Here is a 927,005-nt window from a genome sequence, read left to right as displayed (position 1 = left end):
TTCAGGCGAGGCTTAACGTCCAACTACTAATTAGATGTCGCGGACGGAGGCGACTAGCAAACATACTGTACTGTAAATTTCTTTTATTAACCATTAAATAAAATCCAAGGCCTACGACCGGGAATCGAACCTAGTACCACAATACATATTAGCTTCGCACGTCTAGGTATTTCTAATTTAATGAATGCTCTTGAGAGTTTAAATTATTGAAAGAATTGATTAAAAGTAGTTTAAAATTCACTTAATATTGATAAAAATGTGTTTGATTAAGTACGCAATGCTTAATATTTTTTCTTTGATCCGACATAGTACGAAGGTTACTCTATCCGATTTAAGACTTACGTCCATCAATAGAGGTAGATTAATTGGTTTGATGTTTCAACTTCACTACACTGGTTGAGTCATTCTTTAATAATTTTTATATCATTGATTTAATTTGAACCTTGAAAATATTAAAACACGCATTTTTTCGACTCATACAAAACTTAGAAATGAGGAATATTTACAACTTAGTCACAAGCACTTCTAAAAATACAAATGAAGATTTCTTCCTAACAATATTTATATGCACAGTATATATACAAGTGCGTGTGTACTTATGAGTAAACTTTATTATAATTGAGATTCAAAACAAATTTCTTTAAAGCTCAGTAGCCAAAGAATTTTTTAGACTATCATTCACCTTAGAAGAAGAAGTTTTTCTGATTCAATGTTCTCAAAAAGAAAATTTATAGTAAAGAATATTTATTTTTATTTAATCAAAAATTAACTTAGCCAAGATATTATTACGGAAATATACTTGCGCCTATTTAAAGTTTTATGTAGCTCTTTATGTCGTCCTTGATCTCGTGCAAGATTTCATTAATTGTTGACTCTCCTCACACTGAATTGATGAATCTAAAAATTTTCAAATGTGTTGTTAGTCTAGGGTACCCGCAAGGATACTAAGATTGTAGCTTCATTCGACCTTCGGCGGAAAGAACGACTAAGGGCTATGCCTGAATTTTATGTATAAATCTTCCCAAAAAACATATTGTCCAGAACAATGATGAACGATGTTAGGAAGGAGTCTGGTTTAGTGATCTTTGAACCTGTTGTGTGCCACAACAAAATTTGAAAAAGTGCCTGTCAAGAACTTAGGTAATATTCTAGTACCAGTATCACGATTCGAAGATATCTCCCTAGGTATTTAAATAAGAAACCTTTTAGTTCACCCAGGTAACTAAGGTTGCATTGGATTTGTCCTAACGTATAGACCTAATCAATATGGATTCTCCAAAACCTGAAGAAAAATCTACTCATCCTTCTATGAGTGTTTTTTCGAAGAGACAGGCATATACAGGGTGACCAAAGTTATATGCTCCACCCACTTTTTTTTTAACGGCGGGAAATTTCAAAAAAATAAAAAACACGTATTTAATCATTTTTAGTCTAGTTTATTTTCAGTGATTGACCCATTTTTTTAAACTCCTGTATCTCAAGATACAGCATCCAACTTTTGTTTTTCAAATGGAACGTTATATTTTTTGTTGCATATTTTTATAGTATTTGAGCTCCTAAAAAAAACAAAAAAAAATTTTTTGAAATCGGTTAGGTTTTTTGAAAGTTATGGTAATTTAAAATATGAAAAACAAATTTCAGTTTACTATCAAAATTACGTTATTTTTTTTAAAGAATCTATTCAAACTGGGCACAATCAACGGATAGGCAAGCCAAAACTCTGGACTCCCACGCTATGCTTGTAGCAGCACTTATGGTGACAAAGTCAAGATCTAGGCAGGCTAGAGTTATTCGACGTTTGGTCGTCGACTAAAGCCACGGGATAAAGGATACTTTACACTTTATTTTTTAGATATCCCACAAAAAAAAAGTCCATTTGGGTTAAGTCCGGAGATCGAGGTGGCCATTGGATGGGACAATGAGTCTCTAAGCACTTTTCATGGAAATTTCTGTCCAGGTAACCTCGAACCACTCTCGCATTATGTGCCGGGCAACCATCTTGTTGAAAATACATATCTAGCCGACGTTGTAGAGGAACATCTTCAAGCGGAACTGGCAAAATGTCTCTGAAAAAAAAGTTGGACACCTTTCACCAGTTAAGTTCTCTCTGTAGGAGTATGGGCCGATTAGTTGATTTCCTAAAACTCCACACCAAACGTTTGTAGAAAAAACAACCTGAACGTCAAATAACTCTAGTCTGCCTAGATCTTGACTTCGCCACCATAAGTGCTGCTACAAGCAAAGCGTGTGAGTCCAGAGTTTTGGCTTGCCTATCCGTTGATGGTGCCCAGTTTGAACAGATTCTTTAAAAAAAATAACGTAATTTTGACAATAAACTGAAATTTGTTTTTCATATTTTAAATACCCATAACTTTTGAAAAACCTAACCGATTTCAAAAAATGTTTTTTTGCTTTTTTTAGGAGCTCAAATACTATACAAATATGAAAAAAAATGTAACGTTCCATTTGAAAAAACAAAGTTGGATGCTGTATCTCGAGATACAGGGGTTTAAAAAAATGGGTCAATCACTAAAAATAAACTAGACTAAAAATGATTAAATACGTATTTTTTATTTTTTCGAAATTTCCCACCGTTAAAAAAAAAAGTGGGTGGAGCATATAACTTTGGTCACCCTGTATATACGGTGCGCCTTTGCAGCTCGCATGGTTTTAGAATTGATAAGAAGGTAATCCCCTAGTGTAGAGGTAGGGATTACATCCCTCTTGAAAAAAATTCAGCTTGTTATCTGACGACAAAATAACAGATTTAACTCTGTTAACTGTTATCCGAAAAGATCGTATAGTTAAGAGAATAAGATCTTCGCTATTTATCCTGTTGAAGAATCTATCTTTAGAAACAAAAAGCCTATCATCACAACTGCAACTCAGCTGTCGAAAATCCAGAAGTAGAGATTGGCACTGGTTGAAAAAGAAAAAGTCATTGATATGACTTTTGTGTCAGATTCCGCCCGATGTGAACGATTCTCTGCATGAAAAATATTTGCAGACATCGTCACCCATAGATCGGACAAATACTTTTGGTGAATATCAATCAATAAAAATGCAACTTTACTGAATAGTTTACACGACTTTCTTGAACATGCCTCCATGAATTTTTTTAAAAATGAAAGTCATATACTTTTATGGATCAGTGTCTCACGAAGGTCCTCCAAAAATGTCTGTTTCCATTTAAAAATCCAATTGACGAATGCTACTTCAAAAGCATTGTTACTTACGATGAGAAATAAACTTATTGGCGAGATATTTTACTGATCATTGGTTAGATCGTGCACATATAGTTCAGAGACAACGTACATGAAAGAAACAGAGATGTAGAGTTTTCTTGAAGAACATTTTCCCAACGAAATTCCACTGAATTCCGAACTTTGCCACCAACTACTAGATAAAATATTCTCAGAAACAAGAAACTGGCCCAGCGTTGCCGAAAGTCGGCTAATTGTTAAGACGTTTATTATCAGTTTGATATTGCTCAGCCAAACATCTTCCGTCAGGCCAAAGGAAAATAATTGTTAATGATTTTGAACTTTTTTCACCACCTGGAAGTCCAGTAAAGCCCTATTCATTTACTTTCTTTCTTTTTTAATAGTTTATGCGATAATTTTTGTGCGCTAGCATTTAATAACTTCTCAGGGTGAACTGACGTGAGGAATACTTGATTCCACAATCTAAGAAATATGCAATAGCAGAGAGCTGACTTAAAGCGGTTAACCACAACAGGCTTAGTATTAATATAAAAAAAATCTGAAAAGTTAATACAAATGTATTTTTTTATAATAATGATTTTTGTTTACTCTGCCATTTATAAACTGTTATTTCTTACATCTAAAAAAAGTAAAAGTGCATTCAACGCTTCATTAAGCTGAAGTAATATCTATCTGCACGTCAATTTCTTGCTATGTTTTTATGTAGAATAAAGTGCTATTTCCTTTCACTCAGTCAGTACGATGCAATACTTTAATTTATAACAAAATCTTTAATGCTTAGCAAGAGAATGCTATGTAATTGTAACAGCTGAACAAAGCTAGTATCACTCGTGCCGCCAGAGAAAGATAGTAGAGAATAATTAAAGTATATCTGGTTTATAGTGAGAGGCGCAACGGTACGAGTCCTAGATTCTTGAATTGTCACTCTGATCTTCTCCATTTTATTTTTTTTCATCTCTTTTTCTTTCAAAGTAATACAACCAATTCATTGGTACAAATAGTAGAAAGAGACTGCCGGCTGTATAACAACAACACAAAGTGAAAACTAGCTGGTTACTCTCACTCACGAGCTCTCATCGAAAGTGAAGTTAAAAGACATGGTTGTGGTAGTGATCTGATATCCTTCCTGTAGTCGACATGATAGACCCCACCAATTTTTAACACTTTTTTCAAAAGTGTTATCTTTAAATGAAGAAGAATGTCAACTAGTTCTTCCACAACATTATGCCACCAATTTTTTATCATCGCTATTATTTTTATCATAAATCTTATCATCTCTTTACATGAAGGTTCGTAAACAAAATATTTTTATATTATATCGATAAATTTCTTCTAATATGGTATTTTATTTATTCATTTATTTTTTGGATTTTTGTTTATTAGTCTGAAAATTGTAACTTTACTTTCTCTTGCCTTTTGTCAGAGAAAGAATTGTAATGTTTCCAAGACATAGTGTGCAAAGTGTTGGAAATTACTTTTCAGAACTCCTGAGTACTTAAAAATTGTAATAGCATAGCCTGAAGTGTGCGAGTCTGTGCGTGCGAAAACAAAATTTATATCTCATGAATGAAAAGTCATTAAAAAGGTTTAAATTTGGTAATTTTTCTTGAGTCTATTATCTCTTTCAGTATTGAAATTTCGGCTGAATTTCTTCTTTCGAACTTTCTTCAGGTTGATTGTATTCCGTATGGATCTTATCATTTTTATTCTTTACAGTTTTATCAGCAAATAAGTTAGCCGGAAAGGTCAAATTATGTTCGTTTCTCCCCTATATTGGTCCTGCTATTGACGTTCTCTGGACAAATGTTTTTTAGATATAAGGAGTGGACATCTTCGCAGATTTATCTTTATGGAGGAATTCGGTACTTCATCGGTAAGCTAAAATAACAATTGGGAGATCCAGCTGATGTAAGATGATTCTGATTTTTTCAGGAATTAGATTCCAGGTTTAATTCCTTATACAGGTACAGCAGATATACATTCTTCTCCTGACAGATTATTTGGAAAATGAAGAGATTAGGTTCAAGATCTTTGGCCGGAAAGGGGAGGAAATGATTATCTCTAACTTCTAACTCTCTTGCTAAAACTGGAGTTTCCTAGAGAAAACTTAAGCTGTTTCCCCATAGTTATTAACTGATTTGTTCAGATTTCTGGGACTCCAAAACAGGACTAGATTTATCGTAGTATGCTCGATTTGAGTTGCTATTGTTTTTCTATAAATAGCTATAAGGATAGCCCTTGGGATAAGAATTGCGTAAGCTTTGTTTCTGCGCCGGTATAGATAATAATAAAGGGAATAATATTTTCTTGTTTATCCCAATTTTTCCAGAAACAGACGTTTATATATCTTGTTTCACTTTTATTGTTAACTTTTTATTTTTCATATAAATATTTTTAGATGGTTCTGGAAGATCTAGGACTTAAAGCTTTCCTCTTCGGCACTGTTTTAGTTTATTGTATTGTTCCCCAATCAAATAATATTCATAGACTTGGAGTATATTATAAGAATGCGGCTAGGATAAATATCATCAATAAAACTAGGTAAGCTACAGTAAAGAGGGGACTCTTGTGAACACCTCTTAGACGACTTTTACTTTCCATATAAGAAGCAATTATGGGTATTAAGGACGGTAATCTTTCTTCTTTCTATCTCTCCCTCCTAGTTACGATCATAACAATTTTTATTAATATCGAATTTTTTCTCAGAATACATGTTTTAAGGTTTTTTGAGCCACTGAAAAGTTTTTTGGGGGAAAAAATTTTGAATGAGAACAAATATTTTAAAAAAATCCATGGAAGTCTTATTTTTCATTTCGGTGGACCTGCTCTAAATTACTTGGTACACACGTTTATTAACCAAATGTCTTTTCTCTCTTTCTCGCCCTCAAAAATTGTTTCTCAATTTTATTACTTCGTGTACACGTTACTTAAATTAAAATTTATTACATTTATTTGAAGTTTTTCCCAAGAAACATTATTTGATGACATGTAAATCTATAAAATTTGAAAATTTCTCTGTAAATAAGTTATGAGCGTGAAATAATAATTTTATGGGGAAACCTTGATATACACTTCCTCTGATAATAGGATGAAATTCGTTACCAAATAATAGTGAAATCGAAGCTGAAATGAGTTGATATTTCATTTTATTTTTATATGTTTAAGTTTTGGGCGAGGTAATAAGCTTATCACTTTCTAAATGTATTCATATACAAAAAGAGAGAGCTATAAATATTAAAAAATAATGTCTTTTGTTAAATAATAGCATGATGTATCAAAGTCATTTGAGTAGAATTGTGTGACTAATATTGCATATGTAATAAAACATTAATAATTCAACAGTTATTTTGTTATAAAAGTTTTATATCAGATGATGAAACAGTTTTTAGCTTCTTTTTGAAATATTCCACCGTATTAAATATTGTTGATTTCTTGACATCAATATCGAGTTTGGTCAATCTAAAAAATGAAAGTGGCCTAATAGATATTTTTTTATATCACAAGATTATTCCATCCTTAATATGTTAAATGGATAAAGTTAATATAAAGCTGCTTAGAAGTTTTTCGGTAAAGCTTCTCCTGGTAGTTGGTAATTTTAAAATTTCCTGCTGAGACACACAACGAATTACTTTGTACTCAGACTTTCTTCCGTTCATTAAAACAAAATCAAAACCAAAAATAGGGAAACTCAATTCAATCTTCAAACCGACTGTCAAAATTAAATAAATTTGAGATTCATATTCAAGGATACAAAATCTAAAAAAAAAAATTACGGAATTCGATCTCGTATTTTATGAAAATACACGTAACTTCAATAGTGACTGGCACACCATATTCATCATTTTTATACATATGTATGCAGAAATGCAGTACGAAAGATTGCGGTCTTCGAAATAAGGATACAAAGTTGAAGAAACTTTGCTGTGTCTAATAGTGAAATTTTTCAAGTGCGAAATTCCAAAATTTTATTATTCTTTAGTTTTTAAGAAGAAATTTCCCTTCAAGAATTTTTAGTCAAATGCACTGGAGAAGTATCAGATTAGGTCTTTATCATGTTGCATGTGCATAATTAAACTTAGTTGTTAAAAGCATATAATGACAATATTAATAATGGCAGTAATCATTAACTTGTAGAATATTAATATTTTAATGCAAAAATGACTGTTTATTAGTTTATCTATTTTAGTTACATGCCTCAAGGAATGTGGGATTAGTAACTCTGTTAATTATCGACAGCCAAGGAGAAATTTTACCCAACCAAGAATTGTAAATGGAAAATCATCCATCAAAGGTGCCTGGCCTTGGCAGGTATTTATTCTGATTAAGTTAATGAAGAAAGTAATAATCCTGTAATAGTTATTTTTCGTTCGAAATGAATAGTTTTTTTCGTGATTTGCGATGCGGCATTATTTTGCACTTTTCTGCGGAAACTGAAACGGTATTAATTAAACTTGGATATAATTAACGTTACACTAATCACTTTGATTTTAATGTGGTTCTGAGTGAACTGTTGCTTCATGCTTTCTTTAACACTGCCATTTTATTAAGAGAATCAAATAGCATATGTAATATGGGAGGTCAACCATCTAATGGTGCTAATTCTAAATTTTATTTCCAAGAAAATTTAATTGCTTGCATTGCCTTAAAATCGTGTCATTGTTTACACTAGATTTGTTTTATAACAATTAAATCTAATCATTCATCACTTAGGTTAAAAAAAGATTAAAAAAACAGAATGTTTGCCCAACTACTCCGGTAGTTAGATTATAAAACTTGAACATGATTACGCTAAGTTACAATTTAAGCTACATCGTTAAATATTATCACGAATTAAAAAAAATAGTTGTTTATCATTACAATCTGAGAATGTAATAATTCTTTGCGTCATTGAAAATGTATTTCTAAATCAGGTATCACTGCAAGTATTACACCCAAAATTTGGTTTGATTAGTCACTGGTGCGGGGGAGTACTTATAGATCCTTCGTGGGTTTTAACAGCAGCTCACTGCATCAACAAGTAGGTATAATTAAAATGATAAACTCATATTAATAATAGACCAAAAATTGTGAAAAAACATAAATGCTCTTTAAAGATCACAATGTTTTTATTACACTAGCATGTTCTTCTTGGACTTAAACTGCACACAGCTATTGTGGAATATTATTTGCCAATAAATTTTAATTTCTTAGTGACATCTTTCATCTACCTCTCCCAGCTTTATGGACAGCTGTTTTAGGCGATTGGAATCGAGAAATTGAAGAAAGGACTGAATCTAGAGTTCCTATAGAAGAAATACTTATTCATAGAAATTTTACAACCTACCAAAATGATATAGGTAAAATTGAATTTTCAAAATTTAATAGGTTTAGTAATTAAAAATTCATTCAAATTTATTTTCTGTTTTAATCATGTTACTCAATGAACACAAAAGTTGAATCTCTTACTACTACAGAACTAAAGCGATTGCGACAAATTTACGTAATTAAATTTTTAGTGTTTTGTGATTTTCTTGAATCTTACTTCATTGTATGCTCTTTCTTCGTCACTCGACCAGACTAGGATTTTTTTCCTATCTTAAGAATTTATTTCATTATTTGTTTAGAAGTACCTATATTACTTTTGAGGTTCAATCATAATACAAAAGATTTAATAAGATTTTCTCTTGGTTTTGTGGTGTCTATATATTTTAAGAAGAATTAGATCAATCTTGACGTTAGAGAAAAGTCTGTAACCGTTTAGTATTAAGGAAAAGTAGCTATAGAAATAAATTCTCAAGGAATATTCTTCTTGAAATAAGATGCTGATTTATTGCGGATAGATTTATTGTATCTTTTCAGCATTGATGCGTCTCTCTAAGTCAGCCGATCCTGAGAAAGGTATAAGATCATTATGCCTAGATGGAGAAGATCAGTTAACCAATCAAATGTGTACGGCGACTGGATGGGGCCGTGTCACTAAAACGGGCTTATTATCATCAACTTTGAGACAAGTCAAAATTCCAGTACACAGTAACCAGTTATGTAAAAAAGTTTATGGTCCTACAATTCCTATACATGAAGGTCATATATGTGCCGGCAAATTGGATGGTTCTACTGGCGCTTGTATTGTAAGTTTTATTTTTCTAATAAGTTTAAACTAAAAACTTTTAATTTTATTTTACTTTTGTAACTAGACATATTATTAATATAGATGATGTTGTTTTCATTAAATTGTGAATTTAGAACGGGATTCATTATTTGAGATTGAGACAAATAAACGACGATATTTTCAAAAGCTATCATTCAAACTTTGTCAAGACATGTAATGCGATCGGATCCGAAGTGTCCATGTTCCCCCTCCTTACTGACTTAACACAAGAAAGATGAATAAATTTAAAAAACTTCGTTAAAGTTCATTTAAAACTTGATTAAAGGGTCCACGATCCGTAAATAATCTTGGCCTCCATTAACAAGTTGCTCTAAGCATCTTATATCATTCGCCTTTTCTCTGCTTCTGCCACACACTTTTGTCAAAAGTAGTCTACAACATCCTTAAGCCAGTTGATTCTACATACTACCCGCGAACTTCTCAACCGCATATGTTCTGTTACGTTCCTTAAAAACATGGGAATTTCTTTGTTATATATTGCAGTAAGGACAAGTGAAGTTAGAAATTACAATTTTTGTGGAATAACTATATAACCTATCGGGAAGAATAGTAAACATTTAAGTAAATTGAATTATTTTTTATTTGTTTTTGTTCCTTTAGGGCGACTCAGGAGGTCCTCTACAATGCAGTAGAAAGGATGGGAAATGGTTCCTTTTAGGCATAACATCTTTTGGGTCAGGTTGCGCTAAGCCAGGATATCCAGATGTTTATACTAGGCTATCATTTTATCTCCCCTGGATCTTAGAGAATATATCGAATAGTAATGAGCATAACACTTATTGAAAGAAATAATTTTTTTTAAAACAACAAAAGAACATTTGAGTTGAAAGTGAAGGCTTGTAAAATATTCTAGTAGAAGAAATAGATTAAGAAATTTATTTATTTAATAAAATTTTGGTTCAACTCTGCATTTTTTGTAATCATCCATTTTCCAAATTGCAAAAGTGGTTTCATCAATAGATAATTTTAGATAATTACCAATTTTTGTGGTCATTTTGGTCGGTTTCAGATTTTTATTCTTCTTCAAAGATGAATCATCAAGTTAGTGACGATAAAATGGACATACGTTTATAAAGCTCCTGTCACATTGTCGCCTCACTGTTTCAGAAATATTTTAATGAGAATGTAAAAGAAAACCTATTGCTAGAAGCAGTATGGTCAAAATGTGGCAGAAGATATTATTTCCAAGAAAAGTGAAGTAATACTTCTAAACATAACGTGGCAGAAGCCTCATTGACAGAGGGATGATATTCTATTTTCATAACACTGAAAAACACTATTTTCAGAGATTGTGAGTTGACGACGTTTCAAAAGACTCTATTTCCAGAGGGAGTGTGGAGACAATCTCTTTGAAAAACGAAATAGATAAGTAATACAGAAGTATGAAATTTACATCAGATATTACCCACATTAAGGCACCAACATGTACTCCGAAGAAATTTTTAGATAATTAAAGCAACGTTACTTGTGTTAAGGATAAATGTCTACATATAAAAAATAAATTTATTGTCTTCTTTTCGATTAAGTTATAAAAAAATACTTCAATTTTATTAAACAATAAACAATTAGTTTTAATTAACTCAATGAACATATATTTTGAAAATCACAATCAAATAAACTCTTATTAAAAAGCTCTTCCAGTTTTTTCAGAGAGCACATTTCACCTTCATTACACCCAGGGAATTTGATAATTCTTTCTTGATGCAGAAGTAAAACTTTTAAATCATCACCGCAACTGAAATAAATAAGATTTAAATATTTTAAACAGTTAGTCCAGAAATAGTGTACAGAGAAGGAAGTATCATAAAAATTTATACGTGATTAAATATTAACAAGTAGGGCTAGCCTTTTCATATTTGGAACTTTGTTATGATAAGGCTAGTACAGTACCAATTACTATTTATTAGCATTCGCAAATAAGAATCTGCAAGCAAGGATAAAATTGCTTCAACTCCTTTTGAAATTACATTTTGGTAGTTGTACCACAATTTGATCTGATTTGTTCTCAATTTGGGAACAAGCAGTGATTTCAATTTTTGTTTAGCTACAGATGTTGTTCGATAATTTAACATTAGTACTATCGCTTCTGAATTATTAGAGCGATAATAGCCAGGTAGATTTTGGTACCTCAACTCTTATGCTATCAGAAAATTAATTACCGATATAAAACAAATATCACATTTGAAGAAAAGGTGTCCACTTTTGATATTTTCCATTTACGATTATCTCTTTGTTTGACCTGAACGTTATGAGTTAATTTATATTCATCTTTGTACAAGCCTAAATGAGAAAGTGTCTTCAACATAGTTCCAGAATGTGTGAAATAAAACACGGATTGAGGACCATCTTTTGTTCTAAAAAAAATAATAAATAATTGAAATAAATAACATCTTAATGTCATCTTACAGAAAATGTAGTATTTTTTTTACTGATTATACGTTATAAATTATTTTTATTTTTAAATTAAAAATACATACAAAAACTGGGTAAAAACATTTTTAATCAATGGACAGGCTTGGTTATGATTAATCTCAAACCCATAACCATCTTTCCAATAATATTTCAGTTCTTCGGCATACTCCAATATCTGTGGTGAATAATGAGTCAGTCATAATTCATGTGAATTTTTCGTAAGCATATTTTTATTTAATAGCTATAGGATAACCTTGAAATCTCTTTCAGACAACAATGAGCACCAAGGTGATTTTGTTTTCCTATTCCAAGCAGTCTCAAAACTGCAAGTTACATACATTAAGTGCACATCCTCTACTTGTTTAAAGTGGTTCCTACTTAAAAATAGAAAAAAACGAAAATTGCCCAGGAAATAAATTTATAATAAATATTAAAATGAGTACATTACCATAGTTTAATGTATAATTCAATCCCATTCTTTCAGTTACTCGTTTTAACATGTCTTCTACTTCATCGGTTTGTAAAAATTTTTTCTTTTCTTCAAATGATTTAGAATTTTTTTTTATTTCCTTACGCCATTTATCGCACAATTTATAAAACTAAAAACAGATATATTAATATAGTAATTCTTATTACAATTTATGAAAATATTCAATTAACAAAATCTGAACGGTACCCTCAAAATGGGATCATTATATACAGGTTCGGGGAACCAAACTTGATTGGCTTCATTACCAAAAAGGCCAATTGTGAAGAATTTGGCACTTTGACGGGTTCTTTGAGTACTCGTGAAGCGAAACTGCAATTATAAAAGAAATAAAAATTGCGCATTTAAATTCTTAAATATTACACATAAAATCACAAACAAATGGATATTTACATAATATGATGAGTTAGAATATTCTTGATTTAAAAGGGTAGGGAAGCGGCTTTTAATACGTTTTGCTAATTTAATCATTTCATCTTCCCCTTCATTTGTTAAAACTTTTTCTCCTTCTTTTTCTATCAAAAATTTCCAATTTTTTATTTGACTATGCAAATTATACTCACAAAAATTCCCTAAAAGCAAATAACAAATTATCATATAACACATTTACACTGAAATCACCTTTACAATATGTGTGAAATAATCTGCTGGCAACCTATTCGTTCGAAGAAAACTCTACCGTATAGTTAATATTACCTATTATGTATTTTCTAATCTAGCCCTTCACAAGCTTTAAATATTCCCTTTTGACACCGAAACTATCCATTCACAATTCTTCAAATTACGTAAAATTATTTTCTGCCATCCGCATTCAACAGCTTAAACGTTTCGGATAATCCAACGCGAAACCAAAACGATTAGCCTCGTGATCTTTCCTAGTAATTTCCAACAATTAAACTTCCTGTGGTCCTACGTTTGCGTTCTGCGTCATTTATTTCGTACAGTTTTTGCAACTTGTAATTTTTGTACTCTATTGTATTTTTATGCTTTGACTTGTAGCAATAAAAAAATTAAGAAAAGCGTAATACCGCTATTCACTTCTGGTAAATTTCCGGCCTCAATGTGATCTCTTAATGCTCCTAACTTTGATCGTATTTTTTTCTCTGCTTTATGACCAGGGGTCCGTGTACCATGTCTAATTACGCCAACTATTTTTAAAGGGTGACAACCTGAAAAGAAATCTTATTCAAGCTATCGCCATCACAAAAAGTTTAAATTTAAACATAAAGAAACTAAAAGAATACAAATACAACCTTTGTATTCAATGACAGAATCTTCCTTATTAGCAACAAGTCTATAGGGTGTCTTAGTTCCAAGATGTTTGGATCCCTCTCTGTCATAAATAAAGCAACTTTCATCTTCTTCAGCACCAATTATATTAAAAATGACTATTAAAATATTTAATGATATAAATGATAACATTTATTTAATTAGTTAACAGTACAATATTCTACAGTTTGTTACATGGGTTTTCAAATTCTCAGCACTTGTGCACAATTAACCTTTACATATATAACCATCATCGTCACTTCCCCCCTTTAAACCAATTAGTAACCTGCACTGCGTCCATTTTTTATCAGAGGATATTTTCTAAATATTTAAAAAAAAAAAAAAAAAATTGGAAAGAAATGATAGTTTAATTCATGGCCAGCAAATTCGATATTATAACTATAAGCCTCGAGGCTTTAATTCGTAAGATTTTAATCTATAAACCAAAAGGGCCTAATAAAACTTGTTTGAAATTCGCTTATGAGTTCTAAATGTAGAAACTAAGCTGAGAGACAAGATGTAAAATTGTTTACACCACTTTTAGATAAACACCATTTCCGCTTCGAATTGCGATTGCGACAAATTTACGTAATTAAATTTTTAGTGTTTTGTGATTTTCTTGAATCTGTTACTTCATTGTATGCTCTTTCTTCGTCACTCGAGCAGACTAGGATTTTTTCCTATCTTATAAATTTATTTCATTATTTGTTTAAAGTACCTATATTGCTTTTGAGGTTCAAGCATACTACAAAAGATTTAATAAGATTTTCCCTTGGTTTTGGTTAATGTAAGAAGAATAACCAGATCAATCTTGACGTTAGAGAAAAGTCTGTAACCGTTTAGTATTAAGGAAAAGTAGCTATAGAGATAAATTCTCAAGGAATATACATAATTTTCATAAACTTAATAGGTGGTCTCTTGAAATAAGATGATGATTTATTGCGGATAGATTTATTGTTTCTTTTCAGCATTGATGCGCCTCTCAAAGTCAGCCGATCCTGAGAAAGGTATAAGATCATCATTATGCCTAGATGGAGAAGATCAGTTAACCAATCAAATGTGCACGGCGACTGGATGGGGCCGTATCACTAAAACGGTCTTGCTATCATCAACTTTGAGACAAGTCAAAATTCCAGTACACAGAAACCAGCTATGTAAAAATGTTTATGGTCCGTCAATTCCTACACATGAAGGGCATATATGTGCAGGAAAATTGGATGGTTCTACTGGCGCTTGTATTGTAAGTTTTATTTTTCTAATAACTTTAAACTAAAAACTTTTTACTTTTATTTTACTGTTGTAACTAGGCATATTGTTAATATAGATGATGTTGTTTCCATTAAATTGTGTATTTAGAACGGGATTCATTATTTGAGATAGAGACAAATAAACGAGGATATTTTCAAAAACCATCGTTCAAACTTTATTATCCTGACATGTAATGCAATCGACTCAGGAGGTCCTCTACAATGCAGTAGAAAGGATAGCATAACATCTTTTGGCTCAGGTTGCGCTAAGCCAGGATATCCAGATGTTTACACTAGGCTATCATTTTATCTCCCCTGGATCTTAGAGAATATATCAAATAGTAATGAGCATAACACTTATTAAAGGAAATAATTTTTTCAAAAAGAAAAGAACATTTGAGTTGAAAGTAAAAGCTTGTAAAATATTCCAGTAGAATAGATTAAGAAATTTATTTATTTTATAAAATTTTGGTTTTACTCTGCATTTTTTGTAATCATCCATTTTCCAAATTGCATAAGTGGTTTCATCAATTATAATTAACTTTTTTGTGTAGTCATTTTGGTCGGATTCAGATTTTTATTCTTCTTCAAAGATGAATCATCAAGTTTGTGACGAGAAAATGGACATACATTTATATAGCTCCTGTCTCGCCTCACTGTTTCAGAGGTATTGTAATGACAATGGGAAAGAAAACCTATTACTAGAAACAGTACGGTCAAAACGTGGCAGAAGACATTATTTCCAAGAAAAATTGAAGTAGCAACGTTGCAGTACTTCTAAAGATAACTTGGTAGAAGCCTCGTTGATAGAGGGATGATAATTAACGTCTACATATTAAAAATTAATTTATTGTCTTCTTTTCGATTCAGTTATAAAAAAATACTATAATTAAACAATAAACAATTAGTTTTAATTATTTCAATGAACATATATTTTGAAAATCACAATCACTTAAACTCTTTTTAAAAAGCTCTTCCAGTTTTTTCAGAGAGCACATATCACCTTCATTACACCCAGGGAATTTCATAATTCTTTCTTGATGCAGAAGTAAAACTTTTAAACCATCACCGCAACTGAAAATAAATAAAATTTAAATATTTAAAACAGCCTAGAAACAGTGGTGCAGGAAGAATCATAAAAATATATACGTGATTAAATAATATTAACAAGTAGGGCTAGCCCTTTCATATTTGGAACTTTGTTATCACAAGGCTAGTACAGTACTAATTACTATCGTATTTATTAGCATTCGCAAATAAGAATCTGCAAGCCAGGATTTTTTTTCTTTAATTATTTATTTTGTGAATACAATCTGTATAAATACATACAATAAGTAAATAGGAGGTAAATAAGATGAACTGGTGCGGGAAGAGCAGGAGGAGAGAAGCTACCCAGCGGTAACACTCTGTATGAGAGAGGGGAATGTGAAGAGGAGAATATGAGTTGCGGAGAGGAGAGTAAGGAGAATGATGACATTTAGTTCTTCAGACTGTAAGGAAGTCGCGAGGCCACTGGCTATTCAGTCGGCGAGTAGGATTGTTAGGGATGTCAGAGGAGGCGAGAGCCTGTACATGAGGATTTGAGCAAGTAGAGAGAGCAGTATCGAATTTTTGATATTTAGTCGGCGTGTTGGTGTTTGAAGGGAAGGTTGAGGTCGTGGTGAAGAGTGAGGTTAGTCACGTAGAAAGGTGCGTCAGCTATCTTTCGGAAGAGTTTTAATTGAGAAGTTTGTACCGTCCGTACATTTGTTGGTTTGGCTGAACCCCACAGCTCTAGTCCATAAGTCCACATAGGTTTGAGAATAGTGTTGTATATTAAGTGTCTGAGTTCAATGGGCAATTTAGAGCGTCATCATAGTAGCCTGTAAAGCAGTTTTGCACGTTTCGTCATTGCTTGTCTTTTAAGCCTAGTTTGTGGGTTCCACGTGAGTCTTTTGTCTATGTAGAGCCCAAGGTAGTGCACCAGATCTATACAAGGAAGAGGATTGCTGTTGAAGAGGACAGGTGGACAGGAGCCCTGCAGGAAAGTAAACGTGGCATGCTGGCATTTCTGTGAGTTCATTTTAATCCGCCACTTCTTTGCCCAGGATTCTATTTTATGTAAATGTGTCTGAAACTTGTATGAAGCTGATGAAGGATGTGTCCTTAAGGCTAGTATGGCTGTGTCGTCTACATATGTACAGAGTAGTGTAGAAAGTTGTACAGGTATGTCTGATGTGTGTACTGTGTAGAGAACGGGGACAAGTATACTCCCCTGCAAGCAAGGTTAAAATTGCTTCAACTCTTTATAAAATTACATTTTGGTAGTTGTACCACAATTTGATCTGATTCGTTCACAATTTGAGAACAAGCAGCGATTTCAATTTTTGTTTGGCTACAGATGTTGTTCGGTATTTTAACTTTAGTACTATCGCTTCTGAATTATTAGAGCGATAACAGCTAGGTAGATTTCGGAACCTCAACTTAAGAGTATACTGTCATAGAAAATCTTACCAATACAACACAAATATCACATTAGATGAAAAGGTATCGATTTTTGATACTTTCCATTTACGACTATCTCTTTGTTTGTCCTGAACGTTATGAGTTAATTTATATTCATCTTTGTACAAGCCTAAATGAGAAAGTGTCTTCAACATAGTTGCAGAATGTGTGAAATAAAACACGGATTGAGGACCATCTTTTGTTCTAAAAAAAATAAATAAATAATTGAAATAAATAACATCTTAATGCAGTCTACAGAAAATATAGTATTTTTTTTACTGAACTAAATTATTATTTATTTTTAAATTAAAAATACCTACAAAAACTGGGTAAAAACATTTTTAATCAATGGACAGGCTTGGTTACGATTAATCTCAAACCCATAACCATCATTCCAATAATATTTCAGATCTTCGGCGTACTCCAATATCTGTGGTAAATTAAGAGTCAGTTATAAATCAAGTGAATCTTTCGTAAGCACATTTTTATTTAATAGCTATAGGATAACCTTGAAATCTCTTTCAGACAATAATGAGCACCAAGGTGATTTGGTTTCCCTATTCCAAGCAGTCTCAAAACCGCAAGTTGTATACATTGACTTCACATCCTCTACTTGTTTAAAGTGGTTCCTATTTTAAATTTTAAAAAACGAAAATTGCCCAGAAAATAAAGTTTTAATTCTTATTAAAAAGAGTACATTACCATAATTTACTGTATAATTCATTCTTTCAGCTACTCGTTTTAACATGTCTTTTACTTCATCAGTTAGTAAAAATTTTTCCAATTCTTCAGATGATTTAGAATTTTCGTCTACTTCTTTAATCCATTTATCGCACAATTTATAAAACTAAAAACATAGGATATATTAATATAGTAATTCTTATTACAACAATTTATCAAAATATTCAATTAACAAAATCTGAACGTACCCTCAATATTTGATCTTTTTTTTCGGGTTCGGGGAACCAAACATGTTGGGCTTCATTACCAAAAAGGCCAATTGTGAAGAATTTGGCACTTTCACGAGTTCTTTGAGTATCCGTGAAGCGAAACTGCAATTATAAAAGAAATAAAATTTGCGCTTTTAAATTCTTAAATATTATACATAAATTTGCAAACAAATGTATATTTACATAATATGATTTGTTGGAATATTCTTGATTTAAAAGGGTAGGGAAGCGGCTTTTAATACGTTTTGCTAATTTAATCATTTCATCTTCCCCTTCTTTTGTTAAAAATTTTTCTCCTTCTTTTTCTAACACAAATGCCCATTTTTTTATTCGCTTATGCAAATTATATTGACAAAAATTCTCTAAAACTAAATAAAAAATTGATTAATATCACATTTACACTGAAATCACCTTTACAATATGTGTGAAATAATCTGCTGGCAACCTATTCGTTCGAAGAAAACTCTACCGTATAGTTAATATTACCTATTATGTATTTTCTAATCTAGCCCTTCACCAGCTTTAAATATTCCCTTTTGACACCGAAACTATCCATTCACAATTCTTCACATTGCCTAGAAGCATTTTCTGCCATCCGCATTCATCACCTTAAACTCTCCGGATAATCCACCGCGAAACCAAAACGACGTTGGCCTGGTGATCTAGCCTAGTAATTTCCAACAATTAAACTTTCTGGGCTCCTACGTTTGCGTTCCGCGTCGTTTATTCCGGACAGTTTTTGCAACTTGTAATTTTTTTACTCTATTGTATTTTTATGCTTTGACTTTGTGTGTGGTCATCTACCTTTTAGGAACAAAAACACAAGATAACTCAAAGTTCAATTTATGAACACATCTCTTTATTTCACAATTATTTGATGATGTGATTACATAAAATACATAACAGTCAACACAACAGTTAACAATTACCTATTAAGTTCACGCATACAGTCCTTTCAGGCACTCAAGTCTGTTTTAAAAAGAATGCCAAACACACAGTTGTTTTTAATAAGCACACAGCTAATAAAAGAAATAATAGAGTTCTTACAGAACATATATCAACAATTGCCAGTACAAAATATATAATATGTAAAACCATTAACCATAACCATACGACAACCTTTTTCCCTCGTCAAAACTCGTACATTATATATAAGCAGTGTTGCCACATGAATATATACAGGTTGCAATAAAAAAATTTAAGAACAGCGTAATACCGCTATTCACTTCTGGTAAATTTCCGGCCTCAATGTGATCTCTTAATGCTCCTAACTTTGATCGTATTTTTTTCTCTGCTTTATGACCAGGGGTCCGTGTACCATGTCTAATTACGCCAACTATTTTTAAAGGGTGACAACCTGAAAAGAAATCTTATTCAAGCTATCGCCATCACAAAAAGTTTAAATTTAAACATAAAGAAACTAAAAGAATACAAATACAACCTTGGAATACAATGGCAGAATCGTCCTCATTGGCAACAAGTCTGTAGGGTGTCTTAGTTCCAAGATAATTGGATCCCCCAATTAAGCAACTTTCATCTTGTTTAGCACCAATTATAGTAAAATAATAATAAAAGTAATAACCAATAATAGTAAAAGTTACTATTAAAAAACTTAATGATATAAACGATAACATTTGTTTAATTGGTTTACAGTACGATGTTCCACAGTTAGTAAAATGGATTCTCAGCACTTACACACATTTTAACCTTTATATAACCATCATCATCACTTCCCCCCTTTAAACCAATTAGTAACCTGCAGTGGCGTCCGTCAGTGACGTGAGGATATTTTCTAAATGTTTTATAAAAAAAAAATGAAAGAAATGATAGTTTAACTCATGGCCAGCCAATTGGATATCATAACTACAAGCCTCGAGGCTTTAATACGTAAGATTTTAATCTATATACCAAAAGGGCATAATAAAACTTGTTTGAAACTCGCTTATGAGTTCTAAATGTAGAAACTTAAACGAGAGACAAGATGTAATATTGTTTACAACACTTTTAGATAAATACGATTTCCGCTTAAAATATGAGCATTTATTGAGGTCGTTAAATAAATATGGTATCGATTTCAGTACGTTATTTGCGAATGAACATGCACTGTAAGTTTCATTGTTCACTGTAGATTTTCCTGAAGTCTCTCAGCTGCTTTTAAAATTAGTATTATATACTATTATGTACAATATATAGCGTATATTCTTAAAAAACCTATTTGTCTCTTTAAGAACGTGCAACGAGTGTCAGTAATCAGGGACCAGATACTGCAGCAATCGACGCGTTTTGTGGCCTTATCAATAGAGAACCAGAATGTGCTCAAACAGCAGCTAAATTTATAACAGCCAAAGTTCACTCCCTACAAGAATGGGAAGCTTTACAAGCACTTCTGGTAAGTTTAATCACTTGACATTAAGTGATTGGATATTCTCTGTGTTCTGATTTTTATTGCGTATGTAAAGGTCCTGGAAACCTGTATGAAAAGGTGTGGCAGTGTATTCCATGCTGAGGTTGGCAAGTTTAGATTTTTAAATGAATTGATAAAGCTTGTATCACCTAAGTACTTAGGAGCTCATACTCCTGAACCTGTCAGACGACGGGTGCTGGAATTAATGTACACTTGGACCATCCAGTACCCAAGGGAGTCAAAAATAAAAGAAGCTTATGAAATGTTGAAGAAGCAAGGAGTTGTTAAGGTAATTGTGAAACACCCCTTAATCTTTGGAATAATGTAAAATAATATCTTTTTGTAGGTATAATTCATAGCTAGCAATTCTGTAATGCAAGAAAAAGTTTTTTTTAAAGGTTTTAAAGTATTTTAAATAATGGTTTTAGTATTACGGAAGAATGCAATATAGCTTTTAGAATTTTATTATAAATTCAAATTGTAATGTTATTTTCTATTGGGCTCATCAAATAGGATTTAATTTTAAAAAATAATAAGGCTCTTGGAACTTCTTTATTTGATACGCCCAAAAATAAATATAAATAAATAAGGTTTCATACAGGAAACTAGCGATTGCACCGCTGTCAAGTAGTTGTAAGAGATGGTTTATTCTCCTATCGTAAACGATACCCAACCAATATGGGACACTATTGAGATGTTCTCTGAGCCTATCGTGCCCATATGTTTATTACGCCATTATTTGGTAAAATATATAAATTTATTTAATAGAAAACCTTTTCTTTATAATTTTGCTCAATTTTCAACTTAAAAAAAAAAATTATTTTATGCAGAATACTAGAAGAGGCAACAAAGTAATCTAAGTACAGACTAAACAGCTCATGAAAAAGTTATATTGAATTACTGGTTCGTTTCCAATCTTGGCCTTGCTTTTTATTTAATGTATAAATTAGAGAAATTTATACAGATGTTAACTAACCATTTCGTCCTTGACTTACAATTTGGTATTTGGTGTAAAGCGTAGGAATTGAATTTTATTTTTATCACATTATTCAATAATTTTCAGTTAATTTTGCTCGTTACACAGGAAGTTTGAAAAAAAATTTAAGTTTACTAATTTTGTTCTGAAGTGACAGTTCTTTATCTCTCTTTCACTACAATATTAATTAATTAATAATCTTTATTTATAATAACATAAATTTGACAAAAAATTACTTCTTGTAATGAATGTACATAAAGGCACTATGTTGGTTGTACAACCGTTACAGAGTGGGGAAAAAAAACATATACTTATATTCAAAATAAATAAAAATACAAACTAAAAGATGAAATAAGTAAATTGTACGAACAAAAAATAAAATAAACCAACTTATGGTGATAATAAACTAAATTTATACACACTTTAATGAACAACAACAAAAAAAAACAAACAAAATCAAAATTTCTTCTTCTTGGTTACTATTCAATAAATATGACATCTATACAATATTCACATTTCTTCATAAATATGCAGATTTACAATAATTGACTAGTGCCATCCAGTCTTTTCCATTCAGTAAACCGACCATCTCTATGGTGGACAAATTGGTTCTTTTATAACATTTATATCTTAGATCACCATACGCTGGACATTCAATCAAAAAGTGATGCAAATCTTCCACAACCTCCATATTACACATTGGACACACATCGAATTCATCTTTAAATGGACAGTTGTTTAATTTTATTGTACCACTTCTTACTCCAATGATCCATCTTATATGGTCTAAGGACATATTACTAGTCAGGTAATGACCATCCTCCAAATTGAATTGAAGCACTCTATAATGCCTATAATATTCATTGTCAGCTACACCCTCAACGAATTTGTTTTGGAACCGTGCCTCTAAACGTATTCGAATATTCCGGAATACACCATCCCACTCAGAAACATTACTAAGTGACAGGACAGTTTCCATATTTATACTTTTCATTACTTTTTTAATATGGTTAAACCAAGATAAGTCCTGCTTAATCACTTGCACCGCCAGTTTCCTAGTGAGACAATCCTCAGGAAGGTTCATGATCTTAATAATATAGTTGTGGTGCAGTTTTAATGTAAACAAAAATAGGGGTAGTATTCCGGTCTCTAAGTGCAAGAAGGCTGTTGGTGTGTAATTGGGCAACCTGAAGAGTTTTTTCAAGAAGAACCTCAATAGTTTTTCGACCTCGACATATTCCGTTCCCCCCCAATCTGTGCCCCATAGCACAGGACAGATCGACTAACACTATTGAATATCCGATTTTTAGAATCAAATGATCAATTCGTGCCAGACAGAATTTAACCCTAACTTTGCTTTATTAACTTTTCCAATTAGGTGTTTTTTAAACGATAATTTTGGGGTAAGAGTAAGCCCGAGATATTTATAGTTATTTTACAACTTCAATTTCTTCATTATCAAAGTACCACTTTTCTTTTCGCGATCTTTTACAACCATTACCAAAAATAACTATTTTAGACTTACTTAGATTGATATTTAAATTCCAAGTGCTGAGATATTTATTGAGACAATTAATCAGCCTTTGCAGGGATTGCGTTTCCGAGGCCAGTAATACAATATCATCAGCATAAGCCATGATATTTATCCTCTCACCCTCAATCAGTACACCCCCACCATCTAGGTAGTCCTCAATGTCGTTCAAGAATAGTGAAAACAAAGTAGGGCTTAAAACACAGCCCTGCTTGACGCCTGTAGTCGTTTCAAATGCATCGGTTAAACCGTTTTCATACCATATTTGAGAGTAAGTATCACTCAACAAGCCCTTAATAGCATTCACCATCCTTGTTGACAAACCTAAGTTATGTAGTTTATAAAATAGAGCCGCTCTATCCACATACTATCCACAATATAACGACTTATGTAAATTATATTTAACTTATCTTTTTACCCAAATTTTGCCCAACTAAAATGTTTTTAAAAATAAATGTATTTGCAGGAAGAGCCTCCAGTAATAAAAGAAGTAAATACGTCTCGACAACAGCCATCAATTCTTCAGGATGAAGAAAAGTCTCAGTTATTGCAAAAACTACTCCAGAGTAAAAATCCACAAGATTTGCAAGCAGCAAACAGGCTTATTAAGTCTATGGTCAAAGAGGTAGCATTTAGCAGTCTATTGTATCCTGGGATGATGTGTGCATTTATTCACAATATTAAGTGTTGTCGTTTCAGTAGATGACATTCGCAAATCATTGTTTGTGAATATGATTTAAGTTCATTTTAAGAAGACTATGCATTGTACAAGCAAAACCTGTATAAAATTTGAAAACACCTTTTTAAAAAAACACATAATATTGCATGAATGTACAAGGGACGGTAGTTTATGCAAGCACTTAAACAAGACACTTGATGATATGGTATTCTTTAGGACAACGTTAGTGTGGCCAAATCAGCTTTCCTGACCAGCGCGGGCTTGGGAGAGAGTGTGATCTACCCAAAATGATGAAGTGTGAGAGTTACCAGGGCTACATTCTTTCTAGAACACTTAAGCTTCTTAATTTAGAGTGCATATTTTGGAATATCTGGGAGGAAAGTGCATTGTGCACGAGGGAGTGGCCATCTCTGACTGATTAACTAGCGTTACATTTAACCCTGGTTCATATAATTTGAGGAAGCCACGCTTTGAGAACATAGGTCAGCCTTTAGAGGTGAGTGGTGAACAGGTACCTCAAAGTGGTCTCTCTAATTGCTGAATCCCACCTAGAACTTCCCTGAGGAACTGGTTGAGTTGATTCGATCAAGTTCGGGTACTAGTTGTAATAACTCTAGTTATTAAATAGCGAAGAGACAGATTCATCGAATTTGGTGAAGAATTCGACTTCCATTAACGAATAAACTTTCAATTTTTTGTGATAAACTAACCTAGCTGGCAGAAGCAAGGTTTTTATTGTCTATATTTCATTATCATCTAGCAATTACCATTTAGAACTGCTTATCATTTTTTCAAATAGATAGAATTATCTGCAGAGTTATTCAAAATGTTTTTAATGTAAAATTTACTCAAATGGTACACTGAAGGGCGTTCAATTTACAAAAAATATAAATGTCAACATTTCATATTCCGCACAAACAGGAGCGTAAATGAATTAACTTATTTATTTTTACATTCTTTATTTTTCTTTTTTTAATACTTTTGCTTTGAAATAATTTTTTTTTCAATTAAAATATGTTATAATTATTGATTTCAAAAAAAAGTTAATTTTAATTTGGAACAATTTTCTACAGTTTCAGATGTAGATAAAAAAAGTTTTCATTGTCTCTTCAGCGTTTTGTATCATGTATTTAGAAAATGCTAGAAGTAAAATTACAATTTTTGCAATTGTTCGCTTAAAACACTCTTAATTAGATTTTTTAATTTCATCTAAAATCGTTTTTTATTGAAACTGTCCAAAAGGACAGTTGTATAAGGGTTGTTCATCAAAAAACTGCATGAAAAAGCAAATTTTTACAAACATCCAACTGGGACAATTGCAATTCCTATTTATTTATAGAGAAAGGACAACGTATTATAATCTCAAAGACTCTGGCCTCAAGGTTGATGACCACGTTAGTTTTTGTTACCCAGAATTGTCTTACAAATTAATTAATGACAGAATAAAAATAAAAGCTTCATTAAATTGTTGAGCGAAATTATGGATCCCCAGTGTGTACTGCATTATTCGACTAAAAACAAAAAAAAAAAAATCAATTTTTATAGCAAGATTGCTCAGTTTTGTTTTCGAGTAAATTTTAATTGTGTTCTTAAAACCACTGGCTGTTTTAATTTAATTTATTAAAATACCTAGTTTTATCATGTAGGAAGAACGACGGGTAGAAGAAAAATGGAGACTTACCGTTGAACTTGCTACTGTAGTAAATAATTGCCGGTTGTTGAACGAAATGCTTGACAGCTATCAGGAGGGTGTTACTAACGATCAAGAATTAGAACTTATCAAAGAGCTTCATTCAACTTGTCACAGTCTTCGACCAGTTCTTTTTAAATTGGCTAATTCCAATACAGAAGCGGATTTTTGTCGTGAGTGAATGCTATTTTGATTCTATACTGTTTGGCTTTTATTAATCAGTAATTTTGATGAGTTTGCTTTTATTCGTTTCTGTAGATGATGTTTTAACAGCGAATGATGAACTTGGAGAGGTATTTACAAGATATAATCAGTTAATAGATGGAGGATCACAATCAATCTCGCGTAATGCAAATTCTTTGAGTCAACCGAAACCAAAAGAAATCACTTCCTTATTGGATTTAACGCCTAGTCCTTCTAAAGAAAGTATTATTGAATCAACTCCTGGTCATTTAGATCAATTATCCCAAATTGGTAAGTAATAATAAATTTTAATAGCAATTTTTACAAAAACTACAATTTGTTTGCAACTCAATTTTGGTGACAGACTTATTCATAGACTAGTTGACCGACTGAAGAGTCATCAGAGAGAAGGACAAAACGGAAAAACATGCTTCAGATTTGACAAATTTGACCTACTATTAAAATATAGTATAATGTATAAAAAAACTTGTATAATATGGAACGAATCTTATTAATGAATAAAACAAATTCATTCACCTTCAGGTCACAAAGTGAGCATAATTTTTATCATTAAATGAATACCCATTCAAGTACAAAAGCTCTCCTCTGACTTTCACCATTCATTTTACGGCCCATGCAGTTTGTTGTTTAAAATTTGAACATTGGGGTTCCAGTTTTTATAGAAACCATAAGTATGGAGGTTGAATGCTTTCAAACTTTTAGTATTGATTAGTTTAATCTTCAACTTATAAAGAATTTAATCGTACCTGCCAGAAAGCCATCTACAGTGGTCAAAAAAAAGTATTCATACACTAAGTTTTCTTACTTTTCTGAACTTTTGTTTCTAGGATGACTATCTCTTCAGCACTGAAATCGAAGATAGTAACAATGAATTTAATGCTCTCATTTTCTTTTATAAACATAAAGAATTGATTAAAAAGCAGAAAAATAATTTATTGTATGCAAAATAAGTGTTCATACACTCAGTCTGAATGTTATAATTAACGCAAAACTAAAGACCTAATATTTTATTAGCAATCCCTTTGCATTTCTTATTGCCTGAAGCCTCCTTGGCATAGATTCCACCAGGTTTAGTGTCTCTTGAGATCTGATTTCTGCCCATGATTTCTTTAAATTGGTTATGAGCTCTACTCTGGAAGAACATTTCAATTTTCAAATTTTTCGCTCCAAACAAGACCATTAATTTTCAATAGGGTTTTATTTTTCTGCTTTTTAATCAATTCTTTGTGTTTATAAAAGAAAATGAGAGCATTAAATTCATTGTCATCGATTTCAGTGCTGAACAAGTAGTCATCCTAGAAACAAAAGTTCAGTAGATAAAATAAGAAAACTTAGTGTATGATTACTTTTTTTGACCATTGTAGGTTTACATCAGAATTTAATTTCCTCATCTCGCAAAAGAGTTTACATGTTTTTCGTCTCTTCAGTAAATATGAATTCTATACAAGTGGGCAGATTAACATTTCTCTTAATGTACTTTAAGAGAACCTTCAGAGTTGGTGCAAGATATCTTTACAAATAAATGATGAAATAAGGAATATTTCAAGGGGAAGATAAAGCGAGAAAGATATGCCATTTTTTATAAAGTGTTAAAATAGTTTCTAATTTAAATTACATTTATTAATTAATTATTTACAAAAGTCGCCTTAACATCTAAGGTTATTGGCGCCCGGAGCTTTTTTCAGTGCACTGCCGGCCTCCGGACAGTGTTCTCTCGTTACAGACAACACTGTCCATCACTGGACAGTGAGCTGTAAGAAGCTCCTAGGAAGAGAAAATCTAAGGGTCAGCAGCTGGAGACCGCAAAGCTACACCCTTCCCAAATTACATTTATTGCCTCGTATCTGGTCCCTATTTGTTACAATTGAGCTGGATCTGTATCCAGTTGATTACTGCAACCTTTCTTTATTTAAATTCAGCCTTCTATCCACATCTAATGGCATTTTAATTTTTGCTGCTTCCTCTCTTTAATCATTCTCCAGCAAAAGATTTGAGGGAAGCATAAACTAAGTCAAATTGTTGTGTAATACAATTCAAATTTGAGAATACCATAGTTTGTGGAAGCCATGCACAGAGCGTTTGAACAGTGATATTTTTAATATGTAGTTCCATTAATATCAGTAATTTTTGTATCACTTACTAAAAAAAGTAATTCAATGTAAAAATCTGTTTTAGGATTAGATCTCTCCGCTCCTGTTCAAGCAAATGATCATAATACTTTCACAAGTGATAATTTATCAGTGCTGACTGATGTATTTAGTGATATTAAAATTACATCGTCTAACGTCAATTCTCCGAAACCTCACGGTTTGTCAATAACTTAATTAATTAGCGAATCTTTTGAAACGACTTTTAATGTCATGTTTATTTTATTTTTTTTAGTCCCCAATTATCTACCATTACTAGGAGATAATAATATTGCTGGAACATTGCAAACATTGCAAACATCGTCTAAGGCACATGGTATGTTATTAGAAATAATTTATTTTATGTTAGTTTTCTTCGAAATTTAATCATTCATTCAAGCCGAATCTTGTTTTAGGACCGTTTAATCAACAAAATAAGGAACCAATCAAATCTAAAGGTTTGGAAGAATTAGATATACTTGGGAAAACCTTGTTAAAAGAAAGTTTATCATCATCGAAACCGTATGTTTTACAAGCATTTTGTTTAGAATTGTTGAAATAAAGTTAAATTGAAAAGACATTTATAGTCATATTTTAGGTAAATTTAAAGTGTTAATCTTGGAAATTCAAATTCAATTCTCTCTACCAAAGTTCAAGTACATTTTTTTTCTTGAGATATTTTATTAAACAAGTTAAAACAAAATGGAACTTAAGTTTATAAAAGTTAGCTATTATTGTTGCTAATGTCTTCTTCACTATACCATTTTACTTAACTAAAATAGATGGCATTTGTTAGTTTTCTGATTAATGATATTATTTTAATTAAAAAGCGATCAAATTTCCTAATTTCTGAGCAAAATCTCCAACCAAATACATTTAAGGGCAGCAAACTTTTTCCCCGCAACAAGCTTATGTGTAACCATTGGGTTTTTTTTTCTATTTCTCTACTTTTACTTTCATCCAGGTCCCAGCCTGTACTACTTAGGGGGGTAGGTTTGGTGTAGCAATTAAGCTCATGAACTTAAAAGATGTCCCTAGTTCCGAAAACGAAGTTTTTACTTGTTGGAAAAGTAGTATGTTATGATCTTCTAAACCTGGCCGCAAAACCTAATTTGTTTTTCGGCGTCGTCCATCTGAAAAAAATAGTCATTATTTTACTTCACGTAAAATTATGGTGGAATATGCATTTAGAAACGAATGTAAAGGTGATTAATTTATTGATTGATTGTATTGTAGTTCTGTTGATCTCAATTTCATTGTTTAGTAATTTTTAGAGTTCTTCTTATTTATTTTCCCTTATAATAAGTTAACCTCAGATAATAATGAGTAGAACATTAAGAAATTTTTTAGAATGCTCTTAATAAAAGTAAAAGAAAAGATTGATTTAGCGTCTGAAACTTTATCCACATGAAGAGGATAATCTTCCTTTTAATAGAACATTTTAGTAAGGAAGTATGAGGAACAGTTAATTTGTTGGTATCTTAATGTGGAATCATTGCAATATGTTGTTTTTGTGCACTTGGGTTGAAGGTGAACAAACATTACACTCTTTGGCTAACGCATTACTCTTTTACAGGAATGCTTTAATAAAACCTGAGGAACTACCACCACCGAAGCCTTCGAGTTCTTCAACATCATCAGATGTAGAAGGCTTACTTTCTTTGATAGATGACGATGTACTTTTGACATGTAACACACAAGTAACAAGCGATGTCACTTCGCATCATGAACCTTCAAACACAAGTGAATCTTCACCAGCGCCTTCCTTACCAGAAACCTCTGTACCAGTTACTAACAGCCAGCCATCTAGATTTCCAGATCTATTACCACTTGGAGATATTACTGTTACTTTGCAAGATGTGAAACCAAGTTAGTATAAATTATTTTTCGTTTAAAAAAAAAAAAATCAGTAATAAAGTAATTTTGGACTTTATTTCTAATCATCACTTACATAATGATGACGGATCATTTCAACTGATTGTTCAGTAAATCCTTCTGAGCGTCAACTGAAAATTCACCAAAAATCACATACGAGGGTCGTTTGAAAAGTCCGTGCAAAGTCAGAGAGATAGCACCACTGGCGCGTATCGAGGTTATGTTTAGTTAGTAACATCTCTTGGAAGAACACACACCAAGTTACAGCCAGATCGGTCTATTTCTTTGTGTTTGGCATTCGTTTGAATCGAGGAAGTCGGGTGATTTTCAAAAAATGGACGAAAAAGAATTTCGTGTGTTGATTAAACACTACTTTATGAAAGGCAAAACGCCTCAGGAGACTAAAGACAAGGTTGATATACATTATGGTGACTCTGCACCTTCGATTAGAACAGTTTATAAGTGGTTTCAAAATTTTCGGAGTGGCCATATGGGCACAAGTGACGCTGAACGTTCTGGACGCCCTGTTGAGGTTACTACTCCAGAAATCATTGATAAAATCCATGATATGGTGATGGATGACAGAAGAGTGAAGGTGCGTGAGATTGCTAGTGCTGTGGGCATCTCGAATGAACGGGTACATAATATTTTGCATCAACATTTGGACATGACAAAGCTATCCGCAAGATGGGTGCCGCGATTGCTCACGCTTGACCAAAAACGAAATCGTGTAAGGACGGTTTGCAGGTGTTCCAGAAGAATCCGCAGGACTTTAAGCGTCGTTTCGTCACTGTGGATGAAACATGGATACATCACTACATTCCTGAGACCAAAGAACAATCTAAACAATGGGTTACCAAGGGGGAATCTGCGCCAAAAAAGGCGAAGACCGTTCCTTCGGCCGGAAAGATTATGGCGACTGTCTTTTGGGATTCGCAAGGAATAATCCTCATCGACTATCTGGAAAAGGGTAAAACTATTACAGGTGCATATTATTCATCGTTATTGGACCGTTTGAAAACCGAGCTGCAAGAAAAACGCCCACGATTGGCCCACAAAAAAGTCCTTTTCCATCACGACAACGCACCAGCTCACACCTCAGCAGTTGTGGTCACAAAATTAATGGAAATATGATTCCAACTCGTTTCACATCCCCCCTATTCTCCAAACTTGGCTCCCTCGGACTACTATTTGTTCTCCAATATGAAGAAATGGCTGGCGGGAAAAAGATTTTATTCAAACGAGGAGGTGATTGCAGAAACGAATGGCTATTTTTCAGAGCTTGGACAAATCCTATTATTCGGAAGGGATCAACAAACTAGAGCAGCGTTGGACGAAGTGTATAAGCCTAAAAGGAGACTACGTTGAAAAATAAAAAAGGTTTACCCCAAAAAATTAAGTAGTTTTTATTTTTGCACGGACTTTTCAAACGACCCTCGTATTTTGTTTCAATACAAAAATTAATAGAATTCCAATGGTGATTACCTTATGGATCAAACCATTTCTAATATGTTCCGTTTGTTTCTGTTGGTGTTAGTTGCAATTATGTTGTCAAAGTCAAATTCGTGTTAAAAGTCTAGATGGTGTTTAGTGAGTGCAGTTAAGGTATCATTAGGTTTTTTAGTTTTGCAGTCGTGTTTGTGTTGGTATAGTCTCTTGTTTAGATATTGTGAAGTTTGTCCTACGTATGTGGCATCACAATTTTTGCAGTTGATTTTATACATTACATCTGAACGCAACAATTTTGGTGTAGGTTCTTTTAGTTTTGTGAAAAAGGTATGTAAGGTGTTGGTGTTCTTAAAAGCTGTCGAAATATTATGTTTTTTTTTAATATTAATGATATTTTTATGAAAGGCCGTGGATAAAAGGTATGGAAATATACTTTCGTGGTTGTGAACTAGAATGTGAGATAGAATGTTGTATGGAAGTGTCAATGTCTGTAAGAGAGAGTTGATTGGTGACTTGGTTCAATAAACGTTGGTAACGTTGAAACGTTGGTATAAAGCAAAAAAAATTGTATTTATTTATGACCGCACCTCGATATTCCTCAAAAAAATCATTAACAATCAAAGTTATTTTAAATACACCGATTCAAGCATTTTCACAAATAAGTTTTTTTTGGAAAGCAGAATATTTTATTTTATTCCAGGACATCTAACAAATGTTTTCGTTACCTGTCAAATTTGTAGACCTCTAAATTTAATCTTAAATTCCAGACGAATTAGAATTGCAGAAAATCGTAAATGTTTTTCTGCTAACTTTTAAAATTTAATGTATTTTAATGTTTTTAGGTACTGTACCACCATTCCAAGCGCTTAATGAGAGAAACGGGGTCAGTACTGCAATACATTTAGCGAAAGATTGTCCTAGGCCGGACGTAGCTGTTTTCGTTTTAACGACTAGTAGCAAAAATCAATTTCCAATTTCGAATTTCTTATTTCAGCCTGTAGTGCCTAAGGTAAGTTTTTTTTATTTTAAATATTATGAAATGGAATCACTATTTCAGGGATCTAATACGTCACTTATATGTTACAGAGTTGCCGTCTGAGGCTTCTTGCACCTTCTAGCACTACACTGCCAGCCCACAATCCCTTCCTCCCGCCTTCAGCAATAACACAAATCATGCTAATTGCTTCTCCCAATAAGGTACACCAATCCTTTAGTAATTTATTTAAATAAATTATTAATTATTTAGTTAAATAAATAAACAAATTATACAGGGTGTTCATTTTGAGACGGCTCAAATGCATTTCATGCTAAGACGGTCGATCTGAGCAAAAAATGGTAGAGGAAAAATTTGTTGCCCGTCACATCTAGTTTCAGAATATGTAATTTGATTTTAGATTCCTGCCCGCATACGCGGCTGTCGCGCGACCAAAAGTGAGGGTTCGCAGTTGTCCCCCATTTTCATATACGTAGTTTTAAAGAGTATACAAAGTAATGGAAGAAACCGGAAACCGCAATTCGATATCTTCAAAATTAAAGGTGCTAGGCCATTTCAAAATCTGGTATTTATTAATCATATTTCAATATTTTTAACTTGTTATCAAAGAGAAAGAAGAGCACGCGATAGGTCATTTTTATGTATTTTTTCATCCCCTTTCCACTAAAATTATTGCCGAGGCAGTAAAGCAAGTATTTTTCTTAATATCGGGAAATAAGTAGTTTTCCAAATGACTTTTTTAAGAAAAATCAAATGTTAAGAGCTTTAGATGTTCTCAAGCATACACAAAATGGCTAAAAATTAATTTTACATCTGTTACTAACAAGAAGGTTTAATAACTATTTGGTAATTTTGGGAGACTTGCGTTTAAGGACCCTCACTTTTGGTCGCGCGTCAGCCGCTTATGCGGGCAGGAATCCAAAATCAAGTCACATATTCTGAAACTAGAGGTGATTGGCAACAAATTTTTCCTCTACCATTTGTCGCTCAGATCAACTGTTTAAGCATGAAATGCATTTGAGCCGTCTTAAAATGTACACCCTATATATGAATTTAAATTTTGGTTAATTCAAGATTATTTCTCTCCAAAAACAGTTTTGGGTTATTGCTTTTTTTTCTTGGGGAGAAGTTCTTACTCCTATCGAGAGGAAGTATTGTTAACATGCCCAATTTTTCTTACCATTTCTAAGGATGTCTAGTGCCACTTGACTATCTTACCGATCTACCGATCTTGACTTTTCTAAATGTAAAGAACTCAGTTCAAGCTTGCAATATTGCAAGTTGTCAAAATCCGGTTTTTAGAGTAAAGCGGAGTCAACTCCCCCAAATTCATGTTCTGCAATAGCCTTGCCCTCGCAGTGTAAATTTTAACAAATTCCACAGTGGAGCTTTAACAAATACCATTATCTGTGCTTAAGTACAAGTAAATTATATCTTCCTGGTTAATCTCCGATACTATACAAGCAGTTTCATTGAGATATTATAATCCTTTCTGTGTTTTTTACAAACTTTTAGTTTTACTAATTTTAATGTTAGGATGAATTAAATTACGAATCTTGGGAATTGTAGTAAAGCAAGTTGTTATGAGAGTTTATAAACAGATATTTTTTTTTTTTTCAGGATCCAATTAAGCTGAAATATGTAGTAAGTTACACAATGGATGACGAAACAATAACAGAAATGGGTGAAATAGAAGAATTGCTACTTGCTGAAAAATAATTTAATAAAATAGCTGAGGCACACGAAAATTAGGTTCTTTAACTGTTTAAGAAAAGGAAGTGGAAGAATTATTTAAAAATATTTTTTATCTGTATTTAATACTTATTATTATTTATGTACACATAAGAAGATAAACAAAAAAATTATATTTTATTTTTATTTTTTAAATCGCTCTTTTAAAAATTGTTGTTGTTAAATAAAGATAAATTTTATTTATTTATATCTATAGTAAACTTCGAATTGGCCCACACATTGTGTGAGCATAAATAATTGCGAAAAAACAAAACATTGATGACTCATTATTAAAATTCGAAATGAATATTGGAAGATTTGTATAAAAAACAGCTTAGATTCTAATTTATTTCTCACTCGGAATTTTTGTTAATTGTGTTATTATTCGTCGCAGTTTTGAATCCCTGAACAAGTTTCGAACTTTCATCTTTTGTCAGATGTTTAATAATTAGTTTGTTGTAGAGATTTTAACTTCAGCTATGTTTCCATCTTGCACTATAATTGTTGACATCACATTTTCAATAATTTTGTTAATTGGGCCTGGTAATTTCTTTACAGTAAATAATATGTTTGTAATTAGTGACAGTAACGAAATTAGATTTGTGCACTTTCTTTGTAATTCATTAGTTTTTAGTACCTGAACCTACGTATGTAGGTATGCCAATACCTTTGTTCTAAAATAAATCAAAATATTTCCGCCCTGATTTAAAATTTCAATTAAAATTTTTTTTTGTCATTAAGAACAATTATATTTGATTTTTCCCTTTTAATGAACATAAAATTTAGAATATTTAGCTCACTTTCTCCGCTTTTGAATCTAATTTATATAAACTAGATGTATACAAATATATATATATATATTTGAATTTTGTTGGATGATTGTTAATCATGCTTAAAATTAATATGCTGGTGATAGGCTCAAGACTTTAATGTGAACTGTACTTAATTTAACATTTTTTATTTGATTTAAATTGTAGATTGCATACATCTAGGTAAAAAAGCTATTCATATTTGTTCCTAGGATGTTGTCTGCTGCATTTTAACTTATGTGATTTATTCCTTTTTTAAATTAAATTTTTTTTTCTTACCTTTTTTAGATTTTAGGTGAATATTATATATTAATAAAATAATTTAAAAAACAAAATATGCGTATAAAATTACATGGAAAATTAATTATAATTAAATAATGATTTTTTCCAATTTCATCCAAGAAATTAATTTTCCCAAGTTCTCATGTTTATCACAATAAAAACAGTTATTTTTTTATTAAAGTAATTATAAACAATGTTGATCGTTTCCTTGTGAGGTCCAATGGAAACTCTTGCCTCTTAACGTTGTTTATTTCCGACTTGCAACCTCCTGAATACATAATCATTGATCATCGCGTCTCTCATTTTTTTTATGAGAATACAGGAGATTCGGGTATACATTTTTTAGATAATAACATATAAAAGATAGTGCAATAAGTGGTCTTCTAAAAACCATTGAGGTAGTCTTCACCGTAAAAGCTAAGACCGTTGCCAATAAAGTCGATTATTATCTTGTTGTAGGATGTGGAGTCTTCTTTTTTCGAAGGTAGAAGTGGGTTTTGCGAAATAAATTTCTCATAAATTTTTTTTATTTACTAGCATAATGACAGGTGAACTTCAACGAGAATCTGTGTGTCAAGGAGTGAGATTCTTGCAGACTTAAAGAATTATTAATGTTTAACTGCCAGATCAGATTAGATTAATTGTCAATGGATCACAAGATATGATTACCAACTAACTGGAGAAAAATCAAGTAGTCTTAGTGGATTAGACAATCGACCAGTTAATCAAGTAATATTCATTGAAATTCTCTCTATGTCCGTGAGTCTCCTCAGGTCTTTCTGTTTTCTTTAATTGTAGAAGGCTTTAATTGTTTGATTCGAATGTACTTAGAGAAACTACACTTAGTCCTGGAGATTGGATGGGGCTATTAATTTAAAAGCTAGCTCCGAATTTTTTTAAAGTGGTTTACAATTATACCGCTAGATAGCAGGCCAATGTTGTTTGTCAAGGAGCCGGATTTGTGAATGTAAAACGCCATATTGTTATTGATTCCTGTGAGTTGTTTGCACGTGGTTAGTCGTAAAGTCTTTATTGTTCTTTTTTTTTTACTTTTTCTTTTATAATATATCCGTATTTTTGACCAGAAGATATTATTACAAGTCAAGATACGATTTCTACAAATGTAAGTACTAATTAATTAAATTTTTGTACTTCTAAAGATTCGGTACTTGATTTGCTTATTTATAATATTAAGTGATATTTGAGTCAATTTAAGAAAAAAATCTCTCAACTACTTGGTTATTAATTATAATTTATACCATATAATATCTATCATTGTTCTGCTTAATACTGAAGTTATATAAAAAAATATTACCGGGAATAAGGTTCTGTGTAAGTGCGCAATAAGTTAGGACTACAGTATAACATCCGAATTAATAGGACTTCTCTGAAGTGTTTTAGAAACACAAAAAATAGTTTTTTTTCAGTTGGTCTGGTTAATTATATTTTTTATTTCATTTTAAGAGTTATTAAATAAAAATCTCGCATTCAATAACCTTATAACCTTCTATATTTAGTTGCAGTTGTTTACTGCTGTAATCGATTTCTTCGATATTTATTGTTTAATTTATTATTTACTATTTGCAACAATGTTGCTTATTTAATTTTTTTAAAATAAGAGCATTGGTGCTCCAGCCTCATTTCATTGCTGGCCTCCTGACAGTATCCTATTGTTATTTACAACATTGTCCATTAACGGACATTGAGCTGTAAAGGCTCTTATAATTTAATATCCAGCGTTTAAAAAAAATGATAATTGGCTATAGCCAAATTGATGATCGGCATTTAAGGTTGACCTTAATTGGAAAAAAGATCGCTTTGTTAAGTTTATAACAGAAGTTCCCGAGTAAAAATAACTTCCTAACCTTTTATTTCATGAACACGTTTTTTCATTTTCTCTTGACTAGGATTTCTTGTCGAAAAATTGTATTTATATTGAAGCCAATTAGTTTGAAGTTATTATTTGGAAATTATTGACTTTAAATTCTTCTTTGAGCAGTAAAAATTGTAAACTAATGATTCTGTTTTAGTGTTAATCATAGACTAAGGGTTTATACTTGAATAAAACTTTTACTAATTCAACAAACTGCTAATTAATTCTAATTTCGAATTTTGTTAATTCTAAATTCTTATTGGAACTTAAATTAATACTTTAAAGTTCTAAAAAGAAAGTTAATCTCTAAGTTTACCAGTTTGTTTTTGTTTTTTGTGTCACCCATATCGCGACACTCAATCACGAATTAATTCTCCTTTTTCCTTGTTTTTTTTTCATGGCTTTCTCGAGACGCTTTACTTATTGTCCTTGCTTCCTTCACCAGATAAGGCTTGCGTGACTCTATTTCACCAGAGCCTACAATGGAAACACCCGTTGAAGTATCCTGCTCCAGAGAGTTCCTTCAGTTGCCTTCATTTCCACCATCGAAACTCATTTTTTTAAAATTATTAGAGTCACTTTAGATGTTTTATCACAGTTGTTAAAAGAAATTAATTGTCGTCTAAGAGAAATTTATTATTATTGATTTTGTACCGATACCTGAATGGTTGCAATCCATTTTTAGGCTTATGTATGAGGATTTTTTCGGTATTTCCAAGATATTCTGAATGTTTTTAAATTTCTTATCATTTACTTATCATAACCGTGACAAATTTTTTGAAGTATCTCTGAATTAGAAATTCTTAAACTAGGGGATTGTAAAGCCTAAAGATCTTTTTAAATTTTGGAGCAGAACTTGTGGAAGTTGTGTACAAGAGTGGATAGGTACTTGATCGTATAACTTCATCTTGCTAATAAAAATGAAATAAATTCTGTGTAATCCACTGAATATCTTTTATATTTTCTGAACTTTAAATTAGTAACTTGTGATATCTTTCTAACTTTTTTTAATTTTAATTATTTTTTTTTTATTACGGATCCATGCTGTTAATCAGTAAAGAGTTTATCCAAAATTTTCAAAAACTCTTCAATTCTATCCTTCTGATGGTGCCAGCTATGATTGATTACCCTGATCTTAATTGACTTCTTGCAGAACATTATTCTTACCAACAATTTGTCAGTATCCATGGTCTTCTTTGACTAACAATATATCTGCGGAAGACAAATATTAAAAGCTTTTTGTTCATTGAGAAGTGACTATATCCACAAAATGAACAGCTCTAATTATTGCACAAGTAAGAAGTGTTCACGCATATGTTACATCCAATTGTAGGAAACATCTGCATTCAGACATAAATTCGTAATAAGGTGGGAGACACTGTTTATAAGTCTCTTTTGTCTGACATTTATTTAATATTAAATAATCTTGTACGTTGTCAAATTTGAAAAGGTCATGTATTCATGTTTTAAAAACGTAAAACATTTACAGAATTTAGAATATATATGTTATCTTGAAATTTATTTTAACATTTATCAACTGATGTATTCCGTTTTGACATTCATAAATATCTCTTGATTTTGTTGTGTTATATCTTGTAATCTTTCTTCGTCGCTGATCTATATATTTTATTATATAAGAACCACCTCATTACTATTTTTTATGTTTTTTAATATTTCTTTTGCACTTATTACTATCACAAGAGCAATAAGAGATAATTATTTTAGAATCTATACTCGGGAATCCAAATATTATTTGTTTCTAATAATAATAATTAATAAAATAAGAGGGAATGTGTAAAGAACAACTTTGCATACCTAAGCTCGACCCAGGCCTTGTTGAGCTAGGTGCTGTGATTGGACGTTGTAGGATTTCACATGTCATCCCGACTCGAGTGGCCGTAAGAAATAGAAATGAGAACTTGTTTGAAAGCGCAAATGACCGTGGCAGACGATGCGTCAAAAAAAGCAAAAACCATGATCAATTATATTTGCGTTTAATACGTACGAAGGAACTGCTACAAAGAGAAGTTGACCAAGGCGGTGAGGAACCGACTGTGTTACTGCTCCTCTGCAGTGTCAAGAGTGGAAATAGTGTTCTATTGGGAGGTCTATACAAGAATTAGTGCTCTACTTGCGAGCCAAGACTGGAGTTGGTGATTTTCTTAGGGAAGTAGGCTAACTTTAGGCTAAAAAGGTTTGTTTTCTTGGGTTTTGTTAATGGAACCATGGTTGATGTTTCTGACAGTTAACAGTTCCTTATGATGGTTTTATTTCGCCATTTTTTGATTCTTCAGAAATTCGAAAGTGACGCTAGATGACAAAGGTTGACAGAGATGTTAGTTTGGCCTGTGCTCACTAACGGGTCGGAAAGTTTAGTCACTTTCCAGCATTAAGAGTCTGATTAAAAGGACAGGTCTGGAGGGTGAGCTTTAAAGTGAGGGGAGCCACAATAGATCCAAAGGGGTCGCAGTGGCGTAGGCCTTGAGGCCACCCTATTCTAATCTAATCTAACGGATCGGAACCTGGAAATGAGTAAGATAAATGAACTTTCTGAAAGAGGAAAATTCTGCGAAAATTTTCTGGTTTTGTTAGAGAAGAAGTCCAATGGAGGATTGACTTTATCAACTATTTGAAACAATAAAGTGCCTTTAAATTTGTGAAATTATACAGAAATTACATTTGTTTGCGTCATATTAGAAAGAATGGGGAATGAAGATGTGCTAAAGAGTTAGCTGTTCTGTAAAATGTAGAGCAAGAGAAAGATGGAACGGCCTCAAAACATAAGATCGGCTGGACTAGGGAGATGCGTGTCGAACTCGAGCAGAGAACAACTGGTGGAGATTCGCTTGAACTGTGACCAAGTGGGGAAGGTTTTTAGGCGAGCCAAGGGCTCGATATGAGCTACAGAGTCTTAAGTTGTACGTACGAATGTAATCATTTCAATGAAGGAAGGATCTGTGAAGTAATCGCCTATTTTTTTTTTAGGCGGAGCTTAACGCCCAACTACCAATTATGAGCCATGGACAGGTGCAGAAGCTCATACTTTTACTATAAACAATTTTTTTTTTTTTCTAACAAATAAAAAGTAGTCATACGCTGGATTCGAACCGGTGATCTCCCACACACAAAGCCAAGCTTTTGACCACTAGACCAACACCCCTCCGTGAAAGAAGAATCTGTGGATTCTCTTTTACCAATTTGTTTTGACCTTGACTAAAGTTTATTTTTGTCTCTTTTGATGTCGCATTTCAATCAAAACATAAACACGGATCAGTATAGTTAAATGATGGAAAGAAAAGGTATTCATTCAGTTTAAGTGGTACTTTCAAGTTTATCCCCTCCTCATAAAAAGATACGCATTTCTTAGTTAAAGCGATGAGTTATTTAATTGCAATTAGTAACACTTTTGCTAGATTAATAGTAAATTTATTTTGATCAAGATAAAGGAAGAGATAGTGAGATGTAAATAAACTAAAGATCTATGTTAACTTAGTATGGTAGGTAACCTACTTTTAATAAATATTTATGTAAGAAGTGATGTTGGCAAGCCTTGCTACACTCAAACATACTTCACAGTTAAACTGACGAACTAAATAATCCGCCTATTTACCTTTGATAGATATAAGATTATAGTATAAATTTGGCACAGTTCCTACCAAATAAACAACTTTATTTATTAAATTAAAAGTGCTTTCCTGTTTTTAAAACTTATTTTCATCAATTGTTAATTTTTCCAAGTAATAAATTTAATGTGTTTGTATTTGCAATCCGATTAAAATTAGTGTGAATAATGGAGCGTGAAATTAATTGTAAATGAAAAATTGTTTTTTATTTATTAATAATATTATTATTTTGTTATTGTTATTATTAATATTATTATTTTGTTATTGTTATTATTAATATTATTATTTTGTTATTGTTATTATTAATGTTATTATCACTATTATTATAATTATTTATTATTTATTATTAATATTATTATTATTATTTTATTTAGAAATCGTATACATAACCAAGTAAAGCAATGGCAAAGTCGTCTGCTTGAAGAAATATAAATGTCGTATCGGGCGGAAACAGAAACTCTGGTATTGGTACTTCTATTATTTTGAAAATACGTTTAATTTACACAATAAACAAATGAATAAAAATTAAAAAACTAATTATAAAAACTAAATTAGTGTTAGTATTTTAAAATTTAAGCACCAAAATTTGAGAATATAAACTTTAGGAATTTAAATAATCTACTTTTCTGTTTTCTCTGTTTTTGAGAACATCTTTTGCCCTGTCCGTATCCTCCTCGACGGCTTTTCTTCAGGATTGGTCAATCTCCTCGTTAATTTTTCCATTTGGTTCACACCCTGAAATCATTAAAGGTTTCTGTACTTTTACCGCCTCTATTTTCTAGAATTCTCCCACAATGAACCTTACCATCAACCTCTCCTGTGTCGTTTCACCGCCTTCGGAAGAACTATATCGCCCTCAATGTCCCGTAACTATTGATTAATACAATAACACAATATGCAGTAGTGTAGTACTGGGTAAAATAATAGGTACTAATTCAAAAGTTGATTGTTGTGTTTATTTATCTCAGTTAGCAGACCCACTCGACGAGCTCTGTCAGCTCTCTACGCTTCTGGTGGCCATGGTTGATAACCTTTAAAAAACAAAATTTATTGATTTTGATGTAAAAATACATAAAATATTCTGAAAAAAAAGCGGATAATTTTTACAAAGTATAATTCTTATATATCCTTGGCCTTTTAAAAAACAATAAATTTTAGCATGAACTCTGATTGTTCTGGTTTTAAGCTCGTGTATAACATTTATTTTGTAATCTTGGTTTTATGCGAGAATAGACAAATAATTTGATGTCTTGCTTAATAATTTTTTCTTCTTTATTTATAAGATAAATATTTTACAGTTAAAAAGTAGGAAAAATTATAATAAATCAGGTTTTACTTGATTAACTGACTTGTTGATAAATATGGAGAGAGAAGGAGACGGTTGTTGCGTGGCCCTCAGACAGACAACGGTGAATTGCGGTCGTCCTTGCAAGGCTAGTAGTACCGGCCTCCCCGAATCAATGCGCCAAAAGAAATGCTTGCCGGTCGCCCGTGCGTCTATACTAGGTTTGGCCAAGGAAACCTTGATATTTGGACTTGTCAGGAATGTGCTCTCTCTCTAATACGATAGGGGATATACGAGTTTTTATTTTATAGAAATCGATTCATTGACATGTTGCGCAGTTTTTATAGGCTAAAGTCATTATAATATATTTAATTTTTTTGAAAAACTTCGTTTTATCGAGTACCTATAATTTTTTTTTATTATCTGACTTTATTTAATGTTTTAAAAAAATGAAACAATAAAAGGAAAGAAAGTAATGCAACAAATGAGACTTCAGTTCCCTCAATAGAACGGACCGCAAACTCCTTTCTACAGTTAATAAATCAAATCACTACCGCCTCCTAATCGAACCATCAACGTTCCATCCCATTCGATGCTTCATACGCAGTCTCCATAATTATAAGAACTGTTTTTAACATTAAATTATTTAACCCCATATTATCGCAGTTTGCTGTTATACCAGACCACCAATCTGGTTTCAGGTGTCATCATAGCACTATTCAACAATGCCACCGGGTTGTGGACGCCATTGCTTCAGCGCTGGAGAGAAAACCATTATTGCTCGGGGGCGTTCTTAGACGTAAGCCAGGCCTTCGATCGTGTTTGGGCATCCTAGATTACTGTTCAAACTAATACGAGCATCTTCCCTCAACGTACTACCTCATTCTGCGCTCCTATCTTTCAGATAGATTCTTTCAAGTCTGTACTGGCTCAGCAATCTCTTCTTTCTCCACAGTGGGGGCGGGAGTGCCGCACGGGAGTATACTTGGCCCCGTTCTCTACACAGTATACACATCAGACATACCTCGTACAACCCTCTACACTACTCTGTACATATGTAGACGTCACAGCTATACTAGCTACAAGTACACATCCTTCATCAGCTTCACACAAGTTTCAGACAAACTTACATAAAATAGAATCCTGGGCAAAGAAGTGGAGGATTAAAATGAACCCACAGAAATGCCAGCTTGCCACGTTTACTCTCCGGCGGGGCTCCTGTCCACCTGATCCTCTTCAACAGCAATCCTCTTCCTTGTACAGATCTGGTGTGCTACCTTGGACAAACGACTCACGTGGAACCAACAAACCAGACTTTAAAGACAAGCAATGACGAAACGTGCGAAACTGCTTTACAGACTTCTTTGGATGACGCTCCAAATTACCCATTGATCTTAAACGCTTAATTTACAACACTGTTCTCAAACCTATGTGGACTTACGGACTAGAGCTGTGGGGTTCAGCCAAACCTACAAACATACGGTCAGTACAAACATTTCAATCAAAACTCCTCCGACAGATAGCTGTCGCTCATTTCTACGGTGACTAACCTCACTCTTCACAACGACCTCAACATTCCCTTCGTACACCAACTCGCCAAGACTAAATACCAAAAATTCCATACTGCTCTCTCTACTTGCTCAAATCCTCTTGTACTGTCTCTCGCCTCCTCTGACATCCCTAATACTTCTCGCCGACTGAATCGCCAGTGGCCCCGCGACTTCCTCGCAGTCTGAAGAACTAAATCTGTCCTCTCTCCCACTCATATTCTCCTCCTCACATTCTCCTCTCTCCTATAGAGAGTGCTACCACTGGGTAGCTTCTCTCCTCAGTCAAAACTACTTCGTCAGATAGCTGACGCTCCTTTCTACGGTGACTAACCTCACTCTTCACACTGACCTCAACATTCCCTTCGTACACCAACTCGCCAAGACTAAATACCAAAAATTCCATACTGCTCTCTCTACTTGTTCAAATCCTCTTGTACTGTCTCTCGCCTCCTCTGACATCCCTAATACTCCTCGCCGACTGAATCGCCAGTGGCCCCGCGACTTCCTCGCAGTCTGAAGAACTAAATCTGTCCTCTCTCCCACTCATATTCTCCTCCCTAGCTTCTCTCCTCCTGCTCCTCTCGCACCAGTTCATCTCTTTCACCTCCTATTTACTTACTGTATATATTTATGCAGATTGTAAATTACAAAATAAAACAAACATTAAATTACTGTGTAGGTAAAAATCCCTCGCAACAGAGATTACACTGTCCATCACCGGATAGCTGTTAAGAAGCTCCTAGATAAAGAAAAATTTAAGAGCCAACAGTCTAGATTCGAACCCGTGATCTCCGGGTTGGAATCCAGTATTCGCTAACCACTTAGCAAATATGCTATTGAATCCGTGATATGATTAGCTATTTATTGTTTCTTACTTAATAATAAAGTAATAATTAATGGGTTTTTATCTTACTTTATGATTACATCGCATTTTTTATTTTACTAATAAAATAAATAGTAATTAAAAATAATAATAATGAAGGAAATAGGAAATTTTACAGCTGTTAAGAGAATTCAAGTCGCAAAAACAATATTCAGGAAAATCTAATATAGTGAAATGACCTCGAATGATGAGTTCTTTCCTTTCACATTGTCTGCATTGTGCATTGAGAGTGTTGCAAGTAATTGTGCACGGCATTACAAGAAAGTTATTCCGTATCCTCTTTGCTGGTACGTTACTAAGTATAAATTCTCTCTATTCTTCCTTTATCTAATGTTTATTGCAGATAATCCTGTCCATCTATTAACCTGAGCTCCTACTTCCCTGTAAAAACATCCTAATATAAAATTTTTTTAAAGAGAAATTGTTCCCTCAAAAAGTATGCTTTGTATTATGTGTTAATAATTACCAAATTTAAAGAAATCGACTGCAATAGTTTTTTGGAGAATGCTTTGGAAAACAAAGAAACCTCCATTACAGATTCGAGTCTAATGCTAAAAAACCTGGACTTATTTAGTCTAGGCCTCGGATTTTATTTGATGGTTTATAAGGAACATTTATAGTAAAGAACATTTGCTAATCGTGTCCGTCCCCGACACTGAGTTTAGTAGTAGACGCCTGAAAAAAGTAAGCATTACTTTATGAGTAGTACATATTAGTAAAATCGTGTTATTCGACATAAAAATTTGGGCTGTTTGCAATACTCCCCTCGATCAATAAAAGAATGTACATACGAGGTGTGGCTATTAAATAACGAGACTGATGCTGCTACAGAAGAACTATGCATGCGCCAAATTCTAACGACCGACAGCTGTGCAGCGTAAAGCCTTCTCTTTCGATTGCAGCGTCTCACGTGTTTGTAGAGAAATCTGTCTGACCGAAACCTGAGGTGAAAGAGGTGTTAGTTTCGTTTTACCGAAAACATGATACTACACATGTAGTAGAGCAACGAATTGTCGTGAAATTTCACATGAAACTTGGTGAAACCGCTACTGAAACTAGATCTTTTATTAAAAGAAGTTTAGGGCGATGAATGTTTATCACGTGCGCAAGTTTTTGAGTGGTTCAAGCGTTTCCAAGATCGGCCGAGAAGACGTCGTAGATGATGACCGCCCGTGTCGCTCTTCCACGTCCAAAACGGATGAAAATTGATTAGGTTTTTTCATTTCTTTGAGATTTACTTGAAAGCAGCTCTGAAGACTTTGACAACTTTTTTATTTTATTTTAATTTGGAACCCGGATAGCGAATGTGAAGGTCGTCCATAACGGAAATATGTTTCTAAAGAAACTCAATTAAGGGTTCATCTGTTTGTTTAAAAGTATAGTGTTTCCTGTAAAGTACCATTATAGTGTCGAAGATTTTTTTCGAATCACTTTTGTTTACTTATTGTTCTTATTGAAATTATTTTTAATATTACTTTTGACAACATTAGTTTTAAGGAGATTTAGTTGAAGAAATGTGGCTAGGAGAACAAAAAAAGTTGTTATTTTAGTGCAGGGATGGCGAACCTTTTTGAGACATGGGTCAAATTTTGTTCATTCTTTTTGTTTAGTACTAGCTCTTGGGTCACTAATGCCCATTTGCACAAAAGTTAAGTTTAAAAACTTTAAACTGAATATTTTCAAAACTAAACATCTTTAAAATTCAGTTGGCTTAACGGGTAAAACGAGACGAAACAAGTGCTATGGAAGTCTCTTTTTACAAACTGAACAAAACCTTACAAAAGTGTGTTTTATCTGAAGAAAAATCTAAATATGGTTATTTGCTTTGGGTTGTCGATTTTTTTTTAACAAACAAAATATGAGTAAAATTATACATTTTATTTAATATTTTGTAAACACTTTTACTATATTTCAAATACTACAAAAGCATTTGTCGTCATTTGTGTTTTAGAACTGTAATGATCAAACTAAACGTTATAGATAGCATTTAAATTGCTTTTGTGTCAATGCGTGATTGAAAAAAAAAATACAGATAGAATATAAATTATCCACCACAATTAGAAAATCTAAATCAACCCGCGTAAACAAACAAATGGTTGTCTAGCAATTGTGGGTTAGTGAAAAAGCTTGCGCGGGTCATAGGTTCGCCAGTACTAGGAGAACAAAATATGTTCTTTTAGTGGAAACCGTATGTTCGAAAGAGCATATCTTACGTACTAAATAGAACTAAAGCGAACAAGCAAACATGAAATATAGTTCTTGCTCTTGTTCTAGGCTCTATATAGTCTGATATAACCTTAGCTCTTTAATTTAAATTCATTATTATTAAATAGTTAAGGGTGCGGAACAAAAATTTCTTCGGCGTCATTTGCGCTTGACTTAAACTGAAGGAAATGGTCAAGGTGAACGCCGATATGGTCTCTCTCTGTATAACCAACCATCTTTTCTTACTCATTCTTATTTAAACATTCATTTTGTATTGGTTAATCTAAGGCTGATACCTGTTCATATACTCGTATTTGCCTTTTTCTCCGTGGTAAAATTAGGCTAAAATATGGAGGCAGGCTAAGTAAAAGTAACTATAATTAATCTTACTTAAATGGTAAGCTTTCAAAATGGTAACAACTCTTAGAGAAACGAGCGAGGTCAAAAACTTCTGTAATCTATAGCTGCATTGTAACGTGTCCCCGCCAACTCATATCCTATTACCGTTTCAGCTCTGCACCTATTATCCTTGAATACAAGAGGGAATTCACTTCGCTCTTTATTCTTCCTTTAGAAAAGTATTTATAATTAAAAGTAGCAGAAAACTGAGAGCTGGTATTGTAGTGGATTTTATTTGTAACTTGTTTTACTAAGGTTATGGCTGAAATTAATTATTAAAAGTAAAGTAATCGCCTATTTTTTCAGGCGGGGCTTAACGTCCAACTACCAATTAGGTGTCGTGGTCGGAGGCGACTAGCAAACATACTTTACTGTAACTTTCTTTTATTAACCATTAAATAAAATCCAAGGCCTAAGACCGGGAATCGAACCCAGTACCACAATACACATTAGCTTCGCAGGTCTCGCCTCTAACCGCTCGGCTACCGTGGCGCCTGAAATTAATTATTAATCATGAAATAAGAATAGTAAGCATTTTTTTTAGAATACAAGGAAATCTAAAATAAAACTCTTTAAAAATTAAAATTTCTTTTATTCAATCTGGTTGAACCAAAAGTGTTTATTCTAATTTGGTTGGTTAATGTGTGTTCCGTTTACGGTTTTGTTGACTCTGACGTAGAAATTTAGTTTTGTCTGTGTGACTATAGTTAGCTCGCCATGGCACATTTTTATTACTTTAATGCGTTGAGATCTACTTGGCACTCTGTATACATACCATGAATTTAGATATTGTCTCGGCCATTTTTCAAAACTGAACAAAAATACTTATTTTTTAAAGAATTATTTAATAAATATTTATTTAAAGGTAAAAGTTGTGGAACTGCTTATATGCATTAAATAAAAATATATGCAGGGGGTGCATTTTAAGACGGCTCAAATGCATTTCATGCTTAAATGGTTAATCTAAGCAAAAAAAAGGGTAGAGGAATAATTTTGTTGCACGTCACCTCTAGTTTCAGAATATGTGACTTGATTTTAGATTCCTGCCCGCATACGCGGTTGTCGCGCGACCGAAAGTGAGGGTTCGCAGTTGACCACCCCCATTTTCATATACATAGTTTTAAAGAGTATAAAAAAAGTTATGAAAGAAACCGGAAACCGCAATTCGATATCTTCAAAATTAATGGGGCTAGGGCCATTTTTCAAAATCTGGTATTTATTAATCATATTTAAATTTTTTAACTTGTTATCAAAGAGAAAGAAGAGCACGCGATAGGTCATTTTTATGTATTTTTTCATCCCCTTTCTACTAAAAATATTGCCAAGGCAGTAAAGCTAGTATTTTTCTTAATATCGGGTAATAAGTCGTTTTCCCAGTGATTTTTCTAAGAAAAATCAAATGTTAAGAGCTTTAGAGGTTCTCAAGCATACACACAAAATGGCTAAAAATTAATTTTTACATCTGTTACAAACAAGAAGGTTTAATAATTATTTGGTAATTTTAGGAGAGTTGCGTTTAATTACCAAAAAAAAAAAAAAAAATTGGAAACCTCCTGCCACATACGAGGGTCGTTTGAAAAGTCCGTGCAAAAATAAAAACTACTTAATTTTTTGGGGTAAACCTTTTTTATTTTTCAACATAGTCTCCTTTTAGGCTTATACACTTCGTCCAACGCTGCTCTAGTTTGTTGATCCCTTCCGAATAATAGGATTTGTCCAAGTCTGAAAAATAGCCGTTCGTTTCTGCAATCACCTCCTCGTTTGAATAAAATCTTTTTCCCGCCAGCCATTTCTTCATATTGGGGAAGAAATAGTAGTCCGAGGGAGCCAAGTCTGGAGAATAGGGGGGATGTGAAACGAGTTGGAACCCTATTTCCATTAATTTTGCGACCACAACTGCTGAGGTGTGAGCTGGTGCGTTGTCGTGATGGAAAAGGACTTTTTTGTGGGCCAATCGTGGGCGTTTTTCTTGCAGCTCGGTTTTCAAACGGTCCAATAACGATGAATAATATGCACCTGTAATAGTTTTACCCATTTCCAGATAGTCGATGAGGATTATTCCTTGCGAATCCCAAAAGACAGTCGCCATAATCTTTCCGGCCGAAGGAACGGTCTTCGCCTTTTTTGGCGCAGATTCCCCCTTGGTAACCCATTGTTTAGATTGTTCTTTAGTCTCAGGAGTGTAGTGATGTATCCATGTTTCATCCACAGTGACGAAACGACGCTTATAGTCCTGCGGATTCTTCTGGAACAGCTGCAAACCGTCCTTGCAACACTTCACACGATTTTGTTTTTGGTCAAGCGTGAGCAATCGCGGCACCCATCTTGCGGATAGCTTTGTCATGTCCAAATGTTGATGCAAAATATTATGTACCCGTTCATTCGAGATGCCCACAGCACTAGCAATCTCACGCACCTTCACTCTTCTGTCATCCATCACCATATCATGGATTTTATCAATGATTTCTGGAGTAGTAACCTCAACAGGGCGTCCAGAACGTTCAGCGTCACTTGTGCCCATATGGCCACTCCGAAAATTTTGAAACCACTTATAAACTGTTCTAATCGAAGGTGCAGAGTCACCATAATGTTTATCAAGCTTCTCTTTAGTCTCCTGAGGCGTTTTGCCTTTCATAAATTAGTGTTTAATCAACACACGAAATTCTTTTTCGTCCATTTTTTGAAAATCACTCGACTTCCTCGATTCAAACGAATGCCAAACACAAAGAAATAGACCGATCTGGCTGAAACTTGGTGTGTGTTCTTCCAAGAGATGCTACTAACTAAACATAACCTCGATACGCGCCAGTAGTGCTATCTCTCTGACTTTGCACGGACTTTTCAAACGACCCTCGTATTTAAGTGATCAATATCTATCATGTAAAGGATCAAACTTATTCCTTAATTTATCAAATAATGCACTTGTGAAGCATATACTGTGCCTTCAAAGGTGCCTCCTCAGATACAGAGAACAGTTGATAACCTCCTGACTAACCTGGCTTGCGAGCTTTTATTTATTTATATTTATTTATTTATTTTCTTGCATATAGGGGACCTCAGAATGGGTAGTTCCGTTAAAAAAAACCGAAATCGCGAAAATTTTGACTCGTTCTCCATACATCCTGTTTAGGACAGTAAGAGAAACTAACTAGAAAAATAAATTTTCCTAGAGCACATTTTTTCGAAGTAACAAAAAAAGGTTTCGTTTTTTCTAATTGGTTTTTCCACAATTTAATTAAAAAAAAATAATCAATCTGATTTAATAATATTTACCTTATAGTTAGTAATGAGATAAGTTCGTGGGAAAAACCTTCTCTTTTTGTAGGTCGGAGGGGCGAAATTTTTTATTATTAATTTTAATCGATTAAAATAAATACTTCAATCAAATTAATCAAAAACATGACAGTTATATTGTAGCGATAGGTAACTTGAGAAGGACATTTCAAGAAGGAAGTTGTCAGTTGTAGAATGATGACGCTTCAAGAATGGATTTACTCATTTATTGACGGGTTTTTATCAGGAATTTGAGGCCAGAACATGTTTTTTTTTCAGGGAGATATCAATTAAGGGCAATTCTGGCAGTGGGTGATGGCTAGGATTTTCTTTAAAGCGCCATTACCTTTTTTATTGCCACCTGTACAGTATCGCTATACAACTAACTTCAAACCTATCCGGTAGGACAGAAGTAAAAAAAACGGTAGATCGTCAAAAAGTGCACGAAAAAGCGTAATGTTAAAAGGAAACGAAGTGGCAGATTTATTGTCCTGGGAAGGCTCTGCGGGACACTTCGTTAGCCCGGAGCCCTATTTTGGACTCTCGCAAGTGTCTTAAGACTGCGGCCATTAAACTCTGGGTGCAGAATAGGCCTCAGGAGTGGTGGCTTAGCCATCACTGGGCAGAGACAGGCGAAGGAGTTCATTAAGGGCTATTCGCCAAAGCTGACTGCAGATTTAATCTGTCAAGGTCGTGGGGCTATAAGGATAATTGTAGGACTATTAACTGGGCCACTGCAGGCTCCAGAAAACACATGCATCGTATGGGCCTGGCAGATGATAGCCTTTGTAGGTTCTGTCAGGAAGAGGAGGGAACGGGCACTGCACGTGTTGTGTCAGTGTGAGGGGCTAAGGATGTTACTTCTCGGGGAGGAAAAACCAAGCTTTACCCAAGAGTCGCTCCCCTCTCGATCTATTGAGGGGAGCCACAATAGATCCAAAGGGGTCGCAGTGGCGTAGGCTTAAGGGCCGCCCTATTAGAATCTTATCTTAAGCGTAACGTTAAAAAACTCCCTACTTTGACCATTTTTTTCCCCTCTTTTTCTATAAAAGATAAAATTTACCAAATTTTCTTTATAATATAGGGCAAATCCTCCTTTATAACTGTAAATTTGCAACAACCCAAATCTAATAGATTTCGGGGAAAAATTTGCCAAAAATGGGGTAAAAAAGAAACAGAATTTTAAAAAATAAGTATAAGTCATTTATAAAAATGATCTGCAAAAGCAGGCCTTAGGTCAGGGGTCTTCAACCTGGGGTTCCCTAGAACGTTGACAGGGGTTCCGCAAGTGTTCAGCCAAAACGAAGAAAACAATTTTTTTGAATTCAAAATCCTTTACAAGACTGTGACACCTCCGAATTCCCAATAAAAGAATAAGAACTACAAATTGATATATCGACCGACGCTCGATTGAAACTAAAATTTAATCAAATTGATATTATGCATTTTTTGGGTTGTCATTAGAAATGAATATACTGAAAAGAGCTGAGAAAAACATCTAATGTCAGTTGTACCAACCTATATCTGCGAAAAATCTTTCTCCTTGTATCTTGCCATAATAACAAAATACAGAAACAGATTGGACGCTGAAGATGACAGTAGGTTGCAGATTTCAACAATTATTCCCGTTGTAAAAGTGTTTAGCGTTAAAAAATAAGTACAACCAAGTCATTGAAAGAATTGTCTTTTTATTAATTTGTTATACTCGTAAGTTAAAATATTGTTCCTTTTGTTAATTACTCATAAAATGTATTCGAGAAAATAAATTAAATAAAACCTGATTCGTTACCTCCACTATTCATTGTCTTATTAAGATTAAATAATAAATACAAGAATGATATTGCGAATTTGAGTAGAAAAAAAGCTTCGATAAACTATTTTATTTACTACTTAAACATGAGGTTCCTTCAAGGAAGACCATGAGCTCCAAGGGTTTCCTAAAAGGGTAAAAGGTTGAAGATCCCCTGATCTACTCGTATACAATTGTCTTATTAAGATTAAATAAAGATACAATAATATATTAGCGAATTTGAGTAGAAAAAAAGCTTCGATAAACTATTTTATTTACTACTTAAACATGAGGTTCCTTCAAGGAAGACCATGAGCTCCAAGGGTTTCCTAAAAGGGTAAAAGGTTGAAGATCCCCTGATCTACTCGTATACAATTGTCTTATTAAGATTAAATAAAGATACAATAATATATTAGCGAATTTGAGTAGAAAAAAAGCTTCGATAAACTATTTTATTTACTACTTAAACATGAGGTTCCTTCAAGGAAGACCATGAGCTCCAAGGGTTTCCTAAAAGGGTAAAAGGTTGAAGATCCCCTGATCTACTCGTATACAATTGTCTTATTAAGATTAAATAAAGATACAATAATATATTAGCGAATTTGAGTAGAAAAAAAGCTTCGATAAACTATTTTATTTACTACTTAAACATGAGGTTCCTTCAAGGAAGACCATGAGCTCCAAGGGTTTCCTAAAAGGGTAAAAGGTTGAAGATCCCCTGATCTACTCGTATACAATTGTCTTATTAAGATTAAATAAAGATACAATAATATATTAGCGAATTTGAGTAGAAAAAAAACTTCGATAAACTATTTTATTTACTACTTAAACATGAGGTTCCTTCAAGGAAGACCATGAGCTCCAAGGGTTTCCTAAAAGGGTAAAAGGTTGAAGATCCCCTGATCTACTCGTATACAATTGTCTTATTAAGATTAAATAAAGATACAATAATATATTAGCGAATTTGAGTAGAAAAAAAACTTCGATAAACTATTTTATTTACTACTTAAACATGAGGTTCCTTCAAGGAAGACCATGAGCTCCAAGGGTTTCCTAAAAGGGTAAAAGGTTGAAGATCCCCTGATCTACTCGTATACAATTGTCTTATTAAGATTAAATAAAGATACAATAATATATTAGCGAATTTGAGTAGAAAAAAAGCTTCGATAAACTATTTTATTTACTACTTAAACATGAGGTTCCTTCAAGAAAGACCATGAGCTCCAAGGGTTTCTAAAATGGTAAAACGTTGAAAACTTCTGCCTTCCACTTGAATTAGGGTTTTAGGAATAAGATTGGAGAACTGCCTCCTAAATGTTACTGAAAATATCTGGAAATTTAACCTAACATTTGATGTTTAAAATTTTGAAGAAATGCGGATAAAGAATTAACCTGGGAATCACGATAGATTATCTTAATTACAAGCTAATTGTAGTTTGTTATTCATCTTAATTTTTTTGATTTTCATCATTGATATTTATTTTTTTTTTAGAAGTAAAGAAATTATTTGACCGAGTATTTTGTTTTTTTTTGGTTTAACCATAAAAATGAAACAAATCCAAGCCTTTAAAAGCAATGGAACGGAACTATATTTCAGTTGTTCTGTTTTAGTAATTTTGCGGTTTGTTCCCAAGTTGTTTTACACTGTCTAGTTAACTAGCGGGCCCAGATTCGTAATATTTCCTCACTATTTTTGGTCGTTTGTTAAAATAGTTTCCAAACTATTCTCTTGTGTATTTCAATGTTTTCATTTTTTAAAACACTTTTTAACTAAATTTGCTGCTGAAATAGTTCATTTTAAGGAGTGAGAAAAGTTTCTGTTTTAAAAACTCAAGTCTCTCATGCGTAGAGTTCAACCTCAAAAGTTGCCAGTAAGTTAAGAAAACGGCATTAGTTAAGTCTAATTCTGGTTAATGTATTTAACCCGAAGTAATGTATACAACTGTAGCGTCAAAACGAGATACCAAATTTTTAGGTTTTGAGAAGGTAATTCTGTTTTTACGCACAACACACGCATAAACAAAATTCTATATTTCTCTCTCTCTTTTTGATCAGGCGCTAAAATATTTTTTCACATTCTGTATTTTGAAATTAAGAACGATCTTTCAACATAATAAACTGATTTGAGATTCGACGGAAAGTTGTTGTAACAGTTTTACGCGAACTTTTTGAGAAAAAGGGTTTAAATCACAGTAATAACTACGTTAATTTTAATTGTTAAGCTTTTTGACTTATTTCAAGTCTTATTCCTTTTTTTTTTGACAGTACCGGAGGAACTCATAAAAAGTGAAGTCATTCCAGGTCGGGTTTACTGGGTCCGCCATTGCCAGTGCAGTTTTTGGCGTTCAAAACCTTCCCTAGACTGCCCTCCATAGTATATATTTTGTAGTTAGCTTTTCCGAGAGTTATTCAAATTTAACAAACGGGATGTCACCTTTAGTTAGCATTTTACGAGAGTTATTCAAATTTAACAAAAGGATGTCACCTTTAGTTAGCATTTTCCGAGTTATTCAAATTTAACAAAAGGATGTCCCCTTTAGTTAGCATTTTACGAGAGTTATTCAAATTTAACAAAAGGATGTCACCTTTAGTTAGCATTTTACGAGAGTTATTCAAATTTAACAAAAGGATGTCACCTTTAGTTAGCATTTTCCGAGTTATTCAAATTTAACAAAAGGATGTCACCTTTAGTTAGCATTTTACGAGAGTTATTCAAATTTAACAAAAGGATGTCACCTTTAGTTAGCATTTTACGAGAGTTATTCAAATTTAACAAAAGGATGTCCCCTTTAGTTAGCATTTTACGAGAGTTATTCAAATTTAACAAAAGGATGTCACCTTTAGTTAGCATTTTACGAGAGTTATTCAAATTTAACAAAAGGATGTCCCCCATAGCTTCAAAAGCGATTAGATTTTTAACGATGGAATAAAATAAAAAAATAAAACTTCTTCCAAAATTGGCAGCGATTAAAAAATTGGTTAATGTTTGCAAAATTAGGTGAACCCATGCTGCAGTTTAGCCAAGGCAGAGTTTAAAGTGAAAGAGAGCTCCACAAAGCCAAATCCTGCTAGGATTTTGTCATAGAAGGCGAAGGAACGATCTCTCTCATAAGGAAGGCGCACATAGCAGTGAACGGACTAAGACAAGCATCACGGCAAGCTATTACCGGACTATAAAGCCAGTGTAAAGGTAAAAGAAAGAGGAGGACCCAGTTCTACGGGGTCCTACACTAAGTGGAAGTAGAAGACTAGGTTGCCTAGGTTTCCCTAAAGTTTTGTGAGACTTCTATTGTTCATGAAGCTGGACATCAAACCTTTTCATTTTGTGGCGAAGAAGGTGTTCTACTCGGATGGCTGAATCGCGTGATTGCGATAGTCCAAAGTATTTTGATGTTGAGAGTTTTCCTCTTATTACATTTAGAGGCATCAACAAATCACTTAACAGTAGTGCAGGGGAGATCTTGAAGCCTGGAAAAATGGAAAAATCTACTTTTCATTCATTTCAAGAGGAAGTTACTTTTAGATGGAGGGCACTGACTGCTTAATCTTTAGAAGTCCTTGCCGCTATTTTAGGTAATTTTTCTAAATAACAACAGTAATTGGCAGTTAATTGAATAACAACACTAATCCTGCATCTCGACCAAAATAATTAAATTCTGATCTTCTTAATTCAGCATTATGTAATGATAATAATAGTCAGACGTTGGGTTGTTTTGATAAATAAAACTGGCAGATATAATGAAAAAATTAATAAAAATAATTCTTACGTAATTTTTTAAATAAAATGGCTGAGACGTGATTGGAATACATGCTCCATTATTTCCGGAAACTTTTTGAATTTTACGTTCCATAAAAACTATTTCTGAAGGATCTTTTTATTCACGTAATTATGATATTTAGGGGAGAGGGGGGCACATTTGAACAGAATTTCCAATTTCTGTTACAGAGTGCACAGAATCGTATTATTGAACCTTTTTATCTTGTTTTCTACAACTTTCAAGTCTTCTGAACAGATCTATATCAATAAACAGTTGGTACTTTACATACGTATCTGTATTTTATTAATTTAAAAATTTTATGTCAAATGTTAATATCTGCCCCACTGGTGGGGTAGCTTTGAACACAATATAAAATAGAAAGAAATGATATTACTTTACTCTGAATCTACCTTCTATCAGTTATTTCTCTCACTACTGCATTACTTTCTCTTGTAAACCACTGAAATCTAGTTCAAAAATCAAGAATGACTCAGTTCGGGATGTTCTACACGAAGTGTGATGGGTTTAGGAAGTTTGGACAAAATATTCGGTTTGTTGCGCTTCTTAATGTAGCTTCGGACCACTTTCCCCTTCTCTGCGATTAAACAAAAAAAAAGTCACAAACTTGCAGGTCGGTAGGGCGGCACCTTCTAACTGTGATGTTGAAATGTGGCCCCTCTCCTTCCATAAAAGAAAATATAATATCCAACACTTTCTGCAACGCAAAAAGAGGCTTTTGTAAACACTAGATTTAAGAACATTAGATTCATCATCCACCAAGAACTGTCCAATATCATCCAACCATATCTAATTTATTTAAGATAAGACTAATAAAAGATGCATTGATGCTGCAATTTTTACAATACGGAGAAACTATTGTTAAAACTTTTAAAGTATTATAGATCCAAAATGAATATTTGACGTTTGATTGAAGGACTATCACTAATATTTTCTGTCACCAAAAGAAGTTGAGTTTTAAAGAAAGCTTTTAATATGGTGGTACTTTCAAGGTAACATAAAGCAATTTAGTGAAGAAGATGCTATCTTGATTAAAACTAGTGTGACTATCTACGTAGAAATTAATGTAGTAAATTATATATAATTACCAGTTCTACCATCTGTTATCCTACATTTTTTTTTCTCCTCATAATTCCAAAAATAACTTTTGTGTTTAAAGAACCAGGTGTGACATAATTACTTAGATCTAAATATTGCATTTAGTATTTGGCTACATCACCACCACCCTTCTGACGTAATAGTTCTCCTTTTTTTGGTAACTATAATGGCCGGCGAATATATTAAATTCAAAAAAAAAAAGGCCAAATGCGCTGATGGCATACTTGAGTGAAGTAAAATTTTTTGGGCTTCCATTTAAATCTTGTCCAGTGGGTGAGAGCTTGGACAAAATCCTACAACACTTTGGGGGTCTGTCGCCAGAGAATGGACATCCCTAAACTACTGAGTAACACTTCTTCTCCTCAAAAGATCTGAGGTAACATTTGTCAATGTCAAGGGGCCAAGTACTTATACTTCATTTACTATAATGTCTATAATTTCATTTTGGTAGAACCACATCTCTCGTTTAGCAATCCTTCCTTCATTTCTAAAATTAAAAATCTTGGATTTGTCCATATTAATTTTCAAGTTCCATAACTGTTTATATTTACAGAGATAGTTAATCATTCTAATAATAGGAATCATTAAAGAAAACCTCTTTTAAATGAAAGACCAATACAATGTGAAACAATGACTGCCATCTATTTCTTGGAGTTCTTGAACTATGAAGTTCTTTACAATGTGCAGCCAGTATAGAATTAGATATGAAGTATTTCATCCGTGAATTATTTATGCATATAGTATAATAATTAATAGGTCTACTAAAAATAACCTGTAAAAAGGAATATAAATCTGCTATGGCTTTAATTCGAAGCTGAGGCGAAGTAATTGGTGGAAAGACTGAAGTGATTCTGCTATTAAGAGAAAAAGGAACGCAGATTATTACCTCGAGATCTGTTAGCCTATTTGGTAGCCTAATCCTCAACAAATAAAAAAAGTTTTCAAATTACGTAATGCCTCCATCATTAAAATAAAAAATTATAATTGGTGCTAATGTCTTAGCGCAAGATATAAACTAAGATATTTTATAAAATAAAATAAAGAGAGAGATGACTACATTTTTCTATTTCTATAACTAGATTCATATACGAGGGGGTACCCAAAAAAAACCGGAATTATTTTTTAAAAGCTATTTATTTACAAATTTTTTACAGAACAACCTTATCCCCTTCAAAATACTCTCCATTACAACAAATACATTTGTCCCACCGGTGCTTCCACTGTTCGAAACATTTTTTGTAGTCATCTTTAGAAATGGCTGACAGCTCCTTCTTCGTTTTTTTCTTGACCTCTTCAATGTTGTCAAATCGGTGACCTTTCATGCCCTTTTTCATGCGTGGAAATAAGAAAAAGTCGCACGGAGCCAGGTCAGGCGAGTAAGGTGCGTGGGGCAGCGGAACCATGCCATTTTTAGCCAAAAACTGTGTAACAGAGATGGCTGTGTGTGCAGGTGCATTGTCGTGGTGGAAGAACCAGTCTCCTGTTTGCCACAAATCGGGTCTTTTTTTTGGCGAACACTATTGCGCAATCTTTTCAAAACTTCCAAATACAAGGTTTGATTGACAGTCTGACCTGGGGGGACAAACTCTGAATGGACTACGCCTTTGGCATCAAAAAAGCAAATCAGCATTGTTTTGATGTTTGACTTGACTTGACGACATTTTTTTGGTCGGGGTGAAGATGACGTCTTCCATTGGCTCGACTGTTGCTTTGTTTCTGGGTCATAACCATAGCACCATGACTCATCACCAGTAATGACCTTTGACAAAAAGTCTGGATCAGTTTCAAGCTGTTGTTTCAAAGCACGACATGTTTCAACTCGATGTTCTTTTTGATTGTCAGTCAGAACTCGAGGAACAAACTTGGCAGCAACCCTTTTCATACCCAAATCTTCCGTTAAAATTCGCTGAACCGAGCTCCAAGATAACCCACTACTCTCTGACAGTTGATGAATTGTCTGTCGACGGTCTGTGAACACCAGCTCTCGAATTTTTTCAACATTTTCGTCGATTCGGGCAGTTGATGGACGTCCAGAACGAGGTTTGTCATCAATCGACATGTCGCCATTTTTAAACCGAGTAAACCACTCGTATACTTGAGTTTTTCCCATAGCGTCATCTTTGTAAGCTGTTTTCAACATTAAAACACTTTCAGCAGCATTTTTGCCGAGTAGAAAACAAAATTTCAGAGCTGCACGTTGTTCACTTAAACTTGCCATCATAAAAAACGAAAAAAGAACAAAACAGCGCTGGTAAAAACAATCACTGCAGATGAACAGAACAAGCCAGGCAGACAACACAGGCAGGACTGAACTGGCAAGGAATTGCGCTATACACGTCTAGCGGCAGAAATGCGTACTACATAAGCTCCATGCGCGGCAACGCAATTCCGGTTATTTTTGGGTACCCCCTCGTACTTTTGCGATCATCACAAATTTTAGATTTCTGAACCGTTTCCCCCCCAAAAAGACCAATTTGAGAACAAAGTAGGTTTTTTTTTTGTTCTACCTATTACAAAGGTGGGTTGAATGGGTGTGCTAAAATTCCACAATTCCGGTGTATCGCTGTACTTAGATTTTGATTATTCATTTTGAGATTAACTCTTAACTATAGGTTGTTCTGCAACTTTTATTTGAAAAATTTTGTCAGACAAAGCGAATTAAGGTGAATTGGGAGAGAGGTCACTAGTATTTTACGTCTAAAGTAACTTCATAGTAAGATGTCCCAGTTTACTGTTTGCCTTTTCTAATATTCCTAATAAGTAAAAATTTCCAAAATTTTAAGTACCAAATACTTTATTGAACAATTTTTTTTTCAACTTTTCCGAGATTTCCTAGTCCAGGGATGGCGAACCTTTTTGAGACGTGGGTCAAATATTGTTCTTTTTTTTTTCTTTTTTTTTAGTACTAGCTCTTGGGTCACTAATGCCCATTTGCACAAGAGTTAAGTTTAAAAACTTTAAACTGAATATTTTCAAAAAATTAAACATCTTTAAAATTCAGTTGGTTTAACGAGTAAAACGGGACGAAACAAGTGGCTATGGAAGAAGTCTCCTTTTTACAAACATAACTGAACAAAACCTTCCAAAAGTGTGTTTTATCTGAAGAAAAATCTAAATATGGTTATTTGCTTTGGGTTGTCGATCTTTTTTAACAAACAAAATATCAGTAAAATTATACATTTTATTTGATATTTTGTAAACACTTTTGCTTCATTTCAAATACTACAAAAGCATTTGTCGTCATTTGTGTTTTAGAACTGTAATGATCAAACTAAAGGTTATAGATAGCATTTAAATTGCTTTTGTGTCAATGCGTGATTGAAAAAAAATACAGATAGAATATAAATTATCCACACAATCAGAAAATCTAAATCAACCCGCGTAAACAAACAAATGGTTGCCTAGCAATTTTTGGGTCAGTGAAAAAGCTTGCGCGGGTCACATAGTTCGCCATCACTATCCTAGGAAGTGCCTCTTAAGATTTTCTAATTTATAACTTTATTAAATTTGTTTATCGAAATTTTGAGGTAGAATTCAAAAAAATAAAAAAAAATATGTTCCGGTAAGTTAGCTCCTGGTATGTGAGTCATGAGTTATCAGGCTAAATTTTTTTGTCCTCATTCCGGGGATTCCAAAATGTTTTGTATCCTTTGAAAGATCAACGTTCATGATTTGAAAGGTTTAAGATTTGAAGTTGTATCCACTAGATTTCTGATCCGTCTGGCTACATTACAGCTGATCATAAATAAATTCTTTTCTGTTATAAGAGCAAAGTGAGAGGAATAAATATTATTAATGTAATATTTATAAATAATTGGTTCAATGAATAAGATAATAATCAGAGCGTGTTCAAACATAATAATTTGAAAGTTTCTCAGTTCTCTGGCATCCTTGTACCTGACAGCTGTGGTATTGTTTTTATTTATGATCCAAGGCGCGTCAAGATCTGAGATTATTGGCGCCCTAGGAGCTTCTTTCAGTGCACTGTATTGTATCTCCCCTAAGTATTGTATTGTTTTGTCGTCAGTTAGCTTATACAACTTGCTGTGTAATTAAATTAAGAGAAATATTTGTATTTTAAAAGCGACTAACTCATTTCCTGCTCTAAATTTCCCAGTGTTCTTGACCTAAAAACAATTATATTTTTGTAACGAACCAATATCTCCAACTCATCTTCAAAATTATACGAGGGGGTACACAAAAATAACCGGAATTGCGTTGCCGCGCATGGAGCTTATGTAGTACGCATTTCTGCCGCTAGACGTGTATAGCGCAATTCCTTGCCAGTTCAGTCCTGCCTGTGTTGTCTGCCTGGCTTGTTCTGTTCATCTGCAGTGATTGTTTTTACCAGCGCTGTTTTGTTCTTTTTTCGTTTTTTATGATGGCAAGTTTAAGTGAACAACGTGCAGCTCTGAAATTTTGTTTTCTACTCGGCAAAAATGCTGCTGAAAGTGTTTTAATGTTGAAAACAGCTTACAAAGATGACGCTATGGGAAAAACTCAAGTATACGAGTGGTTTACTCGGTTTAAAAATGGCGACATGTCGATTGATGGCAAACCTCGTTCTGGACGTCCATCAACTGCCCGAATCGACGAAAATGTTGAAAAAATTCGAGAGCTGGTGTTCACAGACCGTCGACAGACAATTGATCAACTGTCAGAGAGTAGTGGGTTATCTTGGAGCTCGGTTCAGCGAATTTTAACGGAAGATTTGGGGATGAAAAGGGTTGCTGCCAAGTTTGTTCCTCGAGTTCTGACTGACAATCAAAAAGAACATCGAGTTGAAACATGTCGTGCTTTGAAACAACAGCTTGAAACTGATCCAGACTTTCTGATGAGTCATGGTGCTATGGTTATGACCCAGAAACAAAGCAACAGTCGAGCCAATGGAAGACGTCATCTTCACCCCGACCAAAAAAATGTCGTCAAGTCAAGTCAAACATCAAAACAATGCTGATTTGCTTTTTTGATGCCAAAGGCGTAGTCCATTCAGAGTTTGTCCCCCCAGGTCAGACTGTCAATCAAACCTTGTATTTGGAAGTTTTGAAAAGATTGCGCAATAGTGTTCGCCAAAAAAAAGACCCGATTTGTGGCAAACAGGAGACTGGTTCTTCCACCACGACAATGCACCTGCACACACAGCCATCTCTGTTACACAGTTTTTGGCTAAAAATGGCATGGTTCCGCTGCCCCACGCACCTTACTCGCCTGACCTGGCTCCGTGCGACTTTTTCTTATTTCCACGCATGAAAAAGGGCATGAAAGGTCACCGATTTGACAACATTGAAGAGGTCAAGAAAAAAACGAAGAAGGAGCTGTCAGCCATTTCTAAAGATGACTACAAAAAATGTTTCGAACAGTGGAAGCACCGGTGGGACAAATGTATTTGTTGTAATGGAGAGTATTTTGAAGGGGATAAGGTTGTTCTGTAAAAAATTTGTAAATAAATAGCTTTTAAAAAATAATTCCGGTTTTTTTTGGGTACCCCCTCGTATAGTACTAACAAATAAGTAAATAACTCTTAGATAACTATAAAAAGATCAATTGAATGATTCGTTAAAAGTGTAAAAAATAAAGTACAGTATTTATACAAATTAACCAAAAATCTGATACTGTTACCGAAAATTTAACTTACGTCGTTTACAAAAAATAGCGGAATGTTTGACGGCATATACAGGTATTTAGATGCACCATTTCGCTACGAAGACATAATATTCTCCACCAACATCCATGTTCTTAAGTCTATAGCAGAGCTAGCAATGAAATATGAATGTATATAAAAGTTATAGCCGATTAGAATGAATGGAAGAAAATGATTAGAGAAGGATTACGGTGATTTTAATTTCGGTTAAGCTATAAGGATGGCAGGAATATTGAGTACTGATCCATCCATTAGTTGTAAGGTTTATGTGAATAGTTGTGTATAGTAGAGGGATGAATGAGTGAAGCGAATGTATTTATAAGTAAGAATGGAGAGTGAGTGATATTCTAGTGATAAGCACCTAGACGATGCTGGCTGTATGGCGAAAGCCAATGCAAAAAAAAGGCAAAAAAAAACAAAAATAGCGGGGACATTTCGTAATTATTTAGCTGGAAAATGAGACGTTTACTAATTTATAAGCCGTGATAATCTTTTAGACTCATTCGTCGAGTTAACCAGAATGGATCCGATTGGAAGATTCATGAATCCCACAAAAAGTGGTTCTTTTAATTATTTTAAATTCTCATCCAATGTTACCTTTACTGAATGGGAATCGATTTTACATATATTCTTCATGGTACATAATGAACGTATCTTGTTTATACTGGATTATGCCATTCTTTTAATGAACGAATTCCATAGGCGGTGCATTTACACCGTTTCTTAGAGGAGTTTTTCATTTTCATTTTCTTCTTTACTGCATTAATTTTATTTGAAATAGGAAAATTCGATTTATTGAAAATATGGTGGATTAGGTTAGGTTTCCCGTTAATATGTCTATTCCCAGAAATCTGCTGTTTTATATTTCAAAATTTGGAGTTGAAAGAGAATTTATAGGTTAGATTTTTGAGAATTTATGTAATAAAAATCCGATTTCTTAGTTTTTAGATTTTCTTTTTAAATTTTCAAATGTAGGCTACCACTTTTTCCTCCATCTATCATTATTTTTATTGTACTTTTACGTTTATTCTTGTTTTTTTAGAGAGGGGGAGAATTGCCACACCTTGCTGTAGCCTACTGTTTGGACGAGGGGTGGTGTCAGGCACAAAACTGCAACCTTTCTAAATTGTACACGTGTTTATTTAACATTATTTTTGCACTTTACTAACACTACTAGCGTGATTACACTAAATTCAGATTGTTAAATAGCCCAGCCCTCTTATTTGAGATATTTGTGAGGTCGCCAGCTAATAAATAATTCTAGCCTGTATTACGTAACTCTTAATTTGTAATTGTAATTCTTTTAGTGTTAGGAAAGCTATTGTATTAAATGGAATTACTAGGCTGATACAAAAAATTTCATTACTAATCCATTTAATATAGATTCCTTCGGTATATCCCCTAATTCTTACTTACTTACTGACTCTCTGTGACCATCATAGCCTGTGAAGGGCCTAAGTCTCAGCCTCTACAGTTTTTCCATGCTTCACGGTTCCTCGTCGCCGTTCTTCAGCCACGCTGCTGGCTGATGGCCTCCAAGTCGTTCTCCACATTCCTCATCCATTTCGGCTTTTGATGTTCATAGTATAAAGCTTCCTTTAGACCAGCGTTTCCCAACCTTTTTTGGCATTCCGAGTGTGTTATTTTATTATTATTATCCTTATTTGTATAGAGATACAATGTATCTGTTGCAAAGGAGTTCCAAGTTCATGTTCACTTTATAAACTTTGTAAAGTGTAAGATCTTAGTTTTTAATACTTTTTTTTAAATAATTAAAAATTGCGCACATATTTTTCTCTTCAAAATTATTAATTAATTTATGAAGTTTTTCTTTAGGATTATTATATTCGTACCCAAGTCATCTAAATTAATTTCTTTTAAGCATTCAACTACCTGTAAGTACCAATTAAATTTAATGTTGCTTGGATAAAGCTTACTCATTACAATTAGTCTCTTTAAGCAGATCTTTACATCATTATGTATCATAGTTATCATTTAAGTTCTGTCACATGATAATTCTATTAAATTTTCTTTATCCTTTATTGATAATGATGTAGCTTTTCCAAAATTTTCTTTATAGAAGGGGTTTGAAATCCAATTATCATTTGTGTTTTCGGGTTTTGGAAAATACTCCTCTCTTTTGGCTCGACTACACTATTATTATTACTTATAAACTCGAGGCTTTTATAATTTCATTACACTTATGTAGTTTTAAACTATCCTCTCTTCACACCTAAGCGTCCTTTGCTTGCGGCTAATTGTTAGTCTAAAAAAGTTCGGTATAGCCCTGACTGCTTGTCACAGTAAGTTCGTTTGTTTTTCCATTACCATCGAGGGCTACTTACAAAACCATTAGAACACCCATTTTCGGTCACTGTTTTTTTTTTGTTTTTTTTTATGAGAGGCGAGGACTTCATGAAGAATGAAATTAGCAACTAGAGCTAAAAAAAATTGCTATACTTTACCATCGACCCTCATTCAGAACGCTAGCAACTTGTCCTTCATTGAAGTTGCTTGAACGTCTGGAAGTCCTTGGCCTCTTTAGGCTGTTACACTCTTTTTTTTTTTAATTTACTTAAATTTTGTTTTAAGTGGTTCTACAGAAGATCTTTTTCCAAAATTCAATTCAAGAATTTACAATTTCAAATCAAGAGGTTTTAAAACTGTCCAGTAGGACAGTATTGTATAAGGGTTGATCGTCAAAAACTGCACGAAAAAGCGTGAAAAAGCGACGATCCACTCTTACACCAATGAAGGGGAAGTATTGCACTTGTTTTTAATTATCGACGCGAATGAAGTGTCATTCGAATCAAAATTTAGTATAGATTTGCATTTTCAAAGTCAATATTATGACTCTTAAGGAGGGAAGTTTGCCCCACCCAAGTAAGGCCCTCTCTAAAACTTTTATTACTAATATTTCAATAACACTTAATCCGATTTTGACAAAATTTAGAATGAAGAAGTGGTTCCTTTCATGACTCTAAATTGCCACCATGCTCTTACATCTGTTAAGATGTAGTACTGCAATCCCTCCAATTAAAACCCTCCAGTTAAGCGTATAAGGGTTAATCAACCCATATGCATAACTTTTTAAACACAAAGTATAATGAGATACAGAAAATCAAATTTTGGTTGATTTGAATTCTTTCAAATTTCAAACCTCTATATCTCGCTACCTATTGTCCCGATTTTAATGATACCTATACCAAATTATAGAGAAAACTCTGCTCTATGACTGATATAAGTAGCAATTTTTTAATGATAGTTGTTATTGTTATATAGAAGGTTAAATTTTGGAGGCATTCCAAATCATTCAAATTTCAAACCTCTATATCTCGCTACCTATTGTCCCGATTTTAATGATACCTTTACCAAATTATAGAGAAAACTCTGCTCTATGACTGATATAAATAGCAATTTTTTAATGATAGTAGTTATTGTTATATAGAAGGTTAAATTTTGGAGGCGTTCCAAACCATTCAAATTTCAAACCTCTATATCTCGCTACCTATCGTCCCGATTTTAATGATTCCTTTACCAAATTATAGAGAAAACTCTGCTCTATGACTGATATAAATAGCAATGTTTTAATGATAGTAGTTATTGTTATATAGAAGTTTAAATTTTAGAGGCGTTCCAAACCATTCAAATTTCAAACCTCTATATCTCGCTACCAATTGTCCCGATTTTAATGATACCTTTACCAAATTATAGAGAAAACTCTGCTCTATGACTGATATAAATAGCAATGTTTTAATGATAGTAGTTATTGTTATATAGAAGGTTAAATTTTGGAGGCGTTCCAAACCATTCAAATTTCAAACCTCTATATCTCGCTACCTATTGTCCCGATTTTAATTATTCCTATACCGAATTGCTCTATAACTCTATAATACTGCTTCCTTTAATTAATTATGTAATGATCTAGTTCTTAATTTCGCCAAATACCCAAATGATATATTTTTTCCACAGTTTAGACGTTATGCTTTCATGCCGAATGAATACCTAAAGGATGTATTGTGTTCCATAATTAAGATGTTATGATTGCCGAATACCTAAATGCTTCGTATTGCTTTCCAAAATTTGGACGTTTTGCTTGCCGAATATGTATACTCGTCTCGCACTATACTTGCTGGCTCTCCACTGACACTTGCTAGACTAATGTTTAGTAAAAATTTCCGTTTTTTATTTTAAATTAATTATGCATGAGAATTGAGAATCTCAATTAGTGAAAGTTATCAGCCAGACAGATTATTCTTAAAGAATTAAGCGTAATATTTCTTACATGGCCATTCTCACATGTGCGTGCTCAATTTTTCTACGGTTCTGTGATTATCTCTTTATTATAAATTTATAGACTTCATTTAAATTTTGTAGCAGCAGCGTTAGCAATATTTTAAAAACTCTCTTTTATCGACCATTTTTACGTTCCATCTTTAGCCTTGAACGCAGAGAACTTGTAACCTTGGATCATCTTTTGAGATAATTACTTACTGATGGTTTTGTTCATTGTCTACTGTTGGTTGTCGATATTGTTTTGACATCTAAAGTGTTAAAACTTTATTCTACGCTTTATAGAGCTTCTTCATTAAGAAAGGCTCTTCATTTAATTACTATTAATTATAAAATTAATTGTTTTTATTATACCAGCCCACCCTGTGGCGTTTAATGAATACGTATATTGTGGTGGGGTTTCTATTAACTTTGTCCATAATGTTGGCATCAAGTTTTGAACTTTTAATTATCAACTTTTGAATGAATCACAAGTCAAGTGAGTTTTAGCCCCTTGAGTTTTAATATATTTATTTTAAATTTTTGGGGGTTCTTTTCCCAACTTTTAGTTAAAATTTTCTGCCATTTTCTTTAAAAATAAAAAAATTAAGTTATTATGTGATGGTGTTCATTGGCAATGGCCGAGAATTTTGTTGCATATACCTAAACGTCTCGAGTACTATTTGTACCCTTCATCAGGGTCACTTACTGTTTGTACCCTTCATCAGGGTCACTTACTGATGAGAATGTGCCATAAAAGAAATTAATAGATAATTGTGTTGCACTATGATTTTCAAATAGGGTTAAAAATTTATGAACAAAGAATTGATTATTGATATTTTAGAAATTGAAATTATTGTTTTCTCAAATGTTATTTTTTAAGTGTACAATATCTTATTACCTCTTTTATTAATCTTTGTACACACAACTATCTCTACTAATTACTTTTTTAACGCTCATTTTCAGAAACTTCTGATGAAGGGCCACTAATGGTTACCGAAACGTTCGAAAAAGAAAATCTTTGTTCGTTCTCATTCTTTTGTAACTTAAGTCTTACGTAACTTAAGGCCTTTTAAAGAAAATTCAGAAAGCAAATTAAGGTACTGTGTATTTATAAGGCACCTTAAACTCTGAACAAATACGTCACCATGGTCGCGTAATGTAAATATTGTTTAGGCTAACATCAAACACCGTTTTTATTTTTTAACAAGTATATATTTGGTGGTATTACTACAAAATGGGTTCATTTATTAGCAGAGAATAAGGCGCCACGGTAGCCGAGCGGGTTAGAGGCGAGACCTGCGACGCTAATATGTATTGTGGTACTGGGTTCGATTCCCGGTCTTAGGCCTTGGATTTTATTTAATGGTTAATAGAAGAAATTTACAGTACAGTATGTTTGCTAGTCGCCTCCGTCCACGACACCTAATTGGTAGTTGGACGTTAAGCTCCGCCTGAAAAAATAGGCGATTACTTTACTTTACTTATTAGCAGAGAATAAGATATCTTTATTTTTAAAAAAAATTGTTATACAGGGTGTTCATTTTAAGACGACTCAAATGCATTTCATGCTTAAACGGTTAATCTGAGCAAAAAATGGTAGAGGTAAAATTTGTTGCCCGTCACCTCTAGTTTCAGACTATGTGATTTGATTTTAGATTACTGCCCGCATACACGGCTGACGCGCGTCCAAAAGTAAGTGGTTTGCAGTTGACCCCCATTTTCATATACACAGTTTTAAAGAGTATAAAAAAAGTTGTGAAAGAAACCGGAAATCGCAATTCGATATCTTCAAAATTAAAGGAGCACCTAATGGTCTAGCAAGACCATTTCAAAATCTGGTATTTTTTTAATCATATTTCAATTTTTTAACTTGTTATCAAATAGAAAGAAGAGCACGCGATAGGTCATTTTTATGTATTTTTTCATCTCCTTTCTACTGAAAATATTGCCAAGGCAGTAAGGCTAGTATTTTTCTTAATATCGGGAAATAAGTAGTTTTCCGAGTGATTTTTCTAAGAAAAATCAAATGTTAAGAGCTTTAGATGTTCTCAAGCATACACAAAATGGCTAAAAATTAATTTTATATTTGTTACATAAGGTTTAATAATTATTTGTTAATTTTGGAAGGGTTGCGTTTAATTACCAAAAACATTGGAAACCTCCTGCCACATATTCAATATCTTTCATGTAAAGGATCAAACTTATTCCTTAATTTATCAAATAATGCACTTTACTCAAGTAAGTAATCGCCTATTTATTCAGGCGGGGTTTAACGTCCAACTACCAATTAGGTGTCGTGGACGGAGGCGACTTGCAAACGTACTTTACTATTTCTCATTTAACCATTAAATAAAATCCAAGGGCAAGACCGGGAATCGAACCCAGTACCGCAGTGCATACACTTTACTCAACTTGTGAAGCAGGTGCTGTGACCTCAAAGGTGCCTCTTCTGGCTCCCTAGTCAGGTTAGCCAGGTGGTTATCAATTGCTCTCTGTATCTGAGGAGGAACCTTTGAAGGCACAGTACACGCTGTGCAAGCGGCGTAAAGTGCATTATTTGATAAATTAAGGAATAAGTTTGATCCTTTATTACATGAAAGATATTGATCACTTAAAAATGTGGCATGAGGTTTCCAATTTTTTTTGGTAATTAAACGCAACTCTCCCAAAATTACCAAAAAATTGAAATATGATTAATAAATATCACGTTTCCAAAATATGATTTATAAAATACTAAAAAAACACGTTTCCAAAATCTTCTTAATTTATCTTACGTCTTTTTTTCCCTAGACGAACATAGTTAACAGAAAATACAAAATTTTTGTAATCAGATCTAGTTGGCATTGCACATTCTAGAATCCATGTTATCACTTCCTGGCTTCAATTATTTATTTTTATTATTATTATTTTTTATTTTTCCAGAGCGAACGAAGCGGTTGGTCATTTCTAACCAATTTTTTCAAGCCGTCAACATTTATTCTACAAGGTAATTATTAGTTGATATTTTTTGGTTTTAAGCTAGCCATTTCTTTATACCGTTCTTGCACTACGCGAAAAGGAAGTACTGTAATCGTGCATGTTTTCACCGAGAATTTCCATTTTTGGATTCCTGCGAACGAAAAAGTTTGTTTTTACAAAATTGGTGTGTATGTATCCACTGTAATTTATAAAATAATTCAGATAAAACGCCGGTTAACTTGCTAGTTGCGAATCTGACCAATAATAAATAGAAATTATTTTTTCGGACATTTACACAAATTTCTCTTATTACAGTGCTTACTATATCAGACCTGGGTCGGTAGAAAACAACATGGCGGCCGGAGGGGGCGCCCAGCTGTGGGTAGAACTTTGAGAATTATAATAAGGTAAAATCATGTATAATCTCCAGGCTAGGTTAACCATAGAAAATCTTATAATATTTCAAAAACCAAAAAGTAAAATATAAAAAATTAATCGAACTTTAAAGAAAAATTTAGAAGTAAAACGTCTTTTCACTTAAAACTATCAGATTTTTCTTACTTTGGTAAGATATTCAAAAGTTTTTAATTCCCGAGGAAAAATTAATCAAAAAAAAATTGGGTTGCAAGAGCAGCAGATATGTTCTCCTCTCAACGTAAGGTAAAATAATAATTTAAATCGCTAATAGTTACTACAAAAATTCACTAATTTATCTGACCTCTAACATAAGATACTTTAAAAGATTAATATGGGGTCGATTGGAGGTAAAAATTGTAGAGGGGGTAAACAAATTGACCAAGTAGGTTGTTATTAATTATGAATTGTTAGTTAATTTTATGTATATACATATATCTTTAAAAAAATATTGTTCCTTGATCTGGTAAAAATTAATAAACACTATTTTGTGTATATACATAAGAAATTACAACTTTCAAATTTACCCTACTTTTTAATATTTCACTATGTATATCATTACCATTTAGTTTAATTATTTTGAACTTTTATTTATTTTGATTAAAAAACAGAGTAGTGGGGGAAATCAGGGCCGTACTACCACTCCTCGTTTGGGGAGAGACCTTCCTCTCAATTTAATCTGTCGATTACCTAATTATCGTTTATTATAAAATATTTACAGGTGTTTATATACTTCTACTATTCTATTAGAATTAGGCGCCACTGTAGCCGAGCGGTTAGAGACGTGACTTGTAAAGTTAATATGTATTGTTGGAACTGGGTTCGATTCCCGGTCTTTTAGGTCTTAGATTTTATTTAATTGTTTAATATGAGAAATTTATAGTAAAATATGTTTGCTATCCCGGCTTCGTCCACGACACCTTTGGACGTAAAAATAGGCATTACTTTACTTTTATTCTACTAGAATTTATAGTAACGGTGGTACATTCATCTTTTCTATTGTACAGCTTCCTTGGAGGGTTACTCATCTTGAATGGGTTTCTTAATATTGTTACCAGTTTTCCAAATTTTCATAAACACTGAATTTAAACCGGCTGGTTAAATAGAAAATGATCGCTGATCACTGTCACCATTATGAAAGATGAGCTTGTAGGATGAGCCGTTTACTGCACACAACTCGATTAACTCCATAAAACCAAAAAAGTGGGAGAAATGCGATGAAATAATGTTCATTGTTTTTTTAAAATTCCGGTTTATAATATAAATTCAAATAAATTTACTGTTCATCACTCCAGCACCTGCTACTGAATTTGAGTTGAATTATTGCAACGATTTACATTAAAGTTACGAGGTGTGGCTATTAAATAACGAGACTGACGCTGCTACAGAAGAACTATGCATGCACCAAATCTTAGCTGTGCAGCGTAAAGTCTTTTCTTTCGATTGCAGCGTCTCACGTGTTTGTAGAGAAATCTGTCTGACCGGAACCGTCGTTTGTGTAAGAGGTGTTAGTTTCGTTTTGCCGGAAACATGATACTACACATGTAGTAGAGCAACGAATTTACGTGAAATTTCACATGAAACTGCGTAAAACAGCTACTGAAACTTATCTTTTATTAAAAGAAGTTTTTGGCGATGAATGTTAATCACGTGCACGAGTTTTTGAGTGGTTCAAGCGTTTCCAAGGAGGCCGAGAAGACGTCGGAGATGATGACCGCCCGGGTCGTCCTTCCACGTCCAAAACGGATGAAAATATCGATTATAATAATAATCAACATTACTACCGTGAGGTGCTTGCTCAACTCCGTGAAAGAGTAAGGAAAAAAACGATCAGATTTGTGGAAGAACAAGTCATGGAGCGTTCTCCATCAAGACAACGCGCCGGCTCACACTGCATTATCTGTCAAGACGTTTCTAGCCAAGTACAACATCCCAGTTTTAGGCCATCCTGACCTTATTCGCCTGACCTGGCCCCATGTGACTTTTATCTGTTCCCCAAAGTCAAATCTGTATTAAAAGGAACACGATTTCAGTCCGTTGTAGCTGTGAAAGAAAAAGCGGTACGCGTCATGCAGGAGCTGACAGAAAAAGACTTCCAGCACTGTTTCGAACAATGGTAAATTCGCATGGAGCGTTGTAGGGATAGGGGAGGGGTGTATATTGAAGGTGATAATAACTAAATATGTATAAATTTAAAATAAAATGTTTTACAGCAATAGTCTCGTTTTTAATAGCCACACCTCTTGTTAGAAGTTAGAAGTTAGCTTCTGAAATAAATGATTTAGTTTTTTGGCCATTTAATTGCGCTAATCTTTATTATTTGGGAAATTTATTACAAATACATAAAGCTATGGTCTGAACCAAGTGCTTTGACACTTAAATTTAAGATATTTCAAAAAGTGGAGTTAATCGATTTGTGCAGCGAGCGTCTCAAATATAAATTATCGCTTACTGATCATGGCACCAATTTCGTAATCTCTTTTCGCCAAATATTTGAATAGGTTTTTAAAGAGATCTACATTGGAGGTGTAATTATTGTTAATTATAGTTTGTTAATTAAAGAAAAGAAATAGAAAACAGAAATTAGCTGCCAATGTCTGTAGAGATAACCTTGGTCTGGCCACACTTCATGCAACTGAAGGGCACGTTGAATCATTCAAGGATTATTGTGGGAGAAAGCTTCTTATATTCTGGATAATATGGGGTTGATTACTTTTCAGTTTCGTATTTAATGGCAAGGTCATTTCAAGGTGAAAGAAAAGTAGGAAGAGTTAGTTTTTCCTGCTTGCTTTTAGTGACGCAGGATGTTTTTCATTCTTTCTTTTTTTAAAAAAAAGAAAACCCTTACTGAAAATGGGTATCATCGCTTCGTCGAAAAATTTTGCAAAAAACTTAACGAGTTTCTCTATCATTCTTTCTTGTTACGAACTCGTAACTTACGTATTCTTTCTCTTAAAGGTAGAAAGAGGAATTATTTACGTCAGATAATCAAATTTAAGTTACCATAAGGAATATATAAGTATGCTTTAAGAAATCTGTGCCCAAAATAAAATAGAAAAAAAAAGTTTATTGATTTTTCTGTGTTTTGCTGTGTACGTCACCGATATTAGAAATAGAAAAACCACAGAAAGAACATTTGTGAACATTTATCTTTTTATTATGTACAAATACGAGGGTCGTTTGAAAAGTCCGTGCAAAGTCAGAGAGATAGCACCACTGGCGCGTATCGAGGTTATGTTTAGTTAGTAGCATCTCTTGGAAGAACACACACCAAGTTTCAGCCAGATCGGTCTATTTCTTTGTGTTTGGCATTCGTTTGAATCGAGGAAGTCGAGTGATTTTCAAAAAATGGACGAAAAAGAATTTCGTGTGTTGATTAAGCACTACTTTATGAAAGGCAAAACGCCTCAGGAGACTAAAGAGAAGCTTGATAAACATTATGGTGACTCTGCACCTTCGATTAGAACAGTTTATAAGTGGTTTCAAAATTTTCGGAGTGGCCATATGGGCACAAGTGACGCTGAACGTTCTGGACGCCCTGTTGAGGTTACTACTCCAGAAATCATTGATAAAATCCATGATATGGTGATGGATGACAGAAGAGTGCTAGTGCTGTGGGCATCTCGAATGAACGGGTACATAATATTTTGCATCAACATTTGGACATGACAAAGCTATCCGCAAGATGGGTGCCGCGATTGCTCACGCTTGACCAAAAACGAAATCGTGTGAAGTGTTGCAAGGACGGTTTGCAGCTGTTCCAGAAGAATCCGCAGGACTTTAAGCGTCGTTTCGTCACTGTGGATGAAACATGGATACATCACTACACTCCTGAGACCAAAGAACAATCTAAACAATGGGTTACCAAGGGGGAATCTGCGCCAAAGAAAGGCGAAGACCGTTCCTTCGGCCGGAAAGATTATGGCGACTGTCTTTTGGGATTCGCAAGGAATAATCCTCATCGACTATCTGGAAAAGTGTAAAACTATTACAGGTGCATATTATTCACCGTTATTGGACCGTTTGAAAACCGAGCTGCAAGAAAAACCCCCACGATTGGCCCACAAAAAAGTCCTTTTCCATCACGACAACGCACCAGCTCACACCTGAGCAGTTGTGGTCGCAAAATTAATGGAAATAGGGTTCCAACTCGTTTCACATCCCCCCTATTCTCCAGACTTGGCTCCCTCGGACTACTATTTGTTTCCCAATATGAAGGAATGGCTGGCGGGAAAAAGATTTTATTCAAATGAGGAGGTGATTGCAGAAACGAATGGCTATTTTTCAGACTTGGACAAATCCTATTATTCGGAAGGGATCAACAAACTAGAGCAGCGTTGGACGAAGTGTATAAGCCTAAAAGGAGACTATGTTGAAAAATAAAAAAGGTTTACCCCAAAAAATTAAGTAGTTTTTATTTTTGCACAGACTTTTCAAACGACCACCCTCGTATATGTGCAATAATTATTTATATCAAATATTACATTCCTCCTTGCCCGCATGAAGTGGACTAATGTGAAAAAAAGTACGTTTAAAATTGATCGAGCATATTTTTTAAACTATTTTGTCTCCAAATTACTATAAAACAAATTGAAATAAGACAAAAAGAATGAAGAAAATTTAATATTAATTCACTTTAAACATTAAATTAAAGTACATAATCTTAATGCTGATTACTGAATATTTTATCAGGCAAATTGTCATTTTGTATTAAAAATAAAAAATAAAATGTAAATAAGTTTTGGTTTATTCAGTTTTACTTATTTCACTGTTATTGAAATTAATTTTTGGAGAGGATCAGAAAATTCATTTAATGAATGCCAAAAATGTTTTATATTAATGATCAGAAGTAAATGTTTAAATTGCAATTTGTAACCTTTGACTTCCTTATTTTAAGACCAATCTACTTTAAAAATTGACTATTGGTCCATCTAAAAGAGTTTCCAATGAATTAAACAACTTGATAAACTAACACTGTTGAGAGCTCGTGAACACGTTTTCTTGCAAAACAAACGTAATTTCTCGTATGAAGATAAAAGGAATCCTGGAAAATGATATACCGTTAGAAAGCCCTCATTAGTCAAGGAAACTTTTATAAAAAGGGCCAGCACCTAGGTGTGATAATGATCCCCATAAGGGCATAATGAGTTTTCTTAAAAATTTCGATTACTTTTATTTTTCCAGCATTCGGAGGAAGATTGAGGCTGTTTGGAGAATAACTTATACTTCAAAATGGTGTCAATTTTTAGAAAATTTATCTGTCTTTCTAACTGTGCCATCAGAATCGAATTCGGACTAAAACTTTCTGCGTAATAAACATTTTTTTTTTGTTGCAAAAAAGTAATGATTTTAGAGAAAAAAAATTGAAGTGAAGTCACTCAAGAATAGTGGAAAATATGAAGTTGGTCAATACGTCTTTGAAGTTCACTTCAGATGTACTACACACAGTGGGCCTATGGACAATACTTACTGGTTCACCCTGTATAATTCATACTAGGCTCAAAAAGCCTTACAGCTAGGCTTAGATAGAGGGAGAGATAAAAAAAAATCAAAATTTAAAAGTAGTTTTATTTTTTTGTTATAAAATAATATGAATGTCTAAAAGATGATATTCTCCAGCGAAGGCCCATAAAATTTTGCTCTACTTTAAAAGTTGGTAATTTCATATTGAATTCTCCATTTTTACGAGGGTCGTTTGAAAAGTCCGTGCAAAAATAAAAACTACTTAATTTTTTGGGGTAAACCTTTTTTATTTTTCAACATAGTCTCCTTTTAGACTTATACACTTCCTCCAACGCTGCTCTAGTTTGTTGATCCCTTCCGAATAATAGGATTTGTCCAAGTGTGAAAAATAGCCATTCGTTTCTGCAATCACCTCCTCGTTTGAATAAAATCTTTTTCCCGCCAACCATTTCTTCATATTGGGGAACAAATAGTAGTCCGAGGGAGCCAAGTCTGGAGAATAGGGGGGATGTGAAACGAGTTGGAACCCTATTTCCATTAATTTTGCGACCACAACTGCTGAGGTGTGAGCTGGTGCGTTGTCGTGATGGAAAAGGACTTTTTTGAGGGCCAATCGTGGGCGTTTTTCTTGCAGCTCAGTTTTCAAACGGTCCAATAACGATGAATAATATGCACCTGTAATAGTTTTACCCTTTTCCAGATAGTCGATGAGGATTATTCCTTGCGAATCCCAATAGACAGTCGCCATAATCTTTCCGGCCGAAGGAACGGTCTTCGCCTTTTTTGGCGCAGATTTCTGCTTGGTAACCCATTGTTTAGATTGTTCTTTGGTCTCAGGAGTGTAGTGATGTATCCATGTTTCATCCACAGTGACGAAACGATGCTTAAAGTCCTGCGGATTCTTCTGGAACAGCTGCAAACCGTCCTTGCAACACTTCACACGATTTCGTTTTTAGTCAAGCGTGAGCAATCGCGGCACCCATCTTGCGGATAGCTTTGTCATTTCCAAATGTTGATGCAAAATATTATGTACCCGTTCATTCGAGATGCCCACAGCACTAGCAATCTCACGCACTTTCACTCTTCTGTCATCCATCACCATATCACGGATTTTATCAATGATTTCTGGAGTAGTAACCTCAACAGGGCGTCCAGAACGTTCAGCGTCACTTGTGCCCATATGGCCACTCCGAAAATTTTGAAACCACTTATAAACTGTTCTAATCGAAGGTGCAGAGTCACCATAATGTTTATCAAGCTTTTCTTTAGTCTCCTGAGGCGTTTTGCCTTTCATAAAGTAGTGTTTAATCAACACACGAAATTCTTTTTCGTCCATTTTTTGAAAATCACTCGACTTCCTCGATTCAAACGAATGCCAAACACAAAGAAATAGACCGATCTGGCTGAAACTTGGTGTGTGTTCTTCCAAGAGATGCTACTAACTAAACATAACCTCGATACGCGCCAGTAGTGCTATCTCTCTGTCTTTGCACGGACTTTTCAAACGACCCTCGTACTTACTGGTTCACCCTGTATAATTCATACTAGGCTCAAAAAGCCTTACAGCTAGGCTTAGAGGGAGAGATAAAAAAAAATCAAAATTTAAAAGTAGTTTTATTTTTTTGTTATAAAATAATATGAATGTCTAAAAGATGATATTCTCCAGCGAAGGCCCATAAAATTTTGCTCTACTTTAAAAGTTGGTAATTTCATATTGAATTCTCCATTTCTAATAAACTATTAAATAATAATAATATTATAAATAAAGTGTCTCTCACTTTCATTGCCGTGCGATTAATTTCAAAATTTGAACTCCGTCTTTATGGAAACTCGAATATATATTTTGTTTAATGAGCTTTAAATCTAGCAGTTTGTGATGAAACATATATTCTCCAGTTTTACTCTGCTGGTTGACAACCTTATATATGTTTTATAAAAAAGACCATTACGTAATAAAATAACGTTGCACACAGTTACATTTACCATTAAATGGCATTCTTATCCACTCCTGTTTCCAAACAGTATCAAGTTAAATATTTGATCTACATAAAATTGAAACTTGTTAACTGTGAACCAGTTTTTTTTTTAAAAAAAAAAGCTTACAAAACGCCTGTTACTTATCATACTTTTTACTCTTTAAAATATTTTTATTAAAGAGAAAAAAAAAATATCGTACTTTCCCTTGTAATATATTTATTACAAGGGCATCTAGTTTTTTTGCTCTTTAAATATCAAATTGGTAAAGTTAAAAATCTCTCCTGTATCCTGCACAATCTTTGGACACCTTAAGAAAATGGAGGAAGGTTGATCTTCTGGGTGTTTGTTAAAACAAAAAAAAAGTCATCTAATTTTATTGGAAATTGGTTTTCTTCAAGGTCGTGAAAATTGCTTCAGTCAACTAGTTAGTAAACCAACTAGTTTTGAAGCTGTGGCGATTTTCGATCTTTTTCATCTGCAATATTTGCTGCTAACCTGTTATCTATCTGGATGTTTTTATCTCCTAGATATACGAGGGTCGTTTGAAAAGTCCGTGCAAAGTCAGAGAGATAGCACCACTGGCGCGTATCGAGGTTATGTTTAGTTAGTAGCATCTCTTGGAAGAACACACACCAAGTTTCAGCCAGATCGGTCTATTTCTTTGTGTTTGGCATTCGTTTGAATCGAGGAAGTCGAGTGATTTTCAAAAAATGGACGAAAAAGAATTTCGTGTGTTGATTAAACACTACTTTATGAAAGGCAAAACGCCTCAGGAGACTAAAGAGAAGCTTGATAAACATTATGGTGACTCTGCACCTTCGATTAGAACAGTTTATACGTGGTTTCAAAATTTTCGGAGTGGCCATATGGGCACAAGTGACGCTGAACGTTCTGGACGCCCTGTTGAGGTTACTACTCCAGAAATCATTGATAAAATCCATGATATGGTGATGGATGACAGAAGAGTGCTAGTGCTGTGGGCATCTCGAATGAACGGGTACATAATATTTTGCATCAACATTTGGACATGACAAAGCTATCCGCAAGATGGGTACCGCGATTGCTCACGCTTGACCAAAAACGAAATCGTGTGAAGTGTTGCAAGGACGGTTTGCAGCTGTTCCAGAAGAATCCGCAGGGCTTTAAGCGTCGTTTCGTCACTGTGGATCACCCTCGGACTACTATTTGTTCCCCAATATGAAGAAATGGCTGGCGGGAAAAAGATTTTATTCAAACGAGGAGGTGATTGCAGAAACGAATGGCTATTTTTCAGACTTGGACAAATCCTATTATTCGGAAGGGATCAACAAACTAGAGCAGCGTTGGACGAAGTGTATAAGCCTAAAAGGAGACTATGCTGAAAAATAAAAAAGGTTTACCCCAAAAAATTAAGTAGTTTTTATTTTTGCACGGACTTTTCAAACGACCCTCGTATATGAGGGGTGATCAATTAAAGATTCCCTCTGATCCACTTCTATTTATCTCAGGATGCTGAAACTGCTCATGTGTAATGATATGTCTGTAAAGGTCCCAGTGAAATGCTGAGCAGTCCTTTACTTTTGCTCACCAAAATGGTGGTTACATGTTGTACTTATGTTATCAGTTTGGTAAAAACAGGAAATTAAGCTTAATGAAACTAGTTGTAGGTTATTGTATGTTTTATACATAGGTAAATTGTTTAGAAACGTAACATTGAATTGTAATTTATACGAGGATAAAGGAGATACGTTTAAAACATGCCTGCAATGACGGGTTAAATCAACATATTATTGAGTACTGTGTAAGCTAACCATATTTACATATTTGTTCATATTGACACCTGATCTTGGTGATGCTTATTGTGTGATTAAAACCCCTCCAACTCATCGTGCAATATTATTGCTTACTTTTTTTGAAGTCTTGACGGTAACATTAAGTTAAGTTTAAGTTGTTAAGTCCGCAGTATACTTGATTTTAAGCTTCGTAGCAAGCTTGTTTTACAGTTTTCCTGTCCGGTATTCAAACCACCATACATCAGCAGAGATAGATGAATCGGTTTGGTGTAAACCTTTCGGTTTCACTTATCATCTTTCTGCCTAGCACAATACTTGCTGACTCTCCGGTGGAGGCTCCTGTCCTTCAGTCTTCTTTAACGGACCTTGTCCTCCTACAGTCCTGGTACGCTATTTTGGGCTAATCATAGACAAATAATTGAAAGTGCATACGCACGCCACACACTTAAAAGATAAGCCGTAACAAAACATGGCGAACTTTTGTACTGGCCAAACTTGGACGAAGATCTAAACCACCGACAGTACTAAAAAAGACTAATATAAAACTTGGTAATCAAACCTTCGTGGACCTATGGACTAGAAATTTGGGGCTCAACCGGACAGACAAACGTGCGGACAATAAAGACATTTCTATCTCCAATGCTACGATAAATGGTTGATGAATTGTTCTATGTCCTAAACCTGGCTATAAAACACTGATCTCGACATTCCTTTCGTACAGTCTATCGTATCTCCTACCATCCTTGTCGACTAAAGTGCCAGTAGCTCTTATAAATCTCCTTCGGGACTGACCAGCAAAAGGGATATCACTTATCTGGTGCTGCCAATTGATAGTTACCTTTCCCCTGCTTCTCAAGTCGTAACAGTTTCCACTTGTCCACTTATCTACTCCATCATGTCCTTATCTACAAAAGATTGTAAATAAATAATAAATAAATCGGATAAAAAATGTTGAAATTAACTGCATTGAATATTAATATTAATAAAAAATAAAATAGCTTTTCACCTAGCTGACCTTCGCCAGTAACGACCTTTCACAGACTGTTTCATGACCAGCAATCTAACTGGACGCGCGCCTCTGTTCCAGTCCAACCACCTCCACCTCTTGAGGTAACCTACATTTTTCATTGCTCACTGTTACTATCTCGCCTACACTGTTGGGAACCTTTTATTTTTAAATTGCGGTTGGTTTAACGATCATGTTCAAACATAATGTGATGTAATTATACTGGTTTCATTTTATTTCCTTTTTATTAAAACAAAGAAATCCATTCATTTTCTTTATTTGAAAGTTTTTTATTGTAATGAAAGAAAATCAAAGAGATTGGGAGAAGTTGGAGGAGATATGGGTGAGAGAAATGGCACATGTTCTCTTACCTGTTCCGCTGAGGGAGTATTGCCATCGAGTTAAATTTACTTGAAAAGTGAGCGCTAAATAGAATAGAAAAACTGAAAGCTCCATCTTGAAGAATTTCGGAATATTTATCACGTAATTCCACAATTGTTGATCAATTTCTTTGATAATTTTGAGCCTTGTTTCCATGATAAAATGCTAGAGAGCTATTATCTAATGGAAATAAGGCACGAGTTATTATTGTTATCTACGAGGGTCGTTTGAAAAGTCCGTGCAAAAATAAAAACTACATAATTTTTTGGGGTAAACCTTTTTTATTTTTCAACATAGTCTCCTTTTAGGCTTATACACTTCGTCCAACGCTGCTCTAGTTTGTTGATCCCTTCCGAATAATAGGATTTGTCCAAGTCTGAAAAATAGCCATTCGTTTCTGCAATCACCTCCTCGTTTGAATAAAATCTTTTTCCTGCCAGCCATTTCTTCATATTGGGGAACAAATAGTAGTCCGAGGGAGCCAAGTCTGGAGAATAGACGGGATGTGAAACGAGTTGGAACCCTGTTTCCATTAATTTTGCGACCACAACTGCTGAGGTGTGAGCTGGTGCGTTGTCGTGATGGAAAAGGACTTTTTTGTGGGCCAATCGCGGCACCCATCTTGCGGATAGCTTTGTCATGTCCAAATGTTGATGCAAAATATTATGTACCCGTTCATTCGAGATGCCCACAGCACTAGCAATCTCACGCACCTTCACTCTTCTGTCATCCATCACCAAATCATGGATTTTATCAATGATTTCTGGAGTAGTAACCTCAACAGGGCGTCCAGAACGTTCAGCGTCACTTGTGCCCATATGGCCACTCCGAAAATTTTGAAACCACGTATAAACTGTTCTAATCGAAGGTGCAGAGTCACCATAATGTTTATCAAGCTTCTCTTTAGTCTCCTGAGACGTTTTGCCTTTCATAAAGTAGTGTTTAATCAACACACGAAATTCTTTTTCGTCCATTTTTTGAAAATCACTCGACTTCCTCGATTCAAACGAATGCCAAACACAAAGAAATAGACCGATCTGGCTGAAACTTGGTGTGTGTTCTTCCAAGAGATGCTACTAACTAAACATAACCTCGATACGCGCCAGTAGTGCTATCTCTCTGACTTTGCACGGACTTTTCAAACGACCCTCGTACTTAGAATTACCGATGAAAAATGATTGCATCACTGATATTTAATTGGATAGTTTAATTTCCATTCTAATTAATGTTTTTAACCAATCGATACTTACTTTTTTAAGAAAGTATCGATTTTATGCGTTTTAATTAATTTTTTGAGTGATTAAAATATTCAGTTATCAAGCTGGATAGTATTAGCTAAACAGTATTGTCACGATAATTTAGTATGGTACTGCATTATCGTTGTATTGTGCACCAGATTGGTGCAAATTGATTGGCGGATGAGTTTTGGTGTAAATTATCGAGTAAAGCTGCTATGTAATCATGTAAAAGTTTAAAAGATTATTGCTAATTTCAAGTACACCTGGCACACCAACGTTTTAAGGTTAACGCTTACCATATAAAACATATTACTTACATAATTAGTAACTACAAGCTGCTGAAGATGAGCTGGTTCCTAGGTCGAAAGTTTGGTCACAATGGATTTGAATGAACCAAGTCAATAGGTCTTTTTCCTGGACATTCTTATGCACTCACTTGCAATTTAAATTAGTAATTGTTGTATTGTAATTGTAGTATTATCGATTGCAGTAATATCGAGTACAACTCGATTAACTCCATAAATCAAAGAAGTGGAAAAATGCGATGAAATAATGTAGTGTTTTTTTAAAAAAAATCCTGTATATAATATAAATTCTAATAAATTTACTGTTATCATTCAAGCGGCTGCTACTGAGTTTGAGTTGAATAATTGCAACGATTTACATTAGAGCACCGAGTTAATCAAAATGGCTTCTGAAATTATTCAATGGCCACACAATTTTCATTGTGTTAATTTTTATAATTTGGGAAATTTACAAAAAATATAAAAAGCTATGACTGAACCAAATGCTTTGGACACTTAAATTAAGATATTTCAAAAATCGATTAATCGATTTGTGCAGTGAACGGCTCCATGATTGTTATTCCAAAAGAAACACATGAGGTTGATATATATATAATTTAATCTCAAGTTAACATGTGTTTATTAAATTTGAATAATTATTTTATTTTACATATGTGAACAAAAAAAAAAAAAATTATATTTTATTTTCAATTAGTGTTTCTTACAAATATTCAGAGTTTTATTGATAGTTGATTTTATTGAATTTAAAGTTTGCGTGAAATTGAGGAAATTATCGATTTATTAAAAAAAATAATCATAAGTATAAATTCTCCTGAAATTAATTTAGATCGATATTATATATTATTTATTAGTTTAGTATAAAATGTTTTTTGTGATTATCGAAATGCTTTAATTAATCTTAATAAAAAGGAGAATATTTTTGATTTTGTCGTGTGTTCGCGGTAGACGAAGTCCAGAAGAGATAGTCGTGTGCTAAGTCAAATTTAACGTTCTGCAGATTTACTTTATTTACCTGTATAACAATCAAGAATCATTTAAAATGGTAAGTAAAATGTTATTTTCATTTATAAATATACTTTATATTATAAACAAAGAGAGAATGTTTGAATGTTAATACTCGTAATTAATATTAGGCTGTGCTTTATTTACAATTTTAGAGTATGTTTTTATCTTAAATTTCTATATAAAAGTATTGTATTGCACATTTTAAGAGAGAATGTGTGAATGTTAATACTCGTAATTAATATTAGGCTGCGCTTTATTTACAATTTTAGAGTATGTTTTTATCTTAAATTTCTATATAAAAGTATTGTATTGCACATTTTAAGAGAGAATGTGTGAATGTTAATACTCGTAATTAATATTAGGCTGTGCTTTATTTACAATTTTAGAGTATGTTTTTATCTTAAATTTCTATATAAAAGTATTGTATTGCACATTTTAAGAGAGAATGTGTGAATATTAATACTCGTAATTAATATTAGGCTGTGCTTTATTTACAATTTTAGAGTATGTTTTTATCTTAAATTTCTATATAAAAGTATTGTATTGCACATTTTAAGAGAGAATGTGTGAATGTTAATACTCGTAATTAATATTAGGCTGCGCTTTATTTACAATTTTAGAGTATGTTTTTATCTTAAATTTCTATATAAAAGTATTGTATTGCACATTTTAAGAGAGAATGTGTGAATGTTAATACTCGTAATTAATATTAGGCTGTGCTTTATTTACAATTTTAGAGTATGTTTTTATCTTAAATTTCTATATAAAAGTATTGTATTGCACATTTTAAGAGAGAATGTGTGAATGTTAATACTCGTAATTAATATTAGGCTGTGCTTTATTTACAATTTTAGAGTATGTTTTTATCTTAAATTTCTATATAAAAGTATTGTATTGCACATTTTAAGAGAGAATGTGTGAATGTTAATACTCGTAATTAATATTAGGCTGTGCTTTATTTACAATTTTAGAATATGTTTTTATCTTAAATGTCTATATAAAAATATTGTATTGCACATTTTAAGAGAGAATGTGTGAATATTAATACTCGTAATTAATATTAGGCTGTGCTTTATTTACAATTTTAGAATATACACTCAACAGCAAAAAAAACCGGACCTTAATATTTTTTATATTAAAAGCTGATTATCAGTAATGTGTTTGTTTTTGTGGGTAATCTGGTTATTACAGAGAAGGAAGGGTCTAAGTCCATTGAACTGATCCCTTCAGGATTAGTAGGGCATGAGATAAGACTCAGATGTGGCTTATTTGTCTTGAGGCTGCTTTACCTGACGGAACTCTTCTAAACTGTAAGCAGGTTTTCGCACCTTTAAAGATCTTTAATTTACTAACCGCGTCTTTCTGTCATTAATAGACGTGATTTTTTTTATTTTGGTCCAGAATAATGGTTCTTTCGAATGTAGACGTAGCCCGAGCTGATGCCTTGGCAAGAGATGGCCAGAGCGTCCGATCTATCGCAGAAACCCTTGGAGTAGCGAAGTCCGCCATTAATGATGCACTCCGACGTTTCCGGGAGACTGGCAGTTATGAACGGAGGGCTGGCAGTGGCCGACCAAGGGCCACAACTGAAGTTGACGATCGATTTATCACGCTCTCAGTATTGAGAGACCGCCATTTAACTGCTCCTGAGGTTCGGGACAGGCTGTTAGTGGCGCGAAATACGCGTGTTAGCTCGGACACAGTACGGCGGAGACTGAGGGAGCGTGGACTGGAAGCAAGGCGCCCCGCGACAGGGCCCCAACTCCTGGAAAGGCATGGTAGAGAAAGGCGATTATTTGCTGACCAGCATTTTCATTGGACTGTAGAGCAATGGGGAACAGTTTTATTCACAGATGAGTCTCGCATTGATCTATACCACTCAGACGATCGAGACAGAGTGTGGAGACGATCAAGGGAGCGATTTGCTCAATGTACTCTTCGCGAGTCACCACCTTTCGAAAGGAGATCAGTTATGGTTTGGGGTGGAATCAATTTCCACTCCCGTACTGAACTGATTTTCATTGTTAATGGGGGCTCTGACTGCTCGGAGGTACATTGAGGAAATGCTCCTAGAGGCTGTGATCCCGTTGGCTCCATTTATTGGTGACCAATTCATTTTGATGCAGGATAATGCTCGCCCACATACCGCCAGAATTGTTACCGAATACTTGGAGCAAGTGGGAATCACAGTTCTGGACTGGCCTGCACGAACTCCCGATATGAATCCCACAGAACATTTATGGGATAATTTAGGAAGGCGTGTTAGTCATCGTCATCCTCCTCCTAGTGACTTAAATCAGCTCCAAATTGCTCTTCGTGAAGAATGGGATGCTCTGCCGGTGGAGTACGTCCAAAATTTAATTTCTATGCCTGACAGGATTAGGGCCCTTCGCCGTAGACGAGGGAGAAATACCCGCTATTAGAAAAACATCCCTTGTCAGAAAACTGATGAAAATGAAGAATAAAGTTTAAAAAAAAATGTGTTAATTTCTCATTTTTTCTTTATTTTATAATTTTGTGTTAATAATTAATAAAAATTAGTCATTTGTGGCAGATTTTGTGTAAATAACTTATTAAAACTGTCCGGTAGGACAGTTGTATAAGGGTTGATCGTCAAAAACTGCACGAAAAAGCGTAACGTTGAAAAACACCCAACTTTGACAATTTTTTTCTCTTTTTCTATAAAAGATAAAATTCCCAAATTTTCTTTAAAATATAGGGCAAACCCTCCTTTATAGCTGTAATTTTTTTGCAACAACCCAGATCTAATAGGTTTTGAGAAAAAAGTTGCCGAAAATGAGCAAAAACTGCAATTTCAGAAATTGTTGTTGTTCTTCTTCTTGTTGTTGTTGTTGTTGTTGTTGTTGTTGTTGTTGTTGTTACCTTTTTTGTAAACTGCGTAGCGCCTAAACGCGTGAACCGATTTTCATGAATGAGGTGTCATTCGATTCACAATTTTATGTAGATGTGCCTTTTGGGGGTCTCGACGCTGTACATCGAATAGGAGAGGAGTTAGCCCCCTTTATGTAAGGCCCCCTCCAAAATTATTATTACTAATTACTCTGTAAATCTTAGCCCAATTTTGAAATAATTTGGTAGGATGATAGAGTTAGGGCTCCTCTACGTAACATTAAAGCGGCGATCAGCTCTTACACTTGTTAAGGGAAAGTATAGCAATCGTTTCAAATTATCGACACGTGAACCGATTGTCATGAATGAAGTGTCATTCGAATCGAAATTTTGTACAGATTTGCACTTTAAAAGTCTGAACGCTGTGCCTCATAAGGAGGGGAGTTTGCCCCACCCAAGTAAGGCCCTTTCTAAAACTATTATTACCAATATTTCTATAACGCTTAGTCCGATTTTGATAAAATTCAGCTCGAATAAGTTGTTAAAGCTCCTCTACTTGGCTGTGAAGGGCCATCAAGCTCTTGCACCTACTAAGAGGAAGTACTGCAATCGTTAAAATTATCAATGGGTGAACCTATTTACATTAATGAATTGTAAATCTTTGCCTTTTAGGGAGAAGTACTGTAATCGCAGTTTATTTTTCTTACTCCTCTTAAGAGGAAGTACTGAAATCGCAGTTTAATTTTGCTTTTTACGTACAAATACCTTCCTATTTTATTCAAAACGCTTTCTCAAAAAAATTGTTATTGAGGATGGCATCTATAATCATTCTTTAAAAAGATCTCTCCAATGGTAGTTACAGTTCCGACTTAACACCTTATCAGGTTATAATGATAGAATTGCTTATTCTAAATTTTAAAAAAAATCTGTGAAACAGATAAGTAACTTTGTAAAATAGACAAAAATGAAAATCTATCCAAAAGGTACAAAAATCTCTTTAACAAAAACTTACAGTTTAAAATGTTAAGTATAAGGGTTGATTAAACGCCAAAAGGTACACAAATCAGCTAGTACCCAACATTTCATTCATGCTTAGCTGATATAATTTAAGTAATTTTGCTGCATTAACTTTTTCTTCACATTTTTTTTAGAAATTATTAGATGTCACAGACCCTTATGCTGGCTAGATCATTCATAATATTATTTTGTTATAATTATGATAAAATGTATATTATATCTTCGTTTTTAAATAGGTACTTTATTTTAACTCCATTTCAAATTATTCTTTGGATTTATCTTTAATATGCCCTTTATTTTTAGTAGTCACATATACATTCATGTTAAAGTAGAGAAAAACAAAGTTAGAGTCGGCTACTGTTTAAATTTGAATCACGGATTTAACAGAATATTTCAGTCTTGAATTCGTCTTACCGAAATATTCGTGAGGACATATAACACACAGTTAATAACAAGTAGATTATTCAACAATTATTCATTTCTCAATAAATTGTAATTTAATTTAGTCTCCCTAATTTTACTTATAGTAAAATACTGGAATAATTAGCGGTCCTAAAAATATGCATATCTTATTTATTTTATATTACATATATTCAACATTGTGAGAAGAACAGCTACATTGAGAGTGTAATTGAAGAAAACTATATTATTTGCGATAAAGCCAGATTATTTATTACCTATTATTATAAACGTTTGACTACTTCATAAAATAACAATTACTTTAATCGAAGAATGAACTTAAACCGACGATTTAAAAAAATAAATAAAATAAAATAAACAAAATCATTGATGTATGTTGATATAAGCATTTTTTAAAAAAAGGTTTTGAATTTTTTAGCCTCATAATTTTTTTTTATTTTTTATAACGTTTTTCTTTTTCACCTGTAATTAATAGTTTGATTATTATAAATAACTAGATATTACAGTCAATCTACAGTGCTACTTGAACAAATATTTTGTAGATGAAAATGGCCAGCATAAGGGTCTGTGACATCTAATAATTTCTAAAAAAAATGTGAAGAAAAAGTTAATGCAGCAAAATTACTTAAATTATATCAGCTAAGCATGAATGAAATGTTGGGTACTAGCTGATTTGTGTACCTTTTGGCGTTTAATCAACCCTTATACTTAACATTTTAAACTGTAAGTTTTTGTTAAAGAGATAAATAAACCAATTCTTACCATAAATTAAAAAGATTAACGTATTTAACAAAATTATGACACCAAATCTGAGTGTCCGGTTTTTTTTGCTGTTGAGTGTATTTTTATCTTAAATTTCTATATAAAAATATTGTATTACACATTTTATGTTCTGCTATTAAATTTTATTTGTGATTGATTACTTCTTTTTTTTAAGAAAAAAATGTGAATTTAATCGCACTGTCATCGCATGCTGCAGGATGTTTTTCCTGTTATAGCCTGTAATAATATTTTAGTAATGTCTGGATTTAATATTTGATTTCCTGTTTTTAAAACATTGTTTTGCACTTTGTCCATAGTAATTCTCATTTCCTATCACCGGACATAATGCTAAATAATTTTAAAAGTGGATTTTTTTTGATGGTTTATTATTATAGCATTTCTACGTTGTTGAACCTGATCCTCCAACCGCCCTGGATTCTGCGTAGATTTACCTTGCTCACTGATTACGCGTTGTTTTACCTTTTTCATAATTACAATATTAATTGTAAAATTTCCTTAATTAAGGATTGGGAGCAGTTTCATAACATTAATTTATAAAGCCTCAGTAGCAGACCAAATTGCAATACAAATAATATTAAGTTGCACACTCACTGCAAGACTGATCTACTGACTATGCCTCACCATTTCACTGATATTGTTGATGGAATGATCAAAGAAACTGTAAACTGCTATTAGCAACCATAACCTCAGGGATTCTAAAGCTGCTAAAACTGTTCTTTGCATAAATTTATGGGACTGTCTTTGCTATTATTTATAAATAACTTCGCGGATTTCGTAAAAACATAGAATAGTAATCAGTAAGCAAAACATGATGCTAAAATATCAAGACCCAATCACTGGCAAGGCATTGTTTGTTGGAATTGGATGGCTCCGATAAAACTTAGCAAAATATGATTGAGTAAATAAACTATAGGCCACAATTTGGTGTTTACAATAATCGAACTAATTTTATCTTCCTTTGTTTGCTACTTTGTAGATTGTTGGAAATTCAATTAGCCTAACATTGTCATCATTGGTGAATCATTTGAGAAAAACAATGTGAATCTCTTGTAAACCAGAAAGCGCAGTTGGCCGCCATTATTAGATTATCGAAACACATGTTTAGGTGACACTATAAAGGCGAACAAGTGTTGACGATATTTATTTTTTACGGCGTATAAGCTAAACCGCTGCCACCCTGATCTAAATTTAAGGCGGCTTGGCAATGCCTTTTATCAAGGAAGATGTATGCCCCAATTAACCTTTCATGTTTAACGGTGGCATTCCAATTCTTTGGGGACGAAGGCTGACCTCTTTTTGACTTCATCTTTTATTTACCTATTTCTGTTTACAGTTATACTAAGCATTTAAAAACAAAAACACAGGAATGAAGGACTGTAAATTAGATGAATTTGACCGAAAGTGCATATTGCTAGGAAATAACCTGCAGAAAGATACAGGTGAACCAAAGGTCTCTTCACGGGCGAAGCTTTGAAGTAGTCACCGTCAATCAGTAGGGTGAATCCGCAAGAGTGGTATTGAGAATCTTCTAATTTGCAGAACAACCAAAAGGGGGATTCCAGTTGATTTCTTTCTCTAACTAAGCCTGTTAGATCTTGTCCAAAATTGTCGACTTACAAGTTTTGACCTGAAATATCCATGGCCACCTAAATCCAAAAACTTTTTTTTTAGAAAATGTTCTTCATGAGTGTCCCATTCTTTCTCTTTCTTGGTTGGCTGAATAGTACAGAAGGAAGTGCTTCCTTGGTAACAACTTGTACATGCTCTTCAGGAATCAGCACCCGCAACATTTAATTGATACATTTCAGCAGTAAGGTCCATTTAGATCTTAGAAACACCAGAGCAGTCAATACTCAATTCTACATTTCTCCATTCAGAACTGTTGCTTTTAAAAACTCATTCCTTATTCAATCCTCTTTATTCTGGGACTCTACCTCCATTTTTAATCAATAAAACTGGAATAGTAAAATTTAAAATTGAATTGGATAATTATTTAGTGCAACTACTCAAAGATGGCGCCAATTATTAAGTTCAGTAATCTTTATTAATTATTATTATTTCGTTTAATACTCAATAACCCAATAATTATTATTGTTACATAATTTGTAAATATTAGTTGGGTGAAATTTAGCATTATATTTGTGAAGTTAATGTATTGAATTTAGTCCAATAGCTTTATTTGTTTTATCTATTGTATTTTCTTCGTGATCCTTAAAGGAGTTTTTCCCCCAGGACAAAATAAAAGTTTTCTTTCTTTTTGTGACTGTGTGAGTGTGGATGACTCCAACGTAGTAACCTTTGTTTTTTGGCAAAGTCTTCGAAAAGAATTGTTCCTAATAGTAAATTTATATTTTCACTTTTCTGCCTTTTAAATTCAGAGCTGTTCTTTGAAGGAAATGCCACTATATTGCTGACCATTTAGATTTATCTTGGGTCATCCACCTGATGTTCTACTTTTCTACATTTTCCGTGATATTGTTACATTTTTTTTTTTTGCTTTTAATTGAGTAAATATGACGTACAATATGTCAGGAATGTTAGATTGGAGAAGGCGCCTGGTGTTGACCTCCATTAAAACTTAACGATACTGCTAATTGCGTAATAGAAGATTGATTGAAAGGCCATCTTCAGTCTTCTTGGAGGCATTGTGAAAGAGTATGATGGCTTGTTGGACTGGAGTTGGAGTGAGCTACTGTAAAGAATGAAAATTTTGTGGTAAAAGTTCCTGCTAAATATCGTCAAAAAGGATTTTTATATCCTTAAGGATTGTGATATTTAATACAAGGAAAATTAAATCAGCCTAACCATAACCCGAATAAAGTACGTGTCCTTCTCTGGGTAATCAGTTCTTGGACTTGTGCTCTTCCTAATATTACTTACATGCTTTAAAGAAATCCTGAGCGATTCCAACATTGACTAAGTGCATACTGGAATGCTGCTCCATTGTTGGCCCTAACGTAACTTTTGTCTTGTAGAAAAACGATTTTTTAGAGTGTTATAGTTTAAGAAGGACATTCTAGGGTGTCAAACTGGCGACCCCCGAGGTAATTTTTTTGTACCTCACTTTGTTCTGAAATAAAAAAAAAATAGAAAGAAATTGTTATGAAGGAAATAGCGCATAGGGAAAATCGAGGCAATGCCTCGTACTAGTGTTGTTCAAGAGCTGAGCTATAAGGCTATAAGGTTCGAGCCTTAAGCACTCGAGCTCTCAGGGTTCAGTGGGTGGTTCGTGTCAGTGCTCGAGCTAAAGCCTCACAGAGAGCTAGGTGAGCCTCCAAGGTTCGACTCAAAAGGATCGAGCTGTTTTTTTGTTTTTTATATGAAGCGTTTTATTTGTACTATTAATAAATTCACTTCTTTTTGCATTGAATTGAAAACGTTTATTTACAATTTAAAAACAGTTGTACAAATATATGTATGTTACAGAGGAGGTTTCAGGCTGTAGTGCCTATACATACTCTGCACAACAAAATGCATTTCTTAAAATAAAATCAACTTATAGCAGCTAATGAATTTTTCAACATATTTTTGTATAAATGAATACAATAATTTCTAAAATGTTTGTTGCTCATTGAAATTGATTACTCGTCATTCCTTAAGAATTTAAAAAAGGCTCGCACTTTATGAGCCTTCAACTCCAGGTTTATGAGCCTCCAATTTGAGCTTCACGGCTCGAGCTTCGAGGGCTATAAGGTTCGAGCTCTGAAGGCTCAAGCCGTAAAGGCTCGAGTCGAAGCTCGACTCGGTTGAGCCTTCAGCTCGGACCTCAGCTGAATAACACTACCTCGTACAAACAATTCCCTCCCTCGTTAACCCTTTAGCTACTGAAGACGAGTGTAAACGTGGCCCATTGCCTTACCTGAAGACCTGCAGGCGTGTATAAAACACGCTCACTCAGTTCTGGCGAAGTTTGGAAGCGATATGTCTGCCACTCCAAGTGGAATTCCAGAATGATTCGGGTTTTAAAAGACAAAAAAGAAGTAGGATTTCCCAAAATATATTCTTACGTTCTCAGTCATTGAATCCAGATATAGCAAAACTTGTACAAGGAAATCTCTGGCCAAGTTTTCGAGGTGAAAAAGAATAATTTTCTTTTTATAAATACAATTATAACAGTGTTTTAATTATTCTATCCACATTCCTGAATCCTCATTTCAGAATATAAATTTACACAAGATTTGTAAATGTGATGTGGCCTGCGTGAATCTTGCCTGTAGCACCAATTGGCCCATGTTTTAATTGAGTTTGAAGCCGCATAGCTTAAACGATAAGTCTCAAGCTAAACCTTGTCTCGAACGACTTCAAGAAACTGAAATTATTGTTCCTTGTCCATCCTTGATCGGTGCAGAATATTCCAGTCGAAACATGGTAGATGATTATGAATTACCAGAGCGATTCTAATAATATTATTACTAGCAGATTAGGATTTAGTCTCCGAATGTTTTTGTATAAACTATGAGGGTTCGTTTAACTAACGGAGTGCAACAATTTCGGGAAGAAATTTTCTTAGATTCTCGAGGAGAGCTGATTCTAAAATAGGGGCAGTTCTGTGTCAACCAAGAGGCACGAAGCACCATTCGAATCTCCACCAATAGGTGGAGATTAAAAGTAAAATAACAAAATACAAAACATTTAAGATTTTTTATAAGAGGCAAAACAAAAATCTTTTGATCGATGGTAGCGACCTCTAAATATTAATCGATTTTGCTCTATTTGGAACGAAACTTTTTGTTTTAAATGAACTTTGATTTTCCGCCCGGCGCTCTTTAAAATTTAAAAGTCAACATTTTTTGAAATACCCTAATGCACAAGAATATAAGGTCAAAAGTTTCTAAGGCAAAGTTAGGTCTTAGCATGTTAAAGAATAGGTTTATTAGAATTCCTGATGTATCTTTTTTTAAAAAAACAAAAACTTTAAACTATTTAATGCCGTTAGCAGATCTGTTGCTTGCTATGGAGCTCAAGTCTGGGGAGGTTTCACATCAAGGTAGAAGGTTGCAGTTAAATTAATGGTACCCAGTGGTATTTCGTCCGCTTCAACACTAGTAAATTCCAGACCTGTTAGAATTAATCCAGAACCTTCCTAGTCTCAGCCCAAGTGCCATCTTTAAAAAAAAACCGTACGTGTGGAAATCTCTAGGGTGGTTTTTCAAAATCAGTGATGCCACCCTTAACCCACTTCAGGGCTAAAAATATCCTCTCTTTGGGAGTATTTTTCCCCCCCAAAAAAAGTTGCTAGGCAATTTTTTTTTTATTATTATTATTTCTCAGACTTTGCTGCCCGTCATATGACGTTTGATCTTATAAATCGAGAGCTTTATTGAATGAATTCAAAAGAGAAACAAACTTATTGGTTGTTTTGACAAACAATTTTTATAGTTTGAATGAAACCAAGAAAATTCTTTAAAAAGAAAAACTGTTCACAGGAGATTATTACGAGGGTCGTTTGAAAAGTCCGTGCAAAAATAAAAACTACTTGATTTTTTGGGGTAAACCTTTTTTATTTTTCAACATAGTCTCCTTTTAGGCTTATACACTTCGTCCAACGCTGCTCTAGTTTGTTGATCCCTTCCGAATAATAGGATTTGTCCAAGTCTGAAAAATAGCCATTCGTTTCTGCAATCACCTTCTCGTTTGAATAAAATCTTTTTCCCGCCAGCCATTTCTTCATATTGGGGAACAAATAGTAGTCCGAGGGAGCCAAGTCTGGAGAATGGGGGGGATGTGAAACGGGTTGGAACCCTATTTCCATTAATTTTGCGACCACAACTGCTGAGGTGTGAGCTGGTGCGTTGTCGTGATGGAAAAGGACTTTTTTGTGTGCCAATCGTGGGCGTTTTTCTTGCAGCTCGGTTTTCAAACGGTCCAATAACGATGAATAATATACACCTGTAATAGTTTTACCCTTTTCCAGATAGTCGATGAGGATTATTCCTTGCGAATCCCAAAAAACAGTCGCCATAATCTTTCCGGCCGAAGGAACGGTCTTCGCCTTTTTTGGCGCAGATTCCCCCTTGGTAACCCATTGCTTAGATTGTTCTTGGGTCTCAGGAGTGTAGTGATGTATCCATGTTTCATCCATAGTGACGAAATGACGCTTAAAGTCCTGCGGATTCTTCTGGAACAGCTGCAAACCGTCCTTGCAACACTTCACACGATTTCGTTTTTGGTCAAGCGTGAGCAATCGCGGCACCCATCTTGCGGATAGCTTTGTCATGTCCAAATGTTGATGCAAAATATTATGTACCCGTTCATTCGAGATGCCCACAGCAATAGCAATCTCACGTACCTTCACTCTTCTGTCATACATCACCATATCATGGATTTTATCAATGATTTCTGGAGTAGTAACCTCAACAGGGCGTCCTGAACGTTCAGCGTCACTGGTGCCCATATGGCCACTCCGAAAATTTTGAAACCACTTATAAACTGTTCTAATCGAAGGTGCAGAGTCACCATAATGTTTATCAAGCTTCTCTTTAGTTTCCTGAGGCGTTTTGCCTTTCATAAAGTAGTGTTTAATCAACACACGAAATTCTTTTTCGTCCATTTTTTGAAAATCACTCGACTTCCTCGATTCAAACGAATGCCAAACACAAAGAAATAGACCGATCTGGCTGAAACTTGGTGTGTGTTCTTCCAAGAGATGCTACTAACTAAACATAACCTCGATACGCGCCAGTAGTGCTATCTCTCTGACTTTGCACGGACTTTTCAAACGACCCTCGTATTATTTTCGAAGTTTTTTTTTATTTCTTTTTATTTACACCTAAATCCCTCGCTGTTCCAAAGAATGCATAAACAACTCGAAATGTTTTCTCTTTTACTTTTATTACAAAAAAAATATACGTGATAATAAAGTTTTATTATTCTATTAAAGTAATTATTACTTTTAATTTTTATGTTCATTACGTGTTAGTTTGACAGTTCAGTTCAATGTCAGTGAAATGCGTTTCTATTTTACTTAAATTGGTAACATTGTGGGCACAATATTAGATTAGAGTTTTCAATAATTATACTGTTGGAAAAATTGTGTTTTTTTTAATGTGTATTTTCTTTTAGTTTAAACATCGCTTTTCATATGATCAAGGTGAACGTTAAATAAACATTCATTCATTTTTTTAATTATTTTTATTATTAGTTCTGTTTGCACAAAAAGGTTGGTATTACCACCAACTGTGCTGTGATACGTATAACAGAAACAAAAAATCAAATATTTAAGTATCAACGTCCTATTTTTGAACGTTTATTTTTCTATCTTTGATTTTTTTTTTTTTTTGAACATGCTCATTATATTTATTATTTATACCAAAATATACGAGTAGAGAGGATTTGGCGGTTCTGGCGCACCTAAAATACAAAATGGCGGCCATCCCCTCCCCTCCCACCCCCTACCCCCACCCCTACCCCCACCCCTCCTTATTGACCAATCATCGATTTCGACGAGGGTTTAAGCCACGCCCCCTACCCCCACCCCACCTTATTGACCAATCATCGAACTCGACGAGGGCTTTAGGCCACGCCCCTTCCCCCACTCCACCCTTTTAATCGACCAATCAGCGAATTCGATGACACCCCTTTTACCCCCACTCCTACCCCCACCCTTATTAATTGACCAATCAGCGAATTCGACGACACCTCATTACCCCCACCCTAGCCCTACTCCTATCACATGACACCTACCTTTACCCCCACCACCTCTAGGTCGTCGTATTCGTTGGCCTCTTAAGCTCCTCCTACAAGATGGCGGCTCTCCTAACAGCTGTAGTACACAAGATGGCCGACCTCGTACCAGCTGATGACCACAAGATGGCGGACCTCATACCTCCACCCCCCTCGCCCATTGATAGACAGGAGGGGATTTTTTTTTTTAATTATTTTTACTTACCTGGGATTCGATCCTACAACCTTCGTACTGATAGACACGTCATCTGCACCAGTCGGCCACAGTGGTAGTCTCGCTTACTCTAGTTTTGAATGTTCTCTTATGTTTTAACTTGGAATTATTTTTTAAAAAATCTAACCCCCCTCACCAAGAATTTTTTTTTTTTTTATTTAAATTACCCCCACTATCACAAAAATATTCAACTTAAATAAAAATGGATAACCTCACTTTAGGTAATAGAAAAAATTATTTACTTACCCCCTCCACCTGGCTGCTTCCGCTGCTGATGACGCGACCTACACTCACTGAAAACTAAACCCGAACTGACACTTGGACTGCGATACTAGCATTAACCCCCCACCACAAATACGTCACACTCTAACTAGCCAATAGAATTGCATCTTTTTTTCCAACTGATTGCCTCTCTGGACAGGTCTCTGTAGCAAGCCACCCCCTTTCCCTTCCACATCTTGTTAATTTATATATATGCCAACATAGCTGAACATGCTCCAACAAGTCTGGACATGTAGCCAGCTGTTTGAACAGGCAAGTAAAAATAATGATGACTCATACCATTGTCATATCCTCAACGAGCACAAACATGCTCCAACAAGTCTGGACATGTAGCCAGCTGCCTCTTTCGCTTTAACCGTTTTTTTTTTTTTTGTTATTATGAAGTTAAAAGTAAATTGAACTTTGAACTTTCATATATCTTATTATTATTTCCGTTTACCAACTATACAAACCTGTATGAACATGCTCCAACAAGTCTGGACATGTAGCCAGCTGCCTCATTCGCTTTAACCGTTTTTTTGTTATGTGTGATTACCTGAACATGCTCCAACAAGTCCGGACATGTAGCCAGCTGCCTCATTCGCTTTAACCGTTTTTTGTTATTATGAAGTTAAAAGTAAATTGAACTTTGAACTTATTAATAAAATATAAATAAGTTTTAATTAACTTTTCTTTATTTATAAGTGTATAAAGTAAAAATAAGAATGAACAAACATTAATTAAAACATTTTATTTTTATTTAACGGAAGTATACAAGTAAAATAATAACATTTATTTCACAGTATAAATTTTATTTAAATTCTATGTCATATCTTCCATTATTAAAGCCTTTGTACATTATTAACAGTTTTTTCTTTGATTGTTGGTAATCTTCCACCATTTCATCAGTTATCACTGCCGCAAATCTGCGTGGAAGGAAGATCCTCGTTGGGTAGTCCATTGTCGGGCCAATATAATGTAAATGGGCAACGATGGCATCTCCAAATTTAGTGTTGATTCTTTCGAATTGCTTCACTTCGTATGAGTATCCGGTTCTTAGATCTGATAATTTGCCAATGCCCACAGACCTTGTATTCACATCATTCAAAAAGCTTGCCAACTTAGACATCTGAAAGAAGAATATTATATGAAAGTATCACATCATTATCAAAATATTGTTTCAATAAAAAAAAAGTATTATTACTTACCTTTGAAGTATGAAGTTAACCTCTCGAGCTGTGGGCAACGAATGACGAATTACCTTACAAGCTTCACTACTTTACCGTTACGGATGTCCCCCCCCCACTCTAAGACGTCACTTATAGTTAGCCAATAGAATTGCGTGCTTGTTTTCTCTCTCTCTCTTGCAAGTGTCTCTCTCTCTATAAGGTGAATCATACCTCCCACCTTTGATGCAGGACTCAACCTGTCCGTTAACTTTATATATGTTTCTTAGAAAAAAACAATATTTTGGAAACTGAACTTTGCCCTTATTAGCTTTTATTGCTTTATAAATAATAAAACTTTGAATGTTTTGGAGACTTAAAAACTTACTTTTTAAAAAATGTTAACACGCTTGCACAACATGTTTGAACAGGCACTTAATAACTTACTTTTTAAAAAAATGTTAACACGCTTGCACAACATGTTTGAACAGGCAAGTAAAAATAATGATGACTCATACCATTGTCATATCCTCAACGAGCACAAACATGCTCCAACAAGTCTGGACATGTAGCCAGCTGCCTCTTTCGCTTTAACCGTTTTTTTTTGTTATTATGAAGTTAAAAGTAAATTGAACTTTGAACTTTTTAATAAAATATAAATGTTTTAATTTACTTTTCTTTATTTATCACATAATTTGTATATGGCTTAATATTGCTCAACTTGCATGTCTGAGCTTGCCCTGTTTGAATTGGTCAGTAACTAACTGATGTCTCCCACCCTTGGGCATGACGTCACTTATTGTTAGCCAATAGCATTTCGTGTTTTTATGAAAATGTATTAATTTTCAAATTATCTTCAAGAGAAAAAAAAGTTAAATTACCTGTAAAAAATATAAGTAAATCTATCTTCGTATTATTTATATTCTTATTTGTTTTTTATTTTTAGTATCTATATTGTATATCAAATATGTATATGTAATTGTTTGTGCAATATATATAACTTGATATATTTTGAAATATCGGAGCTCCGAACGCTAAGGAGTCAAGATTAAAAATGAACTATATTGTGCCTAGCAAGAGATTAACATGCCTGCACATGCCAGGCAAAACATGCAAGCGCAGGTCTGAAAAGTTTTGTGTCTGTGCTCCACTAAAAAAAAAAGGCCTGCTCTGACATGCCGTTTTCAGACTTTTCTTTTTAAATATCATTATTCTTTTTAATAATTTATTTTATTTCATTATAATGTATTTATTCAAATATTTTATTATTTTATTTTCATGTTATTCATTTTTTTTTTTTTCAATGTATATTTTTTTATATAAATTATTTTATTTTATTATTTATTATTTTATTATCATTAGCAAGAAAACAGGGGAAGAAAAAATGAAATAAAAATTTTCTAAATGCATTTTTTTTTTTATTATTAAAAAAAGAAATTAGAGATATTCACATTTTTTTTTTTAATATAATCATTTACATTATCAGTTTAACCATTACTTATATACAAACATCTTTTATACAAATACAATACATATATTAAAATTAAATTTTTCTTAATACATTTGAAATTAATATCCAATGTGAAAGAGCATATACATGAAAATGGGTACACATCGTCGGAGTCTTGTTATGAAGAAGACACTGAGTACCATCGTTAAATGGTCTTAATTGGGAAATTTGAGGGCAATCGAATTCTTCTAGGTTGATTACGTTTCCACAATAATGATTTAAAAATTGTTTTTTCTGGAGTCCTTTTACAAAGATTTTGTTGTAATGGGTAAGATGTTTGTGTAGAATAGCATCTAATTCCACATAGTCCACCTCTCCTTCTTCCCATTTAATTTGATGAAAATTTCTAGTTAACCATGAATTTACTCGATAACTGAATGCATTTAATGACAGATTTTCTGGCGGTTTAAACAACCAGTGTCCACTTGAAAGATTCTCCATGTCTAAAATAGACAATTCTTTCACGATATACAGTTTTGAGTTGTCTATGAAGCACTGCATGTCTACGACACACGCACCCGACGAGGTTATGATTGCAATTGATACAACTGAATGAAATTTTTAATCGAACTGGCTTGTCTTAACATGTCCCAACGTGCACAAACATGGTATTGCAATTGATACTTCTGAATGAAATTTATAAGTAACTGGCTTGTCTTAACATGTCCCAACGTGCACAAACATGGTATTGCAATTGATACTTCTGAATGAAATTTATAAGTAACTGGCTTGTCTTAACATGTCCCAACGTGCACAGACATGGAATTTATTACATTTTCCTCTAAATAATTAAAATATTTTTTTTTTATAAACTTAATTTTTCTTTCATTTTTTTTTTTTAACTAAATTATTTTTTTAATAATTTTATAACAGAAATCTTGCACTAAAAGTATTATTTAAAAAAAAAATATATATCTTCCAGTTTTACATAAATTAATTTCTTTCATTTTTTTTTTTTAAACTAAATTATTTTTTCTTTTTTAATTTTATAACAGAAATCTTGCTCTAAGAGTATTATTTTTAAAAAAATATATATATCTTCCAATTTTACATAATTTCTTTCATTTTTTTTTTTTATATATATCACATAAAAATAAAAATAACTTAAATAAAAATAAAATTAAAATAACACTTAAAAGAATTCCAAATCATATCGGCGATTTTTTATTCCTTTATAGAGCAAAGCTATTTTTCTGTTTGTAACATCATACTCGTCGATAATTTCTTTCGTAAACATGTCGGTGAATCTATTTGGCAGGAAAACTATATTTGGTTCGTCCTCAAACTGTGTAGGTCCAACATACGATCTGATGTGTGCTATTATGGCTTTTCCATATTTAGTGTTAATCTTATCAAATTTAACTATTTCATAGCTAACTCCTACGCGAAGGTCGGCAAGCCTACCAATCTGTGAGGAGCTTTGGTTAGCATCGTTGAGGTACGCTGCCAAAGTCGACATCTGAAGGGAATTTTGAAAAAAGTACATATGTAATTAGAAAAATAATATTTTAATTCAATCACTGTGAAGTGTATAAAGATTTATGTAAGTATAAAATAGTAGTATAAATACTTACTTTTAAGTATTGATAAAATTTAATTTAATCCGCCTGGGTCGAGTTCTAGAGAAGAAATGATGTTGAATCCTTTATCCTATACCCCCACTACCAGTCACAAAGCCGACATGTCAGTGCAAGTCTAATAACTAGTTCAAAATTCAATTGCTAATACAGTTGTGCATAAACATGTTTACACCTGCATAGACCTGATTAGCTTCAGTAATCATTTAATGCATGGGTTTTGTAAATTGTACGGAATACAAAAGTAATGATAGTAGTTTTAAGCACTCATTGTACATAATTTATTTTGTCTCTCAATTAAGATTACAAAGTAGAATATAAATATAATTACCATTAAAACTTGAAGTTGCTCAAAGAATAAAATAATGTTATTATCCAGAATATGGTCAAATATTATGGAATTTTGTACAGATTCTTAAGATTTAGCAATAAATGCAAGTGCTTATCATCGTCGTTGAAGGTTAATACTACTTTTTTCATGTCTCACCAGATTTTATTATAGGTGCTTGGAAAAAATTATGATAATAATCGGTATTGACAAATTGAATTTCACAATATATTATTTTTTATGAAAGACTTGCTTCTTTTTTCATCTCATTTTGCTTGGAGTAATCAATGACAATATAAAATGTTACAAATTAATTTGGTGAAAAGGATCTAAGAACTGTGAGCTAGCCTGTCTTTGAATTTGAACTATACATGACAACATAAAATATTCCCAGTACTACACAGAAGTACTTAATTATAATCTGTAACGTAATATTATATAAGAAAAAGTTTTTAAAAGAGGGTAGGCATGAATGAATACATAACTCAAAAGGTAGCGTACTATTTTTTCATATCTTAGGAAAAAAACTGTCACTAAATATTTTCTTCTTCTTTTTTCTGGTGTTCGTGTCGTTTATGGCGAATGAAGAAGGCTGGATGAGATCTAGCAGTTGTTGCCTAAAGGTTGGAAATGATTCACTCTTAAGAGGACTCCATCGAACTTTTTGATTGTCCATCCACTTTCCTTAAGTGAGGATTCCTCCATTTCGGAAATCATCTTATCAAAGCCTTCTCTTAGAGACTTTTCAATAGAGGAGTCTTTGCAAATTATCTTGTTTTTTGTCTTGAATGCGCAATTAGTTGTTTCCTCTTTCATATTTTCAAATGTAGCCTCCAAAACCAAATTATATTTTATTGCGGTTTTATCGCCATCCATGGCACTTTCAATCAGTCGATGCAATGTTTCTTGCTTACCTGCTAGAAACTCCATTACATCAACTTCTCCAGAGCACGGTATGAAGAAGGTTCTCAGAGTTCCACCAAACGACGATTCCACTTCGTATAATTGTCCTTGTGCGGCGTCCAATCGTGCTTTTTTGGTTAAGTTGGCCGGCGCTTTCTGTCCACAGCTACGAATGTGACAGTTTAAAGTTTTCTTAGTAGAATAAAACTCGCCGCATGCCACACATTGGAAACGAGTCTGACGCTTCAGACATGTTTTTTCATGGCGTTTATTGGAAAATGCTCTTGAAAATATTTTATTGCAATGGCTGCATTCAAAAGACATAATGATAGAATTATTTGAACAAAGTTTAAAAATTAAGAAACAAATCTGTAACAAATTGTATGCTCAACTTAAGAATGTATGAATGCTGTAGCTTAGTAGATATAATTGCGGTTCTTGAAATCAAAGGGTTTAAGTGTACAAGTGTCTAACGAATTAACAGCTTGCGCACAGTCATAGAACTAATAAAAAATGCATACTTCGCAACACTTTTATCGTGCAAGGGATTAAAATCGATATTAGCGTTTCTGTCGGCAAAAAAATAATAAATAAATCTAAGATCTGAACTGGTGGTAACATGCATGTTATAGCCCCCCCCCCCCCACTAACTTAGGTTAGGTTATGATAGTGTAAGTTGCGTTTGATTAGGTTGGATTAGGTTAGGTTAGGTTAGGTTAGGGTTCGGCTAAATTATCGAATTTACAATTAAATAGGCTAAATTCGATAACTTAGACTAACCCTAACCTAACCTAGCCTAACCCAACCTAATCGAATTTAACAGTACTAAATTGTATTTAATTGTAAATTCGATAATTTAGCCGAACCCTAACCTAACCTAACCTAACCTAATCCAACCTAATCAAACGCAACTTACACTATCATAACCTAACCTAAGTTAGTGGGGGGGGGGCTATAACATGCATGTTACCACCAGTTCAGATCTTAGATTTATTTATTATTTTTTTGCCGACAGAAACGCTAATATCGATTTTAATCCCTTGCACGATAAAAGTGTTGCGAAGTATGCATTTTTTATTAGTTCTATGACTGTGCGCAAGCTGTTAATTCGTTAGACACTTGTACACTTAAACCCTTTGATTTCAAGAACCGCAATTATATCTACTAAGCTACAGCATTCATACATTCTTAAGTTGAGCATACAATTTGTTACAGATTTGTTTCTTAATTTTTAAACTTTGTTCAAATAATTCTATCATTATGTCTTTTGAATGCAGCCATTGCAATAAAATATTTTCAAGAGCATTTTCCAATAAACGCCATGAAAAAACATGTCTGAAGCGTCAGACTCGTTTCCAATGTGTGGCATGCGGCGAGTTTTATTCTACTAAGAAAACTTTAAACTGTCACATTCGTAGCTGTGGACAGAAAGCGCCGGCCAACTTAACCAAAAAAGCACGATTGGACGCCGCACAAGGACAATTATACGAAGTGGAATCGTCGTTTGGTGGAACTCTGAGAACCTTCTTCATACCGTGCTCTGGAGAAGTTGATGTAATGGAGTTTCTAGCAGGTAAGCAAGAAACATTGCATCGACTGATTGAAAGTGCCATGGATGGCGATAAAACCGCAATAAAATATAATTTGGTTTTGGAGGCTACATTTGAAAATATGAAAGAGGAAACAACTAATTGCGCATTCAAGACAAAAAACAAGATAATTTGCAAAGACTCCTCTATTGAAAAGTCTCTAAGAGAAGGCTTTGATAAGATGATTTCCGAAATGGAGGAATCCTCACTTAAGGAAAGTGGATGGACAATCAAAAAGTTCGATGGAGTCCTCTTAAGAGTGAATCATTTCCAACCTTTAGGCAACAACTGCTAGATCTCATCCAGCCTTCTTCATTCGCCATAAACGACACGAACACCAGAAAAAAGAAGAAGAAAATATTTAGTGACAGTTTTTTTCCTAAGATATGAAAAAATAGTACGCTACCTTTTGAGTTATGTATTCATTCATGCCTACCCTCTTTTAAAAACTTTTTCTTATATAATATTACGTTACAGATTATAATTAAGTACTTCTGTGTAGTACTGGGAATATTTTATGTTGTCATGTATAGTTCAAATTCAAAGACAGGCTAGCTCACAGTTCTTAGATCCTTTTCACCAAATTAATTTGTAACATTTTATATTGTCATTGATTACTCCAAGCAAAATGAGATGAAAAAAGAAGCAAGTCTTTCATAAAAAATAATATATTGTGAAATTCAATTTGTCAATACCGATTATTATCATAATTTTTTCCAAGCACCTATAATAAAATCTGGTGAGACATGAAAAAAGTAGTATTAACCTTCAACGACGATGATAAGCACTTGCATTTATTGCTAAATCTTAAGAATCTGTACAAAATTCCATAATATTTGACCATATTCTGGATAATAACATTATTTTATTCTTTGAGCAACTTCAAGTTTTAATGGTAATTATATTTATATTCTACTTTGTAATCTTAATTGAGAGACAAAATAAATTATGTACAATGAGTGCTTAAAACTACTATCATTACTTTTGTATTCCGTACAATTTACAAAACCCATGCATTAAATGATTACTGAAGCTAATCAGGTCTATGCAGGTGTAAACATGTTTATGCACAACTGTATTAGCAATTGAATTTTGAACTAGTTATTAGACTTGCACTGACATGTCGGCTTTGTGACTGGTAGTGGGGGTATAGGATAAAGGATTCAACATCATTTCTTCTCTAGAACTCGACCCAGGCGGATTAAATTAAATTTTATCAATACTTAAAAGTAAGTATTTATACTACTATTTTATACTTACATAAATCTTTATACACTTCACAGTGATTGAATTAAAATATTATTTTTCTAATTACATATGTACTTTTTTCAAAATTCCCTTCAGATGTCGACTTTGGCAGCGTACCTCAACGATGCTAACCAAAGCTCCTCACAGATTGGTAGGCTTGCCGACCTTCGCGTAGGAGTTAGCTATGAAATAGTTAAATTTGATAAGATTAACACTAAATATGGAAAAGCCATAATAGCACACATCAGATCGTATGTTGGACCTACACAGTTTGAGGACGAACCAAATATAGTTTTCCTGCCAAATAGATTCACCGACATGTTTACGAAAGAAATTATCGACGAGTATGATGTTACAAACAGAAAAATAGCTTTGCTCTATAAAGGAATAAAAAATCGCCGATATGATTTGGAATTCTTTTAAGTGTTATTTTAATTTTATTTTTATTTAAGTTATTTTTATTTTTATGTGATATATATAAAAAAAAAAAATGAAAGAAATTATGTAAAATTGGAAGATATATATATTTTTTTAAAAATAATACTCTTAGAGCAAGATTTCTGTTATAAAATTAAAAAAGAAAAAATAATTTAGTTTAAAAAAAAAAAATGAAAGAAATTAATTTATGTAAAACTGGAAGATATATATTTTTTTTTTAAATAATACTTTTAGTGCAAGATTTCTGTTATAAAATTATTAAAAAAATAATTTAGTTAAAAAAAAAAAATGAAAGAAAAATTAAGTTTATAAAAAAAAAATATTTTAATTATTTAGAGGAAAATGTAATAAATTCCATGTCTGTGCACGTTGGGACATGTTAAGACAAGCCAGTTACTTATAAATTTCATTCAGAAGTATCAATTGCAATACCATGTTTGTGCACGTTGGGACATGTTAAGACAAGCCAGTTACTTATAAATTTCATTCAGAAGTATCAATTGCAATACCATGTTTGTGCACGTTGGGACATGTTAAGACAAGCCAGTTCGATTAAAAATTTCATTCAGTTGTATCAATTGCAATCATGACCTCGTCGGGTGCGTGTGTCGTAGACATGCAGTGCTTCATAGACAACTCAAAACTGTATATCGTGAAAGAATTGTCTATTTTAGACATGGAGAATCTTTCAAGTGGACACTGGTTGTTTAAACCGCCAGAAAATCTGTCATTAAATGCATTCAGTTATCGAGTAAATTCATGGTTAACTAGAAATTTTCATCAAATTAAATGGGAAGAAGGAGAGGTGGACTATGTGGAATTAGATGCTATTCTACACAAACATCTTACCCATTACAACAAAATCTTTGTAAAAGGACTCCAGAAAAAACAATTTTTAAATCATTATTGTGGAAACGTAATCAACCTAGAAGAATTCGATTGCCCTCAAATTTCCCAATTAAGACCATTTAACGATGGTACTCAGTGTCTTCTTCATAACAAGACTCCGACGATGTGTACCCATTTTCATGTATATGCTCTTTCACATTGGATATTAATTTCAAATGTATTAAGAAAAATTTAATTTTAATATATGTATTGTATTTGTATAAAAGATGTTTGTATATAAGTAATGGTTAAACTGATAATGTAAATGATTATATTAAAAAAAAAAATGTGAATATCTCTAATTTCTTTTTTTAATAATAAAAAAAAAAATGCATTTAGAAAATTTTTATTTCATTTTTTCTTCCCCTGTTTTCTTGCTAATGATAATAAAATAATAAATAATAAAATAAAATAATTTATATAAAAAAATATACATTGAAAAAAAAAAAAATGAATAACATGAAAATAAAATAATAAAATATTTGAATAAATACATTATAATGAAATAAAATAAATTATTAAAAAGAATAATGATATTTAAAAAGAAAAGTCTGAAAACGGCATGTCAGAGCAGGCCTTTTTTTTTTAGTGGAGCACAGACACAAAACTTTTCAGACCTGCGCTTGCATGTTTTGCCTGGCATGTGCAGGCATGTTAATCTCTTGCTAGGCACAATATAGTTCATTTTTAATCTTGACTCCTTAGCGTTCGGAGCTCCGATATTTCAAAATATATCAAGTTATATATATTGCACAAACAATTACATATACATATTTGATATACAATATAGATACTAAAAATAAAAAACAAATAAGAATATAAATAATACGAAGATAGATTTACTTATATTTTTTACAGGTAATTTAACTTTTTTTTCTCTTGAAGATAATTTGAAAATTAATACATTTTCATAAAAACACGAAATGCTATTGGCTAACAATAAGTGACGTCATGCCCAAGGGTGGGAGACATCAGTTAGTTACTGACCAATTCAAACAGGGCAAGCTCAGACATGCAAGTTGAGCAATATTAAGCCATATACAAATTATGTGATAAATAAAGAAAAGTAAATTAAAACATTTATATTTTATTAAAAAGTTCAAAGTTCAATTTACTTTTAACTTCATAATAACAAAAAAAAACGGTTAAAGCGAAAGAGGCAGCTGGCTACATGTCCAGACTTGTTGGAGCATGTTTGTGCTCGTTGAGGATATGACAATGGTATGAGTCATCATTATTTTTACTTGCCTGTTCAAACATGTTGTGCAAGCGTGTTAACATTTTTTTAAAAAGTAAGTTATTAAGTGCCTGTTCAAACATGTTGTGCAAGCGTGTTAACATTTTTTAAAAAGTAAGTTTTTAAGTCTCCAAAACATTCAAAGTTTTATTATTTATAAAGCAATAAAAGCTAATAAGGGCAAAGTTCAGTTTCCAAAATATTGTTTTTTTCTAAGAAACATATATAAAGTTAACGGACAGGTTGAGTCCTGCATCAAAGGTGGGAGGTATGATTCACCTTAGAGAGAGAGACACTTGCAAGAGAGAGAGAGAGGGAAGACAAGCGCGCAATTCTATTGGCTAACTATAAGTGACGTCTTAGAGTGGGGGGGGGACATCCGTAACGGTAAAGTAGTGAAGCTTGTAAGGTAATTCGTCATTCGTTGCCCACAGCTCGAGAGGTTAACTTCATACTTCAAAGGTAAGTAATAATACTTTTTTTTTATTGAAACAATATTTTGATAATGATGTGATACTTTCATATAATATTCTTCTTTCAGATGTCTAAGTTGGCAAGCTTTTTGAATGATGTGAATACAAGGTCTGTGGGCATTGGCAAATTATCAGATCTAAGAACCGGATACTCATACGAAGTGAAGCAATTCGAAAGAATCAACACTAAATTTGGAGATGCCATCGTTGCCCATTTACATTATATTGGCCCGACAATGGACTACCCAACGAGGATCTTCCTTCCACGCAGATTTGCGGCAGTGATAACTGATGAAATGGTGGAAGATTACCAACAATCAAAGAAAAAACTGTTAATAATGTACAAAGGCTTTAATAATGGAAGATATGACATAGAATTTAAATAAAATTTATACTGTGAAATAAATGTTATTATTTTACTTGTATACTTCCGTTAAATAAAAATAAAATGTTTTAATTAATGTTTGTTCATTCTTATTTTTACTTTATACACTTATAAATAAAGAAAAGTTAATTAAAACTTATTTATATTTTATTAATAAGTTCAAAGTTCAATTTACTTTTAACTTCATAATAACAAAAAACGGTTAAAGCGAATGAGGCAGCTGGCTACATGTCCGGACTTGTTGGAGCATGTTCAGGTAATCACACATAACAAAAAAACGGTTAAAGCGAATGAGGCAGCTGGCTACATGTCCAGACTTGTTGGAGCATGTTCATACAGGTTTGTATAGTTGGTAAACGGAAATAATAATAAGATATATGAAAGTTCAAAGTTCAATTTACTTTTAACTTCATAATAACAAAAAAAAAAAAAACGGTTAAAGCGAAAGAGGCAGCTGGCTACATGTCCAGACTTGTTGGAGCATGTTTGTGCTCGTTGAGGATATGACAATGGTATGAGTCATCATTATTTTTACTTGCCTGTTCAAACAGCTGGCTACATGTCCAGACTTGTTGGAGCATGTTCAGCTATGTTGGCATATATATAAATTAACAAGATGTGGAAGGGAAAGGGGGTGGCTTGCTACAGAGACCTGTCCAGAGAGGCAATCAGTTGGAAAAAAAGATGCAATTCTATTGGCTAGTTAGAGTGTGACGTATTTGTGGTGGGGGGTTAATGCTAGTATCGCAGTCCAAGTGTCAGTTCGGGTTTAGTTTTCAGTGAGTGTAGGTCGCGTCATCAGCAGCGGAAGCAGCCAGGTGGAGGGGGTAAGTAAATAATTTTTTCTATTACCTAAAGTGAGGTTATCCATTTTTATTTAAGTTGAATATTTTTGTGATAGTGGGGGTAATTTAAATAAAAAAAAAAAAAATTCTTGGTGAGGGGGGTTAGATTTTTTAAAAAATAATTCCAAGTTAAAACATAAGAGAACATTCAAAACTAGAGTAAGCGAGACTACCACTGTGGCCGACTGGTGCAGATGACGTGTCTATCAGTACGAAGGTTGTAGGATCGAATCCCAGGTAAGTAAAAATAATTAAAAAAAAAAATCCCCTCCTGTCTATCAATGGGCGAGGGGGGTGGAGGTATGAGGTCCGCCATCTTGTGGTCATCAGCTGGTACGAGGTCGGCCATCTTGTGTACTACAGCTGTTAGGAGAGCCGCCATCTTGTAGGAGGAGCTTAAGAGGCCAACGAATACGACGACCTAGAGGTGGTGGGGGTAAAGGTAGGTGTCATGTGATAGGAGTAGGGCTAGGGTGGGGGTAATGAGGTGTCGTCGAATTCGCTGATTGGTCAATTAATAAGGGTGGGGGTAGGAGTGGGGGTAAAAGGGGTGTCATCGAATTCGCTGATTGGTCGATTAAAAGGGTGGAGTGGGGGAAGGGGCGTGGCCTAAAGCCCTCGTCGAGTTCGATGATTGGTCAATAAGGTGGGGTGGGGGTAGGGGGCGTGGCTTAAACCCTCGTCGAAATCGATGATTGGTCAATAAGGAGGGGTGGGGGTAGGGGTGGGGGTAGGGGGTGGGAGGGGAGGGGATGGCCGCCATTTTGTATTTTAGGTGCGCCAGAACCGCCAAATCCTCTCTACTAGTTTTTATCGGTTGCAAAACACCAAATTATAACCTGTACCCTTAATACTATGCTTCAATATATTTTGATTATGATTCAAAAAACAGTAATCAAATTTAAACATTTAAATGCTGCGTTATCTTTTAAGGTACTGAACTACCTTGATGATTTTCTCTTTAAATGTTGAAATATACTTTTTTGTTACACTGTAATATTACGTTAATCAAAGAATTGCGTTCGTGACAAATTTTTGAAATTTGATTCTGTGCAGGAAATACTCTTTACTCCCTCTCCTAAAAGAGGTGTTTTAGAAGATAATGATTGTTTGTGAGTGTTTATGTAATACATAGTGCTTGTTTTTGAGTGTTTATGTATACATAGTGCTTGTTTTTGAGTGTTTATGTATACATAGTGCTTGTTTTTGAGTGTTTATGTATACATAGTGCTTGTTTTTGAGTGTTTATGTATACATAGTGCTTGTTTTTGAGTGTTTATGTATACATAGTGCTTGTTTTTGAGTGTTTATGTATACATAGTGCTTGTTTTTGAGTGTTTATGTATACATAGTGCTTATTTATTCATTTAATGTTGTACGGACTAGAGCTGTGGGGTTCAGCCAAACCTACAAATTTTATAAAGAAATCATTTATTTTCTTCATTACTCGCTAAAGGAAATTGTTGCACTAATCTGTCAAAAATAATTATAAATACAACAAATATCGGGGCACAGGGGAGTATACTTGGCCACGTTCTCTACACAGTATACACGTTAGACAACCCTCTACAAATACTCTGTACATATGCAGACGATACAGTCATACTAGCTACAAGTGCACATCCTTCATCAGCTTCATACAAGTTTCAAGACACACTTACATAAAATAGAATCCTGTGCATAGAAGTGGTGGATTAAAATGAACCCACATAAATGCCAGCACGCCACGTTTACTCTCCGGCGGGGCTCCTGTCCACCTGATCCTCTTCCTTGTACAGGATCTGGGTGCGCTACCTTGGGTTCTACAAAGACAAACGACTCTTGTGGAACCAACACACTGGGCTTAAAAGACAAGCAGTGATAGAACGTGTAGTACTACTTTGCAGTACTTCTTGGACGACGCTCTAAATTGCCCATAGAACTCACAACGTTTAATGTACAAAACTATACTCGAACCTATGTGAACTTAACGGACTAGAGCTGTAGGGTTCAGTCAAACCTACAAACATACGGACAGTACAGGAAATTTCAGTCAAAACTTCTCCGACAGATAGCTGACGCTCCTTTCTACGGTGACTAATCTCACTCTTCAACAACGACCTCAACATTCCCTTCATAGACCAACTCGCCAAGATTAAATATCAAAAATTCCATACAGCTCTCTCCAGTTGCTCCAATCCTCTTGTACTGTCTCTCGCAGACTGAATCGCAAGTGGCCCCGCGACTTCCTTGAGGTCTGAAGACCTAAAGATCATTATATCCTGTAAAGAGTGCTACCACTGGGTAGTTTCTCTCCTCCTGCTCTTCAAGTACCAATTAATCTTAGTACTTCCTGATTTACTTATTGTATATTATGTATATACAGATTGTAGATAACTAATAAATTATTTTGAAATAATAATAATGTTAATTTTTTTGATTTAAACATGTTATAATGTTGAAAATTTCGTTTTCAATCTATTTAGAGAGGGTAAAATACTATTTTGTGTTAACCTTATTTAATATTCTCGGAATATATTAAGAATGTTTTGAGACTACAGGTTTTATTATTCTGTAAATAACGTACGTAAATTGTTTATTTAAAGGAATTTAAAAAAAAAAACAAATTTATTAATTAAATATTTTAGTAAAATGTTGCCAACATTTAACGTGTTTTACAAATCATACCCAACCAACAATTGTGTTTTTTTTATAAAAGAACAAACAATGAAAATGAGATAAACAGAAAATTACGCGTTTTACTTTCTTTTACTGTAATTGTAGATGTCACTCTGTTCTACAATAGAACTTTTAGGTGAATAACTTTAGCTTTAAGTTGCCTCAAAATGTTGGTTGAAATGGTTTTTTTCCCCCCTCATTTCTAACCGGTTTCTGATTCTCACTACAAGCAGAAATATTTTGAAAATCCCGAATTATCAGGAATGGATACGGTTAATGTTTTGAATGGAAGTGATTGGCCATCTTTTATTGTAAAAATTTATACATTTATTTATAAAAATCTAAAATGTTAATTGAGACAATTAAATTTAAAGAATATCAAAATAGATATTTCTGATAGCTGTTGCAAATAAGGAAACTAGTAAGAGTTAAAATTGAGTTTATTTGCTTATTTTTATTCAAGATTTATTTTTATTACATTTTCTATTCTTTTAGTAGATTTCTCATGTTAGTTTATAGAGGTTTATGAGTTTGTTGCTTATTCACATTTAGTTCTGTTTCATTCAAACTATCGATTGGAATCAAAATGATTTTGTATATATTTAACCTCTTGCGCTATTAATTAATCAGCAAAAATTTGTGCCCATCCTACTGGGGAAAAAAAGCAAAATTGCTTTCAATATGGCATTGACTACTTGGTAACGGTGTTACATTTTGTCTCATAACTTCAAGCATTGATTTCTCTATACCGGAAATCCTCAAGAAATGCCATACTTTATTATTATTTGGTTCATTTTGTCCACACCCCAAACAGTTCCATATTCTTCGTCTGAAATTCTAGATTTTGTTGTCCGAAATGAACAAACAATATCGCTAGATTCACTACCCAGTCTCCTCATCATTGCTCGCTTTCTTTTTGAGAGTGGCCGAATAATATCCACTACCTTCGCTATCATTATCCGATTTTAGGGGTCTGAATAAGGATAATCTTACTTAAAAATAACAACGAAACAATTATTTGTATTATTCAATTAATTATACCGCGTTATAAATCTAATATCTACGACTAAATAAAAAAGGCAGTTCAGTGTAATTGCACTAATTGCACATTTTGCATAACGGTGTTTAGTTAAGAGTTAAGTACAGTTTTACCAACACGAAAAATATTATATTAATAATATAATATAAAATGTAGCAAGTAGTACAGCATCTCAGAAAATTTAGTAGACGTGCGATGCACGGTATTTTTCAGTGTAGGAAAAAATTATCAAAAGACTTGTACATTGCACGCCAAAATAGCGCAAGAAGTTAATTTAATAATTTTGCATTAATTCTTAACAGGACTGTACCAACTGTTATTTCATCTTATGTTTGTAGATGAATAAAATATGTAATATACAAGGTATTAATATTCAATAAGGATTATTATTGCTACTGCCACAATTTAGGGTGACAGGGAAATTTCCCTGCATTACTTACAAGTTAGGGAAATTTAGTTTTTATCTAATAATTCTTTTGTTGTTGACACTAACATAATGATCTGGGCATCCGGACGAGGAAGTTAACAATACTTTCCCTCCAATGTCAATATTTATTTAAAAAGTAAACAAAAACAAAAAACTTTAAACAAATGAAGGTTTCAATGTGACTCACAGAATGTTATTAAAAATTTGTGCCAAAGAGATATTCACTGCAGTATTTGTGCCAAAGAGATTTTAGTAAAAGATGTGCAATAAATTTGCGAGTATTGGTAATGTAGTACCTTTTTTTATTTATTTTTTTAATGTTTCTTTAAATTAGAGAGAGATGTTTATGTTTTTAGAGAGAAAGTTTATATAAAGATTTGTGAAAAATCTTTATATATGAAAATAAAATATAATAGAATGAAAGTAAGAGGGTGAAGTTATTATAGCCAGTTTAGTAACCAGTACGTTCGGGGAAACGTCCCAAAGAGAGGCACAAGGTGCTTGCTGCTGCTGTCTAGATTGTTGTACAGTTGTTGTGAGCATGCGTTGTTGTAGATCCCCGGCCACGTGGTCATCCCCTCTAGCCGGCTTCCAACCTGGTAACTTGTCAGTATATTCTAGACACTCGAAGTCTGGACTGTGTAACTGAAAACTTGTACTACACGTTACCGCATTTTTCTTGGAAAGTGATTTTTTTCTTTTGCTACCTTTATCTTTGATTTTTTGTTTTCCTTTTTAGACCATTTCTCTGATATTCTAAAGTCTATACACCTTTTTCTTTTTTTACTTGTTAATTTTAAAAGCCTAAAAAAACAAAGGGGAACATCGATCTTTTGGGCAGAGCAGTGTGGTTACCCTTTGGCCGTCAGATAGTTTGTTCGCTCTGCAGTATTTTTATGGGATTAATTTCTTCAACAGCCATGAACGAGGTAAGTTGCCTTAGTTATCTGCCTTTATAAATCCAATTTAGTCAACAATTATTTGCTTTCCAAGCAACTTAGTAGTTTTTTTTTTGTAATATTATTTGAAGATTATTTATTGAATTATTGTTCTAAGGTTTTATTAATAAGGTATAAAAGGGATATTAATGAAAACAGAGATGCTTGTAACTAATAAAAGAAATTACGTCTTAATCATTATTTTAATTATTTTTTAAGATAATATAACATAACATATGTTCAAATTAATTAACTTAATCTGCGTTGTTGCGAAAAAAAGACGAAAAATTGCAATTATAAACAAGGATATGCATTTTCTTTTAATGAAAAATTTGGGCATTTTAAACCTTATTTCGGAAAAGTGAAATTACTCTTCTTCGTGCAGTTTTTGACGATCTATCCCCTCCTCCATAATTTTACAAACTGAAGGAACAGTTTTAATAAGAATTTTACCTTGCCTTAAATTTTATATTTTATTTAATTTATTGGTAAAGAATAATAATAATTATGTTTTTTTGCAAAAGGAGCTACCCCTCTTGACTAATATTGCATAGCAAACCTCCCCAGTTAGGTAGGGTTCGACTCCTTTGTGGCAGTGATTTAAACTTGCGTTTCCCAATTAGTATAGTATTGAATGAAAAAAGACAGAATTTTTAGCTAATAAATACGAAACGGTGGAAAAATTGTCCGCTATTTTGTATAATTTTTTGCCCGCATCGAATTTTGCTTAGGTTATTGCGGTAACAGCTGTTGAACACGTGGTGTTCGGTGTTCGGTGTGATGTTTATTGAATGAAGTATTCCACCTTAGAGTGAAATCTTTGTCGTTAGTTAAGATTAATATTTCTTTTCAAATAAGTTCATAATTGAAATTTTATACACAAATTTTTCTCCGAACTTCTTTATTAGAAAAAGTCTACTCATTTTGTATTTATTTTCTCATTAAGCGGCTTAAGAGAAAATATTGTGCTCGAGTCTAATTTTCTGAATCAGAATTTACTCGTAAGAAATATCCGTTTAAAGCCCATTGAGACCCCCCCCAAAAAAGCGATCCTTTTCGATTCACCAAAGGTGGTTTTCCGATACATTCCATCAATTTTGAGTGCAATACTCCTCCAGCATTGATGGTTTCACCCTAGATTCAGCTGTGGAATCCCAAACGAAGTCCTACCCAAACAGTAAGCATTACTTCTTTTTTAGTTTTTTTTTCGGATCATCAAGACGGCTTTAGCTTGTGTCGCAGAACTCAAAAATGAAAAAAAATACGCATAAAGTTATAATTCAATGTCTAAGTTTAATTGCTCTAACGTACCATCTGTCCATCTTTACTGTGGTCACACTAGTTCTTCTTGCCCTAGGTAGTGGTTCTCTAAGTTCTTTCCTCTTTCGGATCACATGAATCCCATTTTAACTGGACAGACCAGAGTGGTTTATGAACTTGGATCACCTATAACCTAACAAATATTAATAAGAACTGAATTTTTGTAAACAAAATCCCAAAATTTGAAGACTGGCCATTTCACTAAATAGACATTTTCAGTATATTCCGTAACAACTTGATCATCTTATTTTCAACTTGATTTCACTTTACTTCATTTTGTTGACAAAAATCCGCATTCAGCATCTATTTCCGGCAATTATTCAGCTCTTAATGCCCTGAAATATGATGTTTAGGCACGTTAATATGGTAAACCACAGATACCTGACTTATTTTTTAACTTTAAAAAGGGATTTTCACAAATTTTTGTGAGTCATTGAATCCTCTCTTTAATGGTCATCGTAAATTTTACCATTTTATTTGTTTTTAAATGTTTTTTACTGTAGAGTAAGGGAGTACAGTGGTACCTCGGTTTTCGTACGACTTGACTTTCGAACAAATCGGTATTCACCAAGAAATTCGAGAAAATATTGTCCTGAAATACGAACAAACATTTGGAACTCGAACACCCGAGATGAGCCGAGTTGTTTTTATATTTTTACACTTTTAGATCTTATTTCTTGTTTAGATACCTTGTTTTTACATAAAATATAAAAATTAGGCCAGTAAAACTGGCATGTGTCTGGGGCTTATAAACGAAATAAACTACATAGTTTACATTATTTCTAATGGGATAAATTGTTTCGGCTCTCGAAATTCTTCGGAGCGAATTAAGGTCGAGAACCGAGTTACCACTGAATATCTTAAAAAGGCGACAGCTAAAGTAGTTGCAAATGTAAATTTCAGAGCTCAAAAAATTGCTAAGTTTTCCAACCATTTTGGTGTAGTGCACTTCATTTGATATTTCTTACCTTATGATGGCCATTTTTAGTGAAATTAAATGTTAAATTTTTGATGGCCAAATATCTCAAAAGGTAATTGAGAAAAGATGCAACAATACTTCAGTGTTTAGAAGAATAATTGCGTAAATATGAAATATCTCTTATTCATGAAGTGCATATTATTTCAAATTATGGTTAAGACCATATTGGTGCATAACATCACTGCATGCATGTTTTGTTGCCACTCTTGGACCATGATTTCTCATTTTCAGCCATCATCATTGGTAGATTATTTATCAGTTCAGAAAGAATTCCGCTTTAATTACACTTCCGTCTCATCCTAAAATTGTTGACCTAGCTTTACTGAATCGATTTACTAGTTTTTCAAGTTTTTGATTCCACAATTTATCTTATTTTCCTGATAAAATTTGAATAAGTACACTTCTCAGCTTATCTAGAAAGTGTCTAGTGAATATTTTTGGACTTAACTCTCTATTAAGTATTTTTAAGCATTAAATGTGTAAACTTAAATTGCAAATTTAAAGTAAATTGGCTGACCAGAAATGTTTCATTTACGAGGGTCGTTTGAAAAGTCCGTGCAAAAATAAAAACACTTAATTTTTTGGGGTAAACCTTTTTTATTTTTCAACATAGTCTCCTTTTAGGCTTATACACTTCGTCCAACGCTGCTCTAGTTTGTTGATCCCTTCCGAATAATAGGATTTGTCCGTCTGAAAAATAGCCATTCGTTTCTGCAATCACCTCCTCGTTTGAATAAAATCTTTTTCCCGCCAGCCATTTCTTCATATTGGGGAACAAATAGTAGTCCGAGGGAGCCAAGTCTGGAGAATAGGGGGGATGTGAAACAAGTTGGAACCCTATTTCCATTAATTTTGCGACCACAACTGCTGAGGTGTGAGCTGGTGCGTTGTCGTGATGGAAAAGGACTTTTTTGTGGGCCAATCGTGGGCGTTTTTCTTGCAGCTCGGTTTTCAAACGGTCCAATAACGATGAATAATATGCACCTGTAATAGTTTTACCCTTTTCCAGATAGTCGATGAGGATTATTCCTGGCGAATCCCAAAAGACAGACGCCATAATCTTTCCGGCCGAAGGAACGGTCTTCGCCTTTTTTTGGCGCAGATTCCCCCTTGGTAACCCATTGTTTAGATTGTTCTTTGGTCTCAGGAGTGCAGTGATGTATCCATGTTTCATCCACAGTGACGAAACGACGGTTAAAGTCCTGCGGATTCTTCTGGAACAGCTGCAAATCGCCCTTGCAACACTTCACACGATTTCGTTTTTGGTCAAGCGTGAGCAATCGCGGCACCCATCTTGCGGATAGCTTTGTCATGTCCAAATGTTGATGCAAAATATTATGTACCCGTTCATTCGAGATGCCCACAGCACTAGCACTCTTCTGTCATCCATCACCATATCATGGATTTTATCAATGATTTCTGGAGTAGTAACCTCAACAGGGCGTCCAGAACGTTCAGCGTCACTTGTGCCCATATGGCCACTCCGAAAATTTTGAAACCACTTATAAACTGTTCTAATCGAAGGTGCAGAGCCACCATAATGTTTATCAAGCTTCTCTTTAGTCTCCTGAGGCGTTTTGCCTTTCATAAAGTAGTGTTTAATCAACACACGAAATCCTTTTTCGTCCATTTTTTTGAAAATCACTCGACTTCCTCGATTCAAACGAATGCCAAACACAAAGAAATAGACCGATCTGGCTGAAACTTGGTGTGTGTGTTCTTCCAAGAGATGCTACTAACTAAACATAACCTCGATACGCGCCAGTGGTGCTATCTCTCTGACTTTGCACGGACTTTTCAAACGACCCTCGTATTAATAAATTTTTGATGCAGTTGTTAGCGTATTTTCAACAAAATTAAAGTTGTCTCGTACTAATTTTATCAATTTAATAAAAATAATAATAATTATAATTGACATAAAATTCGGGTTATGGTTATGGTTAAGTTGTGTTCCCACTAGATTTGTCTTGAATATTTGGAGTATACAAAAAGGTTAGACAATTACTCGTGATTCATACTTATTTCTTAGGGAATTTCTGTTTTATTTAGAAGTTATATGTCAAGATTATTGGGCAGGTTGTGTTGGAGAGAGTGCTGCATTTATATATATGGACGAACCTAGAAATAAGCGACCTGTAGGATCATTTGCCAACTTGGCTATCGTTTGCGGAACTACTAACTCTCGGCAAAAAATAAAATAAAAAAAATTTAAATAACATAAAATTAAGAGCGTACGTTGTTTTTTTTTTTGCTACAGTTTTAAATTTATCCCAAACATACTGTGCATGTATGTGTATGTATTTACAACAAACATCAATCATATTGTTCTGGTTAATTATGTCACCGCTTTGTTCCATCGGCGAGTTGTTATTTTTAAATTTTTTAGTAAAGCACGTGGCATTTCTCCTTTCTTAAATTTCAAATTCTTTATTTTGATTTATTTATTTGCAGTTTTGAAAATAAATAAAGTAAAAAAACAAAAAGTACTGTCTATAATAAATAAAACTTTATTTATTTTTTGATTAGGCACTTATTTTTTGCAATTTATCAATTTTCATCAATTTTGAATTAAAACTAAAACCAGATTTTTGTTAACTATATTATAAACTCAATAACTATGCAAATTTTCCTAGCTCAAAAAAGTTTTGGAAGATTTAGTGTTTTACTTCTACTCTCTTCTAATATTTAACAAGAGAGTATATTTAGGCGGGGCTTAACGTCCAACTACCAATTAGGTGGCGTGGATGGAAGCGAATAGCAAACATACTTTACTGTGAATTTCTTTTATTAACTATTAAATAAAATCCAAGGCCTAAGACCGGGGAATCGATCCCAGTACCACAATGCATATTAGCTTCACAGATCTCGCCTCTCGGCAGATCTCGCTCGGCTATCGTGGCGCCCAACAAGAGAGTGTGGAGGTACTTTTACTGATCTAGTTACCAATTTCCCTCTTGAAAAGTGTGTAATGGCAAGATGTTATTAGATTAACTCTTCTTAAATATATATATATATTTTTTTTGAATAAAACAATATTTTAGAGAATAGAATTTTATTATCTTGCATCTTCACTTGAAATGAAAGTTAAACCTCGCTTCAACGCTCTACCTCAAATTGAAAAAGTGCTTGGCCAAGTCCATTTTTGACAGCCACGGACCGACATCGCATTTACCGTTCATTTCGTTCGTAACTTTCAACACATTTAATATTCCCCTTTCTTCTGGAATTTGAAGTTAGAACCCTTTTAGATTTGAGGAGAAAAGCCTTTCGTTTTCTAATGCGATTTTAGAAAATTTGACATCTTAAATCTTTCTTCTTACCAGCAGTTACAAAATATTTATAATACTGTCGACTCTCGATAAATCGAAATCTAAGGGACTACAAGAAAAATTCGAATTATCGAGAGTTCGAATTATCGAGAAGTTTGAATTATCAAGAAGGGAAAACAAAATTCGAATTATTAAGAGTTGTTATTATGTATATATGTATGTACATACGTATATTGAAAATACGTATGAGCTTACCTAAGTTTTAGATATGTTTAGCCTCAGGTAAAAAAGTAAAAATAATGAAAACGACAAAAAGAACAAAAAAATTACATATGTATTAACATTTCAATAAATAATAATATACATATGTACCTAATTAAAAAAATGAAGAACAGTTTTTTGTTTCAATGTGGCTTGACTTAGTCAAGTGACTTAGAGTTGTAGAAAGCGTTGATGGTGGAATATTGAGAGTTTTGGCGATATCTTTTTTTTCGAACCACTTTTCACGGCCGCGATAACTTTTTTTTTGTGGGACACAGTAAGGGAGACGTACTTCCCATCGTGACAAACTAAGAAAGAGAATTGGGAAGTTAAACTGGGCTGAAAGGAGGGAAACATTACGCAGGAAATGAACAATAAGCGGAAAATGAGAAGTAAACATTACTAGGGAAAATTCGAATTATAAAGAGGGGAATTATAGAGCCTTCTCTCGCCCTGTTGTTAAGAAAAGAAGTTCGAGTTATCGAGCTTATCAAAATACACGGCATTTTTTCGATTTACCGAAGTTAACAGCTGTAGAGTTCGAATTATCGAGAGTCGACTGTATTCTCTTATTTTTTTGGCCCACCAATTGAACAAATCCTTTTCAACAGTATCAAATTATATATTCAATTATGTAAATCCAGATTTTTATTAATGAAGCATTTCAAAAAAGAAAGCATTAGCTCACTTTTTAGCATTCTCACGCGTAAATCCCAGATTCGAATGCAGGTGTTGCACTACAACAACAAAAAAAAAAAGCCATGGGCGCCAATAATCTTAAATGTGGACGCACTTTTAATTAAGATAAATAAAATAATTGGCAAAAATTAAATAAATAATTACAGAAGTAGCAAAATTAAACCTTGATATTTTTAAATTATATCGACTTGATTGATTGCAATTCATATTATTAATTTTTGTTTACCATGATACTAACTTTACATCACTTATCTTTTTATTAATAATTTTAATATTAATTTGTATAAAATAATTAGTTATGCAATAAACTTTGTAAGGCAGAGATACTTACGAAATATTTAACTGTAATATTTCATTTAAACAAAAATTGCTGAACTAAGAGAGAAATATTGCAAATATTTAATAAAGAAATTAATAATACAATTCTAAATATTTGTATATAACAAAATATAGTACAGAAAAATGGTGAAATAATTAAATGGCGGTGAAAACAGGTATTGTTTTCTCTATATTATATAGCCACTATATAATATCTGTTTTCAGTAGAGTAATTAGTGTTGCTCGGTGGATTAATTATTCATATTTTCCGTACTTAAAGTACTCATCTTAGGAAATCTAATTTTTATCAGGTAATTTTCTTTTATATTATTTGAATGCAATAAATTGCATTAGAGGCAGCTGCTAAAAAGTTGGAATCAAATTTTTTTTGGTGATCAAATTCGGTATGTTGCAAAAAATTTTTTTTAGTATTTCCGGCTAGCCTACTTCTTTTAAAATTCGGAATTTATTGCGCATGTTGAATTGTGACGTTTATAGTTACAAATTCCAGTTCGTTAAAAATATACGTTTTTAACTGTACTTTTACCGGATGTATAAAAAACAAAATTTTTGGGACATCCTTCCTTGTGTCTATCCCTCTTCCTGTGTCTTGAGTACGAGGGTCGTTTGAAAAGTCCGTGCAAAAATAAAAACTACTTAATTTTTTGGGGTAAACCTTTTTTATTTTTCAACATAGTCTCCTTTTAGGCTTATACACTTCGTCCAACGCTGCACTAGTTTGTTGATCCCTTCCGAATAATAGGATTTGTCCAAGTCTGAAAAATCTTTTTCCCGCCAGCCATTTCTTCATATTGGGGAACAAATAGTAGTCCGAGAGAGCCAAGTCTGGAGAATAGGGGGGATGTGAAACGAGTTGGAACCCTATTTCCATTAATTTTGCGACCACAACTGCTGAGGTGTGAGCTGGTGCGTTGTCGTGATGGAAAAGGGACTTTTTTGTGGGCCAATCGTGGGCGTTTTTCTTGCATCTCGGTTTTCAAACGGTCCAATAACGATGAATAATATGCACCTGTAATAGTTTTACCCTTTTCCAGATAGTCGATGAGGATTATTCCTTGCGAATCCCAAAAGACAGTCGCCATAATCTTTCCGGCCGAAGGAACGGTCTTCGCCTTTTTTTGGCGCAGATTCCCCCTTGGTAACCCATTGTTTAGATTGTTCTTTGGTCTCAGGAGTGCAGTGATGTATCCATGTTTCATCCACAGTGACGAAACGACGGTTAAAGTCCTGCGGATTCTTCTGGAACAGCTGCAAACCGTCCTTGCAACAATTCACACGATTTCGTTTTAGGTCAAGCGTGAGCAATCGCGGCACCCATCTTGCGGATAGCTTTGTCATGTCCAAATGTTGATGCAAAATATTATGTACCCGTTCATTCGAGATGCCCACAGCACTAGCAATCTCACGCACCTTCACTCTTCTGTCATCCATCACCATATCATGGATTTTATCAATGATTTCTGGAGTAGTAACCTCAACAGGGCGTCCAGAACGTTCAGCGTCACTTGTGCCCATATGGCCACTCCAAAAATTTTGAAACCACTTATAAACTGTTCTAATCGAAGGTGCAGAGTCCCCATAATGTTTATCAAGCTTCTCTTTAGTCTCCTGAGGCGTTTTGCCTTTCATAAAGTAGTGTTTAATCAACACACGAAATTCTTTTTCGTCCATTTTTTGAAAATCACTCGACTTCCTCGATTCAAACGAATGCCAAACACAAAGAAATAGACCGATCTGGCTGAAACTTGGTGTGTGTTCTTCCAAGAGATGCTACTAACTAAACATAACCTCGATACGCGCCACTAGTGCTATCTCTCTGACTTTGCACGGACTTTTCAAACGACCCTCGTATTTTGTATAAACGCTGTAATTTGAAATTGGGAAAAAAAAGTCAAGTAACCTTTGATATCCTATGGGCGGTGGAATAAACCTGTTAACAATGTGGATTTTACTGTTATTATTATGATTATTAGAAACATTAATTGTATCTCTTACCGGTTTTTAAACTTAAATTCATAATCAGAGATAGATTAACTTGTTTGTTATAGAGATTTCAACTTCACTTATTCTACCACCTCTCAATGCACTTGCTTCATCAGTTACATCAGTGTAGTCGAAATCTCTTCACCAAACTGATCGATATCTGCTTCTAAAGATCGATGTAAGTCCGAAAATCGATCAGGAATCCAATAAAAATGCTAGCTACAACAGATAAAGTCAGCCATATTTTTTTAAACGTCTCTAATTTACTGTTTCGTGTGATGTCAGATTTATTACCAAATAATATTATGTATTAATAATAAAATTTAAGGGAAGAGACTAGCTTAGTTGGTAGCGAGTCCGTTTTATTATTTGGACACTTAGATCGTAGAGCAACCAAATTTATTATAATAATGCCAAGTTTTTAACAAAGTTAGAGTTATTGAAGAGATAAGTGTCGTTAGGTTAAAAAATATATAATCTTCAAGTTTTGTAAATTTAATTTCTGAAAAATTTCTGTTTACATCTAGAAAATTTTTCTGCAAACCAAAAATAGATTTGGAGAGTCAGTTGGGGTAAAATACAGTTTGCTATAGTGGCTGACGCAATTTCACTTACTTGAGGCTATTTTTGGTGCATAAATATAGAATATTTGTGTTATGAGTGTTTATTTTATTAAACACGAACTTACAAACAAAAGATTTACAGCTATTGTTTTGTGTTTGTTCATCTTTGAATGATTTGAAAATAATATTAAGGGAACAGTATCAGTAAACGAGGTGTGGCTATTAAATAACGAGACTATTGCTGTAAAACATTTTATTTTAAATTTAAACATATTTAGTTATTATCACCTTCAATATACACCACTCCCCTATCCCTACAACGCTCCATGCGAATCTATGTATCATTGTTCGAAACCGTGCTGGAAGTCTTTTTCTGTGAGCTCCTGCATGACGCGTGCCACTTTTTCTTTTACAGCTTCAACGGACTGAAATCGTGTTCCTTTTAATGCAGATTTGACTTTTTTGGGGAACAGATAAAAGTCACATGGGGATCAGATCAGGCGAATAAGGCGGATGGCCTAAAACTGGGATGTTGTACTTGGCTATAGAAACGTCTTGACTGACAATGCAGTGTTAGCTGGCGCGTGAACCCCGTGACTTGTTCTTCCACAAATCGGGTCATTTTTTCCTCACGGTAGTAATGTTGATTAATTATAATCGATATTTTCATCCGTTTTGGAAGTGGAAGGGTGACCCACCGACGTCTTGAATGCTTGAACCACTCAAAAACTCGCGCCTGCAATAAACATTCATCGCCATAAACTTCTTTTAATAAAAGATAAGTTTCAGTAGCGGTTTTACCCAGTTTCATGTGAAATTTCACGACAATTCGTTGCTCTACTACATGTGTAGTATCATGTTTTCGGCAAAACGAAACTAACACCTCTTACACAAACGACGGTTCTGGTCACACAGATTTCTCTACAAACACGTGAGACGCTGTAATCGAAAGATATGGCTTTATGCTGCACAGCTGTCGGACGTTAGGATTTGTCGCATGCACAGTTCTTCTGTAGCAGCATCAGTCTCATTATTTACTAGCCACAACTCGTAAGTGTTCCGAGTCCTTAAACATCAGCATTTGGTTTTTTGATTTTGATTGTCTAATTGTTAGCTAAGGGAAGTATTGCTATTTTGCCGTTTAAATATCCGTTTTGCGGTCTTGAGTTAGCATAAAATGCTTTTTCGAAAATTGGTGTTGATTTGTATGTAGGTTCGTTATTTTTTCCCCCCTCTCTCTTCAAAAACAAAAAAATTGCTGGCAGATGAAATTTAATATTTTGATGTAGTCCAAAGCAAAGATTTTTTTTTTATTATTGACGTCGTCTTAAATGAAATAATAAAGACGGTGCATTTAATAAAATTTTAATTGGTCTTAAATCACTCATAATTTTAATTACTCATTACAAATCTTTTAGTACAGAGTAATAGACTGCTGTGCTGTGAAAGTGAATTTTTTAAAACAACAATTCTGCCTTTCATTTATTGGAATGCGCAGGCAAAGGGAGTATATCTGTGTCCAAAACAAATTAAAATCACATTCTATGTTCAGAATCAGGTTTTTAATTATTAATTAGTCGATTATCTGTTTATAGATAAAAAGAACATATCTAATTTTACAAACACTAAAGTTGCTTTGATTGTTGATTGTTTTTATAATTAGTTTAATATTAATTTTTATCAGCTGTTAAAAATAGAGAGAAAAGCGTCTGAGAATCCACCATTTCGGACAATGCTCTAACGGCACAGCTGTTCCACTACATGTCCTTCATCTTTGTTTTCGAAAAGTTAACGAGTTTTATAAAAGAATAAAATGAGAAAAAAAATATCAGTTTATTTAAAAAGCTGCGAAAACCACGATGGCTACTGATTAAGTTAAAAAAAAAATCTACATGACCGTATCTCTTAAGATCTCCAATACTTTAGCGGCATTTTGGTTTTAATTTTAGAATTACTCAAAATGGGAAATTACTAGAAGCTTAAGAGCATTGTTAGATTGACGAATTCCGGCTGCCATTTGGCGTTAGAAATCTCTTAGGCGGAATTAATGGTGTACAGTAATTGTTTTGCTTTATTCTGTGAGATTTAAATTAAAAACAAAAAACTTAGAATCAAGTTCGTTACTTTCATTTAAAACTTGGCTCCTCGTTAAGTTGATTTTAGAAAGCTTTTCTATTAAGTACCATTAGTAAGTGTACGAAATTAATTTAAAAAATAATTTTGTTTTTTTAAGTTATTTGTAATTTACAATCTGTATACATGTACACAATCAGTAAATATGGAGAGAGTGATGAACTGTTGCGGAATGAGAGCAGGAGGAGAGAAACTACCCAGCGGTAGCACTCTCTATAGGAGAAGAAAGGACGTTTAGGTCTTCAGACTGCGAGGAAGTCGCGGGGCCATTGGCGATTCAGTCGGCAAGGAGGATTATTAGGAATGCCAGAGGAAGCGAGAGACAGTATGAGAGGATTAGAGCTAGTCGAGAGAGTAGTATGGAATTTTTGGTATTTTGTCTTGGCGAGTTGGTCTATGAAGGGAATGTTGAGGTCGGTGTGAAGAGTGAGGTTAGTCACCGTAGAAAGGAGTGTCAGCTATCTGTCGGGGTAGTTTTGACTGAAATTTCCTGTACTTGTCCGTACGTTTGTAGGTTTGGCTGAACCCCACAGCTCTAGTCCATAAGTCCACATAGGTTTGAGAATAGTGTTGTATATTAAGCGTTTGAGTTCAATGGGCAATTTAGAGTGTAGTCATAGTAGTCTGTAAAGCAGTTTCGCACGTTTCGTCATTGCTTGTCTTTTAAGTCTAGTGTGTGGGTTCCACGTGAGTTGTTTAGTCTATGTAGAGCCCAAGGTTGTGCACCAGATCTGTACAAGGAAGAGGATTGCTGTTGAAGAGGGCAAGAGGACAGGAGCCTCGCCGGAGAGTAAACGTGTCATGCTGGCATTTCTGTGGGTTCATTTTAATCCACCACTTCTTGGCCCAGGATTCTGTTTTATGTAAGTGTGTCTGTAACTTGTATGAAGCTGATGTAGGATGTGTACTTGTAGCTAGTACGTATGGCTGTATCGTCTCCATATGTACGGAGTAGTGTAGAGGGTTGTATTGGTATGTCTGATGTGTATACTGTGTAGAGAACGTGGCCAAGTATACTCCCCTGTTCACCGATATTTGTTGCATTTATAATTATTATTGACAGATTAGTGCAACAATTTCCTTTAGCTAGTAATGGAAAAAGTAAAGGATTTCTTTACAAAATTTTGGAAATCATTAAATGCTCAATAATTCTAAAAAATATGAATGATTAGTGAAATATAATGAGGTGCAGGCACCAAACATATTTTAACGAAATACAGAGCAAACCAACTGTTTTCAAGTTCTTGTAGACTCACGCTGACTCGCACATTTACTGTCTTTTTTATGCAAATTATCGATACAAATTTGAAATTGAGGGAATTAACTTATCTATTTCTTTCCTTCCTCACAAAACGAAGCAAATGGGAAGATCAGATATAATCTATTTCAAGAAAAGAATTCCTCCCAGCACATAGATTTAGAAGGTCAATTTTCACTTAGAAATTGACCACGATAACCAGGGGGATACGATCTTAACAGACCTAAAGCTCGTGTGTATGATATAAGGGAATGGAATGCCCTAAGGGCTTGTTTACAGCTGCTGGGAAGGGTCTGATCATAAAGGCATGGAAGGGTAGCTAGAGAAGGGGGATACTTCCTTTTATGGGAGGGATCCCTTGTTTCTAGGCCGCCAATAGAGATGTGTCCTTCACTACACCAACCAAGATCCTTTTTTTTGGCCCAGTTGTTCTTTAATCTTAACCTGGTTAATTGGTCAGAGAATTACTGACCTGATATTTGTCAGTTCTACTTGTAATTCAACGATTAAAAGACGATTCTATTCCTTATTTGCCTACTTCTTTTTTTTCCCCGTAAGTTATTTGTGATGTACTTTTTATAATATCGTATCTAAGTTAGGATGTCATTATTAAATGCAATGACAACTAGAAATATGTGTCAATTGTCAATATGCACCCTACTTTGATAACAGAAATAACTAATCATTTATTACTAATTAATAATTTATTATTTTATTATAAAGTTTTATTGTTACTATTATGCGTAAAAGTTTTTGTCGTATGACATTTTGTAGATTGTTTTCAAGGTAACAAAGTTGGTAGGTTAAGTTTGTGCTAAATTTTGACTGCATATCTGCTGAATTGGTATGTGAGCTTCATTACTTTACTTTTACTTTAATCAAATCACTTATTGAATCGGAAATTTGTTTACAAATCGATAATTTTCAAGTTAGAAATTATATATTTAATGCAATTTTAATTAAGCCTCAATCACCTCACATCTTAATCGTCTTCGATTCTTCTTTCTATTTCTTATTATTTTATTCTCACTAATACCTCGAAGACGGCCACGTAATCTTCTGTATGAACTAAGTTCCAGTGCACATCTGCATGGATGCACTTCTTTGAAAGTTCCACTATTGGATGAATTTTCCCCCTCATGCTTCTCATGTAAATATTTATATAATATTATGTTGTATCAGCTTACAACTTGTTGCAGACTGCAGTTTTGAAAATAAAGTTAAAATACATTGTATATATGTACATTATTTTTGCTGAATATTTAAATTATTTACAATTAAATCTTCCATAAATTACTGCACAAATTACAGCTGATGGAATAACCTAACATTAGTATCAGCTGATGAGTAAAAATACTTGATGATGCTGTATTATCGCTGTAATAAGCATCATTGAAATGGTACAGTTTATTGAAAGGATGAGTTTACGAGTGAAATTATTTAAATCAATATCTTTCATCTTTCAGTTCTCCTTGTTTAAAGCACTCTTGAATGATTTGATCGTCATTCATTTGATTCTTTAAGGTTAGAAACAGAAACGATCTTAGGTTATCTTCTGAAGAGCTTTTTTTAAGGAGTGATTTAGCGTTCCATTAAAATGATTCTTTGTGACTTATCAAATTAAGATGTCTGGATACAAACAAACAAATTCTTAATATTTTTCTGAACCAGTTCTGGGATTTTTACGGTCCTTGGTTGTAACTACTTTACTAAATACGTTCATTTTTTTTTTGTACTTTAAAAAAGCTTATTGCATTATTATGACCATTGCATTGAGCATTGTAGCTTTAGTTAATAATTTTTCTAAATTGTAAGGAATTAAGTTAAAACAAGTTGAGTATTATTTGCAGAACACAGTTTCTCAGTTATACTAATTAGCAATACATGTGTGTAATGCTAAATAGCAGCTCTGAATTTTATTTAATACATCTATCTGAATGCGACAAGAAGAATGAAATATCAACAGGTTATTTTAGTTGATCTGATGTCTTTTGTTTCGGGTTTTAATCAATTATTAATTCATTAATTAATTATTTTTGGAGAATTAAAATAAATGAAATCACATGTAATTACATTAGATTCTCCCTGAGGCGAACTATTCTTCCACCCGTTTACCTAACCTCACTTCTCTTTCTACAACAGATTGTGTTAAGTATCTAGGACTCTTTAGGGACAAACGCGTAACCTGGAATCCACATTCTAGCCTTGAACGTAAAGAACTAAACAGACGATTCAAACTTCTCTTTAGACTACTTGACAACAAACGACTTATCCAACATAATGATACTCAAACCTGTCTGGAGCAAAGGAATGGAACGTTTGGGGCTCAGCCAAAGCTTCCAATATCTACAGAATCTAGGGCTACTGCTCCTAAAACCGTATCAAACTCTACCTTGCACCGAGATTTCCTTGTTACCTATGTTTCTGAAGCTGCAAGATCCAGTTACACTAAATTCCACACATCAATCATCTCACATCCTAATCCACTAGTATCCCAACTTACTGCATTGCCTGGAAATACTCCAAGACGGCTGAATGTGGCCACGCGATCTACTCTATAAAGCAAGTGCCAGTGGACGATAGTGAACTGTTTTTCTTTAGGAGTTCCACCAATAGGTAAATATAAGCGCCACGTTAGCCGAGCGGCAGAAGAGCAAAGCTAACATGCATTGCGATTACTGGGTTGGAATTATAATGAAGTTTTCCAGTCCAAAATAGGAGGCTAAAAGAAGCGCCAGTTTGTATTTGTTTCGCTAAAAATGTGGACAATTTTAAAAGACAAAATCTTTTCTTTTTTTTTGAAAAAATAATTTGGGTAGACACAGCCTTAGGAGTTCAAAAGGAAGCTACGCTACTGCTTGTACTGAAGTAAGAAGCTTAGTAAAACTCAAGACTTAATTTTGTTTTTTAAAAAAACCATCGGAATAGTAGAGACGTTAAGTAGTAAGTGGAAGGGAGAATAGTTGTAGCTAGTTTAGACTACGTATTGCGCGATATGTGAACGGTTAAGAAGCACGATTCAAGTAAATATCGTGACAGACGAAAGTAGAATCGTGCAATAAAGTTGAATGTGCAAAAAAAAATACAAAATGTGCATCTGTAACATTGCTATCATGCTTATATCAAACCACCAATTGCAAACTTACCTACATATACAATACGTAGCCCAGTCACCTTGCATCTACCTTACTCAACCGATATATAACAAAGTAATACATCACGATTCTGTAGATAATAATCTTAATTTCAGTAAGATATGATTGTCAAGACAAAAGGTGATATCTTACTTAGAATGTGTTGAATTAAGTTTGTATTTTAATATTCATTAAATAATAGAGACACGACTATTAAGTACCAAGGTTTTATTGATTTTGCTGGCTCCGGAAATGGAGAGCTAGTAATGTCCACTTCTTCAGGCGGGTTTTAGGTTAAACTACCAAACTGTTACGGAAGGAAGTAACCAGTAAGTGTACGAGGTGTGGCTATTAAATAACGAGACTATTGCTGTAAAACATTTTATTTTAAATTTATACATATTTAGTTATTATCACCTTCAATATACACCCCTCCCATATCCCTACAACGCTCCATGCGAATCTACCATTATTCGAAACAGTGCTGTAAGTCTTTCTCTATGAGCTCCTGCATGACGCGTGCCGCTTTTTCTTTCACAGCTTCAACGGACTGACATCGTGTTCTTTTTAATGCAGATTTGGCTTTGGGGAACAGATAAAAGTCACATGGGGGCCAGGTCAGGCGAATAAGGTGGATGGCCTAGAACTGGGATGTTGTACTTGGCTAGAAACGTCTTGCGACAGACCAATGCAGTGTGAGCCGGCGCGTTGTCTTGATGGAGAACCCCGTGACTTGTTCTTCCACAAATCCGGGTCGTTTTTTTCCTTACTCTTTCATGGTGATGAGCAAGTACCTCACTGTAGTTATAATAATGAGAGTTGCCGAAGAGATGAGACGAGCTTGAATCACACGAATCATTTTGAACTAGAAAACTTCTTCATAATTCTAATCCAGTAATCACAATACATGTCAGCTTTGCGCTTCTGTCGCTCGGCTAACGAGGCGCCAACATTTATGAATATGAAATGTTTTAACAATAATTAGCAAATTTAGTGAAATCAGTTGTTACTGTAAGTGAATCGAAGAGAACAACGGCTTTTTGAGTTTTCTATAGTTTTTTAAGGACTTTTAAAGACTTTATAAGCTTTAGTTTAAAAATTTTTCTTAACAATTAACGATATTTTTATAGTAAGAATTCTGGGGGGCTATGACGTTGTGTTTTCTTTAACAATATTCTTTTATTATAGTTAACGTATATGATATTGTCTTCAATTACCTTTTTCAGAACTAGAAAAGGAAGTTATTCTTCAATGTATCTTCCACCATGCAGTCATAGATAAATCTAAAATGTGGTTCTACATCTTGAGGGCCAGAGTAGACCACTTCTAGCGCAGAAAAAGTATTGCAATATTTTTTGTTTTCCTCAATATTGCAATGGGAACATTTTGATCATTCCTTCATCACTCTTACGCGGTACTTCTTATAGCCTCATTTTTTTGTATTTCATACTTCATTCCTTTGATTCCATCCTTTCTCCATTGGACGGAAACTTATTAGCAGTACTTTCCTGAAGAAACCTTTGAGATTACGTTATAAGATTTACTAACGTGCATCTAAACAAAATAGTTGTATTCGTGTCGCCTTGACCGAAGACAGACCAAAATAAGCTGTGCTTAAAGTGGTTTAAAATCCATTAAATTGATTTTTAATTGAAAGAAACCCTTTGAAATCCTTTCTCCGCCTTTTAGAGAGAGTGATTATGTCTTCTAAATTACGTAATGGAGCCTACAGCGACACATATTATAAATTTTAGCATTAGGATTCCAAATATTGCCGTAATTAATCCTCAGCGAAGCTAGAAACGGAGTTAGCCTAAACATAAATCATTGCCAAAATAAATATCTCGTAAATTGGAATGAAAGCATTTAAGGGGAAAAAATTTATCTAAATGAGCGTAAATTTTGCTTAAAAGTTAAATACTCGTACTTTGTTTGTTTTTTTATTATTTTGTCGCCGTATATTAATAATTGCTAAAATTACCCATTTATATTTTTATTTCCCTCATAAATCAATAATTATTTGATTTATTAAGACATTATCTGGCATAGATATTATTACCAATTGTTTATTAGTTGAAGATTCTTTTTATATTAATTGATTACTGAGTTTTTTAATTGTGATTTCACCAATAAATAATCAAAACAACAACATTTTAATTCATCTAACCTTGTGATTTGATTTCATTGCATAATTTTGTGATTTTGATTGCTAACCAGATAAAAATTGATTATAAATATATTAATTCAATAAAAATTAGCTGGTTTTAAGACTAAACAAATTCAAATTTACATTTACTAATCTTCTAGCTTAAATTTAAAAGATTGATGGTTTTTGGGGGCGTCCAAAAACTAATTTATTTTTAACAGAAATTTATTGATTTGAGGAATCTTTCATCAAATGGGATGGTTTTTCGACATCAAAGGAAACGTCGAAATAATAAAAATTCCTTTTAAAAGAAAATATTTTTTTTGTTGTTGTTTTTGCAATGATTGTTTTTTTAAAATTTGTCTCAGGGTTTCCATCGTCTGGGGGGGGCCCCTAAATCTACCCGATAGAAAACCCTAACATTTTATCCATCTATCACATTCAGTCTTCATTCTGGGTACTTCTAAAACCTTGCAGTCTCATTATAGTACCTTCTCAAATCCGTTGGAGACTAACCTTCAAGTTAATCAGTTGGCAAGACACAGCCGCTTGACCCACATTGTTTTCTCCATCAGCTCCATTTGATAATCTCAAGAGAATTCTTTAAGATTTAACATTCTTTAAAGATCTCTTCGATGTGCATCAGTGTTAAGTGGACACCATCTTATATCCATTTCTTGTAGTTCCATCTCTCTTGATTCTTGCAGCCCAATAACCGCCAGACTTACCCTGGTTACGTTAAAGTGATTCCTTACAGTTCTCTCAATTTCTTTGAATTCGTGATTGTGTGTAGTCTACTGCTAATACTCCGGGAAAAATTTGAAAATCTATGATGATCAGATGTCATCCAAAAGAATTACATGCATGTCGTGCAAAGACGAATGAATATATGCAAGACTTCCTAGTAAGCATTGGTGGCCATAGACTCTGGTAATTGAATCTTAGTAAAGTGATTCATCTTAGGAGAGAGGATTATATTTACATAATGAATCGTGCTCATTTTAACCTTGATGATAATATTGCAAATGAGCGTAGAGACCACTGGTAAGGCAATCTTAAATGAAGTTATGTGCTTTAGAACTTAGATTCATGTAAATAATTGCATTTGTGTTAGAAATAACCAAAAGGTTTTAAATATCCAAGCTAATGTTTTGTTTCTTGTAAGATTTGTATTTTTAAATCCATTTATCTTCTTCATCTTTAAAGGAACAAGTTTGGAATTTTGGTTATAAGTTCAGGAAGGCTCGCGAGTTACTTCATATTGTTTTGTCTCTATAATACTAATGTTTGACATACGAGGGTCGTTTGAAAAGTCCGTGCAAAGTCAGAGAGATAGCACTACTGGCGCGTATCGAGGTTATGTTTAGTTAGTAGCATCTCTTGGAAGAACACACACCAAGTTTCAGCCAGATCGGTCTGTTTCTTTGTGTTTGGCATTCGTTTGAATCGAGGAAGTCGAGTGATTTTCAAAAAATGGACGAAAAAGAATTTCGTGTGTTGATTAAACACTACTTTATGAAAGGCAAAACGCCTCAGGAGACTAAAGAGAAGCTTGATAAACATTATGGTGACTCTGCACCTTCGATTAGAACAGTTTATAAGTGGTTTCAAAATTTTCGGAGTGGCCATATGGGCACAAGTGACGCTGAACGTTCTGGACGCCCTGTTGAGGTTACTACTCCAGAAATCATTGATAAAATCCATGATATGGTGATGGATGACAGAAGAATGAAGGTGCGTGAGATTGCTAGTGCTGTGGGCATCTCGAATGAACGGGTACATAATATTTTGCATCAACATTTGGACATGACAAAGCTATCCGCAAGATGGGTGCCGCGATTGCTCACGCTTGACCAAAAACGAAATCGTGTGAAGTGTTGCAAGGACGGTTTGCAGCTGTTCCAGAAGAATCCGCAGGACATTAAGCGTCGTTTCGTCACTGTGGATGAAACATGGATACATCACTACACTCCTGAGACCAAAGAACAATCTAAACAATGGGTTACCAAGCGGAAATCTGCGCCAAAAAAGGCGAAGACCGTTCCTTCGGCCGGAAAGATTATGGCGACCGTCTTTTGGGATTCGCAAGGAATAATCCTCATCGACTATCTGGAAAAGTGTAAAACTATTACAGGTGCATATTATTCATCTTTATTGGACCGTTTGAAAACCGAGCTGCAAGAAAAACGCCCACGATTGGCCCACAAAAAAGTCCTTTTCCATCACGACAACGCACCAGCTCACACCTCAGCAGTTGTGGTCGTAAAATGAATGGAAATAGGGTTCCAACTCGTTTCACATCCCCCCTATTCTCCAGACTTGGCTCCCTCGGACTACTATTTGTTCCCCAATATGAAGAAATGGCTGGCGGGAAAAAGATTTTATTCAAACGATGAGGTGATTGCAGAAACGAATGGCTATTTTTCAGACTTGGACAAATCCTATTATTCGGAAGGGATCAACAAACTAGAGCAGCGTTGGACGAAGTGTATAAGCTTAAAAGGAGACTATGTTGAAAAATAAAAAAGGTTTACCCCAAAAAATTAAGTAGTTTTTATTTTTGCACGGACTTTTCAAACGACCCTCGTATCTCGACTATTGCTCCGAGTTGGAGTGAATGAACTTTTCTCGCAAAAATGTCGGTAAAAATACACAGATATCTAAGCGTAATGACAAGATCATCGAATGACAAGCATCCATACCATTTTGATTATTGTTTTAATTAGTGATTGATTATTTTGATTATAAAGTGGAATAATGGAGTTAATGCTAAGTTCTTAGACCCAGAACTTGTGAGAAATCAGTGCAAAATCGAAACCAGATGCATTCTGCAAACATAAGCAGTGAATGTTCATTAAATGATTTAGAGAAGAACAAAGAATCTCTGATGTGGAAAGGGACCGTATAACATACTTGACTTAATTTTCACATCTAAATACTTCTAAATAAAAATAGTATTACTTAGGAAGACCGGGAATCGAGCCCAGTAACAGAAGATCTTAGATTTTTGCGAGCCTCTCCTTTAAACCTCTCGGCTACCCTGGCCACCTTGCTTATCATTTATTTGTATAATATTGTTAAGTGGAACAGTGCACTTGAAAAATATATATATTACAGTTAAATCAATAAAATTTCATTCCACCTATGTACATAACTTTTCCAAGTTTTTAATTATTTTCATCTTAATGGATAAGTTTTTTATTTTTGTTGTTCCTTTCGTCTCATAAAAAAAACAATTAAGTACGTATTATGAATCAATAAATATTAAATCACAGTTATACATCTTTTTGTACTAAAAAACTCCTATTCGTTAAAAATCTATTCACTTTGCTTTGTCTTTTGGTAGTTTAATTATTATGTATTGGCATGCTGCTTGAAATAATTGCAGTTTAAAAATTTTGCCGTTGTAATATTCACTTTAATAGTGTCGTGTCTTTGAAAATATTACTAGTCTAGGTTCAAATAGAATGTCTTCGAAATTATTATTGTTTTATTTTGCTCTATAGTTTGTTTTGTTTTTTATTCAGTCATAATTTTGAGGTAAATTGTTGTTTTATCATTTGTAGGGAATAGTAAATACTTTTATGCACTTGGTATTGCAATTTTCATTTTTGGCTTTAGTGTAGGTATACGAGGGGGTACCCAAAAAAACCGGAATTATTTTTTAAAAGCTATTTATTTACAAATTTTTCACAGAACAACCTTATCCCCTTCAAAATACTCTCCATTACAACTAATACATTTGTCCCACCGGTGCTTCCACTGTTCGAAACTTTTTTGTAGTCATCTTTAGAAATGGCTGACAGCTCCTTCTTCGTTTTTTTCTTGACCTCTTCAATATTGTCAAATCGGTGACCTTTCATGCCCTTTTTCATGCGTGGAAATAAGAAAAAGTCGCACGGAGCCAGGTCAGGCGAGTAAGGTGCATGGGGCAGCGGAACCATGCCATTTTTAGCCAAAAACTGTGTAACAGAGATGGCTGTGTGTGCAGGTGCATTGTCGTGGTGGAAGAACCAGTCTCCTGTTTGCCACAAATCGGGTCTTTTTTTGGCGAACACTATTGCGCAATCTTTTCAAAACTTCCAAATACAAGGTTTGATTGACGGTCTGACCTGGGGGGACAAACTCTGAATGGACTACGCCTTTGGCATCAAAACAGCAAATCAGCATTGTTTTGATGTTTGACTTGACTTGACGACATTTTTTTGGTCGGGGTGAAGATGACTTCTTCCATTGGCTCGACTGTTGCTTTGTTTCTGGGTCATAACCATAGCACCATGACTCATCACCAGTAATGACCTTTGACAGAAAGTCTGGATCAGTTTCAAGCTGTTGTTTCAAAGCACGACATGTTTCAACTCGATGTTCTTTTTGATTGTCAGTCAGAACTCAAGGAACAAACTTGGCAGCAACCCTTTTCATCCCCAAATCTTCCGTTAAAATTCGCTGAACCGAGCTCCAAGATAACCCACTACTCTCTGACAGTTGATCAATTGTCTGTCGACGGTCTGTGAACACCAGCTCTCGAATTTTTTCAACATTTTCGTCGATTCGGGCAGTTGATGGACGTCCAGAACGAGGTTTGTCATCAATCGACATGTCGCCATTTTTAAACCGAGTAAACCACTCGTATACTTGAGTTTTTCCCATAGCGTCATCTTTGTAAGCTGTTTTCAACATTAAAACCTTTTCAGCAGCATTTTTGCCGAGTAGAAAACAAAATTTCAGAGCTGCACGTTGTTCACTTAAACTTGCCATCATAAAAAACGGAAAAAGAACAAAACAGCGCTGGTAAAAACAATCACTGCAGATGAACAGGACAAGCCAGGCAGACAACACAGGCAGGACTGAACTGGCAAGGAATTGCGCTATACACGTCTAGCGGCAGAAATGAGTACTACATAAGCTCCATGCGTGGCAACGCAATTCCGGTTATTTTTGGGTACCCCCTCGTATGTTACTGGTGTAATTTGCAAGCGTGGCATTTTATCTAATAACTTGTTACTTTAAAAAAATATTTGGCCAATTTAGGCAGTTAATGAAAATATATATTATTCTACACTTTTCACAAATAATAGATAATACGTAATATTCTTTATAAAATTTTACATTTTCAAAATAACAATATTGATTAAAATAAGACAAATAATAAATACAAATTAAACATTATACAGGGTGTATACGGTGATTCAACAGCTCAAATGCAACAAAAAATATTCTCTTTGTCCCGATTCTCAATAGTGTCCAAGATATTTGCATTTTTAACTTTTCCGTCGATATTCGCGTTTTTCACCATAAAAACGTCCTTAACTTTTCTATACTTTATCCTACAACAAATCTGCTTATTCCAAACGAAAGAGCATTAAATTTCCTATAAATTTGCTTGGTACAGAGCCTCAGAACGATTCTTATAACAAGGAAATTTTTACTTGAAAGTCTAAAAATTTCGTTCTCGATGATTTTTGTTAAAATTTTCAACTGCATTTTCTCAATGGTTAATGAATCAAGGAATCACATAATTTCAGAAAAAGTTGCGCATTTATTGAGCTTCAAAATCATATGGATTTTTTTTGGTTTTTAATAAAACCCTACCCCGAACAGCGGGGTGTAAATGCAGAAAACTGGGATTTTGCGAACTGACTTTTCATTACTAATTTACTCAAATATCAATTTTTACCATTTTAGTTTAGAACAATTATTTTTTTTATAAAACGGAAGTAAAAAATAAAGTAGCAATAAAACACAGAAGTGAAAAAGTACTATAGGGAGGTGCCTAGTTAAAATTGCTGCAAAAATCGTTCGAACTATTCAAACAAGGAAGTGGGAAAGAAAAGTCGGTTATGCAAAATGGTGGAAAACGCGAATATCGACGGAAAAGTTAAAAATGCAAATATCTTTGACACTATTGAGAATCGGGCCAAAGTGAATAGAATATTTTTTGTTGCATTTGAGCTGTAGAATCACCTCTCGAAGTTTCGACCACTCCTCCGTATACACCCTGTATACAAGTAGTGACATCTTACTATTCTCTAAGTAAAAAGTAAAACAATTTAAATAACTTCATGTTCATTAATTTAACTTATTTATTTGCTGCAGAGGAACTAACTCTGTACAAAACACTTCTGAGACTGATCTGGACTTATGGAGCCGAACTTTAGGGACTCTAAGAAACCATCCAACCATCCAGAGAATCCAATCCTTCCAATCCAATGTCCTTCGCCATACTGTCAACGCTCTTTATTTCTTATATTGACTAGTTTCCTTTCAGAAATTTCATTTTTGAAAACCTACGCATTATTTATGTAACTTAAGTAAAATAAAACGCATTAAGCTTAATTTTAAACTAATACTGGACGTAGTTACTAACACATTACTCAAATAATAAAATTATAGAGATTTCATACTGTGCCGGTAAAATATAGAGCATTAAAATAAACATATTCAAACCAATTTTTTTGAATCAGGTAACCACAGAAAAAAGCATATTAAGATGAAAATTCCATATCCAAAAATTTTGTAAGATTTTCAGAGGCTTCAATTTTTAGTAGAGACTGTCCATAGAGGAATTTTAGATCACTTTCAAACAATTTTTTAGATGTATCTCGTGATTTTATTGATGAAACTTATTTCTAAATTCATAACAGGAATGCAGGTAAGCGAGTCCTCCCCTCTTCTTTTGCAAGAACGCGATTTCAAAAATAGAATTAATTTTTGTATTAAAATTAAGCCTAACTTTTTAGTGTTTATTTCTGGTTTTTTATATAAAAAAAAAAAAACTTATCCCCACTCCTTTTTGTGCTAACTAGTATATCCAGCTTCGTGGTCCAGTTTAGACCGGTCCAACATGGTGGTTGGTTACTTTTGTATGTTTTACATGTACCAAATCACTCATTTCTACCAAGCTTCTACACTTTTAAAATATAATTATTCCCTTCACTTTGCTACAGTGAAGTTTATTAAAAAGTAAAAATCACTGAGTAGTCAAAAGTGATTTACACAACTAAATTACTTATAGTATTTTCATTCAAGTTAATTACCGTATTTGCTCGGATAAATACTCGCGAGACCCCAATTTGGGGATTATTTATTCAAGAAAAAGTAAATTATAGTTACATTAAGTTTTATTTTTGCTTAGTTTGCACATTTACTACGATTTCTTTTTAGTAACTCTTGCCTACTGAGAAGAAGATACCGTAATCCTGTGGAATTTCGATTTTGAGATTCGTATTGCGATCTCATGGTTCCGGAAATTTGATATTTCTTTTAGATAACGCCGGAAGTGGGCTACAATATATTAGTTTTGGGTCAAAATTGGTCCACCGGAAATACTTCACTACTGAATGGTTTTTTTCAATTTTTTGTTTTTTTTTAAAGTTGGTGTACCTGTTGCATAAATTTAATATATATTTCATTTGTAACTTTTATTAAACAAAGAAGAAAATTATTTTAATAATACTTGATTTGAGATGAGAACGGATAGAGTTCATCAATTGCGCTGTTTCTTTAATGTACAGGTCCTATCACATGATTTCTGCTACCTTGTTGCAAAATTTTCCTAACAAACTACTTTTAATGCATTATGAAACATGTTCACCTGCATTTCAGTGCAGTATTAATTTTTAAGCATCAATTTTTACTAAATCTCTTTTGACTTAATTCTGTACCAGACGTACTTTCACCTTTTTTTTTCGAATAAAAAAATATGTATTCAGAAAACAAAAAAAAAGACATCGAAGGCAAAATTATTCAATCAGCCTTGGATAAAGAAATTATTAAGTTAGCATTTTTACCTGAGGCAGTCAGAATATGCCAAACAATAACCTTGATTAAATATCACTTGATCACTTTTTTTTAAAGGAAATATTCATTATAGAAAGCTATAATTATAACTTATATTATTACACTTCAGTTTTAATGAAAGTTTTAAATGCAATTGGTGGGAAAGTCTACAGAATTTTGCAGCTTCCATTTCTTTTCACAGAGCGCGAAGATTTAGTTTATTTTAAAAAAAAAAAATATCTTCTGGGAGGAAAAAATACAGAGTTAGCTTCTTTATTTTTTGGAAGATTTTAGAATGATATTGTTTTGAGTTCAATAAGTTCGTGGCAGTTCTTGCCGTACAGTTGTCCAGACTTTATCGTTGAAAATATGTAAAGTAGCCTACCTTAACTGTTATCCTATTTACCTCCACCGGTTTGAGGTTAGTTTTATGCTTCTTACCATATATTTCTCTTAATTTTTTGCCTTTTTGTAGCAAACAATGCTAGGAATGTGAAACATAGCCAACTATCGTGCTAATCAGTTGCAGTATAAATCAAGAGTGAATGCAAAGTTTGTAGTAAGGTAGTCCTGACAAAAAATTATTGAATATTAATTGTACAAATATTGGGTTGTCCGGAAAATAATGCAGGATTATGGTTGTTTTAAAATAAAAAATAAATGAAAATTAATGATTTATAACTATTTTTATTAATCGAAATAGTCTCCATTACTTTCTATACATTTCTGCCAACGTGTGGTTAACTTTTCCATGCCCTCTGTATAGAATTTGGAATCCTTAGAATTTATAAATTCAGAAAACGCATTTTCTAATGTTCTTTGGTCAATAAATTTTTTATTTTGTAAATAGCGGTCCAGGTGTCTAAGAAAAATGGTAATCAGTAGGCGAGAGGTCCGGTGAGTAGGGCGGGTGTGGCAGACTCTCATAGCCAAGCTCCAACAATTCACGGGAAGACAAACGTGAGATATGTGGGGGCCGAGCGTTGTCATGCAACAGAATGGGCCCCTTTCGATTGACTAAAGATGGCTTCATTATTGCCAATTTCTTGATGCATTACGTCAATTTGGTTACAATATGATTCAGCATGGATGGTTTCGTCAGGATTCAAGAAGCTGTAATGAATCAGACCAAATGAAGCCCACCAAACAGTAACCATCACCTTTTTTTTTTTTATGAATTGGGGGCTTTGGAAAATGTCGTGCTGCTTCTTTTTTGTCAAGCCCCACTCTCCAGAGCGTCTGCTGTTGTCGTAGAGGATCCACTTTTCATCGCAAGTCACAATTCTGGGACCAGAAAAGGATCGCTGTTGTTTCGGCAAAGAAGTGCAGCACAAATTTCATATTGCTGATCTTTTTTGGCGGTCATTTAATGTGTGGAGGAACCCAACTTTCAAGCTTTTTTCACCTTCCCAAATCGCCTTGAAATCGGTCATCGACGGTTGATTTGCTGACTTCGAGTTTCCCTGCCAGTTCTCGGAACAGTTGTTCAGGGGTTTTTTTTTTCCACCAAAGCTCATCAAGAGCAGAACTTCTTCCGCGGCCTCCTTTGTCTTCAAGGCTCAAGTCTCCCTCTCGAAATCTCTGGAACCACCAGTTGAACAGTGCACTCTCACTTACACTGCCTTCGGCCCCAGATATCGTTGATATTTCTGGCCGTTTGGGCCTCGTACCGGCCGAGTTTGAACTCGTAAAACAAAATTATGCGAAAATCACGCTTTGACATCTTAGTAATGACTGAATTATTTCCAAGTAGCAAAATGTTACAGATTAATAAGTGTTTACACTTATAAAAGTCAAAAGTCCAACAAACAAAAACAGTTTACTATTTGGAGGGGTATTTTAAAGAAAACATAAAATCCTGCATTATTTTCCGCACAACCCAATAGTTAGGATAATAATAAAAGGTTTACTTGAATTTTACATTTTCCAATTTTATTAAACTCTCTCAGATGATTTTTTAAAGTCTTGTAGAAAATTAGTTTTTAAACTTTCAGCAATGCATTTCTGTGAAATTACTGTTCACATTTGATCAGCTGGTTCGCCATTGTACGTGTCAGTGTGTTTAAATTTTGCTCTGCAAACTTATTAATTTATTAAGTGTTTCTAGTGACTATTTAATGTTAAATTGTTTCTTATTTTGTTTATTGTTATTGTTTCTTTTTGTTAGACATTGAAGTGCGATGACACATTGACAATTTTTGTAAATAGTTTAATTTGAATAGACTTATTTTTCGTAGGTTAGGTAAGTTATTTGAATTTAAAATTTTTAGTAGTGATTGGACACTTAGTTCCAATAGTAGCCGCATGGCTCAAATGGAACTTACAAATTCACCAGGCATTGAATCACATGGTTCGTGCAGTGCTAGTGGTATTTTCACTAGTAATAATAATACAACTAGTAATGATGTTTTGGATAAAACAAATAAATCAGTGAAAAGGTCAAGCACTAATAAATCTGAAATTCTGAAAAAGAAAAATAAAATAAAAACCAAAAGCACTGATGGGCAAAGAAAGTTGACTCGAACCCAGTCTCTACAGTCAGTTAATTCCGCTGTTTCCACTACCCCTTTCAGTAATACTATCAATTTCTGCACACCTAATCCTTTTGCACCTTTAAGTGTAAAAGATGACGGAGAAATCCCGAACGCTAATGCATCGGCCGGTGAGAAAAAATCACCTAAGCCTCCTCCAATATATATCTCAAACGTGGAAGACTACTTACAATTCTGCACTACACTAACTCAACTTCTTGGACCTTCATCTTTCGATTGTAAATCGAGAGTTGACAAGGTAATGTTATCAACAAAGACCATTGAGGGGTACAGAGCAGCAATTAAGTTCTTACAAGAAAATAAAGCACAATACCACACTTATCAGCTAAAGCAAGAAAAGGCGTTTAGGGTGGTATTAAGAAATCTACACCACACTATTCCAACGGAAGCCATCAAAGAGGATCTGGAAAGATTAGGGCACAAAGTGAGAAATGTCAGCAACGTGAAGCACCCTGCTACTAAAGCATCACTTCCTCTGTTTTTTGTAGACTTGGAACCACAAGAGAATAACCAGGAAATATTCAAGATCACGTCAGTCCTGTACACTCGAGTTAAAGTTGAGGAACCCTACAAAACAGAGGAAATAATTCAATGTAAAAGATGCATGCAGTATGGCCACAGCAAATCTTACTGCAATTATACTCCTAGGTGCAAAAAATGCGCTAAGTATCATTTTTCCTCTGAGTGTCTCCAGCCTAGGGACATCCCACCTACATGTGCGCTGTGCCAAGAAAGGCATTATGCTACCTACAGGGGCTGCACAGTGCATAAAGATCTTCAGCGACTTCGGAGAAAGTCAAGGGACCAAAACGGCCGCAGTCCGCAGTTGCGTTCACAACAGGGAGCTGCTCCACCACCTACTCCAAAAGACTTTCCTCCATTACCTCAGAAGGTCCCTACAACTACAACTTCGCATCCGCATCCATCTCAGCCTCCAACTTATCAAAGGCCTTCTTACGCTGGAGTCGCGGGGTCTCCGACTAACCTTTCATCCGCTTCTACTGACGTTACTATTGTACTGACCTCTTTCATTTCTGAATTCAAATCACTCATCAATCCTCTCATCAGCCTTCTCACTACCTTAGTGACTGATCTCATTCCTCGACTTGTAAAATAAATTCCTCTTCACTTCATTTCCCCCCACACTCACTAGCAATACTTCTTTGGAACGCAAACGGGCTGAATTCCCACAAAGACGAACTAGACATTTTCTTACATGACAAACTAATTGACGTAGCCCTAATTACGGAGACACACTTTACCGGACGATCTTACTGCAACGTAACTGACTACACTACTTATAGAGCAGACCACCCGGACGATACTGCCCATGGTGGCGCAGCCATTCTCATCCGCTCCTCTTTAATTCATAGCCTGCTCCTCACTGAGCAAACTGATGCTCTCCAGTCCGTGGCAGTTACATTGTCTTGCCAGCCATTCTCTCTGAATGTGGCAGCGGTGTACTGTCCGCCTAACAAAGCAATATCATCACAAGAATTTAGTACTTTCTTTGGCAAACTGGGGCCAAAATTCTTGGCAGGTGGGGACTATAACGCTAAACATCCGCAGTGGGGTTGTCGCACAACTAATCCTAGAGGACGCACCCTACTCAATGTTCTTTCTTCCTCTAACTACAATGTATTGTCTCCTGATCAACCAACTTACTGGCCGACAGCTCTCTCTAAACTGCCTGACATCCTAGACATTTTCGTTACCTCTCAGACTTCTTCACAGTGTACAGACATCTACACTCTTACTGATCTTTCTTCTGACCACAGTCCTGTGCTGTTGGTACTAACTGCGACACCTAAGACACTTCCGCCTCGCCCTTCTCTAATTACGGGACCTGTTGACTGGGACAACTTCCAAACTTTACTTGACACTAAACTTAATCTATCTCTCTCTTTAAAAACTGCTGACGAAGTTGATGAAGCAGTTTACACTCTGACCAACGCAATACAGACTTCCATCTGGGAATCGACTACTCACTTACATCGGAAGAATACTAGACAATATAACTTACCTATAGAAACACGAATACTCATAAGAGAAAAAAGGAGAGCTCGAGCCCTCTGGCAACGGACTCGTTATCCTAGTGACAAACGGATATACTTTAGACTCACAAGACAACTGAAAAGAAATTTACAAAAGCTAAAAATTGAAAAATATGACGCCTTCATTACAAACCTGACTACAAACCGTAAATCTCTCTGGACAGCTACACGCAGGCTACTGTCCTACAAACATACTCCTTCTCCACTCAGACGGGAAGACGGGACTTGGGCGAAATCGGACGAGGACAAAGCTACACTGTTTGCTCATCACTTGACAAATGTCTTTACACCTCATCCTGATATGACGGACGACATACACATGGATGAAATACAAACAGACCTGGACGTTCCACTTCCTCTCGCACTACCACCAAAAGCCTTTACTCCTTCTGACGTTAAATACACTATCAAGAATCTTCCATCTAGAAAGTCTCCAGGATATGACCTCATCACCTCTGAAATTCTCCGCCACCTACCTAAAAAAGCTATCATCTTCCTCACCTACATTTACAACTCTGTCCTTCGTACTACATACTTTCCGCTATCCTGGAAGTATTCAGTGGTGCGAATGATTCCAAAACCTGGAAAACCAGCTCACCTACCCTCATCCTACAGACCTATCAGCCTACTGCCGACTCTAGGAAAAGTTCTTGAAAAACTGTTACTTAAGCGTATTAACCCCATATTGTCGGAGTTTGGTGTTATACCAGACCACCAATTTGGTTTCAGGCGTCATCATAGTACTGTTCAACAATGTCACCGGGTTGTTGATGTTATTGCTTCAGCACTGGAGAGAAAACAGTATTGCTCAGGGGCATTCTTAGACGTAAGCCAGGCTTTCGACCGTGTTTGGCATCCTGGATTACTGTTCAAACTAAAAAAGCATCTTCCCTCAACATACTACCTCATTTTGCGCTCCTATCTTTCAGATAGGTTCTTTCAAGTCAGTACTGGCTCAGCAATCTCTTCTTTCTCCACAGTGAGGGCGGGAGTGCCGCAGGGGAGTATACTTGGCCCCGTTCTCTACACAGTATACACATCTGACATACCTGTACAACCCTCTACACTACTCTGTACATATGCAGACGACACAGCCATACTAGCCACAAGTACACATCCTACATCAGCTTCATACAAGTTACAGACACACTTACATAAAATAGAATCCTGGGCAAAGAAGTGGCGGATTAAAATGAACCCACAGAAATGCCAGCACGCCACGTTTACACTCCGGCGGGGCTCCTGTCCACCTGTCCTCTTCAATAGCAATCCTCTTCCTTATACAGATCTGGTGCGCTACCTTGGGCTCTACATAGACAAGCGACTCACGTGGAACCCACACACTAGACTTAAAAGACAAGCATTGACAAAACGTGCGAAACTACTTTACAGACTTCTTGGACGACGCTCCAAATTACCCATTGAACTCAAACGATTAATATATAGTACTATCCTCAAACCTATGTGGACTTACGGACTAGAGCTGTGGGGTTCAGCCAAACCTACAAACATACGGACTGTACAGACATTTCAATCAAAATTACTTAGACAGATAGCTGACGCTCCTTTCTACGTAACTAACCTCACTCTACACAACGACCTCAACATCCCCTTCATACGCCAATTAGCCAAGACTAAATATCAAAAATTCCATACTGCTCTCTCTACTTGCTCCAATCCTCTAGTACAGTCTCTCGCCTCCTCTGACATTTCTGACAATCCTCCTCGCCGACTGAATCGCCAGTGGCCCCGCGACTTCCTCGCAGTCTGAAGGCCTAAAATTAATATCCTCTAGAAAGTGCTGCCGCTGGGCAGTTTCTTTCCTCCTGCCTTTCACGCCTCTATACTTCTACCTCCCTATTTACTTATTGTATAGTGAATTATACAGATTGTAAATAACAAAATAAATTTAAAAAAAAAAAAAAAAAAAAAAAACTGTTCACATTTAGATAATAATTTAGTTACACTGGCACCTGATAATTACCATGCTCTAAGAAGCGTTATCAAAAACACCCCTCTTCAAAGAATGCTATTAGTTACCCAATTAGTACAAAAAGAAAAAGTCATTCCTATTTTGAGTCTAGTGGTAGAAACTTTTGTCGCCAATTACTTCCTTTTTGAAGGTAATTTTTTTGTATTGCCAAAAAAATATCCTGTTTTACTGTTTTATTTTTTAAATATTTTACAATTAAATTTTCTAAAAGAGTAGAAAAATAATGTTTTTCTGCAACCATGTGGGGAAGTTCTCATTACTCAATTAAAATCAGCTGTGTAATGCCCAACTTCCCACACTAGTGGGGAAAAATTCCCATTAGTGTCACTTTCCTCACTAGTGAGTGGAAAAACTTTATTGTGCTTCCTTGATATAAGAAGTTTTGTTATTAACATAAATATTTTCTGTAAAACTTTAATAAGCTTATTTAACGTAACTAAATAATTAAAAAACGAATATTAAACGATAAAATAAAAATTGAAAGGAATATAGAAATAAAAATAATACTTTAATAAATAATTAGATATTTTTAATTATAACAGTTAAAAAGGTTATAGTGTTACCTTATAGAAATTTAAAATGGATTCTAGTGATGCCTGTTTAGAAAACACTCCTCCATCAATAAAAGAAACAGCAGAAAATGTAATAAGTAATGTAAATAATTGTAATATAACAATAAATGTTTATAATATAGTTATTTATTTAACAAGTGTGGAAAGTAGTACTTTTCCTCACGCGAGGCAGGGTTTGCACGCACGAGCGAGCGAAGCGAGGCGAGTGCAAGTGCAAATTGCCGAGTGTGAGGAAAATACTTTACACTAGAGTTAAATATTATATTTTTTCTGCAACCATTTATTAACTAATAAAATTAAAAATTTCATTTTTACAGTCTACAAAAAGTAATTTATTTATTATAAACATTTATTGTTATATTACAATTATTTACATTACTTACGTATTTACATTACTTATTACATTTTCTGCTGTTTCTTTTATTGATGGAGGAGTGTATTCTAAACAGGCATCACTAGAATCCATTTTAAATTTCTATAAGGTAACACTATAACCTTTTTAACTGTTATAATTAAAAATATCTAATTATTTATTAAAGTATTATTTTTATTTCTATATTCCTTCAATTTTTATTTTATTTTTTAATATTCGTTTTTTAATTATTTAAATAAAATAAATTTAAATAAGCTTATTAGAGTTTTACAGAAAATATTTATGTTAATAACAAAACTTCTTATATCAAGGAAGCACAATAAAGTTTTTCCACTCACTTGTGCGGAAAGTGACACTAATGGGAATTTCCCCCCACTAGTGTGGGAAGTTGGGCATTACACAGCTGATTTTAATTGAGTAATGAGAACTTCCCTATATGGTTGCAGAAAAAATAAATTACTTTTTGTAGACTGTAAAAATGAAATTTTTAATTTTATTAGTTAATAAATGGTTGCAGAAAAAATATAATATTTAACTCTAGTGTAAAGTATTTTCCTCACACTCTGCAATTTGCACTTGCACTCGCCTCGCTTCGCTCGCTCGTGCGTGCAAACCCTGCCTCGCGTGAGGAAAAGTACTACTTTCCACACTTGTTAAATAAATAACTATTAAAATCATCCAGATAAGGTTATTGTATCTCTGGCCAATTTCAGACTTAAATCCATCATTAGAGATAGTTTAATCAGGTAGAGGTAGAGATTTCTACTTTACTTACTGTACCATCTCGCACTATACAGCGCTGCGGTTCCTAACCCACATTTTTTCAATACTATTACGGCAGTAACTAAGAAATGAACTCATTTCAAAAATCAGATTATTCTCGCCAATTGCGTAATTAATTTTGTACTTGGTTTCTCTACTCTGGCTATAACAGGAAGTATTGGAGATCCTTCTGAATGTATGCGGATGTCTCTCTCAGCTAGGTCAGCTGAGATTTATTTATTGATCTGTTTTAATTATTTGTCACATCATTTAATTTACTTTTAATTAATTTTGTCCATTTTGGTATATAAAATTTCGTAATTTGATTCTTAACCGTTTTTTAGTTAAATAAATGAATTAAATTTAGTTTTCCTACAAAACATCCGAACTTAAACTTAATAGTCGCTTTCGACTATTCCAGCAAAGATCATATCTCTTACTTAGTAACAAAAGACCTGATTTCTACACTTCCGATACCTTGTCCTGATAAGCCCGGCTACGCTAGTCTGTGTAGGTCGTTCAATGTAGTACATAGGCTGCTTTACTCGTAGAGTCGATCACAAAACTTTCAACGCAGTGCCTTAATGATCATTCGACTGCCACAGGTTTGGGTAGGCTTTTTCTTTTTTTTTTTTTTAAATTTTAAATAATTTTAAACTATATTCATTCACAAAAGTTATTTTTTCTTGTTGATTGTTTTAATAACATATAATTATCTTATGTTTAATTATTGATAAAAATAATATTTAACGGCTCTTTTGATTGGCATTTGAATTTTATCTGACTTCCTTTTTCCTTTAGTTTATCGTGTGACGTATATGAACTAGAAAATTATTAACTTTAAATTCGCACCTTAAATAATCTAATTCTCATCAAATCTTATTTTGGGTTTAATCTTTGTTCGTGTTTAATTACAGAGAATAAATAAACTTATGTAGCACAGATTATGTAATCTTTAATGTAAACTCATTAGGGCAATTTAACATATCTTATTAATTTCCAGATTATGCACTAAAAAAGAAGTTGTTTTTTGTCTGTTAGCAATTTCTTAAAATGTGATGTGGAATAGGACAGCCTTTTATTGTAAATATGGCGTAATAACAATGGTGATGGTAGAATTGTTTTTAAATTAAGGTGTTCTCGCATTTGTGGTGATAATATCAGCCAATAATGCAATTTAAAATGCATCTTTTTTACGTTTAGCGTAATTTCTTTTTCCGATTATGCACTAGAATAGCAGCACAATCATTGCGTTTTCTATATCTATCGAAATATTTTTTCCCAATATTCGCGATTTTCTTTGTAATAAATTTTTTGAAGTAGATTGGTAATAAAGAAATAACCTACCTTTCTCTTCATTAAGTTTTTTAATAACAGCAACACGTTTGCTCTATTTATAATCAATTCAAGATTCCCGTTTGAGACAGTGTTCTCTACAAAAATATTGTCTCACTATCTTCTACAGAATTTATTGAAAAATTGCTAACAATAGTATTCAAAGACAGTCTATTCTATAGTTTATTATTTGTTGAAAGAGCCCGTAATTTTTGAAGGTTATTTTACTTAATTCTTAAATACAAACGATCAGCCCTAATTCCTAAATTTATTGCACCATTACAAAAGAATTGTATCAAACGCCTGTTTTTATATTATTTCTAATATTTTTCCCCTATTTTCTGTATAGGTTATAGAAAAACAGGTTTTATGTTTGGTTTAATCAGTAAAATATTAGTTTTTGAATAATTTAATCTATTTAAATAAGCTTAAACTTTGTCATAATATTTGGAACATTGTAATACTTGTCTTGAATGGCATCTTCTTGTAAAACAGTTTTCTATTTCATCATCTATTGAGAGTACGAGGGTCGTTTGAAAAGTCCGTGCAAAGTCAGAGAGATAGCACTACTGGCGCGTATCGAGGTTATGTTTAGTTAGTAGCATCTCTTGGAAGAACACACACCAAGTTTCAGCCAGATCGGTCTATTTCTTTGTGTTTGGCATTCGTTTGAATCGAGGAAGTCGAGTGATTTTCAAAAAATGGGCGAAAAAGAATTTCGTGTGTTGATTAAACACTACTTTATGAAAGGCAAAACGCCTCAGGAGACTAAAGAGAAGCTTGATAAATATTATGGTGACTCTGCACCTTCGATTAGTACAGTTTATAAGTGGTTTCAAAATTTTCGGAGTGGCTATATGGGCACAAGTGACGCTGTACGTTCTGGACGCCCTGTTGAGGTTACTACTCCAGAAATCATTGATAAAATCCATGATATGGTGATGGATGACAGAAGAGTGAAGGTGCGTGAGATTGCTAGTGCTGTGGGCATCTCGAATGAACGGGTACATAATATTTTGCATCAACATTTGGACATGACAAAGCTATCCGCAAGATGGGTGCCGCGATTGCTCACGCTTGACCAAAAACGAAATCGTGTGAAGTGTTGCAAGGACGGTTTGCAGCTGTTCCAGAAGAATCCGCAGGACTTTAACCGTCGTTTCGTCACTGTGGATGAGACATGGATACATCACTACACTCCTGAGACCAAAGAACAATGGGTTACCAAGGGGGAATCTGCGCCAAAAAAGGCGAAGACCGTTCCTTCGGCCGGAAAGATTATGGCGACTGTCTTTTGGGATTCGCAAGGAATAATCCTCATCGACTATCTGGAAAAGGGTAAAACTATTACAGGTGCATATTATTCATCGTTATTGGACCGTTTGAAAACCGAGCTGCAAGAAAAACGCCCACGATTGGCCCACAAGTCCTTTTCCATTACGACAACGCACCAGCTCACACCTCAGCAGTTGTGGTCGCAAAATTAATGGAAATAGGGTTCCAACTCGTTTCACATCCCCCCTAATCTCCAGACTTGGCTCCGTCGGACTGCTATTTGTTCCCCAATATGAAGAAATGGCTGGCGGGAAAAAGATTTTATTCAAACGAGGAGGTGATTGCAGAAACGAATGGCTATTTTTCAGACTTGGACAAATCCTATTATTCGGAAGGGATCAACAAACTAGAGCAGCGTTGGACGAAGTGTATAAGCCTAAAAGGAGACTATGTTGAAAAATAAAAAAGGTTTACCCCAAAAAATTAAGTAGTTTTTATTTTTGCACGGACTTTTCAAACGACCCTCGTATAAATACTTCTTCAAGTTTTAGGTATCTCTTTTCCACTTAAAGAAAATAATAAAATACTTCCTTTGGGAATGGCCCAATAAGAAAGTGTTAATATTGCAAATGCGTAGATGACTCGTACAATTTTATTGGTGTTGCCTTATGGGTAACATTATATTTTTATATGTCAGCCCTAGTGTGTGAACATAACGGACAGCTCTTCTTCCAATATCTTGGCCTTGAAATAGGTCAAAATAGTTATTCTATTGGTGTCTCTATGTGTTCCTTCCCTCCAAAAAGAGGCCAATAAATATAAATATTTTGCATATAGAATTCAATTTTAAAAAACTCTTTAAGTTTATTTTTAAGTAATCATTAAAATTATGTGGGCCAATCTTTGAGCTTGCGGTGATTGCCCATGTCTATTTATAGCCAGCAAATTTCCTGTAATTTTTTAATACCAATATCTGTTGCTATTTTTTAATGTTTAACTAATATTAGAAATAGTGTTTCCTCTGTTTTTTAATAAACAAGCGCATGCCATCTCAATAATTTTTTCTGCCCTCTGCAAACTGTGTGAAACTTTCACTAATCTAGTTGTTTCCCCTACTAGTATCCTATCTATTTTTAAAGAAGCCTTCATACACATATTTGCATACAGGCTGTATTTCTAATGTAAATATAAACTTCATAGATCCACGCCTACTTAATTCCAACTATGCTGCGATTCAAATGATATTATTTACTGTATTACCCAATAATTTCAAAGTTCGCTTTCTTTTATCCATTTCGTTAGAGTAGACATTTTGCCAACTTTATTATTCCCTTTTTATCCACGGCTAACTATACACTAAGAATATAACCAAAGAATAAAACTCTTTTCATTGCATCTTGCCGGATATAACCAGAATTGTGAATGTGTAACCTGAATCTTTAGCATGAACAAACGTTCTTATTGATTACTTTCGCGGAGTAATTACTTAGATTACTTTAATTAATTTCTCTTATTAAGAGCGAAAAACCTATAGCAATCTTGCCCAAGTTCGAAATCGTATTTACACGATAATAGTTTTGAGATACCCTGAAAAAGAAAAATATTTTAATAGATTTTTGAATATTTTGAGATTTTCACGAAAACAACCGCTTTTACGATTTTAATTAAACTTAGTAATATCTACTTTTTAGTAATTTGTGGTTCTGCTTTTTTGTAGAAGATTAAGATGTTGGTATAATCTAATTAAATTACGTACACATTGATTTTATAACTTTAATCATTTTTCTAGAAATAATTTTTGAATAGTCTACTGGGGAGGAGTTGGCTTAGGTTTCGCTGTAACGTTATATTTCAGTGTACGAGGTGTGGATATTAAATATCGAGACTGATGCTGCTATAGAAGAACTATGCATGCGCCAAATCTTAACGACCGACAGCTGCGCAGCGTTAAGCCTTCTCTTTCGATTGCAGCGTCTCACGTGTTTGTACAGAAATCTGTCTGACCGGAACCGTCGTTTGTGTAAGAAGTGTTAGTTTCGTTTTGCCGAAAACATAATACTACACATGTAGTAGAGCAACGAATGGTCGTGAAATTTCACATGAAAATGGGTAAAACCGCTACTGAAACTTATCTTTTATTAAAAGAAGTTTATGACGATGAGTGTTATTCACGTGCGCAAGTTTTTTGAGTGGTTCAAGCGCCCGGATCGCCCTTCCACGTCCAAAACGGATGAAAATTTCGATTATAATTAATCAACATTACTACCGTGAGGTGCTCGCTCAAATCCGTGAAAGATTAAGGAAAAAACGACCCGATTTGTAGAAGAACAAGTCACGCGGGTCTCTCCATCAAGACAACGCGCCGGCTCACACTGCTTTGTCTGTCCTAGACGTTTCTAGCCAAGTACAACATCCCAGTTTTAGGCCAACCGCCCGTGGAGCGTTGTAGGGATAGGGGAGTGGTGTATATTGAAGATGATAATAACTAAATATATATAAATTTAAAATAAAATGTTTTACAGCAAAAGTATCGTTATTTAATAGCCACACCTCGTATTTTATAATGTTGGTAAGAATGAAATATGGCCCAAATATTGTGAATTTAAAGAGAATTAGTGATTTATAGAAGCTTCTAACCCATTTCTTAATTCTTATTTGCCAATGTTAACATTATTTTGTGGTAGAAATGAATGTCTATAAACTTGATGTTGCCCATTAGTTAAAATAAAGTGTAATTGAAATCAGCCTTTTATTGTACCTGTAGAATAGTTTATACTAATTAAACGGCAGTAGTTTTATGTTTCACAAGTCATGTTCTAATGTCCCCCAACTAATTCTTCCACCTTCTCTACTTCACTTAATTAGTTTACACTGATAGTTCTTAGATTGTTACCTGTGTATACAATCTTCCTAAAGTTGATTAATATTTTCTCATTTTAACTCTTCTTAAAGATCTCCTCAAGTAGGGACACATTCTTTTTTCTTTCAACAAATGGGAATTTTAAGTGAGTTTTTAGTAATAATTATAGTTATAAATATTATATCTTAACAAGGGATTTAATCTTTTACATTACTTGCAATATTATTTCAAGCACATGCTAGAACTCTGTTCTAGGTATACTTATGTTATATTCCCAAGGAGATTTCATCAATTCGTAATAAACAACATTTGCTTTATTATCATTTATCGCTAACATCATTCGCTAAAGCAACAACAGCCAATCAATTTCCACTATTTCAAAGATTTCAACCAATCGTGCCAGTTAAAACTTCGTCCAATATTTCACCTAAATCAGCTGATATTAGCTATCAAATACAGGAACAGCAGTATCAGTGAAATTGGGTAACAACTTTTTGATGTCCAAAATAGATCGACCCAACATGTACAATGGAGCATTGGCCTTATTATTAACTATCAAATGCAGGAACAATAGCATTCCAGTGAAATTAAGGAACAGCTTCCACTTTCTCCAATGGTTTTTACTTCTTGATGTCCAAAACAGATCGACCCAACATGTTCAATGGAGCATTGGACTTAATACTAACTATCAAATGCAGGAGCAGCAGCATTCCAGTGAAATTAGGGAACAACTTCCACTTTTTCCAATGGTTTTTACTTCTTGATGTCCAAAATAGATCGACCCATCATGTACAATCTAGCATTGGCCTTATTATTAACTATCAAATGCAGGAACAACAGCATTACAGTGAAATTAAGGAACAGCTTCCACTTTTTCCAATGGTTTTTACTTCTTGTTTTTCAAAATAGATCGACCCAACATGTACAATGGAGCATTGGACTTAATACTAACTATCAAATGCAGGAGCAGCAGCATTACAGTGAAATTGGGGAACAACTTCCACTTTTTCCAATGGTTTTTACTTCTTGAAGACCAAAATAGATCGACCCAACATGTACAATGGAGCATTGGACTTAATACTAACTATCAAATGCAGGAGCAGCAGCATTACAGTGAAATTGGGGAACAACTTCCACTTTTTCCAATGGTTTTTACTTCTTGAAGACCAAAATAGATCGACCCAACATGTACAATGGAGCATTGGACTTAATACTAACTATCAAATGCAGGAGCAGCAGCATTACAGTGAAATTGGGGAACAACTTCCACTTTTTCCAATGGTTTTTACTTCTTGAAGACCAAAATAGATCGACCCAACATGTACAATGGAGCATTGGACTTAATACTAACTATCAAATGCAGGAGCAGCAGCATTACAGTGAAATTGGGGAACAACTTCCACTTTTTCCAATGGTTTTTACTTCTTGAAGACCAAAATAGATCGACCCAACATGTACAATGGAGCATTGGACTTAATATTAACTATCAAATGCAGGAACAACAGCATTACAGTGAAATTGGGGAACAACTTCCACTATTTCCAATGGTGGTTTTCACTTCTTGATGTCCAAAATAGATCGACCCAACATGTACAATCTAGCATTCGCCTTAATACTAACTATCAAATGCAAGAACAGCAGCATTACAGTGAAATTAAAGAACAACTTTCACTTTTCCCAGTGGTTTTTACTTCTTGTTTTTCAAAGTAGATCGGCCCAACATGTACAATCTAGCATTGGCCTTATTATTTACTATCAACTGCAGAAACAGCGGCATTCCAGTGAAATTAGGGAACAACTTCCACTTTTCCCAGTGGTTTTTACTTCTTGTTTTTCAAAGTAGATCGGCCCAACATGTACAATCTAGCATTGGCCCTATTATTAACTATCAAATACAGAAACAGCAGCATTACAGTGAAATTAAGGAACAACTTCCACTTTTTCCAATGGTTTTTACTTCTTGAAGACCAAAATAGATCGACCCAACATGTACAATGGAGCATTGGACTAAATACTAACTATCAAATGCAGGAGCAGCAGCATTACAGTGAAATTGGGGAACAACTTCCACTTTTTCCAATGGTTTTTACTTCTTGAAGACCAAAATAGATCGACCCAACATGTACAATGGAGCATTGGACTTAATACTAACTATCAAATGCAGGAGCAGCAGCATTACAGTGAAATTGGGGAACAGGTTCCACTTTTTCCAATGGTTTTTACTTCTTGTTTTTCAAAATAGATGGACCCAACATGTACAATGGAGCATTGGACTTAATACTAACTATCAAATGCAGGAGCAGCAGCATTACAGTGAAATTGGGGAACAACTTCCACTTTTTCCAATGGTTTTTACTTCTTGAAGACCAAAATAGATCGACCCAACATGTACAATGGAGCATTGGACTTAATACTAACTATCAAATGCAGGAGCAGCAGCATTACAGTGAAATTGGGGAACAACTTCCACTTTTTCCAATGGTTTTTACTTCTTGAAGACCAAAATAGATCGACCCAACATGTACAATGGAGCATTGGACTTAATATTAACTATCAAATGCAGGAACAACAGCATTACAGTGAAATTGGGGAACAACTTCCACTATTTCCAATGGTGGTTTTCACTTCTTGATGTCCAAAATAGATCGACCCAACATGTACAATCTAGCATTCGCCTTAATACTAACTATCAAATGCAAGAACAGCAGCATTACAGTGAAATTAAAGAACAACTTTCACTTTTCCCAGTGGTTTTTACTTCTTGTTTTTCAAAGTAGATCGGCCCAACATGTACAATCTAGCATTGGCCTTATTATTTACTATCAACTGCAGAAACAGCGGCATTCCAGTGAAATTAGGGAACAACTTCCACTTTTCCCAGTGGTTTTTACTTCTTGTTTTTCAAAGTAGATCGGCCCAACATGTACAATCTAGCATTGGCCTTATTATTAACTATCAAATACAGAAACAGCAGCATTACAGTGAAATTAAGGAACAACTTCCACTTTTTCCAATGGTTTTTACTTCTTGATGTCCAAAATAGATCGACCCAACATGTACAATCTAGCATTGGCCTTAATATTAACTATCAAATGCAAGAACAGCAGCATTACAGTGAAATTAAGGAACAACTTCCACTATTTCCAATGGTGGTTTTTACTTCTTGATGTCCAAAATAGATCGACCCAACATGTACAATCTAGCATTGGCCTTAATATTAACTATCAAATGCAAGAACAGCAGCATTACAGTGAAATTAAGGAACAACTTCCACTTTTTCCAATGGTTTTTACTTCTTGGTGTCCAAAATAGATCGACCCAACATGTACAATCGCATTGGCCTTAATATTAACTATCAAATACAGAAACAGCAGCATTCCAGTGAAATTAAGGAACAACTTCCACTTTTTCCAATGGTTTTTACTTCTTGGTGTCCAAAATAGATCGACCCAACATGTACAATCTAGCATTAGCCTTATTATTAACTATCAAATGCAGAAACAGTAGCATTCCAGTGAAATTAGGGAACAACTTCCACTTTTTCCAATGGTTTTTACTTCTTGAAGACCAAAATAGATCGACCCAACATGTACAATGGAGCATTGGACTTAATACTAACTATCAAATGCAGGAGCAGCAGCATTACAGTGAAATTGGGGAACAGCTTCCACTTTTTCCAATGGTTTTTACTTCTTGTTTTTCAAAATAGATGGACCCAACATGTACAATGGAGCATTGGACTTAATACTAACTATCAAATGCAGGAGCAGCAGCATTACAGTGAAATTGGGGAACAACTTCCACTTTTTCCAATGGTTTTTACTTCTTGAAGACCAAAATAGATCGACCCAACATGTACAATGGAGCATTGGACTTAATACTAACTATCAAATGCAGGAGCAGCAGCATTACAGTGAAATTGGGGAACAACTTCCACTTTTTCCAATGGTTTTTACTTCTTGAAGACCAAAATAGATCGACCCAACATGTACAATGGAGCATTGGACTTAATATTAACTATCAAATGCAGGAACAACAGCATTACAGTGAAATTGGGGAACAACTTCCACTATTTCCAATGGTGGTTTTCACTTCTTGATGTCCAAAATAGATCGACCCAACATGTACAATCTAGCATTCGCCTTAATACTAACTATCAAATGCAAGAACAGCAGCATTACAGTGAAATTAAAGAACAACTTTCACTTTTCCCAGTGGTTTTTACTTCTTGTTTTTCAAAGTAGATCGGCCCAACATGTACAATCTAGCATTGGCCTTATTATTTACTATCAACTGCAGAAACAGCGGCATTCCAGTGAAATTAGGGAACAACTTCCACTTTTCCCAGTGGTTTTTACTTCTTGTTTTTCAAAGTAGATCGGCCCAACATGTACAATCTAGCATTGGCCTTATTATTAACTATCAAATACAGAAACAGCAGCATTACAGTGAAATTAAGGAACAACTTCCACTTTTTCCAATGGTTTTTACTTCTTGATGTCCAAAATAGATCGACCCAACATGTACAATCTAGCATTGGCCTTAATATTAACTATCAAATGCAAGAACAGCAGCATTACAGTGAAATTAAGGAACAACTTCCACTATTTCCAATGGTGGTTTTTACTTCTTGATGTCCAAAATAGATCGACCCAACATGTACAATCTAGCATTGGCCTTAATATTAACTATCAAATGCAAGAACAGCAGCATTACAGTGAAATTAAGGAACAACTTCCACTTTTTCCAATGGTTTTTACTTCTTGGTGTCCAAAATAGATCGACCCAACATGTACAATCGCATTGGCCTTAATATTAACTATCAAATACAGAAACAGCAGCATTCCAGTGAAATTAAGGAACAACTTCCACTTTTTCCAATGGTTTTTACTTCTTGGTGTCCAAAATAGATCGACCCAACATGTACAATCTAGCATTAGCCTTATTATTAACTATCAAATGCAGAAACAGTAGCATTTGTAGTGAAAAATTGAACGTAACACTTTTTCGTGCAGTTTTTGGCGATCAACCCTTATAAAACTGTCGTATCTAACAATTTTTAATTTCAACTTTGAAAAATACGGATTTCTTAAACATCACCAATTACTGCAAGTTGTTCGTTTTTTAAACTTAAGCATTTATGTACTCAAACGTTTTTTGTTTTTACTCGGCATTCTCTCAAGAAATTAAGGTAACCTTACCTTAAATGTTCGTTTTTAAATTAATATATTACTACAATAAGAGCAATTTTGTATGAATTTGAATTTGTATCTGGCCATTTTTAGTTGTTCGTTTGTTTTAGAGAGAGAAAAGTATTGTGCATGACTCGTGCGGCCATAACACGAGCCGATCCGCCAAGGCGAAAAATTAGAGTTCCTTTCCGCCCTAGTCACGGAAATAACTATTCTCTCGCTCCATATTGTTTGATTCCGTTATTTTAACCATGCTTCTTTTTTTTTAACATGGCGTCTTCTTTTTGCTTACCCCACTTGGATTTTTGTTAATGGTTTTTTATTTTTGTTTTAGTATTATCATTATTCTCTCTTTGTCTTTGAATTATGCTTTTTCCCTCGTTTCTCCACTCGCTGCACCTCACCTGACCATCGCCTACCTCTTGTTTAAACTAGTATTACAACCGTTTGACATTTTCAAACTGAACCAGTCCTGGTTGCTTTTGCGCATAACGAGAGATTGGATGCTGTATTGCGAGCGTATGTGCAGTTACACTTTGTTAACCCAGACCGGTTGTAGTGGTCACGCCTTATAGGTTAATTATCTCGCATTAATAAACAATCCATTCTAAAAGAGTAGGCGCGCTAAAAAAAAGAAAAATCTTTATAAGAGAGGCAGTCCTAACCGTTCGAGTTAAAGAAGGATAGCTAAGAAATAATAAGTTAAGTTTAAACCTTTCTCTTTGCTGCTGATGGCTGTGAATGTGTACACAGCCTCATGGCGATGATTGTGCATGTGTTGAAGAGGTTTTTTCCTCCAATGTTTTGCCTTCTTTCCTTTATCGGCCACTCTGCGCCGCCTTCCTGGACAGCAACCGCCTTCGTCAAGGCAACATTCCAACACTGTTGTACCCAATCACTTCTCATTCTGGCCGTTTGTTATATTAACCGTTAATTAATCTTTTATAAACTTTTCTTATTAAAGTCATCAAACTCTTTAACTATCTCTACCAATACTTATTTATAATTTATGTAAGTTATCTTATTTGTTTTAGTTTTTATTTTCTTTTCAAACAGAAGTACTGAGAGGTTTAATTCTCTATGGAAGTAGGCTTCGTAGGCTAGATAACTGAGCCTCTATTAAGAGAGAAATAAGAGTGTTGGCAATGGTGCCTCAAGAAGGATTGCTTAGCGGAGAACTCTGTGTCCCATCCTTGAAAAATACACCATACATCAGTGATGGCAAACCTATGACACGCGAGCTCATTTTTGGTGACACGCATCTTCAAAAAGATAAAAAATTTCCTAATTCAAATATTTGTCTCTCATAACGGCAGAGTTGGTTATTAATAATAATATTATTACTTACGTTAATAATAATTAATAATTTAATTCTGAATTGTTCAATTATATAATGTTTCTATGTTAAGTGCCAATGAAATATGTAAAACAAGTCTTTAAATGTAAATTATTGGTTTCATAATTTTGGTTTTTGTATTTTAATTGACATTAAACAAATAATTAACATAAAAAAATTATAAATATTTCTATTTTTAAAGGACAAAAGTCCTTACTTTTGTGATGTGTGACACGCCACGAAAATTATGTTACGATTTTTCAAAATTTTGACACGCCGAGCTCAAAAGGTTCGCCATCACTGCCACACATACAAGAAAATATGATTCTTACTTAGGGGAACCTCAGAATGTATATTTCAGAATTCTTAATCTCCCAATTCAAGCCACACATTTTGAAACTTAACCTGATCCCTTTCATTCTCAAACTCACCTTCTCAAAAAAGTTCTTGTCCCTGGATGTCGAAATTGTAAGCGATTAGAAAACAAAATAGTGATGGAAAAAAAACTTATTAAAATTAATATGTGAATTTTATAAAGAAATTTGCAAGAGTTTGTGTGATTTTTCTTTTATTTATTGACGGCGCGTCATCATCTGTCATCATCTTCATTGGCACAGTTCTCTGAACAGTGTTCTCTCGTTATTGGCAACAAGGCCTCTTACTGGACAGTGAGCTTGGTAAAGGTTAAATCTAAGGATACAGCTGTTGCGAATCCCTTCATTTTAAATTGTTATAAATTTGGGATTCCTAACTTTTTTTGTTTTAATTTCGAATAACTAGATAGTCCTCTCTCTCCTGACCCCATCCTATATTTCACATTGCTGCAAATTTATACTAAAATGTTAATTATGTCATTATGAATAGAAACCCTGTTATTTTATGTACCCTAAAGACAGGAAAAAGCATGGTTTAAACCGAACCTATCTAGTCTAGTCCCTGGCTTGAGTCACCTATGATTTTCGAGCTAATCGAGCCACAACTTAACAGGATCCTAAACCTCCTAACTCCTCCATAAACAATCCGTCATGAAACGGATGGGAGGTCATTTTCCCCGTCTTTCAAACTTTTCAGCACAGATCGGAGCATGGGTCCCCAATTTTTGGTAGTAGTGCCTCTTAAAAACCACAATGTTTACTGAGGAGAAGCAAATAGGTTTCTGAAAGAGCTCCTTGTAAGGCCATACAGCATCTCACTGACTATTCTGGATCCGTGTATCCCATATATTCGACTGGCAACAGCCGACAAATCTTATCCGGTAATGATAAACGCTGAGATACTGATCCAATTATGAATCTATCTCAACAAAACTCATCAGCTTCATACAAGTTAGGCACACTTAGAATTCTGGGCAAAGAAGTGGCGGATTAAAATGAACCCACAGAAATGCCAGCATGCCACGTTTACTCTCCGGCGGGGCTCCTGTCCACCTCTTCCTTGTACAGATCTGGTGCGCTACCTTGGGCTCTTTATAGGACAAAAGACTCACGTGGAACCAACAAACCAGACTTTAAAGACAAGCAATGACGAAACGTGCAAAACTGCTTTACAGACTACTTGGACGACGCTCCAAATTACCCATTGAACTCAAACGTTTAATATACAACACTATCCTCAAACCTATGTGGAATTACGGACTAGAGCTGTGGGGTTCAGCCAAACCTACAAACATACGGACTGTACAGGACATTTCAATCAAAACTACTCCGACAGATAGTTGACACTCCTTTCTACGGTGACTAACCTCACTCTTCACAACGACCTCAACATCCCCTTCGTACACCAACTCGCCAAGACTAAATATCAAAAATTCCATACTGCTTTCTCTACTTGCTCAAATCCTTTTGTACTGTCTCTCGCCTTCTCTAACATCCCTAAAAATCCTACTCGCCGATTGAATCGTCAATGGCCCCGCGACTTCCTTGCCTAAAAGTCATTATTTTCCTATCGAGAGTGCTACCACTGGGTAGTTTCTCTCCTCCTGCTCTTCCCGCACCAATTCATCAAATCTTATATTAACTTATTGTATACAGATTGTCTTCATTGATTCATGTCTTATCTGCCATTTTAATAAACGTCAAAAAAAAAAGTAATTGGAACGTTTTATTGTAAAAATACAACACTATCGTTTTTCTCGTTATGGCACGAAGACATTCTATTTATATATACCACGATATTACGCATTTTTTATATTATCTGTAAAAAGAAAAATAAAAAAAAAGGTATTTATTTAAAAAGTTGATGACACGGCGGATTGTTTAATTGTATTTTAGTTTTAATGTCGTGCGACCTTCTTTTTCAGTTTAAAATTGCATTTATCTTTAACATTTTTTCTTTTAATTGTTATTATTATTGTTTCTACAAATCTCTTAGTGTTTGCATAAGAAGATATTCTTTTTATCAGTTAATATTTTTATTTGTGCGAACAAGATAGCAAACGTTTTTATTTCGCAAACTAGGTGGATTAAATAAACCTAAACATCTTTACCATTTTTACCATTTTGTTGTTTGTTACATTTTTTAAACCATTAACTATTATCTTTGGACATGTTCATGTATATGTTATTAATATACGTGTACGAGGGTCGTTTGAAAAGTCCATGCAACGTCAGAGAGATAGCACCACTGGCGCGTATCGAGGTTACGTTTAGTTATTAGCATCTCTTGGAAGAACACACACCAAGTTTCAGCCAGATCGGTCTATTTCTTTGTGTTTGGCATTCGTTTGAATCGAGGAAGTCGAGTGATTTTCAAAAAATGGACGAAAAAGAATTTCGTGTGTTGATTAAACACTACTTTATGAAAGGCAAAACGCCTGAGGAGACTAAAGAGAAGCTTGATAAACATTATGGTGACTCTGCACCTTCGATTAGAACAATTTATAAGTGGTTTCAAAATTTTCGGAGTGGCCATATGGGCACAAGTGACGCTGAACGTTCTGGACGCCTGTTGAGGTTACTACTCCAGAAATCATTGATAAAATCCATGATATGGTGATGGATGACAGAAGAGTGAAGGTGCGTGAGATTGCTAGTGCTGTGGGCATCTCGAATGAACGGGTACATAATATTTTGCAACAACATTTGGACATGACAAAGCTATCCGCAAGATGGATGCCGCGTTTGCTCACGCTTGACCAAAAACGAAATCGTATGAAGTGTTGCAAGGACGGTTTGCAGCTGTTCCAGAAGAATCCGCAGGACTTTAAGCGTCGTTTCGTCACTGTGGATGAAACATGGATACATCACTACACTACTGAGACCCAAGAACAATCTAAACAATGGGTTGCCAAGGGGGAATCTGCGCCAAAAAAGGCGAAGACCGTTCCTTCGGCCGGAAAGATTATGGCGACTGTCTTTTGGGATTCGCAAGGAATAATCCTCATCGACTATCTGGAAAAGGGTAAAACTATTACAGGTGCATATTATTCATCTTTATTGGACCGTTTGAAAACCGAGCTGCAAGAAAAACGCCCACGATTGGCCCACAAAAAAGTCCTTTTCCATCACGACAACGCACCAGCTCACACCTCAGCAGTTGTGGTCGCAAAATTAATGGAAATAGGGTTCCAACTCGTTTCACATCCCCCCTATTCTCCAGACTTGGCTCCCTCGGACTACTATTTGTTCCCCAATATGGAGAAATGGCTGGCGGGAAAAAGATTTTATTCAAACGAGGAGGTGATTGCAGAAACGAATGGCTATTTTTCAGACTTGGACAAATCCTATTATTCGGAAGGGATCAACAAACTAGAGCAGCGTTGGACGAAGTGTATAAGCCTAAAAGGAGACTATGTTGAAAAATAAAAAAGGTTTACCCCAAAAAATTAAGTAGTTTTTATTTTTGCACGGACTTTTCAAACGACCCTCGTATATATATATGTCTCTCATTGAATGTAATTATAGTGTAATGAATTGATACAAATGTTTAGCATTTATTATAATATTTTTACTAATTTATGCATAGCCATTGTTCTTGTTTTATAATATCGTGTACATATGTAAATGTTAAGAATATCTTTACACTCTCTGATACTTGATGATAACAGGATGTCAAGTTTTTAAATTGTCTTTCCACCGGAAATACACGATTTTGAGGTGCCCCCTAATAATGAAATTGAAGTTTTTTGGAGTATTGAAGCCTCTTGCGCATGTGTACCAGTGTGCTTCTCGTTGAAAAGAATAAGCGCTTTTATTTTTGCACATATTGCTGATATTTATTAGAGTAAAGTGAGTTCATTGACGTCTGGATAGCTCCACATATAATATTAAGTGGGTTTGGCTGCGATTGAATCTAGATCAAGGAAATCTAGGTGCCTTTAGTTCTCTGATATGTGATTCCCAAAGTGTAGACAGAGTTTACTAACAAGAAACAGTGGGTAAGACCCATTGACTCGTTGGGTGGAAAGAATAGAAGATATGGTCTTCAGGATGTCGTCTTTATGCCATTATTTGAATGGTGTAACATACGAGGTGTGGCTATTTTAAATTTATATACAGGGTGATCCATTTAAAACGCACCAATCGCTAATAACGTTTTAGGAAAGCGTAATTTCGAAAAAACCCACGAAGTAAACTATATGTTTTTTTCGGTCTAGTTTTCAAATTTTCTGCTCATGATGCTGTATCTTTGGCAGAGTTACGGCCAAAAACCTGTTTGGGGTTTTATAAGGACCACTGATTTTGGCAATGATTTTGAAAACTTCATAAAAAACTGAGGTTGACCCCGTTTCGATATCCCTAATGTTAGTCGAGATATTTAAGATCAAAGTTACAATTTTATCTATTCGTGAACGGTTTTCGATATTAATTTTCTCCAGAAATACAAGTTTTGGGAGGTTCTCTGACTGCAAAAAATGTAATTGGTGACGCAAAAATAATGTTAATTGAAGATTTTAAAACATGTAGTGTAATGTAATGGTTGTGGGTGAATCAGGATACATTTGTTTTATCATCAAATAAAAGCAATCATCACATCATTTTAATGCACCCAGTATGCAAGTCTTCTTGAGCTATGATTACGGTAAGAATATTTTAGCAGTGTTGGTCTAGTGGTCAAAAGCGTGGTTTTCTATGTGGGAGACCCCCAGTTCGAATCCCGCGTACGACTACACTTTATTTAAAAACGTATTATGATTTTTTAAGTAATAAGAATGACTGCAAACGCGGGATTCAAACTGGAGATCTCTCACTTACAAAGCCACGCTCTTGACCACTAGATCAACTCCCGTCCATCCTTGGTAACATATTCTTACTGTAATCATAGTTCAAGAAGTTTTGCATACTGGGTACATGGACATGATGTGATGATTGCTTTTATTTGATGATAAAACAAATTTATCCTGATTCACCCACAACCATTACATTACACTACATGTTTTAAAATCTTCAATTATTATTATTTTTGTGTCACCAATAACATTTTTTGCATTCAGAGAACCTCCCAAAATGTGTATTTCAGGTGAAAAATTAATATCGAAAACCGATCACGAATAGATAAAATAGTAACTTTGATCTTGAATATCTCAACTAATATTTGGGATATCGAAACGGGGTTAACGTCATTTTTCACAGTTTTTTATGTAGTTTTCATAATCATTGTCAAAACCAGTGGTCCTTATGAAACCCTAATCGAGTTTTTGCCCGTAACTCCGCCAAAAATAAAGATACAGCATCGGAGGGTAGAAAATTTGAAAACTAGACTAAAAAAAACATAGTTTACTTCGTACGTTTTTTCGAAATTCCGCTTTCCTAAAAAGTTATTAGCGATTGGTGCGTTTTAAATGGATCACCCTGTATATTTAGTTATTATCACCTTCAATATACACCCCTGCCCTATTCCTACAACGCTCCTTGCGAATTTACCATTGTTCGAAACAGTGCTGGAAGTCTTTTTCAATCAGCTCCTGCATGAAGCGTGCCGCTTTTTCTTTCATAGCTTCAACAGACTGAAATCGTGTTTCTTTTAATGCAGATTTGACTTTAGGGAACAGACAAAAGTCATATGGGGTCAGGTCAGGCGAATAAGGCGGATAGCCTAAAACTGGGATGTTATACTTGCCTAAGAAACGTCTTGACAGACAATGCGGTGTGAGCCGGCGCGTTGTCTTGATGGAGAACCCATGACTTGTTGTTCCACAAATCGGGTCGTTTTTTTTTCCTTATTCTTTCACGGATTTGAACAAGTGGTAGTAATGTTGATTAATTATAATCGATATTTTCATCCGTTTTGGACGTGGAAGGGCGACCCGGGCGGTCATCATCTCCGATGTCTTTTCGGCCATCTTGGAAACGCTTAACCACTCAAAAACTCGTGCACGTGATAAACATTCATCGCCATAAACTTCTTTTAATAAAAGAAAAGTTTCAGTAGCGGTTTTACCAAGTTTTGATGTGAAATTTCACGATAATTCGAAAGCTCTACTATATGTGCAGTATCATGTTTTCGGCAAAACGAAACTAACACCTCCTTACACAAACGACGGTTCCGGGCAGACAGATTTCTCTACAAACACGTGAGACGCTGCAGTCGAAAGAGAAGGCTTTACGCTGCACAGGTGTCGGTCTTTAGGATTTGGTGCATGCATAGTTCTTCCGTAGCAACATCAGTCTCGTAATTTAATAGTCACACCTCGTATTCAATATTCTTAAAAAATTAAAGATACTTGTAAAAAAAATAAATCATAACACTGTAGCTTTTTTTAATTTTCAATAAAGTAACTAAAGTGAATAAAGCTTTCCTCGGAGCCAAGATTTTTCCAAAAATTCACCTAATGGCCAACACAGATTTGACTTGCAACGTATCTTCAGTTCTTTAATTTGTTTACACCATTTTTTTTTTGCCGGCGCATCGACGTCTATGGCCATTAGCGCCCTGTTTACACTATTAAAATTATTTAAATTGAAAATCTTGCTTAACCCATCAGAACCGGCGCTCTGTAGTAGATTAGCCATTTGCTTTTAATACAAAGTTTAACTTTTAGCCGGCTCGTTGTTTTCAATTTTCTTGCCATCAATATTTAATTTGTGATAAAGAATATTTATAAATATATAATGTCTTCTTACATACGAGTAGGTCAACGTAACTCTGTACCAGGTTTTTAAAATTCCTTTTACTTTTCAAAGTAGTTATTACTAATTATTGTATATTACACATGGCAACATCATCTAGGCTAGCGTTTCTCAGCCTTTTTTTGACTCGCGTACCACTTGGTAGTACATCATGCTAAATTGTACCACTTCGTCAAAATGATTGTATTTCGTAAAATTTGTTATTCCGAAGTCTATTATTTTATTATTATCATCTTTACTTGTATAGAGATACAATGTATCTATTACAAAGGAGTTCAAGTTCATGTTCGCTTTATAATCTTTGTGAAGTGTAAGATCTTAGTTTTAAAACTATTTTTAAATAATTAAAAATTGCGCACATATTTTTCTCTTCAAAATTATTAATTAATTATATAAGGGGCCACCCAAATCTTATTTCAGAAAGAATTCTTATAACTTGATAAGAAATGAATTTATCTAAATATTGTTGACTCAACATTTTGTAATAAATTTTGTGAATTCCAAAATATATTAAACGTAATGTTATTTACTTTGTTTGAATCAGTCAAGTGCAAATGTTCCCTGTTTTATTATAGAAATATTAGGTTTGTGATATTCTAATGAGCAATTCTAATTCTAAAAGGGATTTGAAACTCAGTTATCATTTGTGTTTTCGGGTTTCGGAAAATACTCCATGAAAGACAATTTTAATCCCCGTTAAATGTGCTATTATATTTTCTCATATATCTTGAGACAGACCAACCTTATTACTGTATATACGAGGTGTGTTCAAAAAGTAACGGGAATTTTCGTTTTTTGAAAAAAATATTTATTTATTCATCTACATTAATATTGTCGCCTTCAAAGTAGTCCCCTTCGCATACAATACACTTGTGCCAGCGCTTTTTCCAATCCTCGAAACACTTCTGAAACTCGATCTTTGTGATAGCTTTCAGCTCTTTCAGCGATTCGCTTTTAATGTCATCTATGCTTGTAAAACGACGGCCTTTTAATGTTCTCTTTATGTTTGGAAATAGAAAAAAGTCACATGGAGCCATGTCTGGCGAATATGGAGGCTGGGGCATCGTTAAAGTTTTGTTTTTGGCCAAAAATTCACGAACAAGAAATGAAGTGTGAGCAGGTGCATTATCGTGGTGCAAAATCCATGAATTGTTTTGCCACAAATCCGGGCGTTTTTTTCGGATTGCTTCACGCAAACGGCGTTGAACTTGTAGGTAGTACTCCTTATTGATTGTTTGACCTTGTGGCAAGAATTCATGATGCACTATGCCATTAAAATCGAAGAACACAGTGAGCATAACCTTCACATTCGATCGCACTTGTCGAGCCTTTTTCGGTCTTGGCGATCCAGAATGCCTCCACTGGGACGATTGAGCCTTAGTTTCGACATCATATCCGTAAACCCATGTTTCGTTACCTGTTATAACACGTTTCAGTAGATCCGCATCGTTGTCGACTTCATTGAGTGACTCTTGAGCAACTTCCATTCTCCGCTGTTTTTGTTCGAAATTCAACAATTTTGGAACAAATTTTGCTGCCACACGTTTCATACCCAAAACATCCGAAAAAATTTCATGGCATGAGCCAATTGATATGGCAACATCATCAGCGACTTCTCTGATTGTGATTCGGCGATCGTTCATAACCATTTCTTTCACTTTTTTCACGTTTTCATCGGTTGTTGATGTGCTTGGACGTCCAGGTCGTTCGTCATCTTCAACGTTTTCGCGGCCATCTTGGAAACGCTTATACCACTCGTAAATCCTTGTTTTACTCATAGCAGACTCACCATATGCCTTTATTAACATTTCACACACTTTATTACATTTTTTACGCAAAATTTAATACAAATTCTTTGATCCATTTTTTTTAACAAACAAAAATCGCCAAGCTCGAAAAACTCGTCTAACCTTAACGGCTGCCACTTAAGAAGTAAACAATGAATATTACTGAAAATTTTATCGTACTTCAGGGGCATGTGTACCAACATAATAAAAAAAAAAATTTTACAATCAGACTCTCCAGACCCGCGAAATTTAAAAATTCCCGTTACTTTTTGAACACACCTCGTATTAACAACTTTACTGTATAATATTATTAATAAAAATAATTTTTATGAATTATAGGAAAAAACGTTTCTATGTCATTTTTATGATTTAATTTTATAAATTTTTTCTGTCTGCCATTATTGATTCTTTTTCGCGTACCACCAACCAGCAACTCGCTTACCACAGGTTGGGAAACGCTGATCTAAGTGGACCCACTAATCAGCCAGCTTGGTTCCTTATTAAATTTCCGCGTGAAACATTGCTGGTTTCGTGACGTTCGATATGTTTGGTTTTAATAAGATCTTTACCAATGGGCAAGCCAATCATATAGTTAATTAATTGTTAACCCTTCTCACTGTGCTAATTACTGATGTAAGTAGTAAATGATATATATACTTGGCATAAAAAAAAAGTCCGTAATATGTGCCCACACTGTAAAGTTTCCTGCGCTTACATTTCCTAGTTCTTATCTCCTTAATTAAAATTAAGAATTAGCGAATTTACAAAAAAAATAAGTACAGTGGTTATTGTTTCAAGAAGTACTAAACATAATTGATGTACCTCTGTGCTCTCTAGAGTTGTGAGAAGGTTTTTTTTCCTAGTCCCAAGAATGTCTAATGGCTTCCCCTCTCTAAACGACGAATAGAAATGAGATCTGAGTTACTGAACACACTCCAACGAAAACCACATCAGCCAACTGTGAATGGGCCAAACTTAAAAACAGGTCATCACTTCAAACTAGCCCAACCCAAATCTTGCCAAATATTTCCTCTTAAAAATAATATAGTAATTAAATTTTTGAAGTGCGAACTCAATATCACTTTATTTTATTAAATTTAGAATTCTTTTAAATTGTTTTATTTTAAATTTTTGTTTGTTTTGGTTTGTTTTCTTTTTTTTTTAAGGCCACCAATGGCGGCCAGTTTTGCCACTACTGGCCGCGCGCCAATGATAGCCTGCTGTTAGAAAGTGCGTAGTAGTTTTGCTATGATGCAAAAGTGTATATTGGAAGTGCCGAAGGCAATTCACCTAAAGATTTAGGAACATTTATTTTGCTATTTTTTTGTTTGTTTTTACCAAGCTTTCGAACTATGGAATTGTTCATCTTCTGGGAGGGCTTTCGTTAACTTCTTTGCAGGAAAACCAAACTTAGCAAAAACAAATTAAAAATAAGACAGAATCCTTGCTTGTGTAAAACTTACCAGCGTAAGAGGAAGATACTACTCTTACAGTTACCAAAATTCCTTCACTATCCAAGGCTTGGGGCCATATAGCTCAATCCTTCCATATTATTCACAATGTCTGAGGCGGTGATAGCCATCAAAAAGGCTGGACACGGAGAATGTTGAAGAAAAAGGGACAGTCCTCCTAAGTAGATCTACTTCTACTCTTAAAACCCTGCGCTGTATTCTTATCTTCCCTGCATTTCCATAATTCATTTCAGTTCTTCGCTCTTTTAGCTAGCTTGTCATTAGTAGTTTAAAGTCTAGTTTAATCTTGTATTCTATAGTCTACCTTGACTTAGCATAGTTTTCTATTTATCCATAGCCTTCTTCAACACATTTTACTATCTATTTTCCTATTTTTTTTACTCAATATTTCACAAAATAAGATAAAAAACAATCTACAAGGTTGGCAAGAGCCTCCAGATTCCTACATGTTCACCGAATTAAAGCACGTTCTTAGGATTTACTATGTAGAATTTAAGCGAAATTCTTGATATAAACTGGGAAATCCCTAAGGTCGAAATGTTGGCAAAAATAACCAATAAAATAAGAGAGAAATTGCCAACAATTTCTCTTTTATAAACATTTTGTATTAAAAATAATAATTAATATTTTTAAATATTTTGCTTTTCATTTTCTTCACAATGGAAATGTAAAATATAAGATTTTAAATATTTATATTTTATTAATTCTTAAAAAAACAATTTATAATTAAAAAGTTTTAGAGTTTTAAACGTTGTCACTAATATTATTTATTTTATATTTCTGTTGCAGGTAGATTTCCTTATTTATACTTCGTAACTGTTGTGAGTAAAATAATTTTAGACTTTAAAAGAAATATAGTTTTCTTAAATTTTTATATTCAAATATAATATCTTGATCTTACGTCGAATATCTTGATTCGCAATTGACAATTGACATACATAACTATATACGAGGGTCATTCAATAAGTAACGAGACAAATTATTATTGCTCAAAAACTGTTTATTGAATCAGTACAAAACTTTGGTTACTTTTCAACATAGTCCCCAGCAACACTTATACACTTGTCCCATCTTTCTGCTAATTTGTAAATGCCCTTGGCATAAAATTCTTTGGGTTGATCTCGAAGCCACTTTTGCACCTGATTTTTTACCTCTTCATTGGATAGAAAATGTATCCCTCGTAGACCATCTTTAAGGGGTCCAAACAGATGGAAGTCTGATGGGGCGAGGTCGGGGCTGTAGGGGGGATGTGGAAGGATCTCCCATCCCAGTTTCTGAAGTTTTTCTTTCGTCAGCTGTGCCGTATGTGGACGGGCGTTGTCATGAAGCAAAATCACGCCTTCAGTCAAGAGCCCACGGCGTTTCGTTCGAATTGCAGGTCTTATCTTGTTTTCCAGCATGTCACTGTAGTACTGGCTGTTGATTGTTCTTTGGCCTTCAAGAAAATCACAATAAATTGGCCCCTGAAAATCCCAGAATACTGTAAGCATGACTTTACCGGCAGATGGCTGGGTCCTGAATTTTTTCCGAATGGGAGAAGTCGTATGCTTCCACTGAAGGCTCTGTCGTTTTGACTCTGGCTCATAGTGGTGGATCCATGTTTCATCACACGTTACAATTCTTTTGAAAAAACCTTCTCCTTCAGTCGAATATCGATTTTTCAACTGTTGACTGATTCTTTGTGAGCGTCCGTGAGTTGTCTGAGCACCCATCTCGCACAGGTTTTCTTGTACTGCAGCTTGTTGTGAATAATGTTATGGACAGTTCTAACACTCGCGTTTACTTTTTCACTTATCAGTTCAACGGTGATACGCCTATTGTCCCGAACGCGTTAATCCGAGATTCGAGAGAGGAAGTCCCAACTTCGATCGGTCGTCCACTGCGTTGCTCGTCAGAAACTTTTGTACGGCCACTTTGAAACTGTTCTACCCATTTGTAAACGTTCGAACGATTCAAACAATTGTCTTCGTACACTTTTAACATTCTTTTGTAGATTTTACTACCTTTCTCACCTTCCCCGACTAAAAATCTGATCACGGCACGTTGTTCTTCCGCGGTGCAATTCTCGAGCGGACTCGCCATCGTTAATTGAGTAAATTTGAGGTTATGTTTACAAAATATAATTGAACAGCTGATCAGATGTCATCGCAAGGTTGCCAATTTTATGTCCTGAAAGTTTCATACGGATCAATTTAGCTGTTTTTGAGCAGTAGTAATTTGTCTCGTTACTTATTGAATGACCCTCGTACTTCAGATTACCGACTAATTATTGAGATATTACTCTAAAGAAACCCTTGTACAACTTATATTGCCGGGCAGTTTTAATTATCTTTTCTGAACAGTTGAAGATCGTATTTATCCAATCATTTATCGAACAGAAAACTAATCGATTTGTTGGACAGCACTTTACGTGTTACAGCCCTTCAGTAAATCAATTGTACATTCAAGAATTGTCCATAATTTTGTTAACACATCAAGTATTATATAGTTATTTGCTTCAAAAGAAATCATTAATTGAACAGAAACCATTGTTTAAATCAGCGTTTCCCAACCTTTTTTGGCTCGCGTACCACTTGGTAGTACATCATGCTAAATTGTACCACTTCGTAAAAATGATTGTATCTCGTGAAATTTGTTATTCCGAGTGCGTTATTTAATTATTATTATCTTTATTTGTACAGAGATACAATTTATCTGTTACAAAGGAGTTCATGTTCACTTTATAAACTTTGTAAAGTGTAAAATCTCTTAGTTTTAAAACTTTTTTTAAATTAAATTTAATATTGCTTGGATAGATCTTACTCATTACAATTAGTCTCTTTAAGCAGATCTTTACATCATTATGTATCATAGTTATCATTTAAGTTCTGTCATATGATAATTCTATTAAATTTTCTTTATCTTTTATCGATAATGATGTAGCTTTTCCTAAATTTTCTTTATAGAAAGGGTTTGAAATCCAATTATCATTTGTGTTTTCGGGTTTTGGAAAATACTCCATGAAAGACAATTTTAATCCTGTTAAATGTGCTATTATATTTTCTCGTATAATTTGGGACAGGCCAGCCTATTATTGTACATATTTATTAATTATAGAAAAAAAACGTATCTAGGATATTTTTATGTTTTAATTTTTTTGTAATTTTCTATGTCTGCCATTATTGATTATTTTTCGCGTACCACAGGTTGGGAAACGCTGGTTTAAATCAATGCAATTAGTCTCATTCAACTAACTTAAGCATTTCCTCGTTATTTTGGGGATTTTTAAAGTTTATCCAAGATTGCTTTTACTGCATCGTTTGGCGCAAGATACTTTCGAGTACAATTATTGTTTTTTTTAAAAAAAAAAAAAATTACCTTCCAGTGCTGCATTGATCTGCCTCAACCAGCTATTAACGGGACCCTCCAGTATGGGAAGCCTTAGGATGATTCCATCCATCCAACCTAAAACTAATTCTGCTAGATTTAAAATAATAATAGCTCTTTTCAAATACGCGTTTACCCTGAACCACTCATTTAATATATGATATATTTGTACTGTTTAGGCCCTGAAGATGACTATAAATCTATCGAAACGTTGGCGCAAAATTATAGTTTAATTTATTGACCGAATCCTCGCTAACGTATATCCACAACTAATATACAGACTGTCGGCTTAATAAATACTTTTTTATTCAGATAATTTATATCGATGTAATTTAGTGTAGCCGATTTTTAACGATAAAAATAAAAGTCGTTTTCTTAAGTAGAAAATTAGGTGTAGGTGGCCGTGGATTGGGTGAGAGGGACGCGGGTCACGCGGGTTTGTGCTCCAATTCTTGTATTCAGGAGTTAATGTTGTGCAAAATTTGCACAGATATACTTTTTTCTGTTGCCCCGTAAACTTTCCCCCACTTTACACGATTATTCTGTGCAAATCTTCTCGAGTGATGTGATTGGTTGGATATCTCGCGTGAGAAATGAGGTCGCAAATAAAAATAAAAATGGTTCCTCTAGTGAAAGTTCCTTTAGCTTCTGATCTTTAAACTAGTTCCTCTATTAGAAATATCAATCTTTATAATCCACTATATTAACTGCATTATTACTTTATTTTTACATTTAATTATTGTATAAAAGTAAAACAAATTTAGAATGATAATTAAAACGCAAGTTGGATTCTTTTTTGAAAAGTAGATTTTTTTCTCTCTCTTAGATTGAAGTCAAATATTTCCCAAAATTAGCTCTCACAGAAAATGTATTTTGAAGTCTCGAGAAAAGTTGTTTTTCGAAACCGACCACACTAAGTCTCTCTCTCGCATGTGTTTTTCTAGAAAGGTGGGCTCAAACATCTTCTTGTGTACGAGTATTGACAACCAAACGGAGACTTGGTCTACACAAACCGGTTAGACCTCTGATACCGTCCAATCGATGGCCGAGTGGACTCTGGACCCCGCTAACCTTTCTCTCAGTCGTCTAACTTGCCTTAGGACTTTTACTAAAAATTCCCAAAATTTTTAATTTTCCTTGAACTCTGAACAACAAAACATCTTTTAATACATTTCTCGTGTTGTTCAGTTTTGTAAAAACGTATCATTAAAGTGATGTGACAATACTACAGTGAGTTGTTCTATAATACAAATAAAAAGAATATATTTTATTAATATAATAATTATAAATGACAAAATAAATATCTATATATACGCTAAAAAAAATATCTATAAATATATACATGACCCGGTGAGAATGAAAGTGGCGTAAGTCCATTTTGAGCAGTTTTGTGATAAAATGAGTTTTGTGTTTTGCTTTGTAAAAAAATGCAGATAATAAAAATAGCTTTATTACCTTTGTTTTTATTATTATTACATAGAATCAAATTTTTTGTTGCATATTAGAATGTAATGGGATTTTAAATTATTTTAGAAAATGCAAAAATGTGACTTACTTCATTGTCATTCTCAGCATATCTGGCGCAAGGTTAAACAAAACGGCATTTAAAACCAATTTTAAGGGTTTTATTCCATAAACCAATGCTTCAAGATGCAGAAGACTCATGACAGAGACTCATTTTACTAGCAGATTTTATTTCAACATAACCGACTACACTATCCACAGAACTGATCACCCTGATGACACTGCCCATAGGGGGTACTGCAATTCTAATAAAAAAAACTGTCTTCAACACAATCTGATCCCAATTAATCTTACCAATTCTCTTCAATCAACAGTCATCTCTCTCCCAATAAACTGAACAGACGATTCAAACTTCTCGACAAGCGATCTAAACTCTTACTACAGAATAAACGACTTATCCTACACCATGATACTGAAACCTTCCTGGACTTACGGAATGAAACTTTGGGGCTCAGCCAAAGCTTCCAATATCTACAGAATCCAATCCTTCCAGACAAAAACACTCCGTAGAATCGCTGATGCTCCTTACTTTGTCCCTAACTCTACCTTGCACCGAGATTTCCTTGTTCCTTATGTTTCAAAAGCTGTAAGATCCCTTATATTAAATTCCATACTTCAATCACCTCACATCCTAATCCACTAGTATCCCCAACTTACTGCATTGCCTGAATATTCTCCAAGACGGTTGAAGCGCAGGTGGCCATGCGATCTTCTAAATGAAGTAAGTGCCAGTGCACAATAGTGAACTCCTCTCTGGGAGTTTTCTTTGGGAATGGGTGAATTCTCCCCTCGTGCTATTCATGTACTTATCTATTATCATGTTGTATTCATCACCTTCACTTATTGCAGAAATATATTGCAGTTGTGAAAGTAAATAAAGTAAAAAAAAATCCAAATTATAATTTAACTAATAACACCAACACTAAGGCTTATATTTAATTTTCAGTTAACTAAAACCATGTACCAATTCACTAATTAACACCACACGACAATAAACTTCACCAAGGAAACAGTCATAAAGAAACAAACAATCTGGTGGACTTACGCCAATAATTGCACTAAGAACTTAGTGCATTGTCACTCTAAACTAAACAGTTGTTGTAGAATACAAAGCTGTCGTTACCTTGATTTCAATAAAAAATGGACTTACGCCACTCTCATTCTCACCGGGTCATATATATAAACGCTGTGCGACGGTGGACATTTGCAGGTCTACCGAACTTAAAACCTTAACAAAAACTTACAGTTTAAAAAGTTAAGTATAAGGGTTGATTAAGCGCCAAAAGGTACACAAATCAGCTAGTACCCAACATTTCATTCAAGCTTAGTTGATATAATTTAAGTAATTTTGCTGCATTAACTTTTCCTTCACATTTTTTAGAATTTATTAGATGTCACAGACCCTTATGCTGGCCAGTTCGTTCATAATATTATTTGGTTATAATTATGATAAAATGTATATTATATCTTCGTTTTTAAATAGGTACTTTATTTTAACTCTATTCCAAATTATTCTTCTGATTTATCTTTAATATGCCCTTTATTCTGAAGTTGTCACATCTTATACATGCATGTTAAAGTAGAAAAAGACAAAGTTAGAGTCGGCTACTGTTTAAATTTGAATCACGGAGGATTTAAAACAATATTTCAGACTTGAATTCGTCTTACCGAAATATTCGTGAGCACAAATAACACACAGTTAATAACAAGTAGATTATTCAACAACAATTATTCATTTCTCAATTGTAATTTAATTTTACTTATAGTAAAATACTGGAATAATTAGCTGTCCTAAAAGTATGCAATACTTATTTATTTTATATTACATAACATATATATAACATTGTGAGAAGAACAGCTACATTGAGAGTGTGATTGAAGAAAACTATATTATTTGCGATAAAGCCAGATAATTATTACCTATTATTATAAACGTTTGACTACTACATAAAATAACAATTACTTTAATCGAAGAATGAACTTGAACCGACGATTTTTATTAAAAATAAAATAATCGAAATCATTGATGTATGTTGGTGTAAGCATTTTTTTAAAAAAGTTTTTAAATTTTGTAGCCTCGTAATTTTTTTTATTTTTTATACCGTTTTCTTTTTAACCTGTAATTAATAGTTTGATTATTATAGATTAATTAGATATTAAAGTCAATCTACAGTGCTACTTGAACAAATATTTTGTAGATGAAAATGGCCAGCATAAGGGTCTGTGACATCTAATAAATTCTAAAAAATGTGAAGGAAAAGTTAATGCAGTAGAATTACTTAAATATTAATGAAGTATTAATGAAATGTTGGGTACTTGCTGATTTGTGTGCCTTTTGGCGTTTAATCAACCCTTATACTTAACATTTTAAACTGTAAGTTTTTGTTAAGGAGATTTTTGTACCTTTTGGATAGATTTTCATTTTTGCCTATTTTGCTAAGTTACATATCTGCTTTACTGCTTTTTTTAAATTAGGAATAAGCAATTCTATCATTATAACCTGATAAGGTGTTAAGTAGGAACCGTAACTACCACTGGAGAGATCTTTTTAAAGAATGATTATAGTTGCGGTCCCCAAACCATCCTCAATAACAATTTTTTTGAGAAAGCCTTTTTATATAAAATAGGAAGGTATTTGTACGTAAAAAGCAAATTTAAACTGCGATTTCAGACCTTCCTTTTAAGAGGAGTAAGAAAAATAAACGGGCGATTACAGTACTTCTCCCTAAAAGGCAAAGAGGCAAAGATTTTGAATCGAACGACAATTCATTAATGTAAATAGGTTCACCCATTGATAATTTTAACGATTTCAGTACTTCCTCTTAGTAGGTGTAAGAGCATGATGGCACTTCGCAGCCATGTAGAGGAGCTTTAATCACTTCTTCGTGCTAAATTTTATCAAAATCGGACAAAGCGTTATAGAAATATTGGTAATAATAGTTTTAGAAACGGCCATACTTGGGTGGGGCAAACTCCCCTCCATATGAGGCATAGCGACGAGACTTTTAAAGTGCAAATCTGTACAAAATTTCGATTCGAATGACACTTCATTCATGAAAATCAGTTCACTTGTCGATAATTTGAAACGATTGCTATACTTCCCCTTAACTAGTGTAAGAGCAGATCGCCGCTTTAATGTTACGTAGGGGAGCCCTAACTCTATCATCCTACCAAATTTTATCAAAATCGGGCTAAGATTTACAGAGTAATTAGTAATAATAATTTTGAAGGGGGCCTTACATAAAGGGGGCTAACTCCTCTCTAATTCGGTGTACAGCGTCGAGACCCCCAAAAGGCACATCTACATAAAATTCCGAATCGAATGACACCTCATTCATGAAAATCGGTTCTCGCGTTTAGGCGCTACGTAGTTTACAAAAAAGGTAACAACAACAAGAAGAAGAAGAAGAAGAAGAAGAACAACAACAACAACAACAACAACAACAACAATTTCTGAAAAAGCCGTTTTTGCTCATTTTCGGCAACTTTTTTCTCGAAATCTATTAGGTCTGGGGGGTTGCAAAAAAATTACAGTTATAAAGGAGGGTTTGCCCTATATTTTAAAGAAAATTTGGGAATTTTATCTTTTATAGAAAAAGAGAAAAAAATTGTCAAAGTTGGGTGTTTTTTAACGTTACGCTTTTTCGTGCACTTTTTGACGATCAATCCTTATACAACTGTCCTACCGGACAGTTTTAATTTGTTGATCTACTATCTTGAAATTTAGTAGAAGTTTAAAGGAGAAGACCATTTGTTGCCGATTTTGTTCGCTAAAGTGGCAGCGGGATCCCCCCCAATGTCCCCCAAATCGTTATTTTGAAGTTTCAACAACCTTCGCTTTTGCAGTATTGTGATAACATACACAATTTTTGTTTAAAGTTAGAGCACTTCTTCCAGGTACTGCCTGTTCAATTAACTAGCTTTAGCAGTCTGATGAGAGAGGCTCCTGGTCAGAGTATGAAGATTTTTGTTTTTTTCTTCTCCGAAGAACCGAACCCTGAGCCAAAGTAGCCCCCATAACACTGGCTCAATATATGGCTTGCTGTTTCACCTTCTTCTTGACAGAACCTACATAGACAGACCTCGCCTTCCAATGCGTGCAATGCAAGCGCTTTGATCAATCTACAATTAGGCGAACAACCTAATTGCCTGCCACCCCGATGGCGCAGGAACCTTCCCGAATCAAGCGAACCACAACTCCATATTCCTTCCCAGTAACCCCTAATGTCCAGACGAGAAAGATCTTATTTTGGCTATCAGTGCTCGTCAGAATTTATCATTAAACAGAACTACCTCGCTACTGAACAAACTACAATACTTAGCCTTGTAATTTAAATATTTCCCTCTTTATGATCTTGACAATGTAGAGCAATCTTATATGACTACGTCTAGCTCCGACTGAAAGTCTCTGTAGCTAACTTACCGAAATTCAAACTCAATTTCAAAAATTTAACGATCGTAATACATTTCTCACTTTTTATAAAGTACAAAGAAGGTTAAGCATCTAATTAACTTTGATGCGGACAGTTTAATGAGTATAAAATACTGTAACCAGATAGTACTCAAGAAATATAGCTTTATTTTATCAGGTGTTACCTCGTTTGCATCCACGGAGTTATCACCTGAATTCTATTAAAAATCTCATTACATTATGTAATTAAATTCTTCTTTAACATTTAATTCTTTATCAACAATTTATTGAAATAATAATTACGTACGTTGTACAATTATACTAAAATTAGTTTATTGTATGTGCAAGAAAGTAATTGACATTTTCTTTTTAATTGTTACCTTAATTATGGTAATGCAGAAATAGTTGCACAACAACATTTCTTGTCACGTATTTGTAGGAAAGTATTATTTATGATTTTTTTCCTTGACGCCATTTTGTTTTTGTTTTATTTTTCTGCGCTGTTATAAGTTGTTGGGCAAAAATGTATCAGCAGTTTCCATTTACACACTCCACCAAGTCCTTGTAGTACATTAAGTACTGCGTCTTATCTGCCGAGGGCAGAGCTTTTGTAAAGCGATGAAACAAGTCGGGCGTGAACAGTTTTAGGATTATATTTCCTTTTCTTCTTATAATAAATAATAAATGAGACATTTTTATTTGAACCAAAAATCAAAATTGGTGGTAACTAATTGTAATTTTAACAAAATTAATTCATTTTTTTTTTAAGTACCTCCTGTTTAAATTAATGTTTGTATATTTAATGTAAAGTATGTATACAATGTGGTCCTTAGCACCACATTCACGGAAGACGTGATGAGAGACCGGAAGTTGAGGTACTTTCTCTTAGTCTACTCCCGTTAAACTTCTTGATCATTCCAGGAGATCATGCGAATTAAAAAAAAAAAATCTTCAAGATACTGATGAAAAGTTGTGGTATTTTGAGCAAGAATTCAATACGCTTGCAAATCGTATTTATAAACTGCAGTGTTTGTTCTTAGAAATGTTTGCATCAAAGGAAAAGTTAATTGACTTTAAAATTAGAATAGTAAAATTAATTGCTTTACTTTTATTAGAAAATTATAATAAATTTAGCTTTAACAACACCTAGTATATTATATATGTGGCCGTTGTAAATAAAGAATGGAAAGAAGTAATGCAGTGCGAACTAACAGAGCATGCTGTTCTCTGGCGCCTGAATTTTCGCGAGTTAATTGAACAAAATAAAAGAAAAAGTTAATCTTTTACCTTTTTCTCTTGGAAGTCTCAAAAATTTACCCATAGTTCAGTTTGCATTATTATTTAAAATTATTTGTAAAATATCTGCTGCAAAGTAATTGATTGACTTAACCTGACAATATTACTGCCACTCGAAATTCGAACAGTAATAATGAAATAACTTAACTCACTGTATAATTTATACATTTCTATTTATAAATTACAACAAAAATATTTTAGATTGAACCTTTTTAAATTTAGGTTTATAAATAACTGGTATTTGGTAGGTTGGACAGAATAATGGAACCGTTAAGTGGTACTCAATTCCCTGGACTTCCGTTAAAAGGGAAACAATAGTTACATTGTTCTTTACAATATTGTAAAGGGCTAAGTTTTCCAAAGTTACAAAAAAAATAAATAAACCTATTTAGCTGCCCTAGAATAGGCCAAACATAATTACGGTAAAGACTGAAATTAAATCGTATTTTACTATTGTAAAACTGCAAAGTTTCTATGTGAGTTAAATGCTGAAGTTCTAATAGAAATCCTCAAACTGACCAGAAAGCCAGCCCAACTTTTCAGCTAAGAAATTCTATTTGTGTTTTGTATTAACTATTCTATAATAATGATAAAAAGTTATTCATTGTTAAAGTTGATTATAATTTATTGAATTCTTATTTCAAATTATATTTCTATTTATTCCTAAATATGCATTTTTAAATTATTTACCTCTCTCCAAAGAAGTTATTACACGACCTCAGAGACCTCTTTGGAGAAGTATCCAATTAATTAATAATAATAAAAAATGTAATTATTGTAATATTGTAAGTCAGTAAACTCAGTATATAAAATGCTGAGTTATTTCGCTCTGTAGTTATATATTGATTACATTGGCTATTCGACTTTCGACTGAGATTCGGATATTGCGTTGACAAAAGCGTCATGCAAATTAAAACAAGAAAAATCATGAAAACTTTATACTAAAAATAATAATTATTCAATAACAATACTAAAATTGTATGGGTAAATAATATCGGCGTATTCAGTTACAGATGATGTTAAGAGAGTTATTGATACTAGTGACGACACAACCTTGCATATCGCGTTTTATACCAAAAAATCTTTGAAATCATCGCTTTTCAAATGGAGAATCAAAACTAACGTTACGAAGTCAAAGTTTATAGTATTTACTCTCAGACGGAAAATCCTACCTCCCATCATCTTGAACCAAACTCCTATACCAACTGTGGACAAAGTACGCTACCTTGGACTGTACCTAGACAAACGTTTGACATGCAATCCCCATACTAGACTCTTATATCTACTGTTACTGCGACCTATTTTGTCATACGGCATCGAAGAATAGGGATCGACCCAACGTTCCAACTCACTATGCCTCCAGACATTACAGTCAAAAATTCTTCGAAAACTTCTTAACGCTCCGTTCTATGTATCTAACCACAATATCCATAATGATCTCAAAATCTCTTTCATTATAGGTCTTGCTAACACTCGTTTTCACAAATTTCATTCCACTACAGCAGCTCATCCTAACCCTCTCATAGAACACCTATCTTCCTCCACATCACCAGGTAATCCTCTAAGGAGATTGAAGAGAAGATGGCCTCGTGATCTTCTCTTATCGTGAGAGCAGTATAGCAAAGCACGTTACTGGAGTGACGTTACTAAGTGCCTTCTCCACTCATGATTTTCTTTTATTTCTTTTTTCTTTTACCATATTTGCTTGTTGCAACAACCGTTGCAGTGGTAAATTACAATAAAAGATTTAAAAAATAAAAAAAAAAAAAGAAATCATCGCATTCAAAATTAAAAATAGTTTGAACATGCGACAAATTTATTTTATCTGAACTTAATTTTAATTCAAGAAGACAATATTATTAAAATTCTGAATAGGATTCTACTAGAATATTTCATACTTGCAATTCCTCTTGATAGAAGTCCACAGTTTAAAGCTTTTTGCTTTCACCAAAATGTTTTTGGCAGTAATTCGATATGGTGGCAGATACATTTTTTTTATTAATGGGCTAAAAGTGTCTACTAGACAGCGTAACTGATTATTACAAATGTTATATAAGATTTATACATGTACATAATTCTGGAATAAGATCTATGATTCAGAAAAAATTTTGTATTTACTTTTCGGTTCCGTAGCAATAATAGTGTTACGGAAAAAAAGGCAATCACAGGACAATTCGTTTTTACGGAACAATCCTGTTGAAAAATGCATCTTTTATTCTGCTGAAAATATCTGCCTTTGAAATACGCTAGCTACAAAGTAAGGGTATTTTAATGGAGTGTGGAAATGCATATACGAGGTCTGTAAATTAAGTGATGAGACTGATTTTTTTTAAATTTTGTTATTCAAAAAGAATTACAATTCTACATTGTCACCTTCAAAATGACTTCCTTCTGAAGCCACACAGCGCTGGAGACGTTTCTACCACTCCTCATAGCAGTGCTCGAACTCCGATACCGGAATAGCCTTCAGCTGGTCGGTTACAGCCGTTTGAATGTTTTCAACTGTCCCAAAATGAATTCCCTTGAGGTGATTTTTCAACTTCTAGAAGAGAAAAAAGTCACAAGGACTCAAGTATAAGGAAGCTGAGGAGAGGAGCCACTGGAATGTTTTTACTGGCCAAAAACTCGTTTATTGAAATTGCTGTGTGAAAAGGTGCATTTCTCGAAGTTGAAAAATCACCTCAAGGGAACTCATTTTAGGACAGTGGAAAACATTCAAACGGCTGTAACCGACCAGCTGAAGGCTATTCCAGTATCGGAGTTCGAGCACTGCTATGAGGAGTGGAAGAAACGTCTCCAGTGCTGTGTGGCTTCAGAAGGGAGTTATTTTGAAGGTGGCAATATAGAATTGTAATTCTTTTTGAATAAAAAAACTTTTAAAAAAATCAGTCTCATTACTTTTTTTTTTTTTTACTTTATTTTTATATTTACAACTGCAACAATTGTTGCACCAAGTAAATCTGATCTTATTGGTTCAGTTCTCTTGAAAAGTCATGGTTGGAGCAATCACCTACTGGCGAAACTCCTTCACAATGATTTAATTACAACAGATCTCTAGGCCATTTTCGCTTCAGTCGACGAGGAGGATTGTCTGGAAGGTTTAGAGAGGAGAGTTGTTGGACAAGAGGATTAGGATGGAGAGCTAGGAGGCTGTGAAATTTACGGTAGCGAGACTTTATTAGGTCAGTGACGAAAGGGATGTGAAGGTCGGTGTGTATTTTCATTACTTAATTTACAGACCTCGAATATCGTGAAGTGGGATATAAACGAAGAAAAAAGCCCAGATTAAGGCAATTTTCTGTCCAGTTCCTCTACCAAGGAAGAATCTCACTGCCAATTTCCATAATGATCTGGTATGACTTTTAGCTGGGCTCATTGTTAATAGATTTCCAGAATAGGTGACCAAATGTATGGATACTGTAAAATAGTGAAATATGGAATGGATAAACCGAAATTTCGCAATATTCATTGAAATTTAATAACAATATACAAACTAAAAGCATTTTAGTTAGTACGCCATATAATCTGTTGAGTTAAAAGCAAAAAGAAACATTAATATCTATTAAAGGTCATCCCATATCAAATTGATTTTTTTTTTTTTTTTTTTTTTTTTTTTTTTTTTTTTTGGCGCATCGACTGCTAAGGTCATTAGCGCCCCTAATCGTTTTTAGCTTCTCTTTACTTTTATCCACTCGAGCTGGGTCGGCACGCGTCACCTTCGGGCTTCCACATACTGCACCTTGCATAGCAAGGTAGGGTGGAGCCCGGGTATGTTGGAGTATATATCCCACCCATCCCCTCTTGTCCATCGATCCAGTCGACGAGGGGGAGAGTGGGACACATTCGTGCCTTCCCTTATCTACACAAACTAAAGATATTAAAGCAAGACCAAAAGTGTTTTATTAACAAATGTAACTAATTACTAGACCTAATCTACCATAAGGAGGCTATTTCCTTAGAACTATGATAATGTGCAGTACTTTTAACAAATTTTCCTGCACATTCTAAAATAAACTTAGTCTAAAATTAACCTAGAGGGGTTGAAATACTTTTATAAAATTTCTTTCAACCCCGGACTGTGATCTATCCTAAACATTCATACAACATTCTTGCTAATAAATACTTTTACTCAAATAAATACATTCATGCCAATAAATACATTCACGCCAATAAATACATTCACGCCAATAAATACATTCACGCCAATAAATACATTCATGCCAATAAATACATTCACGCCAATAAATACATTCACGCCAATAAATACATTCACGCCAATAAATACATTCACGCTAATAAATACATTCACGCTAATAAACACAATCGCACCACAAGGGGAAAGTACTCGATATTCCTTTCCCCTTTAAAAGAACTTAACTATAAACTAACCTAAATTTTACAATATAAATTAATATGTTTTAAATATATAAATAGCCTCCTTATGTAAGGAGAACCCTCTTCAAGAGTCGCGCGCTTGTCATGTGGCAGGCCTGCTCTTTCTCTTTGGCTACGCAGTGCCTGACACCCTTCCAACACGTGCGACACTGTCAGCCTTTCTCGGCATCGGGGGCACCTCGGCCTTCTTTCGGCGATTAGGAGGTACCCATGTGTCACACGTGTATGTCCAATCCTTAGCCTTGTCAAAATCACAGATTCGTGCCGCGGGTAGTTCTCGACTGTAGCATTCCAAACACGTGGTTTTATTTCTTTTAATTTTTCGTTTGTGCGGTCCCACTGCCCCTGCCATTTATTTCTTATTAGAAGTTTCATATATACTTTTAGGTCAGTGGGACGCACAGGGATGACTTCATCTGTAGTTGTAGAGGCGGCGCGTTTGGCCGCCTCGTCCGCTTGTTCATTACCGGACACACCAATGTGGCCCGGGACCCAAGCGAACGTCACCCTTTGACCACGTGAAAACAACTCAGATAAATAATGGCAAATTTTGGAGACCAATGGGTCCGTCGAGAACTTATCCCGGAGAGCCATGACTGCACTTAGTGAGTCAGTTAACACCAACGCTTTATTGTAATTTTTGTCCATGATTAGCTTTAGGGCCTGGCATATAGCATACAACTCGGCTGTGTACACCGATGCATAATGAGGGAGTGTCCAACTAAGGGTAACTCCCTCTGTGTACACAGCGCTACCCACACCGTTGCCCATCTTCGACCCGTCCGTAAAGACAGGTCGGGAGTCAAAGTACAAATTCATAATTTCTAATAACTTTTGTCTATAGACAACGGGGGGAGTTTCTTCTTTTTTGTGGATTGCCAGGTCCATGCGGACTTTTGCAGAGGGCAATAGCCAGGGAGGGTCGGGTGCAAAACCCCAATTCATAACCTCTCCTAACTCAATGCCCTCCGCTGCTAAAATTTCTTTTACCCGGACCCCGAGGGGCCTCGTCCGCGTGCGTTGGTGTCGGAATTCCATATCATGTGGGCTCTCAAATATGGCGGGGTACAAGGTATGAGACCGTTTCCCCCATATTCCGGCTGCGTAGGCCAGGGTGAGTTGTTCTCTCCTGAGCTGGGGTGGCAACATCCCTGACTCTACGTAGAGGCTTTGTAATGGACTGGTTCGGAAGGCGCCTGTAAATAATCTAATTCCTTCATTATAAATTCTATCTAGTAGTTTCAGGCGTGACTTGCGCGCAGAGCTATAAACCGGGGCTCCATATTCTAATTTTGAACGGGTGAGCGTAGTGAAAATACGTTTTAAAATTTCCCGCTCCGTCCCCCACTTATAGCTTCCTAAAAATTTTATTATGTCGAGGGTTCTCCTTGATTTTTTACTGGTGTAGTCTATATGATCCTGCCAGGATAACTTAGTATCGAAAATGAGGCCCAGGAAACGAACATTGGGTTTGTACTGAATGGGCGTGCCTTCCAAGTATAGTGTTGGAGCATTATGCTCATGTCTTAGTCGACAAAAGTGTAGGCACACCGTTTTGGTTCTAGAGAACTTAAACCCGTTCCTTTTGGCCTCATCAGCCACTCTGTCTATCGCCTGTTGTAGGAGTTCATTAACCTCGTGTAAGTCCTTGCCTGCTAAATAAATGGCGAGGTCATCAACATACAGTGATATTTTTAGGGGATCTCCTACAACTTCGGCTAGACAGTTGACCGCTATCGTGAAGAGTGTGACACTTAATACCGATCCCTGTGGTATTCCATTTTCCAGATGGTAATGGTCTGAGAGTATTGACCCCAGACGCACTCGAAACCTTCGTGACTCCAAAAATCCACGAAGGAATTTTGGTAATTTCCCTCTCAGACCCCATTCGTGACACTTCCGCAGGATCGCATGTCTCCATGTGGTGTCGTAAGCCTTCTCGAGGTCGAAGAACACGGCCAGAACGTGCTCCCTTCGCATAAATGCATTCTGTACATAGACCTCAAGGTGGCTCATCTGATCCAAAGTGGAACGATACCTGCGAAATCCCGCTTGATGCTGGCTGTAAAGTCCTCTTGTTTCTAACACATATACTAATCTATAATTGACCATAGATTCGAGAACTTTACTCAAGCAGGTGGTCAACGATATGGGCCTGTAACTAGAGGGATCGCTGGGGTCTTTTCCTTCTTTAAGGATCGGTATGACAATTGCTTCCCGCCAACCATCAGGATATTGGCCGGTCTCCCATATGGTATTATATAATCGGAGAAGGCCTTCTTTCGCAATTGCATTTAAATTTCGAATCATGGCATATGGGATTCCGTCCACACCTGGGGCAGAATCTCTGCATTTCTTTAAGGTATTTTCTAATTCATGTATGGTTAGCGGTTCATTGTAAGTTTCACTGATAGCGGTTTCAAATTCGAGTGGCTGTTGCTCCACGTTACCTTTTCGCCGGAGGAATTCTGCCGAGTAATTTTGTGAACTGGAAACTTGAGCAAAGTAACCAGCCAAGGACTCAGCTACCTCTCTCGGCTCGGTAACGACGACATCATTGACTTTTAATATTGGTATCGACGGGGTTTTGCGTCCGCCAGAGAGAGTCTTTATTTTGCTCCAAACCTCCTTCAAAGTCGTTGACGTGGAAATCTTCGACACGTAGGAGGTGAGACTTGCCCTTTTTGATTCATTAATTATATATCTCTCTCTGGCTCTCAGTCTTTTAAAGTTTATTAGATTTTCATCCGTCGGATACCTCTTGAATCTATTTAAGGCCTGCTTTGTAGCTGCTATAGCGTTTTTACATTCTGGGGTCCACCATGGGACGGGGGTTCGTGGGACTCTCCCGCCAGCTTTCGGAATAGAACCACCAGATGCATCTTCCAGGGCCTTGACAAACAGCTCGCTATCCAGAGTGGTATTTCCTGTAGGGGGTGGTATAACCACTCTGGCGGCATAAGCAGGCCAATTAGCCTTGTTGATGTCGTATCTCCAATGTGTCTCAAAGTCGGATCTGGAGATGGAGCTCGATACTAAGATAGGAAAATGGTCACTATTATATAAATGGTCTAATGTAGTCCATTCCAAACGTACTGCAATGGTGGGTGTTGCAACACTCAGGTCAATTGCACTAAAGCCTCCTGAGTGTGCATTAAAATGTGTTGCTTCACCACTATTGAGGAGCATCAAGTTACTATTATCTATAATCTCCTCAAGAGCTCCGCCTCGAGCATCAGTCCTAGCTGACCCCCACCAGGTGTTGTGACAGTTGAAATCTCCCATCAACAACACCGGGGCAGGGAGCTGCGAGAGCAGATTCTCCAGATCACTTCTACGCCAATAAATGTCTGGCAGATATATGCTAGCTAACGTGATCTGTAGTGGTGTAGTTAGACGCACGGCCACAGCTTGTAGATTAGTTTGTAGGTTGAGCCGCCTGCTAGGGATATTATCCCGTACACAGACGACTACACCACCGTGCGCCCTCCCACCTGGGGCAGGTTGTACCTCATGACTGTATATTTTGTACCCAGGTATGTGAATGATATGACCTGGGCGTATCTTCGTTTCCTGAAGGCACAACCCAAAAGGACGATATTCCGCCACCATTCTGCGTAGTCCTTCCTTATTACTATTGTAGCCCCTCATGTTCCATTGGATAATGGACTCAGACATCATGGTTTTCCCAAATTATTAAACCTGGCAGGATCTTTTTATTATTAATTGCATTAAAAATATTTAATAAAGGTAAGCTGTTGTTCATTATGTTATTTAATAAATTCAGAGTACGTAAATAACTGCTAAAATACATTGATGCTGTGATATGGTTTAAACTAGAATTCAATTACTCAGTGGCACACTTATCCTTGGGCTTGCCTTTAGGCCAACCCTTTTTTCTTCGTCTGGGGGGATTGTCAGAGGCATTTCCCCCCTCCGATTCTGACGCTTCAATGTCCGTCCCAAAAAGAAGCCACTGCTTCCTGGGAGAACGGACTTTGGATTGGGAGGACGTTTGTCCTTCCATTAAAGATTTTTTCCCCCTAGTCCTGGTAGGATATGGGGGTGACATAATCGTCTTTACTTTCCGCCTCAGGGAGCGTTTAGGTGGGCTTACCACTTTCCACTCCCCTTTGGAGGCGGTTGCATTTTGTGGCGGGTTTAAACCCACCTTTATGTCGCTCCCACTAGTAGTGGGGGCAGTTGATTGTAGCCTTGAGGCTACTGGCTCCCTGTGAGGGGAGCTTAGTTTTGATGGTGGGGTCGAACCCACCTTTGGAACTGCTCCCCTTAAAATTGGGGAGGTGGTTGATGGTGGGATTTCTCCCACTTTTACTATTGTCCCCTTCAAGGCTGGGGAGGGGCCTTTTATTAAGTGCCCTTGAATTTGGGCGGAGCTTGTAAAGTGTGCCACTGGTATGGGTGTCCTCAATTTTTCTGCAAAAGTTATTGCACTTGAAGCATACGCAGCACTTTCTACTATTGCCCTAGCCTCATGGTAGGGCAACTGCTGCAATGTCTTAACTTTTTGAATTTCCTTTTCTTTTATTAATGTAGGACACCCAGAGGATCTGGCAGAGTGCTCCCCGCCACAGTTTACACAGGTTATTGGTGGAGTGCATTCACCATCATGCATTGGCTTTCCACATGTGCATATTGCTTCTGAAACCTTACATCGCATTGAGGTGTGCCCGAACTTTTGACACTTATAACATCTCATTGGAGACGGTATGTACGGGCGCACCTTCAGTTTATAAAACGCTGCATCTATTGTCTGTGGCGGTTTCGGTCGATTGAAGGTGAGTACAAGAGAAGCGGTGTCCACTAAGGACCCATCTTGCCTTCTCTTGATCCTCCTCACCTCTACTACTCCTTGATCTGCCAAACCCTCTTTTATATCTTCAACCGTGCTATTTAAGAAATCCCTACAAGTAATTACCCCCTGCGAACTATTTAGTCGCTTGTGGGGACCAGCCTCAAGGTCAGCATCCATGTATTTTTGCAGTTTTAAGATTGCTGCAGCTTGCATACGGTTCTCCGCTTCTATACAAATAGAACCATCGTTAAGTTTTTTAACACTTTTGGTCTTGCCAACTATGCTCTTAATAAATTTATGCAATTTAAAGGAACACTCGTTTAAGAATGTACCCTCCTTCTTTTTAACTATAAAGAATCTTCCCCAGTTGTCCTCTTCAAAATCTATAAATTTATTACTTACCTGACTCTTGTTGCCGCCCTTGGCTTTCTTCCTTGGCGGGGAAGAAGGGCCGAATGGTTGCAAGGTAAACTGCAAACCCGATTCCGTTTTTCCTGTCGAAATGTCCATTTCCTCGCCTTGTCGTTGCCTTGTTGTACCGGTCGTTATTGGGAGATTATAAGGATGGGAGATGGGGGAAGTATAATTGGGAAGTGGCTGGTTTGGAGCTGAGAGAGGTAGAGGGAGAGGATTATTTGGAAGAGGTAAGGGATTGGGGATTTGGGTAGGGAGAATGGGTGGGCTAGGCCCTAATGGGTTGATTTGATTATCCATGATAAATCAAATGGGATTCATCGGGGCACGTGGTCCCGCCTCCACGGACGCTCAGATGGATCCGGTTACTTTCCGGATAGACCATCACACCCCGACATAGACCGGTGCCACGGAAGACAACGTTCCGGTACCAGGTACCGACCCGTGCCCCCGTGACCCCCTTCCTACCCCTAGGAACCTGTCTGAGACAGAGTTCCCTAGCCGATTTCCTGAAGTAGGGGTATCCTCCAGGTGGAGCTCTCGGGTGAAGCCGAGGCCAAAGACATGTGTTGGGATAAGCTGCCCGCAGGTCAACGTCTCCCTCAATGCCCAGGATCCTCTTTTCCACCCTAGCCCCAAAGCCTCGCCACGGCACGCGAGGGAGAGATATTTATACTCTGACTCTCGACGAGTGCGTGTCCTTGTTCGTGCAGTGTGTGTAGTCGTCTGTATAGTGTGAATGTTAAGGTGTAAATGAGTGTGTGTGTGGAGGGGAGCTCGAGTTTACCTGTGGGTTCGCTAAACCCAAGTAGCTGCACACATCAACTACCTCTGCAGGTCCTAAGTGTAGTATGTGAGTGTTAAGGGGTGTCAGTGTGAATGTTGAAGTGTTGTTAGACTGGGATACCCGCAGGGACTTGCTTACAATAGCTGTTAAATTATAAGGGAATTCATAATCTTTTTTACGTGTAAAATGAAACTAGCTGAATATGCTAAAATATTATTATACGCAATACCAGTATTAATTAAAATTTAATAAATAATTATTTACAATCTGCAATGCCAGCAGTAAGTAAAACAATTAATTTATCAAATAGGTCGTAGAAAATGTAAAAGGTAGGTTTTTATAATATTTTTTCTGATAGAAGAAGAAGAAATCAAGAAATCATATAAGCATTGGTTTTAAATAGTGGGTGTTCTGGGTTGTTGGACAGCCTCATTAAACTGCTGCGAAAAGGCATACTTGAGGAAACAGAATATGGAGAAAACTCTCCTAATGAGCTAAATTTTGCAAAAAAAAAATTACAAAAATCTATAAATACACTTTAAATTTGGCAATTAACTTCAAATTTGGAATTTTGGATGCGTATTTTTTTCATGTGAGCTTATTGTCAAACCTATCAACTACGAGGGTCGTTTGAAAAGTCCGTGCAAAGTCAGAGAGATAGCACCACTGGCGTGTATCGAGGTTATGTTTAGTTAGTAGCATCTCTTGGAAGAACACACACCAAGTTTCAACCAGATCGGTCTATTTCTTTGTGTTTGGCATTCGTTTGAATCGAGGAAGTCGAGCGATTTTCAAAAAATGGACGAAAAAGAATTTCGTGTGTTGATTAAACACTACTTTATGAAAGGCAAAACGCCTCAGGAGACTAAAGAGAAGCTTGATAAACATTATGGTGACTCTGCACCTTCGATTAGAACAGTTTATAAGTGGTTTCAAAATTTTCGGAGTGGCCATATGGGCACAAGTGACGCTGAACGTTCTGGACGCCCTGTTGAGGTTACTACTCCAGAAATCATTGATAAAATCCATGATATGGTGGTGGATGACAGAAGAGTGAAGGTGCGTGAGATTGCTAGTGCTGTGGGCATCTCGAATGAACGGGTACATAATATTTTGCATCAACATTTGGACATTACAAAGCTATCCGCAAGATGGGTGCCGCGATTGCTCACGCTTGACCAAAAACGAAATCGTGTGAAGTGTTGCAAGGACGGTTTGCAGCTGTTCCAGAAGAATCCGCAGGTCTTTAAGCGTCGTTTCGTCAATGTGGATGAAACATGGATACATCACTACACTCCTGAGACCAAAGAACAATCTAAACAATGGGTTACCCAGGGGGGAATCTGCGCCAAAAAAGGCGAAGACCGTTCCTTCGGCCGGAGAGATTATGGCGACTGTCTTTTGGGATTCGCAAGGAATAATCCTCATCGACTATCTGGAAAAGGGTAAAACTATTACAGGTGCATATTATTCATCGTTATTGGACCGTTTGAAAACGGAGCTGCAAGAAAAACGCCCACGATTGGCCCACAAAAAAAGTCCTTTTCCATCACGACAACGCACCAGCTCACACCTCAGCAGTTGTGGTCGTAAAATTAATGGAAATAGGGTTCCAACTCGTTTCACATCCCCCCTATTCTCCAGACTTGGCTCCCTCGGACTACTATTTGTTCCCCAATATGAAGAAATGGCTGGCGGGAAAAAGATTTTATTCAAACGAGGAGGTGATTGCAGAAACGAATGGCTATTTTTCAGACTTGGACAAATCCTATTATTCGGAAGGGATCAACAAACTAGAGCAGCGTTGGACGAAGTGTATAAGCCTAAAAGGAGACTATGTTGAAAAATAAAAAAGGTTTACCCCAAAAAATTAAGTAGTTTTTATTTTTGCACGGACTTTTCAAACGACCCTCGTATTAAGTGTTGTGGACGTAGGCGACTAACAAACATACTTAACTATAAATTTCTGATATTAATCGCTAATCCAAGGCCTTGACCGGAAATAAATTGAACCAAGTAACTCAAAATCTTAGCTTTGATGGCCTTGCCTATCTGATAATTCTATAAATCGCATTACAATGGCACTGTACTAGGAAGTATATATATTTATATTAGTAATTATTCGCAATTTTCTTTATTTTATTTTATATATATATATATATATATTTATCACTTAATATACTTGTAATTGAAGAGCATTAAGTGAATTGCTGTAATTATCAAGGGCAGATGAAAATCTTGAATTTATCAGTAGTTTTCCATAAAAAGAGCGTCAAATATTTGCAACATTATCTATCATCCACTGAATTCTGGGGAAATATTTTTTTTCTTCTATTTCGACTTACCTCAACACAAAAGTTATTAATTATTTTGTTGCTATTTATTATTCGTGAATGCTGTAAGTTAAATTAATAAATTAATGTAAGCATTAATAATTTTACATAAAATATGGTAATAAATAAGCATCGGTTGTGTTAACCTTAAAAAAGGGAAGCAGTAAAGAGAAAAAGGTGTTAGGGTAAACTGTAACATTAGTTACATTGACTTGATTATCGAGTGTAAACTAGGCTTTAGTGAAATCGATTCTTGGTTTCTTTGATAATTTTAATTTTTTTTTAGCGATAATACTTTTTTATAAAAGAAAACAGCATATAAACAGAACAGAGGTTATTTCATCTGTCCTCTTGTTATTTGAGTCTTGTTACAATCCATTGATTTTACCTCAAACAGTTTTGAAGTAGAAAGAAGCGATCGTTCGTTCTGTCAGCATTAAGTCTTTGAAATTTGTACAATCTACGAGATGTTTTGTTTTTTTGGGTGTTGCAAAGATAAGACATTCTCCAGTTGTTTTAGATGCTTCTAAGAAGAAGAGAATACCTTAAGGTTCAAGTTTTAGCGCTGCCTTTAAGTAGATCTGGCACCTTGCCCAAGCTACTAAGAATTTTTCTTTCAATAAATCTTTGAGATATTTAAGAATATTTTGCTTTGAATGGTTATAAATTTATGTAAAAATGTTCTTTTACTGTACAGCAAAAAGATTGCCAACCATTTTGTCGAATCATGTTTGGATACAAGTCTCTATTAGCTACAATTGTTTGATTATATAAATAAACTTCAGAAGTTTTCATAAATTAAATGCAAAACCTTTCTAACTTGGTTTGTTCTGCCTTTAAAGTTCTAGTTTAGGGCTCATATTTATTACAGCCGAGTTCGCCTGTGTATGTAATGTAAGATTCTTTTTTGCGTTTGTTTGTTGCAAATAAACTTTTTTTAAAAAAAATTAATTTGTTAAGTTACCCCAGCGCTAGATGCTCTATTAGTAACAATGACAATAACTGATACCACTACAAACTTACTAATTGAGGGGAGAAGTTACCCAGTGATAATACTCCCTAAGTCGTCTCCGAGGATTAGCTACTCTCTTCAGAAGAGAGAAAATCGCGAGGCCACTAGAGTTTTAGTCGCCTGGGAGGATGATCTGGGTGGTGACGGAGATGATAAATGGCGGACAAGAGGATTGTAGAATGAGAGTGCAAGTTCTGATGAAAACTTTTTTTAGCGAGTTCGTGCAACCTGGACCTACAAACGGAATTTCCAAGTCTGTGTGGATAGTTAGATTTAAAACGTAAAATGGAGCCGTTAACGATAGTGCGGAGAATTTTAGACTGAATAGATTTGAATACTGTGAAGATTGGAGCGTTTCGTTGAACCTCACAGTTCAATCTAGGCGGGTTTTAGTATAGAATTGTAAATCAGTAGTTTGTTATTAAGTGAAAGATTAGATCGTTGGTCTTGTAGTCTTTTAAGTAGTCGATGACGCCTGTTAACTTCAGTTCGTTTAAATCGTGTGTGAGGGTTCCAAGTCAGTCGAAAATAAACTTATAATCGAAAAACGTAGAAAGAAGATTAATTTAATGTTCCTTTTGGTTCTACCGCAAGATAAGTTATTAAAGTTCAAGTCAAAAGCCATCAACGGGACTACTAATCCAATTGAATTTCATTTCTAGTTTTTCTCTAAATTTTCTCGATCTAATCCTGTATGTATTGGGTCGTTTATTGCTGTAAAAAAAAAAAAAGAGTGAAATATTTTTCTTAGCCAATCCTACAATGAAGCAGGCAAAGGCCGTACGGTACCCATGACGGACACAAGTCAATCTTAAGGCACGATAATGTTTAATGGCGTATACCGTAAATGTGTAGGCCTAGACTGTGGAACACCCAGCACCGCTACGTGATTACCTGGCTCACGCTTTGCAGGCCAATCGACTCTATATTGGACTTTCATTTTGTATTTTTTAAATACCATTTAATAATTGATTGGGGGAAAATATTCTTTTAATAAAATTAATGATATTAATTTTGAAATCAATACTTAAAACCTTCGAAACTAAAGACTTTAACCTTCGTTAGACTATTCAAAAGCAAGTAAGGTCTACGATTGGTACAAAAAGCCACACTTTCAGTGACAAATCTTTTAGCGTTCCAATGTATTGTGAGAAAATAGACCGGACGTGGAAAAAAGTCATGCCCGAAAAAACGAATGCCTAGATTTTTTGTTTTTTTTTCAGTTGTTCGCTATTTTCTTATTTCACACCACCGAATTTCATGAACCTAAACAGTAAATTCAAGAATTGACAGTGTGCTTTATGTTTTAACTTTTCTCTGTTTTTACAGGAAATGCAGAGAAAATTAGTCCCTTACAAATTACGAGGGTCGTTTGAAAAGTCCGTGCAAAAATAAAAACTACTTAATTTTTTGGGGTAAACCTCTTTTATTTTTCAACATAGTCTCCTTTTAGGCTTATACACTTCGTCCAACGCTGCTCTAGTTTGTTGATCCCTTCCGAATAATAGGATTTGTCCAAGTCTGAAAAATAGCCATTCGTTTCTGCAATCCCCTCCTCGTTTGAATAAAATCTTTTTCCCTCCAGCCATTTCTTCATATTGGGGGACAAATAGTAGTCCGAGGGAGCCAAGTCTGGAGAATAGGGGGGATGTGAAACGAGTTGGAACCCTATTTCCATTAATTTTGCGACCACAACTGCTGAGGTGTGAGCTGGTGCGTTGTCGTGATGGAAAAGGACTTTTTTGTGGGCCAATCGTGGGCGTTTTTCTTGCAGCTCGGTTTTCAAACGGTCCAATAACGATGAATAATATGCACCTGTAATAGTTTTACCCTTTTCCAGATAGTCGATGAGGATTATTCCTTGCGAATCCCAAAAGACAGTCGCCATAATCTTTCCGGCCGAAGGAACGGTCTTCGCCTTTTTTGGCGCAGATTCCCCCTTGGTAACCCATTGTTTAGATTCTTCTTTGGTCTCAGGAGTGTAGTGATGTATCCATGTTTCATCCACAGTGACGAAACGACGCTTAAAGTCCTGCGGATTCTTCTGGAACAGCTGCAAACCGTCCTTGCAACACTTCACACGATTTCGTTTTTGGTCAAGCGTGAGCAATCGCGGCACCCATCTTGCGGATAGCTTTGTCATGTCCAAATGTTGATGCAAAATATTATGTACCCATAAGAGATGCCCACAGCACTAGCAATCTCACGCACCTTCACTCTTCTGTCATCCATCATCATATCATGGATTTTATCAATGATTTCTGGAGTAGTAACCTCGACAGGGCGTCCAGAACGTTCAGCGTCACTTGTGCCCATATGGCCACTCCGAAAATTTTGAAACCACTTATAAACTGTTCTAATCGAAGGTGCAGAGTCACCATAATGTTTATCAATCTTTTCTTTAGTCTCCTGAGGCGTTTTGCCTTTCATAAAGTAGTGTTTAATCAACACACGAAATTCTTTTTCGTCCATTTTTTGAAAATCACTCGACTTCCTCGATTCAAACGAATGCCAAACACAAAGAAATAGACCGATCTGGCTGAAACTTGGTGTGTGTCCTTCCAAGAGATGCTACTAACTAAACATAACCTCGATACGCGCCAGTGGTGCTATCTCTCTGACTTTGCACGGACTTTTCAAACGACCCTCGTAAGAGTTTTATCCGTTAGTTTGTGACAGATTTTTATCGGGGGTTTTTAAGAACTGCATCAATGACAGGATGGTAATTTAAGTGAGGTTTTAATTAATCTCCTATCGATTACCACCCACAGATGCAAAGTTTATTGCATTTCCCTTGAAATGGTGTTTACCAGCTTGCCACATTCCCTAAAGTTTCAATTAAATCCTAACCTTACCTAAATTGTTTTTTTAATTAAATTTATCCCTTTACTAATTAATAATTGCAATGTCTTTAGGTAGGTAGTAAAGTAAATTATACACATTTTTAAAGCGTATAAAAAGTTGTGAAAGAAACCGGAAACCGCAATTCGATATCTTCAAAATTAAAGGGGCTAGGGCCATTTTTCAAAATCTGGTATTTATTAAACATATTTCAATTTTTTAACTTGTTATCAAAGAGAAAGAAGAGCACGCGATAGGTCATTTTTATGTATTTTTTCATCCCCTTTCTAATAAAAATATTGCCAAGGCAGTAAAGCTAGTATTTTTCTTAATATCGGGAAATAAGGTAGTTTTCCGAGTGATTGTTTCTAAGAAAAATCAAATGTTAAGAGCTTTAGATGTTCTCAAGCGTACACAAAATGGCTAAAAATTAATTTTACATCTGTTACAAACAAGAAGGTTTAATAATTATTTGGTAATTTTGGGAGAGTCGCGTTTAATTACCAAAAAAAAAAAAATTGGAAACCTCCTGCCAATATCAATATCTATAATATAAAGGATCAAAGTTATTCCTTAATTTATCAAATAATGCACTTTACTCAACTTGTGAAGCATGTACTGTGCCTTCAAAGGTGCCTCCTCTGGCTCGCAAGCCAGGTTAGCCTGGTGGTTATCAACTGCTTTATCTGAGAACATTAAAGCTCTTAACATTTGATTTCTCTTAGAAAAATCACTCGGAAAACGACTTATTTCCCGATATTAAAAAGAAATACTAGCTTTACTGCCTTGGCAATATTTTTAGTAGAAAGGGGATGAAAAAATACATAAAAATGACCTATCGCGTGCTCTTCTTTCTCTTTGATAACAAGTTAAAAAATTGAAATATGATTAATAAATACCAGATTTTGAAAAATGGCCTAACACCTTTAATTTTGAAGATATCGAATTGCTGTTCCCGGTTTCTTTCATTACTTTTTATACTCTTTAAAACTGTGTATATGAAAATGGGAGTCAACTGCGAACCCTCACTTTTGGTCGCGCTTCAGCCGCGTATGCGGGCAGGAATCTAAAATCAAATCACGTATTCTGAAACTAGAGGTGGCAGGCAACAAATTTTTCCTCTACCTTTTTTTGCTCAGATCAACCGTTTAAGCATGAAATGCATTTGAGCCGTCTTAAAATGAACACCCTGTATAAGCTTTTAAAATTACTTTTTAAACTATCAGTATAAATAATTTTAAATTAATTATTTAAAAAATTGAAATACTACAAATTAAAAAGTAATTAGGCCCCAATCTACGTAGTAAATTTTGTAACATTCAGGCATTCGTCTCAGCATATTTTGTATTTAAAACAATGTTAGAATATTTTATTCTTAGTAGCAATAATTAATATAATGAAGCAACTTTTAATTTTTTAATTTCAGATTAAGAGAACAATAGAATAATTTAGCTGATTTTGATAATATATACGTATCGTTTTTAAAAAGTGTTTGGGGCTAAAAAAAAGATAGTTTTATTTTGGGCACGTTCATCATAAGTTTTTTTATAAATAACATGAACCTGATATCCGTTACAATATCGCTCGAATACGATGACAATTTTATTTTATTCGCTTTCATTCAACAATAAATATAAATAAGGGCAGAAGTTGCGTGATAATATCGTAATTCTGGTAATTGAATTCATTTTGTGCAATTCAATGCTTCGTGGACAATTTTAATGAATCTATTGCGGTATAAATCAATAATATGTTAGTCCGGAATTGATGTACATTGGGTTGTAACTGAACATTAATATTTACACTTCTTCATATAACTGCTGACGGTAGTCTGCCTCAATACTAGCAAGAAGTAATTAGAACTGGAGTAGAGATCTATTCAAGTGCAAATTAGTTGTAAAAAGAGCCAGTCTTGATTGATTTAATTTTTGTTAATAAGAGTTATTACAAAAGACTAACTATTTCTCGAAGTATCGCAAGCCTTTGACCGAGTCTGGCACGAAGGTTTACTGTGGAAACTCAAACGCATCCTTCCTTGCAATTATTACCTCATACTCAGCTCTTATCTCTCTGACAAGTCAAGGCACTACTCACTCTTCCATCTATCCTGTCCTTGCTGGTGTGCCACAGGGAAGTGTCTTAGCTCCTCTACTTTACACAATCTACACTGCCGAACTAAACAATTGATACAAACTTCTAGCCAGACTACTCGACAAACGCTCAAAACTCTCACTACAGAACAAACGACGACTCTATACAGCTCTTCTCACACCAATATGGGACTTACGGACTCGAACTTTACGGAGCAGCTAAAAAATCCAACATCAATAGACTGTAAACACTCCAATCCAAAATACTCCAACGTCCAATACTTCCAAAAATGAACCAACTGAATGCTGAACATGCTAGGATTTTCTATTCTTTAATTATGTTGACCAAAGGCAGGCACACATAATATTAATTGGTAAAATTACCTTTTTCTTTTTGTTTATGAGACGTTGAAACGTAATCTTGTCCTCAATACAAGGAAACAAGATGTTCGGCGAGAAAATGAATCTGTTATGATTGGTTTAAAAGAGAGAGTCGTATAATTACATTTATTACGTCAAGTCGAGAGTTATTTTTAAATAGTTTTTGATTTTATAATCGGGGCTTTTAAAAAAACAAAATTCATTGATAAGTAATTGATTAGAAAATAAGGCTAGCAATGCCCTTAAGAGTTGGTTCATTCACTAGTACACCCAGCATTTTGGAGGAGGGATCAAGTTTGTTGTAGGAGGAGGAGGCTACTACTACCGTCATCACACGCACATGTCTGCGGCTCTCCTAGGAAACTTACGGACACTCACCAATTACCTTGGAGTTATTGACCTGTCTCTCCTCTACTTCTACCACTTGCTTCCTACTGACTCCATCCCAATCCAGTCATCCTCTTTACATTCTATTCCTCCACTGCCACCTCACAGCCACAAACTCATAGAATTATTTATACTAAACTCTCCATCACATTGTATAAAAAACGCGGATGAAGTCAGGTACTAAATACTAGATATTGTAACCTTACTTGTAGATAACATTTATCTTATTTAAAAAAAAAATGCTATACTTTTGTTAATATTGCATAAAATAATAATAATAACATAAAATAATCAATTTCAATTTGGGGTTTCCAATTCGCATCAAATACAACTACTTCAAATATCATTTATGGCAACTTTTTTCTCGAAATCGTATCAAATCTAAGTGGTTGCTGAAAAAATACTCTTGTAAACGGGGATGTGTCCTATATGCTAAAAAAAATTTGGGAATTTTATATTTTATAGAAAAAGAGAAAAAAATTGTCAAAGTTGGGTGTTTTTGAACGTTACGCTTCTTCGTGCAGTTTTTGACGATCAACCCTTATACAACTGTCCTACCGGACAGTTTTAATTTAGACGTTCTAGTATGCAGGACTAAGAGAGCAGTCTGAACAAAATGACAGCCTGAACAAAATGTTCACATGTTAAACGTTTTAATTAGATGATTTTTCTCAAATATGGAATTCAAGTAGTCCTTCTCAAATATGGAGAAAGAAAACAACTTGTTCTGGACGGGTTACTTTTAAAGTAGATTTGTAATTGGGTATGTCTTCGCAAGCTGGTGTGCCTTGATTTTTCAAAATAAGTTGATTATTGAGCTGAAATTTTGTTTTCCATTTCCAGTTTGCGAATATGACTTAAGCTCCTTGTCTTTTTTAGAGCCTGGAGTTCTGTCTCCAGGCTCACGAGTTGAGGAAAGGTTTCGTGGTGGTCGAGGTATTGCAATGATGATGGTAGAGTCCCTGAGGTCTATTGTGTAGGAGGAGGATGGTTGTTTAACTTCGGGAAAAGTTAAGCCACCTTCTCAGTCGTCACGAGAACCATGTCTCTCTTAGAGTGATTACAAGATAAATTTGATAACCTATAGTTTGTATCCTTCTTGTTTGTAGCTAGCCATCTTTAGAATATCTTGGAAGGCATTCGAGAGTGGAAGGTTTTGTCTTCACAGCGAGTAGTGTTCCTTGTTTGCCTGTATCCTTTTTCCAAAATAAATCTGAAGGAACTGGTTCCTTTTGTTTAGCGGAGCCATCCTCAGAACGTCTGAGGGAGTATGTAGAGAGAGTTTTTTTTTGGCTTCATGAAGTGGTCTCTTTGGAAAGCCTGGGAAATTGCCACCTGTTAGAGGGGTATACGAGTATACTTATCTAACATCCATTCTTCTAGTTACTTTTGATTTGAGGCAGTCTTCTTCAGAATATCTTGGTGATCAATAGACGAGGAAAGACTATATTTTTACTGTGGACTCCAATCGCTCTTTCTAGAAGAACTTCCCTAAAGGTATTGGGTGTTGAGGTAGCATCACCCTGGAATGCTACAGGATAATTGGTCTCATAAGTTGAGGGTTCAATTGATCATTTTTAGCCGCAGTGCTGTACACATTGTTCGTAAAACTAGCAAAACAAAAATACCGTTGGTAGAGGGAAATCCGAAGCACGAAGGTTACAACATTGCTTTCATTGAAATGGAATGCAATTCATCGTAATCATATGCGCCTGCATTCGTGCATAATTTAGCAAACCAGACGTAATAAAATAGAAAATTTAATGTTCCTCAGGTTGGGAAAAGATGTAACAGAACACTGATAAACTTGGAAATTCTTCATGAAATAAATCCTCTGAAGTCGATTGTCTTGAGGAAATGTTTAAGAAAAAAGTGATAGGCATTTAGATGGGTTAATGGAATAATAAAGTATAAAGGAACTGGTTCGAGCCCTTTTTGCGGAAAAATGAACGGCCATTCATCAACACACTTGAAATTACCGAGTTTTATCAAAATCTAATACGAAGTTTGAGCTACAAAAGTTGGGATTTTTGAGACAAGCACCCTCTAGAGAAACCTTTTTTGTTTTAGATTTCAGAAGATTTCGAAGCTTTTGAGTCACCCCTTTAAGGAAATATTGAGAATATAACACACCAAAGTAATACTTACTGTTCCCAAGAGTAAAATCTTACCTGTAAAATTATTCTAGTCCGGAAACAGCTGCAATAAGAAGGCCAATTAAATTAGAGCAAAAAAAGAACCTTCAGGCAAAGCATTATTATCTTCAAAGAAGTAGATTCCCATAATCCTTTTCTAGACCTCCAAACAAAATAGTTTAGAAATGCAAACAATTTTTTCTTTTTAATTTATTGCTTTATTGATTCAGTATTTTGCAATGAATTATTCGACGGCAGAAGGATCTCGTTTTGGCTTTTACTGCAACCAAAAGGTCACTAGTCATGCGCAATAAAATAAAGGATCAAAATTTTACATCAAAAGAGATCATCAAATATAATAATAATACTAAACGAATTATTGTTGCCCTGATTATTTGAATTAAAAAAAATATATTAATTTTTAGTTGTTAAAACTGCACTTTACACCCTGCATATTAGAACGTCTAAATTTGATGCGAATTGGAAACCCAAAATTGAAATTAAAATATTTCTGGCCTTTCATGTAACTGCGCATTAACTCTAACAATACAATAATTTTCCTGATTTTCAAATTCAACTGAGAACTTCGGGTCTTTTGCTGCCAGTATCTTCGCTCTACATTATTCAATAATTGCGAGTCCACGATACCTAATTGGATTGTTAGGCGTTAAGATCGCATATTATAAAATGAGCTTCCATTTTGTTTTTGTATTAATAGCGTGAAAAAAAATCTAAATTTTTTAAAGTGATTGCATCACATCAAGTCCTGCCAAACCAGCTGTTGTAATGGTGAAAATGAACACCATAATACGAACCCCCTAACAGATTCCAATTCTGACAACTCCTCGCAAGTAAGGGGCTAAAATAAGTGCATCAGCTACAGTATTGCCAACTTTTGGCATTTATTCATCATAATTTATTCCGATAAATGCTGCACGAGAATTAGTTAACCAAACTGTTAACGCATTACAATAATTAATTCAAAATTTAAAAAAAAATGTTCACAGTTTAATTGTGAATATTATTTGTAACCATGACATTTTTATATGTTTACATTTAAATTTCATGAGCGATTTCATATAAATATAGAAAGTGCTTTTTGATAAATTCTATCTATACGATAATCATTATCTTGAGACAAAACGTCACTAAATACTTAACCTTGGTTTATTTAATTCTAGCGGTCCATTTAATTATTACTTGTTAAAACTCTTTATATTTTTATTTAATGAATGAAGCAGTAGAGGAAATTACAATAACGAATGGCAAATACCAATTGGAACAAACTGCAGATTATATTAACGTTGTTTCGAAACAATTGAATCTGAAGAACTTAGTTTTGAAGTCGGTATTATTTTGTAGGTTTATGCCTAAAATTAATAAAAGGAGATTAAGATTTTTATACTTAATAATTTACAAACCTAAGCCTAGAAAATATGTCTTGTGCTTAATGAGAAATATTGGATCTTGTTTATGTGTTGTGAAAAATTATAATGTAAACCACTTTTCCTGGCTCCTTAACCTCCTCACTAGAGAAACGAGTTTTCACAAAGAACGTCAATGTTTGTTTAAGATTTCAAGACAGTATATAAAGTACTCTATCAAATTTATTGCATAGATTTACCTGTATCCAAGTCGTATCAACACGACATTTTGTAAATTCAGGCTGAGATGATTTACCTTTTACAAACTGTAGATGTCATACTTAGTATGTATGTAGAAACATTCGAAAAAACATGAATTTAATTGAAAATAGATCGACCCATCATGTAAAATCTAGCATTGGTCTTAATATTAACTATCAAATACAGAAACAGCAGCATTCCAGTGAAATTAGGAGACGATTTCTTCTTTTTCTAATAGTTTTTACTTCCACTTTTTTTTATAATAGATAAATAAACTCATTTCAGCTCTTGAAATATTTACATGAAACACGGGTTATCAGTACAACATACTATTTAGAACTTCTGATTTTAAAAAAATGTTTCTTGATGTAAAAACCTGATTGCACAGCCGTCCAGATCATACTTTGTGATACGAAGTTATGATCTTGCTATTTAACCATTGTAAGAGAAATGAATGAAACTATCAGATCCCCACACTCATTGAGCAGAATTTATTGCTAGATTAAATTATTCTATGAAGGTTGTCCTTCAAGGAAGCCGGAGAGGCCGGCCTTGACGCAGTAAGTTTGGGCAGGTAGCTGTTGATAAACTTTTTCGACCAGTTTTTGGCTAGGGTTTTTCCGCAACCTGCTGTGCCTTCATTCTTTTTGCCTGCTTTTTAGTGGTGCTGTGCCACAATAAGGGAAAATTTGACCCCTTCCCAAACGATCCTGTCACCTCAGGTAGGTGACCCTGACCTGTTGCGGGAAATTCCATTAGATTTCCCAATTGTTTAAACCACACCAGTCCTAGCAGTTGACTTGAAGGTGTTTGAAAGACTCCTAGGCTGGAGTTTGCTTCGCCTAAAGATATAACCTTCACTCTGACTAATACATCCTGCACGGTTACCAGTTCTTCCTGGCACTAACTGGGCAGGCCTGTCCTCTGCCAGGTACATGCTATGTTTCTCTAATTACAACCTCTTCAGAGGTCAACAATTCATCTAATATAGCTGCCCGGCCTTGACGGTGTAAGTTTTGACAGATAACTTTTGATAAACTTATTCGCCCTGCATCTAGGCCAGAGGTTTCCCGTGACCTATTGTAGCCCCATTCTTTTATACCTGCTCTGCCTGAGGAATTGTGCTGTGCCATAATAGGCAAAATTTGGCCCCTTCCCAAGCGATCTGCCTCACTGCTTCAATATCCCGAATGAACGGGGGCACCTAGATGATAAAGACCTCATTTTGACTACCTTAATGTCGTCTTCCTCCAATTTGTGTGACGTACCTGAAATCTAGATGAAAAATTTATTGCGGTTCTCCAGAACTGACCTAAGAGCTCTTGTAAAAGCTAAGATTATTGTCTGAACATGCTCCTTAAATCAGTATTCCATCAGATCAATTTAGAAAACAAACAGAAAATTAGGCATTAACTTTAATGCTACAGGAAGTTAAAAAAATGCATTGAGACTAAGTGCATTTAATTAAGAGGAAATTGAATTTTAATTTATTAAAAGATAATATTATTATAGGTATTATCCAATCATTTATGATTGCAGTTGTCGAATCTTTTATCTAGACTTGACCAAGTATAAAGTGAGCAGCGGCCTTCAAACAGTGTTGTGGTTTTGGGCTGGAAACACTGAAAAGGGAACGTGCAAACTAAAAATATATTCCATGAAAAGTAAAAGCAAGAGATCATTTCTCTAATAGCCACACCATCTATCTTAGTCACATGTTTACATATGGAAATGTAGTAAACTGGAGGAAGATACAGTGTGTCCTTGATAGTTTCTTGTAGACAGACAAACACGGCAATCTTCTTTCAATTTAAAGTAAGAGAATATATTTTTATTTGTTTCTTCTAGTAGTTTACAAAACTGTTTACAAATAATATATGGTTTGAAATTTGAACGAAATAAAAAACTCTCCAAAATTTAACCTTCTATATCTCGCCAACTATTATCACTAAAACAATGCGATTTGTACCAGTTATAGAGGAAAGTTTTCTCTACTATTTGGTACTGAATTCATTAAAATCTGATGAATACGAGAGGAGATATAAAGGTTTGAAATTTGAACGAAATACAAACTCTCCAAACTTTAACCTTCTATATCTCGCCAACTATTATCACTAAAACAATGCGATTTGTACCAGTTATAGAGGAAAGTTTTCTCTACTATTTGGTACTGAATTCATTAAAATCTGATGAATACGAAAGGAGATATAAAGGTTTGAAATTTGAACGAAATACAAACCCTCCAAACTTTAACCTTCTATTTCTCGCCAACTATTATCACTAAAACAATGCGATTTGTACCAGTTATAGAGAAAAGTTTTCTCTACTATTTGGTACTGAATTCATTAAAATCTGATGAATACGAAAGGAGATATAAAGGTTTGAAATTTGAACGAAATACAAACCCTCCAAACTTTAACCTTCTATTTCTCGCCAACTATTATCACTAAAACAATGCGATTTGTACCAGTTATAGAGAAAAGTTTTCTCTACTATTTGGTACTAAATTCATTAAAATCTGATGAATACGAAAGGAGATATAAAGGTTTGAAATTTGAACGAAATACAAACCCTCCAAACTTTAACCTTATATATCTCGCCAACTATTATCACTAAAACAATGCGATTTGTACCAGTTATAGAGGAAAGTTTTCTCTACTATTTGGTACTGAATTCATTAAAATCTGATGAATACGAAAGGAGATATAAAGGTTTGAAATTTGAACGAAATACAAACCCTCCAAACTTTAACCTTCTATATCTCGCCAACTATTATCACTAAAACAATGCGATTTGTACCAGTTATAGAGAAAAGTTTTCTCTACCATTTGGTACTGAATTCATTAAAATCTGATCAATACGAAAGGAGATATAAAGGTTTGAAATTTGAACGAAATACAAACCCTCCAAACGTTAACCTTCTATTGCTCGCCAGTAAATAAATATTATGGTGATGATGTAAATGGTACATGAATGAGTTCATTAGCTTTTGATATTGATAAAGTGCAATAAGAGAACTCTTTTCCATTCTCTGTATGTGATTCTGGGGATTCCAACCTTTCTCTGGTTTTAGCTCTCTTGAGATGCTACGAAAGGTACCAGCTTCGAATGTGCTCAATCTTAAAAGTAACGCACTAGTGTAAAACTGTTTTGGGTTTAAGTTTGTTCTATTTATTGTATTTGAATGCCCTTAATTTTCATTACAAAACTACCAAATTGCTTTGTAGCAATTCGTTTTATCAAACAATAAGGTTACCTATCTGTTACTGGGTCTAATGCCTTCATTATTTATTAATTTTATTTCACATTTATTCATTTATTTCTCTAAAAGTTTGCTCATCTTTATCTGTCAGACGCCTGCATCTAATGATTTAGATTTCACAAGGATCTTTATTGCAATAATAGTGCAAAATTTAGTCATTGTGAGAATGGCTTAATGAACTTTCCAAAATTGATAAAAAACTATTTCTATTACAGAGAACGTTAGAATTGTTATCGTTTCTAGGACGTCCATTTTCGTAACTTACTTTTACACGTGCGAGTATGAGGGCAATTCTTGATAAGCGGTGAACAATTGAAGGTTCATTTCCCCTTACCAGGAAATAGTACACTGTTTATTTTTTTAGATTCTTACCTTTAAACAATAATACATGTCAACTTTTATAATAAAAACCCTGGTTGGAGAAAGAAGTTACTTAGTTCTTCAACTTTTGCTCCGAAAGTTCGTACTTCCGGTTATACCATTTTACTTTTTTACTTCCTCTTATGGTTCGAACAAGAAATGTGTTTGAGTAGATTGAAAACAAAAAATAGTTTTTCAAATCGTCTCCATTCTCACTCAACTTTTTTTTTACATTTCAAAAAAAAATATATAAACGAGTAAATAAAACAAAAAACTTTTTAATTTTTAACTTGTATATGCCTTATTGTAAGTGGCAGACGTAATTAAGTTTGGAGGCTAAGATAGGGTTGGCTGCTAGTACCGCCATTAAGTACCTCGCCGATATCGATGTTTTAGGATGGGTGCTGAGTTGCCAGTGGGTAGCCCTTTTTCAACAATTGTTTGATAGGGTAAAAGTTATTTGTAGTTCCTAATTCGGCTTTTCAATCTTGCTGTGTCCACAAGGCCTTGGAATATGGATTTCAAACATCACTAAGACAGGACTAGGGATTTAAGGTAATCAGGAATGAGCAGGAAGTTAGTTGCCCGACTAATTTATAGTTTTTCTCCAAAACTCGTTTATTGAAATTGCTGTGCGACAAGGAGCATGCTGATTTGTTTTTTCGATATCAACGGAATCGTCCACAAAGAGTTTCTACCTCAAGGTCAAACAAACTGTCAATCAACACTTTTACTGAGAGGTTCTTGTAAAACTTCGAAAAAAGGTCATTCGTGTAAGACCAAACATTAAGAACAAGTGGGTGTTGCATCACGATAATGCTCCTTGTCATACAGCAATTTCAATAAACGAGTTTTTGGCCAGAAAAAAACATTCCTGTGGCTCCTCAGCCTCCTTATTCGCCTGACTTGAGTCCTTGTGACTTTTTTCTCTTCCCGAAGTTGACAAATCACCCCAAGGGAACTCATTTTGGGACAGTCGAAAACATTCAAACGGCTGTAACCGACCAGCTGAAGGCTATTCCAGTATCGGAGTTCGAGCATTGCTATGAGGAGTGGAAGAAACGTCTCCAGCACTGTGTGGCTTCAGAAGGAAGTTATTTTGAAGGTGACAATATAGAATTGTAATTCTTTTTGAATAAAAAAAATCAGTACCATTACATAATTTACAGACCTCGTATTAAAGTGTGTATATTAATGTTAAAGGTTCTCTGTTAGCTAATTGTTCTTCGCGATCCAATTTAACGGTAAAGCTAAATGTCGAATCGAAGACAAACTCATCAATCTAAATTTCTCAGCCAGATTGTGAACTCTGTTTCTTGTGTTAGTACTTTTACTTTCGATAGACCATACAAATTTTATAAGTTCCCAAATCTCAATAAGCTGATTGCAAAATTAATCTGTCAAGGCCGTGGGGCTATAAGGATGATTGTAGGCCTATTAACTGGGCCACTGCAGGCTTCAGAAAACACATGCATCACATGGGCCTGGCGGATGATAGCCTTTGTAGGTTCTGTCAGGAAGAGGAGGAAAGAGGCACTGCACGTGTTGTGTCAGTGTGAGGGGCTTGTCTGGGCTAAGGATGTTACTTCTCGGGGAAGAAAAAAACCAAGGCCTGTGAGCTTTTTACCCAAGAGTCGCACTCCAGAATTAAGAGTCTGATCAAAAGGATTGGAAGGTGAACTGTATCCAAAGGGAGTAGGCCTTGGGGCCGCCCTAGACTAATCTAATCAAATCTAGATCTCAAAAACTAAATATAGCCTTCACATCCCAAATGGCCTTCTAACTTGAACGACGTCAGAAGCATCGCTGTCCAACGTGACAAACTATAATCTCTGCTCCTTCCCTCGATATGTACGCTTATGAAAGATTAAAAATGTAATTATCACACTTAGAGATGCGTAATAAGGAAGCTGTCAATAAAACATTTGGATAATGATGCAGCAAGTGGTTTACTGTTCAAGTATAAAACAAGAGATCAAATTGGAAACTTAGTTTACAAGAAGTTGTTTACAGTTTTATCAATTGATTTTTCAAACTGTGTAGGAATTTAAATTGAAAAAATTCCAGAAATGTTAAATATTTTTTCTATGCTAAACAATATTGTTTAGTAGTTGGGCAGAAGCACAGGCCTGCACACCCTGGCAAACTGACAATAGCATTGAGGGTGCTGCTAGAAAAGAGTCGAACCCTCGGCAGTAGTATATTTGATGATGGTAGGGATCTAACTGTAGGAGCGGTGGTCCTTCTCTGATGGGGTTCAGCGTACGGAGTGTCGCAACAACAACCCCCAGACTGCAGTACTAGATAGAACTCTGGTTTCTATGGTTACTGTTCGGCTCCGCCCTATCTATCTTCTACTTGCTATACCCATCCTCTGCTAGATCTCTTACCGCTGCATTTTATCCAACTTGCACAAAAGAGTATATACTTATATGCAATATATCAGATTTCTCTAATAATAATTGTATTTTCCAATGTTACCTTCTAATAGTTTGTGAACAAATGAAAATAAAATAAAACAAATCTTGTGTAAAACCAGATTTAACTTTCTCTCGTCGCAGTTCACTAATTTGTCGTCAAAATTTTCTTGAATTCTGTTACTTTAAGTTAATTGACTTTAATATGGCTTAAATTTCACTGATGAAGGGAGTATAGTAACGTACTCAGCTCCTCAAGAAACCAAGTAAAATCAACATTCCTCGAGAACAAGTTTCATATCAAGAGATTGTGACTAAAGCACGTTACTACTAAGCAGTTCAAAATGAAACTTTTAGGCCCAAAAACAGAGTTAAATTCATCCTTTTATCACGAAATTTAAGTATTAACTCTAATATATATAAGTATAAATTTGTTCTCCTTTAATCTGCACTATTTAGTAGTTGAGTTTACATTGGCGCCAAGCTTTAAACCTCAATTTTTCTTAATTTAAATTTTTTAGCACATACCTCTATGTAATAAAACGATTTTAAATAAATGTATTATTCAAATGTGAACCTTAAAATATTCCAAAGCCCACGTTAGAGAAAGGGTTTAACTTCGTCTCCATCTTTCGCGTAACAAATGAGGCGTTTTGGTGGCTACTCGGTGAACTAGAGAGAAATTGAAGTAACTTCAATGTAAAATGTTTGAATTGTTTAAAGTGTAAAATATGAATTTAGGTACAATATTTACAACATTCTACTGTACAACAGTGCCATCGAGTGGTAGATACGATTTCATCCTCCCTTGAGAAGAAAGAGTGTCTTTCTCGATGTGAAGCAAGCCTTCGATCGGGTTTGGCACCCGGGCTTGCTCTGGAAACTCAAGGGCATTCTTCCGTTCAAACACTTCCTCATCTTGAAGTCCTATTTGTCTGATCGTTATTTTCAAACTCAAATCGGAACATCGTATTCAGCTGAACATCGCATTGAAGCGGGGTGTTCCTCAAGGAAGCATCTTAGGAGCTATCCTATATGTTATATACACAGCAGACATACCGATCCATCCTGAAACTTTCCTTCTAACTTATGCAGATGATACCGCTATACTTTCTCCTCACATTGATCCGGTAACTTCACACAGAAACCTTCAAAGCTCATCTCTTTTCTCTTGAGGGATGGTTCAAAAAAATGGAAAAATCAAGTTAAATGAAACAAAATCTCAAATTATTACTTTTACTCTCCGCCGCATCACTCTTCCTCCGCATCTTCTATGACTCAATTCCAATTCCTCCTGCTAATGTTGTGTCCGTTATCTTGGGCTGTATTTAGACAAAAGACTGGCTTGGAACCCCCACACACGACTTAAACGAACTGAAGTTAACAGGCGTTATCGACTACTTAAAAGACAACTAGACCAGCGATCTAATCTTTTATTTAATAACAAACGACTGATTTACAATTCTATACTAAAACCCACCTGGATGTACTGGTATTGAACTGTGGGGTTCAACGAAACGCTCCAATCTTCAACGAATTCAAACTTTTCAGTCTAAAATTCTCCATTTTACGTTTCAAATCTACCTATCCATACAGACTTGGAAATTCCTGGTTTGAGGTCAGTTTGCCTCGAACTCGCTATAAAAGTTTTCATCAGAACTTGCACTCTCATTCCAATCCTCTTGTCTGCCATTATATTATCTCATCACCTTCCAGATCATCTTCCCAGACGATTAAAACGCCTGTGGCCTCGCGATTTTCTCTCTTCTGAGGAGAGTAGCAAATCCTGGAGACGACTTAGGGAGTATCACTGGGTAACTTCTCCCCTCAATTAGTGAGTTTGTAGTGGTTAGTTATTGTCATTTTTGCTAATAGTGCACCTAGCGCTGGTGTAACTTAACAAATGAATTAAGAAATAAAAAAAGTTACTGTATTTAATTTGTAATAATAGTAATTATTAGTTATACAGGGTACTAACCACTGAACTAATCCCTTTCCTAGAATTATTAACGTTAATTATATTGATGTTATGTTCAAATTGAATTATATGTAATGTTCTAAATTATAATGATGAAATTGTAAATCCTCAGCATCTCTCTTTTCGTTATGTAAAGCCCTGATGAACTAAATATAGTTCGAAACATTTGCGTAAAGAGTGGTTATTCCTTTGTTAACCAGATTTTCATTATTTTTATTTGTTGAAAGCCTTGATAAGAACTGATCGTTAATCAGAAAGGGTTTTTTTCTCCAAAAAGTTCATTACACAGAAAAGAGATTCGAAAGAATTTGCTTTTCCAAAATAGAATTTATCGTTAGTAACTAAGCATCTTCTGCAATTTTGTTAAAAAATATCAAATCAAGAAGAAATATAGAACTAGTTTTTCGTAGTGTTTGTGAAGGGATGGCCCTCTTTCACCCCACCCTTATAAATATACAAGAGTTCCTAATGAATAGGTTTGTAGGGAACAAAGAAAGGTACACAAGGTGGCGAAGCTGGTACATACATACCTGGCCCTAGGGTCCACATATATTCTATAGAAGTTTCTTACCCCCATCTAGAACTTTCTAGTTTTTACTATATTCAATGTTCAGTTATAAACAAACCTGTTCAGTGTTCTGGCTGAAGATTCTAAATGGCCACAAATAAACAGACCAATCATCCACTTTTATCTATATATCGCCAGTTTACTCAATGATAAGGTAAACGTCTAGAATGTGTGAAATTGTGTGGTTATTCACTGTCTAGTTAAACTATTGTTTACTATTCAGGTGTTTAATTGTTGGTTACCAGTTGCAGTTCAGTCTAACCTAAACACTCCCATTTTGGTAATATTTTTATCTTTTTTTTCAATAGCAGTGTCTAAATATATGATAATTGAGATGTAGAAATAAGTATCTTATCCAATTTTTTTAAATAAATCTGGACCACAAAGTCATGCTGCCAACATTTTGTTTATGTTGATTAGAAAGAAATGAAGGAAGTAGAAATATTTAATACGAGTCTTAATGAAGTGAGTTATTTTTTTGGTTTAACAATTAAATATTTGTAGTGACAACAATGAGATTGTAACTATAAAGACGAGAGACTGACTGGCTATATTAATCTTTTACTTGTAACGCACTCATCTAGCTTTAAAGCTAGGAGAAACTAAATGATGAAAGATTTCTTTATATTAATTGAATGTTTACTTTTCAATCGTACAAGTCATTCTCCAAACACCATTATTTATGCAGTCTTGTTTCAGTTAGGAATGGAAAAGTTTTAAGTAGTTATTTGAGTATTGTACTTTTTTAATTAATATTATTCAAGGCAAGCAGATAATTTTTCTCGTGTAACCAACAATTAATGACTTAGATAATTTAACTTCAGGCAATATTTATAAAGGGATGGTTATTTCTTTTTTTCCCAATTTTGTGGTCCATTCTACTTTTATTAAATACTCACAAGAGCAGTAAACATTGATTCTTTCATTGTAGAATATTGTTTTTCTTTTTTTGATGACTGATTTACAAGTCCTAAAAATGATCTAGTCTCAAAATAAACTTGGCATTAATACAAATGAAAAATTTTGACTGAAATTTACAATTATCCTTTTTTCCCCTTGTATTTATTATTTCACGTACAACAACCTCAGAGGAAATATCCATTTTGAGAGGTCCCTTAATTACGAAAAAGTGTTTTTTACTTGTGTTTGTGATTGATTGTATCCAACGTAATGAATGATTGCAGAAGATTGATACAAGATATTTCGATAACTTTCAAGTGGCAGCCATGTTGTGTGATTATAGGTAAAATCGGTGAACAAGAAGAGATGTTTTCAGTATTTTTGAGGTTTACTCGTAACTATTGCTACAATCGTTACTTGCAAGTTTGTTTACTGATCATCACTAACATACGAATCGAGAGCTTTTAATTGATTAATTTGTGTAACTTTTTTTTTGTTGAGACGTTGTAACTGAGAACTTTTTGTGTTTAATGATTGGAGCTATGAATTAATAGTAGCTTTTTGTATTAGTTCTGTATTATTTAAACGAAAGTAGTCTTTTTCTGCTTTGATTTGTAGTACCAAAACTTTGATAGGGCGATGCCCTTATTACAAATAAATAAATCTACAGCTTTAATTTGGAAAATTCAATCTTAATTGAATAGTTTCGCTCTTAAGTTCTATTTTTTGTGTAATGTACAGTTCTATTACTAGTTTAATGTTAATGAGTCTAATGTACAATAGAACTATTAGCTTCCGTACATTTTCCTATTTCCTTTCTGGCTTGTAGTGTAGAACCCACTTCTCATTACAGTAATTAATCGGCGCACAAAATCCTTAGCTTCTATTATGAAAAACAGACCAAAACATTGCTGCATAATTATCTTATTGTTTTGCTTCAGTTTCTTTTAGTCCTCTTTGACGAATTCAGCACTCATTTTACACCCTTAATAGTAGGATCGTCTAATTCTGTATTTGGCACCTTCTTTGGTTACAGTTTTTGGCCAATTGTCGTCTTGTACAAGTACTATTCAGCCACCTTTTAACTTCACTGTAGAAAATATAGGACATCCTTCAATAACCTTCACTAACTTTAGATTTATTTCCATTGTTAGCACATAAAACGTTCAAAAAAACAATAAATTTTGTGACGGCATGATATTCAATTTTAATATAATGAAACTTGTTTACTATTACAACTACTAGATAACTATTCGACAAATTCTGGCCATTGAAGTTGTTATTTCAATTCGTGTAACTTTAAAACGAAAATACCCATTCATATCCACGTTATCTCCAATGCAAAGGAATGTTTACTATGTCCTGTTATGCACACTTTATCTTATAAAAACCACTAGTTTTTTTAGAACTCAAGGGTTTAAAACGGATATTTCAGTGAAAATTGTGTATATGTACTCAATTCTTCATCTCTTCTTACAAGTAGTGAGTGTACCGAAATCTAGTGTCTTAATTTGTATGTCAGCTCCAATATACAATATCAACGCTATGTTTAATTATCATTCATTCAAGTGTATGATTGTGTGTCAGTATCCATCGTAATCAACAACGAAAATAGCGCAGGAAATGTGTATTAGCTTTGATACTACCAGAGGAAGCCACAATAAGTTTTTGGTTAAATTCAGTTCATATCCATAAGTGCAAATTTACTGAAAATATTTTCTAGTATTCTGAGATTTTACTTGTGAAGGACTGTCTACAATTTCAGTTAGACTTTAGTACTGATTGCTAACTTACAAATTACAACTTTTTTGGGAAACTTTGATCCTGAGGGAAATTAAAAAAAATGTTAAAACTAAAGACGTAACTGTTACAATCTAGTTAATTTATTTAAAACATTTCTATTAAAAACAAATTGTGTTTGATTAATTTTGAAATAATACCATTTTACGCACTATTACAGCCATATTTTTATTGAAAATAAACAATCTTTTGTATATTTCAAGCAAGTATTTGTGGACTTTTATATTATATAATTATAAAATTCAAAACATGGATAACTTCAGTAGTTTAGGACTGGTTTTCTAGTTCTGTTTCTTGTCTATATGGGCTAGAAATTAATACCTGTTATTCATTAATTTTAATGGTAACTATTGGATGAGATTACTATCAATATGCAGGTAATTTGTTTGAATTTAATTCTACATTTATTTTCCCACAAAGTTTTAGACATAAATTTGGGAAATTTAAATTTCTATTGATCAAAGATCCATAAAAACCATTCAGCTGGAAGACGCAATTTTAATTATATTAATTTACCATTAATAAATCTAAATTAAATGTTAAATTTGTAGTAATTTAATGTTTTCTCAGTTTCAATAAAATCCATTTTCTTCTCTGTTTTTCCAAGATTTTACTGATTGCAAATTCTGTTTTTTCCCAATTTTTTCTCTTTTAAATTATCAGAATTTACTAGGATACCCTACAGACTCCACTAAAATTTATTTTGAGGACCTGTAGCAGATTTTTTTAATGTTAATGTTAAGCTTTTTACTTTAATTCGAGAGTATTCGTTTAAATTCCTAACTTAATAAAATTAAGCTAGAATAATTAAATGCACTTACAAAACTCATGAAGAAAATCTGTTAATCCGAAGTGCATCTTTACACATTTGATTTCTGAGTTTACTTTTCTCTTTTGAGAAAATTCCACTCAAAAAGTTGCCAACTTTAATGGTTATACACGTTCGTAGAATGAAGACTTCTGTAAAAAAAAAAAAAAAAAGACAATGTCTGATGTACCTAACCTAGGTTTCCTAAACCCAGTTTTATGTATCACACACTATCTCTGCAGGTTTTATCATGTGATTATTGCGATTTATTTTTACGATATCCACGCTGATCTCACAAGATCTCTGAAATAAGTGGCTAGTCTTATATTCCCTTTAAAAAAAAATAATTTTTTCTCCCGAGACCAGCTGTTCGAAATTAAATAGAAAATAATAAGTTACTTGGAACGCTCGTCTGGAAAAATATGAAACTCGGCACGGGAAAGAAAAAGAAAATCAAGGCGTTAGAAAAAGTTCTTTAGGAACTTCACTCAAATTGAATCATTTTCCGTTTGTATCCATTGTGTATTCATAGTTTTCGATCTCTTGTAATTATTATATTCTCTCTTTCCCAATTGGAAATGACATTTTATTAATGAAAATCTATAGCCTACAGCGGAATGTGCTTATTGTTGAAGATGGATGGAGTGCTTATGTTCAGTAATCATAGGAAAGCATATGATGAACTTACGATTAAAGTAACAGGAAACCTTAGAATAATCAGTTCTAGTCACATGCAAAAGTTCAATCTATTGCAGCTTTTTCACTGGCTTCATTGTTAATACATGTCAATTGAACTAGATATTCTTAATACTGGGTAGCTTGATCCCATCTTAAACTACTTATTTATTAACTTTTTAATAATAATATTTATTATTTCATTTTTGTTGCATTTTCTTTTGAAATAAAAGAAGTTAATATTTTCTTGTTTTTTTTTCTGTTGCAGGGCATTCGAGTGTTTAATTTTGGAGCATGTTGCTCGGTCGTTCTCAGTTGTTATTAGCTGGCATTCCAACTGGAGTAGCATTAATCGGTCTGTTGTGGCTAAAACGCCGCCGTTTAAATCAGTCCCTCCACCACACTGACCCTGGTGGGTCAAAACAAGAAGAACAATTTAATAAAGAAATATTAGTAATTGAAGAAGAAGAAGAAGAAGAAAACTCTAAAGAAAATTTTATCACTTGTAAAAAAATTGAAGAAGTTTATAGAGAAAATTCTAAAATTGTGGAAGATTCAACTTTTAGTAAAAGTGTAGAAAAATTTCAGACATCAGAAGATTTAGTTGAAGAGGCTGATACTGAAGAAGAGGAAGAAGAATCGAAGGTCACAGAAGAATCAACGGAGATTCCACTAATATTCGATATTGAATTGAAAGAAAACGAAGAAAAAATTGAAATAAAACAAGAAGTTAATATTTTAAAAGAAGTAGAAAAAACTGAAGTGGCTGCAGAAGACAGACAAGAGAGCATCAACACTGAGGATCAAATTTCAGAAATAAAAACTAACAGATTATCCGAACCCAGTGTACCACTTGCGGATAATATTAGTGAAAACACAGTTGATTTACGAGCTACAGAAGAGCTGAAGATTGAAGAGCAACCGGTGGAACAGTTAGTTAGTTCTTCAATTGAAGCAACTGAAAAAGAAACTATTCAACAGCAAGAAGTCAAAAAAGGTCAAGAAAAAGAAGTAGAAGAAGGAGCTACAGCAAATATGAAGACCGGTTCTACACAGCTTGCTGAAAAGCTAGCTAGTCTAGAGTTGGACACAATGAAAATTAGAGATGAAAATGTGGATTCAGAACAGAAAGTGTGCGCTGAACGAGATTCAGCCAATCATAGTCCTTCGGAAGTAATGCTAGCTTCTCCATCAATCAGTAATTTTAGCGATGCTCATTCAGAGGTATGTTTTGTGCTTTAAGTTCTTAAATAATTTATTCGTTTTATATGTTTTTGGCTGCACTAATATCTGGGATTGCAATTTCGTTTGTAAATTCATACTAGCAATCATTAAATCCATTTTACTTTATACTAAAGTGCCTTTACATTAGAAAAGTACAGAAAACAAAAGATTTCAATTTGTTTTAATGGCAAGTTTTTGTAATTGAAGTTCCCTTCTTAAATATTACTCGCAAGCAAATTATTTGATGGCTAAAATTAATGGGCAGCAAACATTCGCGGATTTTGTTTTTCTTAAATTTGTTTTTATGATTATTATAAAGCTATATCAATCAAAGCTCTTTGCCTAATATTTGCAGGGATCCAGTGACAGTGGTAAAGGCCATAGCGATGTAGCTACATCGCCTTCAAGAACTCCAGCAGGAGGTAGCAGTTTAGCTGGAGATCTTGCACCATCAATATATGAATTCGTACTTCCACAGGTATGCGATAAGTATTGAAAAATATTCATTATCATTCGGAGGACTCGCTGTTTATTTTTGTAAAGCTAAAACTCATAGATCTTTTAGTCATCTTATGTTTGGAAGAAAAAGTATGAATCTCATCGAGTTAGATTGGCCATATTCATTTATCTTAGAAATGATTTTGGCCGGTCTAAGAAGTGGTCCGATGTAAATTGTTAATCTTGATGGTAAACAGACATATCAATGTTACCAAACAAATTAAATGACCATATGTTTTTACATTATCTAAGATCCTGGCACTTAGTGATTTCCATAACAAGTCGATCTCCGATTAATGTTATTTCGTTATTGATCAGGCAGTCAGTCCACTGTAAAGTATGTTGTAGAAGTTCGTAGCAATAGTATCTGAAACCCCGATGTACAGGGAATCCTCTAGTGCTCCCAATCCAGTGGGCTAAAACTGAGATATTTCTGTCCTTCTCAACTTGTTGAATTTCCAGTAAAGTCGACAACTTAGGTCAATTATATCAAAGCATTGATGCAACTGGCAGAATGTACTGATTTCAAATAGACATTACATATAGTGACATATTTGTAACTTAAAGCGAGTAAGCTTTATTTCTGACGAACATGTTGCAATATTTAGTGATCTTTTCTTTGCTTAATCTAATACCAAATCATTCTCGAATAAAGTTACGTTAGGTAAAGTGTGAATAGCGATATGTAATGTGGATAATAATTGCATTAAACGCTCTTCAACCTAGCTCGAAAGAAATTTTGAAGGCATTATGAAGCGATATGTTCAAAGACTATTCATTAAAAATTGGTGTATTTACAAGGAACAAAAAGTAATTTTCCTTAAAACTTTGTCTCTGATAATAGAAATTAAAACGTCATAATAAATAATTCTAAGCTTTAGTAATTCCCCTATATATTTTTAATTATTTATAACTCTTTTTCTTTTAGATTATCGTTGGGAGATTAATAGGACGCCGTGGTACATTTCTGCACGAGATCAGAACAAGCACCCAGACAAATATTTATATAAAAAGGCATCCAGATACAAACAAACTAAAAATATGTGCAATCGAAGGTTTGTATATTTTAATATGAAACTATTTATTATTCAGGTTTTAAAGAAAGGTTTATTTTTGGTATTTTATGGACTTTAAACGCTGGAAAAGAAAACAGAATTTGGTTGCAGCTAACCGAAGAAAACGTTGAAATACAACAGTTTGGTTGTTATTTTAGGCTTAGACCATTCTTGAGAATGCCTTTTATTGGCGCTCTCCATCTTTCTCTTAATTTAAATAACATTTAATTAATGTTGGCTAGAAAAACAAATTATTTGCTCTAAAATTAAATGTTTATTTATTTTTCAGGAAGTCAGCAAGATATTGAAAAAGCCTTAGCGAAAATCAGACAGAAGTTCCCATTAAGACGTTTTCCGCAGTTAACATTAGAAAAAGTATCATTTGTAACGTTAAATACACTACCGCCATTAAAATTAGAAGATTTCCATGTAAGTTTTTTTTTTTGTATTTATTTAATTTTGGTTCTATTTTATATAAATATATCATTAATTATTTTTATTTCCGTTATATGTTACAGCTGCAGTTAGTTGAAAATGTTAATAATGACGTAATATTGTCAAGTTTAATAACTGCAGCACACTTTTTCTTACAACAACCGTCACATCCTTCATACGGTTCTCTAGGAGCACTGAATCAAGTTATGAATCAAGTGTATTCTACATCTGAAGCTCCCACTTTAGAAACTCCTATCAAAGGTAAAAATGCTGAATATGTTTTTATTTGAGGGCGGCTTTCAAGCAAATTGATTAATATTTTATGTACATAACTGTCACCTCTTTCATTGACAAATGATGAAGGGAAAAAAACCAGCCATAATACGATATTTTGGTATGTAACATGGTTAGGTTACTTTATTCCAACTATGTTATCTCAAAAAATCTTATAAAATTACGTTTTTTTCATTTATCTTTTATCAGACGATATTAATGACTGAGACGCCATTACAATGTTTTTTTTCTCCTATTTTGATGTAAAAGAACGCATTTGGTATATATGTTGTGAAGGACAGTAAGAATATCCCTTACTTTCCTTCATTGTATTCCTTACTAATTAATATTGAATTATAGATGCAGTATGTGCAGCTCCAACAATGGGCGGTTGGTATCGTGCTCAGATAGTTAGCTTAGATGAAGAAGCTGGTACTTCCACTGTAAGGTTCCTAGATTATGGCGGATATCTAACTATGGAATCAACTAATCTTAGACAGATAAGAGCAGACCTGCTAGCCTTGCCATTTCAAGCTGTTGAATGCTATTTAGCCAATGTAGCACCTGCAGGTATTTTTGTTTTATAATATTTTATTTTTAAATAGCGTTATAAGAAAATATCAAAGATTATTACTTGTGGAAACGCTATAGAACTCTCTTGCAGAGTTCTCTAATCCGAGTCCGCGTTGCATGACGAGATTTTCGTGCCCAGGAATCCCATTTGTAACGTTGTCTCTATTGAGAGAATCCCAAATGCCGGCAGCCATAGATTGCCATCCGAGCTATTTAATTAAAAGTAAAAAATAATTGCTACTGAAGTATAATGTAAATAACACAGATTAACCTTTAAAAAGGGGGTGGAAAATTTGGAATTTTTAATATGTTAACGGTATCAGTACCAAAAAAAAATACTTGATAGCAGTTCAAGAGTCTTTCCCTGACCTTTCTCGTATTACCTGATAGTTTTTATCGCTGAGCAGTCGAAGTTTTATGAATTGTTTGTAAAGGTGCTGCACTTTTTTTTATACATATTGATTAAAAAATATAATTGATAGAGTTTATTTATTTTTTTAATGCAAAAATTAAAGATTCTAATCAAGTGCTCAATATTACTGTGGCCACATGGAAACATTTCATTTTTAGATTTTTAGAATCTAATCATCTAAAGTGGAAGCGTTTTTTAACTTTTAGACTTGTTTCTTTAATTCACTGAATTTAGAAACAAAACAGGCGCTACGATAGCCGAGCTGTTAGAGGCAAGGCCCAGCAGAGCTAAGATGTACTATGGGTGGTACTGGTTCACTGGGTTTGATCCACGGTCTATTTTATTTAATGGTTTGTTCATACATTCAATTTTTTCCAACGTAGTCTTGCCTAAAAATTTTTACTCGGTACAATTACTTTTAGTTGGTTCTAATTTGTCTTTATTCTGCTCATTTATAGATTTTTTGGGGGAGATATTACGATGTTTGGCATTTTCTCCAAGCAAAGTCACTTAATTTCCCCCCTCCCAAATATAGATCGAAATAAAGTCTTTAAAAGTGCCTTGAAAAAATGCTTTATATTCCGTTCGAGTTGGTGAGGGACACGACTTACCGATATTGCTATGATTTGCGCAACCGAGAAATTAGACGGGTTAAAAAATTACTGTATCGCATTGACAGTTATATCGATTCGGTACTTTGCCTTTACGGTTCCCTAGCTAAACCCCTTAGTTATTAATCAGCAGACCTTATTTTTGATTGGTAAATATGATTTTAGTGTAAGAAATGTATTCCCAAACTTATTTGGCTAAACATACGGAAAAAGCATCAACAACTTTTATTATTTATTTTATTACTAGCTGACCCGGCAAACGTTGTTTTGCCATGTATGTTATTTCTAGGAAACATTTTTATAGTTAAATAAAAATAATTATCTACTATAAGTGTGCGGGGAAGTATTTATAATCGAATGCATTATAAAGAATAAAAGTATGTTTTATTTAGGTTAATAAATAAATCTTTATTAGAGTAACGAATACATTTTAAACAACAGTCTTTGATAGCTATCTAAACATCAAAAATAAATATTTATATTTTTACTATCAATTATGGCAGTTGAAAAAAAAAAAAAATTAATCTCTTAGCGCAATAGAGTGTACAATATTTTTGGTTAGTCCGTCTTTAGCCAACACAAACAAACTGGATGGTTTTCCCACGCGAGAACATCGCACATATAGTTGTCCGTGGGAGAAGCACGGTGTTTCCAAATCTAAGCCACATACAGACAATGTTTGTCCTTGTGACTTATTGATTGTCATAGCGAATGCCAATCTAATTGTGAATTGAGTGCGTTTGAATTCAATTGGCACATCTGTAGGAATCATAGGGATTCGTGGCAGCAACACATTTTCGCCTTGAAACTTGCCATTCAAGATGATGGCTTCAATAACGTTTTTCATTAATTTTTTAATGACTAATCGTGTGCCATTACATAGCCGTGGTGGGTTTAAGTTTCGAAGTAGAATAATCGGAGATCCAACCTTCAATTGTAAATGATGTGGTGGCATGCCTGGCAAATCCAATGAATTTAAGAACTCAATTGGATAATTCACAGTCTCGTTGGTATCGCAAACTGCATCGATAGATTTATATGACACCAAGTCCCCAGGCAACAGCTGTTGTATCTTTAAATTTAACCCATTGACGTCCACATTTTTAGCTGCCAAGATCGCTCTTTCTGCCAGCCACTTATGATTTGCATATTGTGTGTGTTCGTCGGGAAATATGTGATCGATGAGACTATTTTGCGAGTCGATGATTGTGCAGAAGTCCGTCTGTAATTTTATGCATCCAGTATTTTCATGTACAGCAACTTTCCCATCGCCAATATCTAACAGTGGTTTAGAGAAAGTTTCGGCGGATGGATCCTGAAGCATTTGAACGCGCATGTTCACCGTCAGTTGTACTTTTTCAACATTACGCCATAGTCGCGATGATTTTAAGCACGCGTTGATTTCATCAGCGTAGGTTGAACGCGGAATAACGGGAAGTGTTTGTCTGAAATCACCTGAAAGGAGTAACAAAGTGCCGCCAAATAGTTTATCGTTGTTTTTTATATCCTTTAATGTCCTATCCAATGCCTCAAGCGAATGTTTGTGTGCCATAGTGCATTCATCCCAGATAATAATTTTACATTGTTTCAGCACTGTGGCCATAGACGATTGTTTTTTTATGTTGCACACTGCATCTGGATTATTTTTAATGTTTAACGGCAGCTTAAATGCTGAATGAGCTGTTCTGCCTCCATCTAATAAAGTTGCTGCAATGCCAGAAGATGCAACGGCCAATGCGATGCCATTTTTTGATCGTATCTCGGCAAGAAGTAGCGAAATAAGAAATGTTTTGCCAGTCCCACCTGGTGCATCTAAAAAAAAGAATCCTCCTTGTCCTGCCGAAACTGCCAGCATGATACGGTCGTAGATAATTTTTTGTTCATCATTAAGTAGTGGAACATTGCGGCTAACAATGCTCGCCATTTGTACAGTATCGTACTGTAGTTCACGATTCATATCTGTGTTGAGTAAATCAGATGCACTTCGATTCGGTGAGCCCATACCGAAATGACTGATTGGTAAATTCGCAATAGCAATGCAAAGATCCTCGATAGCAATCAATGCTTCATTGTACATTGCTTCACTGAATGATATTGTTAGATCGTTGCACCTTGTACGATGTCGATACAATATATCATCAGTCATTGAATCTTTGTGATTATCCCACAACATTTGTGCTCGGGCCGGGAAACATGTAGTCAGTACTATAGCAAATAGTAGACGAATTTGTGTTCCTGTGCAGTTTAATGCTGCTTCAGCAAGCATGCTGTCCCAATGATTGTCGTCTTCTAGCAAGCCTAGAGCAAGGCATGCATCTTTATACGTAGGATACTGTTGTCCATCTACCTTCCGTATATCTTGAAATGACAATGGTCCGGTGACATTAACCAACAATAGTCGCAGATAAAAGCACTCAGTCTGCCTTGGATTGACGGTATATACACGACCCAAACTATTTGATTTGAATAAACCGGGGCACGCATCAACTGGTATCCCTTGCTTGCGGGGTATCCATTTTTTCGATTGAGCCCATGTAAAATACCGCGGAACTTCAGAATAGAGCAGTGTTTGTGCGAAGGCACCAAAAGCATCCGCACGATTGCACAATTCAAAAAATTCGGTGAGCGTAGTTTTCGGTGGATTTATAGCATGATCAAGCGCTGGCCGTTTTCAAGATGGACAGCTAAATGGATAACTGCTGGATCCCGTTCATGAATTGGGAAACCGAAAATACGCCAGACAGCTTCATTGGAACTGATATACCGGCCAATTTGGTAATTCGTGATTTCATCATTTTGATTCAACGGAGGAGAATGAACATTATTATTTTCAATCCGAAATACAGCCATATCACTTCCTTTATTCACATACTTGCAAATATATTTGATACTCTTCACCGAACTGCATGACTCAACATTTATATGAGCATTAAAGGTTTTGCTCAGCAGAGGAGAATATGGTACCACCCAACGATTGTCAATGTCGATGTCTGCGTTGTTGGTAGTTTTAATGAAAGATTGTCCGCCATTTTCCAGATTTTTTATTGTAAGTCATCAAAAAATAAAAAAAAAAATTTGCCAAAAAATTAAAGTTTATAATTAACAAATAAAAAATAGGGGTTGATCGTAGAGGGGTGAAAAGTTGAGAGTAATATGAGATTTTTTATTGTAAGTCATCACAAAAAAAAAAAAAAATTTTACTAAAAAAAATTAAAGTTTACAAATAAAATATAAGGGTTGATCGTAGAGGGGTAAAAATTTAGGGTTGTATGTATTTTTGTATGATGTGTCATAAAATAATAAAAACAAAAAATTTTGCCTAAAAAATAAAAATAAAAAATTTAGGGGTGGACTACCCTTAACATTTAGGGGGATGAAAAATAGATGTTGGCCGATTCTCCACCCTGGCCGACAATCACGCTAAGGATCACAAAAATCGATCGAGCCGTTTCGGAGGAGTTCAAGTTCGAACACCGTGACACGAGAATTTTATATATTAGATTAGTCTTTAATTTACAAAATACAAAATATTACGAATGAAAGCACAGATGAAGAATTATAAAATTAAAATAAAGGACCACTTGGTAGAGGCCATCAGCGGGGTTGTTGTTAACAATTCCAAAGTGTAAATATAAATCAACAATTTTTAAAATAATACATTTTCCTTATTTTCTTCAATTAGATGAAGCTGGTTGGACGGAGGAAGCTCGTCTTTACGTACACAATTTAACTGTTGGGCAGATACTCCAAGCCCAAATCTATGATTATGCAGAAGACGGGACACCTCTAGTCTATTTGTATGCATCGTATGGATCACAGGTATTTTTTGTTTTAAATCAATTGCATTACAAAAGTCCTTGCCTCCTGTAGATTAAGAGAGAATTCCTGAATCTCTAGTACAGGTATGGCGACCTTTTTGAGACGTGGGTCAAATTTTGTTCTTTTTTTGGACTAGCTCTTGGGTCACTAATGCCCATTTGCACAAGAGTTAAGTTTAAAAATTTTAAACTGAATATTTTCAAAACTAAACATCTTTAAAATTCAGTTGGTTTAATGGGTAAAATGGGACGAAACAAGTGCTATGGAAGTCTCCTTTTTACAAACATAACTGAACAAAACCTTACAAAAGTGTTTTATTTGAAGAAAAATCTAAATATGGTTATTTGCTTTGGGTTGTCGATTTTTTTTTTTTTTAACAAACAAAATATGAATAAAATTGTAAATTTTATTTGATATTTTGTAAACACTTTTGCTTTATTTCAAATACTGCAAAAGTATTCGTCATCATTTGCGTTTTAGAACTGTAATGATCAAACAAAAGGTTATAGATAGCATTTAAATTACTTTTGTGTCAATGCGTGATTGAAAAAAATACAGATAGAATATAAATTATCCACACAGTTAGAAAATCTAAATCAATCCGCGTAAACAAACAAATAGTTGCCTAGCAATTGTGGGTCAGTGAAAAAGCTTGCACGGGTCAGTGTCTGACCCGCGGATCATAGGTTTGCCATCACTGCTCTAGTGGCTAGTATTGCACTTCGTGGTGTCATTGAAACTCTTGGGACTGTAACGAACTGTATCCAATGATGCCATGGATGAAGTCCATTATGCATTTAAGATAATCAAATAATTCGGAGTTAGTACTTTTTTGCTCTGTCTTAAATTTCTCTACTTTCACTGTCCGAAAAAATTTAAGAATTTAAAGGTCCCTTTAGCTTTTAATTTTTATTTTTAGATGAGTTACATTTTTTATTGTCTTGATTTTGTCTCAGGTTGTATTGATAAATGAAGAACTTGTCATGAGAGGATATGGAGTGATGACTAGCATCCAAGAAGAGTAAAAAAATTTCAGTTAACGTATTCACTGCCGCGTACTGTCATTCCCCCCAAATATTTAATTGGAAATACTGTAAATTGTATTCTTGTTATCGGTGATAAAACTTAAATATTTGATTGAAATATTTTATTTTTTAGATATTATTCAATATTTAAACTAAAGTGCTAATTTTGTATAAAAGAAAGAAAAAAAAAAATCTTTTCTATGTTTTATTTTTTTCAACGAACGAATTTATTTTATGTTTTATTTAATTATTTTTAATGGGTTTCACAGATAATATGAGATGTGTCAAAACAATAATGTTACAAGAAAACTTCTGAAATGGGTTAATAATAAACAATTTTTCCTAGAGAATTTTTACAAGTTAGTGTAACCGTAATATTTATCTAGAATAAATATTTAGGAATGTAGATTTTGTATTAAGGCGTTAATAAACATAAAAAAAAAATATTAAAAAACAAAAAACAAAAAAAATAGGTAGTGGCAAAAAAATATTTTTCCTATTAAATGTATATAGATAAAATTTATATAAAAAAAAAAAAACAAAAAGTCAAAAATATTGTTATATTAATCATAATTTAGAATTAATTAGGTAGCATAATTTGTAAATATGTGTACGCTATGAGATTGTTTGCTGCTCATTTATTATAATATGACGATCGTATGTTCTCATCGAATATAAGGCTGACGAAGAATTTCTATCAGTTGTGACTTAAAATTTTTGGGTTTAGTGTATAAATTTTATTTGTTGACTTTGAAGCGTATTATTTTAATTTTTATTTTTTTTATTTTAGTACTTCAAAAAGAAAAAAAAAAAGAGTGAAAATTCCTGCGTAGGAATGCGGCTGAAGAAATAGAACCGTTTGTTTATATTTTCACAATACATACGTTTGTATTAATCCTGGAATGTAAAGTGATAAAAGTATATTACATATATACATACATTTATATGTATTTAGACAAAAATACCATTAATATTTAGAAGATTTGATTTAATTTTTTTCCCATTGTAATACTTGATTTTTGCTCCTTCATATTGTATATGCATTTGATTTTGTATTGTTTTATCAATAAAGCTATAATATTGTTATGTCAAAACACACAAAAAATTACACTTTACTTTGTCTATAAAAATTCTCAACACCCACGAATATTATCAAAAACTGCATTAATAAGATTTCAACGCAAACTGTTCTCAGCCTGGTAGCAAAAGATTTGATATTTTTGTTAAGAAATGTGTCTATTTACGAAGCCCCTTTTAGTCCAATACGTTTTTTCCAACGTATTTTCTAATGTGCAGATATTCCATTATTGAAGTGCAATTCTGAAAGATGCATGTGGGTGTGTTCTGTACCCAACTGTTATCACCTCACCATTCCACACAAAACGTTTTCTAGCTACAAGCTTTTTTTAGATTTGGGTATAAGTAATGACAAGAAGTGGATGACCACCAATTTTTCAAGTCAAGTTCTTCAGTATTCTCAATGGCAAAGTATCTTTCAGGATAACTGTATTGTTTTTGAAAGATGAATTGTTCATTATCCTGTCATTTCTTTTCTCACATGTTGTGAGAAATCCCAAGTATTCGCCCTTTGCTAGGTAAAGAGTAAAAAAGAATCTTCTTTAGCTTCATAAAATAGTGGTTAGATGAGACTATTCGACTGGTCAGTCCATTTTTGCAGATGAAATTGACTTGCACTTATGGTTTTAATGGTTATTCCTTTCTAGTTGTTTAACTACGTCACAGAAACAAATCTTTGCAAAACCAGTTCTCTGTTGCAATGTTTTTTCAGCATTAAAAAATATGCCACACCCAACGTACACAAAGCTTACTCCTCGCTGTTCACTCTGTTATGTCAGCTGTAGTGACTACTGTCTCTAATACCTTCAAACTCCGATCGACCAAAACCATTGTGCATCTTCTCAATGTTTTTAACTATGGAAGCAGCTTTAGTGCTTTTTTTTTTAGCTTTAGTGCTTTTTTATGAATTATCTTCAATAGAAGTACATACGACTTAAATTGAACAGCCTGTTTCTTCACTTGCTGTAAATAAAAGAGCAAACTCGTTCTTAAACCAACTGATTCTAGTCTTTCCTGACAGGAGAATTTCATGATGGCACGAAAACCGATTTTATTCATTCCCACGAAATACACACAATAGTCTGCCTAAAAACCCAAATGTGAAACATTATTCGACAGAAAAGTTTAGCCTTTGGGAAATTTATTGCTAGGATGTACCAAAAAAAACAAAATTGATGTTAATTTCATCTCGGTCAAGAATTTTACACTTTATCCTCGTAAAATTACAAAGCTGTTAGTTTCACTTACTTCTTGCAGGCTTACTGACGGCTAGAGTAGCTGCACAAAGCCAAATATGTTGTTAACCAAATGTTTAGAGGAGCTTACTCGAAGTTCTTTAAGTATTTTGCCCTCATATCCACTACTTCTGCACGACTCAAAAGTAATGTTACTGCTTTTCAGAGTAAACGTTAAATATTTAATCCCATATTTCAGTTATAATAATGGCCTTAGCGGTTTTATTTCACAACTGAAATTGATTTTTCAAAAATAATTTGCATTCTTCATAGTTAAAGATAATATTCGACCACTTCATTGTTTAAAACACAGCTTTCATGTGCGAAGAATTAAAAAAATTGATATGAACTCCTACCCAAAGTTCTCTTAATGTACTTTTTGAGTTGTGGCAGAAACATTTTAACACACTTCAAAATGCCAAAAACGATTTTTCTCTGCTGTTTAAATTGTTCAAATAAAAACTTGATACAGAATACGAAATTCAGAGAAAGATAACTTTAGAAACATTTTCGAAAAAAATTAAATGTTAAAAATTCATTAAGTAATTTGGTATTACCTTTAGTCTACAAAGTAGTTGTGGATTAAATCCTTAGATGTTAAAAAAATTGAAGGACTCTTCTAACAGAACTAGAAAATTATGATATCTGTTTTTTGCTTCAGATTCTGGAGATTGACATCATGTCCTTATCTAATAATATAGTCTTCTGACTGTAATCTAATGCTATGTTCTCAAACTAAAAAACAGCTATATTATTTCTTCAGTGGCAAGTAGTAATTTCTATTGCACAGGTTTTTATTTTACAGACGTGTAGATAGAATTGGTAAAACAGCCAAATTTGCTGATTTTAAGCTCCTTTCGGTGACAGTGTTTGTGCATAGAATATAGTCATTAGCAATGTATCTGCAATTTTATTTTTTTGAAAGAGAACAGAGAATAAGTAGAAAACACACCACTCACTTATTCATTTAAGGGGATTGTAGTGTTAGATGGATGCTGCTTAGCTCCAACATCAAATAATCGCTGACTCTCATAATTGAATGTCACAGATATTCCAAGACATTGGTCCTGGAAGACGCTGTATAATCAGCTAATCTAAACCTGAAGAGAAGATGTGAAGGGCAAATGACAGCCGATAATTAAAAAGCTGGAGTTTGCAATGAAGCAGGTTTTAAACATACTGGATCCGATCATGAAAAGACTACCCTGCGAATATTCCTTAAGAAATTATTGTAATTCTGCCAGGAAAACACTTCATCAATTAAAATTGATTACTCAAAAGAGATCTCTTCTATATTATTCTTGTTATTACAATATTCATATTCTCTACATTACTTTTCAAGACTATATTTTCTAAAGATCAAAATACCTGACTTGACTAAATGTTGAACTAAGTAGATATTTCTTTTCTATCATTACATAAGATGCAATCAAATAGAAGGAGACAGTTCCAATAGTTTTTCATTACATAGAGTACATAATTATTATCTTTTACACCTATTCTATTTTACTTAAACAGTACAGTCAAAGTTAGCTCACTAATCTTGACTTATCAATACTTGCCTTCAGAAAAATTTCTACCCTAAGTTGCAGATAATCTGTATTTTTAGTGGAATTTAAAGTACTAAATCGATATCTTGTGCCCAGAAATTGCTGAAATATTTGGAAATCCTTATAGTTCACTAAGGAGTGATACCATATCCGCCTTTCTACTCTAACTGTGGATTGGATCTTAAAAAGTAAGCCTAAATTTGATGATTTTTAACGTGGTTGGGAAAATAAACAGAGAAAAAAAGAAAACTGATCAAGATTTCTTGAAAATTGGAATATATTTCTGTGGCTTGGTAAAAGAAGTGCCTAAGTCAAATTTTATCATTTTTCAAGAAAGGCAATTTATCAGATAAGATTTTTTTATGTTTATGTAAATCTTTTATATTATGATATTTTTTTAAAAAAGTTGTGTTTTATGGATAGGTTAACACTGAATTAATAATTTTACAGTAAAAAAAAATAAAATTATGCTTACCTTTACATTTTTATCAGACATAGTCACTTCTTGATATAAATCTCCGAATGAAAGACTGACTTAGGTGATAAACACATTTAAATAATTAATTCATTAAGTTTTATTTTAAATTATACAATTAAAAATATTACATTAGGAAAGTTCCCCATATTAAAATGAACTGTTGATTAATCTTCTCGTTCATCTGGTAAATATTCATCCTCAAGGGGCACTGTTGGTCCTAAAATAAGTGGCTCATAAAAGGAGCGGCTACTTTCACTCAAAAATGGCATCAAATCTTTTAAGTCCTTCATTTTCTTTTCCGGTAAAGGGATTCGGTTTTTGTTAATCGGGATTAGCGTTGGTGTTTCTATCATTTTAACTCTTGTTAATGTACTTGAACGGGTGGAATATGTTTCATTACTAATGTTCTTTCTGGCCAAGTCCAATATTTTAAACGGTTCAGAAGAACTAAATGAATTTTTAAACGAAACTTTTGTAGGAGTTAAGGTTGAATATTGTAACCATTTTATCTTGAACCAGTTAATGCGTTCTTTTTCTGAATTCAGTTTTCGATGTACGTAATGGCTTTTTAAAAGATTTTCGAAATTTAATAAATCTGTTGGTTTCATTTCTATCACTTCTATCGGAGGTTTCCTTGGTACTAATCTAATGAGGTTTGCTCAGTCTCTTGGTATTTCTATTTTAGCAGTTGTATTTTTTTTTACTTTTTCAATAGCCGCGTGTATAGTATCCGCTTCTAGATGCGTGTGACCGGGTTCTAGAAATTTATGATTAATCACAAGCTTTCTTCCATTTTTGCTGCAATTTTCTATTATAAGTGAGAACATGGCTGTTAAATAAATATTTCTCGTTTGTCCCGTACAGCAATCACTAAATATATTAATTTCAGAAACATTTGTTGGTAAAGTTAAGATGTACTGTCTTAAACAGGATGCGATTTCTTGACCTCCTCTGCCTCCAATAGATTCATCCCAGATGTAACATAAAGCTTGTTTCTTCTTGCTAACACAACTGTAAACAGTTAAGTTAAATGTCCACAAACATCTTTTATAAAAAGAAATATTGTTTTGAAGCATAGGAGTGGGGAGACATTTCTGTAAATCAAAGCTTAAAAATGCTACATCTCCCTTATCGAAGCTTTGGCTTTTATCTTCTTTTTTTACGTTATAAGCCTGGTCAGCCAAGGCAAGGTGTTGGCTGTAAGATTCTTCTAGTACTGCCTTTTCTTGTAAATCTGTACAGGCATTAATCTGGATCTTATATTTGTCGCATTTTGCGCAGGTGTCATTAGAAGGATGATGAAATGATAAATTTAATTTTTCGACAAATACTTTTCTATAAAATGATTCAAGTTCTGGTACAATGTTTTGATGTGAACAATGTTCTTTGTACAATTTATACATTTTGGAAATGTTCAAATCTTGGAGCAAGTACTTTTTTTCAGTGTGTGATCTTGAATAATGACTTATGTACGAAGGAAAACTTTTTATATGTTCTTCAATTTTTGTAACTGAATCAACACATATTCTCTGCTGGTGACCATGTTTCCCCCTTTCATCGGCTGGGCAAATGAAAGCACTTGTAGAATCTCTTTTCTTTTTTGCTATAACTTTAATTTTCCCCGGCTTGATATCTAACGTATTTAGAAACATAGAGCGGCATACTTGAATTTTATACCCTTCGCAATTATACCAAAAATATAACAGAGTAAATCGTCGCTTACTTGGTTTTTGATTCTGACGAAGCCGTTCCACTTTCTTTTCGATTTCTTCAAAGCTCTGTGCAAGAAACTGATTCTGAGAGTTAGAATCCAATGCATAAAAGTCTTGAAAAATTTGTAATCTCATCTCTTCGCTAAGTTTTTCTCTGCACTTTCTTTTACATGTACAAGCATCTTTTAGAGCTTTTCCAGGAAATACTTCTTTGAAGTCGAGAAATAAGGGTCACCTTTGCTTCTTGCCTCATGACGCCTATTTCTCTCCCAGCCACTAGGATTTCTTTTCCTCTTTCTAGTTTTGTCTTTTTCGGCCAATTTATTTCTTCCTCTTCTTTTTTTATTCAGGATTCTTGATTCTGAGTTGTTTACAGCAATCAAGTCTTCAACTTCTCGAATGTCTTGAGCATTTTCTATTTCTTCATAACCAGAAGATGACTCCTCACTATGCGAAGGATTATAAACATCTGAACTATCATCAGATATGAAAAGATCTTCTGAAAGACTGACATTCTGAATATTTGCTAACGGCCCTGAAGTCGCCGAATGATGAGACGACCCATCAGCGATTGATGGTGTAGCCAACACAATTGTATCGTCTGGTAAAACGCGGTGAATTGAATTGACTGGAAAAAAAAAACACTATTCACAAATTTCTGTACACAATAAAAAATCAGAATATTACAATAAAAAACAAATACTAAATGATATCGTACATCCCACTTTTTAACTTGAAATGAAAATCATAATCATATCTCTTCTAGAATATTTTATTTTATATAAAACTTAAAATTTGGAGTTAAAATCATGTTATCATGTAACATATTATTTGTAGATAGCTACGTTTGCTTCAGGTATAGAGTAAATGGGCAATATCTCACAACTTATTTCAAGTGTTTAACTTACAGATAGAAACGGAGAGACTTAGAAATATTTAAACACTTAAATTGAACAGTTATGATGGCTTCAGTTGTTTTCTTTAAAACCATACTTGCTCTTCGATAGGTACATGAAATCTATTTTGTACAAGCCACGAGAACCCATTTCTTTTAATCATAATGTGATATTTAAAGTATTCTTTAGGAAACGTTCAGAGTACATAAAAGGCCCCAAACAAAGCATTCCACTAATTGTATTTTTTAATATAACTAGTAAGGTTTTTGATAATTAATTACTTTTTTAAAAAACAAAATTTTTAAATTAAACTTATAAAGGAGGGTGGAGAGGTATAATACACTAATTTCCCAGTTTCCTTGCTGCGTTCCCTTAAAATTGAACACAAAAAATTATAAAATTCAATTTAATTTATTCCTTATTCTCACAAGTTAGTAACTTAAAATTGCAGTAATTAGTTAATTTCTCTTGATTTTTTGAAAACTTACTTTAGGGAAGAAAATACTAAAAATGCATACGACCTAATAAATGAAATAATAAAATAGCATAATCACCAGTTTTTCTTTCAGCGTAATAAGCGAAATGTTAAAAGCATTATCAGGGTTGGAATGGAATTATTTATACTCAAATCATAGTTGATAAAGTAATAGAAATAATATTATGATAAAATATTAACAAAACTTTTAATTGGGAGTGGGGCACTAAGTAACCTAAGTACTAGTACTACAATGTATAACCTTTTTTTTTTTACTAGTAAACTAAAGGAGAAGGTAGAATTAAATAAAATTAACTTGACCGAAGAATACCGATAATTGCCGAGAACATTCGTGCAGTTGTAAGTGAAACAGATAGTGGAAGGTAACAGGCGGCTAAGGCACCATGGGTTCTGACCCATGTAAGATCTTTGTGTTAGTGACTAAATTCTTGGAATTACCTCACTCACACAAAGATTTTACATGGGTCAGAACCCATCGGTCCTTAGCCGCCTGTTACCTTCCAATAACTGTTTCAATTATTTACATCTACCCGAATGTAGTCGGCAATTGTCGGTATTCTTCGGCTAAGCTATTTAATTTAACTTTCTGCTTTAGTTTACTAGTTTCTAGTGATGGGCAGAACGAGTCCGTCTTTGGACTCGTTGGATTTGAATCAGTTCCAGGGTTGGAATCGATTCCAACAACTCGTTCACCGATTCCGGTCTCTGTACTTACCCTATGCATTAGTAACATTGTAAAAAATATCATTAAATGTTAGCTTTCCCAGTTAATAACAAAACTATATTTCTTTAACACACATTGAGTACTATCCCTAATTTCCAATTGCACTGATAAATATAAAATTAACAACGTAACACAAAAATTAACATAAAAATAGACTAGTCAATTATAAAAATTAAAGCAATGCTGTTTAGTCATTATCTAGCTTGACCACTGGAAGACTGGAGTTAATGTGCTTCAAGAGGATCCAAGATAGAGAAACGGAAATGGGTAGGAAATTATTCCCATAAAAAAAAATCTAACCCTTCAAGCAAAATGATAATTACTCATAAATAAAGAAATATTTATTTACTAAGAATTGAATATCAAGCTTTAAAAATATTATCTCATTATCTTACGAAAAGAAAAAGCTGTGTGCTTAATCTTTAACATAGCGCTGGACACTCTTATTCTTATCTTCATTGGGTAAGTTTGAACGTGTACATGTCAGCTAGACGGTCAAAGTAAAACTGGGCCAAAATTTAGTATTACCTAACTGGTTTACTTAGTGTAGTATCCCTCCCACTCTATCACCTATTTCACAAACATTCATCGATTAAAAATATTTTTTAGTTAAATATTCGTTTCATTGGAATACAAAAAACATTATAACGCTTTCTTAAGATGATTTGAATTTTTAAAATTTGTTTTTGTCCATTACTCTTATAAAATACGAAGAATTTCAAATAAAATATAATATACAAACACAGAATGATCTAGTGTGCAGGTGGAGTCAGTCGTAGTTACCATGACAACGGAACCGTTAAACGACTCCGGTTCCAGCTCCAGCAATTTCTATTGGCTAGATTCAGTGAACGAAAAAATGGAACGAGTCCGGTTTCAAAAGGATTTAAATCACTCCGGATTCGACTCCACCAACTCCAGTGGATTTAACCAATGAAAATGCTAGAGCTGGGCCGGAGTCGTTTAACGGTTCCGTTGTCATGGTAACTACGACTGACTCCACCTGCACACTAGATCATTCTGTGTTTGTATATTATATTTTATTTGAAATTCTTCGTATTTTATAAGAGTAATGGACAAAAACAAATTTTAAAAATTCAAATCATCTTAAGAAAGCGTTATAATGTTTTTTGTATTCCAATGAAACGAATATTTAACTAAAAAATATTTTTAATCGATGAATGTTTGTGAAATAGGTGATAGAGTGGGAGGGATACTACACTAAGTAAACCAGTTAGGTAATACAAAATTTTGGCCCAGTTTTACTTTGACCGTCTAGCTGACATGTACACGTTCAAACTTACCCAATGAAGATAAGAATAAGAGTGTCCAGCGCTATGTTAAAGATTAAGCACACAGCTTTTTCTTTTCGTAAGATAATGAGATAATATTTTTAAAGCTTGATATTCAATTCTTAGTAAATAAATATTATGAGAGTAATTATAATTTTGAAGGGTTAGAATTTTTATGGAATAATTTCCTACCCATTTCCGTTTCTCTACCTTGAATACTCTTGAAGTAAGTTAACTCCAGTCTTCTAGTGGTCAAGCTAGATAATGACAAAACTGCATTGCTTTAATTTATATTTGACTAGCCTATTTTTGTGTTAATATTTGTATTACGTTGTTAATTTTATATTTATCAGAGCAATTGGAAATTAGGGATAGTACTCAATGTGTGTTAAAGAAATATAGTTTTGTTATTAACTGGGAAAGCTAACATTTAATGATATAATAATATAATAAATTGCGTGACATTTGTTCTTATGTTTAATCGTTCCAAACCTTCTGCTGCCTCATTTTCATTTTTATTTGCCTAAATTTTTTGGGGCGGGGCGGAATCACTTTTTTTAAAAATAGGGATTTGAATCAACTCGTTCCACCATCGGACTCGTTCCAATGGAACGAGTCCGCTCAAATAGCCCATCACTACTAGTTTCTGGCATCGTGCAGATGGTTTTTATTTGTTTACATTAACAAAAGTGATTTGAATTAATAGTTTACCTCTACATTATTTAACAACCTGAAAAAAATTGATGTAATAACGCCAATCATTTAAGGTACAATAAATTATTATTAAAAGAAATGTATTTCCAAAAAAATTAATTTTAATTTCCTTATCAAAATATGCATTGCCGGTAGCACCACAAAAATGTGTTCCATCTCTAAGAATAACATTCTTTCAAAAGCACGAAAATTCGCCCATATAGTCTTTTTCAAAAGCTGATCTCTTAATACTGTTTAATAAAGACTTGTTTAACGGCTGGATTAAACATTAAATTGTCTGCTTTTAAAATTGTGATGATTAATTAATAATTTAAGATAGATGAGGATTTCACATCAGATTTTAAAATAATATCTTTAAACTTGTGCTTAGATGTTCTCTTTAAAACCGTGCTTTAAATCAAGGGCAAATATTGTAATATACTTAACGTTAAACATTGTTTATGATTATGTTATTTTGGAAACAGACAGGAACTAATTTACATTTTGCTTGTTTACGTAATTTAATTTTTTTACATTAAATTTTATAATAGAAGTAAAGTTATTATATTCTAATTTTCATAATTCATATGCAAATTAGTTTATAGAATTAGTGGAAGCTGCATGTTAAGCGTAATCACAGCAATATCCTTGAACTAAGTTACTAACTTACGGTGCCCTGGTGACGGGCAAACTGTGAGAACTTTCACCTCATGTCTACACAGACGGGAATATTAAGTATGCAATTATTCCATGAAAAATCAGTGTATTGAAAAAAGTTGCATTGTATATCTATATAATTCTGAATTAATGCTCTTGCATTAAGTTTCGATTTTTTTGAGGCCTTTATTAAACTGATGTCAGCTATTTGTGGACACTTGGAATTTTAACTTTAAACTTACATATATATCCTCTGTAGAGGTTATCCCAGATTGAATTTTCACAACGGTGATATTCTTCAGAGAACAATCTAAAGTTGCAAATGAGGTTACAAAAATCTGAGAGAGTTGAATATTGTAAGTTTCGGACTATTAATAGGTATGTATACATATATTTCCAGTTGAATCTTTGCATGGAATACATTTCATTAGTGACCCAAGATAAGTATACCGATTATATTCTAATACGTTGCGAACCATCTCTTCGGTAATGTTGCAGAAAATGAAATTAATATAATTATTGCATAGAAGAAGAGAAAATTTCATGGAAAGAACTATAAAGGTCTGCGCAACCTGATTAACCAGTATCTTAATTGTGAGCCGTATGCCTTCTCCATGCGAATCGATATCAACAGAAGATATGAGAGGATGATTTAACTTATCTCAGCAATAGGTAGTCAGACCTTTGATCAAGGCTCGAAGAGCTAACAATCTATACTCTTTTTTTAAAATGTTTAATCATCTGAGAAACTGAAGTTGAAGAAACATTAACGAATTATATAAGCTTATACATCTCTAGTAATTTCTTAGGTCTTTGCTCGTAGTTCTGATTCCTTGACTTTGTAAATTTACGTAACGGATGGACGGTTTCTCCTCTGACTTACAAAACTGTAAAGAATGGATCTTGCATAAGTTCTAATTTATAGGGATATCTTCTTCAATAAAGATAACCAGGTGCTTAGGAAAGGTTTATGTGAGCATCTGATTGACGACTCTTGGAGGGCCTGAATCATTTAACTTCATAATTTAGTACCGGTAAATTAAATATTAGGTGTTTATTAAATATTAGTAGTAGGTAGATTATATGATCAGGAACTTAATCAGACATGTTATGCTGACATCAATTTATTCTGAGGTCACACATTGGATCAAAATAGTTAATCAAGGTTACTCTATTGCCCTCGACATTATTTCCATACTTAAACGTTCCATTAATAAAATTAGTTCATTTGTAGGTTCTAAAAAAATAACGTACATATTAATATTAGTTAGGATGAAATATCTCAAAAAAATAACCGGGAAAACAAATTTCTTAGTATTTTTTTACTGGGTAAAGTTTTTAACAAATAATTATTATTATTCTTAGAACAATAAATGACCCAATTTATGGAATATTACTCTTTTATTTTACTTTTAATAATAGCTATGGAAAAAAAAGTTACATAACCTCTTACAAAGAACTGAAAAATAATTTTTAAATTTTCTCGTAACTCTGACACAATGAGCAATTATGTACTGTTTTGTTTTAATTTGTCGGTACTTAACGATTATTACTTCATAATAAGATTCATTCGTTAACTTTTATGATTATTATTCATGTTTAAAGAATACACATAGATTTTATCCCAAATGGTGTTAAGTTTAAATTGCGCATAATTGACTTGCTAAAAAAAATCTTCAATTGATTATTATATTTATAAGATCGCGTCGCCATTATATGATAAAATATGACACAAAATATAATTTATTGCTTCCGAATTTGACCATTAATAGTATCTAATTAATTATAATCATTCTATCATTGCTGCCAATATTAAATTCCAATACAAAATAATCTGATAACTCACTTACTCTATTTAACATTTGCCCAATATTTACTAATCTTTGCAGTAAGTAACTTAAGATCAGATAAATGAGAAATGCTCTTTTTCCAGATAATTCCAGAGAATGTGAAGAACCAATTCTTAAATAGTTCTTTTCGCTCAACCTATTTCCTTCAATCAAAGTTTTAAATGAATCTTTATGTCACGGTTAATGTTTTAACTTAATTTGTACTTTACAGGGCCATATTAATAGTCATTTTCCTGGTTTTAGGGGAAAGAGTTAGGCTTCCCTGAAGAAAATTTAAGATACTGTTTTTACTCAGACTGAAGTCTGCCTTAGATGTCTTCAGATTTATAAGTTTCCTAGGAAGATTTTCTCTTGCTCCAGTTCTGAAAGTATGGTCCAGAACCAATAAACTTACTTCTTTTTTAGCTCCTGCTGGAGAAAACTGTTACTTATTACGTTAACTGAATTCAGCCCCCATAAGACTGCATTTATGCTTTCGTCTTTTTGGTATTCAGCTGTCTTATTATTATTATATTTTACTACTCTTCGGTCCCGTATTTCATAATGTCATTTCAAAATTTAATGCATTGGTCCCAAGGTCACTTATTTATCGTATAAACCAATAGTACTGCACAAAAATTGTTGCTACTTATTTTCATTTACATGTCAAGTTTATCACAAACAGCTAATTACTTATGCATGTCATTTACAAATAATTTAATAATTTTAAGTAAAGAATATTACATTCTAACAGAGAAAGTAACCATTCTTTGGGTGAATTGACCTTGAATCTAATTTCATTTTGGAATATTTCGCAGTATTTGAATGCGATTATTTCGAAGTATTATAAGGAAAATCATCGTAGCGGTTTTTGAAAAAAATCTTTAAAAAATTAAAAAAGAAACCCGGAGTGTAGCACCATAATATGGTGTAAATTAAGCTTAAATTCACATTTAGATACAAAATTAAGGTAATAAGCTTGAAACTTTCAAGGTTTCGGTCTTAGAGATTTTTAATTCTATATTACTTTTTTGAGGTGTGTAGTGCGTAATGTGGTTTTATCTACTATATATGTTTAAAATAAAATAAAAACATTAACCACTGAATGGTAGATCCATTTGTAATGGAAATTGCTAATGGTAGGTTGCAGCAATTACAGTTATGGTTATTCAGTAATAAAATATAATTTGTTTTTGTAATTGGTTTCCTTTTCCCTTATCTATATACAGAAACATGTTGTTAGATTGTGTTTATAAATAACGTGATAATATACTAGCCGTGCGCACTCAAAACTAAGGCTGGTCAAAGAAAATTCATAATTCTCTCGCACTGAAATAGAACTTCTGGAATAGTTCTGTATTCTGAGCAACAGGCCGTACTCCGAATGGCCTGTTTTAACCCATCATTTCTCCGTAATATTATTATTATCATGGTTGATAATGAAAATGATTGACAACGCTTTGTTAAATAACTGTTTTTTATTTTTTAAATTGTATTTAATAATTTAAGGAGCGCCTAAATTTGAGGTTAAGGCGCCTAAAGCCTTTTTAATTGTCTGCTGCTGAACAATGTTTTCCCGTTAATAAATAGCACTATCAATAGTAGTGAGCTGCGGAACACTTCTAGAAAGAATAAAATTTAAGAGCAGGCAGGCAACTGTATGCGAACCCATGATAACAGCGTGAGTATCTGTTATTTTAACCACTGAACAAATTCCTTTGCTGGCATATATTGTGATTATTACTTTAAAAATAATGAAAACAAAAGTAACCCTAAAAAAACAATGAATGTAAAACAGCATAATACAAACACAATGTTAACGAATCATTGATCCTTGCATAGATTGAGGTTTGTCAAGCTAGTCAGATATGGAGACGAGTTCATGGTTTATAGCTAGCCTCTGTAATAACGGCCAAGGAAAAATGACTTTCACAACTTTCTCTTACTGCATTACAATTAACTAATTTCAATTAAAGAAAAAGTTAAACACATGTAAAGATAAAAGATGGAAATTTCTGCTGCCTAAGATTTTATGATTAGATGTACGTGTGGTAAAGCAAGTGACCTCAGTCTTTTTTCTCCACTTCAAACACTAAAAAATAAAACTTCTTTGTACTCTTAAAAAATTATTTTTCCAGTTTTTGGTTGAAATAAAAATGTCGTTACATATTAGTGCAGTTTAAGAAAAGTTTAAAGTAAAATAGTCCAGCATTTTTCCAGTAATTTCAAACCTCAGGAAATTATACTTGAAATATCATTTCTATTTAACATATTTTATACAATTGAAATTCTATATGTATATTGGACACTTGGATAATAAAGAAGAAATGATTCGAATTTTTAAATAGGTAAGTTTTGAGTACAATATAATTTGATTTTATTTACTTTACTTCACAATGTTGGGCCCCAGTTTGTGCATAACTGTTTAGAATAAAAGAAAAATACTACTTTACCATTTTTCTAACAAATGAAAACTTATTTATTATTAATAGTTACACTCTGAACTTGAACTTAGTAGGTCTCCCTTACAAGTCCAACCCTATTGCCGCCACACCAAACAACTTTTCTTCTATGTACAATAAAGTTTAAAATAACTTCATTCATTTATTTTTAATATGATAAGGACGTATACTGATTTTTTTTATTTTTCAAGAAACAGTGATTACAAAGAATTGATGAACTGTTTCTGCTGCGAGTCATAGGTCAACCATACTATACTATCTTGTACTTAGAAATGAGGTCGGCATTGATTGATAGTGATAAAAAAATCATATAGGAAAATAAAAAAGAAACTTACGGTAGGTTTCTTTTATAATTTACACTATAAGAGAAAGTCTCGCGGCTCATTGCCATGTTGCATGTCACCAATTAAAAACACAAATCTGTTATTACAAATTAGTTGGCTTAATCCCAGCGTTCACACAATGACTTGCAACTCGTGAATTTCGGCCATCCAACGATGACAGCTGTCTTCAGGCACGCAAATCAGATAACAAATATGAGTATGTTTCAGCAATTTTTTGGTTTTTGAGTTGTGCAGCGCCCACACAACAGACAAACACCGTCAAATTTCAAAAAACTATGTTTTTAGACAGTCCTAATACGGAAATTCCGAAATCAAAATTTGGTTACCATCAAAATGTTTCCTCTTACCAAGGAAAATGAAAGAGTAAAAATACAAATTATTGAACCAGTTAGCAATTAACTGCTCCTTGTAAATGCTTTCTACTAACCTGAATATTACGGTATTATTGTTTAAAATTTAATTAATACTCATGTAAAGTTTTATTTGTAAAACCATGCTCAGCGAAATAGATCGGAATTTCGATTCCTTCCTCCAGAAAAAAAAGGAATAAACTTGTAATTTTTGCTAAATTAAACAAAACGGCCTTACTATGAAGGCAATCGTTTACAAAATGAAAGCAACGTATTTACAAAAATATTAGTGATTAAGTTAATAGTGTTTCAGGACATAAAGTTTTAACATTTACGTTTTTCCTTATTTATGAAGCAATATTTATTTTACAAGAAAATTATATAACCATATTTTATAGGTTTAAATCATTTAACTAAAAATATAAATCAAATAAACAAAGCACATGTATAAAACAATGATCTGTTTGCGACTGGCTTAATAAAAACAAATCTTCATTAAAATAAAAACAACATTCAAGGTTTACTATTAGGAAATGAATGAATTTTATTTCTTTTTAAATTGGCTGCAATCCATTCGTCTGCCTCTCTTGAAAGAGTGTCATCAAATTCTTTATTTCCACCAATTTTGCCTAGAACAGTAATAGTAATAAATTACCTTTACTGATTGCTAATCAAATCGTTATATAACAAGGGGACCTATAATGACTCGACGAAAATAAAACTATACTGATAAAAATAACATAAAAAGTTTCACTTGCATTTTAATGTTTTTCACTCCTAGTTTTTTTAATATGTAAAGGAAAATATTTTTTACAAAAATATATTTGTCTGACTTATACATAAATTAATAAAATCTAAATATAATTATTCCGCTGTTCATAATACAGCTTGTTTGTTCTAAAAACAATGACGATATTTACTTTATCTTTTGTGAAATGAAGCATGGGAAATGCAGTCAAATTTTTGAAATGGAAATTACAGTAGTAATACTTGATCTGCAATTTTCTCGAAATTTGAAAATATATTCTTAGCAAATGGTCAGTTTTCTAAAGCCACTTTATATAAACCGAATTTTTTGTTCTCGAAACTTGTAATTTCAGAGAAAACTCATTGCCGCAAATTTATAAGGCCTCTTATTTGTACCTTACATGTAAATAATTACTTTTTACGGGAAAGTGTATTTTTATGGAATTCGATTTTTCTTTTCAATAGCTTTAAACGTCACTTCCAGAATTTAATTATTCACACGCTAACTTAAATTTCATTCAAGATTGAACTAGCAATCCTCACATTTCGCTTAGAAAACAGTTTTTGTAATACAAATTTCGACGAATGCTTGACCAAAAAACATAACGACAACCTAATAACATACTGCATAATAATGAAGTAAAAGTCAGCACCGTGCTCTGATCGACAAAGGCAATAATAATTGTACGTAATTGATGTATGGGTGTAAGTTATATGTAAGTTTATATATTTGTACGTAAATCTATGTTTTTAAGAGGCGTGGACTTTATTTTTTCGACTATTGTGTTTACATTGACACTGTTTATAGCAGCGATAATGTCATTTGGAACGTTAACAGGAACATTGCCCTTCAAAATATAATAACTGGGTAGTAATACCTAGGTTCATATATAGCTACCTTCCCTTCGATCCATCTTTCAGTTCACTGTCCAGTGATAGATGGTCTAAAAGGAGGAAACACTGCTCGAAGGCAGGCTGTGCAGTGGAAAAGGTTCCGGATGCTAGTGACCAACTAGTAACCATAGTTATTCAAAAAATTGTGCAAGAACATGAACTATATTTTTTGTTTTCTTTTAGCGTTCATTACCTTCAGAAACTCTTAGCTTATAAACACTGTGCCGACTTTAGAGCGTTCACCGACTAGTGAGCAGTACAGGCTGTAGGAAATCTAAAAGCTGTGTAACAGGAGTCAAGCACGGCACTTTTGCTTGCGAGGCTACTGCGCTAAACAGCCTAATCCCTCTCCTTCATAAATAACATTTCTGAACATAGTTAACATTTTCATTTTTTAAAATTTTTATTTTTGTTTCTTAGTTTTATTATGAGCTGTAATTTAACTGCATTTAGATTACTTGGTGCTGTTCAAAAATGTTAACTAATTTAGTATATCCAGACATGTGAAATTAAGTTAAAAAATAACTTACCATTTCTTATAAAACCCTGCTCATTATCATTAACAAATCCATTTATTTTTTCACTAGTTTGTACAGGTACATTTTTTCTAAAATTATCAATTTGTAAATGTTTACAAAGTTTGTTAACATCAGTTTCATCAACAGTTTTTCCCAAAAAGTCTGCAACCTTTCTTATAGCTTCTTTCATATCCTATTTTTGAAAAATAAAAGACAAAATAAAGCATGATGCATTAGAATAGAAAGAAAAACTTAAGATAATGATAATTTTTCCTTCGCTACTTACTGTTACAACATCTTCATAGAATAAGAAAAGTAGATTTGGATTATTCTTGAGCTTCCATGCTTCTTCAATGTGGCCCCAATATGGTGAGTAGACCACTATTATAATATAGTAAACCGTTATTGCATTATTTTATAAAAATAAATTACCAAATTTAAACTAATTTAACAAGACTTACGCAGATCATTTTTAAAATAGTTCCAATATTTAGGAAAATCGCCGATATAATCGTGCAGTTTAACCAGACGATTATGATGAAAATACGATGGTGCAACGTCTTTTGCATTTCTAGCTACGTAAATAACTTTACATGTTTGCAATAATGTTGGAGGTAACAATGAAAATGGTAAATGAGTTTTAAAATGTCTTGGTGAGTCCATAGTTGTTGCTAATTCATATCCTGGTGTTTTCCAATTCTTTAAGGTGTCAATAACTTTAGAATCGCGATTCAAATTGTAAAGTTCTTCAGCAAAATCATCATGTATTAACATTTCAACCCTGTAAGAATTAAAACAGAATTTTCCATATTGTTTTCAATAATTTGTAGATTCATTGGTTACAATTATATTCGATATCATAAGGGGAATTTCTTCTTCTTCTTTTTTTAATTCAGTGCCCCTTCTGAAATGTATGAGTAATTTCTTCCTCGCTAAACGAAGAACTAATTATCCCTTAAAAGTTATTTCTTGAAGTAGTATTAGTGGTCAATTTTGTCTACTTGTTTTCCTCACATATGACCTGTTTCAATTAGTTCAATAGCTTCGAGTAGACAATTTGAATTACACCGGCATTATAAATAAATTTTCAGGAAATCTTTGAATATTGAGACCAGAATTGTATGAGAGCAAAATTTCAATATTAATTAAGACATTATTGTTTCAAACCTTGGCTCTTCATTCAGAATTTTCGTAAAAGAGCAATGAAAATAGACAGAAACGTTTTTACTCGCGGTACATCCCTAATCTTGTCCTCAACGTTTCTTCTTATTTCTATTTTCTTGATGAAATCTATTAATCTATTATTATTAAAGAACTATACGATGAACATAAATAAAAAGTAAATTAAATAAATAATAAACAATAAATTAGTAAAAAATTATAAAAATTAGTAGAACAAAAAATGACTCACTCTAAAAATGGAACTCTTATTTGTAATGAATATTTGGAAGCAGTATCGTAGTCAAAATTATTATTTACAAGCCACACCAATTCTTGGCAAAGTGTTGTACCTAAACCGTTAATTCGTTAGTAGCAAATACTTATAAAAAAAAAAATAATAATAATAATAAATAAATAATAATATCACCAGATCTGGGATAAGTGACCACCCATACATCGTCCTTCTTTAAGGGCATGTTGTAGTAATGTTCCGCATGCTTCTTATAGGCTGCTGGCAGTACAGTTTTTAGAGGGCCAGCTTTCACAAAGCCACTTCTTTCACCTCTAAAATCATTACACAATTGTTTGTTTATATTTTCTTCTAGTGGTTCTATAGAATGCGGAAACATTTTATTTGGATTATAAAAATTATAATATTAATAAACTGGCCACTCTGAGAACGAAATTTAAAAAATAAGTTTACGTTCCCAAAATTTAAAATTTTAAAAGAGAGAAAACAAATTAAAACCCGTTATATTCACGAAATAACATAAGGCGGTAATCCTAACTATGATCATTATTAATGTGTGGAATACATATATAAGTATATTTCTCTCTATAGTGCCTCAAGGACATCAAAAATTGGAGTAGTGGGGAGTATCCTAATTATACTATTGCCTACTTAAATTACTACTATTATTCGGTAGTTGAGATAGTATTCTGCAATTATTGTCACATGAAAATAATTTAGCATAAGGCGGAATATTGAACAGTGATAACACAGACCTGTCATTACAATGGAAATTTATTCTGAGGGTTAGTGAAAGACTTCTTTCTTGATGACCAATGTGGAAAATAGCGCTGAATCCAGTTCACCTCTTTCTTGGGATATCATTAAATCCGAATTCCGCTTTATCAATGACAGTTTCTCTTCATTCTTAACTTCTGTTTATATAAGCCACAATAATTTTTATCATTCCTATTTTTAAGCAGTTATACTCACATTCAAAAACGTTAATTTAACGTTTTATTCATTTCTGTACTTATTAATTCTCTGGTATAAATTTTTAAACAATAAGTCTCTCCTGCCAAAGCGTGTTTTCTAATTACTTTAACATATTTTACTACACAAGATGGTTTACTTTGGATCACTGTTTGGGCTCCAGAACTTACGAGGTTGCTTAGTGTATGTAATAAGTGAATTTTTAATGTGGCATCTATTTCAAAACCTAATCGTCATCTCCCCCAAATTTTTAACTTCTATTGTAGGTAACATAATTTTCTCTTTTCTTACCATTATTATTGTCTTCACTGAGGCTACAAGAAATGCTTTCCCTCTGCGTAACAATCTCTCAAATTTATTCTAACTTTACATACTAACTATATCAGCTTAACTTATTTCGCTTTTATGTTAATTCTCACATGAAAATTGCCTATTTTGTATACTTTTTATACAATATTTATTAAAAAACACTTGTAAAGGAATTCCAATGACAACCTATGTTCCACAGCGCTGAAGATGACCTAGTCCCTACGTCGAGCTGTCGAAAGCTAGACGTAAAAATAATATAAAAATAATGACTAAAATTGGCATTATTCTTTCTTTCCTTCTGGATTCACGAATCAGTCACCAAAAACAATGAACAATACTAGTCTCAATTTTATTTCTTTAGAAAATGATAATCTTCTACAGTAAGAAAATAGTGGACGTCCATTTGAGTGATCAATGTAATTTATTTTCTTCAGTTTTTGCTAGTAAGGGAGTGGCAATCTGCTAAACGTTTTTTTTTTAAGTATTCGTACAAGCTTTATAATCTTTAATTTTGGGGTTTTTATTAGCGAAGTATTTTAAAAATTTTATCTATTTACCCCACATTTTACTATATTTGTTTTTATCAAACTATCCCTGAAGATCCCAATTATTTATTTTTCACAATATAATTTTGTCTTTACACCACCTAAGAAAGTTCCAAACTGCACTTTTGTGTCATCTAGCGGAACATTTTAGAACTAAATTAGGAAATGTAAAAAAAAAGCAAATTAATAGCTTAGGCTTGCTTATTTTCTTTCTCATTTTTATTATTTACCTAGTCAAATGTGGTCATGAGCACTCTTTTCATTATTTTTTAATTTTAAAGTTCGATCACATAAAGGATCAAATTAATAATAACAAAGAAGTTTTCATCTCGTCAAGGGAAACTGGACAAATGAAATCACTTTGCTGAGCGCACACCTTTTGTACAATAATTTGCAGTTTGGGAATACCTTAGTTTTAGCAAAAGTTTAATACTTGAGATTTATAGTTTGATATTAAATTACAGATCAAATGGCAAAATTAACCCATTATAGAAGCATTATCTGCGAAAGTAAAGAAAAACTGAATTACAAGTCACTATATCTAAGAAAATTGAAATCAAGAGTTCATTAGCTACATTATTAACTAATGATTAAACAATTCTGCTGAGATTATTATGACACAGTTAATGTTTGAAAATATGGCGTTAATGTCTCCAAAACAGTTGAGTAGCACCTTTAAAATGAGCGTCGAAAACTCGTTCCAGAAACTTTTACATTTTGAAGACAGCCGTGTGAGATTTCATGGGCTACTTTACCCAAATGTAATATTTGAAAAAGTTATGAATCCGTAATTAATGTGAAGACAACTTTATTTTGTTTTTGTTAATTCAATCCATATCCACTAAAATCTTAGTACAGTTGTAAGCTGTAAACATTCTTATAAGAAGTACTCAAAATGGTTTTAATTAATTTAAACTTGAAGTGCTGTGAAGTTTGTACATCCTAGTCTGCGATAATTGAATGCAAATTTAGAAATTAAACATTTACGTGGTCCTTATGGCAAGTTCTTTGTTATTAGGCGTTCTGATAATGTGATCTTCTATTTCTAATTTCTTAATGAACATAACTGCTTTTCATTCGTAGTGCTAACAAATAATTTTAACTACAATGATCAGCATTAACATAAAATTACATTTCGGTGTTTCAGTCCAGATAAAGTAAGATTGTGATTCAAGTAAGATCATCGAGAATCGTCAGAAGAGAAAGTATTTGAACATACACTTAAGATATTTTTCTTTATTTTTATGTATAACTATTTACATAAATCAAAAACTAACACAACATTCGGAATCTTAAATGAATAGCACTAAGATTTTATTCAATGATTACATTTATTCAATGAAACACTAAATAACAAATCTCCAAGATCGCAATGAACATAAATGAAAAAGTAATATTGAAGACATTGTATAAATAAAAATTTTATAGATGTAATTATCATCGTTGAAGAAATACACCTTCACCCATTTGTACATACTTGTACGGATGGACTCTATTTCTACCTCTGCAAACAATAAATAAATGTTTAATGAAAATATAAGTTCATAATGATAAACAGTATCGTAAACTAAATATACTTTACCTTAAAGGATGAAAAAATGTTTTCTTTTCTGCGCTGAATTGTTGTGGATCTATACACTCCAAAAAAATATCAAAACAGACCATAATTCTATGCATTTGCAGAGTTAGAAGCGTATGAGCCCATCCACCATCGGATACTAACTCTTTCCAATAGGAATTTACTTCTCTTTCAATATCCTGAAATTCAAAAAAATAATAACATAGAAATATTGTAAGTAACGGAGAAAAAAAAGGTTTTTAGACACTGCAAATTGGCTGCAATAATTAAAATTAGATTTGAAGTAAACAAAAATTTGCGTAGATTAGGTATATTCTCAAATTCTGTCAAAATATAAATATTTTAGTTCGAAGTGATGCAAACCCAATAGAATCAATGTCATTATAGGAGTTTCTCATCTAGAAGTTCTCATAAGTAGAAGTCCTTGCAGAGACATTGTTGTTCACGTATTCCTACATAGCTTTTGAACCATTCGTGTTAATTGTTTTACAACTGATACAGCAGTTTGCTAGCTTATCACTTTTGTTTGCAGATAATGTAATGTCACTAAGTCATTAGGTACCTTTTTTCCTCAATTGGTTCTAACTTAGTTATTTTATTTACTTAACTTCATAAAGGTTATAAATTCTAAGTGGATGAAACTTATTCCTTAGTTTGATTCGTGAAAGGAAATTGCATATTCAGCGAATGACGTGAGAATTTTGGCGATTAGAGTCACTGACCAATGCAATTTACTGATAATTTTTTTTTTTTTTGCCTTATTTCGAAGTAATGAACGTTTAAGATTTGTGTTTTCAACATATAACATATCTAACTGAACAACTAAGTTACTCCGTGAAAAATTCTACGATTGATTAGATATAAACTTAATTTATTGTAAAAATTTATACATATCTAACACAACTTACAATATAAATGAAGTTCCAATGAATGAATCAATCCAGTTCGAAGCAGCTTATTCCAAACAACATAATATTTATACTTACATAACTACTATATCATCTCATTTACTTACCATTATATCAGTATTGTTGCTGGCTGTCCACAAATTATTACTCCACTCTAACTGCAAACTGAATACCGGTGGATTAGCTGGGTAATCACATTTAACAGCCACAAATACAACTAACTTTGCTGTAAAAAAAAAATGCAAAAATTACTTAAGTTTTTTTTTATAAGATTCTTTGAAATAATTGAAGATTCAAAAAATAAATAAATTTCTTCTTTGAAAGTTCTTCTCTCACAGGGTTTGAAGAATCTTTGACAGTCATTCCTCAACAATTAGGGGATGACAATAATAAATGTAAAGAGTGAAAGTCAAAGAATACTGTGATGATCGTCAAACTTAAGTAAAATTCGCAGACTTTCAAAAAATAAAAATTGTCACAACAGAGACAATATCAGATCATCAGAATAAGTTGTGTGAATAGTTTCTTTTGGTATATTTAATTGTTGCTTAGAAAAATTCCAATGAACATAAACATGCTCAGAAAATTTTATAAAAACCACTTTTTTTGAGAACATTGACCTCAAAACGGATATTTTCGGTAAAAACTCCAATCTAAAGTTTGCCACCATCTTTGAGCAAATCTGTTAAACTTAGACGTTCTTTGTTCTATGTAACAATAATTGAAATAGTTGTTAAAAAGGGACTGACATTGTTAAGTAGTAAAAAGTAGCAGGTACCTTAACATTCTGGCGCTACCTATTAAAAATACATCATTACATCTTTGTTTTGATAAAATAATTATCACAAGATTAAACTGCTGATAACAAAAAAAAAAAAAAAAACTTCCATAATTACCTTGTCCTCTAACTATTGTAGCTTTGAAGTATATATCATGTTCTGATACATATGGGGAATCTTTAAAATGTTTAGCAGCAGGCATATTAATGTAATCTTTCCAATATATGCTTTCCCAACTTTTAATAGCACAAGATGACTTTACAAACTTCATGTTTTGTGGGCCAAATACTATTCCCTGTTCTATATAACAAAGGAAACAGTTTGAAACAACGTATTTTCAAAATAAATTGAATCAATATTAAGCAAAAAGGTTGCACATATGAGAGTGACTTAATCGTCTGATGTGTTTAACTTCACATTATTTTCTAAGAAATAATAGAATAAAATGAGGTAAAATTCTCCTTTAAAATATATGTAATTTAGTTGTAAAGAAACAGCGAAAGATACAAAAATCGAATCTCTAAAAATATATTTTAATGCAGTTCCATCAAAATGCAGTGCTAGTTGACTTTTTCTAGACATTTGAATTATTGCCGGCCCACAAGTATAAATGACATACTTTCGGCCATCTAGATAAAATTCGATTGTCCACAAATCAAATTAAACTCCTTTAAATAGTAATGAATTGAGATTGTGATATTGAATGTAGTAATGGAGGCTTCACAACGTTTATTAAACTTCTTATAACACCAGAATGTTACCCGTAAATAAACAAAATTTCATTAATGAACTGTAATTGAAAATTATTACAAATTAATGAAATCAATTTACCCTGCAGCCTCTCTGAAATGATAAAACTTCTTAAAGTTTTGGAAGTACTAAATGTTAAACCCTTAAGTACGCAGTATTCGTTTAGAATAAACAACTTCTGTTGCACTTATCTGTGCGAATGTATAAGTACATAACATGAAATTTTTACAGGATGATTCTAATATTAAAAAAAAATATAATTCTAATATTTTTTGTACCTAATTCCAGCACTTGTCTAACAAGTGCGATCCTCGCATGAACTCTTCTTCTGATTTCTTTCACTATACTCGGTAAACTTGTTTTAACAATATCTTCTTTAGGATCTACTTTCACATTTTTTGGTGCACTGCCAAAATCTAAACCACCCATTTTCTGGACCCACAAATATGGTAAACCATATTTCGAATAATCAAATTCGTCTAAACCAATCTAAAAAAATAACAAAACAATATAATTAACTTTTGCAAATGTAAACAGCCCAAATTCTTTTTAAAAAACTTTTTAAGGAATTACTCCTTAATACCTCTTTAAGCTGATAATAATTGGCCACATTTGGACTCTCAATACCATTATCATTTGGAAATAAGTTCAGTAAAATTGTATCATTTTTCAAGAATTCCCTGAAATATTAAGAAATAACTTAATAATGACTTACTCAGACATATTACCAACGAAATAAACTGAATGGATACAAACATTGCTGAAGAGTTCTTAATGTTACTAGTTAAGGTTAAAGAAGATTTAACAGTCAATAAGTGTAACACTAAGAAGTAGGTGAATTCCAATTTTATGCAACTATCATCTGAAATAAAAGCAAAAAATTTAAAGAAAAATAGAATACTATATTTTTTATTTAAATAATAGAAGTATTACCTTTTAGGACAATTTTTAACGTAACAACAAGTGGATGTTTGGTAAATAACCGTTTTTTTTTCTTTTCTAACTTCCTCTTCTTTTCCTTTTTTAAAATTTTTAAATCTTGTTCCTAAAAAATAAATACATTTATGTAAAAAAAATTAAAATCATACAAAAACTGATGAAGTAGGTACTTACAGATAAATCTCTATCCGAATCTTCATTATCCGACGAAAGAGCAGCAATAGGTTTAAGATTCTTTGCTTCTTCAGGATTGCCATTAATTTCAACAGTTAATCCCTTATCTAAAACCCATAATATTATACAATAATACTACTACTACTTCGACTTACCATAATACTTTTTTTTTATCAACCAGAAAGATTTCAAGAGTTTGTTCCAAATAGAAAGTTATGCCTCTATATTAAAATTAACTATAATTTTGATAACAATTTTTGGTTACTCCAAAACACGACACAAAACTAACCTGGACTCTACATATTAAACTTAAAATATCTTGTAATTGAACGACAGACACCTCAATGTCTAAATACTTGTACAATACCTACAAAACGTGACGAGTGGTAAGCCTAGATAAAAATTAATTGCTACAACTGTCACAACCTTGTCAGAAAGGCTAATTATCAAGAAATTTCGTTAAACAATGAAATAAACTCAAAATCTCAATATCATATCTATTCTAAAGGCCACCGTTTAATATAGCAATGAAAAATGTAGGCCACCATCATTTCTTTGCTTGACGTAGTAACTGCATACTTCTTCATATTCCATCAACTCCTTTCAATATACGACCAATTTTTTTGAATAGTAATAAGACAAATTCGTCAAGACCTCCATCCAAATAGAAAAATGAATTTTACTTACCACAGGCTTCACTGTATGCTTGAGCTTGTACAAATAAATAATATAAAGTATGAGGCAACAACGAAGAAATTTCATTATTAACCGAGCCCGTGCATGACAGAGGTAATCCCAATTTCTCTTGCATTGGTTTTGTAACCTAAAATAAAGTTACCTCCAATTATATCGATTAGAAATTAAAATTTCAAATTGATAAACAATTTAATTAAATCCATACCGCTAATACATCCTTAATTAAAGGGGCCAATCCTTCCAGATCATTTACTTTTCTTTTTATCTGACTAGAAAGAGAGTTTTTCTTCTCTTGTAGTTCACTATACAATAATGCAAGCTCTTTCCTTTGTCTTAGTTCCCACTCTAATCGTGCCAATTGTAATTGGTGTTCGTCAGTTTTTGTGATTTCCTGAAATATGTTTATAAATGTTTTAAATGTATTATTTTATCTAGTAACTTAAATACTTGGAAATATTATTACTGGTCTTGATATTGAAGGAGGAGCTGTCGCATAAAACTCTTCGACAGGGACAAGATCTATACCCAGAGGTTTGGATCTATAAAACAAAATGATCAGATTTTAAAACGCCTTCCACAGAAACTAAATGATGGCAGTGTTAACAAGTTTGTCTCACTTAAACATAAGGCATTTGTCTACTTCTTTCTTTAAGTGCTGAATTTCACACATCAAATTTTGAAGTTGAAATTGCAGGACATCCACTTGCTGCCTTACTTTACTAACGAATTCTCTAGAATTTTTATATCTAATTTTTTCAATCCTATTGAGCGTTTTTAAAGTCATTATTTCCGTTATTGCTTCCAATTTTTTGTCATCAATATCTTGTTCCCACTGTAAAACACAAACATATATTTAATTCTTAATAAACGTCCGTAACTATTTACATTTAACTACTAACCCCTTCTGGTTTCTTTGATTTTTTCTCAGCTATTTCATCAACTAATTCCACAAAGCGGTAGCAAGATTCACGATACAGTTCGATATCATCTTGTGGGTCCCTAGTTAGAGCCTCCTTCTCTTCATGGGCAGTAACGCGCTATAATATTAATATTCAGTTACATATTGATCAATTAAGTGGAAAACAAAATAACTATGTTGATCTTATTGCAAAAAGGAACTCTCCATTTGTGGTGTCTCAAACAGTACATTTTTATACTTCTGTTTGGCAAATTACTTTACTTGCTAATCTAAAGAGTTTGAATAAGGAGAAATATACAGTGTAGGAAAATTATTTGAAATGCTTTACTCTCAACATTTTTATATTACTGTTTGCATCATAGCGCAAAAAAAAAAAATCTTACTACCAAAACATGTACCTGGTAAATGGGCACCGGATTCAGTTCTTTCTCCAAACCATACTTATTCCTCAAATCTTCCACAGAAATTGAAGCATCAGCCCCGTTAGACTTTTCAGGAGATTCTCTTTTTTTCCTTTTCTTTAATGCAGATTCTTCAACATCTTTAGCCATTGTTAACTTAGATAAAGAAAGTAAACAATCGCGTGATTAATAATAAAACGTAATTGTTGCTATTTTGGGGTTTATTCAATTTACCGGACGCTGACCACACACTTCAATGAATCTTCCTTCTTTCATAACCCTAAGAACTATCCACTGGTGCTACAGTTACTACAACAGCATAGCTATACTAGCGATGAGTTATTTGAGCGGACTCGGTCCATTGGAACGAATCCAACGGTGGAACGAGTTGATTCAAATCCCTACTTTTTAAAAAAGTGATTCCGCCCAAAAAATTAAGGCAAATTTAAATGAAATAAATTAATACTGAAGTTACTTAGATGTTACACTAATATACAAATTTTAACTTACTTGAGGATATCATTTTGGAGACACTGACATATTCTAATTGTAAAAAGTTCTGTATAATTTTGCTGAAATTTGCACCCCTCCCGTATGAAATACAACTCTAACTTTAGAATTTTAAAGTACTACAGATACGTGTACAAAAACCTTTGATAATTACTTGGATTCATTAATTTTTGTTTAATTATTTTTTGACAAAATTTATGCTTTATTAACATTTTGAATAACATGTATAACCTACATGCGTATAACCTTCCTCGTTCAGTCAGCCAGCAAGTGCCCATAGCAGTGTGTCCCAAACGATCGGCGATTGCCTTTCATTATTTTAATTGAGGGAAATAATTGTTCGCAATCATATGCGTTCCTGTATCTGTTGAAAATATCTGTTAAATAAAAATATTCTGTTAAAAAAAGGAAAAAATTTTGTTAAAATTTATTGTGTAAGTAATATTTGAAAAATAAAAACCGATATTGTTATTAATATTGTATTATTTTTTTCCATTTAATCTCATAATTGATGTGAAAAAATTAAAACAAAACAAAAAAATTAATAATATTGTATTTAACCTGGGCTCCACCCTACCTTGCTGAGCAAGGTGCAGTATGTGGAAGCCCGAAGGTACCGCGTGCCGACCCAGCTCGAGTGGATAAAAGAAGAGAAAAGCTTACAACGATTAGGGGCGCTAATGACCTCAGCAGTCGATGCGCCGAAAAAAAAAATATTGTATTCATCTTTCAAAATGATGAAGAAAATACGAAAAGTGGAAAATAGAACCTAAAAAAAAGTTAAAAATGGCCGCAAGAGTCTAGAGATTGGATAAAATACAAAAGAAACCTTTAAAAACAGGTTAAAAATGGCTGCCAGGGTCTTGAGAGTGTGTAAGAGCAATAAGTTGAAACAGGGCAGAGCGAGCAGCAATCTAGTGGCAACGGGTGGAACTGACAGCCGTCGTCATGGTGATATAGCGCGCCGCCATCTTAGATCCGAGGGTATATAAGAAAATTCGCAGCGCGTGGTGGGAGGGTGGGGCGAACATTTGGCTTCCGACCGTCGAAGCGTCAACATCTCTTCTACCATAAACATAACACATTCATGATTCTTTAGAGGAGAGATGTGAGTGCTGGACAAAAAAAAAACTTTTGGAATTACGAGCGATATAACCTCAACGACACTCAACGTCGTACTGAAGAAATTTAGTCCCACAATAAGATGTTTGGAATTTCGAGCGACAGAGCGATATTTAAAAATAAAAAGATAAAAACATATCTTTAAATAAAATACATCTGAAATATAATATATAAAAATAGTCCGTCAGAGGACGCAAAATATACTTATACAACCCCCCAACATTTACCTTCCGACCGTCGAAGCGACATCTATTTTAACACCCTTTACCATTAAAACACATATCATATACATGATTCTTTAGAAAAGAGATGAGAGTGTTGAACTAAAATAACATGTTTTGATTTACGAGCGAAAGAGCAACGTTACCTCCCCACTTTCTCAAATCGTACTGAAGAAAATTTATTTTGAATATTATAGAAAGGTTACAGCAGTGCTGTCTAGTGTTAATTTTAGGAAGTACTTTTTTAAACATGCCTGATGGGTGGCGCTCTCAAACGATTTTTTTTAGAACTAATTACGAGCGACAAAGCGACGTTACCTCCCCTGTTTCTCAAATCGTACTGAAGAAAATTTATGTTGTATATTATAGAAAGAAAGGTTACAGCAGTGCTGTCTAGTGTTAATTTTAGGAAGTACTGTTTTTAAACATGCCTGATGAGTGGCGCTCTCATACGAATTTTTTTAGAATTAATTTTTATTTTTAATTTTTTTCGATATTTCGCGTCCTCTAACGGATTTTTTTTTAAAGTAATTTTTTATTTTTAATTTTTTCGATATTTTGCGTTCTCTGGCGGATTTTTTTAGAACTAATTTTAATTTTTCAATAAATTTCTTCAATCTTCTTTATTTCTTACTTTTAAACATTTTTAGCAGTTTGGCATTTTATTAATTTACACACACACACACACACACACATATATATATATATATATATATATATATATATATATATATTTACCCGAAAAATAGAATATAAATAATAAGTCTACGGAAAAAATAGGTATGTAGAAATATAATTTTTTTTATTAAAGGTTTTTATTTATTCCTCTACTAAGCTACACATTATCTTTATAGAAGTAAAAAATTTATAAAATTAATTATATTGTGACTAAAACATGCATATTGCATACAATTAAATAATACATTTTTTGTAAATTGATTCATAACATAGTTGTATTGTAACTAAAACTGTCCTGAAGGACAGTTGTATATTTTGCGTTCTCTGATGGATTATTTTTATATATTATATTTCAGATGTATTTTATTTAAAGATATGTTTTAATAAAACTACTTTCAACAATAATTAAAAACTTATCTTTTCCAGATTTAATGGGATAAATTTAATTTCTACTGTAATACTGTTACATATAAAATTATAAGTAAGGAAACCTTTCCAGAGGCAGAGTGGTAGGTAGATTTTTTTTGACTTCTTTATATTCCCGAATAGAATGGATGAGAATCGACTGGTTTTACTGGTGTGTTGCTGCTTTTAATGAAGGTACTATAGAGGTAATCATTTCACAGATGAAAGATGACCGTTACTGTGTTCAAGCTGGTGCAGCGTTGGTTGAAAAACCTGGATAATGGAAAAGAATATTACATTAATAATTAAAATTTAATTCACACTTAATATAAGATTGTAGAAATCGGAGCATTTTTCAGTCAAACTAAAACTCATATCGAGCAGTTCCAGTCTTTGGCAACCCTAAAGCATTCAGTTTTCTTGAAAAAAAAAATTAATTTTTGCTTAAGATGTATCACTTTTTTTATTAAGATTATCGAATAAATAGCTAATTTTCATTAGTACAAAAAACCAATCACAGCACCACGATTATCTTTTTTTAATCAATATAAATGAAGTAACGTTGGCATGTACTTTAATTTTAAATAAATGCTTTTAAGAACTTAAACTTGTCTTATTAATTTAACAGTTAGCTTCTTTGTCTAAAAAATATAACTTTTATTTAGTTTAAATGTTATCATTATCCTAAGAAATTTAATATTTTGCTATAAGTACCACCGAAGAGAGTACGAAATTTGATATAAAAACAAAATTAATGTTCTGAGAAAAAGAGGTTAAATTTTGCCAAATAATAGTTTTATTAATTGAAAATTAAAACATTATTTATTCAAATTAAAAGAGAAAGATAATTTATGGGTAAAAAAGTTATAGTTTATGTTGTGATACTTAGAACGTGTGAAAAACACAACCTACCTGAAACACAGTCGCACACAGGCAGAGTGGTAAGTAGATTTTCTTGCTGGATGTAGAGAAATCCATAAAGAGATAATCATTTCCAGATGAAAGCTGAGCATTACTAGGCTGCAACCTAGATAAAAAGCTCCTGACTGCAATGTGTATTACTATGCTCAATTCAGCAGGCTATTGAACATGAATGAATCACAATCACTAGTCAGTGCACTCATCATTATCAATACATCTCTTGTCACCTAAATCCTCTTTAAGCTCTGCCAATATTCCCTCCTACCAAACGTTCTCTTTTCTTCCTCTTATCATTAGTCTTTACATGTAAGCTTAACACCAATAGGACAGGAGATACAACAATTCGAAATATGAAGGAAATCCCAAACTTTATCTCCTTCAAAAATACAGCTAGAAAGCTGTAATTGTGCACAATTGTAGAGTTAAATGAGTACTATAAAATGTACATATTTTCGAAAAGTTAAAAGTGTAACTGGTAATTTCATTTTAGAAAAATACGATTTGAGGGTGTAAATTTGCTTCAAATGTGCTCACAACTAGAAAAAATAAATGCTAGATTTCTTAAATTAGATTTTTTTTTTTTTGACATAAGTGTTATAAAAATCTATTTTTAATTCTGATGTTTCAAAAATGTGGTTTAATTCATTTTTACATCGTAAGTCTATCACTTCCATTTGGAAATTATCATTAATTATTCAAAACAGGCCATATGCCGCTCGAAGACTGAAGACTGTCATGTTTTTAAATTGAAAAGACCCAGAATTTTATATTTTTAAAAACAAAACAAAGGAAAAATCAAATTGAAACCTAGTTCTCTGGGGTTTACTGTAAAAAAAAATGCAGAATCACTCTCAAATAATTGTAACGATACAATCGAAAATGAGCTTCTTTCCTGTTTTATTCAAAACTACTTAAATTATTTAGTATTAATCGTATTTCAAAAAAGTTATTTACGCTAACATTTCCAACAGATCTGGTAGCAATGAAAAGAAACTAAACATATAAAGGAAAAACACATTTTTTTTAGGCTTGGTGCATTTAAAGGATGCCTCAGGAGTGATACAATGTGCTTACAATACCCTTTATACATGAGAGCAATCTTACCTAAAGTCTTAATTGCCGAGAAATTTCAAGTAATTTTTGTTTTTAAGTGATCGATGTAAAATTATCTATAAATAAAAATTATTTGAAAAGTAGGAAGAATTTGTTAGACTGTCAATTCATGTTTTCACGATTACGTCTTGAAGAATTCAATCAGCAAAACTTGGAAATACACACCTTCTTTGTTGATTTCACAATAAATTAAGTCCTCAAAAAGTGCTAATGTATGGTAGTGCTTTGGTGAGAAATTTACACATTATTGGAAATTCTCATGGGAACTGTGCGAGCAATATGATAATTTGCGATTAACTAGAATGATCCGATGATACAGCCATTTTTTAATATTGTGCCAGAAGCGTTATAATTTGGAAATTGTCTGCTGCTATTACTGGCCAAGAGTACAAATGCCAGCTTATGACGATGTTACACAAAATTGGCAAGATCACAAAGTAAGTTCAAGTTGGTCTTTCTTTTTATGGCTGGATGCGGATGCTGAAGAATATGGATTATTTCTTTTTATTATTATTATTAGAATAATTTCTTATTTTTATTTTGAGATACCTGTTTGTGCAATTAGCTTAAGACTGATTTTCGCAATACATGATGAATATAGCAGTATTATGCGAACATTCAATTGCAATAGGAAAAAGCTGGCCAGTATTATAAAAAAAGAGGAGAGAATAATCGTTTTTTCAATACGAGTATATTTAAGAAAATATCAACTTATGTACATATTCAAATTCACACATTGGACAATCAATCACATCTTGATCACGAAAAAATTGATGATTAAAAAAAAAGTTATCACATTAGCTCGATTATAACTTTTTTCTTTATTTACTCCAATAAAATTCTTTCTGAAAAGCAAGTCTCACTAAGAATTATTTACATAACATTTCATAAGGTAAAAATTAATTACCATTAATTAATTAAACTAAATCAAACAGAAAAAGCGGAATCAATATAACAAGGAAAAGAAAGTATCAACACGAAAATAAATTCATTTTTACAAGAAAATATACCTCAGTACAATAATCTGCTTTTAAAACTAGAATCAATATCAGCAAATGATTTCTTTAAAAAATATTATTTATGAAAATCCCTTTTAAATAAAAAAACCTTTTGACAAGAATAATTTATGGAACAAACAACTACTTTCTTCTTACTGTTATTGCTACTTGCTTATAAAATAAACCTACAACGCTTTTAATTGATGGATATATTGTTTAAAAAGGCTAAAAACCAAATGTTAAACATTCAATTAATAAGTAAATACTCCTTCTTTTATCGGGCAATTTCTGAAAGGAGTTTAATATAATGAATTTACTAATAAACAGGCTGGAATAGTCCGGGCTAGCCCATCATTTCAGTAAATGTTTTTAATGATGAAGTTTCTTGAAGTTTTTACTTTCAATTCTCTTCTCTTAACAACTTCTGTTCTTAACTGCGGTGAATTTGATTTATTTGAAAATTGTGAAGGTTAAAAAGTTGTATAATAAAATGAAAATTTATTCTTTTACAGATCTTTTGCTTAACCAAAATATGTTTCTCAATAAAAAGAAAAAGAAAAGAGCACAATGTAAACACCACAATAATCCAAAGTAACCTTCCCACATAAATGGTGAACTGCTTTAAATACTTAGGTTTTAACTACGAAGATCTCCAAATAAAAAAAGATGATAATAATAAGCAGTAGATGAACATTACTATTCCGATGTATTTTTTGTGAAACAATGTTTACTGAAAATATGAATTGAAAAAATAACAGATTAAAGTGCATTGTGTTCATTGAATAGGAACTCAAATTTAAAATGATAATTTTGAATCAAACAACTTTTACCAAATATTAAATAATCTACCTTAAATAAATGTTTACGTGGATTTATTTTAGAAATAAAACTTCGTTTTATTGAAGGGAATTTGAACTATGAAAAGTATTTTCGGAAATATTTCCGCGAAATGATACCTTTGATTTCCTCAAACACTGGAAATTGTGTTTCCGAATCAATAGCCAGATTGAAGTGATATTCTTTACTGGAAATGATATATCTTCATTCATGCATTTAAATTTCTAACTTAATCTTCAGTCTCATTAAAAAAATTTAAGGATCTCAGGCAGGTTTTGTACGATATCACCAGAATTTTCTAAAAAATAAAACTTTAAAATGTCAACAGAGGATGACTCGCTTGCAGAGGTGCTACAATTGGTAATCAACCATCAACTCTGTTTTGTTTGTTTACTCATGATCAGATAGAAATAGTCAGAGTAAGAAGTTAAAATTCTTACGAGATTATTATCTTTGGAATAAATGAATTTGTTAAACAAACATATTTATAAAAAAAAATTCCAACCACAAAATTTCAAAGCCCGAGGAGGTTATAGAGTGCTGAATGATGTTATAAGGAGCACCACAAACAGAAACAATCCTAGTGTTATCGCAGCAAGTGAATATTGTGTGAAGTATATCCTTCCATAAAAGATAGCAGGGTAATAAAGGAGCTAATAGAGAATTGATGTCCACCGGACCAACTGCAGAATATCCAAAAAACGGCAAATTGTCCGGAATAACTATATTCGAGGACTAATGTACACTCACAAAGATTTCTTTAAGATTTGCAGAATTTTTTTTTTTTTTTTTTATCTATTTGTAACTTAAAATCGTACCAAATATTCTAAAATGATTGCTAAAGAATAATGCCCTAATTTGTTGAAGATAATTAATACTTGGAAGAATAAGTTTATTTAATTTTAAGTTTATTCTCTGAAATTATATTCGTGGATATAAATAATTAAAGTACACAATAAAACAAAACTAATTCCAAATCTTGAACTAAATGTTTTTCTACTGCCGATTATTTCAACTAGGCAATAATGATTTTATTTAATGGGCCCATTTATTGTGATTTCTTTTATTTTTTTCGCTAGATAAATATTTTCATCCGGTTTATCTTGCCTTTTTTTTCTTAATATTTCCAAATATTGCAAGTAACTGATTAAAAATAGCACAAGAAATAATATTATGGATAAAACTACAGCAAAACATCTGCTATGTACATTTTTAAATGTTCAAATGAAAATTGGATTCACACGACACGCGCTTTACATTCTTTCAATATTCATCTCTATCTTGTTTGATGATTCACAAGCAATATTGATTCTATCTGTCGGATTTAAGTACAAAACAGGCGATTTACTCCGACTAGTCCATATAATGTAAGTTAAAATATTCGAATATATAGATTTCTTTTTAAATATGAATTTAACTTTTCTTAATTTGATTAAATAAAATCTTTTGACTAAATTCAGTTTTTAAAATTGAAAAAACGTACAAACTTGTTATTGAAATAAACTATTTTATATATATATATAAGTATACAAATATTCCAAACACACACACCTATGACATATGCGCTCTTTTAATTTTTATTTTTAATGTACAGGCGATATTAACGTAAACTACTTTTTTTTTCTCTCTTTTATCCATTAAAAACTTAACATCCAAATAATAACAAAAAAACCAATATGGTCTTTCTCATATTTATACACGAAAGATCACGCATTATCTCTTCATTATTTATTTTATTAAGGACAATAAATATTTCGCAAATTCTAAAATTGTCGATGGTAATTCAAAAATGATTTGAGCGAAGGTGGTAATGGAAGTGCTTGTATTTTACTTCTCATAATAACACTATATACAGGTACATCTTTATCATCATCGGTAACAACTTTTTGTATTGATCCTTTAAGGGTGCAATTAACAAAATCAGAATCAGAATCAGAATTAATTTCCATTTGTTCTTCTTCAGTTGAACTAATTTCTGATTCAGTTGATGATCTGTGAGCATTTTCCATATCAGCGCATACACCACTATCAAATTTTTCACGTTTTGGCACTTTACATTTACGTTTTGAAACTGTTTCTTCTCCAGCTACTTCAGCAGTATCATCGTCATCATCATCTTCTGTATCTTCACCTTCAGATTCTTCATCCATTGCTGAACTTTCTTCAGTATCACCTAATACTTCTTGTAAATAATCGATTCTTGGTCTGCGTCCTAAAACAAAAGAAAACTTTTTATTTTAACACTAGTACTTTCAAGTAATTTGCATTGTTAATTTAGATTCCATTTCAGCAAAAAGTTCATGTTTTTAAATCAACTCTTGCACTGGTTTCTATCTACGTCAATATTTTTTAAAATAAACACGCTTTATTCACCAATATTTCCCTACACATGCCGAAAATTCCCTCGCTTATTTTATTGTACTGACCAATGCCATTTTAATGAAAGAAAAATCCGATTATATGAGTGTCTACTATATCAAACGCAGGAATTTGAAATTGTTATTGTTATTTTTTCCTTAATGTGTACATATGTTCTCTTTAATCTATACTATAATAATATTATAATATTTTATCTGATGAGTGTATAGTATAATATGAGGGTGAACCAGTAAGTATTGTCCATAGGCCTAGTGTGTGTAGTAAGTACATCTAAAGTGGAGTTCAATGACGTACTGGCCAACTTCATATTTTCAACTGTTCTTGAGTGACGTCACTTTAATTTTTTTTTCTAAAATCATTACTTTTTTCCAATAAAAATGTTATTACTCAGGAAGTTTTAGTCCGAATTCGATTCAAATGCAATTTGTAACCTTTGACTTCCTTATTTTAAGATAGCCTACTTTAAAATTGACTATTGGTCCATCTAAAAGAGTTTTCAATGATTTAAACAACTTGATAAACTAACACTGTTGAGTGCTCTTGAACACGTTTTCTTGCAATGAATGTCCAAGCCACATCGAAATTTAATAATATGTTACATGGACAAAGGTGGAACATGAACGAGAAATAAATCGCAGAAGAGACGCTTCCAGGCAAAAGAAATTGATCAGCTCGGCGAGAAATTCAAGAAGAGGAAGAACGCTGTGATAATCGGTAGTCGATGAACACTCTGAATACACCGCTGGACATGATGGTCAAGAAAAAAACTAACCTGGCATGGCTCTATATTGGGAGAAGGTTAATTTGTTTTATTAAATCAGCTACTAACCTATCAATAACAGAAACTTCAATTAAAAGAAACGTTAAGACCCGATGTAATGTGGAACAACCAATTGAATTTAATTCTTTATAAACAATCGGTTTCGGACTTTCATGCTGTGACGAAAAAAATCATTGATATTATCCAGTGCTGCGAACCTAACTATTCAACTTTCGAATAATAATAATTCAATAATTCGAAAAGTCTAATATTTAACAAGAACTGTGGCCAAGTAATCTGCCAAAATCTGAATAGTTTGTCTGGCAATATTTTAAGATTGCAAAATTAATCCATTTCCTGAAACGTCCGCGTATAGATGATTTTTTTTTTTTTTTCAATCAATTTATATGTGTATTAAATTCTAAGTTCCAAAACTGTACTAAAGTTTAAATTTCAATAAAAAAAAAAATAATGGCAAGCAAACTAATATTTAAATGAAATTCATGCAATAGCAAAATGCCTTATAAAAATAATTTACTCTTCCCGATCTTAAAAAACTAATTGAGTATTTAAGTGCGTAGAAAGGGTCATTCGAATGTTGTGAATGGTTTAGCAATCAAAGTAACCAAACATGAATGTAGCATGGTAAAATCTAAATGAGTCTAATAATTAATTATTTAAAAATTCGTTATTTAAATTTATATTTATTTTCAATAACTTATTACTAACTATAAACTACTACGTTTTCTTTTCTTTAACTTTAAACTTACTACCAATAGTAGAAGCAATGTCAATAACAGATCCGATACTACGAAAACCTCCAGACAGTAGGAGAGTAGGACGTCCAAACTCACCAGGAGCTCCACCCTCGTCTTCAGAACTCTCCAAAATTGGAATGATCAAATTTGGGAACAGTCTGCGACGTTTTGGTAAATATGTTTTCCTTTTTCTAATTACTATATTAGGATATTCTTCTTGAGCTTCTTTACGAAGTAGTGCGCGTATAACTGAACGACAAATCTCTTGCAATTGCAAGGGATTGACTTCGGCTAGAAAAAAAAACAACAAGATATTGTTTTAAAAAATGAAAATATTAAATTGAAAATATGTATTAAATGAAAAACGATTAGATTTTTTGTTTTGTAAATTCAATAATTTTGAATTGCATAAAAATAATATGTATAACCACCAATGAGAGGTTATTCCGCTCATGTCACTCAATTTACCTAATTTACTTCTTTCAGGGCATAGTACTAGCAGTTATAGATTTCAACAAAGCGATTTTAAAAGAAGAATGGAGGGAAGATTATGAATTATCGTTAAATATATTGTTTTGTCGGATCTTTTATTAAAGTTTATCGTTAGTAATTTAGCAAATAGATATTATAAAGCAAACTAAAAAAATGATTGACTGTTTTTTCGGACAGGCTTTTCGTCCAACTTGTCCTGGACATTAACATTATATATCAAAACAAAATCCTGGTTAGGTCCTCGGTGAAAAGGCAGTTTTCGCATCCGATAGTAATTACCTACTTCGGTGTGCTGTAATATCGTAACTAATCGATTTATTGAGCCCAGATGGTAGTTCTTGCACCCTAACGTTACCAATGAATCTATCTACGCCAAGGCCACTGAGAGTATAAATACTCCACTTTGTACCATAATGAGACGTCTATAAAACAAAATCCTTAAATTCATCCAATCCGTCCGAATAGGGAAGTCTTCAAAGGTAAACGTCTGAGGAGAAAATCCTTTTAATGGATTTATCAATCTTACTCAACACACTTTAATGAATAATGTAATTACGCTTCAGGCAATAGAATTGCAATGCTTTGTGGGTTTTAATTTGATATGAACCTAAATGAATGTACCAACGCTATCAGAGTTCTTTATTAATTTTACTTTAAAAAATGAAGCAAGCTATGGAATTACTGACGAAAAGCCAATTATTGTAATGTAATGTAAAAAAATTCATCCAAGTTGAGGGACTTCTCTATTCACGGTCACTATATTAGGAAGGGATTTAATTACTAATAATAATAATGTAGCTTCCTTAATATTCTTAACTTACTTTTTTTTTATACAATAAATTTCTCCATCACTTTTACAAACATTCTCTCCTCACTTTATGTAAATGAAATTCTTTATAAATACATTAAAGCAATATTTTTATTAAACATACGCAATGAAATTGAAGCATTATTGTCTTCTGGAGTTGGAAGTTGCAAAGTAGAGAAAGACACTGGTAAGACAACCCTAGATTCCCAGGTAACATCGGATTTCCTAGTGATTTGCATAAGTTGGTCATTTAGAGGCATTACCAAAACTCCACCTACCTTTAAAAAGAAAAAAACAAGATAGCGAGAAAAAAGAAAAGAAATTATATTAAAAAATTAAAGTAATGCCTAATAATTCACAACGAGGTATCAGATGTCATAACAGTCTATGACATATGATCTACCAACAGTGTGTCGGATACCTGACTTACATTACTATTTTTTTTTTTTTTTTTTGCGCATCAACAGCTGAGGTTATTAGCGCCCGGAGCTTTTTCCAGTGCACTGCCGGCCTCCGGACAGTGTTCTCTCGTTACAGACAACACTGTCCATCACCGGACAGTGAGCTGTAAGAAGCTCCTAGGAAGAGAAAATCTAAGGGTCAGCTGCTGGATTCGAACCCGGGACCTCCGCGTGGGAGTCCAGTATGCTAACCGCATAGCTAATCCCTTCCCTATTTTATTTTTTATTTTAATTTTTATCCATTTAATATCTAAAAATTTTGTGACGATGTCACAACTTACCTCATTAACTTCTAATGAGGAATATGAACAAAATATTTTCAATCTAAATATTATTAATCTAAACTTATTAGTTTTTGGTGATTATTTTACTTATTTAATTTGATAATTTAATAGAATATTTTGATTTTTCACATTGATTTCATGTTTTAAATAGCAGAGAGAATCGTATCAATAAGTTCAAAAATTTACTGAGATTTTGCCTGGACTGAATCTTATTTATGTGATAACCAAAATCCGCGATAATTTTTTTTAAAAAAAGGTCTCCATCAAAAACCGTTTATCGAAAGACACATAATTCTATTACTAAGACTAAAAAGAATAATTGAAGGAGAAAATAGAAGTCGGAATGAAAGGTGATGAGTTCTATAGATGTTCCGTTCTCTTTTAGGCCTGTCAAACCTGGTTCAATTCTTAAGTTCATTAGAAGATCCAGGGTGGCAGAAAAACGTTGAACGCAAAGACAAGGAAAAGGAAAACAAAAATAGGGTTTAATAAAAAAGGGGAAGTAAGGAGATAAGGAATAAAATTGGTTCAGAACTTGGATGTGTTAATGGGCTGTCATTCAATAAGAAAAGATAGCTGCAGTTGCAGCAAAACTGTAATAATGCACCTTGGTCATAAAAGAAGAAAGGTAAAAAAAGCTAGATATATGAAGCAACGAAATCAAAAATGAGGAATAAAGTTCAACAAGGCCGAAAACGAAGACGGAGGGTACAAATATAAAAGTATTAGAAGAGGTAATAAATACTTAATTCAATCTACAATATCCGTTCTAAATAGCTGGTTGGAATTAGGAGTCTGTAACTCCTTTTAACGTTAAGAAAGGCCACTACATTTCTAGATAAAGTAATGTATAAGTTGACACAGTAGCAGTAAAGCTTAATTTGAGATTCCCTAAACAGTTTTGAAAAATAAATCGTTTGTTTGCTCAGCATAACTCAAAGTGATACGAGGTGTGGCTATTAAATAACGAGAATATTGCTGTAAAATATTTTATTTTAAATTTATACATATTTAGTTATTATCACCTTCAATATACACCCCTCTCCTATCCCTACAACGCTCCATTTACCATTTACCATTGTTCGAAACAGTGCTGGAAGTCTTTTTCTGTGAGCTCCTGCATGAAGCGTGCCGCTTTTTCTTTCACATCTTCAATGGACTGTAATCGTGTTCATTTTAATGCAGATTTAACTTTAGGGAACAGATAAAAGTCACATGGTCGCCAGGACAGGCGAATAAGGCGGATGGCCTATAACTGGGATGTTGTACTTGGCTAGAAACGTCTTGATGGAGAACCCTTGACTTGTTCTTCCACAAATTGGGTCGTTTTTTCCTTACTCTTTCACGGAGTTGAGCAGACACCTCACGGCGGTAGTAATGTTGATTAATTATAATCGATATTTTCATCCGTTATCATCTCCGACGTCTTCTCGGCCATCTTGGAAACGCTTGAACCACTCAAAAACTCGCGCACGTGATTAATATTCATCGCCATAAACTTCTTTTAATAAAAGATAAGTTTCAGTAGGGGTTTTAACCAGTTTCATGCGAAATTTCACGACAATTCGTTGCTCTGCTACATGTTTAGTATAATGTTTTCGGCAAAACGAAACTAACACCTCTTACACAAACGCGTGAGACGCTGCAATCGAAAGAGAAGGCTTTACGCTGCATAGCTGTCGGTTGTTAGGATTTGGCGCATGCATAGTTCTTCTGTAGCAGTATCAGTCTCGTTATTTAATAGCCACACCTCGTAAATCGCAGAAAGTTCACATTTTCAAATTTCTTTAGATGCCACCATGGAGGAACACAACAATAACTTTCGTCAAAATTGATAAACTGCAAGTGTCATTTTACTAAAAAAAAAGAAGCATTTTGGGAGGGTGCTAGTTCGATAACGGTTGTAAAAAAATTTCTTTTAAGTTTTATAAAGAAGATTATTAAAAACATATTGTTCCAGAAAAAATAATTTTAGAGTTCTAAGTGAAAATCATGCGAAGCTTTCCACTAAAGTATCATTTCATTAAATTTTTCAAATTTTAATTCCAGTTTATTAATTCGAATTTAAATCGTAACCATAATTCCGAATTTCAAAAAAATAGGTTGATTGGAAGTAGTTTTCACTAAACTTTTTAATGATAATTAAATTTTACTTCTACACAATAACCTTGATTAGAAATATCCGAGAAAAAATATATTTATATTATATTTGAAAAGCAATTATTAGTCATTAAAGATACCTTAAGAAGATTTTTCATATAATTTTCATGATTTTCTGGACAAGCGGCGCCACAATAAACTCTGTCATATTGTCTAGTAGCACTATTTAAGCATAAACTGTTACCTTTATTATTAAAAAAAAAGAAGAGAAAAGGTTATTACTTTTCCTGAAAAAATGTACATAAATTTGAAATAAATACTTCACTGAAATTTTACCTTTGATAAATGAAGGTTCACAAAATTCATAACAGTCTAAAGCTGGAGATGTTCTTTTAAATTCGTTTAATCTATTGTATGCATAATCTATAACGTCAGCATGAAGTTCTACACCATGGTTAACTCCATAAGGACCTAGAGAAATAACATTGAAACATATAATTAAAAAACCTTTAACTCGATAATAATAGTATCACACAAAATGGTTCATGCGTTCACTTTTTCATAAATTTTTTTGAAGATAATTGATTTATTTTAATCTACTTTTGCGGACTCCTTAGATAAAGTAAAATATAGATTCAATTCACACGACAAGATTCAACAATGTATGAAAATTACATTACTTCATTATTGTGCCCTCTACGTCTACAAATGAGTGGTCAGCAAATAGTATTATCTTTTCAATTGGATTACTATTCCAATTTTATAAAAGCAAGACTTCTAACGAACTCCTTCAACAAGCGGATTTGACTGAATCATGGTCATAAAATACAGGCTACGAGAATTCTTGGAAGATAACTACTTCCCAACTTACAGAAACTCCTTGTAAAATTTTAATTTTGCGAAAAAATTTTAAATTTCTGGACAGAAATAAATTGACGATTCTTAATTTAGAATACAAAAAAAATAATAATTCTTGTTAAATATTTTCAGTTAAATCTTTTGACAACTCATTCATCGAATAAGTTCACATTGAGAAGCTGAATTATATAGCGAAGTACATTCTATGACAATTTTATGAATATGTGAAAAATGGTCCAAACTCTCAATGACTTCTACTCACAGTTTACGTTTATATATTTTTTAACTACTTTGTGTGAAAAACGCTCAAAACTAGAAAATTTATTTCATTACATAGCGTATTCCCTAAACTGATTTCTTCAAATTCATAATTAAATCCTATTGGGTTACAAAGGTAATAAGTCCTTACACTACACTTGAAGACATTGCAAAATCATAACTTATCTCCACTTCTCGTCAGAACAGTTGAACGTCCCAGAACATTTTCTGGGCCATTGTTTCAAATAAAGTTATAGTAAGTACACAAGTGTACATTGCACATAAGGATTTTTTTTTTTTAACTTGAATTCAAGAAAATTCTTGAATTTTCAAGAAAATAAAATTGAATAAACGAATGGTCACTTCCAATTACCTGAATTCATCTAAAAGCGATTCCTACGGTGGTGCACCGATTCGAAATAACGAATTAGAAATTTCTGCGATTTTCTGTTGGGAATTATGCTCCCAGTCCAGTGACTTCATTTAGTACCAATTCGTAAAAACTAAAACTTCCTCAAAAATGGAGAAAACCTTAAAATGGTTATCTCCAGGGAAAACTTAAAATCAAAGATAGTATAATCGCATTTCCTTCTCTTTCTAGTTGTAAGTGAAGGTTGTAATATAGTAATTTTCTACTACCTAACAATTATAAATATATAATATATAAAACTCAGGCACCCAAACGATTTCAATCAAATGTCGTCAGATATATTCTTTAATGCTTGGTAAAAATATTTGTAATTGCATTTAAAAAAAATATATTATGTACTTACTATATTAATTCAGTATGCGCAATTATTTTTATCAAATATTAAATAATATATCTGATTAAAATTTTATATATTTTTCATTGCGTCGTCAGGTTCCTTAAAAATTAAAACACAATTAAGAAAAAAATTAAAGACATACTTTACTTCTCCATGAGTTGTACAAAAAATTTATTATAGTTAACAAAATAATAATGATAATAATACCTAAAATAAGTCCAACCATGGTGCTTAGATAACCAGTGCCAGAACCTAAGTTTAAAAAACTAAGTCCTTGTGTTAGATCAAGACTTTCCATTACTTCACCATAAATACATGGGGCTGATAGGTGTATATTGCCTTTTTTCCATGCCAAATCTTTATACGCACTTTCTTGGCACTCGGGTAAAAAATAAAATCCACGATCTACTGCTCTAAATACTAATTCAATTGCAGAACTTTTAATATAATCTGCCTCTTTTAATTTATCAATTAAATCATCATGATCAACTCCAGCACTCACGGCACCACCCATTTCTTTCTGAAAAAAAGAAAGAAATATATATATATATTTTGTATAATTTTTTACAAGTTAACAATACACTACCTTCCCAGTTGACAAAGAAAAATGTTTACTTGAACCAAGAAATGATATGTTATAAACAAATAATCGAACTAAATGAACAAAGCAAGTGAATTATTGCTCTATTCTTATCGAAACACAAAATAAACATAATGACTAAGCATGGTAATAAATTGTAACAATTGATCGATTTTGTATCGATGTTTTACTCGTGGCTACTTTTTTTTAAATTTTAAAAAAAGGATACTCTAAAATCTAAATAACTGCTACTATTGTTTCTTATTCTTCTGAAAAATAACATAATAGGAGCTAACTCTTAATTCATTTGTAGGTTTTACTTAAATAATTTAATTGAATCTAAGCATTTCATAACCTTTAACACCTATTTTTTCAAATGAGCTATAATTGCAACAACCAAATTAGCTAACGTTTTCAACATTTTCTTTACTATAAAAGGGATAGCGGAATAAGAGGGGTCTGGCGGCCCCCACCGGTTTTGAAACAATCGACCCAAAAACTTTGGAGGAGACCGAAAAAAAATTTTTTGAAATTTTTTCCGACCCTCTCCAACCCCACAAAAACCCGTAAACGAGAAAAATGTGTTTTTTTGATATTTTAATTTTTTTCGAGCGTTCTAATCCTTTTAAAGCGGTTCCAACGCAACTAAAAATTTATTTTGGATGTGTAGATGTTCCCTGAATTTTTTCGGTTTTTACTGTACAGTTAAATGAAGTGAAACATAGCTTTGAATCCAAAAAAATCGTTAAAAATCGGGATTTTTTAAAAACAAGTCTTCGGCATTTTGGGCTGACTCGATGGAAAATGACGGCCTAACTATGGTTGAAAGATACACTCTTACTCTACAAAATGGCGCAATTGAAACTCAATTTGGTTGCTTGTTGTCTGCGATAACTCAATTTGAGTAAAACGCGAATTTAAAAGGTATGCGATTTTGGCCTATAAAATAAGTCACAATTTAATTAAACAAAAAAAGCACCAAAAATAATGTTCGTATAAAGGTATTCTAAATCGCTGATCAAGAATTTGATGTCAAAACCATGTTTCGACAATTGACAGCTGTTAAAAATGCTGTCAACAAAAAACGAAGAATTCATTTTTTTTCAATTTTTTTTAAATGCACGGATAATTGTTTTTATTTTCAATTCATTGAGGTAATTATAATCTTGAATTTAATGATAAAAGTATATGTTGATAAAACGTCATATCACATTTTTTTAGTTTGATTTTGTCGAAGATGTTAATTTTTTGAAATTTTTTTCGCTAAAACAGAGATGCCACCAAAAAAACGAAAACTTCCAAATGATGAATGAATGATGAACCTGTAAAAAGGATCTTCAAATCTTTTTCTGTCATTTCGGGAAAGTCTGATACATCGTCTGATGTCAATGGTTTGAAGATCCTGATGCTGACAAGTTTGAGAGTTCTGATAATTGTCGTTCCACACGATCACGATCTTGCGGAAAAGTTTCATGATGACTGTGGCTTGTTGATGGTAAATTCGGATCCGCACTGACTAGACGAGTTGAACGACGACATTTTCCGCACAGAACGTTTCCTACATCCACTTCTTTGTCCAGTTCAACCGAAAACAAGTTGGCTTCTTCTTCTGAAGTAATGACTTTTTTTTGCCTGGTGCCGTATCGCAACAGTAGGTCGCATTTTATGCACCTTTCATCATTTGGAAGTTTTCAAATCCAATTCCTCGGATTCGAATCTACCATCAACAAGCCACAAGTAGATTATTCAACAACAATTATTGATTTCTCAATTGTAATTTAATTTAGTCCCCTTAATTTTACTTATAGTAAAATATTGGAATAATTAGCTGTCCTAAAAATATGCATATCTTATTTACTTTATATTACATATATACAACATTGTGGGATAAATACCTAGATTGAGAATGTAATTGAAGAAAACTATATTATTTGCGATAAAGCCAGATAATTATTACCTATTATCACAAACGTTTGACTACTACATAGAATAACAATTACTTTAATACTTTTACTTTATATACTTTTATCATTAAATTCAAGATTATAATTACCTCAATGAATTGAAAATAAAAACAATTATCCGTGCATTTAAAAAAAATTGAAAAAAAATGAATTCTTCGTTTTTTGTTGACAGCATTTTTAACAGCTGTCAATTGTCGAAACATGGTTTTGACATCAAATTCTTGATCAGCGATTTAGAATACCTTTATACGAACATTATTTTTGGTGCTTTTTTTGTTTAATTAAATTGTGACTTATTTTATAGGCCAAAATCGCATACCTTTTAAATTCGCGTTTTACTCAAATTGAGTTATCGCAGACAACAAGCAACCAAATTGAGTTTCAATTGCGCCATTTTGTAGAGTAAGAGTGTATCTTTCAACCATAGTTAGGCCGTCATTTTCCATCGAGTCAGCCCAAAATGCCGAAGACTTGTTTTTAAAAAATCCCGATTTTTAACGATTTTTTTGGATTCAAAGCTATGTTTCACTTCATTTAACTGTACAGTAAAAACCGAAAAAATTCAGGGAACATCTACACATCCAAAATAAATTTTTAGTTGCGTTGGAACCGCTTTAAAAGGATTAGAACGCTCGAAAAAAATTAAAATATCAAAAAAACACATTTTTCTCGTTTACGGGTTTTTGTGGGGTTGGAGAGGGTCGGAAAAAATTTCAAAAAATTTTTTTTCGGTCTCCTCCAAAGTTTTTGGGTCGATTGTTTCAAAACCGGTGGGGGCCGCCAGACCCCTCTTATTCCGCTACTCCCTTTCTCATGTTAACTATTAAATAAAATCTATGGCCTTGACCGGGAGGATCGATCTGTACGTATAAAAGGCATTACAAAGTTTAAGTAAGTTTAGAAGCAATCATCAGCTACTCGTCCAAACTTACTACAGCATTACACCAGCAAGATTGGGCTACTATTAAATCGATCGTAGACCTCTTCAGGGCCTATTTAAGATTGAGGTATGTGTCGCATGGCCTGACTGGAAGAAAATGAAACGACTGTGTAGTGCTTTTATTGCCAACCATCGTACAAGTAACTGTATCACAGGATTTCAAGGAAACATTTTATTTTTTTTACAAAATTGTTAAAACTGTGCGTAATAAATCAAAGTAAAGGTAGTCCAGCTAATTATTTCTTTTAACCCAAAGAATAACCTAACATATAAACAGATATCCCACTTGGAGCATATCCTAATTGCTCTTTACACACTTTATGCATAAAATTTTTATTTTATTTAAAAATTTTAGAGATAAGAAATAACGGAAGTGCTAGCTAAACAAATTACTTCCTTGTTATCATCATAAGAACTAAAAAAATATGAATTTTTGTTGAAATCAAACTTTCTTAAAAGTTACTCTGTTCGCATAAATGCCTTTTTACCAAACGGAGGAAGCAAAATAAGCAATATTTTATCTTTACCTACAAAATATGCATGCGGCAATTTTTTTTAATTATTTAACAAGAAGATTAAATAAGTTTACAGTAAACCCTGAAACTGTAGAAATCATCTACGGTAATTGTTGAGAGGTGACTGAATATTAAAATCTATTCGTCACTCTAGTATTTTGCTCAGTATTATACGATATGACTTCAGCAGCTTACGACATTGTTATCCTAAAATGCTCTACTTGAACAAGACACTAGGAAAAGGAATCGTAAAGAACAGCAAGGAAGAATCATAACTTTCTCAGAAGACTGGAGTGATGGCTGTTTCGCATTATTGGCCTAAGAAAAACTTTTCTTCAAGTCAAAGAAGCATACAGGATAGGAGACATATTCAAAAACTTAAAAGAGAATTAGGACTTGAAAAAGGAAAATATGGGCTGCCCTAGAATAAGAGTAGTGAAGGACTCTCAAAGAAGTATTTATAAAAACCTGATGCAAGTTGGTATCAACAACCTAAAGCTTGTACTGTAAAATAATGTAATACAATTAATAAAATTATTCAGAGAAACATGCCTTGAGATGTCCTGAATTGACAAATATTTTTTGGAAGATTAATTTATTCTATCTCATTCGGTGTGCGTTTTATTCGAACCAAATATTCCATACAAAAAATACTGCAAGTTAAAATTGATTTCTGTCAAATTCTACTTCTTCATAAAGGTTTTTGTTAAATTCTTAGAAGTATTACGATTCATCGAACGATTTATTATTGTTTTCACGACTTTATCGAAAACAGTTTCAACTTCCAAGATTTGCATTGAAATCAAGCAAAGTATATGCTGTCATTACTTTATTAGAGTTTGCTTCCAGCTTCAAGGTTAAACTATTCCAAGCAAAAGCTCCTATTCTGCACAAAATTTGATCCAAAACATATTTAACTTAAAGTCCTTTAAGAACTAAATAAGTGAGAGCACTCAAGAGAGAGCTCAAGCCCAATTACAGACCAGAGAGGTGTAATTACTTATGGCTAGCATATGGCGTTCAATTCTATCACACTAGCTTCTATTGCCAAGAGGCTGAGTAATTGACCGCGAATCTTTACCCAGATCAAATTAGCACATTCCGATTTAATCTCTGACTTTAGGACCAGAAAACATCTCCAAAGGAGTGGTCAGCAGACTGTGCAGGATGGCAGAGAAAGAAAACGCCTCTTATACTTGTCTGATTGCATGGCAATCGCTAGTTTGATGTGAGACTTCTTGCACTTGGAGACCAGAGATGGTATGCATAAATGACTGAGGAGTCTTCACTGTAACTTTTTTTTCGATCTATTTCCTAAATTCCAATCTAAGGTTCTTCAAATACATTGCTAATAATCCTGGATTAAATAAAATAGATTTTCGAAAATGTAACTATACCAAACTAAAATTAAGTATTTCAAATTTTTTTATGGATTTCTACAAAATAGCTCTATGATTATTTCAAATAAATGAAAAATCTAAAAATTTATATAATTATTTAAATAAAATAAAGTTTCTGGGAACAATGGGACATTTCGATAAGTCTCGATTGGCTGGCAACAGACTCAAGCGGAGCTAGAAGCAATATATTTTTATGCTTTGATTTCATAAGAGAGCGAATAATTCCATTCCAAGGTCGTCATGGTGCCTTTTGTGGCATTGCAAAGTGGCAATCAATGCGAATATCAAAGAATGGTTGCAAAACAACTCACAGAAACTCTAAGCCAGAGGCATCAAAGAAATCACTAAGTCTTCGTGTTTTCATTTCTATAATGTTGATCGAATGATGTTTTTCTAAATAGGTAAATGATCTAACTATGATTTTGTGAAATGATCAACTAAAAATGAAATATAATCAAAATACTTCCACACTTATTAGCGAGTTCTTTGACAAACTAAAAAAATTCCGAATAGGGAGTGATAGTGAGATGATGTACCTTTAACAGTCTCCTCTCAGTCTCCTGGTTTGACCCTTGCAGATTGAAGAAGAAATAGTTAATACAAAATAAATCCAATGCGACCTTAAATACATATTGTGGCTACCTTAGATTTTAGGTTCGTGCACATACTGTAGTTATCCACAAAGTGTGCAAAGTTAAAATATAGATGTTGCGAATATAAGTAAGTAAGATGTGCCTTGGACGTAATGCCAGTCAGCATTTATAGATCTTTATCATTGCCTTTGGTGTGAATGTAAATGAGAAGTTTAAAATTTCAATCGAAACTGTTTTCAATACTGACATGGGTAGTTAATTCTAATGTCTGATTTCTGACTGCTTCACCATAGAGGTTAAGACTCGATTTTGTTGACAAGTTATTTCTCTTAGGGGTCGCTGAATAAGCAAGAGGTATTTTAAATAGACAGTCCTGTTTACCTTCACTAATTTACGATTATTTTTTAATTTTCGATTATAACTAATTTTAGGGCTTCAAAGAGGGGCTACGACTTAGAAACGCTACTGTCAAGATATCTTAAATTTCAACAAGATATAAATAAATGTAAAAACATTTTATCACTTGTACTTGAAAAAATTTATCAATGCATATAATGAGATAAGTATATGTGTTCAACCATTTGGGTACAGTCACAGGTAAATCTAGCTCGTTATCATATTCGTATACATTGTACCCGATGTACGATCAAGGGTGTCACCATAATTAATCTTCCAAATCTAAAACTTTCCCAAATCCCTTTCCAAATCTAATCTAAAACTGAACAATTAAAGGGGGCAACTTGATAAGTTGAGTTACACACTCTACAGTCGATAAGAGATCAAGTGGAACACCTAAGGGAGAAAATCTGGTTAACATATTAGTTAATTTCATTTTTACCGATATTTGTACACACTCTGTAAAAAAAATGTGTTGACAAAAAAAATGCTCATGGCTGGAAAAAGGATTTTAGCAAACAGATTAATATCATTCATATACAGTTCATATTCAAAAAATCAATTACTAAACCTAAACTGCTATTTTTTTCTTACAAATTTTTTATAAAGGAATCACTGCATTAAGAGTAAACTATTCAGGGATTGGACTTATTAACCAATTTATTTTTGCAAATGTCTCTAACCCCTATTTTTTTACATGATTAATATTAAACATCTGAAATACCAAAGAAAAAATATTTATTAATTTTAAATTTATTATATCAAAATTAATAAGGTCTTACACTTCTGAATGATAGTAAAAATAAAGATGGAGATATAGAGAGATTGTGAATATCTAAAATTAACCACTCATAACTAAGGTTAATGCCTCAAAATGATTAACATTTGGGTAGCCAATTATTTCCTATATTTTTCTTAAATTTTTTCAAATTGGTTAATATGAAGTGTTTAATATCAATTATATAAATAAATTAACGCCACAACTATAACAGATTGAGATAAAATTATTTAAAATTTAAATGTCATAAGATGTATAGATATATTTATTAATTTAATTAAATTCATTTAAACCAGAGAAAACTTTTTTGTATTTAGCAAGTATATAAATAGAAGCAATGTTTTAAAAGTAGCTTCCTTACACAAAAGAACTGTTTCATCAAAAGAAAAAAAAGTTTGCAAATTCCGTTTTTGGGAAACAAATGGAAATGTTTTGATAATACGTACGTACCACATTCACTGTTCTTTGAAACGAAAATTAGCAGATTAGTGTTTAAACGTTAATTAGAATTATGTAATGAGAAGTAATAAACAACGTAATTGACGCATCAAAAAATTTATAAAAAAAAGTTTAGAGAAATTATAGAAAAAAAATGAAAAAGGTGATCAATAAGGAAGATGAATTTAAAATATGTCCGAGGTTTGAAACTTATATTAAAATATTTGCCAATATTCAATTTAATTACGACATCTCATTTCTTGCGCGTCATCATAATAAAACAAATTAATTACATCCGTAATTAGTGATGTAAAAGTAGCAAATTTATGTGCAAGTACTTGGATTAAGTAAGTCGTTTTGTTACTGAAGTAACCTTGAGAAAGTTCATTTATCAAATTAGAAAAATTCGTTTACTCCAAGAGAACAATGGCATTCAATAATTCTAGGAACACATAAGAAAGATGTAAAAAATATGTTTTAATTAATTTAAATCAATGGAAGTGACTGAAGAATTTGTTTCCCTATAGATTACAGTTCTTACATGTACATAATTTCTGAATTTGTAAGAAAAATTTAAAGTGGTTTTAATAAATTGACCTCTAAGCTACATTCCTATGTTGAGCTAGCTAAAAAATCTAGATAAACAATACAATATTGTTGAAATGGTCATGTTTTCTCTATTCAGATCTAAAATAAAAAAAAGTAATGAATAAACTAAAATTAAACCTACCTTTATTAATTAAACAATATTCTTCGGCTATTATGTTAATTGTAATTAAGTTGAAACAAATATTTGAACGGAAATTTTAGTTTATAAAGATCATATTAAATAGTCTGCAATTGCATTTAATATAACGGTCCACTAAAAATATTTAAGACGTAAAAAAAAGGGCAGATTATCTTATAACACTTTCTAGCATTCATTAAATACAAAATCATGTGTACAAATAAAAGGTACAAATGACACAATATGACGAATACTAAAACTTTAAACAAGAACGAATTTACGGAAAAAAGCAAAAGCAAAAAGACATTACAAGAGAGTTACTGTCAAAGCCCCAGCTGAGAACTTGTTTGTCTTGTCTGCCGTAAGGCCTTCAGGTCATAACAAGTCAGCTGATTGCCTTCAAAATCTTATCTTTTTTTTTTCTATACCCTCATTTCATTTGGATTAATTTTAGACTATAATTTTAAAATTTATTATTTTCTAATCTATTACAATACTGTGTATCAAATATTTGGTGCTATTAATATGTAACCTGCGTCAAAATGCAAGTCTTTTAACTACCTATTTGTGTATTTACTATTTACACTCAAGTGATAGTTTTAGTTTACTACTACTATAGTTTTTATGAACTCTGCTGCTATTTTCTACTAATTACAATTTTTTAGTCATCACTTATCAAACATCATCTCAATTTATTTAACATTTATGCTTTGAATTGAATTTTATTTTTCTAAAACAAATTTAGAGAAGGAAATTTATTATTTATAAGTTTATAAATAGATGAAGTGCGTTAATGAATAATCAGTGTTTTTCTTCCAGTCATTTAATATGTAAAGTTTCAAGCAATTTGTTAAATTAAGAAATAATATTAAATATTCCTGGTATTATTGGCAGAATAGGAATCCTGTGCGGCCTAGGCTTGTTCCTTAGAGCGCTTCCATTAGGACGGTTTTTATTTATTGCTAATAATTTAGCTCGGAAAATTCATTAACTTCATTGATATTTATTTAGGTATATACATATGTACATAAAATCCAACTACTAATGCATTAATAAGATAACAACAAATATAACATTTTATTTATACTAGGGATTGTTCTTTTTGCAAAAGCCTAATGGCTGGGCTAATAAAAATTATTTGACGGCTCTGAATGTCTCATGAGTTTCTTCTATGCTTCTTTTACACCATAATTCTTACTTGGGCAGAAATTTAGCTAATTTATTATTACAGGTTAATTCAGAAAGAAGTAAAACGCTATAAATCGCGAATGGTTAACTTTTAAACATAAAAGTAAAAACCCATTTTTTCCCATTCAAACAAAAGCCATTGTAAAAAAATTAATAAGCAGGCAAACCAGTAATAATTTCATATTTCGAACAAAAAAGTCCATTGGTGATAATTGCAATACTTTTGATTTGGTGAATATAGATAGCTACTTTTTTGGGGAAATTAATCACCGAGGATATGAGAATTTTTTTTTAAAACTATTGCGGTAAATAAGGAGAACTCTACCGTAAAGATATTTATTATTTAAAATGCCATGCGTATCGGATTGGGTATATAGCTTAAAAGAAAAACTTAAATATTTTTTTGTACTTGGAACAATTCATAACCAACAAATCTAGCGATAGATTTGAAATCAACTATAATGATCGAATAATATCAATCGGGAAACAACCCGACTTAAAATTTTTAAATATTTTAAGACTACAAGTCAGTTTAAAAATTATTCTTAACAGTTATCAGTGACAACTTTGAATGAATCTTAATATATTTTTTGAGAGATATACAAGTGTTATACCGTATAAATATATAAACGGTTTCAATGAAAATATAAAAGCAACAATCTCATGAAGAAATTTATAAAGCTATTCTTTCTAATTTGAAAATATGAATCATAATTGCTAATATAAATGAAAATATTTTACAATAATAAGTAAAGAAATTTTTTAATCGATCATAAGACATCGATGGTGTAAAACATCAATTCGCTGCGTACTGTGAATATGATCAGTTTTCCGTATTATTTTTATTATTGGCATTTCATTTGGTTGAAGATGTGAGTCCCACTAATCTCTTAACTTTTATTTGTTGAACTTGAAGGTAAATATGTAGTATATTATTAATGAGAATTATATTGATTCTACTGTCCTAAGTTACATTTTAGAAAAGGTAATTATATACAATTTGTAATTTATTGTTGTTACTAAATTTTGTGTGTGTTAGGAATGATGATTGAAAAATTATTGTGGAATACTTTTATAAACTTATTTTCTCTATTTTCTTGGTAAATTTTAATAAAAAAGTTTTACTTACTTCATTAATTACTTATTAAATTGAATTAAATTAATATCAGCTGTGAAAACAGATTTACATTAACGTCTCCTTAAATGTTTTTTTTTTTTTTAGGAAAATATAATTTTCTTTAGGTAAATATAATTTTTTTTTATGATAATGGGAGTTTAAAATTATTTATCTTTAGAAAATTACTGTTTAGTAATAAATATAATGCGCCAAGCTAGTATAATAATAGAAAACATGATTTATTATGTTTATTTTGTGATACTTTAATTATAAATGATTATTTTATTTTTAACAATTTTTGCGATAGAGTAAACGTTTTTCTCTTTGGCGGGGAAAACTATGACTCTACTTTCCCCTTTAAGTTATGTTGGTACATCTGTTCGTGTATTTCAACTTGAGAGGCATTTCTCCTTCGGAAATCAATTTATTCAATTTGTTATTTGTATATTGGTTTTTATTTTATAGACATTGTGAGGATAATTACGAAGTAGAAGGAGAATATTCATTTCTTTTTAAAACGATAATTCTTATTAAATATTTGTCGGGAAATTTTAACCGGCTTTGTTAGGTTGTACAACTGTAAGGGATTCATAGTGAATGAGTTGTGGAGAGTTATCTTTATATTAATATATGGAAGATTTGTTATGAATTCAATGAACGAGATGATGTAAAAAAAAATGGTTGATTTCATTCTTATGACTGTAGAATGTTTCCATAGGTATCGTTTTTTGCAAGTTTTATTTTATTTTAAGATGCGTTATGGTGTTTGGCTTACTACCTAGAGAGGGGGAAAAATATTTTAAAATGGTCACAATATTCTGTTAAATATTTACTAAGAGAAATGTATTCCTAGATACCCGCGCTGTTAGTAACAAATTTTCTAGTTTGTTTGCAATAGCTTTTAAAATTTTCCTCCATTTAATTCATTTCACTAATGAATAGCAATAGTAGTTCCCTACATTATAGAATCTCTTGTTTGAAGAGAGCATTATATTAATTTTAATGAGCTAGAAGTTATTATTGTAAAGTTTGTTTGTTTTTTAAAAAAATAGCTTATCTATGACAATTTTTTCAAAACATTAATTCCTAATTAGAAAACGCGAACATTACTGTTTTTCAGTAAATCATTCATTTTATGTTCTATTTCAGACATGAATGAAGACAATCAAAGAATGGCTGTTGACAATTCAAACATCATTGTTGACAGCATGGGTGGTTCATCCATAAGTAACAACGTAACAGCCACTGGATCCCATTTAGAGAAAAGAACTCTACCATTATTGTATGTTCAAGCTCCTATATCAAAAAATTTAAGTTCAAGTGATAATTCTTTTAATGTACCGAAGGTTGTACCAACTCCAGTCACCAATAATGTAAGTTTCATCGCTGTATTTATTTATATCTACTTTTTTTTTTTGTATACAGTTTGATATTTAAACTTTTTCCGTTTTATGAATTTGGTATATATTCCATTTGATTGTACTTAATAGTGAGAAATAATAATTCACATCCCATCCTTAACTTTTTAAATGTTTCAATCAAAAATTTGTTCGTGAATCATTCGGGAAATCAGAATTAATAGCGTAATTCTCAAATTTTGCCAACCTTTTGTTCTCACCCTAATTTTTTCTTTAGTGTGAATTTTGATTGAACTCTTTGTTAATATGATGTTAAAATAATTACCATGTTTACTTCTCAAGATTTAATAATTATTATTCTTACAAACATTCGCTCTTAACAAATATGCAGTTGTAAGAAGTATGAAATGATTCCCTGATAACTTAGTTTAAAGGCTGATCAACTAAAAATAATTTAAACATTTTAAAACAATGTAAAACATGTCTAATCCCTTTTTATCAGTTTTTTATAAAAGAAATTACTCCGCTATTCTATGGACTCCTCTCAGTTGTAAAAAGCGTCAAATTTATTTTAAAAAAAGAAAAATAATGGGTTCCTGCGAGAAAATATTTCACCTTCAAATTTTTAACGTTAAATTTCCATTGGAAAACGTTACATTTTATATTATTACGAAAGAGAGAGAGATTAACATAGTTTATATATGAATTCTACATGGAAAAATTATTACTTTAAATAATTAAATAAACTTTTAAAAATAAATATAAGGTCCTATTATTTGATACCTATTGCAAGAATGGTTACGCAGACATTGTAGGAACTATATTCTAACGGAAGGTTTCAAAACCCTAACAACAATTCAAATAGTATTTATTGTACTGCAAAAAACATTTTAAAAAAACAAATGAACCTCTATCTTAAAACTGCAAGTGACGAGCTTAAAACTAACTACTAGAGATCATTAACTGCGTTAACCTGTATTATTATATGTTGTTACCGTTCTGTTACCCATCTGATTTGATTGTGTGGCATCAAAAACATCAGTATTTTAGCACATATGGAATTTTCATTTGTGTATTCAACAAAAATCTTAATACGTTCATAAAAAAAAACACTACCAATTTTGCATATTGCTTTATTTTAAATACTTTTAAAATAATTAGATATTCTAATGCCATCATTGTTTTAAACATTGGAAGAAAGGTTATGAATCTTATATGCTTTTACGGACGTGGTATATGCATTTATGACGTGCTTAGGTGTATATGCAAAAATAGCTAGAGATAGTAATTAGTTATCGCCTTATTTTTTTGCCCTACTACCAAATTAGGTAGTACATATTTTTCTATGACTACTTTCCCCACAAATATAAATTTAGTAATATGCGCTTCTCTCTTCCCATTTATTAGTCCAAGCTCACTACCACTATACCCAACTATACTATTGTGTATGTGTAATTAATACTCTGGAATCTGAGAGTTTTCGATAGCCAACCAACCTAAAAATAAAAGGGTAATATTTGTACAAATTAATACCGTGTGTTGATGCAATGGAAATTTAATAAAGAACACGCCATTGAAATAGTTTATTCGCTTGGCCAATCCCAACCGATATTTGCGATGATGGTGTTCATTGTAATTTGTTGTTTCTGTTATAACTATCGTTCATGAATTTTAATGTGAAAGGCCATCTCTTGCATAAGGATGTAGTTGGTTCACAATTTAATTGTCCTAATAAGAATTCTAAATTTAGTAGTTTTTAAACCTAAGTCTTTTTAGTCACTGTTCATTTGTTCAAAATTTTAAGATGTTTCGGATATCTGAGGATTTATCGTAGGTCTCAAAGTGATTTTAAATTAACCAACAAGTTATATTTATGTGTAACTATCAGTTAAATGTTGAAATGTTGACTCGGTTGGTTTTTTAGTATTCCTTCTCACCCACCAAAACTTTTTTGTAATTTAGTCTTGGTGTGACTTTTGGTAATACACATATATAGAGAAAAATATATGTAATAAATCTCTGCTAAACTGTTTTGAATAAAATCGTTTTGTTTTTTTAATAAAAAGTTACAAATAGTTTGTGGGTTTATAATAAAGCCATATTTGGGTTTACAAAGTTTTTGATTATTTCTTTAAAAACAATCCCTGTGTGCATCTTCAGTATTTTTGAAAAAAAGACCTGATAAAGTAATGCCTATTTTTTTCAGGCGGGCTTTTTACGTCCACTACCAAATCAGGTGTTGTGGACAGAGTCAACTAAGAAACATCATAATTTCCTTTTATTAACCATTAAATGAATTTTTAGACCAGGAATCGAACCCACATTACTTTTGCGGGCCTCGCCTCTAACTGCTCGGTTACCATAGTGTGCCTATGATAAAGTAGTGTCTGTTAGTTTATTTAACATACCTATTTTTAAATATTTAAATGCCTTTCTAAGAACTCCTAGCAGAAAAATCTGATGATGCTTCCATCATCTCCCAAGCGAAGGAGCTATATCCCATTAATAGAAGATGACAGTGAAATAAAGTATGTTTTCTTATCTGGGTGTAACATTTATTTTCATAGGCAAAGACAGAAGTCTTTGGGTATGGTAAGGAATTTTAGATTTAAAGGTAATCTGATGAGAGGGTCAAGTTATTTGAATCTGTAAAAGCGGTTTACCTGCCATTTTATTCTTCAGAACTGTGTGTGAAGACTTGGGTATTTGAACATAATGGAAATGCTGCTAAGAACCTTTTTTTAAGAAGTTTTTACCTCACATCCAACAATCCAAATAATTTTCGAATTTATAGTATTTGAAAGAACATTAATGAACGATGGCTTCTTGTTCTGCACATTTCTTGTAATGAAACTTTGAATAAGTGTTTAGCACAATATTCAATTATACAACAAACTTGGAGTCAGCAATCGAATGTACAGAACATTGGTTTGCTCACCTCAATTACACGCTAGTTAGATATCCCAACGATGAACATCTTTAACAACTCTGAATGACTGCTACACCTTATACCCGATATCCTTAAAAGATGGACAAGTAATTTAAGAAAATAAACATATCCTCTGCATATAATTAAAATTGAAATCTTATGTGTGACACTAACTTATTTGAGAAAGAGGAACTCCATATTACTGAAAAGCTGTCCATTAGGCAGTTGAAAATAACTGACTAGCTGAAAATTTCCTACGTAAACATCATAAGATTACCAAATGTAGAAAGGGAATTAATCGATGCAGGTTACATGAAATATGTAACTCAGAACAGTGGGTAGATCTATGCTGTATCCTAGTAGGTGATCCAATAGCAATTCAGGTTGAAAGATGTATTCAAGTTTATGTAGAGGGCCATCGAAATCAGAACTTTATGAATATTATCAATTTAAGTGAAATTGTGAGGACTACATTAAGGTTATGTCATTGTTATACTATTTTATATATATTTGATTCTATTTAATTGAATTTTTGAAAAGAAAATAATTTCGTTTTGTTAATTGTCAGAATCCTGCAGCATGTACTTTACATAAATATGGTTGTTTATATTTTAAATTTTTAAAAATTGTCAATTTTAATACTCAGTTGCTGGTGTTATTTACTACAAACAATTTTTTCTTAGAAATCAGTTAAGTACACACTCATTTGTCGTACCACCTGGCTTGTTTTGGTAAGGTGGTATAAAATAGTTGAAACATTTTAAGTTAATATATATATATTTTTTTAAATTTTTGTTGCCTTCAATAAACTAAATACATAACTCAAACGAAAAACACTATCTTTCGCTTGAATATCCATATTTTTTTCCCTTGATCACAGTGTGGGTATAAATCAACATCGATAATCATCCTATTTAATTATTTCAATCAATTTGAATGTTGTATTTATTGGGTATTCTGTATTTTGAAGTAATCTTGAACCACTTTAATCTTTAACTCATTATTATAAAAATAATTGAGTAGAGAAAAAATTTTAGTCGTACCAGTATTAATCCAAAGATTCTATGGCAGGAAAAATAGTTAAGATTTTTGGTAGGTAATTAGCGCAATTATTCCTTATTCTCAAAATATTGTATATTAACTTTAAGGTCTGCAGACCAAACAGATGTAGTTCAAAATTAGTCCAACCTTAATCTGGAAAGCCTAGTCAAAACCAGTTTTGCAGAATTATTTCAATAACACAGACCAGCCATATTTACTCTATGGTATTTACCCTGACTAGGTAAATAAGGAATGGTTGTGTAATAAGCAAACAAAAGGCACTGCCTTTTGGATTTTACATCGACTCTTAATGAAACCTATGGTTCTAAATTTTTTGTAGGGAAACAAAGCAAAAGAACACATAGTAATTAACTTATTTTAATATTTTTCAAATTTGAAATTGTATTTTCTTCTATTCCACTCTTATAAATTAATTTTGCCAGATCATTTGAGAACAGTTTCTCTAAGTTTTTTCTGTGTTAATTTGTCTGCTTGTGATTGAAGACCAGCTTCAAGTGAAGTGTCTTCCGTAAGTGTGTTTTTTACGATATCTTGATGATGGACGTACAAAAAAAAAAACCTTTATAATGATTTCGAGTTCTATAAACCGAAAGATGACTAAAACCACCTTTTTTTTACAGGTTTCGAATGGAGTGAATGGTGGTAAAGCAATACAAGCATTTGTTGGAACATTAATAAACAGTAATCGTCAGCAAAAAGTACTTCTTACACCAGTCAAACCAGGACAAGAAAAACAGGCGGGCGTTGCACGATTATTGTTGCAAGGCCAACGTCCTGGACAAGTATCTAGAGTAACAGCAACAACCACTTCACCGTCCGGAGTGACTTCAACATGCTCTATTTCACCAGCAGTAAATGTAGTACTACCAACTCAGGCCAAACAAATGTGTGCTTCTTACATAGTTAGTCCAGTGTCGTGTAGTAGTAATTCGACAACAACACCTACAAACACTAATACCAGCAGTCCGATATTTTCCGCCAATAGGCCGACATTATCAATAAGAAATGCCGTACTTATTGATTCTTCAAATAGCAATACACAAACTAAACCTGCTCAACCTAATATAATTAGGCAGAAAATTGGACCTGATGGTAAAATTCCACTTAATTCATTACTTAAACCTTCTGGTCTTAGTGGTACTAGTCTATTGTCTAAAGTTTTAGCCACACCACCTCAACTTACAAAACTTCCAACAGCCGCACTTACTTTACAATTGAGAAATGATAGGAAAGTGGAAGATCAAACAGTTAGCGATGTCGTCTTGATTGAAGATGATGATGATGGTAAGAAAGGAATTTTTAGTCTTTAAAAAAATAATCATATTAATGCACAGGCCTAGCCAAGGAGGGACAGTTGTAAGTCGTTTAAGTCTTTAAAAGAAATTACTAGAAATATATTTTATTTTTTATCAGTCCATTTTTTAGTTGAACGAAGCAAAATGTGACGAGTTGGAATTAATACGAGGTGTGGCTATTAGATAACGAGACTATTGCTGTAAAACATTTTATTTTAAATTTATACATATTTAGTTATTATCACCTTCAATATACACCCCTCCCCTATCTCTACAGCGCTCCATGCGAATTTACCATTGTTTGAAACTGTGCTGGAAGTCTTTTTCAGTGAGCTCCTGCATGACCCATGCCGCTTTCTCTTTCACAGCTTCAACGGACTGAAAACGTGTTCCTTTTAATGCAGATGGCTAGAAACGTCTTGACAGATAATGCAGTGTGAGCCGGCGCGTTGTCTTGATGGAGAACCCATGACTTGTTCTTTCACAAATCGGGCCGTTTTTCCTTACTCTTTCACTGGAGTTGAGCAAGCACCTCACGGTAGTAATGTTGATTAATTATAATCGATATTTTCATCCGTTTTGGACGTGGAAGGGCGACCCGGGCGGTCATCATCTCCGACGCCTCCTCGGCCATCTTGGAAACGCTTGAACCACTCCAAAACTCGTGCACGTGATTAACATTCATCGCCATAAACTTCTTTTAATAAAAGATAAGTTTCAGTAGCGGTTTTACCAAGTATCATGTGAAATTTCACCTCAGTTCGTTGCTCTACTACATGTGTAGTATCATGTTTTCGGCAAAACGAAACTAACACCTCTTACACAAAACGACGGTTCTGGTCAGACAGATTTCTCTACGAACACGTGAGGCGCTGCAATCGAAAGAGAAGGCTTTACGCTGCTCATTTGTTGGTCATTAGGATTTGGCGCATGCATAGTTTTTCTGTAGCAGCATCAGTCTCGTTATTTAATAGCCACACCTCGTAATTTGGTCTCCTTGGCTAAGTTCGTTCATGTACATTTCATTTATTTTTAATATTAATACGTTCCGCAATTGTTCCAGATGATAATATTAGCAGCACTACTAAAACACCAGGTAGTAGTACTCCTTCATTAGATAGTACTACACCTAAACAGAATGTTGTCATAAATGGAGTAAAAGAAACTAGTGGATTGCCGAATGAAATTGGTCAAGAAATGGAATTAGGCAAATATATAACGTCTCCATCAGCGGATAGATCAAGAAAGCGTAAAGGACTACTTGCCATAAATAATGAGCCTCCAGCTAAAATATCTAAACATCAAGATAAATTAAAATTATTACCAGGAGCAGAAGATTTTGACCCATTTAAAGTTGTTGAATGGGAACCTAATGGTGTAGGCCTTCTTCCAGGAAGTAGTATAAAAGTAAATGTAATAATTTATTTAGTTTTAAATTACATTATTATAAAATTAATGCAAATAACTTTCGTTACGAATTAGTATAGTTTCTTGAGATAAGGTCTTTTTTGTTTAAGACAGTAAGCACTATGAGTCTTGAGTAGGGCGTTAATTTTTTTTAATTAAAAATTTTATGCACGCCCTTTCTTATCTTTAACGGAAAAATCTGTCAGAGGGATTATTTCATTTTAGGATTATGTAAGGTCTTTGGCGTCTGCAGCTCTTTTTAGTACACTCCCCGCACTTCAGGCAGAGTTCCCCTTTAAAGACGATATCATTTCATTACTAAGTAGTGAACTGTTGTAAGAGAAAATTTAGGGCAGGTGGGAAGTAGTACGAGGCGATCATGTTATAGTCTAGTGCACCATTACTAAGCTAATCGTCTCCCTTTCGTGGTAATACCTCCTTTTTATCGCTGAAGGAACTCCATCAGGCAACATTGTGGAATGGTAGCAAAAAAAAAGAAAAAAAGGTGGATTCCGACACTAGATCAACTGAAAATTTTCTTCGGATGTCATCCTCTAATTTTCAAGAACTTCTGCAAAAAAGTGGCACCACTGATCCAAAAAGATGACACAGTGATGAGGTGTTCCATATCACTAGGGGAAAAATTGTGTAATTTCCTCTCACTTTCTTGAGATCTGTATTAAACGCTTTTGCGAGTTGGGCAACAACATTTGCTTTCAGTTGCGGTCCTTGTACAAATCACGAGTCGCATCCCACCAGTCTAGTAGGACTTCAAGCCGCGAAATGAGGTGCTCTGTTTCCTCTTTCGTGCACTGCCGGATGGAAATTGATGCAGGTGGTGGTATTTTTGTTTGACAAATTTCAAACTGCTCTAGTGAAACTAGGAGGCACTAATCTCAGACACTTACTGGTCACTGTCTACACGCGTGTACTCTAGGCAAAAGCCGACACTTCCCGACACTGGTGGTGGGGATGCAACTCGGTCTAGGAAGCTGTTCTAGGAACCGTCCACATTGCGACACCTGCTCTAGCTAGACGCTCAAGCTGCTCTAGATCTACCTACCTTTATAGTGGAAATAATTTAATTTAATTGATTAATGTAATTTTTGTAATGGGATATGATCATGTTGCGTACAGCTGCTGATCGGTTAGAGGCGCTGCCCACTCGCTAGATTAAAGTGTACAGAAGTTGATTCTAGATCTAGGGATCTTGGAGTTATTAGGCTTTGAAATTTTGTCCTTGCCAAAATTATTATTAATTATTGGAAAAGATGAATGAATATTTGGTTGAAACTATGTATAAGCTGAAAGCAATCGTTTAAATCTGGATGTGATTATTTCAGGATATTGCTGAAACTGACGTAATTCTATCCTTCCAATGTCCCCCAACGCGTACCAGATAATTGATGTTGCATCTTATTAATAATATTCAGCATGTCCTTAGACAAACTTACACCAAACATTCACTCCACAAATACACATTTTCTAGAAATTCGACTGTCATTTATTTGTTCTTAGACTAGATACTTCCGTTTTTATGCTGGCATAAGATTACAGAAATCGACGATACAAGTGCCAGTCTAAGATCCATGATTAAAAGATACAATATTTTGAGGTCGCAATCTAAAACATCCTTTTATTATAAGATTGATACTTTATAGTTTTTTTTTGTTTAGTAATAACTTTATAATTTATTTTCATTTAAAGATGGCAATCAACGAGCTTGGTATGCTAACTGTTGCCGATGATACTCTGACGGAAAGAGGGGCTACTCCGGCTATACCTATTTTAGATGATGAAGGTATAATAATAGAATTTTATTTTTATTTTTTTTAAATTATGTTTCTTTTCTGAATTCTGCAATCTTATTAGTTTACGTAATTTAAGATTCACTTTATTAGAATTTTCTCTGAATCTAGTCTCTAATTAGAAAATTATGGTTTCTAAGATGCGCTAAATAAACACTACTTAAATTGCATGCTCTTTTTTATAAAGTGGTTGAAGGTATTTTCTGTTTTGACTTATGAATTTTTATCCCACTTTCAATTTCAACGTGATAATTTTCTTTGTTTATTAAAATTGCTTCCTTTTTTCCGTATAATTGCAAGAAAATTTTGAAATTGGGACAAATAACCCAAAAAATTTAATGTTTCTTTTGTATTGTTATTTTAATAATTTATATTAACTACTTTGATTTGAATGCTGATAATGAAGTAATGTAATTCTGAAGCTATAGAACATAAAAAACATTAATACAGCCTTTTTGAGGGGAGTCCGAAATGTCCAAACGTTTTACTCTATAAAATATAGGCGCCTATATGAGCACTCTCTAAAGGAGGTTACTTGATTGTTTGTACAACCAATTATAATTATGTTCAATTTAAGTTTATATGTTGGTTTATTTAATTTATATTATATTTATATTACAGCCTTTTTGTAACTCTAGATTCTTTGATTTAATGTAACCCACAAAGGCTCAGTTCTTCTGCCCTAATTCATTGTGTTTTTTTTAAATATTCCTTTACCATCTTTGGTAAACTTTCTCATTTTTCTAGGCTTTCAAAGCAACCTATCTATCCAAAAAAATTCTTGTTCTATAGTTGTACTCTAAGTTATTTCGAGCGAACTACCTCTAAGATGTCTATGACCTCTTATTTATAAAACTGGCTTTAAACGTAAGGAGGTTGGGTGACTCTACCTCCTTACGATAGGAACATGAAGAAGCTGTTGAAAATAAAATTGGTCAGCTATAATTTGAGATTTGAATAAGATTTTTCTTAGTCCTCATTACTGAAATTAGTTTGTTATTTTGTGAAAATTCCTAGAAAGAATTAAGACAATTTTTTGTTTCAGGTAAAAGTACACCTAAAAAAGGGAGCGAGCTAGATTCCATATTATGCTGTGTTTGTTGTAGCTGTTACGGACTTCCCGCAGAATTTTATAATGCTTCATATTGCAGCATTACTTGTAGAGATGCGGTACAGGCTCAGGAAGAAGCTATTGTAAAAAGAATTGAAAAAGAGCAAGAACAAAGTTCAGATAATGATCCAAAAAAGAAACGTTTATCTATAGATCAATTAAAAATAACTCCATCCACCGTCACCGAAATTTCATTGGTTCCATCAGTTACATCGAGTACTGAGGGTAAAGAAGAGGCAGACACGCTAGAACAAGAGAAAAAGAAATCCACAATACAGCTGGGAGAACCAGAAACTGATAATACTGAAGAAGAACGATCTATTCCAGGTTTTATGGACGGAGTACTTAAACAGCATTCAGCCAATGAGGACGAGTACAATGCTGCAATTATTAAGGCTAAGAAGATTGTTAAAAAGGGCAAATTACTTAATTCTGATACTAATCTTCATAAGATTATTAAAAGTTTACCAATAGCAAATTCAGCGCCAAGTTGTGAAAAGCAAAATCCATTAGCTAAATCACCTAAATCTGATACGAAACAAAGCCCAAGCGCGACGCCGCAGCCTGATGAAAATCAAAAAACTAGTATCAACAAATCACCCATTCGAATTGATATTACAAAAATAAGGCCAGTAGTACCAATAAAATGTAAAACATCTTCTTGTGAAGTAGCACAAGATTTGGATTGTGGTACCTTAACCCCTAATCGATCTGAAAAGGTACTTTTATCTTTTATATATTTTGCTCGATTAAAATTTGAAGAAAAAAAAAATAATCCCTTTACATAATTTTCTTTTCTAGCAGTTTGAAATATTGAATTCTGATACTTTTCCATGGGCAACGTATTTAGTGGAAACAGGTAGTCGGCCAGCTTGGATAAAACTTTTTAATAACCCCTTTCCAGCTGGAGTTAATCTGTTTCAAGTTGGACACAAGCTTGAGGCTATTGATCCGGAACATCAGTCTAATATCTGTGCGGTTACAGTAGTTAAAATTAAAGGTAATTTACATTAGTAGAATATACTCTCATTATTATTATGGAAGGATCACTAAAACGATAGCAAATGTTTATTTGCGTGTATATATTCTTATGAAATGAAAATTAATTACTATTCCAAAATTAATCTTGATTTTGACGCCCCTTTTGATCATTAGTTAATAAAATAGTTGATTAGTTCTCTCAATTGAATTTAATATTGTCAGAAATTTTTTTAATATGTACGAGGTGTCGTTATTAAGTAACGAGACTATTGCTATAAAACCTTATATTTTAAATTTATACATATTTAGTTATTATCACCTTCAATATACACCCCTCCCCTATCTCTACAACGCTCCATGCGAATTTACCATTGTTCGAAACAGTGCTGGAAGTCTTTTTCTGTAAGCTCCTGCATGACGCGTGCCGCTTTTTCTTTCACAACTTCAACGGATTGAAATCGTGTTCCTTTTATTGCAGATTTGACTTTAGGGAACAGACAAAAGTCATATGGGGTCATGTCAGGCGAATAAGGCGGATGGCCTAAAACTGGGATGTTGTACTTGGCTAGAAACGTCTTGACAGACAGAGCAGTGTGAGCCGGCGCGCTGTCTTGATGGTGAACCCGTGACTTGTTCTTTCACAAATCGGGTCGTTTTTCCTTACTCTTTCACGGAGTTGTGCAAACACATCACGGCGGTAGTAATGTTGATTAATTATAATCGATATTTTCATAAGTTTTGGACGTGGATGGACGACCCGGGCGGTCATCATCTCCGACGTCTTCTCGGCCATCTTGGAAACGCTTGAATCACTTAAAAACTCGCGAACGTGATTAATATTCATCGGTATAAACTTCTTTTAATAAAAGATAAGTTTCAGTAGCGGTATTATGTTTACGTATAAGTATAAGTTTACCCAGTTTCATGTGAAATTTCACTTCAATTCGTTGCTCTGCTACATGTTTAGTATCATGTTTTCGGCAAAACGAAACTTACACCTCTTACACAAACGACGGTTCCGGTCAGACAGATTTCTCTACAAACACGTGAGACGCTGCAATCGAATGAGAAGGCTTCACGCTGCAGAGCTGTCCGTCGTTAGGATTTGGCGCATGCATAGTTCTCGTTATTTAATAGCCACACCTCGTATATAATAACCTCAGATGTTTACACGCCTTAAAAATAAAAAATAAATAGCCATTGGTCCCAAAAAATACTAGATAATATCAAGGATTCCGCCATTATTAGAGATTGATTCATCGGGTTGAGAGAATTCCATTTCCAAATTACAATATTTCGGTAGCGTAGAACTAACGCTTATTGACGTAATTCTTAGATAATTCCTTAGTTAATATTTTGATTCATTTATAATTGTAATTAATAATTAGACACAGTGAAATAAATATAATAAGGGCAAGACCTGAGATATTGAAAATGATTTTAAAATAAATTTACTCAATGAGTAAATTACTTTTTCTAAGTGATGATAAATTATTCTAGTTAGATAATTCAATTAAATGAATTTTTATTGATTTTAGGTTATCGTTTAAAATTACATTTTGATTGTTATTCGGATACATTTGATTTTTGGACAAATGTGGACAGTCCAAACATATTTCCATGTGGATTCTGTTCACGGCATGGAATAACTTTGTGCCCTCCTCAAGGACACAGCAAGGAAACATTTAATTGGCTCTCTTACAATACAATTTGGATGGCTACAGCAGCTCCATCAACCTGCTTTCCTTCTTACGCAATTAATTCTGTAAGTAATATTTAGCAGCTGTAGCTTTTGTCGATTCTAAACCATCTTAGAATGATCCCTTCTTAAGTTCTATTATAAATATGTATTAAAAATTTGTTATATATTAATTTTGATTTAGACTACCCCGAATTTATTTCGAGTCGGCATGAAGTTGGAAGCAATCGACAGAAAAAACACATTTTTAGTGTGTGTAGCAACAGTAGCTGGTGTCATAGAAAACAGGATACTGGTGCATTTTGATTCTTGGGGTGATATCTATGATTATTGGGTGGAAACATCTTCCCCATACATCAGGCCAATTGGATGGAGTAAAGAGAATAATCATGAATTAACTCCACCAAATGGTAAGGTTAATAATTTTTTTTAACATTATTGTCTTGTTTCATTTGTGCTAATTGAATTATTGTTCCCAGGTATTAAGCCTTCTGAATTCAGCTGGCCTGACTATTTGGCCGAAACAAAATCTGAAGCGGCCCCTGAGAGAGCATTCACATTACGCCCGCATTATGAGTTTCAAAGAGGAATGAAATTAGAAGTTGTTGATAAGAGAGCACCTCATTTACTTAGAGTTGCTACCATTAAAGATGTTCTACCATATCAAATCAAAATTGCATTTGATGGTTTTCCAGAACAATTTGGTTATTGGGTAGATGATGATAGTCCAGATATACATCCAGTTGGTTGGGCTGCTAAAACTGGACATCCTCTTGAACCCCCACCAAGTAAAAAAAATTGACTTTAATGTGACTAAGAAATAAACAAAACTTATTTTAAATTTATTTTTTAAAGTTCAATGTTTTTTTTAGGCTTAAACGCTCCTTCACCATGTCCAACTCCTGGTTGCCTCGGCCAAGGACATATGAGAAGCAATGCTCTAGAAACTCATACCAGTGTGGAAGATTGCCCATATAGTATTGACCATCTTAACATCGAACCTCTTATACCTGATAGGTTAACCTACATCAATTCCTCAGAAAATAAGGAATCAAATAAGTGAGTACATTTTTATTTGTCTCTCATCACATATAGGGGCGTTTTATGTCATTCGTAACTAAAATAATAATAATAATAATAATAATGAAGGGGAGGGATTAGCTATGTGGTTAGCGTACTCGATTCCCACGCGGAGGTCCCGGGTTCGAATCCAGCTGCTAACCCTTAGATTTTCTCTTCCTAGGAGCTTCTTACAGCTCACTGTCCGGTGATGGACAGTGTTGTCTGTAACGAGAGAACACTGTCCGGAGGCCGGCACTGCACTGAAAAAAGCTCCGGGCGCTAATAACCTCAGCTGTTGATGCGCCAAAAAAAAAAAAAAAAAAAAAAAAAAAAAATAATAATGTAACGCTCATAAATTGGACATTGGTTACTAATTGACGCTTGGCTACTACGGTTATTAGCGCCCTAAATTTATTTTTAAATTTGTGGCTAGATATTTTTTATTAAAAACAATCACTTTTATTTGGGACATTTTTCTGCAACTAATGAATTAAGGCTGATTAAGAGGATAGTTATTTCTTGTTATATATCACCTGCAATTGGATGGCCCAACCAACTACGAAGAAATAAAAACTTAATCTAAACGTTTAGACGTCTAAACCTTAACGTTCAAAACATGTTCAGAAAAATTCGGTTTTTGCAGAAAATTTATCAAAATAAAATTATAATACTCATAGAGGGAGGAAATTGATCTTTTTTCGACATAATCGTTTTAAGTCATTTGAAAAAAAAAAAAAATCTGTTTTCAGTTTAGTGACCTTCATCACAAAGAAGTTTTTAGGGTGCACAGCTGTGATAGAAATTAAATTAAACCTTTTGTATTGTTAATTTGTTCTTAGATAATTATCATAATATTTGAGAATTGGAAAATATAGAAATAGTCTCTCGAATAATTCGTAACGTCAGTGTAGAGATTTGCTTAATTCATACAAAATGAGCGGAATATATAAAAAGCAGAAGCTGCTGCGCAGGTATTAACATGGGTTTAGAGATTAGGAAGTATGATTAGTGATAGGAATTTAGCTTGCATTAAACCAGCATGGGGTCTTATACGACATTCAGGAACAAAATCTAATAAGTCAAAGACAGATAATAGTTTTGCCTCAAATACAGTTAGGAGAATACAGAAGATATAATGTTTTCATTAAATTCGAAAATATTTTTTCTTAAATTAGTGTTATCAACCATTTTACTTGTTACTAATTAAAGAAATATCGTGGTATTGAATATTTTGAGCAATTTACTCCAAAGCCTCTGAAATTCTCAAGGTTTTTTTATTTAAGACCCTTCTTCTATTCTACTTAACTATTAAAATAAATTGCATTGTAAGATATCAATTGGTAGTTCTTTAAAAATAGGGAAAAAGATTGCTCGTCTAGCGCCTTCTTTAGATTACGTTCTTTTTTTTACTTCGAAGCAGAGTTTTGCTTATTAATTCTCCTGCTGGAATTCAATGTTTGAAAATTTCATAATGTAAAATTTGTGTGTGTCCGCATCATAGTATTTGTTAATTTGTACATTTTAAATTCTTTTTAATGTGTATCACTGTTTTTTTCAAGGGCTTTTGCGGACGAAGTTATCAATTTGGATAATGATGATTCTGCTGAAGATACAGATGATATCAAAAAGAGAAGATGGTAAGTCTATTTTGTAGTTGTTATTCCTCAAGTGCATTAGCTGAATGTAAAGATAAGTTTTATGGCTGTAGGATACATAATGTATCTCTTATTCATCTTTCTTTTGCGTAAAAAAAATTATGTTTCTTTAAAGTTTTACTAAATCTAGTTTCTTTTATTTATAATAAGTACAATTGGTTTGAGAATGATTTTTTTTTCCAATTAGCCAAAAAATGTCTTATTTTTTCGACGTCTGGATCACCAGACCTTCCCCAGGAACTGTACATAAAACCAACGAAAGTATTTCTAGTTATTTTAAAGGATAAATAATTCACAGTATTTGTAAGGAGGAGTGTTTTTAGAAGGTAAATGGAGGTTCCTCAGATAAGTTGTGTTTACAAGTAAAAATAGAGACAAATGGTCGGAGGGATCAATAATAATAATAATAATAATAATAAGGGAAGGGATTAGCTATGAGGTTAGCATACTGGACTCCCACGCGGAGGTCCCGGGTTCGAATCCAGCAACTGACCCTTAGATTTTCTCTTCCTAGGAGCTTCTTACAGCTCACTGTCCGGTGATATACAGTGTTTTCTGTAACGAGAGAACACTGTCCGGAGGCCGGTAGTGCACTGGAAAAAGCTCCGGGCGCTAATAACCTCAGCTGTTGATGCGCCAAAATAATAATAATAATACAGGCGCCACGGTAGCCGAGAGGGTTAAGAGGCGAGACCTTCAAAGCTAATATGTATTGTGGTACTGGGATCGATTTGGCCTTGAATTTTATTTAATGATTAAATGAGAAGTAGTAAAGTACGTTTGCTAGTCGCCTCCGTCCACGACACCTAGTAAATGGTACTTGGACGTTAAGCCTCGCCTGAAAAAATAGGCGATTACTTATTAAAAAAGAAGTAAATAGTAATTAGAGCAAGGGAAGGAATTAGCTGAGTAGTTAGCATATACTGGATTCCAATGCCGAGATCCCGGGTTCGAATGCAGCTTTCTGGCCCTTAGGGTTTCTTTTCCAAAGAGTTTCTTACAGCTCACTGCCCGGTGATGAACAGAGATGTTTCACTCAGGTGTATGGATTGGTGGGTCCGCTTCAAAATACATCCGCTTTAAGTAAACCAATTTCGTGATGGATTTTACAGGTCATATACATTAATTCAAATGTCTTGGAATTAATTTAAAGTTGAATAAATCTATATTGGACTTATTTAAACACTGTGGCATAAAGTGTAACTTAGGATTATTCCATTCTATGAATTGAGTTGAAATTTAGGATACGCCATTGCTTGTACTTACTTTTCTGTGGCTGTATAAGCATTCAAGTTTAAAATGCATGCTTAAATTTAACACTTTAAAACATTTTTTTTTTAAAAATAGGAAATGGTTAGGTGTACGAGAAGGAGTTAGAAAAAGAAAAGATCCTACCAAAGTTAGTGAAAGCATGAACAAAAAGCCCCTTCAGAAGAAGATTAGACGGAAAAAGAAAAAAAGAAAAGCTTATAAAATTAACACAGAAAGCAAGGACACTAGCGAAAATGATGTTAAATCAGAAAATTGGGAAAATTTGGAACCATTTAAATCAGAAAGTAATCCAATGAAATGGTCTGCAAAACAAGTGGTAGAATTTGCTAGTACCATTCTAGGTTCCTTAGAAAGTAGTAACGCCAATTTGGAAAATGAGGTATGTAAGTTATTTTATTTATTTATTTATTTTTAAACGTTTATTCTATTTTTTGCAAGCGTATGTTAGTGCTTTAAAATTAAATTACTTAATCGAGAAGATGAAAAAAGTAGCAACAACGTCTGTCAATTTCATTCTAATTTCTTATTTGAATTATCATAATTCGATACGGTCATTACTTGTAGATCTTGAAATATTTAGCGAGAGAACGCTAAATAAATATTTCTCTACATGATTTTTTATTACAAGTTTTAATTCTTTAATGATGCAATCCAGACTACTCATATTCTTTTTGATTTGACTATTAGATTTTTTGTAATCACTAAAATTAAATTGTATAACAAAAATAAAATCGAAATAATTATTACTATTAAATATGAAAACATTGAATTAAACTATTGGCTTATTTAATTGGAGGGAGAAGTGCTCTGTGTAAAAATTTCGAATTCATGAAATTTAAACAGTATATAAATAATCGCGGGAAAGTTAAAATTATCTTCACTGTATGCGATTCAAATGATCAAATTTATATTATAAATAAATATTACAAGAGTTGCAATATTACAAGAGTTTTCAACAATTCAGCCAACACAAGTGAGTACCTTTTATATTTATACTTTTATATTTAGTCTGATCACAAAATGTCTAATAGTGGATGTTTTAATTTTTTATGAGTTCAGGTAAAAAAAACAAACAAGAATCTTAAATTTATTTTATTGTTCCTTAGGTGCCCACGAACCCATCTTTGAAAACAAAACTTCAACGTTACAAGTAGTAGTAAATAATAATTATGTCGCTTTTCATTGCTGTCTTTAACGTTAAATTCTAATTTTAAATGCATTAATTAATGTTTGTAAGTAAAATAAAATCTAGAATATATAATATATATCTGTATAGGATTTTGGTAAACACGACGGTGAGAAAATATTAAAACTTGTTCGGTAGAACAGTAATGTTAATAAGGGTTGATTGATAAAAATAGTATAGGTTAATTGTGAAGCCTAAATTGAAGGTGTTTGTTGACCTTTGGAATGGTAGTTTTTATGTATTTATTTGTTTATTTTCCGTGCTTAACACGTCGAACAAATATTTTTTTTTTTTTTACCGAACAATTTAGGATTATTTTTAGCAAGAAACATTACATCGTGTAGAGAGAACAACCTATGTGGCATCATTTTGGCCGATTACACATTGCAACATTATAACCTGATTTTTGAAGATAGTTACATCAACTTTTGATTAAGCTGATCAATGTATTCGCAGAATAGAGTGTATGTGTATGCTTGTAAAGTCTATACCTTTCAAAATTACCATAATCAGTTTAAAAAAACAAGAGAGTGTTATCTGAAAATGATTATTCGACATGTTTAATGGCTACTTGCTTGAAATCCACCAGAAATACTTAATCTTAAGTAGTTGCTGGAAAATCAAAGGATGAAAAGAAGAGGAGTCACAGAACATCCGTTTTTTTTTTTTCCTCATAAATGCAGACCTTTTTGATGTTGAGAATCGGATGCTGCACGATTGGTTTCAACGCAACAATCAAGCCGAGAATGAGGCTCAAAAATGTCTTGCAGATCGGGCTTACAGTTTTAAAATCTTATGAAAACAGAAGTTGTTTAAAGCCTCGAGGGCGTGAGTGATCTACCAACGACCGCAAAAGAGGAGAAAGGAGCAACAACTAAGATTGGTGGATAAAAACTTTAACGTTCAATACTTTGTTTGGTCAATTATAATTTTAGAAATAATACCACCTAAATGCATTGTAGTAAATGAAGAAAGCTTTATCGTAAGGTCTAAAAGAACCTGATCACATTAAAATGCTATTTTAAATCTTTAAACATCATAGCCGTAAAATGGCCTTATTAAATTTCTTAGCTTTTTTATTATTAAAAATTGTTTCATCAATACGCATATTGATTAAATGAAAAGTACTGATATAAAACAAAAGACCTAGCAAAAGCAAATAGAACAAAGTTCAATTTACAACGTACTTTACTTACGTATCGCATAAAATGTTTGAACTGTAGAACATTCACAGTATTGCAGGTTAAAATATCTGCAAACTCTTGTTTTAATGCTTGCTATTCTTCATTTTTCTTCTTTTTTTAATGTTAGATTTTTGACTTTTTATTTAGATTCCAAAGTGTAAAGGAAAAATAGTGGTATATGAAGTGGACTAATAGGAAATATTGTAAACTATTCAAGACATAGTTTTTTCTCCTTTACAGGATACTTCAAGCAGCGGATCGTCAGAAGATAATACGGAAGAAATAGATAGAATAAGTAATGAAGATAGCTCTCTAGAATCTATAGTATACAATTCAACTTCTAAAAGAGTTGAAATGTTAGCGTACCCAGAAGAAAACAGGACTAGATCGCGATTAACGACTGAAACTAATGATGATGTGGTTGCAAAAAAATCAGAAATTAATTTAAGATCTAGAAATAAACATAAACAGCGGGACCATTTTGATGCATATGCTGAATACTTGGCTGGCAAATTAAGACTGTTAGATGAACGATCTTGTGCATTCGTGGAGAAAGCTTTTAGTGATGCACTTTTTAATGCGGAAATGGGGAGATATAAAGAAGGAGGGTGCATTGCAACGATGTCTTCATTTAAGAAAAGTAGTAATGTTAATCAACATAGAAATTTGAAAACCTACAATTCTGCTGTGACAACCACCACCTCAACCACAACTTATACATCATCATTATTCAATAAGTGGGATACAACTGTCAAATAACTTTTATATACTAAAAATGTGTCTTAAGTTTTGTTAAATATTCGTCCCGTTTCGTACATTTTGGAAAAAGGAAGGAATCTATGGGTTCCGGTAATTCTGAAGCTTAGAAATAATTGAGAATATTCCGGAATTAAATTGCATTTCGTAGAAAAAACATTGCCGCTAACTTACAGAAAACAAGAGTATTTTTTTGGAATCAATGTGCTCGTTTTCCAAATCAAACAATATAATGATCGCTTTTCTTTCTTACAACCAATTTACCCTGCGTTTTTAAGCAGCTTGAGTGAAGGTTTGGTCTGCAGAACTGGAACTTTTTATGATTTTCTCATATTGTTCAGTCCACTTTTGTGACTTTCGTCCTGGGTTGCTTTAGGATGCTTGGACGAATGGTATATTCAGATCGCTCGAAACTAATCGGTCCTAGAAATGAACTGAAGAAAAACTTGTTGATCATAGATTAACCCAACTGCCTCCTTAAAATCGTTTTATTGCATTTTTAAAATATTTGTTTCAATGCGTTATGAGAAAGAAGTCGAAATTGTACAGGTTAACTAACGTCTGTTAACTGCAATGTTATTAGATCAATTTTTCTTTTTCCATGGCTACTCGAGCTGGGATAATGAAACTTGAGATCTTTCATCCTCCTTAAATCTATTATTTCGTCGATCAAATCGATGTAGATTATTGCTCCATCCCTTAACAACCCTTATACAACTGTCCTACCGGGCAGTTTTAAGTACAAAAACTTGTTTTATTGTGATAGAATTGTAGCCATAACATAACTGTACACCTATTGTAAATTTGTATCTATTAATGAATAAAGTTCTATTCTATTATTATTGTAGATAAAACCAAAAGTTTTTCTGTATCCTTGAAACTTACACATTTATTTTTGCTTTGACTTTGTCGTATGACCTATTCTTCCAAGGAGGCTATTTACTCTCTTTGTACTACATAGGTGGTCCATTTCAAGTGAACTGCTTGGGCGGGGGAAGTGCAACTGTTAGTCCATAGTGCTGAAACCTCCCTATTATGCAATAAAATGTGTAGCTGTAACACTGTTGGAAAGCACCAGATTAGCATTGTCTAGAGTCTCCTCCAGATCTTTGCCTACCAAATTATTGTAAGACATGAAAAATCTTTCATCTACAGGGGAGCTCATTCTCTCGATCACTTCTCTGCCAGAATACATCAGGTAATTAAAAAGTGACTGAAGTGATTTGTAATGTGGTGTAGCCACCGCATGTACATTTATTTGGATGGCCAGCCGCCTTTTGGGGCCTCTTGGTATAGATAGATGACTTCGCCGTGCGCCCTGGGGGAAGGTTGTACCCGCTTGGTTCCAATTCGATCCAGATTTGGATAACCCAAATGGCCTGAATTTTGCCACCATTCGTGTAAATCTGTTGTTTATGAAACCTAGAATGATCCATAGGATAATAGATTCACCAGTTTTGATAGTTCGATGTAATCACAGGATGTGACAGGATCAAATTGAATGAATTTGTAAGGCTTACTAAGTACTGAATATTTAGGTATGTGGCTGATAAAAAGTCCAATTCCAATTCCAATCAGTGGAGCATTGTCTCGAGGTTTGCCTTTAGACCAGCCTTTTTCTACTCCTGGGAGGTGGGGGATGATGGGTAGTGTTCCACCTCTCAGTGGCTTCAAATTCAGTCCCTATTACAGCTGCCACTGCTGCTTCGGGAAATGGAGTGAGTGTTCAACCAGATTGTTTTTCCAATCGTACCATCTGTTCGAGTACACGTTTTCCATTTAAAGATTGAGAACAATTTAGTTATTGGATTTAGTTATTCCAGGCGTTTACTTAAAAGTAATTAACTAAAGTCTTGAAATAACTTTGAACTTTACTTTTTAAATACGTAACAAATTAATCCTAAATTTTGATATCTCCTTTGGAAATTATATTTAATTTTACGAATGTTAAATGAAATAGTATTAAACACTATTTGTATTGTGTAATAATAAATTTCTCATACTTTAGTGTTTTGTTTTCATATTACATACAAATATATACATTTTTTATCGCATTTTTGTTAGTAATTTTATTATTTTTGTTTTTAACCTTATTATTTCCTACTGTTCTTTGTATAATTTTAAGATTCCATTAAGTTGAGTAGTCTGGAAGCTTCTTAATATTAGTAGCTATATTGTGCTATATTTTATTCTATATAGACATAGAATTAGAATTCGGCCACGGCTGCCGAACGGTTGAAGGCGAGTCCCGCAAAGCTAATTTTTATTGTTGTACGTACTGGGTTCGATTCCCAGTCTAGGCCTTGGATTTTACTTAATATTAACAGGAGAAATTACAGTTAAGTATTTTTACTATCTCGCCTCCATCCACGACACTTAATCTGTAAAACTTAACAAACATCCATTCCGTAATCAGCATAAATGAAATATGAAAATTACCACCACTACGAACTTGATATTACAAATCATACTTTTATACAACGAATTCGACGATTTCCGATTCTGTTGTTTTTTTTTTGACAGTATTGTTTTAAAGTAGGTTTAAAGTCTACCTTTATTTATTTTTATTTTTTGTTAGCCTACTGCAAGAGCTGGTCTGCTATTCCTTGATTTTCTTAAATCTTTAAAACAGGCTCCTTAAATTCGGATGCTGATTTGGTTCAAATGTTCTGTCAAAATGTTCTAACATTTAATAGTCTTTCATAGGGAAGGGATTAGCTCAGTGATTAGCGTATAATGAATTCCAACAAGGAGATCCCAGGTTCGAATCCAAATTTTCTCGTCCTCAGTTTCTTAAGCTCACTCTACGATGTTGGACAGTATTATCTGTAAAGAAAGAACATTGTTCGGAGGCTGATAGTGTATTGAAAAATCTCCGGGCGCCGATGACTTAAATTTAAAAAAGAAAAAAAAAAGGTGCTCGGGAGTAACCTAAAAGGTAGATTCGTTCACTCATAGGGTTATGTATTTCCTTGTTAGCTGTTAAAGATTATTATTATGCCAAAATTGAAGGTTTGAAGTTTTTTCTCGAATGATCTATTTGTATACATATAGCTTCGTACGAGATATTTGAGATTTGTGTGACCTAAATATCTTTTAGTTAGCTTTTTATTTTCCATCATCTCTTTGGCCAGAACTTAATATTTTACTGTAATAATTTCACTTTAATTATGCCTTAAAATAACGCATAACAAATGACGTGTTTTACTCATACATTCCTAGGGTTATTTAGTCTTGGCGCCTCTGCATCATCCGTAGACAAATGATTTCCTTAGCAATGGATGCAACCAGTTTTTTTTTATAGTACAGGTGGGTCAATTTGGATCTAGGCTCGCCTTTACATATTGCAACCTGTGATAACTTGATATTGGAAACAAACTTAGCTATCTTATTACTTCAAAAAAACTTCACTAAAATTCTGATAACGACTTGGATGATCCTGATTCTCTAAACGTAGAAAGGTTTTTTGACCTTTTAGCCACTCTTTCGATTCAATATACTTTAAATTTTAAAATCTAATTGTTTCCCCTGATACAAACCATCTTCTTCTTCTTCCTAGCTAGGCGTCTATTAAATGGAATTGGTCACGGAGAGAAAACTAATGTTCAAATAAACCCTTTCTTTACTCATTTTCTAAGTAATCCTGTAACACTTGAATATTTTTCTATTTCAGGAAATAGATGGAAAAGGACTTCTCATGTTGAACAAAGATGACTTAATTTATTACCTCGGCTTTACTTCTGAGTCTGCTATGAAGATTCATGAAAAGATAATTTTTTTAAGAAGCAAAGTTACCTAGCTGAAATAATCCTAGCTTTTTCTCCCCTATGTATGTGAATGTATATAGTAATGTATTATATAATTGTAAATTATTGTACAGTTACAGAAAAATAATCGATTTCTTTGAAAACTAACAATGACAACAAGTGTTTTTTTTTAATGTGTTATTTGTGCATGTTGTTTGTATGAGGCAACATTTATAATTATTACATTTCTAATTAACGATATTTTGCCCGTTATGGCTCGAAACGTTTTAAATATTTTATTTTTTTTGTAACATTTTAAAGCCTCATTAAAATAAGAATTAACACTTGTTTCTCTGTTAGTTTAAATTTGAAAAAATGTTGAAATAGGGCTGAAACAACCCTTGCGTGACTGCATTAATACAAAGTAGAGAATGTGAAATATCATACAACTTTCTATAATTACTTTGTTGCATTATTATTAAAATAATTTTTAATTTCTACTGTGATCTTGATTCTATCCATAGTATGTATGTGCACATAACATTATATATTAGATATGTTAAAATTTCTGTTGTTCCCGTAATTTTTTTTTTTTTATTTTCAATTATAATGTATTATTTTATTATTGATTTTGTGTCTGTGTCTATTTCCCTTTTTCTACCTTTTTATTTTTATTAATTCCACAGTGTAACCCCGCCGCCTGCAAAGTTGTGAAAAATGTGAATAAAAAAGGCTGCTCAAAAATAATAATAATAATAAATAAACGTAACATTTAATTAAAAGAAAATTAAGAATTTTTGTTTATTGTTTAAACATGTAAATTTTTAATTAATTTATAGTTTATTTTTACTTTTTTTTAAGTGACTTTGTATATCAAGATCTCTAGTCTTATTAAAAATTGTATTCTAGTTTAAATTAAAATAATTTTCATTATATTTATGAAAATACCTTTTAAATTTCGTTTTATTAAAATAATACCTGAAATAAGTTATAATGAAATAGAAACAAACTAATAGAGGGGGAAGTGTTTAGACGCTACTAATATCTACGAGGAATTTTGCTAATAAACCTATAATCCAGAATTAAATGACATTATCTTCAATTACAAATGAATATCTATAATTGAAATTACAGAAAATAACAAAAATTTTAGATTAAACTAGTACTTATCTCAACATCCCTGAATAAACAACCTAATCTGAAAACGTTTCACTTCAAAATGTTGCATGCTTCAGGCAACTGGACTCGACATTTGTAGAAGAAATACCTTCACCGTACCACAGTTGCAGATTCCATGAAACGGCCCGCTTTGTGACTTGGCTGAAGCAGCAAAACAATTACATTTCTGCCCTGCTGTAACACCTGATGTCTCTAATGTGGACCAGAGTAGATTTTAAATTGGTTAATTCAAAACAGCTTCCAAAATGAATGTGATAATTGGAAGGACTGTTAGGTATAACGAAAAGTCAGTGTTTTCACAATCCATTGATGCCCTTCACATTTTGCAGCCTTTATAGGTTACAAAGATCAAACATTTCGTATTCACCTAGTTAATTTATTTACACTGCTAAATTCTTTATAATTCCTGTTGACGTAATTGATGTCTTCGTCTTACAGATATAAACTTCTTTGGTGACGAGACCCTTCAACTAAAATAAAGATTAATTTTGAGCTTTGTTTTAATCCATCAGATAATGTTTCAAGAAGGTTTATCTAAGTTTCCTTTAAGAAAGGTTTGATAATTTTCTTTATATTCATTCCTCTTCGTTCAAAAATTGTAAGACCATTGAAATTTGATAGCAATGTAATTAATTTAAATGGGGTTTTAAACTAGAAGGTCTTTTGCCTAATTTTTTTTGAAAGACCTATTGGATTAGTCTTTCAACTTAATAAAAGCAAAAACTTTTTCCTTCAGATTCAACATAAAAAAAATTGTTTATTTTAATATTGCTTCACTGTAATTATTAAATATAACTTCACAGAGATATTTGAAATATTTCTATTTTTATTAAATAAAAATAACAACACGTAATTATAATTAACATTTTTAATAAAAATTAAAAAAAATTCCTCAAGATCACAGCGAGATTAATCAAACTGCAAAAAACTTTTAAACTGCTCCATACTTATCTTGATTATCTCCGATCCATTCTTGATCAGTTTGAGCACCTACTGCACAAGCTAATAAACTCTGTACACTTCTTTCTTCGCCAGCTGCGTATATGTAACCATTTGCCTTATCCACAGCTTGATGTACTCTTATTAGTGTTTTTGTATCTTCAACATTTAACGGAACGAAAGAAACTAAACTATAATTTTCTATCATTTCAATAAGTGCTGAATTCCATTTTTTATACCTAAACGGTTTTAAAAATGAGATAACGAGAAATGAGTTTTCAAATTCTAATTTCTTTTTATTGAATTTGGTTACTTACTTGGCAGTAAATTTATCACTCTGTAAATATTGAAGTATGTAGTTTAAATCTAGAACCTCTGTATAGTAATCCAAACCAAATGGTAATTTATCAGCGAATGTTGACATTAAATCTACTTTAGATAGTACATTAACATGAGGTAATTCCATATGGAGCATTGTGGACAATGTTAATAGTAACGCTGATATAAATTTACCTGTAATGAAAAAATTAAGAAACGTAAAAGACAAACTTGTAAAAACTTAAAGAAAAATGATTAAAAAAATACCTGGGTCGCTGCAGTAATGAGAATCAATCAGGCAAACTGCACATAAACTGAAACCTGCTTTTTGCAATTTTTGCATTATTTCCTTCATAGAATTATGGTGTGAATACAGTTCCACCTGAACATCAATTTATAGCGTTAATTTCAGTGTATCCAACTATCTTTTTCTCTTTTTTTTAATTATTAATTTAATAGACAAAAAGTACCTCTCTCCAGCAAAATGATCGATTTAACAATGCAAAAAAAAAAAAATCATTCTGAGGAGCGATGATATAGATAAGTTAATCCAGAAATATGACAAAGGCGAAATTGAGCAAAAAAGGCCATTAACTGATATTAACTAAGAAGTATTGTTAATTGTTTTTGGTGATGATTTATTAATCCAGAGGAAGAAAAGACTAAGCCAATTTCAGAGTTGTAAACATTTTATTAGATGAAATCCTTAACGTCTTAAAAATATATAAAAAATAAACTCCTGACCTGGACAACAAAATAATATAACGTACCTGGCCTGGACAATCGAAAATGAAATAATGACTTTTAAAAGAATTCAGTTTTCCTAAAAACCAAGTAAAATTCTTTTCTAAATATTCAATAGAATATAAAAGTCCTCCATTTGGCCCGAGCTGTTTGTGGATCATAGCATCTTCCACAGTAATCAGTTCCGCTATATCCACCTTACACTCATAAGGAAGAGTATCATTAGCAGGATCTGAATAAAAATATTAATTATTTGAACCACTTTTTCAAAAACCAATTAAACTTAATGAGCTGGCCTTACCAATATTGACTATTATAACTTTTCGACCTAATTTTCCCAAATGTTCGCTCATTTTTTTACAATACGTTGACTTCCCACTGCCAGGAGGCCCGATTACTAGCTGGCCAAAAGTATAAGACATTTTTACCTATAATGAAAAGATTTATTTGGACCATTATTACAATCAACTACTATAAATAGATTTTGGACATCATGCCATTAAAAATAATTAAAATTTACCAAGTTCTGTGTTTGTTTAATACTTCCACAAGAGCATTTAATACAGATGGATTTATTTCTTTCAGCGTGAGAGCGAATATAGTATTTTTAGAAATTGCTATTTTTTCTGAAAGCAATCTAACTGCTGCAAGTGTCGGGATATCTTCTTTACCAAAAAGATATCTGAAAAGCGAATCCAAACAAAAAATACCAAATATATTACATAAACTTCCTCTCGTTAATTAAAACTTGATGTTCACTTATAAAGCTCCCTAATATAAAAATTATTACTCAATATTAGCACCCACATGAATAAATTATCTCCAAAACCATATTCGCGCAAGTTAAGAGAGAAGTTAATAAAGTAATGTATTCAAACCAAAGTAAATAATATTCTGATATATAAAAAAAATAAACAACAAAGGTTTTATGATCAGATAAAAAAAAATTCAAATAAGCATTAATTAATCACTCACGTTAATTTATACACTTCTTCCTGATTTTCTAAAGCTGGATCAGTATCTTTTCTGACTCTTATAATGTTACCAATTTTCTTGTACTGCGTTATTACAATGAATAAATTATCCCTACAAAAATATGTATAAACATTTTAAAAATTTATTGATATAAATGGCTCAATAATTGAAAGCACACTTACTGAAAATTGGAAATAACAATATCTGTCATAACACCATTAATCTTGCATCCTACTGTATTTATCTTCATGTTAATCTTGAGATAATTTTTGTCAAATCCCAAATACCATAACGCTTAAGGAAGGGTAAAAACCAATTTTAAAAATTTATGTAAATTTGATTTCACTCGTCGGTCGCTCTGGCATTACAGTAACCTCTCTTTTATATACTCATTTTTTAACCTCCTCAGATGGCACAGCAAATATACATATCGATTAGTAGTGGAATGTAATTCTACTTTCCGGACCCCACTAAACAATTTTATTATCTGCATTATTTTTAGGCCAAATGTAAATATTATTATAGAAAAAATCCTACCTTTAAGAAATTTAAAATTTACAAATCTTAAGTTGTTACAATATGCAAAAATATTATCATATTAAAAAATTTGAGACTAAAAATAAGAAAGAGAAAGAACAGTGGGAATAGCGATTAGAGAAAGAACTTGTTACAAGAAGAGGGCCCTAAAACATAATTATGCAATGTATAGCTGAAGCGCCAATTAACAATGTTACCCAATTAACAAATATCCCCACTAAATAATATATCTATTTTTTGATTATTTGACTACTCGCCCTCACACTTTCTATAGAAATCCTTATTTTTACTTGTCATCCTCAAAGAAAATAAATACAATAATGGTTAAATTTCATTTATTTTTAAAAATATTACAGTTACAAAGGAGGATTTGCCCTGTATTTGAAAGAAAATTTGGGAATTTTATTTTTTATAGGAAAAGAGAAAAAAATTGTCAAAGTTGGGTGTTTTTCAACGTTATGCTTTTATAATCCATGATACTTTATGATAGAGATGTCTGACTAGAGTAGATATGTTTTAGGAGACGAGCAACAGAGCGATCTACTACCCTGCATCACTTCGTACTGAAAGTAAATTGTGATTACAGCTGTTTATATAGAGTGTTAGTGCTACCTGGTGGAAAAAATATGAACTAATTTTGATTTTTCTTAGTTAAAATAGTGATTGTGCTGCTACCTAGGAGTGACAGCATAAACTAAAGTTGATTATTTTATTAACTCCAATGTTTTTATTAATTATTAGGTATGTAGCTTGAGCTTTTTTTTAATTAGAAAATATTACATTTAGATGGCATTAAGTATGTGTTAATTAATGATACCAGAAGTAAGCTAAAATAAATTATTTTATGCTGAGAAAAATGCATAAAATGCATCTTGCTTGTCGAGTGTGCAATAGTACTGTCAGACTATATAAGTGAGTGATTTTTGCAGGGTGGGTGGGAGGAGCAAATATTTTCTGAATTTTTAATTAATAACTGGCCGCCCTGACACTTCCTAGGAGCTTCTTACAGCTCACTGTCCGGTGATGGACAGTGTTGTCTGTAACGAGAGAACACTGTCCGGAGGCCGGCAGTGCACTGGAAAAAGCTCCGGGCGCTAATGACCTCAGCTGTTGATGCGCCAAAAAAAAAAAAAAAAAAAAAAAAAAAAAAAAAAAAAAAATAATGGTTGAATTTTTTTTAATAATTCTTATTTATACTTTCATGTTTATAATAGAGGTTTTAGACTAGACACACATAAATATCCCATGATACTCTCTTATGTTTGATGATTGAGATGTGGAACTAGACTAGATTATATTTGGAGAGACGAGCGACAGAGCGTACTACTCCCCTGCATCACTCAAGTCGTACTGAAGGGAAATTATGATTACAGCTGTATATATAAAGGTTTACTGCTGCCTGATGGTAAATATTTGAACTAATTTTATTTTTACCTGTTTTTACCGCTCTCTAACGGCATTTTTTAAAACTAATTTATTTTATTTTTTCTGATTTTATCGCTCTTCCTTTTATTTACACAATACTTAAATGAAATTTTTAGTTAGATACTTACCTGTACAGTGCTTTATTTGCAATTTTTTTTTTTTAAATGAGTCAATGGGAAAATATATTATAACGTCATTAAATTTGTTTAAATTATTCTTTATTTTGTTACCAATTATACACTCTTTTTTATAAAACAAAAACATTTAAAACAATTACATCTTTTAAGTAAAAATTCTTAAAATTACCTCTACAGTAACCCTACAGTTACGATCTAAAATTATGTGATTGTATAACAACAAAAAGCAATGTAATGCAATGTATTGTCGTGGTCAGGCATTCTCGAAAAGTAAGGTGTTCGAAATATTTCTGTTCAGGTTCATTTTGTAGTTTTTCATTTTTGTACTTATTTTTTTTATTTTGTACCCATTTATAAGGTGTACATATTTCAGTCATTAAACTCTTGTTTTAGAAAATAAAATAAGACGAGTGAAAATGAAAAAATATGTTGTAAAACTGATTTCATCCGTCGTTGCAAACCTGTTTTTCTATTCTGACCAGTTCATATTTTATCCATTTTCAGAGATTGATTTTGAGTAGAGAATCTGAGGTTTACTGTGTTCTAGATGTACGTTTACGTTACTGTTACATATCTCCCTTGGAAAGAGCGACACTGTTAGTACGACAGAGTCAACAAATGTATATAAAATCTATGGACGGGCGCCAAAAGAAGTAATCAGTTTGTACTAATAGTAATATGCTTTAGTTTATGTGTGAGTCTGTTCACCCGTACACCTTAACTTTCACAGTGTTGTCTTTTCCAATGGAGATACAGTAACTTAACTTAAAGAATCTTAGCAAATCCTAAACTGGTCAGAAATATATATATCAAACATGCATGCTAAAACGGATAAAATCAGCGAGCTTACCAAATAATTGGTCACATACACATCAAGTGATCTGTGAACCTCTGCTTTGCAAAGATGAGGTTACAATCGATCCACGACCCATTTTTCTCTCTCTTCGTTACCGTTACGCTTTGTTCCCATTATTTTATAAAATGAAGTATTTATTGGTGGTTAATGATTTTTTAAAGAAATAAAAATATTGTAGTTTATTTACGCTTTCAGATCAGGAGACAAGAGAAAAAGCATTTACCAGCGCAGGAAGGCGCTTAATAAATATTAAGTATTACTTATAAATATTAAATATGTCCTATAAAAATCTCAATTTCATTTCCTGTGAAACCTTTAGCTAAAATTAAAATTCTTGATAACAGTTAATTAATAAAATTTAATCACTAATTTAATATTTCGATTTTCAGATTTGGCACTTCAAAGTGAAACATTAGTATCATGCTTTAGGTTAGACATATAATACTAAGAATGTACTTTTTACATGCATGAAATATATTTTGGAAATGATGATATAATTTAACTGCTCAATATAACTTCATCAAGACTTCTTAAACCCATCTGGTCTTGATCCATTTGCGTACACTCACTTAGTGATGTTTATCTTTTAGGGAAGGAATAAAAACAGCGTTGTGTAAATTTAAATAAATAAAACCTAAAATGGAATAAAAATTGTCTTTTATTTATATGTACAGAAATAAAGTATAAAAAGAGTTTTACAGGGAAGGAGGTACTTCATATTTCTGAGTTTTTATGTATATAAATATGTATATATGTATAAGCTATACATGGAAAATATAAAAGTACACAATAAATATATTGAAGGCATTTCCATACTCCAGGTGTGGAAATAAGGATAAAAAATGATTAATTCTTATAATTAGCAAAAAATGGTAAAAATTAAGATTTGCCAAAAAGACTAAATATAATTTTCTTTATTAACAATTTTTGTTTTATTTTTTGGTTAGCCATTTCTTTTTCTAATTTATCAAAAATTGCAATTAAAATATAAATATATTTACTACACATCACAGTGTAATTACACAATTTTTTTAAATATAAACTAGTTATTTTTCTCTTTCTCTAAAAATTTGAATTTTCTTTAATAGCGAAGCTAGTTAATGGATAATACTGTTTAATGTGTTTTAAAAACTTTTATCCGGTTAATAAATATAAACTTGAGGTTTAGTTTTATTTATAAGTGTGTTCCTTGATTTCAACACAAAAGTAAATTTCAAACACATGGAAATAAAAAAAAAAAAAAAAATCGATTTAATGTTTATTTAAATACAAGTAATAAGATTGTCAACAAAATTTCTTTAAATTAAATATAGTTGTTCACTTGGAACACACAAAGCATAAAAGGGAATTTGAAGATGCTTAAAACATTGTTTTCTAAAAAACTGACGAGTTTTTTTTTTTTTTTTATTTCTAAGTATCATTTTCTTTTCAAGACTTCTTTGCAAAGATAAAGTTTTGTCAAATGCTCACGTAAAAAAGGAAGGTTAACATATTATAAATCACATAATATATTAGAATATTTATTCTTTTTTTTTGTAAAAAAGGAAAGAAAAACATAAATATATATTTATATATATATATATCACATCCTGGCCAATCAAAACAATACACAGAATTTGTTTATCACAATGTTTATAAAAAAAAGAAGAACAAATTACATTTTTGTAAGCAATAAGACCCAGCTCGTAGAGAAAATATAATAAAATTAAATTTTTTAAAACAGAGAAAAACAAAATATAAAACAACTATTATTACACATATGAGAATTACAAACTGCTCTGGAGGCCCACTACAACGAACTGAGCAAATATTTGTTTGTTTGTTGTTGTTTTGCCAATTACAATAAATATATGTATAATTAATTTTTTTTAAAAAAAAGAGAAAATATTACAATTTTTTTTTTCCTATCAGAACATTAAAAAACAGAATGCACTGTCGCTATACAGGGCATAACGCACTGGTGCGTAAACCGCACTACAATAAATACCATCCCTACATTATGTGGAATGGTCTCCACTTATAATCTAAACATAATATTTATATATTTATATCTTTTATATATAAATATATATATTATATACAAAAAAAGTTACAAACAGTAAAAAATTTGTTTTCTTTGTTGATGTTGTTGTTTTAGTTTTTTTTTTTTTTTTTTTTTTTTAAACCGTGGCTCTACAAATTTATGGTGCAGGTAGCATTTAGCAAAAGTGATATATATACATTAGCTTCTTACTTAGTAACACTGTACAGCTATAGAGAACTCTTCTGGCTGCCAATCGTCATGGTCTATGGAACCTGCCAATAGATATTAGAAAAACATTATTTTCAAGATTGAGAATCCTCTTTAAGTAAACTTAGGACAACAATATTTTAAGGTTGCCCCAAACAATGGAATTTTTTCATTTTCTAGGGGGGTGGTCAACCCAAATGATCTTGTAGGGCCACTTTGGAAATTGTATGTATCTATTAGATTGGACCAATTCAAAAAATTATATATATAAGTATAAACAGAAGCAACGTAATGAAATAAAAACAGCATTAGATTTATTTGCTACAAACACTACACTACAAATGAAAATATGGCACAAATAAACGAATTTTGTATAATTAGAATCACCATACCTATCATTTAAGGCGGCCACAGGTTTGCCACTCCTGTTCTAGAGCATTCATGTTTAAATACTCACTGATTTATCAAGCTTATTATGGCCTTTATTATTATTTTTTTATTCTTAAACCCATATCTGAGAACTAACAATTTAATGCTTTCTGATAAAAAAGAAAATACAACATTTCGATTTCATCTACTCTGAAAATTTTTTTTACTACGTGAAAAAAAAGAAGCTTAAGATTTGTTCGAGAAGTTGAACGGAGGGGACGCGATTTAGCAGATAGATAGAATTCGGCTGTAAACCATTAGAAGTGCTATGTACTTTCTTTGCTTTATATACGAGGGTGGTTTGTGAGTCCGTGTGAGTGAACACTTGGCGCGTCAGTGCTCTTGTTGCAGGAGAGTGGTAGTGACGACTCTTTGTTGTTGTTCCCGCGTAGTGATTTGTGACAATGAAAAAAAACCTGAGATTCGAGCAGTGATTAAGTACTTTGTAAAGAAAGGTATGAAAGCAAAGGAAATTCATGCCGACTATCAGAACACACTGGGGGACTATGCTCCTTCATATTCAACTGTTGCCAAGTGGACCAGCGAGTTTAAATTTGGTCGGGAGAGCTTAGATGATGATCCGCGTAGTGGACGGCCAAAAAGTGCTACGACCCCAGAATTTATCGCAAAAGTGCATAAAAAGGGTCATGGAGGATCGTCGACTGAAAGTGCGAGAGATTGCTGAAGCTGAAGAGATGTCATCTGAACGGGTATATCACATTTTAACCGAAGAATTGGGAATGAAAAAATTATCCGCAAGATGGGTGCCGCGGCTCTTGACATTGGACCATAAACGCACCAGATTGGAAATGTCCGAACAAAGACTGGCCCGTTTTCAGTGCAACCAACAAGATTTTTTTGCGCCGGTTTGTGACTACAGATGAAACTTGGGTGGTCCACTACTGTACCCCAGAGACAAAGCAGCAGTCAAAGCAGTGGAAACATGCTGGGTCACCACCACCAAAGAAAGCAAAGGCAGTACGTTCGGCCGGAAAGTTCATGGCATCAGTTTTCTGGGATGCAAAAGGCATTCTGCTGATAGATTATCTTCCTACTGGCCAAACAATTACGGGGCAATACTATGCAAACCTCCTAGACCAACTACAGGAAAAGATACGCGAAAAAAGGCCTGGTTTGGCAAGGAAAAAAGTCATCTTTCATCAAGACAACGCCCGCCCGCACACAAGTGTTATTGCCATGGCAAAACTTCAAGAACTGAGGTACGAATTGTTGCCACATCCACCTTATTCACCTGATTTGGCACCATCAGACTTTCATCTCTTCCCCAAGCTGAAAATTTTCCTACAACGGAAGAACTGACAGCCGAATTGGAGAGGTATTTTGCAGGCCTGGAGGAATCTCATTTTCGGGATGGTATCAAGGCATTGGAACATCGCTGGACCAAATGCATTAGTCTACAGGGAGATTATGTTGAAAAATAAAAGCAGTTCCACCGAGGTAAGACACTTATTTCTAGTACATTCCGAAAACTTTTCAAACCACCCTCGTACATCTAGTTGGAATTAGAGGGTTAAAGTAGAATAAGTTCTCACAGAAACAATTTTTCCTTGAATAAAAACACTAATATGGAAGTTACATAGCGAACTTCAATGACACCGCCAGTGCAAACTCTCACGTAATATCCCTTACAAAAAATTGGGTACACTTCAATAACAAACGGAATCAAAATAATCTGTGAACATTGGGTTTACCTTGTTAGGTGCCTGCTTTCTTGATGTACTTCCATTTCGGAACTTTTAAATTCGTTAAGTTCTTTACGAATTGCAGCTTTATCCTTAGGCGTAAGCCTCGTCCATGGTTTGTCGGCCCGCCGATCATAATCATGGGCTTGTGTTACTTCGATGTAATCGTTGAATCTTATTATCTGTAAACAAAATAATTCAAACATTAAACATTAATTAGGATTTTTCTCGATTTCTGGCTCATATTAAAATAAGAATAATGTAAAAGTTGTGCCAAATTAGGTAAAAAAAAAATACCCACCTTTTTCTCTTTTAATTCTTCTACAGTTGGTCGAAAACTTAATTTTCGAAGAAGCATGCGTTTTTTTTCTTCTTTCAATTTTTTTTCTTCAGCTGCTGTCTGTTCTAAATTTTATAAAATACAACATTAAAAATAAGGTTATAGTAAAGTAAACAAAGAACACAAAGACATCAGAGAAATAAATTATACATAGGTTTATAATTAAATTTTATTGTTTTAAATTTACAAAATTCAGAAGTTATACCACTTTGTTTCTGGCATACTATCTTCATTATTATTTAAAAAAGATGTGTCCCTTCTTTGCTTGAGAATACTTTATATCATAATAAAATTTCTAATAATTTCTCAAAATTATATTATGCTACTTGGTTAGTCATTTTGTTTGTGTTCTTAAAAAAAATTACGAAATCTTCAACAATTTCATCTTCATCTCTAGCCAGGAGAGAAATATTCTTTACTTTTTTACATTTCCATTCTTGCTAGTTATACTTAATTCATAGGTAAATTTCACTATTTTCACCGACTGATAATTCACTTCTTCACAGATTCCTGCACTAACATCACAGTTAATAAAGTTTGATTTTGTTCATACAGACAAAAATCTTCCAATCCACTTTCACGTATCAAAACAATTGTGCCTTGAAATGAAATAATAGTCTAATGAAGTAGTTAGGAAGATATTATGTTAATGCGAATTTAAAATGACTGTCAAATAAATGAAGAAAACCTACCCTGAATTCTTAAAACAAATTCTCTTTACCTTGTTATAAAAGAAATGTTTCAAAAGTTTCATCATTCAAACAAAAATTAACGTATCCTGATTTTAATTAACTGAATATAATAAACAAAAAAATATCAGTCATCAGCTGGCAATTATAGATATAAATTCAATGACTGTTTATATGTGAACATTCATGTAATATGTACATACACTGGGCCAAAAAAGTCTGTGAACACTAACCTAAATTTTATTACTTTTATTATTATCTTATTAGAAACTTCTTTTATTTTCAAATGAAATATACTATTCGATAGAGAGAAACCAGAGTTTTTCATTTTATATTCAATCTTTTATTTTTGTTCAGCAGGAATATCACAATTAAATGTTTAACAAAACAACACCCCAAACGAATGCAAAAAAAGTATGTGAACACTTTGCAGAAATAAATCATTCTCACACATTGTACGTGAATTATAAATTTTAAAAACTTGTAGGACCTCCTATGTTCCTAATCACTTCCAACAAACGAGCTTTCATCGATCCTAATAATTTTGTGGTCGTCAATGTTGGAATTTTATCCCACTCTTCTAAAATAGCGTTCACGGTTTCTTATTCCTCGTTTATTTATTTCGCGGCTGATTTCATCCCACAAATGTTCTATTGGGTTAAGGTCTGGCATTTGTGGAGGGGTGTTTAGACGCCAGAGTGTATTATTTAAAAGCCATTCCCGAGTTTTTGGTGCGGTATGTTTCGGGTCATTGTCTTGTTGGAAGACAAACGTTCCCTCCAACCCTAATTTTTTTGAATTTTCTTTTAAATTGCGTCTTAATATATCCACATACACATATTGGTCCATCATACCATTAATTAGATCTAACTTGCCCACTCCTTTAGCACTCATGCACCCCACACCAGAATGTTGCCTCCCCCATGCTTAAAAGTAGGCTTCATATTTTTCATTTTCATAGCTTCATTTCTTTTTTGCCACACTTTTTGTCGTCAATCAGACCCACATACATTGAATTTCGACTCATCTGAAAAGATTACGGTTTCCCAGAAACTAGAAGGCTTAGAAACATATTCTTTCGCGAAATCCAATCGGCGGTTACTATTTATTTTATTGATTAAAGGTTTTTTCCTCGGGACTCGACCGCAATAATCGTATTCATGTAATTTATTTCTAATTGTATGTGGTGTTACGCTTACACATAACCACTTGATAATTCTTGACTGATTTTTTGAGCGCTTGTCCTGGGTTCTTCTCGAACAGACTTCAGAATTTGCCGTTTATGAAAGGAATTAAGTTTTGGTGGCCGTCCACTGCGTGGCCTACTAATCACATTTCCGTACTTTTTAATTATATTATGCACCGTTGAAGGGTTTTTTTGAACTATCTTCCCTATTTCTCGAATACTTTTTCTTTCATTTCGCAACGTCACAATAAGTTCTCGAATTGGTCTGGGAACTTCCATATTAGTGGTTAAATATGTACTAATTAGATTATTTATTCACAAAACTGACTGTAGTGGTTTCTACAATACAATAGAGAACTTTGAAACTTTATTCAATCGTTTTTCTGTTTGTTATCTTAATGTTTTTACATATTTATACAGCTGTTCACAGACTTTTTTTGCATTCGTTTGGGGTGTTGTTTTGTTAAACATTTAATTGTGATATTCCTGCTGAACAAAAATAAAAGATTGAATATAAAATGAAAAACTCTGGTTTCTCTCTATCGAATAGTATATTTCATTTGAAAATAAAAGAAGTTTCTACTAAGATAATAATAAAAGTAATAAAATTTAGGTTAGTGTTCACAGACTTTTTTGGCCCAGTGTATATACATATTCCCCTATAAAAAAATCACAATGTAAGTATATCTTGATTTTATTTCTTTCTATCTAGATTTTATTCAATTTATTGGCAAATATTTGCCTTTTACGCAGTTAATTTATGGTTTATTTTATTAAAAACTAAAACTAGGCATAATGAAAGAAGTTGAAGGAAATTCTATTGTTAGGCTTAAGGCCAAAAAATCGATTATGACCGTAGTGCAGTGGTTCTTAACCGGTGTTCCGCGAATATGGTCCAAGTGTTCCGCGAAATTTCAATTTTAAATTGTATTGAAAATTAGAAACTTAAAAAAGATACGAAAAGAAAAAATTGTTCCCTTTTTTTTTAATTTGAATTTAATTTTAAGTTCATGCTAAATACCGAATTTCAAATTATTTAATGTTAGTGCCCGCGAGAAAAATATATACATATAATTGTGTTCCACGTCTATGAAATGGTTAAGAACCACTGATATAAAGGGTTGAAAATTTTTTGGGTCATGAAATTCTGTAAAATTATGGCCGTTCTATATCTCCCACTGTAAACCACGTATTGGTATGGAATTTTGTTCTCTGGTACACTTTGTTTTTCTCAATTATAAGCTATAGTTATTTTGTGCACAGATCTATAAATGTAGAAGTTATAAAGGGTTGAAAATTTTTTGGGTCAAGAAATTCTGTAAAATTATGGCCGTTCTATATCTCCCACTGTGAACCACGTATTGGTATGGAATTTTGTTCTCTGGTACACTTTGTTTTTCTCAATTATAAGCTATAGTTATTTTGTGCAAAGATCTATAAATGTAGAAGATATAAAGGGTTGAAAATTTTTTGGGTCATGAAATTCTGTAAAATTATGGCCGTTCTATATCTCCCACTGTAAACCACGTATTGGTATGGAATTTTGTTCTCTGGTACACTTTGTCTTTCTCAATTATAAGCTATAGTTATTTTGTGCACAGATCTATAAATGTAGAAGATATAAAGGGTTGAAAATTTTTTGGGTCATGAAATTCTGTAAAATTGTGGCCGTTCTATATCTCCCACTGTGAACCACGTATTCGTATGAAATTTTGTTCTCTTGTACACTTTGTTTTTCTCAATTATAAGCTATAGTTATTTTGTGCACAGATCTATAAATGTAGAAGATATAAAGGGTTGAAAATTTTATGGGTCATGAAATTCTGCAAAATTTTGGCCGTTCTATATCACCCACTGTGAACCACGTATTCCTATGAAATTTTGTTCTCTTGTACACTTTGTTTTTCTCAATAATAAGCTATAGTTATTTTGTGCACAGATCTATAAATGTAGAAGTTATAAAGGGTTGAAAATTTTTTGGGTCAAGAAATTGTGTAAAATTATGGCCGTTCTATATCTCCCACTGTGAACCACGTATTGGTATGGAATTTTGTTCTCTGGTACACTTTGTTTTTCTCAATTATAAGCTATAGTTATTTTGTGCACAGATCTATAAATGTAGAAGTTATAAAGGGTTGAAAATTTTTTGGGTCAAGAAATTCTGTAAAATTATGGCCGTTCTATATCTCCCACTGTGAACCACGTATTGGTATGGAATTTTGTTCTCTGGTACACTTTGTTTTTCTCAATTATAAGCTATAGTTATTTTGTGCACAGATCTATAAATGTAGAAGATATAAAGGGTTGAAAATTTTATGGGTCATGAAATTCTGCAAAATTGTGGCCGTTCTTTATCACCCACTGTGAACCACGTATTCCTATGAAATTTTGTTCTCTTGTACACTTTGTTTTTCTCAATTATAAGCTATAGTTATTTTGTGCACAGATCTATAAATGTAGAAGATATAAAGGGTTGAAAATTTTATGGGTCATGAAATTCTGTAAAATTGTGGCCGTTCTATATCACCCACTGTGAACCACGTATTCGTATGAAATTTTGTTCTCTTGTACACTTTGTTTTTCTCAATTATAAGCTATAGTTATTTTGTGCACAGATCTATAAATGTAGAAGTTATAAAGGGTTGAAAATTTTTTGGGTCAAGAAATTCTGTAAAATTATGGCCGTTCTATATCTCCCACTGTGAACCACGTATTGGTATGGAATTTTGTTCTCTTGTACACTTTGTTTTTCTCAATTATAAGCTATAGTTATTTTGTGCACAGATCTATAAATGTAGAAGTTATAAAGGGTTGAAAATTTTATGGGTCATGAAATTCTGCAAAATTGTGGCCGTTTTATATCACCCACTGTGAACCACGTATTCGTATGAAATTTTGTTCTCTTGTACACTTTGTTTTTCTCAATTATAAGCTATAGTTATTTTGTGCACAGATCTATAAATGTAGAAGATATAAAGGGTTGAAAATTTTATGGGTCATGAAATTCTGTAAAATTGTGGCCGTTCTATATCACCCACTGTGAACCACGTATTCGTATGAAATTTTGTTCTCTTGTACACTTTGTTTTTCTCAATTATCAGCTAAAGTTATTTTGTGCACAGATCTATAAATGTAGAAGATATAAAGGGTTGAAAATTTTTTGGGTCATGAAATTCTGTAAAATTGTGGCCGTTCTATATCTCCCACTGTGAACCACGTATTCGTATGAAATTTTGTTCTCTTGTACACTTTGTTTTTCTCAATTATAAGCTATAGTTATTTTGTGCACAGATCTATAAATGTAGAACATATAAAGGGTTGAAAATTTTTTGGGTCATGAAATTCTGTAAAATTGTGGCCGTTCTATATCTCCCACTGTGAACCACGTATTCGTATGAAATTTTGTTCTCTTGTACACTTTGTTTTTCTCAATTATAAGCTATAGTTATTTTGTGCACAGATCTATAAATGTAGAAGATATAAAGGGTTGAAAATTTTTTGGGTCATGAAATTCTGTAAAATTTTGGCCGATCTATATCTCCCACTGTGAACCACGTATTCGTATGAAATTTTGTTCCCTTGTACACTTTGTTTTTCTCAATTATAAGCTATAGTTATTTTGTGCACAGATCTATAAATGTAGAAGTTATAAAGGGTTGAAAATTTTTTGGGTCAAGAAATTCTGTAAAATTATGGCCGTTCTATATCTCCCACTGTGAACCACGTATTGGTATGGAATTTTGTTCTCCGGTACACTTTGTTTTTCTCAATTATAAGCTATAGTTATTTTGTGCAAAGATCTATAAATGTAGAAGATATAAAGGGTTGAAAATTTTTTGGGTCATGAAATTCTGTAAAATTATGGCCGTTCTATATCTCCCACTGTAAACCACGTATTGGTATGGAATTTTGTTCTCTGGTACACTTTGTTTTTCTCAATTATAAGCTATAGTTATTTTGTGCAAAGATCTATAAATGTAGAAGATATAAAGGGTTGAATATTTTTTGGGTCATGAAATTCTGTAAAATTATGGCCGTTCTATATCTCCCACTGTAAACCACGTATTGGTATGGAATTTTGTTCTCTGGTACACTTTGTTTTTCTCAATTATAAGCTATAGTTATTTTGTGCAAAGATCTATAAATGTAGAAGATATAAAGGGTTGAAAATTTTTTGGGTCATGAAATTCTGTAAAATTATGGCCGTTCTATATCTCCCACTGTAAACCACGTATTGGTATGGAATTTTGTTCTCTGGTACACTTTGTCTTTCTCAATTATAAGCTATAGTTATTTTGTGCACAGATCTATAAATGTAGAAGATATAAAGGGTTGAAAATTTTTTGGGTCATGAAATTCTGTAAAATTGTGGCCGTTCTATATCTCCCACTGTGAACCACGTATTCGTATGAAATTTTGTTCTCTTGTACACTTTGTTTTTCTCAATTATAAGCTATAGTTATTTTGTGCACAGATCTATAAATGTAGAAGATATAAAGGGTTGAAAATTTTATGGGTCATGAAATTCTGCAAAATTTTGGCCGTTCTATATCACCCACTGTGAACCACGTATTCCTATGAAATTTTGTTCTCTTGTACACTTTGTTTTTCTCAATAATAAGCTATAGTTATTTTGTGCACAGATCTATAAATGTAGAAGTTATAAAGGGTTGAAAATTTTTTGGGTCAAGAAATTGTGTAAAATTATGGCCGTTCTATATCTCCCACTGTGAACCACGTATTGGTATGGAATTTTGTTCTCTGGTACACTTTGTTTTTCTCAATTATAAGCTATAGTTATTTTGTGCACAGATCTATAAATGTAGAAGTTATAAAGGGTTGAAAATTTTTTGGGTCAAGAAATTCTGTAAAATTATGGCCGTTCTATATCTCCCACTGTGAACCACGTATTGGTATGGAATTTTGTTCTCTGGTACACTTTGTTTTTCTCAATTATAAGCTATAGTTATTTTGTGCACAGATCTATAAATGTAGAAGATATAAAGGGATGAAAATTTTATGGGTCATGAAATTCTGCAAAATTGTGGCCGTTCTTTATCACCCACTGTGAATCACGTATTCCTATGAAATTTTGTTCTCTTGTACACTTTGTTTTTCTCAATTATAAGCTATAGTTATTTTGTGCACAGATCTATAAATGTAGAAGATATAAAGGGTTGAAAATTTTATGGGTCATGAAATTCTGTAAAATTGTGGCCGTTCTATATCACCCACTGTGAACCACGTATTCGTATGAAATTTTGTTCTCTTGTACACTTTGTTTTTCTCAATTATAAGCTATAGTTATTTTGTGCACAGATCTATAAATGTAGAAGTTATAAAGGGTTGAAAATTTTTTGGGTCAAGAAATTCTGTAAAATTATGGCCGTTCTATATCTCCCACTGTGAACCACGTATTGGTATGGAATTTTGTTCTCTGGTACACTTTGTTTTTCTCAATTATAAGCTATAGTTATTTTGTGCAAAGATCTATAAATGTAGAAGATATAAAGGGTTGAAAATTTTTTGGGTCATGAAATTCTGTAAAATTATGGCCGTTCTATATCTCCCACTGTAAACCACGTATTGGTATGGAATTTTGTTCTCTGGTACACTTTGTTTTTCTCAATTATAAGCTATAGTTATTTTGTGCACAGATCTATAAATGTATAAGATATAAAGGGTTGAAAATTTTATGGGTCATGAAATTCTGCAAAATTGTGGCCGTTCTATATCACCCACTGTGAACCACGTATTCGTATGAAATTTTGTTCTCTTGTACACTTTGTTTTTCTCAATTATAAGCTATAGTTATTTTGTGCACAGATCTATAAATGTAGAAGATATAAAGGGTTGAAAATTTTATGGGTCATGAAATTCTGTAAAATTGTGGCCGTTCTATATCACCCACTGTGAACCACGTATTCGTATGAAATTTTGTTCTCTTGTACACTTTGTTTTTCTCAATTATCAGCTAAAGTTATTTTGTGCACAGATCTATAAATGTAGAAGATATAAAGGGTTGAAAATTTTTTGGGTCATGAAATTCTGTAAAATTTTGGCCGATCTATATCTCCCACTGTGAACCACGTATTCGTATGAAATTTTGTTCTCTTGTACACTTTGTTTTTCTCAATTATAAGCTATAGTTATTTTGTGCACAGATCTATAAATGTAGAAGATATAAAGGGTTGAAAATTTTTTGGGTCATGAAATTCTGCAAAATTATGGCCGTTCTATATTTCCCACTGTGAACCACGTATTGGTATGGAATTTTGTTCTCTTGTAACTTTGTTTTTCTCAATTATAAACTATAGTTATTTTGTGCAAAGATCTATAAATGTAGAAGATATAAAGGGTTGAAAATTTTTTGGGTCATGAAATTCTGTAAAATTTTGGCCGTTCTATATCTCCCACTGTGAACCACGTATTCGTATGAAATTTTGTTCTCTTGTACACTTTGTTTTTCTCTATTATAAACTATAGTTATTTTGTGCACAGATCTATGAATGTAGAAGATATAAAGGGTTGAAAATTTTTTGGGTCATGAAATTCTGTAAAATTATGGCCGTTCTATATCTCCCACTGCGAACCTCGTATTCGTATGAAATTTTGTCCACTTGTACACTTTGTTTTTCTCAATTATAAGCTATAGTTATTTTGTGCACAGATCTATAAATGTAGAAGATATAAAGGGTTGAAAATTTTTTGGGTCATGAAATTCTGTAAAATTATGGCCGTTCTATATCTCCCACTGTGAACCACGTATTGGTATGGAATTTTGTTTTCTTGTACACTTTGTTTTTCTCAATTATAAGCTATAGTTATTTTGTGCACAGATCTATAAATGTAGAAGATATAAAGGGTTGAAAATTTTATGGGTCATGAAATTCTGTAAAATTATGGCCGTTCTATATCTCCCACGGTGAACCACGTATTCGTATGAAATTTTGTTCTCTTGTACACTTTGTTTTTCTCAATTATAAGCTATAGTTATTTTGCGCACAGATCTATAAATGCAGAAGATATAAAGGGTTGAAAATTTTTTGGGTCATGAAATTCTGTAAAATTATGGCCGTTCTATATCTCCCACTGCGAACCTCGTATTCGTATGAAATTTTGTCCACTTGTACACTTTGTTTTTCTCAATTATAAGCTATAGTTATTTTGTGCACAGAGCTATAATTTTAGAAGTTATAAAGCAGTGGTTGTTAACTGGTGTTCCGCGAAATTTCAATTTTAAATGTATTGAAATTTAGAAACTTAGGAAAGATACGAAAAGAAAAAATTGTTCCTTTTTTTTTAATTTTAATTTAATTTTAAGTTCATGCTAATACCGAATTTTAAATTATTTAATGTTAGTGTTCCGCGAGAAAAATATATACGAGGGTCGTTTGAAAAGTCCGTGCAAAGTCTGAGAGATAGCACCACTGGCGCGTATTGAGGTTATGTTTAGTTAGTAGCATCTCTTGGAAGAACACACACCTTCAGGAGACTAAAGAGAAACTTGATAAACATTATGGTGACTCTGCACCTTCGATTAGAACAGTTTATAAGTGGTTTCAAAATTTTCGGAGTGGCCATATGGGCACAAGTGACGCTGAACGTTCTGGACGCCCTGTTGAGGTTACTACTCCAGAAATCATTGATAAAATCCATGATATGGTGATGGATGACAGAAGAGTGAAGGTGCGTGAGATTGCTAGTGCTGTGGGCATCTCGAATGAACGGGTACATAATATTTTGCATCAACATTTGGACATGACAAAGCTATCCGCAAGATGGGTGCCGCGATTGCTCACGCTTGACCAAAAACGAAATCGTGTGCAGTGTTGCAAGGACGGTTTGCAGCTGTTCCAGAAGAATCCGCAGGACTTTAAGCTTCGTTTCGTCACTGTGGATGAAACATGGATACATCACTACACTCCTGAGACCAAAGAACAATCTAAACAATGGGTTACCAAGGGGGAATCTGCGCCAAAAAAGGCGAAGACCGTTCCTTCGGCCGGAAAGATTATGGCGACTGTCTTTTGGGATTCGCAAGGAATAATCCTCATCGACTATCTGGAAAAGGGTAAAACTATTACAGGTGCATATTATTCATCGTTATTGGACCGTTTGAAAACCGAGCTGCAAGAAAAACGCCCACGATTGGCCCACAAAAAAGTCCTTTTCCATCACGACAACGCACCAGCTCACACCTCAGCAGTTGTGGTCGCAAAATTAATGGAAATAGTGTTCCAACTCGTTTCACATCCCCCCTATTCTCCAGACTTGGCTCCCTCGGACTACTATTTGTTGCCCAATATGAAGAAATGGCTGGCGGGAAAAAGATTTTATTCAAACGAGGAGGTGATTGCAGAAACGAATGGCTATTTTTCAGTCTTGGACAAATCCTATTATTCGGAAGGGATCAACAAACTAGAGCAGCGTTGGACGAAGTGTATAAGCCTAAAAGGAGACTATGTTGAAAAATAAAAAAGGTTTACCCCAAAAAATTAAGTAGTTTTTATTTTTGCACGGACTTTTCAAACGACCGTCGTACATATAATTCTATGAAAAGTTTAAGAACCACTGCCTTAGTGCATAGATGAAAAAAAAATCCATTATAATGTTCTAAATTATGTAAATATGAATTTAAATTTGAGACCAAAGGTCTTGCATTCTTTTGAGAGTGAAAGATATTTAAGTTGGAATGTTTACTTAAGAAAAAAAAATACAATTTGCATTTACTTACTCTTTAAAATGTTTCTATCTTCAAGTTCTTCTTGGGTTGGCCTCATACTAAGGCGTCTGTAAAATAGAAATAAATACATAAATAAAGCTATGTGTAGTTAAAATTTGGTGAAAAAATTATCTTTTTATTAAACATTTTTACATTCTTGTCAATACTGGAAGTGTGTGGTCTTTTGATCTTATTTTGGTTTCATGTTGTTCTTTATTTTTGAAAAATTCAACATGAAGGGCAAAAAAGTGAAAGGATTTAATGAAGTTTGTTATATGCTACATCAAGATTGTAGTCACAAAAAGAAGCAAATATATTTCATTTCTTTATCAATTATTGTTTCTTCTTTAAAGTGATAATGCGTGCAAATTTAGGAATGCAGATAATTAGCAATAATCAGGGCCACAGTACACTAAAACTAAACGACAAGAACTGGGCTAATATCATGAGAAATACAAATGCGAAAAATGCATTGATTGGCCGTAATGACTTAATCGCTTTATTAAATGGCTCAATAAATTTCTAGTCCTGTTCTTTGCATCGGTCTGCTCCAAATAAGATTTTATAATTATACCATCTATTTATTTCATTAAATAAATATGCTTACGACCAAATAATTTTTTAACAAGAATTTCGATTCATAAAAAAGTTATTCAAAAATACAACTTTAAAGTGTTGAGACTCTATAATAAAAAATAAATAAAATAATGAATGAATGAATGAATTTTTTATTGCTTATAGAGTTTTACACAACTCGTAGCAATGAGTTGACCAATACAAACTTCTTTACAATAAAATAGAATTTAATATGAAACTAATATAAGGTAGGTAGCTTATGTAATAGAAATTAAATTGTCAAATACTGAATAAGTTTGTAACAGAATAACAGAAAAAAATAAAAATAAATAAATGAAAACAGAAAAAATAACAGAAAATAAAATAAATAAATAAATAAATGAAATCAATATTCTCTAATACAATAAGATACATTAATACTAAATACAAATTAAGAGAAAACGCGGACGTGATGTTAAACAAATGAAACAAGAATTTTCTTTTAAATAAATAAAACGGAGAGCTTTACATGAATCAAACTAATTTTCTGATAAACAGTATTAAACAGGCTCGATAAGGCAGGCAAGTAGCTAGCTAATTAAAAATAGGCTACCAATGAAAAATTAAATTAATTAAAACTCTAATAATAGTTTTCTAAGTTTTAAGCTTTTCGTTACAAAAAAATAAATATTATTCATTTTATTATTGTCATTCTCAGCTGACATTAGATCCAGAAAATTTTCTCTGTCTGAACTTTGAATGACTATGTATTTCCCGATATACGTGTCCCTAAAAGAGGAAAGAATTGGACATGATAGTAGGGTATGAATTAGACTATCCCGACTGTTCCTGCAAAGAGGGCATTCGGATTCCTCAGAAAAGGTTACAGTGAAATTTCTATGCCAGACCCGGGCGCGATGTAATAACCAAATAATTTTTTAACAAGAATTTCGATTCATAAAAAAGGTATTCAAAAATACAACTTTAAAGTGTTGAGACTCTATAATAAAAAATAAATAAAATAATAAAAAAACAATAAAATTTTACCTGATCAGTCTTGCTCCAACAGCTTCTTTATTTTCTTGACGTTCTTTTTCACTCTGGACTTGAAGAATATTTCTATCGATCAATTCTTGTCGATCAGGTCGTAAAGCTAACTTCAAGGCAAGACTATCTTTCCTAGCAATTTTCGCTGCCAAACGGCCTAAAACGAAAAAACAAAAATATATTACAATAAATTATGTTTATACACAAATGATAAATGTACCTCTTACTTATTTGATATCTCTGACTAATTTACTCGTATAAGAAACTTCTTTTTAAAATCTGATTGGTATTTTTTACCAAAATGTAAGATAATGTATTGAAAAATTTACTAAATAAATAAATTACGACTTACTTTCTGGATCATCATCTCTATAGAGTACAGGTCCATCGCCAGATGAATCACTACCATCTGTGTCAGGGTCTGCAGGTCTAGCATTTTCTTTATTTTCAACTGTGCAAGCCAAAGACAGTCCAAACCTGACCGGACGTTTGCTAAAAACAATATTTTAGAAATAATATTAACAATATAACACAATATATTTATTTTATTATATTCATAAAATGAAGAGCCAATTATGAGGAATGGAAATAAAAGTGCTGGGCTGTGTAGGATGCAGTAAGGTTCTGCTGCCAATTAGAAATAACAGGCATTCCTATTGGCACAAGATATTAATGCACTGAGGGAATTAAATTTTTTCTTTGCCATGATATTAAACAACTGTATTTCACTTACTAAATATGATATAAAAACTTATTAAAAGTGCATAAAAAATTAAATAAGAAATATACGGTTGAAACAAAATAGTCCTCAGCTACCGTTAAATAAATTACCCCCAATCTGGCCGAACTGATCGAAAAAATAAAGATCACTGGCAAGTACACCCATAAAAAGACAGGCAAGAGAGACTTGACTTATCATTCACGGGGAACAGGATCGTGATATTTTCACTTTAAAATAATGTCTGTTTTAGATTTAATATCGATTGACAACTCTGTGAACAACTTTAAGTTTACAGGTAAAGTAAGAATGAATCTTACACAAATCTATTAGTCCTTGACAGCGCCTCTAACAATATAATTAAATTTACAAACGACTGTTAACCATAATAAATTGTTTACACCTAATTTGTTTTCTCACAAATTTGTTTTTCTTTTAAATTTGACTTTTCAGGTATTAACAATCAATGTTTTACACTGTATTTTATTTATTTAAGCCCTGCTTGGAAAAATAGGTGATTACTTTATTTACGTATATATTATCCTCTTTTATAAATATAATCTAACAACTTTGTACATGAACTCTTCATTTTAATCAATATTTTAATTAAATTGAACTAAATTTATTTAAATCCACTGCAATTTAAGGACCTCTAGCTCTTTACAATAGTATTTGATTTTCAATTTTAGATTCATAAAAACAAACCTTTGCAATCGATTCGTACGTAACCATGTTTTATTTAGAAAAAATGACATATTTTCATTTGTTAACGCCTAATATTTGGAAATGTTAACATTTTGTTTTCAAGTTCTCTAAAATAAAGTAAAAAAAATAGACAAATCGCAAACTTGGTTCTGTTGCGAAGATATTGATTCTACCCATTGTTTACATTACACTGGACACAGAACTTCATTTTACAGACAACACTTGCTCTAGGTATAAATGATCTAGCTAAAGAAGTTGTTCTAAGATATCACTCGGATCTATATAACTTCTAAGATAGCATTTTAAAGGTTATATAACCGAAAACATAGCCTTTAACTATGTTTTAAAGGTTAGGGGTAAAATTTTCTAGTTTTTTTGAGATTCTAAAACTAACGAGCGACAATCTTTAAAATTAAACATCATTCCCATGATGGACGACCGCCACATAGCATTTAAAGCACAATATACCCGTGAATTTAACACGATCGCAGTGGTAACGAATAAAAAATGTGTTATTTAATCGTAAAGAATTGCCAAATTCCTCGCACAATCAATCTTATACATTTTTTACTGTTTATTAAAGAAATGATTGGTAAGAAAAATATCAAACAAACTTAAAATAATTTTACGGAGTCATAAAAAAAAGAGTAATAATCCCCAGAGAATGGATGATTCGAGGAGAATATTAAAATAAAGTTAGACAGGATAGATACATTTCGGTAGAATTTTTTTCGATATAACTTTTTGGTTGTTGATCGATAGATGTTTAAACTGCTACGGCAGAACTTCCTGATATTTAATAAGAACTGAGAAATGGCAATTGTTATATTTCAAGCTCCTAGAAAAATATTGTTTCCAGGAATAATTGATAGTTCGTCAGTAGACGAGCTTTCTAAATTTATGGTTTGTCACGAAAATAATAATATAATGAGTTCAATTTAAAATAGTACACATATATATAACTTCTATAGGAAGGTTTTTGTTACATAAATTGAGTTTAAGAAAAAACATTTTCCCCTAAGGTAAATTAGATCAAAGAAATTCATTATTTTTATTTAAATTACCAAATAATTATCCTAGGTCGGAGAGGCGGCCTTCTGCAGCAACAAACAGACAAAATATAACACTGTCACAATAATTATCTACTTCACTAGTTTCCTCTATTTATTTAAGATAATAAAGTAATGATAATTACCCTATCAGACCACAACACTTAATAGTTTTCTTCTTTTTTATAAGCCGTTTAAAAGAAAAAATAAATAAAAAATAGTCTAATTTGTAAGTGCTTAGGTCATATTGAGTATATTATGTAACTGAAATTGTTTTTCAATTATCAACTAGTTATTATTGATTAACAGAACAATAACATAATATTTATCTATATTTACAACTCTTTCTAAAGAGATAACTTGCTATTCTAAAATTTTTTAATTTTCTAAAATTCTAGCACCTAATTTGCAATTCACTTTAATTTATCAGTAAAAGTGTAATACCTAGTTGAAGATTAATGGTGGCTTAATTTTATCCTTTTTTTTTTAAAAATAATTTTGCACATTGTTAAACCATAATTTTGCAATTAAACATTAGTGAGACGCAAAATGGATTTAGTTCTAGTGGCAATAACGAATATTTTATGAACATTGTACAGGAGATGAAAAGATGTAAACATTTCATTGTATGCAAGTTTAAGAAAAAGCAATAATAAAGATAATTATTGGTACAATAAGAAAGTATTTTACGACTAAGGGTCAGTTAACAGTATGAAACAATAACCTTCAGAGGATCAGTTCCTTCAGTAATAGACTGCATGGCTCAAGTCCAAAAAAAGTCATGGATGTCGGTCCCCCCCCCATAAGAATCAGAATATGAATGGTCTGATATTAAGAAAAAAATTAATCCTTCTAAGATGCTGGATAATAGAGGGTGGTACGTCAGTATTCAAGTGATTTAAATTTTGAAATTAAAAGTTGGCTTAGATAATTTCATATGTTTTAGACTGAACAAATTTTTGGCGTGTTTATTTTGGTTCAAATGCTATTAAATGTTACAATAACAATTTTTTTTTTCGACAATTAGTAGCATCATTTTATTAATGCAACGGAGGTATACGAGGTGCGTTCAAAAAGTAACGGGAATTTTTAAATTTCGCGGGTTTGGAGAGTCTGATTGTAAAATTATTTTTTTTATTATGTTGGTACACATGCCCCTGAAGTACGATAAAATTTTCAGTAATATTCATTGTTTACTTCTTAAGTGGCAGCCGTTAAGGTTAGACGTGTTTTTCGAGCTTGGCGATTTTTGTTTGTTAAAAAAAATGGATCAAAGAATTTGTATTAAATTTTGCGTAAAAAATGAAATAAAGTGTAATAAAGTGTGTGAAATGTTAATAAAGGCATATGGCGAGTCTGCTATGAGTAAAACAAGGATTTACGAGTGGTATAAGCGTTTCCAAGATGGCCGCGAAAACGTTGAAGATGACGAACGACCTGGACGTCCAAGCACATCAACAACCGATGAAAACGTGAAAAAAGTGAAAGAAATGGTTATGAACGAATCACAATCAGAGAAGTCGCTGATGATGTTGCCATATCAATTGGCTCATGCCATGAAATTTTTTCGGATGTTTTGGGTATGAAACGTGTGGCAGCAAAATTTGTTCCAAAATTGTTGAATTTCGAACAAAAACAGCGGAGAATGGAAGTTGCTCAAGAGTCACTCAATGAAGTCGACAACGATGCGGATCTACTGAAACGTGTTATAATAGGTGACGAAACATGGGTTTACGGATATGATGTCGAAACTAAGGCTCAATCGTCCCAGTGGAGGCATTCTGGATCGCCAAGACCGAAAAAGGCTCGACAAGTGCGGTCGAATGTGAAGGTTATGCTCACTGTGTTCTTCGATTTTAATGGCATAGTGCATCATGAATTCTTGCCACAAGGTCAAACAATCAATAAGGAGTACTACCTACAAGTTCAACGCCGTTTGCGTGAAGCAATCCGAAAAAAACGCCCGGATTTGTGGCAAAACAATTCATGGATTTTGCACCACGATAATGCACCTGCTCACACTTCATTGCTTGTTCGTGAATTTTTGGCCAAAAACAAAACTTTAACGATGCCCCAGCCTCCATATTCGCCAGACATGGCTCCATGTGACTTTTTTCTATTTCCAAACATAAAGAGAACATTAAAAGGCCGTCGTTTTACAAGCATAGATGACATTAAAAGCGAATCGCTGAAAGAGCTGAAAGCTATCACAAAGATCGAGTTTCAGAAGTGTTTCGAGGATTGGAAAAAGCGCTGGCACAAGTGTATTGTATGCGAAGGGGACTACTTTGAAGGCGACAATATTAATGTAGATGAATAAATAAATATTTTTTTCAAAAAACGAAAATTCCCGTTACTTTTTGAACACACCTCGTACATGGAACATCATCAGATCAGCATTAGAAAAAACAAAATCTTTTAATGGAAATAATGAATTGAAAAATATAACATCTGGTTTTAAGAACTTGTTTACATATATGTTCCATTGTGGGTTCAATTTTCACTAAAATATAAAATAAACCTAATTAAAATCTACACAAGACAGTAGGTATGTGTTTTAAAGAAACTAACACATAATTTATTAATTATGAAGTAAAAAGTGATTTTTTACTAGATATTATGAAATGAAAGTGCAATTTAGAAGGGATATTTTCTACTTCTTTTCTACATTTTCTACTTACAGGTTTACAACTTTTTGGTCTTATTCTGTGAATTAATGAAAATAACCCTCATTTATTACAGAAAAATATTTGGATTTTTAACCCTTCATTTTATCGCAATTTCAGTTCAAAAAGACCTGAATTTAAATGTACATTAATACTTTTTTCCCTCTCTCTCTTTGAATGAAATTTCAATCTTTGCATCTATTTTCAATTTGAGACTTAACGAGGTTGGCACCCTCGATCTAGAGGATATTTAAGGTACACAAAATAACATAAAGGTAAGTTATAAGCAGTTGATATTATAAAGAATTTTACCATTACAGCAGTATTTGGGTGATAATTAATGGATACAGATTAGGAGATACCCACTTGTATTGAGGCTGTGGTGATTCCTGGGTCGGTGTGGGTGGCTTCTTTAGAGCGGATTTGAGTGGTACAGCGTGGAATTTTGGCTCTTTAGCTGGTATCTCTTCTACTCGACTGGTATCTATCGATGGGTTTGGTTGTCCCAGGCGAAGTGATCCTCCATCATCTTCACAATCAGATCCTGAACCATCGGAATATTCATCACCTTCGCAATTATCTTCAACGTCGCATACTAAATGAAAAAAAGAAAAAAGTGTTAAAAAAAAATAAAAAATGCAATCTATAGTTCATGCAAGACACTATCATTGTTTGTTTTTCCTTTAATTTCATCAAATACAAAACATTTCAATGAAAATTGAGGAAACACTCTAAAATTATATTTGTAAAATATGAATCGGAAAATACAATTCCGAAATGACTCACTTTAAGGCAAATATGTATAAAATTTGATTTTGGGAAAAATAATTTTGATTCTTTTGCCGCAACTTTATTTCAAATTTGAATAAGTATTAAGTATTGTTTGGGGATGCTAGTGATATTGTTAGGGAATTTGAAGGCTGGATACGTTCTTTCAGACGAACGTCGGCGTTACATACCTTTGTTCTGTCGAGATCAATAAAATGGGTAATAATTAATTTCAGAGTAGTCACAATTCTCGGGCAACCAGGCGATTTCATTAAGTCCTGTTTTGATCTATTCAAGGCTGGCGTGGGACTATTTAGAAATACTGGCGAGTAGTGGTAGTTAGAAAAAAAAAGTCTTGATGGACTGCGTGTCCGGGCATTCGGGTTACAGGGACTTTTTAAGGCGGAGGATCGTTTGAGGGAAGGTTCCTCTTGGGAACTGTTTTCCCTTTTATGGCATTGTAGAATGCCTTGCAATGCAGGTAATCAGAGAATGGGTGCATAATCAGTAAAACTTATTGCAATAATTAAACCAGATTATAGACAGGCAACCGTTACGCTGATTGTAGACCTTTACAAAGGCCTTGGTAACTGAACAAACCTATTCATCGCGTAGGTCTGGCAGGAGGACATCCTTTATAAGTTCTGTCAGGAAGAAGATGTAACAACACTACCCTTTACAGCAATGTAAAGGGCGGGATTAGCACACAATTTCAGCTCTTTGGCGAAGAAAAATCTAAGCCTTTTTCTTTCTTCAGTAGCCTGTTACCATAAGACAGAACTGGAAGAAGTGCCCATCTAGTGCACCCCAAACTAGACTCTCTCTGAAGCACGGGCGTCATAGGCTTTCTCGCCAACTATCCTAGACTCTAATCTAATCTAGGTATTTGATAAAAAAAAAAAAGATATTGCCTATTTTGAATTTTGAATAGCATTGTGTTTGAAAAATGTAACTTTGGTACAAAATATAATTTCATTATCACATTATCCTGAGAATACTTCTCGTTTGGCTTTTTTAATTTCTACTTATTTTTATTAATATAGTTTTGAAGGCAAATAACACATATTTTCTCAGTTTCTAGCTTAGAAGCCCTTATATTCAAGACATGAAGCGATCACCGCTTCAAGTTTTTGTAGCTCCAAATTTTTGAATTAAATAAAGTCGGACACATTCTGTTGCTGATTATGAACGTTTAATGATTCAATTCTGTGATAGTAATAATAAAAATTTAATTCTAAGTAACTAACTAATAATAAGAAATGTATTCTATTTTTAAAAGCACTAAATACAAGTTGTGATTTGTGGAAATGAAAAACGGTGTGCACTTTCAGCCATATTTCTGAAAAGCAATAGTTGGGATTTCACATTTTGAAAACTTTCTGTACAGAATAAAAAATGATTAGCCAGTAAGAGATTCAGATAGCCTCTAATCTGATCATCTTACAGGCCAAGTGAGTCTACTTTAGCAGGGCAAATCTCTAACCTCGTAAGGGGGCCATTGCAGTGCGACTATAAGTTACAGAATACACTTATCCGCTCAAAGATAGGAAATCTACGATGACAACAGTTACATTACTGACATGTCAAAAAGCCCAGGAATCTAGGGATTCACAAAAAATGAAAGAAATTGAAAAAAAAAATATTGTAAAAATATCAATAAACAGATTCACCTTCGTAAGAATAATCCTGCATATCCTCTGGTAGATTGTGTGTGATATTGCTGAACATTGGAGGTGGCGGGATAGGTCCTATTTCTGATACAGGTATGGGAGGTTCTGGCAACTCAGATAATGTTAAGGTCTGTTCATTACTAGAGGGAGTTGGGCTATCGTCTCTCGGCGATACATCTTCTGTACCTATAACAAATTCTACTAATACTAACTACTAAATAACTACAAATAAAACTATAATGTATGCACTACAAAAGCAGTTTACTTATTGTATTTTTTTAAATATTATTTTGCAACTTATACTTCAGGAAGTATTAAGGCCTGGGAACAAAGCTACAATCAATGTACTGAACTCTTCTGAGAAGTTTGTAACAATGAACAAAGTTTGACGAGAATTTTTTTTAAAAAGAATGTCACATTGTAAATCACGATGTCAACAATAACCAAAATTTAACACTTACCAGCTTAGCTTTAAAATGAAATCAGTTATAGGCACGAACCTAGCGATTTCTTTTCTAAGTAATTACAACTTCGATGGTACCCGGCTTTGGAAATTGCACAGGATTTTTCTAGAGACAACCGAAGAATTACTAATTTAAAAGAGAATACCTTCTTTCGACCAACTGATAGGAGAAGGTTAATAATTGGGATGGTTTTTTTGGGATACAAAGTTACTATGTTTATCCGACGCACTTATAAGATCAATCACTTATAATTAATCATTAATTATTCTAATGAATATGAGGTCTGTAAATTAAGAATTGAGATTTTTTTAATTTTTTTTATTCAAAAAGAATTACAATTCTATATTGTCACCTTCAAAATAAGTTCCTTCTGAAGCCACACAGCGCTGGAGACGTTTCTTCCACTCCATGAACCTTCCACAAGGTAAAACCATCTTAATTATTAACCTTCTCCAATCAGTTGGTCGAAAGAAGGTATTCTCTTTTAAATTAGTAATTCTTCGGTTGTCTCTAGAAAAATCCTGTGCAATTTCCAAAGCCGGGTACCATCGAAGTTGTAATTACTTAGAAAAGAAATCGCTAGGTTCGTGCCTATAACTGATTTCATTTTGCTCTATGAAGCAGTGCTCGAACTCCGTTACTGGAATAGACCAGCTGGTCAGTTACAGCCGTTTGAATGTCTTCTTCGACTGTCCCAAAATGAGTTCCCTTGAGGTGATTTTTCAACTTTGGGAAGAGAAAAAAAGTCACAAGGATTCAAGTCAGGCGAATAAGGAGGCTGAGGAGCCACAGGAATGTTTTTACTGGCCAAAAACTCGTTTATTGAAATTCATCAAGAACAAGTGGGTGTTGCATCACGATAATACTCCTTGTCACACAACAATTTTAATAAACGAGTTTTTGGCCAGTAAAAACATTCCTGTGGCTCCTCAGCCTCCTTATTCGCCTGACTTGAGTCATTGTGACTTTTTTTTTGTCTTCCCGAAGTTGAAAAATCATCTCACGGGTTTGGGACAGTCAAAAACATTGGAACGGCTGTAACCGACCAGCTGAAGGCTATTCCAGTATCGGAGTTCGAGCACTGCTATGAGGAGTGGAAGAAACGTCTCTAGCGCTGTGTGGCTTCAGAAGGAAGTTATTTTGAAGGTGACAATATAGAATTGTCATTCTTTTTGAATAATTTTTTTTTAAAAAATCAGTCTCATTATTTAATTTACAGACCTCGTATATCGTGGTTAACGATTAAGTTAGTCTATTTTATTTTGTGCTTGCAAAATTCTGGTATTAATTGCTTAAAAGGGGTTACCCCTCTTGGGTTACCTTGGGCCTTAAGCAAAATTCTGCATTTTTAATTGCTGAAATCCTCACCTGAATCTATTGGTAGGATACGGCTTAAGAGGACAGCCTCAATTTAAGAGGTGTTGCATCTAACCTCCACGAAACTGGTTTAATACAAGAGGCCATCGAATATCTCATCAACTGAAACGTGCCAGTACAGTGACTCATTCAAGGTGAAATCTTCCAAGTATTTAAAGAAGTCAAAAGAAATCTAAATTAGTAAGGTAACCTAAATTTAATCTTTTCATTCTTCTAGTTCTTGTCACATTTTTCTTAATGAAATCACTTAGTACCTTGGGCTAACACAAGGTAAACCATATAAATTTATATCCTGTTACTTCGATTTTCTTCAGTTACTGAGTTAAGAAGAACTAGTGGAGACTGACCGGAATGTGATTGAAGACTGTTGGGCAGTGTAGGCGAGGAAGTGTAGAGATCATTGTGGTAGCAGAGCAATCTTCTTGTTAACTTGCTGGGACCCAGCGAAGACGGCCGTTCTGGTTTGGTTGTGGGTGGTTGTTGTTGCAGTGCCGAGCACTGCTGCAATTGCTGGTCATCCCCACCGCCTCCACTCGTCCGACAATTGCCATTTGATCCTTCATTGTCGCTTTTCTCCTTCTTCAACTCTATCGTAACAATTAAAAAAAAATTTTTACTTTTTTGCGCAGTAATAAATTAAAGCTGAAAAAAATAAAATATTAAGATACATTTCTTTAAATAAATATTGCTTTAATAATGTCTTCAATAATCACGGATTATTTAAAACATCCTTCATTAAAGGACTCTTCATTGACCAACGTATAACTAGGATCATTTAAAGGTTTTTAATTATTTTCGTTGTAACTTATCACTATTTCTCCATCATACGAATAATTTTTAAATAAAAATATTGCATACATGTGATAGACTCACAGAAAAACATCTCTAAATATCTTCAAACAGTGTGGCCCAACATAATTACCTCTGTATGCCTCTGACTATCTCAGCTTTTTAACAGTACGGAAGCCACTAAGCATCATCTAAATTAGGAATCTGTACTGTGTAACTGGGTGGATCTGACAAAGACGAAGATTACTGTCGTTTCACGCAAATTTAGAAATGAATTTTAGGCACACATTCATTTGAAATAATAATAGTTATAAAAATAATAGTTTCGAGGGAAGGGATTACCTATGCATCTCAGGAGTCAATCGTCCGATTATCTTCTCCAAATCTCTTTTGAGGCGACCCCACCTTTCACACACACAAAAAAAAAAGGTGTGGTAGGCGTCATCTCTCACTCCTGGGCAATATAAGCAATCTTCTTGAGTATACTCTGAAAAAGCCATGCCCACTTATGAGTTGGGTAAGAAAGAAGTCCACTTCTCCGAATGACCACCTTATCCAGATGCTTATATCTTTGATGAACCTGGCGGTCCACCCGGCCACGCGGTTCCTCGTCCCAGGCAGCCTGCCATTCCAGGACGGTTCGATTACTCTTCTCCCTGGACACTGCTTCCCTGTTAACTTTCGGTCTCCTTTTATAAAACCTCTTACGCTCTCCAGCTAAGAGGGCAATAGGGATAACCCCAGCAATCACCATGATTGCAGGTTCGGATACAGTGCGGTATGCCGAGGCAATCCGCAGTGCACCGAAGGCTCTGGACTCTGGCTAGCCCCTTTCGGTACGCCGTTTTATTTAAATAATAATAGTAATAACAATAACAATCAATAAATTCACAAACCAATTTCTTACTTCATACCAACGTTTCAGTAAATATATTACCTTCTTCAGGGTATTGTAAAATTTGTGGAGTTTATTGTTAAGCTACATCATCATAACTGTTGTTCAACAACAGTAGCTTAATATTAATTTATTGACCGCACCTCAATATTCCCCAAAATAATCAATTAACAACGGTCGAAAACCAGAACTATCAATAATAATAATAATAATAATAATAATAATAATAATATCTTTATTAAGCCAATATAGAAAAGTAAACAAAACATGAACACTAATAACATAAAGACAATACTCTTGATCATAAACCATCAGAGAGAGCCGGCATTAATAAAGATCAATTAAAATTCTGTTTACAATCAGCAAACAGTACTTCTAACTTAATATTTTATATAGATACATTTTAATATTAAACACTGAGAGGTACTTACCTATATCTTGTAAATAAATAATATTAAACACTCAAAAATAAAAAATAAATGCCTCGTTTACAAACCAAACAATAGTTATTTATTTAACAAGTGTGGAAAGTAGTACTTTTCCTCACGCGAGGCAGGGTTTGCACGCACGAGCGAGCGAAACGATGCGAGTGCAAATTGCCGAGTGTGAGGAAAATACTTTACACTAGAGTTAAATATTATATTTTTTTCTGCAACCATTTATTAACTAATAAAATTAAAAATTTCATTTTTACAGTCTACAAAAAGTAATTTATTTATTATAAACATTTATTGTTATATTAAAATTATTTACATTACTTACGTATTTACATTACTTATTACATTTTCTGCTGTTTCTTTTATTGATGGAGGAGTGTTTTCGAAACAGGCATCACTAGAATCCATTTTAAATTTCTATAAGGTAACACTATAACCTTTTTAACTGTTATAATTAAAAATATCTAATTATTTATTAAAGTATTATTTTTATTTCTATATTCCTTTCAATTTTTATTTTATCGTTTAATATTCGTTTTTTAATTATTTAGTTACGTTAAATAAGCTTATTAAAGTTTTACAGAAAATATTTATGTTAATAACAAAACTTCTTATATCAAGGAAGCACAATAAAGTTTTTCCACTCACTTGTGCGGAAAGTGACACTAATGGGAATTTCCCCCCACTAGTGTGGGAAGTTGGGCATTACACAGCTGATTTTAATTGAGTAATGAGAACTTCCCTACATGGTTGCAGAAAAATGAATTATCAAATTCGAATTTAAATGAATATCCAGTAGTATTTTTATTTTTACAAATAAAAGGGAACGCATAGGGATTACTACATTAAAGATTAATAATTATACTCTTGAACTAGGAAATACCCGTACTGCCGTTTTGAAATAATTGATTAGAGCTTTGTAATCAGCACCATTTAAATAATTTATTAATTCTTCTGGTGTAAGAACAGCTTTTTAAAACCACTTCACGTGATACTCTTTTAATATTGGTCAGATAGCAATGAAGTGGTAGATGTTCTACTGTTGTGAAAGGTTACAAAGCGAAAAAACGGATGATGCGCTTGTTTCATAACGTTTGTAATTTACTATAATTAATTCCTCTCTCGCTTTTATGATCCAACAAAGATCATTTATGGAAGGCCACTCATTTATGAAGTTTAAGTTGCATGAAATATGGAGTATATAACAATTATATTTGATAGGTTTCATGAAAAAAAAGAAAAAAGAAGAGGATAAATATTTCAAAATGATTTAGACGTGAGAAGAGTTTTAGGAGCGTAAACAGTTTGCTATTTATAGCGACCGATGAATGATGTGCAAGTTCAAATAGATTTCCCTCGATCTATAAACATCAGCGAGCTATATATGCATCCATCTATATACGGATGTTTAGTTAATACGCTTACAGTTTATCATCATTCATTTTTAGATACACCAACGCACATACATACAAACTAACTGACTTATACGCTACAAATAATAAGTATATGAAGCTTAAGCTATTCAATACAAGTTTGATTTTGACAGCAAAATGAATGAAACCAAGGATTATTTTACAACAAACTAGAATTTTGTAGTTAATGCCTTGTAAAAGTGAATGAATGATAGAGAATAAGCCTGTTCTTTGATAGTGCGAGTCTGTTCTACAAGTTTTGGTCCATTCTGTCGCCAATTGCAACTACTAATTACTAATAAAGTAAAGCAAAGTAATTGCCTATTTTTTCAGGCGGGACTTAACGTCCAATTACCAATTGGGTGTCGTGGACAGAGGCGGAAGCTCATACTTTAATTTTTCTAACAAATAAAAAGTAGGCATACGCGGGATTCGAACTGGGGATCTCACGCTTACAAAGCCACGTTCTTGACCACTAGACCAGCACTCGCCCCTCGATTACTAATAATATGGCATGAAAGTTGTAATTTCAATCCGGAAAAGAGGAATAAAGAATGACAAAAAAAGAAGCTGCACTGGACCATAATTGATCGTAGGTTTCAATGAATGAGCAACTCTTTACTAGAAAAAATTACTACATATGGAACATCTTTAACAATGGAGGAATCTTAGAAAATATTCAGAGCAAAATTAGGATACAGATTTTAATTAAAAGGTTCTAAAAGATTGGAAATAGGCACATTTACTAAGGAGCCATAAGATTCTAGAAGGAGAATACGTTAAATCTGTATCTGATTTGGGAATTCTACCACACAATTCAAAGACCACTCTAGATGTGCTTAATACGCTGGTGCTCATAGTATTTTGAACAATGCAATATACACAAAACGGAATGCATTCACTACGAGGAAAACATATGGCTACGGATGCGACATGTCCAAAGCACAAAGAAGTAACTAAAGAGAAGGTTACATTTCGTTCTACACTCTTAGTTATCACCAACTTAACAAAAAATAATAAAATCAAGTTCCTGTCAGGAAGAGAATTACCTGCATTTTTGGACCCATGTACTCCATTTCAGCTCCGTAATACCTTTAAAGGTAAAAAAGACAGTCCAAAGAAAGACCTAGTTTCGAGCGAACGTAGGGCAGCTAGAGTAATATCAGTAGATAATATGGTAAAAATTTACAAAATCCAGAAAATCAGTGTCAAAGACAATCGCTAATCTTTTGCCGTAGTAGATGGATGCAATTATTGGTGTGGTTGAGCAAAAAAGATTTGGGAAAAATGGCCAAGTATTTAGCTCTTTTTACACCTATATTCTCTGTTAGGGAGAACAATTAAGAGTTTAACTTCGTCCTAGAATCGCTTAGCGAAAAGCGATAAAATAAGAAAACAAAAGAATATAAAGAATTGAACAGTACTCACTTGGAAGACTAATCAAGGCTATCCATGCAAAAATATTCCCAAAGCTGATACAAATTTTGCAAATGAATAATATGATGGTAGTCATACTCATGAGAAAAAAAAACAAACCTGCCTTTAGATCCAATAGAATTAGGGAAAAGTTTCTTTTATCTTCTTAAAACTAAAGCTATCAAAAACCTTTAGCCATGAATGTAATCTAAACTGGGACTTAGTTCTAAATTTCAATTAAAAAATATAATGTTATGAATATATAATAATAACAAATACAATTAATATAAAAATTAATGAGTGTATTTGATTTGAACAAAAAAGAAAAAAATCTATTATGGAAAACATAACACACTTTTAACCATAATTTGAATCAAACTTTCTAGAAATTTTAGTGGATTTTTAATACAAAAGGCAGTTGGCATCACTGTTGTTGAATTAAACATGTGTATTTGTAAAGAAACAAAAATCATTTCTTTTTTATTATCAAAAGTACAATTTGACCAAAAAGATAGATATGAATAAGCTTTTTATAAGTCTTTATTAAACAATAAGACATAAAAATGGAATAATACAAATTATTTTATAGTTTATTGCACTATTTCTTTTAATTAAATACGTAACAAGATCTGTCCAATTAGAAACCTCCATTGCAGATTAAAATGTTCTGTTTATAGTTTATGGCTTTTTTTTTAATTTTATTTTTAGAACGGAACATACTATGATATGGTATATATTTTTTTCTTTTTTTTTTTGTAAATATTTTGCAAAAATAAAGCAATATTTAACAGTTAAACGGTTAACTATTTAACAGTTAAACATTTTTAGAATCGTCAACAAGAAACATGGCAAACCAACTTGAAAATTCAATAAACCTCTATAATCTGGTTGGTTGATGAAAATGTTTTCTTCTAAGAATAACTGTTTGATAAGTGTTGATGAATTATTATTAAGATGTTCATATACCTATTTCCAGTGGGAGGAGGAAATTAGGTATTGCTAAAAATGAGACAACATAGCAAAACTTCCGGCTTTGATCGGTAAGTGAAAGTAAAAAAAAAATAAATAAAACAAAATGTCCGAAACAGAATGGAAATATAAACTAACAGCTGCCAGTACGGACCATGCGCATTTGCAAACAATTTATATATTATTTAAACAGGAAATAAATAAATAATGGTTCCTTCAAATAGTTCTGAAATATATGTGTACAGATATATGTATCAAATAATGACAATACTTGCAAAATCAGCGAATGCACTAATAGTAATAATAGCAATAAATAGAAGAAAGTGAAGATTGTAACCTGCTTTAACGTGTCCTGGCGGTAGAAATGCTGGCGGAGGCGTGATTGGATCATCGCAACATGTCGCTACAAGATCTGGCGGTTTGGTTTCAACTGGCTCTGGACGTTTATCGCCACGTTTACGTCGACGTGGTGTAAACGTTTTTACTAATAAACCAACACCACTCATAATACCTCTTCCTTCCCTCATAATGAAAAGGATATAAAATAAGTTTATTAAGCACAATGTATTGTGTTTTAGTCATGGAATGAGAGGAGATGCGTTAATTAAAACTGACAAATTCATGAATGAATTAATCCGCATTATTTTTTTAAAAAATTAAATGAGGTAATAATATTAAATAATATTTAGAATTTTTAAAAAGCCACTTTCCTAATTCCTGTTTTATTGTTACTTGTTCATTTAAGGATTTACTTTTTGACTAAATAAATTAAAAACAAGGAACTAGTCTGTACCATTACAGAAAGATCAACAAGTCACCCGGCAACCTTCTGGAAAACGAGCTTCGATCGATAAACAAGCTTCATCCCTACAGCCCCACTCGACCATCATTCGATACCAGATATACTGCAACCAAACAACTTCCTTTTATATATATATATTTTCTTAAAGAAAACTATACTTAAATCAAACTAAAAAAGATAATATGTGAATACAAAATGTAAAACTAATTTATCAAAGGGATGAATTAATATCAAGTAGATTTACTGGTTAAATTATGCAGTTATATCTCTGATAAAGAAATCAAAAGATACAATGATGTAACTCAAAAATTATTAAATATTAATAATTAATACCCTAAAATTTACTTAAAAAAATATTAATTAATAAAAAAATAAAAACTAACCTGTCAATATTTGTCAAAACATGAAAAATGTTCAAAATATTTTCAACTACAAAGCAATATTTGTGCTCCAGAGAGAAAAAAAAAACAATAATACAGAAGACTGACACACATACGCACAAAAATAAAACAGGAATCAGGAATTAGGCTATATGAATAATTAGATAAAAAAAAAATTATTCATAAAAATTGTATAAAACTAACCAGCAGTCAGTAATGGAATAATAAATTGTTTTACAAGGAAAAAAAAGAAAAAATTAAAAATAAAATAAAGTAAAAATAGAAAAAAAACGAGCCATTGCAACCCGTTAGGGTCGCACGTCTCTACAAAACTAATCTAAAGTTACCCCCACTACATTACCATGTAGGAAAACGATCTTACCAACTTAAAATATTAAATTTTCCCTATCACTTTACCTATAAAATTTGTATTAAAATGAAAAGATTACAAATTTATTTTTTTCAATATTTATTGATTCTCAATTATTAATTAGATTTTAATTTATTTAATTAAAATATACAAAAAAAAAATTATAATTTATTTAGGAATTCAGGGGACAAATCTGTAGCTTTAATTAAATAATATCTAGCTAATTAAATTAATATTTAACTTGTTTTTTTTTTTTTAAATATAAAAAACGGTTTCAACTAATATATGGCAAGCTTATTGATTTACGGATTTCAGCCACGCACAATAATAAAGCCAGCCAGCTGTATGATGTGTTTAGTTATAATTAATAAATATCCAAGAATTCAATTTGGAATTTAATTAATATAATTATTAAACCATTTCAAAAATTTAAATTTATTTGGAAAATGTTTTAGAGATGGTGTAAATTTAGGGAGTCTGTACTCTGTATTTGTGCACTTTCCCTGTATATCATTGGTTAGTCCAAAAATATTCGGAGTAAAATTAATTTTTGAAGGAGTTCTTTTGCATTCCTGGTATTTATATGTACAAAAAAAAAGAAAAGATTTTTGGCCCAAATTTCATCGATCTACCTTATTTTTACCTATTTATGGAATTTTTCAGTTGTTCTTTTTTTTGCAATTTTCTCGTGACAAATCCATAAATTTGTAATGAATTTCATTACAACAAAAATATAACTTATATTTTTTATTTATGTTTTACTATGACTATTATACTACAGAGTACACTCTGATCTGTATAATTATAGATCTATCCAAGACTGGAACAAAGCTAAGCCTTCAGCTTAAAACTACTTCTTCAAGCGATATTGATGAAATCGTCTAGGATTCGAACATCAACAATTTTGGAAGTAGTGCAAATTTTCAAAATCAACGTTTTAAGGTCCACTAAGAAGATTTTTGAGTGTCATATATTAATGCTCTACCTTAATACCAAATGTTTTTAACTTTAAACGATTTGCTAGAATTTCAATTTAGAAAGAGATTTTAAAACAAATGATTCTCAAGATTTCCCGTATTATAAATTGTATGTATCTTTAAAACTTTATCTTTAAGTCAAGTTAAATCGGTAGCGCAAAAAAAAATATATTTGTATCATATCTGTAGTTATGATATTTTATTTCAAAGGTTTCCCACTAATTTTTACATTAGACTTAACATAAAATCCGGACAATTTCGAGAGTTTGTTCAATACAGTAAGTAAAGCCTCTAACGCTATTTGCCAATAAATTTTAAAAGGCCAGATAGCGGACTGGTTACCAAAAAAGCAACCAAGTTGTAATGATAAGTTTAGTTACCTTTAAACTATACTAATCTAGACTCTACACAATATCTTGACAAATATTAAGGATATCAAAAATGTCATTTTTCACAATTTTTTATGTAGTTTTCATAAATATTGTCAAAACCAGTGGTCCTTATGAAACCCCGATCAATGTTTTATAGCCGTAACTCCGCCAAAAATGATGATACAGCAACTGGGGGTGGAAAATTTGAAAACTAGACCGAAAAAAACATACGAGTTTAGTTTACTTCGTGGGTTTTTTTTTTCGAAATTCCGCTTTCGTAAAAAGTTATTAGCGATTGGTGCGTTTTAAATGGATCACCCTGTATAGGGTGTCCAATAGCATATAACAACTGGCAATCTCAAGACACTAGCAATCTGAATTTGACAACATATGGCTAACCACTAGTCAACCCTTATTATACTCTCCACAAATATTGGTTAAGTTGGTTAATGAGGTAAGCCTAACTGTCGTCTAAGCTTCGTTCGAATACTCGCGAGTAGCTATTTAAATATATTTGAAAATAGCCACAGGAAATTTCAAAATCCAAAAAAAGAGTTTTCTAGTAAAGATATTATTGTATGATTTTTATGTAACTTGCCACTGGCTGATGTTACAGAAACAATGTTTAGATTAGTAAAAGAATGTGCTTAGTAACTTCTAGTAGTCGTGGCTTATCCACCAAAGGCAGTTAAAAGAAACTATAAAAAGACTAAACATTACGATCTGACATAGATGTCTTTACAATGCTCCCACTTATGTCATCACTCTGCCCAGAAGTATTGCTTTAGTATTGGAGTTTTATCGCATTGTTGGGATTACAGCGAATTGTTTGTCTGGGACGACTCTAGCGGAAAAATGGATAAACCACAGGAAACTTTAACTTTAAATTGAGATTTAGGCAATCGTAGCCCTACTTTTGGATCTTTGGCTAATCGCACTGAACTAGATAATAATCTTGTTTATTTTAGAAATGGAGCTAATTCACCGCATATTTCTTGCAGTAGTTATCGTCAAGAAAAGGAGACAAAATAATGTGAAAAATTTCAATAGGATGAAAAAATAATTGCCATTTCAGTCGTGATACATTTATTCTGCCGAGCTTTCGACCTAGGGACTAGGTCATCTTCAGGGCTGTGGAACATACACAGAAGAGAACACCAACCCTGTATTGTAAAAATATTACTTTCTAAACTAGGTAAATAGTTTTTGTAAATTTCGTTAAATTATACATATTCACTTTAATAGAATCATTGTTAACAATCTGTAAATATGTTCCACAGCCCTGAAGATGACCCAGTCCCTAGGTCGAAAGCTCGGCAAAATAAATGTATCATGACTGAACCTGGCAGTTTTATTTTCATCCTATTGAAACTATGAATCAGTCGCCAAAAATAATGAACAAGTGAAAAATTTTGTAAAAGACTACAGAAAGAAAAAAAAATGCTAGACATTATTTTTAGAGTGCCACATTTTGTTTTAAATAGAACCACTAAAAAAAAAGGAAAAAAATCTAAAAGTTTCACGATTTGATGTCGATTTATTTGATGGTCAAGCAAAAAATAAGGTTTAATGGTTAACGGATATTGTCACGGAGATGCTAGGTTCAAATCCAGCCGTTAAATCTTAGATTTTTCTTTTTCTAGGCGCTTTTTACAGCTTCATGGTGGTAGACAGTATTGTCTCTATTGAAAGAACACTGTCTAGTGACGGCAGAGCACTAAGCACCCAATATCTGAGATATTGACGCGTCTTAAATTAAATAATAATAATAATAAATAAGCTTTTTGTTATAATAGGTCAGTGAGTGACTAATACAGTCCTTAAATTTATAAACAAAAAACAAAAGAAAACTAGGTCTTTAACATCTGCCATGGTATCAGCAGGAATATCACTTAAAAGACATCCTGCAAGCTATGATGTTCACTAGATGTTTTGATTACAAAAATAAAACAACGTAAATAGATCTCACTCAAGTAAAATATCTGTTAAATCTTCAAGTAATTTATAAAATACATTTATGCATTTTTTTTTTTCTGGGTGCAACATTTAATTAGGAAAAGTGGCACAATTATAAAGATTAGCTGGTAAATAATTGAATGGAGTATTCTGTTTACTGTTCACAATAAAAAAAAAAAAAAAAAAAAAAAAAAACAGCAGGGAAAATAATTAAAGGGAATTTTCCCTGTTAGCCGGCCATAATGGAACACCGCGCCATTCACCCACGACAAGATCAATGGTGGTGAACTGTTCACGAGGAAATACACGTTGCTTTTGTCTCTGTAAACTACTTTTAAACATCATTCGGCAAAAGCCAAGGGCAATTTTATTCGCCCATTGGCCATGCATTCATAATATTTACAAACACAATTAATGTAAATAATTTTTGAATTGCGTTTTTTTGGTTTTATTTATTTGTAGAAAATTTTAATAAACTGACATATTAAAGGTTTTTTTCATTTTCAGAAATGAAAAATTACAGAATAAAATTTGAAATTTATATTTATCCAATCATATATTCCAGTCTTTTTTTTTTTACCTTATTTGGAAATGATACCTTATTCAGGGGGACATTTGACGTTTTACAAAGAACCTTCCATTTATGGAAGCCTGATTCTCAGATCAATGAGGCAGAGGAAAGATGGATCAGATTGTTTGTAAATTAAATATCTCAATGAATGGAGAATCTTGGGAATGTTTAATTAAGCCTAGGCTATATGAATCTACAATTAATTTTCACTCAATAAAATAAGGTCTAAGTACCTATAGAAGTACCTAGGTACACACAAGGCTATACCAAGGTATATACATATAAAAGGCTGTTACCTAATACAGAATTTCTAAGTTAATAAATTATTACAGACTTGGAAATATAATTAATAATAAAATGGACGAACTTTCATAACAGAAATGAAGCTTGCTGTTGGGGGCTTGCTCGGTCAGATTAGGCTGGTATTTATTACAGTCTCTCATGGTTCGCATGAACCCGGTCCCCGTTTATATAAAGCCTTTAATATTAATTACATTCAGATAAACAAGAGCTGCTGAAGCTAGTTATCTTGTTCACTGGGAGCCATTAACTATTCCATAGTAGATATAACCTTATATGAAAGATAAAATTTCCAAATTTTCTTTAAAATAAAGGCAAATCCTCCTTTGTAACTGCAATTTTTTTGCAACAACCCAGATCTTATAGGTTTCGAGAAAAAAGTTGCCGAAAATGAGCAAAAACGGCATTTTTAGAAATTCTTCTTGTTACCTTTTTTGTAAACTGCGTAGCGCCTAAACTCTCGAAACGATTTTCATGAATGAGGTGTCATTCGATTCGGAATTTTATGTAGATGTGCCTTTTGGGGGTCTCGACGCTGTACATCAAATGGGAGAGGAGTTAGCCCCATATATGTAAGGCCCCCCTCCAAAAGTATTATTACTAATTACTCTGTAAATCTTGGCCCGATTTTGTTAAAATTCGGTAGAATGATAGGGTTAGGGCTTCCCTACGTAACATTAAAGCGACGATCTGCACTTACACTTTTTAAGGGGAAGTATAGCAATCGTTTCAAATTATCGACACGTGAACCGATTTTCATGAATGAGGTGTCATTCGATTCGGAATTTTATGTAGATGTGCCTTTTGGGGGTCTCGACGCTGTACATCGAATGAGAGAGGAGTTAGCCCCCTTTATATAAGGCCCCCTCCAAAAGTATTATTACTAATTACTCTGTAAATCTAGGCCCGATTTTGATAAAATTCGGTAGAATGATAGGGTTAGGGCTTCCCTACGTAACATTAAAGCGACGATCTGCTCTTACACTTTTTAAGGGGAAGTATAGCAATCGTTTCAAATTACCGACACGTGAACCGATTTTCATGAATGAAGTGTCATTCGAATCGAAATTTTGTACAGATTTGTTCTTTAAAAGTCTCGACGCTATGCCTCATAAGGAGGGGAGTTCGCCCCACCCAAATAAGGCCCTTTTTAAAACTATTATTACCAATATTCTACTATAACGCTTAGTTCGATTTTGATAAAATTTAGCACGAAGAAGCGGTTAAAACTCCTCTACGTGGCTATGAAGTGCCATCATGCTATTACTCTTACTAAGAGGAAGTACTGCACTCGTTAAAATTACCTTTTAACGTTTAATCAACACTTATACTTAACATTTTAAACTGTAAGTTTTTGTTAAAGAGATCAAATATATGTATTCATTTTATGGCAGGAAAAAGCTTCAACTTTCTGGAATTTTGCTTTTATTTTTTTTTAGATATTTTGTTGAAACTTTTTTGTTGGTAACACTGTATTAAATTTTTTAAATAAAATCACTTAAAGCCCTTTTCAAGAAGCTGTTAAGATTCGTTCATCAAGAGAAAGTAAATAAACGCAGATTTTTGAATTTTAAAAATGAGATATTACGTAATGGATGACTTTAATCTGCTTTATTCTGCCTAAATGGCAAAATCAAACTCTATACATTTATCTACACAATAGTCATTTGCTAACAAATTTTAAAAATTTATTGAACGTTCCAGCAACTTTCAAGAATAGAGAGTTTCAAGTTGAATTTTCTGTTTAAGATAAACAATAGTAGTACAATTCAACTTGAAAAAAACAAAAACGCTGCAAATAATCTGTATGGTAACAGAAACGATTGCAGTTAAAGCTAACTGACTGGAACACGTCTAACAAGCCTATTCTGTTATACTTCACGCCTGACCTAGAAAGAACGCAGGTTTAGTATTTTCTGACGCCCAGTTATATTTTGATGCTGCAGCTTCATAATAAATTTATTTATTTTTACTTTCTTCACTTTCTAGTACATATTGCAAAGTTCCTCTAAATTTGTAGATCGAGATTTTGCTGAAAAGTACTCATTTTACTAAAAAAAACATGTAAAAGTACGACAAAAGCGAAAAATTGCAAGATGTATCTACGAGGGTCGTTTGAAAAGTCCGTGCAAAAATAAAAACTACTTAATTTTTTGGGGTAAATCTTTTTTATTTTTCAACATAGTCTCCTTTTAGGCTTATACACTTCGTCCAACGCTGCTCTAGTTTGTTGATCCCTTCCGAATAATAGGATTTATCCAAGTCTGAAAAATAGCCATTCGTTTCTGCAATCACCTCCTCGTTTGAATAAAATCTTTTTACCGCCAGCCATTTATTCATATTGGGCAACAAAAATAGTAGTCCGAGGGAGCCAAGTCTGGAGAATAGGGGGGATGTGAAACGAGTTGGAACCCTATTTCCATTAATTTTCTACAACTGCTGAGGTGTGAGCTGGTGCGTTGTCGTGATGGAAAAGGACTTTTTTGTGGGCCAATCGTGGGCGTGTTTCTTGCAGCTCGGTTTTCAAACGGTCCAATAACGATGAATAATATGTACCTGTAATAGTTTTACCCATTTCCAGATAGTCGATGAGGATTATTCCTTGCGAATCCCAAAAGACAGTCGCCATAATCTTTCCGGCCGAAGGAACGGTCTTCGCCTTTTTTGGCGCAGATTCCCCCTTGGTAACCCTTTGTTTAGATTGTTCTTTGGTCTCAGGAGTGTAGTGATGTATCCATGTTTCATCCACAGTGACGAAACGACGCTTAAAGTCCTGCGGATTCTTCTGGAACAGCTGCAAACCCTCCTTGCAACACTTCACACGATTTCGTTTTTGGTCAAGCGTGAGCAATTGCGGCACCCATCTTGCGGATAGCTTTGTCATGTCCAAATGTTGATGCAAAATATTATGTACCCGTTCATTCGAGATGCCCACAGCACTAGCAATCTCACGCACCTTCACTCTTCTGTCATCCATCACCATATCATGGATTTTATCAATGTTTTTTGGAGTAGTAACCTCAACAGGGCGTCCAGAACGTTCAGTGTCACTTGTGCCCATATGGCCACTCCGAAAATTTTGAAACCACTTATAAACTGTTCTAATCGAAGGTGCAGAGTCACCATAATGTTTATCAAGCTTCTCTTTAGTCTCCTCAGGCGTTTTGCCTTTCATAAAGTAGTGTTTAATCAACACACGAAATTCTTTTTCGTCCATTTTTTGAAAATCACTCGACTTCCTCAATTCAAACGAATGCCAAACACAAAGAAATAGACCGATCTGGCTGAAACTTGGTGTGTGTTCTTCCAAGAGATGCTACTAACTAAACATAACCTCGATACGCGCCACTAGTGCTATCTCTCTGACTTTGCACGGACTTTTCAAACGACCCTAGTATTTATTTCGTCTATTTTCCGCACGTGAAATCACTTTCAATAAATTACTAAAAAAAGTATAACTTCTTTTTAGGTTATTTTAATCACGAAAAGATGGCTAATTTTGTCCATAAACTTGGTGCTAATTTTAGAACCTATAACCAAATGATCGATTCCAAAACTAGGCGATGTCCATAAAATGAAAATGAGTCTATTTCAGATAAAATACTCTTTTCAAAATTCCAAGACATACAATTTTTCAATTAGAAGTTTTATTAGAAGATACCTGCTGCGGAATTTAATCTAACGCTAAAAAGATTGAAATATCTCATACTTGTTAAGTAAGCCGTATTTTACTCTACGAGTATATTCTTTAAGCGACCATACCGTAGAAACGTTTAAAAGGAATTAAAAAACCATAAATAATCCAAAGATTGATTGTGGTCTAAACAACGTCGCTTTTTTAAACGATTTATTTCAAGCAATCCAAGCCTACTGTTACCATATTTCGTTAAGTTATATATTTTTTGTTTTTTCACGATATCGCCAAAAATAGTCAATTCCAATCTATCATTTTTGTTAACAAGCTTACGCACATTAGAGTACTGCCAGATCTAAAAGTGAACTAGTAAAGTATATGGAATAATTATGTTGCAATTCCCAATCATTTTATATTTTTTGCCCAAAATACTTGCCCAACGAAGAATTTCCACAGTATTTTACCATTATTATAGATTAAGCGCATTATAAATCCAAATACGTGTCGTGACTGATGCTGCTACAGAAGAACTATGCATGCGCCAAATCCTAACGACCGACAGCTCTGCAGCGTGAAGCCTTCTCTTTCGATTGCAGCGTCTCACGTGTTTGTAGAGAAATCTGTCTGACCGGAACCGTCGTTTGTGTAAGAGGTGTTTTAGTTTCGTTTTGCCGAAATAATGATTCTACACATGTGTAATGAATTGCCGTGAAATTACCCATGAAACTTGGTAAAACCGCTATTGAAACTTATCTTTTATTAAAAGAACTTTATAGCGATAAATGTTAATCACGTGCGCAAGTTTTTGAGTGGCGCTTCCAAGATAGCCGAGAAGACGTCGAAGATGATGACCACCCGGGTCGCCCTTCCACATCCAAAACGGATGAAAATATCGATTATAATTAAACAACATTACTACCGTGAGGTGGTTGCTCAACTCCGTGAAAGAGTAAGGAAAAAAAACAAGCCGATTTGTGGAAGAACAAGTCACGGGGTTCTCCATCAAGGCAACGCACCGGCTCTCACTGCATTGTCTGTCAAGACGTTTCTAACCAAGTACAACATCCCAGTTTCAGGCCATCCGCCTTATTCGCCTGACCTGGTCTCCATGTGACTTTTATCTATTCCCCAAAGTCAAATCTGCATTTAAAGGGACACGATTTCAGTCCGTTGAAACTGTGAAAGAAAAAGCGGCACGTGTCATGCAGGAGCTGACAGAAAAAGACTTCCAGCACGGTTTGGAACAATGGTAAATTCGCATGGAGCGTTGTAGGGTTAGGGGAGGGGTGTATATTGAAGGTGATAATAACTAAATATGTATAAATTTAAAATAAATTGTTTTACAGCAATAGTCTCGTTACTTAATAGCCACACCTCGTACACGGCGATCCACAAGATCTATCGTGTCCCTTTCAAGTATCTTCTTCTTTTATTTTTATTTATTTATTTAATTAATATTATTTGTAGAGCTTGGATGCTAATGACGTCCATTTTGGGTTTAGTAAATCCATGTAAAGGATCCATCAACTTCCTCTACATGCAATTTGTGCATTATTTCCTATGCAACTAACCATAAACTGGTCATAAAAAGCATGCCAGAAACTAATCACCCTAATCTGATTTTTAAGTGAGATAACACTTAGCAAATAACTTTACACTGTTTCAAGTCTTACTGACTTGAAACTCTGTGCCCTATAGAACAAAAATCCCCGTATAGAGATACCATTTACTTTTAGACTAGATTGATTCATCACCATCAAGTCTAATCGCCAATCTGAGTGCAAGCTCATAGTGGACTTTGAACCCAATAGGTTCTTTAATTAGGGCAACATTGTTAAAATTGAGTTTTAAGGAATCGCAGCTCCTTTCTTCACCTTGTAAATCATGGGTAGAATAATTTTTAAAATAAAAGTCTTTATCATAAGCATAAATTAGTCTTCAATTGTAAAGAATGCTTCACTAAAATTATAAAGCTCATCAACCAAAACCACAGCCACCTTCATCAAAATAATTACAACAGATCTGGCCATAAATATAATTCTCTTAAAATAAATTTCCTTCTAAATGTAATTATAGTACGAACCTTGTTATTTTCGAGTTATATTTCACTGTTTTTAGCTATTATATATTGAATTTCTTTATGAAAACACATTTCTATTTATTGTACCAAATAGTTTAAATTGAGCATTTTAGAAGTGATACATCTTTCTACATGTATTAGCATGATTATCAATGTTCATGTTACATTAACAAATACTAATTCCATCAAGGAGAATTGAGCTTTTAAGCACACTAGTACCATCTGTGAGTCGACTGAAGTAAATTCCAAGTTTTGGTACTCTGATTAGACTAATCCTTCTACATCAAAATCCTAATACTGTAGACGACAGTAAAACGTAACTACCTCTTTATAATACTGTTCTTCTCCAACTAACAAACATTGCAAATGTCTAAATAATTATTTAAAAAAAATTGTATCTGTCAATATTTTATTAACAAACACGTCATTAGATATTTTACCACAAATATTCCCCATTGAAGAGCGGCCATTTCGGTGGCAAGGCAATCATTTTTCCAGTTCATCGAACTAGAATACCAAAGATAATGTCTACACCACCATCGTATTGTGTTATTAAAATTAAACCGAATTTTTCTATTATAAACTTCTTTTTTATTCTAGATTTAGTTTTAACTAATTTTTAAAAGAGGTAATGTTGAGAAGATTTCAGATTTTTGACCCTGGATTTTAACAGATATTGAACAGATGAATGTACGAGGTCTGGCTATTAAATAACGAGACTGCTTATGATAAAGAGTTTTATTTTAAAAACTATTCTACAATCGAATGCCCCCCTTCAATGTACTCCCCTCACCTCGCCACACACCGTTCCATTGGTCAAAGCAATGCTGGAAGTCTTCTTTTGTAAGAGCATTTAGGAGCTCCACCGATTTTCGCTTCACCTCTTCTTCCATCGACTAGAACCGGATTCCTTTTAAGGGCAGACTTGATCTTCGGAAACAAGAAAAAGTCACAGGGTGCTAAATCGAGGCGAGTACGACGCGTGTTCCAGCATTGGAGTGCCTCTAGCGGCTAAATAACGCTTCACAGACAGCGCGTTATGGGCAGGTGCAAGATCCACGATTTGTTTTTCCACAACTCCGGCCGTTTATTGTTCTAACAGTTTCTTTATCGGCGTTTTTACAGTCACAGCAATCATCCGAATGCTCTATACGACGATCTCCGCGCACAATTTCATTGATTTTGGTCCACTGTTTGCGGGAGTTGAAACCAGAGACAGGTCGACCTGGACGTTGGTCATCTTCGATGCTCTCTCGGCCTTCAGAAAACCGTTTATACCATTCGGAAAACACGCGCACGAGATAGAGAATTCTCGCCACAGGCCTCTTTCAACAACTTACGAGTATAGCACTGAGTCGCGAGTTTTCTTTTTAATTTTACGAGAAATTTCACATTGATCGGTTGCTCGTGTTTTTCGTCACACATGGTTATCGACACGAGAAAAAAACTCGTTCGTTTCTAACCTCTATAGAAAAAAATACTACTATAGCGACAAAAACGTGTTTTCATCCTGGAATAGTAGACACTTCCAGCTATCCAACGCTGCATTCGTTTCCCGCCCTACCCCTACACCTCTAGGACGCCTTCTGCGCGCGCAGTCTCGTTATTTAATAGCCAGACCTCGTATAGTTTTGATGAATAGTGGAGCTTTCAACTATTTTATAAAGTTAGGTTGCACAAATTATGAGTTAAAACAATAATAATAAGGGAAGGGATTAGTTATGTGGTTGGCGTAATGGATTCCCACGCGGAGATCCCGGGTTCGAATCCAGCTGCTGGCCCGTAGATTTTCTCTTTCTTGGAGCTTCTAACAGCTCCACTGTCCGGTGATGGACAGTGTTGTCTGTAACGAGAGAACACTGTCCGGAGGCCGACAGTGCACTGAAAAAAGCTCCGGGCGCCAATAACCTTAGATGTTGACGCGCCTTAAATAATTTAAAAAAAAGTAATAATCAGTTGGTGCAATCAATTTGGTCCAAACCTTGTCGCTGCTTTTTTAAAAAAATATATTTCGAGAATAGTGATACAAATGCTTTCGGGAGGAATAGATCGTCAGAGAATCTTCCAAAATGCCATTTTCCTTTTGTTATAGAGTTTCTTATTCAATTTTTTTAATATTGAAAGCCATTAATACTTAATATGAAAACACTTTTGTTACTTACAGCTGCAAGGAATCTGTAAGTGAAAGTTGTACACTCATATCTTCATAACTTCAAAGAAAATCGATTATCCCACAGTGGTTTAATCGCAATTTTTCAATAATTTTCGCACTTCATGAAGAAAGAAAAACATGGTTACTTTTAAACTCAAATTTGAACGGCAAATTAATCAAAAACTAGGGCTGCTACACTTCCTTGTAGTTCGGGATGAAAACCATCGAAGGTTTAAGTTATCTAGGAGAGTTGTAACATTCCTGGGGGTTATGGGGCAGTTTATTTTCGGAAAGACTTCAGACTGGAAACACTAGATGCGGTAAGATTTGGAATAGAAGGCTAATTAGAGTGTGTGTACGAGTATATGACGAGCAGATATAGTCTGCAATAGAAGTAACAAGGGAATGGAAATTTTCCAATTAAATTTTAATTAACACAGCCTGGTAATCTTCCTTTTTTCCTATGAATTACTTATAAAGTTTTTCCATAGTTTTATAAACGGGGAAAAATTGAGAGGAAATGAGGCTCGTTACGAAGCGAGTAAAATGGAAAATAATGGGAGCCAGTCCTTCAATTATGGAGGCAATAATGGAATAATAAACATTAATAATACTTATGGCGGAGGTTTAGATTTGTTGCAGTTCTCTAGATTATACTGCATTAATGTCAAAAAAGGCAATAATTAGGATTAATAAACTTGATTTATTGGTCAGTTTAATTGGCTTTCTTTGATGATACGAGTATAAACGCGTGAATATTTTAATTTACTTGTAATGTGTAACAACTGTGCATTCGTCGGATGTAATAACTTACTTGAAGTATCTAATTATTTCATTTAAAAAAAAAATTATAATGTAACGAAGTATTTTAAATTATGCTTCTAAAATAATTAAAAAAAAAAAGATGGGAATTTCTGAAGGTTGGACAGAATAATGGAATCGTTCGGCGATGACAAAATTCTCTGGCCTTCCATTAGAGGGAAACCATAGTTACAATTGTTCTTCAAGATGTACAAAGGCTAAGGTTTCCATTGAGAGATCTAGTTATTTACGGATGCTGCCAGAAAATGATCAAATTTAATTATTGCGGAATAGTCATGTTTTTAAGTTAGTTTAGCTTCCGTGAAATGCCACTAATCGGACTGACTTTAAGTCCGGACCATCAGCTGTGAAAATATGAAAGTGTTTTTTTAGGAGACACAAATCCCTTTCTAGTAATTTATTTGATAATGCTGCACAAGGCCGAGAAGTGTCTCGTCTCGGTTTTTTTGCCTCGTCTCGGTCTCGGTATCGTGAGATATCTCGGTTTTTTATAATTTTTTTTTTTAAGTATTAAAAATGAATAAAAAAAATGGTTTGCTATTAATATTTTCAAAAAATGGTATTATTTTCTAATAATTATTTTAATTTATATATTGGTAATGAAAATGTGTGTAAAAGAAGACAACTACTTATACTTCAATGCATCATATATTACTATTACTGTTATATACTCGTATCTTTATATAATTTCAAAAAGATGTAAAAAACTCGCCAAATGAAAGATCCAAATAACATATCTGCCAGCTGTAACAAGTCGATTCGTGAAATAAAAAATACACCTCCCAACAAACTTCCCGCATTCTAAAAAATTTAATTGAAATAATATCAAAGTTCAAAGTATTAGATTAATGATAGTAAAATTATGTAATTCGAAGTCAAATAGATGTAGTAATATTGAACATATATAATAAAATCGTATCTTTTAATAATTAATTCAATACCCGTAATGATTATTTATTAATAAAGAACACAATTTTATAATTTTGTAGCTAAAAATTAGTATTTGAAAAACCGAGACGAGACCGAGCTTTCTCGAATAAATCTCGACGAAATATATAATATATTTGTCCCTATTCTCGTGCAGCATTATTATTTGACAAAAATGATTTTAATTTATATTTTATACTAATTATTATTTCAAATTATACATAATTTATTTATGAAAATGCCTTTTTCATTAATTACTTCAACTCTCTTCATTGTAGTGTTACAGACACTGGAAAAGTGCCCAGTAATGCATGTGGCACGATAGCCGAGCGGGTTAGAGGCGAGGCCCGCAAAGCTAAGAAGCATTATTGATTAATGGGTTCGATTCCCGGTCAAATGGTTAATTTGAGAAATTTATAGTAAAGAATGTTTACTACCCAATTTGGTAGTTGACGTAAAGCTGGCCTAAAAAAATTGGCGTAACTTCTTACCTAGTAATGTGCAACAATAATGACAGTAAATCAATTATTCTAATTTTGTAAAGCATTAACCCCCAAAAATATTACATGTTATTAATAAGACGTTTTGCATCTACTCTCTCATATTTTGAGCATAAACCAATCATGTAACATTTATAAAGCCTATTAGGCTAAATAATGCTTAGTTAACCAATAGTTGTTCCCTCTCCACCAATAAAATCTTACAAAATTAGACATTCCATAGTCTTTATTAGTTTCAGATGCCGACTGTTACCTCCCCTGAGCGCAGGTTATGACTGCAAGTTGTACTTGTGTGCAAAGGGGCTCTCTTGTTCCAGCCGTGAGAATTCTCTTTGATTATGAGCTTTACTTTGTATTAGACTGAAGATCTTCATAGATGGGGAATGATCAAATAATAATTAAGATCTTACTGTAGTCTGTAATTATTGTTTATTCTTTACAAAATATTGAGATTAGTCAAATAAAAAGGCGTCCATTTTGTTTTTCTTTCAACAATTTACAAATACCAAAGATTTAACATATATAAAGTTTTTCGTAGCTTAAAATATCGCGAATATCAGGTAGAGGTATTAGTTACCCATTTAGTTTTTACGACTAGAAACCAAATCATTTACAGAGCAGCCAGGATAAAATATCAGCCACACAATTTTATAAGCTATTTTTCAAAAACTCTGCTTAATTAGAAATTTAAGTAAATATCTTGCTGCAAGAAATTTTGCCATTCACCTACTGAAGTTGAGACTAATTACTAATTAAATAAAAAACTGAGAAAGTTAATATTTATTGAAGCTAAATCCGACGTTTTACTAGTAAAATTATTCACTAAATACGTAAACTTTTTGGAAAGTAAAGTATTTAATTGTTAAATAAAATAGTAAATCTGGAATATCCTGAACCAACTTTTAGACTTTGCTGTGTACTGTATAAAGTTCTGTATGTCTAAAATTGCTAAGCTCGCCTAATTAGGGATGGCTGTCAAGCGTTTTATTAGATTAGGTGGTAATTAATGCAGAAATTTATTAGATCAAAACATCAATTATGTAGTTTCAGATATAACAAATTACTTAAGATTAAAGATCAATTTTTTTTTTTAATTTATTTTGTAATTTACAATCTGTATAAATATATACAATAAGTAAATATGAGATGAATGAGATGAACTGGTGCGGGAAGAGCAGGAGGAGAGAAGCTACCCAGCGGTAGCACTCTCTACAGGAGATAGGGGAATGTGAGTGGGAGAGAGGAGAGGTTTAGTTCTTCAGACTACAAGGAATTCGCGGGGCCACTGGCGATTCAGTCGACGAGGAGTATTAGGGGTGTCAGAGGAAGCGAGAGACTGTACAAGAGGATTAGAGCTAGTAGAGAGAGCAGTATGGAATTTTTGGTATTTAGTCTTAGCGAGTTGGTCTATGAAGGGAATGTTGAAGTCGTAGTGAAGAGTGAGGTTAGTCACCGTAGAAAGGAGCGTCAGTTATCTGTCGGCAGTAGTTTTGACTGAAATGCCTGTACAGTCCGTACGTTTGTTGGTTTGGCTGAACCCCACAGCTCTAGTCCGTAAGTCCACATTGGTTTGAGGATAGTACTGTATATTAAGCTTTTGAGTTCAATGGGCAATTTAGAGCGTCGTCCAAGTAGTCTGTAAAACAGTTTCGCATGTTTTGTCATTACTTGTCTTTTAAGTTTAGTATGTGGGTTCCACGTGAGTCTTTTGTCTATGTAGAGCCCAAGGTAACGCACCCAGATCTGTACAAGGAAGAGGATTGCTGTTGAAGAGGATATGTGGACAGGAGCCCCGCCGGAAAGTAAACGTGGAAAATCAAATTTTAAATTCAAAATTAAGCTTAGATCTCAATTTTCAAATTCAGAATTTACCATAAATTGTTGAACGCTTCTACAAAGTATTCTTCATAGAATTTTTATACACGATTTTCTATTATTATTGACAATCTTAATCTACTTGTGGTTGACGATTCTTCGCACTCAACAGAAACTATCTTCTCAATTGAAGACGCTCAAGAGCTTCTGTCCCTTCCAGCAAGGCAGCCAAAAGACTTATAGTAAAATCCTTTGGTCCAACTAAGTAAATACCCCATTTTTATATAAGGTCCCGCATTTTCCACACTATTGTTGGGCAAATAGTCAAAAAAATCTCGCGATGGCAATGCAATCAAACAGATTATGAGCAACTGATTTCCATAATTCTAAGGTACTGCATGTATTCACTGTACACGATACAATGTGTCAATATCAAAGGTATTTACTACTGAATTAAGCGAAAAGATAAACAATACTTACAAGTTACAGGGCAACAATAAAAGTAAATGCAGTTTAGCAACTCACCTAGAAAACAAAAAAATGCAAATTATTAAAAACGATAATAGTGATTTCTAAAATAACTACTCTAATATTTAGCCTCAGTTTCCAAATAAAATTAAGAAATATAATCATTAATTTCATCTACAAGAACCATCAATTAGATAACCTGTTCACTGCACAACTCGATTAACTCCATAAAACCAAAAAGTGGAGAAATGCGATGAAATAATGTAAATTCTTCTCTTAAAATTCCTGTTTTAATATAAATTCAAATAAATTTAGCGTTATCATTTAGCGTCTGCTACTGAATTTGAGTTGAATTATTGCAACAATTTACATTAAAGCATGGAGTTAATCAAAATGACTTCTGAAATAATTATTTATTATTCAATGGCTAACAAAATTTTGTTCGTTTAATGGTGGTTAATAAATTTATTATAAATATAAAAAGCTTCGACAGCTTAGCCAGACATCATGTGCAGTGCCCGTTTCCTCCTCTTCCTGACAGAACCTACAAAGGCTATCATCAGCCAGGCCCATGCGATGCATGTGTTTTCTGAGCCTGCAGTAGCTGGTAAATAGGCCTACAACTATCCTTACAGCCCCACGGCCTTGACGTATTAAATCTGCAGTCAGATTTGGCGAATAGCTCTTAATGAACTCCTTCGCCTGTCTCTGCCCTGAGACCTAGCCTGCACCCATAGTTTAATGGCTGCAGCCTTAAGACACTTGGAGACCCCAAAAAAAGAGCTCCGGGCTAACGAAGTTTCCCGCAGAGCCTTCTCGGGCCAATACATCTGCCACTTCGTTTCCTTTGTGTCCTGAATGACCAGGTACCCAAACCAGAAAGACCTTATTGTGGTCACTGATTTCCTTCAGGGCACCCAGACAGTTCCAAACCAGCGTAGAGTTGACTTGGTAGGAACTAATAGCTCGTAGAGCAGCCTGACTGTCCGAGAAAATCACGACCTTAGAATTAATAATTCCTCGCCCGTTAATCTCGGCAGCACAGAACCTAATTGCAGCTAGCTCAGCCTGAAAAACCGTAGCTAGTTTTCCTAGGCTAACCGAAAACCTAAATTTCGGCTTCACCCCGTACACTCCCGCTTCTACCCATTCCTCTGTTCTGGAGCCGTCCGTGTACCAAATTGAGTCCCCCACAACTGGAGGACCGCGTCTCCAAGCCTCCCGGTCCCAAATGCAGACTTTGAAAGGCTCGTCGAAGCTATATTTGGGGGTCATACTATCCGAAGGCAGGCCCAAAACAGGGTCAGCCTCCAGCTCCTCCTATAGCTCCTGATACGCTCCTCCATGCCTAATGCTATTAGAAGCTTGTCCCTTCATAAGCCTAGTGACAACGGCCCTAGCAGTATTCGCCGCTAAAATCGAATTTTAATCGATTATAGCCGCAAATCAAATACAAATTTAGGATTCAAATAACGTTATTTGTGCATAAATCACATAATATATAAATCTGCACGAAATAGTTCGCATGTCTTCACCAATAAGGTCAGAGAGAGATAAAGTCTTCCTTACGGCCTTAAGTGAACTAGTTTTACCACAGTACCACTAAAGTTACTGGCTGATATTCAGCGCGGTTACCACACAGTGGTCTTATCTCTGTAATTTACATATGGAAGTCTAGTCGGAACTTTAGATATGCAACTGCTCTTCAGTCGAACTGTTGAAGTACGAAAACACAATCTAGGTTTCCTTTTTGTTATTGTTAAGTTATGATTGGAATTTTACACTTTTAGGTTGCCCAAGTATCATTTCTTTTTAAAAAGTATTTAATCATTTTTGTTATAAATTTCCTAGAAAAACGATGTTCTTTTCATAAGTATTGCACCCAGCTGCAACACAAACGTACCCCTTACCAGACGATAATATCGTAACTGCCAACCCTAAATTCATAAGCATAAATAGAAAGAATATTAGAATGCATAAATATGAAGAAGACAATTACCCAATCTGTCACGTAGTAAATACTTCCGTTGAACCACCACTTCCTTTAGGCAAAGGCAAGTACTATAGAACCAGAAGGGAACATATACTATGTCTGCATATAAATTAAGACTTGTGAGAATAACTAGTCTTACGAGACCGTTAAGACAACATATATTTTGATAATACAATGCAGTTAAAATTGATTTTTATCGACACACTACGAGGGTCGTTTGAAAAGTGCGTGCAAAAATAAAAACTACTTAATTTTTGGGGGTAAACCTTTTTTATTTTTCAACATAGTCTCCTTTTAGGCTTATACACTTCGTCCAACGCTGCTCTAGTTTGTTGATCCCTTCCGAATAATAGGATTTGTCCAAGTCTGAAAAATAGCCATTCGTTTCTGCAATCACCTCCTCGTTTGAATAAAATCTTTTTCCCGCCAGCCATTTCTTCATATTGGGGATCAAATAGTAGTCCGAGGGAGCCAAGTCTGGAGAATAGGGGGGATGTGAAACGAGTTGGAACCCTATTTCCATTAATTTTGCGACCACAACTGCTGAGGTGTGAGCTGGTGCGTTGTCGTGATGGAAAAGGACTTTTTTGTGGGCCAATCGTGGGCGTTTTTCTTGCAGCTCGGTTTTCAAACGGTCCAATAACGATGAATAATATGCACCTGTAATAGTTTTACCCTTTTCCAGATAGTCGATGAGGATTATTCCTTGCGAATCCCAAAAGACAGTCGCCATAATCTTTCCGGCTTTTCGCCTTTTTTGGCGCAGATTCCCCCTTGGTAACCCTTTGTTTAGATTCTTCTTTGGTCTCAGGAGTGTAGTGATGTATCCATGTTACATCCACAGTGACGAAACGACGCTTAAAGTCGTGCGCATTCTTCTGGAACAGCTGCAAACCGTCCTTACACGATTTCGTTTTTGGTCAAGCGTGAGCAATCGCGGCACCCATCTTGCGGATAGCTTTGTCATGTCCAAATGTTGATGCAAAATATTATGTACCCGTTCATTCGAGATGCCCACAGCACTAGCAATCTCACGCACCTTCACTCTTCTGTCATCCATCACCATATCATGGATTTTATCAATGATTTCTGGAGTAATAACCTCAACAGGGCGTCCAGAACGTTCAGCGTCACTTGTGCACATATGGACACTCCGAAAATTTTGAAACCACTTATAAACTGTTCTAATCGAAGGTGCAGAGTCACCATAATGTTTATCAAGCTTCTCTTTAGTCTCCTGAGGCGTTTTGCCGTTCATAAAGTAGTGTTTAATCAACACAAGAAATTCTTTTTCGTCCATTTTTTGAAAATCACTCGACTTCCTCGATTCAAACGAATGCCAAACACAAAGAAATAGACCGATCTGGCTGAAACTTGGTGTGCGTTCTTCCAAGAGATGCTACTAACTAAACATAACCTCGATACGCGCCAGTACTGCTATCTCTCTGACTTTGCACGGACTTTTCAAACGACCCTCGTATTATATCGTATAAAAAGTTTTAGGAAGAATACAATTTTTTATTTGAAAACAAATACCATCATTTCTGTTTTCTTGATCCAAAGAAGGTTTCATTCATTTTTAAGATCAAGTGTTGGTTCGTAGATAAGTAGGGCAACTTAATATGTAAACTATGTAAGGGTATATGCGAAGGGCATGAATGATGAGTTTGCCTATGGGTTGGCTAAACCCGAGATAAAGGTAGTTCCTGTTTTTTTTTAAGGATGTCCTCAGGGAGGCTAAGAAGTGGCTAGTATAATTTCCTTTGCGGAACGTCAAGTTACATTGGGGTTGTAACAAACTTTTCGAGTATTTGGAAAGTGTTACCAGTCAATTCTTCAAAGTACAGTCCATCCAACACAAACCAGCCTGTCGGTAATTTTCAATTTCTTTTTTTTTTTTTGATTCCCTGAAGGTACTTTTAATGTAAAAAATTCAACAACCTCTTTTCACCTTCTCTTTCGTAAAGTTTCGGCCATAAAAAAAAAATGAGCCGTCAGTCGGAAGAAGTGGGAATATGGAAGAGGAAGTTTAAACTAAATCCATTTTTAAGGCAGCCTGTCGCGGTATGGATTTCCGTCATCACCCTTCAAAAGTGGAGTAATTTTTGCCCAGAAATCCATGAAGCCGATCCAGTTTGGTGAAAGAGAACTACTAAACAAAAAGCAAAAAAATAAAACGTAACTTCGTTACACTCTATTATCAACTTCCCAAAATTCTGGTTACTTTAAATAATTATTTCTACAACCGTACTATTATCAAAAAAAATTATAAAATTATTTAAATTAAACATTAAACATTAAAAAAAAAAAAGCATTTACAGCTGCCATACAATATGAAAGTAGAAATGAGGTTAGTTGTTTTAATATTCTCTAGTTCCTAGTCTAGAGCAAATACCCTGCATTTCTCATGTATTCGCCGCTATAAAAACACTGCATTCTCCAAGTTAAATGGTACAAGCTTTTATTCTAGAATTCATTCCATTCATTTTATTTATTCACATTCTGCATCTTAATTACTAATTTCTAAATTAATCCTCTAACAAACTTTCTCAGCTACTTCTGGCGTGAAAGTGACGCTATGATTCTTTCACGCACTTTTCTTGCTTACTGCATTTCTATTTTAATGCACTGCCAACTTCTGGAAATTGTTCTCTTGTTATAGACACTATGTAATCAAAAGTTAGCTACAAAGGGTTCCCGGGTTAGGAAAAATAAAAAAAATCTAAAGGCAGGCTAGATTCGAACTTAGAATCTAAGAAACCAATTTACGAGGGTCATTCAATAAGTAACGAGACAAATTATTATTGCTCAAAAACGGTTTATTGAATCAGTACAAAACTTTGGTTACTTTTCAACATAGTCCCCAGCAACACTTATACACTTGTCCCATCTTTCTGCTAATTTGTAAATGCCCTTGGCATAAAATTCTTTGGGTTGATCTCGAAGCCACTTTTGCACCTGATTTTTTACCTCTTCATTGGATCGAAAATGTATCCCTAGTAGACCATCTTTAAGAGGTCCAAACAGATGGAAGTCTGATGGGGCGAGGTCGGGGCTGTAGGGGGGATGTGGAAGGATCTCCCATCCCAGTTTCTGAAGTTTTTCTTTCGTCAGCTGTGCCGTATGTGGACGGGCGTTGTCATGAAGCAAAATCACGCCTTCAGTCAAGAGCCCACGGCGTTTCGTTCGAATTGCAGGTCTTATCTTGTTTTCCAGCATGTCATTGTAGTACTGGCTGTTGATTGTTCTTTGGCCTTCAAGAAAATCACAATAAATTGGCCCCTGAAAATCCCAGAGAATACTGTAAGCCTGACTTTACCGGCAGATGGCTGGGTCCTGAATTTTTTCCGAATGGGAGAAGTCGTATGCTTCCACTCAAGGCTCTGTCGTTTTGACTCTGGCTCATAGTGGTTGGTCCATGTTTCATCACACGTTACAATTCTTTTGAAAAAACCTCCTTCAGTCGAATATCAATTTTTCAACTGTTGACTGATTTGAAGCCGGGTTTCTTTGTGAGCGTCCGTGAGTTGTCTGGGCACCCATCTCGCACAGGTTTTCTTGTACTGCAGCTTGTTGTGAATAATGTTATGGACAGTTCCAACACTCGCGTTTACTTTTTCACTTATCAGTTCAACGGTGATACGCCTATTGTCCCGAATTAACGCGTCAATCCGAGATTCGAGAGAGGAAGTCCCAACTTCGATCGGTCGTCCACTGCGTTGCTCGTCAGAAACTTTTTGTACGGCCACTTTGAAACTGTTCTACCCATTTGTAAACGTTCGAACGATTCAAACAATTGTCTCCTTACACTTTTAACATTCTTTTGTGGATTTTACTACCTTTCTCACCTTCCGCGACTAAAAATCGGATCACGGCACGTTGTTCTTCCACGGTGCAATTCTCGAGCGGACTCGCCATCGTTAACTGAGTAAATTTGAGGTTATGTTTACAAAATATAATTGAACAGCTGATCGCAAGGTTGCCAACTTTATGTCCTGAAAGTTTCATACGGATCAATTTAGCTGTTTTTGAGCAGTAGTAATTTGTCTCGTTACTTCTTGAATGACCCTCGTATTAATTAACAATAAATGATATAATTATTTCATTGTTACTGCGTTGAAAATGAAGAATTTGGCTATATTTTAATGACAATTTAGGCTATTATATCGGAGGCTTAAGGACAGAAAAAAGTGTATTATTTGTTTTACAGCTTTTAATTAAAATATGTCTATAAACTTAAGTATTCAAAATTAGCGAGGAATCGGTCCAAATAAAAACAACAACTCGTCTTTTTTGCCAACGTTTCGACCACAGAGTTCTCAACAGTTTTCTGTAACTCAACCAACCCGCATAGCCACGCCCTGAAGAAGACAATAATAATAATAATAATAATAATAATAATATCTTTATTAAGCCAAATTAGGAAGAAATGAAAACGAAACAATCACTGACAACATAAAGATAATACTCTTGGTTGTAAGCCATCAGAGGGAGCTGGCATTAATAAAAAAAATAAAACAATTAACATTCTGCATATAAATTATAAGATAGTACTTCTGACTTGGATACATTTTGATACTAAGCAAACAGAAATAAAATATTAATATTACATTTATAAACAATACCAATGAAATACTATTGACAGAGAACGTATAGGGATTTCGACATTAAAGATTAATAATTATATTCTTGAACTAGGAAATACCTGTACTGCCAGGCCGTTTTGAAATAATTGATTAGAGCTTTGTAATCAGCACCATTTAAATAGTTTATTAATTCTTCCCGCGTAAGTACAGCATTTTCCAACCACCTCACGCGGTACTCTTTTAGTATTGGACAGATTGCAATATATTTGTCGAAACGTTGGCAAAAAAGACGAGTTGTTTGTTTTTATTTGACCGATTCCTCGCCAATTTTGAATCCTTAAGTTAATAATTTACGGTCACGAAACCTATAAATTCATATGTCTAATTATAAAATTAGAAAAAAATAAAGCAAGATAACTTGAACAGCATTATGGTGCATATTCCAATAAGGTTATAAATACAATTTTGTCATGAATATTTGAATTATTGCTTTAATAAATCAGTACAAGCTCTGAAAGACATGCTAATCCCGCCAAACTAATAAGGCTTACTGAAATGACACTGCGAGGTTCTAGAGGACTAGTTATCTCCAGCGGGACTCTTTCGGACGCTTTCGATATCGGAAACGGGCTCAGGCAAACAGATCCGATGTCGCCCCTCCTGTTTAACTGTCTGCTGCACAAGGTATGCAAGACTCTTGAGATGGACCTCAATGGCACGCTGATTGATCGCACCTCTCAGATCATGGCGTATGCGGATGATGTGGTGATCATTGGTAGATCCCTGGCAGCCGTAAAAAGTATCTTCGTCACGCTGGAGCGAGAGGCCAAGCGCGTCGGGCTCCGCGTTAATGAGGGAAAGACGAAAGTGCTGGTGGCTAGGAGGAAGCCTCTGGTGCATCCCGCGACGTATTACGTCTTTGGGGATTACGAGTTTGAGGTTGTCTCCAACTTCCCCTATCTGGGCTCTATCATTTCGCACATAGCCGACGAAAAAGAAGAAGTAAGAAGAAGGATAGCAGCGGGAAACAGAGCGTACTACGGTCTATATAAAATAATGAGGAGCAGCCTGGTCAACCGAGGAACAAAGATCCAGATGTATAAGACCTTGATAAGGCCTGTCGTGACCTACGCAAGCGAAACATGGACACTGAATAAGGCAGCTTGTGAGAGGATTGACAGGTTCGAGAGGCGAGTCCTAAGACGGATCTTTGAGCCGAAAAGGGAAAACCAGAGATGGAAAAGAAGGCCAAATAAAGAGGTGTACGCCCTGTATGGGGAGCCAAGCATCACCGCGTTTGTGAAGCCCCAGCGGCTGAAATGGTATGGGCATGTATGCCGGATGTCCGAGGAAAGGATAGCATCAAATGTGCTAAAAGGAAAGTGGCACGGCTCTCGCCCCCGGGGACGTCCGAAGACCAGGTGGGTGGACAATGTGAGGGCGGATATGAGAAAGATAGGTTTGAGGGCCTACCTGGTGAATGATAGGGTTGAGTGGTCTACCCGCATAGAGCAGGCCATGGACCGTCTCGGTCTGTAGTGCCCATAGAAGAAGAAGAATTATAAAATTAGAAAAAAATAAAGCAAGATAACTTGAAGAGCATTATGGTGCATATTCCAATAAGGTTATAAATACAATTTTGTCATGAATATTTGAATTATTGCTTTAATAAATCAGTACATGACTGATTGTTAGACTGATGAGACACTGTGTAAATTATTAAGTTGGATTTGTTTATATTCATTCCATTTAGATGATAAAAGTTATTTTATTTCCATTTTTTAGGTTTTTTAATTATTTTCTTTAATAAGCCATTATTAAAGTTCAGTAAATAATTTTTGAAGAATCAAATCAACGTATGTGCTGAATAAAGAATATGCTGAAGAAAAGGATGATTGAAAAACTTATAAAATAAGTTACGACACTTCATTTCCTGTTAAATACTTTTCCGGAAAATTTGTTTCATTTCCACTTTCCTTCATACCTCTCCAATCAGATGTTTAAAGATGACTCACAATTTGTTTGTTCCCCCCCATACTTTCAATAACCAAAAATACAAAATACAAAAATACTCGTATCTCTTCTTTTTTTTTTGGAGGAAACACAAAAAATCACATTTTGGTAATCTATAAAACATATGGGTCTAACTCCTCTCCCATTCGATGTACAGCGTCGAGACCCCCAAAAGGCACATCTACATAAAATTCTGAATCGAATGACACCTCATTCATGAAAATCGGTTCACGCGTTTAGGCGCTACGTTGTTTACAAAAAAGGTAACAACAACAAGAACATTTTCTGAAAATGCCGTTTTTGCCCATTTTTGGCAACTTTTTTCTCGAAACCTATTAGATCTGGGTTGTAGCAAAAAAATTACAGTTAGAGAGGTGGATTTGCCCTAAATTTAAAAGAAAATTTGGGAATTCTATCTTTTATAGAAAAAGAGAAAAAAAATTGTCAAAGTTGGGTGTTTTTCAACTGCTTTTTGACGATCAACCCTTATACAACCGGACAGTTTTAACAAGAAAAACCCTTTACATTATATAGTCGTAAATAAATGGGAAGGTTCGAATCTAGTTGCCGTTTCATTAGATTTTCTCTTTTTAGAAACTTTTACAGCTCATTGTCTGGTGATGAACAGTATTATCTACAAAAAATAAATAAATAAATAAATACAAATAAAAAGCACTGCCTACAGGTTGGTAGAGAAATGGGCGTCAATGACCCACCAGACGTTGACGTTCCTTAATTAAAAATATAATAATAATAATACAAAGTGAGGCTGCCCTAAAGCACGGAATATAATCATTAGAAATTGTAAACAATAATACTCAAACAAAATGTACGAATAGGGTTACTGAATTATTAATTAATTTTTGTGCAAACAATACAGTGAAAATGGAGATTTTGTTTATTTAATATGACATTCATTGACATATTTATGAAGATTTTAAATCGAACTTCCTAAAAGCGATGCCAGGTTTTGTCAACTTACCCAGCTCCCACTTCCGCTTTTCCTTAATATTTACGATTTAAAACCAATCAAAATCGCTGGTATTGCGGAAGTCAAATCAATCGAACAATACTATGATTTCTAGCTACGTGAATTTAAGGCACCTAGCGTTAAAACAAAAAAAAACTCCAAGTCTATTCACAATATATTTGTAAAATAAATGATTATTTGGAACGAAAACTGTGCTGCGCTGTGTTACAGTCTCTATCAGCTAAAAATATATTACCACTGATATTTTGCAGCGTTTATTTTTTTGTTAAATGGCGGACTTCAAGGCGGCCTAAACAAACCTTGGACATTACTAGTAAAAGACTTGGATTGTTTCCAAAATACTCGTATAAGAGGGCGTCTTCATGACGTTGATTGAAGCTAACTGTCGGAAAAAGGCACTCCGAGAACTGTTAGATAAATATTGGATGGGTAAAATTGTTCTATTTTTGCTAAATACAAAGTTACTAAATGCATTTTTATTGCAACTAGTATAACCTTACTATGTTATAAGGTTATTAAAACTGTCCGGTAGGTTGATAGTCAAAAAGTGCACAAAAAAGGGTAAAGTTGAAAAACACCCAACTTTGACAATTTTTTTCTCTTTTTCTATAAAAGATAGAATTCCTCAATTTTCTTTTAAATTTAGGGCAAATCCACCTCTCTAACTGTAATTTTTTTGCCACAACCCAGATCAAATAGGTTTCGAGAATAAGGGGCCGAAAATTGTATATAAGTTATATTTCATAAAGCAAATTTAATAATTAACCTTTTATTTACACTTTCAACACTTTTATTTTGTACGAAATGAAGTAAAAGTAAACTAAACGCCTATTTTTTCAGGCGGGGCTTAACGTCCAACTACCAAATTAAGTGTCGGTAGACGGAGGCGACTAGCAAACATACTTTACTGTAAATTTCTTTTATTAACCATTAAATAAAATCCAAGGCCTAAGACCGGGGAATCGAACCCAGTACCACAATACATATTAGCTTCGCAGATCTTGCCTCTTAACCGCTCCGCTACCGTGGCACCCTATTTTGTATGAAATAACTCTTGTTTGATACTTGAGCCCAAAGGAGGACCTAAATCTACGTCGAAAAGTTGTCGTTTTTAAATAATTCAAACTAACTGAGAGCTTAAGGTTAGCTTATAATTACAGTAAACTAATTAAAGCTAACATACGGTAAAATAGTAATTAAAATGAAGAGTAGAAATTACCTTTGGAGAAGCAGGAACAGCCCATAATGTATCCCATCATCAGCGCTGTAGAACATAACCTGATGATGCTTTGATGCTGGCTCCAAGGTGATCATAGAAACTAACTTAGTCAAGTGTTTAAGGAAACGTAGCATACAGTAATGAGAACCAATTATACATAGCTGGCTAATTCTTCCACTACAAGACTAGAACACCCGATAGCATCACGCACCATCGTTCTTTATTGCTTATAGCCGGGGAGACCCTCTACCACAGTTCACTTCTCTCCTTTAAGGATAAAAACTTAATTAATAATCTGTACGTGTTGAAGTCCTTTTAGTTATGAGTCTATCTACCTCTCTCTCACTTTCTCCATTATTGGTTGGACTGACAAACAGAACAGGCCGGAAAATAAGGTAAGTGTTAATCTGATTATGGAGCAGCACACCGCGCATGCTCCATAATGGTTTTGCACAATTTAAATAGATTACTAAATTAACTTATCAAATAAATGCACTTGCCTCCTATTGCATCGTATATTTGTAACACGTTACCCGCAGAATATGCACATCTGGCATATTTGATCAATAACTAATTTTATTTTGTATAAAATTCCAGAAAGAGGTAGTTATTTTGAATGCCATTTTGGTATGCCAGGTTGGATCACGCCACAAATTTTAATTTCAATAAACATTTAATTATTTTAATTGTTTTCTTTGGTAGTTTTAACAATAAATTGATAACTTGCTGAAAACAAGCACCCAGTATAAGAATATATAGTTTGATTTTCCCTAAATTATTTTTTACCTTACTTTAAATAATATTGCATCTTTTTTCCTCGTTTATTTGCGCTATAATCGGCGCATTGACGCTATAAGTAACAATGATAACAGCGAACAGTAGAAGTAAACGAGTGGAGAAGTTACTCTGTAGTAACACTCCAAAACGCTGAACTATTAGTCACTCTCTTCACTAGAGAGGAGATCACGAGGGCACTGTCTTTAAAGACGCCTTGTTGGGTTGCCAAGAAGCGTTGTAGAATGAACAGTGGACAGTAGAAGTAAACGAGAGGAGAAGTTATTCAGTGGTAACACTCCAAAGCACTGAACTATTAGTCACTCTCTTCACTAGAGAGGAGATCACGAGGACACTGTCTTTTAGGACGTCTTGTTGGGTTGCCAAGAAGGGTTGTAGAATGAACAGTGGACAGTAGAAGTAAACGAGAGGAGAAGTTATTCAGTGGTAACACTCCAAAGCACTGAACTATTAGTAACTCTCTTCACTTGAGAGGAGATCTCGAGGCCACTGTCTTTGAAGACGTCTTGTCAGGTATATTAGGAAGGGTTCTTGAAGAAAGATTTTGAGCTAGAGGATTTATATGAGATTGCAGGTTAAAGTGGAGTTTTGTGTATTTTGTTTTAGCAACTTGTGTAGTAAAGGGAATGTTAAGGTCAGTGTGTATAGTCAGGTTGGAGTCCATAAAATGGAACGTTTACAATAGTTCGAAGTATTTTAGATTATAAAGATGGCATACTTTGGAGATTGGTGCGATTGGTTAAACCCTACAGCTCTATTCCTTATGTCCAGATGGTTTTTTAAAAATAGAAGCCCAGTTTAGATCTATCGTTAGTATTTTATGTTGTCAAAAGCTCTGTTTAGTTCTGTTCCTCTAAAACTAAAGTAGGGATATATTGTAATTTAAAAAAAGAAATTTGTATTTTACAGAGAAGTGAAAGATCTACTTTTTTATTTTAATTAATAAACTGCTCCACAAAAAAAGTGGCGCACTTTGAAATAAGCGTTTATTTTTTGTTTTATCACATTTTGGGGAAAGATTATTAGTTTTAATTGTTTTCATTAACTGTCAGGGAACAATTAATCGAATCAAGGTCCAAAGTTTCTTGGAAAAGAGAAGCAATGCCTCGTTTAATCCCCTTCGGTCTTTTTGTGTAAAGAACAACATGAACTTTACCTCAACAGTAAATAAATTTATTGACCTCTACAGTCGCGTTTCGACTTTTTTCAAGCTGAAAGCATTGTGAACTCTCAATTACAGCAGAGCAAGTGGCCTGTATTATTGCATTAGTTGAGGATGGACGGAGTCAGCGGTACGCAGCACGTACGTTAGGGTTGCCTGAGACCACCGTCCGTAGAGCCATCCATCGTTACCGGGAGACAGGCCTCTGCACTCGCAGACAAGGTTCGGGTCGACCAAGAGCCACAGAAGCACTAGATGACCGATTTATTAGAATTCACACTCTAAGAAATCGTACATCAACTGCTTCTGAAACAGCTCAAACACTGCTTACTGTTCGTGGAGTTTTAGTCAGTGCCGAAACCGTACGAAGAAGGTTCGCTGAAATGAATTTACGCTCTAGGAAGCAAGCCACAGGACCATTGCTCACCGTAGATCATCGGAGAGCCCGTCTAGAGTTCGCTAGGGAACACCGCAACTGGTCTGAGAACGATTGGAGAAACGTTCTCTCTTCAGACGAGTCCCGTTTTGCTCTCTATGCACCTGATGGGAGGCGACGGGTTTACCGAAGGCCTGGAAAGCGCTACGCTCCGTGCAATATTTCTGGTAGACTACCATTCTGAGGTGGTTCAGTGCTGGTGTGGGTTGGGATTTCTATGGAGGCTAAGACTGAGCTCCACGTGTTCAACAGGGCAATCTTGAATGCAGATTTGTATGTGAGGGAAATTTTGCAGCAATATGTGATACCCTATGCACCATTTATTGGGAGAATTTTATTTTTATGCAAGATAATGCCCGACCACACACTGCCGCCTGTGTTGTTCAATATCTCCACGATACTGGCATTCGTGTTCTGAGATGGCCAGCACGCAGCCCGGATTTAAATCCAATCGAACATCTTTGGGATGAGCTGGGTAGACGATTAAGATGGAGAAATAATCCTCCCAGGAGCTTAGAAGAGTTGCGAGGTGCTCTGGTGGAGATATGGGAGGAATTAACACAAGATTTCGTCAGAAATTTAATAAGGAGTATGCCGAGGAGATTGGATGCAGTAATGCGAGCAATTCACGTTACTAAAATTCTTTTTCTCTTTTTTGAATCGGAAGAAATACATTTTTTTTTCAAACTCACATTTTGCCGAGAAGTACTTTTTTGTTAAATTAAAGGTTTTCATTTCTTTTAGATCATTTCTTATTTTATTTTAGCCTTCCCGTAACTTTATACTTCTTATATTTGCTAACTAAAATAAAACGTAGAATAAAAAAGTTACAGAGAAAAAAAATGCATTTTTAAAGTGCGCCACTTTTTTTGTGGAGCAGTGTATTAATATTAGCAACATTAATTATAATTAATTCATAAGAATATTAATAAATTGTAAAATTGTAAAAGAAAGAGAACTTTGAAGAAAAAGAAAAATAAGAAAATTATTAAAAAAAAAAAAAAAATGGAAAAGGCAGAAAATTGTGGAGCACATATAAGTGGATTACTGGTACAAATATGGCGCCGTTCTGGGTTTTCTTTATTGGGACAAACCGTAGATACAACTTAATAAGGTTTCAGAGTACTCTTTATTAACTAAATGAGATTAAACTCTGGTACTTTATGTAATGACTTTTCTCCATTTAGAGTTGAAAACCATCAGTTTATTATAAATTCTTGTAAGAATTACTGACAAAATAATAATTTCTCTCTTTAAAACTTCCAAATTAAAATCTAAATAATATGGATTCAGCTAATAGCTGCCTGATAATCAGTTATAGAAAGAGCAACAAAGATATGAAATGTTAAAAAGTATGGTTAAAATATTTAAATGTATGTTATTTTGTATTTAAACTTTTTCAAGTAGTTATTTCTTTGATAGGTTAGTAAAGTAACCCATTTTACCCAACTTGACTGTTTTTAAAATAGTATTGTCGAAGCGAGACATAATATTTCTCCTCCAAAACGTCTCAAAAATCAATATTCCCTCTCCTGCTGAGCCCAATTCTAAATGGAAACCCTTTGAATTACGCTTGAAAATTGTAACCTTTAAAAAGACTTGACAGTCTACAAAGTCACTTATTTTAAAATGCTCACTGTTAAATATTTTTCAGATAGTAGAACTTTAAAGAATATTGAGAAACGCTTAACATCAAACTAAGTAGCCCGCTTAAATCGTATTTTACAGGAAAATGTATTAAATAAAAGTAATAGGCCTGCAAGTATGTGTTGTTTATTTCAAAAAGAGAGAAAAAAGGCAATTGTATTGCTAAAAAAAAGCGCAAAATAAAGCTGTTCAAATGATTTGAGTTGCTAAGTCCCATGCAGCGTTCTCATGAACCAGCCAAACAATTTCGCAAATATACAAGTAAAAACTTATAAAACTAAATTTTAAATAAACTATATAAAAACTTTTAGTAAATAAATACAAAAAAAACAAAAAACGGAAACAAGATATTCAACTTCCTGGGAGCTTCTTGTATGTAACGAGAGAACATTGTCCGGAAGGCTATCATTCATAGCTGTTGTGGTAGAAATAATATAACATTAGCAGTATTTACTGGGAATAATACTATCATTCACGCATCTGATTGGTTGAAATCATTAACAGCAGCAAATTGATTGGTTGATTGGCTATTGAGTTAGCCAATGAAATTATTAAATAAAAAATCTATGAAAAATGAAAAAAGTCCATACAGTAAAGTGAAACCTTCTGAGTGGATATGGTAATTCCTTAGAATTTTAGCAAGACTATCACTTCTGTGCAAGAAAAAGACTATTGATTAATTTTTTTAAAAATATTTTATTGTAATTTACCACTGCAACAGTAGTTGCAACAAGCAAATATGGTAAAAGAAAAAAGAAATAGAAGAAAATCATGAGTGGAGAAGGCACCCAGTGGTGCAACTCCAGTAACGGGCTTTGCTCTCACGTTAAGAGAAGATCACGAGGCTATCTTCTCTTCAATCTTCTTAGAGGATTACCTGGTAATGTGGAAGAAGATAGGTGTTCTATGAGAGGGTTAGGATGAGCTGCTGTAGAGGAATGAAATATGAGAAAACGAGTGTTAGCAAGATCTGTAATGAAAGGGATTTTGAGATCATTATGGATAGTGAGGTTAAATACATAGAACTTAGCGTTAAGTAGTTTTCGAAGTATTTTTCACTGTAATGCCTGGAGGAGGCGTAGTGAGTTGGAACGCTTGGTCGATCCCCATACTTCGATGCCGTATGACCAAATAGGTCTCAGTAACAGTAGATATAAGGGTCTTTTGTTATGTAGGTTAAGTTTCGAACGTTTGTCAAGTAGTCTGGCGAGAAGTTTGTAGTGTTGGTTAGTTTCTTGCCTTTTCAGTCTAGTATGGGGATTCCATGTCAACCGTTTGTCTAGGTGCAGTCCAAGGTAGCGTACTTTGTCCACAGCTGGTATAGCAGTTTGGTTCAAAATGATAAGAGGTAGGATTTTCCGTCTGAGAGTAAATACTATAAACTTCGACTTCGTAACGTTGGTTTTGATTCTCCATTTGAAAAGCCAGTCCTGTAAGTGGTTGATGTGTGTTTGTAGAGTTCGTGTAGCGATAAGAGTATCGGAATGAGGAGATAAGATTGCAGTATCGTCAGCAAAGGTGGAAAGAATGGTATTTTGGATGTTGAGGTATATCTGCTGTATATAAGGAGTAAAGAAGAGGACCTAGGACACTGTCCTGAGGAACACCAGCTCGAGCTAGACGGATATCAGAGTCTGCTGCTCCACAGTTCACTTTGAAATATCGATCTTTTAGGTAAGATTTGAGGATGAGGTAGTAAGTATGAGGAAGAATCACCCTCAGCTTAAATAGTAGTCCCTCGTGCCACACCCTGTCGAACGCCTGAGCGACGTCAAAGAAAATTAAGGGAGTCAAGGAAAATAGATTAAATTAAAATAGTAAGGTCCTAGAAAATTTATTTGAAATAAAGTTCGAAGATTATAATGGGTACAATAGGTTTTAACTAAAACTAAAAACAAAAAATGAAAATCCACTCAGTTTAGTGGTACTTTTCGGGTTTTGGATATTCTGCAAACACACACGGGCACAATTTAAACAAAAAAACACTTTTTAGGTCTTTTTTGGAACATTTTTGGGAAAATTTGTCACAATTGCTTTCTCTCTTTTTACTTACTTATTTCGCCTTTTAATAATTCCAACTTCAGAAGAAATTAACAATGTAACCAAACCATAAACTAATTTGGAATATTCTGTTCTAAAATAACAACTTTTAATGATTAAAGTTTTGAATATTTTAGAATTTAATTCATTTAAACAACATGAAGCTGGTTTAGTTAGTTTAACGAGAAATGAGACAAAAGCAAAGAATATAAAAGATGAAATGTTATGTACAGACTGGGGGTAGTTCTTCATCGCCAAGAAGGTCTAAATGGGTAAGACAGTGTTTGTTTAATGAAAGTGTCAACATTCACTATGAACATCGTAGCTAACGCCAAGGTGGTGGTACTATAAAGGTTTGAGGGGTTGGATAATGGTATAACTTGTACGCGGAGGCGGCGAAGTAGAGAGGCGGCAATACAAAACTAATGATGTCACGGAGAGTGAATCATCGCCCAAAGCTGAATGGCCAAGAAGAACCCATGTGCGGACAGACTGCAACTAAGATGAAACAGGTAAATAGGAGTTCATATTGATTGTCTACTTTATGTTGCCCTACAACCCCCCAGTGTGATATCTACACTTTCATGTAGGACAATCTATATTATATAGCGAACACTAACACACATTATGTGCAACTCATCCCGATATCTGTCTTGCCTTTTAGTTGAAATGTCACAACCACCAGATTTAAACTAAAATACCATCTTGCAAGTTTATACACGCCCTTATATGCAAACTATATAAAATACTATCTGGTTTTATGTTATTCTGAACTATAGTTTCATCACTGCTACATATAATGCTACTGTGAAATATTAGTTTATAAACAAGGGTCGCCGAGTAAGTAGCCTGGGGCCGTATAATTCCGTACTATAGAGTGGCTAAATTCTTAAAGATATACAACAACCAGAGGAAAATTGATGAGAAAAGATTGTCCGAGATTAGATTAGGGCGGTCTCAAGACCCCTTTGGATCTATTGTGGCTCCTCTCACTTTAAAGCTCACCCTCCAGACCCGTCCGTTTAATCAGACTCTTAATTCCGGAGAGCGACTCCTGAGTAAAGCTAACCGGCCTTGGTTTTTCCTCCCCGAGAAGTAACACATCCTTAGCCCAGACAAGCCCCTCACACTGACACAACACGTGCAGTGCCGTTTCCTCCTCTTCCTGACAGAACCTACAAAGGCTATCATCTGCCAGGCCCATGTGATGCATATGTTTTCTGAGCTGCAGTGGCCGGTAAATAGGCCTACTATTATCCTTATAGCCCCACGGGCTTGACGGATTAATTCTGCGGTCAGCCTCGGCGAATAGTCCCCTAATGAACTCCTTTGCCTGTCTCTGCCCAATGGTGGCAAGCCACCATTCCTGAGACCTATTCTGCACCCATAAGTTAATGGCAGACTTCGAAACCCCAAAACAGGGCTCCGGGCCAACGAAGTGACCCGCAGAGCCTTCCCGGGCCAATAAATCCGCCACTTCGTTTCCCTTGTGTCCTGAATGACCAGGTACCCAAACCAGAAAGACCTTATTTTGGTCACTAATTTCCTTCAGGGCACCCAGACAGCCCCAAACCAACCTTGAGTTGACCTGGTAGGAACTAATAGCTCGTAGAGCAGCCTGATTATCCGAGAAGATTACGACCTTAGAATTAATAATTCCTCGCCCAACAATCTCGGCAGCACAGAGCCTAATTGTAGCTAGTTCAACCTGAAAAACTGTAGCTACTTTTCCTAGGCTAACCGAAAAGCTACATTTCGGCTTCGCCCAGTACACTCCCGCTCCTACACCCTCCTCCGTCTTGGAGCCATCCGCGTACCAAAGATTGCCCTAAACAAAATTTGTGGTTTGTGGTTTCCAAAAAAAAAAGAGTAGAGGTAGCCCAAGAGAAGCAGCATCCACAAGAACATGGCCGACTGGAGGCTGAGATTATTGCTGTAACTGAATGACTTGTCTTTTTAAGGAGCAGCAAAAAAGACGAAATATTCTCGAATTGTCAGACGGCCGCTTAATCCGTTCTCGAGTCCCAAGTTACCCAGGTCATACAGAAGGATAACTCAATTTCTTTTCAGCCAGTTCGAGTATAGCTTCTTGTAAAACTCCTATCTAAAAGGAAGTCTTGCCGTCCACCCATCTCCTACAGCTGGGTTTCCACAAAGGTCCTATCCTGGTTTTCCATACTATTCATCACTTACATTCAATTCTCGTCCTAAACCTCCTAATCGCTCTGATGTCGCTCATGATATAAACTTTATAACCAACATGGAGAATCGACACTATTACTACACGAAGTGGAAAATGAAAATAAACTATCGACAAAACTAATGCCTTACGAAGGAAAAAACATTGCCAAAATTCAGTCATTTATTTTATTTTTTTGCCCAACTTTTGACCTTATGGACTAGATCATCTTCTGTGCTTATGCTACTGACAATTATATTATTATTATTATTTTGGTTTTTATAATATGTAAGTTGGTGTCGAAAGTTATGCAAAAATAAAAAAAATAATGGCTTAAATTTGCAACATTCTTTCCTCTTTTTGGATTAATGAATCCGTCACTAAAAACGATGAATAATACATCCATAAGTTCGCCTTAATATGGACTTATTCTCAAAGGCGCCATAGTAGCCGAGCGGTTAAGAGGTGAGACCTGTAAAGCCTGTAAATGAATTGTGGTAATGGGTTCGATTCCCGGTCTTAGGCCTTGGATTTTATTTATTGATTAATAAAAGAAATTTGCAGTAAAGTATGTTTGCTAGTCGCCTCCGTCCACGTCACCTAATTTGGTAGTTGGACGTAAAGCCCGCCAGATAAAATAGGCAATTACTTTACTTTAAACTTATTCTCAAGAGACAAACTAATTGCTTGACACCAAAATAAGAGCAGGTACTTAGGCCACAGGGAATCAATTCTGTATCCATACACAGGACAAAGTGAATTTCGCTTAAACAAGACTACATTATTCTCCCAGCGACTCCAAGATGAATCAGTTCAAAAACAACTCTTCTTCTACAAAGTGGTCAACAGGCCGTTTAGGGTTGGGATAAAGTGGTCTACGGATAGTCCGCCAATAACAGTAATTATCCTGCAACTCCCAGTTGAATAGACTTGTGACTGATTATCCGAATTATTCTAGTAAAAAGTAAAGTAATGCCTATTTTTTCAGGCCGGCTTTACATCCAACTACCAAATTAGGTGTCGTGGACGGAGACGACTAGCAAACATACTTTACTGTGAATTTCTTGTGCTAATCATTAAATAAAATCCAAGGCCTAAGACCGGGAATCTAACCGAGTATCACAATACATATTAGCTTTACACAGGTCAAACCACTAACCGCTCGGCTACCGTGGCGCCTTCCATTATTCTAGTAACACTCATTTATCTTAAACTTATTTCAGGAACTCCTCTCTATTTCTAGCTTGTCTTCCTTAACCCATTCTTCCGCGAAATAATCTTGTGCGATCTTTTCATTCCCTATGGATTTACAAGACCTTGTAACATATCCTTCTTTAATTGAATTTTTTTTTTGAGAACGTTAAAAAAAAATTAATGCAATTTAAATAAATGATAGTAGAACATCATTAGTATGGTAAAGAAATAATGAAGGGAATGTACAGAGCTCGGGGGAGTGGTACCAGAGATGGTGGCACTCACAGAGGCAAATATAACAAAGGTACCATCCATATCCCTTGGTACCTTAGCTCTTTGATCTTTCAAAATAGTCTACCACATACAGCCAGATACATGCATATACAGTCTGCTCTGACTGCGGATATACCCCCTTAATGAGATGGCTTCAGCCTTTCTGTTAATACTCACAACAAAAGCGGACTAATGTGTCCTCAACTCTAATCGCTAAGAGTAAAACATGTTGTCTCTTCTTATGAACCTCTCTAGCACATATACGAGCCATTCCCAAAGCAGCCTTGCCCATAGATCGAATTATTTTAATCTGCTGTGATTCTTTTTTTGTAAGGCATTACCCTACTACAGGCGTTAATCACATCGCCACTCTCAGACTGGAAGCCACTTACATATACAGCTTACTGAACGGTTAAAGTCAACGTTGTCTTTAACAGGGGCCCTGAAAAAGGCTACGAGCGCAAATGACTTGAGCAGTTGACTTAATTAAAACAAAAAAAATCAAAAAGTTATTGATTACTCTTTAAACTTCTTATGCATTTAGAAAATTTTCTCTAATGTTTTTAAATTAACCTTAAACTAAATTTTAGTTTTAATAAGAAATTTAATAATTATAGTATTAAAATGTTGATTAACATGAAAATCTAATACAGCGTAAAGTGTTGAAGGACGCTGTAGCTATAGTGGATGTAAGTCTAGTATAGCATGCTACCAACTTTAATAATAATTACATAGTTAATGAAGTGTTATGGCACTACAGTAACTTTGATCTATACTTGGAAGGTTTTTATTTTAGATTAAAGCGTAGAAGTACCAAGCATTGGCCAAGGCCTGGGAGGTTTTAGAAAAGAAATAAGTCTAAGTTTTAATATTACATATTTAAGGAAATCTACAAATTTGAATTTAAGGGAGAATTTTAAAGAGTTTGAACAAAATTTCAATGGAGAAATATTTAGTAAGGAGGTTTTATTTGGTTAAACACTACATTTTTGGGCAAAACTTAATCGTGACTACCCCGTAGGGGGGATTGGATTAGCCACTTCTTCAGGGTACTAGGCGTCCCTGCGGGTATTCTAGCCTAACATGAGCAACATATACTGTTACACCCCCAATACATTTACACAGTACACTTAGGGCATAGTCATCTGTACAAGGTCGGGGCTTATTAGCTCGGATCTGTTGTGCAGATTGTGTCAGGATGAGGAGGAGCCTCATCTAGTTGTTCGATTGCGGGTTGCAATCGAGTGGTTGCACTATGAAACCTTTGGCTTTTTGAGAGCAAAGGAGATTATAGCGCAAAAAGAACTTGCAGGTAAAGTCTTCCACCTCTTTAGTAGGGGAGGTTTCGGCTACTAGATCCAAAAAGAGGGTGGCCCAATAATCCTCTTTTGGCTGCGGTGCCCTAGGGCATAGGTCCCATCCCGATAATCTATTCGTGACTAAAGACTAATTCTCATTACTAATTAATAAGACTATATTATTAAGACTAACGACTAATCATACAACGTGGTATTATAATTCGATTCGTTGCTTGACCATTATTTATATCGTAAAGTTTTAAATACTATCAACCAAAACCCATTCTGTACACCATCTTAACAAGTTCAGTCCAATGCCTTTTCTTTCCTGACCTTCACAGTCTCCTGTACCAAAAACGTATTTCCTGCATCTCCAATTTTTTTGTTTGAGCCACTGCCTTCTAAAGGCCCTAATTTCCAAGGTAAAAAGCTTTGGCTCTCCTCTGTGTGGACATATCTTAACTTAGGGCCAAATCCTAATTTCCATCAATGTTTCTCCTTTCCCTCACTTGTCCCAGGTCCTAAAAGATAGGGCTGCCTAAAACCTACCATTAAAATGATTACATTTCTTTTACCAGAATTATTTCAGAAAACTGGTGAAGGTTATTTTGTTTACCTAGTAACTAAATATATCGTGTAAAGCGAGATAATAACTTACTTCACAGACTGGAATTTGGGTTTAAATATAAACATTTGGACTGATTTTATTTAAACCAAAAGTTGCTTTCATGCCTTCTCTCTTTTTTGCCCACCATTACCACCTATAAATATTGTCAGAGATGTCAGCTGGAGGAACATCAATCTACATTGAACAGAACCAGCCAATATGTGCTAGAAAAGTTTCGCTATACTTTTTTTATATAAATTACTAAAGTATGAGCACAACAAACTGAGCATAAAATATTGAATACCAGAGACATTTTTATACCAGATAAATTGTACGTTTTTAACCAAATAAATGACCAAAAAAAAATTAAACAAAAGTCATACGTAAACAATTAGAAAATTACTTCAGAAATTTAATACACAACACCATATTAAAACTAGTAATATGGCAGCAAGTCGCGTGACTAAAATGTAAGAAAGTCGATAATAATAATAATAATAATAATATTAAAAAAAAGACCGAGATCGATCCGATGTGTAACAAATTACTCTATACAACACCCTAACATTATTTATATTTTGTAATGCAAGATATTTGTTTGCATTTTTGTTTTGTTCTATAACATTGACCTACTGTTCTATTGTTCTTGTAACAATTATAATTAATAATTAAGTGGTAGCTTAAAATTATTAACGATACTGAAAGCAATTACTTTGCACAAGGATTATGGATTTTACTGGAAACCGCGCTTAGGTCAATTCTCTTCAAATCTGGAATATTACTCGCAAATTTCCCACGGAAAGTGTGTTTGGATGTAAATCCAAAGTTCTGGATGTAAAAATAAGGGTTAATGAAGACGCGAAATTTCAAAGAGGCTCATTAAAAAAAGAAATTTGCATCAGTTGCAAAAAAAAATTGCACCATTTTTGGGCTCCACTTTCGGTAAAGTTCGTTTTTTTTAGCTTCCCTCCACATCCCCTCTAAAGGAGCTACATCATCATGTGCACGGATGATCAATTAAGAGATAGAATCGTGGAAGAGATAAACTTTATGAGTAACAACAGATGTACCCAGAACTTACTCGTGCTAAACACGATCTATTCAGTCAAAGCAACAGTAAAGATACCTTGCAAGAACAGAACAGTAAAGTAGAGTAACAGAAACTATTAAACCAGAAACTAAACTAACCAGAAATTAAAGTAAAAGTAATAAATTAAATAATTACTCGAAAGAAAATTGTATCTGACAATTCAATTGAGTTTAGGCCAAATGATAAAGGTACTGTGAAAGACTGAACTTTATTATAAATTTAGATATAACAAAACCAAGGCTTACACAAAGGCTTAGAAATTATTAGAATTATTAAATAATCCAGACTATGGATCTGGAGCGTACGGAAAGGTGGTTAAAATAGCGATTGGAGGTATTCAAATATGGCAGAGAAGTTAGGAATTGAAACATGGCCAACAGTCACGCTTCTATTCCATAACTTCTTACTTCATTGATTGGTTATATTGTATTTATATTTATGTGATTTAGTTAAAAGTGAAATCGCTCGCTTTTTGTAGTTCTATTTTTGTTATACTTATATTTTCAAGAATAATTTGGATAATTCTTCGAGGGGAAGTACGAGGTGTGGCTATTAAATAACGAGACTGATGCTGCTACAGAAGAACTATGCATGCTCAAATTCGAACGACCTGTCAGCTGTGCAGCGTAAAGCCTTCTCTTTCGATTGCAGCGTCTCACGTGTTTTCTAATGTCGCTAAACACGACAAAATATAAGCAACATTGTTGTTTACTCAACGTGCAAAACGTCTAGAACTTTTTAGCACTAATAGCGTAGAAATACACAATATATTCCTGACAACCCGTATGAATAACACATGATATGTGAAATCATCATAGAAAACTTACTATTATTTGGATTGCTAATTAGTGATTAATGTTTTCATTGGCCCAGATATTAATTGTAACAATTAATGTATCAAATTAAAGTGCTTGTTAAATAAAAATCAGAGCAACTACAAATAAAAATAATCAAGAATCTAAGATGGTTAATTATCTATTTCCATTCTAACAATTAGACTAACAGTTTTTATTACCGTAACTAATTACTATAATTATGTTTTGTGTTACAATTTAAAAATACAATAAACTGGGTTATATGCTTTAAGAATCGTACGAGATGTTATGAATGCATTTTAGCGCATATGTGTAAGAAAGAACATGAAATTATTAAATATAAGTCGATATTACTCTGGTGAAAAGAGTGACGAGAAAAATATGCAGGTTTTCTCATCTAATGAATATTTTAGCCAAGTTTATTAAAAATAATAAACTTAAAAGAAAAAGAAAATTAATTCGAGAAAAACTAGACTACTTATAAAAAAACATATAGCTTTTCTGAGGTAACTAAAAATGTGTAATATTGCAAGGCTATCACTCTGATGAAAGTTTATACAAAATAAAATAGTAATTGAATATTCAGAACTTGAAAACCAATATAACAGGGTAACAAGCAAAGAGGTTATAAAGGCATGTCTAGACATGATTAGTGATGATTAGTCACCAACAGGCACCTAAAAAAAGTCATAAGAATCTACAACGTTTCAGCTGCTTTGCAGGAAATGAACTAGAGGTTTTTTTTTTTTTTGGATAAGAGGGTCTCCATAATAAAGGAATCTGTTTTAATGGGATTAAGATGGCCTGTGGATAAATGGAATGTTTAACCCTGGGTGGACTGTTATGTTAGAAATAAGACTCTATTTATCAAGAGGATTTTTGATTTTAGGGTTGTATTCAGATTAGAGTAGTAGATTTTGTCAGGAATATCTGTTTAGGGAAGTTGTCAAAAAAAGGGGAAAGGATTATGCTCAGAAGTTAGCATATTGGATTCCCAACACCGGAGATCCCAGGTACGATTTCAGCTACCAGCTCTAAGGCTTTTCCACTTTCTAGAAGCTTCTTACAGCTCACTGTCCGGCAGTGGACGAAAAAAACAAAAGAAGCGATAGAGATTGAGGAGCGATCTGGAACTTAGAGTAGGTCAGTAAGATGGTTTAGGTCTTGGATGTCCGAATGTAAAGATAGCTGACACAAAAGTCCAACTTTTTGTTCAAAAAATTGTTTACGAAGACTCGTTTTTTAGTTTTCCACAATGAGTTGTCAAGTGCAATATGAATCAAAGTGAAATTAGCAAATTAGAATCATTTCAGAGCCCTTTACATTATTATGCAGTTCTTTTTTTTGCAGTTGCCTAGTTAGGACGATAAGTGCATTTTCATCTAGGTATTTCGATATCCAGCTGCTGGTCCCTTCGATTTATTTATTTTTTTTTCTAGCAATCGATCTATTCTGCTCACACTAGGGAAAGGTTCTTCACAGAAAAATTATAGATCTCATCCATTATTTGAAAGTTGCACCAAGTAGTAAGAATTATGTGATCATTACTTTTTCATCCTCGCATTTAAAAGACCAAAAATTTGAGATGAAGATGATAAATACATAAGACAACTTGAAAACCATTCTTAAATTACAACTAAAAGGGTCTCAGCACTCAAAGCAATATTAAATCTAAAAATTAATCTTAAATATAATACCAGTCAGTGATGGATTAGCTCAAAATTAATATTAATATCATTGCTAATGTCTTTAATATTGATGTAAATACAAAATATTTCTAATTTTCAATTAGATTCTATTGATTCTTCAATTTAAGAAAAATGTTAGTAGTGATGATTGCTAAATTGACGAAGTTATTTTTTTAAAAGTGCAATGAATGATATTATTATCTCATACTTTATAACTTTATTTATACAAGTGGAGTGAGGGTGATAGAGAAGCAATCGTCAAAATCGATAATCTATCTCGATCGGCTATAATTCTTGCCGATTAGGGGCAAACAGAGAAGACAAATGGTGGTTGAAAATAAGGAAAACAGGTCAACTTGGATCGATAATGCTAAAACTAACTTATGATTAGTGTAAAACTTTTTTATTGTTATTAAATAACTATCGACTACAAGTTTACCAACATGACATAAATTATTTCTTTATAGATCAATATTATTGTGTCTATGTGAATATATAAAATATGTAAAATATTTTTTTTTCTTGCTCTCTAATGGATCTAAGGTTAGATTTATATCAGTAACATTAATCAAGAAAGACGAACAGATAAATGGGTCCTTCATGGCAGAATAAAGGACCCTGTCACGAGGATATAAAAGAAAAATTGAGTGCTCTCATCAGGGGCCAACAATGAATAATAGGTTTCAGAACCTGCGTTGGTTTTTTTTCCCCAGTCGAGAATTAGGTTCGTCTTCTGTTGATACTTCAACCCACTTTTTAAATAATTCGCAGCTCACACTATTTTTTGGGGGCGGAAGTAGCTGTTCAATGCCTTAATGATAATTGAATGCTTCACTTGCCAAATCGATTTTAATGTCAACACTTTATTGACTCCTAACTGTATAATAATCAAAACAAATCAAACAAGTATAACACTACTAAATAACAAAAAAAATTTGTAGCCATTGAATAATGAATAATTTACTTCAGAAGCCAATCTGATTAACACCATACTCTAATGTAAATTGTAATAGAAATTTAGTTAAATCACTTAATACAACGCAATTGACCGACTTCTTAAACATGTATTAAACATGATTATTATAAAAATTTAAGGACAAATCGACATGACGGGAGCTCAAATACACCTAACGAAGAAGACATCATTTATATTGCTGAAGAATCAATTTAAACTAAGTAATAATACTTGTAGTATTGGTAACAGATCAGTTATTACTAATTTTTGCTAAAATCTTTTATAAAAATTGTATATAATGGGGTTTTCCTCTAATAGAAATATAAATTTAAGACTGAATTTGAATTATTCGCTTTCTTTCACTTGCCTAATCGATTAACTTCTTTTATCACGTAAAAATTGTCGTAATAATATCGATGTATTCCATCTTATAGTTTTAATATGTGATTAGATAAAAGATACATCTGCAGCAATACAGTCTACATCGTTTATTTGAATCTATTGTTTAACAGGAATTTTAAAAAACAATATTATACTAGTTACTCATTTTTCTCAACTTTTTGTTGTATGGGGTTAATCGATTTTGGAAATGAAGCATTCAATTTATGAGGGAAAATTAACTTGTAAATGTAAATATTAGATTAGAAGTGAAGTGAAATGGGAGTGAAGGGGAATTTAATCTAGTCCTAGAGAATGTAGGGCGGATTTTGGAGTGATCGTCATAGAATACGATGTTCCACAAAACTGTGGAAACTTACAAGTAAAGCGAGAACACGTTCGGTGCCTTAGTAGCTGCCTTTTTTTTGATCTATAGAGGGCACGCAGATGGTTTTGAGCACACTGGATATCAAAATTATGAAACGAAATTCATACAAGTCGAAGGAATCCAGAAAAAAAGGCGAGTTCAAAAAGCATCATAAGCGTAATATAAGCTTTAAAATAAGTAGTCAGGAATAATTAGTGACTTTGGGTTCATCAAAAAGGGTTGTTAATGGCCGCTTGTAGTGGGAAATGGCGGCCTGAATTGACTTGATACTAAATTTATTTCAAAACAACGAAATGAACTTTACTAAAAGCGCTCTCTTAGACTCGTGTGACGTAGATAGATAATCTCCAAACTTAATGTGACGTCACTGATAATATTTTCAAGGAAAGTTTTCAATATTCTCTCAAACCAACAAAGGCCTAACAAAAATTAGATAAAAAAATAATATTTTAGACATTAACCTGACTAGTATAACTTAATTAAAAACCATTAAATGAACTAAGGTAAGCTGAGCATATTTCAAGAAATTGGTAGGGTGAGATTTGCCGGAAGTTGTTAGAAGGAAAGGGTAGACAGATAGACCTTTTCGCTCACGAATTTCAAATCTGATCTATCGAAAATGACTCCAACTCGTAGTAATTGAAAACCGCAAGAGTCCCCAAAAAAACTAGCTTAGTATTTAATATGCTAAAAAAAAAAATGCATTCTAATTTAGCTTACCCTAAACTCAGTAATCATTTTGATACTTCAGAATGTTGACCCAAACCCATAGAAGAGATTCGAGAGTAAAACGTTAAGTGTACAATAAAGGGAATGTTTATGTAGCCCATAAAGTAATTTTTATTTTTACAATATTTATATTCTAGAAGAGAGATGGGCAACCTTTCGCCTGTATTTACAGGCATTCATCTGAGTAATGTATTTCAGGCATTTTCTTTGTTTTTTTATAACCTATTAAGGAAATATAGTATCATAAATTGGGGGAAGAAACCGCCTACATGATCGATAAAAGAGCACGAAGTTTCATTTTAATGATGGTATTAAGTATTTCAATGATCATATTAATACAGTGGAGTCTCGGTTATCCGTCATGACCGGGACCGGACACGTGACGGATAGTCGAATAGACGGATAATGGGAAAATACAGGAAAATTTCCAGATTCTTTTGTTTAAAGTGTATAAAACTTTGTATTAACTGGTATACATATTTTATACGTTTATACGCTTAAGCCTTAAAGGTCAGTTATCTTTCATTATTCAATTCATTCTATTGGGTATTAAAATTAATGAATACAATGTCTGCGACGACATCTAATCGGTTTTGTGGGCGGTTTTGTTTGTGGTTGATGTTTTTAAGAAAAAACCCACAAACTGTCGAATGATGGACCACGAGTATGTACCTAAAAGACAAAGGAAAAAATCTCAAAATAAAATATTCACACTCTGCGTTGAACGGGGTTGTGACCCCGTTTTTTAATTTTTAAATACTGAGGACAGTGACAGTTAATTGGAATAGACAGATAAAAGGGTGACGGATAACCGAGACTCCACTGTATATTGAATTCACGGGGTTAAAAATTAGATTCAGCTCCCCCAAGTAACAGTAAATAATCTAGGCAGGTTTTTCTAGGATAACCGCATATTAAAAAGTCAAAATTAATGAGAATATTTCAGGTAATTGAAACTTGTTTTCATATAAATGGATTCTTATGTTTGGAAAAAAGTTTGGTATTACTGTTCACACAAATCTCTTGCAGCATTCTTATTTCAAGTCATATAAAAACAATGTGATTGTTTTAAGGTTTTACCCTTAAAGTAGTAAGTTTTAAAACCTTATAATGAAGATGGAACCCTAAAGATAGCTTTGTACCCCGGTTTTTTTAAAAAAAGATAAACCAAATTCATTTCGAAAAATTATTAATGATTGCTCACATTGGAATCCAATCAAAGACAATATAAACTTTTGCTAAATTGAAAGACGAATGCTGATTATTAAGAGTAACTAAATTACCTTCTTACTTAGTATTTTGAAGAGAAGACCGCAAGGTCGATTGGTTTAGTATTAATGCGGTAAAAGTAAATAAGCGATCAGGGAAATAGGGTGATGTTAGAAAGATACCCGATATTTATTTAAATCCAACAGCTCGTCTCCTCTCCTAGGTAAAAAAGGCTGTACCTAAAATCTATAGCTTTTAATTGATGAGGAATTTGGTCGCTTTAGATTCGCAGATAATAGTATAACATGATTCTAGATATAAACTCAAAATCTAAGTGACTCATTAACAATCAAAAAAGTAAGACTAACAGTCAAAAAAACAATTTTGAAATGTCTCAAACATTCAAATAAATCGTCAATTACTTAACAAATCAGAGTACCTAAAACCAAAGATGGAGTGAAAGACCCTTTTGAGCTCGGCGACACCAAATTTTGAAAAATCCTAACTTAACTCTGGTTCCTTATCACATACTTAAAGAAATATTCATAATTTTTTGATATTTTTGGCAGCCAAAGAAACAAAAATGATGTATTAAATGACCTCACTTTATGATCATAGATCTAAGGATAGTTTGCCAGATCCTAATTCTCAATAAATACCGTAATTTCTTCAAAGTACTCCACATAATCGCTTAAATATTATTTGAAGTTTGAAACGCGTGTTATAGGTTCACCATCATGGACTTGAACAGTGACATTTAAAACAGAAGACTCACCAAAAATGTACAAAATTATTATAATTGTTGTTAAGCATAAGCCCTGAAGAAGACCTAGTCCCCAGTTCGAAACCTCGGCTCAAAAAAATAAGGAATAAATTATTACTAAAATTGGCAATAATCTTCTTTTCATTTTAAAATTAATTTTGACGTAAAAACAATAGTGGCAAACACTTTTAGTTGTAGTGAAGTTAGACTAGATATTAGCAGGAAGTTTAGAGCTGGGCAAAGTCCTTAACGTAGTTGGCTCTTCAAAACTTTAATCTTTCAACTTAAAGAAAAAAGAATGTTTTCTACATCGAAATTAAGTAGAAAAAATTAAAAGGTAATTAGATGACGTTTCTAACTCATGCAATTTCTTCAAACGATTTTATAGAAAAATATTTATTGCTTGCTAATATGATACAGTTTGTGAAACCGTACATTATTATAATTAAATGTCACTTAGAGAAGTCTCCCACTCGTCCAGAACTGCTCTAAATAAAAAAAGTTCTTCAAGAAAATAATTAAAATTAAAGATATAGATCCATGTTTGTAATCTTTATTTCGAAGATTTATGAAAAAAAAAAATTATCAGTGGTTCTTCCGATTGGAGAAAATAGAGGAGAAGGTGGTAATATGGGACGGGGTTGGAATTTGGGACACCCCTGTTTTTGTGAAACCAGTAGTGGCTATCTGTTAGTTTTTGGTGCCTTACTACTCTTCTGGGGTAGGCTTGGTCTGCTGCAGCAGGCAGCGCGACAAATCGAGTGGCAGCTTTGTCCAAGAGAGGACCGTGTTGATTTTGTCAATGCTAAAAAGTTTTCTTAAGGTTGATTTTCCTCTGCTTTTGGTTAATATCGAGGAAAGTTAGAATAATCTCCCCTTAGACATTAAAAATGTAGAAAGTAGAGAGTTTTAATTGCCAGTATTATGGATTTCAAATATGAATGTATATTGGGGAAAAAAATGAGGTTACATTGTACGCGGTGTATGGTGGTATTATGGGACAGCGTTATCAAGTTGTAATCGTCTGCCGAACAAGTGTGAAAAGTGGCACTGAGGACGAAACTAGTGTCTTATAATTTTTTTTTTTCTTCTACAGGGTACTATAAAGGGCCTAAAAAGATATGCTTAGAACAAAATTAGGACCATCGCCGAAAGGCAAACGTAGAAATTGGGATGAAAAGAACATGGTTGATGCTATTAAAACTGTAAGGGAGAAAAAAACTTGATATTCGAGAAGCTGCACTTCACTTCAGGATCCCGAAGTTATTATCAAAACAAACAGATTCTGAAGACGATTCTGATCTTTCAGTTTTATCAGGTGAATTGGATTCGTCCACTCATCCCCCAAAATTCGACACCAGATAATGAAGATGCGGAGAAAAGTTCAAGAACTCAAAGCCCGGAGAAATGTGAATTGAGTGCATTGTTTGTTGTCGTTGGGATCATATGGAATGCACTGCGTCTGAAAAAGGAGTCATTTGTTTGTGATTTTTTGTGTCCAGTCCACACCTATCATGTCTTGAAATTTCTCTAAGAAAACTGATTACACCCTAATTCTTATCCCTTAATGTACGGTAATTGTGTAAAATATAGTTTTGTGGCATATTGTAAGGCTTATTTTTTACAATTCATGGAGAAAGGAGAACATTAACTTTAATTATTATGTGTGTCCCATATTACCACCACACTTTCTGAAAACCCAATATGGGCAGCACGACAGACTTTTTCAGTGTAACTCCAGACTCCTTGCTGTGATCCACTCAGAACTCCAAATTCACAAAGACAAATCATGTATGTCTATGATTTTACTTCAGAGTAGATTTTAAATTCAGCAGTGTTCAAAATATGCAAGGTAAAAAAAAGACTGTCCCATATTACCACCACCTTCTCATCTACCACAGGAGCTCTAAAAGGAAATCAAAATGTTGAACTTCCTGCGATTTAAAATAAAAATAAAAAAACCACGTTTTCGGAACTTAAGAAGTACTAAAAATGAAAATATCGCGTAAAATAACACTGGCACAATCTCTATAGGTTAATGTAATTTTCAGTTTTTTGTTACGCAATATTTTGTCTCACCACAAACAATTGATGAACGAACTTTTCTTTTTAATAATAATTATGGTAATAGTGGCTAGCGTGGTAACATGTGCGGCTAGAAAAAGGAGAGATTATCTAAGAACAAGAAATAAATATTTCATCATTAATACTTATTTAATGGAACAACTGTATTTTTATACAATGGAGAATGAATTAAAGCAGGATTCTGTGGTTTTTTGCTTTTATAACATTTTCTTTTCTTCTAAGATGAAATGTACTAAGCGGTAACTAAATATAAGAATGCTAATAAATTTAAGAAAATTATGTCCCTAGAGCTACATTAGGGCTATTTATTTTCACTACCGCATCTTCTAAGGGTACATTTAGTAAGCGAAAGTAAACCTTACTAAATCATCTGTTCTTATTTATTTGTTAATTTTAGAATGAAACAGTTAATTTATAGAAAAAAGAAATACAGTTTGGAACATTACAAATATTCACTTAGTTGTTATACGAGTGTCGTTTGAAAAGTCCGTGCAAAGTGAGAGAGATAGCACCACTGGCGCGTATCGAGGTTATGTTTAGTTAGTAACATCTCTTGGAAGAACACACACCAAGTTTCAGCCAGATCGGTCTATTTCCTTGTGTTTGGCATTCGTTTGAATCGAGGAAGTCGAGTGATTTTCAAAAAATGGACGAAAAAGAATTTCGTGTGTTGATTAAACACTACTTTATGAAAGGCAAAACGCCTCAGCTGACTAAAGAGAAGCTTGATAAACATTATGGTGACTCTGCACCTTCGATTAGAACAGTTTATAAGTGGTTTCAAAATTTTCGGAGTGGCCATATGGGCACAAGTGACGCTGAACGTTCTGGACGCCCTGTTGAGGTTACTACTCCAGAAATCATTGATAAAATCCATGATGTGGTGATGGATGACAAAAAGTTGAAGGTGCGTGAGATTGCTAGTGCTGTGGGCATCTCGAATGAACGGGTACATAATATTTTGCATCAACATTTGGACATGACAAAGCTATCCACAAGATGGGTGCCGCGATTGCTCACGCTTGACCAAAAACGAAATCGTGTGAAGTGTTGCAAGGACGGTTTGCAGCTGTTCCAGAAGAATCCGCAGGACTTTAAGCGTCGTTTCGTCACTGCGGATGAAACATGGATACATCACTACACTCCTGAGACCAAAGAACAATCTAAACAATGGGTTACCAAGGGGGAATCTGCGCCAAAAAAAGGCGAAGACCGTTCCTTCGGCCGGAAAGATTATGGCGACTGTCTTTTGGGATTCGCAAGGAATAATCCTCATCGACTATCTGGAAAAGGGTAAAACTATTACAGGTGCATATTATTCATCGTTATTGGACCGTTTGAAAACCGAGCTGCAAGAAAAACGCCCACGATTGGCCCACAAAAAAGTCCTTTTCCAACACGACAACGCACCAGCTCACACCTTAGCAGTTGTGGTCGCAAAATTAATGGAAATAGGGTTCCAACTCGTTTCACATCTCCCCTATTCTCCAGACTTGGCTCCCTCGGACTACTATTTGTTCCCCAATATGAAGAAATGGCTGGCGGGAAAAAGATTTTATTCAAACGAGGAGGTGATTGCAGAAACGAATGGCTATTTTTCAGACTTGGACAAATCCTATTATTCGGAAGGGATCAACAAACTAGAGCAGCGTTGGACGAAGTGTATAAGCCTAAAAGGAGACTATGTTGAAAAATAAAAAAGGTTTACCCCAAAAAATTAAGTAGTTTTTATTTTTGCACGCACTTTTCAAACGACCCTCGTACAACCATAGCTCGATCCTGCAACTATATCTCCTTACTCCATTACCCATTTCATACACACGTTTATTTGCTCAACTTAGGACAATTAATAAATACACATTTTCATTAAAATTAAAAAATAGCGCTTATAGAATAGATTCAAACAGTAATTGCCTTTTATGTGGCAATGTTCTAAAAGAGGATTTGTACCATATATTCATGGTTTGTCCAGCATATTTTAGTATCCGTGAAAAGTATCAGGACAGAGCTTCTTTCAGTTTACCTTTTGTGTTAACTCAGTGCAGTAGAGCTGCAATGAAAACTGTATTTTGTTACCTGTGTGAATGTTTCTCTTTAAGAGAGGAGTTAATAGGTTGAAAAATTGATTTATGTTTTTTACTTATTTCCAAGGTCTTAAAAAATACCATGAAATACCACAAAGGAGCTATTCCTTAGACCTATTTCAATGACATATTCAAAGTGTTTCTTTCAGTTTTTATTGTGCTTATGTTTGTATATATTAAATTTATATTAATTTATGCTGTACCCAACTGTTTTTGAGACAGGACGTGAGTCCTATAAATCATATAAATAAATAATAATATAAAAACTGTAAATATAAAATATGAAAATCAAGTCAGAAGGGTGAACTCACAAGAGTACAAGACAAAATAGAAATTTTAAAAGATTGACAAAATTTGACATGAATGCTTAAACTGAAAGGAAAAGTCACTTAAAACCCATTTCACCACAGCCAATATGATTTTTATCATTCCTGTGTTGGGAAAAAACTGTCACACTTACATCACTATGATGCAAAAGACGCGCTTTTGTCAGGAAACTTTGGCTTTATACACGATCCAAGGCATGGAAATTGTTAGCTTGGATGTGAAAATGCCTTAAATGCCACCAAAATTGGGGAGGCAAGAAAGTTGAATAAAAAAATTTATTCATTCATCGATAAAAAATACCAAAGGACAATGCTGTTAAGAAGGAGTAGAAAAGGTTCCGTACAAAGAATTTAATTAATTAGAAAGAACTGACTTTTGGTCTCTGAAAAGACGCCGAATGGCTTTCAAAAAAATAGGTTTTACTTGGGCAAATCGCCTGGGGGATGCAGGAGAGATTGAAGGCCTAAGAAATACGAGGTGTGGCTATTAAATAACGAGACTGATGCTGCTACAAAAGAACTATGCATGCGCCAAATCCTAACGACCGACAGCTGTGTAGCGTAAAGCCTTCTCTTTCGATTGCAGCGCCTCATGTGTTTGTAGAGAAATCTGTCCTGACCGGAACCGTCGTTTGTGGTGTTAGTTTCGTTTTGTCGAAAACATGATACTACACAGCAACGAATTGTCGTGAAACCGCTACTGAAACTTATCTTTTATTAAAAGAAGTTTATGGCGATGAATGTTAATCACGTGCGCGAGTTTTTGAGTAGTTCAAGTGTTTCCAAGATGGCCGAGAAGACGTCAGAAATGATGACGGTCCAAAACGGATGAAAATATCGATTATAATTAATCAACATTACTACCGTGAGGTGCTCGCTCAACTCCAGTGAAAGAGTAAGGAAAAAACGACCCGATTTGTGGAAGAACAAGTCATGGGTTCTCCATCAAGACAGCGCGCCAGCTCACACTGCATTGGTCTGTCAAGACGTTTCTAGCCAAGTACAATATCCCAGTTTTTAGGCTATCCGCCTTATTCTCGCCTGACCTGGCCCCCATGTGACTTTTATCTGTTCCCCCAAAGTCAAATCTGCATTAAAAGGAACACGATTTTTAGTCCGTTGAAGCTGTGAAAGAAAAAGCGGCACGCGTCATGCAGGAGCTGACAGAAAAAGGCTTCCAGCACTGTTTCGAACAATGGTAAACTCGCATGGAGCGTTGTAGGGATAGGGGAGGGGTGTATATTGAGGGTGACAATAACTAATTATGTATAAATTTAAAATAAAATGTTTTATAGCAATAGTCTCGTTATTTAATAGCCACAGCTCGTATTAGTTTTGGAACTGACCAAATTCAATAAATTTAATAAAAGAAGTAATTAGAAGAACTTCTTTCTTCCCAACTTTAAGTTTGTGAGAATCTTTATTTTCCAGAAAGAAATTTATAAAATCAAAATTTGGCGCTGGCGTTCGCCGAAACCAGCTTGCCCAAAGTAACCATCAGCAAGCGACAAAAATACCTAGCGAAATTTGCCCTGAACTCCATAAATAAGATCCTCGAATACCAAACTTGCTAACTCCCTCTCTCTGAGCATGGCCGGGGTCCCCAGTTAATTACTCTAAGTATACAAGTTACTAAATTAAGAACCGCTTCCGGTTTTAAGTCACACTTACTTAAGAAGTGAAATTATTTTCTACATCCTTAACTCGTCCATCAGTATGGCAGTGCCAAACTAAAAACTTTATAACTAAAGGGAACTTGTTAGTTATAAACTTTTTTGGGCCAGTTTTTGTAATCAATTTCTTACTTTTTAAAGTCTTATAGAGTTTAAATAAACAGTGCCGAAGTTTCTCATTCGACTCTAAAAGTTAAGCTTTTACCCCAAAAATTTTTTCAAAAGAATAACATTGCTTTTATTTTTATCTTTTAAAAATAAGTTTATTTAAAATAGCCTATTATTCAGGCGGGACTTAATGTACAACTACCAAATTGACATGGCGGAAGCGGAAGCACATATCAAATAAATAAATGAAGTACATGAAATAAAGACTTTTCATTGGGACCGGAGCTGGAGTGTATGGGGCTAAACCTAAGGTACTCATTGAGAGTGCTCTTGGGAGATACGCCACCGACTTTCAGGCCGAGGTTTTTGCCATTAATGCTTGCGCTGGGGAAAATATGCGAATGAATCTTAGAAATAGGGAGATTTGCATTTTTTCGGACAGCCAGGCTGCACTGAAGGCCCTCTCTTCCTTCAGAACTACCTCTTCCCTGATTTGGGAATGTAAGAAGGCCCTGGAACAATAAAGTTCGACTGGAATGGGCGCTGGGCCATGTGGGGATTAAAGGGAATGAAATAGCTGATCAACTGGCCATGCAGGAGCTAGTACTCCTTTCATTGGCCTGGAACCAGTCCTGGTGATCACCAAGGGTGCAGTTTGTGAGGCTTTCAGAGATTGGATCTGGAGAGAACATGAAAAGAATTGGGTGATGCTTCCTGGGGTCAAACACAGCAAGAGAGTAATGCCCTTGTTGTGCAAACAAAGAACCAAAGTGACACTGGGCTTGGGCTGGAATCAGATTACTCTGGTTACAGGCCTATCCACAGGGCACGGCAGGTTCAGAAAACACCTGCACAAGATAGGGATTATTAGCTCGGAACCGATGTGCAGAATGTGTTAGGAAGAGGAGGAAACGGCCTCTCACCTGTTATTCGATTGCTTTGCAATCGTGAGACTGCGCTACGATATCTTTGGAACTTTGAGGCCAAGGGAGATTGTAGCGCAGAAGGAATTGGTAGGGAAAGTCCTCAACCTCTTTAGTAGGAGAGGTTTCGTCTACTAGACTCAGAGGGGAAGGCACAGTAAGCTTCTTTTGGCTGCGGTGCCGTGGGGCTAGGGTTCCGTCCCGCCTTTAAAAATCTATATCTAAAAAATCTAAAAACTTTTCATTTGAAAAAGAATCGATTTGTTAAACACAATATCAATTTAATAAATAACTTTCTCACTCCAATAATTTGAGAGTTCATGAAATTGTCCAATTAAATAAACATTCGTGTAATAAACTTTCTTCAGTAATTTTGAGTAGATTTAACAATTGCCTTGTTTCCATTAGAGAATTATATTATAAAGGATACAAGACATTCAAATCTATTCAAAACTACATTTAATTGAATAATAATTGCAAACACTCAAGTGGATGAGTAAGTATGTTACTTATTAACCCTCAACTGGTATCGTCGGGTCAAATTTGACCCGCGCGTTTTTCTTTTGTGACGCATTTTGTAGGAATTAACTATAAACATCTCGCCTTCTCTGAATTCTCCTCAATCATCCCCACCAACAATCGACCAGACAAATCAGTCGTTCTTGAGCAGTGCAAGTTAATAAAATATAGGTTTTGGGTCAAATTTGACCCGACAATACCATTTTACGTTATTACTTTTTTTACTAATGTAAATTTTTATGTTTTGGAGTTTGTTTTCTGTTCTATTTTTTAATATTATTCTATAATATTAAATATTATATAGTAAACATTATATAATATTTAATATTATTGCTGATTCTCTGGTTCTGTTCAGTTAAGCTGGTCCATGAACTAGGAAAGCTAAATTTGCCTTACTCGGGGACATTACGAGAAAAATAAAAAAGAAAACCCCTCTTATATAATTCCGAATAAAGAAAAACTACCGTCGGAACTTCATTGTTTGTCTTTACTGGCAACAAAACGGTGGTGTTTTGAACCAAAACAAAACAAGTAGGTTATACTCGCATCGTGATGATTCGGTACTTGCGGAATTATGGAAAAACAAATTCAACTTTTGCATTTTTTAACTATTTTTTTTTTGTTTTTCTCAATCTTATGAAACAAATTTAACAAGATATTCATCATTTTCGTTTGCTAACTAAATTTTCTAAAAAAAACTAAATCGACTTTAATTATATCAATGACCTTTTAAAAGTAATATGCATTTAAAGTTTCGGGTTAAAGCTGACCCCCGACGATACCAGTTGAAGTTCGAGATTTTTCAGGATACCAGTTAAGGGGTTAAACTGATAAAAGTTAAATCGATTTTTCAAAAAAATAAAATAAAGTATTTTTTGCATTTTAATAATTTTGATAGTGCTCTTTCCTAGCAGTCCAACACCGGACAGTTACGAGGGTCGTTTGAAAAGTGCGTGCAAAAATAAAAACTACTTAATTTTTTGGGGTAAACCTTTTTTATTTTTCAACATAGTCTCCTTTTAGGCTTATACACTTCGTCCAACGCTGCTCTAGTTTGTTGATCCCTTCCGAATAATAGGATTTGTCCAAGTCTGAAAAATAGCCATTCGTTTCTGCAATCACCTCCTCGTTTGAATAAAATCTTTTTCCCGCCAGCCATTTCTTCATATTGGGGAACAAATAGTAGTCCGAGGGAGCCAAGTCTGGAGAATAGGGGGGATGTGAAACGAGTTGGAACCCTATTTCCATTAATTTTGCGACCACAACTGCTGAGGTGTGAGCTGGTGCGTTGTCGTGATGGAAAAGGACTTTTTTGTGGGCCAATCGTGGGCGTTTTTCTTGCAGCTCGGTTTTCAAACGGTCCAGTAACGATGAATAATATGCACCTGTAATAGTTTTACCCTTTTCCAGATAGTCGACGAGGATTATTCCTTGCGAATCCCAAAAGACAGTCGCCATAATCTTTCCGGCCGAAGGAACGGTCTTCGCCTTTTTTGGCGCAGATTCCCCCTTGGTAACCCATTGTTTAGATTGTTCTTTGGTCTCAGGAGTGTAGTGATGTAGCCATGTTTCATCCACAGTGACGAAACGACGCTTAAAGTCCTGCGGATTCTTCTGGAACAGCTGCAAACCGTCCTTGCAACACTTCATACGATTTCGTTTTTGGTCAAGCGTGAGCAATCGCGGCACCCATCTTGCGGATAGCTTTGTCATATCCAAATGTTGATGCAAAATATTATGTACCCGTTCATTCGAGATGCCCACAGCACTAGCAATCTCACGCACCTTCACTCTTCTGTCATCCATCACCATATCATGGATTTTATCAATGATTTCTGGAGTAGTAACCTCAACAGGGCGTCCAGAACGTTCAGCGTCACTTGTGCCCATATGGCCACTCCGAAAATTTTGAAACCACTTATAAACTGTTCTAATCGAAGGTGCAGAGTCACCATAATGTTTATCAAGCTTCTCTTTAGACTCCTGAGGCGTTTTGCCTTTCATAAAGTAGTGTTTAATCAACACACGAAATTCTTTTTCGTCCATTTTTTGAAAATCACTCGACTTCCTCGATTCAAACGAATGCCAAACACAAAGAAATAAACCGATATGAGCTAAATCTAAGGGCCGTTCAGCTGGATTTGAACCCGGAGATCTCCGCTTTAGAATTCAGTATACGCTGAACGCTGAGCTGATCCCTTCCTTCAGTATGAGCTAATTACCGCAAATATTGGACAATGCTGCATTATCTCTTTAATGTACAATTTTTAAGATGAAATCATAGAAATGGATTGGCAGTAGAGATTACTGTGGCATAATTAAATAATTTATAATAAATAACTTAAAGAAAAGCAAAAATAATAATTATTTGATATCTGAATAATATTTTTGAAAACATCATTCTACTTTCTTTAACGATTACAAACTAGAAAAAGGGAAAAGAGACTAGGTTTTTGAAATTTAATATCTAAATGTCCGCTATGCAGACGTAAAGTGTGCTGTGGGTAGAGCGAGCACAATAGTCATTCCAAGACGGTAAAAAAGGGACAGTCCTTTCAACAAACCCTTAGGGATATAAAGGAAGGATGAATGAAAAACAGAACTTGAGAAGACAAAGCCAGCAACGAGGGAAACAAGTATAATAAAGTGTAAATAAATAACAATTTCGAGATTTCCTCAGTAAACTAAATCTTCTGTAATATTTCTTTCAACGCAATAATAAAGATTACAAATATTAGGGCAGGATACTTCCATAAAGGAGAAGTAACGTGCCGTAGTAATACTATAAATTCAGGAGAGAGAATCTCAAATGTTGCTGGAGGAAATAACTTCTAATTAGAGCTAGATTGGTCAGTATTTCCTGGTGTGACTTAATAAACTGAGGAGGATTCACACAGCCTTTCATTTCGAGCTCTTTTACGGGTGCCATATATCCTGTTAGATGAAAAGAGAGAACTTTCCCGGACTAGTGAAATCCTGATGAATCTTTCTCGTATAGGTACCTGGACAAAGTGACATCCCGTGAAGTTTTTACGGGAAGTGAATACCCCCCTTTTGCAGCATCGCTAAATCTGTCCTTAGCGTGGCAGATTAAGAAATAAGAAGTCGAAGGAATGGTTGGGGGCACCGCAGGTTTGTTGTAAGCGAAGAAGTTTATTAATTGCGGCAAAGCTTATCGCATTAGGGCGGTCATTAGCAATGATGTTGGTCATTTCATTGTAGCCATTGTAGATTTGAATAAACGGCTGCAATGTATGAGCTTGGCCGAAGACATAGCTTGTGTAGTAGGGTGTTTCAAAAAAATGATGACTTTTAAATTTTAAATAGCGCCGGGCGGAAAATCAAAGTTCATTTAAAACCAAAAAGTTTCGTCCGTAGTAGAGCAAAATCGATTAATATTTAGAGGTCGCTACCATTGATCAAAAACTTTTTATATTGCTTTTTTTTATATACAGGGTGTCCCAAGCTATATGGATAACGACTTTTTCTCGGAAACTAAGATAGCTAGAAAGAAACTAAAAAATACGTGTTCCCTTAGTTTTTTGTTAGGAATCCAAATTTAATTTGTAAATTTTTTCGGTGCTTCCAGAAGCGAGATACAGGCACCAACTTCATTTTCTCAAATGGGAAGGTGCGGTTTTTATTTCAGAAATAGATTCCTCTGTTTTTTTAAAGAAAAATTTACTTGAACGGTTTTTTTCTGTGAGCGATATTTTACAAGTTATGAATGAAAACATGATTCTTATAAGAAATGTCAAAATGATAATATTATAACGGTTTTTTGATTGAATAAGAAGAAAAGTACTATTTTAGTATAAATTTTACTCCTCATTAATATTACAGATCATGCTCGTAATGGCGTCCACCATTAGAGATGCATAGACATGCACTTTCCTGCCAATTGCCCCTTACTGCCAAAGAAATAGTTTCGGCTTTAACCGACTTACAGGTATCTATTATTCTCTGCTTTAGTTCATCGACAGATGCAATCCGGGCTTGATTCTGATGCACCTAGATTTAGAAATGCTTTTCGATAAGCAGAAATAAGGAAAGAAAGAAAAAAGTTATGAATAATCACCTTGTTTTTCTAGTATCCTCAAAGGAAATAGTCCATAGGTGTCAAATCCGGTGAGAGAGGTGGCCACTGAATAGCCTCCGCGATGGATATAACACCATCAGGCATGTAAAGAGATATCTCGGTAGGAAATTTGAAGGGCTATCAAAAAGCATTTCTAAATCTAGGTGCATCAGAATCAAGGCGGGATTGCATCTGTAGATGAACTAAAGCAGAGAATAATAGATACTTGTAACTCGGTTAAAGCCGAATCTATTTCTTTGGCAGCAAGGGACAATTAGCAAGAAACAGCATGTCTATGCATCTCTAATGGTGGAGGCCAGTTCGAGCATGATCTGTAATATTAATGAGGAGTAAAATTTATAATAAAATAGTACTTTTCTTCTTATTTAATCAAAAAACCGTTATAATATTATCATTTTGAAATTTCTTATAAGAATCATGTTTTCATTCATAACTTCTAAAATATCGCTCACAGAAAAAAACCGTTCCAGTAAATTTTTCTTTAAAAAAATAGAGGAATCTATTTCTGAAATAAAAACAGCACCTTCCCATTTGAGAAAATGAAGTTGGTGCCTGTATCTCGCTTCTGGAAGCACCGAAAAAAATTTACAAATTAAATTTGGATTTCTAACAAAAAACTAAGGGAACACGTATTTTTTAGTTTTTTTCTAGCTATCTTAGTTTCCGAGAAAAAGTCGTTATCCATATAGCTTGGGACACCCTGTATATATAAATCCTTATTAAATGTTTTGTATATTTTCAAATTATTAGCAAAACATGTAATTGTACAAAGTTTATTTAAATATAATTTGCTATGAAGACAATGCAGTTGGAATCATTTTGATGACCATTTTATTTTCAAAGTTATATACACTTTTATTCAAAGAAAAATATACATTTTTGAAAAATTTCGATTAATTAACGTTAAAATCACTTCATTTTTTACGTGTTTCGTACAGAATTTAAAAAACAAATAATTTTGGTTACTGAAGCGTCTAAATTAGGGAATATTTTGCATTTATTGTTAGAATTTGAAATTAATTGATCGACAGTAAATGGTAGCGACCTCTAAATATTAATCGATTTTGCTCTACTACGGACGAAACTTTTTGGTTTTAAATGAACTTTGATTTTACCGCCCTGCGCTCTTTAAAATTTAAAAGTCATCATTTTTTGAAACACCCTAAAGTGTAGGTTTTGTCAGGAAGAAGATGAAGACAGTATAGTGTCCAGTTACTTTTTTTTTTCTTTTTTTTTTTTGACTAGGAAACCCTCGTAAGTCTAGTTAAATAGACCCGAACTAGAAGGGCAGAGGTTGCTCCAATTAATGGGTATCACAATAGAGATCTTGTGGGTGACATTCTGGCCAACCCTTGTAGAGTCTAGAACCTTCAACATCAACAGAATGATTCACGGGACATGAGTCTTTAGGAGGCGGCGGGATTCCTTCCGGTAGATGTCAAGTTTGACCCAGTTATTTATGGTACTGAGATGCTAGGGTTGAAAGCTCCCATTAACTACCAACAACTTAACTCTTAACATCTATAAGGCATCCAACATAAATTCTCCATCACGAGATTATAGATGTTTTTTTTTTTTTACTTTTTACGCCAGGCTACAGAGAATTAGCTTACCGCTGAAAACGATATACATATATACAGGGTGATCCATTTAAAACGCACCAATCGCTAGTAACTTTTTAGGAAAGCGGAATTTTGAAAAAACCCACGAAGTAAACTATATGTTTTTTTTTGGTCTAGTTTTCAAATTTTCCACCCCCGATGCTGTATCTACATTTTTGGCGGAGTTATGGCCCAAAAACCTGATAGGGGTTTTATAAGTACCACTGGTTTTGACAATGATTGACACCCTGGTAAGAATATCTTGCCAGGGTATTGGTCTAATGGTCAAGAGCGTGACTTAGTAAGTGGGAGATCCCCAGTTCGAATCCAGCGTATGACTACACTTTATTAAAAAAAAAATTATTATGAAGTATTAAGAATTATGAATGACTGCATTCGCGGGATTCGAACTGAGGATCTCCCACTTACAAAGCCACGCTCTTGACCACTAGACCAACACCCTGGCAAGATATTCTTACCGTAATCATAGGTCAAGAGGTCTTGCATACTGGATGCCTTAAAATGATGTGATGATTGCTTTTATTTGATGATAATACAAATTTATTCTGACCCACCCATAACCATTACATTACACTACATGTTTTAAAATCTTCAATTATTATTATTTTTGTTCTTTGCGTCACAAATGACATTTTTTGCAGTCAGAGGACCTCCAAAAGCGTGTATTTCTGGTGGAAAATCAATATTGAAAACCAGATCACGAATAGATAAAATTGTAACTTTGATCTTAAATATCTCGACAAATGTTAGGGATATCGAAACGGGGTCAACGTCATTTTACACAATTTTTTATGTAGTTTTCATAATCATTGTCAAAACCAGTGGTTCTTAATAAACCCCAATCGGGTTTTTGGCCGTAACTCCGCCAAAAATGAAGATATAGCATCGAGAGTAGAAAATTTGAAAACTAGACCAAAAAAAAAAAACATAGTTTACTTCGTGAGTTTTTTTCGAAATTCCGCTTTCCTAAAATGTTATTAGCGATTGGTGCGTTTTAAATGGATCACCCTGTATAGGGTGAGAAAGAGAGATGTTGAAGAACTTCAAACCACAGCCACTGAAAGGTCCCCGCCTAAAACGTCAACCATTAATAAATGGCAAACAATTTTTAAGATCTAACACTAATCACGCTTTAAAATTAAAAAAAAAAACAAAAAACAATAAAGCAAAGCTGAACCAAAACCGATACTGATATCGACTGATATCGATCAAACGATTTCGCGATAATTATTATCATTTTTACTTGAAACATCCCGGAGAAATGGATTTTTTTGCGGTCCATTCTAACTTGGCACTAAAATCCAAAATTGCACAGATGATCTGCTTCCTACAATTTACTTCTGAATTTATAGGATTTTTATTTTAAAGGCAAAGTTTTGATTTTTCTAAAGATATTTTCCAAAGATGGTGAGCTATGAATGCTGTACATTTTACTACAAATAAATAGACGAAAAAATCATGATCAAATCCAAAGCTTTAAGACGACTTACGAATACCGTCTTTGAAAAAAAAAAGAAGAAAATCGATAGAGTTAATTTCGAGAATAAAGGAAGTAACTAAAAAAAATCGATTTAAAAAAAGTGTCATTCAAAAGGTTGGTTAAATTTTGAACATTTTTTAACAGAAAACTGCCAAAAAAACAACTTTTCGTTCTTAGAATCTCGAACTTTGTATTCATATAAATAATCAAAATTGGAAATATAGATCACTCCTTTTTACAAGTAAGACAAAGTAAGAAGACTAGGTTTCCTAATAAATATAATAAAACAAAAATGGTAGATTTATAAATCCAAACTTAAATATTAAGAAATGGCTAAATTTGTTTGGACTATATAAGGGCTTTAGATATTTATCAGAACAGAAATTGATTAGATTACAAGGAAAAAACATTAATAAAATTGCATTAAATAACAAAATAAACGGAAGTAAGTAATGAACAACTATTTATTCATTTAACTTAAAAAAGAGAAACTTACAAAATTCTACTGTATAAAATATTTATTAAGAGAAAAAAGTAAATATATGGAAACAGAGTAGCGATAAAGAAGCAAGCGGAACAGTCCGTTCGTCTGTATGTATTCATATATAAGTTATGAATAATATGAAAAAAATATTATGTCGGCAGAATAATATTTCAAAGTTATATAATGTATAAACCCAATATAGGAGGCAGTGCAATAAATATTCTTTTGAGAATGGAATTTATTATTATTTAGTCCTATATTTCCGACTGGTTTTATGTTTATTTTCTTAGATACACTTTTAATGTGTTTTTTAATGGTTAGTTTTAATAAATATTATAAAGGGAGAGAGAGTGGTCTTGTTTGTTTATAAGAAAATAAATAGTTTTACCTGATTTTAAATAATAAAAATATCCAGCTTTAAAAAACTAAATAATAAATAAAGTACACTCATACATCCATAATGGTTCCGATTAAATTCTTAATAATCGTCTAAGACAAACCTATTTAGATACCGTCCTAATTTCATATTTCAATATAAGCACAAAAGCACTGATAACAACGTACGATACACTACTAGCAAAAAACACAAGAACTAGATGAGGTAATGGCCACATGCTTCTGAAACTCCACACAGAGTGGAACACCATACTATCGTAACTAGTCGGTGAAGTTCGGTAATAATCGGTTTAGCCCAGTGTGCAGAGCTGTTGCTCGGCCCGTGTTTACGTATGTGTACTAGAAGAACCTACTGGTCGAACCACCAAAAGAGCGGACAACCCCTTTACTTTATACCAAATACTCTGTACGCCTTTTATAAAACAGTTTCTAACACTCCGAATGTCCAGTTCGATAGGGTGGGAGTGTTCGATCCTGTATGAGAAAAAAATATTTGAAGAAGTAAAAGTATTTGGGGAAAGTGTTATGCGGCTAGCTCGGCCGTGTGCTACATTCCAAAATACCTCTGAACAGTTCCAAGGCAGCGTTAGGGCATTTTCCTGCTTTCTAAGATCGCCCTGGAAGGGTAGTACCACGCATACTAACGATCCGTTTGCCGTCTATCGCTTTTATTTCAAACATTTATTTTACTAAGTTTATTTTTAAAGGATTACTGACAAAGGTTCTCATTTATTTATTTTTCTTTAAATACCTCCGGCGAATTGTACATAAAAGCCGTTTATGCCTTCAAATAACTAAGTATTCCTTTTTTGGAACTATAAAGGCCGAAGGTCTACATATTTTTTTCTAATTTTGTTTAGACAGCAGTTGGACTGTTACAAAAGTAAGAAAAACCTTTTAAACTAAGTTTTTCCTTTCTTCTATCTAGAGTAGGCGGAAACTTGTTTCCCTCAAATTCAATTCCTCTACAGTAGCTCATCCTAATCCTTTAACCGAACAACCTATCCTCTTCCGCAATACCAGGTGATCCTCCAAGGAGATTGGAGAGAAAAGATAGCCTCACGATATACTCATATCGTGAGAGCAAAGTAATCTAAGTTCATAACAATGGAGTGACACCACTAGTAGTCAAAATAATCCTGATATTGTAATTTATTAATCAATAAATTATTTTTCTGCTATTTAATTAGTTCTTCATTGTTGTTCATTCTTTTTGGTGACTGATTCATTGTTTCAATAGGATGAAAAAATAACTGCCAATTCAGTCGTGATACATTTCTTCTGCCGAGATTAGGTCATCTTCAGGGCTAGTTTACAAAAGTAATATTTTACATTACAGGGTTGGTGTGTCTTCTTTCTTGTCTGTTCATAGACTGAACATGAATACAGTCCATGAAACAGACAAGACAGAAGATACACCAACCCTGTAATGTAAAATATTACTTAGTAAACTAGCCCTGAAGCTGACCTAGTCCCTAGGTCGAAAGCTCGGCAGAATAAATGTATCACGACTGAAATGGCAATTATTTATTCATCCTACTAATTCTTCATGTTTATATATATATAAAACGATAGCATTAAATTCATTATTTTCTTCAATTTCAGTGCCTAACAAATAGTCAGTAGATAAAGTAAGAAAACTTAGTGTATGAATACTTATTTTTGACCCACTGTACGTAGATGCAAAAGAATTACAATTATAAGCGAGGATTTGCTCTATATTATAAAGAAAATTTGGGAATTATAACTTTTATAGAGCAAGATAAAAAAACATCAAATTTAAGTGTTTTTCAACGTTACGCTTTTTCGTGCAGTTCGTGTGGCTCCAAGAGACTGGATCTGGAGAGAACATGAAAAGAACTGGGTGATGGTGTCCTGGGGGTTAAAACACAGTATGAGTATGATGCCCTTGGCTGTGTAAACAGAGAGCCGAAGAGACCCTGATTACTCTGATTACCCTGGGGAATACAGGCCTATTCACGGGGGCATGGTAGGTTCAGGAAGTAACTGAATAAGATAGTTCGGAACCGTTGTGTTCAGATTGTGTCAGGAAGAGGAGGAAATGGCCTCTCTCTTCCTTCTGTTCTGAACGGATGCGCTTTGAAACATTTGGAACTTTAAGACCAAAGAAGATTCTAGTAGGGGAAAGTCCTCAAGCTCTTTAATAAGGGAGGCTTCGTCTCCTAGATCCAAAGAGAGAAGGTACGAATAAGCCTCTTTTAGCTGCAAGCCCGTGGGGCTTAGGTCCAAAAATCCTTCTGGGAAAGAAAGTTTCGAAGGAAAAGGGGGGCATTGATCTAAAGAACTTTACAAGAGGCATTCAAGGGGTTTGTACAGGACATATTTGGGAACGCTATACTACCGAGAATCATGACAATAGCACTCCCGGAAGCACCACTGCTAAATGGATTGTCCACTTTTTGAGATTCTCCTAAAAATACTATATTTTAACTAATAATATTTTTTCTTTGTATTACATCTTTAGTGTCAGTCCATAACATGTGAAATGGTGAAAAACTTTCCTGCTGGCAGCTGGATTCGAACCCAGGATCCTCGCATAAGAATTCAGTACGCTATCCACACAAATAATCCTTTTGCTCTCAAAAAAATGTTAAAACTAATAAAATAATTAAGAACGATCCGCGTTTAATCATTAAAATATTTAAATATCTATTAAATAATAAATAATTCATTTTAACATCTTTATTAAAGAGAATGAAGGTTCTTGCTAGCTCGTATAAACTGGGGTTGAGGATTGAAAGATGAGTCGTGAAAGATCCTTGGGAGTCTTCAATCATAGTGAATATATTACCTGTAACTTTGAACAAATTTAACTTAACAAGAAGTAATGCATTTTCTGTCAACAAATTCTTATCTGTTCCATTCTAAAAAAGTTACCCTCTATTCGAATATATTACAGGAGTGGAAAAAACGAGATGGAATTTCTCTTATTTCTGACTGATCAAATGAAAAATGTAAGATCTTTATTTATGTTTTAAGTATTATAGGAAAAGAAAATACCTCCAATCGGAGACATATTTTCTAAATTGTGTCACCACTGGCTGTGTAAGTTTTGAGATCTCCCGACATATGGTTTTTTTAGCGCATAGTCGGTTTCTATCTTGAGCAAAACGATTCAACTAATTAAATTACAAATTAATTGAAGCGATCTTTTTCCCAAGATTTCCCCGAACATAGCACTAATTATTTTTCTATACAATATTAGATCAGCAGTGCTAATTGTAACCGGTAAAGAATGCATCTAGTGTGCACCAAATGCTTAATTAATGGAAGTGAAATTCTTTACATCAAACTGAGAAATTAGCCTCTGATGATGTATGGATTATACTTAGACGTAATGTTCACCGTTCAACTGGTAAACCAAACCTACCCCACTCAAGATAGACTGTTACAATTTCTTTCAAATCATCCATTACATCATAAAATCAATACCATCATAGACTTATACCATCATGACATCATGACCTTTGTTCACCCTCTTATCTTAATCAAAATGTAAAAAGAAAAAACACATCCTTACTAAACCATTATCCCAAACCACCTAAGAGTTAAAAACTACCATAATCGACTATGATTAATGATTTAAGGCGCGTCCAACATCGGAGGTTATTGGCGCCTGGAGCTTTTTTCAGTGCACTGCTGGGCCCCCGGACAGTGTTCTGTTGTTACATACAACACTGTCTATCACTGGGCAGTGAGTTGTAAGAAGCTCCTAGGAAGAGAAAATCTAAAAGGGCCAGCAGCTGGATTCGAACTCAGGAACGTCCGCGTTGAAATCCAACACTCTAAACGCATAGCTTATTCCTTCGCTATTTTACCTATTATTATGACCACACTCTTCAAAGACTAACATACAAAACAAACACAAAATATAATGGTTATAATATAATGGCAATAACATGTTATAGAGAACCCAAGCTAACTGTGTTTGTGAGGGTAAGTATTGATTGTTTCTATAATATAAGAATGCAGTTTGGGGTGGTTATTTCAGTAGAAAACTTCGCAATAATCTTTTTTATTTAAGTTATGCCAGTGTTGCCAATAACAAAAACATTTTTACGTGTTTTGTGCTAATTTGGGGATATATGGGTTTCATTTAATTTGATTTATATCGATTTTTTGATTCGAATTAGTATTCGATTTTAAGCTGAATAGCATTTTGAATTCATGTTTAGGGCTGAATTCTCGTACTTTTTGTTTAGCACTTTTTGTTTCAATTAAATTGCACTTTATTGAACTTGAAGCTGCAAATTTAATTGATTTTTTAAATATGTTTGGGATAGAAGCTCTATGATTCTTTAAGTCAATTAAATTGGCTCGTTAGTAATATCTGACCTAGAATTTAAACTGTTCTTTATCTTTTGCTTCGTAAATCATCTAGTACTTCCTTTATCATGTCCGTCAAGGCCGTGGGGGCTATAAGGATGATTGTAGGCCTATTAACTGGCCACTGCAGGCTCCAGAAAACACATGCATCGCATGTGGGACTGGCAGATGATAGCCTCTGTAGGTTCTGTCAGGAAGAGGAGGAAACGGGCATTGCACGTGTTGTGTCAGTGTGAGGGGCTCGTATAGCTAATGATGTTACTTCTCGGGGAGGAAAAACCAAGGCCTGTGAGCTTTACCCAGGAGCCACTCTCCAGAATTAGGTGTCTGATTAAGAAGGGTGAGCTCTAAAGTGAGGGGAGCCACAATAGATCCAAAGGGGTCGCAGTGGCGTAGGCCTTGAGGCCGCCCTAGTCTAATCTAATCTAATCCTTTATCATGTGTTTGTCACTGATTTTTAGCATTTCTGTGTGTGGGTAATGAAAAAACAGTACTACCAACACTAACCTAAAAAAAAAAAGTCTTAGACGCTGGCAACACTGTTTTGGGTCAAAAAAGATTCTTTAAAGCCTATCACTCAATACACAAACCTGAACAGTTAACCTAAAGGTTTTGATGGTTCAAATTTGTAAACCAGTAACCATGTTAAGTTTACATTATCTACTTTCATTCTAGCTAATTTTATTTATCTGTATTGCGAACTATAATTACTAAACTATAATAGTATTCACTATTGACGATAATTTTGTTCAAGAGGTTAAACACCTTGACAGAAACGTAGAAATCAAGTGAAACTCACAAGAAAGAATATTGAACCAAACTAAAGAGAAAGAAATGTTCACCGCCTGAAATAAAATAAAACAAATTCCCATCTGGCGTGCAAAATCCAATCTATACAATGTTAGAATAAATAGAACAGTAAGAAAAAGTAAAAATAAAAAAATTGGCCAAGCTATATCGTAGCAACGGAACTGATAGAGCCCACCTGGGAAATGTCAACCATCTTTAGAGCTAGCGTCTCATACTATTGTTTATATGTCTAAAGGGGGTCAAAAGGTCTTTTTAGCTCTAAATATAAAACTTCTTGATCAAGAAATAAGTACCAAAATGGGTTTCATTCAATTTGATTTATATAGATTTTTTACGTGAATACGTCTTTAAATTTGAATCATATTGAGGCAATCCAAAAAACCTAATGATAACAAAATCGGGGGATACAGTTTGGCATTATAGTTTCGAATCTATCGTCTACATCCAAAATTAAATTAGACCACTGGATAGCTAAAGGATCAAAGAATTCATTACGATAAGCGAGGACTGTGACGCATCGCGCGCGGTGAAGGGGAGGCGCCGCCATTTTGAGATAATTTTGCTGCGTATCGAGATTTGCAATTAGTATAACTTTTGACTCGGAGAAGCTAAGATGTTCGTTTAAGTTTTAATCGTCAGCTGACATTACAATCTATCAATTGTATATAAAACATAAGTGTAAAATAGTGACAGTGAATAAAATAAAGGTGTTAGAATAAAAAAATATATAATGTCGGCCTTTACGCGTCGAAAAGCCAAAACCAAATACAGAGATCGTATACGGTTGGAAAGGACTTCTCAAGAACAATCGAATGGTAAAGGCGCAAAGCCGGTGGAGTCGCCATATATCGCAACATCAATAGCTTTCACTGATTGTAATAGAGTTAACATTGACATTTCGGAAATGAAAGACGCAAAAGCTGGTAATGTCTGTCTAGTAAACGAAAAAGGCCAATGGCATCTTCAAATTCGTACTCGGGCGTGTGTATATCCATCCGGGCACAGCGATAGCAGAAATTAAACTCTTTATGTTACGATCGTTGTTAAAATATTCCAAAAACATCTCTAAAATTATACCCGATTACGAGCCTGATCTTACTACACCAATTATGATAGTTGGAGATTATGATGTCTCACAAAACCGCTCATTGCCCGACTTCATGCTCAGCGAGTTCAATTTGTCTTATATTGAAACTTCTCCAACAACGTTAGGTAATACCTATATTGATTTAAGTTTACCAGAAATCTCGAAGTATCTTGTATGCCATTAGTGTCGTACTTTTCGTATCACAGGCCAACAATTAATAAAGTTATATTGTAACACAGTAATTATTTGTTTCCTTGATTTCATCCTAAATACTTAAATAAAAATATTTTATATAAAAAATATAACCCGTTACGTAAACGTATTCACGTACAACACACGGCCGTGTCCATGACACAGCCACAGTAGAGCTTTTTTGATTCGAATTAGTATTCGATTTTAAGCTGAATAGTATCTTGAATTCATGTTTAGGGCTGAATTCACGGTAAAATTTGTTAATTACATCAGTAGATTTATTACTAAAGCAGAAATAGCACTTTTTGTTTCAATTAAATTGCAGTTTATTGAACTTGAAGCTGCAAATTTAATTGATTTTTTTTAAAAATATGTTTGGGTTAGAAGCTATTTGATTCTTTAAGTCAATTAAATTGGCTCGTTAGAACTCTATACCGGAAGAGAAGAGAGTATAAAAATTGACTAAAAATGACTAAAATAAAGGACTTAAAAGAGACACTCAAAAAAATATTTAATTCTGTTATTTAATTATTATTTTTTTTTTAATTGTTTTAAGGAGCTTTAACATCTGAGGTCATTGGTGTCCAAAGCTTTTTTTGTAGCGTACTGCCGGCCTCTGGGCAGTGTACTTTCGTTCCTGGGAACACTGTATATCACCGATAAGTTGTAAGTAGCTCCTAGGGAAGAGAAAAATCTAAGCGGTTTTGATTTCCCATTTTGGGAAAGCTAGTTATCATGCCTAGAATCTTGTACTATACATATCTTCTACACGTAGATAAAAAACTGATTTACGTTTTTCAAAAATTTTTGTGTTCATTTTTTTGTGCAAGTACAAGGTAGGATGCTAACAAAAATAAAAACCTTTTCGTATTCAGGGCATCCCAAAAAGTATTGTGCTCTACGTCGAAAATTTTTGACGCTCTCACAATTAATAGAAGAGGAAATTAAAATAAAATTATTCTTACAAATTAATATAAATATGTGAACGTAAAAAAATATTATATTTTTCTATTTGTCTCTAGAACTAGGACGATTTCACAACTTAACATAACTGGTAACAATAAAAAAACCTCTCTCTGCATTGGAAATAATGTTGCCAAGAAAATGTAATATGTAGACAAGGATGGGGAAATAGTCGAGGTTCAAGAGTTATTGATCTGTTGGAGCGAGAAAGGAACCACTTCAAAATTTTGGTTACATTAATCTGATACTAGATTGATTTCATAGCAACCACCATTACAATTAACAGCGACATTAGGAGGGGAAAACTTCTTATCTTATATTTAAATTCCATCCACCCTTTGCTAGAGAGGAACATCATAAAGGGGTGGTAACTGGGTGATATATTTCACACTCGAGGAAGGCTGTGGTAACTGTCCATGTTGGGAGTTAGAGATTAACACTTATCACCACTTACCAGCTTCCTACTTACACATCAGACTAATTGAAACAAATAACTGTAGACATACTCGTACTACCAGACCAAATTAATTTAAGGGTAAACTTATTTAATTATATTCTATATATAATTATACCACAGATTATTAAAATATTGTTGACATCTACCAGTTACTAGCAATGGCGGTTGGTATCTTTTCAAAAAAAGTTGTTAGTCGATTGTGATTATAAAAGCTATAGAAATTTAAAAAAAAATCTCCGAATTGGTAGCTGGATTCGAACCCGGGATCTCGCGCCCGGGGATCATGTTCTTTTTATCTTTTTCTTTTTTAATTTATTTTGTAATTTACAATCTGTATAAATATATACAATAAGTAAATAGGAGGTGAATGAGATGAACTGGTGCGGGAAGAGCAGGAGGAGAGAAGTAGCACTCTCTATAGGAGAGAGGAGAATGTGAGGAGGAGAAAACGAGGTGGAGAGAGGAGAGATAGGAGAATAATGACGTTTAGTTCAGGAACTCGCGGGGCCACTGGCGATTCAGTCGTCGAGGAGTATTGTTAGGGATGTCAGAGGAAGCGTTGAGACAGTACAAGAGGATTAGAGCTAGTCGAAAGAGTAGTATGGAATTTCTGGTATTTAGTCTTGGCGAGTTGGTCTATGAATGGGATGTTGAGGTCGTTGTGAAGAGTGAGGTTAGTCACCGTAGAAAGGAGCATCAGCTATCTGTCGGAGGAGTTTTGACTGAAATGTTTGTACAGTCCGTATGTTTGTAGGTTTGGCTATGTTCTCTTTTACAATAGAAAAAGTTACCTCAAGATTAAACTAGTACCTCGTTTTTTACATCTTATACCTTAATAACTCATTTTCCAGATCCCTCCAAAATAAATGAACAGCAAAATACTATTTATCAAGTTTCGCAAAATTTCCTGAGGTAGGCAATTAATAGGAAACTACAAAATTCTGAAATAAAAAATAAAATAAAATAAGCCTCTATTTTATAATATAAGAAATCCGGTGAAGGTTTATAAGTAAAGGCGTGGCCTCTTTCATGTGGGCGTGGCCAGCAAACACTAGTATGCATCTTCCTATTGGCTGTACAAAACGCCTACATTTCACATCTTCAATCTTCATTCCGATTGGTCAATTCTTTATAACCCATTATTTCTCATTAAAACAACTCTTACAATTTTTTAATCAATTTTTCCCCCGTAGGTATTTGATAAATTAACAGAATATTCAATAAAAAAAAAAAAAATCATCAAAAATACAACAGAAATCGAGATTTTTCTGATGCAATATTCTCTGTTTTATGTTATTAATGCAAAGCGGATGTAGAAAGTTGAGAATATTGATTACTTTACTGAATAATAAAAAAGGAAACTGTGCACTTAGCTCACTTATAGATCCGCCATTTTCCAAGATTATTTGCAAATGGCTGACGCTCTGTCTCTCACAAAATTAGTCGCACACAGAGGATCTTAAGACGAGTATTTCCTATTTACTATTAAAAAAAAAGTTTAGTTTCAACCGAGACGAATATTTCAAACCGGTCTTTCAAAAAGTGAAGGAATACGTGCCTTATGAGGGGAAGGGATTAGCTATGCGGTTAGCATACTGGACTCCCACGCGGAGGTCCCGGGTTCGAATTCAGCTGCTGACCCTTAGATTTTTCTCTTCCTAGGAGCTTCTTACAGCTCACTGTCCGGTAATGGACAGTGTTGTCTGTAACGAGAGAAGCAGTGCACTGAAAACCTTAGATGATGACGCGCCTTAAATCATAAATGAATAAAAAATACGTGCCTTATGGTGTTTACCCTGTGAAGTAAAGTAAATAACTCAAATTTGACATAAATAATTTAGGATAGTCTCAAGGCCAGCTAAATGTGGTAGATACTAGTTGAAATGGATGAAAACAATGGAAACATTTAAAATAATTTGGTTTAAAACATCTTCTACTGCCATGAATCACTAATTTAATCATAGCAACAGCAATGGCTGTAAAGTCTACGCGGAAAATTCAAATTACACTAACTAAACGTGATTGCAGAGAAATCTGCTACTACCAGTGTGATATGTAAATTCTTAGATGAATAAACGAAAAAGTTTGTGTACCATCTCTACCGGGTGCATTATGAATACACTAGAGTGGAAGAAGTAGTTTACAAAAGTGTGGAGGAAGCAGAGCAAGCTTACAAATCAAAAGCTTTGTTAACAGACGGAACAGCGAACATATGAATAGAACATCGAGCAATGTTCTAAACTTTTCGTATTCCAACGAAAATTGGAAAAATACATTTCCCATTTTTTGTGTTTTCTAGCTTGTTTGTTTACATATCCCATAAATTTCTTACATAAAACAGTAGAACAAATAACCATTTTTTAATAAAAAACTAATTTCTTTTACCTTTCATGAATTTTACATTAATATTCAAACAACCCTGCTATGATTGGCTGCGCCATGATACCTTGCAAATCTTTCTCATTTTGGTTTTTTAAAAGAAATATATTTAGCGTGAACAGTTACACGACTTTGGCTTTTTCTTACCACAAATCTCAAGATTATACGAGGGGCACTACTTATATTATGAGCCTTGGCAACACTGAGTGTTGTCAGGTGCTATCTGACGTTTCCACTTGAAAGTTTGACATTTTTGACCATAACCTTCTTCAGAACGTTTTGTTATTTGAGCGCGATTTGTGTTGTTTACAGTCACTTGAAAATTGTGTCTCTGCGAAAAAATGGAATTAACTCGTGCAATGATTTATTACGACTTTCGACGTGGATTATCAAGACAGGAGTGCATCGATCAACTTACTTCCACTTTTGGCGATAAAGCCCCATCCTTTGCCACTGTGAAACGCTGGTATAACGAATTCAATCGTGGTCGTCGTTCGCTCACCGACGAAAGTCGTGAAGATCGTCCAAAATTAGTTGTTGTGTCAGAAAACATTGATGCTGTGCAAAAACTAATAATGCAAGATCGTCATGTGACATACTGTGAGATTGGGGCAACCTTAGGCATTAGTTCCACCAGTATATATAATATATTGCATGATCATTTAGCCGTGAAAAAGGTTTGTTCTCGTTGGATCCCACATAATCTGACAAAATCTAAAAAAGATGGCTCGTGTCGATTGGTGCAAACAAATGCTTAAGAAATACAATGGCGGTGCTTCAAAAGACGTGTATAAGATTGTAACAGGTGACGAATCATGGATATATGCGTATGAGCCTGAAACTAAACAGCAGTCGACTGTATGGGTGTTTCAAGATGAACCAAATCCAACAAAAGTTGTTCGCGCTCCAAGCACTTCGAAACAAATGGGCGCCTGTTTTTTCGGAAAAACTGGTCATGTGGCAACAGTGCGGACAATTCTGAATGGTACACAACCATTTGTTTGCCGCAAGTCTTCGATGAAATAAGGAAAACAAACAAGCGCCGTCGGATCATTCTTCATCAAGACAATGCCAGCTGTCACACATCTCGTCCTAACAACCGACTATTTGAGCACTCAAAAAATCGAATTAATGGGTCATCCGCCGTACAGTCCTGATTTGGCACCAAATGACTTCTTTTTGTTTCCGAACGTCAAGAATAAATTACGTGGACAACGATTTTCGTCGGCAGAAGAAGCCGTTGATGCATTCAAAAACCATGTTTTGGAGATGTCTCAAGCGGAATGGAAAAAATGCTTTGACAAGTGGTTCGAACGCATGCAGAAGTGTATAGATCATAAAGGAGAATATTTTGCAAAACAATAAAGTCATTTTAAATGACAAATTACTGTTTTTTTATTATTAGGCTCAAAATATAAATAGTGCCTCTCGTAACTTACAAATTTTCTCCAAATTCCGAATCTTTGAGTCATATTTGATTCTTACGAACATTACTGTTCATTACCGCGAGTTTGTAACCTGACATTACCCTGAAATGTAACCTTAAGGGAGGCGCCGAACTATTTTAAGTCAGTGAACAGTCTATTAATTTAGAAATTAATTAATAAAATAAATAATTATAAAGATTACTTGACAAACGCTCTAAGTTGATTCTAATGAACAAAAGAAAAATATATAATTCCCTTACTTCGCTGCCATATGGACATAAAGACTCAAATTATACGGGGGATAGCCAAACGAACTAATCTCAACCGAACTCCGAATCCTAAGAACCAAATCGGCGCCATTTTTTGTTCTCTAACCTCATCACTTACACACATAGTCCCTCTGTCAAAGACTTACGACTCCATTTCTCTTCTTAAAAAATTCTATTCCAAATTAGCTTCCCCATTAAAATCCACTTCTCGCAGAATCAGACATCGATATCTCCGTGACCATTTAATTGCATTTAACCAGCGGTAACAGCTGTTAGACTAACAGTGGTTGGTCGCCGTTCACGTTACCAAGCTAATACGTGCTTATGCACATACTTATGCATAATACGTACGTGCATTGTGTACATATATGCATATTCGCACATATTCATCATTTTTTTTTTTTACTAGTAATGCAGTAGAAAAACAAATTATCGTCAGTTGTCAAACCAATATTTACTATGTACACTTTTTGGAGATTTTGACTATTATGACTAGTTTACTAACCAAATTTTCGAATAAAAAGACTTCTATGTAACTCTAAGCATTATACGGTGAACTGTGGTCACTAAATATGCTCTATGCTTCAGCCAGAATATTGTCAAATAAAAACTAAGAAAACTAACGTAATCAAATAAGATTACGAGCATCTAACTACCAATTTACGAGTACATTAGAGTACTGAGTTAATCAAAATGGCTTCTGTAATAAATTATTTATTATTCAATAGCCAAGCAATTTTTATCGTTTAATGGTGTTAACCGTTAATATTTGGGAAATTCATTATAAATACAAAAAGGCTATGACTGAATCTAGTACTTTGATACTCAAATTTAAGATATTTCATAAAATTGGAGTTAATCGATTCGTTCAGTGAACGGCTCAATTAATGTAATAGCGGCCTTACAAAATACAAATTAAACAAGACGAATCAGATCTAAAAGGCTGTGGCAATGGAAATTCAATACAATGTGAAAGCTTGGTATTTGATCTGAATTGAAAACTTCTAAGAAGAATGTAAGGGTATAAAAGTTGCGCTTTAATTTAGACAAATAAGTTTTTAAGTGAAGTATCTCAAAGAATAAGAAGGGTGAATCTTATATACGAGTATTCAAAATTATAAACTAATTCATCCAACATAATACGAATTAATAATACTCGGCTAAGGGGGAACTTGAAGCCCTAGTTGTGGTGGACTTACAACTTCACTTCAACTAAAAGTTCTTTATTTATAAGTACTTGATTTAAAGTTAACTGAATTAAAATTAAGAAAGTTTTCAACTTAACTTCACAGTAATTACTTATCTTCTAAATTTCCATATTTTTCTTCAATGGATATTATTAGAAAAACGTTTATATAAAGCACGCACATGTACATATTATATATATGATTGTGCAACAGTAATGACCACATACACTAATTACCTCAATTACATATTCATCAAGTGATGGAGAGTAGCACCATTATTCCGTAACAGTTCAACTAATCAACTGCATTCAATTAGAGTACTAGCAGATTAGGGCAATCAAAATCAATAATCATATTCTTCTACCAACAAAAGGCTGTAATTTTTATTTTTTCTGTAATCGCAAAATATTGGGTTCAATATTACTCTAAAAATGTAGTTAAGGAAGTTTAAATTTTAATTACTATTTTCAATCACTAGTGGAAAAATAAAAAAAAAATTGACAACTTTATTTTTAAACTCGCATATTATAACTTATTTCCTTTAAATTGGGTCTTCATTGATCGTAACGAATATAATAAAGTTTGGTAAAGTTAAATCTCATAAATGTAAAGTTATTTATTTTAAAAGGAAGAAAGATTATTGCCAAATTCAATCATAACTTTTTATTTATTTGTTGCCCTTTCAACCTTGGGACTAAATTATCTTCACGGCTTACTCGATTGATAATTATAATATTTTGGTACATTGTTATATCTATGTAAGGTTAGTATGTCTTGTGTCATGTCTGCTTAATATCTTAAATTGACAATATTCTTTTTTCCATTTTTGATTAATTAATAAGTCACCAAATACTCAACAATATGGAGGGGGGGGGGGAGACAAATTCACGGCTACTTTGGTTTGGCTTCTAAAACCATAAAAAGTAAAGCTTAACACCAACTTCTTACAGGAAAAAACTGCTCTAAAACGAAATTCCCAACAGAAATGATCAAAGTAAAAGTTATACAATCTATGTGTGATCAGAATGTATATTGGAAAAATTCTAGAAACCATTTTACCAGAGTATTCGAATACAAAAAAAAAAAAAAAATAGAAAGTGAACAATCCATTGAATACAAAGAGATATTTCCGTTTCAGACATTTTTCTTTAAATTCGATTTTAGCTGTTCTTTATCTGTTCACAAAAAGTTAGGACCGTACTTTACAATAAAAATGGCCATTTGGAATGAATCTACAACCCCAACTCTTCTCTTAAAAAGTACCTTTTACGGCGACAGTGTTACCAATAAAAATAATAACTATATTGTATATTATAATGTATACAATTAGAACGTACAGTAAGTAAAAGAAAATTGTAGATCCGTAAAGAAGGAAGTTTAAAAACAATATTATACTGAAACTTTTCTTTTTGTTTTTAACAACTAATAATATGAAAATAAATAGTGATTATATGTTCAAATGGATTGACAAACTGATAACTCCAAAATAGCAATTAAATTTGTTACTCAAATTGCAAATATGATGAAAATTGATTTAGCAAAAATGCCAATTTATACAATAAATTTTGTGATTTCTTTTGTTTTATCGCGAAAAATAGTTTAAATAAATTTTATTACGTAAATTACTGAATCATGCGAATGTTTCACACAAGACATATAATTTATACTGAACAAATGTCCGCGTAAAATCTGTTACCATCTACTTACTTGTAGAGGGAATTGTGGGGGGAAAAAAAAAAACAGGTACGGTGAACTTCATAAACTCTCGGTATCAGTTTATGTGCAAAGAAAAGATCTTCATGCAGGAGGGGATGAGGGAAATGCAATCATTTTGGAAAATATTCCTTTTTTACGAGAATAATGAAAGTATAAAATCGTTTTGAAAGAAGCTAGCCCCCATCTGGTGGCTAGGAAAGAAGACGAATAGTGGCTATAAAAGTGGCATTAGAAGCGCAGGCAATATAGGGTACTCGGTGAGTATACCCCGGTAATGGCCATTTCTATACCATCTATCTTCTAACACTTCTCTTCTTAAATTTCCTTCTTTTTAAAGGTAAATAATCGAACAGATATTTATTTATCAAATTTTCAAATTTATAGTTAACTATCGCAAATATACTATTTTGCTTATGTTTAAGTTCTCGACCATTATTTTCATTATCATTAAAAAAGTTTGTACTTAAGTCATTAAATAAATACATAAAGAACAAATGGCAATTGTAGAAAGGTTTTAAGAATGCAAATGTCAATGGAGCAGTAAAATCAACTTCACTTTGAAGAATTTTAGTTCTAAAATAACGTAAATGCAATAAACAAAATGAAATAATATACAATCCACAAACTACAAATACTGTTAAATAAATTAATAATAATAATTAATAAGTCACAGCAAACTAAATCAAAGAAAAGAGAATCACAGTAACTTGAATAAATAAAATTTTAAAACCACCATATGAGAATTTAATAAAAAATAAAATAATTCTTTAGGAAGTAAAGTAAAATTGTAATTGTGACTAACCTTAAAAAAGTTGAAGTAAAATTTTAGAATAGATATGAACTATTGTTTTTCCAAAATTGAGTAGTAAACCTTTCAGATGATTTAGAATAAAGCACTTTTCTTATAAATAAATAGTAAACAAAACAGTGAATAACCTGGAGAAGTGATTGAAAACAATACAAAAGCTAGTAACCGAAATATCCGCTAGATGGCATTCGCTGTACTAGTTGACCATGTTTTCATTACAACCTACTGACCATTGGACTGCAATATTTCATGAAATGAATGTTATGAACAATAAAATATGATTAGCATAATTCCTCTCTGCCAGGCCAGTGTAGCAGAATATCATAACATTTCTTTCGCCTACCGTTTTTGTGAGTAACAACATTTATTTGGATTATTCGCTTAATATTTTTCATTGGGTTTATATTTTTTTTTGTGTATAGTTATCATTTAATTTTAAGTTGCAACTATTATAATAAGTATTTTACAATTAAGATTTATTTCTATTTTCTATTTCTAGTTATTTTTATTTCATTATTCTGGATGTTAAATAAGTAAAAGTGTTTGTTTCAATTCATTTTAATCTAAGTGAGATAGTTTCGTGTAAGCTTCCTTTCGCCTATGCTCTTCCATCTCTAAAGAGTTATCTCCCTAAAGGTTATATTTATTTGGAGCTATCTAGGATTACCGTGCTCAGATAGCTTCGGCTGTACATACCCAATTAGATCAATTTTTGTGCTGATTCTTGAATATAACCAGGTCATCAACTATATTTTAAACATAACTACTTATAGGTTACTATTTTAGTTCTGGTAACTGTAAAGATAGTTCGAAAATGAAAATTAAGTTCATGTTGAATTATTAAATATGAAAATTTAACAAAATCTTCAATCAGAATCACCACTTTTCTTGTGCTTCAATGAAGATGTAAGGAAAAATTATAATTAATATGGCAAACGATATTTACAGCTAATCTTTCTTTAAAAGAAATGGGGAATCGGTAGATCGTTTACCCTTAGAATGTTACAAAATGCAGAAGATTCGGTGTTTTGGTGTAAAATGTTATCACTATCCAAACAATTTGGTGCAGTCTAAACAAGATTGAAGCGTGATCATGAGATAAAAATAAATATGCGTAGTACGACGGATAATATTAGAATTATTAATACATTGGGAAACTGGGCTAAACCTTATTAGATCTTATGTGGGTAGGTGACTTACCGGTGGGTGACTGGAGTTGTCCAGGCGAAGGCAGTCCAATGGGAGGCAACTGGAACTGGGGTGCATGGTTGGACGTCACCTGCAGCGGGTGTATCGGCTGCATGCACACCAGCGGCGTACCCTCGTACACTGAAACATCCCAATAATACATTGAAATAATTCTAGGTATGGACAATATAATGTTTTGATGGGTGAGACAATCCCGTTTCTTCAGGGATCTTAAGCATCCATGGGTGAGGGTATATTTTAATCTTAACTAAACGCACAAACTCCACACTGACAGGCTTTACAATGACAAGGCAATATCCACAGGTAATCTTCACAGCTCATCTGATCAATAAATCATCAGTCTAGGGTAACTTGACTGGCCAGTTGAAGACGTTTTTGTGAATGCCTTAAATGAGAATGTGATTTGTAGAATAGTCCATTTTAGAATGCTTGGAAAGTATCAATTAAACATTTTAATTTGCTCAGAAATGTGAAAGTGAAATACTACTTCCTAGCATGAAATGCAAATGAAATCATTTAATGAGATATACTTTAAATGTTCATTATTGTTCAAGTAAATAATAACTGTATACTATTAATTATATTATAATTAGAATATATTTTAATAAAACAACAGAAAAAAGATGAAAGAAAGTAAAATGGCCAAACAAAACAAAATACGTAAACAAACGTTAATCAATGTTTCTAAGCAGAGAACCACCGTACACGTATGCTATCTAGCGGGCAAGTTTGTAGTTATTAGTTCGTCACTACGCCGATAGGTAGCATGACCAGTAGGTTTTGCTACATTTATTTGCCTGAAAATTGAGATAATTTTTTTATTTTTGTTCTGTTCATCATTTTATCTATTATTATAATTACTGTTATTATTATTATAAAAGAACTATATATTATAATTTCAAGAAAATCAGTTCTAATATTAAGGAATTAAAAGTAACTGTTACAAAATAGAGAAAAGTAAGCAAACTTTGGAATTTAATGCATAGAAATTAATTTAATGACAGTTTTTAGAATTGTAAAATTTTGATTTATTACTTTATTTTGCATTATAAGGAATTATTACGATTCAAACAACTTTCTGAAATTGATTTTCAATTCAATGGCGGCTCATGATTAGGTTTTCCTCAAAAGAATAAAAAAAAGGATCAACATCTATTAATTTATCCTTTAATTAGGAGTATGAATTAAAAAAGAAAAATCAACCCCAAGGAATAGGAAATATTAATAGCAGATAAAACGCTGTAGGTGATAAAATACTTCTTAATAAATTTGTAGTAATATAAATTAACTGACTTCTGGTGTGCGGCGGAAGGCCAGTAGATATGGTGCCTGGATGGGGTGCGGACAGTTGGCCGGGCAAAGTTCCAGCGAGAGTGCCAGACAAACTTCCAGGCAATGTCCCAGGTAACGGCGAAGTTGGGCTATCCAGTAGTAGTATTCCTTTTTGAACGAGTTCATCTCTTGGCGCGCGTACGGAGATTTTCCTTTCCAACGCTGAGAACACAAATAAAAGTTAATATTAAAATTAGCACAGTTTATTAAGGTTAGTATTTATTTTGAAGGTGACCTTTACACTAATTAATATTTTACATTTTAAAGTGTTTTGAAATATTTACATCCCTTTATTAGTACTATGCAAAATTCATTAAATCACATCTTTTCTACTTGTTCCTGGAAATTATAAAGCAGAAATCCCCTTCTTGAGTACTTTTATATCTTCTCTCACTCCTGATTTAGGGAATACTGCAATCGTATTGCAAATTTTCGTAACCGATTTTCTATTGGCATTTGTCAAGTTTTGAAACATTCCCAGCGTCCCAGCCAGGGTGCCATTTTTGTATCTAGAAATCAGATCTTGGTGAGCAATGATAACAATGCAATATAGTACATAGAATTTGCTGTAAGCAACAAGGATAACCCAGTGATAACATCCCCTACACTTACTCCCTGATCCTAGTCTTCAGAGTGGAAATCCTAAGTCCACTATCTTTTAAGACATCCAGGATTGTTACCTGGAAGTATCCTGGGTAAAGATGGGATTCTAAGTGAAGTTTAGGTTTTCTGTAACGGGTATGAGCAACTTGTGGGACGATAGGAATGTTTAGATCTGTCTGGATGGTTTGATTTGAGATTATAGGAAGCATTTAGCTAGGATGGAGCTAAGAATTTCAGATTGCAAGGGTTGGATTCTTTGATCCATAGTTCAGTAACACGTAAATCCACACGAGCTTTACAATACTTTCGTAAGTAAGTCTATTGTAATCCAAGTAAAGTTTAAATTTGTTTTCTAGCAGTCTATTAAGTTGTTGGAAGGTTCTTATGAGTTCTGTTCTCTCTAAAATCAAAACTGAATTTTTTATTTCAAAATAATATGTAATAAGGATTTGCTGTAATGTATACGTTGGCTTGGATTAAAACTGTCCGGTAGGACAGTTGTATAAGGGTTAATCATCAAAAACTGCACGAAAAAGCGTAACGTTGAAAAACACCCAACTTTGACAATTTTTTTCTCTTTTTCTATAAAAGATAAAATTCTCAAATTTTCTTTAAATTATAGGGCAAATCCTCCTTTATAACTGTAATTTTTTTGCAACAACCCAGATCTAATAGATTTTGAGAAAAAGGTTGAATTTTCAAAAATTGTTCTTGTTTTTTTTTTTTTTTTTTTTTTTTTGCGCATCGACTGCTAAGGTCATTAGCGCCTCTTGTTGTTGTTGTTACCTTTTTGTAATATATGACCAGTAATTATCTAATGACGTTGCAAATTTAACTTTGTTATACTGCTCTGAAGTCTGGGCTTCTGGAATATTCAGCATAGCTTGTAAAAAAAAGAAGTCCAGCTAAAATTTGATAAATCTACACCCAACTAGCTTATCAAACTTTTCTGTATAATATCGATTAAGTTTGGATATCCGCGGTTTATAACTGGTAACCTAATCTAAGACCATAACTAACAAGCAGCATTAGAGGGCGTTACCACCAAAATTATCATCTATCACAGTTAAGAGAAAGAATTCAACAGCATTGTCTCGAACTATCTGTTACCGTTAGACATGGAGTGAATTACTGCTACACTAATAGATATCTCCCCATTATGATCCAGCTGGGTGAAAATGATTTCCAATTGGAGGTCCAGTTGTCCAGAGTGGGGCATCGTGGCCCAGTTATGGACGAGAAGTTATTTTTCTTTTCAAGAATTAGACTAAACTATCTGCACTATTCTAAACTATTTGTAGCCTCCATGAATATGAATGCCTTGACAAGTTTTCTGGTAATGTTTAACTTTAATGGATTCCTACCAAAACATTTGCTACCATTAAATGTTTCGGGTACAGAATTAGGAGAGATATTTTACTTCAATTAATGTTAGTATTTATTCGGCTAAGTTAGAACATTTGGCTACAGTAAATCCATTGAAATCAAAACTTGTTTTATATTATTCACAATTTATCCACACATATCTGTGCTATCGATTCTTTCTAAATTAAAAGGAAGTGAAATAATTAAAATTTGTGTACGATTAAATAACTATCGATAAAACTGAAGAGTAAATGTAAATAATTTCCAAATTTATTGTCACATATTAGTATATGGAATCGATGTTCAAAACATCGACCAGTTTACTTGACAATATTTACCTAATAAATTATCTAGAAGGCAATTCAAAATGGACATTACGGCCAGTCCACTTGCCAAGAATTCTCTCCGTGACTAGAAACCTTTAATACATAATCTGGGCACGGCAAATACGAGGTGTGGCTATTAAATAACGAGACTGATGATGCTACAGAAGAACTATGCTTGCGCTAAATCCCTACGACCGACAGCTGTGCAGCGTAAAGCCTTCTCTTTCGATTGTAGCGTCTCACGTGTTTGTACAGAAATCTGTCTGACCGGAACCGTCGTTTGTGTAAGAGGTGTTAGTTTCATTTTGCCGAAAACATGATACTACGCATGTAGTAGAGCAACGAATTGTCGTGAAATTTCACATGAAACTTGGTAAAACTGCTACTGAAACTTATCTTTTATTAAAAGAAGTTTATGGCGATGAATGTTGTATCACGTGCGCGAGTTTTTGAGTGGTTCAAGCGTTTCCAAGATGGCCGAGAAGATGGTCGGAGATGATGACCGCCCGGGTCGCCCTTTCACGTCCAAAACGGATGGAAAATACCGATTATAATTAATCAACATTACTACCGTGAGGTGCTAGCTCAACTCCTTGAAAGAGTAAGGAAAAACGACCCGATTTGTTGAAGAACAAGTCATGGGTTCTCCATCAAGATAGCGCGCCGGCTCACACTACATTGTCTGTCAAGACGTTTCGAGCCAAGTACAACTTCCCAGTATTAGTCCATCCGCCTTATTCGCCTGACCTGGCCACCATGTGACTTTTATCTGTTCCCTAAAGTCAAATTTGCATTAAAAGGAACACGATTTCAATCCGATGAAGCTGTGAAAGAAAAAGCGGCACGCGTCATGCAGGAGCTCACAGAAAAAGACTTCCAGCACTGTTTCGAACAATGGTAGATTCTCATCTACTTGGAGTACAATAGAATTACTTACGTAAGTATTTTAAAGCTCGTGTGGATTTACGTGATACTGAACCACGGATCAAAGAATCCAATCCTTGCAATCCGAAATTCTTAGCTAAATGCTTCCTATAATCTCAAATCAAACCATTAAGACAGATCTAAACATCCCTATCGTCTCACAAGTTGCTCATACCCGTTACAGAAAACCTAACCTTCACTTAAAATCTCATCCTTACACAGGATACTTCCAGATAACAATCCTGGATGTCTTAAAAGGCAGTGGACTTGGGATATCCTCTCTGAAGACTAGAGTCAGGTAGTACGAGTGTAGAGTGTAGAGGATGTTATCACTGGGTAACTCTTACACTTCGAGAGTGTGGTGGACATTGTTTTGTTATTCTTGTTGCTAACAGTGCAATGATGCGCTGCTGCTACAGCACCCTGCTGGGTCTGGGCGTCATCTAGAACGTATAGCCATTTCTATTCATTCTCGGCTTCCTCCCCCCCGAACATCCTGAGATCATCCTCAACATCATCCAAGCATCTTAGCCTCGGACTTCCTCTTAATCTTTTACTGGCCTACCCAATATCATCTTTTTAGACAGCCATCTGAAATTCGTTTCATATTTTATGCTTCCGAAACGTGGGCAAGAATTAATTTTTTGAATACAATATTTCTTAAAAAAATCAAAATAAAAAAATATATTCATTTCATTAGTTGTAGCTGAAGCATTTAAATAAAAATTTTTAAAGAAATTACTTACATCTAGATGCAGCTTCAAATTTTTCCGATTTCTTTTTTCGTTTCCATTTCCAGGGTTTGAAAAGTCGTCCAAATGCTGAAAATTTACTTTTCCGTTCAAGAGGTGGAGTGGCAGAGCCGAGGCTGTTTGTTCGTATCGCAGCTCCATTCGCCTTCTTCCCTGGAAATTATAATTTCTAAGTTAATATTTTTTATTTTTTTTCCATAAAATTGTCACTTAATAATAACTGCGACAAAGGGCTTAACTTATTTATTTGTAAAATGAAAAATAGATGGTCAACACGAATTTGGAAAAAGTCTTAGTCATTGATCAAAACATTATTTGATAAAATTATCACACATTTAAAATTGATCGTTGACATTTGAATAAAAAAGAAATATTCAAGCATGTTGTAAGCAGTGGCAACTTCAAAACTCGAAACTAATAAGTAACTGCTAAATATCAAGTATACGGGAATATGATTCCGTATTCGGAGGGAGTCCAAGAATAACAAGAATCTCCAGATCCTTGCACATAATTCCCAACTACATTACGAAGTCGTAAGAGTTAACTTGGGGATCACGGCTCTTGATAAACCAAACCCAGAAGACCCTTTTGAGAAGTACTACTACTACTACTAATAATAATAATAATAAGTGTTTATTGGAACAGAACATTATACCAATCCATACTAAAATAAAATAAAAAATACACTTTTCGACAATGGACATACGTCCGTCTGCCTAGTTAGTCTTTAACTTACAGAATATATATAAAATGAAAATAAATAAGAAAAAGCAACTTAAATTAACTTATAACATAACTCAAACATAAAATGAGACCTAGGGAGAATAATAATAAAACAATATTAATAATAATATCATATTTACACTATATATATACGAGGTGTGTTCAAAAAGTAACGGGAATTTTCGTTTTTTGAAAAAAATATTTATTTATTCATCTACATTAATATTGTCGCCTTCAAAGTAGTCCCCTTCGCATACAATACACTTGTGCCAGCGCTTTTTCCAATCCTCGAAACACTTCTGAAACTCGATCTTTGTGATAGCTTTCAGCTCTTTCAGCGATTCGCTTTTAATGTCATCTATGCTTGTAAAACGACGGCCTTTTAATGTTCTCTTTATGTTTGGAAATAGAAAAAAGTCACATGGAGCCATGTCTGGCGAATATAGAGGCTGGGGCATCGTTAAAGTTTTGTTTTTGGCCAAAAATTCACGAACAAGCAATGAAGTGTGAGCAGGTGCATTATCGTGGTGCAAAATCCATGAATTGTTTTGCCACAAATCCGGGCGTTTTTTTCGGATTGCTTCACGCAAACGGCGTTGAACTTGTAGGTAGTACTCCTTATTGATTGTTTGACCTTGTGGCAAGAATTCATGATGCACTATGCCATTAAAATCGAAGAACACAGTGAGCATAACCTTCACATTCGACCGCACTTGTCAAGCCTTTTTCGGTCTTGGCGATCCAGAATGCCTCCACTGGGACGATTGAGCCTTAGTTTCGACATCATATCCGTAAACCCCTGTTTCGTCACCTGTTATAATACGTTTCAGTAGATCCGCATCGTTGTCGACTTCATTGAGTGACTCTTGAGCAACTTCCATTCTCCGCTGTTTTTGTTCGAAATTCAACAATTTTGGAACGAATTTTGCTGCCACACGTTTCATACCCAAAACATCCGAAAAAATTTCATGGCATGAGCCAATTGATATGGCAACATCATCAGCGACTTCTCTGATTGTGATTCGGCGATCGTTCATAACCATTTCTTTCACTTTTTTCACGTTTTCATCGGTTGTTGATGTGCTTGGACGTCCAGGTCGTTCGTCATCTTCAAAGTTTTCGCGGCCATCTTGGAAACGCTTATACCACTCGTAAATCCTTGTTTTACTCATAGCAGACTCACCATAGGCCTTTATTAACATTTCACACACTTTATTTCATTTTTTACGCAAAATTTAATACAAATTCTTTGATCCATTTTTTTTAACAAACAAAAATCGCCAAGCTCGAAAAACACGTCTAACCTTAACGGCTGCCACTTAAGAAGTAAACAATGAATATTACTGAAAATTTTATCGTACTTCAGGGGCATGTGTACCAACATAATAAAAAAAAAAATTTTACAATCAGACTCTCCAAACCCGCGAAATTTAAAAATTCCCGTTACTTTTTGAACACACCTCGTATATATATTTTTATCCATTGTACTGGGCAACCAGAAAATCTCTGTATGTGGATGCAGCCCTCACATACCCACAAAGTCTATCCCAATCCTTCCCGTTTAAGTATTCTAGTAGGTCTTCTTTGGACAGTTGAACCTTCCCAAAATACCTCACTCTATATTCGGCAAGAATTGGACAGACGGCCAGAAAATGGAGAGTATCCTCTTTAGCTTTTAAATTGCACATGGTACAATCCCAGTTGGCTTTAGTGGACCATGGTCTATAGTTTAGACCCAGCATATGACATCTCGTCCGGAACACTAACCTAATTGTTGATAGCTTCTGCTCATCTGAAATGTATGACTCATAATCCACACATGAGAGCAGCTCTTTATAAAGACTGTAGCGTTCCGAACGGGATGCCAACGCCATCATTTCCTCACCATGACCACGACCCACCAGCTCCACAATCCTACCCATTCTGACGGACAGTTCCTGGACATTACCGCATACTATTTCTTTGTCGTACTTCCCAGCGAGGTCCAGCCACGTCCTGTACCAATACAATTTTCTTTCCAGTACTACTAATAAATGGCTTTCTTCAAGTCTTAATCCACTTTTATTGGTCGGTCTTGGTCGTTGTTTTCAAAGCGTATAGTGGGTACCCTGGCACCAGGTAAATGTACTTCCTACGCTGGAGGGCTGGTGAATGCCACAATATCTGGATGAGCACCACTGTCCGCGCAACAGACCCGATAATGGTTCAAGTACCATTTACTTTTCGTTACTTCTCTTAGTTTTTTTAAATAAAAACATTACAGAAGTTTTGCCACCAATTCGAACTGAAAAAACGCTGATTTGCTGAATCTACAGCTCGTTATTAGTAACGACAAAAAAGAAATAGTAATACTTCGTAAATAGTGAGACTTTATTTTTAAACTTTCAGCAGCTGGATTCGAACCCGAGACCTTCGCGTGGGATTCAAATACGCTAACCGCATAGCTAAACTCCACCCTAACGTATAAGGTAATATTCCTATTTTAGCAGCAGAGAATTTCTCATCGGTGTCTTTTTATTGAGCTCTAAACCAATGGCAATAAAAATAGTAGAAAAGTCAGTACCAACTGTAATAAGTAATAATTTAAAGAAGAAAGATTAAGAGATAATAAAAAACTATTATGAATAATTGAAAATAAACCACAGCAATATTGTACAAAAATAATTTAGTCGCGTGATCTAAAAACTTTGAACTTATTTAGAGATAAATTAGCAAAGCACTTATAGCGTTTTAAGTTTCTAAAGATAACTTAAGTAGAAAGATAAACTATTGAGTTTAAAAGATAAAGTTTGAATTTGAAAGAAACGAGCCAAACTTGCGATAAAACTTTTTTGTATGGCCACTTATAGTCAGGGAATAGTTTTATATAACTAATTTATTTATCTGTTAACACGTTTTCACAGCATTAGTTTAGCACTTCATCACTTTCACTTAGTCCAGTAAATATGAGGATGTATTGTAATCGGGGAAGGTTGCCGCACAATTTCTACCATCTTTTGGGAAAAGAAGTACTCAGTCTATATTAGTTGGATTGGTTGGAATAAATATGCGCTTGGCTGTGCCATACAATCCAAATCTGATCCGAAAATTCCAAATCTGTCCAAAATTACTGCACTAATTTCAACGTTCATTCAGTGTCATCTTATAAGCGGGCATGAGTATTAACGATGGTACAGTGAAAGCTAAAATTCTCACTTTTCAACATATAATGTTTTATAGCATATTCTGCTAATTTATCAAATACCTACGAGGTAAAAATTGGTTAAAAAATTGTAAAGTTAGTTTTAGGTAGAAATAATTAGTACCAAATAAAAGGGTCGTTTGAAAAGTCCGTGCAAAAATAAAAACTACTTAATTTTTTGGGGTAAACCTTTTTTATTTTTCAACATAGTCTCCTTTTAGGCATATACACTTCGTCCAACGCTGCTCTAGTTTGTTGATCCCTTCCGAATAATAGGATTTGTCCAAGTCTGAAAAATAGCCATTCGTTTCTGCAATCACCTCCTCGTTTGAATAAAATCTTTTCCCGCCAGCCATTTCTTCATATTGGGGAACAAATAGTAGTTCGAGGGAGCCAAGTCCGGAGAATAGGCGGGATGTGAAACGAGTTGGAACCCTATTTCCATTAATTTTGCGACCACAACTGCTGAAGTGTGAGCTGGTGCGTTGTCGTGATGGAAAAGGACTTTTTTGTGGGCCAATCGTGGGCGTTTTTCAAACGGTCCAATAACGATGAATAATATGCACCTGTAATAGTTTTACCCTTTTCCAGATAGTCTATGAGGATTATTCCTTGCGAATCCCAAAAGACAGTCGCCATAATCTTTCCGGCCGAAAGAACGGTCTTCGCCTTTTTTTGGCGCAGATTCCCCCTTGGTCTCAGGAGTGTAGTGATGTATCCATGTTTCATCCACAGTGACGAAACGACGCTTAAAGTCCTGCGGATTCTTCTGGAACAGCTGCAAACCGTCCTTACACGATTTCGTTTTTGGTCAAGCGTGAGCAATCGCGGCACCCATCTTGCGGATAGCTTTGTCATGTCCAAATGTTGATGCAAAATATTATGTACCCGTTCATTCGAGATGCCCACAGCACTAGCAATCTCACGCACCTTCACTCTTCTGTCATCCATCACCATATCATGGATTTTATCAATGATTTCTGGAGTAGTAACCTCAACAGGGCGTCCAGAACGTTCAGCGTCACTTGTGCCCATATGGCCACTCCGAAAATTTTGAAACCACTTATAAACTGTTCTAATCGAAGGTGCAGAGTCACCATAATGTTTATCAAGCTTCTCTTTAGTCTCCTCAGGCGTTTTGCCTTTCATAAAGTAGTGTTTAATCAACACACGAAATTCTTTTTCGTCCATTTTTTTGAAAATCACTCGACTTCCTCGATTCAAACGAATGCTAAACACAAAGAAATAGGCCGATCTGGCTGAAACTTGGTGTGTGTTCTTCCAAGAGATGCTACTAACTAAACATAACCTCGATACGCGCCAGTGGTGCTATCTCTCTGACTTTGCACGGACTTTTCAAACGACCCTCGTATATGGCCATTCACAGTGAAGATGTGAAGAGGTGTGTGTTTAGGCTGTCCAATGAGAGTGCCGGACTTCCTACACTGACCACGCCCTTATTATGGAAACACGCCTCGTTCTAATGGCGGGCATATAAGCTACTTTCCAGCATTTCTTGTGCGATTATCTTCTTATATTTCATAATATTACTGCACTAATTTCAACATTCATTCTTCAAATGAATTTTTCTCAATATTAAGTGTTGTCCAAAAGTGGACGAGAAGTTCAGTACGTACTAAACAATACATTTATTTTCTACGATTGATAGTAGGCAATGAGAAAATGGAACAAAAAAACTATGTTCAAGCTGGTAGAAGAAATTTTAATAAGAACCATTCATTCTAGACCGGTAAGCGGTAACCGGATTTATAAAAAGAGAAGCCAGAACTATTATTATACAACGCATTCTAATCAAGTTATGTTAAACCGGTGTCGGATATACTGTAAACACACCCATGTACAAGTAATTTGATCTGCTACAACTGGCATCATGTTCATGACAGCTGAGATATACATATATTGGAAATCATTGATACAGAAATAAAACCATATTTAATTTCATACTTTCAAATCTCTGTTTAAGATAGAACTGTCGGTTGATTTACCAAATCCTAGCAAGAAATTCTTTGTCAAAGGACTTTTAATTCAAATTTTTAGTTTTTAGTATCGTTTTTTTAGAGCTGTGGGGTTCAACCAAACGCTTCAATCTCCAAAGGATTCAGTCTCTTCAATCTAAAATGCTTCGAATTGTAAACGCTCCCCATTTTATATCTCCAACCTGACTATACACATTGACCTTAACATTCCTTTTATCACCGAAGTTGCTAAACCACAATACAGAAAACTCCACTTCTGCCTGCAATCTCATATAAATCCTCAAGCTCCAAAATCTCTCTTCTAGAACTCTTCCTTGATAACCCGGACAAGACGTCTTAAAAGACAGTGTGGCCACGTGATCTCCTCTCAAGTGAAGAGAATGACTAACCATCTAATGTTTTGGAGTGTTACCACAGGGTAACTTCTCCACTTGTTACCTTATCATTTGTTACTCTGTTATCACTGTTACTTATAACGCTAACGCGCTGATTGTAGCATAAATAAACGCAAAAAAAAAAAGTATCGTTTTTTTACCTTCACTTACGTGTTTCTGGTTGAGAGTATTTAATTGGAAAACGGATTTAATATTTCTTTTAGGTGACATCAGGGGGCCCGACATTAAATCTTTGGTTACCACTTTATTGAGAGGTGGTAAAAAGTAATAAAGTAAACGAAATAAGTTGGATATTTCTTTTTTTTTAATTGACTTTTTGATCACAACTAAATTTGCTGATTGAAAAGGAAAAAAACAAATTCTATTCTATCCAATTTGATAATTGGACAATATTTCAAGAAACAAAAACCTAAGGGGATGCCTGCAGCGAAAAAAATACACTAACGTAACGTTACACGATAAAAAGAGTTCGACTGAGAAGCATATAGTCCTAAAACTAGTGTATAACATATCTTCTACAAATAAAACGTAACAATTCTAAACAGAGGAGTAAATAGTATTGAAAATATCACAATCTTTGTCAAGACAGAGAAGAGAGAAGAAAGTAGTACGTGGATAAACACACAAGCCGATGTAGAACTTATGCTTCTAGGTACATCAGAAGAAGCATGTCGGGTGAATGAGAATACAAACGAGCCAGCAAACCAGAGAAGCACGATATTCTAGGACAACAAGCTCATAAATCAAGATCACTGAAGCTAAAAGAAAATTTAACGTAAAAATAAAATAGAAAATTTCCTAAGCTTGATTTATATACGTAACAAGAATAACGTCATAAAATAAAGTTTTTTTTTTTTGACTCGTGAGGATATCTAAAGTATCAAATACTCACCTTGACAGTAATGCCAACTATAAAACACAATCACACGTAATAATCAACTCATAATTTAATTACATAACCAACAGTAATGGAAGAGATACTGAAAATGATCTATTGTAAATTATATCACCTAAATATTTTCTAGATAGACGTATTTCTAATATTAATTAAATTATATAAGTCAAAAGTTTTGAATTAAAAAAAACGATCTTCAAATCCTAACAGTGTCTACATAGTGAACGAGTTAAGGACTTGGCCTCGCAGTTAATTTTACCCATAAAATATGAGGCTCCTTCAATATAAATAGTAAATTCCAAATTTTAATAATAGAAAGTGTATTTTTATAAAAGCTGAGATAAAGTTTATAACTGCAGAACAAAATAATAACTATAATAATATCAACGAAGGAAGAAATTAACTCAGGGTTCAGCTGCTGGCCCCTAAATTAATCTTTTCGGTTATAGAGCGTTATCTATAACGAGAGAACACTATCTGGAAGCAAACAGTGTACTAAATAAAGCTCCAGGCGTTAATAAATAGAAATTAAAAAAAATTATGAATAATGTTTGTTAATCTTTAGTACCGAACAATTAATTTCTAGCTTTTTTGCTGATTTATTACTATCTATAATCGTTTTCTGATAACAAGTCTTTAATCTTTTTCATTGGCCAATTATATTAATGTAATAAGGCAGTATTTGCTTCTGCTCTTTCTAATTTGGTCGGATGGACTCGCTTAGTTAACATAGCTCGTATAGTAAAGGAGATATAGAGAAAATTGCGCAAGATAAAGCTAATGTTAGAAATACAAAAATAAAGATCAACCCAAGAGACGAACATTATCAATAGTTTGTCGATAATTTACGTTTGCAGTTAACGTCGCCTTAACGGCACGCATGAGGGGGTGGTACTTCGCGAGCTTTAGAGGGGTTTTTGAAAATGCTAAAAGAAAGTTGAGCCTGGAGATTGATGATAACAAGGCTAGAATATATGAGACCTTGTGGAATCCAAGTAATAAAGTGGATTTATAAATTATGTGGTCCAAATAGAAGAGAATTCCTTCTCTTAGTGTGATTACTTCCGATTCCACTGTGCGCTGATGTTGGTAAAAAAAAAATTATATCAGTGAAGAAATAATAACTAGGAGGCGGTGGTAATGGAGAAAGGACTTTCCGGTGAGCAAAAGATTTTTTTGTTTTGTTTCGGAACACACTGAAGTGCGGAGAAGCTGATCATCATCTACAGTACGACCATCTGACCAATTTTGAAAGATAGAAAGTGCACTCAATAATTAAGATAGGAAATCATTGAGAAATACTAATTGTCCCGATAAAGGAATAAGGATTGAATTAGGAAAAATAAAGAGATCCTCACCCTGTAAGAGGAACCTATTTGGCCATATGGGCGAAGAAAGGAAGAATATGATGATTGGGTGTCATGAAGGAAATGGAGACTTTGTAGGTTGTTTCATGGTAATCCTGAAAGCAGAAGGAGTCAGGCTATGATAAAGACGACCTTAGAAGGAATGGTGTAAGGAGGTGGCGAACTACTGTTTTGGGCCGCAATTAATGGACGAGGGTTACTGCGTAGGCCTAAAAAAAAGATTACAGAAAAACCGTAACGCCCACGTGCAAGTAAGGTTGACTAATGTAAGATAGGATGCACTAAATTAAACTTTACATGGTTTGTGTAGTAATTGCAAATATCAAGCTAATAAGATGGGCGTTGATAAAATGGTAGGAGATGAGACGAACGACTTTAAAGACTGATAGATTGGCCAGTTAAATACTGAAGATTTAAGATGGTTAAACGCACAATCATTGATTTTTAAGATCAATAATTATCATGAAGATTGTTAAATGGAGAATGATTGCATCAAAATACGAGTGCATTGACCGCATTTCACCCTCGAGATGTGCTAATTAGAGATTGAATATACGACCACAAAGTAGATTTAGAACTGGACTTCTAATCGACATACCACCAATAAGTTTTTAGTCCACCAAAAAAAGAGATTCTGTGGTCTTGCACAGCGTAACCAATTTCTCCTCTTCAATTACTATATTTTGCACATAATGTACAGTTAGTGATGACACCACACGATGTGAGAGAGGAAACAATATATACAGACATAATGGAATGACTGTTGTATTGCTGCAATTAGACAGACAACTGAGCAGTGCGCTTGCAAGACATGGGAGGGACGAAATGATGCATAAAAAAAGATGCAGAGAGGGTGCTAATAATCAAGAAATATAATTAAATTTTAAAACGGAACCTCCACACTAGATTTAAAAGAACAGAACTAAACAGACGCTGTCGACTACTTAAAAGACTCTTAGAAGATGGATCAAAACTTTCTCAGGACAACAAAAGACTAATTTATACTTCTATTTTGAAACCCATCTGGGCGTATGGAATAGAGCTGTGGGGTTCAACCAAACGCTCCAATCTCCAAAGGATTCAATCCCTTCAATCTAAAATACTTCGAACTATCGTAAACGCTCCATTTTATGTCTCCAACCTGGACTTTACACACTGACCTTAACATTCCTTTTGTCACCCAAGTTGCTAAAACACGATACCGAAAACTCCACTTCAGTCTGCAATCTCATATAAATCCTCTAGCTCAAAATCTTTCTTCTAGAACTCTTCCTGACAACCCGGACAAGACTGTCTTAAAAGACAGTGGCCTCGTGATCTCCTCTCAAGTGAAGAGAGTGACTAACCATTTAATGTTTTGGAGTGTCACCACTGGGTAACTTCTCCACTCGTTACTTATGATTTGTTACTCAGTTATCACAGTTACTTATAGCGCTATCGCGCTGATTGTACCATAAATAAACGCAAAAAAAAAAAATAAACAAAAAAATTAAAAATTCCTATATTTATTGAGTTATTGCAGTTAAAAATTTTTGGTATTCAGACTTGGCGAGCTAGTCTATGAAGGGAATGTTGAGGTCGTTGTGAAGAGTGAGGTTAGTCACCATCGAAAGGAGCGTCAGCTATCTTTCGGAGTAGTTTTGACTGAAATGTCTGCACTGTCCGGAGGTTACATACGAGGGTCGTTTGAAAAGTGCGTGCAAAAATAAAAACTACTTAATTTTTTGGGGTAAACCTTTTTTATTTTTCAACATAGTCTCCTTTTAGGCTTATACACTTCGTCCAACGCTGCTCTAGTTTGTTGATCCCTTCCGAATAATAGGATTTGTCCAAGTCTGAAAAATAGCCATTCGTTTCTGCAATCACCTCCTCGTTTGAATAAAATCTTTTTCCCGCCAGCCATTTCTTCATATTTGGGAACAAATAGTATTCCGAGGGAGCCAAGTCTGGAGAATAGGGGGGATGTGAAACGAGTTGGAACCCTATTTCCATTAATTTTGCGACCACAACTGCTGAGGTGTGAGCTGGTGCGTTGTCGTGATGGAAAAGGACTTTTTTGTGGGCTAATCGTGGGCGTTTTTCTTGCAGCTCGGTTTTCTAACGGTCCAATAACGATGAATAATATGCACCTGTAATAAGTTTTACCCTTTTCCAGATAGTCGATGAGGATTATTCCTTGCGAATCCCAAAAGACAGTCGCCATAATCTTTCCGGCCGAAGGAACGGTCTTCGCCTTTTTTTGGCGCAGATTCCCCCTTGGTAACCCATTGTTTAGATTGTTCTTTGGTCTCAGGAGTGTAGTGATGTATCCATGTTTCATCCACAGTTACGAAACGACGCTTAAAGTCCTGCGGATTCTTCTGGAACAGCTGCAAACCGTCCTTACACGATTTCGTTTTTGGTCAAGCGTGAGCAATCGCGGCACCCATCTTGCGGATAGCTTTGTCATGTCCAAATGTTCATGCAAAATATTATGTACCCGTTCATTCGAGATGCCCACAGCACTAGCAATCTCACGCACCTTCACTCTTCTGTCATCCATCACCATATCATGGATTTTTATCAATGATTTCTGGAGTAGTAACCTCAACAGGGCGTCCAGAACGTTCAGCGTCACTTGTGCCCATATGGCCACTCCGAAAATTTTGAAACCACTTATAAACTGTTCTAATCGAAGGTGCAGAGTCACCATAATGTTTATCAAGCTTCTCTTTAGTCTCCTGAGGCGTTTTGCCTTTCATAAAGTAGTGTTTAATCAACATACGAAATTCTTTTTCGTCCATTTTTTGTAAATCACTCGACTTCCTCGATTCAAACGAATGCCAAACACAAAGAAATAGACCGATCTGGCTGAAACTTGGTGTGTGTTCTTCCAAGAGATGCTACTAACTAAACATAACCTCGATACGCGCCAGTAGTGCTATCTCTCTGACTTTGCACGGACTTTTCAAACGACCCTCGTATACTTACTTTTTTTGTAATAGCTATATTTAAAAAAAAAAAAAAAAAAAATGATGTAATGCAGTTTTAAATTATGCAATCAAAAACCAATAAGCAATTAATCAGCATAAACCCTGATAATGACTTAGGTCCTGGGCCAAAAGCTTGGCAAATATTAGTACGAACATAAGACTGATATTGGTAATAATCTGTCTAACCTTGAGATGAATTAATCAAGTTAACCACTGTACTGTACTTTTATAAAAGATTTTCGAAAAACCTGAACATTAATAGATAAGTTGTAAACACTGAAGCTGCACAAAATAAAGACCTCAAAGAGAGTCAAATCTTTGACTCCAAAAATGTCATTTAATTTTTTTTTTTTTTGGCACATAAGCCAAGCACCAATCCAGAGCAGATAATCCATGGAATATATATATATGCCATTATACTGAAATATTGGTTATGAAAGTCATAAAACAAAAAAACAGAAGTATTTTTCGTACTGCTTTGGGAGGGGGCTTTTTTTTTCTTTTTTTGGCGGGTTGCCTAACGTTTGAATAGCAGCTTCACAAAACTCAATAAGCACGCGCCTCGCCAATGATTTTTTTATTTAGAGACGGTGAGTCGCTCTTTTAAATCATTACCTTATTATAAGGAAATAAGCGAGAGAATTCCTTTAAAAGAGAATCCATAAGTACACATAGTTTGCTTGTTAGACAGGTAAGGGGTGAAAATTTGTGTCTCCATCACTATAAAAATGTTTATGTCACAAATACAAGATAATTTGATTGTGAAATATAACAAAAAATAAAAATTATGTGACCAAATAAGATACAGAAAATGGTGAAATGTAAAGTAAAAGCGCGCAAAGTGTAAAATTACTTTACACAAAACTGACGGTTAAGCTATTTAGTTCGATAAAGTTTATCCAAATGGTGGAAAAAAAAAAATGGAGATTTTACTAGATAAAACTATTTACTAAATTAGCCAGGTATCTAACTTGGTTATGAAATTATTTTTAAAAAGAACAAGATCAAAAATCGAGATTAGGAATAGTAAAAGTCAAGGAGAAAATGAACTGTTACCTAATCGAACGGTCCACTGTTTCTACTGGAATTGGGCAATCAAAGATACGAATTTTTTTGCTTTAAAAGACATTTTTTTCACGTGATCTTATTTTTTTACAAATAATTCGGAACAAATTATTTAATATTTTGAAATATAAAAATTTTATTTTGAACACTATATTGTTCTGAAGTTTTTGACGTGAATAAGTCTTTAAATTTGAATCATATGGTGGCAATCCAAAAAATCTAATGATAACAAAATCGGGGGATACAGTTTGGCATTATAGTTCCGAATCTATCGTCTACATCTAAAATTAAATTAGACCACTGTATAGCTAAAGGATCAAAGAATTCATTACGATAAGCCAGGACTGTGACACATCGCGCGCGGTGAAGAGGGAGGCGCCGCCATTTTGAGATAATTTTGCTGCGATACGAGATTTGCAATTAGTATAACTTATGACTCGGAGAAGCTAAGATGTTCGTTTAAGTTTTAATCGTCAGCTGTCATCACAATCTATCGATTGTATATAAAACATAAGTGTAAAATAGTGACAGTGAATAAAATAAAGGTGTTAGAATAAAAAAAATATATAATGTCGGCCTTTACGCGTCGAAAAGCCAAAACCAAATACAGAGATCGTATACGGTTAGAAAGGGCTTCTCAAGAACAATCGAATGGTAAAAGTCGCAAAGCCGGTGGAGTCGCCATATATCGCAACATCAATAGCTTCACTGATTGTAATAGAGTTAACATTGACATTTCGGAAATGAAAGACGCAAAAGCTGGTGATGTCTGTCTAGTAAACGAAAAAGACTAATGACATCTTCAAATTCGTACTCGGGTGTGTGTATATCCATCCGGGCACAGCGTTAGCAGAAATTGAACTCTTTATGTTAAGATCGTTGTTAAAATATTCCAAAATCATCTCTAAAATTATAACCGATTACGAGCCTGATCTTACTACACCAATTATGATAGTTGGAGACTTTAATGTTGATGTCTCACAAAACCGCTCATTGCCCGACTTCGGGTACAACATCCCGAACTGAGTCATTCTTGATTTTTGAACTAGATTCCTGAGGTTTAAAAGAGAAAGTAATGTAGTAGTGAGAGAAATAACTGATAGAAGGTAGATTCAGAGTAAAGTAATATCATTTCTTTCTATTTTATATTGTGTTCAAAGCTACCCCACCAGTGGGGCAGATATTAACATTTGGCACAACATTTTTTTATCTAAAAAAATATAGATATGTATGTAAAGTACCAACTGTTTATTGGATATAGATCTGTTAAGAAGACTTGAAAGTTGTAGCTAACAAAATAAAAAGGTTGAGTAATACGATTCTGTGCACTCTGTAACAGAAAATGTAAATTCTGTTCAAATGTGCCCCCCTCTTAATTAATTACTTAATATTCTTCGCATCACAATAATAACTGTTGTGAAGTTTGCTGAGCCTTATAAATATCATTCGAAGAGGAGTTAATAACCAAAATGCTATTTCCACAGGATCTACGCGCATAAAACAAAAAAATCTCGAAAAACGTGGAAATGCAAGACAAATTTTTGGATTTTCAAAAAACATGTTACGCCCCCCAAAAAAAGATATTTTCTTTCCTGAAAATTTTTTTACATCTTTTAAATACTGAAAAATGTGTTTTAATAAAATACAAAAACATTTATTTCATCAAGGTTATCATTTACAAAATGTATTTTTTACAAGGATAACGGTGACAGAATTTTTATCTTTTGACTTCTACAATTTCTAAGTTAGAACTTTGTAAAAGTGCAGGAAAAAATGGCTACGCAGAGTTTGTAACAATATACTACACTAACTAATTCTTCGTTTTTATACTGTCACAACCCATCTTCTGGTAGTATAATTTCCCATCTGAAAGATCAAAGTAAAAGATGTCTTCTGAGTTTTCTTTTTTAATTTAAAAATCGCAGAAGTACTTTGAAACCTCAATAAGGAAGGCAATTTAAAAAGGATAGTGGAGCTCCAAGTACTAGTTTTTGAAATTTATATTATTGAATTCGCAGCAATTTGGGTAAAACTTGTGTTAAAGTAAAATTAAAAAAAAGTCTGAAGAATTAGTATTCAATATTTAATGTATTACCAATTCATGAAAAGCAATGGATGGATATTAATGGATGCTACCCAATAAGCATGAATTAAAATCAGGATATATCATGTTTTGTTTTTATAATTTGATTGGAAATTGCTATTCCTTTAAACAAAACAAAAAAAGATTAATTACCAAAACGACCCGGTTAATAATTGAAATCGATCGAGGTATTTATGAAAGTAATTTGGGTAAATGATGTGGACGTGCAATTATCCATAGCGTGGAAGAGGCACACAAAAAAAATAAATAATGGAATTGTGGAAGCAAACTACACGGCAGCAAGCGCGTATGCTTTAAAAAAAGGTGGTACAGTGATGGATGATGCTGTGGAAATTGTTAAAAGGATGAGATGAGCTCCTGTGGGACAAATTACAAAGCACCTAAACGACCGCATGTACGGCCCGCGCAATATATATCCTGCTCACTTATTTGCTCAGCATACACCCGCTGGAGACTTGTTTTTATTTTTATATTTTTTGCGGTTACACGTTGCTTATTTGTATTCTTTTTATAAGATAGCCGTTCATTGACGTGGTAGTCACTCTATAATACGTTCCTTGTCTTTTAAACTGAAAGAGTAGAAGGGAGGATTGGGGAAAGGCCAACCACTTGTAGAACTGAGAACATGTGTGCACTCAATATTAACTCACATCTGGTCGCTTAGTGAGTGAGTGGTGGAGTGTCACCTCATGCTGGCCATAATCTTCTTAACACAAATTATCATTAAAAAAGTTTGCACATACTAAAAGATTCTCTGTATCTCTGTACGGTGTAACATTAGGATATCTCGCAATTAGATTTATAGTATTCATTTCAAGCTGAAAGATTCTTCGAATATACTGACTTTTCTCATTTTTTCAGTACGAAGATCAGACTTGATGAAACGAAAAGTAAACTAGGCAAGAATTAAGCCCAAAAATTATAACCAATGACTGAGCCGACTGACAGCACAAATCAATTAACTCCACTTTTTGGAATATCTTAAATTTAAGTGTCAAAGCACTTGGTTCAGTCATAGCTTTTTATATTTATAATAAATTTCCCAAATAATAAAGATTAGCACCATTAAGCGGCAAAAATTGCTTGTCCATTGAATAATAAATAATTTATTTGAGAAGCCATTTTGATTAATTCTGAGCTCTAATGAAAATCGTTGCAATAATTCAGCTCAAATACAGTAGCAGGCGCTGAATGATAGCGGTAAATTTATTTGAATTTATATTATAAACAGGAATTTTAAAATAACAAACTGCTGCATTTCATCGCATTTCACCACTATTTTGTCTTATGAAGTTAATCAAGTTAAGTCAAGAGCATCTAAATTAATACTCGTTTACCAAAAGGGAAATGGAAAAACTAGTCACTATTGTCTTTACAATAATACAACCAGAGAATGAAGTCAGCTTATGGCAAGAATTCTAAACAGGATCCAAACCACCAAAGAAAACGGTTAAAGCAAGGAAAGATGCGATAGTCCTACAAACGACTGGACAAAGACTGGAGACAGATTAAATATAATGATTCTTCCAGTATGTCAAGTAATAAAACCACTGGCTAGAGAGGAAAAATCCCCCCCGAGTTGGCGTAGAGCGCCTAAAGTGATGGACAAAAAATGGAGGATACAATCACCGATGGCATCAATTCCAATATGGAAACAATAATAACTTTCATCATTCATAGGTCTGTCTTTAAATAGTGGATGGACTATCCTGCGATATGCACTTTTAATATAATATTCAATATGGATGCCAGAAAGCGTATTATATATTAATTTTTTTTGTTCTTATTTAGTTTAAATAAGTTTGGGTAAATGTTTGGCTGAGTCAGAATTGTGTTCAAGTTGGCCGGAAGTGGGTAGTTCGTCTGTAATATGGCTTTCGACAGCTGATCCCTACCGTTCTTGTTCTTGTTGCAGGCCAAGATAATGTGATTTGATCCTGCAGTTGTATTATCACAAGAGCATATGGGGTCTATTTTGGAGGCCAATAAGTGCCAAATGGTAAAGTAAGTAGTTTTGGTTGGATCTCAACCTACTTACTCACGGTGCAGTCAAATCCTCTGCCTTCTGAATATAACGAATTATATTCAAGTGAAATGATACAGGTCCATAATTTCTATTTGTAAAGAGTAAAATTTGGTAAGTACAAACTAAAAATGGAAAACTATTATTATTAGGTAAATTACTTCATAAAATAGGACCTGAGTCTACACTACAAATGAAGAATCATAAAAATATAAATTAATAATTATTTTTATGGATATAATAAGTTTCGCTGATAAAATAAATCAATTACCTGTAAAGTACGATAACTTATGTAAATGGTTTAATTTTTGGTTTTTTAAGGATGGTGCAAGGAAGAGCGAAATGTGAAATCGCTACTGAACATAAATGCACTATTTCAGACTAATTGCACTATTACCAATATTGTTACTACACGGACCAAAGTTTGCATTCAATGCATTTGTTTAAATCGAACTATAGTAAAAAGTGTCATCTTCTATTATTTCATCAAGTTTTATTAATTAATTGCGAGCAAAATAGAGCCAATCTTAAGGAAACAAATTGCTCTTTTACAGAAACTCTAAACAAAACTATAGATTTAAGCTTAACTTCAAAATGAGTTTTGAACGATGACAGAAAAACGTTTAAACTTCTTTGTGATTTATCGCTTTTAAAATTTTTCAGTTTTTAAACACACATATTTCTTGTATTTTTCACTTTTTTGCGTTTTTTGGTGACCTATTAACCTGTTAAGTGTATTTGACGTGTATACACGTCAATCCAAATCTCCATCACGGTGCGTTCGACGTGTATACTCGTTGTGAAAAATATAAAATTGCCATTGACTATAAAAACTCGAAATTTTAATAAAATATAATAAGAATATTATTTGGTGGGATGTTTCCTTTATCTTACAAATAGAACTGAGGTGGGAGTCAACCAAATAATAAGTGGTTGGTACATGTTTGGTCTCCGCATTAGAGATTGGGAATTACGCACACAAATAGAAGCTCTCAACCCTTGGGCAATGCCGTTTTTACCTTAGATAGAGATTCAGACCTCTCAGTACGAGCATGATTTCATTTTGCACAGAATTCAAAGCTCTTTTCTTCCTTGTAAAAGCACTTGTGCCTTTAGTTAACTACAGCAATGCATACGTGAAGCGATGCAAGATTTTTGAATGAGCACAGAATGCTCCTGTAATCTCAAGCCCCAGGAGATTGCAGAAAAAGTCGCTTGCAGTGACTATTATGACTATTGTAAACTTTTGGTTGTTTTGCCCTGCGTTCGACGTGTATACACGTCCATTGTCTGATTTTAATTCCACACACTTTGGCGGGGTTTTTAAAATTAAATTCTACGCTTAACTGGTTAAAACTGTCCGGTAGGACAGTTGTATAAGGGTTGATCGTCAAAAAGTGCACGAAAAAAGCGTAACGTTGAAAAACACCCAACTTTGACAATTTTTTTCTCTTTTTCTATAAAAGATAAAATGCCCAAATTTTCTTTACAATATCGGGGCATATCCTCGTTTATAACGGTAATTTTTCGCTACAACCCAGATCTGTTAGATAAATTTCTAAGCAGTGGCAAAAAGAATGATGAACAAAGATTAAATCTAATGTTCATCTCAGAAAACTACCCTTAACTGTTGCTGAAAAGTTAGCCACGTTTCCTTGTCCAGATTTACTTCAGCATTTGAACCATTCAAGTACTCTATTGAACATTACAGATTACAATTCAATAGAACCCAGCATTGTTACTGATATGCGTACATTCATTTAATTTTTATGTATTTATAATAAAATATAAGATATTCAAAATAACTTACAGCCAGTCTCAGACATATCAAACTTACCTGTAACAAAACAAAAACATAAAAGTAAATAAAAATAAAAAATAATTCATACGAGGTGTGTTCAAAAAGTAACGGGAATTTTCGTTTTTTGAAAAAAATATTTATTTATTCATCTACATTAATATTGTCGCCTTCAAAGTAGTCCCCTTCGCATACAATACACTTGTGCCAGCGCTTTTTCCAATCCTCGAAACACTTCTGAAACTCGATCTTTGTGATAGCTTTCAGCTCTTTCAGCGATTCGCTTTTAATGTCATCTATGCTTGTAAAACGACGGCCTTTTAATGTTCTCTTTATGTTTGGAAATAGAAAAAGTCACATGGAGCCATGTCTGGCGAATATGGAGGCTGGGGCATCGTTAAAGTTTTGTTTTTGGCCAAAAATTCACGAACAAGCAATGAAGTGTGAGCAGGTGCATTATCGTGGTGCAAAATCCATGAATTGTTTTGCCACAAATCCGGGCGTTTTTTTCGGATTGCTTCACGCAAACGGCGTTGAACTTGTAGGTAGTACTCCTTATTGATTGTTTGACCTTGTGGCAAGAATTCATGATGCACTATGCCATTAAAATCGAAGAACACAGTGAGCATAACCTTCACATTCGACCGCACTTGTCGAGCCTTTTTCGGTCTTGGCGATCCAGAATGCCTCCACTGGGACGATTGAGCCTTAGTTTCGACATCATATCCGTAAACCCATGTTTCGTCACCTGTTATAACACGTTTCAGTAGATCCGCATCGTTGTCGACTTCATTGAGTGACTCTTGAGCAACTTCCATTCTTCGCTGTTTTTGTTCGAAACAACAATTTTGGAACAAATTTTGCTGCCACACGTTTCATACCCAAAACATCCGAAAAAATTTCATGGCATGAGCCAATTGATATGGCAACATCGTCAGCGACTTCTCTGATTGTGATTCGGCGATCGTTCATAACCATTTCTTTCACTTTTTTCACGTTTTCATCGGTTGTTGATGTGCTTGGACGTCCAGGTCGTTCGTCATCTTCAACGTTTTCGCGGCCATCTTGGAAACGCTTATACCACTCGTAAATCCTTGTTTTACTCATAGCAGACTCACCATATGCCTTTATTAACATTTCACACACTTTATTTCATTTTTTACGCAAAATTTAATACAAATTCTTTGATCCATTTTTTTTAACAAACAAAAATCGCCAAGCTCGAAAAACACGTCTAACCTTAACGGCTGCCACTTAAGAAGTAAACAATGAATATTACTGAAAATTTTATCGTACTTCAGGGGCATGTGTACCAACATAATAAAAAAAAAAAAAATTTACAATCAGACTCTCCAAACCCGCGAAATTTAAAAATTCCCGTTACTTTTTGAACGCACCTCGTAGATTTTAAACCAAATTCTGGTTTCTTTTGCAAAGAAAATGAACATTTTTCCTGCCAATTAATTAACTAAGTTAAAATGAAATAATAATAATAATAATAATAATAAACCTTGGTTAAAAACCACGTGATGTTCGTATTAAGTACTCAATGAAATACGAGTACTAGACTGAAAAGACAAGAAACTAACCACCGCTACAAAACTTCTCGCCAGACTACTTGACTAACGTTCGAAACTTAACCTACATAACAAAAGACTCTTATACCTGTTTGATCATACGGCATCAAAGTATGGGGAATCAAAAATACTACGAAAACTACTTAACGCTCCGTTCGATATTTCTAACCTCACCATTCATAAGGACCTCAAAATCCCTTTCATTGACGACCTTACTAAAACTCGTTTCTTAAAATTTCATTCCTTTACAGCAGCTCATCCTAAACCTTTAATTGTACACTTATCTTCTTCCACATTACCAGGTAATCCTCCAAGGAGATTGAAGAGAAGATGGCCTCGCGATCTGCTCTCATCATAAGAACAATATAGTGCATCTATTCACATTAATGGAGTGTCGCCACTGGGTGCCTTCTCCTATTTTCAGTCACGACATTGTTATATTATATCACATTTGCTTATTGCAACGTTCGTTGCAGTTGTAAAATTTAATTAAAAGATTTTCTTTAAAAATATATAAATCTACCAAATAAAATCAAGTTTTATTCAAGAAAAAAAAAAAAAAAATGTCTGAATTCATAATTTGGCTGGACTTTAAGTGAGGATAATCTTAGAGAATAATTAGAGCCCAAAGAGATAAGGCAATTCAGCGCAAATTCTAATTAATTCCAACGCCAACTGGCGGTCAGACGAAGTGTATAAGCCTAAAAGGAGACTATGTTGAAAAATAAAAACGGTTTACCCCAAAAAATTAAGTAGTTTTTATTTTTGCACGGACTTTTCAATCGACCCTCGTACCTAAATCTTTTTTTGACCCAATCATATAAGTTCGAATTTCTTAAATTTCCTTTAAAATCCAAACATTTGATTGATACTTAATTCTTCTAACACGTTAGAATGAATCTACCCACTACATAATCGATGTTACAGGACAAATTGTTTTCAGTTAAAATTTTTAGATTGTTTTTTGTGATTGCTTTACAATGTTTAAATAAAATCTTAAAAGTAATTCGAGACAAACTACAGGTAAAAAACTTTTCTGTAAAGAGGCAAAAACTGTTTTGCTTCAAACTTAAATATTGAATCCCAAATTTGTTTGATTTTTTTATTAATATTTTAAAGGTGGCAAGCCTGTATAACAATCAGAACTACCACTTTAAAGTGGACCATAACTACCTCTCTCCCCAAAAATGCACTTAATTGCATTTTTCTGGGAAATATATCAAAGAAAAGTTGTAGATCTACATATTTGCAGTTAGAAAGAAAATCAATGAAAGCTATATACGAGAAAATACGGGAATTAAAAATTATTCACTGGTATTTACCGGTAGACCAAATTATTCACGACAATTATTATTTTAGATCTGTCAAAGTACACAGTATTATTTACCGCATAACTTATGACAACACTACGAGGGTCGTTTGAAAAGTCCGTGCAAAGTCAGAGAGATAGCACTACTGGCGCGTATCGAGGTTATGTTTAGTTAGTAGCATCTCTTGGAAGAACACACACCAAGTTTCAGCCAGATCGGTCTATTTCTTTGTGTTTGGCATTCGTTTGAATCGAGGAAGTCGAGTGATTTTCAAAAAATGGACGAAAAAGAATTTCGTGTGTTGATTAAACACTACTTTATGAAAGGCAAAACGCCTGAGGAGACTAAAGAGAAGCTTGATAAACATTATGGTGACTTTGCACCTTCGATTAGAACAGTTTATAAGTGGTTTCAAAATTTTCGGAGTGGCCATATGGGCACAAGTGACGCTGAACGTTCTGGACGCCCTGTTGAGGTTACTACTCCAGAAATCATTGATAAAATCCATCCCATTGATATGGATATGGTGATGGATGACAGAAGAGTGAAGGTGCGTGAGATTGCTAGTGCTGTGGGCATCTCGAATGAACGGGTACATAATATTTTGCATCAACATTTGGACATGACAAAGCTATCCGCAAGATGGGTGCCGCGATTGCTCACGCTTGACCAAAAACGAAATCGTGTGAAGTGTTGCAAGGACGGTTTGCAGCTGTTCCAGAAGAATCCGCAGGACTTTAAGCGTCATTTCGTCACTGCGGATGAAACATGGATACATCACTACACTCCTGAGACCAAAGAACAATCTAAACAATGGGTTACCAAGGGGGAATCTGCGCCAAAAAAAGGCGAAGACCGTTCCTTCGGCCGGAAAGATTATGGCGACTGTCTTTTGGGATTCGCAAGGAATAATCCTCATCGACTATCTGGAAAAGGGTAAAACTATTACAGGTGCATATTATTCATCGTTATTGGACCGTTTGAAAACCGAGCTGCAAGAAAAACGCCCACGATTGGCCCACAAAAAAGTCCTTTTCCAACACGACAACGCACCAGCTCACACCTCAGCAGTTGTGGTCGCAAAATTAATGGAAATAGGGTTCCAACTCGTTTCACATCTCCCCTATTCTCCAGACTTGGCTCCCTCGGACTACTATTTGTTCCCCAATATGAAGAAATGGCTGGCGGGAAAAAGATTTTATTCAAACGAGGAGGTGATTGCAGAAACGAATGGCTATTTTTCACACTTGGACAAATCCTATTATTCGGAAGGGATCAACAAACTAGAGCAGCGTTGGACGAAGTGTATAAGCCTAAAAGGAGACTATGTTGAAAAATAAAAAAGGTTTACCCCAAAAAATTAAGTAGTTTTTATTTTTGCACGCACTTTTCAAACGACCCTCGTACATCCAGAGATTCTGAACGTACTTGACATTCTAATGTTAAACAGACTTCAATTAAAATTGCTTGACCTTTTTGTCTAAGCATGCACTAAGCGAAATATAAACAAAGAAATCAACTTGGTGTTGAATAAATTTCTTAGTATCTCTTTTGTTAGATCAATATTCTCTTTTCAACATTCATTCTCTTAGATAAAAGAAAAATCTTCTTCATCTTTTTTGGCGTATATTAGTCCAATGTTTTGGGTTTTTATATTAGGGGGAAAAACATATTTAAAATCTCATGGAGAGGAACAATGTTATAGTAAATGATAGAAATAGTTTTAGTATCAATCAAGGTGAAATTACAATAATGAGGATTTACTGTCGATCAATTAATTTCAAATTATAACAATAAATGCAAAATATTCCCTAATTTAGACGTTTCAGTAACCAAAATTATTTGTTTTTTAAATTCTGTACGAAACACGTAAAAAATGAAGTGATTTTAACGTTAATTAATCGAAATTTTTCAAAAATGTATATTTTTCTTAATATATATATTTTTTTAAATACAACTTCTTTAATTATTCATAACTTTGAAAATAAAAAGGCCATCAAAATGGTTCCAACTGCGTTGTCTTTATTGCAGATTATATTTAAATAAACTTTGTACAATTACATGTTTTGCTGATATCATTAGTAACTAATAACATTTAATTAAAATTTTTTATAAAAAAATGTAAAACAAAAATCTTTTGATCAATGGTATCGACCTCTAAATATTAATCGATTTCGCTCTACTACGGACGAAACTTTTTGTTTTTAAATGAACTTTGATTTTACCGCCCGGCGCTCTTTAAAATTTAAAAGTCAACATTTTTTGAAACACCCTAATCAGGATTGATAATTGAATTTACATACGAGTTAACATGGTACGAAATAGGCATCACGGTAACCGGGCGGTTATAGGCAAGACCCGTAAAGCTAATGATGTATTGTTGGTTTAGTGGGTTCGATTCCCGGTCTCTAGCCCATGGATTTTATTTAATGGTTAATATGAGAACTTTGTAGTAATGTTTGTTAATCGCTTCCGTTCTCGACACTTAATTTGATAGTTGGATACAAAGCCGGTCCAGTAAAATATCCATTACTTTACTACGTTTACTTTACGAATTTACGAAGAAATGAGCTAGTTATTATTGTTGAATGGACGAAAGAAGCCCAAGAAGTTGTTAAACTGAACTGGACTTTGCAGTCCATTATATCAAAAGCACTGACTTGTTTCGCTTCTCCAGAGTCGAGGCAGTTGCAACCAAATATTAGAATTGCATACAATAAAAATTATATATTAAATGTAGAAGACGATATGAGAGTAGCATTATCATTTATACGACCCAAATATAAACGAAATTATCAAAAAACATCAAGCTCAAATTTCTCATTAAAAATATTCTTATTATTAACTTGTAATTAATCCCTTAATAAACATATACTGTAGTTTTTGTAGTACATATTATTTTATACCCCCACACTAGACTTAAAAAAACAGAACTGAACAGACGCTATCGACAACTTAAAAGACTCTTAAACGACAGATTAAAATTCTCTCTGGACAACAAAAGACTGATTTATACTTCTATTTTGAAACCCATCTGGGCGTATGGAATAGAGTTGTGGGGTTCAGCCAAACGCTCCAATCTCCAAAGGATTCAATCTAAAATACTTCGAACTATTGTACACGCTCCTTTTTATGTCTCCAACCTGACTATACACACTGACCTTAACATTCCTTTTGTCACTCAAGTTGCTAAAACAAGATACAGAAAACTCCACTTCAACCTGCAATCTCATATAAATCCTCTAGCTAAAAATCTTTCTTCTAGAACTCTTCCTGACAACCCGACAAGACGCTTTAAGAGACAGTGGACTCGTGATCTTCTCTCAAGTGAAGAGAGTGACTAACTCCTAATATTTGGGAGTGTAACCACTGGGTAACTTCTCCACTCGTTACCTTATCATTTGTTACTCTGTTATCACTGTTACTTATCGCGCCAACGCGCTGATTGTACCATAAATAAACGCCCCCAATAAAATTATAAAATAATTTTATTTGATATTAAAAATAAAAATAAACTATCTTACACAGTGTATTAAGGATTAGTAAAATACTTTTAAACTTATTTTATAGTTAGTGTACCGCCAAATTTTGATAATGTTAAAAGTGTGCCGCGACAAAAATAAAAACGGTTGAGAACCACTGATTTAGCGACTGATTGTACTTAAAACGATAGAAATTTCTCTAAGAAGAACTTAAAAACAAATAAAACAGCAAAAGAAGATTGGCCAATCATAAACAGCCATCCGGTAATAAATCATAAAACTGAATAATTTCACAATTTTATAATCATAACTTCTCTCACTGATTCTAATTCACATTAAAAAATTTAAAAAAACCAACAGATCATCCCATTCTTAAAACCCCCTAATAAAGTAAGGAGTGTACACAGTAAAGAAAAAACCTTATTATGGGTAAATAGTATTACGTAAGGAACAGAATTAAGGTTTGGTATGGCAATTGGTGGCTACAAAAAGGGTTTTATTTCCGCCAATAAATCGCTCTGCGGGCACAAGAAGGACAGATTTTCATCTAAATAGCGATCCTAGCGACTAAATTACCAACCATAATAATATCCAGCTAACTTAATTATTTTCTTAAAATACGAATAATTATTTCATGCCTAGAATTGCGATCTGCACAATCACAAATTTTAATTCTTTAGTTACAATTAATTATTTATGAGATTAATCTCCAAAAAACATTAAACCTAATCATCAAATAAATTCTAATATCAATTAAAATATCGTCATGTTTACAATTAACATATGGTCATTGATTAAGCACCACTACAAATTGACCCAAATGAACGTGTGGGTCACTTACGAAATTCATTAAAAGGGTAAAACTAAAAGCCGCTTAAAATTATATCTATATCTATTAGATTGGTACGACTACAAATACTTGTATAAAGTTGTGGAATGGTGCTCAATTCTAGAGGTAAACGACTACTACAAATGAATGCATTTTCGCGGTGATTACACCATTAGGACAGGAGATACAGCGATTCGAAATTTGAACGAAATGCAATACTCCAAAACTTTAACACCTAATATCTCCTTCAAAAATACTGCTAGAAAGTTGGAATGGTGCACAATTGTAGAGGTAAACGAGTACTACAATTGAATGTATTTTCGCAGGGATTACACCATTAGGACAGGAGATACAGCGATTCGAAATTTGAACGAAATGCAATACTCCAAAACTTTAACACCTAATATCTCCTTCAAAAATACTGCTAGAAAGTTGGAATGGTGCACAATTGTAGAGGTAAACGAGTACTACAATTGAATGTATTTTCGCAGGGATTACACCATTAGGACAGGAGATACAGCGATTCGAAATTTGAACGAAATGCAATACTCCAAAACTTCAACACCTAATATCTCCTTCAAAAATACTGCTAGAAAGTTGGAATGGCGCACAATTGTAGAGGTAAACGAGTACTACAATTGAATGTATTTTCGCGGTGATTACACTATTAGGACTGGAGATACAGCGATTCGAAATTTGAACGAAATGCAATACTCCAAAACTTTAACACCTAATATCTCCTTCAAAAATACTGCTAGACAGTTGGAATGGTGCACAATTGTAGAGGTAAACGAGTACTACAATTGAATGTATTTTCGCAGGGATTACACCATTAGGACAGGAGATACAGCGATTCGAAATTTGAACGAAATGCAATACTCCAAAACTTTAACACCTAATATCTCCTTCAAAAATACTGCTAGACAGTTGGAATGGTGCACAATTGTAGAGGTAAACGAGTACTACAATTGAATGTATTTTCGCAGGGATTACACCATTAGGACAGGAGATACAGCGATTCGAAATTTGAACGAAATGCAATACTCCAAAACTTTAACACCTAATATCTCCTTCAAAAATACTGCTAGACAGTTGGAATGGTGCACAATTGTAGAGGTAAACGAGTACTACAATTGAATGTATTTTCGCAGGGATTACACCATTAGGACAGGAGATACAGCGATTCGAAATTTGAACGAAATGCAATACTCCAAAACTTTAACACCTAATATCTCCTTCAAAAATACTGCTAGACAGTTGGAATGGCGCACAATTGTAGAGGTAAACGAGTACTACAATTGAATGTATTTTCGCAGGGATTACACCATTAGGACAGGAGATACAGCGATTCGAAATTTGAACGAAATGCAATACTCCAAAACTTCAACACCTAATATCTCCTTCAAAAATACTGCTAGAAAGTTGGAATGGCGCACAATTGTAGAGGTAAACGAGTACTACAATTGAATGTATTTTCGCAGGGATTACACCATTAGGACAGGAGATACAGCGATTCGAAATTTGAACGAAATGCAATACTCCAAAACTTCAACACCTAATATCTCCTTCAAAAATACTGCTAGAAAGTTGGAATGGTGCACAATTGTAGAGGTAAACGAGTACTACAATTGAATGTATTTTCGCGGTGATTACACTATTACGACAGGAGATACAGCGATTCGAAATTTGAACGAAATGTAAAACTCAAATCATTAAAATTTTAAGTAAATTTTATTTCTGAAAAGCTTTCATAATATGTAGTCATTCAAAACAAACTGTATCATAATATTAAAAAAAGAGAAGATAAATCTAGAATTGTATGTATCTACGATTCTGGTTAAATTGGTTAAGATTTCAATATCAAATACAGTTGGTACTACTGTAGGAAGTATGTTTTTATTCTTCCGTATGAATGGTGATTACATTTACGCGACCATTCATGTGTAATAGGCTGATAGCAAGCGGTACCGTTCTTAGTTAGGAGTAACAATGGCAACTAATACGTCATTTCATTCTTTACTCATATAAATAACTAGATAAGTATTCTTATTTTTACTAAAGATTTATCTACTAATTTCCATTTTTTTAAATATGGTTTTCTCTTTTTTTCCATAAGCATGGTAAAAAAAGCATGGATTTATAGGAAAATCGATTCCTAGATCGAATGCTGTTTGTAGCTATTTTTTATGTTTTTTTTGGGGGGGGGGATAAAAATGAAACTTTTAATTGGAAAAAGATGTTTCCGCCCTCGTCCACGTCATCTAATTGGTAATTGGACATTAATCCTGAAAAAATACGTAGACCCAGAGAACCTTCACTTCTTTCTATAAGACGCTCTTATAAAAAAAAATCTTGAAGAATGGCTATAGCTTTGTTGGTAGGTCGATGGCAAACCTGAGGTTTAATCCCCAGGTGCGTGACCCGAAAACTTTCCCTTCTTTGGAGCCTATGGAAATTCTAATACGAATTACAAAACAAAAAGTAAGTGCTGCTCGCAGATTTTTTCAAGTTACAGTTTAAAAAATCTTTTAGTTTAAAGCCATCCATTATTGTTTATTCAAATGTTGATTCAAATATTTATGATACATTAATGTTTGAGGTAAATTTATTACAAAAAAGGCCGTGAAAAGCTTAAAATTATTGCACAGTTTTATTCTGTTTTATCAAATAATGTAAAAACTTCTTCAAGGGATTATACAAAATGATTTAAATGAGGCGCTTGTATTTAATCTCGGCAAGTGGGTTGCAATTAGCCGGGCCTGCGTCCTATCTAATCTCTTTTCTCTCTCATCTCCGTTTTTCTCTGCAGTAAACTGAAGAAGAAGAAGTGGGAGAAGAGCCATTTGAATTGGAGGAGGGACCTTTTTCATTCAGAAATAATGCGGGATATAAAAATGGTGTAAAGATAGTAAGTATATGTGCATTAAATAATCAAGGAAAAATGCCATTAAACTCATATTATCTTTATTAAAACATTCATTTACTAATTTTAGGCTGCTTTTCTCGAGGGGCTTTCTTTCTTAGGGCTTTACGTGACCAATTACCAAATTAGGTCTAGTAGGCGGAGGCGATTAATAAATTCCCACATTAAATATTAAATAAAATCCAAGGCCCCTAGACCGGGAATCGAACCCAAAAGTACAATACACATTAGCTTTGAGGATCTCGCCTCTAACCGCTCGGCTTCTGTGGCGCCCATCTATGAGGACTCGTTAGCCTACAAGAGCTAACAAAACACTTAAATCAACTGTTTTTAACAATCCCATCACTAATACTCCAATCATCAACTGTAAATGGGAAATACCCTTCAAAGGTTTAGTTAAATATGCAGGGTGTTCAGCCTAAGACTACCGTTACTTCAAGAGACGATTCTGGGCATCATTTGCAACAAAAAACTCTATATAAACTATGGCTCGATTTGGCTCCGTTTTATAGATATTTTTAATTTTATTTTTTTTTCAAGGTATCACTACTTTTTAGCTAACAGTTGTCTAGATTTCTCAAACTACTAAAGCTACAGCAATTTCAATAAGCTCATTAGAAAGAAGGTTAAATTTCCTTTTAAATAAGCTAATTTATATTTCAAAATGATAATATTAAGTGTTTCATTTTTCGGCCCAAACATAAGAAATAGCAAGTTTCTATTTTTTTCCAAAAACTTTGACTTCATTTTTCTCAAAAATATTATATATGTTTTAAACGTACACTCCGCATGAAAAACATCTACATACAATCACCTTTCGAAAGGTATATCATGAGTAGTGGTTATTTTAAAAATTGATGCCGAAATCTCTGATTAATTGCAAAAAACAAGCGTCAAAACATCGTCGGCATTATGAAATGAATTCACCTACCATATGAATATAATTGATCAGAAACATAAAAACCAGTACCATTTTTTGCAAACTTGTAATTTAATAATTAATTAATTTAAGAACTATATTCAAAAATATAAAATTTACATTATAAATAATAAAATAAAATAAAAAGAAGAAAATGGTATATGAGTAAATGAGTGTTAGGTACCAATTTCGAAAGAAAGGATTTTCGTTTAACGAGTTTAGAACTATGGGCTATTTTTTAGTAAATTAAAAAAAAAATATGCTAAATAATGTGAATGAAACACAGATTTCCTTGAACTACAAAATAAACTTTTGGAATTAACAGGTTGTGAAGAGCTAATGAATAAGCTTAGAACTTACTTATCGCTCTAATCCAAAACCCTTTTCAAATCAATTTTAGGGAAATCAAATAAAATTAACAGGTTATAGTGTCAGAAGAAGTAACTATGATTAAATGCTTGTAACACGACCAGCACGATACATCAAGAATAAATACGATACTATTACTACTTACAGGTTAGCTATGTTCTCTTAATCTTAAATTCAATTTTAGGGCAGTTTTTGACTAGGGGTTTGGGTATGCCACCTGCTAGTAATGCGAAGTTTTTGTTAAGAAAAGCATAAAGTTAGTTAAGAAATGAATATGCCTCAAATATTGTGAAATTGAGTGAAACTAGGATGCCTAGATCAGAAGGACCTAATCTGCAACCGTACTTCAGACTCAGGAAAAGTTAAGCGATTGCCATACAGCCTCTTAATACTGTGTAAGCTAAAGTAAATTAGTAAAAGCTCTCGCCTAGTCAAATTTTAACAACATAAAACAAATTGAATCAGTGGTTTCAATTAATGGAATTAAATCTGTAAGGTAAACAAACTGTTGTGGCAAAGAAGATCTATGGTTAGTAAATGGAGAGTAGATACTCTTTGTCCTGTCTATTACGTAGAAGTGGTAGATCTGTATTGGGGGCTGTGCGGGTGGTTTGCCGGCTAATATGAAGTTTTAGGCGGCTCACGTATGGCCACAATTCCCTTGTCTAGCACCAACACAGTTCCACTGATTACCTAATCTTTAGCAAGTCATACCAGAGCGTTTTATTGGTCACGCAAACATAAACAATCCTCTCTAATTTATACCATCTTTTATCCCGTACTCGTTCTTCTAGATTAATGTTCTAAGTTTTGATTGGTAAATTCAATTTAAAAAAACTATAATTACTGAATTAAATATTCTGAAACTGGAGTAGCTCCCCTTTTAAAGGAGGTCTTGAGATGCAGAGATCTCAGTATTATTAGATCAGTGGCAGTGGAGAAGGTGGTAATATGGGAGAGCCTTTTTTTACCTTGCATATTTTGAACACTACAGAATTTAAAATCTACTCTGAAGTAAAATCATAAAGACATACATTACTTGTCTTTGTAAGTTTGGAGTCCTGAGTGGATCACAGCAAGGGGTCTGTGGAGTTACACTGAAAAAGTCTGTCTTGGTGCCCACATTGGGTTTTCAGAAAGTGTGGTCGTAATATGGGACACACATAATAATTATAGTTAATGTTCTCGTTTCTCCATGAATTGTAAAAAATAAGCCTTAAATATGCCATAAAAAACTATATTTTACACAATTATCGTACAAATGACTCCTTTTCACAAGCAGTGCATTCCATGTGAGCCCAACGACAACAAACAATGCACTCAATTCACATTTCTGCTAGCTTTCTGAGTTCTTGAACTTTTCTCTGCAAAAAAATGCAATCCGCATCTTCATTATCTGGTGTCGAATTTTAAGGAGGTGTGGACAAACCCGATTCACCTGATGAAACTGAAACATCAAAAAGTCTTCAGAACCTGTTTGTTTTGATAATAGGCGATGCAGGACCCTGAAGTGAAGTGCAGCTTATCGAATAGCAAGTTTTTTCTCCCTTACAGCTTTAATATCATCACCCATGACCATAAAATTTTCGGAGTGGCCATATGGGCACAAGTGACGCTGAACGTTCTGGACGCCCTGTTGAGGTTACTACTCCAGAAATCATTGATAAAATCCATGATATGGTGATGGATGACAGAAGAGTGAAGGTGCGTGAGATTGCTAGTGCTGTGGGCATCTCAAATGAACGGGTACATAATATTTTGCATCAACATTTGGACATGACAAAGCTATCCGCAAGATGGGTGCCGCGATTGCTCACGCTTGACCAAAAACGAAATCGTGTGAAGTGTTGCATGGACGGTTTGCAGCTGTTCCAGAAGAATCCGCATGACTTTAAGCATCGTTTCGTCACTGTGGATGAAAAATGGATACATCACTACACTCCTGAGACCAAAGAACAATCTAAACATTCATTTTTGAAATCCATAATACTAGCATTTAAAACTCTCTACTTTCTACATTTTTAATGTCTAAGAGAAATTATTCTAACTTTCCTCGGTATTAACCAAAAGCGGAGGAAAATCAACCTTAAGAAAACTTTTTAGCACTGACAAAAACAACACGGTCCTCTCTTGGACAAAGCTGCCACTCGGCTGACGGCGCTGCCTTCTGCAGCAGACCAAGCCTACCCCAAAGAGTAGTAAGGCACCAAAAACTAACAGATAGCCACTACTGGTTTCACGAAAATCAGGGGTGTCCCAAATTCCAACCCCGGTCCCAAATTACCACCTTCTCCTCTACTTTATGTTCACCGATTTAGACCAAATCTTCATTCATCTTCAGTAGGCGATATATCAAATTTCTACTTGCTGCCAAGTTTTCCTTCTGCAGACAGACACACAATTTTGTTAAAACCACTTCTTTTTGGCAATAAAAATTAATTCGGCCGGATAATTTAAACTGAGAATTAAATTCAATATCGATTTTGTTTTGTTCCGATTTCACTACGATAGAGGAAAACTATAGTATCTATCTTTCCTCATCGCTCTATTATTTTAACGGTGGAATATGAGCTTATTCTATCTGTAATAACAATTAAATTTCTGTCAGAATGCAGTTCCAGGCTAAATGTTATTAAGATACATGCAACATTGCAGCTAAAACTGATTCAATTAGTACACAACCTCAACATTAAAGTTTTCAGCAATGCAACATCAAGTTACCAATTTCTAGCAAAAGCTCGAAATATTTGTTTCTGTTTTGTTTTTTAGAAAAGGAAGGATGTCTTGATAAGGATCAGTTTTATTCGCAGCTAGTAAATAAAATTCCACAATTTCAAGCTAAACTGTGTCAACACAAAAATTAAAATAAATTCCCAAATTTTATTATCAAATCCTTGACATTCAAAATTTATTATATTTAAATAGAAACCAGTTAGCATTTCGGAAACGATTAAAATCTTGAATACATATTGTCCTTTACTTGAAACATACTTTCCCCTAAAGAAGTGTTTGACTAGGTGAGTCAATGAGGTAAATTAGGTTATTTTTAATTTAAGGCGCGTCAGTATCTAAGATTATTAGCGCCAGGAGCTTTTTTCAGTGTGCTCCGGCCTCCGGAAAGTGTTCTCTCGATACAGACAGCACTGTCCATCACCGAACAGTGAGGTGTAAGAAGCTCCTAGCAAAAGGAAATCAGAGGGCTAGCAGCTGGATTCGAACCCAGGATCTTTGCGTTGGATTCCAATACGCTAACTAGAATTTACTAGTGAAAGCAACGTGCTTTCTCAATAGATATGTGGCATTGATGACTTAATATGTAATTTTTTAATTTGATTAATCAATATTCCTTCTTTAATCAACAGTAATACGTCATTACACCGAAATTGTGCAATATTGACTTTAACTATACTTTCAGAAATACATTGGGCTAACTCCTCATCCAGTAGATGTACTGCCTCGGGACTCCTAAATGGCACATCTACATGAAATTCTGAATCAAATGACACCTTCATTAACGAAAAATCTCAGTTCACGCGACGATAATTTGAAATGATTGCAAAACTTCCTCTTAATAGATGTAAGAGCAGAACTTCGCTATACTGTTACGTATGGGAGCCCTAACCCTTTCATTCTACCAAATTTTAACAAAATCGTGCTAAGATTTACATAGTTATTAGTAATAATAATTTTGGAGAGGGGCTTTACATACATGGGGCTAACTCCTCTCCAATTCGATGTAAAGCGTCGAGGCCCCTAAAAGGTAAATCTACACAAAATTCCGAATCGAGTTACACCTCATTAATGAAAATTGGTTCGCGCGTTTAGGCGCTACGTTGTTTACAAAAAAGGTAACAACAACAAGACCAATTTTTGAAAATGCTGGTTTCGCCCATTTTTGGCAAAGTTTTACTCGAAATCTATTTAATCTATGTTGTTGCAAAAAAAAATACAGTTATAAACGAGGATTTGCCCTATACGAGGGGGTACCCAAAAATAACCGGAATTGCGTTGCCGCGCATGGAGCTTATGTAGTACGCATTTCTGCCGCTAGACGTGTATAGCGCAATTCCTTGCCAGTTCAGTCCTGCCTGTGTTGTCTGCCTGGCTTGTTCTGTTCATCTGCAGTGATTGTTTTTACCAGCGCTGTTTTGTTCTTTTTTCGTTTTTTATGATGGCAAGTTTAAGTGAACAACGTGCAGCTCTGAAATTTTGTTTTCTACTCGGCAAAAATGCTGCTGAAAGTGTTTTAATGTTGAAAACAGCTTACAAAGATGACGCTATGGGAAAAACTCAAGTATACGAGTGGTTTACTCGGTTTAAAAATGGCGACATGTCGATTGATGACAAACCTCGTTCTGGACGTCCTCAACTGCCCGAATCGACGAAAATGTTGAAAAAATTCGAGAGCTGGTGTTCACAGACCGTCGACAGACAATTGCTCAACTGTCAGAGAGTAGTGGGTTATCTTGGAGCTCGGTTCAGCGAATTTTAACGGAAGATTTGGGGATGAAAAGGGTTGCTGCCAAGTTTGTTCCTCGAGTTCTGACTGACAATCAAAAAGAACATCGAGTTGAAACATGTCGTGCTTTGAAACAACAGCTTGAAACTGATCCAGACTTTCTGTCAAAGGTCATTACTGGTGATGAGTCATGGTGCTATGGTTGTGACCCAGAAACAAAGCAACAGTCGAGCCAATGGAAGACGTCATCTTCACCCCGACCAAAAAAATGTCGTCAAGTCAAGTCAAACATCAAAACAATGCTGATTTACTTTTTTGATGCCAAAGGCGTAGTCCATTCAGAGTTTGTCCCCAGGTCAGACCGTCAATCAAACCTTGTATTTGGAAGTTTTGAAAAGATTGCGCAATAGTGTTCGCCAAAAAAGACCCGATTTGTGGCAAACAGGAGACTAGTTCTTCCACCACGACAATGCACCTGCACACACAGCCATCTCTGTTACACAGTTTTTGGCTAAAAATGGCATGGTTCCGCTGCCCCACGCACCTTACTCGCCTGACCTGGCTCCGTGCGACTTTTTCTTATTTCCACGCACGAAAAAGGGCATGAAAGGTCACCGATTTGACAACATTGAAGAGGTCAAGAAAAAAACGAAGAAGGAGCTGTCAGCCATTTCTAAAGATGACTACAAAAAATGTTTCGAACAGTGGAAGCACCGGTGGGACAAATGTATTAGTTGTAATGGAGAGTATTTTGAAGGGGATAAGGTTGTTCTGTAAAAAAATTGTAAATAAATAGCTTTTAAAAAATAATTCCGGTTTTTTTTGGGTACCCCTCCTATTATAAAGAAAATTTGGGAATTTGATCTTTTATAGAAAAAGAGAAAAAAATTGTCAAAGTTGGGTGTTTTTCAACGTTACGCTTTTTCGTGCAGTTTTTGACGATCAACCCTTATACAACTGTCCTACTGGACAGTTTTAATATAATTTTAACTTCAATAAAATATACACAACTTATGGTAAGAGAGAATCTGGAAAGAATGAACACCAGATTTGTTTATTTTCTCTATAAACTAGTATTGGGGTTATTGCAAATCATTTCAATACTCCTGTAATCATCAGAGATATACACCTGATAGTAACCTGTTTTATTTATAGTGTTTAAAGCATTTTTTCCATCTTTTATTCTTCATTGTTTAAGAATAATGGAGAGTTTTATTTGAAATTCTCACCGTTTGTTTTCTTTTTTTTAGTTTCTTTTGCTGAAAATTTCACATCAATGAGAAATTTTTAATCTAACAATGCAAACGGTCGACGGCCATCCATCCGCTTCTTTTTTTTTTATTATTTCAACAAATCAAGTCAACCGTGCTTGTAGCATCTTATCAGTTATGGACGATATAGTACCAATAAAAAGATTGTCATTAAGGGTTAATGTGTTAAAGCCAAGTAAGTAACTATTAAAATATCGTTAAGAAGCTCGTATCAGAGAACATTATCGAATTCTTTTTTTCTTTAGATTACCTTCAAAGATTTGGGATATTTAAAGAGTAATTGATATTAACATCATGATTCATTATTAAAGAAAATTACAATCTGCTTTGTAATTTAAAGTATTACACAACGTTGTCAAACCGTTTGAAAAATAATTAATTACCGTAGGAAAATTAATAAGAAAATGGAAACTGTTTTTACAAGTACTTGATGGAAATTAAAATTGCATTATTCTTACAGGAGAAAAAGCCTTAATGTTAAAAAAAAATGCATAATATTTCCAAAAATAGACATTTAACAATACTTTACTTTTTACTTTTTTAAAGGTTTTTATTAACAAGATAAGCGCGTTCGACGTGTATACACGTCAAACCAAATCTTTGTTACGATGCGTTCGACGTGTATACTCGTTGTGAAAAATATAAAATTGCCATTAAACGATAAAAACTCGAAATTTTACTAAAATACAATAAGAATATTATTTGGTAGGATGTTTTCCTTTATCTTACCAATAGAACTGCGGTGGGAGTCAGCCAAATGATAAGTGGTTGGTACCATGTTTGGTCTCCGCATCAGAGATTCGGAATTACGCACACAAATAGAAGCTCTCAACTCTTGGGCAATGCCGTTTTTACCTTAGATAGAGGTTCAGACCTCAGTCCAAGCATGATTTCATTTTGCACAGAATTCAAAGCTCTCTTTTCTTCCTTGTATAAAAAGCTCTTGCGTCCCTAGTTAACTAGAGCAATGCATACGTGAAGACGGTGCAAGATTTTTGAATGAGCACAGAATGCTCTGGTAATCTCAAGCCCCAGGAGATTGCAGAAAAAGTCGCTTGCAGTGAGTATTACGACTATTGTAAACTTTTGGTTGTTTTTTGCCCTGCGTTCGACGTATATACACGTCATTGTCTGATTTTAATTCCGCACACTGTGGGGGGTTTTGTTAAAAACTAAATTCCGTGCTTAACTGGTTATATTATATTTGTCACTACAAAAAGTAATGCAATTTTTAGGAATTTATGTTTATATTTATTTATTTAGGCCAATTTCTTGAATCCTAGAACTAGGTCAAATCCAGGGATTATAATCATTAATTAACGCAGTAAAAAAAATTAGTGTTAATTACTAGCTACTATGTAAAAAAAATGTGCAATCTTTAATTAATCAGGGAAAGCCCTGGAGATGACGAAAGCTTTCCAGGGAAAAAAATAATTATAAAGTTTCTGTCAAAGTTCTCAGAGCTTTTCCACCAGTCGAGACTAGTCTCAGGCGCCGACCATGCAAGGAAATGGGTTTTTTCCGTATTCTCCTGACTGGAGGATTACCTCATCATTTACAGGTTAAGATGGTATTCCGGCACCTTCCGCTATCTTAGCCTCTTACACGATTTCCCGAATGTTGCCTCACCTCTAACCGTAGCCTTGTATGCAACAATAGTACCGTGTTTACGAAAACCTCTGTAATATTGTAATAATTGTTCCAGTAGGACAGGTTGTACAAGAGTAGATTGACAAAAAGTGCAAGAAAAAGCGTAATGTTGAAAAAGAAACCACTTTGGCAATTTTTTTTACCTCTTTACTTACAAAAAACTTTACAATTGTTTGAAGACGTGGCTTTTAGGTCCATAGTGCTTCACAATATCGTTGATTTTATCCGTCGAAACGCGAATTTTTATTAGAATTTCATTCTTGATCAGAGAGGCAGATTAGTTTGGTACAGAGATTTACACTTCGCTTACTTTATTTGTCTGGCAATACCCTTGCTTATGGACATTAAATTCTAAAACCGATTTCCGGATACCATAAATATGCTTGCTAAGATGGATAAAATTCCCAAATTTTCTCCAAAAATGCAGAACAAATAGAATCAAAAGAACTTAAATGTTGAGTCAGTAAATTGAGAGACTCCAGGTTAACTGGTATTATTCTGCGACCAATCTCGGGCTCCACTTAACCAAAACTTCTGAGATTCTCAAAAATCCGAAATTTCTGTTAACAATCTGCAGCTATAAGAGAAACTAATTAAAGAGAAAAGAGTTTAATCGAAAGAATCAAAGTGAGGAGATTAGGGAGCCCAGAAAAATGAATCATTTTATCAATTAAAAGTGAATCTCTTCCACTAGGTTCACTGATCTAGTTCAATTAGAGTCTATTAAAACAAATAAATTCTAATTATTATCACAAGTGTTCTATTTAAAATGAAAAACTAGCGGATCTTATTTATTGAAGGCCAATTCAATTTAATAAAAAAAACTAAATTAATGCTTGGCTAGTAGTTAGTTAATAGTTCCAAAAAGTTTTGGAAATGCGTAGATAAACCCAAGAGGGATGTAACTATATTTAATTAAGGATCCCTGTATTAAGCTGAACTGCAATTACTGATTATGCAATTTTAAAGTTTTGCAACCAGTGATGATAATCGCTCCCTGCTGGGGAGGCCAAATTAATTTATCATAATGGCTTTACGTCTAATTAGGGTGATAAGGGTCGTGATTTTTTTTTGGCCATGTTTAAATAATTATTAAAAATTATTTGTAGACGCCCAAAAGCATTTTAATTCAAAATGTGTTTTTTATTTTAGTTTATTATTATTATTTTTATTTAAGAATATTACAAGTGTATTATAAGCATTACAAGAAGATGAAATGTACATTGGCTTCATTGCACATACACTGGGATTTCGTGAATGGCGGCCATGCAGTGATGACAGCCATAAAACGCGTCAGGGAGTGCTGCTGACTTTCTGGATTGTAAATATTGCAAAATTCTATTGTAGTTTGCAAACTTACTATTGTAAACTTTATTATATCTTGTTTAACCTTAGATATTCCAGTATAATTATATAAAAATGTATGGGTTACAAGCCAAGCACATTAAATGTATTTAGTTATTTAAACATTTGCGGTCAGTGTGACAGGCGATCAACTATACCGCATTCTGGAAGCAAGTAGAAGCCACTATCTGGGGGTAAAATTTTTACCAATAAACTTATAGAAATACATGTTTGCAACGTGCCTGCAACGTTTGAGGTAAAAATCGTTGGAGCCAGAAAGAACCACGGAGAATCCACAAAAGCCGAAAAATAAATTCACTATTCTGGCTCTTCTAGAGGGACGAAATTGAGTCTAAAATCTTATTGCTAGGTCAAATTGTGACACTAATCCGAAATATCAATTCTGAACCTTCTGCGTTTTCCCGTTTTTTGAGGTGTGATACTTAGCAGTCCAATTTGTCACAAAACCGCTTTTCAGAATTCAGAGGGCCGTCCAAAAATTTGTATTTTAAGCGATAACCGATAAAAAAAAGTGATAATCTGGTAATGCCAACACCTCTAGAAGACTAAGAGGGAGTAAAAGTATACTAAAACTAGAGTTGATGCACTTCGTTGATGTAAAACTTATCGTTCCCGTAATTTCGCTGTTGCAGACACTCTTGCAGCAAAGACAATGAATAATCACTCAGTAATCACCAACCCAACGTTGAAATCAAAGAAATAATCATTCTGTAAACTATAGAAGTTTGCATAACAAAAAAACTTTTAGTCCCGTTCGCGAAGAATCAGTGGTAAATACTGTTTTCTTACATCGTGCTTGGATGGGAGGAGATTCAGTGCCAGAGATTCAAGCAGTGAAGACAAGCATGTCAGTTCCGTCTGAATGTCTAATTCCATTCCCTTGGCAAAGACACCAGGGCCTGGATACGTTTCAGAGGTCATTACCGACACCATGGCTAACACTTATACATAAATCTCCTTGGTGGTAGTGACTACAGCTTCTATTTTGCATACATTTACATCATTCTGAATACAGAAATCAAGCACTATTTCATATTGAAACCAATCTTTTTAACAACGATCTGTAGAATTTAAATAAATTTAGAGACATATATTTTGTATCAGAATCTTGTTTTATTTTTTTATAATTTATTAAGTTATCTACAATCTGTATATACATACATACAATAAGTAAATCAGGAAGTACTAAGATTAATTGGTATGTGAAGAGCAGGATGAGAGAAACCACCCCGTGGTAGCACTCTCTACAGGATATAAAGAAATTTAGTTCTTCAGACTGTAAGGAAGTCGCGGGTCCACTGGCGATTCAATCGGCGAGGAGGATTGTTAGGGATGTCAGAGGAGGCGAGAGACTGTACAAGAGGATTTGAGCAAGTAGAGAGAGCAGTATGGAATTTTTGATATTTAGTCTTGGCGAGTTGGTGTACGAAAGGGATGTTGAGGTCGTTGTGAAGTGTGAGGTTAGTCACCGTAGAAAGGAGCGTCAGCTATTTGTCTGAGGAGTTTTGATTGAAATGTCTGTACAGTCCGTATGTTTGTAGGTTAGGCTGAACCCCACAGCTCTAGTCCGTAAGTCCACATAGGTTTGAGAATAGTACTGTATATTAAGCGTTTGAGTTCAATGGGTAATTTGGAGCGTCGTCCAAGAAGTCTGTAAAGCAGTTTCGCTTTACGTTTTGTCATTGTTTGTCTTTCAAGTCTAGTATGTGGGTTCCAGGTGAGTCTTTTGTCCTATAAAGAGCCCAAGGTAGCGCACCAGATCTGTACAAGGAAGAGGATTGCTGTTGAAGAGGACAGATGCACAGGAGCCCCGTTGTTCATTACTGGTAATCACTACACTCCTGAGACCAAAGAACAATCTAAACAATGGGTTACCAAGGGGGAATCTGCGCCAAAAAAGGCGAACACCGTTCCTTCGGCCGGAAAGATTATGGCGACTGTCTTTTGGGATTCGCAAGGAATAATCCTCATCGACTATCTGGAAAAGGGTAAAACTATTACAGGTGCATATTATTCATCGTTATTGGACCGTTTGAAAACCGAGCTGCAAGAAAAACGCCCACGAGTGGCCCACAAAAAAGTCCTTTTCCATCACGACAACGCACCAGCTCACACCTCAGCAGTTGTGGTCGCAAAATTAATGGAAATAGGGTTCCAACTCGTTTCACATCCCCCCTAATCTCCACACTTGGCTCCCTCGGACTACTATTTGTTCCCCAATATGAAGAAATGGCTGGCGGGAAATAGATTTTATTCAAACGAGGAGGTGATTGCAGAAACGAATGGCTATTTTTCAGACTTGGACAAATCCTATTATTCGGAAGGGATCAACAAACTAGAGCAGCGTTGGACGAAGTGTATAAACCTAAAAGGAGACTATGTTGAAAAATAAAAACGGTTTACCCCAAAAAATTAAGTAGTTTTTATTTTTGCACGCACTTTTTAAACGACCCTCGTACTTATACCAACTGTGGACAAAGTACGCTACCTTGGACTGTACCTAGACAAACGGTTGACATGGAATCCCCCATACTAGACTGAAAAGACAAGAAACTAACCACCGCTACAAAACTTCTCGCCAGACTACTTGACTAACGTTCGAAACTTAACCTACATAACAAAAGACTCTTATAACTGTTTGATCATACGGCATCAAAGTATGGGGAATCAAAAATACTACGAAAACTACTTAACGCTCCGTTCGATATTTCTAACCTCACCATTCATAAGGACCTCAAAATCCCTTTCATTGATGACCTTACCAAAACTCGTTTCTTAAAATTTCATTCCTTTACAGCAGTTCATCCTAATCCTTTAATTGAACACTTATCTTCTTCCACATTACCAGGTAATCCTTCAAGGAGATTGAAGAGAAGATGGCCCCGCGATCTACTCTCATCATAAGAACAATATAGTGCATCTATTCACATTAATGGAGTGTCGCCACTGGGTGCCTTCTCCTATTTTCAGTCACGACATTGTTATATTATATCACATTTGCTTATTGCAACATTCGTTGCAGTTGTAAATTTTAATTAAAAGATTTTCTTTAAAAATATATAAATCTACCAAATAAAATCAAGTTTTATTCAAGAAAAAAAAAAAAAATGTCTGAATTCATAATTTGGCTGGGCTTTAACTGAGGATAATCTTTTAGAGAATAATTACAGCCCAAAGAGATAAGGCAATTCAGCGCAAATTCTAATTAATTCCAACACCAACTGGAGTCAGTTCCTGTCCCATCCTCAGAGAAAATACAACTTAAATCAACAGTTGCTGCTTCAAATCAAGTTAAAAGTGAATTAGAAAAAAAAAGAGCTAGGTTTTTAAAGGCCAAATTTTAAAATGCAATTAAAAAAAACAAAAATATCAATGTTATGAACTTACAATTTGATGCACTGCCATCACACTTACCTAGAAAAAGAAAAAACAAGTATTAGATAAAATTTGGAGAGGAGGACTATATGTAAACCATTTTTTAAATAATATTTCCCCAATTCTGAAATTTTTTAGAAGGTTTTCTTTTTCGATAGCATTTAAGAAGTTATTTAAGGTCAACCTAAAGAAGACCTAATTTAAAGATTCCTTAAAATTCAATTGAAGCAATGTTTTTAAAAGTGAAAATATTCATTAAGAGTGTTTGCAAATGTCATCACACCTGTTTAAAAAAAAAAAAAGTCGTTCGCCAATTTACTTTTATAAGTCGTTGGTTAAAAACAGGATCCCATTTTTTAAAGTTCGTACTTCTTTATAATTGAAAACGTGAATATTTTGATTTAACATGCATTCTGACATACAAATTATTGTGTTTATCGGCTGCACCATGCCTATAAATGTTTACAAGGTGTGGCTATTAAATAACGAGACTATTGCTATAAAACATTTTATTTTAAATTTATACATATTTAGTTATTATCACCTTCAATATACACCCCTCCCCTATCTCTACAGCGCTCCATGCGAATTTACCATTGTTCGAAACAGTGCTGGAAGTCTTTTTCTGTGAGCTCCTGCATGACGCATGTCGTTTTCTCTTTCACAGCTCCAACGGACTGAAATCGTGTTCCTTTTAATGCAGATTTGACTTTGGGGAACAGATAAAAGTCACATGAGGCCAGGTCAGGCGAATAAGGCTGTTGGGCCTAAAACTGGGATGTTGTACTCCCAGTTGGCTGGAAACGTCTTGACAGACAATACAGTATGAGTCGGCGCGTTGTCTTGATGGAGAACCAGTGTGTTGTTTTTCCACAAATCGGGTCGTTTTTTCCTTACTCTTTCACGGAGTTAAGCAAGCACCTCACGGTAGTAATGTTGATTAATTATAATCGTTTTGGATCTGGAAGGGCGACCCGGGCGGTCATCATCTCCGACGTCTTCTCGGCCATCTTGGAAACGCTTGAACCACTCAAAAACTCGCGCACATGATAAACATTCATCGCCATAAACTTCTTTTAATAAAAGATAATTTCAGTAGCGGTTTTACCAAGTTTCATGTGAAATTTCACGACAATTCGTTGCTCTACTACATGCGTAGTATCATGTTTTCAGCAAAACGAAACTAACACCTCTTACACAAACGACGGTTCCGGTCAGACAGATTTCTCTACAAACACGTGAGACGCTGCAATCGAAAGAGAAGGCTTTACGCTGCTCAGCTGTCGGTCGTTAGGATTTGGTGCTTGCATAGTTTTTCTGTAGCAGCATCAGTCTCGTTATTTAATACTATATATTTTATTAAAAATAAAATATTACAGGTTATAAAGAGTAAAAGATGGTGGATTTCCCTTTATAAACTATGACAACAGAAACATGTGTATTGAAAGGTAATTGCAAAATGTAACAAACTAGCAGAACGGCTGATGCCTGCCATGCATCGAAGTGCAATATATTCAAATGTAGCGTTTTCGATCTGAGCAGTAGACTTGGTTAGGGTTTATAGTCAATGTACCCTAAGTCTAAATCAATTACAGTATTAAAAAAATTTAATTTCTGTTTGTTTAAAAGATAAAATAACTGCAGGGTATAATGAATTACTACATGTGTACTCCAGCATTTTAAATACTACAATACATTTGTTAATTGTTGATAAATAAATAATCTCTCAATCTGATGCGTAAATTAATAATTGAAGCTAATAGCGTTTCGGTAAATGTCACTTTGGTAGATGGTTTTAACACAGCACCAGCTAGCCTCTACCGAAAAATAATTTAGAACAAATGTTGAAATCTTAATTAGTTTAAATGAGATATCTGATGAGCAAAGCTTAAAGGAATCTCTAGATCATTTTAGAGATCTATTCCCGACCACTTGACAAAATAAAAAATTTAAAAAAAGTGGTAAGAAGAACCATTACAACCGGTTCACTGATTTTTAACCAAAGTAACATGGATGTGTTTATTAACTAAACAGTGTAAATGTTGTTCATTGGGATTGATTATTTAATTTAAAGTTTAATCATTTCATTTCAAAAGAATATAATGTAATAACTATAATTTTGTTCTTTCTTCCTCATTAATGATGATTTTTGTTCTGTTCTATTCTCATTTGTATTGGGTCATTTTTTGTTCTGCTTCTCCTTAATTATTAAAAAAGCACTTCCGTCTGACTGATTACCAAGCCATGTACGTTTTTGTTTAGTTTTTTCCACTGTAAAGATTGTAAATTAATTTCAATAAAGTGTATTATCGTTATTACTATTATTTAATGTAATCAGCATTCAATTTTTTTAAAATCTTTGTACACCTGGCAGCGTAATACGCCCAATTACATGGTACGCTTGGAGACCATGTATAGATCATATTGAATATGAAGTCATTAAGAGAATGTCAAACTGGTGGTCCCCAGGATTGTTCAGATGGATGACAAAAGATTGCCAAAGATATGTATGAAGAGGTTAATTTCTTTAGATCGCAACCCAAGTAATAATTTCAAATACAATTGGTTCTCCCAGTTGAAATATAATTTGACTCGTTTTGGTGTTCAACATTTTCTTGAACCTGGTAGTAACTCCTGTCAGGCTAAAGAAATTTCTAATGTTTTGGTAAAAAAGTAAGAAACCACAATCTCTCAGTTGACATATCTTCTGCTTTAAACTCTAGTTTTCATCCTATTTACAGGCAAATTGGATAAAAGAGTATTTAGAATATAGAGGTAGTATTTTGAAGCAGAGGATTGTAAGTCAACTGAGACTGGGGCATCCTGATAACTGTCGTGCGATCTATAAAGGCAGTCTTTTCTGATTCAATGTGGACAATCACTGTATCTGCTGTAATTTAGGTGCTCCAGACACTTTATATCACTTTCTGTTGGTATGCCCATCATTTAGATCTGTCAGGAACGAATATTTAGCAGAATTTATTATAATTGAGCACGATAACGAGGAAAATCGACATAATTTATTAGTTATAGACAGTCTCACTAAATTTAATAACTTGTATTACTTTGTGGTCTCTGCATTAAAAATTAGAGAATTTATTACTAATATTGAAAATTAAAGAGTAGGTTGTTATTTTTCTTTATAAATTTTAGTTCCATTAGTTGTCTTTTATTTGGTTTATTTTGTCACTAGTTTAGTTATCTTTTATATAAGAAACAATATATTTTTAGTTTTCGGTTATTTTATGATATGTAATTACATTATACTTTAATTTGTACCAATACTCCATTTGTAGTATAGGGTAATACCCTGAGAACAAATAAAAATTATACTTATACTTTAGTTATTATTATTTATTATTATTATTACTTTAAATTGTCTTTTCAAAATTAAGTAAGTTGAAAGATTCGAAATTCTGAAGACTGGAACAATGGAACCGTTAGGTTGTCGAATTCCTGAACTCGTCAGAAGAAACAATAGTTCCCTTCTTCCTTTAAGATTGCTAAGTTTTCCCGAAAAGAGAGAATCAATCAGACGTTTCAATAATGTAGAGGAGCTATGTCGCTTGCTGACAGTCAAAGTTTCTTAAGGTAATAATACTGTAGTTACTGTTCATTGCTTTTTTTGGTGACTGATTTCATTATTTCAATAGGATGAAAAAATTAAGTGCCTAAATTCAGTCATGATATTTACTTATTGTGCCGGAGCTTTCTACCTAGGGACTAGGTCATCTTCAGGGCTTATTGTCTATATGATATTTTTACATGGTTATTGTTACAATAACCATGCAACACTTCACACGATTTCGTTTTTGGTCAAGCGTGAGCAATCGCGGCACCCATCTTGCGGATAGCTTTGTCATGTCCAAATGTTGATGCAAAATATTATGTACCCGTTCATTCGAGATGCCCACAGCACTAGCAATCTCACGCACCTTCACTCTTCTGTCATCCATCACACCATATCATGGATTTTATCAATGATTTCTGGAGTAGTAACCTCAACAGGGCGTCCAGAACGTTCAGCGTCACTTGTGCCCATATGGCCACTCCGAAAATTTTTGAAACCACTTATAAACTGTTCTAATCGAAGGTGCAGTGTCACCATAATGTTTATCAAGCTTCTCTTTAGTCTCCTCAGGCGTTTTGCCTTTCATAAAGTAGTGTTTAATCAACACACGAAATTCTTTTTCGTCCATTTTTTGAAAATCACTCGACTTCCTCGATTCAAACGAATGCCAAACACAAAGAAATAGACCGATCTGGCTGAAACTTGGTGTGTGTTCTTCCAAGAGATGCTACTAACTAAACATAACCTCGATACGCGCCAGTAGTGCTATCTCTCTGACTTTGCACGGACTTTTCAAACGACCCTCGTAAGTTGGTGTATCCTCTGTCTTGTCTATTTTTGAACTTCTTGGTCGAAAGCTCGACACAATATATAAATATCGTGACTAAAATTGGCATTTTTTTTTTTTTCATCCTATTGTAATAACTGCAATTCGCTTCCAAGATATAACATTAAAATAGTTTGACCTTCAATCTGCATTGATTTGGAGATACCATCCAAGGCGCTTCGTGAATTCTTAAAAACTGCTCCTATATCCTATCAGGTTTACCTCATTGGGTTTCGTAAAACATTTTGCACAAAAGTATCTGGCTTTGCTTCCACAGCCTTCTCAGCCTCATTGTCTTTTAGAATAGCAATTAAAAAAAAAATCATCAAAGCCATTTCCATCACAAAAACTGTATAACTAATTCCTTGCAAGTTGGGATTTGGAAATTGTAGTTACGAGTATGATAGAAATAAATTATGTTACATTTGAAGTTCTCTACTTTGCAATACTTTTGCATGAATGGAAATAGAAAACGTAGTTATTTAATAGTACTTTATGCAAACTAGGTACATAAACATCATGTGTATTGCCAGAGCACAATTACCTCAAGGTTCATTGCTCCAAAAATAGTCTTTTAATAACATTTACAATTGCCATATGTAACCAAAGTATGTTAATAAATAATTACAAACAAAAAATAGCAATAAAACTGAACATTATATAATCTAAAATGGAATTAACACGTCATTATTAAGCAAACTCAGCAAGGTGAGAAGATTATATTGTTTACGTAAAGCAGAAAGCCATAAATTAAATTACAATTAGTTTATTAGAGTATTGTTTGATTTATTGTTATGTTATGGTTTGCCAGCGGTTAGTTTAAAGGTAAATTTAAATTCATTTATTTGCATAAACGGCTAGCAGCTACAAAAACGTTCAACCAAATTCCACAATGACCAGTTATCAAGCTTATATTTAATTAGGAAAGACATTCTAATTGGAGGAATTTTTGAACAACAGAATGTTGTACTCTATGCAAATATGTAATATATTAGGGGAGAGGGGGGCACTTTTGAACAGGGGGCACCTTTAAACAGTATTAATTTCTCGCCAAATATTTAAAACATTTATGATTGGTAATTTTCTCCATATGTTGTGGTAGACCTGTTGTATAATTGGACAGAGTTTCCCTTCGTTTTCATTGTTCGGTAAAGTCAGAATTGAGGAATATTATATTTTATAAGGTGGAAGTAAAATTTTTGTTGCAGCTTTGGGAAGTGTATTGGTGAAGATTGTAGTGGACAAGGTGTAAGTATGGTTAGTCCATATTACCATTTGGAATCCGTATTTTTAAATCTAGTCTTTACAAAAGTCTATTTGCTTGCAAAAAGTGTTGGATATTATATTTTCTTTTATGGAAGGAGAGGGGGCACATTTCAACATCACAGTTAAATTGTGTCCTACCGACCTGCAAGTTTGTGACTTTTTTTTTTGTTTAATCGCAGAGAAGGGGAAAGTGGTCCGAGCCTACATTAAGAAGCGCAACAAACCGAATATTTTGTTCAAACTTCCTAAACCCATCACACTTCGGGAACTACATCCCGAACTGAGTCATTCTTGATTTTTGAACTAGATTTCAGTGGTTTAAAAGAGAAAGTAATGTATTAGTGAGAGAAATAACTGATAGAAGGTAGATTCAGAGTAAAGTAATATCATTTCTTTCTATTTTATATTGTGTTCAAAGCTAACCGCACCAGTGGGGCAGATTTAACATTTGAATTAACAAAATGCTTAAATTAAAAAAAATATAGATACGTATGTATGTAAAGTACCAACTGTTTATTGATATAGATCTCTTAAGAAGACTTGAAAGTTGTAGAAAACAAAATAAAAAGGTTCAATAATACGATTCTGAGCACTCTGTAACAGAAAATGTAAATTCTGTTCAAATGTGCCCCCCTCTCCACTACTCATCTTATGTAATTGATTTTGTGTTTAATGGTGGAGAATATCCTTCCAAATATTCTTCACATTACTCTAACCATCATTTAAAGGACCCCTGACGTAATACTTGATAGAGAGTCATTGCTATATGTAAAAACTTAATTAATAGAATGAATTTATGGACTTGAAAATATATTCTTAGTTTAAAAGTAAGTTGTGTAGTACATTATATTGTAATTTTGTATCTATTAATAGTTAATTTCATTTAATGCTCAAATTAGTGAAGCATTTTGAAAGTAATCTGAGTAAAACACACGCCTACGCACAGACCATTTTGTAAAAAGCACTTTTATTGGATATCGAATTGGATTTTTCCGGCGGCTATTTGGGATAATCGCGACGCTTTCCCTACTCAGTAAAAGGAAGTAAAAATAATTGTTCCATAAAAATAAAATTAAAAAAAATTAATTACTTTGGTTTCATTGTTCATAATGCAAAGAAGACAGCGGAGGGTGTAGGAGCGGGAGTGTCCGGGGCGAAGCCGAAATGCAGCTTTTCGGTTAGCCTAGGAAAACTAGCTACAGTTTTTCAGGCTGAGCTAGCTGCAATTAGGTTCTGTGCTGCCGAGATTAGCGGAGACTTAAAAGGAGACTATGTTGAAAAATAAAAAAGGTTTACCCCAAAAAATTAAGTAGTTTTTATTTTTGCACGGACTTTTCAAACGACCCTCGTAAGGTCTTTCTAGTTTGGGTACCTGGTCATTCAGTACATAAGGGAAACGAAGTGGCAGATTTATAGGGCCCGAGAAGGCTCTGCGGGTCACTTCGATGGCCCGGAGCCCTGTTTTGGGATCTCCAAGTGTCTTAAGACTGTGGCCATTAAACTATGGGTGCCTACTAGGACTTAGGAGTGGGTGACTTGCCACCACAGGGCAAAGACTAGTGAAGCAGTTCATAACGGGCTATTCGCCAAGGTTGACTGCAGAATTAAACCGTCAAGGCCATGCGGCTATAAGGATAATTGTAGGCTTATTAACTGGCTACTGCAGATGACTTAGGCCTGGCAGGTGATAGCCTTAGTAGGTTCTGTCAGGTGGAGGAGGAGGAGGAAACAGCACTGCACGTGTTGTGTCAGTGTGAGGGGGTCTTGTCGGGGAGGAAAAACCAAGGCCTGTGAGCTTTACTCAGGAGTCGCTCTCCAGAATTAGGTGTCTGATTAAAAGGACGGGTCTGGAGGGTGAGCTTTAGCGTGAGGGGAGTCACAGTAGATCCAAAGTGGGCGTATGCAGTGGCGTAGAGGCCGCCCTAGTTGAATCTAATCTAAGTTGTAGAGGAGCAGAAATACAGAAATAAGTATTCTGAAACCTTCTTTTTTTGGTATTTTGATATAAATAGAGAGAGGGGAGAATTGCTTTGTGTAGTTGATAGAATTAACCGAAGAGAATCAACTGAAAGATAACATTTCCACAGAATAATGCTAAGCGGCCAGCCAACTAGCTACACTAAATATTTTGGTTGGATATTGGACAGGCTATGTTATTGCAGAGAGGTGAACGTGGTAGTGGTAACACTGCACTGTGTAGTGGTAGTGCCGAATAAGAAGACACGCTGATGTGTTATTGTACCAGAGAGAGCAGAGGGCCGTTATACACATTCCCCGGTGTACAAGAAGCAGTCACTCCTTCTTCCATAGTCTAACACCCAGCGGTTTCCTCTTGCCATCCTAAGAGTTTCTTGTTGCCCTGAAGCCACGGCCTATGTTATTACCTGTCTGTTCGCCGCTGTATATATAGCCGAGTGTGACGGAAGGTAACACTGTTACCACCAAAAAAACATGCTCTTCTTTACCTTCCTTGCTATTACAACTCTTATATTCATAACGCCTATTGTCTATTACTCTATTTACGCTGGGCCACCTTAATCTTTATCTCCCACATTCCTAATACTATCTCAGGAATTCCGAGAACTGCTATGCAGTTTCCTTACACTTTGGAATGATTTCAATCAGAAGGAATTAACGTCCTATATCTTGTACTCTTATTCTATTCCTGCTCCTACAAACCATTGGGTCTTGTTCCTTCCTTCTCGACTACAACCTTGGCGATCCTACAGCTTCAATTTCACTTTTTAGCTGAGACCAGAGATAGAACACTGATTAAAAATACAATTTAATCATAAATTTAATCGATTACATTTAAATCAGAATTTAATCGGCGAAATTAAACGTACTTTTAATCATATGACAATTATTTAGCGGACTAAATTACATATTTAATGGTTAATCAAATTGATTTAATCATTCACTACATGGCTTTTCAACTAATGGTTCAGACCACGTTTTGGCGAGGCCACCTTTCTCAGCAACTCCAAAAAAAAAAAAAAAGCTGTGGCTCTGTCATGGACCCGGCCGTGAGTTGTACGTGAATACGTTTACGTAACGGATTATATTTTTTATATAAAATATTTTTATTTATGTATTTAGGATGAAATCAAGGAACCAAATAAAGGCAGGGAAAGTATTATTAAGCAGCGGTAAGTGTTTTTCTTTTGTTAGCTTCACATCACACTTATGTCCGAATGGATTGTTGACAAACGTCGTAGTGAAACATGCATTAGCTGCCGCCCAATAATCGACTATCGAACCAATCTATGCCTATACAAATCCGTTGTCGATGTAGAAGCGATTTCATCATCCACTTGCATAATTTCAACCGCCCCAGCTGCAGATGTACTGACACCGTCGTTGATCCGCTCGGCCGAAAGTCATTCTTTTACGTTCCCGGCACAGCTTGACTAGGTCATACGGTGTTTTATTATTACCATTCGATCGTTCTTGAGAAGCCCTTTCCAACCGTATACGATCTCTGTATTTGGTTTTGGCTTTTCGACGCGTATAGGCCGACATTATATATTTTTGATAATATTTTTTTATTCTAACACCTTATTATATTCACTGTCACTATTTTACACTAATGTTTTATATAAAATCGATAGATTGTGACGACGGCTGACAATTAAAACTTAAACGAACATCGTAGCTTCTCCGAGTCAAAAGTTATACTAATTGCAAATCTCGATACACAGCAAAATGAGCTCAAAATGGCGGCGCTTCCCCCTCCACCGCGCGCGATGGGTCACAGTTCTCGCTTATCGTAATGAATTCTTTGATCCTTTAGCTATCCAGTGGTCTAATTAAATTTTGGATGTAGACGATAGATTCGAAACTATAATGCCAAACTGTATCCCCCGATTTTGTTATCATTAGGTTTTTTGGATTGCCTCCATATGATTGCAAATTTAAAGACTACGATTCACTAAGCCAAGATCAATTACAATTCTAATTATTTAATTTAAAATTTTTTTTTATGATTAAATTCTAATTAAATTGAAAGTGATTTTAATTCAATCAACTTATTTTGGTCCACTAAAGCTTTAAATTTTTGCCCATCTCTGGCTAAGACTAACGTCAAGACCTTTGAAGAAATGATACATCAATAGAGCTGGCCCATATTTAATTTGTAAATACATAGAAATCTTTTAACAACCATTAATGGAAACTTCTGAAGATTATTTCATTAATTTGAACACAATAAATTAAAAAAAAAAATGCATAATTTTCATTAAAAAAAATTAATGAACTTCAACCAATCAAGAGTTGAAGCAAAACGTACAGTTATGATTATGGAAATGAATGAAATAAAAATCATAAATCCAATTATATTAATTAGTGACAGAAGAAAGAAACTACTTCTATGAGTTTATTGGTTAAATGCTAATCGCCAACTAACTAACTAGGAAAGTTGAATTAACTATCAAGTTGCACAGCAGACAGGAGAACTAAATATTAATAGTAAACGTTCTAACTAACGTTATTCTCTATAAAAAGATAATTTAAATAGTTTGTTCGCAATAAAAATGGTAATTTATAGTTTTTACCTAAATAATTGCGGAAAAAGTGAAAATCTAAAGTTAATAACAATTAATAAATATTTAAGAGAGTCTGGAAAGCGTGATGATATCTTGTAGAAAGTAGAAAATGGCGGCGATCAAATGCTGTGAAATTAATTGACTAATTATGAAGTATTGTCAATTGGACGGCGCTGCACGCTAAATGAGCAAACATTGTTCTTGATTAGCAAACAAAATAATTTTCTCTAATTAAATTTTACTTTGATAACATTTCTGATACAAATTTTATCTTTGCATAAATGGAAATCACCTATCGGAATGTTTTTTATTATAGTACATAGTTCTGCTCCACACTCGGAACGTTTCCTTAATTACAGGAGGGCGAAGATTGGTAGTGTTTTAAGAGATGAAAAGGATACTGAGGAAGATAAATAGTCCGTGGATGAATGCAGCAGGATGAAAAAAGGAGAGCGGATTTTGCTCCTTGAATAGAGCGAAAAACATCTCGATGGAGAGCCCGTAGAGGTTAAAAAAGGTCCATAGATTCTATAAAGCGAATTCCTTTCAATGACACCAAGGATCGTTCATCTGTTTTCAACATAGTCTACGCTTTGGAGTCGTAAGTTAAGCACTAAGTCGGAATGAGTGTTTTGTATAGCTGTGTCTTTGGATGTTACGAGTGGTGAGTTTACCATTAATATGTTTAACTAGGTCGAAAAAACATTAGTTCGCAGCTACAATCCTTTGTTTTAAATTCTAAACTCTTTATCTTTTATAACATCGCTTCAGAAAATGTATTTCCGCTTCTATCTACGACACCTGATCAAACTTTGTTTTAAAATTTATTTAGTTATTTACAATCTGGGTATATATACGAGGTGTGGCTATTAAATAACGAGACTATTGATATAAAACATTTTATTTACTATATGAATCTTTGTTTAAAATATTTCCTAACATTTTCTCAAATATTTCAGTAAAATCAGAAGTAAATGTTTAAAGTGCAATTTGTAGCCTTTGACTTCCTTATTTTAATAAAATCTACTTTAAAAATTGACTATTGGTCCATCCAAAAGAGTTTTCAATGAATTAAACAACTTGATAAACTAACACTGTTGAGTGCTCGTGAACACGTTTTCTTGCAAAACAAACGTAATGTCTTATACGAAGATAAAAGGAATCCTGGAAAATGATATACCGTTTGAAAGCCCATTAAACAAGGAAACTTTTACTAAAAAGTGCCAGCACCTAGGTCTGATAATGATCACGTAAGGGCCTAATGAGTTTTCTTAAAAATTTCGATTAATTTTATTTTTCCTGTATTCGGAGGAAGATTGAGGCTGTTTGGAGAATAACTTATGCTTCGAAATGGTATCAATTTTTAGAAAATTTATCTGTCTTTCTAACCGTGTCATCAGAATCGAATTCGGACTTAAACTTTCTGAGTAATAACATTTTTATTGCAAAAAAAGTAATGATTTTAGAAAAAAAAATTAAGTGACGTCATTCAAGAACTGTGGAAAATATGAAGTTGGCCAATACGTCATTGAACTCCACTTTAGATGTACTACACACAGTAGGCCTATGGACATTACTGGTTCACCCTGTATAAGTACAACAAGTTAATAGGAAGAATAAAAGATAAAGGGATGCGTGAAAGGCAGGAGGAGAGAAACTACCCAGTGGTACCACTCTCTACAGGATATGATCTTTAGGCCTTCAGACCTCTAGGAAGTCGCGGGGCCATTGGCGATTCAGATTGTTAGAGATGTCAGAGGAGGCGAGAGACAGTACGAGAGAATTAAAGTAATTAGAGAGAACAGTATAGGAACTTGCGATATTTCGTCTTGGCGAGATGGTGTACCAATGGAATGTTGAGGTCCGTTGTGAAGAGTGAGGTTAGTCACCGTAGAAAGGAGCGTCAGCTATCTGTCGGAGGAGTTTTGATTGAAATGTCCAGTACTGTCCTTATGTTTGTAGGTTTGGCTGAACCCCACAGCTCTAGTCCGTAAGTCCACATAGGTTTGAGGATAGTGATGCATATTAAACGTTTGTAAAATTTAAAAATTAAAAATAAGCGTAAACTGCATTAGTTAAACTATTTTCTATTTCCACAGAAGAAAGAATTAAGTACATAGAAAAATGAAATGTCACATTTATCACGAGTACTGATTGCTACATAAATATTTATTAAGAGATAAGATTTTTTTTTATATGCTTTCATATCAGTCTATCCATAAATTATAATTTTATATAATGCCAAATCAATACTCTGTATCAATTTGTAATAAACAATCCCTTCATTCATATCTCTCGTAATAATAACTGGAATAGAGTGTCCCTTTGATTAAAGACGATGAAAGGATGTTTTTATTTTTAATAGAGAATAATAATAATGACATAAAATACACATTCAAGATTCACTACAGGTACTAGAACGTGTCTGCATTGAATTGCAAACCTTGCATCAGAACAGTAAGAAGTAATAATAGCGACTGACAGATTATCTAACTGGGTTCAGCATCTCAAAATAAAAACTATTGTTTCGAGTCCACGTTTCAAAATAACACATAAATTCCAGGATTATAATAAAAACCATGGCGTTTTTTTTTATTACCCATCTTTTAATTGGTTTAGATTTAACGACAATAGGCCTTATTTTGTAAAAATACTTATAAATTTTAATAAACATTTAGTGGAGCAGTAATCGGTAAACACTAATTTAGTATTAATGGAGAATTTAGAGGGAAATGGAGCGCTTTAGTGCAACTGGATGTGCTGGTCAGATATTCAACCATTTTAATTATTATTTATTTTTAATTTCCTTCTAACTGGTTAACCAGAGCGCACTAAATGGTAAATTGAAATATTCAAGGCATTCTAATTAAATAAATAATAGAAAAGAGACAAGTTAAGGTAGTTTTAATTCCTCCTAAAAATAAATTCGTTGAAGGTCTAAAGCATTGCTTCTTAAACTGTGGGTCGCGAACCCTCGGAAGGGAATTTTTGGAGGTCACGGAAATATATTGTGAACTGACAAATTAATTTACTTATTAACATTTTAGTAACAAGTAAAAATAGAAAAAACTAGATTTTTTGGTTTACTTCAGTAACTCGCGAATGTTCAGCAAGTAGTGGGGATATATTTTGTAGTGATCCTGGTCAAAGATACCATGCAAATGAAGTATAAGTTTGTAGTTCTGAGGCAGTGCACTTTTCAATGGAGTTTAGGTTTCGGCCAATTGCACAGTGTCCGTTAATCTTTCAAATACGTGGAAAATGAAGTTCTACGTCTCATACGAATATATAAATCCTTACTTATTTACGATTTATTTCACAATAGTTGAATTTGTGCTCTAAAATGAATAAGTGGCGAAATCAAGCTAAGAAATGTGAATTCGAAAAAAAAGAAACCAAAGCGATTTCGAGTATATCACAAAATAAGTCGAAAATACGTGAAAAGAGTCAGATTCGTTAAAAAAAAAAAATAAGATACAATGAATCATTTCTGCAATACGGGTTTACTTTTAATAATTATCACGAGAGAAGGGATTAGCTATGCGGTTAGCGTACTGGACACTCTCGTGGAGGTCCCGGGTTCGAATCCAGCTGCTGGCCCTTAGATTTTCTCTTCCTAGGAACTTTCGGTGATGGACAGTGTTGTCTGTAACGAGAGAATACTGTCCGGAGGCCGGCAATGCACTGAAAAAAAAAATCCGGGCGCCAATAACCTTAGATGTTGACGCGCCTTAAATCATTAAAAAAATAATAATAATTATTATTATTACGATAAACAGCAACCGCTTTGTTTAATCTTCAACGAAAAATTTGGTTGATGCAAGCATGAAGCACACAAAATTAAAAAGGCATTTTGAAACGAAACATCTTATCCACTCATATAAAACCGTCGAATATTCTGAATGGCTTTTAAGAGACTCAAAAAAAGAAAAACTAAGTTTTAATAAATATACTGCGGTCCAGGTAAAAATACTTATCAGCATCCTACGAAGCATCTTTTTTAACAGCGAAAGCCAAGAAACCTTGTACAATTGGTGAGGAACTTGTATTGCGCGTAGCAGTTAAAGTTACTGTGTAGAAAAAGTGGGCATATGAACTGCGTAAAATTCCATTATCAAATGATAGTTTTTAAAAGAAATTGCTGAGGACTAGTTTCAACAAATTAATGGAAAGAATTATACAACGCCAAACAATGACAAATGTCATAAAGAATCACCTTAAACAATAAAAATGTTCACTACAAAAATAAATGCAATTTTTAACTTTACTCTTTAATTCAGACAATGCTTCAATCAAATCAAACACATTTTGCAATCATTTCTAAATCGTAGTCGTCAGTGAAACGAAAAATAAATCTTCAATATAATTTATTTATGTTATTGCATAAAATCAACAATATCTATGGAGGGAAAAAATAGTGAAAAAATAATTCACCTTAAAAAACATAATGGTGGAACTTGAAAGAGGTATGTGGGCGTGTAATTGAAAGTTGCTTTCCCCACCTACCTACGGTTATATTGGCCAGTATACACGCCCACTCACTAGACACTTGTTCAATCCGCCATTAGGATTTTTAATCGCAATTATTTCTATTAAAACAATAGTTTATAATTTGTTTTACTATTTTTCCCTCTACAGGTATTTCATAAAGAATCAACTTATGCTATAAAAATTTGTACTACAAAAATTAATGTAATTTTTAACTGTTTTATTTCGACCAAAATTCTTCAATCAAATCAAAATTAGGCACATCATACTTGAAACAAAAAGTATTCTGCAATCATTCACAAAACCATCAACAAATTATATAGGAATCCAAAATGATAAAAGACGATGTTTATGTAATTCAAAATAAACTCCATTAATGTGGGAGAAAAAATCCTAAAAGCAAATAAATACATCCATCTTACAAACAAATCCTTGACATTTGTTTATTTGGTGAATTTTAAGACCGTTCAAGTACTGACCTAGTTTTACAGAGTTGATCGTAATGATGAAACAAATAATTGTACCTTCAACGCATATTGACCTAAATTACGAGAATGAAGTTTGGTAGAGCAATTTTTAGAAAGTAATTTATCTAGAGATTATTATTATTTTTTTTAATTTTTAATTTTGAACGGTTTCTCATGTTTCTTCCATCAGATGTCAAAACTTAAAGCCCATGATAAAGAACTGCCCTAGAACACACTTAGAAACACTGAGGCTATGGTGTATTGAAGTGGCAAGATACCCAGCTAAATAGCCCATTCGCCAGATTTAAATCTCAAGATATCATTCAGCAAAAAGCTTCTTAGATCGTATGTGAAGTCCATATTTATACACAAGAATGTTTTTAGAACTCAAGAATGTTGAACAACTTCACTTTCTTAATATTTCAAGTTAATAGAATATCACAAGTGGGAACAAATACAATGGGTTGTTAGGACAATAAGCAGGCTGAGAGCGAACCACGCGGTGTGCGGATCGTATCTACACAGGATCAACAAAAGGTCCTCTCCTCTTTGCGTAGATTGCAATGAGGAGGAGGATTTCAAACATGTAATAATGATATGTCCACGTTATGTGGTAGAAAGGAAACGAATGTTTGACGACATATACAGGGTATTTAGATGCACCATTTCGCTACGAAGACATAATATTCTCCACCAATATCTATGTGCTTAAATCTGTAGCAGAGCTAGCAATAAAATATGAATGTATTTAAAAGTTATAGAATGAATGCAGGAAAATGCTTAGAGAAGGATTACGTGATTTTAATTTCGGTTAAGCTATAAGGATGGCAGGAATATAGAGTACTGATCCATCCATTAGTTGCAGTATATGTAAATAGTTGGATATAGTAGAGGGATGAATGTGTGAAGCGAATGTATTTATAAGTAAGAATGGAGAGTGAGTGATATTCTAGTGATAAGCACCTGATGCTGGCTGTATGGCGGAAGCCAAGGCCAAAATAAATAAATAAAAAACACTTTTTTGTTGGATTTTCATCCATTATCAGAGGTTTTAATTTATTACTAGTTTGAAGAGGACTTTATTTGCCCTTTAAATAACCTTGCCTGAGTTTAGGATTAATTTAATTTTGTAATTTTTACAAACACAAATATCCTATTATGATGTGAAAAGGGATAGCGGAATAAGAGGGGTCTGGCGGCCCCCACCGGTTTTGATACAGTCGACCCAAAAACTTTGGAGGAGACCAAAAAAAAAATAATTGATAAGAACCTGTAAAAAGGATCTTCAAATCTTTTTCTGTCATTTCGGGAAAGTCTGATACATCGTCTGATGTCAATGGTTTGAAGATCCTTTTTTTTCTGTTCCAGTTCTCTTCTTCCACTACTTTCGCTAAAGAATTATCAGCGTCTTTCTTCAACAACATTTGCTCGGCGATTTCATCTTGTAAATCGGTATCATAATTCAGTCTTTTACCAAACTCATTAACCAAAAAATTAGCAACTTTGCAATAAAGCATCGCTGATGTCAACATATTGTTGTTGAATTGATTATGCAACAATTTGAATTTAGTACCAATGATACCATGAACAGCCTCTACCACCCACCTCAATTTCGTTACAAATCGACTTTCGTTTGCTTCTATTGTTGGCAGTTGTTTTCTTTTCCCTTTCAATGCTGGCATCAACACAACAAACCCTTCAGATTCTAACCACCCTTTGACGTCTCTGAAACCTCTATCTAGTATAAAAACATCACCTTTTTTGAGAATTGATCTCAAGCCGTTTGCATCTTCAAGCACTTTTCTCATAATTTGCGCATCATTTACAGTTCCCTCGTATGGCCCGTAAGCATCGATTACATATCCATCTGTAGTACAAACTGTGAACGGTTTACAGAGTGGGGACATTTTTTTTGGCCAGAATAGGATTTTTTTTGGTAACAATTATTACTACTTTTTTGGTGACGAAGATATGATCCGTCAGCAATCAGAACCAAAAGATTCTCAAATCCGTGTAATTTTTTCACAGAATTGCTGGAAAAATGTTTTTAATTGGAGTTTTCCATCTGTAAGAGTGCAATCAAATAAGTTCGGGGCGCAATCTAATAAGTTCGGAAGATTCTCAAATCCGTGTAATTTTTTCAAGCTTGCGCCCCGAACTTATTTGATTGCACTCTTACAGATGGAAAACTCCAATTAAAAACATTTTTCCAGCAATTCTGTGAAAAAATTACACGGATTTGAGAATCTTTTGGTTCTGATTGCTGACGGATCATATCTTCGTCACCAAAAAAGTAGTAATAATTGTTACCAAAAAAAATCCTATTCTGGCCAAAAAAAATGTCCCCACTCTGTAAACCGTTCACAGTTTGTACTACAGATGGATATGTAATCAAAAAAGGTGATGTTTTTATACTAGATAGAGGTTTCAGAGACGTCAAAGGGTGGTTAGAATCTGAAGGGTTTGTTGTGTTGATGCCAGCGTTGAAAGGGAAAAGAAAACAACTGCCAACAATAGAAGCAAACGAAAGTCGATTTGTAACGAAATTGAGGTGGGTGGTAGAGGCTGTTCATGGTATCATTGGTACTAAATTCAAATTGTTGCATAATCAATTCAACAACAATATGTTGACATCAGCGATGCTTTATTGCAAAGTTGCTAATTTTTTGGTTAATGAGTTTGGTAAAAGACTGAATTATGATACCGATTTACAAGATGAAATCGCCGAGCAAATGTTGTTGAAGAAAGACGCTGATAATTCTTTAGCGAAAGTAGTGGAAGAAGAGAACTGGAACAGAAAAAAAAGGATCTTCAAACCATTGACATCAGACGATGTATCAGACTTTCCCGAAATGACAGAAAAAGATTTGAAGATCCTTTTTACAGGTTCTTATCAATTATCGCTGTCTGTTTCTTACCTAGCGGAAATATATACCGAAGACGGATTTCTTAACATGCAATTCTTATTAGAAAATAATTCCATTTTGAGATGTGAAGTCAAGTCAAGGCATATAAATAGAAAAGTGTACAAATGTTACGTCCATTACACTCCTAATACAATTGGACGTGGCGGTATAAAAGAGTATGTCTGCGATTGTGCAAATGGACTTAGAACTGTTGGATGTTGTGCACACGTTGCAACAATTTACTTTTTAAGTCATGCGCGATATTTGTCGAAAATCATCCGTCCAGCTGAAATCCTGACAAATTAGTTCCACGTTCAAAGAGTCGAACCAGTTATAAACGAAGACAGCGACGATGACTAATAATGTATGTTATCTTAGTAGAGAGGATTTGGGGGTTAGAACAATAAGATCTATCTCTGTATTCATTTATTAAATATTATTATAAATAAAGCATTTTTGTTGTGTTAAAAAACTGAGTTGATTTTTAAAACACTTGTTTCCTTATTCGTAACAATGTTTGTAAAGCATAGATAATTGCATGGTAAAAAAGGTTTTTGGAAAATAAAATGTAAATAAATCATTTGTTGATCATTTATTTGAAAAATTAAAAAAAATGAATTCTTCGTTTTTTGTTGACAGAATTTTTGACAGCTGTCAAATGCCAAAACATGTTTTTGACATCAAGTTCTTGATCAGCGACCTTGAATACCTTTATAGGAACATTACTTTTGGTGCTTTTTTTGTTTAATTAAATTGTGACTTATTTTATAGGCCAAAATCGCATACCTTTTAAATTCGCGTTTTACTCAAATTGAGTTATCGCAGACAACAAGCAACCAAATTGAGTTTCAATTGCGCCATTTTGTAGAGTAAGAGTGTATCTTTCAACCATAGTTAGGCCGTCATTTTCCATAAAGTCAGCCCAAAATGCCGAAGACTTGTTTTTAAAAAATCCCGATTTTTAAAGATTTTTTTGGATTCAAAGCTATGTTTCACTATGTTTAACTGTACAGTAAAAACCGGAAAAATTCAGGGAACATCTACACATCCAAAATAAAATTTTAGTTGCGTTGGAACCGCTTTAAAATGATTAGAACGCTCGAAAAAAATTAAAATATCAAAAAAACACATTTTTCTCGTTTACGGGTTTTTGTGGGGTTGGAGAGGGTCGGAAAAAATTTCAAAAAATTTTTTTTTGGTCTCCTCCAAAGTTTTTGGGTCGATTGTATCAAAACCGGTGGGGGCCGCCAGACCCCTCTTATTCCGCTACTCCCTTTACTTTGGAATATCAATTACATTTTTTACTTAAATATATTTATTCTTCATTACTATATTATGTACTATGTACATAAACATTTAAGATAGAAACTTTTATATAATTACGAAACACATATATACTTATTGAGAATGTACAAATATTTTAAAACAATAAATAATAGGGTGTAGTAATAAAGGATGTAAACAATCATTCAAGATAATAAACTAATTGAATAATAATTATTGTTGTTGTCATAAACAATAAACGACTATGTTAATTATGAACAATTATATTAATTCTATAGAGATAATTATGAAAAAATAGATAATGAATTCCAACTAGTTGGAGCAGGGATCACGTATAATGTTTATAAAAGTTCTAAAAACCTGCCATTTCGCAATATTGATGAATCATTATTTACATCTTATGAAATAGAATTCTGTCTATTTTAATTTTTTCTTAAAGTTTATAGGATATGGAATTAGCTATAACTAGGAATGGATTTCCTGTTTCGAATGTGTTTTTTTTTTTCGAGGACTTTTATTTGCATTGTGAGAAGGTTATGTCATTTCAATAAAATGTAAGGTTAGTTTATCATCTAGATTTTTTGTTTGTTTATATGTGGTGCACGGGACTTCTTGGCCACCAGTGCCATCTAGATAGTTGGAATAGTAAGAATTAAATATTTGTTTTTCTAAAATTAAAAGTTGGAACTTGGAACTTCGAGAATATAACAGCTAGAAACAGCAGTTCCCACCCACTCATCATCCACGGGTAACTTGAGCTAAGTCTAGCTCTAGAATAATTATTTCACATATAATCATACAATTCATTAAGTCATATAATTAAGTTAGCTCGGTCGTTTTATTCAGAAATTAGAAGATAGTCCAACGTGGTTGGTTACCTTATACATGTTTTTCAAGTTATTTTCTATCCTGAACACATTCTTCAACATTTCTCATCTCTTTCATTTCACGCACACTACTACATACACTATAAAAAAAATACTTCAGTTAGAAATGGAGTTTTTATTCATTTAATCTTTTTTAAAATAATTTTCTTGGTGTACCCCCCTCTCTGTTACATTTCTCGGGGAAAAAAGTCCCTTAATTAAATTAAAAAATTCAATAAAAAGAAAACAAAAATAGAATCTTTTAATACTCCAATGTTTTGTTTTTTTTTGCTACTAAACGTAAGCCAGTGTTACCAACCCCAGTTTGTTAAAAAAAAAAGAGAGAAGAAAATCCTTCTGCTTCCGTTATCTCTTAAAATTAATTGAAAAATCGTTGCCCATTTTAGTCTTGCATTTCTAATTCATTTTTCATTTATCTTTTTATTAAAAATAGTTTTAAATCACTTTAAAACTATTTTTGTTAATTAATATTTTATTTGTAGAATGTTTTATTTTCATTGTAAATTAAAAACACAAATCTCTTTAGTTCCCCCTCAACCCTTAGAACTGCTCTAAAATGATATCTCTTAGAAAAAATGATTTATAAACAAAAATTTACACATCTACGTGCATGAAATGTTAATAAAACACAGCTTAGAGGAACACCATAGAAGCCATTTGTTATAAAAATAAGCAAAAAAAAAAGAAGCGCGTGCTTCGTCGGATAAAATCAACGATATGATCCAACACTGCGGTCCTAACCACATTTTCAACATTTTAGCTACTACCCCAGCTTGATAAAAAAAAAATCATCTAAATAAATATAAATTTTTACTAGCTACCCGCAATAATTTATTAAAAATGTTGAATTTTAATTATCAACTGGGTGGGGGGGGGGGAAACCGCAAGAGGTAGTCTCAGTAAATAGAAGCAGAAAGGATAATGCGTTCGGCTGTAGCGAACAGTAAACATGCGGCCGACCGGAACCTCAAACCTGTTATATAACAGTAACCTGTGTAGCACTTTTGTTTACCTTAATGCGTCCTAAAGTAACAGTTTTTATCTTTGTTTTTCACTCAACTTTGTCCAATATTCTCTTTGCTATTTTTCTGGTTCCTCTTCCGCACCTAGTCTCGCAATAAAAAGCAACGCTAATATTTCCGTATTCGAATTTTTTTTGTGATTGATTATGTGAATAGGCTACATACGAGGGTCGTTTGAAAAGTGCGTGCAAAAATAAAAACTACTTAATTTTTTGGGGTAAACCTTTTTTATTTTTCAACATAGTCTCCTTTTAGGCTTATACACTTCGTCCAACGCTGCTCTAGTTTGTTGATCCTTTCCGAATAATAGGATTTGTCCAAGTCTGAAAAATAGCCATTCGTTTCTGCAATCACCTCCTCGTTTGAATAAAATCTTTTTCCCGCCAGCCATTTCTTCATATTGGGGAACAAATAGTAGTCCGAGGGAGCCAAGTCTGGAGAATAGGGGGGATGTGAAACGAGTTGGAACCCTATTTCCATTAATTTTGCGACCACAACTGCTGAGGTGTGAGCTGGTGCGTTGTCGTGATGGAAAAGGACTTTTTTGTGGGCCAATCGTGGGCGTTTTTCTTGCAGCTCGGTTTTCAAACGGTCCAATAACGATGAATAATATGCACCTGTAATAGTTTTACCCTTTTCCAGATAGTCGGTGAGGATTATTCCTTGCGAATCCCAAAAGACAGTCGCCATAATCTTTCCGGCCGAAGGAACGGTCTTCGCCTTTTTTGGCGCAGATTCCCCCTTGGTAACCCATTGTTTAGATTGTTCTTTGGTCTCAGGAGTGTAGTGATGTATCCATGTTTCATCCACAGTGACGAAACGACGCTTAAAGTCCTGCGGATTCTTCTGGAACAGCTGCAAACCGTCCTTGCAACACTTCACACGATTTCGTTTTTGGTCAAGCGTGAGCAATCGCGGCACCCATCTTGCGGATAGCTTTGTCATGTCCAAATGTTGATGCAAAATATTATGTACCCGTTCATTCGAGATGCCCACAGCACTAGCAATCTCACGCACCTTCACTCTTCTGTCATCCATCACCATATCATGGATTTTATCAATGATTTCTGGAGTAGTAACCTCAACAGGGCGTCCAGACCGTTCAGCGTCACTTGTGCCCATATGGCCACTCCGAAAATTTTGAAACCACTTATAAACTGTTCTAATCGAAGGTGCAGAGTCACCATAATGTTTATCAAGCTTCTCTTTAGTCTCCTGAGGCGTTTTGCCTTTCATAAAGTAGTGTTTAATCAACACACGAAATTCTTTTTCGTCCATTTTTTGAAAATCACTCGACTTCCTCGATTCAAACGAATGCCAAACACAAAGAAATAGACCGATCTGGCTGAAACTTGGTCTGTGTTCTTCCAAGAGATGCTACTAACTAAACATAACCTCGATACGCGCCAGTAGTGCTATCTCTCTGACTTTGCACGGACTTTTCAAACGACCCTCGTACACTACTATCCTCAAACCTATGTGGACTACGGTGGGGTTCAGCCAAACCTACAAACATACGGACTGTACAGGACATTTCAGTCAAAACTCCTCCGACAGATAGTTGACGCTCCTTTCTATGGTGACTATCCACATTCTTCACAACGACCTCCACATTCCATTGGTACACCAACTTGCCAAGATGATATATCACCAGTTCGTACACTGTTCTCTCTAATTACTCTAATTCTCTCGTACTGTCTCTCGCCTCCTCTGACATTCCTAACAATCTTTCTCGCCGACTGAATCCCCAATGGCCCCGTTGCAGTCTGAAGACCTAAACGTCATTTTTCTCCTATAGAGAGTGCTACCGCTGGGTAGTTTCTCTCCTCCTGCTCTCCTCCCGCACCAGTTCATCATACTCTTCATATTTACTGATGGTATACGTGTACACAGATTGTAAATTACTAAATAATTTTTAAAAAAAAAGAAAACGTTTGATGATTTTTAACCAGTTTGTTTAACATCAGGCTCGAATTCCCTCAAAAACAGCCGTGAGTCACCGCGTTCGGTAACATGTAAACGATTTCTCTTTCTAGTTAGCAGCGTTACCACAGCACGCGTTCCACGTTCACACGATGGGAAATGCTATCAAAAATCGATGAACAATTCGACCACAATCCAGGGTATAATTGCGGGATAGGCTTTTATTGTCAGAATTAACGAAAAAACTAAACAATCGACGGTAGTGTAGTAGATTTTAGTTTAAAATATTAGAAAAACACAAATCAGCCATTGGTCTTCTCCCTAAACCGCTTTGACACCCCTAATTTTCTCCGGCCCTTTTACCGCCCTCTTCTAGGAGAAAGACCACCTTAGATTTTCCCTTCCTACGAGTTTCTAATAGCTCACAGTCTAGAATAGTCAGGACACTCAAGAACCAAACTTTAAGAACAGGAGTGAGAAAATATAGCCTTAAAGTACCCACCAAATTTTAGTTTTAGTCCATGAAATGGTTTAAAAGACTTAAAAATAACTCAAACTTCAACTCCTAAAACTTCACTAGTAATCTCCCCAAAAATAGAAATGACTCACTTAGACCAAAAAATTTACACACAAAACGTCAAAAAAAACCTCCAAGCCTTGCTCTCTTAATGTTATTTCGATCAAAAATTAGAAAATTACAAAGCAAAATCAATAATATTTATGATGACCATATTACCGGATGTAGATTACAGTGTATTAAGCAAAATTTCTTAATTTCTATGTTATGACATTTTGTTGACTGTATCGTATAATATTATTAGATGTGTTTATTCAGTTCTATGGAGACTAAATATTATGATTCATCTAATGATTTTTTTTATTTTTTATTTATTCGTCATCAATACTTAAATGTGAATCACGGACTAAAGCTCAGCAAGAGAATTATGTATTTTAATTAATAAAACAAAATTAGTTGGAGCCATTTTCAACCAAAATCCCAAAAATTAATTAATCCTCTCAGTAATATTCAAATTTCTGTTAAGTAATTCTGACCGCTAGTATAAATTTATACTTACCTAACCGAAATATAGATATCTCGGTTTTTTTCGGCCCTCAGAAGAGCATTAAGAAGCATATTTCTTGAGGAGGGGGCCATTATTAAAGCCATTTAGCGAGAAAACCCGCAAAAATAACTAATCTAAAAAAATCGAAAATCAACATTTAAACTCCAAATTTTAAAATCTAGGACGTCAGCAACATCTCATTCGCGTTGCGTCAGAATAAAAAAAGAATTAAATTCACTCATTGGGGTAATGGAACACAACAGTAAACTTTTAAAAACATAAAAATAACTATAATAGTTCCAATGTTTTTAATAGTGCTGAACAATCAATAAGTCCGCACCAGATATACGGAAGTGACTCATAGAGGAAGTTATCAACACTGAACAGACAGAGCTAAGTTGCCCCACCTTTAGTAATGTTCTGTGTGTCCAGGAGATCTATCATGTGCTTTAGTGTATTTCTTTCATACATATAGATATATTGAGGCTTAATAATTGAGCCGTTCACTCCACAAATCGATTAACTCCATAAAACCAAAATAGTGGGAGAAATGCGATGAAATAATGTACATTTTTCTATAAAATTCACGTTTATAATATAAATTCAAATATCATTTAGCGGCTGATACTGAATTTGAGTTGAATTATTGCAACAATTTACAATTAGTGCACAGAGTTAATCCAAAATGGCTTCTGAAATAAATTATTTATTATATTTAATGGCCAACAATTTTTGATCGTTTAATGGTGGTTAATCTTTATTATTTGGGAAATTTATTATTAAATATAAAAAGCTGCGACTGAACCAAGTGCTTTGACATTTTAGTTTAAGATATTTCAAAAAGTGAAGCTAATCGATTTTTGTAGTTAAGCATTTTTGTGATATCTAAATTAATAATATTATCAATTTGTCTGTTCGTAACTGTTTAACTGTTATTGCATTCTCTTAAAAGCGTAAAGGAAATAAGAAATTCGATCATGTTAACTTTCCAAATTGAGTATTCATTAGTTGTTATTAACAAGAGCGTTACATAATCCACCGCCTTCTTAAGTTACTCTTATTGTATATTCCTCTTAAATTTTTTTTTTGTTTTTTTTTTGAAAAATTTTGCTGATTATACGCACAACACAGGCTGGCCAACTTTTAAAAGTCACTTTATTTGGGGTTTTATAATGGATATTCTTTATGTTTTATACTCTCTCATCTAGTATAAATAGAAAAAGTAATAAAATTTATTAATTAATTTATAATATACAATAAAATGTTTCATAAAATACTTGCAACGAATTAAAAAGCAGGAATTAAGCTAGAAAATAACCAGGTCCGAAATTGAAATATAGTTAGCAGTTGTGATGAGCCATTTTTAGTGTGGCACGAGGATAGATGACGCCTAATTCATTGTCTAGTTTTGCATTATTTGTTTGCTTTCTAATTCACTAATTTGTATAAAAGTAAGTAAAGTAATCGTCTAATTTTTGTAAGCGGGACTTAATGTCCAACTACCAATTAGTGGTCAGGAGCGGAAGCTCATACTTTACTATGAATAATTTTTTCTAACAAATAAAAAGTTATCATACGCGGGATTCGAACTGGCGATCTCCCAGTTATAAAGCCACGCTTATAAACCACTAGACCAACACTAAACCCTCACCAAATGAATAAATCTTTCGATAATATAAAAAGCACTACTATAGATTCTTGAAGCTAACAAAATATTCTCTACCAATGAAAATTCATGTTCATGTACTGTAAACATGAAATTTACTTAGCTCCTGCATAGTTAAACAGTCAGCTATTTAGTATGCAGCGATATGTTGGTTTAATAGAAAACTTTACTAGAAAAGCAGAAAATACTGTTGACATACTTCATCAGTTGATCGTGCATGATTTGACAAGTCTACCCTGGAGGTAAAGTGTGCACATGGTGGAAAAAAGAAAAAACAAAACATAAATATCTATCTCAAATGGATGTAGTACGTAATGTTTTGCAAGTGACACGATCAGAGAGTAACATGAGTCATGGACGCGGTGTGTCTGAGGAGGCACCTTTGAAGGCACAGTACATGTTTCACAAGTTGAGTAAAGTGCATTATTTGATTAATTAAGGAATAAGTTTGATCCTTTACATGAAAGATATTGATCACTTAAATATGTGACAGGAGGTTTCCAATTTTTTTGGTAATTAAACGCAACTCTCCCAAAATTACCAAATAATTATTAAACCTTCAGGTTTGTAACAGACTCTTGTAAACCTGACTAATGTAAACTGTTTGCTTACGTAGTGCTATAGGATTTTTGAATCCAACTTTTTGGGCCCTGCAACAGGTTGAAACAGGTCTGAGGTGGTAAAAGTGGATTTTTAGAATTTGCTCTCTTTCACGAGCACGGTGCGCGTGTTCAAAAACAAAAATTCATAGGTCAAACCATAAATGCCATTTTACCCAACAATTTGGTCTATTACTTTTTAGACTCTCTTGAACATGGCTGCCAATAATAAATAATGTTTATTAAAACTAATTCTGTAGTAAGAGCAGGAGAAAGTGAAGAAGGATGTAAATAATAAAAGATTATAATTAATATTTAACAATTTATATCCTCATTCCGATCCTCTTATCGCTACACAAGCTCTACAAACACACATCTACCAGGACTGGCTTATCAATTGGCGAATCAAAACTAACGTTACGAAATCAAAATATACAGGGTGTTCATTTTAAGACGGCTCAAATGCTTACTCAACTTCTATAGAATGTACTGTGTCTTCAAAGGTGCCTCCTCAGATACAGAGAGCAGTTGATAACCTTCTGGCTAACCTGGCTTGCGAGTCTGAGGAGGCACCTTTGAAGGCACAGTACATGTTTCACAAGTTGAGTAAAGTGCATTATTTGATTAATTAAGGAATAAGTTTGATCCTTTACATGAAAGATATTGATCACTTAAATATGTGACAGGAGGTTTCCAATTTTTTTGGTAATTAAACGCAACTCTCCCAAAATTACCAAATAATTATTAAACCTTCAGGTTTGTAACAGATGTAAAATTAATTTTTAGCCATTTTGTGTATGCTTGAGAACATCTAAAGCTCTTAACATTTGATTTTTCTTAGAAAAATCACTCGGAAAACGACTTATTTCCCGATATTAAGAAAAATACCAACTTTACTGCCTTGGCAATATTTTTAGTAGAAAGGGGATGAAAAAATACATAAAAATGATCTATCGCGTGCTCTTCTTTCTCTTTGATAACAAGTTAAAAAATTGAAATATCATTAAAAATACCAGATTTTGAAATGGCCTTGCACTTTTAATTTTGAAGATATCGAACTGCGGTTTTCGGATTCTTTCATTACTCTTTAAAACTGTGTATATGAAAATGGGGGTCAACTGCAAACCCTCACTTTTGGTCGCGCGTCAGCCGCGTATGCGGGCAGGAATCTAAAATCAAGTCACATATTCTGAAACTAGAGGTGTCAGGCAACAAATTTTTCCTCTACCATTTTTCGCTCAGATCAACCGTTTAAGCATGAAATGCATTTGAGCCGTCTTAAAATGAACACCCTGTATAGTATTTACTCTTAGACGGAAAATCCTACCTCCCATCATCTTGAACCAAACTCCTATACCAACTGTGGACAAAGTACGCTACCTTGGACTACACCTAGACAAACGGTTGACATGGAATCCCTCATACTAGAATGAAAAGGCAAGAAACTAACCAACACTACAAACTTCTCGCCAGACTACTTGACAAACGTTCGAAACTTAACCTATAAAACATATATCTACGGTTACTGCGACCTATTTGGTCATACGGCAACGAAGAATGGGGAACGACTAAGCGTTCCTACGCCTCCAGACATTACAGTCAAAAATTCTTCGAAAACTTCTTAACTCTCCGTTCTATGTATCTAAAACCTCACTATCCATAATGACCTCAAAATCCCTTTCATTACAGGATCTTGCTAAAACACGTTTTCTCAAATTTCATTCCTCTACAGCAGCTCTTTCTAACACTGTAATCGAAAACCTATTTTCTTCTGCAATACTAGGTGATCCTCCAAGAAGATCGACCTCGATTAATTGTTGGGCCCCGCGATCTACTCTCATCATCAGAGCATACATATGTCCAAGATAATGGTGTTACACTGCTGGGTGCCTTCTCCACTCGTATATTTTCACGTGTAATTTTTTTAATCGTGTACCACATTTGCTTGTGGCAACAATCGTTGCAGTTGTAAATAAAAAAATATTAATTTGTTATATATAATTTGTTTCCCTGGAGCAATTCATTTACTTAGCAATTTTCATATAAATGATTTGATCATTTAGAAAGGATAGGCATCACTGGTTTTACGAACAGAACATGAGGCAAGGATTGCGTAAGGGCACAGAAAAAATAGATAATAATGGTAATACGGCAGTTTTGTAAAGCAATTTCCAACTAGTTCGTAATTAGGGGCTAAAAAAAAAATAATAATGAACAACGAACGGATAAAATGTAATTCTGGCCTGATTTCGCCAGCTATAAGAAGCTGGTTGTGTGCTCGTTTGTAGGAGAAAATTGGCCAAAGGTATGTGAGGTAGCTAGCTGCCTGGAAGGAGGTGGTTACAGTAAAACCTATTGAATGGGAAAGCTGCTCAAATAGGAGCAGAGAAGAGGGAGACAAGGGAGTTAAAAGAAAAAGTATGAAAAGTAGGTTGGCCTAATTTTTCTGGTAGAAAAGTTACAAGGCGAAGGAAAGTGTAGGCAAGTGACGTCGCATGTAAGCATTGCCAACACCTGAGTGACAACCTAACAAAGTGGTTAATGGTTAGCCTCATTTACACTAAAAAAAAATCAATGGAAAACAAAATCTGGTTTTTCTTTGTAATTTCTCGGCACTCTTCGGGGCTTAGGAGTATTCAGCGGATATTTCCATCGTTTTGTGTTCTACAGATCCTGAGTGGTTTTTACCAAATGATATTTCTATATAACCACCGTAACACATACAAATCGCAGCATTTTCTAATTTCAAGAAAACCCTGAAAACAATGATTTTGCCAAAATTAAACAATTTGGAAATAGGAAAGAGGGGAGCTCCTTTGAACAGTTTCAATTTCTCGCCAAATATTTAAAACATTTATGATTGGTAATTTTCTCCATATATTTGTGGTAGACCTGTTGTATAATTGACAGAGTTTCCCTTCGGTAAAGTCAGAATTGAGGAATATTATATTTTGTAAGGTGGAAGTAAAATTTTTGTTGCAGCTTTGGGAAGATTGTAGTGGACAAGGTAGTAAGTATTGTTAGTCCATATTAACATTTGGAATTCGTACATCTTAATTAAAATGTACCGCCCTACCGACCGGCAAGTTTGTGACCTTTTTTTTTGTTTAATCCCAGAGAAGGGGAAAGTGGTCCGAACCTACCATTAAGAAGCGCAACAAACCGAATATTTTGTTCAAACTTCCTAAACTCATCACTTCGGGTGACCCGAACTGAGTCATTCTTGATTTTTGAACTAGATTTCAGTGGTTTAAAAGAGAAAGTAATGTAGTAGTGAGAGAAATAACTGATAGAAGGTAGATTCAGAGTAAAGTAATATCATTTCTTTCTATTTTATATTGTGTTCAAAGCTACCCCACCAGTGGGGCAGATATTAACATTTGGCACAACATTTTCAAAATTAAAAAATATAGATATGTACTATGTAAAGTACCAACTGTTTATTGGATATAGATCTGTTAAGAAGACTTGAAAGTTGTAGAAAACAAAATAAAAAGGTTCAATAATACGATTCTGCGCACTCTGTAACAGAAAATGTAAATTCTGTTCAAATGTGCCCCCTCTCCCCAACGGAGACACCCTCTAACGTGCCATTTCTGTATTTTGTACAGTTTTAGACACTTATTCACCTCATCTTCATCGCACTACCTACCTAGTTTGAGGAAACTTATCCCAAATAATGGAGTCCTACTCAATTTTAGACCGGGCAAGACAGTACATGGATTTTAGCCCATTACAAGGCCAAAAGCATGTAATTCTGGAAGGATTTCTTTACAGTCACTTCGATAAAGATCGATTACATTGGGGTGACTTTCTTTTTAACCAAACTAAATTTTATAGGAAGGTTCTAGGGACCCAAAGTTGTTTATTTCAGTGAAGCTTTGAGACTTAGCCATCACTTAATAGAATTTAAAGTTGGAAAACAAAATTTATTTTAAAATTATTTTACACTAAATTTATCAAAATTAACCTTTTCTTACGAAAATATTGTATTAAGTTACTTACATAAATTTAAATTCATCAATTTATCATCTCTCATTGAATCGAGATATTCCTTTAAGAGTGAGTCCCAATATAATATATCCTAAATTGCAGCCCAATAATTTCCTACAATAGTTATCCTTTGAAGACATGCATGATATATGACATCCCCATTAAATGGGAGCTATTAGATCAGCAACAATATCAGGTGTATAACTCACTAAATTTACTGACATAATTTATCACTTAAACACATTCAATATTAAATGCAATGCACTCAACATAATCAACACACTCTACTACTGCATTCTACCGAAGGAAGTAAATACCCATGAACTTACAGAAATTCTCATCATTTTAAGCGATAAACTTTCTTCAGACTTGGTAATTTTACTGAAACCCATTAGTCTTTTGCTGGCAATAACTAATAATCTTCAATCACGCAACTTCTAATTTAAATTGAAAATAGCATTTTGAAAACAAAACTGACGCAGAATAAGTTTTTATGAATAATTTATACGACTTTTTGCTATCCATAGTTAAATTAAATTTCACTCAGCTAGTATCCATTTTCTAATCAGAATAATGTAAGAAAGAGTTGCATGTGAATAGAAAAATGGAGTTTGTAATATTAAATCTTCATAATTTTTGTAAGAGATAGTCACATGAGTGTTCACACAACATTTTTAAAAAATTTGATTGAGAATCGGTCAAAATAAAGTACAATAATAATAACAATTAATAATAATAATAAGGAAAAGGATTAGCTATGAGGTTAGCATACTGGACTCCCACGCGGAGGTCCCGGGTTCGAATCCAGCAGCTGACCCTTAGATTTTCTCTTCCTAGGAGCTTCTTACAGCTCACTGTCCGGTGATAGTCAGTATTGTCTGTAACGAGAGAACACTGTCCGGAGGCCGGCAGTGCACTGAAAAAAGCTCCGGGCGCCAATAACCTAAGATGTTGACGCACCTTAAATCATAAAATAATAATAATACAGTAGAACCTCGATTAACCGGGTTGACCTCCGGCTATACCCGCCCCGGAAAACTGAAATCCCGGTTAAACCGAATACGCAGTATTCCATATTAATACATTACTGTTTCGTCCCAGAGATCAATTCCTATCTTAGACGGCGATCCTTCTTTTTTATTTTTGTTTTTTGTTTTTTTCTCTTTTCTTTTGTTTTGTTTTTTAAAATTTTTCATTTTTTTGCCGTTCAACTTTTTGAAAAATACTTTTCAAGTGTTGTTTGCTTTTTTTTTAATCAAACGGCCACTCTCTGGTGAGTGTACGCAATTTAAAAAGCACAACTTTGTCAATGGTTGGAATGTCCCTTATCGTGAAAAAATTCAATCAATCCAGCAACTCTGAATTCGATGCTGCATCCAGGGATATTCTTGGGTGATCATTCCTCTTCTAAGTCGATTTCATTTCCTTCTTCCGGTTCGTCTTTTTTCGGATGTTGTGGACGATTTCTTCAGGACTAAGGCATGCAAACTGTGAACCGTAGTAAATCCCAAGAAATTGCACCATATTTTGGGTTTTTACATGCATACATACATAATGTCGCTTTCTAGAAAATCAGGCATTAAAGAGTTCCTTGGCACGCCTACAATTATTATGTTACATCGGAAGACAAAAAAATTTTTCCTGCCGCCACCGAAAATTAACTTTTGTTTCGGCGCCGATCCAGGTGTTCTTATGATGACTCAATATGATCCCGGTTAATCCGAATCCCGGTTAATCGAGGTTATACTGTAATTGATTGCCAAGTTCTATAGAGATAAACTATACACTGCTGAAAATGTGTTTAGAACCGCACGACTGGATTAATATCTTCGAGCAGCTGGCTTTGAGATTCGATAATCAACTTCTAAATACCTGATAAGAATTCGGAACATGAGGAGAAAGAATTAGAGATAAAGAGATATGATTTGTAAGCACAGTTTAATGCCTCAACATGTTAATCCCTTTGCCCTTCAATTTTCTCAAAGGATTTAAAATTATTTAAATTTAAAGAAATACTAGATTAATAAGATATTAATATTAGAAATGATAGGGAACTGAAAATTTGGCAAAAAAAATAAGCGCGATAAAGTAGGTATGTCAATTGGTTGGTAAGAGTGAACGAGATTTCAGCATGTATACGAAGAAAAGCTGAAAGCTTACAGTCAGACCGGTTGAGCTCTGTCGGACTATGCCCAATCAATATTGACGCTGAGTTCTCAGCTTCACCCGTTTAGCCAACATTCAGAGAGAATAGGATTTTTTTATATTGTTTTCGCTGTTTAACCTTTCTACAATTTTGTCTCTATTTAATCTTAATAAAAATCAACCTATTTCAGGTCATCTATTTTAACTATTTCTTGTTCTAGAACTACAGGTTTTTACCAGAAATTAAACAAGTTTTATGGTACCCTAATTCAGAAAAGTGGTTTTTATAGGTAGTTCTATACGTTTAAGTCGGTCTGTCAGTTAATTTTCGTGGTGGAAACGCTGGAAAAACAAAAATAAATAAATATTTAGTGTGAAAAACTCACATTACTTAGGCTAACCAAAATTCCGACAATATTTTATTGTGTATTACATTATTTTGTGTAGAAAAATAGTTAAAAAACTTTAAAATTTGTTCATTAAAGTGTCTGCTGCGAATTTGGAATTTTAATTACTTACTTTATCTCTAAAAATAGTACATAAGTGATGAGGACCGCTCCTTTATAATTAAATACGAGGTGTGGCTATTAAATAACGAGACTGATGCTGCTGCAGAAGAACTATGCATGCGCCAAATCCTAACGACCGACAGCTGTGCAGCGTAAAGCCTTCTCTTTCGATTGCAGCGTCTCACGTGTTTGTAGAGAAATCTGTCTGACCGGAACCGTCGTTTGTGTGCTAGAGGTGTTAGTTCACAACGAATTGTTGTGAAATTTCACATGAAACTGTGTAAAACCGCTACTAAAACTTATCTTTTATTAAAAGAAGTTTATGGCGATGAATGTTAATGACGTGCCCGAGTTTTTGAGTGGTTCAAGCGTTTCGAAGATGGCCGAGAAGACGTCGGAGATGACCGCCCGGGTCGCCCTTCCACATCCAAAACGGATGAAAATATCGATTACAATTAATCAACATTACTACCGTGAGGTGCTTGCTCAACTCCGTGAAAGAGTAAGGAAAAAAACGACCCGATTTGTGGAAGAACAAGTCATGGGTTCTCTCCATCAAGACAACGCATTGTCCTCAAAACGTTTCTAGCCAAGTACAACATCCCAGTTTTAGGCCATCCGTCTTATTCGCCTGACCTGGCCCCATGTGACTTTTATCTGTTGCCAAAAGTCAAATCTGCATTAAAAAGTGCACGATTTCAGTGCGTTGAAGGTGTGAAAGAAAAAGCGACACGCGTCATGCAGGAGCTGACAGAAAAAGACTTCCAGCACTGTTTAGAACAATGGTAAATTCGCATGGAGCGTTGTAGGGTTAGGGGAGGGGTGTATATTGAAGGTGATAATAACTAAATATGTATAAATTTAAAATAAAATGTTTTAAAGCAATATCTCGTTATTTAATAGCCACACCTCGTACTCTCCAAAAATGCACCCAGCGTTACTTTAAAAAGCATTTTCTGGGTAATCGTTACAAAATAATAGTTCTAGATCTAGATGTACGCGATAAGAAGTTCAAAAATAATCAATAAAGTTGTTTTCGAGATAATGTTACCTAAAAAAATTGTAAAATCGATTTAGTAATGAGGCATTTCCGGTTGGATGATTTTACCGGATGCACCATTGATCTTTCTGTAATTTTCCGCTTTTGAGTTGCGCTGTAAAAGGAATCTCAAAACTTCAAAAATGGAAAATCTGCACGAACGCAAACTGTCTATTACTAGCATTAACAGCAAATCAAAATCGTAATGGGTTCAAATTTTATTTGGCTTTATCGGATTCGTATAGTATTTTTGTTTGTTTTTTTAGAATTTTGTCCAATGGCCATCACTGATCACCTCCTACGAGTAGCCAGAGATAAGATAATAAAGTTCAAGCTAATAACTAGACACCAAAAACTTCATCATCGTATCGAGCACAGAATGTGGAAGGTGGTCTAGGGTCCTGGGATTACTTCGTAGAGATTCAGATGCCACCCGTTCGAGTTTCTCTCCCTAGGAGTTTCTTACACCTCACCAATCACTGAACAGAGATGTCTATAACGAGAAATCACTGTCCAAAGACCGGCAATACTCTAAAAAAAACTCTAGGCGTCAATGATTACAGATATTGACGTGCTTTAAAATTTTTGTATCGTTTTTCTCAATATTTCAATATAAAATGTTTACATGTTTACATTAACAGTTACTTACGCTTGAATTTATTTAATATAGCTATAATTATCTCGAAAATTCCGGTCGCCATACTTCCGTTTTGAGCAGAAAGAGAGAGTGAAAGGTTCCCCTCCAACTGAAGAGTGTAACAGTGAACAGTTTAACCTAAGTAACTGAGAGAAGTGGTAGTTCGACTCCACTGAATGACCACACAACGGAAGCAAGTTTGGTAACTGGATAATTTATTCAAAATTAAAACACCGCTCAAGCATTAAATATTCCACATTGGCCAAAAAGTATTATACAAGACAAAAAAGTTAGTTGCTTACAGCCTAGCAGACGGTTCTAGAGCAACGTAAAAAAAGAAAAAATAGTTGAATGTTGCATAATAATGAGTTAGAGGAGCGAACAAGAGAAAACTATGAAAGTCTTCTCAACCACACAAAGGGCAGGATTTAACAGGCAAACGAATCTAGCCCCAATTTACAGTTAACGACAGTTCGCTATAAACTTATAAAAGTAATACATTTCGCTCTGGGATATATTTTTTTGTTCCTTAGCTAGCTTCGTACAGTTCTCTACAAGAGAGATTCAGTTCCCTTGAACACAGTTCCCCAGAAGAATACACAGTTCGCTATATAGTTCCCGACAGGAGTAATTCAATTCGCTATTCAATCCTTAACTTCGCTTACAGTTCTCTACAAGTTTATGGCGATGAATGTTAATGACGTGCGCAAGTTTTTGACTGGTTCAAACGTTTCCAAGATGGCCGAGAAGACGTCGGAGATGATGACCGCCCAGGTCGCCCTTCCACGTCCAAAACGGATGAAAATATAAATTATAATTAATCAACATTACCACCGTAAAGTGCTTGCTGAACTCAGTGAAAGAATAAGGAAAAAAACCGACCCGATTTGTGGACGAACAAGTCACGGGGTTCTCCATCAAGACAACGCGCCGGCTCACACTGCATTGTCTGTCAAGAAGACGTTTCTAGCCAAGTACAACATCCCAGTTTTAGGCCATCCGCCTTATTCGCCTGACCTGGCCCCATGTGACTTTTATATGTTCCTCAAAGTCAAATTTGCATTAAAAAGTGCACGATTTCAGTGCGTTGAAGGTGTGAAAGAAGAAGCGACACGCGTCATGCAGGAGCTGACAGAAAAAGACTTCCAGCACTGTTTAGAACAATGGTAAATTCGCATGGAGCGTTGTAGGGATAGGGGAGAGGTGTATATTGAAGGTGATAATAACTAAATATGTATAAATTTAAAATAAAATGTTTTACAGCAGCAGTCTCGTTATTTAATAGCGTCAAACAAGAGTTATACAATTCGCTATACAGTTCTTAACTTCGCTTACAGTTCTCTACAAGAGAGGTACAGTTCCCTTGAAGAATGATACAGTTCCCTACAAGAATAATACCCAGCTCGCTTGACAGTTTTCTACAAGAGAGATACAGTCAATTACAAGAGTAATGCACTAGATTATTCGCTAGCTGCAGCCTATGATAAAGGCATAATGCAAAATTGGGCTAAACTGTATTTATTATGCTTTTTTAAAAAAATACTTCAGGTTGATAAATTTTTGTAAGAAAACATGGCCGCATATCAAATAAGGGCATGTGAAGTATATACTATTTCAAATTTGGATAGATTTTTAAAATGAATAAAAAAAAAATCCCAATAATAAGTTGGCCAAAATGGGAGACGCAATAATCATAGATTTCTAGTACGTAGACAATACCCAGAATTCTAAAAATATAGATTCAAAATCAGTAGAGAGTGACGAGTATATTTAGACTACGAACACTCAGACAGAACATTCAAACATGAATGAACTTGTTAAAGAGAACAGGAAGGGAACATAAAGGAAGCGACGTCCTTTTCAAGGATAGAAGTTACACATCATTTATTTTTTTTCTTTCTGTGGCCAGGATTCTTTCCGTTATCTATTTCTGTCCCAAGAATATATCAGACTTGTTAGATAAATGTAATAAATAACAGTAAAATAAAAAAATCATATAATAAAAGTTGAATAATATCTATGATTTAGGGATACAATAGTATTTTGCTAACCACTTCAACTGCTTATGCAAGCCGAACGAATTAAATCAACGACCATTTAACTTAAATTCCCTTTACATAAACCAATTTTAATAGCTATTTCTACAGCTCATTAGAAATTATTTAATGATAAATTAAATTCAAATTTCAAATTTTAAAAATAAATCCTTTCAAATAAAAAGAACGCGCACTATATCGTGAAATATTTGACTAAATTGTACTGAGTACAAACGGCATCATAAACACTTCAGAATTAACTGGACTATGACAAGATTAGATTAAGATAAAAGACAATTAATTAGAAAAACAAGGCTCTCATTGAACAGGACGATCAGTTATTTTTTCCACAAATAACAACAAATAAGGGAAGGGATTAGCTATGCGGTTAGCGTACTGGACTCCCACGCGGAGGTCCCGGGTTCGAATCCAGCAGCTGACCCTTAGATTTTCTCTTCCTAAGAGCTTCTTACAGCTCACTGTCCGGTGATGGACAGTGTTGTCTGTAACGAGAGAACACTGTTCGGAGGCCGGCAGTGCACCGAAAAAAGCTCCGGGCGCTAATAACCTCAGCTGTTGACGCGCCTTAAATAATAATAATAAAAAAACAACTTAGTAAAATCCAGCGTTTTCAGGTTATTTAGGAATGTCATAATCCCTTCATTCTGCTAAAATTTAACAAAATCGGGCTAAGTAATACCAGTTTTAGAGCGGGCCTTATAAACTTGGGGCTAACTCCTCTTCCATGACAAGTAGAACATCAACACACACAAAAGGCGCAACTACATAAAATTTCGAATCAAATGGCACCTCATTCATGAAAATCGGTTCACGCGTTTAGGCGCTACAAAGTTTACAATCATGATAACAACAAAAAGAAGAAGATTTTATGAAAATGCCATTTTTTTCAACTTCTTTTCTGGATTTCTATGAGATCTGGATTGTTGTAAAAAAAAAAAAAAATACAGTTACAAAAGGAGAATTTACCCTGTACGAGGTGTGGCTATAAAATAACGAGACTATTGCTGTAAAACATTTTATTTTAAATTTATACATATTTAGTTATTGTCACCTTCAATATACACCATTCCCCTAACCCTACAACGCTCCATGAGAATTTACCATTATTCGAAAAAGTGCTGGAAGTCTTTTTCTGTGAGCTCCTGCATGACGCGTGACGCCTTTTCTTTCACAGCTTCAACGGACTGAAATCGTGTACCTTTTAATGCAGACTTTGACTTTGGGGGACAGATAAAAGTCACATGGGGCCAGGTCAAGCGAATAAGGTCAGGATGGCCTAAAACTGGGATGTTGTACTTGGCTAGAAACGTCTTCTTGACAGACAATGCAGTGTGAGCCGGCGCGTTGTCTTGACTCATGACTTGTTCTTCCACAAATCGGGTCGTTTTTTCCTTACTCTTTCACGGAGTTGAGCAAGCACCTCATGGTAGTAATGTTGATTAATTATAATCGATATTTTCATCCGTTTTGGGCGTGGAAGGGCGACCCGGGCGGTCATCATCTCCGTCGACTTCTCGGCCATCATGGAAACGCTTGAACCACTCAAAAACTTGCGCACGTGATTAACATTCATCGCCATAAACTTCTTTTAATAAAAGATAATTTCAGTAGTGGTTTTACCAAGTTTCATGTGAAATTTCACGACAATTCGTTGCTCTACTACATGTGTAGTATCATGTTTTCGGCAAAACGAAACTAACATCTCTTACACAAACGACGGTTCTGGTCAGACAGATTTCTCTACAAACCCGTAAGACGCTGCAATCGAAAGAGAAGGCTTTGCGCTGCATAGCTGTCGGTCGTTAGGATTTGGCGCATGCATAGTTCTTTTGTAACAGCATCAGTCTCGTTATTTAATAGCCAACACCTCGTATTATAAAGAAAATTTGGGAATTTTATCTTTTATAGAATTTTCAACTTTTTGACGATCAATCCTTATACAACTGTTCTGCCGCACAGTTTTAATACAAAATTTCATATAATAAAAGATAATAGTTATATAATAAAATCTATGGGGTCTGATTTAGGGACACAATAGTACGAGGGTCGTATGAAAAGTCCGTGCAAAAATAAAAACTACTTAATTTTTTGGGGTAAACCTTTTTTATTTTTCAACATAGTCTCCTATTAGGCTTATACACTTCGTCCAACGCTGCTCTAGTTTGTTAATCCCTTCCGAATAATAGGATTTGTCCAAGTCTGAAAAATAGCCATTCGTTTCTGCAATCACCTCCTCGTTTGAATAAAATCTTTTTACCACCAGCCATTTCTTCATATTGGGGAACAAATAGTAGTCCGAGGGAGCCAAGTCTGGAGAATAGGGGGGATGTGAAACGAGTTGGAACCCTATTTCCATTAATTTTGCGACCACAACTGCTGAGGTGTGAGCTGGTGCGTTGTCGTGATGGAAAAGGACTTTTTTGTGGGTCAATCGTGGGCGTTTTTCTTGCAGCTCGGTTTTCAAACGGTCCAATAACGATGAATAATATGCACCTGTAATAGTTTTATCCTTTTCCAGATAGTCGATGAGGATTATTCTTTGCGAATCCCAAAAGACAGTCGCCATAATTTTTCCGGCCGAAGGAACGGTCTTCGCCTTTTTTGGCGCACATTCCCCCTTGGTAACCCATTGTTTAGATTGTTCTTTGGTCTCAGGAGTGTAGTGATGTATCCATGTTTCATGCACAGTGACGAAACGACGCTTAAAGTCCTGCGGATTCTTCTGGAACAGCTGCAAACCGTCCTTGCCACACTTCACACGATTTCGTTTTTGGTCAAGCGTGAGCAATCGCGGCACCCATCTTGCGGATAGCTTTGTCATGTCCAAATGTTGATGCAAAATATTATGTACCCGTTCATTCGAGATGCCCACAGCACTAGCAATCTCACGCACCTTCACTCTTCTGTCATCCATCACCATATCATGGATTTTATCAATGATTTCTGGAGTAGTAACCTCAACAGGGCGTCCATAACGTTCAGCGTCACTTGTGCCCATATGGCCACTCCGAAAATTTTGAAAACACTTATAAACTGTTCTAATCGAAGGTGCAGAGTCACCAATATGTTTATCAAGCTTCTCTTTAGTCTCCTGAGGCGTTTTGCCTTTCATAAAGTAGTGTTTAATCAACACACGAAATTCTTTTTCGTCCATTTTTTGAAAATCACTCGACTTCCTCAATTCAAACGAATGCCAAACACAAAGAAATAGACCGATCTGGCTGAATCTTGGTGTGTGTTCTTCCAAGAGATGCTACTAACTAAACATAACCTCGATACGCGCCAGTGGTGCTATTTCTCTGACTTTGCAAGGACTTTTCAAACGACCCTCGTATTTTGTAACCCTTCAACTGTTACCATAATGGATGGACGAACGGCACAAGTCTCTTTGATTGATGAACTGAACGAAATTGGAGCCAAAACACAGAAAAATAAATAGCGACGAACAAAAAAGGAGAAAATTAGTTAAAAAAATATAATTAGATTTTAGTTACAAACTTTTTAATTACCTTGATTAATTTGTTCATTTAAGAAATCCTAACTTCATTATTCATAATGCCGACCTAAAGATCACCTTTAAACTTTCAAAACTTCTTGTGGTAAAGAAGAAGAAGCCTTTGGAGGCTCAGATTATTTCCATTACGCCACAATAACTTTATCCCACGAAGATGCTACAAAACTTTTTAAAACGTTTGATGCCACAAAACTTAACTAATATCAGTAACTCGAGGGAAGAAAAAAAATGAAAGCACAAAATCGAGTTCACAGAGAAAAAAATCTTATTTAAAGTTAAAATTAATACTTACAAATAAAAAAGGTAATATTTTTGAAATGAACGAACTTTGCAACCAACTTACCTGAAACAAGTGAAACAATATTAAATTAGTTGTAAATTTAGAATGTTCTTTATTTATTTCATGCTTTACCTTACAACACTGCATTGCCAATCCGGAATCAATTTGACTCCAAAAAAAATAGGAATGTTCTCTGTTTGCCTACATCTCATAGCTATCCCGAAATGCTCTTAGATATGCTATCCCCACTCTCTCACCATTTGATAGTCACGAGCTGAAGACCGTGGAATTCTTAGTTTCTTTTTGCAGATTGGTTTACTTGAATCATAAGAGTCATTTTGACTCCAGATTGGCATTACACGCAACTACACTCAGCAGCAAAAAAAACCGGACACTTAATCTTTTTTATATTAAAAGCTGATTATCAGTGAAGTGTTTGCTTTTGTGGGTAATCTGGTTATTACAGAGAAGGAAGGGTCTAAGTCCATTGAACTAATCCCGTCAGGATTAGTAGGGCACGAGATAAGACTCAGATGTGGCTTAGATTTGTCTTGAGGCTGCTTTACCTGACGGAACTCTTCTAAACTGTAAGTAGGTTTTCGCACCTATAAAGATCTTTAATTTATTAACCGCGCCTTTCTGTCATTAATAGACGTGATTTTTTTTATTTTGGTCCAGAATAATGGTTCTTTCGAATGTAGACGTAGCCCGAGCTGATGCCTTGGCAAGAGAAGGCCGGAGCGTCCGATCTATCGCAGAAACCCTTGGAGTAGCGAAGTCCGCCATTAATGATGCACTCCGGCGTTTCCGGGAGACTGGCAGTTATGAACGGAGGGCTGGCAGTGGCCGACCAAGGGCCACAACTGAAGTTGACGATCGATTTATCACGCTATCAGTATTGAGAGACCGCCATTTAACTGCTCCTGAGGTTCGGGACAGGCTTCAAATGGCGCGAAATACGCGTGTTAGCTCGGATACAGTACGGTGGAGACTGAGGGAGCGTGGACTGGAAGCAAGGCGCTCCGCGACAGGGCTCCCAACTCCTGGAAAGGCATCGTAAAGAAAGGCGATTATTTGCCGACCAGCATTTTCATTGGACTGTAGAGCAATGGAAAACAGTTTTATTCACAGAAGAGTCTCGCTTTGGTCTATAACACTCAGACGATCGAGACAGAGTGTGGAGACGATCAGGGGAGCGATTTTCTCAATGTACTCTTCGCGAGTCACGACCTTTCGAAAGGAGATCAGTTATGGTTTGGGGTGGAATCAATTTCCACGCCCGTACTGAACTGATTTTTAATGATAATGGCTCTGACTGCTCGGAGGTACATTGAGAAAGTGCTCCTAGAGGCTGTGATCCCGTTGGCTCCATTTATTGGTGATATAATGCTCGCCCACATATCGCCAGAATTGTTGCCGAATACTTGGAGCAAGTGGGAATCACAGTTCTGGACTGGCCTGCACGAACTTCCGATATGAATCCTATAGAACATTTATGGGATAATTTAGGAAGGCGTGTTAGATATCGTCATCCTCCTCCTAGTAACTTAAATCAGCTCCAAATTGCTCTTCGTGAAGAATGGGATGCTCTGCCGCTGGAGCATCCCAAAATTTAATTTCTTCTATGCCTGACAGGATTAGGGCCCTTCGCCGTAGAAGAAGGAGAAATACCCGCTATTAGAAGAACATCCCTTGTCAGAAAACCTGATATAAATGAAGAATAAAGTTTAAAAAAAATGTGTTAATTTCTTATTTTTTCTTTATTTTATAATTTTGTGTTAATAATTAATAAAAATTAGTCATTTGTAGCAGATTTTGTGTAAATAACTTATAAATAAACCAATTCTTACCATAAATTAAAAAGATTAACGTATTTAACAAAATTATGAGACCAAATCTGAGTGTCCGGTTTTTTTGTGCTGTTGAGTGTATGTAGGAGTCATTTCGACTCCTGATTGGTAATATAAGTAGATTTTCTGTTATTATCTTGACTCCTGATTACCAATTTGGTCTGCTCTTACAAGGAAATTTACTTCTACTTCAAACCTTCTGCTGCCTCCCTCGCGAAGAATTCTGAGATTTTCCTCTTGATATTTTTGAGTGTCATAAAATTTTTATTTCCATGAAAGCAAGATTCATTCATTCCTTCTTAAGCCAAATGTTGCAGCGATATCGAACAAAGGGAAGCTCAATAAACTGGGTTGCTACACTCATCTTTACATAATGATTCAGTGAATCGAAATTTGTGTGCTAATCGTAAAACTTGAAGGTAGTCATTGTGTTTCTTTTTTAATGTGATCAACATTTATTGCCTAAAAGCTTCTCTATTGCCTAAAATTTTCATAGAAAAGCCTCTTTCTAGAATTGATTTTCTGTCCGAATTGCAGCAAAAACTTGAAGCGAATTGGGTAATTTCCTGATCCGTGTCAACAGCGCACAGTAATTGAGAAAAAATAGTGGATGTAATTAAAAAAAATGAAAATGTCCCTGATCAGAAGGCAGTCCAGTCATGGTTCTAGAAAATACTGAAATTACTGCGATCCTAACTTGAAGTTAATTCTGCGTGAAATGTTAAAGCCGATTTGTGGACAAAATTTGTTTTTTCGTTCTTAATTCCTATTCTTTCTCATCCTTTAAAGTAAATTTTATTATTAAAATTGAAATCAACGTAAAAAAAAGATAAAAATAAATTATGGAGTCAATATGACTCCACATTGGCAATAACTGACTAAGTTCGAGCATTGGCAATGCAGTGTTAAAACTGTCAGGTAGGGCAGTTGTATATCGGGTGGTCGCAAAAAACTATAAGAAAAACAGTAATGTTAAAAAACACCCAACTTTGACCATTTTTTTTTCTCTTTTTCTATAAAAGATAAAATTCCCAAATTTTCTTTAAATTATAGGGCAAATCCTCCTTTATAACTGTATTTTTTTGCAACCACCCATATTTAATAGATTTCTAGAAAAAGTAGCTGAAAATGAAAAAAACTATATTTTCAAAAAATTGACGTTTTATTTAAATATTGACTTGAAATAAACTTAGAAATTAATTTCCCATAAAGTTACTCATTCAGTACATATTTTTAAATAAATATCTAAAGAAAGATAAAAAGCTGTAACCTTACATTCTTAAGATAAATTCAACGCAGTTTTATGAACGCAATTAACTTGTGTACATCACAAGGCCGATAGTGTCACGCTTTCTCAATCACGTTTTATTTCCGTCAAGTTACTATTTTTCCACATCAAATAATAGGCTAATGAACTTTTTAAAAATAATATTTGACAATGAATTAACGTTAAAAAATTCAGAAAGTGGGAGAGTAAAAAAATTGTGTGTTATACACATATATACGTATATATTTTATAAAACAGAAACAAAACAAATCTCCTTTGTTTTGTAAATTGGATTTACGTAACAGAAAGCAGAAGTGTACTACTAACGTTGGTAACAGAACAATACTGGTTTACCTTCACCCTGGTATATAGATATATATATTCACACATGCCATCTGTATTTATTCTCCGTAGTAAGTACAATATTAATCTGCCTAAGTAACCTTCGTATAACCTTCTCTTATTCTTTTGTGTAAATGTTTATCCGCAATTGTGATAATCATGTTAAGTGATGTATAGAGTGTATATACAGCTGAGCTTTACTTTTTAATTTCAAATTTTATGTAAGTAAATGATACTTAATAAAATTAAATCAGACTCCCTCAAAAAATACATTTTATTTTTTTGCGTTTATTTTTGCTACAATCAGCGCGTTAGCGCTATAAGTAACAGTGATAACCGAGTAACAAATGATAAGGTAACGAGTGGAGAAGTTACCCAGTGGTAACACTCCAAAACATTAGGCTATTAATCGCTCTCTTCACTGGAGAGGAGATCACGAGGCCCACTGTCTTTTAAGACGTCTTGTCCAGGTTGTCAGGAAGAGTTATTGAAGAAAGATATTGGAGCTAGAGGATTTATATGAGTTTGCAGATTGAAGTGGAGTTTTCTATATCGTGTTTTAGCAACTTGGGTGACAAAAGGAATGTTAAGGTCAGTGTGTATAGTCCAGGTTGGAGCGTGTACAATAGTTCGAAGTATTTTAGATTGTAGCGATTGAATCCTTTGGAGATTGAAGCGTTTGGTTGAACCTTACAGCTCTATTCCATACGCCTAGGTGTTTTTTTTTTTTTTTAAATAGAAGTAAAAATCAGTCTTTTGTTGTCCAGAGAGAGTTTTGATCTATCGTCTAAGAGTCTTTTAAGTAGTCGATAGCGTCTGTTTAGTTCTGTTCTTTTAAGTCTAGTGTGGGGATTCCAAGAAAGTCTTCGGTCTAAGTAAAGCCCAAGGTAGCGGGCAACGCTCACTACTGGTAGAGGTGTTAGGTTATAGAAGACTGGAGGAAGAGTAATGCGCCGAAGAGTGAAGGTGATATTTTGAGACTTGCTTTCATTAAGTTTAATAGCCCATCTCTTGAACCACTGGAGAAAATCTTAAAATAAAGAATCATTCATACAGTAAAGTATTTCCGGGTAGAACCCAATTTTGAAAATTTTGGGATGACTGCAATAGCTCCTTTTACAAGTAAAGTAAGAAAAGTAAAATTAAAAGATAAATAAATAAATAATTATTTAAAAAAAATAAAATTCACTATAAACTATAGTGGAACCAAAAAGTAAACTAAAATTGTGGAAAATATTCTGCTCGCTAACTGAAACAGTGAATTTCCCAGACACTTTCCCACACTAAGCCAAATAGAAACTAGAGAGCAAAATTTAATTAAAATGCAATCTACAAAAAGGATACATATATATATATATATATATATAAAAGAAAACAGATGGCTACAAAATAAGTTTACGCGAAAGAAGAGGAAAAATTTAAAACCAGACAGACAGAAAAAATAAATAATAAAGGACAATAAGGAGTGCGTGCATCTGGCAGAACTATTTCACAGGATTTAAGCACAAACGGTGCTGCGGCGGTCGGTGGTAACTGCACTTGATGGTTACTTGAAATTATCTGGCAAGAAATATTATGAATTAAATAAAGTTTATGTGCTGGGAGACGAGGCGCAGCACAAAGTCATCTTGCAGTTGAACTATTTTTTAAAAATATTCCATGCATGTAGGATTAAACAATTCTAAGAGTTTAAGATGTGTTTAACTATGTGAATCACTAACAGATACACAACAAGAAAGTAATGAATGAGTTTTTGTTGTATACTATGGCTGAGATCTTCACTCTGTATCAGATTCTGGATATCCATTACACATAGAGAGAGCATTCTGCCCCCAACTATAGTAGGGGAGAGGGGGCACCTTTGAACAGTATTAATTTCTCGCCAAATATTTAAAAAATTTATGATTGGTAATTTTCTCCATATGTTGTGGTAGACCTGTTGTATAATTAGCAGAGTTTCCCTTCGTTTTCATTGTTTGGTAAAGTCAGAATTGAGGAATCTTATATTTTGTAAGGAGGAAGTAAAATTTTTGTTGCAGCTTTGGAAGTGGATTGGTGAAGATTGTGGTGGACAAGGTGTAAAGAAAGTATTGTTAGTCCATATTAACATTTTGAATTCGTATTTTTAAATCTAGTATTTACAAAAGTCTATTTACTTGCAAAATGTGTTGGATATTATATTTCCTTTTATGGAAGGAGAGGGGGCACATTTCAACATCTCCAGTTAAAATGTGCCGCCCTACCGACCTGCAAGTTTGTGACTTTTTTTTTTGTTTAATCGCAGAGAAGGGGAAAGTGGTCCGAACCTACATTAAGAAGCGCAACAAACCGAATATTTTGTTCAAACTTCCTAGACCCATCACACTTCGGGTACAACATCCCGAACTGAGTCATTCTTGATTTTTGAACTAGATTTCAGTGGTTTAAAAGAGAAAGTAATGTAGTAGTGAGAGAAGTAACTGATAGAAGGTAGATTCAGAGTAACTTAATATCATTTCTTTCAATTTTATATTGTGTTCAAAGCTACCCCACCAGTGGGGCAGATATTAACATTTGGCACAAAATTTTTAAATTAAAAAAATATAGATACGTATGTAAAGTACCAACTTTTTATTGATATAGATCTGTTAAGAAGACTTGAAAGTTGTAGAAAACAAAATAAAAAGGTTCAATAAAACGATTCTGTGCATTCTTTAACAGAAAATGCGATCATTTTGAACAAGCGGCGAGCTCACAGGTACTAGTCCAGTATCCAGCGCGACAATAATGTTACTTGTGATCTTCCCAGCTCCAAATAATAATTTCGGGTGGATGCAATGGACTTCACATTATATATTATATTATCTACGACTAGGCGCAAGAATAAGATTGCGTTACCCCATGTCTATCAATTTTAATTCCCATTCTTCGACTCCAACAAACCAAAAAAATTACCAGCGACGATGTAGTGAGTAAACAATAAATTTGTGCAAGATTCTGCAAATATCGTTTAGATTTTGTCCGTTCATATTATACTAATTCCAAAAATATTGTAGCAATCATTGTTAGAACTGCAAATCTTAAAACGAATCTTGTTATTCATAAAATTTGAATAATCCCCTTTAATATTAACGCTAACATTAAAATGAATTCCAAATCAAAGATAATTCGTGTTCTTTCTCCATAGTTTTTACGATTGGACGAGCTTAAACGAAGCGAGTGAAGATTGGAGTAACTATGTGTGTATCACGGAGAGGGGAACGGCCCGTAATTGGACGCTTAAACTTTCTAAAGCTTAATACATGCGCAGATCGGATTAAAGATAATGGGCTGTAAAAATGTTCTATATTTCCTAACATTACTCTAAAATATTGTATAGATAGATTGTTAAGAGGTGGAAAGAGATAAAACTTGGATGTAAGAATGACCATGAATGGCTGAATGGGCAGCCATTCGTCTGTGATATTGTTGGTCATATTAGTGATTTCTCAATTAGGGCGTTTAGGAGATCAACTTAAGAAATGGATTTGGAAGGCTAAGAATTAGAAAAACGTTTTATTGTTCATTGTTTTTGATGAGTAATTAGTTAATTCAGAAGGAAAAAACTAATGACTGGAATTGTCATCATTAATTCTTCCTTTTCTTTATGGTGTTAGTAATCGTCAGCATACGTAACCACTTCTAGGCCATCAGTTCTTAATCTGGAGCCTATCGGCTCTCCGGTGATGGCAGAATCTTCTACCAAATTGTCCATCAAATGTTAATATCAAACACTGTTTGGGGGCCTTCAGCAACTTAGTAAGTTAGCAACTACTACTGCTCTATGTCTGGAGGCCGACCGAGCACTGAAATTACCTCAGATGATGGATGATGACGTACCTTAAATTAAGGAATCTTTCCTTCAAAGAATACGACTCGAGGATTAGCATGACTCTAAAACGAAAAAATTTGCAGAAAATGCTAATTTCTACTATACAGGTTGTTCATTTTAAGGTGCCTCCTCGGATACAGAGAATAGTTGACCTTCTGGATTACCTAGCTTGCGAGCCAGAGAGGAGGCACCTATGAAGGCACCAGTACATGCTGCACAAGCTGTGTAAAGTGCATTATTTGATAAATTAAGGAATAAGTTTGATTCTTAAATGGATCACTTAAATATGTGGCAGGAGGTTTCCAATTTTTTTTTTTTGTAATTAAACACAACTCTCCCAAAATTACCAAATAATTATCAAACCTTCTTGTTTGTAACAGATGTAAAATTAATTTTTAGCCATTTTGTGTATGCTTTAGAACATCTAAAGCTCCTTAACATTTGATTTTTCTTAGAAAATCACTCGGAAAACGACTTATTTCCCGGTATTAAGAAAATTACTAGCTTTACTGCCTTGGCAATATTTTCAGAAGATAGGGGGATGAAAAAATACATAAAAATGATCTATCGCGTGCTCTTCTTTCTCTTTGATAACAAGTTAAAAAATTGAAATATGATTAATAAATATCAGCTGCTAACCCTTAGATTTTCTCTTCCTAGGAGCTTCTTACAGCTCACTGTCCGGTGATGGACAGTGTTGTCTGTAACGAGAGAACACAGTCCGGAGGCCGGCAGTGCACTGAAAAAAGCTCCGAGCGCTAATAACCTGATTTTGAAATGGCCTAGCACCTTTAATTTTAAAGATATCGAATTGCGGTTTCCAGTTTCTTTCATACATTTTTATACTCTTTAAAACTGTGTACATGAAAATGGGGGTCAATTGCGAACCCTCACTTTTGGTCGCGCGTCAGCCGTGTATGCGGGCAGGAATCTAAAATCAAGTTGTGAAACTAGAGGTGACGGGCAACAAATTTTTTCCTCTACCATTTTTTGCTCAGATCAACCGTTTAAGCATGAAATGCATTTGTGCCGTCTTAAAATGAACACCCTGTATAAATGTTTAATACACCATCAAACAATTAGCAACAAAAATAATTGTAATAATCAACAATTTCCTTTAAGCTAAGTATTCAGTTCACCAAAAGTTTTCCAGAAAACTTAAAATTTAAAGCGTCTCTGAAGGAGGTGGTGAAGTGAAGCTCTAAAGTGTAAGGCGCTGACGTAACGCTCTAATAATAAGGCTGACTTTATCCGTCGCAGAACGCATCATTTGATGGGACAGGATTTATCAACTTCTAATCAATCTGAAACCATCACGAACAATAAAAATACGAAACGTGAAACGAGGAAAATAATTAATGATACTGCCTAGCACTGCGACCGCATCCATAATTCTAGTATAATATTTACGAGCTTTAAATGTGACGCTGAAATTCAAATTTGGCAGCTTCACGTCTATCTAGCATAGTTTTTTGGAGTTTTCAAAAAAAGTTAAAAAAAATAAATAAATAAATACTATCTACAAATACTTTAAAATGATTATTTATTTTACTAGCTGATAGTTTACCCGAAATCGCCGTAGAGACACCCTGAGCACGGCCAAGAAATGGACGTTCGCCAACTCGCCTGTATTGATTTGGTGAAAGCATGTGATAATTTCGCAAGAAAAAATGTTTTGACTGCTATTTGAAGGATGCTAAAAAGGACTAGAGTCTTTACATCGGCTACCTAAAGGGCGAATAAGGACTATTTGTATAGTGTAACAATGGGTACTGCTATTGTTTGCAGTGATGTAACAAAAAGTAATAACAACTAAAACTAAAAGTTTATGCTACCTACATGATTCCATAGAATGAAAATGATGCTGGAAGATGAATTAATCCAATCATAAATTGAAATGCCAATTACGTAGTTGTATAAAAACAATAGAAAAAAAATATAAACTAAAGCACACAATAAACTGAAAATAGAACAGTCGCACACCGTCAGAACTATAAGTATAGACTGAACACTATACAAGAAGCAGCAAAATAAAGTATAGAAGTGGGGTGAGAAGGAATGGTGTACTTAAAATGGTGGACTGAAATAAACCACACACACAGAGAATGATGGGAAGGACGTAGCAATACTCTTTAGTAGTATAAGGGGTATAAGGGGCAACAGCCGGCGAGCACACCCAATAAACAGGAGAAAGGGACAAGGAGAACCCCAGACCAGCCCTTCGCAAGTCCCAACCATAAAGGGAGAAACGAGAGGACGTTGCTCACACTATCATCGTGGACGAGGGTGGAAGAAATCTTCACGCACCCCTCCACTGACTCGCATAGTTAGTGCTAGATCAGTGACAGACGAACAGCCAGGACGATATCGATTACTAGGAGGGGGTACAGTGTGTAACACTTGTCCTACTGTTATGCTTTACTATATTGGCGACTGTAACTCCCGATGACGTGGCCTTCTAAATTGTAAATACAGGTAAAAATGAAACTATCGGAAGGTAATGTTTTACTCAACTACAACCTCGACATACACAAGACAAATCTAATACAACTTTTTATTTGTACCAATCAATTATTGAGGGTCATATTGTAAACATACTCGACTTCTTAGGCTCCACAATAGCCGAGCGGCTAGAAGCGAGGCCCGCAAAGCTGAGAAGTATTGTTGTTGGTTTAGTAGGTTAGATCCCCGGTCTTTAGGCCTTAGATTTTATTTAATATTCAATATGAGAAATTTATAGTTAATTAAGTTTGCCAGTTGGGGAAGTAAAGGGCACCGGAAAAAAAATACGTCACTACTTTACTAGATTGCTTGAACGACGCGTGAACTCACGCTTGGAAGCAAAAGAACTCACAATAATACTATAATAGTTCCAGGCGCCACGGTAGCCGAGCGGTTAGAGGCGAGTCCTGTGAAGCTAATATGTATTGTAGTACTTGGTGCGATCCCCGGTCTCTAGGCCTTGGATTTTTTTTTAATGGTTATTAAAAGAAATTTACAGTAAAATACGTTTGCTAGTTGCCTCCATCCACGACACCTAATTGGTAGTTGGACGTTAAGCGCGCCTGAAAAAATAGGCAATTACTTTACTATTTACTTTTCACTATTATAGATCCCTTTGAACTTGCGGTTGCAAGATTTACGGTTCCATCTCACACTAGGTACAATCAATTCCAGTCTAAAAGTAAAAGTAAAGTAAAGTAATCGCCTATTTTTTCAGGCGGGCTTAACGTCCAACTACCAATTAGGTGTCGTGGATGGAGGCAACTAGCAAACATATTTTACTGTAAATTTCTCGTATTAACAATTAAATAAAATCCAAGGCCTAAGAATGGGGAATCGAACCCAGTACCACAATACATATTAGCTTCGTAGGTCTCGCCTCTAACCGCTCGGCTACCGTGGCGCCCTTAATTCCAGTTTATACCAATTACAAAAATTACCCCAAAATTATTTTTGTGCACTGTATTCAAAAAAAAAAATCTCCATAAAAAAGTCCTCGTCCAACCATGTCTACTCGCTCATTCATTGATTCTCCTCACTGACAATCCTCTTTGGAGACTGTAACGCCGCTGGGGCTCCACGATCATATTTCTTCAGGGAGAAGTTTCGATGGAGCTCCACCACTGGGAGGTATCTCCCCCAGAGCATATTTCACGAACCGACTACAGATTTAATAATAACTTTTTCTATAGAAAAAGAGAACTATATCCACCGGAATGATAGAAGCTGGTGGTAAAAAAAATACTTGTATGAAGCACGTTTCAAAGAAGCAAACATTATACATTTGAACATAAAACCTAACCCGACACGTGAGTTTCGCAAAAAAATTAAAAAAACAAACAAAATGAATTCAAAACGAAAAAAATCCAGAAAATATTTAGGCAAAGAAAATTATAATTAAATAAAACCCAGGATGTAAAAACTCTAAAAGTGGCGATATCTGATGCTCTCGTTGACTTTTATTCCCCTTTTTAGAATCTTTAATTTCCATTGCTCACCCTCTATGTGAATAAGAGTTGAATTTTGTAGAGAATATTTAATTTCTACATGTGATGGGTGCGTATTAAAAACTGCAGTTTACTGTGTATGAGTCTTATTGACATTTTTCCAGAAATCAGTATGGACAACTGTCAACAATTGCTTTGGAGTAGTCAATTCAGAAGGAAATCAAAAATGTTTTGAATTCAAAAAAATTCTGATTTAAATTTCACATAGAGTACAGGGGTCTTCCAGCTGGGTTACGCGGAATCCCTAGAACAGCGTTTCCCGACCTTTTTTGGCTCGCGTACCACTTGGTAGTACATCATGCTAAATTGTACTACTTAGTAAAAATGATTGTATTTCGTGAAATTTCTTATTTATTATTATTATCTTTATTTGTATAGAGATACCATGTATCTGTTACAAAGGAGTTCAAGTTCATGTTCACTTCATAAACTTTGTAGTGTAAGATCTTAGTTTTAAAACTTTTTTAAACAAATAAAAATTGAGTTCATATTTTTCTCTTCAAAATTATTAATTAATTTACAAAGTTCTTCTTTAGGATTATTATATTTGTGCCCAAATCTTCTAAATTAATTTCTTTTAAGCATTCAACTACCTGTAAATACCAATTAAATTTAATGTTGCTTGGATAGAGCTTACTCATTACAATCCAGTCTCTTTAAGCAGATCTTTACATAGTTATCAATTATCATTTGTCATTTGAATACGATTAGGAACTCCGGAGCTCTATCAGTTGTACAAAGACGTCTGCGTAACGCACTTTATAAGAGTCCGGGCGAATGGAGTGGCTAGTCACGTGGAAAGAATGACTGAAAACAGAATGCCGCGCAGATTACTGTTTGGTACACTGTTTGGCCAAAAAAAAAGAGTTGGAAGACCAGGTAGGCATTGGCTCTAGGAGGTTGAGGAAGACTTGAAGACCGTTGGAGTGGATGAATGGAGAAGAAAAGCAAAAAATAGGGATATCTGGAATGACGTTATTCGGAGAGACCAAGGCCCACCTCGGGCTGTAGAGCTACAAGAAGTAAGTAAGAAAGGAATTTTTCACGTAGGAACGAGGTAAGTGGACTGTCTTATTAAAATATTAGATTAATATAATATTTAAATAAAAATTACAATATTAATATAAATTGGATACAAAAATGCAGTTGATTGTAAAAAAATAGGAATTAACTATTCAACTTGACGAAACTACATCTGGATTACCGATCTTGCTCGTTATTGTGAGTTATATCCATGGAACGGCTACTCAAGAAGATCTTCTAATTAGCAAAAGTCTGCCAACCAGAGCCACCGCAGAAAATAGTTTTAATTTAATAGATTCATATTTCAAAAAGCAAGATATATCTTGGGATTTATGTCATGAAGTCTGTACCGATGAAGCCAAAGCAATGCTTGGTAAAACAATTATTCACCGAGGTAAAAATGCTTTGCAATAGAAAACAAGCACAACTAAGTCATTGAAAGAATTTTCTCTTATATTAATTTGTTACAATATCAAAATATTGTTCCTTTTGTTAATTATTCATAAAATTCATATAATTAAAATAAAACCTGATCCGCTACCTCACTATTCATTGTTGGCATTAAGATTAAATAGCCACGTTTACTCTACGGCGGTCGAGACCTGCAAAGCTAATATGCATTGTGGTACTGGGTTCGATTCCCGGTCTTGGCCTTGGATTTTATTTAATGGTTAAATGAGAAATAGTAAAGTACGTTTGCTAGTCGCTTCCGTCCACGACACCTGGTAAATGGTAGTTGGACGTTAAGCCCCGCCTGAAAAAATAGGCGATTACTTTAGTTTACTTTTACTCTACGGCGGGGCTCCTGTCCACCTGTCCTCTTCAACAGCAATCCTCTTCCTTGTACAGATCTGGTGCGCTACCTTGGGCTCTACATAGAAAAACGACTCACGTGGAACCCACACACTAGACTTAAAAGACAAGTAATGACAAAACATGCGAAACTGCTTTACAGACTTCTTGGACGACGCTCTAAATTGCCCATTGAACTCAAACGCTTAATATACAGTACTGTCCTCAAACCTATGTGGACTTACGGACTAGAGCTGTGGGGTTCAGCTAAACCTACAAACATACGGACTGTACAGACATTTCAATCAAAACTCCTCCGACAGATAGCTGACGCTCCTTTCTACGGTGACTAACCTCACTCTTCACAACGACCTCAACATTCCCTTCATAGGCCAACTCGCCAAGACTAAATACCAAAAATTCCATACTGCTCTCTCTACTAACTCAAATCCTCTTGTACAGTCTCTCGCCTCCTCTGACATCCCTAATACTCCTCGCCGACTGAATCGCCAGTGGCCCCGCGACTTCCTTACAGTCTAAACTAAGAACTAAACGCAATCACTCTCCTATCTCTCCTCTCTTCTCATATTCTCCTCCTCATATTCTCCTCTCTCGTACAGAGAGTGCTACCGCTGGGTAGTTTCTCTCCTCCTGCTCTTCCCGCACCAGTTCATCTCATTCACCTCCTATTTACTTATTGTATATATTTATGCGGATTGTAAATTACAAAATAAATACGAAAAAATAAGATTAAATAAAGATACAAGAATAATTTAGCGAATTTTAGTAGAAAAAAAACTTCAATAAACTATTCTATCTGCTACTTAAGCAAGAGGTTCCTTCAAGAAAGACCATGAGCTCTAAGGGTTCCTAAAAGTGCGTGAAAAGGTTGAAGACTACTGGACATAGAGTAAAAAAAATGTTTAGGGAAATTAGAAGAACTGCAAAAACACCAAAAAACTAAACACCAGCTCTTTTTGCATTCACAGACCAGACATTAGCGAATTATTGCACCAAATATAGGGGACCATTTTCCATTAAGACTGGCGCCGACCCTCTACCTAAATCCGTCTAAATTAGGAAATTAAAAAAAAAGAAGCAAAATTCAGTTTGGACAGGAGCCAAAGATTTTCGCATCTATAAATAAACTTACAAAAACTTCTTATTTTCTATCTCACGCATTTTTTGTAGCCACAATTTAATTCTAATAAATCAATTATGATATTTAAAATAAAATCATTAATTGAATTTCAACTACAGCACATTGACATTTTTAGTATTGAATTTTAAATGAACAAAAAGTAATATATTATGACGTAAATAATTGAAATGTCCTCCCATATTAATATGGAATAACTAGCAACACCAATTTATTTAAATTAAATCATAATCAAATTTAAATTAGCCGAGAATCATTCACATGTAAATGGATATGATGGGATAAAGAATATTAGCCATTGATATCGATTTAACGCTCCACTAAACAGATTAAATACTACTCGAAATCGATATTTCCCATAAATCGATAGTATTGTAAGACAAAGTATTGGTAAAGGCGTGAAAAAAAAAAAACGGGAGCCATATTCAAGCATTATGAATCTTTGAAAATTAAAACAAACTCAGAATACGCTTCTGATAAATCATTCTTAAAACATGAATATATTGATTGTTAAACTTAGGATGGAAGATTAGCGAGGAATCGGTCAAATAAAACAACTCGTCTCTTTGCCAACGTTTCGACAAATATATTGCCCTCTTCAGGGCCTGGATATCACAAATGCAAAACAATTTACAGAGTCAGTAATATAGAAAAAAACAGTAAAAATCAGTAATATAAACATAAACTGTAAAATACAATAAATTTTTTTATAATTACTGAAACTTAAGTGGCTATGCGGGTTGGTTGAGTTACTCGTACAGAAACTAAGAGCCAGAAATGGAGAAGCAGGTATTTACGAGGGTCGTTTGAAAAGTCCGTGCAAAGTCAGAGAGATAGCACTACTGGCGCGTATCGAGGTTATGTTTAGTTAGTAGCATCTCTTGGAAGAACACACGCCAATTTACAGCCAGATCGGTCTATTTCTTTGTGTTTGGCATTCATTTGAATCGAGGAAGTCGAGTGATTTTCAAAAAATGGACGAAAAAGAATTTCTTGTGTTGATTAAACACTACTTTATGAAAGGCAAAACGCCTCAGGAGACTAAAGAGAAGCTTGATAAACATTATGGTGACTCTGCACCTTCGATTAGAACAGTTTATAAGTGGTTTCAAAATTTTCGGAGTGGCCATATGGGCACAAGTGACGCTGAACGTTCTGGACGCCCTGTTGAGGTTACTACTCCAGAAATCATTGATAAAATCCATGATATGGTGATGGATGACAGAAGAGTGAAGGTGCGTGAGATTGCTAGTGCTGTTGGCATCTCGAATGAACGGGTACATAATATTTTGCATCAACATTTGGACATGACAAAGCTATCCGCAAGATGGGTGCCGCGATTGCTCACGCTTGACCAAAAACGAAATCGTGTGAAGTGTTGCAAGGGCGGTTTGCAGCTGTTCCAGAAGAATCCGCAGGACTTTAAGCGTCGTTTCGTCACTGTGGATGAAACATGGATACATCACTACACTCCTGAGACCAAAGAACAATCTAAACAATGGGTTACCAAGGGGGAATCTGCGCCAAAAAAGGCGAAGACCGTTCCTTCGGCCGGAAAGATTATGGCGACTGTCTTTTGGGATTCGCAAGGAATAATCCTCATCGACTATCTGGAAAAGGGTAAAACTATTACAGGTGCATATTATTCATCGTTATTGGACCGTTTGAAAACCGAGCTGCAAGAAAAACGCCTACGATTGGCCCACAAAAAAGTCATTTTCCATCACGACAACGCACCAGCTCACACCTCAGCAGTTGTGGTCGCAAAATTAATGGAAATAGGGTTCCAACTCGTTTCACATCCCCCCTATTCTCCAGACTTGGCTCCCTCGGACTACTATTTGTTCCCCAATATGAAGAAATGGCTGGCGGGAAAAAGATTTTATTCAAACGAGGAGGTGATTGCAGAAACGAATGGCTATTTTTCAGACTTGGACAAATCCTATTATTTGGAAGGGATCAACAAACTAGAGCAGCGTTGGACGAAGTGTATAAGCCTAAAAGGAGACTATGTTGAAAAATAAAAAAGGTTTACCCCAAAAAATTAAGTAGTTTTTATTTTTGCAAGGACTTTTCAAACGACCCTCGTATATACAGATATAGCGGGACTTACACGGGAATTTTGGTAATTACAATTGGACAGATACAGTAGGCTAATTACAACAAAAGAGTAAATATAATAAATATTGGGAAATTTCTTTAAACAACAAAAACCGTTAAACACAAAACACAGGAGAAACCAAATAACCCTTATGCACTAAATAACAAATAACCAAAAGATTAGAAGTAAATTTAAAAAACCCAGCAATAATTATGTACAAAATTTTGGATATCTATTTATTTTTTAATGATAAAATTGTAGCAATTGGCTAAATTCGAGTCCTAAAGTTAACTGTGTTGTTCTGTTTTACTATGTGGCACATTTCTAGAAAGTTACATTTGTATTGGTTCTTTTCCCTATCGAGTGCTCTCACATTCTGGAAGTCAAAGTTATGTTTACTCGTATTTTCAATGTGGTGTCTAAGTAGCGCGGTGGATTCTTAAAACATATTCTAAAAATAGCTGAGACAAATTTGACTCATCTGATCTATCAAATTTACTTGACTAGTTACAATATTTTGTACGATCTAAATACAAATTATTTTTCCTTAAATTTATTTGATTATTATTAAAATTATTTTTTAGATACTTTATTTTCGCCTCTATCTATTTATGTGGAAGAGAAACCCTTTAAGCTCGATTAGCATGACAAAAAATGTCCACATGAATGGATCATATACATCAAAAGAATCAAAATAATATTTTATTAGAAAATTTTGTGAAAAGTACAAGGAAGGTCATGAGCGGCCATCGATTATTCGAGGTATTACGGGTGACCTAGACAATAAATACCTTGACCTGGTGCTGTTCACCAGATCGTTTTATAAATTTTATTTTTTGGTTAATTAATAAAAAATTACTATATTATTATTTTTCTGTTACTAAATAAGGTAAGTAATGGGATTGTGCCAAATTTTTATATTTCTAGAGGTTCTAAGACCATTTTTGGCTGTATTTTACAAAATGTCTACAAAGTGGAAAAAATAAGGAAGCTGAAAGTTTAGATTGCGTCTTGAGAAGATTCATTCGGCTGTGAATTAGTGACCAAATATCTTTTAAAAGGAAGTTACTTCTTTATTGGTTAAATTTTGCACAATATTTTCTGTGATTGGGGTTGGTAAGCTTCCCTCAGTAAAGAAATATCTCAGTATATTGCATGGTTCTGTGTCTAGTATAATAATATAATGGGTTGTCCGGAAAATAATGCAGAATTTTATGTTTTCCTTAAAATATCCCGCCAAATAGTAAACTGTTTATGTTTGTTGGACTTTAGACTTTTTTAAATGTAAACACTTATTAATCTGTAACATTTTGCTACTTGGAAATAATTCAGTCTTTACTAAGATATCAAAACGTGATTTTCGCATAATTTTGTTTTTACGAGTTCAAATTCGGCCGGTACGGGGCCCAAACGGCCAGAAATATCAACGATGTCTGGGGGTAGAAGGTGGTATAAGTGATTGCACTGTTCAACTGGTGGTTCCAGAGATTTCGAGAAGGAGACTTGAGCCTTGAAGACAAAGAAGGTTCGTGGAAGAAGTTCTGCCCTTGATGACGAAGTTCTCCGAGTTTTGGTGGAAGAAAGCCCCAGCACAACTGTTCCGAGAACTGGCAGGGAAACTCAAAGTCAGCAAATCAACCGTCGATGACCGATTTCAAGGCGATTGGAAAAGTGAAAAAAGCTTGAAAGTTGGGTTCCTCACACATTAAACTACAGCCAAAAACTGCACTACTTTGCCGAAACAACAGCGATCCTTTTCTGTCCCAGAATTGTGACTTGCGATGAAATATGAATCCTCTACGACAACAGCAGACGCTCTGGACAGTGTCTTGGCCAAGGAGAAGCAGCAAGACATTTTCCAAAGCCGCCAAATCATCAAAAAAAAAAGGTGATGGTTACTGTTTGGTGGCCTTCATTTGGTCTGATTCATTACAGCTTCTTCTGAAACCATCAATGACGAATCGAATTGTAACCAAATTGACGTAATGCATCAAGAAATTGGCAATAACGAAGCCATCTTTAGTCAATCGAAAGGGAACCCCATTCTGTTGCATGACAACGCTCGGCCACATATCTCACCGTTTGACTTCCCGAAAATTGTTGGAGCTTGGCTATGAGACTCTGCCACATCCGCCCTACTCACCGGACCTCTCGCCTACTGATTACCATTTTTTTTTTAGACACCTGGACCTGGCTATTTACAAAATAAAACATTTATTGACCAAAGAACATTAGAAAATTCGTTTTCTGAATTTATAAATTCTAAGGATTCCAAATTCTATACAGAGGGTATGGGAAAAGTTACCCACACGTTGGCAGAAATGTATAGAAAGTAATGGAGACTATTTTGATTAATAAAAACAGTTATAAATAATTAATTTTTTTTTTCTTTTAAAAATTGTAATTCTGCATTATTTTCCGGGCAATATTGTAAGAGGGGAGTTTTTAGCCAAAATTCCGGAATTCTGAAGGAAAGTCTGCAACCAAAAGTACTATTTTATATATCTATTTGGATTTTGAAATCAATTCAAAATTTAAAGTATTTATTATTCATCGTCTAGCTTTCAGTATTTGCCAAAAATAGATATTTTACATGTTTTGTAGTAAGTTGGCGTTCATGTTGTTTAAACTGTTCGTATCTGTTCAGAAATTTAAACTAGTTTCCGTCTTTGATATGTAAATCTGTTCTAGTTAGTGGTTTTTGCCTCTGATTTTTAGTATCTTTGTGTTTATGGAAATAGTAAGATTGATGATTTTCAGTGCTATGTAAGAAAAGTGCTGTGATTTTCTTTTTATAGTTACCGACTTCTCACTAAGAAGAATATTCAAGACCAACAAAAGGCACATCGACCTTCAACGTTATCAAGGTAAAACAAAATTATAATTTTTAAAAGTATAAGTTAAATAATTTTTTTTAAAATTAAACCGACGTATAAATTATAATCTTTTTCTGTAAAAAATATTTATTGTACATACAGTTGATCTAATCCTCAATAATCTGTCTTCTCTTTGGATTAACAAAATAGGATTAACAATACGAGGGTCGTTTGAAAAGTCCGTGCAAAAATAAAAACTACTTAATTTTTTGGGGTAAACCTTTTTTATTTTTCAACATAGTCTCCTTTTAGACTTATACACTTCGTCAAACGCTGCTCTAGTTTGTTGATCCCTTCCGAATAATAGGATTTGTCCAAGTCTGAAAAATAGCCATTCGTTTCTGCAATCACCTCCTCGTTTGAATAAAATCTTTTTCCCGCCAGCCATTTCTTCATATTGGGGAACAAATAGTAGTCCGAGGGAGCCAAGTCTGGAGAATAGGGGGGATGTGAAACGAGTTGGAACCCTATTTCCATTAATTTTGCGACCACAACTGCTGAGGTGTGAGCTGGTGCGTTGTCGTGATGGAAAAGGACTTTTTTGTGGGCCAATCGTAGGCGTTTTTCTTGCAGCTCGGTTTTCAAACGGTCCAATAACGATGAATAATATGCACCTGTAATAGTTTTACCCTTTTCCAGATAGTCGATGAGGATTATTCCTTCCGAATCCCAAAAGACAGTCGCCATAATCTTTCCGGCCGAAGGAACGGTCTTCGCCTTTTTTTTGGCGCAGATTCCCCCTTGGTAACCCATTGTTTAGATTGTTCTTTGGTCTCAGGAGTGTAGTGATGTATCCATGTTTCATCCACAGCGACGAAACGACGCTTAAAGTCCTGCGGATTCTTCTGGAACAGCTGCAAACCGTCCTTGCAACACTTCACACGATTTCGTTTTTGGTCAAGCGTGAGCAATCGCGGCACCCATCTTGCGGATAGCTTTGTCATGTCCAAATGTTGATGCAAAATATTATGTACCCGTTCATTCGAGATGCCCACAGCACTAGCAATCTCACGCACCTTCACTCTTCTGTCATCCATCACCATATCATGGATTTTATCAATGATTTCTGGAGTAGTAACCTCAACAGGGCGTCCAGAACGTTCAGCGTCACTTGTGCCCATATGGCCACTCCGAAAATTTTGTAACCACTTATAAACTGTTCTAATCGAAGGTGCAGAGTCACCATAATGTTTATCAAGCTTCTCTTTAGTCTCCTGAGGCGTTTTCCCTTTCATAAAGTAGTGTTTAATCAATTTCGTCCATTTTTTGAAAATTACTCGACTTCCTCGATTCAAATGAATGCCAAACACAAAGAAATAGACCAATCTGGCTGTAAATTGGCGTGTGTTCTTCCAAGAGATGCTACTAACTAAACATAACCTCGATACGCGCCAGTCGTGCTATCTCTCTGACTTTGCACGGACTTTTCAAACGACCCTCGTAAGTTTAATGCCTCAAAAAAACAAAAGGGATTAGAATTATTTGTAGATTAAAAATACTCCTGGTTACACTTTGGAAGGCATAAAATTTTGCACAGAAAGATAACTGCAGTTTAATGAAAGTAAATAGTTGTTGGATCCCCCATCTTTACCATTCAATGTAGAACAAGTAACTTTTTTATTACATTATTTTGGAATAGGAACGAATCTGATACAGCAGAATTAGTAAAATTTGTATATAAAGATGACAACACTAAAGTAAACAAAATTTTGTAAGTATACAGTTAGCTATTTATTGTTGGTTAACACGCATGCTCCTATTTTTGGTTCTTATCCTTGATTATTCAGCTCTAGTTACACAGTTTATATTATTTTATTATTTCACAGACAGACTTAGATTTCAATCTTAATGTAACATTATTTTTTATAAAATATCTCATCAAAGTGAGTTAGAAAATGTTTCTTTTTCAATTTATTTTGTAATTTACAATCTGTATACACGTATACAATAGGTAAATATGAAGAGTATGATGAACTGGTGCGGGAGGAGAGCAGGAGGAGAGAAACTACCCAGCGGTAGCACTCTCTATAGGAAAAGGATGACGTTTAGGTCATCAGATTGCGAGGAAGTCGCGGGGCCATTCAGTTGGCGAGGAGGATTATTAGGGATGTCAGAGGAAGCGAGAGACAGTACAAGAAGATTTGAGCTAGTCGAAGAGAGTAGTATGGAATTTTTGGTATTTAGTCTTGGCGTGTTGGTCTATGAAGGGAATGTTGAGGTCGTTGTGAAGAGTGAGGTTAGTCACCGTAGAAAGGAGCGTCAGCTATCTGTTGGAGGAGTTTTGACTGAAATGTTTGCACTGTCCGTATGTTTGTAGGTTTGGCTGGACCCCAGACAGCTCTAGTCCGTAAGTCCACTTAGGTTTGAGGATAGTATTGTATAGTAATCCTTCGAAATGGCAAGATGATTTCTTCTGTTTATCTAATTTTTTATCTGGAATATCGAATACAAATGTAATTCTTCTAGGTAACTTTAATGTGATTATTTCTGATTCGCCATCTCTGCCTGAAGGCCTAGGACTGTAGACTAAAGCACCTCAATTATTACTTTTATATATGGTATATAAGTATGTTTAGTTTATTTTTCCAGAGAAGAATTGGAAAACTTTTTGAACAACTTACTTTTTATTCTTATTCTCTGAGTATCTTTCATCTTTTTCATTTTATAATTGTTTACAGTTTCTTTGTTTTGCTTCTTCTCTCTCTCTCTTTCTTTCTTCGTCCTTATTAATGTATCAATAATATTGACATAAATATCTTTGTCATTCATTTATCTGAATTTATTAATTTTTTGTTTTCTATAAGCAGCAACTCCAGCAGACGGCATTTGCCATGCTGTATACCTTTTGTTCTTGTTACATTTGTATAATTGTATTTAGTTAAATAAAGATCTTAATAATAATAATAGTAATCGTTTGAGTTCAATGGATAATTTGGAGCGTCGTCCAAGAAGTCTGTAAAGCAGTTTCGCACGTTTTGTCATTGCTTGTCTTTTAAGTCTAGTGTAAGGGTTCCACCGTGAGTTGTTTGTCTATGTAGAGCCCAAGGTATCGCACCAGATCTGTACAAAGAAGAGGATTGCTATTGAAGAGGACCAGATGGTCAGGAGCCCCGCCGGAGAGTAAACGTGGCATGCTGTCATTTTAAGGTCTCCATTTTATTTTTTTACGCCACTTCTTTGCCAAGGATTCTATTTTATGTAAGTGTGTATGAAGCTGATGTACTTGTGGCTAATATGGCTGTGTCGTCTGCAGATGTACAGAGTGGTGTAGAGGGTTGTACAAGTATGTCTGATGTGTACACTGTGTAGAGGACGGGGCCAAGTATACGCCCCCACTGTTGAGAAAGAAGAGCTTGCTGAGCCAGTACTGACTTGAAAGAATCTATCTGAAAGCTAGGAGCGCAGAATGAGGTAATATGTTGAGGGAAGATTCTTTAGAAAATGTTAGTGTTAATTTCTAAAGTTATAGAATGGGGTTCTAAAATTTCATGTATTGCTAAGTTATAATTTCACTGAATGAAATTGTTTATTATTTTAGGGCCCATTATTTATTTTAAAAAAAATAAATAAATACATTTCACGGACTGTAAAATATGAATAGCTGTCAAATTGAAATAATAGCTGTCAATATCCTATTTTTAGACGGAAATTCCGTCCAGAAAACCAACTTAGTGGATATTTTCCCAGTTTTATAAAATGATGGGAGTTAAAAAAGAAGAAAAAGAAAAACCAATAGGAAATAGCATTAAACATTTCATTGAAATGGAATGAAAAGAAATAAAAAAATAAAAAAACGTCTAGGCAGGCGGAAGGGCTCATATGTCTGCATGATATTGATTTTGTGAGTATTATGTTCGTTGTGTATAGCCGGTGCACGCGCTACATCCACCATCTCAGTCTCCTCTCAAAAAGATTTATCCTATGGCAGAACTAAAAATTCCTATTTCACCGGTTTAACCTATTCTTTATTAGGTTTATTTTAAATTTTTGATTAATCAATTATAAATTTTTTTTACTCTAAGCTTATCTTAATTTAATTACATTAATTAAAAGGATTATAGACAAATTATTAACGAAGGGAATAGTAGGATTTAATGAACACATTTAATTTTTAAGTTCTACTTTCCGAAGACTTTTTTGGAACTCCCCACACTAGACTTAAAAGAACAGAACTAAACAGAGGCTATAGACTACTTAAAAGACTCTTAGACGATAGATCAAAACTCTCTCTGGACAACAAAAGACTGATTCATACTTCTATTTTGAAACCCATCTGGGCGTATGGAATAGAGCTGTAGGGTTCAACAAAAGGCACAAATCTCGAAAGGATTCTATCTCTTCAATATACAATACTTCGAACTATAGTAAACGCTCCATTTTATGTCTCCAACCTGACTATACATACTGACCTTAACATTCCTTTTGTCACCCAAGTTGCTAAAACACGATACATGAAACTTCATTTCAACCTGCAGTCTCATATAAATCCTCTAGCTCAAAATCTTTCTTCTAGAACTCTTCCTGATAACCCGACAAGACGTCTTTAAAGACAGTGACCTCATGATCTCCTCTCTAGTGAAGAGAATGACTAATAGTTCATTGTTTTGGAGTGTTACCATTGGGTAACTTCTCCACACGTTTACTTCTACTGTCCACTGTTTCTACTACAACCCTTCATAGCAGCCAAACAAGACGCCTTTAAAGATAGTGTCCTCGTGATCTCCTCTCTGGTGAAGAGAGTGACTAATAGTTCAGTGTTTTGGAGTGTAACTACTGGGTAACTTCTCCACTCGTTACCTTATCATTTGTTACACTGTTATCACTGTTACTTATAGCGCCAACGCGCTGATTGTAGCACAAATAAACGCAAAAAAAAAAAGTTTAACTTTCAATACCCAACTGTGAAGTTCTTGTAAGAGCTAATACCCCAAAGGGAATTGTTAACCACCATGAAAACAGGAAGGGTCGATTATCTAGGCCATATCTTGAGCGGTGAAAAGTATAGTCTTCGCCAGCTGATTATGAAGAGACGAATCGAGGGACATTGCGGTGTGTCTGGGAAGAAACAGCTTTTCTGGCTGAGTGTCTGGTCAGGACAGGCTTACGGAATGCGGAAGAGCTATTTCACGTAGCACAGAATAGGGGGAGGCGTTCGCGAAAGTGATTGGCCAACTGGATATCCACATGGAGAAGAAGAAGTATCAATAGAATCTGGATAGAAAATTCTACTCTTGCTTCATTGCAGTTTTCTTATAAAAATGTTTAAACCTAAATGTCCTTTATTTAAAAAAATATGGAATGTTTACTAAACATTCACTTGGAACTAGCAATTTCTCTCTTTTATCTCTAGCTTGGTTTAGATTAGGGATATGAAAATCAATAGATTAAAGAATTGGTTGCCTCCCAAAAAAAATGATTTGCTAAGTGTAGGATCAATGAATACAAGCCAGCGGCACTTGTGGTAAGGAATAAAAAGATTCCAATATTTTTTTTAATTTCTCAAACTTGCTGGACAGATTCTCCTCGACGGACTAATATCGGACACACTCCATGAGACGATCATGGAAAGACTCCAATCATAATCCTGGTACATTACATCCAAAACCATCTGCTGAAACTCCTTGCTTGCCACTCTAGGATGTCATCCTAACCACCGCGATCCATCCATTCCTTATAGGCACGCAAAAAAAATTGTACATATCCTTCTCTAACTTTCTCATCTAGTTGCAGGATTTTTCCATCTTTTCTCTACCTTCCCATTCTAAGCCTCCTCTAAATTGTTATGAAGGTAACAATATAAATTTACATTGGTACTTCATCTTTGTAATTAATTGTACATATTTTGAATCCCCACACTAGACTTAAAAGAACAGAACTAAGCAGACGGCTATCGACTACTTAAAAGACTCTTAGACGATAGATCAAAACTCTCTTTGGACAACAAAAGACTGATTTATACTTCTATTTTGAAACCCATCTGGGCGTATGGAACAGAGCTGTGGGGTTCAACCAAACGCTCTAATCTCCAAAGGATTCAATCGCTTTAATCTAAAATCCATTTTACACGCTCCATTTTATATCTTCAACCTGGACTATACACACTGAACTTAACATTCTTTTTGTCACCCAAGTCGCTGAAAACACGATACAGAAAACTTCACTTCATCCTGCAATCTCATATAAATCCTCTAGCTCCAAAATCTTTCTTCTAGAACTCTTCCTGGCAACCCGGGCAAGACGTCTTTAAAGGCAGTGTCCTCGTGATCTCCTCTCAAGTGAAGAGAGTGACTAACCAAATAATGTTTTGGAATGTTACCACTGGGTAACTTCTCCACTCGTTACCTTATCATTTTTTACTCTATTGTATCATTGTTACTTATAGCGCTGACGCGCTGATTGTAGCATAAATAAACGCAAAAAATAACGTATTTGGTAGTAGATATTTATTTATATATTTCTCTTAAAATTCATAAGTAAACAACTAAAAATGCCAGTTTGTAATTGTCCCAGAGAATTAAGAAAGCCCAGTGCAGGCGATAGAAAACGAATTACTATGAACAACAGCTGTAACCCTTCTTAACTGAGGGAGCCATGTCTAATAGACTATCCGCCAACTTTACCCTCTACTACATTCTATTCAATCAAGTCCCTTATAAATTAAGACAAATGGAGATTTAAACAATGAGATTACAAGAGTGATCTTACGAGACATCTATTGGTCGGCACGGTCGAGGCAATAACAAAGGCAATCGATTTTACTTACTTACAGTCCTCGTTGTGATTCATTCAAATCAAATATTTGTTTTCTTTATCTATCTTTATGTATTTAAATGGCACTGGCTTCATTGAAGGTGATCATGATGATTTAGTTTCAGAAGTCCCCAGGATAACCTAGATCAGCAGTAAAATCGAACGATCATTATGAAGCCACGCTGCTGTCAAAATGAAACTTATTTAGGGGCTCCTATGGGAACGATAGACTGTCATTTTTGTTTCACTGGTCCATTTTACAGAGTTCATTTCTCTGTCTGTTGATAACAGAAAACAACGGCTATCCTACTGGGTACGCCCCTGGTTTTTTGCAAATATATAATTAGAGGAAAGCAATATGATAGAGTTAAGGCGGTTGAGAACGATAGTCTTTTTTTGCTAGACAGTCTGATGTATTGCTGGAAATAGATACAGAAATGAAAGTAAGCAGTAGTTTAAAACTATATCAAGGAAGACTGCAGAAAGCAGTACTACACTGACTTATATTAACAGAAAAAGACAATACCTAAATGAATAATGACTGACTAAAATGAAGGATAGAAATGTAAGAAGATGGTTGTAAATAAAGTATGAGATGTAGCATCAAGAGGTAGATCTGCTGGAATGTTCTCCCAAATCCTCTGTCTTTAGCATTCGTTCATCTATCCACAAACTACAACTCATCCCCGGGCGCTATGGTAAGGCTGAGCCTAAGTCATGGATTACTGTAAAGATAGAACCTTTTCTTACGCTGGTAAGTTGTGAGAGGGTTTTGGCGTTTTTTTTTTTTAACCATTAAAATGCTACCTCCTTGCTCGCCGGTACAAAGTTTTCGTTAAACAAGTTTAATTACACATATTTTACCCATTTCTTAAACGTTTATCAAAAATGTTTAAAATGGAAATTAGAGCGTCATTTTCTAGGACTATGAGTTTACTACGTTATACTCGTAAGATGAATTATAACTTCTTCACCTATAAAAAAGGACGAGTTATAGAAATTTATTATGAATTCATTCAGGGATTCAGCAGTAAATAAGGAGGCTATGTCATAAATACATTATTTAGCGTTGAGTTCAAAAATATATATTACACCTTGACGATCGCTTTAGCAAGCAATAAATTATTTATCTAAGGAATGTAGAAAATTTCAATTTCAACTGTACAGAACTGATAAGTTTCTTTAGGCGGCTATCTTACTTTTTTGATAAGACTTATTGAAAGGTAATTCACTACAATTCAAGTTATTTATTTGTTATAGGGGTAGAGCCCATACAAAGGAGCATGGTGGTGATGGCGCTACAGATTAATAACATACTATTATAAACAAACCAGTTTATGGTTAGTTGCATAGAAAATAATGCACAAATTGCATGTAGAGGGAGTTGATGGATCCTTTACATGGATTTACTAAACACAAAATGGACATCATTAGCATCCAAGTTCTACAAATAATATTAATTATTATTACAAATAAATAAATAAAAATAAAAGAAGAAGATACTTGAAAGGGACACGATAGATCTTGTGGATCGCCGTGTACGAGGTGAGGCTATTAAATGACGAGACTATTGCTGTAAAACATCTTATTTTAAATTTATGCATATTTAGTTACTATCACCTTCAATGTACACCCCTCTCCTATCGCTACAACGCTCCATGCGAATTTACCATTGTTCGAAACAGTGCTGGAAGTCTTTTTCTGTCAGCTCCTGCATGACGCGTGCCGCTTTTTCTTTCACAGCTTCAACGGACTGAAATCGTGTTCCCTTTTAATGCAGATTTGACTTTAGGGGAACAGATAAAAGTCACATGGGGCCAGGCGAATAAGGTCAGGATGGCCTAAAACTGGGATGTTGTACTTGGCTAGAAACGTCTTGACAGGCAATGCAGTGTGAGCCGGCGTGTTGTCTTGATGGAGAACCCCGTGTGACTTGTTCTTCCACCAATCGGGTCGTTTTTTTCCTTACTCTTTCACAGAGTTGAGCAAGCACCTCACGGTAGTAATGTTGATTAATTATAATCGATATTTTCATCCGTTTTGAACGTTGAAGGGCGACCCAGGCGGTCATCATCTCCGACGTCTTCTCGGCCGATCTTGGAAACGCTTGAACCACTCAAAAACTTGCGCACGTGATTAACATTCATCGCCATAAACTTCTTTTAATAAAAGATAAGTTTCAGTAGCGCTTTTAACCAGTTTCATGTGAACACCTCTTACACAAATGACAGTTCCGGTCGCAATTTTGTAAAAACTTGGTAAAAACCACTAAGGTAGAAACTACAAACAAAATTTCTGCAAGATTACGATTTCTACCCTCATCATTCCAAAATAAAATGGAGGTAAAAATACAAGTGCAAATTCGACTCCATTAAAAAACAAAAAAATAAGACAAAAAAGACACGCAGTGACCGCACGAGTTATACATGGGACCACCCCCTACAATAAACGCCATGATTTGCGGTCCTCGCAAAGTGCTTATCATCCGCCCCGCCAATATAGCTAGAAAACTAGGATTCTATGGCGTCACTAAACAAGGTTGATGTCGTGCTAAATACTACTCAACAAGTGGATAATTTTTGCACGCGAACCATTTACTTTGCTCTGATTGTCATGAAAGCAAAGTTTATTCTTTTCAATATAAAATTCATATGTCATTAAAATGGCCGGAAATAGAGTTATACTTTCTTCAGGGAGTTGTTTTCTTATTCTATTTTAAGTTGAGAATAAAAAATAGAGTTGTACACGCTATTTATTTTTTAAGCGCTAGTCCGAATGTAAACAAAGTTGCTTTTACTAAAAGTACTTTTCAATAAATGAACTTGTTTTTAATGGACTAGCGTTGTTTTGGAGTGCAATATCGTGTTACTGCGTTTTTTGTATGAAAGTCCAGTAATTTTTTTTATCTTCTCTTGCAGCCAAGCGGGGGTGCACTGCAATCGTGATCATTTGCAAAATTGATTTTTTTTAACAGAATAAATATGTTTTGCTTTGACATGTAGTCAAGTAGTTTGACGAGATTTTGTTGGCTACGTAAGAGGTAAAAGGCTTAATGTTGGGCAATGAATTGTTTAGAATGAAAGCGAGAACCAATAACAGCCGAGTATGTTGTCGATATTTGGGTATCTCGTAGAGTAGAACTCGATTAAACCATTTGGCCACTTGGTGCAGCAGACAAGATTCACGCCGGCCACAACATATTTGCAAAATTTGTTTCTAGTTTTCCAGTATCTTAATTCAAAGACTGAGAACAGAGAATCTTCATTAAGGCAGATAGATGTTTATCAGTCAATCTTGATCTGTACGCCGTTTTATTTAATTTCATAGACGGAAATAGTGGCTCACACAAGGATGTATTCCAAAAATAACAATAATAAATTTCAATGGGATTGAAAAAATAACTGCCATCTCAGTCTAGTAAAATTTATTTTGCCGAGCTTTCGACCTAGACTGAAATGGCAGTTATTTTTTCAATCCCATTGAAACTATGAATCAGTCACCAAAAAGAATGGACAACAATAAAGAATTTGTTACAGCAAACATTTCTGGAGATTTCCCACCTAAATAAAGAATATATTTTGGGAATTCCTACTTCGTCTTTTAAAACCGAAACATTCTGGAATTCCACTGAGAGTGGCCGGACATACGGCTTCCAAACATCGCTGGAACTAAGTCAGCACGTTTGTACAAGCCCTCAGGCCCAGCAGGAAATGCCCTGGGCCAAGTGTATGCTCGTCTTCAGTAGTTAAACGGAAACTGTGAGAATTGTGGGTACGATATTGCCTCGATCTCCCCCTAAGCGCTATTTCCTTCATAGAAAACTTTTTCTATTTTCATTTTATTTCAGTACATCGTGGGCCCACAAGAAATTACCTCGGGGGCCACCAGTTTGACACCCCTGTCGTAGAGCAAATGGTTTGCCATGGAAGAGAAGAGATAAACGACAATTGTTTTCAGAATAAAACCACCCATGAGTGGTTTATACCTCCAATAATCATAAAACTTCACTTAACTAAGCCTTACAACCGATCTCCCGCTATCAATTAGTCATCTTACGGCCGGAAATAAGTTAAGTGGAATTAGCTCAGTGTTTAGTGCACGGATGCAGCGAAATTTCTCTTTCTAGGAACCTAAAACTCTATACGGTTATGAACAAGGATTATCTGTAACGAGAGAACATTGAGCGAAGGCCAAAAGTGCACTGAGAAAGAAAAAATAAAGATTTAAATGTATGAGAATCTTTTAATATATATACAGTAGCATCGCTTCTTCTCTGAAGGCACCAAAGCATATCCAAAATAATTTTTAGAAAATATGAGAACATTGTTTTTATAACCAATTTATATTTCAGCATAAAAATGCAGCTTTCAACTAATTTTGAATTATGCAACGAATTAACAAGACTGGTAAATCAAGAATTTAAAGCAAAGCGTTTAAAAACAACCTCTTTCATTTGCGCAGTTGTCCAATCCAGTTATGCTTACTGATTGATACTATTAGGAGTCTGAGGGGTAGGTCTTCGGCTATCTCCGTGCTTTGTCGGAAAGATTAGGTAAGCTTTTAATTCACAATGTTATTTTGAAATTAAAAACTTGTGAGTTTTGTAGGAACAAACAATTTTCTCGAATTTCTTTCAAGGAGTGGGAAAATTTTAAATGATTATACAAATTTATTTGTGCGAAAATGACACATTTTAAAGGTTTAGCTCCTAAACAGTGAGGCATCTTCCGATGATCTGCATTCAATGACCACAGGGGATAGATAAATCCGGTGTATTCAGAATTGTTCGTTAGGAGAAAGATATAACATAGAATTGAATATTTACCCCTCAGCTGCGTTCTGCCCTGATAAATTAAACACGCTACGTTGCTAAATATATCCCCGCTCATATGTGGAATACGGAGGGGCTTTTAAACAAGGTACAAATGCATACCGTTACTTTAATAGGTCAAAGAGGGTGTGACCTCAGTATAAGGTGAGATTGCCTTCGAAGAGCATGTTTCACGCCGACAGATAGTCAATTGACTATCAATAGCCAGGACACGCAACTCTCGTGGTTAGCTCCTTTTAGCGTTGATTACTTACATAATATTTTGAATAACGTTATTTATAAACTTGCTAAGTTCCATTTTCTATATAATAAAATTTATAATTAATATGATGGGTTTTAATGGTATAATAAGTCCTCTGCCTGAGTTTAAGTTTATAAGTTTATAATTTCTCCTGATATCAAAAGAAAATTGGGACAAAAAATATTGATCTTATAACAACAAAACTTTAAAACTCGAATTTTACACTTTGAACAGGTGCCACCATAGGAATCGATAATATAAGCTTTTGGTCGATATCAGCCGACCTTGAAATGCAAGTTTACTGGATCGATTATTCACTTTGATGGTTGTGGGGAGGGGGGAATTTTAATTCTCAAGAACGGCTTAAACCCTTTGTACTTGAAATGTATCGCGCATTATAAGTTTCAAATTAAGTTTATTATCATAATGAAGTTTATTATTAATATTCTTAATTATTATTATTATACAGGGTGATCCATTTAAAACGCACCAATTGCTAATAACTTTTCAGGAAGGCGGAATTTCGAAAAAACCCACGAAGTAAACTGTATGTTTTTTCTAACTAGTTTTCAAATTTTTCACTTCCGATGCTGTATCTTCATTTTTGGCAGAGTTACGGCTAAAAACCTGTTTGGGGTTTCATAAGGACCACTGGTTTTGACAATGATTGACATCCTGGTAAGAATATCTTGCCAGGGTGTTGGTCTAGAGGTTAAGACCGTGGTTTTGTACGTGGGAGATCCCCAGTTCGAATCCCGCGTATGACTACACTTTATTTAAAAAAGTATTATGGTTTTTTAAGTAATAAGAATGACTGCATACGCGGGATTCGAACTGGGGATCTCCCACTTACAAAGCCACGCTCTTGACCACTAGACCAACACCCTGGCAAGATATTCTTACCGTAATCATAGGTGAATAAGTCTTGCATACTGGGTGCAGTAAAATGATGTGATGGTTGATTTTATTTGATGATAAAACAAATTTATCACTGATTCACCCACAACCATTACACTCTACTACATGTTTTAAAATCTACAATTATTATTATTTTTGTTCTTTGCGTCGCAAATAACATTTTTTACAGTCAGAGAACTTCCCAAAACGTGTATTTCTGGTGGAAAATTAATATTGAAAACCGTTCACGAGTTGATAAAATTGTAACTTTGATCTTAAATATCTCGACAAATATTAGGAATATCAAAACGGGATTAACGTATTTTTCACAATTTCTTATGTAGTTTTCATAATCATCGTCAAAACCAGTGGTCCTTATGAAACCCCAATCAGGTTTTTAGCCGTAACTCCGCCAAAAATGAAGATACAGCATCGGGGGTGAAAAATTTGAAAACTAGACCAAAAAAAAACATATAGTTTACTTCGTGGGTTTTTTCGAAATTCCGCTTTCCTAAAAAGTTATTAGCAATTGGTGCGTTTTAAATGGATCACCCTGTATAAGCTTACTCCTTGAAAAATGCTTCTTTAAGCAGTTTTGGGAGCTAGATGGAGTACGTTACCCCTGAATTGTTAATTACGAGTAAGGTATAGTTCTAAGCCTTCTCAATATGTATGTAAGAAATTGGCCCAGAGAAATTGCCACCCAGATGAAAAGCTGCCCGGATTACCTGTTCTCGTAACAGACAACATTGTCCATCACCAAGACAGTGAGCTAGTAAGAAGCTCCTAGGAAGAGAAAATCTACGGGACAGCAGCTGGATTCAAAACCCGGGATCTCCGCATTGGAAAATAAACTTCAATAATTCTATATTAAATTACAGTCGAAAATACTTCGAAAAATTCTTAAGTTCCATATATCTAACCTCACTATCCCTAATAGCCTCAAAATCTCTTTCATTATTAGATCTTGCTAACACTCGTTTTCTCAAATTTCATTCCACTATACAGCAGCTCATCCTAACCCTCTCATTGAAGAACACCTATCTTCCTCCACATTACCAGGTACTCCTCTAAGGAGATTGAAGAGAAGATCTACTCTTATCGTGAGAGCAGTATAGCAAAGCCCGTTACTGGAGAGACACCACTGGGTGCCTTCTCCACTCGTGATTTTCACGTATTTTTTGTTATCAGGGACCATCTTTGTGGGTTGCAACAACCGTTGCAGTTGTAAATTCCAATAAAAGATTTAAAAAAATAATTATTATAATTCTACTATTAACTTCACTTTTCATTGAAATTATAATATAATAACATTTTAAGCCAAGGGTTATTAAAGTTAAAATATCATGAACCGCTTGTTTAATCAACATGAATGAGCTGAATTCATTTGTGCATCACAAATTGTTAAAAATTTACTTATACTATATTTGTGCCGTTCATTGCACAATTAACTCCACTTTTTTAAATATGTTCAATTTAAATATCAAAGTTTTCAGTCATAGCTTTTTATATTTATTATGCATTTCTCATAATAATACAAATTAACATTGAATAACAAATAAATGTATTTCAGAAGCCATTTTGATTAACTTCCATGGTTTAGTAAAAATCGTTGCAATAATTCAACTCAAATTCAGTAGCAGTCGCTTGAATGGTAACGGTAAATTTATTTGAATTTATATTATAAACAGGAATTTTAAAAAAACAATGTACATTATTTCATCGCATTTCTCCCACTTTTTTGTTTTATGGAGTTAATCAAGTTGTGCAGTGAAGGGCTCATTTATTGCTAATCAATTGAACCCCGGCAGTCCCAAATACACGTAATAAATTTCGCTTTAAATATAATTTTTCAATAGAAAAACTAGTCTAAGAAAAATCAAAAAAGAAAACTTTCAGAAATAACTTGGTTAAAATGAAAATAGGGAACATAGAATACTCACGTGTGTAAAAAAAACAACACTTGGAACGTCTGTTGGCAGATATTCAAATTAATACGAACTGACTGAGTCCTGGAGGACTCTATGACAAACTTTAGGCAACTGTAATTAGAGATGTAGAACACACCCGAAATTTATACAGAACTAACCAATGGCTGCTGCTAATTAGAAATTCTGCACAACAAAGCAGTAAGTTCAGTTCAAAGTTTAGGAGCATTCGCTAGCAAATTACGGACGCTCGCTTAACAGAGTGAGTTTTATAATTTTTTCATTTTCTCCTACTTGGATAAGGGCAGTATTGCGATCGTGCAATTTTTTAAAATTGGGGGTTTTACAACCAAAATTTAGGTTTTTCCCATTCGGAGATGATGGGTTCAAATCCAGCGCCAGAGATTTTTTTTTCTTTTTTAATCTAGGCATACTTATCGTTGATGCATAGTTTTATTTAAAACATTCTTTAAAAAATAGTTGAATTAGGGCACTTGTGTTTTTGAGAGATTGGGTTTTCCTAGATGGGTTTCTTTCAGGGAATATTTAGACTTATTACCGATTAAGTATTTATCTAGGCCGAACTCTTTGTAATTAAAACTTGTGCTGAGGGAAACCTGCGAATGGATCTTAGAAATAGGGAGATTTGCATCTTTTCGGACAGCCAAGCTGCACTGAATGCCCTTACGAGTACTTCTAACTTCTCTGGTTTGGGAATTTAAAAAAGGTGCCGGGTCATGTGAGGGTCAAGGGGAATGAAACAGCCGATTAACTGGCCAGGAACGGAGCTAACACTCCATTTATTGGCCTGAAATCTGTTCTGGGTATCACCAAGGGTGAAGTTCGTGCGGCTCTCAGAGATTGGATCTGGAGATAGTGCAAGAAAAGAACTGGGTGATATGTCCAGGGGTCAAACACAGTAAAAGTATGATGCCTTGGCTGTGTAAACAAAGAACCAAAGAGACTCTGGACTTGGGCTGGAATCAGATTACTCTGACATGGTAGGTTCAGGAAGCATCTGTACAAGGTGGGGGCTTATTAGCTCGGAACCGTTGCGCAGATTGTGTCAGGAAGAGGAGGAAACGGGCTCTCACTTGCTGTGAAATGCTGTTGCGCTATGAAACTTTTGGCTATTTGAGCCTAAAGGAGATAGTAGCGCAAAAAGAACTAGTAGGGAAAGTCCTCAACCTCTTTAGTAGGGGAGGTTTCATCTACTAGATCCAAAGAGGAAGGCACAATAAGCCTCTTTTAGCTGCGGTGCCTTAAGGTGTAGGTCCCGCTATATTAATTTTAATCTGAAGTATCTATAAGGATTAAATATTGTAACCAAAATTAAAAATCTAAAAAAAAAAATTCAATAATTAAAAGTGTTATTTCACAAAATAGACTGAATAAAATTAAAAGTGATCTAATTTTTTAATGTAAATTAAAGTTATTTTTATGTTTTTAAAATTCTTTTCCTGATTCCCAAAATATGCTTATTACAAACACGTTCCCCAGTCTTTGACCTTTAAATTGGCCGCCTAGAAACGAAGTTACATAAAATGGGTGCGTTTTACCATGAGATTTATGCGTATAATTTCATGGTAAATATTTATTTTAAATTAAAATTTGTAAAATTAAAAATAATTATAAGTAATAAATTATAAGAAATCACTAACTCATTTCCGTGGTAAAATAGACACGTTTAGAATGTCTCATATTTTCTGTAATAATCCAAGTATTCACAAATAGAACTAAATTAATGTTATTAACAAAATAATATATGTAAGTATTGGAAAAAAATAATAGACAAACACATTCACAAATTATAGAATAGTTGCCAGGTCTGGAAGTGAAACTAAACTGAGTATAGAATGTAAAAAAGAAGTACGCGCCAGGGAGCGCACAGTGGAGTGCCAAACATTCCGGGCTATATTGGGTCTGGTGAGTAGCCTTCTTATTCAAGGCAGTAAATAACAAAATGCTCGGAATAACAAGCAAATCAGTTAATACAGGGAATTGGTTGATCTTATGTGGTAAAATGATGAAACAATTTTTGTTTTAAACGAAAAACAATTTGATCTTATAGAGACTGATGGTGATGAATTCATCACTTAACTGATGATACATTGATGAAACAAAAGCTTTATTTTGTTGTGTAATATCAGTTTCGAACTTGTGTCTAATTGAAGCCAATATAGTTGTACAAACGGAAGTGCAAATTGTACGTCAAAAATATTATTATAGGAAAAAAACTACTAGATTCTTTATACTCGATAATTCTACAAATTACGAGCAAAATATTGGAAAAAATATAGACATTTATCTATCCAACAAAATGATGCCCTAGTTACCATAGTTCTGGTCTATTTCAAGACAACCCTGTTTAGTTATTATAGATTATAATCCATATTATGAATATAAACAGCCAGCCAATGTGTTACACTTAAATAAATGTAGGAAAAAAATAGAACCCTACCCTTGACATAATTGTCGAGATTTCATTAATACTTTTTTAAATTTATTTATTCAATAGAAAGGGGGGTCTCTCTTTTACGAGTTGGATTATCTATTTGCCCTCTCAATGCCATCAAATCGAAGAGGTCGGCCGACAAGTCAATAGCTTCTTTTAGAGCGACTATATTTATTAACTCAAACTAAAATGTTTTTCCTACAGTTATTTCTACGCCATTGAATTCTCAGCTTAAAATAGACGGTAAACCAGGATATTGTTCCTTTTTTTTTCGATCTAAATGAAGCAGAAATCGATTGTAATATCTCAAGAATTTCAAAAAATAGTTCAAAGACTGATTTTCTAGACGAATTCTTGGAGCAAACTGCTTGAAGTCACTACTGCTCTTAAATTCCAATCAAAGATCGCCAAGTTTAGGAGCACATATATTATCTAACTTCAAATTAAATGTTCCACATGTATGTAAGTTTATATACTAAGTACGAGGGTCGTTTGAAAAGTCCGTGCAAAGTCAGAGAGATAGCACTACTGGCGCGTATCGAGGTTATGTTTAGTTAGTAGCATCTCTTGGAAGAACACACACCAAGTTTCAGCCAGATCGCTCTATTTCTTTGTGTTTGGCATTCGTTTAAATCGAGGAAGTCGAGTGATTTTCTCACGCTTGACCAAAAACGAAATCGTGTGAAGTGTTGCAAGGACGGTTTGCAGCTGTTCCAGAAGAATCCGCAGGACTTTAAGCGTCGTTTCGTCACTGTGGATGAAACATGGATACATCACTACACTCCTGAGACCAAAGAACAATCTAAACAATGGGTTACCAAGGGGGAATCTGCGCCAAAAAAGGCGAAGACCGTTCATTCGGCCGGAAAGATTATGGCGACTGTCTTTTGAGATTCGCAAGGAATAATCCTCATCGACTATCTGGAAAAGGGTAAAACTATTACAGGTGCATATTATTCATCGTTATTGGACCGTTTGAAAACCGAGCTGCAAGAAAAACGCCCACGATTGGCCCACAAAAAAGTCCTTTTCCATCACGACAACGCACCAGCTCACACCTCAGCAGTTGTGGTCGCAAAATTAATGGAAATAGGGTTCCAACACGTTTCACATCCCCCTATTCTCCAGACTTGGCTCCCTCGGACTACTATTTGTTCCCCAATATGAAGAAATGGCTGGCGGGAAAAAGATTTTATTCAAACGAGGAGGTGATTGCAGAAACGAATGGCTATTTTTCAGACTTGGACAAATCCTATTATTCGGAAGGGATCAACAAACTAGAGCAGCGTTGGACGAAGTGTATAAGCCTAAAAGGAGACTATGTTGAAAAATAAAAAAGGTTTACCCCAAAAAATTAAGTAGTTTTTATTTTTGCACGGACTTTTCAAACGACCCTCGTATAGAGACAATCGTAGAAGGCATTTTAAGGTGAAAAAACACTCAGAAAAGCGGAAAATTCGGAAGCGGTACTTTCAGTCGATGAATATTTTTCAAATTCGTATATTTAGCAACAAATTTATCTTATCACTTATCCCTTTAGGAAACAGTAATTCCTACTGAAAATAAACAGAGTGATCCATTTAAAACGCACCAATCGCTAATAACTTTTTAGCAAAACGGAATGCTGTACCTTTATTTTTGGCGGAGTTACGGCTAAAAACCCAATTGGGGTTTCATAAGGACCACTAGTTTTGACAATGATTATGAAAACTACAAAAAAAAAAAAAAACTGTGAAAAATGACGTTGACCCCATTTCGATATCCCTAATATTAGTCGAGATATTTAAGATCAAAGTTACAATTTTATCTATTCGTGATCGGTTTTCGATATTAATTTTCCACCAGAAATACAAGTTTTGGGAGGTCCTCTGACTGTAAAAAATAATTACGGTTAGAATATCTTGATAGAGATGAGCGGGGTGTCGGTCTAGAGGTTAAGACCGTGGTTTTGTACATGGGAGATCCCCAGTTCGAATCCCGCGTATGACTACACTTTATTTAAAAAAGTATTATGGTTTTTTAAGCAATAAGAATGACTGCAAACGCGGGATTCGAACTGGTGATCTCTCACTTACAAAGCCACGCTCTTGACCACTAGACCAACATCCGCCCATCCCTGGCAAGATATTCTTGACCGTAATCATAGGTCAAGAAGTCTTGCATACGGGATACGTTAAAATGATATGATGATTGCTTTTATTTGATGATAAAACAAATTTATCCTGATTCACCCACAATCATTACACTACACTACATGTTCTAAAAATCTTCAATTATTATTATTATTTTACTTTGCGTCACAAATAACATTTTTTACAGTCATAGGACCTCCCAAAACGTGTATTTCTGGTGGAAAATGAATATTGAAAACCGTTCACGAATAGGTAAAATAGTAACTTTGATCTTGAATATCTCAACTAATATTAGGGATATCGAAACAGGATTAACGTTACTTTTCATAGTTTTTTATGTAGTTTTCATAATCTTTGTCAAAACCAGTGGTCCTTATGAAACCCCGATCAGGTTTTTGGCCGTAACTCCTCCAAAAAAGAAGATACAGCATCGGGGGTGGAAAATTTGAAAACTAGATCAAAAATGACATATAGTTTACTTCGTGAGTTTTTTCGAAATTCCGCTTTCCTAAAAAGTTATTAGCAATTGGTGCGTTTTAAATGGATCACCCTGTATAAAGGTACATGTCAAATATATGAGTGAAATACATTTTCCAAAATCAATAGATTTCAGACTGTCAATTTTAAGTTAATTAGTTTTATTAATTTGTAAAGTTATTTATTTTATTAAATTCAATAAATTTAAAATGACAGCAATTAACTCATTAAAAAAAATAAACTCATTTAAATCCCTCAATGGATTTTTTTGAACTGAAAACTCATTAAAAACTAGAGTTAAATGATTCTGTAACCCCAGGAGAAGAATGAAATCATAAAAATGAAATAAGGAAAGCTCTTTACAAATATTTTAAAACATTAAAATAGTTCTATCTCGTTAATTAAATTAGCTCTAAAGAAACTGGTTTAATTAGGTTAATAATAGAACTGAAATTATACAAACTTCTAAAATGGAAATCTTCACAGACCAATTAGTACGACCAGGCTACTTACCTGTAACAAGAAAATAAATATATTGTAAGTACAAAATATACAATAAATTAAGTATAACTTACACTAACTTATACGAGTTAAGTCTCGTATAAGAACATTAGGAAAATAATAAATATGTTATATTTTTGGCGTTTTCTGTTACATGATTAAATATAACATTTAAGTTGAATGCAACACAAATTTTAGAAAATTAAGTTTAAAGCGAAGACGTTAAAATTAAAATGTTGTCAAAGATGTGCCAAATGAAATGTTAATTTTTTATATTACTAAAATCGCTGGAGAAATAGTGAATGTGAAAAGAACTTAATTTAAAAAATGTGAATAACGAGCGGCTAGTGATGAACTCCTTATCAGTTAGTCACGAGGCCACAGCCGTCTTCGGTGGTCGGATGGGGCAGTGTGGTTGTGAACATATTTGAGTTCAGATGTGAATGAGGTCTTCAGGGATAGTTAGATAACGAAGATAGAAAGGAATGTTTAGAATGCGACGAAGGATTTTAGACTGCAGAGTTGGAATCGTGTAGTTACAGATCTTAGGCCTTGGGCACACAGAAAGCGGTCTGTCGCGGCCGGCAACGATCTCCGACAGAGGTGGTCAAGCGGTCTAGTTGTATTACACAATGTTTTGCCTCATCTCTGTCAAACAGAACGCGGTCTGCCGCCGGCGGGCTAGTCTTTGTCGCGACGACAAGCGGGTCTGGTAGTACAAAATTACAGATTTCAACGTGATCACCTTGCCGCCTAGTAAGTACGAAATAAAGATTCCAATGTTAAGAAACTTTATTACTCATTTTTTATTTAATTCTCGCGACATACGAAGATACTAGAAGAACCTATCTTCATGTGACTCCAGTTCGATACATAAGCGGTGGTATTCCCCTAATTGTTCTCCCTTCTTATTGATTTCATGCTCCCAACTTCGTCTTTTCTTCTTTTTGCTTTGCAAAGCTAATAGCAGAAGGAGTTGTTCTTCGTCCGAGCTCATACTCAATACATAAAAACTAAAACAAAGAACAAGACAACGCACTACTACTTCTCAAGAAGAAAGCGACCAAACTGGACCGCTCAATCAGAAGAATCGCGTCCTGTGTGACGTCCCCATATCGCAGACCGCCGCGACGACCGCTGGTTCGCTGCCCGCCGCTACAGACCGCTTTCTGTGTGCCCAAAGCCTTAAGTTTATATCAGATAAACCGTCGTCCATATTTGGAGCATTTGTCAAATAGTCTGTCAAGTGGTTTAAATCTCTGGTTCAGTTCATTAGAATTGAGGTCTGGTAGCATTCGACCTAGTTTTTGCTCATGAATTTACGGCGTAAAGCTACAATTACGGTTTGAATGAACACTAGTGCTTACTCAGCAAGTTGTAATGCGAGACGGTAACGTTAGTGAATAATCTCTTACAACTAATTTTTCTGAATGCTGGGCTTCCCCAATTGAAAGTTTGTTTCCCTTATTTTATTTTATTTTTAAGGCGCTTCAACATCTGAGGTCATAGGCGCCCAGGCTTTTCAGTAGGTTCACTGTCCATCACAGGACAGTGAGCTGTAAGCAGCTTCTAGGAAGAAAAAATCTAAGGACCAGCAAGCAGCTGGATTTGAACCTGTGATCTGCAGCCTCTCTATCCCATGCAATTTTTCATTAAGGAAAATCAAATTCTAAGAATCCGGAAATAAAATGAGCGATGCATCATTGTATAAATGAATTAATACAATTACGTGATGATCAAGAATGCAGGAAATGTAATTGCAAACGCAATAACTAGATTCCACAAATGCTAAAACACGGAAACTGCAAAAATACTTCATGGCGAAACTTATATAAAGATTGAAAATAAAAAAAATATATATAATATATTAAAAATCCAACATAATATGAAATATTCGTACAGAAATATTTGTTTCCTAAAATGCAATTAAAGTTTAAAATTAGAATAATTAAACCAAGCACACAAAAAATACAAAATTTATAAAATAGTCTTTGAATTTGTTGCTTGCAACTTAGTACGCATGCGTTATCCCCTTTATACGTCAATATCATTTTGTTTGAGTAGTAGTTACCTATTTATGGTAATTACCTGTTTAATAAAAGATCTAAAGTGTTAAATAATATTCAATTATGGTGGTTACTAATGCAAGAATGTTGTAATTGTATGGCTGCCATCTTTAGTCAAAAACCTTTATTTCTAAAATCGTTTGACAGCTACCCAGGGTTCTAACCCTTCGTCCAGTAACGTAATTTCTAGTTTCTTTCTATGACGTAGCCAATCTTAAAAAATGAAGAATACTATATCCACTAGCCATGAAAGTGAGTTACTAGATTATAGTGTAGATTCCCATTATCACACTAGCCACAGAATACTAAATCATGTACCATTGACAATGTCCGCTTGTATATTACATACAGTGTTAGCTCATACAAATTCATATATCTTAATTTGTAGCCGTACATGTGTTAGTTTAATTTTGCATAATACCTAATTTGTGATGATAAGTTGCGATAATGGGTCAAAGTAATTTCCATAAAAGATTATATTTCAAACCTTCCTCAAGTTTTATGTAAAACATAGAAAAACATGTGTTTTTTTTAAACTGCCAGCTGTCGAAATGAAAACTGTTGAATCAGTTTGGACTTGAAAGACAACAAAAGCATGTTAGAAGCGGTACCATGAAAATAATTCAATGATTAAAAGTAGTACTTTACAAAATTCCCCTCCATTATGCAATATTGCACATTTTTTCCCCACTGCAATCGTTACGATGATTCAGTAGACAAACTCTCTAGACTTAAACGAACAGGCTATCTGCTGATGTTCATTGAATTTAGTGCCTCCATTGAACTATGGAATTGTAAAAATTAGGACACAAATTACAAATCGCAGTGATGTTTTTTAGGTTTTGTTTTTACATATTATTATTACTTTATAAAGATGTTTATTGTACTAACAATTGTGATCATACTGACAGTGGAAGATAATCTAGTTGATGATTAATTCTTAATATTGCACGAGCAAGTTTTAATTAAGTTATCTATTCTTTTTCTGCAATTAATTACATTTTATGAGATTTATTATAAGAAACGGTAGCCGAACGGTTAAAGTAGAGGCTCGCAAAGCTAAGATCTATCGTGGTACAGGGTTCAATTCTCCGGTCTAGGCCTGGCATTTTATTTAATGATTAATACGAGAAGTAAAGTAATCGCCTATTTTTTCAGGCGGGGCTTAACGTCCAACTACCAGTAAGGTGTCGTGGACGGAGGCGACTAGCTAACATACTTTACTGTAAATTCCTTTTATTAACCATTAAATAAAATCCAAGGCCTACAGACCGGGAATCGAACCCAGTACCACAATACATATTAGCTTCTCAGGTCTCGTCTCTAACCTCTCGGCTACCGTGGCGGATTAATATGAGAATTTATCATAGTAAAGTAGGGTGGCTAGTCGCCTCCGTCTAAGGCACCTAATTAGGTAATCGGGCGTAAAGCCAGCCTAAAAAAAAATAGGCATTACTTTAGTTGCTACTTAAAAAATAGAATGAGTTGGAAATCGAAGTTCCGCTTCATCCAGACACTTCTTAAACCGCTCGTCAACGAATTATCTCATTTCCACGTTCTGATAGTAGAACCTTCACCACAGTGGTCTTAGCCGAAAACCGCACTGCTCGCTCCAAATCACAAGACTTCTAGCCCAGAATTCTGTCACTCCAAACTTTATTAGGGACTTTTCCTTATAATAGTCGATGCATTTACCATGCATTTCTTACTTTTCACGATGTACTTTTACTGCCTGATCGTCTTCTTTATTTTATAACCTCAATTGTGGTTTAGTGATCGGTCTGTCGCTTATTGCCACGTTCAAAAAAGATAAAGAATGCATTCCTTTAACCGCCAACAGTTCCATAAATTTTGGAGCTCAACATTATGGTATTGCTGGACCATGATGAGCATGTTATTAGGACACTTCCAACCTAGCGTTTCAATCCCTGGGCAACATTTTTCCGCAGCTAAGGAGTATAATTAATCAACAGTTTGGGGTGACGTTCGTCTACTTCCAACCCGGAAGGAAGATCTTAGAAAGATTAATGTGAATATATGAAAAAAACGAGTGAATAAAAAGACTTTGATAAATACGATCTCAGCACCAACACGCTTTCATAAAGAAGGGTGAAATAAAAATAAATTATAAAAAAAAATATATAATATATATAAATATATAACAGGCACAGAACCTCTCAGTCTAATTTTTTACAAGACTGCTTTTTACGTCACCAGCTTATTTTATTTACCTTTGATAATTGAACTGGAATGTTTTATATTCAAGATTCTCTTAAAAAGCATTTTTTTTTTTTAAAGAAGCGCATTCTAAAAATTGGGCAAATTACCAAATTAAGAAATCTTGTTATTTAAATTTTAGAATATAATTTAGAATTATAATTTAATTTCTGCAGAAATTTTTCTGCTCTGCAAAGGAAAGCTCTACATATATTTGATGGTGAACAACCTTGCAATCTTGCAAGCGATCGCTCGCCAGATGATATTCACTTTAACATGAATTCAGAGTTGAATTAATCGGATTGGAGCTTTAGTCTTAAATTTTTTTAACAATGAAGCCATTGTCGTCCTAAATTAATATTTTGTACAGTGATTCACAACACTACTAGCTATTCATGGAATTAATTTTAAAATTTTAAAATATGTACTTTTTTAAATTTTTTTTTTATTTATCCTTTTATTGAAATTTACACCTGTACCTACAGGGTACAACAGGTAAATGGGATTTAAAAAATTTAAATTTTAAATTTCAATTTAAAACATTTATTTATCCTAACCCATATGGTGTCGCATATCACAGGAAAGAGCATTATATATGCTATAAAATGACACCAATCCCAAGTCTGTAGCTCAATTAGGAAAGCTTCTACAGTAATTCAAAAACACGGGGTTCCCTGTTTTTCAGCCCATTTTTGGCAACTTTACAGCCATGTAACTCATAAACCAGTTGACATATCACAGTAAAATTTCATATTTTTCCAAGTCTATACCAACAGTACACATGTGCCTAATTTCAAGAAAATCCGAGATGGTGAGGTTCAGACCCCGTGTTGATTTGACATGGAATGTCATTGTTCCTCGTACTTCCATCACCTCACCTTGCTGTCTTGACGCCCCACTCGCCAATATCAGAAATAGATTTCTCACTAACTACATAGACTGTAACGTAAGTTTGGATGAAAACTTTTCTAACTTACTGATTATTGATAATACGGACAAAATGGATATTTATTTTTTTGTAATATCAGGCCTATGAATCAAATTCTAAATTTTTTAATCCAAAATTATTTGTATTATCATTATTTTACGTAAGCAGAATGTCAGTTGAATTGTCTTGTTTTATTTGAAATTTGAAAGAGATAAATTTATTATTCTTATTATTTTAATGAGCATCTATAAATATATATATATATTTATATTTTATTTTTATTTTGTATTTATATTTCAAGAAATGTATTCTGTTTTGTCACGCAACTCCATTTGTATGAGGAATTCTTCAAAACAAAATAAATAAATATTATTATATTATTATTATGATTGCATTAAAGGGCGGTATCCCTAAAATGGGGAAGGAACGCAGGTAAGCCAAAATGCCCATTGTTCCTCGTACTTCCATCACCTCACAAGAGACACCGGAGCTTCAAGACCAACAAATCCGGCTAAAGATTGCCGGATAATAGTACCATAAACTAATTAAGTAGTGACAGGACACTAGGGAGTATGACGACTGAATTGCCACAGTGCACTGAATAAACCTAGAGAGTTCTGGTAAAGATTGCCAGATACCACAATCTCCGGTAGGGAAACATTTAACACCTCCCGAAGACGAGGAATCTAGTTTTAGAATAAACGGGACACACCTCTACAAAGTGCTGGACAGTCTCATTGGACTCACCACAGCCAGCGCAGATTGGCGACTGAGTTAGGTCAAATTTGAAGCTCAATTCGCATGCCCATGCATCACTTGAACAAACTGGCGGATCTGGGACCTGCTGAAGCCAACCACAGCCGTTCTAGACAGGCCAAGAATTTCTTTAGCCTGACGGAAGTCAGTTTGGGATCTTCACTGTTTCTGCTGTTCTAATTTTCGAATAACATTACGAGTAAACAAACAGATTTTTCTGTTTACCACCTATGTAATGTAAAGATTAAATTTGCTTTGAAACTGCGAATTAGAAATTTTGGGATTGCAATAAAAGAGTATTTACTCCAGTTTTTTATATTTTTTTTATTCCTGCCAATGTTTAGGAACCACTCCAAATAGTTGTGCAAAAAATATATTACTTTCAAGGTGGAGATCCTTGAAAACATGTGTTTCCATAAAAAAAAGAACACTCAAAATATGACAACCAAGAACAAGGCAGAGCTAGAAAAAGAAAAGTAGCGCCCCAAACGGTGAATTAGGGCAGTCACGAGAAGAAGCAAAACTCACTTATTTAAAAATTAAATTTTAACTGTGCAAAGAATGGAAATAATAATTAAATTAATTTTAACAAGTAATTATTGTGTACAACTTTAAAAGTGGAATCGTGTACGAAACACTCTAGTAACATTTTGTAATTAGGAAAGAGCGAACATAAATGTAAAGTAGCGGCCCCTACCCGAAAGCAGGGCACTTTATTATTACAATGAATAACTAAGTACTATTTTAATGAATACAATTTCTACTAATTCCAACTTTAATTTCACAAAATTAAAATGCGCAAATGAATCGCAGCATGGCAAAGAGGGTCCAAGTAAGCCCCATTATCATAGTTCTTATTGTAATGAATATAATCTCATCTAGCCAGGCCACACAGTAATTGCATAAATATAAATTACAGTTCTGCTTTTCAAATTTGGAAGTTGGAATATTGCTTATAATAATGAACAATTTTGTTTTTAAAGTGGATTCCATAACCAAGCGGAAGCCTCCGAATTCTTCCCCCTAGTCCGAGGAGTGTTCGTAGATATGTAACAGGAATGCTCGTTCGGTAGTCGTGAGTACTTCCGCAATCGGCCGGCCCAAAGTTCGCTAGAGGATTCTAGCCAGTTTTGAATTCAATTATTTTGATATATATTCTCATCAATAGCTCCTACGATTTTTTCTTTGAAATTGCTTTTTAGTGATTATTTGTTTATCATTTATATTTATTTTGCGTTTATTTGGCACTATAAGTGACAATGATAGAAGTGAACAGTAGATACAAACGAGTGGAGAAGTTACGCAGTGGTAACTCTACAAAACATTAAGACTATTAAGACTTTCTTCACTCGAAAGGAGATCACGAGGACACTGTCTTTTAAGACGTCTTGTTGGGTTGCCAATGGTTGTAGAAAAAACCGTAGACAGTAGATGTAAACGAGTGGAGAAGTTACCCAGTGGTAACTCTACAAAACGCTGAACTATTAGTGACTCTCTTCACTAGAGAGGAGATCACGAGGCCACTGTCTTTAAAGACGTCTTGTCGGGTTGCAGAAGAAACAGTGGACAGTAGAAGTAAACGAGTAGAGAAGTTACCCAGTGATAACACTCCAAAACACTGAACTGTTAGTGACTCTCTTCACTAGAGAGGAGATCACGAGGACACTGTCTTTTAGGACGTCTTGTTGGGTTGCCAAGAAGGGTTGTAGAAGAATCAGTGGACAGTAGAAGTAAACGAGTGGAGAAGTTACCCAGTGGTAACACTCCAAAACACTGAACTATTAGTCACTCTCTTCACTAGAGAGGAGATCACGAGGACACTGTCTTTTAGGACGTCTTGTTGGGTTGCCAAGAAGGGTTGTAGAAGAATCAGTGGACAGTAGAAGTAAACGAGTGGAGAAGTTACCCAGTGGTAACACTCCAAAACACTGAACTATTAGTCACTCTCTTCACTAGAGAGGAGATCACGAGGACACTGTCTTTAAAGACATCTTGTTGGGTTATCAGAAAGAGTTCTAGAAGAAAGATTTTAAGCTAGAGCATTTATATGTGATTACGTAAATGAGAAACTAGTATAATATTGTTTTTCAAAATTCCTGCTAAACAATAGATTCAAATAGACGATGTAGACTGTATTGCTGCAGATGTATCTTTTATCTAACGACATAATAAAAGTATAAGATGGAATATATCGATATTATAACGACAATTTTTACATGATTTAGGAAGTTAATCGATTTGGCAAGTGAAAGAAAGCGAATAATTCAAATTCAGTCTTAAATTTATATTTCTATTACAAGAAAACTTCATTATATACATTTTTTATTAAAGATTTTAGCAAAAATTAGTAATAACTGATCTGTTACCAATACTACAAGTATTATTACTTAGTTTAAATTGATTCTTCAGCAATATAAATGATGTCTTCTTCGATAGGTGTATTTGAGCTCCCATCATGTCGATTTGTCCTTGAATTTGTATAATAATCATGTATAATAGATGTTTAAGAAGTCGCCAATTGCGTTGTATGAAGTGGTTTAACTGAATTTCTATTACAATTTACATTAGAGTATGGTGTTAATCAGATTGGCTTCTGAAGTAAATTATTCATTATTCAATGGCTAAAACAATTTTTTGTCATTTAGTAGTGTTAATACTTATTATCAGCTAAATTAGTTTTGATTATTATAATAGTTAGGAGTCAATAAAGTGTTCAGATATTAAAATCGATTTGGCAAGTGAAGCATTCAATTATTTATAGTACAGAACAGCTGTACTACCTATGGCAAAATTTTACCGCGGTAATAATCAAATCGATTGAAAAGAAAAAAAAAAACAAGAAATTTCACAAAGCTTATAACCGGAACTCGTGGTGGTACCGATTCCAAATGTTTTCTGTTTTGAGTTATGTTGCTCACTCACACACATATACCAATTTTTTAAAAACCACTTCCGTTGTCTGCAAGGTTCTCAATGCAGATAAAAGAGACAAGTAAAAATCGGCACGATTCCCTTACTATTAAAGTGAACAAGAGAAGTTGAAATAATTTATTTGTAAAAAGTTAATTCTTGGGCACATCAAGCACAGGAGAACAAAGATAGAAGTGCGAGGAAGTTCTACATTGTTCTAATGAGAACCCTTAAAGCATGGCCTACTCCAGGGTACTTATATATGTCAAGTATCATTCACCGTTAAGTACTCACTTTTATGTGATGGGCACAAAGAACAAAGAAGACGTTTCACACAATATTTACTGATTTGTTTTTATGGGTCGCTCAAGTTGTGGTGCCGTATATTATACTTGAGTGACACTTTTACAATAGATGATTAAACATGTCGAAATTGTTCGCGTTTAACTGATTTATCTATCTCTAAAGATGGGCGGTAAGTCTAAAACCGGTTAGCGATGCAATAAACGCGCTAAGACAAATAACAAAACAAAAACAATGATATCAGTCGAAGGACACATGTTTTTTTTCAATCGCTAACCGGTTTCAGACTTACATCTAACGGAGATAAATCAGTTTCCTGTAAACATTTCGATTTCATCAACTATGTTTCCGCCTCACTCTACATGCTACCACGGAAAAAAAGAATTGAATTCTCCCATTAAACTAAATTGGATTAATCGATTACTGATAATGGATAGCAGTTCGAAACCAGTCAGCGACATTATTCACCACTAAGGCAAGAAAACCTCATTTGCAAATAAAAATAAATAAGATAGTCTATCAACAAAATTATATAGATTAGATTAGATTAGATAGTAGATGGGACGGGACCTACGCCCCAAGGTTCCGCAGCCACAGAAGACTTATTGTGCCAGCTTCTTCTTAGTTCTAGTAAGCGAACCCTCCTCTCCTAAAGAGGTTGAGGACTTTCCCTTCTAGTTCTTTTTGCGCTACTATCTCCTTCGGCCTCAGCGTTCCAAAGGTTTCAAACCGCTCGATTGCAACGCAATCGAACAACAGTTGAGAGGCCGTTTCCTCCTCTTCCTGACATAATCTGCACAACGACTCTGAGCTGATAAGCCCCACCTTGCGCAGATGCTTCTTGAACCAACCATACCCCGTGAATAGGCCTGTAATCAGAGTAATCTGATTTCTGCCCAAACACAGAGTCTCTTTGGTTCTTTGCTTACACAGCCAAGGCATCATGGTCTTGCTGCATTTAACCCCAGGACACATCACCCAGTTCTTTTCGTGCTCCCTCCAGATCCAATCTCTGAGATCCGCCCGAACCGAACCCCTGGTGATCCCCAAGACAGGCTCCGGACCGATGAAAGGAGTGTTAGCTCCATTCCTGGCCAACAAAATTATATAAGTTAATATTTCATTTTTGAAAAACGCTTGGAAAAAGTTGAAATTCCGAAGTCGGTAAAAAGGTTCGTTCCAATCCAATATCTCGAAAACTAAAACCGCAGAAAAGCTCCAACCCTAAGAAAATAAATTAGCAGGATGCAGTATAAAAAACAGAAGGAAATGTATCAATATCTAGCAGAGTAACCCCGAAAATATTCTATTTATTACATTCTAACACATGACATAATTTATAAGAGCAAAATTTTTCATCCTTTGCACAAGAGACTGTGTGAAATTAATAAAGATTTATTGAGAATGGACCAGAGCGTGATGATCTGTAAATCAAGAGAACGCGACAGGAGTATCAATAGTTTGAGCTACCCATACAACAATGTCTCGCAAAGTACCAAAGTATGCCTGAGTATACTAAAATATGATCCCAGCTATACTCGTATGTCCTTCCATCATTTATCTCACAATACTATAAATCAGGATATTGTGCTGGAATATAGAATATATAGACCATCATTTTCCCATAAATTCACTACAGAACAAAGTTTATGGGCTGATAACTTGAGAAAATATTTTAAGCAAAACAACTACGGAATTGATACATCCGTTTATTAGACCAGAATATTCCCTTCCTGTTCGACGTAACCTCAACTCACTATAAATAAAATTCATGGCGGTTCTTCTACACTTCTTAAGCGCCAATGGCCGTGAATATGTCTGGTTAAAAGAGATGTTCAATCTCTTCTGCGGAGTGCTGCCTCTGGGGGCAGTTTCTTCTCTTATTAATTATCAATATTTTTTTTTTTAGAACAGATGAATCAAATATGGCAAAATTTAGCCGTAGAAATAATCCATTCTCGTGAGAATCTCCAAAAAAAAGACTACGCGGTGTGGCTATTAAATAACGAGACTGATGCTGCTACAGAAGAACTATGCATGGGCCAAATCCTAACGACCCACAGCTGTGCAGCGTAAAGCCTTCTCTTTCGATTGCAGCGTCTCACGTGTTTGTAGAGAAATCTGTCCTGACCGGAACCGTCGTTTGTGTAAGAGGTGTTTTAGTTTCGTTTTGCCGAAAACATGATACTTCACATACAGGGTGTTCAGCATAAGACTACGGTAACTTCGGAAGACGATTCTGGGCATCATTTGCAACAAAAAATTCCATATAAACTATGGCTCGATTCGGCTTCGTTTTGTAGATATTTTTAATTATATGTTTTTTCAAGGTGTTACTACTTTTTAGCAAAAAGTTGCCTATATTTCTCAAACTATTAAAGCTACAGCTATTTTAATAAGCTCATTAGAAAGAAGGTTAAATTTCCTTTTAAATAAGCTAATTTGTATTCCAAAATAATAATATTAAGTATTTTACTTTGTGGCCCAAACATAGGAAATAGCAAGTTTTTAATTTTTTCTAAAAACTTTGACTTCATTTTACTCAAAAACGTTTTATATGAAAAAACCGTGCACTATTCAGGAAAAACATCTTCATACGATCACCTTTCGAACGGTATACAATAATTGGGGTTATGTTAAAAATTGATGCAGAAATCTGTGATTAATTGCAAAAAAGTAGGCCTCAAAACAACGTCGGCATTATGAAAGGAATTCTCCTACCGTAAGAATATAACTGAACAGAATCATCAAATCCAGTACGATTTTTTGCAAACGTGTAATTTAATAATTAATTTATTTAAGAACTATATTCAAAAATATAAAACTTACATTAAAAATAATAATGATGTATGATATATCGCGATATTCAATATTCGAATATTGGAATTGGCATATTGATAGCAAAATGACAACTAAATATCTAATGAAAATGTAGACTTTAAACTATCTTTTCTTCTTCTTGTATTTATTTGTTTTTATAAGCCGTATTAGGATAAAACATTTCAGTTTTTAACTTGGAGATAATAGCGATAAGTAAGTAAGTTCTCGGCTTATTCATTAGCTCTTCACAACCTGTTAATTCCAAAAGTTTATTGAGTAGTTCAAAATGATGAAATGATGATTTATTCACATTATTTGGAATATTTCTTTAATTAACTAAAGAATAACACACAGATCTAAACTCGTTAAACGAAAATCCTTTTTTTCGAAATTGGTACCTAACACCCATTTAACATCATATTCATTTTTATTCTTCTTATTTTATTTTATTACTTTTAATGTAAGTTTTATATTTTTGAATATGGTTCTTAAATAAATTAATTATTAAATTACACGTTTGCAAAAAATCGTACTGGATTTGATGATTCTGTTCAGTTATATTCTTATAGTAGGAGAATTCCTTTCATAACGCCGACGTTGTTTTGAGGCCTACTTTTTTGCAATTAATCACAGATTTCTGCATCAATTTTTAACATAACCCCAATTATTGTATACCGTTCGAAAAGTGATCGTACGAAGATTTTTTTCCTGAATAGTGCACGGTTTTTTCATAGAAAACGTTTTTGAGAAAAATGAAGTCAAAGTTTTTGGAAAAAATTAAAAACTTGCTATTTCTTATGTTTGGGCCACAAAGTAAAATACTTAATATTATTATTTTGGAATACAAATTAGCTTATTTAAAAGGAAATTTAACCTTCTTTCTAATGAGCTTATTAAAATAGCTGTAGCTTTAATAGTTTGAAAAATATAGACAACTTTTTGCTAAAAAGTAGTAACACCTTGAAAAAACATAAAATTAAAAATATCTACAAAACGGAGCCGAATCGAGCCATAGTTTATATGGATTTTTTCGTTGCAAATGATGCCCAGAATCGCCTCCCGAAGTTACCGTAGTCTTATGCTGAACACCCTGTATAGTAGAGCAACGAATTGTCGTGAAATTTCACATGAAACTGGGTAAAACCGCTATTGAAACTTATCTTTTTATTAAAAGAAGTTTTAGCGATGAATATTAATCACGTGCGCAAGTTTTTGAGTGGTTCTCTCCAAGATGGCCGAGAAGACGTCGGAGATGATGACCGCTCGAGTCCGCCCTTCCACATCCAAAACAGATGAAAATATCGATTATAATTAATCAACATTACTATCGTGAGGTGCTTGCTCAACTCCATGAAAGAGTAAGGAAAAAACGACCCGATTTGTGGAAGAACAAGTCACGGGGTTCTCTCCATCAAGACAAACGCGCCGGCTCACACTGCATTGTCTGTCAATGCCGAGTACAACATCCCAGTTTTAGGCCATCCGCCTTATTCTCACCCCCGCCTGACCTGGCCCCCATGTGACTTTTATCTGTCGCCCAAAGTCAATTCTGCATTAAAAGGAACAAGATTTCAGTCCGTTGAAGCTGTGAAAGAAAAAGCGGCACCCGTCATGCAGGAGATGACAGAAAAAGACTTCCAGCACTGTTTCGAACAAAGGTGAATTCGCATGGAGCGTTGTAGAGATAGAGGAGGGGTGTATATTGATGGTGATAATAACTAAATATGTTTAAATTTAAAATAAAATGTTTTATAGCAATAGTCCGTTATTTAATAGCCACACCTCTTTATCAGTTTAAAGAGAGAGGACCGTAAGTTACGGAGAAAAAAGGGACACTTTGGAGGGAATCTAATCATCCCCCCTTCTTAGAAGTATCCCTAATAAAATTTGGAATGAGCCAGTTTTTGGGGGAAATCACAAAATACTGGAAAATGTATTTAGTTAGACAGTCACTTCCGGAATGACTGTTTTCTTAAAATTTTTGAAATCTAGACTAACATTTTATTTCTATTAACATTCCGTAGATTTCAAAATAGTACATACAATAAACAGTTACGGCACATAAATGGGACTAATTTTGAAAAATCTAATGAACTAACTCACACGAATTCTTCTGCCATTTTTTTTTTAATTTAAAACATCTAAATAACTACCGTCTTCGTTTCTAAGTTGAAATATTCAAAAAAACGACAAAACCGAGAATATAAAATGGTGTAATCATGATCATGACAAGCATCCGCAGGGGACACTGCCGTTAAATATTTAAATAATTCATACAAAACTTTCTACCACAAAAATGTGTACAGCAGTGTGGTGAAGTTTAAAAGCACTAAATATGGGGGTGACTGTGTTGGAGACAGCCGGGAAGTTAGAAGACATTTTGAAAACGGAAGGACTATTATGGTGGTAGTAGAGCTGGTGACAGAATGCAGCTGACTTTGATGGTACCAGCTTCCTCCACTACTGGTAATTATTACTACCATCATGCTGTGCAATCTTAATAGCTTGCCCTTTTAACCTTCATCAATGATTCATAAGTTACTTTCTGACATGCGCTTTACATTAGACGCACCGCCTTCAGCGATACACTAAATTTAAATTTCAAAAAATAATATCTATCCTCCTTTCTTTCGAATTTCACATATTTTCTTAAAATATATCATTTTCGAAATAGACTTTTTGAAAGCTGATATTCACAAATTAACCTGTATTTGCTTGTAATCTGCGATTTATGTGTGGTATGTGATCTGGTTACTTGGGATTATTTATTATTGTTCCTAGGCGGCTTGTGCTATTTATCTATTTATATTTGTATTTTGTCTATTATCAATTTGTGACTTTGTCTACACATTATAGGCTTGTTTATATTGTAGATCTAGGTTATTTATTATTATTATTTAAAGTTATGCAGTTGTAAGCAATGTTTCGTCATTGTTTATTATACGAGGGTCGTTTGAAAAGTCCGTGCAAAGTCAGAGAGATAGCACCACTGGCGCGTATCGAGGTTATGTTTAGTTAGTAGCATCTCTTGGAAGAACACACACCAAGTTTCAGCCAGATCGGTCTATTTCTTTGTGTTTGGCATTCGTTTGAATCGAGGAAGTCGAGTGATTTTCAAAAAATGGTTGAAAAAGAATTTCGTGTGTTGATTAAACACTACTTTATGAAAGGCAAAACGCCTCAGGAGACTAAAGAGAAGCTTGATAAACATTATGGTGACTCTGCACCTTCGCTTAGAACAGTTTATAAGTGTTTTCAAAATTTTCGGAGTGGCCATATGGGCACAAGTGACGCTGAACGTTCTGGACGCCCTGTTGAGGTTACTACTCCAGAAATCATTGATAAAATCCATGATATTGTGATGGATGACAGAAGAGTGAAGGTGCGTGAGATTGCTAGTGCTGTGGGCATCTCGAATGAACGGGTACATAATATTTTGCATCAACATTTGGACATGACAAAGCTATCCGCAAGATGGGTGCCGCGATTGTTCACGCTTGACCAAAAACGAAATCGTGTGAAGTGTTGCAAGGACGGTTTGCAGCTGTTCCAGAAGAATCCGCAGGACTTTAAGCGTCGTTTCGTCACTGTGGATGAAACATGGATACATCACTACACACCTGAGACCAAAGAACAATCTAAACAATGGGTTACCAAGGGGGAATCTGCGCCAAAAAAGGCGAAGACCGTTCCTTCGGCCGGAAAGATTATGGCGACTGTCTTTTGGGATTCGCAAGGGATAATCCTCATCGACTATCTGGAAAAGGGTAAAACTTGGCTCCCTCGGACTACTATTTGTTCCCCAATATGAAGAAATGGCTGGCGGGAAAAAGATTTTATTCAAACGAGGAGGTGATTGCAGAAACGAATGGCTATTTTTCAGACTTGGACAAATCCTATTATTCCGAATGGATCAACAAACTAGAGCAGCGTTGGACGAAGTGTATAAGCCTAAAAGGAGACTATGTTGAAAAATAAAAAAGGTTTACCCCAAAAAATTAAGTAGTTTTTATTTTTGCACGGACTTTTCAAACGACCCTCGTAAAACGCAAGTCCTGAGGAACCGTACAACAGCCAGCTTTAACTATGGCGTTGCAAAATACTCGCCTACCACTAGAATTTTTTTTTGCAGGCTAGAATAATGGAATAGCATCGATTTCTAAGTCAGGTGGACACACACATTTGGAATCTATGTGAATCCTATACGAATCAGGTGATAAGAGTCTGAAGTTATGATTGAATCACAGTAGCAAGAATAATACTTCTTACTTTCGCTAGATTTAAGTAAACTTAAAGCTATTTTGGAGTGGGGTATTTAATATTGCTAGCACCCTTATATATCACTAGTCTAATCTGAATTCGCATAAATATACATTAAAATGTGCGACAGACAGAGGATAAAAGAAATAGATCTGGTCTAAAGTGATTTCTTTTCATTTTCAGAGACTGGGCGAAACTAAATGCAGTCGAGCCTCCCATAAAGGACACTCTCACTAGCGACCACCTCCATTTACGGACCGTTTTTGGGATTTCCCCGTTTTACCGATATACACTTTCTATATAAAAGAACCTCCGTCTAACGGTCACTCTAAATAGCGACCGCGGACATTGATTTTGGGGAACGGATTATATGTTTCACCTCCCACCAATGGCCACCTTATTATTAAAAGTTCGTTTGACGCGGTGATCAAAATAATTATACCCTCTCAAGTTTTTCTTTTTTTCTGGTTTTTCTAAAGTTTCCTATATAAGCTCCATACATCTTGTACAATTTTAATCATATTTCAATATAACTTTGGACGAACAATATTATTTTTTCCGATATGTCTCCCAAACGAAAGTGATTTAACTCTAGAAGAGAAAATAAATGTGTTGAAAGATTTTGCAAAAACCAAATCGAGCCATCGTCAACTTGTCGAAAGGTTTGTTCTATTTTTTTAAGAAATTCAATTATACTGTAGTTTGCATCATTTCTAACAAAAAGTTAATTATGTACAATTAGGTTTGGAGTTGGAAAAACGCAGATTACCAATATTTTGAAGGACCGAGATGGAATGTATTATACAAGGCCTGGCATGAAAATGGCACAATTATTAATTAAGTCAATAATATGTAGTTTTTTGATGCATTTTTTGGATAATTAAGAAAAACTTGATGCATATCATATAGCTAAATAATTATGCAATTACGTACGTTTTTAAATCTATTAATAATAGACAATTTTTAAATAGATGTTTGGAAAAAACCCATATTTTTTCATTATGAAACTTGCCTACCTCCTTCTAATGGCCACCTCCAAACAGCGGCCACTTTGCTTTCCCCCGCCAGTGTCCGTTATTGAGAGGATCGACTGTACTTTTCCAACATTTCTGTCTAGCCACCTTTATTAAAACATTAAGTTTACAACCCTGTCGGCCATTGTTTTACAAAGAATAAACAGCATGACAATCGGTACTGTTTATTCCAAAAATTGTTGAATAACCCAATGGTTGCTACCCACCATAATGGCTTTTACCACCTCTATACAATTCTAAACATGAAGTTGTAAATTTAACAAACAACAGAACAAAACATAACCTCAAATACAACCCTCTCAAAACTGGCCTAACCTAACTTTACTAATAGCATTCACTGCCTTCTAGACACTTGAATTAAACCATTAAGCTCGCTCTCTCTCACTCTTCTATTAATAAGTTTTCAGAGCTACACGAATTGTTTTCAAAATATTTCAAACGTGAACTATTGTTATTGTAAGGATATTTGAGAATTAACTAATTTATTAATAAATTTAATAAAGCGTTAGAATTATTTAAACAGACTATTTTAAGAGAAACTGCCTGAGAGAAGACATTTAGTTGAATGAGATATATAACTAATTTATGGGACGTCAGATGGTTTAGATTAGATGAGTGGTTCTACCGAACTACTTTGTTAATGAAGAAAATATTATCGATTAGAAATAAATCGTATCTAATAGGAAAATTCGATTAGTGGCTCTGTTGGAAGAGGAAGGTGGTTAAACTGACCTTAAAAGTACCAATGTGTTATGAGCCGTTTATTTTGAAAGTGGGGCAAGTCCATTTTTGAAAAAAATGAAGATAATGGTAATTATAGATAAAACTATGATCTTTTTATCTGTAAACAATTTAGAGTCACAAAAAAAATTCAGAATCCTAATATTTGGGAGATGGAGGTTTTAGCTCTTAACAATATTGTAAATATGTTTAATTTGAAAATGGTGCAAGTCCATCTTAGGTTGAAATTATTTAACCGTACAGCAAAATTTAACTCCGGTTGCTGTATGGTGAAGCAAATGTGATGGTTTAACATCATGTCTTATCTATCTATCTTTGATATTGGTAATCGGTGATTGTACAATACTTCATAATTTTGTGTTTAGATAATAACACCAACATCGGGAAATTTTAATGCTATTGGCTCTGAAAAACTGTAAATTGTATAACATTCGACTTATATTATCGACTATCAAGTAAGTTGTGTTGTTTTGTGCTCGGTGTACGAAAAAAGTTTCAATATTTGAAAATTAATAAAGGATTGTGGTTTATTTTATAAAAAGAAAAAATGGCTGAAAACGATTACAACGGTAATCATAACTCTGATGCATCTGAAAGTGAATTTGGTAGGTAACAAAAATAAAATAGAAATACTTTTCTGGGTAATAACGCCATTTCAGTAAAATCCTCATTTGCAAGTAATTTTATTATGTTTGTAGAAATAAGACCCATGACAATCGGTAATAAAAGAAGAATCTTGGAATCAGAATCTGAATACGAAGGCAATTCGGACCAAAATGATTCCAAAAAGAAGAAGAATAGTTGAACTATTGATTAGTATTTTGTTTTTATAGTTAAAAAAAAGACTGATACGACTGAAATATTATCCATTTAAATCAACGATTACAATAATTCATTAATTTTGAAAGTGAGGCAAGTCCATTTAGTTACAATAAAACCTTTATTTTTCTTAGCCAGCACTATAAACACTATTGGATTATAAACTTACATTATCTAACACCACAAAATACATAAAATATGTCTATTAATATTTACCAATATTTTTAAATTTAATGAACCGCAAATCCTTAAATAGCTGGAAATAACAAAAAATGGACTTGCCCCACTTTCAAAATAAACGGCACATATCTTGAAACCAAGATTAAAATATTAGTGTTTTAAGAATTAATTAACAGTTTGTTTTTGTATTTTTAATTGCAAGACCGGAATTAGATTGTGAGATGAGAATAGAAGATGGTTGGATTCCCTTAAAATTACCACTTTTATACAAAGTTCGGTCCTATATAGTTCTTGTGAATTTTTAAAGAAGTTGCCTTTTTTTTAAATTTGATCTAATATTCCAACTTGGTAGAAAATTTCTTTAATGAAAATACGTGTTTACTCGATAATTAAAGACTTGGGGGACATTTCTGAGGAGCGGCTCCTTGGAAGATTACTTTTTGGTATAATTACAAACTGTTTAACGTTAGTAATAATTAAATATGATTTAAATGTAGACGACACGGTAGGACAACGGATAGACGCGAGGCCATTAACGCTAAAATGTACTGGGTTCAATTCCTGGGTCTAGACCTTGGATTTCATTTAATGGGTAATATGAGAAATTTCTAGTAAAGTACGTTTGCTAGTTGCCTTCGTCCATGACACCTAATTAGGGTAGTTGCCATTACTTTTTAGAAATACCCAATAAAACAGTTGTATAAGGGTTGACCGTCAAAAAACTACTAATTTACTTCATAAATCATAATTATTGGGACATATGGGAGTACATACAAGATGTTTTACATCTTTTTTTATTCATTTAGAAGCCTGGGAATCACAGTTCGTGTGGAGATTGGATCTAGAGAGAGAGCATCAAAAGAATTCCTCCAAAACAAATGTTTGATTTAGTGTTTCTTTCAGGGATCTTACTAGGAAAGAATCCCAGAAAAGATCTAAGCAGGAATGAGCAAGAAAAATACTTTTCTTCAGTTTAGGAATACTCGTAAAAGAATTGGCCACTGATTTTAGATCCTGGGACAACTGGCAAACAAAGTTCGGCTGGAATGGATGCAAGGTCATGTGGAGATCAAAAGGAATGAAACAGCCGATCAGCTGGCCAGGAATGGAGCTAACACTCCATTCATTGACCTGGAACCTGTCCTGGAAATCACCAAGGGTGCAGTTCGTGTGGCTCTCAGTGACTGGACCTGGAGAGAACATGAAAAGAACTGGGTGATATGTCCAGGGGACAAACACAGTAAAAGTATGATGCTTTGGCTGTGTAAACAAAGAACCAAAGAGACTCTGTGCTTGGGCTAGAAACAGATTACTCTGACATGGTAAGTTCAGGAAGCATCCTGTACAAGGTGGGGGCTTATTAGCTCGGAATTGTTGTGCAGTTTGTGTCAGGAAGAGGAGGAAACGGCCTCTCACTTGGTGTTCGATTGTGGTTGAGCTATGAAACCTTAGACTCTTTGAGACCAAAGGAGATAGTAGCGCAAAAAGAACTAGTAGGGAAAGTCTTCAACCTCCTTAGTAAGGCATGTTTCATGTACTAAATCCAAAGGGGAAAACACAATAAGTCTCTTGTGGCTGCGGTGCCATGAGGTATAGGTTCCGTTCTGATTTAACCTTAATCTTATTCATTTAGAAATTACACTTAAATACAATTAAATAAGTAAAGTAAGTAAAAGTAAAGTAACTGCCTATTTTTTCAGGCGCGCTTTACATCCAACTACCAATTAGGTGTCGTGGACGGAGGCGACTAGCAAACATACTTTACTGTAAAATTCCTTTTATTAACCATTAAATAAAATCCAAGGCCTAACACCGGGGAATCGAACCCAGTACCACAATACATATTAGCTTTACAGGTCTTGCCTCTTAACCGCTCGGCTATCGTGGCGCCCAATACAAATTAAACATTTCAAATATTGCAACAAATATTCATCCTAATTAATTGAATAGATTGATTTAGGGAAGTTAAACGAACTTTTTAATAAAAACAAAATACTCTAGAGTTAGTTAACTTCAATATCACGAACGATCCGAAGACAACTTTACAAAACTTTGCTGTGTAATGTATTTATTTTTAAGTTCTAGCCACCAACTGAACTGCAGGAAAGAAAAGTAACTTATTTATGTTAAACCATAAAAAGCAGTAATAAAATGAATACTGAGCGATAATCTACTAGCAAAGTGCATCTCTAGAGAGCAATTTGATGGTACAGTATCAAATTTCAGTGTTTAGTTTAATTTTATTTAGAATGCAAATGAAATTTCACCAAGAGAGTAGAAGTAATGGAAGTAGAACATAAAAAAAGCTGGAGCTGATAAAAATTTATTTCACTTGTCACAAATATGGCAGACAAGATAAATATTATGTTGGTGACAGTCTAGGAGAAAAATGAAAATTACTAACTAAATTTCTGTTAGTCATGAAAAATGAAATGAAAATTACTGTTTGTTATGCAAGTTATTGTCAACTTTTTTTGGGGGGTTTTTTCCTTTTTTTAAAAAAAAGTTTGCAATTTAAATTAGGGAAAACTTTACTCTTTCTTTGAACTAAACTAAGAGGCCATTTTTAATTTGTAATTTTAAGTTTTTTTATGTTAAATACAGTTTCAATTTTTTGTGTTCTTTTTTACTAGATAAGGAAGTTATTTTGATCATGTCAAATTTACAGAGTAGAAGTATCCATTTTAGAGTTCCTTAAGAGCGGAAACATTTTTAGAAAATGGTCTCTCGAGTATTTTTATACATCTAACGTACCATTCCAGTAAATTGTAAGTTCTTATCCTTTTTTTCTTTTTTATTGAAGGCGCTCCAACATCTGAGATCATTGAGGAAGCCCGGAGCTTTTCTTTTCTTTCAGTGCACTGCCAGCCTCCGGGCAGTGTTCTCACGTTACAGAAAACACTGTCCAATCGCCGGACAATGAGCTCTAAATAAGGAGCTTCTTTTATTCATCAGAGCCAATACACTTTTTTTTCGCTATAGTTTTTATGTTGAAAACTGTTCGCATAATCATTGCTGGCCTCAAAACACGCAGGAAGTTTGAGAGAGGAGAGCAAGCATCAGCTAGTTAGATGGCCAGATTTTTAGCAGATAAAGTTACCGAACTCAAGATTACAGTAATGGTAATAAAGGGAGATTCTATAAAACTATGGCAGATCAGTTACCCTAGACAACCATGGTTTAAGGGGAACTATCATTAATAAATGGGTTGTTACGACAATAAGCAGGCTGAGAGCGAACCACACGGTGTGCGGATCGTATCTTCACAGGATCAACAAAAGGTCCTCTCTCCTCTTTGCGTAGATCACAATGAGGAGGAGGATTTGAAACATATAATAATGATATGTCCACGTCATGTAATAGAAAAGAAACGAATGTTTGACGACATATACAGGTATTTAGATGCACCATTTCGCTACGAAGACATAATATTCTCCACCAACATCTATGTGCTTAAGTCTATAGCAGGGCTAGCAATGAAATATGAATGTATTTAAAAGTTATAGCCGATTAGAATGAATGCAAGAAAATGATTAGAGAAGGATCACGTGATTTTAATTCAAGTTAAGCTATAAGGATGACAGGAATATAGAGTACTGATCCATCCATTAGCTGTAAGGTTTATGTAAATAGTTGTGTATAGTAGAGGGATGAATGTGTGAAGCGAATGTATTTGTAGGTAAGAATGGAGAGTGAGTGATATTCTAGTGATAAGCACCTAGACGGTGCTGGCTGTATGGCGAAAGCCAATGCCAAAAAAAGAAACTCAAGATCCCCAAACCAATTCTAAAGTTTCAAAAGTTTTGATGAGGATTGCAATACTCGTATATCAAGTAACAAAAATAAATAAATAAATAAAAAGATATAGTCAGTAATACTAGGAAGATATACTATCTGAAATTAGTCGCTCTCTGAAGTAATTACAGAAAAAAGAATCTGTCCTCCGCACAATGAAATAACCAAACAACAAAGTAATCCGAAAGCTAAGGAACTGGAACTGTCAATTGAATTCAATGATTTGAAAAAAAAAAAATAATAATAATATTTAAATATTACGTTTTAAAAGCATCTTCAGAGACATGAAAGAAGTTAGAACACGCCCACACAGATCATCATTATTCATTTCATTCTACAAGTTATCTCCCCCCGCCAAATGGAGTCAATGATTTCTTCATAGACAGTGTTCTGTTGCTGGTTAAATAAGAACTCAGGGATTTCATTAACATAATGTAGCACGTAACTAACAAAGCACGCAATGCTTTGGTCACATGTTCACTTATAATTTATGATGATCACAATTTGTACACTGTAATAAAAAATAAATTTGATGTTTTTAAATCACTCATATGTCTTTTTTTATCGGAATTTAAGCAATAAAAGTTTTGTTCGAACTATTTTCTGCCATAAAATCGCTATAAAAGAAAAAGATTCAATATGGCGGCCTTTCTTCAAATATTTTTGTTTTTACTATTACTGCCTTTATTGATATATATATATATACTGATGGACAAAATTAGCGCACCACTCAGTTTTTGTTTAGTTAAAATTAAATAAATTATCTTCCGCTTTTGCTTTTGACGTACATCACTTGTCTAAAGCGATTTAGGGAGACAAGAGGTCATTCAAGAAGAGATGTACAGCAGAGAGATAGACGAGGGCTATCAATAAGACAAGGCACCTGGCTTTGCGAAACAGGAGTATAACGGGAAATGAGATAAAAATTCTCATAAGGCAAGTCCGAAATGTTTAATCTCCAGCAGGACTGCTAGAAGAAGTCTTAATGAAAGTAACCTTAGAGCCAGACATCCTGCTCGTGGCCCTCTCCTTACCACAGTTCACAAAATGACCAGACTTCAGTTTGCACGTGAACATGTGAGTTGGACTTAAGACAACTGGAAGAGAGTTCTCTTTACAGATGAGGTAAGAGTAGGCCTAAATTCTTCAGATGGCCGTAGTTACAAATGGCTTATTTTTTCAGCCAACAATATTTTGAAAGTCCAAAATTTGCACAAATTGGAAATAATAAAAAAAATAAGGGTGGTGCGTTAATTTTGTCCATCAGTGTATTTTTGTACAAAAAAAAATGAAGAACTAGCAACATAATTTAAACTAACGGCTACTTTAGGCCAATTTGACAATCGGAGGAGTCTCGTAAATACAATCTTAGAATAGGATAGTAAGAGAAATTAAAAAATATGAGACACACATTGTTAGTGTACAACATGGAGCGGTGGCTCGCCACCACTGGACAGTGACAGGCGAAGGAGTTCATCAGAGGCTATTCGCCGAGGCTGACCGCAGAATTAATCCGTCAAGGCCGTGGGGCTATAAGGATAATAGTAGGCCTATTATCTGGCCAATGCAGGCTCGCATGGGCCTCGCAGATGATAGCCTTTGTAGGTTGTGCCAGGAAGATGAGGATAGTAAGAGAAATTAAAAAATATGAGACACACATTGTTAGTGTACAACATGGAGCGGTGGCTCGCCACCACTGGACAGTGACAGGCGAAGGAGTTCATCAGAGGCTATTCGCCGAGGCTGACCGCAGAATTAATCCGTCAAGGCTTGTATGGCTAAGGATGTTACTTCTGCGGGGAGGAAAAACCAAGGCCCGAGAGCTTTACCCAGGAGTCACTCTCCAGAATTAAGAGTCTGATTAAGGAGAGCGAGCTCTAGAGTCGGGGAGCCGCAATAGATCCAAAGGGGTCGCAGTGGCGTAGGCCTTGAGAGGCCGCCCTAATTTAATCCATTCTATTCTAGTGTACAACATATGTGTTTCTACTTTAAAATGTTGGAATAACTAATATGCGATTTGTGTTTTAAGAACATTATTTTGTGTTAAGGTTTCAAAATTGGCGAGGAATCGGTCCAAATAAAAACAACAACTCGTCTTTTTTGCCAACGTTTCGACAAATATATTGTCTTCTTCAGGGCCTAAGAGTTACTAAAACTTAATTTTCTGTAACTCAACCAATCCAGGCCCTGAAGAAGGCAATATATTTGTCGAAACGTTGGCAAAAAAGACGAGTTGTTGTTTTTATTTGAACCGATTCCTCGCCCAATCTTGAATCCTTAGTTCAATAATTTACGGTCACGAAACCAATATACATATATTCATTACTTTGTGTATTCAGAATTGTGTTTAATTTGGTATCTGTGGGTTTTGGATTCGGAGAGAGAGACAAAATGTAGTAAATACCATCTTAATTGTTAATTTTTTGTTAGCATTTATTATTCAAATATGGACAAACATTGATTGTTTTGTAGAAACGAGTTATGCGAGAAAAAAACTCACTATCCTGGGTTTTTTTGATCTGGATCCACAACACAGATGAAGGTTTTCTTGTTTCGAATTTAGCCCCAACAAAGCCAGGAGAATATATTGAATATAGTCCGAAATATTTCAATTAACTTCCATATTGTTCGACAACAGTGTTATCTTCCGTTTCAAGCAGAAAATGTGCAATAAAAAATTCAATGAAATTCATTTTATATATTTAAAAATAGCTAATTAATACATAATTATTCTAATCCAATGGCAAAAAACACGTGAGACTATAAATAAACTAAGATAACGCTGGGAACTTCAAGCTCAATGTCAAAATGTGCCACTAAAATCAACAAGGGTAGCACTGCTACAACAATCAAGAAAACTTCTCATAAGGGGATCCATAATTGATTGATCATTGAAAATCTGCGAATTTTCCGCACCTGATTGATGAGCATAAGAGATTATATAGGTTAGATTAACACGGGAAAAATCTCTAGGAACTTTCCAGCCAATTGTGATTTTCCTTTTACCTCTCCAACCCGTTTTGGTTATTAAGGACTCGACCAACCATGAATTAGTAATTATGTTTTAATGGTTTGTGCATTAAATCTATTATTTTGTAAATTTAATTAAGGATGGAGTTGATTTAAATTAATAAATTTAAGAAGTTTGTTAATTTATTTTCCAAACTGTAGGCAATAGTTCATAATTAGGAACCACCAAATATTATAAAACAATTTAGAATTTGCTACAAAAAAATCTTTCAACACACGCTTCCGCCCCTGATTTAGTTTTAATGTCGAGTAAGTGTTCATATCAGATTTATTTTCAGACTAAGAAAGTGTGTCCGGCCAGTATCTATAAACAACTTCCGTTGGTTGATTTGGCTGAACTATTTCTTAAACAAGTACTAGCGTTTAAGACCATGTTATTTCTATTTCTTTCTAGTGGAAACACAAAGAGGTCGCTGACCGGAATATTGTCCATAATGGAAGTGTAATCAGTGTAGGTGTTGTTTTTAAGTTGATGTGGGTTGCGATGGGTTCTTCTCTTTTTATTATAAATACTCCATGACTGTGGGGGCTTAAGAAAGATGCTATTTTCACTGTTTATTAATCTGCTGAAAGAAAATGTCATCGAGATGGTGCAAAGAGAATAATTATTTGTTTTTAAAAAGAATTAATAACCATCAAGAGCGACTACGGAAGAACTTGAATATAAACCAGCTCTTGGGGGCAGTACTGTCTATGTCCTGTAAGACTGTAAAGTACCAGCGAGCTAATTATATCTGCTTAGAGGTTCTCGTGAAAGAAAAAATACCCGAGAAGTGGAGTGATCTGTCCGATCTTACCCCTTAAAAAAGGTGAGATAAGATAAAAGGCGACAACAGAAGGGGTACCACCTCGGCCGATTTACTGCCGATAAGGACATGGTACCAGAAATAAAAGGTAGGATTGTAGCAGAGAAGAGATTGGCTGTTGCAATGCAATGTAGAAGGTTTTTTAAGTGAGTGTTTACTGATATTACAGTCAAAAATACTACGAAAATTACTTAACGCTCCATTCTACGTATCTTACCTCACCATTCATAATGATCTCAAAATCCCTTTCGTTACAGATCTTGCTAACAATCCTCTACAGCAGCTCATCCCAACCCTCTCATAGAACACCTATCTTCCTCCACATTACCAAGGTAATCCTCTAAGGAGATTGAAGATAAGATGGCCTCGTGATCTACTCTTATCGTGAGAGCAGTATAGCAAAGCACGTTACTGGAGTGACACCACTGGGTGCCTTCTCCACTCATGATTTTCACGTATTTTTTTTTTATCAGGTACCATATTTGCTTGTTGCAACAATCATTGCAGTAGTAAATTCCAATAAAAAAGATATAAAAAAAAAGACAAAAATATTATGCTCTATCAAGAGAATGACAATAAGTACAGAAGGGGAAGGGATTGGCTATGCGGTTAGCGTACTGGACTCCCACGCGGAGATCCCGGGTTCGTATCCAGCTTTAGATTTTCTCTTCCGAGGAGCTTCTTACAACCTCAGATGTTGACGCGCCTTAAATCATTAATGTATCATATATTTGTAATGTTGATTGTATTTATAAGTTTCTTTATTTTATTTATTTATTTTTACTTCTATTACGTTTAAAATATATAAATAATAGCTTTATTTAAAATAAATTTAAAATTCAGTTTCAAAATTATTTGAACTGGTGTAATACCAAACTCTTGGCAGACAGCTAATAGCAATTGCTTGCATTGCTTTAGATATCTATAAGTTTAAATATTGTAAACAGAATAATTTAACTTAAATAAAGCATTATTATTATTAATTTCAGGCGCCACGGTAGCCGAGCGGTTAGAGGCGTGGCCCACATAGCTAATATGTATTGTGGTACTGGGTTCAATTCCCGGTCTTAGGCCTTGGATTTTTTCTTAATGGTTAATAAAAAAAATGTACAGTAAAGTATGTTTGCTAGTTGCCTCCGTCCACGACACCTAATTAGTTGTGGGACGTAAAGCCCCGCCTGAAAAAATAGGCAATTACTTTACTTTATTATTTAGGGAGATTTATGGTCCAAAATGGATTAACATTGAACTGAAGATTTTTAGCCATTCTCAAATTAGAGAAAGTATATTATCAGCCGGATATGATGGCAACAGAGAAAAGGAATAAGAAAGGAAAAGATGAAAAGAAGCCCAAATGGAAAAGGGGAAGGAGAAGAAAGAAAGGTAGCTGGAGGATGCAAAGAATTGGAATTTAAAGGTGAAGAAGGGAGGCAGATGATAGAGACGACTGGGGAAGGACTTTTGAGCAGATCTTGGCTCTCGATGGACTGCAGCGCTAGAAAGAAGAAGAACCTCATGACAGTCTAAGACAACATAATTTTAGTCTTTTTTTAAGCACCCACTGGACAACAGATCTTAAGGTCAATTGAACAGTCGAAATTAAATCCAGAGATTAAAAAAGTGGAATGCCCTTTTAGGATTTTAGGCAAGAACGCTGGACTTCCTCTTTGCGTTAACTCCAATTTTATAAGTAAATCTCATCTAGCAGAAATTTTAATTAAATCAAACAAATTTAAATAATTTTATTTAATGAGAAAATTGTGAGTGAGGCACACTAAGAACTACTTCATAAATTCAATGAAAAGTCAATTTCAAAATCAAATAGAAAAGCCGTTCTCTTTTGGGGTCTTGATTGATGTGACAATAGTAAACTCAGGACCCAGCTATTGCACGTGAGAAGTTACATTCAAAACAATTCTATTTATAAAGACAATGCCATCATGAATGAAAGGCTATTGTGGAGGTGGTAATCAAATGGGTGACGTAGAGGGTTAAATTAAGGCGAACTATCCCTGTGTTGTTCCCTTCTTTAGGTACACATAATTAGCTGCCAAATCGTTGGCTCCCTTTAGTGTCTAGTATACAGTGTAATTCATCATACTAGTAACTTGGCAAAGGTGGGCTGCCTTGAAGTTGAACGTATCGCAAAGACAATCTTTCTGAACCTCACTTAATTGCTTTACAGAATTGTGCTGTTTTGTAAAGCAGTATTCTATCACAATAAATGATACATGTATGTTTACTGGCAGAATGTAAAAGCGATGCATTTTATGCTGTGTGAATAATTCTACCCATTTTATAAAATGTCTAGTGCGGAAAAAGTAACTGCATAAAACGTCGATCATAGATCTTTCTTAAACAATTTTTAAGTTTTCAAATTAAAATAATTTTTATTTTGCATTTATTTTTTCTACAATCAGCGCGTTGGCGCTATAACTAACAGTGATGACAGAAACAATTAATAACAGAAGCAAACGAGTGGAGAAGTTACCCGGTGGTAACACTCCAAAACATTAGACTATTTAGTCACTCTCTTCACTAGAGAGGAGATCACGAGGCCACTGTCTTTAAAGACGTCTTGTTGGGTTGCCAAGAAGGGTTGTAGAAGAAACAATGGACAGTAGAACTAAACAAGTGGAGAAGTTACCCAGTGGAGACACTCCAAAACACTGAACTATTACTCACTCTCTTCACTAGAGAGGAGATCACGAGGCCGCTGTCTTTAAAGACGTCTTGTTGGGCTGCCAAGAAAAGTTGTAGAAGAAAGATTTTGGAGCTAGAGGATTTATATGAAATTGCTGGTTAAAATGCAGTTTTCTGTATCGTGTTTTAGCAACTTGTGTGACACAAGGAATGTTAAGGTCAGTGTGTATAGTCAGGTTGGAGACATAAAATGGAGCGTTTACAACAGTTCGAAGTATTTTAGATTGAACAGAGTGAATCCTTTAGAGATTTGTGCGTTTGGTTGAACCCCACAGCTCTAATCCATACTCCCAGGTGGGTTTTTTTAAATAGAAGTATAAATCAGTCTTTTGTTGTCCAGAGAGAGTTTTGATCTATCGTCTAAGAGTCTTTTAAGTAGTCGATAGCGTCTGTTTAGTTCTGTTCTTTTGAGTCTCGTGTGGGGATTCAAAATAAATTTTATTAAAGAATAAATAAAATTAAAATAATCTCAACTTGACACTCGAGAGCTTAATACTTTATAAAGCAAATTATCATTTTATGTATTACAAATAAAGAAATCGTTCGTTCATTTTAATTATTTCACTGTTACTGAAATTAAATTTTTGAAGGGGATCAGAAAATTCAAAGACTGCCGGCCAAAATGTTTCCCAAATTGACTACTCGCCTTCCTGGCAATAAGAATAATATGTGACCTAATCATAGATAGCCTAATTTTCCTCAATTTATTTATTTATTGCTACATATATACGAGGGTCGTTTGAAAAGTCCGTGCAAAGTCAGAGAGATAGCACCACTGGCGCGTATCGAGGTTATGTTTAGTTAGTAGCATCTCTTGGAAGAACACACACCAAGTTTCAGCCAGATCGGTCTATTTCTTTGTGTTTGGCATTCGTTTGAATCGAGGAAGTCGAGTGATTTTCAAAACATGGACGAAAAAGAATTTCGTGTGTTGATTAAACACTACTTTATGAAAGGCAAAACGCCTCAGGAGACTAAAGAGAAGCTTGATAAACATTATGGTGACTCTGCACCTTCGATTAGAACAGTTTATAAGTGTTTCTAAAATTTTCGGAGTGGCCATATGGGCACAAGTGACGCTGAACGTTCTGGACGCCCTGTTGAGGTTACTACTCCAGAAATCATTGATAAAATCCATGATATGGTGATGGATGACAGAAGAGTGAAGGTGCGTGAGATTGCTAGTGCTGTGGGCTTCTCGAATAAACGGGTACATAATATTTTGCATCAACATTTGGACATGACAAAGCTATCCGCAAGATGGGTGCCGCGATTGCTCACGCTTGACCAAAAACGAAATCGTGTGAAGTGTTACAAGGACGGTTTGCAGCTGTTCCAGAAGAATCCGCAGGACTTTAAGCGTCGTTTCGTCACTGTGGATGAAACATGGATACATCACTACACTCCTGAGACCAAAGAACAATCTAAACAATGGGTTACCAAGGGGAAATTGCGCCAAAAAAGGCGAAGACCGTTCCTTCGGCCGGAAAGATTATGGCGACTGTCTTTTGGGATTCGCAAGGAATAATCCTCATCGACTATCTGGAAAAGGGTAAAACTATTACAGGTGCATATTATTCATCGTTATTGGACCCACAAAAAAGTCCTTTTCCATCACGACAACGCACCAGCTCACACCTCAGCAGTTGTGGTCGCAAAATTAATGGAAATAGGGTTCCAACTCGTTTCACATCCCCCCTATTTTCCAGACTTGGCTCCCTCGGACTACTATTTGTTCCCCAATATGAAGAAATGGCTGGCGGGAAAAAGATTTTATTCAAACGAGGAGGTGATCGCAGAAACGATTGGCTATTTTTCAGACTTGGACAAATCCTATTATTCGGAAGGGATCAACAAACTAGAGCAGCGTTGGACGAAGTGTATAAGCCTAAAAGGAGACTATGTTGAAAAATAAAAAAGGTTTACCCCAAAAAATTAAGTAGTTTTTATTTTTGCACGGACTTTTCAAACGACCCTCGTACATCAGGCAGTAAGAATAATAATAAATACAATACATGATGCGCATGCTGCCCGACATAGCCGACGCATAACGCAACCGTACGGACACAAGAAGAGAGAAGAAATCATCCAGTGCTGACACTTTCGGGAATTTTAATTGATTGGAATTATCTAGGATAGGAGATCATGAGGCCAACGTCGGTTGGTTTAGACGTCGAGGTGGATTATTAGGATGGGTTAATGAGAAAAGAGTTCGAGCTGTTGAATTGGGATAGGCAGGATAGGCTTCTGAGGAATTTGAGGAATCCGTGAATGGATGGATTTGGTTGCAAAGGGGATATTTAGATCTTTGTGAAGCTTGAGATTCGAGACATAATAGGGAGCATCAACAATACGGTAATAAAGCCTAAATGAAAGCAGCTTAATGTTTAATTTGAAAGGAATAGACCTAGCAGTATTTTAGGCTATTTGTTGAATTTTATAAAGTCCTTAGGCATTATACATATTAACCTTCATAATACATCATACATTATATTATTTCCATAACTACACGATCTAAATGTTTTGTGGGTTTCCCTTATCCTGAATGATCTGATTGATTTGTGGATTTGCCTAACCCTGATATTAAATGAGGATTGATCAGGTTACCAACTGAGTACAATCATGCTTCATTCTCTGTCCACTTAGTTTAGGACATTGTTCTCCATTTGATCTAAATTCTGAAAACGAGGTAGTTATGGCAGTAATGAAGCCATTCAGAACACAATCAGCGATTGGACAAGTTAAAATAATTGTTAGTTAACTAAACCTAATGAATCAGTTCTAAGTAATTAATGTTCTAAACAGGGCCTAGAATTGCCTAAGACATGAGTACAGTTGCTCGCTAACCAACAGAAATATAAGCTAACAAAAGCTAGGCATGAACTACTAAAGGTTTTAGAACGGTTGAAAGCAAATGAACTGTAATCAGAGACGGAAAGCTACAGTTTGGTATTCACATCCGTACGATGACAGAAACGGTCCGTCCCACCCGAGCTCCCAAACAACAGGAATAAACTCTGCAAACAGCAATGCACTAAACGCAGATATGCCCAATATTCAAATGACAATGTCGGTCGCTTCTATAGCAAAAACCTTCTTTTCATCCAAATACCTCCTCATCAAATGCGTGGGATTTCTTTTTACAATTGAGGATAGCGAGAAGTGCTAAATTATAATATTTCATTCTACACATATTTTTATTTATTTATTTTGCAAACTGCAAAGTGCAACAAGCAATAGAGTTGAGCAATAAGGAAATTGTGCAAATACATACGGACGTTCGGAATTATAACTCTACGGAAGTGCCAAAAAATCGAACATAAATCGACTTCAAACTAAGATCAATAGTTACAGCTCCCTTCTACGTCTCCAATCACACAATACACTTTGATCCTAAATATTTCTCTCGCTTCTGAAATAGCCTCAAACTCGATACACAAAACTCCATTCAAATCTACACAATCATTACAACCCTCTGATCCACAACATGTCTACTACAACACTTCCTTCAAATCCACCCATCGCAGACTAAAGCGGCGGGTGGCCACATGACCATCTAAACAAATAGAGGGTCGTTTGCAAAGTCCGTGCAAAGTCAGAGAGATAGCACTACTGGCGTCTATCGAGGTTATGTTTAGTTAGTAGCATCTCTTGGAAGAACACACACCAAGTTTCAGCCAGATCGGTCTATTTCTTTGTGTTTGGCATTCGTTTGAATCGAGGAAGTCGAGTGATTTTCCAAAAATTGGCGAAAAAGAATTTCGTGTGTTGATTAAACACTACTTTATGAAAGGCAAAACGCCTCAGGAGACTAAAGAGAAGCTTGATAAACATTATGGTGACTCTGCACCTTCGATTAGAACAGTTTATAAGTGGTTTCAAAATTTTCGGAGTGGCCATATGGGCACAAGTGACGCTGAACGTTCTGGACGCCCTGTTGAGGTTACTACTCCAGAAATCATTGATAAAATCCATGATATGGTGATGGATGACAGAAGAGTGAAGGTGCGTGAGATTGCTAGTGCTGTGGACATCTCGAATGAACGGGTACATAATATTTTGCATCAACATTTGGACATGACAAAGCTATCCGCAAGATGGGTGCCGCGATTGCTCACGCTTGACCAAAAACGAAATCGTGTGAAGTGTTGCAAGGACGGTTTGCAGCTGTTCCAGAAGAATCCGCAGGACTTTAAGCGTCGTTTCGTCACTGTGGATGAAACATGGATACATCACTACACTCCTGAGACCAAAGAACAATCTAAACAATGGGTTACCAAGGGGGAATCTGCGCCAAAAAAGGCGAAGACCGTTTTCCTTCGGCCGGAAAGATTATGGCGACTGTCTTTTGGGATTCGCAAGGAATAATCCTCATCGACTATCTGGAAAAGGGTAAAACTATTACAGGTGCATATTATTCATCGTTATTGGACCGTTTGAAAACCGAGCTGCAAGAAAAACGCCCACGATTGGCCCACAAAAAAGTCCTTTTCCATCACGACAACGCACCAGCTCACACCTCAGCAGTTGTGGTCGCAAAATTAATGGAAATAGGGTTCCAACTCGTTTCACATCCCACCTATTCTCCAGACTTGGCTCCCTCGGACTACTATTTGTTCCCCAATATGAAGAAATGGCTGGCGGGAAGAAGATTTTATTCAAACGAGGAGGTGATTGCAGAAACGAATGGCTATTTTTCAGACTTGGACAAATCCTATTATTCGGAAGGGATCAACAAACTAGAGCAGCGTTGGACGAAGTGTATAAGCCTAAAAGGGGACTATGTTGAAAAATAAAAAAGGTTTACCTAAAAAAATTAAGTAGTTTTTATTTTTGCACGGACTTTTCTAACGACCCTCGTAATACTCGTCGATCTCCTAAGATCGGTTATTGCGTAAGCTAGTCAATGTGGCAAACTAATGGCTTCCATCATGGTCGACGTCCACTCCACTCATGTCCCTTACATGCTAATGTACATATTATATTACAGGATAATTGGAGATTTAATAAAATTTTATTATTTAAAAACTTAAAGAGTTCACACAAGAAATTAATTTGTTTCTGCATCAGTTTTCAGGAATAAATAACAAACAATAAACTAGAGAATCTGTCTAAATTCAAGAACAGTTTAAAATCCCAGTTGAATAATAACTTACTGGTTAAACCTGAACGAGTTAATAGAATATAAAGTTAATTAAAAATAAGTTAGGTTAACGAACAATGGAGGGACAAAGCGTGTTGAGAGAAAAAGTCGACCTTGCGTGCCATTATTTTAAAAACTAAGTGAAAACAAAAGGAAAATCAAATAAGGAAATTGTGTACAATTTGGTTTCAAGGTCAGGATGATACTCATTTAAATAACAAAATAACCAAAACGAGAAAAAGTTTAACCAGGTAATAACATTTCATTCGGCTCTCCAACGTGGGGGATTCATGTTTTCATTTAAATAACCAGTTTAATTAATGAATAAAAGTATGATTCAGTTTTAGACTAATTATCTGTTGCCATTTTCATTTCTCTTTCTATCTCTAATTTTATAAACAATAAGTATGACCCCGCCTCACATATTTTCTGCTCCGGTTGCGTCATCACCTCTACTCCTCCTTAAAATTCTTGGCATATTTTAGTACAAAAATAATATTTAAATTATTCTTACTAGTATTAAAATCACGAATCATAATGCCACTCGTGTCATACTAATTTTGAATTTTTAAATAGGAAACAACGTTAAATATTTACATGTCAATATAGATTAAAGGACTTGCAATATGCACTTACTTTAGTGAAAAATGTTTTTCGAACTGTTTACCACTAAAACTCGGATTATAGGTGCTTCTAATATTACTAGATTCACCATCATTATTTAAGTGGTTCTTACTGAGATGCGTCGAAACTCTGTACTCCCAAAAACCATAATATTATGAAAAAATAGTAGATACAGTAGACTCTCAGAAATCTGTGGGAATTCTGTGGCGGACGGCCGGTCCGGATTGCATAAAATCTGGATTTCCCGGAGGTTGGCATGAGTGATGATTTCCGTCTTTATGGCGAACAATACTGTATGTGTTAACGTTTATATGCAAATACAACACATACAAGAGTGAGTTTCCGAAAGAAGTTACAGTATAAACACTCCGAAATAATTAACAGTAAGCTGCTGTTCTGTATTATATTGTACAGTAGTACTGTACTGTAATTAATAAAACACTTTTATACATTTACAAACTAAAAAAATGTATTAACTTGCAGTTTAAATAACATTATTTACAAGTTATCTTTTGAAGAAGTCCTTAATGCTCTGGTCTGCTTTACAGTTTTAGCTCGTGTATGGCCGCAATGTCCCTCAACTTCCTCAAACACATAATGTCGGCTGCGAATATTCCTTCTTGTTGAGTAATGTACTCTAGCGCTCCGTCTAGCATTTTAAACCCTTCTGAAAGTGGGATAAGATTTGTCTGGTTCTCGGTTGGTTCTTTTCCTTCCAAAGGTTTCTTCATTTGTCACCATTTTAATAATATCGTCGTCTGTTATTTCATTTTCATCGTCATTATATTACCTTATATCAAATCAACGTTTTGTCGTTTATTTGCAAGAAATTTTATTATTTTTAAATTCAAGATCATCGATCCGGACTACCCAGAGTCCGGACTAGGCCGATCCGGACTACCCAGAGTCCGGACTAGGCCGATTCGGATTTCTCAGAGTCTACTCTGTAAACACTAAGGATATAACAAGGCCAAATTAACCTTCATAGTAAAATTCTTTGACCAAATAATCAAAAGTTTAAATTTACTAACAATATTTAGGATTCAATTAGCGAGGAATCGGTCCAGGACATAAAAAATAATTCCTTCTTTTTGCCATCCGTTTAGGGATGTTTAGAGTTGTTTTATTTTGTTCTGGACCGATTCCTCGTTAATTGAATCCTTAATACGAGTATAAATATTTTACGGTCGCTAAAAGTAATACAAATTTAACAACAATCTTAAGTACTTTAGGCTCCAAATTTCGAATCAAATAGAATGATTAATGAGTTAATTAATATAAATCACGTTTGTCAATTATTTAATCCGTCATTGCACGTTTTTTTTTTTTAAGAAATAATAATATGGTGCGTATTACTAGTTTCCTGTTTAAATGTAGAATGAAAATAAAGATAATAAAATAAGACAGCGAACAAAAGAAACATATTTGCATGAACAAAGAGTAAATAATAGCAAAAATCTAGCCTGCACGTGTACTAAACAAAAAAAAATTAAATAATAATATAATGCAAAGTTTTTAAGGCGCCACAGTAGCCGAGCGGTTAGAGGCGTGACACCTGCAAAGCTAATATTGTATATTGTTGGTTTAGTGGGTTCGATTCCCCCTGGACTAGGCCTTGAATTTTATTTTAATATTTAATCTATGAGAATTTTGTAGTAAAGTATGATTGCTAATTTCCCTTCGTCCACGTTACCTAATTTGGTATTTGGACGTCAAGCCTGCTAGAAATAATAGGCATTTAATTTACTAATAAAACGTTTTTATGAAATGAATACTAGTTATTTCTACTGGAATTTAAAACACTTTCTAAGCGAAAAATTAAAAACTAATTTATGTAGAACCTCCATTTAATTTTAATCAGTAAATTAAAACAGTCTGAAAGCAGGCATAACACTCTCATTTAATTTAATCTAAATTTCCCCGTTTTAGGTAATCAATAAATTCAAATCTTTATAAAATACTAGCTGTACCCGTTCACACGTTGCTGTGTTTGAACAAAAAGGCAGTTTTGATACCTCAAACATAATTTATTAATGACCAAATGTATACAATACATCGAAATGAAAATTAACAATAAAATTATCCCTACTTCAGAGTACAGTAGTGTCCTTGCAAAGGTAGCATTTCTACATAATGTGAAAAATTCAGTTAATGTTGTTTGCGGTGGTGACATTGCTCTTGCATGTACATTTTCTGATGTAAAATACACACGCTGTCCATTTTCAAGATGTACAGCTAAATGAACAACCGTTGAATATCGTTCATGAATGGAAAATGATATACAGGTAATACGCCATTGCTACTTATGAAGCGTCCCAGTTGATATTGGGTGACTACATCGTTAGATGCAGTTGTATTTTCCACTCCAAACACTGCCATATCGCTTCCTTTGTTCACATATTTGCAAATATATTTTATAGCTTTCACTGAATTGCAGTACCCAACATTAATGTGTGCGTTATACGTTTTTAGTAGTAATGGAGAATATGGTACTACCAAAAGATTATCAACGTCAATAGTATTGTTGAGTACTTTTAGTTTAATGGATTTTCCACCATCTTCGGTATAATTTATTCTCGTATTAATAATTGCAAAAAACTGTTTTTCATGGTTTTCATGGTTACACTTTCAACAAATATTACTAATTAAATGTTATCTTGATATTTTTGGGATATTTGTTCGGGTGTACCTAGAACCCCAACTCTGATTTTAAAAAAAAACTTTGCAAAAACCTTCCCGGGGATATACCTAATAATTTCCCAAATTTTCACGGCGATTGGATGTATGGTTTTTGAATCTATCGTGTACAAACAAACAGACACACACATTCATTTATATATATATAGATTCACATATAATCTGTAATGGTGAAAATTTGGTTAGGTTTGCAGCACTGTTGGATAATATTTGTGATGACGCTATTTGGGGGGGGGGCGGTTTCAGATTTTCTTCCATCATTTTAACACTAAACTGATTTATCAACTTTTGATGATGGATTAAAATTCGAAACGGATGAAATCATCAATATAATCTGTAAAATTAAGTTATTTATCGCTTTGCTCTCTTCTTCTACTTCATGAACTTCTCTCTCTTCATGTGCACGGTAGCGCTGCATCATGGCATTTAATAATAACAATAAAATAATTTCTAAAGAATTTCAGAATTTTTGGGAAAAACAAACAAAGAAAATGGCAAATAAAGAGAAATTTAAGTTCATAGTTAGTTTCACATTAATAAATTTTCGCAACAATTTACACGATTTACGATAAATACAAAGTTTTTAAAGATCCAGCAATGGCTATACGATCAGAAAGAGCGCTGGGAAAACTTTCAAACAATAATAAATTTTGCAACGCTGTTGGGACTACTCCAGGAAATCGATAAATACAAATAGATTTATAAAGGCATGTTTCTTCCTGTCCAATATGGAAGACAAGAAGATATATATTTGTATGTACGTACAAAGGTTGCTTGGAAATACTAAATGAAAAATGAAAATATTTATTTTTATAGGGTCACAATGAGGACAGAAAACAGATATATATGGTTGGATCTGGCGAGATAGCTTAGGGTTACATCAGACCCATATACAGGGTGATCCATTTAAAACGCACCAATCGCTAATAACTTTTTAGGAAAGCGGAATTTCGAAAAAACCCACAAAGTAAACTATATGTTTTTTTTGGTCTAGTTTTCAAATTTTTCACCCACGATGCTGTATCTTCATTTTTGGCGGAGTTACGGCTACAAACCAGTTTAGGGTTACATAAGAACCACTGGTTTTGACAATGATTATGAAAACTACGTAAAAAACTGTGATAAATGACGTTAATCCTGTTTTCATATCCCTAATATTAGTCGAGATATTTAAGATCAAAGTTATAATTTTATCTATTCGTGAACGGTTTTCAATGTTAATTTTCCATCAGAAATACACGTTTTGGGAGCTCCTCTGACTGCAAAAAAATTGAAGATTTTAAAACATGTAGTGTGATGTAATGCTTGTGGATGAATCAGAGTAAATTTGTTTTATCTTCAAATAAAAGCAATCATCGCATCATTTTAATGCACCCAATATGCAAGACTTCTTCATCTATGATTACGGTAAGAATATCTTGATAGAGATGGGCGGGTGTTGGTCTAGTGGTCAAGAGCGTGGCTTTGTAAGTGGGAGATCCCCAGTTCGAATCCCGCGTATGACTACACTTTATTAAAAGAAGTATTATGATTTTTTTAAGTAATAAGAATGACTGCATCTGCGGAATTCGAACTGGGGATTAAAATTAAATTAATACTGAAATCCGATCATAAATACATAAACTATGTGCGATGGTTTGATTTCATGAACGGAGCCCAACCAATGATAACATTCAGGCGATAAAGGAGTGGATAACAACCACTCTGAACAGCCAACATCAGACATTCAGGTGGTAGCGCGGCCATTGAGGCCTCAAACTCTAGAAGGGTTCATCGGAACAGCTGAGGTTTAGGTGTCCTTGGATAAGTGGATATGAATGAGCAAATAATTTGGAATGAAACCAGTGGACAGAGGTGGAAGCACACACTTTACTGTAAATAATTTTTTTTTAACAAATAAAAAGTAGCTATATGCGGGATTCGAACTGGGGATCTCCCACACACAAAGCCACGCTCTTGACCACTAACCTACACCCTCCGTGCCAGTTGTAAAGTAAAAGTAGTACTATCAATCAAATTAGGTGTCGTGGAGCGGAGACGATTAGCAAACACACTATACTATAAATTTCTCTTATTAACCATTAAATAAAAATCCAAGGTCTATAGACCGGGAATTGAACCCAGTACCACAACACATATTAGCTGTAAAGTTCTCGCCCCTAACCGCTCGGCTATCGTGGCGCCAGTATAACAAGTTGTTAGTCAGCTTTATTGCTATTCGAAATAACAGCCTACACCTCTTTCAACATAATTATTTATTATTCTAGTATATAGATTAATGAAACAGAAGTTATGCAAATAATAAATTCAGTTTTTACCATAATAGTGAAAACAATTTTTTAAGCCAACTTTTTGAATTATGTTCTTTGCCAACAACTGCCCTAATAATGTGAAATATAATTAAAATAAAAAGTAAAGTAATCGCCTATTTTTTCAGGCGGGGCTTAACGTCCAACTACCAATTAGGTGTCGTGGACAGAGACGACTAGCAAACATACTTTACTGTAAATTTCTTTTATTAACCATTAAATAAAATGCAGGCCTAGACCGGGAATCGAACCCAGTACCTCAATACATATTAGCTTTACAGGTCTCTCCTTCAAACCGCTCGGTTGCCGTGGCGCCTTGAAATATAATTATCACTAATGTTAAATATAAACTTGCACAATTATGTATCTAGCTAATAGACTAGCATTAAATGGTGAGCAAGGAGGCGAGCATTCACGAAAGGGTGGATGAATCCATAATGGTGAAATTGTGGGTGTTCCCTTAGGGTGACGTTCACGGTATACTTAGGACGAGCTGCGAGTTACTTAAGCCAGCCAAGCCAAAATGACTGTAATTTTCGCTTTGATCATTCCCTAAGTTGGGGACTTGTGTAGTTCCTAACGCTTTGGCGTCCCCCCTAGTAAAGTCAATACAGGTGGTTTCCTATTCATCTGGTTTAGAGTACATTTAGGGGTCTTCCTGCCAGGATTACTTTTTGAAATAATGCTGTGAATTACACTTCTGAATCATTACTAAATCAATTAGCTTGCAGGTATCAGCTTGATAAACCGTTTCTGGACACTCACATCACTGTTGTTCTCAAGGTTTTAAATTACTCAATTTTCTTCACTTTCAGAACATTCGAGACATATTTAATTAAAACAAGCATTATACAGGTTCGTAAAACTATGCATTTTACAGAAATGTGATATCACAGGAAAGCCTTCATTACTCCTCAAAAACAGCCTAAAAACGAATTATTCTAAAATAAAAATGTATTCGAGAAGTTTAAAGGAAATAATTGGACGAAAATTTGACAAAAGCCTCGAAATAGACATAAAACAATATAATTAAAAAATCAAAATTGAAAATTGATCAAAATCAAAAGTTGGCGTTAGTGTACAATATATGTGTTTCTATATAATTAACATGTGGTTTGTGCTTTAAGAACATTATTAGTGTTCAGAATTGTGTTTAATTTGGTATCTGGTTTTAAGTTTTGGATTCGAAAATACGAGTCAAAATATGGTAAATACCATATTAATTGTTAATTTGTAAGCATTTAATTTCTCACCATGTGTACCAATATTTATTTTAAATGATTTAAGGCGCGTCAACTTCTATCATTACAGACAACACTGTCCATCATCGGACAGTGAGCTGTAAGAAGCCCCTAGGAAGAGAAAATCTAAGGGTCAGCAGCTGGATTCGAACCCGGGACCTCCGCGTGGGAGTCCAGTACGCTAACCGCATAGCTAATCCCTTCCCTACCAATATTTATTGTTTATAGAAACGAGTTATGAGTTATGAGAAAATAAAATCCATTGCACATAATCCTGGCGTTTGTTCTGGATCCAAATACAATTGGTTTGTGAAAAATTTATTAATATTGTATATTCGAAGTTGGCCCACGCGACCTTTTATCATAATCCTAACCTTCCTCCAGAGAGGTTCCAGCATTGGCTATAGCTTCTCTCAACATGCCTTCTCGATTGTGGGGCTGGATTAATTCAGGAATTAATCTGCGATGACCCGAGACAGACCACTTTACATATTGTAATTTATACAGGTTGTACTCGTAAATAAATAAGTAAATAAAAATTATTGTATTAATAAGGTGTATTTATTCCAATTATGGTGTCAATCGCTGTTGGCGTACGATACGACATCGATCTGTTCAGCATTTGGATATAAGTAGAATTTCATAGCAACACTAAGTAAAGTTGTTAATGAGCAATTTATTAATTGGAGAACAATATGAATAATAAAAGATGGCCACCTTTTCTTTGGCCCCTCACTGTATACAGAGTTTGAACATTCCTCAATGGGTTCTATAAGACCTAGTAGGCCACTTGGAGATGATCACAAAGTCCTTGTAGATTGAGGAAATCTTAAGGATCTTAACGGGCTGGCAATCTGATAGCTTAACTCAATAAGCCATTAACCATCAATCAATCGTGATTCTAATCAATCAGACCGAGATAAAGGGGGGTATTCTAACTACCAGGGCGTGGACAGTACGTAGTCCGCTGGCAATGCAGTAGGCTATCTCTGGTTCCCCATGGATCCTAATCTAAAACAACCTAGGTAACAGAATACCCGAATTGCCGAAATTCAGTGAATATAACGAATTTAGCATTCTCAATTTAAAGAGTTCAGCTGCAGTTTTCGTACTACCGTCAACGGTCTTTCTCAAATTCAGAATATCAGTGCCCCATTTAATCCTACTTAAGAATAGACAGACCACTGAATGATGGCTAATTTTTTAATAACATTAAGGCCAAGAAAGAAGATTACAAAAAGGTATTAGAATCGTAAATAATGCTATAATAAGGGGTAAATCTACATTTCATAATTCTAGCTATCTGCTGAAGTAAGGTAATCAGACTTAAATATTTTATTGTACATATTGGCATCACCATAGTAATGAAAATAGTCACGTTAATAAAGTCATACAGACGCACACAAAAAAAAGATAGATAAAAAAAAGTCATAGTATTAAAGAGTAGGACTATTGGCCCTATAGTCAGGGTCAAAAGAAAGTCAGTGGGGCCATTTTTGAGAGAATCCCCTCCTAAAAAAGAAAAAGAAATCCATTCAACTTCTGATTGATGGATTTTGATCGTTAGGCGGAAGTCAAATATTTTGATACGATCTAATCGTTACATATACAGGGTGAACCAGTAAGTATTTGTCCATATGCTTACTGTGTGTAGTACATCTAAAGTGGAGTTCAATGACGTGTTGGCCAACTTCATATTTTCCACTGTTCTTGAGTGACGTCACTTTAATTTTTTTTTTTTCTAAAATCATTACTTTTTTCCAATAAAAATGTTATTACTCAGAAAGTTTTAGTCCGAATTCGATTCTGATGACACGGTTAGAAAGGCAGATAAATTTTCTAAAAATTGATACCATTTCCAAGCATAAGTTATTCTCTAAACAGCCTCAATCTTCCTCCTGGATACTGGAAAAATAAAAGTAATCGAAATTTTTAAAAAAACTCATTAGGCCCTTATGGGGATCATTATCCGACCTAGGTGCTGGCACTTTTCTATAAAAGTTTCCTTGTCTAATGGGCTTTCAAACGGTATATCATTTTCCAGGATTCCTTTTATCTTTGTATGAGAAATTACGTTTGTTTTACAAGAAAATGTGTTCACGAGCACAACAACAGTGTTAGTTTATCAAGTTGTTTAATTCATTGAAAACTCTTTTAGATGGACCAGTAGTCAATTTTTAAAGTAGATTGTCTTAAAATAAGGAAGTCAAAGGTTACAAATTGCACTAAAAAAAAAAAATTCTGATCTCTCAGAATTACTTAAGAAAATGTTAGGAAGTAGTATTTAAACAATTACTATTTTATTACAAAAAAAATTCATATAGATTCATATACATTCTTTCTAACCGAGTCATAAGAATCGAATTCGGACTAAAACTTTCTGAGTAATAACATTTTTATTGCAGAAAAAGTAATGATTTTCGGAAAAATCTTAAAAGTGGCGTCACTCAAGAACAGTGGAAAATATGAGGTTGGCCAATACGTCATTGAACTCCACTTTAGATGTACTACACACAGTAGGGCTGTGGACAATACTTACTGGTTTCACCCTGCATATGTATAGATTTTCAGTTAGTTTTTGAGATTTGAGATAATGAATAAAGCTTTTTCAGACTCAGGGAACTCAAGTGATTGAGTTACGCGATTTCTATTGGTTACATCCCCGTCGAAAATTTGAGTATTGATCTCAACACTTGTCTTATCCAATAATAACATTAATAAGGGAAGAGATCAGCACAGTGCTTAGCAAATACTGGATTCCAACACAGAGATCATGGGTTCGAATCCAGCTGCAGGCCCTTAGATTTTTTCTTCCTAGGAGCTTCTTACAGCTCAATGTCCGGTGATGGACAGTGCTATTTGTTACGACAGAACACTGTACAGAGACCAGAAAAAAAGCTCCGGGCGCCAATACCCTGAGATGTTGCAGCGCCTTAAATTAAAATAAAATTAAAAAAATATATATAAATAAAAAAAAAAAGCACTTAGTTGTTTAACTAATTAAAAAAACTATTTAAAATGTGCTAAATAGTTTCGATAATTTAACCATTTAAACCAGTTGAATAGTCAATGACAATTTTATCGTTCTATTACTGATGGTTGAATAGATAATTTGTTTTGCAACAGTTGTGGGGGAGATTGATAGAAACTAGAGGACCTGCATGAGTTGACAAATTGATGATTGGAAGAGACAGAAAACAATGTATTAGAGATAAAGCAGGCATTGGGAGATCAATAGAGGAGGGGATACTGATAACACTTTCAATGCAATACTGATTAATCTTGATTAGTCAGGGAAATTTTTGTTAATTAACTTTTTAAAATTAATTTAATTGAAATTAATCAAATAATATTTAATTTTATCAATTAAACAATCCCAAAAATAGTTCTTATTTAACATACAATTTTAAAAGATTAAAGGATTTTACTGCTAACTAGATTTCGTTTTCCGAGTTTCTCAAAGGTGGCTTTTTTTCATTTTAGTTCCGCTAATTGTTATAACGAAATACGTACTGATTTTTAGTTAAAACCAACGCTTTAGTATCAATAAGCCGTGAAAATATTCACTTCCGGCTAAATCATAATTACGGAAATTTGATTAAAAAAGAAAATGACAACGCGCATTCAATTCAGTATAGAATGAATACGATTATAATTACTCGACATTACTACCGTGAGGTGCTTGCTCAACTCCGTGAAAGAGTAAGGAAAAAAACGACCCGGATTTGTGGAAGAACAAGTAATGGGTTCTCAATCAAGACAACACGCCGGCTCACACTGCAAAAGTCTGTCAAGACGTTTCTATAGCCAAGTTCAACATCCCAGTTTTAGGCCAACCGCCTTATTCACCTGACCTGGCCCCACCATTTGACTTTTACCTGTTACCCAAAGTCAAATCTGAATTAAAAGGAACACGATTTCAGTCCCGTTGAAGTTGTGAAAGAAAAAGCGGCACGCGCCATGCAGGAGCTCACAGAAAAAGACTTCCAGCACTGTTTCGTGCATTGGTAAATTCGCATGGAGCGTAGTAGGGATAAGGGAAGGTGATATATTGAAGGTGATAATAACTAAATATGTATAAATTTAAAACAAAATGTTTTACAGCAATAGTCTCGTTATTTAGTAGCCACACCTCGTAAGTTTCTTTGAAAATGCCGTTTTTACCCCATTTTTGGCAAGCAACGTTTTTCTAGAAATAAATTAAATCTGGGTAGTTGCAAAAAAAATTACAGTTATAAAAGAGGATTCGCTCTATATCTTAAAGAAAATTTGGGAATTTTATCTTTTATAGAAAAAGAGAAAAAAATTGTCAAAGTTGGGTGTTTTTCAATGTTGCGCTTTTTCGTGCACTTTTTTCGATGATCAACCCTTATACAACTGTCCTACCGGACAGTTTTAATCTATAGCTTTCTCTGCAATATTAACAGTAGTTAAATATTCAGGTTAGTACCTAATCTGATAAAAAAGGTTTAAACCATTTTATTGTATAAATATTATGCTTCAGGGCGACTTTTACATGCAAATTCTAAATTGAAAGGCTTTCATTAGTACCATGGTCCTTCCCTTTACAGCCAAAATTTTAATTTTGATTTAATATTGACTTTCTTTTTTTGCTGAAACATTATTTCACTCAAAATTCAGCCTCTTTCAAAATATTACAGGAAGTATTGAAATCCTGCCTAAAACCTCGGCCCAAAGATACCTTCTTAAGTTGAATTATTACGGACAAGTCTAGCACAGATAAGGAAATCAAAAAAATTATTAAACGAGGAAATGAGTTTGTCACGTAGGTAAAATATTTTAGGTACGTGCAACTAGGTCACTTATTTTTATTATAATATATAACTTTCAACGTAATTAACAATAATGTTGAACAGTTTAATGAACTATTCAGATAACATGTACAGGTTTGTTAGTTTCTAGTTAACTAGTTTACCTTAGAAACTAGCTAGCCTAGTATGAACATGTACATAATATGCACGTGTATGCTTACAGAAACCATCAAGATAAAGGGCATCAAGATATGTAAGGCATACAGTAACTAACTAGTAGTTGCTCTATCATTATTATTTCCGGCTTTATAAAGTATCTAAATGGTACTGATTTGTTCCATGATGTTTCTTATTATTAGATCAAACACTTATGATGAATCATTTCTAATAACTTGGAGGAAGGAATTCTATTTGTGTTCAACGATGGAATAATCCAATCACCATTCTTAGTTTACGTCACTGAATGCTCTTTTTCGAATATGGTCGCCATACTTTAAAATATCTTCTTTACTTATTGTTATTCTCTTGATAGCGCATAATATTTTTGTCTTTTTTTTTGGAATTTACAACCGCAACGATTGTTGCAACAAGCAAATGAGGTACCTCATAAAAATAAATACGTGAAAATCACGAGTGGAGAAGGCACCCAGTGGTGTCAATCCAGTAACGTGCTCTTGCTATACTGCTCTCACGATAGGAGTAGATCACGAGGCCATCTTCTCTTCAATCTCCTTAGAGGATTACCTGGTAATGTGGAGGAAGATAGGTGGTCTATGAGAGGGTTAGGATGAGCTGCTGCAGAGTGGAATGAAATTTTGAGAAAACGAGTGTTAGCAAGATCTGTAATGAAAGGGATTTTGAGGTCACAATGGATAGTGAGTTTAGATACATAGAACGGAAGAAGTTAAGAAGTTTTCGAAATATTTTTGGACTGTAATGTCTGGAGGCGTAGTGAGTTGGAACGCTTAGTCGATCCCCATACTTCGAAGACCAAATATGTCGCAGTAACAGTAGATATAAGAGTCTAGTATGGGGATTCCATGTCAATCGTTTGGTCTAGGTGTAGTCCAAGGTAGCGTACTTTGTCCACAGTTGGTATAGGAGTTTGGTTCAAGATGATGGGAGGTAGGATTTTCCGTCTAAGAGTAAATACTAAAAGTAAAGTAAAGTAATCGCCTACTTTTTCAGGCGGGGCTTAACTTCCAACAACCAATTAGGTGTTGTGGACGGAGGCGACTAGCAAACATACTTTACTGTAAATTTCTTTTATTAACCATTAAATAAAATCCAAGGCCTAAGACCGAGAATCGAACCCAGTACCACAATACATATTAGCTTCGCAGGTCTCGTCTCTAACCGCTCTGCTACCGTGGCGCCTAAGAGTATATACTATTAATTTTGATTTCTTAAACAATATTTATTAAATTTAAATGTTCCACCGCATTCTGAAATATCAGTTTCTTACTTGTACTTCGTTTTATTAGAAAACTGAAATACATATAATCTAATTAATAAGTTTAATGAGGGTAAGATTTTGCCAATCTAAAAGAATATTACTATTCTATTTTTATTATTATTTTTTCTATTTAATATATTTAATAAATTATAATAAATATGTTTGATTCAGGTTCGTGTGTGCCTGCCATAAATTACTTCTAAATAACTATAGATTCCCAATTATGTTAACTCTTATATAACCGCCAATTACATTAAAATGGTACTTTAGGGGAACCCATTTTTGAGAAGTACCCATAATCAAAATTTGTATTGAAAAATAATTAAAATAACAACAGCGGAATGACAAAAAATCTTGCAAATATGAAAAAATTTGCAATATAATGGTGAATCGAATTGAAAGAGGGACTCAATTGAACCCTAAAGTGTTTGACTTTTTTTTAAACCGTCGCAGCGCGCATGCTTATTGTATCCCTGACTGGTTTGGGACTTTCATCAAACGTCAGGGGTAGATTAATTTAGTTTTTTGATGTAGAGAAAATTCGACTTCACTAACCTCAACATCTGGCACTACACTTGCAGACCTAAGGCACTGAATTGGTGCCTACCGTCAGCGAGATTGTAACGTAAGTGAAGTCCAAGTGTTTCTACACACCAGAACCAATTAAATCTACCCCTCTGATGATACATTAAAGCCCAAAATTGGTCAGGGATACAATAAACATGGGTGCTACATGGGATAAAATCAATGACATGAACGCATGATCTAGTAAGATTAAGTATAAACCGGACCCAGAATTTCGAACTAAATAATGAATTTCAAAAGTGTAACATGCTCAGTTAATTATTTAAATATTCATGATTAAACTTGCTCCATGAATTGGGTGATTTTTCTTCCTGATTTAAACAAAAAATATTAAGGAAAAGGATAAAAAAATATAAGAACGCTATTTTCTTTCAACACGAACTTGAGAAACACATATTCACTTATGTACATGAGAGAGAGAACATTGCTAGATAAGAGAGCTATGGAGAGAAAGACAGTGATAAGAGAATGAGATTTCCGAGAGAAATAACAGCAGCCGCTCTCTAATATAGAGAACAGGAGCGAGCCTTTGCTTCTCCAAGAGAAGAGAGATCCACAGCATCGATTTTACCCCTTCTCTTTTCACTAGTTTACAGCCCTGCTGTTTCATTCCTCTAGTACACACAATTCCCAACTGCTTCACCCATAACAACCCAGCATCATCCTGCATCATCATATCAAACATCACACTTTTTATCAGCATGCAATTATTACTATTGAAATCAATTACTGCCAATCAATTTTCAAATATAAAACAGAATCTCTCTCTAACTAGGGTAATAACCAAAAATATAAGGTGAACCCGCCATACAACTTACTCTCACCACGTTTCCAAGGTCTAGAACGGGGGAATCGAACCCACTAAACCAACAATACATCTTAGCTTTGCGGGTTTTGCCAATAACCGCTCAGCTACTGATGCGTCTACCTCTTTATTATGAAAAGATTGTGATGTACAAATTTGACATCACTAAACCTCTCGGAGAACCCATTTTATTCACGAAAAAGTACAAAAACCAAACTGAGACAATCTAAACATAAATTGAACACGTTAACAAAAAAATGCAAAACCATTATAAACCAAATGGAACTTGACATTTCAAAATAAAAATCTTATGCAGGATGCTAGAACCTAGAATCTATCTAGAATTCCATTTTAGTGAAGAATTTTCTTCGTTTTGGTGCGAATTCCCCCACCCCCAAATTATGCGGGAATATAATAATACGCGGTAATTCTGGTTAGCTTTTTTTGTCCAGAAGCTTATTTCCGGGTACCATATTAGAAAAAATTTATAAATTTTGTCTTGTTTTCCTTATAATGTTTAGCGTAAACTGGCCTTGGTCTATCATCTTTTCAATCTAAGGAAACTTAAGGGTCAGAATCTAGAAAATCTAAGGGTCAGTAGCTGGATTCGAACTCGGGACCTCCGCGTGGGAATCCAATACGCCAATCTCTTCTCTTATTATTCAGTGAATTGGTGAATGTCACTGTGTTTGATTTTAATGTGGTATGTTCAGTAACTGTTTGCATGTTTTTTTGATAGAGTGTATATTGTAGTATTGGTTGTTCTTATATTTAGTGATGATATTTTTACATTTGTTACTTATAAACTTAGGAAAAATACTATTGTCTATTTTTCAGTGATGAGCTTCTTGTGTGATTCTAAGTACCTTTCCGTTGTTTACTTCGTGTTGTATCCAAAGGTGTGTTCCATTTCAGTTTAAATGTTAATTAAGTCTTGTAATTACTGTTCATTATTTTTGGGTGATTAATTAATAGTTTCAAAACCCTTATACAACTGTCCTACCGGACAGTTTCAATAGGATGAAAAATTAATGCCAGTTTCAGTCATATTTTGTATTTTTTTTTATTCTGCCGAGCTTTCGACCTAGGGACTAGGTCATCTTCAGGGCTAATTTACAATATACTGTTTTAAATCGTTATCGACTGCTTAAAAGACTACTAGACCAACGTTCACAAAACTTTCACTTAATAACAAACGACTGATTTACAATTCCATACTAAAACCCGCCTGGACGTACTGGTATTGAACTGTGGGGTTCAACGAAACGCTCCAATCTTCACCGAATTCAATCTCTTCAGTCTAAAATCGGTAACGGCTCCATTTTACGTTTCAAATCTAACCATCCACACAGACCTGGAAATTCCTGGTTTGTAGGTCAGGTTGCACGAACTCGCTATAAAGGTTTTCATTAGAACTTGCATTCACATTCTTCAATCCTCTTGTCCGCCATTTATCATCTCCATCACCATCCAGATCATCCTCCCAGACGATTAAAATCAGCCAGTGGCCTCGCGATTTTCTCTCTTCTGAAGAGAGTAGCTAATCCTGGAGATGACTTAGGGAGTGTTATCACTGGGGGTAACTTCTCCCCTCAATTAGTGAGTGCATAGTGGTACCAGCTATTGACATTCTTACTAATATTGCATCTAGCGCTGGTGTAACTTAACAAATAAATTAAAAAAAAAAAACTATTTTAAATAAACTATTTTAATGAAACAATAATTCAGTCACCCAAAAATAATGAACAGTGATATTAATATAAACTTCTTTCACTAAATTTGTAAAAACCAAAATCTGTACAAATAATAAGCCTTTGCGGTTGCAGGATACTTCCGCAATTATTTAAATTAATGTATATTTAATAATATTAATAATAATTTGTTTTCCACTGCTTTGACAGCTTTATCTAAATAGAAACTGATGGAAAGTGTTTTCCGTAATTTCCACATTGACATGTGTCACTCCTCTCAGAGATTCCCAGCTTCCTCACAGCTAACAGGACCAGACCCCCTTGCTCACAACTATCAGCAGCTTCTTCTCCATTGTTCTTTATTCAACTTGGACAATTCACTTTCCTTTTTTTTATTCTACACGAATCGATAAAGAATGTTCGCTATTTTTAATAATATCTTAAGTCGTTTTATTTATAATTCTTTACTTTCATTTCAAATCAAGTATTCGTGACAGATTTTCTCCAGATATTATCTTCAAGGAAAAATTTTAATATATTACTTTCAACCAATTTTGCCAACTGGTTAACAACAAAAACCCAAAAAGTAGTAATACTTTCTGATATTGCGTAGTTCCATATTTCTTTAAAGTTACGAGGGTCGTTTGAAAAGTCCGTGCAAAGTCAGAGAGATAGCACCACTGGCGCGTATCGAGGTTATGTTTAGTTAGTAGCATCTCTTGGAAGAACACACACCAAGTTTCAGCCAGATCGGTCTATTTCTTTGTGTTTGGCATTCGTTTGAATCGAGGAAGTCGAGTGATTTTCAAAAAATGGACGAAAAAGAATTTCGTGTGTTGATTAAACACTACTTTATGAAAGGCAAAACGCCTGAGGAGACTAAAGAGAAGCTTGATAAACATTATGGTGACTCTGCACCTTCGATTAGAACAGTTTATAAGTGGTTTCAAAATTTTCGAAGTGGCCATATGGGCACAAGTGACGCTGAACGTTCTGGACGCCCTGTTGAGGTTACTACTCCAGAAATCATTGATAAAATCCATGATATGGTGATGGATGACAGAAGAGTGAAGGTGCGTGAGATTGCTAGTGCTGTGGGCATCTCGAATGAACGGGTACATAATATTTTGCATCAACATTTGGACATGACAAAGCTATCCGCAAGATGGGTGCCGCGATTGCTCACGCTTGACCAAAAACGAAATCGTGTGAAGTGTTGCAAGGACGGTTTGCAGCTGTTCCAGAAGAATCCGCAGGACTTTAAGCGTCGTTTCGTCACTGTGGATGAAACATGGATACATCACTACACTCCTGAAACCAAAGAACAATCTAAACAATGGGTTACCAAGGGGGAATCTGCGCCAAAAAAGGCTTATTAGCTCGGAACCTGGGAGCAGAGTAGGTCTCAAGAGTGGTGGCTTGCCACCACGGGGCAGAGACAGACGAAGGAGGTCATTAAAATGCTATTCCCCGAGGCTGACTGCAGGATTAATCCGTCAAGGCCGTGAGGCTGTAAGGATGATTGTAGGCCTACTAACTGGCCGCTGCAGGCTCAGGAAACACATGCATCGCATGGGCCTGGCAGATAATGATAGCCTTTGCAGGTTCTTTGCCTGTCAGGAAGAGGAGGTGAAAACGGCACTGTACTTGTTGTGTCAGTGTGAGGGGTTCGTATGGCTAAGGATGTTACTTCTCGGGGAGGAAAAACCAAGGCCTGTGAGCTTTACCCAAGAGCCGCTCTCCAGAATTAAGAATCTGATTAAAAGGACAGGTCTGGAGGGTGAGCTTTAAGTGAGGGGAGCCACAATAGATCCAAAGGGGTCGCGGTGGCGTAGGTCTTGAGGCCGCCCTGGGTGTCTAATCTAATCTAGCTCGGAACCGGTGTACAAATTGTGTCAGAAAGAGGAGGAAAACGGCCTCTATTGCACTATGAAATTTATGGAACTTGGGAGAGCAAAGGAGATAGTAGCGCAAAAAGAAGTAGTAGAGGAAAATCCTCAACCTCCTTAGTAGGGGAGGTTTCATCTACTAGATCCAGAGGGGAAGGCACAGTAAAGCCTCTTGTGACTGCGGTGCCGTGGGGCATCGCCCCGCTATTTAATCTTAATCCTAAGAAGAGCCTTTTAATTTGGTATAATATTTTTAAATTCTATTTTTAATATAAATAAATAAATAACCAGCCTCTAAAGTAAAACAAAAAACACTGGCTGAATTTATGGGCTGCTAAATTCAGCGTTCTGTTTTATGGTGGAAAAATTGTGCCTGCCATTAATGTGAGGCAGGAAAAGAGGTGCTGGGTGCCAGGCAATGAATTAGTTCAGATTTCTCTCTCTCTCTCTGTTTTCTCCACTTGGCCGAAAGTGGAAAATGGTTGTTGAAGCTCTTGGAAGTGGGCGGAAGGGTTAGCGCTACCGGCCAGCGGAATAGTTCATGAAGAAATAGGTGTGTACCAGCTGCACTAGTTCTTGCTGGTTTTTATGGCCGCCGTTGACATAAAAAAGAGGTAAGAACAAAAAACAGAAAAAAAAGTCAAATTATTTCCTTTTTAAAGCTTTTAACCGTGTTTATTGAAATTGTTTTTCGTAGTTTACTTTCATTTTAATTTCACAAATCTCACGTTTTGTTTTTTATGGTTTTCTAGAAAATTTAGGAGCTTTTCATTATTGTTCCAAGAATTGTTTTTTGTTCGCATAATTAGTAATTTTTGGACCATTTTAGGCACTAAAACGAGATTTGTTATTTGAACCTTTCCTTACTTTCAACTACAGCTCCTTAAAGAACTTTTCTTGAATTAATAATGATCTGCTTCCCCAGAGAACACCAAAAATGTCTACAACGGAAATGAAGGTTAAAAGTAACAAAAAAAATCTTTTTTAATATGCCTGACGAACATTTAAGATGATTAAAAATTAAGAAAGAGAAAAAAGTAAAGTAATGCTTATATTTCCAGACAAGCTTTACGTCCATCTACCAAATTGAGTGTCGCGGTGAGAACTTAGCCGGGCCACGCCTTTCACGTGACGTCTCGGATACAAGATGATTCCAGGATAACAGCATAGATAAGATCTGGCAATTCTGGCAGCAGAACAGTCCAATGTAATCATGTATAACACTTTAGTCATTTGATTATTCTATTTTGTTTTATTTTTAATTTATGTTAGTAAAATAATGGGAATTTCTGAAGGTTAGAACAGAATAACAGAACATTTAGGTGTTGGTCAAATTCAACGGCCTCCTGTTTTCAATCTTATTTTTTGATTCCTCTAATATCCTGATACACTCTGTGACGATGTATAAATTCATAAATTAAAAAAAAAAGAGCTCCTATAAACTTGGATTAAACATTTGAACTATAATAAAAGATAAAAATTAGATTAGCTTCGAATCCACCTACGGGCTCTTGGATTTTTTTCTAATCCTAGGAGCTTATTACAGGAGCTCCTGTTCTATGATTAACAAGAGTTTTCTGAAATAAGTTAACACTACTGTCCAGAGACTGGCAGTGCACTCACTAAATGCAAGAAAACTTCAAATTAAAAAAAATAACACCGAGTATTTATTGGTAGTAAAGAGTAACGCGAGAAAATATAATATTAGAATCACTGTGGATTTTTTTTTATATGAGCTTTTAACAAGGATGTAGATTAGTTATGCACGAAGTTGTGTAGTTATATTATAACCGTTTGATGGTTATAATAATGGGCGATAATAAATGTTATAAATAGTACAGACAATTATACAAACAAACCATTTATTCGAGAATGTACGCAGTATTAGTTTAATGTACGTAAATATAAGTATTTTTTGAGTAGCCGAATATTAAGTCCTGCCTACAAAAAAATAGGCAATAACTTAAGTTTTACTTTTACACAAATTTAAAAAAAAAAAATAGTAAAGTAAATATCTCATTCCCGAATTGTCCCCCCTTCAAAATCAAAATGCCCTACACGGTGGGACGTGCCCTAAGTAAGGGGCCATCTCTTAAAGTAAAAGTAAAGTAATCGCCTATTTTTTGTAGGCGGGGCTTAACGTCCAACAATCAATTAGGTGCTATGGACTGGAGGGCGGAAGCTCATACTTTACTACAAACAATTTTTGCTAACAAATAAAAAGTAGCCAGACACAGGATTCGAACTGGCGAACTCCCAATTACAAAACCCACGCTCTTGACCACTAGACCAACAATCGCCCCATCTCTTTAAAAGTATACGTACACTACAATGAAATTCTCGGACGACTTGAATAGTGACTACCTCTTGAATAGTGTAGGCTAGCTGGAATCGCCTCAGAGTGACGACAGAGATTTAAGCAGCCGTCTACAATGTGATAGATCGTATGATAACAATAATATGACAAATAGTTCGAGCAGTAACCGACAGCGGGCGCGCTGTTTTTTACCATTAAACACCTAAACAAACCCTAGATATTTGTAGGGTTGAGCGAAGAATGATCTTTGTTTTTATACTGAACATTTCTTTAAATGAATATTTTTTTAAAAAAATTAATAGAAATAAAAAACCAGAGAGTACGAGGGTCGTTTGAAAAGTCCGTGCAAAGTCAGAGAGATAGCACCACTGGCGCGACTCGAGGTTATGTTTAGTTAGTAGCATCTCTTGGAAGAACACACACCAAGTTTCAGCCAGATCGGTCTATTTCTTTGTGTTTGGCATTCGTTTGAATCGAGGAAGTCGAGTGATTTTCTCACGCTTGACCAAAAAGGAAATCGTGTGAAGTGTTGCAAGGACGGTTTGCAGCTGTTCCAGAAGAATCCGCATGACTTTAAGCGTCGTTTCGTCACTGTGGATGAAACATGGATACATCACTACACTCCTGAGACCAAAGAACAATCTAAACAATCGCCAAAAAAGGCGAAGACCGTTCCTTCGGCCGAAAAGATTATGGCGACTGTCTTTTGGGACTCGCAAGGAATAATCCTCATCGACTATCCGGAAAAGGGTAAAACTATTACAGGTGCATATTATTCATCATTATTGGACCGTTTGAAAACCGAGCTGCAAGAAAAACGCCCACGATTGGCCCACAAAAAAGTCCTTTTCCATCACGACAACGCACCAGCTCACACCTCAGCAGTTGTGGTCGCAAAATTAATGGAAATAGGGTTCCAACTCGTTTCACATCCCCCCTATTCTCCAGACTTGTCTCCCTCGGACTACTATTTGTTCCCCAATATGAAGAAATGGCTGGCGGGAAAAAGATTTTATTCAAACGAGGAGGTGATTGCAGAAACGAATGGCTATTTTTCAGACTTGGACAAATCCTATTATTCGGAAGGGATCAACAAACTAGAGCAGCGTTGGACGAAGTGTATAAGCCTAAAAGGAGACTATGTTGAAAAATAAAAAAGGTTTACCCCAAAAAATTAAGTAATTTTTATTTTTGCACGGACTTTTCAAACGACCCTCGTAGAATTGCTATTCTGCAAAAAGATATGTGCCAATTTATTCAAGATAATTTTGCAGCTGAAAACCCCTTTTAACTTTGGTTAAATCATTCATAATGTTAAAGATCTCTGTACGCAGGAAGATCGAAGAAACCTTCGCTGATTTCAAAGAAAAATTGCAGGTAACAGGGAACAGTAAAAATCGCACTTGCAGGCTTTCGATATTGTATCAACTCTGAATACTGGTTATAAAATTTCGATTAACCAATAAGAATAAAAGATTGGCTAAAGGAAATTTCGAAAATTAAATTATTCATTAAATTTGATAAAATTAGAGCAGCAGACGAAGGATTAATAGACAATTAATAATTTTTTTCATTAAAATCACAGCTTATTTTATACTTACAAGAAAAATATCTTTACTGGTGAAACAAAATGCACAATCAACTTACCTGCAACAGAAAAACAAAAAGAATTAATTTCAGATTTACTTAGTGTTGCTGAAAACTTGTCAATTCTTTAAAATCATCCAAAAAACCCGCTGTACGTGAAGGGAAGTTAATAATACATTTAGTAGTAGCATTTAGGTGGTAGTTGCAATTTTGGATTTTTCCATTGACTCTGAAATTGTGTTTTTTTCGCTCCCTTACAATAGATATAGAAAAAAAAGTAGAATATCTTTGAAGGGTATTTTCGAAACAATCTAAATTCAAAAATTGAAGGAAGAAATTTAAATTCAAGTAAAAATTCATACTATATAAAGTATAATTAGGTTAAAAGTTTCAGACTAGAGGAACAATTCCAATTGCTCGAAATAGCATAGTTACATTGATATACAATCTATCTATCCACGTAATATGGAAGGGCATAGATTGAAACCATCAATCAGACCATGCGTGTCATTCACTGCGATTACAGACTCCTAAAGTATGAAGTAGATTGTAGATTGTATTAAAAATGGCGGTTCCACCAAAAAGGGGAAGGAACGCAGGCAATCCAAAATGCCCATTGGAAGAGATACCGCGGCTTTAAGACAACAAATCCGGCTAAAGATTGCCAGATGCCAATACAATAAACTGATAAAGCAGTAACAGGAGACTAGGGAGAATGGCGACTCAATCGCCCAGTGCACTGGAATAAACCTAGAAAGTTCTGGTAAAGATTACCAGATGCTACAATCTCCGAAGACGAGAAATCTAGTTTCAGGATAGACGGGACACACCTCTACACAGTGCCGCACAGTCTCATTGGACTCACCACAACCAGCGCAGATTGGCGACTGGATAAGGCCGCATTTGAAAAGATGGTAAGCTAAATTCGCATGTCCACTCAACACCTGAACCAACTGGCCGGATCCGGGACCTGCTAAAACCAACTATAGCTGATTTTGACAGGCCAAGAATTTCTTTAGCCTGACGGCAGTCAGCTCGGGATCTCCACCATTTCCGATGTTCCTTCAAAATCCACTGCTCTGTAGATAGGATACAGGGATACAGGGCTGAGGAGTCATTGTTATCTCATCGCAGCTACATCCTTTGCTGTTTCATCAGCAAGTTCGTTACCCGTAATCCTGGAGTGATCCAGGGGGCCAAACAACCGAAACAAAGTATTCAAAGCTCCCCAAGTATGAAGTAACAGCACTTGGAAGAAAAATTGTCACCAATAAAACAGTCTTCTATACCAGCGAACTGCTTTTCGGCTCTGAAAAGACTTAACAACACCCCCTTTTACTCAAAAATATTAATGACGCTCCTGATCGCTGAGTACCTGGAGAAGGTAACCAAGTTATCAGGGAAGTGGTAAGGCTTCTTTACCACAAATTTGACCAATAAAATGAAATTTCTACCTTTTTTAAAATCATTGTTACTGTCTCAGGAGTCAGAAAAAAAATATTTCCAGCGGAAAATGGATTAAAGAGTATTAAACCACCCCAAAAACTAGAGCAACCATAAATTTCCTCCATTATTAAAAATAATTAAAATTAAAATCCAAAGAAAAGAGCAGGAGCCGAACCGCTGAACACGCAATACAAAGAAGCATTGCAGCTCACCGCCCACAGACCTACCGCTCAGCTATAGTAATATTGAGCGAAAAATAGAAGCAAAACAATAAAATAAAGTTTCCAGAAAACAAATAAAGTAATGGCGCTTTCAATTAAGACAAAAGAAGAGTAAACAGTCTAATGTAACTCGTATAATAATAAAATAAAAAGCAAGTAGAAGTGAGAAGAACGCCATAAAAAGAGCTAAAGTAATCACATTTTAGACGCGCGGACAAGATAAACAAAACTAAAAAGTTGGCCAGGAAGAAGTAAACATTAAAAAACTGTAAAACTGATAATTCAAACAGAATTTATTTTTTTGGAGCACACAATAATCAATTAAAGTTTATTTAGGGGAATTAAATTTAAAAATAATCAACTTTTTCTTGGTTTATGGTACAGGGTGATCCATTTAAAACGCACCAATCGCTAATAACTTCTTAGGAAGGCGGAATTCCGAAAAAACTCCCGGAGTAAACTATATGTCTTTTTTAATCTAGTTTTCAAATTTTCCACTCCCGATGCTGTACCTTTAGTTTTGGCGGAGTTAGGGCCAAAAACCTGATTGGGGTTTCATAAGGACCACTGGTTTTGACAATGATTATGAAAAACTACATAGAAAACTGTGAAAAATGACGTTAATCCCGTTTCGATATCCCTAATATTAGTTGAGATATTTATTATCAAATTTACAATTTTTTCTATTCGTGAACGGTTTTCAATATATTAATTTTCCACCAGAAATACACGTTTTGGGAGGTCCTCTGATTGTAAAAAATGTTATTGGTGACGCAAAGTAAAAAAATAATAATAACTGAAGATTTTTAGAACATGTAGTGTAATGTAATGGTTGTGGGTGAATCAGGGATAAATTTGTTTTATCATCAAATAAAAGCAATCATCACATCATTTTAATGTACCCCGTATGCACGACTTCTTGGCCTATGATTAGGGTAAATATATCTTACCAAGGATGGTCGGGTGTTGATCTAGTGGTCAAGAGCGTGGCTTTGTAAGTGGGAGATCCCTATTTCGAATCCCGCGTATGCAGTCATTCTTATTACTTAAAAAATAATACCTTTTTAATAAAATGTAGCCATAAAACAAATTTAACCTGATTCCCCCACAACCATTACATTACCACTAAATGTTCTAAAATCTTCAATTATTATTACTTTTGAGCCAAGTATTTTATACGGAGAGGGTAGGTGGGAGTCAGCCAAATGATAAGTGGTTGGTACATGTTTGGTCTCCGCATTAGAGATTGGGAATTACGCACACAAATAGCTCTCAACCCTTGAGCAATGCCGTTTTTTACCTTAGATAGAGATTCAGACCTCTCAGTACGAGCATGATTTAATTTTGCACAGAATTCAGAGCTCTTTTCTTCCTTGTAAAAAGCCCTTGCGTCCCTAGTTAACTAGAGCAATGCATACGTGAAGTGGTGCAAGATTTTGAATGAGCACAGATTGCTCTGTAATCTCAAGCTCCAGAGATTGCAGAAAAAGTCGCTTGCAGTGAGTATTACGACTATTGTAAACTCTTGGTTGTTTTGCCCTGCGTTTGAGGTGTATACACGTCATTGTCTGATTTTAATTCCGCACAATGTGGCGGGGTTTTTAAAATTAAATTCCACGCTTAACTGGTTAAGTAAACTTAATCCGAACTGAATCCCGGCGAAGAAGTTTCAAATAATAGTTGTACCCTGGTTTTTCTTTAAAAGTAGAAAAAAAGTAAAGGTATCTTTTAATTGTAAATAGGATATTATTTAAGTGGTTTGCCAACAATTAAAACTCACAAAACTGCAATAATAATATGGTACAGAATACAACAGTATTATGTAACAAGAGGTGCTGATTAAAACTGTCCGGCAGGACAGTTGTATAAGGGTTGATCGTCAAAAACTGCACGAAAAAGCGTAACGTTGAAAAACACACCCAACTTTGACAATTTTTTTCTCTTTTTCTATAAAAGATAAAATTCCCATATTTCCTTTAAAATATAGGGCAAACCCTCCTTTATAACTGTGATTTTTTTTGCAACAACCCAGATCTAATAGATTAATTTTTTAAAACAGAGCCAAACCAAACATAAATTACAATTCAACTAACGACGCAGTACAGTGGACAAAGGGTCTATTGAATATAAATACAAAAATTTAATCACAAGATTTAGATTTATTATCAAATTAAAAAAGAAAATGATGTTGACAGTATAATAGAAAATATAAATGAAATCTGCAAACAAATAAAACCATTGTTTTAAACGAATGTAAAAATGGGATTTATTACAGAGTAAATTAAACATGGCAAACCGTATCTACCCCACGTGTGGAAATCACTAGCATCACGGACTGTAGTCTGTGACTTGCAAAGCAGGCCAAATGGAGACGAAGTATTTATTTTTAAAAATTTGTCAATTAATTAATTTCTAAAACACTGTTTAAATCCATCAGATGGAAGGTTTTACTGATTAATGATTTTTTTAAAAAGGTACTAAATAAAATAAAAAATCAATTATGATTGTTAATAAAATTAAAACTGTCCGGTAGGACAGTTGTATAAGGGTTGATCGTCAAAAAAGTGCACGAAAAAGCGTAACGTTGAAAAACACCCAACTTTGACAATTTTTTTCTCTTTTCCAATAATTAGATAAAATTCCCAAATTTTCTTTATAATATAGGGCAAATCCTCCTTTATAACTGTGATTTTGTTGCCACAACACAGATCTAATGATTTTCAAAAAAAATGTATTGAGAAGGTTACATTTTGATGGATTTCAAATTTCAAATCTTTGTATCTCTCTTCGTATTGTTTAGATTTTAATGAATTCAGTACCAAATTGTAGAGAAAACTTTCCTCTATAACTGGTACAAATCGCATTGTTTTAGTGATAATAGTTGGCGAGATATAGAAGGTTAATGTTTGGAAGGTTTGTATTTCGTTCAAATTTCAAACCTTTATATCTCCTTTCGTATTCATCAGATTTTAATGAATTCAGTACCAAATAGTAGAGAGAACTTTCCTCTATAACTGGTATAAATCGCATTGTTTTAGGGATAATAGTTGGCGAGAAATAGAAGGTTAAAGTTTGGTGGGTTTGTATTTCGTTCAAATTTCAAACCTTTATATCTCCTTTCGTATTCATCAGATTTTAATGAATTCAGTACCAAATAGTAGAGAGAACTTTTCTCTATAACTGGTATAAATCGCATTGTTTTAGGGATAATAGTTGGCGAGAAATAGAAGGTTAAAGTTTGGAGGGTTTGTATTTCGTTCAAATTTAAAACCTTTATATCTCCTTTCGTATTCATCAGATTTTAATGAATTCAGTACCAAATAGTAGAGAGAACGTTTCTCTATAACTGGTATAAATCGCATTGTTTTAGGGATAATAGTTGGCGAGAAATAGAAGGTTAAAGTTTGGAGGGTTTGTATTTCGTTCAAATTTCAAACCTTTATATCTCCTTTCGTATTCATCAGATTTTAATGAATTCAATACCAAATTGTACAGAAAAGTTACCTCTATAACTGGTATAATTTTTAATATTTTAGTGATAATAGTAAACTAGATATAGAAAGTTGGTGGATTTTCAAATTCATTCAAATTTCAAACTTCTATATCTCTTCGTATTGTTCGGATTTAAATGAATACTTCTGTTAGACGTAAGACAAGAAAGTTATGGGCAATCAGTACCAGATTACCTTTGTAAACCAATCTTCTTCACGTTCGCAAAGTTTAACAGACTTGGAATGTCTTAAATGTTCTTCATGAAACTGACAATGAACTTGGTACTCTAGAGTTGCGACTTATCGAGTAAATATTGCTATGAATAACACTGACAACTTAATTTTCTCTCTTTTAAAGAAAGCAAAATGTATTCCCTGTTACTGAATCGCAAGCCAATTCACAGTTGTATTTATGAAAGGAATCAGCAACCAAATTTATATTATTCCTTATGTGAAGGTGAAAAGAATAACTCTTAGCAATAATGAACAGAAAAAAAAAATAGCCAACACAATCGCAAATATATCAAACGCTATGTGAAGAGTGTATTGGACAAAGTTGGTAACACTGTCCCTGTAATGGAATTGCTGCTCACTTTCTCTCTTTGAATGGAGCCCATCTTAAACAATGATGAGCATCTTTCTTCTTCCACTTCCGTCACAGATCCTACACTTTTATTTTATTTTCTTCTCTTTTTTACCTCAATATTCCTTTATTTCCCAACGGAGAATGGTCCATCAATGTCACCAAAGAGACTAAACAAACGAGCTTCTATACAGTAGATTTCTTCATTGCTATTATTTCTACTTTTCATTTTCTATTTTTTTTTACAATCTCTTTTACCATCTTTATGTCTCATCTAAGAGGGTTCTCTATCAAGTAAAAAAAATATCACAAGCCTTCGATATCTTTTTTAAGATCTTTTGGAAAGTACTTCTTTGCACTCCTAGCAACGAAAAAACAATGGAGATATCCCCCCGGCGGATTTACGAATTGATATTTTGGGTTAACTATTTAAAAACAAAGTAAAGTACGAGGGTCGTTTGAAAAGTCCGTGCAATGTCAGAGAGATAGCACCACTGGCGCGTATCGAGGTTATGTTTAGTTAGTAGCATCTCTTGGAAGAACACACACCAAGTTTCAGCCAGATCGGTCTATTTCTTTGTGTTTGGCATTCGTTTGAATCGAGGAAGTCGAGTGATTTTCAAAAAATGGACGAAAAAGAATTTCGTGTGTTGATTAAACACTACTTTATGAAAGGCAAAACGCCTCAGGAGACTAAAGAGAAGCTTGATAAACATTATGGTGACTCTGCACCTTCGATTAGAACAGTTTATAAGTGGTTTCAAAATTTTGAAACCACTCCTGAGACCAAAGAACAATCTAAACAATGGGTTACCAAGGGGGAATCTGCGCCAAAAAAAAGGCGAAGACCGTTCCTTCGGCCGGAAAGATTATGGCGACTGTCTTTTGGGATTCGCAAGGAATAATCCTCATCGACTATCTGGAAAAGGGTAAAACTATTACAGGTGCATATTATTCATCGTTATTGGACCGTTTGAAAACCGAGCTGCAAGAAAAACGCCCACGATTGGCCCACAAAAAAGTCCTTTTCCATCACGACAACGCAACAGCTCACACCTCAGCAGTTGTGGTCGCAAAATTAATGGAAATAGGGTTCCAACTCGTTTCACATCCCCCCTATTCTCCAGACTTCGCTCCCTCGGACTACTATTTGTTCCCAAATATGAAGAAATGGCTGGCGGGAAAAAGATTTTATTCAAACGAGGAGGTGATTGCAGAAACGAATGGCTATTTTTCAGACTTGGACAAATCCTATTATTCGGAAGGGATCAACAAACTAGAGCAGCGTTGGACGAAGTGTATAAGCCTAAAAGGAGACTATGTTGAAAAATAAAAAAGGTTTACCCCAAAAAATTAAGTAGTTTTTATTTTTGCACGCACTTTTCAAACGACCCTCGTAATGCCTGATTTTTTGCGGACAGCCTCTACGTTCAACTACCAGTATATAACAATATATTTGATTGAGTAAAGTACTCATATTGTGAGAAATAAAATGGCGGAACACAATTTTTATAAATCTTGATTGGCTGAAGAATGGTAGCGATTTTTGACCTAAATTGTTCTCGTAATCTACTTTATCGAATTAGTAGTGTTAAATTACACTTTATAAGCTAGGTTATATTATTTTAAAGTAAACTTTGGTAATTTTATCTTGCATAGATAAAAAGGGTAAAAACTATCGGAAAAATTGAACAAGAATTTCTGCCAGAAAGTCTACGTCATCACGATTTGGAGGGTACAAAACGACACTACCTAGTTGGGGCACAATTAGGACTGAATTTTAAGGTGCTAACTTTAACTACGCTAGTTTTAGGCTTTTCACAATTTCGCTCAAACTCCCGAATTTAAAGAAAATAATTTCCAGAAGACTGAAATTAGCACACACTTTGTATTGAACAAGTTATGGTGGGAAAAAAAAGTAAATAAAAATTAATCAAAGTATTAAAATAACTTCTACAGATAAGATAGACACACATATATCATACAGAAATTACAACATTGCACACATAAAATAAAAAATTGTTAAACGTTCAAGTAATAAATTCACAAAAAGGAACGATTTAGATAAAGTTTAAACGATTTTCTGGGCTAAAAATAAAAATAAAAAAAATAATAATATTTCTTTATCTAAAACGATTTGACTCGATTACAACTTATTGTATCTTTAATTTCATAAGTAGCAGTACACATGTTTAACGCGATCGGTTTTGGGCTAATCAGAAGAGGAAGAGGATTATTATTAAATAACGAGACTGATGCTGCTACAGAAGAACTATGCATGCGCCAAATCCTAACGTCTGACAGCTGTGCAGCGTAAGGCCTTCTCTTTCGATTGTAGCGTCTCACGTGTTTAGTAGAGAAAAAGAGGTGTTTTAGTTTCGTTTTGCCTAAAACATGAAACTATGCACATAGTAGAGCAACGAATTGTCGTGAAATTTCACATCAAAACTTGATAAAACCGCTACTGAAACTTATCATTTATTAAAAGAAGTTTATGGCGATGAATGTTAATCACGTGCGCAAGTTTCATCCAAAACGGATGAAAATATCTATTATAATTAATCAACATTACTACCGTGAGGTGCTTGCTCAACTCCGTGAAAGAGTAAGGAAAAAAACGACCCGATTTGTGGAAAAACAACACACTGGTTCTCCATCAAGACAACGCGCCGGCTCATACTGTATTGTCTGGGCATGACGTTTCTAGCCAAGTATAACATCCCAGTTTTTAGGCCATCCGCCTTATTCGCCTGACCTGGCCCCATATGAAGTCAAATCTACATTAAAAGGAACACGATTTCAGTCCGTTGAAGCTGTGAAAAGAAAAGCGGCACGCGTCATGCAGGAGCTCGCAGAAAAAGACTTCCAGCACTGTTTTGAACAATGGTAAATTCGCATGGTGCGTTTTAGGGATAGGGGAGGGGTGTATATTGAAGGTGATAATAACTAAATATGTGTAAATTTAAAATAAAATGTTTTACAGCAATAATCTCGTTATTTAATAGCCGCACCTCGTATTAGCCATATTTACAACTACATCAAGTAAATTTAACTGGTTCAGATCACTTGCAGTATCATGGTTAGAGCAATCACCCACTGGTGAAACTCTATCACAATGATTTAATCACAACAGATCTTCCGCTTCAAGCGACGTGGCGGATTGTCTGGAAGGTGAGGAGAGGAGAGCTGTTGTACAAGAGGATTAGGATGGAGAGCTAGGAGGCTGTGAAATTTGCGGTAGCGATACTTTATTAGATCAGTGACAAAAGGGATGTGAAGGTCAGTGTGTATGGTGAGGTTAGAAATGTAGTATGGTGCATTCAGGATTTTAGCCTGTAGTGGCTGTAGGCGTTTTAGAGTTAGTTTGAATTTATTTATTGAATTAGGGAAAGACCAATTTGGATCATTAAATAGATTGAGAAAGAATTGAAATAGAAGGAATCATTGCCCAAATATTGACCGGCGGTAAGGGGCAAGAATGAAAAGTATTTACCGTAAGCACGTAATTGCAGAGTTTGCACTCAAGTTGATCTTGGTGATTTTAGGCGTAACGCAGGCTGTGGATTGCATAGATTATGTTGTTGAAAGTATGTAGAAATAAAGTGGCAAATAATTAATTTAGATTTAATTTAAGGTTAAGTAAAATAAAAAATGGAGTATTAGAGTTATTAATTTGAAAGTCTACTATTAACTTTTAAAACTAGGGCGTCCGCAATTCTAGTAAAAAGGGAGCCCAATCTCTTTTATAACCTCCATCGTAATTAAGGCAACCAATCCTTTTGAAGAGACAATATTCTCCGGCATTACCTCCATTATTACTTAATGGGGAAACGTAACTATATAAACAATCTTGTGTTCTCTCGTTATTGCCAGTACTAAAACCATCACCGGGCAGTGAGCTGCAAGCTTCTAAGGTACAAAAAGAACTTTCTGAGGGGTTCAGTAGCTGGATACCGAACCTGGAATTTTCTCGGCGTGTGAATCCAGTTTCACTTATCACTGAGCTGATCTCTTCATCGTTATTTTCTATCTTCTTTATTTACGTTAAGGAACATCAACATCTAGGTCATTGGCGCACTGCCAGCCGCCGGACAAGTCATACACTGGTTACAAAACATTGTCCATTACTGTTCAGTGAACTGTAAGAGTTTTCTAAGAAAGAGAAAAAATACTATGGGGCCAGCAGCTGGATTTGAACCCAGGATTTCCGCGTGGGAATCTAATCCGCTAACCATTGGGCTAATCCGTCTCCGCTCCTTCAATGCCTGGCTACGTTTATTATTATTGTTATTTTTAAAGGGGCGCACAGCCCTCGACAAAGGAGATAATTAACAATTAAACGAATGGAAAGAAGATTTTAAATCTCTTCTCTTTTTACCATTTTATTATTTTCTTTAAAAAAGAAGATTTCCGGTGCATAGAGAAGAAATAAGAGGATAAATTATCATCGATTTGGGTGGCCCCAGTTCACTCTTCCTACTCCACTCTCATTCTTCTACTTTTTCTCCATCTTACAAAAACCAACTTTGTTTCTGATTTATAAGGTCTCCTTAAGCTCAGCTTGGGTACGTAATCTGATTGTCCTCTATTCAAAAGAAATGATTTTGCTAAATTCAGAGGAAGTTCCTACATTCAGACTTTCATTTTTTTGTTTATCGGCAAAATATTCTGGCATTTTTTGTGTTCCTAATTTCTGCGATTTCCGGTAATGAATTAATTAAAATCTCTTTTAAAATCGCTTCAATATTGCTAATTGCTAAAGTAAACTTTTTTGGCGCTAATTAAGAGTTTAAAATATTTCAATCAAAACCTTCTGAAACAATAGCTAATGCTCCCCATCTACGTTTCCAAACTATCCACAGAGACCGTGAAAATTCAGAAACCATCAACCTAGTCTTGATCCAGTTATAAATAAACAATAATAATGACCCTTTATTTTTATAATAAAAAAATAATTCAACGTTTATAATAATAGGAAATTGCATGGCTTATAGCCGAAATGCAGGAGTTAACTTTCAGTAAAGTTGGGGGAAAAAACAAATAAATAAATAAAATCAAAATAAAGAAAGAACAAGAATCAGAAAAAGATGGAGGATGAAATATAATAGAGAGCCAAAGAAGAGCAGCAAACCAAATTGTGAAGCTATTACCAAAGAACAATATAAAGCATTAAACTTCTTGAAGATTAAAAAAAATAAAAGATATTTAAATTTTAGGCTCTCCATTTATAATTTTGTATCTTAAATTCCAGGCACTCCTGGCAAAAGTAATAAGTGGAAGATAAACCGAGGTGGACAGCAAACTAACAATATAATGGCCAGAAAGACTACAACTTCCCATTATTCGGAGTCGGAGAGCTCATCACCTGGAGTATGACATACGAGGTCTGTAAATTAAGTAATGAGACTGATTTTTTTAAAAAATTTTTATTCAAAAAGAATTACAATTCTATATTGTCACCTTCAAAATAACTACCTTCTGAAGCCACTCAGCGCTGGAGACGTTTCTTCCACTCCTCATAGCAGTGCTCGAACTCCGATACTGGAATAGCCTTCAAGCTGGTCGGTTACAACCGTTTCAATGTTTTCAACTGCCCCAAAATGAGTTCCCTTGTGGTGATTTTTCAACTTCGCGAAGAGAAAAAAGTGACAAGGACTCAAGTCCAGGCGAATAAGGAGGCTGAGGAGCCACAGGAATGTTTTTACTGGCCAAAAACTTGTTTATTGAATTTGCTGTCGTGACAAGGAGCATTATCGTGATGCTACACCCACTTGTTCTTGATGTTTGGTCTCACACGAATGACCCTTTTTCGAAGTTTTTCAAGAACGTCTCGGTAAAAGTGTTGATTGACCGTTTGATCTTGAGTCAGAAACTCTTTGTGGACGATTCCGTGGATATCGAAAAAACAAAACAGCATACATTTGATCTTCGACTTCGCCATCCTTGCTTTTTTGGGCGTTGGAGAGGCCAGTAAAAACATTCCTGTGGCTCCTCAGCCTCCTTATTTGCCTGACTTGAGTCCTTGTGACTTTTTTCTCTTCCCGAAGTTGAAAAATCACCTCAATGGAACTCATTTTTGGACAGTCGAAAACATTCAACCCGCTGTAACCAGGTGAAGGCTATTCCAGTATCGGAGTTCTAGCACTGCTATGAGGAGTGGAAGAAACGTCTCCAGCGCTGTGTGGCTTCAGAAGGAAGTTATTTTGAAGGTGACAATATAGCATTGTAATTCTTTTTGAATAAATTTTTTTTAAAAAATCAGTCTCATTACTTAATTTACAGATCTCGTATAGCTAGGAAATGGTAGAGATCATCCTGTACCCCTAAGGAGCACATGCTATCATCACCTTACCGCTCCAACCACGGTACACTAACCTTTACTAGCTCGGCCCGAATTTTAAAGAGCCCCAGCAAAGGTTTCTAAAATTTAATTTCGCGTTGGCTATATGACCAAAAAGCGAACTGCAATCTTCTATGTCCTCCATTAGTGTCCTTGATCCTGTTATAAAATATTCCCCATCCCTGCAATCCTACTCTAAACCCTCACCATCCCCCAGATACCTCATCGTAATTTCTTTATCAAGTGATGAGAGCAATAAGCTCAGCTAGGGCATAGCTTTTCTTCTGAAGGGAGCTTGTTGTGTACGAGTGTGCTATTAAAGTTGCACTTATAATTGCCTTCAGCGCTATCAACTTCCGCCAGAACTTCCTTCAACAGGGAGGAAATGAATGTTTAGGTAGTTTATTGAATCTATAGCTCTACACTCGTCTTAGCTGTACAAAGTAAATAAGGAAAACTGCAGAAATTTCGAATTAAATATTTGAATCAATGCCATCAAAACACCAAGTAAACAAGCGATTTTGACAAACCAGCCACAGGAAAATGGCGCTCTGCTAGGGAGACTTTTTTTCGAAAACTGGCTGAAATGATCTTCTATGCACTTCGTACACTCATTGTGCAACGCTAATTTGAAACATATCTTACGGATACGCTTAAGGCCGGCCGTTTTTGGTAAAGAGGTGAAATCAGCAGTCCGGCGAATCGTATCCCCCCTATCACTGTAGCTTGGCCTCGTACAATACGTGAGTTAGTTATCAATTAATCAAATACAATATATCACCTTGAAAGTAATCCCAAAATTTCGTAACTAATTCAGAAAGAACTAATTAATGTTTTATTCAGTAATGAATACTAACGCTGTGATTTAAATACATAGAATTAAAACCCTTAACACAGGTTACCAAAAAAAAAAAAATTAAATAAAAACTGAAGAGCAGCAGACTCTGATATCCGTCTAGCCAGAGCAGGTGTTCCTCAGGGCAGTGTCCTAGGTCCTATTCTTTACTCCTTATATACAGCAGACATTCCTCAACATCCAAATACCATCCTTTCCACCTTTGCTGACGATACTGCAATCTTATCTCCTCATTCCGATCCTCTTATCGCTAAACGAACTCTTCAAAGGACTGGCTTATCAAATGGCGAATCAAAACTAACGTTACGAAATCAAAATATATAGTATTTACTCTAAAACGAAAAATCCTACCTCCCATCATCTTGAACAAAACTCCTATACCAACTGTGGACAAAGTACGCTACCTTGGACTGTACCTAGACAAACGGTTGACATGGAATCACCCATAATAGAAAGACAAGAAACTAACCAACGCTACAAACTTCTCGCCAGACTACTTGACAAACGACCTGAACTCAACTTACAAAACAAAAGACTCTTTCTTATACCTGTTTACTGCGACCTATTTGGTCATACGGCATCAAAGTATGGGGATCGACTAAACGTTCCAATTCTTTACGCATCCAGACTTTACAATCAAAAATACTACGAAAACCACTTAACGCTCTATATTTCTAACCTCACCATTCATAATGACCTCAAAATCCCTTTCATTAACGACCTTACTAAAACTCGTTTCTTAAAATTTTATTCCTTTACAGTAGCTCATCCTAAATCCTTTAATTGTACACTTATCTTCTTCCACGTTGCCAGGCAATCCTCCAAGGAGATTGAAGAGAAGATAGCCCCTTCTCATAACTGTATAGTGTATCTGTTCACGTTGATGGAGTGTCGCCACTGGGTGCCTTCTCCAATCTTCATTCACGACATTATATTACATCGCATTTGCTGGTTGCAGCAGCCGTTGCAGTCGCAAATTTCAATAAAATATTAAAATAAATAAATAAATATTACTCGAAAAATAAGAATTTCATGCTAATTCAGAGACCAAGACTATAGAGGGCACTGTAAAGTCAATTTATTGCTGACAATATTCCATGTCACTTCCTTTAACAAGCTAATTGCCGTCTTTATATTCATCTGTATGAATAAATGTGTATGAATAAAGCGCTAGATAACAAAATAGCTCTTAATAGAATCAAATCATTCATAAATTCAACAGAATTGTGCATGATGATGTAATCGGTGCCAAATTGGAACACTTTCATTTGGCATAACAGTAAATACTATTCACAATCAGCTTACTATTGTAAATAGTCTAAATTTCCTGCTAAAATAAATACCTTTAAAATTATTCAAAGTTTATTTTTAATCATTTGAAATTTGATTTTACTTTTTTCATTTTAGAATTTAACTTTAGAGTATAACATCAAGTCTGTCTACGTCATTTCTATGACTTCATTTCTAATTAAAGTAATGTTAAGGTGGACTAATATCAAATAACTTGCCAACAAAATAATGTTATTTTAAATTTAATAAAAGAATACGTATTTTAATTTTGAGTTTCTTGAAATTAGCTTAAAAAGCTCAAAAAAACACCTTCGAGATATTTCTGAAAATTTTGTAAAATAAAACTATTTTGATACTCTTCCAAAAAACATTTTATTTTTTCTTTTATCTGCAATAAGTGCTCAAGAGAAGGGATTTAGAGAGTTGTCAGCGCTTAATGGACTCTAACACGCAGATCCTGGGTACGAATCCAGCTGATGGCCCCTTAGATATTCTCTTCCTAGGCAGCTTCTAACAGCTTACTGTCCGGCGATGGACAGTGTTGTATGTAACGAGAGAAACAGACCCGATGCATTGAGAAAAGCTACAGAAGCCAATAACATCGGATGTTTAAGTAAATAAATAATACCTTTAAGGGTGAGAATAAATAATATCTCCTATTCTGATTGCACCATAGCAACCTAATCTTCTCTTCAACCCTAAAAGAGCTGGCCTACTGTACGTCATTCACAGTGGCGCCAGATGTAATGATTGCCAAAAAAAGAAATTGGTCTCCAAAAAACTGCTTTATCTCGTCTTTATCGATTTCGATATCGAACTAACTCAGTCAAAATGAAAGAGGAATTATTGCCCAAAATTCAGTAATATTCTATCATTTCCTTTGTCGAGCTGCTCACTTAAAGACTGGGCCAAAATTTCATCTAATAAATACGAGGTGTGGCTATTAAGTAACGAGACTATTGCTGTAAAACATTTTATTTTAAATTTATACATATTTAGTTATTATCACCTTCAATACACACCCCTCCCATATCCCTACAACGCTCCGTGCGAATTTACCATTGTTCGAATCAGTGCTGGAAGTCTTTTTCTATGAGCTCCTGCATGACGCGTGCCGCTTTTTCTTTCACAGCTTCAACGGACTGAAATTGTGTTCCTTTTAATGCAGATTTGACTTTGGGGGAACAGATAAAAGTCACATGGGTGCCAGGTCAGGTGAATAAGGCGGATAGGTTAAAACTGGAATGTTGTACTTGACTAGAAACAAACAATGCAGTGTGAGCCGGCGCGTTGTACTTGATAGAGAACCCATGACTTGTTCTTCCACAAATCGGGTCGTTTTTTTTCCTTACTCTTTCACGGAGTTGAGCAAGCAACTTACGGTAGTAATGTTGATTAATTATAATCGATATTTTCATCCGTTTTGGACGTGGAAGGGCGACCTGGGCGGTAATCATCTCCGACGTCTTCTCGGCCATCTTGGAAACGCTTGAACCACTCAAAAACTTGCGCACGTGATAAACATTCATCGCCATAAACTTCTTTTAAGTAGCGCTTTTACCAAGTATCATGTGAAATTTCACGTCAATTCGTTGCTCTACTACATGTGTAGTATCATGTTTTCGGCAAAACGAAACTAACACCTCTTATACAAACGACAGATTTCCGGTCAGACAGATTTCTCTACAAACACGTGAGAAGCTGCAATCGAAAGAGTAGGCTTTACGCTGCACAGCTGTTGGTCGTTAAGATTTGGCGCATGCATAGTTTTTCTGTAGCAGCATCAGTCTCGTTATTTAATAGGCACAACTCGTACTTTAATTAAAAATTACTACCTATCAACAATAAGAGCTCCACACTGTTTCTATCTTTTAAAAAACTGAAATTTGCAATTAGTATTAATCAAAATTGCAATCTAGACGTGACGTACGGAGTAATGAATACGAGAACAAAACTCGTATCAGTATGTTCGCTTAATTAATCTTACATTTCAAACTAATACTCTGTTATTTTCACACAGCTAAACAACCATATCGCTTTAATGTAATGTCTACATCCACTCCTCGCAGTACTGAACCGACCACAGTAAATCTTACTAATTAGTATTGTATTACCTGTATTCATAATTCAAGGTAATCATTTCATCCCGATTTATTTTTTATGATAAGGCTGTGCTTTTTCTTTATAACCTTCCTTTTATTCAAAAAATTCTCTTTGTTTAGAATATTAACTTATTTTTATTACAAAAAAAGAAAAGAAAAATAAACTAACTAAAATTTTTGTAAGCCGTGTTTTACACAGAAATGCCAAACGCGAAAAAAAACCAAAAATTAATGAAGAAATATAGTTTCAAAACTTTTTAAAATTTGCCAGAAAAGAAATGGTTTACTCCAATTTTTTTGAAACTTCATAGTACGAGGGTCGTTTGAAAAGTCCGTGCAAAAATAAAAACTACTTAATTTTTTGGGGTAAACCTTTTTTATTTTTCAACATAGTCTTCTTTTAAGCTTATACACTTCGTCCAACGCTGCTCTAGTTTGTTGATCCCTTCCGAATAATAGGATTTGTCCAAGTCTGAAAAATAGCCATTCGTTTCTGCAATCATTACCATTACACTACATATTTTAAAATCTTCAATTATTATTATTTTTTTACTTTGCGTCACAAATAACATTTTCTGCATTCAGAGGACCTCCCAAAACGTGTATTTCTGGTAGAAAATTAATATGGAAAACCGTTCACGAATAGATAAAATTGTAACTTTGATCTTAAATATCTAGACTAATATTAGGGAGATCGAAACGAGGTTAACGTCATTTTTCACATTTTTTTATGTAGTTTTCATAATCATTGTCAAAACCAGTGGTCCTTATGAAACCCCAAACTGGTTTTTAGCCATAACTCCGCCAAAAATAAAGATACAGCATCGGGGGTGGAAAATTTGAAAACTAGACCGAAAAAAAACATATAGTTTACTTCGTGGGTTTTTTCGAAATTCCGCTTTCCTAAAAAGTTATTAGCGATTGGTGCGTTTTAAATGGATCACCCTGTATAAGTATAAAGCTTGCAGTTTTTGTTATTAGATACTTTTCAAAAAAAACAAAAATTGACTTTTTGGGGGGATTCTGGAAGAACTGGTTGTTGGTTAAGTTTTTTTTAAATAAATAGTTCATTTAAATTAGCTTTTGTATTTCTCCAATTTTTGAAATATTAAGTGAAACCAAGAGCATAGGCTAGAATTTCACGTTCAATATTATTATTATTTTAAATGTTTTATTGGAATTTATTACTGCAACAAGCAAATATGGTACCTGATGAAAAAATAATAGAAAATACGTGAAAATCACGAGTGGAGAAGGCACCCAGTGGTGTCACTCCAGTAACGTGCTCTTGCTATACTGCTCCCACGATAAGAATATAGATCAAGAGGCCATATTCTCTTCAAATCTCCTTAGAGGATTACCTGGTAATGTGGTGGAAGATAGGTGTTCTATGAGAGGGTTAGGATGAGCTGCTGTAGAGGAATGAAATTTGTGAAAATGAGTGTTAGCAAGATACATAGAACGGAGCGTTAAGGAGTTTTCGAAGTATTTTTTGACTGTAATGCCTGGAGGCGCAGTGAGTTGCAACGCTTAGTCGATCCCCATACTTCGATGTCAAGTTCAATAAAAAATTTTTTTTAATAAAAAGAAGTTTTACTGCTTAAAAATTGAAGAATCACAAGATAGCGATAGTAGCCACGCTTTCCCATTACTTCTATTAGTATTTTTTTATTTAAGGCGCGTCAGCTTCTAAGGTTATTAGCGCCCGGAGCTTTTTTTCAGTACACTGCCGGCCTCCGGACAGTGTTTTCCCATTACACACAGCACTGTCCATCACCGGACTGTGAGCTGTAAGAAGCTCCTAAGAAGAGAAAATCTAAGGGTCAGCAGCTGGATTCGAACCCGGGACCTCCGCGTGGGTTACTTATATTAGTATAATATACCCTAACTAATGGGTATCTTGTTACTAAAACACAGAATTTACTTTTACAAAGAAAATGGTTTACTGTTCATTATTTTTGGTGACTGAGTCATAGTTTCAATCGGATGAAAAATTAATGCCAGTTTCAGTCATATTTTGTATTTTTTTTATTATGTCGAGCTTTCGAACTAGAGGACTAGGTCATCTTCAGTGCTGTGGAACACATTTACAGTGTGTTAACAATAATTATATTACAATGAATGTGTATAATGTAACGAAATTTACAAAAATATTTACCTAATTGAGAATGTATTATTTTACATTATTAAAGTTGTGTCTTCTGTCTTGTCTGCTCGTGCACTGAGTGCGATCGTTTGTAAGGAAGTCAGTGTTGCCAATTGTCAAGTACTCGTATATTGTAGTAAATCGGCGTATATGTTGTTTAAATTGTTCGTGTCTGTTTTGAAATTTAAACTGTTTTCTGTCTTAGATATGTACATCATTTCTAGCACTGTCCCTTTTTTTGTGTGTTGGTTTCTGATTTAAGTATCTTTGTGTTTGGAAAATCGAAAGTGTGATGATTTTCTGTGCTGTGTAATGACTGAAAGTGGCATTAATTTTTCATTCCACTGAAAATGGGTTATTTACAACTGTGAGAGTTGTAGTTAACGAAAATCATTTGCAAATTTAAGGAGCAACTCTCCAGTTGAAGGAAAACTCTATAATATTATTAAATAATTAAATAAAAGATAATAAAAATTCATCCAAACTTTTGTTTAATGAAAACATTTCACCGCCATTAGGAGAGAGTTTCATTAATTTTCATTTGAAAAGAATCAGCAAATTGAAAGCAGAATCAAACTCCACTGCTATACAAATAGATGACAGACTGCCAAATAAATAGTTCGACGATGTGCCATTGTTTGCTTTTCATTCACCAATATAAATAAAAGTTCCACTTTATCAGCTGCCAGAGTTTAGGTACTATTAGAATTTGTTCCTATTACTGTCTCTTTCTAGAAAGGGGAAGTACTGTAATCGCGTCAAATATTCAATTAGAGTTTTCACCGAGATTACCCATTTTGAGGTTCACTGAGTTAGAAACACTCAAAAAAAGAGTTTTACTGGGCGACTGCCTTTGGTGCACCCCATTCACTAAAAACGCAAAAAATCGGATAAAGCTCATATTGGATATCTGATTAAGAGCCAAAATCCGGACCTGAATATTAGCTTTTTAGATGAAATCAGCCTTTCAAAATGGCCTCTGTATTGGACTGATTGAATTAAAAATAAATAATTACAAAAAAAATTATGGCGGTGAAATGTTTTCATTAAAAAGTTTCGATGAATTAGTTTTATTATTTAAAAAAAATAATAATTTAAGGCGCGTCAACATCTGATGTTATTGGCGCCCGGAGCTTTTTTCAATGCACTGTCGGCCTTCGAACAGTTTTCTTTCGCTACAGTCAACAATGTCCATCTAACCGGACATTGAGCTGTAAGTAGCTCCTAGGAAGAAAAAATCTGAGGGCAGGCAGCTGGATTCGAACCCACGATCTCAACGTGGGATCCAATACTTCACTAAATACATAATATCTGTTAGTAATGGGCAAAGAAATATGATGCATTTATCAGAAATACTTAAATGTGCTTAGAATCAGCGATATTCTACTTTGTAAGAAATGCCAATTTTTTAAGGTAAACAACTACATAAATGGGTGTCGCGGACGAAAATTTATTTGTAAATGTATAATGGCAGAAGAACCAAATGGAAATCTGAGAACTCAAAACAAGAATTGGAAAAAACGAATTCAGCTGTAGGTACTGTTGTTACACAAAGAATTAATAAAATGTTCTCCAGTTGCAATATTAAGAGAACCTAACCTTAATATTGATCATACGAGGTGTGGGTATTAAATAACGAGACTGATGCTGCTACAGAAGAACTATGCACGCGCCAAATCCTAACGACCGACAGCTGTGCAGCGTGTAAAGCCTTCTCTTTCGATTGCAGCGCCTCACGTGTTTGTAGAGAAATCTGTCTGACCGGAACCGTCGTTTGTGTAAGAGGTGTTTTAGTTTCGTTTTGCCGAAAACATGATACTACACATGTAGTAGAGCAACGAATTGTCGTGAAATTTCACATTATACTTGATAAAACCGCTACTGAAACTTATCTTTTATTAAAAGAAGTTTATGGCGATGAATAATAATCACGTGCGCGAGTTTTTGAGTGGTTCAAGCGTTTCCAAGATGGCCGAGAAAACGTCGGAAAGGATGACCGCCCGGATCGCCCTTCCACGTCCAAAACCGATGAGAATATCGATTATAATTAATCAACATTACTACTTTAAGGTGCTTGCTCAATTCCGTGAAAGAGTAAGGAAAGAAACGACCCGATTTGAGGAAGAACAAGTCACGGGTTCTCCATCAAGACAACGCGCTGGCTCACACTGCATTGTCTGTCACAAGACGTTTCTAGCCAAGTACAACATCTCAGTTTTAGACCATCCGCCTTATTCGCCTGATCTGGCTCCTTTGTGCCTGTTCCCCAAAGTCCAAATCTGCATTAAAAGGAACACGATTTCAGTCCTTTGAAGTTGTGAAAGAAAAAGCGGTACACGTCATGCAGGAACTGACAGAAAAAGACTTCCAGCACTGTTTCGAACAATGGTAATTTGCATGGAGCGTTGTAGGGATTGGGGAGGGGTGTATATTGAAGGTGATAATAACTAAGTATGTTTAAATTTAAAATAAAATGTTTTATAGCAATAGTCTCGTTATTGAATAGCCACACCTCGTATACTGACTACCTACTTCCTGAACAAAAACTAAGTTTAAAAAGTTTAAAAGTGTTGGGGTTGATTAAACGCCAAAAGTTAGGATTAGTTGAGATATTTGTAGTATTTAATTAAAATAAAAATAGTAAATAGAAGCAATCAACTAAAGATTAGGGACAACAAGAAAGGAAACTGAGAGATTGCATAGTTAATGTCAACAAGATGGGCAGTGCAACTTTATAACAGCAATTTCTCTCTTGTAATGCTAATAAGGTGAATGAAACTACTTTACTTTAGTTTTGTAAACAAAGTAGAGATTCATTTCATCAACCAACTTCAACATGAACTTATATTATTAGTTAGATAATGTTGCCCTAATCACATAGCGCTAACAGAAACTAATTAATGTTTAGTTATTAATAAATTATTAACAATTAATTGTCAACTTCCCTGTCTTGCTTACATTATTGGCGCATTAATTTAATTGCAGCCTTTAGCTATGGTACACCTGATATGCTCCTAATACGTAATTATTGGAGAGGGGATTCAATCAAGATTAGGGTTAATCGTGATGGTATCATCACAATAGGGAACATCATTGGGCTTCCTAAACTGGGTTATCGGCAGAATCAAGCAGAACTCTATGAAAAGAACTATAAAAGGAAAACCATAATATATTTTATAGGTACTCTTTTATTCCAGTCCAAGGCATCTACTCCTCGAGGAGAGTCTCAGGAGAGTAATCCTCCTTCAGTATTCTACCACCCTGTACATGGCTGATTTTCCTGACTCCATGTTAACAAATCAATTTACTCGGGTGACAACAATTGGGCTATTCTGGGCGATATCTCGGAGAGTACCCCCGAGAATAGCCTCAACTCCAACATTCAGTCTGAATCAAGCAAAAGGAAGTTAACTTACGTTACCCAATACTCAAAAGACTATTAGAAAAATGATCCAAATTTATTCTTCTAAACAAAAAGATAACTGAATACTCAAAATACTACTAGGAGAATTATTCAAATTGATTCTTGTAAACAAAAAAGATTTAATTAAGTGAATACACAAAAGACAACTCGACAAATTGACTCTTGTAAACAAAAAAGACTTACTTTACTGAATACTCAAAAGTCTACTCGACAAATTGACTGTTGTAAAAAAAAAGAAGACTTAATTGAATAATCAAAAGACTACTCGACAAATTGACTATTGTAAACAAAAAAAGACTTACATTACCGACTACTCAAAAGACTACTCGACAAATTGACTCTTGTAAACAAAAAAGACTTACTTTACTGAATACTCAAAAGTCTACTCGACAAATTGACTGTTGTAAAAAAAAAGAAGACTTAATTGAATAATCAAAAGACTATTCGACAAATTGACTATTGTAAACAAAAAAGATTTACTTTACCTAATACTCAAAAGACTACTCGACAAATTGACTTATTGACGGCTAAGTGCTGTAATCTTTAACCATCACGCATCTTTTAATAATCAGACTATCCTTCCTTCAATGTTACCTTCAAGTTAATATGTATAATAATGAAGTTAACTTACTTTTTAGTAAAATTTGTAAGTTACAAGAACATTATTAATGACGTACTTACAAATAAATAAATACATCCTTCCCTGAAGTTGCCAAAAAAAAGGTTTGCTACCCCCACCTTTCTCAGAAACTGGCCACGCCCATGCTCTTAAATGTACTTAATGTACTCTCTGACTGTCGCTCACATAATGATATGTTCATCATTTATGCGTTGGTTTAAAGTTATACTTATTGAAATAACGGTTAATATAACATGTGCTTATGTTATAATAGTTTCTCTCTATAGCTGATTCACATGGTACATTTATAATTCATGTACAGTTTAATGACCTTAGAATGTTTTGGTTCTAAATGCATGACCTTCTTTAGTTAGAGAGCCACTTGTTAAACACATTAAGAATAGGTCTTCTTTTCATTTAAATTATAACAAATTTTTTTGTCACTTTATCTCACTCTACTCTAATATGTTGTTGCAACAGGGCACATTTTTGTTTCGATTTTTCACGGAAAATATTTTATTCCAGCCCATAAATTATGGGAAAAGCTTTTAATCATTTTTTTCTCTGCCAAAATTTTGAATTTAAATTTCTTTCTTATTTGCTGTTCATTCTCCGAATGCCTCTTGGGCGCTAATGACCCCAGTAGTCTGTAAATTAAGTAATGAGACTGATTTTTTAAAAAAAAATTATTCAAAAAGAATTACAATTCTATATTGTCACCTTCAAAATAACTTCCTTCTGAAGCCACACAGCGCTAGAGACGTTTCTTCCACTCCTCATAGCAGTGCTCGAACTCCGATACTGGAATAGCCTTCAGCTGGTCGGTTACAGCCGTTTGAATGTTTGCGACTGTTCCAAAATGAGTTCCCTTTAGGTGATTTTACAACATCGGGAAGAGAAAAAAAGTCACAAGGACTCAACTCAGGCGAATAAGGAGGCTGAGGAGCCACAGGAATGTTTTTACTGGCCAAAAACTCTGGTTTATTGAAATTACTGTGTGACAAGGCCCAAAAAAGCAAGGATGGCGAAGTCGAAGATCAAATGCATGCTGTTTTGTTTTTTCGATATCCATGGAATCGTCCACAAAGAGTTTCTACCTCAAGGTCAAACGGTCAATCAACACTTTTACCGAGAGGTTCTTGAAAAACTTCGAGAAAAGGTCATTCCATGTGAGACCAAATATCAAGAACAAGTGGGTGTTGCATCATGATAACGCTCCTTGTCACATAGCAATTTCAATAAACCAGAGTTTTTGGCCAGTAAAAACATTCCTGTGGCTCCTCAGCCTCCTTATTCGCCTGACTTGAGTCCTTGTCACTTTTTTCTCTTCCCGAAGTTGAAAAATCACCTCAAGGGGAACTCATTTTGGGGAAGTTGAAAACATTTAAACGGCTGTAACCGACCAGCTGAAGGCTATTCTAGTATCGGAGTTCGAGCACTGCTATGAGGAGTGGAAGAAACGTTTCCAGCGCTGTTTGGCTTCAGAAGGAAGTTATTTTGAAAGTGGCAATATAGAATTGTAATTCTTTTTGAATAAAAAAAATTAAAAAAATAAGTCTCATTACTTCATTTACCGACCTCGTTTGCGCCGTAAAAAAAATCAACGCCTCTTGCTATGTTATTGGATTTGATTTGTTTTTTAATTTTTAACGGCAGAAAATAATTCAAAATGTATTAGATTTTTATTTCATTACTTTTCACATTATTTCATTCTTCTTTGAAATTTTAAACGAAGCACTGCGTAAACTCTCTCATTCAGACAACAAGTATGGTGAAAGACGAAAACTTATTCGAAGTCAAAATCTTGACATTAAACTGAAAAATCAAACTCTGATGGTGGATGTAAATACAAAATCTATCAGGAATTTAAAAAAATCGTGCTAAGAAAAATCAGCCGTTATTTATCTACCAATGCGGACCTAATCATATTTTTAATAAATCAAGTAACCGGAAGTCACGTCATTTTTTCAAATATAATTTTTAAATTAATGTTCCAAGTAGTATCATAGCACTAGCGGAAGTTAATATACGAAGAGATGATAAGAATGGGGTTCGGAAGGTGAGGTGGAACTGTACTGCAGGTAGAGATTTTAGCAAACTCTAAAATTCATGAGGGCACTGGCCTTAGACCTGCATTCCAGAAGCAAGGAGAATCTGTAGGGTCTTTACTTTAGTCCTATCCTATGGTAGGGTATCAAGAAATCGATCTGTCCTGAATAGTTTATATCCCAATGGTGCTTTCTGTTACGGATGAAATGGTTAGACTAAATTCCAGTTTCAAAATTTAAAAACAAGAAAACAGCATTAGGCGTGAAACAAATGCTGTAAGGGGGTAAACCAAACAACATTTTGAAGCACGAGGGCCAGAATTTGAAACACGAATTTTTGAAGAAGTGCATTATTACCCCAATATTTCTCGGAAGTAATCTTGTAATTATTATTTTTTGGTTCTACATCCGGTGTAGGAAGTGCCTCCTGAATAATTTTTCTCCTGCCTCTCCATCTGGTTACACCCAGCATTGCAATATCCTCTTACAACTTCTTCATCTCGGTCTGTCTTCCTTCCTTCTTTCTTTGGGTTTATTTCTACTCGTATATAACTTATTGTCTATTCTATCCCTATCCATGCGCTCTCAATGTCCTAGCAAATCAACCATTTTTCCTTTAATTTCAGTTACTATCTCTAACTTCAGTTAAGTCGGGCAATGCAGTTCTGGCAATATTCTATTACCACCAAGATCTGCACCAGCACGGCTCCCTTCTGCGCTCATCGTCGTGGCCCTTTTACTCATCAAGACAATGTAATTAACTAGACTGCAGTCAGGGCTACAACATCAATTAACACACAGCTTATTAATCATCTTTGACATTGTCGGCAGAGTATAGGCACGACGCTACAGCGCCATCCATTTTCAGGGCTAGTTGCTTCGGCAGGTGAGTTGATACACACTCCTTAGCGGATTCCAACTTCCACGGCCACAATCCAGTATGTTTCTTCAAGCTCTAAGCCAGATCAATCCAATCTCAGCCCAAATATTTTCCTCGGAATTTTTTCTCTTCGGAACTCTGGACATATTACCACCTTTCCGGCTCACTAGCCAAGTCTCCCTCAGATCCGTACATTACCACCGGAAGAATAATATTTTTATAAATACGGAATTTATATTAACGCGAGATGGTCTTTGATGACTTCATAACCCTGATCAGCGTAAAGAAGTAACAATTATTGGTTAATGAATGAAAAATATTTTTTTTCTTAAAATCTTAAAATTAATTACTTAAGTTAGACCTGCAAAGCTAATATGTATCGTGGTACTGGGTTCGATTCCCGGTCTTTAGGCCTTGGATTTTATTTAATGGTTAATAAAAGAAAACAGTAAAGTATGTTTTTGCTAGTCGCCTCCGACCACGACATCTAATTGGTAGTTGGACGTTAAGCCCCGCCTGAAAAAATAGGCGATTACTTTACTTTACTTAAGTCGGTTTTTTCATTATTATAAAAAATTAAGAATAATTAATATATTATTATTAAAAAAAAATAAAGTAAAGCAAGAGATTAGCTCAGTTAGCGGTACTTGATTCTCATGCGGAGATTTTGGGTTCGAATCCAGCTGAAGGCCTCTTAGATTCACTCTTCCTAGGACCTTCTTACTGTCCTTTAATGGATATTATTGCCAGTGACCGGGCAGTGCACTGAAAAAAGACCTGGGCGCCAATGACCTCAGATGTTGACGCGCCTTAAATTAAACAAAAAGAAATAAATAAAATTTTCGTCATTAAAATAAAGGGTACATCCTCTTTTACAAGTGTACTGGTTTTAAAGTTATATTGTCTGAACTTCCGGCTTTTTTTGAACTAAAGTATAAACCAATAAAGATCGAAATAGTAACCTTGAGAATGGTAGTGGGAGCCAGTCATGACAGGGTCTATACAAGAATATTATTTAATGATATTATTGAATCCTTTGATACAAATTAGCTGAACACATATTACTTCCTTCAATTTCCTCTAGAGACAAGCGACAACCCAGAATTGTTAAACGTAAACAAAAATTTTAATAAAAATGAAGAAAAACCCCACGAGGAGGAGGGGGGGGAGGAGAAAAAAAAACAATATGACCCAAAGTGAGCGATTCTAGAACGGAAAGGGGAGCAAAAGCAGAAGATTGGACGTCGCAGACAGGGTGATTTTTTGTTTTTTTCCTTGCATGTAAATTAGGTGAACTTGGGCGAGTGAGGGCAGCGTCAATAAGAGAGTGTTGGGTGGTGTTGATGCAGCAGGAGCCAGTAAGCCGGTCAAACCTGAACTCTACACACACGGACACGCACTTGAAGACGAATTAAGGAAACTGGATGCACAACTTTTAGGCAACGATACACATCTGCATCCACGTTACCATTTATATAATCATTACAAAATATAATTAGATTTCATTTCAGAATATCCAAGCTAATCTATTGCTGATTTGCTGTGGAGTGTCCACCAAGACATAAGTGAAAAAATCTATCACTAATTACCATCTTAAATAAAAGCTTTAGATGTAATTAAAAAGGTTGTTATAATTAAAAAATAAATGATAATTATGATAAGAGAGAAATACAATAGTAAATACTTATTATTTTTTTTTTTTTAGACAGGCTTAACGTCTAACTACTAAATTAGGTGTCGTGGACGGAGGCGATTTAGCAAACATACTTTACTGTAAATTTCTTTTTTTCTGCAACCATGTAGGAATGTTCTCATTACTCAATTAAAATCAGCTGTGTAATGCCCAACTTTACCTCACTAGTGGGGAAAAATTCCCATTAGTGTCACTTTCCTCACTAGTGAGTGGATAAACTTTATTGTGCTTCCTTGATATAAGAGGTTTTGTTATTAAATATTTTCTGTAAAACTTTAATAAGCTTATTTAACGTAACTAAATAATTAAAAAACGAATATTAAAAAATAAAATAAAAATTGAAAGGAATATAGAAATAAAAATAATACTTTAATAAATAATTAGATATTTTTAATTATAACAGTTAAAAAGGTTATAGTGTTACCTTATAGAAATTTAAAATGGATTCTGGTGATGCCTGTTTAGTTTTTTTTTTTAGTTAATAACCCTAATGGTTGCAGAAAAAATATAATATTTAACTCGAGTGTAAAGTATTTTCCTCCTTTTTGATGAAAGTTTCTGCAGCGAGTTCGTGCACAACTTGATTTAATAAAAAACGGAATTTCTAAGTTTTGTGTGAATGGTTAGATTTGAAACATAAAATGGAGCCGTTAACGATAGTGCGGAGAATTTTAGACTGAAGAGATTGAATTCTGTGAAGACAGGAACGTTTCGTTGAACCCCATAGTTCAATATTATTACATCCAGGTGGGTTTTAGTACAGTATTATGAATCAATCGTCTGTTATTAAGTGAAAGATTAGATTGTTGTTCTGGTAATCTTTTATGTAGCCGATAGAGTCTCTTCAGTTCGTTTAAGTCGTGCGTGCAGGTTCCAAGACAAACATAAAATCGAAAATCTCTCCGATGATTATACTTTTTTGCTCTTACTATGTACAATAATAGAATTTGGGAATGAATTAACCAGACTTTTGAATTCTTTTGGGCACAGAGCGTAGCTAAAAAATTGAAACTAAAAAATGAAGCTCCATCTTGTTGGAACGCCTTCTCTCTCTGTGTGTGTGTGTGTCTAAGTTGTTGAGGAATGTTAATGCTTGTTTTGGACGGCGGCCTATCTCACTTCTCCAGCAGCATACAGGTCCCAGAGTGTAGTAGAGTTTGGAGGAGTATACAACATGTACGAGTATATCTGCTGAGTAGTGGTTACACACATTGGGACGTCCTTGGCCGCAGCAGCCTAATACACTCTCTTGACAGGTTAGCGCGTCCGTATGCAGCTGGTAGGTGCGCCTCTACTCTAGTGTTTTTTTTTTTTTTTTTTTTTGTTACCAGCAAACCTTTCTTCAACCTGCTTGATCTTCCTTCTATTTACCAGAGAGGCTTTTGTGCCAAAACAACTTTAGTTTCTATTAAAAATTTCAACTTAGTTGTTTCCAGTAACGGATATTTAGTTCTTTAATTTCATTTTTTACTCTGTTCTTGTAATGTAGCTGTAATTTGAGACGGCGAGAGAAGAGGGCATCGTCGCCTCCAATAATTGCAGATTTTCGACTATAAATATCCGTTTTCAAGTGCACTGAGTAGACATAGACATAGTTTATTTGTTTTAAAATAGAACTGTTTTACACAAAGAAGTCTGGTTTTATAATTATGTACAAACAAATTAATATTTTTAAGTAACGCTTCCATAGTACCAAAAGAAAATACTAAGAGTTTTTTCCCCTCTCTATTTTCAAGAAATAATAATTAGGAACTCCGCTTTCCTAAAAAGTTATTAGCGATTGGTACGTTTTAAATGGATCATCCTGTAGATATATCACGGTTCGCCTAGAACGATTTTAATTGAAAAGTACACCAACATGAAAATTATTTCTTCCTCCTTATTATTTTGGATCAAAACTAACCGAAATCCACTGAAAACCAAATCGGTTTACGTTGCGGATTTTTTTTTTTAAATTTTTCAGGTCAAAATACGGGAAAAACGCCTTTTTTTTTGCATTGTTAGCCTAATAAATGGAAAAACAATACAGTTTTTTGTAAAACCAATGCATGCATTTTGAAGCTGAGGGAATTTCCGACAGATTGATGTATTTTATAAATGATAAAAATGAAATTTCGACATTTAAAATCAATAAAAAAGACATTTTTGAGCAAAATAAGGCAAAAACAAGGTGTTTCTCGCATTTCAAAGCTTACTTAACAAATAAATCATCTTTTTTTGTGGAAGGGATTGGAATTTTTCAAAAATGGAGAAAAATTCCTGCAAAATACAATATTTATACACTGGGAAAGGTGAAATTTTCCAATTCAAATTCATTTAATGAAACTTTTTGAATTAAAAGACAAATGATTACAATTGTAAATTACTTTAAGTTTATAATTACTTTAAATTTTTATATTCATGTACATGTACATAAATGATTTTTTTGTGAAAATTTAATTTCTATGAATATCTATCTTTATTCAAATAAACTAAAAAATGTTGACTAAAAAAACTTAAAAATAATTGAGTAAGTTCTTTACAACCTCTGATGTCAATCACAATGTCTCCAATAGCAAAAACTTTAATTTTTTTAGTTACTAAGCCCTGAAATGCGATAATTAATTATTTCCCCTCAGCTTCAAAATGCATACATTGGTTTTGCAAAAAACTGTATTGTTTTTCCATTTATTAGGCTTAACAATGCAAAAAAAAGGCGTTTTTCCCGTATTTTGACCTGAAAAATTAAAAAAAAAAAATCCGCAACGTAAACCGATTTGGTTTTCAGCGGATTTTGGTTAGTTTTGATCCAAATAAAATAAGGAGAAAGAAAAATTGTTCATGTTGGTGAACTTTTCAATTAAAATCGTTCTAGGCGAATCGTGATATAAATAAATAAAAATCTTATATGTACATAACCTATACTGGTATCCTTAACAAAAACTTACAGTTTAAAAAGTTAAGTATAAGGGTTGATTAAACGCCAAAAGGTACACAAATCAGCGAGTACCCAACATTTCATTAATATTTAAGTAATTCTACTGCATTAATTTTCATTAATATTTTTTTGAATTTATTAGATGTTTCACAGACCCTTATGCTGGCCAGTTCATTCATTTTCTTTTTCTTTTCTTTTATGATTTAAGTCGCGTCAACATCTAAGGTTATTGGCGCCCGGAGCTTTTTTCAGTGCACTGCCGGCATCCGGACAGTGTTCTCTCGTTACAGACAACACTGTCCATCACCCGGACAGTGAGCTGTAAGAAGCTGTTAGAAAGAGAAAATCTAAGGGTCTGCAGCTGGATTCGAACCCGGGACCTCCACGTGGTAATCCAATACTTGAACAAATATTTTGTAGATTAAAATGGCCAGCATAAGGGTCTGTGAAACATCTAATAAATTCAAAAAAATATTAATGAAACATAAATGAATTAATGAAGTTGGGTACTTGCTGATTTGTGTACCTTTTGGCGTTTAATCAACCCTTACACTTAACATTTTAAACTGTAAGTTTTTGTTAAGGAGATTTTTGCACCTTTTGGATAGATTTTCCTTTTTGCCCATTTTGCAAAGTTACATATCTGCTTTACAGATTTTTTTAAATTTGGAATAAGCAATTCTATCATTATAACCTGATAAGGTGTTAAGTCGGAAACGTAACTACCACTGGAGAGATCTTTTTAAAGAATGATTATAGTTGCGGTCCCCCAAACCATGCTCAATAACAATTTTTTTTGAAAAAGCGTTTTGAATAACATAGGAAGGAATTTGTACGTAAATAGCAAAATTAAACTGCGTTTTCAGTACTTCCTTTTAAGAGAAGTAAGAAAAATAAACTGCGATTGCAGTACTTCTAGGCAAAGAGGCAAAGAGGCAAAGATTTTGAATCGAATGACAATTCATTGATGTAAATCGGTTCACTCATTGATATTTACTTAGAGGAGCTTTAACCACTTCTTCTTGCTAAATTTTATCAAAATCGGACTAAGCGTTATAGAAATATTGGTAATAATAAAGGGCCTTACTTGGGTGGGGCAAACTCCCCTCCTTATGAGGCACAGCGTCGAGACTTTTAAAGTGTAAATCTGTACAAAATTTCGATTCGAAGGACACTTCATTCATGAAAATCGGTTCACATGTCGATAATTTGAAACGATTGTTATACTTCCCCTTAATAAGTGTAAGAGCAGATCGTCGCTTTAATGTTACGTAGGGGAGCCATAACCCTATCATCCTACCAAATTTTATCAAAATCGGGCCAAGATTTACAGAGTAATTAGTAATAATAATTTTGGAGGGGGCCTTACATAAAGGGGGCTAACTCCTCTCCCATTCGATGTACAGGGCCGAGACCCCCAAAAGGCACATCTACATAAAATTCCGAATCGAATGACACCTCATTCATGAAAATCGGTTCACGCGTTTAGGCGCTACGTTGTTTACAAAAAAGGTAACAAGAACAACAACAACAAGAACAAGAACAAGAACATTTTTTGAAAAAGCCGTTTTTGCTCATTTTCGGCAACTTTTTTCTCGAAACCTATTAGATCTGGGTTGTTGCAAAAAAATTACAGCTATAAAGGAGGATTTGCCCTATATTTTAAAGAAAATTTGGGAATTTTATCTTTTGTAGAAAAAGAGAAAAAAATTGTCAAAGTTGGGTGTTTTTCAACGTTACGCTTTTTCGTGCAGTTTTTGACGATCAACCCTTATACAACTGTCCTACCGGACAGTTTTAATAATTCTGCAATCTTTCGTTTTTAAGTTAATAGAAAATATGCACGATTACAGTACTACCTCATTACACCAGTAAAGGAAGGGAAATTAAACGAAAAAACAAAGTATAAAATAATAAGGTTTAATGGAGCGTAGAATATTTCATGTAAATATTGAAAAATCAATTGAATCAAGAGATTCCATCAGCTGACACAATTTTTACGTCAAACCATCCGTTGATTCTCCCCTCCACACATTAACGATCATAACGAGTTTAGTGAATTGCTAACGAGAATAACTTTTACTATATATTTCACCGATTTTTACTATAACCTTGGAAATTACATGTTATCTTGGTTGCGATAAGATATCACAAAAGCAAAAGTTATCTTGAGATCAGATTTTTAGATTCTACAACATTTTGAAAAGAAAGACTACTAATTAAAAAAAAAATACGTAGGAGAAAGACGGCTTGCAATTTCTTGAAAACGATTTTAATAAATCCACATTTAATGGTGCCTCCATTAATTGATACTCCAAAAATTTCAGCAACATTAAGTAAAATTAACTCGGAACAATGACACTTAAGGTAGTTCCTTAAATTAGGTTTCTCGAATAAAGACTTGGCTGTATTTATCGCTACTGCTTCGTCTTCGAGATGTGAAAGGACATTCTTGATTTTATTGTAGTTTTCATAGTAATACTGAGCTGCTTCCAGCCAAGTACCCCATCTTGTCAATATTGGTTCTGGTGGAAGGCACAAGTCTGGATAAAGATCTTTTAGCATTTTAATGCGACTTGGTGCTTTTAAGAACACTTTTTTAACCGAGGAGATTAAGGAATCTACGTCACTGAACAAAGATCGGACAGTTTCTGCTACTCGATACAAGGCATGAGCAATACACGTAACATGAATTATCTTAGGATAAAATACCTGAATAGATTGCCCAGCCTTGACCATGTTGGGGGCAGCATCAGAGAGAAACAAAAGAACTTTTTCGTTCAAAACTCCACTGGGCCATAGGATATGCATTGAGGCATCGAAGAATCGTGAAATGGTGGAATGATTGTATTTTTCGAGAACCTCACAGTTCAAAAGGAATGGCTTTGAATCCACATCAGCATCACTGTCATGTTTTCCAATAACTGCATTGGCAATATACCTGCCCTCAAAGTCAGTGGTTTCATCAATTGATACCCAAATCGGTCCATCTTTGATATGTTCTCGAATTTTGGTTAGTGTATCTTTATAGATATCTTCCAGGTAGTTTTTCCGCAGAGTGCTCTCGTCAGGCATTTTTTTCCCAATATAGGTCTCTAAGAATCCTTTGAAATGAGGATTTTTAAGTTTGTGGAAAGGGATATCTGCTCTAACCAAAGCCCGACACAGATATGTACTCAGAGTAGACTTACTTGATGATGGAGATGTAAGGAAGGCTTGATAGGACGTCCTCTCTTTCTTTCTGTTTTTATTCTCTATGTGCGATCCGGTGGCAATATGTGCGATCCGGTGGCAATATGTGCGATTGGGTGACTTGGGAACGTTGAGAGCACAAGAAACGCGCTTGTCACAAGCTGTGCAGTTCAAAATGTCTCCATCACTTCGAAAAAGTTCTGCTGGAAACTCGCTAAGATATTTAGCAACCAGTTGTTTGTTTGAGGCCGATGTTCGTGGCATTTCACCCAAAAAAAAGAATACACTAAGTGACCGAACGAAATGAATTGGACACTTCAACGAACGAGCTGAAAGAACAGACAACTTCAAAGAACTTAACAAGTGCTCGTCACTGTTTAGCAGCATTCTGTGTAAATTACAATAACCATTGTACCCACTGTGATTCACAGCCCTACAGTCTGTGGTTCACAGTTCCTGTCAACCACCTCCCAATTATGAAAATATGCTCAAAATGAAAAATATGTACATATTTTGATTAAATATGTAGAAATATTTATTTATTTTAATCAAATATGTATAAATATGCGATAACATCCAAATATGTGGAAATATGTGAAATAAAAGTAGACTCATACGGCTTAAAGAGTGTCAGTATGAATACTTCTAGTTGAAAAACGTCTGTAAATTGCCTAGAAAAAAAATATGTAAATACATACGAATCCGTTCCCTAGCTAATCACACAATAACACCTTGTGAGATGCACACAATAAATTTTGGCGCAACGTTGGCAAAAAAGATTACAGAATTGTTTTATTAGGCTAAAACACTCGCAAAGGTAAACCCGAAAGTATTGCAACATTAAGTGGTCAAGAAAATAAATAAATTAATTAATAAATTTATTCTCCTAATAATAAATAATATTGACTGATAGTTTTTATTATTAAATAAAAATAAATAAATAAATCAATGTCGTGATGCAGTTAATTTTTTTTTTTTCAAGCTGAGTATAACCTAAAGATAACCTCTTTATTATCAGTCGATTGTTAACAAGTGATGAATGTAAAGCTATCAATTTAGCAGGGTTGCCATTTTATTTTATTTTTTTAAATAAAAAAAAAAATTCTTTTTAAAATTCACGTACCATAAAGACTTCCGGTTGTTGGCGATGAAGGCGATGTAGCTGTACCACCACGATGTAAAAAATCAGTTAGCGATAAACTAGAAGCAATTAATTGTCTTTTCTCTTCAAAATTTAATATATCTAATGAATTTGAACGATGTGGTGTTACAATGGCTACTGGCGGTGGTTTTGTCTGTTGTGGTGATTCCTTACTTTGGGCACCAGTGCCTGGCGAGCCAAGATATAGACCAGATATACGTACCGACATTTCACAATAAAATGAACTAAAAAAAAAATTTTTGTGCAGAGTTATTTTAAAAACTTTTTGGGCACACTAAATCACATTACACTTTTTATTTTTTGAGGGGAAAATTTATAAACACTGTTTTGCTCGTTATTCATCATCACGTTAAATTTTATGATTTAAAAATTTGGATTAATAACAATTCTAAACTTATAACATAACTACTGATTGTCGGCTAGAAATGAAAATTAAAAAAAAAATAAATAAGAACAAAAAACAAAAGAAAAATGTACACAACAATCACGAACAACACATACTGCCAGTAGCGAACATGGTCACATCGCGGACAAGACTGAAATATCTACACGTACATTGCTAGCCAACAGAGGGCAGGCTATACCCACTACATTCCCCCACCATTTCTAGATGGAAACTGGCGGGTAAAAAGAGATCCCTTCTCCATCTGACTGCCAAGACCTGTGCACACAACACACCTATTTACTACAAAAAACCTGAACGCTAAAAGATAAAATTACAACTGACACATACGGACGCACTTACAAATAAAATACGCGCACTTCTTCAATGAAATACCTACATAAAAAGTGAGACCTGTTCAACCACTTTCTTAAATACATTTAACCATTTGTATTTTACTGTTATTTACGTTTTTATATCTTTTATTACATATATTTTTTTAAAAAATAATTAATCGAAATAGTATTAAAGAAATAGCGAAAAGAATATGGTGGAATTTTCTCTAAGCTCAATTCTAGCTAACAAAGATGGTCTCCAAACTCAGAAACTGAGCAATATTAAATTCTTATCGGTTACGCAAGAATCTGCCCACCACTTTTCTCAGAAAAGCCCATAAACAAATTTAGTGGTTAAAATGAAATTTCTACCTTTTTTAAAATCATTGTTACTGTCTCAGGAGTCAGAAAAAAAATATTTCCAGCGGAAAAGGATTAAAGAGTATTAAACCACTCCAAAAACTAGAGCAACCATAAATTTCCTCCATTATTAAAAATTAAAATCCAAAGAAAAGAGCAGGAGCCGAACCGCTGAACACGCAATACAAAGAAGCATTGCAGCTCACCGCCCACAGACCTACCGCTCAGCTATACGAGGGTCGTTTGAAAAGTCCGTGCAAAAATAAAAACTACTTAATTTTTTGGGGTAAACCTTTTTTATTTTTCAACATAGTCTCCTTTTAGGCTTATACACTTCGTCCAACGCTGCTCTAGTTTGTTGATCCCTTCCGAATAATAGGATTTGTCCAAGTCTGAAAAATAGCCATTCGTTTCTGCAATCACCTCCTTGTTTGAATAAAATCTTTTTCCCGCCAGCCATTTCTTCATATTGGGGAACAAATAGTAGTCCGAGGGAGCCAAGTCTGGAGAATAGGAGGGATGTGAAACGAGTTGGAACACTATTTCCATTAATTTTGCGACCACAACTGCTGAGGTGTGAGCTGGTGCGTTGTCGTGATGGAAAAGGACTTTTTTGTGGGCCAATCGTGGGCGTTTTTCTTGCAGCTCGGTTTTCAAACGGTCCAATAACGATGAATAATATGCACCTGTAATAGTTTTACCCTTTTCCAGATAGTCGATGAGGATTATTCCTTGCGAATCCCAAAAGACAGTCGCCATAATCTTTCCGGCCGAAGGAACGGTCTTCGCCTTTTTTGGCGCAGATTCCCCCTTGGTAACCCATTGTTTAGATTGTTCTTTGGTCTCAGGAGTGTAGTGATGTATCCATGTTTCATCCACAGTGACGAAACGACGCTTAAAGTCCTGCGGATTCTTCTGGAGCAGCTGCAAACCGTCCTTGCAACACTTCACACGATTTCGTTTTTGGTCAAGCGTGAGCAATCGCGGCACCCATCTTGCGGATAACTTTGTCAGGTCCAAATGTTGATGCAAAATATTATGTACCCGTTCATTCAAGATGCCCACAGCACTAGCAATCTCACGCACCTTCACTCTTCTGTCATCCATCACCATATCATGTTTTTTATCAATGATTTCTGGAGTAGTAACCTCAACAGGGCGTCCAGAACGTTCAGCGTCACTTGTGCCCATATGGCCACTCCGAAAATTTGGAAACCACTTATAAACTGTTCAAATCGAAGGTGCAGAGTCACCATAATGTTTATCAAGCTTCTCTTTAGTCTCCTGAGGCGTTTTGCCTTTCATAAAGTAGTGTTTAATCAACACACGAAATTCTTTTTCGTCCATTTTTTGAAAATCACTCGACTTCCTCGATTCAAACGAATGCCAAAGACAAAGAAATAGACCGATCTGGCTGAAACTTGGTGTGTGTTCTTCCAAGAGATGCTACTAACTAAACATAACCTCGATACGCGCCAGTGGTGCTATCTCTCTCACTTTGCACGCACTTTTCAAACGACCCTCGTAGTAATATTGAGCGAAAAATAGAAGGAAAACAATAAAATAAAGTTTCCAGAAAACAAATAAAGTAATGGCGCTTTCAATTAAGACAAAAGAAGAGTAAACAGTCTAATGTAACTCGGATAATAATAAAATAAAAAGAAGTAGAAGTGAGAAGAACGCCATAAAAAGAGCTTAAGTAATCACAGTTAAGACGCGCGGACAAGATAAACAAATCTAAAAAGTTGGCCAGGAAGAAGTAAACATTAAAAAACTGTAAAACTGATAATTCAAACAGAATTTATTTTTTTGGAGCACACAATAATCAATTAAAGTTTATTTAGGGGAATTAAATTTAAAAATAATCAACTTTTTCTTGGTTTATGGTACAGGGTGATCCATTTAAAACGCACCAATCGCTAATAACTTCTTAGGAAGGCGGAATTCCGAAAAAACTCCCGGAGTAAACTATATGTCTTTTTTAATCTAGTTTTCAAATTTTCCACTCCCGATGCTGTACCTTTAGTTTTGGCGGAGTTAGGGCCAAAAACCTGATTGGGGTTTCATAAGGACCACTGGTTTTGACAATGATTATGAAAAACTACATAGAAAACTGTGAAAAATGACCCTGTTTCGATATCCCTAATATTTGTCGAGATATTTAAGATCAAACTTACAATTTTATCTATTCGTGATCGGTTTTCGATATTAATTTTCCACCAGAAATACACGTTTTGGGAGGTCCTCTGACTGCAAAAAATGTTATTTGCGACGCAAAGAACAAAAATAATAATAATTGAAGATTTTAAAAAAATGTAGAGTAATGTAATGGTTGTGGGTGAATCAGGATAAATTGGTTTTATCATCAAATAAAAGCAATCATCACATCATTTTAATGTACCCCGTATGCAAGACTACTTGACGAATGATTACGGTTAGAATATCTTAGCTAAGTGTTGGTCTAGTGGTCAAGAGCGTGGTTTTGTAAGTGGGAGATCCCCAGTTCGAATCCCGCGTATGACTACACTTCATTAAAAAAAAAGTATTATGGTTCTTATGCAGTCGCGGGATTCGAACTGGGGATCTCCCACTTACAAAGCTATGTTCTTGACCACTAGACCAACATCCTGGCAAGATATTCTTACCGCAATCATAGGTCATGAAATCTTGCATACGAGGTACATTAAAATGACGTGATGATTGCTTTTATTTGATGATAAAACAAATTTTATCCTGATTCACCCACAACCATTACATTACACTACATTTTTTTAAATCTTCAATTATTATTAATATTTTTGTTCTTTGCGTCACAGATAACATTTTTTGCAGTCAAAGGACCTCCCAAAACGTGTATTTCTGGTGGAAAATTAATATTGAAAACCGTTCACGAATAGATAAAATTGTAACTTTGATCTTAAATATCTTGACAAATATTAGGGATATCAAAACAGTCATCATCGTCATCACAGTTTTTAATGTTGTTTTCATAATCATTGTCAAAACCAGTGGTCCTTATGAAACCCCAATCAGGTTTTTGGCCCTAACTTCGCCAAAAATAAAGATACAGCATCGGGGGTGGAAAATTTGAAAACTAGATCAAAAATGACATATAGTTTACTTCGTGGGTTTTTCCGGAATTCTGCTTTCATAAAAAGTTATTAGCGATTGGTGCGTTTTAAATGGATAACCCTGTATAGTGGTAAGACAGTACAATAAACAGTAATGGTACATTAGAGACAAGACTAACTACTCACTCACCACCATCTGAAGTGCTCTTATTTAAATTTTGTAAATAAAAGTTTATTGGTCTGCATTTATACCAGTGATGGGCGAAACTTTTTTTTTTAGGAGCGAGTCAAAAGCTAAAACGAATCATTTAGACGAGCCATAATAAATTTTGTATTTTAAAAAAATTACAGTAAGATACATTTATGTGAGTGTTCTGATAATAGTTCCGCCATAAATTGGTCCAAATTAGGGACGTAGCAAAATTTGAATACTTGAATACTTTTCATTCGCTTAATTGGATCCGTTATACGTCAAACTAAACTAAAGGAAAGTATACTGGATGCAGAGATTACGGGTTCGAATCCAGCAGCTGGCCCTTAGATTTTTTATTTTTCTCTTCATAGGAGCTTCTTACCGCTCACTGTACGATGTGGATTTTGTAATGAAAGAATGTTTCCTAAGGCATTAAAAAGAAAGCTCCAGGCGCTATTAACATCAGATGATGACGCGCCATAAGAAATAAAATTGATATAAGCGTGCAGATTGATATCAGTGTGAAAAGTAAGTTTTGGGCACAAATAAAGACTTCCGCGCTCTTAACCTTTATGTTTACCGAACGACTATTGGAAGGCGTTAATTGCTCATCGACTGAAGAATATTTCCGTCTTCAAAAAATGTATAACCGATTGAAATAAATTTCACTCTGAAGATGAAGTTAAAAAATAAAATGACGATTTTTCCCCAATAAAAGGAAGCATAGAACAGAAGAAAAATAAAACAAATGGTCAAAACTAGCAAATGGGAGTTTGGGGACAGTTTGGGAGAGATTTATTTGCAAGAAGGACGACAGTTAAGGATGTTCTGCGGCGAGGATCCAGGAAGGGAGTGTGCAGGAATGTAAAGGACTTTAAATTGTAAAAGTGAATACAAGTTCCAAATTGGGTCAGCAACCATAAAACTTAGTTATGGCGTCAGATGGTATTCAAACTACTACAGTTGGTATGACTGTGCTTTACAACACAGCACAAAATGTCGGCAGAGAAAACAGAAGAGAGAAATATCCTCTAACTCCACCTATTTCATGTTTCTTCGTGAAATGAATCACACCTGTGCTGTAAATCATCGCTAAAGAATTTGCTCTAATAAATTTAAAGTAGTCCATTGTTTTAATTTATACCTATTAACTTGTGTTAAAGAGTTACTCATTTAGGCTTTGTAATTCCCTGAATATAACTAGGCCTATCATTTTTTCTGATATGTCCGATAGAGGGAAGGGCGAATCTATATAGACAGCGAGGGGGAAGCCCACTCTATACGACCATATACGAGGTGTGGCTATTAAATAACGAGACTGATGCTGCTACAGAAGAACTATGCATGCGCCAAATCTTAACGACCAACAGCTGTGCAGCGTAAAGCCTACTCTTTCGATTGCAGCGTCTCACTTGCTAGTAGAGAAATCTGTCTGACCGGAACCGTCGTTTGTGTAAGAGGTGTTAGTTTCGTTTTGCTGAAAACATGATTACTCCACATGTAGTAGAGCAATGAATTGTCGTGAAATTTCACATGAAACTTGGTAAAACCGCTACTGAAACTTATCTTTTATTAAAAGAAGTTTATGGCGATGAGTATTAATCACGTGCGCAAGTTTTTGAGAGGTTCAAGCGTTTCCAAGATGGCCGAGAAGACGTCGGAGATGATGACCGCCCGGGTCGCTCTTCCACGTCCAAAACGGATGAAAATATCGCATATAATTAATCAACATTACTACCGTGAGGTGCTTGTTCAACTCCGTGAAAGAGTAAGGAAAAAAACGACCCGATTTGTGGACGAACAAGTCACGGGGTTCTCCATCAAGACAACGCGCTGGCTCACACTGCATTGTCTGTCACAAGACGTTTCTAGCCAAGTACAACATCCCAGTTTTAGTCCATCCGCCTTATTCGCCTGACCTGACTTTTATCTGTTCCCCCAAAGTCAAATCTGCATTAAAAGGAACATGATTTCAGTCCGTTGAAGCTGTGAAAGAAAAAGCGGCACGCGTCATGCAGGAGCTCACAGAAAAAGACTTCCAGCACTGTTTCGAACAATGGTAAATTCGCATGGAGCGTTGTAGGGATAGGGGAGGGGTGTGTATTAAAGGTGATAATAACTAAATATGTATAAATTTAAAATAAAATGTTTTACATTATTTAGCAATAGTTTCGTTATTTAATAGCCATACCTCGTAATATGCCAATATCCTTTGACATTGACAACAATATGATTAATTACCATAATTTGCCCAAAAATAGTTATTTAAGAGCGCAAAGACCACTCTCGTAATATCGAACAAACTATTTGGATCGGGCAAGCATTGGCCAACAGTACCTTGACTGTATCGTAAGAGGCGACAGAAAGAGACCATATTTCTCATTTCCTTGAGGCTCCCGTACCTATCCTCTATGCCTCATTTCTTCCTTATTTCACTATCCTATCCCCTCCTAGAGTCCCTTGTCCCAGCCTCTTTCCCTTTTCCATTCAAAAAACCTCTCACAAAGTGTAAACATCAAATATGCAGCGAAGATAATGAAAAACCGCTAGTGGTACTACGGCAGAACAGGCGAATCGGTATCGGGCCAACCCGAAAATGCTTTCTGCCCTACGCAAGAATCAGCTGAGACTCCTTTGATAGTGTTGCTAAAAGATTTTTTTTCGCCCCTGACACCACACAAGCAGGCTGCAGGCACGTTCTTAAAGAAGTGGACCGTAGAGGTTATCTTGCAAACTAATCATGGCACCAACGTTTTTCACGGCTTTTATTGAACATTAAACAATGGAGCCAAATAACAGCACCAAAGCCAAAAATGTACTCAAATCATATAAATTTTTAATAAAAAAAATTTGATTTTATAAATTTAAAAAGCATTTGTGAGTTATTTAGTAATTTACAATCTGAACAAATGTATACAATCAGTAAATATGAGTATAATGAACTGGTGCGGGAGGAGAGCAGGAGAACACTACACAGCGGTAGCACCCTATAGGAGAGAGGATGACGGTTAGGTCTTCAGACTGCGAGGAAGTCGCGGGGCCACTGGCGATTCAGTCGACGAGGAGTATTAGGGATGTCAGAGGAATCAAGAGACCGTACAAGAGGATTAGAGCTAGTCGAGAGAGTAGTATGGAATTTTTGGTATTTAATCTTGGCAAGTTGGTCTATGAAGGGAATGTTGAGGTCGTTGTGAGGAGTGAGGTTAGTCACGTAGAAAGGAGCGTCAGCTATCTGTCGGAGGAGTTTTGACTGAAATGTCCTGTACTGTCCGTATGTTTGTAGGTTTGGCTGAACCCCACAGCTCTAGTCCGTAAGTTCACATAGGTTTGAGGATAGTACTGTATATTAAGCGTTTGAGTTCAATGGGTAATTTGGAGCGTCGTCCAAGTAGTCTGTAAAGCAGTTTCGCACGTTTTGTCATTGCTTGTCTTTTAAGTCTAGTGGTGGGTTCCACGTTAGTCTTTTGTCTAAGTAGAGCCCAAGGTAGCGCACCAGATCTGTACAAGGAAGAGGATTGCTGTTGAAGAGGACAAGTAAACGCCCCGCCGGAGAGTAACGAGGGTCGTTTGAAAAGTCCGTGCAAAGTCAGAGAGATAGCACCACTGGCGCGTAGCGAGGTTATGTTTAGTTAGTAGCATCTCTTGGAAGAACACACACCAAGTTTCAGCCAGATCGGTCGATTTCTTTGTGTTTGGCGTTCGTTTGAATCGAGGAAGTCGAGTGATTTTCAAAAAATGGACGAAAAAGGATTTCGTGTGTTGATTAAACACTACTTTATGAAAGGCAAAACGCCTCAGGAGACTAAAGAGAAGCTTGATAAACATTATGCTGGCATTTCTGTGGGTTCATTTGTAAAAGTGTGCTCATTTGAGTAAAAGTGACATTTAATTTAGCAGAAAACTAATATAAACTAGGTTTAACCAATTAGAAATATTACCACTAATTTGTCTCCTTATGTGACTAATTTTGACTAATTAATTTTAGAAATGCATTTAAAGCGCAGTTAAGTGCGTTAACTTTAAAACTAATTATAAACCTAACATTATAATTAATGGAATTTATATTTATTTTCACTTCAGTAACAAACCAACTTCTGATTATCTTCAAAAACCATCAGAGAAATAATTATGTAAATTTTGAAACTATCTTAAATTCAGTAGGTTGATTCTTTTTGAGGCACAAGAAAATTAGACTTTATTAAATTTTTAGTAGAATTATTGTTAACATTTTTATAATACCCTTGGCTGTGAAGGATTTAGGTCAGTGGTTCGTGTATACTAGATTCCAACGCGGAGATCACGGGTTCGAATCCAGCTGCTGGCCCTTGGATTTTTCTCTTCCTCACTATCCAGAGGCCGGGTCTGTGCACTAAAAAACAGGCTAGGGGTGCTAATGACGTCAGACGATGACGTGCGTTTGACCGACAAAAGAAATTTAAAATTTACTTTTACGCGGTTAAATGGATATAGAACCATTATTTTATTAATTATTATAGATTAGTGCACAGAACAAGTGTTGCGATTATGTCAAATTTTTCATTTAGAATTATCACTGTAAATATCTATTTTTGAGATACCCAGCATCCGAAACGGTATTTTTGGAAAAAAAAAAAAAAAAAATAGCCCCGCGCGTGTTTATGCGAACAAAATACCTTAATTACAAAATCGTAGGGAAGCTAAAACTTTTTATTTGAATTCGATCTCTCCAGGAAATCCGACTGTAACTTATCGATCAGAATCCACCTATCGCAGGTACCACTTTACTTTTGTTTTTTTCCTAGAAAACTGGTTCACCAAATTCATAGAAAAGCGTTGTTTTTGAGAAAAGACTAACTCTTGAAATTGGTACTTTAGGTTGGCTGACAAATACCAATTTTCGGACTCAGATTACCGCTAAAAAAAATCAAAATAGATTATCAGCTCTTTCTCTTACTGTAGTAAGTGATAAACATCATATTTTTGGCATTCAAATAAATGAAATACTAAAAATAGACAAAACTCGCAAATAAATGAAATGAAAATGTTAGACCGGTGAAAATTTTTTAATAATTTCTACGTTTTTAAGTATGGCCGTGGAATGTAGTGCGGTTTTGCATATTTGCTCTTAATCTCTAAATATTTTGTGTGCATGTCAAAGGCAACCCCTATTTCAACATGGCTAACTTTGTCTCTTAACAGCATAACTCCACACAGACCGCTAAATAAATATAAAATGTTAAATTTAAATAAAATGATTTTGAGATGGATTTACAAACAAAAAAAAGTCCAAAAGGGATTCAAAAAGGCAATTTTTTTTTTTTTTTTTTTTGAGTGTGTAAGATCAAAATTTGAGAGCTGTTTGTGTGTATAAAGTACAAAAAATTTGAAGGATATAAGAGTAATTTTCGAAAAATGAAAAATCAATTCCAGTAAATTGCACAACCGGTAGGCTAGTTTGGACCAAAAGCTCTAATTGTCGGATCCGATAGTAGCCCCAAAATCAGATATTCAATTTGGATTTCTTGCAATTTCTCATATTTTAGACTATGTTGGCCCACATTCCCAATTGAGGCATGTTGTCAAATACCAATACTCGGAGGTTGTCAAAACGGATATTTCTGTTGATAACTTGCAATAGAAAGATACGATTGCAAAACTTCCTCTAAACGTGGTAAGAGAATTTAAAAATATAGTGCCTTTTTTTTTCTTTTTTTTTTAAAGTGTAGTGGTTAATTTAGGTAAGCGAATTTGTATGTGTGTAAACGTTCCTAGACTAATGAAGCATCTATTACGTAATTATAATTATGGGCTTAAAGACGGTATTTCTGATATAGAAATTGCTCTCCACTTTGTGATCATCTAGCGCACCCTAGAATTTGAAAACCACTACCCTAAAGGGTGTAGCACAATCTGGACAGCATTGCTCAGACTTCAGGCCCTTCAGGTTTCGAAATAGAGAAAGAACATTCCCAGTTTTGACACTAGCAAATCGTCTTTTAAAAGTAAAGATAGTAACGTACTAACTCTGTTAAAATGCTCTAAATTCTAAACATTCTCATTCTTCTCAACAGAAATCCAAAAAGACTTACCTAAAACAAAAAAACCAAAATTACTATCTAGTGTATAATATAGAACAAAGAATTTAGTAAATTAAAATATTTATACATGTAATCGAGCCGTTCACTGCACACAACTCGATTACCTCCATAAAACCAGAAAAAGTGGGAGAAATGCGATGAAATGCAGCAGTTTGTTATTAAAAAATTCCAGTTTATAATATAAATTCAAATAAATTTACCGCTATCATTCAGCGCCTGCTACTGAATTTGAGTCGAATTATTGCAACAATTTTCATTAGAGCTCAGAATTAATCAAAATGGCTTCTGAAATAAATTATTTATCATTCAATGGCCAACAATTTTGTTTGTCATTTAATCTTTATTATTTAGGAAATTTATTATAAATATAAAAAGCTGCGATTGAACCAAGTGCTTTGTCATTAAAATTTAAGATATTTGAAAAAGTGGAGTTAATCGATTTGTGCAATGAATGGCTCATACGAGGGTCGTTTGAAAAGACCGTGCAAAGTCAGAGAGATAGCACTACTGGCGCGTATCGAGGTTATGTTTAGTTAGTAGCATCTCTTGGAAGAACACACACCAAGTTTCAGCCAGATCGGTCTATTTCTTTGTGTTTGGCATTCGTTTGAATCGAGGAAGTCGAGTGATTTTCAAAAAATGGACGAAAAAGAATTTCGTGTGTTGATTAAACACTACTTTAAGAAAGGCAAAACGCCTCAGGAGACTAAAGAGAAGCTTGATAAACATTATGGTGACTCTGCACCTTCGATTAGAACAGTTTATAAGTGGTTTCAAAATTTTCGGAGTGGCCATATGGGCACAAGTGACGCTGAACGTTCTGGACGCCCTGTTGAGGTTACTACTCCAGAAATCATTGATAAAATCCATGATGTGGTGACGGATGACAGAAGAGAAGAAGGTGCGTGAGATTGCCAGTGCTGTGGGCATCTCGAATGAACGGGTACATAATATTTTGCATCAACATTTGGACATGACAAAGCTATCCGCAAGATGGGTGCCGCGATTGCTCACGCTTGACCAAAAATGAAATCGTATGAAGTGTTGCAAGGACGGTTTGCAGCTGTTCCAGAAGAATCCGCAGGACTTTAAGCATCGTTTCGTCACTGTGGATGAAACATGGATACATCACTACACTCCTGAGACCAAAGAACAATCTAAACAATGGGTTACCAAGGGGGAATCTGCGCCAAAAAAGGCGAAGACCGTTCCTTCGGCCGGAAAGATTATGGCGACTGTCTTTTGGGATTCGCAAGGAATAATCCTCATCGACTATCTGGAAAAGGGTAAAACTATTACAGGTGCATATTATTCATCGTTATTGGACCGTTTGAAAACCGAGCTGCAAGAAAAACACCCACGATTGGCCCACAAAAAAGTCCTTTTCCATCACGACAACGCACCAGCTCACACCTCAGCAGTTGTGGTCGCAAAATTAATGGAAATAGGGTTCCAACTCGTTTCACATACCCCCTATTCTCCAGACTTGGCTCCCTCGGACTACTATTTGTTCCCCAATATGAAGAAATGGCTGGCGGGAAAAAGATTTTATTCAAACGAGGAGGTGATTGCAGAAACAAATGGCTATTTTTTAGACTTGGACAAATCCTATTATTCGGAAGGGATCAACAAACTAGAGCAGCGTTGGACGAAGTGTATAAGCCTAAAAGGAGACTATGTTGAAAAATAAAAAAGGTTTACCCCAAAAAATTAAGTAGTTTTTATTTTTGCACGGACTTTTCAAACGACCCTCGTATATGTATATTATATTCATTACAATTATTTTTAATGTTTTCTCTGGGATGATGAATTAGGTCTAAACGTGAATTCAACTCAAAATTTTTTAAGAGTATGAACACCGAACCGCTATTCAGTTTCTTTTTTGGATCAAACTCGTTCCCATAGGAGTCTACCTTAATAGTTTCAATAATTTGTTGGAAGACCTAGATCCCATTCAGATATTTACAGTAAATATACTAAACATATAATAATGTATTTTATTGAATATGTGTAAATAATTTATGAAAGAAAATTTTTATAGAAAAAGACGGGTAAGGAACTGTGCTAAAAATGTGGACCGAGCGATGTAAATGTTTGATGGTAATCGAGCAGAAAACATGATAGCTCACCTACTGAAGCACATGAAAAACCATCAAGCACATATTCGCACTTGTACAATAATGTTAGTTATACACCAGTTACAACACCATAAAACTAGCGGGATCTAAGCTATAAGAATGATGGCGAAGAAAACCGTATTCACAATTGCAACAAAGCGAGTCCGTTAGTTGGACTATTATTCCAAAACTTAGGCTCCATTTTGATCATTCACTTTAATATTGCAATCGATTATCTTTACAGCATTTTTTAATTTCTCTTAACTCTACTGATGTAAGAATAGGACTTCTTCAGAGTACTTGGCGTCCCTGCGGGTATTCCAGCCTAACATGAGCAATGTATACTGTTACACCCCCAGTACATTTACACAGTACACATAGAGCAGAGTCATCTGCACAAGGTGGGGCTTATTAGCTCGAAACCATTGTGCAGATTGTGTCATGATGAAGAGGAAACGGCCTCTCACTGACTGTTCGATTGCGTTATGAAACCTTTGGATCATTGAGACCAAAGGAGATATTAGCGCAAAAAGAACTAGTAGGGAAAGTCCTCAAGCTCTTTAGTAAGGGAGGTTTCATCTACTAGATCCAAAGGGGAAGGTATAATAAGCCTCTTTTGGCTGCGGTACCGTGGGGCGTAGGTCCTGCCCCGATAATCTAATCTAATCTAAGAATAGGGCTGTTGTAATCGTGCAGATTTCCAAAAAAAATAGATTTTCACCGGAGTTATCCGCTTTAAGAGCCCATGGGTCCGAAGAATTCTTCTTCTTCTTCCTTTGGCGCTACAGCCCTTGCCTCCTTTAGCTGGAAGTCCCAACCAACTCTGTCCGTGGTTTTCCTACTCCACTGTATGACGCTCATCTTCTGCAGATCCGCCTCTACATCCTGCAGTCAACAAAAACTTTGCCGACCTCTAGGTCTTCCACCTCCTGGGCGTACTTCACAGTCCTTCGAGGGGCTCATTCCACACTCTTTCATTGGAGGTAACCCACACTTTTACGGCTACCACAAGAGTCTCTTCTCTATAGAGCTGATAAAAAATTCAGCATTTTTTCGAGGACAGTACCCTGGCCATTTTTAAACTACTTACTTCCCCCCTGGCCATCACAGCCCATGAAGAGCCTGAGGCCTCAGCCACCAGTTTTCCAACCTTCACCGGACTCTCACAGCCTAGGCCATAAATACACCACAAAATCTTCCTCTTCCCAGCAGATCAATCTCAGTAAACACCCGTGCCTCAGAGCACTCCGAATTCTGTATAACAATATCGGTCGGAGAACTGTACATTTAAGAACAGGTAGTTCAATTTAAGATGGGCTCAAATGCATTTCATGATTAAACGGTTGAGCTGAGCAAAAAATTGGTAGAGGGAAAATTTGTTGCCCGTCACCTCTAGTTTCAGAATATGTGACTTGATTTTAGATTCCTGCTCTCATACGCGGCTGACGCGCGTCCAAAAGTAGAGGTTCGCAGTTGACCTCCATTGTCATATACACAGTTTAAAGAGTATATAAAGTTACAAAAGAAACGGGAAACCGCAATTCGATATCTTTAAAATTAAAGGTGCTAGGCCATTTCAAAATCTGATATTTATTAATCACATTTCAATTTTTTTAACTTGTTATCAAAGAGAAAGAAGAGCACGCGATAGGTCATTTTTATGTATTTTTTCACCCCCTTTCTACTAAAAATATTGCAAAGGCAGTAAAGCTAGTATGTTTCTTAATACCGGGAAATAATGGCAATATGTTGCATTTGAGCCGTCTTAAAGTGAACACTCTGTATATAGAATATTTCTAAGCGAATTGGCAAAATACTACAAAGAACCAGAACTCACTTAACATGAACACAAAGACAAACTAACAAATAAATAATTGCATAATGAATATAAAAAAAAAATTATAATTACGGTTACATAAAAAATATGAATATAATGAATATAACAGATGCGATGTTGTTAAAACCAATCAAAATAAATAAATAAAAAAAAAATATTAATATTTCCAACTGTCACTGCACTAATTTTAATTAAAGTTGATTAAATTAACGAAGGTAGAGTAAACTGTTTGACTGTTGAAGTGGAGGTGGCCAAAGTTCTCTGAACAGAAGTACCCCTCGAACAAGAGGAGCTCTGGTTTGGTCCAGCAAGGGGACTGTACAGAACGAGATGCTCTGAACTTTGTTCAAGTGCAGATCAAATAAAGGAACATTCTGCTATGATCTTAAAAGTACAAAGATATGACATTTTATCAGTCCCAACATTCAGTCAGTTTGTAAATGAACTTGAAATCGCTGCGAACACTGTTGGATAGAACAGTTTTTAAAGTAGTACTATTACTGTAGAATAAACCACATTCCTCAATTCATACTTCTCTACACTGATTTTTGAAGTGGCGTTCCAGAATACGTAGGCATCACTTTTACACTAATTCAGTGGATAATGTAAAAAAAAAGATTTAAGAATGCTTTTACTGGCCAAGAACTCTGTTTATTGAAATTGCTGTGTGACAAGGAGCATTATCGTGATGCAACACCCGCTTGTTCTTGATGTTTGGTCTCACACGAATGACCCTTTTTCGATCCACGGAATCGTCCACAAAGAGTTTCTACCTCAAGGTCAAACGGTCAATCAACACTTTTACCCGAGAGGTTCTTGAAAAACTTCGAAATAGGTTCATTCGTGTGCGACCAAACATCCAAGAACAAGCGGGTGTTGCATCACGATATTATGCTCCTTGTCACACAGCAATTTCAATAAACCAGAGTTTTTGGCCAGTAAAAACATTCCTGTGGCTCCTCAGCCTCCTTATTCGCCTGACTTGAGTCCTTGTGACTTTTTTTCTCTTTCCGAAGTTGTAAAATCACCTAAAGGGAACTCATTTTGGGACAGTCGAAAACATTCAAACGGCTGTAACCGACCAGCTTGAAGGCTATTCCAGTATCGGAGTTCGAGCACTGCTATGAGGAGTGGAAGAAACGTCTCCAGCGCTGTGTGGCTTCAGAAGGAAGTTATTTTGAAGGTGGCAATATAGAATTGTAATTCTTTTTGAATAAAAAATCTGTCTCATTACTTAATTTACAGACCTCGTAATTTCCAGTTCATTTACCACTGACTCTTCAATAAGCGACTTTTAATTGTGCCAGTTTCTTAGCGAGTCCAGGGTGACCCGATAGCCGGTCCTGAAGCATGGAGTACCGCTCCCAGATAACAGCTCCTCTATAGTTACCAATTATTATTATCATTACTATAGTCATTGCTTCCGCTTGATTATTAGAGCTTTCTGGCGATGTTCCAATGTGTGTGTGTGTGTGTAATCGAACCGGAAGGCAATGGTCGAATATTAATTAGGATTGCACGAAATAATTCGTCATAAATAAAAAAGATCCCTTAAAAAATTCATTCAAAAGCTGGATGGTGCATTTCTGCCTCTCACATTATACAACTAATCAAGAATGAAAACCAAGTTTCTGTTTGATTATTAATTGAAAGTAAAATTGATAATATAAAATAAATAAATTAAAATTTGGAATAAAGATATAATTATAATAAAAAAAGTTTTGAATAGAAGGAAGCAGAATACTGATTGGGGAAATAGGTCCCCTAGCAGCCTCCCTTTGATCAATAATCACGCATGCCTACTCAACAACCATTGAAATTATATCTCCTTATTTACATTAATTTCATTCCATTTGGATAGGCTTTCTAGTTCTAATAGGTAATTGTTAGTAAGTACATGTACTATAGTAGGAGAAGTTTAGAGTTTAAAGTGGAAAGAGAATCAGCAGGAACTAGTAATACTGCAATGATAAAAGAGGCGTACCACCAGCTGAAAAAATCTGCCTCTCGAAAAGAGATTTATATTTAAAGCTGCTGAAATATTTAGAGGTTATAAAGTCGAGGTTATGTTACTCTGATTGCTGTTATAGTCGCTCGTGCTAATTTGTTGCTGTACTAAACATCTGAATGTTTGCAAATCTATTGAATTTTGTATGAGAAAGAATGTTCAACAATGGCAAGAGAAAAACATACAAATCAATAAACAAAAAATATTGGTGCTCTACGTTTTTGGGAACCAATAGTACCCATCATCAGGAGCTTTAGAAAAGGGATAATGATATGTATAAATGTTGGAGATACGTGTTAAAGTAACCTATCGAAAAAATGAAATTAAATTTCATACTCTTACTTAAAATTGAAATTACAATTACACAGGATTATGTATGTTTTTTAGACTCTGCATTTAGATTATATTTAAACTCCAGTCTAAAGAATAATATCTAACTGAACAACCTAAAGGGTATCTACTCCCGACCTTTTGCCAGGTCAAAGCAAATTTTTCAGGAATACGATTGTAATAAATGTTATATCTCTACATACACAAAACTGATAAACAGTTAGGAAAAACGAAAGAGCTGCTGTAAGAAAATTCCAAAATGGTGAAAATCTATTCCACAAGTAGCACTAATAATTATGGTCGATAGAGCCGAAAGTAATCGACAGAAACCGTTTGCATTAGTTTGTTAGAAATTAAAAAGAAAGAAAGTCGTGTGAGTGTGCATATGAAATATTAAATTGGAAATAAAATTAATAATTATGGTCAATAGAGCCGAAAGTAAACGACAGAAATCGATTGCATTCGGCTTGTTAGAAATAAAAGTGAAAGAAAGTCGTGTGAGTGTGCATTGTAGATATTAAATATTAAATTGGAAATAAAGTTAATAATCATAGAGCCGAAAGTTGCCGACAGAAACCGATCGCATTAGGCTTGTTAGAAATAAAAGTGAAAGAAAGTCGTGTGAGTGTGCATTGTAGATATTAAATATTAAATTGGAAATAAAGTTAATAATTATGGTCAATAGAGCCGAAAGTAACCGACAAAAACCGATTGCATTCGGTTTGTTAGAAATAAAAGTGAAAGAAAGTCGTGTGAGTGTGCATATTAGATATTAAATATTAAATTGGAAATAAAATTAATAATTATGGTCAATAGAGCCGAAAGTAACCGACAGAAGCCGATTGCAATCGGTTTGTTAGAAATAAAAGTGAAAGAAAGTCGTGTGAGTGTGCATATTAAATATTAAATTGGAAATAAAATTAATAATCATGGTTAACTGAGCCGAAAATTGCCGACAAAACCCGATCGCATTCGGCTTGTAAGAGAGAAATGAGAGAATTTATATTAAAAAGACGGCACTAAGGCTGGATGGGTTAGAGATCCAGTAATTCCTAGAATTTGCAGTTCTCTAACCCATCGGGCCTTGATGGCGTAGGTTTGGACTGTCTTTACTGCTCTGTAGCGAGTTTATCCGCTATATCTCGGGAACGGATAATCGCAGAAACTTCAAATTTGATATTTCGTTCAAGTGCCACCAGGGGAAGTGATAATAAATTTTTGATCAAAATAGAGCCATCGGAAGTACCACTTTACTGAATAGATTTTTCACTTTTTTGACTTTTTCTCAAAAATCACTTTTTGGATTTTCTCCAAACTTGGTATAATTATAGCCCACAAATAGTTCTACAACTTTTGTAGGAAACATTTTTCTGGAATAATTCGATTAAGGGCACTTTTGGGGGAGGGGGTGGTTGGGCAGTCCGAAAGAATGCCAATAGTTAGTACATGAAAATGGCCAGCTTAAGGGTCTGTGACATTTAATAAATACTAAACAATATTTATGAAAATTTAAATGCAGTAAAATTACTATTAATTGTATGGTTGAAATTTCTAACTGAAGTATGCCAAATTTTATCAAATTCTAGCTAAGTTTTACAGAGTTATTAATAATAACAGTTTTAGTAGAGGCCTCATTTAGTGGGGGGCAAACTCCCCTCCTTAACGAAAGAGAAAAGAAAAGGGCTCAATCTTAAGAGTCTAAAGGGAAACTACGTCACTAACTATAAATGACAGTATGAGCACAATAATGGTCCAGTACTAGAACCAACTTAATGCACAGGATACCAAAAGAACAGTTAAATTTGAAATGGAGTAAGCTGTACACAATATACAAATGATAAGAACATGGTTGTTGTCAACTTTATTAGTTGACAACAACTTTACGTACTCCCTCCGTCACCATATGCTCCGTTCTAGTCAGCTACCGTCTGTTATAGAAATATATGATGAAAGGAAACTGCCTATAAATGAACTATGATTGCGTACATCCTGTTTAGTAATGATCTCTAATCTAGTCAGCACACAGCTAGGAAACACTTAACTAGCTTTACATGTGTACCTGCTACTCACTTATCTCTCTTACATACACTTACAAACCTTATTCTCTCACATTTTATCAATTTACAACTATCCAATGCAGAGCAATAAGTAAAAGCGAGCACAAAGATGAACTTATAATGTGGCACTTGTCAATGGACACCCACCCAATGGTGAACGCCAAGCAACTACGATTACACTAAATGCTCCGACTCTTACTCCTGGTCTCGCTTTGGGTTTTTCAATAAGGGCCATAGCTGATAATGAGAATCATGAGTTCGGTACAAGCAGAAAAGCTGGTGTAAAGAGATAAATAATAATAATTATTATTTTATTGCTTTTAGGGTGTACACTCATAGCAAGGAGTTGACCCATGCAATTACAATATAAAACAAATACAATACAATATAATTACAATATACAATACAATAATTTCATGTTTGTTGAGTAAGCAAAGAAAAAGAAATGATCAGATATAAGATAAACACAAAAAGAACAAAAATGTCGTACTAATGAAAATAATAATAATAATAATAATAAAATAAAATAATAAATAAACAAATCTTTAATTCAGTAATTTAAATCAAGCAACCGAATATAAAATTATGCCTAAGAACAGAACAATAATAATCTTCACTGATAAACAATGAATGTAAGGTAGGCAAGTGTGTACTGTAAACGAACCTTATTAATGTACTATTGTTATCGTATTTAAACATCAAGCATTAATAATAGTCACAAGAAATTAATACTAAAAAAAGATTTTTTAAAAAAAATATTTTATTGCAATTTACCACTGCAACAGTTGTTGCAACAAGCAAATACGGTGAAAGAGAAAAGAAATAAAAGGAAATCATGAGTGGAGAAGGCACCCAGTGGTGTCACTCCAGTAACGTGCTTTGCTCTCACGAGGCCATCTTCTCTTCCAATCTCCTTAGAGGATTACCTGGTAATGTGGAGGAAGATAGGTGTTCTATGAGAGTGTTAGGATGAGCTGCTGTAGAGGGCAATGAAATTTGAGAAAACGAGTGTTAGCAAGATCTGTAATGAAAGGGATTTTGAGGTCATTATGGATAGTGAGGTTAGATACATAGAACGGAGCGTTAAGTAGTTTTCGAAGTATTTTTGACTGTAATGCCTGGAGGCGTAGTGAGTTGGAACGTTGGGTCTATCCCCATACTTCGATGCCTTATGACTAGGGAACGGATTCGTATGTATTTACATATTTTTTTCTAGGCAATTTACAGACGTTTTTCAACTAGAAGTATTCATACTGACACTTTTTAAGCCGTTTGAGTCTACTTTTATTTCACATATTTCCACATATTTGGATGTTATCGCATATTTATACATATTTGATTAAAATAAATAAATATTTCTACATATTTAATCAAAATATGTACATATTTTTTCATATTTTTCATTTTGGGCATATTTTCATAATTGGGAGGTGGTTGACAGGAACTGTGAACCACAGACTGTAGGGCTGTGAATCACAGTGGGTACAATGGTTATTGTAATTTACACAGAATGCTGCTAAACAGTGACGGGCACTTGTTAGTTTTTTGACGTTGTCTGTTCTTTCAGCTCGTTCGTTGAAGTGTCCAATTCATTTCGTTCGGTCACTTAGTGTATTCTTTTTTGGGTGAAATGCCACGAACATCGGCCTCAAACAAACAACTGGTTGCTAAATATCTTCGCGAGTTTCCAGCAGAACTTTTTCGAAGTGATGGAGACATTTTGTACTTTACAGCTTGTGACAAGCGCGTTTCTTGCTCTCAACGTTCCCAAGTCACCCAACATATTGCCACCGGATCGCACATAGTGAATAAAAACAGAAAGAAAGAGAGGAGGTCCTATCAAGCCTTCCTTACATCTCCATCATCAAGTAAATCTACTCTGAGTACAGATCTGTGTCGGGCTTTGGTTAGAGCAGATATCCCTTTCCACAAACTTAAAAATCCTCATTTCAAAGGATTTTAGTCGTTACAAGTCCATCTTACGCCCAAATCGTCGTCACTTTACGTTCCAACATTTGAAATTTCATGTGGTTGCAAACAATTTCGAAGAGTGAAGTTTTCAAAATTGAAAATTTAACGCATCTTTTTATAAATAGTAAAAATGTTCTTTGTTGTATAAATCATTATAACTTGTAAAAACAAATTATTTTGTTCCTAATAAATTATTATAAATTGTAAAAATATTCTTTTCTTGTATAAATAATTATAACTCCCCCCCCCAAAAAAAATTCCATTTTCATAAAAAAAAATGTCCATTTTACTTAAATATTCCAGAAAATATTTTAAGAAAATCACATATTTTCCACATAATTGACGAAAATAAATGCATATTTTAATTAAATATTTGGCATTTTTAAATACATAAAAATCCGTTTCTTACTTATGACCAAATAGGTCGCAGTAACAGTATATATAAGAGTCTTTTGTTATGTTTCGAACGTTTGTCAAGTAGTCTGGCGAGAAGTTTTGTAGCGATGGTTAGTTTCTTGTCTTTTCAGTCTAGTCTGGAGGATTCCATGCCAACCGTTTGTCTAGGTACAGTCCAAGGTAGCGTACTTTGTCCACAGTTGGTATAGGAGTTTGGTTCAAGATGATAGGAGGTAGGATTTTCTGTCTGAGAGTAAATACTATAAACTTCGACTTCGTAACGTTGGTTTTGATTCTCCATTTGAAAGGCCAGTCCTCTAAGTGGTTGATGGGTGTACGAGGGGGTACCCAAAAATAACCGGAATTGCGTTGCCGCGCATGGAGCTTATGTAGTACGCATTTCTGCCGCTAGACGTGTATAGCGCAATTCCTTGCCAGTTCAGTCCTGCCTGTGTTGTCTGCCTGGCTTGTTCTGTTCATCTGCAGTGATTGTTTTTACCAGCGCTGTTTTGTTCTTTTTTCGTTTTTTATGATGGCAAGTTTAAGTGAACAACGTGCAGCTCTGAAATTTTGTTTTCTACTCGGCAAAAATGCTGCTGAAAGTGTTTTAATGTTGAAAACAGCTTACAAAGATGACGCTATGGGAAAAACTCAAGTATACGAGTGGTTTACTCGGTTTAAAAATGGCGACATGTCGATTGATGACAAACCTCGTTCTGGACGTCCATCAACTGCCCGAATCGACGAAAATGTTGAAAAAATTCGAGAGCTGGTGTTCACAGACCGTCGACAGACAATTGATCAACTGTCAGAGAGTAGTGGGTTATCTTGGAGCTCGGTTCAGCGAATTTTAACGGAAGATTTGGGGATGAAAAGGGTTGCTGCCAAGTTTGTTCCTCGAGTTCTGACTGACAATCAAAAAGAACATCGAGTTGAAACATGTCGTGCTTTGAAACAACAGCTTGAAACTGATCCAGACTTTCTGTCAAAGATCATTACTGGTGATGAGTCATGGTGCTATGGTTATGACCCAGAAACAAAGCAACAGTCGAGCCAATGGAAGACGTCATCTTCACCCCGACCAAAAAAATGTCGTCAAGTCAAGTCAAACATCAAAACAATGCTGATTTGCTTTTTTGAAGCCAAAGGCGTAGTCCATTCAGAGTTTATCCCCCCAGGTCAGACCGTCAATCAAACCTTGTATTTGGAAGTTTTGAAAAGATTGCGCAATAGTGTTCGCCAAAAAAGACCCGATTTGTGGCAAACAGGAGACTGGTTCTTCCACCACGACAATGCACCTGCACACACAGCCATCTCTGTTACACAGTTTTTGGCTAAAAATGGCATGGTTCCGCTGCCCCACGCACCTTACTCGCCTGACCTGGCTCCGTGCGACTTTTTCTTATTTCCACGCATGAAAAAGGGCATGAAAGGTCACCGATTTGACAACATTGAAGAGGTCAAGAAAAAAACGAAGAAGGAGCTGTCAGCCATTTCTAAAGATGACTACAAAAAATGTTTCGAACAGTGGAAGCACCGGTGGGACAAATGTATTAGTTGTAATGGAGAGTATTTTGAAGGGGATAAGGTTGTTCTGTAAAATATTTGTAAATAAATAGCTTTTAAAAAATAATTCCGGCTTTTTTTGGGTACCCCCTCGTATGTAGAGTTCGTGTAGCGATAAGAGGATCGGAATGAGGAAAAAATTAAAAAAAAATAAATAAATATTGGAGTAGAGAGATAAAATAGTTGACAAACGAAAAAGATATTGGGGAAGTGTCGAAGGACACTGATTCGGCAAAAGGTTTTCGATTAGGATGACTAAAACTTGAAGGCTTAGTAAAAACACCATAGTTCAACCCCAAATAAATCGTATAACTGCTGTGTAGTAAAGTAAATTAATTGCCTCTTTATTTTCAATGAAATGAAACAAAAAGAAAAAGAAAAGGTTTCGCCCAGTTTGGGAGAAGGAATAGCCCACTATGCCCCTCGCACCTGATGAATTCCAGAGATACTAAATGCCATTGGTGCTAGTGGTGGTTTGAGGCGTGTACCATTAATTATAGTAACATGTACTTCAGATTCAATACCCTAGGTAACATGTGTAACATATAACGAACTATCTCCACCCGCTTCAGGCTAAACCAATTGATTGATTGATTGATTGAGCAATAGCATTGTTTCACTTTAGTATCACCAACGAAATTCAAATATAATTTTTTTCACTCATTGAATATGACGATGATTAAAGTGTTGACAGGTATTTTTGAATGGTAACTCAACACCTACTAATAAAAAGTTAAACAAGTTGTTTAGAAACAATGATACAGAAAAATACTTGAGTAGTTGGTTGAGTAGTTATTTGTTAATTATTTTCTATTTCATATGTAAAAAGGAAGTTGGGCCGAAGCTACTGATCTCTTTTTTTAAAAATTTAGAATAGGTAAGATCTAAGAGGTAAGGCTAAAAAGCACGTTTAGCGTCAACCTGTCCTGAGCAGGATAATTTTCCAAAATTATTCTCTTTATTAAGGAGTAATCAATCAAATTACAAAACATACAGGTAATTGCGAAGATGTGCAAATGGGTGACTCTTTTTTAATGAAAAATAGCAAGGAAATCTGATACTGGTCTAAAAACCTGTTTCACTTATTGCAGCACGCAACTTAGAAAAGATACAGGTCAAATCCAATAAATCAACCTAATCACACTTTTTCTGGTAATCATTAACAGATTTTCTATGGTGATCCAATACTACAACTTGGTTACAAGTGATAACTGACTTAAGATGTGTAAACGTTTAAAGATTCAGTGCAGTTAGAAATATATTTAAAAAGATTTATACTAAAAACAGGACAACATTATTTTTAAATTACCTTGGATTGATTCAAAAATGGATATTCAAAATTTTAACAGAAATGGAGAAAGAATAACAAAAATTTAACACAAAAAAGTAGGTAACATACAAAATCTTGAAGACACTAGCGCTCATGGTGGTCATATAAAAATCGTAATACTTTAAGACAAATTAAACAATTTTTAAAGTATGAATATTAAACAGAAAATTATCGAACGAAGAATTCACTGTTTAAAAGAAATTATTTACAGTACGTTTTATAATAGATGGTTTAATAGATTCCTACCTTGTCATAGACGTAACGTATACTGAAGTGAACTCCAGACCTGGATAGTTTACACTAGTTAAAGAAATCAAACTTAATGCAATAAAAACTAATCACTAAGAATAACTTAAACATAAATGATGGCACACACAATTACACGTTGAAACACAAAAGTTAATAAAAAAAATCAAGAAACTTAACATTAACCAGAATACCGCGAAAATGAGGATGCCCATAACTTGGCAAAGTCAGCTGATGTTATAGAGATTAGTGAATCTTAGGATATCAAGCAATGTGACCAACTTAACTAGTACTGACCAGCTTTAACACAAATATCAATGCACGGCTATCTCTAAAGTAAACAATAACAAATAAACCTATTCCTGGAGGTTACTTAGAATGCTCAGTTACTGATTTTTCTATTAGCAGTTACGAAAATTACTTTATTTCATCATGCAATGATTACTTTTATAATTACTTAATAAAGCATACATGTTAATTTTGTTTTTGATTTGTTTAAATTTATTGAAACCAACTCTTTCAAACAATGTTCAACAGAAACATTTTTATTTTATTTTAGATTTATATTATTACCTAATAACCAACGCAATCTCAGACGTCGATAGGATTTTACCACTAATACGATGTGTGATGATTTAAACTCTTAGGAAGAGACATAATGCAGTTATTGACTAGGCTTGCATTTATATCCTAAAATACTGTTAATATCTACAGAAGAAGTCAGATTTAATTAATAAATACGGATTAGATACGTACTTGTGTCGCCGTTGGGGACTTGTTCCGCTGGTGCAGTCGAAGATTGCAGCACTGGAGAGACTGGAAAACTTTCACTTAATTCGCACACACTATTTGCACTTTCTACAGATTTATTTTCATCTGTAACAAAATAAATATCACATTTTACATAACAATAAGGAAATTGTATAAAATTAAATGGCTGGAAAAGAAAACCATTAATAATAATTCAATTCCTAAACTTTTTCTTGATAATTTAACGCCAGTGGTATAGTTTTACATTCTTTTATATTCTGCACAAATGAGTTTTAACAAGCTTTTTCTGAAATTTAGGGCGGTTTTCTTAAAATTACCTAGAAATCATACCTTAGATTACCACAACACTGAGCTCCCCCACCTTCTTCTATCATGGATCGTTCGTGAAACTCATAGAGTCATAAACATATAATTCATTAATTATTAATGTTTATTCTTTAGATAAAAGAAATCCGTGTTGCCTCAATTATTATATTATCAGAAAGGTTTTTATTTATCAAGTGATTGCGTTGTATCGTAAATGAAAAATTAGGTTTTAAATGGCAAATCTGTAGGAATACATACATAAATTACATTATGTAATAAGGCAGACAGATATCCAGATTTGAAAAAATGAATCCTTAGAAAAGTGTATTTTCAGTTAAAAGTTAAAAATTAGAAAATCCACATAATTTCAATACTTACCAGCGACAAGAGAAAGTAGAACTTAAAAGACGAATTAATACTTTATACTTATCATCTATTAAAATTGCAATTAAATCTTTTACATTGTTGTATAAATGCAATGCATTGATTAAATATTTTTTTGGTTTGAGATTAAAATGTACCACACTTCCTAATCTCCTATAACAGTTTTAACTAAACTGTAACTCAGACAGGGGTATTACAATAAAATATACAGTTAAGTTCGCCAAACTCTCGCTAGAGGCGCTAGCAGGCGGATAGCCTTGGAAACAAAAACTTAACCTTCCTCTAATTATTTTACTGTTACACAATGAAAACAAAAATTAATTATGCAATTTATTTATTTATTTTTCATTAGCGGTATATTTCTATCAATTGCGATTTTCGATTTATATCAAAATGAAAATTCTTTTATTTCTAATTAAAATTCTTAATTGAAAAGCTTAAAAAAAGAGAAGAAATTGGACACTTTTAAAAGATATACTGAGAAAAGACGTCGGTAATTCGATACTTATATAAAATAATATTTGTAGAAACATTAGATAGGTATTCGGATATCTATAACAAGGTCTCTTGCCTCTTACTTTAACTTAAAGCAGCATTTTTGTCCCTTGTTGCAGTTGTACGATCATTCAGTAACAGTATAAGCCATAACGTGCTTGTACAGATATGTAAATAGAGTGTAAATCCTTTAATTTTATGTGTTTTTTTTTTTTAGACTATTCTCTGAATGTCTCGTGTCAACCCGTGACAATTGTTAAATACTAGTTATAAGCTCTCTTCTTTGCAAACTAAACCAATTTATAACGTTAATGTTAAATTGTTCTTTAGTATTATAAAGTTAATGATTGAGTTCTATGTGAATGGCATTTGCCCTTTTTAGGGTAACTGGGGTATATAGAAGCACAATTTAAATCAAAAGATATGGATCAGAAAGAAACAGCTCCGTGCCATCTAGATACGAACCTGCAGCGCAACTTAATCGAGATGCAATCCAAAGATTTTTAATTTCACTGAATTTAAGACATGCCTCCCAAATCCACAGACAGTTCTATCTTCTAATTATCCGAAAAAAACCATCTCTGAAAACAATGGCGCTTCAATATCACTTCATACATTATTACTCAGAACCTTTTCTGACGTACACTTCTCCTGCATAGATGAGGGCTAGTATGAACTGCAATGTATAAGCAGCTGGATTTCCAAAATAGAAGAGTTTTGAAACAAAAAACCTGGGCCTTGGGTATACCTGGTAACACTTAATGGACAAAACTACAGAATGCAGTAAGTACGCAACTTTAGGACTTAGACAAATCTTCCCACACACTTCTAGAGAGCTAAGAACTACACAAGCTGTACAATACCACCAACTCGGACGGAATGCAGAACGTCCACGAAAACCTAACTTAACAATCAAGTCAGTTATAATTAGAAATGTACAATTTGTATTACATTTACATTATTGCATTTTGATAGTTTGAAACAAACTGCCGGATAAAAATGTCTTTCTTTCTTCATTCTTTCGAATAATATAAAAAGAAACTAATATTAAAGGCACAGTAAAAATGTCTCTTGTAAAGTGAATAATAAATATGGTAAGTTTGAAAAAGAGCAATTATATTTCCAACCTTTATTTGTATTGATTTTCAAGAAAATCATTCAACAAGCCCGACTTCAGTTTAGCTAGATCTAACCCAGAATTTTGGAATTCAGCATTTTTATATATTATATCAGAATTTTAAGTATATTGTTCTGTATATTGAAATGACAATTTATTAGAAAGTGTTATATGTACATCCAGCCCATCTAAAATAAATCTTTGAAAAAAATAAGACTGAGAATGATGAAAGAATCAACTCACTAACGGAGTACCTGGTTGTTAGATTTTCCTCATGCTAGACTAAATTCCATTACTGCTGGTCATCCGGAGATCGGGCGGTCTAGTAATGTACGAAAGGACGCTATCTATAGACGTGAAGAGAGTTTTGAGAAGGGTCCAGACTCTATTTACCCACATGGCTTGAAGTGTTTTATTAATTAAAAGAATCAACAATGATTGGGATTCAAAGAAAACTGAGTAAAGAAGGAAATCAAGCTTAAAACTGCGACTCCAGAGGATTGACTTGGTTTTAGAATGATATTTGGAATGTTTGGAGAACATAATTTTTGAGCCAAGGAGTATTTATTTTTTTTTTTTTTTTATAAATATTTTGAGATATTCTTTTCAGGCACTAATAAAAATAATTTAATTTACATTAACAAGAAAACATAATTTTCTAGTGTGAAACATAATATTCTGAAAGGCAAAAGAAATAAATGAAAGTAAACAGTCAGGACTGGAGAAGTGTTGTGATAGGCCGCTTGGAGGTTAATATTCCTAAAGGTAGATCAAAATAAACAGAGCCCATCTTCAAACCTTGCAGAGAGGAGCAATAAAAATATGATTATATTTTATAGTTTATTTTGGGAAACCTTTTAATGAAAAAACAATGGTTAATTTAAAACGCAGATAACACAGCATTGTCCTTAACTTTACAAAAGCTCTGTACCCATAACCGATAAAAGAAAAAATAAAAACAAATGTTTTAGCTCCATGTTTTAATTCAAAAAACTAACACTATTAAGAAATAAACGTATCTCTATATACAAAACCCATAAGAGAAAAACTTAGAAGAAATGGTAGGTATTTTTCTATTTCTAAAAAAGCAAAAGTTGCAAACATGATTGTTTACCTTTCAACTTACAGCAGTAATATCTTCTTCTCTTTTTTTTATTTAAACATAAAACTCAGTTCATAAATTTCAAAAAATATATATTTTTAAACTTCTTGATAATAAAATATGTTCAACATAAGAAACATTATAATTAAATATATAATATCACAATATATAGATATCGTATAAAAATGTTTTTAAGTACATAACTTTTATTACATAATTTGGTTTTTATAAAAATAGATGACACACAATATACAAATGTTTTCAATGGAGGAATGTAAAATTTTTATTAAGCTGGTCATCAATTATTTCCTCCCCACAATTTGTTATAAAAGTAATGAGAAATAATTTACTTGGTAGCATCAATTCACAATCTAGGTTTCTTATCTGTCCAAGAATGAAAAAATAAAACCATTTTTGACGTAACAATGTTCTGCTTAAATATAATTACAAATTAGCTCAAAAGATTTTTTCTCAGTAAAAAAACTCTTTTAAAATAAATCAATTGCCTTTTTACTAATGGCTTAACTCTCTTCTTCAAAAAGTTAAAGCATTTCTAAGCCAAGTATTTAACATTTAAGATCTCAAACCCCAAATGCTTACACAATAATAGTTTTTAACAGTATCAAAAAAGAATATTGTATGTTTGTATTTACGAAACCGAATATAACAGTAACATAACAGAATGTAGATTTTGCATTATGTATAATTTGAAATCAACGATAGTGTTAAATTAACGTTTTAAAAAGAGACAATATAATTTTGACATGAAACCAAATTATTCTTCGTTTATAACCAAATTATTCTTCGTTTATAACCAAATTATTTAAAAGACATTTTTTCGCAATAATTTTAAATTAAATTTTGCACTAAGCGAAACTTTTCTCTAACCTGATCCTATTTAAACTGAAATTATATCACTTCAGTTTAGCTTATCTAACCCAGAATTTTGGAATTCAACATTTTTATATATTATATCAGAATTTTAAGTATATTATTCTGTATATTGAAATAACAATTTATTAGAAAGTGTTATTATGTACATCCGGCCCATCTAAAATAAATCTTTGAAAAAAATAAGACTGAGAATGATGAAAGAATCAACTCGCTGAACTCACTAACAGAGTTCCTGATTCCTGATAAGAGATACAATGTTGAATAGAAGTTTTACGATTCCAATAATAATGCTAGTTAAAACTGGCAAAGCTTTTTGTTGTAGTCTTTTGCAACTTCTAAGAGGAACCTTCTGAGTGTTACAACTTGAAATGGCAACTGACCTGTTTACAGAGTACGAGTTGAACAACAAGAAGAAGCTTAAGGAAAGTTGAAGATATTTCCTTGCATCGGAGGATACTTAATTTAGTCTTATACTCATTTTGATGGCCAGGATTTACTGAGGTCGGTCGGTCTTCAACACTAGAGAAACCTAGATCATCATTGTTTAAATGGGACCGCTACACTGCTGCCGGCCGCTATAATTAGGCTACTCGAATTACCACATTGGTTTGTTTCGGAATAAAATGGAAGTTCAACCAATTGTGATGAGGTGACTCCCTTAAGTGGATATCTAATATTTTAGTAGTTATTGAAAGTAATGTGTAAACAAAAAATCGAGACAAAAATATTCTCAAAAGATGAGGCTATAAATTTGCCTTTAACGTCTCAATTTTGTAATGCTAACAAAGGCAAAGTTTGTAAGAACAGATTCAATGATCTGAATCCATCAACTCCAAGAATACTTCTGGTCAATAATTCCTCCCTAGTACTGTAAAAGGACATTCGAAAAATCAAGAAATTTTCGTCTACGTTATCAGATTTTTAAAGTAAAATAAACTGGTGATTAAATATTTTCAACTTATACTAAAAAGCTGCTTACACATTCGAAAATTTCTTGGTTGTTTCACATTGTCTTCAAATAAGGATGTGGCGTGAACAATTGCAAAACTCTTCTCAGTAAATTTCAATTGATTTTTACTTTAATTTGTTTCAAGTGATTGTGAGTGTACAATATTTGAAACAGATAAAAAAAAATAGTTGGTTAGAGCCAGCTAGATTTCTCACCCAAAAGGAGAAAGTTATAGCAACGTTTCATCAGTAAGAGCAACTATTTCAGTTGGCTCCTACCGAACGCTTTTCTTAACAAAATTTTAATGTAAGTGACCTGTTTAGATAGAAGATATATAGCATTACTCAATACAGTAATGCTTCACTTAAAATAAGAAAGATTTGATAAATAACTCCGTAGGATTTAGACAAATAATAATAAAAAAAGAAAGAAATAGCAATGAATTTACAAGAGCAGTTCTAAAAGAGATGTCACAGTTCACAGCAACAAAAGTGATTGAACCAAATGTTCTCGGTTGTATTCGGAATTATCGAAAAAAAGAAAACAAAAAACTATGCATATAAAGTACACTCAACTGTTGGTCAGAGAAAGAATTTCAGCTTCGTTTTTCATCAAAATTACATAAAAGGTCTTTCAAAAATTTCAACAAAGAATGATAACGGGTTCTCTAATCGTTTTTGGCTTTTTAGAAACTGATAGTGCACAAAATCTTTCCAAGATTCATTACTTCTCCTCCTACAAGGTAGATATAAACGGCCAATTTTACTCCATACAGATTCATCATTGAATACTCTATAATAAATACGTTTACATGATAAAGAAAAATACAGATATGACGGTGGTGTTAAATAGCTGCATATGTCTAACAAAATTTCAGTTGGTAATGATAATATATGTTTTGGATCAGTTACCTCATCAAATACCAATCTAGTACGTATTTCAGATAAAGCTGTATTAAATTTACAAGACAACTGTTTACCATTTTTAATTTTTGGATAGGCACCACTTAAATCTACAAAATCATTCATATTGAACGATAATGATAAAGTTTTGTAATTAGCCATATTAAAGTTAACAATCATAATGTTCTCAACTGGTATGGCAACAATAATACAATTATTTGGAAATGTATTCAATGTTAAACTTAATTTATAGCTTGAATTTAAACGATGTAAAAATTTATAATCAACAATTTTACGCATAACTTGTATATTAAATGTAAGTCCAGTATTTATTGGACCGTCATCTATGGTAAATCCAGATTCATAAATTAATATATATAATGTTGATATAAATGCGTCTGCACACTTAGTTGTTGGATTATCTAAAGATTGGAGTATGAAGTCTAGCCAAGATGGTGTTCCATCAACAACCAGTAAATGGTGTGTCGAACAGCAACCTGTAAGATATCACAACAATTTGTATCTTACAATTCACAAAAAAAGAAAGATATAAGAAAAAAAAAAAAAAGATCCCAAAAAGTGTACAACATCCACAGAAACATAAATTCCAAACAATATTAAAAAAAACACATAAAGCAGTTAGGGAAATTTTTAATAACAGGTGAAAATAAAACACATGAAATCACAAACACATGCCAATTTATGAAGACATGCTTTATAATAAATAAAAGCTAATTTCTGCCATTAAAAGTAATAAAAATAATACTATATGATCAATATCTATAATTTTTACATGACAAATAATCCCAAGAAAAAAAAAACATTAATGAGATAAATATTTGTTAAAAATCATGCATTTGGAATGTATTTATTACATTTGATCGTCAATAATGTGCCAAATGCTTCCCAAAACACAAATAAATAATAATAATGATAATAATAACAATAATAGTAAAAATCAGGCAAACTGTACGCAAAAAACATACAAATCATTATTTAAACTAGAAAAAATGTGTGAAGTGAAGCCCCTTTGTAGAATTCATTAAATACTGCTAGGACATAAATTTATCCTACTACCGTTCATAATTCATTACTCATACTTAGATGGCCTACTCTAACAACAGATTGACAAGAGATTTTTGTACTAGAAATGAATAAAATTTGAGACTTATGTTACAAAAATATTGATGGGAAGGTGATCATTACCTCTGGCATTAAATGCAACAGGTTAGCACTGTTACTATAGCCAGAGGTCAGAAGTTATGTTCAACTGCAGCATTCTTGCAATAAGCAGAAAAGAGGAGAACTGGAAATTAGTGCAAGATTTAGTTTTAAGACAAGTGTATTGGCTAACCAATTAAGTAGTTCAAGTAGCCAAGAATTCTAGCAACTAAGTGGATTTTTTTTTTGGCACAATACAAGCGGAGACAGCATCTTTGCTGGAACGAAGAATTGGTTAGGAAAGCCAATATACATCTATGTACATACTTTGAGACAAAATTCTTTTTTTTTAGGACTTAATGAGTCAAGATAGGAGATGCAAAGGAAGCCTGAATCATCAGCATTAAATTTTTTAATTTCAATGAATCTTAAAGTGGGGCGAAAAATGAGGTACAGAAGCCAAGACAGTTTGAAAAAAAAACTAGATTAAAGGAGGAGAAAGCAAGAGTTGCAAAAGGAATACAAAATATTAAAAATAAAAATATTACAATCCGTAAGAAACATTTGTTACTGACTGCAAAATCTTTCTTTAAGAACTGGTATATAAATCTTTAAGCTTGATTTCATCAAACTCACAATTGCTATTTAGTATAAGATGCAATTGAATTTTCAAACATATTATAAAAAAAATATAAGAATTCCTGTTATAAAATAATTACACCAGACGATACGAAAAATTAAATTACTGTAACAAATCCTGCTTAAGATTTGAACTTAGCAGTAAGGAGTTATTTTGATAAATTAGAAAATATATCTATAATAATTTATACAACATTACAACGAAATAATTTTTTCCGGCATGTGCCTTTATTGTTTTTACAACTTAAATTTTCTTTTTATTGGATTATCATCATAACAGTATAAACTAAGAGCTTGCAACGGGGCTTGCACTTAATGAAAGTACTCGTGACATCATGCCACTGAAATAATGTTTAACCAATGTTTCTTTTATTACTCCTTATTAAAGACCATAATTTTACTATTTCTTTCCTCACTTGAATATACATTGATTAAATTAATCAAGTCATTAAATTAAGTAATGAAAGCAATATGAATTCTTCTGATGCAACTAAATGTATTTATAAGATTTCTATTTGATTCGTTTCTGAACAAAAACAACAATAGTAAATTACAATTTGACATATTATTCATAATTTAGCCATTGTTTTCATACCGATTTAGCCAAAAAATTAAATTTCACTGATACATTTTGTTGCAAGACTTTCTTTTTTTTAAAAAAAAGAAACATGCAGTGCCATTCAAAATAAAATTTCATTAAAATAAACCAAATAAAACATGATCATGTTTGCATCTTTTGCATGTAATAAATAAAAGTTATCCCAAGAAGCCCCAAGTAACCTTAAGTGGTCCTAAAACAACTCAAAATTAGAGAGAGAGAAAAAAAGGAAAAAGAAGAGACATCTCAATTGGGATACTCTTTAAACTCAATAATTTGTTAAAAAAAAACTTCAGCAAGCAAGTGCAGTGATGATAAATACTTACCATTTTCCGCACTGTGATTATTTTCTACTGACATATTTACATCTACCACTTCTTTGTCTTCTTTGTTAATTTCAACATCAACATTATCGGACATGTCACATACTAAATTAACACACTAAAATATATCACAGAATTATTGTTTTTAAAAAAATACAACACTTAAGAACCGATGTCTTTGAGATCGTTTTCTCCTACTTTCTACAAAAATCACTAGTCAAAGCACTACGCCATGTCGAAATGCATACATTTCCATACATAACTATTAACTTACTGAACAATGACTTAGCTAGAAAAATCAATCTGTAATTAGTCATATACAAGTTTCAATATGCAACCGAACTCAAAGTCAAATGATTGCAAATGGCTGTATCCTGTTTTACTGTAGTCTACCTTGTTTGTGTGTATATGATCTAGTGATGGGCTATTTGAGCGGACTCGTTCCATTGGAACGAGTCCGATGGTGGAACGAGTTGATTCAAATCCCTATTTTTAAAAAAAGTGATTCCGCCCCGCCCCAAAAAATTTAGGCAAATAAAAATGAAAATGAGGCAGCAGAAGGTTTGGAACGATTAAACATAAGAACAAATGTCACGCAATTTATTATATTATTATATCATTAAATGTTAGCTTTCCCAGTTAATAACAAAACTATATTTCTTTAACACACATTGAGTACTATCCCTAATTTCCAATTGCTCTGATAAATATAAAATTAACAACGTAATACAAAAATTAACACAAAAATAGGCTAGTCAAATATAAATTAAAGCAATGCAGTTTTGTCATTATCTAGCTTGACCACTAGAAGACTGGAGTTAACTTACTTCAAGAGTATTCAAGGTAGAGAAACGGAAATGGGTAGGAAATTATTCCATAAAAATTCTAACCCTTCAAAATTATAATTACTCATAATATTTATTTACTAAGAATTGAATATCAAGCTTTTAAAATATTATCTTATTGTTTTACAAAAAGAAAAAGCTGTGTGCTTAATCTTAAACTTAGCGCTGGACACTTACTCTCATCTTCATTGGCGTAAGTTTGAACGTGTACATGTCAGCTAGACGGTCAAAGTAAAACTGGGCCAAAATTTAGTATTACCTAACTGGTTTACTTAGTGTAGTATCCCTCCCACTCTAACACCTATTTCACAAACATTCATCGATTAAAAATATTTTTTAGTTAAATATTCGTTTCATTGGAATACAAAAAACATTATAACGCTTTCTTAAGATGATTTGAATTTTTAAAATTTGTTTTTGTCCATTACTCTTATAAAATACGAAGAATTTCAAATAAAATATAATATATACAAACACAGAATGATCTAGTGTGCAGGTGGAGTCAGTCGTAGTTACCATGACAACGGAACCGTTAAACGACTCCGGCCCAGCTCTAGCATTTTCATTGGTTAAATCCACTGGAGTTGGTGGAGTCGAATCCGGAGTGATTTAAATCCTTTTGAAACCGGACTCGTTCCATTTTTTCGTTCACTGAATCTAGCCAATAGAAATTGCTGGAGCTGGAACCGGAGTTGTTTAACGGTTCCATTGCTATGGTAACGAGGACTGACTCCACCTGCACACTAGATCATTGTGTTTGTATATTATATTTTATTTGAAATTCTTCGTATTTTATAAGAGTAATGGACAAAAACAAATTTTAAAAATTAAAATCATCTTAAGAAAGCGTTATAATGTTTTTTGTATTCAAATAAAACGAATATTTAACTAAAAATTATTTCCAATCGATGAATGTTTGTGAAATTGGTGATAGAGTGGGAGGGATACTGCAGTAAGTAAACCAATTAGGTAATACTAAATTTTGGCTCAGTGTTACTTTCGACTGTCTCACGGTCATGTACACGGTTAAACTTACCCAATGAAGATAAGAATAAGAGTGTCCAGCGCTATGTTAAAGATTAAGCACACAGCTTTTTCTTTTCGTAAGATAATGAGATAATATTTTTAAAGCTTGATATACAATTCCTAGTAAATAAATATTTCTTTATTTATGAGTAATTATCATTTTGCTTGAAGGGTTAGATTTTTTTTTATGGGAATAATTTCCTACCCATTTCCGTTTCTCTATCTTGGATCCTCTTGAAGCACATTAACTCCAGTCTTCCAGTGGTCAAGCTAGATAATGACTAAACAGCATTGCTTTAATTTTTATAATTGACTAGTCTATTTTTATGTTAATTTTTGTGTTACGTTGTTAATTTTATATTTATCAGTGCAATTGGAAATTAGGGATAGTACTCAATGTGTGTTAAAGAAATATAGTTTTGTTATTAACTGGGAAAGCTAACATTTAATGATATTTTTCAATAAATTGCGTGACAATGTTACTAATGCATAGGGTAAGTACAGAGACCGGAATCGGTGAACGAGTTGTTGGAATCGATTCCAACCCTGGAACTGATTCAAATCCAACGAGTCCAAAGACGGACTCGTTCTGCCCATCACTAATATGATCCACGATGAAACCTGTTATCTTTAGAAAGGTTATAGTAGTTCTTGCAAGTGTGATTTTATTATTTAATGCATTGAGTAGTGAGTACTAGTCAGTTAAAATCTAATTTTTTTTTGTTTATTAAACCTCATTATTTCGATTATGACAAAGTTATGATTTCTTCTGGATTATCCAAATTACACTTTTTCATTCCACGTCTGGAATTTTTTCGTTCCTTTTGTATTTCAAGGACTACATTTTCGGTGGAAGCATTGACTAGTATTAGCGATGATTTTATCAAAGACAATGAAAAGCGATTACTAAAAATAGCTATCGTGGGAGCACCTAATGCTGGTAAAAGTACCTTAATAAATCAGATTGTAAAAAGAAAAGTAAGTTTCAAAAATTATTATTTGCAAATTTACATTAGTGTATAAGGAGACATAATTAATAACTCCTTTGATTTAAAATATCTTAAAACTTGGAGCTTTTAAAACGCCTTATTTTTGCTCTAGTTAACTTATTAAATGAATATGAATTTTTAATTTGCGTTGTAGTGATGGTTTTCATAGTTATTTCATAAAGGATATTTGTAACTAGACTTCGTATTATTCTTAATTAGATATTCATTAGTGTAATATTTCAGGTTTTCCCCATTTCCAAAAAAGTTCACACCACAAGGTTTAGGGCTAAAGCGATATACAATGAAGGCAACGTTCAGTTAGTATTCCTAGATACTCCGGGGCTTGTTACTGCTAATGAATCTCAAAAGTAAGTACTCATTTTCAAATTGTTTGGATATCACTTAGAGAGATAATAGCTTACACTTGAAGATTGAAGTGGTTTAACGAGCTTTACAAGCTCAAACAAAAATAATGAGTTTATGTTGCCTACAGATATGCCAAACCTAAATCACACATCTACTACGTCTGTATTTGTGAGAGTGTTATATGTGTCGCCTGTTGTAGTTCTTAAGACGCCAAGATACCCGAATAAATGACTTTTTCTCTTCTATTTCTCAATAAGCTACAAATATTAAATTTCCTCGGAATACTTTTTACTGAATGTCAACAACAAAAATCTAAAATTTTCAATCCAAAAACTTGGATTGAACAATTAGGCATTTTTTTTTACATGTTGTCAATTTATTGATGTAACTACTTTTTTTTCTAGGTATAAACTTCGCCCAGATTTTCTAAGTGGAGGAGAAGATGCAATTGTTGAGGCCGACGTTATTGGAGTAGTGCATGATATGTCAAATCATTACACAAGGAAACATCTTGATGAAAAAGTGTTGAGATTACTCCATATTTACCAAAACAAAGAATCATTTCTTATTCTAAATAAGGTATTTGTAATTATTTTAAAATTTTGCTAGACTGGTTTCAGTACATGGCATTAATAAATGTTAAAATCAAATATACTTAGATGAAGAGTGTGTTAATTAAAAGACCTCTATTCGTAATTAGTGCTCAATAATTTGATTTTATAATCTCGCTAACTGGTAAGAATAAAAGTAATGATTTGATCCAAAGTGAGTAATCTAGATTACAGATGTATTCGTAAGTAACGCCCCTCAATTCAGTCGTTGGAAACGAGAGTTTTTTCTTTAACGAGAGAATACTGTCTGGCAGTGCACTGAAAAAGCTCCAGGCGCCAATAACCTCAGATGTTGACGCGCCTTAAATAAATAAATAATTGATGGGAATTATTTATACCTCTTTCCTTCTACTTAGAAATTAACTAGACGTTTTTAAATGTTTTGAAAAAAAGAGGAATGTTTGATTAAAACTTGTTTGACTTAGACATGATTAATAATACACTCTTGGTGCCGAATGGTTTATTATTATCTAATAGTTTATGTATTTAAATTCTTGTATGAAAATTCTCTTCACTTTCAGTAAACATTTTCAAAAATCACTAAAGAAACTTTGCCCTAGTTTATTACTTATTTAGTTTAATTTAATATAATAAATGTTATTATTACTTGCAGATTGACACTGTAAAATCCAAACGAAATTTGTTAGATATTACAAAAATGCTAACTGGAGGCGTATTAAACAAAGATCGCAATTTCGAAGGAAATACTCTTTCAGAAAAAAGTATACAAGATATTATAAAAAATAAAAAAAGTTGGGAACATTTCAATTATGTTTTTATGATATCTGCCTTGTTAGGAACTGGTACTCCTGAATTGAAGGTAAAGTTTTATTGAAGTTAGAAGTTATTTTGAAAAAAGAAAAAAAATTTAGGGAATTACATCACTCGTTTATCTCAATATTAACATTTGAAAGAGAATCCCCTTAACTCTCCTAGAAGCCAATTAATTACTTGCCTCCTAATTCTTGTGTTCAAAACCCTTATTTAAATCCTATAATAGGGTTCTTAGAACATTAAATATAAATTAAAGGGGTTCCTACTTACCTGTTATGTGTACTAAGTTTGTTCAAAACAAATTGGTCCTAATTACTCAAAATGAGTACCAAATAGGTGAAAATAGGATCTAGCTTTTGAAGAAACAGTTGTGATTCTTGTAAGTACATTTTTTTTTGTTAGAAGATTTTCACGTTAGGAGAAAGTTTTAATTTGTCTAAATTTGATTTGAAGAAAAATGCTACATAATGCTCAGTAGATAGTTGATCAATTTTTTTCAGGTTAGGAATTTTTTCCTGAATACTCCACATTATTAAGTAAATGTGTTTATATGATATTTTAGAAGAAAAAATATTTTCTTCCTCCTCCGGAATTTTTAATAGAGTCTCAGAAAATGTTTAAAAGTTCTATTTCTTTGCTATTCTTTGATAAAATTTATTATTGTGTATCTAAGGTTTAGCATTATTTCTTAAATTATTTTTTCTTGAGCAATAATTTAAAGTCGGCGAGAAAATATTAGAAAAGAATGCCCATTTTTGAGAGAGAAGGTTCTCTTAACATATTTGTTTTCACCTCAAAAGGCAACACCTTATGGAACATTTCTTTTTCTTATTTACATTTTTACCGCTCCTTGGTCTATACATAAAGTGTTATCTCTATTTTATCTATAGTTTTAAACATTGGTTTTAATTTCGCGTATGAGAATATTTTAATTATCCTGATTAACTACCTTTTTTATGTTTTATTTTATTTTAAAATAATATTTAACGTACTAATATAAAAATATTTTTGTCTATTGATTTCAGACGTATTTATTAAAAGCTGCCCATTATTGTGATTGGCTGTTTCCAGAAAATGTTTTTACCGATCAAAATCATGTACAAATAATAAAAGAAACAGTCAGATCAAAATTATTGGAACATCTACCGCAAGAAATCCCTTATAATTTGAAAGTAGAATTGGAATATCTTGATTTAGACAAGGAAGGTAAGTAATCCGTTTTAATTTATTAGTGAATGCAGGTATACTCAAACATTCTTTTCTGTTGCTATTCTTTTTTCTATTTTTAGAATTCTTTCTGGTATAAGGTTTTTATATTTTAGTTATAGTTGTGATGTAAGACCTAAAAGGAGTTTGACTTAATGAAGATTAGTTGTTTATCTAATAATAATTATTATAATTTTTTTTCAGATTCTGTATCAGCGGTAGTTATTATAGGTTGTGATACTCCAAGAATAGAAAATTTAGTTAGAGGAAGTAGAGGTGGGAGGATAAGAAGAATTGCGATCGAAGCTGAACAGTCGCTATCTGATGCTTTTCTTACAAATTTTTATCTGAGGCTTGTAGTCTGCGGAAAACAACTGTAAAAACGTAGGTAAGAATGTTAACTGTATTTACTAGATTATTATGGGGTTCTGGTAAAATAAAATTAAATACATTATACCTATATTGTTAAGCAAAAAGCCATTATCTCAGTAATTGGGTTTGCTGGTTGCCACAGCGGAGAATTTAAGATTAAAATACAGCTGCCAGACCTAACAATTTGGATCTCCATTAACGTCTTAATGCTCAGTGTTTGAGACAGTCTTGCCTAAAACAAGAGAATGCTGCCCGGAAGCAGGCAGTTCACTTGAAAAAGGGTTTCTTAAGCCATTGGCCTTAGATGTTGATGCGCCTTAAATTGATATAAAAATAAAATGGACGTTTTGTGTAAACGAAAAGTAATAATATTCAAACAATTGTTGGTATAAACTCAAAAATTTAATAAAAATTGTTAAATAGTGTGGTTGTAGTCTATTGTAGTTCAGTAAGTTCAGTTTAAAAATCTTATGGATGCGTTAAGTCGGAATGCACAAAATCCTTAACAGAATTTCCGTAGCCGCATCTAGTATTCGTGGCACCCGTAGCAAAATTAAAAAAAGTAGCGCTACAATAAAGTATTTTACCTCTCTGTTTTCTTAGAATATTTAATTGATATTATGAAATTTCTTAATTTAGGTAAATGTTTTCTGGAGAAAAAGAACGCTGTCATTTCATTCCTTTTTCTTCTATTCCTTGTATAAATTTGGATTGATACTTTTTCTATAGTAAAATAAAACTAATAATAATAATAAAGAATTGTGCAGATTTATATTTATAATTGTGCGTTTGTAAAACCACAAAATTTTCTTTTGCCAATTTACAACTTCTAAGAGATGGAGTACTCAAATTAGTTTTGAAACTCATTGTATACTTATATTTATACATAAGTATACATAAACGTAATAGATATAGAAAGTTTAAGAATGAATTTGAGAAAATGGAAAAATTTGGACAATTTATTAAGGCTTCTAGTTGATAGTTTGTGAACAAAACCTTCACATTGAAATTCTGTGTTCCAAAATGGAATATTAAGTTTGCATTTCCGAATTGGGTCAGTCCATAGTTAGATGCACATCACTAAATTTTCAGTATTTTTTTTATTTTAGTTACATTGTTCAGTTGACTTCTACAACAGTTGAATTTCACTGATGAAAACTCGTCACGATTATTTGCTTGCTAAGTACTTTCGTCTTTTAAGAGAAATTGTTTTATCTTGGAAATAGTGATAATCTTGTGTGAACTTTTACTACAGAGGTTTCCACCTTTTGTATCGAGATTTGAGTGTACTTATGTTACAAATTGTTTACTTTTGGTATAAAAACAAGTTTTAAGAATACTACAAAAATTATTAAAAATGTTTAACTAACAGCTTCTATTTTTAATTCCTTCAAACAAAATTTTGGAAGAATTGTTTCCCTAAGACTTTCTCGACCTGGGAATTTTATTATTTTCCTTAATAAGAATTTATTCTGCAGTCTCTTTACATTCGTGTATTTTATTTAATTACAATCTCTTGTTTTTTTAAATTAGTTACTTAAAGAAAATTTAAAATTAAGATATACGTTAATATATAAAGTAAAGAGACTTTATAGTTGATTTTATATAAGGAATATTCATCTCAAAATAAACTTAGTATCTTCGACAAGTATTTTTGCTCGCTTTTCTCTCAGACTAGGGAGTTTCCCGGTAAAAATCTAGGAAAATAAAAACTACCATTTTTCACCTGTCCCCATTATTTAATAATAAAGTACAAGCTTTATTTAAAAAAATAAATTATAATTAAAATATTAATTTTCTTGTAACAGTTTATTTTTAATCGAACGATTTGGTCATTAATCCACATGAGCCTCTGATAGTGCGGTCCTCTGAGTGTCATGGCCAAAAAGTCCAAATTATTTTATTGGTACTTATAGCAAAATTTAATACTCGTATGGTTTCACAAAAAGCAAAATCTCTCTTATTCTTTAGCTCTAAATCAAGTAGACATAACTTCAAGGAATTTCAAAGTGCTGTTATTTATAATTTAAAGCTTAAGTTTACATTAAAGTATTTTTTTAATGGATTCGAAGACATCCCATAATCTTTCTGTTTTTCTAAATAAAACTCATTAAATACAGAATACTAAGAGACCAATTGGTCTTTTAATTCATAAATATGCTCTATATATTTTCGAGAAGAAAATAATATTTTCTAATAGCTAGTTTTTTGATGGAAATTCAATATTTATTTTTTTAGCATTCTCTTCAGTCCACTTGTTGAACTGTTCCAAAATTTCATCATTATATTCATTTCCGTCTCCTCTTGTTGTCCCTATTAAATGGATAATTATTTTTTACGTCATCAAATATTAGTACATAAATCTAATATATAAACTTACCTTGACGAATAAATGCTTCTTCCACTTTATTCCAGATTCCAACTTCTCTTAATTTTTCAAAATTTACGGCAGAATTTCTTTTGAAATTTTTAATATCAACGAATTCAGCCAATGATTTAACCTCGTTTTCTGATATATTCACTGAGAGAAAATTGGCAATTTTATGAATCGTGGCTTTCATATCCTAAAAGTATTGATCATCTGTAATTGATTGGTTAGTTTTCCTTATCTAGTTACATCTTAGATTGAATTTATTTGATTTTTTTCCCCTTTATTTCTACTGTTCGGATTTTCTTTCGATCGCAGGCCTATATATTTCTCGTTAGTATAAGATTTTAGAGAGAAGATTTAGGAGATTGGTGGAAGTAAAGAGGCAGCCTATAGGCGTGGCTGACAAACCCAGGATTACAAACTCTCTTAAAGAATTACAAAAAAAAAACATGGGACACAGATAATAGGCTACCCATCTCGGTCCCTGGCAAGAAAAAATGGAAGGTTCTGGTAAGCAAGGTTATATAGTATATTTCATAATTTAATACAAGCTTTAAAAATTAGTAAACCAGGCAAGAGTAAACTTTAGAGCTGTGGTAAGGTTAAATGAAAAGAAATCTAAATCTGTCCACCTATGAAACGATTTAGGAAGAGAGAATGTTCAAGCCCAGATCTGTTTTGCCACCTATATACATGGATATGATGTGTAAACGAAGGGCTTCTAGTTGCCTTAGTTGAATACAAACAAAATGAAAATACTGGTGCAAGCTCAGGTTATTTTCTCGATTATGCTTTATAACAAAGTAATGGATTAAACGGAAAATCTAATATTCATATTAAGAAATTAATAATAAAAGCAATCACCTTAATCATGTCTTCATAAAACAGAAATAATACATTTTCATCATCTTTACTCTCCCATCCTTCCTTGATGTGTTCCCAGTATGGGCCAGAAAACACTAGAAAGTAACGTCATTTAGTTAAAGCTTATTTTGAGATATCAATACGTTATACTAATAAAAAGTTCCCATCACAAAATCACCTTCACGTCATTCAAATATATATGTATTATTATGTTTGAAATAAGGGTCGAGTTCTGTGCCCCTAAGCTGCACTTTAAAGAGAACTTACTAGTGAGTTCACCAGTTGTTATGAGAACTTAATCTCTATTAAATATGTAAAATAGATTGAGGATATGAAGTTAATTGTGAAACTTACTCAGTCCTTTTTGAAATTGTTCAATAAATTTTTGAAAATTATCAATATAATCCGATGTTCTCCATAATCGAATTAAATGGTAAAAAGATAAAGCGACTTCTTTTGGATTCCTTGCTACGTATATAATCTGCAACACAAAATTATAAATACATGTTTAGTATTTTCCTATCTGTTAGGCTGTGAATTTCATCAGGGCTTTTGCTTTTCTTTGTTGTTGGCAATAGTTATGGCACATGAGTCCGAATCATTTTCCTTGTTTTGATCCCAATTTTCTTTTCATTGAGGCACTCTTTCAAGTAATTTTAATTTTTGTTTTCAGTTTAAGATGCTTAGTTATAGTTGTATGACATAAATCATACGTAAGCGGTTAAATCCCTGACTCAATCGATCCTAAAATATCTTTTGGTTAGCAACAAAGCAAATTCAGTTTAATACCAAAAATCAATACGCATTAAACAGTATCATGTTACATGATGGCGGTGGTTAAGGTGGGTGATTAACTAACCATTTCTGCAGTATCTAGCAGAGTTTAACAGCTGGAGCGAGTAGCATTGTTACTATGTAAATGTTTTTATTTTTAACCAAATCTCTGTTACGGTGCGTTCGACGTGTATACTCGTGAAAAATATAAAATCGCCATTAACTATAAAAACTCGAAATTTTAATAAAATACAATAAGAATATTATTTGGTAGGATGTTTCCTTTATTTTACCAACAGAACTGCTAAGTATTTTATACGGAGGGAGATGGAGGGAGTCAGCCAAACGATAAGAGGTTGGTACATGTTTGGTCTCCGCATTAGAGATCGGTAATTACTACACAAATAGAACCTCTCAACCTTTGTGCAATGCCGTTTTTACCTCTTACATAGAGGTTCAGACCTCAGTACGAGCAAAGATTTCATTTCGCGCAGAATTCAAAGCTCTTTTCTTCCTTGAAAAAGCTCTTGCGTCTCTAGTTAACTACAGCAATGCATACGTGAAGCGGTGCAAGATTTTTGAATGAGCACAGTATGCTCTGTAATCTCAAGCACCAGAGAGATTGCAGAAAAAGTCGCTTGCAGTGACTATTATGACGTTGTAAACTCTTGGTTGTTTTGCCCTGCGTTCGTCGTGTATACACGTCATTGTATGATTTTAATTCCGCACGCTGTGGGTTTTTTTAAAAAACTAAATTCCTCGCTTAACTGGTTAAATAGAAATTACTCTCCACATTTCTGATAGAATCTCAAATTTACATAATTGATTAAAGATGAATACAGAAATTTTGAACTTACCTTTGGTTTTACAACTTTTATATCAGTTGGTAGCATACTTAGAGCCAAATGTGATTTAATAACCCTTGGAGATGGCATATTTTCTAATTTATCAGAAGCTGGTTCACAAATATTGTTTATAATTTTTTGGTTGGCAGTATTACCAATATTTTCATTTAAAAACATTTGCTTCGTTTCTGGATGTACAAGAGTTTCAAATCTTGAATAAGAATAAATTCGTCAAAACCTTATTTTTTTAATTACATGAAAAATATGAACGAGACTTAAATTTACTCTAGAAATGGCGATCTGTCCCATAAATTGATTTTCTTTGCTGTTTCATAATCTAAGTTATGAGTTAACAACCACACTATTTCCTGGGTGAGGGTAGTGCCTAAAACAAATTTAAGATTACGCATTACTTGTGTTATAAAAATCAATTAGTAGATACACTTGCAAAGGTTGTAGATTTAACTGATTTGTTAATCTGTAATCCTATTAATTTCTAGAGATACTTAACTTCAAAGAATGGACCATGAGTAATATTATTAAAGTAAAGAATAAAAATAAAGTAATGCCTATTTTAAATTTGGAATTTGAGTTTTTACCGCAAATATACTTTTTCTATGAAAGAGGTTTATTTTATTTATGTTTTTTAATGTTTGATCAACATGCGCAGTTTACAAGAGTTTAAATTTAAAGATTCATTTTTAATGAATGAATAAATACCATTAAGAGAAAAAAAGTCGTATTTTTTCCCCCAACAATCTGTAAGTAAAATTGTTCTGCAATCAATTGACGAACCGGTTCTCTGTCGGCCTTAGTGTTGATTAAGTTTGGTTCAACAAGTTTATACAACATGTACAATTAGTATACCTCGCCTACTCCATTGCTTTGGTATTCTGCTAACTTACATTGTATTAAATTTTCCTTCATTACTAGGAAAGTACTAAAGGAAACAAAGAGTCAATTTGTATTGTAATCGGCTCGTATATCCTGTGGGTATAAATTATCTGCTCTTGCTTCTATCATTAAGCAAATTCTATATATTTATGTTGGTAGAATTTGTAAGTAACAATTTTTTATTCTTCATTGAGAATTTCAAAAAATAATAAACTAACTACATATATATTATTTAATACTTGCTTTCAAGTATCGAGTAGTGTTTTACAATTATAATAAATTACATTAATAATAAAAATTACTTATATAAGAAGAATCCAAAATGAAATGTATGTAAACTATTAAGTTGTTAAAACTATTTATGTATTTGTGGAAGATAAATGTAAAAACACCAAAAGCTGAAATAATTTCGTTTTGATGCGTTAATAAATTGAAAAATAAATAACTTTGAAAATATTAGTAATGTTCTTTTTTTTAGGAATAAAGGCCTTTGGCTCTTTGAGACCAAAGGAGATAGTAGCGCAAAAAGAACTAGTAGGGAAAGTCCTCAACCTTTTTTAGTAGGGGAGGTTTCGTCTACTAGATCCAAATGTGAGGGCACAATAAGCCTCTTGTGGCTGCGGTGCCGTGGGGCATAGTCCCGCTGTTGTAAACACAATCTTAATTTTAGGAATAAAGAACTTGCGATAAACCAAGGTTGAACAGGAAAAATGTAAGAATAGATTTAGGGTCTCCAGCTCTTTATTAGATCTAGAGCACCACAAAGTTAACTATTCCTCAGATGGAACTTTATAACTTGAATGACAATTATTTTTCTTTCTTTTGAATCAGTGATTTAGTTATCAAAAACTATGAACAATATTCTATAATATATCGTAGTAATGAATACTATTATATGCCTCTGAGAGTTGGAACTTGAATAAGACTTCTAGCCACCTAGGAGAAGGGCAGCACCTATATCAAGGCTTGAAAGAGTACGAAACGAAGAAATAAGAAAGAAAATTTGCCACAGAAGGTGGAGGAAAAGAAACGGACTAGTGCGGCCATATAAAAAAGAAAATGGTCGATGGAAGAATCGCTTAATAGATCCTAGACTAGGAAGAAAAAGTAAAGGGCAGACCCAGAGGAAAAGTGGGCAGATGGCGTCTGAGAAAGCCTTCACGTTTACTGAGGGAAGAGGATATCTGGGATAGATCCAGTTGGAAGCTGAAATCGGAAAGAAATATTAGGTTGTGGAAATCCTCAGTATTGAGGAAAGAGCAACAAATAATGTCCAGCTGATTGGAGGAATGCAGGATTTGTTCACATAAAAGATCCAATCCCAATTTAAAGCAGTCTATATCCTTCTTTGTATTGAAACGATGCTTTTAGAAATCGATTTTTGGTCATCATCCAACTCAAACGCTAATGCACTCAGCGAAACTGTACTCAAATTTGAATAAACTATATTGAATTGATATATAATTATTTCTATAAAATACTAACTTGAATAATATTTTAAATTTTTATGAAAATGAGTTAGCAGAAATTGCAACATGCCGGACTCACTTCTTGGCTTTCATTTGTTCTCAATTTTCTTGAAAACGACTCCTAACTTTTATGGATTATTTATGGATACGAATTCAGATAGGCACTTATCGGCTTGACGAGTGGTACTAACAATATTTAGATAAAACATTAACTAGTAAAATTTTTTGGAAATAGGTAAGTAAAATTGTGATAATTCGAAAAAATGAAAATCTAATATGAGTCTAGACAGGATAGATTTGCAAAAGTAAATCAGATATTGAACTAAGTTTTTCAAGTTATTAGTTTCATGAAAATTATAATCCATTGTGTATGTAAATTATTTGCATCCCATATCTTATCTCACTTTATCTTTTATAAGAAACATTATTATATAATAAAATCTTTCTTTAAAGACTCACAATTTCTCTAATTTATAAGTGTAAAAATAAATAGAAAATGTAGTTATAATATATATTTGTTAGATAAGAAAAAAAAAGAAATTTAGGAATAGAGTTTCAAGTGGTGATATCGCCTACTAAGTGTAGTATGGAACTAGTATTTTTAAAAATAAATTTTTACTCAATTTAAAGTGAATTATTTGATGACCAAGTTGAGGAACACGTCATTTTAAAGAAAGAAAAATTTAAAAGTTAAATTAAGTGATAAATAATCTTTCTTCGCTGCAATTTACTTGCGAAATTTTGGCTTAAACCTTAGCAATTGAAGTGGCCATCGTATAAAAGGGAAATATCGAGTTTCAGCTTACAGCTAATTTTAGTTTTTGACTTATTCTTATCTTACTACTCATTCGCATGGATCGCAATACTTCCTATTACTAGTTGTAAGCAAATGTGAAGAGATTAAAGCTTCCTCGGCCAGGAAAAAAAAAATACAAAAACATTCTAAGAGTGATGAAATTTAGGTTCAATAGTTCGGTACTTATGAAGTGGTATTGGAAATTTGAGGAATCCAAAATTCAGACCATTTGGAACCGGTGAATAAGAATAGTTTTCTGGAAATGATTTTAAATTCAAAAAGCTATTTTTTTCGGACAGTAGACTTCCAAAAAAGAGGTACTAAACTAAACGGATTATCTGAAAGGTGAACAAATAAGGAAGAGAACTAAGACAATCTGAAGTTACAAGATGGTGACGAAAGAGAAAAGAAAGAAATGGAGTAGTAAAAAGGTATTAAGAAGCCAAGATCATAAATAAACATGTTTGAAATTCCTGTTGGCAACTAGAGAAAACAATAAATTAATAAAAAAAAGTCAATAAAATACCTGATCTTGGGAAGGTTACAATCCATACATCATCAGATTTTACTTGAAAATTAAAATACTTCTGGCAAAGATCTTTGTAGGCACTAGCCATTAAATATTTCTGTGGTCCATACCAATACCAACCGGTACGTTCGCCTTTGTAACAATTTAATAATTCTTTATTTATATCTTCATCTACTGGTCTCAAAAGATTACTGGTTCCATTCATTCTTTCAACTTGAAAATGAATTAAATTATTAAAATTTGTTTTATAAGAATGTTTTTTGTTTCGACATAGTTAATTGGCCTAGAATTTGTGTTAAGTTAGTAATTGATATTGTTCAAAGAAAAGGAAAAATAATAACACAATTGTTTCGTACCGAACTCAGAAGGATGTTTCTCTGGTCGAAGCTAACACACAACTGATAGACTTGAGACGGACTAATGAGAGCCAATTGTTCTTCATTTGGGAGAAAGTCCACAATACAGTTAGTTATGTTTTGTTAGTTATGTTATAAGTAACCTCAATACTTCAAATAATTGACTTAAACAAACTTATCTCACTGAATATAAATTCAGAAAAAAGAAATAGTGATTATCATGAGGAAAAAACAGAAGGAAAAACTAACATAATGATAGACTAAGTGCAAGCAAATATTATAATTATTTGGGTTATCAATCATTTTTTTTGCATAAAGTAATTTTTATTTCAAGTTTTGTCATCGTTTAGGTTCATTAAATAATTTTCCTGATCTAATAATTTTAGCGTCAACATCTGGAGGTCATTGGCGGCTAGAGCTTTTAATTACAGTGCACTGCCGACCTCCGAACAGTGTTCGCTCGTTAAAAAGACAACCATAACTGGATAGTGAGCTGTAAGAAGCTTCTAGAAAGAGAAATTTCTAAGGGGCCAGCAGCTGTATTCGAACTCGTGGACCTCGCGTTGGAATCCAGTATACGCTAACCCAGGTTCCCTAATTCAAACGAACAATTGGTTTGAACCCCTACCATATGTTTAATTTTTTTTGCCAATATTTCGAAAAAAATTTACGATTACACGAACTATACATCTCTAGAAATTAATTCACTTAATTATGTTAGGCCGAACTTGATTAACAGTTTGGAAAGTCCTTTATTTGATGTAATTAGAAGCAGAGAATTTTTTTTTTATTTTTATGCGTGTAAGGCAAGATGATTCTAAAAACTAAGGACAAATTTCAGCATCTAATGGTTGCAACAAACTGCATGGACTGTGGTAAGATTACCTACTGCTTTGAATGAGTTGAAAGAGTTTCATACTTGATCAAAATTGTTTTGTTGAGAAGATGGTAAACGAAGTAAACTGTTGTTAATGCTGTAATTTAAGACAAATTCCTCTTAAGCCCTAATTTAGCAGCCAATATTCTATCTTTAAAGTGAATTAAAACTGTCCAGTAGGACAGTTGTATATGGGTTGTGTACGTCAAAAAGTGCTCGAAAAAGCGTAAAACATTGAAAAACACCCAAGTTTGACAATCTTTTTCTCTTTTTCTATAAAGGATAAAATTCCCAAATTTTCTTTTAATTATAGGGCAAATCCTCCTTTATAACTGTATTGTTTTTATTGCCACAACCTAGATCTAATAGATTTCGAGAAAAAAAGTTGCTGAAATTGAGCAAAAACGGCATTTTCAAAAATTGTTCTTGTACAGAGAAGCAACAAGGAGCTGACCTTAGTAATTTCACTTTGGTATTTCCATCGTTTGAGAGCGGCCTTCGTACCATCATTTTTGTAAAAAATTAAAATAAAAAAATTAAAATCTTCAATTTGCTCAGATTAACTGAGAGAGTTCACATATTACAATATGATAAAAATATGAAGAGAAACATGGTCTTCATCAAGGACAATATCGTCTTTGAAAATAAAAGCACTGATTCCGAATCCTAACATGCACAACATGCTTAAAAGTATGATTTTGTTTTTGTAAAAGCATAAAAGATAGCAAGTTTATGTAAATATTTTTTATTAGTAGAAAATTGCAAATAGCTTTTTCTGTTAATTTAAATTTTTACTTTTATTTTTATTTTGAAGCATGTATTACTACGCAATTTTTTAAAATAACATTGCGAAATTAACGCTTTTCTTTCTCATAAAATTCGTTTGACAAAATTCGAATAACAATGATTTCTAATAAATTGGCGAAAACTGAAAAAGCGTTCTGCCCTCTTTTTGGTAAATGAGCTTAAACCAAACTATCATGATAGATCCATAATAGCAACCTCAACGTAATGTCACACTTTCTCTGAAGTGTCTTACATTCTAATGGCATTGTACCTTTCAAACACGTACACAAAGGTCCGTGATTGCACGAGGTGGTTTTCCAACTAGGGGAATCATCGGAATAAAACCTTTTCACATAGTTAGTCAGTTTGGATAAAACATGAGGAAATTTTTGAAAAAAGTACTAGGTATTAAAACAAGTTTTGAAATTTTATGGAATCCAAGAAATCTTCAAAGAAGTTATTCCCCTAAAGAATTTCTGTAGTGATTCGTTATAAATTATATCAATTCTGATTATTATTAAATTAAAAAAAAGTTTCAGGGAAATGAAATAACTGTACTTCCTTGAGGTATCAACAAACGACAGTGAACCCCAGTCCTGATTACATTTAAGTATAAAAGTTGGGACGACAGATTTCACATTACATTAAATTTGCTACATTGGTTTGCAAACATTATTATTTGTATTTCTAATTTTCTCAGGTTTCTCTTCATATATCTACACCAAACATGCGTGCCATCATTCTCAGTGTCTTCCTAGTCGTATTGTTAGCTGTCATCGCCACCGCAGACAATCGACCAAAGTTGACCATCGATCTTTCCGACACCAGAAGCAGAGGACCTTATGGCAGTGAACGACGACAGAGTGGCCGTATTAGCCAAGATGCCTGGGTGAGCAAGAATGGAAATTGGAGAGCAGGTGGTTACGTGCAACATGACAGATTCAACATCAATGGACAGCGTGGTAAAGACACTCATGGTGGTTTTCAAGTTAACGGAAGATTTTAATTCAGCAAATTTGTAGTTTGACTATCTTTGTAATATTTTTTATTTAAATCTGTGTAAATAAATATATGTGTAAATCGATATAGATTTTTTTTTTTTTCTATTTTTATCATCCTTTCATGAATCTACATTTTTTAGTACTGAGCTTCTCTCTCAAAAAATAAAATAAGTAAAAAAATGATAATTTTCTCCGACTTACATTTATATCAAGACTAAGTTCCCGCAGTCACTAGTGAGGAGGAGTTGTTTATTCATGGTTTTCTACTAGGTTTCACTCAAGAGGTTGATCATAAGGTTTTAGACACGAATGGAGCAATATAACTAAAATTCTATATTCTAAACATATCTCTAAACTCAAGTATCTGCACACATCAAGTACATCTGAAGGTTCTTAGGTGTATTGTATGAGTATTTAGGAATCATTATAAGTTTGTGCTTGTTAGATTGGAGTAATCGCAGCGATTGTATGTATCGTACCTTGAAGAAGTGGTTAAGTGCATTTCATCTCTAGAGAGTCTCAGAACTTAGCTGATACACTAAACCATGGGTCGGCAACCCGCGGCTCGCGAGCCGCATGCGGCTCTTTTATCCAAGTTGTGTGGCTCTTCAGCCTGCCCAAAATATATTGTATATTTTAATTTTATTGAAACGAATGAAAATTCCATTTATTAAAAAGGTATTTTTTCAAAAATAATTTTAAATGTGATAGGTTCGAAATTGAATGGAATTATACAATGTAAAAGTAAAGTACTTGATTTATATTGTAAGACTGCCGCCTTTTCATTCGTTAAGTTATTATTTATTTGTTTATTTACTTTGCAATATGTGAAAATAAATATATAAAACATTTAAATCTTATTGAATATCATAAAGTAGTAATTTGCGAATACAAATGATCTACAGAGTTTTTTACATTATCATCCATCCTTGCGGCTCTTGGTAAGATTTATTAAAATTATTTAAGGAACAATGGCTCTCTACTTGAAATAGGTTGCTGACCCCTGCACTAAACAATTGAAATGTGCATACTACTAATACCTACGTGGCACTTATTCTCCTAGATGAACATTGGCACTTCTATAATCTGTCTTCTAAAGACGCCTTTCTTTGGCTCACCTTCTTCATTCTTTTAGCCGTAAATTTTCGAGTAATCCTCAAAATCAGCCAACCAATCTTTGCCTCAGTTTTCTCATTACTAGTGGGAAGCTGGCTTTCAATCTGTAATACTCACCATTATTAAAAACTTTAACGTGGGCAATCACTATTTGGGTTTATCACCAACTTGTATATACCAAATTGTCATTTCTCCACTTCCATTATTATTTAAACTTGCAGTACCTGCTGCACTATTTCATATACAATTTCCGAGAAGGTTAAAGTAGTTTATGGTTTTAGTGACTGAAAAATTTTAAACATGTATTTACTGTTATTATCAATTGAATTCTTTGATTAAATCAACAATGAACTTGACCCCTTTTTATTAAAAGATAATAGTAACAATGCAATGTTCCTCTGTGAATGTTAATGATGTGATTATATATATGATACTATTTGGATTCAGATAAAGAGATAAACAATTTCTGATTTCCAATTATGTTTTAATATAATTAAACGTTTATTATATCAAGGATATTTATTGCTGACGTAGATGATATAAATCTTAAATTGTCTTTATCACTGTTGTATATTTTTATGAGCAGTAAGTGGGGATTAACTGAAAAAACATATTACCAAATTTTCAATTGGTAATTAAAAAGAAGGAATTACGAATGCATTTTCGAAATCAATTTTTTGCTAAAAATTTATTAAATTGAGTATGTGTAAGTAAGACATTCAGCATGGCTTGCTGTATAAATTTAGACCAAGTTTAATGAATCATTTTCATTTAAGAAGGAAATTTTAGACAAAATCTTTAACGAATATTACTGCTAGGCTTGCCAGATTTCAGAAACTAAAAAAAAAATGATATTGATGTTTTTTTAATGCAGCATTTCGTTCGTTACGCTTTCTAGATCAATAAAAAGTTGAAGTTAGACCTTGCTCCATTTTCGATACCCCTTGAGGTTATCGAATTTCTATCAAATACTACATGTCAAAAGCGTATATGATATCAAAACTGTCTATCATCTTCAAAGAAGAAGGAAGTCCAATAGAATAAAAGAAAAATTATAAATGAAGATTAGAAATCCTTGTATCTCCCCACTGCTTGATTTTGCTTGAATTTTCACTTAAAAAAAAAAGTAGTAACGAGTCACAACTTATTACAATTCTTAAAGCTAAATTTAAAAGGCTTATGTAGCGAAATTCAAAATGGTGCCAAAATGCTCTGGAACAATTACATTAGAGTGTAGTAATGAGAAAACGGGCCATGAAAAAAATGATTTACTTTGCCTTCTGAAAGAGGCTTATTAGAATCTAAAAGTGCTAAATTCAACTGAAAAATATTGTGGGCACGCTATGTTCATTGCCGACGGCGTGAATGCTTTGTTTTGTTGATACGAGAAGATCAATAACTGTTGACCTCAACAATATGTTTCAGCGGATTAAAATGAACTGAAGGTGCTAAAGCCACATTCAATCCCAATGTCGTTAGTTGGCAATGTGGCTATTCATCTTGACCATTTGGAAGAAATTAGACATAGCCATAGTAAGTGGTGGGAATAGTCTGCTTAAGGTGAGGCAGAATTTCTAGGTTTTTAAGGTATTGGTACAAGAGAGAGAGAACGAAGCCAGTTTAAGTTAAAGACGTTGTACCTGCGCTTCATGTTCTAGAGCTATAATATCCTCAAGAAGAAGGAAAATTTTATATATATATATATATATATATATATATATATATATATATACAGACCCACACACAAAAAAAGTAGTTATTTTCTGAAGTAAGAGGATGCAGAAAATTCAGAATGTTCATGAATGGATTTAGGGTGTTCTTGGTTTTAATCTAGAAAAACAGCTGCAAATCTGTAAGTTGATATAGTGGAAAAACTGTATCAAAGTTAGTTTATATAAAAGTGAAAAACTTAAATCTCTCTTGAGACCAAAGATCTGTACTAAATTAAAAAGAGGTAAAACAAACGGTTTAAAAAAAAAAACATGCTCCCAACATCAATTTATGCATATGTTTATTGACTAAAATTTTACATAATAAACCAACAATGCTTTAATTTGCTTATTTAAAAACTTCCTCTAACTTCAAAACCTCCATGAGTATCTTTGCCACGATGTCCATTGATGTTGAATCTGTCATGCTGCACGTAACCACCTGCTCGCCAGTTTCCATCCTTGCTCACCCAGACATCTTGGCTAACACGACCACTCTGTCGTCGTTCACTGCCATAAGGGCCTTTGCTTCTGGTCTCGGAGAGATCGATGGTCAATTTTGGTTGATTGTCAGCTGAGACAAAGACTGCTATCATTACGACTAGGGAGACACACAGAATGATGGATCGCATGTTAGTGTAGATGATACTGGATTTGAAACAAAATCAGAAACACACTAGTACTACTGATGCAAAGTATCAATTGGATAGCATTGAAGATTACAGGTCCCTTTTTTATATTCTAAATGGAGTCAGTTCTGGGTTTCACTGAGGTTTATTCTACTATATTTAACCTTAGAAGTGTCTAAACATTTCCTTTATCAGTAATTTTTGTGCTGTAGGTGTTTTGAAATGAATTTAATGCATCATTGGGATTAACAGATTGCACAATTTTTATTTTGTGTGTGCTCTACTGTTTATAGTTATTACCGTTTTTCTTTCCATTGATAAATAATGAAGTGTGAAAAACTTAACTTTTTTCTGATTGGATGATTAGTACTTATTTTTTTACATACCTTGTATAATTTAAATTTTTTCTTGTTTTTCTGTTATATTTTATTTTTTTACTAGTTCCTTATTCCAAGTTCTGGAAAAGTGGCAAAACAAGACTGCAAAAAACAAAATAATAATTATAATAAAATAAAATAAAAATAAATAAAGGCAACCTTGAATTTCTAAAATGATATTTACTAATTTTTCTGGAAAAAATGTTTCAAATTAAATACATGGGACTTGTTTAAGCTCTTACTGAAAATTGTTTACAGTAGTTTCAAAATTGCTAAAAACGTTCTTTTTCTTTTCGGGATATCTTAAAACTTTTTAAATTAGAATAATCGATTATGAAAATATTTTAGATTTCTGTACTTTTTCGTTAAGTAGAAAGTGCAAACTTCTTCTAAGCATTCTAGCGATAATTTCCACGTAAAAGAACTAGAATTAAATAATGCTTTCAACGCAGCTGGTCTGTCGGTTTAAAAATTGAGTTTCAAACTCTCCTAATCCATAATTCAACAAAGAATATTTCATATAGGCAGAAGAATATATCATATAGTTGTTCATTAATCAATAGATCTGATGAGTCCCTTCTCGACTCAAACTAGTTGGCTGCTTCAGTCCTTCTATCCAGTATAAAACCAGCCCTGTAACACCTATAATTATCAAGTATCACTCAAAATGGACCATCGTTACGATTTCCCGCTTAAAAAGGCAACATATTGCTGAAAGAATGTTAAAAACCAAAAACAAAAAATGACTTTGTCTCTCTGACGAAAGGAATAACGATACCTCAACCAACAGTCCTTACAATAATCTTGGTTTTATAACGCTGGTTGGGCCACATTCATTACATCTGCATTTGGTTTGAAATAATATAAAAATAAAATGAAATAAAAGTTTCCGTCTAGTACTTTGCTGCCAAGAAAGAAGTACTGCTTGGAACTTCATCGATTTTCTAATTTGAAGGAAAGTGCGGTTTTAGGAGTGGTTAATATTTGATTTTTCTCCTAAAAGTGAATAAAACTACAGCCATTAAGGGGCCATGGGAAATTTTTTTGAATTATTAGAAAAATTTATTTTTTAACTATCCATTTGGTTTTCAGAATGATTCAACGCCTGCCCAGAAGATGGCGTTCAACCAAACGTGGCTAAGACTAACTTATTGCCGATTAGTTCAGAGGAAGCACTGAGTTCTCAATACTTAGGTTAAAGAAGCGTATACCACTGAAGAGGTTGGCTAGAAAGGCCAAGGAATCTCAATGGCCAAAAAAAATTTGCAAGCCGCTCACGAAATGTTTCTTACTCCTATTTTGAACTTCAATGTTATTTTATGACATCACGCATGTATTTTGCGTTTTTTGTTTTGTCTATTCTTTTTTTTTGTATCCCTGACCTGTTCGGACTTTTGTGATATTTCTGCAGCTGAAGTAAAAAATTAAAACAAAAAAGAATTCGTAATTTATCTTTTATAACTATGAACAGCCTAAATAGCCTAGTTTTTCTTCTTCTTTTTTTTTTAAACCACTTTAAAAAAGATAACAAAAGATAAACAAACAAAAGCTGTAATTAGAATAATTACTTTTGTATGAGTTTGCATCCCGGTGGGATACTCAAGGACAAAAATAAAAGTTAACATTAAATATTTTACATACCATTTAATATTTTACCAAGGGTCGTGACAATAAGGTTTTGGTCAAAATTGGTGAACTGATAGAACTACTTTTCTGAGACGATATATCAGTTTTAAGATTTACTTGAAAACGGCTTCTTCGATTTTGTTTAAACTTGATGTGTGTAATTTTAGTTCTAAAACTTTTATTTAAATCAGCAAAATTCAAATATCAAGAAATATATTCAAATTCAAATATTATGATAATAATAAAAAGAAAATATGTGGGACGGAATTTGCTCAGTGATTACCAGCGGAGATCCCGAGTTCGAATCCAGCTGCTGACCCTTAGATTTTCTCTTCCTAAGAGCTTCTAACAGCTCACTGTAAGGTGATAGCTTCAATAATTATTTTTCAAAGACTTAATCACATTCCGCAACTTCAGAATTTCATTCTCTCTTATCTGGTCTTATCTGGTAGAAGCATAACCATTCATTCTCTAAAGTTCTAGCAAGTGTATTAAACGGTCCTTATGTTGGGTCTGTACTAAGTTGAGGCTAATTTCTTCCTTAAATTTTGAAGAGCACTACAGTAACTTCGAATGTCATCTAATGGATATTAGAATAATTTTCCAGTTGAGAGTCTCAACTGAAAATGCCTTTAAACTTACGTACAAAGGGAGAATTTTTTTACTTTAGACGATAACTGTTTTGCTCGATTTGTAATTATAAAAAGACTGACGAACTAGAGCATTTCCTTTTTTACTGTCCTTGTTTTGTGAAATGTATGTTCATATATTGAAACATTGTGCTTAACCTCTGACATTTTAAAGGTAGAAAACGAACAACAGTTGAGTACTCTTCGTTATTATCCCAAAAGATATGTCTTGGTAAAAAGTACACTTAACTTACTGCAATGAATTAAGGAAAAAAAATATCATTTTAAACATTCTTTGCATAACTCTTTATGTCCCAAATTTTGTATATTAAGTTTCTGCAAATATATGTGACAATAATAAAAATGATAGTTTAATAGTTTTTAGAAAAAAAAAAGCAAGGTTGTTCCAAAATTGGGTGTTAACAATTGTTCGCAGTTATGAAAAGGATGTAATCTAAAATGGAACTAAATATGACTTGTGTATGACATCATTCTAGTTCTACGGAGAATGAGTTTTGTAACATCATGATGAAGTCGTTTATAGTTGTAAAACTAAAAATAGAGGAGCTCCCTTAAAAATTCATGTGAACTTCTATTACATCATTTTCCATAAAATTTAGTTTTCTTTTAAAAATATTTAATATCCGTTCGCAGGCTTTAGAACACTTTTTTTTCTTAGCTATTGAAGCTATCTTACAAAATTAATACAATTTTTGCCCGTAGAGTGTCATTTTAGAGTAATGAATTGTTTTTTCATTTAAAAGTTTGAGTTTTAAGAAAATGTGTTGTTACTTCATTAAAAATTTTACTAAAAGATAGTGTGTTACACACTTCATTGTTTAATCAATATTTCTTTTATTGTTCTTTTTGAATAATTGTAGATTAGTATTTGCGTAATTTAAGAAAAAAAGTCTGATAGTTAATGGCAGGATTTTTAAAGAGGAGTAAAAAACTGCACGTTAATTGGAAATTAGGCAATTGATACTAGCGATACAGTTATTCCCACTAGCAGATGTGTAATAAACTGATTGTAAATAAAGGAAATTAACAGATTAGGGATTTACAACTTCGCTTCACTCACCTTTTGTGAAACCCACTAGGAATTTCATTTATAATATAAAAGTTGGAACTGCAAGCTTCAGTACTATTCCCTGTTTGTATTTCACTCTAGTCACACAACTGAGTTTCTTATTTTGTTCCGTATTCAGCTTTCCCCTCTATAACTAATACTACAATCATGCGAGCCATCATTCTAAGCGTTTTCTTAGTCGTAATGTTAGCTGTCCTCGCCACCGCAGACAATCGACCGAAGTTGACCATCGATCTTTCCGACACCAGAAGCAGAGGACCTTATGGCAGTGAACGACGACAGAGTGGCCGAGTTAGCCAAGATGCCTGGGTGAGCAAGAATGGAAACTGGCGAGCAGGTGGTTACGTACAGCATGACAGATTCAACATCAATGGACAGCGTGGCAAACAAACTCATGGTGGTTTTCAAGTTAGAGGAAGATTTTAAATCAGCAAATTAAATTATTGTTTATATTTTTGTTAAATTTCTGTAATATATTATAAATAAATAATTTTTATAAATTGTACTGTTTGCTTTTTATAACAGAACATTATTATTTTTCATATAGGTGATTACAAATTATTTTCTTTTAAACCTTACAATAGTTGACATTTTCTTCTAACTGCTCCTAGAAATGGGACATTTCCAAAAAGAAAAGATGTTAACCGTTTTTATTCCAGAGTGTCCGTTTAGTGATCTTTAAGATCCATAGTGCCACTTATTGGTGCTAGGCAAATCCCTACAATAACAACCTCTAGTTCCAGTTGTCGAAGAAATCCTAGAATCTGAGAGGGTTGCAGGGATGATATGTTCGCCTCAAGTACCTCGTAACTTTCCAGGACTTTTTCTTTTGTAATGACATTTATGTCTGTTCAATACAATTAGGGAGAGCTTTATCAAAATAAAATGTAATAAAAATCAAATAAATAATCATAGTGACTTTATAAAAATATTTCCATTAGTATTGTTTATTTAATTTAAATTAATTCCAAGGTCAAAGAGAGATCTCATTTTTGTTTTCTTAGAATAACCCAAACAAATTGATTTCATTTAGTTTTTCTAATCAATTTATTATATTTAAATTTTTTAGAAGCATACTTTTCTTACATTTTGAGATTAAAAATGACCCTGTGAGATTATTTAATGCGCTATTTAGAAAAACTAATTTTTTAATAATAAAACAAATACAAGAAAGTAAACAAGAATTAAACTAGGATAACTTGATAAAAAAAAGGTCGTAACATTAAGATTTAATGAATTTCGTATCATCGCAATAGTTTAAATATAAATAGATTGAGATGTATTGGACTAGCTAGTTGGACCCATAAACTCATTTAGAATTGGTATGTTTTCTTATTTTAATTAATATTCTTTTCTTTATAATGTGCAATTAAATCGCGGTTTTCAGTAGTTTTTCGGTATTTGCAGTGTATTTATTTGTACCGGGTAACTTTGGTGATGAACAGTTTAATTCTTGGGCTGTATAAGGTTCTGGTGGCCTTTTCAATTTTTCAGGAATGCGCTGTTTAAATGACGATCTTTCAAACCTCCAGGAAGAGCTCAATCTTAATCGCAAGGGTTCAACTCAAATAATAAAACCTGAATAACAGCTAATTAAATAAGTAGATGAAGTAAACATATTATAACTAAATGTAAAAATTGATGAATAATTGGATCACTAAGATTTTCCTCAGCTGGGGTTGTCGAGTCAATCTATGCCATCTCTACCCAGAGTATCTGTTGCGTTTCCCTCTACTTTTTCTGTTTGGCTAGTCGAAAGTAAAGCTGGAAGGCTTGAGAATGAGCTTAAATGGCTCGAACTTTATCTCAAACGTGATCTCTTTTTTTTTTCCGGTACCAAACTAACAATGGCTGGCCTGTGGCTAGAGGGGTACATGTGTTTACTCTGTCTGCAGTGGTTTTTTAAGAGGACTAAGATCGTGGATTGGATCCCTGGCCTCTTTCTATCAAGTTTGCAATGTCGTAAATAGCATAGGTCCTTTTTGCGTACATCAGGAATCCTCCCCGAGCTGGGCAGGCTGACGTTTCATAACGCATTTGTCCTGGATTAGCATGAAACCCAGACTATACTCATCAGAATTTTCATCCAAGCAATTTCATGCTACCTTGAAGTAATTAATAAAACTTAATAGCCAGTATAGACGCCTGGATTACTGAGAAACTTGTAACTCTGCTGGTGATTTACCGCTCTCTTATAATCTCAGCAGGACAAATGTATTATAACTAGCAGGTGGCTTCTATGTCTAAGTTTATCGCCTCGTTTTAGTGCCGTCAGAGAACTCACAGTCGTAAGCTTACAGTAATTACTTAATTATTATCACCTGTCAATTATTCATGTTTATTTTACACCTTAAAGATATCATGCTTATCATTGTCAGAAAAATCTCATTAAGGAAGTGATGCTCTTTACCCTGAGGAAAGATTGATTTTTAAATGTAAAACTAATGCATCTACTTCTTTGCCTAACATCCCTTTATGAAAAACAAATCTCAGTGCACCTCTACTAAAGAGTGATGTAAGAATTCACATGAAATTTTGTACCAATAGATTATGTGCTCTCAACATTTTATCTCATCGTAATCACAGCCTACATCAAATTTGTTAACTTAGTGTCTTTAGATCCAAGCTCAAAGTAATAAAAAACAAACGTAGATTTGGTTATAACCACTTGCATGTCAACAGACAGAAATAGATGTGTTTTTTTCTCTCTCTCTTACCTGCCATAATATACTTAATTAAGCAGGTATATTGTTAAAAAATATAACACTTGGTCATGTGGTTTTCATTTTACAAGGTCAAGTACGTGCTCATTTGTTACTTTAGCCTCCTCAGAAATAAGAACTTGTAAAATTTCAAACAATTTATTATTTTGATACAAATAATAGTTCAGTCCTCTTTCTTTTTATTTGCAGATAGAAAATGCAGCTGTTAGCTTGGTTTTTCTTAATTGTTGGGTTGGTGTTGGTGTCTGCACTTCCAGACAGAAGCTCTTATGGACACACTGGAGGTACCGTCGGTGGAAGCGGTTTAGGTGGTAGCCGAGGTAGTTCTCTAGGTGGTAGCCACGGCGGTGGGCTAGGCAGTGGTCATGGTAGTGGGCTAAGCGGTAGCCGTGGTACTGGGCAAGGCGGCGGCTATGGCAGTGGTCTAGGCGGTAGTCACGGCAGTGGGATTGGCGGAGGCCGTGGCAGTGGTCTAGGCGGTAGTCACGGCAGTGGGATAGGCGGAGGCCATAGCAGTGGTTTATCAGGATCACGACAACCACTCGGCCAAGGCGGTGCTGGTATTCGCCACACTGGTATTGGGTCTGGTGGTCATGGAGGTAGTCACGGCAGTGGACACCATTCTAGTCGCTATTAAACCAATTACTTGAACTATACTACACTCTGGTTCTCACCATCTGCTTTGTATTATACATAAATTTAATTGAAAAAAGATACACTGTAATAAGAAATTACAAGTAACAATAAATTCATCCCATTAAATGTACTTCCTTTTATGATTTCTATGATTTGTATGATTTCTTCTTTTCATGTAAATAAATATTTTGTACTAACTACTAAATTTGAAGTTATTTATTTAATTTAATTCATTCTTTTCATCAAAATGAAATACAAAACTTTTTTTTTCACCAGTTTACACTTATTACCCACAAAATGTCCAGAAAATACTAAAATCACCAATAGAGACATTAGGAACCACTTTCCACTTTTTCCAGTGGTTTTTACTTCTTAATTTCCAAAGTTGATCGACCCAACATGTACAATCCAGCATTAGCTTTATTATTAACTATCAAATGCAGAAACTGCAGCATTCCAGTAAAATTGGGGAACAACTTCCACTTTTTCCAATGGTTTTTACTTCTTGATGTCCAAAATAGATCGACCCAACATGTACAATCTAGCATTGGCCTTATTATTATGATGTAACCCTTATTTCTTACCATATAAAAAAATGTAATCTACAGTAAGGTAAAATATTTTGTAAATATATTTTAAATGTATCCATTGTTTTACTGGCAGTACAGTTATTGTTCTTTGCAAATTATCTTGAAGAGCAATTTTGTGTTTATCTTGATTTTAGTAGGTGCTGCCATCTTCAAGTGAATTCACTGAATTATATGTTTGTTATATGTAAACATTAGTTTATTAAATATGTTTAGAATTTAGTGACAAATAAAACCAAAGATTATTTTTAATAATATATATTACGTTTAAAAATTACAGGGAACTTTTGTTTTTATTTTTTCATTATAGTTGAAAAGCATTTTTATTTTTTCCTTCATTAATTCCATGTATAAGAACATCATTTCATATTAAAAGAGAATGTTTAATTATTCTTTTCATGTTACGGCCAGATAGAGGTATTTGAACCTGAAATCAGATATACATACATTTAAGACTTTAAAATTATTGTAGAGAAGTTAATGGCTATCTCTATAGTAAACCTAAATGCCACTGCTGCTGGATTTTGGCAAATCAGCAGATTCTCTAGCTTGACATCATATCAGCTAGTTCACACTAGACTCAGGGCGTATTGTGGTAGTTATTACTTTTTTAAATTACCGTAAAAAAATCAAGAAATTTTTGGCGATTTATTGCTTTGCTGCACACTACAATTCGGATCGTCGTCTATCTCCGTCCAGATATATACGATTTCTTGTGCCCTTTAATGTGTCAAGATCTATGCTAAACACTTCACACGACGGCTAATCCTTTTGTACAAAACAGAGGCTTGGAGGTAGTCGTGGACGGTAAGAAAGCTATACCTCCTAGGTAGATCGCGAGAAATCCTTCCTCTTGGTTCAACCAGCAATTGCCATTTTTTCGCCAGCCTTTTTCTCCTAGCTTACTCTGTCTCTGACGCAAATTAGACAGTTAGCCATATTTTTAAGGATCAAATTGTTCTAAAGAAGACTATACAGCTCCTTTTCTTGCCAGAAGAACAGTAGCTTTATTTTCGGACAAACCGCAGTGGTTGGAAATCTATTATTGGGTGAAATTCTTTTCTTTATTGTGCATGAAATTCGACAAAAGAAAAACTAGAAAAAAGTTTGCAATTATTGATCTGCAAGATAAATACATTCTGAGAACTGGATACTGATAGGAAGTGGCAACTCCGTTTATCCCATATTATGGTTTTATAGAAATATTCTATAATCTAAATTATAGAAGCACTAGTGTGACATCACAAAATAAAGTTTAAGCAATTGTTGTGGCGTTTAGATAACTGTTACAATTACCAAAAATTAAAAAATGATCGGGGCGTTTATTTTTGGGGGAAAATCTCAACATAAATTACCTGATCTTAGTCAGAATAACAATTGGCACGTTAGAGAAAATCGTACATATTTAGTGGGTGACACTCTATAATACAGCTACATTTATTTCCCCGGAAAAGTTTTTCAAATAAAATTCATTTTTATAAGATTCTGCCGATTTCTAGTAAATCGCAACTAACTAATTTATTAAACAGCTTTATTGAACAGAATTTAAAGAATTCTGTTAGACTTAAAAAAAATAAACTTACCATAAATATGCTCATGATTAGAATCCAATGTAACCGATCATCAAACAAACCACAGCTAGAACTAATGCAATGACCACACCAATCACTATTTTGATTGCTTTTTTCATTTTGTTCATACAACTGGAATAAAACAATTTTTTTTAAATATTTGCTTTAGTAAAATTGGACAGAAAGAAAATTTAAGTGAACTTACTGACAGTTGTTACTGCAGTGAACAGCAATAACTAATAACTTTCAAGCCAATTAAAACTCATGCTTTTAAATTAGGCTCTTTCATATTGGGGTGATACTAATTGCCTTAAATATATCAACGAGAAAAAAAAAATAACTTACTTTACTCTTGTACAGAATATATGCGAGTAAATTTACTCAATAATTTGAATAAAAAGATCGCAGATAAGGCCGTTGAGACTATCGTTTGTTACATTAAATTATCAAACATTCCTTTGTACTTTATCAGATTCATGGTTGATTTTAGCAAACCACATAAATATCTCATTCCACATTACTCTTGCGTATCACATAAAAAATAAATAAATAAAATTATGGGTTTTAACAATCACATATTTTTTGTTACTTGAAAGAGAAAAATAAATGAATACATAATTCATTTAAAAAAGATTTTCCATTAGGCAGGTGCGCACCAAGCCTAACCAGCGAAGTCATGGAAATGTGTAATGCAAATTTCACCATCACCATAGGATATAATCACTTCTTAAATTTAGTTTTATGAAAGAAAATTTGTTTTTCCAAATTTCAGTTGAACAGAATTGTGCCCGACTCTTTTTGGACTCGGCGCAAGCTTAAGATGTTCTGAAAAAAATGGAAAGATAGAAAATCATTGGTAGTTTTGCTACTTTCGTTCGTTTCTCGAGCTAACATTCCATTTCTATGTCTAGGTAGGTTAGTGCACCTTACGTTTGCTGGTTTTGAAAGTGGAGGTTCTAAAATGAGAAAAATTAGGAACTTATCACTAGAATAACAAGGAATCCTTAATTTCTCATTCTAACATCCTATTTTATGCCAGGGCTGGGTAATGCACCAGTAAGTCGGCTAGTTTGGATTTAAAGGTTAAGAAAAACGTAAGATATTACTATTTTACTAGAAATTCCTAATTTCATTCTTCTTCTGTTCTTTTCCAATGCAGAGCTTAATCAGACAGATTAAGTCGGCTACTTTTGGTACTAGAACTTCAGAAAAAGGGGAAATGGAAAAATCTTCACTAGTTTTAGTAGGAATTCTATATATACTCCTCCTAATATTCTATTTCTACGTCTTGGTTAGACAAAATACTTTTGTATATTATTTTAGGTGTAGAGGTTTAGAAAAATAATAGAAAAAAGTGAATTATTACTACTTTTACTAGAATTTCCTTATTTTATATTTCAAGAATTCTAATCTAAAGCCAATGCTTGTCATATACGTTAGGTCAGCTACTTCTGGAAGCACAAATTGAGAAAAAAGGGAAAATGGAAAAATCTTCACTAGTTTTTTATAGGAGTCCCTTAGTTTCTCCTTCCAAAATTCTATTTCTACGCCTTTGTTGGATGATACATCTTTCATCTGTTAGTTTGGATGTAGAGGTTTGTAAAAGGCAACTAGAGCTGACAATATATACCAGTCTACAAAAAAAACAACTTAAATCGGAATCATGATAAGTAGATTGTTACAAAAACAATAAACCAGTAAATATAGTTTAATTTTTAACTTAATTACAAATATTTACAAATAAAAAATCAATTATCAGCCAATTGAAGGAGTCTGCTCAACTTGTCGGGTTGTTTGTTGAATCATTAGCACTAAATTCCAGCTTCCGATCGTAAGTCTCTGATTCATACTGGTCGGCTTTTGCACTTTTCAGTCGTTCATTGTCTACCGTTTCTATTGCACGTAGTTGTTCAGCATTAATTCTAAAAGGAGCTCGCGCTGAGGTAAGAATACAATGAGACACAATTAACGAAAAAACTAGAAATTTCTGATACGTTTTAAACATCTTTTAATGATAGAAGAGCACAGCTTAAACACTTGGACTGGTACAACACATATTTATATGGGCAGTCAATATACTTTCCTTGTTTATAATCTCCCCACTTCCGATAACTCCCAGTTACCTGGTGTCAACTTTGTTCCTGTTTGAGGTCCTCTACCTTAGCGAATTTACTCAAGGTCATCAACTTTCTATTACACATTTCTATTTTTAATAACTAAGTATCAAATGAATAATAACGACGCATCATTTATCTGCGTATTAGCTGTAGGACACTCTTAAGAATTTGTGCACTGGATGTAACCTTCTAGGATACAACTACGTATTTAAAAATCTAGAGCCAATCACTGACGAATTTCTATTAAGAAAAACGCTTTTTGTTATCAATTACATATTGCCTTAAAAGTTGGAATTTTGAATAAAATTTAATGATCAAGAGATGAAGTTGACTCACCTGATAGAATAGATCTAGAAACATCAAAGTGGAGACATAGAAAGAAGCTGTAGCTTGTATAGTGACTGTTGGCTCTTCAGAAGCTAAGGTCTTAAGGTTTCGGTTATTCTCAAGAAATTTGATTGCTTGAGGTTGATGAGAGAAGTTGCTGAATTTATATAAATAACATCAAGGGATTCTAGGTATTGCTAGAATACCAACTCAAAGAAAAATCTGTTATCATATAAAGAAATCTACTTCTAGCCTTGGAAGAGATAAGAAAAATTCGACTGAAGTTTATTCCAGATTTTATTTTTCTGCCTTCACTCAATTTAGCTTTCTTCATTAGAGCAAGCAAAAACGTTTACACAAGTGTTAAGCGGCAATTTTTTTCAGAGTTTGTAAATTTTCTGGACCAGCTGTTACCAATAATGACTCGCAACTTGTAGCTTTAGTGGCAAACGCGTAGATCTAAAACTTTGATTTATCCAAGAATATTTTATTAAAACCACTTATGGGAGAAATATTGTAACTTTAATATGGTTAACGATCCCCATTATATTTCAGTGTTAAAAACAATTTAATGTTCCATGTTTGAAGACGATCGGCTGACCAGAAGTGCCATTTCAAAGATCACCATCTTGACACGCATAATTTTATTTCAGTATGAATTCTAAGTTTCAAGAAAATGTAATTACATAAATTATAGTAGGGGATTCTCAATTGAGGGTTCACACCAGCTTTTTATTTATTTATTCAGGTGTTTATTCAAACTGTACTTAGTTGTTATAAATAATTATAACAACTAAGTACAGTTTGACCAGATGTAGTACTTCTTTTACTACGAAAAGAAAATGTTGTTAACTTAACTAGAAAATTAATTTAAAAAAGCAAAGTGGTTCAAACTGATTTCTTAATTTGTTCTTACTGAATAAATAAAAGCACCAATCTCCAATAGAAATGTTTTTAGTTCTAGCTAGGCTTGGCGGTATAGCAACCAAGTTTACCTGTGCATGTCATGAGAAGTTTCAAAATAATTGCTCTAAATGATCTGGTTGAATATTATGAGAGTATTTAAATATTAACTTATCATTATTGGTGAGTTGTAGATTGTTATTAAATTTCTGAATTAATATTATTTAGAAGTAAGATTTGGCATCTTAAATAATGATTTGTTGTGTAATTTTTTAGGTAGTGACTTATATTGCGTTAAATCAAATTTCTTCAGTTTATGAAAACTAGCAATAAGAAGCTGCTATTTGGTAAACATAATCTAATTATGTGAAATGAAATTCTTTATATTGCGATTTGTATGCTTTTTTTTTATTTTAGTAAGCTATTTGTAAATTATGTATTTATTACATATTTGTGTTTTGTAATAGGGTAGAGATTCATACTTACTTATTGATTGTTAAATCAGCATAAGATATTGTGGAAAAGGAATTTTTTAAATAGTTATAACCGTGGTAGAACTAGGAATACCTGCAAATTAGTGGTCTTGTGAATGCAACCTTTAAAAGAAAACTGAGTATCGCACCCGTGTAAAATCAGAACTTTCTGAGCCCCATAAAGTCGAGAATGGCTTAGCTTAAGACAATGTATATCATGTCTCTTCTTTGATACTGCTCTTAGGAAATTCATCCGAAATTCAGGAGTAGACGTCAGTAGGCATATTTTCTAAATCTAAAAGAGTTTGCAGCTCATAAGCCCTGCCTAATTTAAAAGAAGTATTTCGGAAAACAAAAAATATTAATTCCTACGTAATGATTACGTTTTTGAAAGAGTCAAAGATTTAATTTACTTGGGTTCAATACAGATAGAACATATCTTACAATATTTTAGATCATAGAAAGGCGCTTACTGGACGTCGATGGACGTTTTATTTATAAGTCAAGATTGTTAGAGAAGGACTTCAAAATCATCTTATATAAAACTTAGATAAAATCAGTTTTATTGTAGGGCTCAGAGAACTGGTGCTAAATAAAACAGGTGAACAATGCTTGTCTAGTTTTAAAATGAAAATTGCCAAAAGAAGCCTAGTTAAGGAGAGAAAACCTGTGAATAACAATCAAGGAATGGTTGAAAATGTGGTTAGATCTGAAGTAAATTTTTATTTTGTCCGTCATAGCACGCATGTTTATTCTTTTCGGACTTTCATTCATCATCAGAGATGGATTACTTAGATTGGTGAAGGGATTTCAATTTCACTTCTGTTTTCGTCTCTCATTTTACTGTTGACTCAATCTAAGATGATATCTGTAATTTAATCAACATCGTTTTGTGATGATAGCAAGCGTAGGGCGAGACTTCTTTTCTTCTTACTTCCTAAACCTAAGGTCGTAATTTTCTCGGGTAGTCAGGCAGCTCTACGGGTAATTAGTTCCTACCAGGTCAACTCAAGGCTGGTTTGGGACTGTCTAGGTGCCCTGAAGGAAATTAGTGACCAGAATAAGGCCTTTCTAGTTTGGGTACCTGGTCATTCAGGACACAAGGGGAACGAAGTGGCAGATTTATTGGCCCGGGAAGGCTCTGCGGGACACTTCGTTGGCCCGGAGCCCTGCTTTGGGGTTTCGAAATGTGTTAAGTCTGCGGCCATTAATTTATGGGTGCAGAGTAGGGCTCAGGAGAGGGCTGAGACAGGCGAAGGAGTTCATCAGAGGCTATTCGCCGAGGCTGACCGCAGAATTAATCCGCCAAGGCCGTGGGGCTATAGGATAATTGTAGGCTTATTAACTGGCCTCTGCAGGCTCAGAAAACACATGCATCGCATGGGCCTGGCAGAAGATAGCCTTTATAGGTTCTGTCAGGAAGAAGAGGAAACGGCACTGCACGTGTTGTGTCAGTGTGAGGGCCTCGTATGGCTAAGGATGTCACTTCTCGGGGAGGAAAAACCAAGGCCTGAGAACTTTACCCAGGAGCCACTCTCCAGAATTAAGAGTCTGATTAAGCGGACGGGTCTGGAGGGTGAGCTCTAAAGCCGGGGAGCCACAATAGATCCATAGGGGTCGCGGTGGCGCAGGCCTTGAGGCCACCCTAATTTAATCTAATCTAATCTACTTCCTAAACATTTATGTTCTTCCTCGACTGAGACCAGAGGCCAGCCTCTGCCATTGTTATTGTTTCTTTTCTCTTCCGTAACGATTCTTCTTGCCATCAGATTGAATTTATCCCAAGTAATCCTAGAAGGTACGCTAATAAATTCAAAGAAAAACCCACGCACATTAGATAACCAAACCTGGCAATAAAACCAGAAAGATGGAGGATCTATACTTCAATAAAACAGAATCTATGATGTGGAAAAATTATGAAAGACAAAAAATGAAGACTAGCATCATTCTACTGGTTCTTTATTAATTATTTATTAATATTATACATATTCTTTGAGCTTCTTACAGATTGAAAGCCTGGTGAGACATGGCCCTTTCAGCCGGACCCTGACTGTGAGGCTAGCCACAAATTTATTCAAGTGTTGATTTATACAAAACGTTTGTCAATCAACAAGTGAAAGTTTTTAAATTGTCCTAAATGTTTCACGCCATATTTATTTATAACTAACTCATGAGTCAATGGGAAGACTTGATAGTCTCCATAATCAGATATCATGAATTCCCAGTTAGTTACATAATCCCCCGCATAGAGTTAATATTAAATTTATGAAGTGGATATCATAAATAAGTATCCCCCGGATGTTGTGTGGGCAGTACCACAGAGAAAGTTAACGATGTATGTATTTGCGTTGATTTTATCCATCAAAGCACTCATGTTTATTGTATCCCTTATTATATATTAAATATATTATCCAGCCCAGCGGACCCAACATTTTCAAAACATGTTCTTAGCTAACAATAAGCTCCTAACGTCATTTATTATGAATGCCTGCTGAATTTTATAATTATTGCAATACTAAATTTAAAAAACTTACAGTTGAGAGCTACATAATCATGTTTTGAAGATTTTTAGTTACAATTTCTGGCAAATTATTTGGACTAGGTAACATTGAAAGTGTTTATTGAGGAGGAATATCCGATTTTTTCAGGATATCAAGAAGATTTTCGCAGACTATCCGTTTCTCCACTCTTGTTAGAAGTTCCCTTTAAAGCTGGGTGCTTTTTGATCTGGGAGAGCCATTCTTAAAACTTTTAGGTAACATTGTAACGTGAAAGAAGATGAGCCTGAAGTAATTGCCAGTTGTTAGAGTGATCCTCTTGAGGAGTTCACTTCAGAATATTTAGTGGAGAAGCTAGTTGACTCTAACGAGGTGGTTATTTATTGCAGCTGGTTCTAATTTTTCCTCCCGGACATCCTTGGTATACCTTAGTTTATTATTTCTTCATCAATTGCTGCAGGGACTCATCTGGCATTAGAGTGTGGGGAACAATAGTCCTCAACTAAAGGTTGCAGTGCAAAATAACCTGGGAAACAGAGTAATGGATGTATTAAAGCTGCCTGTCCTTGAATGCCATCGAGAAATAATTGATTTCTTTTCTCTTCACGCCTAAACAATCAAATAGACCTTACCTTGCAACTAAACCAACTCACCCACAACATAACAATATATCTTCCTTCAGAAACATGAGCCCCTTTAATACGCCAAAATTAACCATCTTTTCAATAATCCTCCCAATAAATCATGAAGAGAACTTTAAAAAAAATATTGCCAAAATTCGATTTTCACCGCGATAATCTGTATTCTTTAAAACAAGTACTATCAACTATCACTATTGGCTTTAGAGGAACTCAAATCTAAAACACTATCTGCATAAAAAGCAAAGGATCGTTTATGCTCAATTTGTCTGTACTTATTTCATCAACTTTTAGAAATATATTTTAAATGGTTTGTACTTAAATCATTAAAGAAATGATCTTTTTTTTGTACAGAATGAACGTGAATGAAGTTTAGAAAAGGAAAATACAATGAACAATATTAACATCCTCATCCAAATTAAGGAAATTCTAATCATTCTTTTACCAAAGTTTAATAATTAATTTAAAAATTGCATCTTATCAAAAGATTCTTATTCTGTTTATTAAAATATAATATTCAAGAAAAAGAAAGAATAAAATAATATATTTTGATATTAAGAAAATGTAAGAACTATGTACGAGAAATCACCAAAATCCAAAAAATCCATTTAGTAAAGTCGTTTTTTGGTTGGTGAATCCCTGCCAAAAAGTTATTTTTGGAAGCGAAATAGTATCAAAACTTATTACCAAGACTGAGCTTTCCTTGATTTTTCATTTTGTAGATGGTACTGTTCTCAAACTTACTAAATAACTAAAACCTAAAAACGGTATTTATTTATTTTATTTTATTTATTTATTTATTTTTGTACTCAGAGGTCTCCAAAACAATGTCTCTTAAAAGCAATAAAGTAAATAAATAATGGGACTCCAAAACAATTACTCCCAACAATCAAAATGATTGTTTTGGGTGATTTCAAAAATTTGATCACGGTTGCTCAAAGCCTCTCTGTAATAAAAATTCAAAATTATAATTTTGTCTAATCAATTATTATATCAAACTTTTTTTGGTTAGCTCAAATAAGTATGTACTCTAGAATCTCAATCTTAAAAACAATAAAAAGTGCTTATTATGATAATCTGTATTTAGATGAAAATGCATTTATTAACAATTCTTCTGAATAAATTGCCCGCGGAATAATGGGTGTGGTGAAATGTTGTTCTGCTTTGTGTCATGTCGAGTGAATTTATGTGTAATGATTTATTAAAATGAGAAAGGTCGGGGACTAAGAGCTGTTAATTATTTTCATAATTTATCAACCCTGACCTTGATGGAAGTTGTAAAAGGAAAATATCTCTATCAAGCCAGAAACTGACAGATTGATATCTAAAATAATGAAAAATTTAAATAACTAGCGTAAAACAATCACCCTACAAAATGTAACAATTCAATTGAAGTTTTAAAATTTGAAATTCTAACAAAACTCTTATTTTTTATAGGTTTACTATATATCCCGTTTTGAAAATATTAACTCGGCTTTCCAATGTTCCGAATATTTGATAAAAATCCTAATACATACGTTGAACATATGTAAGCAAAATTTGATTAAATATAAATTATATAATATATTTTCAGCCATGCAGGCAATTTTACACCGGTTTAAAGGATATTTCAATAATGAATAACAGATGGTTGGGAGAATGAGATAGATTGAATGAAATCTACAGTAAAAGAGTTTTTTTTTTTTGTTTTTTTTTGGCGCATCAACAGCTGAGGTCATTAGCGCCCGGAGCTTTTTCCAGTGCACTGCCGGCCTCCGGACAGTGTTCTCTCGTTACAGACAACACTGTCCATCACCGGACAGTGAGCTGTAAGAAGCTCCTAGGAAGAGAAAATCTAAGGGTCAGCTGCTGGATTCGAACCCGGGACCTCCGCGTGGGAGTCCAGTATGCTAACCTCATAGCTAATCCCTTCCCTAGTAAAAGAGTGATTACTAGGGAACGGATTCGTATGTATTTACATATTTTTTTCTAGGCAATTTACAGACGTTTTTCAACTAGAAGTATTCATACTGACACTTTTTAAGCCGTTAGAGTCTACTTTTATTTCACATATTTCCACATATTTGGATGTTATCGCATATTTATACATATTTGATTAAAATAAATAAATATTTCTACATATTTAATCAAAATATGTACATATTTTTTCATATTTTTCATTTTGGGCATATTTTCATAATTGGGAGGTGGTTGACAGGAACTGTGAACCACAGACTGTAGGGGTGTGAATCACAGTGGGTACAATGGTTATTGTAATTTACACAGAATGCTGCTAAACAGTGACGGGCACTTGTTAGTTCTAAGAAGTTGTCTGACGTTGTCTGTTCTTTCAGTTCCTTCGTTGAAGTGTCCAATTCATTTCGTTCGGTCACTTAGTGTATTCTTTTTTGGGTGAAATGCCACGAACATCGGCCTCAAACAAACAACTGGATGCTAAATATCTTCGCGAGTTTCCAGCAGAACTTTTTCGAAGTGATGGAGACATTTTGTACTGCACAGCTTGTGACAAGCGCGTTTCTTGCTCTCAACGTTCCCAAGTCACCCAACATATTGCCACCGGATCGCACATAGAGAATAAAAACAGAAAGAAAGAGAGGACGTCCTATCAAGCCTTCCTTACATCTCCATCATCAAGTAAGTCTACTCTGAGTACAGATCTGTGTCGGGCTTTGGTTAGAGCAGATATCCCTTTCCACAAACTTAAAAATCCTCATTTCAAAGGATTCTTAGAGACCTATATTGGGAAAAAAAATGCCTGACGAGAGCGCTCTGAGGAAAAACTACCTGGAAGATGTCTATAAAGATACACTAACCAAAATTCGAGAACATATCAAAGATAGACGGATTTGGGTGTCAATTGATGAAACCACTGACGTTGAGGGCAGGTATATTGCCAATGCAGTTATTGGAAAACTTGACAGTGATGCTGATGTGGATTCAAAGCCATTCCTTTTGAACTGTGAGGTTCTCGAAAAATGCAATCATTCCACCATTTCACGATTTTCATAAAAAAAAAATGTCCATTTTACTTAAATATTCCAGAAAATATTTTAAGAAAATCACATATTTTCCACATGATTGACGAAAATAAATGCATATTTTAATTAAATATTTGGCATTTTTAAATACATAAAAATCCGTTCCTTAGTGATTACAAACCGAATTGTGAGTCTATGTGCAGAATTTATCGACACTATTAAAAAGAAATAGTTTCTCCCAAAGTTCATGATATTAATAAATACCACGCTTTTTTAATTTGATAACAAAAATATGTTATGTGTTGTTAAATTAACCTTCCTTTTTTTTCTTTAAAAAAATTTTTTTTTAGAATATAATGTATTTTAATTTTCCTTGCGGGAACTTACAGCTTCCAGAGGATTTATGCATTCCTTATAAACCATGGTACTTTCAAGGCGATACGTAGCACCTTAATTTGAAAAATTTGCAGGTTAATCATTGTAGCATTACAAATGCTGTAGTATATGGAGCAAGCTTAAGTCAGAAAGATTTAAGAATAGAAGAATTTAAGAGTATAAAGTATTGAGGTTTCATTGTAGTTCGTCAGTTTATTATAAAATAAAGATGTCTGTGATTTGGATAGGTCTGTATCAATTTCAGTGTGATAAGGAGAGATTAGCTCAGTTTAGTCTCGCCTTTTACTTAAGGATTAATTACAAAATTGTTTTTTCGGTAAACTAAGACCACAGGCTTTTTCAATTATAAGAATCAACCATCATCGTTATCGACGTTATTTTCTGTTTGATCAACTAACTCGATATTGCCCCTGTTTGAGAAAAAAAAAAATCTTACGGTGAGTCTACTTAACTAGAGTTAGAAGGTCGTTTCTACAGGACATTAATAACTTGTCCTCCAGGATTCAGTTAATCACCAGTTTGTAGGATGCATTATGCTTCTTTTTTTACTGATAATGGTAAACAATTAAAAGAATATCTACTTTCTTATTAAAATTAACATATATTTTAATCAGCAAGTAAAAAAATCCAATTATTTACAAAAGATATTATCTTTAAAGGGTAGAAGTTGAAAAAATAATAAATTTATTATTAGTATTAATGCTTTATTATCCTTTAACCCCTTCTACATATTTTGGTCTATCAAAATTCTGCCTTGTGTTATAAATTTCAGATTTCACGCTTCCACCTTTAGTTGACCACAACTCTTCCACTGGTTCATGTGTTTCATGACGATCAGTTTTCTGCCTCCAAGATGATGTACGACTGTATTGATCTTGATATTGGACATTGCCTCTGTATCTTGACTGTTCTCCAGATAGGTTATGCTGTTCGATGGAACGATGTTGCGGCACTTGATACTGTCGAACAACTTGGACTCTTTGTGGTGATGTTAAACGAGTTGGTTGGTATTTAACTTCTTGGGTGGGAAAACTATTTACTGCAGATATATAGATGACTGCGAACACTATGGTCAGTAATGACTTCATTTTGATTTTCTAAAAATAAATAAAATTTCAATGTTATTACATTGTCTCTATTGAGATTTATTACAAATTCTTATAATACATTTTAATTTGAGAGAGGTTTCCCTAACGTATTTATTTCTCTTCATTTACAGGTTCTTTTCAAATATTTTCGCATTAACATCAAAGAATAAATAATTTAGTGTAGTACTTTTATTTTGTATATACATTAAGCAAAATTAACTAAACGAAAATTGACACATTTTTAAACGTTCACAAAATGTTATTAATAACAAATTACATTTACTTCGCTCTTATTTAAATGGGAAAAGGACAAAAATTACCGGTTTCCTAAATTTCTCATTGATTTTTATTGAAAAAACATTCCACACCTTTTTATTAATCTTCTTTAAATAGATGGTAAGAAAGAAGGGTAGTGTCCTTTGAAAAACAAAACTTGCAACTCCCATCTGTTCGCACTTTCACATTCGAAAAAGATACTTGGTACCTCTTTTTTTATTTTTCCCGAGAGTTCAAACTAACTATAGTTGTTCTCATTTGAAGAAAACTTAAATCATTGAAAGCATATCTATGATTGCAAAAAACAAAAATGTGATTCCACTCGACGGTCCAATAAAACTTTTCGGAAATGATGGAATTAGCTCAGTGTTCAGCGTATACTGGATTCCAATGCGGAGATCCAAGATTGGAATCCAGCTGAGCTAGACCTTAGATTTTCTCTTCCTAGGAGCTTCTTACAGCTCACTGTGAGGCAATGGACAGTGTTTCTATAACGAGAGAACAATGTCTAAAAACTGGTAGTGCAGTGAAAAAAGCTCCGGGCGCCAATCAACTCAAAATTGCCTTATTTTGATTAAAAAAATTAATTTTAGGATGTATTGTTCGTTGTTTTTTTGGTGGCTGATTCATTAATCTAATAGAAAGAATGAATAATGCCAATTTCAGCATTATTATTATTTTGCCTAGCTCTTGATCTAGGGACTAGGTCATCATGAGGGCTTATTGACAATATATTATCAATATTTTTACATCATAAGCAGACAGAACAGAAGACACACCAACTTTAGAATAACAATGTAAAAAATATATTGTCCATAAGCCCTGAAGATGAAGTCCTTACGTTGAAAGCTCGGCAAAAAACAAAAAATATTATGACTGAAATTGACATTATTTATCTTCCTTCTAATTTTAGGAAGTGAACCGACCAGAAATTGAATGCTCAATATTTCATTTAATTCCGTTCACGATTTTCCTATATAAATAATTTTGCTTATGATCTGCTTCTATGGTGCAGAGTACAGTCCTACAATGGAGTGCCTACAACAAACGAGCGAACATGTGTTCTCGCTACTAGCCGAAGCGCGAAGCTCCCAATTGAGCATTTGTGAAAATATATTGGAATGTTTGCGCATGCTCAGTAACGAGTAACCCAGTCGGTGTAAACAGAAATGATGAAAATAACCTGTTCTTAGAACGTTCTTATGTGCTCGCCCAACCTAAAACATTCTAACATTCTAGTTTATGAATTCATTGTACTAGATTCTCCTAAAATCGGATTAAATGATTTTTTAAAACTTGTTTCCTAGTCTTTTGTGCGATTTCTTTATATATAAATATAAGTTTAAGAAGCTTATTTTTGAGATTTAGGTAATTAATTTATTTTATTTTATTTTTATGGAATCATTATTTTTATTTTCACTTATTATCGGTAGTTTTCGTTGGCAATATGTGTTTTGAAGTCTCCTGAGTCCATAAAAGTGATTTTCAGAAAATTATATATATGTGTATGTGTGTGTGTGTGTATATACACTGGGCCAAAAAAGTCTGTGAACACTAACCTAAATTTTATTACTTTTATTATTATCTTATTAGAAACTTCTTTTATTTTCAAATGAAATATACTATTCGATAGAGAGAAACCAGAGTTTTTCATTTTATATTCAATCTTTTATTTTTGTTCAGCAGGAATATCACAATTAAATGTTTAACAAAACAACACCCCAAACGAATGCAAAAAAAGTCTGTGAACACTTTGCAGAAATAAATCATTCTCACACATTGTACGTGAATTATAAATTTTAAAAACTTGTAGGACCTCCTATGTTCCTAATCACTTCCAACAAGCGAGCTTTCATCGATCCTAATAATTTTGTGGTCGTCAATGTTGGAATTTTATCCCACTCTTCTAAAATAGCGTTTTTTAGTTGTTCACGGTTTCTTATTCCTCGTTTATTTATTTGGCGGCTGATTTCATCCCACAAATGTTCTATTGGGTTAAGGTCTGGCAATTGTGGAGGGGTGTTTAGGCGCCAGAGTGTATTATTTAAAAGCCATTCCCGAGTTTTTAGTGCGGTATGTTTCGGGTCATTGTCTTGTTGGAAGACAAACGTTCCCTCCAACCCTAATTTTTTTGAATTTTCTTTTAAATTGCGTCTTAATATATCCACATACACATATTGGTCCATCATACCATTAATTAGATCTAACTTGCCCACTCCTTTAGCACTCATGCACCCCACACCAGAATGTTGCCTCCCCCATGCTTAAAAGTAGGCTTCATATTTTTCATTTTCATAGCTTCATTTCGTTTTCGCCACACTTTTTGTCGTCCATCAGACCCACATACATTGAATTTCGACTCATCTGAAAAGATTACGGTTTCCCAGAAACTAGAAGGCTTAGAAACATATTCTTTCACGAAATCCAATAGGCGGTTACGATTTATTTTATTGATTAAAGGTTTTTTCCTCGGGACTCGACCGCAATAATCGTATTCATGTAATTTATTTCTAATTGTCTGCGGTGTTACGCTTACACATAACCACTTGATAATTCTTGACTGATTTTTTGAGCGCTTGTCCTGGGTTCTTCTCGAACAGACTTCAGAATTTGCCGTTTATGAAAGGAATTAAGTTTTGGTGGCCGTCCACTGCGTGGCCTACTAATCACATTTCCGTACTTTTTAATTATATTATGCACCGTTGAAGGGTTTTTTTGAACTATCTTCCCTATTTCTCGAATACTTTTTCTTTCATTTCGCAACGTCACAATAAGTTCTCGAATTGGTCTGGGAACTTCCATATTAGTGGTTAAATATGTACTAATTAGATTATTTATTCACAAAACTGACTGTAGTGGTTTCTACAATACAATAGAGAACTTTGAAACTTTATTCAATCGTTTTTCTGTTTGTTATCTTAATGTTTTTACATATTTATACAGCTGTTCACAGACTTTTTTTGCATTCGTTTGGGGTGTTGTTTTGTTAAACATTTAATTGTGATATTCCTGCTGAACAAAAATAAAAGATTGAATATAAAATGAAAAACTCTGGTTTCTCTCTATCGAATAGTATATTTCATTTGAAAATAAAAGAAGTTTCTAATAAGATAATAATAAAAGTAATAAAATTTAGGTTAGTGTTCACAGACTTTTTTGGCCCAGTGTATGTATATGTTAATACACATGAGTGTGATCGCTCTTTAGATACTCTAGCTCACTACCGAAAAAGTGCACAAAGCTCACAGTATATTTCGTTGGGATACTCCGATGAGATCTGACGGAATGTTTGCAATCTGTTAATTGAAAGTACCTCTTGACTGAATAGAGATTTCCACGAAAACAGCTACAACGACCCCCCCCCACATTGCAGATAAAGAGATCCTTAACTTTTATTTATAATATTTTTCAGATTAATTCTATTAAGGGCACCTAACACGTTAGTAAAAATTTGCGTCTAAAGAAATTTCCTAAATTAGAAGTGACATTTTTCTGTTTTTTAAGATTTTTTCTTCACTAGAAATATAGGTAATTTTTACGCTGCTCTATAACTTTTGTTTTAACTATTTTGTTTGTGAAATAGATTTTAATTTTAAATTATGCTGAGGGACAGAACTATGCATCTGTCTAGCGTCATACCTGTGAAAGGACGTTTAAAAACAATAAAAGTTTTGTTAGAAGTAAATGTGTTGCATATAAATAAGAATCTGACGAATTTCAGCAAGAGAAAAGCCTTGTGTGTTAACACCATATTTTTTATTATTATTTTATTTTTAATTATTTTGTATTCATTTGTAGGAAAAATATGGAATGGGATAAAAACTCAAGTTTGCAGCTAATAGAAGAGTATAAGGAGAATAGATGTCTATGGGACCCTAATTGCAATGAGTACAAAAATATTGAAAAAAGGGAAGATGCCTGGAGGAACATAGCAGAAGTGATGAATCGAGATGCTGGCATAATAAAAAAGAAAATGGATTCACTTCTTGCTTCGTATAGAAGGGAAAGACAAAAGTGTTTTTTGAACAGCAAAAAAAGTGGCAGCGAAACGGTGGATTCTTATAAACCTAAATGGTTTGCATACGATAATATGAATTTTTTGTTGGCCAAATATAAACCAAGACCATCATATAATACCATAAAAATGGTAAGAACTTTTCTGTTTAATTAATTATTAATTATTATAACCTCTAATTATTAGCTTATCTAAATGCTGAACAGATAGATAGCAGTGAACCAGAGGATATCACGGAACATCTGTTAATGACAATAAGTACGGATGGTGATGATAACAATCAGCAATCAACGTCCATAGTAAAAGAATTTAAGTCACTTCAGAAGAAACCATCAGTAAAAAGAGAAATAATTGAAGAACCCAGAATGGACGAAGAGGATAAAATTTTAATAACCACCTTAAATGGGGAAAAAGATGTTAGTAGCGTGTTTGGAGAATACGTTGCTACTAAGCATAGAAAGTATAGTGCATACACTAAAAGTATAGTGGAACATTTAATCAATAATATTTTATACGCCGCTGATGTAGGCAAATATGATGATCCTCAAAAACGTGAACAATCTTAGTAGTGGTCTTAAACTCATCTGCATAAAATTTCAGTGACATCAAGTCCTCAACTGAATCGTGAAATTCACAATTCTCAACTCTAAAGGAGTTAGAAAACTTAATGGTTTGGCTGTGTGTTCGCTAATTCCTAACAGGCTGCATTGCAGTGTACCGTGAGTATTAGTGCTGTCAATTGTCATGCAGTTGTTCTTAACCTGGAGACCTATGGCTTCACAGTTTCACAGGAGGTCACAGAATAATTTTAAGATAAGGAGGGAAACATAGCTCAATGAAGGGCTATTAATTTCCATTGAGTTGTCTTTTACATTTTTAGTTGTAATATTTTAATGTAAAATTTAGTTGAAGTCATTGAATTAATTTAGCAATACTAATTAAGAAATGTTTACATGAATTACGAACCATGTTTAAAAAAGTTAAAGTATTGCAGGATTCATTTTGTAGACAAATTTTTGGAAGATCTTAAATCCGATTAATCTACATTTTCTGAACTCAGAAGTATTAGATGTAATTGCATATGTAATCCAATCGTAAAATGTTGTTTAACTTTTTTAGTAACGCATTAATTAAACGTAGGATAAAGGATATTGCAAGCACAGTCATAATTTTTTATTTATAATTTATGTAAAAATAAGTTATTACTGAAATTGGCTGTCAACTTTCTACTTTGTGAATTTGATTGAAATCTGAAGTAGCAATTAAAAAGAAGATATTGTAGTCAACTGGTTAATCAGGTTTGTAAAAAACCTCTTAAATTTCCCCGAAAAATCATTTTAAATAAATGTTACAGACCATAAGTAATAAGTAAGCTGCATAAGTAATAAAAGAGTAACAGAAGTTGAAAAAAAAAATCACGAATGAAAAATCGTAGTAATGAAATGGATGACTTTTCGGTACAGGGTTGCTCAAAACAACGATTGTGTGTGCTTATTAGGAAGAAACTTTCGAAACTTTATCCCTATCAAAATGCATTTCCAACATGTCTGACATTAAGCATTTGAAATCACCAGATAAAATTAATGGTTGAATAAACAAACTTTTCAGTTTCAGTTTACTTATCCTCGAGGAATAGATAGTTTATATTGCGAACTTTCCTAACGTAAAAAATATTTTATAGTTCAAATCTATTTAACTCGAACCGTAGGAAAAATAGCAGATACATTTGTATGAGTATCTTAAAAGATTAAATACTTCCATATTTTTGTAATAGATTAAAAGCTTTTTGGAGAGAAAAAGTATGGAAAATTATTCAAAAGCCAAGTTGCCTTAAAAAGAAATGAATTTAGTTTATTATTAATGAACATAAATAATGTTTTAAATCAGTGTCAAAAAAAAAGAAATCTGCCAATAGATAATAATAGCGGGAGATAAATTTATGAAAATATAAATTAGTAAAATAATACTATTATTATAATATTCTACTTACTTTTATGATAAGAGGTCACCATTTAACCAATTTATCATTAAACTGATTGATTACTAATAGTGCTTTGCTTTTATATACCAAAGATTTTTTTCATTTTAGTTTATCATACTATTACCTAGAATTGTTGCAATGAAAAATGGTAAAATAGCCTTGAAATCAGTCGTAGTTATCAAATCAATATTATCACGTATTTTGCGTCTCTTTGTTGCTAAGAAAACAGTTCTTTCTCTGATAATTATTATTTTATTTTTGTTGATTAATTTTAATTAATTAATTTTGATTTAATTTTAATTTGATTAATAAAACAAACTGATGATTAATATTTTATTTCTATTAAAAGTGGGCGATTTTTGTTTGTCTGAAATAGAAGCGAGGTCTTTCTATTTTCTTCTGAATAATGCAACGGAGTTAGCATTTTAATTTTTAAATTAAAGATTGAGGTGATTCCATAAACGCTTTTCATATTAATGCTTGGCAGTGTTTAAAAATTAACTGATTTTACTATTTATGACATACTCATACTTGACTTAAATGTAGATTAGACATTTTCCAGGAAAATTCTACTAAATGCAATTATCAGAGAGGGGTTGGGTAGTTTCGAGTCAGCTAACATATAATAAGACAGTAACATGGTGGAATTAAAATTCTTTACTCTAAACTGGTGAATCAACCTCTGTTGATGGATGAAAATCTGGAACTGGTCAGAAAAAGTAATATGCGTGCTGTGATGATGTTGTCCAGCCCTGCAGTCACCACATTTTCAAAGATGTAGATAAATTTAACTTGGGATGTGGCAATTTACTTCAGCAGTTCAATATTTAATTCATGAAGTAGTTTCTGATTCAGTGATAGAATCAACTAAAATATATTCAAATTTAAAATTTGTGAGAATAACCGATATGATTCGGCTGGTGATTTGACATCTTGAAAATAAAAGAAATTACAAAATTTAAATTCAAAAATGTTGTTACTACTAAAATTATTGTGCAAAACTATGGATTATCTCTGGCTTAGTTTCATGTTGGGCCACTAGATTGCAGTTATTGTTTAGGGTTAAATTATTTTCAATTCAAAATTTATTACTTTATGCTATTTTTTATTTAATCTAAATCAACTTATATCAATTTATTACTGCTTTAAATGCTATAATTTTCGGTTTGAGGAATATTTGAAAAAAAATCTAGGAATAATTTTTTCACTAAGATTAAGAAATACAGAGACTTTGTAAGTGAAGGGTAACATTTCTACTTTTTGCCTTCATAAAATGCACGGATAAATAAGACAAATAAATATAAATTAATAGTACAGTATAAATAAATAAATAAAAAGCAGTGTAAACGTACTTTTTCTAGCTATGGTCAGGGCATACTTAAATTGAATGGTTTTTGCTTTTTTTTACAGGCCAGTCAAAAATGTCTCTTTAAGGTAAAATTATTAAAGGGTGGAGAAAGATAAAATTGAGTGTTCTGAAAAATCGCTTCGCTTCAAAATATACATATATACATTGAAAATATTCTAAAATGGTTAGAGAATTAATTAATCAAAATCAAAGCCTGTCTTCTACAGAACACAGGCAATGTAGGCAGGGCCCTGCTTGTGGTTGGGAAGGTTTGTTTTGACGTTAACGCAATCAGCTGTGTGAACTGTGAAATGAAACAGTCTTGTTACTTTTTAAGGTTCCCATATTTCTTTATTTATTCACATAGTGGTGGTTAGAATATTCTTATTTATTTTTAATTTTTTAATGGTGCTATGTAGTGTATTGTTAATAACTTTCATGAACAATGTGGGTTAAACCAGAAGAAATACTATTAACCTCGACTTTGTGGTAAAGTTTACTATTACTTTTATTAATATATTACTGTTAATTTATATTGAAATGAAGAGTGAATATATGATAAATTGGATGTTTAGGGCAACTGAAAAGTCTAGTATATATTTTGTATTGCAAAGACGAAGAGGCCATGGCAAGGGAAATAGAAGTTTATCTGGATTTTTTGTTGGAACTATAGACAGTATTTTTGATACAAAACCACCTCCTTACCGTATTTTACATCAAACACCAACTTCAGATGTTTATTACAGTAATTTATTTAATTAAAACCTACTTTTAACGACTCACTTTTACTTCAGTTAACATTAATATATTTTTTTTAGTGATCTCTTGTTCGCTCACATTAAGTGAAATTCAAAAAGATTGGGACTGGCTGCACGAAAATCTTGATGAGTTATCAAATTTTGAAAAAGAAGAGGAAGTAACTAGTTATGTTTTGAGCAAAATTGAATCAATGATCGCTACATCACAGCAGTTGCCAGATTGTGAAGGTTCGTAATAAATAGATGCAGATTACCGTCATATTTCTTAAAAAAATAATTTAAAACATACAATGATTCCAAACAGCTGTCAATTGTTTTCAGTTAACTTAAAAAAATTGATTGTTATTGTTTAATCATCGTTATCTGCGCTGATAATGGTTTGGTAGAAAGCAATAATCATTCTTTTCCCTGTTATATTATTAAAAAAATAACAATAATATAAAATACGATCTGTATTCCTCAATTTATGGAGCTCATATAATAAAAATGACTTAAGTTACAAAAATAATATTCAGTATGTCACTCAAAAAAATATTGAGTTAATTTTTTACAACAGTTTTCCATGTATAAAATAACACCTACTAACTCTTTACACTTATGAAAAATTAGTGTTTTGACTACAGGAGATACTTCTTAATTTGTATTTAATTTTATTGCAAAATTATTTCAGATAAAGATTCTAAATCACATCGTGAGCAAACAAGAAAGTTTCGACAGCTATTTCATGTACCCGCTGATGACAAATTAGTTAGCCATTATTCCTGCAGGTAGGTAATTGAGATATAATTTATTTAATTTAATTAAAAAATAATAATGTTAGGTAATTGTGGACTGATTATATGTGGTTGGTTCCACAATGTCAAAAAATAATGACACAATATCTGCTTGTTCTGGAACAGTGATCGGTTTCAGATTTTTCATCTATCTGGTTTAGAATTTCACAAATGTAAGGTGAGCACTTACTGAATATTTTTTTATTTTGACTTCATAACCCACATAACTTGAGGTAGATCTGGTAGAGTAGATTGGATTGGAAGTGAAGATCAAATTGAGGAAGAATTTAAGATGAAGGAGGAGTGTATTGGATCAAACTTTTAAAATTGAGTTTGTTGGAAGTAATTGTTTTTACTGTTCTTCCAAAAAAAAAAGAGATCTATAGATTACTTTAGTTCTATTTAAGCTAATATTTTAATAAAAATAGCTTTTCTTTTAAAATACGTTTCTACTACCCTAGGGCCATCTTCACTGATCACTGGTGTTTTGTAATTTAAATGTAATTTAAGCCAAGTTCATTAGTAAAAATGATTAAAAAGCTTTAAAAAAAATAACGAAATTCTTAGAGATTATATGGTATTTATGAACGTTATGTAGGAGGCATAAAATTAGAAAAAAATCCAACTAAGCAGTTTAGATTGATATAAAAAAAAATCAAAATTTTTTGACTAATTCAGTTGAAAGGCTTTGATTAAAAACTTGGTTGATATAGGCAATTATCAACAGTATACACCAAAGATGTTTGTTCGAAATGTATGTCTTTAAAATTTTGGCTTTCGTATAACTCACAGATCACATTATCTTATCATTCAATAAAAATTGTTTTAAGAAGTAAGAAAATGATTAGTAACTATTTATAGTTCAACTTTTATAATAACGTTAAACGTTTGTTTGGAAGTTTTGAAAGTGGCGTGCTTTAGTTGTCAATAAGGCCTCACATCAGATGGACTGAACTTAGGTGTTTTAAAAAGATACTTGAAGTAAGAATTAAATTAAATAGAAGTAGTGTTTTTCAAAGATGTCAGTTACTAAAATTTAAAAAATTGCAATTAGATACATTTATAACTAGTTATATGAATAAAGAAAAGAGATTCAAACCTTTAAAATGAGAAAAAAAATTATTTTTCAAAACTCAAAACAAAAAAAATGAACAGCTGCCATTTTAAATGTTGAAAAATATTTCTAGTGTAATTTTAAACCTCTTCTTGAAATTAATCTACTTATTTTCTTTAATAATCCATTGTATTGTGGTTTCTACGAGATTATGTAACATTACAGCGGCCATGCAACAGGTTGTAATGTCTCATACCTTATTATTAGCATATTATTCACTTCCTCATTTCACGGATGTCGTTAATTTGAATTTTGTATATTATATTTGATTTTATTTTCTTTAAGCTAATTGATGGCATTTAACAATTGGATGTGAGAAATTATTATTTTTATTTTTTTGGAGGGGAGGCAATGAACCTGTTCGTTATTATGCGAGAAATTATTGCATTAAGGTTTTTATTAAAATTATATAAATTAAGTAAAGTATAGCTGTATAGTCATTTCTAAGAACACTTATTGCAAAAATTAAGGACGATAAATGTTGAAGACATTTTGTAACACTGAATGTAACACATGAGTAACTGCGTGAATTATGGCGGTGCGAGTCGTCTAGCTTTTAAAAAGTGAAAATTATTCGGCAGATTTAGGGGAATAATATTAATCACAGTTAGTATGAGGAAAACAATTCGTACTTCGCCGTCGCAAACGCGCTGGTGATTAAATATTTAAAAGAATTCCTCGTACTAAATAAATCTCCAACTAGCTTTGTTTTCGAATTGGCTTCGACTCCAAACTAGAAAAGGGTAATTAAAAGAAATAGAAGTTCAACTTCACTTATTCTGGAAAGATAGATGTTTTCTATTTGGGGAGGAAAGTTAGTAAGAATGTACCAGGAGGCTACTCCAAAACAGTCCTCACCGAACATTTGCAAATCTATCAAAAGTGTTGTGATGGAGGACGACTGAGACTTGAACAAATATATAAAGAGGTTTTTGCTATTTTTAAAATCATATAAAGAATCTGTCACAACCATATTTTTATTATTGTAGTCTACTCCTGCGATGTACTTAGGTTCTTATGTTCTTTTTGTTGAAATGATGACTTTATTATATTTATGTAAGCTTCATACATAATAAAGGCAAAATAAAAAATTATAATTTTCTTTTCTTTCAGCCATTGGAAAGGAAAGATACCGTATCAAGGATGGTTATATTTATCCATGCAGCACATGTGTTTTTATGCATTCATTTTAGGAAAAGAACGTAAAATTATTGTAAGATGGAGTGATGTAACGAATCTGCAGAGAAGCAATAATTTGGTTTTTCCAGAATCCATTGTTGTTTCAACCAGAGATAAAGAAGTAAATGTTTTTTAAAAAAAATGTTTAAAATTATTATTATTTCTTTAATTAATTTAAATGGTATAGGAAATAAATATTATTTATATTTTGTAACGGAAAAAGGGCAAAGTTGGCCTAAATCGATAAACAGTTTTTCCCTTGAGTCATTTTAAAAAGTGCTCAGATGCAGTTGTAACTTTCACTGAGCCATATCTATTCTTTCATTTTTCAGTATTATTTTTCAACCTTTCTTCACCTTGGAGAAACATTTAAACTAATGGAGCAGTTAGTGAACTTAACAATGAAACAGTGAGTTTTTAAAATATTAGCATCAGTACTTATTTATTTGTCATTCCTAATTTATTAATTGAAATAAAATTTATTTAGACTAATTGAAGAGAAAACTGGATTTAATGAAGATAAAGATCTGTTACGAAAACTAAGGTGAGCTAATTGAACATTTCACCCAACTAAATTAATTGAAGAAATAAAAGTAATTTCAAAGTGGTACTGAAAAAATTTTTGTTACATAGATACTTAGCTTATGTTAGTGAATTGAATTATTATTTTGTTACTTTCAGTAAAAATGTATCCAAAAAACAGTCTTTCATTAAGAGAGATCTGGATGCTAGAGCTTCCTCAGAAGCGTACAGATTGAAATTTAGGCTTCCAGCTTCAGAAAAACTTGATGGTAGTACTGAAGGATCTTTATGGACACCATATAATAAAACAAATGTGTGGGGTCGTATTTATGTTTCACATAATTATGTCTGCTTTGAAAGTAGGGTAAATATAATATATTTATTTTTTCCCTTGTTGTTTATATAACATTTTATTTGTTGAGTATAAATTATTTATTTAGAAGATCATGCCAGTGAGCTGCACAATAAAAACAATATTGCCATTGTTTTGGCAGAGTTACCTTTGTTTTTGTCGCATCTTCAAAATTTTATACAGTGAGCATTAAATTGATTCAAGGGTTTCTGTGCCCAAAACACAGCTCTGAGGTTTTTTTTTTTAGGCTTGTAACCTTTCTTGACTCAAGCAAACTTGTGACTTCCACAGAAAGCCTGCTTCGGTTAACAAGTAGTTGAAGAGTACATGTTCTCTGTTAAGAGATAGTAATTAATAAAATCTTCAGGCTCCGCTCTATTTCTGATAATGCTGGAATAATTTCCCTATTGCTGGCTCCTCAAGGGCTGGAATTTCCCTAGAGAATCTGGGTACATACTATTGTAGGGATGTGTTCCCTCCCTACAGTCTTTCCAATTCTTGATTTGGGATTCATTTTTGGAGTAACCACTTTCTGAAGCAACAAACGCTCCCTTTAATATTTTTCCAGATATTTTGAGGAAGGACAAAGACATACTAGGAAGAGTGGTACAACATGAAGGCTATTGAAGCCAGGAGCCTTCTCAAATTGTCACCGGACATAAAACTGTGAGAGTTCCTAAAAAAGTAAATTTTGAAACAAGAATCTTTTGGGAGAGCAGTGCTCTACGTTGTGATTATTTAACAATTTGCGTGTGCTCTTATTCAAGCTGTAGAACCCGCGAATGCTCAAAATATGACCCGCACTTTGTGACCAGTTAAATAAAAACAAAAAAAAATTTCTGATTTTATGCACCGCAGCTCGTATGTTTTTTATATGACCTACATTTTTCGGATTTTCGTCCATCGTCAAAGGTTGTTGATTCATGCACTGCTGATTTTACTACATTTTTATAAAATATTTATTTAGTAAAATTAAAAATTATGAATCAGCTATCTGACCTAATTAATTTACTTATTATATAATATTGAAATGATTATTTTCATATTTTTACAATTTATTAATTTTAGGTAAAAAATTTAGTAAGTGTGGTGATACCATTACGTGATGTAGCACAAGTCGAAGGTCAAAACAGTAGTACGAACACTTCTGTTACCCAATCTGTTGTGATAACTACTGAAACTGGTGTTAGACCAACTTTTCTCTTTTCACAAATTCACGATAGGGAGTTTTTCATGACAAAGATTTCCACCTTTCTTGCTGACATTAAAAAGTAATTATTATTTTATTTATTGAGATTATGCATGATTTTATTAGTAAAATAGTTTAATTATATAAATATTTTTTATTTAGCGCTAAAAGTAAAGGTGCAGCAGAGAAGGTTCCAGCAGACATTCAACTGGAAGGTTTGTTTAATTTATTATTACATTTCAACCTTTGTTCTTTTTTTGATTGAAGCAATTTTGTCTATTAACTCTTTGAGGCACACGATTTTAAAGAAAATAAAAGCCCTAGTTGCACAGAATTTCTTATACTATAAAAAAATGGAAATAAACATTCATTTCCATTATTTTACACATGTAGTCATCCCTCTCAAACAATCATTACTCTCGAAATAAGAAAAAGAAAAGAAAAAATTAATAACATTTCAATAGTCCTTTTTAGTGTGGGACACTGGTATTGTATAATACCACTATGCAACTAATGCTTTATATGATGTTCATTCAAACAACGTTTTACCAAAAACAAGCGGAACTTTGCAGATAGTACAGCACTGTCCTTCAGCGCACTGTTCCTTGAAATGTTTAAGTTCCATGTTTTGACCCAATTGTTTGTAAACAATATATGAATTAACAACAGCTGCATCCAAATAATAAAACAGTATGCGGTGCCACCATTTTTTACTATCGGTCAAGTTTATAATAAATATAAAACTTATTTCACTTATTTACGCATTTACCATTGGTGCATAGCACTGCCAACTGAATGAAAAACTTTAAATAACATATTAAGCTGTATGTATGAATAACTTACACTTTTCGAGGTGGGTTAAAATATATCCCACCATGCAGCAAAAGCTAAGCAAAAGGTGGGACAGTTTTTAACCCACCTAGCCCCAAAGAGTTAAGATAATCGTGATGTAACATGCATTTAATTATTTAGAAATGGAATGGAAGTACAGTCTGTAGCAAAATTTCTTAGTATTAAATCTATATTATTCTCTAAGCACCTCATTATCTCTCTGTGATGGCTGGTTGATACCGTTATGAATGTTTAATGAAATAATTTACAGAATGTGTCCATAAAACTTGCACTTTAATTACATATATTCGTTATAACAGTCACTGGTAACTGAGTACCTTTCTACCTGTTTCTTAATTAGAGTTTATTTAACATTATAGAAAATGATGAATGGGATCCAGAACCTCCAATGAGAACAAAATTCAAAACTGAATTACCAAGGGAAGTACAAGCACAAGAAGAAGTCAAGACCAAGCAATGGGAACTTCATTTTGATGAATATGGTCGAGGTGTATCCATGTATAAAACTACAGAACTTGTAAGATTGGTTCTACAGGGTATACCTGATTCTGTTCGCAGGGAATTGTGGCTGATTTTTTCGGGTAAACATTGTTTTGAATGAATTACTTTTGTTATGATTCACTTTCATGGCAAATGCAAGCATTTTCGATTTGTTTATTACATTTGGTACATTGTAGCCTTATAATTTACACCAAATGTAAGTAGATTTATTTTTAAGATACAGTATCAACTATTTGCATCAAAGCTATTTAAACTATTTTAATTACATTGAGTTTATAAGCATATTTGTTTTTTTTTGTTTTTTTTTTTTTTTTGCAGGTGCTTGGAATGTAAAATTGAGTCATCCAACCGAGTATAAAACCATGGTTTCGAGAGGATTAGGTAAAACATGTACAGCAAACGATGAAATCGAAAGAGATTTGCACAGGTCTCTGCCTGAACATCCTGCTTTTCAAACTAAAGTTGGAATCGATGCGCTGAGAAGAGTTTTAACAGCTTACGCTGCAAGAAATCCTCAAATAGGTGTGCATCTACCTTTGTGAAGTAGTTAAATGTAATAATAATAACAATTATTTAAATTTATTTAATAATTTTTAATCAACTGTGGGAGCTAGTAATGAGTAATGAAAATGTCAATTTCGATGCAAAATTGTCAATTAAGTTGCAATATTGTGAGAGCAACCTTGTAGAACTTGAATAATTTTTTATCTCCTGTTTTCAGGCTACTGTCAGGCGATGAATATTGTTACATCTGTTTTATTGATTTATTGTTCAGAAGAAGAGTCGTTCTGGCTTTTAGTTTGTTTATGCGAACATTTATTACCAGATTATTATAACACAAAAGTTGTTGGAGCTCTTGTCGATCAAGAAGTGTTGGATGATTTAGTCGCTGATCATCTACCACATTTACATTTAGCCTTAAAACAGCTAGGCATGATTAAAATGATTTCTCTTTCTTGGTTCCTAACGATATTTTTAAGGTAATATGTTTTTTGAAAATCGTAAAACTACTATCACTTAATTAATTACATTTACTAATTCAAATTAAATTGTTTAGCGTAATGCCTTACTCGAGTGCTGTGAACATAATGGATTGCTTCTTTTATGACGGAGCTAAAGCCATATTTCAAGTAAGTATTTAATTCAAAAACATTTTTTTTTTTATAATTCATTGACGTTTAAATCTGTATCAGGTATTCAACTACAATCTTAAATTTAGGTTGCCTTGACTGTACTTGAAGCAAATCAAGATAAGCTACTAGATTGCAGTGATGATGGAGAAGCCATGCAGGTATTAACTACGTATCTGTCAGGTGTTTACAATGAGCAGAATAATAAACATCCAATTGTTAAAGATGGCGAAACTATCAATAAGGTTAGTTTTTAAATTCTTGTATTTTACATTTAGAAACAATTTGAAATTCATTTCAGCCGTCCATTCTGGCATTAGTTTGTGGAAAGTTTTAAATTGGAGTGAAACTTTGAATTCATTATAGCTAAACTTTTAAACGAGTGACTAATAATAACAATAAATTCAAGTAACCCATACCCAATTTTCAAGACATTTGAACTATTAGCATAATTTTAATTTCATAAAGTTGATCTTTTTATAATTTATCTAAAAATTGTGTATTACTTTTTAGCACAACTGTTAAAATCTTTCACTTTTCTTGCCCTATTACATTCTTTTTGTCAGTATTCTCTCCGTTTCCTCTACTTTGATTATAGTATTCATCATAGTCATTATTACTTACAGTCAGGTTTTACTTTTTGCTTCAACTCTGGCTTACAAATTTTTTCCAAGCTGTAAATTTATATTTTTACTAATTAATTAACTAAAAAAAAGTACAAATATACGTATGATGGTTAGAATCAATGGTTGCCAAAATCTTGAAGCCATTTCTGTAATTTGTAAATATAATTTTTACAGAGTATTTCAGTTCAAACATTACTTTACGATGCCTACTCCAAATATGGAAGTATTACTGCAGAAGGAATAGAAGGTTTACGGACTAAACATAGGCTGAAAGTTGTACAAAATTTAGAAGATAGTTTGGGCAGAAATATTGTGAAGAGTGTACAGTCACTTGGTTTTTTTACACATGATGAATTATTGGTTATTATTATTTTTAATGTTGTTATATGGCATTATTTTGTTATTTGACTTTTAAGTAAAATAATTTTTTGTTTGTTTTTAGGATTTAGTCTCATTTATAAGAGAAGAATTAGTAAGCAGAAGAAAACCAGATGAAAAGTAAGATCATTCTATTAATGCAGAGCTTCATCTTGCTACGTAGTGAACCATAATACAAAAGATTAAAATATTTGTAATAGCCATTCATTTAATTTCAGATATGATCCATCCTTACCACCCTATGAAGCTTACAGAATTGATTTTGATCTTTTTAAACTTCTGTTTGGTGGAGTTTGCCCTTGGGGAAAAGGGCCAAATGCAGAAGATATAGCAGCAAGACTTTTTAGGGTAAATATTAAATAAACTAGACATAATTTTTTGTATGTTGGTTTCTTATCTTCATTTTTTCAGTCAGTTGTCCAAAATACTTACAAACTACTGAGAATTAACCTTTCATTTTTTTTTTGAAATCTATTTGTCTCGAAGCTCAATATCGAATTGATGAATCTGTAAATGTTGCAGATTCGAAAATGTAAAAAAATAAATATTGCAGGCTTTTTCTGGGTAATAAAATTATATGCTTTTTATTTTAACAATTATTGTTGGAATCTTTTTAAAGACAAGATGAATTTGAGCTGAGAGTGACAATTTATTGACCCGTTTCCTAAAATTTAAATATGAATGATCAATTTGTGGGGAATATAAAATAGAATAGAATGATAACGAGTGGGAAAGGTCTAAAATGTGCATTATTTCTAGAAACCAGGGCTTTAATAAATCTCTACAATAAATTGCAAAACTTTTTCTGCTAAACGTTGAAACTTAGCGCTTGTTAAACATCGTAAGCAGCATCAATAAAAATGGAAAATGGCGAATGATTTTTTAAGGCACCAATTATTAATAAAAAAAAAACTTTTTCGTACAGCTAATGGATTGCAATAGTGATGGCATTCTAAATGTAAAAGAAGTTGTTACTTCACTTGGGCTTACTTGTGTGGCTGATATAACGGTACGTTTAAGACTGTTCTTCATTTTGCACCTACCGCCAATATTACCAACTTCAGAGCTTAAGACACCTCCATCTTCAGCAGGTAAAATTATAAGATTCTTCTTCTTCTTTTTTATACACTTTCACTAAAATAATTTAATTTTAGCTCTAGTAATTATTTAGCACTTCAAGGTTGGCTTCAAATAGGAAACATTAAGCTCGATGAAAATTGTAATGACTTAAAATTTGTTTATTACTGTGGTTCTACTTGGAACAGTATTTGATTTCAAGAGTTTCTGATTGCATTTCTCAATAAAATAGTTTATTTAAGTTTTTAACTTTATCCTGTTCCTATTTTCTCTTAAACGATAATTTTTCATGAGAAAAGTTTAAAAAAAATAGCGACTTAAGTTAGCTATCTCAGTTCGTTAAAAGTTAATAATCCCTTAATGATTGGTAGTACAAGCTAACTTTCTTGTCTTGGATAGCTGACCCAGATTTTATTTAAAATAATTTACTGTAAACCTCGTTTTATGGATAAATTGAAATATTATCGTTGTTTAATTTGATGTTTGGTATGCTATTTAAAAAGCCAAATCTATGGATAAAAGCCTTTTCAAAAAAAGTCGCCCTTTGAAGACCCGTCTGGTCATCTTGTTCATTTAGATGTTTTATTTGTTGTTCTTTATTTTGAAAATTTTTTAGTTGGCTTACTCTGTGTAGTAGCTAACGAAATATTTTCTTTTCTATAGGTTTCTTCCTTGAAATATATTAGGAACTGCGTAATATTTCTGCGAACGTTTATTGTTCTCTTGCAGTTTTAATTAGTCCTAAACTAGTAACTTTTAAACTTTAATTTAAAAGTGATTAATGTTGCATGAAAAGTAAATTTTAACCGAACTTTTAACTGAGCATGAATTTATTAAACTGCATGTATGCAGCAACACATAGCATTTTGTTTTGTAAGCATTTAATTATTTTTTTTTCGGCGCATCGACGTTTATTTTAATGCTATCTACTAAAATTACTTTCACTTACTTATGAAAGGAAATTATTGCGATAATATAAATTTTAGATTTTAATTTCTCACAGAAAATTTTCAGAAGAGTTCCTGGAACAAAATATCTCAAAAACAATAAATCTCCTAACTTCATATTGCGATGAGATCCTCCAAGGGAGCTGATTGTAACATAACAATCAAAACTTAGTCCTACCAGTTTACAGAATAGATTTTTCATAACATTCATTTGAAACATATTTCGATTAAGGGCAACTCTGGGAGAGAGGCAGTTTTCTCTTTAAAGTAACATTTCGTGACAATGTACTGTTCTTTTCTTGCGCCTTTTAATGGAACGATAAAAGTTTCCATAAATTTCCGCTTCTGAAGTTAGAAAATTCAACAAGTGGAAAATTCAACCACACTACTTGAATTGATTTTTCAATTTCTGGTTTTTGAAAATGCCTAAACTTCGTATGTACATTAAAAACAAGTAGATCAATATTTTTTATTTTAATAATTTGATTAGATGAATTCTTTTTGTGGATTTTGACAGCAGATGGGGATTTAAAGTGGATCCAAAATGTCATTTCTGGATAATGTTTAGTTTTATAACCTAGATCAAGTTTGTAATTATTATATATCTTTTAAAATTTGCAGTTTAGAACTCCGAAAATTATAGTGAGGTCAAGTCGTATTTTTGTTCACTCAAGATTTACACTTCAATATCTGATGAATCGTGAATATGTGAGTGAAAGGAAGCAAGCATGTAGTGACGTATGAAATCATTGATTGCCTAGAATTTTCGATAAAAATATGCTACTAAGTAACTTTCCGTTCAGTATAATTTGATTGTGGATCAACTTTTACAAATAGCTTTTGAAATTAATGTAACTTTATTACATTATGTACAGCCATTATTTAATTTTTAATACACTCTCCTCGGCCAAAATTTCTTCTTCATCAGACCCATTGTTCACGTGACCTTGAGCTTTAACCTTAAGTTCATTTATCATTCCCTACTCACCTGCATTCCTATATGGTAACGTTTTCAACAGTTTGGGCCTTTATCTTGCTTTATTCTTCTTCAACCTCGTTTACATCTTTGCTACAGTCTCTTTTTTCCCCATAGATTGTACTTTTCCAATTTTTTTTTTTCACATTTCCACATTTCAGTATCTTCTTTTGCATCCTTTTTGCTATTTTCTTAGTCGAATTCTTCCTGTTTGTTCTTATCCGTTACTTCATTTGTTTTCACATTAATGTTATCCTCTTTGTCTTTACTTTCCGTTACTTCTTCTTCGCTTTTTAAAAGTTATTTCTTCGCTTTTGTTTTTCAGTATTTTTGCTTTTAGAAGAAATTATTTTTTTATTAAATTAGCCAACCATGAATGTATAATTCTGTTGCCACATTTTAGATCGCTCACTGTTATAATTTTTTTTTTCCTGGTAGATTGGCTTCAATTTCAAGAAAGTTTTAATCTTACAAGATTTTTCTAAGATTAGATAGTTCGGGAAGGCGCAGTGGTTGTGACTCTAGCCAATAACTACATTGCAGTGGTTCACTCTCCAAATGACGCTCATCTTTGTATTCTATTGTTTCCTCGCATATTGTCTATGACGCGCCACCACTGTGGGTAGGAGGAAGCGTCCTTTCGTTTAGGTTTCGTAATTCTCCTTTCACCTATATGACAAGAGCGATATCGGAAATTCAAATTTCCAGGTTTCGGCACCATTTTTTTAAAATAATATACTTAGCTACCTGTTAAATATAATTATATTGTATGTTAAGCATGCGCAATTAGTTGTTCCCTTGTGACCCTTATTTTAATACCAAAAGTGTTATATTTTTTATTTACGTGCATTAAAAACGAATCGTATTCGCCGTTATTTACTAACTAATCAAATTTGGACATTTGCAGATCGCTTTAATTTACTAGTCTGTTTATGCTTCGGTTTTTTCTTATCTTTCCTCTTTTTCATTCTTCTCTTTCTGACGTATAAATTGTCTTTGGTGGCTGACAATCGTCTCTGCCCATCTTGAATTCACGGAACCTGTAAAAACTTATATTAATCGGTACAGATATTTTACTAAATGTAACCAGAAGTTAAGTTCAAATATGTTAATTATTTAACAAAACATTTGTTGTCCCTTAATGACGGAATTACATTACTTTGTGTTTTGTTTTTTTATCCATGTATAAGTATAGTGTCAGCGTAGAGTGTTTGGTTCGTGTGTTTTGAAATCTGAACCTTTTACACATCTCCCAGTTTATTTTCTAATCTTTCAAGAACTGTTGTCATTTTTATCAAAAAATTATATCAACTGTAATGTTTACCAATTCGTAACTACCACGTTTTAACTCTTTTCTTATAAATAATACATGATTATCAATACTATGCAATTAAACTTATAATGATTTTTGTTTTTATAATAAATCAAATTTCTCAATTAGACGGAAAAACTAATATATACAGTCATTTGAAATTTTGAGATTTATATTTCAAATGTTTTTTGGAAGATGGTGCGGAAATTGCATCAGAAGCTGTAGAATTTTTTGAAGAAGGATCATTTAGCCTTGGCTCAAGCTCTACTGATTCAACGCCAATTTTAGAAAGAGGCAACAGTCAAGCAGGTGTGTCTCAAATTGAAATACAAAAGAATCTCTTGCATGACACAATATTAAATAATTAAATTAAATTAAACGATGCACTCTTATTTTTGTAGTAATCGCATGCAAGAACTAACCTTTCTTGGGCAAAGCAAAAATTTAAATTAAAACGTATTTAGTAGTAAACTAAAAAACGTTGTTGATAATAATCTTAGAGCAAAATTTTGTGTATCATTTCGGTGTTAAAGTTACCAAAAATTTGATTTAAATTGTATATATATTTGCTGTTATTATTGCTTGATTACTATTTAGATAAGTTAAGTTTTGAAATCATTTTATATTGGCGCTAATATTAATCACCCTTCAGGAAATTAGTAGGTTTAGTGTGTTATATAGATTGTAAAGTATTTTAAAAATATTTCTGTTTTAGTTTAAATTCATTAGCAGCAAATATTTGTCTTGTGACTTCTCTTATATGTTTGTGAATATGTTTGTTTCGTCAGTCAATGTACACTTTTTTTAGAAGGAGAATGTTTTTTTGGCTGAAACAAGCTTGAAGTGTGCAAAACCAAAAAAAAAATAACGTAAATTTAAGTAAGTTAACATTTGAATTGCCAATGAGCTCTTGATCACCAAGATAGAACTCTAAAGTTGATGGAATAATAGGAGAGCAATGTTCTCTCCATATAACTCAAGTTGTGCATTTAGTTTATGTGTCTTTTATTCTAAAACTTCTAGTGACTTTATTTTTTTTTTGTATACGATGAAAGGGATCATCTTAGCTAAATTTATTATTCCTTTTCATGCCTGAGTGGAGTAATCAGCTGATAAGGCCTCAAAAGGTTTCACTTTTATCAGCTGTCAAAGATTTAAAAATGATATACATATTGGAGAGCCAGTAGGTCTTTATTCCAAAGTGTTGTGATCCACCTTCCAGTTCTAATCATTTAAAATATTTTATAAAAGTTTAGGCCCAGTTTGGAAGAAAACATAAATAAGTAACTGATTAATAAGTGAAACTATTTTTAATGTAGAATGCTAAGGTCGTCCTGAAGTAAGTAATTGCTCCTTTATTTTTCAGATCCCTCTACTTTTTTTATTTTAAACTTCAGTACAGATTCATTTTATGTATATTAAATTCATAAACAGTCTTGAACGAAATCCTGATTCCTTTCATACAGAATCGTGTTTGCTTCTTTAAAACGATTTGGTTTAGTCCACATTGCTGGAAACCTTTTTCGAAATCAAATTACCCTGATTTCGTCCAATATAAAAGTCGGCAAAATCATAGTGTTTGTAAAAAAAAATTCTTCAGTTCCTTACCTAAAAAAAAAGAAGAAAAAGTGTACTGTATTGGAACAGTTTCCTGATATTTGTTTCATTTTGAAGTTCAGGTTCTAGAATTATAAAGCCTTAAATAAGTGTATTTATAAGGTAATGTTAGGTTTGAATAATTTTTCTTCATTATTAGTGTTGTTAACTTTTTTTTAGGTCTTAATATTTGTGTAAGAATGGAGTTGTTTTAAAGAGTATGACTAAGTGAAAGAGTGAATGATCTAAAGTGGTGATTGCCCAAATTAGTGAACTATGAACAATCACGAGTATGTGAGATTGAACAGGCCATTTCTTTTAATGGGAAAAATGCTGAATTATTAGAATTATAAATCTAATTCTACCCATACATGTTTTTACATACAAATCTCAAAAACAAAGGTATAGCAGATTAGACAGGTATATCGACACAAAAGTTTTTTTAAGTTTAATTAAGGCTTCAATGATTTTTCCATAAATTTGGCATTTAAAAAAGTGCAAAGACTTTTTATTTAATAAGTTTTCCGGAAAATTTGGTATTATGATTTTTTTGGGAGAACTGTTACTTAAGGCATTTGACCGAAGAGTAATTATTTATTGCTCATAGAGTTTTAGAATAACACTTCAGTTGTCCAGGGTCTAAACATTGAGTAACGTATCCAACTTTAAATAAACTATATTTTCATGCTGTAGTTCTTGTAATTAGGTTCTAAAGTTTGCTAATCAATCTAATATACTAATTCTCGTTTAATATCTGGTCTTTTAAAGAAGAATCTGAATAATAAAATCATTTGTTTAGTAAAGGAATCTTATTTTACCATTAAAATTACCCAATCGAAACTTTTTTCAATACCTTGAATTTTTTATTAATTAATTGGTTCATAAATTGGAAACATCAGTGCAACATTGGTTCAAGAGGAATTGTGTATTACTCATATTAAGTTGGAAGAAAACTTTAACGGGTTTTTATCAAAGCGTTTTTCTCAGTGAAATATTTACTTAATACCGTGTTGTGAGTAGAATAATTTATAACAAATTATCTGTTTTTATTTTATTCTGCATTAGTTATGTTATGCAATTTTGAAGTATACTGACTGAAACCCGTATAATTTTTCTTCCAACCAATATTTATTGGTACAAGAAATATAAGTAGATTGTTGTAATCCTTTTTTTACTCATTATAAAGTTGCAGTAATTAAAAATTCTCATTTATTACAATTTTTAATGAATCAATTTTCTATTGGCAGGCGAAGAGCTATCCTGGGAGGTGAAAAGTATGTCGTCACTAAGGGGCATGATTACATCTGAATTAAATAAAAGTTCAAATAGATCTTTACCGAATATGAAACAACCTCATTTTATTGCCATGTGGAGAACTATTTACGACATAATGCAACATAAATTAGGCGATGAAGAACTTTATCACTCTTTAGCCACTGTTGGTGAGTAATTATAATCTTATATTTAATTTGAAATTGTAATTTAAAGAAAAATTAATTTTGAAATAGAATCTAAAGTTATCTTATTTTCTTACGAATAATTTTAAATTATGTATTTATTTTGCTTATATTATTTTAATCAATCAATATGTTGATTAGTCCTATAGAAAATACACCATTTTGGCTTAAAGTTAATGACTTGGTTTATACATAGTGAAATACATGAAGTGATATATGTTAATAACCATTCTGAAATGACTAAAAAAAAAAGAAATTACTGATTTTGATAACTGATTCATTATTCCTATTGGAATAAAAAATATTGCGATTTCAATCATATATTTTTAATTTTTAGCCATGTTTTCGCCTTAGGGAGTAGGTTCTCTTCAGGACATGTAATAGATTATTGCTGATACATTTATATCAGATTATTTATTCTAGGTACTTTGCTGTTTCGTCTTGGAGATGTTGGAAAAAGTTTTTATGTTGCTAGAGATGAATCTAATGAAAGTTTAGTTGCAGCAGGAGAACAGTGGTTGGAAAAAAATGCAATGGTATTTTTTTTTTTATATACATAAAAACATTGCACGTATATGTTGAGAGGCATATCACTTTTATATTAAATATTAGCCAGCTTCCTTTGTATTTTCCATTCGGTGGTGCAATGTACACGCGTTACGTCCGTAAAATGTTAATTATTCAAAGTACTAATTTTTGAACAATAAAGGAATTTTAGTGGAATTAAAGTTCACAGATTAGATTCTTAAAATGCGTTTTGCTAGAAACCCTAAAATCTATGTAGGTATGAAAGTATGTGTAATCCTTTCACCTATTATTTATTTTAATAATGTTAAAAGCAAACTAAATTTATTAAATATATAATTAAATGCTATTAACGAAATTCATGTGCGAGATTCATATTAAAGGTAAGTTGATTAGTCTAGATAAACTTTGTATAATAATAACCTAATAGCACTGGTTTTGAATTATTTCTATCGAAAATTATTTCTTAGGATGTTCTTAAGGATACCTGTTCATAACCTTCCTGCTATCCCTTGCCATGAAAGAAATTTAAAATTACCAAGTATTAGAAGAAAATCTTTAATTAAGAATGTCTATGTTTTTTTTTTATGTTGTATTATTTATGAACATTTTTAGAAAGAATGAACATTTTAAGAGTTTGGAATACATTGCAAACATTGTCTATGTTACAGATTCCAGATCACAACGGCAATCCAGGACAAGAAGCTGAATGGTCAATAGCAATTGAGCAGTTCTTAGCTACAACATTAACTGGCCAACCAATTGTTGACTTTTTCAGCACTAAAATTGATCTCAAAGCTTCCCTCCAGAATCTTCGAAAAAGTAGGTTTTTATTTGTACAGAATACTGGAGAAATATTATAATAGTGTAATGTAAAAAATTGTAATGTAGAAAAATTAAAAAAAATAGATCCACTTTTTAAGCTCCAGCTGGATGGCCATTTAGATTTTAGGTATACATGTCTATTTTTTGCTTCATCATGTAAATATTATAATTTTTAAATTTATTAGCTTGAATATTTTTTTTTTTTAAATTTTGCTGATTACAATTTTACTTACTTTATCAAAACCATTAATAATTATTAATTATTTACAAAGGGATATTGGGTTCCTTTTTTTATTTTAATTGGGTTTCTTTGCCAATTTATTCAAATTATGAAATGTTAAGCTGTAAATTAATGAAATGTACAATACTTATAATCAAAAGGTCCGAAATTAACGAAAACTGTCAACGCCTTAAAGTAACCTGTTTAAATTTTAATTCTAAACCATATAAATAATAATTATTATTATCAATAAATCAGAATTGCAAGAAGCCTAAACATTTTAAACTTAATTTTTCTCATTTTAAATTCCATATTATTAAGATTTATGGTATAAAATATTTGTATTCATCTCTGATTGGATTAATGCCCAACTAAAACAAAAGAATGAAATGAACATGCATGTATTAACCAGATGAAACCTGCAACACCTCTGGTATTGATAAGACCACTCCTAGTGCCCAGTACTCTGCGGAAGTCCCAGGGAAGAGGAAGAAGTAGATAAAAAAAATAGATCACTTTTTAAGCTCCAGCTGGATGGCCATTTAGATTTAGAAATGAGCATAAAGAAGTAACTTCTCTTAGTCTGGGGCCAACTTATCTTTATGCCGCATTGCGCTCCCTGGAGTTCAAATTAAAATTAAGGGGTATGCTAAAGATGGTAATCCTGATTACCGCCTAATCTCTCTGGAGAAATCAGAAAGTCGGCAGATTAGGATAAAAAAAATACATTAAAATATACTGTAACATCCCTCCATCATCACTCAACATGAAGGCTTTAAAAAAAGCTCCAATTGCCCCTCTTAAGCCCAAGTTAACTAAGAAACGCTATTTACTGCGAGAAGATACCCGTTTTCTGCATAGTCACAACATGCCATTCATACATTTTATAACATGTTCTGGTGGGCACAATGAGAATATAGTCAGATTTTACCTTCCAGTTTTTACGTCATCATAGATCTGCAAGAATTGTAGTATGTACAATATTTTTTTAGTTTTTTCTGTTTAGAACTTTTAGAACTGGTCTATTTTGAAGTGGGAAGTTATGTTCCTCGGTGAAAGAACTCTTGTTTTCTAGACTGAGTTTAAGCTACATTGGATTAATGAAAATGACACTCCCATTTTAAATTATACTAGCATATTGAGTTGCATTGAAGACAATAAATTTTTTATAACATTTAGTTTAGTATTTGGGTAGCAGTGACAGTCTTCCAAAAGATAGAATCTCGCAGAACTATCCATACTCTACAACTTTGACTCATTCCTTTCAAACTTTCTCCAACTCTCTTCACTACTATTGGCCTTGAATCATAAATAATTTCTTGGTGTATTGAATAAAGAAGTCCTTATTTTATCTCTAGAAAACGGAATAAATATGAAAATTGCTCTCTGCATTATTCGCTGTAATAGGTTAATTAAAACGAGTTTTTTTTTAATTAATAAACGAGAAAAGAAACAGACTCTAGTTATTCTCTTGAGTACGAATCTCATCGAATGGTTGGAAGAAATTCGATATCTAATGAAAATAAACGTATTTTATACTTAAAATTAAGAATTTTTCCTGGTTATTTCGTTTCAAACTTTAGTCTTGTACACCAGATCTTTTAAGGGATTTGTCTACTAATGAGGTTTCTTAGGTTGGTAAACATAAATTTTCCGTGTTGCTGATATTTTAAATTGTGAAGATTCGTATGTGTTTCGAATTTCATTCTTTGTTTGGGCATCAAATTGGTTTATTATTATTATTATTCGATTAACTAAGGATTTTTGGAGATAAACAATTCTATAGTTTATAAAAGTTTTCAAACTAAAGCACTATTTTTTTCGCTGAATCTCTTAACTTAGAAATTACCATTTTCTTCTAAAAATTTTGACCTCTCTTTGCTGTCAGCGACTTCATTACTCAATAGGTGTAAATAACTGACACCTAAGTAATCAAAAGCTATTCCTAGATAATATTTGGATTTCGAATCATTTCACTAAATATTAATAATTCTGCTACTAATTTACATTCAATTCCATTTTATAATCACTTCCCAAGGATTGATGTTGAAATTGAAGACACTTGACTATGTTTACATTCCATTCATAGTTCTGTTTCATCTAATTTTATTCTAATTTGTTTATAATAAAGAAAATATGTTTTGTAAATATGTTATATACAAATATGAAGAGTATTTCTATCCATAGATAGATTATGTTATAACAAATTCATTCTTAATATCTTGTTATGTACATGTTGAAAAAGTAATTATAAGATAAATTGTACATATATATATTTATATTCATTAATAAAAATAACTTGAAACATGTTTTTTATTGTGAAGTTGTATTCATTGAAATTTGTGGCCCAGATGATTCCCTTAACAACTATCATGGAATCACTCTTAATAAATTATATAGTTGAACTGTTCACTCAGAATATTTACTTATATAACATATAACGTAACATATACATATGTTACGTTGACAAAACGGCTTCTGATCGGAAAGAGACTCACTCCATCGACTCATCTTTTCCTCTTTCTAGTGCGATTAATCTTACTTTAGAAATTCAGCTTTAGACGCAATTTTATAAAAATCTCTACGGTTTTCCTCTTAGACAGCACATATGTACATAAATTATTTAAAATTGAAACATCACGCTAACATTGTTATGCATAACTTCGGAGAACTGAAATTCGACAACAGGTAGGAAGTTTTGCAAAGCGAGATATTAAGTCTGTTCCTTTTAATTTCGGAATGTAAGAGAAATGAAAATAAGAATTAACAGTTAAATGAATTGATGTTTATATATGCTGGTGATCTTGCAATCGCTTGCGTATTCCCAGTACAGTTTAAATAAAATATAGGTACAGCTTAAAATTAATCTGTTTAAAACATATGAAAGCGAGAAGTTAAAAAAGTCAAGTAAAACTGTGGAAATCCCATTCTTCAGAGCTCTCCTTCTGCGAGGTATCCCTAGTTTCAAGTTGTTTAAAATTCAAATGACATTCCTTTTACATTTTAGTACAACCAGAGAGGAAGATTGTTTAGGAACCACCGTGTAACGTACATATTTACTTTCTTAATCTACCGGGAAAGTAAATAAAAATAGAAAAATTAATAAAACTTAGACTTTATCGAACTATTTATTTATGATTTGAACAAAAAGAGATTTGAACTTCTTTAATTACTGCGTCTCACAACTCACTACACACTTGAATACACTGGCCGACTTAGGGAGGGAGGTTACATGGATGTTAACAATTGAATGGTATGTAATGGGTTTAAGAATCGTAAAAAAAATTGTAAAAATGATGATTGTAACTGAAGAAAACCTAGTAATTTTTTAAGGTTTGTGCAAGTTTATATGTGTATAAGTAATATTTTATAATTCTAAAGTTGGAGTTTTATTTTATAGATTTTATCTACTGAGAAACAATTATACTTAAATAGAATTGTACTAATACGTGTTTTTAATCGTTCAACAAAAAATGCGTGAATGAAATCTTAATTAGAAAACCTAAAAATGCAACATGCTATTTTCTTTTTATGATTTAACTTATTTATGCATTATTTGTTAGATTTTTAAAAATAAGTATTTCAATATTTTATTTAGGAATATTTGCTTTTCAGTAAAATGAAATTAGTATAATTCCATGATTTCTATTTAAATTCGCAAAAAAATTCCAACATTAAAATTCTAAAACACTTTATATACAACAAACCGTACGGTTGATACGGAAGTACTTGGAGAAGTTTTGCTACAGATCTTTGTGGTCTTTTTCGGGGCAAAGGTATATTCTCATTCATTTATTCAACAAAATGGCCATTAAAATATTTTTAATTTCTCCATACAAGTAATTTTCGTACAAAACAAAAATAATTATTTGTTTTTTTATATATTTTTTTATATTTCAGACATAATTTTTTACTTTTTAAAATTATATTTATGATGTAGTAGTGTACATTTGTTAAGTCTAATTGTATAAGTAACCATGCCTCTATTAGAACTAATAAATAAAAGCAACGAACAAAACATACATATTAAAAATCAGTATTTTCAGATGACAAACTGTAATTTTTTTTTTTTTCTTATACAATCAAAATATTATTATTTAAAGTACTGGCACCCTTCCAAAGATAAATGTATCATTTTCAATTCATTTGAAAATTATATAATAAAACAATTATTGTAATATATTAGCAAACTTCTAACCAAGTATGATAAATTAGTATTATTACTACAATTTATTTGCTATTTTATACAATAATTTTAAACTGTCTGGAACTGAATTTCAATTAAATTCAGATTTGTTATGAGAAATATTGTCTAATTCGAGATAGCTATGTATTTCTAAAGTTACAATTCTTTGTGATAAAATTGTTAAATTTTATAAATTCAACTTGTTTAGATAAGTGAAATTAAAAACGAAAAGTGAAATGTATTTTTTATTTTATTTTTAACAAACTATAAAACAGTGATATTGTCTCTTAAATTTTATTCTATTCATAAATAAATATTTGTACAAATCAGTGGAAGAGGTGTTGGCAATTTAATCACCGGTGAATGATTTTTTTTAAAGTATTGTCTTTAAAACAGCAATTATGTAAACAATAATTAATGTTTATTGAAATGATAAGATAACAAGGGTAAAACTAAAAATTTACCATTTTTTATTCAATGGGGCAAAAACCGAACTCGACCTCCTTCGTGGTGCTTTAGAACAACTGTTCTTAGCAGCAGGCAATCGAGAGACTTGAGGTATTCTATTTCCACAAAATAAAGCTTTACACAAGTATTTTGGCGCATATTTTGCTCCCCCTAGAAATATAACAGCGCAATTCCATTTATTAATGATGAACTGCAGATTATGAATTAAATTTTCCGGAATCTCTGCACATTCCACTATTAAAGAAACAAAAAACTAGATAATAATTATTAAAAAAACACTTTATATAATTTTTTAGCAATAAAACATCGTGCAATTTATTGCTCTCTTTTGAAGGTAACTATCTCAAAATCACAAATTAAAAAAGATATGTTAATGTTATGATTGTAATTGCCATCGATAGACACTGCCGATATCAGTTACATTTTCAATATTATATAAACACAATAACAACACGAATAATAATACTGATACTTGCGAAATATAAGTAGCGCGTACAAGCATCTAAGCCATTCACATTGAATTAAACCAAAATATCACGGCAAAAGCTTCTATTGCTGTTAAATGACACATTAAATATAAACATCTTCCTAGAAGGTCAGCATACTAAGCAGTTGAAACATTTATGAATAAAAAACATTGCAAAAAGTACAATTTTAAATAAAAAATGTTTCAAGAGTTTGTTTCAGTTATAAAAACCTTTTTTTTTTTACTTTGTGGTTTTTAAGTTTTGTTTTTTTTAGATGTGTGTTTGCTTGATACAGAAAATTGCCAGTTAAGCTGGGCACACTTTTCAGAATCTATTTCCAATAAGGCTACTACATTTCAAGCATCACTATTTTATTTTTGTAAAAATAAAAACACTAAACACTTTAAATTAACAATTGCTGTTGCTCTATTGCTTTAATAACCATGTCTTGTAATTTATGTTCTTTTCAGAATATTTATTCTATAGTAGTTCCTGTAAACTGAAAATGGTGCTAATCTTCAATGCTACGCACCCCTAAGCCACTACGCGTTTTAATCAAACATAAATCGGGAACAACTTTTAAAACGCAATCTTCCTTTGCAAATGGACAAAAACATTGTGAATCGATTCAATTTTATTTTAACTTCTTTTTATTAATAAGAAATAGTTCATTCTCTATTTTTTAAAAATATAATAGTCCCTTAAAATCTAATTTAGTAAATTATAGCTTTTTAAAATTTTATTAATACTGTTAAGTAAACAAAGCTCCAACTTTCAACCTTAAGACACTAAAACTTCAACATGATAGATGGCCGGTTTTCGCTTTATCTCTCTCTCTCATGTACCTATCAAGTAATTAGTTCAGAACATTCATTAGGACCCGAATTTCGTCTCTTACGAGTTAAGAGAAGTTCAAAGAGGAGCATAAAAGAGAAGAATCTAAAAACAAATTAGATCCAATGCTTTCACCATGTATTCAATTCCCAGTGTTTATTAGTTGGTGCAAGAAGTGAAATACTCACCTTTATTATTTTTTAAAATTTGTTTTTTCATTTAAACCCTTATACTGCGACAGGATTCTGTTGATCCTGTTGCAATATTATGCGACGAAAAGTGCCATTAAATGATATTCATTTAATATTAACCTAAAAACTGTCTCAGAAGTTAAAACATGAAGTTATTGAGCACAATATTGAAAATAAATTTCACTTATGAATTTAAATTCAAATTCTTTGGCAGTTAATCTACAATTTTGGTAAAAAGAATAGTCAATTACAAATTAAAACAAAGAATCAGTCATTCATCATTTGTTTCAATTAAGAGAATGAAAAATTTCTTACAATTTGTAGTAAAGAATAGTACAAAACTTGTACAACTATTCAAATAAACTAATCACTAAAATTTAATGTTTCTAAAACGTTTTGTTTAACATACCTCTTACATATAGTAAAGGTAAGCTGCACATCAAACAAAGCTTCTAACAGTTGAACGAACTAATTGTTGAAAGTTCTAACACATAAATAACAGCTCTGTTTTAACAGCTGTTTTCATCATTAAAAATATTGATCTTTGATTTAGAAATAAAAATATATTATTTTATTAATAATAATCTTATTATCTGCATAACCAACAGTTTTTCAAAATGATAAATATTCCCTTTTAATACTATTTAATTAAATATTAAATTTTAATTTCTAATATTTGGCCAACTAAAAGGCTTCAAAATATTGTAGAATCTTTGTGAATTTCATTTAATCAGTGCTTCATATATGTACGTATGTATTTGATTTTAAATGCATCTTGAAATAAATTCTTTAGTTTTGAGTATTTTTTTTTATCCTAAGAAAATACCTAAAAAAATTCAGATCTACACAAATGGTCCTTGAAAATTTGATTTATTGTTACACTTGTGCAATTTGAATCTGGTTCAAAATATATATATTATTTTTTTTATGCTGAAAATAGTTTATTTATATAAATGTAAGATAAAAATAAAAGATAGATTTCTGCACAAAATAGCGACACTTTTTAGCTATTCATTTTATCATTTGACGCTCTTTTTTTTCTCGACAAACTGTTAAGGCATTATTTTTTCCTTATTATTTTGTTTGCTGTTGCAGTTAAATTAATGAAAATAATTTTTCTACTCTATTAGTTATGTAGTACAGGGTGGACACGACGCCTTCTGTGTATGCTCCCTAACATAATCTTGTACGTTGAACGAAGACTTATTATGTACGCCATTCTTACGTGCTTTCAGCTCTCTGCAAAAAAGATTTCGTTAAATCATTAACAACTGCTCCTATTTTTTTTTAAAAAACATAAACAAATTTGAATTAAATTTACTTTGTGGCAGTTTTATACTGTCTACTTCATTGCCACTTAGCCTACAGTCAGGAGGACGGCAAAATATTGAGACCACTTCGAGACTCTACTTATCTTCTCTGTGGGCAGTAATCCTCAGGTTGCAGGCAGTGTACGAGGAAAATATTATTCTCTTAAACCTCGACATTAAGCAACCACGAGGAATATCGTTACAATTTTGAATTAAAACAATTATTGCTTCTAGAACCCCACTAATTTTTCCGAAAAATTGTTTCACTAAAAAAGATTGTTAATTGGTCAAGCTAAATATAAACGCCGAGTTTAAAAAACTATTGCGAATTATTGAAAACTATTGATTTATTCTTTGAAGTTGCACTTGCTCGGTTTTCTTCCAATTTGCAATTCTTGCAATGCTGTTTAATTCCTTAAAATTAAAGATAGATAATAAAACCATATATGAGCTGTTATTTTTGAAAGTGGTATAAGTCCAATTTTTAAAAAAATGAGTTAATGGTAATTTCAGTAAGATATAGACACATTCCATATTTATAATAATACATTCAATGGAGTACGATTTTTTTTATAAAATCAACAAAAAAATTTTGACTATAAAATGTTATCACAAAAATATTTTTGGAATAAGTGTTTTAAGTCCATTTCTAATAATTATAATTACAACGTCTTTCTTATTCCAATTATTTTCGACTATTGGTACTTCAGTGTACGCTGCTCGTTAGCAGATATTATGCTAACTGTAAAAGAAAAAGAAGTTTAAAATATCTTTTTTTGCTTTAAAGATCTTAACGAAGTAATTTTCATTTTTATATTTTTAATATAACTGAAATTAAAAAAAAATAAACTTGGTTATTCGTGTATTTAAATGTCTTCATTTTAATTATTACTTTTTACATAAAAACCCATTTCAGTGAAGCTATGTCCATAAAAATATGGACTTAAATTTACTCCAGTTTTTATTTCTTGTCATTTGTAATTTTTGAAAGTGGTATAAGTCCATTTGGAGCTAAAAAAATCGTTTATTTTTTTAAGAATTGTAATAATTATTATTTCATAATAAAATTGAAAAGGTGTATAGTGTTAATAACATCACTTGAATAGATTAAGGTTTACGAATATTTTTAAATTAATTCAAATGCAAAACCTTAAATATCTCGATACATGGAAAAATGGACTTATACCACTTTCAAAAATAACAGCCCATATGGCACTCGTAAAGTGGTACTTTAGAGAGTAGGGTTGATTTAAGTTGCAGTTCTCTCGGAACCACTAAATCAAGCAAATTAAAAATATTCAAACAAAAGTTACATATGTAAGTTACAATGGATCAATTAAAAACGAAGTTGATATTTGATAAGAATATCATAGGCGTTATTTTCATGAAAATTGTATTGCAGATTTCAGTTATGAAGTGCATAATGAAGCAAAATTCCTTAGACCACCTTCTTACCTTTGAACATTAAATAACCGAAATGAGTTCACTATCTCCATTCGAAGATTCAGTCAGATTTAACTCAACTAGAAATTGATCTGATAACTTTTGCTTAGATTTCCTAATGAAGACGTTAATTTTTGAGCCCGATTCCTTAGTGGGATCATCTATAAAAGAAGAAGCTCAACAAGTAGCAGGAAACCTGCAGAGCCATAACCTTCCAGGACTATGGCAGTCGAACACCTGCCTGGACAATTATAACTGGAAGAGAACTGAACATGTCTTGTTAAGAATAAAAATAGGTTATACATGCTGGACTGGTATCCCTCAGGAGGCATTGTCAACTTGGTGGGCATCTGAGAAAGTTAGTCTTGGGCAACGACTACAGATTTTGTATAGAGATGGAGGGAATTCCAATTAATTTCCAGGAAGGTTGTAGTTCTAAGACGATTTAGATTCCTGAAAGGGTATCAGGTGAATTTAAATAATTTACTTAAATAATTGTATGTAAGTATTACCTCGCAATAGCCATGAAAGCGAGATCAACATTTTGGCCAGTTTTTGCAGAAGTTTCCATAAATGCAACACTGTATTCTCTTGCTAATCTTTCTCCATCTTCCCTCCTTACCATTCTCTCTGAACTCTGACAGTCGGATTTATTACCTTAAAAAGACACACACTTGGAAAATAATTATAGAAATTAAAAATTATTAATAGCAAAAAAAAAAAACATTAAAAGATGTAATGTGCAATGACCTGCATAAAATATATGTAAATCAGATGCAATCTTTTTTATTTTATTGAATCTACTAAAAAGAGTTTGGATTCTAAAATACTAATGAGACGAAAGTTCAGAAAAAATCATGGGTACTTTTCCGTTAGCCGGGCGCAAGCGAAAAACAGTTTTGGGTAAAACTGTTTTCTTTACAATTCATTAAAATTGTTTATAGTTGAACTTGTTTTGCTTACTATTAATTAATATTTGTTTATAGTTGAACTTGTTTTGCTTACTATTAATTAATATTTGTTTATAGTTGAACTTGTTTTGCTTACTATTAATTAATATTTGTTTATAGTTGAACTTGTTTTTCTTACTATTAATTAATATTTGTTTATAGTTGAACTTGTTTTGCTTACTATTAATTAATATTTGTTTATAGTTGAACGTTTTCGACTTTCATTCCGTTGACTTGGCTCGCGTTTGGTTCACAATTGGCGACATTTGCGCCCGGCTAACGGAAAAGTACCAAATCATGTAACATTCGATCACACTTTGAAAAGAAGTTACTTACCCAGAAGCATGATGACGACATCATCCTGTGCATATTCTCTAATCTCACCAAGCCAAGCTCGGATGTTATCGTAACTAGTTTTATTAGTAACGTCATAAAGTAACAATAAAGCTAGAATGTACAGAAAGTGATTAAATAATTTCATACTTTTAATTGGGTAAATCATTAATTTATAAAAAATGCTTTTAAATGATGAAAAAACACACAAAAATGAATCTTTCAGTAGACTAAAAATTGGGCCATCAATTTAAAAACGATTCACAGGGAACAATGGGTGTCTTGTTATTTGAAGCTCTGGCCTTGATTTAAAAAGATATGCCGAAGTATTATGAACTAAACTTAGCCTGTGACATAGATCAGCTTGTTATTTGCATAAGTCCACACGACATAATTTAATTTTTAAATGTTTAGTTAAAGGCTAACAAATATAGTCTTTGTCCCATCAACGCTTGATTGAAGATTGGAGAATCTCAGTCTTCATTACAAAAAGCACAGCAAATTATTAATTAAGACTTCTAGTCCCGCACAAAGCAACTTCGTTATTCCATTATTAGCTTCCTTAGAAATGCAAAAAATTATTTTCAATTAAGTAAGCATGCTATTCACCTCCGTCTGCCATACCTAATTAGGTAGTTCGGCGAAGAGCCCGTTTCTTTACTTTAAATAATTATCATAACTAATAATAATTACCGTGAGCATCCCGATAATATGCGTGGGTTACACTTCGAAATCTTTCTTGGCCAGCAGTGTCCCATATCTGCAACTTCACCTTCGTTTCATCAACTAACACCACTTTATTCTGTAACATATTAAGCAAAAATGAATTAGACAATTTATAACGAAGTAACTGAAGTTGATTATTAGATTAAGAAGTAATGAATAGAAGAAATTCATAGATTTGGTTGAACAGCTGGCCTTAAACTTGGTACTACTAGAAATTTAATATGGGATTTTATAAATTAATATTCTGGAAAATTTATTCCCAGTATTTCTTAGAAAAAAATCTATCCCTGAAACAAAATACACAAATAATACTTAAATCATTAATTTTTATTATATGGAATTATTTTCTATTCTGGGATATGAATTTTGTTAATTCTGCAACAGTCTTAATGAATTAACTTTAATAAGTCTATACAAAGTTTTTGAAGTTTTTAAGTTTGACTTAAAATGAAAAATAACTTCCCAATGTTTTAAGTCAAGAGGGAAGTGATTTTTTCTGTAACTTTGGTTAGGTAACTAAAACTTTTACTGACAAGGTGCTTACACGACCTTAAAGGACTTATTCTTATCCATTATTTTCACACCTCAGTTTGGAAATTTTTCTTAAAATGAAATTAGCTACAATCGTTAACTGTGAAACTATACTTTATTAAAGAGTAGTTGGATAATAGCCACAGCGCAGATCAAATTAACTTTTGATATTTTAATTACACTAATATGATATTTTTGTTGTTGTGTGTCTACTTCATTCCAAGGTTCCAAATAGGTAATCTTAATTGTCGTGATTTCTATTTTTAACTTGACAAATCCGTGGCTATACATATGTATATCACATTATTGTCAGTAGCATTCAAGGACTGACTATCACACTTAACCTAACTTTGTTATGAAGATATTATCCTACAAAATTAACCACAAGTATAACCTGACACCAAGGATAGAAGTAGTATCATATGACTAGGTTAATGCTAAGCTAGTTTTATAGGCTTCAGCAAGATCTGAGAAAAGACTAGGTGACAAATGATGGCCACATGAGCTGAATGGAAAAGTGTGAGTACATGATGGCGTAATGTCTTGATGTTTGTGAAAGACGTTGTTCTTATTTTCCACCAATATTATCTTCTGGAAAAAAAAACATTTCTTCCGACAAATATGTAAATATGTACAAAATTATTGTTACTTTTTTATTTTCTATATTTAGTTCTTCGGAACTCATTAATCAGGATCCAAAATATATTGTTTTTTATATGGTGGGATTGCAGTGTTACTTATAACGTTTAGTTCCTTTGCAATTTTCTACATCTTCCTGCCAATCCAGTATTATTGATTACTACATTCCTACCGAATTGTTTTGATTGGGAGGAATATAAACATATTGATTGAAAATGGAAATTTCAAATAATATTACAACCACTGTTTTCAAAATGTTCGCAACTTCCTTATTTCGATAATGATGAATGATAAATGTACAACAACTATAATTTATTACACTGATTTGAATGAGTAGAAATTAAAGGAAATTAAAATAGTCGTACCTACCTTTTTAGATGATGTCTTTTGTTCCTTTATTTCTAATTAAATTTACTTGTTTAATAGTTATAAAATAACTTACCTTCAATCGCCTTTGATTTGAACATTTTTTTAATGACCAAAATTACCTCGAACCAAAATAAATATTATATAAAAATTAATAAAAACTTTTTTTCCCTTCTCTCTCTAAATTATACAAAATAATTTGATTCATACCCGAAAATCAATTCCAACCGTTGAAATAAAGTTTCCAGATAAAAAAAGGTTATCGCGAAATCTTACAAGTATACAAGTCTTGCCAACTCCAGAATCTCCTAGCAGCATTACCTGTGAATCATAAACATTATTATTAAAAATATTGATTGTAAAATTCGATTAAAAGTCAATAATTTGTAGAAATTTTTTTAAGTGGAGGATGTCTTACAACATTTTTAAATTCAGATAAGTAATAGATAAGCATTACTTAGGTTAGTGGTAGAATTATGCATCAGATACTGTTACTCAAAGATGTGGCTTGAGATTTACGGTATGAATACGGTGACCATTATTTTTGTATCAAAAAACAGGAAAAGAAGCAAAAAAATACCTATAAAAAATATTAATACGTTTATTAACAAGAGATCGGTTATTACAAAACAATGGCCATAATTATACTATTAAGTATAGGTTAGTTTAGTTATTAGTTTTTACATGACGTTTAGCGATCGATGTTTACACTAGTCGACTAGTCTACTCTATCGGTAAAACAGGTTGTGTTTTACGCTAAAGGTTCGTCCAAAGTTAATGTACACAGAAAATTTTTTATTAAACGATTATTTGCGAACTTAATTATTATATATTTATACTATATTTTTACATTCAAAAATTAAATTTGAGTATAATTTAAATTTCATTAGAAAACAGTACAAATAAATAAAAAACAGGATATTTACGCTTAAAAAAACAAAAAAGGACAGCGTCTTGAAAAACAGGACTGTCCTGCCAAAAACAGTACGAATGGTCACCGTAGGTATGAAGAATAGTGTTTACTGTTGAGAACAGAAAATTTAAATGGCTCAACATCTTTTAATGGATAAAATTAGGTAGAATAAATATCGGTCGTTAATGTCCAATCTATTCTCGCCAACCAAAAGACTAAAGGCAAAGATGCTGTGAAGTCCAACTCTTTAAAGAATAAACTTGGACAGAATATTAAAGGAAAAGTACAGAAAGCGGCTGAAATGTGACTACATATTGGTGACCCTTGTCTATCTCCTTCCATTTTGCGACCAGGATATTGCCGCTCAATGTCAGAATGGCAACAATTGATTTGGCAAGACATTTCTTGCAATTAAAGACTAATTTCCTAACTATTTGAAAGGCCAGAATTAAGAGCGGTATAAGATTTGTATGGAGATTTTTAACTGAACAACATAATACTTAATTTTATTATTAGATTCTAGCAGGGAATATAACAGTATATTCAATAGAACTATTATAGCGACACAACTCGACAGATATTTGTTCTATACTATATCAGAATAAAAATTATTTTGTCGTTCCTAATTGAGTTTAATAACATATTATTATTTTAATAAATGGCGGTAACGTTGGCATGCGGTGTCTATTCCACTGTTCTGGTCATTGTAGCTTCATACTAAAAATCACAGGAAAAAAACAAAGTGCACTAAATCCAATGTTCTAATTTTCTCACACAGGATTTCTGGCAAAATATTTAGATCATGACACTCCAGATTCACCTCATATTCTCTATCTCTAAAACTAACCTATTTGGAATAATGATTCAGATAATAGTACTTATAGAAGTAATGAACATAAATAAACGATGTAGTGTACATAGAAAAAAGGTTTTAATAAATAAATGATGTAGTAAACATAGAAAACAACTTTTTAAGACAAGTTCGAGGTTTTCGCTAATTTAGTGCTGGCGATTAGTCTTGGTTAAACTAATAAAACATTTGGTTAACTAAAGGCAAGAAAGTTAAAACCACAACTCGGATTAGCCAAGCAGATTTAACGGCTTGCAACATCAGCATTTAAGTATAAAAGCTACATCCAACTTTACTCAGTTAATATCTCTCTTTAAACATTGTTAAGAAGTCTGTTCTGTTATTCTAGTCGTTTGTAACGGAAGTTTTCTAAGTACTTTAAGCGTGATTTAATTTGTGTGATGTTTTCCCTTAGAATTAAACACCAATTTCTTGATAATTCAAAGTGGATTATTGTAAAAAAGGTTACAGAAATTAAATAAGAACTCTTTAATTTTACTTGAGTTCAGAAATCCACTTTTGGTAAAGCAAAAAACAAGAAAATGTAAGGTTCATTGTCCCCATACTTTTAAGAGGAAAAGAACCTTAAAAGAACAAAATGATACATACCGTCTTTCTGTTTATTAAAAAAAGGTAAAGCAACTATTAATGGGTTCAAAACATCGTTTTACATTTACACCATTATGGTAGATAATTTATATAATTTCAATTGAATAACCTATCTATAATCATAACAAACTGATAAAACTATTTTCATAACCTAAACTCTGTTATAAACTTAGGATGGAAGATTTGCGAGGAATCGGTCAAATAAAACAACTCGTCTCTTTGCCAACGTTCCGACAGATATATTGTCCTATTCAGGGCCTGGATATTACAAATACAAAACAATTTACAGAGTCAGTAACATAGAAAAAACAGTAAAAATCAGTATTATAAACATAAACTGTAAAATACAATAAATTTTTTTATAATTACTGAAACTTACGTGGCCATGCGGGTTGGTTACAGAAACTAAGAGCCAGAAATGGAGAAGCAGGTATATATATACAGATATAGCGGGACTTACACGGGAATTTTGGTAATTACAATTGAACAGATACAATAGACTAATTACAACAAAAGAGTAAATACAATAAATATTGGGAAATTTCTTTAAACAACAAAAACCGTTAAACACAAAACACAGGAGAAACCAAATAACCCTTATGCACTAAATAACAAATAACCAAAAGATTTGAAGTAAAATTAAAAAACCCAGCAATAATTATGTACAAAATTTTGGATATCTATTTATTTTTTAATGATAAAATTGTAGCAGTTGGCTAAATTCGACGTGTCTGTCCTAAAGTTAACTGTGTTGTTCTGTTTCACTATGTGGCACATTTCTAGAAAGTTACGTTTGTATTGGTTCTTTTCCCTAACAAGTACTGTCACATTCTGGAAGTCATTTCTGGAAGCTTCTCCATTTCTGGCTCTTAGTTTCTGTAACTCAACCAACTCGCATAGCCACGTAAGTTTTAATAATTATAAAAAAAATTATTGTATTTTACAGTTTATGTTTATATTACTGATTTTTACTGTTTTTTCTATGTTACTGACTCTGTAAATTGTTTTGTATTTGTAATATCCAGGCCCTGAAGAGGACAATATATTTATCGAAACGTTGGCAAAGAGACGAGTTATTTTATTTGACCGATTCCTCGCAAATCTTCCATCCTAAGTTTAACAATTTACGGTCACGAAACCAATATATTCATATCTGTTATAAACCATAACATAAAAGCAGTTAGTACCATTTTCAATATCCTTACATTAATCAATTTATTGAAGAACTTTAATTTAAGATCTTTCAAGTTAACATTTCCAGCATTCTGCGACTCCCAAGCGCCGACAGAAAACAATAATAAATCCAGAGAAACTATCTAATTAATTATGTGAACAACTCACCATTATTCGAAAGCTAGAATAACACAGCTTTTATGTTGAATCATTCTCTAAAGTTAATCTTATTAAGAAATGAAGCAACCTAACTTTACTTTGGGGGACAATCAGCTGTGAAAAAAAAGGAGAGATCTGAAAACCACTTTTAGAAGTGAAATTCTCTTAATGAAAGAAGCATAAAGCGGCAGGACGGGGTTGTTGAGATAAGATTTTGGATGTTATACTAGCTGTAAGTGTAGGGCTTGGAAATATTAGGTCAACCTAATGTTCGTGAAGTGGCAGGATGTTGCACCTCACCTGTGCGCGCTTCATCACTTTACACCTGGATAGACATGGAGGAGGACACAAGTCACTGGACACACAGAGAAAGGCCGTATCAACTATACAAGGTGTAGTGACCAATGGAAATTTATATATAATAATACATTATCACACATGACGTAATAGGTCGAAATCCAATCAAACTACCGCCATTTGCCTTAATGATTCTTGTTTGTTCATTCTTATCACTTTTGTGTAGTATTCTTCCTTTAAAATTCTGGCTGAAGACTCTTCATTTTGGGCAATCATTTATTTGATACCAATTTTGCGATAAGTGAGTACGGGTAAGAAAGATTTGACTTCTATTTATCTGAATGTATAAGAGATGAACATTTCTTTTTTTTCCTGTAGATAAAATCTGTAATACTTTTTCAATAATCTAATAAAATATGTTACTTTACCAAACTTCCAAGGTTACCCGGCTACATTTACATAAATAACACTCAGATTTCTTTATTATTTTTGGCAAAAAACATTTTATTTCAATCAACAAGAAACTCATCTGACCATTTCCTTACAAATCTAGTCCCTTAGGGACTGTGTGAATTTATTATTTTCATTGAAAAACTCCTTTAAAGTAACTTTTTTTTTTTTTAATTTGTTTATTTATTTTGCAACTGTATGCAGTACAATAAGCGAAAGAGATGAGAGATAAGGGATAGCGCAAATTCACATGCACGCATATACAGGGTGTATACGGAGGAGTGGTCGAAACTTCGGGAGGTGATTCAGCAGCTCAAATGCAACGAAAAATATTCTCTTCACTTTGGCCCGATTCTCAATAGTGTCCAAGATATTTGCATTTTTAACTTTTCCGTTGATATTCGCGTTTTCCACCATAAAAATGGTCGTACTTTTTTTGTCTCTTAATCTGCAACAAATCTGCTTATTCCAAACGAAAGAGCATTAAATTTCCTATAAATTTGCTTGGTACAGAGCCTCAAAACGATTCTTGTAACAATTACATTTTTACTTGAATGTCTAAAAATTTCGTTCTCGATGATTTTTGTTAAAATTTTCAACTGCATTTTCTCAATGGTTAATGAATCAATAAATCACATAATTTCAGAAAAAGTTGCGCATTTATTGAGCTTCAAGATCGTATGGATTTTTTTGGTTTTTAATAAGTCCCTACCCCGAACAGAAGGGGTGTAAATGCAGAAAACTGGGATTTTGCGAACTGACTTTTCATTTGAGCTGCAGAATCACCTCCCGAAGTTTCGACCACTCCTCCGTATATGTGTCTACATACATATACGCGCACATGCATGTGCGCCAAAGGCGTGATTGGAGTGAACGACGACCATCCAGTGATGGAAGCCGTTAGATCGCCAGATTGGCAAGCTTACACAGCAACCATCCTAGGATGTCAGCGTTGTGTTGAGATGATCGCGTGGCCATCGCCGCTTTAGTCTGCGTTGAGGATTAGAAGGAAGTGTTGTGGTAGACATGTTGTGGATCAGAGGGTTGTAGTGATTGTGTAGATTTGAATGGAGTTTTGTGTAGCGAGATTGGGCTATTTCATAGACGAGAGGAACATTTAGATCAGAGTGTATAGTATGATTGGAGACGTAGAAGGGAGCGTTAACTACTTTCCTTAGAATTTTAGATTGTAAGGTTTTGAAGTCGGTTGATGTTCGATTTTTTGGCGCTTCCGTAGAGTTGTATTCCTTACGTCCATATTGGGGCAAGTGGGGCGGTATATAGTTTTCTTTTGTTCGTCAGGGTCAGTTTAGAACCTTTGTCGAGTAGGCTTTTCAACATTAAAACTGTCCGGTAGGACAGTTGTATAAGGGTTGACCATCAAAAACTGCACGAAAAAGCGTAACGTTGAAAAACACCCAACTTTGACAATTTTTTTCTCTTTTTCTATAAAAGATAAAATTCCCAAATTTTCTTTAAATCTTACTCCAAACCCTCCTTTATAACTGTAATTTTTTTGCAACCACCCAGATCTAATAGGTTTCGAGAAAAAAGTTGCCGAAAATGAGCAAAAACGGCTTTTTCAAAAAATGTTCTTGTTCTTGTTGTTGTTCTTGTTGTTGTTGTTGTTACCTTTTTTGTAAACAACGTAGCGCCTAAACGCGAGAACCGATTTTCATGAATGAGGTGTCATTCGATTCGGAATTTTATGTAGATGTGCCTTTTGGGGGTCTCGATGCTGTACATCGAATGGGAGAGGAGTTAGCCCCCTTTATGTAAGGCCCCCTCCAAAATTATTATTACTAATTACTCTGTAAATCTTGGCCCGATTTTGATAAAATTTGGTAGGGTGATAGGGTAAGGGCTCCCCTACGTAACATTAAAGCGACGATCAGCTCTTACACTTTTTAAGGGGAAGTATAGCAATCGTTGCAAATTATCGACACGTGATCCGATTTTCATGAATGAAGTGTCATTCGAATCGAAATTTTGTACAGATTTGCACTTTAAAAGTCTCGACGCCGAGCCTCATAAGGAGGGGAGTTCGCCCCACCCAAATAAGACCCTTTCTAAAACTATTATTACCAATATTTCTATAACGCTTAGTCCGATTTTGATAAAATTCAGCCCGAATAAGTGGTTAAAGCTCCTCTACGTGGCTGTGTAGTGCCATCTTGCTCTTACACCTACTAAGAGGAAGTACTGCAATCGTTTAAATTATCAATGAGTGAACCGATTTAAATCAATGAATTGTCGTTCGATTAAAAAATCTTTCCTCTTTGCCTTTTAGGGAGAAGTAATGCAATCGTAGTTTATTTTTCTTACTCCTCTTAAAAGGAAGTACTGAAATCGCAGTTTAATTTTGCTATTTACGCACAAATACCTTCCTATGTTATTCAAAACGCTTTTTCAAAAAAATTGTTATTGAGGATGGTTTGGGGGAACGCAACTATAATCTTTCTATAAAAAGATCTCTCCAGTGGTAGTTACGGTTCCGACTTAACACCTTATCAGATTATAATGATAGAATTGTTTATTCCAAATTTTAAAAAAATCTGTAAAGAAGATATGTAACTTTGTAAAATAAACAAATCTAAATAAATCTATCCAAAAGGTACAAAAATCTCCTTAACAAAAACTTACAGTTTTAAAAGTTAAGTATAAGGGTTGATTAAACGCCAAAAGGTACACAAATCAGCGAGTACCCAACATTTCATTAATACTTCATTAATAGTCAAGTAATTCTACTGCATTAATTTTCATTAATAAGTTATTTTTTAGAATTTATTAGATGTCACAGACCCTTATGCTGGCCACTTCATTTATAATATTTTTTGTTATATTTATGATAAATCACATATATGTACATGCATGTTAAAGTAGAAAAAGACAAAGTTAGAGTCGGCTACTGTCTTGAATTCGTCTTACCGAAATATTCGTGAGCACAAATAACACACAGTTAGTAACAAGTAGATTATTCAACAATAATTATTCATTTCTCAATTGTAATTTAATTTAGACCCCCTTATTTTACTTACGATATAGTAAAAAATACAGGAATAATTAGATGTCCTAAAAATATGCATATCTTATTTACTTTATATTACATATATACAACATTGTGGAATGAATACCTAGATGGAGAATGTAATTGAAGAAAACTATATTATTTGCGATAAAGCCAGATAATTATTACCTATTATTATAAACGTTTGGACTACTACATAAAATAACAATTACTTTAATCGAAGAATGAACTTAAACCGACGATTTTTATTTAAAAATAAAAATAAATAAATAAAATAAACAAAATCATTGATGTATGTTGGTGTAAGCATTTTTTTAAACAAGGTTTTGAATTTTTTAGCCTCATAATTTTTTTTTATTTTTTATAAGGTTTTTCTTTTTAACCTGTGATTAATAGTTTGATTATTATAGATAAATAGATATTACAGTCAATCTACAGTGCTACTTGAACATATATTTTGTAGATGAAAATGGCCAGCATAAGGTCTGTGACATCTAATAAATTCTAAAAAATAACTTATTAATGAAAATTAATGCAGTAGAATTACTTGACTATTAATGAAGTATTAATGAAATGTTGGGTACTCGCTGATTTGTGTACCTTTTGGCGTTTAATCAACCCTTATACTTAACATTTTAAACTGTAAGTTTTTGTTAAGGAGTTTTATACATTAGATTGAGGTCAATTCGTTTGAGTCTCGTGTGGAGACTTCCATGTTAGTCGTTTGTCAAGATGTAGTCCGAGGTATCTTACTTGGTTAGTAATTGGTGCAGAAGTATTGTGGAAGGAGAGAGGAGGGAGAGTTTTCTTGTTTAGAGTGAATACTATGTTTTTGGATTTCAATTCATTCACTTTGATTCTCCACTTTTGCAGCCAGGGCTCGAGAAGATTTAGATGTGTTTGGAATGCACGGCATGCTATTACAGGATCCAGATGAGGTGATAGAATTGCAGTGTCGTCGGCGAATGTGAAAGTAATTAAAGTAACTAAAGATAAAATAACCTTCACATGCTTTAGAATAGTTACGTGTTATTACCGAAACTCAGCCTAACCTAAAACATAATTTGGAATTTGGAATAAATAACTGAAATAAGTTCTTTCAATAAGTGGATTGGAAAAAAAAGTTATTGAAAAGTTACTGTTAAACTACTATAAAGTTATTTTTCAACAAAATGTTGTAATGTTCCTGAACAAAAATAACAAACTAAATAAGCTACTTTTTGTTTAATGGCATTCCCAGAATTTTTGTTTAGAGGGAATTCGTTTGAAAAGTAATTGTATTACTTTTTCATTTTAAAACTATTAATTTACTTGGGATATAAACACAATTTCTTAATGAGATTGTTTCTGAGAATATTTTTACATTATTTAGGTAACATTATCTCTTAGAAATTTAAAATATTACTAATAAATAATTAGCTAATTTGAATTAGTACAAAAGAATAAGAAAATATAATAATAAAAATGATTTTAAGCTTATTACTAAGGAACGGATTTTTATGTATTTAAAAATGCCAAATATTTAAATAAAATATGCATTTATTTTCGTCAATTATGTGGAAAGTATGTGATTTTCTTAAAATATTTTCTGGAATATTTAAGTAAAATGGACATTTTTTTTTTATGAAAATGGATTTTTTTTGGGGGGGGCAAGTTCTAATTATTTATACAACAAAGAACATTTTTACAATTTATAATAATTTATTAGGAACAAAATAATTTGTTTTTACAAGTTATAATGATTTATACAACAAAGAACATTTTTACTATTTATAAAAAGATGTGTTAAATTTTCAATTTTGAAAACTTCACTCTTCGAAATTGTTTGCAACCACATGAAATTTCAAATGTTGGAACGTAAAGTGACGACGATCTGGGCGTAAGATGGACTTGTAACCACTAAAAGATCGTTCAACATCTACAGATAGGTGCCTTGCTGAAAGAAGTTATCTCGTTGGTTGTAAAGGGTACACGATGTTCTGAGGTGACTTCTGTTCCACTGATAATATCAGAAATCTGGCAGATGGTCTCCCACCCTTTGTACTTGCTCAGTACTTCTACCAGTTTTGATCTGATCAGATCTCCCTTACTCCCAGATATTCCTTCCACCGTTTCGATGACTTTTTTTAACGTTGGACACGTTTTCTGTCAGTCGAACATTTGGGGACTCAAGTTGGGTAATGACTTGTGCAAGAAATACGCAATTGTCAGCAATGAATGCAAGGTCGTTCCTTAAATTAGGTTTCTCGAATAAAGACTTGGCTGTATTTATTGCTACTGCTTCGTCTTCGAGATGTGAAAGGACATTCTTGATTTTATTGTAGTTTTCATAGTAATACTGAGCTGCTTCCAGCCAAGTACCCCATCTTGTCAATATTGGTTCTGGTGGAAGGCACAAGTCTGGATAGAGATCTTTTAGCATTTTAATGCGACTTGGTGCTTTTAAGAACACTTTTTTAACCACTGTGATTCACAGCCCTACAGTCTGTGGTTCACAGTTCCTGTCAACCACCTCCCAATTATGAAAATATGCCCAAAATGAAAAATATGTACATATTTTGATTAAATATGTAGAAATATTTATTTATTTTAATCAAATATGTATAAATATGCGATAACATCCAAATATGTGAAATAAAAGTAGGCTCAAACGGCTTAAAGAGTGTCAGTATGAATACTTCTAGTTGAAAAACGTCTGTAAATTGCCTAGAAAAATATATGTAAATACATACGAATCCGATCCCTACTTATTACTGTTGGAGGTTATCCAAGGTAGAAGAGAGGAAATAGATTACGGTAATATGAATATATTGGTTTCGTGACCGTAAATTGTTAAACTTAGGATGGAAGATTTGCGAGGAATCGGTCAAATAAAACAACTCGTCTTTTTGCCAACGTTTCGACAAATATATTGTCCTCTTCAGGGCGTGGCTATGCGGGTTGGTTGAGTTACAGAAACTGTAATCCTGAAGAGGACAATATATTTGTCGAAACATTGGCAAAGAGACGAGTTGTTTTATTTGACCGATTCCTCGCAAATCTTCCATCCTAAGATTACGGTAATCTTGGGTAAAATGACAATATTTCGGTAAGCCTAGGAAAACTAGCCACAGCCTTTTAGGCAGAGCTAGTTTCAGAAAATTAGCACTGCTGAGATTATAAGAGAAAAGAGAAGGCAGTGAAAGACTGCCTTAATGGAAATTCTGGAGAGATTTAGCGTTATCTGGATGTTCGGGCATTCATAACAATGAAACGGGCAGCTTGCCTAGCCCAGTAGTGTTTCATGGTGGACTCAAGAGGAACTGAGCCATTAATGGCTTAGAAAAATGAAGATATAGTGCAGCCCAAGAAAGCATCCATAGACGGTATCAATAGTGAATGAAGTCTCAAGCCAGAGCCAGGCAAAATATAGCCACTGCCTCTTAAGTTTACTTATAAGACCGGAAAGTCATTTCATAAGCAACTTGACGGGTCACTGCATTTTGCGTAAACTAACGTATTGCATGTCAAAAAGGTAGCCTATGAAGATTTAGCAGAAAGTAGATGAGATGCAACTGGATGCATTGAATATTTCCTGTCAGTATACAGGACGCATAGGGAACCAGAGTTCGGTACTTCAGAAAAAGGAAACTTGTTCCTTCAAGCATTAACTTATTAGCATTAACCGGAAGGCCGATCCAAATGGGGTGCCATTATATATCTTCTGGGTTCCCAAGGAAAACATTGACCCGCCAATCCCCATGGAATTTTACTTAAACTCAGCACAGAAATCTCATCAAAACTGAGAATGATTAAAATGAAACAGAAACTATAATTTTCCAAGCAATTCATCCGAGAAACAAATTCGGTTTAAACATAAAAATGAATTGCTATCGCATTATTCCCAGCACAAGATGTGTATCGCATTTTGAATAATGACTCCTTTGTGGCTCTACAGCAGCCTTCTAGACCAAGGCAAACAAGTCGATCGCAAGGCCAGTTTTGGTCGATTGTTGATCGCTCGCAATGTCTGGGGTGGAATTCCGTGTACCATGGACTTAGAAGCGATTGTAGAAGGCAAAACGTTTTAGCAATTGAACTTTGAATTAATAAATATTGTTAATAATTATCCATGTTCTTTTAATTCCCCTGGATGTGAGTTTTTTGGTCCTTTAAATCATTGTTGTAGGTTTTTAGGTAGTTAGATAAGCCGTATATCTATATTTCAGTACGAGGTGTACTCAGCGAGCTATTGATAGATTAGCAAAAAGTAAGTCATGTTATTTTTTCACGATAAATTTTCCTGGCCCCCAAAAAAACGCGAAAGTGAAATATTGAAATCAAATTATCACCCATACTGTGCATTTTTATAACTTTTTCATATTTACGAACAAATAGTTCAACAACTTATACATTGCAGTTGATAAAAAAATTAAATCTATCGAACAAAGTGTCGGAAAATCGAACTTTTTAGGTACCGCATGTACGGGGAATGCTGCGATCAAAAGTTGGGTCTGGAAATTTATTTCCTTTATGAGCCTATATCTCGAAAACTTAATAAGTGATTTAAAAAATAATATATTTTACTTATCTACCCATACCTCGCTGGAATGCACCTTATACTGAAACACAGTGTATAAACATAGTATGCATTTCACACCCCTTCTTCACCCCTTAGACTACGCCCATGACAACAAGTCGATCGCGACACACTTTTTAGATTAAAAGTAGATCTTATATGCAGAAAAGTTGGCCATCCCTGCTCTAGACAGTATTTAATTAGTTTTTCTCTTTGGCTCCAATTCCAAAGACTGCTCTCAGGGAACTCAAAATTTAAAATGAATTTTGCATTTGAAGGAAATGTGATAATGTGTCTATTTTTCGATATACACCGAAGAAAACCAATGGAAACTAAAGAAATAATAAAATAGAAATTGTAAAAGCATTAACTCTAAATGAAATCCGAAGATTGTAGGGATAGTTTCCCTGTAGATTTAGTAATCTAATTTGGAAGATCTCAGTTCAGTAGACCGCAAAGGGTGCCTTCTGTAGTAGGTGATGAGGAAAGCCCAGGCCAAGTCTGTTTGATTATACACAGCATCACTATTGCTATAATTTAAACATCTTGTCTTTAACCATACTATCGTAATAATATTTAATCGCACCACAACAATGGCGGTTGCCACCTAAGAAGTCTGCAGTCTTAAGGCTATAGCCTAAAATAGATACTCAGTTTTACACAGCTTTTACATAAATGAAATTTTTTGAAGCAAGATAATTAAGCTGAACTTGGAAGTCTTAAAGACTGTTCCTATTTATTCCATAACAGCCCAATTTGATTAATAATTAATAATAGGAATGTCAAGAAAAGATCTCTTTCGATAGAAAAGTGTAAATTACTGTTGAAATAATATTTTATAAAGGTTAAAAAATTAATAAACCTAAAGTTTTATTATTTTGAATGAGTAAACGCGAATTTAGGTTAGCTTAAATCCTTGCAAATGTTTTACTTGCTCAGAATGTATGGAATGAACGTAGATTTCAGAATCTTAAGGAGTCTGTAAGAAACCTTCTGATTACATTTTTTGAGATCTATTTATTGAATTGTTGTCCATTTCAAGCAACACTCCAAATCTGATAGACCTTTAATGTTAGAAGGTTATTATAACCTTTATAATTTTTTAATTAATGTTTATGCGGGCCAACATAGCTACTGGGTTATTGTGTACTTCAGAATTCTTAGTGGGTACTGATAAAGGATATTGACTCAGAAGGTATGATAAACCAGATCCTCAGACGGAGGGAGGCGAAGAACTTAGAAAGGGAGTGTCCTTATTACATATTTGACTGTGTGAATCACAATATCTGGATCTTCTGAATACTAAGATTCCCAGGGTAGGGGTAATGTTGCTAAATCACCATTGAAGAAAGTATTGGCTGTTATGAGAAGGGGAAGACGTCACCTTCCACTAGTCCTGTGAAAGGTCCTTAATAAGCCTTATTTTTTAGGGAGACAGGAGCCGAAAAGGCAGGACCCACGCTACGCTCTAATCTAATCCCTAGCCCTATCGCTCTTGACACAATTTCCGGATAAAATTATTCCTGAATGTTCTGAGAGCGAACTTCCTTTAGATATTGATGAATGTAAGATTTATGAAGCCATGGTTTTAATACCCATATTTTTTAGCAAACCTCTAAAATCAAAGCGATAGAACATTCGTTTAGAACAGTGGTTCCTTATATTTTTGGAATTGTGGACCACATTTTGCTGAATATTTTTCTTGTGGACAACTATAACGTACAAAAATATAAATATAAAAATATGAGTTATAGCAAAAAGTTGGCAAATCTTTTTCTGCCTTATAATTATGGTTATTGGTAACAATAATTCTACCTTTTTATTTTGTTTACGTTACTTTATGAACGTTCTTATTCTATTAAGAATAAGTGTTTACTCAAAATTAGTATTTTACCTTCTAATAAGAATAAGAATTTACATATAAAATTAGTACTTTACCTTCTAATAAGAATAAGAATTTACATATAAAATTAGTACTTTACCTTCTATTAAAAAAAAGAATTGCTAAAAAATGTGAAGTATTAAATAAATTGAGTGTAACCTTACCTAACCTTTCTCTGCAATGAATGTTTTAAAATTAAAAAGGTTTAAAAAAAATTAGTGTTTATTGTTTATTTAATGCGAGAAAAGATAAAGTATTAAGTTGGTATTAGTTTTAAAAGTGGCCACTGGGCAGTTTTGGAATACTTGATGGAGGGGGTAGAGCGATGTGTTCACGACAAAGGTTCAGGAACAGTCATCGGCCATCTTTATTTTTAAATATGTTAAAGTGATTCTTTTCGCGCATCAGTGACGGTTCGTGTTTAGGTTGCACAATTCAAAAATTAAGAATTAAATGCAATATTCCCTCATAAAATTATTCTACAAAATAAATATGACAGTGTTTCCAATATAACTGATAATTTTTTCTTTTAAATTTATTTAGGAATCAAATAAACTAAACATTCTCAGAAAGTCTGGATTTTAGAATTGAACTGTCTGTACGTAGTAGTGGAGCAGATCTCAGTGATTTGTTGGCTGCAATCAAGAAAAAGGAAAAAGAAACGCAATGGAAAGTAATGAAAAAAAAAAAAAAATTATTTATTCACTTACTAAGTATTACTTAGGTTAAGTATTTCTTGGAGTAATTTTAAAATGCAACCAACGTGAGGAGTGAGGAGTGGTTAGCTCCAAAGATTGGATAAACATGTTAAACGAAGCAACATGAAATTCAACCAAATTACTTTCTGTTTTCCCCTTGGCTTGATCATGGTTTTATTTTACTAGGTAAGGAAAGTACTTTTAAAATTTTTAAACTGGTCTAGAGTGTATTTGGTAAATATTTTAAAGAATATAATACAGATATTTCTTTATTTTATTCTTAAATGTCTGGTTAAAAGAGGACCATTTTCTTGTGGTGTTAACATTAAACCTACCGACATTTATGCATAACTATTCCTATCGTGAGCGGTCAAATGACCGGACTTTAAACTTACTTAAATTTCTTATTTTAGAATGAAAATAATAATTAGGGAACGGATTCGTATGTATTTACATATTTTTTTCTACGCAATTTACAGTCGTTTTTCAACTAGAAGTATTCATACTGACACTCTTTAAGCCGTTGGAGTCTACTTTTATTTCACATATTTCCACATATTTGGATGTTATCGCATATTTATACATATTTGATTAAAATAAATAAATATTTCTACATATTTAATCAAAATATGTACATATTTTTTCATATTTTTCATTTTGGGCATATTTTCATAATTGGGAGGTGGTTGACAGGAACTGTGAACCACAGACTGTAGGGCTGTGAATCACAGTGGGTACAATGGTTATTGTAATTTACACAGAATGCTGCTAAACAGTGACGGGCACTTGTTAGTTCTTTGAAGTTGTCTATTCTTTCAGCTGGTTCGTTGAAGTGTCCAATTCATTTCGTTCGGTCACTTAGTGTATTCTTTTTTTTGGGTGAAATGCCACGAACATCGGCCTCAAACAAACAACTGGTTGCTAAATATCTTCGCGAGTTTCCAGCAGAACTTTTTCGAAGTGATGGAGACATTTTGTACTGCACAGCTTGTGACAAGCGCGTTTCTTGCTCTCAACGTTCCCAAAGTCACCCAACATATTGCCACCGGATCGCACATAGAGAATAAAAACAGAAAGAAAGAGAGGACGTCCTATCAAGCCTTCCTTACATCTCCATCATCAAGTAAGTCTACTCTGAGTACAGATCTGTGTCGGGCTTTGGTTAGAGCAGATATCCCTTTCCACAAACTTAAAAATCCTCATTTCAAAGGATTCTTAAAGACCTATATTGGGAAAAAAATGCCTGACGAGAGCGCTCTGAGGAAAAACTACCTGGAAGATGTCTATAAAGATACACTAACCAAAATTCGAAAACATATCAAAGATGGACCAATTTTGGCGTCAATTGATGAAACCACTGACGTTGAGGGCAGGTATATTGCCAATGCAGTTATTGGAAAACTTGACAGTGATGCTGATGTGGATTCAAAGCCATTCCTTTTGAACTGTGAGGTTCTCGAAAAATGCAATCATTCCACCATTTCACGATTTTCATAAAAAAAAAAATGTCCATTTTACTTAAATATTCCAGAAAATATTTTAAGAAAATCACATATTTTCCACATAATTGACGAAAATAAATGCATATTTTAATTAAATATTTGGCATTTTTAAATACATAAAAATCCGTTCCTTAATAATAATTATTAAACAATGAAAAATCATGGTTTCTTTTGTTTAAAAATAAATCTCGTAGATTTTACTCTTTTGTGCATAATTTTTTATAATTATAGGCTTCTCAATTGCAAATTTCTCGCATACGTATTTTTTACAATTTATACAGCATTTTTTTTAGTCTAATTGCCTTTGCAGTATCTTATTTGGCTATTTTCCGACCATTTGTTCGTGTACTAATATTTGTCATGCTTTTGCAATGGTAACACAAATTTTGCCTTGAAATTTCACTTCCGGTAGTTTTTTTTATACAAAATCCATGCATTTATCCCGGGGCTAAGTCTAGGATATTGAAAACTATTTGTGGAGACCATCCCCGAGATTTTCCACGGTTATATTTCTTCCACGAGCTGTATACATTTCTGATAATTTCAGAGCGACAAACTCCCCAAGCGGAACTGGAACGTTTCTTTGCTTTCACGTTTTCCCAAATATGGAAAGCCTTTTATTAAATCGAACGCTAGCCAAAATTTGATAACAAATTTATCCGGTTTATTTGGCATGTACCGAGTAAATCTGCATCTTGACTTTGTTGGGAACAAACGTCCTTGGAAGAGATCTATGCTCTTGGTTAGAACAGTTTTGACTGTTCTCTACGAATTTGTTCCAAAATTTAGAAATCAAAGCAAATTTACCGGTTTGTAAACGAGGATTACTTTGATCCAATCGAATAAACCTCAAAATTTCCGTCTACACATTTCTGCGCACAGTGTTTGAGAAGAATGCTCGTCCCCATTTTTTGTTCCATAGAAAAGGGAAATATCGTACATTTTTCGCCTCATATGCACCACATGCAAACAATAATCCGATAAATGCATTATCAAATTGAGTTTTCAAGAGAATTCTGTTACAAAAATAAATAAATAAATAAAAAAAAATATTAAATCATAAGTAAATAAAATGAAAATATTCAGCCGGTCAAATGACCGGTCGCGGTAGTTAAGACGGACTACATATTTTTCTCAAAAATCAAATATTAGAAAAAGAAGTGAATATTAAAAAAACAATTGTATACATATTTTAGGAAAAGTCGTGAAGTTTAATGGCGGTATGATGACGCTGTAATTAGAAAATTTAAATCAAATTTAAAAAACTATCAATTGACCGGTCGTGGTAGGTTTAGTGTTAACTTTGTTCTGGCACTTTGATAAACATTGTGATATAGTTTTATTTTACTTTAAATATCAGTGGAGATATTTAAATTAATATCTTACCAGGCTTAGGATAGATACGACAATGCACCTGCACACACAGCCATCTCTGTTACACAGTTTTTGGCTAAAAATGGCATGGTTCCGCTGCCCCACGCACCTTACTCGCCTGACCTGGCTCCGTGCGACTTTTTCTTATTTCCACGCATGAAAAAGGGCATGAAAGGTCACCGATTTGACAACATTGAAGAGGTCAAGAAAAAAACGAAGAAGGAGCTGTCAGCCATTTCTAAAGATGACTACAAAAAATGTTTCGAACAGTGGAAGCACCGGTGGGACAAATGTATTAGTTGTAATGGAGAGTATTTTGAAGGGGATAAGGTTGTTCTGTAAAAAATTTGTAAATAAATAGCTTTTAAAAAATAATTCCGGTTTTTTTTGGGTACCCCCTCGTATACAGACAGGGTGATCCATTTAAAACGCACCAATCGCTAATAACTTTTTAGGAAAGCGGAATTTCTAAAAAACCCACGAAGTAAACTATATGTTTTTTTTGGTCTAGTTTTCAAATTTTCCACCTCCGATGCTGCATCTTCATTTTTGGCGGAGTTACGGCTAAAAACCCGATTGGGGTTTCATAAGGACCACTGGTTTTGACAATGATTATAAAAACTACATAAAACACTGTGAAAAATGACGTTGACCCCGTTTCGATATCTCTAATATTAGTTGAGAGACAAAAATAATAATAATTGTAGATTTTAAAACACGTATTGTAATTTAATGGTTGTGGGTGAATCAGGACACATTTGTTTCATCATCAAATAAAAGCAATCATCACATCATTTTAATGTACTCCGTATGCAAGACTTCTTGAACTGTGATTACGGTAAGAATATCTTACCAAGGATGAACGGGTGTTGGTCTAATGGTAATGAGCGTGGTTTTGTAAGTGGGGGATCCCCAGTTCGAATCCCCCGTATGCAGTCATTCTCATTACTTAAAAAATAAGGATTCGAACTGGGGATCTCCCACTTACAAAACCACGCTCATTACCATTAGACCAACACTCGTTCATCCTTGGTAAGATATTTTTACCGTAATCATAGGTCAAGAAATCCTGCATACGGAGTACATTAAAATGATGTGATGATTGCTTTTATTTGATGATGAAACAAATGTGTCCTGATTCACCCATAACCATTACATTACACTACATGTTTTAAAATCTTCAATCATTATTATTTTTTTACTTTGCGTCACCAATAACATTTTTTGCAGTCAGAGGACCTCCCAAAACGTGTATTTCTGGTGGAAAATTAATATGGAAAACCGTTCACGAATAGATAAAATTGTGTAACTTTGATCTTAAATATCTCGACTAATATTAGGGATATCAAAACGGGGTTAACGTCATTTTTCACAGTTTTTTATGTAGTTTTCTTTATCATTGTCAAAATCAGTGGTTCTTTTGAAACCCCAAACTGGTTTTTAGCCGTAACTCCGCCAAAAATGAAGATACAGCATCGGGGGTGGAAAATTTGAAAACTAGACCAAAAAAAACATATAGTTTACTTCGTGGGTTTTTTCGAAATTCCGCTTTCCTAAAAAGTTATTAGCAATTGGTGCGTTTTAAATGAAACACCCTGTATAATCTGGATTGCGACTTGGACTTATGTTAGATTTTAAGGATTTTCATGTTAAAGAAAGGTTTTGGGGCCATGTTTTTAGTAGGAAGAAGATCTCATGTTGAAAAAGAAAGACGAATTTGTTTCGTTTTTAAGGAAGAGTTCGATTTAGCCATCAAGGTTTACTTTAACAGAACTGCCTCAGTATAAGAAATAGCAATGCCAAAAATTCATGCCGTTTTATAGGCTGCAACCCATTTATTTTGGGCACCAGCTGCCATTTTATCTGATGAATTTAACATCAATCTAAATGAAACCAATGATTTGTGAACATAAACTGCTCCACAAAAAAAGTGGCGCACTTTGAAAAAAGCGTTTATTTTTTGTTTTATCACATTTTGGGGAAAGATTATTAGTTTTAATTATTTTCATAACCTGTCAGGGAACAATTAATCGAAACAAGGCCCAAAGTTTCTTGTAAATAGAGAAGCAATTCCTCGTTTAATCCCCTTCGGTCTTTTTGTGTAAACAACAACGTGAACTTTACCTCAACAGTAAATAAATTTATTGACCTCTACAGTTGCGTTTCGGCTTTTTTCAAGCTGAAAGCATTGCAAATTCTCAGAAAATGGTGATTACTTCAGAGCAAGTGGCCCGTATTATTGCAATAGTTGAGGATGGACGGAGTCAGCGGTACGCAGCACGAACGTTAGGGTTGTCTGAGACCGCCGTCCGTAGAGCCATCCATCGTTACCGGGAGACAGGCCTCTGCACTCGCAGACAAGGTTCGGGTCGACCAAGAGCCACAGAAGCACTTGATGACCGATTTATTAGAATTCACACTCTGAGAAATCGTACATCAACTCCTTCTGAAACTGCTCAAACACTGTTTACTGTTCGTGGAGTTTCAGTCAGTGCCGAAACTGTACGAAGAAGGCTCGCTGAAATGAATTTACGCCCTAGGAAGCAAGCCATAGGACCATTGCTCACCGTAGACCATCGGAGAGCCCGTCTAGAGTTCGCTAGGGAACACCGCAACTGTCTGAGAACGATTGTAGAAACGTTCCCTTTTCAGACGAGTCCCGTTTTGCTCTCTACGCACCTGATGGGAGGCGACGAGTTTACCGAAGGCCTGGGGAGCGCTACGCTCCGTGCAATATTTCTGGTAGACTACCATTCGGAGGTGGTTCTGTGATGGTGTGGGCTGGGATTTCTATGGGGGCTTAAACTGAGCTCCACGCGTTCAACAGGGCAATCTTGAATGCAGATTTGTATGTGAGGGAAATTTTGCAGCAATATGTGATACCCTATGCACCATTTATTGGGGAGAATTTTATTTTTATGCAAGATAATGCCCTACCACACACTGCCGCCTGTATTGTACAATATCTACAGGATACTAGCATTCGTGTTTTGAGGTGGCCAGCACGCAGCCCGGATTTAAATCCAATCGAACATCTTTGGGATGAGCTGGGTAGGCGATTAAGATGGAGAAATAATCCTCCCAGGAGCTTAGAAGAGTTGCGAGGTGCTCTGGTGGAGATATGGGAGGAATTAACATAAGATTTCGCGAGAAATTTAATAAGGAGTATGCCGAGGAGATTGGATGCAGTAATGCGAGCAATACACGTCACTAAAATTCTTTTTCTCTATTTTTAATCGGAAGAAATACTTTTTTTTTCAAATTCATTTTTTGCCGAGAAGTACTTTTTTGTTAAATTAAAGGTTTTCATTACTTTTAGATCATTTTTTATTTTATTTTAGCCCTCCCGTAACTTTATACTTCTTATATTTGCTAACTAAAATAAAATGTAGAACAAAAAAGTTACAGAGAAAAAAAAATAACGCATTTTTAAAGTGCGCCACTTTTTTTGTGGAGCAGTGTATTTTAATAAATAATTAAAATTTAAAAAACCAAAAACTCTTACCTTACAGACTAGATCACAGTTCTCAGTGATAGAATGCCTAGGCTGGACAGTTCTAGCATAGGCTGACCCGTTCTGGTAGTTGTGCTGATGATGTTGATGATTCGGATGACAGTACTGACTCCATTGTGGCAACACTCTACTCGGACGTTCTGTCCTATCTTCCATCACCTCCAGATCTTCCTCAAATTGTAATACCTTCTTGCTCTTCATCTAAATATCTCCCTGTTTCTATTCAGTTCCTTAAGCATGGCTATAATTTTAGTCATTAAGTTCAGCCTTTCTTCTTCAAACAATTCCACGTACTTATCTTGGGCATCTGTACAAAGCTATGCTGATTTACAAACTTTCAATTCTTTTACACTTTTCTCTATAAATAGGAAGAGAAAGATTCAGATTATAATCTCTGAAAGAACAACTGTAACTAAAAAATTGGGCAAATAAATACCAAAGTTTTAAAAAATTATTAGAAGCCAAAACTATTATTTCATTTTACCGTACGATATTTAGCACTTATTTTAATCCACAATTTGTGTTCATTAAAGATTTACTTGCTGAATGCAAGTCTTATTTGAGACGTAATTAATAGTCCAAGTTATATTCAGTAGAAGTCGTAAAATATTAATAATAACTTTATAGAGAAGCATAAGTAGATGCCAATTTAAGGATTTAATAACAATTTAGATTGATCCTTTAGTTATTCTTAGATTAATACTTTAGTTATTAAAAAATCTTGATTGAAAACTTGTAATTTTTACTGAATGTTTCAAAAACTTCAACTCAATATTACGTGAAACTCCGCAGACTTCAAAAGTCTTATTTAATCGGATTGATGTGATCCCACAGAAACATGGAGCGTTGCTTCCCAGGTACGTACCCAACCCAAGTTATACCAAAGAACTCAGTGAAATAAAACTTGAATTTTTTAGGTTAAATCTTAGTAATGCTATACGAGGGTCGTTTGAAAAGTCCGTGCAAAAATAAAAACTACTTAATTTTTAGGGGTAAATCTTTTTTATTTTTCAACATAGTCTCCTTTTAGGCTTATACACTTCGTCCAACGCTGCTCTAGTTTGTTGATCCCTTCCGAATAATAGGATTTGTCCAAGTCTGAAAAATAGCCATTCGTTTCTGCAATCACCTCCTCGTTTGAATAAAATCTTTTTCCCGCCAGCCATTTCTTCATATTGGGGAACAAATAGTAGTCCGAGGGAGCCAAGTCTGGAGAATAGGGGGGATGTGAAACGAGTTGGAACCCTATTTCCATTACTTTTGCGACCACAACTGCTGAGGTGTGAGGTGGACTTTTTTGTGGGCCAATCGTGGGCGTTTTTCTTGCAGCTCGGTTTTCAAACGGTCCAATAACGATGAATAATATGCACCTGTAATAGTTTTACCCTTTTCCAGATAGTCGATGAGGATTATTCCTTGCGAATCCCAAAAGACAGTCGCCATAATCTTTCCGGCCGAAGGAACGGTCTTCGCCTTTTTTGGCGCAGATTCCCCCTTGGTAACCCATTGTTTAGATTGTTCTTTGGTCTCAGGAGTGTAGTGATGTATCCATGTTTCAACCACAGTGACGAAACGACGCTTAAAGTCCTGCGGATTCTTCTGGAACAGCTGCAAACCGTCACTTGCAACACTTCACACGATTTCGTTTTTGGTCAAGCGTGTGCAATCGCGGCACCCATCTTGCGGATAGCTTTGTCATGTCCAAATGTTGATGCAAAATATTATGTACCCGTTCATTCGAGATGTCCACAGCACTAGCAATCTCACGCACCTTCACTCTTCTGTCATCCATCACCATATCATGGATTTTATCAATGATTTCTGGAGTAGTAACCTCAACAGGGCGTCCAGAACGTTCAGCGTCACTTGTGCCCATATGGCCACTCCGAAAATTTTGAAACCACTTATAAACTGTTCTAATCGAAGGTGCAAAGTCACCATAATGTTTATCAAGCTTCTCTTTAGTCTCCTCAGGCGTTTTGCCTTTCATAAAGTAGTGTTTAATCAACACACGAAATTCTTTTTCGTCCATTTTTTGAAAATCACTCGACTTCCTCGATTCAAACGAATGCCAAACACAAAGAAATAGACCGATCTGGCTGAAACTTGGTGTGTGTTCTTCCAAGAGATGCTACTAACTAAACATAACCTCGATACGCGCCAGTAGTGCTATCTCTCTGACTTTGCACGGACTTTTCAAACGACCCTCGTAAAAAAAAAGCGAAATATTGCTGTATTGATTTGCTGCTTTTATTTTATTTATAATTATAAAGCAAAAATATTGATTGCGCCTTTATCCTTGCGAATACTAAGTTCTATTCAAGAATTACCAACTGCAAAAATATCCAATACTTTACTTACAGAAGTCTTCCTTAGCGTAACCATCAAAAAGTCCGCATTTCTCTTATGATTTTCAATTTAATTGATAAACTTATGATTTATTAAAAATCTTATAGACAGACTTATAAAAATAAACATTATTACGATACTCCCACAAATCTTAAAGTGACGTATTATATTAGTTAATTTTCGATCATAAAAGAACATTCTAGTCAGTGTATTAAAATATTTTTATACTTCTAACTTCTAAATTGCATAATTTAAATGGTTTATAAGTCATAGATTGTTTTATAGTCTCCAATAGATACGACTGTTTTAGATAACACTTCTAACTGCTTTACTTTGGTTAACTACTTAAAACATTCAAAAAAATGTTCCTAAAAATGAGACCAATCTCTAACATTTGCCGTTGAAAACACAATAAATCAGAAAAGTCAACAATGAACATTATTCATTTTCAATTCAATTAAAAGATCACTTTAAAAAAAAAAAATATATCGTTTTATGTATTTATTTAGTTGAGTAAATCGATAATCGCCAAATCTGGCACAGAGCTTTATAACAGCCACTGCCTTATATATTTGTGTACAATTTTAATATAGTCCAATAGCACGTAGTAGACAAATGGTCAGAAAATAAACCTTTGAACCAATACTTTGCCCTTTGCAGAAACTCCAGTCTAAATATACAACCAGCAAACTACGAATAAAATACAGATAATAGCTGATGTTACTTAGCCAAGTCTTCGAAAAATAAAGTAAGTATTAATAATGGCGGCAAAATATAAACTATTGAGAGAAGAGGTTCATATAGTGTTATAGATAACAAAATTAATTTTAATTTTTCTCTGTCGCTTGTTTATTAATTTTTTTTTCCCTTTACTTTTCATTTTTTTTGAAGAGAAACATAAAGTGGAGCCCTTTTATAATAGATCGATTGCTTTTTAAATGTAACTTCTTTGACAAGCCAATCAGGCAAGCAGAACTGGCTTGGGTGACCAATCTTTTTGATGTAGCACCTGATCGCTTTCCTACCTAGCACTTTAATAACTTCCGTCGTTTACAATGGGACTCGCTGCTTTTACTCTATTTCGCCTCAATAAGGAAACTGTTCAACTTTATTATAGTGTCAATTTCTTTTTTAAATTCATATTAAAATTTTCTGAATCTAAAATAAGAAAATTATTGCAATCTTTCGATAAAAACATTCTTTTCCCATTTCATAGATATTCTCTCTAGCTGTTTTTTTTTTCAATTAGAATCTAACCTAAACATTACAATGATTCTCTTTTAACGAAATTTTAAATTCTTTAGATTATGCAGAAAATCGATTAATAATGTTAATAATACAAAGTTATTTAAGGAATGACCTGGACAGCCACCATTTTTGATTGGCACTAGGGTGGCTATAAGAAAATCAGGCAGAGAGACTGCAGCTGATGTTGGTTCATGCTGAGCCAGTGGTTCTAGTAAATCTTTCAAAAGAAGTGGCTAACTTGCAGGAGGTTAATTTAACTTTTGGAAAAAAGAAAAAATGACGTGCTTAGCGCATAAATTGCCGAACATTTGACCTGGGGACTAGGTTCTCTTCAGGGCTTATATTTAATAACAATTATTTTTTACCATCAAAGGTTAGTGTGTATTCTGCCCACACTTTTTTAGTGTGACAACGAAACTTGGCGAAAAAAGTAAATACAAAAAAATTGACTGAAGTTTTTCTGTCTCTTTGTTATTGGCCTCTTGAGCTAGCAAATCAGCTATTTAAATTCTTCTTTCGAAGCTTCTTTAGTATATTGAATGTTTACAGAGTTATCTTGTTGTTTGTTATGAACTCAAAGAGCTATGTGTAAATGCTGCCATCATCAGCTGCCAGAATAGTATTTACGAGGGTCGTTTGAAAAGTCCGTGCAAAGTCAGAGAGATAGCACTACTGGCGCGTATCGAGGTTATGTTTAGTTAGTAACATCTCTTGGAAGAACACACACCAAGTTTCAGCCAGATCGGTCTATTTCTTTGTGTTTGGCATTCGTTTGAATCGAGGAAGTCGAGTGATTTTCAAATCGTGTGAAGTGTTGCAAGGACGGTTTGCAGCTGTTCCAGAAGAATCCGCAGGACTTTAAGCGTCGTTTCGTCACTGTGGATGAAACATGGATACATCACTACACTCCTGAGACCAAAGAACAATCTAAACAATGGGTTACCAAGGGGGAATCTGCGCCAAAAAAGGCGAAGACCGTTCCTTCGGCCGGAAAGATTATGGCGACTGTCTTTTGGGATTCGCAAGGAATAATCCTCATCGACTATCTGGAAAAGGGTAAAACTATTACAAATGCATATTATTCATCTTTATTGGACCGTTTGAAAACCGAGCTGCAAGAGAAACGCCCACGATTGGCCCACAAAAAAGTCCTTTTCCATCACGACAACGCACCAGCTCACACCTCAGCAGTTGCGGTCGCAAAATTAATGGAAATAGGGTTCCAACTCGTTTCACATCCCCCCTATTCTCCAGACTGGGCTCCCTCGGACTACTATTTGTTCCCCAATATGAAGAAATGGCTGGCGGGAAAAAGATTTTATTCAAACGAGGAGGTGACTGCAGAAACGAATGGCTATTTTTCAGACTTGGACAAATCCTATTATTCGGAAGGGATCAACAAACTAGAGCAGCGTTGGACGAAGTGTATAAGCCTAAAAGGAGACTATGTTGAAAAATAAAAAAGGTTTACCCCCAAAAATTAAGTAGTTTTTATTTTTGCACGGACTTTTCAAACGACCCTCGTATATTGGCAGATAACGGACATCCAGTCGCTATCACAGCCTTCCAAAATCGTTCTCTTCCTTTAGTATTGTTAGCACATTCCAGGATTAGATGGTTGCCGTCTGCTATTATTCCAGGAACACTAGTATGAGATGTTTCCACCCCAATCCTGGCTAGATGGTCCGGCGAATAATTTGTGTTAAAACCTCATTCTAATGACTGTGCTAACAAACTTCCTATTGTAGTTCTTATATCTGTAAAACCAAGGTCTTTTGGTGACACTAGATTGGATGGCTGTGTAAAATTGGGCCTTTTCTCGCCTTTGACAATTCGTATATTCGCTGCCATTCCGGTATAGCACTCCGCTTTTGCATAATTTTTAATAGCGGAGACTAACATATTGAGTATAGAGATGCTTTTTGTAAGGAGATCGCATCCTTGGCTTTACGATTCACGATTTCATTTCCTGAAGTTAGTCAAATAATCTTTTCTTCCTGATAGATTAATGGATAAGTCACCAAAAACAATGAACAATACTTCAAAAAGAGAAATTTATCTGAGGGAATTTGATACCCGTACCTGACAGGAAATCATTTCTTTACAGATAATTATTGGTAGACATGGGTTGGAGCACTGATTATTGTAATCTCCTACAATATTCAAAACTACTAAATTTCCTAATATGAAATATGATATTTTATACTTATACTGGGGATGAAGTGACCTTGAAAGCACTTGCTGCTCTCTAGACTGGAGGATCATTATCACGGGCTTTTTGGTAACCAACTTTTTAAATCTTCCACCTCTAAATAATAATTATAAAAATAATAATTAGTTGTCATTAATTCCTTTCTCATTAACCTGTTACACTAAATCTTGCCTTCGTCCTGCTCCTACTTCGTCGTTTCCTCTCTTACTATGTAATTAAAACTTTCTTCTAATTATATCGTCTTACCATGTTAGAGATATTTTCCATCTCTTTAATGGTAGTCTTATAATTTTGCTTAAAAGAAAATATTTTCTTAAAAGCAAAGTCTCTCATGCGGTTCTGTTTGATAGCTGAGTTTTTATTAAAGGTTTACCAAAAGTCACTACCGCTTTCTCATTAAATCACTTGCCTTAAAAGGCTATTTTTTGGTACTTAATTACTACGGAGGAGCCTCATCCGCAATAAGTAACACCTTATTTAATGTTGCCAACTTAAACATTTTTGTACAACTAAATTTCCCCTTTATCTTATTCTTGTCCAAACCTGCTCCACCAAATTCCATGTTAAATTAGTTTCGACTAATTCGTTTACTTCCTTAAGAACTCTCTCAATCAACTTACCTCCAATAAAGCTTACAAATGGCTAACTGTACCGGCAACATCTGAGGTTATTGGTGAGTGCTCTACATGGTCTACAACGTTTAATTGGAAGATTGTACTAGGAAAGTTCTATTAAAAGCACATGAAAGATATAGGATTCCCTTTAAAGAACTACAATATTTCAGTACAATAGACCAGGGATGGCAAACAAGTCGATCGCAAGGCCAGTTTTGGTCGATTGTCGATCGCTCGCAATGTCTGGGGTGGAATTCCGTGTACCATGGACTTTGAAGCGATTGTAGAAGTCAAAACTTTCTAGCAATTGAACTTTGAATTAATAAATATTGTTAATAATTATCCATGTTCTTTTAATTCCCCTGGATGTGATTTTTTGGCCCTTTAAATAATTATTGTTGTTGTTTTTTACGTAGGTAGATAAGCCGTATATCTATATTTCAGTACGAGGTGTACTCAGCGAGCTATTGATTGATTAGCAAAAAGTAAGTCGTATTATTCTTTCATGATAAATTTTCCTGGCCCAAAAAAACGCGAAAGTGAAATATTGAAATCAAATTATCAGCCATACTGTGCATTTTTATAACAACTTTTTCATATTTACGAACAAATAGTACAACAGCTTATATATTGCAGTTGATAAAAAATTAAATCTATCTTGGAAAAAGTGACGGAAAATAGAATATTTTAGGTACCGCATGTACGGAATGCTGCTATCAAAAGTTGGGTCTGGAAATTCATTTTCTTCAAGAGCCTGTATCTCGAGAACTTAATAAGTGATTTAAAAAATAATATATTTTACTTATCTACCCATATCTCGCTGGAATGCACCTTATACTGAAACACAGTGTATAAACATAGTATGCATTTCACACCCCTTCTTCCCACTTAGACTACGCCTATGACAGCAACAAGTCGATCGCGACACACTTTTAAGATTAAGAAGTAGATCTTAAGTAGAAGAGTTGGCCACCCCTGCAAAAGACAGTCCAGTATCTGTTTCTTTGTCGCCATGGGTCTTGTAAATTTCAAATAAATGAGGCATATAAAAAAATTAAAACTACAAAGTACGTTTGATTATAAAAGCTAGTAGATTTTGTATGCATATTTATTTTCTACCTTTTTTTTAAAAAAACTTCAGCTTATTGCAAAATTGTGCGCAATTGTAGAATAAATTAATAGGAAAATGTAAATTAATTAAAATCTAACGAATATGGGAATGCGGTGCGATATTGATGAGAATTCTCGTTGCTAAAGAGATGAAATTCTGTTCTACAGATCTTTAATTAAAGTGATTTATACTTAAGATAGCCATCAATGTAAATTTTGCTAGTTCATGTACAGTTTTTAAAGGGATCTCTTAGTTCTTTTGCGTTTTGAAACGCTAACTTCATTCAATAAGAGTATTATTTAGGGGGAGATTCTAATCCAGGCAAAGCGGTGGTTAATATTTGCATTTTGCGATTTACCATTCGCTTAATATAAAGGGTGCTTTTATAAAGAGTAAGCATTGAATAGATTGCGGTACCGCCCACGTGTATAGTGCTCATCCCACGTGTAAAGTCAGTACAGTCTGTGCAATTCACAAAGCCCGGTCTATCTATGTGGGTTGTGACCCGCAAACTCATCCCCCAACCCTTCACGTTTTACATTCACAAAACTCCGCTTTCAACCAACTATATTTCTATTAAGATCAAAGCATTTTAATAACTCATCCAAAGAACTTTTGTAAAATAAATAACATGTAAATTTCTATTAAAAAAGTTTTGTAACAGAGGATCGTGTTAGCACTGATACAATTAGTTTTCTTTTTTACTCTTGCCATTTTTTTCCACTGAAATCTCCCTGGAAAAAAGTGTTGTGTAACTACTCAAATAACCTCCTCTTACAACTCTATTTTTAAGGTTCTAACTCACTTGTAACCTAACATCTTATTAGGGAAGGGATTAGCTATGAGGTTAGCATACTGGACTCCCACGGGTTCGAATCCAGCTGCTGACCCTTAGATTTCCTCTTCCTAGGAGCTTCTTACAGCTCACTGTCCGGTGATGGACAGTGTTGTCTGTAATGAAAGAACACTGTCCGGAGGCCGGCAGTGCACTGAAAAAAGCTCCGGGCGCTAATAACCTTAGATGTTGATGCGCCTTAAATCATTAAAAAAAAATCTTATTCTTCTTACTAATCCACACAGTTTTCAACCGTACATTACACTGAACTGCAGCCAAACATGAAATACAAATACCAACCGAAACGAGAAAATCTTTCAACAGTGTTCAAGAAAATGATTTTGTTAAATCAATCATTAATTAATCTAAGTAAACCAGTTCGCATAAGCAATGTGTAAGAAATGACTTCAAAAATTTGAGAATCAAATGAAACAAATATAAATTGAATGCTTCACTTGCCAAATCGATTAACTCCATAAAACAAAAAGTTGAAACCAATGAGAAACTATTATATACTGTTTTTTAAAATTCCTGTCAAACAATAGATTCGAATAAACGATGCAGACTGTATTGCCGCAGGTGTATCGTTTATCTAACGATATATTTAAAGTATAAGATGGAATACATCGATATTATAACGACAATTTTTACATCGATTTGGCAAGTGAAAGAAAGCGAATAATTCAAATTCAGTCTTAAATTTACATTTTTATTACAAGAAAACCCCATTATATACAATTTTTATAAAAGATTTAAGCAAAAATTAGTAATAACTGTTCTGTTACAAATACTACAAGCATTATTACTTAGTTTAAATTGATTCTTCAGCAATATAAATGATGTCTTCTTCGTTACGTGTACTTGAGCTCCCATCATGTCGATTTGTCCTTGAATTTGTATAATAATCATGTATAATAGATGTTTAAGAAGTCGCCAATTGCGATGTATGAAGTGATTTAACTAAATTTCTATTACAATTTACATTAGAGTATGGAGTAAATCAGATTGGCTTCTGAAGTAAATTATTCATTATTAAATGGCTAAATTAATTTTTGTCATTTAGTAGTGTTAATACTTATTATCAGCTAAATTAGTTTTGATTATTATAATAGTTAGGAGTCAATAAAGTGTTCAGACATTAAAATCGATTTGGCAAGTGAAGCATTCAATTATTATTATTATTTCCTAAAAAATTTGATTCAGGGTACTTCTGATAGAAAGCAGGCTCCTTATGCTTACCTTTAACGTGTTATTTCTGTACATTGTACCGTCCATTAAAAGTAACTGGTAGGGCAGTTGTACAAGGGTTGTTGCTAAGGGTTACCTTAAAGGTTTTGCTAACAAAGTTTTCTAATTAAAGATTTTACGATAGTAACACTAATAACTGCGTCACATTTTATTGTTGAATAAAATAAGCGTTAATACCACATTCGAACTGAACAAAATACCTGAAGGAATGAGGGAGTCGGCGCTGACAGATTACATTTCTAATCATTATCCAAACGCATACTGTTTATACACAGACGGATCGAAAATTGGTAACAAAGTCGGGAGTGCTGTGTATGATCCGTACCGCAACCGTTTTATGACCACTAAGTTATGTGAAGAGGCATTTATTTATACAGCAGAATTAGTCGCTATACTGATGTCACTGAAGTATATGGGCTCCTTGTCAGAGAAAAAGTTTCTAATTCTAAGTGATAGCTTGAGTGCACTGCATAGATTACCTACCTCGCACGGACTTTGTAAGATGAATCATATTATTGCGGAAATAGTAGAGCGTATAGCACTTCTTAAAGAGGAGAGCGTTTACGTTCACTTTCTTTGGGTAAGAGGACATTGCGGTGTTAAAGGGAATGAAGTAGTGGATACACTCGCTAAAGATGCCACTGAAAATGGAGGATTTGAAGATTACAAAGTTCCAATGTCGGATTTAAGAGGGAGAATAACCAAAACCGCATTACAAATGTGGCAAACAGATAACAGTAATAGTACGAAGGGTCAATTTTACAAGCGTATGGTGAACCAACTGCCTAAAAGACCTTCGTTTAAAGGTCTTGGCATGAACAAAAGATTGGTTACTACAATTATCAGATTGAGAGCGAACCATGCAGTCTGCGGGTCGTACCTACATCGAATCGGTAAACGAGCTACTCCGTTGTGCGAAAAGTGTAAGGAGGAGGAAGATTTTAAACATGTCGTAATGGAGTGCCCACTTTATAAGAAAGAAAGAGATGAGCTGTTCATCTCGCTGTACAAAAATTTGAGTGCGCCATTTAGATACGAGGACATCATCTTTTCTAATAATGTCTATGCCCTGAAACCTGTTGAAGATTTGATTAACAAATATACTTGTGGATAGGAAGTTACATAGTTAAGATCAAATATCCTAGGAAGGAATAAGCTTTGAAGTTGGCTGTATGGTGAAAAGCCAATGCCAGAAAAAAAAAAAAAAAAATCACATAAAACTATAAGAAAAGCTTGAAAATGGGAAAAAAAAGATGTAGTGATGAAGGAAAATGTCGGTTAACGTCAACTATTTACAGTTTAATTTATTTCTTTTCCGGAACTACTTACAAAACAGCTGATTTGCTTTCGTAGGTATAGTTGTTAATAAGGTACTGTCTTCAATTTAGTACCGTGGTTGCACGTTGCATATTGCCTTTTAAATCGTTCAAATACAACTGCAAGATTCTCGACGGAAGTTAAGACTGGAATCAGAAGGTGATAAATAAAAAAAGAATATTGATATTCTTCGCCGCCTACAACTGTAATAAACACAGTACGAGTGAGTGGCACAAAATTTTCTTTTAAAGTAGATTCTATTATTGAAATAAAAGTTTATCTAGTAATAAAGTAGTGTGCAGTTAATATAAGAGATATTAAATAAAGTATTAAAATGACAGTCATATATGGGAATTTTGTATTATAAAATTGGAGATGTTGGTAGATGAAAAGTTATGATATGAGTAAGATCATAATAAAATAACCTCATCTTTTTTTATTAACCGAGATATCAAGAAGAGACTCTTATATTAAAATCTGGTCTGGACCAATCACACGACCCACTCTTGCTTCTGTTCTAGTTCAAAACTTTACTTCAAACTTCCAAAAATTTGAGATTTAATTGTTAACAAAATATTATCAAGTTTTAAAACCTTATAATGCACTAAAATCTACAGGGAAGCCTATAATAATCTCTTCAACACAGCTGTACTTTTCTAGAAAAATGATATTAGCAGAAATTAATAACAATTTAAATTAGATTTCCGAAATTACCAACAAGCATTTTGTAGATTGTATTAAAAGGGCGGTTCCACCAGAAAGGGGAAGGAACGCAGACAATCCAAAATGCCCACTGTTCCCCGCCCACCCCACATCTCATCAGAGTTACCGGGGCTTCAAGATCAACAAATCCAGCTAAAGATTGCCAGATGCTAATATAATAAACTAGTAAAGTAGTAACATGACACTAGGGAGCATGACGACTCAATCGCCCAGTGCACTGGAATAAACCTAGAAAGTTCTGGTAAAGATTACCAGATGCTACAATCTCCGGTAGGGAGACATTTGACCTTCCGAAGACGAGAAATCTAGTTTTAGAATAAACGGGGCACACCTCTACAGAGTGCCGCACAGTCTCCACCACAGCCAGCGCAGATTGGCGACTCGGTAAGGCCGCATTTGAAAAGATGGTACGCTAAATTCGCATGTCCACTCAACCAACCTGAACCAACTGGCCGATCCGGGACCTGCTAAAACCAACCATATCCGTTTTTGACAGGCCAAGTATTTCTTTAGCCTGACGGCAGTCAGCTCGTGATCTCCACCGTTTCCGATCTTCCTTCCAAATCCACTGCTCCACCTCTATTCTACAACGTCTATAGGATACAGGGATAATGGGCTGAGAAGTCATTGTTATTAACGCAGATCCTTCCTTTGCTGTTTCATCAGCAAGTTCGTTACCCGGAATCCCAGAGTGACCAGGGGACCAAGCAACTGAAACAGCATTTTAGCATTTACTCAATTTTTTGAGTTAATGACGTACGACTTCTGATTGAGGAATTGCCTTCTAAATCGAAATTTTAACAACCCTCTTTTAATTGAACACAAGATAGAACGAGACAACGATTCATTGTCCGCGTAATCAAATTTGAACTTTCAGTGTTTTTTTCCATTTTACATTTACGGTGGTTACATAACCACTTTGGGAACCTAAGCTCAAAATGGAGAATCTGTAAAGTTCACAATACATTTTTCTCTAATGAGGATTTGGGAGAATAATAAATTTTTAAATTCAAAATTTTTTTAAATCATATAAAATATTTTTATTTTTACTTTTTGGTCAGATTTGTGGGCTTTTGGCAAGGAGATAAATCAATTCACCTCTCCAATCAAACACATCACGTAACGAGATGATTTTGAACACCAATCAGATAGCAGCAAGCCTCTTCCAATTAACTAGGTAACCACAACTGTAGCTTATTCGCAACGGCGAGGAATAATCAATCAATTAGTTGAATATTAATTAAATTAACCTTATTTGAAATACAACCAATCAATCAACATATTCTAGAGTTTACTGTCAGTGATTTTCAACTTATCAAATGCTTCTACACTGACAGGCATTTCTAGAATTAGTGATGAAGAAACAGGAAACTTACCTACGTAAGAGATAAGTTCGCTTTGCTAACAACTCAACTCACTTGAGCTAGCTCTGTATCATTCTAGCTGGCTTGCTTTTACGAGGGTCGTTTGAAAAGTCCGTGCAAAGTCAGAGAGATAGCACTACTGGCGCGTATCGAGGTTATGTTTAGTTAGTAGCATCTCTTGGAAGAACACACACCAAGTTTCAGCCAGATCGGTCTATTTCTTTGTGTTTGGCATTCGTTTGAATCGAGGAAGTCGAGTGATTTGGACGAAAAAGAATTTCGTGTGTTGATTAAACACTACTTTATGAAAGGCAAAACGCCTCAGGTGACTAAAGAGAAGCTTGATAAACATTATGGTGACTCCGCACCTTCGATTAGAACAGTTTATAAGTGGTTTCAAAATTTTCGGAGTGGCCATATGGGCACAAGTGACGCTGAACCTTCTGTACGCCCTGTTGAGGTTACTACTCCAGAAATCATTGATAAAATCCATGATATGGTGATGGATGACAGAAGAGTGAAGGTGCGTGAGATTGCTAGTGCTGTGGACATCTCGAATGAACGGGTACATAATATTTTGCATCAACATTTGGACATGACAAAGCTATCCGCAAGATGGGTGCCGCGATTGCTCACGCTTGACCAAAAACGAAATCGTGTGAAGTGTTGCAAGGACGGTTTGCAGCTGTTCCAGAAGAATCCGCAGGCTTTTAAGCGTCGTTTCGTCACTGTGGATGAAACATGGATACATCACTACACTCCTGAGACCAAAGAACAATCTAAACAATGGGTTACCAAGGGGGAATCTGCGCCAAAAAAGGCGAAGACCGTTCCTTCGGCCGGAAAGATTATGGCGACTGTCTTTTGGGATTCGCAAGGAATAATCCTCATCGACTATCTGGAAAAGGGTGAAACTATTACAGGTGCATATTATTCATCGTTATTGGACCGTTTGAAAACCGAACTGCAAGAATAACGCCCACGCCACAAAAAAGTCCTTTTCCATCACGACAACGCACCAGCTCACACCTCAGCAGTTGTGGTCGCAAAATTAATGGAAATAGGGTTCCAACTCGTTTCACATCCCCCCTATTCGCCAGACTTGGCTCCCTCGGACTACTATTTGTTCCCCAATATGAAGAAATGGCTGGCGGGAAAAAGATTTTATTCATTGCAGAAACGAATGGCTATTTTTCAGACTTGGACAAATCCTATTATTCGGAAGGGATCAACAAACTAGAGCAGCGTTGGACGAAGTGTATAAGCCTAAAAGGAGACTATGTTGAAAAATAAAAAAGGTTTACCCAAAAAATTAAGTAGTTTTTACTTTTGCACGGACTTTTCAAACAACCCTCGTACCATCTCTTAGAAGAGAGCAACAACGCTCTACTTTAGCACTACCAACTTTGGTAAAGGAAAGTAAAATAACTAGTATTTTTCTGTTTATTTAGGCTAGTTCAATTTGTACCCTTCATGAAGGATCTAACTACAAGTTAGCTGGCCACTGCCTCCTTTATTCTCTGGAAATCTAAAATATCTTTGGCTAATTATCCTTCTAATCGCTTTAGGATCAACTTAGGGTGACATTACGTTACCTTTTTCTTGTACCAAATCACCCTACCATAAAACATTTTTAACTATTTATACATGAATTTGGGAATAATCTTTCTTTCCTTTAGAGCAGTGATTCTCAACCACTATGCCGCGGCCATTTTGCGTACCGCGAAATTTTTGAAGTATGCCGCCAAATTTTAGAAATGCATACAATAAAAATTATTTTGCATACAGTCGAGCCTCTCAATAACGGACACTGGCGGGGGAAAGCAAAGTGGCCGCTGTTTGGAGGTGGCCGTTAGAAGGAGGTAGGCAAGTTTCATAATGAAAAAATATGGGTTTTTTTTCCAAACATATATTTAAAAATTGTTTATTATTAAGAGATTTAAAAATGTACATAATTGCATAATTATTTAGCTATATGATATGCATCAAGTTTTTCTTAATTATCCAAAACATTTATCAACATATTATTGACTTAATTAATAATCTTTATAACAATTTTTATAATAATCATCACATTTATTCTTAACAATAATAATTTATGGTCAAATTATCATCATACTATCATCTATTATTAGAAAAATAGAACAAACCTTTCGGCAAGTTGACGATGGCTCGATTTGGTTTTTGCAAAATCTTCCAACACATTTATTTTCTCTTTTAGAGTAAAACCGCTATCGTTTGGGAGACATATCGGAAAAAATAATATTGTTCGTCCAAAGTAAAATAGAAAAATGATTAAAATGGTACAAGATGTATGAGCTTATATAGGAAACTTTACGAAAAGCCACAGAAAAAGAAAAACTTGAGAGGGGATAATTATTTTGATCTCCGCGACAAACGAATTTTTAATAATAAGGTGGTCGTTGGTGGGAGGTGAAACATATAATCCGTTCCCCAAAATCAATGTCCGCGGTCGCTATGTAGAGTGTCCGTTAGACGGAGGTTCTTTTATATAGTGTAAAGTTTTTCTTGTCCTTTTACTAAGAAAGAACTTTACTTACACAACTAATGCCTGCCACTAGTTATTAAATAATATGTGGGTTTGATAAATAATAAAACTCGCTAAAGTTGTAAGTAATAACCTGATTTATTAACACGTTAACATTACTCACATTAACATTTACTAGCAACTAACGCTATTCATTACAGTCACCATTTACAACGGTCACAACAGCACAGTTGGGCACTAATTAAAAAAAAAAATAAATTCTAAATTTAATTGATTGAATTTATTTTTAATTTAATTCAGAATTTAATCGGCGAATTTAATCGTAATTTTAATCATATGACAATTATTTAATCAATTAAATTTCAGATTTAATCGTTAATCAAACTAATTTAATCAAACTAAAAAAATTATGATTAAATCTGAGAATTAAATTGAACTTTAATTTTAATCACCGAATTAGTTCAATTTCAATCGTTAATCAAACTAATTTAATCATCCACTTTTATGGCTTTTCAACCAATGGTTCGAACCACGTTTTGGCGAGGCCCTTTTTCTGAGCGACTTCAGTAAATACTTTTCGGTTAATTTTTGTAGACTTGGACTTCTTCACGAGTCTCTAGACCAGCGGTTCTTAACCGGTGTTCCGCGAATATGGTCCAAGTGTTCCGCGAAATTTCAATTTTAAATGTATTGAAATTTAGAAACTTAAGAAAGATACGAAAACAAAGAATTGTTCCTTTTTTTTTAATTTGAATTTAATTTTAAGTTCTTGCTAAATACCAAATTCCAAATTATTTAATGTTAGTGTTACGCGAGAAAAATATATACATATAATTGTGTTCCGCGTCTATGAAATAATTAAGAACCACTGATATAAAGGGTTGAAATTTTTTTGGGTCATGAAATTCTGTAAAATTATGGCCGTTCTATATCTCCCACTGTGAACCACGTATTCGTATTAAATTTTGTACTCTTGTACACTTTGTTTTTCTCAATTATAAACTATAGTTATTTTGTGCACAGATCGTTAAATGTAGAAGATATAAAGGGTTGAAATTTTTTAGGGTCATAAAATTCTGTAAATTATGGCCGTTCTATATCTCCCACTGTGAACCACGAATTGGTATGGAATTTTGTTCTCCCGTACACTTTGTTTTTCACAATTACAAACTATAGTTATTTTGTGCACAGATCGTTAAATGTAGAAGATATAAAGGGTTGAAATTTTTTTGGGTCATGAAATTCTGTAAAATTATGGCCGTTCTATATCTCCCACTGTGAACCACGAATTGGTATGGAATTTTGTTCTCTCGTACACTTTGTTTTTCACAATTAAAAACTATAGTTATTTTGTGCACAGATCGTTAAATGTAGAAGATATAAAGGGTTGAAATTTTTTTGGGTCATGAAATTCTGTAAATTATGGCCGTTCTATATCTCCCACTGTGAACCACGAATTGGTATGGAATTTTGTTCTCTCGTACACTTTGTTTTTCACAATTACAAACTATAGTTATTTTGTGCACAGATCGTTAAATGTAGAAGATATAAAGGGTTGAAATTTTTTTGGGTCATGAAATTCTGTAAAATTATGGCCGTTCTATATCTCCCACTGTGAACCACGTATTCGTATTAAATTTTGTACTCTTGTACACTTTGTTTTTCTCAATTATAAACTATAGTTATTTTGTGCACAGATCGTTAAATGTAGAAGATATAAAGGGTTGAAATTTTTTTGGGTCATAAAATTCTGTAAATTATGGCCGTTCTATATCTCCCACTGTGAACCACGAATTGGTATGGAATTTTGTTCTCCCGTACACTTTGTTTTTCACAATTACAAACTATAGTTATTTTGTGCACAGATCGTTAAATGTAGAAGATATAAAGGGTTGAAATTTTTTTGGGTCATGAAATTCTGTAAAATTATGGCCGTTCTATATCTCCCACTGTGAACCACGAATTGGTATGGAATTTTGTTCTCTCGTACACTTTGTTTTTCACAATTAAAAACTATAGTTATTTTGTGCACAGATCGTTAAATGTAGAAGATATAAAGGGTTGAAATTTTTTTGGGTCATGAAATTCTGTAAATTATGGCCGTTCTATATCTCCCACTGTGAACCACGAATTGGTATGGAATTTTGTTCTCTCGTACACTTTGTTTTTCACAATTACAAACTATAGTTATTTTGTGCACAGATCGTTAAATGTAGAAGATATAAAGGGTTGAAATTTTTTTGGGTCATAAAATTCTGTAAATTATGGCCGTTCTATATCTCCCACTGTGAACCACGAATTGGTATGGAATTTTGTTCTCCCGTACACTTTGTTTTTCACAATTACAAACTATAGTTATTTTGTGCACAGATCGTTAAATGTAGAAGATATAAAGGGTTGAAATTTTTTTGGGTCATGAAATTCTGTAAAATTATGGCCGTTCTATATCTCCCACTGTGAACCACGAATTGGTATGGAATTTTGTTCTCTCGTACACTTTGTTTTTCACAATTAAAAACTATAGTTATTTTGTGCACAGATCGTTAAATGTAGAAGATATAAAGGGTTGAAATTTTTTTGGGTCATGAAATTCTGTAAATTATGGCCGTTCTATATCTCCCACTGTGAACCACGAATTGGTATGGAATTTTGTTCTCTCGTACACTTTGTTTTTCACAATTACAAACTATAGTTATTTTGTGCACAGATCGTTAAATGTAGAAGATATAAAGGGTTGAAATTTTTTTGGGTCATGAAATTCTGTAAAATTATGGCCGTTCTATATCTCCCACTGTGAACCACGTATTCGTATTAAATTTTGTACTCTTGTACACTTTGTTTTTCTCAATTATAAACTATAGTTATTTTGTGCACAGATCGTTAAATGTAGAAGATATAAAGGGTTGAAATTTTTTTGGGTCATAAAATTCTGTAAATTATGGCCGTTCTATATCTCCCACTGTGAACCACGAATTGGTATGGAATTTTGTTCTCCCGTACACTTTGTTTTTCACAATTACAAACTATAGTTATTTTGTGCACAGATCGTTAAATGTAGAAGATATAAAGGGTTAAAATTTTTTTGGGTCATGAAATTCTGTAAAATTATGGCCGTTCTATATCTCCCACTGTGAACCACGAATTGGTATGGAATTTTGTTCTCTCGTACACTTTGTTTTTCACAATTAAAAACTATAGTTATTTTGTGCACAGATCGTTAAATGTAGAAGATATAAAGGGTTGAAATTTTTTTGGGTCATGAAATTCTGTAAATTATGGCCGTTCTATATCTCCCACTGTGAACCACGAATTGGTATGGAATTTTGTTCTCTCGTACACTTTGTTTATCACAATTACAAACTATAGTTAATTTGTGCACAGATCGTTAAATGTAGAAGATATAAAGGGTTGAAATTTTTTTGGGTCATAAAATTCTGTAAATTATGGCCGTTCTATATCTCCCACTGTGAACCACGAATTGGTATGGAATTTTGTTCTCCCGTACACTTTGTTTTTCACAATTAAAAACTATAGTTATTATGTGCACAGATCGTTAAATGTAGAAGATATAAAGGGTTGAAATTTTTTTGGGTCATGAAATTCTGTAAATTATGGCCGTTCTATATCTCCCACTGTGAACCACGAATTGGTATGGAATTTTTTTCTCTTATACACTTTGTTTTTCTCAATTAAAAACTATAGTTATTTTGTGCACAGATCTATAAATGTAGAAGATATAAAGGGTTGAAATTTTTTTGGGTCATGAAATTCTGTAAATTATGGCCGTTCTATATCTCCCACTGTGAACCACGAATTGGTATGGAATTTTGTTCTCTCGTACACTTTGTTTTTCACAATTAAAAACTATAGTTATTTTGTGCACAGATCGTTAAATGTAGAAGATATAAAGGGTTGAAATATTTTTGGGTCATGAAATTCTGTAAATTATGGCCGTTCTATATCTCCCACTGTGAACCACGAATTGGTATGGAATTTTGTTCTCTCGTACACTTTGTTTTTCACAATTAAAAACTATAGTTATTTTGTGCACAGATCGTTAAATGTAGAAGATATAAAGGGTTGAAATTTTTTTGGGTCATGAAATTCTGTAAATTATGGCCGTTCTATATCTCCCACTGTGAACCACGTATTGGTATGGAATTTTTTTCTCTTATACACTTTGTTTTTCTCAATTAAAAACTATACTTATTTTGTGCACAGATCTATAAATGTAGAAGATATAAAGGGTTGAAAATTTTTTGGGTCATGAAATTCTGTAAAATTATGGCAGTTCTATATCTCCCACTGTGAACCACGAATTGGTATGGAATTTTGTTCTCTCGTACACTTTGTTTTTCACAATTAAAAACTATAGTTATTTTGTGCACAGATCGTTAAATGTAGAAGATATAAAGGGTTGAAATTTTTTTTGGTCATGAAATTCTGTAAAATTATGGCCGTTCTATATCTCCCACTGTGAACCACGAATTGGTATGGAATTTTGTTCTCTCGTACACTTTGTTTTTCTCAATTAAAAACTATAGGTATTTTGTGCACTGATCTATAAATGTAGAAGATATAAAGGGTTGAAAATTTTTTGGGTCATGAAATTCTGTAAAATTATGGCCGTTCTATATCTCCCACTGTGAACCACGAAATGGTATGGAATTTTGTTCTCTTGTACACTTTGTTTTTCTCAATTAAAAACTATAGTTATTTTGTGCACAGATCTATAAATGTAGAAGATATAAGGGGTTGAAAATTTTTTGGGTCATGAAATTCTGTAAAATTATGGCTGTTCTTTATCTCCCACTGTGAACCACGTATTGGTATGAAATTTTGTTCTCTTGTACACTTTGTTTTTCTCAATTAAAAACTATAGTTATTTTGTGCACAGATCTATAAATGTAGAAGATATAAAGGGTTGAAATTTTTTTGGGTCATAAAATTCTGTAAATTATGGCCGTTCTATATCTCCCACTGTGAACCACGAATTGGTATGGAATTTTGTTCTCCCGTACACTTTGCTTTTCACAATTAAAAACTATAGTTATTTTGTGCACAGATCGTTAAATGTAGAAGATATAAAGGGTTGAAATTTTTTTGGGTCATGAAATTCTGTAAATTATGGCCGCTCTATATCTCCCACTGTGAACCACGTATTGGTATGGAATTTTTTTCTCTTATACACTTTGTTTTTCTCAATTAAAAACTATAGTTATTTTGTGCACAGATCTATAAATGTAGAAGATATAAAGGGTTGAAAATTTTTTGGGTCATGAAATTCTGTAAAATTATGGCCGTTCTATATCTCCCACTGTGAACCACGAATTGGTATGGAATTTTGTTCTCTCGTACACTTTGTTTTTCACAATTAAAAACTATAGTTATTTTGTGCACAGATCGTTAAATGTAGAAGATATAAAGGGTTGAAATATTTTTGGGTCATGAAATTCTGTAAATTATGGCCGTTCTATATCTCCCACTGTGAACCACGAATTGGTATGGAATTTTGTTCTCTCGTACACTTTGTTTTTCACAATTAAAAACTATAGTTATTTTGTGCACAGATCGTTAAATGTAGAAGATATAAAGGGTTGAAATTTTTTTGGGTCATGAAATTCTGTAAATTATGGCCGTTCTATATCTCCCACTGTGAACCACGTATTGGTATGGAATTTTTTTCTCTTATACACTTTGTTTTTCTCAATTAAAAACTATAGTTATTTTGTGCACAGATCTATAAATGTAGAAGATATAAAGGGTTGAAAATTTTTTGGGTCATGAAATTCTGTAAAATTATGGCAGTTCTATATCTCCCACTGTGAACCACGAATTGGTATGGAATTTTGTTCTCTCGTACACTTTGTTTTTCACAATTAAAAACTATAGTTATTTTGTGCACAGATCGTTAAATGTAGAAGATATAAAGGGTTGAAATTTTTTTTGGTCATGAAATTCTGTAAAAATTATGGCCGTTCTATTTCTCACACTGTGAACCACGAATTGGTATGGAATTTTGTTCTCTCGTACACTTTGTTTTTCTCAATTAAAAACTATAGGTATTTTGTGCACTGATCTATAAATGTAGAAGATATAAAGGGTTGAAAATTTTTTGGGTCATGAAATTCTGTAAAATTATGGCCGTTCTATATCTCCTACTGTGAACCACGAAATGGTATGGAATTTTGTTCTCTTGTACACTTTGTTTTTCTCAATTAAAAACTATAGTTATTTTGTGCACAGATCTATAAATGTAGAAGATATAAGGGGTTGAAAATTTTTTGGGTCATGAAATTCTGTAAAATTATGGCTGTTCTTTATCTCCCACTGTGAACCACGTATTGGTATGAAATTTTGTTCTCTTGTACACTTTGTTTTTCTCAATTAAAAACTATAGTTATTTTGTGCACAGATCTATAAATGTAGAAGATATAAAGGGTTGAAAATTTTTTGGGTCATGAAATTCTGTAAAATTATGGCCGTTCTATATCTCCCACTGTGAACCACGAATTGGTATGGAATTTTGTTCTCTTGTACACTTTGTTTTTCTCAAATAAAAACTATAGTTATTATGTGCACAGATCTATAAATGTAGAAGATAGAAAGGGTTGATAATTTTCTGGGTCATGAAATTCTGTAAAATTATGGCTGTTCTTTATCTCCCACTGTGAACCACGAATTGGTATGGAATTTTGATCTCTTGTACACTTTGTTTTTCTCAATTAAAAACTATAGTTATTTTGTGCACAGATCGTTAAATGTAGACGATATAAAAGGTTAAATATTTTTTGGGTCATGAAATTCTGTAAAATTATGGCCGTTCTATATCTCCCACTGTGAACCACGTATTGGTATGGAATTTTTTTCTCTTATACACTTTGTTTTTCTCAATTAAAAACTATAGTTATTTTGTGTAAAGATCTATAAATGTAGAAGATATAAAGGGATGAAAAGTTTTTGGGTCATGAAATTCTGTAAAATTATGGCCGTTCTATATCTCCCACTGCGAACCACGAATTGGTATGGAATTTTGTTCTCTCGTACACTTCGTTTTTCACAATTAAAAACTATAGTTATTTTGTGCACAGATCGTTAAATGTAGAAGATATAAGGGGTTGAAAATTTTTTGGGTCATGAAATTCTGTAAAATTATGGCTGTTCTTTATCTCCCACTGTGAACCACGTATTGGTATGAAATTTTGTTCTCTTGTACACTTTGTTTTTCTCAATTAAAAACTATAGGTATTTTGTGCACAGATCTATAAATGTGGAAGATATAAAGGGTTGAAAATTTTTTGGGTCATGAAATTCTGTAAAATTATGGCCGTTCTATATCTCCCACTGTGAACCACGAAATGGTATGGAATTTTGTTCTCTTGTACACTTTGTTTTTCTCAATTAAAAACTATAGTTATTTTGTGCACAGATCTATAAATGTAGAAGATATAAAGGGTTGAAAATTTTTTGGGTCATGAAATTCTGTAAAATTATGGCAGTTCTATATCTCCCACTGTGAACCATGAATTGGTATGGAATTTTGTTCTCTTGTACACTTTGTTTTTCTCAATTAAAAACTATAGTTATTTTGCGCACAGATCTATAAATGTAGAAGATATAAAGAGTTGCAAATTTTTTGGGTCATGAAATTCTGTAAAATTATGGCCGTTCTATATCTCCCACTGTGAACCACGTATTGGTATGGAATTTTGTTCTCTTGTACACTTTGTTTTTCTCAATAAAAAACTATAGTTATTTTGCGCACAGATCTATAAATGTAGAAGATATAAAGAGTTGCAAATTTTTTGGGTCATGAAATTCTGTAAAATTATGGCCGTTCTATATCTCCCACTGTGAACCACGTATTGGTATGAAATTTTGTTCTCTTGTACACTTTGTTTTTCTCAATTAAAAACTATAGGTATTTTGTGCACAGATCTATAAATGTAGAAGATATAAAGGGTTGAAAATTTTTTGGGTCATGAAATTCTGTAAAATTATGGCCGTTCTATATCTCCCACTGTGAACCACGAAATGGTATGGAATTTTGTTCTCTTGTAAACTTTGTTTTTCTCAATTAAAAACTATAGTTATTTTGTGCACAGATCTATAAATGTAGAAGATATAAAGGGTTGAAAATTTTTTGGGTCATGAAATTCTGTAAAATTATGGCAGTTCTATATCTCCCACTGTGAACCATGAATTGGTATGGAATTTTGTTCTCTTGTACACTTTGTTTTTCTCAATTAAAAACTATAGTTATTTTGCGCACAGATCTATAAATGTAGAAGATATAAAGAGTTGCAAATTTTTTGGGTCATGAAATTCTGTAAAATTATGGCCGTTCTATATCTCCCACTGTGAACCACGTATTGGTATGGAATTTTTTTCTCTTATACACTTTGTTTTTCTCAATTAAAAACTATAGTTATTTTGTGTAAAGATCTATAAATGTAGAAGATATAAAGTGATGAAAATTTTTTGGGTCATGAAATTCTGTAAAATTATGGCCGTTCTATATCTCCCACTGCGAACCACGAATTGGTATGGAATTATGTTCTCTCGTACACTTCGTTTTTCACAATTAAAAACTATAGTTATTTTGTGCACAGATCGTTAAATGTAGAAGATATAAGGAGTTGAAAATTTTTTGGGTCATGAAATTCTGTAAAATTATGGCTGTTCTTTATCTCCCACTGTGAACCACGTATTGGTATGAAATTTTGTTCTCTTGTACACTTTGTTTTTCTCAATTAAAAACTATAGGTATTTTGTGCACAGATCTATAAATGTAGAAGATATAAAGGGTTGAAAATTTTTTGGGTCATGAAATTCTGTAAAATTATGGCCGTTCTATATCTCCCACTGTGAACCACGAAATGGTATGGAATTTTGTTCTCTTGTACACTTTGTTTTTCTCAATTAAAAACTATAGTTATTTTTGTGCACAGATCTATAAATGTAGAAGATATAAGGGGTTGAAAATTTTTTGGGTCATGAAATTCTGTAAAATTATGGCTGTTCTTTATCTCCCAATGTGAACCACTTATTGGTATGAAATTTTGTTCTCTTGTACACTTTGTTTTTCTCAATTAAAAACTATAGGTATTTTGTGCACAGATCTATAAATGTAGAAGATATAAAGGGTTGAAAATTTTTTGGGTCATGAAATTCTGTAAAATTATGGCCGTTCTATATCTCCCACTGTGAACCACGAAATGGTATGGAATTTTGTTCTCTTGTACACTTTGTTTTTCTCAATTAAAAACTATAGTTATTTTGTGCACAGATCTATAAATGTAGAAGATATAAAGGGTTGAAAATTTTTTGGGTCATGAAATTCTGTAAAATTATGGCCGTTCTATATCTCCCACTGTGAACCATGAATTGGTATGGAATTTTGTTCTCTTGTACACTTTGTTTTTCTCAATTAAAAACTATAGTTATTTTGCGCACAGATCTATAAATGTAGAAGATATAAAGAGTTGCAAATTTTTTGGGTCATGAAATTCTGTAAAATTATGGCCGTTCTATATCTCCCACTGTGAACCACGAAATGGTATGGAATTTTGTTCTCTTGTACACATTGTTTTTCTCAATTAAAAACTATAGTTATTTTGCGCACAGATCTATAAATGTAGAAGATATAAAGAGTTGCAAATTTTTTGGGTCATGAAATTCTGTAAAATTATGGCCGTTCTATATCTCCCACTGTGAACCACGTATTGGTATGGAATTTTTATCTCTTGTACACTTTGTTTTTCTCAATTAAAAACTATAGTTATTTTGTGCACAGATCTAGAAATGTAGAAGATATAAAGGGTTGAAAATTTTTTGGGTCATGAAATTCTGTAAAATTATGGCTGTTCTTTATCTCCCACTGTGAACCACGTATTGGTATGAAATTTTGTTCTCTTGTACACTTTGTTTTTCTCAATTAAAAACTATAGGTATTTTGTGCACAGATCTATAAATGTAGAAGATATAAAGGGTTGAAAATTTTTTGGGTCATGAAATTCTGTAAAATTATGGCCGTTCTATATCTCCCACCGTGAACCACGAAATGGTATGGAATTTTGTTCTCTTGTACACTTTGTTTTTCTCAATTAAAAACTATAGGTATTTTGTGCACAGATCTATAAATGTAGAAGATATAAAGGGTTGAAAATTGTTTGGGTCATGAAATTCTGTAAAATTATGGCCGTTCTATATCTCCCACTGTGAACCACGAAATGGTATGGAATTTTGTTCTCTTGTACACTTTGTTTTTCTCAATTAAAAACTATAGTTATTTTGTGCACAGATCTATAAATGTAGAAGATATAAAGGGTTGAAAATTTTTTGGGTCATGAAATTCTGTAAAATTATGGCCGTTCTATATCTCCCACTGCGAACCACGAATTGGTATGGAATTTTGTTCTCTCGTACACTTGGTTTTTCACAATTAAAAACTATAGTTATTTTGTGCACAGATCGTTAAATGTAGAAGATATAAGGGGTTGAAAATTTTTTGGGTCATGAAATTCTGTAAAATTATGGCTGTTCTTTATCTCCCACTGTGAACCACGTATTGGTATGAAATGTTGTTCTCTTGTACACTTTGTTTTTCTCAATTAAAAACTATAGTTATTTTGTGCACAGATCTATAAATGTAGAAGATATAAAGGGTTGAAAATTCTTTGGGTCATGAAATTCTGTAAAATTATGGCCGTTCTATATCTCCCACTGTGAACCACGAATTGGTATGGAATTTTGTTCTCTTGTACACTTTGTTTTTCTCAATTAAAAACTATAGTTATTTTGCGCACAGATCTATAAATGTAGAAGATATAAAGAGTTGCAAATTTTTTGGGTCATGAAATTCTGTAGAATTATGGCCGTTCTATATCTCCCACTGTGAACCACGTATTGGTATGGAATTTTTATCTCTTGTACACTTTGTTTTTCTCAATTAAAAACTATAGTTATTTTGTGCACAGATCTATAAATGTAGAAGATATAAAGGGTTGAAAATTTTTTGGGTCATGAAATTCTGTAAAATTATGGCTGTTCTTTATCTCCCACTGTGAACCACGTATTGGTATGAAATTTTGTTCTCTTGTACACTTTGTTTTTCTCAATTAAAAACTATAGGTATTTTGTGCACAGATCTATAAATGTAGAAGATACAAAGGGTTGAAAATTTTTTGGGTCATGAAATTCTGTAAAATTATGGCCGTTCTATATCTCCCACTGTGAACCACGAAATGGTATGGAATTTTGTTCTCTTGTACACTTTGTTTTTCTCAATTAAAAACTATAGTTGTTTTGTGCACAGATCTATAAATGTAGAAGATATAAAGGGTTGAAAATTTTTTGGGTCATGAAATTCTGTAAAATTATGGCCGTTCTATATCTCCCACTGTGATCCACGAATTGGTATGGAATTTTGTTCTCTCGTACACTTTGTTTTTCACAATTAAAAACTATAGTTATTTTGTGCACAGATCGTTAAATGTAGAAGATATAAAGGGATGAAAATTTTTTGGGTCATGAAATTCTGTAAAATTATGGCCGTTGTATATCTCCCACTGTGAACCACGTATTGGTATGGAATTTTTTTCTCTTATACACTTTGTTTTTCTCAATTAAAAACTATAGTTATTTTGTGCACAGATCTATAAATGTAGAAGATATAAAGGGTTGAAAATTTTTTGGGTCATGAAATTCTGTAAAATTATGGCCGTTCTATATCTCCCACTGTGAACCACGTATTGGTATGGAATTTTTATCTCTTGTACACTTTGTTTTTCTCAATTAAAAACTATAGTTATTTTGTGCACAGATCTATAAATGTAGAAGATATAAAGGGTTGAAAATTTTTTGGGTCATGAAATTCTGTAAAATTATGGCCGTTCTATATCTCCCACTGCGAACCACGAATTGGTATGAAATTTTGTTCTCTTGTACACTTTGTTTTTCTCAATTAAAAACTATAGTTATTTTGTGCACAGATCTATAAATGTAGAAGATATAAAGGGTTGAAAATTTTTTGGGTCATGAAATTCTGTAAAATTATGGCCGTTCTATATCTCCCACTGCGAACCACGAATTGGTATGGAATTTTGTTCTCTCGTACACTTGGTTTTTCACAATTAAAAACTATAGTTATTTTGTGCACAGATCGTTAAATGTAGAAGATATAAGGGGTTGAAAATTTTTTGGGTCATGAAATTCTGTAAAATTATGGCTGTTCTTTATCTCCCACTGTGAACCACGTATTGGTATGAAATTTTGTTCTCTTGTACACTTTGTTTTTCTCAATTAAAAACTATAGTTATTTTGTGCACAGATCTATAAATGTAGAAGATATAAAGGGTTGAAAATTCTTTGGGTCATGAAATTCTGTAAAATTATGGCCGTTCTATATCTCCCACTGTGAACCACGAATTGGTATGGAATTTTGTTCTCTTGTACACTTTGTTTTTCTCAATTAAAAACTATAGTTATTTTGCGCACAGATCTATAAATGTAGAAGATATAAAGAGTTGCAAATTTTTTGGGTCATGAAATTCTGTAGAATTATGGCCGTTCTATATCTCCCACTGTGAACCACGTATTGGTATGGAATTTTTATCTCTTGTACACTTTGTTTTTCTCAATTAAAAACTATAGTTATTTTGTGCACAGATCTATAAATGTAGAAGATATAAAGGGTTGAAAATTTTTTGGGTCATGAAATTCTGTAAAATTATGGCTGTTCTTTATCTCCCACTGTGAACCACGTATTGGTATGAAATTTTGTTCTCTTGTACACTTTGTTTTTCTCAATTAAAAACTATAGGTATTTTGTGCACAGATCTATAAATGTAGAAGATACAAAGGGTTGAAAATTTTTTGGGTCATGAAATTCTGTAAAATTATGGCCGTTCTATATCTCCCACTGTGAACCACGAAATGGTATGGAATTTTGTTCTCTTGTACACTTTGTTTTTCTCAATTAAAAACTATAGTTGTTTTGTGCACAGATCTATAAATGTAGAAGATATAAAGGGTTGAAAATTTTTTGGGTCATGAAATTCTGTAAAATTATGGCCGTTCTATATCTCCCACTGTGATCCACGAATTGGTATGGAATTTTGTTCTCTCGTACACTTTGTTTTTCACAATTAAAAACTATAGTTATTTTGTGCACAGATCGTTAAATGTAGAAGATATAAAGGGATGAAAATTTTTTGGGTCATGAAATTCTGTAAAATTATGGCCGTTGTATATCTCCCACTGTGAACCACGTATTGGTATGGAATTTTTTTCTCTTATACACTTTGTTTTTCTCAATTAAAAACTATAGTTATTTTGTGCACAGATCTATAAATGTAGAAGATATAAAGGGTTGAAAATTTTTTGGGTCATGAAATTCTGTAAAATTATGGCCGTTCTATATCTCCCACTGTGAACCACGTATTGGTATGGAATTTTTATCTCTTGTACACTTTGTTTTTCTCAATTAAAAACTATAGTTATTTTGTGCACAGATCTATAAATGTAGAAGATATAAAGGGTTGAAAATTTTTTGGGTCATGAAATTCTGTAAAATTATGGCCGTTCTATATCTCCCACTGCGAACCACGAATTGGTATGAAATTTTGTTCTCTTGTACACTTTGTTTTTCTCAATTAAAAACTATAGTTATTTTGTGCACAGATCTATAAATGTAGAAGATATAAAGGGTTGAAAATTTTTTGGGTCATGAAATTCTGTAAAATTATGGCCGTTCTATATTTCCCACTGCGAACCACGAATTGGTATGGAATTTTGTTCTCTCGTACACTTGGTTTTTCACAATTAAAAACTATAGTTATTTTGTGCACAGATCGTTAAATGTAGAAGATATAAGGGGTTGAAAATTTTTTGGGTCATGAAATTCTGTAAAATTATGGCTGTTCTTTATCTCCCACTGTGAACCACGTATTGGTATGAAATTTTGTTCTCTTGTACACTTTGTTTTTCTCAATTAAAAACTATAGTTATTTTGTGCACAGATCTATAAATGTAGAAGATATAAAGGGTTGAAAATTCTTTGGGTCATGAAATTCTGTAAAATTATGGCCGTTCTATATCTCCCACTGTGAACCACGAATTGGTATGGAATTTTGTTCTCTTGTACACTTTGTTTTTCTCAATTAAAAACTATAGTTATTTTGCGCACAGATCTATAAATGTAGAAGATATAAAGAGTTGCAAATTTTTTGGGTCATGAAATTCTGTAGAATTATGGCCGTTCTATATCTCCCACTGTGAACCACGTATTGGTATGGAATTTTTATCTCTTGTACACTTTGTTTTTCTCAATTAAAAACTATAGTTATTTTGTGCACAGATCTATAAATGTAGAAGATATAAAGGGTTGAAAATTTTTTGGGTCATGAAATTCTGTAAAATTATGGCTGTTCTTTATCTCCCACTGTGAACCACGTATTGGTATGAAATTTTGTTCTCTTGTACACTTTGTTTTTCTCAATTAAAAACTATAGGTATTTTGTGCACAGATCTATAAATGTAGAAGATACAAAGGGTTGAAAATTTTTTGGGTCATGAAATTCTGTAAAATTATGGCCGTTCTATATCTCCCACTGTGAACCACGAAATGGTATGGAATTTTGTTCTCTTGTACACTTTGTTTTTCTCAATTAAAAACTATAGTTGTTTTGTGCACAGATCTATAAATGTAGAAGATATAAAGGGTTGAAAATTTTTTGGGTCATGAAATTCTGTAAAATTATGGCCGTTCTATATCTCCCACTGTGATCCACGAATTGGTATGGAATTTTGTTCTCTCGTACACTTTGTTTTTCACAATTAAAAACTATAGTTATTTTGTGCACAGATCGTTAAATGTAGAAGATATAAAGGGATGAAAATTTTTTGGGTCATGAAATTCTGTAAAATTATGGCCGTTGTATATCTCCCACTGTGAACCACGTATTGGTATGGAATTTTTTTCTCTTATACACTTTGTTTTTCTCAATTAAAAACTATAGTTATTTTGTGCACAGATCTATAAATGTAGAAGATATAAAGGGTTGAAAATTTTTTGGGTCATGAAATTCTGTAAAATTATGGCCGTTCTATATCTCCCACTGTGAACCACGTATTGGTATGGAATTTTTATCTCTTGTACACTTTGTTTTTCTCAATTAAAAACTATAGTTATTTTGTGCACAGATCTATAAATGTAGAAGATATAAAGGGTTGAAAATTTTTTGGGTCATGAAATTCTGTAAAATTATGGCCGTTCTATATCTCCCACTGCGAACCACGAATTGGTATGAAATTTTGTTCTCTTGTACACTTTGTTTTTCTCAATTAAAAACTATAGATATTTTGTGCACAGATCTATAAATGTAGAAGATATAAAGGGTTGAAAATTTTTTGGGTCATGAAATTCTGTAAAATTATGGCCGTTCTATATCTCCCACTGTGAACCACGTATTGGTATGGAATTTTGTTCTCTTGTACACTTTGTTTTTCTCAATTAAAAACTATAGTTATTTTGTGCATAGATCTATAAATGTAGAAGATATAAAGGGTTGAAAATTTTTTGGGTCATGAAATTCTGTAAAATTATCGCCGTTCTATATCTCCCACTGCGAACCACGAATTGGTATGGAATTTTGTTCTCTCGTACACTTTGTTTTTCACAATTAAAAACTATAGTTATTTTGTGCACAGATCTATAAATGTAGAAGATATAAAGAGTTGAAAATTTTTTGGGTCATGAAATTCTGTAAAATTATGGCCGTTCTATATCTCCCACTGTGAACCACGAATTGGTATGGAATTTTTTTCTCTTGTACACTTTGTTTTTCTCAATTAAAAACTATAGTTATTTTGTGCACAGATCTATAAATGTAGAAGATATAAAGGGTTGAAAATTTTTTGGGTCATGAAATTCTGTAAAATTATGGCCGTTCTATATCTCCCACTGTGAACCACGAATTGGTATGGAATTTTGTTCTCTTGTACACTTTGTTTTTCTCAAATAAAAACTATAGTTTTTTTTGTGCACAGATCTATAAATGTAGAAGATATAAAGGGTTGAAAATTTTTTGGGTCATGAAATTCTGTAAAATTATGGCCGTTCTATATCTCCCACTGTGAACCACGTATTGGTATGGAATTTTTATCTCTTGTACACTTTGTTTTTCTCAATTAAAAACTATAGGTATTTTGTGCACAGATCTATAAATGTAGAAGATATAAAGGGTTGAAAATTGTTTGGGTCATGAAATTCTGTAAAATTATGGCCGTTCTATATCTCCCACTGTGAACCACGAAATGGTATGGAATTTTGTTCTCTTGTACACTTTGTTTTTCTCAATTAAAAACTATAGTTATTTTGTGCACAGATCTATAAATGTAGAAGATATAAAGGGTTGAAAATTTTTTGGGTCATGAAATTCTGTAAAATTATGGCCGTTCTATATCTCCCACTGCGAACCACGAATTGGTATGGAATTTTGTTCTCTCGTACACTTGGTTTTTCACAATTAAAAACTATAGTTATTTTGTGCACAGATCGTTAAATGTAGAAGATATAAGGGGTTGAAAATTTTTTGGGTCATGAAATTCTGTAAAATTATGGCTGTTCTTTATCTCCCACTGTGAACCACGTATTGGTATGAAATTTTGTTCTCTTGTACACTTTGTTTTTCTCAATTAAAAACTATAGTTATTTTGTGCACAGATCTATAAATGTAGAAGATATAAAGGGTTGAAAATTCTTTGGGTCATGAAATTCTGTAAAATTATGGCCGTTCTATATCTCCCACTGTGAACCACGAATTGGTATGGAATTTTGTTCTCTTGTACACTTTGTTTTTCTCAATTAAAAACTATAGTTATTTTGCGCACAGATCTATAAATGTAGAAGATATAAAGAGTTGCAAATTTTTTGGGTCATGAAATTCTGTAGAATTATGGCCGTTCTATATCTCCCACTGTGAACCACGTATTGGTATGGAATTTTTATCTCTTGTACACTTTGTTTTTCTCAATTAAAAACTATAGTTATTTTGTGCACAGATCTATAAATGTAGAAGATATAAAGGGTTGAAAATTTTTTGGGTCATGAAATTCTGTAAAATTATGGCTGTTCTTTATCTCCCACTGTGAACCACGTATTGGTATGAAATTTTGTTCTCTTGTACACTTTGTTTTTCTCAATTAAAAACTATAGGTATTTTGTGCACAGATCTATAAATGTAGAAGATACAAAGGGTTGAAAATTTTTTGGGTCATGAAATTCTGTAAAATTATGGCCGTTCTATATCTCCCACTGTGAACCACGAAATGGTATGGAATTTTGTTCTCTTGTACACTTTGTTTTTCTCAATTAAAAACTATAGTTGTTTTGTGCACAGATCTATAAATGTAGAAGATATAAAGGGTTGAAAATTTTTTGGGTCATGAAATTCTGTAAAATTATGGCCGTTCTATATCTCCCACTGTGATCCACGAATTGGTATGGAATTTTGTTCTCTCGTACACTTTGTTTTTCACAATTAAAAACTATAGTTATTTTGTGCACAGATCGTTAAATGTAGAAGATATAAAGGGATGAAAATTTTTTGGGTCATGAAATTCTGTAAAATTATGGCCGTTGTATATCTCCCACTGTGAACCACGTATTGGTATGGAATTTTTTTCTCTTATACACTTTGTTTTTCTCAATTAAAAACTATAGTTATTTTGTGCACAGATCTATAAATGTAGAAGATATAAAGGGTTGAAAATTTTTTGGGTCATGAAATTCTGTAAAATTATGGCCGTTCTATATCTCCCACTGTGAACCACGTATTGGTATGGAATTTTTATCTCTTGTACACTTTGTTTTTCTCAATTAAAAACTATAGTTATTTTGTGCACAGATCTATAAATGTAGAAGATATAAAGGGTTGAAAATTTTTTGGGTCATGAAATTCTGTAAAATTATGGCCGTTCTATATCTCCCACTGCGAACCACGAATTGGTATGAAATTTTGTTCTCTTGTACACTTTGTTTTTCTCAATTAAAAACTATAGTTATTTTGTGCACAGATCTATAAATGTAGAAGATATAAAGGGTTGAAAATTTTTTGGGTCATGAAATTCTGTAAAATTATGGCCGTTCTATATCTCCCACTGCGAACCACGAATTGGTATGGAATTTTGTTCTCTCGTACACTTGGTTTTTCACAATTAAAAACTATAGTTATTTTGTGCACAGATCGTTAAATGTAGAAGATATAAGGGGTTGAAAATTTTTTGGGTCATGAAATTCTGTAAAATTATGGCTGTTCTTTATCTCCCACTGTGAACCACGTATTGGTATGAAATTTTGTTCTCTTGTACACTTTGTTTTTCTCAATTAAAAACTATAGTTATTTTGTGCACAGATCTATAAATGTAGAAGATATAAAGGGTTGAAAATTCTTTGGGTCATGAAATTCTGTAAAATTATGGCCGTTCTATATCTCCCACTGTGAACCACGAATTGGTATGGAATTTTGTTCTCTTGTACACTTTGTTTTTCTCAATTAAAAACTATAGTTATTTTGCGCACAGATCTATAAATGTAGAAGATATAAAGAGTTGCAAATTTTTTGGGTCATGAAATTCTGTAGAATTATGGCCGTTCTATATCTCCCACTGTGAACCACGTATTGGTATGGAATTTTTATCTCTTGTACACTTTGTTTTTCTCAATTAAAAACTATAGTTATTTTGTGCACAGATCTATAAATGTAGAAGATATAAAGGGTTGAAAATTTTTTGGGTCATGAAATTCTGTAAAATTATGGCTGTTCTTTATCTCCCACTGTGAACCACGTATTGGTATGAAATTTTGTTCTCTTGTACACTTTGTTTTTCTCAATTAAAAACTATAGGTATTTTGTGCACAGATCTATAAATGTAGAAGATACAAAGGGTTGAAAATTTTTTGGGTCATGAAATTCTGTAAAATTATGGCCGTTCTATATCTCCCACTGTGAACCACGAAATGGTATGGAATTTTGTTCTCTTGTACACTTTGTTTTTCTCAATTAAAAACTATAGTTGTTTTGTGCACAGATCTATAAATGTAGAAGATATAAAGGGTTGAAAATTTTTTGGGTCATGAAATTCTGTAAAATTATGGCCGTTCTATATCTCCCACTGTGATCCACGAATTGGTATGGAATTTTGTTCTCTCGTACACTTTGTTTTTCACAATTAAAAACTATAGTTATTTTGTGCACAGATCGTTAAATGTAGAAGATATAAAGGGATGAAAATTTTTTGGGTCATGAAATTCTGTAAAATTATGGCCGTTGTATATCTCCCACTGTGAACCACGTATTGGTATGGAATTTTTTTCTCTTATACACTTTGTTTTTCTCAATTAAAAACTATAGTTATTTTGTGCACAGATCTATAAATGTAGAAGATATAAAGGGTTGAAAATTTTTTGGGTCATGAAATTCTGTAAAATTATGGCCGTTCTATATCTCCCACTGTGAACCACGTATTGGTATGGAATTTTTATCTCTTGTACACTTTGTTTTTCTCAATTAAAAACTATAGTTATTTTGTGCACAGATCTATAAATGTAGAAGATATAAAGGGTTGAAAATTTTTTGGGTCATGAAATTCTGTAAAATTATGGCCGTTCTATATCTCCCACTGCGAACCACGAATTGGTATGAAATTTTGTTCTCTTGTACACTTTGTTTTTCTCAATTAAAAACTATAGTTATTTTGTGCACAGATCTATAAATGTAGAAGATATAAAGGGTTGAAAATTTTTTGGGTCATGAAATTCTGTAAAATTATGGCCGTTCTATATCTCCCACTGCGAACCACGAATTGGTATGGAATTTTGTTCTCTCGTACACTTGGTTTTTCACAATTAAAAACTATAGTTATTTTGTGCACAGATCGTTAAATGTAGAAGATATAAGGGGTTGAAAATTTTTTGGGTCATGAAATTCTGTAAAATTATGGCTGTTCTTTATCTCCCACTGTGAACCACGTATTGGTATGAAATTTTGTTCTCTTGTACACTTTGTTTTTCTCAATTAAAAACTATAGTTATTTTGTGCACAGATCTATAAATGTAGAAGATATAAAGGGTTGAAAATTCTTTGGGTCATGAAATTCTGTAAAATTATGGCCGTTCTATATCTCCCACTGTGAACCACGAATTGGTATGGAATTTTGTTCTCTTGTACACTTTGTTTTTCTCAATTAAAAACTATAGTTATTTTGCGCACAGATCTATAAATGTAGAAGATATAAAGAGTTGCAAATTTTTTGGGTCATGAAATTCTGTAGAATTATGGCCGTTCTATATCTCCCACTGTGAACCACGTATTGGTATGGAATTTTTATCTCTTGTACACTTTGTTTTTCTCAATTAAAAACTATAGTTATTTTGTGCACAGATCTATAAATGTAGAAGATATAAAGGGTTGAAAATTTTTTGGGTCATGAAATTCTGTAAAATTATGGCTGTTCTTTATCTCCCACTGTGAACCACGTATTGGTATGAAATTTTGTTCTCTTGTACACTTTGTTTTTCTCAATTAAAAACTATAGGTATTTTGTGCACAGATCTATAAATGTAGAAGATACAAAGGGTTGAAAATTTTTTGGGTCATGAAATTCTGTAAAATTATGGCCGTTCTATATCTCCCACTGTGAACCACGAAATGGTATGGAATTTTGTTCTCTTGTACACTTTGTTTTTCTCAATTAAAAACTATAGTTGTTTTGTGCACAGATCTATAAATGTAGAAGATATAAAGGGTTGAAAATTTTTTGGGTCATGAAATTCTGTAAAATTATGGCCGTTCTATATCTCCCACTGTGATCCACGAATTGGTATGGAATTTTGTTCTCTCGTACACTTTGTTTTTCACAATTAAAAACTATAGTTATTTTGTGCACAGATCGTTAAATGTAGAAGATATAAAGGGATGAAAATTTTTTGGGTCATGAAATTCTGTAAAATTATGGCCGTTGTATATCTCCCACTGTGAACCACGTATTGGTATGGAATTTTTTTCTCTTATACACTTTGTTTTTCTCAATTAAAAACTATAGTTATTTTGTGCACAGATCTATAAATGTAGAAGATATAAAGGGTTGAAAATTTTTTGGGTCATGAAATTCTGTAAAATTATGGCCGTTCTATATCTCCCACTGTGAACCACGTATTGGTATGGAATTTTTATCTCTTGTACACTTTGTTTTTCTCAATTAAAAACTATAGTTATTTTGTGCACAGATCTATAAATGTAGAAGATATAAAGGGTTGAAAATTTTTTGGGTCATGAAATTCTGTAAAATTATGGCCGTTCTATATCTCCCACTGCGAACCACGAATTGGTATGAAATTTTGTTCTCTTGTACACTTTGTTTTTCTCAATTAAAAACTATAGATATTTTGTGCACAGATCTATAAATGTAGAAGACATAAAGGGTTGAAAATTTTTTGGGTCATGAAATTCTGTAAAATTATGGCCGTTCTATATCTCCCACTGTGAACCACGTTTTGGTATGGAATTTTGTTCTCTTGTACACTTTGTTTTTCTCAATTAAAAACTATAGTTATTTTGTGCATAGATCTATAAATGTAGAAGATATAAAGGGTTGAAAATTTTTTGGGTCATGAAATTCTGTAAAATTATCGCCGTTCTATATCTCCCACTGCGAACCACGAATTGGTATGGAATTTTGTTCTCTCGTACACTTTGTTTTTCACAATTAAAAACTATAGTTATTTTGTGCACAGATCTATAAATGTAGAAGATATAAAGAGTTGAAAATTTTTTGGGTCATGAAATTCTGTAAAATTATGGCCGTTCTATATCTCCCACTGTGAACCACGAATTGGTATGGAATTTTTTTCTCTTGTACACTTTGTTTTTCTCAATTAAAAACTATAGTTATTTTGTGCACAGATCTATAAATGTAGAAGATATAAAGGGTTGAAAATTTTTTGGGTCATGAAATTCTGTAAAATTATGGCCGTTCTATATCTCCCACTGTGAACCACGAATTGGTATGGAATTTTGTTCTCTTGTACACTTTGTTTTTCTCAAATAAAAACTATAGTTATTTTGTGCACAGATCTATAAATGTAGAAGATATAAAGGGTTGAAAATTTTTTGGGTCATGAAATTCTGTTAAATTATGGCCGTTCTATATCTCCCACTGTGAACCACGAATTGGTATGGAATTTTGTTCTCTTCTACACTTTGTTTTCTCAATTAAAAACTATAGTTATTTTGTGCACAGATCTATAAATGTAGAAGATATAAAGGGTTGAAAATTTTTTGGGTCATGAAATTCTGTAAAATTATGGCCGTTCTATATCTCCCACTGCGAACCACGAATTGGTATGAAATTTTGTTCTCTTGTACACTTTGTTTTTCTCAATTAAAAACTATAGATATTTTGTGCACAGATCTATAAATGTAGAAGATATAAAGGGTTGAAAATTTTTTGGGTCATGAAATTCTGTAAAATTATGGCCGTTCTATATCTCCCACTGTGAACCACGTATTGGTATGGTATTTTGTTCTCTTGTACACTTTGTTTTTCTCAATTAAAAACTATAGTTATTTTGTGCATAGATCTATAAATGTAGAAGATATAAAGGGTTGAAAATTTTTTGGGTCATGAAATTCTGTAAAATTATCGCCGTTCTATATCTCCCACTGCGAACCACGAATTGGTATGGAATTTTGTTCTCTCGTACACTTTGTTTTTCACAATTAAAAACTATAGTTATTTTGTGCACAGATCTATAAATGTAGAAGATATAAAGAGTTGAAAATTTTTTGGGTCATGAAATTCTGTAAAATTATGGCCGTTCTATATCTCCCACTGTGAACCACGAATTGGTATGGAATTTTTTTCTCTTGTACACTTTGTTTTTCTCAATTAAAAACTATAGTTATTTTGTGCACAGATCTATAAATGTAGAAGATATAAAGGGTTGAAAATTTTTTGGGTCATGAAATTCTGTAAAATTATGGCCGTTCTATATCTCCCACTGTGAACCACGAATTGGTATGGAATTTTGTTCTCTTGTACACTTTGTTTTTCTCAAATAAAAACTATAGTTATTTTGTGCACAGATCTATAAATGTAGAAGATATAAAGGGTTGAAAATTTTTTGGGTCATGAAATTCTGTTAAATTATGGCCGTTCTATATCTCCCACTGTGAACCACGAATTGGTATGGAATTTTGTTCTCTTCTACACTTTGTTTTCTCAATTAAAAACTATAGTTATTTTGTGCACAGATCTATAATTTTAGAAGATATAAAGTCTAGTGAGTGGTAAACATGGTGAAATGTGAGTGTAAGGTGGTCCTATCTAAGTATTGTGAGTGGTTAAGATAGGTATATGTGAGTGTAAGGTGGTCCTATCTAATTCTAGTGAGTGTTAAACATGGTTAAATGTGAGTGTAAGGTGGTCCTATATAAGTCTTGAGAGTCACTAACATGGTATAGATGAGTCACCAGACTGGTAGAATGAAGGTGCAAAGTTTGGGAAAAGTGATAATATTGATAGAGAAGAGGCACCAGCTAGGCGGAATAAAGATGCATTGGTCCAATTCTGGTTTAACCGTTGGCAATGTTTGGTTTTAAAAATTTAATCTCTCAAATTTTGATTAAATTAAAAATTTAATCGTCTAAAGTGATTAAATTTAAATTTGGAATTTAATTCAATCAATTAAAATTCTGATCGTTAAATTTTAATCTTAATTTTTTCTATGATTAAAAATTTTAATTGATTGAATTCCGATTAAATTAAAAGTGAATTTAATTTTAATCAACTAATTTTGGCCGATTAAGTTTTTTAATTTTAATCATGATTAAAATTAAATTTCGGTTTAATTCAATTGTTTTTAATTGATTAAATTTTTGCCCAACTCTGCACAACAGTTTACTATTACTTACTCACTACGTAACGCCACAAAACTGTTCCACGACTGGCCCCTGGTCCGCACTGCACCGAATTGCACTAGTCTCAGCTGCACTAACACAGCTCTACTCATCAACTGACTAATTGCCCAACTAGCTACCACTGAAGCACTCCACAACACTGACTCTCTCTAACTATGTCTCAACGCTGACTCCCCAAGACTAACTCCAAAACTCACTGACTGACTAGAAACTACAAGACTGTAAAACTCTTAGAACTCGATTAAAAACTGATTAACAACTCGTTAAGAACTCCTTAAAAACTGACTCCTCCAACTCTCTGAGCATAAGTTTCCACGCCCTCCTGACGTTCATTGGCTGGAGAAAACATACTGCCACCACCTCAGCTGTGAGCCGCCTCCTCCAATTCTTTGTCCCACTCCAACTCCGCCTGTCTTGCTCCCACCTGCCGCTCATTGGCTGGAAAACACATACTGCCACCACCTCAGCTAGGGCCGCCCTCTTCCTACTCTCTGTCTCGCTCCTACCTGTCAATCATTGGCTGGAAAACACATACTGCCACCACCTCAGCTGGGGCCGCCCTCCTCCTACTCTCTGTCTCGCTCCTACCTGTCAATCATTGGCTGGGAAAACACATATACCACCACCCCAACTGAGGCCTTTCTCTTAGCTGGCTTTTACACAGCGGTGGTACGTTACAGGCTACGGTCACTAAACTCCTTGAACAATCTAGCCCTTTCCTTTCTAGTTCAGGTAGGGACCGGCCCTTTTGTCTACACAGTGGTGGCCTGTTACCGACTTTGGTCGCTTAACCCCTAGAACAATCTAGGTTTTTCTTTTCTCCTCAGGTAGAGACCGCCCTTTTGTTCACACAGTGGTGGCCTGTTACCGATTTTGGTCGCTCAACCCCTAGAACAATCTAGGCCTTCTTCTCTGGCCAGGTGAACTTCGTTACAATAGAAAGTGTATAGGGGGTAAAACGGAGAAATCCAAAAACTGTCCGTAAATGGAGGTGGTCGCTAGTGAGAGTGTCCTTTATGGGAGGCTCGACTGTATATTAAAATGTAAGAAGACGTTATGAGAGTAGCATTATCATTTATACGACCCAAATATAAACGAAATTATCAAAAAACATCAAGCTCAAATTTCTCATTAAAAATATTCTTATTATTAACTTGTAATTAATCCCTTAATAAACATAAACTGTTGTTTTTGTAGTACATATTACTTTATTTTATATTAAAAATAAACATAAACTATTTTACACAGTGCTTTATGGTTAAGTAAAATATTTTTAAACTTATCTTATTGTTAGTGTACCGCCAAATTTTGAAATTGTAAAAAGTGTGCCGCGATAAAAAAATAGTTTAAGCATCACTGATCTAGTATAATGAATCAGTCACAATATTCAACCATAAAAATATAAGTTTTGAATTTTGAGTGTGATGTCCTAAACTACATGCAAGGTAATAGAATGTTGCTAGGTTTTTTTATAGGATGCAACATATGTTACTACAAAAGAATCATTTCAGCGTGCTACTATGATGAACAGTAATTGCACTAAATGCAAGTTGTCTGCAATGCCACCATTGCAATTCACTGCCATCTATAATCTCCACAAATCTCATACAGTTCTCCTTGAATATGTGTAATACAAGTCCTTTTTTGTTCTTTGTTTTTGTATTGTTACTACTTTATATTCATTCTCTATTTTTAACTCTATGAACTGTTTACTACAATTGCATTGTTAGTAGCTATTTTCGAAACTAAGCAACTAGCCGTAACAATAGATTCTCCAAACTGATTCGCCTTTTTACTATTGGTCAGTTTCCACCATACTTTGGTAGGTGTCAGTCGATACAATCATAGCGGAAACAAGTTTCACAGCCACCTAGACTGAAGTTATAAATGAACAAGTCTATATTTTCTGTTTTTACGTCATTTGTTTTCAAAACTTTTTCTCTATTTTTGGATGGAAGGGAATTCACACTTATTTCTTACTTGATCCCTCACCTCTGGGTCGTGGTTGTTTTTACTTCCTCTGATAGAGTAAATTTTTCAATCAAATTTTTAAAAGATTTACCGGATATACGTTTTAAAAATGGCTGAACAAAAAAAGAAGTGTGGAATAAGAATTTACTTTACAGCAATTTACTTGATTCAACTTTCTTGAAACTTGACAATTTTTAATAAAAAGTAACTAAAAAAATATGTCTAAAATGTACTCAGTAAAATGCCCTTCAGGTCTACCAATTCCCTCCTTCCAAATATGGAACTTTTGCAACCCATTAAATGGATATATTCATCATTTTAATTTCTTGTATAGATGCGGTTGCCAAAATTTTTACAGGGTTACTTCTCAGACGTTTGGAACGCTTTATATATGATAATCAACTGCTGAGCGAATATCAGGCGGGGTTTCGGCGGGGATATTCAACACTAGACAATATATTTGTACTCTCTAACATTGTAAAGCTTACTCTTTTAAAACGGTCTCAAAAGCTATACTGCTTCTTCGTTGATTTTTCGGCCGCCTTCGACCGTGTAAATCGTCAAGCATTATTTTTAAAGCTTTTCAATATAGGTATTTTCTCAAAATTTGTCACAGTGTTGCAATCACTGTACTCGGAAACTTTAGCTGCTGTTGGATGTAAAGATGGGATTTCCCAGTTTTTCCGCGTGGAAAGTGGCGTCCGGCAGGGTTGCCTGCTGAGCCCACTGCTTTTCTCGATTTTCTTGGATGAGTTGCCCATTTGTCTTGAAAGTGGTGTTCGTTTTTCAAATACTGTAATAAAGGTATTAATGTACGCAGACGATATCGTTTTGATCAGTGACAACCCGATTAAACTCCAAAGAAATATAAACATTCTAGATGCCTACTGTATGCAGTGGGGTTTAACAGTTAATTTAGAGAAATCCAAGATATTGGTATTCAGAAAAGGAGGGAGACTATCTTCTCGTGAGAAATGGTTTTACAGAGGGCAGAGGATAGATACTGTCAACAGCTATAAGTATTTAGGTGTAGTTTTCACTCCTCGCCTCTGTTTTAATACTCATATCAGGGAAAAAGTGTCTTCTGCTAAAATGGCTCTTAACTCTGTTTGGTCGGGATTGCTCTCCCAAAACTTAGTTCCTGTTTCGCAAAAGTTCCAGCTTTTTAACTCTGTTTCTAGGTCAATTGCTTGCTATGCAGTACAGATCTGGGGTTTCCTACGCTACGATGAATTAGAAAAATTATTACGTTTTTTTATAAAAAAAACTTTTTTGCTTACCGTCAATAACCCCAAATTTTATATTGTATTTAGAGACTGGTGTGGACTTGTTGGAGGTGTTTACCCTGAGACTGCATTTCAAATATTGTCTAAAAGTTTTGAATCTACCTGAGTACCGTCTTCCTAGAATACTTGCATTGGAAGTAATTAAACGTAAAGTATTCTGGTTTGAACACTGGATCAATCTTTTTGACAAATATTCTACTGGTTTCTTCCCCTCAGTTGAGAATATGCATCTATGGAGTGGTCAGTTGCCTGTTCTGTTGGATACTGTTAGGCTGGCGCATCGGGAAGAGTGTGTAGAAAAAGCCAGATCGTCGACAAAGTTTTTGTTCTATAAAAAATTAAACTTCTCGTTAAATCTTTTTTCTTTTGAGCGAGATTCCCAGGCCAACTCTTACCCATTAAAAGATCTTTGCTGGTTTTTTAAATTGAGAGGTGAGTTGTTGTTTTTAAACTGTACTCCTTGGGTCGAAAGGCAAATTGAACTCTGCTCTTTATGTAATTTGAAAGTTAGGGAGGATATTATGCATTTTTTGGCAGTGTGTCCCATACTGTCAGAATTTCGAACAAGGTATCTGGGTACGTCTACCTTTTCTGAGGCTGAGATGGTCACTTTACTAAACTCTTTCAATAAAAATTTAATTATATTTGCTAGTCGTGCATGGCAGTACCGATATTTCCTTGTCCAAGAATTTAATTATTAAATTGCTGGAATATTGCATATTTCTGTTTTTTCTTGTTTTATTTTATATCACTTCATTGTAGTTAAATTATTTTATTTTATTTTTTTGGCACTTTTTGATTTTAAGTATTCTTATCTTGTTTTATTTGTTAATAAGTATATATATATTTGATATTTTGTGTAACCCCAACCTCCGGCTGACGGAATTTATTCCAAGCCGTACATACTTTGTATTCAAGAATTTTTGTTCATTTTCTTTTCTTTTTCAATAAAAGTATATATTTTTTTTTTTTTTTTGGCGCATCAACAGCTGAGGTTATTAGCGCCCGGAGCTTTTTCCAGTGCACTGCCGGCCTCCGGACAGTGTTCTCTCGTTACAGACAACACTGTCCATCACCGGACAGTGAGCTGTAAGAAGCTCCTAGGAAGAGAAAATCTAAGGGTCAGCTGCTGGATTCGAACCCGGGACCTCCGCGTGGGAGTCCAGTATGCTAACCTCATAGCTAATCCCTTCCCTAAAGTATATTATTATTATTATTATTATTATTATTATTATTATTATTCATCATTTATCCTGACAAATGACAAAATTTGTTCCAAAATCTATCAGCAAATTTACTTATTACAATTTTAAAATTTAATTTATATCATTTCAATATTAATCCAGCTTTTCATCATTGTAATCAGTTATAAAAGTTATCAGTGATGTAACAGGATTGTCTGGAGTACCATATTTGAAGCTTTGTCAAAATTGATGTCTTTTAAAAAAAAATTTATTACAAGTTTATTAATATTTGAAGTGTGTATTTTTTTTAAAATTACATTCAACTGTTGTAATCTAGTGTGCAGTACAGTAAATATTCAATTAATATACAATAATAATTTGGAAGAATAAATATTAAAATGTTCCAAAAAATTTAAGAAATAAATTAAGTACAACAAGACTCATTTGGACTGATTATATTCCACAGCTAACTGAATCAAATTACATAAACAATACATTAGAACAGGTAGGCAGTGAAGGGAATCTTGTAAATTGAATAGACACCAAATTTAATGATGTCAGGACCTCGGAAATTAATTGGTTGTTAGGTAATTCGAACATTCAATTTGTATATAATTATTTAGCTCTGATATTTATAACAATCCCAAAGTTCAATATGATTTAAAACAAAAAATTATTAAAAAAATAATATTGAACTCGAAAATCTATTTTATGCCCAGTATTTTCCAATCGTGATACTAGGGCCTTAAATAACGCGAGGGACAGAGCTTCCCAATTCTAATTCTCTACAAGTTTTTTCGATTAATCTGCCGTCTCAACGTAATATCTATATGTGGCTATCGCTGGCCTTCAACTGAGCGACATCTGTCCAGCAAGAATAGTGTGAAACATATTTGAAGCAGAATTTTTTACTCCAAACTGTCTAATCAATCTCTGAAGATGAATGAAAATCCTAAACCTGTCAGGAATAGTAAAAACATGCGGGCTACAATTAAAAAATTAGTGTTATTTTACAGCACAGCAGGCCTAAATACATTTCAAATACAAGTCTAAACACCGCTAGTAGTACTACTCAATGCCGTCATAAAATTGGAGTTAATTTATAGAACTATAGTTGATTAACAAAAAAAAAAGAGCAATGAAATCATTAACAAAATGTAAAAATCAATTAAATAAAAAATTAAAGAGATTTAAGCTGATGCGGTTTATTTAAAAAGAACATATTAAGGAATAAAATAAATTTATTAAAGGGCAAAGTAAACTGAAATATAGTTTAAAATATTCATTTAGACATTTTATTCTTTCAAAGAATATTTACACAAACAAATGAGATGCTAGTTTGTTTACTTATTTTCACGCAAGGCTGCAAATCGCCTAGGAGCGCCCACGGTTTGTACTTACAAAATACAGAGAGATGTAGTAAGCAGTGCATAATATTTTCCATGTTGACCTTCCTGTAGAGTGAGGGTGGCTAGCCTGATCAAAAAGGAGAAAATCTGATGCGATCATTCCACTCTTCACTTCCTTTTATCCACAGTTTAAAAAATTAAATTTTCATTAAATAATATAAAAAATAATGTATGTTTATTTTAACTGTAATCGTATCCGAAAAATCGCTAATAACCACAAAGATCTATTAGGTAAAAAGGCACTTTTGGGTAGCAAATTCTTTTCAATTTAGGAATTTTGGTTGTATAATTAATCTTTCTTTTTTTATTCTAGAGAAGGGCGCCCCTAGAACTATTAGCGCCCCAAAAATTGTAATCACCAGGCTTAAAGAAAAGTTACCATTTTGTTGTATGTTAAAAGAAAACACTGAATTTGCTACAATAAGACAAAAAAATCTGAATAAAGAGCATGCTCGTGCTATCTAGCGGCGATAGTTTGAACTAAACTATCTAACAGTTCTAAAAAAATATAAGAATTAATAAAGTACAGCAAAATACTATTTAAAAGCAAACTAACAGTGGATTACAGAATAATACCGCAGAAAGGACAACACCCTTTAAACAACTCAAACTATATTATTTATTAATACGCAAGTTGTAAACGTTTAATACTTATTAATTTTGTTTTCTTCTTGTGCTTGCTCTGCTTTTCAAAACATTCGTTGCGATAATTACTGCAATTATAAATTTAAAAAAAATCTTTGCTTTAGATTTTCAATTGAACTTGGATATAATGTGTCTTCGGCAACAACTATGGTTCGAAACTCAAGGAATATTGATGTTAATTGATAATAGAGTTAATCTATGAGAAACATGACGTTACTCTTCCTGAAACTGTTCCATTTTATTGCCGAAGAAAACGAACGAGTATAATATTGAAGAACATCAATCTTTCAACACTATTTGTAAAAAATTAAAAACGTAAACTGATGTTTAAGAGAAAGAAGTGAGATAACAAGCTTAGCGAAAATCTTAACAGAAGCCAATTTCATTAAATGGAAATTCTATTCGATAAATATTAATTACAGTTGAGATTTTTTAATTGCTAGATTAGGATTGGAAGGCATGGTGTTAATATATAGTCTTATCAAAGTTGAAAATGCTTAAAACTATTTCGTTTTTTGAGATATTTTGTTTAAATGCACACAAACACAAACTAAATCGTACTTTCGTTCTTTTAGGTAACCTCAAAAAGTTGTTAACTTAGAATTGAAAATTTTTGTAAGGGCATATAAAGCCATTGGTTTAGATAGGATGCTGTAAAGTTTCTTTCTTTACATTTCTTACTGCTTACACTTAGCAATACATTTAAAAGCATTTCATAAGAATTGATTGAGATTAAAGTAAGTTATTAAACGTGAGCTCTAAGTGATGGCTAAGTAATTAGATAATGGAATTACTTATTGCCGTAATCTAAGAGTTTTACAGCTGGCGATATAATTCTTAAGAGTAAATCTGAGGCAGACTTGATCTTGGCACGTGCCTCAAAACTATTAAAAGTTTACGCACTATATAATAGTTTTGTTAAAAGAAAGGAGGTTATATCATTGGTTTCCATCAATATTCCCCCATTCACTTCGTTTATCCCCACTTATCTCAGGTTTATTTATTTATTTTGTCAAGTTAAGATAACATATTGTAACCTAACAAGTTGTCTTAGTGTGATTCTAAACGATCTTACCCAGTATTAAAGTTGTAATCGCCACATTCGTTTTACATTATTGAGTGACTCCATAATTCGAGCAGTATTCAATTTAAATTGATTTTAATAAATTAACTTTTTGAAGATTTACCGTCTTTTACAGAGGAATGTTCCTTCAATTTGCTAACTTCAACCTGGCGCAGCTCTCAAATCTACTTTTCATAGAACTTCGATCCTTTTAAAGTGTATCAGAGATTACGACGAAATCAATTTTTCATTTTCTGGATTAAAAAAAATAATAATAATTGCATATTTTGTATTCTGTCGAGACACGGACATGGCACGGCCATTTAATGCAGATGTATGAGAAAAGATGTCCTAAAGAAGATGATGTATTTCATCCCCTGGGGAAAGAATAAGAAAAGAAAGACCCAGGAAAACTTGGACAGAGGATATCTCAAGGAGGAATGGCTGATAAGGAATTTCGAAAACAGGATTAGGAAGCCAGAAAGTCTAGAATTTTGGGCACTGGGGAGACGATATTTCTTAGAAATTGTTGCCATTCCCTTCCCTCCAAAAATCCTGAACATGACTTTTCTATGACCGTAATTTATGTGCAATAATAAAATTATTACTGAAGAAATATTAACTTGAATTACCTTCGAGTGTCCATTTTTGGTTTAAGATGTTCCCACATGTTTTCAAACAAATAAACTAATTTGTAGAAACCGTTTTTCCGAACTCAGAGGACCACAAAATGAATACTGCTACTGAAAACTCAAAAATCTTTTACTAGTTGTGTAAAATAAGGGGAACATTCATCTGAATAATTGATATAGTGGAGGTGCTCATCGACACTATGGTGGTACTGCTACATGGACTGGCTATCCAAGTGTGATACCAGAGACCCATCGATCATCTATCTGTTCAGTCACGATCGCCATGTTCCTAGACTATTCCAGCAACATCTCGGAGCAAAGAATAGCCTGCAACCGCCCTTAGGAAGTGCATAACTGCGTTCTTAATTCTTTGTCGAAGCGCTGTGATTAGATCTTAAGCTTCAGAATGCATGGTACAGCAAAATTTATTTTGCACAATTTTGTGTGTTCTTAGCAGCGTTTTTGCCAAAGTGGAACGCCTCATATTATGGTCAATACGTCGCCTCATCATCTACGTCAGTGATGGCGAACCTATGACCAGCGCAAGCTTTTTCACTGACCCAAAAATTGCTAGGCAACCATTTGTTTGTTTACGCGGGTTGATTTAGATTTTCTAATTGTTGTGGATAATTTATATTCTATCTGTATTTTTTTCAATCACGCATTGACACAAAAGTAATTTAAATGCTATCTATAACCAATAGTTTGATCATTACAGTTTTAAAACGCAAATGGCGACAAATGCTTTTGTAGTATTTGTAAATAAAGCTAAAGTTTTTACAAAATATCAAATAAAATGTATAATTTTACTCATATTTTGTTTGTTAAAAAAAATCGACAACCCAGCAAATAACCATATTTAGATTTTTCTTCAGATAAGACGCACTTTTTTAAGGTTTTGTTCAGTTATGTTTGTAAAAAGGAGACTTCCATAGCACTTCTTTCGTCCCGTTTTACCCGTTAAGCCAACTGAACTTTAAAGATGTTTAGTTTTTAAAATATTCAATTTAAAATTTTTAAACTTAACTCTTGTGCAAATGGGCATTAGTGACCCAAGAGCTAGTACAGAAAAAAAAAATGAACAAAATTTGACCTACGTCTCAAAAAAGTTCGCCATCCCTGACCTACGTGCTTGATTAGGTTCTGGGAAAATGCTATTCGTGCCATTCGTACCAAACTTAATAAGAGCACTTTAACAGGTTGGACTAACTAACCATCCATTTGCGGATAAGCTGATTCTGATTGATTGGCTATGTCTGAAGCGTTTCAGCGGTTATTTAGTAGTAGCACAACATTCGGCTGAATGTAGCTGAAGATTAGTGGATCCTAGAAAATGTGTAGCAATAATGATCTTTAAAAAATTTACTGCAAGCCTAATCTGGAGCTATTTACAGCCAATGGCAATCACTGGAAACACTAGGAAGTTGATATAAGGGACACCGGGAAGTAAAAAGCAGAAGAGGATCATGGTGGTTTGATAGTAAGAGATTGTGATCTCATAAGCCCAAGAAAGGAATGAAAGGTTTGCAGTAGTTAAGAAGGATAATCTTTAAAGGAGCAAGGTGCCAATAATAGAATAATACCTGACTAAAATAACAATTCGCTGCTAATACCGATAAAGAACCCCCCAAAAAAAGATCCATTAAAGTTACGAAACACAAAGTTGATTTAGTTTTTTTTCCAATTTCAGTAGAGATCCATTCGTTGGACAATACAACAGCAGTTTCAGTTATCAAAAGAGTTCTGTTTACTGCTTGTGGAGGTTTCATTTTTCATGCTGAAATAGAATCAGCCAAGTTTGTGCGTCACCCTACAGGTGGACTGACAGACATTCAGTTCAAGTTACCTCTTTTCTGTCAGCCTCAATAAAAAGTTGTTTCATAGCAATGTATTTTCGTTTATTACATTTTTTTTTTCTTAGAATTAAGAACAGAACTTGAACGTGGGTGTGCAAATTACAAATACATACATTTATAGAAATATATATTTTTAAAAAATTATTAATTGTAAAAACAGAAAAAGTTGAAGTAAGTATGTAATGTAAAATACTCTTTTATTTTTAACCAATTTAAAAAAATTGCCGTAACGTCCGAGCTCTTCAAATTATTTTAATTAATTATTAGTCAAGTTATTTTTAACCGTTCATGGAGCAGATAAGGCTTTTTCCAAAGAAATAATTGTTCATATTATATTTGTGATTATATTTTTTTAATCCCAAGCATAATCAGAAACTATAAATTTGTTCATTTATTTGCACTGGGTCAATAAGTAATAATAATAATAATAATAATAATAATAATAATAATAATAATAATAATAATAATAATAAGGGAAGGGATTAGCTTTGCGGTTAGCGAGCTGGACTCCCACGCGGAGGTCCCGGGTTCGAATCCAGCCGCTGACTTCGATTTTCTCTTCCTAGGAGCTTCTTACAGCTCCACTGTCCGGTGATGGACAGTATTGTCTGCAACGAGAGAACACTGTCCGGAGGACGGCAGTGCACTGGAAAAAGCTCCGGGCGCTAATAACCTCAGCTGTTGATGCGCCAAAAAAAAAAAAATTAATAATAATGATAATAATAATAATATAAGGCATAATAATATACATTAGCTATGAGGTTAGCATACTGGACTCCCACGCGGAGGTCCGGTGATGGACAGTATTGTCTGCAACGAGAGAACACTGTCCGGAGGACGGCAGTGCACTGGAAAAAGCTCCGGGCGCCAATAACCTAAGATGTTGACGCGCCTTAAATCATAAAATAATAATAATAAACTAAATTATGTGTGAAATAACAATTGCTTGACCCAAAAAATTAAAGGTTTGCAAATAGAAAACGAACTGTGCTGTTAAATGATTTACAAGCAGCTATTTTGAGTTCTCCTATAAGCTGAGAGAGTCAGGGATACTAAGTAATCTTTATAAAATGGGGGTTTTCAGAATCCCTCAAAAAAAAAAAGCTGGTCTAGCCATTGTAAAAAATTATAGAAGAGGTAGATGTGTTTTTTTACGACAAATCCGTCAGCGTTTACTTAATTTAAAATCGGGTCGCCATTGTGTTCCAATTACCTTTAGGCTTCAAGGCTTCGCTGTTTGAAGTATTCCTAATTTCCGTTTTGGACCCATTTGATGTGTATAGGATGCCTCACTAAACATTTCCTAGCCCTAAACCCCCAACATTTTGTTTCAGCTGACGCTATTGGCTGTAAGTAAACCAGGTAATTGACCAAAAAGCTTTTTTATTGAAACTTTATTTGACTGCAGTGGCTAAGGAATAGGCCACGCCTCTTGCTTCAATTTATTCAATCATTTAAATAAATAAAACCCTACACCCTTTCTCTTACTCAATTTATTTCCGTTAAGATAGTCTACCCAAAGCCAGAGAAGTTTAATGCTTCATTTATGATGTAGAACGTTCATGCATTATGATTGGTTGTCAGAATATGTTCCTGCAATCTGATTGGCTGAACGTTCTGACGTTACATAGCGATCTCCACCATTCGCTTAATCTAGAGAGCAGAGTTTAATATTAAATAAATAAATTTTATTTATTTCTATGGCTATTTACTATCCTATTTTATATTCTGTTACAAGGCAAAATGATATAATTGTTCTCAAGGATAAGGCTAAGCCTGACGGAACTGAACGGCTTTCATTATGTTAAACAGAATCTCAAAATGGTTAATAAAATTGTTGGATACGCCCACAAACTGAGTGCCCAAAATCTGCTGCAGTAAACTTCTGACGTGGACAGTACAGCTAGTTGCATCATTAAATACTGCTGGGAGTCTCGAATAAAAAGATACTTTACATTGCTAGGATACAACTGGGTGTGGGGGAAAAAAAACAGTAGATCTGATAAAGAAGTTCAAGAATAAAATGTTAAGTATCTCTAAGCGGTACTACTTCCAGAGAATTAGAGAAAGCATTGTCCTTCGAATAGTATGATGTATAAAGAAATCTTGAAGAAGACATTTGGCAGTTCTTATGTATTAAGTATAATATCTGTTTGGAAGTTATGTGGGCGTTCAGTCAGCTTACTCTGAGCTGCAATAAAAACAACTGTATTCTTACAGTTCTTCTAAAAACAAAAAAGTAGTTACAACATATAACTAATAGAAATATGTAAAAAAAACTTTTAACAATGGAAATATCACCTAGGTATATAATATTTCCTGGACGGCACAATAACAATGTAAACAAATATCATCCTTTCACTTAAGGCGATTAATTGGAAACAATAGTTGCACGCGCTGATTATGTTCTAAGTACACAATGTTTACAACTTCAATGTTTTAAGTACACAATGTTTACAACTTCATTACTAATTCTATGATATTACAGTAGTCTTTTGTTGCATGAATAACGTTTTGATGTTATTAAAAAGATAATTTTTAATATTTTAGGGAAGCCTTTTTAAAATTTCATTTGATCTTTTATCTGGTTGTCTTAATATTCCTTATTTTCAAATTCTTTCCAGCAGTATGATAGTTTATGCTTTATGAAAGTTAATGATTTCAATCAAATATTATTAATTCTATGGCCAATTTCTTGTTATCTTTAGAATATAATGACTAACTTTCTATGTAACATATACTTTGAGTAAAAACAGACAGAAATAAATGAATAATACAAATATTAAGTGCTCCCTTTTCATGTTCATCCGTATGAAATAAGGTTCTTGCCTTATGTCAAGAAGCATGTACGATAAGTATCTTCCTCGTACGATAAGTATCTCGTACTTCTGATAAGTATCCGTACCTCATGCGGAAGAGGTAATTCCGTCGTTTCTTGTACGGAAAGCTGATATTCCCTTTTTTCTTTTACTAGCAAACTTCCGCCCAAAATTAGGAAATGCCATTTTTAATACGTAAACTATTTATTAAATGTCCATTGCAGTTTAATTATTATTCTAGACTTAATAATTATTCCAGAGATTGGAGAGAGAAAAAAAACAGAGGATATCATCTCAGCGCCACGTGTAGTCAGGCCGCCATGTTATAATTATTCTGAGTGTTTATTCGTCGTCGTGAGGTGACTGTAGCACCACCACATAATGAGAGAGTGCATTAGGTTTAATTAATTACCATGGCTAGTCTATTTCAATTTGCATATTGCAGAATGCACCAGGTAAATCTTTCTCTTTATACCATGGTTAACTAGCTGTTTTTACAAATTTAACGGCATTTAATAATATTACAAGAACTCCGACCTTATTTAATAAACGGAATAATTAAATATTCGATTGTTACAGATAAAATGTTGTTTTAACATTTTCTTTGTTCTTTAGTTAAACTCTACTTCAAACATATTAGTTTTCGTTTATTTACCTAAGACTAAATTATATACACAAAGTGCGTTTTATTCTCTTTAATTGATGTCCTTTCTTTAATATTTATTTCATTTGCTAAACTTACTTTGTCAAATAATATTATCTTTATTACCTTCAAATTATCTTTATATTATTACAATATATTATCTTTTCTCTGTTAAACTGAATACTTTTTTGTACCATCCTGTTCTATTGCCAGAGAGTTGACGAACATCTTGAAAAAGAATGGCATTTCCAGATGTGGAACCATTCTGGTTCAATAATTCAATCAGCTTGCAAAGAAATTTGCATTCCCGTCTAAGTGAAGTTCTAACAGTGGATCATAAGCCGACTGTTGCAGAGTTCAGACCTCAGGTTCCTATCTGAGAAGAGCAATCTTGCTGGTATTGAAAACGAAAGGAATCAGATACTCAGCGGTATCATCAAACCTTTTTGAAAGCTGCTGATTTCACAAGTTTTTTTTGAATGAAAATATAAAACAGTTTACTCTACTAATCTCAGGATTGCTTTTTAAATAACCCAAGTTTTAAAGTGACTAGAAGTAGTTTAGTGCAATAGTTCTAATCAAGAATAAGAACAGAAATTAGTGTGATAAGCTTAAACGCTTACCGTCAGTTATGAACTTAAACAATGAAGCACAACATCTTCACATCATATGTGTCAAAGTTATTGTTCGACACAAACATACAATATAAACAATATAAATAGTATAATAAGTCTTATTCAATCTTATTAAGTCTTAATAAGTCTTATTCAATCTTATTAAGTCTTATTCAATCTTATTAAGTCTTAATAAGTCTTATTAAGTCTTAATAAGTCTTATTAAGTCTTAATAAGTCTTATTAAGTCTTAATAAGTCTTATTAAGTCTTAATAAGTCTTATTCAATCTTATTAAGTCTTAATAAGTCTTATTCAATCTTATTAAGTCTTAATAAGTCTTATTCAATCTTATTAAGTCTTATTAAATAAGATATCATAGTCTATTGAGCTGTCCAGATGGTTTCTATTAAGAAAGAGTTAGACAATAATCACCTTTAAGGGCGCCTTAAGCGATTAGAGACGCGACCCGCAATACTAAGATGTATTGTGGGTTGGTGTTCGATTGCTTTGTAGGCAATAAATAATGTAACTAACACAGGGTCTCCAATTAAACGTGATAAAATTGGATTAAAACAGTCTTGTTTTTCTCAATTTTTCTCTAAAGTTTCTTGACTTCTTCTTAAACGTTCTGGTCACAGAATGCTGATGAATAAATAAGGTTTATGAGAAATTCATAGTACAGCGGAGGCAATCAATCTCGCTTACAGAACTGTCGGATCATCACTTTAACTTTATTATGCGCTTTATTCTTGCACTTTATCTTTTCCGACATCTAAGCTAAAGGAAGTATTGATGAAAATAAATTTATAAGAAAAAAAACCCGTAAGAGCTGATCGTGCAACATATTGACATATTACCAAAGAGGTAATTAACTCTACACTTCATGCCTTCTAAATTTACCTGTAAGATGTAACCCCTTAACTGCAGCACTCGTAAATGCCTTCCATGAAAGCAGAAGCTAATCTAGCAACGCTAGAAATCTTGCTAGAAAAGGGAGCTGGATAGTGTAATGATATATTTCATCGCCAGGGTTTGAGAAAACAAAATGGACACCACAGACCCCCCCCTCAGAATGAAATATACTTAGTGATAAGAATTCATCTAGCCTAAGACCGAAGATCACCGGGAACCTCTCTCTTTGGAGATGTAGCCTTAACAGTAATGGATGTCAAGTAGCTAGCCAATGGCTGCTTAATCTTAAATCCAAATCATAGGCCCAATTGGTTTCAATATGGATCTGATGCAAATCCAAACCATTTATCTAAATCCAAAAATTGATCCAATAAAGCGGCCATTCCGATTGGCTGGTTTTGTTCAAAAGCTTGTCATGGCACTTTTTCGACGTATCATTTATTTGTTATGTTTTTTAATTTTCCATTTCTAATTTTAGTCCCTCCGTTCGTGATATATACAGAACAATTTGTTATAAAAAAAAAATACTTTTTCAAAAATCAGGGAATAACAAAACGGTTATTACGAGAAAACTCCGAATCGGAAATTAGCACTATGTATGTAACTTTTTCTCAAAAGTAGAGTATGAGAAAGTAGTAACATATTTCTAGAAAAATTAATTATTTTTGAATAAGTGAAAATAAGTAAAAGATAGTGGGAGTATGTGTGGAGTCAGTAGTGGGGGAACATAATAGCGTCATCACAGGAGATCCTAACCACGCCGTGATTACACAGAACCCCCATACAAAGAGATACTTTGACTAACCACCATGAAATCCTTTCATACATTTACTTCTACATCTTTTTTATCTCCTTGTAACCAGCGTGTTGCCGTTGTGTTTAATAATTAAAAAATATCAACACTCACTTGGCGAAATGTGAATTTAGAACAATTACAAACCCGAATATAAATTTCCAAATATATTAGTGAGTTGCACAATATCTCTAGAACAGGCAGTGGTTAAGTAGTTCAATGTAATTCCAATCTAATAATTAAATAGATAAAACTGGGCATCATAAAGTGATTCCGAAGTTTAAGAGTTATTGAAAAGAAGTTCCTGAAACCGTCCACATACTATTGGGTTGTCCGGAAAATAATGCAGAATTTTATGTTTTCTTTAAAATACCCCTCCAAATAGTAAACTGTTTATGTTTGTTGGACTTTTGACTTTTTTAAATGTAAACACTTATTAATTTGTAACATTTTGCTACTTGGAAATAATTCAGTCTTTACTAAGATGTCAAAGCGTGATTTTCGCATAATTTTGTTTTACGAGTTCAAACTCGGCCGGAACGGGAACCAAACGGCCAGAAATATCAACGATGCCTGGGGCGAAGGCGGTATAAGTGAGTGCACTATTCAACTGGTGGTTCTAGAGATTTCGAGAGGGAGACTTGAGCCTTGAAGACAAAGAAGGCCGTGGAAGAAGTTCTGCTCTTGATGACGATGTTCTTAGAGCTTTGGTGGAAGAAAATCCCAGAACAACTGTTGGCAGGGAAACTCGAAGTCAGCAAATCAACCGTCGATGACCATCTTAAGGCGATTGGGAAGGTGAAAAAGCTTGAAAGTTGGGTTCCTCACACAATAAATGACCGCCAAAAAAGATCAGCGATATGAAATTTGTGCTGCACTTCTTTGCCGAAACAACAGCAATCCTTTTCTGGTCCAAAATTGTGACTTGCGATGAAAAGTGGATACTCTACGACAACAGCAGACGTTCTGGACAGTGTCTTGGCCAAGGAGAAGCAGCAAGACATTTTCCAAAGCCTCCAAATCATCAAAGGGTGATGGTTACTGTGTGGTGGGCTTCATTTGGTCTCTAATTCATTACAGCTTCTTGAATCCTGGCGAAACCATCAATGCCGAATCGTATTGTAACCAAATTGACGTAATGCATCAAGAAATTGGCAATAATGAAGCCATCTTTAGTCAATCGAAAGGAGCCCCATTCTGTTGCACGACAACGCTCGGCCACATATCTCACCGTTTGACTTCCCGCAAATTGTTGGAGCTTGGCTATGAGACTCTGCCACATCCGCCCTACTCACCGGACCTCTCGCCTACTGATTACCATTTTTTTTAGACACCTGGACCGCTATTTACAAAATAAAACATTTATTGTCCAAAGAACATTAGAAAATGCGTTTTCTTGAATTTATAAATTCTAAGGATTCCAACAGAGGTTATGGAAAAGTTACCCACACGTTGCCAGAAAAGTATAGAAAGTAATGGAGACTATTTTGATTAATAAAAACAGTTATAAATCATTTATTTTTATTTTTTTTCTTTTAAAACCATAATCCTGCATTATTTTCCGGACAACCCTATACATATACCTACCTAATACTATATACCAACGATTTAAAGGCTAAGTTCTTTAAATGTGTTTACATGTTCTTTTGGTTTAAGGTTAGAAGTGTTTGCAAAAACATGGATCCTAACTTAGTGATACTCTATTCCCGCCATTACCATTGCCACTGCCACTGTGATCTGCTACACTGGCAACTCTATAATCGTCGCTCTTTTGCCACTATTATGGCAGCTGTTCTATTCTTGGAATATTTTAATAATAAATGTACTTATCTAACAAAAGGGGAAACCAGTAAAATAAACTTGTAGAAGAACATTCTCTTAGTAATGTCTGCCACCTTAAATACACTTCCTGTGTTTTGGCATTAAATGTACATAATACCATCTGAACGCAAATTTGAACATAAAGAGAATTGCTTAGTGGTATACTGCCACGATAACTGCTTAATATTCCATCTGAATACTGCTAAAATAGCTATGAATAATTAGCTCCATTATTGTCTAATAAAAATAAGTAAAAATTGTAGAGGAAAAATGCACAAACCAATACCCAAACCCAAAATATTGTAAACATTACGAGGGTCGTTTGAAAAGTCCTTGCAAAAATAAACACTACTTAATTTTTTGGGGTAAACCTTTTTTATTTTTCAACATAGTCTCCTTTTAGGCTTATACACTTCGTCCAACGCTGCTCTAGTTTGTTGATCCCTTCCGAATAATAGGATTTGTCCAAGTCTGAAAAATAGCCATTCGTTTCTGCAATCACCTCCTCGTTTGAATAAAATCTTTTTCCCGCCAGCCATTTCTTCATATTGGGGAACAAATAGTAGTCCGAGGGAGCCAAGTCTGGAGAATAGGGGGGGTGTGAAACGAGTTGGAACCCTATTTCCATTAATTTTGCGACCACAACTGCTGAGGTGTGAGCTGGTGCGTTGTCTTGATGGAAAAGGACTTTTTTGTGGGCCAATCGTGGGCGTTTTTCTTGCAGCTCGGTTTTCAAACGGTCCAATAACGATGAATAATATGCACCTGTAATAGTTTTACCCTTTTCCAGAGAGTCGATGAGGATTATTCCTTGCGAATCCCAAAAGACAGTCGCCATAATCTTTACGGCCGAAGGAACGGTCTTCGCCTTTTTTTGGCGCAGATTTCCCCTTGGTAACCCATTGTTTAGTTTGTTCTTTGGTCTCAGGAGTGTAGTGATGTATCCATGTTTCATCCACAGTGACGAAACGACGCTTAAAGTCCTGCGGATTCTTCTGGAACAGCTGCAAACCGTCCTTGCAACACTTCACACGATTTCGTTTTTGGTCAAGCGTGAGCAATCGCGGCACCCATCTTGCGGATAGCTTTGTCATGTCCAAATGTTGATGCAAAATATTATGTACCCGTTCATTCGAGATGCCCACAGCTCTAGCAATCTCACGCACCTTCACTCTTCTGTCATCCATCACCATATCATGGATTTTATCAATGATTTCTGGAGTAGTAACCTCAACAGGGCGTCCAGAACGTTCAGCGTCACTTGTGCCCATATGGCCACTCCGAAAATTTTGAAACGACTTATAAACTGCTCTAATCGAAGGTGCAGAGTCACCATAATGTTTATCAAGCTTCTCTTTAGTCTCCTGAGGCGTTTTGCCTTTCATAAAGTAGTGTTTAATCAACACACGAAATTCTTTGTCGTCCATTTTTTGAAAATCACTTGACTTCCTCGATTCAAACGAATGCCAAACACAAAGAAATAGACCGATCTGGCTGAAACTTGGTGTGTGTTGTTCCAAGAGATGCTACTAACTAAACATAACCTCGATACGCGCCAGTAGTGCTATCTCTCTGACTTTGCGCGGACTTTTCAAACGACCCTCGTACATCAGTGGTATCTACTGTAAGTCTGTCACAATAAATGAAGTCATCTTTTTGGAAAAACCGACATTTTGGAATATTATTATGAAAAGTAAGTGTTATTGTCAAATTTCCAAAATAGTTTTCTCAGGAGGTTACTATTGTCTAATTACTATTGATTACTACATCATTACTATTACTAATAACTCGAGTAATTCGGACACGTATAACATATTAGAAGACTTCTAATCTTTAATGCGTAAACAAAGGTTTCATTCTTGAACAGAAACTCTCTAAGATTAGAAAAAGTTACTATGGGGTAGACCAATTTTACATTGCTGCAAGGGATGAACTTCATTCCTTTGTAATTCTGAAGGGTGAAGGAGTAGCCCTACAATAGAAATCAACCCTTTCGTCTAAAAGACTTCCAGCCATCTTTTAAACTTCTTTTCTGATAATGAATTATTCCAAATAAAACGCAGATTACAGGTAATAAAAATAAAATTTATTAATAAACAAAAATGTACAATTAATTGTATTTCCGACAACTATAAAAATTACTTTGTAACAATAATTATAAAAAAAAAAATAATTAACAATTGTACAACAGCATGACAACTGTCACTTTTAAAAAACAATATTTCAAAGCTTAAAAAATAATAAAGGGTAAAAAAAAAAATTATACAAAAGATGTACACAGAGTTGATGAATAAGGAATAAAAAGCAGCAATATTTCGTTCGCTAACAATAGAACTGCTCCAACAATAAGTAGAACAATAAATTGTATCAAAACAAATGTTGACCGTTTCTTTCATCAAGATTAGAAAACAATGATAAACACAGGTAATTCTTCCTTGTGCTAGTCACACAATGAAGACTAATCTTAATTGGACTCCCAACTGAACCACAAAAGGAACGGAGATTAAATTAAAAAATTATCACACAATTGAACATAAAACTGATAAAGAAGTAGATGTGTTAACATGTGAAGTGATAATAAAGTCTATGCGATAATTAGCTATGAAAAGAAGAAAAAAAAAGGTGATACTTCATAATTTTTGTTAAGTTGGTAAACATGGAATAATAAAATATGGGAGTTGCCCATTGCGGAGAACGCCTTTCACATAGTTTGTTGATTGGTGATGACCAGTTCATTGTTCCACTAGAACAAGAGGTTATAGTGTACATTTTTAGGTAGATGATTTCAAGTAAAGGAGAGAATTCACCAAAAGGAGGAACTAAGAAGATCTGATCGTAAACGAAATAGGAATCAAAAGGATATTCTGCTTCAAATATCTGGACTCCTTGAAGCTTATGGTTCCTCAAATAGGGAAATAAAACTGAAAATTAGCAATGGCAAGAGATTAATAAGACTTGATTAATGCTGTCCTATAAGCAACAAAAAGAAGAAAGCAAGAAGACGAAGAAAACCACTTCTAGGCGACAAGTCCTATCTACAGAAATGGTACTACTGGAGAGCTGCGATAAGGGTGTCCAGAATGGAAAGAAAGAAATTGAGGAAGTTATGGACATCATGGAAGTAAAGATTACTATTTTGACAAGGATTGAGGAAAAGATAGAGGGATTGTTTGAGCATAATTGTAAATGGATTAAGATAGGAGTCACTAAGCACATTTAGAAAAGGGAAGGATTGGATAGTTGGACAAGAGAACATGTCCATCACCAGACAGTGAGCTATAAGAAGCTCCTAGGAAGAGAAAATCTAAGGGTCAGCAGCTGGATTCGAACCTGGGATCTCCGCGTTGCAATCCAGTATCCGCTAACCACATTTAGCTAAGTATTGACTGGAATAAGGAAACAACGGAGCTCGACAGGGAAAAAGTTAATTTATTACCAATTTCAGTCAACATTTTTGACTTATTTTTTGCCGCTTTCTACTCAAGACTAGGACATCTTCAGGGCTTATACTTATTAACAATTGTAATTAGTTTTACAAAGTTAAGATTAAAGGTTGGTGTGTCTTCTGTTCTGACTTTTAAGTTACTGAATGAACCTTAATTGTTAACAATGTGAAGCAAATGACAAGTTTTAATAAGAATAAGTCCTGAATGAAGGTGACCTCTAGACCCTAGGTTGGAAGCTTTGCAATAGATTAGATTAGATTAGATTAAATTAGGGCGGGCTCAAAGCCTACGCCCCCTTTGGATCTATTGTGGCTCCCCAGCTTTAGAGCTCGCCCTCCAGACCCGTCCGTTTAATAAGACTCTTAATTCTGGAGAGCGGCTCCTGGGTAAAGCTCCACAAGCCTTGGTTTTTCCTCCCCGAGAAGTAACATCCTTAGCCATCACAAGCCCCTCACACTGACACAACACGTACAGTGCCGTTTCCTCCTCTTCCTAACAGAACCTACAAAGGCTATCATCTGCCAGGCCCATGCGATGCATGTGTTTTCTGATCCTGCAGTGGACGGTTAATAGGCCTACAATTATCCTTATAGCCCCACGGCCTTGACGGATTAATTCTTCAGTCAGCCTCGGCGAATAGCCCCTAATGAACTCCTTCGCCTGTCTCTGCCCAGTGGTGTTGAGCCACCACTTCTGAGACCTACTCTGCACCCATAATGGTTAATGGCCGCAGACTTAACACACTTTAGAACCCCAAAACAGGGCTCGGGCCAACGAAGTGTCCCGCAGAGCCTTCCCGGGCCAACAAATCTGCCACTTCGTTTCTCTTATGTCCTGAATAACCAGGTACCCAAACCAGGAAGACCTTATTATGATCACTAATTTCCTTCAGGGCACCCAGACAGTCCCAAACCAGCCTAGAATTGACCTGGTAGGAACTAATAGCTCGTAGAGCAGCCTGACTGTCCGAGAAAATTACGACCTTAGAATTAATAATTCCTCGCCCTTTAATCTCGGTAGTGCAGAACCTAATTGCAGCTAGCTCAGCCTGAAAAACTGTAGCTAGTTTCCCTAGGCTAACCGAAAATCTACATTTCGGCTTCGCCTCGTACACTCCCGCTCCCACACCCTTCCTCTGTTCTGGAGCCGTCCGTGTACCACATCGAATCTCCCGCAACTGGGGGTCCACGTCTCCAAGCCTCACGGTCTCCAATACAGACTTTGAAAGACTTGTCGAAGTTATACTGGAGTCGTTATGTATTTGGGTGTCATAAAATCCGAAGGCAGGCCCAGAATAGGGTCGGCTCCAGCTCCTCGTATAATTCTTGAAGCTTCGCAATAATAAAAAATTAAATCCGAAATTAGCAATAATCATTCTTCCCTTTGCATTAATCAATCATTCACTCAGTCACCAAAAACGATGAATAATCCTCAAAGGTTTTTTAATTTCGATTTTTTAGAAGCAAAACGACCATGTTAGAATACTACCCTCCATTTTTGTTTCTGGCATCGCCATTTAGAAGATAATGCTCTAAATGTAAGCAGAAAGGCTATCTGAAATTGGCTATCTATCAGGCTGGATTATAGAATATTAGATCATTTGTGAAGCTAGTTCAAAATTAGAAACAATAAATAAATTGTCGTTATACTTTAATTTCATGTTTGTAAAAGTAAACTCACGAACTCTTGTTAAAAAAACACATTTCTTTCACAGGACTTGTAAAGATTTAAAAAAGCATAGCTTTTGAGTTGAGATTTAGGTTAAAACCTGAGAGAATTCAATTACATACTCATAGAAAAATGAGGTTTCATTGGATTTGTGAAAGATAAGGTTATCGACACTTTTCAAGGCACTTGTATTGGTTCAACAATATTCGAGTGGAAGTTTCTATCAAACATGTCAACCTGTCACATAGACTCTATGGTCTGTGGTTATAGAGGAAGTTATCTGATCAGATTGTGTGCAGCAGTGAATGGCAAGGATCATTTCATTGCGCACTCTCTACCCAAAAAGAGTGGGATATTCTAAAAAAGATCATTTTGAATAGCTCGAGGGGAAAACTTTATTAAGATGTGCTATTTTGCAATTAAAATACATTTAGAGAGTTCATTAATACTTAAATTGTTGAAGACTTCGCATGTATTTCGACATAATAAGATTCAGATGCTTGGGAGTCGTTCCTGTAAGTCACAAAACTCTTACTCCCCTTTAAAGAAGTAACTCCGTAAGTAACGTAAGTTCCTCTAAGTAGTACAATCAGTTTAAAAAGTACCACTTGATTGGTTTAACGAGAAAATCACAAAGACTACCCATAATTAAGTATTACATTTCATTAATATTTATTTCATTTCTTTTGCAAAAAATGTTTATGATTTGTTAATATTTAGATAACATACATGACGAAGGTTATACAACATGTAACCTTCCTCATTTAGTTAGCGAATGTAGAGCGGACGGGAACGTTGGAATCATTGTTTTGAACCAAATTAAACTGTTTTAAAGAGTAAACAAAATAAAAATTAATCTCCAAACACGAAATACTCGAACCATATTTAATTCCACCAACATTATACAGTTTGTGAAACCTTGCATAACTCTGAAATGTAAACTTACTAGAGAAGTCTTTTCCAAACAAAATTGGCCTTAAAATAAATGTTTATATTAATCTATTTGTATGCAAATATAAGAAATTAACAGAAATTCTAGAATAAAAAGCCGCAAGAAATTCGAACCCTCCTTTAAGAAAAGTACACGAGTAGTAGCACTGTACATCATACAAAAATTTGGTAGGTAACAAGAATAAAATAGAAATACTTTTCTGGGTAATAACGCCATTTCAATGAAATCCTCATTAGCAAGTAATTTTATTATGTTTGTAGAAATAAGACCCATGACAATCGGTAATAAAAGAAGAATCTTGGAATCAGAATCTGAATACGAAGGCAATTCGGACCAAAATGATTCAAAAAAAGAAGAAGAATAGTTGAACTATTGATTAGTATTTTGTTTTTATAGTTAAAAATAAGACTGATACGACTGAAATATTATCCATTTAAATCAACGATTACAATAATTCATTAATTTTGAAAGTGAGGCAAGTCCATTTAGTTATAATAAATCTTTATTTTTCTTAGCCAGCACTATAAACACTATTGGATTATAAACTTACATTATCTAACATCACAAAATACAAAAAATATGTCCATTAATATTTACCAATATTTTTAAATTTATTGAAACGCAAAACCTTAAATATCTCGAAATATAACAAAAAATGGACTTGTCCCACTTTCAAAATAAACGGCACATATATAGGAGAACCACTTTGTTGTAGTTCAACTTTTTGTAGCTCAATATTAAACAAAGACCTCTTCCAAATTTTTGGTACACAAATATCAATAACTTTACTTAATATTACATTGCACTCAAACTTTAGAGTCTAACAACTCTTTCACCGAATAGCGCCTTTAATAGAATTCTTCTGGAGGAGGAAAAAATACAAATAAGTCATAAATCTAGATGTGAGCAAAATGAGATTACCAAAAGAAAATCGTTTGAGAAAGTAGATAATTTGAAGACAGATTTACTGAACACAAATAAAAGATTTGTTGTGTGGAGGGGATAAGAGAGAAAGGAGAAATAGAAGAAGAGATTTCTCTGACAGGAAGAGAAAGAGAAAGAATAGAATATTTATATTCCAACAATGAATTCCCAATAGGTTATCGCACAATCTATATCAATGCATAAAAACAAACCATACGATGAGCTATATAAACTTCTAAGTAAATACCCATCTGTTTGGTAACAAAAGAACATAATAATAACAATCCTGTCACAAACATGTAAATTTATACAAAGAAATCTCGATATAAATAAATTCAATTGAAGCAAATAAAACCTTTAGGCTGTTATAAATGATATCGATTGAGGAGAAGAGTTGAAGTCTAAGTTAAGTAAGATATCAACTTAACAAGGAGGCAACCATAATATAATTCTATTAAGAAATGTCAGTTTGAATGAATCCCTATTGTTTACAGTAAAAATCTTTTATCGGATTATATCATACTTTGTATTCCTCGATATCGATTTAGACAATTCTTAAAACTAGTCGATTAATTACTTGCTCTTAAACAGGAAGTATAAGAAAGTATTGTAATCAGAATTTTTAATTAGAAATATCCGTTTTGTGGTCCCCTGATTCATTGAAAGTTGAAGGTAGTTCAAACTTAAAATTGCGTTTAGGCGTCTACACATGAGAGCGACAAAAAAAGTTTTGGTCCAAATTGGTACGTATCACTTTAAATCGATTTGTTTGTTTTTACAATTTTCAAGAAAACGGTTCTAACAATTTTTTTTTAACCTGGTAGATATACTAATTTTATAAATGTTTATAAACTTTCCAAATTTATTTAAAAGATTTTTGTAGCAAAAAATTATTTATTATTTTTATTAAATGAATGCTTCACTTGCCAAATCGATTAACTCCCTACAACAAAAAGTTGAGAAAAATGAGAAACTAGTATATATTGTTTTTTAAAATTCCTGTTAAACAATAGATTCAAATAAACGATGTAGACTGTATTGCCGCAGGTGTATCGTTTATCTAACGATATATTTAAAGTATAAGATGGAATATATCGATATTATGCTCCTGTGGAAATGCAACAGATTAATCTCTTTCTTTGTGATGACACAACGACAATAACCAGTTTACTGTTACAGTCTCGAATTACATTAAAGAGCAGTCTATATAAATAAGAAGTTGTCAATTGCGTTGTATGAAGTGATTTAACTAAATTTCTATTACAATTTACATTAGAGTATGGTGTTAATCAGATTGGCTTCTGAAATAAATTATTCATTATTCAATTGCTAAATGAATTTTTGTCATTTAGTAGTGTTAATACTTATTATCAGCGGAATTAGTTTTGATTATTATACAGTTAGGAGTCAATAAAGTGTTCAGACAGTAAAGTTTAATAAAATTCAGAAATTGGAGCTAATCTATTTGGTAAGTGAAGCATTCAATTATTATTATTATTGTTGTTATTATTTTTGTTATTATTATTTTTGTCATTATTATTGTTGTTGTTTTTGTTATTATTATTATTATTGTTGTTATTATTTTTGTTATTATTATTTTTGTCATTATTATTGTTGTTGTTTTTGTTATTATTATTATTATTATTGTTATTTTTTTTTTTTGGCGCATCAACAGCTGAGGTCATTAGCGCCCGGAGCTTTTTCCAGTGCACTGCCGGCTTCCGGACAGTGTTCTCTCGTTACAGACAACACTGTCCATCACCGGACAGTGAGCTGTAAGAAGCTCCTAGGAAGAGAAAATCTAAGGGTCAGCTGCTGGATTCGAACCCGGGACCTCCGCGGGGAGTCCAGTATGCTAACCTCATAGCTAATCCCTTCCCTTGTTGTTGTTATTATTATTATTATTGTTGTTATTATTATTATTTTTGTTATTATTATTGTTGTTGTTATTATTGTTGTTGTTGTTATTATTATGTTTGTTATTATTATTGTTGTTGTTGTTGTTATTATTATTATTGTTATTCCCTGAAAAATTTGACTTAGGGCACTTCTGATAGAAAGCAGGCTGCTTATGCTTACCTTTAACGCGCTATTTCTGTACATTGTACCGTCCATTAAAAGTAACTGGTAGGGCAGTTGTACAAGGGTTGCTAAGGGTTACCTATGGTTTTGCTAACTAAAGAACTTCTTTAATTAAAGATTTCACGATAGTAACACTAATAACTGCATCACATTGCCCTAAATATGGTATGATTTAATTGTAACCTTAGGGTGGTATTAGGCTCATAATAATGACGAAACACATCTCTAAATATATGGTACAGTCATGTATCTCAGTTAACGTGATATTCATATCATCTATCATCTAACTTACAATCGATTTAATCCTGTCGCATGTACGATTCATTATATCCTAAATAGTAGAATTTGGAATTGGTTTAATTGAGAATTTAATCCTCTTATTTCTGTAACTTCTTAGACTATATTTACAAAATATTTGTTTCCGTTTTATTTAAAAATAATAATAAATTTAAAATTTATATATGTATTTATAATTCAACTTTATTTATTTACATGAAATACATAATAAATACAGAGCGAAAATTCAAACTCCAAATTTAACTTTATAGAGATGTAGCTGAGCGGTTAGTGTATACTGGATTCCAATGCGGAGATCCCGAGTTCGAAACCAGCCTGCTGACCCCTTATATTTTCTCTTCCTAGGAGCTTCTTACAGCTCATTTTCTGATGATGCGACAGTGTTGCCTGTAACCAGCGAGTACGACAATTGTCTGCTAGTTTTTATTTTTATTTTTGTGACATTTTGTTCACACAAACGCGCAATCACTATTTTATTTTTATTTTTGTGACATTTTGTTCACACAAACGCGCAATCACTAAGCCAGAAGCCAGCTAATCTGAGCAGAGAAGTGATAAACTCTATATAAGTTGCATTTTAGAACATACACAAATGTGATTCTCAGATCATTAATAGTTTATTTAAAACTTTATTTGTTTTACCTGTAAACATAGTCAATTAGTGCAGGTGGTTGTTGTCACTAGCATTAAAAGTGCATTGACAGGCCAATTAAGTATTCATATTTCGCATGCTACTAGTTTATACCAGCGAACACATACACATACAAAAGCTATAAAACAATAATCCAATCGATTGCATTATCAATTTGCATACAGTTACTAAGTTGCATGGTTTGTTAGAACTATAGAACGTGTTCTATCTATGCTGAGCGTTTTATTTTGTGTTTACAACACTGATATTTGTTTAAAGATGGCCTCTGATTAATGTTCATTCTCTCTAATTGGATTCCAGCGCTCTAAATTTATACAAATTACAAAATATTAAAATAGAAATGTAATTTGAACATTCAATTTACAATTCTCGTGGTTCTAATAAAAGTTTTACTTCTTGAATGTAAGTGCTCTAGCCGCCATGCTTGACTCCAATATCCTGTACTAAGCGTTTTCTAGGATTGCTTCGTTCGCGTCTTTCTCTTGGGAGGTAGTTGTAAACTCTTTTTGGCCATCCTCATTAGATAGTCATACTCTATAGTTCTATTCACTGTAGTTCTCTTCATGTCTACTTTATCTCTAATCACAGAGCTAGGGGATACGCTGCCTTATAGATAATCCACAACTTCTCCTTCAGATGTCTATCTCCAGGGCTAGTAATCTGCTTTCCAAACTTTAGGTCAGTGTCCATGTACAGGTTATAGAATAGCGTTATAAAGAAACAATTATTTCTAAAAGTAATACAGAACTGCCTTGATAAAGACAGTGCATCTGGTGAAATGTTGCCAATTATAAACAATCTGTTTTTCTAAGAGAAAAGCGAAGCATTTTAATTTTACCGAATCTCAATATTATGGAAAAGAATTACAACACCAAAAATGTTATCAGCTGTTTGATTGGGTCTTTTCGCAGCCAAAAATCCTTACAAAATGGTTAACTTCCACTGTAAGGCTGGAAACATAGTGGAGCGGCGAGCAAAGCGGCGATGATAGCGAGGAGCGAAGCGGCGAAATCAAACACAAGTTAACATATGGGACCGCGCATAGTGGCGAGCAAAGCGAAGATAGAGCAACTCTATCTATTTCTAGTTTTTGTTTTTGCCGCTTTGCTCTTCGCTATCATCGCCGCTTTGCCCGCCGCTCCACTATGTTTCCAGCCTAAGACTTCATCAGCTTCAACAAATAGTTTTTTATTTTACTTTAAAAAGGAAATCCTAAGAAGCATCAACATTATGAGCGGGTAAAAAATTTCTAAATCAAAAGTTATGGCTTTCCTTTTGCGATTCCCTTGGGTTCTTTACCAGATTCAGGAAAAGGGGAGGAGACCTTCAAATTTTAGAGGTACTCCTAGAAGCTGGTGAAAGAGGTAAAGGTCGACTTCAAGGCAATAATTCGCACTTTCTGGCCAAGCTGAAGGGTACTGGAGGGACTGAATCCAAGAGTAATGTTCTAGGTGGCTATAACAGTCATCAGACCAAGAAGCAGACGTTTTATAACGGCTTGGGGTATTACTGCAGAGGAACAATAAACATTAAGGTAAAATACAGCGATTTGATAAACAATTCTAGGAGCTATTTGAATCACACTTCAGCAGCTGCTCAATTTAGTGGTCATCAAAGAAGAAGCTATGGGAATCACATTTGAGAATAATTGCAAGATTGAGTGGGTTTAAAGTTTTTAAGGTAACCTTGCCAGAGATTAACAAAAGTAATTCTGAAAGTTGGAATCCTGTCCTCTTATCTAGGAAAGACACAAGAGAAAGAAGAATTTCTTACAGAATTATTATTGATTGAATGATAAGGCTTGCAAGACTGGGAGGAATCGGGATAGTCTAACGCTTGAAAAGTTCATAGTCAGGCAATTTGATTTGACCAAGGTGGAGAAAGAACCGAGTTTTACTAGTAAAGATAAATGATAATGATGTTGAAATTAGGCAACCGCTGTGGTTTCTGATAGGGTAAAGTAGGGTGAGATGGCCACCATTTTATTTGGAGGGTGCCTGCAAATTTTTGGTCAGGGCTAGGCTTACTTTATTATTATTTTTGGAAACCTCATACGCTCACAAACATAAGATAAGGAAAAAATTTCAGAAAAAATGCTAAGGGAAACATTTTTTATTCTTACAAAAAAAAAAGGTAGCAGTTGGCCATCTATCCCCACTGGGTTGGGTGAGTTGGCCAATTAACCTGGGAGAGATGGCCACATATTGTAAATGAAATTGCACTAGTAAAACGTAAAAATAACAGAAAAAAATGAATGGTTACTTAATATTTACTTATTATTCTTCTTTTTAAATGCGCTTTTACTACAATTTTGGCAAGCGTATGCAAAAGAAGAGCAATTTTCGGGGACCCACTTCCGGCATATTATGCACTCCAACCAATCTTTTTTTTCTGGTCTTGTTGTAGCTTTCCCCATATCCTGCACATTCAGTTTCATCGATTCCTAAAAAGGCATCACTTTCCTCTTCAAATTCGATTCCTGTTTCTCGTCCTCTTCATTGGAACTTGTGTAAGGTGAGCGTTTTCTTTTTCGAACAATCCTTTCTTTCAAAATTGTCTCTTTGGGGGATGGTATTTCTTGTTGGTTTGGATTTATTTGCAATTCTAGTTTTTCACAACAGCAATATGCTCGAGAGAAGTTAATAAAGTGGCAACAGACTTGGCTCGTTTTCTGGCAGTGACGACAGTTTGGGTGTGGGGTTAATACGATCTCAAATTTTCGTAAAAGATTACTCAGCATTTTACTAACTAACCAGCCTGGATGAGCTGTGTTCAACAATTTGGATTGTCAACAGCACATAGAGACTAATCGCATACCCGGAAACCAGACCTCCGGAACAGCTGATTCCTGATCAGGATGAGAGGGAGTAAGTATACTTGAAATTCTGATATAACCAGGACTCAGTCTTCCAAAAAAAATAGCAACCAGCACTTCCAATTTCACCAAGAATAATCTGAAATCAGTCTGATAGTGGAAATCACACGAGCAACACAACCTGACTAACCAAAAACATCTACAAAACCCCCTTTTAACCAGGAGAATTTGCCAGTCCACTCAAATCTTAATTCTCGGCGATTTTTTTTTTCAACTCTAAAAATCTATGTAGATCAAACTGTAACAGCTCCACTTTCGATCTCACGCGAACTCGAAACGAGCACTAAAAGAACTAAAAACTGGAAATATGCACGATTCCATAATACCCCCTTTAAGAGTGCGGGGTTAAAATTAAACTAATTTTTTGATTGAATCATAACTTAAGAAACTTTAAGCCATTTTTTTGTGGATTCATTTAATTTTGGTATTAAATATAACCGGAAATTGGTACGTATTTTAAAGGGACTATCTATCATTTTCACTCCAAGGCTTCTCTATTTCTGAATATAACTTGAACATGTCTCTTTAAAAATTGAATGTATGAAAAACTAGTAAAATTTTTAATTATATTTAATAAATAAAATTTTAAACCAAAATTACGTTAAAATTAAAAAATAAATCAAATACAAGAAAGTCAACTTACCGTTAAGAATGATATTTTATTTAAATCAGTTAATTCCCCTCCAAAAATAATTAAAATTAAAAAAGAAACACAAAGGTTAAAACACAGAATGAAGATAGAATATTTAGTATTATAGTTAGAATACAACTCCACTGAACATTTATGCTAAAGTGGGTAACTGATAACGTTGGAGTTGACTGGCACACACCGCTCGCAAAAGGAGCCACGAGCTGCTAGGTGACGGACGTTGTGTCGGACTAGAAACTCACAACCGGCTTGATGAAGATCACCAACTAGACTGAAACTCAGGCGAAACTCACTCGAGATGAAATGAGTGTGAAACACAAACCTACAATGAGGGGGGAGAGAGAGAGTTAAAGCGGTTACCATGGTAACAACATCATACGCCTGCGCTAGGTGTAACGTTTCGTAAAAGGAAAATATTATTTTATTTAAAAGGAGGAAAAAATAAATCACTATTTTATCCTTTAGCATTTATTTATTTTTAATCCTTTATATAAAGTAAAAATAATTGCGAACAAAATAATCAAGTCAGTGCTGCCAACATTGAATGTTCTAAACTCCATAACTTCTACCGAACTGCTGATTAGACTTGTTCTATACACCTGGACCTGTACAATCAACAACCCTGAATCCTTCTATATTTGCGCCAATTCCTCTTCTGCCTGGGAGACAAGGTAAGCGCAATTTCTTCACAAATTGATAATCTTCACGGCCTACAGTCAACATATCTACTCTTACGTTACAGATACTTCTCATTTCCTCTATAGCTATTTGGAAGATTCCCAAAAAATGTAAAACAAACGAACTGTATTTATTTTTACAAATGTTACAAATCTTGTATCTCTACTCAAGCAGATATTTTGATTAAGTATGAAAAAAAAGAGGATTTTAGAAATGAGTTTAAGTGTGTGTGTGGTTAGCATAACTCAAAAAGACAGAAGACCATAGAAGTTCTAAATTCATATTTTGATAACGTGCAACAAGAGTATTTTATAATAATGTCCGATCAAATACCTTAACCTAAAGTATCATTTTTCTAGTTGTTTTTTTCAGTTTCATTGAAATGTTCTTTAAATTGTCTACTCTTATCACGTACGAGTTCATTATTTCCTCTGAACTCTGAGTATTCACCAGTCATGTTCAATAATAATAATTATTAAACGAGCTACATTAAGTCTAAGAATAGGAAACGTTTGTGGACTAAGTATTTTTTGAAGTTGCAACAACTTCTCTGTAAGAAAAAATATACAGGGTGAACTAGTAAGTACGATATTGTCCATAGGTCTATTGTGTGTTCAATCTAAAGTGGAGTTCAATGACGTATTGGCCAACTTTATATTTTCCACTGTTCTTGAGTGACGTCACTTTAATTTTTGTTTCTAAAATCATTACTTTTTTTCAATAAAAATGTTATTACTCAGAAAGTTTTAGTCCGAATTCGATTCTGATTACTCGGTTAGAAAGACAGATAAATTTTCTAAAAATTGATACCATTTCGAAGCATAAGTTATTCTCCAAACAGCCTCAATCTTCCTCTGAATGCTGGAAAAATAAAAGTAATCGAAATTTTTAAGTAAACTCATTAGGCCCTTATGGAGATCATTATCAGACCTAGGTGCTGGCACTTTTTAGTAAAGTTTCCTTGTTTAATGGGCTTTCAAACGGTATATCATGTTCCAGGTTTCCTTTTATCTTCGTATGAGAAATTACGTTTGTTTGCAAGAAAACGTGTTCACGAGCACTCAACAGTGTTAGTTTATCAAGTTGTTTAATTCATTGAAAACTCTTTTAGATGGACCAGTAGGCAATTTTTAAAGTAGATAATATACACACCCCTCCCCTATCCCTACAACGCTCCAAGCGAATTTACCATTGTTCGAAAAAGTGCTGGAAGTCTTTTTCTGTCAGCTCCTGCATGACGCGTGCCGCTTTTTCTTTCACAGCTTCAACGGACTGAAATCGTGTTCCTTTTAATGCAGATTTGACTTTGGGGGAACAGATAAAAGTCATATGGGGGCCAGGTCCGGCGAATTAAGGCGGATGGCCTAAAACTGGGATGTTGTACTTGGTTAGAAACGTCTTGACAGACAATGCAGTGTGAGCCGGCGCGTTGTCTTGATGGAGAACCCCGTGACTTATTCTTCCACAAATCGGGTCGTTTTTTTCCTTACTCTTTCACAGAGTTGAACAAGCACCTCACGGTAGTAATGTTGATTAATTAAATCGATATTTTCATCCGTTTTGGACGTGGCAGGGCGACCCGAGCGGTCATCATGTCCGACGTCTTCTCGGCCTACTTGGAAACGCTTGAACCACTCACAAACTCGCGCACGTGATAAACATTCATCGCCATAAACTTCTTTTAATAAAAGATAAGTTTCAGTAGCGGTTTCACCAAGTTTAATGTGAAATTTCACGACAATTCGTTGCTCTACTACATGTGTAGTATCATGTTTTCGGCAAAACGAAACTAACACCTCTTACACAAAACGACGGTTCCGGTCAGACAGATTAAACTCGTTAAACGAAAATCCTTTCTTTCGAAATTGGTACCTAACACTCATTTAACATCATATTCATTTCTCTTCTTTTTATTTTATTTTATTATTTATATTGTAAATTTTATATTTTTGAATGTAGTTCATAAATTAATTAATTATTAAATTACAAGTTTGCAAAAAATCGTACTGGATTTGATGATTCTGATCAGTTATATTCTTATGGTAGGTGAATTCCTTTCATAACGCCGACGCTGTTTTGAGGCCGACTTTTTTGCAATTAATCACAGATTCCTGCATCAATTTATAACATAACCCCAATTATTGTATACCGTTCGAAAGGGTATGTAGATGTTTTTCCTGAATAGTGCACGGTTTTTTCATATAAAATGTTTTTGAGTAAAATGAAGTCAAAGTTTTTGGAAAAAATTAGAAACTTGCTATTCCTTATGTTTGGGCCACAAAGCGAAACACTTAATATTATTATTTTGGAATACAAATTAGCTTATATAAAAGGAAATTTAACCTTCTTTCTAATGAGCTTAATAAAATAGCTGTAGCTTTAATAATTTGAGAAATATAGACAACCTTTTGCTAAAAAGTAGTAACACCTTGAAAAAACATAAAATTAAAAATATCTATAAAACGGAGCCGGATCGAGCCATAGTTTATATGGAATTTTTTGTTGCAAATGATGCCCAGAATCGCCTCCCGAAGTTACCGTAGTCTTATGCTGAACACCCTGTATATCGATTACTAAGTATTGTATGCAACTTTTATACTTAAAACAAATTCATTTAATTAAATATTACATAAGAACATTATTAAAAGAAATATTCTAATGATTATTACAATTTCGTTCTTGTTTATTACTATTGTAATATTATTTAGCAAATATTATTTCTTTAATATGCGTCACTAGAGGGGTTCAACAATATTCTATTTTTATCTCTTTTATAAATTCTTCTTTGATCATTTTACTTTTAAAGTTTAGTGCAAAACATAGATCTAAATTTAGATTCATTTTCATAGAAAATAGAGGAAAAATTTTTTGCCAAAAAATTGTTTAATTTAACTTTGAATTTATCTTTTTATAAACATAAATTCCAAAGTGTATTCATTGTATTGTGCAGAAAAAGTTATTTGTATTAACAAAATACAATATTAAATTCTAAAACTTTAATAAAGGTGCCAGGGCAAAATATTTTTATTGTTAATATTATTATTAGTGCAAAATAAATTTGTTTGCCCATGAATTGTAAATAATTTGAATTTAAAAATCGGTTTAAATGAAATTAAAGTTGTTAAGAAAATTCTTAAAACTTGTTTAGGTAAAAGTTGAAGATGTAGAACTTTATAAAGGGTAAAACTCAAGGACACCAAGAGGAAAGGAAAAACAATAATAATAAGGGCAAAAAAGTTGAAGAAATTGTTTAAAGCCTTTAGAAAAACAAAAAAAAATTGAAGAGATAGAAAAAGAAATAAAGTTGAAATTAAAAGTGTCATTTAATGAGTTTCGAGTGCCAAAGACTCGATTTATTTCAACAAATCGAGTTAGCGATGATTGGAAATAGAAGATAACAGAATAAAAACTGCGGAATAATCAGAGAAGTTTTATATTAAAGAAAAATTATAGAAACTTTAGTTAATGAAGTTGAAACATAAAAGAAGGCTGAAACAGCAGAATTGGTAGATCATTCTGTTTCAGCAGAAAAATAAAGACTATGCAGAATGAAGTAAAGAGAAATTATGATCGAATTTGAAGGAAATGAAGTGACAATAATTACTATTGAGGAGAACGCTATTGCAAAGATAGTTATACTAGTGATAGAAGTATAGTTATCTCTGAAATCAAAATGAAATAATAACTGACTGTAGATGGTAAACACTTATTTATTTTGTAAGTTATTGATCCGCCAATTTTTTTCTTCCTCAATCGTTTCAATAATCAAATATTTGTTTTATATCGATGTTTATTCTTATAATAAATTATTTCCACAACTTGCAAAGGTTGGTTAATCTTACTGTTGATTAATTGTTCCTATTATACGAGTATATACGAGGGTCGTTTGAAAAGTCCGTGCAAAGTCAGAGAGATAGCACCACTGGCGCGTATCGAGGTTATGTTTAGTTAGTAGCATCTCTTGGAAGAACACACACCAAGTTTCAGCCAGATCGGTCTATTTCTTTGTGTTTGGCATTCGTTTGAATCGAGGAAGTCGAGTGATTTTCAAAAAATGGACGAAAAAGAATTTCGTGTGTTGATTAAACACTACTTTATGAAAGGCAAAACGCCTCAGGAGACTAAAGAGAAGCTTGTTAAACATTATGGTGACTCTGCACCTTCGATTAGAACAGTTTATAAAGTGGTTTCAAAATTTTCGGAGTGGCCATATGGGCACAAGTGACGCTGAACGTTCTGGACGCCCTGTTGAGGTTACTACTCCAGAAATCATTGATAAAATCCATGATATGGTGATGGATGACAGAAGAGTGAAGGTGCCTGAGATTGCTAGTGTTGTGGGCATCTCGAATGAATGGGTACATAATATTTTGCATCAACATTTGGACATGACAAAGCTATCCGCAAGATGGGTGCCGCGATTGCTCACGCTTGACCAAAAACGAAATCGTATGAAGTGTTGCAAGGACGGTTTGCAGCTGTTCCAGAAGAATCCGCAGGACTTTAAGCGTCGTTTCGTCACTGTGGATGAAACATGGATACATCACTACACTCCTGAGACCAAAGAACAATCTAAACAATGGGTTACCAAGGGGGAATCTGCGCCAAAAAAGGGCGAAGACCGTTCCTTCGGCCGGAAAGATTATGGCGACTGTCTTTTGGGATTCGCAAGGAATAATCCTCATCGACTATCTGGAAAAGGGTAAAACTATTACAGGTGCATATTATTCATCTTTATTGGACCGTTTGAAAACCGAGCTGCAAGAGAAACGCCCACGATTGGCCCACCAAAAAAGTCCTTTTCCATCGCGACAACGCACCAGCTCACACCTCAGCAGTTGTGGTCGCAAAATTAATGGAAATAGGGTTCCAACTCGTTTCACATCCCCCCTATTCTCCAGACTTGGCTCCCTCGGACTACTATTTGTTCCCCAATATGAAGAAATGGCTGGCGGGAAAAAGATTTTATTCAAACGAGGAGGTGATTGCAGAAACGAATGGCTATTTTTCAGACTTGGACAAATCCTATTATTCGGAAGGGATCAACAAACTAGAGCAGCGTTGGACGAAGTGTATAAGCCTAAAAGGAGACTATGTTGAAAAATAAAAAAGGTTTACCCCAAAAAATTAAGTAGTTTTTATTTTTGCACGGACTTTTCAAACGACCCTCGTATTTTTACTCCTAGGATTTAAAAATATACAAAAAAATCCATGATAAGCATTGCTCCAACAGTTTTACTTGCTTGCGCTCCAGGCCCACCGAATCCTAGATAGCTGTCCAGCCTGGACCTCAATCCTCTCTTGGTCTGCGCGAGATCGGATTACTTTCTTGTTAACGATTTTATTGGTAATTCCATAATCCTCTACCATCCTCATCTTTGTCAGCAGTCTTCACTTTATCCCAGCCTTTCCATTCACTCGGATTACCACTTTTCCTAGCTTTTAATTTCATCAATACTACTTCCGCCTGATGCTACTAAGGTTTCTACTAGAACGGCCCACACTCTTAAGGTGACTGCATGAAGTCGAGGGACTTCAATATTTTGTTTCCTTTTCCATCAAGATTATAATTCTTTAAGCATGTTTTAATTATCGTAGATATAATTAATAATCTTTTCCTTTTACCTACATGGATTATATTTTACCATTAAGAATTATGGAGCTTGCCATCCATATTCAGTACTTTTTGTTAAAGATCCGATTTGAAATCATTCACCTGACTCTTTCTTGAAATTTTTCATCTCCTTTCTACTAAAAATATTGCTAAGGCAGTAAAGCTAATATTTTTCTTAATATCGGGAAATAAGTGGATTTCCGAGTGATTTTTCTAAGAAAAATCAAATGTTTAAGAGCTTTAGATGTTCTCAAGCATACGAGTACACAAAATGGCTAAAAATTAATTTTACATCTGTTTACAAACAAGAAGGTTTAATAATTATTTGGTAATTTTGAGAGAGTTGCGGGTAAGTGAAACTATAATGTTGAAAGGTTGGACAATAGTTTGAGGGAAGGGATTAGCTTGTACTGGATTCCATTGCGGAGATCCTAAGTTCGAATCCAGCTGCTGGCCCTTAGATTTTCTCTTCCTAGCTGCTTTTTAGAAGATCAATGTATGATGATGGACATTGTTGCCTGTAACAGTGTCTTCCAGAGACGGGTGACCAATAACTTCAGATATTGATGCGCCTTTACTTAAAACACGAAATACAAAAAAAGGGAAGATGATTTGGTAAAAACGGAAACGTAACGACATGATATGCCACTGCTGACATGATGGTAGGTACAAAATGTAGTTTTTGACTGCAATTTTTTTTTTTTATACCGGGTCCATTTGGAGAGAAACGACATACAAAACCGTCATACAGAAGGTTTTGAGGGTTAAGGAGGGTTTAGGGGCGCTCCTAGTGGTGGTGAATGAAACCTATAAAAGTAGTATGTATTATTTATTTATTTTTGCGTGTTTCACTAAAAAAATAAATATGTAAAGCGCCAAGTGTTACTTAGCTGAAAAATTTTAATCGCAAAGTTACAGTAAGATTCACTATGGGATCGTATTACGAGTAAATGTACTATAAAATCTTAACTACCGGCGACGTTTCGTTGTTGAGTTAGTTCTAAACACATAGACTCACTCACATACAAAACCACTTTTTTCGAAAATTTCAAAACGGTGAATGTATTCAAAATAATTTGTATTCAAAGAAAGTTTAGTTTTTCAATTTCACGAGCCCATTGTACGCCGTAAGGTTTTCACTGTTCTGGCATTGAAATGGTTAATAAATAACAGTCCGATTTCATAACGTCCCAACTGGATACTGAAAGAACGCCGGAAGTCATCTTAAGTGATGTCATTATCATCAAGAAAAAGACGAGAATGTATTTCCTTTAATGGAATGAGCGGATATACAGGGGTGTTCATTTTAAGACGGCTCAAATGCATTTCATGCTTAAACGGTTGATCTGAGCAAAAAATGGTAGAGGAAAAATTTGTCGCCCGTCACCTCTAGTTTCAGAATATGTGACTTGATTTTAGATTCCTGCCCGCATACGCGCGACCAAAAGTAAGGGTTTGCTGTTGACCCCCATTTTCATATACACAGTTTTAAAGAGTATAAAAAGTTATGAAAGAAACCGGTAACCGCAATTCGATATCTTCAAAATTAAAGATGCTAGGCCATTTCAAAATCTGGTATTTATTAATCATTTTCAATTTTTTAACTTGTTATCAAAGAGAAAAAAGAGCACGCGATAGGTCATTTTTATGTATTTTTCATCTCCTTTCTACTAAAAATATTGCCAAGGCAGTAAAGCTAATATTTTTCTTAATATCGGGAAATAAGTGGATTTCCGAGTGATTTTTCTAAGAAAAATCAAATGTTTAAGAGCTTTAGATGTTCTCAAGCATACGAGTACACAAAATGGCTAAAAATTAATTTTACATCTGTTTACAAACAAGAAGGTTTAATAATTATTTGGTAATTTTGGGAGAGTTGCGTTTAATTACCAAAAAGAAATTGGAAACCTCCTGCCACATATTTAAGTGATCAATATCTTTCATTTAAAGGATCAAACTTATTCCTTAATTTATCAAATAATGTACTTCAAAGGTGCCTGCTCAGATACAGAGAGCAGTTGATAACCTCCTGGTTTGCGAGCCAGAGGAGGCTCTGGCATTGGGGGTCAACTGCGAACCCTCACTTTTGGACGCGCGTCTGCGGGCAGGAATCTAAAATCAAGCCACAAATTCTGAAACTAAGAGGTGACGGGCAACAAATTTTTCCTCTACCATTTTTTTTTGCTCAGATTTACCATTTAAGCATGAAATGCATTTGAGCCGTCTTAAAATGAACACCCTGTATGACTAGCAACAAATAATAATTGCTCAAAACTATCATTTAGAAATAGCAAGAGATATTTGAATTAATAATATTCCAAAGAATAGGATAATAGGTAGTTCTCAGTATTGAATTGTAGATGGTTGTAAGAAGGACTATTGCTTTTCTAGGAAGTTGAAGGAGAATGTGTGCTGTGATTAAATCATAACCTGGACTCTTTTTAGGGGGAAGATTGATAATGGCCTCCTTGACTTGCTTGGGTGTGAATGATTTAGGAGGAAGAGAAACTGGTAAAGGAATGTCCAAGTCGGTATTGACGTCTTGGGTGTGTTGTAGATTTTGGGTGTCAGGATGTGGGGTGAAGACGGAAGAGAGGTGAGCTGCAAGTAAGTCAGCTTTTTCTTGATCAGATTTGGCCCAGGAGTTGTCAGCAGAACGGAGAGGGGAGGAGGTTTGTTGAAATTTTAATATTCGTCGGGTGACAGTCCAGAGTGAGTTGTCGTCAGTGGTAAGAGATTTTGTATAGTTAGCGTATTGGGTGTTATAGTATTTTTGAAGTTCGTTTTTAAGCTGTCTTGCAAGATGATTGAAATTTCGTTTGTGGGAAGGATACCTAGTTCGCTGCCAAAGAGATCTTGCTCGTCGCTTTTTAGTTATAAGAGTGCGAAGTGGGATAGGTAAGTTATAAGGCAAACGTTCTGTCCGTGTAGTTGTACAGTATGAAGTCGCTTGCCATATGCTTTGCTGTATGGCAGCAGCGAAGTTGTCAACAGCATCATCTAGCTGTTGGGGTGTTTTAAGAGCTGTTTTAAGTTCAATTTGTTGTTCGAGTCGGTCTCTAAATAAGTCCCAGTGTATCGGTCCATTGAGCAATATACACCTTCGCTGACGACACTGCCATTCTCTCCACACATACTGATCCTGTCTTCGCTATCCGCTCTCTACAATCTCACCTTCACTCACTAGAACCCTGGCTACAAAAATGGCGAATAAAAATCAACCCAAACAAATCCAAACACATAGTCTTCACACTTAAACGAACAACTCTTGGACCTGTCCTTCTTATATAACACTCCTATCCCACCAGCCGACCATGTGCGGTACCTTGGACTGTACCTAAAAGACTAACTTGGAACCCTCATACGAGACTTAAACGGGCTGAATTACACAAACGATACAAACTCCTTGCTAGACTACTGGACAAACGCTCAAAACTAACATTACAGAACAAGCGTCGACTGTACACTTCCCTTCTTGCTCCAATATGGACTTACGGACTTGAACTTTACGGGACAGCTAAACGATCTAACATCAACAGATTACAAACACTCCAATCTAAAATACTCCGCCGCATTGTAAACGCTCCCTTTTATGTCAGTAACCACTCCATACACACAGACCTCAACATTCCATTTATACCAGAACTTGCCAAAACCCGCTACAACACATTCCACCAAAAACTATCATTTCACCCTAATCCTTTAGCTGCAAACCTATTCTCAACCACACTTCCCTCCAACCCCCGAAGACGGCTGAGGCGCCGTTGGCCCCGTGACCAACTGGTAGACTAATGATGGTCATCACTGGATGATCATCATTCATGATTGCCACGCCATTTTTATTGTACGCACAGCATATTTTCTTATTGTACTGCACGAGTGCAGGTGTAAATTTCAAATAAAAGATATATAAAAAAAAAAAATAATAATATTCCAACCAATTTAGATATTTTAATGTTGATTGTTTAAATTAATTTTGACAATATAATTTTTAAGTTTTTAGCAAGTAAATACTTATATTTACCTAACTCTGTACACTTTCATTTTGGCGTACCGATAAGGTAATGTAACTAGACAACGTAGACGATTCGACTCCAGCAAACTATATTTATTCAGACTTCTACATTTTTCGACCGTTTTAGATAAACATTCAATTTCATGTTTAACTTGTGGAAGCAAGGAGATCCATGTGATAAAATTGTCACTGCTTGCAAATGTTCAATTCCATCGAAAGACTGCTAAATTGAAATATCACTTTAAATAATGGGGGTTCTTAGTTTTTTCCTAAATTTATTTAAAAAGAAGTTGCTCCAACATATTCTTATGTTTTAAACAATGAACACATATTTCACTTAACTTCCGCTAATAAAGTATTCTAAACATTTACAATAATATATTATTTCCACTAAATGTACCGAGCTGTTATAAACAAATGTTTTCGCAACACTGAACTTAATGAGAATATAATAAACAAATTGAAATTCGCCAAATAGAATTTCAATGATACCCAATCAGATTCTAATTAAAATGGACCAACAGTTGTTAATGCACTAAAAGATTTCAGCAGGCGTAGGACGGCATCGTCTGCTCTGTTCATTAGCTCTGTGAGTAATTATACCAAAGTACTGAATTTAATTGCAATTTCGTAAATTAAAAGATAAAAAATATTTTGTAGATAATGGAAAAAGGAAGTGTAAATTATTTGAATGAACCCAAAATTTTCATTTTAAATATAAAGTAATGTTCATTTTCTTTTTAATGAACTAAATTTTGTGACCTAGTCACTGAATGCAGTAAAGTAATTGCCTACTTTTTCAGGCGTGCTTCATGTCCAACTACCAATTAGGTGTCGTGGACGGAGGCGACTAGCAATCATACTTTACAGTAAATTTCTTTTATTAACCATTAATGTAAAATAAACAAGGCCTAGGACCGGGAATCGAACCCAGTACCACCACAATCAAATTAGCTTTACAGGTCTCGCCTCTAACCGCTCGGCTATCGTGGCGCCTAGTCCCGTCTGTATTCCCACTCAAATCTTATTCCATCCCTTGGACCTTTTTTGTTTTTAGTTTAATTCCACAATCTCTCCGGGATGTTTTCAATAATGGAACTTGCAATATTTTTTTTCTTTAACTTGGACAATTTGGATCTTGTTGAAAACATAAAATAACCTCCAGTAAGGCTTCCAAAGCTACATATTTTCAAGTCTAATTACTGGACTAGTTACCCAACTGAAACAATTTTGTTACAATAATTTGTTAGACTCTTACACATTACTATATTCAGACTATTATAGGACTTACGCCTACCTCATTATGCTAGAAGACTGCATTGAATAACCGGCTAGATTTCCAAAATATTGGTCATCGCCTTAACGCTTTTGCCTAAAAAAGATTGCAAACGTTATTATACGAGGGTCGTTTGAAAAGTCCGTGCAAAAATAAAAACTACTTAATTTTTTGGGGTAAACCTTTTTTATTTTTCAACATAGCCTCCTTTTAGGCTTATACACTTCGTCCAACGCTGCTCTAGTTTGTTGATCCCTTCCGAATAATAGGATTTGTCCAAGTCTGAAAAATAGCCATTCGTTTCTGCAATCACCTCCTCGTTTGAATGAAATCTTTTTCCCGCCAGCCATTTCTTCATATTGGGGAACAAATAGTAGTCCGAGGGAGCCAAGTCTGGAGAATAGGGGGGATGTGAAACGAGTTGGAACCCTATTTCCATTAATTTTGCGACCACAACTGCTGAGGTGTGAGCTGGTGCGTTGTCGTGATGGAAAAGGACTTTTTTGTGGGCCAATCGTGGGCGTTTTTCTTGCAGCTCGGTTTTCAAACGGTCCAATAACGATGCACCTGTAATAGTTTTACCCTTTTCCAGATAGTCGATGAGGATTATTCCTTGCGAATCCCAAAAGACAGTCGCCATAATCTTTCCGGCCGAAGGAACGGTCTTCGCCTTTTTTGGCGCAGATTCCCCCTTGGTAACCCATTGTTTAGATTGTTCTTTGGTCTCAGGAGTGTAGTGATGTATCCATGTTTCATCCACAGTGACGAAACGACGCTTAAAGTCCTGCGGATTCTTCTGGAACAGCTGCAAACCGTCCTTGTAACACTTCACACGATTTCGTTTTTGGTCAAGCGTGAGCAATCGCGGCACCCATCTTGCGGATTGCTTTGACATGTCCAAATGTTGATGCAAAATATTATGTACCCGTTCATTCGAGATGCCCACAGCACTAGCAATCTCACGCACCTTCACTCTTCTGTCATCCATCACCATATCATGGATTTTATCAATGATTTCTGGAGTAGTAACCTCAACAGGGCGTCCAGAACGTTTAGCGTCACTTGTGCCCATATGGCTACTCCGAAAATTTTGAAACCACTTATAAACTGTTCTAATCGAAGGTGCAGAGTCACCATAATGTTTATCAAGCTTCTCTTTAGTCTCCTCAGGCGTTTTGCCTTTCATAAAGTAGTGTTTAATCAACACACGAAATTCTTTTTCGTCCATTTTTTGAAAATCACTCGACTTCCTCGATTCAAACGAATGCCAAACACAAAGAAATAGACCGATCTGGCTGAAACTTGGTGTGTGTTCTTCCAAGAGATGCTACTAACTAAACATAACCTCGATACGCGCCAGTGGTGCTATCTCTCTGACTTTGCACGGACTTTTCAAACGACCCTCGTATATATACATATTAGCTTTAACAGGTCTCGCCTCTAAACACTCGGCAACCGTGGCGCCTACTGAATGCAGCATCTGAACTTAGGTCTGAATCGTTAGAAGAGGCGGATACTGAAAACTATCTTTGGCCCAATAGAGAGCATGAAGAGAACCTCACTCGGTTATGGGAGCTCATTAATATGTAGGATGCTAGTGGTAAGATTTCTAAGCTCCGTCTGGCTGGGATATCTGGCTGGGAGAGAGCGTTATCGTGGTTCAAGAAAAGCATCTGAAGTACTACATAACGGAAGTAAAAACCGTCTTAGTGTGGAAGAAGATTTGGGCTGGAAGATAGATGATTGGTGGAGGAAGAATCAACAAGGTTCACCAAAGGGCTGCTAAGAATGGTTATATTAAAGAAAACCGACTGTATAGGCATAGATTGTGTTCGATCGTCGATTATGAAGACACATTGGGCAGCAGCTAGTGCACGTTTCACTACGACGTTTGTTAACAATCCATTCGGAGATAAGTGTGATGTGTGTGATCGTCTATGGTTTCTGCTCTCATTGAAGCTAACAAAAGTTTTCGTACACTTAAAATATAGCAAATTACTAATATTTTTTAAAACCAAAGAGTTGCACTTTTTAAAACATATTAAAGCTAATGACCCCCAACTCCTCCCCATTTTGTGACGTACGTGATAAAGCTATGAAGGACTTCCGTTAGTAAGCGTCATATCTTTGTATTGATAAAAGTATATTGTATCTGCGCATAGTTGTTAAAAAACTAACTGACTTTGACAAAATTTAGCAATCTACTAGGCAGTGCATTATTATTACCTTTTTGGGTTTTAGTTATTTAATTAATAAATTAAAATTATAATTTATGGCAGCGGCGATTTATTACCGGCCATTAATAATGGTAGGCAATAACATATTAGAGGAAACATGATGCTTATCACTAATTAAAACAGTTCTCTCGATGAACTACAATTTTGGTTAAGTGTTTGAATAGATAACGATAAGCAATTTTTATAGTTTTCTTCACTAAAGGTGGATTTTTTGCTGTGCCGAACGTAGTACGCAAATGATTAAGCTGTTACAAATACTGGAGGGATTCAAAATTTTGGGGATAAAGCTCTCTCGTTTTTTTTTTAAAAAAAACGCTTTAAGCGTAATTTAAGGGAATGAAAGTGCTAAAACGCTACATAATTAACTGCCCACACTTGTTTATATTGAACAGATCATTTTATTTTTCGGTACCTAAGTCAATTTGACCAATAGTAACTGGAAACGATAACTACAATGTAAATACTTCTTTTTTTTAAACGAAGGCGAAATATAGCGACAAGAGCCGAAGGTGAAAGAATCACACTCCGCACAGATCAAACACATAACTATTAATCTGATGATGCTAACATAGTAAAGTAAAGTAAGTAAAGTAATTGCCTATTTTTTCCGGCGGGGCTTTACGTCCAACTACCAAATTAGGTATCGTGGACGGAGGCGACTAGCAAACATACTTTACTGTAAATTTCTTGTATTAACCATTAAATAAAATCCAAGGCCTAAGACCGGGGAATCGAACCCAGTACCACAATACATATTAGCTTTACAGGTCTCGCCTCTAACACTCGGCTACAGTGGCGCCTAAATAAAATAAAAGTACACACGACTTTAACATCGGCCTTTAAAAGCCTAATCCAGGCATCGTGGACCCTGTTCACCATCGACAGGACATGCCGCGATGATGCTAACATTTACACAGAACTCTTTGAATTAATAAAAAAAACAACAGGATAACTATGCTTACTATATTTACTATTTAATCAAAAATACTAAAGACGCTCGTCATGTATAGTCAGTTTATAGACCAGACTACTAAGAAATCAAAAACCAAAACTCAAAATAACTTCAACAATGGATGTAAAGAAGACAACAGAGTAAACATTTATAACAATAATAATAATTGATTTTATGTTGGATATATTAACACTCAAAGGTATTGGTTCGAACACCGAACAATTTAAATGGCTGATTTGCTAAGTACAAGAGGCCAAAATACAAGGGGAAAAAACTCAGTTTTGTTTTAAGTTGTTTGAAGCTTCAACAATCTGGAGTTCACAACTTATCTAACAGCACAAAATATAATGGGGAAAAAGCAATTAATTTACACAAGAATTTTGAAATTACCCATTATTTCAATTAGAATATGTGAAATTTCTTTTTGACGAGGTGATTTATTATAAATTCAAGTCCACCTCAAATAGCGTCAAATAAACGCAAATTAAATACTTTAAAGGTTAGTTACAATCAAAAATTAATCCAACTCTGTACTATTATCAGGTTAAATCTACACTGTTCTTTGGCCACGAGGGAGTATAAGTTTGGCGGAGTGTAAGCATGTTTAAAACGAAACTCTTAGGTTATTTGCTTTGAACTGAAGAGATGAAAGTAAAGGCGCGCTGTCTAATACACCTTAGTTAATTAAAACTAACTCCAACCAACCCATTGTTACATAATACTGTAATTTACGTAATAATCTTATAATTAAATTGAATTATATAATTAGATATAATCGCCATGACATCTGTAGACACTTCAGTCTGAACAATGGATCCGAATTTGAAAATAAATATGTAAAAATAAATCTTTCTGTTGTTAAAATTTAATTTACAAATTGACTATATTTTTAAATTTTATAATGTCCAATAGTCCACCAAATAAAAGGTGATAAGGGCCAGCGATAATCTGCTCATTCATCCGAAGCAGCGAAAATTTTCTACCGATCCGCGAGAAATGGATATACGAGGTCTGTAAATTAAGTAATGAGACTGATTTTTTTACATTTTTTTATTTAATTCTATATTGTCACCTTCAAAATAACTTCCTTCTGAAGCCACACAGCGCTGGAGACGTTTCTTCCACTCCTCATAGCAGTGCTCGAAATCCGATACTGGAATAGCCTTCAGCTGGTCGGTTACAGCCGTTTGAATGTTTTCGACTGTCCCAAAATGAGTTCCGTTGAGGTGACTTTTCAACTTCGGGGAAGAGAAAAGAGTCACAAGTGTCATTTCTGGTAACGAGTCTTGGGTGTTTGAGTGCGACCCAGATACCAAGCGCCAGAGCATGAAGTGGCCACACTTCAACCTCTCCAAGGCCCAAAAAAGCAAGGATGGCGAAGTCGAAGATCAAATGCATGCTGATTTCTTTTTTCGATATCCACGGAATCGTCCACAAAGAGTTTCTACCTCAAGGTCAAACGGTCAATCAACACTTTTACCGAGAGGTTCTTGAAAAACTTCGAAAAAAAAAGGGTCATTCGTGTGAGACCAAACTTCAAGAACAAGTGGGTGTTGCTAAATTCTTCGACGTAATTAAAAATAAAGAATTTAAAAAAAAATAGCTTCTTGCTCGTGACAAACATCAACAAGTTTTTAATAACAAGTTATTCCCAGAATCTTGTACAACAAACTTCTAGAATATTTAATTTTACACGTAGTTAGTGACTGGCTTATAAAATACAGTATAAATAAAATACAAACGAAGTCCTTTAAAATTATACAATAACCGGCTGTTTTGTTCAAGTTTGTTAGTTTAAGGTTTTTATGGTCTTCTTGCTTTCCCATTGGAACCAATGGTTTTGTCCAACCTGTATGGTAAACAGTTATCTAAAACTTGTTATTTTATCCATAAAGCTCTATTATTGGTTATACTTCCAGCTCTCGGTGGATTTGTAAATTCAATACATAACTAGGGTGCTCCCAAGGCAATGATTATAATAATTAAAAATTTTTTGGAAAATAAAAGTAAATAAATACATTTCCATTTAAAATGAAAAACATTCTACGGCATGGAAATTCCGTCTGCCGGAGGGTTAACGCAGAATAAACTCCTTAACAAAAACTTACAGTTTAAAAATTTAAGTATAAGGGTTGATTAAACGCCAAAAGGTACACAAATCAGCAAGTACCCAACATTTCATTCAAGCTTAGTTGATATAATTTAAGTAATTTTGCTGCATTAACTTTTCCTTCACATTTTTTAGAATTTATTAGATGTCACAGACCCTTATGCTGGCCAGTTCGTTCATAATATTATTTGGTTATACTTATGATAAAATGTATATTATATCTTCGTTTTTAAATAGGTACTTTATTTTAACTCTATTCCAAATAATTATTATTCTTCTGATTTATCTTTAATATGCCCTTTATTCTGAAGTTGTCACATCTTATACATGCATGTTAAAGTAGAAAAAGACAAAGTTAGAGTCGGCTACTGTTTAAATTTGAATCACGGAGGATTTAAAACAATATTTCAGACTTGAATTCGTCTAACCGAAATATTCGTGAGCACAAATAACACACAGTTAATAACAAGTAGATTATTCAACAATTATTCATTTCTCAATTGTAATTTAATTTTACTTACAGTAAAATACTGGAATAATTATCTGTCCTAAAAGTATGCAATACTTATTTATTTTATATTACATAACATATATATAACATTGTGAGAAGAACAGCTACATTGAGAGTGTGATTGAAGAAAACTATATTATTTTCTATAAAGCCAGATAATTATTACCTATTATTATAAACGTTTGACTACTACATAAAGTAACAATTACTTTAATCGAAGAATGAACTTAAACAGACAATTTTTATTAAAAATAAAATAATCGAAATCATTGATGTATGTTGGTGTAAGCATTTTTTTAAAAAAGTTTTTAAATTTTGTAGCCTCGTAATTTTTTTTATTTTTTATAACGTTTTCTTTTTAACCTGTAATTAATAGTTTGATTATTATAGATTAATAGATATTACAGTCAATCTACAGTGCTACTTGAACAAATTTTTTGTAGATGAAAATGGCCAGCATAAGGTTCTGTGACATCTAATAAATTCTAAAAAATGTGAAGGAAAAGTTAATGCAGCAAAATTACTTAAATTATATCAACTAAGCTTGAATGAAATGTTGGGTACTTGCTGATTTGTGTACCTTTTGGCGTTTAATCAACCCTTATACTTAACTTTTTAAACTGTAAGTTTTTGTTAAGGAGATTTTTGTACCTTTTGGATAGATTTTCATTTTTGTCTATTTTGCTAAGTTACATATCTGCTTTACTGTTTTTTTTAAATTTGGAATAAGCAATTCTAACATTATAACCTGATAAGGTGTTAAGTAGGAACCGTAACTACCACTGGAGAGATCTTTTTAAAGAATGATTATAGTTGCGGTCCCCAAACCATCCTCAATAACAATTTTTTTGAGAAAGCCTTTTTATATAAAATAGGAAGGTATTTGTACGTAAAAAGCAAATTTAAACTGCGATTTCAGACCTTCCTTTTAAGAGGAGTAAAAAAAATAAACGGGCGATTACAGTACTTCTCCCTAAAAGGCAAAGAGGCAAAGATTTTGAATCGAACGACAATTCATTAATGTAAATAGGTTCACCCAATGATAATTTTAAAGATTTCAGTACTTCCTCTTAGTAGGTGTAAGAGCATGATGGCACTTCACAGCCATGTAGAGGAGCTTTAATCACTTCTTCGTGCTAAATTTTATCAAAATCGGACAAAGCGTTATAGAAATATTGGTAATAATAGTTTTAGAAACGGCCTTACTTGGGTGGGGCAAACTCCCCTCCATATGAGGCGTAGCGACGAGACTTTTAAAGTGCAAATCTGTACAAAATTTCGATTCGAATGACACTTCATTCATGAAAATCAGTTTACTTGTCGATAATTTGAAACGATTGCTATACTTCCCCTTAACTAGTGTAAGAGCAGATCGCCGCTTTAATGTTACGTAGGGGAGCCCTAACTCTATCATCCTACCAAATTTTATCAAAATCGGGCTAAGATTTACAGAGTAATTAGTAATAATAATTTTGAAGGGGGCCTTACATAAAGGGGGCTAACTCCTCTCTAATTCGGTGTACAGCGTCGAGACCCCCAAAAGGCACATCTACATAAAATTCCGAATCGAATGTCACCTCATTCATGAAAATCGGTTCTCGCGTTTAGGCGCTACGTAGTTTACAAAAAAGGTAACAACAACAACAACAACAACAAGAAGAAGAAGAAGAACAACAACAATTTCTGAAAATGCCGTTTTTGCTCATTTTCGGCAACTTTTTTCTCAAAATCTATTAGGTCTGGGGGGTTGCAAAAAAATTACAGTTATAAAGGAGGGTTTGCCCTATATTTTAAAGAAAATTTGGGAATTTTATCTTTTATAGAAAAAGAGAAAAAAATTGTCAAAGTTGGGTGTTTTTTAACGTTACGCTTTTTCGTGCACTTTTTGACGATCAATCCTTATACAACTGTCCTACCGGACAGTTTTAATACAACAAAATAAACACTACAGTGACATAGTTCAAAAGTTACAACATTAGACAGAAAAATTAAATAAAAAATTGACAACTTACAAACATGAAAAAGAAATAGATACAGAATAATAGATACCTGCTGATCTAAAGAATATAAAAGAAAATTACACATACTCTGGAAAAAGAAAAGAAAAATACATAAATAAATAGAAAATAAGAAAAGTACCTTATTAGACAGCAAAAATTAAAAACTGAAGAATTTAATATACCTAATTAATATATTTAAAAGAAATACACGCAAGCCTCGAAAAGCAATAAGTCTGTGATGGTCAAATCATAACGACAGCGATAATGCCAAGTATGTCGCGCAAAGTCGATAAAACGTTTGCAATCTTTCTTCGGCAAAAGCGTTAAGGCGATGACCAGTATTTTGAAAATCTAGCCGCTTATTCAATGCAGTCTTCTATGTACAATGGGGTAGGCGTAAGTCCTATAATAGTCTGAATATAGTAAATGTTTAAGAGTCTAACAAATTATTGTAACAAAATTGTTTCAGTTGGGTAACTAGTCCAGTAATTAGACTTGAAAATATGTATGTAGCTTTGGAAACCTTACTGGAGGTTAATTTCTGTTTTCAACTAGCTCTGAATTGTCCAAGTTAAATAAAAAAAATATAGCAAGTTCCATTATTGAAAACATCCCGGCATTTTGGAATCAAACCAAAAAAAAGTCCAAGGGATGGAATAAGATTTGAGTGGGCTAGGGACTAGGCGCCACGATAGCCGAGCGGTTAGAGGCGAGACCTGTAAAGCTAATATGTATTGTGATACTGGGTTCGATTGCCCGGTCTTAGGCCTTGGATTTTTATTTAATGGTTAATAAAAGAAATTTACAGTAAAGTATATTTGCTAGTCGCCTCCGTCCACGATACCTAATTTGGTAGTTGGATGTAAAGCACGCCTGAAAAAATAGGCAATTACTTTACTTTACTTTACAGACGGAATTAAGAACGAAAAACTGCGTTGAATAATGGTCCGTGACAAGAAATTCAGGCTAAACTTAATAACAGGCGTTTTGTGATAGTGAATGAGCTGAAAATTATATCCTGTAGAAGACTGTAAATTTCTGGAGAACTATTGATGGCGCTTAATTCAAGAAGTTAGAAAAATAAGTTCCAAATAAAAGTTGAAGCTCTTCTTATAGACAAATATTAAATATGTCAAATTTACTAAAAACTTCAGAAAAATGAAAAGTCGATTAAGTAAGCGGTGCGAGTAACTCAGGTAGGCCAATATTGTGCCAAAACGTTTTTGTAGCGCTCTCTGGTATCTACTAAGAGAAATATCAAATACGTATATTCTTCTTTTTTTTGTATTTTAAATTATGGTGGATAAATATAAGATGACTTTAAAAAAAAAACAGACTAATTCTTAAAAACAACTTTTTAGACCTAGAGGGTACATCAAAACGGTTGAATTTCGGGTCAAAAATTCAAAAATGAAAAAGGAGTAGGAGAGAATCAAAAACCCAAGTAAGCTTGCCCTGATAATGTTATATTCACTTCCAAATTTACCAAACGAATACTTAGATTAGTCTCACAAATAACAAAAAGTTTTTTAGAGCAAGATCCTAACGGTGAGTCTTGCATACAAGTCGAAATGAAGTAAAAGTAAGAGATTTCCAAGAGATTGAAATTAACCAGACAGGATAGTATCCTGTAAGAGAAAGTTGAAATTAAAGGATAACAAGTTGATTAAAGTACGTCAGGTGGTTTAACCGCTCCCCCACAACCCTTATCTCAACAGCTGACACGTGCTTACGTCAATTACACTAATAGCCTAATTTCTGTCAATATTTTAATGAAGAACGATACAGCCATTATTAGGTCATTATTTTAATTAAATATTAATGAATAAAGACCGTAGAGGTGTAATAAGGTTAAGGTTTGGGTCAAAATAAAACAATTCGAGAACTTTATTTTTTTCACGACAAGGTAGTGGGCATCTGGCACTTCTATTCAGGCTAAAAATAAACTCTGTCCCAGCACCTAGTTCCTCAGTCTTAAATCCTAGCTGCCCGACGGCTGTTTTAAAGTGAGTTTCAGCTCTGAATTCTCAAGTCAGGAAAACTGTAATAGCTGACGTCCAACAAGGCATCATCTATATCCCATTCACTGCCCAACTCGATTAACTCCATTAAATAAAAAAGTGGGAAAAATGCGATGAAGTAATGTACAATACATTGTTTCTTTAAAATTCCTGTTTATAATATAAATTCAAAAAAAATTACCGCTATCATTCAGCGCCTGCTTCAGAATTGGAGTTGAATTATTGCAAAGATTTTCTGTAATAGTACTGAAATAAATTATTTATTATACAATAGCCAAAAAAACGTTTTGTCGTTTAATAGTGCTTTGATATTTAAATTTATAAAGATATTTCACAAATTGGAGTAAATAGATTTGTGCAGCGAATGGCTCAAATACGACAGACATCCCCACTCATTATAGATAACTACTTAATAGTTATTAGTCTGTTTTTTTTTAGATACGCAATCCTATCCTCATCACATCCTAACTAAAAGTTAAGCCTCCCAAAATATGGAAGACCTTATTGATCTAATAATTGAATATGCGATCTGAAGTGAGACTATTGTTTTTTACAATAAAGTAGTGAGACTTGTTTATTACAATAAAGTAGAGAGATTATTGTTTATTACAATAAAGTAGAGAGATTATTGTTTATTACAATAAAGTAGAGAGATTATTGTTTATTACAATAAAGTATAGAGATTATTGTTTATTACAATAAAGTAGAGAGATTATTGTTTATTACAATAAAGTAGAGAGATTATTGTTTATTACAATAAAGTATAGAGATTATTGTTTATTACAATAAAGTAGAGAGATTATTGTTTATTACAATAAAGTAGAGAGATTATTGTTTATTACAATAAAGTAGAGAGGCGCTAATGGCCAAGGCAGTCGATGCGCAAAAAAAAAAAAAAATAAAAAAAAAAAAATAAAGTAGAGAGATTATTGTTTATTACAATAAAGTAGAGAGATTATTGTTTATTACAATAAAGTAGAGAGATTATTGTTTATTACAATAAAGTAGAGAGATTATTGTTTATTACAATAAAGTAGAGAGATTATTGTTTATTACAATAAAGTATAGAGATTATTGTTTATTACAATAAAGTAGAGAGATTATTGTTTATTACAATAAAGTAGAGAGATTATTGTTTATTACAATAAAGTAGAGAGGCGCTAATGGCCAAGGCAGTCGATGCGCAAAAAAAAAAAAAAAAAAATAAAAAAAAAATAAATAAAGTAGAGAGATTATTGTTTATTACAATAAAGTAGAGAGATTATTGTTTATTACAATAAAGTATAGAGATTATTGTTTATTACAATAAAGTATAGAGATTATTATTTATTACATTAAAGCAGAGAGATTATTGTTTATTACATGGTTTATTGTTTGTCAATATTTTGCACTCTAGGTATTATTTTGTTTCTTCTGTTCTTGTTTACTATATCTTTTATGTTATTATCAAGTGTAATTTCTATGACTGAGTTATGTTCATTTATTTTAGTTCTGTAGAAATGTTTTTTATTTCTGTTTCATTACTGTACTTTTTAATAAATTTGAATTGGCCTCCCACTTCTTTGCCATTGAATTATAAATTTTCTAGTAAATAAAATAAAATAATAATAATAAAATGCGGCTTGTGAATAAATGCCCACTGAGATTTCAAAATTGCCCAACTGCACTGTTAAATTTAATCAAAACTTATGTAAACATATGGACTAATTCTGATCTAAACATATCTCCTTCTTTCCGGTTTACACCCTGATAGCCCAAAATGGCTCTGATAAAACGGCGAAGGCCGCTCCTGATGTAATTAATCCAGATCCTAACTCCTGGAAAGTTTCAGCAACGGCTGGAGTCTCTCATCAACTGATTCCCCCTGGGGTATCCACTTTACCATTAGAAATTTAACTGCAGGGACAGAACAGATTCATCAAAGAAAGGATACCAAAAAGAAATAATTGAAAACCTGAATAATAATTAAAAAAAAACTCCTTCCTGATTTTGGCAACTAGCATGAAGTAGGGTAACATTAAATAAATGGTTAAAATATTCTACTGAAAATTAATTTTGTTGACAAAAACAATAAGTTAGGGCTGTTGAAGAAGTAAAGATGGATACAAAAGGCAGTGGTGTAGCTTAAAGGCAGGGTTACCACCATTGAGGAACACTCTAGAGTTTAGCAGCCTGAAGTGTGTATATAGCAGTCTGGCCACGCCCTCCCCATAAGATCTTTAACAACCCTCCGAACAGCCCTTTTGCCGCCATCACCACTTCCAAACTTCAGCAACAACAAATTTTGAATTCACTAGCCACACTACAAATATTAACTCACTCAATACAGAAATTCTAATTTTACCAATGACTCAGCAGAAATATTTATACAAACACTTAACTGAGGGGGAAAATTGCCGTAAAGAATCTCTTCAAGTTTATCTACTTTTTATTTACATCACTTTTATAAAGTTGCAAACTAGTAAAGCAATTAGCCCAGTGGTTAGCGTAAACTAGGTTCCAATGAGGAGATCCCTGAGTTCGAATCCAGCTGCTAGCCAATAGGTTTTCTTTTCCTAGGAGCTTCTTATAGCACAAGTCCGTAATTATTACTGATGTCCCGTAAAGACCTAAATAAGAACGAATGATTCCCCTAATAGGACTTCTTCCCTGAATAGAGGACCAGTACAAAATATCTAAAAAATCGATTAATTACAGAATGCCAATCGATTGCGCACACTATTCTAAACCAGCTAAACAAAATTTAGAATGTCGAAAATGGAGTTAGTGTTGGATAATATCTTTGATTTTATCCGTCATGTGCTGGCATGTTGATTCAGCAAGTGTTGTATGAGTCGATAAGTGAAATCGAAATCTCTACATCGAACTGATTAATCTACCCACTGATTATGGATTTAAAGCTCGAAACCGATCAGAGGTAGAATAAACTTGCGTGGTACGACGAATCAAAAACTTAAAATATAATTGTGATGAAATAACCAAACATTTCTTAATTAAGTGTTCATCTAAAACTTATATTATGATCCAATCAGAAAACATCATTTACCGCGAGTAATGCACAATAAAAATGAAATGAATGTATACAAAAAATTGTTAATAATCGATTCTCCTAATCATTTAAATAGATTATATTATTTCACCATCGAAGCCCTCAAAATAAGATCGTTTATTCACAATGAATAGTACATCTATTCTACATCATGCTTTGTTTTTGCTCTCTTAAAGTCAATCTATTTTCATTAAGAAATAATAATTAAAAACAAAAAGTAAATTGAAAAAAATGAAATAAGAATTAATTTAAATTGAATAACGTTTAATAAAAGAAAAATTTTTAGTTTATTTAAATTATTGATCATTGCTTCTTGAAGTTAGAAAGCGCAATTTGTTTATTTTTTACTATTACTGTATTCGTATTAGTTTTAATAATATTATTCTCTATTTTTTATTATTATTGTTATTATTATCTACTTTTGATACTTGAATCAGTACTGTCGTTTTGGTTATTGTGTAAACTAAGGAATTTACTTGAGTTGTTTTTTCTTTAACTTTTTACTAATATTATTATTGTAAGGGTCTTGCTTTTCTTATCTAAAAGGGCATTAGTTTAGTTATTTGATCTTCATTTAAGGTTTAGTTTTGTATTTCGGTTTGATTACTTAGAATTAGCATCATGAAAATATGTATGTCAAATTAAGTTATTTTAAGATCTATGAATTGGATAAAGTTAAATAAAATTTTATCAAGGAAGAAAATGAATAATTAAATTACTGTACTTCATTAGTGCACTATTACTGTACTATTAAATTAGTGGACTAAAGGTGTTGCAACCTACGGTGTGGGGAACCGCTGAGTAGACACCGTGTATAAAACTGGGCTACTGGCTGGCCACGTTCTCACTTGTCTTGCGGAGGAGACAGTTGTCTAGCGGAGGAGCCAGCCGCCTTGCGGAGGAGCCAGTGGTCTTACGGAGGAGTCTCAGTTGTTTTTCGGCGGAAAGTGGACCCATGCTGCTGAAGGGGTTCGTCGGCTGGCTGGATCTGATGATGGCTGGTAAGTTATTGTAGCCCCAGTAGTAGCTTTAATTGCGGTATTTATTGAGCCCCAGTATGGTCGACTCAGCGGTTGCAAGGACGGAATTGGTTACTTGTATCTGTATGATTGTAAATGTAACTTATTGATGTGCTGTGGCGCTTATTAGAATATGTTAGAGGCGACTTAGATATATATAATTGTATGATAATATTCAACTGGGTTTGTTTAGGTAATAAGTATGGGAAGAATTATTGGGTATAATTTAATTTGGTTATTTGTTGATAATTTGTTTTGTCCTTTTGAGTTAAATAAATATTATAGCTGAAAGCTGTAATTATCTTGAGTTGTGATTGGAGTGAGCACTTCCTGTGTCCTCAGCGTTCGCGTTGGCCAGGCCAGGCCAAAACCCGCCCTTACTATTATTAATTCCAAAAATTATTCAAATGTAATGAGTTAAATTACACGAAATACAGAATATTTCTATTCTATTCTATTCAACATCTAAAACTTATACTTTGATAGAAAATAGAACATATTGATTTGCAAAATATATATTAAAGTTTCATTAAATAATAATGAGGATTGTTCACAGTTCTGTCAGTATAGAAGACGCACTAACCTTTACTGTTAAATATATTATAATTGTTAATAAGAATAAGCCCGGAAGTTGAGTCCACAGAAAGCTTGGTAAAAAACAAAAAACAAAAAATTGAGACGTAAATTGGCAATAAACTTACTTCCTTTAGAAAGAATAATAAGTTAATTCACAGTTTCCTTTTTATCACACAGCAGTTAGAAGTTTTCCATGTGCTATTTAATGGATCTTTGTTGGGAGATAAGATGGCGGTATCATCGTCACAGGTAAGAAGTGTAGTAGTTAGAAATTGAAAAAATCATTACAATAACTATAATAAATGTTCTTTATAATCTAATAACTAACAACCAATCTTCTGTTCTCTTAAATAATATGAGATTAAACGTAATTAGATTTGCGTATATCAAGTAGTCACAGGAAATTCTTGTTTTTAAAATAACTTCAAGTTAAGTGTAAATATTATCAAGTAGGCTTTGTGTATACTTATAATATAATGAAGTAACTAGAACCAAACAACGGCCTAATTCTTGGAATTCCCTTTAAATATCAACAAAGCACAACTTAATAAGTTTTCCGCCATTTTGTGAGTGTGAGTTATCAATTATTTTATATAGTTATTTCACTCATTATGATTTCTTATTTAGCGTTTCAAAATAACTTAACTTATGTATAGGAAATTAAAGGTACAAATTCCATCGTTGAAAAGTAGAAATATTAATCGTTTACACATTTATTGCTGACAAAGAATCTGTTCTCATTTCTGTGTGGGTGAAGGCTTTGAACGTGGGTGGCTGGTGGCCTGCGTGGGTGGTAGAACTGCAAAGGACTATCTAATTTCCTTTTTTTTAAAAAACAGGAAGAGTTCAAGAGAAAAACAATTGAGAAAGAAATACATCATCGCTCAATACAATATCTTTTAGTAATATTTTCAATTTATTACTAAGAAATGTTCTCATATCGCTAGTAAATACTTTAAAGAGGTATTTTATTTATTTTGTAGGCTTTATTTTCAACTATTACCTCTACTGTCTGCGTACATGTTGAAACAGGTGTACCAACTTTATTTCTATTCACTCTTAAGCTGAATCTCAACAAAATTGGATTATTGATCTTTTTTTTTTTTATTTATTTAAAATAAAATAACAAAGAACTTTTACTTGGTAACAGTAGGTACGGGAACAAACAAATTTCATTTCATATTTCAATTATATTAAACACCTCGTGTGGCAATATTTCGTAATCGTAAGAAAAAGGTCACTTTACGTTCAAGTCAAGTGATGAATGGTAGAGTATAAACTCACCAATAACCAATAAACTACCTGATAACCTATTTTACCAACAGTAGGTATTTATTTGATTCTTAATATTTAAATAAAAGTACAAACTACTTACCAATCGGCCAGCTCATAACTGTCAGCTTTTCTTGATGGTCTTGTACACAAAAATATTACAACACACATACAAGCATACACCCAACCCTTAATCTCCCACCTCCCCTGACATTAACACAGGACATACTGGGTAATTTCTAAAAAAGTGACTTACCGTGAAACCAATGCCAACTGTAGCCGAGAATGTTCCAGACTGGAATTTCCCCGTATCAAACTGGACCAGCAAGGATGTCTTACCAACACCGGAATCACCCAACAGTATTGTCTGTTTAACAAATTAAGTAATTAATAAATTTATTGTACAAACCTTTCAAACAAAATTAAATTACAGGTTAAAAGATAAAACAAATTATTATTTTTAATGATTTCTAGAAACAGTTAATTAAAACAACTAACGTTAAATAAATAAATGATTATAAATTTGAGGGGTTTAACGTTAAGCTACATCATCATGAACTGTTGAGTGTAAAATTTGTGTAGTTTCAACGTTAAGCTACATCATCATGAACTGTTGAGTGTAAAATTTGAGGGGTTTAACGTTAAGCTACATCATCATGAACTGTTGAGTGTAAAATTTGTGTAGTTTCAACGTTAAGCTATATCATCATGAACTGTTGAGTGTAAAATTTGAGGGGTTTAACGTTAAGCTACATCATCACGAACTGTTGAGTGTAAAATTTGTGGAGTTTCAACGTTAAGCTATATCATCATGAACTGTTGAGTGTAAAATTTGAGGGGTTTAACGTTAAGCTACATCATCATGAACTGTTGAGTGTAAAATTTGTGGAGTTTCAACGTTAAGCTATATCATCATAACTGTTTGGGTCTAGAGTAGACTCCCCTGGCAGGGTTTCAGTTCGGTATAATGTATTGTTTTATAATGTAAAACTTAGTTAACAATAATGTCGATAATAATTAAATATGACTGCAATATTTGGAATTAGAAGAAAATTTGTAAGACTTCAAAATAGTAGTAAAATAAGTTACAAGTCGTTCACACCATATTTTTTATCAAGTATTTAGCCAGCAAGAGATATCAAGAGAATCTCAAGAGATAACAGGAGAATCTCAAGAGATATCAGGAGATAACAGGAGAATCTCAAGAGATATCAGGAGATAACAAAAGAATCTCAATCAATATATTAAGTAGTCACAGATCTCAATAACCGGTAATTACCAATTACTACAGTTTTACAGTTAAATAAAAATTGTTTAATTAAAATAAGAAATTCGTTACGTGAACTGTAAAAATTAAAAAAAATTCAATCGCATAATTAGCTATATTTAAATTACTCGATCAAAAGATTTAAGACGGGATTGGGTAACTTTTAAAGAAAATGGAAAAAAAAAAGCACTACTCTTTTGTAGGATGTAAGTAAAAATAAAATTATAGGAACTTGAAAGGTTTTAAAGAAATTGAATAAGTCTTTTAAAATACTTAAAAAAGAAGTTGGTGAAAGTGACTTAATCAGATCAACCGAGGCCTTGATTTTCTCTCTTTCTAAAAGGGTCAATCCCTTTTCTTTTTTTATTACCTAACCTGATAGAGTACTTTTCCTTTAAGTGGTATTGGTAATTATATAGTGGGGTATATGATCTATATTATTCTAAATAATAATAAATAAAATAAGAATATCATAACCAAAAAATATTAAAGATTAAAAAAAAAAATAGTGGCAGCGGTGGGATTCGAACCCACGCCTCCCTCCTGAGAGACTGGTACCTTAAACCAGCGCCTTAGGGTACGTTCACAACGGAGCTGTGAGCATAGATGATAGCGGAGATGATAGCAGTGATGCATCAGCGCTTATAGAATAACCTAGTACATTCTTATGTGAGCGTGCACAACGAAGCTTCGACTAGTGACTCATACTCGCTGGTATAAACGAGCATAGATGATAGAATTGAATTTTTCATTTTTCTGCTAGCTGAACTCCAGTATCGGAGCTTCAAAATGGACGTCGAAAAATTATTTAGTGCTGTCTTTACTCATTATTTTTGGTTATTATTTTATTATTTACTTTTAAACAATATTTTGTTTTTTAAATCGTGCTTACATTTATTTTTATGTGTATTTATTTGTTTTTCCTCAATATAACCTTACCTCAGAGTTATCACTAGTTTTTCTTCTATGGTTATAGGATTTCCATGACAATTTTTCCTACGTTTTCTTAATTTTGACCTTATTTTTTCTAAAATATAGTCGAATGTGGGTGGACCCATCCTCACATATTCAAAAAAACGATCCGGATAATTTCTAAGTTCCCTATATAAATGGTGAAATTCGCCCAAAGTACTTCGTTTTTTTATTTATGGTATGTACATGATATTTTCTACATCTTTTTTTTTTAAATATACCATTTGGTTGCTGGTGAACATAAAAACTCTTCTTCACTACTCGACATGTTGCATGTATCACAGCTCCGTTGTGCACACTAATCAGCGATTATATTTTACTCTATCAGTTATCATCTCTGCTATCATCTATACTCACAGCTCCGTTGTAAACGTACCCTTAGACCGCTCAGCCACGCTACCATTGTTATCAGCGCCACCACTATATCACACAATTAGAAACATTACGCCAGTTTGGTTTCTTTTTACTTTACTTTTTTTTAATTATTGCGATTTTTAAAGCGTTTTTTTGGGGGCTCAAGTTCTGGACCGTTAAAACACAACTTTATTTCACCGATTATTCCTCTATTTTAATTGTTAAACTTTCTAATTATAGAATTTTTACGAAAGTTACATTGGACCTAAGTAGGAATTTTAACCTAGACTCTGGTCTCTAAATTGTTAAACATTATCATTTTTGTTGTTCACTTACCTATTAACAATTCAAAATTTCTCCCTAAAGAAGTAATTTATTATAATAAATGACCCTGTATTTTATTATTTATATAAAAGTACGATAAATATTTTTTTATTAATTTTGTACAAGTTTGACGGCAATTCCACAACCGAGAGTACAACATTACTGATTTGATATTTTCTCGCCTAAAAGTGCTATTTTGTTGAAATATATAGTTTTATAATTTAAGTAAAACTAGTAATAAATGTGTTTGGAAAAATCAGAATTGTCAAAAATTTAATGGAATAGTAGTGAGGGAAGAGTTATCATGGATGAAAGTGCACATGAATGAGGACAGTTTACAGTCCCTTTCTATCACAGTACAAAACTATATTTTCCAACCAAGTCGTTCTTCTAAACTTTCAAGTAAAGAACAAATATAATAATGTTAGGAAAATACATAATAAAAGTTTTCCCTTCGTTTTTATACTATATTACTTCCCTAAAGTGGAAAGCACATATATGTGGCAGAAAGTTAGCGGGACATAACCCCTGGAGAGCGCTAGGAGTTATACTATACACACTTTACAAAGAAGTCCAATCAACACAAGGCGCACTCTAACTGGCCACTTCTCTTATTGAAACCTCCAATAACTGTTACCTCCTTGGGTCGCTATTACACCGTCCTATTTCTTTATATTGTACATTAGTAGTATTATTGATAAGATTATTCTTCAATTTATTTGGCGAGTTTTATTACAAAATGTCAACGGCTGAAAATTGTATAGCAAACCATAGCATAGAAAAAAAATCTAATTAGCATTACTAATATCTAATTAAAAAATGATTATTTAATGACTGTCAATTTATGGGATTAATAGTTATTAACTGTACAATTGAGGGAATTAATTTTGCCAAAAAGTTTTTTGTTAGTATACGAGGGTCGTTTGAAAAGTCCGTGCAAAAATAAAAACTACTTAATTTTTTCGGGTTAACCTTTTTTATTTTTCAACATAGTCTCCTTTTAGGCTTATACACTTCGTCCAACGCTGCTCTAGTTTGTTGATCCCTTCCGAATAATAGGATTTGTCCAAGTCTGAAAAATAGCCATTCGTTTCTGTAATCACCTCCTCGTTTGAATAAAATCTTTTTACCGCCAGCCATTTCTTCATATTGGGCAACAAATAGTAGTCCGAGGGAGCCAAGTCTGGAGAATAGGGGGGATGTGAAACGAGTTGGCACCCTATTTCCATTAATTTTGCGACCACAACTGCTGAGGTGTGAGCTGGTGCGTTGTCGTGATGGAAAAGGACTTTTTTGTGGGCCAATCGTGGGCGTTTTTCTTGCAGCTCGGTTTTCAAACGGTCCAATAACGATGAATAATATGCACCTGTAATAGTTTTACCCTTTTCCAGATAGTCGATGAGGATTATTCCTTGCGAATCCCAAAAGACAGTCGCCATAATCTTTCCGGCCGAAGGAACGGTCTTGGCCTTTTTTGGCGCAGATTCCCCCTTGGTAACCCATTGTTTAGATTGTTCTTTGGTCTCAGGAGTGTATTGATGTATCCATGTTTCATCCACAGTGACGAAACGACGCTTAAAGTCCTGTGGATTCTTCTGGAACAGCTGCAAAACGTCCTTGCAACACTTCACACGATTTCGTTTTTGGTCAAGCGTGAGCAATCGCGGCACCCATCTTGCGGATAGCTTTGTCATGTCCAAATGTTGATGCAAAATATTATGTACCCGTTCATTCGAGATGCCCACAGCACTAGCAATCTCACGCACCTTCACTCTTCTGTCATCCATCACCATATCATGGATTTTATCAATGATTTCTGGAGTAGTAACCTCAACAGGGCGTCCAGAACGTTCAGCGTCACTTGTGCCCATATGGCCACTCTGAAAATTTTGAAACCACTTATAAACTGTTCTAATCGAAGGTGCAGAGTCACCATAATGTTTATCAAGCTTCTCTTTAGTCTCCTGAGGCGTTTTGCCTTTCATAAAGTAGTGTTTAATCAACACACAAAATTCTTTTTCGTCCATTTTTTGAAAATCACTCGACTTCCTCGATTCAAACGAATGCCAAACACAAAGAAATAGACCGATCTAGCTGAAACTTGGTGTGTGTTCTTCCAAGAGATGCTACTAACTAAACATAACCTCGATACGCGCCAGTGGTGCTATCTCTCTGACTTTGCACGGACTTTTCAAACGACCCTCGTATTAACCAAAAACAAATTTAACTTCCTCATTTAATTTTTCATTTTTGAGTTATGCTGCGTGAACGCTTCACACATACAGAGGCCAATTTGCAAAAAAAACAACAAAAAAACCACTTAATTAGACAACATTAAATTTCAAAACGGGGGATACTCGAAATAGATAATTTGGCAATAATTTCTCTTATCTTTGTATGGTAAGTACCTAGTATGGTAAGTACATAGTATGTTAAGTACCTAGTATGGTAAGTATCTAGTATGGTAAGTACCTAGTATGTTAAGTACAATGTAAGATTGTTGCAAACTACCAATAAAATCTGTAGAATTACCGCCATTTATTTAATTTAAAGGGAACTTTTTAATTTTAATTCAAAAAAATAAAAATAAAATTGAACAATATAGTGGGGGGAAGATTATACGCCTCAGATGTGAAGAGCAGGAACCCTGATCGTAAAAGCAGCAGAGAGACCGAAACTCCAACCCATGAGCTAGGGAAAGCGTCCACAAAGTATACTTCTGATCATTCGGCGCCATTAAAACATGAAGAAGAGGCTAAAGGAACTGGTGGCTAATGACGTGAGATTTATTTTGTTTAAAGATATCGTGACAAGAACGACGGCTTTTGATTGTACTGCTACTCATGGTGGCATTCCCACGAACGTCGTCGAAGAGGGCTCTAATAATAAATCTAAACCATTTAGTATGACACGAACGATCACTGAGACTAAAGTTGCCATACAGAGCATCAGTTTACTTGAAGAAAAAATTTGGATCAGAATTCGAAATTAGAGAGTTGAAAATTTATGACGTTTGGTTTTTTTTTAATCGAGAGAGGAACAATTCCCAAGAGGGCCTAAGTTATTCTTCGGCACTGTGGGCATAAAAACATTAGTCACCTGACGATCCTGGTGGAGTTGGTAATTATTATCGGATTCACTGGGGACACTACACCATCAAGTTTATGATAAGAGTCAGTATGCCTGAGATAGAATGCAAATTGGAAAAACTGCCTTTTTCTGGCGTTGCTTTTTTTGCTCATTTTATTTTTTATGCATAAGCAATAACCTGGTGAATACGGGCAGTGACACTTATAGATAGTAAGTAAGTAAGTAAGTAAGTAAGTAAAGTAATGTCTATTTTCTCAGGAGGGCTTCACGTCCCACTTTAAAATGGTGAATATGGGTAGACACACTTATAGTAAGTAAAGTAATGTCTATTTTCTCAGGAGGGCTTCACGTCACACACTTGAAAATTAAGAGTCGTAGAGGGAGGTGGATAGCAAACATACATTACAATTAAAATTCTCAAATTAACTATTAAATAAAATCTAAGGCCTAGAAACGGGAATCGAACCTATAACCAACAATACCTCTTAGCTTGGCGCATCACGCCTCTAACCGCTCGGCTATCGTAGCACCTACCACTTATAGCACTTGCGTTGTTATTTTTGTTATTTGTTAGTTAAACCACCACGGTTAATATACCTCCCACTTGAAATCTAACACAAATATGAGAGGATGTTGATTTCTAAACTTTAATAAAATGATGCTGAATTAATTACTGCTTAATAGAGTACCCCAAAATCATCATCATTGGATGATGGCCTTGTTCTGTTCACAGCTTCAGATCTCAGGACCTAACAAAACAATAAGGGCACGTTCACAGAAAATTGTGATTCCAATAATCCCTGGATTACAATTACACCAATTGACCTAACTTATATTATTTCTAGTTACGAGTATCTTAATCATAAAGTATATTATGCTCTTGATTCTTCTAATCAGTAATCCACTCCAAGATCGTAGTTTTACCGTATAAGCTGTTTGTGGATGTCACTTGTCAATGTGTTTCGTTTAGAAAGCACCCATTTTGCTGAGAATTACCTCTTACTTGCAAGATAGTCATCTAAAAGTGCCTTAATAAAATGCCTTGAACCAACTTACCTTATGTGCGATTTCAGTATCACGATATTTAATTGGTGTAAAGAGTTGAGGATCAGGAGTGTAATCTCTATATCCTGTAGGACTTGGAGTAGGCCGTCCGCTACGTGGATCTGTTGTTTTCAAACCACCGTCGGATTCTGTTTCGAATACATCATCACTCATACTGTCATCTGCCATCACCTGGAACATAGCCAGTGAGTGCGTAATTAGGCAAATATTTTTAGAAAACCTAAAGTAACTGGGTAGATACTGAGAGCATAAGCTGAAGTGTTATAACAAGGGTAATCCCAGGTCTAGTGAGCTGAATGTGACGAAGGGAAGCAGTTGATGATTATCCCAGCTGATTAACCACGCCTAGAGCAAGCTTAAAGACACGACTTATTGCTACTCTACAAAACTTTTACAACACCTAAAAAAACCTGAATTTTTTTTTGGTTTTCTAGTCTCAAATGTCTTCGAGGGAGGATTTGAATTCTGGATACTTTCATTGTAGGTAGGTTTGGGGATTTTCCTGCATCTCAGAAAGGTCAAGGACTCCTGTAGGAACTGTGGCAGCAGTGTATGGACTAAGGATAAGGACTCACAAGCCCCTTTTGATGAATTTGCCAGGACCTTCCAAAGGTGGAAATTTATGCAATAGAAGCTTCGACCATAGAAACTTTATGGCCAGAAGATAGTAATCTCTCTTTTCCCATTGCATTTTTTTTTTCACGGAGATCCCCTTGGGTTTGAACCCAGCTTCCTGCCCATAGATTTGAGACCTCTTAAATCTTTTATAATCACATTCAAGGTAGCTCTACAGGGGTTTTTGTTATGAATCTTGCATCACCAATGCATTTGATGTTTATGATCCTAGTTTTCCATTCGTGAATGCAACACTCTAACGCAGTGGTTTCCAACCTTTTTTTTCGCCTCGTACTCCTAAAGAAATTTCACTCGAACCTCACACTCCCCTGATATTTATACTTTGCTCAAGAATAAATATAACAAAAAAAAAAAGGAAGTACAATAACAACACAAGATGTGAAACATACTCATAAAACGAAAACAAATGAGATGTTCTCTAACAATCTCTATGAACATCTTAATCATGAGAAATAAAAATATGAAAAATATTTGAATAATAATAATATCCTATCATTTACCTGGGCTTTACTCGCATCCCAGGTTGGGAACCCCTGCTCTAGCATGTAGGATATAAATTATCAGCATCCCAAATATTTTTTTGAGAAAAAAAAACTTATAGCAAACAAATTTAACTTTGTCATAACATCATTTTAAATAAAATCCAAAGGCAAGACCGGGTCACAAACTCCATACCGCAATACATTACAGCTTTGCGGGCCGCGCCTTTTAACCGCTCGGCTAAATTATTAATGTATCATTTGTATTAATAAAAAATAAATAAAAATGATTTCAACTATTACTAGAAGCAGAAATGTTCACAAAAAAAGAAATGCATGAAGGTAATCTCTAAGAACGTACCTTAATTGGTGATATTTTCTTTAATCTGACCATAATTGTATTTGTTTATAAGTACGAACGATTAAACACAGAGCAGATTAAACATTAGATAGATTAAAACAAAAACAAGCATAACAAATAACTGCACACCATATCAGAAGAAACTATTAACTGAAATAATACACAATCGCTGAGTGTACGGCGAACTATCGCGACTATGTGGGTCAGGTCGATATAATACAAAAATATCGTAACCTTTAAAATTTTACTACTCCCGGCCGCCTCCAATACCAACACTACATCCCCCAGAGACTGAGTGTCACGTTAATAATGTATTCTGGAAGAGGATATGGGGGACAAGTAGCATGCATGTCCGCAGTTTTCAAGGTTGCCTTTATCTATTCTCCGTCATATCACTTTGTCTAGTTACTCTGATTTCAATTGAAATATTAGTTTAAAAAAAAAAATCTGCAAAATTACTTTTAAATAATAGAGTAAGAGTTAGCTAAATGAGGAAATCTTAGTTACTCATGAGTAGTTGGTTCTAGTTAATGGCAGCCCCTAAAAGAGGCAATATTCGTTACTCATGACGAAGTAGTTGGTACTAGTAACCTGCAGCCCCAAATAGAGGCAATATTCGTTATTCATAACGAAGTAGTTGGTTCTAGTTACTGGCAGTCTCAAAAAGAGGCAATCTTAGTTGCTTATGACGAAGTAGTTGGTTCTAGTAACCTACAGCCCCAAATAGAGGCAATCTTAGTTGCTTATGACGAAGTAGTTGGTTCTAGTTACTGGCAGTCTCAAAAAGAGGCAATCTTAGTTGCTTATGACGATGTAGTTGGTTCTAGTAACCTACAGCCCCAAATAGAGGCAATCTTAGTTGCTTATGACGAAGTAGTTGGTTCTAGTAACCTACAGCCCCAAATAGAGGCAATCTTAGTTGCTTATGACGAAGTAGTTGGTTCTAGTTACTGGCAGTCTCAAAAAGAGGCAATCTTAGTTGCTTAAGACGAAGTAGTTGGTTCTAGTAACCTACAGCCCCAAATAGAGGCAATCTTAGTTACTCATAACGAAGTAGTTGGTTCTAGTAACCTACAGCCCCAAATAGAGGCAATATTCGTTATACATAACGAAGTAGTTGGTTCTAGTTACTGGCAGTCTCAAAAAGAGGCAATCTTAGTTGCTTATGACGAAGTAGTTGGTTCTAGTAACCTACAGCCCCAAATAGAGGCAATCTTAGTTGCTTATGACGAAGTAGTTGGTTCTAGTTACTGGCAGTCTCAAAAAGAGGAAATTTTAGTTACTCATAACGAAGTAGTTGGTTCTAGTAACCTACAGCCCCAAATAGAGGCAATATTCGTTATTCATAACGAAGTAGTCGGTTCTAGTTACTGGCAGTCATCAAAAAAAGGCAATCTTAATTGCTTATGACGAAGTAGTTGGTTCTAGTAACTGGCAGTCTCAAATAGAGGCAATATTAATTATACAACAAGAAATTACGTTCGCACTTCTAACGTCAGGTCGAAAGAATTTGTAACAACGAAAGGAATCCGTCAAGGCTGCAGCCTTAGCCCATTGTTGTTCATAGTTGCCTTAGACGAAGCTCTGCGGCAGTGTCAGCAAAAAATGCGCAGCTCCAATGTTGGATATTGTAGAATGACTCCTGTGCGTTTGAGCCTCCTCGCGTTTGCAGACGATATCGTCGTGTTTGCAAATAATGATAATAGACTTGCAATACAACATGAATATATTGCAGGAAGAATTAGGGAAAATTGACATGAAGATTAACGTCCATAAATCTAAAACTATGGAGATTAGCCGTTGCAGAAATGGACCGCTGAATGTTAAAATCAGGAATGTTATGTTGGAGCAAGTTGCTGATTTTAAATATTTGAGGGTTAATATTAATGAAGAAGGCCGAATCCAAGGAGAAATTAACAGAAGAGTGGCTACGGCAGGTAGAATGTTCAATGCCCCTAAGAAAGGATTTACTACTAAAAGGGAAGTAACGAACGGCACGAAAATAACGGTTTTTAAAAATACCTATCTCCCAATTGTAACCTACGGCAGCGAATCGTGGGTACAGGCAGCCGAAATGCGTTTCCTCCGAAAAATAGAGGGAAAGACGAGGAGAGATAGAATACGATATTCTACTATAAGGTCTAATCTCGACGTCAGGCCGGTGGAAGAGCTGCTGAGAGAGCACAGGCTAAGATGGTTTGGACACATGATAAGGATGGACACAAGCCGTATAGCAAGACTTTGCTATGAGGCTAAGATGCAGGGTCAAAGAGGCAGGGGCAGACCGCGCACAACATGGGAAGGGATAGTGAGGGAGGACTTCGGAAGGAAAAACTTGGATTGGAGAAGAAGGAGAAATTTGACTGAGGATAGGGTTGGTTGGAAGGTTTTATTGAAGGCACCTCGACACTGAAAGGTAAACAAGAATTGACTAAGAAGAAGAAGTAGATTAATTATTCATAACGAAGTAGTTGGTTCTAGTTACTGGCAGCTCCTAAAAAAAGGCAATATTCTTTACTTGACGAAGTAGTTGGTTCTAGTTACTGGCAGCCTCAAAAAGAGGCAATCTTAGTTGCTTATGACGAAGTAGTTGGTTCTAGTAACCTACAGCCCCAAATAGAGGCAATATTCGTTATTCATAACGAAGTAGTTGGTTCTAGTTACTGGCAGTCTCAAAAAAAGGCAATCTTAGTTGCTTATGACGAAGTAGTTGGTTCTAGTTACTGGCAGCCTCAAAAAGAGGCAATCTTAGTTGCTTATGACGAAGTAGTTGGTACTAGTAACCTGCAGCCCCAAATAGAGGCAATATTCGTTATTCATTACGAAGTAGTCGGTTCTAGTTACTGGCAGCTCCTAAAAAAAGGCAATATTCGTTACTCATGACGAATTAGTTGGCCCAAAAAACAAATATGTAGTTATTATACATTTTAATTTGTAAAACCTTTCATGATCCTGAAATGTAACTTACTAGGGAAGCCATCTCCAAACTGGCCCAAAAACGAATTTTTATACAAATCTAAATGTATGAAATGTATACACACTAAATTTACGGAAAACCTGGGAGCCGTTTTCTCGGTAAATAAAAAAATTCGTAAACGATCCTCTGAGAATAGCCAAGTACTCAATTTGAAGAATTGCGGCAACGTTTAGAAGCGACATGCCTGCCACTTTCAGTGCAATTCCAGAATGATATTCAGTTTTAAAAGACAAATAGAAGTAGCAATTCCCAAAATATTTTCTTATTTAGGTGAGAAATATCCAAAAAATGTTTGCTGTAACAAATTTGTTGTTATTTTTGGAGAACATTCTTGCGTGAGCCACTATTTCCGTCTATGAAATTAAATAAAACGACATACAGATCAAGATTGCCTGGATAAACATCTATCTGCCTTACTGAAGATTGTCTGTTCTCAGTCTCTGAGAATCCAGATATTGGGAAAATTTGTAGAAATATTGTGGCCCGCGTGAATCTTGCCTGTTGCACCAAGTGGCCCGTGGTTTAATTGAGTTTGACATCCCTGGTTTAGGGTATCCCTACTTATGTCAAAAAATAAATAATATCTGCCATCACTAAATAGAAACTGAGTCTCTTCAAAGCACTTCGGGATCTCAGAATAGTGTGCATTAGGTGTTCCACTTCCGGAATCTGAACCCTTAGTGTTCTACACTTAGCCCAACGATTATATCTACATCCGTTTAGGGCTGAAACCAAAGTTTTTCCCGTTTATAAACATTAATAAGCAAAGTTTATTGTCGCAACTAATTAATAGAGTATTTTGTGTTATATCTACACAATAAATTTTCCTTGACCTAAATTAATCTAATTACAATAGCACTAACAGTACCATTAAATTGAAATACTTATTTTCTACATTATTTAAACAGTAGCTGATAAGTAATCAGTTTACAAAATTAGGCTTAGTAATACATTCAGATAATTTGTACATAAGTATTAAATAATTATTTTCTATTAAGACTTTTATCGTGATCGAGACCAATTATCCAGCTACTACTGTTCAGAGCACAACAATTTTTACCATGTTCAAAAAAAACCTAAAGCTAGATGATCCTAGCTGGTCTGTACAGCCACCATAATGTAAAACAATAAGCCCCGTTAAGTGAGCTGAGTCAACATACCAAAACATGATAAACAGTTTAGTTACTCCCTCCACCACCGGCAGCAATAGTAGTGAGAAGAGAGTGAGAAGGTTATACAATTGTTATCATGTCCATGACCTGTATTAAAAGACACTACCCTAGATAAGGTTCATATTGTTTTCATTTTACCAAAAGTAGAAGCGTACACAATGCTACCAACTACGCACCAAAAACAGCTTACGTTAACATTACTTTCTATTACAACAGTCATCAGTTCTTTTATCTCGTTTTACATTATTATAACTATTATTAAACCAGTGCCATTTAAATTATCGAAGTATTGAATTATTCAATTGTGCCTAATCGCTTTGATTTCTGTATATTAGGGGGTGAGATATTCACTCAGAAAGATTGAGTTAGATGTAAGATTCCTAAACTATAAACTTCAATATTTCCTTCAGTTTTGCGAATCTAAGGTTGATATTTCCCCCAATTGTAGATATAGTTGTAGTCTTCAATTGTGCCAAATCGCTTTGATTTCTGTATATTAGGGGGTGAGATATTCACACTGAAAGTTTGAGTTAGATCTAAGATTCCTAAACTATAAACTTCAATATTTCCTTCAGTTTTGCGTATCTAAGGTAGATATTACTCCCAATTGTAGATATAGTTGTAGTCTTCAATTGTGCCAAATCGCTTTGATTTCTGTATATTAGGAGGTGAGATATTCACACTGAAAGTTTGAGTTACATGTAAGATTCCTAAACTATAAACTTCAATATTTCCTTCAGTTTTGCGTATCTAAGGTAGATATTTCTCCCAATTGTAGATATAGTTGTAGTCTTCAATTGTGCCAAATCGCTTTGATTTCTGTATATTAGGGGGTGAGATATTCACACTGAAAGTTTGAGTTAGATGTAAGATTCCTAAACTATAAACTTCAATATTTCCTTCAGTTTTGCGAATCTAAGGTTGATATTTCCCCCAATTGTAGATATAGTTGTAGTCTTCAATTGTGCCAAATCGCTTTGATTTCTGTATATTAGGGGGTGAGATATTCGCACTGAAAGTTTGAGTTAGATGTAAGATTCCTAAACTATAAACTTCAATATTTCCTTCAGTTTTGCGTATCTAAGGTAGATATTTCTCCCAATTGTAGATATAGTTGTAGTCTTCAATTGTGCCTAATCGCTTTGATTTCTGTATATTAGGGGGTGAGATATTCACACTGAAAGTTTGAGTTAGATGTAAGATTCCTAAACTATAAACTTCAATATTTCCTTCAGTTTTGCGTATCTAAGGTAGATATTTCTCCCAATTGTAGATATAGTTGTAGTCTTCAATTGTGCCAAATCGCTTTGATTTCTGTATATTAGGAGGTGAGATATTCACACTGAAAGTTTGAGTTAGATGTAAGATTCCTAAACTATAAACTTCAATATTTCCTTCAGTTTTGCGTATCTAAGGTAGATATTTCTCCCAATTGTAGATATAGTTGTAGTCTTCAATTGTGCCAAATCGCTTTGATTTCCGTATATTAGGAGGTGAGATATTCACACTGAAAGTTTGAGTTAGATGTAAGATTTCTAACCATTAAACTTTTGCGTATCGATGTATTTTGGTTAATAAATTATTATTAACGAATGTTCTTATTTTGTTTTGTTTTTAAAGGAATATAAAAGATCTTCTATTAATTAGTAGAAATATTTAAAAAAAGGAAGTAACGATGATTGCTAATTAGTCATTCATTGATTTTATTTTACACAGTTGAAAATAAGCAGTTCAAAGAAAAGTTGATTGACCTAAAAAAAAGATAACCTCTATAAAATAGAAATAGTATTAATTGCTATTAATACTACCAACCGGAATATTAGCCAATGAATATCGGTATAAATGAATGAAATTTTCGCCTTTATTTAAGTTTAGGGCTTTATACGAGACTGGGATATTTTCACTAACTGAAATATTTGAAAATAATGGAAATATTCTATTCCCTCGTGGGTTCAGTACACCACAGTTCCAGTTGTCAATTACTAGGACCTCGAGGGCAGCAGGACTTATTTATTTATATATTTTTTAACTACCGATTGAAGGTGAGCAACACAGGGAAAGAGATTACTTAAAGGTTCTTTCTAAACAATAATTTAAATTTATTAAAACGAATTATATATATAAATAAAATTTTAAGTATATAGTAAGTAAAATGAATGTTTGCTCATAATAATTGCAAGAAAATTTTATTAAGTAATATTTGTTAAGAGACTTTTAATTATTAACATTTCAGTTAATCAAAAAAATTAAATTTTGATGTTTTCTTTACAAAGTCGAACGTAAAATGCTCAAAACGTTTCTAGAGATGTTAATATGATTAGGTAACATATGGAAAATTGTACTACTAACGACATGGTTTATGAATGAATGAAAGTTACAACAATTCAACAGCTCCTTAGAGTATAAACCGTTTATTACAACTAATTAGCTATAATTACAACTAATGACAGCGGAAAAGTTAGAAATTGGTGGTCAGAACGGGGGGATGGCAGCCCCCCGTAGGGGTAAAGATTGTGAAATCAGCTGTGCATGATTGATTGAAATTGAGTGTTTGAAATTTATTGTTTTGTAAATAAAAATTAGGAAAAAAAAGAACCAAAAACGAGTCAGAACATGAATGAAAAAATGGTGGCAAAGTTGATATAATATGTTAGGTGCATTATTGTACCTGTTGTACCTATGTATACAAGTGGGTGTACCAAAAAATACAAGCACTTTACTTAGCCCTATTCCCTTCAGGGATTGTAAATTACAAAAAAAGAAAATATATATATAAATATATAATGCTACTAACGTTTAATGTAGTCACTTGTTTCTTAACTCCAATCATATCATGTTCCTTCATAGGGCACAGCCTTTATGTACAATGTCTATGCTAGCAATAATATTCACTATGGTACACCATCTTCTATTGGTGTTAACAATAAATTCGCAAGGCGTCTAGGTATCACATTTTAAAAACAGATTTTCAACCTTATATCAGATAAAAATAATAAATACGGTGCTAATTTATGTTACTAGTCCCTTTATCAGTAAGTGAAGTAGAAGATAACAATATTGTTATAACCTGACCACATAGACTCCTACCTAGTTAGCTTTAAGGGAAGGTATGAGGTGATTGAAGTGTAAGTTTTGTACGCATGCGTGATTAGTTACTATCTAGCAAACCTTAGCGCGGGATCAATCGTGTCCCTTTACAACACAAGCACTGGGCTTGGAACTTGTTGAAATATATGTACCTACCCATCTATTGGCGAAGGTGATACGTTCAATTTTTGGCCCCATCCCTTTAAACAACTGATCCAGTTGTTCCTTAAATAGTATGACCAGGTTACAGTAAATTACATTTTAGGTATCACTACCTTCCATCTTTATTTTACTTAGCACCTAATAGATATATAGAGTTCAGTAAAGGTTTTTGTGTGAGTTGTAATCTAATTCTTTAAAATAATATTAGGTCATCCGTTCTATGTACTATTTTTACAATATAATTTATCGAATTATTTTTATTAACGAAATTCTCTTCAGTTGATTTCCTTATTATTTTCGCAATTTAAGAACTATTCTATTTTATTTTCGTAAAAAAGTTTTATTTATTTTATTTTTCAAGTGTAGTGGGGCTCATCCTATTACATCCTCCATGCGTCTAAAGCTTATCCTTCTACCAAACCACTGCCATCCCAAGCATTCTCGTGCTTTATCTATCCATCTTCTTCTAGGCCTTCCACTTTATTTTCTATTACTCTACTAAGTAAGAAGAAGATATTGCTGCAGTCATGCAGATTTTCGATTTGGACTTATCACCAAAAATATCTGCTTTAAAGTCCCCTGAGTTTGAAAAAGTAGTTTCTACTAAAATGGGTCTATCACTCTTTCTCGTTCATTCGATCACTCAGTGTGGACACTAGCTATTGGAGTTGTCTATTCCAATTGAGATTCCGAAGGCAAGCTTATCGGCTACCTTCGGGAGTTATCGGAATAATAAGGCGCGCTTTAATCAAACTGCCATTTGTAACTAGCAATATTTAATAAAATCTGAATGCTACGTCATTTGTTCTGTTATAAAATGCATAAGTTCAAACTTATCTCTCTTCATGAATTATTGTTTATTTTTTTTTTTTTGAAGTATGGCCTCGCGGAATTTTATTTTAATACTTTGTTTAATTTAAGACAAGACAACATCTGAGGTCATAGACGCCTATAGCTTTTTCCAGTACACTGCTGGCCACCGCAAAGCGTTCTCTCGTTAAGTCAATACTATGATGTCAATGCCTGCTAATCGTTTACCAAAAATATGTTTTCTAAAATTGAATGAAATAATGAATATTCCCTCTATGCCTTTTAATTGGGCATGTGAATTAAATTATTATTTGTCTACTATGGGTGCGGACTATATTTGGCGAGCTAATGACTTAAATGTAACAAAAAAAAAATTATAATAATTTAATAAGGGCTTTTAAAATGAATTTAATTTGAAAAGATATTCAGTTTGTTTTGAATTCTAGTATTTAATTCTTATTTTCGATTAATTAAAGACTTTAGTTTTAATAGAGCAGGAATAACAATACATTAATCTGAATATGAGCTTGAATAAAGTTAGAATTTTGGCCCAGGTTAGAATGGCGTCTGAAAAACAAACCAGAATATTGTTAGGATCAAAATTCTTACCATTTCAAAAGTGATGATGATGATAATTGTAAACTGTGTCTTAATGGTAAAGATGTAATTTGTTGGTCCCATTAAGTATATTTGAGTAAATATATTTCTGATAATGATGATTCAACAATTTTAGAAAATTTGTTGACTTTAGGCAGGAATGTTCAAAAAAATTTCACCATATTTATATGTATTTGGTAAAAGCATTAAAACTTAGTGAGATTATCATTGTGAATTGTGTTTAGAAATATTTTTATTTGTATATTATTATTTATATAAATTTAACAATAATTATATTAATAATGCATTATATTACAATAAATTACTATAAATGATAATTAAAATGGATAATACTAGCGAGAGAAGTGAAGTAAGAAAGGATGGTTCTTGTTTATGTTCTGAAGTTTATTTCGAACCCAGGATCTCTGAGTGAGAATGCAGAACGCTAACCTTCCATGTCGTAGAAAATAAAAATTTTTTATTACCGAATTACAGTATGACTAGGATCTTAAATTGAAAACAAAATTTCTGCCCGATTGAAAAAAAATAAAGAAGTATAAATAAATTTAATTGCACATAAATTATTTCCCCCCCCCAAAAAAAAACAATGTCGCTTGTACAAAAAAACATTCTGTATTTCTGTCAACAAAACGTGTGAAACTGCTCTACAGACTTCTTGGACGACGCTTCAAATTGCCCCAATGAACTCAAACGTTTAATATATGTACAGTACTATCCTCAAACCTATGTGGACTTACGGACTAGAGCTGTTCAGCCAAACCTACAAACGTACGGACAGTACAGGATATTTCAGTCAAAACTCCTCCGACAGATAGCTAACGCTCCTTTCTACGGTGACTAACCTCACTCTTCACACCGACCTCAACATTCCCTTCATAGACCAACTTGCCAAGACTAAATACTAAAAATTCCATACTACTCTCTCGACTAGCTCTAATCCTCTTGTACTGTCTCTCGCTTCCTCTGATATTCCTAATAATCCTCCTCGCCGACTGAATTGCCAATGGCCCCGCTACTTCCTCGCAGTCTGAAGGCCTAAACGTCATCCATAGAGAGTGCTACCGCTGGGTAGTTTCTCTCCTCCCGCACCAGTTCATCATACTCTCCATATTTACTGATTGTATACAATGTATACAGATTGTAAATTACAAAATAAATTTTAAAAAAATATTTCTGTCAAGATATTCGAAAATGTTATTAATTTTTTTTTTGTTAAATTACCATTTTTCAGACAGTTACTCCTTAATCCACAGTCATCTCTCAATTTGTCCATGAATATAATAAGTCCAATATTCGAAGCAGTTTATTTGGAAAAGATTTAGAGATATAAAATTGAAGATTAAACCAGGCTATAGTATACCCAAATAAAATAAGACTATAACATAGTCTAAGTGTAGAATGTTCTGTTCTAATTTCTTCACGTAAACAAAATATTCAAGTTAGGCTATGGAAACCCTAATATTCTAAGGTTTTTCATACCTTAGTTTTCAAACAGGCGGACTGAAATTTTTCAAAATGAAAGCAAGGATAGAGTAAAAGTCTAAATAAAGTAAAATGTCACGGTCAAACAGCATAATGTAAACACATCTATATGAAGGACAAACCATTATATGCAGAACTTATAACCACAATAATAAATAGTAACCTATCTTTTAATAATTAGGTTTATATTAATGCGGGTGCCCGTCTATATTACTGAGTTTAAACATTAACATAATGTTTTTCTTCATAACGGATTTAATATTCACTTACTCTCTAATATGTTTTAAGGTTTCTTGAATCCAAGAAAGGAGATTTTTAGAAAAAGATATTACGTAAGCGTGTTTCCGTGAGAAAATCTCAAAAACGTGGTATTTCCGGTTTAGTTATTAACTAAATAGTAGATTCCAGCTTCCTCTTATTTTTATTTTTTGTGATATTTTATTCAAACACACACATACGGACCATTTCGTAAAATACAGTCGAACCTCTCAAAAACGGACATTGGCGGGGGAAAGCAGAGTGGCCGCTATTTGGAGGTGGTCGTTAGAAGGAGGTAGGCAAGTTTCATTATGAAAAAATATGGGTTTTTTTCCCAAACATCTATTTGAAAATTGTTTATTATTATTAGATTTAAAAACGTACATAATTGCATAATTATTTAGCTATATGATATGCATCAAGTTTTTCTTAATTATCCAAAAAATTTATCAAAAAACTACATATTCCAACAAGTCAAAGTTTATAGTATTTACTCTCAGACGGAAAATCCTACCTCCCATCATCTTGAACCAAACTCCTATACCAACTGTGTACAAAGTACGCTACCTTGGACTGCATCTAGACAAACGGTTGACATGGAATCCCCCATACTAGACTGAAAAGACAAGAAACTAACCAACGCTACAAACTTCTCGCTAGAACTTCACGAACGATCGAAACTTAACCTACGAGGGTCGTTTGAAAAGTCCGTGCAAAAATAAAAACTACTTAATTTTTTGGGGTAAACCTTTTTTATTTTTCAACATAGTCTCCTTTTAGGCTTATACACTTCGTCCAAGTCTGAAAAATAGCCATTCGTTTCTGTAATCACCTCCTCGTTTGAATAAAATCTTTTTCCCGCCAGCCATTTCTTCATATTGGGGAACAAATAGTAGTCCGAGGGAGCCAAGTCTGGAGAATAGGGGGGATGTGAAACGAGTTGGAACCCTATTTCCATTAATTTTGCGACCACAACTGCTGAGGTGTGAGCTGGTGCGTTGTCGTGATGGAAAAGGACTTTTTTGTGGGCCAATCGTGGGCGTTTTTCTTGCAGCTCGGTTTTCAAACGGTCCAATAACGATGAATAATATGCACCTGTAATAGTTTTACCCTTTTCCAGATAGTCGATGAGGATTATTCCTTGCGAATCCCAAAAGGCAGTCGCCAAAATCTTTCCGGCCGAAGGAACGGTCTTCGCCTTTTTTGGCGCAGATTCCCCCTTGGTAACCCATTGTTTAGATTGTTCTTTGGTCTCAGGAGTGTAGTGATGTATCCATGTTTCATCCACAGTGACGAAACGACGCTTAAAGTCCTGCGGATTCTTCTGGAACAGCTGCAAACCGTCCTTGCAACACTTCACACGATTTCGTTTTTGGTCAAGCGTGAGCAATCGCGGCACCCATCTTGCGGAGAGCTTTGTCATGTCCAAATGTTCATGCAAAATATTATGTACCCGTTCATTCGAGATGCTTACAGCACTAGCAATCTCACGCACCTTCACTCTTCTGTCATCCATCACCATATCATGGATTTTATCAATGATTTCTGGAGTAGTAACCTCAACAGGGCGTCCAGAACGTTCAGCGTCACTTGTGCCCATATGGCCACTTCGAAAATTTTGAAACCACTTATAAACTGTTCTAATCGAAGGTGCAGAGTCACCATAATGTTTATCAAGCTTCTCTTTAGTCTCCTGAGGCGTTTTGCCTTTCATAAAGTAGTGTTTAATCAACACACGAAATTCTTTTTCGTCCATTTCTTGAAAATCACTCGACTTCCTCGATTCAAACGAATGCCAAACACAAAGAAATAGACCGATCTGGCTGAAACTTGGTGTGTGTTCTTCCAAGAGATGCTACTAACTAAACATAACCTCGATACGCGCCAGTAGTGCTATCTCTCTGACTTTGCACGGACTTTTCAAACGACCCTCGTACGTAACAAAAGACTAATATCTACTGTTACTGCGACCCATTTGGTCATACGGCATCGATGTATGGGGATCGACTAAGCGTTCCAACTCTCTGCGCTTCCAGACATTACAGTCAAAAATACTTCGAAAACTTCTTAAAGCTCCGTTCTATGTATCTAACCTCACTATCCTTAATGACCTCAAAATCCCTTTCATTACAGATCTTGCTAACACTCGTTTCTTCACATATTACTGACTTAATAAATAATTTTTGTAACAATTTTTATAATAATTATCACATTTATTCATAACAATAATAATTTATGGTAAGATTATCATCATACTATCATCTATTATTAGAAAAATAGAAAAAAACCTTTCGGCTAGTTGACGATGGCTCGATTTGGTTTTTGCAAAATCTTCCAACACATTTATTTTCTCTTCTAGAGTTAACCATTTTTGTTTGAGAGGCATATCGGAAAAAATAATATTGTTCGTCCAAAGTAATATTGAAAAATGATTAAAATGGTACAAGATGTATGAGCTTATATAGGAAACTTTAGGAAAACCAGAAAAAACAAAAACTTGAGAGGGGATAATTCTTTTGATCACCGCGTCAAACGAGCTTTTAAGAATAAGGTGGTCGTTGGTGGGAGGTGAAACATTTAATCCGTTCCCCAAAATCAATGTCCGCGGTCGTTATGTAGAGTGTCCGTTAGACGAAGGTTCTTTTATATAGAAAGTGTATAGGAGTAAAACGGGGAAATCCAAAAACCTGCCCGTAAATAGAGGTGGTCGCTAGTGAGAGTGTCCTTTATGGGAGGCTCGACTGTAATGCATTTTATTTTAAGGAATTATTTTGAATTCAATACAATGTGACGAAGTCGTTCAGATCATATGATGATCAGATTCGTGTATCTGATCTGGAGAACAATTCTTATTGTTCTCCGATGGACATTTCACAAGAGTTCATAATAAAACTAGAAGACATAATCTGAGTAGAGAATACCCTTATGTTTTGAAGAACAAAGTCTAGAACAGGGGACCCCAAACTTTTTACCCAGGGGGCCAGTTCACTGTCCCTCAGACCGTTGGAGGGCCGGACTATAAAACAAACAATTTTAAAGTAAAAAAGACAAAACGGGAACAAATAGGATATTTCAAATAAAGAACAAGTAAATTTAAATCACCAAACTGCCCAGTATTTCTGTGGGAACTATGGACCTGCTTTTGGCTAATGAGATGGTCTAATGTCCGGTTTAGTTATAGTGCTTTGCCATTCTTCCTACTTCTGCTGTTATTTCACACTGTTTTCGGAGCCGTGACGCGTGCATCCCGCGTCATCGAAAGTAGTACTGTACATGAGCGTCGCAGCGCTTTGCGGCACCGCCACATATAGTGCTCCTCTCACTGACCACCAATGAAAGAGATACCCCTTCCGGAAGTGCGGCGAGGGCTGGATAAATGTCCTCAGGGGGCCACATGTGGCCTGCAGGCCGTAGTTTGGGGACCCCCCTAGTCTAGAATGTTAAACGAATTCTCACTGATGTTTTTATTGTGCCAATAGAAAATGAGTTCAAAGCTAAAAACGATATTCAAATCATGGACGGAATCTAACATATGGATATTATAATTATTACCTATTTTGCATTGTTATGGTGTGCAGAATTGACACCTGCTTAGCGGTATTTGCAATCCCTTGGTTGGATTTGTGATAAAGCCGTTATTTTAATCTGGAATCATGTCTAAATTTCTGGCAGAATAAATAAATCATTATTATCCCGAACAGTTTAAAATTATTTGTGAATCATCTACAAAGATAAGGACTTGAATAAAATAAGAATAGTAATAAAAGGGATTGTAGGGCAAGGATTAGGTCAGTGGTTAGCATATCGGATTCCCTCACAAAGATTCCGAGTACGAATTCAGCTGCCGGCCTTTTCATTTTACTCTTCCTAGGAGTTTCTTACAGCTCCACTGACCAATGATAGAGAGTGTTGTCTGTATTGAGAGAACTTTGTCCAGAGACCGGCAGTAGTCTGAAAAAAAGCTCCAGGCGCCAATAATCTCAGTTGTTGATACGCCTTAAATTAAATTAAATTATAGATATATACAGGGTGACCAGAGTTATATGCTCCACCCACTTTTTTTTTAAACGGCGGGAAATTTCGAAAAAATAAAAAACACGTATTTAATCATTTTTAGTCTAGTTTATTTTTAGTGATTGACCCATTTTTTTAAAGCCCTGTATCTCGAGATACAGCATCCAACTTTTGTTTTATTTGAGCTCCTAAAAACAACCAAAAAAAAGTTTTTGAAATCGGTTAGGTTTTTCAAAAGTTATGGTAATTTAAAATATGAAAAACAAACACTTTATTGTCAAAATTATGTTATTATTTTTAAAGAATCTGTTCAAACTGGCCGCAATCAACGGATAGGCAAGCCAAAACTCTGGACTCCCACGCATTGCTTGTAGCAGCACTCATCTCGAGATAAAGGGGTTTAAAAAAATGGGTCAATCACTGAAAATAAACTAGACTAAAAATGATTAAATACGTGTTTTTTATTTTTTTTCGGAATTTCCCGCCGTTAAAAAAAAAAAGTGGGTGGAGCATATACGAGGGTCGTTTGAAAAGTCCGTGCAAAGTCAGAGAGATAGCACTACTGGCGCGTATCGAGGTTATGTTTAGTTAGTAGCATCTCTTGGAAGAACACACACCAAGTTTCAGCCAGATCGGTCTATTTCTTTGTGTTTGGCATTCGTTTGAATCGAGGAAGTCGAGTGATTTGGACGAAAAAGAATTTCGTGTGTTGATTAAACACTACTTTATGAAAGGCAAAACGCCTCAGGAGACTATAGAGAAGCTTGATAAACATTATGGTGACTCTGCACCTTCGATTAGAACAGTTTATAAGTGGTTTCAAAATTTTCGGAGTGGCCATATGGGCACAAGTGACGCTGAACGTTCTGGACGCCCTGTTGAGGTTACTACTCCAGAAATCATTGATAAAATCCATGATATGGTGATGGATGACAGAAGAGTGAAGGTGCGTGAGATTGCTAGTGCTGTGGGCATCTCGAATGAACGGGTATATAATATTTTGCATCAACATTTGGACATGACAAAGCTATCCGCAAGATGGGTGCCGCGATTGCTCACGCTTGACCAAAAACGAAATCGTGTGAAGTGTTGCAAGGACGGTTTGCAGCTGTTCCAGAAGAATCCGCAGGACTTTAAGCGTCGTTTCGTCACTGTGGATGAAACATGGATACATCACTAAACTCCTGAGACCAAAGAACAATCTAAACAATGGGTTACCAAGGGGGAATCTGCGCCAAAAAAGGCGAAGACCGTTCCTTCGGCCGGAAAGATTATAGGCGACTGTCTTTTGAGATTCGCAAGGAATAATCCTCATCGACTATCTGGAAAAGAATAAAACTATTACAGGTGCATATTATTCATCGTTATTGGACCGTTTGAAAACCGAGCTGCAAGAAAAACGCCCACGATTGGCCCACAAAAAAGTCCTTTTCCATCACGACAACGCACCAGCTCACACCTCAGCAGTTGTGGTCGCAAAATTAATGAAAATAGGGTTCCAACTCGTTTCACATCCCCCCTATTCTCCAGACTTGGCTCCCTCGGACTACTATTTGTTCCCCAATATGAAGAAATGGCTGGCGGGAAAAAGATTTTATTCAAACGAGGAGGTGATTGCAGAAACGAATGGCTATTTTTCAGACTTGGACAAATTCTATTATTCGGAAGGGATCAACAAACTAGAGCAGCGTTGGACGAAGTGTATAAGCCTAAAAGGAGACTATGTAGAAAAATAAAAAAGGTTTACCCCAAAAAATTAAGTAGTTTTTATTTTTGCACGAACTTTTCAAGCGACCCTCGTAACTCTGTTCACCCTGTATACAGGGTGAAACTTCCATAATATTTTTGAGAAAAATGAAGTCAAAGTTTTTGAAGAAAAATTAGAAACTTGCTATCCTTCGAAGTTTGGGCCACAAAGCGAAACACTTAGTATTATCATTTTGAAATATAAATTAGCTTATTTAAAAGGAAATTTAACCTTCTTTCTAATGAGCTTATTGAAATTACTGTAGCTTTAGTAGTTTGAGAAATATAGACAACGTTTTGCTAAAAAGTAGTAGTACCTTGAAAAAACAAAATTAAAAATATCTACAAAACGGAGCAGAATTGAGCTATAGTTTATACAGAATTTTTTGTTGCAAATGATGCCCAGAATCACCTCCAGAAGTTTCGACCACTCCTCCGTGTACACCCTGCATGTTAGAAAGTCTAGTGTGTGATAGAATCATAGTAGTCAAATTCTGAACACCAGTTTCTCAACCTTTGAGTTGCATCCCACTATTTGGGCAATGAGCTGTAAGAAGCTCCCTAGGAAGAGAAAATCTAAGAGGCCAGCAGCTGGATTCGAACCTGGGACTTCTGCTTAGGAATTCAATACGCTGACCGCATAGTTAATCCTTTCTCTACATCCGCTTTTATTTCTATTCTTCTGTAATGACGAAGAATTTATTTTTATTCCAATCATTATCTGTAAGAATGATGTTATTCTGCAAGAAACTAAAATACGATACCAGATTAAAAAATGGCCTCGTAAATCCAACATATGGATTGCAAATGAGATTCTCGTTTTCAAATTCACTGATACGGCTGGCTGATCCTATCTTCTTTCTCTATTCAACATCCACCATGTTCTACCTCCATTTCACTCTAAATTTCCGAACATTTAATCCTCATTTACACAGATACAACTTTCTTTAATTACCTCAACTTCTTTATAGTCTGTCATATTCATATTGTCATTCTGCTAAATCGCATTAATACTACAAAACAATTTATTTTAATGTTATCCATTCTGTCCTGACAATTCAACCATATTTAGCTCTCAACCAACCACTACCTCCTACACCAGATTAACAGCACAGCTCCGCACTTCTAGCAAGTATTTTATTAAAATTACTGACAAGGATACTGTTTACAATATTAATCCCCAGATGCAATGCAAACTTTGCCAATCAAATGAAAACGTAGACTTTCATGTGATGTGCCCCATGTATCAACCAATAAGAGAATTTTATAACTTTAACGGCTAGAAGAACTGGACGGACAAGTTGCTTAATCATAAAACTGAAATCGCTCTTAAACTAATTTGTAAATATGTGAGTAACGTACTCAAATTACGAGCTTTAATTCTTTATAGATAAAAAAATAATAATAAATATTTATGTATCAAATAATAAAAATTAAACTTAGAAAATAGTGAAGCAAAAACGCCGAGTTTTAAATTTATTTTTTGTTCTACTCTGTTCATTAGAGTGAGATTGCTAGTGCTGTGGGCATCTCGAATGAACGGGTAGATAATATTTTGCATCAACATTTGGACATGACAAAGCTATCCGCAAGATGGGTGCCGCGATTGCTCACGCTTGACCAAAAACGAAATCGTGTGAAGTGTTGCAAGGACGGTTTGCAGCTGTTCCAGAAGAATCCGCAGGACTTTAAGCGTCGTTTCGTCACTGTGGATGAAACATGGATACACCACTACACTCCTGAGACCAAAGAACAATCTAAACAATGGGTTACCAAGGGGGAATCTGCGCCAAAAAAGGCGAAGACCGTTCCTTCGGCCGGAAAGATTATGGCGACTGTCTTTTGGGATTCGCAAGGAATAATCCTCATCGACTATCTGGAAAAGGGTAAAACTATTACAGGTGCATATTATTCATCGTTATTGGACCGTTTGAAAACCGAGCTGCAAGAAAAACGCCCACGATTGGCCCACAAAAAAGTCCTTTTCCATCACGACAACGCACCAGCTCACACCTCAGCAGTTGTGGTCGCAAAATTAATGGAAATAGGGTTCCAACTCGTTTCACATCCCCCCTATTCTCCAGACTTGGCTCCCTCGGACTACTATTTGTTCCCCAATATGAAGAAATGGCTGGCGGGAAAAAGATTTTATTCAAACGAGGAGGTGATTGCAGAAACGAATGGCTATTTTTCAGACTTGGACAAATCCTATTATTCGGAAGGGATCAACAAACTAGAGCAGCGTTGGACGAAGTGTATAAGCCTAAAAGGAGACTATGTTGAAAAATAAAAAAGGTTTACCCCAAAAAATTAAGTAGTTTTTATTTTTGCACGGACTTTTCAAACGACCCTCGTAATTTACAAAGTTCTTCTTTAGGATTATGATATTTGAGCCCAAATCTTCTAAATTAATTTCTTTTAAGCATTCAACTAACTGTAAAAGTACCAGTTAAATTTAATGTTGCTTGGATAGAGCTTACTCATTACAATCAGTCTCTTTAAGCAGATTTTTACTTAGTTATCATTTAAGTTCTGTCACGTGATAATCCTATTAAATTTTCTTTATCTTTTATCGATAATGATGTAGCTTTTCCTAAATTTTCTTTATAGTAGGGGTTTGAAATCTTATTATCATTTGTGTTTTCAGATTTTGGAAAATACTCCATGAAAGACAATTTTAATCCTGCTAAAAACATCAAATACAGAATGATTGATTTATTGATTGAATATTATCCATTTATCGTATGCAATTTCCATCTTTTCACGTCACTTTTCGGTGACTCGCAATTTTGAGGAGTCGTTTGATCGCAAGAATTGAAAAGATCCGCTGTCATCCATTCCCATTAATGACGGTGATGAGATCATTTCCGTTCCTAAACATGAGCTCACTCTTACAAAAATACACCTTAAACCTCCCAATTTATCGTATTCTTCAAACTAGCCTGGTACAGGTGAAAATGCTCTGAGTCTTCTAGATCTTGGACGGTAACCTCGTGAGTATGGAATTATCTGTTGTATTCTAAATGTTTTCTCTTTAAATGGTACATTTAAGGATTAAATATCTGGATTAATAATTGATAATCAGTGATAATCCTAGCGCAAAGGTTCGCTGATTATATCTGTCGTAATTCCCCTCGCTTTTTTGTTTTTATTCTAAACCGGTTTCGGATTTTCATCCATTATTATAGGTTGCTTACTTAGTTTGGATTAGAGATTTTGATTGCATTTAGTCAGCAAGTCTAGTATGATGCGCAAACAAAGTTGAAGTCAACATTCTATACACCAAACTGTTTAACCAACCTCTGATGATGAATTAAGGTCAGAACCGGTGAACATGCTTGCTTGGACGAATCAAATCAGCGATATTATCCAGCTCTGTGAAACACATTTCCAACAATTCTAAAAGTTATCTGATTATTACTGAACAAAAATTAGCACATCAATTACATTAAGTTCGTTCGGTTTTTATTTTGGTACAGATTCATTCCGATTTTCTTTTTTTATTTTCGGCGCAAGCGCAGAACTCGATTGTTCATTTGAAAGATTATTTTAAGCCTAACCTTTCTATGAATTTTGGTTTAACAAACATTGCTTCTGTGCTTGCTGCGTAACTTATTGAAGAAAATAAAGTGCATTTTCGACATATTTTGCTCTATTTTTTTTTTTTTTTTTTTTTTTTTTTTTTTTTTTTTTTTTTTGGCGCATCGACGACTAGGCCATTAGCGCCCATTTTGCTCTATTATTTTAGAAAAGGCAACCGAGCTGCAGAGGCTCATAAAAAGATATGTTGTGTATATGGTGATGATGCCTTAACAGAACGCGTGTGCCAAAAGTGGTTTGCCAAATTTCGTTCTGGAGATTTTGACATTAATGATGCGCCCCGCTCCGATCGCCCGACCGAGATTAATTCAGATGATGTCAAGAGCGTAATCGATAAAGATCCATGCGAATCGGTGAGAGAGGTAGCAAGTGCACTTAACATATCCTATACGAATGCCAAAAATCATTTGCGCTGGCTAGGATACGTTTCTCGGCTCAATGTTTGGGTACCGCATGAATTAACCGAGGCCGACTTAGCCACTCGCATATCCAGTTGCGATTCGCTGCGGAAACGTCAAGAAAATGACCCATTTTTAGAGCGGATGGTAACGGGAGATGAAAAATGAATCGTCTTCGATAATGTAGTGCGTGAAAGATCATGGAAGCACCGCAGTGAGCCGCCGCAAACAAGCTCGAAGGCGGAATTGCAACCGAAGAAGATTATGCTCTTCGTATGGTGGGATTATAAAGGTATCATCTATTACGAGCTGTTACCGTCAGGCAATACAATTGATTCAACTGCATAATGTTTGCAGTTAACCAAATTGGGCCAAGCAATCCGCACAAAACGTCCAGAATTGGCAAAGTGCAAAGGTTTCGTCTCCCACTACGACAACGCCAGTCCGCATACGTCATTGACCACTCGGAATAAACTGCTAGGACGTTTTGCCTCATCCTCCGTATTTACCGAACCTGACCCACCTTCTGATTATCATTTATTCTGATAGTTGCAGAGCTTCATGAACGGAAAAAACTTTCGTTAAAGTGAAGACTGTCATAAAACATTTTGATTGGTTTTTCGACGATAAGCCACAGACGTTCTACGAACGTGGTATAATGAAGTTGGTGGAAAGATGGCAAGAAGTCATCAGTAAGAATGGTCCAATATATAATTGATTAAAATTTATTCTGTGTATCAAAAAAATTGTTATTTATTCCACCCTCAAAAACCGAACGAACTTATTTGCCAACCCATTAAATTTAAGTTCAACCACCTTTACAAAAATAAATATATAAATAAATGTAAATGCTATATTTTTAACTCTTTTTCTTAACCTATAAAAACGGAACGGATCATTAGAGGTGTGAGATAAAGAGCTTATAATTTAATATCTTAATATATGCGGTGTAAATGTTATATCATTGGCAGTAAATTTAACTTTAATATGTCCTTCATTAAAATCATTCGTAATGTTTTGAGAGGTAGGATAATAATTTAGTATTTAGTGCTGTAAAAGTATCAATTAGTTACGTAACACAATTACGCAATAAAAATAAATAATATTAATAAAAGAGAAGCAAAGAAAATTAGTTCAAGTAGCAACACAGGCATTAATACGTGCCCAACAAGGTCGTCTTCAAACAAATTAGTAATCCAGCTGGCTTTTTGTGCAGCGGTATAGCTGTTTAAATAGTAGAAGAGAAACACACACAGTCTGGGCTGCGAATGTGCCGTAGAATTGGAGGGGAACCAGAGACCTTGGCAGCCGGCCTCTACCAGGTGTCCCGCAGCGCCCAGTTTTGGTCCAAAGAATGAAGGAATATAAGGCGCAATGGCTAGAGCCGTCGTCAGCCATTTTGAAAGCGAATTTCCCCCCTTGGGCTGCTCCGTAGCCGCCATCTCAACTAGGACGAGTCCATCTGTATAGGTGAATAACCTTGTTTAAACCTTCTCCTTTATCATTTAAATTCGGATTGTAACTGTTTTGTTTTGTTTTTAACATATTACCCATATTTTTCCTAGACAATTTTTCGAATATAAATATTGTTTAACAGTTCAGTTCCCTAGCTTTTAAGATTTAATTTCATTAAGCTAGTAAATTTTTGCCTTAATATCTTTCAATATTAATTACATTTTTAATATGCAATTAAGCTTCAATTTTATTCCAATGTATTCACTATAATTGGATTCCAATTCCTGGTTTTAAATTCTATATTATAACCCAACAAAAACTTATAGTTTAAAAGTATAAGGGTTGATTAAACGCCAAAAAGTACATACATCAATCAGCAAGTACCCAAAATTTCATTTATACTTCATCTTGTAATTTCAGCCATTTAGAATACCTCCTAATACAATCAATCTAAGTTAATTCGGTGCTACAATTAACTGAACTAATATTTTGAATTAGAAAATGGCCAGCATAAGGGCGTGTGACATATAATAAATTCTTAAATGATATTATTGTAATAAAATTTAAATAAAACATATTTTTCGTACGTTTCTAAATTAAAAAAGTTCCGGGCGCCAATAACCTCAGATATTGTCGCGCCTTAAATCATAATAAAAAAAAAATACGCGTTATTTGTTAAATGATTAGCATCACTTATTCATCAATACTTAATTTAACAACAATTATTTCCCAGCACAAATGAACTAGGTATGATTCAGTTTTCCTGCTCACGTTCTCAAAACTTCCATTTTACAATTCTAAAACATTACCTACGCAAAAAACACTTAAATACCTTGTACAATTCTTTAATTTTATTTCTGCTTTGGTACAAAGAAAAAGATGTTCACAAAGAAGGATTTGTACCAACTACTTCCTTTATTATCAAGGTGCCGGAAATGATTTATTTCCGGCATATCTACCAGATTTTAATACTTCCACATAGGAAGGGGTAAGACAAAGTAAAAAAACTTGAAAACGATAGTGTAATGTAACCGACATAAAGTGCTCCTGTCGACAATCACTTGTAACCCAAGCATTGAATAATAATTTAAATAATTACGGTTGGACAAATTTATCTGCTAATAACTATTACATAACTTGACTGACTCACGCAAAGTACCATCTCACCAATTTGGGTTCAGGTCAAAGCATTTATCAATAATTTCATGTTAAGTGAGTAACTGAACATATCGAGCATTAAGTAGAAAACAGAAAGTACACAGCAGCTAAATTTCTTGATTTAGCTGGTGTATTTGACAATGTTGACATTCTGGACTAGTTTACAAAATTAGGTAGACTTAAGCTCCTAATTACATCATTCAAATCATACGATTCTTTTTACAAGACCAAACTTTCTGGGTAAGATTCAATAACATTTACAGTACTCAAATTATCATTTCATATTATTAAATTATTCTTTCAATTCAGAATGTCAGGACCTTATGTACTGAAGTTTACTGTCAAAAATATTATATATACAATAGATTCAAATAAATTTTGTATGGTTTGTAATGGAGGTCAGCGTGAAAATATCGCTCATTTGTTTTTTGAATGTCCTGCATATAGCATTTATAGGCAAAGTTTAAACCTTGATAACAACAATTTAGCGAGAGAAATGGAAATATTAGCGAATGATTATTCTCAATCAAACATTCACAACGTGTACAAATATGTTAAAAATATACTAATGTTACGGTCATTTCTGTTGAATGAGTAAAGTTTGAATTTAGTTGTATGTTAGATTCTTATTATTTTGTTTGTATTTTTTGTACCAAGTTGTATTCATTGTTGTTAAGGATAAAACCAACTCCTTTTGTTACAGGTTTATAACCTATAAAACAAATAAAAAAAAAATAAATAAATACAGTACTCGACGACAAACCTCGCGAGACTGGCTGAGGGAGAAATAAGTCATATACTCTTCAATTACTACTATATAGACAGACCTAAACCTAGAATTACGATGTTAGCTACTTACGACACAATGTCATAAACAAAAGAAGACGACCCAGATATTAAATAAAACCATTACCGACTCATAGGCAACAACTAATCTTATAAAAAAAAAACTGAAGTTCAACAAAAAAAATTGAAGTTAAACCTATCGGAAACGTGAGCAAAACATCTTTCCTCTAAGAAGGTTACGAAATGAAGACCCCTGAAAACTATCGAGAAATCTCTTAGAATAAAAAAAAAATCAAGGAGTGTACTAGCTTGACGTAACTCTGGACGTCAACTCATCAACACAAAACTGTATCAATCATAACCCAACTGAGACAGTTATAGCCACTTATTAACATAAAAACACTAACAATAATGTACAAGACATTACTATAACCTAAACCCCTGTCAAATTTGGATAACAGCTAGTAAACTGACTGACCTAACACTAAAGTAATTACAAAAAATAATTCACTGAACGTCTCTTAGTTCACCAGAAAAACACAAATTCATCTAATGGTTTTCGTTATGTATTAAATAAAAACACAGTCTTCTAACAATACACTTGCATTTTTACAAGCATTACACTTGATGGAAACTGATATAATTTGGTTAGCAGTGATTAATTTGTTGTTAGTAGTTACTTCATCTTATAAAGTTTAACCGTGATTAAAGAATTCTTTGAAAAGGATTAGAAATCAAATCCAGTATGGGGAAACCAAGAATGCTAATATTGAAGTTATAGTTCATTAAATAGGAAAGATCAAAGAATAGATAATAAAAAAAACAATCTGGGAAAACCATGAATGCTAATTTTTAACCTACCAGTCCACTGTAGAGAAAAGATTAAGAAATACATTATCAAGAAGGCTTAGAAATTCATTCCAAAAAAACAATATGTGGCAACAAACAATGTTAATTTGGAACTTTTAGTCAATTAAAAAGAATACATTAAAAAAGTTTATAAATCTATTTCAAAAACTACTAATTAGAATCAAAATTTGGAAAAACAAAAACTAATTTAGAACTTATATTCGATTAAAGAGAAAAGTTTAAAGAATACATCAAAAAGTTTAGAAATTAATTCCAAAATACGATTTCGGGGAAAAATGAATGCTAATTTTGAACTTACAATCGACTAAAAAGGAAAGATTTGAGAATTCATTAAATAGGATTAGAAATTCACTCCAAAAAAATCATGTGGCGAAACCATGAATGCTAAGTTTAAACTTATATTCCATTTAAAAGAAATCATTAAAGAATATATTATTAAATAAGATTAGAAATCAATCACAAAAAACAATATGGGAAAACAATGAATGCTAATTTCGAACCTTTGGTCGATTAAAATGAAATAGTTAAGAATACATTAAGAAGATTTAGAAGTTATTTCTGTGAATAATAATTTTGAATTTTAAATCGAATAAAAAGGAAATATTAAAGAATATATCATTAAAAATGATTATAAATCCATTCCAAAAACAATAAGGGGAAAAATACTATATTACTACAAAACATTTTAGAAAATACTCTAGGAAAACAAAGAATGCTAATTTTGAATTTTGAGTCTTAGAAATTTACTTAAACTACGCACCTCCTATAGCCTGGGTTAGTTCTTGTTCCATTCATTTCTGTCCTTCACCCTTTATCCTCCATCTAGACACGCCTATCGCCTTCGTAACCTTTTCAACCTCCTGGAGATGCAACACTGCACTCCGCTGTAATCGGCTTGGCATCCGGTCATCCGCCATCCTTTTCACATGATCTAAGTATACGATTAGGTTCTTTAAAAAAATGAGACATACAAATATCCTTTAGGCTGGTGTCGGATTACGGCTGCTAGATCCTGAGTTTCAACTCTATAAGAACTGTTCTTATCAAAGGGAAATTTAATCATGTTAATTTGTGATCAAGAAGTAAATGATTACCCGATTAAAATGCTTTGGAGAAATCAAAAAGTACCAGGAATAGTAACCATTATTTTTCCAGCAGCCGACCGAATGACATCTGTCATTCGGAACAGAATGCCTTGGTAATCTAGACCGAAATGAATCATCAACTTTTGGGATGATTACTCATGTTTGTGTCTTATTTTATGTTGAACTATTTTTCAGGAAAATATTTCCAAGACAGACCTACATTGAGAGAAGAAGTGCTATACCTTTCACTATAAAACCCTTCTAATAAATAGCAAATTCACTGAATCATTATTTTATTAATGACAGTAATTAAATAAAAACGAGAAAAGTGAGGAGAGATTTTAATCCTAATATCATTGTTTTTTTCAGTTAAAAAAATAAAAAACTATCTTTAGGGATTACTTATCATAATTATGTGTTCAGTTAATCAAAAGGATTAGAAATCCATTCCAAAAACAATATGGGGAAAAAATCTCGTCAACTATCTCTGAAGGCATCTATGCTGGTTGTATGAGTGTTGAGGCCGGTAGTAAAGGTGATATTCTCAGCAAATTCGAGTGAGAGAAAGGAATAAAAATCTCATAATTAATAATTAGGACTGAGTCAAATAAAATTCACACCCTCCAAGTAATCACAGGGAAACACAGTGAAGCATACGAAAACAGTTCAATATGGGTTTTGTACATGAATATGCGAAAACATGTTAAATAAATATTCTGGCTAAAGTTTATTGGCCATAATTACTATATTTGCAACGATTACAAGTGTAATTAATTTAAGTAAAATTTAAAAAAAAAAATATACATAAACTATCGATTATATTATTTGATGATTAACCATTCACCTTATTTAATTATTCGATCTATCGAAAATTACCAGTAGGTTTGAAGAAGTCTTCAATCTTGATAAAACAAAGTTTACCTATTAAGAAACATTACGACTGAAAAATCAGCTGCTGAGTTACTCGATGGACGATCAGAGCATATCTTATAAATTACAGTCCGTTTTATTTTAAAAATAAACGTGAAAAGGTTTTACAAAAAATATTTAAAAATTAATATCACCAATTATTTAAAAAATTATTTGATAAGTAATAATTTAAGCTAAAAAACATTATCAATACTTCTTATAAATGTTAAAAATGTTTTACAAACATTAAAAAAAAAACTACTTTAGTATAAATAAGCGGAAGTTGGTAGATGAGGAAATTGAATTAATCAAGCATTATCTGCCATTAGAATCTGGCCGTAACGCAACTTGCATTTACCCACATAATGTCAAAAAATTAAGTTTAGGCAATTTTTATGTTTGACCATAACAATGTAGCCAATATAACAATAAGCATATACTCAATATTAAAACTGATGTCAATGAAATTCAAGTCTCTGTGTCATTTACTTTAAAACAAAACGGTTTAAAGAGATTGAAAAAAAGTTTGAAGTCCATGTCACAATATACGTCAAAGATCATAAATTTCAATGCTACCTGAGTCTTATGGACCGGAAAACAACCGCTATCAGAGTGGTGCCATCAATCGAAAAAATATATTGAACGAATTACTATTTCAAATAACAATGTCCACAGCGAGACTGATGATCAAAATGATGTTTCCTCCTCATGAAATTCGCACTTTTTCATACATTCGTAGAGGCATTTTTCAGATTTTATTTAAATGTACTGAAGTGCGAGATGTGAAAAAAAAAAAATCACCAAGAAATCATTAAATTTTGCGGAATTATTTCCTCTAGCCTAGGTCCTAATCTTTCATTTATAGTTTCAACAATAGTTCAGTATAGCCTCATTTAATTTTGCTAATAAAATCTCTTCCATGTATGGATCCAGAGTAAAAATAATACAGGAGCAGATTCAAACATGTCTAAATTTTTAAAAGGGGGCATGTCTTGCTGGAAAATATATTTTGGAAAATAGCTTTATGCATTATTATATCAACATTTTCAGATACTTGTATTTTCTTTTGACTCAATATCGTTCTACCATATCTAAGAGGCTCTTTTTAAGACAGTAAAGCTTTCTATTATAGATCAGTTCTGGTTTTTTATAATTCTTTACTTAGCTTTGTTTAAATTTCTAAGAAATTTAAAGCAGAAATTTTATGTACGGATATAACTTTTCCAGAACTTTTTTTATTTGAGAAACGATTAGAAATTAAATACTTTCAAATAACTAAAACAATAAATTTAAATAATAAACTATACTATGTAGTTGTTATTATAACAAAATAATAACATCTTGCAAGTTACAATCCAATGATTTTTTTTTTTAAGCATACTAACTTTTGCTTTTTAACAGCCGTATTCAATAATAGATGTGAATACTTTTGGTTTAATACAATTTTTTTTTTAATCCAGAAAATGAAGAAATCAAGAAAATTCAAATTTAAATGCAATTAAATGCAAATTTGTTCAATTCAAGGCTCGAATAAATGGCAACAACGCAGACATTCGCACACAATATAATACCCCTAAAATACGTAATCAAGTCTTGAAAACGTTTAATACGCGTAGAATTAATTTTTTGTTTTTGTTGTAAAGAAATTTGAATCTTAAAAATATTTTTTACTTTCAATATTTGCATAAAGTTACAAATTTTTATTTATGTTTATTTCAAATTAACAAAGTTTATTTTTTAAGTAAAAGAACTTACCTATTAAAACAACAGCTTTACTTTTATAGCTAACAACTTTTAATATTAAAGAGCATTTACATAATCTTATTTTCCAGACTTTCCACCAGTATGAGTGGGCGGCCTCATATTCTGTTAAGTGCACGGTAAAAGCCATAGATTTTCCCGCTTAGTCACAGTTGACTATAAAAGTGACATGCACACACCCCTGTTTGGTTAGAAGTGGACTTGGCCCAGAACATGTAGCAGGTGGGGGAAGATTCTAGAACACAAGTGGGGGGTAATGTTGTTGGGAGCACGCCGAACTACAGCTTAACAAACCTCTTTAAAAGAACATGTTGGTTTTGTGTCTAAAATAAGTTTGAAAATAACAAATGGCTTTTATAAAACCCTTTCAGGGTAATTATTTTAATCGGGAGTGAAGGAGTATTATGGAATTAGCAATGGGGGACAGAGTTTATGCTGCTGAACGAATTATGAAGAAGAGATTAAGGAAGGTAAGTTTATGGAAAAAGTTAAAAATTTTGCAATTCCCAATTATGTCAGTTGTTCATTGGTCGCGTATCTTTTTACGTAATTGTTTTTGTTAGAAAATCATTTGTGGAAATAATAATTATATGTCCAAACATATATTTAATTGCTATATTGATGTAAACATAACCTTGCGCTTTATTAGTAAACAGTGTACTAGCCCTTCACTTGCACATAATTTTTATTGTTTTGCTAATAAATGGATTCTTATTTTTGTTCTCACCTTTCTGTAACGTGTCTAAATTTGAAATGTTCGATAACAGTGAAGTTGACTTGTAACAATTTTTATTTATTGAGTAGTTCAGACACTTCAGTTATTTCTTGCTTTGATTATTTACATAGCTTTCTATTCTACTAACTCACTTTTAATATTTGCTGTTCACGAATCAAATGTTTTGAATTAACGTAACTATTTTGGTAATTTACCACGTATCTCTTAGAGAATTTGCAAATCTTTAATCTTACAAACTTTTGACCGTCTTAAGTTAGTTATTAAGGATCAGGATTTTCATCCTAAAATTGGATGTTATAACATTGGATTGCTTGATATTTTTATCGTGTTACGATATCAGATATATGAAAATATTTATTTTGTTTCAGGGGAGAGTAGAGTATTTTGTCAAATGGAAAGGATGGAGTCAAAAGTATAATTTTTGTTTTAGTTTAGTCCTGAGTTACAACATTTTTATAAAAATTAACTTAATTATAATTATTTCTGTCTAGGCACAGTACATGGGAACCAGAAGAAAATATTCTAGATGGAAGACTCATAGAGATATTTGAACAAACGTATTAACATTAACTTTCATTTTTATCTAAAGTAAATAATTATTTCTAGCTAATGATTATAATTTATATTTTTATTCTTTGCAGTCAGAGAAATGATGTCAATCCTCATAAGCGTGGTCCAAAAAAGAAGGAGCATAAACAAGTAGGTGACATACTTATTAATTTGAAGTTATAATTTCTGAATTCTAACGAATTGTTACAGTTTTCATTATAAGTTCAAATATTGTTTTCATTTTATTTTTCCCTTGTACAGACCCCAGTTTCCACTGGTACTGAAAGAGAAATTGAAGAAAATAATGAAGAAGCTGTGGAAAGTCATGATGATGTACAAGGTGATGTTGCTGATATGCCTTCAGATGAACATGTTAATGGTGATTCTTTTTTTTTTTAATTACTTGTATTATTTTTGAGTCCAAAGGAAATTATTAGGAGACTGTCTCATATAGTTTTATTGAAAAAAGATTGGATTCTAATGTTACTTACTCTGTGGTTAAGAACTAATCCAAGTTTTGAGTTAAATTCATTTTTTGAGGCAGGTGCCTTAAGAGGCATAGGATCTAGGCCCCTCTTTTCTGTCCAATAGAAAACCCTTTCTCTCATCCAGTTCATGTTCATACTTCGTTTTGGTATTTCTTTAACCTTCCAGTCTCGTTACAGTAACTTTTCAAATCCATCCGAATTAACTTTATAAACTTTTTCCTTTGACATTATCTCCACTCTAAAGACCCTCAATCTACATTACACAAAGCGCAGGCCTTTCCTGAGGAAATGTGCCATCGACTTTGTCTGTACCTTTTTAATTCCTAACTGTGATTGCCGAATTACCTGTAGGCCACTGGAGCATCTTCCTTAGATCCTAACCCGTTTAATAATCCCAATGGAACCTTTAGATTTCCATTTAAATCTCTTCAATTGAGCGCAAGATTAAAATTGGCACTATATCATTTTCTTTCTTGTACTTACCAATCTTTGACTATGGGACAGCGTTAAAATCTTGTTTATAAATAAAAAATAAAAAAATTCGTAAGCCTAATTTAAACGATCTTTCAATTCATCAAATAGTATTCGAAACAGGCTCCCACAACACTGTACCAATTTTGAAGTGCACTTCTCTCAATTGAATTTATGGTGTTTCTTATGTTCCCCAGTATATTTGTTTCGTGAGAGCACTGATTGTGAATTACATTGTACAAAGTTGTACCTAACGTTTATAAAGATCAAATTATTTAACTTAAAGTGGTTTAAAGAATAATGGACACTTAGTGCTGTGAATTAAAAACATTAAGCAAAAATTGTGCTATACATTGCATCGTTATATCTGTTTCTAAATTAATGTAAAGAAATGATTAATTCGTTTGATTCTGTTCAAAGAATTGTGAGTGACAATTATTGAATTCTTTTGAATAATGCAGGAACCGATGGAGAGGTTGTAGAAGCAGAGAAAACGGAACAAGAAACCAAGGATGTTTCAGAAGAAGAGGAAGAAGGTCGTGATAGAAGAGAAGCCGCCGCACCAACAACCGGTGAAACAGAAGCGGCTAGTGAACCGGCAGAAGATGTTGAGAATAGTGAACGCCCTGAGAATGCTAGTGTGCCTACACCACCTCCAAAATCGCCACCACCTGTGACAGCTCCCTCTACACCCCCCGCGATGGTACAGTCATTACCATCAGCTCCTCCGGTAGATTGTGAAGAAGTAGCAAGGCCTCCTACCACGAAACGGAAAGCTGAAGTGTTGAGTAAAGAGAGTGGAAAGATTGGTGTAACCATTACCACTAGCCCACCTCATACAGCGGCCAAAGTGGCTAGGTTGGCTGGATCACCTACTTTACCGGTAAGCATGTTTTCTATCTCTAACTATAGTATCTCATAGAACTATTTTGAACCTCAATAAAGATGATAACCTACAGCTTGATCAGCACCCGTAACATTTTACTACTGTTCTACAGGTAGGAGGTGTATCGCCTAGTCATCCGACCAAGTCGAACAGTGCCAAGAGCCCTAGGCATGAAGGAGAAAAAGGTCCTACATCACCTTCCCCAGCCAGGACGCCAAAATCTCCTCCTGCCAGTCTTCCATCATCTCCACCTCCAACCCTCAATAACAATGTCAGTAATGCCAACAGCAACAATAATCACAATGCAGTTGCACCACCACCGCCTTCTATTAATAATACGGCACATGAAAAGAAAAATACGCCTGTTAATAATAAGGTAATCTATTATAACTCGTAATTTTTGTTTTTTCGTTTTAAGATTCTCCTCCCCCATTCACAACGTCTGAAAACGGTAGTTGGAGATAAAGCCTGCCTAAAATTAGGCATTATTTTACTCTTTATGTCTTTAGAGATTTTTACCAGTGTCAGTCATAATGTTTTATTTGTATTAATGTCAAACTTTCGATGAAGGGACTAAGTCATCTTCAGGGCTTATCTTTTACATTATGTGCATTTGCGTTTGGTGTCTTTGATCCAGACTTTTGTGGCACTGAATGGTCGGTTATAAAATGGTTCTTGTTTATGATAAACTGAAATTGGTAATAAACTTTCTTCCTCTTGCATTAATGAATCAGTCACTAAAAAAAGATGAACTGTACTTGAAAATCTTTTTAAAAAGTGCTTTATAGGTTCTATGAAAAAAGAAAGATTTTTACCTAATAAGTTTATCATTTAGTTGTTAATATGTGAATAAATTTATTTTTGGAGATTACGGTCAATTTAAGGTATATATTTTGTATTTATTATCTAAAAAGTAGTATGAGACATTCTGAATTTTTAGATTTAGTAATTACAAAGCTATTTTCATTATTTATTTCTATTATTCAGGTAACAAACAACAGTGAAAAGAAAAAATCACGTCAAAATGGTACAAACGGAAGAACAAACAGTTTGGTAACGCACGTTCTAACAAATCCTGGACCAGAATATTGGCGTACAAGAAATCCATTAGCCGATGATATAGTGATCACTGATGTTACTGTCAATCTAAGTACGGTAACAATAAGAGAATGTAGAACTGAAAAAGGTTTCTTTCGAGAACGAACTGGTACTACTGATATTAAGTAGCCTTTAATATCCCGCCACAATCGTCGTCGCCATCGTAGGTCTAGACGCAAGTAGCGGAATAAAAATATTAACAAGTGATCATCACCCAGTATAAGAAATAAACTGATTTCATTTTTTAAGGTGGTTGTTGTGTTAAAAATATGTGTTTGGAAAAGAATTGTGCGCTCTGGATATTAATAACTTTTTTTGTAAAAAAGAATTAGATAAAGATCTTAAAAAATAATTAAATCATTAATAAAATTGATGAAAAATTATTTTTTATATGGTATTAATAAGAATCAATAAAGGTTGCGGTATTTCTCTATTACTGGGCATCTGAAGAACAATTCAAAAGAAGTTTGACCAAATTTTGGAAGGGAAAAATTAAAATTATTAATAGTGTGGTGCGCTAAGTGCTCAATGAAAATAAATGAAGAAAACGAACATTTTCAAAATCATTTTAAAAGTAGATATTACTTTAAAGCAGCATACTAAAAGAGGATCTACTTTCCAAATTAATTAGAAAAAAAAAATAATTGTTTTTTATCGCAAGTAATCCAACTTTACTTACTGACGCAGTATTCTGTGCTCAAGCTATCAGATAATGGCTGAGCTTAGTGATTTTTATAAATCTGTGCATAAGATAAAGGTGATGAATTCTTTCTTATAAAAATATAATAATCGCGCCGGTTGATGTTAAAATTAGTTGATGATTATTGATTGTACTAAAGTAACAAATCGTGTAAGTTTAAAATTTTTTAGTGCTTGAGCTTGTTAGAAAAAACATGTAATACAGTAACCAGTAAGTTTTACTTCAAACATAAAATTAATAAATTTTAGAATACAAACTGTTTTTACTGATCAAGTTGCAAAAAAATTGCTAGCTTTTAAATTTATTTTATATGTTCTTAATGAATACATCATCTTTATCTAATCATTTTGATATGAAATTGCACGATTATTGCAAATTTTGCTGACAGTTAAAAGCAAAAAAAATAATTTTTTTTTTTTTTAGATAGTTGGCTGTGCTTAAAATTAGATATATTATCATGTAAAAAAGAAGAAAATGAAATAGTTCCCCAAAAAATAAATAAATATTAGAAAATTCTACCGCAAATGTATTAGTTGCCAAAAATTAATCCCTTCATTTCTATTTTTCGTTTGAAGGCAACTTTTTTTAATTTTTAGATTTCGTGCCTGACATTACTACAACTGTTTCCTTGATTTCTTAATCATAAAATATTTTTTCTTACTTTTTCACTTGTTTTTGCAAATTAATTTCGATATTACTGAAAAAATTATTAAATACTGCTTTAAATCATTCGTATTTTCAATTTGTTAAAAGGGCATTTGGTGTGATTCAGTTCAAAATTTCATTTCATGATGCCCTTTTAAAAGTCATGATTCAATTTGTGGAATCCAATATAACCTAATAGACTTCAAATAAGTAAAAGAAGTAAATAGTTTCCTCTTGTACAATTTGTTATATAAAGATGTTTGTTAATGATGTTAATTTATATACCAGAAGTGTCCTAAAGTAAGATAAAAAAGGAAAGTGTAGGGTGCTAAATAAAATATATGTGGCATATTTTTTGACAATTTAAAATTTAACTTAGATTAAAAACAAATTAAATAGAAACAAATGTAAAGTTTGTAAAAATATCACGAAACTATAAAGCTTTAAATCAAGGCTTTTTTTATTTTTATTTTTTCATTAACTTGAGCTACGTAAGTTCTTAAAGATTATCATAAAATTGGTCAGTTCTAGTCAGAGTCTGGTTGCCGAGTAACATATCTAAGTAGTTTGAGTAACTTCTTAGTCACGTGGCATCTCAAAAACCATATTCTCCCTTGTAATGGCTGCCTTTGATACCAAGATGGTGGTCTGTCTTCTCTCCAAATAAAACAGTAAAAATCGATCAATTCCTATGAAACCACCTAATAAGTCATTTTGGCAATTCATACAGTTGTGCCACATCAGTCTTTAAATGATCCTAGGTTTTCAGACTAATTAACATTGCATCCAAAGAGTGGAATGATACTACTGTTTACATAATTACATTAGAACTTGCAGTTTTTATATATGTTATACTCTTTTGTAGGAGAGTATTGTCTTTCACCAACACATTAGCTAAACGTTCTGGATCAGATAATAAGTGCCGATTTCTTGTTGACATTTCTCGTTTATTTTTATTTTGAAATTTGTTCTGTTAATTGTAGGCCGTGAAATATCGATAATTTATAATAGTTCCCAAACGATTGGAGGTGAGGTTTCTTAAATAACCCTTTGTTACACTATTGTTATCATCACATCACAACAGATCAGTTGCAATATTGTTTTGTTTTGTTTTTTTTTCTTAAAAAGTAGCTCAAGTTAATTTTTATTGAAAAAAGATATAAGGGAAGAAATAGAGATTGTAAATAATTTAAAAAATATATATATCATTTTTTTAAATTTCTTTTATTTATTTATAGGATGATAAATCAATCATATTTGTAAATATTTATTGTAAATTTTAACGAAGCAACTAAAATTATAAACATGCTAAAGCTAAAAGTAAATATAAGAAATATTTTTATCATTATCTTGAATGTATTTCATTATAAAGTTAAGAAAAACAATTTTTATTTGCTTTAGTTTTATTTTAAATATATTCAAAAGATTATAGTTCTGTATCCAGAAAATGTAAAACAAAAAAGAACAATGCTGCATAGATACAAGTTGCAATGATGAATATTTGTATAGAATTCTTAAAAAATAAAATAATAATAATGATGATGATGTTTCGTTAACAAAGAAAAATTGATTACAAAAACCTTGTTGATAATAAAATTTTATTACTAGTTTTTAAAATTGCTAAATATAAAATTATGAAGCCAAAATATTTATAATTTTAAGTATGTATATAGTAACACACTAAATTAATAATATAATTGTAAATTTTCTTGTACAGTTTTAAAATTGTTAGAAATTTCTTCTTTTTTTATTTTTTTATTTTATTTTGCCAGATTTTTTTCCTGTGTAAATGTTTATTTAATTGATTTTAACAGGGTATTTGGATTTTTTTTTTTTAAATTTTCTTCAGCACCATACGATATTTAAATTATGGAAACTTTTGAAAGAATATATATGTAAAGAAATTATATTTATAAATTTATTTTTTGTTATTATTTAAACACCTAAAACTTAAAACTATTTTTTTTTGTTCAGTTTTGTTCTGAGTTTTTCTTCTGTGCGTTTTAGTTAGCAAAACCGAATCTCATACGTCATTGGCAACTTTTATTTCAAACATTCTACGAAAATTATATTAAAAGCATTTTAGTGATAAAGACAGGCTTTATGTAGGCTTCGATACATCTCGTTTGGCCGGAACTGTCCTATTTTGAAGGTACAAACCCGTCTAGTGCTCCCATCTTGTCCCGGTTATCTGATAGAAATTAAAAACGCAAAATTTGATCAAATATTAATTTATATGTGTCCTGCTAGACGAATCTAGTTTTTTTTTTTAGGAAAAAAATTCCCTTTAATTTTCCAAGTAGCTTAACCCCTTAACGTGCACGCTCGAGTTAACTCGAGCGCGCTAAATTGGCCAAACTGTGCACACTCGAGATAATTCGAGCGGCGTTGTACTTTATGCTGCTATAATTTTTCACACTCGAATATAATCGAGAATTGAAAATAATGTGAAAGCAAAGAAAAACAATCGTTTTATTGATATTTATCATTTACATGGGATTGCAAGCTATAACACTTACTTAATCGTATAAAATATAGCGGTTTTTTTCAAAAATACTGTGCGTTAAAGGGTTAATTATGTTTTACAAAAAAATGCATACACAAATTGGGCATTTAAAATTATCACTGGTTGGTAGTCAAGTTGGAAGTACGTCTTTTAGTAGTTTATCTTACCACTTTGTTTTGTCGATAGTCTTTCTTTAGTGGATAGTCCAGCACTTAATTTTGGAAGACATGCCGCTTATTCAATGGAGCCTTAATAAGCCCATCGTTATATCGAGTTTGTAATTATTAATGACTGAGTGAAGACCATTGAAGTTTCAGAGGTGCCCTGTCGCTTAATTAGAGAATAAAGTTGTCTAGAGAGTTTGGTAGGTTTGTTTGAATTTCAGTGTTACATGCGAAGTCCAGGTGAGTCTCTGTCGAGATTAAATAATAATTAGGAGATTAATATTATTATTAATACATGGTACTACAACTATAGGCACATAACGTAGAAGGTCTTGCTTGCTTTGTTTTGTACCAACTCGCGAAATTGTCCCGTTGGAGGGAAAAATATTATGGTAAGTCTACCTTGATGGAAACTTTTTAATGTAAGGTAAGGTCTTACCATTTAATATTGACATGGATCAGATAATTGCTAAATTTGTGAGTTTAATCGGTATATTGAAGATATTTTTATTAGTAATTGTATCACCATTGAAGATCCGATCAATTTAATCCCACAAATCATTTAAAAAATTTATTGCTATGGAACATTTCTACTCATTCCTCATTCTGCACTTATATCTGGAGACAGGATCTTCCAGAGTGGCATTGGTACAGCAGTATCTCGTCATTAAGGGTAGAAGTACCGCCAGAGAAGTAAACTTGAGCCCATACTGCATACAATGCACATTTTAGCCATATGTTCAGAGTCATTCTAACTGAGGGTACACCCTAAGCAGCCCCAGACAAGTTATAATCTCACTACACATTATAGAACACGACAAAAAAGTGGAAAATCAAAATGAATCCACAACAAATGTTATCGTAACATATTTAATTCGGTTGGGCTCGTTTCCTCGAATCTTCTTCACAAACAATCTTCTTCCCTGCTACCTTAGGTTGTTCATAATAAAATGGCACGTGGAACCCCCCATGCAAAACTTAAAATAAAAAAGTGACTTAAAGCGCCAAACATATTTACATTATTATTTATTAATTTACATTACAGAGGATGAAATCTGTCCGCAGAGTCTTAGACAAAGAATATTTTAAATTTTGAACCTAATAGGTGTTATTGCATTTGAGAAATTATTTGGTCAGGTACAACTAATTGCAAAGTTAGCTTTGTTTCGTGTTCCATTATTTAACATTCAGTGATAGTGTACCCTGTTTATCTTGCTTCAAAAGAGATGATAAACAAACGAGTACTAAACGAAATAAATTTCTTTTTAGCAAGCGCCTTCCTACAAAAAAGTGGCGGTGATGGGCCTCTATTCTTACAAATCTTTTTCTTCTTTACTAGACAAGCAAGTATTTTTCTTCCTAGTAAATTTATTTATACAAAATTCAGTTTAAAAACAAAAAAATAATCAATAACCAAACTATTTAGTTAATTATATAGACGGAAGGTTTCTTTCTACAGCAATTTCTAATTAAAGACTGCACAATCGATTCAAAGGTGTTGGGTGAGCAACAAGGCTTCTGTTCTTTAATACACGTACGGAATCAGACAACGTAATTTCTACCCAGAGGATTGTTAATAACGCCAGAGGATACCAAAAATTCAAAAAGCAGAATTAGTCCACTGGGAAAATTCATTTAATTTTATTTCTCGTTTTTTGTCACTATTACGATTATCTAAAAGTTGTCACTGAATGTGTGACACTAAACGAAGGTTTTTTAAAATTATCATAAACTTTTTTGCAAAAACTAATAGTCAAGATTCTCCCAAGATTAAGATCCTACTTAATATTCAAACCGTTCAAGTAGGGAAATGATAGCGTGAGTAACCTAGAATATGAGCCCCGGCGAAAATGGATATCCTTACCTAGGATGGAATTTTTGGATTGTTAGATACTCTAGTTGACATAATTAGGTCGGAGACGATGATTTAGGCTCCAAACTATTAGCTCCTATTTCCTAAGTTTATTCCTGTATTTATTACAATAGAGAAAAAGACATGCATCTGCATGCAAAATATGACGCATAGCTATTCTTTGTCTTAACTGATAAGGTTTTTACCACTGACTCCTGTAAAAAAGTTGGAAGTACCCTTAGATGATGTGGTGTATGCCAAATAAGCACTAGGCAGTCTCCGAACTCTACCATAAGATCAATACCACTTATCGGTTAATGATTCCACCCTTCAGCCTTCACGGAGGGTTCTTATTTAATTTAAATGTAATGAGCCTTGATAAAAAGAGATTCTGCCTTAACAGACACCTCGAATATATCAAGGAAATGGTTCCTAAAAACAATGTATTTTGTGAAACAAAGTCGTTCTAAATATATACTTTCAAAGCACGGGAACGTATTTGATACTGCTTGTTAGGAATTTTTAAAGGGACTCACTTCAAGGATTTGTTCAGCTAGTGGAATTTTACTTGTAAAAAGCAAAGCA

General features: G+C 33.8%; 25 protein-coding genes and 7 long non-coding RNA genes across 97 annotated transcripts; 14 read left to right on the top strand and 18 right to left on the bottom strand.

The window, feature by feature from the left end:
* Positions 1 to 4,240: 4,240 nt before the first annotated feature.
* On the top strand, positions 4,241 to 10,847 carry LOC141453958 (chymotrypsin-like elastase family member 3B). Of its 4 annotated transcripts, none has more exons than XM_074127630.1 (6): positions 4,241 to 4,513; positions 7,411 to 7,532; positions 8,135 to 8,241; positions 8,415 to 8,560; positions 9,063 to 9,331; positions 10,659 to 10,847. In XM_074127630.1, the coding sequence occupies exons 1-6, from the start codon at positions 4,423 to 4,425 to the stop codon at positions 10,665 to 10,667; spliced, it is 744 nt and encodes a 247-aa protein (XP_073983731.1). In that variant the 5' UTR covers positions 4,241 to 4,422; the 3' UTR covers positions 10,668 to 10,847. The 4 variants fall into 4 exon arrangements, with proteins under 4 accessions (XP_073983731.1, XP_073983730.1, XP_073983728.1 ...); XM_074127629.1 differs by having other exon boundaries at positions 4,242 to 4,513; positions 10,382 to 10,846; XM_074127627.1 differs by lacking the exon at positions 10,659 to 10,847 and adding an exon at positions 9,973 to 10,299 and having other exon boundaries at positions 4,255 to 4,513.
* A 14-nt stretch (positions 10,848 to 10,861) lies between these two features.
* Positions 10,862 to 13,834, bottom strand: LOC141453956 (multiple inositol polyphosphate phosphatase 1-like). The gene is made up of 9 exons (XM_074127624.1): positions 13,525 to 13,834; positions 13,300 to 13,440; positions 12,665 to 12,843; positions 12,461 to 12,583; positions 12,233 to 12,383; positions 12,038 to 12,138; positions 11,850 to 11,959; positions 11,532 to 11,726; positions 10,862 to 11,107 (listed from the first exon to the last, which is right to left on the bottom strand). The coding sequence occupies exons 1-9, from the start codon at positions 13,691 to 13,693 to the stop codon at positions 10,948 to 10,950; spliced, it is 1,329 nt and encodes a 442-aa protein (XP_073983725.1). The 5' UTR covers positions 13,694 to 13,834; the 3' UTR covers positions 10,862 to 10,947.
* A 137-nt stretch (positions 13,835 to 13,971) lies between these two features.
* LOC141453959 (uncharacterized) lies at positions 13,972 to 15,653 on the top strand. 2 transcript variants are annotated; one of them, XM_074127631.1, is made up of 3 exons: positions 13,972 to 14,128; positions 14,509 to 14,780; positions 15,342 to 15,653. In XM_074127631.1, the coding sequence occupies exons 2-3, from the start codon at positions 14,514 to 14,516 to the stop codon at positions 15,546 to 15,548; spliced, it is 474 nt and encodes a 157-aa protein (XP_073983732.1). In that variant the 5' UTR covers positions 13,972 to 14,128; positions 14,509 to 14,513; the 3' UTR covers positions 15,549 to 15,653. The 2 variants fall into 2 exon arrangements, 1 of the variants encoding a protein (XP_073983732.1); XR_012458335.1 differs by having other exon boundaries at positions 13,972 to 14,780; positions 15,453 to 15,653.
* LOC141453955 (multiple inositol polyphosphate phosphatase 1-like) lies at positions 15,621 to 19,855 on the bottom strand. 4 transcript variants are annotated; one of them, XM_074127620.1, is made up of 9 exons: positions 19,663 to 19,855; positions 19,438 to 19,578; positions 18,405 to 18,589; positions 18,201 to 18,323; positions 17,974 to 18,118; positions 17,780 to 17,880; positions 17,592 to 17,701; positions 17,281 to 17,475; positions 15,621 to 15,861 (listed from the first exon to the last, which is right to left on the bottom strand). In XM_074127620.1, the coding sequence occupies exons 1-9, from the start codon at positions 19,853 to 19,855 to the stop codon at positions 15,702 to 15,704; spliced, it is 1,353 nt and encodes a 450-aa protein (XP_073983721.1). In that variant the 3' UTR covers positions 15,621 to 15,701. The 4 variants fall into 4 exon arrangements, with proteins under 4 accessions (XP_073983721.1, XP_073983723.1, XP_073983722.1 ...); XM_074127622.1 differs by lacking the exon at positions 19,663 to 19,855 and adding an exon at positions 18,708 to 19,025 and having other exon boundaries at positions 19,151 to 19,574; XM_074127621.1 differs by lacking the exon at positions 19,663 to 19,855 and having other exon boundaries at positions 18,708 to 19,574.
* A 48-nt stretch (positions 19,856 to 19,903) lies between these two features.
* Positions 19,904 to 35,024, top strand: Gga (ADP-ribosylation factor-binding protein Gga). The gene is made up of 13 exons (XM_074127612.1): positions 19,904 to 20,108; positions 20,450 to 20,610; positions 20,681 to 20,914; positions 23,599 to 23,757; positions 25,458 to 25,674; positions 25,760 to 25,975; positions 27,881 to 28,012; positions 28,088 to 28,168; positions 28,248 to 28,353; positions 29,408 to 29,700; positions 31,998 to 32,164; positions 32,242 to 32,352; positions 33,770 to 35,024. Exons 1-13 carry the CDS (start codon positions 20,060 to 20,062, stop codon positions 33,866 to 33,868), a joined length of 2,025 nt encoding a protein of 674 aa, XP_073983713.1. The 5' UTR covers positions 19,904 to 20,059; the 3' UTR covers positions 33,869 to 35,024.
* Positions 35,025 to 35,937: 913 nt separating this feature from the next.
* spoon (A-kinase anchor protein spoonbill) lies at positions 35,938 to 227,877 on the top strand. Of its 6 annotated transcripts, none has more exons than XR_012458334.1 (11): positions 35,938 to 36,094; positions 69,564 to 69,627; positions 217,380 to 218,335; positions 218,691 to 218,813; positions 219,762 to 219,888; positions 220,178 to 220,317; positions 220,407 to 220,584; positions 220,957 to 221,166; positions 225,875 to 226,011; positions 226,968 to 227,395; positions 227,827 to 227,877. XR_012458334.1 is itself a non-coding variant. In XM_074127614.1 (11 exons), exons 4-11 carry the CDS (start codon positions 217,406 to 217,408, stop codon positions 227,034 to 227,036), a joined length of 1,914 nt encoding a protein of 637 aa, XP_073983715.1. In that variant the 5' UTR covers positions 35,938 to 36,094; positions 69,564 to 69,627; positions 69,915 to 70,006; positions 217,380 to 217,405; the 3' UTR covers positions 227,037 to 227,581. The 6 variants fall into 6 exon arrangements, 5 of the variants coding, with proteins under 5 accessions (XP_073983715.1, XP_073983714.1, XP_073983718.1 ...); XM_074127614.1 differs by lacking the exon at positions 227,827 to 227,877 and adding an exon at positions 69,915 to 70,006 and having other exon boundaries at positions 226,968 to 227,581; XM_074127613.1 differs by lacking the exon at positions 227,827 to 227,877 and having other exon boundaries at positions 226,968 to 227,581.
* Positions 41,120 to 41,948, bottom strand: LOC141453961 (uncharacterized). The gene is made up of 3 exons (XR_012458337.1): positions 41,817 to 41,948; positions 41,273 to 41,498; positions 41,120 to 41,202 (listed from the first exon to the last, which is right to left on the bottom strand). It is a non-coding gene; the product is annotated as an uncharacterized lncRNA (long non-coding RNA).
* On the bottom strand, positions 78,619 to 82,627 carry LOC141453960 (uncharacterized). The gene is made up of 3 exons (XR_012458336.1): positions 82,168 to 82,627; positions 80,232 to 80,340; positions 78,619 to 80,130 (listed from the first exon to the last, which is right to left on the bottom strand). It is a non-coding gene; the product is annotated as an uncharacterized lncRNA (long non-coding RNA).
* LOC141454069 (uncharacterized) lies at positions 99,626 to 102,589 on the bottom strand. The gene is made up of 2 exons (XM_074127869.1): positions 100,639 to 102,589; positions 99,626 to 100,523 (listed from the first exon to the last, which is right to left on the bottom strand). Exon 1 carries the CDS (start codon positions 102,194 to 102,196, stop codon positions 101,573 to 101,575), a length of 624 nt encoding a protein of 207 aa, XP_073983970.1. The 5' UTR covers positions 102,197 to 102,589; the 3' UTR covers positions 99,626 to 100,523; positions 100,639 to 101,572.
* LOC141454068 (uncharacterized) lies at positions 102,598 to 106,392 on the top strand. Its single transcript, XM_074127868.1, has 2 exons — positions 102,598 to 104,690; positions 104,806 to 106,392. The coding sequence occupies exon 1, from the start codon at positions 103,133 to 103,135 to the stop codon at positions 103,754 to 103,756; it is 624 nt and encodes a 207-aa protein (XP_073983969.1). The 5' UTR covers positions 102,598 to 103,132; the 3' UTR covers positions 103,757 to 104,690; positions 104,806 to 106,392.
* Positions 222,697 to 225,776, bottom strand: LOC141453954 (ATP-dependent DNA helicase pif1-like). Its single transcript, XM_074127619.1, has one exon. The coding sequence runs from the start codon at positions 224,456 to 224,458 to the stop codon at positions 222,713 to 222,715; it is 1,746 nt and encodes a 581-aa protein (XP_073983720.1). The 5' UTR covers positions 224,459 to 225,776; the 3' UTR covers positions 222,697 to 222,712.
* Positions 227,878 to 231,361: 3,484 nt separating the features above from the next.
* Positions 231,362 to 234,793, bottom strand: LOC141453957 (uncharacterized). Its single transcript, XM_074127626.1, has 2 exons — positions 234,539 to 234,793; positions 231,362 to 233,716 (listed from the first exon to the last, which is right to left on the bottom strand). Exon 2 carries the CDS (start codon positions 233,221 to 233,223, stop codon positions 232,036 to 232,038), a length of 1,188 nt encoding a protein of 395 aa, XP_073983727.1. The 5' UTR covers positions 233,224 to 233,716; positions 234,539 to 234,793; the 3' UTR covers positions 231,362 to 232,035.
* A 1,682-nt stretch (positions 234,794 to 236,475) lies between these two features.
* On the top strand, positions 236,476 to 242,291 carry LOC141454767 (uncharacterized). 2 transcript variants are annotated; one of them, XR_012458963.1, is made up of 4 exons: positions 236,476 to 237,263; positions 237,788 to 237,924; positions 238,013 to 238,224; positions 238,345 to 242,291. It is a non-coding gene; the product is annotated as an uncharacterized lncRNA (long non-coding RNA). The 2 variants fall into 2 exon arrangements; XR_012458962.1 differs by having other exon boundaries at positions 237,788 to 238,224.
* Positions 242,292 to 243,167: 876 nt separating this feature from the next.
* LOC141454766 (sulfotransferase 1C2-like) lies at positions 243,168 to 246,965 on the bottom strand. The gene is made up of 6 exons (XM_074129349.1): positions 246,579 to 246,965; positions 246,402 to 246,501; positions 245,452 to 245,771; positions 245,277 to 245,371; positions 245,003 to 245,183; positions 243,168 to 243,460 (listed from the first exon to the last, which is right to left on the bottom strand). The coding sequence occupies exons 1-6, from the start codon at positions 246,778 to 246,780 to the stop codon at positions 243,345 to 243,347; spliced, it is 1,014 nt and encodes a 337-aa protein (XP_073985450.1). The 5' UTR covers positions 246,781 to 246,965; the 3' UTR covers positions 243,168 to 243,344.
* Positions 246,966 to 249,443: 2,478 nt separating this feature from the next.
* thoc5 (THO complex subunit 5) lies at positions 249,444 to 256,022 on the bottom strand. Of its 2 annotated transcripts, XM_074129348.1 has the most exons (16): positions 255,883 to 256,022; positions 255,370 to 255,528; positions 254,952 to 255,089; positions 254,670 to 254,884; positions 254,516 to 254,591; positions 254,258 to 254,443; positions 254,044 to 254,179; positions 253,357 to 253,463; positions 253,177 to 253,288; positions 253,000 to 253,105; positions 252,827 to 252,923; positions 252,522 to 252,732; positions 251,611 to 251,793; positions 250,822 to 250,940; positions 249,810 to 249,985; positions 249,444 to 249,731 (listed from the first exon to the last, which is right to left on the bottom strand). In XM_074129348.1, the coding sequence occupies exons 2-16, from the start codon at positions 255,520 to 255,522 to the stop codon at positions 249,665 to 249,667; spliced, it is 2,082 nt and encodes a 693-aa protein (XP_073985449.1). In that variant the 5' UTR covers positions 255,523 to 255,528; positions 255,883 to 256,022; the 3' UTR covers positions 249,444 to 249,664. The 2 variants fall into 2 exon arrangements, with proteins under 2 accessions (XP_073985449.1, XP_073985448.1); XM_074129347.1 differs by lacking the exon at positions 255,883 to 256,022 and having other exon boundaries at positions 255,370 to 255,700.
* A 4,992-nt stretch (positions 256,023 to 261,014) lies between these two features.
* LOC141453945 (protein-L-isoaspartate O-methyltransferase domain-containing protein 1-like) lies at positions 261,015 to 280,805 on the bottom strand. 2 transcript variants are annotated; one of them, XM_074127600.1, is made up of 7 exons: positions 280,437 to 280,805; positions 272,310 to 272,622; positions 270,556 to 270,690; positions 270,360 to 270,463; positions 267,499 to 267,652; positions 266,171 to 266,365; positions 261,015 to 264,389 (listed from the first exon to the last, which is right to left on the bottom strand). In XM_074127600.1, exons 2-7 carry the CDS (start codon positions 272,614 to 272,616, stop codon positions 263,941 to 263,943), a joined length of 1,344 nt encoding a protein of 447 aa, XP_073983701.1. In that variant the 5' UTR covers positions 272,617 to 272,622; positions 280,437 to 280,805; the 3' UTR covers positions 261,015 to 263,940. The 2 variants fall into 2 exon arrangements, with proteins under 2 accessions (XP_073983701.1, XP_073983700.1); XM_074127599.1 differs by having other exon boundaries at positions 266,087 to 266,365; positions 280,437 to 280,803.
* On the top strand, positions 279,562 to 308,208 carry l(3)mbt (lethal (3) malignant brain tumor). 10 transcript variants are annotated; one of them, XM_074127578.1, is made up of 15 exons: positions 283,167 to 283,456; positions 283,888 to 284,111; positions 288,708 to 289,179; positions 289,246 to 289,371; positions 290,446 to 290,795; positions 292,497 to 292,590; positions 293,643 to 294,427; positions 294,510 to 294,708; positions 296,228 to 296,454; positions 296,573 to 296,798; positions 296,868 to 297,176; positions 297,261 to 297,447; positions 299,010 to 299,087; positions 300,453 to 300,756; positions 302,988 to 307,160. In XM_074127578.1, the coding sequence occupies exons 2-15, from the start codon at positions 283,890 to 283,892 to the stop codon at positions 303,504 to 303,506; spliced, it is 4,098 nt and encodes a 1,365-aa protein (XP_073983679.1). In that variant the 5' UTR covers positions 283,167 to 283,456; positions 283,888 to 283,889; the 3' UTR covers positions 303,507 to 307,160. The 10 variants fall into 10 exon arrangements, with proteins under 10 accessions (XP_073983682.1, XP_073983676.1, XP_073983675.1 ...); XM_074127580.1 differs by lacking the exon at positions 302,988 to 307,160 and adding exons at positions 307,177 to 307,332; positions 307,936 to 308,208 and having other exon boundaries at positions 283,212 to 283,456; positions 288,708 to 289,371; XM_074127581.1 differs by lacking the exon at positions 283,167 to 283,456 and adding an exon at positions 279,562 to 279,710 and having other exon boundaries at positions 288,708 to 289,371.
* A 957-nt stretch (positions 308,209 to 309,165) lies between these two features.
* On the bottom strand, positions 309,166 to 311,087 carry LOC141453949 (GPN-loop GTPase 2). The gene is made up of 6 exons (XM_074127608.1): positions 310,950 to 311,087; positions 310,731 to 310,857; positions 310,456 to 310,661; positions 309,953 to 310,067; positions 309,685 to 309,880; positions 309,166 to 309,606 (listed from the first exon to the last, which is right to left on the bottom strand). The coding sequence occupies exons 2-6, from the start codon at positions 310,849 to 310,851 to the stop codon at positions 309,360 to 309,362; spliced, it is 885 nt and encodes a 294-aa protein (XP_073983709.1). The 5' UTR covers positions 310,852 to 310,857; positions 310,950 to 311,087; the 3' UTR covers positions 309,166 to 309,359.
* Positions 310,946 to 311,806, bottom strand: LOC141453950 (proteasome assembly chaperone 3). Its single transcript, XM_074127609.1, has 3 exons — positions 311,587 to 311,806; positions 311,405 to 311,515; positions 310,946 to 311,111 (listed from the first exon to the last, which is right to left on the bottom strand). The coding sequence occupies exons 1-3, from the start codon at positions 311,652 to 311,654 to the stop codon at positions 310,946 to 310,948; spliced, it is 345 nt and encodes a 114-aa protein (XP_073983710.1). The 5' UTR covers positions 311,655 to 311,806.
* Positions 311,807 to 314,999: 3,193 nt separating this feature from the next.
* LOC141453943 (phosphatase and actin regulator 2) lies at positions 315,000 to 680,560 on the bottom strand. Of its 16 annotated transcripts, none has more exons than XM_074127585.1 (17): positions 680,156 to 680,560; positions 671,268 to 671,387; positions 475,185 to 475,211; positions 451,656 to 451,682; positions 433,118 to 433,276; positions 429,115 to 429,315; positions 427,813 to 427,941; positions 341,028 to 341,267; positions 338,840 to 339,025; positions 336,768 to 336,996; positions 333,751 to 333,783; positions 331,616 to 331,755; positions 331,264 to 331,420; positions 329,674 to 329,729; positions 319,023 to 319,126; positions 318,731 to 318,903; positions 315,000 to 316,654 (listed from the first exon to the last, which is right to left on the bottom strand). In XM_074127585.1, the coding sequence occupies exons 1-17, from the start codon at positions 680,247 to 680,249 to the stop codon at positions 316,639 to 316,641; spliced, it is 2,091 nt and encodes a 696-aa protein (XP_073983686.1). In that variant the 5' UTR covers positions 680,250 to 680,560; the 3' UTR covers positions 315,000 to 316,638. The 16 variants fall into 16 exon arrangements, with proteins under 16 accessions (XP_073983686.1, XP_073983698.1, XP_073983689.1 ...); XM_074127597.1 differs by lacking the exon at positions 680,156 to 680,560 and adding an exon at positions 671,967 to 671,984; XM_074127588.1 differs by lacking the exon at positions 451,656 to 451,682.
* On the top strand, positions 426,169 to 478,356 carry LOC141453951 (uncharacterized). Of its 8 annotated transcripts, none has more exons than XR_012458328.1 (6): positions 426,169 to 426,962; positions 449,738 to 449,959; positions 461,651 to 461,749; positions 463,084 to 463,199; positions 468,762 to 468,957; positions 476,552 to 478,356. It is a non-coding gene; the product is annotated as an uncharacterized lncRNA (long non-coding RNA). The 8 variants fall into 8 exon arrangements; XR_012458329.1 differs by lacking the exon at positions 476,552 to 478,356 and adding an exon at positions 474,646 to 475,724; XR_012458326.1 differs by lacking the exon at positions 476,552 to 478,356 and adding an exon at positions 472,430 to 474,355 and having other exon boundaries at positions 426,171 to 426,962.
* A 2,053-nt stretch (positions 680,561 to 682,613) lies between the features above and the next one.
* LOC141453946 (GTPase Era, mitochondrial) lies at positions 682,614 to 697,986 on the top strand. 7 transcript variants are annotated; one of them, XR_012458325.1, is made up of 8 exons: positions 682,614 to 683,001; positions 683,256 to 683,380; positions 683,783 to 683,957; positions 684,603 to 684,809; positions 685,789 to 685,969; positions 686,174 to 686,357; positions 687,451 to 695,347; positions 697,603 to 697,986. XR_012458325.1 is itself a non-coding variant. In XM_074127602.1 (7 exons), the coding sequence occupies exons 1-6, from the start codon at positions 682,783 to 682,785 to the stop codon at positions 686,347 to 686,349; spliced, it is 1,083 nt and encodes a 360-aa protein (XP_073983703.1). In that variant the 5' UTR covers positions 682,614 to 682,782; the 3' UTR covers positions 686,350 to 686,353; positions 697,603 to 697,986. The 7 variants fall into 7 exon arrangements, 6 of the variants coding, with proteins under 6 accessions (XP_073983703.1, XP_073983707.1, XP_073983706.1 ...); XM_074127602.1 differs by lacking the exon at positions 687,451 to 695,347 and having other exon boundaries at positions 686,174 to 686,353; XM_074127606.1 differs by lacking the exons at positions 687,451 to 695,347; positions 697,603 to 697,986 and adding an exon at positions 686,484 to 686,680 and having other exon boundaries at positions 686,174 to 686,353.
* Positions 688,060 to 695,088, bottom strand: LOC141453948 (sulfotransferase 4A1-like). The gene is made up of 7 exons (XM_074127607.1): positions 694,881 to 695,088; positions 691,481 to 691,580; positions 691,208 to 691,406; positions 689,931 to 690,057; positions 689,577 to 689,671; positions 688,722 to 688,905; positions 688,060 to 688,654 (listed from the first exon to the last, which is right to left on the bottom strand). Exons 1-7 carry the CDS (start codon positions 695,086 to 695,088, stop codon positions 688,542 to 688,544), a joined length of 1,026 nt encoding a protein of 341 aa, XP_073983708.1. The 3' UTR covers positions 688,060 to 688,541.
* A 3,027-nt stretch (positions 697,987 to 701,013) lies between the features above and the next one.
* LOC141454344 (uncharacterized) lies at positions 701,014 to 706,033 on the bottom strand. The gene is made up of 2 exons (XR_012458639.1): positions 705,071 to 706,033; positions 701,014 to 701,836 (listed from the first exon to the last, which is right to left on the bottom strand). It is a non-coding gene; the product is annotated as an uncharacterized lncRNA (long non-coding RNA).
* A 223-nt stretch (positions 706,034 to 706,256) lies between these two features.
* On the top strand, positions 706,257 to 708,643 carry LOC141454339 (uncharacterized). The gene is made up of 2 exons (XM_074128459.1): positions 706,257 to 706,401; positions 707,992 to 708,643. Exon 2 carries the CDS (start codon positions 707,999 to 708,001, stop codon positions 708,437 to 708,439), a length of 441 nt encoding a protein of 146 aa, XP_073984560.1. The 5' UTR covers positions 706,257 to 706,401; positions 707,992 to 707,998; the 3' UTR covers positions 708,440 to 708,643.
* A 624-nt stretch (positions 708,644 to 709,267) lies between these two features.
* Positions 709,268 to 710,945, bottom strand: LOC141454342 (uncharacterized). Of its 2 annotated transcripts, none has more exons than XR_012458637.1 (3): positions 710,806 to 710,945; positions 710,609 to 710,728; positions 709,268 to 709,452 (listed from the first exon to the last, which is right to left on the bottom strand). It is a non-coding gene; the product is annotated as an uncharacterized lncRNA (long non-coding RNA). The 2 variants fall into 2 exon arrangements; XR_012458636.1 differs by having other exon boundaries at positions 710,802 to 710,942.
* Positions 710,946 to 719,642: 8,697 nt separating this feature from the next.
* Positions 719,643 to 727,585, top strand: LOC141454338 (uncharacterized). 4 transcript variants are annotated; one of them, XM_074128457.1, is made up of 4 exons: positions 722,022 to 723,658; positions 725,703 to 725,818; positions 726,089 to 726,437; positions 726,512 to 727,585. In XM_074128457.1, exons 3-4 carry the CDS (start codon positions 726,096 to 726,098, stop codon positions 726,869 to 726,871), a joined length of 702 nt encoding a protein of 233 aa, XP_073984558.1. In that variant the 5' UTR covers positions 722,022 to 723,658; positions 725,703 to 725,818; positions 726,089 to 726,095; the 3' UTR covers positions 726,872 to 727,585. The 4 variants fall into 4 exon arrangements, with proteins under 4 accessions (XP_073984559.1, XP_073984558.1, XP_073984556.1 ...); XM_074128458.1 differs by lacking the exons at positions 722,022 to 723,658; positions 725,703 to 725,818 and adding an exon at positions 719,643 to 720,186; XM_074128455.1 differs by lacking the exon at positions 725,703 to 725,818.
* LOC141454341 (uncharacterized) lies at positions 721,610 to 728,433 on the bottom strand. The gene is made up of 2 exons (XM_074128460.1): positions 728,296 to 728,433; positions 721,610 to 722,023 (listed from the first exon to the last, which is right to left on the bottom strand). Exon 2 carries the CDS (start codon positions 722,012 to 722,014, stop codon positions 721,634 to 721,636), a length of 381 nt encoding a protein of 126 aa, XP_073984561.1. The 5' UTR covers positions 722,015 to 722,023; positions 728,296 to 728,433; the 3' UTR covers positions 721,610 to 721,633.
* Positions 728,434 to 729,854: 1,421 nt separating this feature from the next.
* Tbc1d8-9 (TBC1 domain family member 8/9) lies at positions 729,855 to 750,253 on the top strand. 4 transcript variants are annotated; one of them, XM_074128444.1, is made up of 23 exons: positions 729,856 to 730,123; positions 730,210 to 730,379; positions 730,453 to 730,620; positions 731,063 to 731,159; positions 733,393 to 733,579; positions 733,791 to 733,867; positions 733,946 to 734,002; positions 734,140 to 734,344; positions 735,401 to 735,603; positions 735,684 to 735,736; positions 736,733 to 736,954; positions 737,193 to 737,396; positions 737,596 to 737,854; positions 737,932 to 738,004; positions 738,094 to 738,249; positions 738,805 to 738,990; positions 739,073 to 739,128; positions 739,209 to 739,356; positions 739,934 to 740,099; positions 743,516 to 743,629; positions 746,164 to 746,358; positions 746,797 to 746,909; positions 747,570 to 750,253. In XM_074128444.1, the coding sequence occupies exons 1-23, from the start codon at positions 730,080 to 730,082 to the stop codon at positions 747,759 to 747,761; spliced, it is 3,345 nt and encodes a 1,114-aa protein (XP_073984545.1). In that variant the 5' UTR covers positions 729,856 to 730,079; the 3' UTR covers positions 747,762 to 750,253. The 4 variants fall into 4 exon arrangements, with proteins under 4 accessions (XP_073984547.1, XP_073984545.1, XP_073984546.1 ...); XM_074128445.1 differs by having other exon boundaries at positions 729,857 to 730,123; positions 739,227 to 739,356; XM_074128446.1 differs by lacking the exon at positions 743,516 to 743,629 and having other exon boundaries at positions 729,855 to 730,123.
* LOC141454336 (ras-related protein Rab-37-like) lies at positions 744,675 to 909,608 on the bottom strand. 7 transcript variants are annotated; one of them, XR_012458634.1, is made up of 9 exons: positions 894,921 to 895,239; positions 886,493 to 886,672; positions 879,686 to 879,796; positions 760,598 to 760,708; positions 758,819 to 758,927; positions 758,129 to 758,239; positions 757,355 to 757,499; positions 754,499 to 755,328; positions 744,675 to 744,928 (listed from the first exon to the last, which is right to left on the bottom strand). XR_012458634.1 is itself a non-coding variant. In XM_074128451.1 (8 exons), exons 2-8 carry the CDS (start codon positions 886,667 to 886,669, stop codon positions 755,220 to 755,222), a joined length of 873 nt encoding a protein of 290 aa, XP_073984552.1. In that variant the 5' UTR covers positions 886,670 to 886,672; positions 909,466 to 909,608; the 3' UTR covers positions 752,772 to 755,219. The 7 variants fall into 7 exon arrangements, 6 of the variants coding, with proteins under 6 accessions (XP_073984552.1, XP_073984550.1, XP_073984551.1 ...); XM_074128451.1 differs by lacking the exons at positions 744,675 to 744,928; positions 894,921 to 895,239 and adding an exon at positions 909,466 to 909,608 and having other exon boundaries at positions 752,772 to 755,328; XM_074128449.1 differs by lacking the exon at positions 744,675 to 744,928 and having other exon boundaries at positions 752,772 to 755,328.
* On the top strand, positions 774,480 to 777,925 carry LOC141454343 (uncharacterized). The gene is made up of 2 exons (XR_012458638.1): positions 774,480 to 775,190; positions 777,896 to 777,925. It is a non-coding gene; the product is annotated as an uncharacterized lncRNA (long non-coding RNA).
* A 6,813-nt stretch (positions 909,609 to 916,421) lies between the features above and the next one.
* Pc (chromodomain protein polycomb) lies at positions 916,422 to 923,040 on the top strand. Its single transcript, XM_074128448.1, has 8 exons — positions 916,422 to 916,795; positions 917,430 to 917,473; positions 917,553 to 917,618; positions 917,703 to 917,760; positions 917,872 to 917,989; positions 919,031 to 919,452; positions 919,568 to 919,831; positions 920,443 to 923,040. Exons 1-8 carry the CDS (start codon positions 916,730 to 916,732, stop codon positions 920,680 to 920,682), a joined length of 1,278 nt encoding a protein of 425 aa, XP_073984549.1. The 5' UTR covers positions 916,422 to 916,729; the 3' UTR covers positions 920,683 to 923,040.
* Positions 923,041 to 927,005: the final 3,965 nt, after the last annotated feature.

The sequence above is a fragment of the Rhodnius prolixus genome, unplaced genomic scaffold (assembly GCF_049639745.1).
Source record: "Rhodnius prolixus isolate KJV_2025 unplaced genomic scaffold, Rpr scaffold_9, whole genome shotgun sequence".
NCBI classification, from domain to species: domain Eukaryota; kingdom Metazoa; phylum Arthropoda; class Insecta; order Hemiptera; family Reduviidae; genus Rhodnius; species Rhodnius prolixus.
Note: the sequence above shows the minus strand (reverse complement) of the source record. Positions and strands in the feature narration are given on the sequence as shown.

What these genes read in the sequence shown, in the direction of transcription:
- Gga (XM_074127612.1), top strand. Translation starts at nt 20,060, where the DNA reads ATGGCCAGCCAATTGGATATCATAACTACAAGCCTCGAGGCTTTAATA. An exon ending in AGTTTATCATCATCGAAACC is followed by an intron (nt 28,354 to 29,407) that starts GTATGTTTTACA and finishes ACTCTTTTACAG; the next exon opens with GAATGCTTTAATAAAACCTG. An exon ending in TAATTGCTTCTCCCAATAAG is followed by an intron (nt 32,353 to 33,769) that starts GTACACCAATCC and finishes TTTTTTTTTCAG; the next exon opens with GATCCAATTAAGCTGAAATA.
- LOC141453958 (XM_074127627.1), top strand. Translation starts at nt 4,423, where the DNA reads ATGTCAACTAGTTCTTCCACAACATTATGCCACCAATTTTTTATCATC. An exon ending in TATCATCTCTTTACATGAAG is followed by an intron (nt 4,514 to 7,410) that starts GTTCGTAAACAA and finishes TATCTATTTTAG; the next exon opens with TTACATGCCTCAAGGAATGT. An exon ending in GTTCTACTGGCGCTTGTATT is followed by an intron (nt 9,332 to 9,972) that starts GTAAGTTTTATT and finishes TTGTTCCTTTAG; the next exon opens with GGCGACTCAGGAGGTCCTCT.
- LOC141453957 (XM_074127626.1), bottom strand. Translation starts at nt 233,223, where the DNA reads ATGAGATTACAAATTTTTCAAGACTTTTATGCATTGGATTCTAACTCT.
- LOC141454338 (XM_074128458.1), top strand. Translation starts at nt 726,096, where the DNA reads ATGGAATGGGATAAAAACTCAAGTTTGCAGCTAATAGAAGAGTATAAG. An exon ending in CATATAATACCATAAAAATG is followed by an intron (nt 726,438 to 726,511) that starts GTAAGAACTTTT and finishes AATGCTGAACAG; the next exon opens with ATAGATAGCAGTGAACCAGA.
- LOC141453949 (XM_074127608.1), bottom strand. Translation starts at nt 310,851, where the DNA reads ATGTCTTATACTTTTGGCCAGCTAGTAATCGGGCCTCCTGGCAGTGGG. An exon ending in TTTTCGATTGTCCAGGCCAG is followed by an intron (nt 310,068 to 310,455) that starts GTACGTTATATT and finishes ATTGATGTTCAG; the next exon opens with GTGGAACTGTATTCACACCA. An exon ending in TCATTACTGCAGCGACCCAG is followed by an intron (nt 309,881 to 309,952) that starts GTATTTTTTTAA and finishes TTTTCATTACAG; the next exon opens with GTAAATTTATATCAGCGTTA.
- thoc5 (XM_074129348.1), bottom strand. Translation starts at nt 255,522, where the DNA reads ATGGCTAAAGATGTTGAAGAATCTGCATTAAAGAAAAGGAAAAAAAGA. An exon ending in AGCATACAGTGAAGCCTGTG is followed by an intron (nt 253,464 to 254,043) that starts GTAAGTAAAATT and finishes TATGGGTTTTAG; the next exon opens with ATAAGGGATTAACTGTTGAA. An exon ending in ATTATTATCAGCTTAAAGAG is followed by an intron (nt 252,733 to 252,826) that starts GTATTAAGGAGT and finishes TTATTTTTTTAG; the next exon opens with ATTGGTTTAGACGAATTTGA.
- LOC141453948 (XM_074127607.1), bottom strand. Translation starts at nt 695,088, where the DNA reads ATGAATGGAACCAGTAATCTTTTGAGACCAGTAGATGAAGATATAAAT. An exon ending in TGTAACCTTCCCAAGATCAG is followed by an intron (nt 691,581 to 694,880) that starts GTATTTTATTGA and finishes AATTTGTTTTAG; the next exon opens with GCACTACCCTCACCCAGGAA. An exon ending in ACAATTTCAAAAAGGACTGA is followed by an intron (nt 689,672 to 689,930) that starts GTAAGTTTCACA and finishes GTTACTTTCTAG; the next exon opens with TGTTTTCTGGCCCATACTGG.
- Tbc1d8-9 (XM_074128444.1), top strand. Translation starts at nt 730,080, where the DNA reads ATGTGGGTTAAACCAGAAGAAATACTATTAACCTCGACTTTGTG. An exon ending in GCAGTTGCCAGATTGTGAAG is followed by an intron (nt 730,621 to 731,062) that starts GTTCGTAATAAA and finishes AAATTATTTCAG; the next exon opens with ATAAAGATTCTAAATCACAT. An exon ending in GACACCTCCATCTTCAGCAG is followed by an intron (nt 740,100 to 743,515) that starts GTAAAATTATAA and finishes GTTTTTTGGAAG; the next exon opens with ATGGTGCGGAAATTGCATCA.
- LOC141453945 (XM_074127599.1), bottom strand. Translation starts at nt 272,616, where the DNA reads ATGGGTGGTGCCGTGAGTGCTGGAGTTGATCATGATGATTTAATTGAT. An exon ending in CATGGTTGGACTTATTTTAG is followed by an intron (nt 270,691 to 272,309) that starts GTATTATTATCA and finishes TTATTTCTCTAG; the next exon opens with GTCCTTATGGAGTTAACCAT. An exon ending in CATTGCTTCTACTATTGGTA is followed by an intron (nt 264,390 to 266,086) that starts GTAAGTTTAAAG and finishes CTTTTGTTTTAG; the next exon opens with GACGCAGACCAAGAATCGAT.
- LOC141453950 (XM_074127609.1), bottom strand. Translation starts at nt 311,654, where the DNA reads ATGAAGATAAATACAGTAGGATGCAAGATTAATGGTGTTATGACAGAT. An exon ending in ATTGTTATTTCCAATTTTCA is followed by an intron (nt 311,516 to 311,586) that starts GTAAGTGTGCTT and finishes ATATTTTTGTAG; the next exon opens with GGATAATTTATTCATTGTAA. An exon ending in GAAGAAGTGTATAAATTAAC is followed by an intron (nt 311,112 to 311,404) that starts GTGAGTGATTAA and finishes TTCGCTTTTCAG; the next exon opens with ATATCTTTTTGGTAAAGAAG.
- LOC141453956 (XM_074127624.1), bottom strand. Translation starts at nt 13,693, where the DNA reads ATGTTATCATTTATATCATTAAATATTTTAATAGTCATTTTTAATATA. An exon ending in ATAATGATCCCATTTTGAGG is followed by an intron (nt 12,384 to 12,460) that starts GTACCGTTCAGA and finishes ATCTGTTTTTAG; the next exon opens with TTTTATAAATTGTGCGATAA. An exon ending in GTGATATTTGTTTTATATCG is followed by an intron (nt 11,108 to 11,531) that starts GTAATTAATTTT and finishes TATTTATTTCAG; the next exon opens with TTGCGGTGATGATTTAAAAG.
- LOC141453955 (XM_074127620.1), bottom strand. Translation starts at nt 19,855, where the DNA reads ATGTTATCGTTTATATCATTAAGTTTTTTAATAGTAACTTTTACTATT. An exon ending in TTTACCAGAAGTGAATAGCG is followed by an intron (nt 18,590 to 19,437) that starts GTATTACGCTGT and finishes TTTTTTATTTAG; the next exon opens with TTTTAGAGAATTTTTGTCAA. An exon ending in GAATTATACAGTAAATTATG is followed by an intron (nt 17,881 to 17,973) that starts GTAATGTACTCT and finishes TTAAACAAGTAG; the next exon opens with AGGATGTGAAGTCAATGTAT.
- LOC141454339 (XM_074128459.1), top strand. Translation starts at nt 707,999, where the DNA reads ATGCAGCTGTTAGCTTGGTTTTTCTTAATTGTTGGGTTGGTGTTGGTG.
- LOC141453943 (XM_074127583.1), bottom strand. Translation starts at nt 646,443, where the DNA reads ATGTCGGTACGTATATCTGGTCTATATCTTGGCTCGCCAGGCACTGGT. An exon ending in ATTTGAAGCTGCATCTAGAT is followed by an intron (nt 429,316 to 433,117) that starts GTAAGTAATTTC and finishes TTGTGTTCTCAG; the next exon opens with CGTTGGAAAGGAAAATCTCC. An exon ending in GTTGGAGCAAGACTGATCAG is followed by an intron (nt 329,730 to 331,263) that starts GTAAAATTTTAT and finishes TCTATTTTACAG; the next exon opens with ACGCCTTAGTATGAGGCCAA.
- LOC141454068 (XM_074127868.1), top strand. Translation starts at nt 103,133, where the DNA reads ATGTCTTTTGAATGCAGCCATTGCAATAAAATATTTTCAAGAGCATTT.
- LOC141453959 (XM_074127631.1), top strand. Translation starts at nt 14,514, where the DNA reads ATGCGCCTCTCAAAGTCAGCCGATCCTGAGAAAGGTATAAGATCATCA. An exon ending in GTTCTACTGGCGCTTGTATT is followed by an intron (nt 14,781 to 15,341) that starts GTAAGTTTTATT and finishes TTTTTTGTGTAG; the next exon opens with TCATTTTGGTCGGATTCAGA.
- spoon (XM_074127613.1), top strand. Translation starts at nt 217,406, where the DNA reads ATGTTGCTCGGTCGTTCTCAGTTGTTATTAGCTGGCATTCCAACTGGA. An exon ending in TAAAATTAGAAGATTTCCAT is followed by an intron (nt 220,318 to 220,406) that starts GTAAGTTTTTTT and finishes TATATGTTACAG; the next exon opens with CTGCAGTTAGTTGAAAATGT. An exon ending in TTTAGAAACTCCTATCAAAG is followed by an intron (nt 220,585 to 220,956) that starts GTAAAAATGCTG and finishes ATTGAATTATAG; the next exon opens with ATGCAGTATGTGCAGCTCCA.
- LOC141454766 (XM_074129349.1), bottom strand. Translation starts at nt 246,780, where the DNA reads ATGTTTCCGCATTCTATAGAACCACTAGAAGAAAATATAAACAAACAA. An exon ending in ATAAGAGTTCCATTTTTAGA is followed by an intron (nt 245,772 to 246,401) that starts GTGAGTCATTTT and finishes TAATTCTTACAG; the next exon opens with GGTTGAAATGTTAATACATG. An exon ending in CTATTTTAAAAATGATCTGC is followed by an intron (nt 245,372 to 245,451) that starts GTAAGTCTTGTT and finishes ATATTATAATAG; the next exon opens with TGGTCTACTCACCATATTGG.
- Pc (XM_074128448.1), top strand. Translation starts at nt 916,730, where the DNA reads ATGGAATTAGCAATGGGGGACAGAGTTTATGCTGCTGAACGAATTATG. An exon ending in TGGAAAGGATGGAGTCAAAA is followed by an intron (nt 917,474 to 917,552) that starts GTATAATTTTTG and finishes ATTTCTGTCTAG; the next exon opens with GCACAGTACATGGGAACCAG. An exon ending in TTCAGATGAACATGTTAATG is followed by an intron (nt 917,990 to 919,030) that starts GTGATTCTTTTT and finishes TGAATAATGCAG; the next exon opens with GAACCGATGGAGAGGTTGTA.
- LOC141454336 (XM_074128449.1), bottom strand. Translation starts at nt 894,971, where the DNA reads ATGAAGGAACATGATATGATTGGAGTTAAGAAACAAGTGACTACATTA. An exon ending in ATATTATCGGGATGCTCACG is followed by an intron (nt 758,240 to 758,818) that starts GTAATTATTATT and finishes TGTACATTCTAG; the next exon opens with CTTTATTGTTACTTTATGAC. An exon ending in TGTCGTCATCATGCTTCTGG is followed by an intron (nt 757,500 to 758,128) that starts GTAAGTAACTTC and finishes TGTCTTTTTAAG; the next exon opens with GTAATAAATCCGACTGTCAG.
- LOC141453954 (XM_074127619.1), bottom strand. Translation starts at nt 224,458, where the DNA reads ATGCTTGCTGAAGCAGCATTAAACTGCACAGGAACACAAATTCGTCTA.
- LOC141454341 (XM_074128460.1), bottom strand. Translation starts at nt 722,014, where the DNA reads ATGAAGTCATTACTGACCATAGTGTTCGCAGTCATCTATATATCTGCA.
- LOC141453946 (XM_074127602.1), top strand. Translation starts at nt 682,783, where the DNA reads ATGATTTCTTCTGGATTATCCAAATTACACTTTTTCATTCCACGTCTG. An exon ending in CATTTCTTATTCTAAATAAG is followed by an intron (nt 683,958 to 684,602) that starts GTATTTGTAATT and finishes TATTACTTGCAG; the next exon opens with ATTGACACTGTAAAATCCAA. An exon ending in TCTTGATTTAGACAAGGAAG is followed by an intron (nt 685,970 to 686,173) that starts GTAAGTAATCCG and finishes ATTTTTTTTCAG; the next exon opens with ATTCTGTATCAGCGGTAGTT.
- LOC141454069 (XM_074127869.1), bottom strand. Translation starts at nt 102,196, where the DNA reads ATGTCTTTTGAATGCAGCCATTGCAATAAAATATTTTCAAGAGCATTT.